The sequence below is a fragment of the Notamacropus eugenii genome, chromosome 2 (genome assembly GCF_028372415.1).
Source record: "Notamacropus eugenii isolate mMacEug1 chromosome 2, mMacEug1.pri_v2, whole genome shotgun sequence".
Classification (NCBI taxonomy): Eukaryota; Metazoa; Chordata; class Mammalia; order Diprotodontia; family Macropodidae; genus Notamacropus; species Notamacropus eugenii.
Window position 1 is genome coordinate 526,177,744 of NC_092873.1, and position 904,626 is coordinate 527,082,369.

At 40.7% G+C, this 904,626-nt stretch overlaps 2 protein-coding genes and 1 pseudogene across 8 annotated transcripts; all 3 read left to right on the forward strand.

Annotated features, from left to right (window-relative positions):
* The first annotated feature begins 3,958 nt into the window (after nt 1-3,958).
* On the forward strand, nt 3,959-87,779 carry LEPR (leptin receptor). 4 transcript variants are annotated; one of them, XM_072649757.1, is made up of 20 exons: nt 3,960-4,389; nt 17,206-17,265; nt 19,412-19,484; nt 29,496-29,831; nt 33,594-33,717; nt 38,589-38,800; nt 41,066-41,211; nt 42,166-42,313; nt 46,585-46,875; nt 47,037-47,154; nt 49,761-49,960; nt 59,067-59,215; nt 61,544-61,703; nt 61,813-61,895; nt 70,000-70,216; nt 71,116-71,298; nt 74,937-75,032; nt 78,554-78,659; nt 79,332-79,407; nt 85,528-87,779. In XM_072649757.1, the coding sequence occupies exons 3-20, from the start codon at nt 19,445-19,447 to the stop codon at nt 86,350-86,352; spliced, it is 3,510 nt and encodes a 1,169-aa protein (XP_072505858.1). In that variant the 5' UTR covers nt 3,960-4,389; nt 17,206-17,265; nt 19,412-19,444; the 3' UTR covers nt 86,353-87,779. The 4 variants fall into 4 exon arrangements, with proteins under 4 accessions (XP_072505859.1, XP_072505858.1, XP_072505857.1 ...); XM_072649758.1 differs by lacking the exon at nt 17,206-17,265 and having other exon boundaries at nt 3,959-4,389; nt 42,169-42,313; XM_072649756.1 differs by lacking the exon at nt 17,206-17,265.
* A 38,498-nt stretch (nt 87,780-126,277) lies between these two features.
* On the forward strand, nt 126,278-127,745 carry LOC140523248 (adenosine 5'-monophosphoramidase HINT3 pseudogene; annotated as a pseudogene).
* A 77,804-nt stretch (nt 127,746-205,549) lies between these two features.
* On the forward strand, nt 205,550-838,963 carry PDE4B (phosphodiesterase 4B). Of its 4 annotated transcripts, XM_072649760.1 has the most exons (18): nt 205,550-206,408; nt 207,136-207,202; nt 323,464-323,575; nt 333,538-333,776; nt 676,452-676,646; nt 684,463-684,499; nt 684,622-684,692; nt 690,737-690,786; nt 790,674-790,786; nt 818,290-818,383; nt 823,938-824,119; nt 825,249-825,347; nt 825,491-825,655; nt 828,304-828,403; nt 830,815-830,969; nt 831,073-831,195; nt 832,184-832,366; nt 836,617-838,963. In XM_072649760.1, the coding sequence occupies exons 3-18, from the start codon at nt 323,534-323,536 to the stop codon at nt 836,980-836,982; spliced, it is 2,214 nt and encodes a 737-aa protein (XP_072505861.1). In that variant the 5' UTR covers nt 205,550-206,408; nt 207,136-207,202; nt 323,464-323,533; the 3' UTR covers nt 836,983-838,963. The 4 variants fall into 4 exon arrangements, with proteins under 4 accessions (XP_072505861.1, XP_072505862.1, XP_072505863.1 ...); XM_072649761.1 differs by lacking the exons at nt 205,550-206,408; nt 207,136-207,202; nt 323,464-323,575; nt 333,538-333,776 and adding an exon at nt 397,183-405,623; XM_072649762.1 differs by lacking the exons at nt 205,550-206,408; nt 207,136-207,202; nt 323,464-323,575; nt 333,538-333,776 and adding an exon at nt 620,919-624,108.
* Nucleotides 838,964-904,626: the final 65,663 nt, after the last annotated feature.

A 904,626-nucleotide genomic window follows, 5' to 3' on the forward strand; every position in this document is an offset into this window, starting at 1 on the left:
TTGTTTTTCTCAGCTCTGTTGCTTAATTCTCTTTTAATATTTTATTGATGCCACTTCATGCCGTCATTGCATCTTAATGCAACACCCGGAACCCTCTTCTTGAACAGTTAAGAAATCATCACGGCAGTAACCACTCATAGAATGTGTAGCAATCTAGCAAACCTCTATGGAGAGATAAAATATATTTTAACTTTGGTTATAACATAACTGTAACTTTATGTTTATCATGGAGAAGTTTTTGAATCACAGCACTTTAGCTGACAGGAACTAAGATGACCTGGAGATGATTCATCAGCACATGGCTAGCACCAAGACTTTATGTATCAAGCTCAGATATCTTTTAATGCTGCTTCTTGTCTACATTATTTTAATCACAGTGTGTTATGTAGTCCTGCTTCTACTTTTTTCACTCATCTAATTCTTAGCTTTTTTGAATTCCTCCTTTTTTTGTTTCTTATGGTGCAAATTATATATAAGATTTGTTTATCATTCCCTGATGGATGCACATTCACTTTTTATAAAGTCTTTTAGTTATTCTAAAACACTTTGAATCCATTCATCTATATTCAATAGATATTCCCCTCCTCCTTGATTACAATCATTAAAAAACATTATCTGTATAATGAATTCTATATTAAGTCCTCAGAGACTGTCTAATCACATTACCACCTTAACTCTACCTAAATTGAAGATACATACATACATATATATATGTATGTAAAATCTCAGAAATACACATTTATTGTCTGTAAAAAGATTGTGCTAATATCAAGAAAAAGCTAACACATTCCCTGCTTTCAAGGGGTTAAAACTATGACAGAAATGAAAATGAGACCTGTGTCACATAGTCAGTGAGAAGTGAATTATACTTAGAAGATGATAGGAGTTCTTACAGATATGCTAAAAGCATTTAAATGTAATGCACACCAAGCCCTCAATTCTCAGAAACTCAGAGCTGAGCATTTTAGAAGCACCTCAAGTCTCCAGGTTTGAATGGCTTTCATCATGGTCAGGACTATCCTCAGATGGACCGTCATGACTCACTGTAAAAGCAGGGCAGCACAAGGGAAAGAGCAATGGAGCTGGAATCTGAGGAACTGGATTGGAATCCTACCTCTTCTGATTAATAATTATTATCTGTATGATTTTGGGCAAATTCCTTCCTTTCCTTCTTGGTGAACTTAGTTCAAACTGGTTGATTGTACTCAGTTTTTTCCTTTGTAAAATGAGGGGGTTGGACTAGCGAAGTCTCAGAATGTTTTAAATGCATAAAATAAAATAGAGGGTTACAAAAGAAAGTAATAATATTTAAATACAGCCATAAATATTTTTTTTTCAAGAAGTTCATTGATGCCAGGTTAAGAATCCCTGTACTAGATAGTCTCTAGACAAATCAATCATTGTCCTTGCTTTGTGTCAGGCACTGTCCAAGGTATTGGGAAACAGAAGCAGAACAACCATCATCTGCCTATAAAGAGCTTACATTCTATCCAGAGAAACAACATATACACAAGCAGGATAGGGACTGGAGCTGGAATTTTATGGGTAGAAGCAGCATCTGGATAAAGTAACTCTCTCTTCAGGTTGACATCTTCTCTGTAATTTACAGTTCCTGAGAGTTTCCCAGAGTAGTTTCAAACATGTAGATTAAAATATAATTGGGACATATTTGACTAAATAAATAAAAATAATAAAACAATGTTAATAGGTAGCTTTCTAAGTCAACTTGAGGTCTATAGGGATATTTATACATGATTTAGCAGCTCCCTTTCTGTTTGAATTTGATATCATGGGCCCAGACCCCTAAGACATTCGTTGATTTATTCAGTGTCACCCAGCCAGTATGTATAAGAAGTAGGACTTGAACTCAGATCTTCCTTGCTCCAAGGCCAGTTCTCTATTTATTAGGCTGTATAGCTTTTCACATATATTGACTGTAGTAAAAATAAATAGAAGATGCATTAGAGACGGAGTGCAAGTGCTGGGGTAAGGGTCTGGAAAATCTCCATATAGAAAGCTTGTGTATTAGATAAAGCTAAGGATTCTGAGACAGAGATCAGGAGGGAGGGCTTTCCAGGCATGGGCAATGCCCCATTGGACAGAGGCATGGAGATAATAGATAGATTCTCTGTGAAAGGAACAACAAGAAAGGAATTTTAATTAGACCATAGAATGTGGTTGGGGTCTATACGGCTGGAAAGATAGACTGACAAAGGCTTTCAAAGCCATAGTAATTTGTATATTACCCTAGAGACAAGAGGGGGCCTCTAGTGTTTACTGAGTAAGGGAGCAACATGGTTAGTGTTCCATTTAAGGTAAATTAGAGTGGAAGCCTTGGAGAGGAAGAACTAGAGTGGGGGGAGGCTTGAGGCAGGAAGACCACCAGTAATCTAGATCAATCGTCCGGAAAAGAGGTAATGAGGGTTCGAAATGAGGCAGTGGATGTATGAAGAAGTCAGATGTGAATGGTGTTGTGGAGCTAGAAGTGACAAGATCAGCCAGCTGATTTGATGGTGAGGTGAGGGACAGGGAGAAGCTGAGGATGATTCAAAGAGAGAACTTGGGAGATTAGAAGGATGGTGGTGCATTTCACAGATGTAGGGAAATTTGGAACTGAGGTGGATTGGGGAAGGAGGGAAGATGATTCGTTCTCTTTTGGACATACTGAGTTTGAGATCTCTAGGAGATAGACATTTTGAAATATCCAAGAGGCAGTTTGTGATACAGTACTGAAACACAGAGAAAAAATTGGAGTTAGGTGTGCTATCTCCAAAGAGAGAATAACTATTCTCATGGGAGCTGTTACATTCATCAAGGGAGAGAGTATAGAGAAAGATGACAGAGGGCCCAGGACAGAGTCCTGGAGAACACCCAAAGTAAGGAAGTATGTTATGAATTGTGAGCCAGAAAAGGAGATTGAAAAGTTACAGTCATACGGATAGAGGGAGCATCTGGACAGAGGAGTGTCATGGAAAAAGAGAGAGAGAGACAGAGAGATAGACACACATACACAGAGACAGAAAAACAGAGAAAAAGGGAGAGACACACAGAGAGACAGTCAGACAGACAGATAGACAGATACACACACACACACACACACACACACACTCATACAGAATAATCAGGAGGAGAGAAGGTGATCAATTGTACCAAATGCTGTGGAGATCTAATGCTCCTATGACAACCACAGTTTTTCCAGAGTCCCAGTCAGATCATAAATTAAGTACTGCTTTTATTGTGTCAATGAATAATTCACCACTCCCACCTCCCTACAGTGGCCTAGGTTAGCATTTGGATACTCAGCAAGTCATTACCTGGATCAGACTCTTCTGTGCGTAAGACACATCAACCAGAGTATACAGTGAAGTGAAGAGATGAAACTTATCCAGTGAATTCAGTGAGGAAACTCATCCCAAGATGTATTATTGGAAGTCCCTCAATAATATGTAAATTACTTAGCATAGTACCTGGCACCAAGTCAGAGCTTAATAAGTACTTGTCTCCCTTCCTTCCTTCCTTCCTTCCTTCCTTCCTTCCTTCCTTCCTTCCTTCCTTCCTTCCTTCCTTCCTTCCTTCCTTCCTTCCTTCCTTCCTTCCTTCTTTCCTCCCTTCTCATTTATTCACCTATTGTTATTATTAATATTTTAAATTGCTACTATTTTACCCCAGAATTTTCCCATGTTGGTTTGGTCCCGGGGCAGAGGGAGAGCAGGACCCAGGTGAAAGAAGGGCTGGACTCCTGTCTCCTGAGGCAGGACTCTGCCTATGTTTCTCTCCGCCTTCCAGGCGACAGAGGTGGGCACAGTGACCTTCTGCTCCCCCCATGCCCCCTCATTTCTTCCTCGCCCCTAGGTCCAGCTATTTGTGCCTCAATACCAGGGCACCTCTCCAAGTGACACGCCCAGCTGGGCCATTCTGGTGCCCAGCCCCCGACGTTTGGGGAGCCAGCGGGGGCATCACTTCTCTGGCTCTCCAAGTCTCTAGCGGCCACAGCTAGAGCCGAGCTGCTCTCAGATTCCAGCCCCTGGCGGGCCACCTACAAGAAGAGGCAGGCAAGGGGCTGGCACGTGCGTGCAAGGAGCCGGATCGTTTTTTCAGCCCTCCCTTCGCTTCCCTCCCCTGCTGCAATCGCCTCCTCTCTCCAGTGTTCCCGTCCCCTCCTCTCCTCTGGCCTCCGTACCAGTCCCCTCCCCTCCTCTCTGAAGAGTTCCCGCTGCACCTTTGCCAGGGAGTTTGGCCGGAGCGTGCTCACTCAGTCAGGGATGCTCCTAGGCTGACCCAACCAAGAGTTCCAGGCTCCGCGCACTCCCTCAGGGACCCTGCTGTCACGGACACTGCCGTTGGCTTTGCTGCTGACCTGACTGGACGCTGGGCTCCTGTGAGTCCCAGGTAAGATCAAGTTCCTTCTCTCCTCTATTGGGCAACTCTCCGTTTCCGGGGATGAGGGGTAGGGTCATGCTGGAGTGCTAAGGAGGGCAGGTATGATCCGACGTAGTGTGTATGTGTGTGTGTGTGTGTGTGTGTGTGTGTGTGTATGTGTGTGTGTGTGTGTGTGTGTTGTGCTTGTGTGTGTTTATGTTTGGTATCTAGCACTTGGATTGTGTGACTGTGTAAAGTTTGTGCATTCTTAGTGTGTGGTGGGTGTATATTTTGTGTGTGTGTGTGTGTGTGTGTGTGTGTGTGTGTGTGGAGGGTGCCTGAGCGTGTGTCCTGGGCAACCACCTGACTTCTCAGCTTTGCTTCTTTGTGACCTTAATGTGGAGTCCATTCTTTGGAGAGGATTGAGGGGAAGCTTTTAGTGACTGAGACCATCTGGAGATATCCTCCTGAGCTTGGGGCTCCAGTTGCAGTGGTGGCTCAACTCCCTTAAGAGTCCTCAAAGTCTCACTGCAATCATTGTCTAGGGTGGGATCTGCTGGACTCCTGCCTGAAGACTTCCAAGGAAACTGTCTTGAATAATAAGCTTGTATTGTTGGGGAAGAACCCAAGCCAAAGTCACCCCAAGCTACAGAGCAAGGTGTTAGGATTCTAGGGAAGGCTTTCCCTTGTCTCTAACCTATGTCCCACATTGTTGGACTATGTATATATATATTAACAAAGGCCACCTTAGACTTGGAGATTCTATTCAATTCAACAAACCTTTTGAAGTACCTATATGCAAGACATTAGGGATAAATCTAAAGGGATACAAAGACAAAATGGGAATTCCCCCCCCCCCCAAAAAACGCAAAACAACAACAAAAATAGCCCTCACATTTAATTGTCCAAGGTTATAAAAGAAAACATATCGTTTGGCTTGCTAAGATCTTCACTAATTCCTCAAAGCACAACAAAACTCAAAATGCTTCGACTCCTCTCCCTCTCTACCCCCCCCCAACAAAAAAGAAAGCAAGGTGCCTTTCTTGAGGCAAAAAAACATGGAAAAAGTAGAAAATAATTTTTCTCCAAAAGATGCTACAATTATTTAATTGTACTTTTCACCACTGTCTGTGTACCTGCTTCCTGTATTACTTTTCCTTCAGAAATGTTAGGGAAAAGCCTGGATATCTTGAGCTTGCAAGGAATGTTGTTTGAGTGGTTTCAGAAGAGGTCAATAATGCCAGCCTGGGACCTTCTTTCTAATTTCCCTCTTGTTGCTTATGTACACGTTGGATTAGATGATCCCCTGATCTCTTTCAGCTCTGAAACTCAGAGTCTGTATATCTATTGAAAACATATGATTGTGTTTCCTGAAACACTTATAAAACCCATCAGTGGTGATGTTGGCAGCTCTCCATGTGATCATCAATTATGAACTGGAAGAGATCATTAACGCTAACCCCCTCATTACGGAGATAAGAAACTTAAGAACAGAGAGTTAGTGGCTTGCCCATGGTCACACAGCTAAGTATGTGAGATGGAATTTGAACTCAGGTCTTTCTGAATCCAAAATCTGCTGCATCATGTTGTCTCAAGGTTTTCTAAGTAATGATAGGAAAAGAAAGGATTTACTGATTGATGTGAAAGAGCACAGCAAGTTAGAAGGGGTTTTAGAAATCATCTTCATCTTTAGAAATGAGAACATTGAATGAAACCCAGGGAGGATAAAGGGAAGGGACTCGGTATGTTTAACCTGGAGAAGACATTATTATTATTGTTCATTCAGTTTCCAGTCACTTTCAACTCTTCATGACCCCATTGGGGTTTTCTTAGCAGAGATATTGAAGTGGTTTGCCATTTCTTTCTCCAGCTCATTTTACAGATGAGAAAACTGAGGCAAACAGGGTTAAGTGACTTGCTCAGGGTTACACAGCTGGTAAGTGTCTGATGCTTGATTTGAACTCAGGTCTTCCTAGCTCACAAGGAAAAAGGGTTAAATGTGTTTTCCTTGGTCCAGAGGTTAAATCTAGGAAGGAGGAGTGGAAGCTACAAAAGTACAAAGTTAGGGTAGATATATGTCAACACTTCCTAGCACTGAGAGCTGTCCCAAGGGAACTTATGGGCTTTTATCAAAGGCTGGATGGCCATCTGTTGCATGGTTTTGCAGGCAGTGCTTGGGCAGGTTTACCTTGGACTGTTTGAGTCACTGAGTTCCACCTCTGAGATTCTGTGATTCTCTAGAAAGGCTTTTATGAGGCAACAAGGTAGGAAGTAAGAGCTGAGCTAAGAGTGAGTCCTCTCATTCCACATCCAATGGCCTTTCCAGACAGCCTGCTGCCTCTGAGTATCCTGTTCTGTGTCCATGGTCCCTTTTCTGAAGTGCCTGAGTTTTTTGGGGGGAAGGATATAGAGGTGGAGGGTGTGGGGGGCTTCAGTACTACGAAGTGTTTTTGAGACTGGGCAATTCAAACAGCACACCATGTTATAGTTGCTCTTGCCAACTAAGTGTTTTTCAAAGTCAAAGGCTGCCTGGTTTAAAGTCTAGCCTATCACTTTGGGAGATGAGCAAGAGGACAGGGGAAGCCTTAAAAATTGTAACTCACCATGTTCTATTGGTCTGTCAGATTGCTGGGACCATTGTCCAGGGAAGTACAATTTGATTTTAAAGTTGCATTTCCTCTAAATTTTAAGAATCAACACCTCTCAGTTGCTGAAGTCACAAAATGTTCCCATGTGAACAGATATATTGTGATTTTGTAGCTGGAATGATGCAGCTGGAACACAGTACCGTTTCTCATTTACTATGGCAGAAAAGCCTGTTTTAGAGGAAAAGAAAGTCAACATTTCCAAGTCATGGTTGTACTTGAATTGTCTTTGTTACTTTTTAATATAAAGTTGTGTGTCGAATGCTAAGAAAGCAGTTTCAGACCACGTCAGAACCGCCTGAAATTAAGTCCATTGGCAGAGAGCTGCGTATTTAGTTGTCCTGGAAATAATCCCAGAAAACAACAGAGGTTAACCAAATAGATAAACCAGAAATTGGAAGGTGGCCAGATTCTCCTTCCTTCCCAAAATATAGCATGTCCAACCCACAAACTACTTCCCTCTCCCTCTCCAAAAAGCAAACCAATGTCCAAACAAACAAAAAACCCAAACAACTAACCAGCTAGGCAATTGTGCAAAGGATTGAATTTATGTTGACTCCTGTTTTTCTATTTGTATTTGAAAATCATTATGATTTTCTATTTATCAAGACAATGTAAGAATTTGATTAACTCACTTTGTGTCTAGTAATATTTTTTCTTTACCACTAAGAGTAGTTTCAAAATTGTTTAAAATGAAGCCATCTTCTATGTCTATGAGTTTGGAATTGAGTGGGTCAATTGATAGTCATCTTATGTCTCTGGAGAGGAAATAACAGCTATTTTCCCCCTGTTCTGTGCACTGTACCCCATCTTGTGAGCTTGTGAAGAGTGAGAACAGAGCAGGGCAATCTTCTTAAAACAATCTTTTCCTATGTATAGTTTTTCAGGTTGTTTCAAGAAAGTGGGGGTTATCTTCAAGAGAGAGGGGGAATAATCTTTTTTCTAATTAATTACTAGTTTTATTATTCATTATTAATAACATTTTTAAATGATCTTTCACAAATTTTTAAAATAAGCATTTATTGGTAAGTAACTTTCATGTTAGATTACAAACTCCTTTTTGTCTTTTGTTTCTTTTTGTGTCCCCAGCATTTAGCACAGTGCCTGTCACACAGTAGGTGTTTCATATTTACTGCTTGATTGCAAGGTGCTGGCCATACAAAGAGAAGAAGGAAAAAGACTATGCCTTGCTCTCAGGAAGCTTATATTCCATTGGAGGAGCTTATATTCTTTCTTAACCTAATTTTGCTTGGTGCCTTTCATCTTATGATTTCAAAATAAGTTTTTAAAACATTTCATTGGCTCACAGGTTCTTTGACTCCTAAGCCAGTACTCTTCCTTGTGGGCCATGCTAGCTCCCCAAGGTGATACTTCTAGTAAATGTCAGAGCCAGAACTTGAATAGCATTTAGTTAAAAATGGCTCTTATACTAGTTGGCTTTCAGTACACTGTCCTCTCACTAGGTCAGGAATATGAAGCTGAGGATTTTCATTCCACAATATGATGGGACTAAAAGATTGTCTCCCATTTCTGTAATTCTTTCCCTCTGCCATCTTCTCTGACTTTCTGCAAGTCTCTTAAAATTTTGCCTTCTGAAAAAAGCCTTTCCTAGCCACCATAAATCTTAAAGTGCTATAATTATTGCTGCCTTCCCTCTGAGACTACTCCTAATTCATCCTGTCTATACCTTGCTTGCACATAGTTACTTGTCTATTGTCTCCCCCATTAGACTATAAGCTACTTGAAGGAAGGGACGGTATTTGCCCTTATTTGCATCCCCAGTACTTAGTCTAGGGACTGGCATATAGTAGGAACTTAATAAATATTTATTGGCATGCAGTCTTAGCAGAATCTCAGATCTATTTTTTCCTTTTTTGTAAATAGAACTGAACTTGTAGTGGGGAACTGAAATGCCAAAACTTTCAAGAATGACTGTCTTGCCTTTCTCAAGGATAATCAAAAACAGATGTTTCTTTTTTTTTAAATTCTGAATTCTGAAAAATCTGTCTGTTTCAATTGATGGTTAAACTTGGTTTGACAAGATTCGTGCAACCTATTTCTTTTGACTTCTCATGGTAGCCTGTATTTTAGGCTCCTCTTTCATTGCTTGTAATAGAAGGATAGTCTTGCTCAGTTCAAACTATTGAGAGAAAGGAAGGGAGTAATTGATATACAAATTCACCAAACAAAATAAACCTAAAACAGGAAATCAAATCCATATAGAATAAAAGTTAAAGTAGATTTATCAGTATTTAAATACCAGAAGGAAAAGAGGTAGTGAGTGTCTTTTGGGTGTTTTATTTTATCAGAGTACCATTGAGAGGACACAGTTAAAACATTCATAAGTGAAGCCCATGAAGGGTAGTCAAATAAAAGTACTCTATTGAAAGGAAGGAATTAGGAGGAAAAATAATTAAAGCAATATGTCTTGGAATGAGGTGACAAAAACAAAGATTATTCAGACAAGAAAGTGTATAGGTGATGAGAATATGAGGGGAATTCTGAACCACAATTTATATTTGGACTAGACAAAGGAAGAGGCAAGGCTGTCTGAGATGTTTGATTTTGTCTGATAGTCATCAGGGCACTACTGATGGGCAAAAGTCAAGAATGAGAGTCAGGAAATATCTTAGAGAAGTAAATAAGTAAGGATGGGGAAAACTAATTTTTAGGATTATGGATTTGAAGCAGGAGGGAAGCCTTGGAGGTTATCTGGTTAACCCTTCTCATTTCTTAGAGATAGGGAACCAAGAGTCACAGTAGCAAAAGAGCTCACTAAGAGTTGAATATTGATGAGGACCTGTATCTGGACACTGGTCCTCTTTCCACCATTTATTCCACCCCACCTAACTTCCTCTTTTGTAAATTGCCATTTCTAGAAATGGGATGCCATAAATGAACATGTTTCATTGAAGAGATTTTCTTCTGTAAGTCACCACACAGTCATAGATTCTCAGAAGAAAAAAGAACTTGGATTCCATCTAGTCCAACTCATACCTGAACAGAATTCCCATATATATATATATATGAGCAGTGGAACTCATAGATTCTGTTTGCATAGCTCTTCTGAGAGTGAACCCTCTTCCCCACAAGGCAATGCAATGTATTTTTGCTTAGTTTTAATTGTTAGAAAATGGTTTCTTTTATCAGTCTTAAATATGTTCCAGCAGTTCATGGAATTGTAAGTCTAGAACTAAGGGATCTTAGAGGCCATCTACTCTGCTTCATTTTAGAAATGTAGAAACTCAGGCTTAGATAGAAATGACTTGCCCAAGGCCACACAGCTAGTAAGTGGAAGAGGTGTCTTGTTAAGCATTAGTTCATAATTCTTGACGTTGGGAATGGTCTTAGGAGTTTTCCGTAGCTAGCCAGCTAGTGTTTATATAGCATTCTGAGCTTAGCAGAGCTCTGTACCTATGTCTGTAATTCATATTTGTAGAGGCCTTCAGGGTTTACAAAGTACTGTCTTTCCCCCCTGTGATATTGGTAGTGTAAATACCAGTATCCTCACTTTATAAATGAGAAAACTGGGTATTGGAGAGGTCATGTGACTTGCTGAAGGTTACACAGTCAGCAAATGTAGGGATCTGACATTCAGTGCCACTCAGTGAGGATAGTTATAAAGCCTTTCTTGGGTTCAAGATGATCCAGTCTCACAAGTACAAGATGAGGGAGAGCTGGTTGCATAGCTCTTTGTCTCCAAGAGATCTGGGGGTTTTAGGAGGCTGCAGGATCAGGGTATTTGTGTTGGCTGCGTGTTAGGGGAGCCAGAGAAGTTAATGTGAACTTGGGCTGCATTGAGAGGGCAGAACTGCAGAAATCAGGAGATGGATCATTGCTCCGTGCTCTGCCTGCTCAGAGATACAACGGATACGATACATCTGGAGTGTTTTATTCAGTTTTCAGTGCCTTAGTTTAGTAGTAGCATGAATAATTGGAGAGCAAGGATAACCAAGATGGTGAATGTCTTCAGTACTCACCAAAGAAGAGTGATTGGGGATAACTGGGAATATTTTATCAGGAGAAAAGAAGACTCAAGTAGGACCCAAGAGCTGTCTCTCTCTTTTTTTAAGGGTTGTCACTTGGAAGAAGTATCAGACATGTTTTGTTTGGTCACAGAAGACTGAATCTGGTGCAAAGGATAGAAGTTATAAAGAGACAAATTGAGGCTTGTTGTTAGGAAAAACTTCCTAACTACTAGAGCTGTCCCAGAGTAGAATGGGTTTTCTCAAAAGGTGGTGAGATTCTGTCCTCAGAGATCTTCAGGTGAAGGCCCAGTGGCCACTTGTAGGGCTGGGTCTTTTCCAAGTAGAGGTCAGACTCAGTCACGGAGATCCTTCCAAAGCTGAGATTCTGATTCCCTTTCTTCTCATGCTTTGCACCGTGTCCTCTTTTCTTTTAGGTTCAGAGCTGTAGAATTCTCAAGTACCCAGTGAAAGATAACTGCTGGATGTTGGGGGGGATGTTTGGCTGCACTTATTTTTCTGTACTAATGCTACTATAATATGCTTTAAAAAATGTGAACTCATGTTTAGGAACAGCTGTTACCCAATATCTGTGTGTGTGTGTGTGTGTATGTATGTGTGTGTGTGTGTGTGCATGTGTGTGTGTGTGTGTGTGTGTGTGTGTGTGTAGAGTCAGGATGGCATAGTTGTTCCCAGATTTATATTCTCATTTCGTATCCTCCAGCAGCTGTTATTTGGTGACTAAGCCAAAAGAAACCAAGAATCTTTAAAATGCACTAATTGAGCGATTAGATTTCCATGAGCAATACAAAGAATTTCTGGACTGTGTCGGCCAGTTTTGAGCAAATGAAATGGACGGTAAAAGAACGAATCGTCTCCTTTCAGATGTTGGCATGCTCACTGAATTAGTCAGGACAGAGAACAATTTACGGACCTAGAACTGGGAGGGAACACAGCCCTTGATAACTTAGAGAAGTGAGGTCCAGGGAGGTCAAGGGCCCAAAGTTACTCAGGCTGCAAGCTTCCGAGATAGGATTTGAGCTCATGACTTCTGATGTCTCTTCACTTTATCATGTAATTCTATTCTATTGTGTTCCCCATGACAGCTCTATAATCAAGGTGTAATAACACCTAATCCCATTTTACAGATTAGCAGAATGAATCTGACAGAACTGAAGTGCCTTACTCAAGATCACACAGAAAATAAATGTCAGGAGTTGGGATTCAAACGTAGTTCTAATTGATTCCAAATTCATGCTATTTCCATGTTCCTCCTACCCCCAAATAGCTCTCAAACACCAACTCACTCAGATAAAGTCATCTGAGTTCTGAAATGGGCATTTGGGACCTCAGGGCTCAGTGGCGATGTAATTACACCTCCCTCAAAGGATTATTGTGAGGATCAATTGAAACAATGTTTGTAAAGGGTTTACCACAGTGCCTGACACATAGTAGGTGCTTAATAAGTACATTTCTCTAATACAAACTTAATATAATGCATTTCTTAATGAAAGCATTTCTGCCATTTCCTTCCCTTCTGTCTCTCCTGGCATTGTAGAGCATTTGAAAAGGAGTACCAAGAAATAAGGCTAGATAGGCAGAATGGATCCATAGTGTGGAGGGCCTTGACTTCCAGGGTCAGAATTTTTTCTTTTTCCAGTAGGTACTGGGGCAAGCACTGAAGGTTTTGGGTCAGAAAAGTGACCTGAAACACTGAGAGGGAGTATATTAAGAAGGTTACTTGTGTGGCTGGTTACTTCAGTTCTTTTGTGGTGCATTGAATGGGAGAGGACTGCCTGAGTCCAAATACGGAGGATCAGAAATCTGTATTTTCTTCAGTAGTCCATGGGAAACCACAGAGGCTATTAAGGAGAGGAGTCCATAGTCATAATGGAAGATATGTGAATGATTGCTTCCAGCATCACCACAGAGGATGGCTGGGAGAAGGGATATCTCATGAAGGAAGGGATTCTCTTTTCTGGAGGGAGGGAGGTCTTCAGGAAAAGGCTGGATTACCACTTGTCAGGGACGTTGATGGGGAGATTCTTTTATAGGCCCTGGTTGGACTAGGTGGCTTTGAGATTTCTTCTAACCATGAGCTTCAGGGCTTCAAGATGAAGTTCAAATTTGACCACAAACATTAACTAGTCTAAATGACCCTGGGTAAATCACTTTAGTTTCCTTCAATTTCCTCATCTATAAAATGGGAACAATAATAGCTCCTATATCCAAAGGTGGTTATGAGGATCAAATAAGGTCATATTTATAATGCTTAGCACACGGCCTCCCACTTAGTAGGTATAAAAGCTCATTTTCTTCCTTCTAGTAGTCAAGAATAATAAGGGGAGCCAGGTTACATCCTCATTTAGGTGGAGAAGTGCAACTAGAATTTATAAGAAATGACAAAACCTCTGATGTGTTCTATGGAGCTCATAGCCTTTGAAATCATATAGGGAAAATGGCAGTCGAAGTACATAAAATTAGCATTTAGAATGGAACAGCATCCAAACAAAAGATAAGCTCTGTTACCTGCTAACTGGAAGATGAAAGGATTTTGCTCCAATTCAAGGAAAAACAAAGCTCAGTGGCAGATGGGCCCCATTGGGTCCATTCTTTATAGCAATGGAATTGTCAGGCTGCTAACACATTTTCCTTTGCAATCACTTTCCCCAGGACCTGGTAATGAGTTGGAATCAGTGGAATGAGTTGCCCCTAATTGGCTCAACAACAAGCTCTTTCATCACCTTCCATCATAGGCTCACATATTTGGATCTTGAATGCATCTCGGAAGCCATCTAACTCAACACATTCTCTTACAGATGAGGAAACTGAGGCCCAGGAAGGCAAAGGGGTTTACCCACCATTATCCTAGTAGGAAGAGAGAGAAGGCAGGATCAAAACAAAGGCTGCCCAGTGTAGGCAGTCTTGCCACTTATCATGCTGCTTCTCCCATGGATGTCAAAATGGCATTATTTGTTTCCAGCTGGTATTTAGAACACACATTTCACTGAAGTCCTACTCTGGGTCAATGGCTACAGCACTGGGCCTGGAGTCAGGAAGACCTCAGTTCTAATCTGGTCTTGGATAAATACTAGCTGTGTTACCCTAGGCAAGTCACTCAACCTCTGTCTGCCTCAGTTTCCTCCTCTGTAAAATGGGGATAATAATATCACCTACCTCTCAGGCTTGTTGGGAGAATCAAATGAGATATAATTGTAAAAAGTTCTTTGTGCAGTATCTGGCACATAGTAGGTCACCTCTAAATGCAATTTTCCTTTCCATTCCTTCTCTCTGATGCTTCCTCAAAATATGGAGCAAATCTTGGGTTCCAGATGGTTATGCCAGTAGAGCTCAGGTATAGATAGGTAGACCTGAGCTGGAAAGGCTTTGAATACAGACCTGGCAAATGCATGTGGCTTTTATTTGAGCACCAGCCTAGCTAAATTTGGAGAGACCCATTGCTAGATTGGCTGTACAGTGATGGCCTCTTTTATGTGAGAAAATTTACCCCATTTTACCTCTCCCCTTTACCTTCTCCCAGTGCATTACTCTCTCACCCACTAATTTTATTTCTTTTTTAATCATCCCATAATATTCAATTTACACCCATACCCTCTAAGTATTCTCCTTGCAACTATCTTAATAATGAGAAAGTTCTTAGTAGTTACATATAGGAATGCAAGCAGCTCAGTTTATTGATTATTATTTCCAATGTGATAGTTCACATTTTCTTATATTTTTTCATTCTTTTGATTTTGTTTTATTTGTTGTTAATTTCTCATGATAATGATTTCTCTTTCATTTTTACCTTTTAATGTATCTCTTGACTGTTATGTTTGAAAGTCAAATTTTCTCTTTAGCTCTGGTCTTTTCATCAGGAATACTTGCAAGTCCTCTATTTCATTAAATATCTATTTTCCCCTTGAAGGATTTGCAGAGTAGAGGATGATTCTTGGTTGCAGTCCTAGTTCCTTTGCCTTCCAAAATATCATATTCCAAGACTTCCACTCCTTTAAGTAGAAGATGGTAAATCTTGTATTATCTTGACTGTGGCTCCATGACATTTGAATTTTTTCTGGCTGCTTGTAGTATTTTCACTTTGATCTGGGAACTTTGGAATTTGGCTATAATATTCTTGGACATTTTCATTTGGGGATATCTTTCAGGGGGTGAGCAATGCATTCTTTCAAATTCTATTATGCCCTCGATTCTAGGGGCAGTTTTCCTTGATAATTTCTTGAAAGATGACATCTAGGCTCTTTTTTATTTTACCATGGCTTTCAGGCAGTTCAATAATTCTTAAATTATGTCTCCTAGATCTATTTTTCAGGTCAGTTGTTTTTCCAATGTGATATTTCACATTTTCTTGTATTTTTCATTCTTTTGATGTTGTTGTATTTCTTCTTAATTACCCATGGAGTTATTAGCTTCCAGTTTTCCAACTCCAATTTTTAAGTAATTATTTTCTTCAGTGAACTTTTGAACTCCCCCCCTCCCCAATTTGGCCAATTCTGCTTTTTAAGGAGTTCTTTTCTTCACTGAGTTATTATGCATCTTTTTCCATGTGGCCAATTTTTCTTTTTAAAGAAGTTCTATACATCATTTGATTTTTGTGCCTCTTTTACCATTTGGCCTATTCTGGTTTTTAAGATGCTATTTTCTTCAATTATTTTGTGCTTCTTTTACCAACCCATTGATTCCCTTTTCCATATGTTTTCTTGCATCACTTATTTCTTTTTCCATTTTCCTCTGCCTCTCTTATTTGATTTAAAAAAAAAAAACTTTTATTTTTGAGCTCTTCAAGGAATTCTTTTTTGTCCTGAGACCAATTCAGATTTTTTTTTGAGGCTTTGGATGTAGTGATTTTGACTGCTGTTTTATTCTACTACTCTTACTCTGGTGAGATAGACCTTCCCTGCTGATCTTCTCAGTTGTTGGGTTGGAAAACTGTTTATCCCCATTCTTTTGTGGGTTCTATGGCTTCAGAATTTGTTTTGAGAATATTTTAAAATTGTTTGAAGGGGAATTTCAGAGAACTCAATCTTTTTTGCTTTTTCTCCAATCTGTTGTCTCCATCTCTATGTAACTTTTTTTGGGTGGGAAATTTATACATTTACTAAGGGTATTCTTGAGGAGAGTATTAGCAGGGAACAAGCAGGCTTTTGAAAAGCCATGCCTGAAAGAGTACACCATTGCTATTGTTTGTGAAATATTAAAAAAAAAGCAGATTTGGTAGACCACAATGCCACCTTAAATTTCTACTGCAAAAAGGAATCTCCCATAACATATATCAAAATTAAACAAAATTCCTTGAAAGATATAATATATTGTACAGAAAATTTTATACTTAAAATATTTAGTATTTATTTAATGCTTTAAGTTTCACAAAACACTTTGCAACTGTGATATTTTATCCTCACAACTACCTTGGGAAATAGCTGCTTTTATTTTCCCCATTTTACAGATAAAGAAATCAAAGCAAAGAGAAGTTAAGTGACTCGCCCGGGGTCACACAGTTAGAAAGTATCTAAGGTTGGATTTGAACTCAGGTATTTCTGATTTCCAGCTGAAATTTTTATCCAGTGTGCCCCCTACCTACAATATAACATTAGCCAAGATACAAAACAGGGATGTCTGTTTGCCAAAGGTATTTACCCCTGATGGAGAAGATCATGGAGAAGAAGTTTAGTACAAAAAGCAAATGAAATCAGCACTTACATAAGCATTGTCTGCACACATAGGAATGGGTTAGATGCTATTAGATGCCTTGCTCTGAACTAGCACTTATTCTGAGACCAAGCAGAACCAAAGCGTTTTCTGTTAAGGTCTAGAGATCCATGGTGTGTGTGTTGGTCCTTGAGACCATTTTAGGGGGTCTATAAGCCCATATTATTTTTATAATAAAATTAAGATATTTCATAAAAATTAATATATTTTAATTTTTACTCCAGTAAATATTTATAGGGAGAACTCACTGTATGCTAATAAACATTTAACAACCAACTCCCCCCAAAAAAGTTCACCCAGCACAGATTTCAGTTTAACCTACATCAACATTTTCTTCATCATAGTTTTTAGTCTAGACTGTTCATAAAACTCCAATAAATCAGTTTGGATTCAGAGGTGTAAATTCTTACACTGAAAATTTAGTAATTGGCCTTTGAAAGCTTCTACCTGCTGGAGGTGGCCAAACTGGCTATGACAACAACATTTATATGGTGCCTACTATGTGCCAGGTACTGAACTAAGCGTTTCACCAATATAATCTCATCTGATCTTCACAACAACTTTGGGAGGTAAGTGCTAATATCATTCCCATTTTGTAGATGATGAAACAGAGTCAAACAGAGGTTAAGTCACTTACCTAATGTCACTCAACTAGTAATTATCTGAGACTTGATTTGAACTCAGGTCTTCCTGACTACAGAGTCAATGCTCTCTTTATTTCTCTACTTAGCTCTCAATCATTTTTAATCCTCAGTCATTTTTTAAAGAACATAAATGGGTCCTAAGACTAAAAAGTTTGAAAACTGTTGCTGTTCTAACCAGCCTTTCCTACAGAAGTGAAACTAGCTAGTGGGTATCATTTCACAAGGTCAGTCTGTCAAATTTTCCCTATGCTTCCCAGGAGTAAGTTAGGACATGAATGCAGAGGGCAGACTTTCTGTTTTTCTTGAATAATTCTCACTCATCATAAGTCTGATTTCATTTAGACTCAGATTCATTTCTCTCAGGAGTCAAGTCTTTACTAACTCTTCCAGCATGGGACTCTTGGTCAGGTAGATGTTAGGCTAAGATGTCCTCTGAAGTCCCTTCCAACTCACAGCTGCTGGGATTTGGTGACCTTTGTATACGACATTCTAGGCCAGTTCCGTACCTGGTTTTCTGATCCTGTTTGCTTTTGAACTCCTTCCCAGGCCTTAGATTTAGGTGAACAAATGTTTGTTCAGTACAGAAGGAAAATTTTAATACCTCAGAGAAGATTTGTTATTTACCAGGGATCCTTTAGGGAGAGATAACCTTAGAGGAAAAATTCATCTTCCAGTAGCAATGATAAGGGTTGATAAACCCCATGGAGTTTCCAGCATAAATCAGTATTTCTTCTTGCCCCCAAAGGAAAGGTAAGAGGAAGTGAAAGACTGGGTTCAGGAATGAGTAATAGATTATGGATTGTACCTCAATTGCCTTGTAAAAAGGCATATGTGCAATCCAGTGGAAAAAAATTTGAATTGAGAATCCAGAGACTTCAGTTTTAGTTTTAGTTCCATCCTTATCTATGTAACCTTGAACAGGCTGCTAATACTCTATGGACCTTGATTTCCTCCCTTGTAAAATGAAGGAGTTGGGCTATATCAAGGGAGAATGGATTTCTTTTTTATGAGAACTCTCTTAAATATTATATATTTTATGAGCAAATCCTGTGACGTCTATAATGGTAACTCTCTAAAGAGCTTTGGGAGAAGCTCAAAAACCATTTCCTGTCATTACTGAAAAGAAGAAAAAGTCTAATCCTGAGGAGAAATATTAAGATGTTAAAGAGACTAATCATTACCTGGAATGAAACAAATGATTTGGGACTGAATTTTCAGACATGGGGAAAAGAATCAACTACCAACATTTTGAAACATTGAGGAGACTTTGGTGGTGATGTTGTTCATAGCCAAGATCTTGTAAATAGTAATTTATTTGTGTTTATTACTGCACTTTTGTACAAACTCTCTTGAACAAATGTGGCCATATTTGTGTGAGTGATCAATGTTTTCATGGATCCCCTTGTTAATAAGGTGTTTCTCGTTGAGTAGAACCCATGGGTCAGCAGTCCCAAAGTTAGCTGTACTTTTTTTTGTACTCTAGTGCCTCAGGGTATATGGGAGATGTTTAAATTGTTTTCCACCATTAAAAAAATCTAATCTCCTCTTTTCCTCATGCAAAGGGGCCATGAGTTCCTAAAACCACAATTTAAAATGTGTCCCTAGTTTTGGAAATGAATGTGGACATTGCCATTTTACCAGCATGATGACCTTGTGGCTTTCTAGTGCTATAACAAAAACCAGAGACAGGAAATGAGCTGAGGAGGTGACCAATTGTGTGTGAAGGTTGGAGATCTCCCAGTACCATTCATAGTGTGAGATTGACTGTTCGATAGTTAATTAAAACTGTATTTCTATTTAGTTAAAAATAGTCACTTCTCTATGAAATCCACTTTGGTTTGCTTTGGCGTAAAAGATCTCAGAACATTGTTGATTATGTGAATGTTTAAAATTGTAAAAGGTAGGATAAGGAGTGGAATAGATTGGTGACAGTCAGTAATTGTGTGTTACATAGGGGACTTTTTTATGGGAAATAAAACTATATTAGTAACATAATAAACTCAGCATTTTTCTTTTTTTTTATAATTATCTGAGTGTAATTCTCTCATTAAGGCTTTTTTTCCCATTTCAGATTAATTTTTGCAGTTCCACGTCTTAGAACAAGATGATTTTTCAAAAGTTTTTCATGGCATTGCTCCAGTGGGGTAAGTTATTTTTTAAAACCGTTATGAAGCCCCATACTTTATGAGAGAGTTTGCCTCAAGAAATCTAACTGTAACTTTTTATGTGAAGATTCAGCAGTTATGTATAATATCTCCCCTCAAACTTCATATATCAAGATATATAAAACCTAAAAGAGAAGGAAGACATATGTCTGAAGTAAAGAAAATATTCCATTCTTTATGACCACAGAAAAGTTGTGACTTGGTCAGGATCATGTCTTATAATTTAAAAAAAATAACAATATTGTATCATTCTTTTGGATCTAGAGGTTTTAATTTGGGGATCATATCAATTGTTTAATGTTCACTTTATACTTTTAGATATCCCATATGTGTGGGATAGTATATATCATGTATTCTCTTCTGCCCTCCTTGTTCTTCATTGTAATAATATAAGGTAGTTTCACATATGAAAATGGAGGATATACAATTCAAGATTAGGCTTTTATTTCTTCTCATCCCAATTAGAATGCTATTGAATTCTACAAATTTAAATGTGTCCACATTAAATAAAAATCTCTGAGGAACAGCCAGCAATTCTATTTTAGCTACCAAATTGATGAAGGTTATTGACAAACTGGAATGAATGAAAAAGCATTTATAAGGTGATATGTAAGTGCCTGGCACTGGGAATACAAATAGAGAGGTCAGATAGTTCCTACTCTCAAAGAGTTTATAAATGGAGATAATAATATACATAAGGGAATGGTGCCTAGGGAGTAGAGAAAACACATTATAATGGAATTGTTGGATTGGCAAATGGATCAACAGGACAGTTTTTAACACAGCATGCAGTGCAGCACGTCCCTGCCACAGCAGGGCCAAGCAGGAAGCCCTGGGTGGTCTGAGGTAGTGGTTGCACTATGAAATCTCAGGCATATCATCCAGGATGGGAGTCCAGCAGAACCAAGAGAATGAGAGCCACGGAACCCCAGGTAACTGCAGCAGCTGCTCCTGAGACTATCAGCCCACAGATTAAATGTCTGTAAATCACCTACTTGAACTTCCGGGAGCCAAAATGGCAGAGTGATTGGTAAATGCTCTCTCTCCTTCCCCTTGTTGACCTTGAAAGACCCACAAAACATTTCTCCAGAAAAATCCTAGAACAGTGGGATCAACAGAAGGGGCAAACTGTCTCCTAGCATGTGAGGTTGGGAAGATCACTAAGGAAGGTCCCTCTGGCTGTGGCAGAGGACTGCAATTGTCCCAGACAGCCTCATCTCAGTGAACTGGGAAGAGATCCGGAGCCCCAAGAGGGTGGATCCTCACAACCACCACCACCAGGACCCCAGGCATGCCTCAGCACCACAGGGGAAACAGGAAGACACTAGGGCAGATGGGATCACCAAGCACTGAGCTTACCTTTGCTCTAGCTCAGCTGAGGAGACTTCTTGTGGCCAGACCACCCCTCCCCCACACTTATCAAGCTAGCTCCAGGGCAAATCTGGGGAAACACAAAGAGACTTCACCTGGCCTCTGCTTTCTCACACCAGCCAGCTCAGCACCATGTTCTAGCTGAAAGAACCAGAGGCCACAACACACAAAATCTCATCATCATGAGTAAGAAGCAAAGCAGGAAAGAAAGATCATAGAATCTTTCTATGGTGACAAGGACCAAAACAGGAATACCAAAGAGGTCAACATTGAGACTGTACTCCCATCTGAAACTTTGGAAGGAGCTGCGAACTGGTCACAAGTACAAAGAGCACTCTTGGAAGAGCTGAAGAAGGATTTTAAAAGCCAAATCAGAGAAATAGAAGAAAAACTGACCAATGATTTTAAAAGTATGAAAAAAGGATTCACTCAAGAGAACAGCTCCTTAGAAAGGAAAATTGGACAAATAGAAAAGGAAGTACAAAATTACTGGAGGAAATAATTACTTGAAAGGAATAATTAGACAGATGAAAAGGGGATGCAGAAGTTAACTGAAGAAAACTATTTGATAAAAATTAGAATTGGGAAAATAGAAACTAATGACTATGAGACATCAAGAATCAGTCAATCAAAATATAAAGAATGAAAAGATAGAAGAAAATGCAAAATATCTACTTGGAAAAACAACTGATCTGGAAAATAGATCCAGGAGAGAAAATCTAAGAATTATTGGCCTACCAGAAAGCCATGACGAACAAAAGAACCTGGACAATATCTTCCAAGAAATCATCAAGAAAAACTTCCCAGAAGTCCTAGATTCAGAGGGGAAAATAGTCATCAAAAGAATTCACTGTCCACCTCCCAAAAGGGATCCCAAACTAAAAGCACCAAAGAATATCACTGACAAATTCCAGAACTATCAAGTGAAGAAGAAAATACTACAGGAATCCAGAAAGAAACCATTCAAATGTCGAGGAGCTACAGTCAGAATCACACAGGACCTTGCAACTTCCACATAAAAAGACTGAAGGAATTGGAATATGATATTCTGTAAGGCAAAGGAACTGGGACTACAACTGAGGAACAATTACGCAGCAAAGCTGAGCATAGTATTTCAGGAAAGGAGATGGAGATTCAGTGAAATAAAGGATTTCCAGACCTTTCTGACGAAAAGGCCAGAACTCAATAGAAAATTTGATCTTCAAATGCAGGTCTCAAGAGAGGCATAAGGAAGGATAAAAAAACCTTGCTACTCAATATGGGCAAACTGTTTACCTTGTTATAAAGGAAGATGATATTTGTTAATCTTGAGAATTGTATTTATTATGAAATATAAAAGGAATGTGCATAGATAGAGGGAGGGGCATAAAGTAAATGATGTGATGATAAAAATGTGATCTAAGGATGCAAATGAATTGGAACAGGAGTTGTGAAAAGGAAGAGGCAGAAAATGGTAAATTACATCACAAGAAGAGGCACAAAATTATCTTACAGTACAGGGAAAGCATTGATTGAGAGGTACCCTCATCTGATTTGGTTCAAGGAGGGAACAACAAACTTAATTAAGTATATAAATCTAACTAGCTTTATAGGCAGTAGGTGGGGAAGGGGGAAAGAAAGGGGAGAGGAGGTTAAAAGGGAGGGAAGAAGTAGCAAGAGTAAAGGGGAGTAAAAGGGAGGGAGGTTAAAGAAGGAAGGGAAGACTGTGGGAGGTGGTGGTCAAAAATTAAAACTCTTTTGTGGAGGGGAAGGAAGAAGGGAGAACTAAAAGCACAAATGGTGGGAAAGAGGATGGAGGGAAAGACACAGATAGTAATTGTAACTGTGAAAATGGAGATGAATAGCAGAATTGATTAAAAACCATAATCCAACAATATGTTGTTTACAAGAAACACATTTGAAATGAGGAGATATACACAGGGTAAAGGTAAAAGATTGGAGCATAATATATTGTGCTTCATATGATGTAAAAAAAGCAGAGGTAGCATTCCTAATCTCAGACAAAACAAAAGCAGAAATAGATCTACTTAAAAGAGATAAGGAAGCAAACTATATCCTGCTAAAAGGCATCATAGACAAAGAAACAAAATCATTACTAAGCATATATGCTCCAAGTGGTACAGCATCCAAATTTGTAGAGAAGTTAAGGGAATTACGGGAAGAAATAGATAGCAAAACTATACTAGTGAGGGACCTCAACCTCCCCTTCTCTGAACTTGATAAATCTAACCTCAAAATAAACAAGAAAGAAGTTAAGGAGGTGAATAAAACTCTGGATAAGGTAGATATGATTGATCTCTGGAGAAAACTGAATGGGGATAGAAAGGAATATACCTTTTTCTCAGTGGTACATGGCACATATACAAAAATTTACCATGTACTAGGCCATAAAAACTTCACAGTCCAGTGGAGAAAGGCAGAGATAGTCAATGCATCCCTCTCAGATCATAATGCAATAAAAATTATATGTAATAAAAGGCTATGGAAAGATAGACCAAAAAATTAATTGGAAACTAAAAACTCTAATCCTAAAGAATGAGTGGGTTAAATAACAAATCATAGAAACAATCAGCAGCTTCATTCAAGAGAATGACAATAATGAGACAACCTACAAATCTTATGGGATACTGCAAAAGCAGTTCTTAGGGGAAGCTTTATATCTTTGAATGCCTACATGAATAAAATAGAGAAAGAGGAGATCAGTGAATTGGGAATGTAGCTGAAAAAGCTAGAAAAAGTACAAATTGAAAATCCCCAAGTAAATACCAAATTAGAAATACTGAAAACCAAAGGAGAGACTAAGATCAATCGTGGAAGATAGGTAACAGTAGTTCTGCTTGGCCCCTGATGGCAGAAACAGGAACAATGAGTGAATGTTATAAGGTGTGAGACAACAGGGAAAAAACAAACCAACCTTTCTAACAATGAAAACAATCCAAAGTTATAATGGATTACCTGGAGAAAAGAGAAATGCCCCCTCACTCAAGGTCTTTAACCAAAAGTTGGCTGACCCTTGTAGAGTCTACTACAGAGTAGCTTGTCTAGCTAGGGGATGGGATGACTTCCAACATCTCTTCCAATTCCAATTGTGTGATTCTTCTTTCCCACTCTTCTGTCTTTGCTGGTCAGACTGTCCTGCTTCATTCAGCATGTGCACTTTCATATTATATGACATTACACAATAATTTCTGTCTCTAGAAAATGCTCTTTTGCAGAACCTCTTTAAAAAAATCAAAACTACTAACTAAAATTTATAGAGAAACAATAAACATAATTATTTTCAGGTTTTAAACAAAATTCTTTGTTTTGAAGAAGTAATGGAATGAGTTTCCCAAAGAATTGGCCTTGAAATATGGCAGAGCAGACCTGGATTTAAGTACTGCCTCTAGGTCATACTGGCTGTATGACTTTGGAGAAGTCATTTATCCTTTCCACTATCCAGGCAACTCTAAAAGACTATCACTTGCAGACCAGGTACTGATCTGCATTGGTGGTAGAAGTTTCCTTGTTGTGAATTTCCTATATTAATGAAATCACATATCTGGTTAAGAAAAGCATCAGATACCCTTATCAACCAACCAGCATTATTAAATTTGGCCTCAGACATTTACCCTGAACAAGCCACTTAATCAGTGTTTGCCTCAGTTTCCTCATCTGTAAAATGGGGATAAAAATAGCACAACTCCTCTCCCCTCAGGAGGATCTAATGAAATAATTAGTAAATTACTTAGCACAGATACTACATGTGAACTCTCATTACAGCTATGTAAATATTGTCCAGTTACTTTTTTTCCTATTGTGTCTGACTCCTTGTGACCCCATTTGGGGTTTCCTTGGCAGAGATACTGAAGCAGTTTGCCATTTCCTTCTCCAACTCATTTTACAGATGAAGAAACTGAGGCCAACAGGGTTAAGTAATTTGTCCAGGGTCACAGAGCTAGTGAGTATCTGAGGTCACATTTGAACTCAGGAATATGAGTCTTCCTGGCTCCAGGCCTGGCACTCCTAGGCACCACCTAGCTGCTTCTTTATAAAGCTTAACTATTTTTGTTCTGTAAATATATGTATGTATATATGCAAAATGTACAAACACAAACATATAATATTATGTATATGTGTATTTTTTTGAATATATGTGTGTGTATATGAATATGAATATAGGTGTATCTTATCTCTCTCCCCTCTTCTCTCTTCTCCCTCCCTCCCCCAAGTAATTGGCAGGGGAAGCCACTGGCAAATCAGATCATGAAGAGCCAATTATAAGGAGATGAACTAGTTCTAGTTGATTTTTTGGTCTCCATATTGGAATACTTTTGGTGGAGATCTCTGGGCCTGATCACATCCTTGGCTACATAGAATGTTTAAAAGGAGCCAGTCTTTAGACAGCAAACTGCTGAGCTCCTATCGTGTCTAATTAGATTGACCAAAATCAATTCTATTTGAGGAATAAAGTAGCATTTACCAAGGAAGATGAGATGACAATATTGGACCTTCTTTCCATTCATCTGAGAAAGAAGTCACTGTCCATTGTGGAATGAATTTCTTCATTACTTCATTATATTTTTGTCCCAGATTCTTTGTGAAAGATGTGAGGTTAAGGATCATTCCAACTGATTGCATCTTTCTGTTGGGATTGAAAAACTTATTACAGTCAATGAGTCATGTTACATATTCTTTGTTTTGTTAAACAAGAAAAAAATTAAGCTACATGATTATCCTTGAGATAGTAACTGATTTAAAAGGCATTTGTTGGGGAAAAATGATCATGTCAGAAAGAGAATTGTAGGGTTTTGATTTTAATAAAAGGCCTAAAATAACTGTTTGTCCATTCAGATTTAATATGCTGAATTTGTCATATGCCATTAATTTGCTAATATGCTTTTAATGAGTTACATTGTTATTTTTTTGTTAGTGGAATTTTTTCTCATTTCTAGTATTTCATATAAATTGAGCTCTTTTTCAATTCTTTTTTTTCCTATGTAGAAATAAGACAGGAAGATGCAGAACTAATTTTCCAAACAAAGGTGCTTTTTAAATGATTTATAAAAATGTTTTTCTAAAGACTTCGAAATGTACATATACACTTTCCCTTCTTCACTAAGCTTTCCTCGACTTTTGACCCACTCATTCAGTGACCAGACTCCGTCCGAAGGGAAGCTGAACTTTAATGAGAATGGTTCATTTTCTCATACTCTTTTCATTTAGGCACATGTTTTGACAGAAGTACAAAGGTACTCAGTGTTCAGAGTAGGTTAGGTATGTGTTGGCTGTTTATTTTCCTCACGTACACAAAAAGAAATGCTTAACACACACAAGACCTACAAGTGACATCTATTGAAGACAAAATAATTATGGTTATTAATTAATTATTAATAATAATTTATAATTATTATTGTACTCTTTCAAGAAGCTGATAATAAAAACATTAAAACATGATACAGTTGGTGAGACTGCTGAGTAGGAATTTTACATTGTGGTCCAGCTCTGCACAGTCTCAACCAGGAATGGGGAACCTGAGGCCTCGAAGTCACATGTGGTCCTTTGACTGAATCCAAAGGACCTAGAGGGTCACATGTGGTCTCAAGGCTACATTTTCCCCACCCCTCATCTAAATGATTCCCTTCTGGCCCAAGTCTTTTGGTAGACATGGTCAAAAGTTCATCAAATCCCTTTTGATAGTGTCCCCTCTGATTCACAAGCTCTCTAAGCCATCGGGTAGTGTAAGCTAAGGGACCCAAGATCTTGGGACCTCTTCACCTCACGAGGTTGATTCAAAGGTTGAAGGTTGAGATTGGTGTTTGGTCATCCATTTGGCACCAGCTGCTTTGCTGGGTTTTGACTCTATCACCATCATCAGCTTCTCCTGTATCCGCAGAAGCTCATTACCTAAAAAATCCTCATCATGGAGATTGTTTCAGCTTTGACACTTATACCTTATCAATACCCTCAGTTATCACTCCTCCAGAAGCCTCTCCTTATACGAGCCTAAGAATCCCAGACAGATCTCTCTCCATTTGCCTTCCACTGCTCTGCTTGGTTTTGACTCTACCATTATTATAATACCCTGAAACCAAGTACAATCTGGCACCTCCCCCCTTTTCATGTCACTTTTGTATGCTGTCTTGAACTGTCTTTTTTAAAACAATTTTTATCTTCAGCTCTTAGCACAGTGTCTGGCACGTAGTAGGTACTTACTGTTTGTTTTATTAAATTTATTTTACTATGAGTATTTCCTTAGGCAAGGAAATAGAAAATAGGAAAGGCAGCTGGGAACCTCAAGGCTCAGGCTAAAGGCATCTGGCTGGACACCTGCTGTTGCTTCTATATGTGCAACCTCCATGACTGAGTGAACAAAAAGGTAATGCTTTTCCATTAAAGGTCTGACAAGGGAGACCTGCTTGCCACACAGAACCTTCAAAAGAAGAGGAATAGCTTTTAAAACTGATTCTGTTCCTTCCCCACCACAATTATGGATCTAAGGGACTAGTTAGGGGATTACTTGGCCATCCCAAAAGTCCAAGTGCTTCAGAATTGAGCCAGCACATGTCTGGAGTCAGGAGTCACCGCAGCCCCATATATGTGCCCATGGGCTGTCATCCCCCTTACGTGCAAAACACATGAATAGGTATCTACGAATTGTGTATAAAGCAGATATAAAATAACTTTGATGGAAAAGTCAGTAGAAGCTGAAGGAGAAAAGATTGCTCTCTAAAATAATTGGATCACTTCATAATTCCACCAACGATGAATGTGTCCCAATTTTTCCACATTTTCTCCAGCATTCATCACTTTCTCCTTCTATCATTTTAGCCAATCTGGCGGGTATAAAATGATATCTCAAAGTTGTTTTAATCTGCATTTCTCTAATCAATAATGATTTAGTGAATTTTTATATAATTATAAATTGTTTTGATTTCCTCATCAGAACACTGACTGTTCATATCCTTTGGCCATCTATCAGTTGGGAAATGAATCATATTCTTACAGATTTGACAAAGTTCTTTACATATTTTAGATGAGACATTAATGTAATAAACTATAAATTTATCTCTCAATTTTCTGCTTTCCCATAATCTTGACTATATTAATTTTATTTGTACAAAATCTTTTAAATTTAATGTAACAGAAATTATCCACTTTGCACCTAATTTTGCTATCTCTTATTTATGCACAAATTGTTCAATTAGCCATACGTCTGATAAGTAATATGTTCTGTGTTCTTTTAATTTTCTTGCAAAACCTGTCTTTATATCTAGGTTACACATCCATTTTGACCTCATGTTGGTAAATGGTGTTGGACCATGCCAAATTTCTGCCATACTGTTTTCAAATTCTCAATTTTTTTTTTTTACCAAATAATGAAGTTTTATTCCAAAATCTTAAGTTAAAGACTTAACACTTGTCAAATACATGGTGATTATGGTATTTTTTTTTAATTCTGTAAATTGTATGTCTACTCTATTTCATCAACATACCTTTCTATTTCTTAGTCAGTACCAGATAGTTTTGATAATTACTGCCTTATAATACTGTTTAAGATCTGGTATTGGTAAAATATTTTTATTGTGACCCCTACCTTTTTTTGCATCAGCTGAAACATAATAAATTCTGCTCCATTAACTTTGTGTGTATCTTTTATTTTTAAAAGTTTTCCTTGTAAACAACATATTGTTGGATTCTGATTTTTAATCCACTCTGCTATTCATTTCCATTTTATGGGTTAGTTCATCCCATTTACATTCAAAATTATAATTGCTATTTTTGAATTTCCCTCCATCTCATTTTTACTATCTTTCTTTTCAGCTTCTCTTTGCACCCTACCCTAGTTATTTTCTCCCCTCTAAAAGTCCCTCCCTTATATATTTAGTCCATCCTCCTGTTTTTAATCAATATATCCTAAGAGATCATTGGTAACTTAGGGGAGAGAAGTTTCAACTGAAGCCAGATTATGAAGGATCAAAAAGTGAGTGAGAGAAAAGGAAGTGGAGATAAGAAATGTATAAAGACTTTTTATTGGAGTTTAGCTGAGAAAGACAGAAGAAATATAGCATGAAAGCTTGTGGAAATGGTAAGCTCTTTTAAGGATAGGAAGGATCTAGATGCATTTGAAGACAGTGGAGAGAGAACCAATAGATTCAACTGAAACTTCTCTCTCAAAGTTACCAAAGATGTCTATCTTAATTGTTAGGGAACAAAGAGATTTTTGCTGGCATCATACTCGAGGTCTTTCTAGCATGGTAGAAACCTTTTGGAGTTTGTTCTCCATTTGGCATAGCTTTTAAGAATTCCCGACTATGATCAGGCTTCATAGAGTATGTTGGAGAGATCTGCTGTGGTGAATTTATGGGACAACCACAGACAAAAGTTACATAGTCACAATCTTTCTCATTGGAAAAAATATTCACATTGATGAGATCGTGGATCCATTGGTAGATCTGGGTAGATGGAGGTATGGTACCTTAGAGGTAAAATGCTTAGTGAAACATCAAACCCTTGACTAGAATTTTGGAAAGCTTTAAGAATCATTCTTGAACTTTATACTGTTATCAAGTTTCTACTTGTATCATAGGCAAAATACTTCACTGCTTTCTAATTTGCCTTTTTTTCCTGTCTTCACAGATTTCATCCAAATGATAATTGCATATGACATGGCATATCAAATCCCTCCATGGAATTTCATGCTTTCCTGTTTGCCATCAAACAAGACTGCTGACTTCCATTGGCCTTCTGGATTCTCCAAGAATAGTTCTGTCTTCAGTGGAGATGATCAGACTGCTGACACTAACTTTAATTCACATGATTCACACCATTCAGAATTTTCATCCAAAGAAAGTTTCTACTGTTGCCTTTGGAGTGAGCATGATAAAAATCCTTCCATGTGTGTGAACAGTACAGAAAAGAGGACATTTGTTTCTCCTTCAGCACTCTCCCAATCTTTGCAACAAAAAAGAAAAGGTTAGATTTTTAAAGTTCTAGATATACCTTTTAAAATTTTTTTAAAAAATCGACGGGTTTTTTTTGACATTTTGACAGTTGTTTTTATTTGACAGACAGCTTACTGTTCAGTAAATCCAAATGAGGTAGATGGAAAGATGTTCTTTCAATCAAAATTTTTGTATGAATAAAAGAAAATTATGTTCACATTCATAGATCAAATTGCCAACTCCAGCAATTGCCTATTAAGTGGAAAGATAAAATGAAGGGCCATTCCCCCCCTTTATTCCTGTTCCTTTATAAAATAAACTATTTAATTCAATTAAACCCAGGGAAGGTTCATATTAGAATAGAAAGCTATATTTTTTAAAATTTTAATTAATAAAACAAGAGATAATAATAGTACTTATAGCTCACATATCTATATCTATATATGTCCAAAATTGTTTAATACAGCTGTGAAGTAGGTTGTGCAAATATTTCTTATCCTCATTTTATAAATGAGGCAACTGATACTCAAATATATGAAAGTGACTTGAGTATGGTATTATAAGTAGTAAATGTAATTGGTGGCATTGAAACCCAGGTCTCCTAACTTCAGCCCTTGGGCTCACAGAATAGTAGGATTTTAGGGGTGGAAATAGCTTCAGTGGCCATTTCATCCAACTTATACCTGAGAAAAGAATAAAGTCTGTGGATGGATCTAGTGAGCAGCCTTTACTGAAAACATTCCAGGAGGGGAAGCCACCACACGTTCCATCTCAATCCAATTGTTAGAAATTTCATTCTCTGCTCTCTCCTTTCTCTTGTCTCTTTCTCTCTATGTATCTGTCTGTGTCTCTGTTTTTTTCTCTCCCTCTTCCCTAAAAACAAGATGACCATACAGAGATAAAATTGACTCCCATATATATCGCTGAAACTTCACAAGATGAGCAGCATGACTAGACTACAGACTTGTAAAGAGTAATAATTATGAAAGTTAGAATTTATGTAGCACTTAAGGTTTACAAGTCCTTTATACTGTTTTTCATTTGATCCTTACAGCCCTGTGAGGTTGGTGCTATCATTATCTCAATTTACAGATGAGAAAACAGACTGATAGAGTTTAAGTGATTTTACCAGAGTCAATCAGCTAGTAAAAGTCTAGGGCAAGATTTGAACTCAGGTCTTCCTGAGTTCCAGGTCATGCACCCCATCTACTGAACTACCTAGCTATCCACAAGGAACAAGATAAATGAAAGTGGTCATGATGTAGCATTGTCTGTTAAGATGATATACTTTTTTTCAAGTGAGGATATCCTATATTTGTTTGAAGACCAACTGAGGCAGAAATGGAAGTGATATTTTCATCGGCGACTGCTATAGACCAACTGAACAAAAAGAGGACAGGTTGAGAAGTTCAGAAAACAGATTCCGAGCCTGTTGATTCCAGCCCAGATTCCCCAGAATGATGGGGGCTTTAGTTATCTGGATGTCTGCTGAAGGGCTCTTTCTTCCTAAAGCAAAAAAGCTATTACTTTCCTGAGTTGTTTTAATGACAGTTTCATCCTTTACAAAATATGGGAACCATTATGGGCCAATTCTGTTCTAGATCTCATTCTCTCCGACAAAAAGGAACTGTTTTCGTGGAGATGGAAATGATCAAAATGTTGAGAGGTGTTTAAAGTTTGTGGTAGAGGAACAGAAATCTGGGCATAGGCTTCCATATACCCCAGATTTTGGGAGAACAGATTTCAAAGAATTTTGAGGAGTGAGTAAGATTCCATAGGAGCAGACAGCCCAGGATAGATAGGGAAAATTCTCAATAATGAAATTCTGAAGACACAAACACATTTTTTTTATTGAGAAAAAGAAGAGCCATCTGAAAAAAACTGATGTGGATGCACAGGGTACTCCCTAAAACATCCTGTCTTTAGAAACACATGTACCCATGGAAGCAAGAGATAACAGAATCAATCAATAAACATTTATTAACCACATACTATGTGCCACATGAGAATAAATATAAATACATGAAAATCTTGTAAGAGTATTCTCAGAATAGCTAAAACTTTTTCTGCTTAAGATTACTATCTACTTGTGATAGCAAATGTAGTTGACTTCATGTGCTTTAAAAAGTATTTCCTTAGTGACAGCTATTCAGTTGGGGAATCTACCATCTAGCTGAAGGATTTCTGTTCTTCATCCTGTATGTCTAAACAGTACACAATCTAGTAGAGAGCAACAGTTCTCAAAATTATTGGTCTCAAGATCCCTTAACATTTTTAAAAGTTATTGAGAGCCTCCAAAAGCTTTTGTTGTATTGGTTAGAGCTATGCTGGAGTCAGTTCAAACTAGCTCATAAGAGCCGATCATTAAATTTTCCAGTGTGGTCATGTACATGTTGGAAATTGTCAAATACCACAAATCAGGGCTTAATTTATTGTTTTCTTGATCGTCTAGACTTGAGAAATAGATGGAAACATGATAATAATATTGATAAACTTAAAACTGGTATTCTGTATATTTTTTATCCAAGACAGTTGTTTAACATTTTCCAGTACTCCCCTAGGTTATATCTATCCATATTTATTATATTGGCACTTAGAATATTTTAATGTGATTATGAAAATAGTTTTGACCCATCAAACCCTCTGGAAAGGTCTCAGGGAGCTCCAAGCCTTCCTGGACTGCAGAACCATGAGTATAATGGATAGAAAACTGATCTCAGAATAAAGAATACCTGGATTCAAGTCCTGCTTCTGGCACACTGGTTGTGTGACTTTGGACAAACTTTGAGTGCTTTGGACAACTATCCTAGTAGAATAAATGTCTTTCCTTTCTTCTTTGAGGAAATTGGGGTTAAGTGACTTGCCCAGGGTGACACAGCTAGTAAATGTCTGATCCTGGGTTTGAACTCAGGTCCTCCAGATGAGGCCCCATGCTCTATTTACTGTGCCACCTAGCTGACCTTGAGGTTGTTTCAAAGAACATGTCAGCTTTCATTGGCATAGAGGGAGTTCCTCACAGGGATCTCTGAATATAAATGAAATCACAGATATAACTCCCCAAATTAAAAAAAAAATGCCCATAGAACAAAAAGCATGTTGTTACTCATGCATATTAACACATCACAATTATAAAGTGCATGGTAGTGAAGAGATTGTTGACTTTGGGGGCAAGGGAGACCTCTGATCAAATCTACCTCTCATATTTACTAGCTGTGGAACCTTGAGTAAGCCATTAACCATTCTGTCCTCAGTATTTTCACATGTAAGATGTGATAATAATATTTAGTTATGGCTCCCTTTCCTGGGTTGTTGTAAGGACCTAATGAGAGAATGTGTAAAACATGCTGTAAACCTTAAATCACTAACTAGTATTATTAATCATATAGAAAGTCAGAATAGCTTAGTAACTTTTGAGTCTGTTGCGAAAATCTGAAAATATGCAGCAAATGGAACTTACATCTGAAGTACTAAGTAATCCCCATATGACTCTAAGTCATGTGTGGATGGACAGAGTTTGGGAAATTGGGAGAGACTGACTCTCTGGGTTAAGGATAAAATACACAGCAACATAGCAGTGGTTGGAGAGTTAATTCACAATGAGCATTTTGAAGATACTGTAGCCAAAAGAAGTCTCAGGTTTGCCTTTTCCTCTCTAGGGAGTCAGAACGTGTCTTTCCAGTTGGGTTGTGCATTACGATGTGAAAACACTGGTAAAAATACATTTAGTTCTCATCCTTGCATTGTTCAGAATGTATTTTTTAAAATCATCTGCAATGCTTTCCTTTGAATTCAGGTGTGAGCTGGAGCATCGAATGTTGGGTCAGAGGGGACTTGAAGATACTCGTCTGTAATTTGGAATCATTGTTTAAGAATTCTTCCAAGACATTAGAATTTCAGGCTCATCTTTCATATGTTCTGTAAGTAGCTGATTAGAAGTATTCTTTGGGTAGTGAATATGCTTTCAATAAGGACCTGGTTTGGAGTCCTGCATTGATGCTGTCTAGCTTTGTGTGCCTGAGCAAGTCAGTGATTTTTGAAAGGGTGTCATTGCTGAAAGAAGTCGTATTGAGATGGAATCTAGGGCTGGGCTGGTAGCCAGCTTACCTAAAAATAACCTTAACAAAATGAGATTGAAGATTTACTTTTTACATAACTGGAGAGTCCAGAAAATTTTCTGGCATCCATATCTCTTAACTCTGTGACTCCTCTCTAGTTTTATGCCTTAGTGTCCTGAGGGAGGGAGACAATAGTCCAACTATTCTCTGTCTTGCTTATACCATTTTGGTTCTGGGTAGCACATTTTCAGAAAGACATTGGTAAACTGGAGATTATCCAAGGAGGGTCAACCAGATGACAGAGAACTTTGGGATTATGCCAAGTAAGGATCAGGTGAAGGAAGGGAGGATGTTTATCCTGGAAAAGAGAAGGATCAAGGAAGTGGTGGAGAATGGTAACTCGCTTCAAATATTCAGAAGTATTTCATTTGGAAGAGGAAATACAATTGTTCTTGGCCCAGGAGGACAAACCTTAGAACTGCTAGACTCTCCTTACCATTAGAATCATAGGAAAGTGAAATGAGAAGCATCATGAGATCCCAGTGGTGATCTTCAGCATTTACTGAGCACCTACTATGTGCCAAGCACTGTGTTAAGCCCTGGGGATATGAAAAGGGGCAAAACAGCTCCTTTCCTCAATGGGCTCACAGTCTGAAGGAGGAAACAACATAAAAACAGCTAAGTACAAATACGATATACAGAGGATAAATTGGTGTTAATATCGGAGGGAAAGTTATCTTCAAAGAAAGACTGGGTGATCATTTGTTGGGAATGAATGGTACAGGGGGATTCTGGGTCAGAGAAGGGTTAATCTAAATAGTCTCTGTTGTCCCTTCTGACTCTGCAATTTTTTTATGTTATTTTTTTTCTTAAAAATGTGAAGCTCTTTAGTAAAGCTATAATATCTTTCACAAGTGTTTTTGATAGAAAAGTATTTTAATTATATTAATTCTTTCTTTACTTAAATTACAAAACATCCATTTGGGAAGAGAGCTTTATCCTTAAAACTTTCAGGAATAAAATTCCGAGCACCAAGCTGGGTTGTTCAGCCAAATATAACAACTCTGACTTCGTTGAAGGATACTCTCTTACTGTAACCTCTTGCTGAATCTTTCAGCTTCCAGGTGAAGGCAATAGCAGAATTCATCACCAAGCCTTATACTGGGAAGTGCTTTTCAAGATGTTTATAGATTTGATCTTGCATTTCCTGTGGGCATCAAGCAGGGTAGTAGTTGTTCCCAGTTTACAGATGAGGAAAATGATACTTAAGAACTCTGAATGGTTTTCCAAAGCTATCTGTGGTGCCTCTCACTAATTATCACAGACTCATGGAATTAGAGAGTTGAAGAGGACCTCAGTGACAATCTACTCCAATCCTGAGATACTGAAACATTGATAATTACTCTTCAATTCAGACTGCCCTGGGATTTGTGAATCCATCTGACTATATTGTCTAAACCCCACCTCATTATCTTCCTTACAAGAAAAACATAAGATACTTAATCAAAAGCTCTGCTGAAATATTGCAAAACTATATGCACAGCATTTCCCTCTTCTACTTGGTTCAGTAATCCTGTCAAAAAAGGAAATGAGGTTAATCTGTAATGACCAATTCTTTTTAATAAACATTTTATTTAAAGTTTTGAGTTCCAAATTCTGTCCCTCCCTCCCTCCTTCTCCTCTCCCCTCCCTGAGATGGTAAGCAATCACATATAGGTTATTCATGTGCAAGTATGGAAAATATTTCCATATAGTCATTTCATACAAGAAGACGAATAAAAGAAAAAGAAAGAAAGTAAAAAATAGCAGGCTTCAGGTGTATTCAAGCAATATCAGTTCTTTCTCTGGAGCCAGATGGAATGCTCCATCATTAGTCCTTTGGGATTGTCTTGAATCATGGTATTGCTGAGAATAACTAAGTCACAGTTCTTCATCGAGCAATATTGTTGTTACTGTGTACAACATTCTCCTGGTTCTGTTCACTTCACTATTTATCCATTCTTGCAAGTCTTTCCAGGTTTTTCTGAGATCATGCTGCTTGTCATTTCTTATAGCACAATAATATTCAATTACAATCATATACCACAGATTTTTTTAGCCATTTGCCAATTGATGGGCATCCCTTTGATTTCCAATTCTTAACCATCACAACAAGAGCTGTTGTAAATATTTTTGTACAAACAAGTCCTTTCCCCCTTTTTTGGATGTCTTTGGAATATAGTCCTAGCAGTGGTATTGCTGCATCAAGAGGTATGCACAGTTTTATAGCCCTTTGGGCATTGTTCTAAATTGCTCTCCAGAAAGGTTGAATCATTCCACAACTCCACCAACAGTGCAATAGTGTCCTTGTTTTCCCATATGCCCTCCAACATTTTCCTTTTCTGTCATATTAGCCTATCTGATAGTGTGAGGTGGTCCTTCAGAGTTGTTTTAGCTTGCATTTCTCTAGTCAATGGTGGTTTAGAGCATTTTTTTCATATGACTATAGATAGCTTTAATTTCTTTGTATAATGACCAATTCTTGATGAAGCCATGCTTTGTAATCACTACTCCCTTAATAGAAGTTACACAACCATTTCTAATTATCCATTATAGATCCCAAGAATCCATGTCAAGCTCACTGGATTGTAGTTTGCAGATTCTGTTCTCTTGCCCTTTCTGAAAATTGAGATATTTGATGGAAGCAAAACTAGACTTTATGTTTCCCAAAACTTACAGGGGTTAAGCATTTTGTCCATGGTAAAACAGATACTAAATATAATAGGCTGGATTTGGATTTATGTCAGTCTCAACTTTAGCACTCTTTCTACCATGGCACATTGCTGTTATGATGTGAACTGCTTAGAACTCTTTCTTAGTGATGATGGACTGAACTGAGGCATGAAGGATCAGCTATGTGGCTCTGAGACCAAATCTGTAGGACGTCATTGCCATTCAGAAGACTTTTTGGATGTATTCTATGATTTGGTTCACAAGCTGCATAGAACCTAACTGTTGTCTGTCTAGAACAGAAACAGAAACACATGATATCTTGAAGATATTGTAGACTTTCACAGAAGAAAAGTAGAAAGCATTGTTTTAGGATTGAAAGAGATCTTAGAGTTCATCTAGTCTAATATGCATTTTAGAGTTGAGGAGACTGAGGCCAAGAGATTTGCTCATGGTTACAGCAATAAGATAAGAAAAAGAAATTAAATGAATAAAAATAGAAAACGAGGAAACAAAACTATTACTTTTTGCAGATAATATGATGGCTTACTTAGAGAACCCTAGTGAATCAATTAAAAAAGAGACTAACTGAAACAATGAACAACTTTAGTGAAATTACAGGACAGAAAAGAAACCCACACAAGCCATCAGAATTTCTATATTACCAACAAAATTCATCAAGAAGAGCTAGAAAGAGTTGCAGACAATATAAAATTCTTGGAAGTCTACCTGCCAAGAAAAATATAGGAACAATATGAACACGATTACAAAATACTCTTCACACAAATGGAGAAATATTAATTGCTTATGGGTAGGCTAAGCCATAATAAAAATGAGAATACTACCTAAATTAATTTATTTTTTCAGTGTCATACCAATCAAAATATCAAAGAGTCATTTTATAGAGCTAGAAAAAATGATAACAAACTTCACCTGGAGGAACAAAAGGTCAAGAATATAAAGAGAATCAATGAAAACAAAGTGAAGGAAGGTGGTCTAATAATACCTGATCTTAAACTATACTAAAAGCTCTAGTCACCAAAACAATTTGATACTGTCGATGAAATAGACTGGTTGATCAATGGAATGGATTAGGTACACAATATGTGGAGGAAAAATGACCACAGTAACCTAAGGTTTGATAAACCCAGAGATCCAAGCTTTTGGGGCAAGAGCTCACTATCTGACAAAAAATACTGGGAAAACTAGAAGGCAGTCTGGCAGAAACTAGGCATAGACCAATATTTCACACAATATACCAAGAAAAGGGCAAAATGTGTACATGGTGTGTGTGTGTGTGTGTGTGTGTGTGTGTGTGTGTAAGTGTATGCATATATACAGTATCAATATAGAGAGAATAAATACAAATTTATGCAACATGGTGAAGTATAAGGCAGTTTGAGAAGGAAAGCACCAGCATTTGGGGGAATCAAGAAAGGCTTCATGCAGAAGATTATGTTTAAGCTGCATCATAAAGGAAGAGAGAGATAACTGAAGTCCTTTCTTTTAAAAGCTGTTATTGGCTTTTTTGCTTTACATCATTTCATTTTCAAATCTCTCTCTCTTTCACCCAGTGAACCATCTCTTGTAACAAAGAATAAAAAAGACAGATAAACCCAGTTCAGCAATAGTAACCAACAGCAGCTGAGTCTCTGCCCTGTTCCGCACCCATGGCCTCTCACCTCTGCAAAGGTGGAAGGGAGGTGTATTTGCTCATATCTTCTTTGGGGTCAAGTTTGGTTGTTATAGCCACAGAGTACTCACTTTCTTTGATGTCGTTCTTTATTTTTACAGTTGTACAGTTATACTTTGTTTTCCTGCTTCTATTTTCTGTGCTCTGCACTGTTATAGATTCTTCTAAGAATTCTTCATATTCATTATTTCTTACACCTGTGCCCATCTTTTATCCCCTGGTGCTCATGCCTGGTGCATAGGCCAAGCTGAGATTCCTCACCTTCATGCTTGTGTCTAACACTGAGGTACAGATGATGATGGGATGCATATATTTTTATTTTATAACACAGGTCAGAAGCATCACAGGAAGCCTCACCCATGGTGTCCCAGAAGGGTAATTTTCAGGTTGTTCAATGCAATTGCAGCAGGTCTGAAGACTGTGAATGCCATGTACCCATGTCCATAACCAAGCTCAGCTCTACCTCCTTGATATATTTGGAAATCACAAATGGTACCATATCTCTCCAGTCACCCATGATGTCTGTAAAGCCTATAAATATTGGTAAGTGTGAAGTCACCATACAATAGGGCTTTGCTTCACAGAAACTGCTCCAGTACTTCCAGGATACATGATTTCATCAGTGCAGGTACTTCCTCCAGCAATATAACCAGCAACCCCTCTATCATCCATAAACGATTGATGTGGGTCCAAATTCATCACTTGAGTGTGGTGCAGTGAAAACAGTTCTGAATTTGGAGTCAGACAACATGAATTCAACTCCTGTCTTTGCTTATTACTATTTGTTTGACCTTAGGTAAATTATTTCCCCTTTCTGGTGAAATCTGTAAAGTGCGAGTTGGTCTCTGAACTCTAGCTTCTAGCTCTAGATTTATTATCCTACACTTTTTGTGGTATCTCCATTGAAGTCATTGGCATGGAGGTGGTCCTGGGTCTTTGAAGACTATACCTGTACAAACTATGGTAATTCCAAACAAGCAGAAGAAGTTTGGAGCACAAGCTCCTTGATGGATTGCATGGCCAGTGCTCAAGGTCCAGCCTGTCTAAGTGAAAAAAAGCTCCTCTCCAGGTTTGCTGGCCATACAGGCACGGCTTTTCTGACCAATCATCCAGGAAATGTTTAGGCAAGCCCTGTTTTCACTTCTCTTCCCTTTCTAGCTCCTTTTATCCACAGCTCCCTACTTGCCACTTTACAAACCTTGAAGCTCTATGTAAATATGAGCTCTTATTATTATTATTAATTATACTTACTTACTAGGTCAAGGCTCCTAGCCTTTTTTGGGTATCACAGAACCCTGCTGAAGCCTATGGGCCCTTTCTCATATCATGTTTATTTTTTTAAGTAAAAAATATTTCAATCTATATTCAGATACCATCAGTTTCTTCTTTGGGGATGGACAGCATTTTTCATCATAAATCTTTCAGAGTTGTCTTGGATCATTGTATTGCTGAGAATAGCCAAGTCATTCAGAGTTGATCATCATACAATATTGCTGTCACTTTTCACACAGTGAAGTTCACTTTGCATCAGCCTATGCAAGTCTTTCCAGGTTTTTCTGAGAGCATCTTGCTCATCATTTTGTTTTTTCCTAAATTTTATTTCTTTATTTGTTTTTAATTTTCAACATTTACTTCTCTAAGGTTTTGAGTTCTAAATTTTCTCCCTCTCCCTCTCCTTATCCCTCCCTGAGATGGCATGCAATCTGTTACAGGCTATACATGTACAATCATATTAAATGGATTTCCACATTAGTTATCATATCATGTTTATAAATAAATAAGAGAAAATGTATAGTATTACAAAGGAAAATGAGAACATTGAAGTACAATTATCAAAATGTTAGAAAATGAAAAAAAATACAAGAACTTTCTTGGACCCCAAGTCATGAACCCCTGCACACAACACTAGGGAAGGAAATTCAATAACATGGAAAAGTAGGTTCCAGGAAATCAAGGATTGTTTCAGTCTGTACCCTTGTAACCTCACCTCCTCGCACTGGGCCTTACACATGGCCGATGCTTTATACCTGCTTATTGATGGAGAGATTGATGATCTAAAAAAGCAAACCAGGACATGTCCCCTTTCAGTTTGAAATCTAACATCTATGTCTGACTGACTAGGCAGGCTTGTGGAGATACTGCATTTTGGAGGAATGGAGACTTGTATTGTTAGGGGTACTGCATTACCTATGATATCTCCTGATGATATTTTATATTTGTGAAATGCTGACGGTTCTTAATAATGGGATTTCTGCACCTATGGACTTAACCGGTTTTGGCTCATGTTCTCCCAGTAGAATATAAGCTCCTTTAGGAAAGGATCTGATTTGTATTCTGTTCTACTATCTCCACTATGGTACAATGTCTGACATGTAAAAAGTACTGAGCAAGTGCTTGTCGAGTTGAGATGAATTAAACTCTCTGTGTGTCTACCTATTGATCATCCATCTTTGTCTATCAATTATGTATCATCTATATCTATGATCTATCTGTATCTATGTTCTAACCATTTGTCTCTGTTTTTCTCCTGACTTTGAGAGTTATGCATTTCAGCTGCCTCTGCAATTATTAAAAATCAGATTTAGTTGATGATCTCATAGGGTTAGAGCTGAAGAGACCTGAGAAGGTACCTAGTCAAATTTCCTAATTTAATTGAGGAGAAAATGGAGACTCAGGGAGTGAGTGACTTGCCCAAGGTGACAGTGCTGGTGTCAGAAGAGAGATTCAAACTCTGCTCCACTGATATGAAATCCAATATTCTTTTTACTGAAAAACTGAAGCTGGACTTGAAATATTATTTTTTTAAAGTGAAGCCAGACCCACCGTTACATTTGCTAATGGAAATAACAGATGATGGGAAATTAAAGATCTCTTGGTCCAGCCCACTGTTAGCACCTTATCAACTTCAATATGAACTGAAGTACTCTGTAAAGTCAACTGAGACCATGGAGCAGGTATGTATTATCTTTCACTATGCAAATCATAAAAAATTAAGCTGTGAGGATTTCAAGAAGAGCTGAATACTCCCTATATCTGAACAGCATAATATTTTTAGGATAAGATGGAAACGCTTCCTCAAGAGAAACAGCCCCTCTATCCCTAGAGCTTTTTCAACATCTGATACCCATGTAGTGAGAACTTTCAGAAGCATGGAACTCACCATGGGCCAAAGAGTACATCTAAGTATATCTTCATCTTTGCTGAACTATGAAGTTTGCATTATCCCCTGATACCTTCTCAAGGTGATCCCAAAGCAGAGTGTGTGGATTTGCTGTGTGTTCTGTAACCTTTGACAATGACTTTCATAGGATCCTAGATTGGGAGATCATCTGGCACCAGGCTTTAGAGCTAGGAGGAACTTCAGAGGTCATCTCGGTCATTCTTCTCATCTTGTAGATGGGAAAACTGAGTCCCAGAGAAGATAACCAACAGAAAATGGGAAAACCAGAATTAGAATAGAGATGCTCTGACCTCCAATCCAGCATTCTTCTCATTGCATTATGGTTTCTGTCCTCATGTCTCAGACTAGCAGACTTAAAGAGGGATGCTTAAACACTTAACAGCTTATGTACCTTACTGGAGATTCCTAATCAGGCAACAGTAATCTGTCTTAAAACTACTCAAGCAATAGGGCTTAGCTTATGAGTTGGAGGCCAATTGGCACAATGAATATTGAAATCTCCTTAGAAATATTAGAGAATGGGGGCAGGGGTCACTAGGGTTGGACACACTGGGAATAAGTAAACACCAGTTGGTCAAGGGCATCAATCATGAGGAACACAAAGGAAAGTGTAAGGGAATAGAGGGGAATGTGGCAAAATATCAACCTGTGGAAGCTTCCACAAACCTAGGTTCTCATTAGCAATCCCCTTCTGTGTGGTATTTTGACTTTTTAAAATTAAATTTAGCAGATTGCTACAGTTGTACTAGATACCACCTTACTCGTGGACAATGTGCTTCCTGGTTCTTCATATACAGTTCAGGTACGGGGAAAAAGACTGGATGGCCCAGGAGCCTGGAGTGATTGGAGCACTCCTTCCAACTTCACGGCCCCAGGTATGTTGTTGGTATACAGGGTGCATCTTTGCTTCTTATTGTTGGGGAGCAGATTTTGGGAATCTCTCTCTCTTTCTCTCATTAGGTTGTAAATATTTGGCATTTTGTCGTAGTAACTGTGGGCTCAAGAAGTGAGAGGATAGAAGGTTGGCCTTGGAGTTGGGAAGAGCTGGGTTCAAGTTTTACCTTTGACACAGAAACACAGAATTTTAGAATTGGAAAGAACACAGTGACGATGTTTTCTAACCCCCACCAAAAAGGAAGCCCCATTATCAAATACCTGATTAGGGATCATGCAGAAGAGAGAGCCAGTTCATCCTTAAAGAAGCTCATTCCATTCTGGGACAGCTTAGGAAGTTTTTTCTTAACATTAAGCCTAAATTGACACTTATTGGCTATGTGACTTTGGGCAGTATACTTAAGTTTTCAATGGTTCAGGTAGCTCTCTAAGACTAAGTTATAAGAGACTTACCCATCTGCATTGGTAGAGATTTCTGCAGCACGTATGTTCTAAGCTGAGAAAATCATGGGTTCATACTCTCTCCCTGGCCCCTACAAAACGGATACTAAATTGAAGGGGGAAAAATTGTTTCCTTATACATTTAAAAAAAAGCTCAGGGTATCGCATTTAAATGAATGCACATGTGCTATGGAAATTTACAGTATGTAAATTACAGAAAATAAAGCCTAACAATTCAAATAGGACAGTGTTACCATGGGTGCCTCACTTTTTGTGGAATGGGTCACTATAGGTGTCTAATTTTATAGCAAAATGGAAGTGGGAGCCAATTTGTATTGGTAGAACAAAATGAAATAGGGGAAAAGCCAGTTCATTAGAGTGGAGGAGTTTAACTCTAAAAGAGGGGATAATCCAATCACATTTGTACATTATTTCCAGCAAAGAAGCACCTATCACAGACATGAGAGATTGTTGACCTACCCTGAACACACTTCATTATTCCACAGTACATGCAGAGTAGCCCCTAAACAACTCAAAGGATAACCTCTTAAAATGTTCAAATGAGCTTTCATATATCCCAATCAATTCTAATCAAAGTTTTACTTTTAAAAGTTAAAAAAATTAAATACAAAAACATCTTCATGTCTAAATTTAAGACATCTAGGGTTTAATTTGTCAAAATTTTCTGATGTGTGTTTGTTGGGTCCATTTATCACTGTAATATCTTTTGCATCCTTCTCCTTCATCACTATTTCCACTCTCCATTAGTACCCTCCTAGTTCAAACCAGCCACTATTTATGGTCCATTATAACAGCCCCCTAGCTGGATGACTTTCTGTACCCTGGGCAAGCTGCATATTTTTCTACTGCTGTGTTTGCAGAGCAAGGAAACACTGCATCTGAGCTGTAGGGCCAGGGAGGCACCAGTTACAGTTAGCCTGGGGGAATATATTACCCCTTTTTTTCTTGCCAGGTCTGGAGTCTGGAAGACCTGAGTTCAAATTTGGCCTCAGATGCTCACTAGTTTTATGACCCTGGGCAAGTCACTTAACTCTGTTTGCCTCAGTTTCCTCATCTGTAAAATGAGCTGAAGAAGAAAATGACAAACCGTTATACTATCTTTGCTAAGAGAACCCCAAAATGTGGTCATGAAGAATTGGACACAGCTGAAAGGACTCAACAACATCTTTCACTTGTTTACTCTTGAAATCCTCAATACTCATTTAAAAAAGTCTTGCCTGAATTCCCCAGCTGAAGTAATCTTTCTGTCTTCTCAATTCACAGAACTATCTTCTTTTATACATTTTTTACTCTCAAATTTGAATTATAGGGCTTTTTTGTTTTTGTTTTTGCTTACTTGTTTTACTATTAAGAGCCCATGTTTCCTTTTGAATTCCTGCAGAAGCTAGGTGACCTCTGGTGTATATCCCTCAGAACAATGACAAACACTTGATGAATAAACAGGAAAATATTTATTAAGTTCCTTCTAAGTGCCAATTACTGAATTAATTAATTCATTAATAAATGGATGATTAGAATAAAATATAGCTGTCAGGTAGGATTGAAAATGACATGCCCATAAAAATAAAATAGAAATATTTTATAATTCTACATAGAACTATTAAGCTATCTGGTAGACAAATGTTACATTTCTTAATGTGTAAAATTGGAAAATATTTTCCATTACTGAGAAGCAATGTGTTTTCCATGTGAGAAATGTATTAAAGGAATTTAGGCCAAGGAAAAGTAGAGATAATAATGAAATATGAAGAGGCATGAGAACCAATGAGTCAAACCATTCTGACAAAAAGTAGTCTTTTACAAAAGGCAATGAGTTATTTAGGTTCTCCAGAAGAGATTTTTTGACCACATAAGGCTTAATGTACATAGTTTATCTCAGAGCAGAAATATTCCCTCTACTCTAACCAGAGCTATTGGGTAGAAATGGAAAAACTGTCCAATTTAGGTTCAACTTTGATTATGGCAGCAACATAATAGTGACACAACTTATGGGATGCTTTAAGCTTTCTTCAATTCTGTGCCCAACTCAGCACTTCTGAGGTTGTGTCCGACATACACCCACTGAAATATGTGACCTAAGATCACTTCAGACTCAGATTCTGTGATTTGGAAGCTCTGAAAATAGATGGGGGATTGGGATCGACAGGTCTAGCCACTCTTCATCAATAAGGGGTGAGGAGACTTATTAGGGAGATAGTTCTCCAGGAGAGACATTATACTGGAGCACAACTTGAAAGCAGGATTTGCTCTGTGTGTGTGTGTGTGTGTGTGTGTGTGTGTATACATACTCATATGTATGTATGTATATATATACACACACACATACAAATAGACATGTATAGATATATTTATATGATTTTTCCATATATACATGCATATGTGTTTGTGTGTGTGTATATATATGTACATATACATACATGTGTGTGTGTGTGTGTGTGTGTGTGTATATATATATATATATATTCAACGGTGTTGTGAAATGCTATCCTCCATGCTAACAATGAATCCTCTTCTCATTTCCACCCCTTAGAATCCCCAGTAAGTGTACCTTCTATTTGAAATCTTTCCAATTCCCCTTAGTCACTCCCACCTACCACTAAAAATGTATTTACTTTGTATTTTTTGGTATTTCTTTATTTATTCATTTATATTCTTTTTTATGATGGGTAAAATGTAAATTCTTTGAGAGCAATAATGCCTTCATTTTTGTCTCTGTTTCCCCAGTCCTAGTATAGTGCCTTATTATAAGTGATTAATGCTTACTAATAATAAGATAGAAAATACTTAGTGATTTTTTGACTTGGTATCTACTTCTCTTCGTGCACGTTATTTTCCTCTAGTAGGATAAAAGATCCTTGAGGGCAGGAATTAGTTAATTTTTGTTTCTGCATCCCCATCCCAGGTACTTAGTAGGTGCTAAATAAATGCTTGAATCAATTGCTGTAATGATAGGGCAATGTTTTGTGGAGGCATGTCTCTTTGTGAAACACTTCAATTTCTGTGACTTCCAAGTAGACCAAGCTTCATTAGTTGGTATGTGTCATTTCAGTGTATACGATGTTCATATTTCAATTTAATTCAATCCAAAAAAAAGTATTAATTGCCTACTGTGTGCAAGGAACTATGCTAAGGGAGACAAAGACAGAAATGCATCAAGAAACTAACACCTACTGGAGGTATTCAGTGTATGCACAAATAAGAAAATACAAGGTAATCTTAGGAGAGAGTACTAACCAGTTTTTGCTGGGAGTGGGGGAAGGAGAGGCCAGTGAGTGATAGTTGTTTCCAAGTTTGTTTTTTATTTATTAAGACCCAAAGTCTGATCTTTCTCACCCTTCTCCATCCCCAGCAAAGTGTTGTCTCCTATTTTACTGAAAAGATTGAAGCCATTCCTATTGAACCCTCCCCTCAGTTTCTCTTCATCCCTTTTCCAAAGCCCTCAGTGTCCTTCTTCAGCCATTCTCTCCTTCTTATACTCTGTTCCAGAGGAAGAGGGGGGCCCTTCCTTGCCAAAGCTAAGACCACTCAGCCCAGTTAGCTAACCTCTCATTTCTTCCATGGAACCATTTCAAAAATTATCCTTTCATGGATGCCTAGGTCATGAAATTTAGCATCCAACTATAATTTAGAAAAAATTATGTAGAATTCTTTCAATATTTAAATGTCCCATTTTATGTTAAATTACAGACTTGCCATTTGCATTGGAATATTCATTGGACAAAATATTTAAAATCATTCTTTCCTAGAGATTCTTAACATCACATATTCTCTCTTTTTTCCCCACCTGTAGAGGTCATATATTTTCCACCAAAAATTCTGACAAGTGTTGGGTCTAATGTGTCCTTTTACTGCATCTACAAACATGAAAACAAGATCATCCCTTCCAAGAATGTCTTTTGGTGGTTGAATTTAGCAGAGAAAATCTCCCCAAGTCACTATGATGTTATGAATGCCCATGTGAGCAGGGTCACTCTTCTCAATATGAATGCAACTAAACCCAGAGGAAAATATACATATGATGCCATATATTGCTGTCAGGAGAATGAGTGCCATCACCGCTATGCCGAATTATATGTCATAGGTAAGAAGCCTCTCTCCAATTTACTGCATTCTGCCTGCTGATTGTTCAACATGGACTCTTTTGTAGAAGCTCAGTTAAGAACTAAGGAACATGTTTGTTTTGCATACAATTTCCATGTTCTGTTTTCTCTTTATATTAATATTTTAATGTGTTTTAAATAGATGTCAATATCAATATCTCATGTGAAACTGATGGGTACTTAACTAAAATGACTTGCAGATGGCCAGCCAACACAGTTGCATCACTCGTGGGAAGTATGTTGCAGTTAAGATATTTCAGGTATGTATGATTTTCGTGGGGTGGGATATGGGGAAGATTGGAGGGGTAAGGGGAGTTATAGCCTTGGTTGAGGACAATCATTACAGCAATAAGAAATAAAGAAATTAATTCCTGGTTCACCATAAAAGCATAAAATAGTTTTTGCATTGATTGCCCATTCCTTTTTGTGATTTGGAGGTGATCTTGGGTTCCAGTATCAATAGAACACAAACTCAGGTGGAACTGAATATGCTGGAAAAACTCCATGGTGGATGATATGTCTGAAGTTTGAGAACCAGTTATAGTTCAAATTCAGAGAGGCCCATTAAAGATTGGCTGCTGGGGGATGATCTTAAAAGAAGTAGGATGGTTGGATAGGATCTTACACTTGGAGTCAGGAACTGTGTTTGAATCCTACCAAAGACAATTAAAAGCTCTGTGTCCATGGGCATATCACTTAACTGTTCTGTGCCTCAGTTTTTTCCTGTGTTAAGTGACGGAGTCAGGCTCAATATCCTCTGAGTCTATGATCCTCTGATCTTTAGAGACTTACTTGGCCATGCTTTGCTTTCAAATGTTTTGCATCAAGTCGTTGAAAGGTAGGAGGCTGACTTGTTGCAGGTGGTCCCCAATTTTTGATGTTCTTTAATCTTCCCTGATCTGTGTGGCATCTAGCCTACAAATTCATAGTTTCAGAAATATGTGGAATATGTTTTTGTTATTGTTCAGTCATTTCTGTCATGTCTGATTCTTCCTGATCCTATTTGGGGTTTTCTTAGGAAAGATAATGCTGCGGTTTGCCATTCCTTCTCTAGCTCATTTTACAGGTGAAAAAACTGAGGCACACAGGGTCACACAGATAGTATGTGTCTGAGACTGGATTTGAACTTAGGTCTTCCTGACTCCAAGCCCAGCGCTCTATTCGCTGCACTCCCTAGTTGCCCTGTATCTATTCAGAAATTTTGTGTACATACATATCTATGCATATATATGTACACACACATACATGTATACGTATATATATATGAAAAGTACAGAAATATAAATTTCCTTCGGAGGGAGATTAAGGGGATTTCAATTTTTCATTCCTTCAGAAAGTTATCAAGTTGTCGTTACATCCAAGATACTTTACTAGGTACTGTGGACGTCACAAAGATAAATCGTAGCTACAAGAAACTTACTTTGTAGGAGACAAAAGAAAACACACCCAAGATTACAGTATGAGGTAATATAGTGAGTGACAAAGGCTATAAGAGGGGAATAATCAATGGGAGTTCAGAGGAAAGAGAGTTTGTCTCTGGCAGAGTTAGTCTGGGAAGTTGTTTTGGGAAAAGTATCCCTTATATTGGGTCTCAAAGGATGGGAAGGATTTCAGGGGACTGATTTCAGATCCATAAAGTGTCAGCAATATGCTGGTAGTTTAAGTCCTTATACATCACTACTCCTCAAAGGTTTCTAATATTCAGTCATCAACTGTCTCAATCACCATTGTGTTCTTAGGTCTTGACTAGGTGCTGTAGGGCATAAACGTTCTGCCAGATAATAAATATTTATTTACTACTTTGTGCCCAGCATTGTGCTAACTGCCATACAAAGGAAGTGAATTTTCAAAGGTTTGGAAAATAGAAAGGAGAAGCCAAAGCAGAAATTTCCAAGGCATCAGAACCACCTGGGTTGTTAGCCTTGAGGTGAAAAAGATGATATTGTGGTAGAGTGGAAAGAGCATGGACTTGAGAGTCAGAGCACTCCCCTTCCCCCACCCCATGTGACCATGGGCAAGTCATTCCTTCACATCCCTAGAATGTACTTTCTTTATCTGTAAAATGAAGGGATTGGTTGAGATGGCCCCTTCCAGTGTTAAATTCTAAATGAAGAATGAATGGGAAAGCATTTATCACATGTTGATTATGGGCTATCACTTTGACCCTAGGCTTTTTAAGTCCACTAAAACCCACAAATCTCTTTAGATGAATTGCTCCAGCAGTCACACCTCCACCATGATAGTAGCAACAATAATAGCTAACATTTATAATTTCGAAACCTACCTTAGCTAGGTCCTCATTTGGTCCTCACAATTCTTACATGTACAACAAACATTATCTCCATTTCGCAAATGAAGAAATCTGTTTACACTTCTCTCTGTATCTTGCCAGTAGAACATAAGTTTCTTGAAGCCAGGGGTTGTTTCACCATTGACTTTGAGTCTCCAGCACCTAGGACAGTTCCTAGTGCCTAGCAGATACCCAACAAGTGTTTTATAAAAGAACAATTTGTACTTGTCACTGATTTCTTGGTGTTTGTTTCCTTTATATTTATACATTTTGTACTTATCTTGACTTCAGACTCTTGTTCTCTTTCTTTTGTTTGCCCAACCCTACTCGCCTTTGTGAAGTACCCAGTAAAAGTATGTATTTCCACTAGGACATGTTAGATTGTGATTTTTAAAAATGTCCTTCCACTTGGAAGATCAATTTAATAAATGGAAGAAGGTTGCCTGGCTTCCCTTTAGATGTAAGAGAAGCATGATTTTCTCTAAAGTATCCTTCATGTTTTTTCAAAAAATGTTTTATTTTTATTGAATATGTAGCCTAGAAAGATCTTAATTGATTGCTTTTATACCTTTTAAGGAGCAGCCTGTACTGTTCTGACTTTCCAACCACTCATCATGCCTCGGACCCCAAAGACTGTCATTTACAGAAGGATGGCTTTTATGAATGCACCTTTCAGCCCATCTTTCTTCTGTCTGGGTACACCATGTGGATACAGATAATCCACTCTTTGGGGTCACTTGAATCTCCCCCAACATGCATTGTTCCAGATTCTGTAGGTATGTCATGTTGTTTTATGTGTATCTTCCTTTATCTGGAATATTCCATTAAGATGGATATGATGCAGGGTGGTGGGGGTAAGGGTGGTAGATGTTCAGTGACTGTACTTTGCCATTTTCTATTCATGCAATACACTAGAAAGATTTAGAATTGTATTCAGAATGAGAGGGCATAAACTTTGGTAAAATTTTACAGTCTTATTTTGCTGTAAACCAGCACGTGTCCTAGAGGACTGGTTTATTATATAGTACTCCTGAGGCTGAAAAGGGTCTGTTTTCATTATGTTACATGATGGATTATCAATTACTAAAAACAAAATTTGTTAGTTATTCCATATATATGTGTATATATATACATATATATACGTACAATACAGTTTTATATATAATGTATGAATGTGCGCATACATGCATGTGTTTTGTTCAATGTATTTTTCACAAGATTTTAAACATTATTACAGATTTAGAGCTGGGAGGGTCTTTAGAGGGCATCTAGTCCAAACCCCTCACTTTACAGATCAGGGAACTGAGGTCCAGAGAAATTAAGTGATTTGCTCTGGAATACATGAGTGGAAAGTGGGAAGCATGAGATTTGAACTCGTCATCTTACTCTAAATGCATTAATATTTCCAATTTGTCATGTTGATTCCTATTCATATGTTATGAATTATGAATCTATGAAATTAGATTAAATATATGTACATCCCATATATACATTAATTTACATATACATGTATATTGTACATATATTACATAACTGTGTGTATATGTATACACACATACATTTCTGCTGAAATTTTCATATCACTAAAAATATAAAATGATACTAGGCTCAGTTCTCCTCTTCACATCTCCAATTCTACCACATTCTTTGTGTTGTGGCACAGACTATGAGTTCTTGAAGGCTAGACCAGTAGAAGATCTGTAATGTCCTTCAGAGCTGGAATGGCTTTTGGTGACAGATTCTGTTGGCTCAAGGACCAGCCTGGCTAAGTAAGAGGAGACTTATTATCAGCAGATTGGCTTCTAGGTGTCTAACAATGAGAATCTCTCCAGAAGGAAATTCTGAAGGCACAAGGAATAACATTTTTCATGAGTAGAAAGAAGGGAAGTCCTTTGAAGACAGCAAGTGGATGAATAGGAAAATCACTATTAAGTTTATATCCATAGAAAGATACACACACACACACACACACACACTCACAAAAGATGGAAGCAAGAAACAAAAGGTAATTTTGATGTAACAAAAGATGAATATAAAAATAACAAGGTAGTGTAAGAATAATGTTCAATGTGCCAAAGATCAGAAGGAATGGAAAATTGATATAAGAAAGACATTTATAAAGACATAATAAAGACTCTATTAAAGCATTTGATGACAGAGAATTCACAGCCACTCTACCAAGAAGGATCTGTGAATTGGAAGGAGAGGAAAATGCCTAATAAAAAGTCAATATCTAAAATAAAAGGAAGAGTTAAAGAGAAAGCAAATAAGTAACTACTTACCTCTGATGAATTCAAGTCATTTGTCCAGACTAGTTATATTGGGGAATGCTGAATGACCAAGCAAATGTGATCACAGAGGTATTATCAATGATATTTGAAAGGTCATGTAAAACAGGATCAACCCTATGGAACTAGGAAAGAGTAGATGTACCAATTTTCTTTTCTTTTCTTTTCTTTTTTAAGCATTTCCCAATTCCATTTTAATTTAGTTCAGGCTGCTTGTGGCTCTTGCCGAACAATTCATTTTCTGACGCCTCTCCAAATTTGACATTCTGTCCTTGGGCTCATATATCAACCACACCATTAATTATAATTTTCTGATTTAGACTTTTCATCATGCTGGCTTCCTCTCTATATCTTTATCCACAAGTATCATTCTGAAATAGGAAGGTTTTCCTGTTTCATCAGAGGGGGCCTGTATTTCCACTTACCAGAGACAACAGGTCAGATAAAGAAACTAAAATATGATGAATTGGAAAACCTCTATTATGTGTGATGTCACCTTAGTCTTTTGAAACATGGACCCTATTCTCTTGGAGGACAGGACTCTGTGTATCTATCCTTATTCTGAGAATCAGGCCTTTGTGCTGCTTGTCATCAGGTTACAACCTGGAATGGTATCCATCCATGCAGTCTCTGTTGGGATATTTGGTCCCATGTCCTCATTTTCTTTGGAAGCATCTTACAGTGTTATCATCCCTGCAATTTTAATCTTGGGAGGGGGCATATGTTCCTTTTATTGTTTTGCTGTGTTCTTCAAATTCCCAATCTCTTCCTAAATTAAGAACACTTTTGCTTTCTTTTGGCTCTTATATCTGTTTAACTGCTGACTTATTTATTTTCCGTTGCAGCCAGATAGTAAATGTAGCTAGAACCTCGCTGCTAGACCTCTGCCTTGCTTATGCATTAAATATTTTCTATCACATAGGTAATTTTCTTGGTGTGTGGTTTTGATTGTTTTTTGGCTGTGTGTTTTGATTAAATTAAATTGATTTAAAAATTGATATTCTTCTAGGAGGGTACTCCTAAACTGTGATTTTTTTTAAATTAAATTTTTATAATTTCTTTGGCTTTCATGTTTAATCAGTTACATTGAATTGTTAAACTTTTCTGAAAAAAAAAATTAAAACCAGCAAATACTAGATATGTGCTAGAGGTGTGTTTTTTTCCCCTCAGGTAACCTACTCTAGAAAAATTTTAATTTAAAGAACAGAGAATATATGTGTTTTTAGAATGGAAGTGTTTTTGAGAGGGAGGGGTTTTTCAGATTGCAGAAGAATTTAGGTTAACTGATGCCACCTTAAACACTTCAGTTATATAGGGAGCATCAAAAGTCAGTGCATTTTGAAGTATTAACAATTGAGACTTCTGGGATACTCTGTACTTAATGGTACCAAAAGAGCTTGAAACTAGAATTTAAGGTATCATTGTCCATTAAATGGAAATTAGGAATGAAAATAAAATGTCTCTGAAATGAGAATTGAATAAGATCTAATAAATATTATATATTCTTCAGAATGTTGGCATTGATTGGATCAGTTAGTTAATCAATAAGCATTTATTAAATAGCTTCTAAATCTCTGCTATGGTAAAATGAGCTACAGTTACTATAACAGATAGAAATTGGGAATGTTCTCTTGTACTTAGAATAGACTCCATTTAGTATGGAGCACTTAATTAGGAACCCAGAGAACCTGGGTTCTGGTCCTGGCTTTGCTATTGATTAGTTTTTTTTTTTTTTTTAATTTTTAACATTTATTTTCACACAATTTTGGGTTACAAATTTTCTCCCCTTTTATCCCCTCCCCCCCCCCAAACCCGAGCTTTCTAATTGCCCCTGTGACCTACCTGCTCTCTCCTCTATCCTCCCTCCCTGCCCTTGTCTCCGTCTTCTCTTTTGTCCTGTAGGACCAGATAGCTTTCTTGACCCCTTAACCTGTATTTCTTGTTACCCAGTGGTAAGAACATTACATTTGGTCCTAACACTTTGAGTTCTAACCTCCTTAGCTCCCTCCCTCTCCACCCCTTCCCCTTGAAAGACAGGCAATTCAATATAGGCCATATCTGTTTAGTTTTGCAAATGATTTCCATACTAGTTGTGTTGTATAGGACTAATTATATTTCCCTCCATCCTATCCTGTCCCCCTTTACTTCTATTTTCTTATGGTCCTTTCCCTCCCCATGAGTGTCGACCTCGTATTGCATTCTCCTCCCCATGCCCTTCCCTCCATCCTCCCCCCCACCCTGCTTGTGCGCCTGTCCCCCACTCTCCTGTATTATGAGATAGGTTTTCCTATCAAAATGAGTGTGCATTATACTCTTTCCTTTAGTGGAATGTGATGAGAGTAGACCTCATGTTTTTCTCTTGCCTCCCCTCTTTATCCCACCACTAATAAGTCTTTTGCTTGCCTCTTTTATGAGAGATAATTTGCCCCATATAACTTCTCCCTTTCTCCTCCCAATATTTCTCTCTCACTGCTTGATTTCATTTTTTTTTAATATATGATCCCATCCTCTTCAATTCACTCTGTGCATTCTATCTCTATGTATGTGTGCGTGTGTGCATGTGTGTGTGTGTGTGTACTCCCACCCAGTGCCCAGATACTGAAATGTTTCAAGAGTTATAAATATTGTCTTTCCATGTAGGAATGTAAACAGTTCAACTTTAGTAAGTCCCTTATGATTTCTCTTTGCTGTTCGCCTTTTCATGGTTCTCTTCATTCTTGTGTTTGAAAGTCAAATTTTCTTTCCAGCTCTGGTCTTTTCATCAGGAAAATTTGAAAGTCTTCTATTTCATTGAAAGACCATTTTTTCTCCTGAAGTATTATACTCAGTTTTGCTGGGTAGGTGATTCTTGGCTTCAGTCCTAGTTCCTTTGACTTCTGGAATATCCTATTCCATTCCCTTCTATCCCTCAATGTAGAGGGTGCCAGATCTTGTGCTATCCTGATTGTATTTCCACAATACTTGAATTGTTTCTTTCTAGCTGCTTGCAATATTTTCTCTTTCACCTGGGAATTCTGGAATTTGGCCACAATGCTCCTAGGAGTTTCTCTTTTTGGATCTCTTTCATGTGGTGTTCTGCGGATTCCTTGAATATTTATTTTGCCTTCTGGTTCTAGAATCTCAGGGCAGTTTTCCTTGATAATTTCATGGAAGATGATGTCTAGGCTCTTCTTTTGATCATGGTTTTCAGGTAGTCCCAGAATTTTTACATTGTCTCTCCTGATTCTATTTTCCAGGTCAGTTGTTTTTCCAATAAGATATTTCACATTATCTTCCATTTTTCGAATCTGCACGGTATGTTCTGAGATATCTGTCTTTCTCGAAAAGTCCTTAGCGTCCATCCGTACCATTCCAGTTTTGAAAGATCTATTTTCTTCAGTGAGCTTTTGAATCTCCTTTTCCATTTGGTTAATTCTGCTTTTGAAAGCATTCTTCTCCTCATTGGCCCCTTGCACCTCCCTTGCCAGCTGAGTTAGGCTAGTTCTCAAGGTGCCAATTTCTTCAAGATTTTTTTGGTTCTCCTTTAGCAGGGAGCTGATCTGCTTTTCATGCTTCTCCCTCATCCGTCTCATTTCCCTTCCTAGTCTTTCCTCCACCTCTCTAACTTGATTTTCAAAATTCCTCTTGAGCTCTTCCATGGCCCGAGCCCGTTGGGTGGGCTGGGACACAGAATCCTCGATTTCTGTGTCTTTGCCTGATGGCAAGCATTGTTCCTCCCCATCAGAAAGGAAGGGAGGAAGTGTCTTTTCTCCGGTAAAGTACCCTTCAATGGTTTTATTTCTTTTCCCTTTTCTTGGCATTTTCTCCAACCAGTGGCCTGACCGCTGAATGTTCTCTTCACACCCACCTCGCCTCCTGGTCCTCCCAGCCAGCGTTTGGGGACTGAGATTCAAATGCTGCTTCCCGCCTTAGGATTTTTGGCGGGGGCAGGGCTGCTATTCAGTGTGAGAATTAAGTTCAGGTGGTCAGGGACAGGGCCACCTCTCAGGCATAGTTCCCTCTGGGGGTTTATGTACAGACCTTCCACAATGGATCCAGGCTCCTGCCCGTTTGGGGAGCCCCCGTCCGCAGCCGCCTCACAACCCCCACCTCCCAGGGGGGCCCGAGCCTTGGGGGCACCCCACTCCCCTCTCAACCCACCAAAGAGACTCTCTCACCCACCCCCGTCAGTCACCTCTTGGTGGGGGGGTCCATGCCGCCGCTGAAGATCCCGCCTCTGGAGCCCTCTCAGATCTGTGCCTCTCGGAGCCGTGGCCGCCGCCTCCACAGAAGGTCCGGGCTGGGCTCCGCGTCTGCAGGGCGACGGACCTTTTGCGAGAGGTTTGCATGGTCCCTCTGTGGGTGGGGTGACCCGCGTGGCCGCTGGAGATCCCATCCCTGTAGCCCTCTCGGATCTCCTCCCCTCAGTGTCGCGGCCGCGGCAGGGCCGCACTCCGCTCCCCATCCCGGCGCCTCGGAGCGCGAAGGACCCCCCGCGAGAGATCTGCAGGTCTCTCCGGAGCAGGAATCTCCCTCGCTCCAATACTCCGTGGTCTCTGGGTGCAGAATTCGCCCTGGCTTGGTCCCCTCTAGCCGTTCTGTGGTTTGTGTGTTCGGAGCTATGTGTATGTGCGTCTTTCTACTTCGCCATCTTGGCTCCGAGATGTACCAATTTTCCAAAAACAGGAAAAAAATAATGTACTCTACAAACTATAAGCTAGTGAGCTTGGTTTTAATTTCTGGCAAACTTTAGGATGTATCATTATAGAGATGGTTATCGAAAAGGAAGCATTCATCACAAAAAACCAGCTTAGACTCATCAAGAAAAGATCAAGCCATATGAACTCCATTTCTAGCACTTAGCACAGTTCCTACACATAGTAGGTGCTTCATAAATGTTTATTGATACATTTATTCCTTTTATGGACAGGGTTGCTAAACTGGTAGGTCATGAAAATGCAGTAGACTTTAGCAAGGCGTTTGATGTGGTAACATTTCGTTTTTGTGGAAGAGATAATAATAGCAATAATTAATTATTATAATGGTAGCTAGCATTGATGTAGTGCTCAAAGGTTTGTAAGCCACTTTTGACATGTTATCTTATTTCTTCTTAACAACTACCTTGCAAAGTAGGTGCTATTATTATCCTCATTCAATAGATGAGGAAATTGAGGTGGAGAATTAAGTGACTTGCTCAGTGTCACACAACTAATAGTATCTGGGCAGAATTTAGAGACAGATTTTCCCAACCTCAGATCCACTGTTCTGTTGTCTGTGCCTTCTGATTACAACCCTGGATTACAAGAGATAAAAGCCACCCAAGTTAGAAATTGGTAAGTGGAAGAGAGGGCTAGCTCAGCATCAATTGATGGGAGTAGGAATTCTTGGCCTGGCGTTTGTGACCTTGTTGTGTGTGTCTGTGTCTGTGTGTGTGTGTGTACACATGTACACACACACACACAGACACACAGACACACATATAGACAAATATATACATATATACGTATATATGTGTATATATGTAAATTTTATTTTGTTACATATGATTTATGTTACTATATAATTTTATGCAATATATTTCTATATATGCATGTGTATGTATATATACTTTAATAACTATATTTCAACTATATTGTATATATGTAACGTAATATGCATACATATTTTGCTATTAGTCATTTCAGTCATGTCTGACTGTTCGTGACACACCCCCACCCCATATTTTTTTGAAAAGGTACTGGAGTCTTTGGCCATTTCTTTCTCCAGCTCATTTAACAGATGAGGAAACAGAAGCAAACAGGATTAAGTGACTTACCCAGGGTCACACAACTAATAAGTGTCTGAGACCTGAGTTGAACTCCCAGAGACGAGTCTTGCTGACTCCAGGTGTAGCACTCTATCCACTGTACCACCTAGGTACCCCAGCAACAAGAACAACAAATACGTACTTTGATTACTATATTTCAAAATAAATTATTTTCTTTGTAATTCTGTATATTTTATTTTATGCATTAAAACACTCTTTTGGAAAGGGATCCATAAGCTTCTCTGGGCTGCCAAAGGAGTTCATGATTTCCAAAAGGCCTAGGAGCTCCAGTATTAAAATCCCGTTAAAACTGGCTTGAAATTAAGAGAAATTTTAAAGATGAGAACAAGCCATTACAACCCATCACAACAACTTCATCTCTAAATTGAAGATGTTGACTTTGTTCCCATCTCTTAATAAAGCTTGATGAGTGAAAAAGTATTGCCAAGACAAAGAGACCAGCAGAACCCTAGACAAAACAAAACAAAAAAAGAGAAGGAAGGAAAAGAAATGAAAACATGAAAAAACAATTGCCTTGTCCATGTTTCTCCATGCAATCCAAAGGCGTGGGTCCAACTATACCACCCCCCTCCCCCCACTCAGTAAATTGTAGGGGCTGCCTATCACCTCCAGGATAAGATAAGAAATGCTGTTTGGCATTTGAAGTCCTTTATAACCAACCCCTTGCCCCCAGATTTCCAGCCCTCTTACGCTTTCATCCAGTGGCACTGGCCTCTGGACTGCTCCTCAAACAAACATTCCATTCTTCTGCTTGTGGAATTTTCATTGCGGGTCCCCCATTTTCTTCTTTATTTTTGTTAGCCTCAAACTGCCAGCCACAGACCCCACTTCTGGCAAGATATCTCCCTGTTTGAAATATGTCCATGTCTTATCTAGGGATGTTGCCCACCTCAGTAGCTTTGTCTCAACTTCATCTTTAGTAAATATAGCCCCAAGAAACAAATGCTTGTGGTTTTCACTGTTTAAGATAAAGGAAACGTTTAAAATAAAGGAAACGTTTGAAATAAAGGAATGTGAACAATTCCTCTCCCTTCCCTTATCCCCAAGCCTAAGAGAAAAGACTCTTGTCTCTCATTAAGGAGCTCTAGGGGAGAAAGGAGATAGAAGACAAGGACCTTGGGCTCTGAAGTGGAAGTGAACTATCTGCCTTCTGCCCCAACATTCCCACTCTCAGTAGGCCCAAGTAGGTTGTTCTCCTGAGTCAGGTCATCTTCCTTTTGGGGCAGTTGTCTCTCTCTACATTTCCACTCTCAGCCCTTTGTAGCTACCTCCAGCTTTCTTCTCTAGTTCCAGGTTTCTTCTCTTTCCATTACGTTGAAATGTGATTTTTTATTTTAAACGCTCTTATGTTGTTTCCTTTCTGACTCATTCAAGGGACTAATTTGTACCTTGTAAAGACACCTTTTAGTCTGGACAAATCTTTCATGGTTAATTTAACATCTCATTGTCCACCCTTTTGCTGTGATAGATCCTAGGCTTTGAAAGGTCTCTTACACACACACACACACACACACGTACATGTACACACACACACATATATACATACACACATACATACATACATACACAGATGTGTGTGTGTGTGTGACTAGAAAGAGGACAAATGTATGTGAAAGGGAACAGAGCCAGAATTTCCATAGCAATTCATCTCTTTAGTGAAACCTGGAACTAGCCCATTTAAACTGACCTCTCAGACACTGTGACTCAGTGTCTTGGCTGTTTCTTTGTATAAATAGACTCCAGAGTTCTTATTAATGTCAATAATGGGAATTATCTTCAAATTTCTAGTAAAACCACTGCCTCCCTCCAGAGTGAATGCAGAGATTATGGCCAAAACTGGCTTGTTGAGTGTGAGCTGGAGAAAGCCAGTCTTACCAGAGAATAAACTTCAATTTCAAATTCGTTATTCTGTGAATGGACATGGAGAACAATGGAAGGTATCATAATTTGCTATCCAAATGAGTTTCTTTATTTTGTTTGATTAGATTAAGAAACATTGTTAAACATTAGTAAAATAATTAATCTTCCCTGATAATAATTTACACTTAAATCAAATAAAGTAATGTTTAATTTATTCATCATTGAAATATTGAATATGATTGAATATTTTTTATTCATGTAAGAAAAAAAGTATATATTCTGTGTGTTTTTAAGGGATTTCTACAAAAGTAAATAGCTCAGTCTAAACTAATAGGCAAACACTTAGTAATGTAAGTATTATAGATAATCCAAAGTCACATCTATCAACTTGGTTCATGATAGTGAAGCAGTGAGACACAGTGGAGAGACTGATCAATTAATGAACAATTAGTTAAAAAAAATTTATTAAACACCTACTGTGTAGCAAGAGGCACCATAGAATAGTGGACAAAGAGCTGCAGAATCAGGAAAACCTGAATATCAGACTTCACCGATCCAGCCTGGTTGTCCCTAGGCAAGTCAATAACATCTCAGTCCTCTGGGCCACCCTCCCAGGCTCTAAGTTACAGAGAAGTTATTGATCTACATAGATAGAGGGAATTTCCTCATTTAAAGAGTTCCCTGTACCTACGAAATCCTGTTCCTGTTTGCCATCCCATGCTATGTGTTGGGCTCTGTCCAAATACTGAATGACCACAACCGGCCAAGAGCTTTACTATTGAATAAATTAATTCCAATCTATCCCCTATGTGACCTGAGCATAATTCCAAAGTATTTTCGGGTCTCTTCCAATTCTGTTAATATTTAGTTACACTTCACCTTATCATTTTATCAATATTCCATGGTCAAGAAATAATCTGTAGCCATAATGGCCCCCCCATTATATAGTGATATAGTGCCCTGCATACATTATTCATTTGAGCCTCACAGTAGTTCTTCGATGGCCCAGGAAAACAAGTGGAGTTTAAAGGAGAAACAAAGAATAAGAGTGAGAGGGATGGAGGGGTGAGACATTGGGAAAGACAGAACAGGAAGTCATGGTCTGAGGGAGGGTTCAGAACTCAGCTGTGGAAGTGGAACACTTAGAAGAAAATGAATTTTCTAGTCATTGTTGCCTTTGCACTTTCCAAACCAGGCTTTCGGTTCCAGCACTGGCAGCTCTTTGTCCTGTTAAGTGCTAGCTTACCATATCTACACTGGTCACCAGTCACCCAACCACCCTTTGCAGACAGCTTTCTGCCATTTTGTTGCCACATTCTCCACTTACCATTCCAACTGTTGCTCAGAAAACTGGAATCAGATCAACACTACTTGATACAGAAAAAGCCATGTCACTTAATTGCTCTATGATCTTACTTACCTTGAGAGGAAGGTCATAAACCAGGTGCTGGAGTCCCGAGAAAGGAGAGTGAATGACCTGGAGGCCAAGAGATAACCTTGAGATTCTCTAACCCAGAAATCAGAAAATAACTGACACCAGAATATGAACTCACACTGACTCAGCAATGATTTGATTCAATACAATACCTCTAGCATGTGTTATTCAATATAAGCCGGAAAAAAATAAACAATCCTTGCTCAGCACTATAATGATCCAAGACAATTCCAAAAGATTCATAATGGAAAATGCTATCCAAATCTGGAGAAAGAACTATGAAATCTGAATGCAGATTGAAATGTATTATTTTTACTTTTATGGGTTTTTTCTCATGGGTTTTTCCTTTTTGTTCTGTTTCTTCTTGGAGATATATTTAACATGTTTACGCATTTATAATCTTTATCAGATCATTTGCTGTCTTAGGGAGAGGGGAGGGAGAAAAATTTGGAATGTAAAGTCTTATAAAAATGAATGTTGGAAACTATCTTTATATGTAATTGGAAAAGATAAAATAGAATTTACACAAAAGTCTACACGAAGGAATCAGCATAGGAAACTCCTGCTCTCTGAATGGGACCACCACTGCAGATTCCAATTGCTCTATGACTTCGTAGAAAAGGGTTAAGGGATTGCTTGAGGTCCAGTGATGTTAACTGAGGTCCATTGAGGTTCAGGATCACACAGCTTGTATATGTAAGATCTGAATCCAGACCTTCCTGACTTTGAGTCCAGAGCTCTATCCCTTGTGCCAAAGAAGGTAGCAGGAAAGACCACAGGTAGGAAAGAGGCCCCCAACCTGAGTCTTGAAGGGAACTAGGCATTCTAAGAGGCAGCAGTACACTTCAGCCAAGAAGAGAATATGTGCTGTGGCACCTGGTGGAATTGCTTTAACTATCCTTGCAGATTAAAGAGACTCAGCATGGCAGGTGGCTAGTGATCACTCTCCTTTTTGTGGCTTACTTTACAGATGCATCAAGTTTATGGTTCTGAATCTAAATCTGCCAGCTTCCAGGTGCTGGATCTCTGCGCAGTCTACATCGTTCAGGTTCGCTGTAAGAGACTCGATGGCCTGGGATACTGGAGTAATTGGAGCAATCCAGCCTACACCGTTGTCATGGATATAAAAGGTAGGGACAGATGTCAGTGCATCTGAACATTTCACATGTGTGTGGTTGAAAAATGTCCTTTCTTAATAGATGTTTATACTATTAGCCTCTCTTATCTGTTATCTTGAAGCTCCCATCAGAGGACCTGAATTTTGGGGAGTCGTTAATGAAGACCCGATGGAGAAAGAGAGAAATATTACCTTATTCTGGAAGGTACATCTCCTAACCTTATGTCACTTTTCTGCCTTTTATTTAGACTATTGATACTGAAGACTGCACCAAGACTTTGAGGACACCCTGTATATAAACATGGTCATTTGACTTGATGAGTTGCAGGCAGAGTCCCAACTGTCTGCGTGACACTGATTTTTTAAATATATGTTTGATAAAAATAAACCACTCTTTCTACCATGCCCCAGTGGGAACTAGAAAATGAAAGGTTTTATTTTTCTGTTCTCCTGCTGGTTCCTAAACAATGATTCTATTTACTCTGAACCTTTGCTTTCTTGATTTCTCAAGGGCAGCATTTTTCCTGGGCTATGGAAATCAGGGGAGAGTCATTGCCTGAAGATCATGCCTGAGGCCTTTCAAATTCCAACTGTGATGAGGTGGTATTGAATACTTAAGGGGAAATAAGTTAGATGGGATTTCAAAGCAATGTTCTATTTCTCAATGGTGGGTATCGAGCTGATCAGTAGAGACACAGCTGAGAGCATGATTGAGGAATAAGAGTTCCAACATGGCAAAGCAGAATGTTTCCATAGCCTGTTTAGTGACTTTCATGGGCCCATATGAATTCATACCTCAAGGTTGGATGAGCATTTTTGCCCAGGCAATGATTAGGTTGCATATACAAATGAGGAATTTTAAGGGTTCATTTGTTTCCACTACATTTATGAATAAATGAATGAATGAAAATAGTCTTTCCATGCCTTAGATTGCAACACCTCTTGAATTTAGGACATGGTCTTGGAAAGTTTCTGGATGTCCTAAATAAGTCATGCTAAAGTCAAGTAGTGTTGGTGCTGGCCTTGGAGTCATGAGCACAGGGTTCAGATCCTGTGTCTGTCACTTACTCCCTTAGAGGAATCATTTTAACTCTCTACATCTCAGTTTCCTCATCTATAAAATCAAGCCTCTGTGATCCCTTTTGTTTTAGATCTATGATCTTATGTAGAAAAATCACTTTACCTCTCTGCCTCCTTTTCTTCCTCTGTAAAGTGAATAAATAGCCTCCAAGTTCCCTTCTAGCTCTATATGCATGATCCAGTAAACTTTGTGACGAGTCTCTCTGAATTTAGCCACTCAAAATTCCTTCAATATGATAGGCCCGCTGGATCTTACATACCATTAATAAAGCCATTTAGAACCCATTCTCACTTCAGTGGCTCCATGAGGCATTTAGGAAGAGAGTGCTGAGTGAAGGACCTTCTCCTTTTCCATGTTTTACATTTTTCTGCTTTGTTCTCCATTTAAACATTTGACTTTTCAGCATCTCAGCAGGAACTAATACTTCTCTTGAACTTGAATCAAATGTGACAATCATTCTTCATGATTTAGGCCAGGGCTTCTTAACTTTTTTCCGTCATGAATCCCTTTGATAGACAATCTAGGAAAGCCTTATGGACCCTCTTTCTCATAATAATCTTTTTCAGTTGCATAAAATAAAATATGTAGGAATATAAAGGAAACCAATTCTATTGAAATGCAGTTAGAAATTAAAAAAACAAACAAACAAGTTTATAGACTCCAGGTTGAGAACTGCTCCAGGGTCATCTTCCGTTTACCATGTATGGATTTAGTACATATTTATTTGTTTACGTTGAAGGCAAGGACGGTGGTTTGGTTATTTTTACTTTCTTTTTATCCCTAGGGCTAATATAACAGTGCACATAATAAATGTCTATTGATTGACAGGTTGATTAAAAGATGGCTGCTGACAAATACTTCCCTCTTCTTTGCAGTGAGGAGAGGACTGTGATTGTGCCATGTAACACAGGCTGCCTCATGTACCCAACATGTTACTTTGTTTTACTTAATAGTATTTTTGTTGTGATCATATGAGATAATATTTGTGAAGAGTGCCTGGCACAGTGCCTGGCACATAGGATTCACTTAATAAATGCTCCTCTCCTTCCCTCCCCTCAGCCTTTCTTTGTTTTCTTTCCCTTACTTTTCCCCTTCCCCTTTTCCTTTTTCTTCCCCTTTCCTTTTCCTTTTCTCTTTCCTTCCCTCCTTGTTGCAAAGGAGGCTTCCATAAGGTGGTGGGGCATTGGTAGTAGTGAGATGAATATTGAAGAGTGACTAATGTATAAAACCAGAAAATATCAATCAAACTTATAAAAGTCGTTTAAAAAGACCCCTCAATCTTGAACTCTTTGGTCAAATAACTTCCAATGAAGGCATGTCGATTTTTTCTGGGCTAGTAGATATAAAGCACCATTTTTCCTCCCCTCCAGATGGTGGATAGTAGCTCCAAGGTGCATGATTAGCCCTCATTTGGGGGTCAGCATATGGGGCAGCAGATATTGTCGGTCATGACAGAATCTGGATGATTAGCTTTTGAAATAGTTTAAAAATTCCATTTTTGTAGTAGACAATCTATAATTGAGGGTTAAATTGCCTGAATGGTACCTATAGGAATGATTCAAATATCTCCCACCATCTAGTCCTGTGAACTCCCTCTTAACCACTGATGGAAGTAGAAGTGCATGCAAATAGAATTTAAACATGCCCAGGGGGAAAGCTAGGAAATCTGAACTGAAGAATCAGTTCTGCCTGTTATTTTCTTTTTTTTCCCCCTTAAACTCCACTGCACATTTCTACATAAAAGCAGAATCCTTGCACAATTCATTGGGTTAAAGATCAGCCTAATTAAGGAAAAAAAAACTTCCAAAACCCAGTGTTTCTTAATTAATTCAAGAAGCCATATTTTAAATGTATCCGTTTTTATTTTTCAAGTTTCAAGGAAACAAGAGGGTATTTTGTGAGTGATGATGGAAAGGCCAGAGGTCCCTTGGCTGATTCACAGACTACTTTTCTCTTAGCTCTCTATGACTATTCCAGTATTCATAATACAATAACTCTGCCTTATAAAGGTGCATTGTATTAGCACGTAGTCATAGATAGTGAGGGCCAATCCATGTTCTCCTGCCATCACTTGGAGCATTGTTCTTGTCCTCACTGTTAGTATTTGGCCAGGGTTTTGTGGTGCTTTTGAATCATGGAATCAATCTGTGATCTGCCAGGATTGACTTATTTCCTTTGTAAAAGTTGTAATAACTAAGTATAACTCATTTATAAGGTAGTCAATAAGCCTGAATGTGAGGAGTCAACTGTAAACACTAAGCTTGAGAAAAGAAAAATCACAATGTCTCAAGGTTGGTAGGGATCTTACAGACTTGGTCCTGCCTGTACCTAAATAAATGCCCCCTCAAAAATATAACATGAGAAAGGAAAAAAATAATAAGGTTATTTGTAACAAATGTAAGATTGATCACCTAATCTTTGCTGGAAGACCTATTTTCAAGGGAAACTCATTCCACTTTTAGACAACTCTAATCACCAAGATTTAGCCTAAAAATGCCTCTGAAACTTCCACTGATTGCTTCTAGCTGCTTTTTCTAGAGCCAATCAGGGCAAGTCTGATCCCTCTTCCAAATGCTGGCCCTTCAAGTCCTTAAAGATCACACTCATGTTCCTCCTTGAGCCTTCTCTTGGTTGAACATTCCCATTTCCACTTTGAGACCCTTCACCATCCTGGCTGCCCTCTTGTAGGTAACTACTACCTTATCAATTCCATAAGCATTTATTTGGTAATTACAATGAATAAGGAACTCCAGAAGGTGCTAGGAACAGAAAGAGAAAAATGCAATAATGGGTCCATTCAAAGAGCTTGCAATATGTACACAGATGAGTAAATATTCGCACAGAGTAAGCACAAAGTGTTATGGATTAAGAGGACTAACTAGAGAATCAGAGCAGGTCTTATGTGAATGGACTTTGAAGGAAATGAGAGATTTTAGGAGGCAGAAGGGGATTCTCAGCATGGGGAACAGCCTATGCAAAAGTATGGAGGTGAGAAAAGAGAAATGTCATGTGTAGAGAATCATCACTACACAGTTTTGGCTAAAATGTAGCACCTGTGATGTAGAATAATGTGGGGGGAAAGGTCTAGAAAGGTAGGCTGAAATTATTTTTGTGAAAAGGATTTAAATGCTAGAGAGAGATTGTTGTTTACCCAAGAAGCAATAGAGAATCACAGAAGATTTAGGAGCAGAGAAGTGATATAGTCAGAACTGTATTTTAGGAAGACTCTTTTGGAAGTTGTGGAAGGGTGTATCAGAGAGGAGAAAAACTGGAAGCAGAGAGACAAATTGGGACTCTTGTAATGGTCCCCGAAAGAAGCGATGAAAGTGGTGGCTATATGAATGGAGAGAAAGAAATAGATCTGAAGGATTTTGTGGAGTAGGATTGATTAGACCTGATGATTTATTTTTTAGTTCTTTTAAAAGGTATTTATTTATTTTTAGTTTACAACATTCAGTTCCACAAACTTTTGAGTTTTAATTTTCTTCCCCTCAATCCCTTCCACAAGATGGCATGAATTCTGACATGGGCTTTCCATATACATTCATATTAAACATATTTTCACTTTGGTCATGTGGTAAAGAAGAATTATAACCAGTGGAATGAAGAAAGAAGAAACTAGACCAAAAAGGGAGAGAACAATAGTCTGCTTCACTCTTCAGTCGGACTCCGTAATTCTTTCTCTGGATATGGAGAGCATTTTCCATCATGAGTCTTTTGGGTTTGTCTTGGAACCTTGTGAAGAATTGATGTAGATATGAGAGTGGAAAGGGAGAAGGCAGAGTGGAAGGATGATTCTATGCATGGCAATCTGAATGACTGGCATGGTGGTGGCAACCAAAACAGAAATAGGGAAGGTAAGAGGGTGTGTGGCTTTAAGAGAGAAAGATGAGTTCTGTCTTGGACTTGTTGAGTTGGAGGTACCTATGGGACATCCAGGTGATGATATTCAGAAATCAGTTGGCATTTGGGGAAATGAACTTTCAGGAAGAGATGCTGGATATGCAGATTTTGGAGTCTGTTGTTCAGTCCATTCAGTTACATCTGACTCTTCACGACCTTGTCAACCATAGCACACTAATGTAGGACAGGGGCTTTAGGGACATCCATGCTTAGGACACGAATGATAATCCAGATGTAGTTAGCCTGGACCAGGGGTGGGAAACTTGTGGCCTTGAGTGTCCTTTGAGATCCTTGGGTGCAATCTTTGAACTGAGTCTAAGTTTTATAGAACAAATCTCTTTATTAAGGGAATTTATTCCATGAAGTTTGGATTCAGTCAAAGGGCTGAATAAAATAAAATACCAATTTGTGTTGATTTTGATGATTTAATTATTAATTTTCTTAGAAGAAGTATGCTTTATAAATTGGTTTAATAATATAACCTGAAGATGTCAGCCTATGAAGTCAAATGTAACAGTTCCCCAAGAGACATGATGAGTGACTACCTACTAAAGGACTTCAATGGACCAAGTACAGTTGCTTATACTGTTCGAATGCTATTCAAGTCATTTAGCAAACAATTGTGGTATCGCTGGCCATGAAGTAATGCACCTCAGAGGGCTTGAAAAGGCTTTAAAACATTCCAAAAAGTGATCTTTTAATTTCTCACAGAATCAATAAACCAATCAACATTTATTAAACACCTATGTGTGATACATGTACTAAGCACTGAATGACAAAATGTAACATTACAAGGGCTCTCAGAAGCCTTCTAATTTTTCATCTATATGTGAAAAGAATTCTTACTGTGACACACATAGACACCTAAGCTCTTTGTAAAGACCTCCAAGGAGGAGAACCTATCACCCCAAGAACTGTTGCCTCAAGCCAGGATAGATTATCTTAAGAAGAATGGGCTGGGTTTGCCTCTACTACAAAGTCCACTGCAAGTCTACATGGGGTGGCCAAATTGAGCTCCACTTGGAAGAAGCACTAATGGAACTTTCTGTCTTTCTGTCTTTAAATAGACCCTTTAAAAACAGAGTCTGTTTTTATACTCTTCAGTGTTGGAGCTTGGTTGCTTTGAGCAATTATGCCTTACATAATTAAAAAATCAACTCCAGTTCTATGTTTAATTATCTCTAGAAAATGTGAAGTTTATAGGTGTCTACACTGCCTTGAAGTATCAGGGTGTTAATGAAAAAGAAAAGTCAAATGAACAAGATTTGTTTTAGGGCATAAGATCATATATTCAGAAATGCAAGGAATCTTAGAGGTCATTGAGTCCAACTTCCTCATTTTACAGATGAAGAAATTGAAGCTTATGAAGATTAAATAACTCTCCCAGCATCCTACAGCTAGTGTCAGTGGCAGCCTTTGAACCTAGACCTTTCTGGCTCAAGGTCTGGCACTGTCCACTCTAGGATGCTGCCCCTCCAAATACAGACACATAGTCTGAAGAGGAACATTTCATCAATTTCCTGAACTCTATTATGGAAATATTAGAGTGGAAATAATCTCAGCATCATCTTGCCCCAAATACTGATTTTTACCAATGCTGGAAGTTAAGGGAGCTAGCATAGAGTAAGAAAGAGCATTGGAGTTCTGGGTTCAAATCCCACTTCATATACCTGCCAAGTCTGTGACCAACCTTTCTGGGCCTCAGTTTTCACACCTGTAAAATGAGGCGGTTGAACTCAACAATATCCAAGGTCCCTTCCAGCTGTCTCTCTATGATCTTTATGAGTCTGCAAGTCAAGAGAACTAAAATTATTGGGTTAGGTTCCCACAGGTGAATTGTAGGACCGGTCTCTTGATTTCCAGTCTAATGCTCTTGCCCTAACTTCATACTGTAATACTATGATGCTTGACTCATCCCTGCTCTGACAAGCCTCTACTCCTTCATTTATAATATATAATTTATACATATATGGTATTATACATATATATAATATAACATACATATGTAAAATATGATTTGGTGAATTATAATTACCAAAGGTTGTCTGTTGTGGTGGACAGTGATAGGTTCTGGAGCCAGGACAAATCAACTTTTGAGTCCCACCTCTAACATTGACTGGCTGTGCGATCCTGGGCAAATCACTTAACCTCTCAGCGCTCTTGGCAGCTCTCTAAGATCACAAGCTACAGAGACGGTGCAGGCTTGTCTTGGTAGAAGGAGCACCCTGATCTGAGAATTCTTCATGCCAGTGGAATCATAGTACCAAGTCTCTATCCTTGAGTTTCATTTTGCTCCTTTTCGGGATTGCTGTCTTTGGTTTTAGAATGAAAGGTGTTGACTGACAGGCAACTCCCCTCTGTGTCTTTAAAGTAGCCATAGCTCTTGATGTGCATTTCCAATTTATTGTGTAAGTAGCTTGCTTATTATACATAGTTCTTTGCATATTGTCTTCCCCATTAAATTATGAGGTCCTCAAAAGCAGAGAATGTCTTTTACCTTTCCTTATATTCCCAGCCCAGTGCCCGGTACACAGTCAGTGTTTAATAAATGCTTATTGACTGTTCCTCAAATTACTTACTAGTTTAGGAAAACCTCAAAGTGCAAAAATCAGGTTCTTCCTTGATAGAGAAGCCCATTCTACCATAAGCTTTGGGACAATTGATGTCAATAAGTCCTTATTAAGCACCTGCTATGTGCCAGATACTGTTTGATGTTGGAAATGCAAAGACAACATGGAAACAGCTCCACCCTTTAAGAAGCTTGGATGCTACGGGAGATATTACAAAGAAATAGATAAGTTATGAGGAACCAGTTTGAAGAGAGAGAAAAATAACAGCAATTAGATCGGGACAGGTTTCTAAGAAGAAATGGCACCTGAGTTAAGCTGTGATGCCCATTACCTTCATGTCCTTGGGCAAGTGACTTGACCAATTCCCTAGGTTTTAGTTTCCTCATGTATAAGATGAAAGGCTTGGACTAAATATTATCTTAGGTCTCTTTCAGCTCTAAATCTATGATCTGTAAAGAAAGCTGGGGATTATAAGGGGTAGAAGAGAGTAGGGAGAACATTCCAGATTTGGGGGTGGATAATGGAGCCCAGATGGTACAAATACAGAGGCTATGATGTGGAATGCATAGTCAAAGAAATAATACATAGACCAGTTTTTCTGGGCATTTTCATTCATCACCCTTTCACTCTTAAGAAAAATGGTTTAAGACCTAAACTAGCATTAGCAATGTGGTGGAATTGGGGCATTCCCTTGGTACTTTGGCTTTTGTTACTCAGTGAAATGTGATTTTTATAAATATTGATGTTTCCCACAGCCTTTGGGGAAAAACCACTCACTTTGCAGTGTGAGGAGATACATGGTGAACCATTACACTGTTAACAACAGGACTTGGTCAGAAGACATAGAAAATGACACAAAAGTCACTTTTCCATGGACTGACCTAGCACATACAGTCACTGTTGTGGCTGTAAACTCAATTGGCCCTTCTGTGATGAATTTTAATCTAACTTTCTCATGGCAAATGAGCACAGGTAAGAGTACTAGCTTGGTGTAATATACCTTTTTCTTTTCCTTTTAAAATATTTTATTGATGCTCTATTTTTAATATCATGCGTACTTCCCAACAACCAATCCTTATCACTAAATCAGAGAACCAGTCCCTATCTTTGGATAGTGGATGTCTTAAAAGTCTCAGTGCAGTTTTGATTTGTAGTATTTTTAAACTGCACTCATACACACATACATATTTTCGTACATACATATGTTTCATTTTGGTACTTTGGGGGATTCCTATCTTTAGTTTTAGACCAAAGGTTTCCTTTGACTTGCAGAGATCTTGTGAACTCTAGACGTTTCAAGAATTGCTTTGTAAACTGTGCTCTGTCTCCAAAACACCCAGCTTCCAATAGAATACACACACATACACACACACACACACACACACACACACACAATGATTATAGCCAAGCAAATGTTCATTTTCTCATTTCTCATTCCACATCTATAGTCGATTACCTCTATGCTGAGAGACAGGAGGCACATTTGGCCATCAGTCCTCCAAAGTACCACTTGGTCGTGGCATTGATCAGGGTTCTCAAGTCTTTGAGTCTTTGTATCACTGTCAACTCTGTTGCCCAACCCAGTGCCCTTTAAAGCAGAGGTTGAGCCTTGAACACATTGGTAACCCATGGTTGGGAACACATTCTCTGTGTGTCAGGAAATCTATACTTGGATCTCTGATAAATAGAAGTCTTCATGTAAGAATCCCAAACACAATTCTATTCTTTTATTTGTTCCAAATTTTGCATTTGACCAACTATATAAAATATGTACAGTATTTTCCTTTTTGCTAGTGTTGCTCTCTTGCAGCTCACATGTAACATTACAAAGAATTATGTATAACGTTTTTCATTCCTTTTTTCTCCTCCAGTAAATAGTGTACAGTCCCTCAGTGCTCATGCAGTAAATAACAGCTGTGTAGTTCTTTCCTGGATGGTAATACCTACAGAATATACTCTAATGTATTTTGTTATTGAATGGAAAAACCTTGATGAAGAGAATGGAATTAAGTGGATTAGAGTGTCTTCAAATGTTAAGAAATACTATATCCATGGTGAGTTTGAAATATGCTTAAAGTACTATAGGAATGTGAGTTCTATTATTACCAGTAATAATTGAGAAATGTGTCATATTTCTTTCCTGGAATGGGAATGCTGGTATAATAAGTAAGCATTGGTTGTGAGTTGAGAGGCATGGAAAGCTGTTCCAAGATCTACCATGGAACTAGTTCTATTGCAATACTTGCACAAATCTCTTGATTTCTTAGAACTTCATTTTACTAATGTGTAAGATGAAAAAAGTAATAACCATATTACCTACCTCCCAGCATTGTTGTCATGATCAAGCAATGAAGAAGACTCAGGATGTACAGGTTATCTATCTTTAAGTCTTTCATGGGCCCAGAAGTCAGATTCAGGACCCACAGATGGAGGCTGCAAAAAGACATATTTAAGCTTTATGATGTTTGGAAAATTTTTAAGCTATCTCGGGAAGAGACAGGTTCTCTTCCATTGGAGAGCTTTAAGTAAATCACTTGGTAGGTTTGTCTTAGGAGGTAATCTTGGGGTATAGTTTGAAGGAGAAGGGCACTGAGGTCCTTCTCAATTAAAATTTAGTGGTTCTTTGAAATCATACAACATACAAGGGTGTCACCTAAAGTTTTAGCTTAAAACTTCACGGAAACTTTTGGGACACTGTGTATTTTTTATAGATACACATATGTGAAAAGAATATATATATGTATATATCCATATATATGTGTGTATAATATATATTATGCATGTTATATTCTATATATTATACACACATATAGCACACCATAAGTGAGGTTTTTATTCTGAGTTTATACATTCACACAATTCTAAATCCTAATTAGAATATTTTCATTCAGAGATTAAATTTTATATTTTATGGGGTTTCACTTATTTATATAAAGTATGAAAATGATGTGATATCACACAGATTATGAGATCACAAAGTTGGGGTTAAGACGGACCTTAGTGGTGATCTAGTGTAAGACTTTTGTTTTACAGACGGGAAAACTAGTACCCTGAGGCAACCAAGTGGTTAGTGGATGGAGCACTGGACTGAAACTAGGAAGACCTGAATTCCAATCCATCCTCAGAATCTTACTAGCTGGATGACCCTGGGAAAGTTAAATGAGATCTGCCTCAGTCTCCACATCTGTAAAATGGGTATAATAACACCTACCTCATGAGAGTATGTCAGATGGGATAATATAAGTAAAGTGCTTTTGCAAGCCATAAAGCAGTATATACACGTTAGCCACTACTGCTATTATTAAGTGACTTGACCAAGTTCACGTAAGTAGTTATTGACAGACCTAGGATTTGAACCCAGGTTCTCTGTTGCCAAATCCACCACTCCTTTCCCCCTGGCACTCTGTACCCCTGTGTAATTTTGAAAATGCCCAGCCAACATATTGAATAAGCTGACTTAGTAAATGATATCACCGTCGTCATCATCATGGTGGTGGTGGTGATGATGATGATGATGATGATGATGATGATGATGATGATGGTGATGGTGATGGTGATGATGATGATGATGATGATGGTGATGATGATGATGGTGATGATGATGGTGATGGTGATGATGATGGTGATGGTGATGATGATGATGATGATGATGATGATGGTGATGATGATGGTGATGGTGATGGTGATGATGATGGTGATGGTGATGATGATGGTGATGGTGATGATGGTGATGATGATGGTGATGGTGATGATGGTGGTGATGATGGTGATGATGATGGTGATGGTGATGGTGATGATGATGATGATGGTGATGATGATGGTGATGGTGATGATGGTGATGATGATGATGATGATGATGATGATGATGATGATGATGGTGATGATGATGGTGATGGTGATGATGATGGTGATGGTGATGATGATGATGATGATGATGATGATGATGATGATGGTGATGATGATAGTGATGGTGATGATGATGATGATGATGATGGTTATGATGATGGTGATGATGATGATGATGATGATGGTGATGATGATGGTGATGATGATGATGATGGTGATGATGATGGTGATGATGATGATGATGGTGATGATGATGGTGATGATGATGATGATGGTGATGATGATGATGATGGTGATGATGATGATGATGATGGTGATGATGATGGTGATGTCTGACATTTATATAGCACATATTATGTGCCAAGAACTGTGCTAAGCACTTTACAATTATTATTCATTTGGTCCTCAAAACAACACTGGGAGGTAGGCGCTGTTATGATCCTAACGGCAACATAGTGAATTTTAAAATGATATGAAGATGTCATGGAATATTAGCAGAGAGGCAGTTGACAGAAGGAATATAGAACCCAGTAAGATCACAGTTATTGAAGAATTGAAGTATATACATCTAAAATTACAAACAATATCTAGCATTTGCAGCATCCTTTAAGGTTTCAAAGCACTTTACGATCATTTCATTTGATCTCTGTAACAACTCAAGGAGAGAGGTGTTATTATTATTCCTATTTTATGGATGAGGGAACTGAGACAGAGAAAGGTTAGATGACTTGCCCAGGGTCACACAGCTCATAAAAGTCTAAAGCTGGATTTGACTTGTCTTCCTGATCCTGGGTCCTGCACTCTACTCACTGCCCTACCAAGCTTTCTATTATAAGAATTTTTTTCAAACAAATTTAAAACAAAAATTATCCATGGTTTTTTTCTTCCAACTAGAGAGTTGTTATTCAAAAGAAAGTAAGAGTTATCAGTTAATTACTTTTCCATAAGCTTATACAAATGCCTGCAGGATGGTTTTGTGTGTATGAGGCACCCAGGCATTATATCGACCCTTCTGACAGACAAGCAAGCTGATATTGGTAAGAGATGTACAGCAGAGGCAGTCATTGGATGGGTGGGCTATGACCTGAATCATTGGAGGGAGTGCTTCCACTGATGAGATCACAAATCTAATTCAGTGCTTGAGAACTTGAATTTTTCTAATTAATCAATACCTGAAGCATGGACTCTAAAACTTTAATATGCTAATAGTAGATCAGTCTTTGGTTGAATACCTTCCAAGACTTGCTACTCTGGAAATATCCCCTTCTCTTTTGGGATGGCTCTAGTTGTTAGGACAATCTCCCTTACATTAAATCCAAATTGGTTTTCATATACTTTACAGACTATAATCCATTCTATTTCTCCCTTCTAGGACCAAGCAGAATAACTGATCCCTCTTCAGTGTGATATCCTCTCACATGATCATGTCCCACCCAAGAGTCCTCCCTTTGCTAAAAATTCCTAGTTCCTTTATCCAGGAAAAAGTAATCTGATCTTAACATGATACAGACTGCATGTAGGGAAGACTGGGAAATGATTTGTTTGATTTAAAATGAACCTCCAGAACATTAGACTCAGCCATATATGTCTCAGCAGAAAAGCACATTCCAAATCCAAACATTAGTGACTATTTGTTTTCTGCCATGTTGGGCTGACTCTATAGTCATAGTGCCTGAGAGAAGCTCTATGCTGTTATTGCCATCAGCGCTCAGAGATTAAGCTCAAGAGTTGTAGATGGAGCCCTTCAAACAACGAAGGAATGCTAGGTTTTATAGGAATGTTAAGTTATGCAATTTCCGTGATTGGTTCAATAAAAATGAATTTCTAAGCTCTGTTTTCTTTTTAGACCATTTCATCCCAATTGAGAAATACCAGTTCAGCCTTTACCCTGTGTTTCTAGAAGGAATAGGGAAACCTATGATGACTAATACATTCACCAGAGGTAAATTCTATATCTTTTACTTACTTTTAAATAAATGAGATGATGATGATGATGGTGGTGGTGGTGGTGGTGGTGGTAGTGATAGCTTTTATGTAGAGCCATGGGCCATCCTGGGCCATCTCCAGTCATCCTGATGAATATCTGGTCACTGGATCCAGATGGCTGAGGAGGAGTAAGTGAGGCTGGTGACCTTGTACAATCCTCCCTCACTCAAGTCAATTGCAAGTCATGTCATCATTTCGCTAATGTCATGGTCCTCTTCGAAAATGAAGGACAAACACAACCTGTGAGTAGACTAAGCTGCATGAATAGGGACCCAGTTAGTTGGGTAATTCAGCTCTCCTTCTCCTTCTCCCTTTCCCTTCCTTTCTCCTCTTCAGAGGGAGGTAAATTTCCTGTTAACTTGGGGTTTCCTTCCTTCCTTCCTTCCCTCCTTCCTTCTTTCCTACCCTCCTTCCTTTCCTCTTTCCTTCCTTCTTTCTTTCCTTTCTTGCTTCCTCCCTTCCACCCAGCCCACTCTGAAGCTTACACGTTTGACCACAATGGGTCCCCGGCCAAGCTGCACTTATTTTGGGCCCTCCTGTCTTTCAGTGAATTTAGAGTGAATGTCAATGGTAACTATTTCTTTTTGGAATCACAGTCCTGAGGGGCTTCCCCTCACAGTTTGGTTTTTTGTTTTGTTTTGTTTTCTTTTTAGTCAAAGGGGCCAACCTTTAACTCACTTTTTTAAAAAGGCAAGGCCTATTCCCTGAATGGGCATTACCTCACTTTAAATGAGTACCTGAAAAGGCCTTACTCTAAAATGGCAAGGGTCTCCCATTCCATCCTGGGCCATCTCCAGTCATCCTGATGAATATCTAGTCACTGGATCCAGATGGCTCAGGAGGAGAAGTAAGGCTGGTGACCTTGCACAGTCCTCCCTCACTCAAATCAAAGTCAACTGTAAGTCATGTCATTATTTCCCTGATGTCAAGGTCCTCTTCTAGAATGAAGGACAAACACAACCTAAGGTTTACAAAACCCTCTGCTTATCTTATTTCATTCAGTCTTTTTAGCAACCTTGTTGGGTAGGTGCTTTTATTTTGCCTATTTGACACATGAAGAGACTGAAGCTCATAGAGTTTAAGTGACTTTCTTTTGATCATATAGCTAATAAGTGTCTAAGGCAGAACTTGAACTCTAGTCTTTCTAACTCCTCTTAAGTGTAGCTCTTTTTCTTTTAGAGAAGAAATTAGTAATATTTTTTCAATCAGTTAAAGGTTCTAGGTCCTACTTGGCTACATCATGAGGCCTTTTTCCAGATCCATTGTAGTAGCTAAGAAAGGAGTGAGGATCCTTGCTCCTGGTACATCATAGAATGTGACTTTCTTAATTTTTTTAAAAAAATATTTATTTATTTGTAGTTTTCAACATTCACTTTTATAAGGTTTTGAGTTTTAAATTTTCTCTCCTTTCTTCCCTTTTCCCCTCCCCAAGATGGCATTCAATCTGATATAAGCCATACATGTACAATCATATTAAATGTATTTCCACATTAGTCATGTTATAAAGAATTAGAAACAAAGGGAAAAACCATGAGGAAAAAGTAAAAAAAAATAGTATTCTCCAATCTGCATTCAGACTCCATATTTCTTTCTCAGGATGTAGATAGCATTTTCCATCATGAGTCTTTTGGAATTGTCTTAGATCATTGCATTGCTAAGAAGAGCTCAGTGTATCAGAGCTGATCATTGTACAATCTTGCTGTTACTGCATACACTGTGTTCTTTGTTCTTCTCACTTCACTTAGCATCAGATAATGCAAGTCTGTACAGGTTTTTCTGAAATCCACCTGCTCATTGTTTCTTTTGGAACAGTAGTATTCCATTATATTCATATACCACAACTTTTTTAGCCATTTCCCATTTGATGAACATTTCATTAATTTCTAATTCTTGGCCATCACAAAAAGAGCTACTGTAAATATTTTTGTACATGTGGGTCTTTTCCCCATTGTATGATCTCTTTGGATACAGACTTAATAGTGGCATTGCTAGTTCAAAGGGTATGAACAGTTTTATAGTCCTTAGGACTTAGTTCCAAATTGCTCCAAGAGTGGTTGGATCAATCGACAATTCCACCAATAATGAATTAGAGTTCCAGTTTTCCCACATCTCCAACATTTATCATTTTTCTCTTTTGCCATGTTAGCCAATCTGATAGGTGTCATGTGGTACCTCAGAGTTGCTTTAATTTGTATTTCTAAGCAATAATGATTTAAAGCATTTTTTCATATAACAGACAACTTTAATTTCTTCATCTGAAAACTGCCTGTTCATATCATTTTACCATTGATCAATTGGGGAATGACTTTTATTCTTATAAATTTGACTGTTCTCTACACATTTCAGAAATGAGGCCTTTATCAGAGATATTGGCTGTAAAAAATGTTCCCCAGCTGTCTGCTTCCCTTCTAATTTTGGTTGCATTGGTTTTGTTTGTGCAAAACTTTTTAATTCAGTGTAATCAAAATCATCTATTTTGCATTTTATAATATTCTGTATCTCTTGTTTCATCATAAATTCTTCTGTTCTCCATAGGTCTGACAGGTAAACTATTCCTTGCTCTCCTAATTTGTTTATAGTATCATCTTTTATGTCTAAATTGTGTACCCATTTTGATTTTATTTTAGTATATAGTGTAAGATGTTGGTCTACGCCTGGTTTCTGCCATAATATTTTCCAGTTGTCCTAGCAATTTTTGTCAAATAGTGAGTTCTTATCCCAGAAGATGGAGTCTTTGGGTTTATCAAAAACTAGATTACTATAGTCATTGATTACTGTGTCTTGTGTACCTAACCTATTCCACTGATCTGCCATTCTACTTTTTAGCCAGTACCAAGTAGTGGTAGAATGTGACTTTCAATCCTAGCTCAGATGAAATGGTAACAAAAATAAAGGAGAACCTGAAAGGTTAGCCAGACAAAAGGAAACATTTAGCGTGATAGTACTTCAAAGATGTGTAACTTCAACTGCTATAAATACTTACCTTCATCTGCCTATTGCAGTCCCTCTGTATTTTAGAAGTCAGTTAGTCATCAAGCATTCATCACATGCTTATCATGCATCAGGCACTATGATAGTCCTAGGGATATAAAAGAAAAGAAAACCTATCAGATTGTCTTCAATTAATCTAGAAATCAGCAAGTGGTCATTTGGCATGTACTATGATAGAGACACTGTGCTAGGTACTGAGGATGCCACCAGAAAGTGAGAAAAGAAGTTTCTTCCCTTAGGGGGCTTGTCTTCAATTTTTGAAAATTCAGGTAAAATGTAAATGCCATTCTTGGACTAGAGAACACTTACTTATTAGTGTAGTTATATACATCAGACATTTTGTTTTTCATTTATTTGGCATTTATATTCTGAAAGTTGTAATGACCTTGAACTAAAATGTGACAACCCATGGCTGCTGTCTTTTTGGTACAGACAACCATGGCCATTCCTTCAGGGTTCTGAACTGTGAATTGAATTTCTTTTCAGAAGACACCATGAAGCAGGAGAATGATCCAGGTCTCTACGTAATCATCCCCATCATTATTTTCTCTTCCGTCTTACTGCTTGGAACCTTGTTAATATCACATCAAAGGTATGGTGCTGTTTGTGGGCATTCTACTCATCCATATTTTATGGAGCAGCTTCATAATGGCATAGGGCTTTCCATTTATCATCTTGTTTGAGCCTTATAGAAACCCTGAGAGGTCAGTACTGTTAACTCTGTCAAGTGAGTGCATTTACAATCAAAGACCAGCACTGGTCACTCCAAACCACATGGGCTCCATGACTGGTCTGGCAGCTAAGCAGGCCTGATTTCTCAAGCTTTCATTGCTCCTTGGATAGCTAGGACCCTGGAGAGCATTCTGCATATTCCAAATTTGTACCAAACCCATGCTCTTCAGGAAAACAGGTGGAGCTTGGCATTTGAAAGCATCTTTTCATGCCATGGAGCATCTAGATCAGATAGAATCTGCTAGAGTGATGTTTCAGATGGGATTATTTTGAAAACCTACTTTTCAGGCCTTTATGAACTTTGCATATTCTTCCTTTATTGTAACCTGGATCCATTGGCCTGGGGAAGTAAAAAGGACTTGCTGCTACGGTTGCTCCAAAAGTGAACATGCCATTTCAGAGTGGTGATTCTTTTTTTACCCCAAGATCAGGGCAAAGAGCCTAATATTTTAGTTCATGCTTTGGTTGTTCACAGTTTCCATGTGCTTCTGTGTTTAGAACAAATCAATCTACTTTTAAATCTCCCTTTCAGAATGAAGAAGCTGTTTTGGGAAGATGTCCCAAACCCTAAGAACTGTTCCTGGGCACAAGGAGTAAACTTTCACAAGGTCTCTTTTTCTGTCTTGATTACAAAGCAAAACCTGTTCTCCCTGGCTTCCATTCTTATAAGTCCTCTAGTCTGTGGATTTCTGACTTTGTTTGAAATTTCCCCTAATCCAGAATGAGCCTACCAGGCGTCGTTAGATACAGGAATTTCAAGCAGTCAAGGAAACAAATTCTCTAGGTATTTTTAGCTGATGACATCTGACAAGACATTTCAATACCATGTTATAATTATGATGAGAGGATCAAACATTTGCTCATGGACAACTCCACAGATTTCCTACTGTAGAAATTGAAGAGAGAGAGAGAGAGAGAGAGAGAGAGAGAGAGAGAGAGAGAGAGAGAGAGAGAGAGAGAGAGAGAGAGAGACAGAGACAGAGACAGAGACAGAGACAGACAGAGACAGAGAGAGACAGAGACAGAGACACAGAGAGACAGAGACAGAGACAGACAGAGACAGACAGACAGATAGACAGACAGACAGAGGAACAGAGACAGAGAGAGGAAGGAGGGATGGAGGGAGAGAGAGTAGATATGAGGGACATTGTTGATCGAGTAACAAGCTAGATTAAAAAACTAATGAAACCCTAACTTTTCTCCCTGTTTATTAAAAAAAAAATCGGATTTCTTTTATTACAATTTCATCAGTAATATCTATCATCTGCTTTTGTGATCTCCCAAATGCAGAAAAATTTGATCAGCTTGGGGAAAAGGTCTGTCAGTTTCCACCTCACTTTATGTTCCTGGAAAGCTGAAATTTCCACCCAGACAGGCCAAGACATTTGCTATTTAAGGCACTCTTTTCTGCAGACATTTGTGAATCCACATTGTAGGGGAATGACCACAGTGAAATGCAATCATTCTTTTCCAATTTGTTCCATTTTATTCCATCAATAATTTTTTATTTAAGTGCTGTGTGTAAGGAATCCAAAGACTTAAAAAAGCAAACCAACCCTAATCCTCAAGGAGCTTCTAGTCTACTAAGGAGGTCACCCTACCTGTACACAAATATGTTTAGATGGAGGACAATTGAGAGAGAGAGAATATCAACCAGGGGGAGCCCAGGAAGGTCTCATAGAGAAAGGAGCATCTCCTGAGTAGAACCTAGAAGGAAAATAAAGATGTGGAAAACTGGGGATGAGAAAGTAGTCAATTACGGATATGGGAAAAGGCATAGGGAATTGCAGGTGGACAGGAGATGTAGAGATGTAGTAGTCTAGAGCATTGGACATAAAGCCAGAAAGATCTGAATTCAAATGCCACTTTGGCTACTTACTAATAGTGTGCCATTGGGCAAGCACCCCTTAGAGTTCCAGTTTCCTATGCATAAAATAAGAGGGTTGGTCTAGAATTCCCTTCTCTCTCTAATTCTCCAAATCTTGCTTTTGAGGATAGGCTAGTGGTTGGGCTGGAAGGAAGAGCGAGTGACATCAATTCAATTCTGCAAGCTATTTAGTCCATGCCTACCATGTGCCAGTCACCATGCCAGCCACTAGCAAAGAATCAACAAGCGCCACTCCCTGCTGTTGAGTAGCGTGTGTTTTCCTATTTAATGCTATTAGCAGCATGGGAGGATAATTTTAAAAAAAAGAAAAGAGGGGATAGAATTTAGAGTGTTCATCTTGGGTGACCATGGGCTGTGATTTTAATAATAGTTATTTGTATGCTTTATTTTAAGAAAATTCAATGTGCAGCAATTCATTTGGGAAACTGTAAAGACTCCTCAGCCCCACATGAATTTATTAATCTCCTGCCTTCTAATTTTCTTCATAACACCTTTAAGTCTTTCCACTTTTTCTCTGTTTTATTTTACTATTAGAATATAACATATTAGAAAGTAAGATACTTACAGGCTTCTTTCATGAATAAATTATTTCTTTGCAAGAATGGAACACAAATATCACTTGAATATTAATGGGAATGTATATTCCAGCCATTTTAGGGCCATAATTCCTATGTGCATGTTAATCTTAGAATAATTTTCTGCACAAAAGCAGAAATTGTAGGAAGAAGCAAACACTATTTCTATTTTATATTTATATTTCAGAGCCAGGTGTGTATTAAATGCTTTTTAAAAATTCATACATTCAATTTTTTTCTTTTTTACTTTTGCTATTGTCTATTCCTTCCTTTTTCCTATTTTTACTGTTTATCCTTTATGATTATATATGCATACATATATGCATATAAACATAAATATTTATATATGTTGAGTTGTCAGACTTCATTGGGCTATGGAATCATCACTTCCACTCGGAGATGACCTAAGGGACCATTTAAATAAGAGGGACCTTCTTACCTGCATCTCAACATACTTTTTCCTTCTTATAAAAGCGGGACCGTGGACCTGCTGGAGTCCCATTAGAAGATGCACCCAAGAAGCCATAACTGATAAACAGGAAAAATAATTAAAAGCTTCAGCCTTTTCATTTCTAATCTGAATGATTTTTTTCTTTTCATTTTTTTATTTTATCAGAGAGTGGACGTTCTTTGAAGTCTAATCTTGATCACTGCCAGCTGAACCCACTGGGCCAGTTCCCCAGCCTTTCTTTAAAGAGTTGTTAGAAAATGTTTGTTATTGACATTAAGAAGAAGGGAAGCAGTTCTATTTTAAAAGTCATACATGTGTTGCATAGTTCAAAATTGAGTGATCATGCATGCATATGGGGGCTATCAATTAAGATAGAAATATAGAATCCAGCCAGAGTTTCTCTGGTTTTCTTTGCATGAAGGAAGCAAGCGTATTCTCTGTTAACTCAAACTTAGGTTTAACTGCATGGGTTTTATATCTGAATGACTGTACCAACTAGAAAGGCATCACATATCAGTATTATTATCAAGTGTCTCTTCAATATTCTAGATGATATGTCTGTGTACTACAAAATACCAGGGGAAACTAGACATTTCAGATGCTCTCAAAGCAATTTTACATGATTCTGAAATAAAGCAAGAAGGTGTTTGTATCCATTCCCAGAGAACCCTTACCTTAGTCTCACTTTCGTGTTGTGTCTATACGAGGCTATACTGGGAAGTGGAATTTCTAGCATCCTTACTGAATATATAACTCGACTTCACAGTGAACACAGAAATTAGGTTTGACTCCAGTGAACGTAAATAGAAGGTAAGTTCCTTAAGAGCAGGCACTATTTGTTTTTGTCTTTGAATCCCTGAAACCTCACGTAGTGCTTAGTACTTAGCAGAAGCTTAATAAATGCTAATTCAAATTCCATTTAACAGCAAGGCTAGCCTCGCTTATCCAAAATGTAACTTTTGTTTCAGGTTTAGTCTTTTTGTTTTGTACTATCACTTCTTAAATCTTCATGAACCCTTCTCCTCTCCCCCCAAGTGAGTGAATAAATCAGTCCATCAACCAATCCATAGAGTTATCAAACACTTATTCTGTGCCAGACATTGGGAATCTGCACTTTTGTAATTCAGTGAAAGTGAACAGAGATGCAGGTGAGGTATGGTATATTAGAACAGTCCAAGATGGCACATAGCTTTCTTAAAAAACATTTAAACAAATATTTGGTAAATCAAACTAATCACTGAGATGACAGTCCCATAGACATGCACACATACATACACACACACATGTTCACTTACTCACAATCAAGCAAAAGTCATATTAACCCATGTTCCTCTTTAATAATTTAAATTTAATAATTTAAATCATACCAATTCAACAAGCATTTATTAGCTACTTACTGTGTGCCAAGCACTATGCTAGGTCCTGGAGGACAAAGACAAAAGTGAGCCTCCTTCACAAAGTTGGCTTCTTTAACTCCCTGCATATAGATTCTCCTTCACTGAACGTTAACAGACTTCCTGAAGGTGCTTAATTCATCCATCAAAGCAGAGAAGTAGAGTATAGGGCTGACTTTGGAGTCATCGGACCTGGGTTCAAATTCCACCTCTGTCACTTAACAGCCATATGAGCTTACACAAGTCACAATCTCTCTGGCCCTCACCTTCTTCATTCGTGAAAGGACATGGTTGAATTAAATGGCCTTGGAGGACTTTTGTTTCCATCAGCTCCTGGGACCCAGTGAAATGCGAACACTAAATAGTCACAGTCATAGAGGAGAAATGCATGTAGAAATTATCCAGGGAAAATGGACTAAAACTATTTTATAATACCATGAGTCTATTGATTGAAATGGCCTAAAATCCCCAAACCAAACTAGTGCAATTAAGTCCTTGGTGTGGTGTAGAGGACTCATGTGTACATTACTAAGTGCTTTTATTCAAGAAGCAATTATTAAGCACCTACTGTGTTCTAGGCATTGCATTAACTCATTCCCTGGGGATACAACTTCAAAAACCAAGTAGACACAGGTCTCAAGAGACTTGAGGGAAAACAAGAAATCATAAATATTTTTAAGTGAATACTATTGGTATATTTAAAGACAATTAGAAAATACTGGGTCTGATCAATTCATTATTGGTTAAAAACTTTGAAAAGGAATGAAATAGTGTAATAAATCATTGGTACAATGTAGATGAACTCAGTATTTTATATGGTAACAGGCATCAGCAAGCAACTTATGGGCTTTCTGCATGAATAAATTATTTCTTTGCAAGAACGGAACACAAATCCCACTTGAATATTTATGGGAATGTACATTCCAGCTATTTTAGGGCCATAATTCCTATCTGCATGTTAATGTTATGAGAGTTTTCTGTGTAAAAGCAGAAATCTTAGGAAGAAGCTGACCGAATAACCCAGTGAGCAAATGAAGGCTCTGAATATTTCACAAAATATCACAGCAAGTATCTGCCAGGAAGATGAGAAGCTTGCTGATAAATTTCTCTCTGTATATGTCATGTTTGTAGAGTGATAGCAAAAAGTGTGTTCACAGGGATGTTCTTGGCTGATTTTAATCATATCTCTGTAAGTAGAATCTATACCCAGCATATTCAGTATATTTATGTATTCTTTATTTTCTAAAGAAGTGATTTCTTTGACTTAATAGTCAAATGAATTTAAATATATATATATATGATGTATCGGATGTCGCTTAAAGTAGTTGATGCTGGTCATTCGACCGGACATTTGAATGTAAATTCACCTTCCTATGATGTGTCATAGTGACATTGTATGTATTTTCTAGCCCATGTCAGCAACCTATGTTATTTTTTTTTAATTGTGATGTATCCACAATGCACTTACCTTTACAACATACAGCTGCTCCCAGTAACCATCAAAATGATCCTTTTATCCAGATTTCTGATTTTCCACTCCTTCGGCAGGATTTCTGTTGTGTTGTAACACATTTGATTTGCTGCGATAAACAAAATCCATGTGTTGTGCTTGACGTCTTGTGTTTTGTCTTCATTCCACATGCTACCTAGTATGTATTTGCAAACTAAGTTTTTCATAAGGAAATCAGTCATTGCTTATTTATATATCTTTTTTTTTTATCTCACCGTATCATCTTCCCTGAAGACCATGTTAATTTCCTATTTGGACATTATCCAACTCAGGCAAACCGCATCCAGATCAACCCAACCCAATCTAATCCACCACAACACAATAGAAGCCATTTTAGTACAACCCAACCCAACCCAATCTAATCCAGTACTCATTTATCAAGTTTCTTTTATGTGTGAGATAATATCCTAGGTGCTGGGCCTACAGATATAAAGTGAGTAGTATCATATGGGACAGATTAGGTTTTCTGTATATATATATATATATATATATATATATATATATATATATATATATATATATATATATATATATATATATATATATATATACATACATTTTTTTTTCTTTACCATTTGTTTTTCCTCACTTCTTGTAAAATTGTTATTTTCTGTTGTTAATCTGTATTGCTCCTAGGTTATATTGGAAAATTGTTAGTTTTTATGCTTCACATAATTAATTTTGGGGATAATTCAATACACTCTAGTAAGTCTTGGCAATTCCCCACAACAGACAACATTTTCACATTATATATTTTTGGTATGTCTCATCTCACTACTATCATGATAAATTTGAAATCCCCCTCTTTTCTCTCATTGATCCTTATTTCTAGCCATCTTAAAGAAGAATTTAGAGTGCAAAAAAATTCCAAAATCATTGATGACCATAAAAAATGTGTCTTTTCTTTTAGCCTGAAACTTTTGAGCACGTTTTTATCAAGTGTACACGAGCAGTCGCATTTGGCCCTTTTCTTCTGGAGCCTGAGCCTGTTTCAGAAGATCTCACTGTGGAAAGAGCATGGAAAAGTGAAGAAGAGAACATGCTTCCAGCTCTTGAACTCTCCTTTTGTGACCCAGAGCCTGAGGAGGACTCTGCTTGTGCTGGTGACCACATTACCAGTACTGATCTCTCCCAGAGTAGTGGCCATGGGACAATCTGTGAGCAGAGCAAACAGTCTGTGAAATATGCTATACTTATAAATAATTCGAAGTCGAGCACACTAGATAACCAACAAAAGAGTCTAGACAGCTCCTTCAGTAGATGTTTATCCATAAAAAATTCCCTGTTAAAAGGGTCTTTCTCCAGTAGTTCATGGGAGATAGAGACCCAGGCCATTTTGATATTATCAGATCAACGTCCAAGCACGAGACCTTCCCATTTCCCATTCTCAGATGGTTTTTCTGAACTCTCAAATCAAGACAAAAATTTCCCTGAAGAGAACAGTGCCCAGAGGCCTGTTTATTATTTAGGGATCACTTCAACAACCAAGAAAGAAAAGGACATTTTTTTGACTGAAACCTCAGGAGTGATGTGTCCTCTCCCCTCTCACAGCTTATTCACAGATGTAACAGTGCTTCAGGACAGTTGTTCAGGCTTAAGTCCCTTTGTAGAAACAAACCTCAACTTGGGGTCCTCTCTTAGGAAGACATTTGTTTCTTACATGCCACAATTTCAGGCCTGTTCTGCCAAAATGCAGAAAATAACGGAAAACGTGATGTGTGACCTAACTGTGTAACATCATTATCCTTGACCCCACACTGCTTGCTGCTATAATGGTTTCTCTGAAAATGTGGGCTTTACCCAATCAGGGACCTCATCATTGTGGAGATGACATTTACCTTCACAGAGCCCAACCCATGCCACATTGTCATCTGGTGGATTGTTGCCAATGTCCTCCTATGCCTTCTCCCTAGAGGATCTCAACATGCTAGAGGCGTCCTTTTGATCTATTTATATTCCATGTGCACCCGCGCAGTCCACTTCCCTGGCTTTCACTATATAATTGCTCCATCTCATGTTCTAAATATGCATTTCCTGCATGAATTCTTCTATGTGCCTGCTTGCATGCAGATCAATTCTGCAGCATACTAATACCCGTACCCTTCATTGTTTTTTGGGTCATCTACAACTTTGACACTTTGGAGATTGTAGGGTTCCCAAATTCAAAGACAAAAATAAGGTCAGTTCCAAGATCTTTAGAGAAGAGGAAGAAAGAAAAACTCAAAATGTTCTATACTTGAACATATTTCCCCACTAAATGAATTGTCCGCACTAGAAGGTACTTAATAAAAAGTTCAGTAGAGGTGAAAGAGGACTCTGGAATCAGAGGACCTGAGTTCAAATCCTGGCTATGATCCTAACAATATATGGGGTCTTGGGCAAGTCATTTAATGTTCTCAGTCTTCAGTTTCCTCATCTGTAAATGGGATTCAACCAGATTGCTTCTGAGTTTCCTTACATTTCTGAATCCGTGATTTTATAAATGCTTCTTACAATGACAAGGGAAAAGAGAAAATGTACAAATCTATACTGTATTACAAGTGCTGTCATGATGCAATTCACAAATTATGATGCCAGCAACCCTGTAAGCTTTGCTTCTTCTAGAAAAAGGCTCAAGAATTATTTGTGTGTGTGTGTGTGTGTGTGTGTGTGTGTGTATGTGGGGGGAGGGGAGTGTTGACCACCATATCCTATATATATATACATATATATATATATTTATGCTCCTTCTATATATGCTTCTGAAATGTATGTGTGTTCATCCTTTGTTGCCGAAGAAGACCATGCCATCAGAGAAATAATGGCATAACTTGCACTTGACTTTGTTTTGAGTGAAGGAGAACTGTGTAGGTCACCAGCCTCACTTCTCCTCCAGAGTCATCTGAATTCAGTGACCAGATATTCATTAGGATGACTGGAGATGACCCAGGATGAAGCAACTGGGGTTAAGTAGCTTGCGCAAGGTCACACAGCTAGTGAGTGTCAAGTGTCTGAGGTAAAATTGGAACTCAGGTCCTCTTGACTCCTGCAATGGTTTTCTATGTACTGCACTACCTAGCTGGTCCTAAGCTTCTGAAAGAAGGCATTGGATGGACAGACACATTTGAGATGAACCTATTATTTTTCTCTCATGTGGGACCTTCATTAATACCTATCAGATTTAATCCTTGCAACTCTCTGTGAGTTTATAACAATTTGTGATGTGTTTATATGCAGCATTACCAAGGAATTGTGTGACATTGGGAACCAAATCTAGCCTCTAGTGCAGTAGATTGATTTCGCTTACTAGAATGACAGTTCCTGAAAATACTTTTTGATAGTTCCACAAAAAATTTCCCATATTTTAGACCTTATCCTACCTAAGGAAGTAAGCACTGGCTTTGGAGTGTGAAGATGTAGGTTTTCTGAATTTTGCTTCTAATGCTTGTTACCTGTGCAACCACAGACAAGCCACTTAACCTCCCTAGACCTCAATTTTTTCTAATGTAGAGTGAGAGAATTGGACCCAGATACCTGGAGGCTCTTCTAATTCTTGACTGTATGATCTATGATCAGAATGCAGAATGCATTACAGAATGCAGTGGCACAGGAATTAATGCATCGCTGTTTCTGGCTTGCTGTTTTGAACTGTGTACTATTTTGTGTAGTTATATGCATTGCTTGAGTACTGAGCACAACAGACTTAGCTTTGAGTTGCACCTTCATTGCTTGCATTCCTCACTAAAACTTGAACAAGTCACTTAAAATTCTCATCTTCGGCATGAATGTTGTGTAGTGGAGAGTGCACAGATGCGAGTCAAGAGTCTGTGCTCTGGACTTGACTCAGTCCTAGACTCCCTATATATCTCTGGTCAAGTCTTCAGAATGTGGGAATTGAAGTGAATGTTCTCTAAGGACCTTTCCAGCTCTCAGAATGATCCCTTTGATTCTAATAAAAAGTTAATCAGGTCAGAGGATTTCAAGCTGTGGGGTGTGGACACTTGAGAGATTATCTAAGGCCGGCCCTCATATTTTACAGAAGAGGAAGCTGAGACCCAAAATGATGAAATGATTTATCCAAGGCTACATGGCCAATAACTAGTTCAGCCATATTTTCCACATCAGAAAATGTTTCTTGATTGTCCATTTGAATCTAGTACTGTCCCAGAGCCTGCATGAAAAATCATTTCATGGGCATGGTTCTAGGACTCATGTTAATTGATGATATAAAGAAAGACCTGAAGTCTGTGAGATGGCATTTGAAGTTAAGAAACAAATATACCCAGCTGGTCATAAAATGGCTCCTTTGAGGAAAGCAACTAATTGATTACTATGACCCTCCAAATCAGAAGCCTTTGGGCTCCTCTGAAATCTTTTCACCTGTCTCTAAACCCTGCCACAATTTCTTCCTTGACTCTAGAAGGAAGAAAATTCTGGAGATGGATGTAGTCTTGTATCATAAGCAACCAAGACAGGACCTTACACAGGGTAAAACAGTATGAGTGGGGCACCATTTCCTAGGAATACTTAGCTAGAAGTAATGATCAGACGCCTGGAGCTCAGTGACTACCTTCAAAATTATAATATTTAATCCATCAGTCAAACAAGAAACATTTATTGATTATGTACTCTGTGCCAGGCATTTAATGCTCAGATATCTGGCAGGGGAAAGACTTCTGGATCCAGAGTCAGAGGACCTTGGTTTCAATCCCTGTTCTGCTACCAATTGCCTGTGTGGCCTTGGGTAAGTTATTTTCCCTCCATGGTCCTTAGTTTCCACATCTGTAAAATTTGGGGGTTAGACAAGATGATCTGATGAGCCTCTTTTAGCCTTAAATCTATGATCTGTAGTACTGTTTTTCATTCTAGCACTTGTTGGGAACATGGAGAAGGATTTCCCAGACTTGATTGATTATAGTCATTATCTACAAGAGTATAACTCTAAACATGGCTACATTAATCTACTGGCAACACAAAATGCATCTGTTGCTCAGGGTGCAGTGGTTTTAAGGCATTGGCTGTAGGAAGAGACATCAAAGATTTTGTGCTACCAGTTTTTTCCCCTTTTGTGACAAGCAAAAAGGCATCTGTGTCTTATATGAGAATTTCCATTAATCGATGGTCATTCCATTCAAAATACATGTTCAGAATAGAGATATATAGTCAAGAATATGAAAGAAACAGGAAATCAAGTGGTTTCTACCACAGCCTTTTAATGATGGATCATTCAATTGTGTTTGTTTTTTTAAGTTATCTAGTCAGAATCTGTAAACAAAATTCCCCTTAATGAGTATCTAAATTCACAAGCTTTGGATGTGTCAAAAGCTTAGAAATTATGGATAGTCTCTCTTTGTCCCAAAAGCCATGGGAATTTATAATTGAAAGAACATGCCTACTTACCTTCATGCTGAAAGCAAAGGAAAACTCTCCCATTGGTCCAATAAAAGTGTTTCCACAATTGTGCAAAAAGAATGAATTTGCCAAAAAGGACTTCAAAGTGCTGTTTGGTCTTTGTATTCTCTGTGATGCCTGATCTGCTCTTGGAAGTCAGAGGACGTGGGTTCAAACTGCAGGTCCAGTGTTGTCTCTACTTCTCCATGATGCCTTTAGGTCCTCTGTGATGGGCTCACCCTCGATGGAGGCCTGGGCCAAAGGTGTACACGATGGATATGTTGCAGAGGGTATGCTTATTCAGGTACAGGAGAGACTCAGTGTCCTTTAAAGGTCTTCACTATTCCCCAAATTCTGTAATGCTGTCATAGACATACACATACTACATACAGGAAAATATAATTAAGGATAAATAAGGCTATAGCCACTTTCTCCTGCAATTTGGGTCCCAGAGGACCAGGAATTGCTGGTGGATGCTTCCAAGGGCAGTATTCATGACTTTACCAGGTTACAGGAGTCAAACTTCTTTCACTTGGGCCATATCCATTGGACCGTTTTGTGATACCCCCGGAATAAGCCTGGTACCAGTTTTTTCCCATCACTGCCAGGCTGGGTGGGAGGTTCTTCTGAGACTTACAGTCACTCTGGGGTGACTTGCCATTGGATGGTCAGACCCTGAGGATGGGAGAGGACAGTTCTGAAGGGTCAAGAAAATTCCAGAGGGCCTTCTCTGGGAGAGATCCAACATTGTTCCAATTCAGCTAAGTGATATGTTACCAAGTCAACAAGCACTTATTAAATCTCTACAATGTGAAAACAGTAAAAAATATTTATTATTCTCAAGGAGATCCCAATCTAATGATTGAGTCAACACGCAAACAAACTATGTACAAACAAGCTATAGGAAGGATAAGTTGTTGACAAACAACAGTTGGAAGGCACACACATTAAAGAGGACCAGAGAAGGCTCTTTTGTGTCTTTAGAAGATAAGACTTTCCTTGAGACTTGAAGAAAGCCAGAGAACTCAGGAGGTGGAGTCCTCAGCCTGGGGCATGGCCAGAGAAGACTCCCCAAGTCAGGAGATAATCGCAAGGTCAGTGTCACTACCTCAAAAAGTACATGGAAGGGGCCAAGGTATAGGAAGAATGAAAAGGTAAGGGGTCAGGTGATGAAGGGATTTAAAAGCCCTTTGAGGTAATAGGGAGCCACCAAAATTTATTGCATAAATGGATGGCCAGGTCAGACCTGAACTTTAGGAAGATAAGCTTGACAGTTGAATAGTGGATGGTCTAGAGTGGGAGAAAGCAAGTCCAACAAAGACATATCTGCACAGAAGTTCCACTTCTATGTGTCAATCTCAATGCTCAATAAATATTTGTTGTTTGCTGTTTGTCACACATGATAGGCATGGAACATTCAAAGGAAAACATCTATGTCTTCATAAGCTTATTTCCATTCTACTGGGTGGGATGTGACAGATCAAGGGTGGGATGGGACAGATCAAGGGTGGGATGGGACAGATTGAAGGTAATTTGAAAAGAGAAGGCATCACTATCTGGAAGGATCGGGAAAGACTCTAGATGTGGAGAGCTGCTTGAGCTGAAGCTTGAAGGAAGCTCAGAAATGGGACAGGCAGAGACAAGGAAGGGGAAAGGAGGGCCGTGTATACCCTAATGAAGGCACAGAGAGAGATACCGACAAGTTTAAGAAACAACCAGAGAGCCAATTCAACTGGAACCAAGCATATACCAAAAAGAGGTCTAGTCATTCAAGTAGCTGCCAAATCCTGTCGATTCTACTTAGACAATGGGCAACTTAATGTGACAGTGGGTCAAGGGCAAGACTTAGAGTCAAGAAGATCTAGTCTCAGATACTTATTAGTTGTGTCTCTGCCTCAGCTTCCTCATCTGTGAAATGACAGGGTTGAACTAATTGACTTCCAAGGTCACCTCCATCTCTAAATGCACGCTCTTGTATTATGTTCCTTCCTTTCCATTCCCATTATGTACACTACGGTTCAGTGTCTCTCATTTAGACTAAATTGATCACTTTCCAAAAGGTCTTCTGGAATCCAGTCTGACACATCCTCCACACAAGTAATGTTCCAAAGTCATTAAGCTTATATTGTCATTTCTTTACTCAGAAACCTTCATTGACTCTCCCCACCTACAAAATAAATGATAATCTCCTGATTCTGTCATTCAATGCTTGGACTCGACAGAATACACTTGTACATATGTGAAACAAATCTGAGCTTCAGTTCTGTGGTTTTACCATTAGTTACTGATGCTTCAATAATAAGTTTAATTCAACAACCTTTTAACTTTTAGTTAATGGTAAAGATAGAAAGATGAAAAGTATCACAGTCCCATCTCTAGGAAAATAACTATATAGTAGGAGCATGAGGCATGTACACAAATAATGACAACAGAAGAAATGATGAAGGCATAGTCATAATAAGAATGAGCATTTGTAGACTTTAAGGTTAGTAAAGCACTTTACATATGTAATACAACAGCTCTGGGTCCTTCTATTATTTCCATTTTGCAGATCAGGAAATCGAGGCAGACAGAGAACCACTGGATTTCTTAGGGTCACAGAGCTCTGTGGAGGCAGTTCTGGAGTTCTGGAGGCAGAATTTCAACTTAGGTCTTCATGGATTCAAGTTTCACACACTCCTCTATGACTCACCTAGGAGTCATTAGAGAGGAATGAGCAATTGGAGATGGAGGGATCATGGGGGAAGTGGTGCCTGAGCCGAGTCTTGAGGGAAAGGAGGGATTTCAACAAGTAGAAATCCTGGATGATAGAACTTAGAACTAGAAGGGACCAAAGGGATCATCTGGTTCAATATTCTTATTTGGTAGGTAAGGAAACTGAGGCTCATTGAGTGCTGGAATGTGTTACCCAAGATCCCACAAGGAGTAAGGAGATTTGGAATCTCAATCCTGGCTTTCTCAATTCAACTTTACTGACCTTTCCACTACCATTTGGTGCCCAGGTAGGGCATCTATCCCTTGGAGGACCAAGAAGAAAAGGGTCCTGAGGCAAGAGAACATAAACAAGTCACAAAGTGACTAGTAGACAACTTATCAATTAATAAGCATTTACTAAGTTTCTACTATGTGCCAAGAACTATTCTAATGAAATCAGAATTGGAATCAGCTGAGGGGACTTTGGTTCAGATCTCAACTCTAATACTTTCTGTACCATGTGTAATCTTGAGGAATTTGATAAAATCCTTTTGGGTCTCAGTTCCCTTATCTACAAGTGAGGAAAGTTGGACAACATAACTTCTAAGCTTCTTTCCCACTAAAGAGAAGTCTTTGTACAAAGCTGGGATGATTACGTTCAGGTATAGCATATATTCATTGTCAGATATAGGGGGCCCAGATAGGCTTCTAGTCCAAGATTCCTTCTAATGTATCATGTATCTACCATGTATTAGCCCTACTAGGGCCACTTCAAAGGATCATAGACACTTGGGAGTTAAAACCTTAGAGATTAGTTTTTTTAATACTTTACCTTTACCAGTAAGGAAACTGAGGCCCAGAGAGGTGGACTGATTTACCTACAGTCACTACTCACTTTTGGCACTTACCTTAGGGAGAGTGGCACAGATTGGAGGGTGAAGGCATCAAACCTCACCTTAGTCACCTTGCCAACCACAGACTTCCAAACAATGCTACTTCCCAGCCTACCATCCACAAGGACACTAGAACCTAGCAAGTGCCAGCACGTTACCTTTGGCCCTGCTGCCATGCATCAGCCTTCCCCCTCCCCTCTCCTTCCGTCTCCTCTCTGCTTTTCATCTCTTGCTCAGGCAATAATAATCCATTCAATGCCGCCATTATTACAGGGAAGATTGTGACTATCAACCATCCTTTGGCTCTATGCTCTATTCCCTGACTGCCTTAGACCAAAGCTTCTTGTTCTGACCACCATTTCCCAAGTTGTTTTGTGTGCCCTTATTAGAATGCAAGTTCATTGTGGGCAGATGGACTTTTTAATATGTGTTCCCAGTGCTTGGCACACAGTAAGGGCTTACTCAATGCTTGTTGATTATAACACTGAGGTCAAACTCAGAAACACGGTCTAGCATAGAGAGCCAGACAGTTGGGAGAGTCAAGGAGAAAGGTCATGAAAGACCAATACAATGTTTAACTGATTTGTAGTCTGGGCTCCTCCATTAAATGGATGTATGACTGTAGGTAAATCAGTCTACCTCTCTAGGCCTCAGTCTTGAGCCATCTGGGTCCAGTGACCATATATTCATCAGGATGACTGGAGATGGTCAAACATGCAATGGGAGACCTTGGCCATGAAGAGTCAGACAAAACTGAAAACCACCCCAACAACAACAAAGATCAAGGGAAGGGCAGGGTCTCTAGTGATCTGTCTTTAAAAAACTCATCCTTCCTGGTGGGGAGAGGTGAGCAGAGAAAGAGCAGGATTAAAGAGAGGAAAAAGAATTGGCTCTGAAGTCAGGAAGACTTTTGGTAAATGCTTTAACTCCTCAAGGTCTCATAGCATCATAGACTTACAGTTGGAAGGGAAATTAGAGGCCTTCAAATTCAACCCTCTCATTTTGCAGTTGAGGAAACTGGTACCAAGAGAGGTCAAGTGACTTGCTCAGTGTCACACAGCAAGCATCTGAGGCAGGATTCAAATTTAGGGCTTCTTGTCTCTGAGTTCAGTCTTATCCATTTCTAATCTGCAAAATGAGGGAACTGCCTGAGATATCCACTAAAGTCCCTGACAGCCCTCTAGCTATCTACTCTGAAGGACCATGTTTTTGTACATGAAAGGGTACGTGTGGGTGTTCTGTTTTGTTTGGTCTACACAGGTTAAGTGCAACCACATGGATCTGTCCAGATGTGGCTCACAGGGAGGGAAGAATCATTATCTCTGGTCTCCTCTTCCAACCCTTCTCCAATGGAGACAGATTCCTACCAGGAGGGGGAATGGGAGATTTGGTCCAGCCATCTTCTCTCCTCAGAGAGAGGGCCCACTTGGTTAGCATTCTATCCATAACTTTGGTTCAAGCTAAGGTCCCAATCACTGTCCATTGCTGGGAAATGATGTTCCCCAAGCTCTCTGTCCAGTGCTTGACTCTTTCCACCAAAAGCCAGTTCTACAATGAATACACACAGCGAATAGCCAACCAGTCCATTTATATGAGTTGCTAACAAAATAGGAATAAAAGAAAGTATACACTGAAGAATACGGACCCAGTTATATAGAGGGAATGAACTCTCCCATTGTGAGTGAAATAACTTAGTTCGATCAAGAGTAAGTCTCAAGTCTTACCCCAGAGGAAATTTCCCAAAGTCTCTTGTGTAGGAGGTTGGGGATAGGGATGTGGTAAGGATTGCCAGTATACATATGTATATACATATCTATCTATCTGTCTATCTATCTATCTATCTATCTATCTATCTATCTATCTATCTATCCATCCATCCATCTATAATTTATCTATCTATCCACCTATGTATCCATCTATCTATCTATCTATCTATCTATCTATCTATCTATCTATCTATCTATCATCTATCTATCTATCTATCTATCTATCTATCTATCTATCTATCTATCTATCTATCTATCACCTATCTCCTTTTTCCCTGAGTCTTTCTTTCCTTTCAGAGATTTGAAGAGAGGCTGGAATGGCCCATTTTCCCTCTTGAAGTTGGAAACCAGAAGAGCCCAGATCTCTCTTTTCTCCAGCTTTTACCTATTTCACCCACACATAGGCTCAGGATATTGAATAATCAATCCCCACCAATGGGAAGAGTCCCATGCAATTGAGCCTTTGAGAGTCTCTCTCTCTCTCTCTCTCTCTCTCTCTCTCTCTCTCTCACTCCTGTACATCTATTTATCAGCTCTTTTTCTGGATATAGATAGAATCTTTCTTCAAATGTCCATTATAGTTAAATTGGGTATTTATAATAGATGAAATAATGTATTCACTTAAAGTTTTTCTTAAAACAATATTGCTGGTAAAGCCATCAGACAAGCATTATTGGTAATGGGGGTAAACTAGAGGCCTTCCCAGTAAGATTGGGTGAAACAAGACCTTCCATTGGCAGCACTTCTTAGAACACTCAAACATCTCCCCCACTCCCTCCTTCTTCAACCCTGTCTGGCATGGAGGGGTGCCCTTCCTGCCAAGAACAACTCTTCTGCAATCCTTGATTACATCTCTCACCATCTTCTCCAGCAAATGGTCACCTCTATTACTCCCACTCACTTTCATCTTCATTCTCCATCTATTTGTTCCTTCCCTGCTGTCTCTAGACAGTTCTGAGTTCCCTCCATCCCAGCTGGCTATAATTCTCTGTTTCTCCTCTCCTTCTCAGCTAAACTCCTTGAGGAAAGCTAGCTGACTCCTCTTCCTCTCCACTCATTAATTTCTAATCCCTCTAAAATCTAGTTTCTGACCTCATCATTCATCTGAGCCTGCTCTCTCCTTAGTTACCAATGATCTCTTCACTGACCAATCGAATGGCTTTCTCTCAATCTTCATCTTCTCTGTGACCTGTAACACTACTGATTGCTCTCCTCCTTGACATGCCTGTCTAGGTTTTTATGACTTTATTCTCTCCTGGTTTTCCTCCTACCTGTTTAACTGTTCCTTCACAATTTCTTTTGTTGGATCTTCATTCATTTCATGCCTAATAATCATGGATGCCCCCAAGGCTCTTTATTGGGCCCCTTCTTTTATCCCTCTATACTTGTGATCTCATCATCTCCCCAAGTTAAATTATCATCCCTATGCAGAAGATCATTAGATCTATACATCTAGACACAGTTTCTGTCCTTGGGAGAGAATCCATTTGGGGTGGATCCAATCCCACATCAATCACTGCCTTTTGGACATCTCAAACTGGATATTCCATAGCATCTCAAATCCAGCATATCCAAAACAGAAGTCACTATCTCCTCCTCTCCCAATCCTCCCATCTTCATTATTACTGTCAAGGGCATTGCCATTCTCCCAGTCATGGAGCCATTTCCAGTCTCCCAGCTACTAGGGCATGCCTCCTCAAATTACCATGGCTTTATTTTTAATATAATCTGTATGTGCTCATATGTGCATTGCTATCCTTCTTGTCTAAATTTTCAGGATGTAACATTCCCCCTGATATTCCTTCTATCTACCTGAACACCCTTTCTCTGTCCCCTTTGCTGGAATCCTCCTCCAGACCATGTCCTCTAACCTTGGATGTCCCTCAGGGCTCCCATGGATTTAGTTACCATCTCTGTGCTGATGATTCTCAAATTTACTTATCCTACCCCAACCTCTTTGCTGACCTCCAATCTCTTATCTCCAACTACCTTTTAGACATTTGAACTGAATGTCCAGGAGACATCTTAAATTCAACATATCCAAAACTGAACTCATTATCTTTCCACATAAACCATCCCCCCTCCTAACTTCCAGATTGCTCTAGAAGGCAATACCATTCTCCTAGTCTCTCAGGCTCATGACCTAGGAGTCATCTTGGATTCCTTGGATATGGAAGTCATAGCCAATCTCTTGCAAAGTCTGTTGATTTGACTTTTGCACAAACTTTTGAATGTCCTTTGTTTCTCTACTCTGACATTGCCACCATCACTCTGGTGCTGGCCCTCCTTACGTCATGCCTGAACTATTGCAATAGCCTGCTAGTCGGGTTACCTGCCCCCAGTATCTCCTTACTCAAATCCATTTTCCACTTAACTGTTAAAGTTATTTTCCTAAAGCACAAGTTTGACCATGTCCACTGTCCTCCCTGCACTCAATAAACTCCAGTAGCTCTCTATCACCTGTAGGTACATGTAATGGATGACCTGCATCCCCACATGGCTTCTTGAGAGTGGTGAAAAATAAAGACACATGGGCAGGTGGAAGAAGATAGGGCAACTTCATTTATTGATCCGAGGGTCAGGGTATATATAGACAGAAACTGCAAGTCTACCTGACATTCTGCTCGTCTCCTGTCCTAGTGATTTGGCCAGTCTTATTGTCTTTAAAGACTATTAGCCTAGAGGGCATCTATTTTATATATCCCTTGTATTCTGTAGTTCTCTAGTCTCTCTCAAGGAGACAGCAACATCTGGGGGGCATGGAGAGCCATTCCGGATGATAATGAGCACAGTCTCTAAGAACAGTTTCACTGAAGGTCTATCCTGAACTTGTCAACGGCACTCCATCCTGGCCATCAACAGGTACAGATAAAAAAATCCTCTGCTTGGCATTGAAATTCATAATCACTGGAAATTGAATTCTAGAAAAGAGAAGGGGGCCCAGGAAAGAGCCCTGGGGCGCATTCGTGATAATTGGGCATGAAGCGAATAAAGATCCAACCAAGAATTTGAGAAGGAACAGTTAAACAGGCAGGAGGCAAACCAGGAGAGAACAAGGACATAAAAACTGAGGCATGTCAAGGAGAAGGGTAATCAGTAGTATTAAAGGTTACAGAGAGGATGAAGACTGAGAGAAAGCTGGTAGATTTGTCAATGAAGAGGTCACTGGTAACTCTGGAGAGAGCAGCCTCAGGTGAATGATGAGGTCAGAAACTTGACCCTTCCCACATTTCCAATCTTTATACACCTTACTCTCCAATGTATACTCTTTAATCCAGTGACACTGGCCCCCTTTGCTCGTTTATGAAAAGGATACTCCCCTGAGCTCTGGGCATTTTCTCTGGCTGTGCCCCCTGCCTGGAATGCTCTCCCTTCTCCACTGTTACTGCTGACCTCACTGGGCTTCGTTTAAGACCCAACAAAACTCTTAGCCTCTACAGGAAGCCTTCCCCAACCTCTCTTCTTTCTAATGCCTTCTTCTTATTAGTCATTTCCTCTTTGTCCTGTATTTAGCATACTTTGCATATATTTGTTTGCATATTCTCATCTCTATTAGATTGTAAGATACTTAAGGGCGGAGACTGCCTTTGGCCTCTTTTTCTATCCCCAGTGCTTAGAACAGCACCTGGCACATAGTAGGTGCTTAATAAAAGTCTATTCATTGACTGTTTCCCACATGAGCATGTAAACTCCCTAAGGGCAAGGAATGTCTCAGCTTTGGTTTTTGCAGCACATGTGAACCCTGGAGGTCCTTATTCCAACTCCCAGTTGCATTGATGAGTCTAAAATAAAGTGATTTTTTTTGAGTTGTGAATTCCCTATACGATGTACATGATGCTTTAAAGTTTTCAAAAAACTTTATATATATATTATCTCCTTTTAGCCTCAAAAGAAAGATCTGAAATAGATATGCAGTTATTACGTTATTGTCATCTCCAATTTACAGATAAGGAAACTGAGGCTCAGAGAGTGACTTGCCCATGTTTACATAGCTTATAGTGTCAGGTGGGATTTAAGCCCAAATCTTATTGATGCTAACTTTAACACTCTAGTTCATACACATCAAGGAGAGAACTGATCCAATCAGAGATTTTCATAGCCTGGATGGCCATTTGTTGGGCTACTGTAGTGGGAATTCATGCATCAGGTGGGGGAAGGGTAGACTAAAATGGCCTGGAGAGTTCCTTCCAGTTCTAGAATTTTGATTCTAATACACACCAAAAATACTACCATTAGGTTCAGCACTTAACACGTACCTAGAACATAGTAGGTGTTTAGTAAAAGTTTGCTAACTGATTCTTTCATTCCTTTGTGTTAAGGCATTATTAAGAAACAAATAGATCTCAAAGGGTGAAACAATAAGATGCTGTTAGTCAATAATGTTTTAATGTGAATTAGTCAATCATATCCCTTCTCATGGGACAGCTAACAGAGTAATCACCTCTAAGGAATGAGAAACAGAACACACACACACACACACACACATACATATGGAGGGGGAGAGAGAGAGAGAAAGAGAGAGAGAGAGAGAGAGAGAGAGAGAGAGAGAGAGAGAGAGAGAGAGAGAGAGAGAGAGAGAGAGAGAGAGGGAGAGAGAGAGAGGGAGAGAGAGAGAGGGAGAGAGAGAGAGAGAGAGAGAGAGAGAGAGAGAGAGAGAGAGAGAGAGAGAGAGAGAGAGAGAGAGAGAGATGGGGGGAGAGAAAGAGGGGGGAGGGAGGGGGAGGGAGAGGGAGAGAGAGAGAGAGAGAGAGAGAGAGAGAGAGACAGAGAGACAGAGAGACAGAGAGACAGAGAGAGAGAGAAGAAGGGAGGTTCATAGCATTGTTGAGTGGTACAGACTTGAATGGATTGCCCCGTTGAGGTTCCTGGTCATTTAGAGTGATTTTGAGAGTCCTGAATATTGAAGGGTTATTGACTAGGTGAGAGAACTGCTTTAAGAATACATGGAGATATTTCCCATAGACCCTTTTGTCCAGGTCTGACTATCATGTTCTGTTGGACTTTGTGACTTGTAGTGAGGTCTGAGGGATGGCAGAGACGAGCATCACCAATAGGTCTTCTCTTAACATTTGCTACATGTTTATAAAAGGAGTTTTGACCTTGGCATCTGATGAGGTGGGTTTGAGTCCCAATAGAGTCTGGGGAGTCTGATTATAATGAACTGTGAGGTGTTGGTCAGGGAATGCAACCCTTTCACCTCCTTCATTTTGTAATTAGTTAAGTAGGATTCATAAACATCCTCTCAATCTCTAGTAGGATTTTCTTATAACAGCCCTGGGAGGTAACTGGAATTTCTAGTCCCACAAATGACAGAAGAGGGGATCAGAAAGTTGAAGTAATTTTCCCAGGGTCATAAAGCTAGTAGGTTTCAGAACAGTATGTTTGAACTCAATTCTTTTGACTCCCAATCCTGTCCTTATACCGTAGCATATGGAATACTAGACTTTAGCAAAAGCCACCTTCAAATCCTCTATCTGGTCCTTCCTAGTGTGTGACTTTAGGCAAGACATTTCTGACCTTCGGTTTCATTATCCATAAAATGGGGGTCATGATGTCTATAGCAGATACCTCACAGCATATTTGTGACAATACATATAAGTAATTTGAAAACTTTAAAGTATTTTTATTTTATTTATTTATTATTCCTTTTACTGTATTTATTCTGTTTTCAGATGTATTTTTATTATAATTATTTATCATTCTTTATTATCTTTTATTATTCATGATTACTGGCCTACATACACCCTAGATTTGCTATAAGAGATAATTTAGATTATGTTTGGGAACTTCCACAAATGCAATTATTGTTAGTGATAGATTGAAAATTACAATGGAGTGATTAGTGGCTGTGAATACAAAGAATGAATCTCTCTGGGTAAGCAGAATAGTGAAGTTGTGATTCATTTCATCCTCCCACATGGGAAAAGAACCCCAGAATCCCAGAATTTCACTATCCCAGAATCCCAAGGTATTATTCCACTTTTTGATGTTCAGTAGATTCAGTCATTTCAAACTCTTTATGACCTCTTTTGGGATCTTCTTGGCAAAGATAGTGGAATGGTTTGCCATTTCCTTCTCCTGCTTGGTTTATAAATGAGGAAATTGAGGGAAATAGAGTTCAGTGACTTGCCTGGGTTCACACAGCTAGTATGTGTCTGAGGTCAGAGTTGAACTCTAGATGAGTTTTCCTTAATCCAGGCCTGACGCTCTATCCACTGTAGCGTCATCTAGCTGCCCCAACTAATGGTTAAGACTATCCCAAATCTTAATCCTTGCAAGGAAGGTGAAAAACAGGAAAAGACCACTTGTTCAATGATCACCAAAGAACTCTGGGGTTCAGGGTTCCCTGCTTGGTTTCATATCTTATACAAGGCACATAATCTTGTGGAGAAGAAGACAAACATGAGAAATCTTGAGTTTGGGGAAAACATTTTCTCCCTAGATACAGACACCTTCAAGGTCAAAGAAACAGAGCTGTGGGTTTGTGTCAGTGGAGACAATCAAGCTATATTTTATTTCCCTTCTTACTGGCAACACGGGATGAATAAGACTGATTCTGTCTTTAAGGAGAAGTACTCTATCTTAGAAGTTACTAATCACAGAAAAAGGCACTTTTCCCACTGAAACAAACCTTATACTTACCAACTTCTGTGACGCCTATGCTTTCACAATTTCACCAATTTCCTTTCTTCCTTTTCCCATGGAATACTGCCAATTGGCTGTGAACTCTAAGTGAGTCTTAAAAGCTATAGACTTTCACCCGTATCTAAAAAGTTAAAGCTGCTCCTAGCCCAAGTAGTATCTTTAGCATGCTAATATATCTTTTTCTTTCAGCATGGCTACTTATTTTATTTGACCTTGGAGACCTGAAGGGCAGCTAGGTGGCAGAGTGGATAGAACACTGGACCTGGAGCCAGGAAGACTCATCTTTCTGAATTGAAATCTGGCCTCAGATACTTACTAGCTGTGTGATCATGGGCAAGTCACTTAACCCTCTTTGCCTCAGTTCCTCATCTGTAAAATGAGCTGGAGAAGGAAAGGACAAACCATTCCAATATCTTTGTCAAGAAAATCCCCCAAAGCTGGGTCATGAAGAGTCAGACATGACTGAAATGAGTAAACAACAGTCATTTGGGGGACCTGATGGTAGGTGAGATTCTCCCTGGGCTCTCAAGGAACCCAGCTGGGAGAACTCTCACAACAATACAATGAAATCTAAAAAAGGCTCACCCTTTACAAGGATCGAATGCAGTCAGGATATAAGGTACCCTTATATCTCATGTTCTCTGTTACCTGCTCCTTACAACTTGCAAATTTGCCAAAGTCTGGCACATCCTTTTGCCAACATCCCTGAATCTCAGAATGCTAGCTAAAATCCCAGAATCTCAGAATGCCTGAGCCATAAGGGACCTGTACCTGAACAAGAATCTCCTCTTTGGTTATACTTGACAAGCAGCCATCCATCTTCCTCTGTAATAATGACACTGCTGAGTAACTCACTGCTGCCTTTCCACACCTCTGCACAGAACCAGATGGAGAAAGCCTATTGTTCAATTTTCATCATGACCATTTATTTCTAGGACATCTGCAAATGCTAAAAATCAGGACTTATTGATTGTCTTATTGATCGTCTAACCTTAAGAAAGTGATAAGGAAAATGTTAATTATGTAGACAGATTAAAATCAAGTGTGGCATACAGTACCTTTTTTTTTTTTTTTTGAGAACTGAGTGTTAAACATTTACGAGCACACTCCGGAGAGGTGTGATCATTACAAAGTTGCACCAAGCTAAATATGCTTTTCTATAGCTTCCACCCATAGTGCTTAGTTCTGTCCTCTGGGGCCAAGCAGAACCTGTCTGATGCCTCCTCTAGGTGATCATTAAGGATGTGAAAGCATCCTATGCTAAGCAGGATGATTTCACACAGGGGAAAAGAAAGTTTGATAAATCAGCCAACCTTTCCTCCAGACTGGTTTCTTCAGGCTGAGCCTCAGGGTTGTTTTATCCTCTGCTGCCACCTTGTGGCACTTTGCTTCCAGGCTGTGGGGGCAGTATTGGCAGCAAGATACACATTTTGTCGTGAGAGGAATAGTTCTCTCCCCAGCTGATGGGTCTGTTAACTTAAAGCCCTGCTCACAGCTCGCTTGTTCATTCCTCTTTCACACAGCTCTGTTGCTTTTCTTTGATGGAGTCCCCGAGCTGCCTTCTCTCCTGCCTCCTATCCCACCTCCTGGGACAATCTTCATCCTCCAAGGATCCCAAGAGCTCTGAGTTCAAGGGTCAGTTGGAGCTGGCTTCTCTCCCCTCCCCTTGAAGGGGAAATAGATATACAGTTATTGCATTATTGTCATTTCCAATCTACAGATAAGGAAACTGAGACTTCAATTTCTCCTAAACCAGGGTGTGGGTTGGAGTTGTTAAGTTGCACTCCCCTAAGAAAAGAACTCCATATCTAGGATTACTCTTCTTCCTTCCCTCATCTTCTACAGCATGTGATAGGGAAAGAGACTTTTGGGTTATGTTACTTAACTGTGCCTTGCTTCGCTATGTATGTATGCATGTGGGTAGCTAGGTGGTGCAGTGGATGAAGGCACCAGTGCAGGAGTCAGGAGGACCTGAGTTCAAATCTCACCTCAGACACTTGACACTCACTAGCTGTGTGACCTTGGGCAAGTCACTTAACCCCGACCGCCTCATCCTGGGTCATCTCCAGTCATCCTGATCATCACTGGATTCAGATGGCTCTGGAGGAAAAGTGAGGCTAGTGACCTGCACAGCCCTCCCTCACTCCAAACAAAGTCAAGTGCAAGTCATGTCATCATTTCTCAGATGGCACGGTCTTCTTTGGCAAAATGGAGGATGAACACACAACGTATGCGTGTATATATATACAAACATGCTTATATTTAGTACAAATACAATACTAACATATATTAGTGTACATGTAATAAGCATACATATGATATAGGCATGTATGCATCTGAATATGTATATGCATGTGCATTTACCTATATGCACACAATATGGGAATACATAGATTTTAGACATGTGTACATATATTGCACATGTGTAAAAATAGGGTGCCACATAAACAATAAAATACATATGCACACACCTACACATGCATGCATAGTGTACATAGGTATGTACATTCTAACCATGTGCACATACATATGCATACACATATGTAAATATATACATATACACAGTATATAAATATATGAAAGATACATATCTATCCTCTATGTACATTTCTTTTGCATATTATCTCCCCATTAGAATGTCAGATTGTTTAAGGAGAGACTGCGTTTTTGCCTTTCTTTATATCTCTGGCCCTTAGTATGGTGCCTGACATGTAGAAAACACTTAATGAATTCCTGTTGGTTGTTGATCGATCTGGAGTCAGAGGAGCTGGGTCTGTAACCACCTAGTCTGCCCCTGACTAGCTGGGTGACTTTAGCCAAAAGATTCCGCTTTTCTGCCCCACAATTTGCTCATCTTTCAATAAGAAGATTGGGCTAAATGATTTCTAATATCTTGTCCACATCCACAACTCATATGGAATGACAACTGCTAGCAATTGGGAAGCTTTTGTTAGCTTTCAGGGTTTAATGCCTGGCTTGTGGTAGTTAATTAACCAACATTTGTTGACTGCTCTACTTTACAGTGAGTGAGACTTCCTGAGCTTGTCCTTCCAGGTTGTGGGGAGTGATGGGAGTTTTGGCTTCATGGTCTCACCTCTGCCACGCCAAGGTCATCTCCACTCTCCTGTGAAGCGTTGAGGAGACTGTGAGAGGAGGATCTCAAAGTTTTCCTATTCTGTCACTCTCTTTACTATGTGACTTCTACCCCCTCCCCGCAATGCCCAGGGGGATCCTCCTGGCAATGTCCTCTCCACAGTCAAGGTCTCAGAACTCTGTCTCTCCACTGGTGCTGGAATATCTTTCAGTTTACAGTCACCAAGGTGGAGGAGAGGGGCTTTCTAAATTTGATTGTTTCTGACAGATACTCAACTTAAGTTTCATCTTTTGCCTGAGGCCTTGAAGGCAGAAAATGAGGCCAAGGTTGAGAAAGCAATATTTAGACTTCACTATTCATCCCATTAAATAGTCAGTTGGGGGCATCATGGAGAAAACAGAAAGTTTCCATCCGAAAACCCCTTGGAGACAGATTTATTTCTTAACTAACATCTCCTAAAGCATGAAGAGATTCTCTCCCTCCCCTTCTCTCTGCCTCTTGCACCTTTCCCATTCATAAACTATCTATCATTATATATGCACATATGCAAATTAGATAGATTAGACAGAGATAGTCTTGACCTGCGTTTTCATCTGTGTCAGTAACCTCTTATGTGAAAGTGTCTTCCTTGGACAGCTGCTCTGCAAGTTCTAGCCTTCCACAGTGTCAAAAAGAGGGAGAGGCATTTCCCAGAATCATGGTCTCAGGGTTGGTGGGGACCTTGAAGGCTTTCAGGCAACCTATACCTGAAAAGATTCTCCTCTACCATATTCCCTAGAATTGGGCATCCAACCACAGCCTGGAGATTCTAGGGATGGGTTTCTCACTTTCTGCTCAGCCCATTATGCTTTGGAGAACTTGGATTATTAGGAGGTCCTTTCAGATAGCAAGCTACCACCTGCTTCTCTGCAAAGCACAAACATTGTTCCATTGCACCTGGCACACAGTAAGTGCTTAATAAATCATTCTCTCCCTCTTCTTCTCCAATCCCCACCCCCACCCTGCCATAGGAAAATTTTAATCTCTCTTTTGTATAACAGCCCTTCAAATATTGGTGGCCAGCTATCATGTCTACCCTCCTTCCCCTGCCAATCTTCTTTTCTCCAGACTAAACATTCCTTACTTTAGAGAGACAAATTAGGATCACACATTTGGAATTGCAAGTGACCTCATGGCCTTAGAGTGATCCTCTGAATCAGAGTTTATGTCCTTTCAAATCTCTAGTGTTTTTAATTCAACAAACATTTAAGTGGTGCTGGGATAGAATCTATGTATGCGGTTGACATTTCTTAGCATAGTTCTTGCTTTCAGGAAGCTTATGTTACACAGAAGGGATACAACATGTATAGAGATAATTGTTTTGAGATAAATACCCAATGACCCCTCAACAGTCCCTACTGTTTATAGCAATGACAAATAGATTACTTGAATACTCAGACACAGTGACTCCTTCTGGAAGCAGCAATGGTCACAGATGGTTGCTAGTGAGCTCCGCTTGAGAGGAATGATCTCCTCAGATTTTGAGAGTTCTGGGGCTAATTTACTAAATGAGCTTCACTGGATATGGTATTTCCCTTCACTTCCCTTCCCTTCCCTTCCCTTCCCTTCCCTTCCCTTCCCTTCCCTTCCCTTCCCTTCCCTTCCCTTCCCTTCCCTTCCCTTCCCTTCCCTTCCCCTTAGCACATTCTGACCTTCTCTTATCCTAATCCCTGTAATTCTAATTTTCAGTTTGATGGGGCAAACTTTCTCCATTACTGCCACCTCCCAGTATTTCATCACTATCTAGAATACTTCTACTCCTCCACTTCCCTGTGCCTCACCTCATTCGGCTATTAACAAATTCAAAGATCTTCATTTTTGAAATTTCCTTCTTGAACACTAATCTCCTATCCTTATGGTTTTTTTGCTGCCCCACTCCTGTAAAATTTATAGTTTATCCTCATCATGATTGAATTGGAAGAAACCTCAGTGGCCAGCTTGTGAAACCCATACTTAAAAGAATCCCTTCCGTTATCTAACTGACAAATGGACTAGGTGGCTCAGTGGATGGAGCCCTGAACCTGGAGTTAGGAAGACATGAGTTCCAATCTGGTCTCAGACACTTCTTAGTTATGTGACCCTGGGCAAGTCACTTAACACTGTTTGCCTCCGTTTCCTAATCTGTAAAATGAGCTGGAGTTTGTTCAGTTCATTTTCGGTAATGATTGGCTCTTCATGACCCCATATGGGATTTTCTTGGCAAAGATACTGGAATGGTTTGTCATTTTCTTCTCCAGCTCATTTTATAGATAAGGAAATGGAGGCAAACAGGATAAAGTAACTTATCCAGAGTCACATGGCTAATAGATGTCCGAGGCTAGATTTGAACTCAGGGCTTTCTTACTCCAATGTTGGGATTTTTTTCACTGTGCCACCTAACTCCCTGAAAATGAGGTGGAAAAGGAAATGGCAAACCACTTCAATATCTTTGCCCAGAAAACTCCAAAGGGTAACTCACCACCACCAACAACAACAACAAAAAGGGGGACTCCATCACCTCTCAAGGCAATCCACTCTGCCTTTTGCCAACTTTAATTGTTAGGAAGATTTTCTTGCTATCAAGCCTAAATTATCCTCTTTGTAACTTCCACTAATTGTTCATGGTTCTGCCCCATGAGGCCAGACAGAACAAATGAAATCCTTCTTTCACCTGATAACCCTTCAGACACGAACACAAATATCATCTCAGTTCTTCTCAGGCTTCCTTTCTCCAGATTAAACATAAACTCTAGCCTTTCACCATCACCAGCTTAAAAATGTCCTTTTCAAAACATGATGTCCAGAACTGAACACCACACACCAGATGAAGTCAGACAAAGACAGAATAAAATACACCATCGGTTCTTTAATTCTGGAAGCTATATTCTTCCAAGTAAGCTAAGATTGTATTAGATTTTTTTTATTTTTTTAAAATTTTTTTAAATTTTTTAATGTTTAACAATCACTGCCATACAATTGAGATTTTATCCCCCCCACACCTACCCCCCACTACCCCCCTCCCTCCCCACGACAGCATACAGTTCTGTATAGGTTCTACATATACTTTCCTATTGAGTATATTTTCACTATAGTCATGCTATGTAGTCAGACTAAAATAAATGAAAGAAATCATATAACAAATCAAAACATGATACCCAAAAACATACACATACACAAACATGATCTGCTACATTTTGCGAATGACTTCCATATTTCTTTCTCTGAGTGTGGAAGGCATTTTGCCTTGAGAACCACCATTGGGATTTTTTTTTTTTTAAGAAGTTCTTGCATTATTATGAAATTCCAAGTCTACCAGAAAAAACTCTCGCACACTGTGGTCATTGCTGTGCACAAAGTTCTCCTGGTTCTGCTCCTTTCACTCAGCATCAGGTCATATAAGTCCTTCCAGGCCTCTCTGAAGTCTTCTTGTTCATCATTTCTTACGGCACAATAGTACTCCATTACATTCATATACCACAATTTATTCAGCCATTCCCCAAATGATGGACATTCCCTTGACTTCCAGTTTTTGGCAACTACAAAGAGTGCTGCTATAAATATTTTTGTACATGTGGGACCCTTTCCCATTTTTATGATCTCTTGGGGATACAGTCCTAGTAGCGATATTGCTGGGTCAAAGGGTATGCACATTTTTGTAGCCTTTTGGGCATAGTTCCAAATTGCTCTCCAGAATGGTTGGATGCGCTCGCAGCTCCACCAACAATGAATTAGTGTTTCAACTCTCCCACATCCTCTCCAGCATTTATCATTTTCTTGTTCTGTCATGTTTGCCAATCTTATAGGTGTGATGTGGTACCTCAGAGTTGTTTTGATTTGCATCTCTCTAATCAATAGTGATTTAGAGCATTTTTTCATATGATTATAGATATCTTTAATTTCTTCTTCCGAAAATTGCCTGTTCATATCCTTTGACCATTTATCAATTGGAGATGTATTAGATTTTTTAACTACCATATCACACTGATGATCAATATTAAGTCCATCCATTAAATCTCCTAGAACCTTTTCAGAACAACCACTTTCTAGGCATGACTTTGGTTGTAAACAGCAGAGGTGTTGTTTAAACCTGGCCTCTCTGAATACAAATTAGCTCTTTCCTATGACATACCAAATATCACACAGATGAAATGATCCTTCCTGTGAAGATTAACCCCTCTGCTTATGGGTTCGATTCAATCCTCTCCCATCTTCTAAAGAAACATATATCACTGAACATTCCATCTCTTATCTTCAGTTTCACTTTATTTCCTGTGTCCTTTCCTTTTACCCATATTTGTGTATTTTATATTTATAAAAATCTCTTGATATGTTTTCCATTCACTACAGCCATCATCTGCTAGCTTTCTTCCCATTCACTTTTGAGATCCCAGAAACAACAGTCAACACTCACTTTCAACACTTATTCATTCTTCAAACCCTTGAAATTTGTCTCTCCAAATATTGATTAGAGAAATGCAAATTAAAACAACTCTGAGGTACCACCTCACCTATCACAGAGGCTAACATGTCAGAAAAGGAAAATGACAAATGTTGGAGGGAATGTGGAAAAACAGACACACTAACGTACTGTTGGTGGAGTTGTAAAATAATCCAACAATTTTGGAGAACAAGTTAGAACCATGCTGAAAGAGCTATAAAATCGTGTGTATACTTTGACCCAGCAATAGCACTACTAGATATGTATGCAAAAGAGGTCAAAGAAAAGCCAAAAGGACCTATATGCACAAAAATATTTATAGTAGCTCTTTTTGTGGTAGCAGAGAACTAGAAATTGAGGGGATGCCCATCAATTGGGAAATAGTTGTGGAATATGATTGTGGTGGAACACTATTGGGCTATAAGAAACAGTTTCAGAAAGACATGAAAAAGTTTATATGAAATGATGCAAAATAAAGGGAACAGAACCAGCAGAACACACTATTGTAACAGTGGTCACTTCTGAAAGACCTAGCTATTCTAATCAATACAGTGATCCAAGACAATTTCAAAGAACTCATGAAGAAAAATGCTATACACCTTCAGAGATAGAACTGGTAAACACTGAATTCAGCGTGTTGTTGTTTTCATTTTCTTTCTTTTTCTTTTATTGAGAGAGGGCTAATATGGAAATATGTTCTGCATAACTTCACAAGCATAACTGATATAATATTGCTTGTTTCTCAGTGAGTGAGGAAGAGGCTAAAGGGAATGATTTGGGACTCAAAATTTTTAAAAATGGATGTTAAAAGTAAATAATTAAAAGAAGAAATTTGATTCTCTGACCTGAAACTCAACTTCAATTGCTCTTTCAAAACTTGCCAATGAGATATTTTTGATTTACATTTTATTGATATATTTTATTTTTATATTATCTTCATCTCCCAAAATATCCTTTCAACAAATGATCTAACTTTTAAATCAACTGTTTCTTTTTCTCAGTCCTCATGCTCCTAAGCTTCTCTACAATTATTGTAATATTGACTATTCTTTACTTCTCAACACTTTCTTCTCTCTTTGTTTCCATATTTCTGTTCTCTTTTGGTTTTCCTCTGATCTGCCTGGTTGCTTCTTCTCATTTTCCTCTACTGTATCTTCTTTTATCCTTTTTTCCTATATACACAATAGTCTCAGAAGTTGCCATCATGGCATTTATTTTTCCCTTTACATACATCATCTCTTTTGGTGATTTCAATTGTTGCCATAGGTTCAATTAGGATTTATTCAGACAATTTCTCAGTCTGTATTGTTGTTTTCAGTCATTTCAGTTGCACCTGACTCTTTATGACCCCATTCTGGGGTTTTCTTGGCAAAGATTCTGGAGCAGTTTGCCTTCCCCAGCTCATTTGTACAGATGAGGAAACTGAGGCAAACAGGGTTAAATGAGTTGCCCAGGGTCACATAGTTATTAAGTGTCTGAGGACAAACTGGAATTTAGGAAGATGAGTCTTCCTGATTCTAGTCTGGGCACTCTATGCACTATGTCACCACCTAGTGGCCCCATAAGTCTACATATAGCCAGCCCTAATCTCTCCCTGAACTACACTGCTTGCCTTCAATGTCTTGCTGCTCATATGCACCTGGATGTCCCACTATCAACTTAGAAACATTTACACAATTGTCCATGAAATAGCAAGCACGGCATACTAGATCATTGTAAGTAGCTAGCCTTAGCATAGTATCAACTATGTTACATGCTTTACAAATATCTTACTTGATCCTCACAATAACACTGGGGGAATTGGGGAGTAAAAGGTAACAGACCTGACTATTATTTTCACCATCTGATGTTTGAAGAAACTAAGGCAAATAGAGATTTTTTTTTTTTTTTAGTGACTTGCCTAAGGTCACACAGATGAAGACTGAGGTGGAATTTGAACTCAAGTCTTCCTGTCTGGAGGCTCAGTGCTCTATCCACAGAACTACAGTGGGGTTCTTATGCTAAAAAGGAAATGGTGGTTATTGTCCTTTGTTTGAAATAAGACTAATGGAAAGAACAGAGATTCAGAAGGGCAGACTTTATTCAAAAGGAGTAGGAGAAGTAAATGGAGGGGGGAAAGCATAGCTCTAGATGACAAGATGTTATTGAGAGATTTGGGAACCAAAGGACAGAAGCATGTGCAGAACATTCGGGTAAATGTCAATGGAGGCAGAAGCAAAAATCACATTATCTTGGGAATATATTCTTGTTTGCACGTTGTCCCAACTTTATTGGGAATTGTGAGTTCCTTGGGGGGCAGCGACTGCCTTTCTTTCTGCTTGAATTTGTTTCTCTAGTGCTTAGCACAGAGCCTAGCACATGACAGGGGTCAAATGCATGCTTGTTGACTGACTGACTAAATATACTATTGACCACCTGGACAGAAAGAGCAATTTGATAAGTTCAGGGAGCACCAAAAGCCTTACTTAGAGGCATATTAATTTATCATGGAATTTCATTATCTGAATTTCTATCAGAGCTTTCCCTTGGCCTCAGTCAGAATAGGTAATAATCAATTTATGTCTGTGTCCATCAAAAGGAAGAGGAACCAATAAGAAGAGTGTCTATTTTAGATCTGATTCTTACAAATAAAAAAGCAATAGTTGCTAGGACTGGATATGATGGGAACTGCGAAGGGAAATAACAATTCCATCTTAGAATTTGATATAGTAAAGGAGAGGACAACCAGACAAAATCAGAGATGCACCTTTAATTGAGGGAGACTAAATCTCAAAAATTTCAGAGGAAGGAGAGATGAGATCCCATGGTCAAAAATTCTAGAGAGGAAGTTGGGTTAAGAAGGGACAGAAAGTTTTTGGGTATAGAATTCTGAAGAAACAGTAAGAAACAATCCTCATGAAAATGGAAAAAAGGAAACATTTTCTAAAGAGACTGATATGCATGCATAGGAAACATTGCATCCAGAAAGAAGCAGAGACACATGGATATAGAAAGGTAGCTAGTCACCTGGGAAAGGAAGTAGCTTTAAGGATTTCAAACCCTGGCAACAGAGAAAAGAGCTGAACTATGGAAAGGAGCAGACCTGGTAATGTAGCTAAATAATCCCATTGCTCTCATGAGGAACAGCAGTTAGACCCTTCAAACAGAGAGGACATCTAGGCTGGGCAGTAACAAAAACTGAATTACTTTTGTCACAGGTGTAGACAATATGTGGGTCTCATTAGCATTGTACTCCAAGTTGGAGCCCACTCTTCATGATAAATGTGCATTTGTGGGAGTATACCTCAGGTTTATGGGGGAAAATATTTTATATCTTCTGTTTTTAGTATGCCATGTTAGCAAATGTTAAGAACTAAATATTGTCTACTGATTGTTAGTGATGAACACACATGGAGGCTTGTGAACCACATGTCATGAGTGCAGAACTACAAGGTTGCCTTCAGTCACCATCCCCTTAGGATTTAACTCATAGGTGCGTGTGCAAGTTAGGAGAACCAAGAGACAAAAATCAAACCTCAAGCTTTTATCTCTCTAGGAGAAAACCACATGTTGTTGTGGTGTTCATCCTTTGTTACTGAAGACCATGCCATCAGAGAAATGATGACATGACTTGCATGACATTGACTTTGTTTTGAGTGAGGAAGGGCTGTGCAGGTCAGCAGCCTCACTTCTTCTCCAGAGCCATCTGAATACAGTGACCTGATATTCCTCAGGATGACTGGAGATGACCCAGGATGCACTGGGAGACCTTGGCCCCTTTAGACCAAGGTCTATGCACATAATCACTTAGGGTGAGATAACTTTCATTGAATAGACCTCTTTAAGAAGTAGTCAGGGTGTGGCCCCTTTAATGAGGCAATGAAAAGAAAGATATCAGGCTGGGAGGGAAGCAGCAACAGTTACTATTGATAATCACTCTGAAGCCAGGAGGGTCCAGAAGAGAGCCTTTAGACAGGGCAGGGGTCCCATGGTGTCTGAGCTTCAGAGTGGGAGTATATACAAATTAGGCAAAAAGTAAACAAAAAAATAATTTGAGGGAGGTGAGGATAACAGCACATGGGAAGATGAGGTTGGGGATCTGGTAAGTGGTGGTACCTGAACTTACTTGAAGTAAGGGAACAATTGTGCAAGGTAAAAGTGAGGAAGGAATGCATTCTATTAATGGAGGGCAGTCTGTACAAAGGATGGAAACCAGAGATGGAATGTTTTGCATGGGGAATAGTGAGTAAACCAGTTTAGAATATAGTATATCCTAGGGGAGTTAGACGGAAAGAAAACTTGGAACCAGATTATAAGAATCTTTAAATACTGAAAAAAGGAGTCTGCATATTATTCTTGAACCAAAAGGGGGTCACTAAGACATACTGATCAAGGGAGTGACATGGTTGGTCCTATGCTTTAGGAATATCAATTTACAGAGTTTGGACTGCAGAGGAGGGGGAAACTAGAGGCATGGAGGCCAATTAGGAGGCTATTGCAATAGTTTAGGTTAGAGGCATTGAGGACCTGAAATGGGCTAGTTAGGAACAGCTAAAGTGGATTGAATTGAAGGTGTTTGTTTAACCTGTAGGAGTGGTCTCAAAGAAGACATGAAAGCTCCCTTCAAGACAGGTTTTTCACAGAGACAACAGCTTAGACTCACACTGCTTCATCCAGAGGGCTGAATTAAAGAGGCAATGTGGGATAGAGGAGAGAGTGTTGACCTCACAGTTAGGAAGCCTCATGTGTAAATCCCATTTCTGACACTTACCTGCTGTGTGATCTTGAGTAAGTCATTTTCTTAGCATCTTAGCATCAGTTTCTTTCCTTGTAAAATGACTAAATGGCCTCTGCATATTTTCTGATTTTTGTTTGTTTATTGCTTAGTAGAGACGGAGTCAGCTGATCACTGCATCTGTGAAATAACCTTTCATGTGCCTAAAGTTTATGAATTGTCCCTTGGTCTCAGCTGCCTTATCAATCACATTGTCTAACATAGTTCATTTGGTGACTTTCTCAATTCTCTTTGCTCCTCCTTCTAAATTGTGTAGCCTAGAATGGACCCCAGCATTTGACTAAGAACAGGACTAGATCTGGCTGACGTAAGAGTTTACGGCAGACATAGGGCTACCAATTTGTGAGTATATAGGGCTTTATGGCTGTTTGGATTCATGAATGTGATCTTCATGACAGGCCCATGAAGCAGGAAATGCAAGTATTATTGGCCTACCTGCCTTCAAGAGGCAGAACTAAAAGCAAAAGATACAGGAATCAAAAACCCAGATTTAGGCATGATGTAAGGAAACCTTTTTGTAGCAATTGGAACTGTTGGAAAATAGGTTGACTGGAGGGATGGAAGGTTACCCTCAATGGATGCCTTCCAACAAAAGCTAGGTGGATACTTTTTAGATACTTTACCATGTATTACACTGGGGATTCAGCTCTTAGAATCCAAATGTGATGGTTTCACTATAATTGATGAAAAGAACTGATGAAAAAAATCTACTTTTTGAGATGATATGGCTTAATTGGTTCTCAGGCCATTTATTTCCATAAAAACAAGCTTTTTGCTAACTCATGTTTCCCTTTCCTTCCTCCTGCTGATCTATGAGGCAAAACTGTTCATTACCTTCCACCATTTTCCTTTGCAAGGTTTTGCATTCGAATTTAGCCTCTACATACTGGCTTGCTTGGCTGCTGTGGTTCTACACTTTGCAAGCAGATTAAACATGTTTGGGTTAAGGTACTTTCTGGACTCATTTGACCTCCTCAATGTGGCAAATATTTGTCATTTAAAATTCCGTAGAAACTGGTGATATTCTTTGTTGAGGTTGTTTCCTTTGTCCCTTCCCATTTTTTTAAGTGTTGGTAGCTTGCTTGAATAGCTCAGCTTTGAACTGTTCTAATGGTACAACACATTTTCTTATCATTAGCCTTCCTTCTATTTTGGGGTTAATTCTGATATTTACCAGACAAGTTAATAACCTGACTGCATACAGACAGCTGATTTGAAATATCAATAACCAACCACTTTTTAGATGCCTGTTAATACATTTAGTCAATTTCATTTTTCTTTAAAAAAAGTTGAATTTCATCAGAAAACACTCTAGTAACTTGTCAGAAAAAAAGGGAAATGAGACCTGTTAGGCATGATTTATTTTGGGGGAATTTATGCTGGGTTAGAATTGTAAGTCAACTGTCTGCATTAAACTGAGCATCACAAATGCTTTGGCTATAGAATTAGAAAATGGATTATGTTTTCATACAAATGAGAGACAGGAACTTCAAGGATTCTGTAGGTAGGTTATTGATATCCCTATTGTTTTGATAGGAAGGGAATCTATATTTTCTAGAGGAGTTAATTTCCATGTTTGTATGATTTCACTGGGGATAATTTGAGTAAGGCAAGGCAATGGGTTATTGATGTGAACTTGGATAGTTTCAGAAACAGGTGATAAGGAAGATAACGACAGTTCTTTCACAGCTGTTTCTCACTGCTAGATACCAGAATCTATGAGCTCAAATATCTCATTCTATCTCCTTCCCACAGTCAATCTCTAATGTATTAATGCTCTATCAGTAATGGAAGAACAAGCCAGACTCATTTCATGCCAAATTGCGTCCAGTAGTGAAGGTGACAAGTCATCCTAACACATACCCAGGGTGGTTGTATCATCACCAAGGGAAAGAGAAATGAATCGGAATTAGTAGATTTCACATAAGGCACCAATAGGGACGAACTGGTGTGAGACATAAATTAATTTATTGTGTAACAGGAATAATGTTTCCTGAGGGGAGCTGTCACCAGGAAACTGATAAGGCAGAGTGAAGACTCAAGAAATCAGCTGGGACTTTGTTTTCCTGGTTTCTGGAGGAATACCAAACCCCTCTTTCTAACCAAGGTTTCCTGGCTCGATCACAAAGGAGCTGATGGCTTTTCTCCTTTTGCCCCATCTGGTCTTAGAATTCTCATTTCTCTTCTTCCTCGTATCCAGATTCTCTTCTCTGAAAGTCACTCCGTTTTACATTGCATCTGTTCTGGTCAACGATCTGGCATTAGGACAAGCTAGAAAATTCCTTATCTGGTATCCTGTTTAGAGGTCATGGGATGATAGCTTCAAGGATGAGAGAGACCTCAGGGTCATCCATTATAATAGGTAACATTATGTATCACTATGTGCCAGGCACTGTGTTAAATGCTTTACAAATATTATCTCATTTGATCCTTATGACAACCCTGAGAGGTAGATGCTATTATTACCCTCATTTTACAGATGAGAAAACCAAGGCAAACAAAAGTTAAGTGTTTTGCTGAGGACCACCCAGCTAGTAAGTGTTTAAGTCTGGATTTGAATTTAGGCCTGGCACTCTATTCACTGCACCACTTGGATGCCCCAATCCTCACATTTGAAAGATGAGAGATATAAAATGATTTATTTATTCAACAAATATCTATTAATCTTTTGTACATTCAAGTTATCATCCTAGGTGCTGGGGATGCAAAGACAAAATAATAAATAAACTTTAGCTTTTATAATAAGTAACATAACAGAGAAGAAATTCCCTCTTCTTGGACTCCAAATCTAGTGCTTCATCGGGGATACCACAATGTTTTCATCCCAGGTTGCCTTCATTATCTTTTGTAAAGTATGTTAATATAATTTAATATCTTGCCACATCAATCTTTTTATTCTTAAGATCCAGAAGTAAGCCCAAGGTAGGTGCTAGGGACATAACTGAATTAATTTTAGGTTCCACCCAGCACATGGTTATTGACTGATTCTAGGTCCCTGCTATGAAATACAAGACATAAGAAAATCTAAATATATTGTCATTTGTAAGGTGCAATTCTTTCCCTGAAACAAAGAAGCCAAAAACATTTGCCAATTTGTTAAAAGGGGAAAACAGTTCCCTGTCTTCCATCATGTCTCATTGGCACAAAGGACTGTGATTGGTGCAAAAGATGAGGTGAAACATTAGCAGAAGAGAGTAGAGAGGCTGGGCAGGATTGAACTTTGAAGTCAATGAGCCACAGAGAGGCTCAGACATGAAGGACATCCCTCTTCCTTGTCATCAATGACTTGGGGAGGGGAAGAGAGAGGCAAGGGATCCCACACAAAGGAATGGATCACAGTGGCATGATATCCCTAGGACCACTGATTTCCACAGAAACAGTCACACTTCTAGCACCTTTTACCTTCCTTGGCATATACCTCTTTCCCTTGGTCACCGTCTATAGCAAGAGGAGCATGAACAAGCCTTGTTGAACACTATCCCAGTGTCTATTTTTTGTTCTATCTGGAGCCAGCTGAGTAGGAAGAACAACCATTCAGATCACACATTCCTAGACAAAGGAACAACTTTTTACTCATTTCCAAGTAGGAACTAATTGGGGATGGAATATATTATCAACTAAAATAATAATAGCTCACATTTATAAGAGGTATAGTAAAGAGAGTAGTGAATCTGGAATCAGGATTTAGGTTCAAACCTTCATTCTTAATACTTCTATGTCCTTAGGCAAGTCACTTCACCTTAACCTACAGAGGGCAGAACCTCAGTGAACCTCAGTTTCCTCATACATCTAAAGACACTATTGGACTAGATGGCTTCAGAGAACCCTATGAACTCTAGACCAACTATACTATGATTTATATAGTTCTAGAGTAGACAAAATGCTTTCCTCACAGCTACCAGTGAATTACTATTGCCTTGATTTTCCCCATGAAGAAGCTGAGAGAAATCAAGCTATTTGCCTAAGATCACTCAGCTAGCAAATATTAGGAACAGGATTCCAGACCCTAGATTCATGAATGCAAATCCAACTCTCTTTCCACTGTACAAAGCTAATTTCCAATCTCCCACTAATATGTATTAATAGGTTTAACTAAGAGAGATAAATTAGCTAAAACAATCAATGTTGAGTCTTGATAGAAATATAGAATCCTAATTAGTGAACTGACCATTCAGCTTTTCCCTGCCACAGATATAAAAACAAACAAAAAAACCCTTTCCTTGGATGTAGAAAGGGTTTTTTTTAATATCTTATTTTCCTTTTATGCCTTCAAAAAATTCAGCAAACATTCAAAACTATATTTGCCAAAGATACACATTATTTAGACACAATAGACATTTCTCAATAAGCACCACCTCTACTCACAAAGAGTACTCTCTAAAAATAGTCAAACAGAATCATCTAACAGAGATTGCAACTGTTGTAGTTCATGGTCACTTTTCATTCTTGTATTCATATATTGGTAACAAAATAAAAAGGAAAATAAATTTTAACTTTAATGCAACTTTGTTGCATTTTGGTGTTATCATTCTTTTTGTTGTTGTAATCATTGTTACATTGTTACATTGGGTCCTGGTTTCTTCACTCATAAATCAATGAACATTTTTAAGTGCTTCCATGTATCTCAACTCAACAGAAGACAACACCCCTCCCAGGTTAAACTCATTATTACTAATCTCACCAGGCTTCTAACTCAAGCTTTGATTGATACCATCTCCTTCTGCCTCCTCTCCTCTCTGATTGGAGAGTTAGAGGGCAGAGTTCCATTCAGCTTCCAATGCCTTCCTTTAGAGAGGGTACTCCACTCTGTACCTGCTCCTCCACCTGGTTTCAGCTCCATGGAACAAGTTGCCTCTCTAACCAGGTACCCTTTGGTTTCTTCCAAACCTGCTTTCCTACCTCTTTTTGCACATTATCTCTAGTCCCCCTCCCCCATCAGATTGTAAGCTCCTTAAGGGCAGGGATTGTCTTTTTAAATTTATTTCTTTAAATATTTAATTATAATTTTATTAATTATATCTCCAGTGCTTAGCACTGTGTCTGTCACCTAGTATATGGGAGGGAGGCAGATAGATGGTGTAGTGGAGCGAATACTGGATTTGGAGTCAGGAAGATCTGTCTTAGACACTTTCTAACTCTGTGACTCTGGGCAATTCACTTAACCCTGTTTGCCTCAGTTCCCTCCTCTGTAAAATAAGCTGAAGAAAGCAAATGGCAAACCACTTCAGTGTCTCTGCCAAGAAAACCCCAACTGGGGTCACAGAGAGTCAGACACAGCTGAAATAACCAAACACACACAAATGTATATTGGATTGAATGAGAAGGTATTTCAGGAGGCAATAGGATGCAAAGATTCTCCTTCCTTCTCTTCCTTTCTCCTCCTCCTCCCCCCTTAGACAGAAGGACAGAGGAAATATCTGAGTTACGGCAACATAGGCCAGGTGACTAGTCACTAGGTTTTCTCTAGTCATGACTAACTGAAATTCATGATATTAACATACAATAAAATTTATAATTTTTTCCATTAAAATAAAATTCTTTATTAAAATAGCAGCATGCATAGCATAATGCTAAAAATAATGACTTTATAGAGTTCCTCTGACTTTATAATGTGGTTGAGCCAGTAAGACATGTCCAAGAAAGGACATCTTAGAGATTTGGGCTCCTTCTTCTGCTCCTCAGCAGAGGAGATCTAACCCACAGACCTCTAAGGTAGTGAGTGGCAATCAAAGACATGTACTTGCAAAACATCCACACTATCTCTGGGATGTGTTATATGTGTTTTTGTCTCTAGACGTTTCCTTTCAATCTGGGCAACCAGAGCATCCTCACTTAGGAGTTCTAAAAGTCCTGGATACATGGTATAAGTATGTCTATTTTCTGTCAGATTGCTTTCTAGTTTTCCCAACAATTTTTACCAAATAATGAATTCTTATCCCAAAATCTCAGAACTTTACACTTGTCAAACACAAGGTTACTGTATTTATTTGCTGCTATAAATTGAATTTCTACTGTCTTCCATTGATCTCCCTTTCTGTTTCTCAGTACCAGAGAGTATTGATACTTACTGGCTTATAATATAATTTAGGATCTGGTACCACTTAACTGCCTTTCTTTTCATTTTTATTAGTTTCTTTAATATTCTTGACTTTTTGTTCTCCCAAATTAACTTTGTTATTTTTTTTCTGATTTAGTAAAATAATTTGTTTTAATGTAATTGTGATGATATTGAATATATAAATTAGTTTAGGCAAAATTGTCCTTTTTATCATATTGGCCCTGCCTATCCAAAGACAATTAACACTCCTCCACTTACTTAAATCTGATTTTATTTGTATGAAAAGTTTTTTTAATACTTTTGTTTATATAGTTCCGGGATTTGTTTTGACAGGTGCACTTCCAGGTATTTTATGCTATCTAGAGTTATTTTAAATGGGATATCTTTTACTTTCTCTTCTTGCAGGATTTCATTTGTGATATATAGGTATGCTGATGATATGTGAGGATTTACTTCATATCTTGTTACCTTGTTAAAATTAATTTTTTGACTAACTTAAGTTAGTCTGACATTTTAGCTGTCTTTGGGATTTTCCAGGTCTATCATATCAACAGCAAAATCTCTGAAAAGTTTCCTCTACTTATTTTCTACAACTACTGGAGGATCATGAAGTGAGGATGAGAAGATGCCCATTCTAAAAGAAGAGCTCTTTATAACTACATCCTATAGATTTAGGAGTCTATGCTTTAGTCTGACTTCTCTAGTCTTGGCAGGAAGTAAAAGAGAATTATAAAACTTAATTATTACCCTCAGGGAGCTTACATTCTGCTCTATAACAGGACACTAGTGAAGTTTGGTGAAACTTTTTTTGGAGATCTTTGTGGTAATGATCTTCCATGGTTTGCATGTGGCCACTGAGGAGGCAGAGGGATGGACCTTAGAGGTAGCCCAACAGCAAAGACAAAATCCTCCTCATCAGCTGTGATCTGAGCAGTGAACAAATGCAGCATATTAACAGTGCAATTCAATGATATGATGTATGCCATTGTAGAGTAATTTTGAATTTGCACATTTGCAGACTAGCCCACACCCCCAGAGGTTGGATAATAGCCCTTTGACTCTACAGCATTAGGTAGTTGCCTCCAGTAAATAATGCTGTCTTGAGCAACAACAACCAACTGAGTTGGTTTTCCCCAGGTGTAATTCAGCTTTGGAACATTAGCATATAATGAAGTCAATATTTTTTACAAAACAGAATTATTTATTAAGATGGAAGCATGAATTATTAACAAATCAGTCATTTAAGCAGCTGGGTGGCACAGTTGATAGAACACTGGTCCTAGAGCCAGGAAGACCTAAGTTAAAATCTGGCCTCAGATACATACTAGCCATGTGACCCTGGGCAAGTCTTAACACTGTTTGTCTCATTTGTAAAAATGAGCTACAGAAAAAAATGGCAAACCACTCCAGGATTTCTGCCAAGAAAAGCCTATTTGTGGTCATGAAGAATCAGACACAACTGAAAAATGATGCAACCACCAACAACACAAACTTTACCTTGAGTTATTGAACTGGATGGTCTCAAAGGTCTTTCCAACTCCAATAATTTTGTGGGTCTCATTCCTTTGTGCAAATGTCCTACCACTCTACAAAAGCTCTATCGAATGCTCACGTAACCAGTGGCCAGTACAGTGTTTTGTGTGTTACAGATGTTCTTATGCCTGTTGATAGTGACCAGAAGGAAAGAAATTGAGGATAAAAGTTTGGAGCAAATCTTAACAACTTAATTTCCTCAACTGTAATATGGAGGTTGAAATAGATGATTTCTATGAACCGTTCCAACTCCAAATCTTAGAGCCCTAAATTATAGCCTATATTGGTAGAGCGCTGAACAGCTAGCCAAAGGTTTTCCGTGTTGTCTCATATGTCATCTCATATATCCTCTAAGCAACCCTGAGGAGGAAATAGCAGAAACAGTATAATCCGCATTTTATAGATGAGGAAACTGAGACCCAGAAAGGCTAAGTGATGGGTTTATTTGTGGTCACGCAGCTGGGAAGTAGTGGGATTGAGCTTAAACTTCAGTCCTTCCTGAATCCAAGACCCCAATTCTTTCTGTTTCTTTCCATCTTGTTTTCTCCTTGTCTCTATCTTGTCTGTCTGTATCTGTCTGTCCTTGTTTCTGCCTCTCTGAACCCCTTTCTGTATCTCTCTGTCCCTCTCTCTTTTTTTCCTTTGTGTTTTTTCCCTCTCTTCTCAGGGCCATTTTACATATGGGTAGCATTGAAAGATCTCTCAGACGCAAGCCTTATTATGTCAAGGGCCTAGTCCTGGAACAGCTCAGAGAGACAAAAACCCAAAGAGACAGATGTAGAAAGAATACAGGACAGGAAGCAGTGGTGAGTGGCGGCTTCAGAAAGGATGGGGAACTGGCTTCCTCTCCCTTCTTTTTTCTCATTAAAGCCATATGTTTCACTTCAACAGCAGAGGGAAGGCAGAGCAAGCTGGATGACTTCAGCTGCTGCTGGAGAGGGTTGCCTATCAGGGGCGGAGATGAAGCCCCTTGCCTATGTTTCATCTCTCCAAACCATAATGCCAGCTGCATTTCATCCTAGGAAACTAAATGTCAGCTGGGTGGCAGTTTCTTTTCCTGGCACTGTGCAAACCATGGCACTTGCTCCTGAAAGGGGTCCTGGTAAGAATAAAGAGCTCAGTAGGGCCTGGAAGGAGAAGTGTGTCTTTCAATTAGTTTTATGGATGAAGTTTCTCACAGGGTTCAAAAAATAATATAAAGGGGTGTGTGTGTGTGTGTGTGTGTGTGTGTGTGTATGTGTGTGTGTGTGTGTGTGTATCTGTATGTGTGTGTTTATATGTCTATGTTTCTATATGAGTGTCCTAAGATCAAATGATTCTTCACTTACTGTTGGTTGAAGTTACTTGTCATTCCTTTTTTGACTCATCATTGATCTCCTTGGTATAGGAAACTCCTAGATTTGCAAATTCCTTCTATCACTGAAGATCAGCACCTTTTCTGCCACTAACACTTGGCATAGCACACAGCATCTGACACAGTGCCTGGCACACAGTAGACTTCTGATACATGTTTATGAATTCACTGACAGACATAGTCTTAGAGAGCTATCTCAAGAACTGAAAGGTAAGAAAACTCGTCCAAGGTCACACAGAGTGTCATAATTACTTTGGACTATATGAGCGATCTTGGATGTTATAAAGGGCTTTGGAAGAACACTTCCCTGATTCTGGGGAAGGCTGGGTCGGCCTTCTGTATATACCTAGTAAAGAGTGATTCCTTGACCCACTGACCTTTAATTACTTATCAAGGGTAATTAGGATCATAGGGTCATAAGATGTAGAGCTGGGATTATAATTCTGGTCACAGGTTTAGAGCTGGATAAGGGCTTGGAGGAAAGCTAGTCCAATCCCCTCATTTTACTTATGGGAAAAATGAGACCAGGAAAGGTTAAGTGACTGACTCATAGTCACAATTATTGAGTAGCAGAGAGAGGATTTGAACCCAGGTCCTCCCTCTGACTCTACCTTGCTCCCATGCTTTTTACCATGATGTTTTCAGCCATATTGATAAATGTTTTCAATGAGGATGAACATGAAGTCAAGGTCAGCTACTGCACTGATGGTAAACTTTTCAATTTGAAAAGGCTACAAGCCAAGACCAAAATGGAGGGTATATTGGTGCATGATTTTATGTTTGCAGATGATTGTGCATTCAATGCCACCTCTGAAACTGAGATGCAGCAAAGTATGGATCAATTCTCTGCTGCTTGTGTTAATTTTGGTGTAACAACACCAAGAAAACACAGGTGCTCTGTCAGCCACCACAACACCACCCACATGTCGAACCATCAGTTACAGCAAATGGAGAAGTTTTGAATGCTGTAGAGAAGTTCACTTACTTTGGTAGTGCACTTTCCAGGGATGTACATGTTGATAATGAGACTGACACATGCATTGCCAGAGCTAGCTCAGAATTTGGGAGGCTCTGAAAGAAAGTATGGGAGACAAGTATTAGGCTGACTGACAAACTGAAGGTCTACACAGGCATTGTACTGACATCATTGTTGTATGTCTGTGAAACCTGGACAGTATACTAGCATCATACCAGGAAACTAAATCACTTCCATTTAAATTGTCTTAGGAAAATTCTGAAGATTGCCTGGCTGGATAAGGTACAAGATACTGAAGTCCTTATTTGGGTCCTTATTTGAACTAAACTGCCAAGCATTCAAACTGCTTCAGAGAGTGCAACTACGATGGGCTGGTGACATTGTCCAAATATGAAACATATGCTTGCCAAAAAGACTTTTATGGAGAATTCACACAGGGCAAGTGCTCACACAGTGTTCAGAAGAAGAGATACAGGGGCACTCTCAAGGTCTCTCTTAAGAACTTTGGAATTGATTGTGTGACAGGGGAAACACTGGCACAGGACTGCTCAGCATGGTGTGCCCATATCAGAGAAGGTGCTGTACTCTGTGAGCAAAACAGCATTGAGGAAATGCAGAATGCACAAATTTAGAGTATTCACCCCAAATTTTCACACAGACTATTTGTGTCCAACCTGTGGCAGAGCATTCCGAGCTCATATTGGTCTGATCAACCACAGTTACACATTGAAACTTGACTCTAGTACAATGTTATTTTGGTCCTGTTCAAGAACCAAGGACAACAACCAACCAGTACATTCAGGGATTCCTTCATTGTGCCATGCTTCATATACATACTATGCCCTCTTCAGTGGGAAGTAAACTACTTACGGAAAGGATAGTTTTTTTTTTGTGTCTCCAATACCAAGAATAATACCTTGCACATAGTAGGTTGTTCATGTACTTGTTGAATTGCATCTAGTCCAATTCATTGCTGACCAAGCACTTCCTCTACAAGTGGTCATCCAACCTGAGCTTGATGATGACCAGTGAGAGAGAACCCACTTTTCCCTAGTCAACCCACTTTATTGTTAGAAAAGAAGTTTTTCCATTGTGTCAATCCATAGCCTCTATCTGCAGATTCCACTTATTGCTCCCAGTTCTAGCGCAATCTCAAGCATCAGAGAAAAAGTCTAGTCCCTCTTGTATATGTTGCCCCTTTAAATAATTAAAGAAAGATCACCCCCCTCCCCATAAATCTTCTCTTTTCCAGAACAAGAATCCACAGACTTGCATAGGTAGAAGATTAATGACTCTTAAAAGTCCTGAGGCTTGGATCAATCAATCAACCACAGTCAGTCAAAAGGAATTTTTCAAGCCCCAACTAGAAATTGGGCATATTACTAGCTGATTGGAGGAATTAGAAGAGACTCTAAGTTGACTTGTAAAACAACTCATCCTGGGGTTGTCGATGTAGGCAGGCGGAGGGTGGGAAAGCTCCCCCAAGTCTTCATGGTAGCTGGTCATTTGATGTGGCTAACTTGAGACCTTGAGACTAGTTACCTCAGGGGATTAACAACTAGATAAAGAGTATGTTTGGATTGGAACCTAGATTCTTTCATTCATCCATTCCCTCTTCTCCTTTCTTTGATTTTTAGCTCTTTTTTCTAAGGTTTGACTTCAGTTTCTTTTCCTTAGATGCTACGTAATTCTTTTTTAAAAGGTTTTCCCTCTGACTTAGGTCCATTGATAGACATAAAAAGAAGAGTCAGAGAGATGTCAGATGCTCTCTGGTCCAGCTGCCTCATTTGAAAGATGAAGAAATGGACATCTAGGAAAGCAAAGGTCCTTGTCTGAGATCACACAGGAAATAAGAATAAGAGGAAGGATTTGAACCAATCACCAACCTCCAGAGCCAGAGTTCTTTCTACCCTACTATACTGAGGGTGAAAGGATTGGGTCCCTCCCCAGAGCTTGGCAAGGACTGGTGGCAAAAGTAGAGAAAGAAAAGATTTGTTGCATAGGATGAGTTGCTGGGAATGACAGCAGGAAAGAGATATACCGAGAAATGAAGGTAATGTTAAAAAAATAAAACTTTAAATGTATTTCATCATTCAGTCATTTTCAATCATGTCCAACTCCCTGACCCCATTTGAAATTTTCTTCACAAAGATACTGGAGAGGTTTAACACATCCTTCTCCAACAAGTTTTACAGATGAAGAAACAATTAAGTGACTTGTTCAGGATCACACAGCTACAAAGTGTCAGAAGCCAAATTTGAACTCAGGAAGAGGAGACTTCTTGACTCTAAGCCTTGCACTCTATGCACTATGGCACCACCCAGCTGCCTGTATTTTATACATATTTAAATATATTAATATATTTTAAAAAATCCATTTACTTTATGCGTAAATTTTATTGGGAACTCAAGAATAAAATAATTCAATATGCAAAAATGATTATGAATGAAAATATAAAGTTCTGTTATAATTTGTCTTTTTTCCTACTGCATACAGCATGTTGAAAATGAACAGTCAAAAGTGGTTATTACCCTAATATGTTAGGTGGGGCAGGACTAGTAGAGATTGAATCAGGAAGAAAACTTGGAAGTTGTATTAACTTCATTGTATTACTTAGAGATCCCATTCCCTTCCAGTGGGGAACATTTCTTTACAATAACAGTATTCTCTTTCCAAGCTTGCTGTTGCTAGTGAAATGGGGCCTGGCTATTGAGGACCCAGTCCTTGGAGATATGCACAAGGTGTTGTAAGCCCATGGGGATTGTGGGTGTGTCTACTTCTGGAGGTTTTCCTGAGCCTCCTTCTAGAAGAAGTACATGAGGATGTGTGTTACAATAGCTGTGTGCTGGCCAACTTCAGAGCAAAGCTGGGCAGCCCTGGGCCACAGGCATGGCCAAGGATCAGGGGTCCCCCAGCAGTGATCTGCCATCTTCTCCACCCACTGAGAGGCAGCCCAACATGGAGGAAGGTACGGCTGCCTGTTTGTCCAACAGAGACTATGGCCCCAGGTATTTGTTCTGTTGGATTGCTCCCCTAGATTGGGAAGAGTCCAGTACCTAGCTGTTGCCCTACAAGCCTGAAGACCTCATTTGCTTCCAAGATATCAAACCTGGGGCTCCATATCATTATGCTGTGGTGCCAAAGAAGCACACTGAAAACTGCAAAACCCTAAAGAAAGAAGATTTCTACTTAGTGGAGAAAATGGGTAGTATTGGAGAAAGTGTTCTTCAGCAGAAAAATGTCACTGACCTGAATGATGGAGAATGGATTTCCATTGGCCTCTATTCTTCTCCACAGCCTACTTGCACTTTCATGTCCTGGCACCAGTCAGCCAACTGGGCTTCTCATCTAGCCTGGTTTATAGACTCAGTTCATACTGGTTTGTCACAGCTGATCAGCTAAGTGAATGACGATAGGCTGGGAGTGCTATGAGTCGAAGATCTATCTTGATAATGGATCACAGTAAATTAAGAAGTTGTGTGCTTTGGAATGTCTTTGCCACTGTACAGCTTTAATGTGTTTGGTGAGAGGCCATAGGGAGCAGTGCAGAATCTTCTGTTCTCGAAAGATATGAAAACCTACGTATGAATCTTAATGACTCAGGTCATCATGGATCACAGAAGGATGTACTTAATGACTTTGGGAAACATCACAGGTAAAGATCACATTAAAACAGGTTCCCTTATACACAGATGTATGTGTAGACACACAAGTTATTTTCATTTCTGAAAGGATGACTTCTAATATTGCTTTTTAATATGTTGTTAAAAAAGGTCACACTATGAAGAAATTCTGCTCGTCCTTTTTTTAACCAACTTTTGTTATTTATTATTTATAACAATCACTTTCTGTAACAGTAGTACCTGCTTTGTATGAAAGGACAGAGAAGGAAAGGAGACAAGTTATCTGTTTTCTAGTTAAGCAGTAACTATTTCTCATTCCCCTCTACCTCATCCCCCACTTGTGTGTGTGTGTGTGTGTGTGTGTGTATGTTTGTCCTTTGTTGCCAAAGAAGACCATTCCATATGAGAAATAATGACATGACTAGCACCTGACTTTGTTTTGAGTGAGGGAGAGCTGTGCAGGTCACCAGCTTCACTTCTCCTCCTGAGCCATCTGAATCCAGTGACCAGATATTCATCAGGATGACTGGAGATGACCCAGGATGAGGCAACTGGGGTTAAGTGACTTGCCCAAGGTCATACATCTGGAGAGTATCAAGTGTATGAGGTGAGATTTGAACTCAGGTCCTCCTGACTCCTGCACTGGTGCTCTATCCACTGTACCACCTAGCCACCCCTCATCCCTCACTTGAGTATTATCTTAATGCATTGACAAAAATACCACCTAAGGAATCCAGTAACTTGAATTAGAAAGGTTTACCTGTGTGGCAACACTTATCTTTCCACTTGATCAGAGTGTTTCCCACTTTTTAAAGTTCAGCTTTTTTCTAGGTAGTTCATTCATTTTCAGCTTCTTTAAAGGCTGTGACCACAATTTTTAGCAATGTAGTCATTAAGTTTTTTAAAATTGTATAATAGAGCTCATTATAATGGATGAAATTTTTGCCTATAATGACATGAGTTGGAGAAAAAATCCTTATAATATAGAAATAGATGATAAAATTGACAAGAACTCTTTTTAATGACACATTTTTCTTCTACCTGAAGGAAGTTGAATCAAAAAAGAATAAATTTGTTCTTCCTATGTTGATTCATCCAACTGACCCTATCAACCCCCTCATCTCCCCCATCTATGTTTAGGGTTTGTAAAAATTGTAAAATAAAACAGGGGATGTTGTTTGATGCATATAAAATTAATGACATGCAAAGTGGTATAATGGATGGAGGACTGATCTCAGGAATAACAACACTTGCCTATTAAAATATGCTAACTGTGTTACCATGGGCAAGTCACCTAAACTCTCATGATCTCATACGAGATCCCAGTGCAACTCTAAGATGAAATTTTAGAGATGTGTTTGTAACTGCATTGGTAGAGAGTTTCTCACCCCAGCAGTTTGCTCCACTGATGAAATCACAGAGCTGGACAAAAACAAATAAAATTCCTATTCCTGATAGTTCATTTCATTGGGTATGTTGCTGAAATGCTGAAATGAAGGAAGTGCTATTGTCTTGGTGCAAGTCCACGTACGTATATCTCTTTCTAGTTTATATTCAAAATGGTGAATAAGAGTGAGTAGTAATGTATTGTTTCCAGAGGATTAGAGTATTATATGATGAATACAAATGCATGTGTAAGAACGAGGGCCTCTGTGTTGGAATGAAATGGTGTTTAGCCTTAGCTATTGATGTTTGTTACAAAAGAAACATTAATGGAATATTGATACCAAACAAATCTGACAGTTAATGAATATTGCTTAGTGAAGAATTTCGTTTGAGTACTATTTTTCCATTATTACTATTATTATTAGTTCAAGAGTGAAATGAACTTCAAGATTTAATTTTAATTGCTGGATTTTGGGGACATGAGAGTAGACTCATAGATTGTACACCATAAACTTAAAGAATGTTTGATTTTTTTTTCTCTTCCTGTTCAGCCACCAAAGTAGCTCTTTTTTTAAATTTAGATTTATTTATTTGAGTTTTCAACATTTATTTCCACAAAATATTGAGTTCCAAATTTTCTCCCCATTTCTCCCCTCTCTCACCCCAAAATGCCGAGCATTCTAATTGCCCCTATCACTAATCTGCCCTCTCTTCTATCATCCCTCCCTTCCCTTGTCCCCATCTTCTCTTTTGTCCTGTAGGGCCAGATAACTTTCTATACCCCATTATCTGTATTTCTTATTTCCTAGTAGCAAGAACAGTGCTTAACAGTTGTTCCTAAAACTTTGAGTTTCAACTTCTCTTCATCCCTCCCTCCCTACCCATTCCCTTTGGGAAGGCAAGCAATTCAATATAGGCCATATCTGTGTAGTTTTGCAAATGACTTCCATAATAGTCATGTTGTGTAAGACTAACTATATTTCCCTCCATCCTATCCTGCCCCCCATTGCTTCTATTCTCTCTTTTGATCCTGTCCCTCCCCAAGAGTGTTGACTACAAATTGCTCCCTCCTCCCACTGCCCTCCCTTCCATCATACCCCCACCCTACTTATCCCCCTTTCCCCCACTTTCCTGTATTGTAAGATAGGTTTTCATACCAAAATGAGTGTGCATTTTATTCCTTCCTTTAGTCGAATGTGATGAGAGTAAGCTTCATGTTTTTTCTCTCACCTCCCCCCTCTTTCCCTCCACTGAAAAGTGCCTCTTTTATGAGAGACAATTTGCCCATTCCATTTCTCCCTTTCTCCTCCCAATATATTTCTCTCTCACCATTTAATTTCATAATTTTGAGATATGATCTCAGCCTATTCAATTCACCCTGTGCTCTCTGTCTCTCTTTCTGTGTGTGCGTGTGTGTGTGTGTGTGTGCGTGCATGTGTAATCCCACCAACCACCCAGATACTGAAAAAGTTTCAAGAGTTACAAATATTGTCTTTCCATGTAGGAATGTAAACAGTTCAACTTTAGTAAGTCCCTTATGATTTCTCTTTGCTGTTTACCCTTCCATGCTTCTCTTGATTCTTGCATTTGAAGGTCAAATTTTCTTTTCAGCTCTGGTCTTTTCATCAAGAATGCTTGAAAGTCCTCTATTTCATTGAAAGACCAATTTTTCCCCTGAAGTATTATACTCAGTTTTGCTGGGTAGGTGACTCTTGGTTTTAATCCTAGTTCCTTTGACTTCTAGAATATCATATTCCATGCCCTTCGATCCCTTAATGTAGAAGCTGCTAGATCTTGTGTTATCCTGATTGTATTTCTACAATAGCTGAATTGTTTCTTTCTAGTTGCTTGCAATATTTTCTCCTTGACCATGGAACTTTGGAATTTGGCCACAATGTTCCTAGGAGTTTCTCTTTTTGGATCTCTTTCAGGAGGTGATTGTTGGATTCATTTTTTATTTTGCCCCTTGGTTCTAGAATCTCAGGGCAGTTTTCCTTGATAATTTCATGAAAGATGATGTCTAGGCTCTTTTTTGGGGCATGGCTTTCAGGTAGTCCCATAATTTTTAAATTGTCTCTCCTGGATCTGTTTTCCAGGTCAGTTGTTGTTCCAATGAGATATTTTATGTTATCTTCCATTTTTTCATTCGTTTGGTTTTGTTTTGTGATTTCTTGGTTTCTCATAAAGTCATTAGCCTCCATCTGTTCCATTCTAATTTTGAAAGAACTATTTTCTTCAGTGAGCTTTTGAACCTCCTTTTCCATTTGGCTAATTCTGCTTTTTAAAGCATTCTTCTCCTCATTGGCTTTTTGAACCTCTTTTGCCAATTGAGTTAGCCTGTTATTCAGGGTGTTATTTTCTTCAGCATTTTTTTGGGTCTCCCTTAGCAAGGTGTTGACCTGCTTTTCATGCTTTTCTTGCATCTCTCTCATTTCTCTTCCCACTTTTTCCTCCACCTCTCTAACTTGATTTTCAAAATCCTTTTTGAGCTCTTCCATGGTCTGAGACCATTGAATATTTATTTTGGATGTTTAGGATACAGCAGCCTTGACTTTTATGTCTTTCCCTGATGGTAAGCATTGTTCTTCATCTGAAAGGATGGGAGAAGATATCTGTTCAACAAGAAAGTAGCCTTCTATAGTCTTATTTTTTTCCTTTTTTTGGCCATTTTCCCAACCAGTTACTTGACTTTTGGGTCCTTTGTCAAGACGAGGGTGTACTCTGGGAATCTCTAGGATCTCAGTTCCTCCAAGGTGGCACAATCAAGTGTGTAATAGTCTGGGTACAGAAAGAGATTTTTGTGCCCAGAATCTTAGCAGTTACCTCTCCACTGTCACCTGGCCTCCAGTTACACCAAGTCAGCACTGGGGGCTGATTTTCAGATAAGCTGTGGGGGCAGGGCTGCCATTCTGTATGGGATAAAGAGCAGCTCCCTCAGGGTGTTTACATAGGGCTTAGGCAAGAATCAGCTCCTCAGTGCCCCCAGGGATTTTACACTCCAACAATGGATGCAGCTGCAGTAGGGTTTGTGTTAGGAACTGTTGCTGCCTAAGGCCAGAGCTATGGTAAGGCCCTTCTCCCTTTCTGGCCAGCTGAAAAAACCCCATCCCTCACCTTTGGTGCCTGTGGGTTGAGGGATCTGCGGACTGCTGCTACTGGGACTGAGGATTCCGTGACTGGAGATTCCACCCTCAAGAGCTGTTCTCGAGCTGACCTGCCCCACGTGGCCAAGGCTGGGTTGGGCACTGTTCCGCATCTGGTGCAATAGACATTTCCCGTGGGCCTTTCAGGTCACCCTGGGCTGGAAATCTCCTCCACTCTGTTGTTCTCTGTTTCTGCTGCTCCAAAATTTGTTGAGAGTCCCTCTCTACAGGTATTTTATGGGCTGTGTGGGGAGAGCCTGTCTTTGTGTGTCTTTCTACTCCACCATCTTGGCTCCACCCCCAGAATGTTTGATTTTGAAGAAATTTTAGATATCATCTGATCCAACCCCTTGTTTTTATGGAAACTGAGGCCCAGGATAGTTAATTGACCTGCCCAAGGTCACATACCAAGATGTGAAATGGCAGAAGAACTAGAACCTGGGTCATCCAAGTTCTCCATCCATTGCTAAGTTGGCAGGCTTGGAGCTACAAGTAGTGACTGTGGTTTAATCTAGGGTATATTTTGGCCTGACTATCTGGGGAGAGCTCATAGTAAACCTGCCTTGCCAGTGAAAGCACTGTTAATGTCTTTGTTTTCATAAATCACTTGACAGGAAAAGGGCTTTGTTCTTGCTTTCCCTCTTTTTGGTGCTTTGCCAGGTTCTTTAACTTAAACTGATTTAATGGAGTCCCATGGTGTTAGCTAGATATGCATATTTAGCAGACAATAATCAGATGCTGTTAGCAGTTTTATAGATTTTTTTTCCAGATAATGTAAGATCTTCTAGATGGTCTATTGATGTGTGTGTATGTAGCTATAATAAATGATCAGATAATTATTTTCTCTGTCTCCCAACTGGAAACCCCAAAGAAAATGAGGAAACCATTTTTTTGGAAGCCCATCATGTTTGCTGCCAGAAGCTAATATTTTTTCAGTTTACTACAGTTTCATCTGGCCTTTTAAGTAAAGTAGATTGAAGCAGGCTCACTAGCTATCTGTAAGATTTGGTGAGCAAAATACTAATTATTAATAGTAATAATAAGCGTTTGCAAAAATGTTATGGTATTATCGAAGACATTACTTATACTATATTTAGTAACTACTGAATTGTGAGATGCTAGGTTGTTAGCAATGAGCCACATAACAAAATGTGAAAGAGGAAAAGTAAATAAAAATTAAAAATATTTTGTGTCAAAAAGAAAAAGCTGCATGGCTAAGTTCATGCAGAGGGATTCTGTGACTATTGCGTGTCTACTTGCTGGATAGGAAGAAAGACTTTTGATTGGCTGCTGACCTAGTGCATAGAAATGGCACTAACTGGCAAATCAAGCTCTCTCCTCCCTGGTGGCAAAAAGAGAGAAGATATACTTTTAAGTTTTTGTGTGCCAGGAATGAGAGTCCATACCAAAGTTTGATGGCAGTCAAGGTCAATGAGGAATGCAGAATTCAGTTCTCTTGTAACACCAGGAGTACAGAACTGATGGCTGAGATTCCTTATCCAACAAGAGAGTGACTCACCCAGCAAATAAGCAAACAGGAAATGAAGCCTGTGGGGTAAACGTTCACAGTTCACAGAAGCCATGTTTGGTTTGAGCCAATTCTCCCTAGGGATAGAGGTGGTAGATGGGAGTGTGTGCCCCAGTTCAGGGGCTTGCTTTTATATTTTGTTTCTTGCTACATATTTTCGGCAAATATACGCTTTTCTCAAAGCTTTCTTCAGTTGTTTCCCAGTTATGTCTCACTCTTTGTGACCTCATTTGGAGTTTTCTTTGCAAAGATAATGGAGGGTTTTGCTATTTTCTTCTCCAGCTCATTTTATAGATGAGAAAAAATGAGACAAACAAGGTTAAGTGAATTGCCCAGGGTCACACAGCTAGTAAGTGTCTGAGGCCAGACATGAACTCATGAAGATGGGTCTTCTTGACTTTGGGGCAAACGCTCTGTCTACTTCACCACCTAGCTGCCCTTTGTCAAAACTAATTTGATGCGAATTGTTTATTGATACTAGGGAGATATTACTGGCATAGGCAATGATATAGGTGGGTATACTAGAGTCAGAGGCCTCAGGCAATAGTATTAGAAGAACCCTATTGCCCCTCAGGGAGTTTTCCTAGAATCCCAAGAGTTGTAGCCAGCTGTTCCATGTGCCCCTGATCTGATTGTGTGGGTGCATGTGTGTGCTGGGAGATTCCATCTAGAGTAGGGATTCATAAACTAAAGATTTTGGGGCAAATCCAACTTGTCACCTGGTTTTGTATGATCTGGGAGCTAAGAATGCCTTTTACATTTTCAAATAAAGCTTTATAGTTTTATTTTCTTTACACACTAGCATATATTGCCACACTAGAAAAAAACAATAGAGGTAATGTAACTATATCCATGTGTGTACTCCAAGGAGACTAGGACAGATAGGGCATCTATGGTCAGAAGAAACAGAGCTCCTCCTCCTCTTTTCCCCCTTAACACTCCCCCATCTTAAAATCCACATAAAAAACTGATTTACCTCAAAATAAGCCAGACTGAGAGAAACTGTAGGAAAGCAAAAGCTTTTATCTGCAGGGACAAAACATGCTCATTCTCTAAAACCTTTTGATATTTAGCCCAAGGAAGAAAGGAGATTCAATAGGTAGTTATCAACTGAAGGGAGAAAAAAATCTGCTTCTGGTGGATATTCTATTCAAACTCAACTCATCAACACCAGGATGATATTAGGCATCCCCCTCTCTTCCCTGGAGAAGAGGAAAAAATTAAACTGCTTTGCAAGGGATTGAGTTAGGAGAGTGTTGTTGTATCTGCAGTCTCTGGCCACAAGAGGGCACTATTTTTGATTTACAGTCAACATAGCCTTGCTGTTGCTGTCTACTGTAGCTCCCAATGAGAATGGGGAACTTGGGAACTTAATGTATGGCTACTAAAGTAAGGAACTTCAAGGTTGTAGGTAAAGTTAGAAGGTGAAAAAATACCCAGAAAATAGAATGAGAACCATCATGGTGGAGGCAATTGAGTCCCTCTTTGCTCACTTAACCCATATTTCACTTCTCCATGGTATGAATGAGAAGATTGGTTAGAGCATCACAGTTGAGGTCAGAGGATCTGGCTTTTAATTGGAACCCTAGGTGATTGTTCACAAATCATTTTACCTCTTGAACCTCAATTTCCTTATCTGTTAACATTTGAGTGTTAGATTAAGGGATGACTAAAGTCTCCTCAGCTCTGAAGTGATAACCCTGTTTTGTTCAGCTCTTTTCAGATCTCACCTGGGCGGTTCTGGGTCTCTTCATTTAAGGACATTGATCAACTGCAGTGTCCAGAGGGAATCAGCCATAGTAGGAAGGGCCTTGAGTCTGTTTACATGAAAATGACTGAAAGAACTGGGTATGTATAGCCTGGAGAAGAGGCGACTCAGTGGCCAGGAAAGTATTCTTCAAGTGTCTGAAGAGTTGTCAGATGGAAGAGGAATCAGACTTTATGTGATTAGTTCCAGAAACAATGAGAATAATGCAAAGAGGCCAAGTCAAGCTTAACATCAGGGAAAACCCCTACAAAAACCTCCTAAAAGTTAGAGCCATCCCAATGGAAGCTGAACAAGCAACAAGAATTCATCAAATGCCCGCTGTGAGTCAAACCACATGCTGAGCTTTGGGCATCCCAGGAATGATTAGCTAGTCATTGCTCTCAAGGAGCTAATAGTCTAATGGGGAGTTGATATGCAAATAATGATAAGTCAGGATTTAGGCAGGACAAATGGAGAGAATCCTAGAGGGAAGGTTCTAGCATTAAAGAAGTCTAGAACTAGAAGTATTTGGTGCAGAAGATGGGAGTTTAGCTGAGACTTTAAGGAAGCCAGGAGGCATAGATGAGGAGAGAGAATTTCAGGCACGGGGCACAGCCAGGGAATATACCTAGAATCAGCAATTGAAGGATGATAGGAATAGTAAGAAACCTGTGTCACTGGCTCATGTGTGTGGAAAGGTGTCAAAAGCCTGGCAAAGGTAAGAAGGGCCAGGTGATGAGAGGCTTTAAAAGCCAAGTAGGGAATTTTATGCTTAATCCTGGAGATAAGAGGGAACTAGTAGTAGTAAAATGGTGATGTGATATAACCAGACTTGTACCTAAGTAGGATCTGTTTGTTGGCCAAGTAGCCTGGGCTGCCTTGAGAGAGAATAATGTTTCTCTTCTTCTAGAGACCTTTAAGACTACATGACCACTTGCTGGGTATGTTTTAATGATGTATGTTATATTAGATGTAGATATACATATATAACATGTTCTACATATAACGTGTATACATACACATATGTGTAGGCACATATTTACATATACATAAAATATATATGCATATATTTACACATATGTGTATGTATATATATCAAGGATTGACAGAATGAGCAAACATGAATGGATTGTAATCTTCATTGTTAGAAAAACACATGAAATCAAAGATACATTTGGCTACCCTCTGTATTAAGTAGGGTGCCTTGTTCATTGTGTTTAAGAAATGCTTGTTGTATTGAATTGAATTAATAGAACAGTTCATTAATTTGTTCATCTAGTCCATTTCCTCCAAAAATGCTTATTGAGCTACCTGGGAGAACCTGAAGGAAGCCTAATCCTTAAGGATATCTTTGAATCAGTCAAAGGAGTATTCAAAGCCCTGCTGGAGGACATACAGAAGGGAACGAGATTGCTCCCTTCTGCACACATCTGCTCATTTCCACTAACTATTATAGCTTGGTTTTATTCTTTTGTCCTTAGCCTGGGAGCATTTGTTCTCTCTGAGTGTATATGTTTTCTACTGGACACAATCACATCCTTCCCTGAGTAGAAGGAAGGCCAAAGCACCATCAAATTAAGGCAAGGTTTGTAATAGCTCCAATTAGTTTGAGTTCACTTGCATTTAAAAATGGCCCCCATTTCAACCTCTTTGAATAGGGCAAATATATTGTTTCAGTTCATGAAGAGACATCCAATTTTAGAGGATGTTGCACAGAAAATAAAAAAAAAACTCTCCCAAAACACTGTTTCTCACATCTAAAGGAGATCATTATCTGCATGTTAATAAGGATGCCATCTCAGTCTTGGATGATAGAAGGGTTGACTCTGCTATTCAGGTTGGAGGCCAGTGATGAAAGAGATGGCCCAAATATGCTTGCCAAAAATAGAAATGTATTCCCATTATCTTTATGCCATAAACCATGAGTAAGAAAAGAAAAATGTTTGAGGGAATAAATGGAAAATCATTAGAGCCCTTTTGCTAAAGGGTCAAGGGAGAGCTAATGCATCAAGGGCAAACTGACATCTTGGAATACAGCTGTCAAGGTTCTCACCCACCTTTCCTTTACACCTGTCTTCCCCATGATGTCTTCTGTTCCTTTTACTATTGATGTAAGTCATTGGCTATCTGGAAGACACAGTTAGCAATCAACAGAAGTTTGCATGTATCAAATCTCAATAACATTGTTAATGTCTATTATTATTCTCCAGCCAAGACATTCTGTCCTCCCCCAACCCATTCTGGATTGACCAGGGACACCTTCTATAGGAACTAAGACATTTAACTCAAAAATTTCTCATAGCTCATACTCAACCATTTCTCTGGATCACAAAGGAGCCAAGACTTTCCTGCAAACTCTTCATTGACGAAGAGCTAAGAAGTGACAGTCTAATTTGCCAATTGCCTGAATTATTCATATCTATAACTTGTTTGGAATATAGACAAACACATGTCCTAAGGTTCGATTCAGATTATTATTAGTTTATATTCCCCTTAGAGATCTAACTTGGGGGCAGCTAGGTGTTGCAGTGGATAGAGTACCAGTGCAGGAGTCAGGAGGACCCGAGTTCAAATCTCACCTCAGACACTTGACACTCACTAGCTGTGTGATCTTGGGCAAGTCACTTAACCCCAACTGTCTCATCCTGGGTCATCTCCAGTCATCCTGATGAATATCTGGTCACTGGATTCATATGGCTCTGGAGGAGAAGTGAGGCTGGTGACCTGCACAACCCTCCCTCACTCAAAACAAAGTCAAGTGCAAGTCATGTCATTATTTCTCTGATGGTATGGTCTTCTTCAGCAAAGAAGGATAAACACACGGATATCTAACTTAATATTTGTATCACCCCCATCCCGCATTCAGAAATATGGCATAGCTGGGGTTTGAACAAGGCATTCATAAAGTTATCTTTCCTAATCCCAGGTGACCAGGTAGACTAGCTCAGCCTTTGCATAGTCTGAGGAACTCTCTGGCTGCTTCCCATCAGTCATGTGAAAATAAGTACTTCTGTGAATTTGGGGATAATGCAGCATTCTAACCCCTCATTGACCACAGAGCAATACAAACCAATGCATGATTTGGTGGCTCTTTAAATGGGGGTGACTGTGCCCTATTTACTCTTCCTTTGTCATTCTGTCACTAGATTTCTCTGGAGGGGTCGAGGGATCCCCTATGCTCTTTCTTCCCCTTCCATGAACACTTCCACAGGGACCATTTACTCAACTAAGTGGGCTTATATCTGGGATCTTAGCTGCCTTGCTTGCTTTGTGTTTCCTTAATAGGGTCTAACAATGGACATTTTCAGACTTGGAGGTGACCTTGTGAGTTCAAGATATTCAGAAATCCATCTGGTCCATTGGTGGAGGTGATTCAGAGCAGTTTGAGTTTCTTAAAAAAAAAAAGACTATTGGCAGAAAACAGGATCTTGGAGTTGTTTGGACAGGGATGAGGTAAAATATGGAATATGTATTTTGACAAACTACCTCATGTTGTGATGTTTATGACAACCTCCAGCTGGTTGTAACTGCAATTGTTAGTTATAAATTAATGATTGCCAGGACTGTGCTGTAAGCTGAGGGTACAAGAAAAAAATCAAAATAGTCCTGGCCCCTTCAAAATATTGAATTCCACCAGAGGAAACAATGTCCACATATAAGCAAATAAAAATTAAATACAAGGTGTCCCCAAAACCTTAATGCAAGTTTAGACTTGAATGGCTGCCCCGGAACTTCCAGGACACCCCATATATGGAAGTGGGGAAGGGGGCAACGTTAGTAGCTGGAGAGATCAGAAAAAGCTTTCATGTAGGTAGAATTGAGCTGAACTATGAGGGCCACCAGACATTCTAAGAGTGAGAAGAGATGAAGACAGAGGACTTTCTGGGAATGGGGTAACTTCTTTTTCCACTTTGCCTTTGCAAGTACAGTTTGTAGCCCAGTGAGGGAAGGGTACATAACAAGTACTTAATGAATGCTAAATGAATTCATGAGAAGTCACATAGGACCATGGGGCCTTAGAGGTCATCTTCGCAACCTTATTCCTGTTTTGTGAGTCCTGTAGATTTTGCAGAGGAGTAAGGGGAAAGGTATCACAGGTGGGCTAGACATGTCATTTTATTGTTATTTGCAATGAGAAAATCCCTTATGCCAGCATACCTTAGTGCATATTCTGAAACTTATAGTCACAAAAGTACATAGGAGGGAACTGAGGCATAGAGAGTGGAAGTTGTTTTCCTAAAATCACAAAGGCAGGATTAGAATCAGGGTGCCCTTGCTCCAAATCCCCCGATTCATTCCCTACATCACACAACCTTTCACTCTGTCCTCATCTGTTACTGGTCGTCCTCTGAGGCCCCTGGGTGGAAGAGCAGGTGTTGATCTTCACTGGTAGGGGACATTCCCTGAGTGGAAATTCCCAGGCCTGAAATCACAGGTCCAGCTCCCTACCATCCTCCCTACATTTACTCCTCTCCAAAACCCCAAGCAAACAACGTGGGTGCCAACTACCTGAGAGGGAAAGTGCCTAACAACCCTTCCCTTGTCATGTAGATGTGACTGATTATTATTCATGGAAGTTGTGACCTTGCTATCAGTTGTATCCTGCTACTAAACAAAGAGTGTGTCCAGCCACTCTAAGTCAGCTCCAGCCTGTGCCAAAGCAGCCAGTCTGGAGCGGGGAGGGATATGGTAAGCAGGGATTAAGCAATCTTTCTCTGTGACATTTACTGGGTTAAGGGCCCGAGAGAAGACATTTTTCCAATCACTGGTGATCTACAAATCCCAGCAAGCGTTCCCTGGTAGGTGTTGCCTACCTTTTCCACTAAATTGATGGAGACTATACTTTTTATTCACCTTTTCTACATTCTAAAAGTGACTTTCTTTTGAATCTTGCCCAAGACAGCTCCCAAACAGACAGTCTGATTTTAAATTACCTATGAATAACCTATTAATGTCAGAATGTCACCAACAGTATAAACTGTCAAATTTGGAGTTGTAGAACCTGAGTTCAAATCCCACTTCCTACCTGTGGGACGTTTATCAAGTAACTTCCCCCACTCAGGGCCTTAGTTCGCTCATCTGTAAAAGAGGGCACTGGACTGGATGGTCTCTAGCACCCCTTCCACATTTAGACATCCATGATACTTCTGTCCTGCTGGAAGGGGCTATGCTATCAACAATCAGTGTAATCTGTCTCCATAGATAATGATATCGTAGCCATCTCCATGGCAATAAGCATTTATCACATAAAATATTCAGTGTTTAGTATGAGATTTGTGGCATTAAAACCTGTATTCAGGGCTTTAGAGCCCTTTTCCAAATACTTGTGCTGCCAATTAATTAGCAAGTAAAACAGAAGTTTTCTGCCTCCAAAGAACTCCACTGTAAAGCAAGCTCATTGAAGGGGTTTCTCCAGTAAGCCTTCTGAGTCTCTTGTCTCTCTACCACCAATTAAGGAATATTCCTTTTCCTTCATAGAAATATTAGAGGAAACAGGAAGTGACTTAAAAGGATGCAACTAACAAGCTTGGGGTCAAAAATCTAGCTGGTGTTTTTAACAAGTTATAATTGAATTTTGCAAAATGCAAGTTTTTAACCAACTTCTTCTGACTTGCTAGCAAACTACAAGCTTCCCCCAATTCATTTGGGTCTCATTTTCCTCATCTATAAAATGAAAAGGTTAGACTTGAGAACCTCCCAGTTTCCTTCCAGATCCAAATCTATGACACCTACTTGGTTTTCTAGTAATGCCATCCTCTAAGAGGAAAGGTCAGGGGGCAGGTGAGAATGATGTCACCCAACAAATTCCTGCTATTCAAGATAGAAGATTAAGTGAATGGAGTATTCCTATTGATAGTGAGTCAGTAGCAGCATCTGAACTTGGGAGAAGACAGTTCTTTACAATCATTCATTGCACACTTGTTCCAAAAATCTCTGTAATTTAATTCAACTTAATTCAACAATCATTTATTAAAAGCCTAACATGTGTCAGATATTCTTCTGGTTTCTAGACAAAAAACTCATATAAATGAAAACAATCCATATCTTAAGGAGATCCCCTTTTTCTAAATCTCTACTCCAAGAGTTCACACAACTGAAAAGAAAAAGATGCAGATGCTCATACTTAGAGAGTGGGAAAAGATGTGATCCATTGTCTAGTCCAATCTTTTTATGGATGAGCAGCTTCAGAGAGTTTAATTAACTTTCCCAAGGACACACAAATAAGCATCAAAGATAGATTTGAACCCAGCTCTTCATATTGGAGAGGCAGCTGTTCTTTTCAATCATTCAGTAAACATTTATAAAGGGCCTACTATGTGCCAGACGTTATGCTAAGTTCTCGAGATACAAAGACAGAAGACAGCCCCTGCCCTCAAGGGGCTTACAGCTGAGTAGGGGAGACTACATAAAAAACATGAAAAGGGCAGAAGTTATGCATTGCTGCATTGTGGTTTTTGTAGGACGGTGAGATTTCAGAAACCTGTAAAATCCCGAATGGGAATTCTGAGATGGGATCCTGGGTACCTGAGAAGAGTTCTTCACTCTCCACTGTCTACCCTCACCTTTTGGTGGGAGGGAGGGGCCTCACTGTGCCTCAGTAAAATGACTTTTCCTTTCTACTTTTGGCTGGGGCTACCCTTGGAAATGTTCTTGTGGAAAGAGAGATTTTTAAGAAGTTGGAGGAAAAGAGAAAAGTACAGAAAACAAAAATAGGCAACAGATGTAAGGGAAAAGGAGTAGCTCAGGGGTAGGGAATGGGCATCCTAGAAGCTACATGTGACCCTCTAAGTCCTCAAGTGTGGTACACTTGAGGAGTTAGAGGGCCACATGTGGCCTCCAGGCTGCAGATTCCCCAACTCAATAGAGGGCAAACAAACAAACAAGATTTGAAGAGGAGAGTGGTCAAATGGATGTGGGTCAGAGATAGACAGAACCTGGGAGTGATGCAAACTTTTGAATGTGAGGCAAGGCTCAGAGCTTAACTAAGGCAATGTAACTAGCTAGGCTCTTGCTTCAGGACACCTGATTTAGATTATTCTGGTTATAGAAAGTGAGGCGTACACTGAAGTCTAGGTAAGACAGTAGATGAAGTTTTAGATTGGGAATTATGAAGATCTGAGTTCAGATCTGAACTCTAGACTCAGATACTTGTTAGTTGTGTGACCTTGGACAAGTTACTTGACTGTTGTCTGCCTCAGTTTTCCCTACCTGTAAAATGGAGATAATAATAACCCTAGTTTTCTTACTAGGTGTCCCCCCTCCCTTTTGCCCTCAACTTGATGTCTTCAGAGGCTGGCATTCCATGACTCACAGTTATGCAGTGCTAAGAGAAGAATATCAATACTGTTGATCAGCCTTTGTTTCTGGAAAAAACTTGGGGGGCATTTTATTTAATCTCAGCCACATTTTGAGATAGTCACAAGCCAGTTCTTGTCATTACCCACAACAATTTGCCTTGATTAATTAGATACTGATATTTACTTATCCATCTGGCCATAGCCCGTTCCCATTCCACATCTCCCTCTGCTTCATACCTTCTAAACCCACCCGTCACTCACCCTCATGGAGACCTCCAGTGGCTCTGCTCCACAGTAGTTTCTTAGACCTTCGGTGCTCCTCTGACTTCAATTTCCTCCCTCTTCAATCTTAAGTCAACAGTTAGACATTTCAACCCTATACTGGTCTTGGCTTTCAAATTTCTTGCCTCTTTATCTTGATGCCACTCATTTCTTGCCAAAACTCAGGCCTAGATAACTCCCACCACCTGCCTACTCTGTTCTACTCAAGAGCTGCTAAACATAGTTGGAATAAGTCTCATAAACCTACTGATTAATGATAATGCTGTCTAACTCACCTGGGCATTTACTTCATTAAGGCAAGCCTTTATTCACCCTTAACTGATTCACTGCCTCAGTCCTCACAGAAACCATTCCAAGCCTCTTCCAGATTACCATGCTTCCCTCTCAACCATTCCCTGCCCCCAAACTGTGAACCTTACTTCTTAATTTGCTGAGAATATTGAGGCCAATGTGAGCTCCCTTTATTCATTCTCTTTCTCTCTAAATTCCTTCACACAGTCTTGCAGTCTCATCCTCTCCTTTAGTTTCTGACAAAGATATAACCTTCCTCATTGTCAAGGTCATCCCCAAAACATGTGTGCAAGATCCCATCCCAGCTCTGTGACTCAAAGAATAGAAGTCAGTAAGGGAGGAGTCAACAAGATCTTAGTATAAATCCTGCCTCAGATGTTTACTGTGTGATCCTGGGCAAGTCCCTTAATGTCTCTCAGCCTCAGTTTCTAGATTGTGTATAACAATAGCACTTATCATACAGGATTATTGTGAGGATCAAATGTAATAACATATACAATGTGCTTTATAAGACTTTATCAGTGCTATATAATACTAGCTAATATAATTATCTTCACCAGGAAATTACATCTTTCAATCATTTCCCATCTGAAGGGTTGATGGAATGTAAGATCTTCCCTGTGCATTTATAGACCTATGTGACTACATACGTTCTGTTTTTCTTCCTGGAACAGGGGCTGTGTTCCCAGGTCTAAAAGTACACAGGTATTTTCTCTTATCAATCATGGATGTCTTGTTCCTTTGAGCTTTGCCCCATTTCACAGCTGTGACACATCCCATGCTGAATCACATAGAGCCCTGGCAAGGAGCCAATCAGTACTAAGGCAAGTGAGCCTTTTGACATTGAGCCAATAAGGTGTAGTCTTGTTTGAAAACCATATATTGCCTTGGGACTTGGGGGCTTCCTTGTGGAAATGATGCTTCAGATGTCGATGATATCTGGTCTGGGGATGTGTGTAAATATTTCTGTTACTCTGTTAAGTTTTGTTTCCTATATTTCTATAATGATGTTTTGTCTTGTCCTAGCATGCAGAATAAATGCTCAGTTGATTTAGTTTTGAGTGGAGTGTTTATTATACTATGCAATTGATCCTAGATACACACACACACACACACATGCACACACACGCACAGGCTGCTGTTCATAGCAGCCGCTCATATCATATTGACGAAATACCATCCCAACTTTTTCCTCATATCTTCAGTCTCTCCCTGGCTCCTCCCCTACTGTCTTTAAGCATTCCCAGACCTTTGCTACTGCTTACCATTCCCTCAAAAAATCATCTCCTATCTCTCCTCCCTTTTTCAACAACACTTCTCAAGAAAGCTATCTATTCTTGGTATCACTATTTCCTCTCCTCTCTGACCTCAATCCTATGAAATCTGGCTTCTGACTCAACTGAAATCACTCTCTCCAAAGTTTTCAATGATCTCTCACTTGCTCAATTAGATTGTCATTTCTCAGTCCTCGTCCTTCTTGACCTGTGTGTTACTTACATATGACACTGGTGATCACCTCCTTCGAGATACGATTTCCTCTCTGGGTCATCATGACACTACTCTCTCCTGATTCTTCTCTTACTGCTCTTTCTCACTCTCCTTTGTTGGGTTATGATCCATATCACGGCCCTAACTGTAAATGTTTCCCAATCTCTTTTCTCCCTTTATATTCTCTCTCAATACACTCAACTCCCTTGTATTTAACCATCATCTTGACGAAGCTGGTATTTCAAACTAGATGTCCTGGAGACATCTCAAACTTAACATGGCCCAAATTGAACTCTTTATCTTTGTCCTCCAACCTTTCTTTCTCCCAGATTTTCCTATTACCGTCAAAGGGACCATCATCCTTGTATCCCAGGTACGTAGCCTCAATGTTACCCTCAGCTCTTTCCTTTCTCTCCCCTCACATACCCAGAATCTTATACCATCACTGTATCTCTCACATCCAACTCCCTTCCACTAACATTGCTTTTAACTTTTTTCAGGCCCTTGCCAATGACTCCAATAGCCTCCTAATTGATCTCCCCACCTCAAGTGTCTCTTGCATCCAGTCCAGCCTGTAGACTGCTACCATCTTCCTTTCAAGCACAAATTTGACCATGTGATTCCTCCATTCAGCAGCCTCCAGTGGTTTCTCTTCCTTCTAGGATAAAATGTAGACCTCTCCGGTTAGGTTTTAAGAACCTTCAAAACCTTGCCACAACCTCTCTTTCTAGTTTCTTTGGACTAATTGCTTTCTCTCTTGTATCCTGTGCTTTGTGATCCAACTAAACAGGCCTGCTCTCTTTTTCTCTCTCATTACGTTTATCTCCCACTTCTGTGTCTTTGCATTGGTTGTTCCATATGGTATTTAGCTCTTCTTTAAGGAATCTCTCTCTTTATTCAAGACACAACTTAAGCACCATCTTTTGTTTGGAGTCTTCCCACATCCCCCAGTTTTCTGTGCACTCACTCACAAAATACCTTAGATGCAACCACATATATTTGGATTTATTCATTCATTTAGTCATTTACATTTGTTCATTATATACTCACACTTGCACATTTATTAATGTGCATTTATTTATTCGTGAAATGCATTCATATAGGTTTGTATTCATTTTGCATTCAAAATTTACATATGGGTTTCTTGCTTCTAGAGTGGGAACTCCTTGTAAGTATGGATTATTTCATTCTTTACACTTGTAGCCATAGCACCTTGCACAGTGCCTGGCACAAAGGAGGCATTTAATAACTCATTGATTAAATCATTAATTGGAGAGTTAGACTAAACCCTTCTGAGTGATTGGGCAGCTCATTTAAGAGTCAGTCTCCACCAGCTTCTTGGACTTTATGTAATCAGAGCAATATTTTCTGCAAACAGAAACAATAGAAGGACCCCATAATTTACAGGGATGTATTGATAATGCATTTTTACTTATTGTTAATATAATTTTGCTTCTTGATGGGAAAATCTTCCCCACCCATTAATGGGACTGCTCATTAAGGGGAGTTTGATAAGGGGAGATTTGTAGGAGCCCCACACATTTTGTTAATTTTCTAATGAGGCACTGGTTCTTGAGGATTGTGATGTCCTCTGGCTCTAAAAAGGGTATAAAGACTCTTTTACTTTGGGGCTTACTGAAGTGTTTGTTTGGCCAGACAAGACTCTGGGCATCTGCTTAGGAGCTCCCTGGTTTTGAAAACCCAGATGTTGGTGCTTCTCTCTGTAGTAACTATTTATATATGTAATGGTGAGACAGTTGAATCTGTCTGTTGATTTATGATGTATGTATTGTTTATGTCAGATGGAAGCTATATCTGTTGATCTTGATTTCTCTGCATTTTCTCTGATATTAAGGGTGCTAACTTTTTCCCCTGAACTAAGTGAATGATACATGTGCTTGATAAAAGTGATTTGTTGACCCCCTAAAAGTTGCCTTTCCTTTCATAAATGCAGATCTAAGAACCTGTGATAGTAGGCCCCCCTGTGTATGTCGGGGAATTTACTATTACAAAGTAATCTCTCTCATTTGAACTATGCTAAACGTCTCTGATGATGCTGCTGATACACATGTATGAGGAATGTCCATCTCCTTGATTTATGTATTATTGTTTTGTTATTATCATTATTGAGTCATTTATTAGTCATGTCCAACTCTTTGTGACCTCATTTGGGGTTTTCTTGGCAAAGCTACAGGAGTGGCTTGTCCTCTCCTTCTCAAGTTCACTTGGCAGATTAGGAAACTGAGGCAAATAGGGCTCAGTGACTTGTCTAGGGTCACATAGTTACTAAGTGTTTGAGATCATATTTGAATGTAGGAAGATGAGTCTTCCTGACTCCAGGCTCAGCACTCTATCTACTGTGCTAGCTAGCTACCCTTTGTATTATTAATCAGAATAAAATCATCTCTTTTTAAATCTTTCAAGAAATGTGGTATGACTTTGAAATATGTATGGAAGGCACTTTGTTTGAGGAGGACCTTTACAATGATCATTTTGACCTACCAAATCACATGATTTTTAAAATCAAGAACCAATAATCATAAGAGTATCTTGTATTCTCTGTACCTTTCATATTTCTTCAGCTATCCCCCATACCTGGAATTCTCTTCCCTCTTTTATGTACCTCCTGGCTTTCATAAAATCTCAGCTAAAATCCCACCTTTTGCAAGAAGCATTACTTAATGTCTTCTTAATTCTAATACATTCCCTCAGAGATTATCTTTAATTTCTCCTGTCTATATCTTGTCTGTACATACTTGTTTGCATGTAGTCTCTTTGATAAAATTTTGTGATCCCTGAGGGCAAGAACTGTTAATGCCTTTCCTTGTATCCCAGCACTTGCACAGTGCCTAGCACACAGAAGGCACCGAATAAATGCTTGCTGACTTCTTGACTATAAAGACATTATCTACTGTAGTATAATATCCTAAAAGCTTTCCTGTTTTCTCAATTGATATCCGGGCATATTTCATATTTTTTCATAAATATTTTTTATAGATGTGAAAGCATAATGAGTCTGTAGTTAGTGTCATTTTCTCAATTGCTTAAAAATAGTGAGATTTAAGATTCTTTCCACCCACTCCTAACCTTTCAGTATATTCTCCTCTTTCAAATTTCCTGAGACTCAATCCCTCACTGTAGACAAAACTGTGTCACTTTCAGAATGGAACTCCTAGAAACATATTCTTTCCATCTTTCTTTTCTACAGCTCTCACATATCGCATAGGGTACTATGATCTGATAGTCCAAACATGGTGGCTCCATCTGTCATTGATGGAGAAAAGAAGTTTTTTAAAAGATAACTTTACAGGCATTTTCTATTTCTTTTCTATTTGTTGTCCTTTTGGGTTCATCTTTAAATACTGTTAGGATGATCTGTCTTAATTGACTTTCTTTTTGTTTGTTCGTTTTTTTCCAAATTTAATCATTTATTTGTTTTTAGTTTTCAACATTCACTTCCATGAGTTTTAAATTTTTCCCCTTTACCCCCTCCCCAAGACAGTGCACAATTTTGTATTAGCTCTACATATACATTCTTATTAAACATATTTTCACATGAGTCATGTTGCATAGAAGAATGTTAGCAAATGGAAGAAAACATGAGAAAAACAAAATATAACAAAAGAAAAAATAGTCTGCTTCATACTGCATTATAACTCCATAGTTCTTTCACTGAATGTGGATGGCATTTTGTATCATGAGTCTTTCAAATATGTTTTAGGTCCTTGCATTGCTGAGAAGGGCTAAGTCCATCAAAATCAGTCCTCCTACCCTGTGGCTGTTACTGTGTATAATGTTCTCCTGGTTTTGCTCATTTCACTCAGCATCAGTTCATATAAGTCATTCTAGATTTTTCTGAAGTCCACCTGTCTGTCATTTCTTATAGCACAATAGTATTCCATTACATTCATATACCACAGTTTGCTCAGCCATTCCTTCATTGATGGACATCCCCTTGATTTCCAGTTCTTGGCCACCACAAGAAGAGCTTCTATAAATATTTTTGTACATATGGGTGTTTTCCCCATTTTTATGATCCCTTTGGGATGCAGTCCTAGAAGTGATGTTGCTGGGTCAAAGGGTATGCACATTTTTATAGCCCTTTGGGCATAATTCCAAACTGCTCTCCAGAATGATTGGATCAGTTCACAGCTCCAGCAATAATGAATTAGTGTTCCAACTCTCCCAAATCTTCTCCAACATTTACCATTTTCCTGTTTTTTCATGCTAACCAATCTGATAGGTATGATGTGGTACCTCAGAATTGTTTTGATTTGCACCTCTCTAATTAGTAGTGATTTAGAGCATTTTTTATATGACTATAGATAGCTTTAATTTCTTCCTCTGAAAACTGCCTGTTCATATCCTTTGACCATTTATCAATTGGGGAATAACTTGTATTCTTGTAAATTTGACTCAGTTATCTATATTTTTTTGTTTTTATTTATTTTTATAATATAATTTATTTATTTTCAGTCTTCAACATTCACTTCCACAAGATTTTGAATCCCAAATTTTCTCTCCATCTCTCCCCTACCCCTACCCCAGGACAAAACGTACCCCACCCACCCTTTCCCCAATCCACCCTCCCTTCTATCACCCCTCCTTCTCCCATCCCCCATTCACCTTATTTTCCTGTAGGGTAAGAGATTTCTATACCCCATTACCTGTACAACTTATTTCCCAGTTGCATGCAAAAACAATTTTAAAATTCATTTTTAAGTGAATGTTAAATTCAGTTAAATTGAGTTCCACATTCTTTCTCTTCTTTCCTCTCCACTTCCCCCCCCCCCATTGAGAGAGCAAGCAATTTGATATAGGTCCTACATGTGTAGAGAGGCAAAACACTTCAATAATAATCATGTTGTGAAAGACTAACCACATTTCCCACTGTCCTGTCTTGCCCTCCATTTATTCCATTCTCTCCCTTGACCTGTCCCCAAACAATAGTGTTTGCTTCTGATTACCCCTTCTGCCCTGCCCTCCTGTAGGGTAAGGCAGATTTTTATACCCAATTGAATATGTGTTATTCCCTTCTGAAGTCAAATCCAGTGAGAGTAAGGCTCACTTGTTTCTTCTCTATTCCCCCCTCTTCCCCTCCATTGTAAAAGCTCTTTCTTGCCTCTTTTATGTCCTTTACTATATTCTACCTCTCCCTTTCTCTTTCTCCCAGCACATTCCTCTTGATACTTAATTTTATTTTTTAGGTATCCTCCCTTCATATTTAACTCACCCTATGCCCTCTCTTTTCTCTTCCCAATTCTTCCTCTACTTCTCTTACTTGATTTTCAAAATCCTTTTTGAGCTCTCTCATGGACTGAGACCATTTCTTGTTTTTTCTTGAAGGCTTTGGATATAGGATTCTTGACCTTGCTATCTTTCTCCAGTTGTATGCTTTGATCTTCCTCATTATAAGAAAATACCTTTTCACCAAGAAAAGTAAACTTTTATAGTCTCATTTTCCTCTTTTGGGCATTTTCCCAACCAATTACTTGACCTCTGATCTCCTTGTTAAGTGAAGGGTGTATTGCTCCAAGTTTCAGAGGTTTTATGCAGCTGTTTGCTGAGATATCTCCAGAAACCTATAAATTCTCAGCTCCTTCAAAGTGGTATGATCAAAGGAGAGGTGTTACTCCTCTCCTGACCTGCACTGTCATCTGAGAGCAACCACAAGCATGTTTTTCTGCCCTGGATCTGCGAATAGGATTTGCTCTCCACAGCCACCACTAGCTCTGCCACACAGCACTCCTCCTTGCCTGAGGATCACCATCCAAGACTGTGACCCTGATTGACTGCTTGATTCCCCCACAGTCTATAGGCCAAGATCTCCAGAAAGAGTCGCCTACTACAGCAGTGGCTGCTGCCACCTTGGGGCTGGGGCCAGACCATATTCTTCTCTCACCAGGTCAGAGAGCTTTCCCACTGACTTTTGAAGGTCTCTTTGGTGTTTGTGGTTTGAGAAGTCTGGAAGCTGTGATTCAGTACTCTGAGGTCTACTCCAATCTTGTCTGTGCAGGCAGGGTCCATGCTGGGCTGTGTTCTACTTTGAGCCTGATACAAAAGACCCCTCCTGTCAGCCTTCCAGTTTGTCTTGGGCTGGAAATCTGTTTCACTTTGTCATTTTGTGTCTTCTGCTGCTCTAGAATTTGTTCAGAATATTTTTTTACAGGTATTTTGAGGGATATGAGTGGGGAGCTCAGGCAGGTCCCTGTTTCTGCTCCACCATCTTGGCTTCATCTACAGCTCTCTATATATTTTTGAAATGAGGAGTTTATCACAGTCATTAGTTGTAAAAATTCTTTCCCAGTTTTCTGCTTTCCTCCTAATCTTGGTTGTATTGGCTTTGTTCATGCAAAAAATGTTTCAATTTAATGTAATCAAAGTTATAATTTTTACATTTCATGATGTTCTCTCTCTCTTGTTTGGTCATAAATTCCTCCATCCCTCATAAATCTGACAAATTATTCTGTGCTCCCCTAATTTGTTTATAATATCAGCCTTTATACCTAGATCGTGTACCCATTTGGACTTTATTCTGGTATACAGTGTCAAATGTTGATCGATGTACAGTTTCCACCATACTATTTTTCAGTTTTCCCAGCGATTTTGTTCAAACAATGAGTTCTTATACCAGAAGCTGGGGTCCTTGGGTTTGTCAAACAGTAGACTGCTATAATCATTGACTACTGTGACTTGAGTACCTAACATATTCCACTGATCTATCATTCTATTTCTTAGCCAGTACCAAGTGGTTTTGATGATTACTACTTTATAAAACAGTTTAAGGTCTGGTATAGCTAGGCCACCTTCCCTAGCATTTCTTTTCATTAGTTGCCTTGATTAATTGGCCTTTTTGCCAAGGTTTTTGTTAACTTGCTTCATCTGCCACTGCTTTCCACTATTTTGTGAAGTGATCCTGCTCAGAATCTTCATCAGTCACTTTAAGATTTTACAGATAGGGACACAATGACATTTTTTTTTTTTTTTGCTTGTGAAAATAAAGTTTCCTATCCAGATGTTTTACTGCTGCCAGATTTACATAATGATGACAAAATGGGACCAGGAGGATGAAGGATAAAGACAACACCTCTTACAATTTGTTTTTGTTTTTTGCATGTCAAAATGGAAACTATCTTTCAGATCTCTAACTTGAATTCTAAGTTAACACAAATTAAAGGAAAATGCTTTATCTTAGTCTGGGTCTAGATACTGACCAGATTTTATTCTGGTGCCCCTTAGTTGATTATGGTGGGATAGTCTTTGGCAATTAATAAAGAGATATCAGCTTGTCCTTATCCTTTTAGGTCACTGCACCCCAGCAGAGAGAAGCCAAGATGGCCAACAGGTCCCTGAAGTGATAGAACCCATAAGTTGATAGCAGACCACACATGTCCAATAGAAATGCTTAGAAGTTTTTTCCATCACATGATCCAGTAATACTGTTGTACCCAGTTATGGCCTTTGGCAAATAGATACGATTTACTCAATAGCGTTTCCAAAAGAAAGCAATGGAGAGCAGCATGAGGACATCAACAGAGGATATCAGCAGCCTTCCGACTTTGGAGGTCTGAATTTGTCTGGAATGTGCTTCTTAACTTTTATTCCTTGATCACAGGTATTCCCAACATGCATGCCTTCCATGTGTGGTCCTGAGTCCAAATATTCTTTGTCAGCCCTCTCCTACTAGTACTGTGGGTACTCACCAGTATATCCACTAGGCACTAGGGGAATCTTCTCTTGTCACTGTACTTGCTCTTTCCTTTGAACTAATGCACCATGGCAGGCTAGAAAAAAACAAACACATCAGTGGAGATGTATTGGCAATAGTTTTCATGTGGTGACAAGCCACAGAATATTAGACCCATAATATTCAGGATTTTGCCTGTGATGGTTCTACATACAAGGAGTCCCAGGGGAGTCATATAAATGGGTTTATAAACTAAATCATCATTGCCCTTAGCTGACATCTCTTTTCTCTTACAGGAAGATCAAATACTTACCATCTAAAATGACTTCTGGTCTTCTTTGCTCTTCCATTTGGTGAGAGATTTTCACTTTGGTTAACTTTCCTTAGGAAACAATGATAGCCTATTATGACTTTCTAAAGTCACTAAATTAAATCAGTAAAGTTAGAGCTGCCTCAATTGTATATCATAGCTTCAAATTTAAATTTTTTATTCTAATCTGGCCATGATTTTCATTTTTACTCTTGAAAGAAATGGGATGGCTACAAATTGATAACTGTTTCAGAAATAAATGACATTCTAGCCAGCTTTTTTCCTTCTCAAACATAATTTCATTTTTATGTTATTTTGCGTACTGAACACCTCTCACTTCTCATCTTGAAAAAAGTATTCATGAAATAAAATTGAGACTTTATAGTTTAGAAGCATTTAGAGTTATATCCTGAAGATGTTTCCCAATACACATATGTACATATATGTGTACATATATATGTGCATACACACATACATATATATACACACACACCTGTTTGCTATTGTCTCTTGTGCCAAGTTTTGCATCAAGACCACTAAATATTATATAATAAATGTTGGTTTATCTTGCATCTTTGTTTTTCGCTCACTTTTCAGTCATCCAACACTTCATGACCCTGTCTGGGGCTTTCTTGGTAAAGTTATTGAAGTGATTGCCATTTACTTCTACAGCTCATTTTGCAGGTAAGGAACCTGAGGCAAACGGTTAAGTTAGCTGCATCCAGATTTGAACTTACGAAGATGACTCTTCCTTATTTTAGCCACTGTGCTGCCTCACTGCCTTGGAGCATCTTACCTAGCTCTTTATAGAATTTCTTTATTTCCTCATCTTCTGCCACAGATGTGTTCACTTCAGGTGCTAACAAGTTTATGTTGGTTTTCTAGCTAATGCTTATCATGGACAGTACTGTTTGGTTTGACTAAGTTTCCCAAGAAATTATGTTTCTTGCTGTCCTTGAACACATCATAAAAAGTAGTTTACCATGCCTTTATTTGCCTTTCCAAGGAGAAGTTGTGACTCATCTTTTCATCTGGCTGAAGCTTCCTTTCGTGTTGTGATTTCTCATATAGGAAGAAAGTCACGATGACTATGATTCTGTTTTTCCAAAAGTATGTCTCCACTTAAGATGGAAAAATCCTGAACTCAGAGCTGGGGAAAGGGACTGCTTTTGAGGTCATCTAGTTCCACCTCTTTATAGATGAAGAAACTGAGGCTCGAGGAAGATAAATGTCTTTCCCAAGTTCCATAGGCTGAAAGAGGCAGAGCCATTTTTGATCTCAGGTTTGTAACTTGCAGTTTATTGGTCTTTTCATGGCCTGAAAACACCTTCCATTGTTGGTCGTTGGACAAAAACCTCACATTTATATGACTAGCATCAATAATCATTATTATAGTAACAATATTAATAACCAACACTTACGTAGTGCTTTAAGGTTTGCAAACTACTTTACATGTATCTACCCCATTTAATCCTCACAACGACCCTATAAGGCAAGTTTTTAAAGTAGTGTTATTATTCCCATTTTACAGAGGAGGAAATTGAGACTGAGAACTTAAGTGACTTGCTGAGGGTCACTAGACTAGTTTGTGTCTGAAGCAAGATCTGGACTTTCAGACTCCGAGTCGTCATCCCCTCTCTTCCTTACCTACCTGTATAGGATGTATTCAGTACCTATAACATGCTAGGCACTGGTTGTTGCCTTACTGTTTATAGGTGGTATAAAAAAAGTGTGAACCCTTTTCCATCTCTCTGTCATGGTCACTGCAGAAGCAGTAGGAGGCTGCCTAGGACTAAAGAACATTTTTTTTTCTTTGTTTCATGGGTCACCATGGCCAGAGATTCGTGACTAAGTTCAGCTAACCGGAGATAAGATCTGCTATATGTAGGCCAGTCCTCAATCACAAGCCATGGTCTGTTTCTGATTCTGTGCCCTTCCAGCATGGTAAAACCTGCCAGAACTGCTGCTCTACTAGCATAGTCTTCAAGCTTCCAGGATAACCTCCACAACCCAAAGATATGTTAGACTAGAACTCCATGAAAGACATGAATGAGCCTACCAGACAGGGTAATGGATGTGGAGTTAGGAAGACCCAGGGTTCAATCCCACCCCAGATGGGACTAGCTGTATGACCCTGGTCAATTCACTTCTGAATCACAGCTTCCTCATCTGGAAAATGAAAGGGTTGGACTCACTGGCCTTTAAGTTCTAAATTGTGATCCTTTAATTAATAATCATTAAGGTGATAATTAATAATAATGATCCTGGCGGTGAAGTTTTCCTCCAATGATTCTGAGTGGCACCAGAGAGGATGATCTGAGTCTGAGCACTCCCTCAAACATTTAACATCTATGTGCTCATGGAGAAGTCACCCTCTCAGCCTCAGTTTCCTCATCTGTATACTAGGGATGACAATAGCACCTACCTCACAGGGATGCTGGGAGAATGAAGCGATAATTTACCTAATTTACCTAAAGCACTTTAACAGTGCTGTTTAAATGCTAGGTGTTGTTATTGTGTTTGGCACTATCTGCACTGCCATCCATGGCACATGGCTGACTCTGGGTTTAAAGTCTATTTCAGTGAAGCAAATCCACTGCTCGGTCCCGTGAAACCCTGAAGATTTCAAGTATGAATGCAGCTGTTGTCCCTAGGCCAGCCTAACTTCATAGAAGCCCATCCCCATACTGCCTGTAGGGAGAAACATCTCTTGGTCAAGGCAACACTGGTAGAAAATCTGCTAATTTATTGACTGTCATTTGAATCGACAGAGAGAATGGCTGACCTGACGACATCACAGATCCTGGAACTAGCCAAGTAATGAATAATAATGAGAGAAAAAACTAACAGTGAGAAGAGCTTCCGTTTATCTAGTGCTTCGTGCCAAAGATTTAAAGCTATAACTGCTACCTAAATCATGCCATGAAGGCCCTCTCCCCATTGTTCAGGAAAACGTCATGAGATCCATGAGGCTTGCTAACAGAATGGTACTTTCTGCTACCCTCCGCCAGCCCCCAGATCCTTCCTTCTTCTGACCTTCCCTACTTCTTTCAAGGTCACTCAGGTTCACAACGTCAGTAATATCTCCCTCATACTGCACATCAAAGCAGTCTCCAAGTTCTATTGTTTCTATTTCCACAACATCTCTTGCATCTGATCCCTTTTCTCCTCTGACACAGATACCCCTTTCATTCAAACTCTCAGCACCTCTCACCTGGATATCTCAATAACCTTCTAACTGATCTCCCCACTTCCAATCTTTCCCCTATCCAACCCATCCTTCACACAGGGGCCAAAATAATTTTCCTTAATTGCAGATATGACCTTTTCACTCTTCTTCAGTGAATTCCAATGGTTACCTATTGCCTCTAGGATAATGTGTAAACTTCTCTGCTTGACTTTTAAATCTTTTCACATCTAGACCTCAAGTTTTCTTTCCAGCCTTATTTATACATTCCTCTTCTCTCACTCTGTGGTATAGCCCAAATGGACTTCCCTCTCTTCTTTTCACAGCACACACCTCTGGTCCTTGTGCCTTTGCATTGGCTGTACCACATGCCCAGAATGCACTCCCTACTCACATTCATCTTACAGAGTCCCTCTTTTCCTTTAGGATGACTCAATTCCTTCTGTGTGAGGACTTTTCTGAGTCCCCCAAACAGCACAGTTTCTGGAAAGAACATAGAGAAGAATCACCCCAAACACCATGTTGATCACCACAGTTGGCGTGAGCAGACTACAGCAAAACCCAATTGAGGCTTTATGAAGGAACTGTGCAATAAAGGATGTAATAAAAAAATTATGGACAAAACAGATGAGGTGGATGCATGGTGAGAGCAAAAGAGCAAAATGGACAGACTGTGTGCTCCATGGGCTCTTCTGTGTTATGAGAAAAATAGCAGGGATGAATTAGTGAGTAGTGATAGAGATGCAAAAGAATTAAGGAGGGAAGGAAGGATGAAGAAAAAGAGAGAAAGAAATACAAAATGTAGGAAAGGAGGGAAAACAAGATGTAGGGTAGAAGAAAAGGGAAAAAAGAAAAATAAGGAAGATAAAGCTTATCAATAATGTAGTAAAAATAGAAGGAAACAAGAAAATATCACATGACTAATTTCTCAAGACCTTATTCAATTTGATATCTGTATGCTTTAAACACTGTAACAGAAGTGTACAGATTCATACACAGTCCTCTTTTATCTTCTTTGTATATGGAAATGTTTGGGTTTATTTATAATAATCAGTTTCGTAATTTTTTTTTAAAAAAGCATTTTTTTCCCAAGAAAGAAAGTGAGGAAGCTGCCAGCCCATTGGGTGACCATTCTCTGATGAATTAATGGGAAGTAACAGACCATCATTGTACAAGGTAGGGTCACATGTACAGGCTGTGATTGGAATCATTGAAGGAAATAATCCTATCCGTGGGGTCACAGATTCACTTAAGCACAAATTTAAAATTCATCTAAATGTTGAATCTGTGAATGATAATCACAGAATTTGAGAGTTGGGACCTCAGCAACCATCTGTTGTTGTTCAGTTGTTTCAACCATGACCAACTCTTTGTGATCTTTGTGATTTGTGTTTTCTTGGCAAAGATACTGGAAGGGTTTGCCATTTCCTTGTCCCATGGCAAACAAAGGTTAAATGACTTGCTCAAGGTCATTCAGGCAGGAAGTTTCTGAGGCTGGATTTGAACTCAGAGTTTCCTGACACCCAGTTGCCCCAGCAACTATCTAGTCCAACCCCTAATAAGAAAGGAATTTCCATTCTAATATACCTAGCAAATGGCCACCCAATCTCTACTTGAAGACATCCAATGAGTGGGAAACCACTGTCTGCTGAATTAGCCCACCCCACTTTAGGAGGTCTTTCATTGTTAGGAGGTTTTTCATGACCTTCAGCTTAATGTAGACTCTTTGGGATGTCCGTCCATTGCTCTTGGATATGTCCTTTATGAGCAAAGAGAGCAAGTGGAATCCCTAACCCTCAGCTGAAAAATGGGGATAATAAGATCACCTTCCTCCCAGGGTCGTTGAGATGATGATGTAAGAAACACTTGGCACAGGACCTGACATGCAGTAGGCACTTAATAATGGCTTATTTCTTTCGCTCTCCCCTTTTATACATGCCAGCCCTTCACATTTGTTACCATGAATATCATGTCATTTCTGTTCTCCTCCCCTATCTTCCTCCATCCTCAAGTCTTTTCTTCTGATTCTTCATCAGATCTTCCTATGGCTTGGACTCAACTCCCTTTCTCCATCCTGGCCCCTCTTCTCTGGACAAACATGCAGGGCACAGAACTAAACACAATCCTCTTGATGACGTGCTTGCGTCAGAGAGCAGAGGGTGTCATCACCACCTTCTCTGGAAGTTCTGCAGCCCAGCACCGCGTTAACCCGGACAACTGTAGTTTTCTGCTCCGGTCTATCCTGCACTCAGCAGGCACAGATCTGATTAAGATGGCCCCACCATCCTCTCATTCACTGAACTCCAGTGGTTGCCTATTACCTCTAGGATCAACTAGAAAATCCTGTTTGGCTGTGAAAGTTCTTAAGAACCTAGACCCTTCCTACCTTTCCATACTTCTTACACCTTTCTTGCCTCCACATCCTCCACTAGTGATTCTGACTTTTCTTACTGTTTCTCCCCCATATCACTCCATCTCCTGACAAGGCATTTTCACTTACGGCCCAGTTCCTGGCATACTCTCTCCTCTTCAGCACCTTCTGTCTTTCCTGGCTTCCTTCAAGCTTCAGCTAAAGTCTTACTTTCTGCCAGACTTTTCTGGCCTTCCCACTGAAACCATGGCCAATTTCTCCTCTATTGAGATTCTTTGTAGCCAACCCTTTGCATTATCTCCCCTTGGACTAGGAGTTCCTAGAGAACAGAGACTAACTAGTTCTTCTCTCTGTGTCTCCAGTCCTTAGCCCTCTGTGGCCCATAATGCATTCTTGATAAATTCTTGGTGCCTCCCTCCCAACACCTCTTTCAGCTCCCTTTTCTGTGCCCTCCTTAAGAACAGGCACTGTTTGCTTCCATTGGATTGTGTCCTGTGGCATTTGACCCAATTTCTGGTCCATAGTAAGTACTTAATGAAAGTTTGTTGACTTGTCTCCTAGGTTCAACACATTATCCATGCTGCCACCTAGACCTTTATCTGCTCAAATATCTAATGAATGCCACTTCCCTCACCCTGGTGCAGACCCTTGTCACTTCCTGCCTGCACAATGAGGTAGCCCTCCAGCCTTCCTGCCTTGTCTCTTCTCACTCCAGCCCATCCCCCTGATCTCAGGAAGAAGGATTTGAGCTGGGGCCATTCTCTCTAAATCTAGTGTTCCATTTAGTACCCCACCTAGCTGCCAATATGAATTATTATGTAAAATAATTGTTTACAAAGAGGGAGAGGATGGGGAGACCTTCCACAGAGAACACAGAAACACATTTCATAGAAATAAAAATAACAGGAATGGGAATTGAGACCCAGCAGTGTGAACTGTGATAAAGAACAATTGGGGGAAGGCCCAAGGGTGTAGCTGGGAGCTGTCCATACCTCAGTGAATGTGGCAGGCTACTGACAGTTCAGGAGAGAGATGGAGAATGCTCTTGTTTCTGAGAGGTACATGTGAGACACTCGGGCAGGCAGGTGGCAAATGAGAAAAGAGAGACTGTGTGGAAAGGACACAAAGGGCTGAGGGTCTAGGCTTCTGTAATTAGTCAGAGGAATTAGAATCCCCAGCAGCTGGGATTAAGGGAGGAAGAGTGGAAGGAAAACCAAATGGGGGTGGGGGTAGATTGGCTGAGCCTTTGTGCCTCTGGTCATTAAGAAGGGGACTTACTGTGGAGAGGATCCAACAGGAGAAGTTTTTATTTGTTCTGTGTTTTGATCTGTGGCTGAACAAGAAAGCTGCTGCAGAGGACTGGAGTTTACAAAATGTGCAGGGGAGGGGCCAAGACACAAAACCCTGTAGTGTTCTGGGATCTTTTCCAGGCAAATCACAGGATGGGTCTTTCTTTTTACCATTGGTTGTCCTTCATTTTTGAAGAGGACCAATCATGTTTGTTGATGGGTCTTTCTAAGAGTTCTTCAGCTTCTCCCATCACCCAACATAGAGCATGGCTGCCATGGTGTCCTGTAGGAAGCTAGGTGATACAGTGGGTAAAGTGTGGGTCCTGGAGTCAGGTTATTATCTTGGACTCATCTTCCTGAGTTCAAATCTGTCCTCAGACACTTCCTAGCTGTGTGACCCTGGGCAAGTCACTTCACCCTGTTTGACTCAGTTTCTTCACCTGTAAAATGATCTGGAAAAGGAAATGACAAACCACGCCAGTGTCTTAGCCAAGAAAACCCCAAATGGAGTCACAAAGAGTCACACACAACTGAAATGACTGAACATCAACAATAACAAGGACAAAAGCCAAGGGGCCCTCCCTGGAAGATCTGGGTATATGCTGCTGCTGCTGCTGCTGATAGCTGGAATTTCTATGTAGGAGGAGTAGCCAAAGAAGATTGCCTCTCCTCCAAATCAGGAAGACTTGCATTTCAGTCCTGCCTTTGACACACACTGTCTGTGAGAGCCTGGGAAAGTCACTGAACTTCTCAGATGACCAGAAAATGCCCTAAAGCAGAGAGGGTGCCAGTGTACATGGGCAGGGGGAATATCCTCCATGGGAGTTTAAGGAAATCAAGATCCAGTCCAGTCCTCCCCTCCTCCCACTCCTCCTTCCTTCTTCCTCCTTCCTTTCTCTCCTTCTACAGAGGAAAGAGCACTAAATTCAGTTCAGATCTTGTTTCAAATCCTTACCTTTGTGACCTTATGCAAGTTGAATCTCTGAGCACCACTTTCCTGTTTGTTAAATGAGGAAGTCAGACTAAATGAACTAATGAACTATAGGTTCCTAAATATTCTCTTTCTGTCTCTGTTTCTCTCTCTCGGTCTCTATCCCTCCCTCCTCACACCCTCTGTGATGTATGTTGCAGAACAGGGGCTGAGCTGTGGAAGGAGTTTCCTCACTAGGAGATCCTGATACCCAAGTGTAGATAAAAGAAATGATAAGGATGATGATGATATGGCTGCCTCCTCCAGCAGCTCTCTACTCATGTCTCTGAGCATCACAGACCTTGGCTTCTCTATGGTCCAGAAAGTCCCTCTCATTATCTATCCTAGATGCATGTCAGGCCCCAAACCTGCAGTTCCAAACAAAATAAATGTATTATCCCCAGTGAGGCTTGGGCAGAACCAAAGATGCTATCAATCACAAGCAAGTCTTGACAGTCACCTTTGACAGAGCAGGGAATGATACAATAATTCTGTCATCTCTGAGTCATGCACACAGAGCAGACAGGGCTTTAAGGGAGAGCTCACTCTGGAGCCCCAGGCTCTCCTTTCTCCCAGGTATTTTGGCTGTAAAGGCTGCTATGACTTCCCTGGATGCTGATAGCAAGTATGTGTGATAGCAAGTTGCAAGTCACACTTGCTCGAGCCTCCAGTGGAGCCCATCCTCTTCAAAGTCTAGGAATCTTTCCTTTTGCAGGGCTTTTTATGGAAGGCACACAAACAACAGCAGAGAAGTTCTATAGACACTTAGAATAATAAGAATCCTGAAGAAAGTCCCATTTCATAGAACATTTTAAGTTTTAAAGCCAGCACAATAAAGAATAGAGGCTTCCAAGGTCCACGGGTGGTAGCAAAACTCATGGGTGCAGCAGAGAATAGATTAAAATGCAATTGAGAGAGGTTTCACAAAATTAATAAAAATGCTATGCAGTATTGCATAGCGGTAATTTCTAAGTTTCCAAGTCAATATGCAGTGGTAGGGATCCTATTTGGCTTTGAAACCACTGGTATAGGAATAGAGAAATAGGCTCACATCCCACTTGCGATACCTACTATGCGACCATGGGTAGACCATGTAACTCATCAGTGTAGAAGACAGCTTTTTAGGACAAGGTTACAGAGTAGGTGCCAACCTCCATTAGAAGAGCAAATGTCCTTACCTAGGGGTTTGTTGTATCAATGAAATCCAAAATCTAGTCCCTAGGCTTCAAATTTTGCAAAGCATTTCTTATAAATAATCTCATTTGAGCATTAAAAAAATCCTTATAAGGTGAGTATTGCAGATATTCCTATCACCATTTTAGATATGAGGGAAACTGAGTCCAAGAGAGTTTGCATGACTCATCCATGGTCATCCAGTAGGTAAATGTCAGAGATGGGAAGCTCTCCTTTCTCCAAACCACAAGTTTTTAGGTTTTTATTTCTGCATCCCCAACATTTTACAATGTAAAATGGCGTGTAGCAGGTGTGTAATTAATAAAATGCTCATTGAATTAAGCTGAAATGGATTACCACATAATTGGGATGACCTCAAGAAAACTAATCTATTAGAAATATGCTATTTTTATATCCTATCATGCCATCTATTGATTGAGGGGAAATTGTTGGAAGAAAGAGTAGATGACCAAGTAGAGACTCACTACAGGTAGGTCAGTGGAAAGAAGCCAAGAGCCTTCTGGCCCTTGAGGCCAGTCCCAGAAGGCTCTGTGGTCCAAATATATCACTCTTTACCGCAATTCAGGAGATTAGGTTTGTTGGATCTAAGCTACATTGTCTTCACCTGGAAGTGGTCTCCCCTGGTGCCAAACCAGCATCCCCTGCCTCATATAAGCAAATCTGAAGACTCTTTGAAATGAAGAGAGCAAAACTGGAGCCATAAGCTTTCCAGGGATGAAAACTGAAAAAGAAAGAGAAGCAGGCTTGGAATAAGGCATTCTACATGGTTTTCTCCCCAGGATGCTTTCATTCTGGAGTGTCTCTCCACCTCCATTCACCCCAGACTAGTATCCCGGATATTCCAGTAAACAGCCCCTGGTAACTGAAATAACCCACCCATCCAATCCCCCCCTTCCCCCACTTTCTGGCAATCTTTATTCACTGAGACCAAATGGCAGAGAAAGAGAATCAATCTCAACTTGTGATGTACAATGCAGTGGAGAATACCATTTGAATGTGGGTTAAATGACTTCCATTTCAGAGGTTCTGTAACTCTGGAGGAAGGACTGAGGGTGCTTTTGAGATCACAGGACAACAAATTTAGATTAATGGTAGCGACCATGTCATCCCCTGTCTTCATTTAATAGGTAATGAAACTGAGCCCCAGAGAGAAGTGATGGGCCCAACAAGTAATTAGTCACTAGTAGAGCCAATATTTGAACTCAGATCATCTGATTTAGGTAGAAAGAATGATACAACAGAAATTCAACAACCCAAGAGGCATAGCGAATCGTTACTTTTTGGGTGGTGACAACAGAAAGTGAACAAAGCCCTAATCCAGACCCCCATGCTACTGTTCCCCTCAGTCACCTTGATGCTGTTAGGCTCCAGACTCCATCTTTGTCCCAGCACTCCACTGAACTTCCATAAGCCTCTGGGCTTCTGATGGGTAAAATTTTATCATTTCTAGCACAACTTTGAACCTTCCACCCATGCTTTCCTTAGACATCATCACAGCATGCTACCAAGGAGGCAGCCCCATTCTTGATCCACAGGGGGCAATAATCAACAGCACCATTCCTGGGAAGGGCACGTTAACTCACTCATGATTCCGGAGGAATGATGATAAAACTTGCTAGTCATCTCCTGACAGAAAGATTATGGATTAAGGTTGCAGAATGAGACATATTTGAACACAGCCAATGACAAATTTGTATTCTTGATTAAGCACACTTGTTACAAGGAACTTGTGTTTTTCTTCTTCTATAGTGGGCTAAAGGTGAGAGCGAGAAAAAATAGATTTCTACTAATTAAAAAATAAAACTCTTAAAAATAAGGAGGTTGGGGATGTTAGGGGTGTGGAGTATTGTATATACTTTCAAATGAGGTCTTGGTATTGTTAGTTATATATATGTGTGTGTGTATATATAATATATAATTGTTTTAATATAAGTGTTTTAATTTGTTACCCGAAACCTCTCATGGGGTAGGGCAACCTGGAAATACTTGTAACAACAAGGCACATCAATAAAACAAAACAAAAGAAAATATATTAACTGACTGATGATTGCATTCATCATATTTGTGATTTTGTAATGAAAACAGCCCTCCCTAGACACCACTATTCCATGTATATTGTCTTCCTTTATCAAAATGTAAGCTTCTTGAGGGTAGAAACTCTCTTCCCTAGTTATATTTGGAACTCCAGTAACTTGAACGTAGAAAAACTTAATAATTTTTTTTCAATTCTTCATCCATCCATTCACTTACTGGTTCCAGAAACACAGTTCTAGATGCTATTTTACAAAGGCAAAAAAATAGTTACTGCCTTGAAGAAGTTTGTATTCTATTAGAAATAACACTAGTTTTGGAGTGATATGACTTGGGTTTGAATCTGGTCTCTATCACTCTATGTCACTTTGGACAGATCACTTAGCTTTAGACCTCAATTATTTACTCATAAAATGGAAGTATTGGACTAAATGTCTTCTAAATCTATAATTTTATGATCTATGATTGAGTCCATGGCTCTTTCTTCCAAACCTCTGTACTCATGGGAGGTACTGGTGCAGGAGAGATGCACATTTCCTGCATAATGGGAAAGAGATAATGAATTATACTGGAAAAATTCACCCAGAACCAGGCAAACTATAGAATTGAACAGAAAGGTGTCTATGAAGGTATGCTCCTGAACCCTGGGAGATCTCTCGTATGTGAGGCCTGTGATCATGGGAACTATATCACAAAATAAGACTTCATAAATAGTGACACCTTGAACTCTATTTTTAGTCTCTATTTCTGAGCTATGACAGCGAGAGCTAGGGCTAGTGAGGGTAGATTGCTGGTCCCCTAAGTAAAGGATTAAGCGCCATCTGTAGGAAACTAAGAAGAACTGCAGAAAGAATTGCAAGCCTAGAGAAATAAGACAGTGGGAAGAACTGGCTCAGGATGTCTGGCTGGGAATCATTAAAATAATAAAATCATTAAATTAATTAAAAAATAAATAAATCATAAAAAAGGTTCAAAGCTTTTGAAAACATGAGCTACAGGAAGAGCGACATGGTTCCTTCAGCCACAAGAGTCAGAGAGAGGAAGGCTGACATGGAGGAGGATGCCTTGATGGAGTCTTACCCTAGACCAGTGCTTCTGAAACTGTGGTCATGACCCCACATAAGGTTGTGAAAAATTTGGCAACAGTAAAATGTTTCTGAATGCACAATGACCAAAAATTAATAAAAACTCAAATGCATAATGAATCCAAGATGTTTCTGGCAGTGCTTGTCCAAGCCATATCACACAGCTTCTATACAGCCTTGGTTCTGAACACAAAGCATGCGTACTTTGCACCTTGCAAACTGTCATGCCACACAATGCCAATGAACACTGCCAAAATGTGAAAAGGGGTCATCATGAGTGGAAAAAATTTAAGAAGCCCTGCCCTAGACAATAATAAAAAGTGGTAAAGACTAAATAGGCTTCTAGGAGAGGGCTGCTCACTGGTACATAGTGTTCTTTTCTGTGGACTCTCATATAAGTTCTATTCATTTAACTTGATCTGCAAATAAACTAGTTTATCCTTTGAGCCTTGTGAACCTGTATGCTTATAAATGGACCTGATGATACCCTTGCAAATCTCTGTGTTAGGTACCCAATTTATCTGAACAGGGTAATCAATCAGAGAGTGAAAAATACCTCACCTGTACCCAGGTACTTTCTGTCAAGAGGGAAGCTCGAACTCAAGGGCTGTATAGAAATGAAAAGATGAATAAATTAACCAATGGTGTGTTTGTCCTTCGTTGCCAAAGAAGAGCATGCCATCAGAGAAATGATGACATGACTTGCATTTGACTTTGTTTTGAGTGAGGGAGGGCTGTACAGGTCACCAGCCTCACTTCTCCACAGTCATCTGAATCTACTGACCAGATATTCATCAGGATGACTGGAGATGCCCCAGGATGAGGCAGTTGGGGTTAAGTGACTTGCCCAAGGTCACACAGGTGGTGAGTGTCAAGTGTCTGAGGTAAGATTTGAACTCAGGTCCTCTTGACTCCTGCACTGGTGCTCTATCCACTGTACCACCTAGCTGCCCCAAATTAACCAATAAAATAAGAGGAAACAATGAGAGCAAGCAATTAGAAGGAAGGATATAAAGAAGGGTGGAAGGAGGAAAGAAGGAAGTGAAACAAGCATTTAGTAAGGATACTACATAAAGACAGGTGGCATAGTGCACAGAGCACCACACCTGGAGTCAGGAAGACTCATCTTTCCGAGTTCACATCCAGCCTCAGGCACTTAATGGCTCTGTGACTCTGGACAAGTTATTTAAGTCAGCCTCAGTTTCCTCAAATATAAAATGAGCTAGAAGGGGAAATGGTAAACCACTCTAGTATCTTTGCCAAGAAAACCTCAGACTGGGTCACACAGAGTCAGAGAAGACTGAAAAACAACTATAAAGACTTTGTACGAAAAGATGAAGGTTTAGGTCATAACAATAAATAAACACCATCAAATGATACTTTTAAGTTTGTCCAATGGTTTACGCGTACGTCATTTCATTTAATCATCACAACAACCCTCGGAGGTAGGAGAAATCATTCTCATTTTATAGATAAAAAAATAGGTGAAGTATCCAGCCTACGGTCACATGTCTAAATTAGTTCCTGGAGCAGAATCTGAACCCAGTTCCTCCTAGTTCCAAGCCTAGTGTTATGTTTCTAGGCCATATTTTTTGGTTCTGCCACTTAGTGGCTTTGAGATCCTAGGCAAGTCATTGGCCCTCCTTGAACTCTAGTTTCTTCATCCACATTTCCCAGAGGTGGCATGAAAAAAGAGTTTTCAGATGTATTGTAGTACAGTACAGTATGAGGAATGCCAAATTTAGAGTTAAAAGGTCTAGATTCAAATTGTGGTTCTGTATGTGTGATATTGAACTTTTCTGGGCCTCAGTTTCCTCAGTAGTAGAATGAGAAGATTGGAGCAAATAATAGCAAATGTCTCTTTCATTTCTAAATATATGATCCTGACCTGAATGTGCTAAAAATGAGTTGTTTTTAAGTGTTTGGGACATATTGTGCGTAGAAATTCGTTCTTAATCTTATTTTTATGAAATTCTTTTGTTTTTACATAATTTTATTTCTAGATCTCCCTCCCCCATCCAGTGAGCCATATCTTCTAACAAAGATTTTAAAATCAAAAGAGACTGAAAAAAAATCTAACCATATATAGACTATTTTACATCCATTATCTACCCTTTCTACAAAGAAGTCAGGGAAGGGGCATAGGAACTCATGTTCAGGGCAGAGACTTATAAATGAATGTTTATTTCATTTTACTGTTATATAACTGAAACTGCAGGGTGATTTTTTTGCACCAGTTTTTGAGGAGATGGAAGACAATGGATCACAGTGGTCTGTAAAGAAGAAAAGACATAGGAGCGTCTTGGGGAGGAAGGCAGCAGGAGATGTCCAAGAGTCTGGGCTGACAGAGCCAGTGGCTCTCTGAATTCAAAAGGTGACTCAGTTCAGAGAGCAGAGGGAGGTGGGAGGAAGCTTTTGAGTGACTAAGGTTCCTGGGGCCTCACTGTTCTTCTTCCATCACTCCTGCCTGATTGTTCATAATGTGACCCAAACTGGGGAAAGGAAGGTGAGTGGGAGGCAAGGGCATTGACTGTGCCACCATTGACAGGAAACTTCTCAATTTGTTTCTTTGGATGGAGTCTTTTCAAATATAATTGATGGAGGGGATTTACAGTGTGGCTTCATGAAGTGTGGCTTCATGCAGGGGTATAGGGTGAGAATCTTCATTTCTAGTCCCAGTTATGAGCCTGACTTGCTGTGTGCTGTTAGGCAAATTCTTTCACTTATCTGTTGCTTGGCATCCTCGTTGGTTCATTCAAGGTAATAACGCCTTCCCCACCTATGCTACAAGAATATTTGATTAGCAGAGTAGTAAAAAAGATAGAAAAATGCTTCAAAAACATAGGCAGAGGGAAAACTCATTTAAAAGCCAAGGGGATATTTTTCCTGTTTTATGCCAAAATAGAATTCTTACTACAGTGCCTACAATCTCTAGCCACAGGAAGATCCAGATGACCCAATCCCCATTTTCTCAATTAACGTGGAGGAACATATAAAGGAGACAATGGCTATAAGGAGGCAATGTAATATGAAATATCCCTGGCTCTTGACTCAGAGGAGCTGGGTTCAAATCCAGACTATGCCTATTACTATTGATGTGACCTTGGACAAAACTCTCAAGTCAACATTTCCCCACTCGTGAAGTAATAGAATTGGATCCCCTGATCCTTTGCATCTATAGCTCTGTAACCCTGGCATGAGAAGGCTCATTTGTCCTCATTCATAGATATAGAACTGAAAGAAATCTCAGAAGGCATTGAGTCTAACCCCATTATCTTATAGATGAGGAGAAGCTAAGAAGTTCAGGGAAGCTAAGCAACTTGCCCCAGATCACCCAGGTAGTAAGCATCAGAGGCATAAGAGATAGATGGATAGGATGGCTAGATGGGTAGGTAGATAGGTGAATATGTAGATGGAAAAAGAGGCAGATGGATGGGTGAATATATATATATATATATATATATATATATATATATATATATATATATATACAGAGAGAGAGAAAGAGAGAGAGAAAGAGAGAGAGAGAGAGAGAGAGAGAAATAGAGATAGATTTATATGTGGATACATAGGTGGATAGATAGATAGACCAACAAATGGATAGATGGAATTATATATGGATAAACAGATGGATGAATGGACAGATATAGATAGGCACAAACAGATAGCTGCATAAACCAAAGGCTGAATAGATTAGATAGATGAATAGACAGACAACAGAAAGATGAATAGATGGATATATGCATGGATGGAGAGAAAGACTGATAAAAGCATTTATTGAGTGTTTACCATATTTTAGTCAACCAATCAATCAACCTTTAAGTGGCCACTTTGTGCCGGTCACAGTGCTAAATTCTGAGAACACAAATACAAGCAAATATAGTTTCTAGCAGTGGTGTGCTTGAGTCAGCTTGAACCGGCCCATTTCCACCTAAAATTTGACTGTGTTGAATTTTCAATAGGAGCAGATTAACTTTGGAAAATGTAAGGTTTAGTTGGTGATCTAGGTCTAAAAAATGTGAAGGAGAAAATGTTAATAATGTGAATTAAACTTAAAAGTGTGCCCTTTATACATTTCTGTCCCTCCAACCCTCTCCCTGGAGAGCTGGTTGTTAAACATTTCCCAGCACACTAGTGGACCTTGACCAATAAGGAAGAAAACACACACAAGGAAGCTGGAAAGGGAAAGGGAGCCACTGTAAAGTGGAAAGGTCGGAGGAGCCAGGAGCTGAAGTAGCAGAGAAGGGAGCTGAGATATACCTGGGCTCATCCCCAAATGGAGATTCTAGGCAGTAGATCCCCAAAGAGAACATCAGGCTAGCACAAGAAGTTGAGGGAACTCCAGAGTAAAGAGGCAGCTGGGACAGAAATGGAAAAAATCTTGAGTCAAGAGTAGAGCTGAGAGCTGAGAGCCGTGGAGACATGGGGATATGTGTGTGTGCATGTGGGGGGGCAGTTGGCACCTTGAATTCCCAAATGCAATGAAATCCTTATAAAATACTTATTAGCCTACATCCTTGCCCTACTCTTTAGAGGTTCTTTGGAGCTCCTGTGATAAAACATAGAATCTAGACTGCTACTTTGGGCCCATCCCAATCTGTCTCTCACCTCCCTTTTCATAAGTCTCGGGGTGACCCTTGGAGGTGAACTCCTGCTCTGGTCCCTTGCTGAGAGGAACACCCTTTACTGAGATTTCATGGAAACTCCGTAATGGTTCCCATGACTAGAGCCTTGCTTCCAAGACAATCCCTGGCCACAGTGTCAGAGGCACCATCTCCATTGGTGATATACAAGTGAGGTGGAAACTATTTAATTGCTCTTTCTCCAGGGCTTTGACTTGGGAATTCTTACTACTTGTTCTTTCTTGGACTTCAGTAAGGCATGGCGGGGGGTTCCTCTCCTCCCCCATTTCATTTTTCTCCCTTCCTATTGCTCAGGATAATGATGGTGACAAGCACATGGCAGGAAGAACACAGATTGCATAGATGAACCTGAGTTCTCAATCACCACTTTGTATCTTTGTGTTTCTTCCTTGGGTATAGGTTTTCAAAAAGTAATCAGCAAGCCCAAGAAATGTGCTTTTCCAGTTTGGGCTTTCACCTAGTAGGGGCTAGAGTTCTTAGGGAGGTAGTTCTTTTCTAGTTCTCAAGAAGGTAGATTTCTCCTTCCATGTGAGTCTTTAAGCCAAAGCTGGGTGACTACTTGTAAGATAGACTATAGTCAGGATTCCTTTCAGGTATGGGTTTTGAGATGGACTGAGCTGCCTTCTGACTCTCAAATTCTCTGCTGGTCATCCAGCAGGAAGCCATTAACATAACATTAACATAATAGCTTCTTGGAGGAGAAGATCAACATGACCCCAAAGATTCTGTAACTGAAGGATTAAAGCCGAGGCTATTTCAGGAGATCTGGACATTATGATTTCTTCAGAAAGATGCTGAACATCAGAGGTAAATGCAAAATGTCATGAATACCTATGTAGTCATCCCACCAAGTTGTCGTTATCTTTGGAGAGAGTAAAATAGGGTAATTAATTGTTTCACACTTTATGTTTTTCTTGTCATGGGCATGAGAGTTATTTGTGTTTTAAGCATTTTCTGTAGTGAGGGAAACATTTTTACTGTACATGATATCCATGGTAGAATGAAAGGGGTATTAGTTTTTTGGGAGGGTTGACTCTACATATGAGTCATAACGAGGCTTAATTTCCTGAAATTTTCCCTGTAGGGACTCTGGATAGGGACTTCACAATCTCATGAGAGAGACAAAGCCTTGATCCTCTCCTTGAGGTCAAGTCCCCTCAAGATGAACTTGAGTCCAGAACCAGAGATTCTTGGGGGATGGGGGCCCAGTAGAGTATTGCTTCTTGTAGACAGAAATGATCTCATCTTTGTCTTTTAATTCCTTAGAGCCTAGCATAGTGCCATGCATATGGTATACACCTAATAAAAGTTGGTTGAATTTTTTAATGCATTTTTAATTAATTAATTTGTTTTCACTTTTCAGCAATCACATCAATAAGTTCTAAAATTTCTCCCCATCCCTCTCCAGGGATGGAGACAGCATGCAATCTTATATGGGGTTGACATATACATTCTTATTAAACATATTTTCATATTATTCATGTTGCATAGAAGAATTAAAACAAATGGGAGAGACCATGAGAAAAACCAAAGTAAAACAAAACGTAACACAAAAGAAAATAATCTGCTTCATTCTGCGTTCAAATTCCACAGTTCTTTCTATGTATGTGGATGGCATTTTGCCTCAAGAGTCCTTTGGGAATATTTTAGGTCCTTGCATTGCTGTGAAGGGCTAAGTCTATCAGAAACAGTCATTGCACCCTGTGGCTATTACTGTGTATAATGTTCTCCTGGTTCTTCTCATTTCACTCAACATCAGTTCATATAAGTCTTTACAGGTTTTTCTGAAGTCCACCTGTCTGTCATTTCTTATAGCACAATAGTATTCCATTACATTCATATACCACAGCTTGTTCAGCTATTCCCCAAATGATGGGCATTCCCTCAACTTCTAGTTCTTGGCCACCAGAAAAAGAGATGCTATAAATCTTTTTGTACATGTGGAACTTTTCCCATTTTTACTATCCCTTTGGTGTACAGTCCTAGATGTGATGTTGCTGGGTCAAAGGGTATTTGCATTTTTATAGCCCTTTGGGCATAGTTCCAAATTGGTCTCTAGAATGGTTGGATCAGCTCACAGCTCCACCAACAATGAATTTGTGTTCCAACTCTCCCACATCTTCTCCAACATTTATCATCTTCCTATTTTGTTGTGTTAGCCAATCTGTGTGATGTGGTACCTCAGAGCTGTTTTGATTTGCATCTCTCTAATCAATAGTGATTTAGAGCATTTTTTTTCATATGACTATAGATAGCTTTAATTTCTTCTGTTGAAAACTGCCTGTTAATATCCTTTGACCATTTTTCAATTGGGGAATAACTTGTATTCTTGTACATTTGACTCAATTCTCTATATATTTTAGAAATGAAGCCTTTATCATAGACACTAGTTGTAAAAATTCTTTCCCAATTTTCTGCCTTCCTCCTAATCTTGGTTGCATTGGCTTTGCTTGTGCAAAACCTTTTCAATTTAATGTAATCAGAATGATCTACTTTGTATTTCATAATGTTTTCTATCTCTTGCATGGTCATAAATTTCTCCATTTTCCATAAATCTGACAAAAACACTATCCCTTGCTCCCCTAACTTGTTTATACTATCAGCCCTTATGCCCAGATCACATGTCCATTTGGACTTTATTCTTGTGTACAGTGTCAGGCATTGGTCTATGCCCAGTTTCCACCACACAATTATCCAGTTTTCCCAGCAGTTTTTGTCAAACAGTGACTTCTTATCCCAGAAGTTGGGGTCCTTGGGTTTATCAAACAGTAGATTGCTATATTCATTGACTACTGTGTCTTGAGTACTTAACTTATTCCACTGGTCTACCCCTCTATTTCTTGGCTATTACCAAGTGGTTTTGATGATTGCTGCTTTATAATACAATTTGAGATCCACTAGGTGAGATCATCTTCCCTAGCCCTCCTTTTCATTAGTTCCCTTGATATCTTGGACCTTTTGTTCTTCCAGATGAATTTTGATATTATTTTTTCTCACTCGAGAAAATAAATTTCTGGTAATTTGGTTGGTAAAAGTTGGTTGAATTAAATGAATCATCAAGGATAAGGGGACTGATTGCTCTTCTCATTGCCCCACTCCCACTCTCAAATGAACTTGGACCCCTGGTGACCACAGGGAGACAACTTATGGCTTCCATTTTGAATGGTTCAGCCAAACTAGCTAAATGAATGCAGAAAAGTAGATTTCTGAAATGCATCCATGCAGAGAGTAGAAAAACAGACCCAGAAGATGACTCCCAGGAATGAGATCCTAATGGACGGTTTATTAAATAAAAGCATGGGGAAAACAATCTGATCTCCTAAAACTGTATTAAAACCCAGAACACTGTTATAGACATGGTTTCTGGATTTCATCTTCTTCTTCTCTTCAGAAACTGCCTAGACAGCCAGATGATGGGAACTTCCTAATACAGTACAAAGTGACCTTAGACTTGGGTTCAGAGTACAGTGGGAATGAAATATAACCAAAAAACCCCCCTAAAACCCCCCAAAATGTAATGACCTATTCATTCATTCATTATTTCATTAATTTTTTCATTCATTCAACAAATACTGTCTGATAGAGAAGTGTAGGAGTTGGATCTGACAGCCTCAAAAGTCCCTTTGAGTCTTTAATCCTATAAATGAGTAGTTCTTTGAGAAGGCTTTCCAGGAGCAAATTTTCTTCTGAGCCCCTAGTTTTTAGTCATATGGGCTTTTATTGTCCCTCAGACCTTGTCATGATAGGGAATGCCATACTATGTCTAGGTCTTAGGCCAGTCCTGCCAAGATCAAGTCCTTAGAGATGGATTTGTTTTTGCAGGCAAAGAAAATCACACCATGATATCTCAAATTGGGGCCATGTGGCAGAGAGAAGATTTGTTTTGCTCATTCTATAATTCTTTACTTTAACTCTAGAGAGAGCTGCAGTTACAGTGGATGCATTGCCAAGTTTCAGGTGAGACCTGGATCCTAATGCCAACTCAGATAGAGTTGTAACTAGGGCAAGGTGAATGGAAACTTTGCTCTGGGGTGCCAAATTTAGAAGGTGCTGATGTCATTTTCAGTCTTTCAGCCATAGGATTTATTTAGCACCTATTTGGCAAGATGAATGAGGCACAGTCAGATGGCTGACTTCCTACACCTATCAGTTGCACCTCGACAAACTGCTCCCTAATCTGGCCCTGCACAATGCAATTTACTCTGTGTGGGACCTCGGGCAAATTACTTGACTTTTCTGATGCTCAGTTTACCAAGTAAAAGGGTTGGGTAAGATGACCTCTGCATTCCCTTCTGGCTCTAAATCCTGGGATATTGTGGCCATTTGTAATGTATCATGCTTACTTTAGCAAAGCATTACTCTGTGTGAGTTAATCATTGGACTTCCCTTTGTAGTCCAGCTACTGTCCTCTCTCCAGTTCAAGGTGTGAGGGTGAATGGTTTGGGGTGTCTCCCGGTGAAGAGAGCAAGCCTCTTCTTTAGCAGAAAATGTTAATAACAGCAGCAATGGTGGCAATGGTGAGGATGATGATGACGACAGGATGATGATCTTAGTAGTTAACACATATGGTGCTTAGTATATGTCAGCCACATTATCGCATTATCTCATTTGATGCGCACAGCCACCCAGGGAGTAAGTGCTATTATCATTCCCATTTTATATTTGAGGAAACTGAGACAAACAGAGGTTAAGTGATTTGTCCAGGATCACATGTTAAATAATTGCTTAAATCAGGATTTGAACTCAGGGCTTCTTGATTTCATATTCAGCTTTCTTTCTACTTATTCAACCCTGCTGTTACCTAGCTGCCTTTGGCTCCTTAGCCATGCTAATTCAATTTTATTCAACAATTACTTATAAAACACACCCATTGAGTGCTGAGCTAGAGGTTTAGGTCTACACAAAGTTTATGTCACACACCGTCTTTGCTCGGTTTGTCATGGGTGGAGGTAGGGGGTAAAGTACCAATAGATAGAATCATCCTAATACATGATATTACGTGATAAGCTCCCCAGAGCAGTGCCTAGCTAAGCTCTAGGCAGTAATAAATGCCTAATTTACTTTTTACCTTTGTAAAAAAAGTGCTTTACATCAATTAATGTATTTGATCTTCACAATATCCCTTGGAGATAGCTAATTACCACTACTGATAATCATATTTCATGTTATATAAGACTTTAATATTTATAAAGTTCTTTTCTCATTACAGTCCTTTGAAACAGGCAGTTATGGTTGGGAACATGCATGGCCAAGGCAATTCACAGCTCTGAAACTGTAGGGCTGCACCTTGTCTCCAGAGGGTCCCCACAATAGTTGCTGCAGAGTGTACTAGGGGTGGCAGCAAGCTGGGCTTGCTTGTCATAGGCTACAGTGTGTCAGCTAAACAAGTCAGTCAGTAACTATTGTATACATGCATGCATGTATATATGTGCATATGTAAGTAGTTATTTTGGATAATTGTTTCAGATATAAACTTTTTCCTTCATTTACAGAGACTAGATACTGGAGGTAGATTTTATTTGATGATACTGCCTCTCTGGACTAACAGAGGAACCATGCTCCTTTTCCCATAGGAAATAAACCCAAAAGAAATGGAATTTTCCTTTCATGCCATCAACTTGGGCCTAGCCAGGACTTGGGCCTCTACTGACCAGATGCAGATTTATCTTCTTTCTATTTATCCTTTAATTAATTTATTTATTTTTAGTTTTCAACATTCATTTCCACAACATTTTGAGTTCCAAATATTCTCCCTGTCTCTCCCCCCACCCATAATGCCTTGCATTCTGATCTTCCCCCAATCTGCCCTCCCTTCTATCACACCCCTCCCTTCCCTTGTCCCCATCTTCTCTCTTTTCTTGTAGGGCAAGATAGATTTCTACACCTCATTACCTGTATTTCTTATTTCCCAGTTGCATGCAAAAATAATTCTCAACATTTGTTTCTAAAACTTTGAGTTCCAACTTCTTTCCCTTCCTCTCTCCCCACTCATCCCCACTGAGAAGGCAAACAATTCAATATAGATTATACATGTGTAGTTATGCAAATGACTTCCATAATAGTCATGTTGTGAAAGACTAACTATATTTCTCTCCATCCTATCCTGCTTCCCATTTAGTTTATTATCTCTTTTGACGTTCTCCCTCCCCTAAAGTGTTTACTTTTATTACTCCCTCCTCCAATTTGCCCTCCCTTCTATCATCCCCCCACATACCCCACTTATACTCTTCTCCCCTACTTTCTTGTGATGTAAGATAGATTTTCATACCAAATTGAGTGTGCATGTAATTCCCTCCTTAAACCAAATGTGAAGAGAGTAAGCTTCACTTTTCCCCTCTCACCTCCCCCCTTTTCCCCTCCATTGAAAAAGCTTTTCATTGCCTCATTTGTGAGAGATAATTTGCCCCATTCCATTTCCCCCTTTCTCCTCCCAATTTATTCCTCTCTCACCCCTTAATTTTATTTTTTTAGATATCATCCCTTCCTATTCAACTCACCCTGTACCCTCTGCCTATGTATATGTATTTAATCCTTCCAACTACCCAAATACTGAGAAAAATTTCAAGTCTTACAAATATTACCTTTCTATGTAGGAATTTAAACAGTTGAACTTTAGTAAGTCCCTTATGATTTTTCTTTCCTGTTTACCTTTCCATGCTTCCTTTGATTCTTGTGTTTGAAAGTCAAATTTTCTATTCAGTTCTGGTCCTTTCATCAAGAATCCTTGAAAGTCCTCTATATCACTGAATGACTAATTTTTCCCTGAAATATTATACTCAGTTTTGCTGGGAATGTGATTCTTGGTTTTAATCCTAGTTCCTTTGACTTCTAGAATATTATATTCCAAGCCCTTTGATTCTTTAATGTAGAAGCTGCTGGATCTTGTGTAATTCTGATTGTATTTCCACAATCCTTGAATTGTTTCTTTCTGACTGCTTGCAATATTTTCTCCTTGACCTCGGAACTCTGGAATTTGGCTACAATGTTCCTAATAGTTTTTTTTCTTTTCAGATCTCTTTCAGGAGGTGATCAGTGAAATCTTTCAATATTTATTTTACCCTCTGCTTCTATAATATTAGGACAGTTTTCCTTGATAATTTCATGAAAGATGATGTCTAGGTTCTTTTTTTCATCATGGCTTTCAAGTAGTCCCATAATTTTTAAATTGTCTCTCCTGGATCTATTTTCCAGGTCAGTTGTTTTTCCAATGAGATATTTCACATTGTCTTTTATTTTTTCATTCTTTTGGTTTTGTTTTGTAATTTCTTGGTTTCTCATAAAGTCATTAGTTTCCAACTGCTCCATTCTAATTTTTAAAGAACTCTTTTCTTCAAGGAACTTTTGAACTCCTTTTCCAATTGGCTAATTCTGCTTTTTAAAGCATTCCTCTCCTCATTGATTTTTTTGGACTTCTTTTGCCATTTGGGTTAGACTATTTTTAAAGGTGTTATTTTCTTCAGCATTTTTTTGGGGTGTCCTTCAGCAAGTTGATGACTTGCTTTTCATGATTTTCTTGATTTGCTCTCATTTTTCTTCCCAATTTTCCTTCACTTCTCTTGATTTTCAAAATCCTTTTTGAGCTCTTCCATGGCCTGAAACTATTACATATTTTTTGGAGGTTTTGGATGCAGAAGTCTTGACTTTGATGTCTTCCTCTGATGGTATGCGTTGTTCCTCATCATCTGAAAGGATGGAAGAAAATACCTGTTCACTAAGAAAGTAACCTTCTATGGTCTTATTTTTTTCCTCTTTTTTGGACATTTTTCCCAGACTGTTATTTACTTTTGAGTCCTTTGTCAAGTGGAGGGTATACTTTAGGGACCTGTAATTTCTTAGTTCCTCCAAGGTGGCTCAGTCAAGGGAGAGGAGTTTACTCATCTCTTGGACTGTGCTGTGGTCTGGAAGCAGCTACAAGATTTTCTGCCAAGAAATCTGTGAGTAGAATTCCCTCTCCAGAGCCTCCACCAGCTCTACCACACCAGTGCTCTTCCTTACCCCAAGGCCACCACTCAGGGCTGAGATCCAGATCAGTTGTGTGATTTCCCCAGGGTCTTTAGGTGGAGGGCTCCAAAACTGAACACTGTGCTACTGTGGCTAGGGCTAGGGCCGAACCTTGCTCCCTTCTCACCTAGGTAAAAGAATTTTCTTACTGACCTTTGAAGCTGTCTTTGGCATGTGTGGGTTGAGAAATCTGGGAACCGCAACTGCTACCTGTGATTCTTCACCCAGAAACCTGCTCCAGACCTGTCCATGCTATGCAGCAAAAGCTGGGCTGCACTCCGTTCTGAGCTGATATGATAGACTTTTCCTGTCGACCTTCCAGGCTGTCTTGGGCTGGAAATCTCTTTCACTCTGTCATTTTGTGGCTTCTGCTGCTCTAGAATTTGTTTAGAATCATTTTTACAGGTATATTATAGGCTAGAGCAGGTCCATCCTTCTACTCCACCATCTTGACTCCGCCTCTGTCTAAGAAATCCTTAAAAACAAAAAAAAGGCCTCTTTTAATTTTGAGTGATAGCTTTTTATGCCTAGAGGTAAGGAGTTAGTACACTGGGGAGGAGGCAGGGGAAGGATTATGCCACCAGGTGAAATGAACCATTGAAGGAGCCCAACTCCAAAAGATAAGTTTATCAATTCTGTTCTTATGTGTAATTCACAATACGGTCAGTTGGACACTGAACTTGGTGTGATGACAGATCAAAACATGAAGTGACAGTGCTTGTCTTCATAAAGTTTGCATATCTCCTAGTAAATAGAAAGCAATTTCAGGAGCCTAGAAGCACTAACAACTGAGCAAGTGAAAAGGACTTGGTGTACAAACTGGAATTTTTGAGTCTACAGAAAACTAAAGATTGTGCATGTCTAGTTTCAATGCATTACTGGGTAGGTCATGGTTTGAGAGTTCCCTTTGATCCAAAACTTCTCTGAGATGACTCTAGGACTTGAGTGTGGCCATACCTTTGAAGCTGTCTTTGACATTTGTGGGTTGAGAAATTTGGGAACCGCAGCTGCTGCCTGTGATTCCATGCCCTGAAGCCTGCTCCAGTCCTGTCTGTGCTGGACAGCATGGCCAAGGCTGGGTTGTGCTCTGCTCTGAGCCTGATGCAATAGACTTTTCTTGTTGGCCTTCCAGGCTGTATTGGGCTGGAAATCTCTTCTACTGTCATTTTGTGGCTTCTGCTGCTCTAGAATTTGTTTAGAGTCATTTTTACAGGTATTTTATGGGCTATGGAAGGGGGAGAGCTAGAGCAGGTCCATCCTTCTGCCATCTTGGCTCTGCCCTTCTCCCTCCCCCAAGATTTATCTTCTTGCCAGGAGCTGAATGGTCCTGCCATCAGGACCTCATCCTGGCTGCTCCATTGACCCTGTGTCCTCCTTGCTGCTGCCTCCACTACCCCAGAAATGGATCTCCCCTAATCCCTTACAAATGCTGCACCTAAGAGCACCTGTCTGAAGATAGTTCTTAAAGGACACATCCAAAATGAGGCCAGGTAGGAGAAGAATAAGGCACCAGGGAAGGCCAATGGCAATGACGTATTTGATCTGTAGGTGGCCAGTGTTAGCATGGAGAAGGAGAAATAGCTCTAGGCTCAATGTTAGTAAGTTCTGGGTTCAAATCCTGCCTTTAATGCTCCAATCAATTAACACATAGTTAGTGCCAACTGTACCAAGCACTGTGCTGGGCATTTGGTTCATCATCACAATAAAAGAAAATGGGTATCTATTGGTTACTTTGCATATCTATTTCTTTCTTAGCCCAGTGCCCTTGAGATAATGCTGCCTTGCCTGTCCACTTGTGTAACCCTCTCATTCCTTTTTTTTAAACACATAAAGAAACTAGGAGAGAGAGAGAGGGGAGAGAGAGAAAGAGAGAGAGAGAGAGAGAGAGAGAGAGAGAGAGAGAGAGAGAGAGAGAGAGAGAGAGAGAGAGAGAGAACCTTGTGAAGGGAAAGTGTAGCCAAGAATGCTGATCTGTAGGCAGAAGAGCTGAGCTCAAATCCCAGCCTGCCATTTATTTCTTGTGTGAACAACTAGAAATAATTTATTCTCAGGGTCTCAGTTTCTTCATATGTAAAGTAATAGATTAGAGTAGATGGCCTCCAAATCTATAAGATAAAGTGCAGGGCCTGGAGTCTTCCTGATTCCAAATCTGACCCCAGATATTTACTGACTGTATGACCCTGAGCAAGTCACTTAACCCTGTTTACTTCAATTTCTTCATCTGTGAAATGAGTTGGAGATGAAAATGACAAACCACTCTAGTACCTTTGTGAAGAAAACCCCAAATGAGGCCACGAAGGGTTGGAGATGACTGAATACATACACACACACACACACACACACAAATACAAATATATGATCCTAAATCCTAAAATATCTAATAAATTTTCTGCTTGGGAATTTTATCTTCTATCTCCTCATTGCAAGTCCAAGGATGCTTCCACTGTACTCTCATAACTAGGTCATCCCACCTCCAAAAGCTTTGCATTTTCCTCTTCAGCAGCATAAACAATGATGGGGTGAAGGGTGTAGCTGAATAGAAAGAAGAGGAAAATCATCAAAACTTAGTGAAATGTGGCCTCTGAGAAGGGAGCATAGAAATGAGAGGCAAATTACTTATTTATTTTAATATTCTTTCCATGTTAATAATCTCTAAACAGCAACCAGTACAATAGCAAGGATTTTTATAATGCATTATCTTTGTACATCTCCATTCCCAGAGGATTCTTTTTGTAATCAGTTTTTAATCTTTCAGAAACTCTCCAGTTCATTCTGCCAAGTGATCATTACTGTGTTTCGCTTACTGAATGACAAACAGGTGCAAAACCAGCTCTCTGTAGTGTGGAATGTTCATTCATTAACTCAGAAGATCTGCACACAAGAAGGATGGGATGGCATCAAGAAGCTAGCTTTTTATGAGGGCTACAAGGGAAAAAATTTCAGTCTTGAAAATAAATGTTGAACTTGAACTGAAGAGACAGCATGCCTTAGTAGGGGTGTGTTGGTAAATATTTAACAACAGACTCTCTAGGAAAAATAAATGTAATCTGTTACTATGTTTTATCCATCATTTTCTAAAGTCTAGACGATTAAAAAAAGTAAATTGAGCCCTGGTTTGTAGTGCTTGCCAATTTCTATGGTGTACATTCTTAAGGCTGAAAATTTAGCAAACATCTTTCTTGAGCTGGTTCAGGCTGGTTCTTGGCCTTCCTGAGTGTAAGAATCATAGGACCCTAGACTTCAGAGCTGTACAGAACTCTGGAGAGCATCTGGACCTGTCTCTTATTTTACAGATGGGGAAAGTGGAACTCAGAGAGAGGAAGTGACTTAGCTAAGATCATGGAGTTAACAAAGTGCAAAGGCAGGATTTGGACCTATGAATCCAGAGGTCCTGCTGCTTTCTGTTGAACCAGGAATTGTGCCCTACTTGTAGATATGAAAGAACTCACATTTTATTTTAGCACTTTCCATTTTCAAAGCACTTCTCACATACTAGCCTTGTGAGAAAAGATAGCCTAGGAATTTGATCTTCATTCATCTCATTGACTATGATGGATAATTGGAGAATTCATGAGATTTACATAACTTCATAGCATTGTGGGGCTGTAGAATTGTATCTGAAAGGAATCTTAGAGGTCATTAAGGCTAACCCCTTCATTTTACCACTGAGGAAACTGAGACCCAGAGATTTTAAATGACTTTCCAGGGGCATATAGTTAGTAAACATCAGAGTCAGAATGTGAATCCACATCATACGACTCCAAGTCTAGAGCTCTGTCTAGTATACTGACTCTGTCAAGGGTCTTAGTCAGGTCCCACGCCTAGATGCCCATGATTCTTTTAGTAGATATTTGCCCCTAAGTCTCCTGACTTGGAGTCATTGGAGTGGGAATTGTTTGCCCATACAAGTTAGACCAAATAGTTGCTGAGGTCTATGCCTTCAAGTTCAAGGATCTTTCCATTCTAAGTCTTCACAGGAGATAGAAGGCTCACTGAAATCGTGATAAGATGACCTGTGGAACAACCCCTGATTCATCTGGGAAATTTAGAAAAGGATCTCTAAACTTTTGTCTCTCTAGGACTCTGTTCGCTCATCTGTAAAAGGGTGCTGATAAAACTTGAATGATTTGCCTCCCAGAGCTGGAGGTAGGGGAGTGACTTGGGCAGGGCAGGGGGCTCTTACTTGTTTTCCTGAACTTATGATTTCATCAGTATAGAGGATTCCAGGAGTGGAAGCTCCTTTTAGCAGCAGAGATCAATGACCTTTGTGCAGTTTATAGACATGGCGTTTCCAGACACAGTGAGAGATTAAATATCTCTGAGTAACACAACCTATACGTGTCAGAGGCAGGGCTTGATCCCTTCCTGGCTGTAAGGCCATTTTTAGCCACTAAACTAGTAAGTGATCTGATGTATACATACATACATATATAAACATGCATATGCACATGTATGCATGTATATGGATGTTTAGGTGTATGTGCACATGCAAATGTATATGTATTGTTTAGAAATGTATATGTGTACGTTTGTGTATATATGCACATATACACGAGTGCACATGTGTGTATAGGATAATCATGTTTGAATTTGAACCTTCACTGGTTCTTGATCTCTTCATCTATAAATTAAAAGAGTTTGATTACATGACCTCTGAAATCCCTTTTAACACTAAATCTATGGTCCTGTTTAATCCCTTTAACAATTATTATCTGGAGTATAGTTCCAGATGTTATTATTTTGTGAATAATTAAAAAAATAGATATTGAACATGTTAGTGTAGGGATTTGATATGTTTGTGAGATAGGAAGGGGAGGGAGGTAGTATCTGAAAATGAGAAAGATGTAAAAAGGGCATGAATAAAACTTGTCAAAAAATCTACTGACGTCAGCAATCAAGCTTCAGTTTAAGCTGCCTGAGAGTTGGCAAAGTTGTTTTTTTTCCCCCAAAAGAGAAGAAAAGAGAAGAGGAGTCATGGGTCAAAGGAAAGAAAGAAAATATGAAATAGGGGAACAGCATGGAGGAGTGATTGACCTTAGAGTGTTCAGAGATGCCTGGGGTGTTCTTAAGCTGCTGTAAAATGGGTTGGCTGCAGGTGGCAGTCAGAAGAGAGAGACAGGTCAGGGTGGAATGGGGTGGAGTCTTCTTACATCTTCTTCTTGAACTTGGGAGTTCTTCTGGAATCCTGATGGCCCTAGAGTCAGTCTGAGAGGTGACAGCAGCTTCCAGCCTATCTTGAGAAGCTGGTCCATGCCTCTCCTAGCAGCTGAGGGCAGGCTAAGAGGACAGAGGAAAAGGACTGACTCTTTCCTTACTTCCTCGTTAAGTTTCTCCCAGGAGGTTTCTTCTCTCACCCATTTGTATATAGCACAGAGAATGTCTCACTACTTGATTTTTTTTTCCTTGATATGTTTATCCTGCTTTGGGTCTTAATTAAATGCTTTTTTCTATTGGGTTCATGATCCTTGCATAATCTTTTGGTAACAGCGTTTTATTAGATGGGGGTTCAGGCTGTGATTGGTGTCACTGATTATTCAAAACAGCCACATTGAACCTAGAAAAATTAGCAAGATGCCCAGCCATAGTTTGTAGAGAAGGGGTTCCTAACCTTTTGTGGGTCAGGAACTCATTTGGCAGGCAGACTAATGAAGACAAGGGGTCCCTTATCAGATATGATGTTTTTAAATATTTGAAAGAAATAACAAATTTCAGTGCAAGGATTGTAAAAATAAAGATGTATTTATCTCCATTTAACTTTTCAGACTCCCACCCTCCCCATGTCTATCCACAGACCTCCAAGGGGGGGGGGGAGGGTGGATTAAAAACCAAACAAACAAAAAACACTATCTTAAATGATTTAAGGGCCTGTTTATTAAAATTCATTTGCCAATTTTAGCTGGTTTTGTTTGTTTTGTTTCTGCAGCTAAATAATCAACTTTATTTTTTAAAAAGACCATTTTAGTATCAACTATTCGTTATAACTCCTTAAAAGCATGTAATTGAAATTAATTTCTTAATTATGCTTTTTACCCATTATGCACCCATCACTGCTTTGTTCTAATGGTTGCTTATAAGTATTCTAAGATTGTCTTTAATTTTATTGCTTTTCTTGGAGTTTATTAAAGTTTTTTAATTATGGAGAAATTAAGAAATGTTTCATCATTATAACAAAATTGAGGAATATCAATCAGAGTCACATTTACATATAGCAGCAAACATCTCTAAAAAGGAAGGATGGGGAACCTTCCTCTTGGAAGAGCCACTAACCCTCATTTAGCAATCATTGAAGAGTTTAACAAATGATCAAAGTACTTTGTGAGTCATTGAAGAGGGGGAAAAGATGACTAAGAGAATCTATTCCTCCAAGAAGCTTACAATCAAATAGAGGGAAATGATTTGTCTTGAAATTCAGTTCAATTGAAGATCTCATTTCATATTTTACCATAAAAATTGGTTCTCACCAAGAACTCCCTTGTCTCCCTTCCTCCTCAGTTCATGGTTTATTATTGTTATCATCATCACCACCATCACCACCACCATTATCATCATTGTCTTCTTCGTCATCATCATCATCATGCTATTACAATCATTAACCTTAGTCACCAGGCCTTCCATCTGGTGATGACTTCACTGGCTGAATCTTCCATTATATTCCTGAGGCTTCAAGATGATGCAGTGGCTAGAATGATCAGCCTGAAGTCAAGAAAACCTATCAAATCTGTCCTCAATCACTTGATGCATGGCCCTGGACAAGTCATTTAACCACTGTCTGCCTCAATTTCCTCAACTTTAAGATGGGGATAATAATAACACCTACCCTGCTCCCTCCTCAGTGGGTTGTTTGTCCTTAATGATATGGTTTGATCTAAAAATAGTTTTTGAAATAGTTTTTTTTAAAACTTTTCTAGTTTATTCTCATGTTTTCATCAAGAATTTCATTAATCTACACATCTAATTTCCTTAATCATTAATTACATTAATCTTCATTAATCTTCACTAATCTATACATATACACATTATATACAGAAATATATATAATATATGTGTGGTGTGTATACACACATATAATGTGTATTTATCATAACAGCATTCAGCAAATAAAAACAATATTTCAACAAAGTATGGCATCTATCCCCCAGTAAAAACCTTGAAATGCAAATTATGTATATAATACAAATTTTAACAAATAGTAATTTTTGGAACCTGTGGGAGACTGTGGTCATGGGCTAAGCTCACACAGGATAGGCAAGCTTGGATGGGTTGTGCTCTGGACTATCTGAAGGACCACTGGAAGGATTACATATCTGAGATAATAGGAACTGTTCCAACCATACTGCTCTAAGGTTTACAAAGTATTTCCTACACAACAAGCTTGTGAGGTAGTTAGGGAAACCATGACTAAGTAAAAACAACAAGCTTTCCTGTCTTCTCCCAAACCCATGTGCTCACCTGCCAAGTTTCTTTGCCTTCACAGTTTTCAAGTCATTGTTAGTAAACGGTATTCCCATAACTCCCTATGACCTCACTTTGCAATTACAGTAAAACAGTAAGTCCCAGGAAGACATTGTATATAAGTCTTTCCAAGAAGGCAAGCTTATGGATCGTCAGTTGCTGATGTCTGTTTGATTATCTGTTTGATATATGTCCTTGTCCCCTTTAAAAATACCCTCCTTGATTTCTCCCATTCTTCTGGCTCCTTCTCTTCTTCGAGATGTTCTAAGAGTAAGTGAGAAGTCAGTCTAGGCGGCATTTCAGAAATTCACTGGTACTTTTAAATGATACCAAACTTCTTAGGACAGTGAAAAGCTACCCCATGTAACATATGCAGGAAGAGACCTGGGGCATCATTTAATCCAATCCTTTCATTTCACAGATGAGCAAGCTGAGAACAAAAGTAGAGAAGTAATTTTGCCTACAGTCACGCAGCTAATCAGTGTGAGAGACAGAATTCCAATCTAGGTCCTCTCATTTCAAATCTTGGGAGATCCTGAGCACAAGTAAGAATAGATATTAGTTACCAGAGCTAGTGTTCAAGGTCCAAGAAATATCAGCAGTAAGTCTCTTAAAGTTTGCTTTTCCTATTTGTTTTCACTACATTTTGCCTATATTTAAACATGTGTATTTTGCAGAAAAGTGAAGTTTGGGGCAAAACATAATTTGTCTCTGGCCCTAAACCTCCTTAAATTTGGCCGTAGTTATTAGTATTCCCCTAATGGGGTTCTAATTGTGGGGAGGGTTTTTTTAAACTTTTAAAACTTAAAACATTTGATAGTGTTACAATTACAAAAATAACTCATCCATTAGAGTGTGACCAGGAAACCTAGATCTTATGAAGTAGGTTTGAATTTTGGCTTAATATCAGAAAATCCCTAGCTAATTTTGAAAGATTTTATGTCTAGTGATCCCTTCTCCTCAGCCACTTCCATTATGAGCAATAGATATCACTGAGCCTAGAGCAAGAGAGCCATTTCATTTTGGTGGTGGAAGGCACCTTCAGTATCATTTAGCTCAATTCACTTGTGGTAAAAATGAGGAAACAAGATTAGAGCAGCAGAGCTCTCCAAGTTCAGGAACCCAGAGCAGCCAAATAGAACAGGTCCCAAGTCCTTCTCAGAGAGGGCAGCAGATGAGGTTATGAAATTACTCAACTGGTCTCATTGTTGATCTCTTGAATGCTTAATAAATGTCTGTTGATTTCAGCTGAATCAAATCAATTTCAGCAAAGAGAGGACCATAGAGATGATTGTTAGAAGTTGGAAGTTTGCAAACTCTGTGGGGGGAAAATGGACAAATTTACCAAACTGAGATAACCTTTGCTCATTAGGGTGAACCTTTTTCTAAATCTAACAGGAAAACAGTCTACCATACAACTAACTCCCTGCAGTCTCCTACATGGTGATTACCAGATCACTTAATGGATCAGTAACTTCATCCTCATGGGTTCTTCCTTTCCTGACATGGATTGTAATCTCTCTGTGACTTTGTAGATGGTCTTTGAGGGTTGCTGCAGCCCAAAACTGTATCCCTTTATTGACAATCTGATGAGGAGTGTCTCCAGAATTAGCTAGGCTGGTCCTTGAATAATAAGCATTCAGTCCATCATGGAGTTGAGATTCGATATTGTCTCAGTTTAGGAGGTTTTTCTTCTGCTGACCAAGTCTCTGAGAAACCCAGGATATCTGTACCTACAATGAAGTATCAGAGGGGATATCAGTGGAGAACCTAATGATAACTGAAGCATATATTTCAGAAACATCTATCCACTGATACCTGACTGGTCAAAGCAAAGACCACAGTCAACAGTAAAATTGAAGGATAAAGATAAGACAAAACTGTGAGATTACTCCATTTCTGATACTTCCTTCCTAAACATGCTGTCCAAAATGAAAATTTTTCACTAGATGTGTAATTTCTTTGACATAGGGAACTCCTGGCTGAGGAAATTTCCTTTACCAATGAAGGTCTGCATCTTTTCTGAAACTCAGTCTTTTATACTTGTCTAGAGCACTAAGAGATTAAATGACTTGACTAGGATCACACAGGCAATATGTGTCAAAGGTTAGACTTCAATCTAGGTCTTCCTGAATATGAGAGTATCTGGTGTTATTATCCTCATCATCAATCTCACCATCACCATCATCACCTTCGTCATCATCCCTATCATCATCACCTCCATCATTATCCTATCATGAAACCATCACCATCATCATCACGTTATCATCATGATCATCATGATCAGTTCCTTTTCCACTGTGGATGGAGAAATGGGTCCCCCTGATACTATGGCTTATATTATAAGAACAACTCTCTATCACTAACTATCTCTACCTGAATTTAAGTGAAAATTCAGCCCAGCACCCTTACCTTCAGTCTTCATTTCCTTATCTAAAAAATGAAGATAATAACTGTGCCTACCTTACTGAGTTTTCCTTTGGACTAAATATGATAACACTTGTAAAGTGCTTTATAATCTAAAGCACCAGATAAATGTAAGCCATTATTATATTTTTATTTTCCCTTACACTAGACTGCCTCCTTCCCTCATCACTATTAATTAGAAAAGTTTAAACAAAGTTACCACATAGAAGTTAAAATAACCACTCAGCAAGAAGACATTGCTAAGTAGAAAGATAAGGTAGCCAAGGGAGACACAGATGTAGAGTAAAACAATTCAACTCAACAACCATTAGGTTCATATACCACAGAAGGTCTGGTCATTCTTCATCCCTTTTAAATCTGATCTCTCCAAAAGTAGGATGCATGTAAGACTATACTTGCCCTAACGTTTGCAGACTCTGCGTAGCTTTAAAATTTTGTCTTTCTTATGTGTCAATTTCCAGTAAACCATTTCCCATCTTCCCCCCACCTCCTCTTCTTTCCCATCATAGTTATGTGGCACAGTATGTAGTATCTTTGTGTCTGGAGTCAGGGAGACTTAAATTCCAGTTCAGCCTCAGACACTTATCAGCTGCGTGAGCTTGGGCAAGTCCTTGAACATCTGCCTCAGTTTCCTCACCTGTAAAATGAGGATAATAATAGCACCTACCTCCTTTGGTTGCTGTGAGGATCAAATGAGATAACTGTAAAGTATTTAGCACAGTGCCTGGCACACTGTAAGTTCTACATAAATGTTAGTTGTCTTTGTTACCATGCACAGATCATTTTCATGAACTAATTTATAGATGAAATAAGGAACATAGTAACTAGTCACAAACTGGAACTGAGATGGATAGGGTTTTCTCTGATGAAGAAGGTGAACTTCACCACTATTCTCTGTACTCTTTGAGGACATGGTAAGTACATTTCTGATAACTGAGTGTGAAAGGGGAGGTTGGACTTATCCCAGCAGTTGATTGCGTCTGCAAAGAGCAGAGAGGTTCATTAGCAATAAGCTGGTCACCAGGTGATGAATTCTCCAGCCATGATAACCTATGGCACACCTCTGAACAAACATATCCCAAAGAAATTCGTGCTGGAGATAATATGATTTTTAAAATGCATAAAATGAATTTTCAAGCTATCTCAAAGAGGTGGAAAATAATTCAAAAAGTAATGGAAGGTGTCATAGTCAATGCTTCTTGATGAAGAAAGGGCAACTGAGAAGAAATTAACAACTACTGACTCATGGGTGGGGCTGATGTTTCTGTGAAATAGTTGTGAGAAAAGTCAGCTAGGTGGTAAAGTAGATAGGGCACTGAACTTGGACTCAGGAAGAGCTTAGTTCAAATCCTGCCTCAGACAGTTACTGGCTGGTGAACCTGAGCAATTCATTGAAAATCTCTCAACTTCAATTTCCTCATCTGTAAAAGGGGATTAATGCTAGCACTTACTATTGAGGTGCTATGATTACTCAACTACTATTATATTATTACTATGCTACCACTATTTTGTTGTTCAGTTGCGTCTGACTCTTCATCACCCCGTGTGGGGTTTTCTTGTTAAAGATACTGCAGTGGTTTACCATTTTCTTCTCCAGTTCATTTTACAGATGAGGAAACTGAGGCATGACTTGCCCAGGGTCACACAGTTAGTAGGTGCCTGAGGCCAGATACAATTCACAAAGATGAATCTTCCTGACACCAGACTTGGCACTCTATCCACTGTGCCACCTAGCTACTATTACTACTAAGGCAAGGCTTCAATGAGATAATATGTCCAAAATGCTTTGAAAACATTAATTTGGCACATAAATTCTAACAATCTGATCCCTTGGAGAAAGGCTTATAAGTAATGCTGAACCTTCATTTTGAATAGTTTTTAAAAGAAGTATTTATCCAAATAACTGTATGACTCTATCAAACTAAAATTTAATTGAGTAGTCACAGAACTACTCTATTAATATCCCCTTTTTCACTCTTTGGTTATCTTCCATGCATTGAAAATATTTTACTGATGCTCTTTTCTTCTAAGTGTGTATTTATTCCATGATAAGGAATAAACAGGCTCTGCCTGAGAGCATTTCTTTAGAATACTACGAAAAGACAAAGAGAAACTGCCATTGCCTTGTTAAGTCTACCGTCACAACTGGCTCATCTAATCCCTTCATTCTCAGACAACAAACACCCTCATCACCATCATCAGACCCTCATCAGGTCTTTCCTGAGTTGTTGAAGCAGCCTCCAGTTGACCTCCATGTATCTAACCTCTTCCATCTCTAATGCATTCCTGCATGGCCACCAAATAGACATTTCTAAAGCACAGATCTGACCCTGTCCCATACCTGCTGAAGAAACTTCAGTGGGCCCCTGCTGTGTCTGGGACAAAATCCAAACTCCTCTACCTATACAAAACTCTTTACCTAATGACTTCATGTCCCTCCCCTTTTAAATGCTCTATATTCCAGTCTGACTGGATTATTTGTTCTTTGTACTTGACATTCCATCTCCAATCTCCTTGTTTTTGCATAGCCTAGCCTCCACTCTTAGCTTGCTTTTCCTCCTCACCTCAACTCTGCTTCTTGGAACCTTAGCTCACATTGAGGATAAACTCATGTACCAGTCCCTATAGGAAACCTTTCCTGATTCCTCCAGTTATTAAAGAATCACAGAATTTAGAGAGTTAAAAGGGACTGGATCAACCATCTAGTCCAATTCATACCTGAAATAAATCCCCTGAACAAAATACCTAACAAGTGGTTTTCCAGTCACTTGCTTCTCTCTCTTCGCAGGAATTATTCATAGAGAATCTTGGGATCATTAAGCACACTGTGTAATTTTCCAAAGGGCTGCTCTCCAGCTTATGTTCAAGGTGGTCATATCTCATTGTCTATATGTGATGTTCTAATATATACACACCAAAAGATCAGCTCTATAGACATCTCCATCAAACTCTATATCAATCTGTCCAGTAATCATTTTTCATTCACTTCATTTTTCTTGTGTGGATAGTTAGAATGAAGTCTGCTTGATAGTATATCTGGAGCCTCTGCAGTATTCCAAGGCTTAAGGAAATCTGCTCAAAGTTATCCATGAACATGGACATGTGGCTGTCATCATCATCCATGGGGAGCCTTTTCATCTGAATGTTCTCTAGGATGATGGTGGCACACACTTTTGGCAAGCATATATTTCCTTGACTTGTTGACTCCGTTGTAACCGATCATCAGAGAATCATGAAAAAAAGGCATCTCTTGCATGTTTCAAAGAATCTCGTCTGATTTTCCCACGCGCATTGGAGATGCCTTGTTGGAGGAGAGTCTTTAAGGTAGCCTTTGGCCCTACCCAAACTCCTAGCCTTTTGTAGTTAACAAGAAGTAAGCACAGCAGGATCTTATATTCTGTGCTTTACAAAGCCAGAGGGAATCGACACTTCTGTGAGGTTGGGAACTAGATGGGAAAACAAACATTGAAATTGCCTGCAAGCTATGCTTTTGTTTCCAAATAGGTCACTGTCTGTTTACATATATATGTATAGTCCTAAATATGAAAAGAGAACACCTTTTACAGATTTTCAGTCTGTGTGTGGCTCTGTTCTTCTGCTACTTAATGTGAACGTCAGTGTCACCAATAATTCCTAGCCCTTTAAGATTATGGAATTGTCTAGACAGAGCCTCATCCAGAAGCCTGACCACCAAAGCTCGCTTGATCTCTTTGGATCGTTGCTTCCATCTGGAGTTTCTTTAGAACAACCCCCAAGTTAAAGCTCAAGTGTGCTCCCCGTCTAGATTTCCCCAAATATGGGTTACAAGGTCTCCCTATCGTGTGGTATGGGGCAGCCTTTATTACAAATATCACAGAAATCTCTCAACATACAAAAGACTCACCGGAGTTTATAAACAGAGAAATATAAAGCACTCAGGGAGCAGCTAAGTGGTCCAATGGTTAGAGGACCCAGCCTGGAGTCAAGAGGAACTCATCTTCCTGAGTTCAAATCTGGTGTCAGACACTTAGTAGCTATGTGAACCTGAGCAAGTCACTTAACACTGTTTGCATCAGTTTCCTAATCTGTAAAACGACCTGGAGAAAGGGATGGCAAACCACTCCAGTATCTTTACCAAGAAAAACCCAAAAGAGGTCACAAAGAGTCAAATATGACTGAAATGACAACAATAACAACACATAAAGCACTCTGATATCTCATTGGACTCCCTCCAGGAGGTAAGGATATTTGAAAGAACAGCTGAATAAATACTGCCCATCAACTTCAGGATTAGATTGTCTGAACAGCTCACAGTAAGAACAGAGTAGGAGTTGGAAGTATCCCGATATCTGGTCTGCCATAAAGTAGTATGAGCCTTTCAAAGATGGAGGTCATGGTGGTAGTCAACGTCTTTCTCCAAGGAGTACCCTATGAGGAGATCTCCTTCTGGGTGTTATAGCACTCAAATGATTGAACTCAAGAAATCCTGAATGAGAAACTCTTGAACTGACATTATCCACAATGCAACCTTCAAAAATGGGAAAGTCTTCTCAGGAACTCAAGTATCTCACCTGTGCTCAGAAAAGGGGAAAAAGGAATCAGAAGACAGCCAGAAATCAGAGGTCCAGGAAACACAATAAATGCTTTCCTTAGCTTTGCTTAGTGCCCGTATCTGGCACATAGTAGGGACGAAAGAGACATTTATTTGTTGATTGATTCTCTTGTAATTCACCACTTTCCATTTCTGTGGAACTCCAGTATGGAAGTGTAAGGGAGAGAAGCCACAAAAAGGAGCATAGCTATTTCATAGCTTACAGTCTCAGGCACCAATGAACCCGGGGTGTTTCCCATTGGGATATAATTAGAGGAACTTGCTACGTCTTCATGTATGTCTATCTCTACATAGGAGGTGCCCCTCAGACAAAAGGAAGCCCTTAAATCTTATCAAGTGCATTTGAGTAGACCCATCTAATAAATCAAAGCATCCCCTGATTATAAGATCACCGGATAATGAATTAAAGGTGAATGGAAACTTGGGGGCTATTAAATCAATGCTCATTTACTGATGAGGAAACCGAGGCACAGGGGCATGAATTGATTCTACGAGAGTCACACGCCTAATATGTATCTGAGTCAAAATTTAATTCAAGTTTTCCTGATTCCAAATCCCCCTACTCCACATAGCCATTCAGTTCACCTTCCATTCCTTACCTCCTCTTATATTGATCTGTAGTCAGAGGGCCCAGACCCTAGGTTTAGATCACAGGTCTGATATTTACTGTTTAAATCACCTTGGGAAAATCCCTTCCCTTCTCTGGACTTCAGTTTGCTCCTCTGTGAAGTGGTGAGTTTAAACAGGATAATCCTGATGCTGTCTTCCAGTTCTGTATCTTGTACATCTACATCAGAGCTGTGGCTTAGTGATCATGTCACTTACACAGAATTTTAATGTTTTTTGCATGAATAAAATCAAAATAGTTAAAATAAAAGGGAAATGCACTAATTGAGGAAATTTATTGCATCAGCTGTTTCTGATAGGGGTCAGTATCCAGCATAGATATAGATTAAAAATGAATATGTAAGACCAAGACACACTTGTCAGGGGATGCGTTGTCAAAGGGTATGAATAGTGTTCAAAAGAAGAATTGTAAACTATTAATAATCATTTAAAATATTGCACAAAGTCACTACTAATAAGAGGAGTAAAAATCAAAACATCCCTGATGTTTTAACTCACATTCAGTAGAATGGCCAAACTGACAAAAATATGGAAATGCTGTGGAAAGACAGATGTCTATATACTCTTGGGGTGCTATGAACTGGCCCAACTATTCTGGGATTAAATGTGTGATTGCAGTTTTTTTAAGTGACTCAAATGTCAATAGCTTTTTCTTTCCAACACTATCATTGTTCAGCATATACTTCAACATATTAAAAGCAGAAATTATTATGGTAGCAATAGCTATAAAACAAACTTGTTTGGGAAATAGCTAACCATGTGGTACATGAATGCAATGAGATGTTATAGAGATCTATTTCCTACTTTCATCAAATATTCTGTATTCCAGCCAAAGGATGATTTGCCTTTCTTTGTACTTGATGTTCCATCTCAAGGATTGAGAGCAGCATGGGAAGATTGATATGAACAGATGCTGAGAGATGCAATCAGAACACAAAAAAATAGCATTCACAAAAATTACAGTTAAATTAAAAATTTTAAGAATGTTAAGACTTCACAAAAATGGATGTTAAGCTTGACACCACAGAAAATTTGGAAACATGCATTTCCTCCCTTTGTTGCAGAGGTGGAGGATTAGGAGTATAGCATTTCATATACAGTCATACACATCTGATTTTTTTTGCTTATTTTTTGATAAATTGCCTTTTTTCTCTCTTTCTGAAGTTTTCATCACAAGATGTGGCACACTGGAGAGAGAACATAGAGATCATGGGTTTACATCCAGAACAAATATCAGAGGCCATTACACTGAATTCCCTGATTTTAAAGATAAGGAAACTGAGGTTCAAAGGAGTGAAATGATTTGCCTAAGGTAGTCTGTTTCAGAGCTTAGAGTGAATCTATTTTCTCTGACATCAGACCCAGAGTCCTTTCCACTATGTATGTGTCTCTTGTTTGGAGATGACTAACATAAAAACATGGCATCAATAAAAATTAGATTAAAAATCTTAAAAAAGACCCCCAACTATTGACTTATATACCTACTTTCCCACCTTTGCTAACTTTTTATAGGAATTATCTCCACACGTATTGAGGATATCTTTATTTGAGGGTATTCTCAAAAAACCAATTTCTTCTAAGAAATATCCAAAAGTCAATCACATCTTTATTTGTACACACTTGACTGAAAGATAAAGCAAATGTAAGAGCTCACTGTGCTAATTGTCTGCTGAATATAGAAAAATATTTGATTCAATAAAATCCTGCTTGAAAGACTCTTTTCTGAAAAAGGTGTTTCCTGTGGATTCATTAAAATTATTCAAGATTGAAAGACAGAAAACAACAGAAATGGAGAGTCCAAGTTGGAGAAAGAGATTCCTTATGAAGAATGATGTCTTCCAGATTCCCTTATGTATGGTGATATTCTGCTAGAACTTTTTATCTTTGTCTTCCTAATATCTAGTACAGTGCATGGTATGTAGTTGATATTTAATAAATGTTTGTTGATTTATTGGAATATATCCACAGATCATGGCAAATCATTTGGAAGGCATAGAGTTTATCCATCAGTGCACAGAGAGGGAAGGGGGAAGATCTTTTCTCCTGCTATAGCTCACATGCCCCCACCAATATGATCCCCCATATTGTGAGTTTATATTAATTAACAATTAACTTTTAAAAGGGGCTATTTGTGGGGAGGAGCCAAGATGGCAGAGTAGAAAAATACACATATGCGAGCTCCTAACCCACAGCCCATAAATTACCTGTAAAGAAGAACTTCCAACAAATTCTGGAGCAGCAGAATCCACAGAACAATGGAGTGGAGGAGATTTCTGTTCCAGAGAGACCTGAAACACTGACAGGAAAGGTCCGTCGCGCATCAGACCTGGAGCAGAGCCCAGCCCTGCCTTGGCAGCATGGCACCGAGAGGAGCTGATCCGAGCAGGCTTCAGGGACAGAATCTCCAGCAGCCACGCAGGTCCCGCCACCCACAGGTGCCAAGGGTCAGTGGGAGTGTCTTTTCGGCTTCTGGAGAGGGGAGTGGGGGGTCTTCATGACTCAGGCCCCCTTGGGAGGCAGCAGCAGAGGCAGCAGCAGACAGGGGCTCCCAAAGCAGGCAGGAGCTTGGATCCATTGTTGAAGGTCTCCACATAAACCCCCTGAGGGAACTGAGCCCCATGAGGTGGCCCTGCCCCAACCTGAGCAGCTGAACTTAATCTCACACTGAATAGCAGCCCCACCCCTACCAAAAGCCCTGAGCCTGGGAAGCAGCATTTGAATCTCAGCCCCCAAGCACTAGCTGGGCGGATCTGGAGGCAAGGTGGGTGTGGAAAGGAAACTCAGAAGTCAAGTCACTGGCTGGGAAAATGCCCAGAAAAGGGAAAAAAAAATAAGACCACAGAAGGTTACTTTCTTGGTGAACAGATACCTCCTCCCATCCTTTCTGATGAGGAAGAACAATGCTTACCATCAGGGAAAGACATAGAAATCAAGGATTCTATATCTCAAACATCCAAAATAAATATTCAATGGGCTGAAGCCATGGAAGAGCTCAAAAAGGATTTTGAAAATCAAGTTAGAGAGGTGGAGGAAAAACTGGGAGGAGAAATGAGAGAGATGCAAGAAAAGCATGAAAAGCAGGTCAACACCTTGCTAAAGGAGACCCCCCAAAATGCTGAAGAAAATAACACCTTGAAAAATAGGCTAACTCAATTGGCAAAAGAGGTTCAAAAAGCCAATGAGGAGAAGAATGCTTTAAAAAGCAGAATTAGACAAATGGAAAAGGAGGTCCAAAAGCTCACTGAAGAAAATAGTTCTTTCAAAATTAGAATGGAACAGATGGAGGCTAATGACTTTATGAGAAACCAAGAAATCACAAAACAAAACCAAAAGAATGAAAAAATGGAAGGTAATGTGAAATATCTCATTGGAAAAACAACTGACCTGGAAAATAGATCCAGGAGGGACAATTTAAAAATTATGGAACTGCCTGAAAGCCATGATCAAAAAAAGAGCCTAGACATCATCTTTCATGAAATTATCAAGGAAAATTGCCCTGATGTTCTAGAACCAGAGGGCAAGAGAAATATTCAAGAAATCCACCGATCACCACCTGAAAGAGATCCAAAAAGAGAAACTCCCAGGAACATTGTGGCCAAATTCCAGAGTTCTCTGGTCAAGGAGAAAATATTGCAAGCAGCTAGAAAGAAACAATTCAAGTATTGTGGAAATACAATCAGGATAACACAAGATCTAGCAGCTTCTACATTAAGGGCTTGAACGGCATGGAATAGGATATTCCAGAAGTCAAGGGAACTAGGACTAAAACCAAGAATCACCTACCCAGCAAAACTGAGTATAATACTTCAGGGGAAAAAATGGTCTTTCCATGAAATCCAGGACTTTCAAGCATTCTTGATGAAAAAACCAGAGCTGAAAAGAAAATTTGACTTTCAAACACAAGAATGAAGAGAAGTATGAAAAGGTAAACAGCAAAGAGAAGTCATAAGGGACTTACTAAAGTTGAACTGTTTACATTCCTACTTGGATAGACAATATTTGTAACTCTTGAAACTTTTCAGTATCTGGGTAGTTGGTGGGATTACACACACACGCGCGCGTGCACACACATACACACACAGAGCACAGAGTGAAGTGAATAGGATGGGATCATATCTTAAAAAAATGAAATTAAGCAGTGAGAGAGAAATATTGGGAACAGAAAGGGAGAAATGGAATGGGGCAAATTATCTCTCATAAAAGAGGCAAGCAAAAGACTTTTTAGTGGAGGGAAAAAGAGGGGAGGTGAGAGAAAAACATGAAGTTTACTCTCATCACATTACACTAAAGGAAGGAATAAAATGCACACTCATTTTGGTATGAAAACCTATCTTACGATACAGGAAACTGGGGGAGAAAGGGATAAGCAGGGTGGGGGGATGATAGAAGGGAGGGCAATGGGAGGAGAGAGCAATTTGAAGTCAACACTCTTGCGGAGGGACAGGATCCAAAGAGAGAACAGAAGCAATGGGGGGCAGGATAGGATGAAGGGAAATATAGTTAGTCTTACACAACACGACCATTATGGAAGTCATTTGCAAAATTACACAGATATGGCCTATATTGAATTGCTTGCCTTCCCAAAGGGAATGGGTGGGGAGGGAGGGAGGAAGAGAAGTTGGAACTCAAAGTTTTAGGAACAACTGTTAAGTGCTGTTCTTGCTACTAGGAAATAAGAAATACAGGTAATGGGGTATAGAAAGTTATCTTGCCCTACAGGACAAAAGAGAAGATGGGGACAAGGGAAGAGAGGGATGATAGAAGAGAGGGCAGATTAGTGATAGGGGCAATTAGAATGCTCAGTGTTTTGGGGTGGGGGAGGGGACAAAAGGGGAGAAAACTTGGAACCCAAAATTTTGTGAAAATGAATGTTAAAAGTTAAATAAAAAAATTTTAAAAAGATATAATGCCTAAAACACTAACTTCATTAATTAATTAATAAATAATACAATGGGTTCCCTAAAAAAAGGGGGGGGCTATTTGTAAAGGTAGCACAGTAAGAACAGTTTGTACAAAACCTTCCCTTAAGCCTATGACACACTTTCACTCCAGTATAAATAGTGTCCAAGAGAAATTGAATTCAGGCTCAGTTAGTACATGTGCCAAATCAGAGCTGCTGACTGTTAGAAGCCCTTAGTTCCTCCTCATGGGATCTTGATGAAGTTCTCCTTGGGTCTGGTGGAGCTTCTCAGCTGAGTTCCTGGGGCAATCTGAAAACAACTTTTTTCCCATTCTGTTTCATTTGTCCACAGCACCGATACATGTTCTGCAGCCTACTGGGGATGCTTCTAGGAATAGGAGCCCCTATAAAGTACAAAAATCCTCTAAATATCCAGTTTTCACAAGGTTCTTTTCTGGTCAAAGAAGTGGAGGGAGACCAGCAAAGCTTGATTCATTCTGACACTTGGTAAGAATGACTCCCACCATTAAACTACCTGGGGTTCCAAACAGAATTTTATGTAAAATCTACAAGGCATGGCAAGTCCTATCAACCAATCCAAATACTTCTGCATACCATCATTTCATTTTATCTAATGGATTTCAAGGATTTCTATATGTATCTTTTTTTTCACTTAACCTAAAACCTATGACTGATTGATTGAATGCTAAGAGAGAGAGAAAGGGGTGGAGGCAGGGCGAGTTGGCTTATTATTAAACAGAGCTACAGGTCAATGTGTTCCTTTTTATTGTTCACATTGTGTGGTTCACTCCTTCACAGCAAACACACGAAATTTAATTAAAAAAATCAATTTATTTTTATTTGGAAACAAAATCCATTATAAAAGTACATACAGTACCTGAGTAAAGTTTCATAGATCAGGAAACTTTTGAGGGTGAGCAATAAGCGTTTGCCAGACAGTAATAGGTTTGAGGACAGGAAGAAAGTGAAATTGTCCAGGTCTCGAAAGCAGTAACAGTGAAGAAAACCCTCACATTTTGCCCAAGTGGATCATTTTCTAAGCAGACCAGGAAGTTTCACAAAGCTCCAAGTTCTTGTGATTCTCCTCACTTTGGGGTCTTAGTGCCCTTCACCTCTGATCAGTCAGCCACAGCACCCCACCTTTTTGGCTTCCTTTCTTTTCTGTGAAGCTCTGGCCCCAGACACTTACCAGTGTCACAGGCCTCAATCTTTCTTTCTTGTTCAAAAAACAACTTCCTATCTGTCTCCTTTCCAATGAGGGTCCACAATCAAACATATTTGCATGTATCTGCATGTGTATATATATTCAAACATGCAGACATCTCCATGTCTACACAGGCAAAATACACATACATGAAAGTATGTATACTTATCTTTCTACTGCCATATATCTAGCATAGAGACTCCCTGGGCACTGCCCAGCTGAGGTCACAGGAGCTGGTGACCTTCACCAGTTCATACAATTGTCTTGGGTTCATTGATCTGTGTTTGATGTTCTCTTTAACAGAGGAATGGTAGCCACTCTGTTTCTATTCTACCCCCACCTCAGACTCTTAAGGGGTAGGAAGGAAAGGGAATGAACATGTATTAAATGCTTGTATGTGCCAAGCACTGTGCATCCCTTCTCTTTGCTATGGACAATTTTCTCCCTTTCAGCTCATCTGCTTCTGCCTCTGTGACTACTCTGGAATATGGTACCCAACTGCTCAAGTGTCCAAGAAGATGCCAGTTGCTTTTTGAGATCTCTCAAGTCCCTGTATCTAGGGAAAACAAACACAAACAGGAGGCAACCCCATTTGGCATGGGAGGTCATGCCCTTGCAAGACTGGGCCTCCCTCCACCCATCCTCTAGATCTCAGAGAGTCATCCTTAAATCTTGAACCTGGAAGGAAGAAAAGGCAAAGACTGTTTCTTTGAGTATGTCTAAAGTTCTAGCCAACGAAAAGACACTTCATAGCCATCAGAAAGAAGTCAGATGATGAGTATGTGCACATGTTCTTATGGGGAGAGTGAGGAAGGGCCTCTCCATCATGGATCCCCATGGGGGAAGTGTACACACAAACACATACACACAAACACACACACCTAACAGTACTAATGGACAGTGATTTGGACCCAGAATCAGATAAGAATAAGAAAAACTGGATTGCCTTCAGGAAACTGCAAACCTCCCTTAATAACCGCCATGTTTTTTTCTGGAAACAAATGCCTCTCTTTTTATTACTAATATTCTTTCAGTGTTTTCATTTGGCTCTCAGTCATGGAACACTACACTCACTGAGCAATTACAAATGAAATTGTTTATTAAATAATGGAGAGTTCATGGTAGGCATCAGAAGGTCACAATCTTTAACAAGAATGATCATTTGAAGAGGAGAGGGTACCATCAAGAAAATGGGTGAATAGAAAGAAGGCAGTTTAGTGAGGACAGAAGAATAGGAGAGAGTTGAGGTGCCATTTTGGTGTCTTTTCAATGTGATGAGAAATAGAGGAAGAACCCCAACATGTTGGGTGGCCTTCTTTGTTGGAGGGACATGGATGGGAATAAGAAGACCCCAAATGAAGAGATCAGAGATCCCTTTGGCACTTTGAGCATGGTAACCTGTGCTTATCCACCCCTCCCTCCTAATATTCATGTTGTAAGACCCTAAAGAGCAGTAAAGCGAAGGGAACTGCATTCTAACTAAGCTTTGCCTCCATTCCACACCTGGACTTCCCCTCCCTACCAGCACAATATTTTACACTTACAATGAATAATTATTGCATGTTTTTTCTTCAGTGGATGGGTGATATGAAAATCCTGCTCAAAAGAGAAGGCTCAGGAATAGAAAATGGCATCTTTGTTTTTACTCTTCAGTTACAAAAGACACAATTGGCAAGTATTAAGGTAGAGGTCAGTACATTAGGGCACTCACCATTTTTCTCACTCAGCATTTTTGCCTCATATCTTTCAATTCAGTTTGATACAATAATAATTGCTGTACTTTGTTAAATGATTTTACTGCACTCATTTCTATAATTCTGTGGTTTGTTTAATATGATTATTGTAACCCCCCCCCAAAAAAAAATTGTTAAATTCTCTTTATATGCTTAATCTAAATCCAGTTTGTGCTTTTTTTCCCCTATGTTGCTGAGGCCTTTCGCTAGGATTTTATTCAAATTTTTATACATTAATATTCATTAGTGATACTTGTCTAGAGCTCCCTTCCTTTGCATTATTATTCTCTGGGTTAGATATTAGGACAATATTTGTCTCAATAATGCATTTTGTTTTCTTACTTTTTGAGAATAATTTGTGTAGCTTAGGCATCAATTTCTCTGTAAATGTTTGACAGAATTCATGTGTAAATCAACTTAATCCATTTCCTCCCCTCCTCCCCGTAGGTCTTATCTAGTTAAAGAAGCTGGACTTGTTATTTCTTTAATGTACAGAATTCTTAATTGAGGGGACCTCATATAGTTCTGTGCTTTCTCTTCAAGTTTCAGTGTTAGAGACAGTTGCTTAGCGCAGGGGTGCTGGACTCTGCAGCTCACAAAACTCTCCAATGTGGCTGAACCAGATTAAAACATAATTGGGAAACGTTCAAAAAAATGGATAGATATAAAATACAATACAGATAACGTTCGTGTTAATATCTAAATCAATGTGCACTAGGTAGGGATCGTTTCTGTTTGAGCTTGGCACCACTGTCCCAGAGAACAGAGATGCCTCAAAGGTAAGACTTTAAATCAGGACTCCTTGGCTTCAAAGACAGTTCTCTATCCACTGAGGCACTCTGTCTCTCCAGTGTGCTCAATTTCACTTTCTGAGATTAAGTTCTTCAAGATTTCTTTTTCATGTTCTCTTAGTTTAGGTATTTTGTATTTTTGTAGGTAATCTTTCATTTTCTTTAAAATTTCAGTTCTGCTGGCATATTCCTCTGGTACATTCTGATCATTCTTTTTCTTTCTTTCATTGTAATTTTATTTTTATAATCTCATTTCGATTGGGTTACCTCAGTTGATTCTGTTCAAGACCGATGATTCTATTAGTTTTTTCAAAGAACTAGCTTTTACATTTATCGATTGTTTTTGTTTTCCCCTTTATCTACTCTCCTTTACTTTTCAAAATCTCCACTTTTACATTAATTTTGGGTTTATTTGTTGAAAATTCAGTTAACTTGATTTCAAAAAGCATTTATTAAAGCCTAACATGTTCAAGCTACTGTGCTAGGCTCCAGGAATATAAAGTCAAAAAAACATGAATCTACTCTTGCCTTCATGGAACTTATATTCTCCTGGAAAACTACACGATTCCTGAAAGGTAGCACTGTCTACACAGTGTATACAAAGTCATCTCAAGAGGGAGACAGTGCTCAAACCTGAAAGGATCCAGAAAGCTTACTTAAAGGTGGTGGTAGGGAATGGGGTCAAGGAACCACCTGTCTATAGCACTTTAAGGCTGGCAAACCACTATATGTGTGTATGTGTATATGTATGTATATGTTTGTGTATTTATGTAAATATATGTATATATGAATGCGTGTATGTATATTTGACTCAGAACAATCCTGTGAGGTAGGCATTGTTATTATAATCTCTATTTCACAGAAGAGGAAACTGAGGCTAAGGAAAGGCAAATGATTTGTCTGCAGTCCCACATCAAATAAGTGTCTGAACTATGACTGAAACTCACATCTCCTGGACTCCAAGTACAATATCCGTTCACTAATGCCTCTAGTTCCTAACCTCTGCAAGCCAGTCATTGAGGAATTAAGACCAGCTGCTCAGAGGGGTCACCAGGGAGATAGAAGTGTAAAACAGAGGTTAAAAATCACACTGATGTACACTTTGGCCTGTACTTTTAAGGGGCTAGATGTTAGCATTTAATCATCATCTTCCCCTTGGATGCCTGTATTTAAAAACAACAACAATAATAAGTCCAGAAAGTGAATTTTCCAGCACCGGTGAGCATTTAATCATCATCTTCCCCTTGGATGCCTGTATTTAAAAACAACAACAATAATAAGTCCAGAAAGTGAATTTTCCAGCACCGGTGAACTTATCCTGTTTGCTGCCTCCATCAGAAGTGGGTAAACTACTTAAAGTCAAGATAACTTAATGCTTTACTTCTTTAGAAGGAGCCTGTCCTTGTTCTCTCAGACACTTGAGTATAAGATGAACTAATGACAAAAATGATTACGTACCTGAAAACACCAGGTGACTCACACCCATTAACAAGATTACACTGTGTGTAGAAATAGGTCTGGCGTTTTCTGGGGGGAAAAAGAAGCTCTTATTGTTCTGAAGCACATCAAAAGATTAAAGAGTGTATGGGAAATATAAAAACACATAATGCGAAAGAATAGTTAACGAGTTGGTACAACTAAGACCCCGACAACATGTTTTTCTAACAGGGACAGAATAGCTTTGGAGGAAATGGGAGGGGGTGCCCAAAATCACCACTATTGTTGAAGGAGAGGGAAAATGGTGACATGTCAAACAGGTCCCTTTGTTTCCAGATGAGTCACAAATTCAGCCCAATACTATACTCACCCTTGCATTGGCAAGACTCCCCTTATCCCCAGCTCTGATTGATGGATACCGACTGTCCTCTACAAAAGAAAGATTGGACAGCCACTCTTTTTACAGATGGAGAATGTGTGACCAATGGGCTTACATAGCAGGAGTTGCTGGCTTTCAGCCCTGCCCTCGGTGCTCTGGCATTACTAGTTCTTGGCACAGGCCTCAACAGTCAGCTAATGGGTATGAGAAGTGTTGTAGAGTAACAATGGTGGCTGGTATAAGACATCAGAGTGAAGTTGGACTTTAATAGAATGAACTGGAGTGAGCCCAGGGAATCATTAGCTTGGGATGTCCAGGCCTCCTGCCACCATGTGATAGAGGAAGCCCAGGTGAAGGTGGCAGGCCCATTGGATAATAGATTTAGAGTTGGAAGGGATCTCGGTGGCCATTTAGTTCAACCGCTTCCTTTTACCGATAAAGAACTGAGGAACAGAAATGAATGTGCTTAAAGTCATATAGCTAGTGAGCGTTACTAAGGCAGGAGTCTTATCTGTAGGACCTTGGGCAAGTGGACAGTGGCTCTGGATTCAGAGGCCATTGTTTCTTGTTTGGTTGTTTTTTCAGTCATGTCTCACTTATCGTAGCCCCATTTGGGGTTCTCTTGGCAAAAATGCTGGAGTGGTTTGCCATTTTCTTCTCCAGGATTCAGAGGATCTGGGTTCAAATCCAGATTCTATTTCTTGGATAACGATGCACGTTGCATAACCTTCATGGCCTCAATTTTCTCATCTGTAAACTAAGGGTGACCTCTGAGGTCCCTTTCAGTTCTAAATCTTACCAGCTAAATTTTAACCATCAAAGTCCTACTTGCCATAAGTATGCTCAAGTATGGATCTTGGTTCTTGGTCTGAAGCTACTTCATCCATCTCCCCTTCTCCTTAATAAAAGGAAAGAGCTGGAGATGTTTAGTTTGGAGAATAGAAGATGGGGGACATGATAATTGTCTTCAAGCATTTGAAGGGCTCTCTGGAGGGAGATGAGAATTATTAGGCTTGTCCCCAAATTGATGGAAATTAGGAGACTAATAAGTCTGATATAACAGAAAACTTCCCCACGGATTAGAACAGTCCACAAGTGGAATGGGCTGGGGGGAACCTTTGGCCTGGAGGCCACATGTGGCCCTCTAGGTCCTCAAGTGCAGATGAAATTCTGTCAGAGGGCTGCACTTGAGGACCTAGAGGGTCACATGTGGCCTCCAGGCCAAAGGTTCCCCACCCTGTTCTAGGTGGTGAGCTCCTTATAATGGAAGTTCTTCAGGCAAAGGCTGGAGGATTCACTTGTTATGTAATTGTAGACAGGATCCATGTGCCCCTTCCAATTCTAAGATTCCTTCCTTTCTGAAAGGAAAGGAATATTGAATCACAGACTGAGAGCTGGAAGGGATCATGGAGGCCATCCAACCCCTCTGTCCTTCCCTTCACAGCTGAGGAAATTGAGACAGAGAGAGGTTAGGTGACTTGCTGGGGGTCACACAGATCCTAATGGATGGAGGCGGGGGGAGTTTCCTCCAGCTTTGGCCCAGTGGCAAGTCTCCATCCAGAAGCTTTACAGAACAGAAAGGCCAGACAGAGAAGCAGCCCAAGTCTAGCAAGCCAGCCACTCGCCCACATCCCGCCCCAAGTTCTGGGTATCTCATCCGTCTGTCCCAGGGTGTGTTGGCTGCGGATTTTCTCCGAGTTTCTCCTCGTCCCAGACTCTCCCCTACGCAGCATCGCACCGAGTCCCACAAATCATCACCTTCCCAGTCTGGCGGGTTCCTTTGTGCAAAAGCATCTTTCTGTACACGGCGGTGCGGTGCGGCGCGGTACCGTGCGGTGCGGCGCGGTGCGGCTGCGGTGCTCGAAGCCTGCTCCCCTCCTCCCCACTGCCAGCTTCCCCAGGCCTGCTTCTCCTCTCGCAGGAGCGCTTTGCCAGCAGGCTTTGTGCAGCAGCCCTGGAGGGAAGGGATGAAGAGGGATGGCAGCGGGAGACCAGGACCACATTGGCAGATGCTTAGCGAGGGGCTGACACATTGAAAAGAGGGGCCTCGGATGAAAGAGAGCGAGGGTGGCTAGTGGCGGGTGCGTGGAGCCCCCCGCAGGGAATTATGAGTGGGGGGACAGGGAAACAATTGCGGAGGGAGGGGATCCAACGGGAATTTGCCACTTAAAGCTTTGAAGAGGCCAGCGAAGGTGTTAAAGCCTGGAGAGCCCCTGAGGGTAGAGAGGGTGGGGTGCCAGGGATCCACGGGCTTGCTACGGGGCTGAAGGAAGAGAGGGTGTAAGAACAAGGGCCCCTCCCAGTTACTTGCCCCGGGCTTGCAGAGGTCCCTAGGGGCGAGAGGCTCGGGAGGAGGGGGCAGGTTGGACCCGCACGCTCTAGGTGGGAGCCGGAATTGACAGGTGGTGGCCAGTCCCGTCACAACCCACAGCCCAGCTCCGCCGGGCGATCGGCCACATTGTTATTCCCCGCACCGGGCGGGCTGTGCGTAGCGGTGCCGGGGAGAGCCTGGCAAGGCGGGAGCAGGAGCGGCGAGGAGAAGCAGGGGCTCGTGGGAGGCCGACCTCGGTCCCTCAGCCCCCACCCGCCACCTCCCTCCAGCCCCGGCGCCAAAGGGAGAAGCAGGGGGCTCGGCGCGGGAGGGGAGGCGCTGGAAAGCAGCGCAGAGGCGCGCAGTGGCTGCCCAGCTCGGCGGCTCTCTTTCCGCGCCGCCTGGTCGGCCTGCCTGCCGTCCGCGCCCCTCCCGTGGGCAGCGGGCAGTCCATCCCGGCCGCCCGAGTCCGGGCCCCCGCACGCCCCCGCCTCCCCTCCTCCTCGCCTCTCCCCAAGCCCCTCGGTCTGGCGCTCGAGCTCCTCGCTGCCCGCCTGGGCTCTGCTCTCCCCCTGCCCCAGGAGAACGGAGCGGGCGGCCGCGCGCTAGCCCCGGGCTGGGCCGAGAGGAGCTGCAGCGGCGGCGGCTGGGTAGGGGAGAGCCGAGGAGGAGCCGGCGGCGGCAGCCTCGGAGAGAGCCACGAGAGCCGGGAGCCTCGGAGAGAGAGCGGCTAGCCCGCCGGGAGCTCGAGGTAGGTGAGGGCTGCCCAGGACGCCGTTCTTCCACGGCTCCGGTCCCCTGACATTGTGTGCGTTCCCCAAAGGGGAAGCGGAGCATCCTGGCACAAGGGGTGAGGGCTCTGAGCCTCGTGCTGGGTACGTAGGCAGTCCGCAGCCGCCAGAGCTACGCGGCCGGTGGCCCATGACCATCAGATAACCCCCCAGCTCCTTCTTCTCGGCCCATAAGCCCCTATCCCTTTCCCCTTGACCCCACCTCCGCTCTTAGCCTCCAGGGCAGTTTTGTTCCACCGATCTCTAGGCAGGCAAATCCTGAAGGGAGGGGACACCGGAACACTCACCCCCCCCCCCCACTCTAACCCCACCCCCCAAGGGGTAAGAGGATTAGCCTAGGTGGAAGGCATAGATAATTTTGGAAACCCAAGATAGAACTGGGGGCGTGAATTCCCCAGGACCTTGGGAGGAGTGAGCTCTGCTAGCCCTGAAAGGAGCAGAAAGTCCTACGGAGTTTGCAGAGAAACACCCTGAGGAGGGTCCTGTCTTTAGCTCTCCTCAAGTGGGATTGTCCCCTAACCCTCAAGATCTGGCAACTGCTAACTTGTGCCAAGAAGCGCCCTCAGCTTTCCTGGTGAGGGGCGCCCCGGTGCTGCTTAGGTGCTGGCTACCCCTCTGGGACTGGCAGCGCTGGCTGACTTCTCACGTGGCTGCTTCCTCTTATCCTTTTCCTGTTTGCTTTTCCAGGACCCTCTCAGACCTTCCTTCCCAAGCTCCCCAGTCCCTTGAGCTGCTCAGAAGCAGATGAAAAAGGGTAAGTGAAGAGCTTTTGTTGAATAGCTGTTACAATACCAGGAGTTATAGTATTAGACCATAGGAAGACCTATGGCTGATAATCAATGTTTATTGTAGTTACTGTCTTCCTGGAATGGAGGCTTACTTGGCACAAAAGTGCTTGGAACGCAGTAGGTGAGCAATAAATGCTTGTTGACCAGTTGATTGAATGGATGTCCCATTCAGGAAGCTGTAGAATCTGGCTTTGTTTTTAGGCACTGGTTTGACTTGAGATTTTTTTTAATGACTTTTTAAAAGATGAAGCCTTTCTAACACGAATTAACACAATTTTCCACTAGCTCCAAGCACTAGTTGGCCAACAGTCATCTTTTTTTTTTTTATTACTGTCTGTAGTTTCCAGCTGTTTAAACTTTTGGATGGTATAAAAAGAAATAAAACCGAACAGTTTAGGCACCAGAAAAAGGCCCAAATGCCTTTCTATTAATCAAACCTCCACTCCCTCCATACTGTTTTCATTGTTGTTGAAGCTATTTGTTAGATTAGTGATTTCCAATTGTTGAACCTAGTAGGTGTTTAGTAATGGCTTGTTATACATAGAAAAAGTCCAGTGACTTCAAAAAGATGAGTGGAAAACACTAAGTAGCTACTATGTGAAATACGTGGTACAGTATATAGGGTCCTGGAGTCAGGAAGCACTGAGGCTTCCTCAGGCACCTACTAGTTGCGTGACCCTGGGCAAGTTAACCCTGTTTGCCTCAGTTCCTTATCTATAAAATGAACTGGAGAAGGAAATGACAAGGCATTCCAGTGTCTGTGCTAAGAAAACTCCAAATGGAGTCATAGATACTTGAATAATGACATGTGCCAAAATTAGTAGTAATGTTTCTTTTGAGAGGACTTTCCTATACAGGCAGAGGTTGTCTCAGAAGAGCCCAAACCTTTGGTGTGTAAGTGGAGGAGAGTGCTTACCAGACTGTTCTCTGCTCCTTTCTTGGTTAACTCTGTCAGTTACGAAGCTAACATGGGAATGGGAGGTGGGGCTTCAGATTTCTCTATCCCTTGTCAGTCATCACCATATGGGGATACCTTTGGTCAAATTTTGTTCTCATAGAAGCAATTTTAAGCTGCACAGAACCAGTCCAACTTCTTCATTTTAAAGATGATGAAACCTAGTTCCACAGAGAAGAAAATAGCAAACCACTTCAGTGTCTTTGCCAAGAAAAATCCATGGACAATATAGTCCATGGGGTCATGAAGAGTAGGGCATGACTGAACTACAGTTCAGCAGAGGGGAAGGCACTTGTTCAAGGTCTCCTAGGGAGTAAGGTAGCAGTGCCAGGAATCTAATCTAAGCTCTCTGACTCCAAATCCAGCCCTCATGCCTCTGCTCTCTCTCTGTCTCTTTCCCACTGCTTCTCCTTTCCCAAGCTTTTGCCCCTTTTGTGGGGAATTATTTGGGGTATTGTTTCTGATGTGACAGGTAGGAGAACTGAGGGATTTCCACATGCACATGACCTTTTAGCATTGGGAGCTGAAGAAATTTGATTTTAGTAATGGGTAAATCTAACATGAACTGAAAACTGGGCACAGGAGAGATTTCAGAATCACAGGGACTATTTTGTTCACAAATTAACTCCAGAGGATTCCCACAGAACAAGGATAGTCCAAAACAAGAGGCATGATTCTAGATTGCATCACCAAAGAGATTCCAACACTATAAGAGAAAGGCCTAGAGATTTGTCACAGGTTTGTACTTGTTTCACTTCATGTTTGGGGACAAGAGATGCAGGTGAAAAAAATCTTTACCTCTCAAATTCCTGGAAAAGTTTGCTAACTTGGAAGAGCCACCTGGGAGTGATGAAGACGTCACAGCCTTTCCTCCTCCCTGCGAAATGAGGGCCAGGCAAAAGTGGGGAAGGGTTAACTCCTGGTTAAGTGTTTGAGGAGGGAGAGGGCAACTCAAGGGCAGGGTCTGCCTAGGGCAGCAGTATCTTTCATTCAGCATGCAAGAGGCATTAATTGAGCACCTCTTGTATGCAGTGCCCTGACTAAGGACAGGGGAGAAATGGTGAATAAGGCACTCTTTCCTTCCCTTCAGTACCTAATAGTCTAATGTCTCTGACATTATCTGTGTGACTCTGGGCAAGTCATTAATCACTAAGAGTCTCCATTTCCTTATCTGTAAAATGGGGATGATAATAGCACCCACCTCACAGGGTTGTTGAGAAGATCAAGTAACATTATATATGAAAAGCATTTTGCAAACTTTGATGTTTGCAAACCTCAGAAGTATCTCCGATTACTATTAATCTGCTTGAGAGGCAGTCGGTTGTAATTGAGTGCTGGATCTAGAGTAAGGAGGTTTGGGTTCAAAGCTCATGTCTGACAAGTACCAGCTGTGTGACTCAGGGCAAGTTAGGTTCTTCTGCCTCAGTTTCCTCATCTGCAAAATGGTGATGAGATTAGTACCTACAGCTCAGGGATGAAATACAAAATTGACTCCTAGGATCAAATGTAATAGCCTGTGTTTGGTTTTCAAAGTACTTCATGACCTATTACTTCCCTTCAGGCTTTGTAGACCTTACCCCTACCCCACCTCCCATATGTACTCTACGATCCAGTGACACTGGCCTCCTGGCTGTTCCTTGAACACGATACTCCCAACTCTGAGCATTTCCATTGGCTGTCCTCCATGCATTGGAAAGCTCTCCCTCCCCACCTCTACCTACTGACTTTCTTGGGTTCCTTCCCATCTCCTATAAACCTTTCCCAACCCTTGTTTATACTCATCCCTTCCCTCTGAGATTATCTTTCTATCTATCTATCTATCTATCTATCTATCTATCTATCTATCTATCTATCTGCACACAATACATATGTGTGACACACACACACAAATTTTGTTGTTTAGTTGATTAGTTGTATTCCATTCTCTGTGACCCCCTTTGGGGTTTTCTTGGCAAAGACACTGAAGTAGTTTGCCATTTTCTTCTCCAGTTCATTTAACAAATGAGGAAACTGAGGCAAAGTTAAGTGACTTGCCCAGGGTCACACATATAGTAAGTGTCTGAGCTCTTCCTGATTTGATTTGGTCTCAGGTTTCCTGATTCTAGATTCTATACTCTATCTACTGTGCCACCTAGCTGCCCTGTGTCTATGTGCAACTATATCTATGTTTATATCTGTATTGATATAGATGTATGTGTCTATATGCATCCATGTGTATGTGTGTATATACGTATGTGGGTATATCTATATCGCTCTACATATATGTATGTGTACATATGTGTACACATGTGCATATGTGTATATACACATACATATACATAGAGAGAGCTTTTACATAGTTGTTTTATCCTTTGTTCCCTGTTGGATTGTGTGCTCTTTAGATAATATTTTGTAAGTAGCTTCTACTATGGAAGAGCCTTTATTTCACAGAATGTGGTTACCTTAGTTATTCACCTTTTGCCACTAATTAATCAGATCAATTAATAAGTATCTATTAATCACCTTCTCTGTGCCAAGTCCTGTATCTGATGCTGGAGGTTACAGAAAAGAATAAAGCAGCCCCCAGTCCGGAGAAGTTTCCATTACAATGGCCACACAACCTTGGCATATTTAAGGTTATCCCAATTGAATGTTAGATGATTCTGAGAATTGGGGCATGAGCAGGTGGGAGATCTGACCATCTTCCTGCCTGTTAAGACGTGTGAGTGCAAAGGACATGGGATTTATTGATGAAAAATTCTCCAGAGAATTTCATCTACTACATTTTCTTATTAGAATTCTGAATTTTCTTGGAAGATCAGTTCAAACACCACTTTCTACATGAATCCCTTCCTGATTCTCTCCCTCCTTCCTCAGATCTTAGTGCTTCTTGCAAATAAAATGCCTGGGGATTTATTTTGAGAGACTGTGTTTCATGGTGGTTAGTGAACTGACCTCAGCATCAGGAAGACAATTCAGTCTCTCCTCTTATCCATAATTTTTGTGCCACCCTAGGCAAGTCATCTACGAGCCCCAGGCAACTCTCTGAGAAGAAACTGCAGAGAAGGTGCCAGTCTGTGCCTTGAGGAGTCAGCTAGGTGGACAGTGGGGAGGAGAAAGAGAGAAAGAGAGAGAGAGAGAGAGAGAGAGAGAGAGAGAGAGAGAGAGAGAGAGAGAGAGAGAGAGAGAGAGAGAGGAAAGAAAGAAGAGAAGAGAAAGATTTCACAATAATAGGGATTATCCAGGAGCTAGAGTAGACATAGAGTATGGAAGACTCGCCAAGTTTGAATACCACCTCATACTCACTAGCTGAGTAACCCTGGGTAAATTTTCTAACCTCTCAGTCTTAGTTTCCTTATCTAAAAAGTCAAGGAACTGGACCAAATGGCCCGTTAAACTCCCTTCTAAATTAAAATCTACAATCCTGTACGAACTTGGAATCTCCTCTTCTTAGGTTACCTCAACCAATGAAACTGCAGGTATGCTTAAAAAAAGTGTTTTGCATATATTTCTATATTGTGTGTTTATGTGTATATGTGTATATATATATGTATCTAACATACATGTGTATATAGTATACATGTGTATATACACATATATGTACACACATACATGTATGTATGTATTTGTGTATAGCAGATCCCTACTCCAGTAGAATGTAATTTCCTTCAGAACAGGGACTTGTTTTCTTCTCACCTTTTTACTACCATCATCTAGCCAAGGGCCTGACGCACAGCAGGTGCTTAATAATTGCTCATTGACTGATCAGTCACCATGTGTTCAGCATGCAAGTTACTTGGCTTTTCTTTAGAATTCTGTTCTCATTCCTTGTCCATGCAGATCTCTGTCATTCTCATTCTCATAGGATCAGGCATTCTCTTCCATAAACACAGAGCTGGGCTCAGTCAACCCATGGGAAAACACAGAATATCAATCGGGAGGGTCTTACCTTTGGAAGTCTGTAGAGTGCAATGGATCACTTTGGTTCTGGCCAACAAATACTTGTGAAGTGCCCACTACTGTCAGTCAATCAGTAACCATTTATTGAGCATTCACTGAGCATCTACTGTGTACCAGGTTCTAGGATAAGCTACTGTGTGTGCAAGACATTATGCTCAGGTCAGTGGGACTTTCCTATGATTTTAGAACTCCTTCCCATGTGTCTACGATGGCTATGCCCTGATTAGGGGCATTTCCATGCCCATGGCTAGTTGTCCATTTCCGCCACATTATCTTCATCATTTTTCTAGAGAGACTGAAGACTTTGTCTGCTTCTTGTCTATGATGCTTGGTGTAGTTTTGTCAGGATGTTGTATTTACATATTTAACGTGGAGCTTAGCTCAACTCTGTATTCCTAATAGTGAATTGTGGGATCTTTATATAATGTTCTCCTTCTATTTCATGCCAGCATTCATAGAATTTCCTTCCCTCTCTCAGTTTTTCCCTCCACTGTTTCATGAATCCACCTTGACTTCTTAGAACCTCTTTCTGTACCCAGCTCCAGAATATGACCAGCACATTCGCAAGAGGAAACTGACTGTGACATTTTTTATTGCTGCCGATTGTGAGTCTGTATCTGTCTGACTATACCAGCATTTCTCACCAGTTATTCCTGCTGGGTGAAGGTATTGACACCTTGAAAACAGGCATATTATGCTGTATAGAGAGGCACAATTGGACATCATCACTGGGTTGTTGTGCTGTGTGGCTCCATTTAACAACACATGTACACACATATTCTGGTGAACTGCATGTAAAGCTGTCTTTTCTGATTTGAAAAAAAAAAAAGTACTTGGGACTGTATCCTTGCATTATGACTCTTGCTTTCGCCTTCAGGCTGATAGCTCTGAGGGGTAAGTATTCCTCTGCTGAGTTATCCCTAGGAGTTTCTTAAAAGCTTTGAACCATTCTGCTTCTGGGTTTCTCTCTATCTCCATTTTTGGGGAGTCATGGAGCTTGTATGGCTTTCCATCATAACATGCCCACTGAGACCTTATTCTTATGTTAATTTCAGGAGGGCATTTTAAATTTTACTTATTTAGTACTTTCTATTTCAGGGATATAGATTTAGGACTAGAAGGGACCTTAGAGGGCATTTAGTCACACTTCTTATTTTTGTGGTTTTTGAGTCATTTAGGTTGTATCTGACCCTTTGTGACCCCATTTAGGGTTCTCTTGGCAAAGATACTGGATTTCCATTCCCTTATCTATCACATTTTACAGATGAGGAAACTGAGGCAAAAAGGATTAAAGGATTTGTCCAGGGTTGTATAGCTCATTTATGCCTGAGTTCAGATTTGAACTCAGGAAGATGAATCTATCTGTTGCTATCTATGGCACTGTCTGGTTGTACTCTCTTAATTTACCTATGTGGAAATTGAGGCTAGAGAATTGAAGTGACTTTCCAAGGTTACATAGCTTGTAAGAGTCTGAGACAGGATTCGAAGTCCAGGTCCTTTGACTCCAAATCTAGTACAATTTCCAGTGTACTACACTCACTGCCTCTCTTAGGGTCTCTTTGGTTTACCTCCCAAAAGAAAGCATTCTCAACTTGGGGTTTGTGAATTAAAGTGGAAAGACAGATAGATAGATAGATAGATAGACAGATAGATAGATAGATAGATAGATAGACAGATAAACTACATTTCAATGTGATTAATTTCCTTTATTATCACATGTGTTTTATTTTAGGAATTTAAAAACATTATTTTTAGAATAGGCTTCATTAGACTGCTGAAGGGGTCCATGAAAAACATTAAAATAAAAAGGTTAAGAACTCTTAAAAAGGATTAAAGTTAACGATTTGCTTTGTCTTTTATTTTTTCCTTTGAGTTACATTAGTGAATAAATATCAAGTAGTACAGAATCCCTGCTGACGTTAACAGATTAAAGCTCTGCTCTGTGTTGGATCCATTCATATGGTCCAGCTTGGCATAAGTCCTGTGTCAGTTTATTTTGTAATGAAAAGGGTTAAACTTCCTTTTCTCATACTTTTTAGGTATTAAACCACCGTTCTGGCACCCTGGGAATGGTTTGCAACCTATATCTTAAAATATAAACCATATCTAGGGTCTCTCCAAAGGCCAGGGGAAACGTAAAGTGTGACTCTTGTACAGGTGCAGGTATTTATTTTCTACATTCGAGGAATTCAAAAGTACAAAAAAGTCACAGCTATACAGTTTTTGTTGTTGTTCAGTGGTTTCAGTCGAGTCTGAGTCTTTATAACCCATTTGGGGTTTTCTTGACAAAAAAATATTGGAGTGGCTTGCCATTTTGTTCTCCAGCTCATTTTACAGATGAGGAGACTGACGCAAGCAGGGTTCAGTGACTTGCCAAGGGTCACACAGCTGGTTGAGTGTCTGAGGCTAGATTTGAACTCAGGAAGATGAGTCATCCTGACTCCAGACATGCGGCTCTATGGCGCTACCTAGCTGTCCTGTCACAGCTTTAATAAGCATAAACGTGAACTAAGACTTTACAGATACTGTGTTATCTGGTTACACAGACAAAACTACTTCAAGCAAGATTCAGTAACTCAATGGATAACTAAAGCTGTTTTCTTCTGGGAGACTGATATTTAAACCACAGGCGAACATAGATAGTTTTTGGAACTGCTGAGTAGGAATTATTATATTCTGCCTGCGTTCTTGACTGTCCATATAACTTATGGCCCATGTCTTTTGACAACGTGGAGCAGTCTTGGGCCCATCTTCTTGTTGGTGGCTGTCTCCTTCCAGAATGCTGGAATAACATGCAGGCACTCCTCTCCAGGCTGCTCGTCATGGCCAATCAGAAGCATTTAGGACTTCCTGAAGCCACAGGATAAAAATACGCAGTCCCCTAGCAAATGAAGCCTCAACCCAGCTCAGCATGGGCTTTGTCTGCCATGTGCTCATGGCTCCGTGGCAACCGGACTGGGGATAGAACATCCTGCCCCTTCCCCAGAACTTGTGGAAAGTGGCTCAAACTAATCCTGGAACAATCCACAGCTGGAAGGGGAGAGAGGATTGAGGTTGGGTTCTAAATAACTTCTAAATGACTAAGGAATCATTGACTCTTTCTGCTCAGTGGCCAGTGAGGGGACTGCCTATGTCATCATCGAAAAGTGCCAAGCCATTCAACATTGACTCACAAGACTATCAGTAGCCAGGATGGACAACTCCATGCATTTCCAGAGGGGGCCCCTGTTACACATGGAAAGGATCGTGTAAGGAAGAGATTAATTTGGACAGTCTCTTCTGCCTAGCCACAGGAGAGAGAACCTCTGTCTCATTTATAGGCTGTGTTGAGAGGATGCCCTCTCACTATAGTGTGGTCAGTAGAATTAAGGAGGGTTAGAAATAATTACCAGCTATTCAACAAACTCTACCAAATGCATTTCCATTTATTTTTGTAGCCTTTACATAGCTGTAATCTTTGCTTAGAAGGCTACCCTGTTTTATCCCATTTCTCAAGGAATAGATGTCAGTATGTAAATATGTCTGCAATAAATTCTAGAGTTAAAAAAAATCTTTGTTAAATGTACCACTGGTAAAAATGGAAGTATCATCTCATGTCTAGGTATCATAGCTCTAACGGTGTTGTCTAACTTTTCTTCTCCCATTTTACAGATGAGGAAATTGAAGCCCAGAGGGGGGCGGTGACTTGGAAGGCTGTGCAACAGAGTCCTGAATTTGTGGTCAGTGTGTTGATAGGTTCAACTCTGACCTCCAACCCTTCTTTCTGGGTCCTCAATTCAGTGAACTCTTTCTTACCTCAGATTTCTCATCTTTATATAAGGGGTCTAGAGCAGAGGCACCTCATATCTCATGTAGCTCTAAATCTAGGAGTCCTTGGTCTTTTGCCCATAGCTGCAGAAATTTGGGGTTAGAACTCAGAAAAATGAATGATTGATTTTATGGGACCTGTGAATTAATGATTTAGATTTCTCCTTCTTTTTCTGAAATATCACTTTGTCATGCATGCCATCAATGTCTTGAGAACAAAATTCAGGAGTTTACAAAGCCCAGCAACTCGACTCTGGCTCTGGCCTGTGAGACTTCTATGTGGCTCCTGTGATTTTGTAATTGTTTTCCCCTGAAGGAGAGTACTGGCACTCTCCATATCCATTTCAGATACAACAGAAGCTTTGAAAGTTGAGTTAACTACTTAGCAGAGTGTTTTCAGAGATGCATACTGATCAAGGTGGTGAGGATCTGGCAATGGCAAATCAGTCTGTGAGAATTTTAATAAGAAGCCAGATCCCAAGGTAGAAGTGTAGGATCCTCCAACTGTGTTTACCTATGGCCAACAAAGGCCCTGTTTTCATTCTCTCTGGTCCCTTTTCGTTCACATTTGGTCAGATCGGTCATGATGACCAACCATTCACTGGCCCCAAAACAGCATTAAAATTTTCTGTGAATAATATTTTAAAAGGAAGTAAGTGAATATCATTAGGACGCTGTCCTCTTGCCAAGAACATTTAAATCAGGAACCAAACTGCCCCCTAAGGCATATTATACAGTCCTTTGTCGCATTCTTCAGATGAATATGTAATCAGATGAACAAATCTTCTTTAATCAGAACACAAATTTACACAGCTTTCCTTTCATTCTGGAGCTGTGCTCACCTGAATATGACAAACAGAAGTTTAGATGAGGAAAGTGATGTCAGTTGATGAAGGCTATTAACTGGAAACAAACATGAGATTGTGCTTGAGACCACTGATCTCGACAAAATCTGCATGTGTGATATTTTCCTTATAATTGCCTTGAAAGCATTTGAAAAATAAGGGTATGTTTTGCTGCTGGAATCCCTGGGAAATTGGTTAAGCCCTTTCTTTATTGTTGATATGGAAGGACAAAACCTGAGAGAAATAGTGTTCTTTGGATGATTGGAGCCTCCACATACTCTTATCCTATGCCTCTCACAGTAAGGTAGTGTTGATTTATACTTGCCATAGTCAGTTACTACCTACTTTAAAACAAACAAATAAACTTATCTCTAATGGCTCTGGGTTCTCATCAATGTAGGTAGTCCTTCTCATGATTCAGATTACAACACATCCATCCCTGTCCATCCTTATCTGACTTCTGTCCGTGTTTATTTCCACAAGGGGCCCACCTAATGTGCCATGATCTCCACTTTCTCCTGATATTAACATGGAACTCACAGACCATGCATTTGTCACACATAACTGGAGCTATGGGAACAGCCCCCATTGTCCTGTGAACCTGCATTTCTTTGATTATATCCTTCATTGTGGTTATTTGTTATGTGTTGTGGACTACTTGTGACCCTCTCCATTGCCCTTTGAGTGACAATTATGTTGAATTCTCTGGCATTGATGGTGTTCATGATTTATAGCCATATTATATAGGTAGAATTTTAGTATTGAAAAGATGGACTTTGTTACTAGAAGACATTTTGGGTCTTTAAAAGAGCTACGTAATTTCCTAAAAATTAGCTCTATTTTTCTAGTTTAATTCTAGACCCAGTATCCATAGTGTCTGTCAAAGATTATCAGTCTATCCAGCTATCTAGCTATTTATCTGTTTATAGAAGAACAATCTATAGAGCTCGTTTATCTGTGTGTCTATATATGTATCTATCAGTGTCTAGACAACTTATAGACTTAATTTATCAATATGTATTTATCTGTGTATCAATAAACATTTCTAGAGCTTAGCCATCAGCATATTTATCACATCATACATATCTGTCACAAATACACATGAATGCATTTATATGCAGATGAACAACCTACAGAATTCTTTTTTTATAGCACATGTATATATCCATAGGTTGCTCATTTGACCACATGTTATAATCTGTACCAAAGCCATTGTTAATCCACTTGGTTTTCTCTATGTGGATGGTTGGCCCAAATTGTTTTGAGCAGTTACGGATGTCACTCAGGAAATGATACACTATGATATGATAAACATTTATTAAGCAGCTTCTATGTGCTAGGCACAGTGCTAAATGCTGGGGATACAAATAAGAAAAAAAATAGACAAACCCTGCCTTCAAGGAACTTAAAATCAAATAGAGACAATATACAAAAGGAAACTGAACAGGGAGGTAGAAGCAGGAGGAGTGTCAGAGTATACTCAGCTGGGGTATGATAAAGATGTTAGAGCTGAAACCACCCAGAGCAGCTGATGGTAAATGAGGACAGAGCTGGGAGAGTAAGCTCTCCTTAATGGAAACTATGGGAAGAGATTTTTGCTCTGCTCTTTAGTTGTCTGATCAGAGATTCAGAAGCAAGTCAGGATACTGATGAGATGTTACCAAAGCTAAAGTAATTAATGTGATGATATGTTTTGTGGTGATGAGTTTATCCTGGCTGGGCATGATGAAGATGATGGTGTATTAGAACTAAGCAGAGGAGCAGTTGGTGGCAAATGGAGACCCCTTCCCTCCCAGGGTCATCATGAGGTTTTTACCAGCACAAGATTATTTACAAACACGAACCTCTGAAAGATCTTCCTATCTATAAGCAATCCCTCTTTAGTTTGGACTCTGTGATGGATAGCCTCCACAACCAGTTAAGCACTAATACGATGGCTGCACTTGGCCCCAAGGTGTTGGAGGTTGAAGGGAGAGGGTCTCACATTGCTGTAGGACTGAGATATATCTGGGATGAAAGAAAGTCAGAAGATCATAAATTTAGAGCTGAAAGAGATATCAGAGGTCAGCTAGTTCAACTCATTCATTTTATAGTTGAGAGAACTGAAACTCATACAGATGAAATAACTTGCCCAAGGTCATACAGTCTGTTCCAAAAGACAGAACTGGGAGGTGAACTCAGGTCTGTGGACTCATCGCCTTTCCACTGTGCCTTGTTGAGAGCACCCGCCACCAGGAGATGGATAAAAAAAGACCAGAGGTATTCTCAAAGGTGTCAATAGCCTGATCAGTCCACCACACTTTTCTCCATAAGGAGGTAACTGGGCCATCTGGTCGTTACAATTCCTCCCTTTGGCTGATATGTTACCAATTCTGGTTGCTCTTTCTGGCCACCCTTCTTTTCCCCTTTAAGACTTCTTTTAATTTTATTTTAAATTCATTTTAACATGATTTCACCTCTATAAAATATTGTAGGAGGTAGGGGCTAGGGAGGGGACGGAGGTTATCAGACCTGGTGACAATCACTAGTATATTTTTTTTTAAATCAGGAGAATTTTGCCATTTTTATTGTATCTTAGTTCAAAATTGAAGACAAAAGAGAATGATAAACACTTGGCAGAATTCAGAGAGAAGAAGGTGAATGTGGTCCTTGTCGTCTTCCAAAAGCTGCCGCCCTTTTCTGTCATTTTCTTCTTTGTGACTTCTATGAAAAATAAGATTCTGGAGATTTTCTGTAACGATGTGAGTGATTAAGCTAGAGGATGTCCAGCTGCACAGGAGGCAGGTGGCTAAGGCAGGCTTCTCTAGTGCAAGGGTTCTTCACTTTTTGTTGTTACTGAATGACTTCTTGGGTGTTCAGGAGAAGCATCATCAGAATAATGTTCAGTGCATAAAATACAATGCATAGTATCACAAAGAAAACAAATTAGATGGATGTCTACATATCTATATACTATTTATCCATCTATCAATCTATCATCTATCTCTCTATCCATTCCTCTGTCAATCTACCTATCCATCTATCTATCTGTCCATCCATCCATCCATCCATCCATCCATCCATCCATCCATCCATCCAATCTATCTACCACTGATAGGATAGGAGAGGAAGATAACACAACACCAGGTCGGGAATCAGAAGACCTGAGTTCAAATGTGACCTTAGGCTAGATTTGATGTGAAGACTCACTGTGTGACCCTGAGCAAATCATTTAACTTGTGTTTGCCTCAGTTTCCTCATCTATACAATGGGAATAATAACAGCCCCTATTTCCCAAAGTTGTTGTGAGGATCAAATGAGATAATAATTGTAAGGTACTTAGCACAGTGCTTGGCACATGGTAAGCACGAGAGAAATGTTAACTATTATTATTATTGTTATAAAATAACAAAATCATACGATATATGGTGCACCCCAGACTATCTGATTTACTGTTTTCATTCTTAAAACAATGAATTTATGTTTTAAGGGCTTCCTGAGGATTTATTAAATAAAGGGAAAGAACAAAAAAGTAGAGTGAGGAGACTTGGATTCTAGTCCTCTGGAGAAGATAGGGGTGTGTGTGTGTGTGTGTGTGTGTGTGTGTGTGTGTGTGTGTTGGGAGGGCATGGTTCATGTAGATGGGGCACCAGAGCTGTTTTCAAATTTCTGAAGGACTGTGGTGGGGAATAGGGATTAGCCTTGCACTGCTTGGGCTCAGAGACCAGGACTAGGGGCATTGTGGAGTGGGAGGGGAGGGAGAGGGGAAAAATTTAAGCTTACTGTCAAGAGAAGCTTCCTAATAACAGAGAGTTAGCCCTAAGGGGCGTGGGCTACCTCAGGAGCTAGGAATTTTCCTCTCACTTGAGGTCTTCAGTAAAAGCCATTTGACCATTATTGAGTAGGGGTTGAGGGAGCAGGGGATTTGGTGGGGTGAGGGGGTGGCATTATATCATACTGGGAATTTTTGTTTATATATGAGTTGGATGAGATGGCATCCAAGACCTCTTCTGATAATATGATATAATCTAACATGACATGACATATTTTGGTTTGTCACTAAGTTGAGTAATACACATAATTCTTCTTGACTCCTCATTTTTTAATGTCAGTATTGGACTAGACATTTCCCCAATGTCCTTTTCAGCTCAATGGCCCTGATTTCTAGAATTTTTAAATAACTTTAGATTACAGGGTGTTACATGAAATAGAATTAGAGGTTTCTGTTGATATCTCTGTGTAATAGGTATTATTATTTTTCAAGAGGGCTCTTCAATTTGTTTATTGTTGAATTTGGCATTATTGGGACCTGGTGTTGGTTGAGATTATTTGCAAGGAAAGATATTATTTCATGTCATCAATTAATCAATAAACATTTATCAAACACCTACTGTGTGCTAGGCACTGTACTAGGGGCTGGGAATACAAGTAAAAGTAAAAAAGATTGTCCCTGTGCCTAGTCAGTGCAGCGTACAAGTAACTATTTACATGTCCTACTGATGGAACTATCTATGAAATGCTTGATTTAATTGACCTGCATGCTCATGGATACTTTAAATTTTCATATAATTACTGTTTTTTTTTAAGGATGAAGATCTTAGCATGGTGCCTGGCACAGAGAAAGTCTTAAATAAATATTTGTTGATTTGTCTTGATGTCAACTTGAAGGGCAATGAAACATTGTTGTTATTGGTTCTAGACTATTGACTTTTGGCTTATTTGAATAGGTGTTCTTTCTTTAGTGGAGCCTCTATCTGATTCCTTGAGATAATTTTTAGAATTCTCACCTAGAAATTGAAGGCAACTCATTCTTAGTGTACTTAGATATTCCAGGTTTTACCCATTTGGATCTTCTGTAGATTTCAGATTTTATTCAATGGGTGCATTTTATGAGAAGGAACTGCTATTTCTGTGAGTCACACCTCCTACTTGGTTATTATGGGCAAGATAGGGGCTCATCTGGAGAATACCAATGAGGTTCAGAAAAGAAAATTTCATTTGGATGATGGGTGATAACACGTAGCAGTGTAGGATGACCTCTCAGCTGCTTGGTGTAATTATGTTTCTGTTGATTTCTTTCCCTTACTTCTCACTCTCTCAAGACTAAGGAATAATTTAACAAAAGATATTAAGAAGGTTAAAGTAAGACAATCATTCTCCATAGATGGAGATTTGGGATAGAAAATAAGTGTTTTTCTGTAGAATTATACAACACATGCAGGACTGCTAAATGCTTAATAACAAATTATTTTTTATGTCCTTAATAAAATTATATGATTTCTATTAAAAATGGAATTTATAATCTATAGTAGAGTTTTTGAGTTTGTGACATAGTGGATAGAGCCTTATACTTGGAGTTAGATAAACCTAATTTAAAACCTAATTTAGGTTAGATAAACCTAAATTAAAACCCTGTCTCAGACACCATCTAGATGATCCTAGATGACCACCTAAAACCTCTTGGGGCCTCAGTTTTTTAAATTCATTTTAAGATGGAGGCAAAAACAACATCTATAAGGTAGTACAAATAATATATGTAAAATACTTTTTTAAAACTTAAAGACTCATATATATATTAGCTAAAGTTTTTATTATTCGTAATAATAAAGAAAAAATCTCAGGTAACACAAACATACTTAGGGTATGTATAGGAAGTTTTCCCATGATGTGGTTTCTATTTATGATAATGACATAACATATGACAATAATCTGGGATATGTCTTCCTGGTGGGTTCTCAGGTTTCTCCTCTTTGAAATAATAATGGGGACATTTTTGGAAGCATGCTTGGTAGTTTCTATGTAATTACTAAATTACTTCTTGAGGGCAGGAGCTTTTTAGCTTTGTAAGGTCAGTCTCGAAGAAGTCCTTTCACATAATAGGTGCTAAATAAAAGCTTGTTGTTTGGTTTTAAAAAAGGTATATTTTTATTCATGTTTTCACACAGTCTAATAATCATGTAAGCATCAATGTGGCATAGTGGATACAGCACTAGGTAGAAACCTGGAGTTAGGAAGACCCGGATTCAGATCCTTTCTTGACACTTATTATCTGTGTTACTCTGGACAAGTCACTTAACTTGATTGCCTATAATGGCTTTCCAAATAAGTCAAGGAGCCCATGATTCTCAGTGTCTTCTATCTGTTCCACTCCTGCACTTACAAAATGGAAGTGAAAGGAAACTGCATAGGATAGAGAATCACTTTGCATTTTCATCCGTTTCACCATGACTTTGGCTTAGGAAGTGGTAGAGAATATGTGACGGGAAAAGGAGGTGTGTGACTCATGAACCTAGAATGAACTATAATGATGCCCAACTTAGGTGTTACACAGGTCTCAGGAAAATATTGGGTTAAAAAATGCCCACAGCAGTAACAACAGAGGAAGACTTTTAGTTCAATGAGTTGACCCACTGAAGTCTTTTTGGAAGGCAAGCGTTGCCTTAGGTAAGAAGTCATGAGCAGGTTGTTATTTGGAACAATGAAAGTGGTTTCCACATCGTTAAAGCCATAAGTCCATTAAACCAGTGGTGACAAATTCAGTTAGAAATAGGGGTCCCTAAAACATACACAAGAATCTCTTCCAGATTCATACTCACTTATAAAGACACATGTTAACATTATTTGTGTTTTATTATATTTTTATCTTTTAAAATCTTTCCCAATTACATTTTAGTCTGGTTCGGGCTTCATTTGGAAGTGTTGGAGAGGGAGCCCGTGAATTGTATTTGACTCTCCACATTAAATCAGTGGAGTGTTTTTTGACTCATATTAAACAATGGTTCCATGAACTATATGTTTAAGGAAGCGAAATCCAGAATGGAGAGCAGAATGGTTCAGTGGAGGGAGTGCTGGATTTGAGGTCAGCAGACCTTGATTTAGGTCTCAGTTCTGTCATTCCATACCCAAGTAAACTTGCTCAGGTCATCTCAATTCTGGACGCTTCAGTTTTCTCATCTGCAAAATGAGGACTAGCTTAGACTAGCTGGGTCTGTGGTCCCTTCTACCTGAAAAGTCAATGAGTTTAAAATGAGATCATTTGCAAATTTTGCTTGACTGATACTTGATTTTAAGATGGAGGGCTGACTCAAGGTGTGCCTTGATACTCAACAGTACTATATCAAATTATTCTAAATATGATATCATAGTCAAATATTATATGCAACAGATGATGAAATGCCAAGAAACTAAGTTCTCTCTTTGTCCAGTTACTAATCACTGGTGGCTCAGAGGTTTTAAAATTAATGACAAAATTATAAATTAGTCATTCACTCAGCTCATGGCTCTATTTCTTGCTGGTTTGATTTCTGAGATGCAGAATTTGGAGCTATTACAAGTAGCATTGTCCCAAATATTTAATGATATATCAGAGAAAAATACCCAAGAGCAGTTAGTCATTATTTACAAAGAAAAAAAACCTTTTGACTGAGCTCTACTATTTTTCCTTCTGCATTCACATTCATGGTATTTACAGAAAATCCCTGTGATTGTGGGTTTATTCTCCCCTTGAAGCAGACACTCTTTAGAGGAGCTATTATCCACATTAAGGGAGATAATGGATCTTATTAATTTTTTTTATCTGCAAAATGAGATGAGGTGGCTATTTCCTCTTCATTGTAGAGTTCACGTGAAATCCAGCAAGCTGTTCTGGAAGAAGGTGCCAAGAGCATTCCCCCTATGGTGTAATAAACACCCAAGTTATGATGATGGGTGAGGCTTTCTGAAGCTCATCTCTTGGCACTGGGTGAAGCTCTTTGAGTGATAACCCTCAATAATTCTGATATTTCTGGAGAAGCTGGCTGCTTTCTTGACCTCTGTGTCTGGGATACCTTTCCACTTTACTTCTATCTCTTAGAATCTCTTCAGGACTGAACTCAAGTGTCATTTATATGGGGCCATTCCTCATCTCCCTCCCCCAAGTGCTTTGTATTTCAAACATAACAGACAGAAGAAATTGAATTTTCTTTGAAGTCAGGAAGATCTAGGTTCAAGTACTGTCTCTGCCCTACTGGCTGTGTGACTCTAGGAAAAGTCATTTAACTTCTCAGTGTCATTCTCCAAGTTGAAGAGAAAGTGCATTGATAAGGGGATTTTCTCACTTAGGAGTTCCTTACATCAATGAAATCACATGTCCAGTCTCCATTTCTATTTTGGATATAAACTTTTTTTTATTTGTTTATTTTTTATTTAACTTTTAACATTCATTTCCACAAAATTTTGGGTTCCAAATTTTCTCCTCTTTTGTCCCCTCCCCCCACCCCAAAACACTGAGCATTCTAATTGCCCCTATCACCAATCTGCCCTCTCTTCTATCATCCTTCTCTGCCCTTGTCTCCATCTTCTCTTTTGTCCTGTAGGTCCAAATGACTTTCTATACCCCTTACCTGTATTTCTTGTTTCCTAGTAGCAAGAATAGTGCTCGACAGTTGTTCCTAAAACTTTGAGTTCCAACTTCTCTTCCTCACTCCCTTTCCACCCCTCCCCTTTGGAAGGCAAGCATTTCAGTATAGGCCATATCTGTGTAGTTTTGCAAATGACTTCCATAATAGTTGTGTTGTATAAGACTAACTATATTTCCCTCCATCCTATCCTGTCCCCCGTTACTTCTATTCTCTCTTTTGATCCTGTCCCTCCCCATGAGTGTTGACCTCAAATTGGTCCCTCCTCCCCATGCCCTCCCTTCCATCATCCCCCCTACCCTGCTTATTCCCTTATCCCCCACTTTCCTGTATTGTAAGATAGGTTTTCATACCAAAATGAGTGTGCATTTTATTCCTTCCTTTAGTGTAATGTGATGAGAGTAAACTTCATGTTTTTCTCTTACCTCCCCTCTTTTTCCCGCAACTAAAGTCTTTTGCTTGCCTCTTTTATGAGAGATAATTTGCCCCATTCCATTTCTTCCTTTCTCCTCCCAATATATTTCTCTCACTGCTTGATTTCATTTTTTTAAGATATGATCCCATCCTCTTCAATTCACTCTGTGCACTGTCTCTATGTGTGCGTGCGTGTGCGTGTGCATGTGTGTGTGTGTAATCCCACCCAGTACCCAGATACTGAAAAGTTTCAAGAGTTACAAATATTGTCTTTCCATGTAGGAATGTAAACAGTTCAACTTTAATAAGTCCCTTATGACATCTCTTTGCTGTTTACCTTTTCATGCTTCTCTTCATTCTTGTGCTTGAAAGTCAAATTTTCTTTTCAGTTCTGGTCTTTTCATCAAGAATGCTTGAAAGTCCTCTATTTCATTGAAAGACCAATTTTTCCCCTGAAGTCTTATACTCAGTTTTGCTGGGTAGGTGATTCTTGGTTTTAGTCCTAGTTCCTTTGACTTCTGGAATATCCTATTCCACGCCCTTCAATCCCTTAATGTAGAAGCTGCTAAATCTTGTGTTATCCTGATTGTATTTCCACAATACTTGAATTATTTCTTTCTAGCTGCTTGCAATATTTTCTCCTTGACCTGGGAACTCTGGAATTTGGCTACAATGTTCCTAGGAGTTTCTCTTTTTGGATCTCTTTCAGGTGGTGATCAGCGGATTCCTTGAATACTTATTTTGCCCTCTGGTTCTAAAATCTCAGGGCAGTTTTCCTTGATAATTTCATGAAAGATGATGTCTAGGCTCTTTTTTTGATCATGGCTTTCAGGTAGACCCATAATTTTTAAATTGTCTCTCCTGGATCTATTTTCCAGGTCAGTTGTTTTTCCAATGAGATATTTCACCTTATCTTCCATTTTTTCATTCTTTTGGTTTTGTTTTGTGATTTCTTGGTTTCTCATAAAGTCATTGGCCTCCATCTGTTCCATTCTAATTTTGAAAGAACTCTTTTCTTCAGTGAGCTTTTGAACCTCCTTTTCCATTTGGCTAATTCTGCTTTTGAAAGCATTCTTCTCCTCATTGGCTTTTTGAACCTCTTTTGCCAGATGAGTTAGCCTATTTTTCAAGGTGTTATTTTCTTCAGCATTTTTTTGGGTCTCCTTTAGCAGGGTGTGGACCTGCTTTTCATGCTTTACCTCCATCTCTCTTATTTCTCTTCCCAGTTTTTCCTCCACCTCTCTAACTTGATTTTCAAAATCCTTTTTGAGCTCTTCCATGACCTGAGCCCATTGGGTGGGCTGGAATACAGAGGTCTTGATTTATGTGTCTTTCCCTGATGGTAAGCATTGTTCTTCCTCATCAGAAAGGAAGGGAGGAAATACCTGTTCCCCAAGAAAGTAACCTTCTATAGTCTTATATTTTTTTCCCTTTTTTGGGCATTTTCCCAGCCAGTGACTTGACTTCTGAGCCTCCTCTTCACACTTGGCCTCCAGATCCTCCCAGCCAGCTCTTGGGGTCTGAGATTCAAATTCTGCTTCCCAGCCTCAAGGCTTTGGGCGGGGGCAGGGCTGCTATTCAGTGTGAGATTAAGTTCAGGTGCTCAAGTGGGGGCAGGGCCACCTCACGAGCTCAGTTCCCTCAAGGGGTTTATGTAGAGACTTTCAACAATGGATCCCGGCTCCTGCCTGCTGAGCCCCTGCCCACTGCTGCCCCAGCTGCTGCCTCCCGAGGGGGTTTGAGTTATAGGGGAACCCCACTCCCCTCTTGGCAAGCCGAGAAGATCCTCTCACCAACCTTTGGGGCCCGTGGGTGGAGGGACCCACACAGCCACTGGAGATTCTGTCTCTGAAGCCTGCTTGGATCTGCTCCTTTCCCGTGGCCAAGGCAGGGCTGGGCTCTGCTCCAGGTCCAGGGTGTGACGGACTTTTCGCGTCAGATTTTCAGGTCCCTCTGGAACAGAAATCTCCTCTGCTGTGTTGTTCTGTGGCTTCTGCTACTCCAGAATTTGTTGGGAGTTCTTCTTTACAGATATTTTATGGGCTGTGGGTTTGGAGCTAGCATATGTGTATCTTTCTACTCCGCCATCTTGGTTCCACCTAAACTTCTTGATAGTAGGAACTGTCTGTGTTTATATTCCTAATACCTCAAATAGTACTTGGCACATAATGTATGTTTGTTGATTGATTTCATATTTTACATATACTTATGTATATACATGTTGTCTCCCCTGATAGAATATAAGCCCCCTTCAGTGCAGGGTTAATTTTCCTTTTGTCTTTGTATCCTTAGGGTCTAGCACAGTCTCTGGCATATAGTAGGCTCTTAAAAATAATTTTAAATTTCTTGAGTTAAAGTACTAAGTGCCCCTCCTTAGAGAAAAGAGCGGACAGGTCCTCAGGAAACCATGGTACATTGATTTAGTGGACTAGAGCAAAAGATGTATCATGAAAATATCCGTGAAGTCCATTTAATTGTTAGGATGCCTGGAATACCTCAGCGAAAATTCTTGAGCATGGTGTTGGAAATGGAGTCATAGGCTTGGAATAGAACTCCCAAAAGCCAAACCGTGAATGAATTGATTTCATTTTTTTCTTAAAGTTTTTCAAAGGGGGAGAAGGTCACATCTTCACTCAGTATGAGGTTTGAGCTTCTCACAAAATAGCAGGTCAGGACATTTTGCCTTCATCTCTATCTCAAGAGCAAACCTGTGCAGTTGAAAGGTCTCTGGGTTCCAAATCCACTTACCCTAAGTGCAGTACCCTTTCCACTGATGGCCAAGTTCATGGTAGATGTGTGTGAGGAGACTTAGCTCCCCAAGCCCTTTTGTATTGGTGCTGCCAGTCCAGATTAAGGAAAAGCCAGAATGACCAATGGATACACCAGTGAAGGAAACCTGGGACTCCTTCCCTTCCTCCAACCCCTACTGAACCCCTTGTATCAAAGGAACTCTGCCAACCAAGTGAGGACCGTTTTCTGGCTTTCTCTTGCTTGATGTATTCAAAAGGCATCTGATGTCTGTTTCTGGGTTTGATAAAAGTTCCAAATCTGAGGGTCTTCAAACAGAGCCTTGTCAGAGCTGTCATAGTGGGGATGCCTTTGGAACACAGATTAGACTAAATGTCCATTGAGGTCCCTGCCAACTCTCAAATACTGTGATTTCTTTGCCCTTCTGAGGATAAAGAAGTTCTCTCCCTGCTTGGCATTTTGGACAGGACTAGGATTTCTCAGACCTTCCAGCTGACCTGCTTTGTTTGCCCTGGATTTGCCTAAATGGTTGGAATTGGTCAGCTAGTAGAACTGATGGGCACACATAGCCTTGCTTGCTTTTCTGGGTGTATTGTCAATAGTACCTATATTGAAAAACCCTGGAGAGGCAGATTTAGGTGATGTACAGTAAATGCCTTTTTATTGTCTTCTCTATGAGCCAATTTACATATTATATCTCACTGACTTACTTAGACAGAGACAGCCTGTGTTGAAGCTTCCCAGAACATGGTCTGCCACCTCCAAGAGGACTTAGCGATCGGATTTGAGGCAATGAGGGCCTTCAAAATATACATTGGTTGCAACAGAAACTCCAGTTTTGTTCAGCCTGTCGTGTTTTGTGTGGGAAGATATTTGGCACATAAAGAGAGGCTGTAAAGTAGATTCAGAGATGAGGGAAAGTGCCCTTCAGCCTTGCTGTGTGGCAACTAATTTGTAATTTCAGGCATAAAATGTGCTCATTAACTTTTGAAGGAGTACTTGTATGTATAGCCAATATATACTTAAATGGCCTTTTTACTCTGAGATTCAGAGTATGTGAGATCTTGTAACAAGAAACTAAACCCTCTGCACCTCTGCCTCATAGAATCCCAGATTTCCTTCAAAGTACAGCTTCAATGGCCCTCTCCTATAGGAAGCCCTCCTTTCCTGATGCACTGCTAGTAATAATGGCTAATAATTATATTGAGCCTTAAGGTTTGCAAAGTACTTTTCATGTGCTTTCTCATTGAATCTGCACCACAGACCTATGTGGTAGATACTATTATCCTTATTTTACAGTTTAGAAAACTGAGGCAGAGGCTCAATGATTTGCCCAGGGTTATACAATTAGTAATTGACTGAGTTTGAATTTCAGTTGAGATCTTCCTGATTCCAAGTCAGCCCTCTACCCACTAGTACTTAGCTTCTCCCTCTGGAAATCATTTGGCATATCCTTGTATTTACTTATTTGTGTCTGTGTTGGACCCTTCTGGTAAAATGGAAGTTGCTTGAGGAGAGGGACTCTGTTTCTTTATTTTGCTTCCATATTGTCAAGACCGAACACAATGACTGGCACGAAGGAGGAGGTCCTTAATAAATGTTTGCTGAATTAAATGAGTTGAAATGATATTAATTTGACTGGAAAGTGATTTGTTGACTAATATCAGTGGTCATTCAATGGTCATTCAACAAGGATTGGTAAACACCTGCTGTGAGCCAGGGATTGTAGAAGCGGTAGCAATAGACATGGAAGCAGTAATAATAACAGCAGTAACATCGAATGAAACAACATACGTAAAGTGCTGTGGAAAAATTTAAGGTATAGCATAAATGCTATCTATTATTATCGTCAATAATAGTAATAATCTGACCCAGAGCTTAGCACAGGTCCTAGCACATAATAGGTACTTAATAAATGCTTATTCACTGTTGACTATTGACTTGTATAGCAACCACTGGTGCTGTAACCCACAGGTTAGGGGTCTTGCCTTCTACCTCTCTACCTCTGTTAAGGGATCCCTCTAAAATATAGCCATTAATAGTTAGACCAAGTTTTAAGGAGAGGTCTTTTTGACTCCCTCACCACAGAATCCTGGTTGAAAATTACTTAAAGCTTAAGTTTGACTCATGTCTGGGGTCTCATCAAAATGGAGATTAGGGAAGATACTCAGTGCACACCTACTTCTGGTAGGTCTGGTATTTATTTCCTCTACATAAAAGAAAAACAAAACACAAAAAGTATGTGTGCATTGACAAAAGACTTAAAACAGTAGTTTATGACTTCTCATACCCTCCTGGGAGATTGGGTCCCAAATATTGGAACAAGAGGTCATCTGCCAGACTGCTGAATAGGTATTCCACAATTCACCTCAATTCTGCACTGTCTAAGTAATTCTTTGGAAGCCAGACCAGCAACTGAGTTCCTCCCCTTGTTGGTGGTCATTTTTCTCCGAAGCAGAAAAATCTCTTTACCATGAATCATACCTGATTGATAGATGCACTTCAACTCACAAATCATTTTCTAAAGCTAGAAATTTACATCTCAGGATTGTTGTTCTTTTCACATGAGACAGAAAAGGCTTCCAGTGTCTGTGGTCCAATGCTCTGACTTAATGCTCTTCCAAAGCTATACAACTGCTTTAGGTTCTAATGCACATAATTTACTGTGTCTGATGCAGGGAGGGAAAGGGTAAGACTAGGTCTACCAGACCTAACTCTAGGGCACTGTCTTTGTCCTGCTCACTTTGGTGCAAGGAATTTAAAGGAACTTTTCAAAACAATCTATTTCATGAATAGCTTGAATTCTGGAAAAGCTCTTACCTCTGAAGTGTGTCAGTTTCAGTGAAGTCAGCAACTTTTTGGGATGACACTGATTTCTGATATAATCTCCAAAGACCAGGCGGCTAGCGATTTATAGAATCTCTAATTTCATTTCTGAGAGTTCTCATTCTCTCTCTCTCTCTCTCTCTCTCTCTCTCTCTCTCTCTCTCTCTCTCTCTCTCTCTCTCACACACACACACACACACACACACACACACACACAGCTTTTCCCAGAGAGTTCATCAAGCATCAGAAAAGAAACGAGCCGAGAGAGGGAGCAAGGGTAACGTCCTGTCATAAAGGATGCACTGGGCCTGTTAGGCACAGCCATGTTGGCTCTATGCCCTTTTCAGGGTTCAGTAAAGACAACTGACTGGAGAAAATTAAGCCTTTACTGTGGAAAAGACTGCCACTGATCACTGTTGCTCTTTTCCATCCTAGAGAAGTCGGACTGACATTCTGAGACCACAAGCAGGATGCCTTCTAGACAGTGACGTGTCTAATATGTCGCCAAGAAACAGACTCAACAATTACTCAATATGTCATTGTGTGCTTCTCCCTCTGTGGCTTTTTCCTTCTCTGCTATTACTTGTGATCTGGCCAAGGATTATTGTGATTTAGGTCAAAGGAAGCTATACTTTTAAAGTTGTGCATGATAAGGTCAAGGAGACCTTTTTTAAAACTGAACCATTTGATTTATTTGTAAAAAAAGCTATAATCTGGCATATGAATGGCATGCTGCCCTTGGAATCGTGAATACCTGGTTTCAAAGTCTGCCTCTGAAACTTACTGACTATGTAGGCATGGACAGATCACTGACCCTCTATGAGCCTCAGACAGCTCTTTGAGACTCTAAGCCTTCCTTCAGTCAATCATTCAATAAACATTTATTAAGCACCTACTACGTGCCAATCTCTATGCTAAACCAAGAATACCAATCCAAGACTCATGGAGAGACAACAGGCAAACAATTGTACAGTCAAAAAATATACAGGATAAATAGGAAATAATTCACAGAGGGAAGATTGGAATTAAGTGGGATTGGGAAGGGCTTCTAGGAGGAGGTGGGATTTTAGCTAGGACTTGAGGAGGCCAGCACTAAAAGGACAGTGTCTTGGTGGAGGAAAAGCAAGGAAGTCAATGTCTTTGGCTTGTCGTGGGGGATGCTTAGGGCTGCGTTTTTCTCTCCAAGTGAGTACTACCCCTTTTCCCCCTTTTCAGGCTCCTTTGACATGTGTCTTTTGCTCCTCCTTCCCTTAGAATATAAGTTTCTTGAGGGCAGAGGCTGTTTTCCTTTTTTGCCTGCGTTTGTATCACTGGTGCTCAGCGTAATTCCCAGCACATCCTGATAAATGTTTCCAGAGTGCTTCTTTTTTTTTTTTTTATTAAACTTTTAACATTTATTTTCACACAATTTTGGGTTACAAATTTTCTCCCCTTTTTTCCCCCTCCCCCACCCCAGACCCAAGCTTTCTAATTGCCCCTGTGACCTATCTGCTCTCTCCTCTATCCTCCCTCCCTGCCCTTGTCTCCGTCTTCTCTTTTGTTCTGTAGGGCCGGATAGCTTTCTTGACCCCTTAACCTGTATTTCTTGTTACCCAGTGGTAAGAACATTACATTTGGTCCTAACCCTTTGAGTTCCAACTTCTTTAGCTCCCTCCCTCTCAACCCTTCCCCTTGGAAGACAGGCAGTTCAATATAGGCCATATATGTTTAGTTTTGCAAATGATTTCCATACTAGTTGTGTTGTATAGGACTAACTATATTTCCCTCCATCCTGTTCTGTCCCCCATTACTTCTATTTTCTTATGGTCCTTTCCCTCCCCATGAGTGTCGACCTCGTATTGCATTCTCCTCCCCATGCCCTCCCCTCTATCCTCCCCCCCATCCTGCTTGTGCCCCTGTCCCCCACTCTCCTGTATTATGAGATAGGTTTTCCTATCAAAATGAGTGTGCATGATATTCTTTCCTTTAGTGGAATGTGATGAGAGTAGATCTCATGTTTTTCTCTTGCCTCCCCTCTTTATCCCACCACTAATAAGTCTTTTGCTTGCCTCTTTTATGAGAGATAATTTGCCCCATATAATTTTCCCTTTCTCCTCCCAATATTTCTCTCTCACTGCTTGATTTCATTTTTTTTTTTTAGTATATGATCCCATCCTCTTCAATTCACTCTGTGCACTCTGTCTCTATGTATGTGTGCGTGTGTGCATGTGTGTGTGTGTGTATTCCCACCCAGTGCTCAGATACTGAAATGTTTCAAGAGTTATAAATATTGTCTTTCCATGTAGGAATGTAAACAGTTCAACTTTAGTAAGTCCCTTATGATTTCTCTTTGCTGTTCGCCTTTTCATGGTTCTCTTCATTCTTGTGTTAGAAAGTCAAATTTTCTTTCCAGCTCTGGTCTTTTCATCAGGAAAATTTGAAAGTCTTCTATTTCATTGAAAGACAATTTTTTCTCCTGAAGTATTATACTCAGTTTTGCTGGGTAGGTGATTCTTGGCTTCAGTCCTAGTTCCTTTGACTTCTGGAATATCCTATTCCATTCCCTTCTATCCCTCAATGTAGAAGGTGCCAGATCTTGTACTATCCTGATTGTATTTCCACAATACTTGAATTGTTTCTTTCTAGCTGCTTGCAATATTTTCCCTTTCACCTGGGAATTCTGGAATTTGGCCACAATGCTCCTAGGGGTTTCTCTTTTTGGATCTCTTTCATGCGGTGTTCTGTGGATTCCTTGAATATTTATTTTGCCTTCTGGTTCTAGAATCTCAGGGCAGTTTTCCTTGATAATTTCATGGAGGATGATGTCTAGGCTCTTCTTTTGATCATGGTTTTCAGGTAGTCCCAGAATTTTTACATTGTCTCTCCTGATTCTATTTTCCAGGTCAGTTGTTTTTCCAATAAGATATTTCACCTTATCTTCCATTTTTCGAATCTGCGCGGTATGTTCTGAGATATCTGTCTTTCTCGAAAAGTCCAAAGCGTCCATCCGTACCATTCCAGATTTGAAAGATCTATTTTCTTCAGTAAGCTTTTGAATCTCCTTTTCCATTTGGTTAATTCTGCTTTTGAAAGCATTCTTCTCCTCATTGGCCCCTTGCACCTCCCTTGCCAGCTGAGTTAGGCTAGTTCTCAAGGTGCCAATTTCTTCAAGACTTTTTTGGTTCTCCTTTAGCAGGGAGCTGATCTGTTTTTCATGCTTCTCCCTTATCCCTCTCATTTCCCTTCCCAGTCTTTCCTCCACCTCTCTAACTTGATTTTCAGAATTCCTCTTGAGCTCTTCCATGGCCTGAGCCCATTGGGTGGGCTGGGACACAGAATCCTCGATTTCTGTGTCTTTGCCTGATGGCAAGCATTGTTCCTCCCCATCAGAAAGGAAGGGAGGAAGTGTTTTTTCTCCGATAAAGTACCCTTCAATAGTTTTATTTCTTTTCCCTTTTCTTGGCATTTTCTCCATCTAGTGGCCTGACCTCTGAATGTTCTCCTCACACCCACCTCGCCTCCTGGTCCTCCCAGCCAGCGTTTGGGGACTGAGATTCAAATGCTGCTTCCCACCTTAGGATTTTTGGCGGGGGCAGGGCTGTTATTCAGTGTTAAATTAAGTTCAGGTGCTGAGGTCAGGGGCAGGGCCGCCTCTCTGGCTCAGTTCCCTCAGGGGGTTTATGCACAGACCTTCCACAATGGATCCAGGCTCCCGCTCGCTTGGGGAGCCCCGTCCGCAGCCGCCTCTCAGCCCCCACCTCCCGGGGGAGCCCGAGCCATGGGGGCACCTCACTCCCCTCTCAACCCGCCAAAGAGACTCTCTCACCTACCCCCGTCAGTCACCTGTTGGTGGGGGGCCTGTGCCGCTGCTGAAGATCCCGCCTCCGGAGCCCTCTCAGAACTGTGTCTCTCGGAGCCGCGGCCGCTGTCGCCGCCGCAGGTCCGGGCTGGGCACCGTGTCTGCAGCGCGACGGACCTTTTGCGAGAGGTTTGCAGGTCCCTCTGTGGGTGGGGGGACCCGCGTGGCCGCTGGAGATCCCGTCCCATAGCCCTCTCAGATCTTTTTCTCACGGTGTTGCTGCCGCGGTAGGGCTGCTCTCTTCTTCCCGCCCCGGCGCCCAGTCCACAGTGCGAAGGACCCCCCGCGAGAGGTTTGCAGGTCTCTCCGGAACAGAAATGTCCCTCGCTCCAATATTCCGTGGTCTCTGGGTGCAGAATTCGCCCTGGGTTAGTCCCCTCTGCCGTTCTGTGGTTTGTGGGTTCGGAGCTATGTGTATGTGCATCTTTCTACTTCGCCATCTTGGCTCCGCCTCCCCAGAGTGCTTCTAAGACCCAGAGTTTAGAGTGTGTACCTAGAGCTTCCCCCTTTCAATAAAGGTCCTTGCAGTAGAATCTCTTTATATTGATAAAGGATACCTCAGGATCCCCCTGAACCTCCCCCCTCCACCCCGTACAAGTTCTAGGTGGGTTGTGTTTCTGAATATTCCACTCTCATGCTCAAAAATCTTCAGTGTCTCCCTTGCTGTCTCTATGAGTCTAAGATGCTAAAAGTTTTTATAATCTATTTCCCACTTAACAGTCTGGTCTTTAACCCAATTATGCCCCTCCAAGCCAATCAGACTGGCCTTGTAGCTCTTCCTCATATGGGATACCCCATCATTGTGTCCCCCTGCCTTTGTCTAAGCGATCCAGAATGTCCAAAATGTCCCTTCTGCTTGTTAATTCCTTGGCCTTCTTTAAAATACATATTCAGATGCTTTACATGTGGAGAGAACTCCCTACCTGAGTCCCTCCCTGATTTTCTCAGTTATCCTCATTCTTGAAATTATTTTGGAGTTACTTGCATAGTAATATGCAATATCTTTGCCAAGAAAGCCCAAAGTGGGGTCACAACAAGTTATACAGGACTGAAAAATGATTGAAAACACTTGAACTCAGGACCTTGTCATTCCAGAGTCTAAATGGGAAGAAATAGTATAAATTAGTAAAGCATGAGATGAATAATTCACCAGGGAAGTAGTAGCTGTGTGGTGATGTGTTATAATGGTGTGTAAATAGGTAAGGATGATATTTCAGGTAAGAAGGGTCACTCAGACCACTGAGCAACGTGATTGATTAAGGAAGTATTAGTGTCTTGATCTGATCCTTGACAGATGTGTGTGATTTGGCTCTAAGGAAAGGACAAAAGGCACTCCATCCAAGAGGGACAGAGGAATAGTGCTGGTATAAAGGTTAGAATAAAGTAAATTTTTTTAAGAAGCTGGCAAGAAGAATGGCTTAGCTGGGAACACAGAGAGATCGGTTCGAAGAGGACAAGTATTCCCTAATTTACTAAATATGTTTGAACATTATCTCCTCATTTTCCCTGTCATTCAGAGCTATTATCTTGCCTGTTCTCCTTTCTCCAGATGTCAGCTGCCTTGACTGATGGCTATCTTTGGTCACTATCCCTAGGGACAAGGGCAGAGACTGAGGTCTGGTAGTAAATAATTGAGCCAACCACACTGGAGATTTACAGCAATGAACAGATTGCTGTAGGAGAGAAACACTGTGAGGAAGAAAGGGTGTGGTCCAGGAAAGCAAACAAAGGATCAAACCTAGAGTCTCCAGAGGAAAAGGATGGAAAATGAACTGAGTCTAAGAACTAAGGCAAGGAAACATCTTCAGTCTCAATCAATCCCTCCCTGTCCTCCTCCCCTGTTTCTTCTCCCTTCTCTTCCCCCTCTCCCTCCTCCCTGTCTTTCTCCTCCCCCTCTCCCTGCACCTCTCCTCCCTCTTGCTCATCATCAGTGGAGTCTAAAGTATATCATGGGACTCCTGTTCAAAATGATGTGGAAAGGGAGAACAGTCCAGTGAAAAGAGCCCTAGGTGTAGAGTCAGGGACCTGGGTTCAAATGAGCTCAAGCTCTACTTACAAGACTTTCATCAAGTCATTTACCTCCTGATTGATAAAACTATATAAGGATTGGCATACAGAACCTCTGAGATCCTTGATCCAGTGAACATTGATTTCTGAAAGAAGTGGTAAGCTTTGCAATATATGGATGATGCAGAACAAAGGAAGAGTGAACTATCTCACTCTGGGTCTCCATCACTACCAAGATGACATCATGACCCCAGGATGGGAGTGGGTCTACTACCAGGTCCAGGATTGCCTCGTAAGGCATCTGATCCACCAGCATCCAAATTCCAGTTTCCTTGGCATTGCATCTACCAGCTGGTTGTGGTGTCCTAGAATGCTGGAGGTGATGAAGTTAAACTTGCTAAGAAAGAAGTCACACCCAGATGATGAGATGTTAGTTGAGCTGAGGGAAGGTGTAAAGGTGCTTTAGGTTTTTAAGGCTGATGTAGCAGAGTGCTGAGTTTTCTCAAGATGGTGTTTCCACACCTCAAAGGCAGCCAATATTTCAAGGAGCTCTTTCTCTCATATAATATGTCTTCTCTGCTGATGTTAACTCATGGGAAAAACCCATGCTGGTTTGTGGCACTGGGGAGGGTGACCTCCTGGGCACTGTTAGGTGCAGCAATCTCAATTCTGTCATTCACTCAGCTATTATCTCTCCTCTCTTTCTCAGCTAAGCTCCTAGGAAAAGTTCATTTCAATTCCATAGATGGATAGATAGGTAAATAGATGAAAGACAGAGTATGCTAAGGATCCAAGTAAAGACATGCTAGGAGATTACATTGTATTGAGAGAAGATAGGACATAAAGAAGAGCTGCATAACTGGAAAGGAGAGAAGGAATCATCTGAATGTGTCAAAGAAGTACTGAGGACGTCTAGAATCCTGAAGATAAGGGCAGAGCTGTCCTAACAAAATCTAGCAGGCATCCAAGGACAGAGTACATTTTTCTTGAGTGGGGAGGAAATAAAGATAATGGCCTGAATGAATGTGGCACAGATGGAGATGTCCTTGCTTTTACTCTGTCTTTTCTTACTTACTTTTCAATCCCTTAAAGTCTAGCTGCTGACTTCATCACTCTACAAACATTTATCAAACTTCTACACTGGATCAGGCATAGAGATAGGCACTGGATATACAGAGAAAAAAATTTAAAAAAATCCCTGTTCCAGGGAATTTACATCCTATTGGAGGAAATAATTTGAACTCAGCCAAATTTGCTCTCTCTTGTTACCTCTAAATGACCAAATCCAATCATTTTTTCTCAATCCCCATCCCAGGGTCTTAGCACAATGCCTGGCACTAGTAAGCACTTAATAAATGCTTCTTCCCTTGATTCAACTCATCCTTCTTGACCTAGGCAGCATTTGCCTCTGCCATCTACTCCATCCTCCTGAATCCTCTTTTTTCTCTGTGTTTTCAAGATATCAGTCACTTCATGTTCTCCCCCTTCTTGTCTGAATCTCCTCTTCTTGATCCTTCTGTCTCTTCCTCTAACAGTGAGTGTAGCACAGGACTCTATTATGGATCTCATCACCTCTCCCTACATCCTCTGTCATTCCCTGGGATCACTTATCCCTCTGCTGAGAATCCTTAGCGTTCTCTCTCTCTCTCTCTCTCTCTCTCTGTCTCTCTGATGTATGTATATATGTATGTATATGTATATGTATACATATACATATATTAAAATGTGTGTATATATATGCATGTATATATAAATATGTATAAATATGTGTGTATATAAATCTTTCTCTCTGATATATACATCTATGTATGTATATATACATATATAAAAATGTGTGTATTTATATATATACATACATATAAATATGTATAAATATTATACATGTGTATTTCTCTCCAGATGTTTGAATATATGTGTATTCATACTTACATAAATATATGTATTTATGTGTATACATAAATGTGTATAAATATATGTATGTATACAAATCTCTCTCTCTTTTTCTCTCTCCCTCCCTCACCTTCCTCCCTCCCTCCCTCCTTTCCTCCCTCCCTTCATCAACTTCTTACCGGGCATTTCCAGTTGATGTAACAAAAATGCCTTATGAAATGTGCAAAATCATTCTCTTTCTTCCCAAAGCCAGCCCTCTTCCTAATTTCTCTATCTCTGTCAAGATAACCGTATCTCTTCAGTTCCTAATTTCCCTGGTTCTGTCATAGGCCAACACTAATGACACCTACTTGTCTCTCAGGTTCAGAGCCATGGTTCATTCTCCCTGATCCACAGAACTAACTCGTTTCAAACTCTTGCCCAGTCTGCCTTCACAGTACCTCTCACAAGCCTCCCCTCTTCTTCACTTGCACAGCCCCCTCTGGAGATCAGACACTCAGTACCTCCTCCTTGGACTATTGCCAAAGCCTTCAAAGTAGCCTGGGTACCCCTACTCTCTCTTTTCTGCAGTCCACCCTCCTGACAGCCACCTAAGCGCTTTTGGTAGAGACTGAATCCAGGCATATCATATCCCTGCTCAACAAGTTCCAGGGACTCCCTATTGTCTCTAAGATAAAAGGCAAACTCTCGTGCTGAGATGCCAGCGCCCTTAAAAGCTGGGCTCCAGCCCACCTTGCCAGGCTAACTCCACGCTACTCTCCTTTAGACACTCTACATTCTTGTCAAAGTGGCTTCTTTTCTATTTTTGTTCACAGCACTCCATGTCCCACTCGATGTGCACTCGTACAGCCTGTCCCCTTGCCTCTCCCCTCTCCTCACCCAATGCCTGGAATGCCTTCTCTTCTCACTTCCCTGGAAGCCCTAACGTCTGTCACAATTCAGCTCAAGTGTACCCTCCTACCTAAAGCCTTTACTGATCCTCTAGCTGCTAAGGCTCCCCCATCCCAAAATTACCCTATAAATGCGTGTGTTTGTGTGTGTGTGTGTGTGTGTGTGTGTGTGTATGTTTTGAATATGTAGCAGGCTGTTGAGTGTCCTTTGATAAAGGATATACTTTGATAAAGTTGAAGTATGGAAGGAGAAAGTAACAGAGGAAATGAAGGATTGAACTTGGCCCCTGGAAGATTTTGAGTAGGTGTGTCTACTTCTTATAAAGCATCCAGAAATGGGTTTCCATGGCTTTTGTATTTTGTTAGTGTAAAGGGAGTATGAAGAAAAGTCTGAACAATTTCCTTAACTGGATGAGTAAATGGGGAGACCAATTATTGGCTGGCCAAAGGATCAGCCATACCCTGGGAGCCTTAAAAAACACAAGTAAACTCTAAGAAATGGGTTGTCTATAGTAGTCAAGAATAGACCTAGTTATGGAGGAAGATCCTAGCTCTTGAGAGGGGAAACTCCTTTACTTTTCCTTTACACCTCTTCCAGAGTACAATGGGGTGGTTGGGAGATTTCTTTCTTTTTTCCACCCTTCCCCAGCAATGGTGTCTTGCAACAAAACAAATCAGAAAATCAATCAATAAACATTAAGTGCCTACTATGTGCTAGGTAACACAGTGTGTAGAGTGCCATGCCTGGAGTTAGGAAGACCTGAGTTCAAATTTAGCCTCAGATGCTTATTAGTTCTCTGACCTTGAGCCGATCATTTAGCCCTGTTTAATTCAGTTTCCTTATCTGTAAAATGAGTTGAATAAGGGAATGGCAAGCCGTTCTAGCATCTTTGCCAAGAAAACTCTAAATGAGGTTATGAAGAGTAGGATATGACTAAAAGGACTGGACTATACTATGTCAGGCACCATACAAAGCACAGAGGATACAAAGAAAGGTAAAAACATGGTCCCTGCTTTTAAGGAGCCCACAGTCTGATGGGGGAGGCAACATGCAAGCAACTGTGGACAAACTATATATATAAGGGTAAATTAGGAGTTATTTAGCTGCTAAGTAAATAAACTGGGGATAGTCTCAAAGGGAAGTCACAAAGATTAAGGAAGGCTGGGAAGGTTTTGGGTAGAACAGGGGATTTTAGGTGAGACTTGAGGGAAACCAGAGAAACAGACAAGAGATGAGGAGGGAGAGAGCTCCAGGTGAGGGGGGACAGTCAATGAAAATGTTCACAGTTGAGAAAGCAGCCCACTTAAGAGGAGACACAAAGCCCAGCAGAGTGAGCAAACCTAGAGGGTCCAGCAGAATGACCTGTTCAGCAGGTATGTGATGTCTGGAGAAAGAAACCCAAGGACACTAGGAAAAGACAAACAGCATCAATTAGGGAAATGTAGATTGTTTCTACTCTGAGTATTCCCTGTGTACATACCTCTCTACTACAGTGCTCTATGTATGTGCCTGTTCTCCCCATTGACATAATGCATATTTAGACTTCAGGTTTTGGGGGAGAGTGTTTTGTAGCTACTGTCCTTCTGCCATTTCAAGTAAATGCCTTTGTTTCAGCAAATTGTGTCAACTTGCTGACTATAAATGCTGAATACAACAGTGGGGGCTTGTGAGCTATAGTTTTAGTTGTGTAGATTCAAAGAATAATTTGAATTCAGAAGTCATGTCCTGGGGGACTGGAGCCATAAGTTTTCCAGAAGCCTCAGAAGGGATTTTGTGTTTTGTAGGTTTTGCATTTCCTTGTCTTCTTGTATGTTTTCATGCTGTTTCATACAAGGAAAATTAAGCTGTCAGTGGCAAGGAATATTTAGGTTTTGTAACTGCATTCCCTTTGCTTAGCCCAGTGCCTGGCAACAATGGTAGGTGCTTGATAAATGTTTGTTGATTGAAACATCAGTTAAGTACCTACCTTTCCAGAGAGTGTGCTAGGTGCTGGGGTTACACTGACAAAAAACATCCCTATTGTCAAAGATATTACGTTTTACTAGGTGCAAATATTGTGAAGAGAGATATGTGTAAAGATGTAGCAGGTGGTGCTTGAGCTGAGGTTTGAAGGAAGTGAAGGATTCTAAAAAGCAGTGTGAGGAGGTGGTTCATTTCAGGAAAGAGGGACAGTCAACGTAAGGCTTGGAAGTGGGAGGTAGTTTATTGCTGTCTATGGGAAGCAGGAAGAATTATTTTTGACGTTCTGAGTCAAATAATGCTTGAGTTCAGGGAAGGTCCTCTCTAACACTAGAGACTAATGGAATGGGCTGGGCTGTTCTAACATGTCTGTAAAAGTTGTTGGCACAGTGGATAAGCATCTGACCTCAGATTCTGTAAGGTCTAGGTTCAAGTTCCAAAGCTGAGCCACACTGGCTGTGTGACTGGGCAAATCCCTTAAGCTCTCAGCACTCTCAGGCAAGTGTCAGAGAGGGTGCAAATCTTTACTGGATGTTAACAGAAGTTCCTCACATTTCACTAGATCACAATCACAAATCTGTTCTCTCTCATTGTTCAAAAAACAAAAAACATTCTGATGGTTCAGGAAAACAGGGATGCATAGTGACAGTCCAGTGCAAAAAGTCACAAAACCATGGCTTGTCTTTCACTAATGAGTATATTTGTGGGAGACAATGTCTCAGGGTTATTGGGGAGGGTTTTTATAGCTACTATTTTTAGCATGACATTTTCAGAAATGCTAATTGTGTTAGCTGGCTGATGAGCAAAGGTAAACACATCAGTGGGTACCCTAGAATTGTGTCCATCCCTTCTGTTCATTGTCCCAGGAAAATTTCAGCATAACTATGGCTTTAGACCTGGTCTATGACTACGTTTAATTGGTCAAAATTCATTTTACTGGGACTATGATGTCTAAAAATTTTAGGTTGCAAAGCATTTTTTTCATATTTTATCTCATTTGATCCTCATAATAACCATGTAGAGTAGACATTATTATTCCCATTTGTAGATGAAGAAATTGAGTTTGAAAGAAACTATGTAACTTGCCTGTGGTCACCCAGCTAATGAGCATTTGTGTCAAGATTTGAACTCAGGTCTTTTGGACTCTTAAGTCCATGGCTGTCCTAACGGTGCCACCACTGCCTCTGGACAGTAAGATGGTAGCATCTTTACCTCAAGCATACTGAATCCTACCATAAATTCCAGGAGGAAGGGAGAGAGTTCCAGCTTGGACTATGGGCATACATCTGCCTGAGGAAGCAATGCAAAGAATAGGATGTGAACTTGATTAAGCTGTACAGAATAGTTGTATTTTTCAAAGGCATCTCATGGTCTCCAAAAATCATTAAAGAAAGGAAAGGAACAAGGAGAATGAAGGCTGGAGAATTTACAGTGCTCCCCCAATGGGCCTACAGGACCTTAATCTCTTGAGTCCTGTGACAGGCCCAGAAGTGAGATCCAGTTAGCATTTCAGCAACTGCACAGAGAGAAGGGGATGTCAAAGCACTTAACTCCCTGAATGTGAAGTGGGTCTGTACAATTCCCAGAAATGCTTAAGTCCTCCAATGTTGGATCCCTGCTGCAGATTGGAAAAAGGTCATCACATCATAGAACATTAGATCTGGAGGAAGCCTTGGAGACCAGCAAGTTCAACTCCCTCATTTTACAGGGGAGACAATCAAAGCCTGGGAAGGAAAGTAACATGGACACCATTGGATAAGCTCTGAGTTGGAAGGGACCATAGAGTCCTTCAATTCGAACGTTTGCCTGAGCATAAACGCCCCATTGCCACACGCCTGACAAATGGTCTCCTGACATCTGGTGGAAAACCTCAAAAGAGTCCCCTTGGGCATTTGCAAGTCTTCACAACTGTCTCTGTTCTACCAGTTACAGCCCATTCCCCACTCTGCAGCATAGCCAGACTGTCCTATTTGCTGTTCCTCACACATAGTCCTTTATTTCCCACTCAAATGCCTGGGATACATTCCCTCTGCACCTCTCCCTCTTAAACATGGTGCTGGTCAGTGGGGAGATGATTTCATCCATTTCCCAAGCTTTTCATTCACTTCCAACAAAGCATTGTTAGCTTCCCAGAGCATCTGTTCTTTTGGAGGGCTGTTGGAGCCCAGTATTTTTGAACTCTTGGTATCATAACCTCCTGCTGGTTGGCCTTTGGAAGAGCCAGTAATTTTCAGATGATCTAGGCTGGGGTTGGGGGCTTATTCTTGTTTTTGATATGAGACAAGAATGCAGAGTCCTTGCTTTTATGTTGGGAGGGGATGATTAGTTAAGGAGCAACAGTTTCGGGGAGTCATGTACCTGAGAAGTAGACAGATGCATAGTCTAAGCTGAAGTCTGAGATCATAGACACAACTGACAGAGTCAAGGTCAGGCATCTATAGTGGCAATCAGTGCAAATACCTATGCAGAGCATCAAATGATCCCAGAGAATCAGGCTCCCACCCCAAACCGAGGAAGGAGTGGCCCTGGGAGGAACTGCTCATTTAATAAACATTTATGAAGCACCTGTCATACATGCTAATCACCAGGGATACAAATGCAAAAGTGAAATATTCTCAGCTGTCAAGGAATTTCTGTTCTTTGGGGAGAGTCAGCATATACACATACAAGCAGAAAAAAAGTATACAAAATAAATGCAAGACTAATTTGTGTTGATGACCTTGGCAACTTGGGAGTGCAGAAGACACTTTCATGTAGGAGGTTGCGCTTGAGTTGAGCTTTGAAGAAAACTAGGGAATCCAAGGCGATAGGGAGGAAGGAGGGAGGGTGAAAGGAAGAGAGGGGAGGAGAAAGAAGGGAGGGAATGAGGGAGTAAGAAGGGAAGGAGGAAGAATGATGGCAGGAAGGACACACCAGGCCAGGAAGGTCAGGAGAAAATAGCACAGAGGAGAGACAGAAGGCATACCTGATCTCATGCAATATCTCAGCCCAAGACAACTCGTGATCATAACAGTGATATTATGCTAATCTTACCATGGTATTTGAAGGATTGTCACCTGAATGTGGGATTGGACTTATAGAGTCGTACCATTTTATTTGGACCATTGAGTCCAACCTGTTCCTTTTATGGATGAGGAAATTGATGTCCGCAGAGGTTAAGTGACATGTCAGAGGTCACACAGCTAGGAGTTTTGTAAGGTGGGTAAGGTGGGATTAGAACTCAGGTCTTCCTGACTTCAAGTTTTGTGCTTTTATCCATTATACCACACTGTTTCATTCAGCTTGACTCCAAAGGGAAGAAGTAAGAATAATGGCAGGCAAATGTAACCCTGAAGTCAGGAAAAATTTCAACACACTCAGAGCTTCCTCAGAGTGGAAAATCTTAGGGCACATTTTGATGCCTCCAAATACCTCCTCTCAGGAGACAGTAAAGGAGTTTCTCTCATTGGATATCTTCAAGGAAAGGATGGGTAACCACAAACCAGGAATGTTGCAGATGAAAGACTTATTCATGTGTGAAGTAGAGCTAAAGGAGCTTAGGTCCCTTCCAACTCTGTCACTGTCTAATGGGACAGTGGAGTTCTGAACAAGTTGGTAAGGAGGCTGAAGCAGCTTAGCCCCACCTTGGGGTAGCCGTGTTGTTGAGACCACAAAGCCAAATAATGCTTTCAGTGAGATAGAAAGGGGTGGAGGGGGTGAATGTTAGGAAGGGAGAGTAGATCTAATTCCTGAATTACCATGAATGCAGCCTTTAAAAAATGGTTGGTTTGAATCCATAAAATAATTTTCAATCTCAAGAATGAATCAATAGGAAGCTATAGGAGCTTCCAGCTCAGCTATTGAAAGGGAACCCCATGGGATGTGAAATACCAGCATTTTTGTTTTGTAGACAAAAAGAAAGCACAGCTATAAGCCCTGGGCTGATATTCATTCCCCAGAGCAGGTAGTTGGTGGTTGGAGGATTGTTTGGAAGGACAAAGCATACAACATAATCTCTAGGGGTCATGTGATTATGTTCCCTAGAAGCTAAATAACCCCCTCCCTTGGTACAGTACTTAGCAGCCTGAAGGGTCAAAGGATTGAGAGCTGACAGAGACCTTAGTGATCATATCCTTTTACTGATAAGGATACTAAAGTCTCAGGAGGCTAAGGACTTTGTCCAAAGTCACATATGCTGTGAGTAGCTGAGTTGGGATTTAAACTTGGGTTCTCTGATTCAAAATCTCATGTTCCTTTTAAAACCCTCGAGCATTTACACTGGCTCTAATGATCTTGTGATCCTCACAATCCCATTGTGTTGGGACATAGGCAAGGTGGATCAGAGAAACTAGACCTTAGAGCATGAGACCTTGGAGATCACTCAGGACAGCATTATTATCTTACTATGAGGAAACCAAGGTCTAAAAAGAGGTTCATTGGCTGGCCCAAAGTCACAAGGGAATAAATGATAGAGCTATTATTTGAACCCAGATCCTCAGAATCCAAATCTAAACTACATTCTGTAACGTTGCACTCTCTTCCCATTCTGTAGATGAGACAAATGAGGTTCGCAGAAATTAAATGACTTTCCCAAGATCACATCACAACCATCACTACCACCACCACCACCACCACCACCACCACCACCACCACCACCATCATCATCATCATCATCGTCATCATCATCATCATCACCATCCAGAATTTACATGGTGCTTTAAGGTTTTCAAAGTGTTTTACAGAAATATCATTTATCCTTACAACAATCCTGTGAGGTTAGGTGCTATCATTATCCTCATTTTACTGATGAGGAAGCTGAGGCCGACAGAAGTTAAATGATTTGCCCAGGGTCACATAGGTAGTTTATTGTCTGAGTCAGGATTTACACAGTTCTTCTTGAGCCTCTATTTACTTCACTGCCTAGCTCTCTCTTTAATAATCAGCAGAGCCAGAGAGCAGTTCAAAGCAAAGGCATTTGATGTAACAAAGTAATTAAAATAACAACCAAAGATCTCCTTCAGAAACCTCAAGTTTTCTTTTCCATAAGTACACAGACCTCCAATGGGAAAAATGGAGCTCCATGTGGAATGCACAAGGTTTCCAAACGTGGGAACATCACAATAGGATCTCTGCCTGCACACTCCCTGGAAGGTCCTAAGATTTCTGGAAGAACTCCAGTCATCTCAGCAGTGGATTGAAGGCATCCCCACTGCCTTGGGTGGGTAACATCCAGCAGTGTGGGAGACACTGATGATGGCTAAGAGAGAAAGAATGAGCCTTGGGGCAAGGCGTCCAGGAGGTAGACTGACTAATCTGCAACAGTTACTTCTTCAGCCCTGGCCAAAGGAAAGCAGTTTGCACTGCCCCTGGAAAGCAGGAGATTGGGCAAATGAACAACTTCTCATTGTGTTAATGTTGGAGCTGGAATGTGGGGATGAGTACTTAGATGCATCTTTGCAGAATTATGGGTAGTTTGGAAAGTTCTGCTCCTGAAACATATTACTTGGATACCCTTTAGTTTTATTTTTTTATTACATTTTTTCAGTTAACATATATTTATTTCCTCTCCATCCAACTATTAACCCCTATTAAGGGTGGGGAGACCCTTATTTATATAGTCAAACAATACAAATTCACGCATTGGCTACATCCAAACATGTTTCTTATTTTGTATTTTGAGTCTATTATGTCTATCAGAAGCTCGGTAGAACCCTTCATCAATCCTCTCAAATTGTAGTTGGAACAGAGTCCTTCAAAGTTGTTCAGTTGTACAATGTTCTGTTGTAGTATAATTTGCTCTCCTGGTCCTGCACACTTCATTCCGTATCAGTTCATACAAGTCTTTCTATGTTTCTTGGCAATCATCCGATTCATCATTTCATGAAGCATAATATTATTCCATGGCATTCATATGCCATAAATTATTCAGTCATTCTCCAATTCATGAACATATCCTAAGTTTCTAGTTCTTTGCTATCCCTCCCCACCCCCATCAAAAGAGCTGCTGTAAATATTTTTGTACACATGTATCAGTTCCCTCTTTCTTTGATCTCCTTAGGAGTATATAGGTCTAGCCCTGGTATTGCTTTGTCAGTGCTGGAGCAAAGGTTAGTCACTTTGGGGGGCATAGTTCCAGATGGCTCGAGTGCCCTGCAGTTTTGAAGCAAATTATGCAGTGTTCTCTCTCTCTCTCTCTCTCTCTCTCTCTCTCTCTCTCTCTCTCTCTCTCTCTCTCTCTCTCTCTCTCTCTTCGGTCAAAGACAATTTGGGACATGTAGTGAAAAGAGTGCTGCATTAGGAGTCTGTTTAAATCCCAGCCTTGGACACCCATGTGACCTTGGACAAGTGACTTATACTGTCTGGGTCCCAGTTTCCTTATCTGTAAAAGGCAGGGATTAGACTGAATCATTCCAAAGGTCCCTTCTGCCTCTGAATCCTATGACCCTATGGAATATGGCAGCTATGAGTCATTCATCAGTGTCCTGAAAACTGGAAAGGACCTCAAATTTGCAGAATCAGTGGTGGATACAGCATGAGACGGCATCTAGTTCAATCCATATATGAACAGTAATTCCCTCTGTAAGAGCCTTGGTAAAGAGTTATTATAACCAGCCTTTCCTTGACAACCTCCAGTGTTGGGAAATCTACTACCTCCCAAGGCAACCTAATTCACTGGAAATAGCTCAATTATTAATAATTATTATTTCCTGATAAGAACCGTAATCTGCCCCTTTGTTACTGTAGTTCTGCCCTCTGAGGCTTAGCAGAGGGGATCTAATCTTTCTTCTCACTGCCTTTTAAGAAATAATCTGTTTTCTTACCTTTAAATAAGTAAACCCTTTCCATTTTATTTATACAAGCATGCATAATATGCATGTAGGGTGACGTGTTGATACATCTTGGGTCTGGGATCAGGAAGATGAGTTCAAATTCAGCCTCAGAAACTTATTAACTGTGTGACCCTGCGTAAGGATTGACCTCTGCCTTAGTTTCCTCATCTGTAAAATGAAGATAATGATAGCACCTATTTTCAAGGTCCTTGTGAGGATCAAATAAGATAATAAGTGTAAAAATTTAGCATTGTACTTGGAACATAGTAGGTGCTACATAAATATTAGCTGTAACTATTATTGTTACTGTTGTCTCTATTGTACATATACATGTGTGTGTATTTATATCTATCTGAATATCATGAGGGATTTCAATGGATGACCAAGGTCCCATGACTAGTACTACAAGACAAGAACCCAGCTTTCTTACCTCTTGCTCCAGTGTCTTTTCTATTGTCACAAGTGTCTGTCCTGAGGCAGTGTGTCACAGTAGAAGAGATGTGGGATTTGGTGTCTGAGCACCTGGATGTGAATCCTAATTTACTACCTGGCCAATTCTCTTAACTGCTCTTGGACCATATGATCACCAAGGGCCCTTCCAGAGCTTAGGTCAAAGCTCCTCACTTCTCCTTATGGTTCCAATGGTTGTTAAGTCTTTGGAGAAGCTGGCGCTTTCCTATCTTTTATCCTCCTCCACACATTTCAGGATCCAGTCACACTGGCCTCCTTTCTGTTCCTTTCATCTCCATCTCCTGATTCCAAGAGTTTTCACTGGCTGTTCCCAAGGCTTGGTACTCTCCCCCTCCCTCTTTCCACCTTCTGGCTTCCCTGGCATCCTTCAAGTCTCAGCCAAAGTCTTACCTTCACAAAGAAGCCTTCCCCAGGCCTCCTTCATCTCAGTATCTTCCCTCTGAAGCTCACCTCGACTTATTCTGATCTTGTTTGTAGATAATTAGCGGCTAGTGAACTCTTTGAGAGCATGCAAAGCTTATTACTTTTCTTTACATTCCCAAGGCTTAGCACAGTGCCTGGCACATAGTGAACACATAAATGTCAATTGATAAACTAGAATGCACAGTCCAGTGAGGTGCCACAGTAGAATGCTGCTTTCCTTTACCAATGACAGCAACAAGAGGACTCTCTCTTGACCTAGTAACTAAAGCATCTCCTGAGCAAATCCAACAGAATTATCTTGAAGGGAAGGAGGAAGCAGGGCTTACAACCATCTGTGAGGCTGGACTCAGTCTATCCCTACAGACTTGTCAAGTCAATCCCCCATCCCTTGAGAGTGGGTGAAACCACCATTTGCTGGTGATTAGGGGCCAATTAACAGGTCTCCCAGAAAAGATGTCTTCTCTCAAAGGAAGGCATTCATAGTAACCTAAGAGTAATCTAAGGGTAATCTAAGAGAGTAAACAGCAGGTCACAGTGGAGTTCATGGAGTAGTCAGATTCAAAATAGAAGGCAAAAATGGAGTTTGTAGCAGTGATCTTGGATCGCCCGCTAGGGCATGTCAGGACTGAAAGTACCGATATTCTGACTCCATAGCACATTGAAAAGAAACATTATTTTTTACAGTGAATACTCCAGAACCAAGTAGGGTAGCTGATCATTTTGAGATTTTTCAGAGTCAATGGATCTGAGTTAGTCAAATTTAAACCTGACTCTGCTGTTTATTACCTGTGTGACTCTAGATTAATCACTTCATCTCACTGGGCATCACTTTCCTAGTTTATGAAGGTCTCTTTTAACTGTGGGTGTTTGATCTTATTACCATGACTCCTGACTCTTGGCCCAGTTGTTTTTTCAATAATACTGCATCCTTTTATATCTTATGGTAGACTTTTTAGAGAATGGAGGTTATGCAACAAACTCTTACCATTTGTGGCATGAAACTTCTTTGAAACTAGTGACTGATTTTTGTCTTGGTTTTTTAACACTCAGCACAGTGTGGTACAAAGTGGGTGATTGATAAGAACTTGATGATTGAGTGATTCATCCCAGAATATGGCCAGAAATAGAGAAAATCCCAGAATCCCTTATACCCATAATACATACACGTGCCATGGAAAATGTGTTTCCTGTTATAAGAATAGCTGCATTTTCTGTACGAAGAACGTAAGTAGTAATGTAGTAAATAATCACAAATGTATAACTTGTTATCTTCAAAGGTTGCATCACCTCCATTTGAAGACTTTTCCAGGAATTCCATTTTCTTGATGGTTTCAGTGCCCTGCTCTGTGAACCCTTAGACCATTCATCACCTTGTGATGCTACTGTTGTATCTTTAGGGGATATTAGGTTAGGGTAATTAGGTTAAGGATTAAGGGATTAGATCAGGAATTCATAGCAACCTATGGTAGCACAGGGTATCATAAGGGTCCGGTGACAAAGTCTTAGTCTGTTATGAAGAGAGCTTGGCTCTTTGTACTATGGAATAGTTGAATTCACAGTTATGAGCTCAGCAGAGGTTTCCTGTAGTCTGCAAACCTATCACAGTGTGAAAAACAGGATTAGACCCAAGCAGGGAGAGGCAAATGGATTCTGAGGCCACTGGGGGCTTTGGGGGCTGACGTCATGCTGGGGCAGCCATATACAGAGTTCCTACAAATACTACCGATTCTTGCTTAGCCAGGCTAAGGTGAGAAGGAGCTCCCATGGATAATGGAATCTACTTATAATCCACAAAGAAGATTGTAGCTGAAGGTTTCAAGCTCTTTCCTCTCCTGGTTTCCAGAGCTACTGAGAAACAGTGCAAAGGAGTTTCTCCTTGAGAGAATCAAAAGAAAAAATATAGAAAGTGCTTTGCAGACCTTAAAAGCTCTCTAAACACATGCACTATTGTTGCCATCATCATCATATTTCTTTTCCTTTTCCAATGTTAGGGGGTTAACAGGCATTTATTATACATTTGCTATGTGCCAGGCAGGTATTATACTAGACTCCGAGGAGAAAAGAGAGGAAGGAAGGAAGGAAGGAAAGAAGGAAGGAAGGAAGGAAGGAAGGAAGGAAGGAAGGAAGGAAAGGGAAGGAAAGGAAGGAAGAAACAAGGGAGGGAAGGAGGAAGGGAAGGAAGGAAGTAAAGAAGGAAGCAGTAAGGGAAGAAAGAAAGAGAAAGAAAATAGACCTTGCTCTCAAGGGGCTCACATTGTAATGTGGGAGGCAATGTGCAAATAGGTACATGCATGTAAGAGATGTATACAGTAGGTGGAAGATAATCTTCGAGGTAGAAGGCTCAGTTGGCTGAGCAGAGCTGGGAAGGCTCCTGCCAAAGGCAGTGGCTGCTTGAGCTTTCACATGCTGCCTCTTCCTGTTAGTCTTAGATTGTGTGCAAGTCCCCCCTCCCCACTGCCACGAAGACTTCTCCCATTTCAGCAGCTGAAATCATTCTCTGCCTCCTCAGCTCTTCAAACATTCTGCCAGTCAGTCAGTCAGTCAATCAGTCAGTCAACAAGCATTTATTGAAGACTTACTATGTGCCAGGCACTGTGCTAATTGCTATGGATACAGAGAAACACAAAAACATGGTAACTGCCCCCAAGGAGTTTTCAGTCTAATGGGGAGATGGCATGCAACAACTACATGCATATAAGATATATAGAGAGCATTAATGGGATCTACTCTGAAAGTGCTTTGAGAGCCTTTTAAATGCTGTATCTCATATGCCTACTGCCAAATAATTTACAGAATTCATCATAAGATCAAAGCTCTAGAGCTGGTAAAAACTTTTCAGTCCATCAATTCCAACTCCTTCATTTTATACTTGGGGACACTGAGGCTTATGAAAGTTGTCACCCACATTACACAGGTAATATGTACTGAAGGTAGGATTTGAACCCAGGTCCTCTGATTCCGGCTCTTTACACTGTACCAAAATGGTCAACCTGCTAACTATTTATGATCTCCACATTTAGCTAGACTGGTCCTTAGACAGCAGGCTCAGCCTGCTATCAGGATTACATCCCTGGGAGCTTATTGAGATTTACCAGACTTGAACTGTCTTGGCATAGCTTTGAGGACCTTGGGTTATAAGGCCTTTTGTGGGGGAAAGTCTTATTATAGAAAATGTGAATCTTTATCACTGCTCTTTGAGTTTTCATGATTGGTAAAATGGCATTGGCATTTGAAGAAGACGTTGGCATTTGAAGAAGGTGTTTCCATTTGCAGACCTGTTGAGTTCCAGGTCACTCTTCTCTTGAAGAAGACTTTATGGATTCTCATTTGGAGTGAAGATGATGAGTTCAATTTTGCACAGGTCAGTTTTGAGGTGTATATAAGATAGGTGGGTGGAGCTATCTCCCAGAGAATTGGAAATACAATACAGGAATATAGAGGAGAGGCTTAGACATAAGACTTCCAGACTTAAGTGGAATCTGTATAGAATAAAAGTTCTGTTATCCTGGAGTCCATGAACTTGTCTTTTAAATATTTCGCATATATGTGCGTATGTATATATACACACAAACACATACATATGTACACATGCATATACACACATGTAGGTATAGGCATATATGCCTATACATATACACATATATGTATGCATATTTGTGTGTCTATGTACATAAATACATGTGTATTATTTGTAATTGAATTTCAATGTAACAGTTTCCTTTGCACTCCTATTTATTTTATTTTGTGCATTTAAGAACATTTTTCTCATAAGAGGTCTTTAGACTTCAGTACACTGTTAAAAAGGTAAGACCCCAGAGGTTGTGATTCGAGCCCAAAGTATGGATAATGAATGCCAAGGGAGACAACTCTGAGAAGGAAGGAGGACCAAAGGCAGAGCCTCAAAGGTCACCTTCAGGTAGAGAACAAGAGAAAAAAGTCACATGTTTAGAGCCACAAGAAGGGACCACAAGAGGGAGTCTAGTCCACCCCAGCTACAGGAGACTAACCAATGATTCACTGCTGTTGGGGAGGCAGTGGGCAGTAACAGAAAACCAGATGTGGAATAATAGGAATTATATTTAAAAATTCTAGCTTTTCTACCTATTTCTTGTGACCCTCTGCAAGTCACTTCATCTCCACATTTCATTTGTTTTAAAGAAAATAAGTGGAGGTGGAGCCAACATGGCAGAGCAGATGGACAGACTTGTAGAAGCTCTCCCCCATAACCCATAAAATACCTGTAAAAATGGCTCTAAACAAATTCTAGAGCAGCAGAAGCCACAAAATGAAGGAGTGAATCAGATATTCAGCCTGGAAAGCCAATAGGAAAGGTCTATTATACCAAGCTCAGAGTGGAGCTCAGCCCAGTATGGGCTGTGCAGCACAGGCAGGGCTGGAGAAGGCTTCAGGGTGCAGAATCATGGGTATTAGTTGGGGTTTCCAGATTTTTCAACCCACAAACACCAAATACAGCTTCAGAAGTCAGTAGGAAAGCTCTTTCACCTGGGTGAGAGGGGAGCACAGTCTGGCCCCAGAGTGGTGGCAGCCACTGTGGCAGCAGCATCCACTTTTGGAGCCCTTGACTTGAAGACCCTGGGGGAATTGAGCTGCTGATCTGAGACTCAGTCCTGAGTGGCAGTCCTGGAGTGAAAAGGAGCAGTGGCCTGGTGGAGCTGGTGGTGGCAGTGGAGAGGAAATTCTACTGTCAGTTCCAGGGCAGAAAAGAGTACTTATGGTTACTCACAGACCAGAGTGCAGGCCAGGAGATGAGTAAACTCCTCTCCTTTGACTGTGCCACATGTGAGGAACTGATAACTTGCAGATCTCTAGAGATATCTCAGAGAACAGCTGCACAAAACCTCTGAAGCCTAGGGTAGTATACCCTCCACTTTTTGACAAAAGACTCAAAAGTCAATTAACTAGAAGGGAAAATGCCCAAAAAAGGGAAAAAAATAAGACTATAGAACATTATTTTTTTTGATTCAAAGGTATTTTCTTCCTTCTTTTTGGAAGAGGAAGAGTAGAGCATATGATCAGAGGAAGACATCAAAGTTAAGGCTTCTGTATCCAAAACCTCCAAAAAAAAATATGCAGTGGTCAGAGGCCATGAAAGAGCTCAAAAAGATTTTGAAAGTCAAGTAAGAAAGGTGGAGGAAAAATTGGGAAAAAAATGAGAGTGATGCAAGAAAATCATGAAAAGCAAGTCAACAGTTTGCTAAAAAAGAGTCAAAGAAATGCTGAAGAAAATGAGACCTGTAAAAATAGACTAACCAAAATGGCAAAAGAAGTCCAAAAAGCCAATGAGGAGAAGAATGTTTAAAAAGCAAAACTGGCAAAATGGAAGAGGGGGTTCAAAAGATTACTGAAGAAAATAGTTCTTTAAAAATTAGAATGGAGCAGTCTCATGACTTTATGAGAAACTAAGAAATTAGAAAACAAAAACAAAAGAATGAAAAAATAGAAAACAATGTGAAATATCTCATTGGAAAAACAGTTGACCTGGAAAATAGATCCAGGAGAGATAATTTAAAAATTATTAGTCTACCTGAAAACCATGATTAAAAAAAAGAGCCTAGACATCATCTTCCAAAAATTTATCAAGGAAAACTGCCCTGATATTCTAGAACCAGAGGATAAAATGAAAAGAATTTACTGATCGCCTCTTGAGAGAGATTCCAAAAGGATAACTCCTATGAATATTGTAGCCAAATTCCAGAGTTCCCAGGTGAAGGAGAAAATATTAAAAACATCCAGAAAGAAACAATTCAAGTATTGTGGAAATAAATCAGGATAACACAGGATTTAGCAACTTCTACACTAAGGGATCAAAGTCTTGGAATATGATTTTCTAGAGGTCAGAGGAGCTAGGATTAAAACCAAGAATCACCTACCCAGAAAAACTGAATATAATACTTCAGGGGAGAAATCAATGAAATAGAGAATGTCCAAGCATTCTTGTTGAAAAGACCAGAGCTGAATAGAAAATTTGACTTTCAAATACAAGAATCAAGAGAAACATGAAAAGGTAGACAGGAAAGAGAAGCCTTAAGAAACTCATTAAAGTTGAACTGTTTATATCCCTACATTGAAAGATGTTATTTATAACTCATGAGACCTTTTTCAATTTTAAGGTCATTAGAGGGAATACGTACATACATACATACATACATACAGATAGATATATAGATATTGATATATATAGAGGTGTATATGAGTATGTATGTGTATATTATGTGTAGGCATGTGTATGTATATGAGTTTATGTGCATATGTATATACACACACAAGGCACAGGCTGAGCTGAATATGAAGGGAGAATACCTAAAACAATAAAATTTACTCTTGAGTGGAATGTACTAGGAGTAAGAGAAAGGGAGAGGTAGAATGTAGCTAATCATCTCACATAAAAGAGGAAAGAAAGAGCTTTTATAGTGAAGGGAAGAGGGGGGAGATGCAAGGAAATAAATGAACCATATTCTCATGGAATTTGAATTAAGGAGGGAATAACACACTCAATTGGATATGGAAATCTATTTTACCCTGCATGAAGGCAAGGGGGAAAGGGATAGAAGATAGAAGATAAAAGAAGAGACAGCAAATTGGGGAAAGGGATAATCAGAAGCAAACACTATTGTGGGAGAACAGGTCAAGGGAGAGAATGGAATAAATGGAGGGCAGCATAGGACAGAGGGAAATGTGGTTAGTCTTTTACAACATAACTAGTATGGAAGTACTTGGCATTGTTAGACATGTGTCCTATGTTGAATTGCCTGTATTCACAATGAGGGTGGGTGGGGAAGGAGGAAAGGAGAGAATGTGAAACTCAAAGCTTTAATAATGAATATTAAAAATTGTTTTAGCTTGCAACTGGAAATTAAGATATACAGACAATAGAGTATAGAAATCTATTTTGCCCTACAGGAAAATAGAAGGGAAGGGGGATTGAAGAAAGGTGGGTAATAGAAGGGAGGATAGACTGGAGGAAGGGGTGGATGGAGTGCATGCTGTCCTGGGGTGGGAAGTGGGGAGAGATTGAGATAAAATTTTGAATTCAAATTCTTGTGGAAGTGAATGTTGAAAACTGAAAATAAATAAATTATATAAAATTTTAAAAAATAAAGAAAATAAGCGACTTTAGCTAGATGATAGCTGGGTCCATTCTAGCTCCAGATCTTGGATTTAGGACTTCTCGTCATGGGAAATCCGTTACTTCAAGACAAATCATTCTATATTTGGAGAACTCTTTTAGGAAGTTTTTCTTTATATTATTTCTAACTTTGCATCTTCCATGTTGTTCTGGGTCCAAAAAGAGTAAGTGTAAGCCCCCCTTCTTTATGACAGCCTCATATGTATATGATGATTCAGGGCCTTGCTGAAGCCAGCTCTGAGGACTGTCATTAAAATTTCAGGGTAATACCTTGAAAATAGGCAATGAGATTGGGACATTAGTTACAGTTTTGTTGATGGTCTAGATTAAAGAAAACATGGGGGAAATGTTAATAATACTGATTAAACTTCAAAGTTTAATGCTCTGTGTATTCCCCCCTGCAAAAATCTGGTTGCTAGACATTTACCAGCACACCAATGAGTGATCACGACCCTTAATTCTGCTCTTTCCTAAGATAAACATCTTCAATCCAATTCAATTTAAGAAACATTTAAAATTTTGTTTTTTCAATATCTTTTGTTTTATTTCTTCATTTCTTCTTCTCTTGCCTCTTCTACATAAAGAATCAATCCTTTGAATAAAAATTTTTAAAGAGAGGGAAATAGAAGCTTGGTAAATCCAACCCTAATATCAACTGTGTTTGACTACGTGTGCATTCCTCTTCTGCAAAGAAGGGAATCAGGATCCTTCATTTCCTCAATTCTTCACAGAGGCTGAATTTGGTCAGTTTAATTACATAGTACTCAGTGCAAGAACATGCCTTAAGCAACCAGCATGTGGAGAAGGAGGGACCCACAAAAGAGATCAAGGAGGTAGGAGGCAAACCTAGAGAGACCATGTTACAGAAGCTGAGAGAGAAGTGAGTATCAATAAGGGGTCAATATCAATAAGGAGGGGGCGGGGTTCCAACATTATCAGATTCTGCAAAAAGACCAAGGTGAATACAGACTGAGGAGAAACTATCGAGCTTGGCAAGGAGGAGCCATTGTGACCTTGGAGAGAGCGGCTTTAGGATTCTGTGTGGGAAGCTGATTCGGGAAGGAGAGGTTAAGGAGTGAGTGGGTGTTTGTAGACATGTAGACATGGAGGCACCAACAACTCCCCTTGTTCCAGGGGATAATAGTTTATGAGAACAATTTTATAAATCTCCCAGTGCCTTTTCATGATAGAAGCACACTCTCTAGTATACTTCCTTTTCTATAACAGAATAAGATACATCCCCTCCCTTAGAAAATCCACAAAACTCAGGGAAATAATTCCACTCCCCAGCGATGCTTTCGATGTTCTGGATGCTGGGAAGGTTGGGTACAGCTGCTGCGGCTCCTCATTGTCGACTTTGCAAAGTTGACTATCCTCGCCAGCCCCCGATTTCTCATCATTTAGGTGCCATGGTGATGGGAAGCACAGAAATGCATGCATAGATGGCACAATTTGCATTTTTCTTTATATACTGTAAGAGATTCCCATTTATACCCAGGACTAAGTGCTCATCAGACATAAATGGTTAGCCTCTAAAATGAGATTTCTGAAAGTGGATTGGTTGAGGGTGAGCCATATGCTTTGGAATCTCTCTAATGTTGCTTCCTGTAATACACAGTTTGCTGCAGGAGTCTGGGCATGACTGGGTAAGGTAAAAACGGATGGGCAACCTTCTCATTAAGGGCATTTTTCACAGGGCTTTGGAGAAACATGTATTGTCAACTGATTTGTGGCATGTTTTGATAATTGACTTTAGAGATAAATGTGCAAATGTTTTGCAAAATTCAAGTCACTATATTGACGTCAGTTATTGTGATGTCAGAGTAGACAGAAAGGCAGACTCAGAGTGAAGGAAATTCGGGGACCTGGGATGTCCTGGCTTGGGGTTTTGCCAGATGTAGCATAATGAGATAGGAAAAAGAAAAAAATGTTTCTGAAAATGGAGAACCCAGGTTCAAATCCTCTTTATGGTGTCTGTTTCTTTGTGACCTTGAGGAATTTTCCTAAGCTCCCTCCACCTCTCAGATTCTTCCTGTAAGAATGAGAGAGTTGTGCTAGCCAGCTCCTAATGTCCTGATGATGCTCCTGCCTGGGCAGTGCTGGGCAAATGATCAAATCTCCCAGTGCCAGTGGCAACTATTTCTGACTGGAAGTTGCAGAAGAGTTGCTGATCTGCATTTCTAAAAGGAATTTTTCCACTGTGGCTTTCTACCCTGATGAAGTCCCAGGTCCAAACCCTCCAAACTTCTTGTTTTTACTATTAATCTCATTCTTTACCTATTTTTGATGGAGCTCAGATAAAGTAGTCACGTATCTTGCTATTTTCTTTTCTATTCAATGTCCCATAGACTCTCTTCCAGGTGGGATGTCCTTACTAGGTCTCTGTACTTTGAATTTTTTTCATTGTGTGTAATCTAACAATTATGAATACTAAGTATGAAAAAATCTGCTCAAAATGTTCTTAACTTTTTATGGATCAATGTTATGTTCAGACAAAACAATGGTTTTGCCTGTGTTGATGCTCCCAGTTTATTTTTTGAATTCTCAAGGATGCTTTCATATCAATATTTATACTTTGGAGATTCATTTTTAATTTTCTCATTCACATCTTACTAAATGGAGTTCAGATAGAAAGGGTCCTAGGACTGGTATTATTGTTTTGCATTTAATGTTCTATGGACTATTGCCCAGGTAGCTAAAATAATTCCATTTGTGGCTGAATTTAAAATATTAAAATCTGAGCTAATTTAATGTAGACACACTGAAAGCATCCTTAATTCAACTCAAGCAGCAGGCAAGTGGATGAAGATGATCCATAGTTCATAGAGTCCCTACAGACTTTTGATCTGCTATGATAGGTTTCTATATTTTGAAAGCTTTTCACTCCATGTAATTTGGAGATTATAAATATTTAGCATGGAAATGTCTCTCAAAAATGTTTTTGTCTGATTTTCATGTACCAATATTTTGCCTGGGCTTTTGTGAACAGCAGTTTGATCTGTATGAATGGACTGGTTCCAGGGCAGGGTATTTGTTGAACTCTCCAGGACATTTGGAAATTTTGCAGTGAGGGGATTGTGAAAAAGTGAGCCTCTCATGAATCATTTTAGCTGTCAGGTCATGGGTAGCTAAGTTTTCAGTAGGTGGGACATTTTTCAGCCTGAACAACGTTACTAAGTTTTCACTATTTCTTTGTGTGAACTTCATTGATCACTAACTCTGGGTTTCTGAGGGAAACCTTATCTATAATTTTCAATGGTGATAAGCATGAAGTAGCCATCCTAAACCTTCTGTTTCTGCAAACAAATCTACTTGACTTATCCATTTCTCCATATATGGGAGGTTCTGGATATTCAGTAGGGTGACAAAAATGAAATGGTTTTTTTTTTTTTCAAATTTGTTGATTTTTTTCCCCTCGTAAATTAACTGCATATAACCTCATGACTCCCATGTTCTAAGTAATCTTATATAGCTCTAAGGAACCTTTCCACTCCTATAAACAACCAGGTACTTGATGCTTTGTTGCAATATATTGGTCGAATTCATGTGACTTTCAACCACTGGGGAGAACCTATTGATTTCGCCTTTGCCTCTTGGTCAAAAAGTTTATCAACTGCTCGGGTAGGTATTCAGGATATAAAGACAGAAATGAAATCATTTTTGCCCCCAAGTGAATCAAGTATTTATTAAGTACCTACTATGTGTTAAACATTGTATTTAGCACTAGAAGACTCTATACATTCAACTGCAGAGATGTGTACATAATTTAGTGTATATAAATACACAGTGTATATCAGTGACTACATTAGACAATTCCAGGGTCATGTATCTCTTTTCCAGCCTTTATTCCTACCTTGTGAAATAGTGTCTATTTAATCCAGAAATATTCTTGTAAATTTTTCAGTTCTTTATCATGCCATATGAGACATCTCTCAATCTTCATCCTCCTTTTTGAATGAGGTATTCATTTTTTCATGGCAGCCTTCAGGTGATGGGAAATAGTTTTTGTGATTTGGCTGCTATTCAGCTATTTCCCATATTTTGCCTCTCCCTTTATATCTAAGACATAGATAAAGCAGTGGGCTTTGAGTGCATGATCACCACCACCACCATCTTCTGCCAAAAAGGATGATGGTAAATTCTATTTTCTTTCTATTTGGCTGAAAGTTGGTAAGTAGCCTTGTGATGTACAGAAGTGATAGTTATATTCTTTCATTCTTTTCTGGTAAGTTAAGATGTCTCTCTTTAAACCACTGATAGCTCTGTGTCCGGTGCCCCTATATTTAGAGCACTCAAAATTTGACACTGTTTTATTGAAGTGGTATAGGATTTTCCGCTTCAACAAAGTAATTTATGCTGTAGATCATCTGTGGGAGCTCATTGTCAAAACAGAGGGTGAGCAACATCTTCTTTTGGGGTTGGAGGGTAGGATGAGAAATAACATGGAAATGAAGGCTGTTTGAAATGATTTCCAAAGGAGAGGCACAATTTCAAGAATTTGAAAAGACATCTATTGTCCTGAGCTTTTTTCCCTATTCAGTAAACTCTCTATGCCCTTGTCATACCCCTTCTTCTTGTCTGGTATATTCCTTTGGACTCTGATCCTTTTCTGAAAACCACTCTGTCCCATGGCTAGATCTCCTATGTTTAGAAATATCAAGGCTAAAGTTTTCTAGTTCCTTGCTGATTAGGAACTCCTTGCCTGGAACCTCAGGGGTGGGAAACCAGTCAGATTTATCTAAACTAGATTCCATCCATCCATATGAAATACTTGGGATACCCTGATGCCTGACTGACTCCGAAAGGAAGGTAAATCCAAGGACCTTAAGAAAAAGTTGGTGGAAAAGTTTGACTAGTCAATAGGTGCTAAGAACATGTCCTTGTGAGACCATCGTGGGCTCAACTGGTCAGTAGCACTTCCTGTGTACCAAGCAGTGTTCTAAGCACGGGAGAAACAAAGAAAGGTGAAAAACTTCCTCGTGTCATAGTTTGAAGAGGATCCTGACAGGATGGCCTCAGTGCTTTTAGAAAGGTCTTTAGAAGCCGTATTGTTAAACACCCTTACTTTACGGATAAGGAAACTGAGATGCATGGGAGATTTCATGACTTAACTAATTGGGGTCACTCATCAGAGGCAGGGTTTGAATTCAGGTTTAGATTTAAAGAGACTTGCAGGCATCACTAATCCAAATCCCTCATCTTATGAATGAGGAAACAAAAGCTCGTAAAGTTAAGTGACTTGCCTAGTGTCATGTAGCTTGTGAATATTGGAGGTTGGATTTGAACCCATACCATCATGATTTCGTGTCCATTACTTTATCTGTCAGGCCACACTGCCTCCAAGACGTCAATCACGAGCCTCTGTGATTTGTTTTGCTTTGTTTTTGATGGGGAGATTTGGAAAGTGCTTCTGGGCTTTGCTAGCTTAGAGCTATCAGTACCGGCCCCAGATTGGGGGTGGTGGTTAGCTACTCTGGAGGTATCCTTCCTGGCCCCAATGTGGAGGCTGATGGGCTATCTGACACCTTTCTGTCATCATCTCTGCCTTCTACATTGTGTTTCCTTGAATGTGTCCAATTTAGCCACTGAGCTTCCCTAAAAAGGACCTCCAAAAGGGCCTATTTCTTTCAGCATATTGGCTCTTCCAGTTATCCCATAAAGGTCTTTTAGTTCTGGCATTGAACTCTAACAATGTCTATATTTTGTAATAACTTTCCCAGGCACAATTTCAATTCTGGTCTCTTTGGTTGCTCCTTTCTTTGTTTCTCCACATTTAGACCTAGATCTTTCCCCTCTAGCTAGCCTTCCCTCGAATCTCCTTTCTACTTCTATAATGAGAGGCAAAGAGGGCTAGCTATTTATTGATCCAGACCTGGGAGAGGCCTTGGTAATTGAAAGGTGCTTTAATTGCATTCCTTAATATTCTATCTTCCCACAGAAAGGCAGAAAGAATGCTGCTTGCCTTGCAAGTCGGGGATGGCACATCCAACGTTAATTGAGGTAGGGGGAGGGAGGGGTGTTCATAAGCTCTTGGGTTTCTTTTGTTTAAATATGACAAGAATAAGGGGGTGGGTATCTACATGGAACCAATCAGGACTTTGGAGCAAATGAATTTCATTGTGTTGGACTGTGAACTTGAGAGACTAAGCAAGCAAAAAACAATTTATTTCTGGAAGCCCCTGATGATCAGCAGGTAGCAGCAGTGTGAGATGAGAGGTTAGGAGAGAGGGACTGTTGTTGTTGTCATCCTTACATAAGAGTTTGGGCATGGTTTCAGCAAGCTGGGCCAAGCATTCCCACTAGAGCTGGAAAAGAGCATATTCTGAGAGCAGACATGAGCATTTCTGCCTGTGGACACCTTTTATTGCATTGATTTTTAAATAAAAGAAAAAGACCTAGCAAAACCTAGCAAAAGGTAGAATATAAAAAAGACAGGGCACGGAGCAACTGAAAGTTTTGATAGGTAATCTATTATGATAGCCACTTATGTACCTAAGACATGGTTCCCACATGCAAGGAGGAAGCTTGGTGTGGTGGACAGTGTGCCAGGTTTGGAGTCTGAGCACTTGCTGGAGAATCCTGCTTGTGATATTAGCTAGATAAGTGATCTAGTCAACCTCTCTGAACCTCAACTTCTTGATTTTTAATATGGGATGTATCCTAGAGTCCTGTCAACATTGTAAAACCACCATAAAAAAAACAAAAAAACCTTCTTACTCTTGTGGGTCAGGACTCAAGATTAAAGCTCATAGATTTAAAGCTTGAAGGACTATAGAAATCACTGATTTTTTGTACAGATGCAGGGGAGCAGAAGGAGGAAAACTGGGTAGAATTTGCAGGGAAGCAAATTTAGTGTTTATAGAATGAAAAACTTCTTAACAATTGTAGCTATCATGAAAGGGTTGTGCAAGGGGTGGTGGTGGTAGACAATGCTTGAACCTCACTATCATTGGAATTCATTCAAAGAGGGATGTGTGTGTGTGTGTGTGTGTGTGTGTGTGTGTTGTAGATAGATAGCTGACTGATATCTATCTTATCTATATATCTATTCAATTAAATATAGAAATTTATTTTACTCAACAGAGAAGGTGATGAGAAAGGGGAGGGATGATAAAAAGGAGGGTAGGTTAAGGGAGACAGTGGTTAGAGGCAAAACAGACTTTTGAGGAGGGAAAAAAGAGAGAAGGATAAACAGAAGGAAATTGGATAGAGGGAAATATATAGTTAGTAATCATAACTGTGAATGTAAATGGGATGAACTCTACAAAACGGAAGCAGATGGCAGAATGGATTACAAACCAGAATCCAACAATATGTTGTTTACAAGAGACACACTTGAATCAGAAAGACACACACAGAGTTAAAATAAGGAAATGGAACAGAATCTATTCTGCTTCAGCTGATGCAAAAAAGGCAAGGATAGCAATCATGATCTCAGACAAAACAAAAGCAAAAAGAGGGCTAACTAAAAGAGATGATCATGGAAACTTGGTTGTTCAGTCATGTCTGACTCTCCGTGTTTCATGCCGTCCATGAGTTTTCTTGGCAAAGATGCTGGAGTGGTTTACCATTTTTTTCTCCAATGAATTAGGGCAAACAGAGACTAAGTGACTTGACCAGGATCACACAGCTGGTAAATGCCTGAGGTCACATTTGAACTCATGGTTTTCTTGATTCCAGGCCCGGTGTTCTATTCACTGAGCCACTTAGTTGCCTCAAGTCAGGGAAACTACATTTGGATAAAGAGGGTTTATAATGAAATAATTATATGATGAGATAATAAATGAAAGAATATAAAAATGTTTACAGCAAGTTTCTCTCTTAAAGGCCTTTTTTCAAAAATTTATTTAAATATATTTGAATATAGTTGAATATATTAAATATATTTAAATATTTTTAAATGTTGAATCAAATTTATAAAAATAAAAGCCATTCCCTAATTGATAAATTTTCAAGCAATATGAAGAGGCAGTTTTCAGAAGAAGAAATCAAAACTATGTATAGTCATATGAAAAAAATGCTCTAAATCACTATTGATTGGAGAAATGCAGTTTCAGACAATTCTGAGGTACCACCTCAAATCTCTCAGAAATGACAAATGTTGGAAAGGATGAGAGAAACAGGAACACTAATGAACTATTGGTGGAGTAGTGAACTGATCCAACAACTCTGGAGATTAATTTAGAAGTGTGTCTAAAAGTTTATCAAACTGTGCATATCTTTGACCCGGCAATACCACTGCTAAGTCTATATCCCAAAGAGATCAAAAAAAGAAAAAAAATATACCCACATATACAAAAATATTTATAGCAACCCTTTTTGTGTTGTCAAGTAATTGGGAACTCAGATGGTGCCTATCAGTTGGGAAATGGTTGAACAGTTTGTGGCATATGTTGTGATGGAATGTTATTGTTCTATAAGATGAAGGGGATGGCTTCAGAAACAAAACAAAACAAAACATGGGAAGACCTATATGAACTGATGCAGTGAAATACGCAGAACCAGATTGCCATTGGACTTAGTAACAGCAATATTGTAATGATAATCAATGGTGAAAGGACAGGCTACTCTGATCAATACAATGATCCAAGAAAATTTCAAAGGATTCATAATGAAAAATAGTATTTACCTCCAGAGAAAGAACTGATGAGCTCTGAGTACAAACTGAAGTATAGTTTTCTTTATTTCTTTTTTCGTGCTTTTTTGTGATGTGGCTAACATGAAAATATGATTTGCATGATTTCACATGTATAATTGATATCATATCACTTTCCTTCTCAGTGGGTGGGGGAGGAGTGGGAAGGAAGGAGAGAATTTGGAAGACAAAATTTTTAAAAGAATGTTAAAAATAAATGATATTAAAAACAACAACTAGAGCTACCCGGTAGTAAAGTGGGCTTCCTTAAGAGGTAGTGAGTACCCCCTCACTTGAAGTCTTTAAGCTTCAGTAGAGTAGCACATAGCCTGGCACATAGCGAGCACTTAATGTGTTGTTTATATTGAGGATGAAATTAAGACCTAGAATGTTGGACTAGATGACTTCGGAGGCTCCTTGCAACTCTGACGTTAGCTGGTTCCCCAGAATGGGAACTATATTATTATTGGACCCTTGTTCTAAATCAATGAGAGCAGTTGGAAAAGAGGCCAGAGTGTTGAACTTGAAGTTAGGAAAGCCCTAATGTCAGGGGTTCAAATACCTCCTCCAACTGTAATGAGCTTTATGACCATCACTTAACTCCCTTATTCCCAGTTTCCTCATCTGTTAGTTGGGGATGACAACTTTGGAAGTACCTGTCTTATAGAGTAACTTTGAACAGAAATTCTGGTATGTATGTCAAGTGCTTTGCAAGCTTTTCTCAGTCTGTGATTCTGTGATTTTCTCTGGCTCTGGTCTCACGGTCTTAGGGTGGTGCTAACCCTAGTTGTTGGGTTGTTTCTTCAACAGCGAAAACTAGATCAATGTGGGAACAGGGAGAAAACCTGAGGACACAGAAAGAGACTATATGGGGCCAACATGTAGGACTATCAAGAAAAATGAGAAAAGAGAATGCCATAGAGTAAGAACAACAAACAAAAAGACAAGAGTTTATCCAACTAACACATTAAAAAAGTCTGAGGGTGTAGGCAGTGTTCCCTATCCATAGTCCCTGACTTCTGCAAAGAAGTAGAAAGGAGCTATTTTCTCATATCACTCATTTGGGGTCAATCTTGGTCATAAACTTTTCCTTTCATTTAGTTTCTGTTGTTTTATTGTCTCCCTCCATCCCCATTTCCATTGTGATAGTTCTTATATATTTTGTTTTCCTGTTTCTGCTTCCTTTGCTTTGTGTCTTAGGATCATAGATTTAGAGCTGGAATGGAGCTTAGAGGCTATGAATCCAACCCCTTTATTTACAACTAGAAGCCTGAAGACCAGTAGCAGACTTGTGAAGCCCACACAGCTGTCTCAGGCAGGATTTGAACCCTGGTCTTCATGGGTCATATCTAGTACCCTACACACAAAGTTACCTGACCAGGTGTTACTGTCACAAGAGGAACAGTAACTAGGATCCATCTCTAAGTAGGAGGTAGGACTGTTACTTGTTATCCCTAGATAGACAACCACACTTTGCACCTTTAGGTTTTATATTATCTAACAGGAAGGGCCAAATCCCGGTCAATTCTGAAGTTTGGGGAGCAGCTCAGGCTTCATTACGCTGCTTGAGATCCCCTAGAGAAACCTCCCAGATAATAATAATAAGTAATAATATAATCTATAAAATAATATGCTATATGTGAATAAGTAGCGTGTAAATAATATAATAATTAATAACCAAAAATAGAATGATAAGCACTAAGCTTTATATAGCACTAAAATTTGCAAGGCACTTTTCAAGTACTATCTCATCTGATCCTCACCACAACCCCAGGATGTAAGTGTATTATTAGCCCCATTTTACGCAGAAGGAAATGGAGACAAACAGAGGTAAGGTGACCTGCCCAGGGTGACAGGTCTAGAACATCTCTGAGGCCAGATTAGAACTCAGGTTTTCCTGATTCTGTATCTAGTACTCTACCCAGTCAGCTGCCCAGCTTTCTTGCTCCCAAGTGTGGAGGCATCTTTGCATCTTTTCTCTGGTACACTGTAGCAAGAAAGCCTCCGGGAAAGATGTGTCTTTGCCTTTGAGTATGTCTGTATTTTTTCTGCCCCTGGCAGCCCCTGGTCTAGGGCAGCATTTGGTACCTCCCCTGGCCAAGCTCAGTTTTCAAAGAAAGGCTGAGTATGTGATAATAAGGCCACTCTAAGACTGCCTAGGCTGCATCCCTGATAAGATGATTGTCTGAACCTCTACTGCATCCCCCTAAGGGCATGTTTGAAAGTCCTAGTTGTAATAAATACCCAGCAATTATCATAGAATCCTCTTCTCTTAAGAGCTGAAAGGAACCTAAGAGGTCATCACATTCAGGGTTTATAAATGCACTTTGGACCTGGGAGCCAGACAAATTTTTCTTTCCCTTTTCAAGGACAGAAAGATAAAACAATGAAATATTAGTATATGTCACTGGTTTCCCACCTCAGGTCTAGAATCGCATACCAGTGAGGCTCTACAGACGTCTTCATGGATTTCAGAAGGCTAAAGGAACAGGTAAACTGAGCTGGCCACAGGGAAGATTTCAAGTCACATGGGGGTGGGTGATAGCCCTGGCTTCAGGGACACTTCCCCTGACCAGGTTCCCAGTGAGCAGAATCCCAATATAGGTCAAAGCAGTGCTGCCTGATCCTGGGCAGAAAGAGAACTTAGGTCCAATTCTCATATTTTACAGATGAGTAAACTGAGGCTCAGGGAGCTAGTGACCGCCAAAGACAGAAAATATCAGAGGTGAGATCTGCATCTCCATACTCAGACTCCAGAGCCCTTTGTTCTTGACCCTTTGACAAGATGCTTCCCTTAAGGAACCCCCAGTCTTGTTCTGTTAATCAAGATGCATCATACAATACTGTGGAGCAAGGTTCCCTTTAAATGGGCATTTAAGGGCCATAGATTGGGACCCAGGGAAGGGAAGCTGTCAGCCCTTGTGTACTCATGCATAGCACTGTCACAATATGACATCCCTTTATTTATAAATAATGGGAGAACTGCTATAGTGGACTTAGAATCAAGAGACTTGGCCTTTTCACAACTGGAATATTCCTATGTGAGCAAGGTTTTCTTTTCTTACCTTAAGCTGGGCCACTGTTTAAGCCTGTTTGACAACTTGATGACACCCTAATGTAAAGGAATATATTTCTTAGGGAGCAATGAACCCCCTGGGTCAGGCCACAGACTTGAATAGGGCTGAGCAATCCATGACCAATGCCATAGGGGACCCATGGCACCCAAGTCCCAAAAGCAGATTGCTCTGATGCATTAGGATTTGGGGCACATGTATCCGCTTTGTGACCTCTGTTTTGATACCAGCAAATTATAGTTCAGTAAATTCACTGAGCATGAGTCATATATCTTTGGCTGGAATCTCTAACCAGAAAATAGGACGATGACTAACAGGTTCCATCGGTACGATGGAACTTGATGGCATTTGAAAATTCTAAGTTTGGATCATCCGTGGGCAGGTTCGATTCTAGGTCAAGATGTTATCAACCATCTCCTCGTGGACTGGTTAAGTCACCTTAAAAGCAGTGCTTTGTTTTGTCTCTCTGGAATATAAGCTCCCTGAAAGCAGGAGTTTCCAACCCTAATCTCATCTTCTGTCTTACACCAGTTACCATGTTGAATGCATAGTAGGTTCACAAGAAACAGTCTTGATGGTAGTATAATGATGGCAGTATGATTCAGGTGAGGTCTTGCTGGCTTTGGCAAAGCAACTTGAGAAAAGTAGATGTCTGGCTCTTTGGGTGTGTAAAATATTAGGATTTTATGTTAAGAGCAAGCGGAAAAGAAAGAATTGGAATGCTTATGGCCAGTCCACACTTGCCTTCCTCATGGTCCAGCAGTATAGAAGCACACCCCCCATGTGCCAGCTGAGTGGTACTTTAGTTGATAAATGGATCTGAAGGCAGGGTTCAAAGTCCAGCCTTAGATACATGTTAGATGTGGAACCTGGGGCAACTCACTTAACCCCTACTGCCTCAGTTTCCTCTTCTACATAATAGGGATCATATTAGCACCTACTCCTAGGGTCAGTGTGAAGATCAAATGAAATAACTTCAGTCTTTGCAAGCCTTAAAGTGTTTATATGTATATGTATATATATATGCATATATACATACATTTATATGCATATGTATATATGTATAGTATACATATATTCAGTTATTGTTACTCATATTCTCTGATCCCATGATCTATTAGTAGGATAGGGACTGAGCTTATGGTTTCCTTATTACAGGAAGCTCCCTCTACCTATTGTAGGTGAACATCTTCTGGTCTCAGAGGGAGCCAGAGCATCAAGTGATTAAGTGATGGGTGACAGAGGCCAGATCTTCTGTCTTTCAGGCCAGCTCCCTGTATGCTCTACTCTGCTGTCTCACTTAATTATATCATATTGCATTTTATTATGATTAAATAATAAATATTATTATTTAATAATCATCATTCTTTATGTTTTGTGAGGTTCTGGTTAAAAACTACTTTCAGTTATTATTATTAGTTATTATTATCACCATCAAAGGGATGGGAACTGGATTTGTGGTTTCATTGATACAGAGAATTCCCAGGTGAGGAAATTCCCCCCACTAATGCAGGTCAACACCTTCTCTGCATTTTGTAGTCTCAGATCAGAGGAGTCAAACATGGCTGCCCAAAGCAGTCCCAAGTGTAGCCTGAACCAGATTACAATATATAATTGGGAAATATTTAAGACAATAAATAAAATGCAATAAGATACATATATATATATATATATATATATATATATATATATATATATATATATATATATATATATATATATATATATATATATATATATATATATATATATATATATATATGAATTAGAGCCCTCTGTTTCTATATGAATCTGACACCATTGACCCAGGGCATCAGGGGTTAAATGGTTTGTCCAGGGTCACATAGGTGCAACAGGTAGGATCTGAACCCACATCTTTCCAGCTTTGAGTCCAAATCTCCATCTACTATGACTGACCACCTCACTATCCCCATTGTATAGATGAGCAAACCTAACACCAAAAAGGTTAAAGGGTGAAGAGGTAAGAGGTTAGCCTTGGATCTGACAACTCATTGGCCGTAATGCTGAAACTCAAACCCAGATTTTTATCATTCCTGGTCCCATGTTCTTGATGCCAGGCCATGCTGCCTGTGTTTTTATTACCGGAATTGTTGTTGAGCCAGATTTCCACGGTGTCTCATTCTGGTGATAGGAAAGTTATACTCAATTTCACCAAGCAGGCATATGATAGAGAAATAATAGCCACTTCTGGAATCATTCTGTTTTTATTTTTTTTAAAAAAATTTAAAATGTATTACATTATTATTTCCTATGTATCCTGTACATAGCTTGCTTGTACGTATTTGTTTGCTCTCTATCTCTCTTATTAAGTTATAAAGTCCTTGAGGGCAGGGACTGTCTTTTGCCTCTTTCTGTATACATAATGCTTAAGCACAATCCCTGGCACATAGTAGGCACTTACTAAATGTTTACTGTTTGATTGATTTAGGGGGAGAAAATCTGGGGCATTTGGATACATTTGGAAAATTTGGGACATTTGGATACAAAGCTTTTTACCTCTAAAAGTGGAACAGAAATGAAATTGCTAAAGCATGTACTACAGTATCTCAGCATCCTTTGGTTTCAAGAATCCTGCAAATGTTCCAATCCATCGTATTTTTACTTGTGATGGAAATCCACTAATCAGAGCTATTTTGGAGAGCAAGGTATTAGCTGGGGCTCTTGACAGCTTGTCAAGACTCAATTCAATTTCAAAGGATGTGACTAAGAGCCCAGTCGTCCCACTTTGAGTGATTCATTGGAAGGTGCCTGCCTGTTACCTGCCTTTTATGGGTATGTACTCTACCTAGGGGCTAGTTCATAGAATTTATCATCACACAAGGAAAACACAGGCATTTGAATATGAACTTAATTTATGACTACTTAAAAATCTGCTAAGTTAAGAGTCAGAAGCCCAATTCTATTCTATTTAAAAACAAATAAATAGCCAGAAGCCCAACATCCAGACATTCTAACCCACAGATAGAGTCAAAAAGACAAACCGCCCCCCACCCCACCCCCGCCACACACAGGCCTTTAGCAAACACCTGCTGTGTTCCAGGCACTGTGTATGAGTTTGAGATATAAAAACAAAAGCAAAGACAGTCAGTTCCTGCTTTCAGGGTGCTCCCAATCTAATGGGAAAGACAACGGACAAACAAATCCGTAGAAACAAATTGTAGACAATATAAATCGGAGTTAATCAACCGAGGGCCACCACAATTGCCCAGAGACACACACCAACATCCCACCTCCCCTGAGCACTTTTCAGACTTATTTGAGGAACAGTTTGTGCATCAGGGAGGATACTGGATTGGAGCAGTAAGTGAATGAATGATGTGTTTGTCGTGTGCAGTCTCAATGTTCCTGTCTCTTAGCGAGGCATTTTCTTTGAGTAATTTTCCCCCTGCTTTGTAGAAGGTGGTGGAGTTGAAACAGCTCTGAGATCTCAAAGATCTAGGGTTGAATTCCTGTTTCTGAGACTTATTAACCATGTGATCTTAACCAAGTTGGAACTCAGTTTCTTCTCTGAACCTCAGTTTCCTCATCTGTAAAATGAGAGACAATGCTTTGCATGACACACCTCCCAAAGTTGATGTTTGTCACTTCTAACAGCGCTGAGAGGGGCTTATTTAAGGTATGTTCTTCAATGAATTTGTGGTCTCACTCAAGTCAGTAGCCTCTTTTCCAAAGCAGATTGCAGCCTCTCTCCATACCTTTTCATTCTATGTGATCCTTGTCGATGCTTTTCCATAAATCCTTGATAGAGAATTGACATGACTGTACCACTTTACTGTTCAAGGAGCTTCTATGGGTCACATCCTGATCTATATCTGAGCCCTGGACCCAGATGGCTGTCGAGGAGAAAGTGAGGCTGGTGACTTTGCACAGCACTGCCTCACTCAAATCTAGCTCACTTGTATGTCATGACATCACTTCCTTAATATCATGGTCCTCTTTGAGAACAGCAGACAAAAACTAGTAAGGTTACCGCTTGGATGAAATACAAACTCTTCTGTTTCACATTTAAAGCTCTTCATACTTTGACCTTAGCTGATCTTTCCAGACCAATTTCACATTACTCTTTGACATGTCCTCTACATTCTAGTCAAATTGGCCAATCTACTGCCCCTCACATTTGACATTCCATCTCCCTCCTGTATGTTTTGCTTATGCTGTGCTCCGTGGCTGGAATGTTCTTTCTTTTCATCTTCTGGACACAACTGTTTTTGAGTCTTAGTTCTTGGTCTGCCCTCCTCAAATAGTAGGCTTTTCCTGAGTCTCCTAGTTGGTACTATTTCTCCCCTCAAAAAAAATTAACTTTGAAATATTTGCATATAATTTGCCTTTACTTACTTATGCATATATTGTCTTCCCCATAGAATGTAAGGTCCTTGAGAGCAGGCATTGGTTTTTGTTTTATATTCTCAGATCCTTGAAAGCAGAGACTATTTCATTATGATCTTTGTCTCCCCAGTTCCCAACACACTGCTTGGCTCAGAGTGAGGATCTGGAGAACTGGCTTTGGATATTCTTTGGACCTTTTAATGTTTCATGGATACTCCTGCCACTGGTGCATACTCCCTTCATCTTTTATCACCTTACATAACCTGCGAGATATTAAGTTTTCTTGTGTGAATCTATCTCTGTACTCTCAGTGACTGTATTTCTCAAGAGGTTAGATATGTCTGTACTGGAGTTCAGGAACAGAGAGAAGTTAATTGTCCCACATGGACCAGAAGTCAAGAACTTGTTCTCATTAATACTTCACACTAACCACTGAGCAAACTAGAATAATACAGGAGAGGCCACTTAAACAAAGAGGTCATCAGCTTAGCTCGACTTCTTTGGTAATGGCTACAAAATTAGAAACTGGATATGGCCAACCAATGTATTTGGGATAAGTGATGGCATATAGCTGGAAAACTCTGGTTTTAGAGAGACACAAATGAAATCCGAAATTATCCACATTCTGAAGGTTTGAGATATTGGGAAAGAAGGCCCTTCCTTTGCTCAAGTCAGGAGCTATGCTTTTAAACTTGTAAGTCTGTATTTCTCATTTGAAGCTCTTAGCACATTTGAGATCTTTGATCAGATGCTTGTGTAATCTCTTAGCTTCCAGTAACAATGATCCTAATCCATTTCACATTAAGGCAGTGTGGTAGAGAAAAAAATTTTGAATGAATGAATGAAAAACACAGTTATTAGGGGATTACTGTGTGCCAGGCACTAGGCTAAGAGCTAAGGATGTAATCTTCTTTGTCTTCTAATGGTTGGTATATAATATAACAGTCCCTGCCTCCAAGGAGGAGATATTCTAATGGAAACAATACATCTAAGGGTGTGTTGGGCAGGGAGTAATGAGCAGGGAAGGACACTTTGGTGTGTAGCATGTAGGGACATAGGGCATAGATTAACTTACCCCATCTAAGAACAGTGATGGAATTGGTTTGATCATGGCTTATGGTTCCGGATCTGGAGAGAAATGAGTAAGGGGAAGTAAGGCTACATGTATGACACAAAACAGGTGGCAAATATGCTGTGGATGAAGCAAATGGAAAGGAGGGAGTAAATGAAACATGTGAGCTGGAGAGGGTTTGGTTTCCTGAGATAATATTCTGAGAAACATTGGTGACTGAGGAAGTCAGCCACCAACATAGAGAGTGAATGCTGGGGGCAGAAGTTGCTCCAGGGTAACATTTCTGGTGTCTGCCTTAGGCATAGAGTAAGAACTTCAATGATGCTTTTTCATTACCTCCTTTCAGCAACCGCTGTAGTCATTCTTACAGGGTTAGAGAATCACAGAATAGAGAATGGCATAGTTGGAAGGGATCTCCAGCCCACCATTGCCCAAGCAACTCTTTTCTGCAGTTTCAGACAGATAGCCATATACTTTACCTTGGAAAACTTTCAATGTGGAGGGACATGCTCCCTGCCAGACTAGCTCATCCCACTTCTGTGATTGTCAGGGTATTTTTCTTTACATTAAATTGAAGCTTGCCTCCAGACAAATTCCACCCATTGCTTCTACTTCTCCTTCTGGGGCCAAACAAACCAAGTCCAGCCCCTCTCTTACATGGCAGCCCTTCACATCCTTCAGGATACTTGTCATGGCTCTGCTAAGACTCCTCTTCTCCATGATAACCATCCCTCTTTCCTTTGGTAGTATCATATAGGCTGGGGTCTTCAGTTTCTCATTGATATGGCTTCCCTCTTTTCTTTTTGTGTCAATGTGATTCCTAAAACATTACCCAGAATAGACTAGAACATCTCAAAGCTGAACTACCTGACCAGTGTAGCACACAGTAGGACTATTACCTCCCTGGTTGGGGACACTTTTCCTTGCTTAATGCTTTTTAAGGTTTGCTTCCATATCACACTGTGGATTCATATCAATCCTATAATCATTATATTCCTATTTCCGTTTTCACATGAGCTATTGTCAAATGTGTCTTTAGTACTACACTTGGGAAGTTGTTTTTCTGAACCCTTTTTAGACTTCATATTTATGCTTATTAAATTTTATCCAGTGGGATTTGTCTCACCATGTTGGTTTGGCAAGAGCTTTCTGGATCCTTCCTCTTGCATCCAGTATGTTAATTGTGTTTGTTAACTTTGTGTCATCTGCCAATCTGATATAGGATGCTTTATCCAAGTCATTGAATAAATTGTTCAATACGTTAGAGACCTCCTTCATGTTGACTTTGAGTCACCCTTTAAGTCTGGTTATTCACCCACTTCTGACCGCACCTTCCTGTGCCTTCTAGCTCACGTCACTCCTCTTCTCCGAGAATAGCACATAATTTTGTTAAATGCTTGGCTGAAACCAAAGTTCACCTTACCTACAGAACTCCCTAGTCTATCCAGTTAGTAATTTTGTTAACAAAGTCAATGTCTGGCATGACCAGCTCTTGTTAAAGTCATGCTGGCCTTTTTGGGGGATCACCTATTCTTTTTCAAGATGTTTATTAAACATTCATTCAATGTAACACCTTGGAATTATTTTAGAAATCAAAGTGATTGCCACTTATTACTGCAGTATTTAACAAAACTTCTCTTTCCCCTTCTTAAGAAAATTGGGGCATTTGACCTTCTTTAGTCATATCACACCTATCCCATTCTCCATGATATTTTAGGGGTCAACACCAGTGTCTCTTTATTTTCATCTGCTTCTGCTGTTAGAACTCTAGGATTTAGTTCATCTAGGTTTGGTGATTTGCCCTTTTCCACTTGGCATCAACTATTTGAGAATTAATAAGAAAAATAAAAAGAACTGGAACTTACATTGCACTTGGGGTTTTGTAAAACACGTTATTTATGTTAACTCATTTGAACTGTCTGTAATGCAGGCAAAAACTTTGCCAAAGTTGACACTTGAGCCATCCCTTGTGAGAGGATTAGGTTTATGAAAATGTTAATAATAATGTAAATCTGATTTAAAGGGAATATTTACTTAATTAATACAACTGTTTCTTTGTCTAGTTTCCCAATGAATGGATCATTTCAGAAGTTATTGGAAAGAATGTCAGTTCATAGGGTCAGAGGACAGCTTCAGATCCTTGCTCTCCCTCTTTCTACCTGTGTGACCTGGAGCAATCCACTTTCCCTGTCTGGGCCTCAATTTTCATATCTGTAAAATAAGGGGAATGGATTAGAAGACCCCTAAAGCCCCTAGATTTGGATAGCTATAGGTCTCTGAATTTGAAGTGTATTGTTCATAACAATATAATAAATGATATCCTGGTTTCTGTGTCAGACCATAGAAAGATGCTCCATTCATAATGGAACTTAGATTTCATGCAAATAGTTTGCACTACTAACTAGTTCTAGTAGTAATAAATAAAGCCATGTTTACCCTGGTACTCTGAGATACTATAAGAAGGCAATGCATTGGGTAAGCATTTTTGGGAGGCGTTCTAGGAAAACATAGATAAGAAATATGAAGGTGAGAAGGTGGAAGATATGTGTGGGTGTGCATGGGGGTGTGGGAGTGTTGTCTGTAAGAGACAGAATCACAGAGATAGAGAAAGAGAGAAGGGAAGAGGAGGAGGAGGGGAAGAGTGAGAAAGAGACAGAGGGGGGAATGACGGGAAGAGACAGAGGCGGAGAATGGTCAGGATTCTCTTTTAGTAGCAAAGGTATTTTAGTCAGATTTAATCAGGAATCTTCCAAAATATCAAAAGAAAGGATGGAATCTAAACCCCATTTTTAATATTCTTTGAAAACTATGATTCCAGATTCCATCCTTCATGGACGCCCCCTCATATTAGTTCCTTCTATATCTCATTGAATGGGTGTCAGCTGATGCAATGACACCTCTGCGCTGCTGTTGGCCTTTAGTGGAGCTCCTATCATGGGGGCTGTGACTAGAGAGTTGGCCTTGAAGTCAAAGTCAAGAAGTCCAGAGTTCAAGTCCCGCCCTTGCCACATGCTTGCTATGTGACCTTGGGCAAGTCACTTCATGTCTCAGTAATCCAGGAAACTCTGTAAGGCTAGGTCATGGAGAAGGGTGGCCCTGCATTGGGAGAGGGAATTTCTTCACTTGAGGGTACCCTAGACTCATAAAATCATAGGTCCAGCCCCTCTCCCTAATACATACTTACAAGTAAATAGAATGATTATTTCCTTGGTGGGATCCTTGACATGCTCATTCTAAGCCCTTTTCATCTATTCTGCCAAACCTCGTACCCATTTTGCTAGCCTAGGGGAGTTACAGCATATTCTGAAAAGCTATAAAACCAGATTATGATTTGGCCTTTGTTGCTTTAAGGATTGTAGAGTATTTTATATTCATGATCTCACTGGAGCCTCACAACCCTATGAGGCAGGCAAAGTCCCCATTTAATAGATGAAGAGCTGAGGCTTAAAGTAACAAAATGCCAGCAAGTTTTCCATGTAGGATATAAATCCATGTCTTCCTGACTCCAATTCCAGCATTCTTTCCTTGACTCAGTGCTACCTATTGAGGTCTTCATTTCCTATGATGATGATGATGATGATGATGATGATGATGTGTGTGTGTGTGTGTGTTTGTCCTTCGTTGCCGAAGAAGACCATGTCATCAGAGAAATAATGACATGACTTGCACTTTGACTTAGTTTTGAGTGAGGAAGAGCTGTGCAGGTCACCAGCCTCACTTCTTCTCCAGAGCCATATGAATCCAGTGACCAGATATTCATCAGGATGACTGGAAATGACCCAGGATGAGGCAATTAACATTAAGTAACTTGCTCAAGGTCACAGAGCTAGTGTGTGTCAAGTGTCTCAGGTGATATTTGAATTCAGGCCCTCCTGACTCCTGTACTGGTGCTCTATCCACTGCACCATCTAGCTGCCCCCATGATGATGACATGCAGAGTAGTAGAAGACCCGAGTTCAAATCCAGTATTAGATACTTCCTAGCCTGGTGACTCTGGGCAAAGGACTTAACCTCTGTTGTCCTCAGTTTTCCAATCTGTAAAGTAGGGATAACAAAAACTCCTACCACCCAGGGTATAGATAAGTAGATAGATAGATAGAGAGAGATGTATATTTAGAAGTATACATGTATAGATAGGTAGAAATTTTGCTTTGCAAACTTATAAATGCTATGTAAATGTGAGATATTCTTATTTTTAAAGTTCTGCAGGTATGGAAGGTCACCTGTATTTTCAGATGAGGCCCTTATTAGTTTTACTTAACTGTTTGATTTTATTACAATAGACTTTTCTGAAGTGAAGGCAATCCGCAAGTGTATGTAATGGGAAAATAAAACACATTGAGGATATATTACTTTAATTGGAATGAAAAAATAGAAATCTATATCAGATTACTTGCCATCTTTGGGGGGGGTGGGGAAAGAGGGAAGGGGAAAAATTTGGATCTCCAAAAAAAAGATGAATGTTGAAAATTGCCTTTACGTATAAGTGGAAACAATAAAATACTATCTTAACAGAATTCTTCTGTATTCTATATACTGCTGTTGAGGATGGAAGTCATCATCTCTCATGAATGTAAGAGAAAAGTTGAAAATACCATGTTTACCAGAATGGTTGCAGTGGAAATAGAAAGGGGGAGGGACAGATGCAAAGTAGATATTAAAAAGAAAAAACTCAACATGAATTGGCACCTAGATGTTAAGAAAGAGGAAGGGAGAGGAGTCAAAGATGACTTATATTTTATCATGGACAATAATAGAACAGAAATTAAGAAACTTAGGAGGGGTATACACTTTTTCTGCAAGTAATTATTTTTCCCCAGGGGCAGCTAGGTGGTACAATGGATAGATGACCAGATCTGAAATCAGGAAGACTTGAGTTCAAATCATGCCTCAGACACTTACTAGCTATGTGACCCTGGGAAAGTAACTTAACCCTGTTTGTTTCAGTTTCCCCATTGGTAAAATGAGCTGGAAAAGAAAATGACAAACCACTCTGGCATCTTTGCCAAGAAAATCCCAAATGGTGTCACAAAGAGTCAGACATGACTGAAAAAAGAGACTGATAACAATTTATATTTTAATTAGGTTGAGTTTGAGGTGAAAGACATTTGCAAGTACAAAATGAATGAATTAGAATGCATTTATCAAGTGTCTGCCATGTTCTAGACACTGCATGAAGTGCTGGAAGTGCAAATACAAAACAGAGCAGCTCTTGCCTTCAAGGCACTTACGCTGTAATAGGGGTAGACAACCCACATAAGGAAGTGATGATCAAGAAAAGTTAAAGGCATAGGGATGATGAATTTCTCTATGACTTAATTACTGGTCCCAGGACAAGAAGTGGAAAGCAGGGGTGGAGGTGGGGATGAATGCTCAGGAGAAAGATCTGGGCTGGGGAACAGAGACTTTGGAGTATCGATTACAAAGAAACTACGTAGTGGTGAAGGTGACTACTGTGGGGGGGTTGATGAGAGGGATGAGGTTTAAACCTTGGAGGAATGACAATAGTTAAGAGTTTTAGAGGAAGGAGAAGAAAACCCAAGCAAAACAAATGAGATCTAGAAGGTTCCATAAAAGCAAAACAGAATGTATGATAATACTTATATGAAAGCACAATTGCAATAATCTAGAATAGTATTTTCTGTATTGGTGCAAGCTTGGTGTAGAATACCCAAGTACCACTTACTGTCTCTCGGGGAGAGGCATTTTTGTATCACCTGGGATTTTATGTCATTCCATATAGTGACTGATTCCTTGGAGAACCAGTCTACAAATAGGCATGTGTTTCCATGAGGATCAAAGAGGAGGCTTGATCTCTGCATTGTCATAGCCTGAGTTTTAGCAGTGAAATAACCTAGAGGAGCTTGTTCACTGTAAGACACATGACACTGGAAAGCATAGCTTTCCACTTTATAACTTTATAACTGGTAATAATAAAGTATATGCATTGAGGTGATTTCTTAGATTGTAAGAGATATTTGTGTTTCTAAGTTGATGTTCCTGACTCCAACCTTTCTCCTTTCCAATCCATCCTCCATACAGCTGCCAGGTTGGTTTCTCCTGTACTTCCTAGCTTCCTGCGTTAGAAAGAGATGAGTTCAAATTTTACTTCTGACATTTACTAGCTATGTGATCCTGGAAGTCACTTAAACTCTCTGTGCCTCAGTTTCTTCATCAATAAAATGAGAGGGTTGGACTTAATGGCCCCTACAATCCCTTTCCCCTCTAAATCTATGAGCCTATGAAGTGATTTGCCTAAAGTCCCATAGGTAGTAATTGGGAAATCTGGAATAGGAAGGATCAGTGTTAATTAGCAGAAGTTAGTTCTCAAGACCATAGTCATAAGTGGGAGATACATTGCTGGGTAAAAAATATTTGGGGCAGAAAAGCTTAAATTAGTTCCATACAAAGATGTGAGACTATAAAAGAAGATGCAAGAGGTAAGGTTTTGCTAGTATCTTGCATGGCTGGAAAGAGCTGGCCCAAGGGATTTGGTTGAATGACATTTCAGTGGGTTTGATTATTTTGTGGAAAAATATCTTCCAGGCAGCATTCTGAAGATACTGGAATCCCTGCGGTTATCACATTAGAGACTCGTACAATGTTAGACTCATAAGGGACCTTAAAGGTCATCTTGTGTATTCCACCCTTGATTAAAAGATGAAGAAATTGAGTTCCTAACATTAGGCAGAGGAGTAGAAAGAATACTTGTCTTGGTGGAATGAGGAAACTAGGTTTGAATCTTATCTCTTATTGGGATCACAGAAGCATAGCCCCAAAACTAGAAAGAACCTTAGAGGACATTTATTCTAAGCTTCTCATTTTCCAGATGAGGAAATGGAACCCCATGGAAGTTAATTGATTTGCTGAAGGTCACACAAGTAGTAAACCTCAGAGGGTAGGGTTTGAACCCAGGTCCTCTGACTCCAGAGTGATGATTTTTTCCATTATAACACATGGTCATTGGGTTTGTGACCATGTATAAGTCATTTAACACTGAGCAACTCTATAAGACACCACGTTTCAGATGTGTTAGGATCTGTATTGGCAGAGAACATTCTCTCGATGATGGAATTATGCATCCTTCATGAAATGGAGGTGGCTGCCTACCCTCAAAGGGTTATAGTGAAGAAGGTGCTGGCCAACTTCAAGGAGCAATAGAAACATTTGTTGTTATCTTTGTCATCAAATGCCACAATGCCAATGGCAGATCAGATATTTGAAGACAGGTTTCCTGGTTCTCAGTTTTGTCCTCTTTTACTTCTACCTCTCATTGCCTTGGGTTTAACAGTAGCTGCCAATTTCCAGTAAAAATAAACCCATTTTAAAAATTATAGTATCATAGATTTAGAGGAAAAGGACTTTAGAGGTCAGCTAGTCTAAACCATTTATTTTTTTGAAAGGAAAACTGGGGTCCAGGAAAATGAAGAGATTTGTCCAAGGACACACAAGTAGTAAATGGCCTAGATTCAAACCCTTCTCCTCTGTCTCCAGAGTCAATTCATTGTTACCTGCTAGTCAGAGAAACTAGTCTGTCATCAGCAAATGACCAAAATGCAATATCGATATCCATGAGGATATTTGTGTCAGGGTGGCATTAGCTGCATTTCATGTGAGCCTATCAATCTGTAGCTGAAATGAACCGGCACTTTTAAACTTTAAAAATGGTTGATAACTTGTGTCTTTATATCACCTACATTTCCCAGTGAATTCTGTTTCCTCTCTCAGAGAGTAATCCATAGAAGAATAAAAGAGGGAAAAACAGGGGAAAACTAATATATATTTTTTAAAATTATTGACATTATGCGATGTTCCATTGCATGATACCTCTTCACCCATCACTGTAAAGAAACAAAGAGAGGCACCTTCTCATACCTTCTCTGGGACTAAGCTTGATCATTAGGATCTTGTAGCATTTAATGATGATTGTCTTATTGTTGGTATTTTTCCTTGTTATATTATAGTCAGTGTGTGTATTGTTTTCTCTTTGCTTTGTGTGGTATCTGTTCATATAAATCTTCCCATACTTCTCTGTATTCATTATAGTCATCATTTATGAACAGTTGTGTTTATCTATTCCTCAAATGGTAAACATTTAGCTGGTTTCCAGTTCCTCACTACCCCAAAGTGAATGTGCAGCAAATGGTCCTAGGAGAGCCAATACATGTGTCTGTCTGTATGTATGTATGTATGTGTACATATGTATACATTTCTTTAAATATTTATTTACTCATATATTTATATGCATGTGTTCTTTTGAGTATCAAAGAGGTGTTGGGACCTTTGGGCTAAGTTGCAGTTCCAGTGTTAGCTGTAGAATAACCTAGAGGTGCTTGTCCACTAAAAGACACATGGGAATCATAGCTATCTATTTTATTAGTCTGCCAATGAATATGTTGGTGTCTATGGGGATCCCTTTTTATTGTTTTTGGTCAGTTCTTTCCTTTGGGTCAGCACCTAGCAGTGAATTCTTTAGGTTAAAGGGCATGGGATTTTAGCCACCTTCTTTTAGTGACTCCGAATTGCTTTCCAGTACAGCCTTTAAAAAGACTCAAACATGTCCAATGTGAAAAATGAGATCCTGTTTTGTCATTTGTACCTGTTAAAGAGTAGTTCGTTTCATCAACTTATGGAGAATCTTCTGTATCAGGCAATTAAAACTTCTCAGTATGTCTCCATAGCATTAGCTACTTTCATTAGAGGTGATGAACATTTGAGCATGATTGTGGGAAGAATTTTAAAACTAAGACAGCTCACATATGTTATAAGATTAATTTTAGGCTAGATATCTTTTTTTCCTCTATTCAACACATTCACTCTCCATTTTAAAAATAGCGTTATACTCAAATTTATAATTTCAAAAGATAGTGATTAGAGTGAGAAACATCTTACCATGGAGGATACATTCCAGGAAAAGGATTACCACCTGGAACGCATTCTTATGCATCATCTCTGGCATCCAACACCCCACCTTCATAACTGCATTGGAACTTTTGAGGGCTAGGCCAGCAAATGTGTCAAGGCTTTTTGTCCCCTTTTCCATCTTTAGAATTGTCCTTCCTCTTACCCCATTTGGAAGGAGAGAGAGCAAGATCATTCCTTGAGGCTGACTGAAAATTAGACAATGGAATATTATCTTCACCACATAGCACATTAGACTAAGGTCTGTATGGGATGAGTTTTGTTAGATATCCAGCTTATTCATCAGCCAGACATAGTTAAGGAAATAGCAAGTTCCAACGTATACAATGACCAAGCAGTCATGGATAGAAGGACTTTTGCTTACTATTTTTAGGGAGAAAAGTAGTTAGTGAGTGCCAAGTGAGATAGACACCCCACGGCATTCATTTTGGCCGGCTAGCCAAGCGGATGAAGATGCACAGGACACTTCTTAAGCTATTACTATGTCCCAGACACTGTGCCAAGATAACTAAAAATTGTAGTGACTTCAAAGGTCTGGGTAGGACTATGAGTATGGTATCACGTCTAATCTAATAAATTTGATCTGTTAGTTGGTTTTGTTTAACTGTTTTTTTAAATTTCTTTTAAATTTTTCATTGTCAGGGAGAGCTAGATGGGCAGAGAAGGGAGGAGGTGTATATTCGGAAAAGAAAGTAATGTTAAACAAGAAATATCAGTAAGATAAAGAATAAAGAGTAAAGTCTAGGGTAAGAGAAAAAAAGACCTTTTTTCTCCACATTTCCCATGTCAATTACAAGTACTTGAATAATGAATTCTCAGACAAACCAGTTGGCTCTTCACCAAATGGCTACTTGGATATATATTTTGAGTTTGGGGATTTCAGTGGAAGTAGACTTGTGTGGAAAGCAACATTTCAGTACCCTACAGGTCTGTAGATAATACTCAGGAAACGGATTAGCTGAGCTTTGAACTACTCAGTTGAAAGATAGAGAGAGAGAATGGCATTCTCAATTCCAAATAGTATATGTGATGTGTTATGGTGATTCATTTATTTCCCTGGGGCTCCAAACATGGAAAATAAGGCTTCATAGACTCCCAGAGCTAGAATGGGACCACAGAGCTATGTGAAAGCTGTTGTCAAGATGACATGTCCTAGGCTACCTTGAACATCAGCAGCCTTCAACAGTGTCTGAATCCTATCAATAACCTGTCACTCTCCAAGTTCTTTGTAGAAAAGACTTTAAAAGCATTAACATCATGTGGAAGAGGCCAGAGATTAGGTAACGTAGAATGTATCGCCCTCCTTCCAGCTGTACAGCTTTGTGGTTGATTGTGTTACGATCTATGAGGGCATTCAAGGAAATAATAGTTGACATTTTCCACAGTGCATTAAGATTTATAGAAAACATACAGTAAAGCCTCATTTGAGGGGCTATTTCTATAAGCATTATTGTCCTCATTTTACTGATGAAGAAACAGACTCAGAGAGGAGAATTATTAATTTGTTCATGAGAAGTAAACTCAAAGTTCTGAACTCAAACTGCAATACATTTTCCCACTAGACCAGGGACTCAAAGTCAGGAATCCATGAATAGATTTCAGGGGGCCTGTGAATTTGAATGCAAAAATCATCTTTATTGTTTGTCATTTGTTTTTGTTTTGGAAAAGATATTGAACTACTTTGTCATTTCCTTCTCTAGTTCCTTTAACAGATGATAAACAGAGGCAAACAGGGTTAAGTGACTTTCCAATGGTCACGCAGCTAGTAAGTATCTGAGGCAGGATTTGAACTCAGGAAGATGAATTAGTCTTTGTGACTCTAGGTCTGGTCATCTATCCATTGTGCCACCTAACATTTTAAAATGCATTCTTAAAAGTTAATTTAGAGACATTATTCTGAGAATGGGTTCAGTTTTCACAGGACTGTGAAAGGTGTTTCTTTCTCAGAGAGAGAGAGAGAGAGAAAGAGAGAGAGAGAAAGAGAGAGAGAGAGAGAGAGAGAGAGAGAGAGAGAGAGAGAGAGAGAGAGAGAGAGAGAGAGAGAGAGAGAGAGAAAGGGAGGGAGAATCTCTGCACTCTTTCACGCTGGTCTTTCTAAATGTGATTCTCGCTGCTCACCCAAGCGGACCTTCCATGGAGCATTCCTTGCTGTCTCCCTAACTTTGTTCATGTTGCTGTACTTCCCAGGAATGAACATTTTAATCTTTTCCAATTACCCAAGTGCTGCTAGTTTTCTATGGTCTGGATCAAATCAGAATTTCTTCCATGAAATCTTTTCTGACTGCCCATACTAAGCTCTTCCTCCTCTGAACTCCTATGACATTTACTATTTATTCCAGTGATTTGGAAAGGCAGCATTTCAGAGTGGCTAGAGTACCAGAGGTGGAATGAGGTCTGATTTCAAATCTTACCACCAGTTCTCACTAGCTGTGTGACCAGGGATGTCGCATCAGTTCTTTGGGCCTTAGTTTCTTCATCTCTAAAATGGGTATATAACCATCTGGGTTGTATTGAGATTCAAAGTATAGAATGCATACATTGTCCTAAAAGTCTTAGTGCAGTTGGGAAAACTTCAGTAGTTACAATAGTTTCAAGTTTTAATGGCTTAAAACTACATTGTTACTTTTGAGACAGCCGGTCAATAATGCTTTGCAACAAATATCAATTGCTATTATTATTTCCAGGTGATTGAAAAGACCTACATATGATCAGAAAATGGTGTCTTGTCGTGTATGACAACCATTCTTTGCTTTCTCTGATCATTATTTCCTGGGGTCATGACTTCACAGCTGCTCTCTTTAGACTGAGTCACACTATTCCAAGTTTCTGAAGGTTCTTTTGGTCTGTCACGTCAAGAACAATAGGCCCAGTAAATACAACAAGCAATTATTAAGTGCCTCCTGTTTCCCAGGGTTCTGGGGATAAAAATTAAGAAGAGAAAAGTGACCCTTCTCTCCAAGATCTTGCATTCCACTGGTGATCCCTAAAATTTGACATCAGCTTATTTGAGCTTGTGCTTCTAAAACATCTCTAATTTAGGTATTGCTAAGCCAATTTTTTAAAAGGGAGTTTCCAGTAGGCTTGAGTGGTTCCAGATGCTCTGGAAATCAGTCCTTTTGGCCCTTCTGGGGCTGTGCCCCTTCACCATAGCAGCGTCCTGCCTTGGGTCCACCAGCTATTGAGCTGGTTTCTTGATGAGCTCCAACCAATAAAGACCTGCTGAAAATTTCAGCCAACATACGAAAGAAGTCAAAACGTCCATTTTGTGCTTCCTTATTTTTTTCTCTCTCTAGTTTTGAATCTAGTATTTTCTTGGCCAGAGTGCAGAGTTATGGCTATGCAGATTTTTGCTGAAGTTTCTTCTCTGATTTGTACGTTGTCAGTGGTGTGGGAGGCAAAAGTAATTATTTTCCAAGTAGGTGAAAAGCCTAAATTACTTCTTTAATAGGTGCTTGTTTCCCTCCTATGCATGATTTGGAAAGCTGACATCAGTGACTTACAACTCATTAGTCAATTGTGATCTTTGTTCCTGTCAAAATGTAATCTTGCTTTTCCAATGACTAGGGTTGGAAAGTTTAACCAATGCCAAATTTAACTATATTACAAAAAATGTTAAGGCTTTATTGTATTTCCACCTACCTACTGCATTATTTAGGACTCTACCTGAAAGCGTTTATGAAGTAGTTACTTGCATGAGTAATGAAATGCCCTACTGGTTTCAGTGATTGGTAGATAATGACAAAGCTTTGGATCATTTTTCATCCAAGAGGCAGTGAGCTATGGTGGAAAGATTATGGGGGTTTGGAATAATGAGACTTGAATTTTGATCCTTGCTCTGATGTCTTTCAGACATCAAGTCAATTCACATCTCAATCTTCATTTCCTCATATATAAAATAGGGAACATAATTCTTTCCCTTTCTCATGTGGTTATTGTAGGGTAAATACTTTGGATTAAGGAAGACCTGGATTTAAATTCTGTGTCAGACATTTGCCACTTGTGTGACCAAGAATGTTTGAATTTGTATCAGAAAGCCTAGGTCTTAATCCCTCATCTGTACCTTACCCCTTGTGTGACCTTGGACAAGGCAGTAAATTCTTGAGCCTCAGTTTCCTCAATTATAAAATGAGGACCTTGACTAGACAACTTCTGACATTTATTTTAGTTTTAAATCAATTATCTTATTATCAGGATTCAACAAATTGACTTGACCTTTTAGAGCCTTAGTTTCTTTATTTACAAAATGGTGGAAAGAAGAGTATTTACCTTACAGAATTGACATGAGATTTAAATGAGATAATGGTTATGAAATATTTGGTAAGTCTTAAAGTGCTATATAGATTTCAACTGTGATTATGATAATTTTGGAAATGTAAGATGTGATGATGATGATAGACCATAATCTGCTATCAGATACCGGTATGCACAATTCCCAAACTATACTTACAGGTGATAATACTAGCTTTGCATTGCACTGTTCATGGTGCTACAAAGACCAGTGGGAGTTTAATGGGAGGCAGGAGAAAAAGCACTGACATTGGTTTCAAGTCTGAGACCTGCTACTTACAGTCCATGGACAAGTCACTTCTATAAACAATTAATAATAAACAATCTATAAACAATTTCCTGTGTAATACTTGTTCTTTACCTTCCAAGCCGTCTATAGTTAGACTTCAGAGAACCATGAATTTGGATGGGAACAAAAAAATCATCTTTATTTTCAACAAATTTGGTTTTCTTTGTGATCCTATGTGATTTAGCTTCTGTCTTTAAAAGTATGATTCCGATAAGGGGCCCATTAGACCTCACCAGACTGCCAAAGGAGTCCATGATGTGAAAAGTTAAAACCCCTGGACTGAGGGATTTTTAAGTCCATTCCTATTATAAATCCTATGGTGCCTTTGTGTTAAGCTCTAAAAGTTAATGTAATTCCTGACACATATCAGCATGATAAGTGCCAGAACTTTATAATTATATTTCTAAAGAAAAACTTAAGACTTCTTAGTGTCTACTGTGATAATTTAGAGAAAAACAGCACTCTAATAATTTTTTTTTACAGTTGAATGACTATACTAGTGGGTATGGATAATCTTTTTTTAAAGTCAAACTGGAAATCAAAATATTGTATGATAGGAAGTATGAGAGATATGGACATACCCCTGTCCTCAGGGAACTTCAAATCTAGTAAAGGAGAAGACAGGAATGTGTGGAAAAGTAAATATATATAGTGTGTATACACATATATCCATATATATGTGTGTATGTATATGTATTATGTATATGTGTATATACATATACACACATATATGCATTATGTATACATATGTGTGTAGACACAGACACAGACAGACACACACATAAGCTACAACTGGTTCAGGAAGATTGGTCACAGATAGTATATCATCTGACATCAGGCACTAGCTAAGTGACCCTTAGCAAATCACTTAACCCTTTTTGCCTCAAGTTCCTCATCTGTAAAGTGAGCTGAAGAAGTAAATGGCAAACTACTCCAGTAACTCTGCCTAGAAAACCCAAAATGGTGTCATGAAGAGTCAGACACTAAAAAGTTGCCAAGCAACAGCAGTACATCATTAAGTGCTACAGTAATTGAAAAATGGGAGAGATGTGAAGAGTGATAAGGTTCCAAAAAAAAGTCCACAGCTTTGGAACAGGTAGACCTAGATTCAGTTCAACCATTTTCTGCAGTACTAGGAGCAACTTCTTTCTTTAGATCATGTGTAGAAACAAAATTTGCTGTTTGTTCAGTATTTGAAGTGTGCAAAACCGCTTTCTATGCACTGTCTCACTTGAAATTCCCCTTTCCATCTCTACTGGGGATTGAGCAATAATTGTCTTAATCTGGAAGCACATGAGAGCTAGTATGATGAGAGAATTTTGAGAGTGTACATTCATAACCAAAGATATGACATCAACTGTGGACAGTAGTGGGGATCCTAGTGGAGAAGGATGTTGGATCTGTGCATACTTACTCATGCACAGAATTTCTTTTCCCCCGGATTCAAGGCCTTTCTTAATTCTATTGTTTTCTCAGGATCTCAATAAGAAGATGAAAGGGAACCATGTAACTCCAATAAATAACTATAGGGATCAACTTACCCAACCAATGTAGACTGATGCTATAACACAGTGTCATTATCTTACCATCCTCCTCAGTTCACAGAGGGATCCACCCACTTTTTTTCTCATCCAGATGCCACAATTGCTGAACTCCCAGAAGACTTGCTATTACTGTTGTTAATTCTTATTATGCAGTTGTGGTCATGCATCAGCTTAGTGACTGCCCTTGTAGTTGGACAAAATTAAACTGCATGGCAGTGTTCTCTATGCTCAGGCTTCCATCTTGGTTCTGTTGTCTTTGTGTGTGATGATGACAGAATCTAAGTCTTGGAATGGACCTACGTGGCCATCTACTTCACCTGTTCCTGAAAAAGAATCACTATATAGAATCACAGATTTGGAGTTGAAAGGGACATCAGAAGGCGTTAAGTCCAATAAATGAGGGAAAGTTTAATGAGAATTAATTGGTGAATTTTTCCAAGCAATGTGATCAGCTTACATGGTGATGAGAAAGGAGTTCATGAATAATATCCCTAACCCTCAACTTTCCTAGACACCATGATTCCTGATTCTTACCTTTAGTCAGAGAAGGGAGATTTCTTGAGCAGTGCTAGCTCTAGTGTTTGCCTAGTAAGCAATTCAACATTAGAGAGTTCAGGAACCTGATATTTCAGAGGAAAAATGGAGGATGAAAATGAAGTGAATGTTCCATTGGAGAAGACCTGTGCTCTGCTTCCTCCTGTCATTCTGCGTGATTCAGACAGAAAAAGTTAAATACTCAGGGGGCCGCTTATCAAGTCTCCCCTATGTATCTGGTTGTTTTTCATGGATTTCCCATCTGTTATTTCTCTTCCCCTCTGCTATTGGACAAAAGCAACAACAACAAAGAAAACTCTTCTCATAAGGATGCACAGCTCAGCAAAACAAATTCCCCCACTGGTCATGCTGGAAAATGTAGGTATCTTTCTGCATTTTCAGTTTATCACCATTCTGGCAGGATACGAGTGGTGTGTTTCATTGTCAGTCATTGCATCAGTGAGAGTTCTAGAGTCTTTCAAAGTTTTTTCCTTCTATAATGTTGATATAATTGTATATTTTTCTTTTCTGCTCACTTTGATCTACATCAAATTATAATGCCTCAAAGTTTCTTCTAAAACTATTCATTTCATCATTTCCTAAGGCACAATAATAATCCATTACATTCAGCTATTGCCTAAAAGCAGGATGAGTAGCTAGGTGGTACAGTGGATAGAGCACTGGACTTGGAGTCAAGAAAACCCAAGTTCGAATCTAGCCTTAAATACTTACTATCTATGTGATACTACTTGTGTCAGGACAACAGGGAATAGAGTTCTGAGCCTAAAGTCAGGAAGACTGATCTCTCTGAGTTCAAATCCAGCCTCAGATACTTATGAGTTATGTGACCTTGGGGAATTCACTTAATCCTGTTTGCCTCAACCTCATCTTTAAATTGAACTGGAGAAGGAAATGGAAACCCATTCCAATATCTTTGCCAAGAAAACCCCAGTGGGGACATGAAGAGTCTGACATGACTGAACAACATCAGTGGTAGGACAGAATCTTGGTTTCCATTATTTTTAAGCCACTATGAAAGCTGTTATACATATCTTGTATGTTTACTTTTGATAGTTAGTCCAAAGTATATATTAAAGTTAGGAGTCTGAAAGAAACTGTGTTGGATCCATGAGACACACACAGACACACACACAGGGAGAGACAGACAGATATAGAAAGATAGACAGAGACAGAGAGACAAACAGAGGGAGATACAGAGACAGAGACTCACCCAGAATGTCAGAGTTACTTCTTGCTGGTACCCCCAAGTTCAGTTCCCTCCTGAGGCAAGCTTATAAGCTATTCTAATTACTTTATGTGGATTCTGATATCTTTATGGACTCCTAAGACTTTGTACATTCTCAGTTTTCTTTGCGATGAAATAGAGGCCATCCTCCCCCTGCTATATATTTGTTATCTTGAGTTCTTGTATAGACACTGAGGATGCTGTTACCCCTATTTTTGGAAACATAGACATGACCATATTTGGAAATTTCTCATTGAAAAGTCTGTGTGAGGATATAAAAATCCAAGCAGCTAACTTTTTATATAGTATTTTTTCCCAATCACACGTAAAGATAATTTCTAACATTCATTAAAAAAATGAGTTCCAAATGTTGTCCCTCCCTCTCTTACCACCCCTTCCCTAAAGTGGTAAGCAACTTGATACAAGTTATGTATGTACAATCATGTAAAGCATAGTTTCATAATAGCTGTGTTGTGAAAGCAGAATCAGGTTGAAAGAAAACAACTACAAAAAATAAAGAAAGTGAAAATAGTATTCTTCAGTCTGCATTCAGACTCCATCAGATGTTTCTCCAGATGTGGATGACATTTTCCATCACGAGTACTTTGGAATTAACTTGGATCATTGTACTGCTGAGAATAGCTAAGTCATTCACAGTTGATCATTGTTTAATGTTCCTGCTACTGTGTACAATATTCTCCTGGTTCTTCTCACTTAACTTTGAATCAGTTCATGTAAGCCTTTCTGGGTTTTTCTGAAATCCATCTACTTATCATTTCTTATGGCACAATAGTATTCCGTTATATTCATATACCACAACTTGTACAGTTATTCCCCAGTTGATGGGCATCCCCTCAATTTCCAGTTCTTTGCCACCACAAAAAGAGCTACTATAAATATTTTTGTACATGTGACCCTAACCCTTTCCCTCTTTTTATGATCTCTTTGGGATACAGACCTAGTAGTAATATTTTGTACTATTTCCCAAGATTGGACTTGGGTGAGCCCAAGTCATAAGTTAGTGTCAGAGGTAAGGGTTTGAACTTTGGTCTTTCTGGCTCCAAGTACAAAACTCAGTCTGATGTATGACCCTGCCCTTTTAAATGTACATTCTACTGATAATCTTTCTCCTCAATACTACACCTCCCAAAAAAGTAGTGGAAAAAAAAAAAGAACTGAAAAGTCCCACTGAAACTGGGATGTAGAGCGTATGTATAACTGTGAATTTAGCAAGTTCAGTACTACTAAAGTTCACCAGTCTATTAAACCTCACCAACCACACAAATAAATCCCCATTTGGCCTATTCAAAAGATGAGAAATTTTAAATGGGTAATGCTGCAAATGTCATCGTGACTCTGGGATTTTGGTAATTTAAAACATGGAGAACTTGTTTTGTTGTTGAGTGAGACCAAATTTTAAAGCCCTTCTATCAACTTTGTTTATTTTTATTTTTCAGAATCAGGTGCATTCTTCAATTTCAATTAAATCTGAAAGTTTAAGGGTCATTTATACTTGACTTGCCCCAGTTTGTAGCTGAATGAAAAATCAAAAGTTCTTGGTATTTCTAATTGGGAGAGATTTTCTAGGCTGAACTCATTTTGTAAATAAGGAAACTGAAGTCCAGGTAGGTGATTTTCTCAAGGTTATGTAACTGATTATTAACAGAGTTGAGAAATAAACCTGGGAACTCTAACTCAGTCTTGTGCTCTTGCTATTAAATCGTACTGCCTCATGTTTGTGCATAGACTAAGTTCCATGATTTTTTTTAAAATCACATATAGAACCCATACTTGTTTTGTCTCAGAACTGAAGCTATAGTTGGATTGAGAGTTTGATGATTTTCAAAGTACTTTATCTCTATCCCTAGCTTCCTTCAGAGTTTAACTTAAATAGTACCTTTTGCATGAGGTTTCTTGGGATCTGCTAGTGTTTCCCCTTGAAATTACCATTGTGTGTGTATGTATGTGTGTGTGTGTATGTGCATGTATTAATATATGAAAAACAACATGGCATAATAGATTGAGAGATAGTCAGAGTCAGGAGAAGCTGAGTTCAAGGCTCCTTTTTTGGTACATCTTGACTGTGTGAAGATGAAGTCACTTAAGCTGCCAACCTGTACTGGTAAAGGAGTCTACCCCAGCAACAGCTCTCCTCTACTATGAAATCGCAGAATCCATTCTGTTATCCCAGCTCTCCACTTGTACTGAGGAGCGAGGTCCCTGTCTCAGGACTCTGGCTTTTTCTCTGATGTGTTTTGGGTTGTCTTTGTAATGCTGTAGCCCAGGAGCCTCCACCAGTGTGTTTCCCCCAACGATTATTAGTTGAGCCCAATGAATTGGTTGGTCAGCTAACTGTTAGCAACACGATATTTACTAAGGTGGTGTGGTAAGGAACCATGGTATGAAGTATTCTTCCAGAAGTCTGTGGCGCCCTCTCCCACAGATATGTGCTTTGAGGGGAAAATGGGTTCGAGATTATAGAGCAAATGTGACAAAGGGGTAACTTAGAGCGCCTGGAAATTCTTTTGGTTGTTCACATTTTAGAGGATACTTTCAGTTTCATTGATATGTTCTGTTCGTACATCATAGACATTCATATATTATTATAAATATATATGTATAACAAATTATAACATATTATGCATTTACAAATTAATCCCACTTGTGAGAGTTGCCTAGTATCAAAATAAAACAGTAACTAATAATATAGTGACGTCATCTAAAAATGCAGGCAGCATTTCATATCTGTGGCACCTCCCACCTTTCTTTTTTCTAAATGAACCAAAAATCTATTTTCTCTCCCTCCCACTTCCTCACCCACTGGAAAGAAAAGAAAGCAATCTTTGTAACAGATATGCACAGTCTAGCAAAACAAATTCCATCTCTGTATGTGTTTGTATTTATATCTGTCATTCTATCTATCTATCTATCTATCTATCTATCTATCTATCTATCTATCTATCTGTCCGTCCGTCCGTCCGTCCGTCCGTCTGTCTGTCTGTCTATCTATCTATCTATCCATCCATCTATCCATCCATCCATCCATCCATCTGTCCGTCCGTCCGTCCGTCCGTCCATCCGTCCATCTATCTATCTATCTATCTATCTATCTATCTATCTATCTATCTATCTATCTATCTATCCATCCTTCAGTCATTTTTCAGTAATGCCTGACTCTTCCATGACCCTATTTGGGATTTTATTGGCAGAGATACTGGAGTACTTTGCCATTTCCTTCTCCAGCTCATTATACAGATGAAAAACTGAGGCAAGCAAAGTGTCTTGCTTAGGGTCACATAGCTGGATTTGAACTCGAAAGGTGCATCTTCCTGACTTCAGTCCTGGCACTCTATTCACTGTACCACCTAGCTGCATAGGTGTATATGTATATATGTGAGTGTATGTATGTATGTATTCTATTACTTCTCTCTCTCCCTCTCCCTCTCCCCTCCATCTTCCTTCTCTCTCCCTTCTCTCTCTTTGCTCTCCTGTCAGCCACAGATTTATCTAATGTCTAATTCCAATAGACTGATGGTTTTATACAGTCCACAAGATATAAACAGTTCCGTCAGTCAATCTGAACATACTTCCTGTCAAGTAGGGGCAGTTTCAAGGTTCATTGCCTAACAAATGCTGAGTGTGGTAGCACACACCTATAATCAGAACCGATCAATAAACATTTATTAAGTACCACTATGTGCTGGGCACTGTGCTTAGTGCTGGGGATACAAAAAGAGGCAAAAGACAGCCCCTACCCTCAAGGAGCTTATAATCTAGTGGGAGAGACAAGATGAAAAAACAAGTATAAAGCAAGCTATATTCAGGATATAATTATCAGGGAGAAGGCACTAAGATTAAGAGAGGTTAGGAAAGGCTTCCTGTAAAAATGGGATTTTAGGAACTTAAAAGGAAGCCAAAGGAGTTAGTAGGTGCTTCTGGGGAGGCTGAGGCTGGTGGATTGCTTGAGACTTCTATAGGATATCCTTCCTCTTTTCAGGACCAAGGTGCTGACTCTTATGAGTGGGTCACTTGACCTGACTCAGAAAATCAGAGTAGGTCAAAGCCTTTAGGGTGATCAGCAACAGGGTTGGGCCCATAAGTGGCAACTTCACTGTCATCTTGTGCAAGATAGGGAGACCCAGTCTCCAAAGCAAACATTTTTTAAAAAGCCACCAAACCCTAATGAGACTGATACATGATCTGACCTGAGGAATGCATCAGTATCAAGTGGGGTTGAGATGATTCACATACATACTGTTTCCCCTAAGATTAGAGTATAAAGATGGTTAGGAGTAGAAGCTGAATCTCTGATTTCATTGGTGTGGAGCACTTCCAGGTAAGAAAACTCCATCAACGCAGATCTTTGTAACTTTGTTCTTTGTAACTTCTAGTCATAGAGAGTTGTCTCGTCAGAGTACTGAGAATTTGAGAGACTTGCCCAGGGTCACACAGCCAGTGTGTGTCAGAGATGGGACTGGAACCCAGATCTAGCTGCAAGGCTGCATCACTTGGCCAGGAGGGGGATCTGAAGGCCATCTAGTCCAACTCCTTCATCGTAATGATGAGGAAGAGGAGGTGACTTGCTTTAGATCATACAGGAAGTAAGAGGAGCCTGATCCTCTGGCCCTAAAGGCAGTTCTTTTCACTCTACCACCCTGCCCTCAGCCCCCGTCAGTAGGATCTCCTTGAGAGAAGGGATGGTTTCTGTCTTCTCTTTGTTTCCCTGGCAAAGTGCCTGCCATGATGCAGGTGCTTAGGTTATCTCAGTTAATCTTCATAACAGCCCTGTGAGAATGGTACTCTGGACATCATCCATTTTTGTAGATGAGGAGTCACTCTCATCCACCCCCTTAGCCTACCATTGACTCTGCCTCCACAACACCTCTTGCATCTGTATCCTCTCCCCTTATGGGACCAATCTAATTACAGCGCTTCTCATCTTTCACATATAATATGAAAATAGCTTCCAACATGAGCTGCCTGCCTCTAATCTCTCCCCTCTCTGAGCTATCTTCCACCCAGTGGCCAAGTTGTTATTCTAAAACACAGAAAGGAGGAGCATGTCTCTTCCCTGGCTCGTTATTTAGGTGGGTCCCTTATTTCCCAAAGATAAAATAAACTCCCCTGCTTGATATTTAGATCCCTTTGTACTCAGTTTCCAGCAAATCTTCTACACTGATTCTACACTAACCAAAATTCCCTTTCATGTTCACTGGGTTTGACCAAACTGAACTACCTGCTATTTCCTATCCACAGGATGCTGTACCCCAATCTTGGGCCTTTGTGCACACTTTTCACCAAGCCTGGGATCTTCTCTCTTAATTCTCTCTCTGAATCCTTCAGGTCCCTTCGAGGCTCAGCTCCAGACTAAGGTTCCAGCTTCCACATATAAGAAACCTTTTCTGAGTTGTTGAGTTTTCAGGGTTCTCCCTTCCAGATATCACAAACATTTACTTATCAGTAAACTTTTTGTGCCCCTCCTCCAGTGGAATGTGAGCTACGCAACATCAAGAGCTGGTTCATTTTTGTGTTTATGACTCCAGCATATGGGTTTAATGCCTTGCACATAGTAGGTACTTAACCAATGCTTGCCAAATTGACAACATTCCAACCATTACTCTCCACTACCCCTCTAAATCCTCTCATTTTTCAAATGAAGGAACTGAAATACAGGGAAAGGAAATTATTTCTTCATGGCCATAATAACCTGATGGCATAACCAGGCTTAGGTGTAATTAATCTAAATCTTTTCATGATTTTATTGTGCTTGTCGATCTACATGATGAGTGGATCTCAGGACTGGTAAGAACCCTTTGAAAACATTTAAGAAGAAATATTGTAGAAGGGGAAAATCTCTAGACTTAGAATCATGAGACTCAGATTTGAATCCCACTTCAGACATTTATTAACTTTTACAGTTCTGAGCAAATAATTTAACGTCTCAGAGCATCAGTATCTTTATAAAATGGGCAAAATTCTGTTTGAATAACCTACTTTTTAATATCGTTGTGATGAAAAAAAAGCTTCCCAAACCTCCAACTCTATGAAATTGATTCATCATTATGTAGTGCACCCCCATTTCATTTATGACAATAAGTTTTATTAATGTAGTTTGTCATTGAGGCAGTTTTGTAACATTTCTGTACATTATTTATCCCTGCTAGACTGTAAGTTACTTGATGGCAAGGACGGCTTCCTCTTATATTTGTATTCTCAGTGCTTGGCATAGAGAAGTACAAATGTAAGCTTCCTCATTTTATAGATGAATGGTATCATTTTCTAATTCCATTAAAGTAGCTTCATGGCTAAAGTAGTTATATGAACAGGGGAAAGAGACGAAGTCATTTGAAAATTATAGAGGCACATCCTGCCCTGCCATCAAATGTCTTTAAATAGAAGATCCGGCATCCTTTTAAGTTTATTTAATAATAGTAGCTGATTGATGGGGATCATGTTGTTACTCACTAGGATGATAAATTTAAAGCTGGAAGTAGCCTGAATAATCATCTTGCCCATGGTCAGCAAACTCTAGCCCTTGGGTTGACTGATTTTTTTTTTTGTACAGCCTGGAGCTAAGAATGACTTTTATATTTTAAAATAAAGCTTTACCATATTTAAAAATGTAAGAACCATTGTTAGCTTGAGGCTATCTACAAACAGGTAGAAAACTTAGTTTGCTGATGCCTGTAGCTCACCACCATCATTTTACAGAAGAGAAAACTGAAGCCTAAAGAAATTAAGTGATTTGCTTAGAATCCTAAAGGTAGAATAAGCTAGAGCTGGTGTTTGAACCCAAGACCTCTGAATTGAAATCCACTACTCGTTCATTAAAAGGTAAATGCTTGCGTATATACACCCATATAAATATATGTATAATACATACATATTTGTAAGTACACACATGCATATAAACATATATATGTAGTTATGTATTTTTTAAGCTTAGTAGAGGGAAAAGACCTGGCAGCTTTCCCAAGGTGCTATGTGCTGATAGCAGTTGACATCTAAATAAATTATTTTGATAGATTATACAGTGAATGTTATGTTGAGGGTATTATTTTCATTCACCACTATAGAAAATGAAATGTGTGTTAGGGGTAGCTGCTTTGGCTAATCATGAACAAAATGGAATATTTCGAGTGGGATCTCAACTGTGGTAGACTATCATTCCACTCCGAGATCTGATCATCTGTTTATCATTCTCCTCTTCTAAAGTGGAGCTGCTTAGTTAATCCAGCCTGCAAATGTCTGCTTTTAACCTTACTCCTCAAATGCCTTTGATCCATCCTCACAACGACCTTGTGAGATAGGAACTAGAAATATTGTTATTCGCTATTTACAGGTGAGGAAACTTGAGGCTCATAGTGATGCCCATAGTAATTGAATGAGACAAAACATTTATTAAGGGATTGCTATATGTCAAACACTGTGACACATTCTCTGAACACAAAGACAAGAGTCTGCCCTCAAAAAGCTTATATTCTAATGGAGGAGTCAGTATACATAAAATAATAGAGGCTAAGGAGAGGCACTTTGTTCTGGAAAGATACAGGGATGATGAGGGGCAGGAACAGTGGTGAAGTGGATTTGATTATGGTTCATAGCTCCAGTACTGGGACTGAGAGTGGGGAAGAGAAAGAGGTGTTCAAGCTCAGTGAATGATGAGGATTAACTGACCAGAGAATAGAGAATGAAATCAAGCTTTACTGGGACTTTCCTGAAACAGTATTCTTGACAAAGCAGTCATCAATCAGGACTTTGGGGTCCAGGTAAACATTTCTTCATGGTAGTAAAGTGACTGGGCAAAAAAAAAAATGGGCTAAAAGTAAGAAGATTCATAAAGATAGAAAATGTGAGAGTTGTCTCTCTAATGGTTGTGAGACCAACATCCCACCTTTCTGGTCCTAGCCAATTTTATGGCTTATCTCCAAGGAAATGACAACTTCTTCTATACTCCAACATTCCCTACTGCTCTGTTTCACTCTGCTCTGCAAATTCCCAACTTGCCTCGTTCCGAGCCCCCTTGGCTCTTCTGGGAAGCTAAAGCTTCAGCTAAACTCCTCAAATGCAATAAGCACTGTCCCAAGTACCATTTTGAGAGTACTTTCTCTACACTCTGCCTCAGATTATTTGGTGGCCATAGTGTCTTGTGAGTTCTGTACTATACAGATCAATGATTAGTGAATAAGACCCTCCTCCCTTTTTTCATTTTGGATGTGATGAGTGCCACAGAAATATCATGCATGCATGTATTGTGATTATGTAACAAATTAATTTACAATATTTAGGGGCATGTCTCTAAAACAATTACACCTACTCTTTACCTAATCTGCCTCATTTCACCCTCCCTCTCTCTCTCCAAAATGCTTGTCTTTCAAATCCAAGGTCATCTCCAGTTGTCCTGATCTATATCTTGACACTGGACCCAGATGACTCTGGCAGAGAGAGTGGGGCTGGTGACTCTGCACAGTCCTCCCTCACTTAAATCCAATTCACTTGTAAGTCGCAGCATCACCTTCCTGATGCCATGGTCTTCTTTGAGAATGAAGGACAAACAATGATCTGTGATCATTACCCCACTGGAGACTCAACTAGCCAGTTCCAGTTGGGAAATGTGGCACCTCCTTTCCTTTCCTTTCCTTTCCTTTCCTTTCCTTTCCTTTCCTTTCCTTTCCTTTCCTTTCCTTTCCTTTCCTTTCCTTTCCTTTCCTTTCCTTTGCTTTCCTTTGCCTTCCTTTGCCTTCCTTTGCCTTCCTTTCCTTTCCTTTCCATTCCTTTCCTTTCCTTTCCTTTCCTTTCCTTTCCTTTCCTTTCCTTTCCTTTCCTTTCCTTTCCTTTCCTTTCCTTTCCTTTCCTTTCCTTTCCTTTCCTTTCCTTTCCTTTCCTTTCCTTTCCTTTCCTTTCCTTTCCTTTCCTTTCCTTTCCTTTCCTTTCCTTTTCTTCCTCTTCTTCTGTCCACATAGGGAACCATACCTTTACCTGTGGATGCTGTGCCTATAGGAATATAAATTTTGATTGATGAATCTTTGCTGATGACTTGAGTTTTATGGGCTCGAATTCTTTTTTAAGGACCTTACCTTAAACCAGGGTTGGAAAGCCTGTGGCCACAAGGCCACAAGTTCCTCAAGTGAAAGCCTCAAACTTCACAGACCAAATTCCTTTAATAAAAGGATTTGTTCTGTTAAACTTGGACTTAATCAAAGTGCCTCACCTAAGGATCTAGGAGGCCACATGTGGCTTCCAGGCTGCCGGTTCCCCAACCATACCTTAAATCCAGTCACTCTGGTTCTCACTGGAACAACTAGTCCCAGCACAAGCCTCAGGTGATTATTGTTAGGTGTCTGATGGCTCAGGGTGAATGTAAATAACAATTGTTTTTGTTTTGACCAGAAACCCTGAGGGAGGGTCTTCCCTTCCCAGATTGAGTTTTTCAATTTTTATTTTTTAATAGGTAGAAGAGGCCATTCTTTGGCCCATTTCTTACTTAACCTTAATCACTGAATGGGTGTTATCTCAAACTGAGGCCTGTTAAAGACCTTAGCTTAAAAAAATCCAAGGTCTCCCATTGCATCCCAGGACCATCCCCAGTCATCCTGATCTATATCTTGCCACTGGACCCAGATGGCTCAGGAGGAGAGAGTGAAGCTGGTACCTTTGCACAGTCCTCCCTCATTTAAATCCAGTTTGCTTGCCATTCATGACATCACCTTTCCTGAGGTCATGGTCTCTTAGAGAATGAAGGACAAGCAGCGATCTTCCAAAGTCCCTCTACTGTCAAGGACACCACCATCCTTCTGGTCCCCAAGTTCCACAACATTAGTATCATTTTCACCTCCTTGGGCAGAGGAGTTGCCACATCTTATTGTTTCTGCTTTCACCACTATCATCTCTGCTTGATTCTCAACATTGACATAACGTCCACCCCTGTTCCAGCACCCATGACCTCTTGCTTAAACCATTCCAATAGCCTCTTAATTGGACTCCCTGCCTCTAGTCTTATCCCCTCTTTGATCCATCCTCCAAGCAGCTGTCCAAGAGGTTTTTCTAGAATGAAGGTTTGACCACTTGATCAACTCTAATGACCTTTTATTAGCTCCAATATTCAATATTATTTCTTCTTTGTCTTCTCCTTTTGAAGTGTCTGTTTTGTGGAATAATACTAACCAGGATTTATATAGCACATCTGATTTATGGTAGATAATCTCATTTGTGGAAGTTTTGAAATTATATAATTATCAGTATAGTACTCAGTAAATGAGTAGAATAACTTACGAATAAATGCCTATGCATATATAAGGCTGTTATCTTTTTTTCAGATAAGAGTAGATGATCAAAAAGATTTGTAAATAACTGCATAGTACCATAGATAGATTTGAATCTAGCTAGGAATCACTGCCTGTCAAGGTCAATATCATCTGGTCATCATTAGGCAAAAGAGATTGGAATAGTTAGCAGAGGCTGAAAACACTCAGCAGGGTGATGAGGACAGCAGCCTTATTGACAGAGTCAAAGGATGAGAAACGAGTGAATGAGAGATAGTGCTATACATGGTCAAGTCAAGTCAACTACAGTTGATTATGTATTTGTTTTGTGCCAGTCGTTATGCTAAATGCTGGAAATACAAGTATAAGCACAAAGGTCGTCCCTACTCTCAAGGAATTTATTGTTCTACTATGGGAAAAAAATTCACGAAAGAAAGCTGGAAAAAACACCACTAAGTGTTTCCCAGTTTTTTCTTGAAGACATCTTATGACAGACCCTCCTCTCCAGGTGGACGTTTCTACTCTGGGATAGTCATAATCATTAGAAAGTTTCTCCTTACATCAAGCCAAATTTCACTTCTTTAAAAAAATTACAGACTGTGTCTAGTTCTCAGTGTTCTTTACTAGGCTAATGATCTTGAATGAAAAAACTCATTTATTGTTGGAGCATCATGGTGTAGTGGAAAGAGCACTTCGTTAGAATCCAAGGACCTGGGTTCAAATTCTGATCCTGCCACTTAGCACCTGTGTGGTGTTATGTAAGTTACTTAACCTCTCTGATCTCAAGGTCCTCTATCTAGGATAAGGAGGCTGGTCCAGGTGTGACATCTAACATCTTTGGGAGCTCCAGGCTGTTGATCCTATTAATTTAGAGTTAGGAATGAGAGAGAGATAAAGAGAGAGAGTGAGAGAGAGACAGTGAGACAGAGAAAGAGAGAGACAGAGACAGGGAGAGGGAGAGCGAGAGACATTTTAACAAAACTGGGAGGTTTTGGTAGCTATTGGTAGCAAGATGGCACAGGCCAAAGAGTGCTGGTCTTGGAGTCTGGAAGATATTCATTTAAATTCTGCTAGAAATATTTACTAGTCTGGGCAAGTCATTTGAGCTTTTCAATCTCAGTTTCCTCATCTATAAAATAAGAAAGTTGAACTCATTGGCTTCTGAGGTCTCTTCTGGCTCTAAATCTATGATCCTCTGATGACAGTCAAACATGTTATATCGTTGATGCCCTTTGGTAACTGATTTATAGGAAAATATGAAAAAAAGGAAAAATTCTGAAAGAGAGTGCAACTCAGGTTACTAGATCTGATGGAAACAGTGGTAGAGGATTAGGCAAAGGACTTAGTTAATGCATCTATATATGTAAAATATATAGGATTAAGGTCCTTGTCAACCCTTCCCAATCTCCTTTTTTATCTTTTGTAATGGCCATAGCCAGGGTGTGCTGTGGAAAACACCTCATTGGATTTGTAATTGATATTAGTTTGTAAGATCATTGAAGGCTCAGACTGTCTTTTGTATCCCCAGTGCCTGGGAAAGTGTCTGGCACACAGTAAGTGCTTAATAAGTGTTTTTTGATTGACTGGTTGGTTGGAGTTCCATCTCTGGTATTTACTAATTGCATGGCCATGATTAAATCATTTTACTTCATGTGGGTTTCATTTTGCTCATCCATAAAATGGCATCATGACACTTGAGAAAAACTGTATATCAGAATATGTTCTTAATATCTGTCCTTCTATTTTCAGCCCTCCACCTTTCCCAGTTATCCCATATCATTTCCATCCTGGGGAATTGCCCTGTCTATTGTTTTTAGATAGGAGAAACCACTGGGATAATTGGGGTCTGCAGATGAATTAAGCAAAATGGTAGTGTTGAGCTAGTTGAAAATAAAAGCACAGAAAAGAAAATGAGGCCACAGAGTGAGCTTCTTTGGGGTGATGGAAATAGATTTTGTCCAAGTGAAAGATGTAGGTGGAATTCTGTTGAATGTATTTGGAAGGAGGAATATGCAACATCCCATAAATAACAGTCACATCTATTCCACACCTGGCCCCCTAAGAGCTCTGGGCATCTCAACACTATTTACATAGCTCATTATTCATTGGGTCCATCAGATAGCAAAGACTGTAAATAACTCATTTCTGTCATAGCTGTTGCATACTGACAAAGAGGGTAGAATTATGTGTTCAATATTCTGGAGATATCATCTATCAGGCAGAGGCTATGGTTCTGTCAGAGGGGCTTTGGGGCCTTAGCTAGAAACTTCATGTCCAAATTCCTGCTTGATATTTTTAGATGTCCCACTGACACTTTAATTCAAAATGGTCCCAAAGTGATCTTATTTTACTTTCCTCCAGACCTGCCTCTCTTTCCAGTCCAATCCAATCCAATACATTCCAGCACAATGCAGGTAAATGACACCAACTCCATTATATCAGTCAGTTATTTGATTAAAATTAGTCAATGGTGACCCCTAGGAATGAAAAGATACTAAATCATAAAAAATAGTTAATTATTGTTGCATTCAAGTAGCAGAAGGATGAAATGTTGCATTATACAAAACTTTTCGGCAGTGGTTAGGAATATATATTTTTTAAAAGCTCTTACAATTATCCCAAAAAAAACTTCAGTAGCTAGAACATCCCATTTCCCAAACATCCTGGTGAATCACTGTTGCTCTTCCTGAATGAATCAAGTTGTTTTTAAGAGGAGATAATGAAGAGTCAGATGAACAGTATTCTTCAGAGTACTTCTGAAGTTCAAAATTAGATCTGGGAATGGAGATAGAGAAGGAATAAAGAGATGGATAATTCCATTTGGCTTTCCAGAGTAGTTGTACCCAGACACAGGCTCATCAACAATGTATCAATGTGCCTATTTTCCCACAGCCCTGCCAACATTTGTTATTTCCCTTTTTTGGCCATCTTTGCCAACACAGTAGGTATGAGGTATTATCTTAGAGTTGCTTTACTTTGCGTTTCTCCAATTATTAATGATTTTGAATATTTTTTGAATAAGCAAGCATTTATGAAGCATGTTTTATTAAGCATTTGTGAAAACTATGTGTATAACCCTACTCTAATATAAGTGTGAGACCATTCTTGCCCTCAAGGAGTTTATATAGTATTACAGATTAAGAATGAAGAGCTGGGGTAGGGATACATTTGGCTAAGTTTCCAGTTGGTGCTATACACTCTCTCTGGCATGATATGACCATATAATAGATCTATATAGATCATGTATATATGAAAAAATCACAGAAAGACAATTTTAGGGACCTCCTGGATCCAGTGGCCCCTTATCAGATAGGAAAACTGTCTGAGGAACTACCTAGTTATCTCCATGTCATCACCTCCACTTGAATTTCAGCTCACTGAGGGCACGGACTATTTTTGCCCTTAGTAATGATAGCTCTTAGCACAGTGCCTTGCACATCGTAAGCACTTCCTGAATTCTGATTGTCTGACTTAGAGCCACGACTGATAGTGAGCTTTGCAGCTATTTCCTCTTGGTTCCCTCCTTTTCTGTTTTCAATCAAGAGCAGGAGGTAGGGATGAAAGGCATATTTGTAGCGTTTCACAAACCTTAACAGACAATCGAAATGCTACCTGGTTTTTTATTTATTTGTTGTTCTAGGTGGCATAGTGTATCAAGGAATCAACTTGGAGTCAAAAGATCTGAATTCAAATTCTTCTTCAGAAATTAACAGTCAAATTACTTAGCCTCCCTGTGCCTCAGTGTCCTCATCTTTAGAATGAGGATAATTATAATCCCTACCTCACAGGGTTGTTGTGAAGGTCAGATGAAATAGTGTATACAAAGAGCTTTGCAAATTTTAACTATAAAAAATGTCAGGCATTACTATGGCTGTTTTCTCGGGGAAAATAAGAATATGTATAGAGTGTTTTAAAGTTTACAAAGACCATTTCAAATTTCTCATTTTATCCTCACAACAATGCTGGGAAGTAGGGGCTATTATTATCTTCATTTGGATAAGGAAAACTGAGACTGAGGATGAGGAAAACCAAGATGAGGAAAGTGAAGCAGACAGAGATTAGAAGGTCACATAGCTGGGAGGTGACTGAGGGTGGATTTGAACTCTAGTGTTTATGCCTCCAACTCCAATATTCTACCTACTATACAACCTCATTGTCTTCTTTCTGGTAAGCTGTTAAATTAAAGTGTATTCAAAGTGGTTTCTTTAAAAGTTCTTTCTACTTTACAAAATAGCACTCTAGTTCACAGGTGAGTTTTATAACGGACAGTAACATTTTCAAAGTTAAGGCCAGATGCTCCTTTTTTTAAAAAATGAAAATGTTGTTAATAGAAATGGATGTTTTCTCTCAGACCAATCAAAATTCCCAGAAGCCAGGACTGTTTCACTTTTTGTCTTAGCATCTCCATCTTCTAGTGCAGTGCCTTGCACACAGTAGTGCCTAATAAATGCCTTCCCAAATAAATTCACTTACATTTTAGAGAAAAAAATGCCATAGAAATGTTTATAGTCTGCTTTTATGGAAGCATGACGTAGATATTAAGATAAAATGAAAGAGGAGAGTTTTGGTTTCACTTATAAACCTGATGTGTATGCACATATTTTCAGATTAGAAAAATTTCAAATTCAGAAGCTTTTGTTGTTGTTCCGTGATTCAGTTATGTCTGACTCTTTGCAACCCCATGGACCCCAGGGAGCACCAGACTTTTCTATCCTTCACTGTCTCTCGAAGTCTGTCCAAGCTCATGTTTGTGGTTTATATGACACTATCCACCCATCTCATCCTCTGCTGTCTCCTTCAGCTTTTTCCTTCAATCTTTCCCAGTATCAGGGTCTTTTCCAGTGAGTCCTGTCTTCTCATTGGCAAAAGTATTTTAGTATTTATTTCGTATTTGACCTGAATTAATTTCTTTAAGAATTGACTGATTTGAAGCTGTCATCTTAAATGACAAATAATAGCTTGGAAATATTTTCTACATTTCAGGGAGGGTTGTGAAAACTTTCATTTCCTTCTCATGCTTTATGATAACATTTCTTATTTACGCAACTTGCATTTAACACAAAAGTCCCCCTTACATGCCTAACTGTACCTCCTTGGGGGTGTTTGCAAAGTAACATTGATGTTTCTCAAAGGTTATATTAGCATAATGCAAGCTTTGGCATGATGTACGAAGCGTTCCTTATGTTGGAAGAACCAACAAACAAACCTTCTTGAAGCTTTTTGCTCACATAGCAAACATTTTCTAGTTCACTCTACCACCCCCACCACCCCTCCAACACACTACTTGTAAGAAAGAAAAAAATCGAAACAAAAGCATCAAACCTACGTCTAGTCCACAGGTCTGAAAGAGTGTGCCCTATTCTGTACCCTCTCTCCTATGGAAACCCAGAAGGAATGTTCCACCTCCAGTGTAATCAGGATTGGTCATTGCATTTCCTCTGAATTCAGATGCTTTTCACTGTTGGTTTCATTGGAATTCTTTTAGGCATTATGCATTTTATTTTCCTAGTTTTTCTTTCTTTCCTTTTGCCCCATTTCTCATGGATTCGATAGCACAGGATTCTCAGATCTATTTTTCCAGCCCTAACCTGTCTCCTGATCTTTATTAGGGAAGCAACATGTGCACAGAAAATTAAATACAGAGTACATTCACAACAATTTATGAGAAGATATTAGTAACTTGGGGGTAAGAAGAGGCAGAAGCCTGGAATATTTGAAATGAGCTAGATTGTAAAAGGTAAGGCTTCTGTGAATTCCTCTTGAGAAAAAATCCATATATGGTGGTGGTAAAAAGGGAGAAATTAAAAAAAAAAACCCACATGCTTTTGTGGGTTTTTGACATTTTCAAGATTAATCTGTGGAGCCTAAGAAATCTTAATCGTAGGAAAACTCATTCAGGCCTTTAAACATGTTCCACTTGGTTCAGGAAGCGTTTGCTGGTGATGAACTCATTAATTTGCCCATTAAGGCATTATTTATAAGGAACTTCATCTGAATAAGTGCCAGTATTCTCTCTGTTGGGTTGTGGTTACAGACAGTGTTTATCCTACAAACTGCAGTGGAGAATCATTTCTGGCCTTCTCACCAATGGATGTATTGATTTTGAGTTTGCACTTAGTTATTAATGCTCAGAGAAGGTGCATTTTGAGGAGGACTTGGCTGTGAGTGGTCTTCTCAAAGATGGTCTTACCTTAGAGTAGCTCTTTACTCCAGCTCTCTTGCCTTTATGCACATGATTAAAAGGATGCTTTTATATTATTACCCCTTTTCTTGGCTTCAGTTCTTTTGCTCGAGCAGGCTAATGGTTTAAGTTGGTATTAATTTCTTGTACTTATGCATTTTTTATCTTCAGATGTTTGTTACATACTACCTAATTAACTGACCCTTAGCCTTCTCCCTGAAAGAGATGCCCAACTTTAAAAACACCATCAATGAATCTTATGTATTTTCTCCAAGAAAGTTAAAAAAAGTAAACAATTCCTTATATCAATGACTTCACTAATTCATGTGTTGTCATTGGTGGTAATGTTTTCACCCTCAATTCAATTTAACAAACATTTATTTATCTCTCTCTAGATAAAATATAGAGGATGTGATGGGGAAAAACTGCCCCCAAGGAGCTTCCATTCTACCAGGAGAAAACAACATAAGAACAGACTAATCAATATAAGGCATATGAAAATGAAGTTTATGTGGTAGAGAACAGTGAGATTTCAATTGAATAATTCAACCAATGTTTATTAAATGCCTGCTCCAGGATAGTGTTAGAGGTACAGACAAAAATGAAACAATCTCTGTTTTTGAGAAGTTTCTACTTGACTGATGAAATATAGCATTACAGTATCACAGAATTAATATGGTGAATGGAATTTCAGCAGCCATCTGTCTAGTTCAACTCATGAAGGATCCCTGCTGTAATCCACTTAGCAAGTGTGTGCCTATGTCTACTTGAAGACCTCTGAGGAGGAATATCCCATGACCTCTGAAGGTCAGTCCTTCCACTTGTGGATAGCTTGATAAACCTTTCCAGAATCAGACCTCATTGGTTGCTTTGTAACTTCAAACCCCTGGGGTCAAGCAGAATGATCTATTTTTTCATCTACTTGACAGCCTTTCATATACTTGATCATGGTTTTCATCCCCCCCCCCCCCCACCTCCCTGGACCATTACTTGTTCTTTCCCTAGGCTAAACAAATCTCTTTCCTTCAATTGAATTTTCTATATCATGAAATCGATGACCTTCACTATCCTGGTTGTCTTTCTTAGGTGGCAGTGCTGAACTGAATGTAATACTCCAGAAAAAAATCTGACAAGGAGAGAGCATAGTAGGACTATCACATCTTCATTCATAGTAGTTCTGCTTCTCCTTATGCAGCAAAGATGCCATTCATACTTTTGGCGTACCCATCCCACTGCTGATTCACATAGAGCTTACCATCCACTAAAGCCTCCAGATCCTTTTCAGAACAGTTGTTGTCCTTCCATGCCTTTCTTTGTGGAGTTGATTATTTGTATCCAGGTTTAAGACTTTACATTTATCCTGACTGAATTTCTTCTTGCCAGATCCAGTCCATTGTGTTAGCCTATGAAGATCCATTTTGATCTGCTATATACACAGTTAAATACATAAAGGAAGAGCCTAGAAATTCAGTTTCATAGGATCACAGAGTGAGAATTGGCGGAGACCTTATGTGTTAGTTCAACCTCTTTATTTTACAGATGACCTAAGTAAAAATCAAAGGAGTTGAGTGAATGTTCAGAGTCACTTGGGGATAAGCATAATCTGGCAAAATTTGAACCTGACCCAAGAGTCGATTCTTTTTTCATTGCAATTTGTAATTTGCTACCTCTTTAATAAATATACATATACACACATATGTAATATATTTTGTTTATAGAATATGTTATATGTGTAATATATATTTTGTTTATATTAGATATATGCATACATATACACATATAACCACATAATCTGTGTATCAACGTCACCACCATGTTCTCAGGCTGGGCATACAAATATAAAAATAAAACAGTCCGCACTCTTAAGAAGCTGCCATTATGCTGGGAGATACAACATGTTCCCTAATAATCATACACATTTTCTGAAAAATAATACCAAATAATTGAGAGAACACTAATCCTGAGGTATTGAGAAGGGTGTCTTTGTCCATTCCCACAATAACACACACACACAGAGTTCTGAGAAGGAAAGGTGATTCTCCCCACTGTCTCTAATTTCCCCCCTGACAGGTTGCTGTTGACAGCTTCAGCAGTCCTGAGCCTGGGCAGATGTGATCAGATTAGCAGTGACAATCTCATGGTAGCTGCTGTAACACTTTACGGAAGTACATTCTTCCTGTTTACTCTTATATGTGTCTAGAGCAATGTTTCCCAAACTGATTTGGCCATGGAACATTTGAAAACATGACATAACAAGATTGTCTCCTAACTCTCGAGCTCAGAGAAATGTCAAATGTTGTTTAATCCTGGAGCTCTTAACCTTTGCTCTTTCATGGATGCCTTTGGCAGTCTGACAAAGCCTGTGGCTCCCTTATCATAAACACATTTTTAAAAACATAAAATAAAATATGGAGGCTTCCAAAGGGAACTAGTGTTTTGTACCCCCAGCATCTAGACTGGAATACAGCGTAGGTCCTTAGAAAATGCTTCATGATGGATTGACTGACTGAACTGTTGGCCATCATTACCCAAAATGTCTTCTGATGGCTTACCAGCTGAGAGTTTTCTTGCCTTCCATAAACCAGTTAGTCATTTCCTAGGACCAGAAACATAGATTTTCATATTTGGATGGAACAATAAAGACCAATTGGTCTAGCCCAAACTTGGGCAGGATTCCCCTATGCAATATGCCCAAAAAATGAGAAATGACTATCCAGCTTCCATTTGAAGATCCCCAGTGATGGAGACAGGAGCAGCTGGGTGGCACAGTGGATAGAATGCTGGGCCTGGAGTCAAGAAGGCTCATCTTCCTGAGTTCAAATTGGACCTCAGACACTTCCTGTCTCTGTGATAGGGCAAATTATATCTCCCTGTTTTCCTCAGTTTCCTTATCTGTAAAATCAGTTAGAGAAGGAAATAGCAAACTCCTTCAGTACCTTTGTGAAGAAAACACCAAATGGGGTCATGACATGAACTGAAACAACTTCAAAACAAACAGCAAATCGTAGAGAACTCACCATCACATGAAGTAGCCTGTCCATACCATATTCAAAAAGAAAATCATAATTGTTATAATTTTAAAAATATATAGCCAAGTAAAACTGACTCTCTGTAGCTTTAGTCTATTGTTTTTTTTCATTTATTTTCGGTGTTCCACAATCACTACCATATAACTTAGATTTTTCCCCCTCCATCTTCCTCTTTCTCCCCTCCATCCCCAAGATGGCATACAGTTTTATATAGGTTCTACACATACATTCATATTAAATACATTTTCACCATAGTCATGTTGCATAGAAAAATCAAAATGAATGGGAAAAGTCATGTAACAAACCAAAACATAATACAAAAGAAAATGATCTACTGCATTCTGCTATTGAATCCCATAGTTCTTTCTCTGGATGTGGAAGGCTTTTTGCCTTAAAAAACCATTGGGAATTTTTTAAGTCCTTGCATTGCAATGAAGTTCTAAGTCTACCAGAAAAAATCCTTGCACGCTGTGGTTATTGCTGTGTACAAAGTTCTCCTGGTTCTGCTCCTTTTGCTCAGCATCAGATCATATAAGTCTTTCCAGGCCTCTCTGAAGTCTTCCTGTTCATCATTTCTTATAGCACAATAGTATTCCATTACATTCATATACCATAATTTATTCAGCCTTGCCCCAATTGATGGGCATCTCCTTGATTTCCAGTTTTTGGACATCTCAAAGAGAGCTGCTATAAATATTTTTGTACCTGAGGGACTCCTTCCCATTTTTATGATCTCTTTGGGATACAGTCCTAGAAGGGATATTGTTGGGTCAAAGGGTATGCACATTTTTGTAGCCCTTTGGGCATAGTTCCAAATTGCTCTCCAGAATGGTTGGATTAGCTCACAGCTCCACCAACAATGAATTAGTGTTCCAACTCTCTCACATCTTCTCCAACATTCATCATCTTCCTGTTTTGCCATGTTAGCCAATCTGATAGGTGTGATGTGGTACCTCTGAGGTGCTTTGATTTGCCTCTCTCTAATTAATAATTATTTAGAGCATTTTTTCATATGACTATAGTTAGCTTTAATTTCTTCCTCTGAAAACTGCCTGTTTGTATCCTTTGAACATTTATCAATTGGGGAATGACTTGTGATCTTGTACATTTGACTCATTTCTCTATATATTTTAGACATGAGGCCTTTATCACAGACAGTAGTTGCAAAAATTCTTTCCCAGTAATCTGCTTCCCTCCTAATCTTGCTTGCACTGGGTTTGGTTGTGGAAAAACTTTTCAGTTTGATGTAATCAAAATTATCCATTTTGCACTTCATAATGCTTTCTATTTCTTGTTTAGTCAAAAATTCTTCCCTTCTCCTTAAATCTGATAAATATACTATTCCTTGATCCATTAATTTGTTTATAGTATCAATCTTTATACCTAGATCATACACCCATTTGGACTTTATTCTTTTGTAGGGTGTCAGACATTGGTCTATGCCTAGTTTCCACCACACTGTTATCCACTTTTCCCAGCAATTTTTGTTGAACAGTGAATTCTTATCCCAGAAGCTGGGGTCCTTGAGTTTATCAAACAGTAGATTGCTATATTCATTACCTACTATGCCTTGAGGACCTAGCCTATACCACTTGTCTACCCTTCTATTTCTTAGCCAGTACCAAGTGGTTTTGATAATTTATGCTTTATAATACAATCTGAGATCTGGTAGAGCTAGGCCACCTTCCCTAGCATTTCTTTTCATTAGTTCCCTTGATATTCTGGACATTTTGTTCTTCCAGATGAATTTTGATATTATTTTTCTAGCTCTAGAAAACGATTATCTGATAGTTTGATTGGTATGGCACACTTTAGTCTGTTGTTGTCTCAGATTCACACAACTATGATCTTATGACCCTGAAAGTCCTTTTTCTGATCTGAGTCTATGATCCCACAAACCTAAATCTTACCTCTTCTCCATTAAGATAAAGGTACTTACCTCTTTCTGCAACTGACCTTCCTCAGCACTTACCTGGGAGCTCCTCTCATTGTTTCATGTGTGGCAATCTTTGCTCTCCCTCTAAGTTATAAGGTCTGTGTGGGCAGAAACAACAGTTGCCCTTTCTTTTGTATCCTACACAGTAAGAGCATCCTTAGGTTGAATAGATGAGGCGCCTCCTGGAAGCCCACAGCTTGGTGAATTCTGTATCCTCTCTCATAGTCAATGTTGCTGTAAGGGAACCTGGAAGGCCTGCTACTGCATCCATCACCCCACAGCCCATCCCATCTTACACATGTCATACTCGCTAGCCACAATTTTAAACTAGCAGGTGGGGAATGAGGTTTCCCTGAGCAGAATATTTTTGCTTCATTGGTTTTCTTTCTTGACTGTGTCAGGTGGAATAGTTCATTGGCAGTGGTTTCTTTCCTTCCTCCCTCCCTTCCTCCCTCCCTTCCTCCCTACCCTTTTCCCTCCCTCCTTCACTCCTTCCTTCCCTCCTTCCCTCCCTCCCTCCTTCCCTTCCTTCCTTCCTTCCTTCCTTCCTTCCTTCCTTCCTTCCTTCCTTCCTTCCTTCCTTCCTTCCTTCCTTCCTTCCTTCCTTCCTTTCTTCCTCTTTTTCAATCTTAAAGGCTTTCCTGGAAGAACTATGGAGTCTGAATGCACATTGAAGCATACTGTTTTCTCTTTTTTTCTTTCTTATGATTTTTCCCTTTTGTTCTGATTCTTCTTTTGCAACATGACTAATGTGGAAATATGTTTAATATGATCATACATGTATAACCTATATCAGATTGCATGCTGTCTTGGAGGGGGCAGGGGAGAATTTAAAACTCAAAATCATATAAAAGTGAATATTGAAAACTAAAAATAAATAAATAAAGACTGTCCTGAGGATAGTGAGAGGTGGAGAGACAATGTACCCTGTGTTGGGTAAACAGTGTGTCTAAGGATGTAGTGTATGGGAATGTGGTGGTATGTGCATATGTGTATATAGTGCACATATTTGCGTTTGCCTCTATGTTGTGTGCACATGTAGTGTGTACATATACGTTTACTGTGTATAATGTATTGTGTAGTATGTAACCATGAGGTGTAACATTGCAATTTTAGCTCCCATATTTACTGATTTCTTGTTTATTTGTGTTGTTTTGTACATAGCATAATATAAATACATGTGTGTATCATATATATGTGTATACATGCACATGCAGGTATATAGTGTTATGTATACAACTATAAATGCCTATGCATTGGCCATAGATGCATGTGTGACTGTGTGTGTGTGTGTGTATGTTGTTGGTGGAAGATATAGTGTTATGGATTATGTTGGTTTTGTGTGGGTTGTTTTTTATCTGATTTTTTATATGATTCTAGCATGTACCCAATATTTTCTTGAGAAATAAGCATACAAAATCATTCAGTTAACTTGTACAAATATTTTTAGCGGTGCTTCCCACATGCAGATCACTTTGCTAGGCACTGTGGGTGTTACGAGAGAGAGAGGGAGGGAGGGAGGGAGAGAGAGAGAGAGAAAGAGAGAGAGAGAAAGAGAGAGAGAGAGAGAGAGAGAGAGAGAGAGAGAGAGAACTGTTTCTAATCTTGAAGAGGTTCCTGTCTAGCAGAGATGTTCTAATAGCTACTTTTTATAAAGAGTTTTAGGGTTTGCAAGTCACATACCTCCAAACAATGTGCCCTGGACATTGGCATGTGCAGGTGTGGACTGGTTCCCATGCCTGAGCACTCTCCCTACCTCTGCAGCCTCCAGTTCCCTACTTCCTGTAGGATTTAACTCAGATGACCTTTCCATGCCCCCCACTACCCCAGCCCCATGCCCTCCAAGGTTACCATCCTTCTAAAATTCTAATCTGAATGTCTTGTATTTATTAATCAGTTTCTTTCCTTGGTGTCCTTCCTCTGACAGGCAGGGTCATGTAGGGGATAACAGAGAGTGCAACAGCTTGTATTAGTATAGAGGCACCACACCCAGGAGTTCCCTGTTCCCATGAGACCACAGAGCAGGACCTTATCTCAACCCTGCTAGAATGTGAACTGGAAGGCCAATTAATTATTTTTCCTCTCAGTTACCCCAGATCTTAGCATAGTCCCAGTCATACAGAAAATGGTTAACAAATATTTTCCTGCTCGATTGAACATAGTACAGAATTGTTATGTGCTGGGCAAGGCCCAGTCAGTGGGACCCAGGACCCAGGAAGAGAACTGGTGGCCCAGAGAAAGCTGCAGGATGGAAAGGACATTTAAGATGGACCTTGATGAGGGGGTCAACATTGAACAGGTAGAAATGGATTGGAATTCTGGCTCATATGGTTACTCTTGTGAAATCTTAGACAAATCATTTCCCTTTTCTGGGCTTTTCTGGATCATTTCTGGGCTTCAGTTAGACCAGACTAGACTAGACTAGCTCCAAATCTGTGAGTAGTCAGGGAGCGTAAAAAGCAACCAAAGAGCTAGAGCTGGGAAAGCCCAGGAAAACTCCAAGCGAGTCAGGCTGCCTAGAGGGAAAGGTGTGGGCATGGAGATCAGTAACATCCAAACAAACTCCAAAGCTTGGACTGACTGTGGAGCATTCCACCCCAAGCTGCACAGTTTAGACTCTCTTTTCCTGGCTCTCTGGGATGCTTTCCTAGGCTCATGGTCTGAGGAGACAAGGGGAAAAGCCAAGTGTCTAGCAGTTCTGATCTGGAAAATATAGTTATGAAACATGTGAAGGCCTTGTTCTGTCCCCAGATACAGAGAGAAGACTCTGAAACAAAGGACTAGTGGATTGGGATCCCAACCTGGTGCAGGGAAAGATCAATCCTTCCGGTGTAGGTCATGAATTGTCTGGTCCCTTCATGCCATGAACAAGGGAATACGGAGACACTCAAAGGACTGGGTCGACCACTGGTCTGCGTTGCCACAGCTCTGTCCATTATACCACACAGCCACCAATGGGGAGATAACAAAAACCTAAAAAACAAGCAAACATAAACAAAGAAGTAAACATTCCAATTAATTTTTTGTGGAATGAATATAGAGATAGATGCTAGAAGAGAAGATGGCAGCCTACCACAAGTCTCTCCCTACTCCAGCCCATTCTCCACTCAACTGCCAAAGCAATCTTCCTAAAGCCCAGGCCTGACTGTGGCCCTCTGGCCCCATCCTCCCACTCAAAAAACTTTACAAGTTCCTTCTTACCTTTAGCAAGCAAATATAAAGATTCTCCATTTGCTTTTCAAACCCTTCACAATCTTGCCCCTTTCTTTCTTTTGAATCTCTTATGTCTTACACCCTTGTGTACCCTATACACGTTGTGTCTCTAGCACTCAGCACATTGCTTAGCATATAAGAAGTGCTTCAAAATGTTTGGCGAACTAATTATAAAAGCACATTTCTTATAAAGACTATTTCAATACTTTTATAGATGAGGAAAACTGAGCCTCAGAAGGGTTAAGTGATCCTGGGTCCCAGAGCATCCTATGGAGGATTTGAACCTGTCTCTCTGACTCTAAGAGCACCATCCTGGCCATTCAGTTTCAATCTCAATCATTCACTAATTAGAATTTATATTCAATAAAAATACACAAGATTATTAACTGAATATAATCAGTCACTAATCCTTATTTATCATAATAAATTATAATTTATTTATAATCCTAATGTATTTATAATAATAATTCTAAGTGCATTCTATGTTCCCAGCACTATACCACCCACTGGAGATGCCTTCAGAAATCTTGTATTCTAATGGAGGAGATGACACATCCATAAATAAGCCTGTACAAGATGCATGCAGAGCACATGGAAGCAGACTTTTGAGGCCAAGAGAAGTTATCTGGGATTCAGACAGTAACTCAGTCAATAAGCATTTATTAAGCCCCTACTGTGTGCCAGGCACTACGCTAAGTGCCAGCCAACTCAAGGTGGTTCATTCCTTGTCTCTGAAGCTCCCCTTCCATGCCCTTTAATATCAGGGACAGAATCATGAGTTCCCTGAAGCATCGCCAGTAGAAGGAAAGCTCAGTGATCTGGAGAGACTTTGAGAATGGGGCTGGGGACAGACAGCATGCCTGTCATCTAAAGACCAGCTCGGGTGAATTCAAAGACACTGGTCCCTGGAGGCCCAGTTATCAGGAGATAAATACCGGGATTCAGAGGGACTTTGGATTACATGCTCATACGGCCTAGAAAAGTCTCCATGGGCATCAGTGGAGGGAATGCTCAGCGGAACAAGTCAGCACTCCTTCAGGTTGGGAAGTGAGGTTTTCATAAATTATTTTCTTGTGTCAGAAAAGAATTCATCTCCACTCCCAAATACTGAAATAATCAGGTTCTTAAATACTTAACACTTGAAGGAATGGATATTGTTAGAATATGTATTAGTGAACAATAAAGTTTTCAAAATGAATGGATCATTTGGATTAATGATTATAGATTACTGGAAGAAGGAGGGAAAGGAAGGAAGAAAAAAGGAAGGGAAGAAGGAAGGAAAGAAAATAGGAAAGGAGGAGAAGAAGGAAGGGAGAAATGGAAGAAGAAAGGAAAGAAGGAAGGGAGGAGAAAAGAGAAATAAGAAAAGAGAAAGAAGGAAGCGAAGAAAAGGGAACAAAAGAGGAAAAGAATGAGAAAATAAAAGAAAGGAAGATAGGAAAAGAAAGAGAAAAAGAAAGCAAATAGGAAAGAAGGAAGGAAAGGAAGGAAAGAAGGAGGGAGGGAGGGACGGAAGGAAGGAAGGAGGGAAGGAGGGAAGGAGGGAAGGAGGGAAGGAAGGAAGGAAGGAAGGAAGGAAGGAAGGAAGGAAGGAAGGAAGGAAGGAAGGAAGGAAGGCAAAGGAAGCATGACTCATGGCAGCTGACCAGTCCTGGTCCAAAGAACAAACAGTGAGCCACACTCCCTCCTTTTGGCAGAAAGGTGCAGGCATATGAGAGCAGATCATTGCACCACAGGACTAATTTGACTCACTTTAATTAGCATTTATCAGGTGCCTACTATGTGCTAGACATTATTTTAGGCAGGGCTAGTAGAGAGTGAGGCACAATAACAATAAGTAATTTCTGCCCTCTGGGACTTGATATTTGCTTGCGACATTACTGCAGGACATGTCAGCTAGATGGAACAGTGGATAGAGAGCCAGAGCCAAAGTCAGGAAGGCTCATGGTGAGTTCAAATCCAGCCTCAACATTTAGTAGCTGTGTGACCCTGGGCAAGTCACTTAACCCTGTTTGCCTCAGTTTCCTCCTCAGTAAAATGGGAATAATAATAGTGCCTATTTCGCAGGGCTGTTATAAGTATCAAATGAGATAACAAATGTAAAGTGTTTTCTGTTATATAAATGCCAGCTACTGATAAAAAGGTTATTTTCCTGTCTGAAAAGTGTAAAAAAAAATCAAATTCTATTTTCTAGTCTTTTTGTCACAGTGGGAATGAATAATGAAGGCAAACCACATTTTTTGGTTAGACAAGCTTTTAGTAAATATCTTTCTTTGAATATTAAATGGTAAGAATATTTTTCACAGTAGGCATGTTTATGCATTCAGACCTCTAATTATAAAATGTTTGTGATCTCACCATTGGGTCAGTCAATCAAAAATCATTCATTAAGCACTTACCGTGTGCCAGGAACTGAGGTTAGTACTGATGACACAAAATAAATGTAAAAAAAAATAAAAAGAGGTCCTTGACCTCAAAAAAGATTGCATTCTAAAGGAGGAAACAACCAAACAATCAATGACCATATGCACACACACATACATATATATATATATATGTATACACACACACACATATATATATGGAGAGGGAGAGGGAGAGGGAGAGGGAGAGGGAGAGGGAGAGGGAGAGGGAGAGAGAGAGAGAGAGAGAGAGAGAGAGAGAGAGAGAGAGAGAGAGAGAGAGAGAGAGAGAGAGAGAGAGAGAGTGTCTGTGCTTTAGGAAACCATGTGAAAGCTGAGTGGTGTGCAGACTTGAGGCCATGACACCAAGTAGACAGCTACTGAGGAGTCCAGTTGAGACGTTATGTGGACCTTTGTGGGTCTATGTGAGTGGAGAGAAAGGAACATATATAAGAAATCTCATGAAGAGATAAATGGCAACATGTGGCTGCAGACTGGAAATATGAGTAAGAGGAAAGAGTCTAGGATGGCAAGTTGTACCTTGGATGATAGGGAGGATGATGGGACCCTTAGAAGTAAGAGCTAACACTTAGCTCTTGAAGGTTTTCAAAGTGTTTTACATGTTAACTCACTTGATCTTCACAGCAACTCTGTAAGGCAGGTACTGTTGTGGTGCCCATTGTGAGGTGAGGAAACTGAGGCAAACAGGTTAAATTATTTTCCCAGAGTCACATAATTGGTAAGTGTCTGAGTTATGATTCAAGTTTCTTGTTTCCAAGTCTTATCGACAGCATGATGTACTTTCCTTCATGGCAGTAGGAAAGCTGAGAAAAGGGGAGTGTTTGAAGGTAAAATAACAAGTTCTGTTTTTCTATTTTGAGCTATATGTGATCTCAACATTGAATAAAATGCATTTTAAATAATTTTTCATTTTCCTCAATTACATGTAAAAACAATTTTTAACATTTTTTTAGTTCCAAATTTTATCCCTGTTTTCCTCCTATCCCCTTTCCCTGAGACAGTAAGCAATCTGATATATTTTGTACATGTGGAATCATATAAAACATTTTTTCCATATTCGTAGTCATTTTGTGGAAGAGAACTTAAATAAAAGGAAGGAAGGAAGGAAGAGGAAAATAGTGTGCTTCAATCTGTATTCAGCTGCCACCAGGTCTTTTTCTGGAGGCAGATACGCTTTTCATCATGGGTCTTTTGGAAATGTCTTGGATTGTTGTATTGCTGAGAAGAGTTAAGTCACCCATAACTGATCATCATATAATATCGCTGTTACTGTGTACAATGTTCCCCTTGTTCTGCACCAGTTTATGTAAGTCTTTCCAGGCTTTTCTGAAAGCATTCTACTTATCATGTACCATAACTTCTTTAGTCATTCTCCAATTGATATACCCTCAATTTCCAATTCTTAGCCACCATGTAAAGGACTCCTATAAATATTTTTTGTACAAATTGATCCCTCCTCCTTTTTTAAATTTCTTCAGGATACAGACCTAACAGTGGTGTTGCAGAGTCAAAGGACATGCATTTGCCTTTTAAGCACAGTTTCAAATTTCTCTTCAGAATATTTGGATCAGCACACAACTCCACCAACAGTGCATTAGCATCCCAGTTTTCCCACATCCCCTCCAATATCTATCATTTTTCTTTTCTGTCATGTTAGTCAATCTGATTAGGTGTGAGGTGGTACCACAGAGTTGTTTTAATTTTCATTTCTCTAATCAGTAGTGATTTAGAACATTTTTCATATGACTAATGGTTAATTTTGATTTCCTTGTCTAAATATTGCCTGTTCATATCCTTAGACCATTTATCAATTGAGGAATGACTTGTACTCATAAATTTGACTCAGTTTTCCATATATTTGAGAAATGAGACCTTTATCAGAGATACTTGCTATAAAAATAGAAAATGCATTTCTAATTTCTAAGAGGCATGTATGTGCAAAATAGGCAGTGATATATATGTCAACCTTCAACCTCAGGAGATTCCTGTTTTTCTCTAAAAGAGCCTAGATCCAAAGCTGAGGAGGAGATAACACCGCTAAGTGATATATGAGTAAAAGGTGACTTGGTTTAGTTTTAATTTATTTTTAGAAATAGACAATGTTCCTCTCGTCTGTTTTATTTTTAGAAGCTAAAAGCAATATGACTTTTTACTGAATAAATGCAAAGACCAGGACAAAAAACCACCATACTTTTTTTCTGTCTCATGGCCAGTTAATGGTGACAGTGACGAAATAGGAGAAGGAGCAACGTAGATGGAGAAACTGATCAGACTAGAGAAGGGTACGAGCATTTATATAGTGCCTACTGTGTCCAGGGCACTGTGCCAAGCACTTTAGAATTATCATCTCATTGGTTCTCACAAAACCCCAAGAAATGGGTACTATTATTATCCCCACTTTACATTTGGAAAAACTGAGACATACAGAAGTTAAGTGACTTACCCAGGGTCACACAGCTACTGACAGTGGTCAGTAACTGAGGCTGAATTTGAACTTCCTAACTCCAGGTCCAGTGTGTCTAGCTCCTGTGGCACCCCAGCTGCCTCTCGACCACAGACAACATAGATGCATATAAAGAATAAAGTGAAAAACTGAGGAAGAGACAATATGAGGTCCACCGAGAAAGAGCAACAGGTCTGGGCTAAGGTCTTGGTAACACGCTGGAGGCATTTCTCCTTTTTTATGTCATTTGATGGATCATGTTTATTAATGTTTCTGATTTTAAGTGAGAAAAATCTTAAAACCTAATAAGCAGGAAAACTAAATTTGGATCAGGTTGTGGAAGGTTATAAATGTGAAATAGGTATTTGTATTTGATCCTAGACATAATCAGGAACTACTGGAGTTTATTCAGTAGGGAGATGACATGATCAGCTCTGTGCTTTAGGAAAACAAACTAGGCAACTGAGTGGAAGGAGGAGTCGGGCAGTGTCTGCCATCCCTGATGGATAATGTGGTTTTGAATAAATGAAGTGATAAAGACACAGATGCAGAGAGAGGAGAGACAGAAACAGGCAGACAGGGACAGAGAGAAAGTGAAGGAGGCAGAGATAGAGGAGGGGAGGGAGGAGAAAGAAAGAGAGAGCAAGAATGAGACAGAGAAAAAGAGAGAGGCAGAGGAATGGAGGGATGGAGGGAGACAGAGAGAATGACACAGAGACAAAGAGAGAGACAGAGACAGAGGAAGGGAGGGAGGGAGGGAGGGAGGAGAGAGAGACAGAGAGAGAGAGAGAGAGAGAGAGAGAGAGAGAGAGAGAGGCCTTCATATAATAATATCTATTCTATGGATTTAACAGATACTGCGTTTTTAAAAGTTAATTTTAATTGATTTCTTTTATTTTTATATTATCCATATTTCCCACTGTATCTCACTCCTCCCAGAAAGATATCGCCTATAATAAAATATTTTAATGGGAGAAGTTCAGGGAAACTAATGAGAGTATGGAAAGCCTTGCATTGTATAGTGTCCAAAACCCACGGTCTCCCATCTCTTCAAATAAGCAGTGAAAGGAGGAAGGCGGCATTTAAATTGGTGGCATTGAGTCTCTACAACTATAAGCTTAAATGATAATACAGCTCATTGGTGTTTATCCTGAACCTGGGTGAAATTAAGTACAGGGACAGATCCAAACTAGAGACCAGAGTTTTCCCTTCCTTCTTACAGAGGAACCAAGGGGGTGGAGGTGGGAATAAAATATGGTTAATATTTGTTTATTGCTGTTGACCTAAAGCAATATAGTTTTTAAAAACAAATGAACAATACATTTCTGACCCACCTTGGTCAACTTGTGAGTGGATACAGAATTTATTTACTGAGAAAATTGTATCTCTTTAGCCTGTGGTATCAAATATTAGACCAATTTATTGACCATCCCTCCTGGAAGATTTGCAAACCAGTGCAACAGTAACAGCAATAATAGTAGATAACATTCAAATAAGGCTTTAAGGTTTGCAAAGTGCTTTATAATATTTTATTCTCTCAACAACTCAAGGAGGTAGGTGCTATTATTAAACCCATCTTACAGATTTGGATAATGAGGCAGACAGAAGTTAAGCAGCTTTCTCAGAGTTGAATTTAAACTTCGGTGTGTCTTGATTACAAGTCTAGCTCTCTATGCCCTGTAGAGCCTAGCTGCCTCCGTAGAGGAACGTAAAGTTCACACTGGGTGGAACCTTTCCTTGCATTCATAGAAACCTCCTAGGTAGACCAGTGTTCTTTCTCTTCTCCTCCATGTACCATCCCTTTTACTTTATCTGTTTTGATTCAGTCATTCACATCATTTTGTAAAACGAGGGTTTGCAACGAGAAGCTGACACCAGTAGCGTTTCCCTACTTAGCATCCCTCAGTTAAACCCAGAGCTGAAACCTCATCATGTTCCTGATCTCTATATGTCTGTGTTAAAAGGTAGATAATGAGGGAGGTGTGTGTTTCAGGAACTGGATCGTACAGAATGAAGAAAGTCCACAGTACTGATGTTCAGTAGGCATACCACAAGCTTGTGATTCCCAAACCTTGGGGAACTCCCACATGGACTCAGATTTCTTATGTTTAGTGACATTGCCTTGCGATATTCTTCCCCCAAGAAACATTTTGCCATACTTTGATAATCTGTTGGCTCTGCTGTCTCCCAGACGTGAGCACTCTCTCCAGTGGTGCTGGTAGCAACTCATAGAATCATAGGATTAGAATGGGAATCAATCAATCAACAAGTATTTGTTAAGAGCTTTCTATATATCAGCGCAACTAGGTGATGCCATAATGCTTAGAGAACTAGCACAGAGTCAGGAAAACAACTCATCTTTCTGGGTTCAAATCCAGACTCCAATATTTACTAGCTGTGTGACTCTGGGCAAATCACTTCCCCCTGTTTATCTCAGTTTCCTCATCTGTAAAAGCTGGAGAAGGAAATGGCAAACCACTCGAGTATCTCATCCAAAAAACCCCAAATGGGGTTACTAAATGACTGAACAACCACACATATCAGACACTGTGCTAAGCGCTAGCAACACAAAGACAAACCTTAAACAGTCCCTGCCCTCAAGCAACTTATGTTTGATAGGCAAGGACCCCATTCCCTTCATTCTACCTCTAATACTTTCTCTTTCTTGTTCTCTCATAAATTCTCTATGGTGGGACAGGGATGGGGGGTGGGGAGGGCTTCCACCCAAGATGCTGGAGACACTTTTTCTAATTCTTCTGACATTGTATGGATATTTGTGGAGCTTATAATAGTTATAAAAATAGCAAGCATCTATGTAATACTTTGAGGTTTACAAATATTATCGCACTTGATTTTACAATAGCCCTGGGAGGTAGGGGCAATTTTTATCGGCATTTTACAGATGAGGAATTTGAGGCTGGGTGAGGTTAAGGGACTTATTCAGGGTCACATCATCAATATATGTGGGGGCAGGATTTAAACCCAGTCTTCCTGAAAGGTCATCTTGTTATCCACTGAACAAAACAGGATCAGGATACCTGTTAATGCAATGAATCACTCTGAGCTTGTGAGCTCAGTGTTTCCTTTCCTCGATTAGATGGTCCTTATTTCAGTCTTTTGAGACTTATTTTATGTCTTATTTGTACTCAGGTTAGTGCAGTCTAAGCCAGTGTAATGTACCGTTCACTTCCCAAGCTGTCCTAGGCACTGAGTCACCATACCAGTCACAATCCTCAAAGAGCTTGCCTTCAACTGAGGAGGCTGAGGGGTTTTTGACATCATGGAAGGGGGTTCTGAAATTACAAAGTAGGCCTTGAACTTTTGCTCTCATCCTGTGCTGACAGCACCACTGACTTTGTCAGGTGAGCTGGAGATGAGCCAGCTTCATGCTTGTGCTTAACCCACACAACTGAGCTGTCAGTTTGGTCTTCCCTTTCTTCCTGTAGGTGTTGAGAGTCACCAGAAGAGCTGGACTGAATAACAGGCAGCGCAGGAGGAGCCTGTTTCCAATTTATAATGAAGAAAAGCAGGAGTGTTATGACAGTGACTGCTGATGAGGTAAGGCCCTGAATTCAGAGTTGTTTTTTTCTCCCATTTTTATCTTATGTTCATGTGGTACAGAAACTATAGGAGAGACAAACCCAAGGAGACATTCTCGCTTTGGGGAAACGTGCAATGTTCCATGAAATCCTAGATCTAGGACCAAAAGGGAACTTAAAGGTTATCTGGCTCAACACCTTCATTTCTTACAGATGAGTAAACTGAGGCCCAGGGTGAATAAAGATAATGCATAAGCATCAGAGATAAGACTTGAACCTAAGTTCTCTAAATCCACCTCTAGTGTTTACCTCAGTGGGATAATATTTGTAAAGTGCTTAGCACAGTATCTGACACATAGTTGGTTATGTGGTTGTTGTCCTCCATGCTCAAAGAGGACCAAAATGATACCACGATGCCAGGGTCAAGGTACAGTGTGTCTGACTGTGGCTGATCAGACCAGCACAAGCTTGGAAGGTTCTCCCACAGGTTGGGCACAAATAGTCCACATGAACATCTGAAATGGAGAACATCTCTAAATTCGAATGTTTCACATTTCTTTTGAGCTACTGCAATTCTGGGTTTGCTCATGGAGCACAGTGCCTTCTTTGGTGCAGGCATATTGTCCATGCTAGGTGGTCCTATGCCAGTGTAGGTACTTAATAAATACTTGCATTCTTCCTTCCTTCCTTCCTTCCTTGCTTCCTTGCTTCCTTCCTTCTTTCCTCTTTCCCAAACCACTGGATGAAGCACACTTTTCACTCTACCACCAGAATGCCTGCTCTGTTAGATTCTGTGTGGTGCAGGGGGGAAGGAGGAGTAGATTTGAAGTCAGAGAATTTAACTTCTAATTTCATCTCTGCTCCTTCCTACCTCACTATGTATGTCATGTCATCTCTAAGCTTCCATTTCCTTATGTGGGACTAGATGCGTCCGAGTTTCCCTCCAATTGTAAATTTACCATTCCTTGATTCTCCCAGAGTAACCTTGTGCTCAGACTATCTCCTCAATTTTCTCATTTATAAAATGAGGGGGTTTGATTGGATGATTTCTGATGTAACTGAAGATCTCATTCCTACCAGTGGAAAGGAGAAAAGAGTTGAAAAATGTGTTTTGATTTTCTCAGTCCTTTGTTATGAATACTGATCTTGTGTTTAGAATGAGAAAAAAGGGAAACTCCTGGGCTTCTGAACTTTACCTTTCTGTTCACTGATAAAGTGACCCAATGAATAAGAGATGAATTCCTTACTTGGTACTCAGTGGTTTTACAAATTACCTTGACATTTTGGCAGAGTAATTTTTCATTTTTTTAAATTTTAATTTAAAATAAAAAACCCAAATAAATAAGTAGACTGAGACCTCAGAAACATTCTACCTTCCCAAGGTCATACAGTCAGTATGTGGTAGAACTAGGGTTTCACTGAGGTTCTTCCAACTTCTGCTTCAGTGACCTTTACTCCACTGTCTTTCCCATGTGCTATGTGTTGAAAAAAAAAATGAGTCTGGAAACCTGCTGAGCCAGGGGACCATGATGTAGAATGCGGGACAAACATCAGGAGGGAGGGATCAGGGACTATAGAGAGAGATTATATATATATTACATATGTATCTCTCTGTGTGCCTCTCTGTCTCTCTGTCTCTCTCTGTCTGTCTCTGTCTGTCTCTGTCTGCTCTGTCTGTCTCTCTCTCTGTCTGTCTGTCTCTCTGTCTCTCTCTCTCTGTCTCTCTCTCTCTCTCTCCCACGCACACACACATGCACCACACTACATACATACCACCCCCATTTTTGTAAGAGAAAACATTGCCGTGAGGCAAATAAACTCCAATCAAGAGTAGGGATGTCTTTGGAGTAGGTGAAGGCTAACATTGTCTTGCAGAAATTAAATGGTTTCTTGAGCAAGAAGGACAGGAAACTAAACCTTCATATAATAAGGGCAAAGGAAGACGCATTCTTATTTACCTTGAAAGGCACCCTAGAGTGAGATGAGCTCCGATTCAAGAGATGTGATGAGGATGGAGACCAGTCTGTACATAAAATCTCAACAAAAGAATAAGCGAGTTAGTGTTTGAAGTGTGTAGCAGTTAAGTATTGAGTAAAGGTACAATTTTATTATTTTTTTTTATTTTTGCCCTAACTGTAGTAATTAAGTAACTTCTGAATGGAAGGTAGAGATTGAAAATTTATAGTTTGTCTTCTATATTAATAATTATACTGAATTTTAAATTGATAAGAGAATTGATCATGTGATATATTTCTTATACCCTCATTTATTTTTCTTTGACAAAGACAAGATGCTGTCCTGTTCTACCCTAACCAGGCATCATTCTTTCCCTGGTGGCTGCCACCTTAGGTATTCTTATGGAATCATTTATAGTCTGACTCTCTGGCTTGGGGGGTTTCTAGGTATTGGTTTTTCTTGTTGTATAAAACCAACTGGAAGCTTAAAACTGTACTATTCACATATAAAATCTGTCAGGGCTATTTTATCACGGACTCAGAAAGCTGATGTTGATCTGTGGGAAGGGCACCAAGATTCAAATCTCATTCAGTTTCTCTGGCTGAACGTATATACCAGGGGCTCCTGCCTCTCTTCCCCATATTACTCCTCCATTCTCCCCATGTCCCCTAGTACAGATTTGACCTAGAGACAGCTTCAACCTTCTGGGCATCCGCATTGGGAGATAACTAACCATGAACCTACTGAGGATCTCCACCTGAATGTGCACACAGACAAAAACCTCTCAAACTATCTTCTAGTCTCATTTTGTCCCCTATCATTCTTTCTCTGTGACCCATATTGCTCATGACTTCAACACAAGCTGTCACTGTGCACTCACACTTTGTTCTCCCTCCACACATTTCAAAGCCCTGGGGGCTGCTTTTCCAGTCAAGCCCAGTTCATTTATTAGCAGCATCTTGACCAATCCTTTTTAGCCTGGAGGACAATTAATACAGAAAGAGAAACAGAGGGGGAAACAGAGAAAGAGAGAGAGAGAGAGAGAGAGAGAGAGAGAGAGAGAGAGAGAGAGAGAGAGAGAGAGAGAGAGAGAGAGAGAGAGAGAGAAAGTGCACTGGGAAGCTTCTCTTTGGCTCTGACTCATAGTCTCTGTGTTCAGACTATCAGGAATGGGCATACTGCCCACATAGAATGATGGAATGAAGTCACTTCAAAGCAACTAGGCATTGTATCTTTCTTCCTAGTGTGCTGATTGGGATTTTATAAGTGCTTTTGGTGGATGTTACCTCATTTTCCCAATGAAGTCTGAAGCTGTGTAAATATAGGAATGTACAGTATTCACCTACAGAGAGCACACATAGCCTTTTGGCTTCTAGACAGCTAGGTGGCCATAGGGGTGAAAGTGCTGGACCTAATGAAAGGAAGATCTGAGTTCAAAACCAATCTCAAACACTTACTAGCTGTGTGACCCTGGGTAGGTTATTTAACCTCTCATTTGCCTCGGTTTCCTCAATGGGGATACTAATAGCACCTATATCCCAGGATTGTTGTGAGGATCAAATAAGATATTTGTAAGGGGTTTAGCAAAGTTCCTAGCACACAGTAGATAGTATATAAATGTTTGGTTCCCTCTTTCCTTCTTGGCCATTAATAAAGACAGAATTAAACTGGATCTTTCCTGGTATTTTCTGTACCCCATCCAATATTATCCAATCTAGCAATGGGCTTGTGGCCTCCAGTGCTGCAGATTCAAACTCATCTATGCCTCATCGTCTTGTGTGACTCATGTCCAGTATTTCTTCTCAGTTCATCATGATGGGGGAAGGTCACCTGATGTTCTGGGGACACTCCTTTTGTTCCCCTTGTGTTGTAAGGGGACCAGTAGCACTGATGGACTCTCCTTTGAGGATCCTTCTCTCTTGCTATGTGCCCATCAGTCCATCTGATTTTTCTTAGGCACATCTATTTGATTCTATCTTTTGTACAACTTTTCATGTACAATTTTTTTTATAGTGTATTGCTGTCTGCTCAAGAGCACTTCCATTGCCCTTTGGTGGTCCTCAGCTTTCCTTCTATGAAGACTGTAATTTTCCATGTCTCACAGACATATAAGAAATATCAGAAGACTTGATATTTCAAAGATAGATCTTTGTTTCAGGGAGAAAATGTGATGTATAAAAAGGTCAAGAAGCATAATTTCTGAGTAATTAGTCATTTTATGGCTATCGAGTAATGAATAAAAGGATGATTGTTTGGTCATATCTCTTAAACAAAAGATGAATCTTGGAGACTTCTTGATGCTTATATGCCTTTGGAAAAGTGGGTATTGGGGCAGCTGGGTGACGGAGTGAATAGAGCCCTGGCCCTGGAGTCAGGAGGATCTGAGTTCAAACCCCACCTCAGACACTTGACGCTTATTAGCTATGTAACCTTACCCCTTGCCTTGCCTTCCCCACTCCAAAAAATAAGTAGGTGTTCCTGACAAGCAGCAATCAATTCTGGTTGGTTGATAATTAAAAAGAGGAATATTATAATGAGAGGTAGACCTATTCTAATAAGGAGTTGGGGGGTGTGACTGATTATATCATTTTTACTTCCAGATCACCCTTAACTTGGGCAGTCTGGACCAGGGATGGGAGATCTGTAGCCTTGAGGGCACATGTGACCTTCTAGGTCCTCGGGTGTGACATTCTGACTGTGTCCAAGTTTTACAGGACATCTCCCTTTAAGGAGATTTGTTCTGTGAAGTTCACATTCAATCAAAGGGCTGCACTTGAGGATCTAGAGGGCCACATGGGTCCTTGAGGCCGCAGGTTCCCTCTCCCCCTCCACTGATCTATACAATCCTACCCAAGCCTGAGCATAACACCGGGGGCTTCCCCACTTGGGTGGAATCTGACCAAGATTTTTTTTTTTTTTTTTTTTTTTTTTTTTATTGAGGTAAAGAATATATGCCTAAGTTTATTTGGTCAGAAGCATGACCTGAATGTCCACTGTGTCCAGAGACTGTACTAGGTTCTATTGGCAAATATAAAATGTGAAATGTGTCATCACTTATTTCAAGAAGTTACAACAGTTCTCAAACAGAATTCATTATCCTTTCCCCCTAAACCCTTCTCTCTTCTTAGTTTCCCTATTCCTTCTGAAGGCATCACAATCCTTCCAGACATTCAAGATCACAACCTTATTAGCATTTTTTTTTCTTTTCTTTTTTTTCTTTTTTTATTTAGCTTTTAACATTCATTTTCACAAAATTTTGGGTTTCAAATTTTTCCCCTTTTCTCCCCTCCCCCCCCAAACGCCAAGCATTCTAATTGCCCCTATGACCAATCTGCTCTCTCTTCTATCATCCCTCTCTGCCCTTGTCTCTGTCTTCTCTTTTGTCCTGTAGGGCCAGATAGCTTTCTATACCCCTTTACCTGTATTTCTTATTTCCTAGTGGTAAGAACATTACAGCTGATCCTAACACTTTGAGTTCCAACTTCTTTAGCTCCCTCCCTCTCCACCCCTTCCCTTTGGAGGGCAAGCAATTCAATATAGGCCAAATCTGTGTAGTTTTGCAAATGACTTCCATAATAGTTGTGTTGTATAGGACAAACTCTATTTCCCTCCATCCTATCCTGTCCCCCATTACTTCTATTCTCTTTTGATCCTATCCCTCCCCATGAGTGTTGACCTCAAATTGCACTCTCCTCCCCATGCCCTCCCTTCTATCATCCCCCCCCCACTCTGCTTATCCCCTTATCCTCCACTTTCCTGTATTGTAAGATAGGTTTTCATACCAAAATGAGTAGGCATTTTATTCTTTCCTTTAGTGGAATGTGATGAGAGTAGACTTCATGTTTTTCTCTCACCTCCCCTCTTTATCCCTCCACTAATGAGTCTTTTGCTTGCCTCTTTTATGAGAGATAATTTGCCCCATTCAATTCTCCCTTTCTCCTCCCAATATCTTTCTCTCTCACTGCTTGATTTCATTTTTTTTTAAGATATGATCCCATCCTCTTCAATTCACTCTGTGCACTCTGTCTCTATGTGTGTGTGCGTGTGTGCGTGTGTGCATGTGTGTGTGTGTAATCCCACCCAGTACCCAGATACTGAAATGTTTCAAGAGTTACAAATATTGTCTTTCCATGTAGGAATGTAAACAGTTCAACTTTAGTAAGTCCCTTATGACTTCTCTTTGCTGTTCACCTTTTCATGGTTCTCTTCATTCTTGTGTTTGGAAGTCAAATTTTCTTTTCAGCTCTGGTCTTTTCATCAAGAATGCTTGAAAATCCTCTATTTCATTGAAAGACCAATTTTTCCCCTGAAGTATTATACTCAGTTTTGCTGGGTAGGTGATTCTTGGTTTTAGTCCTAGTTCCTTTGACTTCTGGAATATCCTATTCCATGCCCTTCGATCCCTTAATGTAGAAGCTGCTAGATCTTGTGTTATCCTGATTGTATTTCCACAATACTTGAATTGTTTCTTTCTAGCTGCTTGCAATATTTTCTCTTTCACCTGGGAGTTCTGGAATTTGGCCACAATGTTCCTAGGAGTTTCTCTTTTTGGATCTCTTTCAGGCGGTGTTCTGTGGATTCCTTGAATATTTATTTTGCCCTCTGGTTCTAGAATCTCAGGGCAGTTTTCATTGATAATTTCATGAAAGATGATGTCTAGACTCTTTTTCTGATCATGGCTTTCAGGTAGGCCCACAATTTTTAAATTGTCTCTCCTGGCTCTATTTTCCAGGTCAGTTGTTTTTCCAATGAGATATTTCACATTATCTTCCATTTTTTCATTCTTTTGGTTTTGTTTTGTGATTTCTTGGTTTCTCATAAAGTCATTAGCCTCCATCTGTTCCATTCTAATTTTGAAAGAACTATTTTCTTCAGTGAGCTTTTGTATCTCCTTTTCCATTTGGCTAATTCTGCTTTTGAAAGCATTCTTCTCCTCATTGGCTTTTTGAACCTCTTTTGCCAATTGAGTTAGGCTAGTTTTCAAGGTGTTATTTTCTTCAACATTTTTTTGGGTCTCCTTTAGCAGGGAGCTGATTTGCTGTTCATGCTTTGACTTCATGTCTCTCATTTCTCTTCCCAGCTTTTCCTCCACCTCTCTAACTTGATTTTCAAAATTCTTTTTGAGCTCTTCCATGGCCTGTGCCCATTGAGTGGGCTGGGACACAGAAGCCTTGATTTCTGTGTCTTTGCCTGATGGTAAGCATTGCTCTTCCTCATCAGAAAGGAAGGGAGGAAATGCCTGTTCACCAAGAAAGTAACCTTCTATAGTCTTATTTCTTTTCCCTTTTCTGGGCATTTTCCCAGCCAGTGACTTGACCTCTGAATATTTTCCTCACACCCACCTCACCTCCTGATCCTCCCAGCCAGTGTTTGGGGTCTGAGATTCAAATGCTGCTTCCAGCCTCAGGGCTTTGGGCGGGGGCAGGGCTGCTATTCAGTGTGAGATTAAATTCAGATGCTCAGGTGAGGGCAGGGCTGCCTCTCAGGCTCAGTTCCCTCAGGGAGTTTATGCACAGACCTTCAACAATGGATCCAGGCTCCTGCCTGCTTGGAGAGCCCTGGTCTGCCGCTGCCCCTCAGCTTCTGTCTCCCGAGGGGGCCCGAGCCATGGGGGCACCCCACTCCCCCCTCGACCCACCAAAGGGACTCTCTCACAGACCCCCGTCACCTGTGGGTGGAGGTACTTGTGCGGCCGCTGGAGATCCCGTCCCTGAAGCCCGCTCGGATCTGTTCCTCTCGGTGCCGCGGCCACGGCAGGGCTGTACTCAGCTCCCAGTCCCGGTGCCCAGTCCGCAGCACGAAGGACCTTTTACGAGAGGTTTGCAGGTCTCTCTGGAACAGAAATCTCCCTCGCTCCAATGTTCTGTGGCCTCTGGGTGCAGAATTCGCCATGGGTTGCTTCTTTGTAGTTGTTCTATGGGTTGTGGGTTCGGAGCTATCCTGACCAAGATTGAGGAGAAAATTAAATACCATCTCACTATTAGTCCCAATTTCAAAGGACTGAACTGACAGAGCAGAGAATGAGGAAACAGAAAGGGAAAAATCCTAGCTCTTCCTCATTGCAAATGGTTGCCAATATAAGAAAGAAATAACCATCACCCCAAAGTTGGAAACATTAGAAGAACTTTGGAATTTCCTGAAAGCCATCTGGTCTACTTCACCAATTTTATTCCGATCTGAGCCCAGTTTACTGTCCTTCTGGAGTCTAATACAAGAGATAACAAAGGAATGAAAAGTGGACAAATAGGCAGTCAGATAACGAACTTAAATAGTATATACGCACATTTACATACATGAGAATATATATGCATACATATGCACACTGCAGTGTAAGCATTATATAAGATAATGCATATGTTCTTGAATGTATATACACACACGTGTATGTGTATGTTTATATGTATGTGTGTGAGATATCAGTTCTCTATCTGACTATATATCACACTATAGGAAACTAGATACTTCATTCACTTGAGTGTAGACCACTAACACAAACCACCATTTAACATGGCTTCAGCCTTGAGAAGGGGTCCAAGCCAGGTCCTCTGTTATTTATCATCCCCCTTGTCACCTTCATGAGGTTGGAAAATCAACTGGCCTGTGGTCAAGTGCGAGTGCCTGCCAGGCTAGCACAGCAATGACTGGAGGACTGATCCCTTTCTCTTTAAACTGGAGGTATTGAAAGGATTCCAGACCCCAGCATGTTCTAAATTAAATGAAGGAGATTTAGAAAAGAAAGACAGAAACTATTCAACTGCCCTTGGAGTTGGGAAAAGCTGGATTCAAGTCCTGCTTCTATATATACTGGATGCATGACCCTGGGCAAGTTCCTTGTCCTCTCAGCATCCCCCCAAGTATCTCTCAAAGACTCCAAGTTTTACCGTAGTTGCTGGTCTGAATAGAGGGAGGGGGTTCCCTTGGGATGAGCTTCCTATGCCCACAAAATAACAGTAGTAAAAAGTAAAAGTAGTGAAAAAAAAAGTAGCGAAAAGAAAAAAAGACAGACAGCTAGATTCACATTCTCTATTGTATAGCTATGTTACTTTTCCACAGCTTGGGGTACCTTGGATGCTGACTTGGGTTGATAAGCTAAGACTTATGTCTGTCCTTCTATAACTTTTCCCTTTCTTCTTTTTTCTTTTGGTAAGAGGTTTACTTCCAGATTTTTTTTTGCTGATAACGCTCACAGTTACTGGTTCTTAAAGAAGAGGTCATCGTGGTACTGGGGAGAGACAGGGTAGATAATCCTTAAATATCCTCAAATAGTTCTCATTTGGAACACTTTAACTGATGGATATTTTATTATTATTATTAGCAACAGAAAAATCTATATTCTGTATTATACTTTCCTGAGGCTAATATTAAAATGAATGTTCATTCCCTGAATATGTGCCAACTGATGAGTGGTGGAACATTTCCTACAGGCACACAGGGATGCAGAGAGAGATCAGACAGGGCTTGCAAATTTGCTGGAGATTAACTATATTTGATTTAGGCCTAAGGTTGTAATTTTCTTGGGAATCATGTTTATATTGTTTGCATTTATGTATAAAAACATTAGAGTTGCACGCCTATGTTTGCAGACATATTCTAAAGTCAGAAGATCAGATTGAAACTGGGAGACTTTGAACTCACAGTACCAGCATGAAATAAACAGAAATCAAAGATCAGTGTCCACAGTGATGATGATGTATAATTGGAAAGGAAGTCCAACATGGAATAATGAGAAAACCAATGAAATTCCAAGAGAAGACATGGTGATTCTTCCTCTCTCATGGCTGTGAATATAGAATATTTAGTCCCCTGCCTCCCTGAATGATGGAGGAAGTATCTTCAGCTCTATCTTCTCTGGGATATTTGCTGGTTTTTTTCATTGCCCAGGGTTGAATTTCATTTTTGTGATCTTTCCAATTACATGTCATAGCCACTGTGGAGATTAATCTTTGGATTCTGTTTATTTCGCTTAGTGAAATATCCATTATATTCATAATTCACTGTTTCATTTTTCTTTTCTTTTTGGTCCAGAATGTTAAGGATTACTTGGAATGCAACCTAAGTAAATCTTACAGTTCCTCCAGTAACACCCTGGGAATCGACCTGTGGAGGGGAAGAAGATGCTGCTCTGGGAACCTCCAGTTACCCCCACTATCCCAGAGACAGTCCGAAAGAGCCCGAACACCTGATGGAGATTGCATTTCCAGACCCACCACACTACCTTTGGTGACACTTCCAAGCATTGCCATCACTACCGTGAGCCAGGAGAGGTAAGTGTCTTCCAAATTAAATTTCTAGATTAAAATTTAATTTGCCAAGTGCTGTTTCCTAGCCCTGCTGCAGGGATGCCAAGGGCTTCACTTTCCTCATTTAAATTATTGCTTCTTCGTGAAACAGTTATGGGGCTTTGGGGAGTGTGGGTCTCTTGTCACTTTACACTGTGGCTTCTTAACAGTGAAACTATTTTCTGGATGATAACGTGAAAGAGCCTTGGTTTGAGTAGTGATGTATGTAAACTGGAGCCAGGAGGTGTTTTTATAAGAGGAAAGGCAGAGAAAGCATGCGTTACGGGCTTCAGTTGTTTTGGGGCTTCTTTGGTGGTATGTATCTAAAGCAAACAAAAAATGTTGAAGCCGATAAAACCAAATCTTGTCTAAAATACCAATTAATGTTTCTGTTATGGAGAGAATTCTTGCCACCGAAGCCATGAGTATATTCACCCATTGTTTTTTTTGTTGGAGAGGGAACATGATGTGGTGGTTAGATAACTGGATTTGGGATCAAGAAGGCCTAGGTTCAGGTCCTGCCTTTGACGCACTGCTCAGTGACCCTGGGCAAGTGACTTAACGTCTTGGTGCTCGAAACAACTCTCTTAAACTGTAAATTGTAGCGACGTTGATGGCTTGACTTGGGAGAAGGAACTGCCCAATGTGAGAATGTCTTCTACCAGTGAAATTGAAGGTCCAGACCCTTTCTTTATCCTATCTATTGGTATCATCCTCATCTTGTTCAATATCTACAATGTTGCCTTGAAAGTCTTACTGTGTTGTCAAAAAGGGTTCTGAATCTGGGGGTAGGTAATAGGATATCTTGGTAATTTTGGCCCATTAAAGAATATTTTTGGAATGTCTAGATTGACTGATGCATGGGTGTGTAGGGGAGGCGGGGGGTAGTGTTTCGGCGATCTCAGCTTGGCTTAATAAAGGAATATATTGGTTTGTATTGGCTATATTGACTCATAGTGGAAATATTTGGGGGATTATAGATTGGTGCAGCAAAGGAAGACTTTGGAATGTCTGGATTGACTCAGAGAGGCTGTTTTCTACTAGATCATGTTTGAAAAATCTACTTAGATCCCCTGCTGGCAAGTAATACTCAACCGTTTGCTACTGTTGTGGGAATGAAGAAATATATCAGGTTATGTTCTTTGATTCTTCCTTCACTGAATTGTGGAGAACTTCTCAAGGACTTTCTGTGCATGCAGGATTGTAGGCTACAAGGATGAAAGAATCATAGGTTCAGACATGGAAGCATCTTGGCAGGTAGAGAAGGAAACTGAGGACCAGAAAAGGGGATTGACTTGCCCAAGGTCACACTGGTTGGAGGGGGCAGAAGCAGAATTGAATTCAGGTCCCCTACTGCCAAATCCAATTCTCTTTCCACTACAGAATGCTGCATCTTAAGTTTTCCTGTTGAAAACATGACTTCTTAAACTTTCAGATCATTTTATGAGGACTTGGAGAATATGGTCTTCTCATCTAAACTCCAAAATCCATCCCAAAAATTGTAATGTTATGGTTTTACAATATTTCTTCATGTTACTGTTTCAGGGGGAAAAGTCTTAGAAATTTAACTTTCAGATGATGTTTCTGAATGAAAATCAAGGATTTCTTCAGTTTTAGATTTCATACATTTTTCAAGTAGCAGATTTAAATACCATAATTCATCTAGCAAATGTGTCTGGTGAATCTTATCACATCCCAAGCTTTCTAATATTGAAGAATATTTGTTTTTTGACTAGTAGTACCTTTTGTAGAACAAAAGGCAAATATTTAAGAGAAGGATCCTTGAGAATCCAGGCTGCCACAGAAAACATCATAAAAGAAGTATTTCAAAACTTTACCTAGGATGGCACAATAGAATCTCATCAGGGCCATCTTGATTCATGTTGATTAGTTTCATGATCCAGGTTTGGATCCCACCTCAGATATCTAAAAGTTGTTTGTAAATATATCTTAGCCTCAGTTTTCTCATTTGCAAAATTGGGATAAAAATAACAACCATATCACAGATTTGCTATATCGTTTGAAAGTTGTATGTAAAGCATTTGTCAAACTTTGAAGTGCCGTGTGTGTATGTGTATATGTATGTATGCATGTTTACGTGTATATGCACGTATGTATACATATATGTATGTGTTTGTGTGTATGTGTATATGTATGTGTGTGTTTGTGTGTACATGTATGTATGTGTGTGTTTTTGTGTGTATGTGTATGCTACTACTGTTGCTTGACTTATCTTTTTTGATGGGCTTCAATTAGATATGACAATCATTATCAATCCTGTCCTCACCATTATTGGGTGGTAGTGGGGCAAAGCAGAAAGCCAGCCTTGGAGTCTGGAGAACACAGACTTGGGTCCTTCCTTTGATACGTGAGAGTTGAGTGATCTTGGACCAGTCACTTAAGCTTATATCTCTTTCTGCTCACTAGAAGTATAATGTGCAGATCAAGTGCTGATTGATATTGGCGGCAAAAAAAGAATGGCAACGGCTAACATTTATGTAGCACTTTAAGATTTTACCAAGTACTTTAGAAATATTATCTCATTTTATCCTCGCAACTCTGGGAGGTGGGGGCTATTATTACCCCTATTTTACCAGTGAGGAAACTGAGGCAGACAGTGGTGATTTGGCCCCATAGCTAGGAAGTGGCTAAGCACAGATTCAAACTCAGGGTCTCCTGACTCCATGTGCAGCATTGTGTCCAATGCACCACCTCACTACCCTCCCTGGTAGAGGAAGTTCCTTGCCAGGAGCCCCTTGTATTGATGGGAATATATCATTGATATTATGAATATTATTGCATAATCACAGATGAATCATTTTGCTGCAACCCTAGTAGGTAATTGAAAGATCTTATAGGAAGAGAAACATTGACTAATCCAAAGCCAATTCATTTCCCTTGTCTGGACACAGACATAATCTCCGATTTAGATTCTTAGAGACTTCCACCAGATTTATATTTAGGATCCACCATCTGTCCTTCAGTGGGATTAAATGTGTCTCATAAACCAGGAGTTGAGTCAGTTTGCACCGTTTCAGAAATCAAGGCCTGCATCTTTCCAGACAGAGTGGATGCTGAGAGTTCCTTAGCAAAGCTGGCTGGAATTTCCCAAGTTAGGGCTCTTGTATATGTTGCCAAGCTTTATTTCTCTGCGGTTCAGACAGAAACAGAGATGCTCCATTGCTGCAATGCATGTGTCCTATGTCAGATAAGATCAACAAACATTTATGAATTGCCTACTGTGTGCCAGGCACTATGCTCAACACAAAGCAAGTATTAAAAGCATTGATACACAATGGATAGAATGCTAAACTTGGAATCCAGATGACCTGGGTTTGGATTTCTCCTGTGATGCTTTGCACACTGATGAACCTCTGTGAGTTGAATATAATTTGCAGTTAGAAGGGACTTCAGTGGCCACCAGGTTTAATTTATCCCTGAAAGCATCTCCATTAGAACATACTCAACAAGTGGTCTTTCAGTCTCTGCTTGAAGACCTTTAGGGAGGGGACCCTCCTTCTCAAAGCAACCCATCCCACTTTTGAACACTTCTTGAGCCTTTATCTACTTTAGGACTACTCCCAAAGACATATTTACCAAATCAATGATGGGATGCTTTATTTTTGTGTCTGTGTGCTCTGTAGATACCTGAAGACATGTGAACAGAATTCCCACTGCCTTTCTGTGCTTTAATGATATGGGTAACTCAGTAGTCCTTGAAGAATGCTTGGGGTATGTCAAGCTCATGAACCAAGAGGTTTCATTAAAAGTCCTAGAGAACAGAAGACTTAAGTGGGATGTGGAAACTGTCTTTACGTATCTGGACAGCTCTCATGTGGAAGAGGGGCTACTTGCTCTGATTGAATCCTAGCAGATGGAATGAGGAACAGTGTCACAAAGAGACTTATTTGGAGTTGATGCTTGGGAAAAAAAAAACAACTTCCTAATGATGAGACCAATTTAAAGGTAGAAATGGGCTGCATTAGGAGGTGATGACTTCCACTTCAAATAAAGCCTACACAACTGCCTGTCACTATAGCGGCTTTCCTATTCAGGTATGGATTACACTAGGTGGCCATCAAAACTCCTTCTTATTCTGACATTCAACAATTTTGTGAAATTGTTGACTTGGTAGATTTTGTTTCATAAAACTGTGAACAAGTTTTTAACCAAATGCCCACATTGATAATTTCAGTGGAAACTCATTCAATCAGATGTTAAAGTTCTTAAAAGTCATTTCCTCATCACAGTTCCCATAAAACTACATCTGTCCACACAGCAAGTGTTGGAAAGAACAAAGAATATCCTGGCCACATACTCTGTTTGAAGGAACATTTGACTGGAAATCAGAGGGATCCAGGCTTTTTTGACCTGATTTAGACTCGTTACTGCTCACTTGTTCAGTGGCTCTTTAGTGTCTGAAAATAAAGAACTCCATAACTCAGGATTCTGACTTGAGAAAAAAATGGCCAACTTTTACCACGTGGGCTGATAGGGTTAATGTGGCTAACATGGACTTCATAAGTAAAGAAACACTTATATCACCATGATTTAATTTTCTCTACCATATTAAAGTTTGTAAAGTGCTATCTCATTGACAATGAGTTGATAGTAATATCAGAGACCTGTTTTCTTATCTACTTCTTGCTTTGAAGTTAAGGGCCTAATATTGGAACTTGTGTTAAGAAAAGGATGCAGTGATCGTGTGCCTTTTTGTGGGATAGCCAGGGTGTAGTGGTTAAGGGTGGCCATGAAGAGTGAAATGCAGCACTTCCAGGTTTGTGTCCCATGACAATTTCCAGGTATAATTACAACTTCCTATTTTGGGGAATGCGGGAGCACAGTCAGTGAACAAGGATTTAATAAATGCTTACTGTGTGCCAGGCACTGCAGTAAGTGTAGAGCAGAGGTGTTAGACACATAGCCCACTGTGGCCCACAGCATTTCTGAGTGAGACTGGTACCAGATTAAAATGTATTTGGGAAGTATTTAACAAAACAAACAAAATACAATAGAACACAGATAATGTTAATATGTGATTTTTTAAGTGAATGTGAAGTTTGCAGAAATCTATGTAGTGTTTAATGGCTCGTTTGGAACTGAATTTGCTATCAGTGGGGTAGAGAGCACAAAGAAAGGCAAAGTCATGGCTATTATTTCAAAATATTCGTTTAGATTATTTTGGGTAGTAATTCTTTCCATTTCCATTATTGTCATGATGCATTTTGTTTTTCTGCCTTTGCCTGCATTCACTTTCTATTGGCTCAGGTAAGCTTTTCCATGGTTTTCTGTTCATCATATCCATCATTTCTTATAGTATCAGAATTCAGTGAGTTATTCCTCAATCAACAGTCATCTACTTTGTTCCTAGCTTGTTTGATATCATGATGATTATTGTCAGAAATATTTTGATGGATATTGAGCCTTTCTTCTTACCAATGGCCTCCTTGAGAGATACCCCTAGAGGGGAATCCCTGGGTCCAAGTACAGAGATACTTTAGCTACTTGATTTACATAATTCCAAATTGCTTCCCCAAATGGTTAAACAACGTGTATAACCTATATCAGATTGTTTGTGGAGTAAGGGGGGAATTGGAACTGAAAATCTTACAAAAATGATTATTGGAAACTATCTTTACATGTAATTGGAAAAAATATTACTAAGTAAAAAAAAATAAAAAAATAAATGAAATTTTAAATGGTTGTACCAATCTACAGCTCCATCAGCAATACTGTCCATGACGTTCTAAGACATATTCACCTATCTCCCACCTTTCACCTTTCTACCATGGGGTGTGACCTTATTTCTATGAGATTTCCCTTCTGAACAGGATGGTTCCATTGAGGCAGTACTTTGCCTCCCTGTCTCCTTGTCCAAAGTCTCGAACTGCACTTGGTCCTCACTTTAACTTTTGGCACCTGAGTACAACTTTCTTGTGCTCATTGATTGCTTGTGTTATTCCTGAGCCAAGGTGGTGATTGGTCCAGAAAAGGAGGGGTTATCAGACACCAGCAGGTTTTTATTGCACTCACAGTCTGCCACAAGTTGACAGCCTGCTGAGGATTTCAATTCAATATTGTCCCCTTCCATACTGCCTCTCATCCACTGATCTCAAAGCTCTGTTTCCGGGATCAAAATAACCACAGATGCTGTGTGCAAATGCCAGAAATTCAACCAAAGTTGGCATGAGGAGGGCATGCTGATGAGACACGCATCTGCTTACTGTTCACCAAGCTTTGCCATCCTGATATCTCCTGGCTTGGCAAAGTTCTTATCAGATATGTTCTCTTCCATCCTCTACTGGCAGCTTGCAGGATAAAATTCTCCTAAAAGGATTTTGTCCCAGACATGCCTGGGGGTGTTTTCCATGCACATCATCACTTGTGTTCTATACGGTTCATCAGCTGATCTAAAGACCTCTCTCTTGTTTCTGAGTAGCATGCTCTGACTTCCCTTCTAAGAGAAGAGCACTGATGTTAACATTGCTATTGGGATAGAATCATGGGGTCATAGGATTTAGATATGAAAAGGATATGAGAGATATTTCCGTCCAGTCTCAACATTTTGCAGATGAGGAAAAGTGAAACCATTTGTTTTCTCTCATAGAGTTTCTCTAGTGAAATGTGACAAAAAGGTCAACTCAAGCAGATCTCCAAACAAGACGACATTTATAAGCTGGGGCAAGCTATCTGTCAATACATTGGTCAGTGGATTGTCTCCATTTATGCCAAATACCCTGAGGAAAAGGACAGTTCCCCTTACCTATGGTTTGGAGAGTGCAGAAAAACAGACTAGAATAGGGTAGATAGCATCAAGGGATTTAGTACAAAATGCTTACAAAGCTGAGGCTCAGGGAACTCTCATGGTGGGTTAGAAGGTTGGTGATGAGGAATTGAGAATCAATGAGATTGTGGAGGGACAGGTGAATTTGAGAATCATTACCATAGAGATGGTAATTAAATCTATGGGAGCTGAGGAGATCACCAAGTGAAGTAGTAATAGAAGGAGAAGAGAAGCGGGGACAGGACAGAGTCCTGGGGTAGACGCATGATTAGAAGGTATGATCTATAGGAGGATCCAGCAAAGAAGACTGAGAAGAAGCAGCCAGATAGGTAGAAGGAGAACCAAGAGAGAGGAGTGTCCTCAAAACCTAGAGAAAAGAGAGTTATCAAGGAAGAGAGGGTGAGCAAGTGTCAAAGGAGGTCAAGGAGAATGAGGACTAAGAAAAGGCCATTGGACTTGGCAATTAAGACATTATTAGGAACTTTAGAGAGATCAGTTTTGGTGAAACGATGATGCTGGACACCAAATGGCGAAGGTTTAAGGAGAGAGGAACAGGAGAGACAGTGGAGGCGCCCATTGTGCTTGGCCTTTGTGAGGAGTTTAGGGACAAAGGACAGAAGACAATTAAAATGGTAGCTATCAGGAAGGGAAGAGTCAAGTGTAGACCCAAGATTCGAAGCTAGGGCCTCACACCCTAACTCTAGCACCCCTTTTATTACATGAGCTTGGTTTCTAGGACAACAGAGTTAGCACTGGAGGGGGCTGGGTGGGACTGGAAGAGATCTGAACCTAGGCACTCAGAATTCAGAGTCACTGCTCCTTCCATTTGCCCTTGTTCCCTCCTAATTATTTTGTAAAAGGATCGTTGATTTAGAGCTGGAAGGAATCTCAGTAGCTATCTATTCTAACCTCCTCATTTTACAGATAAGAAAACTCAGAGAAATGAAATAATTTCGTCACAAAGTAGAAAGGCTAGAACCAGAAGCAAGGGTTGGAACATTCTTTGATGCCCAATTCAGGTCTCTTTCTAATGTCCCACACTGCCTCTTTGTCAGATTAAGAGCTTTAGCTATGTCTTTCCTTGGTTCCAAATAAAACATTGATGACTATTTAAAAGAGAAAAACAGCACCAAGAGCAGTGACAAATCTAGAATTCTTCTTCTTGGGTTAAGGGATGAGGTAAGAGTGAGCTGTTTAGTGGATCAGGTCTTCAAATTATCTTATTTCCCATCCCCCATGATTTCCCTCTAAAATGGTGTGTGGGCTTTGGAAGGGATCATCAAATATCTGTCTCCTGATGTAGTTCTTCCCATGACTCAGAGTGAAAAAAAATTTTAAGCCTTTATTTCATTTCCAATTGAGAATTTTATGAGCTAGGAGAAGAAAAAGGAAAACCACACGCATAGGTATATGTGTATATGTCTGTATGTGTGTGTATACATTATATATACATATATATATATTTCACAGAGCTTTAAACACTAGGGTTTATATTTAAGAATTCCTTCCATTTGTTTTTGTAATTTTTAAAAAGATTTCCATTCATAATAATAGCTTCCATTTACAAAACACCTGTGTGCTACACACTATGTTAAAGCTTTACACATATTATCTCATTTGATTGTCACAATAACACTGCAAGGTAGGTACTATTATTTATCCCCACTTTACAGTAGAGGAAGCTGAGGTAAGCAGAAGTAAAATAATTTGCCCATGGTAACTTATCTAGAAAATATTTGAGACTGGATTTTTTTTTAAACTCAAGTCTTTCTGATTCTGTGGCTCACTCTCTACTGACGGTATTGCCCTACATATAAAAAGTCTGCTTAATATTGTGCAGTTGACTTTACGTTTATTTCTATTGTGTTTCACCTTTTTTGATTTGATCTGATTTTGACTCCTGATTCAAATACTCTATGTGTTAGACAACTTCATGGTAGATGCGATAAACTTGCTCTCTTTGGTTTTATCCAAATCTTACATAGCACACTTGGAGAATAGATGCACCGTTCAATAGAGACTTTCTTATCAAGTCGAAATCAAACCATTAAGGGTTATTCTTTGGGTCTGACCATTCAGCCAGCTCTAAATCCACTTAAAGGCTTTTTCATCTACTCTAGCCCAAGTCTCTATCTCATCCACAAGAATTGCCTGAGAGAGTTAGTGAAATGTTTTGTGAAAATCGAGATAAATTTTATCTACAACCTTCCAATCTCGTTAAGTCTAGTAACCCTTTCAAAGTAATCCTGTTCTTAATGAAGCAATTTTAGCTCTTTGTGGTCACTACTTCCTTTTTCTTTGATTATCCAGCCTGCATTATACAAGGAATCAAGTTCCTGGGCTCAAGGTTTACAGTCTCTACTTCATTTATTTTTCTTCTTTTTGAAAATCAGGTCTTCATTTTTTAACCTTTTCCAATCTTGAGACACTCCTACTGTTCTCCATGAGCATTGTTATGTGTTCTCCATCCCTGGCCAGTAGTTTGACATTCCCATATTTTATTTTATTTATTTTAAGCACTTTAAAAATATATTCTGTGTCTATGTCACAATCTTCTCATTAGTTTTCCACTTCTCAGTTCTGCCTTTCTCTTGGCACCCAGGCCTTCAGTTGTCAAGCAGTGAAGAAAATACCATGTGTCCTTGAGTGCTACAGCTTCTTGCCCAAGGCTTAAGAACTTTTAGTCTGGCTTCCTTTCCTAGATCCAGCTTCTCAGTATAATTTGCATCCAAATGAATCCCTTGGAAATGGGGAGTAGTTATCTGATTTGCCAAATACTCACTGCATTTGAAGCCAGAATAGAAATTCCATCTCTTATGGGGAGTACTTCTTAAATATCCCAGCACACCAGGAGCTTCCATTGTCTATACCACTCACTGGTGCTCTGGAAGCATACGTTGTCTGTACTACTCGTTTTTGTAATATATAGATAGTTCCTGATTTATCAGTAGGCAGGATCTGCCAGATTTTATAGTTTGTAATTGCCTTGTACACAGTAGCTTCCTCGTATTTCATAAATTGAATTTCAGGCACGTGTTTGGAATCTAGAATCTGATTCACTAGAGAAATAATGTTATATTTAAAAGAAAATACTTAGGTCCCTCTCAGTCCCTCTCTATCTCTTTGTCCCTGTTTCTCTCTCTTTCTGTGTATACACACATACACACATATGTATATGTATATATACATATATACATATATGGTATGTGTATCTGTATACATGTATGTAGATATAAATATGTGTGTAGGTGTGTGTGTATGTGTAAGTATTCAAATTTCATGGATCCCAGGTTAAAGAGACTTGTACTATCTGGTCTTGCCTCTATCTGGTCTCCATCTCACTAAAGCTTTCTCCTAGAGCACCTTGTGGTTGGCTTATCTGCTTAGCTGTTTGTACTGCCCATGTTTATAATGTTCATAATGTGTCCTTTCCTCTTCTTCTAGCTACAAATTTCTGATGCCATTGGGATTTCTCTGCTTGCTGGGCTCATTGGGAAGTAGGGTGCCATCTTGGGCCTTCATTCCTGGGCTTTCATTACTCAAGCAGCTGTCTTTGAGGCTTTTCTGAGTACTTTTTTTGTAACGTCAAAGAGAAACAGAGGAAAGCGTGTTTTCTTTGGAATAAAAGGACTAGGGTTCAAATCGCTAGTAGTAGTTAGTGACTAATTAGTAGTCTCTAATTACCTGTGTGACCTTGGACAAGTTATTCGGGCAACTTCTTTTGGCCTCAGTTTCCTCTTCTGTATGACACCTCCCATTTTAAACTAAATAGTCTCCAAGATGCCTTCCAGCTCTAAATCTGTGATCATATATAATAAATATGACAACATAATAATTAGGTATCATATAACTAAATATAAGTTCCATTTTATTCTATTACCATTGTCACTCTCTCTCTTTTTATATTTCTTTTGCCTAGGAGAGACACAACAAGGGTATAGGGGCTTGCACTGAACCTACAAATGCTAGAGCTTCTGACTGCCTGGAGATTGAGGAGGAGGTGTTTGGGGGTGATTTGAAGTATGCTAAGCCAGACCAAACCTCCAGTGTATGCATAGCACCTCACAAATCAAATATCAAAGTATTTCATTGGGTAGTCCCGCAGAGAAACACTGATAAAGGTTGCCATGTCCACAATCCTTTCAAGTGAGCAAAGTACTTTCAGACACATCCTCTCGTTTGAGTCTCACAACAACCCAGTGAGGTTGGTTGGTGCTGGAAGTATGATTTTCCCCATTTGTATATGTAAGGAGACCGAGACTCAGGGAGTTTAGGTCAATTCTCCATGATCACATTTAGCACTTGCTGTGTGCCAAGTACTGTGTTGAGCTTTAAGAGATACAAAGAAGGCTAAATGCATGGTGCCTGCCTCCAAGGAGCTTCCACTCTAGTGGTCACAGTAAGTACCAAAGGTGGGATTTAAGCACAGGTCTGCTTGATTTCAAATTTAGTGCTCTGTCCTTTACATAATATATACTGGGGGTTATGAGCCAAGTAAAGGGACAATGGAGTCATCCTCCATTCTCTTCTACCGGACCTCATTCATTACATCAGACTGGTGTAACCGTTTACAGGGACTGATAGAGAAGTGACAAATCTGAGAAATGTATGTTCTGGGAGGAGGAGAGGGAATATCATTCCTTCACAAAGATTGACAGGGTGAGGAAGCATCCAACTCTTCCCCAGTTCCAGGAATTTCAGTGTTTGTAGCTAGTATGGAATTTTGCCAATGTCCTTCAGGTGCTGTGCTTCCTCTTGTTGGCTCCAGGGTTGGGACAATTCTGCTGGGACTTCAGTGTTTGGGGATGACATTGTAGACGTGTGTGTGTGTGTGTGTGTGTGTGTGTGTGTGTGCGCGCGTGTGTGTGCTCCCTCTTCCTTCTACCACCTCTTGCCATTTCTAGCTTTGGCCAAAGACTGGCTTTTCTGTCATAGCAGGAGTTCATCTTTCCCAACACCCTTAGTTTTTTCTTGGCTGCTGACAAGTAGATTCCTTGGAGGACTGTTCACTCTATCCTGTGCTGGGCATCAGTGCTTCTTCCTCACGGCCTTTTTCCTTCCAACCCAGTATACACCTGACACAAGTATATGAATGTGCTCCAGGCAATTCTTTTTTTTAAATTTATTTATTTAACTTTTAACATTCATTTTCACAAAATTTTGGGTTCCAAGTTTTCTCCCCACTTGTCCCCTCCCCCCACCCCACAACATTGAGCATTCTAATTGCCCCTATCACCAATCTGCCCTCTCTTCTATCATCCCTCCCTTCCCTTGTCTCCATCTTCTCTTTTGTCCTGTAGAGCAAGATAACTTTCTATACATCATTACCTGTATTTCTTATTTCCTAGAAGCAAGAACAGTACTCCACAGTTGTTCCTAAAACTTTGAGTTCCAACTTCTCTTCCTCCCTCCCTCCCCACCCCTTCCCTTTGGGAAGGCAAGCAATTCAATATAGGCCATATCTGTGTAGTTTTGCAATTGACTTCCGTAATAGTCATGTTGTGTAAGACTAACTATATTTCCCTCCATCCTATCCTGTCCCCCATTACTTCTATTCTGTCTTTTGATCCTGTCCCTCCCCAAGAGTGTCAACTTCAAATTGCTCGCTCCTCCCCATGCCCTCCCTTCCATCCTCCCCCCAACCCTGCTTATCCCCTTATCCCCTACTTTCCTGTATTGTAAGATAGGTTTTCATATCAAAATGAGTGTGCATTTTATTCCTTCCTTTAGTGGAATGTGATGAGAGTAAACTTCATGCTTTTCGCTCACTTCCTCTCTTTTTCCCTCCACTAAAAAGTCTTTTGCTTGCCTCTTTTATGAGAGATAATTTGCCCCATTCCATTTCTCCATTTCTCCTTCCAATATAATTCTCTCTCACCCCTTAATTTCATTTTTTAAAGATATGATCCCATCTTATTAAATTCACTCTGTGCTCTCTGTCTCTGTGTGTATGTGCATGCATGTGTGCATGTGTGCGTGTGTGTGTGTGTGTGTGTGTAATCCCACCAACTATCCAGATACTGAAAAGTTTCAAGAGTTACAAATATTGTCTTTCCATGTAGGAATGTAAACAGTTCATCTTTAGTAAGTCCCTTATGACTTCTCTTTGCTGTTTACCTTTTCTTGCTTCTCTTCATTCTTGTGTTTGAAAGTCAAATTTTCTTTTCAGCTCTGGTCTTTTCATTAAGAATGTTTGAAAGTCCTCAATTTCATTGAAAGACCATTTTTTCCCCTGAAGTATTATACTCAGTTTTGCTGGGTAGGTGATTCTTGGTTTTAGTCCTATTTTCTTTGACTTCTGCAATATCATATTCCACACCCTTCAATCCCTTAATGTAGAAGCTGCTCTCACTGACTTAGAAGCTGCTAGATCTTGTGTTATCCTGATTGTATTTCCACAATACTTGAATTGTTTCTAACTGCTTGCAATATTTTCTCCTTGACCAGGGAACTCTGGAATTTGGCCACAATGTTTCTAGGAGTTTCTCTTTTTGGATCTCTTTCAGGCGGTGATCAGTGGATTCCTTGAATACTTATTTTGCCCTCTGGTTCTAGAATATCAGGGCACTTTTCCTTGATAATTTCATAAAAGATGATGTCTAGGCTCTTTTTTTTGATCATGGCTTTCAGGCAGTCCCATAATTTTTAAATCGTCTCTCCTGGATCTATTTTCCAGGTCAGTTGTTTTTCCAATGAGATATTTCACATTATCTTCCATTTTTTCATTCTTTTGGTTTTGTTTTGTGATTTCTTGGTTTCTCATAAAGTCATTACCCTCCATCTCCTCCATTCTAATTTTGAAAGAACTCTTTTCTTCAGTGAGCTGTTGAACCTCCTTTTCCATTTGGCTAATTGTGCTTTTTAAAGCATTCTTCTCCTCACTGGCTTTTTGAGCCTCTTTTTTCCAATTGAGTTAGCCTATTTTTCAAGGTGTTATTTTCTTCAGCATTTTTTGGGGTCTCCTTTAGCAAGGTGTTAAACTGCTTTTCATGCTTTTCTTTCATCTTTCTCATTTCTCTTCCCAGTTTTTCCTCCACCTCTCTAACTTGATTTTCAAAATCCTTTTTGAGCTCTTCCATGGCCTGAGCCCATTGAATATTTATTTTGGATGTTTGGAATACAGAAGTGTTGACTTCTGTGTCTTTCCCTGATGGTAAGCATTGTTCTTCCTCATCTGAAAGGATGGGAGGAGATACCTGTTCACGAAGATAGTAGCCTTCTCTGGTCTTATTTTTTTCCCCTTTTCTGGGCATTTTCCCAGCCAGTGACTTGACTTCTGAGTTTCCTCTCCACCCCCACCTCGCCTCCAGATCAGCCCAGCCAGTGCTTGGGGTCTGAGATTCAAATGCTGTTTCCCAGACTCAGGGCTTTTGGCGGGGGTGGTGCTGCTATTCAGTGTGAGATTAAGTTCAGCTGCTGGGGTGGGGGGCAGGGCCACAGCCACACAGGGCTCAGTTCCCTCAGGGGGTTTATGTGGAGACCTTCAACAATGGATCTGAGCTCCCGCCTGCTTTGGGAGCCCCTGTCCACTGCTGCCCCAGCTGCTGCCTCCCGAGGGGGCCTGAGTTATGGAGATACCCTGCTCCCTTCTTGGCGAGTCAAAAAGACTCTCTCTCTGACCTTTGGCGCCTGTGGGTGGAGGGACCTGTGCGGCAGCTGGAGATTCTGTCCCTGAAGCCTGCTCGAATCTGCTCCTCTCACTGCCACACGGCCAAGGCAGGGCTGGGCTCTGCTCCCCGTCTGGTGCATGACAGACCTTTGGTGTCAGTTTTTCAGGTCTCTCTGGAGCAGAAATCTCCTTCACTCCATTATTCTGTGGCTTCTTCTACTCCAGAATTTGTTGGGAGTTCTTCCTTACAGATATTTTATGGGCTGTGGGTTCGGAGCTAGCATATGTGTATCTTTCTATTCTGCCATCTTGGCTCCTCCCCTCAGGCAATTCTTTCAGAGTATAAATTGACTGGAAAGATTTACATGAACTGATGTGGACTGAAGTGAGCAGAACCAGGAGAATATTGTACATAGTAATAGCAACATTATCTGAAGACCAACTTTGATAGACTTAGCTTTTCTCAGCAATACAATTATCTAAGATAATTCCAAAAGACTCAAGATGGAATATGCTATCCACATCCAGAGAAAGAACTATGGAATCTGAATATAGATTGAAGCACACTCTTTTCTCTTTTTCTCTTTCTTGTGATTTTTCCCTTTTGTTCTGATTCTTCTTTCACAACATGACAAATGGGAAAATATGTTTAATATGATTGTACCTGGATAACCTATATCAGATTGCATGTTCTCTTGGGGAGGAAAGAGGGAAGGGAAGGCAGAATTTAGAACTCAAAATCTTACAAAAGTGAATGTTGAAGACTAAAAAAAGAAAATTTAAAATAAAAAAGTATAAGTTGAAAAGAAGGTGTCTATTTGTGTTGGTAAAAGAAGTTTCATCATGTAGGCGGTCTCAGTGAAATCACAGGTAGAGCCTCCATTCCTGCCACATTCTCTGCTGAAGAGACTACTCTCTGCACTAGAAAGGATGCCCCAAAATAACTAATGGGGGGAATGAACTCAAAACAAGTAAAGCGATAATAAGAGAACACCCAGATGCTTTTGACAAGTTCAGGTTACAAGACCCAGATGCATTCTTCCCTTGGAGACTGAAAAAACTGGAACTTGTGATTGATTTATGAGCCACTGTGGATGATCTTTGAAAGATGATGGAGAATGGGAGGGATGCCCTGGGACTTTAAAAGTACTGATACAGTTCAGTCTTTCAAAAAAGGGTAGGGGAGAAAATGGAGTCTGCAAACTACAGAACTGCAAGTTAACCTTGACTTTGATAATTGGCAAAAATCTGGAATGCATTCTTAAAAGGGTCACTAATGAACATATAGGAAAAGAATTAGTAGACAAGAAGAACCAGCATGGCTTCATCAAGAACAGTCCATGCCCTGCTCCTGGGCACACATCCCTAGGAATAACACAGGTAGAGAGGATACTGGAAATAGTAAAATATCCACAACTATGCTTGCTTGCTTTCTTTTCTTTTCTTTCCTTTCTTTTTTGGTAGCAAATAAATGAAAACAGAGAAGGGAACTATTGATGGGGGGTTTGAATAAATTATGGTATGTAAACATAAAGGAATATATTACAGCAGAGTTAGAAATCACAATTATGAAGCATTCAGAAAAAATGGGAGAATTTGTATGAACTGATACAGAGCAAAGTAAGTAGAATCAGGACAGTAGTATATAAGATGCCTACCATAATGTGGGTGAGGTTAACACTAAAAGGTAGCTAAAGCCTGAATAATTGTAATGACTGATCTTGGTCCCAGAGAACAGAAAATGAAATATACCACTCTGCTCTTGACAGGGAGGTGGGAAACTGTAAAACAACGTTCTGATTGAATGGTTGAACACGAAGACAAGTAACTGACAATTCTGCATCTACTTAAGAGTTAATAGCCAATAAATATTAAGTGCCTACTATGTGCCAGGTACTGTGCTAAGTACCAAGGGAAAGAAAACATCCCCTGCTCTGAAGGAGCTTATAATTGAGTGGAGAAAATGATAAACAAAAGAAATATTAAAAAGTGTGTGTGTGCATGTGTGTGTGTGTGTGTGTATATATATTTGTGAGAGAGACAGAGAGAGAGAGAAACAGAGAGAGAGAGACAGAGACAGAGACAGAGAGACAGAGAGAGACAGAGAGATAGAGACAGAGACAGAAGCGCAGGCGGTGCTCAGCTCAGGAGCATGATGTTTACGGAGTCAGAATCAGAGAAGCTGATGTTTCCATGAAGTTAGCTGGGAAATTCTGAGCCTTCTGTAAAAGAAGACCTTGGGAGGAGTGGAAGAAAGCCTCTGGTGGGCTATACCAGGGAATTGGGTTTTTCTCATGATAATGATAAAGATGAAGATGATGATGTTCATGAAGATGATGATGATGATAACTAGCACTCACATGGTGCTGTGTATTAGGTTTCAAAAATACATGCATTAATTCATTTGATCCTCACAAGAACCCTGTGATATTGTTATCCCTATTTTGCAGACAGAGGTTAAATGACCTGCCCAGTGTCATACATGTAGCTAGTATGTGTCTGAGACAGATAGATTTTGAACTCAGGAAGAGTTTAGCTACCTCAGAACTGAATGCTGTGCCCAAAGTGAACTTCTCAACGCAGAGCCAAGATTCCTTCTGTTCTGCAGGCTCTGGAATAAAAAAAAAAATCTGTGTGCAGCTCCATATTTCCCACAAGTTTATGTCTTTAAGGACACTGAACTAAGCCACTAGGGGAAGGCAGTACAGTGGTTAGGTAACACACGGTCCCTTTGCTACCAGGGCAGACACAGACACAGTGATTCAGATGATGTTCAGAGCAGAACTGTGAGTTCCCTGAAAGAAAGATACTATTTTGTATTTTTTAAAAAAGCAAATGGCAACCTATAGATTGAGAACTTTAGGTTATTATGTTTGTGAGTGGGGACACGAGGCAGGTATTTTCTTTTTTTTTGAAGAGAGTTTAAAACTGGACTATGACCTTTCCAGAAATTGCCTAAGTTAAAGCTGTCCCTATGGTTGAACCACCCCACTACATTTCTTTGATCTGAAATTGAATCCATGGACAGACTGTCCTATTTTTCTCACTTTCTTGAAGCCCATGGTGTTAGTGACTTTGCTCTGTTTGCTAAGATAGTAAGTAATAAAGTTGGGATGTGAAACCATATTCTTCGATTCCAAATCCAGTGATTTTTCCATTCTCTCCTCCTGATGCTCCTTCACAGTGATGGTTGGCGGGACACCTCTAACACTCCCCCACACACATCATTTCCTATGCCTTCCAATGGAGAGGATATCTGTTTTGCTTGACTGTATGTATTTTTTACAAGTGCTTTTGTTTTTTGTTTTTTTTTTAGAGGAAAGGGAAAGAGGAAATAAATGCTTGTTGATTGGGAAAAAAAGAAATTCTTATTGAATGAAACATTGAAAAAACAGAACAAACCAACAGTCAAGGCCAGGTCTCAACTGCTTGGCTCCACTTGTGGGTTAAAATTCCTAGGCTATATTCTTAGAGCGTTAGGGGGGTGATCTGCTTCTGTATTGTCTTACCAAGAGGCACCATGTTTACATTTTTGTACCTTGTCTTTCCATAATCGGTTGGGAATTGATTGTTTCCAAATGTTCTCTAGTACCTAGCTTAGCTCTCCTACATATCTAACAGGCCTGTAATGACCAGTGTCACCATTCTGCCTTATTTTCATATAGACAGGATAGTTAACCTTTTACAAATTTCAAGTATTAGATGAAAGTTGACCACGAGACTTTCAAGAGTTTGCAGAACGTCACTGCTCATGCTTGGTTTCCATTTGGAGATGGAAACCCATTAGGAATCTTGCTTTTTCCTAATTGTCAATCAATATTTCCTCCATGAGAATCAGAAGCATATTAGATTCTTCTGCCTTTTTTTTCTAGGGGTGGGGGTGGCTGTCCTGGAGGTTGTGTTTTAATGCTAAAGAAAAAGAAAGGGGCTCAGGTGGGGCATGATAGCTTTCTTCAAGCACTAGAAAGGTATCTAATGCTATCATCCCAGACCTAAGGTACCTGTATTGATACCAAAGGCCAAATTGTGCTGTGAAGGAAACAGGTTGAGGAGGAAGGACAGTAAGTGACTTGGTCAAGGCTATACTAGGTTCAGATGGGTTCTGTTTGTCCCAAAAGGAGGAACTAGGAAAAAAGAGGTGAAAGTGGCAAACGGGAAAATTTATATTTGAAGTAGGGCAAATCTACCTAATGTATGTATGTGCAAACATGTGAATACATACATGTTTATATGTACATATACCCATGCATATTTAGGTATATATACCTATGTGTACACACATATGTACATACATACATACATATGGAAATATATATGTGTATATTATACATGTACATATAATATAAACACACACATATACACAAGGCAGCTAGATGGTAGCACAATGGCCTGGAGTCAGAAAGATCTCAGTTCAAGTTTGGCCTCAGATACTTACTAGGTAAATCATTTAATCCTGTTTGCCTCAGTTTCCTTACCTGTAAAATAAGTTGGAGAAGGAAATGGCAAACCACTCCAGTGTCTTTGTCAAGAAAACCTCAAATGGGTCACAAAGAGTGACTAAAATGACTGAACATTCATACAGGTAGATGCCGGAAGGCCCTTCCTCTTCCCACGTAAGAATCTTAGACAATGTCCTGGGTCAGTGAAAGGCTCCGTCATTTGTACGTACGTCAGAGGTGGACTCAAAACCACTTCTCTACTCATATCACTATTCCACAAAGTAATCTGCAAAAGAAGAGGGGGCCGATAAGTGGGGATATCAAGAAAGGCATCTTGTAGGATGTGGTCTTTGAGGAAAACATCACAAGAAACCTCTGCTAACAGGCAGATTGCTGAAGGAAGTGGCACCTTGCGCAAATTCATGGGAGCTGGCTTAACATACACATGCCATCCTAGAGGGTAAGATTAGCTTGGTGTGTTCATAGCTCCTCATTTTGCTTCTGGAGTCAAGAAACAGAAGTTCTAACTCTTTCCTCTATCATAGCTCTGTTAATATTTTGCAGGGTTGGAGAAAAGGTGAATCTTTGAATAAATACCATTGTGCTTTTCTGAGACATTTATAATATCTGAGTTATAGATAACCGTGACATTTATTTAAACTGGTTTTTTTTTTTAGAGAAGCACAATAGAATTGAATCAAATCTCTGCCCCCAGAATACGCAGTTTTAAGCCTGTTAAAGGCTTAAACTGACATCCATCACTTTCCATTTGGCCACACGGGGGTGCTCCTGCTCTTTCCATCTCCTATACATCCAGTATTGGATGGCTCTGGGCAGAAAAAGGATATGGAGGGTTTCTCCGCCTTTTAGAATCATACTATGAAAAACCAAGTGAAGTTAATTATCACTTGCATCTGATTCACCTTGAAGTACAGAAAACAATTCTTTCTTATGTGTGTTTTGCCCGTTACTATCTTTTCCCGGTTAATTTTTTTTAAAAGTGCTATTTCCAAATGGGAAGCAGCCTGGGGTCGGGGGCTCCAGGGGTAACTGACCTCCAGCACCTCTAGGCACCTTGAACTGAACATGTGCTTTTATTCCTCCCGTGAAGCCAAGTGAAATGGGAAGATGCTGTTATTACCCCATTTTACGGATGAGGAAACTGAGGCAGGCAGAGGTTTAATGGCTTGCCTTGGGTTGCACAACTAACAGATATCTGAAACCGAATTGGGGATTGTCCTCCTGGCTTGAGGTCCAGTGCTCTATCCACTATACTACTTACCACAAAAAAGCAAAAAAACCCAGTGCATAAAGGTTCTTTGAAAATTTTGATACATTGTATACATATCAATTATCACTAGCCTTTCATAAAGCAGAGAATTCTGCCCTTTTCTGGAGACAAATTAACCTCCCTGAGCCTACTGTATTAAGCCTGGATTTAGAAAACTCCTTCCTTTGTAAAGAATAGATTTTCCTTTATTACCTGTTGTCCCTCACAAATCCCCTCTCCCTTAATCAGGGGCTCCTGATCACCCTCTGCTAGGCACAAAAAAAGCTTTCAAAATTTATAAAGTCTTGTTTAAGATCAGAGGACTCAGATTCCGGTGGTCTCCTTTAAAATTAACGTATCTTACTTCTGCGAAGTGATACGAATGGAAGTATTTTTTATCTGGTTTCTCTAACTGTATCCCTGTTAAAACACATGGCTCCTAATCCTTTTGTGGGCAATGTACTGGGCTGGCAGGTCTAAAATTCCCTTGGTATTTCTATGCTGTTCAGTCTTTTGTGTAGGGGATCTGGGTAGATGGTGGTCATCAGAAAGGTCAGTGCAGACAAGCTGCTGAGCCTTTTGAAAGAACTGCCCCAGAGGAAGCAGTGTATCTTCTCACATCCCCCACAAAGCAGTGGGTCATGCCAACTGTACCATCGGTGATTTCCAAAAGTAAAATATTCCAGGGACAGGCCTGGCCCTGACACACTCAAGTATTCCACCTTGGCAGCCAGTTTAATTTTATAGCACATTAAGAGAGGCAGAGAGTCCAAGACTAGGCACTGAGAGTCTTAACACACCGTGCCCTTCTTAGTAACCCTGGTGCTTAGCACAGAGCCTTGACACACAGTAGACGCTCCGTAAATGTTTGTTGGCTGACTGTCCTGATTAGAGTGTCTTGAATCCATCACCTGCGATGATCTATGGAAGGCACCGGGGTTGTTGTCCCGGGGAAGAGAAGGTTGGGCGCTGGATGCCCATGAGATCAGCTTTGGAACATTGTACTGTTTGTTCCCAGAGGACAGAGGTGGGAGCGATGGTGGAAGATAAGGAAACACTCACTTAGGATGGATCTAAGCACAAACTTATGGATAATTAGAGATAAGGGAAGGCTGACTCATGTAAGGGAAAGAGCTAGCTCAGGGTCAGGAAGATGGGGGTTCAAGTCCTGACTGTGCCACTGACGAGTCTCAGCCTCTCAGGTTCCTCGGCACCTAACTAAACTTCTAGGTTAGCATGTGAGCTACTTTAGGAAGTAGATCCTTTCTTTCTGTCTTTGTACCCCTAGGACCTAGAACAGTGCACAGTACACAGTTGGTGCTTAATAAATGCTTCCTGTTTCTTTGGTTTAGAGGCTACAAAGCCATTTCTGATCCTCATTGGTGCAGGAAGTTTCCTCACTGGACATCCCTAGGTGAAAACAAACCAAAACAAACACCACCACTAACAGTGACAATAAAAACACCCTAGTGAAAGGGGCTGGCTAGGGAGATTCTGCCTCACCCGAGGTCTTTCAGCAGAGGCTCTATGGTAGTAGGGATAATAAATTGTGATACTAAGGATGATGATAACAGCTAACACTGATATAGTACTTTCTATGTGCCAGATACTATGCTAGGCACTTTTCAATTATTATCTAAGTTGATCCTCCCAAAAACCCTGGGAGGAAGAGATTATGATTATCCCAATTATATATATGAGGAAACTGAGGCAAGCAGAAGTTAAGTGACTTGCCCAGGGCTTTATAGCTAATAAATACCTGAGCCAGGATTTGAACACAGGTCTTCTTGACTCCATACCCAAGACTCTATCCACTGCACTACCTAGATGACTCAGTGGTCTCTGAGGTCCCTTCCAGCTCTGATATTCTGTATTTTCTATAATCCTCTGATGGAGAGTGAGGCAACTCATTTCATTTTGCATGACTCTCATTGTCAGGAAATTGTTAACCTCTTTGTAACTTTTGGATCTATAATCAATTGAGAGCAAATGCCTCATCTCCCACTTGCTACCTTGGGCAAATCAAATTTTCTATTCTGAGACTCGCTTTACTCATCTGTTAAAGGAGGAGTTGGCCTCAGAAGTTCCTCAAGCTCAAGTTGTATGGTTGTCATTTTGCCTTTCTGGGACCAAACAGGGTAAGCCATGTCCCCAAGTTGTGGGAAACATAGAAAGTCTGTGCAAATGTCAGTTATTATTGGTGAACTGCCCTAATATTTTTCAAACAAAGAACTCTGTGTAGGAAGAAAGTACAGAAGGGCTTCTGTAAACAGTGGTGACTAATGCATGCTAACCAGTGCCCTTCAATTCACATGCAGTTCATAGGACTGCAGATCTCAGGCTGGAAGGAACCTTCGGGACTATCTAATCTCACACTCTCAATTTAGAGATGAGGGAAACTGAGACCTACTTAAGTGACTTTCCAAAGGTCACATATGTATTCAGTGTCAAAAGTGGGATTTGAACCCAGGGCCTTTGACTCTTGAGATAGACCTCCTTCTCTTGTCTTAGGAGCTGGTCTAGAAGAGAGAAGCCAGTTGCTTGCATCCATAGCCTCTTGATGCTGACTGAGTCAGACTGACACATCAATGCAGGGCACAGTCAAGTACACTATTCCCTGCCCTTAAAGGCCAAGGTTTTGTGAAGACCGATGGAATCACCCCAAAATATGGTCATTTCATTGAAACTCTTGCTAGTCCTGAGCCTGAGTAGACTTCTCTGCCAGTTGGAAAACTCTGTTGTGGCCACCAGTTTTCCTCCTTCTCTCAGTCTCAACTGATGATTTGGACTCAGAGGACTTGAGTTTCAATCCCATCTTACTACCTCTTGCACCCTGGATGGCTCACATTAACTCTCTAAGACTCAGTTTCCTCATCTGCAGTTGGAAGGGGCTGGACAAGATAATTTCTAAGACTCCCTCTAGTTTTAAATCTGTGAATCTTTTGCCTTTTGGCATCATAACAAATACTGGCTCCTGACCAGACTCAGCCTCTATTTGAGGCTTCCTGGGTGGCAGTGGGAAAAAGTAGAACAAACACTAGGTTTGGAGAGACAAAGTCCAGATTCAGATTCTGCCTCTGCCATTCACTCCATATGTGACCTGGGGCAGGTCACTTCACAGTATCGTAGAATCATCAAATTAGAAAGTTGCTGTCATAATCCAACCACTCCATGAAGGACTCCCCCAAAGCTCATCTAATCTTGAAGCCTTCCAAGGTGTGTATTTGTGTGTGTGTGTGTGTGTGTGTGTGTGTGTGAGGAGAGAGATTCACCACCACTCAAGGCACAGATTTGATCATTTGGATATTTCTCCTAACATCAGCCTAAATGTCTCCTTTGCGATTGCCATCATGGAGCCTGGTTCTGTCTTCTGAGGCCAAACTGAACACAATGAATCCCTCTTCTTCATATCAGCCCTTTGAACACAGTCACCATGATCCACCTGCATCTTCCATTTTCCAGGCTAAATATTCCCAGTTCCTTCAACTGAGCCTTCTGTGCCATGGGTTCTGGGCCCTTCATCATCATGATGGACCTCCCTCTGAATATGCCTGAGCTAATCCATGTCCTTCTTCAACCACAGGGCCCAGACCCAAATGCAGTGTTCCATCTGGGGGCAGGTAAAGGCCAAGAATGGTATGAGTACCACTTCTCTTGGCCAGATAGGTGTTCCCCTCTCACTGCAGCATTTTTTGGTTTGCCCCATCCCATTGGTGATTTCTCTTGAGCATACAGGTCACTGAAATCCCCAGATCCTTTTCAGAAATATCATTTTTAAATGATTTCTCTATTTGTGAGAGTGAATTTTTGTATCAAAATGCAAGACTTCATAATTATCTTGATTGAATTCCATCTTATTAGCTTCAATCCAATGCGCTAGCCTAGGAGTCAACAAGTTTTGGTCATGGGCCAAATCTGGCCTGTCACTTCCTCTGGACTTTGGTCCTCTCATCTATGTTGGACGGCTGCTCACCCAAGATCCTTCAAACTCTAAATCCTCTGGGATTATTCTGACCCTGTTTCCTTTTCCCTCGTGGTGCGTGTGTTGTAGTGTGGGGGAGGGAGTTACTCTGTCTGGTGATGACCTAGGTTGGCTTTCCCTGGGAAAAACACTAGGGAAACTGCTTTAATTCCTGGTTAATTGAATAGTCCATAGTGACTCCATTTCTTTAGGAAGTGTGGATAGGAGGAATTTACCATACCATTAAGATTTCCTTTTTGCTGACTACCCATGCTTAGGAATGTTAATAATAATAAATGACATTTATTAAGTTCTTTGAGGTATATAGAACACTCCACAGACATTGGCCCATCTGACCTCTATAATCCTTCCATGATCTAGGTACTAAAGGTGTAATTTGCCCCATTTTACAGATTAAAGAAACTGAAGCCAATGGAGGCGACTTACCCATGGTCACAAAGCTAGCAAGACAGTAACACACATGGAAAGAATATTAGTTCTAGAACCAAGAGACCAGGTTGCCTCCTGTCTCTGATGCTTATGACCCATGAGACCTTGGGAGATCACTGAACTTCCTTGGGTCTCAATTTCCTTATCTGTAAAATGAGGGGAACCCTTGCAGCTCTGACTGTCTAATCTTCTGGAATGTGGGAGGTGAAACTTGGAGCCAGGTGTCCTTAATGCCAAGTCTGGCCCTCCAGCCGTTGTGACACAGTGTTTAATGTACATGAAATGAGGACATGGTGCCATTCTGAAAAGATTACAACTTATTACGACAAACTTTTGCAACCTGCATGCCCTTTTGAGAGGAAGGTCACCATAGGAGCTTGGCAGAAAGCTCCAGCCCATTTCCACATGGAGCGCAGCACGTCAGATACATTCACATGCTTCAAATATTAAACACTTACAGACGGTTCCAGGAATCTTACGAACTTCTCTACCTCAGGCCAGTGCACTAATTTCCCAGAATCCAGAGGGTAACCTTTTTACAGCCTGCCTGATGGGAAATATGACCACCTAGACTATAAATATTGCTGGCTACATTGCTTTTCCCTTTTTGGATGTGGAAATTTGGCAGATAAATGCGTGACATTTATACAGTGGGCTTTAAGGTTTTCAAAGGTCTTTGCATGATTTATCTCAGTTTATTTTCTTAATAGCTCTATGCGGTGAGCACCACAGGGGTCCATTTTAGAGATTATGAAATTGAGTGTCAGAGAGATCCAAATGACCAAGGTCACACCACTGATAAATATCAGAGGAGGAATTTAAACCAGTTCTCTCCTAATTCCAAATCTAGCATTTTGTTCATTATCTATACCATCTATTCTGTCCATTATCCATATCCATTCTGACCATACAGAGAGATTAATTGGTTTTATAAAAGAATCTGAAAGTTGGTTCATCTGGATTTCTGTTTGGGGGATGTGGCAAGGTTAGCCGTTCTAGAAAGACCACAGGGGACAAGAGACCTGGGGCTGAATGCAGATCTGTCAAAGAGAAGCTATGTGACCTTGGGTAAGTGACACAACCTCCTTCCCCGGCACCTCACCTCCCACACTACCCCCCCCCCCCATTCCCTTTAAACACTAGGTTGAGACTCAAAGGACCTGAATTCAAATTCTAAATATGTCACTTTCTGCTGTATAGAAATTCTTGGGCAAATCACATAACTTCACCAGGTGGGACAAGTAGGTGGTGCAGTGGATAGAGCACTTGACCTGGAGGCAGGAGGACCTGAGTTCAAATCTCACCTCAGACATTTGACAGCACTAGCTGTGTGACCTTGGGCAAGTCACTTAACCCCAATTGCCTCATCCTGAGTCATCTCCAGTCATCCTGATGAATATCTGGTCATTGGATTCAGATGGCTCTGGAGGAGAAGTGAGGTTGGTGATCTGCACAGCCCTCTTCACTCAAAACAAAGTCAAGTGCAAGTCATGTCATTATTTCTCTGATGACATCGTCTTCTTCAGCAATGTAGGATGAACACACACACACATACTGGGCCCTAGTTATTTTTATCTATAAAATTAAATTGGAGGGTCTTTTCCAACTCTTGATTTCTGATCCTAAATCGGTTCTATGTACTCTTTGGACCTCAGTTTCCATCCCTGTAAAATGAAGAAATTGGATTCAGTGAGCTCTACGACCCCTTCTAGCTTTAAATATGTCAGTGAAGGAGATAAAAATCTTCCTTCTCTCAGCAATGGGGCCTGGTGAATAAGAAGTGATGGCACCTTGAAACCTGAGGAGGGCACCAGTAAGCCATTTGTGAACCAGATGCTTCCTCAGCCCCTACCGTTTCCTGAGACTTTTGATTCTCTTGAACACTAAACTATTTTCCCCTTGTGCAATGACAAGAGAATGGCAATAGGGGATTGTGTGAGACTTCAAGCCTTTGTGGGTGGAAAGGAGAGAGAATTGGAAAGGGTCAAGGTACCATTTTGATTCTCCTGTTAATGGTTTACGTGGACTGGGCCAATGGCTTTTTGGTAGCTGGCTACCAACATTAGGTGTACTTTATATGATGTATGCATGGATCCTGGATTGGTGGATTTGACTTCTAGCTCTGATGCTTATTCACCCTGTGACTAAGGGAAGGGACCAGCTTTATTTCTCTGTGCTTCAGTTTCCTCATTTTTAAAATGGATTTTTTGAACACTTGTGCTACTTCGCTTGTACAGTAATAGTGAGGAAAGAGCTTTCTAACATTTGTGATGCTGGATATTTAGACATGAAGGGGACTGTTCAGGGAGATCTCAGAGGCCAGGAGTGTTGGTATGGTGGCAGATCTTGAGAAAAAAGGGAAACTGAGGAAACTCCAGAGAGGAGAAAATGTCAAAGGTACTTTGCAAACCATAATCACTGTCCAAATGCCAGTTATCATGAAGATATAAAAGGCATTTTGGTTTCCACAGAAATACCTATCAACTTGGAAAGATCAATTAGCAAGTTTTTGTTAAGTACCTACTACATTCCAAACACTATGCTAAGTACTGATATCACAAGTACAAAGAAGGAAACAATCCCTAACTTAAAAAAATACTTACCATCTTTTAAAAATATTAATTATATTCATCCTTTATTTTGAAGTTAAACATGAAAGAAAGAGTATTTTTCTATATACAATAAAATGCAAGAGGACCATGTATGAAACTATCAAGTCAAGGGGCCCACATTCTAAAGGGGGATATCACAAGCACATGGATGAATATAGGCAGAATAAATATGACTGAATAGAAGCTAGTTAAAGACAATACAATGAGTGAGGAGCAATCAAGAAAGCTTTCATGTCAAGGATGATAGCTGGTATTTGAGCACCATACTGACGTAAGAGAAGGATTCTCTAAGGCAGAGGTAAGGAAAGAGTTCATTCCAGGTGTGGGACGTAGCTGTTGTAAAGACACAGAAGTGGAAGATGGTGCTGTGTATGAGAGGCAGAAAGGTCACATTGACCGGATGTGGGAAAGGAAGTAATCTATGATGAGACTAGATAAGGATAAAATGAGACAAACCCAAGCAGAAGAGTTTATAGTTGATCCTAGAGACAATAGAAAGCTACTAAAGTTTATCGAGCAGCAGAGTACTTGGTCAGATGTGTTCTTAAGGAAAATCATTTTGACAAGTGTGTGGAGGATGGATTGAAAGAAGAGACAGAGAAAGCAGTTCAGAAGCTTGCATTGCAAGAGTCTAGGCAAGAGGGCTTGAGCTAAGGTGTGCTGTGTGAGAAGAGAAAAGGGATTGGTTGCAAGAAATGTCGCGGAGGTAGAAATAGCAAGATTTGGCATTTCATGGGCTCTTTGGGGTGAGCAGTCAGTGTTGACACAAGAAAGAACAGTGGTGCCCCTGGAGGGGAGGAGAAGAGGTTTGAGAAGAGGAAACAAATGCCACATTTTCCCAATTTCAAGTTTATGAGTTAGCTTATACATCTTTTTCTCTTTGCTTCTATCTTCCATCCTCTTTAGTTAACAGATATTACAGAGTATCGCTGATGGATATCAGTGAATTCTTATTAAGATGGAGTTAAGCATTTGACTGGGACTGCTAGGGAGCGCCATAGTGCACAGACCTCTGGACCTGGAGTCAGGAAGACTCATCTTCCTTGTATAAATCTGGCCTCAATCTCTTCTCTTGTGTGACCCTGAGAAAGTCACTTAACCTGCTTGCCTCAGTTTCCTCATCTGTAAAATAAGCTGGAGAAGAAAATGGCAAACCACTTCATTATCTTTGCCAAGAAAACCACAAATGGCATCATGAAGAGTCAGACACGACTGAAATGACTCAACAACAATGATTTCAAAATATTTGATTTCATTTGCATTCCTGTGTACTTTATATTCTGCATTAAAGGGCATGATTTGGAGATGGGGTGCATGGGTTTCCCCAGATCGACTGTCAAGGGGGTTCAACTGCAAAAAAGGCCAAGAACCCCTGTCGTAATGTTAGGCATTAGTTTTTCTAGAGCTCTTGTTCATATGATTGTCAATCAATACTCAACTAACATCTCCTGTGTTCCAGGACCTGTGCAAGGAACAATGTGAGTATGTGGTGAAAAGGACCTTAAATCTGGAGTTAGAAGATTTGAATTCAGCCCTGCAATAGGAAGAATACTGACTTCTGGGTTAAAAATTCCAAGTCAAGTCCAGGCTTTGTCATTTATTTCCTGAGTGACTTTGGACAATTTCTCCATCCTCTGTGGGTCTCAGTTTCCTAACATGTAGCATGATGGATTGGATTGGCTCCTAGCTCTGCATCTATGATTAGCTGACTGAATAAAGCATTTATTAAGCACTTATTATATGTAAAACAGAGTGCTAAGCACTGAGGTCACAAACAGAAAGAGGAAGATCAAATCCCTGTTCCCAAGGAGCTCATAGTATAGTGGGAAAAGGAAAGGACAAAGCACAGGAAATCAGTGATCCTTGTGGCATGATCTAGGGCAAGTCACCAACTCTGTGTCTTAGTGTCCTTGCTTGTAAAATGGGATTCCTAGTGATTTTGCTGCCTATTTCACAGGATTCTTATGGAGAAAAGCCCCTTGTCAACCTTAAAGCTCGAGGTAAAATGGGAGCTATTGTTATTACTAATAAATTATGGTATTCCTTGAGAGTTCTGTGATCGTGATCGCCAATAAATACTTCCTTTGGGTCGTAATGAAGAGCTGCCAAGAGATCATCTCAAGTCCCTAAATCCTTGTCAGCCCCAGCATTCATTACCCACAGCTGGGTCAACTGGAAGATCATAAGGTTGACATACAAAGTCTTGGAGTCAGCGATTTCAAAGAAGAATAATCCATTCAATCCAATAAGCATTCATTAACCACTTTCTTTGTCCCAAAGTGGAAAGGGAATCCACAGGAGGTAACGAGTCCTTCATCCCTGGAGATCTTTAAGCAAAGGTCAGAGGACCATTTGTTGCATCTGATTAATAAGGAGGGGATTTTTATTCAGGTAAAGGTTTGACCAGAGGACCACTGAGGTCCTAAAAGTCAGAAATTCTGTGATTCTCTGATGTTACTGCTCCCTCAAAGGGGGATGCTTCACTGCCCTCCACCCTCCACCCCCTTGCCTTTCCTTTTAAGATTGAGATCTAGTTTGTATGTGCCTTGGGTGGAGCTAATTATGCACATGCTCTCTCCCCCTTAGATTATGAGCTTCTTGAGGGCAGGGGCTGATTTTGCTATTTTTTTCTCCTCAGATCTTAGTAGAGTGTCAGGCACAGAGTTACTCCTTAATAAATGCCTAAGGACATTGGACTTTTGCCTTACAAAACATTCTTCCTGAATGTCCTTTGCAAACAGTGGAGTAACTGTCACGTGTTATTTCTGGATGTTTGATAGCAGTGAGGGGGGATGGCAGTTAGCCTTTGTTAATCAGCTAGGCTTTTCTTTCCCAAGTGATAGCGCTGCATTTTAGTTTAGATGTATTTCATAGAAAGGTGGCAGCTTAGCTGAATAACTGGGCTTTTCTGTATCAAGTACAAAGCAGTGTTTTGTTTTGTTTTTTCCATTAGTTAGGGATAAGCATTTTTAAATCAATTTTCATTTGTAGATAGTAATAACTCACATTTCTGGAGCAACATATGTTTATGCCCTGTGAGACAGGTAGGACAAACTTTGTTCTCCCATTTTACAGATGAGGCTCAGAGACATATAGTGGTCTGCCTAAAGTCACCAAGATGGAAAATGGGAAGTAGGATTTGAATCCAGATCTCTTTGCTCCAAGTAAAATGTTATTTCTAGTATACCATGCTGCTTGAGAAGAAATCTGAGTCTATCTAGACCCCACTGGTCCAGGGAAGTATGAGAATTCACCCTTGTTGATGACTCCCAAATCTCCCTGAGTTCGTTTGGAAGAAAATCTCCCTGTGCATCTGGAATGAGTGTGCCGAGTGTGGGACGTGCTAAACTGATGAAAGGCAGAGTGTGATTGTTTCTGACAGTGCTTGGGGAGGATGCCATTGTCAGCACGTCAGATGTCCTTGACAATAGCAAGGGGAATGAAAAGTGACAAGAGGAACAATGAAGACAAAGCAGCACGTTCTGGATCTCTGTGTTTCATTCTCCAGAAGATCCAAGGAACCCTGCTGTCCCATTTCTGTGGCTCGGCTAAGAAAGCAAGAAATGCCTGAAAAAGACAGTAAATTAGTCAGATTAACCCCAAGGAAGCAGCAAATATGTCATGATTGTTTGTACATATACGCATATGCATGTATGCATATGTGAATATAGAAACATCTATTTTCCATGTAGTCCCATGAGGTGGGTGACATAGTGGGCAGAAGGCTAGACTTGGAGATGCCATCCATTGAAAACACTTAAAATTCACTGAGGACTTAATAACAGAACTGTCTTCTTATTCGATTTTACTGCTGTTGTCATCTCCAGTTCCCTATTATCTTCCTTATCCTACCCTTTCTTTTCAATCTCATTACAACTACCCTACTTTAGAACCACATTCTTTCTGCTTAGACTATCTCAATAGCCTCCCAATTGGTCTTCCTCCCTTTATTCTCCCCCCTCTCCATAATGCCTCAATAATCTTTGAAACCTAGCCCTATGATCATGGCTCCCCATTATTCAAAACCTTTCAAGGACTCTGTGCCCAGTAGAATAAAGTATGAACTCCTGATTCTGGCATTTAGCACTCTTCACAGTCTGTCTCCAACCTTACTTGTCTGTCCTTTTTTCATGCCAGTAACCTTTTCCATTTATGCTGTATTCAAATGCTGCCTCCACTGATTACTGGCTATGGGATTCTGTGCATATCATTTAACTCTTTGATCCTCAGTGTCTTTGTCTATGAACTGGGAATAATTGGATCCTACTTATTACAGGTAATTGGAAGCATTCAATGAGATGATGCATTTGAATTGCTTTGCAAAGTTTAAAGTGCTGTGTGTTTGTTATTTTACTGAAATTGGCATATTATATCTGAGTATGAAAACCATTGAATGTGCTACCAATTAAAGTTGTCAGATTTTTCAGATCATGCTATCCATGGTCATTCCTTATCCTCATGATGGAATCACACCCATCTATCCTTATGCACGTAGTGAGGATCTCAAGTAAATAAAGATGTATATGTATATACATATGCTTAATTATAAAATATAATCAGATATCTAAAGAGGCTCCAAAAATATATTCAAAGAGTCAGACAAAATGACCAGACTGGCTTTATGCCAGGAATTTGGGCTTGGTCAAAAGGAGAAATTCTTTAAACATAATGGACCAGGATAATAATAAATACAACAAAAGTTACATTTATGTCAATAGATGCAGAAAGAAAAAGCTCTTGATTAAAACGTGCATTCTCCTCCATTTTAATCTTAGAGAAGACATTTTTGTTAACAAGTTAGAGTCTTCATTCAAAAAAAAAAATCATGTGGTCAATTTGAAAGAAGTCTGAATTTGGAGACATAAAATTCAGATTCCAATCCCAGATCTGCTACCTGGGCAAATCACAACTCCTCTGAGCCTCAGTTTCCACGTAGCTAAATCCAGTTCTAAAAGGGTATTCTCTGATCCTTTAATAAGCACCTCACATTGCTTCTTCTTCTGAAATCCACCTCATTGTCTGGAGCACCATTATCTTTCTGGTTGACATAGTGAGTATCATCTTTGACTCCTCACTCTCTCTTATCCCCCAGAGCCAATCCATTGCCAGATTTTTCCTTCTCTACCATATCTCTCCCAGATGTAGATTCTCCATTCACAGTCACTGCCCTAGACTGGGCCCTCCACCCCTCTTGATCGGATTATTGCACTAGCCTACCTCCAGTCTTGTCCTTCTCTGACACATTCTTCAAAGACACTGAAGTGTTTTTCTTTAATGGCAGATCTCCTCCTCTTCCTGCCAATAAACCCTGATGGTTTCCCATCATCTTTAGGATCAAATATAAATGCATCTGTTTGGCGTTTAAAACTCTCCATTACTGACCCCTTCTTACCTTTTCAGTCTTCCTACATATATTTTCTCCATATAGTCTACAGTTCATCTCTACTGGACTATTTGCCCTTAAACATTCAATCTTCCACCCCCTGCCTCTGTTTGTTTTTCTTTTTTTACTGACTATCCATCATGCCTGAAATATTCTTCTTCCTCACCCCTACCTTAGGATACGCATTTTCTTTTGAGGTAGCTGAAGTGATAGTTTTAATCTGAAAACTTTTTTCTGGTGCCCCTAGTGAATCAGTGAATAGAGTGCTGAACTTGAAATCAGGAAGATTTGAGTTCAAATCTCCCCACAAATGCTTACTACGTATGTCACCTGAAGAAGTCAATTAACCTATACCTACCTTAGTTTCCTTATCTGTAAAATGAGCATAATTACTGCCCATTGGGTTATTGTGAAGGTAAAAATGAGATTATATTTGTAAAGCTCTTTGTAAACCTTAAAGTGCTACATACATGTTAGCTGTTATCAATATTAATTTTGAATTTTATATTTTAATAATTTATATTTTCTCATACATTTACTTGTTGTCTCTTCATTATAATGGAAACTCCTTGAAGCCAGGAACTATTCCCTTCCTGTCATTCTGTCCCTAATACCTAGCATAGTGTCTGGCACTTAGTACGTGCTTCATAGCTGCTGGTTGATCGGTTGATTGTCATGGAAGTAACTGGGTTTTCATAGGTACTGGAGCCCATTTTTTTTCTGGTCCTTTCACTACAATTCTAGCAAAGCTCTTGACCTCAGGGTATCTCAGTTTACAGTTATAAAGAGATTTTTGAGGGTTAATTGTTGTAGACAGATGGTCCAGCATCTGCCTGAAGGTCTCTCTCATGATCAATCTGTTAAATGGAATGTTAGATATTATTGTGCCCTAGTCTCTCTGGGGGGTAGGTAGGGATTGACAGCACCCATGAAACAGGTGTCTGCCACAGTGACCATCTCATTGCAAGGTGGGACAACTGGAGCTGAAATCAGCACCATAGGCAGTGTTTTCTTATGAGGGAGTTCATGAAATTGAAGGCAAAAAGTCAGATAGGACAGGAATCAGGAAGTTCCAAACTCATCTGATCTGTGGGGGCCCAAACTTCCATGATCTAGGAGGATCCTCCAGCATATCTGACACATCCATTTACCTCATGTCTCAGGACGTGAACTTCCTTTGGGATCTAGAAAATTTAGACCATCCAGCGTCCTGATAGCAAATATATACATACATATATATTTATGTATATGTCTGTATGAATGTATACTTATTTCTGGATTATAATCATAATTTATTCATGTAAGTGTGTTGTGAAAATGGTCATTTCTATAGGTCACTTTAATTTTTATTTTTTAAAAAGTTATTCAATAAAACAAGTATTTCCATAATATAGTACAATAAAAAAGATGTTTGCACATAAAACTGCAAATCTACTGGGCACAGCTTACTATTACTTTCAAGCATACAACAAAATTATCATGTAAATGCCTCTTTTTTCTTCCCTATCCCTACCCCCACCCCCACCCTAGAGACACTTACCATTGAACACAAATATATATGTAACATATATAATATGGAATGTATTGTATACATATTTCTAGTTATCAGTTCTTTGTCTGGATGCAGATAATATCTTTCTTCATATGTTCTTTATAGCTATTTTATATACCTATAATAGTCAAAATAACCTATTTGCTCGAAGTCCTTCTTAAAACAATGCATACAGTGTTCTCTTGGTCCTGTTCATTTCACTCTTCATTATTTCATGCAAGTCTTTCCATGTATCATTGAGCTCATCATTTCTTATAGCAAGTAGTATTTCATCACCATCATATACTACATATATACATACATAAACATATATGTCACTTCAAACTAGGATTGAAGATCTACAGCTGGAGGCGGCCATAGCCATCGTCTAATTCAAACCTTTTGTTTTAAATATGAGACAACTGGAATCCCAATATGTGAAGCGACTTGGCCCAGGCCACATTTTTGGGGTTTTTGCTTGTTTGATTTTTTGCTTTGAATATCAGGGCTGTACATAGATACATACCACCTTCTACCAAAAGCAAGGCCTTGCAAATGTCTTTGAAATAACAACAAAGAAGGTGGGCCAAAACAGCTGAAATGGTGCCTGTCTTAATCACTATTCTAACCCTGTAATTAGTCAGTCAGTCAACAAGCATTTAGGAAGAATTTATTATATGTGAGGGTTTGTGATAAGTATTCTACCCTTGATGGGTCTGGTGGGTAGACAACACGCAGGCAACTATGCAGGCACAGAGTATTACACAGAGACAATGAGAGAATTGTAGAGAAGATACTAGCAGCAGTTAAGATGAGGAAAGGCCTCCCTGCAGAAGATGGGATATCAGCTGAATATTAAAGAAGGTCAAGGTGAGGAAGGGACAACTGTCCAAAAGCCATGGATCCCTCTTTCTGCTGATCGTCATTCTGATCCCTGGGATCAGCTCATTGGATTTTTGGAAACCTTGTTGTTGCGAAACAAATTAATACAAATGAGCAAAAGACATGGGCAAAAGACACGTACCCTTTCTTGTTATGATGTTGAAACGATTCCAGGAACATACTTAGAGAGGCCCAGATGATTTAACGCAGACTACTCTAAGGACGTTGCAAAAGGTTGGGTATTTTTTTTTTTTTGGCTTAGGTTTATATGACCTTTCTAAAGCAAAATGCCTTGTAATAGGAGACCTTTGCCTGGGTAAAGACAGAAATAAAAGTTCCCTAAGAAGTAGCCTGCACGGTGAATACAATGCTGGATTTGGAGTCAGGAAGACTGGTTCAAATACTACTTTGAACACTTACTAACTGTTTAAACCAGGTCAAGTCGTTTTACCTATGGCTGCCTTTCTTTCCTCATCTGGAAAATATAGGGGTTGGGCTCAGTTGTCTCTGAGATCCCTTTTAGCTCTAAATCTAGGATCCTGTGATCCTGTTGTCCTCGACTTCTTAATGCCAGCTAATTAAATGGCATGTGACAACTTTAGCCTTAATCTCCTTTTACCCTAGTGGCCAAGAGCACCAGGGTTGGTACTGTGGCCAGAGATAGTTCCTCCTCTTGGTGCCTCATTACTTTTTCTTTCTCTGTGCACAGAATAACTTTTTTGAGGGTTCTGAATAAGACAAGAGCATCCCTGATCCTCAAAGACATTGTGGAAATTAATAATCATGTCCTCATGTCCAAGCTCAGTAATTACTGAATATGAGGGAGGAATTACTAAATATGGATTATTCAGAAAATAAAACAATGCATTTAGAAAAGAAAAGCTTGATGGGGTATAAATAATTGGCTGATTGACTAGCAGGGGATTTCATTATATCTAGATATAAACATAATGTTAGCTCGTATTTATGTAGTACCTGTTATGTGCCAGGCGCTATGCTGAGTATTTTACAAATATGATCTCATTTGATATTAATAGCAATTCTGGGAGGCAGATGCTTTTATTGTCCCTATTCTAGAATTGAGGAAAATGAGGTAAACAGAAGTTAAGTGGCTTACTCAGGGCCCCACAGCTAGTGATTATCGGAGGCTCGATTTGAATTCAAGTCTTCCTGATTTCAATCCTAGGGCTAATATCCATGGGACGACCTCGCTGCCTCAGAAACTTATTTCATGACCTTCCTACAACGTTCCAATACAAATAGCAAAAAGCACAGTTACTAACATTTTGGGCACCACATTGAAATGTTGCATGTAGGGCAACCACCTGGTGGATCTCTGTCTAAACCTCACTCAAATCAAAACTGTGTCTCATTTTCTAGGAAGTCTGATAGATCAATTGTGATGCTTTCCCCATGAAGTTTGGGTTTTAGTGTGGTCTCTGCCTTGGATTTTGTGACTCTGGGCAAATTGTTGCATCTCTGGAGGCCTGTTTTCTCATTGGTACAATGAGGAGAAAATGGGCTCAATAATCTCTGAGGTCACCACTAGCCCTAAACTCCTGTAATGATGCATTGCTGCTGCTGAACCTTGCCAACTAGTGAGGCAAATTCTAGAATAATAGATATGCCTTCTGTTGTTGGACCCATACCCATAACACATTCTTCACTCATAGCTTCTGGGAACCTGGAATTGCTGCTGGGTCTTGATGCCAAAATTTCTCTCAAGGAACTCCCAGTCTATTGGGAGAGACAAAAAGCAAATAGATAAGAACAAACACGTTATAGATAGGATAAATCAGAGCTAATCAACAAAGAATTAAGGGGCACTAGGAAAGGCTTCTTGGTGAATGTGAAATTTAAGCTGAGTCTAGAAGGAGTCCAGGGAAATAAGGAGTCAGAGGAGTGAAAGAATCGAGACCATGGGGAACAGCCACTGAAAATACCCATAGGTGGAAGATGAAGTTGCTTATGGTGGAATCAGCAAGGAGGCCAGTGTTACTTAGAGTACATGGGAGTGAGTAAGGTATAAGAAGACTAGAAAAGCAGGAGAGGAGCAGGTTACAAATGACTTCGAATTCCAGACAGGGCATTTTGTATTTGATCCTGGAGGTGGTAACAAGCCAGCCACTAGAGTGTATTGAGTAGTGGGGTCACTTGACCAGACCTGTAATTTAGGAAGATCATTTTGACAACTGAGTAGAAAATGGATTGTAGACGGGAGAGAACTGAGGTAGGGAGACCAAAAACCAGGATATTATAATGGTCCACACATAAGGTGATGAGGGCCTACATCAGGGCAGTGTCCAAAGAGAGAAGCAGACATATACAAGAGATGTTATGAAGGTAAAACTGACAGTACTTGACCATTGATTGACTGTAGGAGGACAAGGAGTAGAGAAAATGAGGAGTTGAGGATAACACCTAGATTGGAAGCCCCTAGGAATGAGATGGAGATGGTCACCTTGACAGTAATAAGGAAGCTAGGGAAACTTTTTTCATAGAGAGGTGGAGATAATAACATGTTGAGTTTAAGGTGTCTATGATACATCCAGTTTGAAGTGTCTAATAGGCAGTTGGAGATTTGAGATCGGAAGTCAGGAAAGTGGTTAGATTTGGATAAGTAGAATTAAGAATCATTAGTATAGAGATAGTCATTGAATCCATGGGAGCTTGTGAGATCACCAAGTGAAATTAATATAGAGGGAGAAGAAAAGAAGGTCCAAGACAAAAGGAGGATACCCATTATTAGGTATGATCTGGATGAAGATCTAGGAAAGGAGGCTGAGGAAGAGTGGACAGATAGGTAGAAGGAGGACCAAGATTTAAAGAGTCATGAAAACCTAGAGAGTAGCAAGGAGCAGAGGGATTGAGAGTGACAAAGGCTGTTGGAATGGCAAGAAGAAGGGATATTGAGAAAAGGCCACAGATTGGTCACTTAACAGATTATTGTTAACATTGGATAGAGCAGTTTTTGTGGAATGATGATGCTGGAAACCAGACTTGAGAGAGTTAAGAAGAGGAGAGAATGTAGAGGCATGTGTTATAGATAGCTGTTTAGTCACAAAAGCAGAAGAGATATGGGATGGTGGCTAGTAAGGGTGGTTGAATTAAGTGAGGGTTTTGGAAATGTTTGTATATGGTAGGGAAGCACTCAGGAGACAGGGAGATTTTGAAAACAAGCAAGAGAGTGGGGATGACAAAGGGAACAATTTGGTGAAGAAAGGATGTCATAATAGGACCACTTCTGTGTTTGTCCTTGTGGAAAAGGAGAAAGATCACCTCTTTTTGTGAAATAGGAGTAAGGTAGAGAGAGTGACAGAAGGCATCTGAGTGATGAGAAATGGAGAGAAGGAGAGAAGAGGAAGTTCCTGGAGAATCGCTTCAGTTTTTTTTTTTTGTTTTTTTTTTGGTGAAATGAGGCAAATGTAGTCTGGGTGAGAGAGTACTATTGTGCTATAAGAAATTATGACAGGGGTGGTTTCAGAAAAAGCATGGCAAGACCTATACAAACTAATGCAAAGCAAAATTGGAAGAACTAGGAAATCATTTACACTGTAGCAGCAATGTTCTAATGATGATCAACTGTGAAAGACTTGGCTACTCTGATCAATATAGTGATCCAAATCTAAAGGACTCATAATTTTAAAAAAATGCTACCCACCTCCAGAGAGAGAACTGATGAACTCTGAGTATAAATTGAAGTATAATTTTCTAACTGTCTTTGTATTTGTTTTGATTGTTTGTTGTGAGATATGACTAACATGGAAAGACATTTTGTATGATTTTACGTGTATAATTGATAGCATTTTGTTTTTCTTCACAGTGGGTGGGGGAGGGAGAAAATTTGGAACTCAACTTGAAAGGAATATTAAAAGAAATATTAAATTTGTGGAGATTTAAAAAAATAATATCAGTCCTATGAGGACACACAGACACATACACACACACCTGTGTGTGTGTGCGTGTGTGTGTGTGTGTGTGTGTGTGTGTGTGTGTGTGTGTGTAGATAGAGAGACAGCACCATTTGAGGAATTGTTTAAGGAGCCAGGCACCTTTAGCACTTGTAAGACAAAACAAGGGGGACACATGATCGCTATCTTCATGAGTTTGAAAGATTGTATTGGGGGAAAGAAACTAAATTTGCTCTTTTCCCCAGAGGATACAGCTCTAAAAGAAATAGGAAAAAGTTGCAAGCAAGAGAATTTAGCTGACATGAAGAAAAAACATAAGATAATAAGAACATCTAGTGCATTAAGGTTTGGCAGTTCTCATGTTATTTCATTTGATCTTTATGAAAACCCTGTGAGGCAGGTGATATTGTTATCCCCATTTTATCTTTGAAGGAACTGAGGCTCAGAGAGGTAAGTGGCTTGTCCAGAGTTATCTAGCTAGTAAGCTTTCAAGGCAGGTATTTCAAATCAGAACTTATTCTACTGCTCTATCCATTGCACCAATTAGTTGCCCTAATAGCTAGGGCTCTCCTAAAGTGGAACATGCTGCTTCAAGATGTAGTGAGTCCCCCTGCCTGGAAGTCTTTGAGCAAAGACAAGCTTATCTGGTCAGGGATTTTTAGAAGGCATACTCATTCAGGGCTGGGTTCAGGTTTGACCTCTACTTAAGGAAGGTTTGGATCCCTTCCGACTAAAGATTCATTGAGTCTGAGTGATAAAGGAAGTCTATTGATGGAGAATCTTGTGAAAAAGAACGTAACGATGTCAATACCATTCTTTTTCATGTTCTAAAGAAATATACAATGTTGGATGTAAGCCAAATCCATGCACTAAATGGTCCTGAACATTGATGACAAGTGGGCACCCTTCTGGAGCACATTGTTCTACCTTCAACTTTGTTTATCTCTATGTCACCCTTGCACAGCATCTCTAGCATGGACACCTGCCTAAAGACCAGAGAGACCTCAATTTGAGGTGAGAGTTGTTTCTGGGTCTAGAACTCACATCCTTTTAGAACAGCTTCTACTTTCATTGTCATTCAATTGAGAGAGGTTTTAATTTGTTTTCACATAAGCTTCTCAAATACAGACACTTAATTATTCTCGTTACACATCTCCTGTTTGAAAGAGGATGCTGCATTTGGGTGTGTGGCAATCCTAAAAATAATAAAAAAAGAATTGGGTCAAGAATACTCTTTAGGAACTATAATATAGTCTATGGCAAAATCATTCTTAATTATAATACTGTGTTTTTGGACAGTACAAATGATAGCTTAGTATTGAAAGAAGAATTACTCTGATTACCATGAGCCTCCTTGACAACCAGATCTGTGTTGTGAATATTGAATCTTTAGAGCTCCATAAAGATTTCAGTGTTTCTCAGTGACATTATATTCTTTCCTGTTCATCTGGGTCTTGAATAGTAATGCTTTAAAATATCATTTGTTATTTTCTCTCTTTTTTAAAAGGAGTCCCTTAAATCTACTGACATCATTCATGTTTTCCCTCCTGCCCATCCTCCACAGTCATTACCATTGCCCAGCACTTGGTGGGTGCCTCCTGTGCGCAGGGCATAGGTGCATGAGCAGCTAGGATTGTAGAAGACCAGTTGAAAGAACATTTTACTTACTTTCTATTAAAAGGGATAACCCCATTCTCAGTACCCAGTGACTCCACTTGGGGTTTTAGAACTAAAGCTCTTCACAGCTGCCCAGTGTTCTCACTTGAAGAATTAGTAAAGGAATGGATCCTGACTTTTCCTTATTCTCTTACCATTTCCCTAAATCTCCCCCCAACTTGGGAGGAGCAGAAGGTAGAGGACAGTAAATGAAAGCTTGTTACAGCCAATACTCTCCAGATTCTCCATCTGTCTTTTGGCTAAAGTCCTGTTCCTTCTATGAGTCATTACTCTGTACCTAGTGTTGCCATTGTGTTATCTGAAAGAGTACCTCCTTCCGAATCATGGTATCATTTCCCTGCTCCAGCCCATAGCATACAAGTTCTTGTCTGCTGTTCCAACTGTCTATGGGAAAGAGCATACTTGGCCAAGGCTGGGTTCAGACCATGTTACCATTAATTAATATGCATTTTCTTTGAATGTACAGAGTGTTTCATTATGTGCCTACATGGTGCTTTGCCCAACAAATTTAAGCAATTTAAGGGCAGGAAATCTTTAGTTCTCATTTCTACATCTCCAATCACCAGGCATTTATTCATCCACTGCTATATGCCAGGAACTGGTCTAGACACTGGGGATACAAAATCAAATTTGAATATTAATGTACATGACATATACAGCAGGTGTTTTAGGCTTTGAACTGCATTGTGTCTTTTAGGATACCCTATATACACATGCACACATTAGATCTGAGTTGATTGTTCATCTAATTAAATATAAGCTTCTTCAGGGCATCTTTGTAGGAAGCACCACCATCCAAAATGTATCTTGGTATGTACACATACATACATTTTGAGTTGAAACTTCTATTTTATGACTGTAAAAAAAACTCTGACTCTAGATAAGAAAATTCCTTCCACTGATGCAAGCAAGGGGCCTGTACACAACTCATAGTCTTACAAAATTGTGGGGGGCACAAAGAGGTGGAAAGATCCCAAGTCTTTTTGTCCCCAAGGTTAACTTTCTTCTGTGCATTTCATATAATTGTATTTGTAGGAAATCCTCTCACCCCATCCCTCAACTTGCATTTGCACTGGTAGTCTAGATCCCCAGAAGGTGCCTGAGTACTCTCCCATCAAGGTTCTAGAGGTAATGCTAGGCATTAGTGGTTTTTAGTGCTGCCACTCAGCTATCTTCTTTTTTGTGTTTCCTATTGATTGTCAGCTAGATTTAATTTGCTTTTGGAAAGTGCATTTACTAATCAGGTATAACAAGATGAGTTATAGAAAAAAAATCCTTCTAAACTGACATTGCACTCTCAACCTTGTGCACATGCACAAGATCCTTGGGAGAGTGGGCTCAAGCTTTTAAACATAAAAAATGACCATGAGATACATTCGTAGAGAACAAATGTAGTCAGAGATGCCTTGGAAGTGCTGGTTGCCAGAAGTCACTTTCTCCCTTTATAGAGTCCTCAGTGAATCTCCCCTTCGCTAGATCTCCCTCCTTGGATCAGAGGATCTGGGATGTTTTAGAATCCAGAGCTAATACCTTGTCACCAGGGGTCTCTCCCTGACACTGTCACCATACTCAGGTAACTGTCATTCCACATAAATCGGTAGGCACTTCTGCTGTTGGACATGTCTGGTCTGACAACCACTACTACTGTCTCCATTTGCCAGTTGGACTACTCATAGTTCTGATTGATGTCTCAAACTCAAATGGTCACTGGCAAGGGTGGAGAGAAGGGAGAGGAATTTTCTCATCTCCCCAGGTAATTTCCTTTCAGGACTTGGGTGGATGAGTCTACTGCTTGAATGAATGATTCAAAACTGGTTTTCTATTTATTCAATTGTCCCTTGGGGTGTTAACAACAGCAACTAGTATTTAAATAGCACCTACTATGTGCCAGGCATGTGATAAAGGTAGTTTTACAAATATTGTCTCATTGGATCCTCACCACAATCCTGGAAGGTAGGTGCTGTTATCACAGTTGAGGAAACAGAGACAGACAGTAGTTATGTGACTTGCCCAGAGTCATACATCTAGTTAGTGCCCAAGGCAAGATTTGAATGGAGGTCTTCCTGACTCCAGGTCCAGTGTTTTCTATCCGCCGGCCACCAGCAGCTAAGATATAACTGATTCTTGTCAACCAAACAGAAGATATTCCCTAGGTGGTGTCATCCACTTGTATGCAATGAACCCAAACCTGTGTCCTTTGAATTGATTCATACCATGTTTACTTTTAATTGGTTGATTCATTCATTCATTCGAGATGTCTGGGAATTCTGTGATGAATTGAGATGAAAGTGAACCCCCACATTTACGTGTGTTTGTTCAAAATAGAAAGAAATGAGTTTAAATCTGGCCTCAGACACTTCCTAGCTGTATGACCCTGGGCAAGTCACTTCATCTCTAAGTCTTAGTTTCCTTATCTATAATATGGGAATTCTAAAAACACCTACATCACAGGGCTCTTGTGAGGATCAAAATGAGATAACATTTGTAAAGTACTTAGAACAGTGCCTGACACGTAGTAGTCATTATATACATTGTTACTGTTGTTAATATTTTTGTTAATTGCTAATAATATAACAATATATTGTCAATATAATAATTTGTTGTTGCTCTTGTTATCTGCATTTGGGAGGCCCAAACAGCTAGAAAGAGCAGGAAAGTTCTCATATAGGAAGTATTACTTGAGGCAAGCTTTGAAATAACCTAGAGATTCTTAGAAATGTGGTGAGGAGAGAGGGTCTTCAAAGGCTTGGCATATAGTGTGTTCATCTTTTTTGCCGAAGAAGACCACGCCATCAGAGAAATGATGTCATGACTTGCACTTGACTTTGTTTTGAGTGAGGGAGGGCTGTGCAGGTCACCAGCTTCACTTCTCCTCCAGAGCCATCTGAATCCAGTGATATTCATCAGGATGACTGGAGATGGCCCAGGATGAGGCACTTGGGGTTAAGTGACTTGAACAAGGTCACACAGCTTGTGAGTGTCAAGTGTCTGAGGTGAGATTTGAACTCAAGTCCTCCTGACTTCTGCACTGGTGCTCTATCCACTGCATCACCCAGCTGCCCCTTGGCACGTAGTAGGTGTTTGAGCAATGCATGATGATTGATGACTGTGGGGAAAGGCAAGGTATGCTGTAAGTGGAAGTATCGAGGGACCATTCATATGGACATTTCTCTGTGGCAGATTAGTGAAAACCCAAATAGGTCTGGAATTGAGCTTCTTTTCAATACTGCTTCTCAGTACAGGTAAGAATCTATTAGAATAATGTCCCATGAAGTGTATGAGTTAAAGCTTCTGTAGGAAACAATGAAAGTTTTCTAGCATCAGATGACTTGGGAAATGTGATCAATTTCAGAGGTCCAGCCAGCCTTTAGAAGTCTGAAACCCTCACATCTGTTAAGCGATTCATCGTGTATCTGAGGGCAGCTGTCATGGATTAGTCAATTTAGAGGTGAAAGTGTCCTTTTTAAACATCTCATCTGACCAAGAGCAGTTATGTTATTACAATGCCATATGTCATGTACTGATACCACAGTACTGGTACATACAATCTCATACCAATACCATAGCATCATCAGACTTGGAATTGTAATGAACTTTCAAGGTCATCTTAGCCAAATGGCTCATTTGACAGATGAAGATATTGGACTCCAGATTTAGGGGAAATGACTGACTGAAGATCACACAGGCAGAAAACAGCAGAACTAGCATTGGAATCCAGATCCTTTGACTCCAAGTCTAGGGTTTTTGCCATGATCTCATGATGCCCTATGCCTCTTTCATTCTGCAGATGAGGAAACTGAGTTCCAAAGGGATTTTCATATAGAATCATAAATGGAAAGCTAAGAGACACCTCAGAGACTACCTAATTAAAGTCCTTTACAGTGAAGGAAACTGAGGGCTGGGGGTGGTCAAATGATTTGTCCAATGGGTCACAATGGTCAGATAGATTAAAGGTGGGATTGGAATCCAGATTCTCAGAATCTAGAGCCAATATTCTTTCTAGCTGTTGAAAAACATAAAAAGTCATGTCTCCTACTATTAAAGTTTCAGAAAACATTGATTAAATTTTGTCATAAATTCATTATTTCTTCTTAAACAATAATGTCCAGGGGTCTAAAGAACAGTTAATTTGCAACCAGATTTTGCCTTGCTGGACAATACATTGATTAAAATTTCTTGATAACCAATGAAGTTTTATGTGCAAGGATGGAAATTGCACCAAATAACTCCCTGCTAAACAGGAGTTTTTGCAGGAATTTTTTCATTGTTTATTTCTGTGTTTATCATTCATTCCTACCTCCTTGTTAACTTTTATCTTATTCCTCTCTCAAACACATAGCATCTTCTTCATTTGGCATTAGACTAGGAAAGTCAGGGCCAAGTTAGGGTTATTGATGGATTCAGATTCTGCCGCCAGTCAATTAGCCATGCTGCCCGCTGATGAATTAGTTCTTCTCAAGGTGGCTAATGGCTTGATTTTGCCTTGTGAGCCACATTAAACAGAGGGATTCCTCCAAGATGGAGAGCAGAGCAGCAGGGGATGAGGGATGGAGGATATCAGACTTGGAATACATATTAAAATCAAATATACATGTATGTAAATATATGCATGTATTCAGATATAAATATTTAAGTGTATGTTCCCATTCGACATAGCACATTAAGGTAGACGAACAATTACCACTTAGGAAAATCCTGTGCCTATGATCAAGGCAGAAAGTATTTTCTATCATACATCTATGGTTCCCAAAGAAATTATTATAGAGTGACTAATACACATACATATACATATATAGATATAGATAGATAGTTCATGGTATTTATACCATAATTGCTTTTTCAACAACTGAAAATGTACAGATAGCTGTGTTTTGACTGTCTATCTTTAGCTTCAGCTGTTGCTGTCACGATTCAGAATTCTGGAATCCTGCCTTAAGAGGAACATTAAATTTACTTTCAATCCATTGAATCTGTAATGATAATCACAAGGGTGTGTGTGTGTGTGTGTGTGTGTGTGTGTGTGTGTGTGTGTGTGTGTGTAGAATTTAAATCTTCTGAGGAAAGAAGAAGATAGAATGGCAAAACTGGCAGGGATCTTGGGACATGGAGTTATAGGACATTGAATTCAGAGTGTCAGAACCAGAAGGAGGTTCTTGGAACGTAGACTGCTAGAGCACAGGATGCTAGAGGAGAGAAGGGTCCTAATCTTAATTTAGTCTCAGTTATGATTTTATAGATGAACATGGTGAGCCCAAGAATGAAAAAGTAATTTGACCAGAGACATAAAACTGGTTAGTTAGTGATAAGGCTAGCCCTAAGGCCAGTCTCCCAGATAATTACCCTTTCAGGTACACGTTATCATTCCTGAATTGGGTGCTTACCACCACCACCCCAACTTTTCTTCTTTTCCTTGTCATTTATGTTCTTAGTCTACATAATTCTGAGTTTGAGGATATGCATTTTTTAAATCAAATTATGATACACCCCTTCCTTTTCCATGTTAGAGGAAAATACCATGTCATTGGTTTGTGAATTAAAACCCTTTACTATCTATCTGTGGCTCACCTTTGCAGGCTTATTTCACTTTGTCCACCCTGCTATTCTCTTGGATCAAGTCAAACTGGTAATCTGTGCTTGACTGCAAAGCATTTCATCCACCTTCTCCTTCTCTTGGAGACAGGACCTGTTTTTGCTTTGCCTTGTCTCCCCATCACCTAGCACAGTACCTGGGACATAGTATGTGCTTAGTAAAGTTTGTTGAGTAGAATTTAATAGAGTTTAATGGAACCAAATTGAATTACAGAGCTGAAAATGCAGGAGATTTTATAGAGGTCATTGCAAGGACACAAAGAAGATTTAATGAGTGACCCCCAGGTTTCTTTTTGAAATAGCTTCCAGAGGTGGAGGAGAGACAGGTATTAGGACCATAATGCCTAGCATCTTTAAATAGCTCATTACATTTAGCTCTCCCCCACTGCCACCCCTGTCTCCAGAACAGGGAAAAGAAGGTAAACATTTATTATGCAGAAAGTACAACATGATGAAAGCACCATTTGTAAAAAGCCTCACCTGGAACCTGATGAATCGGGTGAGATTTCATCCCAGAACACTGTTCCTAGTAACAGTAACCAAGAGAATTGGCTTCTGAACCCAGGGCCTCCATCTTAGAGAGTGCTTCATAATAACTAAATTCGTGCTGGGACTAGAACACACAATAGAAATTTCTATCTTATACAGTTTGGATTTGAGTGAAAATTAGGTGAACAGAGAATTTACCTGCATATTTTCTGCAGAACAGTCTTTTAGGCATACATGAAAATTTAAGTGTATTCTGTTTTGAGTTGAAATAATAACTCAAATTTATATATCATTTCAGGGTTTATCCAAAATAACCTTTCTCTGCCGATGTCAGTATATTGTTACACATACATATCTTTGACTGATGAAATCTACAAATATTGGTACATATAATCATGAAAGCTGTCAAAGATGGGAGCCTGGTAAATAGTGTTCAAAAGTTTTATAAAGGAAAGACAGTGGAGTCTCTAAGAATAAGCTAACAAGCTTGAGTTTGAGTCATGCAAAATTCTAGACATTCGTAAAAGGAGTACTTTGTGAGTAATTTAGAAAGAAAAAAACAGTGATCCCTGAGAGCCTGCCTTGGTTTATGAAGCACAGGTCATGGTAGGCTGTTCTTTTCCTCCCTTTTTTTGATAAGGTTGCTGATTCATGGGTTACTCTCAAGGCAATTAATAGTTTTGCCTTCTATGCCAGAGTGCACAGGTCCAAAAAGACTGCTGTAGGCGTAGTATATTTAGATTTCAGGAAGGAATGTTACATTGCATCTCATGATATCTTTGTAGATAAGAATGGCTGTAAGATAGTACAATGAGGTGGAATGGAAAGGGCTTTAATTGCTGAACCAAGCATCTTTGATGGAGCCCCTCGACGATCCGCCTGTGACTAAGCGTTGTTCAATATTTTAATCAAAGATTTAAGTAAAAACATAGATGACATGCTTTTGAAGATAACACAAAACTAGAAGGAAAAGCTAATAGACTGGATGGTGAAGTCAGGATTAAAAAAAAAAACAGTGGGCAAAAATTGAGCATAGACCAATATCTTAGATCAGTTACCAAGATAAGATAAAGATGGATACATTTTTTTTTCTTTATGTGATGGATACAAGAGATCGTACAAGAAGATGTGAAGAACATGGAACATTTTATTCATCAGACTTATGGATAGGTGAACGATTTATGAATAAACAAGAGAGAGAGCAGGGTGAGGTTTCAGTGGATAATTTTGATTATATTAAATTACAAAGGTTTTGTACAAATAAAAAAATGTAAACAAGATGAGGACAGCAGAAAATTGTCTGGAGAACAGGGGTGAGTGTGGGAATTGTACAGACAGTTTATCAAATAAAGGTCTTATATCTCAAATATATGCAGAATCTTGTCAAATCTATAAGAATACCACCCATTCTCTGATAAATGGTCAAAGGATATGAACAGGCAGTTTTTAGATAAAGAATCAAAACAATTTATAGCCATATGAAAAAGGTGCTCTAAATAATTATTGGTTATAGAAATGGAAATTAAAACAACCTTGAGATGTTATTTTACACCTATCAGATTGACTAAAAATGATTGAAAGGGAAAGTGACAGATGTTGGAGAGGATGTGGAAAAATTGGGACACTAATTCACTGTTGGTGGAACTGTGAACTGATCTAACCTTTTGGGAAAGCAATCTGGAATTATACCCTCAGAGATATTTAACTGCCTATACCCTTTGACTCAGCAACACCACTACTAGTTTTGTTTCCAAGATGGTTAAGGGAAAAGGAAAAGATAACCTATATGTTCTAAAATGTTTGTAGCAGCCCTCTTTGTGGTGGTAAAGAATAGTAAATTGAGGAGATACCCATCAATTGGGGAATGGCTGGACAAGTTGTTGAACAAGTTGTGATTGTGATGGAATTATTCTAATAGAAACAATAAGATTGATGATCTTAGAAAAAAAAAACATGGATTGACTTGGATGAAAAAATGAAAAGTGAAATGCGTAGAACCAAGAGAACATTACCAATAATATTGTTTTAAGAACAACTTTGAATGAATAAGTGATTTTCACTATTATAAATACCCAAATTAATTTCGAAGGACATGTAAAGGAAGATGCTATCTGCATCCAGAGAAAGAACTGGTAAATAAAAATTTATATGAAATGGTTTTACACACACACACACACATGTATGTATGTGTATATATGTATTGTATATATGTATGCATGTGTACACACATATCCATGAATAATAGTAGCCATCTCTAGGGAATGAGGGGTGGAAGACAAAAGAAAAAAATAATTGACATGATACTTTTATTCTATATTTTAAAAGAATAGCAAGTTGTCCGTAATAGATTTGCATCTTCATGTACACATATTTTTTTCTATTCTATTATGTTATGAAAATGCTTATTTTAATTTTAAGTTCAGAATATGTTTTTAAAAAACATAATAGAATTTGTTGAATATAATAAAATCCAAGCCTTTCTTGAGTGGAGAGTGAGGGAGAGAGAGACACAGAGACAAAGAGACAGGGAGAGATAGAGAAAGAGAGTGTGGGAGAGTGCCAGGCTTATCTACAGGCTTTCCTTTGTCTTTCTCCATAGCGTGATCCATTCCTTTTTAGCAAACACTCACTCGGAATGCAATAAAAATCAGCTTATCTTTATTTGGAGACAAAACCCATTACAGAAGCACAGACAGCAAATAAACCAGATGTAAAGGTAAGTGCCACTAATTCACTAGGCAGCAGTGGGACAGAGGAGGGAGAAGAGGAAGAGTCATGAATTCACCTGGTCTCAGTGTGGCAGCAAATTCTGTCCATGTCGTTCCTTATTGCATCAGTGAGCTGGCCAATGCTCCAAGTGTTCATGGTTTTATTTTATATTCCATTTGAGGTAATGGTGCCCTTCCCTTACAATCAGCTGGCTGCTGGTTCTGGAGCAAGTCTACCCACACAATAGACTCTTCCCGTGTGGGGCTCACAATTTCCCATCCCAGTGTGCCTTCCCAATCATTCAGTTCTTTTGTTCAACTGAGAAAAACTGTTCTCCATCTACCCCCTTACCAATAAGAGCTACAAGATAACCTTATTTAAGTTTAAGAAAAATCCATAACATACAAGTAGCATGGGAAGACAATAGTTCATGTGAGAATTTGAGGGGGCAAAACTTCAGGTGGTGTGGAAGTGAAAAGGGATATGTAGTCTTGGACTCCATTAAAGTCATCGTGTCGATATGTCTGATTTTTACCAAGTAGGTTGACCTCAGTGACTTGGATGTCTTTGTTTCTGCTGATCTTGTCAGAATATCAGAGATAGCAGTCATTGCATAGTGGAAAGATCACTGAAGAATCCAGTGCCTGTCCCATTCTAGGTGCTTAATAAATACTCAATGACTTTGAGTTAATGAAGCTGGTTAGAAATATATCTACTGTAGTCTAATGTGTGACTTTGGGCAAGTCACCTTGACCACTCTGAGCCTGAATTTCTTCCTCAATATAATAAAAATTAATGAAATGTCTATAATGTTTTCAGCTTGGCATAGTTTTTAACAAAAAATGATCTTGTTTGATTATCATCAATCATATAAAATAGGTGTTTCCAGTATTATCTTCATTTTAAAAATGAAAAATCTGAGGTTTGTGGAAGTGAAATAACTTGCTTGTGACCACATCCAATTGAGGTGCAAGGTGAGATCTGGACTCAGGTCTTTCACGACTCCAAGTTCAGAACTCTTGCCATGACACAATTCAGTCTTGATGTTTCATATAGGAGGAAACTGAGATCAAGAGGCATGGACACGAAGAATGAATTCATCCAAGGGAAAAGCAGGACTGGGTTCTAATAGACCTGCCTCCTAGTTGTTAGGTATCTAAGTGCCACAATGGATAGAATACTGAGCATGGAGTTAGGAAGATCTGAGTTCAAATACCTCACTTATACTCATTAGCTGTGTGAGCCTGGCCCTGTCAACTAGTTTCTGTTGGTCTCAGTTTTCTTATTTGTAAAATGGGCATATAACGACACCCACCTCTCATGGTTGTTGAGAATATTAAAGAGATAATGATTGTAAAGTGCTCAACACAGTGCCTGGCACAATGTAGGTGCTATGTAAATGTTAATTATTATGATTAATTGTATTGTTGTTATTATTTCTGGCATTGGCCCTCAAGCCTTGTAACATTGGGCAAAATCCTTCACTCTTTCTGGCTCTCAGTCACTTTGTGTGAGGAGTGATGGGTAAGGCTGAATAAATCCCGTTGTTCTCTTAGTTTTCAAATTCTTGGCTTCTGAGATTAAAATTTTACTGACAGTGAATGCATGGTAAAAGCAGAGTTGGACCCAGAGGGTCCTGACTCCCAATTTTGGTGTTCTTTACACTACATGTAAGAGACTAGGACTGGAAATTGACATTTGGGAGTTATCCACTTAGCCATTATCCATACACAGCAGCATCTTCCCCCTCTCCCATTTCCATCTAAGGATCTCATGTTCTCCTATTGTCGGCTACTCAATGATAATGCTCCAACTGACATGGAGGACCTATCACAGGTAGAAAAGAGTGTAGGGCTTGAGAATTATAGGAAATATGGCCCCAGACAAAAACCTTAGCTCAAGAAAGAGTAGATCCTGCACACGCAAAACTTGTCATGAGTGATTACAGTAGCATGGCAAAAAAAGTGAAACATAGAATTCAGTGGACTGAGAAATTTCAAGACTATTTCAACTCATTGCAAAATTTCTGTTTGGTACATGGGATGGTGATAATTGATACCTTGCTTTTCTCAGCTTCTGCCTCTGCCTGAGCTCAGCATAGTGACAAGCAAGTCATTTAATTCTCTCATCTTTGCATATATCATTGTTGAAATGTCTTCAGCATGGTGACATCTTTGTGTGAAGCAAAGCCAGACAGAGTCATCATTCTGCGGCCTCTGCCTTCTTAGTCTTGGAGGAGAAGCTTCTTTTTTTTTTAGGACCATTAAAATTGAGTGAAATATCTCTGATCCAAAGGCATCTTAGTTTCAGAAGTGTTTGAGATAAAAATCAGCATGAGAAATATCAGATAAACAAACATTATTTAGCTGAAATGGGTCATTGCACCCTTGCCTTGTAGTTAAGAAGCTTTTGTCCTATAGGTAGGATACTGATAACTAGCATTTATACAGATTTTCAAAGTGCTTTACATTTGTCATCTCATTTAGTCCTCATAAAAATACTGAAATGTATGTGTTCTTATTGTCATCTCCCTTTAATAGTTGAGGAAACTGAGACTGACAGAGGTTGAATGATTTGCCCATAGTCACACAGCCAGTAAATATCTGAGGAAGGATCTGAACCCAGCTCTTCCTTATAGTTAGTCCAGCTCTCTCTCTACTGTGCAAGCTAAGAATACATTCTCTGTCCCTTTCAGCACATATAATTTAGGAGAGAATTCCCATTTGTATGAAATAGCTCAAGAAGTATATTTTAAATATAGGACTTCATCTAGCAATTCTATTCACTTTCTTTGGAGAGTCAGCCGAGTGGATATGATTTAATTTTAGGGTACTCCATAATCTTCGTAGGATCACTGTGATATCCTAGTTTATTATACTTAAATGTGAATTATGTATATTTACTTCATTTTATTTAATCTTTAACCATGAGGCTTAAACATATTTAATCTGAATATATGTGCATTATGGATATACATGCATTCATGTATACACATAGATATGTAGGTATTTATGTTTTAGACTCCATCTTCCATCCTATATATTGGCACTGGCTTTCCCCCATGCCCAGACTGCATTCCCTCCTCACGTTTTCTTCATAAAATCCCCATTTTTCCTTCAAGATACAACTCAAACATCATATATATCAATGAAGTCTTTTCTCCTTCTTTGGCAGCTACTCCCTTCCTTCTTCTGTCTCTTCCTATGTATTCTCTTTATATTTTATAAACTCCTTTCAAACTGGGATCGTCATTCTTTGTACTTAAGTTCGATTGCCTGGTACTTGGAGACCCTTAATAGAGCAGTTGGAGGCACAAGGTTCCAAGCCCTATTCCATTGTTTGCTGCTTATATGACCTGCAATAAATCATTGAAGTTCTCTGGCTCCCAGTTTTCTCCTGTTTAAGAAGAGTGTTGGATTAAATTGTCTTAAAATCCCTCCCAAATTTCGATCTATGCATCATTTTAGGGAAATAGGCTTTCTACACTTAATTTTTAATCATACATATCAATAACATCTTATTCACTTAAAAAAACCCTTGTTCAGTAATTTGCCAGCAAGTTTACATCGTGCCAAGTGGCTGGAATATCCTCTTTGAACATAGATTTTTCAAACTTTAGCTACGGGCAGTTTTTCCCTTTCTTTTGGGGGCTCTGACTCATTCTCGGTACTATTTCTTGATGTTAACAATGACCCAGGAGACAAAGAGGAGAGCTTTCTTATGATTTTCATCTAAATAATGGACTTTCACAGAGTGTGCCTTGTGGAAGAATCATCTAATTACCTTGCCAGAGTCAGATATCATTGTGAGAAGACAGCATGAAAAGCACAACACCATCTCTAAAACCCACTTTGGAGGAGTTTACGAATGCAGCCTTCAGGGACTTTATTGATGCTGTTTTGATCTGGCTCTCCTCAGTGAGCATGGGATATATCACCTCCCCATTTCATAAGAAGCAAAGATGTTATAGTTGCAAAGGTAAACATGAGCAAATTACCACGATATGGGGAGGTTCCCTCAGCAGTGGTTTTACAGTACGTAAGATGATAGACTAAAAACTCATGCAAAAAGACCAGGGGCCCTGGGTATGGAGCCCCCTTTAATTCTGGTTTTTGTTAATGCCTTAAAAGGTTTATTTTTTTAACTTTTAAGGAGGATATAAATTTCCACTATTATTAGTAGCAGTTGAATCATTTTCTGACCTGATGTAATCAGTCCATTAACAAACATTTATCATTAATTACTCTGGGGATACAAAGAAGGAAACAATTCCTATATTCAAGTGTAGGGAAAGTAGTCATGTAAATAATTTTATGTAGCATAAATACAATGCTTTGTCCCAAATACTGTGAATACAATAAAATGTCCCAAAAGTCTTAGTACAGTTTTAGGTTCTAATACTGTCTCAAAAACCACAATGCAGTTTTAGGCTCCAATAGCTGTTGTAGAGAAAATAAGTAGAAACATTTACCAAGTAGTTAAATACAAGGTAGTTTGGAGGGAGGACAGGTACTATCAATTATGGGGATCAGGAAAAGTTCTATTTCAAAGGTGGTTCCTGAACAGAACTTACTTTGTGAAATTTATTTATTTTATAAATATTTATTATTTCTTTCCTTCTGTTGTCATTCCCCTTCACGGGACACTTTATTAATGAAAAAGAAGGGGACTTCCAGGGCCAAGATGGTGGAGTATGGCAAGAACTTACCTGAACTTTCCCAAATTCCCTTCCAGATAACTTTAAAATAAAGTTTCATGTGTAATCATCTTCTTATTTTCTTGTACAATGTTATGGAAATGCTTGTTTTATTCCATAAATTAAAAATACAATTTAATATTTAAAAACACTTTAAAGTAATTCTAAAAATGAACTCTGGGGTGGCAGAACCAACAATAGTTTGGAGTGAAACCGTTTTCCAACCTAGAACAACTTAGGTCAATAGGAAAAGTCATTCTCACTTTAGTGAGACTGGGGTGCACTCTAGCTCAGGCATCTCAAGCAACCAAAAATAGGTTGTGACCTAAGAATCCAGTGCAGGCCTTTGAGGCAACTTAGTCAGCAACAGTGACCCCAGGAACTCTCAGCCCACATATGGAGATGATGCTTAGGGGGCTGGGCAACTTGTCAGAAGGAGATTACAAGGGACACTTTGCTGGCACTGGGTGCAGGACTCTGTTGTGTTGCCCAGAAGGAGATCTGGTGCAAAGACTGGAATCACAATCCCACAATGAGAAGGAGAACTAGCACACTAGAGCATGTGGCTGCAGGGGAGGGTGACTCTTTTCACATGCCCAAAAAAAAGAACTCCCAGAAGAGCTCAAAAAGAATTTTAAAAAAATCAAATAAGTAGAAGAAAAATTGGGAAAGGAAATGAAAATAATTAAAGGAATAATTTAAAAAGGAATAATTAAAGGAATAGTTTAAAAAAGGGTTAAAAGCTTAGTAAAGGAAACATCAAAATGTAGAAAAAATGTACAAAAATTACTTGAAGAAAACAACTGCTTAAAAATAGAATTGGCCAAATGGAAATAGAGGTGACAAAGCTGAATGAAGAAAATAATTCCTTAAAAATTAAAATTGAGCAAACAGACACTGGTGACTCAATGAGACATCAGAAAAAATTAAAACAGAGGGGAAGCAAGATGGTGGAATAAAGGCAGGGACTTACCTGAGCAAATACCTTTTTAAACACTTCTAATACCTTTTTAAATGACTCTAAACAAATTCTAGAGCAGCAGAACACATAAATGATGGAATGAAACAAATTTCCAGCTCAGGACAGTTTACAAGATCAGCATGAACAATCTATTACCCCAGCTGAGAGCGGAGTACAGTCTAGCCCAGGTTGCACTAACACAGCTGGGCTCCAGAAGGCCTGGAGCAGATCTTGGGATGACTGACTTGCTGGCAGCTGTGGCAGTTTCTGGATCTGTCAGCCCCCAGTCACCAGGGACAACTTAGAAGGTCAGCAGAAAGGGTCTATTGCACAGGGTAGGAGTGGAACACAGTCCACCACAAGCCCTGCCAGCACAGTCCAGGCACTGCAGTTTAGGAGCAGTACTTGGAAGTGACTGAATCAGCAGCAATAGTGACAGTACATATTTTTGAATCTCCCAGTCCACAGATGGTATGGGGTTGAACAAGTGGTCAGAAGGAGATTATATGGGATCTCTTTGCTAGTACTGAGACAGGACTCTTGCTTTGTGCACACTCAGGTCTGGGTCCCTGTCCTGGGTGTAAGTCTCAGGGTGAGGAGGAGTGTTAGCATAGCAGAACTTGTAGCAGCAGTGGAGGGGGGACCCTTCTCACAGTTCCAGGGCACAAAAGTGTGCTTGTGGTCACTCACAGACCAGAGCACAGGCCACGAGAGTAGAAAACATCTCTCCTTGGATCATACTACCTTGGAAGAATTAAAAACTTATAGGTCCCTAGAAATATCTCTGAAAATATAGCTTGAAGCTTGGGACAGTGTGTCCTCCACTCTGGAAGCAGAAGCCTATTTTAGCAAACAGAAATCAAGTAATAGGATGGGGAAATGAGCAAACATCAGAAAAAAAAAACTGATTATAGAAAGTTATTATGATGACAAGCAAGGTCAAAGGACACACTCAGAAAATAGAAAAATCCAAGCTCTTACATCCAAAACTTCCTAGAAAAGTATGAATTGGCCTCAGACCCTGGAAGAGCTCAAAAATGATTGTGAAAATCAAGTAAGAGAGGTAGAGCAAAGATTTAGAAGAGAAATGAGAGTGATGCTTGAAAATTATGAAAAACAAGTTAACAGCTTGCTAAAGAAGACCTCCAAAATGCTGAAGAAAATAACACCTTAAAAATTAGACTAGGTCCAAAAGCTCACTGGGGAAAAGAATTGTTTAAAAATTAGAATGGAACAAATGAAAGCTAATGACTTTAAGAGTAGCCAAGAAGCAATAAAACAAAGTCAAAGGAATGAAAGAAAAGAAAACAATGTGAAATAGCTCATTGGAAAAAAAAAAAAACCTAATCTGGAAAATAGATCTAGGAAGATCATTTAAAAATCACTGGATTACCTGAAAGCTGTGATCAGAAAAAGAGCCTAGACATCATCTTTCAAGAAATTATCAGGGAAAATTGCCTCAACATTTCAGAACCAGAGGGGAAAATAGAAATTGAAAGAACCCACTGATCACCTCCTGCACAAAATCTCAAAATGAAATCTGCCAGGAATATTGTAGCATAACGAGAGTTCCCAGATCAAGGAGAAAATATTGCATCCAGAAAAAAACAGCTCAAGTATTGTTGAGCCATAATCAAGATAACAAAAGATTTTGCAGCTTCTACATCAAATGAGCTGAGGGCTTGGATAATGATATTCCAGAGGGCAAAGGAGCTAGGATTACAACCAAGAATCACCTACCCAGAAAAACTGAGTATAATCCTTCCGAGGAAAAATGGACATTCAATGAGATAGAGGATTTTCAAGCATTCTTGTTGGAAAGACCAGAGCTGAATAGAAAATGTGACTTTCAAATATATGAGAAGCATAAAAAGGTAAACAAGAAAGCGATTTAGTAAAGTTAAAAGTAGTATCTTTCGAAAACCATCATAGGCATTATCTATAATGGGGATAAGCTAGAAGCCTTCCCAATAAAATCAGGATGAAGCAAGAATCCCCATATCACCACTATTATTCAATACTGTACTAGAAATGTTAGGTGTAGCATTGAGAAAAAAAAGAAATGGAAAGAATTAGAACAGACAATAAGGAAACAAAGCTATCACACTTTGCAGATGATAACGATGGCATACTTACAGAATCCTAGAGAAATAACTAAAAAACTAGTTGAAATTTAACAACTTTAGCAAAGTTGCAGGATCTAAAATAAACACACATAAATCATCAGCATTTCTACATGTTATCAACAAAGCCCAGCAGCAAGAGATAGAAAAAGAAATTCCACTTAAAATAATGGTGGACAATATAAAGTACTTTGGAGTCTACCTGTCAAGACAAACCCAAAAAGTATATGAACACAATTACAAAACACTTTTTACACAAATAAAATCAGATCTAAACAACTGGGAAAATGTTAATTGCTCATTGGTAGGTTGAGACAATATAATAAAAATGAAAATTCTATCAAAATTAATTTACTTAGAACTGTAACAAAGTACCAAAAATATTATATAGAACTAGAAAAAATAATTAGCAAAATTAATCTGGAAGAACAAAAGGTTAAGTATATCAAGGGAGTTAATGAAAAGTAATGTGAAGGAAGGTGGTCCAACTGTATCAGATCTCAAACTGTGGTATAAAGAAGTAATCATTAAAATAATCTAAGAAATAATTTAAGAAATAGAGTGGTGGATCAGTGGAATAGATTAGGTACACAAAACACAGTACAGAGTAATAAGTAGCCATAATAATCTAGTGTTTCATAAACCTAAAGATTCAAGCTTTGGGACAAGAATTCAATATTTGAAAAAAACTGAGAAAACTGGAAAACTTTATGACAGAAACTAGGTATAGACAAATATCTCATTTCTCAATATCTCATATCTCATTACATACAAATATAAGGTCAAAATGAATATGTTATTGAGACATAAAAGGTGATACTATAGGCAAATTAGGGGACCATGGAATAGTTTTGCTTTTATGGATAAGGGAAGAATTTATGAGAGCATTACAAGATGTAAAATGGATAATTTTTATTATATTAAATTATATTATATAAAACTTGAACAGTTTTGCAAAAATAAAACCTATGTAGTAACAACAATATTGTTTTAAGAACAGCTTTGAGTGGATAAGTCATTTTGACTAACATAAATACCCAAATTAACTTCAAAGGATACGTGAAGGAGGATGCTATCTATATCCAGAGAGAGAATTGATAAATAGAAGTATGCATAGAATAGCTTTGCATATATAAATATTTGTGCATAATGGTAGCCATCTCTAGGGTGGGATGGGGGTGGGGAAGGAAGATAAAAAGGGCAAAAAGATAGTTCATGATAACTTTATTATATATTTAAAGGGAATAGCACGTTGTACATAATAGAATTTGCAGTTTCATGCACAATCATCTTTTTTTCTATTTTACTATTTTTGGAAATGCTTGTTTTATTTAAGTTCAGAATAAAACAAAATTTAAACAAAATAAAACTTTATTCTGTGATGGAAAAAAGAAGAAAAGCAGAGCTGCATTTTTTTTTTATTGTAAGTATTTCTGATAAAGGTCTCTGTTATCAAATATATAGAAAACTGAGTCAAATTTAGAAGAATACAATTCATTCCCTGATTGATAAATGGTTAAAGGATATGAATAGTTTTCATATGAAGAAATCAAAGCTCTCTGTAGACAAAAGGAAAAAAGTTCTAAATAACTATTAATTAGTTAAATGCAAATTAAAACAGCTCTGAGGTACCACCTCATATCTATCATATTGGTTAATATGACAGAAAAGGAAAATGATAAATGTTGGAGAGGATTTGGGAAATTGGGACACTGACACATTGTTGGTGGAGTTGTGAACTGATCCAACCATTGTGGAGAACAATTTGCAACTATGCCTGAAGAGCAATAAAACTGCACATACTTTTTGACACATACCATGACTAAAGCTGTATCCCAAAGAGATTTAAAGATATGGGGAGGGGGCTATTTGTACAAAAATATTTATAGCAGCTTTTTGTGGTGGCTAAGAATTGGAAATCTAGGGAATGTTCATCAGTTGGGGAATGACTGAACAAGTTGTGGTATATGATTGGGATGAAGTAATATTGTACAATAAGACATGACGAGCAGGATGATTTCAGAAAAAACCTGGAAAGATTTACATGAACTGATGCAAAGTGAAGTGAGCAGAACCAGGAGAACATTGTACGCAGTAATAGCAACATTGTAACAATGATCAACTCTGAATGACTTAGCTGCTTTCAGCAATACGGTGTTCCAAAGCCCTCAAGATGAAAAATGCTGAAGTCCTTGCCCTTCAGAAACTTAAATCCTATTGTCAGAGACATGTTTGCTCATAGAGAGTTAACAGCTAGCATTTTATAGCAGTTACTATGCACCAGTCACTTTGCCAAGTGCTTTACAAATATTATCACGTTTGTTTCTTACCTTAGGACATAGATACTGTTATTATTCTGATTCTTTACAGTTGAAGAAACTGAGTCAAACAGAGGTTCCATGACTTGCACTCACACTGTGAGGAAGTGCCTCAGACTAGATTTGAATTTAGGTCTTCTGGACTCTATAGATGCTGTATCCCTTGCACCACCTAGCTACTTCTCTATACTTGAGGATAAAGAGAAAACAAACTAATTTTGATAGAGAGAATAACTAGGCTTTGGAGACACAAAATGAAACAGTCCTGCCCTCAAAGAGCTTATATTCTATTAGAAAAGTGTATTTCACAGAGTTTTCCCAGAGGCTCTGACGCTGTAAGCCTCTTGAGAGCAGGGACTGGCGTTGTCCTTATTTCGCATCCCTCACACTGAGCACAACACAATAGGCTCTTAATCAATGTTTGGTGATTGGCTGCCCCTTCAATCTTCCCTGTTCAAGGACAGTAGTTTGCACTTAATAGGAGCATGGCAAAAACTCACCCACCTAAGTATTATATCCATGTGTTTGGGGAAACATTAGGATTCAGCTGTCCTCACTCCTTTCTCCTAAATCATATGCCTGTGCTCTCTTCCAGCTCAGTCCAATGGCTCTGTCAGCACTTTCACTCAGTCCAATGCTTCCTTTGCAAGGATCATAAATTGATGACCCCTTTATTTTATAGAAGAGGAGACTGAAACCCCTCTAGTCCTAAAGTCAGAAAGGCTAATTAATGTACTTAAAATCACACATCAAATTATCATCAAAGGTAGGATTGGAAGCCCAGGGTTTTCCAACTGCTAGTTTGGAATTCTTCCCTCCAGATTGTGTTCTCCTTCAAAAGCATTAGAATTCATCTTAAAAATAGCAACTTTCATTTACATAGCACTTTGTATTAAACCCATTATGCAGTTGAGGAAATTGAGGCACATTTATATTCAGTGACTTCATCCAGGTTCTATAGCTAGTAAAAACTAGAAAAGGGACAGCTGACCTTTCTAGTAAGCTTTAATGTGTGTAAAACTCCTTACATCTCTTACTCATGAGATCCTTATAATGCTATGATGTTAACCCTTTGGCAAGGGAGGTGTTATACCTGGGTTTTCATTGGTGTGGGGAATTCCCAGGTGTGGATACTCCAGCCTCTGAGGCTAGGTGACAGCTCTTTTGTAACTCAACCTTGGGGAGTTGTTTGGGAGTACTTAGAGGTAAAGTGACTTGCTCAGGGTCATACAGCCAAGATTTATCAGAGGCAGACCTTTGAACCACTCCCAAGTGTTATCTCTCCCTATGGGAATATATGGCCCCTGAGGCCAGGGACTGTCTCCCTCTTGTCTCCTTCCACGGGCTTGCTCAGTGCTGAATACATAGTAAGCAATTAGTAAATGCTTTTTCACTCATTCATTCATCAATTCATTTATCATTCATGATGAAACTGAATCTCAGGTTAAATCTCAGGTCTATGATTTCTTGGTGACACATCTAGCTAGAGACTGTGCTTGGCCTAGATTCCAGCCCTTTTACCAGGAGACCCAACTTTCTTGGTTAATCACCTTCTCTCTGACTTCATTTTTTTAAAACCTGAAGTAGCACCATTGGGCAGGAGAGATAAGATGTACAAATATACGTATATACAAGACATATTCTCTTTGTGATATAGTGATAAGAGTCAATGGCCTTAAATTCTAGCTGCAGTATTTAAGGAAGACTTTGATTTCTATGAAACTCTGTTTTCACATTTTTGTCATCTCTAAAATAGGTTTGCACTTAACTTAAAATGATCTGTCATGTCTCTTCAAAGCCTTAACGTTGTGATCCAGGTATTTTGGTCTTATAGAGCACCTGCTGTATGCAGCCAAGTTTTAGGCATTGTCTCAGCTGAAAAGGGACATCTCTACATAACATATTTCGGGTAAATCACTTGGAATGTCAGGCAAATAGCAACCAATCAGAGAAGAGTTCTCCCTCCCATCTTCAGCTGTGCTGGGATATGAAATGGAAAGAATATAATTATTCTGGTTTTTATCTTTTAAAAAGAATATAATTTGCTTTTTTTAGGGGGAAAAGCTCTTTTGTTTGATCTGTTTTATTCAAAATACCACCAGTTTAATTTCCTCTCCTTTGGCAAGAAGTAGCTTGTCTTTCATAATAGTCTAATGAGAGTCATCAGTGTTTTCACTTGTCCATCCTGCTTAGATCTTAGATTGATCTGGGAACTCATTGTTGTGGGCACTCACGTCACTCATGCAGATCTCCACCCCTTCATGCATTCTCCTCCTCAGTATTTCTTTTCCATTTCTTTCAATAAATCTTCTAGAGAGGTTCTACCCAGAATGCTAGAGGTTTGCTTGTGTTCTAACATGCTTAGGTTATTAGTATACTAAACACAATAATAATAAAATAATAATGATGAGAATGAGAACAATAGTATTTGTATCTGGCATTTATATAATGCTGTATATACATTATTATGCATTCTTCATGACAATCCTGTGAGGCAAGTGCTGATATTATTTTGCTTTCCTCTAACTAAATCTTTGCTTTTGCTATGATAAATCTATTGGTATAGCCCTATGAGGAAAACAGCCTTTACCAAGACTGGCTGACAATGGCTCTCTAACTTTTTGTCCTAAAGAGTTAGCTAGGGCACAAGAGAGGTTGGCACTTGCTGGGTGTCAGAGGTGGGGACAAGACCCTGCTGCCTCTATCCCATAAAAAGAATGAGGAAATTAAATCATAGACAGTGGATAACCCATGGCCAGCTAGGTGGTACAGTCGATGGAGTACAAGACTTGGAGTCAAGAAGACTCATCTTTCTTAGTTCAAATCTAACATCAGACACTTACTAGTTATGTGAACCCCAACAAGTCACTTAACCCTGTTTGCCTCAGTTTCCTCATCTGTAAAATAAGCTGGAGAAGAATGTTAAACTGCTCTAAATCTTTACCAAGAAAACCCCAAATGAGATCACAGTGACTCAGACATGACTGAAAATCACTCAGCAACCAAAACAACACAAAGTTATAATTTGTACCACCTTCTTCCTGACTGCAGGTCTAACACTGTATCTCCTGTCCACTTAGGCCAGCCTTCTCTGGTCCATCGTTGCTGCTAAATGGACAGCTTAGCTCTTTCTCTATTAGCTCATATCCTTCGTTTGTGTTGTATATATCCTTCATGCATCCATTATAACAGCAGCTAGGTGGCATCCTGGTCTTGGAGTCAGGAAAATACAAGTCCAAATCCTGACAGTTACTCACCTCCTGTGTGACCTGGGCAAGTCACTTCAACTCTAAACCTCAGTTTGCTCATTTGTAAAATGGGGGAAAAATAGCATCTAGCTCCCAAGATTGTTGTAAGGATCAAAGGAGAAAACATGTCTAAGGGACTTTGCAAACCTTAAAGTGCTTTATAAGTGCTAGCTGCTAATGGATAATTGATTGTGAATCTCCATGCTTACTTATTCAAATCACAGTGATGTTTTATTCGTTGTTATTAATTATTTACCTTAAATAATAGGATATGTGCCTAGGGAGTTCTGTTATTGAAAACTGATCTTCAGACTTCTGATGGGAATGCCCAGAGTGCACCATGACTATGTGAAACCTGAGTTTTGTCCCAGTATTAACCCTGCCACACATCTTGATGTCTACTAGGAGCCCTTATCCCCAAGCGCTATGGAGCATTCACTGCCTCGTGAAGCCTTTAAATAGCTGTCTGCCAGTTACTCTGTGAGATGTAGGAGTTGAATTAATTTTCATTCTTCTTGGCTACCTGTAAAACAACAGAAACCTTCTGCCAGTGGATCACCTTTGAATAACTTTAGTTTTCCTTGGCACAATTGAAAACAATTGATGTGGGACCTGTGTCCTGGACGCTGCTAGGCTTCTTTTCATTTCACTGTGATGTCATCATTTGCTTCTAGCTTCCTAATACGGTATTTGTGTGTCTCTCCCCCCCCCCCCCCCATTTGACACAGCATGAATTTCTATCTATATCTTAAAATGAGTCTCTGTCCTTCTTCCTCTCGTTGTCCCTTTTCCCAGTCCTTCTCCCTAGTCTTCTCCTTGTCTCTGTCCCTGTCTCTGTCCCTCCTCTTGCTCATAATTCTACATCTTGGACTTTTACTTTCAGTCACAGAAAATTTCCCACAAGTCATTCTTTGACGCAGTCCCCACATTGAGGGATTCCATGCGATCTACAAATTTTGGCTTATGTCTAGGTCTCTACAGAGAAAATCAAAGGTCCCTCAGCATTCCATACACATACTGAGACGAATAACATTTATCAAATGCAGAGCAGCCTTTATTTTATCCCTACTGAAAAATGCAAAACAAAAAAAAAAATGAAAGATCCCATCAATAATGAAAATTTCCTTAACTCCGGAGAGCCCCACATTTGTGCAGCTTTCATAATCCCCGGTCTGTCTGTGCCAAAGGGAAATTCTCTTGAGTTTGAACTCTCATCTTCTGTTGAACCCCACCTCCTTGTAGGGGCTGCCATTAGCACTCAGACTTCAGATGCCCCCTGTGCTTAAATCCACTCCATGCACGAGTCAAAACATCACCTATCATGTCAATGCTCCTCTTCCAAAACGAAAGATGAATAACAAAAAGAAAGATTCCCCCAGAAGGGATATATATTTAGTAAGGCTCTCTTCTGTTGAACCTACTAGATCCCCATAACTCACGATGACAGTGAAGGACAAAACCCTGCTTTCTTCTTCCTCCTTAAGGATGATTGCAATAATTGATGACATTTGCATAGGACTTGAAGAGCTGAAGAGGATGTGTGCGTACATTACCTCATCTGATCATCAGAGTATTTCTCATGGTAAATAGCACAGGTGTGATTGTCCTCATTTTACAGATAAACTAAGGCACTGAGGGATTGGGTTAAGGAACTTGGACATCAGGCACAACTCATAAATGGGAAACCAATGCAGATCCTGGAGAGCAGTGAATAAAAGACCCTTCCATCACCCCAGAGAAGTGGACGACTGTAGGGACAGAATATTATGCACACTGCCAGATATGGTCACCATACTGGATTTGTTGTTGTTATGCTTCTTCACAAGGGAGAGTTCAGTCTGGGATATGTCATCAATGCAAAAGACACTGATACTACCTGCTGGAAAAAAGATTTATATATATATATATATATATCCTGGACAAATCATTTAACCTTTGTCTACCTCAGTTTCCTCATCTGTAAAATGGGGACAATAGCACCTACATCCCAGGGTTATTGTGAATATCAAAGTAAGTAATATTTATAAAGTATATTATAACCCTAGAGTTCTACATGTGTTAGTAATAATGATAATAGCTAACGTTCATCTAGTGCTTAGTAGAGGCTAGTCACTATACTAAGCACTTTATAATTATTTCCCAGCTGATCCTCATAACCCTGGGAGATAAATGCTTTTATTATCCCTGTTTTAGAGATAAGAAAGCTGAAACAAACATGTCTATGGATGTGCCTAGGGTCAGACAGCTAGTGTCTGAAGCTGATTAAGGCCCAATGCTCTGTGGATTATGGTTCCCCTTACCTGCCTTCTGTTACTGCTAAGCCCCTAATATGTGCCAGGCCTTGTGCCGAATTCTGGAGATATAAAGAAGTAGCCATGCCCTTTTGAAGCTTATATTCTATCATGGTCATAGGGGTGAGTAGGCAAAGAACACGTACATAGATGGGCAAATATGAATAAGTCCTCAAAGGAAGTACCAAGTAGTTCATTTAGGGTCTAGAGGTCACTAACAACTGGGGAATCACAAAGAACTCTGTATGCATCAGAAGTGACACCTGAACTCAGGTTTGAAAGAAGGTAGGAATTCCAAGAGGTAGAATTGAAGAGAGAGAATGTTCTAAGTATAAAGTGGGGAGATGGAAGATGGAGAGAGGCCAGAGAATACAAGTCCTCTAGTTTGGCTCTAAAGCAGAGTGAATGAGGGAGAGTTGTGTTAATCATTCAGGGAACACAGATTAGAACAAGAATGTGAACAGCTTTAAATGCCAAGAAGGATTTTGAATTTTATCCAGTATACAATTAAAAAACAAATCCAAAACTTGAAGCTTCCTGAGCCAAGGAGAAAGCATGGCTGTGTCTGGAATGGTCAGACCTGGGCTTTACAAATATCCATTTTCCAGCTGCCTGGAGAATGGATTAGAGTCGTGGAGAATGGTTAGGAGGCTATAGTGGTAGCCTGGCAAGAGCTGGTAAAGACCTGAACCAGGGTAGTGGCTACATAAATGGAGAGAAGGGGGATGGATGCATGAGATTAGGTCATCAGTTTAGAGCAGAAAAGGCCCTTGGAGTCAGGCATAGGGTCCAGCCCCCTCATTTAATAGATGAGAAAATTAAGGCTCTGGGAGGTTAGGAGATTTACCCTACACACAGTTCTTGAGGCAGGATTCAAACTCAGGTAATCCCGATCTCAAGAACAACACTGTCTCCATTATGCCATCTTGCTGATGTTGTAGAAATTAAGTGGAAAAGATCTGGCAACTTAATTGCACATTTAGGGTAGGGTCTCTTTCATTCTTCAATGGATAAATGAGAGAGGAGTTGAAGATAACTCCTTGCCAAAATGGGTAACTGGAAGAATGGTGGTATCTTTGAGGAAGGATTTTGGGGAAAGAAAATGAGCTCTGTTTGGAACAGGTTGAGTTTGAGATATTAATGGAATATCCAAGTGGCAATATCCTGCAGGTAGAATGGAACTGAAACTCAGGAAGGATGTGAGGGCTAAAGAGATATGTCACAGTCATGCGTATGGATATGAGCTTTGAACCCCCAGGAGCTGATGAGATCTGCAAGAGAGAAAGTTGTCAGGGCAGAAAGAAAGAATGCCCCAGATCTCCATCCACTGAGGGATATGAGATAAGGATGGTGATCCAGGAAGGAAAACTGAGAACAAGTTGCTGCTTAAAGTGTGGAGGTTGTAGATGCTTTGGGAATCGAGGCAGAAAAAGAAAGGATTGGGAAAGTCACTATAGTTAACAAAAGAAGAAATCAATGAACCCAATAAAAATATTGCCACATGCACTGAGAATTCTGCTACCCTTATGCGACAAGAAATAGGGTGCAAATAGTTGAAAGATTCCCACATCAGAAGCCATTAGACCTCTCTGACCAAGTCCCCACTCTCCTCCTGAGCTTCCCAGTGCGTCTTCATCACATTCCTGACCCACTCGTTGGACTCAGTGACCTCCAGGAAATTTTCTTGCCCTGACATTTCATGATTTTGAGAGTCAACTTCCAGTAAGGCTTTTTGCAAACATATTCTTCAGTCAGAGTCACCAGCTGAATCCTATGAATTTGCCTTCCATTGCTTCTCATCGTAGCAGTATCAAGACTGATGCCAAATGTCCCAGCCTGATACAGGCTTGACAGTAGAGTCAGTGGGTAGTTATAACTGCACAATTCATGGAACCTTAAGAAGATTTTGTCGAAGTGTTCTTATCTGAGCTCCAGCTTCTTATGTATCCAAAGGAATTTAACAACTCTGTAGCCTTCCTGCACTCACCCACCCCTTTTTAGCAAGTATTTTGGTGGTGTTTTTATACACTGTCATCACTTCCTATGGTCCCCTACCCCTGCAATAGATCACTCCTTCGTAAATAAAAACATATAACCAACTAAGTGGCCCTGCCTGCTGGGAGGAGGGAAGTGTGTACTTCACTCCCTTGAACTCAAAATAGGTCCCTGAATTGATCATACAGAGTATTTATTCTTTTTTCCCATGTTTTCTTGGACATTTTCTTTTGGTCATTCATCCTTGGAGGTCACCAAATTCATCTGCCTCATTTTGGTGATGAGAAAACTGAGGTCCAGTACAGTTAATTGATTTTCCAAGTATCACATAACCTGTCAGAGCAGGATTTGAACTCAGGTCTTTCTGACTCCTTGTCATTCCCTCTTTGAGGAGAAGAAATTGAGGTTGGTGACCTTGCACAGCCCTCCCTTACTCAAATCAAAGTCAACTGCAAGTCATGTCATCATCTTGATGTCATGGTCCTGTTAGAGAATGAAGGACAAACATAACAACAACATTCCCTCTTCACTACACACTGCTACTTCTTATGTAGATTTCTTTCTTGATTCCCTTCCTCCCAAGTTCCTCTCATTGCTTCACATTCAATTATTCAATTATATAATAGCTCAATAATTATTCAATTATATAATAATTTATTCAGTCATTCTTCAAGTGCTGGTCACACAGAGGATCATAAGGTTAGAAACCAAGAGTCAGAAGAAACCTCAGAATCCAGTGAGTCCAACCTTTTTAGGCACAGAGGTTTGAGGCAAGATTTGAACCCAGGTCTCCAATTCCTGAGGCTATGACACCAACACTGTCTCTGACTACATGGATGTCAGTACTTTGCTATCACAAGAACTTTTGTACTTATCTCAGGGTCAAAGGCTATAATATATTTTAATGCAACTGGTGAATTTGGTACAGAAATTACTTAGAGGAGGAAAAAATGTTTCCCAAAATGATGATTTTTGATAGCTTTCATTAGGAGTATGGGGGAAAAGAAACTTTATTCTCTAAAATTTTCCTAGATTTATCATCTCTTCAACATGGACATTCTCTCCAGTAACATAGATTTTAGCAACACTTGTCCATGTTCTCTCCAAAATTCTCGGCACAGGATCCACCCACATGTTGAAGGATTTCCTTGAGTCTCTTCACATTGTATAGTTATCAGAGGAGCAGCCAGCAGATGCAACTATCTCTCTCTCCCACTACATCACTAGTCCATCCTTTTCTCCTTGCCATACCTTTCTGTAATAAAATTTTCAAGGCCCTTCCTCCTGAAGATTTTCTTACTAATAATGAGTTATAGCCAAATTATTCTCACATGCATCTCCCCATGTTCCTCTGGGTCATCTTCAATTAAGCTCTTTCATTGTGTTCTATGGCCCCAGACATGAAAACAATATTGGTCTTAAAAAGATGGTCTTTTGTTTCAGAGGGAAACAGGATAATTAAAAGAATAACATTGTCCCAAGGCAACTTCTTCTGTCCTCATCTTATTTTTTTTTTAAATTCTGAGCCTAGCTTCTTGTCTTTTTGTCATGTCTGACCCAAATAAATGTAAATAGGTCCAGCTCTATACTTTTCCATCCAACTCTGTATTGTAGTGCAGACAACATAGGTATTCTTCATCTAATTGGTTTTTCCCATATAGATTCCCATATGGGCCAAACTCTTTTGAGCGATTATTATCTTATTTAGGAGGTTTTTTTAGAATTTCAGGGCTTGGTGAAGTCAACACAGTATTGTCCACAAACCTAAGCATTTAAAGCACTTTCATACTTTAGAAGTTTTAATTTAGGGGAAAAAAAACTTGGGGACCTTGACAGACTCTTACATCTTGTCTCTCAATTGTAAATCAAGTAGTCATAATATTCTCCATCCAACACTATTCCATCTTCTGCCTCCATGACTTTGAATCAGTCATCCCTCATGCCTGGAATGCTCTTCCTCCTCACTTTTACCTCTTGAAATCCCTAGTTCTTTTCAAAGTTTCTTTCTGACACAGTGTGTCATGGTGAAGAGGACCCAAAGTTTCCTGGGCTCCATCCATATATATTGTTGTTGGATGAAAAGATAACAACCTTGTTCACATATGAGTGACAACCCTAAGAAGTGACACTGATGTTGAAATTAACCATACCTTTTACTAGGGATCTTTCTTAAGGTTTTGCTTTACTGATACTAACAATCTTATTAACTGGAACCATAATATTTCCCCAAAATGGATGAGGGAAAAACAGTCTGGGGCTATGGAGAAGTAAGTTCCCATCTTCCTCCCCAGTTCCTGAGTAGTTTTTAGATTAAGATGGCACCAAGTGTTAGCTCACTGTGACTTGTGATATACAAAGTTATCACTTCCAAATTCCTAAATATTCTTTTACCAAGATAGAATATTCCCATTTCCAGGGTACTTATATGTCCCTCTGATGATTCTGTAACTGGTGATAAAGGAAAAATCTCAACTCACTGGCAAAAAGAGTGCTTACTCTCAGCACTAAAGTCCTTATTATGCCATCACTGAGTTATATAAACAAGACTGTGTTCTTTTATCAGCAGTAATACATGCAGATTCTACATCTCATTCCTCTGGCAAATATTGTTACAATAAATTTATATCATTATTATTATTAACAATAATTATTACAGATTATTATTTTATAGTTTCATAAATTGTATTGTTATAAATTTATCATCTTATAACAATGATGGCAATGATAAAACAAGATTTGCAAAACACTTATATATACCATCTAATCTGATCCTCACAAGAACCCTTTGAGGTAGGTACTTTTATTATTGACCCTTTACAAATGAGGAAACTGAAATTGTGAGAGATAAAACAACGTGCCTCTGGCCACAAAATTAGGAAGTGTTTAGGGTAGGATTTGAACTCAACTCTTTCCTTCTCCATATCCAGTGCTCTCTCCACTGAACTATCTGACCATATTAAGACAGCTTAAACACACTTGATAAGTGTGATGCTTATACTTGATAAGTAACCACTACAATAAGAGAGAGTGACTCAATGACCTCTAAGGTCCCTTCCAGCTTCAGGCCTATGTATGACCATCCTTGGAAATTTTATTGACTGCTAATGAGCAGTTTCTCCTGGTTCATTTCTCTGGGAGAAATACAGGTCGAAATCTGCTTATAGATGAGATCTAGGATGATTATGTTCCCTAAGAAAAGGGCAGGAACAAAAGGCTTTCAGGAGGAAAAAAAAAGTTCTCCACATCATCCCAAGTCTTAGTGTGAATTCTCTCTCCACCGTCGCTGTCGCTGGTGAGCCCTTGTTCTGCTATTTCCAGTTTGTGTGAGATCAGGCTGGCTCAGGCACCACCTCATCAGAAGAGCTTGGAGCACAGCATGCCACAGCACTGCTTGCTTCCAATCGCCTTTTATACAGACACATTCCAGCACATTAAAAAGAAAAAGAAAACACATCTACTGCAGGTTACAATAAAGGTTTTCTGGATTGGGGGGGGGGGGGGAATTGATTCTGGAGTCTCCTTCATTTTCCCCCTTCATATCCCTGCCTCATCCCACCCTGAAATTCCTGTGTTTAGATGCACGTTTGAAATGCTTGGTTCTGGGAAAGAAAAGGGGAAAAAAAACAGTTGAACTCAACCCACCTCAGGATCTTATCCGATTTCAAATTTGGGGAGCTTTGGACAAATCAGGGGTTGACCTTCATTCTGATCAGTAGTGGCTATTCTGGGTCATGTCTGAGCTATTTGAACAAAGAAGGACAGTGAACAGGAATAGCTTTCTTAGCCACAAATACGAGGTTTTACTTTCCCAGGGAGTAGGCACCAAATTTCCCGTTGCCTTACTGATTGGCGTTTAGGGGGATGGTGCTGTTTGGCTCGTGGGAGGGCGAGGCAAGTCATTCACATCCCCGGTATTTTGTTCTGAGGCACTTTGTGAGGATTCTAAGACTGAGCTAGGACTGTTGTGGGCTGAAAAGGCTCCGCTGTCACAGGGCTGCAGGGCGCTCTCACAATTTCGTGCCAGCCCGAGTCACGGAGGAGAGAATCCCTTTTGCAGAAGGGTGAATTGAGTCCAGTTGTCTAAAGAAATTGGAGCCAATGAGCCTGGAGTGGGCGGGGCTCCAGTCAGTACGTTACATAGCCAGATGATAATTTGAATGAAGATTTTTAAAAATCCGAGGTGCCCTTTGCTCCATGACTGACTCCAGGTCCGCTCTCTTGGTCCAAGGAGGAGCGCCTCGCCTGTGAGCAGCATCCATGAAGCCTCTGTAGTTTGATGAGGTTCTCCAGCCAGGCGCACGGAAGGGCTTGTGAGGAGCCCTTATGAATATTTCATGAGTAGGTCTCTCCAGCTGAATGAATTCAGTGAGTGGCAGTGTGTAGCTTGCAGACAAGCTATCTCCACAAGGAGGCTACAGACAGAGCAAACACTAGGGTGCTGTTTTCCGAGGGAGAGCCGGGGCTGAGCGAGCTGCTGGGGACGGTCGGGAGCAAAGCTTGCTGGAGTATGCGACGCACCCTCTGGGTACCACTAGCATCCTTAGCACTTCAGCGCCAGGACTTGCCCAGGGTGAGCCGCTCGGAGCTCTGAGTTGCAAGTGGGCTTTTCTCCTACGCTCTGGCTTTTCCCTCGGTGTCTGTAATAGCTTGCACACCGCCACCCCAGACATGACAGCCAAGGAGTCTTCCAAGGAGCTGGGAACTCTTGAGACCGAGGTGCGCATCCGGACTTTCAAGGAGCAGATGCACTTGGAGCTGGAACTGCCAAAGCTGTCAGGAAACAGACCGACTTCTCCCAAGATTTCCCCTCGCAGCTCTCCCAGAAACTCCCCGTGCTTCTTCAGAAAGTTGCTGGTTAATAAAAGCATCCGGCAGCGACGCCGATTTACTGTGGCACATACGTGGTAAGACGGGCTTTCAGTCTCTTGTTCTTTCACCCTGGTGCTAGGAGAGCATGGAATTTCTATAGCAAATGGAAACAAAACCAAACCTGGTTTCATTCACAGTACGTGCGGCAAGTGTGAGCTGAATGGGGTGAGAGGCAGCTGGGAGGATTTCTAGAGCTCTGCAGGGGAAATCGGCCTCTGGCTTCTCCTTATTTTCCAGATTAAATTAATAAACCTCAGAATTGGTAGGGTGGCTCATCTGGATTGTGGAAGCGGAGAAAGGGGCCAGGTGTGCTATGATGCTCATAATTGAAGGGAAGGTCCCGGATTGCTTTAAGAAAATGTCTCTCAGGCACCGGTGCCTACTTGTTCCAGGCACGGTTGTGTTCAATGGGGTATTTTTCCTTTTCTGTTTTGGAATTGAAGGATGAGCTGATGCTTAGATGTTTCCCCTTTCTCGGCCATGCTATGACTTTCCCAGTCCACTTAAAAATACATTAACTAGCTATAGATCAGGTTTTAAAAGTAGGGTTGCAGTTTTAGTGGTCCTTTTCTTGTTTCTCTTGCCCCCCTCCCCAGTAAATTTCGATGGAAACCACATTTCTCATTGTGGATAAATCAAGTCACAAAGGGCAAATATTGTTTGTGCTTGTTGAGTTGGTAGATAGTCTCCTTTCATTCTAAGAAAAGAAAAACTAAAACTCAGCTCTTTTGATTCCTGAAAATACTGTAAAGTCCCCAGCTTGACTGGGGCTGCAATCCTATTTCTATCTTTCACAAATTGTATGCACTGTCTGATGATTTAGTCCCCAACTTTCTAAGAAAAGGGGGACAGAGTTGGCAAAGGGGACTTCCTCCTGAAAAACCTAGCACTCTCTGGGACAATCAGTTCTAGGTGAAGATGCCGCACTGTGGCTATTTGAGGGAAGAACGTTGGGTTTCTTTTGGTTGTTGTTATTTCATTGTGTTTCACCTATAGATCTGTGACTTAAATAGTGTGGGGAAACGCTAGTGTGAAATTGCCCACCACTGATGTAGATTAGTTACTCTTCCCTAGTCTCAAAGAGCTATCTGGGATACTTCCTGACAGGTTAGATGACTTGTCCTTGTATCACAGGCTAGACTTGAACCTGGGTGTTCCGACTTCTAGACTGACCAGCTAATGACTTCATGGAAATACCTTTTGTTCAACTCATAGAAACTTAAAATTATAAAATACCTTGGAAAAGCAGAAATTCACTCAGCTTCTACATAGTGTAGTGGAAAGAAAGTTGGGTTTGGAGTCAGACGATCAAGGTTTGAACCCAACTCTGTCGCTTGATACCTTGAGCAAGTCAGCTAATCTCTGAGTCTCAATTCTATAAATATTTGTTGACTTGATTATAAAATGAGGAAGTCAGACCGGATTACCTCTATGGCCCCTCTGGCTCAAAGTCTGTGATCCTATGAGAGAAAGAATTGGACCTGCCTTCATTAGTTTGTACACCAAGATCTCTCAAGTAGATGCAATTCTTTCTCTGGCTTAGTTGTGAAATCTGAGAAACAGCACAGCATTTATTTAGTCAGCCTCAAATAAAAATGCAAGGGCATCAGTTCATTTGCTTTTTTTAGTCGATCTTTTTCTTTTTAATGATGGTACCATTCAAAATTAGATTCTCCTGCTCTTGGAAATTTTTTGTCATTTAATAGGGGGAGACATGGAGAATAACAGGGGAGCTAGCATTTCCTCAGAGTCATTTCAGCAACACAGTTTGGGAAGAATATATTTTTTCAGAGATCATCACCCTACACTGGCGTCTGGACAGTGATGTTTAGGGTCGTAAGAATGAATATTGACTGTAATTCATGGGATTTTAACCTTTTGGGGGTTGTGGACCCCTTTGGCAGCCTGGGAAACTTATGGATTTTTTTTTCAGAAGAATGTTTTGGGCTTTTTATAATTCATAATGGAAGACTATGGTAAATTTCAGTTAGAAGTTAGTGAAAGATAAAGATGTATTTTTCCTTCCAATTTCATGAACCCTCTGAAATATACCCACAAACTCCAGTGAACCCCAGGTTAAGAACTCCTGCTCTGATTATATTTTCTCATTGCCTCTTGATGTTCTAACATTAACCCTGCAAAGTTTCAGCATGCTCCTGCTCAAGACTCACTCTGTGTTGTTGTTACCCAAGTCATACCAAGTGTGGTTAAATAAGCAAGCTAACTTTTAGCTCATTCTAGGTAAAACTGTATGTATGATGGAAGATTGGAACTTTCCACATTATTCAGTCAGTTACAGAACCGTCTTCCTACTTTATAAGATCCTATAATGCTGACATTTTTAGCAGAAGGTTTCCCCAGAAGAACCTTTCTGGGCCCCTCCCTCTCTGCTTATGACATATGGAAGTGTTTATGCAAATGTTTCACTAAATTGTGTGACTATAGGAAATAGCTGAATGAGTTATTAATTATGCTAAAAGAGAAAGTAAAATAAAATGTTGTGATTTGCATATAAATGCATTTGACCTAGAAATACATTAAAATATATACTCCCCTGCACTGGTAGGGGGAGTTTCCTCATGTGAATTCAAAGGTCTGTTCCCTGTTCTTATATATTGATGTATATATGTATATCACCCTCATTCATACAGGTACATACATGCATGCACATACATGCCAATATGTGTGCATACATATTCCTACCTGTAGTCAAAACAGGCTGTAATTTTTTTTAGCAGAAGCAAATCTAATTAGAGCTTTTAGTAAGCTCATTTTCAGATAATGATAAATCCAATTAAAGCTCAGATATGCCTCCCATATGATAATGATTTTAGCTACACAAATATGTGACTTTTCTCCTTGGGACAAATTTGACGCAGTGCTATAAATATGGATTGGATTATTCTCCAAGTAGCCAAACAATATTTTGGAGTAACTTTTAATTTTATTCACATGTTGTCTCCTTAATGTACACAGTAAGTTGAAGAAAAGAAATTTTATGACATGAGCTCGAGATCATGGTAGATGACCAACTTTCTTAGTCAAGGGAATTCTTTTTTTCCTAAATCTCTCATGGGAAAAATACCATGAAGGCAATGTGGTCTGTTGATGCAACCTGAATATAAAAAGACCTGGCTTCACATCTGCCTGTTACACGAATTAACTGAGTGGACAAGTCATTTAACTTCTCTAAACCTCAGTTTCCTCATTCATAAAAGCATGATAATTATACCTATCATGTCTACCTTGTGAAGTTGTTTGTAGAGGCATAGATACCTATTCTAAATTAACCTCCTCATTTTACACATGAGAAAAAAAATCAAGAAAAGAGAAATGTTAGGTATTACCCAAGGTCACACAGGTAGTAAGTGAAAGGTTCAGGATCTCAACTTGGGTCCTAGAATGTTCCCACTATCTCCTTTTGCCTGAGATACATACAGGGGAAGTAACTTCTTCCCTCCTTACCCCCCCCCCCCCCCAACTAGTAATTATCAAAGGTGGGATGTGAAGTCATGTCTTCCTGATTCTAAAGCCATTACTGTACATACTACGATATAGTAAATTTCTGCATCTTGCTCCTGGCGCAGCTAAGTAGCCCCATAGTGGATAGAGCGCTGAACCTGGAGTTAGGAAGATTCATCTTTATGAGTTCAAATCTGCCCTCTGACACTTGCTAGTTGTGTGACCCTGAACAAGTCACTTAGCCCTGTTTGCTTCAGTTTCCTTACATGTAAAATGAGCTAGAGAAGGAAATGGCAAACTACTCTAGTACCTTTGCCAGGAAAACCCCAAATAGAACCACAAAGAGTCAGACACAACTGAAATGACAGAACAGCATATCTTGCTTATGTTTTAAAAACAAATAAAAGTATTTCATGTCTTCTTATTAAGATATAATATGGTTTGCTCTGGTCAGCTTGTCATAACAAAAATCTAGCATCCCCTTCTGCCAGCATTTTCAAAACCCTGAATTTAAATAGGAAATACAAAATATGCTCTTAGAAATGGGTAAAAACAAGATGTTACTTTTCACTGGATGGGAGGCTTCTTTTCAGGAATGGTTTTGATTTCCAGGCTAAAATTAAAGAAATTCTCAAGGAAATCATTCATAAGAGAGTGTTTGGATTCAAACCCCCTGAATAGGTTCTTGCATCTTTTGTTATTTATGAGATCAGGTTTGTTTTGATGAACTTGTAGGGCTGGGTTTTTTTCTTTTTTTTGTAGAAGTCACTGGGAAATGGGGTAGAAATGAGGGGAGATGAAATGTTGTCATGCTGAGACTACCTTGTGAAATCAGGATCCTGACTGGAAATGTGGTCAAAGTGTTAGCTCTAATTAGGATCACCATCAAATCTTTCTTGGGCATGCCCCCTGCCACATCATCTAGTTTAACCTTCAACGTCAGGCAAGATTATTTAACCCGCCTAGACATGGCTCTGAAACTGTCCCCTGTATAAGATCGCCAGAGAAAGAGGCTCTCGATCTTTCTATCATTTCAAGACCAATATTATTATCACATTCTTACCTCACCCACTCAATAAGCATTTATTAAACACCTACTGTGTGCCGGGTACTGTGCTAAGTGCAGAGGATAAGAAGGAAGACAAAACAAAGACCCTGCCCTAGAGGACCACACAATCTAATGGGGGAGACGAGAAACTTACAACTATATTCAAACAAGCTATATACAAGATAAATTGGAAATAAGTAAAAGAGACTGGGCATTGGTATTGAGAACTGGGAATGACTTCTTGTCAAAGGTGGGATTTTATTTGGGACTTAAAGGAAGCCAGGGAATACAGGAGGCAGAAATGTAGAGAGAGCATTCCAGGCATGAGGAACAGCCAGGGAAAATGCCCAGAGCCCAGAGATACCTACATCTAACCCTGCCTCTCATGCAGAGATTTAAGATGGATCTTGATTTGGATATGGGAAGTGACTTTCCTGTCTTTCCTGTAAGATACCATGATCACAGGATCAGAAATCAAAAAGTGGAAGGGACCTTAGAGTCCCCCTAATTGATCCTTTTCATTTACATATGAGAAAAATGAGACCCAAGAAGATGAACAGACTTAAGGCAGCTGGTGGTCAATGAACAGAGCACTGGACCTGGAGTCAGGAAGACCTGAATTCAAATGTGGCCTCAGAAATTGACTGGCCATGTGAGCCTTGACAAATCATTGAACCACTCTCTGACTCAGTTTCCTCATCTGTAAAGGGGAAAATAATAGCACTTGCTTCCTGGGGTTGTCATGAGAACTAAATAAGACAATGATTGCAAAGTTTTTGTAAATCTTAAAGTACCAGTTCAATAGTAGGTATGAAATTAAGTTGTCGTACCTGGGCTTCACTCCCTAATCCTCTGACTCCAAGTTCAGTTCCCTTCATGAGTCTGAAATTACCCTTGAATGAATTCCAATGACATTGACAATTGCCTCGCAGTCTTCTCTTCTCTCAGCTGAATAATCTCAGTTGTTTTTAGCTTTCATCAACTAATTTTCCACTCTCTTAGTCATCTCTGAGATTCTTCTCTGAACCTTCTCCAAATTTCCTAATTGCTCTTCAGTTCCAGAATTCAGAATTAGACACCCAGCTCCAGGAAAGATGGAATCAGGCCTGAGAGTGAGAACTTCTGCTACAGTACTTACTGCTGACCAGTGGCCACTCTCTGCCCGGGAGATGGCAGCCCTGGCTATCTACTGGTATCCCACCTGGCATCCCACTTTTCAACTTACTCTTAGATACTACCATTGTGTCCCTCTTTTTTCCAAACTTTTCTACATTCGTTCTGATAATTGCCTCTCCAGTGCTCTCTCTCACCTAACATTTTTGCCAGTCCCGAGGGGTGTATTAGAGTGAATTGTTTGAAGGAAAGAACTTCTGTTGGTCCAATCTGTGCCATGGGCCCATTACTTCTCACCTCCTTCGTACACTCTCCTCTTGGACTTACAAGCCAGTGAAAAACATTTTGATGTGTCTTCTAGATATGCTTCCCCTCCCCCCATCTTTCTGTAGAGGAAGCCTTAGTTTATTTCATTAACTAGAGTAAAACTCTTAATGCTTCTCTGTCTCTCCTAAACAAAGTGTGCTAGCTCTGAAATCATAGGTCCACAGTTCAAATTCCTCCTTTGACTATTATTAGTTGTATTATTTAGGGGCTTAGTTGTTCCATCCTTGAAACTGAGGGAGGTGGCCCATGAGTTTCAAAGTATGTGACCCAGTCACTTAACCTGCCTTTGCATCAGTTTCCTAACCATAACATAGGACTCATAATACTACCCACCCCCACAGGTAGTTTGAGAATCTAATGAGATAATATTTGAAACATGCTTAACATGGTGCCTGACACATTTGTTGTTGTTGTTGGGTCATATCCAACTCTTCATGACCCCATGGACCATAACACACCAGGTTCTTCTATGCTTCATTTTCTCTCTCTCTCTCTTTCTCTCTCTCTTTCTTTCTCTCTCTTTCTCTCCTTGCTTTCTTTCTCTTTCTCTCTCTTTGTCTCTTTCCTCTCCTCTTTCTCCTTCTCTCTCTCTCTTTCTCTCCTCTTTCTCTGTCCTCCCTTTCTTTCTCTTTCTCTTTCTCTCTCTTTCTCTGTCTCTCTGTGTCTCTGTCTCTGTGTCTCTCTGTGTGTCTCTGTCTCTCTGTGTGTCTCTGTCTCTGTCTCTGTCTGTCTCTGTCTCTGTCTCTCTCTCTCTTTCTTAAAATCTGTCCAAGCTCATGTTCATGGTTTCCCCAACACTATCTATCCATATCATCCTCTGCCACCCCCTTTTTCTTTTGATTTTGATCTTTCCCAACATCAGGCTGGTTTTTTTGTTTTTCTTTTTCACAATGTGTCCTATTCTCTTGTTATGTGGCCAAAATATTTAAGTTTTGATATTCAACTTTCCCGTGATTGGTCTGAATTAATTTAAGTATTGACTGATTTCATCTCCCTGCTCTCCGTGGGACTCTCAAAAGTCTTTGCTGGCACCACAGTTCAAAATCATTGATTCTGCAACTCCCAACTTTCCTTATAGTTCAGCTCTCACAGCCATACATTCCTACTTGAAAAACAGTAACTTTGACTACATAGACCTTTGTTGGCAAGGTGATGTCTCTGCTTTTTAGTATGCTGTCTGGATTTGCCAGAGCTTTCTTACCAGGGAGAAAGTGTCTTCATTTCATGGCTGTAGTCACTGTCTGCAGTGATTTTTTTTAAGATCAAGAACATAAAATCTGACACTGTTTCCATTTCTTCTCCCTCTATTTGCCAGGAAGTGATGAGATCAGTTGCCAAGATCTTAGGTTTTTTTTCTTTAATGTTAAGCTTCAAGTGAGCTTTTATATTCTCTTCTTTTACTGTCATCGAGGCTTCTTACTTCTTCTTCACTTTCTTCTACAAAAGTGGCTTCATCTGCATATCTGAGATTGTTGATATTTCTCCCAGCAACCTTAATTCCAGCTTTTGATTCATTCAGATGGCATTTTGCATGGTGTACTCTGAATATAAATTAAATAAATAAGGTGAGAATATACAGCCTTCTCGTATTCCTTTTCTAATCTTAAACCAATTAGTTGTTCCATGTTCAGTCCTAACTGTTGCTTCTTGGCCTGAATACAGCTTCCTCCGGAGATAAGTAAGAGGATCTGGCCCTCCCATCTCTTGGATATCTTTCTCATGTAATTATTCTGTATATTCTTGTCATGCCTTCTTAATCTCTTCTACTTCTATTAAGTCCCTACCATTTTTGTCTTTCATCATACCCATTTTTGCATGAAATATTCCCTTGCTATCTCTCATTTTCTTTTTTTTCAACTTTTGTTTTAGACTCAAACACCAAAATACAAATACATACAGAGAACAGAAACAAAAAAACATATCACAAACAAATACCAAGTAAGAAAAGGAAAAAATATGTCATGTGCATAGCACAACATGAGAGAATTCAAAATAGGTAACAATAGTTTTTTGGTTCAAGAAAGCTTGTATGATAAATACTACAAGTTGTGTTGACAGTTGTCAATCTTTTCTGTTTCCTTGTGAGTTTTCTTTTGTTCTCTTCTGAGCACAATGGATGGATGGATGAATGGATGGATGGATGGATGGATGGGTAGGTAGGTAGATAGATAGATAGATAGATAGATAGATAGATAGATAGATAGATAGATAGATAGATAGATAGACAGACAGAGAGACCCATATACTTTCCCAAACAAATTCTACTCATCGTAGTTTTTCCTCATTTCCTTAAAACGAGCTCTTGTCTTTCCCGTTCTGTTGTTTTCTTCTTGATCTTTGCATTGGTCATTTAAGAAAACCTCATCTCCTTGTTATTCTCTGGAATTCTGCAGTCAGTTGGATAGATCTTTCTCTTTTGCTTTCCTCCTTCTTTCAGCTATTTGTTCAAACTCATCAGATGCCACTTTGCTTTCTTGCTCTTCTTTTTCTTTGGAATTTGTCTTGTTGTTGATAATTCTTCCTCCTGTACAATACCAAAAACTTCTGTCCATGGTTCTTTAGGCACTGGATCTACCAGATCTCATCTCTTACATCTCTTCATCACCTCCACTTCATATTCATAAAGGATGTTAATTAGGTCATACCTATATAGTCTGATGGTTTTCCCTACTTCAGTTTAAGCCTGAATATTGCAACCAGAAGCTCATGACTGGAACCAGAGTCAGCTCCAGGTCTTGTTTTAGCTGACTGTGCAGAGTTCTTCTGCCTTTGACTGCAAAGTATCTGATTTCTATATTGACCGTATCTGTTGATGTCCATGTATAGAGTTATCTTTTGGATTGTTGAAAACAGTGTTTGCTCTGACCAGTGGGCTATCTTGACCCAACTCTATTACTCTCTGACTTGCTTCATTTTGTGCTCCAAGACCAAACTTGCCTGTTATTCCAACTATCTTTTGATTTTCTACTTTAGCATTCCAATCCTCTATGATGAATGTGATTATCTCTTTTGTTTTGATGGTATGTCTAGAAGATGTTGTAGATCTTCATGGAACTGATTAACTTTGGCCTCTTTGGCATCAATGGTTGGAGCATCAACTTGTACTTCTGTAATGCTGAATGGTTTGCTTTGGATTCAAATAGATACCATTCTGTCCTTTTTGAGATTATACCCCAGTACTACTTTTCACATCGTGTTATGAAGGTTGCTCCATTTCTTCTAAAGGAATCTTGCTCACAGTAGCATATGTAATGATCCCTTGAATTAAATTCACCCCTTCCCACCCATTTAAGTTCACTGACACCAAAGATGTTGACATTTAATCTTTCCATCTTCTTTTACACGACATTCAGCTTCTCTGGGTTTATAAAGTTCACATTCCAGATTCATCTGGCACATAATAGGTGCTTAATAAATGAGTGTTGCATTCCCCCTTCTCCCTCCTTTCCAGTTTTAGATTTATGGTCCTAGGATCTATTTTTCAAAGGTCAGTTCTCCCTCTGTTTCTCCTCCAACTTGCATTTGTCAAACATTTAATGAATACGTATTTATCGAGTACAGTTTACTAAGTAATATACTATAGATGGTCATACTGGTGTATAAGACAAAGGCCCTACCTTTAAGGAATTTTCCACCTACTTGGGGATAAAATATGCATTAAAGAAACAATTATTTCTTTCAATCCTAACGACCCTTACTGAACTTCAAAATGGAGCATGTTGGAGATGATGAGATGGAGACTGAGAGAGGTTAAGAGACTTACTCATTGTCCTATATCTGGTAGACATCAGTGTGATTTGAACCCAGTACTGTTTTGATTCCAAGTTTAATGCTTCTATTTCATCATTAAACTAAATTAATACTCACCTTTAGTTTCATAAATATAAGATAGGAGAGGCATGACCAGATAGTACTTTGATCTTAGGTGGACTCCAAGATTGATAACAGCCAACAATTTGATAGGGTGCCAAAAAGTCTTGAACTCTTTCTTTTTTAAATAAAAGGTCTGTATTTCAGGAACAAGGGCTGATAGTCCTGCACTATTCTGTCCTGGTCAGACCAACTCAAGTCAAGTTAAGGACCATACTTTATATGCTTACTAAAAGCAATATTGTGTTTGAATATTGGGTACCATAGTTTATGAAAGATTTTGGCAAGCTGAAGAGCTTCTAGAGAGTGACAACCAATACCATGAAGAGCCTCAATGTCAGACTGTATGACAATCAGTTGAAGCAGGTCAAGATTCTCAGCCTGTAGAAGAAAAATCTCAGAGTGCATTAGTAGTGATAAGATGAATATTTGAAGGGTTGTCATAAAGAATGGCTGAGACTACTTATGCCTGGCTCCAGGGGAGAAAACAAAGAATGAGTTGAGGTTGGAGAGAGGTACATTCAAGTTTAATGTCACTGGATTGATGACTTCCTAATAATGAGAATTGATCCTAAGAGCAATGGGTTGCATCAGAAGATACTGAGTTTGATCGCATTGAAGACCTTTAAGACCAGGCTGGAGAGCCACTTGTTGGGGAGGTAGTCTAGGAAGTGTCTTGCTAAATTATAGATGGTGGGTTGAAATGTTTGGTCACCTAATGAATTTCTGATTCTGAAATTCTGTGTTTGTAAAATTACCTTAACATTTTCACTCTTGAATAAAGTTGCAAGTTTCTTGAGGAAAGGGATTAATTTTTTTTTTCTTTCATCTAGAACCTATACCCTGGTAGGGGCTTATACAATACTTAATAATCTGAATTGATAAAGTATCATGTATGCAGGTACTGCTTAGATAGCTTTAACTTCTTACTTAGACCAAGCTCAATTCTATAGTATAATCATGACAATATAGTTGATATGGCTCTCTCCAAAAATCACCATAAATAGCAAAACAGAACTGGTCAGACTTCACCTGGAAGTCTGACAAACTTTGACTAAAATCTGGGGACCACATTTTATCAAGACCTTGGCAATGTAGGATATATCCAGAGGGGAGGGGCAGAATGGGCAAAGGACTGATGAGTCTGAAGTCTGAGGATGGGGACTGAAGGCACTGGGACTATGTGACGTGGACAAAAGAAAATAGGTGATATAATAGCTGTTTTTGAAATCCCACCATACAGAAAAAGGCTTTGATGCATGATGATTGTCCCTAGGACAAAGACAATGGTAGGGAAGTTGCAGAGAAATAAATTTGGGTTCCACTTCAAGAAAAAAAAAATATGTCCTAACAACTAAAGCTATGCAGAAGTAGATTAAACCACCTTGAAAAGTGATGATTCCCATAAATTTAGCTTCTTCCAGCAGGGCTGGACAGATACTCGGCATGTACATGGGAAAAGAGCTAGCATTTAATGTGTAGGCTCTCTTAGATTCCTCTCCTCACGATGAGATTCTATGGGTTTGGAAGAATGGAGAACTGAATGTCTTTGTAGGGTGATGGCCGCACAATTCCAATTCACCTGAAAATTGCTCAAGTGTCTGCTCTGTTTGGAGTATGGAGATACGGCCATGCAAGAATGATGAGAACTTTTTTTCTCATCTGGAAGCTTATGCAAACCAATGAAGCACAATTTTTGTCTGAGACTATAATTATAGCATGAGTTTTATCCATAATGGAAGACTAAGTGTTGTCTTTATGGTCCCTTGGAGTCTTTAACTCTTCTATATATTGGATTATTTTGTGTGTGTGTGTGTGTGTGTGTGTATGTTTGAGATGTGATGTGATAATCACTCTGTGAAATGCAGTTTTCAATCCCCAGCCCAGAATCCTAACAGTGTCATGTGGGATATTATTATCATATTTGCTATTATTTCCCCTCTCCCTGCTAAGAAGACACCCTTCCTTCTCTAGTTTTCTATACCCTTCAATTTTCTGTTGTTTATCTGGAATGATTAAAATATTCCATTATTTCAATCACTGCCCAGGCTACATGACTATTGTGTTGAAGACTTTAAGTGGTATATTTGTCTGGAATGTGCCATGATGCCCACTCCCAACCCTACACACACACACACACACACACACACACACACACACACACACACACACATTTCTCATCTAATAACCCCCTCTTTCTCCTTTCCACTCCCATCCAGTAATTGTCAACTCCTTGCTTACTCTTCCCTGCTGAAGTGCCGTAAATAAGAGAGATGGAGGTAACTCTAAAATGTCAATTCTCAGGTAACCAATAATCACAAATCCAAGCCCAAGTACCAAGTCCTATAGCAGTCTTAATTGTCTCATCTCATGTTCCAAGCTCATCCCCCTAACCAACAACAGACAAGACTGATTGAGTCATCTCAGAGTTCTTTAATCTCCTTAAATAGACACAGACAAGTTTGGTTCTTAAAAGCTGAGACGTTCACTTTTGTTCTCATAGTATCCTGTGTCTAGTGCATCTAGACACTTAATAGATATTGAAGGATTGAGTGGTTGTGATTTCTCTCTTATGGGAAGAGCACACAGGACTCATGCAAACTCATACATGAAGCGAGAACGAATAGGAAGCCAGTAGTTCTGTAGATATTGTTCTCGACCCATGCCATGGTTGTTTTTCAGTTATTTCCTTCACATCTGATCTTTTGTGACCCCATTTGGGGATTTCTAAGCAAAGATACAGGAGTGATTGGCCATTTCCTTCCTCCTAGGACCCAGTCTCAATTTGCCGTCTTTGAGGTAATCTTCAAGAGGACTCTGGCTTTCTCGGGACAGTGTGGCCAGTCCAAACAAGCAGTAGCACCAGTCATTACCTGCTGTAGTTTTGTATCCATTACTGTCAATGACTACAAGGCTCTGATTGAATCTGGCTGCCTCCAGCCTGTCGGCTTGAGCCACTGTGAATTCCACATTGAATTCAGAATTGCTCAGGGTTGCTCCTCCAGGCTTTTCATGTATCTCTGTTTACCTGTATTTGTGACAGCAGTGGTCACAACCTTCCTCACAGACCTCACATAGTGCTCAGGCTTGTAACTCTAACACACTTACAATGCCATAATATATATTATACCTATCAGTGTTGGCATCTTATCTTCACCTTGAGTGCATGCTGCTTGATACAGAGACTGTCTTGCCTACAATCTGTGACTCTTCCTGCACCCCTACAATAAATTTTATCACCCATATGACTTTGGGCAAATCACTTAATCTCCCTGAGGCTCAGTTTCCTTTTCTATCAAATGAAGAGATTGGACTCCCTGGTTTCTGAGGTTTCTTCCAGCTCTAAAGTAAACATTTAATAAATATTTGTTGTATTGTAGTGAAAAGAGAATGGCTATGGTTCTCTAAAAAACAATTATTAATGTTTCTACATTGGGAAATGAAGAACTAGATGCAAGTGTATTAATTAGTTAATTAAATGTAATTTTTTTAAGGATTGGGTGTCACTCTTTCATCTAAGCTGGAAACTCAGGGACTTCTCATGGACAGATCCCACTACTGATGGGAATCTTGACCTGGGAAGGGGAGGGAAGGAAATAAACATCTCTCTAGTACCTGCTGTATGCTAGTCATTGTGCCAAGCACTTTTTACAAATATTTTCTCATTTGGTCCTCAAAACAGCCCTGTGAAGTAGTCCCATTTTATAGCTGAGAAAACAGGCAGAGGTTAAGTGACTTGGACAGAGTCATAGAGAGAGTAAGTGTCTGAGCTAGAGTTGAATTCAGGTTTTCCTGAATCCAGGCCTGGTACTCTATCTACTGCTCCAACAATTGCCTCTAAATCTGTGCTGATTCACCTTTCCTTAGGTAACCTAGTGGCTTCCTGTTTCCATTACAGACCCTTCCCTTCCCCATCCCATGGGCATTTTTCATCTCAGAAAGCTCAGAAATCCTGAGCTCAAGAGATCCAGCAGCCTCCGTCTCCCTAGTAGCGGAGCCTGCAGACAAACACCTTTACATTTAACTGAAAACATATATGGTAAGTGCCTATCATGTCCCCAGCACTATACTACATGCAGAAGAACCAAATACAAAAGCCAAGACAGTTCCTGCCCTCAGCTTACCTTCTAATGGTGGAGCCAATGCACAAAAGGAAGTGATCCTCATGGAGCATCATGCTTGACATGTAATGTAGCCTCCTTTAAGAAGACTTGATAAGGCACTGTGTAATTCTACCAATTTAAGCTTTTAATTGGATACCTTGAGATAATTTAGTCAATTTCCTGATTGTTGATGTGAGGACATTTTGGTTAACGATCCTCATATTTTGAAAACGTTGTACTCTAATGCTGCTTCAAGTTTGTCAAAGTCTCTGCCAATGGAAAGGAAGTTTTGGCAGATTGCTGCAAATTTTTAAAAAATGCTGATGGGCCCAGTTATGGACTATGTTATACGTGTCTGCTATCTAAGAACCCTCCTAGTTAAGATGATAGAAGCTTGCCATCAGTTTGGGTGAAGGATGATTCTCTTTATTTTTCTTTCAGACACTGCAAATCTCCAAGAAAGCTCTTTGTAACTCTTATCTGATTTTATCCTAACAACCATGGGAAGTAGATTCTCTTATTATCCCCATTTTAGAAATGGAGAAATTGGGCTCAGAGGGATTAATCCATTACACAGCTATTGTCTAAGACAGAATTTGAACTCACTGGGGTCCTGATGATCTCATTCCCACACTCCTATCACTTCCCCACTTAACTGCCACAGGAGGTAAAAATAGCAATAAACTGAACTCAGATCCCCCATCCCTTCAGCCCATCTTCCTTGGGGTAAGCATTGCCATCAAGAAGGGTGTGAGGGAGCTGAGAATCCCACTTACTACCTGTGTATTCTACGCTGGTGAAAAAACATCTGGAGCAGCTGGTCAATTCTGGGCAACAGAATGACATTTACCAGTCCTGGAACATTTAAAAAAAGGAATCCAGGTTAGTAAAGGACCTCAAGTTCCTGTTAAATGAAGGCTGATTGAAGGACTGATAATTTTTTGTGTTTGTCCTTCCTTTCTGAAGAGGACCATGACATTGGAGAAATGATGACATGACTTGCACTTGACTTTGTTTTGAGTGAGGGAGGGCTGTGCAGGTCACCAGCCTCACTTCTCCACCAGAGTCATCTGAATCCAGTGACCAGATATTAATCAGGATGCTTGGAGATGGCCCAGCATGCAATGGGAGACCTTGGTCTCCTTGGCCTATCCAGGTACTCACTTAGGGTGAGGTAAGGCTTGTACGGTGAATAGGCCTGTTTAAGAAGTAGTCAGGGAGTGGTCCCTTTAATGAGCAAAAGAAGCTAAATCGAGTTAGAAGGGAAAGGAAATGGTTACAATTGATAACCACTCTTTAGCTAGGAGGGGTCCAAGCAGCCCAAACTCCACTGATAATGTTTAGTCTGGAGAAGAAGTGGTAGCCTTCGAAATAAAGAGATTAGACTTGACCTGTTTGGCCCTGGGGGCAGAACTCAGAGGCTTGGGGGAAGTAGCACAAGCCAGATTTAGGCCTGACATAGAGAATGATTCCAGCTAGCTAGGGCTATCCAAATGTGGGCACGATGCTGGCTCCTCACTCCACAGAAGGGCAGAGGCAGGCTAGCCCCTGTAGCTTGTTTTGTAGGGGGAATCCTTTTACAGGCAGGTTTAATGAGATGACCTTAGAGGTCCTTCCAGCTCTGAGCTTCGATAATTCCCTCCATTCTCTAACCTTTCCTAGAGCAGGTGGAAACAGCCCTTGTCAGACACAGCAATTTGCTTGACAAAGAAATGTTTGGGTCCTGCTGTGTGCAAAATAAAAAAGGGGGGCAGGGATATCATTTGTTGACATTCTCAGGTAGCTTCCTGCTGTATGATCTTACTGTGAGAGAAAAGAATTTCTACTCTGCTTTAGATGAAATTAGTAAAAGTGAACAGCAGGCAAATGAGGGCTCATCCAATTGATGGATTTAGTGGGCTTCCCCTGCCCCCAACTCTAGAACAGATTCTTACTACACTTAATTTTAGGAAGAACGACTTTTCAAAATGTAGTTGAGTAACCTTGGTGCTCTTGGGAAGATTACCAGGGGTTCCTTGGAAGAAATTCTGCTCTATCATACCCGGGCATTGCCACAGTATCATCCAAAGGGTCTATCTAGACATTAGAACATAGTGGATACAAAGACTTCTGTTGTGACTCAGTCATATCTGAGTCTGTGACTTCATTTGGATTTTTTTTGGCAAAGACACTGGAGCAGTTCACCATTTCCTTCTCCAGCTCATTTTACACTTGAGGAAACTTGAGGCAAATAGGGTCAAGTGACTTGCACAGGGTCACACAGCTGACACAGAATTTGAACTCAGGCCTTCTTGATCCCTGACTCAGTGTTCTACCCAATGCACCATCTAGCTGCCCACAAAGGGTTCTAACAGTCGCAAAGTTAGAAAGTTAGAAAGAGGTTTATGGAAAAGAAGAGAGCACAGAAACAGGGTAATCAATCAATAAACAGACATTTGTCAAGCACTTACAATGAGTACAATGGAAGGCAAAAACAATTCCTGCTCTCAAGGAGCTTACATTAAAGTGGGAGTGATAACAAGCATATAAGTTGGTAAAGACAGAGTTACCAAAGTGGGGAAAGTTCAAGTGGATGGTGAGGGAGGAGGAAAACCAGTAAAAATCTCCAGGAAGGGGGGAATTTGAGCTGAATTTGTAAGGAACCCAGGGCTGTTATAGACAGAGGTGAGGAGGAAGGGCATGTTAGACTTGGGAATAGCCAATACAAAGGCAGAGTCAGAAGGTGGAGGACTGTCTTCCAAAAAGGGCAAGATGACCAGTATTGCTGGATGGTAGAGAGGAGTGAGGCCTGAAAAGGATGCAGAGTAGGAAGGGGCCAGTGAAAAGCCTTAAATGCCAAACATTAGACTTTATATTTAATTCTAGAGGTAAGAAGATAGCTTCAGAGAACTATGAGATGTGAAGAAGGGGAGAAGAGAGAGCTCATTGGGAATAGTCTCAATTTTCCTGGTGTAATAATTTTCCAGAGTTGAAAGGCTGGGTAGGTATATTACTAAGGGGGGAGGGAGCTTTAAGAAAGACCAGAAAGTCTATTGGAAGAGCTGCACTGGTCTTAGATCTATTATGAGAGGCAGAACGATTTCCTTGCTGCTGTGAGAGCTCAGCTGAGATTAGATAAAATTAATTTGTTGTGGGCCCAGTCAGCCTAGTTTTGTAATTTCCTCCAGCTGTGTTCAACATCACTTGAAAAGGAGCAAAGGAGACAAATGATGAGCTTAAACAAGGTTGAAATTTGGTAAGTCAGTGGAAAGAAAAACGCTGCTTGCTGTATAGACATATTGATAGAGGCGACAAAACTACTCAAGAGTTAAATGCATTTTAGCAAATATTTTCAGTGCCTTGAGATAGAATCAAGTAAAGTAAGAAGGATTGGAGCCCCTTCAGAGAGCTTTTTGCAGGGGATGAGATCTGCTTATTAGTGGAGGCTGCATCCTGAGATTGAATGGTTTAGGAAATTGAAGAAGATATGTGGATGGCTAGATATGGCAAGAAATAAGAAGGGAAAGTAACAATTACACGTCTATCTGTCTAGGCTTCTACACTTCTTTCTTATTTCAAGCCCTAATATGTTGATATTTTTATCAAATGATTAATAAAAAAGACTTGAAGCCTCTTTTTGTCTTAATTGAACTGTACAAGTTTAAGAGTTAGGGGCTGAAAGCATCTAATAACACTCTAGGAGATTTTCCTGGTAAGAAGTTATTAGCAGTGGGTAGGTCCCATAAAATATATTTTCGGTGTGTGTCAATATACTGTGTCATTGCTATGGGATTCAAGATCTCCTGCTACAAATAGAAATGCTATTTCTTTTGCAAGAATTATCCAAAATAGAAGATACATATGAAATTTTCTGTAGTTTCAGAATGTTTTCCATAGGCTTTTTTTAGGTTTGTTTTGGAGTTTGGGTGGTAGCTTGAATTGTGTTATGCAACTTTTATTTGTATTTTAAGGCTGCACTTGGAGTCAAGTATTGGGTTCTCTCTCTGAATAGACCACTGCCTTGCAAAAATCTTAGATTAGTTATTTAACCCTCTTGGCCTCAGTTTCCTCATCTGTAAAATTAAAGGAATAAAAATAAGGGCTGACATCCCAGCTTGGAAAATAGGTTCTGCTTGAGAGTCCAGAGATTCCCCTTCTGAGAGAAACTAGAAAAAGATGTTTACCTCTGCTGCCTTGGCTTCCTCTCTTCCCACTTGTCACCCCTTCATAGTCTAGCATGATTTTCCAGCATGATTACTCAACTGAAATGGCTGTCTCCAAAGTTACCAGTGATCTGATGGTCTTTTTTCAGTCCTCATCCTTTTTTGTTGTCTCTTCTCCATTTGATCCCGTAGACTACTCTCTCCTGTATACTGTCTCTGGTCTGAATTTTCCTGTCTCCTTCTCCTCCTCTCTGTCTAGCCATGCCTTCTCACTCTCTTTTACCAGTCCATCATCACATCATGCTTCCATATCTGCCCATGTTCCCCAAGATTCTTCTCTTCTCTCTTTCTACATTCTCCCTCTTATAAAACTGGCCACCTCCTGTGTGTTTAATTAACATCCCTATGTCAATGGCTTCCATGTCTCTATATCCAAATGCATTCTCTCCCTTGACCTTCCTCCTTCATTGCTAACTTCCTATTAGACCTTTCAAACTCAGTGTCAATTAATCATTCAGCCCTTTCCCAAACTCACTTTTTGTCCAGACTTTTAGATTTCCATCCAAGGCATCATCTTTCTTCCAATATCCCAGGTTTGTAACATTGATGTTGTCTTTAACCCTTTATTTTCCTTTACCAAACATGTCTGGTTCACTGATAAATCCTGCCATTTGTACCTCTGCCTCATATCTCACATCCAACCTCTTCTTTCTATCCATATAGCCACCTCCTTAGTTCAAGACTTTGTTGACTTCTCCTAAGATTATTACGACCCCCTCCAAATGGGTCTCTCTCCCTCAAGTCTTTTCAGGTTATAGTGTTGCTAAAGTGAATTTCCTAAGTGCGGATCTGAACACACAACTTCCCTCTTCAGTCACTGCAGTGATTTCCTATTGCCTCTAGGATAACCTTTAACTTCTTCTGTTTTGTTTTGAATTCACTTTATAACTTGCCCCCAATTTATTTTTCTCTTTTTATTACATGTTATTCTCTTCCTGCCCCCCACTAAATTCACACATGTTCTTCTGTCTCTGTGCCTTGGCACTCCCTGTTCCCCATGCCTGGAATGCACTGCCTCCTTACATCTGCCATGTAAAATCCCACTCCTAGTTTAAGATTCGGCACCTTGTTCAAGCTTTTCCTTATTTCTGCCCATCCCATCCTGGCACTTTTACCCCCCACTGCTCTGGTGCCCTCCCTCCAAAAACCAACTGGCTTTTAACTTTTTTGTTTTTGTCTTTATTTCATTTCATCTTTTTTATATTTATTCTGCATGCATTCATCCATATCCTTATTGTGTCCACTTTCAGAAAGTAATATCTTTTTGGGTACAGATGTGAGGCTTTCATCACCAACACCTACTGTGAATCTGACACATATTAGGTGCTTAGTAATGCCTTTTAGACTTGGGTAATTGATTCAACTCATCATAGCTAACTGTGTGAGTCCAATCTTCAATGAGCCACAGTTTCATTGTCTGTGAAATGATAATGATGATACTCTCACATCTGCATCATAAGGTTATTTTGAGTTTCAAAGTAGGTGATATGAGTTATAGTCAGTCATTTGATAAGCATTTATTAAGCACCTACTATGTGCCAGTCACTGTGCTAACCAATAGGGATATAAAGAAAGGCCTAGTAAATGTTAGGCTATGTTGTTTCACATTGCATCGCATTATATTACTTATCACTAACTGTTATTAGTTGCAAAACACTTTACTTACTTTATATCACTTGACATTTTTGACCACCAGGTAAAGTAGGTGCCATTTGTTCTGTGGAGTTCAGATTCAGTCATAGAGCTGCACTTGAAGATGTAGAGGGCTGCAAGTAACCTCAAGGTCACAGGTTCCCCACCCCTGATAAACTATGGATTTTATTTTCACCATTTTACAGATGAGGAAACAATGTCAGAGAATGGAAGTGACTCAGATAAGGCGACACTGCTAGTGTTGAAATCCAGGTCTTCCTTGCCTCCCAGATTAATTTTATTTTTACTTTTCTAAAATTAATTTTTTCATTTTCAGTTTTCTACAGTCACTTCCATAAGTCTTAGATTCTCTCGCCCTCCATCCCTGAGATGTCATGCAATCTTATATGGGTTCTACACATACATTCCTATTAATCACATTTTCACATTAGTCATGTTGCATGGAGGAATTAAAATGAATGGGAGAAATCATGAGAAAAAAAACAAATCAAAGCAAAGTATAACACAAGAGAAAACATTCTGCTTCATTCTGTGTTCTGATTCCATAGTTCTTTCTCTGGATGTGGATGGCATTTTGCCTCGAGTCCTTTGGGAATGTTTTAGGTCCTTGCATTGCTGTGAAGGGCTAGATCTACCAGAAACAGTCCTCGCACGCTGTGACTGATTTGGTGTACAATATTCTCCTGCTTCTGCTCATTTCACTCAGCATCAGTTTATATAAGTCCTTCCAGCCCTCTCTGAAGGGTTAATTTGATTTTTTTAACACCTGTAGGACCCATCAAACACTTCAGTAAAGGATATCCTCCTGCGTCATTTGATTATGATACCATCAAAGTGTTTTTTTCTATAATGTCAGAGACATGACAAAGTATAAAATGTGTTGTTTTAGAAAAAAGCCAAGGAGAACAAGGGTTTGTAGAGAGATTAGTTTATAATATTCATAGAATGATTCATTCATTAGCACTAAACTATAAGCTCTGCTTCTTCTAAGGTATCTTCTTTCATGCTGTAATATTCACACACTTGTGTATTATGATGAATCCCACTTCAGTGGAGGAGGGTACAACTAGTACCCCTAGGAAATCCTCTAACACTCTTATTTTACAAGGCAAGTTGATCTACGTTGGAAGACAGTTTCCTTTCTGGGAGTTCCCTTATGGAAATGAAATCAGAAGTCTGACTTCCTGCCCCTCTCCCCCAGTTATACTTATACCCTGGGGAACTGAGCTCAAGTACACTTTAAATACTATGTGAAATAATTTTGTTCATGCATTCACTCAAATACACATTTGTCAAGTTTGTACTTCATGTCAGGCATTCAAGACAAAAATGAAACAACCTCTATCCTGAAGGGGATTACAATAGGATTTTCATTCTTGTTTTTCACCAGATTTAAAGCAAACATCTATTTGTACCCATTGGGCTGGAAGGCAATGAAATAAGACAGGGTGTTTAGTGGGCAGAGTACCATGCTTAGCATAAAGAAAATGGAGTTTAAGACAAGAGGTTATTCAGTAATAGGCAAGTCAACAGAGCCTCAGTTTTCCCATTTGGAAAATAGGGATGATAATAATGCCTGCTTCATAGCTGTTGTTAGGTTTGTGATTCAGAGGTACTCTAGACTCAGATGGAAGCACTTAGGGGTGCCACAGTGCATAGAGCACCAGACCTGGGGTCAGAAAGACCTGAGTTCAATTCCAGCCTCAGATATTTAGTGGCTGTATGACCCTGGTAAAGATATTTAATTTCTGTCTGCCTCAGTTTCCTCATCTCTAAAATGGGGATAATAATAGCGCTCACCTCCCAGAATTATTTTGAGGATCAAATGATGTCATAACTGTGAAGCACTTAGCGCAGTGTGTGGCATCTAACAACAGCTATGTAAATGTTAGCTATTGGAACAAGCTAGTATTATTGTTGGCATTATCATCATCGTCATCATCGTCATCACCATCATCATCATCATTTTCCTACCTCTGATGCTAACTGGTTCTCCTTAAGCAAAGCATTTGGATTTTCTGGACCTTTTTTTCCCTCGCTCAGAAAATGGCTGGGTAGGACAAGATGGTTACCCTCCGAGACCCTGGCCAACTCCAGATCTCTTCCTGTAAACTGCTTGTTAAACTTTACAACTCAGAGAAACTTCACATCTTATTAAACTAATTAAAATGTACAACACAATGGCTTCTCTGTTCCATCCTTTTCACAAGGTTCTACTTGCAGCAAGTTACCCCAGGATTCAGCTGAGTTTTTAGAAATATCACTTCCTTTTTTTCTCTGACCATCTCAGCACCATTCTGCTTCTCCTTCCCCTTTTTTAAAATGGCATTTCAGAAACCTGGCTTCCACGAGCTAATTGCATCAAGTTACCCAGAATTGTAACCTGTGTAGATTCTAGAGCCTTCAGATTTGAGTGCTCTTTCTCACCCCAGGATGAAAACTGAGATGGATGGGTGAGAAGGAAGGAAGAAAAACAAGGCCCAGAGAAATTTTGAACTTCAATCAGACCCTAAAGGCATTTTCATATCCAGAGATGACTTTTGGAGAAGTAACTGCCTTCTGGGTGTCATTGTTGTCTTTGACTTGAGGGTGATGGGAATGACAGAATTTCCTGGTGGGCCTCTTGGAATCTCTAGGTTCCATCAAACTCAGCTCAAGGGCCCCCTCTCACATCTGGTCTTTCCTGGTTCCCTAGATATCAGAATATCCTTCTTCTGGGAATTGCTCTTCATTTTATTGTGTCTCCAGCTTTACTCAAATGGCTTTACTTTTTATGTAACCCATATTTACTTCTCTGTGAAAATGGTGTCTCCCCAGCAGAACATAAGGTCCATGAGCACAAGCCGTGCCTGTGTACTTTATTTGTAATTCCAGTCACAGGGTTCAGCTCCTGCCAGGTGATCAACAATGCTTGTTGATTGACAAGTAGATTGCATAGTCTTTGTACATACTTCTCTGATGATATTGGCCTCCTCCAGACAACAGGAATTGTCTTGTGTGTATGGACATATATATGTGTATACATATATAAGCATTCATAATGTACTCATACATATATGTGTGTGTGTATACACACGCACATTCATATACATACACTTATGTATGTACACTTTACTTCCTGAGCAGAATACAATGTCCTTGAGTGAAGTATCTTTTTTGGGGGAGGGGGGACTCCTTGTGGTCTCAGCACCTAGCAGAGTGCATGACATAAAGGTCTTTAATAAAGGTTTGATTCATTGATTTGCAGCCCCAGTATTTAGCTCAGTGCTTTGCACCTAAGACCTTCTTAATGAATGGTTGGTGAACTGAGGAAACCTTTCCCCTCCTCATCCATTTCCCCTTGTCAAGTGTGGACCATCTCCAGAAATGCTACTCTTAGTAGTCCTGGAGTCACTCAGATGAGATTCGAAGATGTGTTTATATTATTGGCCTGTCAAGATCTGAGGTGCCACTTCCATGATGTTGAATGCCACTTGCACATTTAGTATCATTCATGAAAAACTCTTTCTTGAGTGCATTCAGCTAACTGGAGATGTGGCTTTCCCAACTTCATAATAAAAGTTTCCATAGGTCATTTCCTCTCTCCAGTGGAAAACAAAATTTGCCCACCCTGGTAAGCACGGTAGTTTTCAGCTTTAGAGTGGGCTTCTGGGGCAGGGAACATGGGATCTCAAAGGTACAGGGGGCCTTCTAGTTCCTCAAGTGTGGCCCTTTGACTGAATTCATAGAACAAAAGGATTTTTGTTTGAATTTCTGTGAATTCAGTCAAAGGACTGCACTTGAGGACTTAGAGGGCCCCAGGTAGCCTTGAGGTCCCTGAAGGACCTTGAGTCACTCTAGGTGGAAGACTGAATGAGAGGTCATCTTCCAGTCTTATGCTTTCCTTGTGATTTGGTAAGCCATTTGGTAAGCCAACTGCCTGTTTGGAGTTCTTCCGGCCGGTGGATATGAAATGGGAAGATGTTATAGTCAAGAACTATTTCATTCAAAGATTTATGCAATCTTTTTCCAAATGTCTTTGCAACATTTAAATTAAGTTTCTCTTTCTTCCTTGGTTCCTTCCTTGGCTATTTAGAAATGAAAATAAAAAGAAATGTTATTGTTAGTCTACTGTCAAAGGTTTTCCTTCGCCCATTATCACTGTTCAAGCTCACATCATCTCTTGGCAGCTTTCTCGCAATCAAACGGTCTTATCTTTTAGGACAAGGTGTTCTGTTCTAATGAACTGGCATTTCATTGAAAATAATTATTTGAATGCACATATAGATACCCAGCACTGACAAAATGAAAAACCTGAAGATGCTCTAATTAGCATGTCCATCATATCAGGCTCTAGAACCCCTGAAATGTGCAATATGTACTAGACTTGTTGATAATTTAATCTGCTTAATTGTAGATGTAATAGCTTCATTTGAATGAATAATCATATTAATTATTGTTCAGTAATAATTTCATTTGAATAAAAATTTATGAGATTAGGTCTTAAGGTAAAAACTTATCCAAAAGGAATATGGTGCTTGGTTGGGATACTGGGACCCTGACTTTTGGTACCAGCTCTCTGGACATGCAGTGTGCTGTCTCAGAGTCAGAAGCTTTTCTATTCAAGGTGTGACTGTGAGAGTTACTGGTTCTGGACTTTAGGAAAGTTACAACCTCTTGAAACCTCATTGTGCTCATCTGTGATATGGATTTAATAGTCTTACAGAATTTGACATTTGGAGGACATCCCAGTGGTTTTCTAGTTCCACTCACATACCTAAGGAATCCCTATGATAATATAGCCAACGGGTTACCTAGGTTCTTTTTGAAGACCTTCCATCATGGGACTTGAACCTGTAACCTCTTAGGACAGACCATCGTACTTTTGGACAGCTCTAATTATCGTTATTATTGTTAATTATAATAATAACCCTTACATAACACTTTGGCCCCTACAAAGCACATTAGATATACATATATACATAAATGTATATGTGTGTATATTTGTGCACATATACATATGTGCATATAAATTTTATTCTCGGAACAACCCTGTGAGGAAGATACTATCTTGTTCCACATTTTACCAATGAAGAAACTAAATCAGAGAATAGTTAAGTGACTTGCCTAATGTCACTTTCCTGAGGTAGTATTTGGACTCAGTTCTTTCTCACTCCAAATTCAGTGCCCTAGCTAATACACCACCCACTTGCTCTATTAGGAAGATTTCCTTCTTCCCCTAACATTGAGGCTAACTTCATGTCTTTGCTACCTTTTCCCATTTTTCCAGGTTTTACCCTCCAAGGCTAGCATTCACTATATATACTCTATTGCCTCTCTAAATGAAATACTGTGCATCACATGAAACTTTTCAGGTCCCACCTAGACAGTGCTATTTAAAGTAGAGACTGCAGTTTGGAGTCACCGCCATGATTGTTCAGATGGTCAGATGGAGCTTGAAGTTTGAGCCACCCCAAGTTCCCTTCAAAATGAGCATACTTAAAAAGCACCTCCCCCTTTCCAGCTGTCCCTCAAGCTCTGGTTTCTACATTTTGAATTTAATAGTATCCATTGGGAAAAAAAACGGCTCAGATATGTCTTGTCTTGTAAGCCTCTACCCACTAAGAATCCCATTCTTGCTTCCTTTTACAGATGAAAACCTGAGACACAGTGAAATGAACCAGCTTGCCCCAGGTCACTTGTTCAGAGTCAGTGAGACATCATAGGTGGAGGGCTGAACAGGGAGTCAGAAATCTGTGGGTTCCATCCCTGCTGGATGTTTATTAACTGAATGATGTTGCGCAGGACATTTCATCTCTCTGAGCCTCTGTTTCCTTGTCTTTAAAATGAGAGGGTTGTATATGATGACCTCATGTCCTTTCTATATCTAAATCTATGATCTTATGAGGTCATACGAGTAGTAGTCTATCTATACATATGTACAGATACATGTATATGTGTATTTATGCGTTATACATCACATATATACAAGTGCACACATGTACACACAGACACCTGTTGTTCAGTCATTCAGTGGTGTCCAGCTCTTTGTGACCACATGGACCCTAGCACGCCAGGCTAGCCTGTCCTCCATTGTCTCTCAAAGTCTGTCCAAAGACATAGACAGACAAATAAGAGATACATAATTATACAGATATATACATAATTATACATATATATACACATATGTATGTACATATACATACACACATGTATACACACATGTACACATGCAGGATGTTCAGTCATGTCCCATTGGGATTTTCTTGGCAGAAACACTAGAGTGATTTGCTATTTCCTTCTCCTACTGATTTTGCTGATGAGAAAACTGAGGCAAACAGGATTAAATGCCTTGCTCAGGATCACACAGCAAGTGTCTGAGGCTGGATTTGAACTCAGACAGATGAGTCTTCCTGCCCCCAGGCCCAGCACTCCATCCATTCCGGTGCCACCTCCCTCCCCCTCACACACACACACACATTAGACGCACATACGATGTGTATTTACATCATTCCTGAACAAAGGAATGAATCTCTGTTAGTAGAAGTATTCTTCATCTTTTAGAAATCCTGATTTCCTTCAAAACTCTCCTCCTTGAGGCAACTTGAAAATGAAGAATGAACACCTTGACACATTGAGGCGGTGCCATGGAGAGAGTGCCAGGCTTGAGTTCAAATGTAGCCCTAGACACTCACTAGCTACGTGAGAGTGGACAAGTCACTTACACGATGTCTTTCTCAGTTTTCTCACCTATCAAATGGAGATCTGTCAATCTATCAAAGAGCATTTATCTCCCAGAGTTGTGTAGACACAGTCAGACATTTGTTAATCACTTAGCACAGTGCCTGTTGCGTTATATGTACTTAATAAATTCTTGCTTCCTTTCTCAAATGCCTCTTTCTGTAACAGGGGTCTTTAACCTGGTGTCCCTAGAAAAGAGTCCATAGATAGAGTTCAAAAACTCCATGAACTCGGGAGAAAAAAAATATAGCTTTCACTAACCTCTGATTGAAATTTGCCATTTCCTTCAGCTAGGACTTTTAAAAAAGTATTCAACATTCAATAGATGCTTGTTGATTGAATAACTGTTCTAAGAAGTGGTCCATAACCTTCTTCAGACTGCAAAGCGTTCCTTGTTACCAACAAATATATCAATAGCGTTTATTCTACATGAAGTCTTTCCTGATTCCCTTAGCTACTAAAGTTCTTCCCTCTGCAAAATAAAATAAAATAATTATTGTGTATTTATTCTGTATCTGTCTTCCCCCAAAAATGTCAATCTCTTGAGCACCAGGGCTGTTTCATTTTTGGTTTTGTATTTCTAGTTCCTAGTATAATGTCTAAGATTTAGTAGATGCTTAATAAATGCATGTTTTCCATTTGATTAAAATATCTATTATCACACAGGCTGCATGAGTAATCTAGGTGTAAAGGTGGCCCTCTGACTTCAGAGAGGTCTGTATAAATCATATGGAATAGAGTGAGACACGCTCCCAAAGGCAGCAGTACGCTACTGATGTCATCCTTGAGCATGGTTACATGACCGGGCCATTTCCATTTTGTCTGCGTGTACCTGGCCTTGATAATGCCTTTTATGACCCTTCCCGTGCTTAAGTCATCACTGGTAATTTGCTGCAGTCCACTTCTACCAGCCACAGCTTTATCTATTGTTCCTTGAGCCACTTGCATTTCGAGTCTTCCGGGATCAAGGGGTCACATGATTCATAGCCATCTAGAATTACTGGAAGAATAGACGTGTTTCCAAAAAGGGCTTTTTGGGCAGCAGACAGCGTGACATCATTGAAAGTTCTATGCAGTTTCCCCAGTGCCATTCAACAGGATCTCCTTTTTCTATTCAACTCGAGATCCAGCTCATTGTCTGCCTGTAGTGCCTGTTCTACATTTACATACTGGTGGAGCAACTCGGTGGGCTTCCCATCTAGTTGCAGGTTGGCTTCTTGGAAATATGTTCTTCATTTGTCCATCAAGTGTGCATGGGGAGCTCAATTTCTCATAAATGACTGGGGATCTTGTTGAAGAAGTTTGGTTGTGTCCCAGGCTTGATGCCATTAGGTGAATTATCTGTGAATAATATTTGAAGAACTTCATCGTGTATAGGTATTCCACTTTTTGGGGGGGACTTCAAATTGGATTTCTCCATGTAACTAACTAAGATGAGTCTCCATCTCTGAATTTCATCTCTCCTAATGTTGGTATTGAGTAAAGCAAAGTAGGTATGTGATTGTATGTGTATATACATACACAAATACATATATACACACATATGTGTATGTACATACATATATACACATATACCTACACACGTGTATATACATATGACTGCCTATAAATAGATCTATATTATCTAAGCAGCATTGGGATACATAAAAATATATATTTTAAAAAAGAAGAAAATCTCCAATACATTAAGTATAGTCTCTACGGAAGATTCATAGGAAGCCATGCACAAGAATCAAAGAGGAGAAGGCATTCATGAGTTCAAGAATTCAGTTCAATCAAACGGGCATTTATTAAGCCCCTTCTATTTTCAAGGTGGTTTGCTAGAGGTTTGGAGATACAAAGACAATGTAATCTCCTCATGGTACCATATTCCACTGGAGAGAGATACACAGATAAGTAAGTATAAAGAAAGTTGCAGGTAGACAGGACAAATTGTGGAAATCATGAAAGGCTTCATGTAGAACACAGCATTTCATCTGAGCCTTGAAGGTAGGTAGGGATTCCAAGAAACAGTTTTTCAGAGAGTATTCATTACAGCCAGGGGGAGCAACCTTGAAAAGAGTGGAAGATAGAATATTGTATGAGGAAAAATGGGGCTAGTAGACCAGTTTGGCTAGAATATGGAGTATGTGATTAACTGTTTCAGAGCTACTGTGAGTCCTTTATGGGCTTTTTAAAAATTTTCTGTGGGTTGAAATAAAGGTTGTCTTCTACCTTGTGTATGCATTGTTACCTTGTGTGCCCATATGGGATTTAAATATCCTTTCAACCATATCTGTGCAGAACTAATCATGAGCTTCATTGAGACTGTGCTCAGGTTTTCCAGAAGTGACTCTGCTAACAGTAATATGAAAGGAATGATCTGAGTGGGGGAATTCTTCAAAGAGTGATTTTTGAGCCACATCACAGAGTGAACTTGATGCATAAAAGCTTATATTGAGGAGTTCTGTGACATGGGTTACCTATAATTATATTGTCTTGCTGGGCACAGAATTCTGTGAGATATTTTAGCAAATATTACATGTGTATCTTAGCCCCTCATTTGCCTCTGTGTCCTTGACTATCAGAAGGAGCCAAATACATATGTTCAAATCATCACCTATAAGGGAAAAATATTTATACTTATAAAAAAAATCATTCCATGAAGAGAACAAAGGGGAGAAAGAAAATTTAAACAAATAAAAGTCTGCTCAATGATTAGCCTTTGATATAAATACCAGGAGACTTCACTCGTGACAAAGCAGAGCAGAAGATAATAGCTATAACCATTTTCTAATTTGTTTTGTTTTCAGTTCCTCTTTTTGCTGCTGATTGAAATGTACTGTTTTGTTTTGGTTGTTTGTGTGTCTGCACTTCCACTTCAGTTTTCTCCTAACTTGTGCTCCCTAAGAGCCAAGAGCAGTACTATGTCCAGATCTGTGCAACCTCAATGTCATTTTCCCCAAGCCTTAATGCAGTTTATTTGAGTCAAATCTCCATCAATTCAAGTGTCATTAGAGATGGTGATTATTCAGTGGAAGACAATGCTTCAGGGAGGTTAGCAGCCAATGACTTTCCAGGTTTGGAGTAGTCCCCATCAGATACAATCACTCTGTTTAGATTGGGATTGAAGTCTTAATATCTTCTCTTGCCATTTCACATTCCCATCTGGCCTTCAGAAAAGATTCCGGATTCTCCCTATGAAAAATTCTTTAAAGAACAAAATGATCATTCTGCTCACGTCTCTGCTCTGGTTGTGGAAATCACCATGTTGCCAGTGTTTCTACCTGTAGATTTTTTTAAGCTCAGAAATAAGTGGTTTTAGTCCCTGGCGCATAGAAAGAACGAGGCCATCGTGCCCCAATGCTGAACTTCCTTCTGTACAGCAAGAGGCTATCGGGCAACAGTAGTAACCTCATGGTGAGCTGGCAGCAGGCAAACCCAGCCTTTGCAGGAAGTCCTCCTCCAGCATCAGAGCAATCTGCTCTCAGGCACCACAGATGGAGGCAACGTTGCTGTGGCAGTATCCTGTGACCCTCCTTATTGAGAGCTGTGGCATTTAAAAAGGTTCAAGAGACATAATTTCCGGGTAATTTAACCATTTTGTTAATAATGCCAGCATTTTAATAAAAGAATGACCATTTGGCTGTCTCTGTTATACTAAAAGTAATCATGGTGGCAGGCTCACTGTCTATATGCCCTTCAATGGTAGATGTGCCCCAGGGTGGGAATCAAACCTGGTAGCTTAGCATTTAATGAGAGAATGATCTGTCATTTACTACTTAAGTTAACCAAAACCTTGGGCAGTCTATCCTGTGCCCCACACAAGCCTGAACAGAACACAGCAGCTAGGCCTTCTGGGTGGGATCTGAACAAGAAAGTTAGTCCAATCCAATTATCAGCAATGTCCTTTAAGAGACTGAACTTGAGGCTCAGATGCAATCCAGCTCAGACTCTGTCTAGCTGGGATTCTATCTGGCCTGCTTGTGAATACAAGCGTTACAAGTGCTTAGGCTCCTTAAGAGGCAACCCAATTAGGCAAATCTTTAATAAACTTTGTTTGCAAAAAAAGAGAGAGAGACTGAACTTGAAATAATCAGGACTTTAGAAAGAGGAGGCAGGGACTCTGGATCTCCCCAAATTATTGGTTATTAATAATATTTCTCTCAGAGTGAAAGTCTCATAAAGGGTTCTCTGAATGATGAGACACCTGGGAATCTCTGGGAATGAATGAAGTCCAAGGCACAAGAAATGTGCCCAGCATCTAACACAAGACCTTGCTCATAGTAAGTTTTTACTGTATGTTGATACATAGAGAAAAGGTCAGAGAGATACTAAGGCTGCGTGGATGTGGGCTCACATCCTGCCTTCAATACTTACTAGAGCTGCTTGAACATAGGCAAGCCAATTTCCTCAACTGTAAAATGAAGGGCTTAGACCAAATGGCTTTTACCACCCCATCCAGTTCTAAATTCATGAGCATCTGTCTTCGAACCTAGTCATTTAATCCTGAATAAACCATTTAATCTCCGGGTGTCTCAGAGAACTCCCGAGGACTTGAGAACTGCTTTTCATAAAGTATCTCATGCTGAAGCAGGATTTCTGAAGGAACAAGGTGTGTGTAATCTACAGAAGAGAAAAGTCAGAGGAGAAGTCATGTAGTCTTGAAGGACTCAAAAGAATGTATTATGGAAGAAAGATTCTTAATACCAGCAGAAGCAACGACAAGAGCATTTCTATAAGGCTTTAAAGTTTGCAGATTACTTTTTGTGTTATCTCATATGATCTTGGCAATCATTCTATAAGGCAAGATGGTATTATTATTGCTACTTTATAGATGAAGAAACTGAGTTCTGTTTGCCCCTAGAGGCAGAACCAGAAATGCTAGGGGGATGTTCCAGAGAAGCAAATTTATGCTTGAGATTAGGGGGAAAAACAAAGACAAAGCAAACAAACAAAAAACCCCACACTTTCCTAACAAATAGAACTTTCCCAAAGTAGGAAGGGATACTTTGGTGACCTACAGGTTCTCTTCCATTGGAAGCCATCAAATAGAGGCTGGATAATCACTTATTAGGTGAGTTGGAGAAGGATCATTGAAGGTGGGAATGAGTGGTTGTCCTAGATGGTTGAGAAGGGCCTTGACCATCCTGCATTTCTAGGATTCCATGGTTTCTGCTAAGTCTGAGAAGGGCTATGGGCTATGCTGGTACAGGGCTTACACACTAAAGTTCCCTATGTCAATGAAATTATATTTTTATTTCTAGACATTCCATGGTAGCAAGTTGTCCCAGCTGTAAAAACCTAGCCTTTTCACAACTAACATTTTTTTTAGAAATATTATGAGACCATAGGAAAGGAATCCCAATATCAGATGAAGCAGCAAGTTATGGAGAGACATCAAAGGTATACATAAACTGTAGCATCTTACCAGGGAAGTCAAATGAAAGAACTGTGAGACAACATCAAAGATCTAGAAATGGAAGTGGACCATTCATATTGGAAGAGTGAGGGATAGCTGTTGGACAGCACAAAGGCTACTCTGATATCTATGAAAGAACTGGAAGAAGGGACTCAGCGTGTTGCGTGGGTGTGTGGAGGTGAATGTGAGGAAGATAAAAGCAAAAGCCATATCAGTATGAGAGGGCTTCAGTTTCCTCATTTGTAAAATGAGATGGTTGAACTTCCTGGAAGATGCTTGTTCTCTATGAGACTGTAATTCCAGGAAACTTTGAAAATACCCTTACCTCTTGAAAGTTCCTTAGTGTTATTTCTGAATGTTGCTTCAGAAGCAAGGTCATTAATGTTCCTAATGAATAAATTTAGTTGACTGACATAAAAGAAAGATGGAAGACAAATCATAGTTGTTCAATGTAATATTTCTACAAAGTGATAAAGAGGAGGTTGTACCTGGTGATCTGAAAATGGGCTTGCTATTTATAGAAGCAAATAATCCCAGAATTTTAGAGTTGGAAGGAAGCTCAGAGTCCACTTGAATCCAATCCATATGTGAACTAGGACCATCTCTGACAAGTGGTCATCCAGTTTTTGCTCGAAGACCTCCCATGTTGTAGAAACTTCTACATCACAAAATAACCTATTCCATTTTTGTATAGGTCTGATGATTCCATCTGGGGCAGCTTGGTGGTGCTGTAGTGGATATAGCACCAGATCTGGAGTCAGGAAAACTCATCTTCATGAGTTCAAACCTGACCTCAGACATTTACCAGTTGTATGACCCTGGGCAAGTCACTTAACCCACTTTGTGTCAGTTTCCTCCTCTGTAAAATAGGCTGGAGAAGGAAATGGCAAACCACTCCAGTATCTCTGCCCAGAAAACGCCAAATAGGGTCACAAAGAGTCACACATAATTAAAGAACAACGAAACGTGATTCTTTCTAAGATTGTCTCCAGTCTATCTCTTGTCAGTATATTGTTGTTAACATATTGTCTCCTCATTCAATTGGGAGGTCCCAGAGGGCAGAGACAGGTTTCTTTTTAGTTTTTGTTTTGTTTTGTTTTATCATTCTTTATATCTCTAGTGCTTAGCACAGTGTCTGACAAATAGTAGGCATTTGTCAAATGCTTGCTGGTATGATTTGACTTAAAGAATTGTTGTTGGGAAGTATTTTTCAAATCAAATTTTATTTTATTTTCTCCTTCCCTCCAAGAAAACAAAGCCCCAATTTTGGACCAAGAGAGATCAAGCACAAGAAATTCCCACATTGGTCATATTTAAAAGTATATCTCAATCTGCATTGTGAGTTCATCACGTCTCTCTTTCTCTGGAAGTAGGTATTATGATTAGTCCTTTAGAGTTAGGGTTGGCATTGAGAATTGAAGGATTGATTCTCAAGATAGTGCAAAAGATACATAGTATGTGAAATAGAAAATTGAGGAAAGAAAAGGAAAGGCTCTCTACAAAGAATGGATGATAGGAAGAATGCCAGACAGAATTCACATAGGAATGAAGTATCATTAAAAAATAAAATACAGGATTTCCTAAAAGAAAGTTGAAATACCCAAGTGTTGTGAGAGACTGCAATTAGACTTTCCTCATTTAACTTGTTAATTATGATAACGTTCTTAAAACATCAAATTATAAATGGAGATTATAGGCTATAGAAATCAAGGTCTTGTAGGTGTTTCTTTCTCATTGGTTTTGCCTGTTACTCAAAAGCCAACTAGTTCTGTGAGTAAAAATAATAGACATTTTCTCCCTTTAAATGTGGGGATATACACCTAGTGGGCAAAAAGTAATCTGGTAGACCAATCCTCATTGGATAGTTTCTTTGGCTTGAATATTGAGGCAGTTGGTTCAGTTATTTGGTTCATTTTTCCTGGATACAAGTAGCAAAACATTTTTTATTATATTTTGTAAAAGTTCCCTGGCAGGCATTTCTAAGCACCTATGACCATGTTCACTGATTGCTCAAGGCCAAGAAAGACCTCCAGCCATCTGGATTTTAGGGTGAACTTAAGAATCAAGTAGTCAAAAATCCTTTGAATTTATTTTTTATCATGAGATTTCTGCTTATTTTCAATTTGCTTATTCCTTAGCTAGAACTGGGAATGACAAATAGGCATTCCATGTTCCAAGACTTGGAAAAAAAGACTCCTGCCATATTGGGTAGATCCCTGTATAAGACTTGTTAGGATGTGTATGGCCTATGGTCTCTAAGGATAGAAAGGCATTAGAAAGGTGACAGTATGCATCAATGGAGGAAAGACACTTGGGGAGACTCAATTTAAGCCAACAAAATTGGATTAAATGCTTTCTCTGTACCCAGCATTATTCTAGAGGTTGAGGATAAGAAGGTAAAATTAAGGTAATCACTGCTTTTGAGGAGTCCAGAATGTTAAATTTAAAAAAAAATTGCTTAGAACTTTTCCTTTTATATCATCCACATTTCCTAATGTAATTCCCAGCTATCCATTCTGAGAAAGAATAAAAAGGGGAAAACAGGTCAGCTAAATGGCTTTATTTAAGTCTCACAATAATATTCCATACTCATGGTACCCCCCCCCACCCCAACACATAGAAAAGAAGGAATAAGGTGATGGTGGGGGAGAGTTCTTGCTTGTATCTTTTCTTTGGAAGCAAACTTGGTCATTAAAATTTCACGGCATTTAGTTTTATTGTTTCATATGTATTCTTTCCATTACGTTGCCATAGTCACATGTATTGTTTTCCTGGTTGCACGACTTTTACTTTGTATGATACCAAATCATTATCATCTTCATTCTTATTAGTAACATTTATATAGTACCTTCTATGAAATATGCATGTTACAAATATCATCTCATTTGATCCTTACAACAACCTATTGTCATTTCCAGTTTTCAGAATCAGAGGCAAACAGGGGTCAAGTGACTTGACCAATTTCACCCAGCTAGTGTCTGAGGCTGAATTCGAACACAAGTCTTTTATTTCCAGGTCCAGCACTCTATCCACTGTGCTACCCAGTGGCCTCATATGATTCTTTCCATGCTTTTCTGTATTGGCCACCTTCACAGTTTCTTATGAAGAGGGATATTTCTTTACATTTAGGTATCACAATTTCTTTAGCCATCTCCTAATTGATAGCCATCTTTTTCATTTCTCATTCGTTATTACTACAAAATGTGCTGTTATAAATATCTTGGTATTTGTGGATTCTTTATTTTTGTCATTGACCTCAGTTACTTACGTTCTACAAATTCAAGAAAGTATTGAGTTAGGAAAGTCAATTAAATGTCACAATGTTATAGAGCAGAAAGCATTGATTAAATGTGATCTTAAGTGAACAGATTATTTCACAAGAAGCTCATAATTCTCTGATTTGTGTTGCTTTAAAAACAGCCCCAAAACATGTTTTGATGGTTTAAGATATGGACAGCGCATATTATGCTGTAAAGGAAAATTGCTTGAAGTAGTTAACATGCCAGGTGCCTTGCAAAGAACACTCTGCCTGCAAAACTGAAAATGCTGCTTCTTATTCTGGTTATTGGATGAAGGAGTAATTATGCTTGCAAATGAATGGCAGAAGTTACCAATCTCCATTTTCAGCTTTAAATGCATCCCGCGGTAATGACATGTCGCTTTGAGGGCTTTGGCTAATCCTCATGGAAACTTAGAATGGCTTTGCCAGGGGCCAGCACTATGCTGCCGATTTAATTTTGATTTTATTACACTAACAAGCAGAAATGTATTTGAGTTCTCCCTGGGTTATGGAGCATTAAGTAAGGAACTAAGGCCTAGTTTATTTGAGATATCTTTTAGTCAAATTTGCAATTTGTCACAGGGCTTTTCAAGGAGGTTCCAAAGCAGTTTGTACAAGATATTTTTGTAGGGGACGAAAGACATCTTTCCTTGGAAGACTAATGGATAGTAAGATAAACACACACTATCAATGTTATTAGTAGATTGACCTTGGGTAAGTCTTTTTACGTTATAGGTATGTTTCTTCCTCTGTATAATGAGGGGGTTGAACTAGATCAGAGATTTTTAACATGGAAGCCCCAGACTCTCAAGGGGGAGAGCATGTGATCAATTTCAGGGGATCTGTGAAGGTGGATGGGGAAAAATGCATCTTTATTTTCACTATAATTGGATTCCTTTGTGTTGGAATGCTTTGTCTTTTATTTTTTGTATTTAAAGACATGATTCTGAGAAGAGGGCCATAGGTGTCACCAAACTGCCCAAAGGGTCAGGGAAAAAACCAAAAATGGCTAAGAACCCTAGACTAAATGATCTCACAGTGCCCTTCTAGTCCTAAAACCTGTGACCCTATAAACACACACACACATCCATCTATCCATCTATCCATCCATATGCACATATATGTCAACTCAGATATGCATAAACACTGGTACTCACACAGACAGTGCTGTGCTGAACTCCCTTCACCACTATTCCCAGACCTTGGTCGGATAAGGATGACCTGAAATCCAGCTGTGCATGGGACAAAAGGCCTTCATTGTTCTGGGGGAATTAGCAACGTGGCGGATCTGCGTCCCAAAATGAACTGAAATTCTGTTGGTGCTAAATCCTTGTCCTTGGTGCAGGGTATGTTTCGTCTCCTAAGCTTAGGATGCCTCACTACATGTAAGTCTTACATCTGAAAGGATAGTGGGTGCTGGTAATATCCAAAGAAGCCCACGAGCTAAGAGTTATTGGAAGAGATCCCAGACATCATCTTGTCCAACTCCAACTTGAATAAAAGGCTATTCTGCCCTGTTCCCCAAGTTGTCACCCATGGAGTCTTTGCTCAAAAATCTTCCAACTCTGCATTCTCCCAAAGCAATCTCAGCTCCTTTGGAATACCTTGAATTTCTCATGTGGAAAAAAAAGGTATCATAGAATCATAGGATCATAGATTTGGGACTGGAAAAGCCAATCAGTCTAATCCACTGACTTTAGAGATGAGGAATATAGACTCAGAGATTTTAGGTGAATGCCCTGAGGTCAAATGACTGGTAAGTGTTTGAGGTGGGATTTGAACTCATAGAATGTTGAAGTGTGAAAAGAACATCAAAAGCCATCCAGTTCAATCCACAGATGAAATATAATCCCATCCCCAACATTCCTGACAAGTACTCAGTGATCAGGTATCTGCTTGGAGACTTGAAAATGCATTTGGCTTTCATATTGCTGAAACATACATGAATAAATATTAAATGAAGAATCTGCGATAAGAGGACATGCTCTTCCAAAAGAAAAGCTCAGGTGAAGTCATGTCTTGGTTAGAAATATTGGTATTCCATACTTTGAAAATTCTCTATAGAAATCTCTTTCTCTTCTCCCCACTTCTATCTTTTCTAGCACATTCTTCTTCTTCCTTTTATCCTACCACCCCATTCCCTTTTTAATCCTTGTGCCAGCTACCTCCCACTATCTGGCATCCTCCTGGATGCTGCTCCCCACCACTCTACTGGTGTATGCAGAGGCAATGGAAACTAATTTTAATATTATGCCCAGGAAAGTGTAATTATGCCAGTAAATTGTCTCTCCTCCTCCCTCCCTCCTTGCCTTCCACACCCCCAACTCTCTCTCTCTCTCTCTCTCTCTCTCTCTCTCTCTCTCTCTCTCTCTCTCTCTCTTTCTCTTTCTCCTCTTACAATATGTATATATTTATAATATGTAAAATAACATATATTTGTATATGATTTATACATTATTTAGGCTACCACCATCTCTCTCAATCATTTGGAATGACTGAGAGGTAGTTGGACTTGTAAAAGATCTTAGAAAATGGAGAAATAAAGTAGAAAAGGGTCAGGGTTAAGTCCAACCAAGTCTTGAACAAGGTATTGCCACAGTCCCCAAGTGATCATCTAGCTTTTGCGAAAAGACCCCTGTGGAAGAGGAAATCAATCACCTTCCAAAGCAGCCGTGATAGTGTTGAACGGACCTTTTCATACCCAGTAATGTCAAAGGGACATAGAAAGGGAGCTGGACAAGTCTAAGTCCATCATTTTGTTGATGGTGAAACTGAGGAACAAAAAGATGCGAAGTCTTCTTCTAATTATTTTATATGGGGATCTTAAGGTATTATTTTAACATTTTGACATTAATATTATTCAAGATTATCTTAGATTACTTTTCATTCAAGATATCTACTATTTGTTGCAATTGGCTCCACCAGAGATTTCGTGAAATTTGAAAAATGTTCAGAATCATAGATGCATAGTTGCATCTTTTTGCTGGAAATTTCCCTGCTTTGGACCAATGATCAATACTTTTTAATACTTCTGTGTATCTGTGGTCACATCCATGGGACCATACTGTTTGCTACTTCATATTTCAAGCCTTTTAAGGCTTCTAGCCTATATATTCCACAGCCATATCATTCTACACATTCCCATAAATGGTCTTCTCAGTACACAGGAGCCTGCTTTTGGGTCAGTTAATCTCTTATGGTTAAAAATGTAGCTCTCAGAAGCTCAGTTTCCTTTGGAAAAGGAAGGCTTTGATGTTTTCCTTGCCTTCCAAGCCCCTCCCACTCTGTTGGGTCCATAGTCAACTCTTAATAAATGATGCTGATTGATTGATTTAGCTAACCTTGGCTTTTGCTGCATGACCACCCTCACTACCTGTTCTGGAGATGTAACAACAAATTTTCTTCAAGAGGGGCAAATTCTAGAGTGAAAAATGTTAGTCAAATTTAATCTGCACTAAACATGATGGTGTATTTTATCTTATCATAAATTTATTTGTAATTATAGAACTTAGTATCTTAATATGAGATCATCTGATCAAGGGTTTTTAATCCAAGTCTGAACTTTTAAAAAATATTTTGATGATTGCATTGCAATATAATTCATTTCATTTCCAATCCTCCATATTTTATGTGATGCATTTAAAGATATAATTCTGAGAAAGAGGTCCCTAAGCATTGTCTATGACTCCCCCCTCCCCTTTAAGTATCTTTGATCTAATCAGTCTTCTTTGTAATTTATAAAGGGGGAAATGGAGACTGAAAGGTAAAGTGAATTCCCTAAAGTAATATAGTAAGTTAGTGGAAAATCTGGGACCAGATCTTGGCTTCCATGACTCTTGGTCCAATAGGCTTTTAATTGTATCCTGCCTATTCTTTCAATTCTGATGAATTTGGAAGCTAAATAACATTGTGCTTTAATGCATACTATTTTTTACTTTCCTTCCTCCTCAAGTTTTCTTTCACAAAATGACTAGTGTGGAATTGTGTTTTATAGATTGCCCACATATAATCCATATCAAACTGCTTACCATCTCAGGGAGAGGAGAGTGGAAGGGAGGAGAGAATTTGGAACTCAATTTTTTTTTAAATGTTAAAAATGATTTTTTATGTAATTGGGGAAAAGTAAAATATTTTTAAAAATATATTGGTTATGGGGTCAAAAGACCTGGGTTCAAATCCTACCTCTGAAATTTGCTGTATGTGTGACCTTGATTCCCCTAACCCTACCTCAGTTTCCTTATCTGTGAAATGAAGAAGTTGGACTAGGTGACCTCTGAGGTTCCTTCAGACTGTAGATATCTGATTCTATGATATTATTGCATAAATATTCTTATTTAAGCAAATTCACATTTTCCTACAGAACATGTCCTCATCTGCCCCATTTTAGAGGCACTTCTCAGAAACACTTCTGCTTCTAGGTGCCCACTAATGCTATTAGATAAATCCTGAGGTTGGAAAATAAGTACATCCCATTTCCCTCCTCTTCTCCTTGATTTGATAAAAATAACAGTTCTTCATAAGCTGCTACAAGAATCACACTGGAGAAGGAAATGGCAAACCCCTCCAGTGTCTTTACCAAGAAAACCCCAAAAAGGGTCCTGAAGAGTCAGAGGTGTCTGAAACAAGAGAACAGCAGTAATATGAGAATCACTAAGTCATTGATGGGCTCTCTGTGTGATGAGGCACGGTTGGGTTGGGGGTGAATTTCCTTCCCTCTTCATCCTGGTTGATCCAGCTTACCCTTTGCACCATGCTGTATGAAGTCATCACTGTTATCACTGGAGCTGAAGGGGGCTGGCTATACAACACTGAGATTCATTTGTGGCAGTTCATCTCTTCGGCTGTTTTGGTTCCGTGACTCAAGTTTTCTCATTGATAACATGAGGAGTTTGCACCAGATTCATTTTAATTTAATTAATATGCATTAAGTGCCTACTATGTGCCACACACAGATCTGAGCCTAGGAGATACGAAGAAAGGCAAATATCTCGATCCATGGTTCATTCTATCAAGGAGCTCAAATTCTAATCTGAGCTAATGTGTTGAGACAACATACGGATAACTATGTACATATAAAATACAGGGTTAATGGAAAGATTGCTCAGAGGGAAAGCACTTAGAGAGGAATTTGGAAAGGCTTCTTACCATGGAATTAATACACAGAGATCTGAAGAAGGAAGAGGGGCTAATGCCCCCAGTCAGGAGAAATATTATATAGAAATTTGTGTGTATTTAGGAATTCTGAGAATAGGAAGGTGGCAATGTATGTATATGTGTTTGGGTGGATGCAAGTCTGACTTTGGTGGTGAGTGAAATAGACATGATAGGAACATAGATTTGGAGTTAGAGGAAACCTTAGATTCCATTTAGTTTGGTTCCTTCAGTTTACAGATGGAGAAACCGAGGTCCAAAGAGATATCATTAGATATAATTTTAGGAACCTTACAGGACACCTAGTCCAACCCTCCTTAGATGAGGTATTCGGGGCCCAGAGAGTTTGTCATTTGTCCAAAGTCACATGGGTAGTAAGTAATGGAAATATAAATTAGACTTCTTGGTTGCCTCTGAGGTTCTTTTGCATAATCAATAGCTGTCCAGACATATTACTGGAATATCCAGGAATCTGACTACTGATCTACCACTTAGCCCAGTTCCTGGTACATAGGAGGTGCTTAATAAATGTTTATCACTTCATTATTACTGGAAACTTTGCTCATTCAAGGAAGCCTTCAAGAAATACTTTGGTAAAGTGAAGAATTGGCTTGTCATGGGAATGATTCTCTTAACTTGTCAGATTTGTTTCTAGGGTGTTCTAAAGTGGCATGTAACTGTATAATGAAAGAAATCTCTAAGAACCAAAGCATTTCAGAGTTCAGAAGGAACCTCAGTGGCCCTCCTCTGTCCCACATATGAATAAGATTGCTGAACAAGATGATCTAGCCTCTGGCTGATAGACTCTCTCTAACCAGTGGAGTCCAAGTCAGAAAGGAATCCATGGGGCCACAAATAAAAAAAAAACAAAACACACCACAAACTACAAATGAACACTATCCATGTTTCATTGGATTTTCGTTTATTTTATTAAATATTTTCCAATTATATTTTTCATCTTGTTCAGTCCCAGAACACACCTCTGCTCTAACCCGTCCCTGCCACAGCTGCCTACATGGTTTTCCTAAACCTAACACTAAACCTGCTCAATTAACTCCAGTGGTTCCCTATTGTCCCTAAGATCAAATATAAATGTGTGTTTCCTTTTAAAAGCCTTCAACTCCACTCTTTACTGTCGTCTTATTAATTTTACCCCTTTTCAATACTTCAAGCCAAACTGACCTTCTAGCTGTTTCTCACACATGATCTGTTCTATTCCTTATCTCTGAGCAAATGTACTCCTACCACACCTCAGCCTCTCAAAATCCCTTGTTTCATTCAAAACTTCACTTTAAGTATCACCTTCTACCAAACCTCCCATCTCCTCCCACAAATCACCTTTGCCTTAGTTTCTATATATTTTCAACATAATTATGTGTCCCTAGTGTTTCCCTTAATAGAGTAAGGCTCCCTGAGGCAGGCAGATGCTGTCTGATCTTGCTCAATGTGTAGCCACCATTTCTCTTCACAAGGTACCCACAGTGTCCACTCTGAAATTATATGGTTCTGTATGTTTCCCCATTGTGCTCAATTCCTGGGCATAATGGATGTCCAATAAATATTGATTGATTGATTTAGGACCTTCAAGGCTAGGAAAACCCATTCCTGCCAAAGGCAGTCCATTCTATTTTTTAATAGCTCCCTTCTATCAAGTCTACATTTTCCTCTTCTATTTCCAAGTATTTCTTGTTTGACCCCTGTGGGGCTAACTAGAACCAGTCTGCCATGGACTGCTACCTTTTCAATTTTAATATATATGTTTTACTTATCTTCCCAATACCATAGATGCAAATGAAATAGAATACTGAATATACCAGGTGTATGTTGTTGATCCTCCAGTCTTGAAGAAGACCAGTGACCTCAGGAGTGTAATTTCTTGACTTGAAAATGAATTGGATTTAAGTGATGCTGAGCTATGCAAAGTTACCAGCCTCACTCTCGCCCTCCAAAGTCATATGAGTCCAGTGGCAAGGCTTAGGTCAGGATGAATGGCAATGGTCTTGGATGTTGGATAAATGAACTTGTCAGGAAAGCCTGGATCTGGGTGGTCTCAGCACCAAGGATGGGGAATGTATCAGGAAACATTCTTCTTGCGTCAAGGCTCTAGGCTCCTGCTCTTGGCTCTGGACACTCATCTTGGTGTGAAGTGTAGGGAGGTTGGGTGGAGGATATTAATAGTCTAAATGATACCCTGCTGGCTAAGGAATTACAGCTTAGCTAGCTCTGAAAAGAGCTGTGCATGACTTCTGATAACTGTATTTAGTGCCCTGGGGATTGCCCATTACCTTCTTTCCCCCCAGCTAATTGGGTGGAAGTGATCCTAAAATGGTAGCCTTTGGAATTCTAAGGAAAGAATATGTCCAAATGGCTGAGGTTAAGAAGAGAAAAAAATGAGTATCAGGAAAATGGATTGCAACAGGCTTAGAGAAGTAGTGGCACACATATCACAGTGAGCATGAGAAACATAAGGGTTAGAAGAGTCCCTAGAAAGCATTTAGCCAAATTTTCACCCTGGAAAATCATCCCCTCTGTGATCCAGTGGAGTGCAAGAAATCAAGAGAGGCAGCTAGTGAGAATCTAGAGGAGAACCACTTTCTTTTTGGTATGGCAGCATTCCATCCATTCCAACAGACTTTTACACAACACCAACTGTGTGTCAGGCATTGTGTTAGGCAGCGGATGCAAAGGCAGAAGAAAAACAGGCCCTGCCCTCAAGCAGCTTACTTTCTACTGTCCCCTTACTATATCCACAGGATTCTTGATCAGCAGCCATTGAAAAGACCTTGTAACCACATAGTACATATACCTGTATAATCCAGCACAACAATAAATGGGTCAAAAAAAGAAAAAAGAAAAATCTATCCCTAGTGAGAGGGTGGGGGGAAGAGTTCTTCATCACATATCAGGAAACAAAGTTCCTCGTCCTCCAAGCTTCTCCATGCTGCCCTGGAATGCCTTGGAGGAGCCTCTTAAGGAGGACTCTAAGGGTGATCCCAGGTAGGGACTAAGCTTCTTCAGGACAGGAGCTATTTCTTTGACTTTGTGTTTTCAGTGTCTGGCATACAGTAGGTATTTAATAAATGCTTGTTGATTGATAGGAGATCAGAGACTGTAACTGGAGAAACTCCGAGTATATCTGGGTTGAATAGATGTTTAAAATGGAATGCCCTCTACAGCACCCCCAACAAGTGGCTATTCAAACTACTGCTTCAAGACCTCCATTCAGGGGAACCCTCAGCCTCCTCAGGCCTCTTATACTGCTTTGGGACTGTTCTAATTCTAAGACGCAGCCAGGTGGCACAGTGGTTAGAGTTTGGGACTTGTAATCTGTGACTGGGAAAAACTCATTCAACGTATGTCAGCTCAGTTTCTTCTATAAAATGGAATCATACTAGGACCTCCCTCAGGGGTTGGTTACATGCATCAGATTAGATGCTATGGTTAAGGTACTTCGCAAACCTTAAAATGCTGTAAATGCTACCTACTGTTATTGTCATCATACATATATAGTTATTGTTAAATTACGAAGAGGCAGAAATATTAAAGAAGAGATTTTCCCTCTCTTTCTGTCTTGGGAAATAATGGCTTAAGAATGGGGCTTCACTTGGTGGAGGTGAATGGGATCCTAAAAGGACAATCAAGTTGCTCTTTCTTTCAAGGGAATAAGGATGACCTTGAACATCTTTATATAAAACCTTTCCATCTGCCCTTTCTGGCACCCTCTGACCCCATTTCTGGGTAGGACCTAGGAAAGGGGGGGAAGTATAGGTATCATAATTCATTTCAACTCAGCCAACATTTATAGAGCTAATATGTTCAAGACACCATGCTACGTGCTAGAGATATAAAGAGAAAAACCTGTCAGCACCTGCCCTGAGGGACCTTACATTCTACTGGGAAGATACAATGGTGACACGGATCAATCAGGAAGACCTGAGCTGGAGAGGCCATGTGACTGAGAAATTACTTAAAATCTTTCAACCTCAATTTCCTCATTTATAAAAAGATAGAACTGTACTCAGTGACCCAGAATGTCTCTCTGAGCTCTGTATCAATGGCCTTAGGATCCTGAGTAGACAAAAATTCATTTGAGAAAAGAGAGAACATTACTATATGCCAAATGATATGTTCAGAAAACTCGTTCTTGTGTAAGAGGTGGTGCGTGGGCTGAGCCTTCATGGAAGCTACATGAGGCAGAGGTGAGGAAAAAGTAAAATAAGTGTAGTATTATAGAAAGGCATGAGTATGGGATATTCAAGTCTCAGCTCAGGAAACCAGTAGCATTCTAATTTGAAAAAAAAAGAAGAGAAAGAAAAGAAAGAAAAGGAAAGAAGGAAGGAAGGAAGGAAGGAAGGAAGGAAGGAAGGAAGGAAGGAAGGAAGGAAAATGTGAAATAAGTCAGAGAAGGCTGGGGGGCACTAGATTGTGGAGGGCTTTCAATGTCAGATGGAGGACTCTGTAATTCAGTTCTGGGGCTCCTTGAGTCCTCTGTGGCTCCCAATGGCCCAAGTTTTTATTACATGGGAAATTAAAACAAACCTGGCAGGTGGTGAAGCAAAAGCCATTTGCTACAAGTAATGAAGAGAACTTAGAGGAATTCCTCATTCAGAATGGAGATTGAAGAGCATGAAGTGCATGCCTGAGGGTGGCCAAGCAGTGGCAGTGAGGATGTGGAGTCGATGGAGTGCTTGACTAGGAGCTGGGACACGGAGGAGGTCTCAGCTTCTCTCATCTTCACTTTCTTTATGTGTAAAATGAGGATGATAACAGCTCCTACCTCACAGGCACAGGCTAGTTGGGAGAATGAAAAGCATTATATGTGTTGTTTTTATTATCATTATTGTCCATGCAAGTAGAAGATGCGATAACAACTAGATGGGACAATCTTGGATTGGGTTGGATTGACCGCTGGGATGGACCTCGGAGAGAAGATTTAGTCTAACCCACTTGTTTGGCAGATGAAAAAACCAAGACCTGGGGGACTGAAGTGAGTTGCCCCGGGTCACATGGGTAGCAAGCCTGAATTCAAACATTGTTCTCCTGATCCCAGCCTTAGTGTCCTTATCTCAGTGTCATGAGGTAAAATGGAGTAGACTGAGAGTTGGAAGACTTGAGTTCAGATCCCAGTTCTTCCACTACTCCGTGTATGACCTTGGGTAAAGTATAATGAACCAGACTTCAGTTCCTTATCTGTAAAATGGGATGTTGGGCTAAGGGATCTCTTCTAGCTCATGATCTTGTTATATTCATCAGGGATTCTGAACTTGGGGTCTGTGCACTTTAAGTGTGTGTATGTGTGTGTGTGTGCGTGTGTGTGTGTGCATGTGTGCATGTACTCATACACACTATAGTTCAATATAATTCGGCTTCTTTTGTAATCCTCCATATTTTATTGATTTAAAAACATGATTCTGAGACAGATTTGTACCAGTGACCAAAGAGGTCTAGAACGCAAAAAAGTTAAGCCCCCTCCACCCAAGATATTATGCAGGATAGATTTGATAAGACTTGGCAATCCTTTAGATAGAAATTTGGGGGAGAGAGAAGAAATCAACTCGTTCCCCTCTTTGGATCTCAGTTCCCTTATCCTTAAAGAAAAAAATCTGAGACTTTGTCTAGCGTTAATTTTAATGAACTAAAAGTACACAGTGTGGTCTTTCATTGCAACTTCTTAGAATGCTACTTTAGGTGCTCAACAAGAGTGGGGGCCCAAAGTACGACCACAACAAAATAAAATGAGTCCCATTTTCTCCCCAAAATAAAAGCCTTCCCCAGCTCTTATTAATCTTAGTGCTTTCTCTCTGAATTGATTTCTGTTTTAGTCTGTTTATATCTTGTTTACACATGTTGCCATGTTGTCTCCACCATTAATTAGACTGTGAAAATAGGCTGTTTTTTGTTTGTTTGTTTAGGGGATTCTGACATTTTTTGTGTGTGTGTGTCTCCAGCACTTATCACAGTGCCTGTCATGTAGTAGGTGCTTTATAGTGTCTGTTGACTTGATTTGGCCTCATGCTTAAGGCTGCAAGAATAGGCTTTGGGATTTTTCAGATTTTGCCCTTTGGTTTGACTCATTGTAGTTGGGAACCCCAGAGGATTATACTGCAGGAGTGTTTCTTTTACGTTTCAGAAGAGTCACTGAGCAAGTCAGGATAAATTTTCCTAAGGCTCCTGCTGTCTAATAATGCCTAGAAACCTAATGCCTTGATGTTCACCTAACTCCTTTGTATGTCACAGTGTATATAACTCCATACCCACACTATAAGGCATGGAGGTGATTCATCATACTTTTCCAGGCTCCTGACTGGTTCCCTGTGTAGCTCAACCTGCCCATTTCAGAGGTGCTAATGTCATGCTGTGACCTGGCTGCTTCATTCTGACTTGGTTTCAATTTTCTACTCCATTCCCAAGTTTCTGGATCTTCTTGATTTTTTTTTCTGATGTTATAACTCCTTCATTAAAGATAGAAGCTATTTCCGAGTTTCATCTGCTCTCTATGGATTGTATCTACCAGTTGCTTTTGTGAGAGGGACCTTCTGCTTAGTCATCATCCCTGCCAGACTGTCTCCCAGTTTCCTTCCCCTTCCCCTATCCCAAGTCCAAATACCTTTTCTGATGGTAACTTCCCATGTAGTAATGTCCTTCCACCAAAACAGAACAAAACAAAGAAACAAAAAGCCGACATGTAGAGCCAAATACATCACTCTAGACAGGACCTTTTTAGGATGAACAGATCAAAATATTCGTAATCGTGCATGCTGTGACTTTCTTATTACAAGCTAATATCACATTAGTTTGGCTGCCATTTGTTAATGGAGGGAACACGTTGAGATGATAGTTTTTCAAAATGCCCAAGCCTTTTCCGGGTGGGCAGCTATGTCTGGCAATGTCTAGCTACACTTCCCCCATCTTGTACTTGTGAAATTGATTTTTGGAATCCAAATGCAAGATTGAACATTTATTGCTATTCAATTTCAGAGGGCTAAGAGGAAGGTAGACCTTATCGTGTTTTGCCAGGTGAAGAACCACTTCCTAAGGACAAGAGACTTGTGCATGAAGTCACAACAAACAGACCAATATTTTCTCAGTTGTCATAGAAATAGAAACTGAATTTTTAGCAGTTGTGCATAACTCATATTTTAATGTGACACATATATAGTTGGCGTCATAGATCTCCATACCCCGCAAACAAATTAGAGAATGGTTGTCTTTGTTATTAATTATTGATTGGCCATCTGTAAAGTTTATTTTTCATTAAATTGGAAGTGGAATTGTTGTTGTTGTGTGTATGTGTGTGTGTGTGTGTGTGTGTGTGTTTTCCTGGCTGTATTTGTTCCCAGTAAACTCCATATGGTCTTAGTTTTCAAAGCTGTTCAATAATGCAGAATCATGACAGACCATTTTTTAAAAAGTTTAGTAATATGGATGATAGTAAGGTAACGTCTTGTGGCACCCACTGGAGGGATCATTGTAATATATATTTCAATGTGCAGCATGCTTTCTTTCCAATGTATTTACCATATACCAGATGCACTAGGAATATAAAGAAAAAGGAAGAAAATCCCTGCCCTTCAGGAGCTTACTTAAATTCTGCTAGGGAGATACAACGTTCTCAAGTAAGTAAATAAGGGACTTGGGCAACCTAGACAGTGATTTGGAGAGAAGCTTTAACAACGGAGGATATCGGAGAGTACCTGAAAGAAACAGCCCTTGACCTGCATCTTGAAGGCAGGTAGGGTTTATAAGAGACATAGAGTTGAGGAGGCAGAGTGTTCAAGGCACATGAATCAGAGTAGACAAAGGAATGGATATGGGAAATGGAAAGTGTAGGGTGGGAAATGAGTTTGACTACAGAAAAGAAGAGTCATTATGTATTTAAAAATACAAACTGAAACCAGATTGTAAAGCTCTTTTATAGCAAACAGAGGAGTTCACATATTATCCTAATGTCCATGAGTAGCCATTGAAACTCCTCACACAGAGGAATGTTCTAGTCTGACCTGTGCCATAAGAATACCGTCTTGGTAGCACTATCCCTGGGATGAATTTAGAGAGAGGAGAAATAGGATTTGGGGGAGTCAACTATAGGGCCCTTGAAATAGTCCTAGCCTATGGCAATTTTAATATGAATAGGGACAAAAAGATAGATGTTAAACTTTTAGGAGGCAGAGTTCACAAGAGTTGGCAAGAATCGAATTTGTGGAGTGAATGAAAGGGAAGAATAGGGAATTGTCCCTTCTCAGGTTGTAAACCTGAGTGAATTAAATGATGCTGTTGCCCTTGACACATATAGTGAAGTTAAGAGGAAATGTGGGTTTAGGAAGATTTATGAATTTTATTTTAGAACTGAAGCTCAGGAGAGAGATGAAGGCTGGATCTGGATATCTGTATGGAGATGATAGTGGAATGCATGAAAATTGATATGGAGCGAGAGAGACAGAGAGAGAGAGAGAGAGAGAGAGAGAGAGAGAGAGAGAGAGAGAGAGAGAGAGAGAGAGAAACAGACAGACAGACAGACAGAGACAGAGAGAGAGAAGAGGGGCTCAATTGGGTATTCAGTGCAGAGGTGGTGGTCAGTTGGTGGCAAGAGAGCTAGTCAGAAGATGGTGAGGTATAAAGTGAACTTTGACTAGGTTTGACAGATGAGGCATTCACCAAGGACAATGGAGCTTCAGGTCAGGAGTTCCAGACCAAAAAAGGTTAAGTATTCCTGGGCAAAGCCTCCGGTGGTCAGGGAGTAAAGAATTCTCCTTATTGGAAGAAAATATCTCTCACAATTTGAATGATATCCAAGTGCAATGGGGAAGGCTCACAAGGCAATATACCCCGTGTTCTCATCATTAAAGGTCTTGGTAGGAATCTAGATGCCCATATGTAAAGGGATTTTTGCTGAAAAATAGGGTTAATTCTATATTTATTTTAAACTTGGAAAATAATGAGTCCAATAAATAATATTTCCTCACAATTGCCCAATGAAAATCAGTGGCTAAGCTGAGTCTGATATTTTTTCCATTTGTTGTTTAGCAACATTCCTTTTCGTTCATAGAGGCAAATGCCCTGATTCCCCCTTGGAGGCCATTCTAGTTCCTGAGTCAGGATTCCGTGGAAATCAATGAGTATTTCAAGTGACAGTGCCTTATTTGTAGTAGAGTCAAAGCTAGAAGGGACCTTGAGGGTCATGTAAATCAAAGATGGTGACCCTAGAGTCTGGAATGAGGATACTGTGGAGAGTTATAATTGCCATATATGGAGAGTCATGAGAAATGTTGTTAAATAAAGTCCACAGCCACTTTTTTTTAAATGCTACAAAACCCAGGGAAATACAATTATTCTGGAAGAGGATGGCTTTTAAGTGGCTCACTTACAGGAAGAAATTGACCATAGCATGTTTTAGGAATTTAAAATCAATGCCTATTAGTGTTTTCTTTAAAAGAGAATTATTCAATTTAATTATATTTAAACACCTTGAAAGAACAGCCTTAGTTGGTATTTTTGGCATTCCCACTGGAGGTTGTAACCTTAAACTGCAAAGGGAGAACATTTTGATTTAAGAGACTGATTGCCTTTTCAAGCTGTGTTATTGATGTTGGTTCCTCAGATTGAGAGCTTGTGTGTTCGGAGAGAATAAGAGTGCTGTCAATTCAATTCATAAGACCATAATTTTCACAGGGTCAGAGATTTAGAAGTAGAAGGGACCTCAGAGACCATCTAATCCAACCTTTTCATTTTACTGCACCTCAAGAAAGTGAAATGACCCATGGAAGGTCATCCTTGGTAATCATCAGAGAGAGGCTTTAAAGTCAGATCTTCTGACTCCAGAGACAGAACTTATTCCATTGTACTCCACTGCCTCAATCCCACAAGCATTTATTCAGGACCTACTATGTACCAGGCACATCTCCGAGTGCTGGGGATACAAAGGCAAAAGTGGAACAGATCTCATTTGTATACAGGCAGCTATCTTCAAGTATTTGAAGGATTGTCCAATGAGATCCATGTTTATTAAGTATTTACTATGTACCACTGACTGTGCTGGGGCTGGTCATACAAAGACAAAAGTAGTATTAGCCATCAAGGAGTTTATTGTCTATCAGGGAGAACACTCCACATACGCGAGTAAATGAAAATGATATTCAACATGATACAAGGGAATAGGGAGAAGCAGTTGGGGGATGTGAAGAGGCCTCATCTGGCAGGAGGCATTTGGACTGAGCTTGGAAGGAAGCTAAGGATTGAGAAGCAGAAATTATGTAGGTGTCATGTACATATGGCCAGAAATGTATAAGAAGGCTGGAAACATAGGTTTGGAACTAGATTGGAATAGGCCTTAAATGCCTTAGGAAAATGGGACCTGACTTTCACCCTTGAGGAAACAAGAAGGTCTTGCTGTTTGTCAGTTGTATCCTATTCTAAGTGACCTCATTTAGAGTTTCCTTGATGAAGATACTGGAATGGTTTTTCATTGCCCTATCCAGCTCATTTTACAGATGAAGAAATTGAGGACAAGAAGGTTAAGTGACTTGCTCAGAGTTACATTGCAAGGCAGTATCTGAGACTGGCTTTGATCTCAGGTTCTTCTGAGTCCAGGCTTGGCACTCTATCCACTATGCCACCAAGCTGCCGTTAACAAGAAGTTACTAGAGGTTTTTGAGCAGGGGGATGACATAAACAGACTTGTGCTTTAAGAATATGCCTTAAATAGCCTTCGTGAAAAGGAGAAGTTTAAGTAACTGGTGAAGTTGGAAGCCAGATTACAAGGGGATTAAGAATTGGGAGAAAGTAGAAGAAATGGATAGAATGGCTGGATAAATCTTCTATTTAATGGTGTCATTCCTTTGGAATTTGGCTGTGAAAGGAAGAAGAGATAAAGATTGATAGTTTGAGGGAAGGATGGGGTCAAATAATGATGGAGAGACCTAGGAGGGTTTATAGACACCCAGAGAGGAGGAGGTTGAAGTAAAGAAATTGAAAACTGGAAAGAGCGAGAGAGAGAGAGTCAGAGAGACAAAGACAAACAGAATGAAAGAGGCAGAAAGACATGGAGAGAGAAAAAAAGATGATTGTGGGTGATTTAGTGAAGGGTATTGGAGGAGGGATCAGGGGTGCAAATAGAGGGATTGGCTATGACAAGGAGAAAGGCTATGTCTTCATCAAAGATTGGAATGATGGATGAGATCATGAGAATGATACCAAGGGGTGTGAGATTTTCTGTAGAGAAGAGAGAGCTCATGGCTGATGACCTTCCCTTTTTCGATAAAGGTCCTCTGTAGACTGTGGTCAAGACCTAAAGAGGGAAAAGGAAATTTGGATCAGTCACTGTGATGAATTAGAAAATGTATTCAATGCTTCAGCTTTGCCCCATGAGAAAAGAAGTAGAGACAGTTGGGTGGAAGTTATTGAGAGAAAGATTTAGGTTTGATGCCAACAGTTATCTAAAAGTGCAATGGGTTGCCTTGGGAAATAGTGATCTCTAGCACTGGAAATCCTCAAGCAAATATCAACAATGACTAATGTTAGCTGTCAGGTATCTTAGAGAGTGAATTTTTCAATCAGGTTTAAGTTGGATGATGAGCTTGTTAAGGTCACTTCCACCTCTCAAATCCTGTGATTCTGTTTGTGGCTCAGGAACTGTGGATGCTTGCGTGAGCTCATCTTTTCCCATGGTTATTTTCTGACTTTGCAGTGGGCATGAGTTGCTCCAGGATGATCAAACATCTGATGTGATTTGTGTGTGCGGGAACATGAATAGTACATTAAGGAGGAAGTCTGAGAATGAAATGAACAAAGCTGATGAATTTCTCTAGTGAGAGGACCTGATCACTTTAGCAGAAGCAAAGGAAATGAAAGGGGAGTGCATTTTATTTTTTTGGCAAAATAATGCAGTGACAAAGTAGAATGACATACACAAGAAAATCCATCTGCTGCATCTATGCCCCCCTCCAAGGTGTATGTCCTTAACCCTTCAACCTAAACTTGAGCCGCAAATCATGTCAAAAATTGTAGATCTGGGGCTGGAAGAGGGATTAGGCTGACTGCCTTCATTTTACAGATTAGAAACCTAAGACCTAGGGAAAATGAATAACTTGCCCAAGTTTATCCACCTCAGAGATAGGATCTGAACCCAGGTCTTTCAACCCGAGAGACAGAGATCACAACCAGTCTCAAGAGAGAATGACCCTTGCCCATGGAAGTTTTCCCAGGCCCTGATTATTTGGAAGGAGAAGTGCAAACCTCAAGTATGAGTGCCAATGGATAGCATCATGGTTTCCGTTTCTGTAGCTTGTACATGAAAGTTGAAGGGGGACACAGCAACAAAACCCAATTATTGTGTGGCCTTGGTTTAAGGGTTATTTCAGGAGACAAGGTTTGATCTTCCAGTGAGGCCAAAGAAAAATATTGGTAACCAACAAAAGTCAGCTTTGCTAGATCAAACAAAACTGTGAAAAATCAATTGAATTAAAACCCAGAATCCAGAAGAGGAAAATCTGTTTTAATCTCCTCCCTTGAGAGAGATGCTTGTATGAGATTGGCTTAGGTGGAAGGTAGGCCAGGAAGAGTTTGAATGCAGAACCTGAACCAAACCAACTAGACTGGCAGCAGTTTGACATTCTGCCATGAAACAGAGATGACACAAATAATATTTTTGTTTTGAAATATTCCAGAGGCTCAAATAAGACAGTTGAGTAGGACCTTTCAAAGTAGATAGCCAAAGCAGGGAGCATGTGACAGGATACAGTCTGAAAATGCAAAACAAAAAAAATGACACCCCTGTCTCCCAAAATATGCAAACACCATTTCCCCCCTCCCCCCCTGCCCTACATACAGAATAACAATCTTAATTGAAATTTGCGGGGCTCTTTGTAGAGTGCAAAGTACTTTAGATAGGTTGTCTCACATGGATTTCTCCATAACCCATTAGATTATATACAGAAGGCACATAATACATGCTTAATGATTGATTGAATCCTGTGAGGTAGGTAATCCATAAATTATTTCCCCAATTTTACAGATGAGGAAACTGAGGTTCATAGAGATTAAAATAAGGTGGAAAGAGTTCTGGGTTTGGATTAAGAGAACCTGAATCCAAAAACCACTTAAAATATATGTGACCTTGAGCCCATCCTTACGTCTCTGGGGAACCTAGCTTTCTCACTGGCAAAATGAGGGAGCTGAGCTAGCGCTGGATGATACCTGAGGTCCTTTTTGTCTTCACATCTTAACCCTCTGCGGTGACTCACGCAGGGGCACAGATTGAATACGTTTTTGAGGCAGAGTTTGAACTTGAGTCTTCCAGACTCCTGCTAACACCCTACATGTACTCCATTACTTTGCCTTCTGTGTCCCTGGAAGTGCTCTGTCCAGTAGGAGGGCTTTCTCAGTCTCCACCAGTGCTAGTGCCTTCCCCAATAAGATTACCTTTCAATGCCTCTCCATGTATCTTGCATGTTTCTACTGTGAGCTCCTTCAGATTAGCAACTTTTTCTCTGTTTCCAGCACCTAGCATAGTGCTTTCCACATAGTAAACACTTAATAATAAATGCTGTTTAGGTGATTGATTAATTGATCTCAGAGCTGGAACGAGCCCAAGAGACCAACTAGTCCAACTTATGCCTAACTAGGAATCTCTTCCAAAATCACATAAAATAATTCTTTCCCCTTAAAAGTAGTTTATAAATCATATTTCAAAGAGTTGATTGCCAATGATATTCGAAACACACTCAAGAAAGTTGCTATTTAAACCAACCCAATAGCTGCCTAAAAGTAAATAATTGGACCTTGCTGATCTCTGTGTTTGTGTGTGTGTGTGAATCTAACTGTTCATAAATGTGCTTTGTTGAAAGCAGAGGAAGACGTACATATCCTGAGCCTATTCTAGGCAGATGTTGGTGTGGTGGATTGAATGTTGGACCTGAAGAAAGGAGTTCAAATCTGCCCTTAAATGTTTACTAGCTGTGTGACCCTGGGCAAGTCACATCCTTTGTTCACCTCAATTTCCTCATCTGTAAAGTGGAGATAATGATAGCATTTAACTTGCGGGAATTAAATGAGATAATAATTGTAAAGTATTTAGCCCAGTGCCTGGTACACAGTAAGTCCTGTATAAATGCTTAATAATAATGAAGAAGAAGCAGCTCCCTAGAATGAACCCTTGCAGCTATGGAGTTCATCCCCCTCATTCTCTGTATTAGGAAACAGACAGAGAGAAACTAAGTGATTTGATGGAGGTCCCAAGGCTTCTTAGGTGGGATTTGAACCCAGATCTTCTTAACTCCCAATCCCATGCCCCATCCATTCTTCCATGTTGCCTGTCCCTCTTCTCATGGTTCTTTTGTCTTTATTTTAAACTCGTTACCCTGTGCATCGCGGCTTTGTCCAAGATCTATTCTCTTCCCAACTCGCCACTGTGCATGAGCAGTTGACCCAGAATCATTTCCTGCTTTTTGTCAGACTTTCTTCATGTTCCAGAACCCACATATCACGTCTGACATTTTGTAATCCAAACTAGCGCATGTGACTGTCTGTGCTGTCTCTCCTTAGTGCCCCAGTCTATTGTGCACAGAGCAAATCTCATTTCCTGCCTGGTCACCTTGATGTCCTTGAAAATTCTAATTAGTATCCTGAGCATGCTTCTCCACAGTCCAATGTCTGTGAGAAAAGATAAATAGGTATATATTTTAAAGGGCCATTTTTAACATTTAAATTCATAGATTTAGTGGTAGAAGGAACTTCTGAGGCCATTTCGTCTAACCTCATCTTGTTACAAGGTCTAGAGGTGCTCAAGCAGGTAGTGAGCAACAGGTCCAAGATTAGAAGCCAGTTCCTTTGACCCCAAATTCCATCCTCTTTCCGTGGTTGCATACTTTGCTAAGGCTATATTAACCCAGATAACACAATCTAGACCAGTGCTTGTTACACTTTTTTGACGTTTACATTCTTAAAAATTATTGCAGCTATTCCACTAAGAGCTTTTGTTTCTAGGGGTTACGTCTGGAAGTATTTACTGTATTAGAAATTACAATGTCTTAGTATTATTATGAAAATGGTTTTGACTTTGTAAATCCTCGGAAAGGGTGTCAGGAAGCTCTCAAGGGTCCCCTGCTAATCTATACCATCTTGCTTGCATGCTTCATACAGTGCCAGGCACATAGTAGGCACTTAATAAATAGCGATTGATTGATCACAAATGCTTCAGAGACAAGATCCCTCCCTCAGCATATGGAGACGTGAAATTCTAGGACAGAGGTTTCAAAAAACCCTTGTCAAGTTATTATTTGAATGATCTCAAAGGCAACAACTCTGATGTTTGACTTTGCACCCAGAAAATTGGCAAGGCTGGCGAAATAGATAAATTTTCAATGTTAGAGGCACTCCAGGAAAACAGGCACACAGAAACGTTATTAGTGGAATGATGACCAGACAAACTCTACTTAAAGGTCTTTGGAATTATGCTAAAGTAGTGATGACAACATCTATACTCTTGGACCAAGAGATTGTAGGAAAAGATATACCTATAAGATCAAAGGCAGAAAGATCACTTGTCCTTGGGCACCAAAATATTCATAGCAATGCTGTGCATGTTAGTAAAGAAGTGGAAACAAAGATGCTGCCTCTCACTTGTAGAATGACTAAGAAAATTGTGGAACATGAATGTGATGGACTATTATTGAAGTATAGGAAATAGAGATGGAGGATTCAAAGAAACAACAGAAGACTTGCATGAACTGATGCAGAGTAAAGAGTAAAGTAAGTAGCTCAAGGAAACCAGCATAGACAGGGACAATATTAATGTCATTGTAAAAAACACCAATGAGAACAGCTCTGAAGGTGGACTCTGCATAATCATAATCACCAAGAAATTTGCCTTGGAGAAGAGGTGAAAAACATGCCACTCCCTCTCTTCTGTACAGATGTGGAATAGAGGACTATGAAGAGCTTTAAATGGCAAGGACTTTTTCCTTGATGCTGGAGATGATGGGGAGCCTCTGGAATTTATTGCCTGTGTGTGAAAGGGGCGATGTGTGACATGATCAGACTTATGCTGTACAAAAAGGGATTAGTTGATGAGCCAGAGAGGAAGAACTAAGAACAGTGGATAGATTAATGTTTACTATAAAGGAAAGTTCCTAGTCATTAAAATTGGAATGGGATGACTCTTGAAGTCATAGGTTTTCCCTCACTGGAGATTGATCACTTTTCCAGGGTAGTGGAGGGAAGTTTCCTAGTGACCCATTACAGTAGCAGGAATTACAATGGCTGTACAACCAGAGAACCTAGGTCCAAATCCCACCACTGACTTTCATTACCTATATGTCTTTGGATAAGTCATACATATTTTCTGTTCCTCCATTTCTTTATCTAAAACATAAGGATATAATAGTCTTTGAGGAACTTTCCCAGCTAAGATCTTTTCTAGGATATAATAACAATAATAACTGTTATCATATAATGTTTTGAGGTTTATAAATAATTTTACAAATAATATATGATAATAACCACTAGCATTTATACAGTGCCTACTATATGCCAGATACCATGCTAAATTTTTTTGTATTTCCACCTTTTACCTTCCCCAAAATCGTGTGAGGTAAGTGCTATTATTACCTGTATTTTACAAATGAAGAAACTGAGGCAAATGCAAATGTATCTATGGTTTTCCTCCCCCCTTTTAACATGGACTACCTTGAAGTTTTTACAAAAAATAATGGCTCTATATTCTCAGGAAGTATTAACCTTGTTGCTTTCAATTCAGAATGATTAGTAGAGTAGATAAAAGTAGATAAAAGAGTAATAAAAGAGTAGAGTAGATAAAATGATAGCTACAGACATAGTTTTAGAGAGACTCTTTGGAAAGGAATTTTATCCCCTTTTCCCCCAGCATTTCTGGTGGGTTTTTTTCTTCTTTTTATTTTTAAACTTGCTAGACAAAATACCCCAAAGTTTTTATTACATGAAATTCAAACACAGCTGTTCTATTGTCACCCTTAAAACCTAGAAAATGGAAACATTTTATAATGAGTCCACATGGATAAATGGCTTTGATCACAGACTTTCTTTTCATGTTCAATTGGAGTTCCAGATCCAGCAACAGCAAAGCAAATTAAGTCTTTCTTTCTTTCTATCTCTTTGTCTCTTTCTCTCTTCTTTCTTCCTCTGCTCTCTTTTCCTTCCTTCCTTCCTTCCCTCCCTCCCTCCCTTCCTCCCTTCCTTCCTTCCTTCCTTCCTTTCTTCCTTCCTTCCTTCCTTCCTTCCTTTCTTTCTCTTTCTTTCTTTCTCTTTCTTTCTTTTTCTTTCTTTCTTTCTTTCTTTCTTTCTTTCTTTCTTTCTTTCTTTCTTTCTTTCTTTCTTTCTTTCTTTCTTTCTTTCTTTCTTTCCTCCTGTCTGTCTGTCTGTCTTTCTTTCTTTCTCTCTCTCTCTCTTTCTTTCTTTCTTTCTTTCTTTCTCTGTCTTTCTTCTTCCTTAGCATCACATCTATCTCCCCAGTCCTCAGGATCTAGATCATCCTGGCTCCTCCTCTTTATATGTTGCCTAGCTTATCCTTGCACCCCTTAAGACTCCATGAATCCTACATTTATAAAGCCCCTACCCTGTAGTTATCTTTTGGAAACCTGGAACAAATTTATAAATGAAAGAAAACACATTTCATTCGACTTATTATGTGCAAGATCTATGCTAAACTAGGATAACCAATATAAAATCACTGGCTCAATCACCATGCTTAAGGAACTTATATTCTACTTGGATAAAACGATTAGGGGAGTGGTGGGAAAGGAAGGAAATTTTGGCCCATAAAATCTCAGGGATGATGCATTAATCCATAAGGAGAGAAGGGGAAAGGAATAAACATTTCTATAGCACCACTGTGTACCAGGTAGTGTGCTAAACTTTTTAAAAATATTATCTCATTTGATTGACATACCCTTTCCAGAAACAAAGTTAGTACTGGTTTAATTACTGTGCCCAAAGCAGAAGGGTCTGCCTGCTGCAAGTCTGTCCCCACTCCAATCTATTCTCTAAAGAGTTACAAAGTGATTTTCCTAAAGAGTAGGTCCAATCTTGTTAGCCCCACTCAGTAAACTGCAGGGGTTCTTTATCATCTCCAAGATCAGATACAACATGCATTGTTTGGCATTCAATGTCCTTTATTATCTGTCCTTCTCCTACCTTTCCTGTCTTCTTATGCCTTACTTCCTGACACGTACTCTGATCCAGTGATACTGGTCTCCAGTCTGTTCCTCCCTTTTCAGCTCTGGGCACTCTCTGGTTGTCCCCCATGCCTAGAACACTCTCCCTCTTATGCTCCCACTACTGATATCCCTGTCTTGCTTTAAATCCCAACTAAAATGCTACCTTCCACAGAAAGCCTTCCTCAACCCTCTTAATCCTCATGCCTTCCTTCTGTGAATTATTTCCTGTTTATCCTACATATAGCTTGCCTTGTAGATGTTTGTTTGCATGTTGTCTTCCCCATTAGATAGAAAGCTCATATCTTTTACCTCTTTTTGTATCCCTGGCATTTAACACAGTGTCTGGCACAGAGTAGGAGCTTTATAAATGTTTATTGATTGATCCCAAGGCAGCCTGATATTCTTTTGAACAGCTACAACCAATGGGGAGGTTTTTTTTTCCTTCCATGAAGTCTAAATCTGCTTTTCTGTTCCTGGTTATGCCCATGAGAGCCAATCAGAAGCAGAACATAGTTTTTCCTAGAACACATTTTTAAAATTACTGTTTTGAGCTTGGGGCTTATATGTTCCTATGTATTCCAAACAATCATCGCTTAAAATCTCTTTGCACGAGTGTGTGTTGGGGAGAAAGGCATCTTTCTTTAAAAGAAAAGAAAACATTTTCCAAACAGTGGTCACCCTCTAATTTCCCAGAGGACCTTCGCTACTACTGCGGAGGGTGACCAGGGGGTGTGAATCTATCTGAGAAAAATAATTGCTAAGGGCTCCACACATCCTTTACAGAGGTTGTAGAAACGCTGCTTTTTGATTTTCAGGGTGGCCGTTGCTTGCAGAACATGATGGTCTTAGGAATTCATCCTCTTTTTCTAGTCTCCCCAACATTGTGATTGGAAAAGGTCCTTCCTCTACCCTCCACCCTAGTGTTATTAATCACTAATGGCTTCATGACGTTTGGTTCTGGCTCCTGTGATTTTTTCAGCACTGTGGGTTGTATGTCCAGATTTAATATTATCCTTTAACGTGTTTTTAGAACATCAGCGAGCTAGGAAGCAGACAGAAAAGAGGGGGGAGGATGGTCAAAGGACTCAAATTTGGAGAGCCATTGTGGTATAAGTGAAAGGACTTGGACTGGTTCAATGAGAGGGTTAGGATAGATGGCTTAAGATGTTCCATCTATCTTCATGTCTGTGATCCCGTAAGGGCATACCTTGTGAGAATTAGTTGAAGTTACTCTTGTGTATCCTGAAAAAGAAAGGAGTTAGTAGCTATGATGGCTGTCTTTTGGTATTTGAAGAGCTATCATAGGAAAAATGAATTAATTATCCTTGTCTTTTTTTGGGCCCAGAGGACTGAACTAGGAGTAATGGAAGGAAGTTGTGATGAGCCAATTGAGGCTTGACATAATGGAAAATTTCCTAACTCTCAGAGCTATCCCACAATAGACTAAGATACCTCTGGAGTCAGATGGAAACCTTCTAGCAAAGCTAGTTGACCATTTGTTGGATTATTGTAGAGAGGACTGTAGTGGAGGAAGGGCTCCCCCCCAACTCTGGGATTCTCCAATTCCTTTCCCATGCCAGACCCTGGCTCCAGAGGGTCCCTTGTACAACAGCTGCTTGGGTAGCTCACTGAACTCCAATCTTGTCTGAAACCTTGACCTTTTGCTTACTCTAGCTCCAGATTTATTGGGCAGTTCCACTTTAGTACCCAGTGGTCACCTAATTTCCAGAGCTGAACTTCTTGTCTTCCCAGATCATCTCCCTCTCCCTCCCCAACTTTTCTGTCTCTGTCAGTGACATCACTATGTTCCTAATCACCCAGTCTTGACATCCCAGGATTGTCTTCGATTCACCTTTGATATCTAGTCAATCACCAAGTCCTTTTAATTATATTTTAATTCTCTCTTAAATAGGGGCCCTCTTTCCATTCTCACTGATATCCTTCCTGTACTTTAAACTATATTGATTCATAAATGGGTACAACGTAGAGACAGAAGGGGCTGCTGGATCCATCTAGTCAACCCTCTCATTATACAAGTGAGGAAAATCAATTCAATGGAAGTTAAGTGACAAGCCCCAGGTCACACAGATTCTAAGTATCAGAAGAAAGACTTAAACCCAAGACCAGTAATTGTAGAGGTAGCACTGTTTTCATTGTACTACCCTAGGAAGTTAATTGACTTGACCAAAGTCACAATGATGGTAAATATATGACACAGGGATTGAAACCCAGGGTCCTCTGATTTCAGGGCCAGTTTTTCTCCCAGACTAATATACTGACTTCCTATATTGGAGGAAGGAGAGTGGTTGAGAACACTTATGGTCATTGAGGAAGACAAGAATAATAGAACAGAGTATTGTGAATTACGAAAAGGAACAGAAGAAGGAATTCCCCCTTGATGAACTCAGCCTTCTTTGTGAGGCAGGCTAAGCTTCTACACTGAATGTGGGAGCTGGGGGCAGTGGGTAACATCACTGTCCAAAGAGGGCTTTCTTTTCCAAGCACATCAGAAGCATCAGCATCCCCAGTTCCCCAGTGCTTCTTACCTCTATGTTCCTCTAACAGGGCTATCTTTTCCCTTCCTCTCCTTCCGTGTCCTCCTCGCCCAGTTCATATTCTCTTATATTTAAAGTCTGTCTCCTCCCAAAGGCCTGAACTGGTGACTGTGAGCATCCCAGGCCACAGATCTAAGCAGGCCCTAGCTCTAGTGGCTGGAGAAAAGGACAAGGAAAGGCACCAGCTCATGGGGCTACTGCTTCCAGGCTTAAAGTAGGAACTTTCAAGTTATCCTTTAAAGCTCTTGAAAAGTAGGCACAACTTGGCCCCTTCTGACTTTTTCAGGCTTCTTAGACTTAATTACTCTGTATATACTGGGCCACCTACTGCTGGCCTCATTCCTCACTCCATTTCCAGACCCGGGCATTTGCACCCCAATATCCTCCATGGCCGGAATATTCTCCCTCTTCCTCTCTACCAAGCTACAATGACCTCTTTCAAGGCTGAGCTCAAAGCCTCTCTTTTGCAGGAGGCCTTTTTTTTTGAGATCACCTTCCATTGACTGTATTGTACCTACTTATTTGAATGCTTTTGCCTCTACTTAAGTGTGACCTTCTTGAGGGCAGAGGTCATGTTTTTATCCTTCTTTGTATTCTGGGCACTCAACCCAGGGCTTGGTACTTGATATACACTCTCACTGAGGCTTCTGAGTCCTTTCTAGAGATTTCATTTTACTCCCCATCCTGTCCACAGTGTTCTGAAAGGCATGCCATTGTCAAGGCTGCTTTTCCACCTTTACCTCTGTGCCTGTGGGCACAGCATCCACTGGGACTACAGCACTCTGCTTCCCCACAACTGCCTATCTGAAGTGTTGCCTTCCTCCCTAGCTTCCTTCTGAAGCCTTTTCTGAACCTTCCCACAGGAAAGCGTCTTTGTTCTTCCTCTTCTGATTTTCCTAGGTCTGGAGCACCCCTTGGTCCCAAACCTTTCATTTCCTTGGTTCAGAGAGACTGCTTATGAGAGAATTCCTTCGATTTCCCCACTGGGGAATTGTAGATGTTCTTCAGTTTCCAGTATTATAGAGCCAGCCAATCACTAAGCATTTATTAAGTGCCTACTGTGTACCAAAGGGGCAGCTAGGTGGTGCAGTGGATAGAGCACCAGTGCAGGAGTCAGGCAGACCTGAGTTCAAATCTCACCTCAGACACTTGCCACTCACTAGCTGTGTGACTTTGGGCAAGTCACTTAACCCCAACTGCCTCATCCTGGGTCATCTCCAGTCATCCTGATGAATATCTGGTCACTGGATTCAGATGACTCTGGAGGGAGAATTGAGGCTGGTGACCTACACAGCCCTCCCTCACTCAAAACAAAGTCAAGTGCAAGTCATGTCATTATTTCTCTGATAGCATGGTCTTCTTCAACAATGAAGGACAAACACACACACACTGTGTACCAGGCACTGTGCTAAGCACTAGAGATTCAAAGAGAGGCAAAAACAGTCTCTGATCTTAGGGAGCCCCTAGTCTAATAGAGGAGACACTATTCAAAGAAGTTCATACATACATATACATACATATAGAGAGATAGACAGAGAGACAGAGATAGAGACAGACACAGAGAGAGACAGAGTCTAAATGGAGAGTAATCTTAAAGAAAAGATATTAGCATCTGGATAGACCAGACAAGTCCTCTTGTAGAAGGACAATCTGGGTGTTGATCTGAGTGTTGAAGGAAGCCAGGGATATATGTATGCACACACATAAACACACACACACACAAACACACACACACACCAATGCCCAACTATTGGTTTTTTGCATGTCTGGGTGTGCATGTGCATGTATGTGCATGCGCTTATGCGTGAGAGAAAGAGAGAGACAGAGACAGAGACAGAGAGGATTTGAACTGGGGTCTTCCTCACTCAAAAAAAAAACTTTTCCCCCCTATAAAACATCAACTGTGAGGGCAAGGACTAGTCCATTTTTGCCTTTGAACCCCCATCCCCTACTTCAGTGATGGGCTTGTTGTGTTGAGCTCTGATCACCTGAAAATTGCCTCTCAGTATGAATCCAAATGTTATTTGCCTTGGGTCATCCTGAAAATCTGTGCCTTTTGGATGAACCATTTCCTGACAGCTAAGGAGCTAGCTTTGCCAGCCTTCTACAGGTGTTGAACAATCTTTACTTCAGTCAATAGTCCAGGTTCTCATAGGCCCTTATGACTTAGAGAGTTTTTATTCCAGCTTCAGTTGGAACCATTGTGACTGACAGGGCCAAGCAGACTAAATGAGATCCTTCTTCCACATGTCATCTCTTCAAGTAACTAAAGACAGCCCTCCTGTTCCCCTAGTCTTCTTTTCTTCAGGCTAAAAACTCTCATTCCATTCAATCCGGAATGAGATGGGGTGAACTTGAGGAAGTTTACCATATCACTACAAGTCAATCAGTCAGTCAATAAAAAGTTTTTAAAGCATCTGCCATATGCTAGACACTGTGTTTGAAGCTGGGGATACAAATCCAGAGTGAAACAATTCTTGCCCTCAGAGACTTTTGATTCTTTAGAGAGGAGTTTTTGACCTGGGGTCCACAGACAGATTTTAAAGAATCTGTAAGTGTATTTCTTTCTTAAATGTTCTGATAACTAAACTTCCATATAATTTATTTTGGTTTTCTTTCTGATCTATTTTATTTTATAAATAAAAACCCCAAAGATTCCGAGAAAGGTTCATAGGCTTCACCAGACTACCAAAAGTCCTATAGCCACTCCAGAGTAAGGACTTCCTTTCAATTCCTTTTCTGCCATCTGTGTTTGGAGCTGTCCTCACTATCTTGAAGCAGCTTAAATAACTCCCCTCTCTGGGCCCCAGTTTACTCATTTGTAAAATGAAACAGGCAATCCTATCTCTCTCATAAGCTTACAGTGAGGAGAAAATGAAAAAGAAACTGGATGGAGAAGCATTTATAAAGATCCTTGTACAGACATGAATTACTGTTATGATTATGCATTGTGTCTAAATTAGGGAATGTAGAAATATGGGTGTTAATTCCAGCTATGAAAATCATTCAAATAGTAACTTTGGACTGAGACCTTGGCAGTGTTACATAATGGGTAAGAAAATGAACTTGGAGTCAGGAAGGGAGGTGCTATCATTCTTCCCATTTTACTGATGAGGAAGTTTAAGGCAGATGGAGGTAAAATGACTTACTTGGGGTCACAGAACTAGTAAGTGTCTGAGGTCAAATTTGAACCCAGAACTTCCTGATTTTTTCCACTAAACCATCAGCTGAATTTTAGGTGGTCTCTATAATATATTTCTTGCTCTGAAATCCTGTAGCAATCCACAAGAGGATCACAGAATCAGAGCATTTAGAACCAGGAGAGATCTCAGGTCAGTTAGATCAACCTTTTTATTTTGTTCAGAGAATCACAGAATGGAGAGTTGGAAGGGAAGCTAGGTGATCCGTCAGCCTCAGCTCCATAAGGCGAGTCCCCAGGATAACACAGCTGATTTGAGGACCTCTAAGGGCTGAGAATCCCCCAACTCTCTTGGTCCACTTCAAGATGGCTCTCTGTTGGTTGGGCAGAGCCAAGATGGTGGAGTAGAAAGACACACATTCGGAGGCTGCCCCCACACAGCCCATAAAACACCTGTAGAGAGGGACTCTCAACAAATTTTGGAGCAGGAGAAGTGGAGAACAACAGAGTGGAGGAGATTTCCAGCTCAGGGTGACCTGAAAGACCCACAGGAAACATCAGTTGCACTGGACGGGGAGTGGAGCTCAGAACACGGAGCCCAGCCCAGCCTTATGCACACCTCTCTTGAACAGCCCTCTGGGGTGGAATTTCCAGTCGCGGAATCCCCAGTCCCAGCAGCAGAGGGTCCGCAGATCCCTCAACCCACAGTCACCAAAGGTCAGTGACAGGGTTTATTCAGGTGGCCAGGAAGGGAGAAGGGCCTTCACATTGGGCAAGCGACAGGAGTTCTCAGGGCAGCCCCTACAGCAGCCTGAGACCATAGCTGAAACGTAAAAACCCCTGGGGGCATTGAAGAGCTGAGTCTTACCTCAGCCCTGTGTAGACGCCCTGAGGTACCTGGTCTTTTGTCTTGCACTGAATGGAGGCCCTGCCCCCACAGCTTGACTGAATCCTACCCTCCCAGTGCTAGCTTGGCAGAACTGGAGGTCAGATGCCTGTGGAGAGGAAACGCTGCTTAGATTCTGGGCACAAAAATCCTTCCCTGTGCCCAGACCAGCACACACTTGATTGTGCCACCTTGGAGGAACTGATATCTTACAGGTCCCCAGAGCATACCCTACTCTTGACAAAGGACCCAAAAGTCAAGCAACTGGTTGGGAAAATGCCCAAAAAAGGGAAAAAAAAATAAGACCATAGAAGGTTACTTTCTTGGTGAACAGATATCTCCTCCCATCCTTTCAGATGAGGAAGAACAATGCTTACCATCAGGGAAAGACATAAAAGTCAAGGCTTCTGTATCCCAAACATCCAAAATAAATATTCAATGGGCTCAGGCCATGGAAGAGCTCAAAAAGGATTTTGAAAATCAAGTTAGAGAGGTGGAGGAAAAACTGAGAAGAGAAATGAGAGAGGTGCAAGAAAAGCATGAAAAGCAGGTCAACACCTTGCTAAAGGAGACCCAAAAAAATGCTGAAGAAAATAACACCTTGAAAAATAGGCTAACTCAATTGGCAAAAGAGGTTCAAAAAGCCAATGAAGAGAAGAATGCTTTCAAAAGCAGAATTAGCCAAATAGAAAAGGAGGTTCAAAAGCTCACTGAAGAAGAGTTCTTTCAAAATTAGAATGGAACAGATGGAGGCTAATGACTTTATGAGAAACCAAGAAATCACAAAACAAAACCAAAAGAATGAAAAAATGGAAGACAATGTGAAATATCTCATTGGAAAAGCAACTGACCTGGAAAACAGATCCAGGAGAGACAATTTAAAAATTATGGGACTACCTGAAAGCCATGATCAAAAAAAGAGCCTAGACATCATCTTTCATGAAATTATCAAGAAAAACTGCCCTGATAGTCTAGAACCAGAGGGAAAAATAAGTATTCAAGGAATCCACCGATCACTGCCTGAAAGAGACCCGAAAAGAGAAACTCCTAGGAACATTGTGGCCAAATTCCAGAGTTCCCTGGTCAAGGAGAAAATATTGTAAGCAGCTAGAAAGAAACAATTCAAGTATTGTGGAAATACAATCAGGATAACACAAGATCTAGCAGCTTCTACATTAAGAGATCGAAGGGTGTGGAATATGATATTCCAGAAGTCAAAGGAACTAGGACTAAAACCAAGAATCATCTACCCAGCAAAACTGAGTATAAGACTTCAGGGGAAAAAATGGTCTTTCAATGAAATTGAGGACTTTCAAGCATTCTTGATGAAAAGACCAGAGCTGAAAAGAAAATTTGACCTTCACATGCAATAGTCAAGAGAAGCATGAAAGGGTAAATAGCAAAGAGAAATCATAAGGGACTTACTAAAGTTGAACTGTTTATATTCCTACATGGAAAGACAATATTTGTAACTCTTGAAACTTTCTTCAGTATCTGGGTAGTTGGTGAGATTACACACACACACACACACACACACACACACACACACACACACACACAGGGACAGAGAGCACAGGGTGAATTGAAAAGGATGGGATCATATCTTAAAAAAATGAAATCAAGCGGTGAGAGAGAAATATATTAGGAGGAGAAAGGGAGAAATGGAATGGGGCAGATTAACTCTCATAAAAGAGGCAAACAAAAGACTTTTCAGTGGAGGGAAAAAGAGGGGAGGTGAGAGAAAAAACATGAAGCTTACTCTCATCACATTCGACTAAAGGAAGGAATAAAATGCACACTCATTTTGGTATGACAACCTATCTTACAATACAGGAAAGTGGGGGAGAAGGAGATCAGCAGGGTGAGGGGGGATGATAGAAGGGAGGGCAATGGGAGGAGGGAGCAATTTGAAGTCAACACTCTTGGGGAGGGACAGGATCAAAAGAGAGAATAGAAGCAATGGGGAGCAGGATAGATGGAGGGAATAACAGTTAGTCATACACAACACGACTATTATGGAAGTCATTTGCAAAACTACACAGGTATGGCCTATGTTGAATTGCCTGCCTTCCCAAAGGGAATGGGTGGGGAGGGAGGGATGGGGAGAAGTTGGAACTCAAAAGTTTTAGGAACAACTGTTGAGTATTGTTCTTGCAACTAGGAAATAGAAATACAGATAATGGGGTATAGAAAGTTATCTTGCCATACAGGACAAAAGAGAAGATGGGGATAAGGGAAGGGAGGGATGTCAGAAGAGAGGGCAGATTGGTGATAGGGGCAATTAGAATGCTTGGCGTTTTGGGGCGGGGGGAGGGGATAAGTGGGGAGAAAATTTGGAACCCAAAATTTTGTGGAAATGAATGTTGAAAAGTTAAATAAATTAATTAATTTTAAAAAAGACAAAGGAAACAAACAACAACAAAAAAAAGATGGCTTTCTGTCAGGAAGCTTTTTCCTGGTATTCAGTTTGAACTGAGTTCTGTTCTCCTTCCACTAAGGACTTGGCTTCTATCCTCTGGGACCAAATAAAGTAGGTGGAATTCTTTCTTTAGGAATAGTTCTTCAAGTACTTCAAGTCAGCTATCACCATTTTCCTGACTAACCAAGTCCAGGTCCTTTAATGCATCTGCATAAGCCCTGGATGCAGGGCTTTATACACTTGGATTGCCTTCCACTGGATCCCCTCCAGTTTAGAAATGTCCTTAAAAGTTGGGACCCCATTCTGCACACAAGACTCCATTGCACACGCACAAATCAATGGGACCATCACCTCTTTCTTCCTGGAAATCATGCTTTTCTTAAGGCAGCCAAGATTACATCACCTTGTGGGGCTGCTTTATCATACTAGGGACTCATAGAACATTTGTAATCCACTAAGGTCCTCAGATCTTTTTCATGAAGCCACAGAATTGAGATTTAAACCCAGGTCCTCTGACTGCAAATCCACCTATTTTGCCACTGGACTACAGTGTCTAGCAGAAAGTGCAGCAATCCCCAGGTCCGAAACATAGTTGAGAAGTTAAGATTGTCTGCTGAGACTTGGGTCTGAATCCAACTTGGAACCCTGACTGTAAGAGAATAAATCACTTCTTAGTACGCTAAGGAACTGTCTGAACTGGAAGCACAACAGCTGATCTCCACGGTTCTGAAGCTTTCTTTGCCAGCAGCCTTCACCAATGAAATCATAGGTCAGGTCATGTGTGTGTGTGTGTGTGTGTGTGTGTGTGTGTGTGTGTGTGTGGGTTATCTATGTATGTACATACATGTACATGTTTTATGTTGATACCTGCTTAATAAAACTTTTTTGAATGCAGAAGGCAGAGAAATCAACCAGTGAAACAAGCAATAAGTATTTATTAAGCACCTGCTATATGCCAGGCATTTCAGTGGTACGAAATATAAAATTAAGACAGTACCTGTCCTCAAAGATCTTATACATTCGACTGAAAACTGAGTTTGGGTAGAATCAATGTCTAGGATGATAAGGTAAGTTTTTCTAAGATTTTATTATCCGTAAAACAGCCTGTCAAATCTAATTCAACCCTGCACATAAGATGATGCTGAACTCTCCTCAGAGCCCAGCAGGTAATACTAAACCAGCTCTGGATTTGTTTCCCCAGATGCCCAACCCTGCTGGGCGCCTCCATCTGATTTTTCCAAGCAAAGGGAGAATCACTGTTGTTGGTTCATAAGAGCCCAGCTGTTCTGAAGGCTTCATTGTCTCAGTGGCCAGAGGCAGAGATGTGGCTGTGTGAGGCATTGTTGTAACCATGACACCAGTGACATCATTGGGTGGAAATAGAATTGGGAACATTTGGGAAACAAAGCCCAGGCAGCTTCAGCTTCAGCAGAGCCAGGCTGAGTGCTGACAGCATCCAAAGAGCCCAGTGAATGGGTCCATCTGCTTTAGGGATAAAAGGAAAGTACCTGCCTGTTGTTACAAGCCAAAATGCCACTTAGTTCGAAGCTCCAGAAGTACCTCTGCTGGGGACCCAAGGTCATAAGATTCATGGATTTAGAGCTTAAGGGCCCTGAGGAGTCATCGAATTAGTCTGATGATCTCATTTTGCAGAGGGGAAAACAAAGTCTCAGAAAGGGATAAACTCTTGCCCCAAAGACACACAGGGAATAAGAAGGCAGAGCATGGTTTGAGATCAGGTCTTCTTCCCTCTGAATCTTGTGCCTCTGGTTTGATGAAAGCTCTTTCTTTAAATGTCACTATTTAAAGAACCACTTCTACTTCCTAGAATTCTTCAAGATTTGACCTGATGTCACCTTCCATGAGAATCGTTTCCTGTCGTCTGGGTCCTGAACTGACCCACTTTTCAATATGACAGCCCACTTGTTGGGCATTTTGCATTTATCCAATTCACTTGGACTTTGAAAGTATCTGATCACAAAGGAATCCTTAGTTAAAAGCCTCCAGAAAGATTCTAGAATCTTTTCACCTTCCTCATTGGCATGGACAATTGTATCGCTCCGTTCTTGTCATTAACTCTTTCAATCTCTCCCACGGTCCCGAATCACCTTTTGTCTGTTGGTCATTTTGACCCAGATGTCCCAGAGGCATCTCAAAATCACCATGTCCACAACACAATTCATTATCTTGGGCTCTAAACCCCCTTCTCTTTTCAAGTACCAAGTACTTTTCACCAGTGCTCCAGGCTCAAGTTCATCCTCAACTTCTAACTCAACCTGCCTTACAGGGTCCGTATGAGGATTAAATGAGATAAGATTTGGAACACACAGAATAGGTGCTTAATAAATGCTGGTTTCCTTTCTCCCTCACCTCACATATCCTCCTCCCCCTCCTTCTTCTTTTCTCTCTCTCTTTCTGTCTTTGTCTCTGTCTGTGTCTGTCTCTCTCTCTCCCTCCCTCTCTCTCATCTTTCTCATCTCTCTCCTTTCCCACTATCCTCCACTAAGCTGCCAAGTGATTTTCCTAAAGCCATGTCCCCTGCCTCTCATTAAGAAGATGACTAGATAGAAAACCCACTGTTTGGCCATTAAAACTCTTCCTTACCTGGACCCTTCCTATCTTCCCAGTCTTTAAAAACAGTGTAAAACACTTTACTCCTCTCCTTATACTTATTAAGTCCAGTTACCTTTCATGTACTCTGTACAATTAAATCTTGTGTCTATTCTGTCCCACAATCTTGTGTGTGTGTGTGTGTTTGTGTGTGTGTGACCCACTCAGGCCTCCCTCCTTCACTCATTTTGGGAAACAAGCTAATTCCAAGCTTCTATGCATTTGACTGCAATGCCCACTGAGCATTCTGGGGCAAGGTAGGTTAAGATGGTGCTACGTATTTATCTATTTATAGATCTGCTGTCATTCCTTTTAGAATGGAAGCTTTGTGAATGCAGAGAAATCTTTTGTTTTTTCTTCGTATCCTCATCTCTTGGCATGTAGTAAATGCCTAATAAATGCTTGATTGAACAAAACTACATATTCTCCTTTTAAGTGAGGGCTAAGTAACTGTTGTTAAGTCGCTCCTCAAATTATTATATATATACTTGTTCTGTATTCTGTCTTGTAGAATAAAAATTCCTTTAGGGCATAGCCATCTTTGGTGGGGACTGGGAGGGGGGAATATTGGTTTGTCTTTGTATTCCTAGTGCCCAGCACTGGTGACTAGAGGCAGCGTGCTGAGGAAGGGCTCAAATTTCTTCAGTATGGGCAATATGGAAAATTCCCTTATCAGTGCAGAGCAGTGACTCCTTTGTAATATAATTTAGGATCATAAATTTAGAACTTGGAGGGACCTTAGAGAATACATCATCCAAGCAATTCATTTTATGGAGGAGGAAATTGAGACTTAGCAGGGTAGAAACTCACTCCAATTCACTTGTGTATCATGGAATTACCTTCCTGATGTCATGGTCCTCTTCAAGAACAAAGGACAAACGACAACAACTTTCTTCCTCTGCCACATCATCTTCCTCTTCATCTCTTCCACTGCCTCCTCACTCATTCACTTCTGGGTACCAAGGCAGATATGCAGGTGGATCTAATGATATGTCCAACACAATTCATTGGAATCCCTAGGACTCTATAGTCTTTGGGAACACAGCATGGAGAAGTAAGGAGTCTAAATGGAGTCTTGAAAATGTGTACCAAACAAGATTAGGAGGGAAGCAGAAAACTGGGGAAGAATTTTTGCAACTAGTGTCTGTGATAAAGGCCTCATTTCTAAAATATATAGAGAACTGAGTCAAATGTACAACAATACAAGTCATTCCCCAATTGATAAATGGTCAAAGGAAATGAACAGGCAGTTTTCAGAGGAAGAAATTAAAGATATCTATAGGCATATGAAAAAAAGCTCTAAATCACTTTTGATTAGAGAGATGCAAATCAAAGCAACTCTGAGGTACCACATCACACTTATCAGATTGACTAACATGAAAAAACAGGAAGATGATAAATGTTGGAGAAGATGTGGGAGAGTTGGAACACTAATTCATTGTTGGTGGGGCTGTGAGCTGATCCAACCATTCTGGAGGGCAATTGGAACTATGCCCAAAGGGCTACAAAAATGTGCATACCCTTTGACCCAGCAATGTTGCTTCTAGAACTGTATTCCCAAGAGATCATTAAAATGGGAAAGGGTCCCATATGTACAAAAATATTTATGGCAACACTCTTTGTGATGGCCAAAAACTGGAAATCAAGGATATGCCCATCAATTCGGGAATGGCTGAATAAATTATGGTATATGAATGTAATGGAATACTATTGTGCTATATAAGAAATGATAAACAGGAAGACTTCAGACAGGACTGGAAAGACTTACATGACCTGATGCTGAGCTAAAGGAGCAGAACCAGGAGAACTTCATACACAGCAACAGCACAGTGTACGAGGATTTTTTCTGGTAGACTTAGAACTTCATTGCAGTGCAAGGACTTAAAAAATCCCCAGTGGTGTTTTAAGGCAAAATGCCTTCCACATCCAGAGAAAGAACTATGGAATTCAATTGCACTATGTAGCAGATCATTTTCTTTTGTATTATGTTTTGGTTTGTTATATGATTTCTCCCATTCATTTTAATTCTTTTATATAACATGACTATTGTGCAAATGTGTTTAATAAGAATGTACGTATAGAACCTATATAAAATCATATGCCGTCTCGGGGAAGGCGGAGGGAGGGAGGGAAAAAAATCTAAGTTATATGATAGTGATTGTAGAACACTGAAAATAAATAAAAGGAAAGAAAAGAGAGAGCAAAGAAAAAAGAAAGAAAAGAAAAGAAAATGTGTACCAAAAACTTGCTACATTAGAAGACTCTTGCTCAATAAAACTCTTCTTCTGCTGCTGCTATAAACAATGAGCTTCCGTCCTGACATTATGCTTTAGTTTTCTGAGTTACTGCTAACTTTTCTAGCAAAGGTATAACAGGTTAGGCTGTTTAAAATAAACTAGCATTTTATTCATTATAAGGAAAAGATTTTGAACCTTGGAAGGGAGAGAAGAAAGGAAGGAAGGAAAGAAAGAAGGAAGGAAGGAGGGAAGGAAGGAAGGGACAAAAGGAAGAGAATAAGTCTATGTTGTTGAAGGCTCTTGCAATCTTCCCTGGGTGAATTGATTCACAGTGAAAAAAATTAGGCTACCACAAATTAAAATTGAAAGGCACAAGAGAAATGACTAAGAATTTCTTCTCTAAATGGGTAGTCTGAGTCTAAATCTGAGCTCATGAGCAAACTGCTCATCGGGAAGTACTGGGAAGGTTAGCTCATAAATGGCCAAACTGCCAAGATCCTTTCCTGAACTCCTAAATCTATGGTGCTTTACATGCTCAAGCCCCATTCCGTTGATGAGACAGGCCCCCAGCCCATGCTAACCCTAAATTAGTCTTGGTTGTAGTCATCAGTCTGACTCCATCCCTCACTGGATTGTAATTCATCGGGACTGAATTATGTTTTCACCAGATAGTAAGATGTTCTCTATCAAGGTAAGTTCATAGGGTCATAAAGTTTAGAGCTGGAAGAAATTTTAAATATTTAGTTCAATCCCTTCATTTTAAAGCTGAGGAAACTGAGGCAGAGAAAGCTTCATAGTTTCTCCATAGCCCTTAGAGATATCAAGGCCAACCCCCCTTGTTTTATAGGTGGAGGAACTGAGTCTGAGAGGGAGAAGTTAATTTATGCAATCACACTAATAGTAAGTAGCACAATTAGAATCTGAACACAGATCTTCTTCATTCTAATCCAGTGCTCTTAAACTCTACATTAGAACAAATAATAGAGAGGTTAATAACCTACCTGTGCACAGGTCAGAGAAGTTACAGAACCAAGAATTTACTAGTACAGTGGGACCAATTCAATTTGATTAAAGTAGGCAAACATTTATTGTGCATCTACTGTATACAAAACACTGGAAGAAAAAAATACAAAATAAGACAGTTCCAGCCCTCCTACAGCCTGCAGGGTATTGTGTAGGGGCATGAAATATGTATACAAATGAAGGTGAGACAGGTTAGAGATGGAATGATGAGGCAAAGAAGAGATCCAGGCAAAGGACTCAAGAACTGTTTGAGAAGACACAGAATGCTTTTAGCTAGAGAGGTCTGGGCAGCCAGAAGGGAAGAGGAAGGTAAAAATTCTAAAGTACACAGATGAGGAGGAAATGTGTGCCTGGCAAGCAGGGCAGTTGCCTATGTGAATGTATGGAGGTAGGATATGACATAACATTATTTTCAGGAACTGCCATGGGTAACGGGAGTTGAAGACAACAGAAAGCTAATATTTAGTAAGATGAGAGAATACTCCCTATTCTCCTGAGGTAAAAAGGGAAATTCTAGACTTTACTGAGGGATAACTCAAGCAAATTCAGAGCATGGACCCTGTGATTTCTTGGAGATCCAAGTTATTTGAATGTCCATGAACTCCAACAAAGTCAGGGATCTGGATGTAAATGAGAGACCTCCATAGTCTCGACTGGATTTAGGGTCCTCTTCCCCAACTAGAGAAAACATCCTTCCATCATTTTGGATAAGAAACAAACAGAATGCAGAAAGTATGGTACAGGGCCCTGAACTCAAACCCAGGACCTAGATCTGAGGGGAATTGTAGAGGTCATCAATTCTAACCCAGCCATTTTACAGATAAGGAAACCAAGGCCAAAGGAGAGTAAATAACTTGCCCAAACTCATAGATGTTATAAGTGAAAGAGGCAAGATGTGAAACCAAGTCTTCTTTCTTCCAGAAGACAAAGGTCTAGCCCTGGCTCTGCTATTTATTACATTAGCAATGGTGGGATAGCACCATTTCATCTGTGGAACACTGTATGCTTTTCTGAAAAATGAGGCCTTAGAGTACATGATCTTTGAGGTCCTTTCTAGGACTGTTTCTTAGGCTTTACTGTACTGTTCTAAAAATTCCCTGTGTGCGTGTGTGTGTATTTATATATATGTAATTCGTAGATTTATATGAACTCATATAAATGTGTATATAGATATACACACATATCTGTATTCATACATATACAAAAATATATTTATATACATATATCTAGATAGATGGAGACATATACACATATGTATATATACACCCATACACTCAAAACTGAGGTTGCAAGTCTGGATGTCTTAGAAGATGGTGGTACCTTCAACAGTAATAGGAAAATTGGAACAAGGGAAAGATTATTTGGAAAGGAAAGCAAGTTTTGCTATTATGGATATGTTGAATTTGAAATGTCTACTCACCTTCCAAGTCTATATATCTAAAAGGCAGTTAGTGATATGAGACTGGAGCTCAAGAGAATAATTAAGACTGGATACATAGATCTGCAAATTATCTGGAGAGAGACGATAGTTGAACCCATAGAAGTTAATGAGATCACCAAGTGAGATATTCACCCCTCCCCAAAAGAAGGAAAGAAGGGAGGGAGGGAGGGAGAAATGAAAAAAGGAAGGAAGGAAGGAAGGAAGGAAGGAAGGAAGGAAGGAAGGAAGGAAGGAAGGAAGAAAGAAAACCTTCCCACAAGGAGCTTATAATCTATCTGGAAAAACTATATACACAGATACATTTATAAGGTATGAACCAAAACATGGTGGTGGTATGCTGAGGTGGTCAGGAGGTCTTTGTAGTCAAGTTCTAGGCTAGGGAGTTGCCTGAAGCACATAAAGGTTGAAGGATCTATCTAGAGTCAAACAGCTAACAAGTGTGAGAATCAGGATTTGAACCCAATTCTTTCCCTCTCCAAGCCCAAGGCTCTTCCCCCTCCACCAATGTGCCTCTCCCCCAATTAGTGCAAGATTATTCTCTCTCAGATCAGCACGTAGGATCATAGGATTACAGGGTGTGTTGGAAAAGATTTTAGAGACTCAGCCTCCTCTTTATGCTCTTGAAGAAAGTAAGGACCAGAGAGATTGTGACTTACTTGCCCAGGGTGGCAATCAGTGGCAGAGTCCAGATAGGAACTCAAGACTGCTAACTCCAAATTCTATTGTCCTGTAGTTAAATCAAAGAAACTGAGCCCTAAAATTGACTTTAGAAGTGATCTAATCTAAACTTTTGATGGTCCTGATGAGTCAACTGAGGCCCAGAGATGATCTGCTTTGGCAGAGCTTCTACCTCTCCATCCACCATCATTCCACGTTGGATGGCACACTGGAGAAAGTCATTAGCTTCATGTTAGCAGAATGAGAGATTTGCCAGAGCTCTCGCCCTGCCTGAAAACATCTGTTACAAAGTTCTTCATTTCTCCAGGGGGTGAGGAGCACATTAGTAAAGTTCACACTGAGCTAATTTTGAAGTTTGCACATATTTGGGGAGAAGAGCACACTTCCCTAAATGGTATCTCTCCTCAGTGCCCCAGTCTGCACTTTCATTTGGTATGCAAAGATTGGAGCATTTCAGACTATTTTCATGGAGAGAGTCTCCAGCCCCACATGATAGAAGCCCCACAGGAGGAGGCCAGGAAAAACAGCTAATTGGTTTGCCAAGCAAATAGCCCCAAGCACAGAAGAATCTTGGCTTCAACAAAAAAGCAGCCACCACTCTGGTTTTCTTAACAACATGCAATTCCCTACCATCCAGGTCCACTTTTCAGTGCTATTCATGGAAGCTGCTTTCAGTAAGTGCCTTATGCTTGGCCAATGTTGGCATTCCAACAGTGCCATTGAGTGCTATTGACAACAGATGACTCTTTAATGTAATTGACTAAACTTTCCTGCAAACTTACCTTTTTACAGATCAATAAGTGGCAAGGTATCACTAAATCCACATCACTCTCTATTGAGAGTGATTTTTTATTTATTTATTAACCTTGCATTAATTAATTAGTTTTATTAATTATTTATTAATGAAGAGGATGAGAATTCAGCTATGGCTTCAGTGAAAAAAAAGATCTGGTGGCTTTAGGGGACCACCGTCTTCATGTTCTCCAATGATGTGAGCGCTATTCACCATCTTGTTGTTGGAGTTTGGGGAACTGCAATTTTGTGGGTATGTGTTCTCCCTCCACTGACATAGATAATGATCATTTAGTTAATCAACCAACAGGCATATAGAATTGAAGATAGCATTCATCCATTTCTTTAATTTGTTCCTTAGCCAGCAAGCTATTGAGATACAGATAACATTCACTCTTTCATTTAATTATTAAATCAGCAAGCATATCTAGGTCTGTAGAATACGGGTACTATGAGTCAGCCACAGTGCTAGACGCTGGGGATATAACCCTACCCTGCCCAATAAATTGCTTTCTCTTAACTTCAGCTATATTTTGCTTTTAATTTTGTGAGTCTATTCCCCTCTGTGACTTACTAGACATTTCTTGAGCATTGTTCTTAATGAAAAAACGCAGCATCTTTCTCAGCCTGGTATGATCCTTTCTAAACTTAGCTAAACTGGTCCTTGAAGGGGACTTATAGAGTCTGTCCCCAGTCCTGCAGTTGAACGCTTTCCTGCTTGGTTGGTAATCTATTGGTATAACCTTTAAGAACTCAAGGTCGCCTTCATACCATGATGATAAATATTAGAGTAGGATAAACATCATTATTGGCTGCATCTGACAAAGTCAATCGGCAAGTATTAAATGCCTTCTGTATAGCAGGTACCATGCTATACACTGGAGATTTGCTCTCAACAAGCTTATAGTCTACTGGGAAGGGAATTGAGAACGCAGGAAGCCATGGTCCTATGCTAGTCAGATAAGATTCTATAGGTTCTGTTTGTGCTAGCGAACTACATTTTGATAGGGACTTTGACAAGACAGAGGAGATAAATCAGGAGATTGAGAAATTAGTCACCATGCTATTGGAGGAATGATTGAAAGATGCTTACCTTGAAGAGATATGATGGTTTGTCTTTATGTGTTTGTTCAGCACATGTTCTGACACATGGTGAGTCCCTAATAAATGCTTATTTACTTGACATATTTTAACTCTCTGGTGCAAGTGGTTAGTGACTTGTTCAATGCATGTCCATAGGCAAGAACTCAAATGAGCATATGAAAGTTATAAAGAATTTTAGCTCCAGAAGAGTGAACATTCAAACCAAATGGGATGTGTCATAGTGTAACAGGCATCCATGTGAATTAATGGTTATTTGGAGACAGTCAAGCAGAGGGAGGGTGACAGTCCATCAGGGATCATTATACCATCAGAGATTAAGTTCATAATGTTTGTAACAAATTATTTTGGCTGGAGAAGAAAAGTCAAAGGGTAATATAGTTGTTTTCAAATATTGAAAGGCTGCCATGTAGAAGGGGGAGAGAATACTGAACTTAGAGCTAGCCAGTCCTGGGTTCAAATCCCTCACTAGGAAACAGAGAGAGAGAGAGAGAGAGAGAGAGAGAGAGAGAGAGAGAGACAGAGAGACAGAGAGACAGAGAGACAGAGGGAGACAGAGGGAGACAGAGAGACAGAGAGAGAGAGGGAGACAGAGAGAGACAGAGAGAGACAGAGACCCTAGGCAAGTCACTTAAAATTGTTTCAACCTCAAATTCCTCATATATATAATGAAAGGTTGGCTTAGAAGACCTCTTTGTCCCTTCCCTCTTCTAAATTTGTGACTTTTCTGGTTGAATCCCAGAGAGCAGAAATGAAAACAATGGATGGACACTGAAGAGGCAGCTTTGGGCTTGACCTAAAGATTCAGTTTCAGACGGTCAAAGCCAGGCCAAAGTGGAACAGACAGCCCTGGAAGGTAGATGGGCTCCCTGTCATGGGAAATCTTCAGGCAAAGGTCACATGAGTACTTGTCAGACTCACTGTAAAAAGAACTCCCGTTCAGTTGAAGATATATTAAATTGGCTCTGAAGTTCCTTCCAAGTTGGAGATTTTATAATGAGAGAGAACTCTTTTTACACAGTTTTGATAAGGTTACTAGTCCAATAAATCAGGTAAATGCTGCAGGCCCAGGACATCTGCATTTACCCAAGGGATTTGACACCATTTCTCATGATCAGAACCTTTGTGGAAAAAACTCAAAACAAAGACTGGTTGTACTAATGTGAATTCATAGCTCATGGAACCATCACTAAAAAGTGTTGATTAATAGATCTGTGTCAGTCTGGAAGGAGTTCAGAAAATTTTACAGTTGAAAGGACTTTTGCAATTATTTCATTTGTCTTTCCATTTAAAAATATATTTTATTGCCATATTTTGGTTTTGAATTCCTTTCATTTCCCACTATATCTCCCCCCTGAGAGTTATCCCTTACAATAGTGGTATCAAATGTGAATAGAAATGGGGACCACTAATTCTCCCATGGGATCCCTATGGGCCTCATATTGACTTAGTTTTAAGATGTAATATGTATGCTTTCTTGCATATTTATTTATTTTGTTCAGATTTACCAGTTATATTTTAATCTAGTTTGGGACTCTTGAAACTCTTATGGGCCCCATGTGATTGATGCGGCACACTTCTGATACCTCTGCCTTCCAACAAAGAGAAGAGAAAAGAAAATAACAGTTCAATAGAAGTGATTGCCTCAGCCCCCAACAATACAGCCTAGCATTATTTTTTTATGTTACATATCCACAATCTCTCTATTCTGTGTTGAGGTAGGATGTACCTCATCATATGCCATCTTTGGGATCAACTTTGGCCCGAAAGTTTGTAGTCTTTAATTTCTTTTGTTTTACTGCATGTGTGCTTTTTTTAAATGTACATCATTTTAGTCATTGTGTATCTTGCTTTTCCATTCTTCATAAGTTCACATAAGTCTTCCCACAATTCTCTATAGTCATCATCTTCAGCGTTTCACAGTCATATTCCATTACATTGACATTCCACAACTTCTTTAGCGATTTAGCAGTTGATAGCCATCTGCTTTGTTGAAAGTTCTTTGCCACCACAAGATAGAAAATGATAACTTTTTTGGTATATGTGGGACCTTTTATTTTTACCCTTGACTTCATTGCAGCTTTCACCTAGCTACAGATTCTCCAGGTATCAGTGGATATGGAAAGTTTAGCCATTTTCTTTGAATAATTCCAAATTATTTTCCAGAATAGTTGGACCAATTCCACTAACTCCATGACTCCATGAACTCCACGAACTCCACAAACAGGGTGTTAATGATCCTGCCTTTCCACAACCCCTCTGACACTGACTGCATCTATTTTGGGGCTTCTTTGCCAATGTGTTAGGTGGAAGGTGAAACCTCAGAGTTATTCTAATGTGCGTCTCTCTTATTATTAGGGATTTGGATTTTTTTATATGATTGCTAATAATCTGCAGTTTTTTTGAAAACTGCTTTTACATGTCCTTTGACATTAATCCCTCCCTTTTACAGAGCAGGATCATGGGTTTACAGTCAGAATGAACTTTAGAGATCATTAAATCCAAACGTCATGCTTTAGAGGTCATGATACAGAGGCCTAGAGAAAAGTAACTTGCTGGAAGTTACCCAGAAAAAGTGGGATTTGAACTCAGATGCTTGTGCCTCTAAATCCATCATTTTTGGAGAGGAGGATGGGGATAAGTATTTATACACTGCCTACCATATATAGGCATTGTGCTAAGAGTTTATTACAAATATAATCTCATTTGATTTTTAAAATAACCTTAAGAAACAGGTGCTATTATTTTCCCCATTTTACAGTTGAGGAAACTGAGGAAAACAGAGGTGAAGTAACTTGTGCAGGACTACAAAACTAATAGGCATGAGAGTCTGGATTCAAACTAAGGTCTTCTGATTCTGGACCTAGCATTCTATCCACTGAGCCACAAGCTGCCTCTAGATTTCTGTACTGAGTGGGAAGTTGGAGGCAATAACCTTTAAAGTCCCTTTTTACTCTAAAAAAATCATATGTAATAAAGAGGTTGCTTTGTCCTCTCACTGTGCAAAATACTACATGTCTATATTATAGTACTGTGTCATTCATTGTTAATGACAGTGGAATGAATCACTGTATTTCAAAGCGTTGATTATCAGTTTGGAGTCAGTGCATCCTCTTTTTTTGCCCCACTTGAGGGTATTGACATTAATGTAGGAATTAGGAACAGGAAGGAAAACAGAAAGTGCTTCCCCTGCTCAGTAACATTCACAGTAGATTTGTTGCCAAGTAGATCTGTAGGCATAGCCAAAGACTTTAGGATTAAAACATCTGTTAGTCAGTGCTTCCCCACTGCCCACTTCCTCAGTTCCTGGATTCATCAATGGTTTCATAAATTTCTTGCCTATGAAGTTACCAAAAACTGAGTCCTATAATCACCTTGAAGGCAGGGAATGTTTTCCCTTTGATTTTTGTATTGTGTGCACTATCCAACTATGTGCTATTTGGAAAACAACATATGGTTGATAGATGACTGTTGGATTTAATTGGAACAAACAAAACCAATCTTGAAGACATAAAAAATGTGGAAGTGGGTGAATCCACCTTTTGTAGCTGCTTAATAAATGTTTATTAGTTGATTAGTTGATTAGTAGATTAGTTGATTGATACAGATTAGACTAAAGGAATTTTAGCAAGAAAAATGATAAGCAGATCCATTCATTCATTCTATCAGTTATTTAATGCCAATTTATTGATAGTCTAATCCAGAACACTGCCACTCAGACATGAAAATTCCATTTGATTCCATTTACATTCTGGCTCCTTTCATTAGACTCAACTCAGATGCCACCCCCTACAAGAGGGCTTTCTTATTTCCCTCAGTTATTACTGTTTCCTCTCTGAAGTAATATTTTATCTCTTTTGTGTTTTCTTATCTATTGTTTCCATCCAATTCTGTTGGATCCCAGCAGAATGTTCTTTGAGGGCAATAAATATTTGTTGTTTGTCTTTTTATACCCAGTACCTTGAACTTGGTAGAGAATTGGCTCATAGATTTAGTTGGATGAGATCTCAGAGACCAGCTAGCCTAAGCCTCTTCTTTTAGTGAAGATAAGAATTTACTAAGGATAAGGACAGGATAACCAGAGATGGTGATTTGTCCAAGGCCATAGAAGCAGTATATTCCAGAACTCCTATTTAATCCAAATCTTCTTACTTTAAAACCCACATGCTTCCTACTGTTCCATACTTCCTGTCAATTAGGATTCTTAAGCTCTTAATCAATATTCATCAAATTGAATTAAACCATGAATTCATGAATGGGAACAATTTGAAGAAACTTTAGAAAGGTAGGAAGGTGCCAGATCACAGAAGAGTTTGTATTTTATCCAGGGTATATTAGGGGGCCAGTGGGAAAAGAAAAAGTATCCCTGGCTTTATGGATCTTACCCAGCAGCAACATCTCCCTTTGAAGGCTCTGCCTCCTCTCCTGGGATTGCTTTTCATGTGTAGTATCTTACAATTTTAGATCTGGAAGGAGAATTTGAGATCATCTGGTCACTTGAATTGAGCAAAATGAGGCATAGTCATGACTTGGCTATTTAGTGATAGAGCCAGAAAGTATTTCATGGACTTAAAGGTGAATGAAATATTACCAGACTTCTTACAGGTGCAAGGAGAGGCACTGTGGTGTTGAAGGAGTGTCAGAGTTGGAGTCAGGGTGTGAATCCTGTTTCAAGTACCTACTGTCTTGTGTGATCTGAACAAGTTAATTGTCTCTCTGGTTCTGTTTCCTCCTATGTAAAATGTGGACTTGATGACTTCTAAGGTCTTTTCCAACTTTAGATCCCATCAAATATAGTTTTCTTAAAAGTAACTTTGGGCATGTTTCTGATCTCTTATAAATTGTTCAAATACTTCTAAGCTGCAGGTAGAGTCAGACATGGATCAATCTTCCTTGATGAAGAACTAGAGAAAATAATGCTTATGTTAGCTATTTCGCCATATAGCGTATTTCCATGCGTCAAGTCTCCATGGAAGTACTACATATATATGCTATATTTGATTTTATTTTCTCTGTGTTTTCCCAAAGTGGTGGAAGACCGTGCCCTGTGCCCACTTTATAACCTTTCTTTGCTGCAACAAATTAAGACAGTATAATACTACTGAAAAAGTCATAGTTTGGGATTTGGTTGGTTGGTTTTTGGTTTGGGACCTGTAATTTTTTTAATGTAGTGAATTCCCAGTGGGAAAATCCCTTTACCAAGCCAGATTGGCACCAATTTTGCAACATACAATCTTGAGAGAGAGTTGCCCGGTACCCTGAGAAATTAATTAACTCATTGTTAATCACATAATAATCACATAACCAGTATGTATTAGAGGTCTTGATCCCAAAACCATCTCTCTCTCGACTCTATTGATCATATTTTCTTGCTGTGAGTATCCTTAAGTCACCCATCAATCATGAGCTTTTTCTTCTATAAATCCACAAACCTTTGAATCTGGAATAGGCCTGAGCATTTATCTGAGAATGGCTTATATACAGAAGGAGAACTGTAGAAATAATTCAGCAAAGGAAACTGAGAAGGAGGTTTAGATAGGTTCAGATAGGTTTAGGAGAATCAGCGAAGTCCATTGTCATGGAAACCCAAGTAAGAGAGTATACAATTCTTAAACTTATAGAATGGAAGTATTTCTCAGTGTGGATGCATTCATTTTGTTCCATGTATGGCCAGGATGATTTCCTTATGAAATCTACCACCTTAGATGGAGGACTTTTATGTAAGTGATAGAACCTTAGAGTTGGAAGGAACCTTGGAGTTGTCTTGTGAAATGTAAAAAATGAATCCTTCTACAACATGGTTGGAAGATGGCCATTAAGCTTTTGTTAAGGATCTACTAAGAGGCACCCATTCCATTTTGGGGCAGCAGTAACTATTAGGAAGTTCTTTCCTATGAGTATCTGAAATTATCATTCTTGTAACATCCATATATCTCTGCCCACTGGAGCCAAGCAAATTAAATGTCATCTGCCTTCCATCTGCGGAAACAACATAGTATGGAACTCTGATCTCCTTTATTGTCTACATTCTAATGTTCCATTTAATTTTTCTGGTAGCTAAAGTAGACTCTTGATTCATTCTGCACTTAGAGTTGACTCAGATCCCTAAGCCTGTCTCTGAGGATCTGCTGGATCTAGTCTGGAGGGTTGCTATTGATTTTCTGAACCAGAGCACAGGATTTTACATTGAGCCCTTTTAAATTTCATCTGGTCTCCGAGGGCCAGTATTCCATCCTGTCAAGATCTTCTAATATCCTGGATCTGTCTTCCATGGTAGTGCTTTTTCTCTGCTTGGTCTCACCTGAGAATTTTATCAGCCTGCCATTAATATCTTCATCTTTCATTGGCAAAAATGTTGAAACAGATAAAGTCAAGGACTCTGAGACTTGCAACTGTGTAAAGAAAGTGATTAAAATGTCCATCCTCTTTGACCAGAGACTCCATTGTTTTGTGTAGATCCCATTTACAGGGACTCCATGAAGGTCACGTTGAAGCCAATTGTTTTTTAAAGTGTGTGCGTGTGTATGTGTGTGTATGTATGTGTGTGTATGTATATATGTGTGCGTGTATAACTCTTTCTTACTTAGTCACTGGTTCCTCAGATGACTTTGGGGAATTACTTTCCTTACTTGGCTCTAATTTCACAGTTCCTTAGAAACTGTTCTGAATTTGGAGTTTGGGGAATTACCTTCCAAACCTGGCTCTGACACTACATGTGGGGCTTTGGGGAACTTCCTTCCCCTCTTGGGTCCCCAGTTTCTCATCTATAAGATAGAGGGATGGGATTAGATGGTCTCTAATGTCCTTTCTGGTTCTCAAAAGATGATCTTATTCTGCAAAAACAGAACATAACTTACAAAAGACCTCTTTTCTTACGCACAGTAATATTCCATTGCATCCATTTGCCACAATTTATTTAGCTCTTTTCCAATCGATGTTTATTAGCTTTGTTTCCAGTTTTTGTTACCACACATACACAAAGTGTTGCTATAAATATGTTGGTATATATGAGACTTTTCTTTTTTATCAGTAATTTTTTCGGGATATATACAAAGTTGCGGAATATCCTGACCAAAGGGGATGTATATTTTAATCACATTCTTTACAGAATTCCACATTGTTTTCCCATAGTGGAAACTCAGTCAACAAGCATTTATTAAAGTGCCTACTATGTGCCAGGCACTGTGCTAAGTGCTAAGGATACAAAGCCTGGCTAAAGACAGTCCCAGTCCTCAAGGATTTTACAAACTAATGTGAGTTTAGCAACAAGCAGTCAGATATGTGTATGTGTTAGTCCTTCGTTGCTGAAGAAGACCATGCCATCAGAGAAATAATAAGTGACTTGCATTTGACTTTGTTTTGAGTGAGGGAGGGCTGTGCAGGTCACCAGCCTCACTTCTCCTCCAGAGCCATCTGAATCCAGTGACCAGATATTCATCAGGACGACTGGAGATGGCCCAGGATGAGGCAATTGGGGTTAAGTGACTTGCCCAAGGTCCCACAGCTAGTGAGTGTCAAGTGTCTGAAGTGAGACAGCCAAATACGTATAAACAAGTGCATAAGTACGAGTACAAATAAGTACAAACTATTGAAGAGATGAATAGGAAATAAGAGAGGAAAGGTATTAGAATTAAGAGCTATTGGAAAAGTCTTCTTGTAGAAGGCAGAATTTTAATTGTGGTTTAAAACAAACTAGGCAAGGCAGGAGATATAGAGGAAGAAGAATATTCCAGGCATGAGAACCAGTTAGACAAAATGTTTGAAGTTGAGAGATGAATTGCCTTGTTTTGAGGAGGCCAGTCTCATTGGATCACAGGACAGGTGGAAGGGAGCAAAGTTTAAGAAGACTGGAAAGTTAGGAAAGAGTCAAGTTATGAACGACTTTGAATGCCAAACAGAAGATATGTATTTGTCCTGGAAGTGATAGAGTCACTGGAATTTATTGAGTAGGTAGGGGCAGTGATATGGTCAGACCTGCGCTTCAGGAAGATCATTTTGGAGGCTGCTGTGAGAATAGACTGGATTGGGGAAGAGATTTGAGGCAGACAGAATCCCCAGCAACTGTTGTGATAATCTAGGTGTGAGGTGAGTGGGTCTGCACCAGGGAGGAGGCAGTGTCAGAGGAAAGAAGGAGGACTATCAAGAGATGTTGCAGAGGTGAAATCTGCAAGAGATGTTTGAAGGGGGTGAAATCTACAAGAGATGTTGCAAGGGGGTGAAATCTACAAGAGATGTTGCAAGGGGGTGAAATCTACAAGAGATGCTATGGAGGGGCTGTGAAATCTATAAAAGATATTGCAAGGGAAACAAATCTACAAGAGATGTTTGGAGGGGGTGAAATCTACAAGAGATGTTGCAGAGGTGAAATCAACAGGCCTTGGCAATATATTAGATATTGGGGGGAGGGGATAAGAGAGAGAGAATGAGGCATATAGAATGATTCCTAAGGGGTGAGCCTGAGGAACTGGGAGAAGGGTAATGCCCCAACAATGCATTATTGTGTTTGTCTTTCTATAACCACAATAACATTGAGGATTTCTGGGTTTTGTCATCTTTTGCAATCTGCTGATTGTGAGGTGAAACGGCAGGATTATCTTTATTTTCACTTTGCATTAAAACTTATTTGGAGCATTGTTTCATGTGGTTTTGAAAATAATTTATAATTCCTCTTTCGGGCATTGTTTGTTCATATCCTCTGATCTTTTATCTATTGGGGAATGACTTTTAGTCATATATTTCTATTAGTTTTGTTTGTAAACATATACCAATATGCATATGTATATATCTGCATATATGTATTATATATGTCATATATGTATGTATGCATGTGTGTGTATATATGTGTATGTGTGTGTGTATCTTCAATAAAGGTTTGTATGCTCTTATATAGAATGAAATAAGTAAAACCAGGAATACAATACCCACAATGTTTATAACGATGTAAATTGAAAAACAACAATTTCAAAAACTAATAGGAATTGGATGTTTCCAAATTACAAAGCGTCATTTTGCCCCCAAGAAAGTGATATGAGATGACACCACTCCCTACTCCTGTGCCAAGCTGGCAAAGGATATATTCTGTAGAATGTTTTATGCTATGTCAATTTTCTTCAAAAATGTTTTTTTTTCTTATTAAAAATCAGTTTCTAGAAGGAGTTCAGGGAAAATGCCGCTGAGGCAAAAATTAACTATATCAATGAACACATTTTTTAAATCACTAGTTTCTGTGAATCTCTGACCAAGGACTGAGTAATATCAGAATCTGACTAGATTATCCATGACCCTTATGGTCCATTCAAACTCTGAAATTCTATAATGTTGAGACCTCCCATAAGGACAAGTAGATGGTATAGTGGATAGAATATTAATCTTATAGTCAGGAAGACCTGAGTTCAAATCTTACCTCAGATACTAGCTGTGTGGTCCTGGGTAGATCATTTAACCACCTTCTGTTTCAGTTTGCTCATCTGTAAAGTTGAGGTCATAATAGCACCTACCTCCTAGGGTTGCTGTGAGGATCAAATCAGATTATATTTGTAAAGTGCTTAGCACAGAGCCTGGTGCATAATATCACCATAAAAGCTTCCTTGACCCATAGATGCATTGATCAACTTTTTCTTAGTTATGATTCAACAAGCTACGTATTGTCCAAACTCCACTGCTTTCTGTCAAGGTCTCTATCATGAATGAATTTATGGAATGCTTTGTTTAAAGACAGAGATGCTGTGCCCAAATCACTTTCCTGGTTTATGAGATGAGGCCTCCAATAATTAAATGGATCTATAATCTCATCACTTTAGACATTCCCTCCAAGCTATTGCAACCCATCTTTGTCCACCTATCCTACATAACTCTTGTCTTGCCCATGTATAATTTCACAACAGGGAATCGATGCAATGTGTTGGCAGCCATCTTTACTTTCTCTTGACATCCAAAGAATACCAGTGGATCACCCTATCCAGCTGTCCTCCCTCACCTTCACTATGTGATTATCCTAGTATAAACGTTTTTTAAAAGGAGTTTTTCTTATACAAGTTATAAGGCTGATTTACTCCCTCAAGGGAAATTCTCAGAATCTCAGACTTGAGGGTAAACTCTCAGGACATTAATCTAACCTGTACCTGGAGGAGCCTCCACATTCAGCATTTGTCTGAAGCCCTTCTGTGATGAGAAAACTGCCGTCTGCATCCAAGCACACCAAGTCCTGTGCTTCTTCCACATCATATCCTTCAAGTTCATGAATTCAGCTACCATGGACAATGCTTCTCCTGTTCTCCCCGCCCCCCCCCCCCCACTACCCATCAGTGAATAGAGGGCAGGGCCTGGAGTCAAGAAGACCTGAGTTTAAATCTGGCCTCAGATACTTACTGTCTTTGTGACTCTGGGCAAGTCACTTAATCCCTATCTGCCTCAGTTTCCTCAAGTACAGAATGGAGATCAAAACCATAAAGTGAAGATCAAGTGAGACAATATTTATAAAAGCTCTTAGCATGGGGCAGGGTATATAGTAGGTGCAATATAAATGCTTATCCCTTCCCTTCCCTTCTCCTTTAAGCTAACACCCCAAGTTCTTCCTGTACTACTTACATAGCATGGACGTGGGGTCATTGAGTCAGAGAATCAGAGATTTAGAACCATAAGGCACCTTAGAGTCCATTTAGTCCAACCCCTTCATTTGCTGCACATAGGCAACTGCCCTGCCCGCTAGTATACATTCCTTCCTCATCTACGTCCATTTGACACCCACTGAATTTAACTGATTTACCAAAGATCACACATGGAAATCTAACTAAATCTATTGCTCTTTCCCCATTCCCAGGAACACCCTTCACTATTTTGGTTTCCCTTCTCTAAACACTCTCTATCCCTGAACGTGGCAGACAGAACTGAACATGCCTCAGTTCTTAGTAGGGCAGGGGTACAGAGGGAGTATCAGCTCCTCATTTCTAGTAGCCAGGCTTCTCCTTTCTTCTCCAGGTTTCTTGCACCTTACCCCACCCAATCCCGTTATGGGATTCATTGACCGTGGCCTCTTACCATTTTTCTTCCTGCTGCAAGCATCTCTACTGACTGTTCCCCATGCCTGGAATGCTCTCCTGCTCCATCTTCGCTCCTGGCTCCCCTTCCCCCCTTCAAGTCCAAGATAAAACCCCACCTTCTGCAGGACACATTCCCTGCTCCCCTCAGCACTAGTACTTCCTCGCTGTTGACTGTCTGCAACTTGATTGTACTTATGTTACTGTTTGTATGTTGCCTCCTCCCCCATTAGATTTACTGCCTTGAGAGCAGAGATTGTCATTTGCCTTTTTTTTGTATCTCCAGAACTAACCCAACGCCTGGCACACAGCAGGAGTTTAATAAATCTTTATTGACTAAGTCCTGGTTCTTTGCATGAAGCCAAGCATACCACATTAACTTTCTGTTCCACATAGCATTCTTTTAAATATTCAGGGACAGCTAGCGTGCTCCTCTAAGTCTGCCCTTCTCCTGGTGCAGCACCCCCAGGTCCGAAATGAGGGACAGTGAGACAAGCTTGTGTCCAGGAATGCCATATTTCTTTGGAGTGTGCTCTTTTCCTGTGTATCTCACAAACGCCGATTTCTCAGCCATCTCGGAGGGAATGGATTATCACAGCCCAAGTCTGAAGTCATTGTCTGACGCAGACCTCATTTTGTCATTTTGTCAGAGGAACTCTTTCAGGAAGTCATCTGCCTTGGGACAGACAGTCTGTATCCTGTTGAACCTTCTGAAATGATTAGGGGTATCTTCTTTATTTAGCTTGTACGCTGCATACTGAACATTGTAATGAGAGTTGGAAAAGGTCAAAATTAACCATGGGCCACCGAGTCACCCAAAGTTGAATCAGCTATTAAGCCTGGCAGTATTTTTCCCCTGAGATCTGAAGGCAATTTTAGTGCTCCATGAAAGTAAAAGATTTCCTCCTTCCTGAGATTTTCTTACTAGCCCAGTTTTTATGAACCTGTGACTCCAGTACTACTTATGGCATGCCGAGCAAAGGTATGAGACAGACCTGCATCCAGGTTATCGGAATGGAAAGGTATCTGAGACACCAGAGGGCAATTCCTAAACTTAACAACTAGCCCCTCTCCAATGTACCTGACATATGGTGGTGCAGCCTGAGTTTGAAGACTAGTGACGGGGAACAGAATTTACAAAAAAGATAGACCACCTTAATTTAGGACAAAACTTCCTAGTGATTCGAGCTGCCTAAAAGTGGAAGGAGATATCTTAGGAGGTGGGGAGGTCCTCTCCAATGATTTTCAGCTAGATACCCAGTTCTCTGGCATTGTGTTGTGGGGAATTCTTGTCAACAATAGATTGAACTAAATTGCTGCTGAGGTGCCTTCAAGCTCTGAATCTCATTCTGTGAAATATTTGAATCCAAATCAGTTCAGGAAATGGTCATCCAATTTTTCCTTTGTGGAAGACAAGAAAGTCCTTATAGAAGAGGCGGAGCTTGTTGCAACCTTTGAATGAACTGCTGGGTAGTACAGTGGTTCAAGCACCGGAGTTGGAGTCAGAAAGACCTGAGTTCAAATCCTGCCCCGGACACTCACAGGATGTGTGTACCTAGGATAATGACTTAACCACTCAACCTCAGTTTCCTCCACTGTAAAGTGAGAATGACAATAGCACCTGCCTCACAAGGTTGTGAGCATTAAATGAAAGAACATGTAGGAAGTGCTTTGCACCATTAAAGGGCTATTTAAATGCTGTTATTATTATGGTTATTTCCTCAAAGTGAGAAATATTAACAGTCACATCTTAGACGAAGGAAGATTTAACATCTAGGTGGCATAGTGGATAGGGAACAGGATTTGGAGTCAGGGAGTCCTGAGTTTGGATCTTGCCTTAATCCAGCTGTATGATACTAGGGAAACCATTCTTCTTTCTCAGCCTCAGTTTTCCCACTTAAAAATAAAATAAGACAGATTATGGCAAGTTAGTCAAGGCTACTACCAGGAGGCAATAAGGATAAAGACTGTTGCACTAGGAGTCAAAAATCTTACCGATCCTTGATCGTTGTGTGACCTTGACCTGTAAGTGTCTCAAGCAATTGATGGTTGGAATTGTTCTCTAGGATTGTTCAATGAGCAAGTATTAGTTGGTGCTCTGAGCGAGTGGCCATGACATAGGGGATCCTGTGGAAGCAGTCAATCAATCATCAGTCATCGAGGGATCAGACTAAAAGGTGCTGTTGGTCTTATCTGGATTTTGACAATTGAAAAACCTATTTTAAAAAAAAATCAGTTACCTAAATCCAGTAGAATTTCAGTCCCTCAAGGACAAGGACTGTTCCTTTGTTTTTTGGTCTTGTGATTCCTAATGTCTACAATAGGGCCTGCCATAGTAGGTATTTAATAAACCTGTGAAACTGAAGTGAATTAAATTGTCTAATTCTTTAGAGGGTCTACAAGTACAGATTGCATCAGATGCCTCATTGTAAGCCATTTGTATCAATAGTACCAACATTATTCTTTCATAATTTTCTTTTTAATTTAATTTGCTCTCATCGTATGTTTATAAAATCATTGAAATTTGCTTTCCTGGCAGTGATTGTGTTGGAAAAAGAAATCCTACCCTGAAGCCTCCTTCTATCGATGGAGTGAATGGGATATTTTTCTAAGTGTGCTTGGGGGGGAGGGGTGGAAGTAATTTCCAACAGAGCAAAAAAAATAATTAGCAACATTTCTGTTGAATAAACAGAACTGATTTCACTTCTGAATTTACCCATACTGCCCTGAAACCAGGCTTTGCAAAAATGCCTTGTGCAGCAGCAGCAGCTCCTCAGAAATAGGTCAGAGCAAAAGCAAAATTCTGGGTGCCTGCATGGATTCCTTATGAGATGCTGAGTGGAATTCTGCTGCCCCAAGACAGGTTTGTTATGTGGGCTAAAATGATGTGATTTCAGATGAGCATCTGTTTCATCTTTTGTCAAGGCAATCCATCATTTTTTTCGTCCTTTCTAGGGAGCAGGGTGAGCTGCAAATTCCTCACCCTTACACTGGCACAGCTCTCTGGAAGCTTTGCTGCTATTTTCAGGGACCAAACCAAAATGAGATATTGTGGCATGAATATCAAAAGGGGAATTCTTCATGATTCTTTTGTTCTGACTCCTGGCAAAATGATGAGATAGTTGGATGACTCCTCATCATGAACATATTGACTTGACCTGTCACCAGTGAACTCTCTGGAAGAAGGATGATGTGAGAAGAAGCCCTGGTGGTATCAGTTACTAAATGACCTTTCACAGTCCTGGCCTCTTAGGGCTTCCTGCTACAACAAAGCCATCCTGCACAAAGATAGCAGAGTCATAGCCAGGTTAGGTAGCACAGTAGTTAGTAGGCTGGACTTGGTGTAAGAAAGACCTGAATTCCAATGCTCCCTCTAATACTTACTGGTAGCTAGGGCAGCTAGTTGGCAGCATAGTGCATAGAGAGCCAGACCCGGAGTCAGGAAGACTCATCTTCATGAGTTCAAATCTGGTTTCAGACATTTCCTAGCTGAGTGACCCTGGACAACTCATTTAACCTGTTTGCCCCAGTTCCTTATCTATAAAATGAGCTGGAGAAGGAAATGGTAAATGACTGCAGTATCTTTGTCAAGAAAATCCCAGGTGGGGTCACAGAGAGTTGGACATGACTGAAACAACTGAACAACAATACTTACAGACCCAGTTTCCTCCTTTATAAAACAGAGAGTAATGCTAGCACCTCACTGGCTTGTTGGAGAACCAAATGAGATAACATACATGAAGACTTTTCAAACACTAAAGTGCTATATAACCCGCTAGCTGTTATATAACGAACTCTTGATTTCATGTCCTCACTACATGAATGTTTACATATATGCAAATACACATATGTATATACACATTTACATACAAACACATACGACATGTTTCAGAAGTCTTAGAGCACTGCTAAGCTATTCAAGTTTATGTTTTATAAGGGGGGAATCTCCCTTGTAAAGAGAGTATTGTCTCTCCTCTCAAGGCATCCCTTTCCAATCTTGGACCAGTCTCACTGGTAGGAAATTTTTCCTTCTATTGAACCTAAAGCTGCCTCTGCCTCTTCTACTCAAGGTTTCTGGTCCTGCCTTCCAAGGGCAAGGAGAAAAAAAGTTTTAACACAACACTTCTTCAGATATTTGTGGCCAGAGCTCATGTCCCTTCTAAGTTTTTTCTTCCCCTGATCATATTTCTCCAGCACCTGTATGAGCTGTATCATATGACTTAAGATATAAGTTGTCTTCTAGTGCTTTAACTATCCTGGATTGTCTCTGCCGAACACTTGTTCATGTCAATGTCTTTCCTGAAATACAGTGTCCTGGAGTGAACACAATGCTCCATATGTAGTCTGTCTGGGGCAGAATGTACTTAGTTTATCTCACCCTACAATCCCCCGTAATACAGCCTATATCAAATTAATTTTCATGGCTGCCAAATCACATCATTAATTCGTAACGAAGTTTGACTTCCACTCAAAGTCTGAGATTCTTTTCTCAAGAGCTATGATCTAGCCACACTTTCGCTAATTTGTGCTTGAGAAAGTGATTCTTTTGAACCCATACTGATTTTGCATTTCCCCTGTTACATTTCATCCTTCTAGATTTTCAGGGACCAAAGAGGTGTGTGTTTCACTTAGTATGGAAAGCAAAGGAAGCTTCATGAAAGGAGGTAGGTTTTGACATGTGAAAGGATGAATTGGATAGATAGAGGCCACACTTTCCATTGTATGGAGGTATGGCAAAGTATTTTGAGGAAAGGAATGGTAGTTGAAAGATAATGAGATAGTACCAGAAATGGTTCAGCCATCTTAAAATGATTTATCCTAACTGTTGGCTAATTTGATTTTTTATGTGCAGAGACATTTTTTTTTATCATCATAGATTGAGAACTTGAAAGGTCTTCTGAGGCCAGCTAGATTTTACTAATGAGGAAACTGAGGCACAGGGAGATTAAAATTAATTATCCAATATTATAGGGCCACAGATTTTAGAGGAAGACAATGCTATGAGGTCTTCTACTGCTGCTACTCATTTTAAAGAAGAGGAAAGTAAAACCCAGAGATGTTTAGTATTGTGCCCAGGGTCACACAAGTAATGAGGGGCGGAATGAGAATTTAAACCTAGGTCTTCTTGACTTCACATCCCTGAATCTTTTCACTGTCTCTGTCTCATTGCCTTTTAGGTGGGTGAAATTTCAGCTCCTCCCCCCACCCCAATAAAAAAGTAGATGAGCTGAAATTTCCGTGGAAACAATTACCATAAAATATTGATCGACAAAGACAGATTTGGAAGCAGAAAAGGAAAGCGATTGTCTCTATGGAAACGTGGACATTTTGGGGGGAAGTGCATTGGAATGGTTTCCTTATTATCTCTTTCACTTACATTTCAGGCACAGTCGTTTCATTCTTAGCTTGGAATCTTCGGCTTTCTAGATGACAACAACCACGCAACAAACAATAGATTTACCTGTGAGCACATCAGTTCTCCTTGGGAGTTCTGTTTATTGAAAGGAATGTGGGAGAGTGTGTTTAGGGTTTCTATTTTCAATCTGCCTCTCCATTGAAAAGATGCCATTCCGTCTGGTTTTTGCAAACCCCATTCTTAAAAACAATAAAACATGGTGCTTCTGTCCCACGGAAGAGGTACTTCCCTGGAAACGCAAAGGAAATTAAAATATCATGGAGCCCTCTTTTTTACACCCTTTACAAAAGCCTTTGATTATAGGTCACTTGAATGAATACTGTTTGGTGGCTAAATTAAGGCTTTTTCATTTGCTTTGCATAAAATGCTTTGTGATTCTGGAGTCAAGTTCATTCTGAGTGTTTTGTTCTAGGGTGACTCGCCCCTCCCCCAGTGCAAGCACTCACACACACACACACACACATACACACACACACACATATTCAACTAAACCTACACCCATAAAAGCATGCAGATACATACCTACACTGACCAAAACCCAGACCACACCCATACATACTCATACACTTTCCCTCTCCCCCGTGTAGCGGTTCAGTTGCTCTCTGAATTATGCTTTTAATAATTGGAACAGTAGAACGCAAGAACTTTTTGCTTGTCTAATATGTGACAATAATAAAAAATAAAATAATATTTGTATAATGTTTTAAATTCACTGCTCATATTTTATTTCAGCCTCTCACTGATTCTTTGTGGTACAATTCTATATTCTTGCCCCCATTTTACAAATGAGGAAAGTGAGGTTCAGCTGAGTTAAATGACTTGTCCATGGTCATAGATTATAAAACCTGTGAGCACCCTCTGTGCTCCTGGTACTTTGCTATGCCCTGAGAAAAGAAAAGAAAAATGACACAGACCCTGCCTTCAATAAGCTTCCATTCTCCTAAGTGGAAACAAATTGTACAAAGTTGAAATCAATGCAACATATATGCAGAATGAATTCAGGGTAATTTTAGGGGTGTAGGTTGTAAATAGCTGGGGTTTGTAGGAAGTGATCACTGAGCTGGGCTTAACTACGAGCTGGGGATTCTAAGAGCGCTGCGCTAGGGGACATCATAGTGCATGGAGCGTCAGGACCTGCCATCAGGAATACTCATCTTCACGAGTTCAAATCTGGTCTCAGACACTTGCTAGCTGGGTGAGCCTGGGCAAGTCACTTAACCCTGCTTGCCTCAGTTTCCTCATCTATAAAATGACCTGGAGAAGGAAATGACAAACCACTCCAGGATCTTTGCCAAGAAGACCCCAAACGGGGTCATGAAGTGTCAGACACAACAGGAAAAAAAAGACTGAATAGCAAGAAGAGAAGGCAGAGGTAAAGAATGAGTGAATTCTAAGCAGGGAGCACAAGAAAGACATAAATGGGAAATGGAATGCTGTGTTCTGGAAGCAGCCGGTAGGATCACAGATTTGGAGCTGGAAGGGACCTTCCTGAGCATCATGTCTAACCCTTCCCCTCCCCCCACTTTATAGGTGAGAAAACTGGTGTTAAATGAGATTCATCCAACAGATAAAATTATTTGCCATTGGCTGTATAGGGAGTGTGACTACATCGGGATTTGAACCCAGGTCCTATGCCCTTAATTCCAGCCTTCTTTCTGGTATATGTTGTCAGTTTGACTGAAGTGTACATCCTATAAATGGGAGGTGGAGTCAGATAAGGAAGGGCTTTAATTGCCTAAAGGAAGAGTTTGTACTTCATACTGGAGACATTAATCTTCTTCAGGGAAGGCAGAGAAAAAGCATTAATATTGCACCACCATAGCATGCCAGAAACTGTGTTATACATTGGGCATTAACTTTGATTCTCTCAACAACTCTGGGGAGGTAGGTGCCGTTATTATCCCCAATTTACAGATGAGAAAACTGAGGCTGAGAAAAGATAAGTGACTTAATTGCCTCAGCTGTTCAATATTAGAAGCGCTATTCAAACTCAGGTCTTGCTTTCTCCAAGGCCAGTGCTCTAGCCACTGCCCCAGCCAGTGAGGTCACTAAGCCACTAATAGCTATTTCAGTGACTGCCTAGGGGATAAATTAAAGAGAGGAGAGCCTGAAAGCCACTGGCTTAATTTTGCTAATCCTAAACGCCTGCATCTTTACAATGGGGATAATAAAACTTGAGAAAAACAAGCAAACAAAGGAACAACAGATAAAACCCTCAGGGTTTTTCAAGATTAAAATGCTTTGAAAAGCTTACATTTCTATGTAATTAAGAGTTTATCACTCTTAGCATTGAAGTCTGTAGTCCAAGTCCTAGGAGATACTGGAGGAAGTGGGTAGGAAGGGAGACAATTCCACTGAGCTGAGTGTCAAGTTAAAAGCCATGGGGTTCAGGGACATCCACCCATTCTGCCAGCAGCTCCACTTTCCTCAAGGCAAACCAGGAGGGCTTGCTTTGCCAATCTGCACCACTGGGGGAAAGAATCAATTACATAAATACAGTTTGGGGACTCATGGTTTGCCAGTAGCTCAGGGAAAAGGAACTGGGCTTTGTTTCTATTTCCACTGGAGGAGATTCATAAAATCATACATGAAGAATGAAAACAGATCAGAAAGGACATTGAGTTCAGCCTCCTCCCCGAGGCTCAATATATTGCTTCAAGATTGAGTACAGACACCCAATAAACTTTAATTTTATACTTGATTTGTATATGTAAATGTATGAAATTCAAGTGTTTGATTCAACAGCATCCCGAGTAGCAAGGATTAAAGACCTATGCCACTGGAAGACTAGTCTAGATGACTTTGAACGTATATATGTGTGTGAGTATGCACATATTTACATATACATACACATGCATAAATTTATCAATATAAAACTGCATTTCAATATAAAATATTTACTATGTTTACTTCATATTAATAAAATATTTATTTACCATGCATTTCATGTTATACATTCAAAAAGAGGTCTGAGAAAGGATTCACCAGATGGCCTTAGGAGTCCACTAAATATCCTTTGACCTAGAGCAGCAATTCTCAGAGTGTGGTCCAGGGATGTACAGGGTCTCTAAGACCCTTTCAGTAGCTCCACTGAGTCAAAACTATTTTCCCAATCTTTTTAATTTGTTTTAATGTCAAAACAGTAAATATCAGTAGATATAACTTGCATAAAGAAAGGTTTTTTTTTTTTTTGGTGGGGGGGATGAGTCCTAGATAATTTTTATGAGTGTAAAAGGGTGCTGAGACCAAAACATCTGAGTATTATTTTGTTCTTAAAATACTGATCTAGGGCAGCATAGAAGAGGGAAGGAGGGAAGGATTTGTTCTGGTACAGGGAGAGGGAGAAATCAAGGCAAGCTCCATGGAGGATCTTCTTTGAGACTCCAAACCCAACAGTTTCTACCACTCTGTCTCACTGAGCTCCTGAGGTTGAGATGGGAAACAAAACAAAATTAGTTTGTTCCAAACAAAGAGGGGCTGTTTATTTATTTTGGTTTATATGTGAAATTATATACATATATATATTTCAAATTACGTATTATAGCCATTTTTAACTTCTGTCTTTTAAAATGTTGAGTTCCAAATTCTCTCCCTCTCTCCCTTCCCTCCTCCCTCCCTAAAATGGCAAGCAATTAGATAGATTATACATGTGCAGTCATGCAAAACATGTTTCCATATTAGCCATATTGCAAAAACAGACCAAAAAAGGGGGGAAAAAGGAAGAAAAATAAAGTTTAAAAGGCATATTTCAATGTGCATTTAGACACCAGTTTTTTCTCTTTCTCTTCTCATCTCTGGATGGTGTTTTTCATCCTAAGTCCTTTAGAATTGTCTTGGATCATTTTATTGCTGAAAACAGCAAAATCGTTTACAGTTGATCATCGCACAATATTTCTGTTACTGTGTACACTGTCTCCTGGTTCTCATTTCACATTTATATTAGTTCATGTAAATCTTTCCAGGCTTTTCTGAAATCATTCTGCTTATCATTTCTTATAGCACAAGAGTATTCCATCAAAATCACATACCACGACTTCTTCAACAATTCCCCAAGTGATGGGAATCACCTCGATTTCCAATTCCTTGCCACCACAAAAAGAGCTGCTACAAATATTTTTTGCACAAATTGGCCTTTTTTCCTTTTCTCTGATCTTTTTGGAATACAGACCTAGTAGTGCTAAATTAGAGAGTGTGCACATTTTTATAGCCCTTTGGGCATATTTTCAAATTGTTCTCCACAATGGTTGGATCAGTTCACAACACCACCAACAGTTCAATAGTGTCCCACTTTTTCCACATCCCCAAAGAGATGCTATTTAGAGCAGTGGGACAGAGGCAAAAATGGGGAAAGTAAGCAAGTGGGTGTTTTCTGGGCAATGACATTTACAAAATTGTCAAAGAGCTATTCAGAACTGGGGGTGGCTGCTCTATTCCTGGTATAATTAAAATGAAGCTGGAAAATAGGCTAGAAAACCTATCACAGAAATTATTTCTTACTTTTGATAGACTACGTAAATTCCCTAATTTTAAAAAATTGTTTCAACCTCCAATTTCTATGATTCTGCCATTTGTCTGAGACTCATTCTGTTCCAAGAGGCTCTGTAATTTTTTGTACCATACAACTCTGGAATAATCAAAGGTAATGTCCTAATGTGCAAAAGAGATACAAGGCATGCACATGTGTACAGAGAATATATATTATTGTGTATATATTATATAAAGAGATAAAGGAGGAAGAGAGGGGGAGAGAGAGACAGACAGAGACAGAATAAATGCACAATAAAAAAAAGGGAAGGAGGACTCTAGAAGCTGGAAGATCAGACTGCATGTAGCAAGAAGGTGGTATTTGCTTAAAGAAGCAATTCTTTGAGTGAGAAGTGGAAAGGTAATATATTCCAGCTATGGGAGACAGTCATTGCAATGCTTACAGCATTTAGATGGGAGATGGAGTACCCTGCCATACAGAGAAACAAGGAAAGAGGGCAGTTTGGCCGAATTGTAGAGTGTGGGAATGTACAATGAAACTTCAAAGGTGGATTCAGGTCAAATTCTGATGAGATGCTGAAGTCAGAGAAGTTCTATTTTGTCTTAGAGGTTTTGGAGCTGATTGAGTCAGGGACGGCCCTGAAACTTAGAGGCTTAAAGTTTCTTGGGGCTCCGAGAAGATAGGCGACTGGCTAAGTTAACAGATACACTATTTGTCACCAATAGGATTTGAATTCAGATCTTTCTGACCATGATGCCACCCTCTATCCAGTCTAATAGGTTCTCTCTCTCTCTCTCTTTCTCTCTCTCTCTCTCTCTCTCTCTCTCTCTCTCTCTCTCTCTCTCTTTCCTTTTCTCTCTCTTCTCTCCCCTTTCTCTCTCCCTCTCTCCCTTTCATCTTCCTCTTTTTCTCTCTTCTCTTTCCTTCCCCCCTTCCCTTTCCTTCTCTCTTTCCCTCCCCTTCCTCTTTTCTTTTCTTGTTTTCTCTTCTCTCCTCTCCCCCTCTCTCCTCTGCTCTCCTTTCCTCTCCTCTTCTTTCTCTCTCTGTCTCTCTTTCTCTCTGTCTCTGTCTGTCTTTTTCTGCCTCTCTCTCTCTGCCTCTCTGTCTGTCTCTGTCTCTGTCTCTATCTCTGTCTCTGTCTCTATCTCTCTGACTGTCTGTCTGTCTGTCTGTCTCTCTCTCTCTCTCTCTTTCTGTCTTTCTCTCTCTAGTGATATTATTATCCCCAGATAATGAAACTAAAGGTCAGAAAAGCTGACTGATTCGCACATGGTCAGAGATGAGATTTGCACACAAGTCTTTATGACTACAAATCTAAAGACCTATCTACTAAATCAGGTCACATAGACAGTGGCAAAATTGGGATTTAAGACAAATCTTCTGCCTTCCAAGCTAACACTTTTTCCACTGTATTACACAATTTTCTCTAACAAAGACATTAGCGGACTATAGTGCCTAAGACATGATCACTGTGGGGATGGAGGAGACTGTAATTCGTAATAAAAAGTTCAAAAAACCTCGTATGCCCTGGGTAACACACACTGAGGAGAGGAGAAAGGAGGGGAGGCATGAGATGACGTATGTGTAAATTCCCAGGTGTTACTATAGATTCACATGAAGATAAAATCAACAAGGTGTCAACACACCATGCAGTGATACCTTACCCTTCTCTCTCTCATTTTTTTTTTTTCACTCACCCTTCCCAGGAGACTGGAAATGATTGATTAAAGAAGTAAATTTCCCTTTCCTCTTCAGGTCTATCTGCAGGATTCGTTCTCTCCCTTCCCACCCCCAAACTTCCTTCTTTCTTGCCATTGAATTATAGTTCATTTAATTCCTCACTTTCCATCCTCATATAAAGAGGAAATACTTAATGTTTTATCACTTTTAATAGAATGCTTGTATTCTAAGTCATACTAGTTTATCTTCACAAGAATTTCCAAATTGAAATGGACCTCAGAGGACACCAATATGTCCAACAAATGGTCATGTAGGTGCTTTAGCTAGTGCATTCAAAACTCCAGTTACTTCCGCACTTTGAGAACGTATGGCTTGGTCAGCAAGGGTCTTGCCTCCGCTAATGCCATTCAGAGCTCCTATATGTCTCTTTATTTAAAAGTTGCCGTAAATGAAAAGTGTACTCCCTGGCAGCCAAAAAAATTACGTGAGCTGGTCCTCAGATGACACCATCACTGAGATAACATTCTTTCACTTGGAGATGACCAATGAGAGCTGACGTAGGCTAGCACAGGTCTTGGCCATTCTCAGGGAGGTGTCTACATGAAATTTCTGGATTTATAGGTTAATTTTTTTTTTTTAGCTTGGTCAGATCTTTTATATCTCTTCTAAACCATTTTTAAAGGGTAGAAAATGGAATCCATTTTTTCTTGCTAATCTCCTAATTAATCACCAATCATTCATTACATGCTTACTAAGCGCAAGGAGTGCATAGACAAAACTGAAAAAGTCTTTGTGCTCAAGGAGTTTATATTCTCCAGAAGTTCAGAATTGGTGCCAGGAAGTATTTCCATGCCATAAACTTCAGGGGTCCCCTATTGCCTGTAGGATTAAATATCAACTCTTTTATTTAGTTTTAGAGTCCTTCACCACCTGCTCCCAACTTATCTTTTGGACCTTATTATGGTAAAGGTATTGGACTAGACTGCATGGGTAGGGAAACTGCAGCCTCAAGGCCACAGGTCCCCCAGCCTCAGGCTAGAGTTATATACATCTTGCCTAACCCATACCTTAACATCAATCCTCTCAACAACATCCTTCATGATTAACTGTGCAAACTTTGCTGATAGATGTTTAATAAGAGGGTGGTCCACCCTATTGTGCATGGGAGTCTTACTGGATAAACTACCCAGTAGGGCATGGACCAAACACACCAGTGAAAGGACCCGCAAGTTCTTTGATTTGGACCAAGTTAATGTTTATTGAGCAAGTGAATGAAGAATTCTTTGTGGTAATTGGCAGATGCTTTACCCTTCCTCTAGTGTGCCTCTGGTGTGCTTTCTAAAGCAGCCTCCCTCTTTAGTGCTGGACACCAGCTTCCATTGCATACTTCCTATCCTATACTGCCCTTTATCACAGCATAGCAAGAGATGTGTGTCAACCCTACTTAAAGGACAGTGACAAATTGAGGTTTCTAGGAAAGTCAGATAAAAGAATCCATGACATTTCTGTTAATAACAGTGGTAGCTGATATTGCTCGAACTTCCCTCCCTAATTACTTCATACTCATTTTGTGTTCCTTCTGCTTATGCTTGTATATGTACATGCAGTCTGATCCAAGAGGATGTCATCATAATGCATGTCTTTTCTTCTTTCCTTTATATCTCTAGCATTTAGAATGCATACATACATACACAGAGAATTTTCCAAGTACCTTAGTATAATTTTTAAGCTATTAAAATTTAAAAATAGATAAATATGGATATAGATGTAAATGTGAGATGATAAAAATATAGATATAGATGTTACAGATATAGATATAGGTAGAGATATAGATAGCTCTGGATAGATATAGATATAAATATAGATGCACACACTATATATACACACATACATATGTACATATACGTGTGTGTACATATATATGTATAAGTAGGTAGAGACAGAGACAGATTACAATTTGCAAAATACTTTTGCATATATTATTTAAACTGAGCCTCCAAGAGCCCTATGAGGTAGACACTCTTATGCTCTGCATTTTTTAATAGTGTTTACCAGAGATCCTGGACACATAGTAGGTGCTCAATAGCTGTTTATTGACTCTGAAAGGCAAAAATGCCATCCCTGATCAGAGTTCATATTCTAATGAGGGAGAGATAGTGCAAATAACTGTACATAAAAGATAAATACAAAGTTGGTGGAAGACAGTCTCGAAGGAAAGGCATGAGGAAAAGGGAGGACTGGGAAATCCTGCCAAAAATGGGAGCCAGGAAAACTGGAAGTCAGAGGTGAGAAGAGCAACATTCTAGACATGAAATACAGCCAGCACAAATGCAGAAAGCCAAGAGGTGGAATGCCATGTGTGAGCAGCCACAAATAATCCAAAATGGCTGAATTACAAAGTGCATGGAGAGAAGTAAAGTTTAAGAAGACTCAAAAATTAGGAAGCAGCCTAGCTGTAGATGTTAAATAGAGGATTATCTTTCTAACCTTGAAGACAGCAAGACACTATTGTAGTTTGTTGAGTAGGGAGGTGAGTTGGCTAAGGAAATCACTTTGGCAGCAGAATGGAGAATGTATTGGAGTGAGAGGAAACTTGAGGCAAGGGAACTACTCTAAAGATTCTTGTGACAATCTGGGCAAAGCATTAGAAATACAAACTGAACTCAGGTCCTTCTGGCTTCAAGTATACTTTGTTATCCCTTATGCCAACCAATCTCTTCCTGAAGGATAGCAACAATTTTAATTACAATAAATCATAATTACATAGGGCTTTGAGGTTTGCAAAGTATTGTACATACATAATAAAATGTGCTAGATTAGGAATCGAGCAGACCTGGGTTCGATTGCAACCTGAAATACTAGCTCTATGTCCCTGGGTAAGTCCCTTAACCTGTCTCTGTTTTAATTTACACATCTGTGAACGTGGAGGATGAAAATGATTGCCCATAAAATTCTCTCAATTTCTAAAGCTATGATCATATAACAGATCCAAGAAGTAGGCTTGAGGTTATGTTCACTTCACAGAGAGGAAAACAGGGTCAGAGCGACTTGGCAAGAGCTACATAAGTAGGGAGCATCTGGGTCAGTTTTCAAAACCAAGCCTTTCTGACTGTAAGACCAAGAATTTATCCCCTAAACCAAGCCACCTTCCTACCCCATGTCTCCTTGTTCCAAGCTCAACTTTCTTCTCCATTATCTTAGTCTACATCTTCTTCCCTCGTAAGGGAGGACAGAGAATTTACCAGTAGTTAAGAAGTTTAGTGATGTTTTAGGAGAGGAAGAATCTCGGTTGGCTTTATGGGAAACAAGGGAAATAAAATCATGACAGTGGGTGGACGATAAGCGGCCGTAATAAAGGAAGTTACTGCGCACTCTGACATCCAGAATCTCTCTCCATCCCCTGGGTAGACTTTACCGGCATTAAGTGGGGATCTGAGGTATATCGTGTAAATTTCCCCTGGGCTTCATGGGTTATGGGGAAGAATGAGGAGCATATTCTCCATTAGTCATAGAAAAATAAGGTGGTGTGATGACTGCGGATGTCTATAGCCATCATTAGCAATGACGAGCTTGGCTCCTTCTCAGAGCTCTGTGTTCTTACCCCCATTTGTTGTCGTTGCGAAATAGTAAGAAAATGAAGAACAAAAGAAAATGGCACAAGAAATCAGAGAGAAGGTCAGAATCTAAGTAATCAGGCAACTTCAATATGGAAATATTCCCTGAACCAGGAAATCCATGCCTTCTAATTGCAATCATTCTGAGCATGCTACCATAGCCAGGGGGATTTCTCAAGGAGTTTTCTTTTTACATCAGCTCAGCAGGCTCTAATGCCTACCTCCTACCCAAGTGGGAGAAAAAAATAGAATTATTTAACAGAACATGAAAAACGCTCCCTCTCTCCCCCACCCTAACAACATAAAGACATTTCTGGAGTGTGTTCTTTTTTCCGAAATCAAAAGCAAGATTCTGCCTTGAGTCTTTGTTGCAATGTTTAGGGAGACTGGTCCAGAATCAAACACTGTGGGAAAAGTCTTGTGTTCTCATTTATAATTCTTTCTAGAGCTTACAGTCAGGTGGAATATTAACATTTTTGCTTCCTTGTGAACAGAGATGGTAAGAACAGTGTTGTTTGGGGAGACCCAGGAAAAGAGAAGGCATGTAGTCAGAAGTCAGATAGTAAAAACCAGAGGAGACCATAGGGATACTATTTAGGACCACCATTATGATCCAAGAGGTTCCACCAACCTTCTTTGATTTCTATTTTTTTCATTTTTACCACTAGGGAAGTCTGGTCAGTGTGTAGATGACACTTGAGACTTCAATAGAGAGAAGGAGATATCTTAACCTATGATTTCAGTGATATGAAAAACTCCCAGATGATTGTTATGAAGGTTATTTTGTGTCTGCCCTGGCTGGACCATATTTCTGAGAAATGAGAACTGAGGAGTGATATGTTCCTTTAGCAGCTGTCATCTTAACCTTTTCTGGGTGGCATAAAATTGCCAACATTTGGCAATAATAACTTCATGCCCTAGACCTCAGTTTCCTCATCTGTAAAATAAAAGTCTTAGACTAGATGACCTCTAAGGTCCTTTTTACCTCTAAATCAATGATCCTGTGATTTGGATGATTTTGTTCAGTCCTGAACAGTTACCACCATTTAAGAGGGCCTTGATGAGTATTCTTTTTTAAAAATAAATTCATTCATTTATTTATTTTTAGTTTTCAACATTCACTTCCATAAGTTTTAAATTTTCTCCTCCTCCCTTACCTGTCCCCTCCCCAAGATGGTGTGCAATCCAACATAGGCTCTACCTATACATTCTTATTAAATATATTTTCACATTAATCATGTTGTATAGAAGAATTAGATCAAATGGGAAGAACCATGAGAAAAACCTCGCTCTGCCTTCAGGCTCCATAGTTCTTTCTCTGGATGTGGATGGCATTTTCCATCATGAGTTGTTTTAGGTACTTGTATTGCTGAGAAGAGCTAAGTCTGTCAACGTTAGTCATTGCACAATGTGGCTGTTACTGAGTCCAGTGTTCTCCTTCTTCTGCTCCCTTCACTCAGCACCTTGATAAGTATTCCAAATAGCTATTAGAGGACAGCCAAGATGGTATTGGTCCTGGGGTCCATGTGATGTCATGATTATTTGATAGAATGGGATATGTGGAGCCTGAAAAAGAGAAGGCGTGGGGGAGATGGGAAAACTGTCTTCAAGCATTGCAGAAGAAATTAGATTTGTTCTCTTTGTCCCTTCAGGACAGAACTGGGACCAAAGGATGAAAGTTACAGAGGATAAAAGGTAGACCTGATGTCAAGAACTTCTCTCTAACAATTGAGACAGGCAGCCTCCAGCAGGGGGGCTTGCTCTATGGAGAAGAGGTTGTGTGACTTACTAAACTGTAATGGGAATTGATTTTTGGCATACATTAGACTAGGTGACCACTGAAGACCTTTTCAAATCTAAAAATTGATAATTTGGGGAAAGGATGTCCTTTTCTCACAGTCCGAGTTAAACAAAGGCTTGCCATGCTTCTCAACTTTTACAATGGGATTGCTTGTGAATTTTCTCTCTCCCTTCCTATAAAAAGAAAATGAAATGTAAGGAAAAGAGAAAAGAAGCATTTGTGTTCATTTGTGAAACCTGGAATCAGCAATTGTTGTTGTTGAAATAAGCAATTTACTGCCAGACTAGTCTCTGCTTTCTTTTCTCTGCTTCTTTGCTGTTAGAGCAAGGAGAATTAATTCCCATTGTTTCAACTCATTTTAAACTATGCTAAATGAAAACAGAAAGAGACAAATTCAGTTAATGAAGAGTTCCCATCCTCAAATATTCCTAGAATGCAAAAAAAAAAAAAATAACAAATTCTTGTGAAAATTCTTTGTATGTTCTGTGCCCATGAAATTCCAGGATTGATCATAAAATTTTGATTTTGAAAAAAATACCCAAGGGCCCTCTAATCCAATCCAATAAAAAAAAAGGATAGGGTCATCTTATTCACTAAGCATTAAACAAAACAGGGAGAGTTCTAAGTCCTAGGGTCCCTGAATAGTCATCCCTGATGATCAATTAATTCAAAAGGTCTTGCTAGGTAGTTGTGGCACTGGGGTGGTGCCACACCCCCATCTCCCCAAGTGTTCTTAATGTGACTTCTCCCTACTGTAACTGAGTAAAGTAAAGTAAAAAGGCACGAGGAGTTCATGTATTGATAACGAGACCTCCCCTAGTTGGTTTTATGAGAAGTGAAGAAGGCAGCAGCTGTTCTTTAATCCACAGAGCTGGGAAGCATGAGGTGAAAAGGGAGAATGGGCTTACACAGATCCTTGGCATACAAGATATTGGTAACCAACACGAAGAGAAGGGCAGTTTGTCTCTCTGACTTTCCTACTCATATTTTCGTTTACTTCTCTAACTTTTGTGGTTACTATGTCTTCCTGGCCAAGTCTCCCACCTTGTTCCATGGTGATGAAGCAGGTAGATGTTGCCTTTCATTTAGAGCTGGGCCTGGAGTCTGGAGGACCTGAGTTCAAATCCAGCCTCAGACACTTTTAGCTCTAGCTCTGTGGCTTTGGCCACAAGTCACTTAACCTCTGTTTGCCTGGATTTCCTCAACTGTAAAGTGGAGATAATAACAATAATGATAATAATATCTACTTTGTAGGATTGTTGTAAGGATCAAATGAGATGATACTTTTTAAATGCCTGGCTCATAGTAGGTACTGTATAAATGCTAGCTACCATCATCATCAGTCATTAATTACCTGCTTATTTGATGAATAATGGGACTTCCTCCCACTCCAGTTTCAAGCCTAGACCCACCTCCTACACAAGCCAAATGGGCAACATCATTGATTTCATAGTCTGCCTTCATATATCCCTAGCACCTCTCAATCACTTCTCCTTAAAGGAAGCTCTCCACTTCAATGAATTGGATCATGTTATAGAAATATTTGGCTCTTTTTTTTACCGAGTACATGGTGTCCTTTTTTGTTATGAAAGGACTCCACTGAACATGCAGAGAAAACCTGAGTTAAAAAATTGTAACTATAACTTCATAAACTTGTGTTTCTTTTTTTGTGGCACTTGTTCTGTTCAACCCAAGCTTACTGGGGTCTCTTCATCAGGGAAATTCAGTGGTTTCTTAGCAACCAAGGTTCCTATGGTTCTCTGGACAATGTGTAATGGCATAATCCCTGTGGGAAATTAAAAAAAAAACTTAGAGGATAGGACCCTTTCCCCTCCCAAAGAAAGAAGTGAAAAAAAATCAGGTGACTGTTAGCTGTGTGACTGTGTGATCATGATAAATATGTCATACACATTCATAGCCCACAGTGGTATACTTAACACTGAGAAAAGAAAACAAAGTTGAGATGAAAATTCAGCCTCTTCATCTTTACCTCTGTTTTTTTGCTTGTACTAAATTGCCTGAATTTGGGTGAAAAGTGGTCTTTTCTATATGAATTCATTTTATTTAAGTAAGAATGTGTTAAGCACTGACTTGGTGCAAGACCGTCTCCTATTGACCATTGTTTTGCATTGAGTGTACCAATTATTGAAACTAATGAATCATTATTTTCAATCTTTAAATAAGTTCAGATTTATTGTAAAGAAAAAGAAGCAAGTTCATGCTCGGTCAACGGACATTTTAAAATTCAATACTTTTTCATTGTTCTTGAGTCTTTATGAACTATCAAAGAGTTATCTATTGTTCAAAGACAGGATTTGGTAAAATGACCTTCCTGCTCTAATGAAAGTTCATTTTCAATACTCATATGACCACATGGAAGGACAGCCAATGCATTCTGCTGCAGAATTCTTCATCCATTCTGCTGTCAGTGTCTTGGGTCTCCATGCTCATAGAATCTCATTGTTATCACCATGACAGCTCTGTCCCCTTGGGCCAAGTGTCTTTGATGCAAATTTCCAACATTTGACAAATGAAAAGCTTCAGATGAACTCTGATGTGATTTATTTGTTTTGGCCACATATGTTGTCAACTTTTCCATGTTCATTTGGTCAAAGATTTAATCAATGAATGGAAAAATGTGCTGTGTTTTGACTGCTTTGGTGGTAGTCCCTTTTAAAACCGAGCTAGAATTCCCATCATGCTGTGTTAAAAGGGGGTGGTAGAAAGTTGATTGGCACTGTGTGGTGGAATGGGCACTGAATTTGAAATCGGGAGAAAATAGCGTCAGTGAAGTTGGAGTGAGGTTTGGCATATCAAGGTACAGTTCAAGAAAGCAAAGAACACAAGATAGCAAAGAGAAGATAAAGCAGGCCAGTTTTATGGAAGGGAAATGCTTCCAATGAGAAGGATAGTCAAGGACAATGGAAATCTGGGGGTCCCAGGGGAAATTAGGGATGCTTGAACTGGTAGAACATGGTGGCCTTTTATAGGGTTCTTATCGGAGTCAAGCAGGACCAGGTAGTGGAGGGGAAAGAGTGCTCCCTGGACTTGGGACAGTGTGGATTCATGTTAGACATCTCCCCAACATTAGGAATGGAGCTTTTAGCAGTAAGTGCAGGTCTTTTTTTTGCCAGGGAGATTCAAAGCACTGGAACCTCTCCAGTGGCTTCTTTTAGTGGGAGGGAAGGGTGCTAAGACGGGACAAGAGGTTTGAATCGCAGCTCTGCTATGTAGCTTTCTGATGGTAAGGAATCATAACCTCTGTGTAACACTTCTTCTCCCTTGTAAAATGATCATTTTACAAAAACTAGATTTTACAAAACTACATCAGAGTTTTGCAAACGTTTAACATTCCCTTTGGAGGCCCATGTTTAGATTTCTGTGGATCCATGAATTTGAATAAGAAAAACTGATACATCTTTATTTTCACTTACTTCTTACTAAAATTTAGCATTTCCTTCAGTCATGATCATAGATAACAAGTACAATTGTGAGAAGGGCTCAGGAGGCTCTGCCCAACTTTAGAAGGAATCAAGGACACAAAAATGGTTGAGAACCTCTTGCTTCAGTTGTCCTTGCCAGCTCTAAAGTTTTGTTAGTGTGGTTATGAATGAGATTCTTGCCATTCTGGATCTTCCTTCCAGATAATTAAGGGCAGGAGATACATTTTAACCTCCATTTACCTGAACTCTCTGTATTTGGCAGCCTCTTTAACCTAAGTATCATCAATGGGCTTGACCCACCAAAAACTATGAAGAGTGGAGAGAGGTGGATAGGAGTTGGGGAATTGACTCATGCAAGAATTTTAATCTTGTGAGAGTTTTATGCCCAACTGTACTTTTACAACCACTGGGACCAAACTGGAAAAATAAGCAAGCAAACAAACAAAAACCCACACTACAAAATAATTACCTTTCTCTTCCCTTCTGTGCCATCCATAAAAATGAAAGTTTAAAAATTTCATGATGTCATTGATTATTTTTAGTCATGAAATCATAAACTTTGAGCTGAAGGGACTTTGAAGGTCAAAGAGACTGAGACATAGAGAGATTAAATGATTTTCTCAGGTTTACACAAGGAGATGTTTGAGGTAGGATTTGAACTGAGGTCTTCTTAACTTCCAGTCTAGTGACCTATCAGCAACACTGTACTATGCTGTGAAAAGAGCATTTAATTAAAGGATGCAGTAGGAAATTGTACTCCCAAGATGCTTTGTTTTTGCATGTTTGACAAATTCTTGTTTAATAATTAATTGTTTGTGCCCTTATTTTTCAAGTCAACCCTTTACATAAGAAAAATAGGCAGAGTTTGTCATAATTTGAGTTTGTATAGTGTTATAACTCTTACCTAAAGTTGGGAGAAAGGAGTATTGAGACCCTCTCTTCGCCTCATTTTTTAGAAGGGAAAATCCTTTCCTTCCTTTTCTGCTTTGTGAGTCTCAAATTTAATGTTACCTAAAGGTTCATTGGATCTTAGATTTAGAGCTGGAAAGAACTTTAGAGGCCATGGTCTCCAGCCCCCCTCCCCCAAATCTTATGGAAAGGTTAAGTGTCTTGTCCAGGGTCCTGACACTCCTAAGTATTTGAGGCAAGGCATGAACCAACATCCTCCTAAGACTGATTCCAGCGCCCTACTAAGGCTTATAGTATCAGATTGGGTTTCTGAAACTACACATTTTAACATCAACAAAGGGGGAGGAGAAAAATAAGGAAAATAATTTTCTTGTGCCTTATGCACACAAAATCCAGTTGTCTTTCTTTGGGATTGCTCAGACCAACATAAGTGTACAGGTGAGTAGGGATTTTACCATATAAAAAATACGTCCGTTTGAAGTTGATTTTACTTTTTTTTTAAATTGCTAAGGAAGAAGTCAATGAGGTATAAATATGTGTTCTTGAAGCATGTGTGTTTATTAGAATATTCTTGACAAATGAGTTTATAGGGTAATAAGCCAAGTTGACTGAAGGTCTTTGTGTATTGTACATGATTTTCAAAGTACAACTGATCAAAAATAGAACTCTCTAAAGAGTCCCAGCACCAGTGAAACCATTGATTTTTCCCTTACATGAGAGTAAGTCTCATCCTCCTTGTCTCTTTGACATGCTTTGTTTGATGAGATGCCTTAAAAGCATGGCTTGTTCTGTGCTGGAAATTTCCCCGTCATTACAGGCAAAGCATTCTCCATTGCTCCAGCTCACAAAGTATCCATGGCATCAGAAGATGATAGTTTTGGAAAAGAAAGGGAGCAGAGAGACCACTTAGTCCAACCACCTGATTTTATAGATAAGGAAACTGAGGCACAGAGAATTGAGGTGACTTTTACAGAGCCTCAAAAGGAGTGATGGGACAAAATTTAAATTGAATGGAAAGAAAAAAGTTCTATCAGAATATGTCAAGACGTAGGGTCAGTAGATTCATCAGTTGGGGGAGGAGCATTGACCAGTTTTGATGCTATATGCCAGAGATAAGAGAATGGAGATCATGGGCAGCTAGGTGGCATCACAGTACACAGAGAGCTGGACCTAGATACAAGAAAGCCTGAGTTCAGATTTGACCTCAGACACTGTGTGATCCTAGACAAGTCCATTTACCTCTGTCTGCCTCAGTTTCCTCATCTGTGAAATGGGAATAATAATAGCCCCTAACTCTCAAGGTTGTTGTGAGGATCAAATGAGACAACTGTAAAGTGCTGAGTACAGTGCCTGACACATAGCAGCACATAGCACATACCAACACTTATTAAACATGTATGATAATCCAGTATTTCAGGCACTCTGTCAAAGAAAGAAAAACATGATGCCTACCCTCAAGGAACTCACATCCTGGTGGGAGAAGTTGGGGCATAGGGGAGATTCATTCTTTCTCCAGCACCTCTGCCCAACCTGGCCAGCTAGCACCATCTATTAGTCAAAACCACACTTTTTGCATCATTCTCTAGTGCCCAGCTCACATTATTCCCAAATATATCATAGTCAAAGGAATTGCATGATCATAGGTCTAGAGCTGGAAAGAGCCTTTAAAAGGAATCAAATCCAATTGTTTCATTTTACATATGAGGAAACTGAGGTGTAAAGAGACTTGTCCAAGGTCACACAGTTAGCAAACCTAGTGTGCAAAGGACCACCACCAAAAACAATCATGGTTTCTCCAAGTACATTCTTTTTGGTAAAGTATGCTGCCTTCCCTAGGAAGGAGTGCCTAGAATAAAGGGCTCCCTAAACTCCAGTTTTTGTACAAGTGGAAGACCATAAGAGTTGTCTATACACTCCCTCTACCTCCAAGTGACAGTACACTAACCTCTTGCGTATTTTAAAGAAGACGTATTACTAAGCCCTATAGGGGAAAATATGGTGGAGGGTGGAGGGTAGACTTGACAGTGGGGGAACAGGGGCCTATAATGACAGTTGGAAAGAATCATGGCAGCACAGATTGCAAAGATTTGCATAATTTAATCTTGGTTTCAGCATTAACTCCAAAGCACTCAGAATATTCTTTTGGAAGGAAGGAAGGAAGGAAGGAAGAAGGAAGGGAGGGAGGGAGAAAGAAAAGTGATAGACGATAGATAATAAATGAGAGATTGAGAGTGAGTATTTATTAAGTGTTTATTACATTTTAGGCACTGTGCTAAGTGCTAGGGATATGAATGCAAGCTAAAAGGAGTGCTTACTTTCTAATTGGGGGAAGACTACATGTAAAGGGAGGTTAGAAAGCTGAGGAAGGGATAGAGGGAGTACAAAGTTCTGACAAGGAGGTAAAGAAGTGTAGAACGTGAGGAACAGAGCGAGAAGGGAGGTGAGTGTCACCTGGTCCACAATTAAAATGGTGGCCCAGGCGAGGCCTCCCTAATCAGAAGCGTGAGCCTTAAGGTAAAGGTATCTCCAGAGGAGGGAGCTGCTGCTGGTGAGGGTTCTGCTTCTTCTTGGATGGTCTGGACTTTGATATTAACTTAGTTCCAGTTCCGTTGCCCTAAATTGTTCTGCATAGAATAGATGCTTAGCAGTCTACTAGAATCAAGTCCTCTAAGTGTGAATCATGCTCAGCAGGCTGTCAAACTCCCTGAGGTCCTTTCTCTTATATCCTCCCCAGTCAGACATCCTTAGGCTATGTCAGTCTGATCTGCCTATGTAGACGTTTCCCCAGGTCCTTAACTAGAAAGAACTTTCATCTCAGACCCTGTCTTGTCCAACTGGCCCATTCCACAGAGGGGGAAAGGAGACATCCAGAATCCCTAAGTCTGGGGATAGAACCTCTTTGGTCAGATTCCTAGGCCAGTGATCCTTTAGCCACATTGCTAAACTATGATTTCCCTATATAGTAATGGGTCTGGCCTCATGACTCAGGATATGCTAAGCAGAAGAGGACATCCTTGGTTTTTCAAAGGTGTTCTGTAGCCCTAATTTACCACCTGACTCTCACTCCTATGAATCCTTAAGCAGCATAAGTGAACAGAGCCTTGAGAGAGAAAAATGCTTTGAAAATATGGTAGGCAGAGGCCCTTCTGGAAAAGTGTGAACATCCTGTCTGTCCTTAGACAGTGCTCTTATCCCCCTTAAGAAAACTAAGAAATTCCACAAAATTAAGCAAATGAGACCCAGAGAAGGGAAGAATATTGTCCAAACTCACACCAACAGTAAATGATCCAGTTGGGATTTTGAAACCCATCAAACAGTCAATAAGCAATCATTAGCCCAGATTCTTTGACAAGAAAACCATTGATTTTTCCAATCCATCCTACTGTCTATCTCTTGACTTGTTTCCTTCGGAATCACCGGTTAGTGCCTATATGCTTTTTGTTTTCATCTGAATCGAGGGAGTCGCTGTCTTGGGGTGACTGACTTATCTTTTCCTGGAATGATTATGTTTTTCTCTTGATTTTCATGTTTATCCTAGTCCTCATGCTAAATGCATGGACCCTGAGTTACCCTATGCCATGATTATAGTGGATGGATCATTTGGAGCTAGCTCTAAATTCACATCCTGTCCCTGGCACTTACTGGGTGATCATAGACAAATTGTTAACATCTCTAAGCCTCATTATCCTCATCTCCAAGTTTTGAATCAGACTGTATTGTCTCCAAGGTGCTTTTAAATTCTAATACTGTGATCCTTTGCTTCAGGCTAGTATGGACACCAAGGGATAGATTAGAGAAATTGAAGTATCCCCAGGACAGCAAGGGCACAGAGCTTTTTCTCTTCCCCCTTCTGAGAGATCCCTTCTATCCTCTGGGCAATTATGGGTGGAGGGAGAGGGATGTTTCTTAGCCTACCTCTGGTCCTACTAGCTCATCTTCTTGAGGGTAGAGACTAGTCCATATTTCTCTTTATCTACCCATAGCCTAATACAGTGACTGGCACATAATAGGTACTAAATAATGCTTGCCAAATTGAATTGGCATTCTAGAACTGGGGGAGAAGCAAGACTTCTTAGCTCATGGCTGTGGGGGCAGGTCCTTGATTTCTCAGAGGAGCAGAGGCCCACCTAAGCAGATTTTAGAAATGATGCTGTCTGCAGTGCTTCTGTCTAGACTGACTCAGTGACATCAGCCGCTCTGATCACATTCACCACCCATGGGACAGACCCGTTGGAGGGCAATATTGCTGTCAAATGAGCCACTAAAGTGAGAAGCCTTTCCGAGAGACATCGCTAGGAAGAGACATCACTAACTGCCCTGATTTCTTATTCTTTTGAAGATCTCAAAATATCCTTTTTGTCTCAGATTTTCAACAGAAAAGAAAACTCTTGGGAAATTTCGGGCTTCCGAAGGGAAGCTTCTGCTGAATTTTCTAAATTCCATAGGATAGAAGTTTATTTTAAAGAATTTTATGCAGGCTCACATGGAGATCTTTGACTCTTTGCTAGCAATAAATGTTCTAATTATTAGAATGGTAGATTATTAGATTTGGAAAAGTCCTTGAAGATCATCTAATCCAAACCCTTCATTTTCATCAAGGGATGCTTGCTTATTAATAATAGCTCCCATGTCTATGGTGCTTTAAATATTATGAACCATGACAAACATTGTTTCATTCCATATAAAAAACCTGATGAGGTGAATGTTATTATCATCCCCACTACACAGATGAGGAAATTGAGGCTTAGTTAGCCAGCCAACAGGTATTTATTTATTAAGCACTTACTCTGTGCCGGGAACTATGAAAGCACTAGAGATCCCCCCATTCCCACAAAGGTAAAAACACATTGCCTACTCTCAAGGAGCATGCATATGAAATGAAGGAAATAGCATTCAATGACTATGGTTTCAGTGTTTTCCCTGGATCAATGAACTAGTTTCTAAGGTAGTGACTGATCTCCATGATTCTTGAGTTCAACACCTCACAGCGTGTCTATTAAACAACCCTATGAGTGAGGTACCATGATACATGCATTAGTTTGTTATTGTTGGACTGAACTGGTGATTTTAGTAGGTTAGGAAGGGAGCTTCCTCTACCAATGTGTCCCAGTACCTGCCCCACAACTCAGACTTTAAGAATGTTGCCTGGGGGTACTGTACCATGGTCTCATCACCAGTATGTGCCCAAAGTAGGACTTGAGCCCTGGTCCTGCTGACTTGAAAGATGGCTTTCTATCCACTCTACTAGGCTGTCTCTGAGATCAATAATAGACTAAAGTATGACCTGAGTTCAAATCTGACCTCAGACTGTGTGAACCTAACCATTTGAATACTATTATGTGCAGCAGTGATTCTACTGGAGAGTGTCTTCAGAGTTCAAGCATGGACACCTGAGATGCTGGGAATACTCCTCTCTTAATTTGGGGTCTAAGTTTCCAGCAAAGGGAAGGACTAGTCGATTAGAACCCTGGAGTAAGGAGCAGAAGGGGTTACAGTGAAGGGAGGCCCAAAGAATGGGCTGAGTGTTCAGGGAGGGTTAGGACTGGAGTAGCTAAGCTCTTGCCAGCAGAAACCCCTAGGGACACTACTTACTCCTGCTGTGTCTGCTTGGCCACCTTCTTGATCTTCGTTCTAAGTCTTAAGAAGCCAGTCTCCCCACATGCCTATACTGTGGCCATTCATTGTTCCTCTCTTGAGTCTCTCTCGTCACTGGCCTGCAGTGGAACAAAGCCTTCCCGTCAACAAGATCCATCCCTAGGATCCTTGAAAGATGTCATTTTGCATTATATTTTCACAACCAGACAGACTTTGAGGCGACGTCCTAGCTCTCTGTGTTCCATGTGCCCATCCTTCCCACCACTTCAGGCTCCCCTGTAAGTGTTGTCTTCCCCGATTAAAATGTGAGCCCTTTGAGGACAAGGATTACCTTGGTGGTTTGTATCTGCATCCCTGATGTTTACCACAGTGCTTGGTCCGCAGGAAATGCTTAATAAGTGTTCGATCTGTACCTATATCTCTACACAGTACTTTGCAAACCTTGCAGCCCTTTATCAATGGTATTAGTTCAATAGACAGAGACAAAGAGACACAGATATAAAAATATGGAGACACAGAGACAGAGAAAAATGTACAAAAAGACAGACCCTGCCCTGAAGGGTCTATATTCCAGCAGGAGATGTATTCTCCCTCTTTCTGTAGAAGATCTGGGCAGCTAGAGAGGAGGGGGCAATGTATTTTAAACATAAAGGTGTTAATATAGTTTAAAAATATATATAAGTGCTCCATATGGTCTCAGACCCATATTCACTTTCCTGTAAAGACTCTTATTTGCACCAAAGCACATGTTCCATTCCTTTCTAGGAAATAGTAAGCTATCATGTTGTAAGCATCTCAGTGTGGTGACAGGTTAATGCAAAGCAAAACCAAGTCTGATTGACACAAGAAGTGTTCTCACAGAAATGAGAAAAAGGTAAAGCCAACTCAGTGAAGACAATGACCTTCTAGTACTGGCCATATTTATCATACTTTGATACTTAGATGAATGGCTAACCTCACTGCAAAGAGTATTTTCTTCATGTCAGAAATGAGAATCCAACCATGTCTTCTTATCTTGTGAGGCAATTATCCATGCCCTCCTGTAGATATTCTCCAAGGTGCCTACCCATCATGCTGGGAGACAGCCTCATATTCTCAGGTTTCCATGGTACCCCTGGAAGTGCGCTTGCTGTCCAGCAGTTAATCTGTCCTCTCTCTACATGACTTACCCACCTTCTTTTCCAGTCATACCATGGAGTCTCTTGTAAGATTCTTTTTTGATAGGGTGTCAACTTGATATTGCTTTCCATGGGACCCTTCATTGACCTTTGAGTTACCCTCAAAATTAATTCTTCAGAGACTGTGGTTTCCCATAACTCAGAGCCATTGCTTTTCTTTAATTGGTTAAAAATCATATCATAAGCAGACCTTGTGACCTTTGTGCTCTGAATTTAAAAGAGTTTGATCCCCTCTTGTTCAATTTGGTTTCCTTCCCCTGGAGTTACTCAAGTAGAGGCTGAATAATCAGCATTCTTTTGTAAATATGGGCTGGACTCAGGTATACATATCTGGTATATTGAGTATCAGTGAGTGAGTGAATGAATGAATGAATTTTTAAAATCACTTATTACACTCTAACCATTGAGAATAAAACTACAAAACTGAAGAAAGCTCTGCCCTCAAAGAACTAATATTCTAATAAGGGGAGACATCATATATAAGCAAGTGATGAAGGAGGTTTGGGCATGGAGAGTTAGAGGAATAGAAAATGGAGTCACAACAATGGAAACTGACATAGTCTTTCCAATATCAATAGCAGTATTGATTTTATTATGGTTCTAGAATTGGAAGAGGGATCTGTGTTAGGGATGGGGGGATAGGATGGAAAATCAGGCACAATTTAACATCTCAAAAATGTAGTACATTTTTGTTTGTATTTTTGTCTCAGGTTTTGTTTGTATTTTAATGTAACCTTAGTTCTTGATTTTAAAAATAAATATAGTTGCTTTAGGTTTTTTTTTAGTTCAATGATAAAAATGTTCTTTATTGTTGAATATTAAATAAATGTTTACTTTCAAAATTAAGATCCCTTGGTCACAAGCCCTAATGAAATGTGCTACACATGCTCCTAGTTGTGATGACTGGCCAGCGAGGTTCCTTCTAGTTCTAAGAATCTATGGTTTGTAATTGAACTGTTTTTTTTTCACAGAAAAGAGGGAAAAGTCTATATTTCCCTTAAGAGATTTCCATAGATAAATCCAACATGACTCCTGAAAAGTCAGATGTTACTTGTGAGCTTCCTCGCTGTGAAAAATTACAAGAAACTGTAGGACACAGTATCGGGAAATATCAATCATTTTCTCCAGGCAGAAACCTGCCAAAATTTGAAAATGTTCCTTTTCCCTAGGAAAAATTTAGTGCTCTATAGGTGCACTTGAGATGTGTATGTAAAGTTGTTGTTGTAAAGTTGTTGTTTTTTTAATTAAGCATGTTAAAGTAAGTCACAACTCTATGGCTTTGGGCAAATTCTGTCTTCTGGGTTCAGCAACTTTTTCTTCTGTAAAATGAGGGGGTTGGACACGATGCCTTCTAAGGTCCTCTCCAGTTTTAAATCTCTGATCCTTTAGAAGGCAGTCTTAAAGAAGGAGAGGAAGATTGTGTTTAAAAACTTCTCAATTTATACCAGGATATGGAGGAAACTAGAGAACAGGCCTTACACTGATCAGTTCAAAGTTCATTAACCAAGGGCCTTATTTATATATAGCAGGTACTTAACAAATGAGTTGAATCAAATTAAACTGGAAGCCCGAAGCAGAGGTTGGGGGGGGGGGAGGTACTTAAATTCTGTCTTCAAGTATTTGAAGGGATGTCACCTGGAAAAATGATTAATTTTCCTTTTCTTGGACCCAGAGGACTCAGACATTAGGAGTGTTGGATCTAAGTTGCAGAGAGAGAAAATTAGACCTGACAATAGGAACTAATTTCTAATGACTAGAGCCCTCCCAAAGTAGAAAGGATTTCCCTGAGAAATGATGAGTTCCTCATCTCCAGCAGTCTTCAAAGAAAGATTGGAGAGCTACTTGCTGGGAATTTTGTAGAGGGGAGAGCCTATGTTGGAATTGGTTGGACAAGGTGATTCTCTGGAGTCTCTGAAAGGTTAGGATTCCTTGATAGATTTCACCATAGCCAGTGGAGAGCTCTATGCCCCGTTTTCTGCCTTATTGGAGAAAAGCCTATTCCTAAGGCAGCAGAAGCAGCTTTTCTGCATTTCTCTGTACAATAAACATATTTTTTTTTTAAATTAAACTACCAAATTGTGAAACTCTAGTTAAACCTCATTAGGTTCAACAATAGTATTGATGGTTTTAATTATCAGCAATGCTATGGTGATACTAAATGTTGTTGTTGTCTTATGTCCTGACTGACTCTTCATGGCCCCATTTGGGATTTTCTTGGTAAAGATATTGCAGTGGTTGGCCAGAGGACAGAATGAGGAAGGGTGAGGGAACTGAGGCAAACAAGGTCAAGTGACTTGCTTGTCAGTGTCTGAGGTGAGATTTGAGCCCAGCTCTTGCTGACTTCAGACCTGGCCCTCCATCCAGTGAGTCGCCTAACTGACACATTTATCCTCTTCCAAATGATTCCTGTATCATCTCAATTTCCATGGGTTCACATATGAAATCTGGCAAATGAGCTCCAAGAATCAGAAAGGATTTGAAGAAATTCCCCAAGCCATCTCCTGGTCTAATTTACATGTCACTTCCCCATTCTCAATTGGAATTCTGTGGGCTGCTTGAGCATGTCTAATTACAATGGTGAAATTACCTTATCCATAGATGTCCACATACAATGACTAGTAATGAGTTTTACTCATTACTAACATACATAACATTACATAACAGTGTTGGTCATCTGGGTTATTTCCAAAATTACTTCTTCATCAGTGATGCTGGTGATACTCAAGACACACTCCTTATCCAAGGAGATCATGTGTATCCCACAATCTGCAAAGGAAAATTAGAGGATACAGTAAGGAAGTAATACTTACCAAATCCATATCAAATGCCACATTGGAAGATCAGCTTGAAGAAGTCACAGACTCAGAGTTTATGTCACCAATGACTTGATTAAAACTCTGTAACAATCAGTTTTAACATCTAGGCTAAGTACCACAAAATCACTAGGATTAAGCCAATAAAATATGTCACTCAAATGCTATTTGGAGACCACTGAGAGGGGGAGGCAGACAGCATCTTATTTAAAATCATTTGTTTTGGCAGCTCAGTGCTATATTTGGTCAGGTCTATGCCACAGAAGAACTATTGATGCTAAAAATCCCCTCCAAATTTCAGCATCTTAGTACAAAGCTCTGGTCATCTCACCATAGATTCCCGGTGCTTTCAAAAAAATCAGTCAAACTACTTGCTTGCCCTGATGGGCCAGTTCATTCTTCAGATATGGGTTGGAGATATATATAGGAGCAGACTTTGGCGTATGGGTATTTAGCACTGAGTGGCACAGTGGAGTCAGGAAGACTCATCCTCCTGAGTTCAAATCCAGCCTCAGACACTTACTAGCCATGTGACCCCGCACAAGTCACTGAAACCTGTTAGCCTCAGTTTCCTCATCTGTGAAATGAGTTGGAGAAGGAAATGACAAACCCCTCCAAGATCTTTGTTAAGGACATCCCCAATAGGGTCAGGAGAAGTTGAACATGACTGAAAAATATCTGAAGAACAACAACAAAATTTTTCCATGCCCTGGATTCAGCCAGCTTTCAGAGAAGCCATGCTGGAGACTTGGAAACTAAACAGACATTCCTGGCAATAGTCAAGTGTGATATGTAGAGCATATTAACCAATGTGTTAACAATCATAATCTCATTCCTCTTCTTCCTGCTGTTTTTACTCTAATATTGGGAGTGGGATGGAGAAGGATTCCTAAACCTCAAGCCAGAAGAGATCACAGAGGTCATCCAGTGCAAACTCTTCATTTTACTGAAGAGAGCTCTCACTAAAGTTACCAGGGATGTCTTCATTGCCAAACCCAATGGGCTTTTCTCAATCCTCATTCTTCTTGACTTCTGTGCAGTCTTTAACACTGTTGGTCACCCATTCCCCTTGATATTCTCATCTTCTTAAGGATTCTGTCTCCTTCTATTCCTACTTGTCTGACTATTCCTTCTAGATCTCCTTTCCTCGTTCTTTATCTATGTCTTGCCAGTAACTGTGGATATCACCAAAGGTTCTCTCCTTGACCCTATCTTGCTTGATGGTCTCATCAGCTCCCATTTCAACTATTATCTCTATCAAAATTACTTTCAAATCTGTTTATCCAGACCTAACTTCTCTCCTGCAGACTCATATCTCCAACTGCCAACTAGCCATGTGGAACTGCATGTCCTACAGCCATCTTAAACTAAACATAGCCCAAACTGAACATATTTCCCTGAAATGCTCCCTTCTTCCAAACCTTGCCAGTACTGTTGAGGGTACCACCATCCTCACCCAGGCTTATTCTCAATTGAAGATCTGAACCACCCCCTTCGGGGAGAGAGAGAGAGAGAGAGAGAGAGAGAGAGAGAGAGAGAGAGAGAGAATGAGAATCAAAAAACTCCAGGGCTCCTTCTCCTTATTGCTTCCAGCATCAACTATAAAATTCTCTGTTTGGCATTTAAAGTCCTTCATAATCTGGCTCCTTCCCTATCTTTCCAATCTTCTAGATATATTCTACAATCCAGGGACATTGGCATGATTTCTGTTATATGCACAAGGACACTCCATCTCCTAACTCAGTACCCTTTGTCAGATTATACCTTTAATGTGTTTACCTTCTGATCTCCCTGGCATCCTTCAAATCTTAGCTCAAATCTCACTTTTTTCAAGAGTCTTTCCCAGTCCCCTTTAATGATATTCTTTCTGAGATTATCTCTAATTTACCCTGTACATATCTTGTATAGTTGCTTTGCATGTTGTCTCCCCATGTAGAATGTGAGCTCTTCAGAAAGATGTTTTTGCCTTCTCTGTATTCCCTGTACTTGGCACAATGGTAGAACACTGTAGGTGCTTAGTAAATGCTTGCTGATTGGGGATAGGAAGTCAAGGAGTGGTAAGTAAAAGTGATGCTGAAGACAGGGGAATCATGATACCAGATTTAGTGGAGTACAGAGGGCACTGGATTTGGAAGTTCAAATTCTGTATTAGACACTTTCTAGTGGTGTGACCCAAGGAAAGTCATTTAACCTTCTTAAATCTCAATTCCCTCATCTTTAAAATGGGGATACTAATAGCATCTACTTTTCAGGGCTTTTATGAGGATCAAATGAAATGACATGTGTAAAGTCAGTCAGTCAACAAGAATTTCATAACCCTTCCTATGTGCCAGCAACTGTGTTAAGTGCTGGAGATACAAATGAAGGCAAAAACTCAGTCCCTCCCCTCCAGTAGCTTACATCCTAATGGGAAAGCCAAACAGGCAAACAACTATGTACGTACAAAATACATCCAGGATATTTTAGGAGATTGGCTCAGAGAAAAGGCATTAGCAGTGGAGTGGTCAGAAAAGATCTCTCTGGAAATCTTAAAGCACTCCAAAAATTTAAGCTATTTTTAAAAAATTGTTGTTTTTTATTAGTCAGAAGACAGAGGTCTAGATGGGAGGGCAATCCTCATTACTGATTCAATCAGAATCTATTAAATGCCTACTCCTTTCAAGGTTCTGGGTATGCACAGATTCAAAATAGCAAAATTCCTGACTGCAAAGAGCTTACCTTCTCCTGGGATATGTGGGCTATGACATGTGCAGACATAAAGAGAATGAGATATGGGAGTTCCAAAGTACATATTAAATTGCCTTCCCCCTCTTTAAAAAAAATTCTTCTCCTTTCACTCAATTAAAAAAAGTCTGCCAGTTTATTATATTGTACCTACCAGAGGGAATGATGTTAAAAATGTAACCAATATTATGACATTTTCATTTCTACTCAAAGGTCATTTGAGGTACCTCCAACTTCTCAGGTAACTAATCTCCTAGCCTAGGTATCATCCTCACCTTCTCACTGCTGTCTTTGACTTTTGATTCTGCCTTGTAAAATGTTTAAGTTTCCATGTCTCACATTCCAATGCCTCAGGCCATGTAAGGACATGGCTCATCTGTGTCATGAACTCGTACCAGCTGACGATGACAGTGGCAGATCACCCCTGTGCCAGGCTGACTCCAGCTTAACCTCACTGAAGCACTCTATTAAATAATTACTGTGTTTCACTTTCTGAGAGTTTGAGTGAAATCCTTACTCTTGTTTGTCTCTTGTTCACTCTAATTTGAACCATGTTTTTATTGGGGAAAAAAATGGATATATTTACGTAGCTATATCCCATCAACTTGGCAATAGAGGCAAGGTGGTTTAGTAGATAGAGAACTAGTCCCCAGACCAGGAAGTCCTGAGTACACACACACACACACACCCATGCTGGCTTTTCTATTATAGGCAAATGATGCTCTGGGAAATTACCTAAAATTATAAATTGCAAAGATAACTTGCATTAGCAGGTTTCCTCACCTGGAGTGCATATAGCAGTGAAATCAGTTGTTCAATCCCTATTGCTTTTACTCTAGATCTCAACCCCAGCTGCATCACCAACAGTCATTTTCTGTTCCCTTTCCCTGCCACATACTGCCCGAAGAGCAGAGTACCACAGTTTGGAAAATTCTAAGTTTACAATGTAATCAAGACATTGTAGAGATATGAACAAACTACTGTAGCCAAGTTTGAGGAGCAATGGCCCACTTTCAACTGTGGGGATCAGAGATGATTAAATAGAGAAGCTGGTCCCTCAGCCAAGCCCTGCAGAAATAAAAGGATCTTGAAAAGCTGTTAGGGGCAGTGCAACCCAGGAAGCTCAGAGTACAGCACAATATGTCAGGGACAGGACCCTGAACAGACTTCAGGGAGCCACCAGCAGCACTAGTTCCCAGATTGCTCAACCCAAAAACAGCTTAAAATGTCAATGGGAGGGCTTCTTCACCCAAGGGAGGGGAGCTTAGTCTGGAGTGGCAGCTCTGGGAGACCTCCACCTAAAACCCCTGGGGGAATTGAGCCACTGATCTGAATCTCAGCCCTGAGCTCCACCCTGACAAAGAACTCAAAAGTCAAGTAACTAGATGGGAAAATGCCCCCCAAAGGGAAAAAGAATAAGACAACAGAAGGTTACTTTCTTGGTGAGCAGGTCTTTCTTTCCATCCTTTAAAACGAGGAGGAACAATTTGGGTCTTCAAAGGAAGACCTAAAAGTCAAGACTTCTGCATACAAAGCCTCCAAAATAAAGGCCATGGAAGAGTTCAAAAAAGATTTTGAAAAACAAGTAAGAGAGGTGGAGGGAAAATTGGGAAGATAAATGAGAAGGATGCAAGAAAAGCATGAAAAGCAAGTTAACAGCTTGCTAAAGGAGACCCAAAAAGTGCTGAAGAAATTAACACCTAAGAAATAGACTAACTCAAATGCCAAAAGAGACCCAAAAAGTCAATGAGGAGAAGAATGCTTTAAAGAGCAGAATTAGCCAAGTGGAAAAGGAGGTAAAAGCTCACTGAAGAAAATAGTTCTTTAAAAACTAGAACGGAGCAGGTGGAAGCTAATGACTTTATGAGAAAGCAAGAAATTACAAAACAAAACCAAACGAATGGAAAAATAGAAGATAATATGAAATATCTCAATGGAAAAACAACTGACCTGGAAAATAGATCCAGGACAGACAATTTAAAAATTATGGGGCTAGCTGAAAGCCATGATTAAAAAAAGAGCCTAGATATCATATTTCATGAAATTATCAAGGAAATCTGCCCTGATATTCTAGAACCAGAGGGTAAAATAAATATTGAAAGAATCCACTGGTCACTTCCTGAAAGAGATTCAAAAAGAGAAACTCCTAGGAATATTGTAGCCAAATTCCAGAGTTCCCAGGACAAGGAGAAAATATTGCAAGCAACTAGAAAGAAACAATTTTAGTATTGTGGAAATACAATCAGGATAACCCAGGATGTGGCAACTTCTACATTAAGGATCAAAGGGCTTGGAATATGATATTCCAGAAGTCAAAGGAACTAGGATTAAAACCAAGAATCACCTACCCAGCAAAACTGAGTATAATACTTCAGGAGAAAAAAATGGTCATTCAATGATATAGAGGTCTTACAAACATTCTTGATGAAAAGACCAGAGCTGAAAAGAAGATTTGACTTTCAAACACAAGAATCAAGAGAAGCATGAAAAGGTAAACAGGAAAGAGAAATCATAAAGGACTTTCTAAAGTTGAACTGTTTACATTCCTACATGTTAAGAAAATATTTGTAACTCTTGAGACTTTTCTCAGTATTTCAGTAGTTGGAGGAATTATACACATATATGTATGTATATATATATACACACACACACATATATGTATGTATATGTATATATATATATATATACATATAGACAGCACAGGATGAGTTGATTAAGAAGAGATGATATCTACAAAATAAAAATTAAGGGGTGAGGGGAATATATTGGTAGGAGAAAGGGAGAAAGGGAATGTGGCAAATTATCTCTCATAAAAGAGGGAAGAATAAGCTTATTCAATGGAGGATAAAAAGGAGGAGGTGAGGGGGAAAAAGTGAAGTTTACTCTCTTCACATGTGGCTTAAGGAGGGAATAACACACTCACTCAATTTGGTATGAAAATCTATATTACACTACAGGAAAGTGGGGGAAAAGGGGACAAGTGGGGTGGGGGATGATAGAAGGGAGGGCAAATAGGAGAAGGGAGTAATTAGAAGTAAACACTCATGGGGAGGGATAAGATCAGAAGAGAGAATAGAATAAATGGGGGGCAAGATAGGATGGAGGGAAGTATAGTTAGTCCTACACAACATGACTATTATGGAAGTCTTTTGCAAAACTACACATGTATAGCCTATATTGAATTACTTGCCTTCTCAGTGGGGATGGGCGGGGAGGGAGGAAGGGAGAGAAGTTGGAGTTCAAAGTATTAGGAACAAATATTGAGGAATGTTTTTGCATACAACTGGAAAATAAGAAATACAGGTAATGGGGTATAGAAGTCCATCTTGCATTACAAGAAAAGAGAGAAGGTGGGGATAAGGGAAGGGAGAGGTGTGATAGAAGGGAGGGCATATGGAGGTAAAGGGGTAATCAGAATGCAAGATGTCATGGGGTGGGGGAGGGGAGAGATGGAGAGAAAATTTGGAACTCAAAACTTTGTGGAAATGAATGTTGAAAACTAAAAATTAATAAATAAACATTTAAAATTAAGAAAAAAAGAAGCTGTTGGGAATGGAGTACAGACAGTGTCCCTTGAAGGAACCATCAGGGATCTAAATGTAGGGACATGAATCTAGATGGAAAACTTGCCTTTACACCTGGGGAGTCGCAATAGGAAGGCAGTTAAATCAGGAGTGAAGATGGAAATGGATAAAAACCAAGGTGTAGGGTGGCAGCAAATTTTCTGTGATGAGCTACCCCAGCATCATGCCCATTTCCTCTCATTGGAGGTCTTCAATCAAAAGCTAGATGACCTCTTGTTAGGTATATTGGAGAGAGATTTTTATCCAAGTGTAGATTGATGAAATGGTCTCAGGGATTGGCTCCATCTCTGAGAGTCTGTGTTCTCTGTAATGATGGACAACTAGCCTCTGAGCTTTGAGTCCCTTAAAGGCCAGAGGCAAAGGGTTCTTCTATATAACAAAAATGACACCATGCTTTTGACAGAGAGCCAGAGATGAGTCAGAGGCAAAGCAGATCAGTGTAAAGCTGGGAGTCAACAGGATCTGAGGGTAATGACAGTCACCCCAAATCAGAAGTGACAGCCTCACCCTCCTCTGACCTAGTCAAAGAAGGACTGGAGTATAATAAGAACCTTGAATGACATCACATACATGTGGCACTTTGAAAAGATGAATATATGTTTATGTCTATATAAATTTATATATAACTTTATATATAAACATAAATCATATAATATAAATATATATTTACATAATGTGTGTTGTTCTATCTCACTTCTTTGCAGAGGTGAGGGACTGTGAGTGTGGAATACTGAGTGTACTGTCAGACAATCAATGAAATAGTATTTATTAAGCACCTACTATTTCTCATGCACTGTGAAAAGTACCAGGTTTACAAGTACAAGGAATGAAGTATTTCTTACTTACAATAACTTTATGTTCTAATGGTTAGTTTTACTAAACTTTTTCTCCCCCTCCCCTCTCTTCTTCATCCTCCTCCTCCTCCTCCTTCTCTCTCTCTCTCTCTCTCTCTCTCTTCTCTCTCTCTCTCTTTCTCTCTCTCCCTCTCTCTCTTTCTCTCTCCCTCTTTCCCCCTCTTTCTCTCTCTCAAATGCTTTGTTTGAAATGATGTCTTTCTGAGTAAACTCTGACCAGACATATTTATAAATACATAATAGACAGAAAGATTGATCCATGCATGCGTGCATACGCACATGCTTCCATTCACACATTCACACTTACAAGCATTTATTATGTGTTTACTATGGGCCAAGTACAGACACCAAAAAAGTCATCAATTTGGAGCCCAGAGAGTCCATCTAATCCAACCCACTCAGTTTACAAATGAGGAAACTTTAGTCAAGAGAGGTGAATAACTTGCCCAAGGTCACACAGGTAATAAGCATCAGAAGGGATATTCAAGACCAAGTCCTCACATTGATGTAAAAATAAAAGATCAATATATTAAAAAAACATACATTTTAAAGCACAAAAATGACAATAAGTGTTTCATTGTTCAGTTGCTTCAGTTGTCTCTGACTCTCTATGACCCTCATTTGGGGTTTTATTGGAGTGCTTTGCCATTTCCTTCTTGAGCTCACTTTACAGACGAGGAAATTGAGACAAACAGGTTAAGTGACTTGCCCAGGTTTTGAATGCAGGAAGATGTCTTCCTGATTTCCAAACAACTACTCTATCCACTGTGCCACCTAACTGCACCAAACAATCAATACACAATTTTAGAAATTTCATCCTTGGTTACCATATTTGAGGAAGGATGTTGACAAACAAGAGCATGTTCAGGGGAGGGCAACTAGCTAGTGAAAGAACTGGAGACCCTGTCATATAAGAAGCTAATGAAGAAACTAGACATTTTTATGCTGGACAAGAGTCCATGGGGACATGAGACCCGCATGCACTTGTTGGAAGGTGTCTATGTGGAAGAAGGGTTCATCTTGGCCCCAGATGGAAGAATCAGGAGCAATGAGTAGAATCCGATTTGGGATCTGCAGAAAGAAAAGCAAACAATGCCTAGAGCTAGAGCAGTTCCATTTTGGAAGTGGCTGTCCTGGCAGGTAGTAATGTCCTTCCTCTTTCCAAACAGAGGACTCTAAGGAAGGCGAGGTGACCTCATCAGAGATGCTAGAGAGGGGATTGTTGTTTTGTTGTGCTCTGGACCTCTGGGGTCTCTTCCAACTCTGAGTTACCACGATTCTGTTTTTCAGGGTTCAAGCAATGAATGCCCACACTGACAGGGGAGTTACTTCAAGGTGAAGGCTGTTCTGACCAGTAATTTTATGCTTAGTAAACTAGCAGCCCAGGATGGGGCTTTAAGCCAAGGAGCCCACCTGCTCTCCTCAACAGTCCTCTTCTCTTCCATAGACAGACCTCAGGTCTTCCTGAATGGGAGGCACATGTGTCAGCATCAGGGCATATAAGGAGCCTGAAAATTGACCAAGGAACAAGGGTAGGGTCTGATCACAGGAGGCAGAAGGACCTCAGCTCTTGGACTGGGGTATAAGGAAATAATAATGATAACTTGAATTTCTATAACACTTTTAGGTTTATAAAGTGCTTTACCTTTGTAATCAGAATGGCAAACCTATGCAGAATCTGCATTCCCAAAAATGGATATGCCAAATGGTACACCAATCTGCATCAGCAACCATAATGCCTGCCACTGAGAGGAAGTAGGAGAGGAGGTGGGGAGCCTCAAGGGATGAGTGGGCAGAGAGCCAGCCACTGTTGCCAGGAAGCTGAAATCTCTCCATTGCATGGCTATGTGCAATTGGGCTCGCTTCTAATATTGTTTAAGTGGATATTTCTGGGGAGGATAATAGAGGTTAAGCTTGTATGAGTCATCTTTTTTCTCAGGGAAGTCCAGCTATTCATGTTCAGGATACCAAGGTGAGGGTTTTCAGAGTTTGTCCACAAAACGATCACATTAAGCACCCACATTCTTTTTCAGTTTGGTCTTCTTCATGGGAACTCCTAGGCTTGGACAGGGGCACAGATATTAAAGCAAACAATTAGCCCTGGTCAAAATTTCTAAGGGCACACACAATGATAGAAATCAATACACTGAGAGATCTGTAGCAAGTCAGTTCATCAAGGATCTGTGATTTTACTAGCTTGAGAACTTCCTTCATGACCCTTTTCCAACTTGAGTGAAAAGATTGAGTGATCTAGTGAGCTGCTCAGAGTTTGTGAGAATCAGAGGTGAGATTTGAACCCAGGATTTCTACACAAAAATTGTCAAGCACTTGTCATTGCAGCCAACACTCAAAGTCTAGGGGAATAGGATTGAAATATCACTGGGAAATATTTAACCAAATAAATAAAAACGCAGTGAAACATAGATAGTGTTCATTTGTGGTTTTCTAAGTCAATACAAGGGCAGCAGGGATCCTAGTGTACATGGCCTCTGTTTGCAATTGAGTTTGACAATGCTGGTATTGACTGACCCCTACTGTCTTTCTCTAATGGAGCACTTCAGAATTGTATATTCCCTTAGCTTTTAAAATAACGCTAAAAGCTACAAATATTAAAAATGAAACATTAATGTAAAGCTGCTATGAATTGTTACAAATTATGGTAATTTCAGAAAATAGACTACTATAATCTCAGAGTCAGGAGAGAATTTGTAGGCAATTAAGTTCAATCCGTACCTGAATAACAATTCCTTGTACAGATTCCATGAAAACTGGGCGTCCAGCCTTGGCTTCCAAGTCTATAGTTTGCAGAAAGGCGCCATCCACTAGAGAACTTCAGCTCTAATTGTTAGAGAATGGTTTGTTCTAGGAACTTTCAGAAATATCTCTTTGTTTCTTCCAGTTCTGGGCTTTGATGCCAGAAAAGAGCAAGTCTAATCCCTCCTTCAAGTGATTACCCTCTGAAAACTTTGAGTTAACTTTCTTGCCTTCTCCCTACCTCTGTTCTCTTCTATTTTCAACACTTCCAGTTCTTGTAACTTGTCCTTATGGAGTACAAATGTAAGCTTATTCCAAGTAAAGATTATGTTTTACTGTTTTATTGTGTGCCAGGGCCTGGCATACAGTAGGTACTTAGTAAATATAGTCACTGATGTCCTGGCTGTTTCACCCTGGGCAAGTACTTATCCTCTCAGTGCTTTAGGCAATGTTCTGGGATGAGGGTTGATGAGGTGATGACCTGTACTAGTGGAGGGAGATTCCTCATCTAGGAGTGCCCTAGACCAATGAAATCAAAGGACCAGTCTTTATCTCCCCCTATGTGTGTGTGGGTATGTGTACACATGTGCAGATACACATACAACTGCTCATATTTATGTGTATGTGTGCATATATACATATATTGTATGCACACACACACATGCGCGCGCACACACACACATATACCTTATTTTACATATGAGGAAACTGAGACACAGAGCAGATAAATGACTTGCCCAGATCACTCAGCTTGTAAGTATGGCTAGGACTCAAACCCAAGTCTTCCAATTCCATTCAGTAGTCTTTTTGTCATGGCATGCTGGTTTTCCAAGGGCCCTTAGTACTCTTTGCTTGGCAACTTTCAATCAAAGCAATCCCTTCCTCTTTAGGGCAGCTCTCATTGTTATGAAGCTAGCTCCTTATGTCAAGGCTAAATTGCTTTTCTGTGGCTTCTAGTTCTCTCTCCTGGTTTTTTGATGTGAGGTCAAATGGGACAAGACTGATCCCTTTGATTTTTTTTTGATAGCCCTTGAAGTAAATGAAGACAGCTGCTGTGTTCCCCGTGAGTCTTCCCTTCTTGGGCTAAACATCCCTACCTTCTTTAAGCTTTGTGTGGCATGAACTCAAGGCTCTTGACCATTCTGATTGCTCACCACTAATTCTGTGCAGATTTGAAGGGCCTGTCCTCTGCTTTGGTGCCCTGAATTGAACTTAATCCTCCAGACTAGCCTGCCCAGAGCTGAGTAGAGTGGAATTGTCATCTTTAGGGCCTCTCTTATTGAGGGCTAGGTTGCATTACTTTTCTGGGTCATTGTAAACCCAGCACTGGGGTTCCAATAGGACTTTCAATATCTAGAGGTTACATATCCAGCCCAATTAGCATCAGAAAGATTCATTTTCTCCTAAATCATCCTCTGGCACAAGAAATATCCTAGTGGAGATTTTTTTATATGTATGTATGTGTGTATATATATATATATATATATTTTAACCATTACCCAAGCATTTTAGTCATGATACATTCTCTGCTCAGTTCCCAGTCATTATAATTTATGGAGGTGGAACAGATGTTGATTAGTCAGACAGGGCCAGCCTTAGACCCGGGTTTATGTCACAGGGATATAGGCCACTATGATTGTCGGTTGTATGGAAGGCAAGGGCTAAACCTTATTCAGTCAATGCTATAAACATTGCTTCTTGACTTGGGATTCTCAAGTGACTTATGTGGAGTTCACTTGACTTTGCATACCAGTAGACATGTGACATTATGTAGAGTATCCAGATGGAAATCAAGATGGATTCAGATTCTGCCAGAGATTAGATGTAATAGTTGTCTGACCTTGGACAAACCACTTAATCTCTTTCCTAGAGTCAACTTTCTCAAAGGAAAATGAAAGTCATGAAGTTATTATTATTAATATTAAAAACAATATGAGCTGGTATCTCTAGAACACTTTCTGGATTGCATATGTTATCTCACTGGATTCTCACAAAGGCCCTGTGAGGTAAATAGTCCTAATTTTACAGACAAGGAAGCTGAGGCCAAGAGAAGTTAAGTTACTTGTTCAGAGTCACGTAGCTGGTTAAGTGCCTGAGACAGGATTTGAACTCAGGTTCTTCTAACTCAATATTCAATGATCTCTCTACTGCGTGAATTTGTTCATCAAATGCAAATCTTTAAGCAGTGTATTGGTATTAGCTATCATCATCATCTTTATTAACCATGCCTCTTTGTAGTTCAGAGGGATTACAAGGGACTCCTAAAAACAGGTAGTTTTGTGTAGCCTAGTTACAAATGGCTGCTAGAAAGGAAGAAAGGAAGAAAGGAAGGAAGGAAGGAAGGAAGGAAGGAAGGAAGGAAGGAAGGAAGGAAGGAAGGAAGGAAGGAAGGAAGGAAGGAAGGAAGGAAGGAAGGAAGGAAGGAAGCTCAGAATATGGGTGAAGTCACTAGCCTTGCCCTGTGAAGAATCAGAGTTCTCTTTTTATTTTTTTTAGCTTAGATCTTCCACGTTGAAATCCTACAATTGAAAAAACCTGAGGAATTAACCCAGATTGCTGAGCTGCCCTGAGAAATCATCATCATCATGAGTTGGCTGAGTTATTGAGAGATTACAGGTCTTGTCCATAGCCATCCATGTGTCAGGCAGAATTTGAACACAGAGCCTCCTGCTTCTGATGTTGGCCCTTCATTCTCTCCATCTCCTTTCATGTGAGGCATTGTGGGTGCTATTTAAGACAGCAGTGTCAAACTCAAATAGAAAAGGGCACTACTAATCCATACATAAGGATCCCTATGGGTGCATATTGACTTAGTTTTAAAATGTAACATTATCTATGTTTCATTATATTTTTCTTTGTTTTGTTAGGCATTTCCCAATTACATTTTAATCTGATTTTGACCCCATTATGGAGTGTTATGGGAGGCATGTACCCCTGGCTGTGTTTGACATTTCTGATTTAAGAGACTGTGATAAAGTCCCTTTTCTCAAGGGTCATATATTCCGTTCTAAGTGAAAAACACTAGAATCTGGAAAATTGTATCACAATATTTTTTTCTGTGCTTTAAATTTTCATAGGCTCCTATAATCAGATAGCTAGCATGAGAAGAAATCTCAGAGCCTATCTAGTCTAACCAGGTCCAGGAACATAGGACTATAGACCTAAAGCTATAAGGGACCTCACAGCCCCTAGAGTCCAAGTCTCTTATTACACAGATGAGAAAACCCAACACAGAAGAGCTAAACATTCATAGACATAGAGCTCGAAGGGTGTTGAGTCCTACCTTCTCATTTCCCAAATGAGGAAGCTGTAGTTCAGTTAGGTAGGTTAATGACTTATCCACAGTTACAGTCAGAGTCAGAGATGGAATTTGAACTCTGGTTCTCTGACTTCCAACAATCTCTGATCCTGCTGACTGAGGCCTCCCTTCAGCATTGGGCAGGCATGGACAGATTTGGTCTCTGTCATGGAAGGGAGCAACCAGCTTCACTTAATGCTTTAATTGACATTGCATGGAGCCTTGTGATCCCAGAAAGTGCATCACCTCTTTAGCCAGGTGTCTTTCTGGTCATAAATCTGAATCTAACTAATCTAAATATGAAACAGAAAAAGTGTCATCTATTGCTCGACCAATACCCCCAAGTCTTCCTAGAATGGTGGGGCCTGCATGGGCTTAATGTTTCACTTTGAGCCTTTAGGCAGCCAGATTTATCTCTATGACACAATCAAGCATTGGAGTAAGCCATAAAGTAAACCTCTGAAGAGAGGATTTTTTTTTTCTTTATTTGGGACTTGTGATTGGTATAATGAATTCCTGGTGAGAAATCACCCTCTTCTCAAGCTGATAAACCACACTTCCTCACATGAGAATCTTAGAGAGTTGACTGAGGGTCAGTGAGGTTCTGGGACTAGCCCAAGGTCACCACTTGAGATGTTATAGAGAGATTCCTGGTCAAATCTGAGACTCTGACGCTAAGTGAACGCTATCGAACCCAGGTCTTTTGGTCCTGAGTAAGAGCACTCTATCGAATGTGGAAGGTGTTGGAAAGCACCTTGCCATCCAGAGTGGTTCAGGTTTGGGTACTAGTGCTGATTTGGGAGCCAGATGACCTATGACCAAATCCTCTGCCACTTTCTACATGAGTAACACAAATCCCTTCACGTCTCCAGTATAGAAAGTGAGGTGGTGAGACTAGAGGTGCTGGGTGGAAGGTCCCTTCCACCTTCAAATCTGTGATTCCATGTTTGACCTTGGTCAAATCACTTCTCTCCGGCCCTCATTCATTCAATCAGAGGGTTGAGCTACATGTCCTCTGAGGTCCATTCCACCTTTAAAATATAAGATCAAATGCTTATCATCCTCAAGGGGAAAAAAAAGAGGTTTCACATATTGTCCAGGCCAGAAGAAATGGGACTGATTCAGATGCATCCTTTTATCTTGCCCCTCTTCATTCAACAAAGAATCAGTAAACACTGATGAAGCTCTTACCTATGCATCAGGAACTCTGGGAGATAGTGAGGACATACACCAAAGTAAAGGAGACCCTCAAGGAGCTTCCATTTTGCACTGGCTGCTAGAATTAAGAACTCATGATAATCAACTTAATTTTCTCCACGTGGAGTTGAATTGAAGGAGAAAATGGGCATCTCCAAAAAAGTTAGCGTATTGATTTAAGTGGAGTGTTCTGCAAAGCAACAAAACTAGGAGTTTCATTGTTGAATTCCACGTCTCTGGATTCTAAACTCCTTCATTTGCATTAGAAATTTTCCAGCTAACAATTACTTTACAATTATAATTGTTATCCAGAGTTGACTTTAACTAGCATTTTCCTAGAGAGAAGCCCAATTTGCACTATTTTGCTGAGTTGGAAAACATTTAATAGATTATGAAAAATTGGTTTTCATTAAGGTAAGAGTGAAATCGCTGTTCCTGCTCTGGGGTTGTAATCACTCCTGAATACAGGATCCCATTATTTTAATATGTGTGTTTTACATTCATCGTGGCATTCCATAATAAGATAAATGTTATTATTGAATTACACAATGGCAATGTAAAAATTAGGAGCACAAATCTAAGAAAGAAAATGAAATGTTGAATTATAAAGGGCCCTTTATGATGTCGATTTGAGTAGTGTCTGTAATGACACTTGCAGGAGCTTTGAACCTTTATTTGTGACTTTCCGTACATTTTCAGATCTCATTTAGAGAAGGAAAATGCATTTGTGATGTATGCCATTCCTATCCATTATATCTAGGAATTAATTCCAGCTTTTCTGAGTGTTGAAGGCTGAAGAAGACCTAGAAAAGACTTTTTCAATGTGGGTGGTGCATGTTATCTTGAGGGGTGATAGAATGGTAAATGGTGTACTTAGACATTGGCTGGCAGAAGGGTCTAAGTAAACACCAGGGTAAGTGCCTGTGTTACTTTTTTTTTCAGAGCAAAGTAGTTGATGAAAAAATTATAGGATGTTAGACACTTAAAACTAGAAAAGAGCATAAAAGCCATCTAGCTGAACCTCTCATATAATGGGAAAATCTCTTACAGGGCCCTTGACACACAGCCATCCAGCTGCCACTTGAACATCATTATCATCTCTATGCAGATGGCTCTCAAATCTCTCTCTATATTTAGCCTTAATATCTCTCCTAGACGTCAGCCATCCCTTATCAGCTGCCTGCTTGATAACTCCTACTGGATGTCCCCTGCATCTCACAAGTACTACATGTCTAAAACTCAACTCAGGTTCTTTGGCTTCCCATCATAAACTTGCCGTCTCCTTCAATCTTCTCTACTTTTGTTGATCAAATAATTCCAGTGAATGTTTACAAGCTTGGAGTCATCTTAGAACCTCTGCCTTACCAATTTCCGTTCCCCCAACAAATTACCAAATCTTTTATTTTTAATTTTTTTTTACTACTTTTTACCTCCACTTCCTTCTCCGCATTCACATAGCCAAGCCCTTAATTCAAGTCTTCATCACCTCCTACCTGAATAATTGGAATAACCTCCAAATTGAATATATTGCTCCAGTTTTTTCCCTTTCCAAATTATCCTTAGTAGAGATATCAAAGTATTCTTCTGGGTGGATAATCTGATACAGTTACTGCCCTGCTCCAAAACTTTTGGTGACTCCCTATTGCTTGTAGAATAAAATGGAAATTCCATAGACTTAGATGGAGCCAGGATTCCAAACAAGCTTCCTGATTGTGCATGTGGTACCCTTTCACATCCTGCAATCAATTTCAGGTAAACCACTAGGGATTTCTTCTTATTGCATGGAGTCCAACCGCCATCATCCATGCAAAAGCTGGACCATCTTCTCCAGTTTTCATGGAGCCTCCAAACATTATGTCTTTGCATGTATGATCCTTCCACTTACCCAGCTTTGAAACTTTGGCTTATTCTTGGCCTCTTGAGGTAGTATGGTACTGTGGGAAGAATATAGGATTTGGAGTTAAAGGACTGGGAATCAAATCTCACTTATGTCATTATAACCTTGATGCTGGCAAATGAGTTCACCAGTTCATCTGTTTTCTAGAATGAATGGAGCAGGTCACTACTCCACCAACAGTTTATTAGTATACCTATTTTCCCTCATCCCCTCAAACATTTATCATCTCTGATATGTGTGAGATTGTACATCACAGTCGTTTTAATTTCTATTTCTCTAACCAACAGGATTTAGAGCTTTTTATATTACTATAGATAGCTTTGATTTCTTCTTCTGAATACTTTCTGCTCATATCCTTTGACCATTTATCAGTTGGAGAATGGCTCTAATATTTATAATTGAGCAATGAAGCCTTTCTCAGAGAAACTTGAGATAAAACTTCTTTTTTATATTACTTCGTTGTCTGCGGTATTTTTTTTAAGCAAAATATAGTTTCCCCTTTTATCTCTTTTTTATTAGGTGTATTTTTGCTTTGTCTGAAATAATGATTGCTAGCTCTGCCTTTTTTACTTCAGCTAAAACATAATAGATTCTGCTCCAACTCTTTATTTTAACTGTGTGTCTTTCTGTTTTAGATGTGTCTCTTTGAAACAACCTATTGTTAGATTCTGATTTGTAATCCACTCTGCTATCCATTCTTTTTTTATGGTTGAATTCATCCCATTCACATTAAGTTATGATTACTCTGTGTATTTCACTCCATTCAATTTTCTTCTGCTTATCCTTCTCTTTGTATCCCTTTGTATCCTGTCCTTCCTCAAAAGTCTATTTTTCTTCTAACCACTGCTTTCCTTAATCTGCCATTCCTTTTGTAATCTCCCTTTTCTCTTATTCCCCTCCCCTACTATTTTCCTACTGAGTAAGGTATAGATTTTTATACAAATTTGATTTATACAAATTGAGTGTGTTTATATAGTCTTACTTCTTTGAACCAGTTCTGATTAGAGTGAGATTCAGGAATTGCTTGCCACCTCTACCCATTTTCATCTGCTGCAAAAGCTGTTCCCTGCATGTCCCTTTTATGTGAGAAAAAAATTTCCCATTTTGCCTCTCCTTTTCCCTTCTTTACCTTTACCTTCTCCCAGTGCATCCCTCTTTCCTACTCTTTAATTAATTTATTTTTTGAGATCATAATTGACTCATACCCATACCATCTGTCTATGTAAACTTTTAATATCCTAATAATGATAAAGTTCTTAGGAGTTACAGAAAGCATCTTCTCATATGGGAATGTAAAGTGTTTAACTTTATAGAGCCCCTGATGTGTCTTTCAAGTTTATCTTTTTATGCTTCTCTAAAGTCTTGTGTTTGAATGTCAAGTTTTCTAGTTGGCTCTTGTCTTTCATTAGGAATGGTTGAAAGTCCTCTACTTTATTAAATATTCATTTCTCCTACAGGATTATACTCAGTTTTTCTGGGTAAGTTATTCTTGGTTATAATCCTAACTCTTTTACCTTCTGCAATATCATATCCCAAGCCCTCTGTTCATTTAATATGGAAGCAATTAAATCAATTCTTGTATGATCCTGACTGTGGCTCTACAATATTCAATTTGTTTCTTTCTGACTACTTGTAATATTCTCTTGTTGACCTGGGAATGTTGGAATTTGGCTATAACATTCCTGGAAGTTTTCACTTTGGTATTTCTTTTGGGAGGTGATCCGCACTTGGATCTAAGACTCTGGGTAGTTTCCCTAAATAATTTCTTGACATGTGATGGCTAGGCTCTTCTTTTCATCATGGCTTTTTGGTAGTCTAATAATTCTTAAATTATCTCTTCTTGATCTACTTTCAAGGTCAGTCATTTTTTGATGAGAGATTTCACTTTTTTATGTTTTTTTCATTCTTTTGACTTTTTCAATTGTTTCTTAATGTCTCATGGAGTCATTAGCTTCCACTTGCCCAATTCTAATTTTTAAGGAACTATTTTATTCAGAGAATTTTCATATCTCTTTTTTTCCATTTGGATGATTCTGCTGTTTAAGGAGTTTCTTTCTTCAAGGAATTTTTGTGTTTCTTTTATCATTAGACCAATTCCTTTTTTTTTCAAGGTTTTATTTTCTTCAATATTTTTGTGCCTCTTTTATAAAACAGTTAATTCTTTTTTGTATAATTTTCTTGCATCACTCTCATTTCTTTTCCCAGTTTTTGCTCTACCATTTCTTTAATTTATACAATAATCCTTGTTTAGCTTGTTTTCAGTTAGCATTTTTCTCTGAGGCTTTCCTTATAGCTGTTTGCACACTGTGTCTTCTTCCGAGTTTGGTATCTTGTTCTTCCCTGACACTGTGGTAGCTTTTTATGGCCTGGTCCTCTTGTTGTTGTTTACTCATTTTTCTGCCTATTTCTGGACTTTGAACTTTATGTTAAAGTTGAGCTCTGTTCACCTGGGGGTTGGGAGGCACTATCCCAAGCTTTAGGCTTCTTTATATTGCTGTTTTCAAAGCTAGTTCTGGTCATTTACAAGTTTTCAGTTCTTCAAGGGTAGTTTGACTGAGGGAGAGGTATGATAACTGTTCTTCTAGTCTGCTTTCTAGTTTTTATCTAAGGAGAGCCCCTGGTCAGCCATAAGCACTGGTGCTCCTCTTTGCCTTGCAACTGTGACCAGGCTCAAGCTCTCTTGTGACCAACCACAAGTACTCCTCTCTACCCTAGAGCTGTGGCCCAGAACTGTTTATGGGCAATAGAGTTGCCAATCAGTGGCCAGTGACAGCAAAGGGTCCCCTGTAATCTCTTTCTGAGTAATTGTCCAACCTTCTTACTGCCTCTAGCCTGAGAACTCCCAAAGCTGTTGCTGTTGCTTTTGCATTATGGTTTCTGGCCCACATATGTATATGCTCTGGACAGGCTTTCACCATGCATAGACCTCACCTGCCAATTGCCTAAATTTTCTTAGGCTGAAAAAAGTGTCTCACTCTGACCTTTTTTGGCTCTACCACTCCAAAATTTTATTTGAGGTATCATTTTTGAGAGGAATGTTGAAAAAATTGAGCTGAGTTGCTGCCTTTTAATCTATCATCTTGACTATCCTCCCACCTCCCACCCCTGCTGGTTATTTGTTGACATCTGAGTCAAAGATCTATAGTCTTTGAAATCCACCCTCACATTCCCTTTCAGTATCAACATGTTTAGCCATTTCAGTCCCACTGAATCTTTATAACTGCATTTCTCAAGATTACCAACAGTGATTCAGAAATTTCACCTGCAAGTTCTCTCTGTCTCTGAGATGTAATTTGTCTAGGCTAGAAAACCTGAACAGGTGTTCATTTACTATCTCCTCACCTATTTTTGGCAACAGTTCTCCCTTCAGCATGTTTGCTCAATCCTTTCTACCTGAATAAAAAAAAAACTGTGCTAAGAAAGAAAATGGAAACCAAGTGGGAGTTGAGTAATTCTTTCTCTGTCATCTGTTTAATTATATCATCTACCTTAACTCTCCTCTATATTTCTTCTTGTGTGAAAAACTAAATGAAAGGGTATTCATGGTTTTCTTTGGCATCTTTTCTTGGTAAACATTAATTTCATAACCTTAGAGAGCAACAGAAATGGGATTTATATTTTATCATCATCATCATCATTTGGGACATAGTCTTTCTGGTTTTAGAAACTGTCTTCCTGGTTTAATAATGTCTTAAATATGAAGCAATGAAAACCAATAAGAATTAGTGTAAAGTCTTATACTTGGTTAAAAATTATTTCAAAAGGACAATATAGGGGAGGCATGGACTTCATTCAAAAAAGATCTGAAAGTTTATTTTTTGGTAAGTGTAATGTGAATCAAAAATATAATGTGACATGACATAAAAAATGAAACTGGATGGAATCTTAGGCTGTTTTAAATGTGTGTTGGATTAATTTTATTCTGCCTGGTCAAGCCATATATGGACTGTGGTGCTGAATTCTGCACATGATATTTTAGGAAAGACATCAATAAGCTACAGCAGAAGCTCTTGAATATTTTATGTCCTGAATCTCTTGCACTGTCCAGTGAAGCCTCTAGATCATTTCTCATAAGAATGATTTTAAATGCATAAAATAAAGCCAGAGTAATAAATAGAATGAATTGTATTGAAAAACTAAAAAACGTGTATCTTTGAAAAAATTCATAGACGCAGGTTAAGATTTTCTGACCTGGGGGAGGGAGACTAGAATGGTGAGGGACGTGGAGTCCATACTCTAGGATGATTATTGGAAGAAACTGGGGGTGGTCAACCTGAAGAAAAGAAGAAGGGGTGAGAGGGAGACCAGAATGCTATTTTTAAGTACTTGAAAGGCTGTCATGTGGAAGAGGGATTAGACTGTTCTCTTTGACTGCAGAGGTCAGAACTGGAAGCAATGAGTGAGAAATTGCAAGAGGTAAATGTATTCTTTTGTTTTTATTCATTCATTTTTAAATGACTTGGTCTTTTCATCTTCCCCAAGAAAAATGTGCAGAGGCTATTCGTGGACCAGCTGAAGCTAGGACTTTAATATGATCCATTTCCAACCTCGGGAGATTTGCTCAGCTTCATTCCTACCACACTCCCTCTGCCCCATTCCCCCACTCAACATTGGAGCTCACCATACTGGTGCTGTACTTGGTATAGACATGGATTGACATAGCCTACTGTCACTCAGAACTACTGATTTCAAGATGTCTACCAACCCAAGCTTCCACAGAAGTAGGGATTATTACAGAACAACACCCAGCAAATTTAGTCTTGATGTAAAGTAAAACTTAACAACAATAACCAGTATCCAGAGGTGGGATGGGCTGCCTTGGGAAGCAGTGGATTCTCCCTAACTGGAGATATTTTGTAAATCAAAGGCTGGGGTCACTCACTTACTGAGTGTAATCTGGAACTCATGCCTCTGAAATGCTCTCTGCCCCTGGGGCTTTTCCCCTTGATTGGAGTGTGGAGGCCTTCTCCCAGAATCTCCATTTAAAGAGGACTCCAAGACAATCCATATTCTCATTTCTCAACTGGATATACTCTCTGAACTTCTCCATTGTGTCCCATGCACAGTATTTTCTTCCCTCCTAGCCTTTTCCAACTCCTTTATCTGTTATTTTTTTCTTTAAGATACAAGCTCTTTCAGGATATGGACTATCTTTCTCTTTCTTTGTATGTGTATTCCCCATGATTAGCACAGTGCCTGGGACTTAATAAATGTTTGTTAACTGACTATAGTATAGAGAATATTATTTTTAATGTTTTATTTTTCCAATTACACGTAAAAACAATTTTAACATTTTAAACAATTGAGTTCTAAATCCTCTCCTTCCCTTCCTCCTTTCCCCATTCCTGATACAGTAAGAAATTTTATATAGATTATACATGTGCAGTCATGTAAAATATTAATCATGTTTGTGAAAGAAAAACATCGTCATGTTGTGAAAGAAAACATAGGCCAAAAAAAGACATGAAAAAATAAAGGTAAAAAATAGTATGCTTTGATCTGCATCCAGACTCCATTAGTTCTTTCTGTGGAGGTGGAGAGTATTTTTTATCAAAAGTCCTTCAGAATTGTTTTGGATCTTCAAATTGCTAAGAATAGCAATTCTCACAGTTGATTATTTGGCAACATTACTATTACTGTATATAAGGTTCTGGTTCCAGTCATTTCACTTTGAATCAGTTCATCAAACTCTTTCTAGTTTTTTTTTTTCTTCTTAAAGCATTCTGCTCATCATTTCTTATAGCACAAAATTATTCAGTCACAATCCTATATCGTAACTTGTTCGGCCACTCCCCAATTGATGGGCATCCACTCAGTTTCCAATTCCTAGCCACCACAAAAAGAGCGTCTACAAATATAAGGTCCTGTCCCCACCTCTTTTTTTCTGGTCTCTATAGGATACAGATCTAGTAGTGGTATTGCTGGATCAGAGGGTATACACAGTTTTATAGCCTTTTGAGCATAGTTCCAAATTGTTCTGCAGAAAGGTTGGACCAGTTTGTAACTCAACAATGCAACAGGGTCTCAATTTTCCCATGTTCCTTTCAACATTTATCATTTTCCTCTTCTGTCATATTATTCAATCTGATAGATGTAAGGTGGTATCTCAGAGTTGTTTTAATTTGCATTTCTCTAATGAATAGTGATTTAGAGCATTTTACCACTATGGATAGCTTTTATTTTCTTCATTTGAAAACTACTTATTCATATCCTTTGACTATCAATTGAAAAATGACTCATTCTTATAAAATTGAGACAGCTCTCTATGTATTTGAAAAATGAAACCTTTATCAGAGAAATTTCCTATATTTTTTCTTAGTTTTCTACTTTCCTTCTAATCTTGATAACACATTGATTTTTTTGTGCAAACAAAATTTAATATAATCAAAATTATTCATTTTACTTCCTATAATGCTCTCTTATCTCTTGTTTGATCGTAAATTCTTCACTTATCCATAGATCTGACAAATGAAATATTCTTTGTGCTCCTAATTTGCTTATGGTATTACCCTTTATAATTAAATCATGTGCCCATTTTGACCTTATCTTGGCATATGGTGTGAGATATGTGAGAAACCTACTTCGTTTCTGCCAAACTGTTTTCCAGTTTCTTCAGCAGTTTTTGTCAAAATGTGAGTTCTTGTTCCAAAAGCTGGGATCTTGGATTACACTAGATTACTATGGCCATTACCTGCTGTGTACTGTCGGTAAACTATTCCACTGATCCTCCGCTCTGTCTCTTGGCCAGTATCAGTTAGTTTTGATGATTACCACTTTATAATACAGCTTGAGATCTGGAACTGCTAGGCCACCTAGAATTCATTTTTTTTCATTAATTCCTTTGATATTTTTGACCTGTTGCTCTTCCAAATGAGTTCTATAATTTTTTTCTAGATCTATAAAATAATTTTTGGTAGTTTGATTGGTATCACACTGAATGAGTAAATTAATTTTGGTAGAGTTATCATTTTATTATATTTATTTAACCTACAAATGAGCAAATTAATATTTTTCCAGTTGTTCAGGTCTGACTATATTTATGTGAAAAGTGTTTTGTAATTATGTTAATATAGTTCCTGGGTTACATAAAATATTATTATCTGGATATGGGTTACACTCAATGGTCTCTGCAATCCCTTTCAGTTCTGAGATTCTATGGTTCAGTGAATGGTTAACTGTTCTTTGAGATGTCAAAAGATTTTTGGAAGCATGGGGGGAGTGGGATAATGGAATTAAGAATGAATAAATAAATGGAAGAACCAACGAACAGAAATACTTATTAAGCAGTGCAGTGTGATGTGTTACAGATACAAGTACAAAACACAAATACAAAAACAAAGATAGTCCCTTCCCTCAAAGAGGTTATATTCTAATAGGGAGAGATAATGCATATTAGGGAGTCGTGTTAAGGGAGAGGTGTTTTGATTTGAAAAATTACTAGAAAGTTATGTACATCCAAGGGGTGCATAGTAACACATTCTTTCTAGGAGTAATGATAGTGTTGGTTTGATTATGGTTTCAGTATCAGAAAGGGGAGAGGGAGAGTTACTTGTATTGAGGCCTGACTTCTGTAGGGAGATAACTGGTGTTGAAATGAACATGATGGGAGTTGGGTCTAGATGAAGTACAACAATGAAAGTCACCAAGAATTTGTAAACTGGGGATATCTTGGGAGGAGTTCCAGAGAAGAAAGGGTTATGTTTGGTCTCTGGTCCTGGTGTCAAGGAACTTGGTGAAGAAATAGCTGAAAACTGGAAAGAAGAAAGTGGGAAAAACTTAGAATAAGTTTGGTATAATGTAAACAAAGCAGTTAATTCATTTTTTGTGTTTCACATATTTTGTTCCAGTGCCTAGTAGAAATACCCTGGGTATTGTTGTCCAACTGTTTACTGAGATAATGATTCTTTGAGCAAGATGAAGCATGTGCCACATAATGACTGGGGGTAGATGGCAGGAGGGCAGACTCACAGCTGGTAGCCATCCGTCTTTCAGTAAGTCCCTGGTTTACATCCCTGGATTTGATTCATCTCCATCTCCAGGTGAGTCTGTCTTGCCAAACCTAACCAGCATTGGTTTGTTTACTTTCCCCATTTGAGAAGCATTTCTTCTTCATGATTACTTTGGCATTGGCAGTAAAGATTTTCATGGGCTTGAAAGCTCTAGAACAGATTTTATTTCACTGTGATGGTATCACCTTCCCTTATTTACCCTTCTGTTGCAGATAGAGTCACCTACTACAGACGTCTTGTTTAACCTTGGGCATATCATTTAAATTCCCTGAGTCTCAGTTTCCTCACCTGTGAAATAAAAGACAATTCAATGAATAAGGTATCCTTTACGGCTCCTTCCAGCTACAAAGCACTTATCATATATTCTCCAATTCCACTACCTCCTTTCCAAACTTCAGTTGTTCCTGCGTTGTTGTTTTTTTTTTTTTTTTTTACTAACCTTTGCAACACATTTGTCAAGTCATATGACTTCTGACCATCAGGGGAATTCTTAAATTACAAGGGGTCTCTCCTTGAAATCTTGGAGACAGCTAGATGGCACATGGAGAGAGCGTTGAACCTGTAGTCAGGAGGACCTGAGTTCAAATTTGACCTTAGATATTTACTAGCTATGTGACTGTGTACAAGACATTTAACTTCTGTTTGCCTGAGTTTTCTCAATTTTAAAATGGGGATAATAATAGTATCTACCTCCCAGCGTTCTTGGTAGGATTATGTGAGGAAATATAAAGCTTCTAGCAGAGTGCATGGCACATAGTAAATGCTTAATAAATATTGATTTTCCTTCCTTCACATTACATTTGTGAAGATACATGGTTCTGACCATCAAGGACATTGTTTTTTTTATAATTAATAAATTATTTGCTTTTTTAGTTTTCAGCATTCACTTCCACATGATTTTGAGCTTCAAATTTTCTCTATCTCCCCAAGACAACATGCAAGTTTATATAGGCTCTACTTATACATTCATGTTGAACATATTTTCACATTAGGCATGATGTAAAGAAGAGTTAGAACTAATAGGAGGAAACGAGAAAGAAGAAACAAAAGAAAACAACAAAAGAAAAGGAAGCAAATAACATACTTCCATATGCATTCAGACTCCAAAATTCTTTCTCTGGATGTGGCAGGGGCATTCTTAAATGGCAAAGAACCCTCCCCTTCCTCCCTCCCTCCTTCTCTCTCTCTCTCTCTCTCTCTCTCTCTCTCTCTCTCTCTCTCTCTCTCCATTCATTGCATTTTTCCTTCCTTCCTTCCTTCCTTCCTTCCTTCCTTCCTTCCTTCCTTCCTTCCTTCCTTCCTTCTTTTCTTCCTTCCTTCCTTCCTTCTTTTCTTCCTTCCTTCTTCCCTTCCTTGATTTCTTCCCTGAATTACTTCAGTAATGCCCTCTGACCTTCAATTTCATTCCCTCTAAGTGGGCTGGTTTGCCATTTCATCTACAGAATATTCCATCTCCCACCTGTGTGCAGGCTATCTCCCATGCCTGAAGTCACCTTTCTCCTTACATCCACATCTCAGAATCACCAGGAAATTTCAAGGTTCAGCATAGGTGACACCTCCTCCATAACCCCTTTCCTTCCCTTCCTCCTTGTTCTTGAAATTACCGTGTATTCATATATGTGATACATTCAGTACCATTGCTCTTTGTCACCATCATTTCCCATAGATCTCAGATTGAATGCTCCTTTATAACAAAGGAAGAAAAAGCAGCAGCATCCATCCTAATCACATTGTCCGACGATAAATACAATATTCTTACCTAGCATCCAGTCCCTTATCTCATTGTCATGAAGGATGTAGGCATATAATCATTGTTGTTGTTTTTTTTTGTCTAAGAATTTTTTTCTCACTTTTTTCAGTTATTCGTAATTTAACTTCCTTTTGGCAAATGTTGCATTTACATGGCTGTAATCATTATGTTTGCTGTTCACTTAACGTCTATTTTGTATTTCCTTGTCTGTGGGAGAGGCAGTGTTATGTAGTGGGTAGGGAGCTGACTCTGGAGCCAAGAAGACCTGGGTTCCAATCTAGTTTGTGTGATCCTGGTCAATCACTCAGTGTCTTGGTGTCCCAAGCTCCTCTCTGTGACTGTAGGCTACAGAGCAGGTTATGACAAGAAATTCCATTTGTATTCCCAGTATTTAGCACACTGCCTAGTGTACTAACATCTGAATGACTAAGAGAGTTCCCTCACTGCCTATATCCATGATCGCCCAGTGTATTTTTGCCCAACTCTTTACTGAAGTGATAATGATTCCCACCCACCCCAAAAAAAATCAGGGAGAAAAAGTCAGCATTCATGTTATATCCCCTTCCCCCAAGCCCTTTAAATGTAAATAGATTGAGGGCAGAGGAGAAAAGACTTAGAAAGAGTATAATGGCTGTTTACAATCATTTTAAAGATTGTCATGGCATAAGATTAGATTTATTCTACATGGTTCCAGATGTTTATTTCAAGGAAGTAAGTATAGGGAAACAAAAAAAAATGGCCTATCAACCAGAGTGAGTTAAAATTGGAATGGGCTGGGTGGGTCATTTGAGTGACCTGACTTTGCCCTTTGGAATCTTTGAAATAAGCAACCATCTCCCTCCTGGTGGGCCAGATGATGACCTATTGTTGATGTGGTAAAGTGAGAAATCACGTTCACACTGGGACAGTTCCAGATTCCCTCTCAATCATGAACGACTTTGAAATCCTGTGATCTTTGCCTAATTTTTGGCTAATAACCCCAGGGCCTACCACAGTCCCTCCATTTGTAAGGGGCCAGGTACTAGGGCCCAAATTCCATTTAATCACTTATCACCCAAGCTGCTTAATAACTGCTTGAATTGAATTGATCACTTTCACCAAAATCTTTCTCCTCTCGCCTCGCCTTCTACCTTATACTTTCCCCTGATAGTCCCTTCAACTGTACCTTTAAAAGAATTGGCCTGAATGTACCAAGTTTGTTGATGAATGCCCATTGAAACCAGCTTAGGGCAACCATGTTCCCCGACTTCTCGCCTGCCTAAGAGACCAGATGTTCTGAGTACCAATTTTATTTCCTACTTTTGTAATGCATTTTCGATTGATATCCAGCCCCCACCATCTGCTGCAGATGTCTGAGGGCAACTTCCAAAGTGCATTAGGTGGTGAAATAACCCACTTAAAGAGGGCAGCAGTTCAAAGTACATTACAATGCTTTAATCGGAAATGTGAGTTGTAATAAGAAAATTTGATTCCTGAGGCTTCTGAGTCCTAGCCCTGCTTTCACTATTGCAGCACAGGACCCTGGGGATGGGAGAGGTCAGACAGAGGAGCACCACTTCTTAGCGTCCAACGGTGACTTCTTATCATCAAGCTTGGGGAAGCCCCATGGGAGATAAGACATTTTTCTTGACTTCTCCAACCCTAATCCACTAATATAGTAGAGAGGTCAAAGAGACCCTGACATGTCATTCAACTCCAGAGGAAACTGTGGGAAAGGGAACAACATGATGCTACAACCTCTGATCCTTGGTACCAGCCATTCCCCATGCCAGAAGTGCGCTCCCTTGGTCCCTTGCCTGATAGAGTCACTGATTTCCTCGAAGTTCCTGTCAAGTCCCTGATTTCTCCACTCCTACAGCTTGGTCTTTCCTCTGAGAAAATCATAGATATATGTATATATACGTATATATGTATATATACATATGTGTGTAAATGTATACGTGTGTATGTATGCCTTATGTGTGCACGTCTTCTATATCTATCTACACATTTGTTTCCCTAGATAGAATGCGAGTTCTTTAGTGGAGCACAATGTCTTGTTTTTGTCTTTGGATCCCCAGGGACCAACCCAGTGCTTAGTGTGTAGGAGGAGCCACTGAATAAATGCTTGTTCACTGATGGGAGTCAAAGAATGACCTTCAGTTTCTGTCTCTGCTACTGAGTATTCTGGTAACTCTGGGAAGGTCACGCAGCCTAAATAGTCACATCTCGCCTTCCCCATTAGAATGTATGCTCCTTGAGGGCAGGGAACTGGTTTCTGTTTCTCATTTTTGGGTTTCCTTTCTTAGTACTTAGTACTTAGCACAGTGCTAGACACATAATTAAAATCTTGGACCAAGCACATAGTTAAGCGCTTAATGAATGCTTGTGGACAGACTTACTTAAGCAATTGAGCCTGGGTTTCTTTGTCTATAAAAGAGAGGACATCAACAATACCCACCCTCCTTAATTGGTAGGGGATCAGTAAGGATTTCCCTAAGCTGGGGCAGATGGGCACAGTGGATAGAATACTGGTCAGGGAATCAGAAAGACCTGAATTCAAATTTGGACTCAAGCAATTGCTAGCTGAGGTGAGCCTGGGCAAGTCACTTAATCTCAGTTTACTTGGCTATAAAATGGGGTTCGTAATAGCACCTACCTCCCATGGTTATGGTGAGGAATGAATGTGATAATGTTTATAAAGCACTTAGTAGGTGCTATATAAATGCTCACTATCATTAATTTTAAAACTGGGTGGCAATTTAGAGGTCATGGAGGTCATCTTATTTCAGAGTAGAAATCTCTTGGGGAACATTGAGTTAAATGGAGGTTTTCAGGCTTGCAAGCATTCTTTCCCCCCAGTAGGTGGTATCCACCTTGAGGGCAAAGGCCCGTTATCAGTGTCTTTGGATGTTTGACAGAGCTTTCTTCCAAGTAGGTTCTCAAAGGTGTCTATGATTGATGGGGGGGGGGGGGGGGGCAACGTCCACCCACCACCCAGCAACTTCTCTCTAGAATCACATGACTTTGGGAGATGAGGTTGGACAACCTTTTATAGCCCTCCTGCCCACCATAGTGAAAAGATGCTAAAATTTGAGAGGAACATAAAGGGGTTCATGCCAAAGGCTGATAAGGAAAATCCTGACATTTTGAGAAAAGAAACACCACTTGGGGAATAGAATATCACTAAAACAAAATTTCTTAATGTTTTCTGTGTCCTGGACCCCTTTGGCAAAACATTGAAACCTATGGACTCTTCAGAATAATGTTTTTAAATGCATAAAATAAAATACATAGGATTGCAAAGAAAACCAATTATATCCTAATAAATATGTATTTTTTTTATTTCCCATCCAAATTCATGGAGCCCCTGAAGACTCTCCATGGACTCCTCAGGGAAGAGGGAGGATTTTGATAGACCCCACATAAACAACCCTTACTTTAAAGTCTCTGAAAGGCAACCCCTTTGAAATTCTTCCTGCCTCCAAGCCAGGAGGATTCCAAGCCGCTTAGGATTCAGTTTCTCACCAGTGAAAACTCGATACCCTGCCAAGGTTAAGTCTGGTTCTTAGGGAACAATAGGGTCCATTTATTACATAAGATCATAGCCCTAGCGATGGAAGGGACCTCAGAAATCATCTAATCCAATACCCTCATGAAAAATGAAGAAACTCAAGTACAGTGAGCGTAGGTGGTTTTACTCAAGGTCATACTGGTAGTGGTACTTTTCATCATTAGGATTTGAATTCGGGTCCACTGACTTCAAAGTGAACATCCTCTCTACTATACCACACACATTCCTCTACATTCCCTAGCCTCCGCCCTCCAATTGAGATCTTTCAGCAAAGACTGGATTTCATTTCTTGTTGAGGGTGTTGTTCCTCAGATATTGGCGGGACCCAGTGGCCCCTAAAGTCTCTTCTTGCTCTGAGATTCTGTGGTTCTGGGGAAATGTATGTAAAGTGTTGTGCAGTGAGCTATAAATAGCAGTGCTCGTTAGCGTGGCACTGCTGTTCAGCTGTGTACTCCCATGCTCTGTATGCAGCCATCAAAGCACTTCTGGCAAATAGACCATCTCTCTCAGGGGATGCCAGTCAGCTTCAGTGAGCACCTGCTGGGAGCTTGGCGTCATGGGGACATTCAGAAGTATTGTAGAACAGGGCCCAAGCGTGGAGTGTTGACAGGGCTGGGGAGAGAAATGGATGCTGTGGGACAGGGGAAAGTGCACGAAGGTTAGAGAAAGGAAACACAGAGGCACAAATCCACTGATGACATTGACTTCCTGTTTGACCCTGGTCCAAATCATTTAACCTCTCTGGGTCTCAGTTTCTTCATCTGGACATTAATAATGTCCGTAAATAGTCCTTACCGTCAAAGAACTTACATTCCCATGACTGAGACAACGCAAGTAGGCTCTGGGCAAGTCAGTTAACGCTTTTGAGCCTCAGTTTTCTCATATGTAAATCAAGGACAAGAATGACACAAACCTCATTGAGGTGATATGAATAGACAGGCAGTCAACAAGCATTTAAGCACCTAACTATATGCAGAGCCCTGGGCTAAGTGATGGTCTACAGAGAGGTAAAAGGCAACTCTCACTCTCAAGGATCTCACAATCTGATCGAGGAGACAACCTGTAAACAACAAATTGAAGAAAATTTCTTTAAAAATCTGAGGGAAGGCATTAGCATTTGAGGGAGATTGGGAATGGTTTCTCACCAATGATGGGGCTTTACCTCAGACTTGAAGGAAGCCAAAGAAGTTAGGAGGTAGAGATGAGGAGAGAGAGGGTTCCAGGCATGGGGACAGTCAGGGAAATTTTCTCGGTGTAAGAAAATGTAGTGTATAATGAGAGGAGCATCAGAGAGGCCAATGTCATTGGATTACAGAGTACAAACAGGTGAGGGTGTAGGTGTAAGAGAACTGGAAAGGCAGGAAGAGATTGTACTATGAGGGGATTAAAAGCGAAATAGATTTTTTATTTGATTCTTGTGGTAATATGAAGTCACTAGAGTTCATTAAATAGGGAGGTGATTAATTAGAAAGATCACTTTGACAGTTACGGAAATGGAGGCTGGAAGTTGAATGAATCCCCCAGGTTCTCACAACTATTAAGTCACTGAGGCAGAATTTGAACCAAATTCTTCCTGCCTCCACGTCCAGTACTCTAATTGCTATACCACACTGCCTCTATGTCAGAGAACAATTCATCTTGTGGTCCTAACAAGAAGAATGATAGGGATCCAGAGAAGAGAGAAAGATACTTTTGATGTGTGACATTATGAGTATATTTTCTGGAGGAGGGAGGATTTGGGCTGAGTCTGGAAGAATTTAGAAGCAGGAGGCAGAGGGTAGGCCTTTCAGGTAGAGGAACATTTCAAAGTATTAGAATTAATGGAGCTATGAAGGCATATAAATGCAATATTTTCATAGTATTTAACATAATGCATTAAAGTTTCTAAGCACTTCGCATATATTACCTTATCTGAGCCTCTCAGCAGCCCTATGAGATTGGTTGTAGAGTACCATTATTTCCTTTTTTACAAATGAGACAACTAATCCTCAGAAATTGACCAAAATGCCCATGATCACAAAGCTAGTGTTAGAAGTCTGAATCTAGCCCATCTCTTCCTGACTCCAACTTCAACATTCCAACTCCCATGCCACTTGACTCTAGATGGGATGCCTGGAAATCAAGTTAGATAAGATGTAAGGGCAAATTATAGAGGCTTGAGAGTGAGGCAGAAGCATTTGGATTTCATTTGGGCAATCGGGAGGCAACTAGATGGTGGGAAGTTGCCAAAAGGCTCCTTGAAGATATAAAATATTGATGAATATTTTCAATTAAGCTGGCGATATACCAAGGGTGATTTGCTATTCCCCAGCCAGACCTCTGGCTCTGTCTGGAGAGAGATAAGGACCTGGAAGACAAATCATCTGGTGAGTGGATTCTGAGAGGCATCCAACAATCCCCAGGTAAAGCTATACGATGTTCAATAGAATACTTGGTCGCTTAGCTGTGTGACTATAGCCTCAGTTTACTCTTCTGAGCCTCAGTTTTTTCATCTCAAAAATGAACATAGTATTACATATACTAACATATACTAAAAGGCTCTTATGAGGAGGTACTTTTTAGGTATTAAAATGCCCTGTAAATGTAAGTTATTAATAGTTGTAGTATAAGTAATATTAGTATTATCTTAAATTGTTATTCCACCAAAGCTCTTAGAAGCATGACTTTTGGTCTCATCCAAACTGAGTCTTCAAATAAATAGATAAGGTCCTTTATAACAACGGAGTCCCTTTGAGGGCAGAGAGGCAAGTGAAAAGGTCAAGAATTCGGAGACTAAAAGCCCTTAGACTATCAGAGCAATGCACTACCAAGGAGCTCTCCAGGGTACTAGGACAAAACAAACACCTGCTTCTTTCAAAAAGCTAATAGCAGACATAGCTCTCAGCATGGTGTGCACACCTATACAATTCAGCATACAGGTGGGAAAAAGTGTCTTCCCAAAGAGCAAGAAGTTAAAGAAAGAAAAAATGTTAAAGAAAAAATTCAGAGATCAGATGATCTAACTTCTTATTTTGCAGAGGAGGAAACAGAACTTCAAAGAGGGGAAATGACTTGCCCAAGGTCCTACACCCAGCAGATTCAAATCTGAAGTGTTCTGACTCTCTCTATTACATGGTGTCATCTCCCCACAGATTGAAGCTAAGTGAGAAAATAGCTAGCGACACTGGACTGTAATAAATGCATCTCCAGGGGGAGAAAAAAGGAAAGTTTTTGAAAAAGTGGCAGTTTTCTTTATAGAGTGTGGCTTAAGCTAGAAAGAAACAATATAACTCTGGCATAATAATTGTATCAAAAACATAACCTGAATTAAATAGTTAAGTGGCTCCATATCTCATCACCTTGGATTTATATCTACAAGGGAACTTGAAGTCATCTATCCTTTTCCCTCACTTTGTAGATAAAGAAATTGAGGTTCAGAGATGGGGAATGACTCATCAGAAGTTGTCCAGGTAGTGAGTAGCAGGGTTTGAACCAATAAGATTCCAGATCCAATTGCCATTGCTGTACATGACACTCTTCTCCATTTATGTCAAGCATAAAGTCTCCTTGTTATCATGGCCCTTTGTCATGGCATCATAAATCTAGGGGGAAATAAAGATGTGGAAAAGTTTTTTAAAAGACAGACATAGTTACCAAGAATGATAAGATGGTGTTCCTTCATTGGTCAGACCACTTTCAGGGCACCACATTTGAGGCAGCATCATGCTAAGCTCCAAAGCATCCAAACAGGATGAGTCAGGGATTTGAAACTATGCCATTTGAGGATTATACGTATTCTTCTTAGTTCCATAGTTCAGAATCAGAAGCAAGGCAAAGAAACAAACTGGGCTTTAATATGAGGAAAATGCCCCTTGAGTCTCTTGAGCAGTTAGTGCCATCCTCAAGGGAAATAGGCTGCTGGGCAGAGTTAGCAGTTCTCCCTTCATTTGAGGTCATTTAAAAAATTCTGAACCTAATAAACAAAAAAGAGCATTTCCAAATTCAAAGAGCACAAAAAGAGGATTGTATATGAAACAGTTGATCTTAATTCTCTACCTGCCTGATTTTAAATATATAATATATGTATATTTGTGTGTATATATACATATACACATATATATGCATATATACTTATATAAATTCAATCCATTACTTTCAAAACTTCGGTTTAACTGTTCTTTCTAAAGTTCCTTCTTGACTGTGCTTTTTAAAAATAGTTTAATGCTAACTCCTCTCCATCCTTAACCTCTAACTTCCAATTAAAAATACTTGTAATAAATATTGTCAAAAAAACCAATCCTCAGAGTGTCCATGTATATATATATATGTATATATATATACACACATACATACACATATACATACATATGCATATATACACATGTGTATATATGTATGTGTGTGTGTTTTCTGCATCTTAAAATTCTCATCTCTCTGAAGGAAGATGCATTATATGTTTCACTGTATGTCGTGTGGAAATGTAATTGCTCATTACTTTAATCAGAGCTCTCAAATAATTTTAAGCTGTTTTCCTTTACAATACTGTTGTGATGGATTTGTCTCCTACTTCTGCTGACTTCACTCTGCATCAATTCCTGTTTAACATGATTCTCAAAAATGTCTCTTTCATCATTTCTTATGGTATGTTTCATTACATTCATACACTGCAATTTCTTCAGCCATTGCCCAATTTATGGTTACCTCCTTAATTTTTTTTCTTTCTCCTTTTAATCCCTTCTTCAGGATCAAGAAGTTTCTTTTGCTTTAATCACCTCCCTTTCCCTATAACCACCTGTTTCCCTGATGACTTTTACATTTTTCTAGGTAAATTATTTGTATTTTTAATATTGCTTTGCCTCAGATAAGAGTGAGGATCATTTGATACCTGCTCCCCCAATTCCTTCCTCCATGTTACTCCTTTTCTCATGCATTCCAAGTATGAGAAATGGCAAGTTCATACCATTCTTCCTCCTTTCTACATTAATATATTCCTTCAATTCTGCTTTTTCTGTCTCCTCTTCAAACCCTCTGAACAGAACGGATCAGCCCTCAGGTCCTCTGATTTTCTTATTTAACTTCCTTCATATCCCCTTAAAGACATTAAGATTCAGAAGAGACACTTGTTTCTTCTTCCCTGATTAGAATGTCAGCTTTTCATTATTTCATAGCCCCTTCTGGTTGCTGAAATAAACATCTCCAATGTTCTCCTGTCATGTCTGTTTGCATTTCAGGGCACCTACTCAGCTCAGATCTTTTCATCAATAATGCTTGAGAGACTTCTGTTCCATTGAATATCTTTGTTGTTTTTCTTGCAGCTGTGCAGAAGAAGTTATTCTTAATTGCAAGGCTATCTCTTTTGCCTGTTGGAATATTGTGTTCCAGGATCTTCTCTCATTCATAGTAGAATCAGCCATGTCTTGGTCCTTAAACTGCTTCTTTCTGACTTCTTGCTGAAACATTTTTCTTCAAAACAGAAGCTGTATTTTGACTATGACAATTTTGTGGCTTTTCCTTTGGATTTTTCTTTCAGAAAGTGATCAGTGTATCCTTTCTATGTCACTTTTTTCTGCTTCTAATAGATCTGGACAGTTTTAATTTATTATTTCTTGAAATGTAGTACATGATAGTTTCCAGGAAGTAATCATTCTTATATTCTCTCTCTTTGACTTGTCTTCCATATCAATCATTTTTATAGCAATCATCTGATATTTTCTTCTAATTCTTCAATTAAAACATTTCATTCTAATATTTCTCACTGTCTGTCTCATTAGATTCATTGCTTTCTGTTTGCTCCATTATAATAGGACAAGGGGTAAGGCTTACTACTTTCTGTTCTCTCACTTATTTCCCTTCCAATTCTTTCTTCCAGAGCTTTGAATTTTTATCTCTCATTTCATTTATTCTAGGTATTTTTACAATCCTTGATGAAAAATCAATTTTAAAAAGCTTCTGCTTGAAGTTTGTTTTTATAGATTTACCCTTTATTCATGTCGGATTTTGAAGTATTTCTGAATTAATTTTAATGCTTTAAAGTGGTCTATCGTGTATGTGTGTGTGTGTGTGTGTGTGTTTGTGTGTGTGTGTGTTTACTCTTCTCTCCAGCCTTAGTTCCTGAATTAGGGCTTTATTCCAGGACCTTGTTCCACCTCCTATTAATAATAATATCTTACTACTTATGTAATGCTTTACAAATATTATCCCATGTGATGTGATCCTCACAACAACCCTGGGAAGTAGGTGCTATTATTATCATCTTGTTTTACAGATGGGGAAATTGAAGGAGACAGACATTATGTTAATTGCCCCAAATCACAAAGCTAGGAAGTGTCTGAGACTAGATTTGAACTTAGGTCTTCCTGACCTCATGTCTAGTATTCTATCCACTGTGATGCTTAGCTGCTTGTTACAATTTTAGATGATGGGGTTAGCTCTGGGTCACCAATGTTTCAGTTCTGATCTTTACCTCATAGAGTTAGCCCTTCCTCCTGTCTTTGAAGTTCTGAGTAATGGATCTCTGGGGGCCCTCAGGAAATCTCAGAGAAGGGTGCTAAGAACTGTGGAGCTTCACAACTTGGGGAGCCCACTTTGAATGCTACTGCATGTGAACTGGTCATTGCTGCTCCAGGTCACTTACAACACCCCCTTTATGGGTTTTCACCCCTTGTATATAGAGCTTTGCAGGTTATAATGTCTCTATCTTATTTACATGCATGTTGGATTCTTAATGACTTTTTCAGCAGTTTTGCAGTAGAAGAAATACCTTACCATAAGGTATAATCGAATTTTCTGATCATTATTCTCTCTGTTGTGATTTGTAGAGTGTTTTCTTTGGTTTGGTTTTGCTAGAATTAATATGTGAGAGCCAGACTGTCTGCCTAAATTTAGGCAGCCATCTTTATGGAACAGATTCTCACTTGAGGTCTCCAGGCAGAGACTGGAGTTCACATGTTGGGGATATTGTAGTGAGATTTCCTTTGGGGGCATAGGTTTGACCAGATTGCTACTGAATTAACTTCCCAATCTAATATTCTGTGATTCCTTTTTGTCAAACAGTTTTATTTTTCCTTACATCAGGCTCTAATTTGTCAAGTCTAATATTTCTTCCAAATGACAGCCTTTCAAATACCTGAAGAAATCTAGGATATCATCAGCTAATTTTTTTCTTGACTCCAGGTTAAGCATTCTCAATTTATCCAAGCAATCCTCATGAGGCATCCAATCTAGACTCTTCATCACCCTGGTTGCCTACCTCTGGACATCTCCAGCCTATCAAAGTCCTGTCTAAATTGTGATGCTCATTCCAGATGTCATTTGACCTAGACAGAGCCCAATGAGACTAAAGTACTGGGTAGCTAGGTGGTGCAGTGGCTAGAGTGCCAAGCCTGGAATCAGGAAGACAACTGTTCATGAGTTAAAATCTGGCCTTAGATACTTACTAGCTGGATGATTCTGGGCAAGTCACTTACCCCTGTTTTCCTCAGTTTCCTCATTTATAAAATGACTGGAGAAGGAAATGGGGAACCACTCTTTTCTTTCCCAAGAAAACCCAAAATGGGGTCATGAAGAGTCAGACACAACTCAAAAATGACTAAACCAAATCAATAAAACTCCTCTTTAATTTTGGAAACTATGTCAGAGAGAACAGGGCACTCTAGATAGAGAGCTGACTTTTGAGTCAGTAAGACTGGGGTTTAAATCTTTTTTGACACATCAGAGCTATATACACATGTTAAGTTACTTAACCTCCCAATTCCCCTAGGCACCTCTAGCAGAGGAGTTCTGGATCTGCATGTGGAGAGATTATCCATTTTCTGGAAGCTCTCTGCACTAGTTATGAACACACACACACATTCAATTCAGATTTGTTTTTAACAAGCCTTGTTCATAAGAGGAGGTCTTAACCTGGGATTCATGAACTTGCTTTAAAAAAGTGATGACTGCATTTCAACATAATCAGTTTCCTTTATAATCCTGTGTATTTTTATTTTATGCACATAAAGAGGAGAGTCTGAGGGGGTCCAAAGGCTTCCCCACACTGTCACAGGGTCCATTGCATGCACATGTTAAAAACTCAGGTTCTGGAGGATTCATTAATCCAGACATCACTTGATCAGCTCAGTAGATTTCATGTGGAATCAGTTTGTTCCTGGGCACTGTCCTTCTCACCTCTTGCTTCCTCACCTCATAGAATCCCTGGATTCCATGAGCATCAGTTCAAGCACCATTTTCTACATGAAGTCAATTCTGATGAGCCCAGCTGCTGCTGTACTGGCCTTTCCAAAACTGCCTTGAATCCATATTCTGCATATAGAGTGTGTGTGTATACATATGCATATGCATATTCATGAAAATTATACACATGTAGAACAATAGATTTAGACTCCAAGGGGACCTTGGATGCCATTTATTCCATGTTTTTAGCCCATTAAAAAGTAAGTTCCTTGAGGACAAGAACGATTTCCTTTTTGTCTTTATATCTCCAGAGCCTGGCGCAGGGACTGCCACAGGGTGACAGTCATAGGAAGTGCCCAGTAAATGATTATTAACTGAAGTGGAAGTTATTCTAAGATGAGATACTATGATATATATTTCTCCTACTTCCCACCGAGTGCACCAGGACATACTCAACAAACACTGCAGATGATGGAGGGAGGGAGGGAGGAACAGCAGGGGAGACAAAGAGACAAAAAGACAGTAAGAAACAGAGAGAGAGAGAAACAGAGGTGATATACATATAGACAGACAGACAGACAGACAGACAGACAGATAGATAGATAGATAGATGGATGGACAGATGTGAGGTAAAGGTGATATACATATAAGAGGAGAAGTAATATATACATATATATGTGTGCCTGCATGCATGTATGTATGTGTGCATGTACGTATGTATGTATGCATGTATCTGGATGAGCCTTGACCCTACTGAACTTGAACTAAGAACTCAATTAGAATCCAGCTATTGATACTTATTAGCTCCTAGTTCCCTGGCAAATGTCTTTAGTCACTCCCAGCCTCTGTTTTCCTTGTCCTCAGAATGAGGCTAATGATACTGCCTCTCCTAAGGGGTTATTGCTGAGAAAGTCATTCAGTCACCAAGCCTTAATTATGTGCTTCCCAGGGCCAAGCACTGGGTGATAAGTACTGAGATCCAAAAGTCAAATGAAACTGTTAGATAATTATTAAAGGATTTAGGGGCAGGGGGCACAAAATTCTAGGAATACAAATAAAGGCAGAAAGATGTCCCCTGTCCTCTAAGACCTCACTTTCTAACACATAACTTGATATGTATATATATGATACCTACATTGATATATACTGTTGTATCATTGCAATGTATTGATATATACATGTACATTTAGATGAAAAGTAATGTCAAAAGGAGGGGACTGCGAGGTCATCAGGAAAGGCTTCTGCAGAAAGTGAGATCTGAGGGGAGTCAGGAAGGAAGTGAGAAGGTGGAAGTAAGGACAGAGGAGGTGGAGATAAGATAAGGATAGTATGTTGTCCCTAAGAACTAGCCAGCAAGTGTGTGTGTGTGTGTGTGTGTGTGTGTGTGTGTGTGTGTGTGTGTGAGAGAGAGAGAGAGAGAGAGAGACAGACAGACAGACAGACAGACAGACAGACAGACAGAGACAGAAAGAGAGAGAGAGAGAGTAAAAGGCAGGAGAGCTAAGATGACTCAGAAGACAAAGCGGCGGGGGGGGGGGGGGGGGACTTTAAATGCTAAATAATTTTCGTTCTGTTCCACAAAGTCACAAGGAGGGGCTGGAGTTTGTTGTGGAAGAGGGAGAATGTGATCACTCTGGTGATTTAGGGACATGACAGGCATGTAAAGGGAAGATGAATTGTCAGCGGGGAGACTAAAGGCAAGGAGACCAATGAGAACCTGTTGAAAAACCCAAGTGTGTGCTGATAAGAGCCTGACACAAGGTGCTTGTCCTGTGGGCGGAGAAGAGGGGGCATGTATAACGGAAGTTATGAAGGCAAAAGTTAGATTTAAGAAACTATTGGATATGGGGGGACGCTCAAGTTGTTGTGAGAATTAAATGTATGTGAAGGCCTCTGACACCTTAAAATAGCATCTAAGCACTGTCACCTTTTGACTAGAAGGGATGATCGGTAGAATGCGAGGGTTAAAGGCAGGAAGTTCTGAGTTCAAATCTAGGCTCAGATGCTTACTGAGAGGTATGTGACCTGGGACAACAAGTCATTTGTATATTTTTCGGCCTCAGTTTCATCATCTCTAAAGCGGGGATCATGATAGTACCTATCTCTCAAGGCTACTGTAAGGATACAATGGTATACTATTTGCAGAGGGCTTTGTAAACCATTAAACCCTACATAAATGAGATATATTATTAGTAGTCATTATTAATCACCATTAGTAGAGGGACTTGTCTTTTTATCCTTGGGACCTACTACAGTAGCTGGCACTTAGCTAACTGCTAATTAACGCTTATTGTTTGATACTGCTGAGAGAGTAAACATAGAGAGATGATCTAGTCCCACCCCCACATTTTACAGCTTAAGAAATTGAGGTCCATGATGGTGACATGACCCACCCAATTCCACACTGGTAGGATGGGGCTGAGCCAAGATTCAAATCCAGGTCCTCAGACTCCAAAGCCAGCACTATTTCTACTTTGTACCATCCTGATAACTGAAACTCATCTTCCAGGCTGGGAAGAAAAAGACTTAATTATAGGAATGATGGTATATTCTCTGTCTTCTGTGTCTTTTCCCATTGTTTGACTGAGTCAGAGAAAGGAGGGCATAAGGTGGCTTGGTTTGGATCAAAGTTGACCTTGAACCTTCTTTGAGACATTCTACCTGTTCAGGGTTGTACTGTTGTTACTTCACATTTTGGTTCCCTTTTTGGGGGGAACCTCCAGCCCATCAAATTGTGACATTTGAAAAGGTCAGTGTTTTTCCACACACTGTTGAGCACATTCTGCTTGGAACAGATGAAGCCTTACACGTTGGAGTTAGACAGTGATTCTAACCAGACAAGAAGAGGGTATGACAGATTTGTTCTCGTGCCAATAACTTCAGCAAGTATGGAAACAGGGCTGAGGAGGATCTGTGTGGCACGGATCCAGAATGAACCTGTCCTTACCCATATTCCAAGGGGAAGCTCTCCCCTCCCACCATAATCTATAGCAGAGCAGTCCAACATGCTCACGTCAGTGGGAGCTGCGAGCATGCATGGGCCTCCAGAGAACAGTGTGCCCTACGAAAGGGCTTCCAGGGCAAATCCATCCACCTCCCTTGGTTTCTGCATGGATCATTTCTCAGCTGTGTTCTCTAAATAGACCTGGAAGTAGGCTCCAGTACTGGCTTTGGAGATCTTTCATTTTATTCATTCACACCATCCATTCCTGGAATTCACTCCCTCCTTATCTCTGCCTAATAATAATATAATTGCTAGCCTTTATATATCACTTTACGGTTTACCTATGTCATCTCATTTGATCATTGCAACAGCTCTGCTATTATTATCCCCATTTTATAGACAAGGAGACTGAGGCTGGGAGAGTTTAATAATAATGTTGTTCAGTTGTTTTTCAGTCATGTCCAATTCTTCATGCTCCCCCCCCCCCATTTTTTTGCCAAGATGCTAGAGTGGTTTCATTCTCCAGCTCATTTTACAGATGAAACTGAGGCAAATAGAATGAAGTGACTTGCTCCGGGTCATACAGCTAGTAAATGTCTGAGGCCAGATTCGAACTCAGGAAGTCATTGAGTCCAAGCCTTCTGCTTTATCCACTGTACCACCTAGCTATCCCTATATAATAATAGTGCTTAACATTCACAGAGCATTTACTATATGTCAGTCACTGTGCTAAGAAAGCTGTACAATTATCATCTCATTTGAGTTTCACAACCCAGAGAACTAGGTGCAATTATTATCCCCTTGTATAGATGAGGAAACTGAGGCAAACAGAGGTGAAGTGATTTGTCCAGGGTCACACAGCTGATAAATATGTGAAGCAGGATTCAAACTCAGTTCTTGTTAACACCAGATCCAATAAACTGTTTGCTGTGTCTCATAGCTGCCTCGTAAAAAACCTCCCCTTCACTAAAACACAGTTTAAGGATGATGCAACATTTGAAGCTTTTCCCCTCCCACCTACCAAACTACGTTGTGTTTATTTTGCATTTGCTCTGTGTGCATTTATTGTTGTAGAACTAAAGTTCCTTGAGGTCTGGGATGGCTTTGTTCCTTGTATTTGTGATATTCCCACCTAGCACAGTATCTGGCACACAATTCGTATTTAAGGAATGCTTCTTGGTTGGTTGATTCTCCCTTTTTTGAATAGGAGAAAATCTTCCAGAAACAGTTTCTGGGGTTCCTTGAACCTGAACCTCACAACGCTTGGAAATAGAGATTGCAGGTCTTAGTAATGTAACTTTACAAATGAGGACATTGAGGCTCATAGATGTTAAGTCACTTCCCTAGAGGCAAATAGCTAGGGGTGTTTTGGCTTTTCCAAGGAGATTAAAACCCTGGAGAGAGATGCCCATTGAGTTCCTAGCTAATCTGTCCCTTGAGCAGTTTTGCTCTCATCTTGAGACTAGTAGAGAGCCTGATGTGAACAGGCTGCTCCCTCCCCACCTTTGGATCTGTGTGGAATACAGTCTGTGAAAGCACAGCAGGGAAGGAAACACCCAACACGCCCTCCCCCTCCCCCAGCTGTGACGAGTTTTGTGAGAGGAGGTTGTAGAGGACAGTTGCCATGGAAGTAGAAGCAGAGTTCTGGGACTGGGTCACTAGGGCTGGACCCTGGAGCCTTGAGGGGCGTGTGGGGGATCCTGCTTGGATAAAAACCATCTGGAAGTGAATACCTAACATGGGGAGTCTCCATTTCCTTTGTCCCATTTCCTTCTCTCTCTTCCCACAGGGTGTGTAACTGCTGTTTCTGATGTCTCTGTTTCTTAAAAGTCTGCTTACTTTTCTTTGTTTAAATATTTACTTTGTTTCTTAAGGAAGCAATTGTGATCAATCCTGTTTATCATTTGCATTACTAATCTAAGTGGGTCTTTGCTGGAAAGTTATGCGAATGGCCAATGGGTTAGAGAAGAGAGAGACTGATTTAAAGTTGCGTTATTTTGTGGTTGCACTCCATCCAACGGGAAGCTCAGTGCTGTAGATTCAGTCCTTACAATGTCCCAGATCAGAAAGATTCCCTAAACCAGGACAGCTGAATGGTTCTTTATTGGTTGAAGGTGCCGCCACTCATTTGGTTGGCACTGAAGTAGAAACGTCACATTTTCCTTCCTCTTATTTCTCCTTGCCCACTTTGAAAGATAAACCACTTCTTGAGATGTTGAGAAGCTGAGGTTGTAGTTGAGACGTCATGCTCCCCAGGAGAAGCAAAAGCAGTGGAATGACTGACAGTTCTCACCACCATCATCACATCAGTGCTAGGGAAGTATGATGAGGGACGAAATGGGAACCCAGATTCCCGACACCACTATAGCCACTCTCCTCATGTACCCCTTTTCTCAGAGAGATGAAGCAGCACCTATCATTTAGTCTCTGTATCCTAGTGCCTTGCACATTGCAAGCATTTAAGGAAGCTGATTGACGGACTGTCAACTTCTAAAGCATTTACTGAGGTCCTGGGCTAGGTACTACGGAAGCCAACATTATCAGGGAATGAAGTGGTATAGCTAAGTAAGTGTTAGAAGAATGGAAACTTAACTTCTTTAATCAAGGAAGCTATTTTTAATTTTAAAAGATTGAAGCATTTTCTCTCTTATCAAAAGTCCTTGTAAAATAACGTGCAACATTCCTAATTAGACTATAAGTGCCTTGAAAGCAGGGACTGCCTTCTGCCTCTTTTTGTCCTGAGCTTTTAGTACAGTATCTGCCACATAATAGATACTCAATAAATGTTGATGGTGCTGAATTATTGATTCTCCATCAATGCTCTCTTGATCATTCTCAAGGGTCCCTGTAAACTGGCATGTAGTCTATTTGGGTTCAGCTATTTCTCTGAAAAATGAGGAAAAGTCACATGAGTCACTGCTTTTTCCTTTTTCCTGTGTTTCCCCTTTTCTGAATCAACAGCGTTTTTTTTTTTTTTTCAGTTTATTCATTTATTCTTTCAACAAGCATTTGAAAGTCCTTACTGTGTGCCAGGTATTGCTTAGGCACTGGAAGATAGGGCAATAAAAGTAAAAATGCCCCCCGCCATCATCAAGGCATTTATATTCTAAAGGGATGGTACCACAGAGGAGACAACAGATGCATAAAAATATAAATACAGAATAAATGAAAAATCCCTTCCAGGTGTGAAGTCACCCATATTTAGGTAGATCAGGGTAGGTTTCTTGCAGATGGCACTTCAAGTGAGCTTTAAAGGAAGCTTAGCATTCTACAGAGTGACAACGAGGATGGAGGGCACTTCAGGCATGGGCCACAGACTGCACAATGACATGGAAGCAGAATTACTGTCCTATATATGGAAGAGGCAGGCCATTTTGGATGGACTATACACTGAAAGAGGGAGAGTAATGGACAATGGCACCGAAAATATCCTATAGGCAAGAGAGAGATTGTGAAGGACTTTAAAAACCAAAAGAAGTGGGGAATAGAAAGCCACTGTCACTTCCTGGGAAGAGGAGTAACATGGGCAGACCCTTGCTTTAGAAATACAAATTTGACAAAGATGTTTAGAGAGGGGAGACATAGGAAGCTACTGCAGTAATCCAGAGGATGGGCGATTGGCATCTGAATTGGGCTAATGACCTTGAAAGTAAAGAGAAGAGAGTGAGGGAGGGAAGAAGCATTTATATAGGACCTACCCTGTGCCATGCACTGTGCTAAATGCTTTACAAATATTATCACATTTGATTTGCAAAACAGCCCTGGGAGGAAAGTGTTGTTATTATCCCCACATTATGGTTGAGGAAAGAGGTTAAGTGACTTGCCTAAGTCACGTCAGCTAGTAAATGTCTGAGATCAAATTTGAACTCAAGTCTTTTTGACTCCAGCTCCAGCAGAGTATCCATTGTTCTCCCTTCTTGGCTCTAGGATAGAACAAAAATAAACAAGGAACTGTTGTAATTGCCGGCACTGCCTCCTCATCTTTTCCTTCAAATCTGTGCTGACCTTTGTTATAACCAATCAATGCTTTGACCACACAAAGACAACTGAACGTGAAATTATTCTGACTTCAGTGAAATTCAACAAGCTAAAAGATTTATTGGACACAGTCTCTATGTCAGGTCCTGGGAATGCAAAGACCAAAAAAAAAAAAAAAAATCTTCCTCCCACAACTAGAAGGAATCCCTCTTTCTGTTTCTTTTCAGTTAGAACTAATTCCTGAAGCTTGACCCAAAGAAAGGATGAGCAAACTTGCCTTCTTTCTTTCTTTTTTCAGGAAATGGACTATGGGTGTGGAACACTTCAGTTCTTGTCATTTTCTGATGTCTTGGTTAGGTTTTTTAAACTTCCTTTCTTTTCTTTTTTCTACTCTTTCTATTGTTACAAGTGATGGCTCTTTGGATGGAGAAGGGGTTAAAAATATTCACAAATGAAGGTGAGATCAATAAAAGCTAGAAGATGATAAAAGCCAGTTTCATTTTTTGTGACCTGTGTTAGGTGTCCATTCCTATCTAATGCCTTGGGGTTCTCAACACAGCATAGCTTTGTCTTGTGAACAGGGATACTTCTGAGTAGTCCATACCCTTGGGTCAGCTTTCATTTCTTGTTCCTGAAAGTTATTCCCTACTTCCCTGACTTAATAAATCTTTATTTAACCTGTTATTAATATTTCTTAATCTGCAATGTAAACATCATATATTGCAAAATAATGTAATATATTATGGAATCATTCTAATTCCAGTGCCTCTCCTCTGTTAATTATTTTCTATTTTTCCTGAATATAGATTGTTTTGTATATATTTGTTTGTATGTTGCTTCCCCCGTTAGATTTTAAGCTCCTTGAGGGCAGGAACTATCTTTTGCCTCTTTTTGTATCCCTAGCACTTAGTACAGTGCCTGGCACATAATTAATGTTTATTGATTGATTGAAAGCATCAGAATCTGTTGAAATCTCCAGAACCATTTGCTCATTCCCCATCCCAATACTCGAGCATAACATATCTGTTGTGGTATTTTGTTTCTTTATTTTCTAGTTAGTATTTGTGTAGCCTCTTCTCTGGTGTTGCATTAGCTATCACTTCTCCCTACTTTTATCTGGTTTGATTCCAGCTATCACCCTCCTACCTCCATCAAACCTGATATTTCTCATCTGTTCTGCACCTTAATCTAAGAGGTGAGGGAAGCAGGAGAACCAGATGTATTAAACTGATAACATGAATCTTGTACATGTATTATGCAAGCCACCTCAGTCCCACTTTGACCTACTTGGGTCCTCTCCGTGCCCGGCTCTTCCTCTCATTCCTCAGAGAATTGTCTCACTTAAGTCAGTTTTTATTGTGGTTGTTGCTGTTTAGTCATTTTTCAGTTGAGTCTGACTCTCTATGACCCTATTTGGGGTTTTCTTGGCAAAGATATTGCAATGGTTTGCCATTTCCTTCTCCAGCTTGTTTTACAGTTGAGGAAACTGAGTTCTGATTTGTAAATTGTTGAGACTGGAACCTCACACTCCTTCTATGGCTCAGCCCAAGTGCAAAAGACTCTTCCTGATTCCCTCAATTATAAATTGCAGAAACCCCCAAAATGCATATTGCACACACACACACACATGCACACACACGCACACACACACACGTACATATGGATACAAAATCTTCCATGCTCATCTCTGTCCATGTTGCCCACCACTGTCCCAGGAGGGTCTAAGCTAGATGTTCTTCACCTTTTTTGTGTCCTGGGTCCCTTGGGTAGGCTGTTTTTTAATTACATAAAACACATTGTGTTACAAAGGAAACCAATTATATTGCACTATAATTATCAATGTGCATAAGAAGCACATCATAGACTCCAAGTTAAGAACTCCTGATCTAGGCTTTCTAAGGACAGGGGCTGTTTATCTTCACATAGGGTCGGCACTTAGATGTTTGTCAAGTTGAATTGAATCAAACTAAATTTACAGACGTCTCCAATTTCCGGATAATTCGGGCACTGCTTACCTATTGATTCCACTAACATGTTGTTAGTAAGCACTATCTTACTATGAGTTGACTCTTATGATGAGCTGAGGGAGAAAGGCTGGTAGAGAAAACATGGCTCCTGACCTCGGGTACCTTAAAATGCAATACTTTACTTTCATTAAATGTTTTCTGTATGTAGAACACTGCTAGGCACTGGCGAATGGGAACGGGTAAGACAAGACGAGGACCTTTACTGAGGTGTTTTTTTTGGTTATAAAGTGAACAAGAACTGTCTCATAAATGTTGCGTCCCCATACCCAGAACATAGGAGGACACTTGTTGATTGATGAACTGATTAACTCAGTTGAGTCTTTTCAGCAGCCTTCTAGAAGAGAGGAGGCACGTATCTTCTGCATCTTTTGACTCTACCGTACCCTGAAAACGTATGGAATGCTAAGATTCGTGCAATCGTTTTAGGCTTCCAGCTTCATGCATCTTCACAGTTTATCCCCAAGAAGTATTTGTATGGCTTTTCTCTAGAGCCAGAGGCATTTAATGGGGATGATTAGTACATGGAATATATGGTGATTCTTTAGCCCAGTGGTAGGCTAGTAGGTCAGAGAAATGCTATGAATACAGCTAACCTAGATTTTAGTTTAGAAAGGGCATTGGTGATCTAGAGATATCCCAAGGAAAGACAACCAAGATAGTGAAGGAGCTTAGGTTTTTGCCATCTAAAGATCCATTGAAGAAAGTGGGAATGATTAGTCTGGAGAAGACAAAATGGGAAGAAATGCATGGACTGATAGCTATCTTCCTATGTGTAAAAGGCTGTTATGGATTGGATTTATTCTATTTTCTCTCCATATGATGGCACTGGGAGCAATAAATAGAAATTACAAAGAGGCAAATTTAGGCTGATTTCTGAAAAAATTTCTTAACAATTTATGTTACCAAGAAATATGTTGAACTGCTGCAGAAGTTAATGGGTTACCCTTCAATGAAATTCTTCAAGCATAATTTGGATGGCTGCTTGGTAAATTTTGGTGTATGTGTGACCTTTATGTCTTAATTGCTGACCTTTTTGGGATGTGTGCCCCATGACGTCATCTCTGGGTCAAAAGGCATGAACATTTTCATTACTTTCTTAGCATGATTCCAATTTGCTTTCCAGAATACTGTTCCAATTATAAATAGCTCCAGTCATTAGAATGTCTTCCTTCCACAATTACCATGGTTCCCCTCAATCTTTTCTTCTCAAGGTTTAACATTCCCAGTTCCTTCAACTAATTCTCTTGTGACATAAAGTCAAGACCCTCTTCATTATATCTTTATCACCCTTTTTTGAACACCCTCCAGCTCATCAATGACTCTCCAGTGCTCCAGATGGGGCCTGACCAAAGAAGACAGCAGCAGGATAATAACCTTCCTCTTCCTAGAGCCTATGCCTCTCTTCCTTGGGGCAGCTAGGTGGTGCAGTGGATAGAGCACCAGTGCAGGAGTCAGGAGGACCCGAGTTCAAATCTCACCTCAGACACTTGACACTCACTAGCTGTGTGATCTTGGGCAAGTCTCTTAACCCCAATTGCCTCATCCTGGGTCATCTCCAGTCATCCTGATGAACATCTGGTCACTGGATTCAGATGGCTGTGGAGGAGAAATGAGGCTGGTGACCTACACAGCCCTTCCTCACTCAAAACAAAGTCAAGTGCAAGTTGTGTCATTATTTCTGTGATGGCATGGTCTTCTTTGGCAACCAAGGAAGAATACACACCTCTCTTCCTGCAGATTTAAATCTCATTCATTTCATGGTTGCCCAGTCTCCAGAGAAGCTTCACAGAGAAAGGCTAGCCCTTTTAGAAGCCCAACATTGACCTACTAATGAAACAGCCAGCCTGGTAAGATTTTCATCACATTCTCACTCCCATGCACTTACAACAGACAGAAGAGTTCATAGGGCATTTAACCATCCTCCAGTCAGCTCCCAGTGGAAATGAAGCGACAGCAGATAAAAGTAATGCTGAAATGCTTCTGGAATAGATTGTTCTGCTGCATCATCTCCCTTAAGCCGTTATCTGCCTTTCCCCCGCACCTTCTAAAGAACTGAAAACCTCTGCCCCCTTTGTGTTCCATGATAGAAACTCATGTGGGACTCAGATAGGATTAACAGGGCAGCTCTGGACTTCTAAAGTTTGTCTCTAGCTCAGAAAGTCAAGGCTGAAATGTTAAAAAGTGATTTTTTTTTTCTAATACACAAGATGCCAAGTGCAGAACTCTCTCATACCCTCATGGCTTGTTTTGGGATATTACATCCTGTCCATTCAGGGCAGATTCCACCCTCCAAAAGGGCATTGACATTGCTGAAATCTCTTAACCTTTGAGATGTGGAGATGCTAGAATCTGGAGATGAGATTATTCAACTTGCAGCACGGGATAAGTTAAGTTAAGCACCCGGCATGGCAGATCATTGTATTTTATATCATGATAGTGAAATCCCACCTTAGATACTTAATAGATGTGTGAGTATCAGCAAGATATCCAACCTCAGTTTCCTCATTCATAAAATGGGGAATGCTTGTAGTACAGCCCTGGAAGTCTATTGTCTAGCTCAAATGAAACCATATGGATAAAAATATTCACAAACCTTGAGGTGTTATATAAACACTAGTGGAGATTCCTGGAAAATTTAGGTTTCTGAAGGGTAAGAACAATGCATATTTTTATCTTTGTATACCCAGCTCCCAGCACAGTTCCTTTGCACATACTAAGTGCTTTATAAGTATTTCTTAAATGATGTACGGTGTAAAGGAAGTGATGATTGACAGCCCACGGATAATTGGATTAGATTTCTCCTAACATAGAACTATGCATCTAGACCTGGGAGGTACTTCAATAGTTGTCTGGTGCATTGCCCTTATTAAAATGAGGAAATTGAGGCTGGAGAGGTTAGTCAATGTCACATAGTAAAGATCAGAGGTAAACAATTTAAACCCAGGTCCTGATTCCAGACTCTGTGTGCTGTCCATTTCATGGCACTGGAGAGGGATATTTGAATCTAAGATTTATTTCTAGCAGAGGGGAGGAGAATTTCCTTGGTTCATGCACCTTCTGGATGTCACTGCTTTTCCACTCATTGTTCTGTCACTGCGCAGGGATCTACAGTCCTGCTCACCAGCTGCTTTCCATCTCAGCTGCTCATCTCCTAGGCTGCATTGACTCTCCTTATCCATTATGGCTGCTCACTCCCACTGAGTGATGGACCAGAATCAAGGACCGGTGGAAGTACAGTAAGAGTCCTCTTGCTTCAAGCGTTGCTCTTCAAAATATCAGCCAAAGGCATTCTTCCTCATTCAACCCATCAATCAATAAACATTTGTTAAGCACCTACTATGGTCAGGCCCTGTACTAAGAACTGCCTTTTAGCATATGGTCTATGTGGCTCTTTCCATGGTGTCTCATCCTTATGGGGAAGACCAGCTAGAGATTAAGGTCTCATGGCTGATGAGCTCAGACATAGATGGGAGGGGCTGAGCCAAGTCACTGTATTCAGCCAGAGAGCCTGTCCTTTGAGCCCCTCTCAGCCAACCCCAACATTTTACAGATGAGAAAACTGAGACCGAGGTCACTTGATTTGCCTAAGGTCATGGGATCATAAAACCATACATTTAGAGCTAAACTTAAAATCATGGAATCCAACGCCCTCCTCCTACAGACAAGGATGTTTGGGCCCAGAACAGTTAAATGATTTGCCCTCAGTCCTATGTCAATAATGACAGAGGGCTAACGATCATCAGTCGACCAATCACTATTTATTGTCCATTCACTATATTTTGAATACTAGGTTAAATGATGAAAATATGAAGAAAAATAAAACAGTCCTTGTCCACAAGAAACTTCCCTTTTAGTGGGGAGGATAATACACACATAAAATCAAACCCAAGTCATCTGAGTCCAAAACTAGCGCTCTCTCTCTCTGTCTCTATCTCTCTCATCTCTTTATCTCTCTATCTCTTTCTCTCTCTCTCTGTCTCTGTCTCTCTCATCTCTTTATCTCTCTATCTCTTTCTCTCTCTCCCTCCCTCCTCTCTCTCTCTCTTTCTCTCTCTCTCTCTCTGTCTCTGTCTCTCTCATCTCTTTATCTCTCTCTCTTTCTCTCTCTCTCTCTGTCTCTCTCATCTCTTTATCTCTCTATCTCTTTCTCTCTCTCCCTCCCTCCTCTCTCTCTCTCTTTCTCTCTCTCTCTCTCTCTCTCTCTGTCTCTGTCTCTCTCATCTCTTTATCTCTCTATCTCTTTCTCTCTCTCTCTGTCTCTGTCTCTCTCATCTCTTTATCTCTCTATCTCTTTCTCTTTCTCCCTCCCTCCTCTCTCTCTCTCTTTCTCTCTCTCTCTCTGTCTCTGTCTCTCTCATCTCTTTATCTCTCTCTTTCTCTCTCTCCCTCCCTCCTCTCTCTCACTCCCCCACGTAATATTTCTATGCTTATATTTGTATTTCCTTTGTAATTTTCAACAGTCTACGATGCTATTAGCATTGATGATGCTGACACCAGAGGACTGACCACTTCCTTAGGGTAGGGTAGTCTAAAGATGTAATAGCACTTCACCAAAGTTTTGTTCATCTTCCACTTTTTCTTTATTAACTAAGAGGAGTGGTTTTCCCTACCCTTTGTAGTTAGTTGGCTGTAGTAAGTGAGGATTTTCGAGGATACTCAGTTGGAGGGTTCAGGCAATTGTGTCAGCACATGGGGAATGCCAGGCATCTCTCATGTAAATTCACACAAAGGTTTATTTGTTTGACTGCTTGTGGCTGAGCTAAGTGGGATTTTATTGCATTTTACTTCTAATAAAATAGCTGATTTTGAACATTTTGCCTGCTTAAAATAGGTAGACCTTGGGCCTAATTACCAAATTTTCTTTGCTTAAAAGTCTCTGCAATGGAGGTAAAAGGGTTTGTTTCCAGGGAAACAAATGTGCTCAATTTCCATTGCAGAAAATGTTTTCTCTTTTAAAAAATTCCATAACCAAGCTCTAGAGAGACACATTGTCATCAGATCGTTGTCACTGGAATCTTTCCTAAAAGAAAATTCATTGAGTTTCCATGCCCTCTTTTCCCCAACCCCCTCCCCCTAAAAAACAAAACAAAACAAAACAAACACCATACTCCATGTGTATTGCAACCACTGCTGAAATTTAAAACATACAAACACAACAAAGGAATTTTGTTTTTCCTTATTCATCATTAAATTAACTACTCCAGGAGAAGAGGATCTGAATTCCTCTTGCATAACAGGTTAAGGGTCCAGTTTTGCCTGAACAACATTTGTGCTAAAGGCAGCCTGATATAGGAGGCAAAGTGCTGGACTTGGAGTCAGAAAGATCTGAGTTCAAATCCTGCCTCTTATACTCATTAGCTGTGGGACCTGGGGAAGTCAATCTTTCTGATTCCTCATCTGTAAAGTGAATGGGGTTGACCTCAGTGATCTCTGAGATCCCTTCCTTCCAGTTTGCCTCTAAGATTCTATGACATGGTCAGGTCTCTTCCTCATAAAGATGATTTGGACACTTCTAGGAAGGATGGATCATAAAGGGGAAAGGCTGGGGTCAAGGAGACCCAGTAGGAGGTCATTAAAGTGGTCTGGGTGAGAAAGGATGGGATCCAAAATAGGGCAGTGGCTTTGTCAAGGGAAATGAATTGATAGGAATGAGAAGTGTTATAGGGACAAAATCCAGCACTCCTGTGGGAGGGCAGGGATGGGGCAGAAGAGGGAGAGATTTACTTGCAGTATCATCGTGCCACCAAGACAGGCAAGATTCAAACTGACTCAGAACATTCAGTGAGATTAGCAATGAGCCTTTTTGAAATGTGAACCTATGACTCATATGACAGAGACATGAATCTCCATATTGGAAAAGTAATTACAAGGAAGGAGATGGACTCAGAAGAAGGGACTCTTCCCATGATTCACTGGACATGTCACTTAAGCCTTTTACTCTTGCAAAACTAGGGTAAAAATAAGACAGTTTATCACAACTCTGTAAAACAGCTAATGAAACAAACTTCACTCCTCTCTGAGGTGGGGGACTATGGGAATGGAATGTGGCATACACCATCTGACACAGGAAAATGGAAGTGTCTTCTCTTTTTTTCCTCAGTATTTAGAGGATTTGAGGTCACTTCCAACTTAACCTCTGAAAAAAAAATAAACTAATGCCTGCATGTAGATCCAGTTTCCAAGAAGGCAAGACCTGTGTGGTTTGATTTTTATAGCCCATTAAAGCATATGGAAAACTAGTTCTTCCTGTGTAAAAAAGGACCAAAGTTTGGTCAGATACCCCAGGACTCACTAAATATGCCCAGAAAACAATTTTTCGCTTGATTTGCTGACAGAAGGGCCTTGGAGGGATACAGCAACATATAGAAAATAATAATTCATTTGTATTACTCCTTTGTCATGTCAGTCCTGAGACGTAGCTAGGACAATCATTATTATACCCATTGCAAAGATGAGGAGGCTGATACTCAGAGGGTAAGTGACTTGCTAGAAGTTTTACAGCTGATAAATGTCAAGGCTGCATTTAATCCCAAATTTCTAGCTACACTATGACTCCCCATAGAATTATGGAATATTATAGGTGGAAAGGACACAATTTATTTCTCAGTACACTGAATAAAAGTATTCAGTACGGTATTTCTTTAGAAGTGTTTACTTATTGGATCATAAGGCAGCTAGGTGGCACTGAAATGGAGAGATCCCTGGACCTGTGGTCAGGAAGACCTGAGTTCAAATCCAGCCTCAAATACTTGCTTGCCATTTAACCCAGAACAACTCATATACCCCCAATCAGCCTTAGTTTCCTCATCTGTAAAATGGGAATAATCATATTGCCTATCCCCCAGCATGGCTGTGAGAAACAAATGAGATCATATTTGCAAATAGTTTTGCACACTTTAAAGTGATGTATAAATGCTGAGTATTGTATTCATGAAGCTGAATGGGACCTTAGAGATCATGGAATCACAGATTTTGAGCTGGACAGGACCTTGCAGGATAATGAGTCCAACCTATCCATTTTACAGATAAACTCATGCCTACATAGGAACTCGCCTGCTGTCACACTGGGAGGATTCTGTTAGGACTAAGATTAGAACCCGTGGCTACTGACTCAAACCCAGGAGTCTCTCCATTTCTCAAATAATAACATCCCAAGGACTTTGAATCAGGGGCGAATAGAATTTTCACTGACCTTTCCCCTGTATGCAGTAGGTGTTTAATCAACATTTTCTGTATTGACTCCTAGGGAATGGAAATTGTACGTTTGTGTGAACTTCCTTCCAGATTCCATTGCTTCCTGTTGAGAGTAACTTCTTTATTTTTCCCAAGTTATCGGATAAGGGAATTTCTGACCCCTGGAGCCTTCTACTTTCTGTCATTCTTGGTATCTGGGAAATGCTATTAAGAAGACTGAGGACATTTTTTCTCATTAATAGGATTATCTAATTAGTTTGACAGAAGAAAAACCAAAGATAAAAATAGCTGCCCACATAAGAAGATAGCTATTAATGTTTATTTTCATCTGAGACATTTTTTTCTGCCAAAAAAATTATGAGATATTGTGGCTTAGTGGGTAGAAGGCTGTTCATGGAGTCAGAGAGAACTGTGTTCAAGTCCTAAAATATTTTGGCTGTGACACCCTGGCTGGGCAAGTCCCTTAACTTCTTAGTGACTGAGGTCACTCTCCAAGACTATCTAAAAGTCACAGGTGTCAACCTACAATAGTGGCAAGGGGGAGGGGACAGTATCTTCCTCCTGGAGTTCCCAATGTCAATGACATCATAGTTCTAGTTTGTTCAAATCGGACCTCAGATGCTTCCTGGCTTTGTGACCCTGGGCACACATACTCTTCCTATGTGCCTCAGTTTCCTCATCTGTACAATATAATAATAGCAACCTTCCTCTGAGGGTTGGTGTGAAGATGAAATGAGATAAGATTTGCAAAACACTTTTGCCAACCTCGGAGCATTATGTAAGTGTTAGCTCTTGTAATTATGGTTCCTCGTAAAATCATATGTAGACGTGAACCAAACTTATGAGCTGAGTGAGACCCCAGCGGCCCTACCATTCAACCTCCATCTGAGCAAGAACCTAGCCTGTCTCTTCAAGGCTTTCCAACTAGAAGAGAACTGCTACCTCCTGGGGCACTCCATTTCCCCTCTGAACATCTCTCATCCTGACTTCGAGCCTCAATTTACCTTTCAGCAACATTTACCCAAAGCTCCTACTTCTACCCTCTGGGGCCTTTTCTAGGTGATAAATAACCTCATGAGCATCTGAAAATGACAGTCATGGTCCTTCCCCTTTGTCCTCTCTCCTTCAAACTGGGTACTCCACAGTATTTCACATGTCCTCATCTGGCCAGATGTTGAAGAATTTCATCATCCTAGTTGCTCTTTTCTGAACATTCTTCAGTTTACCATTCTTTGTTTGTCTACTAGTCATGTCCAAGTCTGCATGGTTCCATTTTGTGGATTTCTTGGCAGAGATAGCATAACAGTTTGCTATTTCCTTCTCCAGCCTGTTTTACAGATGATGAAACTGAGGTAAACAGGAGTAAGTGACTTGCCCTGGGTCGTACAGCTAGGAAGTGTCTCAGGTCATATTTGAACTCATGACAATAAATCTTCCTGACTCTAGGACCTGTATACTATCCACTGTGGCGCCTCTACCTCTTCTCATTTGACCATACTCCTTCCTAAATTACAACACAAAAAAGAATTAAGATGTCCCATGATGGGACACGCTATGGAGACCAGACATCACCAGATCTAGAGTCAAATGAATGAGTTATCCCAGCTCTGGGATTTACTAAATGTATAACTGTAGGCATGTCACCTAAACCAAGCTTCAGTTTTCTCCATCTGTAAAATGTAGATAAGAAACCTCTCACTGAATTGTTGCAAGGAAAGCAGTCCTGAAATCATAAAAGAAATGTGATATTTAAGAATGGGCACACAAGGCAAGAATCAAGTTGACTTAGAAGGAACCTCCAGAAGCCAGCTAACCAAACCCTCCCATTTTACAGATGAGATAACTGAGACCCGGAAAGGACTAAATTATTTCATGGGTCTAGATTTAGAAGAGATCTCAGCCATCATCTTCCTTTTAGATGAGAGGAAAATGAAGCCGAGGGAAATTCCATGACTTGCAGAGATGAGATTTGAAGCCAGGTTCTCTGACCCTCAAGCTGGTGCTCTATCCCCAGTGACTGAGGGGACCAGGCTATCAGCGGCTGACTTTTCTCTGTCTTTGCTTCACTCTGTCTGGGGAGAGGAGCAGGGACTGGAGATGACTCACTCATCACTTCTTTCTTCTTAAGAGACCATCGGCTGCTTTTATTAGTACCTGCTTCTGTGTGGCACATAGGACGGCACATTCTGGGGATCAAGAAAACCAATTTCAAGGGAGATGTGAAGGCAGTAGAAGGCCCTGGAGACAGCAGGATGATTTGAAGCCCCCTCTCTTGCTCCTCCCTCTATCATCTCTTTTTCTCTTTTCTCAGTTCCTTCAGAAATGTCCTTTGAAATCTAATGCCTCAAGGCAGCCCGGCTTTTTTTTTTCTTTTTTCCCTCCACACCCCCTTTTTCACACCAGTCTACCAGTAATGACCTCCATGATCATAAAGAATTCACTGGGCTGCATTTGACCTGAATGTTGCCTCCGTCTTTCTGGCTCACATCTAAGACTTTCTCAGTGAAATAATCCAAAAAACAGGGCCAAAGGAGGCCTAAGGTCACCCAACTGGTTTAACTGGCTTTATCAGAGGCAAGATGCATGTGTGGATCGCAGGCAGCAGCAGCAGGGCTAGTTCATGGAAAATTCTGTGCTGAGAATTCCAACTTCAGGGAAGCATGGTGGGGGGTGGGAGTGAAGAGCTCCAGCCCAGCAAAGAAGGGACCTACTCCTCCTTCAGACCCTTCATACAGACATATGTTATCTGGGTGCTTAATAAGTGCTTATTGACTGACTGGCTGACTGGTCATAGTGAGTATCCAGAACAGTGAGAGATGATGAAGATGTGGATGGGAGAAACAGATGTCTGTGTTGCCTTGGAAATCTAGGAGGAGGTGTGTGTGTGTGTGTGTGTGTGTGTGTGTGTGTGTGTGTGTGTGTGTGTGTGTGTGGAGGAAGGGGAGGTAGGATGTTACGTGCTGATGTGAATTATATATTCTAATTATATTCTATTGTAATGAACCTATCTCCTTCTCTTTTCCTCCTCCTCTTGAGTCATTCCATAGTAGGAGACCTTTCAGAGCTCAGGCCCAGTGCCGTCAGGCTTCCATGTAGGACCCTCCCAAACCCTCTGACTCTGACACCAACCCTAACCCTGACCCTAAATGCCTCCGACTCTGGCATGGAAAGAAATACTCTCTACCAGGAATCGTGAGAACTGAGATAAAAACCCAGATCTCCTCTCTAATCTCCTGCAGAATAACAGTCTCTCCCAGCCATAGCTTTACCATTTTATAAATAGAGGTAATCAATCAGTAGATCCTCTTAAGCACCTACCATTTGCCAGGCACTGTGATAAGTCTGGAGTTGGAGGGAGAAATAAAAATGAAAAGAAAACCTGCTCTTAAGGAGGTTACCTTCAACTCTAATTAATTAATTAAAAATCATGTCAAATAAGACGATGTATGTGGAATCACTTTAGAAGACACCAGCCTGTGAGCTTCTTGAGGGCAGAGTCTGCATCTTATGTGTCTTATTTATCCATTGCCTAGCACATAGTTGGCACTTAATAAATGCTTGTTCATTTTTTGTTCACATTATCATCTAGCATGGCATACTTTACTCTGTGTGTACTGGGGAGACGAGAAAGGGTTCAGACTCATTCTTTCTGAGAACTTCAAGTGAGAAAATCTCCCTCTACTAGAGTCGATTTGCACCTTCTCTTAAATGTATGGCCTTAGAATGGAACATGGAGGATTAAGGGACCATACCAAAGGCCACACAACCCCTATGAATCAGATGAGGAACTCGAATCCAAATCTTTCTGACTCTAAGGTCGGTCTTTCATGTACCACCTAACACTGCTTAATAAATGTTGATTAAATGAATGTCCAGGACAGCTAGCTGGTGTTGCAGTGGAATAAGGAAAATCTCATTTCAAATCTGGCCTCAGACATTTATTAGCTGTGTGACCCTGCGAGAGTCACTTCACCCTGTTTGCCTCAGTTTCCTCATCTGTAAAATGAGTTGGAGAAGGAAGTGGCAAATCACTTGAGTGTCTTTGCCAAGAAAACCCCAAATGGGGTCATAGAGAGTGGGATACAATTGAAAACGAATCAACAACAACAGAATGAACATCCGTAGGAATGAATGAATTTTCCTGGTGATTTAGCAAAAGTTTTCTCATGGTTCTGTCATTGTTTTTCTCTCCATTTCCTACATTCAGTCATGCATGTTGGTGATTAGAAACAACTCTGTGTGCAACATAGGACAAACGAAAATGCTACACTTGGACTACAGGAAAGATGTCTAAATGAACAACCTACCACTAAAGGAGCAGTTCATTTCCTTGCCAGAATCATGCAGCTTCCCATGGAACATGTAGCATAATTCGAGAACTCTGACACATAGTTGTGCCTTACTAAGCGACCGATGTAGTTGGCATTACGGAGGAGTTTTGGATGGAAGAGAGTAGGCATGAGTCATGGGGTAAATTTATTTTTTAACTTCTACTGTTTAATAAGCTTCATTAAAAAAAAGGTGTTCAAGGAAAAGCTTAGAACCCATACACATGTCTGTTGCTTCCTTTCTGTGCTTGTAAGCCCCCTTGAGCCTCTCTGCCTTACCACCTCTATTTTCTTATTTTTAAGGGAAAGATTGGAAGGAGATCAGGTAGTGCAATAGAAAGGGTATTGACTTGAGAGTCAGAGGGATTGAGTTCAAATTCAACCTCTGACTCTCACTGCCTGGGTGACCCTTGAACATGGTCATCTCACCTCTCTGATCCCTCATCTGAAAAAGGAGGGAGTTGATCCAAATGGCCTCTGAGGGGCAGTTCTGGAGCTTTGACCACAAGATCTCTAAGGCTCTTTCCTTAGATGCTGGACTTTTCATCACACATTTCGATCTCTCTTATACTCCCAAAGTCTACCACATTGAAGGAAGCCCCAATGACACATCAGAATAAGAGGCAGATTTCACTCATTTTTCAGATGTTTCAGACACTTATGACCCCATTTGGGGTTTGGTTGGCCAAGATACTGGAGTGGTTTACCATTTCCTTTTCCAGTTTATTTTACAGATGAGAAGGCTGAAGCAAACAGGGTTAAATGACATGCCCATGGTCAAAAGGCTAGTAAGGATCTGAGACTGGATATGAACTCAAAGATTTTCCTGACTCCAAGACCAGCACTCTGTGCACTATGGTGCCACCTACCAGCCCACTATTAGTACCATCATGTCATTATTACTCATCTTAGTGTTTTCCCTTCAGAGACCTCTTTTTCCTTTAAAATTTGCCCTTCATGGTCATGCTAACCAGTTTTCTTCTAAGCAAAAATATAGCAAGGGAGGAAGAAGGAGACACTGACTGTGCGCATACCTTATGTCTCCAAGAGACAGTCAGTCAAGTCAAAGCAACCAGCATTTATTATGTGACAGATATGGTACTAAACACTCATTGGCTATAGAAAGGAAAGTGACCCCAACTCTTACACAGCTCATGGTCTACTGAAGAAGACAGTAGGAAAACCACTGTGTATAAATAGAATGCATAAAAGATCAATGGGAGATTATCATGGAGGAAGAGTATTGACATTAAAGGGGGGCAGGATCACTCCATTTCTGTACCTACCTTGGAAAAGATCTGCTGTAATAAAAGCTGACATAGAGGGAATCCCAAAAGTCCTAGCGCAATTTTAAACTATTAAAGCTTGAATTTGAAACAAACTTTTGGGACACCCTATATAGCATTTTAAGGTTTAAAAAAAAAACTTCTTGCATATTCTGTCTCTCATTTAATTTATAGTACAGGAGAGAGGGTCAGAAAATCTGATTTCAAGCCTTGCCCATGACACTGACTAGATGATCTTGGGGAACTCATTCATCACCTCACTGAACCTTAGTTGTATTTTTTCTTTCTGTAAAATGAATGGGTTGGATGAGCTGGCTTTGGCAGTGCCTTGAAGACCTACGTCTTTGGTGCCTGGGATCTGTGACTTAGGCACTAGAGGGATTAACATTCTTTTCTAATATTGGCATTTAGCTTCAGAGAGGTTAACAACTTACTCAAAGTCACATAGCTAGAAAGTATCAGGCATAAATTTAAACCAGTTCTTGCCTGATTTTGCCTGATTTTGCCTGACTTGCCTGACATTCTACCACATCACCCTGGCTTTATAGACTAAGATCTTAATATATGATCGCTCCCACCCCTTAAAATTGACCAAAGGAAACAACACTAAGGAATCTAATGTGAAGAATGAAACATCCTTATGAAAGAAAACATAAAATATGATTTAAATGTACAAAAACATCAAGAATAGAAGAAAAATTTAGCAAAAATATATAGAATACAACACAATAAAAAACAACAAAAATACAAAAGCAAAATAAATGAAGAATGTGTGCTAATATGAGATATCAATGTTCAGTCATTTTTCAGTCGTGTCTATTTCCTCATGACCTCATTTGGGGTCTTCTTGGCAAAGATGCTGGAGTAGTTTGTCATTTCCTTCTGCAGATCATTTTCCAGATGACAAAACTGAGGCAAACAGGGGTTAGGTGACTTGCCTAGGATCACAGAGCTGGTAAGTGTCTGAGGTCAGATTTGAACTCAGGAAGATAAGTCATCCTAACTCTAGGTCCAACATTCTTTGCACTATGGCTCCACCTAGTGGCCCCCATATTAGATGCTGGCAAATCAATTATACCTGTCTTCTGCATATAATGAATTTAATTTTCCTCTTTCCATAAGTGTGTTGCCCATGTTCGGGTTTTAGAGACTGTCCATGCCTTTAGTATCTGTCCTTTGTAATACAAGGACAAAAACACTTGAAATCCTAATCTGAGGACCATAAAAACCTAAACCATAAAAGTCCAACCCTCTTATTTTACAGATGAGGAAAATGACACCCAGAGAAGGGAAGTAGTTTGCTCAGTGTCACAGCAGTAGTATAGCAGATGGACCATGAATCTAGGTCCTCCGAATCCAGAACTAGTCCTCTTTCCACTATTCCATACTTGCTTTCAAGTCAAAGAACTTGGTTCTAGTTGAGACACTTAAGTGGCTAAGTCATTCACCCACTCAAGAATCTGCAGTGGTTCCCTATTGCTTCTAGGAAAATATATAAATTCTTCTGTTGGGCATTTGAAACTAGAATGGGTCTTGGAGGTCATATAGCACACATTCCTCATCTTCCTTATAAGAGAACTGAAACCCAGAAAAGTTAAGTGATTTCTCCTATGCCCACAGCTGATGGGTACAACCTTTTCTTTTTTAGTTTTTTTAAAATTTGTTTTATTTTTAATTTATGGAATAAAACAAACATTTTCATAACATAGCATAATAAAATGATTGCACATGAAACTTCAAATCTATTATGTAAAAATTCTCTTTAAATATATTACAAAGTTATGTATATTTCTTTTTTCTTTTTTTTTCTTCTCTCCTCTTCCCCCCACTCTAGTGATGGCTGCTATGAGACATAAATAGGTGTATATAATATGTAAAATTAATCTATACATACTTCTATTTGTCGGTTTTTTCTCTAGATGGAGATAATGTCTTTCTTCATATGTCCTTTATAGTTAATTTTGGTATTTATAATAATCAAAATAAATTATTTGCTCAAAGTCATTCTTAAAATAACATTGCTGTTACTGTGTACAATATTCTCTTGGTTCTCACTTTCTTTTCATTATTTCATGCAAGTCTTTCCATGTTGTCCTAAGATCACTGAGTTCCTCATTTCTTACAGCACAGTAGCATTCCATCACAATCATAGACCACAACTTGATCAACCATTCCCCAGTTGATGAGCATCAGTTTCCAGTTCTTTGCCACCACAAAGAGAGCTGCTACAAACATTTTAGAACATATAGGTTCTTTCCTTTTTTCCCTAAGCATCTTTGGAAACAGACCTAGTTGTGGTATTGCTGGGTCAAAGGACATAGGCATTTTAATAATTTCATGATAATTCCGGATTGCTCCCCCCGAAAATGGCAAGTTCACAAGTTTTCCTTCTCTAAGTCCGGACTCTCCCATTCCTTGTGGACCTCTTACTCATCAAATCACACTGCTATAATGTCTCCAGTCCCACTTGCCAACTTTGATTGGCACTTTCCAAGATTAGCTCTCTTTCCATCTTTTGCCAAGGATTCAGTATGCAAATATTTTCTAATGAGGAAAACCATAAGAGAAATCTGAGTGTATTGCAAGATTGCCAACCCCCTAGAAGGGGATTTTTTTAAAGGCAGGAAACACCATTAGTGAGCAAAGACAATGGAGCTCATTTACAAGAACACCGGCTTCCAAAATATCTCTTCTGTTAGGAAAAAACTGATTTCAAGATAAATCACTAGTCATGGAAAGATCTACAAATGAATGTGAGATGTACTCAATTCTTCATTAGGGGTGGGTAAATGATTCATGCCTCAGTTTACCCAGGGCACCCAAAGAATAGCAGCGGGAGATTCTTGCCTGTGATGAAAGTGGGAAGAGTTACTGGACTAGAAAGTATTAAATAGGTGGCCCTCGACATTCTCAAGGGTAGATTAAAATTTCATGAGTATTAATTTTAATTAAAACATATTAATAAAAAAGAATTAAATACAGACATGTGGTTTTCTAAGTCAAAATGCAGCCTGCATGAGTCCTTATTAGAGTTTAGTGCCCTTTGTTTCTATTTGAGTTTGACCCCACTTAACTAGACTCATCAAGAGTCGAGAGATTGAGCATTTATTAAGTACTATTATGTGCCAGACCCTCTACTAAGCCCTGGAAATAGTAAAAAAAAAAAAAAAAAAGGGAAAAAAAGAAAGAGAGACCCCATTCTTAAGGGTATTACATGCTAATGGGTTAAAACTACATATAAAAGGAAACCCCAAAAAGGGTCAGGTTGGGGGCAGATGGGGATAGTTGAGAATTTCTGTCTGAGAGTTCAGAGCACGTTTAGAGGAATGAAGAAGTGAAGGTGGGTGGTCTGGGCCCTTCCCCAAGACGGAAGTTCTAGGAGGAATTAAGCAAAGGGAAAAGGTCACCACTTCTATGCCCTCTTCCTCTGCATAGCTAGAAGTACTGCAGGTAGGACTTAGCCACTTCCAAGTCTTCTGAATTCAGATTCAGGGATCTCCTGTGTTGCATAACAACCATTCCTTTTGCTAGATACTTAATAGATACAACATAGTGGCCCCTGAGATTCACGTGATCCTCTCCTCTACTGCCTTTGGAAGAATGTATTTGAACAAGTTAGGAATCTCATCATAAGTACTCCAAACCCCCAGTTCAGAAAGTCCCTAACGATTGGGCAGAAGTTTGGCCCTCTGCCTTAATTTACATTTCTGTATCTCTTGGTAACTCCTGCCTTCTTCCTGGTTGAGGCAAAATGCAGTTTACAGAAAATACCTTGAAAAGGAGTCTGTTGATAGACAAGCCCTGGAAGGAGGAGTCAAGGGAAAAGTAGACCTTTAAGTCAAGACCTTGAGTCCTTGAATCCATAATAAGGACACATATATGTGATGTGGAAGAGGGGTCATTGCTATTATTAAGTGTTGTTGTTTTCAAAGTTATGCGATGGCTGCCATTTTAGGCTAACTGTTTTCCTTGGGAACCTCTAAGGCAAAGCTCCTTAGCCTTTTTTGCATTATGGACCCCTGGTGAAGTCTCTTGTCCCCCTCTCAGTAGAGTGTTTTCAAATTCACAAAATAAAGTCATAGGATTATGAAGGAAACTAATTATAGTGATAAATACCTACAATTGTTTAATTGGTAAGTTCATGAACTCCAGGTTAGGAATCCTGCTTGAAGAATGTGTTGAAGTGTCAGTGGCATTCAAGGGCTCTTACAGCTGAGTCTAGGATCCTAATCCTAAATTATAGATAAGGTGATGGTCTGTATTGGTGGAAGCACATTCCACATCAGGAATTACTTACCAGGGAATCACAGGTCCAGATCTATGTTCAAATACAGACTCAGACACTCACTAACTGTATGACCCTGATCAAATCATTTACACTCTGTCTGCCTCAGTTTTCCTATTTGTAAAATTGGAGTAATAATAGCACCTACTTCCCAGGGTTGTTGTGAGTATCAAGTGAGATAATATTTATAAAGTACTTAGCATGAGCCTGGCACATAGTAGGTACTATGTAAATGTTAGCTATTGTCATCATCATCATCATCATCATCGTCATCATCGTCATCGTCATCATCTTCATCATCATCATCGTCATCATCATCGTCATCATCTTCATCATCATCATCGTCATCATCATCGTCATCATCTTCATCATCATCATTGTCACCATCATCATCATCATCGTCATCGTTGTCGTCGTCGTCATCATCATCATCATCATCATCATCATCATCATCATCATTGTCGTCATCATTATATAAGGCAGCTCCAGTGAGTTCACAGAATCTTAGAGTTAAAAGGATCTCAGTGGTCAACCTTTCCAATCCATACTCAAAACAGAAATTCCTTCTAATGCGTCAGCCATCTACTTGAAGACCTCTGTAAGGAATCACTTCCCTTTAGGGAGATTTTCCTGATATAACATCTAACTCTGCCTCTCTTCTGCTTTCACTCATTTCTCCATGTTCAGCCTTCTAGGATCCAACAAGAGCAGAGAACTTTCTTATCTATCTGTGGCCTCTTTGTGTGCTTGAAATATCTCACATCCTATCCCACCCCCAGTTTTCTCTTCTCCAAGTTACATCTCTCTAGTTACTTCAATTAATTGGAAGCATTGGAGTACAGAGGGGAAAGCATGGGATTTTAAGACATAGGATCTGTATTTGAATCTATGTACAACCACTTACAGCCTACTTAACCTTGGACAAGTAATTTAAATGTACTTGGTATCAATATCCTCATCTCTGGAGCCAATTTCCCTATACAATCTAGAGCTACAGTATGAAAATGACTTTCTTCCCACCCAGAATACTCTGAGATTCACTCTCCAAACTCAGAGTTTATAAGGAACTATACCCAGTTGTCTCCCCTATAAATTTCATTAACTCTAAAATGAAGTGTTCAGTCAAATCAACAAGCTTTATAAGTTCTCATTATATGCCAGGCACTGTGCTAATCCTTGGAGATATATATAAAGCAAAACCAATCCCTGTGCTCAAGAATCTTATATTCTAGTGGTCTTTCTTCCCTGGGTGTCTCTACCATTTTGGTCAGTTCCAAATTAGCACATCCCTTCATCTATTAAAAGAGAAAAATCATTATAAAGACTAGATACATTATATATAGAATATATTAGTTGCTCTCTTGGAGGCAGTGCAGCATAATAGAAAGACCTCTGGTGCTAGAATCATTCAGGTGAAATTCTACATTGGCTGCTGATCTTTGTATCCTTTGGCAAGTCATATATCCTCTGGGAATCTTATTTTCCTCATCTATAAAATGAAGGCATGGGACTTGATGTACTCTGAGTGATCTTCCAACTCTGAATCAACAGCCCCATGCTTAGAGAGTTGAAGTCCCTCACAACTGCCATATCATGGAACCCACCAAGTTTCTAATCTGCTTCCAAACTCATCATCCACTGCTTCCATTTGGCTGGGTGGTATCTAACACAATCCCACTCCAATATCTTTACTGTTTCTCTATTTATTTTTTTCTAAATATTTTCCAGTTCTTGAATTTCTTTACAAGAAACTACTTTCTTCTGTGATAAATGCACTACCACTTTCACTTGATCAATTCTTCTGAATTTGTTAGGCCCTTTTGCCACCACATTACAGGCATAACTCTTCTCCCACCAAATGTGTTATCCTGATGTGATTTTTGCCTTATGATCTCCAGTTCACCTGTACATTACCCAAATATTGTTCGTTCAATGACACCAGAGGCCATATGTTTAATTCCATCACTCGTTTGGAATTTTTTCCTGTGAATTACAGCCTTCCCCCTCTTGATCTTCTTGTATTCATTGTCTGTGTCATCCTTCTTGGTGAATAGAGATGGTTGGGTTTGTCCCTTTCCCACCTCTCTAATTTTGTTTTCCTTTAAAGAATGTTCAGCAGGATTATGAGAGAATGGCACAGTTCAGCGCTCCTCTTGCCTCTGGCTGAGCCTTGACTCATCTCAGAAAGACAGCTGTGGAGTTGGTTGTCATAATGCCAGGCCACAAATACTCATTTTTACCACTGGTATTATAAGAACAGAATGTTGTGCTCTGATCTGTAGCTATTAATATAATAGTGTTAATAATATGCCATTGATTATTATTATAATATTTTATAATATAATATTATTATATTAATTTACTTAATATCTCCTGAATACAATCAATTAATTCCATATCAACAAGTAATCAATTAACAAAGGTCAAGGATTTAGTACGTACCTACTATGTGCTATGCATAGTGGAGAAGACCTGATTAAATTCATTCTCAGACATGAGATTACCTGTGTGACCTTGGGAAAGTCACTTAAAATCTATCTGCCTCAGTTTCCTCATCTATAAAATGGAGAAAACTGTAGCACCTGCTTCTCAGTGTTGTTAGGACAAGATGAGATAATATTCATAAAACACTTTAGTATTATTGATACAAATACAAAGAAGGAAATAATATTCACAAGAAGCTTATATTCTAATGAGGAAGATATTACGTATGTATATATATTACATATATACATATAATATGTGTGTTTGTATCTAATAATACAATACAAATAAGTACAATAAATACAAGCAAATAAGCTAATGGACCTGGAATTTCATTGATGTTAGAATCTGTCCAGTGATACAGGTCGTGACACACACACATGCCTGCCCATCCTGGGCTCCTTTTGCCATTAAGATCATCATAGGGAGTCTGGCCACCATACTGGAGCCTTCCTCACTTTCTTTAAACATCAAGAGTGCTCAGCAACCACTGAAGCCCTCTGGTTGTCCTTCTGTGACCCTTTGCTTTTGCCATGTGATCAGTCCATCCTCTCTTTCTGTCATACAACTTCTTGATGACATCCTTTGTTCCAGTCGTCTTTGGAGTTCTTTTTCGGTGATAAATTACAGCCTCTGAAATGCACTTACCTCTCCATTGTCCTTACCATATTCATCTTTAGTTCACTGAAGGTAGTGATGTTTCATGTCTTGTTGCCCTAGAACAATCATGGTAAATGAACTACTAAAAAGATGTTTTCCTGGAAAGTCAGTAAAAGAGCTGTGTGATTTCTCAGTGACGATCCAGCCTATTTTCCTCTTTCTTTACAACTCTGGGTTCAGCTCACTGTCCCAATGAGTACTCCGTCCTAGATACGTATACCATCAGACAAATTCTGCATGTCGTCCATGGTCAGTGAAGAATGTCTATTGCCCAGATTTCAACATGCATTTTAATGAACATGAACAGAAAACATTTAGCACTGTCAATTTGGGAGATGAAGAAAGGATTTATGTGGAAGGGAGAACTGTGTAGGATTTGGAACCAGGAGAAACCTGAGTTCAAATCCCCACACTGGCATAGACTGCCGTTAGAAGATTATTTAACATCCCCAAAAAGAATGTCTTCATTCTAAAATGACAAGATAATAACAGTAAGCATTTACATTAAGCATTTTCTATGTGCTAAGGGTCGGAGATACAAAAACCAAAAATGGAAAAACAATCCATGACCTCACTAAATTTGATTTCTACTGAAGAATAATACCTCTGTCATCTACTTGTCATAATTATTGAGATAAATAAATATTGCTAAAAAGTTGTATTTATTAAACATCTATTATGTACAGAGTACTGTACCAGGTATGTACAAAATCAATGCAAAGGAAATAATGACATGACTTGCACTTGACTTTGTTCTGAGTGAGGAAGGACTGTGCAGGTCAGCAGCCTCACTTCTCCTCCAGAGCCATCTGAATCCAGTGACCAGGTATTCCTCAGGATGACTGGAGATGGCCCAGGATGAGTCAACTGGGGTTAAGTGACTTGCTCAAGGTCACACAGCTAGTGAGTATCAAGTGTCTGAGGTGAGATTTGAACTCAGGTCCTTCTGACTCCTGCACTGGTGCTGTATCCACTGCACCCTAGCTGCCCTTTCACTCTATAAAGGTGAGTTAGTACTATAAAATGATGCTAATTCAGGGGCCTCAAGGCTACATGTGTTCCTCTAGGTCCTCAAGTAAAGTTTGGATTCCATCAAAAGGTAACACTTGAGGACCCAGAGGCCCCATGTGGCCTTGAGGCCACAGCTTCCCCATCTCTGCAACTAATTCACATGCCAAGGATACCTTGATTAAAACTAGAAAAAAAGAAGGTAGGAAACATATTGCTATGATATTATTTACTTCTGTATGTCCATACAAATAGGTACATGTTAGATATTAAATCTATTGAGTATCTCCTGTCTGTTAATTTTTCCCTACCTGATTGGTAGATCAGTTGAAGGCATGGCACCTTCTGAAACCTAATGACTGTGGTATCCCAGGGGAAAGAGATATTGTTTTAGAATTAGAAAACCTCAGTTTAAATCCAACTTGTACTCCTGCCTATGTAACCTTGGGTGAATCATTTCAGAGAATCATAGGATAGGATGGATTCCTGGGTTGAACCAGGGGTGCAAGGAAAACTTGACAGGAGGGAACCATTGGGATGGGAAATAGAATATTCCTGTAGATAAATTTTGTCAACTTCAACAAGCAGGACCAGGATTCATCCTCTTAGTGGCGCCATTTATAGATACTTAGAAATGGAGGAGAACTACACATGAGGGAAGGAGGACAGATTCCATTTTAGAGAGGATAAGCTACATATCTTGATGGTTAAAATCTTGCCTTAGGGCCTCATCATGGTCTAGAGGTGATGAGAGGTTCTCAATGGCTAATGAATCAAAAGGCATTTATTCAGTACCTACTATGTGCCAAGCACTATGCTGGGTACAAAGAAAAAAAAGATGAATACAGATTCTGGCCTACAATGGAGATCAAGCCCTTCCCACCAAACAGGAAAGTCCTCCAGTGTGGACCTTAGTTTCTTCATCCATAGTAATCTGTGTGACTTTGGGCAAGTCACTCAGTCTCAGTTTGTTTTTACTGAATTGAACCAAAGCAAAGGGGTGGATAACCAGTAATGGGTGTATGTGCATACGTCGAATGGGAAAAGATTTCTGTAGGGGCAAGATATTAAGTAAGTGACCTCTAAAGTCTCTTTTAACTCAGAGATTCTGTAAATAAATGGTAATCAAGTTAAGTTGAAAAGTCACACTTGTGGGCTATTTTGTCCTGTATTCAACAGGAGGAAGAATGTGGAAGAATCTTATAAGGGTGAGTTCATTGGTCCAGGAACAATTTATCCCTTTCCAAAATCAGTAGCTATCACTGAAATTAACAATGCATCCTTTATATAGAATGATGGTAAATACTTAATGGAATCAGGATAAAATTTTGAAGATGTCATCCAAAAGGTTCAAAATGCAGCTTGAGATAATATCTGTCACAGAATCATAAGAGCGCAAGGCTGGAAGAGACTGCAGGATCTACTGAGTACATCTATAGCATACCCAGAGTCCCCTCTGGGGTAGGGAAAGGTACAAAAGTTCCTGATTTATAGACAGCTAATGCCTGTTCAGGACACATCCACCCAACTGAGTCTTGCCTTCTGCCCAGGTCTTTGAATTTTTGCAGAAAGGGAAGCTGGGTAAAATGTTTCTGGTTTGCAACTAGAATCAAGTAAGTTAAGGATTCTGAAATTTGACAGTCATAGCTCTGCCTACTGACTTCCCTGGCTTCCTTTAAGGCCCAACTCAAATCCCACCTTCTATAGGAAGCCTTCCCCAATCCCTCTTAATTCTAGAGTTTTCCTAGATCCTAGAAAAGGAAAACTTGACTGGAACAAACCATTGGGATAGGGAATAGGGTGTTCCTGTAAATAAATTTAATGAATTAATATTTTAAATAATTTTTAAGATATTTTAATTATTTCCTATTTATTCTGTATATAGCTTGCTTTGTGTATATTTCTTTGCTTGTTTTCTCCCTATTAGAGTATAAGATCCTTGAAGGCAGGGACCGTCATTTGCTTCTTTTCGTACCCCAGAGCTTAGCACAGTGCCTGGCACATATTAGATGCTTAATAAATGTTTGTTGAATGAGTGACAGATGTGAAAACTGAGGTTCCCAGAAGTTAAGGAAATTGCTTCTGGTCACAAAACTCAGCACTGTCCTGAGGAAGGTTTGAGCTTACATAGATATGATGCCAGGTCCATTCTACCACCTGCCTCCCCTGGCATGCACCTAAGGAACATGTGACTCATTTCAGATATGCACCCAGAGAGAAAGAGAATAAATGAGTGCCCTACCAGGAAGGAATTAAATAATGCAGAGAAACAATCTGCTTTTGGAACCTAAAGGTATGGTTCTTTATTTTACAGTCAAATTATGAAAAAGAAACTCTCCCCTTTCTCGTTCTGCCCCCTCACATACACACCTGTCAAATCATGGAAACCAATCATTTTAGCCACAGGAAAGAATCAAATATTTGGAAAGTGCTTCACACAGTACCTACCACATAATAGGCACTATATAAATGTTAGTTATTACTATTATTATCAAGACCAGATGCTTTCAGAAAGAAAGAAAATATGGATCATAGGAGTTTTTCTTCTGTTGAGTAAAAACTTGAGTTGTAATCGTCAGGTACCATTTCTTCTGAATATTCATCACCATGTGGGTCATAGATGGCAAAGATAGTGAATGTCTTTTTTTTCCTGTTTCCACCCACTAATATATATGTTAGCACTCATGTGAGTCATTTTTTAAAAAAGCATGAATTATATGGTAAAATTGGATTAATTCTACCATTTACTGACAAAGCTCTCTACTCAGTCACCTCCCATCTGAGTTTACAGTCTCTTAACACTAAAGAAAGAAGACCTAAGTATTTTTCAGGTTCCCCTTACCCATTTGTACCAGTTATCCATTTTATTTTTTTTCACATTTGAAAAAGAATGGTGTCATTGGTTTGGGGGAATTCCCTAGAGAAAACTCACTGCAGCTAAGCAAATACCCAGCTGTTTGCAATTATATTTTAGAATGTTGCCAAGGGAGTTCAGAAGTTAAGTGATTTGCCCAGGGCCACACAAGCAGTATGTATCAGAGGCAGACCTAGAACCCAGGCCTTGTGTTTCCGAGGCTGGCTCTCTATCCATAACACATCACTCTCTCTTTGTATATATCAGAGGCTCCCAAACTTATTTTAAAAAAATCTTCAGCACTCACTCAAAATTTACTTTCTTTAACCCTTTAATGGTTTTTTGAATTTGTGTCATTTCAAAAAAAAACATTTTAAATGAATCCTAAATTTAATCATTTTTGTAAACTTGTGGGGATTTTCCTGCGTTGAAATTTTGATGATGCCATATCACATCATGAAACTAAATAGTATTGTATTGTAAACAAGTCCTTAGAGACATATACTCCTGCCAATGCATGTTGGACTGTGTCAGCAAGGTCCCCGGCATAGACATGAGGGCCTGCTATACAGGTTCTTAGATTTGCTTTTCTGAAAGGAAAGGCAACTTTTGAGGGAGTCAATAATCACCTTAATAAAGCACATGTATCGTTTACTGAGTTCAGGGGAAAAAGTCAAGACCAACTGTCTGACCATACATACATAGTTACCAGAGAAAGAAGCACCAATATCTGAGTTTTCAAAGCTGGGGGGCTCCTTAGCAGCTGCCCAGAGTCCTGTCTGGCCAAACGCTTCCAATGAGTAGCCCCCAAAGTGAAATCTCCTCTCAGAATATTTATACACTTTTCAGAGCTGGAGGGCAGGACCCTCTGACCCAGTGCCTCAGTAGAAATTAATAAAGGTACTTGAAGCCTATTAACGGGTAGGGAAAATCTAATTAGCATTATGTGGACTTCCTGACAATGCAGGACACACTAGCCTGCCAACACTTGCTTGTTAAGCCCTGTCAGCAGATTTGATCATTGATTAGTTATCATTTTGTGTGTTTATTTGGAAAATAATATAATCATTACAACTTTAATTCTGTTACACAACAGATGAAATATGAACAAATGGTTTTTCAGAGTTTTCTTCTCTTCTTTCCTTATGCCTGCACTGCCCTGTTATTTTTACTCAACACCCACAGTTGCACCCAAGGCTAATGAGTCTCTCTGGATCATTTCAGTAGCCCCTATTGGGCAATATCTCTTACTCTGGGAACCTAAGTATATCCACATTCCTGTGAAAACCACAGAAGAAAGAGTATATTCAGCTGCTCAAGTCTTTTTACCTGCTATGTTTCAGGATCAGTATCTACAGTGCTGGAGATCAGAGATGAAAGTGATGCATCCCCAAAGAACTTACATTCCGTTAGAAGAAACAGCATGACCATAATTGGGTAACCATAAAACGTATAAGAAATAAACACAAAGTTTTACAAGGGACATGTGTCCAGGGTGCCTGACCTCTTATGAATCACCTAGGGGTTGGGGCTGGTTGTGAACATCACTTCCATGGTGATATCATAATATTAGCTCCCACTGATATCACGTTTTCAACTTTACAAAATGCTTTACATAATTAAACCTAGCTCTGCCTGCAGACCAGTGAACTAGGCTAATATTTTGCATATACGGAAACTAAGTCTCCAAGAGATTACATGCCTTGCCTAGAGTTAGTTACTTACATAGTAAGTAAGAATCTGAATCAGAAATTCAGTCCAGGTCTTCCTCATTCTAAGCACAGTGCTCTATCCATTAGGCCATGCTGCAAGGAGCACAAGTCTTAAACCCAAAAGGACTGTGTTTGGGTCTGAACTTGGAAAATGATTCATCTGTATGACCATGCCCAGGTCAAGCTCTTAGGCCCTCAACTTCTTCATCTGTTAAATGGGGAGGGGAAAACTAGACTCAAGGGGGATCTTAGCCTGAGGTCTATTAACCTTTTGAAAAGATATCTTGATAATTGTATTTCAACAGAATTGGTTTTCTTTGTAATCCCAAATATTTTACGCATTTCAAAATACGGTTCAGAGAAAGGGTCCGCTAGGCTTCACCAGAGTGATGGTTAGAGGAATCAAGGACATTACAAAAAAGCCCTTCAGGAAATGATTTCTGTGATTCCTTCCAGTCTTAAATGTGATATTCTGAAATCAGAAGGAAGATAAGGGAATACTCAAGTTCTGTGTATTGGAGGTAAGAATTGACAAGAGCCAAGTACTTCGAGTTTTACAAAATATTTTACATTTGTTATATCATCCAAGCCTCACAAAAACCCTGTGAAGTAGATGTACAAAAGTCCTGATGTCCCCATTACACAGATGAGGAAACTGGGACTCACAGGGGTTAAGGGATTTTTCCAGAGACAAGCAGCTAGTAAGTTTTAGAAGCAGGAATCAAATGTAGAGTTTTCTTGATTCCATGCCCAACATGGTCTGTACTACTCACAGCTTCATCTCAATGCTTGTTTTGTACCCAGAACACGAAGCCCCTAGGAGTCTGGTCCTTGGATGTGACTGGCATTTTCGAGTCTGTAACACCTTCTTTAGATGACTGGAGAAAATGACAGTTCTACTTTATTAAGGTGTCTTGATGGCTTCAGAGAGCTAAAACTCTTTCCAAAAGTAGAGAAAATGATAAACCCATTCATTTACCTTGTAGCAATAGACCCAAGAGAGCAAGAGATGCATGCCCAGTGCCCAGCACCCAGTGCCAGCAGCCAAGAGGCACGAGAGTCCTGGGCAGAGAAACTCACAAGAGGATAATTCAGCCTCTAGCCGAACTACTGTTCCCTTTGGTAATAGAGACGTTTTCTTTGCTCTGTAATCTCCTGTGATGAAAAGGACCTTATAATTCATCCAGGGTTTCTTCCTTCTTTGTTGTGGTCTAACATATGTCATTCAGGAAATCCGATCCCTTGGGTTAGGTGCTCTTTCATCGGTCCCTGAATGGATTGAACAATGCAGAGCCAGTCAAACAGGAGACTCTGGGGCTCCGAATGCCACAAAAAAGGGAGTGGGAGAAGGAGAGGGCTTAATAGGTTTAAGATGAACAGTGTGGACTTTGGGGGGATGGACTTGGAAAGCCACTAGACTAGTATGCATAAACCCATGTGGGGAAAGGACAGAATCCTAAGCTTCAACAGAGTGCTGTCTTGAATTGGGAAGGATCTCTACTTTGTGCTAAGTGAAAGTAGAAGAAATCCTTCCTGAAAGTCCAGGTAGCAGCCCTTCCCAAGTGGGTCGGAACACATCTTCTTATTTTCCATCGAGAGGAAGCTACCGATGGTGTGTGAGGTGGCTGTTTACATTCTGATTGCAATAGCCCCTGCATTCCCCAGTGAGATGACATCCACCCTGCAATGGGGAGTGACATCTAATCAGAAAGGAACATTTAAGAAAGGTGCCGAGCAATGACTGCGTGCCAGCCAGCAAGGACATGGGGACAAGCTGGGAGCTAATGAAAAAGAGAAGAGTTGGATTTTAGAGGGAAGGAAGAGGCCAGTGCTGTCAGTTTCAGTCCTTGAAATGTTAAACATCCATGGTTTCCCGCCTCGCCGTCATTCTTGGATCTGGTAGGTGTCTGGGGTATTTGGGGCAAGGAACTCTCTCAGACTCTCCTAGATTGAGATGAGTCATAGATAAGCAGTCAGACCTGGAAGGGTCTTGGAGGAAATCTAGTCCAACCCCATCATTTTTCCAGTTGAGGCACTGAGTCAGAGAAAAGGAAATGACTTTCCCAAGTCTTACAGGTAGGAAAGGTCAGAGATGGAGTCAAACCCAGACCTTCTGACTTCAAACGTCAGGAGATTGCCACTATAAATTGTTACCTCAATGGCTAGGTGGCTGGTTTCCTTTGCTGTGGAGTCAAGTAGCAGGTAAATAAGTTGGAACACAACGCCTATAGAAGAATGCTTTGTTTGGTTTTGTTTTATTGTTTTTAAGTAAGGAATAAAAGGGTGTGATAGGAAAGGAGGTATTTGTAACCTCATTTTGCTTTCAAGCTCCCGTTCTCACTTTTTTCTTGCCCCAGAGGCTGATGGTGACTTTGTTTCAGGCTTTGTAACTAGAAGGATCTCACTTTTTCTTAGGTTCCTCCATGCACAAGGTTTGCATCATAAGGAAACAGAAGCATTTCTCTTGATGCTGTTTGCCTGAGAATCTAAGTGGCCAACCATTATTCTTCCCTTTCTTTCCTGTTTCTAATAAAGTTTCCTGGGAGAAAGTTTTTTTTTTTCCAGACTATTTCTACATCTTGAAATACAAAGGGCCCAGAATCATAGTTTTAAAGATCATTTAGTCAATCACTTTTATTTCACAAAAGAGGAAATTGAGACCCAAAGAAGCAAAATCAACAAGCAGTAGCCAGTAGCCATGAACCAATGTGCTGTATTTGAAGTTGGGGGCCAGTGGTTCTGGTTACCTCATAGCACTGAGTGCCAAGTAGACCATGCAGCTCCATCTCTTGAGAGATCCCAGAGCCACTCTCCATTTACTGAGACTTCTCAAGTACTGGGGAAATTTTTTTATCATCATCAACATAATTTCTACTCATTTTGAAGGGTAAGAACTTCTGGTAAATGGGATTGTGGAACATTGGGAATAAGATACCACAAATTAGAGCAGAGTGATGGTAGATGGGTGTTTTTAGAATGACTCCCCACCTCCTGGCCCCAATCCCCTGCAACCTGACAGACCTGAAATTACACACCTATCTAACACAGAGTCTGGCACAAAGGAGAGATTTTTAGCAAAGGCCTCCCGCTGGTGGGGCTTCCATGTGCTTCAGCAACCTTCCTAAAAAGGGTTCTGTGTTTGTGGCTAGGAGGACAATCTGTGCTAGCAAAGCCTAGTCACCCCAGTGGCTTTTTATGGAGCAGCTGGCAAACAGTGACACACATCAAGGTCCTTAAGGACAGCTTCTGGGTAAGAATGATGACAGTACATGAGATTTCTATGGTACTTTATAATTTCCAAAGTATTTGGTTTAATCCTTAGCTTCCTCAGAATTCAGTTTAATTGTCACCTTCTAAATGGGGTTTTCTTATTTCCTTCCTGGTTTCTGGTGCCAGGAAATTTTATTTACTTAAAATATTTGCATATATGTATATTATATGTATATATGTATGTATGAATGTATATATATTTACATATGTATGAGAGAGAGAGTTTTTACTTATTTAAATAATTATGGGTCCATGTGGGATCACAGATTTAGAACCAGAAGGCACCTTAGTTGCAAGCTTGCCCAACCCCCTTCAATTCATGTTGTTTCCTGGCAAATAAAATGCACCTACTAGAGGGAGGGGCTATCTCCTTATTGTCAGTGTATCCCATGCAATGGCTAGTATAGAGTAGACAATTATGAGTATCCATTGGATGAATGAATGAATTTGATGTCCATAATGTTATAAGGTAAATAGGACAGTTACTACTGGTTCATTATATAGATGAGAAAATCATGCCTTGAAGGTTAATCAATTTCCCTGTCCTGAGTCATGTGACTCAAGGTGAAAGCTGTCACTAAATCCACATTTCTTGTTTCCAGGATGGGTGCTTCTTGTCAACACTGCCTCTAGGATGAGGACAATGAAGGGGCATGATTGTGATTTACTTAGGGTAGGGAACTCCCAGGTAAGGGAAATTCCTCTCCCAAAGTAGGTTGGTACCTTCTCTTCAACCAGAACCTTAGAGAGCCTTTGAGAGCATAGAAAGCGAGTCTCCATGATTTGGGCACTACTTGTCAGAGCTGGTAGTTGAACCCAGGTGTTTTGGCTCCATGGTCAGCTCTCTAGCCACTATTTTACGTTGTCTCTTCTACCAATAAAAATGATACTCCCACTTGGGAATATAAAACATATTCCTGATCTTTGGCTAAGGTCTAGGGAAAGGCAGGTATTCGGTATGTGAAGAGTGAGTTCACCTGAGTGCAACACTGCTTCTACCTTCATGGACATGAGCCTGGAAAGGCCCTGTATTTTTGCCTCGTTTTAACCAAAGCTAAAATTCACAAAGGGCCTTTGGAGGCTTTTGTCTGGAAAGCTTTTTTGGTTTTTCTTTTAACACAACTTTAATTTCAAACCACAGTGATCTTATGAGGGGATGAAGGAAACCTTTCTTATGTGAGGGAAAGAGCAATGCTCCTTGTTTCTTTTCTTATTAAGTTGATTTTAGAAGTCAAGGAAGTCATAATTAGAAATTATTGCTTTCAAAACTCTGCCTACCACTTTGTATCCTTTTTTTCTACAACTAGTCATAGACCAGGGACCACTACTGACCTCCTTCCCCTTGGCTATTGTGAAAAGGTTTTCACTGATTATAGATTTCTCTCAGAGGAGTATCAGAGTGGTCTAGAACATATAAAATGATAGATGGAGGGCTGAAGGGGACCTTCAAGGTCATCTAGCCTAATACACATTAATTACAGATGGGGAAAATGAGGCTCAGAGTGGGGAACTGCCTTGTCTGTGGTCATATAAGTAGTAAGTGGAAAATCTGAATCTCAAGTGCTAAATGCATCGTGCTTTCCATTCTAGCACACTACTGATATTTTCAAATAAAGGAGTAGATTCATTCCTAAAAGAAAATGTGCTGGTAGGGAGGATTCTTCAAAAGAAGAGCATACAATATATGTGTTTTTGAGTCTACATGTGATGGGACCTCTGGTAGCCTGGAGCTGAAATCACCCAGGGTCTTTGGAATGTCACTACACAGGTAACTAACACTTCTGAATTCTCCCTCCTCTCCCATCTCAGAGAGCCAGCATCCTCCTCAGGGGCAAAAGGAGACCATATATTTCAGGAAATATGTTCATATTCTGTTTTAGATAGAAATAAGCTCTACAATGAAGGATCCCCAAGAAATCATTTACATTCATCTGCATTCCACAAAATGGCCCAAAGGGCCATTGCTGCTCTCATATGTCCATCTCCAGGCACCAAAATATGATGCATAATTGCAAAGAGTGAGATTTTCTTGCTTATTAATTTAAGCTGTAGATACCAGGGAATCCTATCAGGAAGAAACTTATGCTGAAAAACATGCTTCACTTTCCTGGCTTAGGGTCAGCCAAGTTACTTTGCTTCTCTCTGTCTCAGTTTCCTCAATTGTAAAATGAGAGGGTTTTACTAGATGACCTCTGAGCTCCCTACCAGCTCCACATCTGTGATTCCTGCCCAATGAAGGTTGACTTTTCTTATGCAAAAGGAATATTCCTGAAATTCTGTGAGTAATCTCTATTTTGGGAAAAGTACTGGTCAAGCAGTTTCATTCAGTGGAAGGACTAACTCTGCAGTCAGAGGATCTGCCTTTGAACACGAGAGGAAGGGCTATTTCTACCTGTGGGACCTTTGGTAATTTATTCCACATGCGTGCAAGGAAAAGGTTTTAAAAGATGACCTCTTAGTTCCTGTCCAGCTTTAAATTTGTGATGCTATGGTCCTCACAATTCCCTCGGACCATGCCAAGGTTCATTATCATTGCTACTTCTGCTTATACTAGGAAACCAGGAGATAATGTATGTAAAGAGCTTTCTAAGCCTGAAGACTATCATTATTATTTATAGTATTCTGCTGCCCCAGCCCCTATGGCAATTACCTGTAATTGCAAATGGAAGATGGCGGGCTTTGAAGTGGACATTCAGAAAATCAATGGAAGCCCATGGGATTGAGATATCAACAGTCACGACTGGGCAGGGTTACTGTTCAACTAGGAAGTCAACAATCAGTCCATTCATTAATGAGCTGTCTGTATTTCTCACATAAGGGATCATCTTTCTCTAGCTTCAATAAATCCCTCAGATTTGAGTATCAGTGTTAGGATGGGGAGATTTTGCCTGAGCCCAACTCCTTCATGTGAAAGGCAAGGTTTCTGAAATGGATTGTATCAGGCTTGTGAAGAGGCAAACATTATCTCATTTACTAATAGCTACTAATAACTATTGAAGGTAGTTTGAAAGTTTAGAGCCTAGTTTAAAAAAAAACTTTCTAGGTGACAGAAAAATAATAACACTGATGTGGTGGCTAGAATGCTGAACCTGGAATCAGGAAGACCTGAGTTCAAATTGGACCTCCAACACCGACTAGCTGTGTGTCCCTGGGCAAGTCTGCCTCAATTTCCTCATATCTGAAATAGGGATAATAATAGCACTGCATCCCAGCTGAGGATCAAATGAGACACCAGTTGTAAAGTGCTCAGCACAGGGCTTGGCACATAGTGAGCACTATATAAATACTATCATTGTGGCTGTTGTTATCCTCTGTTGCGTATATTAGCCCATGCCCCATCTTTAGTCATGGAGCATATGATGTGTAGAAAATGCTAGTTCCTTCGGTTGAAGGACCAGATATTTTGTACTTTAAGTATGGGGAATCAGAGATTCATTTATTCAGTTAAGTAATCAGTCTAGCAACAGTTTCCTTGGCTTTATAAAGTGCCGTGAGGTAACTTGTGATGACAGTAATACTAGCTAACATTTACTACTGCAGCCTTTTAGGTGTGCCCCATACTTGGCATATATAAACTCCTTTTGCACTCACAAGAACTCTATGAAGTAGTTACTGTTATCATCCCCATTTTAGAGATAAGAACACTGAGGCTGGAAGAGGTTAAATGACTTGCCCAGGATCACGCAGATACAAAGTTATTTACATCCATGTGACAGCAAAAACAGACAACTTAATGTCCCTGAGAGAGAGCCAGCTTTGAAATCAGAAGTCCCAGATCCCGTGCCTGTCTTAGATATCTACTATCTGTGTGCCCATGGGATTGGTGCCCCCAGGGAAATTACTGATGCCATAAATTACAGCTGATTTGGGGATTGCCATGGGTAGAGGGAGATCTCATACCAAGAGTTCTCCAGGCTCATGAAATCACAAGGTTCAGAAGGCAGAAAAACGAAGTAAACTCTTCGAGAAGAGGCATGTGAAGATTAAAGGCAATGTCCTTGAAAATCCAGAAAAGCTAGAAGTTCTGGAAGGAAAAGGCCAAGAAGAGGAAGTAGTTCTTAGTCATTCTTCAAGCCCTGAGAAAGACAGATGGACACAGTAAGTGTTCACATCACCCTAACAGCTCTTCAGAAGACCAGCAATTCCCTGAAGAGCTGATGACTGAGGGGGCGTCCCTTTGTCCCCAGACCTCCCTCTGTGTCAGAACTGCTCTGCTCTCTCTTTGGCAGGCTGAATCACCACAAGCTAGATCTCCCCAGCTGCATGCTAGCTAGGAGGGGAGTTCTGAGAATTTCAGGGATGTGGAACTAGAAATTCTGACTGCCCTCGACACCCTCCTAGATATTGTTTCTCAAGAAGGTTACCATCTAAAGATCCTGAGTGCCAAGCTTGACATACAAATTCAATGCCTGGCATTGGCCTGAATTAATTAGGGAGTGGGGTGTGTCTATCTTCTGAGTAACCCCAGTAATATTAAACAGTTCTGATGCTTCCAAAGCCACAACTTCCTGCCACTGTGCAAGTTTACTCAGCTGATAGTACTTGGTACTTAGAGAAACACAGTCATTTAATTTTCTCCTGATAATTGGAGAGATGCAGAAAAGAAATGTCTTAAGTAAAATCCCATCTTCTTCTCTAAACTTAGCCAAATGATTTTATCATATCAAATTAAGCATTTTTAAAGATAATCTGGCCATGAAATTACTGTTTCTTGATAGTCGGCTTGTATCAGGTAATTAAAAGTTTGCTTCTGAGCTATTCACTTACTGAATTGGCTTTCCTGAGGACAATGTGAATAACACTTTGCACAAAATGGTACCGTTTCAACCCAATACACTCCTTCATTTACACATTAACTCAGACGTCAATGTACAAAGGAAGTGCAGTAAGCATAATTTGTCCTTGGGGGCTGTTCCTTTAGAAGTATGGAATTCAAGCTTCCTACTGGTGGTTAAGCTGCCTGTTTGGTTTTAAGGCTTAAAAAACATTCTCCTTTAACTCAGCGATGTCAACATTTGGTGAATGTCATCTTCGGGCAAGCCATAATGTCAGTCATGGGGACTGTGCTTTCCAAATAATTTTGGCCTCTCTTTTGATCTGGAAGAGAACCCGAGTATTAGTGGCTTTCAAGCCTGTTCTACTCCATGGTATGTTTTCAGGGTCATTCAGTGGGGCTTTGTTTTCCAAAAGGAAATGATACCCACCCAGAAGCACATTGGGGGAGAGGGGAAGTCTTGTTATTTAGATTCAGAAAGTCAATTAGCAACCTTGATGTGGATAAACACTTTTACCATGCTGTTGGTATTGAGACTGCCAAGAAAAACATTTTCTCTTCTGAATAAGTTCTTGATCTGGTTAAAATGTTTGCTCCTTTTAAAGGACTATTTATACAAAGGAACTTCTTCTTGTTCCTTCTTATTTTTCTCACAGGGTTGCTGGGATCATACCTTGATCTGATGACTGTGTTACATTCCAGTCGTCTAGGCAGTGGGAGGCATTAGAAAAGGAAAGAATTTGGAGTTAGAAAAAGTTCTGTCACGTATTGCCAATGATGACAATGACGGTGATAATTAACATTCTGTAGCATATACTACGTGTCAGACACTGTGCTGAGGACTCTACAATTATCTCATTTAGGTCTCTCACCTCAGCATTCTGGGCCTCAGTTTAATCCTCTGTAAAATAAGTGGATTGGACTCAACCAACTCAAAGTTCCCTTCCATCTCTAAATATAAGAGCCTGCCATTGTACCTGCCCAGCTTGTTAGAGAGAAAGAGTGATGAATTTGGAGGCGCATGTCCTAGCCTTGAATTTTCACTAAGTGTGATATTGGGCAATTCATGTCATGTCTCTGGGACTCAGTTTCTTTATTTGTAAAATCAGAGAATTAGACCAAGTGGCCCCAAAGATTCCCTCTGGCTTCAAATCTATAAACCATCCTATCCACAGTGATGATGACATCCAGGATCCAGAAGGTATTCATGAAAATAACCAGTTGAGTGAAGCTCCACAGCATTCCAACATGTAATAAGAACCTAGATGCTCTAGCCCCCTGAGAACTTACTGCACAGCCAGCTTCTTTGTCCATGTTTGTATGACAGAGCCTTCTTGTAGATCACACCTGGCTGAGACCTGCCAGAGAAGCCAAGGATGTGCTCCTGAGAAGACAGGGAGGAGCTGTGTTTGCAGCTGGTCACTGGCTTAATCAGGTGCCCCTTGGGGCTTGTCCTCCCTTGGACATTCCTCCTTCCTGTTTGCACGTAACTATTTGGACATTGCCGTCCCTGATAGATTGGGAGCTCCTTGAGAACAGGGACTTTTCTTTACGTGCCCAGCCCTTAAAACAGAGCCTGGCACACAGTAGGTGCTTGACAGACTGATTGGCATGATTTGGAAGTATGTGTGGCACAGTAGGATGATGGCTGAATTTGGACTCAGAGGAGCTGCTTTAAATTCTGGCTTAGTCATTTTTGCAACCCTGGGCAGTTACTGGCCAAAAGCCAAGAGCTGACATTGTCAAAGAGCTGCTGTGAGCGCAGGTGTAGCCATCAGACAACATGCCATCTCTTTGAGAGCAGAGGGGCTGTCATATGCCTCGTCTCCTCCTTTGATCATCATATGACATGGGTCTGAAAAAACTCTTGTCACCAGATCAGGCCAAGTTCACTGAGAAATGTAGCCTAGAGCTTATGAGACCTGTGTGAAATGGAAAGAGCGTTGGTTAGAACTGGAGTCAGGAAAACCTGAATTCCAATCCTGCTTCGGATGCTTACTAGTTATATGAGCCTGGGCACGTCATTTATCAGCCTTAGTTTGCTCATCTATAAAATAGGGATAATGACAGCAGCTATTTCCCAGGGCTGTTGGGAGGATAAATTGACATAATGTTTGTAAGCACCTTGCAAACCTACATACATTCTATTGATGATCTAAAAGAAAAAGAGCCTCTGACAGTATCTACATTGATCCCGTGCCTGGCACTTAGAAATTAATTTGTCTGTTAAATCAAGAGGGAAAGAATTCTATTAACTGGGGGTGGGGAGGCAGAAAAGTCTCCATTTAGAAGGTGGAGCCCGCATGTTGGAGAAGTCTAGGAATTCAATGAGGCAGAGGAGAGGAGATGGGCCATGTACAAGGAAGGGCTGGAAGAAACATTTCAACAGAATAGAGGGTGTGTAAAGGAGAGAGATTCGACTTTTGTCTGGGAAAGCAGACTGGAGCCAGAGTACAGAGGGCTCCAAAAGCTAGTCTGAAGATTTGTATTTTATCTGAGAGACATGAGGGAGACGTTAAAAGTTTTTGCCATTGTCTCAAAGCAAATAAAATTAAGCCCCAAGTCACATCAACATCTTCCAAACTTAATCTCTTCAGTACAGCAAATGAGCAGCATGGAGGAGAAAGAGGAAGGACTAAGTATTAAGCACCTACTGGGTGCCAGGCCATGCGCTAAGCACTTTGCAATTATTATCTCAACTGATTCTCATAACAGTCTGGGTAGGGAGTTATTACTATCCTCCATTTTACAGATGAGGAAATTGAGGCAAACAAATGAATTTTCTGGGTCACTCTGTTAATAAATATCTGAGACTAGATTTGAACTCAGGTCTTCCTGACTCCAGGCCCAGCACTCTGTCTCCTGTGCTACAATAATAACTGATTCAGTGGACAGATGTTGATCCAGTTAGCAAGTTATCCAAGCAGAAATACAAACTCAAGTATGATCTGGGGTCAGTTTTCTTGCCTAACTATTTAGACCCAGCCTAAGGTCCATAGATCTTGGAAAGGCATAACCCTAATTAGGATAGGGAAGCTAGGATTTTACACCAGCATGTTAACATGGAGAGAGACCTATCAGCCCTTAACCTCCTTCAACAGCATGGAAATAGTAGAAGTCAGCACCTAGTTAACAAGAATGATTATTTGCCAGAGGAAGCTACTGACCAGCCAACTTCCTCCCTCCCTATATTGCAACCCCCATTGCTGCTGGACCCCACTTAGATGTAATTTTCCCAATGGCCATCTAATCTCATGGAGGTTCTACCCCACTACTGGGCAGTGTCCAGGGATCTCTTCCCCCTACACTGGCTTTATGTTGCTGAGCCCCCCCGCCAACCTGACATCCTCATGTCAATTGAATTTACCTTAGAAAGAGTCCTGAACCTGGGGTCATAAAATGTGAGTTCAGATGTCATCTTTTACTTATCAGCTATGTGACTTTAAGAGCAGTTATTTCATCTCTCTGGGCTTCAGTTTCCTCATGTCCAAGATGAAAGGGTTGGACTATATAAGGTAATCTTTTTTGAACCTGGACTTCTTTAGCAGTTAGACTGATGAAACCTCTGGACTCCTTCTTAGTCATGTTTTTAAATGTAAAATGTAAAATGCATAGGGTTACAAAGGAAAGCAATTTTATAGAAATAACTAGCATCAAAACATTTTACAAACCAAGTTCACTGACCCCAGGCTAAGAACCCCTGGACTTGATGTCCGTGTTCCCTAAGTCCATGATCCTAATTTGAGAGTCCGTTGTCTTCTGCCTCCCCAGACATATCTTGTACTCCTTGCCCCAGGCGTCACATTAGCTAGTGTCAGCTCTGTTGGAAAGTAAATGATTTGACTGAATGGCTGCAATGACATCCTTGGCTGGTCACTTCCACTGTGTTATTGTCCCATGGTTTGAAGGAGGCAAAGTCACCTGTCTCCCTCGGTAGATTGTAGCTACTTGAGAACAGGGAAAGTTTCATCTTGTCTTTGTGTTCACAGTGCCTGATATGTGAAAGACACTCAAGACACCCATACTGATGAGTGGATTTATGCTTAGACAATACTCCTGAGCACTCCGTGCAAGCCACAGGCTCCTTTCTCAGCCCTGACATTGGCAGTATCTAAAGAACCAATGACATTAGAAGGCAGTGCACAGTCATAGACATAGATTTGGGCCAGAAGAGTTAGTTCCCAGGCTCCCATGGCATTGGGACATGACCCTATCAAAGGTTCCTTCCATTGTACTTTTCACTGGATTATTTCCCAGGCAAGGCATTTGAGAGTGATGGAGGATGTCTCTAAATGGGATGTCATGATTCCCCTGTAGACAAGCAACAGGGAAGACTCTAGGGAAACTGCAGGAGTTCAGAGGGAGCATTTTGCAATGGAAAGTCAAATTTTTTCCTGTGATTAAAAATGGTTTCCTACAAAACAAAGGATCCATTGTTGAGATTGGCCTTTTTAGCTTTCCCACAGAAGATACCAAGATTTCCTTGTCTCTAGGATCCCTCCCCAGTGAATACAGTCATGATGTTGAGGGATATATAAAAATGAATGAAAATATTACTTGCATCTAAGGGACAGTAAACAAATGAACCAGCTTCATCGACCTTAGGGCAGGGAAGCCCATGGGACTGAAAGCAAGCCTCAGTGGTTCATGGTGTCATGGCCTGGGACATAAGCTGAGCTAGTGTCTCCAGGAGTGGCATACTCTCTTCTATTCTAGCCTACAGCCATTGTCAGCATGACCACGAAGAACCCATACAGGAAGGATACATAATGCACCTAGGTTCAAGTCCTGGTTTTACCACTTCTTGCATAACTTTGGATAAATCATTCAACCTCCATGTGCCTTCATGTTCTCATCTGTAAAGTGCAAGGATTAAGTTAGATGGCCCCTAGAGTCCCTTTAATTTGAGATCCATGATCCTGTGGTTCTGTGAGGAGCTTCCCCAAAGTACAAGATTCTGCTCTGGAAGGGAATGGGTTCCCCATCCCGGTAGCTCTTCTAGCACAGTTGGGATGACACTTGACCAAATCCAATGCAATTCACATTTATTAAATACTTACTATGTGTTAGGTACTGGGGCTACAAAGACAAAATGAAAAAAAGAGCCACCCCCTCAACATCATAGCAACAATAGCATTTATCAAGCACCTGTTCTGTGCCAGTCACAATGTCACATATTAAAGATAGAAGACAAAGGGAAACAGTCGTTCTACTGGGGGAAGCAGGGAAGGAGGGAGGGAGCATGACAAAGAAGAATGGTCATTTAGAATGGATTTAGAACCAGAATCTGATCCAAGCCTTTGATTTTACAGACGATGAAACTGGGTTCAAGGCACTTCCCCAAGGTCCCACAGAATGTATGCTTCAGAGGCAGAATCTGAACCCTGGTTCTCTGAACACACAGTCTACAAAAATAAGCATTCATGATCATTTGAGGCAGAGGAGAGCATTAAAACTAGGGTGATCCATAAAGGCATTGCCTTAGACACTTGAATCCCAGAGCCTTCCTCCTGAATACAACCCCATTTTGTCTTGTCTTGTCTGAATTGTGTTTGCTCATGCTTGTTGACATGTTGTTAATTTCTATTAGGTCGTGAGATCTTTGAGAACGGGGGTTGGCTTTTGCCTCTTTGTGTGTCCACTGGGCTGAACACAGTGCCTGGCACATAAGAAGTCTTTAATACATGTTTATCGATTGACAGACAGACATGTTGATATATGTGCTAGACCTTGAAGGAAGTTGGGGATGCTATAAAGTGGAGAAGAGAGGGAAGGCATTCCAGACAGGGGTTAGGGTACATGGTAGATGGGTCTTTGTTCAGGAACTGCGGAGAGGGGGATCAGTAGAAGGCCGCTGAGGTCCCTTCCAGCTCCAAACCTGTGATTCCCCAAAATTGTTTTGCTTTGATTCATTTCCTTTGATTCTGAGCATTTCTTGAGAAAAGAAAGAGAAAGATGGATAGATATTTCCTTTTCTCTGTTCCTTGAAAAGTTCCTTGTGAGTTGTTTAGCCAAATCTCAATTTTTTGTTTCTTTTCTCAGATTGAATCAATTGTAAAACTTCCTGGCCAAGAAAGTTAAAATGAAGTGAAGCTGTTGAATTCTAAGAGCAACCATTTGTGGGAACATTGATGATTTAATGACGAAAGGCCATGATTTTCCTTTTGGTGGCCAGTAAAGTAAATTATTTTCACATTTTTATAAATATTCATGTCAAAAATAATTTTCATAACACAATCTTGATGAAAAGGCCATTGTTCAACAGTGTGGTCCAAGTACAAATTTGGATTCAGAGGACCTGACAAGTCCTCCATCAAACCTCAAGTAAGCACTTACTGCACATCAATCTCAGAAATAGATAGGCTCAGACTAGAGCAAGCCAAAGTTGGGGTTGGGGAGACCAATTGGAAAGCTATTCCAGGAGTTGGGGGAAAGGTGAGGCTTCCTTTTAAATGTTCTCTGAGATGTTATTATGTTTTTTAGGCAGTGTTGTGAAGAAGAAAGTGGAACTGGAAGGGAGGGAGTTGGTTTCAGAGAATTGTTTTTAGTGTAAGTTTTATGTAATTGGCAAGTGGACCATCAGTCTTGTGCATGGTCACTCTATGTGTGGAACAACTTCCTAAAAATTCAAGCTATTCTCAAATGGAATGGTTTGCCTCAGAAGGTAAATGGTTGCCCCTCTATCTTCAAGTATCAGCTGAATGACTTTCTTTCAAGTAGAGCATCAAGGGATTCCTTTGGGGCCACTGGTCTGACTAGATGATTGTGGCAGTCTTTCCACTCTAAAATTTTATGATTTGTGATCCTAGTGGCCCATTCCTGCTTTGTTATCCCTCTAGAACCTTTCCTCAACCCCTCCCCACTTCTCTGACCCAAACAAGACCTAGAAGCAAGAGAATGAGGGCAAAGGCTCTATAACTACAGCCAATGTAAGCAGCTTTGGGGAGACAAATGTGACTTTGGACACTCAGACTCAACTCACATCATGAATTCACACCTCAGAGATCAATGCTTGGACAGTGTATTTCCCAGCCACCAGTGACCTCTTAGCATTCACTGTCACTGGCTATTTTGCCAAGTGTTGTTCCCTCAAATGACCTACCTGAATTTTATTATATGAGCTTTGGTAGATAATAGGAATGGATAGGATTGAGAATGGAGGGAGTTTACATTTTATTTTATGTACTGTAGATCATCAAAATTGAAAGATGGATGAAAAATTGCTTAGAGCCAACCAATATATTACACTTTGTAGGTGTGCACCCTGAATAAAAGAGGCCCAACTGGCGGGTAGTTCCTCATTCTATCTAACCCAAATCCTTTCTACTGTCACTTCAGCTTCATTCCCCTTTCTTCTGCCCTCCTTGGAAACAAAGAACAGCTGGACATCATCTTCTGTGTAATAAGCTTTTACATTCTCAGAGACTGTTAATAAACTGCAGAACGTGTATTATAGAAAACCTGATGTGAGGAACTTAATGAGAACTTATGTTGGTGATGTGGAACACTCAGTAGGAACTGCTGTCAGAACTGAATTGCTTCCCATGTTCCCTGCCCTTGGCCAAGTCTCCTGTTGTTCAGATTAAAGGGGCCAGTGCTTCAACCAACTTGTCCAGGTCAGCTCTCTTAGGCCAGATCATTATTTTATGTAGTACCCTATTTCCAGGATTTTGAGAATGGAGTTGCCTTTTCTCATCTCTCCATCCATCCATTCATCCATCCATCCATCCACAGTATTTGCTAAGCTTCTGCTGTATACCAGACATTGTATTGGTGCTGGGAGGTTATGAAATAGGTCCTGCCCCCAGGAGCTTACATTCTACTTTCCTTATCTCCCAGTACTTTGGCACTCCCCTTTCCATGCCTCACTCCCAGCTTCTCATTGACAGAACTCTGTTTACCTGCTCTACAGAAGTAAAAGGAGTGGAGGGAAAGGCCTTCTATCTCTATTGGACAGAATCAGAAACTCCTTCTATCAAGGCAAACTATATTCTTATAGAAGTGCCAGAGCACTGAGAGATTTAATGACCTGTCTTGTATCACTATAGTGGGCAGCTAAGTGGCTCAGTGTATAGACAACTGGGCCTGGGGTCAGAAAGATCTGAGTGCAAATCCAGACTCAGATACTTACTAGCTGTGTAACCCTGGGTAAGTCACTTAACCCCTATTTGCCTCAGTTTCTCATATGTAAAATGGGGGCACACTGGAGAATGAATCGGAAAATCACTCCAGTATCTTTGTCAAGAAAACCCCAAAAGGAGTCATGAAGAGTCAGACATGGCTGAAAATGAACTAAAAGCAACAAAAATTATTGTTATCGTTAGTTAAAATGAAGGGTTTAGACTAGATGATCTTCAAGATCCTACCTGCCCCTAAATCTCTCATGCTCCAAGCAGCCTTGGTGGATTTCCAGGCTGGGATTTGCTTAAACCAATAATATGATAGGTCCAAACCAAGGGGGTGCGGGGTGGGGGAAGGCAAAGGATATTATAAGATATTAATCTGTTTTGCTTTGATAAGCTTTTAACAAAGGTGCATTTGCTAATTTATCAGGTAGTTTTCAATGAAGCACAATCCGCAATACTTTAAAAAATGGAAAATGCTCAGCTATTTAATGCACCACAGGATTTCAAAAACAACCCCCCCACCCACTGGATCAAGCTTTAATCGCTTTATTCATTGTTGCCAAGCCAATCCTTCCTGGGGTAAAAGGGCTGAGCAGCTCCGTTCTCCTCCTCATTCTTGCCACTGGGAAAGACAAAGTGCCTTTGATTTGGTGCTGAGCCAGGAGAGAGCTTGATTGATAATATCTGTCTCGGATGTCACCCCGAGAGAAAGGAATCAAACCTCAGTGGGCCCGGTGCAGTGCAGATGTCTCGCTGAGCTCTCATTTTGAGGCCCGATTGACGTCATCGGGAGCTTTCAAACCAGTCCAGTGTGTCTAGTAAACTTGCACCCAGATGAAACAGAGAAGCGAAAAAAGCTCTCGTTCCCTCCTCCCTCCTCCTCCTCAGTTCACTGAGAGAGGAGCTGCTTATTTCCTCTGCCGAATAATGGACAGATGTTTTCTCATCTTCTCATTTTAAATAATTGTATCTAAATGCCAAGAGGCATGGGAAAAACCAAACAAAGGCAGACAAAGCGTGGGGAGTGCTGAGAGAGCCATTGGGAAAGGCAGATGGATGGCGTCCTGCTCAGCCCCTTGGGAGAGCTTTCCCAGGTGCAGCAACCTGCAGCCAGTCCGTTTGTCAAAGCAGGAAGGTCTGTCTGAGGGAGGGAAGGTCGTCGGAGCCAGCCAGCTCCCCACACTAGAGCCCTCCCGACTCTGTTGGCCCCATTCCTCCCTCTTCTCTGGCGTAGTCTTTTGTGTTGGGTTCTAACTGAGCTGCGGCCATACATGTTACCCATAGGTACCCCCTCCCCTCAAAAAGTCTTTCCTAGGGACTTTAGCAAGCTCTCCAGGTAAGTTATCTTTAATTATTTCAGGCAAGGACCATGCAAAGGTGAAAAGACATTTACAAAAACAAGACACTTTATCAACCTCATACGTTAAATATCATGCACTTTTCTCAGCCTTAAATGTAATTTATTAGATGCCTTTTCTGGAGTCATATGGCTGGGAATCAAGAATCACAGATTTAGATCTAGAAGGGAAAGCACTGAGTCCAACTTCTCTCATTTTGACCAACAAGGAACTTGAGGCTCAAAGAGTGACTTACCTAGGGTCACACAGCTAGCAAGTGTCTTTGGCAGGATTTGTCTTCAGATCTACTTGATGCCAAGTGCATTATTCAATCCCACTGCCTCAGGGGTTGGGGGAACATGGTCCTGGGATGGACGTACCCCAAGCACAGAGTAGTGGAGACAGTGGCGTGGCTTGCTGAAGTGCTGGAGTGGTGGTCACAGTAGGGTGGGTAAGAAACATGCCCCAGGCAATATCATTGCTCCATTTGTCTCATTATCATTTGTATCTGATGACCACTCTGGTTGTTAAGAGCTTCACATGTCAGGGGGCATCTACGATCCTCAGAGGCAATAGAGAGCCACTGGAATTTATTGAATGGGAGAGGGGTATGCCATGGTTAGAACTGTGCTGTAAAGTAGAGAATAGAGCACGAGGGGAGATACAGAGATACTTGTGGTAGGAAAGCCAAACAGGAAGCTATTGCAATGTCCACGCAAGAGGGGATGCGACTAGGGTGTTGGCTGTGAATAGCCACAAGAAGACATAGCCAAGAGATGGTGGAAGCAGAGACAGTAAGATTCGACATCTGATCGACTGATTGAAGACTTCCAAGTTCATGGAGGAAATAAGAGCAGAAGTCAGAACTTGAACTTTTGTCCCGACTCCAATTCAGAGACTATTTCTATTGTTTCCTTCTCAGGTCACTCTGGTTCCAGGATAACCAACAGGATCTGAGAGGATTGTCTTTTATGCCCATGTCCCCCAGTAAGGGAAGCACACATTCAAGTTTTAGGATATTTCATTAAGTAAATGGTTTATTATTTGGGTGGAATAAGGAGAACACACTGAGAATGTGTGTGTGTGTGTGTGTGTGTGTGTGTGTGTCTTTGTCCACTATGATTTTTAAAGTAAAGGCTCAGGAATATATTTCATACTGCAAAGAAGTACAAATAGATCATTAACCTCTATGAAGCATGTGTTATGTGTAGAGTCCTTCACCAACTTTCTCCACTGTGGAAACAGCCCTGGAGTCAGCAGCCTTGGGTTCGAATGATCTTTGGTCTTTGTGTCACCAGAAGCCAGTCATTTTACTTTTCAGAGTCTCAGTTTCCTCTTTTTAAAGTGAAGGGTGTCAATGACATGGTATCTGAAGTTCTTTTTAGCTCTAGACAATGATTGTATGAACTCAGTAGTCAATGACATGACCCTATGGTCTTTAAGGTTCTTCTCAAATATTATAAACTCTATCATGTCTGAGCAGGTGGACTGAGTAAGTGGTGCATTGCTCAGTGTGGAGTCAGGAAGAACTGAATAGAAATCCTGCCTCAGACACTTGACCCTGGACAAGTCACTTGGGCTTTATGTACTTCAGTTTCCTCATCTGTAGCATGAGAGGTGTTGGACTCAATGGCCCTTTGAGTTCTAATTCTGCCACCCAAGAATCAGTCAAGTTAACTTCCAACAATTCCATAGAATATTTGACTACTTAGGGAAGAAGGTGCCATTTTTGACAACAGCAGCTCTCCGTGGGTTAGAATGAGAGTAAGTATGCATGCAAAGTGGCAGGGGAGCCGCAATCTGCAGTAGTGCAGGAAAGCTTCCTAAGGAGACGATCATTGAGCCTTGAAAAGTTGATCATTCAAAAAAAGCATGAAAGTCACCATGCTGGACATTGGAGGAGATGAAAAGTTGACCAAAGCTTGATCCCTGACCTCAGAGAGCTTATAGTCTACTGCTGGGATAGGACTCTAACACAGATCTCTATAATAAACAATATGGCAATTTTAAATACAGGAGAGAGACTGAAAACAAACTGTTTGGTGAGGTCTTAGGGGAAGTTTCATTCCCAATAGAGAAGAGTGGGACAGGGAGGATAAGGGAAGAATTCCTAGAAGAGTTTGCACTTTTCGATGGACTTCGAAGGATGCATAGGAACTCAACAGTTTAATAATAATAGTAATAGCTAGCATTTACGTCCTATCTACTATGCTCCAGGAACTGCACTAAGCACTTGACAAATATTTTCTCATTTGATACTCATAGCTACCTGGAAGGGGTGTGCTATAATCATCCCCATTTTACAGATGGAGAAACTGAGGCAGAGGTTATATCACTTATCCAAAGTCACATAGCTAATAAGTGTCTGAGGCTGAATTTGAACTCAGGTCTTCCTGAGCATTCCCAAGGACTCATTGCATTGGTTGATTGTCTGTTAAAGCAAGAAAATAAGGGCATTCTGAGTACAGAGAGGACTGTAGGTGAAATGAAGAAGCAGGAGAAGAGAGGCAGCTAGGTGACGGAATGGATACTGTCCTGGACTTTGTGTGAAGAAGATCTGAGTTTAAATACAGTCTCAGACATTTAGTAGCTATGGGATCCTGGCCAAGTCACTTAACTTCCATCAGCCTTGGTTTCCTCATGTGTAAAATGGGAATAATTATAGCACCTACCTTGCAAGATTGCTGTGAGGATCCAATGAGGTAATATATACAAAAAGTTCTTTGAAATCCTTAAAGCATTATATCAATGGTATTATCCTTGCTATGGGTGGCTGAGTATGGCCCTGGCTGGAGAGTGAAAGAGGCAGTGATTCAGTACTCAGCCAGGAATATTATGTTCAGTTCTGGGCTCCATAGTTTAAGAAGAACATTGATGACATGGACAAGATGCAGAGAGGAACATCCAAAATGAAAAACAAAGACTCTAGTTGATGCCATACAAGGATCCCTTAAAAGAACAGGCATGTTAAGCTTTGAGGAAAGAATCTGGGAGAGGGGTAGGGGAGGGGAAGGGAGGAGATTTCATAGCTATCTTTGAGGATTTGAAGGACCATGACTTGGGAGAGGGATTGACTTTTTCTGTTTAAACCCAGAGGAAAGAGCCAAGGACTTGGAAGTTTTCTTACCATTTAAGAGATTTCTATTTTGTAGCCCAGCATGATTTATGGTATCATAGAGATTAATCTCCTCTATGAAAATTGAGTAAGAAGTAGGATTGAAAGTCAATGAAAATAATGCCCAAGGTCCAAGAGAGGTGTAATTAAGGAACTTCCCAACAAGTGACGGTTTTTATTGGCTTTTCTTTGGCATCTGCATAATCACCAGCCATGAAAGATTTAAAGATTCTCCTCTCTTCTAGGGGGTCTTTTCTATGAATGACTCATCTTAATATACTGGAGCATAATTATCTGCCTGCCTATGAGGGAGGCTGTGGCCAGAAGGGCTTGTGTTTAGTGCATGGATCTGGGGGCTGAGGGATTCAGACTCTCTCCCAGCAGAAGAGAATTCATCAGCAAGAATGAATTTTAGTGACCTACAAAAAAGACACCCTGAACACAAATGAGGCCAGCTCCTGGCCTCAGCTCAGCAATCGGTCATTCCTCCAGAATTCCTCCAGAGGGTCAGGCAGGGGAGGGAGCCAGCAGGCAGGTCTTTTGCTCAAGAAGACTGCTGAGGGTCTAATTTGGCCCTGTAGGTTTGACTTTTGCCAGACTGACGATGAGAGGATTGGATTGGCTGGATTGTTGGGCTTAGAGCCATGGAGAGCTACTTTGAAAACTGCTTCTCATTCTTTGTTAGCTGCATGATCCTGCATGAATCCCAGAGCCTCAGTTTCCTCATCTGCAAAATGAACAGCTATCTGCCACTCAGCCAGATGAGAGAGGAGGCTCTGATCCTTTACTGGTCTGATCCCAGAGTTGTGCTACCTTTTGAGAGTTCAAAAGCCTTATTCCAGTCTTTGATGATACTAATCCATACAGCACACTCTGGTCCAGCCACAGTGGGCTTCTATCTGTTCCTTCCCCACCACCATGTTTTTCCACATGGGGCTTTTCATTCTGGATCTTTCCTTTAATACTCAACTCAGCTATTTCCCTCTCTGGGAAGCTTTCCCATATTCCCATATTCTCTCCCTCTTCCTCTCCCTTTCCTTTTCATTTTCATCCCTCTCCCATTCCCCCTATCCCTTTCCATCTCCCCCTCTTCCTTTTTCTCTCTCCTTCTCCTTCTCTCTCTCTTTCCCTCCCTCCCTCTCTCTCTCTCTTCTTTTCTCTTCTCTCCATAATTAAATTTTATATATAACATTTTGCATTGCAATTCTCTAATGCATTTACCACAAAATATTTTATTATAGTTATCTATTAATTAATATAACACAATAGACAAAGTATAGAACAAAAGACCAGGTTTCAAATCCGGCTTTTGAAACTAAGGTTGTCTGACAGATCCTGTTACCTGAGACACCTCTTTGTAGGACTAGACTTGGAGTCACACATCCTGGCTTCAGTCTTGGCTCTGGGGTCTCATCTCACCTGAATGGCTGGGAGCAAGTCAAACTCCCCAGACTTCAGTTTCCTCAGCTGTAAAATAGGGGTGGGGAGTGAGAGTGGTAAGGCTGAAAACCCTTAAACCTGTGTTCCTGAGTTCACTGATGCTTTAATTTACAAAATCCTAGACAGCTTTATTCCTGAGTAGTTGAGGACATCCCATCCTGGCAACTTCCCACAATGATGAAGTCACAGATTAGTGATCAAGGCATGTGGCCTACATTCCTCCAAGTGGTTAAGTTCCAGGAGGGAACAGTCTCGACTGATAGAGTGGAGACCCCTCTTCAGTGGGAACCTTATGACTGTGTAGGGCTAGTGGTAGAATTATTCATGAAATAAAAAAGAGAGCTTTCAAATTACTCTGCATTTTCAGATTCAAAGGAGTTGTATACAGTATAAGCAGGTGTGCAATAATTTCAGTCACCTTTAATGGCAGATTCCTCAGACTGAAATGTAAATGTATCTTGTCTTGGCATCCAGAGCTGCTGCCTCCTTTCCCCAATACTAATCCCAAATTGTAAGGAGCCAGAGAGACAGACTCTTTTTGCTATAACATAGGTGGTTCCTGAACCAGTAGAACTGGAAGTCAGATCTCATCACAGATCCAAGGAATCTCAGAACTCGAGGGGATCCGAGCTACTGTTCAGTCCCACTAGTACCTGAGCAAGCATCACTGATAAGTGACCTTAAGGTCTTTGCCTGAAGCCAGGAGTTTGTAGTGCCTTGAGAACTGGACTGAAAGTCAGGAAGACCTAGATTCAAATCCTACCTTGGGCATTTACTACTTGTGAGACCCCAGACAAGTCATCTGATTTCTCTGAGCCTTAGTTTTCTCAGCTCCAAAATACGAAAGTTCAAGATCCCTTTGAACAGTAGTGTCACACTCATATGGAGTCAAATACTCCAAAAGTCAAATACTTTTAAGTTCAATCTGCATCATTAGCACTTTCTTGAATTTAGGCGATCAACCAAACAAAAAATTAATTCTTAATATGCACCCTGATTTCTGAGACACAAATGTTCATGTGGAACCAGGGGCCAGGAAACCATAGAACAGATTCTCTGCAGGCAATGAGCTGACTTTGAAAAGGATGAGGAACATTATCTCCATCCTATTGGGGTTTGTTTAGTTAGTTATTTCTTAATCATATTTTAATCTGATTTCAGGTCCAGTTGGGAATGTTGCTTTGAGTTGGACACCTCAGCTCTAAATATGATTCTAGTGGAGGGTTGGGATAGCCTGTGTGTGTGTGTGTGTGTGTGTGTGTGTGTGTGTGTGTGCGTGTGCATGTATGTATCTATATAATAAGACCTTCAGTGAGGATCTCTCAAGTCAATGTACTCCTTTTCATATATTTTATTATTTGAAAGTCTTATTTTACATCTAGTCAGTATGCATTTGCCTTATACCTTATGCTTGTGTTAAAAAAAAAATCAGGTTCACATATATAAGATGGGGGACATATGACTAGATAACAGTTTGCCTGACAAAAATCCCTGAGGGTATTAGTGGACAGTGAGCTTAATCTGAATCAAGTGTGATATGACAGTTGAAAAAGCTAATTCAGTCTTAAACTGTGTTAAGAGAGACAGACTGTCCAGGACTCAGGACATAATACTCCCAGTGGACTCAATTCTAGACACGGGATGTCTGGAGTGTTCTGTTCAGTTCTAGGAACCATATTAGTGGTGCAGCGGGACATCAATAAGCTTGAAAGAATATGGAAAGGAAGCCCAAGGGCCTTGAGGTCATGCATTAGAGAGACTAAGAATGATTAGCCTGGAGAAGAACAGAAGGATGTTGAGCATGATCATCATGTTCACAGACTCAAAGGGCTACCATGTGAAAGATCGGAGATGTGTTCTGGATAGCCCCAGAGGTTAGGACTGGGATCAGTGAGAGGAAACTGGGGAGAGCTAGATGCAGGTACAAGGTAAAGAAACACAATCAGTTATCCCAGTGTGGAATGTTCCCACCTGGGAAACAAAGGACTCCCCTTATTGGAGTCTCCAAAAAGAAGTTTGACTAACCACTTGTTTTGAGGGTATTTCTGTTCAGGGATTGGACTAGCCTTTTGAGGTCCTTTCTAACTCTGAACTTAGGGGCTTCTATATCTGTGTTTCATGCCTGCACCTCCTTACTAACTATTCTTCATTCAGACTGTGATCTGGCTATGTTGAGGGAACAATACAGGGAGTGCTGGTAACTTTAACAACTGAACTCTCCAGAAAAAAAAGAAAATGCATACATACTTTTAAGTTCAATCTGCATCATTAACACTTTCTTGAATTTAGGCGATCAACCAAACAAAAAACCAGTTCTTAATGTGTAGCTGGATTTCTGAGACACAAATGTTCATGTTGAAAATTTCACAAGCTGACAAGCTGGTTAGAGCTGGTTCCAGCACGTGCCTGAACCATTAATCTCCTGCTGTCCATTTCCTCTGTGCTTCACCTCAAGAAGACATGGGGCATGGTATAAACCATCCATACTGTCCTGCCAGACTGGAAAAGGAAAGGACAAACTCTTCCATTATCTTTACCAAGAAAATCCCAAATAAGGTAAGGAAGAGTTGGACATGGCTGAAATGATTAAACAACAAAATGGATGTTGATGTAAATGATATAGATGTAGACATAGATATGGATATAAACATAGATATAGATTATCCATACACAAAGGCGTGTGGTCAGCAAAGTATGGGAATTAGCACAACAATGGGGCACTCACCAAGTGAGGGGCCTGGTCTCTTTTATGAGCTTGGACAACCAGGAAGCTGAATCACATATAGAATTTTAGCCTTTGGGCAAACTGTGTCTCAAGGCTGGTGTCAATTGATACCTTTTAAGAAAAAGTCAACCTAATTTAGATGGAATAGGGCTCTAAGGAAAACTTGGAAGGGCCCCAGACAACACTACTTCTACCGTAGCCTGGCATAGAGCAAAAGCCAGGCAGGAAGGATGGACTATCTATGGAATGCATGGCACCCACAGACTGTGAGGAGATTTAACCAAAGACCTATAGCTTAATGGACCAACAAGAGTTCCATAGGATGGAAAAGCAGAATCCCTGATTTAGAATTCAAATGAACTTTAGAGACTGTATATCCTAACCTCGTCTCCCCCATTTTATAAATGGTAAAACTGAGGTTAAAAGATTAAGCAACTTGCCTAGGCCAAGTAGGTATAAAGTGCTTTGGATTCCTCCTCTTAGACACCAGGCCTGGGAAGGCTGCCTTGCTGTTCTGAATGTCTTCCTAGCTTGTGGACTCCCTTTCCCCCATCTTTGGTCCCTCCCTATGCATTAACTTGAGGGAACAGCTACTGCTTCCTCCTCACAGTCTGTTCTTGTACAATTCAACCACATCCCTTCATCCTAAGCCTAAGACATATTTACTTCGAGGATCTCTGATCTCATCACTGTGGGGACTCCCTCTGTGAGAGACCATCATGAGCTGTCTGTAATTTAGATCTTGGTCAGTTGATTATGACTTAGAGAGAGAGGTCCAGTTATTTGCCTGTGGTCACAGAGCTAGCAAATGTCCAAGGTCACACTTGAACCCAGTTCTCCCTTACTAAATTCACTCTGCAACACTGTCTCTCTAGAGCCACATTTAAGCCATAAGGTGGAAAATAATAAATCATGTATATTTTTCAGTAAGAAGCCAGGAACGTGGGATCATAAGAGTTAGAAGGGGCATTAGACATGATCTAGATGCACCTTTTCATTTTGCTGGTGGGGAAACATCATTGGATTGTCTCTGGCATATTTTAGTTCCCATCGATTCTTTCAGGAAACATTTTCTCATATCTCAACTTTATGGCTCTAGCTGCAGGAACACCACATTGCCCCACATCAGCCACTCAGTTAAGATGGAAAACAGCTGGTCTGTGTCCTCTGTGAAATAACCCTACGTGCACATGAAGGCTGTGATCAAGTTGGCTTCCAGGGCTCTTTCCCCAAGAATAAATCCCTTTGTCCTTTCATCATAAATCTTCTTTTCTAACTCGTTAATCATTTACTTTTGTCTCAGTGTAAACTGTCTCCAAGTTCCCCATCGTGTTGGGGGACTTGTGTCGTCCCAAGGTCTGGAAAGGCTTAGTTTAACACCATAACAGAATTGTAACACAGCTCCCATTAATAATAATAACAGCTAGCATTTATGTAGCATTGTAAAGTCTGCAAAGAGCTTTACATGTATTATCTCATTTGATCGGTCACAGTAATGCTCAAGTCAAGTCAACAGGTCAGCAATCATTTATGAAGCAGGCATAATGAGCCAGGCACTGCCCCAAGCCCTGGGAATATAAAAAAGGCAAAAACCAAACAAAAACCCATTTCCTGCCCTCATGGAACTCACTCTGATGGGGAAACAATATGTGATCAGCGAGGCACAAACAAGATTTACGCAGGGTCATGTATGCGGGAAGGCAGTAACATTAAGGCAGATCAGGGAAAGGCTTTTTGTACAAGGTAAGATTTCATTTGCGTCTTGAAGGAAATCAGGGAAGGTAGGAAATGAAGAGGGAGAATACTGCAGCCAGAGGACTTCCTTACATTGTAAGGTAGGTGCAATTTTTACTCCCACTTTACAGATGAGAACACGGAGGCTGGAAGGTTAAGGCTATGACTTCCCCAGGGCCACACAACTATTCAAAGGTGGACTAGGATCATAATTATGAAAGTTCAGTTTGGGAATGAATGCATGAGCACTTGTTAAATACCTCATTAGGGGATGAATGAAAGAAGGAGATTTCTCAAGCTGTGTTCATCTAGTCAAGCCTATATCTAATCAGAGTTCCCCTCTACAACAGTTCAGCAAATGGTCCCCTCTGCACCTTTGCCTGAACAATCCAGGCCCCTGCCTTCCCAGGATGCCCATGCCTTTGCTCCAAGATTATTCTCATTTATCCTTTATCGAACTTGTATATGTGTCCAGAGTTTTTTGCATGCAATGCCCCTCCCCCCATTGGCATGTGATCCTCTTGAGAGCATGGATAGTGATGTTTCCTCTCTGTGTATCCCCAACACTTAACCCAGTGCCTGGCACATAGAGAATGCTGGATAAATGCTTGTTGACTGACTGATATGTATGGACCTAGAAGTCCCCAGAAGGCAGAGATTTATTCTTTCTATCCCTCCTCTCCTGCAATACTTTCCACAGATGTCATCAGGGATGGTGGGACTGCTTAGGTCAGTATCAAGATAGAGAGGAGATGTGGAGATATGAGAAAATAAGCAACTAAGTGGCCACTAATAGAGACCCAATGATCAGGAATAGAAAACCACTGCTGTCTGGAGTTAATTCAACAACATACACTGAGCCCTTACTACATGCAAGTCATTGTGCTGTGGATGGAGCTGGAGAGAGAAAAGGATTATAGACTGGAACCTGACCAGAACCTCCCAGGCCACAGCATCCGATCCCCTCCTCTTAGAGATCAGGAGACTGAGTTTCAGAGAATTGCAGTGACTTTTCCAAGGTCATATCTGTGGCTAAAATGTGGTACAGTGGAAGGAATGTAGATGAGATTCAGAGGACGTGGATTCCAATTCTGATTTGGAAATTTGATCTCAGTTTCTCATATTTCTACATGATAGGAACAACTGAGATTAGTAGTTGGCAAAGGTAACAAGAATAATAGTTAAAATTGAAAACTATAAGAGAACCCCCTTTCTCCTCTAGAAGCCACACTCTAGATGAGTTCTTCCTCAGTCTGTATTCACCCTGCCCTGCTCCATGCAGCTAAACATAATATTTTAATGAGAATTTAATAGCAACAATAGCTAGCATTTCTATACTGTAACCCTCTGACTTTAACCCTAACACACACACACACACATATTTAAGGATTGCAAAACAATTTACAAATATGATCTCAGTTTATGCTCACTGCAACCTTGGAAGGTAGGTGCTATTATTTTCCTCCTTTTTATTTTTTTATAGATGAAGAAACTGAGGGAGACAGAGGTTAAATGACTGGCTTGGAGTCACATAACTAGTAAGTGGCATGAGGCAAGATTTGAACTCAGGTCTTTCTGACTCCAGGTCTAACATTCTATCCACTACCACACCAGTTGCCTAGTAAGTACTATTTGTAAGGCACTCAACTAAGAGCCAGAGATTAAAAAATATATATTAAACAGTTCTTAAAAAACAAACCCAATGCTTCCCTTTAGGAGATTATATTTTAATGGAGGAGACAGCGTATACATAGCAGGTGTAAATAAGAAACAGACAAGAAGGCAGTTGACATTAGAGAGGAAGGTATGAACAGCTGGGAAGGGAGGGAATCAAGATAAGCCTCTGGCTGCCAGTGGAATTTGAACAAAATTTTAGAGGAATCCAGCAAACCCAAGAGCTGATATGAGGATGGAGAGCCTTCTAGTCATGGAGGATGGTCAGTGCCAATACAGATAGCAAGAGAGGAAGAGAGAGAAAGAGGGAGGGAGAGAGAGAGGGAGAGAGAGAGAGAGCAAGTGTGTGCATGCCTGTGTGTATGTGTGTGCCTGTCTATACATGTGTGTATTTGTGTATGTGTTATGTGTGTGAAAAAAATTGTCTCCAAAAGTTGATTTAGGAGTATGGCTTATGCCTCTCGTCTTGGGTGCTGAAATTACTCGATATTTATCTCTCAGTGGTCGAGAAATGTGTGATTCTACTCCTCAGATTTCTCAATTTATTCTTTAAAAATTGGTCATTCTTTTTAAAAAATGCCTCCTTTTTTTCTACATGTTCTCTCTGCTATAAGAGTGACCATATTTAAACAGCATATAAATGGCTGTTCATCATAGAGCCCATTACATTCTTGGCAATAAAGACATTTAATGAACCCATTTTTTCAGTACTCAAATGTGAGATAACTCACAGAAACTCCCCAGGAGCTGCCAATAATGCTTGACTATGTCCACTCTATCTCTACTGGGAAATTGGCATTCGGAGAGGCCATGTTTCTCATTAGTAGCAAGAGGAAAAGCAGGAGGAAGAAGAGGAGAAAAGCAATCCAAGACCCAGCTCCTAGTAGCTGGGCATGTAACATGAAAACATACCATTGGGGAATGGTATTTGTTGAAGTTTGAATTATGTTGCAAGACTCTCCAGGGACACATTTTTAAACAGAGCCAGAATTCAGAAGCCAGGTAGGCAGCTACTTAAGGCACAAAATGGAGCTCGAAGACCACGGGGGACCCATTACTGCTATTACTTATGAAATGCATGAGAGGAAGCTCAGTAGAGTGGGGGGAGAGCTAGCCTTAGAGCCAAGAAGACTCAGGCTCCAACCAATAAAGGCTGTGTCTCCCTGGGCAAGTCATTTAACTCCCAGTGGTATAGAATAGTTGTGTCAAACTGAGCTAGAAATAGGGGTCAGGAAGGCTTTCATACATAGAGATACCCTTAATGGACAGCCCATGTTCAAGATTCTCCGTGAATCCATACCACCCAACCCAGGTGTCTATATTTTCTCTATTACTCCAGAAAATACAGTTAGTTTCAAACAAAGGCATTTAAGCCTATTAAGAAAGTTGAGAAATTTTCCCCAAAATGTGAAAGGTGATATTGCCCCACAAATATATGCACGTGGTTGGGGAGGGGTGTGGGATGGTGAGCATGGAGAGGGATCAAAGGCTAAGGGCCTGAATGTGGGAAATGCATGTTGAGGAGCAGCTCACAGCTGCAACCCTGCAGGGATTCTATCTTCTGGTGATATTGCCATGCTGATCTCACACAGCAGGGCTATTCTGTGCTGATCGTGACTTCTCTACCAGACAGGCTGCTCCTTGCTTCTTCTTGGACATTTAAGTTTTGCCTTGCTATGTCTGCTAGCTTATGATGACTAGAACTTGCCTGTACAGAGCACTGGCTAATAGCACTATAGTCATCACCACCACACCCAGGTGGCAGAAGTCAGGTACACAGCCTAATACTTGGTCTGTCCTTTTGAACTCCAGTATCTGAGCCATAGATCAAAATCTTCTGTTACAAATAACTACCGCAGTTACATACCCTAAGATTCTCTATGGCTTACCTGCAGCTGAATTTAAGCCAGGACATAAGGTAACTGATGGAGCAGAAGTCCATGTCCCCCCCTCCAATCCCCCTTGCCATGGTTTTGTCATTGCTATACTGTGGATTCGGGTGCTATACTTTGGCCAGCAAAAAGTCTTGGTGTCCTTACATGTAAAGCAAAGGTATGAAATTAGACCTCTAAGGTTGCTTCCAGTTCAAAATTTGTGATATCTGAAGGGGATATGTCATTCAAATAGACTGGGAATGGGGTGGGGGAGGAGGGAAGGAAAACAACTTTGTTTTCAGGTCTTGCCTAAGGTTCACATATTGCTTGTCTAGGTCATGATTTTAAGCTATAGGGAAGACACTGGGTTCAGATACCAACTTTATTACTTTCCAGCTCAATGGCCTTGGGTAAATTGATTCAATTCCCTGAGCCTCAATTTCCTCAAATGAAAAATAAAGGGGTTGAAGGAGATACTCTCTAAGTGATTTTCTTATTCTTTCTTGGTCAACACTTAAGAGTGGGGAAAGGGGAACCCAAGTTCTCCGAAATTATTAAAGATCTTTTAGTCCTACAAGTCCCATATCTGCTCATTTGATTGTTTTCTGCGGCTACATTTTTTTTGTTCACCACATGATAAAGCTTCACATGAACTCCCCAACCCCAGTTGAAAAATGATCTTTTGGTCAAGAATAAAAGTCTGTTCAGATTAGATTGTATCTCAATAGAACATCACATTTTAGGAATAAAGTTGACGACCCTGGAGTCAGAACTGGGTTCAAATCTTCCTGCCATTTATTGTTAGTGTAACCTTGGGCAAGTCACTTAGTCCCTTCTCTCCTTTGAAAAATCTCCCCCTCCCCCCACTCTGGTTTAGGCTCTTATCACATCATGCCCAGACTATTGCAATAGCCACTGCAGGATGGAGGGAGCAATGTGCCTACCTCTAGTCCCTCCCCAACCTCCAAAGGCCATCCTTCATTCAGCCACCAAAATGATTTTTCCAAGGGGTGAGTATGATCATGTCACCCCTTGCTCATTTAATTCACTATTACTTCCAGGAGCAAATACAAAATGCTTTCATTGGTGTTTAATGTGCTTCATAATCTAGTCGCCTTCTACCTTTCCAATCTTTTTATACCTTACTCCCTGACAGACATTCTTCTATCCAGTGACACTGGCCTCCCCACTCTTTCACAAACAAGACACTCCTCTGGGTTCTCGACATTTCCTGACTGTCCCTCAGGCCTGGAATGTTCTCCTTCCTCATCTCTACCTCCTGACCTCTCTGGTTTCCTTCAAGTCTGAACTCAAATCCTACTTTCTACAGGAAGCCTTTCCCAAACCTCTTAATTCCAGTGCCTTCCCTCTGTTGATTTTCTCCAATTTATCTTGTAGATAGCTTACTTGTACACTATTATTGGGATGTTGTCTCCCTGCCCCTTAGACTGTGAGTTCCTTGAGACCTGGGACTATCTTTTGCTTCTTTTTGTATCCCTACAATTTAGCACAGTGCCTGAAACAAAGTAGATGCTTAAAAAATGTTTATTGACTGACTAAATGTCTTTGGTCTCAGTTTACTCATCTATAAAAGAAGGAACCCAACTTCATAGCTCCTTCTCCTCTCCTGTTGGGATTGGAAGTTCAAATCCGTGTGGACGGTCTCGGACGGGTAAAAGTGGGACTTCTAAATCTTAGAGTCTTATGAGGCCCTCCATGAACAGCGGGGATTCGAGAAGGTCAGACTGAGCTAACTTGGCTAGCTCGGGTATTTCCGCCTCTCCCCGGGAGATACATGATGGGTGGAGTCTCCCTGCCCTCGAGGTCGTCCCGGATCTGGGCACACTATTGTTATCTAACAGCAAGATATTCAGATGCAAACTGTGTGGCTGAAGGTTAAGTAGGATTGAGGAAGCCTGAAAGCGCTCTTAGCACGTGAGGAGCCAAGAGGACAGTAGGCTCCGCTTTTCTTCTCTTCTCTCTCCCCTCCCCCTCTCTCCCCACTTGTACTTCTACTTCCAATCCCTTAAGATCCTAGCCTCCTTAGGAAATCTCCCCCTCTTCCTCCTAAGGAAGACCCCCCTGCACTTGTAACCGAAACCCTGAAATAAAGCTCAACCCTTGTTCGACTCTGGAACGTCCTTTCTCTCATATGAGCATCCGGTTTTGGCCAACCGAAGACCTCGGAGGTGAGGTAAGAAGACTCGGGTAGCCCACACAGGCCTCTAGGCCTGGCACTCTCCCCTCCTTTCAACCTCTTTTCTCTCCCTATTCTCTTCCTGTCTCTCAAAATCTAGCATTCTTACTTCAAGTTCTATTTGACCTTTACTGTTATTTATGTGAATTTATAACAAAGTGACTCCTGCTGAGTTCTCACATTAGCCACAGGAAAGGGCTCAGTGAGTTAGGTCAGTCAGCTTCACTGCCTTGACTAAGTGTCTCCTTTCTTTGCAAAAAGCTTTTTTGGATCTACTCCTTGGCTGCTTCAGCTTCTCAGAGGCAAGAAACCACTAGCCTCTTCCCATGTGTCAAGTAAATTTGTATTAGGAGAGCATTAACATGATATAATTTCATGTTAATCTGTACTCAATTATTCATTGGGCTCCCAGTTTACTACTGAGTCAAGTAGAAATTCCTCTGCCTGGCATTTGAAGCACACTGATGAGTCAGTCAACAAGCATTTATTAAGTGCCTCTTATGTACCGCACACTGTTCTAAGTCCCAGGGCTACAAAGAAAAGCAAAAAACCAGGGTCCCTTCTCTCAAGGAGCTCACTTTCTAATGGAGGAGATGGTCTGCAGACAATGATGCACAAGAAAACTATGTGCAAAGAAGATGGCAGAGAGTCTCACAGGCAAGAAAAGGGCCCCTGGAAGGTGAGGGTTGAGCTAACTCTTTTTTTTTAGTAGTTTGATTTATTTATTTTTAGATCTCAACATTCATTTCCACAAAATTTTGAGTCCCAATTTTTCTCCCCATCTCTTCCCTCCCCCCACCCCATAACACCTTGCTTTCTGATTACCCCTTCCCTCAATGTGCCCTCCCTTCTATCACATCTCACCCTTCCCTTATCCCCATCTTCTCTCTTTTCTTGTAGGGCAAGTTAAATTTCTATACCTCATTACCTGTATTTCTTATTTCCCAGTTATATGCAGTTACAATTCTCAATATTTGTTTCTAATACTTTGAATTCCAACTTCTCCCTCCCTCTCTCCCCACCCATCCCCACTGAGAAGACAAACAATTCAGTACAGGCTATATATGTGTTGTTTTGCAAAAGACTTCCATAATGGTCATGTTGTGTAAGACTAACTATATTGCCCTCCTACCCTGTTCCCCCCCTTTTTTTTCTATTCTCTCATTTGATCTTGTCCCTTCCCAAAAGTGTTTGCTTCTAGTTACTCCCTTCTCCCATTTGCCCTCCCTTCTATCATCCCCCTCACCCCACTTGTCTCATTCTCTCCTACTTTCCTGTAGTGTGAGATAGATTTTCATACCAAATTTAATGAGCATGTTATTCCATCCTTAAGCCATATGTGAAGAGAGTAAGCTTCACTTTTCTCCTTTCACCTCCTCCCTTTTCTCCTCCATTGAAAAAGATTTTTCTTATTATGAGTTATAGTCTGCCCCATTCCATTTCTCCCTATTTCCCTCTCTCACCCCTTAATTTTATTTTTATAGATATCATCTCTTCTGATTCAACTCAACCTGTACTCTCTGTCTATGTGAGTGTGTGTGCATGTGCACATAATCCCTCCACCTACCCAAATACTGAGAAAAGTCTCAAGAGTTACAAATATTGTCTTTCCATGTAGGAATGTAAACAGTTCAGCTTTAGAAAGTCCTTTATGATTTTTCTTTCCTGTTTACCTTTTCATACTTCTCTTGATTCTTGTGTTCGAAAGTCAAATTTTCTATTCAGTTCTAGTCTTTTCACCATGAATGCCTGAAAGTCCTCTACATCATTGAATGACCATTTCTTCCCTTGAAGTATTATACTCAGTTTTGCTGGGTAGGTGATTCTTGGTTTTAATGCCAGTTCCTTTGACTTTTGGAATATCCTGTTCCAAGCCTTTCAATCCCTTAATGTAGAAGCTGCCAGATCCTGTGCTATCCTGATTGTATTTCCACAATACTCAAATTGTTTCTTTCTAGTTGCTTGCAATATTTTCTCCTTGACCTGGAAACTCTGAAATTTGGCCACAGTATTCCTAGGAGTTTCTCTTTTCGAGTCTCTTTCAGGAGGTGATTGGTGTATTCCTTCAGTATTTATTTTACCCTCTGGTTCTAGAATATCAGGGCAGTTTTCCTTGATAATTTCATGAAAGATAATGTCTAGGTTCTTTTTTTGATCATGGCTTTCAGGTAGTCCCATAATTTTTAAATTGTCTCTCCTGGATCTATTTTCCAGGTCAGTTATTCCAATGAGATGTTTCATGTTATCTTCTATTTTTCGATCTTTTGATTTTGTTTAATAACTTCTTGGTTTATTGTAGAGTCATTAGCTTCTCTGAACTCCACTCTCATTTTTAAAGAACTATTTTGTTCAGTGAGCTTTTGAACCCCTTTTTCCATTTGGCTAATTCTGCTTTTTAAAGCCACCTTCTCCTCATTGGCTTTTTGGACCTCTTTTTCCAATTGAGTTAACCTATTTTTAAAGGTGTTATTTTCCTCAGCAATTTTTTGGTTCTCCTTTAGCATGTTGCTGACTTGCTTTTCAAGCTCTTTTATGGCTTGAGCCCATTTCATATTCATTTTGGAGGTACTGGAGGCAGAAGCCTTGACTTCCTCTGACAGTATGCCTTGTTCTTACTCATCTGAAAGGATGGAAGGAGACACCTGTTCACCAAGAAAGTAACCTTCTATGATCTTATTTTTTTCCCTTTTGGGGGCATTTTCCAGTTGGTTACTTGACTTCTGAATCCTTTGTCAAGAGGAGGGTCCTAATTCTCCTCCTTCCCCCAGGACAGTGCTCAGGGCTGAGATTCAGATCAGCTACTCAATTCTTCCAGGGCTTTGGGTGGGGGCAGGGCAACTACTGAGGGCTGAGGTTCAGATCCCCTGCCCAGTTCCCCCAGAGGCTTTAAGCTGAGCTGCTGGGACAATGGACCCAGGCTGCTTCTGCGGCCATTGTAGCTGCCCACCACCCACTGCTGCTGCTGTCGCTGCCTCTGCCACTGCCTGGGGCCAGTGCTGGAGGGACCTCACTCCCCTCTCACCCAGCTGGGAAAGCCCTCCCACACTGACCTTTGAAGCTTTCTTTGGTGCTTGTGGGTTGAGGCATCTGGGACCCTCCCTGATATGGATTCTGCCCCAAGTCCTGTTCTGGTCCTGTTCCTCCCAGTGCCCCATGGCCAGGGCCAGGCTCTGCTCCACTTAACATCCCATGGGATAGACTTTTCCTGTCGGCCTTCCAGGTTACCTTTGCCTGGAAATCTCTTCCACTCTGTTGTTCTGTGGCTTCTGCTGCTCTAGAATTTGTTGAGAGTCATTTTTTTACAGGTATCTTGTGAGTTGTAGGGGAAGCACTGGAGTATACGTGTCTTTCTACCCCGCCATCTTGGCTCTGCCCCATCCTGAGCTAACTCTTGAAGGATGGTCGGGAGGAAGCCAAAGCTGGGTATCTCCCTAACATGAATCTCACAGGCTAGCTCTTGAGGATGAACTTTGTAGCAGAAGCCAAACTACCAGCAGCCCAGTATTTTGTCCTGTCATTTACTTGCATCCAAACTGATGTGGGATTTGACTGTAGACCATAAACTTGTTAGGTCATAGATTTAGACTCTAAAGGTCATCTAATCGAATCCTTTGATTTTTACAAATGAAATTATTTCCCCAATATCATTTAGATAGAAAGTGAGAGCTCCAAGTTTTGAAAGAAGGTATATTTTCTGACCCCCTCCCCCCCAAGGAAAGAAGGGGCTGCAAGGGAGGAACAAAGACAATCTGAGCGTACATCATCACTCTACAGTCCCTACAAATGACTGCTCTGCAGCCAAAGAGGCAATTGCAAAGGGCTTTACAAAGTATCCCTGGCAATCACAAATCAATAGAAGCAAAATGTTATGTAGCAGTGATGGGACCCATGGGATGATGAGCAGGATTATTCCACCATTTTTATTTGCCCTGTGCTGCAGTGGATAGAGTACTGGGTATAGAGTCAGGAAGATCTGAGTTCAGATTTGGCCTCAGACACTTACTAGGCTATGCGACATTGGGCAAGTCATTTAAACTCACTGTGCCTCAGTTTCCTCATCTGTAAAATGGGAACCATAAGAGCACCTACCTCCCAGAGCTGTTGTGAGGATCAAATGAGATAATATTTATAAAGTGTTTAGCACAGTGCCTGGAACAAAATAGGCACTATATAAATGTTAGCTATTACTACTGCTGTTGCTACTACTACTACTACTACCACCACCACCACCACCACCAGTACTACTACTACTACTACTACTACTACTACTACTACTACTACTACTACTACTACTACTACTTCAGTGCCTAGATGGTTCTTGATATAAACACTTACTTTGTTATGGGAAGTTGTAAAAAGGGGACCTCTAACTATCTATTTTTTTAGCTGTGAGCCCCCAGAGAGCTGACAGTACTTTGGCAAGATTCTTCAGAATAAAATTTGTCTCTCTTCTCCAAAGATGTTCTTCCTTACCCTAATTAGCAAATGTCTATAGTTAGCATATTTATAAGGACAAAATAAAAATGTAAAGCATATAAAATTAAACAGACTTTTCAGGGAAAGTCTTTTGAGTCCTCAGAGAAGACCTGAAAGGAGAAAGGAATTACAGAAATATTATTTTGTACCTATAGAGTGCAAGAGGGTGGTTGTAGTAGCACAGCCTCTATCCCAACGCAAGGTCTTGCTCCCAAAGGCCTGACTCCACTCCTTATAGTTTCCACCTTTGCTATGCTTCTGCTCCCCCACTCATATGAAGCTTCTGACATCTACCTCTTTTCTAGTGTGTATTATCAAGACTTGGGCTCCTCCTCTAATCTACCTCCTGCCTGGACTCAGATTGTCCTCATTAGGCTCTCTGGTATGTACCACCTCCAGCTTTAGATTAAGCTCAGCTACCAAGTTCAACAGAAAGAAAGAACACAGACTCTTATCCTATAACTGGAAAAAATCTCCCAAGTCTGATTCCTTGGGGATCCAATTGTGAGGCCTGTCTTCCAGGCAGGAGGTTGAAGAGTAAACTTATTCTTTTTTAATTTCCTTCTTTCTACAAGTCTTTCTTGGACAGCTCTGAACCCTCTGACTTGTGGTGACTTTCTAGAATATTTAACAAATCTTGATCTCTGCAGGTTGGTTAATAACCATGCAATGATCACTTGCCCAATAATCAAACATTTCTGGGGTTTAGGGCTCCCCAGATTTTAAAGCTAAAAGGCTTTCCTATTGGTCAATGCAAATGAATAGATAGAAGAAACATACAGAAGCAATCTCTACCCTGGGCCTAAAATCATTTTCTTGCAGGGTGGTTCAACAATTTTCCTGATCTTTTCATATTCAAATGAGCTGTTCAAAACCCCACAAACTCACTAGGTTCAAAGGAGTTTTACTCAAAGTTTTATACCTTTAAAACCAGACAAAATGATCTATTCAAATCTAAAGAGGGGGTAGGGGACCACCCTTAAAAAGGGAATGGAATGAAATGTTCATAGGATAGTATTTTCAAAAAATAAATAAGCCAATTTACTTCTAATTTATCACTGTAAAATAAACCTACCTTTTTTTCTTCCTTTCCTCCTTATTTCTCCTTTCCTCCTCTTTCCCTCTTTCCTTCTCACCCATATTGTTTCCTTCCCTACTTTCCTCTTCCCTTTTCTCCTCCTTCTCCTTCTCCTCTTCCTGCTCCTTCTTTTCCTTCTTCTTCTTCTTCTTCTTCTTCTTCTTCTCCCTTCTTCTTCTTCTTCTTCTCCCTTCTTCTTCTTCTTCTTCTCCCTTCTTCTTCTTCTTCTTCTTCTTCTTCTTCTTCTTCTTCTTCTTCTTCTTCTTCTCTTTCTACCTTTCATTTTATATTGCCATCTGATGTATGTTTGAAGAACTCAGAATTGAGATACTGGCAAAAACATCCTATCTAGAGTCAGAGGACCAAGGTTCAAATCCTAAGTTTTCTCTATTACTGTGTGATTGTGAGTAGATCACTTAAACACTCTGGTTCTCTCTTTCCCCAGTGATAAAATGGGGAGGTTGGACTCATGATCTTCTTTCCAGCTCTAAAGTATCTAATCCTATGATTTCCACAAAAGGGCTGTCATAGATTTCTAGCCCACTCTGTGTTGTCCAGGATCTCTGCTATCCAGGAGCTGACCTTCAAGTTGGGGAGGGAAAGTGTGTGCCCAAATATCATAGAACATTGACCAAGATTCAGGAGGTGACAGGCTTACTGTCTGCCCTGTTCGAGAGATCTGAACTCTTGTATTCAGGTCTTATTCCCCCAAAAATGTTGCTAAGCTGGAGGCTGTCCAGAGAATGCAGCCAAGATGGTGACTGGCTTTCAGTTCATTGTATATGAAGGCTAAGAGAAGGACCGAACATGTTTACTCTTAAGAAGAAAAGACTTGGGGAAAAGCATACCAGCTGTCTTCAGATATCTGAAGGCCTTTCATGTGGGGAAGGGAATAAGCAATATGAAGTACCTACTATGTGCTAAGCACTTTACCAATATTGCCTCACTTGATCTTTATAATAATGTTGGAAAGTAGATAGTGTTGTCATTCCCATTTTACAGTAGAGGAAACTGAGGAAAACAGAGATTAAGTGACTTGTCCAGGGTCACACAGCTAGGAAGTATCTGATGTCTGACTTGAACTCGAGTGCTCCTGATTCTAGGCCCAGTGCTCTGTCCACTGCACAGTGAAACTGCCTCTAGGTAGAAGAGAGTGTGATAAGCTGTCTGGCCCCAGAGGACAGAGCTAGAAACAATCTGTGAAAGTTGCAAAGAAATCGCTTTAGGCAGCAGGTCTGAAACACCTCTGAACCCAGAGAGCTGCCCCCAAGAGCTCTGCTCAGGGCACAGTGGCCTCCCTCTCCTTGGGAGTCCTCAAATTAGGTCAAATTCCAACCTCTCAGAGACATTCAAATAAACACTACTCTCGTGTGTAGCTTGGACTAGATAAGCCCCAAAGTCCCCAATTCTCAAATTCTGTGATTTTCTAGTTTATAACATGCTCTGATGAGGATAGAATTCGAATTTGATACTGAAGAATAGGTAGGGTGTGGCTAGGCGGAGAGGGTGCAGTGCATTCCCAGGAGGAGAGCACCTGACAGCAGGAACCTAGGATGAATTGCTGTGGGGAGGGCCCGGGAGGTAGGGGAGTGGGGGGGGTGCTCATTAAGAGTCTATGGACATAATCCAGACTGGCAGTAATGAGGGCTGAGCTAGCTGGTGGCTTAAGGGAATGTCAAGGAAGATAGATGGGAGAGGTGGTTTCCTATTAGCTCAGGGACATGATGGAAAAACTGATCTTTTTATGCCCCCCTTCCTCATTTGGCTCTGGAAATGTTATGTTGGTTAAGCTGTTTTTTCCAGTCACCTCAATCATTCCCTTGAATTCCCTGTTTCTCCAGCCTGTTGAGATACCTCTAAGACAGCTTTACAATGAGCAGGTAAATTTCATTGCAAATGATTTTCTGATTTTCTCTGAAAATACAAAACCAGAAACAGAGGACCTGGCATTCTCATTTTCCATGCAGCCTTTGGGTCAGACACAGATCCTGGGAATCCCTGGATTCCTAGGGAGTGATGGCCTCTGACATCTGTGAAGTTGTCTTTAGATTCCATGAAAATCTACAACCTAACAATCTATAATTCACATTTCCCAAGCAAATAACAGTCAAAACCACACTTTCTGTTTCTGCAACAAAGACATCACAGGATTTCCGACACAAACCTGGAAGCAATCACTGACACTATTTTAGACAAACCTCCTCAGTTTCCAAACTGGGAAATTTCCCTAGCCTAATCCCTGCAGAATATCAAGGGAAATTAAGAGAAGAGAATGAGAAGTAGAATTCAGATGCGTAGGAGAATATAACCATACATGCTCAAAGGACCTGGCCTGGCATCCAGATTCTACAGTTTCCCACTTTGGGAAGGTGGGCACCTCTGGCACTTCATGGCTCTGCTCCTCAGTTTCCTCATCTGTAAAATGAAGAGTTGGCCTTGATAGTTTATGAGATTCCTTCCATATATATTTTGTCTAACTCCCCCATCAGAACAGAAGCTCTTCAGGCCTGCATCTGTTTGCATTTGGTTGTTGTATCCCTATGGGGTTAGGACTGAAGTTAATAAATACTTAGTCTTTCTCTTGCCTTTTCTATAAAGGGGAGTACCCACATATATATACATATACATATGTATATATGTATATGTATATATAGGTATACGTATATATGTATACATATACATATGTATATGTATATATAGGTATATGTATATATGTATATGCACACACATATATGTATATATACATATATATACATATATGTGTGTATATAGGGGAGGTCCTCAAAAGGCAAAAGATTACTTTCCCCCTCAAGATTTTGGTGCTAATCCTGAACAATTTTGTTTGGTTGCTTGTTTGCTTTTTAGTACTCTACTCTGATTCACAAGCCCCCATCAGTGTGCTCCTTACTGAGGATCAGTTAGCCAGCCAGATGGATTTAGCTTTATTTAGCAATATAGGCAGCATAATTCAGGATGGGATAAAACATTCCCCCCAAAAGTCTATGACACACTCTCCCACAAGTACATACAGATTCTGGGCAAAAGATGCAGAGCAACATATGACAACCGAATGATTCCTAACATTTGGTTTTATGGAACTACTTTTCTGTGTTTTGAAAGCCAAAGAGTTTCCCCTAAATGTAGAACTCTCTCCTGAGCTCCAAGGACTGAGAATTTTACAGAATCTTGAAGCTGCCTTTCTATCACGATGTTACCCTATCCATCCACAGCTCCTGAATGGTTGTATTTTTGCTACTGATGCAGTCTTTCTGATGGCTCAGTCATGAGGGGTTGGATGACCCCTCTGTCCTTACTCTCCTCCTTTGGTGAGAGACTCCAAGGGGTCTGCCTTCTCAAAGACTCCTGGAACCTGACTTGTGAAATGTTTGTTGGAACACTTCTTCTAATATACACAGGCCTGGAGGTATATCTAGCTCTTTAAATGGATCCTAAGACATTTTGTCACTTGATGTCATACAACGTCTCAATGCAGTTTGCTTCTTGATCCTAGTGAATACCTAGGATGTCTGAGAATTGTTCACCCCTAGTTTATATATTGTACCAAATGATTCCTTAACTCAATAGAGGAGCCATTGCCATCTGATAAAGGAATGAGGCCATCAAACATCTTTTTTGAGTTACATTAATCAGGGTTGGATTGTGGGACACATTCCTCCTTTCTAGATAAAGAAAATGAGACAATACTGAGAGAAGTTTTCACATACTCAAATTCACACAGCTACTAGTTGTCACAGTGAAGACTTGAGCCCAGGTTCTTCATTCCAAATCCACTGTTTGCTGTACCCATTCAGTCTTTTGACTCCTGGAAATCCATAACCCTTACTCTATCTCTATGCAAGCTTGCTGTTCTTATCTTTGTGTTTTGCCCTTTCCTTCCCCAGGCTATTGTAGCCTTCCCATTGTTGGCATCTTTTGGCAGAGATCTGCTTTTAGATAGCTATCATTGGCAAAGGATGTGAGAAACTCATTCACACGAGCAGCGATATTCAGACTAAAGCACTCTAGCTCAACGTGGATTTTTTTTTTTTAACTTGCAAATTCTTGCGTTTGAAGACTTTAACTTCCCCAAACAGGATTCTGTTGCATACTAGAGCCTACAGGTGTATATGGAGTACTCAGTACCTACAAATATGGCTTTGGGAAAGTTCTATTACTTTAAAAATATTAACAACTTTAAGAATTTCCCTTGTTACTCATATTCAAATGTGAATTTATGAGCAACAAGATATTTTTTCACAAAAATTATTTTAGATAAGTATTATAAAATGAGAAAACTGAGTCCCAGAGAGCACTTCTTTATAGAGGCAAAGAATGGGAATCTGAAGGGTGCCCAGCAACTTGAGAATGGCTAAATACATTGTTGTGCATCAATGTTTGCTCTTTAAAAGGATAAGGAAGATAGTTTCAGAGAAACTAGGAAGACTTGTACGAAATATTGCAGGATGAAGGGAGCAGAATCAGGAAAGTAAGTTTTATTTTGAGAACAATATTGTGACTATAAACAAATTAGAAAGCCTTAGGACTCTGATCAATGCAAGGAATGACCTACTATGAGTTCAAAGTAGGCATGATGGAACAAACTACCCTCCTCCCCACAGAGAAGTGAGATACTTGGAAATGAGATGTAAAGTTTGGGACTTGGGAGTGGGAGTAATGTTTAACAATAAAGGTTTGTGCTACAAATTTTGTTTCATTTGTTTTCTCAATAAGGGTTAGGGCTTAGAGGCAGAGAAGTACAACTTGTTGATAAAAGTAGAATATATTTTTTAAAACTTTTTAAAAAATAGATGACAGGAAATACAGCAGAAGCAGTTTGACAGAGTAGCAGGATTGTTTCCAGGAGTATTCAGTGACTTTGTAACTAGGGCCAAAGAGGGTTCATGGTGAGGATAACCTAGAAGCGAAGTTTGGCATGGAATGAACAGTGATAGGATCAGAGGGGCAAGGGATTCCCGGGAAGAGGATATTATTTACTAGAGTGGCCAACCTTAAGGGTCAAGATTGTGAAGGGAGGACAGTGAGGCCAAACTAAGAAAGAACATCTGGAAGAACAGGCATGGGTGGAGCAACTGGAGGTTGATTGAGTTTTAGGACCAATGAGCCAGTGGAAAAGATCGCAAGAGGGAAGGTGATGAAAGAGGAGAATTTTAGATGATTGGGGATTATCATCAGTCACAACTGCCACCTCCATGATCTAACTATCTCAAATTCTCATGGTTCCATAAGCAGTGTGTTGGGGAGGGTGAGAAAAAAAGCCCCCCCCCCCAAAGGCTGGGGATTCTTTGATGTAGAGGGAAGGGAAAGATCATTTCCATGAGATGAAAAGACCGTGATAAACAGGTGTAGGATTAAAAGGAGTTTGATTAATGATTTTGAGGAAAGCACAGACATATGAGAGGCCACCAACAAGTAGTAATTTAGGAGAAGTAGCCCTGAACTGGTTCAAGTGTTGAGGCCTTGGAAGGGTCTTGACTGTCCATGTGGTAACTGAATCAAAAAGCTTTAGTGAAAGAGAAATACGAAGTTGTGACTGGCCTATATGTACCTAGGACAAATTAAATTTGTGCAGAAGCAAGGCAGATTGGAGGACCATCCCACTAGAGGTGGGATCCATTTCCTCCTTCTAATGAGACTCTGCAAGTTGAATACTTGCTAGCCACAAGATAGAGGAAGAATCAGTTGATTGGAGACTTTTCATCACCTTACACTTCTATAATGACAGAAGGAAGCTTCTATGTTGGATCAGTGGAGTCAATCTATTCTCTCCAAAAACCAAGGAGCATCAATCTGTAATTCAAATAAATTAACTTTTATCAAGGACACATTATATTCAGAGCATGGTGGTGGGCTCTGAGGGAGATCTGAGCTTAAATAAGAGCCAGGTCCTATCACCATGGAGCTTAATCTCTAACAAGGAGAAGCTGTACATACAAAGGAAAGTAAATGCAAAACACTGTATGATGATGGCAAGCAATAAGATGATCCTCACCTGGAAGAGGGGGTTGGATCAAAGAAAACTTTATGGAAGAGGGTTTCTGAGTTGAGACTTCAAGGATGAAGAGAATGTCATGCAGAAGAGATCAAGAGTTGGAAGGGGTCTCAGGGACCATCTAAGTCAACCTCATTTTACAGATGAGGAAACTGAAGCATAGTGAGATTGTGGCTTAATCAAGTTCTAAAGGGTAGGTAGTAAGGCATCATGGTGTAGTGATTAAAGTCCTAGACTTGGAGTCAGAAATATTTGGGTTCAAATGCTGTCCCTGACACTAATGACTATATAATGAAGGATATGGCCTCCAGCCTCAGTTTCCTCATCTATAAAATGGGGACATTGAATTGGTGACCTTCATCATCCCTTCCAGCTCTAAATCTATGATGCTCTGACTCAAGAGCCCTTGTTCTTTCCCCCGTACTAGGTAGGCAGAACAGAAGAAGGAATTTCAGCTATACTGAAGGTCTGTGAGCAAAGGCAGAGAAAGGGAATTTTATGATGTGTAATGAGGTTGGTTCAACCATGGGGTTGATTATAATAACTTAATAGCTTGATTAAGAAAATTTAATTGGTAGTCTGTGTCACTCGTCCTCCCATTCTCCAGGATTTCAATCTGAAACCTGAATATTCAACACAGGTGACATTTTGCTAATATAAATATTTATGAAGGCGCAGGTCACCTCGAGGTGATTTCTCCCCCAGGGAGATTTAACAATTTGTGGCAAAATGGGAAGGAGCTGCCATTCACAACATTTGGAGCCATGATTTAATCTCCTTCTTGTCAATCACACTCCTAGCAGGACTCAGAAATGGAACCCTCCTTCCAGGTGCTAAGAAGCACAAGCTACTTCATTTTTTTGTGGAGCATGAAGAAGCCAAGCCTGTTCTGGGCTTTTGTCCCCAATGCAGTGGTGACTCACAGCTGGCAGCAGTCAGCTGCAACCCCACTCTTCTCAGCTACCTCCTCCCAGAGCTAGTGCATCCATCCAGAAATTATGTAATTATTCCTCCTGGATGGGTTTCCTGATTGGTTTGTAATTACCAAATGCTCCTGGATCCTTTGGCATTCTGGAATTAAGCCTTTGGAGGAGTAACAAGCAGAAAGGTCCGAGTCTGGCAAGCTCATTGTGCTCTGTTTTCCCAATTAATAGAGCAGTGTTCCACATATTAAAGTGTGACTTTGTGCTGCGTTCACTGTGGCCTGCATGCATCATCAGCTACTTAGCCTAATTAGAAAAGAAACTACAGAGAAACTTTGTCATGTGTCCTAGAGAGTTTATGCCTCCTTTGTTTACACCACCCCAGCTCCATTACCTGGATCACTCATCTATTTAGGTTTCATCAGCATGCCTGCATAGGATTTGAGGCTGTTTGTCTGGTTCACAGAATGGGCAAAAGCCATGGTGAGGAGAAAATGCAGGATGTGTTCAGGCACCAGAGTGCCATCCAGTCTGGCTAAAGCATCAACATGTGAGGACCTTGAAAAACAGACAGAAAATGTTGAACTTTTTTCAATTGCCAATTGGGAGTCACTGACAACTTCTGAGGAGGAGAAGGATGTGATCAAACCCCTGTATAAGAACTGGACAGAATGATGATGATGATGATGACGATGATGATGATCATAGCAATAATAATGATAGAACTTCTGTAGCATTTTATGGTTTATAAAGATTCCTGCAAGTATTATCTCATTTGATCCTCACAACAGCTCTAGTGAGGTAGGTGCTATTGCTACTCCCATGTTACAGATGAGGAAACTGAAGCAGGCAGAAGTGAAGTGACTTTCTCAAAAAATTTGAAACTCTCTCTACTACACTACAAAACATGGATATATGGTTTGTAGATAAGACCTGAGTTCAAATTATACCTTTGGTACTTACATATGTGACCTTAGGCAAGCCATGTGTCCTCTGTGGGCCTCAGTTTTCTCACCTCTAAAATGAACCAGATTGATTCATATGTCTCTTCCAGCTCTAAATTTATGGTCCTAAACATTAACAATTTTTCTTTGTTTAGGTTTTTCCCCCTGCATCCAAACTTGTGTCTTTGTATTTTCTGTTCACTAACTCATAAAATCTCAGAAGCTGAGAAATGACAAATTCACACTTCATGTCAAGGAAAAACTTCATAGGATCATAGATCTGGAAAGGGCCTCTGAGGTGGTCGTAATAATTAGAGCTCTTCCAAGTGAAACAAGTTGTCTCAGGAGACTGCCTCTCATGGGAAGCCTTTGAACAAAGGCTGAATGTTTCCTTGTTAAGCATGAAGTAGTGGAAGATTCTTTTCACATATTGGCATAGCTTCTAGATCCCTTCCTTCTCTAAAATTCACTGTGAGTGGCCAATGTGTTATGGAGATGGACCAGGAGACCTATTTTGCTTAGTGAAAATGTGTATTAGTGTGTCTATCTATTGAACTTCCAGTAGTTTCAGGAAATAAAAAGAGTTGATCCTTTTTCTCCAAGAAACTACAATTCTACAAAATACCAGGCATTTTCTTAGATGATTCTATTTAGAAGGGGGAAAAAATCAAAAAAATCCTCAGATGGTGTATTATTTCTTAAAATTCCATCTGGTGATGCTTTTTAACTGTAAAAAGTCTTTGAAATGAGAGGTAATTAAGGGGAATAGATGTGGAGAGGGGCCATTAAGTGGCCAGGGAGGTTCTGATGTCTGACTTTCCCCTTTCACATTAGCACAGAAGGGCACCAAGTAGAATCATCGAATTTCATATTTCAAAGAGTTCTCAGTGACCGTTAGACCAATCAGATTCACAGAAATATCCTTCTCACTAAAACAGGCTCAAGTGATCATCTGTCCTTTTCTTTAAGACCAGCAGTAAGGGCAAACTGCCAGTCTCTGAGATAGCACATTCTACTTTGGAAATATCATTGTCACCATCACCAACAACAATAATACATGCTAAGGTTGACAAAGTACTTCATACGTTTGATTTGTACTGTGAACATTCATAGCTCAGATTTATACAATGCCTCAGAATTTACAAACCAGATTTCCCACTCCATCTCTGTGGCAGTTGGCAAGAGATTTCTCCTTCATAGTTTACTCTTAGGCTCAGAGGGATGGTGAGAGTTGCCTGTGATCAGACACGTTGATGTTAATGCTAATGCATGTGAGAGATAACACTTGAACCACAGGATCCCAGTTGAAGGAACTCCTTCATGTACAAGTTGGGACCTTCTCTTCGATAGAAGAATCTCAGAGTCCCTCTTATAGTCCTAAGGAGTTTGTGACTTGCCCAAGCTCACATGATCATGTGGAAGAGCTGAGCTAAGAGCTGTAGTGAGAGGTACCACAGCGGCAAACTGATCTAACCCCTTCATTTTTCAAATGTGGAAACTGTGACCCAGGGATATTGTGTAGCTTGCCCAAGGTCACAGAAGCAATCATTCCTAGCAGACTGATTTGAACCTGTCTTTGAATTCCATTTTTGTTCTTTCTGTTTGTCAGAATGAAGCAATAAGAAGATAAATTCACTTCTGCCTACTACTCCCTTCTCTTCCTATCACCCAACCATGAGCCCAATTCACCCTTGGCCAGGGAAGGACTGAGTGCAGTGAGCTCTACTAGAGGTATTCACATCCTACACATTCAGACTTAGGGTTGGTATGTATCTGTGTTATCTATCGATTAAAAGAGATATTTAATGACTAGCTTAAACAAGATAAGGGGGAAGAAAAAACTGCAGAAAAAACAAGCTATTTTGAGGGAATTTTAAATCCATTTTAACTACACCCTATAATAGGTAAGTGATTTGCTAATTCTACATAATTCTCATCTGAGTGATATTGAGGAGTGATTCTCATCAAGTGATTCATTAAGGCAAGGCAAGTAGGACTTCTCCTTAGCAAGTATGTTCATTTTCTGTACTTGGTAGTATACTTAGAGGTAGTGGTAATGAGAAAATCTCTCTGTGGGGGGTATGTAGCACAAGTGTTATTACTTCCATGTCACAGATGAGAAAACTGATGCCCTGCAGGATCATATGATTTGTCTCTAATCACATATAACAAATGGTACTGTTGGGTCGTGGACCCTTGTTCCTGTGGCATTCTTTTCAACATACCACAGGGCTTGAACGTAATTAAAAACTGCACCTTTTAATCAATACACAAAGCTTTACACTAAGAATGGCAGGTCTTTCCTCAAATTAGTGTTTCTGGTTTCATTTCATTTACTACTGTGGTTAAACTTAATATAATTTTGAGAACTATGTGTATCAAGATTAAGAGATGACATGATGAATTTAACAGAAGGCCAAGACTTGGAATCTCATAGACTTGTGTTCTAGTCTTATATCTGGAATGTGCTCTCTGTGTGACTCTGGGCAAGAATCTTCTCTCAGTCTCAATCTCCTCATCTGTAAAATAGGAATAGGAGCACCTACATTGCTCTTGTAAGCATAAAGTGGCATGATATTTATAAAGTGATTTCCAAACCTTAAAGCACTACTAGAGTTGTTGTTATTACTGGATAGATAGGTGACAGTTGGATAGTTAAGGAGAGACAGAGACAGAAAGACAGAGACACAGAGAGAGAAGGAAGAACAGCAGGAGGAAGAGGAGAGGACAGGGGGAGAGAGAGTGAGATATGGGAGAGAGAGGGGGTGAGAGAGAAGGGGTTGAGAGGCAGAAGAGGTGGAGAGAGGGGTGAGACAGAGGGTGGAAGGAGAGGAGAGGGGGAGGGGAGGAGAGAGAGAGAGAGAGGGAGAGGGAGAGAAAGAGAGAGAGAATATAATTAGTTGAGATGCTTTCCTATAGCTACAACCAAATGAACAGTTAGCAAATTCATAAATTGTGCTTCTATCTTACTTCAGTTCAAGAAATACATCAAACATCCACTAAATGACTAACCCCATGCTAATATTATGTGGGAGTGGAAAAGTGATCCCCACCCTCAAGAAGCTTGACTATCCTCACCTCTGATGAGGAGGAAATTAAAACAATAATTAGAAATTACTTTGCCCAACTTTATGCCCATAAATTCAAAAACTGAAATGAGATGAATGAGCATTTTAAAAAATATAATTTGCTCAGATTAACAGAAGAGGAAATTGAATACTTAAACAACCCGATCTCAGAAAAAGAAATTGAACAAGCCATCAATGAACTCCCTAGGAAAAATTCTCCAGGGTCAGATGGATTTACAAGTGAATTCTATCAAATATTTAAAGAACAGTTAATTCCAATACTATATAGACTATTTGGGAAAATTGGGGAAGAAAGAGTCCTCCCAAATTCTTTTTATGATACAAATATGGTTCTGATACCTAAACCGGGAAGAGACAAAATAGAGGAAGAAAATTATAGACCAATTTCTCTAATGAATATAGATGCACAAATTTTAAATAAGATTTTAGCAAAAAGAATGCAGCGACTTATCATGAGAATAATACATTATGATCAGGTAGGATTTATACCAGGAATGCAGGGCTGATTCAATAGTAGGAAAACTATTAACGTTATTGATCATATCAACAACAAAGCTAACAGAACACACATGATTATCTCAATAGATGCAGAAAAAGCTTTTCACAAAATATAACACCCATTCCTATTAAAAACACTGGAGAGCTTAGGAATAAAGAGAGCTTTTCATAAAATAATAAGTAGTATCTACCTAAAACCTTCAGCAAGCGTTATATACAATGGAGATAAGCTAGATGCATTTCCAATAAGATCAGGGGTGAAATAAGGATGTCCATTATCACCACTATTACTCAATATGGTACTAGAAATGTTACCTGTAGCAATTAGACAAGATAAAGAAATTGAAGGAATTAGAATAGGCAAAGAAGAAACGAAGTTATTACTTTTTGCAGATGATATGATGATATACTTAGAGAATTCTAGAGATTCAAGTAAAAAACTACTTGAAATAATAAACAACTTTGGCAAAGCTGCAGGTTGCAAAATAAACCCACACAAATCTTCTGCATTTCTATATATTAATAACAAAGCCCAACAGAAAGAGATAGAAAGAGAAATCCCATTTAAAGCTAGGGTAGACACTATAAAATATTTGGGAGTATACCTGCCAAAACAAACCCAGGGACTATATGAACACAATTACAAGACACTTTTCGCACAAATAAAGTCAGATGTAAGTAAGTGGAAAAACATCAGTTGCTCATGGGTAGGCCAAACCAATATAATAAAAATGACAATTCTACCTAAATTAATTCACTTGCTTAGTGCCATACCAATTAAACTATCAGATAATTATTTTCTAGAGCTGGACAAAATAATATCAGAATTCATCTGGAAGAACAAAAGGTTCAGAATATCAAAGGGACTAATGAAAAGAAATGCTAGGGAAGGTGGCCTAGCTCTACCAGATCTCAGACTGTATTATAAAGCAGCAATTATCAAAACCACTTGGTACTGGCTAAGAAACAGAAGGGTAGACAAGTGGAATAGTCTAAGTACTCAAGACACAGTAGGCAATGAATACAGCAGTCTAGTGTTTGAAACCCAAGGACCCCAGCTTCTTAGATAAGAACTCACTGTTCAACAAAAATTGCTGGGAAACCTGAATAACAATGTGGTGGAAACTAGGCATAGACCAATGCCTGACACCATCCACAAGAATAAAGTCCAAATGGGTACACAATCTAGGTATAAAGATCGATACTATGGACAAATTGGTGGAGTAAGGAATAGTGTATTTATCAGATTTATGGAGAAGGGAAGAATTTTTGACTAAAGAAGAGATAGAGAGCATTATGAAGTACAAGATGGATAATTTTGATTATGTTAAACTGAAAAGTTTTTGCACAACCAAGCCCAATGCAACCAAGATTCGTAGTGATGCAAAAAACTGGGAAAGAATTTTTGCAGCTAGTGTCTGTGATAAAGGCCTCATTTCTAGAATATATAGAGAACTGAGTCAAATGTACAAAAATACAAGTCATTCCCCAAAAGGATATGAACAGGCAGTTTCCAGAGGAAGAAATTAAAGATATCTATAGTCATATGAAAGAATACTCTAAATCACTATTGATTAGAGAGATGAAAATCAAAACAACTCTGCGGTACCACATCACACCTATCAGATTGGCAAACATGACAGAACAGGAAGATGATAAATGTTGGAGAGGATGTGGGAGAGTTGGAACACTAATTCATTGGTGATGGAGCTGTGACCTGATCCAACCATTCTGGAGAGCCATTTGGAACTATGCCCTAAGGGATACAAAAATATGCATACCCTTTGACCCAGCAATATCACTTCTAGACCTGTATCCCCAAGAGATCATAAAAATGGGAAAGGGTCCCAAATGTACGAAAATATTTATGGCAGCACTCTTTGTGATGGCCCAAAACTGGAAATCAAGGGGATGCCCATCAATTGGGGAGTAGTTGAATAAATTATGGTATATGAATGTAATGGAATACTATTGTGCTGTAAGAAATGATGAACAGGAAGACTTCAGAGAGGCCCTGAAAGACTTATATGATCTGATGCTGAGTGAAAGGAGAAAAACCAGGAGAACTTTGTGCACAGCAACGACCACAGTGTGTGAAAGTTTTTTCTGGTAGATTTGGAACTTCATTGCAATGCAAGGAGTTAAAAAAAATACCCAATAGTTTTTTAAGACAAAATGCCTTTCACATCCAGAGAAAGAACTATGGAATTCAATCACAGAATGTAGCAAATCGTTTTTTGTGTGTGTATTTCATTTTGGTTTCTTATATGATTTCTCGCATTCATTTTAATTCTTCTATTCAGCATGACTATAGTGAAAATGTATTTAATAGGAAGGTATGTGTAGAACCTATATAAAATGGTATGCAGTCTCGAGGAGGGAAGGGGGAAACATATAAGTTATATGATAGTGATTGTAGAACACTGAAAATAAATAAAATTAATTTTAACTAAAAAAGAAGCTTGACTATCCCTTTGGACACAGGACAGATATATATATATATATATATATATATATATATATCATAGGGTATTGAGTTTATAGTGAACTAACTATCGAAGACAGGAAATAGTTAAACATAAAGCTGAAGGACTGACAGGTAGAAGTTGGAGAGGACTGTAGTTCAACTGAAAAAAAAATCTGGAAATTTTTCTTGAGCTAACTACAGCAGTATGGGCCAATACACAGAAACAATGTATCATAGCAGTTAATGAAGTTTATGCACTGAGAGGTTGCATTAAAAGACCATGCTATCAAAAGGAAGACAGTAGCTTCATGGAACTTTACCCTAGTCTGAACAAAACTAGAATGCTATGTTTCATTCATGGTGGGGGGGTGTTATATTTTAGGAGGGATATTGATAAGCTATAGAGTATTGAGAAGAGGGCAGTCACAGGGATAATGTTCATTCCATATAAAGACTGGTTGAAGGAACTGGGGATGTTGAACCTAAAGAAGGGCCATGATATATATTTTCAAATATTTGAAAGAAGGATTGTCAAGTGATTTGAATATCAGATGTCCCAACGGGCAGAACTAGGAGCTGTTCCAAAGTAGCATTGACTGCTTCAGAGATGGAGGTACACCACTCACTGGAGGTCTTTGAGTAGATGCTAGAGAACTATGGAGAGGAGTGGTTCATTTTGATGGATAGCTTGGATTAAATGGAGGCTGACAAGGTCCTTTTCTGCTCTGAGATTTTGATTCCGTATTTTAAAATTCTAATACATCCACTTATATTTAGGGATAGATGGACACTTGAATCATATCCTACAGCAAAGCAATTTTCCATCTATTATTTCAGTGCATCTTCTCTGCAGGACTGTGAGATGGTCAGGGAAGGAATTATCCCCCCTGAAAGAAGTAGCCAGGGATGTTGAAGATGGCTGCACTGACTTTGCAGTTCTATCACTTCCTACTATTCAATCTTTGCACCTCCACTACCATCTATGATAGTACACAAGGCAGATGAGAAACCTAACTAAATGATCATGAAAGTCAAAGAAGTTTTGTGTATCATTTTCCCCCTTCATCTAGGTGGTAAAATGGATAGAATGCTGGGTCTAGAGTCAGGAAGATCTGAGTTCAAATTCAGCCCCTCATTCCTAGTTATGTGACCCTAAGCAAATCATTCAACCTCCAGTTGCCTCAGAATCCTCAACTATAAATTTGGGGCAGCTGAAGCACCTACCTTCCAAGATTGTTGTGAGGTTTAAATGAGATAATATTTGTAAAGCATTTAGCACCATTTCTGGCATATAGCAGGTCCTGAATAAGTGCTTGTTTCCCTATCCAAGCATTTAGCACAGCACTTGTTATTATTAATAAATAAGAATAAAGAAAGAAGAAGTACATAATAGATGCCTACAGACTGACAAAGATAAGTATAAATTAACCAGAGATATTTCAGTACTGTATAGATAGATATATGTGCAACCAAATGGGAATTACAGTTAGAATGGACTTCAGTGGTCATCTGGTATTGTATAATCATAACATTGTAGAGCAAGAGCTGAAAGGAACCTCAGAGAACATCCAGCCCAACCACCTCATTTTACAGGTAAGGAAACTGAGACACGAAGTAGTTAAATAACTTGTTCAGGGTCACTCAGCTAGTGCATATCTAAGTTATGACTTAAACCCATGTTCCCCTGCCTCCACCTCATGAGTCACCTCATTTTACATTTGAAGAACCCAAGGCCTAGGGATAATGAGATGAATTATAGAAGGACACAAGAGAGGGAACTAAAATTGTAGAATGGCATGAGGTACTAGAAAGAAAAGATAATAATCATGCCTCACTTTATCCCCAATTTAAAGAGCCCTTGCCTCTAAATCACTATCATTTAAGATATATGGAAGCTGAGGATGAAAGAATTAAATTACACTAAGCTTGAGCCTCCTTTCTTCAGAATTTTTATGTATTTGTGTGAGAATATATCATAGACTTTTTCAGGGGAAATGTCTGTACCTACTATAGCAACTAAACTACCTTAGGAAGGACCCCCTTTCTAAAAGCTGCTTGGTGGGAAGCGCAATGATGGGGGCTCATGTATTATACAATTAGAAAGCCAGGGCAGGGCGTCTTAGGCAGTGGTATGCTGGAGTCAGCTCTTACTGACTCCTGACAGGGCTGATTGTAAATTCTCCAGCATAAACACTGATATCTAAGAAATCATCAAATGCTTATTCTTCTCCCTTATACTGTGGGTAAAGTGTGATCTTTACCCTCTGAGCAGGAAAGAATGTGAGCCAGGAAAAGGGACTATGTCATAGTCTCACTGGTCTGTTCTTGTTGAGTAGTCAATCAAAGAAGGCCACGTCCCACATAGTTGGAGATGCAGAACTCCTACCTCCATATTAGGCAATGCAGGTATGTTCCAAAGACCTCTCAAGATGTCTCTATGGTACAAAGCTGAGGAACACCCCAAAGAACACATTACATATGTGTGTATTTATGGGTATATATGTATGCATATACCTAAATAAATAAAGATAGAAAGTGAAGTCCATAATGACAGGAACAGTTTAATTTTTGACTTTATATTCTCCATGCTTGGGGTACTTGGCATATCGTAGGATGAGGATAGGGACTGGCCCTATAGAATGTGATTTCATTTGTATAGGAACTCCTAGAAGAGTAAATCCCTTCTATGAATGCAAAGTGCATCTTCTCTACATCTTAGACACGTAGAGAGCTGTCTGTGGTGCTGACAGATTCAAGCAATCTTCCCAGGCTCACACAGTCACTATGTGGGAGAAGCATTACTTGAACCCAGGTCTTTGCTGTGAGACCAGCTCACTATCCAATGTGTCACACTGCCTCTCTAATTGCCAGTTTCATCATCGTCATCATCCTCTCACTGATTCTAGATTGATCACATGCACAGTATTCTGCATGCAGTAAGTATTTAATAAATGATTATTATGTAGCTGCTCACTTCTTTCCCATTTTGAAAGACATGTTAAATTTCTAAATTCATCCTGTTTCTTCTAGACATACAGTATCTTCAAACCAGCTCCTAGAAATGGGTCGGCTTTTAAAAAAACTGTCATATATTTAATTTAATGAAACCATGCTGTCATTAGATAATGAAGGCCAGTTTGGCAACAAGCCTGCTTTTCTGAATCATCTCATCCAGTGCTTAACCGAGATTCAGCCATGGAAGGTACTAGTTTGAAATCAAATTGGACATTTCTGATCATTTTGGCAACTGCTCTCTATGAAGTTACTGCTGCTCCCTTAATGGCCAAAATATATTGACCTTTGCTCACTTTGCATCCTTCTCAAATTCTCTGCAGCATTTGATGCTGTTTTCCCCCCTTCTCTCCAGGATAGTCTTTCTTCTCTGGAGTTTTAATGACAGTGTTCTCTCCTCATTCTTCTCCTCCCTCTCTGACTGTTACTCATTGTATCCTTTGTTAGATATTCAACCAAGAAATGTCCCCTTTTGAGGTATCCCACAGCTCTGACCTGAGCCACCACCACCTCCTCTTCTTCCTCCTCCTTTTCCTTCTCTTTCTCCTCCTCCTTCTTCTCCTTCTCCTCCTTTTCTTCATCCTCCCCTTTATCCTTCTTTTTTTCCTTCTCTCTTCTCTCCTTGTCTCTGTTTCAGCCTATCTCTATCTCTCTCTTTCTCTGTCCCTCTTTGTGTAACTCTGTGTGTCTCTCTGTGTGTCTGTCTCTGTCTCTCTAGGTCTGTGTGTGTGTGTGTGTGTGTCTGTTTGTCTGTCTCTCCATCATCATCAACTACCTAAAGAAAATTTCAAAATGGATAGTCCCTAGGCATCTCCAACACAACACATCCAAAAGAGAACTCATTGCTTTTCCCTAAAACCTGTCTTCCTCATCATTGTCCTGTGATTGCATGTGTATAGGAACTCCAAAGTGAGTAACCTCCTTCTATGAATGTAGGTTGGTACTTTCTCTGAGGCTTAGAGTCTTTGAGAACTGTCTACAATGCTGACAGGTGCAGGTGATTTATCCAGACTTACAGTCAGTCCATCTGTATGTGACAGAGGTAGGTCTTGAAACCAGGTCTTTGCTATGAGGCCACACTGCGGCAGTCAGATAGTATTCCAACTAACCACTGTACACTGTCATGCACATCCAAGTAACCTTGAAATTAACCTTGACCCCCTCCTCTTCCTTCACTCCATCCAGTCAGTCGGTTGCCAGATCTCATCAGATCTACCACCTCCATGGTTACCCCAACCCTTCACTTTCCCCTCTTAGTTCAGGATTCCATTCCTTCTCTCTTGATCTATTATAACAACTCCTTCGATAGGGTTCTTGCCTCCAATATCTCCTTTCTGCAATCCATCCTCTATGGATGCCCAAGTCTTTTCATAATGCACAAATATGGCAGTCAGCTCCCTACTCAATAACCTCCCTCTAGTATCAGAGACAATGTCCGTTATTGGGCATTTAAAACTTTTCTCAACATAGCTCCAACCTGTCTCTACAAGATGATTATACACTGTTCTCCTTCACATACTCTACAATCCAACCAAACTGACCTGCTCGTTTTTTTCATACATGACTGAATTTCCCATCTCTAAGGTTTTGCACAGGCTTCCCTTCTCCCCCCAAGCTTGAAAAACCTTCCTTCCTCTTTAGAATTCTGAGTTCCCTTTAAGTGCTTGATTGTATATAAGACCTTTCTTGACCCACCTCCCCCAGCCCAGCCCCAAGCGACTAGGTCTAGCCACCAAAGTTATTTATTTTTTTACATTAACTACCTATGTAGTTCTCCTTCTACCTACCTACCTATGCATCATGTGCCTATCTGCATACTCACTGTACATGCCACAGCTTCTTGGAGCTACAGGTAAGAGTTGAATGCCAAGTAGAAACCAAAGGTGGATAAGCAGCCCTTACAGGACCTGTCAAGCCCTCACACTGGAGGTGCAAGTCCTTCTTGAACACTCCAAACACTCCATTTCAGCAGATGGGCAAAGCCAGATTTAGGGCAATGTTGGGTGAGTTGGGGGCAGGGAGGGAGTGTATCTAGTATCTGCCTCAAGTATGTGAAGACTTCCCTTGGTGGAATGGGCAGATGAGAACAAGTTATTCCAACCATGAAAGCAGCTGAAGCAGATGCTGTGAAGTGCTTAGAGCTTGGCACCAAGGTCATCCACTGCCTCCCAGGCCATGGCCAGTCATCCTGAATTTTGTCTTGCCACTGAACTGTGATGACTCTGGTTTGAGCAACTGCCTCATTTAAATACAATTTACATACAAGTCATCACCCCATGATGTCTTTGTGTAACTCTTTGAAAATGAAGGGTGCTTACCTATTTGCACTCCATGACAGGCAGGATAGCACAGTGAATAGAGAAGTAGCTGCCTGGTTCAGAAGACCAAGGTTTAAGTCTTGTCTCTGACTCTGGATGTCACTCATATTTTCAGTGCACCGAAAACCAATACTCTACATTGCAGAACCAATATGGATTTACATTGGTTAAAGAATTTCTTTGCTGGGAGCATCTCATGTCAATGAGGTCATAGGCCTTGTCCAAAATATAAAGATATGGTTATAAACATAGATGTAGAGATGTTGCCTCCCATGTATTTTTGTCTTTCTTTGTATCCCTGACACTTAGCACACTACCTAGCACCTAGGAAGCACTTAATAAATACGTACGGAATTGATTTGTCTCTTTCCTGTCTGGCATATCATAAGTGCTTAGTAAATGCTTGTTGATTGATTCATTGGCCCTTAGTGCTATAAAACATTTTTTCTAGGCCATGGCATGATATTTGCATGTACACACATAAATATTTATATATGCATGTTTCTGTCTCTATGCATATTTATTTAAATGAGATCCTCACTCCATCCTCTGGTATCCAGTAAGTATAGCCAATCTAAGTTCCATGTCAAATGAAAGCAGAGAAAAGTTGGTCCGTATTTAATTTGGAGAGAGGTTTGCAAGTATTCCATTTTGTAACTGAATAACTACGCGTGGCTAAAAGGCTGCTCTGAGTGATTGGCTATTTTTGTATTTACTTTTGAATACCCATAGATGGAAAAGCTTTCTTCTTCTGGCACAGTCTGGGTATACTCAGATCTCAAGAGGGTCAGAATTCTGGGATGAGTTGGATAGGATCCAATGTGTCTGGCATGTCCCAGCTCATTCACTGCTTTCTCCCCACCCCCATTCAGGGATTATAGTAATAATAGGTCATATTTCTATTGAATATTATAATTTGCAAAAATGTGTACTCTCACAAATCCCATGAGTTAGGGATAGTGCATCTAACTCTTTTCATTTTACACATGAGGAAATTGAGGCTCAGACAGTTAAGTAGCTAAACCAAGCCATGTCCCTTGAAAGTTGTCCCTCCCCTCTCCTTCAAGACCTGTTGCTGACTTTCCTAATTTCAAATGCATGCCTTCTCTACTGCTGCCTCATCCAACTTAGAACTTCCCTCAGTATCAGGGCCTCCTCATCATGGAACAGCTTAAACTCCTGAGGCCCTCTCATTCTAGAGTATTCCTTCCCAATGGTCACCCACACACACGCTTCTCCTATTTGTGGGTTCTTCTAGTACCTTCCATTTTGTGGAAGGGTCCAGGATCTATCTCTTGCCTTCATTCCCTTCCCAGCCCCTTTCCTAACACCCACCCCTTTCAGTTCCCTTATGTGTATTTACCTTAAGAGCATGTATCTTCCTCCCTCCTTCCCTTCCTTCCTCCCCTCTCTCCCTTCTTCCTTCCTCCCTTCCTTCCTTCTTTCCTTCCTTTCTTCCTTCCTTTTTTCCTCCTGTAATATGAAGAGGCTAGGTCAGATGTTCTCCAAGTTTCCTTCCACCCCGAAATCTGTGATTCTATGATCTAGGATTCTCAGTAGACATCACCTGATGACTCAGTGCTTCCAATGCTAAGCCTTCTCACATTTAGCCAGTTATTCCTTAGACAATAGGCAACTAGTCTGTCTCCAGGTTTGTACTCAACGCCTTTTTAGTTCCCTAGGACCCACTAGGGTTTGCCTTCCATCAGAATCAACTTTGAGAGTCTCAGATTACTTTAATATATACAGGATCACCTCAATGCTAAGATGGATCGTTTCTAATAGTTTCATTTAGTGAGCACCTACTATGTGCCAGGTATTGTGCTTGGCTCAGGGCAAACAAAGAAAAGAACATTAAGTGCCTGTCCTTAAGAAGCTTACATTCTACTTAAGGCCATCTTGGCTAATTTAGCTCCCAGAAAAATCTCATTTCTGCATGATCTTGCCTGTAACTGAACCCCAGAACTTGATGCCTAAAAATAACATGACAAGGAAGGTCCAAAGTAGACTTAAAAATAAAGGACTGGAAGAAAGGGGGTGGAAATGGATGGAAATGATGTTCTAGGCTCAGGAAAATACAGTTGAAAGATCACCTGATCCAGAGTTGAAGCACCTGAGTTCACATCTCATCTCTGCCAGTAATTACCCTTGTGACCTTAGATAAGTCACATACGTTATCAGAATGAGGGTATGGGACTAGGTTAGTCTCAGAGGTCCATTCCAACTCTAAGTCTTTGATCTTGGGATGTAACCTTCCTTTGCCTGGCTGGGCCTTAGTTTCCTGATCTGTAAAATGAGCTGATTGGACAAGATTAGCTCTAAGGTCCATTCCTGCTCTAGGTCCGCAGCCACATGAACTGTATCTGTGGGGCTTTTCCATTCTTCCCCCAAGTTGGACAAAGGGAAGAAACAATCCCGGGGAGCCACCTGCTGGTCTCTCTAGTTAAGTTCACACTCAAAGTCAAATACTTCCCAACAGGCATCTGCTTTTTTCTCTTACGAACAGCATAGAGAACGTCTTCAAAGCAGAGGACCTACATTGAAATATAATTCTATTTCTTACCAAACGGGTGGTCCTGACTAAGTCACTCTACTTCCTAGATTCTCCATTTCCTCATCTGTAAAATGAGTGTGTGAGGCAGAGTATATATAGGGAGATGCCTTCTAGGGTTCCATTCCATTCTGCTGGCCAGAATTGCCCATAGAAACTGGAGAAAACCATTCATCTATATCACAGTGTTCAAAATCTAGAAGGGACCCCAGGGCCCATGTGGTCCAACTCTTATCTAAAAACAATTCCCTCTCCTGCAGAAGTGTCAAATGCACTGTGCCTACAGTACTCTCAAGTGCAACAAGAACCAGATTAAAATGGAATTGGGACTCTTAACAAAATAAAGAAAATATAGAAAACAATGCTTTTGAAAGCTAAGTTGATAGGGGTCCACAGAGGTCTTTCTGGGTGGATTAATGGCCTTGACTCCAATGTCCTCAACAAATGATCATCCAACCTTTCTTTGAAGACTTCCCTTGGAAAAATTAAATGATTTGCCCATGGTCACACAATAGTGAGAGGCAGCATGGTGTAGCCCCCAACCAGAGGGTTCAAGTACTCCCTCAGACTCATCCTGGCTCTGGAACTCTCACTAAGTTATTTGACTTCTCTGTGTTCTAGGTACCTCACTAGGGTTCTAAGTTACAGAGAAAGTATTAACCTGCAGTGGTAGAGGGAAAGAGAATGTCCTTAACCTGGGAGTTATCTACGTCAATGAAATCACAGATCTAAGCCCTATTTCCCCCTGCCCCTCATCCATCCAACTAGCATGTTTTAGGACTTGAACCCAGGTCTTCCTAGCCTCCAGTAGAACAGGGGCTGTCTTTCTGTCCTTTTTGCCTTTCTTTGTGTCCCCAGTGCTTAGCAAAGTGCTGGCAACATAGTAGGTATTTCCCAAATTTTAGTTGACCAATTGACTACATCCAGCTGTTTCCCTATTTGCACCTGTGTTGGCTAGTACACTGCGTGGCACATAGTAGGCATTTAGTAAATGCTTTTTCATGCATTCATTCATTCCCGCATTACTGATTCCAAGTCTGGCCCTCTCTCCACTATCTCCCCTCAGTTTACCTAGTACATTATAAGTGTCTGCATTTAAGAAATGTTGTGGGATTGCTTTGGACTGGATTAGATTCATTCTAGAGACACTGGAAGAATGGGAAAAGTTCTGGATTGAGTCTTAGCTCTTTTCTTTACATCCTATATGACTGTGAGCAAGTCTGGACTGATCCCTTTGGCCCCCAGTTTGTTTGCTTTTCTGGACAATGGTGGGCTTGGACTAAATGATCTCCAGCTCAGCTCTAATATTTTCTTATTCCAAAAGTCTGTCGTCTCCAAGGTGGAGCTTTCTATTGAGGGCTACATTGACTCTCCAAGCTCCCTTTTGCCACTGCAAGGAACCCCTTTGTAACAGCAGGTGGTGGAGACGAATGGGGCCTGCAACGGGCCTCTGGCATCACATATGGGAAAGAGGGCAGCCATCTGAAATCACTTCCCTCTCTTGTTGGTAATGCATTCTCCTCTCGGTCACTTGTCAACCACCATACTGAGGCATGCACTGTTTTTCCCTGGCCTGCTCTTTCCTAATAGCATAGATCTGTATTTACTCTGGGCAGTCTGGGAAATTGAGAATTAGAAAAAGGTGTCTTCCAATTGGAACTGAAAGCTTTCTGGAGGTGGGCAGTTTTACTTGCATTAGGATTGATGGGCCTGGGGCCGGTGGGTGATAAGTAAATCACAGGGAGCTATTGCTTCATTCAGTCCTGCAAATGATTTTTGGCTTTTTCTAACCAAAATATTTAGTGAACAGGACAAGTCAGGACCTTGCTAATTATACGTGCTTTCTTGCTGTGTGGTCCAGGCAAATCGCTTGATCCCTTTGAGGCTTGGTTTCCTCATTTGGCAGCTAAATGATGCAGTAGATAAAATACTGAGTCCAGATCTGGTCTTGGACACTCATTGGACAAGTCACTTCCCCTCTGTCTTCCTCAGTTTCCTTATCTATAAAATGACAGCACCTACCTCCCAGTGTTGTTGTGAGGATTAAATGAGATATTTGTAAAGTGCTTACTTAGTATAGTGCCTGGCACATAGTGGCACTGAATAAGTGATTGCTTTTTCCTTGTTCTGTCCCCCCATTCTGTGGCTATGGGGTCTCTTGATCCGCTTTTTCCTCTTCTGGGTATTCAACACTTTGATCAGTCTATAACCTCACCAACACAGCTGCGCCCTCTAGGAACACAGATCTCACCCTATCCCTCTGCCCTCGTCCTTTGCTGCTTTTGTTTCTATTTCTATTTTGTTTCTATTTACCCCATAAGTCATGGGAGAGTGGGAGAGCATGGGCAGCAAAGTGCTGGACAGGAAGACCTGGATTCAAATCTTACCTAAGATGCTTACCTTGGGGAAAGCACTGTGACCCTTGGGCAAGGCAAGTAACTTTGAGGCTTTGTTCCCTCATCCATAAAATGGGGATGATATTTGTCCTACCCAACTCACAGAACTGATGCATAGAAAATCAAATATGTGTGTAAAGAGCCTTGATGCACTGTACAAAAGTCAGATATCACTGAATTATGGTATGTGTTGTTATAATTATATTGTTGGTCACTGTCACTGTTAGTGATGATGGTAGTGGTGTGGTGGATAGAGAGCTGGTCTAGAAACCAAAAGATTTATGCTGGTTGTGTGACCCTGAGGAGGTCCCTTAACCTCTCAGAAATCTAGCCAGCTCTCCAAGACTGTAAGTTACAGAAGAATGCCAACTCGTCTCAGTAGAGAGAGTTCCCTTACCTGGGAGCTCCCTGTACCTCTGAAATGCCAGGTGCAGACCCCATCGCTACTCCTGTTAGGCAGCTGTTGGTGTGGGTGGTAGCACCATTAAATGGCATTTCTGTAGTTCTTTGAACGTGCCATGGTCCCTTGCTACATGACCAACTTGCCTCGTTTTCTGGCAGTGTTCTTCATTGATATTTGCACACAATTTTGTCATAATTCATCCAGTAAAATGGTGCCAGCTACTTGTATTTGTCAAGCCTTTCTTTGTTGACCCTTGAATCATTTGACTTTTTGATTCTTTGGAGCTTGGAGCATTTTGTGTTTTGTAGCCATCCACCATCACAAGAAGAATATGAGTGACTTTGGTTTCAGAGGCAAGCTTGAAGTTATTGCCCACTTTTCTAAGGGCTACTCAGCCTTCTTACTTCCTCCTGTTGAATTCTGGACCCAGGTTATTATCTGGCCATAGTGTCTATACATATGCCTGTGGACCACCTCAGTGGGTTTTTCATGGAATTAGGTATCAGAATCTGGACCAGATAAAATAAGTAACAATTTGGGTTTTTCACTTCATGGGTCATAAGAAACTTTTGGTAGCTGAACCACACAGCAGGAAAATAATGGCCCCAAACTCAAACTCCTACATAGGAATTGAAATTCTTAGTAGAAAAGTTAAATAGGATGCTCCGTTGCCCGTTTTTCATCTGTGAGTGTTAATAGCTCCCAAGATAGAGAACACAGTGAGGCAGAGAATGTAGGCAGAGCACAGCATGACCTGGATTCCTGGGGTGTCATGGACATCATCTTCTGTCTCATAAACAGACCACAAGAAAGTGTTGAATGCCATGACTGATGAAATTCATAAAAGCCATTGTGAAGGTGTGGGCACCTCAACTCAATTCCCCCAAGGAGAATTATGTGATCTTATAAGGGTGGTTTACTGGGAAAGAACATTGCAAAACAGAAGATATTGGGCTCACCCACTGTGAGGAGCTCAGAGACTCTGTTCTGAGTCAGAAACACATAATGAGTAGCTCTGAGCCATCTTGATTATTGCCACAGATATTTTGGTCCAATTGGGTAATTGACTAGGGAGATAAAATTATTGAATGTTAAAGAGGAAGTGCATGTTTGTGTAGGGAATGTTAACATGATGAAAGTTTGGGGTAGGGTCATTGAAAAAGAAATACTAAGGTAGGATCATATAATTTCTCTGTAAATATCTTCACATTTGGAGAGGAAATCGGGGAATGATTCAGGCAAAAGAAAGAAAGGGAGCTATTAGGTCTTAAAGGTTTAATATATCTTGTGCATTATTGGTTCACTGGAACAGATCATGAAGAGCCTACAGGGGAGTGGATGAATAGGATGAGGGGAAGGAGTGAAAAAGAAAGGAAAGAAAGGAGGTCCTCCTTTGGTTTTGGTAGGAGTTCCCATTGACGAATACTTCTATGGGTGAAGAGAGAGAGTATTTGAAAGAGAATGGAAACCATGGCCTGGGTGTGTTGTGGGGGATTTGATGCCTAAAAAGATCACTCATCCCCAACTCATACCTTGAAAGAGGGAAGATGGAACTCCTGGGGCCAACTGGCACCTGGGGGAGTAGAAGCACATGAACCCAAAGAGGAGATTTGGGGATAAATGGAGGAGAAAGGGTAATGAGAGAGGGGCTATGGATCAGTGACAGACTGCATCATCAGGGATGTGTTGGGGGAGGCCCTCTGACACTGCAAGAATTGGCTTCTTCTGGGACTGAGACACAATGGGAAAAGGGTACCAGGATCAGGTTCAACAATGCAGTGGCAGAAAGCACCTTGAGGAGAGAGCTCAAAATGGATACCCCAGAAGTTTGTGTAGCATGAATACAGAGAACGAAGAGAGGTGATCAAAGTTTTGTGGTCATGAATCAGCAGAACGGGTTGCGAAATGTCTGTCCCTCCATCCTTTAAGCCAAGTAGTGTGGGCTGTGGGGACAGAAGGTCCCACACATTGTTGGGGATCTGTCACTGTGGGTTGATTCTTCTTTGTTTCAAAGAAGGACTTAATGAGTCTAGTGGCATGTTGGGAAATGCAGTGAGGTGAAAAAAAATCCTGCCTGGCCACATCTCCCCTGTCTGTGTTGTCTTGTCTTCTCCCATTTAGACCCTTTGAAGGCAGGATCTATGTTGCTGCCTCTGTCTCTCCAGTATTTAGAACTGTAAAATATCTTCTCAATTGAAGTGCATAGTGGGCACTTACATACTTTGCTGTTTCCTTTATCCATATTAGTTGTGTCACCTTGGGAAGCCACCTTGTTCTCCTGAACATTTATTCCCTTTTTTGTTGTCTCTTTCTGGTGGTTTTGAGTTGTGTCCAACCCTATGTGATCCCATTTGGGGATTTCTTGGCAAAGACATTGGAATATTTTGCCATTTCCTTTTCCAGCTCATTTTACAGATGAAGATACTGAGGCAAACAGGGTGAAGTGACTTTCCCAGGGTCGCACAACTACTAAGTATATGAAGCCAGATTTGAACTCAGGAAGATGAGTCTTATTGATTCCAAGGCCAGCATTCTATCCACTGTGTTGCATAGCTGCACTGTACTGGGTACAGTAGATATTTGCATTCCTTAGTTCTCTGAGTTGGAAAATAGTCCTGGTCCTGTAGTGTGGTGGAAAGCACATTACATTGCAAACTTCTTCAGAGCAGAGACTTGTTTTCACTCTGCTTTATGTATCTCCTGTGTGCAGCATACAGTAGGTGCTGAATTAATACTTACTGGTTGTGTTGGTTGGTTCTAGTACTAGATACAGCCATTTATTAACTATTCAATTTTCAGTAGATCCCTACTCATTGTGTCTCAATTTCATCATTTCTGAAGTGGGGTGAAGGAGACAGCTGTAAAGAAGCGAGGAAGAAAGGAAAGAAGCATTTATAGAGCACCTACTATGTGCTCTATACTGTGCTGAGCACTTCGCAAAAGTATCTCATTGAATCCTCACAATAATCCTGGGAGGCAGGCGCTGTTATCATTCTTATTTTACGGCTGAGGAAGCCAAGACAGCCTGAGGTCACATGCCTTGCCCAGGGTCACATGGCTACTAAACTGGAAGGAAAGATTTGAACTCAGGTCTTCCTGACTCCAGGCTCAGAGTTCTGGATATGAATCCTAGCTATGTGACCTTAACTCAAGTCATTTAACCTTGCTTCTGATGTTCCTCTAAACAAGATGTTCTTAATCTAGAATCATTGTCTTAAAAACAAAATGATATCTGCTCTTCAGTGTAACTCATTTCTTTTGTGATCCCCATATATTTTATTTTATGTTTTTGAAAACATGATTTTGGAAAAAGACTCATAAGCTTCCCCAGATTTCCTAAAGGGGTCCAGAAAACAAATAAAAATTTAAAAAGCAAAGAAATATCACAATCTAAATGTATGATCCAATAAAACATTTCAAGTTTTCTAACTAATAAGCGAGGACTTTGTTTAGTCCCAGGGAGCATCAGGGTTATTTCTTTATGATCTACTCTGATACAAGGGATCTTCTCTCAGTCCTCATTCCCTTGGACCTGTCTGCAGTCTTTGACACTGGGGATCACTCTCTCCTCCTTGGTCCTCTCTCCTCTCTCGGTTTTCAGGATGCCCAAGCTCTGTCCTGGTTCTCCTCCTCCCTCTCTGACTGCCCCTTCTCTGTACCCTTTGCTGGATTCTCCTCCAGGTCTCACCCTCTAATGGTTGGTGTCTCTCAAGGACTCTTTTTCTATCCCCAGTTCTTAGCATGGTGTCCACCACATAGTAGGTGCTTTATAAATGTTTCTTGACTAACAAGGGAAAAAAGTATTTTCCCCCTTTCAATGGTGTCAGTAAGGGAAGCAAAGCATTTCACCCAGTCTCCTTCCTCCTTCAGTGGATGAAGTCATGGCCTCCCCCGCTTCCCTGCCAGCCCCTTTTCCCTCTCCAGGCTTCCACATACTTCCCTGGGCCCAAGATATGATAATGGAAAGCAGAATTGCTTTTGTTGAGGAGCCTAAGATGTGGCTCTGAAGGCATCCTTTGGGCTTTGATTGCGTACTTGTGTTGCTAAAAATAAGCACAGAGAGCAGCGAAGTCTGGAAGACTCTTGTGGATTCCTGAGAGAATTGCACACTTGTCTATTTCTAGAATGATGCTCTAACGTCCGTCAGAGACAGAATCAGGGCTTGATTGTTTGATGCAGTTCATGTGGCATTCTTACCAGGATAATGAGGAAGACCTCAAATTGGCATATCCCATCCCTCAGTGGAACATACAAGGAATAATACCTGGGGAGGGAAAGAGAAAGGAGAGAGAGAGAGAAAAAAAAAGACAGAGAGAGAGTGGGGGAGGGGAGAGAGAGAGACAGAGAGAGAGAGAGAGAGAGAGAGAGAGGAGAGACAGACAGACAGACAGAGAGAGAGAGAGAGAGAGAGAGAGAGAGAGAGAGAGAAGGAAGGAAGGAAGGAAATCCACCACTGCCTCATCAGTGTACATTGTTACTCTCCATTTAAAACAAGCAGCTGAACGATAGATGGCAGTCATCCTGGCTCATGTGGATGGAGTAGGAGACAATATGAACTAGAAGAGACTGTTAGGTAGATCTGGGTTCCAATCCTGATACATGGTTGCTGTTGTTCAGGCATTTCAGTCATGTTTAACTCTTGGTAACCCCATTTGGAGATCACTTGACAAAGATACTGGTGCAGTTTGCCATTTCCTGGTCCAGTTCATTTTACAGATGAGGAAACCGAGGTAAACAGGGTGAAGTGACTTGCCCAGGGTCACATGGCTAGCCAGATTTGAACTCACAAAGATGAGTCTTCCTGACTTCAGGCCCCACTCTCTATCCACCACACTGCCTAGCTGCCCTCGGGTGAATGGTAGATGTTTACTGAATGCTTATGGACTGAGTAACTGATCCCAGATATTTATAAACCCTGTTACCCCGGCAAATCATTCAAACTCCCCCAGCCTGTCCTGTAGGATAGGGACAATAATAGGCACCGTACCTATCTCAAAGGGTAGTGGTAGAGCCCAGAGATTATATGATCCTCAATCTAGTGCTTGAAAGGACCTCCTTACTTTACAGTCAGCCCTCAGTCAACAACCATATATCAAGCTCTTGGTATGTGCTGGAAATACGAAAACAAAAATGAACCAATTCCTGACCTCCAGGAGATTTCCTTATGATGAAAAGACAGCCCATGTGACACACAAGGTCTATCCAGAGTAATGGAGGTGGCCTGAGATGGGAAGCTGGGGAGGCATTAGCAGCTGGGGGGAGGGGAGAACTCCTGCAGAAGGAGGAATGTGATCTGAAATTTGAAGCAATAATCTTTTTTTTTCCTTATAGAAATGCTTGTTTTATTTCTTAAGTGCAGAATAAAAGAAATAAAATTTTTTATTTTAATTGGAGGAGGTGAGGGAGAAAAGCATGCCAAGCTTGGGGGACCAAGACTCAGTGAGGTTAACTCCTCTGTCCAAGGTCATACAAGCAGCAAATATCAGAGCCAGGATTTGAACCCAAGTCCAGGATCTCTTGGTTCCCCCTCCCCTTTCTATTTATCCATTCTTCTATTCACCATAGATGTCCTAGATTTTCCCCACACAGTCAGAGGCAAGAGCATTTAGTGAGGTGACAGGGTTAAATGATGTTTGGATGCTTAAGCAGGGAGGAAGGGATTTGGAACAAACATTTAGGAGAGGGTGGGATAGAGTCAGTCAAGGAAAAATAAAAATCTGTGAAGCATTTGTGGATCTGTGACATAGTTCTCTGAACTTCCACCCCCAGCATGTTTGGAGAAGGAAGATCATGGGGGTATGTATAGGAGGGAGAAGAATCCCTCTGTATTTGTTCAGTACCGTAATTGCCGGAAGTTTTAGGTAGTAGTTCTGTTTCCAGAAGGAGGCAGGGTGGTAATAGATACCTGGCCTTGAAGTCAGGACACTTGGGTTCAAATCTCACCTTTGGCCTATTGACTCTGAGCAAGTCCCTTCTTTCAGTGATCTGGACAGTGTCCTAAGAATGTAGATTGCAAAGAAGATGTCGACCTGTAGCAACACAGAAAGTTTCCTCACCTGGCAGGTAGAATCTGATCTGGTCTTTATCCCCTGTATTTACAGAATTTTTTGTCTGCAAAATGATTGGATTGGAAAATCTCTGAGAGTCCTTCCATCTATAAGATTTTCCTTCCTCTTTTAACCCTTCATTCAAGTTAATGAAGTATCATTAAAAGGGACAAAGAATCCCAGAAGGACCAACCTTCCCTAGAAAAAATCCTTTGGTCATTAAGATCTTTGCCCTGGGGATGTTTCTTGCTTCATTTTTAAGGTTCCCTCTCTCTTTCAGAATTTACCATCAATTTTGTTTGGTCATTTTGCTTTGTTTTGCTTTGTTTGCTCAAACCACTGGAAATTCTCTTGTAAAACAATGACTTCTTTGTAGTAGATTCTTGAAGGATTCAACCCATCCCATTCGCTGCTCTAAGAACAAAGTTTGACCATATAAGCCATGCTGGCTTTTTTTATCTCTTGCCTCCTTTCTCCACCTGCCCAATCACTCAAAATACACTTGGCCCATCAGCCATCTCAAAGGGTTTCCTGTGGACCACGGGGAAAACCAGGCTGCTTTCAAATGCTGATCCCATTCAGTCCAAGTACAAAGAACATTTTAATTTAGGTTCATCGAACTAGAGCTTAAAAGAACCTCAGAGGCCTTAAGTCCATTTGATAAATGAGGTAACTGAGGCCCAAAAGACTTAAATAACTTGCCCAAAGCTACATGGGTAGTGTCAGAGACAGGATTTGAACCCTGTCAGGGTTCCTCATTTTTTAAAATCAGTTCTGGTTCTCTTTGCATCTTCTGGATCTCCTTGGTTCCAGATCCTTCTCTCAACAAACGGGAGGAAATGTTATCATTTGGCAAGTGAGAAAGGGCGCAGGCAATCTGCTCCACATTAAAGAGACTCTCCATGTGGAAGAACAATCGGACTGATTTTGTCTAGTGCAAGAAATATCACCCTCCAGGCATTGAGTGGGGCAGGCATCTTGTACTAATGCACAAAGGCAGGAGAAACAAAGGCAGTTTCTAGGAATGTGTCATACTGGAGTCCAGTTTGACAGAAATGTGGGGGAAAAGATTCAGGTAGAGGTTAGGCTGACTGCTCATAGATATAGTGCTAGATCTAAGCTCCAGATGACTGTGAGTGAAGGGAGTTTTCACACCAGAAAGTTCTCAGCATCAATAAAATCACCACCATCCCTACTCCCCCATCATATATATATAAATATATGTGTGTGTATGTATACAGATGTGTGTGATTATATACATTTATGTGTATATGTGTGTATATGTCCATATGCATGAGCATACCTATATATGTGTATACACACACTCACACATGCCACTGTTAATGACTTCTATGACATGAGGAATTCCCGGTGTGAAAAATACATCCCCTGGTTCAGCTCAGCTACTCAGTTATGGCTTACAGACTTAGCTGACGGGATCAATGAGCGGTGAAGATTATACGTCCTCATATGTTAGAGGCAAAACTTGAACCCAGGTCTTCCTGACTTCCAAGGCTTGCTCTCTAACCAGAAGGCAAGCAATAACCTCTCTCTCTGGTGTTATGCAGCCTTTCTGAAAGTCTTCACTCTGTAAGGACTTGGAAAGGTACACGGTAGTATTTTGTGGAGGATATGACTTCCTCCTAGTCTCTGCTGATTGATTTGGTGAAGTTTCGGTTGGCATGAGGATATGAGCTTGCCTCAAAGGGTGGTCTCATTTCTGTAAACACTTCCCTCTCCTCCACAGGAAACTGATGGGCTGAACACTTTTTTCACCTTGTTGGAAATAATGCCTTTATTATGAGGAAACGGTAATGTTTTAATGTGGGGCCATTTTCCTTTCTCATTAAAGTCTTAAAACACAAACACAATTTGAAGCTATTAAAGGCTCACTCTAAAATACAGTCTCAGGCAGCTGAAACTGAATTTCAAGAAAATTGGCCCCCAGCCCCTCAATCTCATTTTCACAATCTGGTGCCTTTTGAGGTGGAGGGAGGGGAAGTAGGAGGTTGTTTAGTTGTGTTTTTTTTTTTTTTTTGTCTTCAAACTATTTGTTCCCTCTGTAAAGAGAATACAACCTAGAAAAGGATTCCAAACAGCATTAAAAAACCACTTAGCAAACACATTGTCCCCACAATCCAGGCCAAGCGTTTTATCCACCAACTTTCTCCAACTGAAAGGATATTCAACAATCATTAAGGCTTAATGGGGTTCAACTGAAAAAGAGAAAGTCGAACACAGATTAGATCATGCATTTGAAGGGGATCTTTAAATTCTTTTGTTGCATAGAATTTGATTGCATTTAACATCCCTTGAAATAGACTAGAATTTAATGAGATGTTAAAGCTCAAAGAGGCTTCAGTGAGTCCAAACTCTTAGTTTTAGAGATTAGAAAACAGAGGAATGAGGAGCCCAGATGATGGGAGCAAGGTTCCACAGGTAACAAAGGGCAGAAGCAGTCGGAAGCCTCGTCTTCTCGGTCCCAGTCTGTAGAGTGCGCTATGGAGCATCATCTACATACACACTTGGATCAGGTAGAGTTTTCATTCTGTTGATTTTTGTTCTGATGGAATTTTGACTGAAAAAAGTATCTTTACAGAAGGAAATAAGAAGGGGTGGGACAAATAATAAAGGAGCATGATATCAGCAAGAAGGAAAGGGCCAGCCATTTCCGTGATCTTACAACCAGACTTCTACTCTTTGCTCCCTTGCATGGAGGAGAGGGTGGAGTTGGGACAAGACCTCCTAACTCCTATATTCCAATCTAGATCTCCACAGCATCCTCGCTACAATGAGCAGAAAGCAGTTCCATGACGGCAATGAGGATGGCGAAGGAATTTAAATGAAAGCCGTATGAGAAATGGTCCCAAGAACTGGGAATGTTTAGCCTGGAAAGGAGAAGGCCAGGGAGGGATGGGATAACTGTTGTCACATATATGAAAGGCTAAAATGTGGAAGAAGGATTTAGCCTTCAAGGTCTCTGTCAGCTCAAGATGGAGGCTCCCATGAGGTTCCTTCCTCATGAAGGCAACATCTTTTACTCTAGACTCTGGAGTCTAGACTTAATAAAAGATTTTGTTCTGTGAAGTTTGAATTCAGTCAAAGAGCCACACTTGAGGACCTCAAGGGCTACCTGTGGCCTTGAGGTCACAGGTTCCTCACCCCTGGTCTAGAACATTTGTGTTCACAGACACGAGAGCTCCAGGGAAGTGGAATCTTCAGACAACTCACAAATAGAATGGGTATTGGAGTTGGGCGTTGGGGAGGGGGGGCAGGCTCGAGGCAGGGATTAATAACAGCTCACACTGATATGGCATTATTAAAGTTTGTACTTTACATATAATGTTTAATGTAGTCCTCACAAAAGCCCTCTGTCAAGAGAATACAGCCTTGGAAAGAATTCCAAACACCATTAAAAACCAAGGAAAGGATAAGAGCTAAGAGCTAAGTCCTATTATTATTCCCACTTTAGAGATGAAGAAAATGAGGAAAGTGAGAAAGGGACATGACTTGCCCAGGATTCCTCAGGGAACAAGTATAAGATATGAACCCAGGACCTGCTGACTTAGAATCCAGTTCTCTCTCCACTCTGCCACATGTGTTGGTAACTAGCCCTGCTCATTGACATAGTTAGGCACCTGTCAACTCATTTCAGGGCTTTCATCTTTCCAAGCTGGCCAAATTTCTTTTCTAGTTGCTTGTTTTTCAGTAGGCTTGCACAATCATCCAAAAGTCCCAATTCTAGTCAATAGAAACCCCATTGGGAACAATTAGGCCATTTTGAGCTGAATCCCTAAGTTCCCATCTCCCCCAGCCCTGCCTTGAATGGAAAAATTCACTAGAACTCCCTGGGATGTTACCAGGGACTACCCCTGCTTAAGGAAGTACCTGCTGAAAAGGAGTCTCTTCAAAGTGGAGAATGAATTAGTGCTAGTGCCTCTGGGGCTCTTCCTTTGTGCTGAGAATCTGTTTGCCCGAAGTAGGTGGGGATCTGGAGTGAATAACCACAAGAGACTGGCAGCCAGGTTCCTGTATGGGATGTGCCTTCTCTGTTCTCATGCTCTAACTAAAGGGCTCATCAATGCCTTGTGGGCCGATTCCCTTTTCCTTCCTTTACTCCCCTCAAACTTTTCAAGGTGATTTTTCTTATCCTACTTCTTGTCTAAGTTCCTGTTCCATGGATTCCGTCCTGGCATTTTTCCTTTTGTTGGTGGTTAAGTAAGATGTAGCTGTCTTCTGCCATCTGCTGGTTTTCTGTCTTCAGTGGAGGGAGGGAGGAAGGAAGGAAGGAAGGAAGGAAGGAAGGAAGGAAGGAAGGAAGGAAGGAAGGAAGGAAGGAAGGAAGGAAGGAAGGGAGAGAGGGAGGGATTCTCTAAGCTTTTATCTCATTGTGCTGTACTGTAATAAATGACTTTATTATTTTTTATAGACCATGGTTGACCTTAACTCCCACCATTCTACTCTGCCTTAAAGCCAGGTTACAATGGCGACCACTCTGACCCACCTCTATCACCAGCCACAAAAAAACTAAAAAAACAGGTAGCAACGAGGAGTAGCAGAAGGTACTAGTATGTGTCTGGGGACCAAAGGAGGCATTATGGTATAGGTCCTTTCACATGCCTTTGATCCTTGGTAAAGGGATCATGCCATGTTAAACAGTGCAACAGTGCCTACTGCTTTGCAAAGAACTCCCCAACCCCAACCTCCCCAAAAAAGCAAACAAAAACACCTAAGCTCATATACAGAGGATCATCCATTTATATTTATAAGGGACTTTAGAGGTCATTTAGTCCGCTTGACAAATGAGGAACCTGATGCTTAAAGATCTTCAATGATTCAGCCAAGGTCACCCAGGTCTCAGGACTATGGGAGTTTGTCTCTGAATGTAGAGATAATAGGGAGCATTGGAGTTTATTGAGTAGGGGAAGTGACATGGGCAGACCCCCTACATTAGGGCACACTTGCAAATGAGTTTCCCCTCCCTGGTGGCCTTCAAGCAAAAGAGAACAACTTGTCAGGAAGGTTGTAGAGGAATGTGCTGGGCCAAGTGGCTTCTGAGGCCCCCTGAAGCCTAGAAAGTCTCTGAAATCTCCCTCTTTCTTTATTTCTCCTTCCTTCCTTCCTTCCTTCTTTCTCTCCCCAGCTAGGTGGTACAATGGATAGAGCCCCAGTGCAAGAGTCAGGAGGATCTGAGTTCAAATCTCACCTCAGACACTTGACACTCACTAGCTGTGTGACCTTGGGCAAGTCACTTAACCCCAGTTGCCTCATCCCGGGTCATCTCCAGTCATCCTGATGAATATCTGGTCATTGGATTCAGATGGCTCTGGAGGAGAAGTGAGGCTGGTGACCTGCACAGCCCTCCCTCACTCAAAACAAAGTCAAGTGCAAGTCATGTCATTATTTCTCTGATGGCACAGTCTTCTTCTGAAACGAAGGACAAACACATGCCCTCCCTCCCTCACTCCCTCCCTCATCCCTCTCATCATCAATTTGAACTAGAAAAAATCTCAGATATGATCTAGTCCAACTCTTTCATTTTACAGACAAGTAAACTGAGGTCTAGAAAGACTGACTGGATAGTCCAAGGGAATGGATGGCAGAATCTGTTTCCAGCCTAGGTCTCCTAACTCCTAATCTTGCTCTCTCTATAATTTATACAAAGGTTTTGGCAAATTTCTAAGTACTGTCTATACATGTCAGCTATCATTGTTATTCACAGACTCAAGCAAGAAGCACTTATTAATTGCCTACTGTGTACTAGGTGTTCTACTAGGGATTGAGGAGACAAATACAAAAAATGCACCAGCTCTATACTCCAGAAAGAGAATTCAGAATCTCAGAGTTGCAAGGACAGAGTGACTGGCATGAGTACCTGAATGAAAATCCATACTACATATTCCCAACAAGTAGACAACTTGCTTGGATCTGAAGACCTCTGGTGAGAGGGAACCCACTACCTGTTGAGGAACATAGAACATAGAATGTTAGAACCAGAAGGGACTTTGGAACTTGGTCCATTCAAACCTCAAGCCTAAAATACTAGAAGTTCTCACTTCTTCCTTAAATTTCTCATGACATTTTGCACAGCCACTACTCTCTTCTCATAGTCTACTTTGTATGTTAGTCCTTTGTATACTTGTCTATTCTCCCTGGCTCAGTTTTGAATTTTTCAGAGCATAACTATGTTGTATTCATCATTGTCTTTGCTCTTCCAGTCTGATCCATCTAGCAGTGTCTACATGTCTCCTCCTATGATCTAGGGTTGTCTATACAAGGGAGAGACCCATCACAGACTTTCACAGACAATTGATGGGACTGGCTCCCAATGGCTTCTCAAAACAGCCTCTGTGGGGAAAGGGATCATAACCTTGAGTTCCACCACTCCATGTTTAGAGGTATCAGCTAATGGACTTGAGTCAACATGTATTTATTAAGGGCTTACAGTGTGCTATGCACTGTGTATACAAATAGAAGCATAAAAAGAGATGCTTTCATTCTAATTCTAAGAGCTTACATTGTAGTGGAAAAAGACAGCACAGAAAAGGAAAGTGGAAGGTAGCGGGCAGAAGGAGAAGGTATTGGACTGTGGTGGAGAAAGACTCAGGAATGGAGCCTGGAGAGGAATGAGCATGGACATAGCTAGCCTGAACATTCCTTTAAAAAGGGGCTTCTATGGTACATGATGGAGCTGGAGTATTATTGTGCTAGAAGAAGGGCAAGCAGCATGATTTCAAAAAAACCTACAAAGACTTCCATGAACTGACGCAGTTGAAGTGAACAGAACCAGGAGAACGTTGTACACAGTAATAGCAATATTGTTCAGTGAAGAATTGTGAATGACTTAGCTACTCTCAGCAATAAAGTGATCCAAGACAATCCCAAAGGACTCATGATGAAGCATGCTATCTGCCTCCAGAGAAAGAACTGATACTGGTTGAATACAGACTGATATATGCAATTTTTCACTGTCATTTTTTTCAAGTCTTATTATACAAAATGACTAATATGGAAATGTTTGACATAATTACACATATGTAACCTATATCCAATTGCTTACCATCTCAGGTAGGGGAGAGGGAGGGAGGGGATAGAATTTGGAATTCAAAATTTTAAATAAAAATGTTAAAATATTTTAAAATAAAGTAAAATACAGAAGAAAAAAAGAAAAGAAAAAGGGGCTTCCCAGAAGAACTGAATAGCAGAGGAACGGATTTCATAGGGTAAGGAGACTACTTGGACCAGGTAGGGAAGACATTTTCTAGGGCAAGCTACAGCTAGAGAGAGTAGATATATTAACATAAAGCAATATTAACACTGATTAAAATATGTAGTGCATCTACTTTAAAATAGATTTCATTCTTTTGTCTGCTATATTTTCTCAAATGTTTATGAAACAAAAGCAACTCATAGTGACCATATTAATTCCCCCTCCCCCCCCCCTTGGAGGGGGAAAGTACATGGGGGGCGGGCAGAGAGCTGGAACGAAAGGGCAAAATATTGGCAGACTAGAACAGGAGAGTCAGGAAATCATTCTTGTTTGTTCCCAGTATTGCCCTGGGGAAATCCCAGTCTCAGGTAATGTAAACTCCTGGACTTGGAAGGGAGCTCAGAAGTTGTCTGGCCCAACCCTGACCTGAAGCATTAACTGTTCAGCCTCTTCCTGAAAATCTCTGATGGGAAACTGATTGTCTAATAATGAAGCCCATCCAATGGAGGAGTAACTAATAGTTCAGAGACTTCATCTCTTTCTACAGGCCATCCGTTGTTCCTAGCCCAGTCCTCTAGTGTCAAGTAAAATTGGCTTAATCCTTCTTTTACTTACCAGAATGTTTCTAAATATTTGCGGATAGTAGTTATTTGACAGCCACCTCCATCCCTGCCTACCCCATTCCATCTCCACTAAACACCCTCTTCTTCAGATATCCACAGCGGCCTCATTCAACATTGGGGTACAATGAGTAGGTAGTCTTAGATTGATTCTAGTGAAGCAGGTTAACACCAGTCTGAGGATGGTGGTGAATGAGGACCCATGCATTAAAACGAAATGGGGAAATCAGAACTGGGATGCTAAGGGAAGTATGGGGGTCAATCTTCTCAGAAGCGCTCTAGAAGAGGGATTACTTCCTGAGTAGGTTGGAAGGCATATCTCCCACCTCCTCTAAAAGTGGACCATCCGTCCCTTTAGTGAACTCCAGTAATTAGAGCCTCTCCTCTGGAGGTTAAGTGGGTCTATGTGAGTGGAATGAAATCTCCTTGTGGTTACATTTGCATACATTATACAGTTCCCCCTCAGGCTGGCTCCCTATCTCATCAGTCAGTGGGTGTTTTCTGAATGGCAGGAGTTTGCCCATAAACATCTGAAAATATTCATAGTCTGTGGTTAATTAGACTGTGAGATTCATCAGCTGGAAACTCTGAGGTGCTTCTGAGTAATCAAATTCTTAGCTCCCAGGCCCTCTTCTCTCCAGAAATGCTGTATTGTGACCAAGCCATTTGGCAGAGAGGCAGCCTGGCCTTGTTCTAAGTTCAGTGTCATTGCCTGGGATCACTTTTCTCAGTCCTCTCCACACATTTAGCTCTGATCTTGTCTCAGATAAAAGGAGGATCTCAGATTGAGTCAAAACCATGTAGTTTGTCATAGACCAATGACCTGCCAGTGATTCCATGGATATACAAAGGGAAGAGCACTGCATTTAGAGTCAGAGGAAGTGGATTCAAATTTGACTTCTCCCGTTTGCTACTGTGAAACCATTTATTCACAGAATTACAGATTTTAAGAGTTGTAATAGACCTTTCTGGTTCAACCCATGCCAGAAAGGAATCCCTACTACAATATACCCAGTAAGTGATCACCCAACCCGCCATCCCCAACTGGGACTCAGTTTCTCATTTACAAAATGAGAGGGTTGGATTAGTTTTTAAGGTCATGATAGAATGGAAGGATATTGATGGGGAGAGACTGTCCCCTCCTCTGGCACAATGCATGGCACATAGTAGATACTTAATCAATGCTCATTGGTTGATTGATCCTGTCCCTCAAATGCTGATGCCAGGAACACAAGTTCACCTTTGCCCTCAGGCAAAGGTAGAGGACATGGTAGTTCTTTCCCAAGATTACCAGCAACAGGTGAATCCCACCTTCAGTCACTAGCCTGGAAAAAAACAGAGATGCAGCTCACATCAGAAAAGGAGAGGCCAGAACCATGGGGTGACTGGTCTTGGCAAGCACTTTGTATGACCAGACTAGGATATTATCAGTGTGATGACATGATGTATAGGTGGCCTATCTGCTGGTTCTTATGAAATGTGCTTATAGGTGAATGAAGGAAAGTGTGACTCCTGATCTGCACTGCAAGTCCGATCACTTGGATCTCTGCAGCTTCCCCTGTATATGGCCCCTTCTCTTTACTCACCCAGCCATTCCCTCTGCAGTCTTCATTCCCACCTGCCTGGATTATTCCAATAACCTTCCAACTGGTCTCCCAGACTCAAGTTCTGTTCAATTTAGTAAACATTTATTAAGCACTGCGTGCTAAGTATTAGGGTTACAGAAAGAGGTGAAAGCCAGTCCCTGCCTTCAAGTAGCTTATAGTCTAATGGGGGAGAGAATATGCAAGCAAATATATACAAAGCAAGCCCTATACAGGATAAATAGAAAATAATTAAAAGAGGGAAAGCATTGGAATTAAAAAGAGTAAGATCTTAATCAAGCCCTAATAGCCCTAATCCATCCTCTGCAGGGAGCCTTTCCCAAACACTCTTAATTCAACTGTGTGTAGTTCATTTGTACCTATTTGATTTCTTGTTTTCTCTCCCATTAGATTGGGAGCTCCTTGAGGGCTGGGTCTGCCTTTTGCCCCTTAGCACAGTACCTAAGTACTTAGGTGCTTCATAAAGGTTTGTTGACTGACTGTTTTATGTGCTATTTCTCACATATGACTCTCTATCTCCGGGCACTGTGCCTTTGCATTGACTGTACCCCATACCTGGAAAACATTCCCTCTTTCCACCTCTACCCATGAGCTTTCCTGACTTCCTTCATGACTCAGCTGAAATTCCCCCTTCTGCAGGATGCCTTTTCTGGTTTCCCCATTTTCCCCAGAGCCTTACTCTTGAAATTGCCCTTGAAATCTCTTCTAGACACAGTTATTTGTCTATTATCTCCCCCATTAGAATGTAATGGGCCAGTATTTTTTCCTCCTTACACCTGATGTTTAGCATATGTCTGGCAAATAGTCAAAACTTCAATTTTTGTTTGTCAGTTTCTTGACTGACAGCAGTAGTAATTAGCTGACTTCAATTTCTAGCCACCCACCTCCCACTATAAGGCTGTGAGGGTGGTTCACCTACCAATTAAAGCCTGGTGACCAGGAAACGGGCACCATTGTGATAATGTCTGATGGTACTTAAATGCCCAAGTCACTGACGAGGGTGACAAGTCACAAGGGTGACAAGTGACTCAATTTCTCTGTTTCCTTTTCCAGTTTCGATGTGGAAAATGGCCCATCCCCAGGTCGAAGCCCCCTGGATCCACAGGCCAGCTCTTCCTCTGGGCTTGTGTTACACACCACCTTCCCGGGGCACAGCCAGCGTCGAGAATCATTCCTCTATAGGTCAGACAGTGATTATGACCTCTCACCAAAGGCTATGTCTAGGAACTCTTCTCTCCCAAGCGAACAGTAAGTATAAGCTTTACTGACCCCATTTAAAACAAAACTCTAAACAACTCCTCGTTCCCTTTTCACCTGGGATCAGCAAAGCATGAAAATGAATACAGGAAAATGCTGTGAATATTTTCAGGCCCTCAGGAACATTGCTGAGCACTGGGAACACAAGACATGTGTTGTCAAAGCCATTAACAATATGGCATGCTTAGGGTGTGGGTAGGAATTAGGGTAATGAGTACTTTCAGTTTTATTCCCTGAATTGTTTAGACAACAGGGGTCTTAAGGTACTTTTAAAAGCTCTTAAATGATAGTTGGATTTTCTGCTTATTAAGAGTCCTGGTGAGAAGGGAGAGCAGCTAGTCAGGCACCTGGGTTTTCCTTCTGGCAGAACATCCTGGTGCAGTCGAAGCAGGGAGGGGAGGGGGAGCAGAACTCTCTCCCTCTCTTGAATCTTCCAGTAATGCTCATTTGTTAAGATATTTGCTTTATGAAACTCCACTTGTGGAGTCCTATTAATTAGCTATAGTCAAGTGTTTCCATTTTCCTTTGATTAATTAGAGGTCTCTGATTTTCATTTAAGGAACAACCACTGGGTTGTGTTTCTAGTTTAATCTAATTTCAGAATCCAAATAACATTGAATGCCATAGTCCATGAGTTAAAAGCTTTCTGGGCACACATGTAAAGTTTTTGGTTGCATAATTTAAAAACATTGCATGTATAAAAACAGCAGGGACTAACTTTAATCCCAAAGAGGAAAAATTCTACTGGGTCTTCTTTGATTCCTAGAAGGGTTTCACAAAATGGATAGGAATGCCAAAGGCAAAGGCTGAGAAAACCATGAGGTACAATGGAAAGAATGCTGATTTCCAATCTTAGCCTTGCCATTACCAGCATGACGTTGGTGAAGTCATACCTTGTCAGTCCATTTCCCCATGTTGCCTTCAAATGAAGTGTACCAAATCTGGAACCCAGCAAGACCTGGCTTCCAATCCTGATTCAAACACTTGTTCAATATATGACTTAACCTCTCTTTGCCTCAGTTTCCTCATCTGTAAAATAAGAGAATTGGTCTTGATGGTCTCTAATATGTACTCTATCTCTAAATCTAAGATCCTATTCATAAGTGGTTGGACTTCAGATGACCTCAAACATCTCTTCCTGTTCTAAATGTTAGCCTGTAAAGGATATCCCCAAAGGGTTCTGTAAGAATCATCCACAGCCACACCTCAGTTTCTCTGAATTACTGTGAATGACCATTAAAGTCTGTACTATCTCTGTTGACAATCTCTTTCACTCACATGGCTTCATCTATGCCAAGAACTCCCACATGTAGTTTTGCCATCCTGAGTTACAATCTCAGATCACTGACGATTTATAGGACATTTCTCCCTTAAACAACTTATAACCTCAGTTCAGGACATCCTAAAATAATATCTACCCCCAACACACACACACACACACCCCTGCTTCTTCGGCTGATTTTATTGTTTCTATGGGCAACCCCACCATTTACATGATGTCCTGGGTTCATAAGCTTGAATTATTTTTGTCAGTTCTCTCATGTTCACATGCACTGGACATGTCACTTCTCAGGGCCAGTCAGTCAGCAGGCAATCACTGATATCTCTGAAACAGCACAGCCCTCGTAGGACAACCTCCTGAATATATGTCTTTATTACTGCCCACCTGGATTATTTCAGTATCTATCTTACAGGTCTTCCTGCCTACTCTCACAATATCCCAAGCCTTTTTTCTATATCCCTTACAGAATAACAAATGACTATTATTTGTAGAAATGTTTCGCTCAGAAATATTAAGTGGCTTCCTTTGCCTTGTAAAACACACACACACACACACACACATCCAAAAAAGCAGTTTTAAGCTATTAAAGATATGTGTCTATTAATATGTACATGTGCATGTGTGTTTATATTGCTAGTTTTAATAGTTTAAAACTGTACTAAGACAAAATATATACATATATGTATATGTGTATGTCTGTGTATATGTAAAAAAAACCCTTCCATAATACACATATTCACATATAGATTTATGTGTGTGCATGTATCACGAATGGTTTCTTAAATTACTGTTATTTACTCGTGATTTCCATCTCCAGGACAACGCTTCCTAGAGATAAACAAATAAACAACAATACAAAAGGACATCAGGCACATCTGAACACACATTTCATTTCCTTACCCTGTTAGCCTGCCACTTATCCCCCAAGAGAAAGAAAAGTGTCTTCACCAGGGGTCCTGTGGAATCCACGCTGACGTCCTCCTCCGCTCCCAGCATCATCTCCTGCTGCAGATTCCTTCCTTTCCTCTCCCTTTCATTACGACTCTAGTACCTTTACTAGGACAGACAATAGAATGAATCAGATGAGTATATCACTATGTTGTTCCCCACCCTCAAGTTTGCTTACGTATTCATTCCTGCATTTATCCATGCAATCACCTGCTGTAGACCCCACATATCTTAACGTCTCTGGGAGATAAATACAAGACATGATATTTGACACCCAGACACTTGGGTTCAAATCTATTCTATGCCAAATAGTATCTGTGTGATCGGAGATAATTCCTCCTCTGAATAATAGGGACAATAAGCCTTGTTTTCACTTCTTTAAAGACCTAGTATGAGGAAAGCCTTCACAAACCCATCATCTTTTTGCTTTGCATCTATTTTGAATCTCTTATGTGCATTGAGAATCACAGGTTTGAAGCTGGAATGGACCTTAGAGGCTACTAAAGTTTGACCTCATTTATAAACAACAGTAATAATGATAGAATTGATACAGCCCTCTCAGGTTTGCAAAGCCTTTCCTTACTCTATGCTCACAACAACCCTGGGAGATAGGTGCTGTTGCTATCCTTACACATCTGAAAACTGAGGCTGAAAGTGGCTAAGGGACTTTCCCAGGGTCCCACAGCTAGTGTCTGAGGGCAGATTTGAACTCCAGCCTCCAAATCCAAATTTTTTTGCAGTGTACCACCTACTTTCCAGATGAGGAAACTGAGATACATGGTGATTATATGACTTTGCCAGGGTCATACAGCTAAATCATACAGCAGACTTGGAACCCCGCTTTTCCTGATTCCAAATCCAGCATTTTGTCCACTACATCATAAGATGTGGTTTCCTTCCAATGGAACATAAGTTCTTCGAAGACAAGGACTGTTTCATGTTTTTGTGATTGTTTACCCTTCATTTTCAAAGAGGACCAGTGATGTCTTGACTTGTAGGTGAATTGGATGTAAGTGAGGCAGAGCTGTGGAAAGTTGTCAGCCTTTGTATCCCTAGTACAAAGTACAATGTCTGGCACTTAGTAGGAGCTTAACCAAAAGGCATTTTGGAGACCAAAGCCCACCTTTCCAATTGTACTCAGAAACTGACATCAGTATTAGAACTTTTAAAATGGTCAAAACATGTGCCCAGCATCTTCTCATCTGAGCACCACGACAGCCCTATGGAGAAGGTGTCCCAGGGATTCCCACTTTACAGATGAAACTGAAACCCACAAAAATGTGACCTATAAAAAGGACATAGAGCTAGTGTCAAAGGTGAAATTCGAACCCAGCTCCCCCTGCTTTCTCTCTAGGTTGCATCCCTCACTTGAGTTATGTAACCCATCCTAAGAATCTTTTGGTTACTATTTCTGCTAATTCTCTGTCTATCTGAGATGAGACTTGGATTAGGAAAGCTTTACTGCTGAAGGGAGATGAGAGACCCAGATCCCATGTGGGACTAGTTTAAGGAGCTCTGGACTGGGAGTCTGAGAGCTGACTTTAAACTCCCCCTTGTCCACTTACTTTCTGGGTTCCTCTTTGCACCTCAGTTTCCTCCCATATAAAATGAGAAGATTGGACTCACTAATTTCTAAAGCCCCAGCTCTAAAATCTATGCTCCTATGAACAGAGTCCATGGCTATCTTGAAGCCAGACAGTTTTCTGAGCATCCTAGCTAAGGCTACACCATGAAGAGAAAAAGAAAAAGAGGAACTGGTGATGAATGAAATCTTGACAAAGGTAATGGTGATATTTAATTTAGACCCATCTTATTGCTGGGTCTGCCAGTGGCTCTATTTGTTTACAGTATGGTGGTTCAATTAAATTAAATGGCTTAATAAACATGTGAAGTGCCCACTGTGTGCTAGGAACTGTGTGCAAAGACCAGAAGAAAATCCTGATCCTTGAGGACTTTGCATTCTACTATAGGATGCAAGATCTATACAGAGTCATGTGAGAAAGGAGAATGTTAACCACTAGGGATCTCAGACACTGTAGGAAGCAGCATCTCCTAGGAAACAATGAGGAAAGAAGTGAATACCAGGCATGGGGAGCAAGCAGCCTGTTCAAAGACCAGGAGGAGGGAGATGAGTCATCCACATGGCCTGGGGCACCAGATGGCGCTCATGCACTGTTCCAGCAGGTTTCCAACCACCTCGTTCCAGCCATTTCAGAAGTGGTTTGTGGAAGAATGGTCAGACATGGGTCAATTTAAAATAAACTGATTAAATTTTATATTTTTGTATTAAATTCAAAATCAACTTTACATTTAATTTTATATTTTATCCAAAATAAACAGCTAAGATATTTGCATTCAGAGTGCAGCTTACAAAGATAATACCTTAATAAAGCACCTTGCAGTTTATAAATAGCTTTCATTTCTGTTACCTGATGTGAATCATGTCAACCAACCAACAAATGATTTTCAGTGTGTCAGGGATTGTACCAGATGTTAGGGATAGGAAAATAAAAATGAAATGGCCCCTCCCCTCAGTCAGCTTCCATGGCAGGGTGGGGATACATGTTCACAAATAAATATAGAATCAATAGGCAGTGATTGGGCAGGGGTTTTAGTGATAGCCCCTATAACTGAACAGACTTCTCTTCCATAATCTACCTGGCAGATGAGCCGAAACCTTCAGTGGAGGAGATGCTGCTCCTTCCTGAGGTAGCCCATGCCAAGCTTTGCCTTGTTGCAGATGATGCTAACAGTCAGGGAGCTTTCCCTCCCATCAGTTGGAAAGCTCTCTTTGAGTCACTGGAGCTCGTCTCTCCCACTTCTGCCCTCACATTGTGAAGCAGTACAAAGCTAGGCCCTTTCTGAAGGGATGGCCATTCAGATCCTTCAATATGGTGCCTTTTCCTTTTGATGGGTTCTCTCTTCTCCAGAATTAATAGCCCTAATTTCTCCCATTCAGTGGGATGTCCAGACTGCCTCCTCTGCTCACTCACTCACCTGGTACACAGCCCTTCCCAAAACACAGTGGTAAAGGTAAGGACAAGGAGGTTCCCAGACATGGTCTAGCCAGGCCAGGGTACATGAGGACCATTCACTTCCCAGGCCTGGGCACAATGCTTGTCTGGAAGTCCATTGACATCCCTGAACTTTTGAAGGTCCTGCTTCACGCTGTTGGCTCCTAATGAGCCTGAGGTCCACTAAAATCCCCAGATCTTTTATAGACCAACTACTGTCTAGGCTTGCCTCCCCTGTATTGTATTTGGGATCTCAAGTTTTACATTTATCCCTGTTCATTTCATCTTTTTCAGTGAAATCCCTTTAATAGATTGAGGCCCAAAGAGGTTAATAATGACTTGCCCAAGGTTGCACAGGTAGGAAGTGTGGTCAGGATTTGAACTCAGGTCCTATGACAACAAACCTTTTCCACTCCAGATGAGCATATTCAGGGCCAATTTGAAGTGACTTGGCCAGAGTGACAAGGGGAGTAAGAAGCAGCCCCACGAATGGAGCCCAACTCCAAAGCCAGCCATCCTTCCATGCTGGAAATGTTCCAGATGGCCTCTGACATTCCTGTGTACACTTCCATTTTTGGTGATTTCTTCCTCTTCCTGCTCTTCACACAGCACTCCATGCGTTTACACAGGCTGCCCAAAGTGCCTTCAACTCAGCTTCACCTCTGTGAAGACCCACTTCATTCAGATATTGCCTCCTACATGAAACTTTCTCTGACTCTTCTGGTGCCTCCTCCTAATGCTGGGCTGCTAGGGGGTGCCATAGTGCACAGAGCGCTGGGCCTAGAGCCACAAAGAATCACCTCCTTGTGTTCAAATCCAGCTCCAGACACTTCCTAGCTGTGTGACCCTGGGCAAGTCCCTTATCTCTGTTTGTCTCAGTTTCCTCATCTGTACAATGAGCTGAAGAAGGAGGTGGCAAGCCACTCCAGTATCTCTGCCAAGAAAACCCCAAATGGGGTCACAGAGAGTCAGACAGGCCTGAAATGACTCAACAATGACACAAAAAACTCCCAAGGGTCACCTTGTTTTTATTTTGTCTAGACTTATGTCTGTATATACATGCTGACTCTCCAACTGGCTACAAGCTTCTGGAGGGCAGGGGCTGTTTCATTTATGTCTTTATGTTTTAACTCCTAACAATGTTTAGTAAATGTCAGTTGACTGAATGATTTCATCTTTCCTCTTCGTATGAAGGCTACAGGAAGACAGTCAAGTCCTGTATAGCAGGGAAAAAAGTCCAAGAAAAAAAAAAAATCAAGAGAGAAGAGGTTTCTTTAGGAGGAGGGAGAATGAAATGGAAAGGCCAAAGAGAAAGAAGGAAAAAAAGGGGAGAGAAGCCTTCATGATTGCCAGGTTGCTTTCATGATTCACACAGATGTATACTGATACAAATTTTAGACTAGTCCTTTCTCAGAAGTCTCATGACTTCCGAAGATCTAAGTTGAAGTTTTGCTGGATAGTGACCTAAGAAGACTTAGCCAAGCATGCACCAATTAAGAAAAACACTTCTGAAAGCATCTAAGTCTATGTTTTACCTTTCCTAACTATGCATTTGCAGAAAAACATTCTAAGTTTTTGTCTAAAAGACTCAAGATGGTGGGCAGGCTTCCACTGAACACTTTTTAAGTCACATTCAGAACAAAAGTGATGGGATTCCCAGACAGCAACCTGAGGCTGCCGTTGGGTTCGGTAAAAGCCAGGAAACTCAAAATTAACCTTTCCCCAGACCGTGAGGCCTTTTTTCCAGGGCTGTACCCTGTATGCCCAAGAGAGAGAGAGAGAGAGAGAGAGAGACAGAGACAGAGGAGAGAAGAAAGAGAAGGGGAGGTAGACAGAATAAGTAAAAGAGAGAGAAAGGGAAGAAGACAGAAGGAGGGAAAGAGAAAGGGAGAGAGAGGAAGAGAAAGAGAGGGAGAGAGAGAAGAAGGCAGAGGAGGATGAGAATCAGGAGGAAGGAAAAGAGAAGGAGAGAGCAGCCTCCCTTTCCATTTTCTGGCTCCTGCCAACAAAATTCACCAGTTGTACTGAATTTCAGGAGGCCAAGTCAGTTACTATGTCCATGAGCCTGGTAGGTTTCCTGGTAGAGAGAATACGAAGACAGGGCAGTGAAGTCACTATGATTTCTACCTCTCTGGGGGTGAGATCTGCATCTTCATATTTACATCGACTATTGTTAATGTGGTTCCCAGTAGGATGGAATGTTGGGATCGTTTGTATTCTCCAAAGCTAAAGCTAAACATTTTTGTCCCTGAGGCAGGGGGCAGGGAGTTTACCTGGCATGTTGCTGATGCCCCCCACAATAATCCACAAGGTTTCTACTTAGCTGAAGGTTTGGCTACTGCTGAAAAACTAGGGAAGAAAGGGAGGAAGAGGCAGACCCTGGGCTGGTGCTGCTGGTGTCCTCCAAAATGTCATACCCTGAGGCAAAGCCCCAAGTGTCCAGTCCTAGTTACAGCCCAGTTATCCCCCTGTACCATGCAAGGGTCAGTGTGTTTACTACCATGAAATTTTAGTGTTGAGAATCATTTTTAATGCCTTCCTTTTCTCTCTTCTTTCTCTCTAGACATGGTGACGACCTGATCGTAACACCTTTTGCCCAGGTGGGTATGAGACTCGACCCCTACTTGTACAGACATCTCTTTTTCCTGCATGCACCACACCCCTCATAGCGTCATGTTGTCATTTTTAAATTTCTGACCCTTTACACTAATCCCCTTTCTAGGTCCTTGCCAGCTTGCGAAGTGTGAGAAATAACTTCACCCTCCTGACCAATCTGCACGGGGCAGCCAACAAGTAAGTCCAGTTGATTTTGTGAATTTAGACAGGGCCTTTTGTTGCACTTGGAGCCAGAGAACCTGGGTGCAAATCCTGGCTGTCATTTTCCTGGATGCTCCCATCCTTACCTACTGGGTCTCAGTTTCCTCACCTTTAAAATGAAGGGGGTGGCACTTAAGTTCACTTCTAGCCTTTAATTTATGGTCCTATTATCAGCTGAGATAATATTTGTAAAGTGCTTAGTATGTGCCTAGCACAGAGTAGGGGCTTTATAAAAGTGTGTTTCCTCATGGCCCTTGGTTTGACCTGTGTTGGAATGTCAGTTTTGTTGTTTATTTCCTGTGTAGTCTGGAGTAGCTAAGATCATTTCTTCAGGCCTCCGTTTCCTCTGTTTTAAGATAAGGAATTTGGATTAAGATCTCCCATCTCTGAATCCAAGAGTATTGTTGAACGTTGGCTGATACAATTGGATGTGCCTTTCACAGCTGAGCCACAAGATGGCGGCCTGTATCATAGTTCAGATTGGAACACACATCAAGTTCAACCCTGCTCATTTTCCAAGAAAGGAAACAGGCTGGAAAAGGAGTCCTAGGTCATACAAGCAGTAAAAGTCAGAGGCAAGATTGGAACCCAAGTCCTTTGACTCCATACCAACCGCTCTTTCCACCGTACCACACTTGGAAGTTAGGTGAATTTCCTGATACAACACACAGCCCAACTGAGGGATTGGGCAGCTAGGTGGTGCCATAGTGGATAGTGCACAGAGTGCCATGCCTGGAATCAGAAAGGTTCATCTTCATGAGTTCCAACCTGGCCTCAGACAATTATTAAATGTGTGACCCTGGGCAAGTCATTTCACCCTGTTTGCCTCAGTTTCCTTATCTTTAAAGTGAGCTGGAGAAGGAAATAGCAAACAAGTCCAGTATCTCTGCCAAGAAAACCCCAAATGGGGTCAGAGAGTTGGACACAATTGAAACGACTGAATGACAAAAGAGGAATTTGAACCCAGCCCCTCCAACTCCAAAGTCAATGCCCTTTCCACTGCGGTCCCAAGTACTTATTAAACACTGCGACAGGCACTTTAGATACAAGACAGTGATGGAACAGTTCCTGCCTTCTATCAGAATTATAAATACTCACAGGACTTACCATTGGAAGCAGCCAACATGATCAAATGCCCAGCATCCCATAACTCCTAAGTGTCTGAGGCTGGATTTGAACTCAGGGAGATGAGTCTTCCTGACTCCAGGCCCTGCACTCTGTACTATGGCATAGCAACTAGGTGCTGAATAAATGCTTGTTTAGTTGGATTGAATCAAACTTCATGAAATGTATCAAATGGAGATTTTATTGGAGAAAGGAAGAAATCCCAGGGAACTATATATTTCTTTTTTTTTTAACCAATAATTCTGAAGGAAGACACAAAGTAGCCTCTCTTCGCTCACCATAACTGATAGTTCACACTATAGGAAATCAGGCCACCATCATCCTGGATTTTACCACCCACAGAGTGAAAAATCCCCAGCTCTTTTCTGGTTCTCTTCCAGTGAAATATGTCCAGGTGCAAGCCTTGATCAGCTGTTTTTTCTTCTGGGTTTCAAGTTCAGATACACTTTTTTTAAAGACCCTTGGGGCAATGGTAGAGAGGAAGGGAGAGGGGGTTCTAAAGACATGGTGTGCAGCCCTGGTTGCTTGTTCAGTTCAATTATTTCCCCCTCCCCCCAGCTTCATTACACCATAGAGACCAGGTGGGTGGATGCCTCACTGAGACCTGAAAAATCAAAGGCAGCGCTGGAAACAAGAACTCCTTCTGCTCTGACCTCTGCCCACCATCACTTATGGTGCGGGAGAAGAGGGCCGAATGATGACAAATGATTTAATATGACTGTGTTGAGATGCTTTAATCTAAAGGCACATAATCCTTCTGGGGAAAAAAAGCAATACTCTTAAACTGATGGAATCAGATTTAAAGCTGAAAAGGGTCGTAGAGGTCAACTAACCTCCCCAGTCCCTCCTCAATAGAGGCAGAAACTGAGGCCGAGAGAAAGCTAGTCATTTACCCAAGGTTACACAGCTACCAAGTGGCAAAGCTGGATTTGAACTCAGGTGCCTTCTTCCTACTCCTCTACTGTCTACCTGTGATGGCCAACCTGCTTATCTTCAAAATTAGGGGGTTGGCCTGGGCGGCATCAGTCAGTCAATCAACAAGCATTTATTAGCCCTTCCTACAGGCCAGGCTCTGTGTGGTTTGAAGAAAAATGCTTATAAGGCTCAAAGCAACATGCATAGGGCCGCTTTGTGATTCTTGGCCTTGATGATGATAAAGTGATAACCAGTATTTCTGTAGCACTTAAAGTTCTTTCCATATTTAGATGACTTTTTTTGAACCTCCTATCATCTCTGTGAGACACTACCAAAATCACAAGCCCTGTTTTGTAGATGGTGAAACCGAGTCTAGAAAGGATAGATACAGTCTGTCAAAGCCTTAGCAAAGAGCCAACAAATGAGTAGGTACGGGAGGCGGATTTGAAGCGGGGTCTTCCCTGACACTAAGTCTATTTATCTCTGCATTATACTAATATTCTTACTGAACAACAATTGCCATCATCCACATGGTGAAGTGGGTAGAGGGCTGGCCTCAGCATAACCTCACAAGGGCCTGTGTTCAGGTTTCACTTCTGACACTTGCCCTTTGGGGGCTCCAGACCTTTGGGGTCTAAGCTGAAGAGCTTTAGAATGAGGACGTTCTGGGACCGGCAGGGCTTCCCACACTTGGAGCCTACTCCCTGTAATGATGAAATATCAATGATAATTCCCATCTCTGGAATGCTTTTAAAGTTTATCATTCTTTTCTCATAATAAAAGTGGAAAGAAGAGAGTGTCATCATCTGCATTTTAGAACAGAGGTAACTGAGCCCTATGACAACTAGAGACTCATTCAAGTTAACACATTAGGCTGGATTTGAACCCGTCTTCTGACATCAGAGTCGACGCCTCTTTCCACATTACCACTTTTTCCATGAGCACCTTGCTAGTGAGCAACAAAGCCAGTCATAGATTTAAAAACTGGAAGGGACCTTAGAAACCAGACCCATCAACATCTTCATTTTACAGATGGGTAAACTGAGGCAGGTAGGTTCAGGAACCCGCACAAAGTCAGGTAGATCCATTTATCCAAAGGTACAAGTGGCAAGGAAGTTCTCCAGCCCTAAATCCATTGCTCTTGCTAGAGTTCAAGCCTTGATTTTCTGCCTCCAGGTCTAGTCATCTTTCCAGTGCTCCCTTGTGGATTGGGAACAATTATTTTTTCCTGATCCTGGTGTCATTGACGTCATCTGTATCTTCTTCATCATCACCTAACATCTGTCACTTCCCCCAATTGCCATATGTAAATGACTTCCTGTCCAGAAGTTGAACACCTTGGGCAAACAAACTACATTGACCAGGGTAGACCACAAGCGTCCCATTGTCCACTCATACCCGACTCATCAAGTACAAAACCCCCTCACGGTCCATGAGAGACAATACACCTCCTATGAGAATGGATCTTGCTTTGAAGAAGGTGTGTGTCCACTCAGAACCCTTTAAGGGGCACCCCTTTTATTAGGCATGAATTTAGGGATTCAGAGAGGCCTCCACTCTGAGCTGGGTTTGATCTCTGCACCAGATGACTGGATTATTTGCAATGGTTTTTGCATTTTACTGACCTTCCTCTGGGTCCTTATTCTGCTTCATGACCTTGGGGGCATTCGTTGCTCATCCCTTCCAGGCCCCATTCTCCTCATTTGGAAAATTAGAATAACCAAATTCAAACTGTTCCTATAATCATAGTGGAAGGGGACACATCCACTCCCCTCAAAATGCTAGCTGGAATCTGCATTTCAAATGCTTCCAATCATAAAAGTAGCTCACATCTGCAGAGATTTGTTACCTGTGTTCAACAGGCCTGTGAGCCAGGTAATGAAAGTATTTATCTCCATTTTACAGCTAAGAAAACTGAGGGACAGACATATCATGTGACTTCCCCACCATTCCACAGGCCTAATGAAAAATGGAACCAGGGCTCAAACCCAGGGGTTTTTTGTTCTTATCAGGGGTTCTTTTCAGTGACTTATACTACCTCTTTAAGTCCTAACTCAGACTCATCCTGGCTGTGTGATCCTGGGCTAGTCACTTCCCTCCCAAATTCCCTGGCAATTCTCTAAGATTGTAAGTTGCAGCACAGGTGCTGACTGATATTGATGAGGTTTCCTGAATGGAAGCCCCCTGGGTCAATGAAATCACTTATCTGGCTTTTGAAAAAAGCGTTCCTATGATTGTGACTGCTAACATTAATGATAATGAAGGCGAAGTTTGGGAGCCAGAAAATCTGACCATAGCAATTGTGAAATATGCTGAGGGTTCAGACCAGATACCTCAGCACCTGGTGATGCAAGCACATGCTATTGTATCTTTCTCATTTTTTATTCAAATGAGCCTTGATTATTTCACACATACAATAAGGATAATTAATGTCATGGTGTGAAGGAATGAAAGCCTGGGAGTCAGGAGTCCCAAATCTGGTGCTGATTAGTGATATGACCAAGAAGAGTCTTCTCCACTCTGGGTATAATTGTCCTAGACTATATGGCAGCAGAGTGGGCTAGAGTGACCTCTTCCATATGGTGTGGAAGAATGAATGCTAAGTCTGAAACTGCTTGTCTAGGGTTTGAATTATGCCCCGCAGGGAGAGTCAGGGAGTGATCCTGGTCAGTCATTCTCCTTCACTGGAACTCTTGCCTCATCTGGAAAATGGGCCTCCTCCAAGAGAACTCTTGCATCAGTTCCTTACTCGTAGGGTTGTTTTGAGGAAATTGCTTCGCAAACCTTGAAATGGTTCCGAGGAACACAAATCTAACACTGAAAAGAATTCTTGGAGGCCAGGTGGTCCAACTCTCTCACTTACAGATGAGGAAACTGAGACACAGAAAAGTCAAGTGACTTAGTTGCACTTAGAGTTGAAAGAGACCTTAAAGGTCATTTTGTCTAAACCCTTCATTTTTATAGATGAGGGAACTGGGGCCCAGAGAGATAAAAATGACTTAAAACTCAAATTGGAAGGGATCTCAGAAATTATCTTGGAAAATGAAGCCCAGAGAGGTCAAGTTACCTGGAAAGATTTAGAGCTGAGGACCTCAGAGACCATATTGACTTTTTTAAAAAAGAACTTTCATTTTGCACAAGAGGAAACTGAGGTTCCTACAGGTTAAGTGACATGCTCAAGATCAGACAGAAGTGAGACCTGAACCCAGGACCCCTGACTCTAAATCCAGTGGTCTTTCCATATCACTTCACTGCTTGCCAGAAGAGCTATACCAAGGTTCCTTTCAGGCCTGACATTCTAGGATCTTACCGGAAGAGATGACTGTGGAGATTTAATTCAACATAACAATTCCTGAGTAAGCCTGGAAATCTCCTGAGGCCCCCTCCTTGGATAAGGAAAAAAACAGCAACAACAACAAAAAAAAAATCAAGAGGTGAGGGGAAGCCAGGAACAAGGCTGGCCGGGGAACTAGAGTAAATGACTTCCTTCCTGGAAAGTCTGAGGTTCCTTAAGTAGTATATAGGGAAATTCCAGGACCTGGAGATAGCGAGAAAATTACAGAGGGCCTTTGCCTTGTATTACAACAGTTTGGCTTCCGACACTCACATTGTGTCCAACTGTGCATATAAAATCACTTTAATGGTCATGGGAGAGTCAGCTAAATGAGCCTTCTCAGAAGCTCCATTGCTACCTTTTGAGCTAGGTTGCCTTTGTGGCTGCAAATTAATGAATCCTCTCTCTCTCTCTCTCTCTCTCTCTCTCTCTCTCTCTCTCTCTCTCTCTCTCTCTCTCTCTCTCTCTCTCTCTCTCTCTCTCTCTCTCTGTCTCTGTGTCTCTGTTTCTTTCTTTCTCTCTGTATCTCTGTCTCTGTCTCTGTCTCTCTCTCTCTCTCTGTCTCTCTCTCTCTTTCTCTCTCTCCCCTCTCCATCTTCTCCTTCTCTCTCTCTCTCTCTCTCTCTCTCTCTCTCTTCTCCCACAGGAGGTCTCCAGCTGCTACCCAGCCTCCTGTCTCCAGAGTTAATCTCCAAGGTAGGATGCACTGCTCAGACTTGGTGGACAGTTTTATGAATGTGGTCCCCTTGTTCAGAATCTGTATAGATGCAAAATTTTTGTCTTCAAACCTGAATTTGTCACCCAAACTATGACCCCTGGGGATTGTTTCCAAAGGTAGAAGGTGTTTGTTCCTTATGTTTTTTTTTGTAAAATCCAATCCAAGGAGTTGCAAGGGGGCTTGCCCATCCACATGTGCTGACCTGTCAGAAATTGATAGATTTGCAATAAGACTTCTAAGAACAAGGTGTATCTAGGATGGGGGAGTGAGGCTCAGCTGCATTTATCTCAGACCCTGACCTCAGCTGATTGGGTCCAAATGAACTCAAAGAGTTAACATCAAAAGCCTGGCTCCATGGATCCCCGTGTGGCCTGGAGGGTCCTGGCTCCTTAGGCTCTGCCACATTTGTTAGGTCCCTTTTGCCTGGATCCAACCCATGGACTGCCAGCTACCACCCAGACCTGCCTCCTCCCCAAGCGTGAAGCCAAAGTCTCTCTCTGGGTGATAGATCATCTCTCTTGGAGTCACTCCAATTTGTCTACAAAGGTGTCTTGCAAACACCTGTCCTCTTCTCCTTAAGTTGCATATGATCCACAGTGAAGTATCTTCTCAAAGTAAAATGGAACCAGTTGAATGTGAGCCCTTGGAGAGCAAGGCTTACTTTCATTTTTATATTTGCATAGCTAGTACCCATACAATACCTGGCATATAGCTGGTGCTAAATAGTGAATGAATTGCAATCGGTACCATTGAAAGCTCTATAGATATACTGGAGCATTAAAATGTAAACTCAACCTACTGTGCTAGTCACTGGGGATTTCTTTGTTGGATTGTCTGATGTCTTTTATTGGATGGAGGTTTTTGGCCCCAAATTCCAAGACTGTCTTCTGTAGAATTCATGAATTTGAGAGAAAACATAGGAGAGATTATAGATGCATGGATTTAGAGCAAGCAGCCGCCTTAGGAGCCGTTAAGTCCAACTTTCTCATTTTCCAGTTGAGGAAACTGATCTCCAGGGAATCATGACAGCAACAATAATAATGGCATTTATGTAGCGCTTTAAAATTTACAAAGCACTCTACAAATGTTGTGTCATTTGGTCCTTATAGGGACCCAGGGAGGCAATTTTTTAAAAAAATAAATAATTGGATTGATTTTTAAAAATTCCTAAAGCATAGGCCTGACCATGTCCTCCAGGAGGGAATCTTGTGGGATGATAGTCAGGACGTGTGCTGGAGAAGACAGGAAGGGATAGAGGGAATGAGGTGAGCAAGGGCGATGCCCATGTTGGGCACAAGGAGGCCATCATGTTACCCACAAAGAATGTCACCAAAGAAGTAGCTGATCCAAAAGGAAGATGGCCTGGGCATGTGACAAGAATACAAGTAGCTGATGAACAGACCATATCTCATTTTTAATCACCTTTAAGGTTTTTAATTAAGAGAAATTTATTTTACCCAGCCCCTCCATCATTGAAAAGATAAAAAGAAAGTCAAAAGCCTCGTGACAAAGAGGCAGGCTCATGCAGAGAGGATTTCCATATTAACCTAGTCCAAGGGTATTTGTCTCACGGTATATCTTGAATCCCTCTGTCAGGAGGTGAGCAACAGGCTTCACCATTATGTGCTGGAATCGTGGTTAGTCTCTGCATTTGTCAGAGTTCTTGACTTTTTCAAAGTCATCCAGAAGGGCGGCGACTTTCTGTCATTGCTATCCTCTGAACATCCAGAAACCTTTGAGGAAAACCTTCTGTGCTTTGAGCAAAGCCCCCAAGGAGAACTTATGAGAAGACCACATAAGCAAGAATCAAAAATGGATGGATTGAGATATGTAACACTGGAGGGAGTGGATACATCAGGAAAATCAGAGATGAATTTGTAGTTGTACAAGGAATTATGCTATGTACTGGGAGTGCAAAATGGAAAGAAATAGATCCCACCCTCTAGGGACTGGTAGTGAAGACAAAATGTCACCCAACTTTTAATAGCTAAAAAAAAATATGATAATGTGTGGTGTGTGTGTGTGTGTGTGTGTGTGTGTGTGTGTGTGTGTGTGTGTGTGTGTGTGTGTGTAATAAGAGAGAGATGGAAGGCCGGGGGAGAGAGAGACAAACACAGAGACAGAAAGGACAGAGACAAAGAGAAGAGAAAAGGGACACAGACAAAAAAGAAAGAGAAAGACAGAGAGAAGAAGAAAGGAGAGAGAAGAGGAAAAGAAAGAGAGAAGGGGTAGAGGGAGGGGGAGAGAAAGAATGGAAGAAAGAGGAGAGGAAAGGTGATTACCTATCTAGCCATCTGATATGAAATCAAAGGAACTGAAAAGTTCTTTATCTGAACACTTCAAAAACCAGGGGTATTCGAAGTATTATTTTCTTCAGACGCTCCATCCAAAGAATCTCTATAGAGTGTTTTCTGAAAATAACTGGTGCTGTAGCCTTAAAGATCAAAGAAAAGCATATGGAAACCGCTGGCATGTCATGATGTTGGCGGGGCAGCGAGACATTGGCACTCTGATTTTGACCCGTTGGATTCATCAAGGTGCTTCTGACGTCAATCAGACCATCTCCACTGTATTTTCATGGTTTTGTCATTAATACTGACACATAATCAGGAGAAATATGAAATGTATGGCTATTAACAACCCATCTTGGAGCCAGCACTGCCTTTGGAAAAACGATTCTGCATTTCTTGGCACAGTAAATGCACCTTGGCAGCTGGCAAACCTAGTGGTGATGTCTGCAAGGCAGGGTGGTAAAGCAGCTATAATACCAATTAAGGGGTTTAGAAAGAAAATTTTTAAAAAGGAACTGGCCTTTTTGTGGCGATACCAATTATTACGTAATTATAGGTTTCAGAATCTCCTTCACGTTTAACCACAGGCAGAAGAGGAAGGAGAATAAATACATCCTGTGTTTTGCTCTTATTATCAGCTTATATGCACCAGGCAGATTTTTCCTGTCCTTTTAATATCTATCAGTCTATGACAAAGAAGCATTGAAAGGCATACTTTGAAGGTGGATCCAAGAGTGTCTCAGATGGTTTTGGATCATCCTTTTATGAATTGGGAGTTAGGCTGTGATTTGCAAAGGAGTCTGTTCAAATCACAGAGATTGGGCTTTTCTTGGAGGGTACGTGTGTGTGTGTGTGTGTGTGTGTGTGTGTGTGTGTGTGTGTGTGTGTTTTAAATGCCCATATTGAAAAACCTTAATTTCTTTTTGAAGTTCTTTCCCAATTCATGGAATGAGTTCCTTGGGATTCTGTAACACTTCCTTATATACAGGAAACAGGATGGGAAGAAATATGGAAATCAAGACACTTAGTTCAGCCCCTTCATTATTTTGATCATGAAGATGCCACCAGGAGACGTAATTGATTGATATGGTCAGTTGATCAATATACAGATATGGACCAAGAGGAATGAAATCCTCATAAAGAGGTGTTTAATACTCAGTGAAGCAAAGATCATAGATGTAAGCCTAGAAAAAAATCTGAGGCCATCTGGTCCAAGCCCCTTATTTTACAGTTGAGGAAACTGAGCCACAGGGAGGGAAAGTGACTCACCCAAACTCACAGTTAGTAAATGATATCTAGGTGGGATTTGACCGTCCATCCTCAGAACCAAGAGCCATTGCTCTTTCTTTTGGATTATTCTTTATCCATGATTCATTTGAAAAGTTAATTGTCAGAAATGAGAGCTCAACTGGCATGTTTGCCCTTTCCCATTGATCATTAACATAAAGTAGTAGAAAGGGCACTGGGTTTAGAGTCATAGGACCTGGCTCTGATACTCACTGGGGTCAAAGTGAACATGGTTTGGGAAATCAGGAAAAAGTGGCTTGGCTGGAATCTGGCAGGCATAAATTTAGATTTGAAAGGGAACTCAGAGGCAACCTGCTTCAAATCCCTTGTGTTACAGAGGAAGTAGCAAAGATGAATTGACCTCCCCAAAGTCTGAAACAGTAAGTCACAGAGCAGATGTTGCCTGTCTCATCCTCCTCTCTACCTGGAGGACCTTGTCCAAGTGTTTTCCCTCTTGGAAACTCAGTTCTGAGCTAAATGACTGGACTAAGGGATGTCTAAGTTTCTGTACAGTTCTAAATACTATATTGCTGTGAACTAATTGACTTGAGACCCTGTGAGGGGCTAAAGATTCACATCTTGAACCCAGGAGAGAGATTAGGGCTAGAGATATTGAGATATAGAGCTGGGGAGTCATCTTTCTGTAGGTGGGAGTTGAAGTCATGGGAGCGAATGAGATCATCAGAGGATAGAGGACAGAGAAAGGAAAAGGGGAGGCAGGAAAAATCCACATTAAGGGGTTGGGAAGAGGATGAAGAGCCAAGGAGGAAACAAAGAATGAACAGTTAAGAGAGGTGGGAGCAGAACCAGGAGAGGGGGATGATTCTGGAGCTAACGAGGATGAGTGTACAGGATGCAGAATTGGCTTGCAGTGCCAAAAACTGCAAGGACCGATGGGACTGATCAAGAAAAAGAAATGGAGGTGGAAATTAGGAGGCATGTAGGTTGGAGGCAGTCAGCCAGTAAACATTTATGAAGCTTCTACTGTATGCCAAACATAATGATCTGGAACATAAATGAAAGCAAAGCAATTACTGCTCACAAGCAGTCTGATAGGCAAACAACATGCCAACGACCACGTGCAAAGAAAGTCTATAGAGGAGGTTGACCTCAAGGTCAGGATGGTCGGGGGTAGGAGGTGGAAAACAATACATGGGATAAATCTGAAATAATCAAGACAGCAAAGGCATGAAGATTTTAGCTGGGACTTGAAGGAAGCCAGGAGGGAGAGACAGGGAGGGAGAGCATTCCAGGCAGGGGGACAGCAGAGAAAATGCCCTGAGACTTGTTTGAGGAACAGCCAGGAGACCAGTGTAACTGTACTGTAGAGTAAATGGTGGAGAACAATGCTTAAGACAACTGGAAGCGGAGGAGAGGACTGGATAATGAAGGTCTTTGCAAATCAAACTGAGGATTTTGCATTTGATCCTAGAGGTAATAGGAGGCTTACTGAGTAGGGGGGACATGGTCACACCTGCACTTTAGGAAGATCCTTTTGGCAGCTGAGTGGAGGATGGCTTTGAGTGGGGAGATATTTGAGGCAGGGAACTCCATAAGGAGGCTATTGAAATCATCCAGGGGGAGACATGAGAAGGGTCTGAACTAGGTGAGTGTAGTGGGCAGAGAGCAGGGGTTGGATTCCAGGGAGGTTGTGGAGATTGTGATGAAAACACTTAGCAACAAGATGGATGTGTAGTATGAATTCAGGGAGAATCATGCTATGCTTATCCCTAGTCTTTGGTCATAAAACCTTGGAATCTCATCTTTAGAAGGGCCCTTCTCCAATCCTTAGTTAGAAGTTGCCTTTATAAGAGCTCCTACGATTGAATCCTCACTTAAGACCCCACAACAGCCTGGCTTTCTTCATTGGGAAGCATTTCCTGACATCAAACCTCAACCTGCCCCTATACAACTCTTACCCATTGCTCCTGGTTCCTCTTTTGGGGGCCAAGCAGAAGAAAGCTAATCCCTCTTCCCCATGGCAGCCTTTCAGAGGGAGGAAGAAAGTTTTATGTCCTGCCTCTACTGTCTCATCTTCAAGATAATATTTCCCATTGATTTGTTTGGCCTGGTTTCCAGGCCTTTCATCATATTGGTCACCCTCTGGACTCTTTAGCTTAGTTTGTATGGTGAATGTATATTCACCAGATGGTACTACAGCTATAGTCTGACCAAGGCAGATAAGAGTTCTGCTTCATTCTGGGCATTGTCTGTTACTGCCCCCCAAAATCCAATTGGCATTTTTGGCTGCCATGACATACTTTTGATTCACACTGAACTGTCCATTCACTAAAATCCCTGAGATCTCTTCCATAGGAATGGTCATTTGGTCATGCCCTGACCCCTCCCCCAGTCTTTTACTTGTGACTTTGATTTTGTACTCCAGGTTTATGATTTCACATTTATCAGCTTTCACATTATTGGATCTGACCCTTTGTTCTAGCCTTTTGAGAGTGTTTTTTCAGAGCCTGATTCTAATGCTCACTTTATTAGATATCCCTCCTGATGCTATGCCTGCCGTCTGTCTATTGGAAAAGCCTGTCATCTTTGCCTTAGTCCACATCATTGACAAAAATGTTAAGTAGCAAAGAGTGAAGAGTGTACCTCCCGGCACCCTCCATGATATGCCTACCTCTAAGTTGATATCAATCTGTTAAGGATTATTCAGTCATTTATCTAGTTCCAAATATACCTAAAACCACCTAATGTACAACTCTCACAGAAGCTGAGTTAGAAGGAAACTCAGGAGCCCTCTGGTCCAAACCAGACTTGAAAGGAATCCATCTTGACGGTAAGAATAGCCAAAGACACTTTGAGCAAGTGCTTTACCAAAAATCTAGGTTTACTATCTTGGCAGTATTCCACCAATACTAGTCTAGTTATCTCTATCAAAAGAAAGCAAATGAAGATAGTCTGACATGACCTGTTCTTGACCAATCCTTACTGGCTCTGAGTGATCAATGCTTCCTTTTCTAATGATTGATGTGGGCAAGGATGATATGGTATTAACCAGCTCAAGTTAACTATTTTCCCCACCCCCTGGGCTGTTGTGTGCCAGGACACTGTGTTTGATATAGAACTTGGGTAATTTAAGTGAACTTTACATGGAAGTAACCCAACTTAGTGATGTCATTTTGGTCTTCAAGCACAAAGGACAACAACTAACCAACCGACATGGAAGTGGATTGATCTGAAATATTTTATGGGCCTTTTGGGCAAAAGATTATACGAGGACAGCTCTGTGTATTAAGCAAGAGGCTTTGGAGACCCCCTTGGCACTTCCTGGCTTTCTGCTTTTACAAAACTCCATGTAGCCTGGAGGCTGCTTTTACCCAAGGGTCACTGGGAATGTGTTTAGTAGAGTAATTGTTTACCTGAAGCCTGAAGCTCTGAATGGTCTTTTGTGCTACATGTGAAACCCCTTCCCAGTGTTTCCAAGCCATCTCTTTAGCAGAATCTTACAGAAAATGGCTAGAAATCAAAGTCAAACCCACTGAACTCATAACTGGTTCTGGTGGCTGAGGTCTGGGCTCTGGGTTCCAGACTGTAGGTGAAGAAGGGGTTGGCCATAGGAGACTAAGCCTCGCTAAAGTTTTTCATCTAGACACACTTCAGTTATTCTCCATGCCCCAAGTGGGCCTGCTCTGACACAAGGTCACACAGGCGTTGCTGCTCTTGGTTTGAGAAAAGAGAGTGAAAGAGATTTACTGGAGCCTAAAGAAGGAGCCTAAAGTTGGAGGAAAGGAAGAAAACAGAAAGAGGGTGAGTGAGGGAAGCAGTAGGCATGAAAGACTGAAGGAATGACCATTTGTTTTTACCAATTTGTAAGAGTTACAGTCATGAGTTCACTCATTTCCTGTAGAATATTCATGAAATTTCTTATACTCAAGTCATCCTTGGGGAAATGCTTTAGCAGGGAATAGTTAAATCCATTGTGGCTAATGAATGATACTCTGAAGAAAGAAAAGGGGGAGGGAGAAAAAAGGGGAAAAAAGAAATTTGCATGATAACTTTCTTATATATTTTAAAGAAATAGCAAGTTGTAGATGTGCAGCTTTGTGTGCAATCACCTTTTTTTATTATACTATGTTATGGAAATGCTTGTTTTATTTCATGAATTAAAAATAAAAAGACAGGAAGGAAGGAAGGAAGGAAGGAAGGAAGGAAGGAAGGAAGGAAGGAAGGAAGGAAAGGATGAGAATGAATGAATCCAAAAAATTCAAAGATTGAAGACATCTGTGAGGTGGTACAGAATAAAGAAGGCACAGAGAGATGTGGGGTATACTGGGAAAAGCTCTGGACTTGGAGTCAAAGAATCTGGTTCTAAACACCAGCTCAGCCCCACGTTAACTATGTGATTTTGGGCAGGTCATTCCCCGGCTCACATCTTAAGGTTCTTCCCTTCTAAACATGAAGGTTTGGACAAAGTGACCTCTGGGGGCTCTTCCATTAACACAGTGACTAATAATAGCTAGCATGGCATTTTAAGATTTGTAGAGCACCTCACAGATACCATCCAGTAACAACCCTGGGAGACAGGTACCATTATTATCCCATTTTACAGTGAGGAAACTGAAGGCAGCAGTTAAGTGGCTTACAGCTAGTGAACGAGGGCAGGATTTGAACTCGGGTGGTCCAGCAAATCCTCACTGCCTCTGTCCTTAGTACATTCTACCCTAGTATACCAATGCAAGAGAAAATAAGAGCAAAAAGACAAAGGAGGGAAAAGTCACTGCATATCAAATTGTAGGCCCAGAAAACAGAAGCTAAAACAGACTTGCTCCCTATCGTAAAGAACTGGGGGCCAACAGGAGCAGAATGCTGCATGCCCTGAAAGAATTGTCACTTGGTCAGATGCCTTTCTATGATAGGCTGATTTGAAGGGTGTCCAGTTTTGGGGAAAGACTACAATATAAAAAAACAAAAAAAATACATTAAAGTCAATAAAATGCCCCAGTCCGCTCATTTCTTCCACCTATATTTCCATTCCTCTTGGGTCACCTATAAGTTTGGCTTTTTGGAGTTCTCTTCCAACAGTTCATCCTCCCATCCCTGGAGGGGATACAGTCAGTCATTTGGCAATCCCTGGGAGCACACTGTGGCTAAAGAGATGGAGCTCTGCAGATTCTAGTCAGCTCTCTCATCCTGTTCAACGTTGACCCTCTGTCTTTGTCAGAAGCACATGGGAGACACTTTCTTTGATAGGCAAAGAGGTCATTTTGTAAGGATCCAGGTAGTGGCAGCACTTTTGAGACAGACAAATACAGTACAAAATTGTCCCCATTTTGTCCCACCATTCCCCCAAAAGATAAAGAGGCCGAAGGCAGGCCCCAGCCATCCATGCTTCTTTCCTAGAGGTCTCCAAATATGCCATGATCCGAACATTGCCCAATAGGGCTCATCTGTACCCAGAAATGGGCTGCTATCAATGACAGGGTTTTCCGTTAACGATTACAGTATGTTGGCACAAAAACGTGGCAGACTAGAGGGATTTTTCTGAACTCTTGAGGAAATCCAAGTTCATTGTCCACCAAGGGCATTCTGAGAAAAAGAATGATTTCTTTAACAGTTGATAAAAAAGCAGAATTTCCCTTGGCTGGGACTGTGTTCTCAGCCTCCCTCTGCATTTCTGCTCATTTTGCATGGGTTTTTCACAAGCCTTTACACGATGTTGAATGTCCCATGTTTTTTGTTTGGGGTTTCTTAGTATGGGTGTGCCAAGGGAACTAGCTCTGTTTAAAACATCGAGTAAATGAGGAGGATTGGGTAACTGAATGCCGTGGAGCAGAGAGACTGGGGATGAGTAAAAGCCCTTTGACGTCGGGTGGGTCCCTGGGGATGGGGGATGAGGCCTCTTGGACGCTGTGAAAGCACTGTGGGAACTTGGTGAGGGCCCCCCAGCTGGGCCACCTCATGTGACTGGAAATGAAGCCTGACAAAAAAAAGCGGAACCTTCTCCTGCTTTCTCCAGTGAAGCAAGAATTCTGAAGCCAGATTACAACACACACTGACAAACAGAAACAAGTTTGTTACTGAGGAAGACCATGGCTTCTGCCACAGGAAGGGAGTCAAAGGAGGAAACCATTTCTCCCTCGGTTTTCTGGGCATAATCATTAGGCAGTGCTGTGCAGTAGGTAGAGAGCTCAACATCAGGAGTGACCTGGGTTTCAGTTGCCCTGGCAGCTGGTGAGACAATGGATAGAGCACTGGGTCTGGTATCAGCAAGACCTGAGTTCAAATGTAGCCTCAGACACTTCCTGGATGTGTGACCCTGGGCAAGTCACTTTACCTCAGCTTGCCTCAGTTTCTTCAATTGTAAAGTATGCTTCAAAGATTTGTTGTGGGGATCCAATGATATGATACTTGTAAAAGCACACAGCACAGTGCCTGGATCATAGTAGGTACTCTATAACTGCTTATTCCCTTCCCTTACTCTGACACTCCCTAGTGATGTGACCCCCAAGCAAGTCAGTTGTCTCTTCTAAACCTCAGTTTCCTCATTTGTAAAAGAGGAACAATAATCACTCATCCCTGGAAGGGTTGTTATGCTTGAAATGAAACAAAAATGTGCATAAATTTGTAAACCTGAAAGTGCTGTATAAACGTCAGTAGTGATGCCTGCTTGGCAGGAGATCTTGGCAGAATTGTTGGAGCTGCCAGGGAGTGTATAAAGACAGCCCTTGAGAGAAACTCGTGTTCCTGCCCTCTTCCTGATGAGTTTGACAGAGGAAACTCAGGCTCAGAGGCCTGAAGTGATATAGTTAGCAACATTTAGGGAGTACCTCAGTGACAAGATCCAAGACCCCAGGGCTCCTGACTCAAAATCCAGTGTTTTGTTTTGGGTTTTCCTCCTACGCTCTCTAGGCCTCAGTCTACTCATCTGTAAAATGAGAGGGTTGAGCTGTGACTTTTAGGAGCTGCTTAGGAACCTAAGACTGATTCTTCAGGCTATGAAATTTTGAATTGAAATATTACTCCCTGCTTTCTTTGCAGAACAGCATGATAGCAGGGAACGACCATTTACCGCCCGCTTGACCCTGGGCAAACACTGACTCTGTGGGCCTCAGTTTCCTTCTCTGTAAATAAGAGGGTGGGCTAGATGGATGACCCCTAAGAGGGTCGGAGGCTGATCTCTGACCTACAGAGAGGCCTGGCTCTCAACCCTGTGCAGCCTTTCTGTAGATTTACCATTATTACACGCATGTCTAAACTTAAACGCAAGGTCTCCTTAGAAACTGAGCTTGAACTCAATAAGCACGAACAGTTACAGTGCTACCCCTCAGGCAAATAGTGCCAAAAATAAAGCCCTCTCTGGTTCGAAGCCTCCGAACCAGCCTGAAATCAATGTCAAGAGTTGGACGTGGCCCTGGGATGGAGCTGCCCTGGTTGGGTGTGGAGGGACGACCCCCAGCCCCAGCCCAGTCCTCCCTGGCAGTCTGGCAGAGGAGGGAGAGGTCCGATCCAGGCGCCACTCCATCTCGTGTTTTCCTGAAACTGACAAACACAACCCACCCCCTTGGAAGGAGAAGGCTGGAAGCCGGCAGGCTCGGGAGTATTTCAGTTATGCCATTGACGTCAATGGAGCCATTAAATAGATTGCTGGCCCTCCCAAAGGCACATCCCTGCCAGGGACCTAGATACAGACACGTGTGCTTTTTTCCTCCTTTTTTTTTTTTTTTTTTTTTTTAATGTAAAGCCAGCCATCAGGTCTGGTTGCAGCACTGAGCAAGGGAAAGAGCCAGAGAAAAGTGAATTCTGTAGCCAGCATGGATCTCAACCGCCTTCTCTTTTCTTTTCTTTTCTTTCTTTCCCTTTCTTTTCCTCCCTCCTTCCCTTCCTTCCTTCCTACTGTTGATGGAATTATGCATGCATACACATCTGTAATCAGGAGCCCACAGGGCAGCCCCCTGCTTTGACACCACAAACGGGGATCCCCATGTTTATCCCTGGACATGAACTTCCCCAAAGGTCCTTAGAGCAGATGTGCAGGAGACAGCATTGCTACGACCATGGGAAAGAAAGCCCTGGAGTCAGAGGGCCTAGGTTCAAATCCTAGCACTGAGCTTAAAATCTTAGCATCTGTGTGATCCAAGTCATGTAACCTCTCCAGACCTCATCCATAAAAGGAGAGGATCAGAGCAGAAGCCTCTGAAGCCTTTTCAGCTTCTGGATCTTTGATCGTTTCATCCTGTGGTCTTGCACTGAATTTCCTCTGTAATCCAGATGACTTCTGAGGTGCCTCCCAGCTCCAGAGCTGGGACTCTACAGCAAAGCACTTAGCCTCCCTGGGCCTCATTTTTCTCATCTGTAAAATGAGGGCTTCCAGCTCTAGAGCTGGAATCCTAAGTGTCCTGGGTTGAAGACTCCTCACAAATGGCAGTCTCTATCCAGCCTCTTCTGATTCCTTCTTTCTCCTCATGGCACGCAGGGAGGTGAAAGGGTCCTGCTCCGGGGGCCACAGGCTTTCCCAAGAACCACCTCCCCACCCCGTGCCCATGGGCTGCCACCAGCAGCAGCTGTCGGGCACAAGCCTGGTCCTGCAGCTGTCAGAGAGGCCCACCGGGAATTCATTTGACAGCCGAGGCAGCAGCCAGGACAGCCCCGGGAGCCGCGGGCTGGCTGTACAGCACACCTGAGCTCCTCCTGCTCCGGCTCCCGTCCCAAGCTTATGTAAGGCTGTTCTTGAGGAGACTTGCAAGTGTTTATCTAAACCCTCAGGCCTGCGGATGTGTTCCCAGGCTCCCCCTTGACAACATTTTTTTTCTTTTTTCCTCAATCCAAGCCCTTTACCTTTCCAAGCACCTGCCTAAGCCTTTCTGACATCGGTTCTCCCCACTTACACACAGTCCTGATTCTGGAGCTGAAGGGTGCACCTGATGCCCAAATTCCACCTCTGGGGTTCACTAGCTGAGGAAGGGGCCTCAGCAGCCCCAACCATTACCTGAACAGGAATTCCTTCCACAAAACCCAGGATGAGGGTTCATCCAGAATTCATCTGGATACCCCCAGTGATGGAGAACACTCAGCTAGTCCATTTTGGATCAGATCTTGTTAGAAAAGTTTGGAGTGATTTTCCCCCAAAATCAACCATTCATAGTCAACTAATACTTTTTAAAAAATAGCAATATATCCATTTGTATATAGTGGTTAGAACACTGAACCTGGAGTCATGAATATGTGAGTTCAAATCCAGCCTAAGATATAGGGGAGCCTGGGCATGTCTGCTGCCTCAGTTTCCCCATCTGTAAAATAAACATAATGATGACACACACTTCTTGGATTGCTTACAGACAAAAGGAGATAATTTGCATGTAACCCTTTACAAAATACAAAGCCCTCTATTAATTCCAGGGTTCTGTGGTTGTTCTGGACAAGTCAGTCTAGGGAACTCCCAGGGAGGAAACTCTATCTCCTAGTTCAGATCTCCACCTGCTTTGCAAGTTGCCTGGAGAAGCTGAGACATCAACTGACCTGCCCAGGGTCATTCAAACAGGGCAGTATATGTCTGTGGTAGAACTCGAACCCAGTTCTTGCCACCATAGTATGCTGCCTTTCAGTGCCGGTAACTACATTATCATTATTCATCAACCATCATGCCTCATTATTAGCTCCCCATTTCCATAGGAAAATATTTACGCAATGCTCATTCTACCTAAAAATCAAATTCTTCTGTAAGCTCAGATTCCCACTGGTGGAACAGAAGTAGTTAGAAAAGAAAGGCTGAAAAGACATGTTTTCTAGACCTTGAGCCTGCTCACCAAGGCCTAGGAGAGCATGCTGTTAAAATTAACCCAACCCCACTGACCCTCAATCCAGTATGTTCCTGTCCCTGGCCTGATAGCCAAGCAAGCTCTGAGATGCCAATTGAAGGCTCCTTCAGGGATCAGGGATCATGAAGTGCCTTTGGGGGAGGACTGTGGCCTAATGTAATAGCACCACGGAGGAAGAAACCCTGGGTTCTTTGAGTTTGAGTCCCGATAGGCCAGCTTCCTCCCTTTACAGAGGAGGAAAACTGAGGCTGCACAAAGAGAAGTGCCTTACTCAAGATGACTCAGACATTAAGTGGAAGAACCAAGAGGAGCCCAAGGCCTTGGATGGTCCATCCATCACACTTTCACTACGGTAAAGCTCATATTTTTCAAGATGGCACACAAGAAGGTTCTTAATATATAATAACCCAAGAAAACTAACTAAGCAGTTTTTAATCACACAGCTCTATATGTATGTATTTGTGTGCATGTGAATATGTGTCTACATTGTGTATATATATGTATATGCACACACACATTGTATGTATCTACATTTATTATATTTTATTTATACACTTAGATCATAAATTTACAGTGAAATTTAGAGACTTTGAAAATATCTAGTTCACTCTCATCCTTTTCCTGGTGAAAAAACTGAGGCATAGAGTGATATTAAGTGACTTACCCAAGGTCATACAGGTAGGAAGTAATAGAAAACCAGGAACTGAACCCAGGCCACTGACTCCAGAGTCAGCTTCCTTCTCACTATGCCATGCTTGACTTTGCATGTAAAAGCAGAACAAATAATTTGGATTAAGAGGTCCTTGGGGTCCCCATGAATTGAAGTTTTGCGCTATATCAGAGAGGCCCTAAAGATGAAAAAAATGAAAGTTGTGGAGGCTACAGTAAAGGTACCCAAATCCACAGTTCAGGGATTGAGAGGCAGGATGGCAAAATGGTTACAGCTGGCCTCCAAGTTAGGGATATGTAGACTCAAGTCATCTCTTTGTGCAGTCCTGGCTGTGAGACCCTGAGCAAGTCACTAACTCAAACAGAATAGATGTGCATCTGATTTGGTCAAAGAAGGTTCCCTCCCAAGGACTTCCTGCACCAGTGACAGAACAGCATTGGTTAAAAATAAATAAGAGAAAGAAAGAAATCCAGGCTGGACTTAAATGAACCTTCTGAGTCCTATCTTTCAACCCAGCCATTACCTGCCTTTATCAAAATAAAACCGCGCGTGCGCGCACACACACACACACACACACACACACACACACACACATTTTGCATCTCTTCTCTTTCCTAATGTATTCCTTTCCCCACCCATTCCTTTTGTTGTAAGGAATCTATTCCTTATAATATGGTATAAAAAAGAGAAGGAGAAAGAGTTCAGCAAAGCAAGCCAGCATATGGGGGGAGGGGAGGAGATTAACATGATATGTAGTATTCCACATCCATACACCCCTCCCTCCCCATTCTTCCCAAAAGCAGATGGAGGTGTCTTCTCCCATGTCTTCTTTGGAACAAGGCTTGGTGTTAAGAGCTGAATCAGATTTGGTTTCAACTGTTTCACTGCTGACTCTTTCCCTACCTTGCATCACTGTACTCATTGTGGGAATTGCCATCTTTTTTTTTTTTTTTTCACTTCTCTTCATCACTTTGCATTAGTAAATTTGTCTTCCCATGTTTTTGTGTCCCTCTCTTGCTGTAGGGATTATACACTTTGTGCAGATGAGGAAGGGGAGGTCAGCAGAGGGAAGGGGTAGGCGATGGTTGGAAGACTCCCCTCCTGGGAGAATTTACAATGCTCACCCCAAGGACTAGAGTTGTTATTACCTAGGGCCGCTCAGGATTTCAGCTATTTTCTGATGAATTTTCCTTTCATTTCACTTGTGGGTAAATAGAACACACACACACACACACACACACACACACACACTCACCCCCCACTTTTCTTCCCTAAAGAGAACTCTGGACTCAGAGTCAGGAGCCTGGGAGCCCCCCCTCACCCTCCTACTAACTCACTGTATAATGCTGGCCACTCATTCCACTTGGGTTGACCAACGTTTCCATATCTGGAAGACAAGGCAGGGTGAGATTGTTGAGTTCTAAGGGTCCTTCCTGCGCTTCTCTTTACTCAACCTGCCACATCTAGTGGGGCAGAAGGGTTCTGGGGAAACCACACACCCTGGAGTCAGAGAACCTGTCAGGCAAGTCCCTTAACATTCACAGGTCTGTTTCCTCTTCTGTCAAATGAAATCACTGGGCCCTACAGCTTCTGAGGGCTTCTCAGTCTCAGTCCACAATCCTGTTCTGCTCCCTCTCACTCTGTCTGCAGAGAAGTTTACCAGGACCGGGGGACATAAAGAAAAGAAGAAAATGAGTCCATTTCTCTGTTCCTTTACCCTACATCCTGTCAGCATCGTCCACAAGAACAGACAGTGCATAAATCGAGGCTGTGGGAGTGGGGAGGGGCGGCAGGTCTTGTCCAGTCCCAGACTCCAAGACAACAGGCATTGACTGGGCTGCAGCCCCACTCTGCTCTCCTGGTACAAAGACCCTGATCTGCTTCTGACAAAGGGCAACAGAGGAGGGAAGGATGAGTGGTCTTGGGCTATGCTGAGACCCCATCTCTTATCTCTGTGTCTGGCACTTGTTTGATCATTTCTGTCCTGTCCAACTCTCTGTGACCCCATCTGGGGTTATCTTGGCAGAAATACTGGAGAGGTTTGCACTTCTTTCTCTAGCTTATTTGACAGATGAGGAAACTGAGGCAAATTGGTTCAAGAGACTTGCCCAGGGTCACACAGCTAGTAAGTATCTGAGGCTAGATTTGAACTCAAGTCCTCCTGACTCCGGTTGCTCTATCCACTGTGCCACCTAGATGCCCTGTCTAGATGGAGATGATGATGATAACTTCTTCCTCCTTCAGAGCCACTAGCAGGAACCTTCTAATTTTACTGAATGGGAAGCTAAGGTCTAAAAAAGGAAACTGACTTTCTCAATGTCACATAGTTCTCAGTGCTTGGATTCAAACCCACATCTCAGAACTACAAATCCAGGGCCAATTCCACTCTATCATAAATTTGTGCCTTTCCCTGCACACTCTCAATTATATCTGTAGGACTAAAAGTGAGCTGAGAATCTGGCAATTTTCCACTTAATTTGATCATTGTAGACAGACAAATGCTCTCACTCAGTCCCTCTAATGCCCTTTGGGTCTTGAAGTTCCTGTAACAATCTGGGCCTCTGCCTTGATCAGACAGACCAGACAAATGACAAAGCCTCATGGCTGAGCTGTAAGGGAGAGAGGTGGAAGGAGGCAGAGACACTCCTTGCCTTGCTCACTCTCTCTGAAAGTGAAATAGGCTGGATGTCTTTCCTGAGACCTCTTCTGCTTACCAGTCCAATCCAACAGTCACTTATTAAGTTCATACTGTGTGCCAAGCAGTTTGATATAATGGATGGAAAGAGAAGGGAGCTAACGACACCTGAGTTCAAGCCTTTTATCAACATATATTGTGTCACCCAATTTCTTGATGCTCTACACAACCCTCTTAGGCTATATGTTAGGGGCAGTGCCAGGCCTGGAGTCAGTAAAATCTGAGTTCATATCCTGCCTCAGACATTTCCTAGCTGTGTGACCCTGAGCAAGTCACTTAACCTCTATTTGTCTCAATTGCCTTACCTGTAAAATGTGGATAATAAAAACCTCTACCTCCCAAGATGGTGACAACCAAATGAGATAATAAATGTAGTACACTTACTACGGTGCCTGGCACAGAGAAAACACTATAAACAGGAGAAGGAAAAGAAGAAGAAGAAGGAATCATTTCTATTCGTCGTTGATAGAGCGAGTTTTTTCACCTGAGATTTCTCGACACCAGTTGGATCAGAGGTACAGGACAATCCTTATTCCCGGGCACAGAATAGGAAGAGCTGTAGACTTGGAGCATTAACAAAACTTGGATTCAAATCCCACTTCAGATGCATACTGGTTTTGTGATTCTGTGGAAGTCAAGGAGACTCTGCAGCCTCAATTTCCCCAGTAAAATGAGGAGGGAGGGATGTGCTTCCTCCACAGAGATATTATGAGACCAACTTGAGTTTGCATTAGCAACTGCGCTTTGTAAATCCGAAAGGGCTCTATTAGTGTGAGCCATTGTTATTGTCACAGTGACAAAACCAAAGAACCCCTTCCCTCAAGAAGCTTACATTGTACTGGGGGGAGAGGTCATGAGAATATGTTCTTGTTATATATTTCATTTCAGTCACGCCTGACTCCTGGTCACTCCATTTGGAGTTTTCTTGGCAACGACACCCAGAGTGGTTTGCCATTTCCTTCACTTTACAAATGAGGAAAACAGGGTCTTGTGACTTGCCCAGGGTCGCACAGCTCAGAAGTGTCTGAGACCAGATTTGAACTCATTAAGATGAGTATTCCTGGCTCTGAACCTGGCACTCTAACCACTTGACCATCTAAACTACCCACCATGATATGAATATATAGGAGGTGAGCCAAACAAGAAAGTACTGTCAGAATCACAACATTTTAGGGTTGAAAGAGACCTCTGGATCAACCCTTTTATTGGAGTGCCTCCCAGATACATCTACAAAGTGGCTGAGCAGGACCCTAAAGCCAGGGTTTCAAGGGCAGTCTTCTTTCCCAGTACCAACGGACTTTCTAGCATGTGGGAATTGATTCTTTCAGGGCAAATTCTGGTGAATGACAGGAAGGAGTCAAAATAAAGAAAGAGGAAGAATTACAAAAATCCCAGAAAGTGAAAGACAAATAAGGCCACTGTCCCTGGAGGGGGAGAAGCCTATCATCCCAAAGGAAAGTCAAGTATAGGGAAAGATGTGCAGGCATTTGGAAACCAAAATCTAAGGGGAAGGCTGTTCTGTGAGCTCTGACCTCTACTTGACACACATTCCCTTTTAAGGAGTAGGGCTTGAGAAAGTGCCATCTTCCTGTGGGCTTGGTGCTGAAATGCTGATATCCACTTGGGTGTCCATAAGCTTCTGAATCACATTCATCTTGTAAAGCCATTGATTGAGTGGAACAAGCCTTGGACTAGGGATCTGGAGAGCCCTGGAATCCTATTTCCATTACTAAGTAGATATGTCTCCTCACAGGTCACTCAATCTCCCTGATTTTCCTCTATATAATGAGAATGAGGATACTCACAAGGTGATTTGAGAGTTCAACATGATATGATACATGTAGAAAGCAAATCATAATGTGGAACGAGGCAGCTCAAGATCAGCTACTAAAGGGAGCCCCAGGAAATAAGATAGCTCAGACAAGCAAAGAACCAGGGCTCTTCTCTAATTTTAGGCTAGTGAACTCAACCACCATCTAATCCAAGCTCTTCCTTTTACAGATGAGAGAACTGGAGGCCCAGAGACCTGCCCAAGGTTTTGCGTAGTATCAGAATCAACATTTGAACCCAGATTCTCAGACTCCAAATCCAGTGCCCTCTCTCCATTGTCCCACTGAAATATCTCTAGAGCTACAAGGGTCTAACTTGATCACATAGCCTGACACATATCTTAAGCCTTCCCTGCTCTGGGACACAGGAGCAACCCTGTGTTGTATTTCTATGGTCTTTGGAGATTTCTTTGCAATAGGGACAAATGTATGTATACATTTGTATGTATACAAATGCCCTCCTCAGACAATGAACCCTTTAACTCTCCGAATAACCTAGTCTTCTCCCCCCACCTGGGGCTTCCTCTCTGTGAATACAAAGATTCTCTCTTCTCACCAACTTGCCTTCCCATTATTTCTTCCCAGTCTCACTCAAGCCAAAGCAAGCTGCTCTTAGTCCCGTCTTTTCAGTGTCCTTTTCCCACCCCCATGCACTGGTGCCTCTATTCCCAATGCCAATCCATGTCCCTCACGTCCTTCACAACGTGACTCAAAAACCCACGTCCTTCAGGCAATTTTCCACAAGGGAGCTGACTTGGCGGCAGACTCCCTTGTTTGGGACAGTCTCCAGTCTTAGATTAAGTCTTTCAATTGCTTTGTACCTGTTAACATGTCCTTTAAAAAGGCATTTTGGGGACTGCTAGGTGACACAGTGGATAGAGTACCACCACACTGTGTGACCCTGAGTAAGTCACTTAACCCCGATTGTCTAAAACAAGGGGGAGGGGAGGCATTTTTGGTCATTGTGATATGAATGTAGATTTTATCTCCCCAGATCCCTCAGGGAAGGGACTACAAGTTCTCCTAGAATCTCAAAGTTAGAAGAAACCTCAAGGGTAGAATGATATAGTGACAAGAGTCATGATCTAAAGCCAGAGGACTTGGGTTCTAATCTTTGCTATGTGTGATGATTTTTCTCCACTAGAATGTAAATTCCTGAAGAGACAGACTGCAATACTTTCTTGTATTTTCACCCCTGCTATCTGGCATACAGTAAATGCTTAATTCTTATCTATCAAGTCTTTGACTATCCCTGTGGCCCTACAACCTGTGACCCATGCCTTGGGGTCATCAACTGTAAATCAAGGATCGCAATTTGGATTCCAACTCAGTTGGGTTCAAATCCTACTTTGGATATACTGCAATGATGTTGAGCAGGTCTTAGTAAAAGTTTTCCTCCTCTCTGGATCTCAGTTTCTCATATGTAAAATGGGGAGAGGGTGTTCTAGATGACCTCGATGTCTCTTTCAAGTCCAAACCTATGCCCCTTTCATTGTTGTGCAAAGTTTAACACCTTAGGGAATTCCCTCCATAACATTCCGCAGCAGTAAGGATCCAGGATTCATGGGAAAGCCTCCCCTGAGTGGGAATCTACTTCTTGGAGCAGCTCACTCCACTTAGGGATACATCTGATTGCCGGAAAATCCCAGCTCTGCAACTTTCCAAGTGTGAGTCTGAAGAGAAATCATGTTGTTTCTCTCAGCCTCATTTCTTCATCCTGACTTGAAGCTGAAATGTTCCTGCCCTCACAACCCCAAATGTGGCTCTTTGGGATCAAGCAGAGGCAAATAGAGTCATTCTGCTCCACGATGACCCTTCCAAACCCTGAAGACAGCCATCCTCCTCCTCCTTCAAGTCCCCATGACCACACCCTCCCACATAGCCCTTTCATTCCAAACAGGGTCAGTTTTTTAGCAGATTGTTTCAGTTTCTGGTGCCATTGAGTTCCTCCCTAGATTCAGATCAGTTGATCAGTCAATCACTCAACTGGCATTTATGAAGTGTCTTTTATGTGCCAGGCACTGAGCTTAGTGCTGGGCATGCAAAGAAAGGCAAAAAAACAAAACCAAGAGAAGTCCCTGTTCTCCAGGAGCTCCCGGTCTAATGAGAAGAACATGTTCAAACAAAATACAGAAAGGACAGATGAAGGATGGTATCAGGGAGAAGGCACTAAAAGGAAGGAGGCTGGAAAAGGATTCTTGTCAAAAGAGCTTCACAGGAAGCTGGAAAAGCCAGGAGGCAGAATTAGGGGAGGAGAGAGAAAATGCCTGGAGTCAAAAGATGGAGGGCAGCAGGCAAGGGTCTGCAAAGGAACCAGTGTCATTGGATCACAGAGAGTCCATGTCCTTCCTCAAATTCTGGATGTTCAAGAGGCAGAGACCAGCACACAGTCTACACAACAGGCATCTTCCTTCCCTTGCTTTGGAGGCTCTGCTCCTCTTGACACAACCTGAAGTCGCCTTCCATGTTTTGGCTACCATCCACCCTGCTGGTGCTTACTGGATATATAGTCCTCTAAAGCCTTCATGTATGCCTATTTACCTACCTACCTATATATGCATTGTATGTGTTTTACATGCATGTATATATGTATGTATATGTATATTTTATGTATGTACATATGTATATAGTGTATGTGTATATATGTATGCATGTATATGTATGTATATTTATATATGTATCTGTGTATATATTTTACATGAATTTATGCCAAGTCATGCTCCCCCCATACTTGTACAATTAATTTTTTGAACCCAAGAGTAAGCCTTTACATTTACATTTCCCTTTATGGAATTTTCTCTTACTCTTTCCATAATATCCTTTCAGCATGCTGAGACCTTTTTGGATGCTGGGTGGATCCCCCGCTGTGTTCAGTGACCCTCTGAGTCTTGGGTTGTTTGACCTGTCATTGTCTTTGCCTTCATCTGCACCATAGATGTAAATGGATATAACTGTCAGACAGAATAGGTCCCAACAGGGGCCTGCATCTAGGAAATCACATAACCCGCGTTCTAGTGTAATTCTCCAGCATAACTTTAAGCAAATCTGTGAACTCCCTTGTGCTGAAGTCTCCTGCCCTGTGAAATGAAGGAACGATATCTGTTCTAACTGGTTCTCTGGTTTGTTTCAAAGATCAAAGGAGATAAAGAACATGGGAAAACAGGAAGTGCTGAATGAATGGTATGCGTGCTTTTCAATTTATTCAGCAGCCATTCATCAAGTGCCTGATGTGTACAACACACTTTGCTCACATGTAGCACCTGGTGTTCTGTCCATAGCAGGTGCCTCTTCCATGTTTGATCTTCTCAAACAGCATGCCTTTTCTTTTCCTGCTTCTCCAAGACTTCTCAAAACACTCCCATGAGGATCTCACTTCCTAAAATGGAAAGGGTCTCTAAGGAATGCATGAAGAGTTTGATGCCTTGAATAGAGGAGGTGACTGTCCCATCCCTCTCCACCTTGGTTAGGCCATTCTGGGCTGCACATTTGAGAAGGAACCTTGGAAAAATGAAATGTATCTAGAAGACAGAAACCAGGAGAGTGGAGGGTCTGGAAATCTAACCATATGTGAGTTGTCAGAAGGACCTGAAGAACTTCTTTTGGAGAAAAGAAGACAGAATGGGGACAAAAGCACCATCTGCAGATATCATAAAAGGTGGAAGAAAAAGAAAACATATCCTGTGTTGCTCCAGGTAAAGACAGCATGGGACCCCAATCAAATGACTTCCCCCAGGAGGCCACAAAGCCCTCCCAGGCAGCCACAAGCAACTAAATTGGGGGGTTTGGAGGGCCAGAGAGGTGTAATGGAAAAGCTTCTAAAAATTAGAGCTTTCCACAAATGGAAAAGAAAATCAGCACAGGGCTCAATCGCAGGGCACCAGTGATGAAGAGTAATGCCCCCCCAGCCCCCCTCCCCCCACCACACAGAGGTGATGGGCTCAGCATTCAGAAAGAGGCATATTTGTAGACATGGCCCATATGGGGATTTGTTTTTATTGACTTTGTACATTTCTCATGAGAGTTTCGTTTTTCTTTTGTAGTTGGAGAGTGAGAGAATGTAGGAGAAAGAAAAAATACTTGGGAATTAAAAAATTATTTTTTAAAAAAATAGAAAGGACCACCTTTTAGAATGTACTGTGCAAATGTTTGTTCATTGATTTTGAGCTAATAATCTGTCATGGCATAACAAGATCAAAGATTTAGGAATGGAAGGGAAGTTTGCAGTCATCTAGTCAGAGTACTTCATTTTATAAATAAAACTGAGGCAACAGAGTCTCTTATGCAAGGGCATCTGGGTAGTAAGTGGTTGAATCCAATACCTCTGACTCCAAATCTAGCACTCTTTCCACTGGCCCAGGCTGCTTCCCTTGGATGGATGGATGGATGGATGGATGGATGGATGGATGGATGGATGGATGGTATGTGTGTGTGTGTGTGTGTGTCTGTGTCTGTGTGTCTGTGTGTCTGTGTGTCTGTGTCTGTGTCTGTGTCTGTGCCTGTGTCTGTGTTAGGAGAGGCTGCACTAGATTACCTTTAAGGGCTCTTATAACTCCAGAAGCTAATCCATCTATGGGTCCGTTTGCTTTCTGCACATCTTTGGCTTTGGGGTCAGTTGTCTAGACCCCATCTTCAAAAGCTATATCAGGCATTTAACAAACAGCACTGTGGATACCTAAGCCTCTACTGCCACTAGTCCACCCTGCTGTCCTCACCTGCCAAGACCCTGACCTTGAGCTGCTTCTGACCCCTATTCACAAATTCAAAAGCTGGAAAGGAACTAGAAATGCAGCTTGGGCCAACCTCTTGTCCAGAGCTTGAAATAGAGAAGACACAAAGTGAACCAGGATCCAGGGGGTTGGGAGAGAGAGATGGGAGAGAGAGATGCTTTCTGTATTTTATTGTATTTTACTTTTATTTTATCTTTACATCCTCAGCTCTCGCACAGGGTCTTTTGCTCCGTGGATAGAGACTAGACCTGGAATTTCATTGATCTAAAGACCTTTCATATGGGGACACTCCATGTACCAGTAACAGTTAACATCATATCTCCAACTTATAATCTTAGAGCAGAGAATCTTACCCTGTCTTAGATGTTTGAACTTTTTTTTTCAATTAGGCAGCTCTGGATTTCTTTCCCACTCAATAGTATTTTATTATTTTTTTCCAATTACATGTAAAGATAGTTTTCAACCTTCACTTTTATAAGATATTGAACTCCAAATACTTTTCTCCTTTCCCCCTCCCCAAATATGGCAAAAAATCTGAAATCGCCTATACAGATGCATGACCTTCTTTAAAAAATATTTTGATAACTGTATTTCCAGATAATTGGTTTCCTTTGAAATCCTGTATTTTCATTTTATGCATTTGAAAACATGATTCTAAAACAGATCTGCCACACTGCCAAAGGGGTCCATGACAGAAAGAAGTTAAAGAACTCCTCTCTTAGAGAGCTGCTGGGATTACTGAGAAGTTCAATGCCTTGTCCAGGTTTCTCTATCAGTAGTTATCGGAGGCAAGACACATTCTCCTTCATAAAGGAAATATCTCTAGATGCAGCTAGGTGGTGCCACAGTGCACAGAGCCCTGGGCCTGAAGTCTTAAAGACCTGAATTCAAACCCTCAGACACCAGTTGTGTGATCCTGGGCAAGTCACTTAACCTCTGTCTGCCTCAGCTTCCTCATCTGTAAAATGGGAATGATAATGCCACCTACCTCCCAGGGTAGTTGTCAGGATCAGAATGTGCTACTATTTGTAAAGTGCTTAGCATAGTACCTAGCACACAGTAGGTCTTGTATAAATGTGTTTTATTATTGTCAACATTATTATGATGATTTCTCTATATCTGGAGTCAAAGGGCCAGTGTTCAGATTCCAACTCTACTGCTTTCCACAGGTGTGATCATAGACAAGCCTTGTTGACTTTCTATGGCACACATTCCTCATTCATATGAAAGTGCTGAGAGGGAGGAAGTGTTGCCCTCTGTGACCTTTGGGGTCCCTTCTACCTCTGAGTGGAAGCTCAATCCTCAGTCGGGTAAGGACAGCCTTCACCAGAGAGAGGCAGACAGAGGGGAGGGGAGGGGAAGCAGGAAGCTTTATCTCTGGAACATTTCTGGCTGCCTTTGACGATACTGGTCCTGCCTTCGATATTGGAAGGAACTAGACACAAGGCCCATCTTGCAACTGGGGTGTGTCATGTAAAGGAAGAAGCCAGCCAAGTCCCAACTTGAATAATTAATTACACTCTGGTTGGGTTATGACAAATTTACTTACACCTCAACAATCTGGTTTCATATGTATAAAGATCGCCCCCACTGGGGCAGCTCACATCCCTCTGTGGCTTAGTGCACAGTCTTCAAGAGTTCTATATCTGAGCTGGTTCCAGACAACAGTCACATACTCTGATATGTACACCCTTTACACGTTAATCAGAACTTCAAGTTAAACTAATTCTGAAGAATCAAAGGTCACTCCACACATCTGTGAAGCCTCGGAGAACTTCACGGTCTTCTCCTCCTCTGGGACCTCTCTGAAATGCTACTGGCCACACTGTCCTCAAACATCCCCTTGGATCTTATGTGGCTACTTCCTGCCTGGCTGACTGATTGTCCTCCCTCTCCTGCCTCCCTAGAAGGGGTGTCCCCAGCAGCTCTGTACTGGATCTCCTTTTCTCTCTCCAGACTTTATACTTGGTGATATCATGAGTTTCCATGAGGTCAAATAGCATTTCTGAGCCTCTGGCTCCCAGATCTAGAGATTCAGCTCTGACCTCTCTCCTGTGTTTAGATTCTGTATCACCAGCCTACTTACCTGTAATAATGGCTAAGATAAAATGTTCTGATCCAGTGGAGAAGTCCCCGAGCTAGGAGATGGGACCCTGGGGGTCTGGTCCTTGATGTGCCCATTTCCAGTTCCATAGTGTTATACAAGTGACTGCCTCTCTAGGATTTAGTTTCTTCATCCATAAAAATGAGAATTTTTTTGGTGAAATTCTATCTGGAATCTAGCCTCCCAAAGTAGACTGGAATAGGTTTGGGCTTGAATGCAACAGAAAGAGAGAATGAAAGACATAAAAAGAGAGGGGGTTTGGGTGAACTTCAAATTCAATGGGAAAAAGGGAAAGTGTGTCCTAGTAGTCACACAAGCAAATGTGATCTCTGGCAGTATATGGAGAAGTAAATTCAGAAATCGAGAATATTCCATCATCCCAAGTGAGAGCATCCCTAGAAGAACTTCCAGTTCTGGTGACTCCACTTTAGGAAGAACCTTGATAAGGTGGAGAGAATCCAAAGGACAGTTAGGATGGGGAGGCATCTACAAATGATGCCACATCAAGACGGGTTGAAGGAGCTGGGGATGGTTAATCTGGAGAACAGAATACTTGGGGGCTAGGCTGAAGGGTATTATAACTGACTTCTAATATACCAAGAGCCATCATCTGGAGGACAGATTGGATTGGTTCTACTGGACCTCAGAGGGCAGCCCCAGGAACAATGCCTGCCTACCCATGGGAGTCATCCTCAGGTGGGATTTTCCTCTTGGAGGTCTTCAAGTCCAGGCAGTCATCAATGTTCTCATTATTACTATTATTAAGCAGAGAGTCTGTCTCTGAATTGGAGAGTACTCTGTGGTGGGACCTGTACCTGACCCATAATCGTCTCCCCAGTAGCCTTGACTAGGGGTCATCTAGTCTGTGCTTAAAGGGGGACCCTACCCCCATTTTACTTGTAGCCAGCTGTAATTTTCTGCCATCAAACCTGAATTTGCCTCTTGGTCATTTCTACTTACTGCCTTTTATTCTTCCCCAGCACAAAATGGGATGGATTTCTCTTTCCTCTTCCTCAGGATCATCTTGGGGAATGGTGGAAAGATGTTTGACCAAACCTCCATGCGCATATGCCACAAGGCTCCTGTGACTAATAAGGGAGATGAGAAAGTGGCATCTGTTCAGAGTTTGAAGGAGTCACCTTTTCCCTTTCTACGTAGTCAACAAATGCTTATGACGTGCTTTCTAGCTGTCAAACTCTCAGCCAAGCTCCGAGGATGCAAAGGAAGGCAAAAGTAGGGCAGCTAATGGGATCTATTGCTTCTCTTTGTGTACTTTCTCTTCAGTGAAGGGATGCTTCAGAACCCCATCATCCACAGTCCGGCTGGGGACTCCCAATACCTCCCCCGCACCTGCCCCACAGTCAACTGGATACACACTTGTTGACTGATGGATGTGAAGGTCAGTTACCTTGTGAGCCACTGACTTTGTCTCCCCTCCATCAAGCTCAGGTCCTGGCCCAGAGAAGTTGTTAAATAATGACTCAAGAGGCAGGATAGACAGGGGAGAGACCACTCACTTTCAGGTCAGGAACCTGTGCTCAACTCCCAGGCTATTTCCTACCCTGCGCAACCTCGGCCGGTTTGCTTCCTCACTCCTCTCAAGGCCTCAGTTTCCTCATCCCTAAGTAAAGGACTTGAATTAGAAGATGCCTTAGGTCCCTTCTTGCTTTATACCTATGACCCCCTGATCTCAAATGTTCGCTGCAGTGAACTATTTTTGTGTGAAGATAGTATGATGATAGTGAAGAAGATGATGATATGTGGGTGTAAATGACAGAACCAGAATTAGAAGAGACCATATGGTCCAACCTCCTTATTTGACAAACGAAGAAGCAGGCTCAAAGACCTTAAGTGAATTGCTCATCTCGTCATCATCCTCATCTTCATCATTGCCAACCTCATCATCACTGACATCACTATCTTCATCTTCATCATCATCTTCATCACAATATTCATCATCATCATCTTCATCATCATTGACATCACTATCATCATCATCATCATCTTCATCATCACTGACATCACTATCTTCATCTTCATCATCATCTTCATCACAACATTCATCATCATTATCATCTTCATCATCATCTTCATCACAATATTCATCATCATCTTCATCATCACTGACATCACTATCTTCATCATCATCATCTTCATCACAATATTCAACGTCATCATCATCTTCATCATTGCCAACCTCATCATCACTGACATCACTATCTTCATCATCATCATCATCTTCATCACAATATTCATCATCGTCATCTTCATCTTCATCATCATTGACATCATCATCGTAGCTAAATTTTGAAACAGAACATGTTAAAGCTTGTGAAGTCCTCTGATGTTTCATTTGATCCCTAAAAGCAGGCCACTGAGGCAGGTTCTGCTATTAACCCAGGAAGGTTCATGAAGCCCAGCTCTGCTATTTTGTCAGTCGGTAAACATGTATTAAACCCCCACTGTATGTCAGGTACCATGTTAGGTTTTGGACAAACAGAAAGAAGCAAAGGATAGTCCCTTCCCTCAAGGAACTTTACAATCTAATCTTTCTGTTCATCTGACCTTGGACAAGTAATTAAACCTCACTAGACTTGTTTCCTCAACTGTAAAATGATGACATTGAGCTAGATAAAAAGGTTCTTCACCCAGGACTTAGGAACTTGTTGTTTTTAATATTTTGATGACTAGATTTCATCACATTTGGTTTCTTTCATAATCCTGTGTGTTTTATTTTGTGCATGATTCTGAGAAGAGGTCCATGACACACACAAAAAGGTTAAGAACTCTTGCAGAGTACACAATTCTTAATTATATCAACCTTTAATCATATATTAATTTGAGATGAAAGCTTGCATTTGAGATAGAAGGAGTAAGTCAGGAAACCAACTCATTTGTCTTCTGGGTTTTACCTTCAAATCTCATGAGCACAAAATAAGCTAAAGCAATTTAGCAAAGGTTACCTACAGCCTATTGTGTTCCCAGGTTCCCAAACAGAAGATCCCAGAGGTCATCTAGCTCAGTTTTCTCATTTTACCAATGAGGAAACTGAGACTCTGAGCATTCAACGGACTTGTTCCCAAGGCCACTTGGCTAATAAGTGACAGAGATGGATTCAAATGCAGGGCCAGCGATTCCCCATCCATCCCACATGACTGTACACTGAAGTGCTCCGAGGGACACAGAATTCATAAATGATCCTTTGGTCACAGCTAACTAGTTAAAGGACACTCGGAGCAGCAATAAAAGACAAGGATTAAGAAAATCACTTGGGAGAAGGTCACTTCCACCCATGATTCACTAATTACTTTTGCAAGCAAGGAACCTTGTTACCCTGCCCTGGAGGTCAGGGCACATCATTCACTCCATCTTTATGAGAAAAAGACAGTCAAGGAAAAGCAAGATGACATTAGGGTATTTTTTTTCCAAGAAAAGAAAATCCCCAGTCACTGCCAGGGTTAGGAACCATTTCATTGCACCCCATCTGCATCAGAACCAAACTCTGCAGCCTGTGTTCTCCTAAGCCATCAAGGCTTAAACTGTTCAATAGTCTCAGTTTTAGATGTTAGGCAGGGAGTCCTTCCATCCTTTGCAGAAGTGGGGGACTACCGGTGCAGACCGACCCTCCCAACTCACCTTCCCGTTAAACAGAATGAAACGGGAGAATCTTTGAAAGGATAAAAATGAGTCATGGGATCAATTAATAATAAACATTTATTAAGTATCTACTATGTTAAGTGCTGGGAATACAAAAGAGGCTAAAAACAGTCCTTGCCCTCAAGGAATGAACAAGTCACATGCAAACCAATACATATAAAGCAAGTCACGGACAAGACAAATAAGAAATAATACTGGAAGAAACCTCAGAGGTCATCTGGTCCATTTCCCAAATTTTACAGATATGGAACTAAGTGGGGGAGGGAGGGAGGTGTCCAAGAGGTAAAAGGGACTTCAGAGGTCACATCCTCTGATGCCGATGAGGAGATGGCACCATTGACTCAAGCAGGAAGGAAGAAGCAGAGCTGAGAGTATCCTGTGCCTCCAAATCCAAATTCTTCTCCTTTGGGGGCACCTTTGCTGGAGCCTTGGTACACCCTGGGAATCCTGCAGCCAAGACCTACTTGTAATTGAGTCAGCAGGGAGTAGCTGGTCCTTCTGCTGCTCTCCACCGTTCCTGTACCCCTAACCTTGGGGAGAGAGGGCTGGGCTCTCAGTCAGGCCAGCCAAGGTAGATACCAGGAACATTCAAGATTGACGTTGATTGATGGCTTAACCAAGCAACCACATTGGTGGGAAAGGAAGGGACTCTCCCTTACATTTGGGTGTATTAGTCCACTATTTCTGGGGCTCATCAGTACAGAATTGTAGCCTACACCCCAGTGGCACATAGGAAAATTCATAAGGGGCTGTAACTGAGGAGCTTTGGAAAGAGACTGTGAATTGGATTTAGTTCAAATCTTGACTTGGCCACTATTCCCTTACATGACCTTTGATGAGGAATTTACATTCTCTGGGACTCAGTTTCTTTACCTGTATAATGAGATACTTGGACTAAATGACCTATGTACTCCCCTTCAGCTCTACATCTATGACCCTAGATTCCCCCAGTGGGCTCCTCCTTATCAGAGGCATTCAGGCAAAGGCTGAATGACTATTTGTCGGCATGATACACCATTGGTTACAACAAATGAGGAAGTTTTGAATGCTGCAGATAAGTTCACATACCTTGGTAGTGTACTTTCCAGGGATGTACACATTGTCAATGAGGTTGAGGCATGCATTGCAAGAGAAGGCTCCAAAGAAAAGTCTGGGAGAGAAGCGGTGTTAGACCAACTACCAAACTGAAGGTCTACAGAGCTGTTCTGCTAACCTCATTGCTGCATGCCTGTGAAACATGAACATTTTCCCAGCGCCATGCCATTCAGGAAACTGAATCACTTCAGTTTGAACTGTCTTAGGAAGATTCTGAGGATCACCTGGCAGGGTAAGGTACCAGACACTGAAGTCTTTGCTTGAGCTGAACTGCCAAGTATTCAAACTATGCTTCAGAGAACACAATTCCAATGGGCTGGCCATGTTGTTTGAATGCAAAATGTATGCTTGCCAAAAAGACTATTTTATGGAGAACTCATTTGGGGCAGGCGATCACATGGTGGTCAGAAGAAGCGATACAAGGACACTCTCAAGGTGTCTCTCAAGAACTTTGGATTTGATTGTGTGACACTGGAGACACTGGCATAGGACTGCTTAGCATGGCATACCCACATCAGAAAAGGTGCTGTGCTCTGTGAGCAAAGCAGAATTGAGACAGTACAAAGGAAACATAGGATGTGCAAATTCAGAGTATCCACCCCAAATATTCACATGGATTATCTGTGCCCAACCTGTGGTAGAGCATTCCAAGCTCATGTTGGTCTGATCAGCCACAGTCAAACACACTGAAGCTTCACTTATCATGGTGATGTCATCTTGGTCCTCTTCTAGAATAAAGGACAACAGCCAACCAACAGGAGATCCTTAGTTTATTTTATGCTTACATTTGACTAAACTATGCATACATACTGTCTCTCCCTATAAGAAGCTGGGTATGACAATAGAGCACTGAACCTGGATTCAGGAAGACCTGAGTTCAAATTGAGCCTCAGACACTTCCTAGCTGTGTGACTCTGGGCAAGTCACAACTTGCCTCAGTTTCCTCATCTGTAAAACAAACTGAAGAAGGAAATGGAAAATCACTCCACTTTGTTTGCAGGCTAGTGATAGGATACTACTCCTCAAGTTGGCTTAGTGTACTTTAGCATTATTCTGATAATCAGGAAACTTTCCCTAAATCAATTTACTTCTTTGTGTGTGCATGTGCATATGTGTGCATCTACTGTGTGTACGTATATGCAGACACATATATGTATATATACATGCATGTATACACTTATACGTATGCGTATATGTGCTTGTGTGTATTTGTTGTTGTTCAGTCATGTCCAACTTCTCATGACCCCATTTGGGGTGTTCTTGGCAGAGACACTGGAGTGTTTTGCCATTTTCTTCTTCTCATTTTACAGATGAACAAACTGAGACTAAGAGGGTAAAATGACTTGTGCAGGGCTGCACAGCTAGAAAGCATCTGAGGCAGGATTTGAACTCCAGAAGATGAGGCTTCCTGCCTCCAGGGTGCTTTGTGCACTATGGCGCCACAGAGCTGCCCCATGTATGTACATATGTACATGTGTGTATATATCTGTTTCTCTCCTACATCAAGCACTAATTTGGAAAGGCTAACTCTACTAATGTAGTAAGTAGAAGAGGAAGATACAGCTAACCATCCTTTCCTTTGGGTTAGCTGCCTGCGTGCACCCCACAGTCACAGGATTTAAAGATAAATCAGACCTCAGAGATCATCTGGTTCAAACCTCTCATTTTACAGAGAGGGAAACTGAGGCCCAGATAGAAGAAATGACTTGCCCAAGGTCAGATAGTCAACAAGTCACAGAAGCAGAATTTGAACCCAGTCCTTTTGACTCTGAGGTGGCTCATTGTCTATTTCTACATATTCTTTATCATCCAAAGCAAGATTAAACAAGGGTATTAAGTTCAGCCAAGCAAATCAGTCTGAAAAGTATCAAGGGGCGTGGAGTCTGTTTCAGGGGAAGACTAGTTCAGGTACATTTGGATGGAAACCTCTGGGAGTCACTTAACTTACTGTGTGAGGAGAACTATATTTATAGTAATTAAAGAGAATCAGGCCTTTCAGAAGCAGGATCTTGTTTCCCCCCTCCCCCTTCCACTGGAAGAATCATCCTTGAAGCTTAGTATGAGTCACAGGTGAGGACATGCCTCTTATTTTCATCTTTTATTTTGAAGCAGGAGTAAATCTGAACAGGTAGAACCTTAGCCCAGAGCACTGGCAGGCCAGAACCCAGGTGACCTCATGGGAGTTTTCCTTGTTCCTCTCTCTGCCTCAGGAGCAGATGCTCTGCTCTGCCTGCCCTCTCCATCCCTCCACATCCTTGTTAATCAATGCCCCTCCCACAAAAACAAACAGGAAGACCAGGCAAAGAGTTGTGTTTGCTCTGCACACATCGGGATTGCCTTCCAACATTTCCAAACCATTAAGGGACTGATTTTTCCCTATTGCCTCACTGAAGAAATGTGAGAATTGGCACTTTGTTTTGGGAAGGTAAACATGGACAATTTGTGGCTGTAAAATTGGGATGGTTCGTTCTGAAGGGAGGGAGAATAACGAGTGGGGCATTGATGGGGCAGACAACATTAGATCTGGCCTGTGGGTTGGACTGTAGGATAGTTTAAATGGCACCATTCTAAGAATAAACATGGTGTGGAATGGACAGAAAGCTGACCCCAGGGTCAGGAAGGTCTGGGTTCAAATTCTACTTCTGACATTTACTGACTGAATCACTTAAATTCTAAAGGCCCAGGCAAGAGACTAGCACTATAAGCCACAAAGAAGGTGCCATCCTGTAATGATCAAGGGCTTATATCAATGACTTAAGGGTAGTTCATAAATGAATAAGCTTATCAAAAGAAATACCTTAAGAGAGTATGGGCACTAGAACAGATTAAAACAGGAATTTTTAACCTGTGGTTTGGGGATTTTATTACTGCTTTTTAATTTTTATAACTGCATTTCAATAGAATTAATTTACTTAATAATCTTATATATTTCATTTTATGTATTTTTCAATATTACCCTGAGAAGACCATAGATTTCACCAGACTACCCAAAGGGTCCAGTGACCAAACAAGGTTAAGAATTCCTGCCTTGATGGACCAAGAAAGTCCAAGAGGCAGTGGGGATGGAGTGCCAAACTCAGAAGAAGGAAGAGCTAGGGTTTAAGACTCAAGTGTGATATTCCTTAACTAGGTGAACACAAACTAATCACTTCACCTCTTTAAGGCTCAGGTCACTTTCCATGACTATAAATTATCACCAAAGTGTGATTCTTGGGCCAACACCAAAGACATCCCAGATCCTTGATACCTTTCTTGACTCCAAGCAAACACCAGAGTGATGGTGCCTACTTCTGGCACCATATAAGGCAAAACCAAAGCCAAGAGGTAGCTGTGGGCTGGAGGAGAGGACAAGACCTCCTCTCATTAGCACCCTGCCCATGAGGAATGGACTGCTTTCCACTCCTCAGAAGTTTTCAAGCAGAGCCCATCTAACCGTTGATGGGTGTGCCATAGTGGGGACACTTGTTCTGTTCCAATTTGGTCTGGATCTGTTCTGAGGCCCTTTCCACCTGGGATTTTGAGATTTGGAGACAACCGTGTTCACATCACTGGCAGATTTCATAGGCTATATTCAGAGTCATGTCTTCCCAATTCCACATCCAACCCAGCATTCTCTCTGCTGTCTTTAGAGTCTCTGGGATTAGGGCTTGAACTCTTTGTTGCATGACTACAGCTATAAAATTGTTGTGGCCTAGAGATGGAGTGACAGGTTTAGGGAGCTGCTGATACCTTTCACAGGTTGGAACTCAAGATACATAAAGAAGGAGGTCAGGCCTGGGCTATAGAGGAGGGAGGTCCATAGGGAGCCATTGAAGGTCATTTGAGCAAAAGAGTTATAGGGATGGAGATGTGTTGTGGGAAGATGTCTCTGGGTTGCTGTCTGGGGGTGCTGAGTGTGAGAAGGGAGACCAATCAAGAGCCCCAGATGATGAAATGCCTCCAGGAGAGGTGTGACAGGTCAGTGGAATATGAATGGGAGGCTTAAGGCTTAAGGCTTAAGACATCATCACTACCACTTTCATAATAGCCCCTTAAAGATATACACATTATTTCCTATGGCATGTCCCATATGTTATTACATGCAGCATGTCACACATGCTATTACATGTGGCATATTCCACATATGCCACATGTTACATACGGTGTGTTACATACATCACATGCATTATCTCATTTGAGCCTCACAACAACCCTCCCAGGCCAGTTCTTTTATTTTTATTTTATCTCCATTTTACAGATGGCCAAGATGGAGGTCAGAGGTTCGGTGACTCAGATGTAGATGCAGGATTCAAACCCAGATCTTCTTCTTTCCTCCATATTCAGTGCTTTTGTTACTAGCACTCCTCTAAATGTCTGCTGAATGGAAATGGACGCAGAGAGCCCTGGGCTTGAAGTCACAGGGTCCTGTTTGTAGTCAAGAGTCCACAGCTCACTACCATCTCTGGGGGTCAGTGGTACACAGGATCCCAGGCCCAGAACAGGACAGGGCTCTGTTGGACATCTAATCCAGCCCCTTAGTTTACACTCAGAGAAATGAAGTGCTTGGTGCATGCCCTTTTAGCTAGGGCACAGGACCCAGGGTCTCCCACTCCAGTATTCCAGCTCTGGAGCCCAGAAATGCCTTGGCTAATTGGTAGAGTGGAGATAGTGCTAAGACTAGTTAGGAAGACAAGTTTGAATCCCATCTCAGACACATATTGCCGATGTGACTCTGGGACAATCACTTTACTTCCCTGGGTCTCAGTTTCCTCATCTATAAAATGAGAGAATTAAATGTGATGACCTCGAAGGTCCCTTGCAGTCCTAAATCTGTGATAGCTGTGATCCCATAGACTCACCTTCCCATTTGTCAAATGAGTGGATTGATTTAGATCAGAGGTTCTCAAAATGTGGCCCATGGACTCCTGAAGGTCTGTGGGGTCAACACTATTTCTATAATATTAAGATGTTTTCATTTCTATCACAGTAAACATTGATCAAAAAACCATGTAAACAAAAGCTCTTGGGGAGGAGAGAGGTTTCCTCAATCACTTTTCAATGTGAAGGGGTCCTGAGACCAAAAGATTTGAAAGTCAGTGGAACAAATGTTCTTTAAGGTCCCTTCTGGGTCTTAATTAAGGATTCTATCATCTGCAATCCTGTGTAGGAACTGAAGTGAATTGGAATGGATTGAACTTGGATTGAGTTTAGCTACAGGTAATGGGAGAGAGAGAGAGAGAGAGAGAGAGAGAGAGAGAGAGAGAGAACTTCCTGGTAAACTGGTAAAGCTGGTAAAAAATGGGGGAATCCATGGAGTCATGGGATCAGCAGAACATTACTATCCTGAAAGAATTAGAAAGAGTTGTCTACACATACCAAGATACTGAAAGACTTAGATGGAAGTCAAGACATATTCATGAACTTCATAGTACATGCAGCCCACTGGTAACATGGATGTTGTAACAGGATGAACACTCACTGGCATTCATTCATTATCCAGGCATCAGGTATTTATAGAGCACCTGTCAGGCACTATGCTAGGCACTCTGAGGAATACAAAAATCAATTTTTTAAAAATTTTCCTTTTTTTTGCCAAGAGTTTGTGACCTAATTGCAAAGATAAGAAATATACCATGAAATATGAAAATTAACTATAAAGCACATAAGATCTATCTGCACCCAGAGAAAGAACTGATAAGAAGTGTGTATAGAATAGCCTTACATATATATATATTATGTATATGTATGTGTATATGTATATATACATATATACGCCTATTTGTGTCTAATGACAGCCATCTCTAGGGTGGAAAGAAGGAAAAAAAAGACATTTACATGATAACTTCATTGTAAATTTGAAGGTAATAGTAAGTTGTATGTAGCAGATTCACAGTTCCACATGCAATCATCTTTTTATTAAACTATATTATGGAAATGCTTGTTTTATTCCATAAATTAATAACATTTTTTTAAAAATTAGTATAGAAAATGATGATAGCCTAAGGGCCAGAACAAATAAAACAGACCCACAGTCTCCAGCAGGATGTCTTAATCTTTTTGCCCATGTCGTTGTGTACCTTGCAAAGTTTGGTGAAACCTATGGACCCCTTCAGAGGAATCATATATTTAGATGCATCAAATAAAATACATAGGTTTTTGAAGAAAAGCAATTATACTCAAAGATAGCTGGAACAATCGATAGAACACTGGACTTAGAGACAGGAAGATCTGGGTTCGAATCCTCCGAAGCATCCCACCTCTGTGACCCTGGGGAAGTCATTTCATCCCTCTCAGCCTGAGTTTCCTCATTTATAAAATGGGGGTAATAATAAGAGCATAGGACTGTAATGATCAAAGGAGATAATATATGCAAACTACTACAGAAAAGACATTCTTATTATCATTATTACAGGATTATTATTGGCATAGTGCCTAGCTTGTAGTAGGAGCTTAACAAATGCTTGTTAATGTGTTGCCTGATGGATGAGGAAAGCACAGAAAGGAGAAGGGACTTGCTCATGGTCATAGAGCAGAAGAAGAGGTAGAAGCCAGACTCAATCCTAGTTCTCCTGCCACTGGGCATTCCTTTTCTTCTGGGTCGTAGTTTGGAATACCACTTCAAGAGAAATCTCTAATTTGCATACCTGACTTCAGCCATTCCATTGAATAACACTCTTAGGGTTTCAGGTTGACGGTGAACTTGGGAGAGTTTCTGCTTCCTCATATGCAGGGCTGTGCCAAGTATAGTCAGACCACCCTTTCTCAGCATGTCCCTACGTGTGTGTGCGTGTGTGTGTGTGTGTGTGTGTGTGTGTGTTCATCCTTCGTTGCCCAAGAAAACCATGCCATCAGAGAAATAATGACATGACTTGCACTTGACTCCTACATATTCCAGGGTTGAAGATACTTTGGGGAAAAAGAAATGTCCTTAAAGGTAGCCTTCTTGAAATGAGAAACTCAGGTCTTTGTGAAAAGTCATTTGTAGCATTGAACTGGATGGCTTGTGTCAGGGACCCAGCTCCCTCGCCAGAAGGTGAAGATCAATCGTAATCTCAAAACTGATTGTAGTTTTAATGAACTTCATTCTCTTTGATTTGCTAACATTTCGAGCATGGGAGGTTGGAGGGAAGGGTATAGCATCAACCCCATTCTAAAGTGTCCTTTTAAAAATTATTCCACCCAGTCTTCTTCACTGCCTCCCCTTCCTCAATCTCCCCCAAAAGCTTGGGACCAGCTGAACAGCTCTGTGATGTACCTAGTGAACACTCTACCCTCAAGTAATAGTAGTCACATCCATGAGCTCTGGGAAACTCCTCCAACAAACAGATCGATGCCTTACACTCACAGGCTGCAGGACATTGCTAGCCAATATTCCACCAACAAGTGAAGAAAATTGTAACGTTGATGCCTGTTGAGATCCAAAGCAAAGAGACCCATGGCTAAGGAAAGTCTGGCCACCCCTCGTTGACAACAGTGGAGAAGCTGGACTCCACGACAAAGCAGAATCTCTGTTGGTTACATCATATGCTCTCCAGCTCTGCAGCTTTCTCAGAATGAGTCACTAATTAGTCTGGGTGAGCAAGGCAAAGGGCGATGTTATCTCCCTCTCATTCTGAGGGAAGAAACAGGCTTGCTTGAAGGATTTGATTTGACAAGGTTGTGATGATGCCTTTCTGTGCAACATTTTGGAATGCTTGATTTGAAATGTGCTCTTGGAGAAAGTGGGTGTGAAGACTGTCCATTCCTGAGTCTCCTTCTCTCCCTTCTTCTGACCTCTTGGCACTTTTAGAGGCTCAGAATCACCAGTCACAGAAACTGAGAGGCAGAAAGATCCTAGGTGGCTCTGTGGCCCAACCCATCCCTGAAAAAGAATCTCTCCTCTCACAGACCCAAGGAGTGCTCATCGACCTTCTCCCTCAAGATCTCTGAAGGAACCCAGCACCTCTGGAGACCCTTATTCCCTCTAATAAGAAGGTTTGGTTTGCTTGGCTTGGCTTCGGGATATCCTGTCTACACTTACCTCTTGGAACTTTCCACCCTCTGTTCTTGGTTCTGTGTTCTGGAGCCAAATAGATAAAACCTTGTCCCCCTTTCACGTGGCAGCCCTTCAGATGCTGAGCCTGGTTTTCATCATTCATCCAAGTTTTCTCTTTTCCTGGCTGAACATCCCCAGATCCTCGAATTATTCTTCCTATGGCATGGATTGCAAGGCCCTTAACCATCAGGGTGGTCCTCCCCTTGTCAGCATCCTTCATGGAGTGACTGCCCAGAAGTGAAGGACATAATTCCAGTGTGGTCTGACCAGGGTAAGGATGGAGAGACTCCCTAGCTCCTCCCTACTCCTGGAAGTGCTGCCTCTCAAAATGACACAGGCTGCACTGGCATTTGTAGCTGCCCCGACCCAACTCTGATGTCAGGCAATAGAACCACACCTTGATATTTATTCCATAGAGAGGAACATTTTCTCCCTCTTTAATGGCCATGTGGCATAATGGATGGAGTTTCCATCTGGGATCAGACAGACTGGGGTTTAAATTCTGCCACTGGTACTTACTAGTGATATGACCATGGGCAAGAAATCTTACTTTTTAAGACTCAGCTTTCTCATTTGTAAAATGGGAATAATAATACTTGGACGTAACTCATGGGGTTGTTGTGAAGCACGAATAACATGTATGCAAAGCATTTTGAAAATTGCAAAACACTAGGTAAATGTCAGCTATTTTTCATTCTCTCTCCCTCTTGCCTCCCTCTGTCTCTTCCTTCCTTCCTCCCTTTCTTCATCCCACCCTTCCTTCCCCCTCCTCTCTTCTTTTCCTCCTTCCTTCTCTCCTTCATTCCTCCCCACTCCTTTCCTTCCTCCCTTCCTTCCTACGATGATGGGTTTTAGAATTGCATGGGACTTTTGGTGATCCTTTGGCTTAACCTCATTTTACTGACGGGGAAACTGATGTCCAGGAAGGGGAAATAATTTGCCCCAAGTCTCATGGATAATCAGTAGCAGAATGTGAATAGAAGTCCTTTCCCCCTTGTTCTCCTTTATTTTTAGTCATCCTGTCTTTATCAAGCTCTCTCTAAGTGTGGGGGTTTGTGCTAAGTCCTAAGGGGAGATGGAGACATAAATAAAACATGATCCCTGCCCTCAGAGGGCTTGCTGACTAGGATGGATGTGTCCTTGTAAGCCCCTTGTGGACAGGGCCTGAGAGGCAGCCTTTCTCTCTCACCCCTAGCCGTTACCAGTGAGCTCAATCTGCTACCCCGGTTCCTTGGACTCACTGGAGCTCACTGAGCCTCACTTGGAGATATGACCAACTTGGAGTAAATCAGGGGTTCTTTACCTTTATGTGATGTTCTAAGTCCCCTTGGCAGTCAGTCTGTTGAAGCTACAGAACCTTTCTCAGAATCATGTTTGAAAGTGCAGAAAATAAAATACACAGGATTACAAAAGAAACATAAGGTTAGTAAAAATAGTTCATTTTCTCCCTTCACGTTGAGAGATCCCCCCAAAAATCTGGCTTCCTTGAGTGGACACCAGGTGGACTGGATAAACTTCAGAATCCCTTTCAGCCCTGATTCCTCTGATATGTCCAGAGCATCCATGAATCCAACCCCCTTTCAAAATAATTCTAGGGTATAAGAACTCACAGAGAACAGACCCAGGAGGATAAATTTGGTGTCACTTGGACCTCTGATGAAGGCCTCTGGGGAGGGCAGGCATTGAGGGAGCCTCCTTCAGGAATTGTCATTTCCCAGTGAAGTCTGAGCCCTGGAGCTGGGCCATCTCCACAGCCTGGCATCTGCCTGCCAAAAGCAGCAAGACGACAGCGGAGGCATGCTACACGTGAGGGCCTGTCACTTGCCCAAACCCTGTTTTTCAGGCGGCACAAAAACAAAGCTGCTTTGTTCCCAGTTGGTCGGGGCTCCTCCCTCCAGGGCTGACCCAGCTCAAGGATTTTAAAAAGGTCATTCTGCCAAACTTTCTGGTCCACATGAGCAAACTTGAATCATCTTGTGTCACAATCAGGGCCCCAAAGCCAAAGCCACTGGCCTGGTCTTGTGTCATCCCTGAAATGAGTTTATTATAGATGAGGTTTGTTCTGCTTGGGTCACTGAAATAATAATGCTTTGTAGTGGGGCCCAGGAAGCCCTTGGCAAACATGCACCCTGAAGCTTCCGAGAACCCTTGTTACCTTAAAACTCACCTATTTAAGAAATGCAACTGAAATTCTGTGTTCCCTTCTCTGTTCAATATCCTAGAACTATGCTATGTCCAAGTGGAGAGGAGGCTCAGAGACCATTAACCCCAACTGTTACCTGAAGGAGAATCCCCCTTTCAAAGCCATGTAGCTGAAGGCATTTAGATGGCTTAGTGGGTAGAGTCAGAACTTAGGAAACTTTTTGAGACTCAGAAAACTAAGTTCAAATCCTGCCTTAGATTTACCACCTGGGCAAGTCACTTAACCTGTTTGCTTCAGTTTGCTCATCTGTACAATGGGGATAATAATAGCACCTACCTCACAAGGTTGTGAGTTTCAAATGAGACAGTAATTGTAAATCCCCAAGTGTAGTGCCAGGTACATATGTGTATGTGTATGCATATGTATATATAGTTAGCTACCATCATCATCATTTAACCTGTTACTTAACCATAAAATAGGAATCAGAACATCTCAGTCCTCTCGTCTTTAGGATGACCATGTCCAATTCATGCCTCATGTGGCCTTTCCTTCATGCCAATGGAGTGGTCTGCTGATGGCCAGTATGAGTTTGGAGAGGAATCAGATGAGGTAACAAACACACAGTTCTTTGCCAACCTTAAAGAGTGATATAAGTGCCAGTTAGCATTCCTCTAACCACGTGGCCCTCCAGTCTTTATTTCAGGACCCCCAAGGAGGCAGTCCATTCCCCTTTGAGATCATCATCTTAACAACTCACAGAATCACTAACCCAGAGCTGGTATGCACCAGAAGAGCTCCCTAGTCCACCACCACTGATTTTAGAGATGAGGACACTGTGGCCCACAGACCTCATGTTTAGGAAGTGTTTTCTTCAATCGAGCCTATGTTTTCTATATTGAAACTTCAAGCCATAGCTGCCAGTTCTGCCCTTTGGGGCCAAGCAGGACGAAACTGTTTCTTTTCCTGGACCAGACACCCCCCTCCCATCCAAAGCGTCTCTCATAGCATCTCTCGGTCCTCTTATCTTTAGGATGACCATGTCCAATTCGTGCCTCACGTGGCCTTTCCTTCATGCCAATGGAGTGGTCTGCTGATGGCCAATGCTTAGCCCAGTGCTTGGCACATAGTAGGTGCTAGATAAATGTTTGTTAACTGACTGACTAATGAAGCAGGCGTCCAACATACAGATGCAAAAGACGGTAGTTTGGTTAGATTATCAAAAAATTTTCAGTCCAAAATGTTTGATAGAGAGGTTAAAAAATACATTTGGAGATTATTAGGATGTAATGATCATCTAAGATGACCAATTCATGTCACACATTATGAAGCTGGGGCCCTGAGAGATGAGCTGACTTTCATTAGATCACACAGGTTGTAAGTGGAAGAGCTAAGATGTGAACCCAGGTCTTCTCACTTCAGGCACAACCTGGATGACCACTTGTCATAGTCAAGAATGCTTTCATGTACAAGTTTGGCCACATGGCTTCTGAGGTCCCATCTAACTTCAAATTCATTGACTATGAAATTCATTGCTTTTCCTCCACTATAGCACACTGACTCTCAGTTATTTAGGTTAATTATTTAGAAATATATTATTTAACTTGGCAGTGAATAACATTAGTGGGACTGTTGCTCAGTGTTCTCTATTCAGCTTTGCCTGAATGCAGTCGTATCTATAGTGGGAAAGGTTGAGAACTGATAGAGAGGTGGGAGGCTCTGGGTGTGTAATGTTGCATGCCTTTCAGTTTTTCAGAACTGTTTTTCTTTGTTAGAGAAGAAGTTGTATCCATGGGAAGTTATTGGTATGTATATGTGGTATTAAAAAGTAGAACGTGTCTGTAAAATATTAAAAAGGAAGACTGAGGAACAGTGAACGTTATAGTGCCTTAATATGTCTGTCTGATTCTGGGCAAAAAGGGCTCTTTGAGCCTTACTTTCTTCATCTGTTAAATGAAGGAGTTGAGCTCAATGGCCTTGGAGTTCCCGTTCAGCTCTACATTTAAGCTCTACTATATATATATATATATATGGATTAAATTGAAATGATGCCAGTCAGACAGATATCCACAAGAGTCAACAGGTCCCAGTGACTCAGCACAATGCTAGGCACCTAGGCTACTACCAAAGGTCACTAAGGTAGGGTCTCTGCTTTGCAGGGGCTTCCAAGGTTGTAGAGGGCACATGGGTAAATAACCCTAATACAAAATGGTGCCCCCAGTGCCATGGGAGACCAGAGGAGGCTTCACTGTTGATCAGGTCACTTTAGCGTTAAGCTTTAAAAACATAAAAGGAATGTCATCACTTAAGTGATCACAATTCTCAGGGGGAGGGAGGGAAGGAACCTGCAATCAGCTGTGTACACAGAATAGATAATCAATCAACAGAGGGAAGGCACCAGGAAGAGGGAATGGGGGAGGCTCTTTGCAGAAGGTCGAGTTTTAGCTAAGACTTGGAGGAAGCCAGAAAAGCAGCCAGAAGGTGGAGATGAGGAGAGAGAGAGCTCCAGGCATATTGGATATAATATGGATGGAGAGGAGTGAAGTGAGGTAAGGTTGAGGAGCTGAACTACACCTAGACTGGAGAGGGCCTGGGAGAGCAGGATGAGGAATAGAGAGCCAGGGAGACATTCTGAGCAAAGCTGATCTGCAAAAGATGAATTCTGCAGCAGAGTGTAAGGAGCATGTACCCGTATAGCTGGTTATTTGCATGTTATCTCCCCTCTGAGACTGTGACCACAGAGACTGTTTTTTATCTCTCTTTGTATCTTAGCAAAATGCCTGGTATGTAGGAGGAACTTTCAGAAATTCTTGTGGATTGATTGAGTGATGGGAAATAAGAGCAGTAACGACTGTGGAGTCACTGGTGGGAACTAATGAATGGTTATATCAGGATAGTCAGTCAGGAGAAATTTAGAAGAGGGCCAGAGATGATCTCAGGCACAAAGAGTTAAGAATGTTCAGTCATTTCAGTTGTGTCTGACTCTTTGGGACATCATGGGGGGAGGGAGGGGAGTGTTCTTGGTAAAGATATTGGAGAGGTTGGCCCTTTCCTTCTCCAGCTCATGAGGATGAGGAAACTGAGGCAAACAAGATTAAGTGCCTTTCTCAGGGTCACACAGCTAGCAAATTTCTGAGGCCGTATTTGAGCGCAGGAAGATGAACCTTCCTGACTCCAAACCTGGCGCTCTATGCACTGTGGCATCACCTAGCCAGCCGAGGTTAAGTTAAGAATGGTGCTGTACAAAATGAGTCCTAGAAAGATTTTAAATGTATGGGCATAGGAGTCCCCAAAGAAACAGAGACTAAGTAAAGATGTGGATGGCTCCCTACCCACTCAGTGTGCCTGTAAATAGTCTGAACTCATAAGACTCCTTGAGTTCGAGACCCAAGTGTTCTTTCCATCTATTTCAGGATCATGAACTCACAGCTGAAATGGACTTGGAGGTCATCTGATCCAGCCCTCTCATTGTACATATAAGGAAACTGAGACCCAGAAAGAGAAGGGACTATCTAGGGTCAGAGAGAGGGATGTGAGCTCAGGTCCTCAGATCCCAAATCCAGTTTTATTTTCACTGAACCATGCTGTCTCCTTTAAAAGTCATCACCATTTAGCTATGCATGTGCCCTTCATGATTTATGTATGTGTGTAGGCATTGACCCAACCAATGGTTGTGTCTACATGACCGATATCCCCCTTGTTGGTCTCAATGGCCTCCATAATTTGTATGGGTCGACTCAGCCAATGATAATGTCTACAGGGCTGGAACAATAAGATTTCCCTCCTTGGTAGGGCCATTTTTCTGGTTCATTGTTACCAGGTGGGTTAGAGTCAAATGGATTATGAGAAATCTGGAATAATCCATCTCTCCACTGCTAGTTGTAAACTCTTAAGCACAATCTGCGTATTTAGCACACTTAGGATTAGATGGATTGGACCTGTCATTTCAATCAAACAACTAAGAATGTATTAATCACATAGTATGGGTCAGGTCCTGTGACAGACTCTGGGTATTCAAGGATAAAACTGAGCTAGCATGTAGTTAGGAACTGGGACCAGATCTGGATTTTGCTCATGTTGGGAACTCTCAGGTAAAGAAATTTCCTCTTCTGGTGCAAGTTGGCACCTTCTCTGTAACTTGCACTCTTAGAGCCTGACCTCAGAGGTTAAGTGACTTGCCCAATGGTCACGAAACTAATATCTCTCAGAGACAGGACTTGAATCCAGCTCTTCATGACCATCAAACTGGTTCTCAGTCTCCTTTCCATGTAGCCACTTATTACTCCATTAGAAGTCACAAACAACATGGCACTTTAAAACTGCAGATTGGTAGAACACTTTGAGCCCCATAGACTGGAGACTTGTTTCTGTGTCTGTCTGTCTGTCTCTGTCTCTCTCTGTCTGTCTGTCTCTGTCTGTCTGTCTGTCTCTGTCTGTCTGTCTGTCTGTCTCTCTCCCTCCCTTTCTCTCTCTCTCTCTCTGTCTCTCTCTCTCTGTCTCTCTCTGTCTCTCTCTGTCTCTCTGTCTCTCTCTCTCTCTCTCTGTCTCTCTCTCTCTCTGTCTCTCTCTCTCTCTCTCTCTCTGTCTCTCTCTCCCTCCCTCCCTCCCTCCCTCCCTCCCTCCCTCCCTCCCTCCCTCTCTCTCTCTCTCTCTCTCTCTCTCTCTCTCTCTCTCTCTCTCTCTCTCTCTCTCTCTCTCTCTCTCTCTCCTTAAAATGGATTTTCCTTCATCCTGCTACACTGAGGCTGCCCATATGAAGATAAGCACAGCATTCCTCTCCGCTGAGTACTACCAGCCCAGGCAGGGAGGGAAAGCACACAGCGGGAATCACTGGACCGTAAGCTATCTCAGAAAAGTTACACTTTGCATATTTGCTTCCTTGAGGGGATTTCCACACTTTTCCTCTTCCCACAAATCTGGGCTGGCAAATGAAAAGGTGAAAGAAAGGAGGTGTGTCCTAGAAAGGTGAAAGAAAATGTTTCAGAAAGTTTGGCAGGAAGAGAAAGTGGTGGAGGAATTTTTAGGGAAAAGCCCTTTCTGTGTGAAGGGAGGCGGAGGGTGGGAAGGGGGCAGGCTGCACTGGGCTCCTGCGTGACTCACATGTCTCGGTTGTGTACCTGAGTGATTCATGGGGTGGAAAACACAGCCCAGTCAGGGAGCTCATTTTAACCACCCTGCACACTTCCTTGCAGCCATCTGGAGCTTTGGTTTTTTCATAGATAATTTTCTCTTCCCTGCCTTAAAATGGAAATGGCCTCTTCCCACCTGAGAAAGCTCAATTTCTCTTTTGTCTTCCCCGAAGGCCGGGAAAGTTGGATATTGGATGAATACGTCCAATTTGAACTAGATACCATTTCCTGAGTTAGCTTGGTGTCACTATTCACAAAGCACTAGGACAAGAGTCCTGAAGACCTGAGTTCAAATCCCACCTTGGACACAAGCAGTGGAAGTCACTTCATATCTATTTGCCTCAGTTGCCCCAAGGAAAAAATGGGGATTATAATAGCACCTACCTTGCAAGATTTTTGTGAGGACCAGATGAGATAATAATTGTAAAAAGTGTCTGCACTTAGTAGGCACTCTTTAAACATTCATTCCATTCCCCTTCCTGGTAGACTGCCAGATCTGCAGATGTTTGGGCTAGACCTAGGTTAAGAAAATTCTGTTGTAAAATATGAAGAATGAGACATGCATTTTAGACACGGCCCATAAGGGAACTGATTCTACTTGACAATGCATATTTGTCACAAGGGTTTTAGTTTCTTTCTCTTTTGGGGGGGAGGAGGAGAAAAAGGAGGGAGACAAAAGAAATACTTTAACATTTTCAAAGAAATTTCCAGTTTCTTGTACTCGGATGCTTTTTTCTAGTTCTGATATTTCCTCTACATGTCACCAGGCATAATTAGGTTCTACTTGCCCCTCACCATGTCTCTGGTTACAGAAGCTCTAAATTGAAGGGACCTCAGAGGTTTGATTGGTACCCTTCTACTCCATGCCCAAAATTGAGTCCTTCAGCCTTGGCCTAAGGATCTGCAGTAAAGGGGACGCTCCAACCTCCCAAGGCAGCCCATGCCCTTTTTAGAGACCTCAAAGGGATAGGAAGCATTTCTATTTACTCTTTCTGATAGCCAATAGAAAGAATCAAGGAGTAACTGAACTCTGAGATATCTCATCTGTCCTTTACCTGGACAGGTATCCCCATTACACTCTACCCAAGTGGTCTCCTAGCCTCTGCTGGAGAGCTCCAATGGGGAAGAAGCCATCACCTTCTGATGGGGACAGCTTTGATTGTTAGCCTTGAGTTCTATGAGCTAAAAATGAACTCTCTATTCATTCCATTCAATTCCACAAAATCATTTACCTTCTCTGTGTTTCTACCTACCCTACAACGGGAACAGAAGAAGTCAAGGAAATCAATAGCTGCACACTTCACTTGTGTTGTTCCTCGCTCTGCTGGAGAGCTGTGTCAAGTAGAAAAAGGAGTCTGACTTTCTTCCACAGGACAACTTTCAAATATTTGAACCCCACCCCCTTCCAGTCTTCCCCCAGTTATTTCAACTGCGCCTTCTATGAACATGGACTCAAGGAATCTTATCAACTTTCCCTGCTTCCTCTGAATCCCTTCCACCTTATCAGTGACCCTCTGATTCACTGTGGAACCCATAAAGGAGTACAGGTCACTAGATATGATCTGACCAGGGCAGAGTCCCTCATTCAGGATGTTGTGTTTCTTAATGAAGCCTGAGATGACATTAGATTTTATGAATTGCCATGTGATGTTGTAACACATTTTGAGCTTACAGAACACTGAAACTGATCTTTTCCCCACAAACTCTTGGGCGGTACTTCTGTTTCCATTCTGTTCTTATGAGATTGATTATTTGAAGCCAAGTGGAGATCTTTCTATCTTTCCCTATTTAATTGTGTCTATTTAAATGCAGCTGACTTTTCCAACCTGCCAAGATCTTTTCAGTTGCTGACACCATCATTCAATATATGTCTGCTTCACAGCTTAATTTCACCGGCAATAATAATATGCATGCGTCTGTTTCCTTCCCGTCATTATTAACAGGAGCACAAATCCCCAGGACACTCCAATAGAGACCTCACTCCAAGTTAACTGTTAATGAATGCTCTCTGAGTCCAGTTATTCAATCAGACTAATTTATCATCTTCTACTCTTTTCTCTCCCTCTTATAGAAAAGGACATGATGATTGATTTGTCAGATACTTTTCCTCAAATCTAGGCAAACTCTATTGGTAGAATTCTTCGGACCTACTCTAGCCATCCCATCAGAAAAGGAAATGAGGTTAGTCTGTCCTGACTAAGCCATATTGGCTTTTAGAAATCACTATTGTCCTTTTGAAATGTTCAAAGCCTTTAATCATATATGCCAGCATTTTGCTAGGAAGTAAACTCAAATTCATTAGTCTATAGTGTGTGCCCCACCCTGCCCTTTTTTGAAAATTGTGGTAACATCTGTCCTCTATTTCTCTCACACATCCCCAAATCCGTGAAACATTATGGAGAGAATAGTGGTGCTAAAGAAACGAGATTCTTTTACAACAGATGGTAGACTAAGGGTTATTCAATTGACTCATAGTTTTGTGGTCATTACAAGATCTTACTGTATATATGATTTGTCATTTTTTTTTAATTTACTCATTCTAACAATGATAAATCCTCACTAAAAAGGTGGAATAAGGAAGAACAACCAGTAAAGAAACCAGAGGTGGACTAGTTGGAGAGTTAGAAGGAGACCCAGTAAGAACGTAGTACCAAAGACTAGGTTATCAATGCTATTTGATTAGCAGAGAATCTTCTACCATAGAATTTGGTACAACTTTAGCAAATATGTATGGGAAATCTTTATCCATGAAGAGACTTCAAGGCCACATTTTAACCTAGCAATTAAACATTTTTTTAAATGAAAAATTCATAGGCACATGGGATCTTGTAGTCCTGGGTTTCGCAGTCAGTTGTATGACCTCAAAGATATAATCCTGCAAAGCCAGTCTATTTTCTTTTCATGTTTTCATCAAAGACGTCTTTTATGCATGCTTAGACCATTCTTATAAAGATTTTATAGAGATAAGAAAAAGTGGACACATAAATTTAATGCTTTTGTCATTGTTTGTGACCTAAATTAAGATCATCATCTTCCCTCTCAGCTCAGTCAAAGGAGATAAAATTTGTGAAGTACTTAGCAAGGTGCCTGGCACATAGTAGATTCTATATAAATGCTTATTTCCCTTCCTTTTTCACTCCCTAAAAGAAAAAAACATTTTCCTGACTCATTTTTTTTGTTAATAACACTATATTTACCCTGTAATCTAGAAGGAACAGGATTTTTCTGCTTGTTTGCTTTTGTTTTGTCTTACTTATGAGATAAGAATGAATGGGCAAGAGAGGTGATGACTGTATGTAGCACCTGAGATGCTGGTCAGAGGACCAGAGACAGATCTCCAATAGGCAACTAACAGTTCAGGTTGGGAAGTCAGGAGAGAGTTTAGGCTTGAGATTTGGGAACCATCCACTCAGAGGCATCAGTAAAAGCCTTGGGGATGGGCAAGGTAGCCAACAGAGGATATATATAGAAAAAAGAAAAGTGAGCCAAGTATAAAGCCTGGATGAAAAATGACTTCAAGGAAATGAAAGAAGAAAGAAGAACCAGTCAAGGAGACTGAAGACAATCAAGTTGTTGGAGAGGTAGGAGGAGAACCAGAAAGAGTGCTAGGTCAACAAAGTCAAAGTCTACCTATCCAGTGCCTGTAAGAAAGGCAGGAGGATAGCTGAGAAAACCTAATGGTAAACCACAAGAAGATCATAGATCCCTGGTAGAGCAATTTTAATAGTGTGATGAGGACAGGAGCCAGATTATAGAGTTGAGGTTATGCAGTGCGGTGAGTAGAGGTCTGCACTTGGAGTCCTGACTGTTTGTCTGAGCTTTAGTCTTTAGGGTGAATGAAGAAGCCGTGTCAGTTTCCTCAGGGAAAAGATTTGTTTTCTTTAAAACATCAAAATGAAGGTAGTTAATTTAGAATAGAATGGAGTTTCCAAGAACTCTGTGTACAGGACTGGAAGAAGGACAGGATGCTGATGTAGGGTCTGCAGGCTAGTTGCTAAATTTCTGTGCATATCTAAAGTTGATTCACCCCCTACTTCACTGAAGGACTTGTGTAAGAACAGACTTATTACTTAATACCCTAGCCTCTTTCCCGTTTTATGAATAGTTGTTTGTCTGAGTGTTTTCATTTTCAGCCTTTCTCATTTTCAGTACTTCTAAATGACACACTGTTTTGCCCTGTAACAAAGGAATGGTTATGAGTTTTAAAATTCCCCATCATCTTACAAGAAGTCACTGTCATGGATGGCATTTATGTCAAAGAACAAATTAGGCGTGTTCTTCCCCTTACACACTGAGTAAGCAGATGGTGGTCCCTCATCTCCAGTAGACCAGCCCACAAGCTCTGTAGGGTATCCTTGTGAGAATATTCTTTTCTTAACTTTCTAATTTTGTTAGGAAATCACATAGCTGCCTTCTAGTCCAATTTCTTTGTTTTATAGAGGAAGAAACTGAGGCCCTGAGAGGTTAAAACCACTTGTTATACATTACCCAGGTGAAATCCGAGGTGGCATTTTGACCCAGCTTGTCTGATTCCATAAGAAGTCGTCTTTCCAACAGATCAGTGTCTTCCCTCAATTCTTGTGACCTTTATTAATCTACTAACTGCAAGCATTTATTAAACATCTTCTGTACAATAGATATTGTGTTAGGTGTGGGAGAGACAAAGACAAAAATTAAAGACCCCTTTGCCCCCAAGGGCTGATATGCTTTGTGCAAGGCTCTGTGCTAGTCAGAGAAGAAAGATACAAAGATAAACTGAATCTATCACCTGCCCTCAAGAGGCTCATAGTTTAATAGGAGAGGGCAGGTGAGACCAAGCAAGGACTTACCATTTTTGTCTCTGTATCACTAGTACAATTCCAAGCATGTAACAAGTTCTTTATCAATACTTGTTGAACTGAATTGAAATAAATTTTGAATGACAGACAGTGATAAGTGTACAACCATGCTAAGATGAGCCTTCAAAGCCTCAGTGTAATCCAAGAAGGCTTCATGGAAGAGGTGCCATTTGGGCTGGACCAGGATGAGCAGAAATGATTTTAACAGGTAGAGATGAGGGAGGGGAAGATGTTTGTCTTTTATCTGTTTCTTCAGTGCATTCATTCATTACATTACTCAGTTAGGGTTAGAGGCTAAACTTATGATTTCTTCCATATTGAAAAGTGTCCATGTAAATCATCACCTTTCTAAAGCTTATAATATTAGAGACTGGTACAGAGCACTGGGAAGTTACATTCCTTGCCCAACTAGTTTATGGCAGAGATGATACTTGAAACTAGATTTTACTCACTCTGAAGCCAGCTCTCTATCCACTCCACCATGCTGCCTGCCATTACTCCTTTAGAATGTATAAATGACATAGAATCTGAAAATTAAAGATTTGGAAGGAATGTTGCATACATCTATCCAAATCTAAACTACTCAACAAGCTTTTCTTCAACAGCCAAAAGAAGAGTGCATCCACCCTCCACTGGAAGGTCTCCAATGCTAAGAATATCTCCACCTCCCAAGACAGTCCATTTCACTTTTGGATAGCACTACTTCTTAGGAAATTTTCCATATATCAAGCTGAAGTCTGCCTCTCTGAAACTTCCATCCACCGTTCCTAATTCTGCCTCTAGGCTTGAGCAGGATAAGTCTAATCAGACTTCTACAGGACAAACCATCAAAGAATGGAAGACAGGCATTCAGTTGCCCCATCAAGTCTTCTCTTTTCCAAGTTAAACACTCTAAGTGAATCTTTGGGGGGAGGATCCAAGATGGCAGAGTAGAAAGATACACATATGCTAGCTCCTAACCCACAGCCCATAAAATGCCTGTAAAGAAGAACTCCCAACAAATCTTGGAGCAGCAGAAGCCACAGAACAATGGAGTGGAGGAGATTTCTGTTCCAGAGAGACCTGAAAAACTGACACCAAAGGTCCGTCATGCACCAGACCAGGAGCAGAGCTCCGCCCTGCCTTGGCCGCATGGCACCAAGAGGAGCAGATTCGAGCAGGCTTCAGGGACAGAATCTCTAGCTGCAGCACAGGTCCCTCCACCCACAGGCGCCAAAGGTCAGTGAGAAGGTCTTTTCAGCTTGCTGAGAGGGGAGCAGGGTGTCTCCATAACTCAGGCCCCCTCGGGAGGCAGCAGCAGAGGCAGCAGCTGACCGGGGCTCCCAAAGCAGGCAGGAGCTCAGATCCATTGTTGAAGGTCTCCACATAAACCCCCTGAGGGAACTGAGTCCTATGTGGCGGCCCTGCACCCACCCGAGCACCTGAACTTAATCTCACACTGAATAGCAGCCCCGCCCCCACTGAAAGCCCTGAGGCTGGGAAGCAGCATTTGAATCTCAGCCCCTAAGCACTAATTGGGCAGAATGGGAGGCAAGGTGGGTGTGGAGAGGAAGCTCAGAAGTCAAGGAACTGGCTGGGAAAATGCCCAGAAAAGGGGAAAAAAATAAGACCATAGAAGGTTACTTTCTTGGTGAACAGATATCTCCTCCCATCCTTTCAGATGAGGAAGAACAATGCTTACCATCAGGGAAAGACACAGAAGTCAACACTTCTGTATTCCAAACATCCAAAATAAATATTCAATGGGCTCAGGCCATGGAAGAGCTCAAAAAGGATTTTGCAAATCAAGTTAGAGAGGTGGAGGAAAAACTGGGAAGAGAAATGAGAGAGATGCAAGAAAAGCATAAAAAGCAGGTCAACACATTGCTAAAGGAAACCCCAAAAATGCTGAAGAAAATAGCACCTTGAAAAATAGGCTAACTCAATTTGGCAAAAGAGGTTCAAACAGTCAATGAGGAGAAGAATGCTTTGAAAAGCAGAATTAGCCAAATGGAAAAGGAGGTCCAAAAGCTCACTGAAGTGAATCTTTGTATGGAAGTCATGCTCTTCCATCACCTCACCATCCTGATCTCACTTCGTTCACCACATTCTAGCTTATCTGTGTGCTTCCTAAAATATGGCAGGAACCTGGAATGGTATAACAGTGCCATTCCATTGAGGCTGCTTATTTAACAGTTCCCCTTGGCACAGAGAGCAGACTTATCTGACCTGTGGTTACCAAACCTATTTCTTTTAGAAATTTTCCAGTTGACGTCTCAATAGTTTGAGAACCATAGAATCTGAGAGTTTCAAGGGACCTCAGGAGTTTTCTAGCCTAGTCACTAGGATAATCCCCTCTTCAACATCACTTGTGCCTTCTTGAGGAGGGGGAGGGTTGGGAGGGGAAACATTCAGAACTGAAAATCTTATAAAAGTGAATGCTGAAAACTAAAAATAGATGAGTATATAGATAGATGACAGATGATAGATAGATAGATAGATAGATAGATAGATAGATAGATAGATAGATAGATAGATAGATAAAAAAAATGACTTGTGAGTGGTCATTTAACCACAGGCAACCCCCAGCTCTAACTGTTAGGAAGGCTTTTTTTTTTCCTTACCCATCCTGGCATCTTTAGAACTGCTACATATAAGTGCCCTTTGGGGCCAAGAACAAAAAAAGTGCAGGAAATAAAGAAAAAAATAACCAAACATAGACCTGAAAGTGGAGAAATGAATCCCACGTATGCATCATGCAAGAGAAGACAGTGAGAGTTCACTTAAGTCCTCATATCACCACTGTTTTCCAATGAGATGATAAGCTTCCTGAAGGCAAGACTGTGCCAGATTTCTTTGACATGCTACATTACACCTAGCACATGACAGAATGCAACAAATGTATCTAATACTTTAAACTAGGTCTGTGACCTCACTGATGGGGATATTTTCTTCCGCAGTGGAGATTGCTGCTCTTCTCTATCCTCCCACCCTGTGGATGTCTCATCCATTCCCTCCCATAAATCCACTACAAAAGGACTGCAAGTGGGGACCTTCCCTGAGTTCTCTTTCTTCCATTGATACATCATTGATACATTGATACATACAGCAAAGAATAATCTTTGCTCTTGCTATGTAATTAGCTCGATTTTTTCAAAGTTATATATTCTTTGCACAATTTCTACAGCATGAAAAGTCCCTGTTGGGATGAACCCAGTGGTGTAGATGATTATAGACATGATGCCAAGGAGGAAATGGAAACAATATAGTCATTCCTGTTGCAATGGTGGCAGTGGTACAGAGTGACTGTCCAAATAGTTCTCATCTACCAGATTGGCTTTAAAAGCTCTTGAGTTCCATTGAAAAGTCATGCCACCAGGGGTCTTCTGCCTGGCTCAGTTTTTCTTCAAACGATATTGACTTTTGAAAGTATGTGCTAGATTAGCAGTATAGTGTAAAGGAAATAGAAGACCTACATTCTAATCCTAGGTCTGCCTATGCAACTTTGCCCAAGTGACTTAACCCCACTTGCCCTCAGTTTCCTCATCTGTAAAAAAGGAGGTACCTAGAATTCTAGATGCCCTATAAAGTTCCTTCCTATTCTAAATTGATGAGCCTATGAAAACCATTAACCTTGGTGCCAAGTGGATATTATAATATTTTTGACTAGAGTGTGTCCTGTTAATCTGGACCACGTTTGAAGAATCCATATAAAAACAAACTGAATCAGAAATTAAAAAATAAACTTAATATCATTAAATGACTCCTACAAGGGCATATTTTTAATTAAACTTTCCAATCTGGTCTAAATGCAGGATCCTCCCTTTTAACTTGTCAAGAGTCAGATGTATGGTAGCCTTAACCCCAGAGAATGCCCTCTTTCAAAATTAAGCTTCAAGTCAAGTCCAAGGAACGTGAATAATACTGGAAATGTCAGATTTCTATTAGGCAACCATTGGAGTAGCCATAACAAGCATACAATATTCACTCACATATGAATGGTTTGATCTAGAAGGTGGTCCTTAAAAATCCCCTAGTCACGCCAAGAATCACACAGCTCAGATTTAGAGCCAAACTTGGAGGCGATTGTGCCTAGCCAGTACTGAATGAGAAACCTTCTACGACATCATCCTAAAGTGATCCCCCAGCCTCAGCCTGAAGGATGATAGAATCACAGATTTAGAGTGAGAGGAACCTCAAAGGTCATCTAGTGACACTTTCATTCTTATAGATGAGGACCAGAAAGGTTCAATGCCATGCAGAGATAGAATTAGAGGGGCAAACCCAAAATGGCAGAGTAGAAGCAGGGACCCACTTGAGCTCCCCCCACAAACTCCTCCAAAAATCTGTAAGAACAACTTTAAACAAATTCTAGAGCAGCAGAAGCCACAAAATGACAGATTGAAGAAAATTTCTAGCCCCAGACAATCTGGAAGATTGACAAGAAGGATCACTCACACTGAGCTAGGAGCAGAGCACAGTTTGGCATGTGTCAAGCTGGTGCGAATGGAACTGGAGCAGGCCTTAAGGCTGTGGTGGGTCCCAGATTTCTTATCCCAGAAATACCAAAGACAATTTAGAAGGTCAGTGGGAAGGGTCTCTCACCTGGCTGAAGGAGAGCATGCCCCAGGGCCAGGGCAGTGGCAGCCACTGTCAAAGCCACTGTTTCTGTAGCCCTTCACTTAAAAAAGAGCTCAAAGGCCAAGTGATTGGCTGGAAGATGAGCAAACAAGGAAGAAAAAAAACAGACTATAGATTCTTACTTTTTCAATGAAAGGGTATTTTCTTATATCATTGGTGATGAGAAAGATCAAGGAATTCAGCCAGAAGAAGACAACAAATTCAAGGCTCCTGCATCCAAAGCCTCCAAGAAAAAATATGAATTTCTTTGAGGCCATGGACAAGCTCATAAAGGATTTTGAAAATCAGGGAAGGAAAGTGGAAGAAAAATTGGGAAGAGAAATGAGAATGATGCAAGTATTTCATGAAAAATGAGTCACCAGCTTGCTAAAGGAGACTCAAAAAATGCTGAAGAAAATAACATCTTTAAAATTAGACTAACCCAAATGGCAAAAGAGGTCCAAAAGCTCACTGAAGAAAATAATTCCTTAAAAATTAGAATGGAGCAAATGGAAGCTAATGACTTTATGAGAAATCAAGAAATTGTAAAACAAAACCAAAAGAATGAAAAAATAGAAGACAATATGAAGTATTTCATTGGAAAAACAACAGACATGGAAAAAGGATCCAGGAGAGATAATATAAAATTTTTATTGGACTACCTGAAAGCCATGATAAAAAAAAAAAAGCCTAGATATCATTTTTCAAGAAATTATCAAGGAAAATTACCCTGATGTTCTAGAAACCTGGATATCATTTTTCACGAAATTATCAAGGAAAATTGCCCTGATATTCTAGAACCATTCATAGGAATGAAAAGAATCCCCGGATTACCTTCTGAAAGAGATCCCAAAAGGAAAACTAGGAATATTGTAGCCAAATTCCAGAGTTCCCAGGTCAAGGAGAAAATATTACAAGCAACCAGAAAGAAACAAGTCAAGTATTGTGGAAACACAATCAGAATAACACAAGATTTAGCAGCTTCTGCACTAAGGGATCAGAGGGCTTAGAATATGTTATTCCAGAGGCCAAAGGAGCTAGAATTAAAACCAAGAATCACTTACCCAGCAAAACTATGTATAATACTTCAAGAGAAAAAATGGAATTTCATTGAAATAGAGGACTTCCTAGCGTTCTTGTTGAAAAGACCAGAGCTGAAGAGAAAATTTGACTTTCAAATACAAGAGTCAAGAGAAGCATGAAAAGGTAAACAGGAAAGAGAAACCATAAGAAACTTATTAAAATTGAACTGTTTACATTCCAACATGGAAAGATGGTATTTGTAACTCATGAGATCTTTCTCAGTATTAGGGTAGTTAGAGGGAATATGTATACGTGTGTTTGTGTATGTATGTGTATGTATATATATATACATACATATATATATATAGTATGTATGTATATATGTATATATAGTAGGTGTATATATGTTTATGTGTGTATATGTAGGTGTATATGTAGATGTACATGTAGGTATATGAGTATCTGTATGAGTATCTATGTATGTGTGTGTATATGTAGAGAGAGAGAGACAGATACAGAGGGCACAGGGTGAGATGAATATGAAGAGATGATATCTTAAAAATAAGATTAAATATTGAGAGAAATGTACTGGGAGAAAGAGAAAGGAATAGGCAGAATGTATTAAATCATCTCACATAAAAGAAGCAAGAAAGAGCTTTTACAATGGAGGGGAAGAAGGAGAAGGTAGGAGGGAATAAGTAAACCTTACTCACATTGGATTTGTCTTCAGTAGGGAATAACATGAAGAGTTAATTGGGTATGGAAGTTTATCTTACCCTACAAGAAAACAGGGGGGAAGGGGATAAGAGAGAAGGATAATAGAAGGAACAGTAGATTGGGGAAAGGGGTAATTAGAAGCAAACACTTTTTGTAGCGGGACAAGTCAAAGGAGAGAATAGAATAAATGGAGGGTGGGACAGGATAGAGGGAAATATAGTCTTTCACAACATGACTATTATGGAAGTGCTTTTCATGACTACACATGTATAACCTATATCAAATTGCTTGCCTTCTTGATGAGGGGGTGTGAGGATGGGAGAAGGGAGCGAATGTGGAACTCAAAGCTTTAAAATGAATGCCAAAAGTTGTTTTTTACATGCAAGTAGGAAATACGATATATAGGCAATGGGATATAGAAATCTATCTTACCCTACAGGAAAATAGAAGGGAAAGGTGTAAAGGGGAAGGTGATAGAAAGGAGGGTAGATTGGAGGAAAGGGAAACCAGAATACACACTGTCTTGGGGTCAGGGCAGGGGGACATGGGGAGAAAATTTGAAATTCGAAATTTTGTGGAAGTGAGTGTTGAAAACTGAAAATAAATTTATTTGGAAAAAAGTAAAAATAAATAAGATCTGCAAATGGAGGAACAAAAAAGAATGAAAAATGAAATCAAAGGATGAAAAAAGAGATAAGATTAGAACCAAAGGGCCTCGAGGCCAAATACTGTGATTTTTCCACTTCCTTAGAGCCTGAAAATCTTTAAAAAGAGAAGAACCCATTACTTCAGGAATCATAAGCACTAGTTCATTCAGTATTGAATAATATAGTTAATCTGGTGGAGGGATACCTAACAGTCTGACAGAGTTAAGATCCAAAGAAATGTCTTTGCCCTGGATATCTCCAGTGCCTGGAATGTCCTCTGGCTTTGCCTCAGCCTAATAGAGCATTTCTCTTCCATTAAGATATCCCAGGCATGCTTTTCTACATGAAGTATTTCCTGATCCCCCAGCTGCTACTGCTGTCCCTCCCTAATGACCTTGGGTTTAATAACTGTTTGTAAAACCTCCATATTTATGCTGTATAAATTTTTGTAAAAGTATCTCCTCCATTATAATGTGTGTTCAATGGCAGTAGGGTTAATTTCATTCCTTGCCTTTATATTTCCAGCACCTAGCACAGAGCATGGCATGTAATAAGTACTTCATAACCACTTGTTGGTTGGTAGAACATTGGGTCAAATCTGAGACTGAATCAAATAAAGATAAATAAAAGTTTTAGATTGGTTCAAAAAGAAATCTACCTTTGAAGTTCACAATGGAGAAGGAATGGGCACTATATTGATTTGCCTAAAGAAGGTATGGGTGGATTTTAAGTAGGGTCTGCAAAAAGCAACACACATTTTTAAGTTTAATCTGATTAACATTTTGCCCATCATTTTCTGAAGTCCAGACAATCAAGAGAGGTTCTGGAAATCCAAGCACCAAAGACCCAAGGTTTGGGGTAAAGTGATAGGGATTACAGATTAAGACATTGAAAAGCATTGAGGGGAAGGAGCCAGGATCTGGTTATGGAACATCAGAATATTGGATTCCCTGTCCTGGAGAATTTGTCTTTCTTCATCTATTAACAAGAGGTACAAGATAATATTCCTTGGTTGTAAGAATTTTGGATTTGAAGTCAGGAAGACCCACTTGTGAATCCTGCCCCAGATGCATATTAGCTACATAACCCTAGTCACATCACTTACCCTGATTGAGTCTCAATTTCCTTATCTGAAAAGCATCATTATTGATAGTTGTAGTGATGACCTTTTGGCGGAGGCCCAAACGAGATGATGTCTGTGAAGAGCTTTGTGAACATTCAATTCAACAAGCATTTCTTAAGAATCTAAAATGTGGAAGCACTCTAGGAGATGCAAAAATAAAGCTAGAAACTTACCTTTTATGGATGGGATAGTATATAAATACGAGTAAATAAATACAACTACATGCAAAACAGTCTCAGGGGAGGGGAGCTAGTTTGACCAGAACACAGAGTAAGAGAAGGGGAATGATATATAACCAGATTGGGAAGGACTTGAAGAATTATAAAATGTGAATTATTATATTAATTCCATTTTTTCTTACTTTCCATTTGATGGAATTTAGATAAAAACAGTTCTGGGACAAGTCACTGCTCTCTTTAATTAGTGTTCAGAGAACTCTGATGCAAATGAATAAAAGGACTTGATTGGTTTTTGTAATTGAATACAGGTTTTGGAGACATGTTTATCTTCTATAGAGGAGCAGAAAACTTCTTGTTCCAACCCCAGTGTAGAGAGGATGACAGGGATAGTGTGTTCTCATCATGATCTACTGCCTCATGATTGCCCCCAGGTTGCTGATGAGGATAGTGATGGTGATGATGAGGATAATGGTGGTGGTGATGGGGATGATAGTTATAATGGTGGTGGTGATGACAGTGATAGTGATGATGGGGATAGTGGTGGTGATGAAGATGTTTGTAGTGACGATGGGGATGAAGATGGTGGGGGGGGGGATGGTGATGAGGTCAGCATTTATATAGTACTGTAAGGTTTTCAAAGCACTTTACATATTTTAATTTACTTGATCCTCTCAAGAATCCTGTGAGGTAGGTGCTATTAATATTCTCATTTTACAGATAAGAAAACTGAGGAACAAAGAGATTAAGTGACTTGCCTACGGTCACTGAGATAGAGTCCAATCAGAATTTCAACTCAGGTCTTTCTGATACCAAGTCATGTATTCCATCCATATGCACTACCTACCTATGAGGAAACTCAGACTAACAGTGGTAAAAAAGACTTGTCCAAGATCATATAGTTTCTTGTTCCTCCATGGTCTTTACTTCTACGAGGTCTCTATGTTTTGACAACTTTTCATGCCATGTAGTTGGAGATTTATTTTTTGTTTTCACATCATATATTAAAGAAATAAACCACTTTTCACAGATTTTTATGGATTAGCTTTGTATCTAGACAGTGGTGGGCAACAGTTTTGGCTGTCATCATACCCCCAACCCAAGTGCAGTTTTGGTGAATTCTCAAGGACGATTTTTCATCTCTATTTGTGGCATGACCTGCTACCTGTGAAGTTATTAAGAATATCATTCAATTAATCAACGCACATTAATTATGTGCCAAATGTTGTGCTAGGTACTAGTAATTCAAATGCAGTAAATAAAACGAGCAATTCCTATTGTCAAGGAGCTTTTCGTTGTTATTGTTCTGTGATTCAGTCACGTCCAGCTCTTTGTGACCCCATGGACCATAGCACACCATGCCCTTCCATCCTCTGCTGTCTCCAGAAGTCTGCCCAAGCTTGTCTTTGTTGTTTCCATGACACTAGCCATCTCATTCTCATTATGTGGCCAAAGTATTTCGGTTTCAGCTTCAGTATTTGACCTGTCAGTGAAGAGTCTGAATTAATTTCTGTAAGTATTGACTAACTTGATCACCTTGCTGTCCAAGAGACTCTCAAAGGTCTTCTCCAGCACTACAATTCGAATGCATCAATTCTGTGGCTCTCAACTTTCCTTACAATCCAGCTTTCACAGTCATACATTACTACTGGAAAAACCACAGCTTTGGCTCTATGGACCTTTGTCGGCAAGGTGATGTCTCTTTTAATATGCTGTTCGGATTTGCCAAAACTTTCCTCCCCAGGAGCAGGTGTATTTTAATTTCATGGCTGCCATTATCATCTGCAGTATTCTTGGAGCCCAAGAATATCAAATCTGACACAGCTTCCATTTCTTCTCCCTCTATTTGAGACGAAGTGATGGGATCAATTGCCAAGATCTTAGGTGGTTACTGTTGTTGTTAAACTTCAAGCCAGTTTTCCATTCCCTTCTTTTACCCTCATCAAGAGATTTCTTAATTCTTCTTCACTTCTGAGACTGTTGATAATTCTCCTGGCAACCTTAATTCCAATTTTCGATTTACCCAGCCTGGCATTTTGCATGATACATTCTGCATGAAGTTAAATAAATAAGATGATAATATATAGCTTTGTCATAACCCCTTTCCAATCTTAAACCAATCAGTTGTTTCATGTTTGGTTCTAACAGTTGCTTCATGACTTGCATACAGTTCTTCAGGAGACAAGTAAGATAACCTGGTACTCCCACCTCTGAGGACTTGCCACATTTTGTTGTGATCCACAACGTCAAAGACTTTAGCATAGTCAATGAAGCAAAAGTAGCCTTTTTTTCTGGAACTCCCTCATTCATTATGTGTGTTCATTGCCATCCGAGACATTGCTGTTTAGTATTTCTATTTCCTGTTTGACCACATCCAGCTCCCCTTGGTCAGAATCTTTTATTGCACATTCCTATGCAACATTGCATCAGATTTTCCTTCTGTCATCAGACGCATCCACAGCTGAGCTTCCTTTCAGCTTCAGCCCTGCTACTTCATGAGTACTGGAGCTACCTGTAGTCGGCCTATGCTCTTCCCCAGTAGCATGTTGGAACTGTCCAACCTGAGGGACTCCTCTTCTGATGTCATCTCTTTTATCCTTTTGTTACTGTCCATGGAATTTTCTTGGTAAAGTTACTAGAGTGGTTTGCCATTTTCTCCTCCAGTGGATCACCCTTTGTGAGAACTCTCATACTTTTGTCATAACCTTTTCATCTTGGGGAACCCTGAATGACAAAGCTCAGTTTCATTGAGCAATGCAAGCCTCTCTGCCATGACAAAACAATGATCCAGGAGGGGATGTAGTGGTCTAGGTCTATCAATAGAGATAAGCAATAGAGGTAGAGACAGCCAGAGCTGATAGACATGTAGATGTGACGAGATGAAGGTACTGATATAGCTATGGGTATAAATGTAGGTGTAGATATACATGACACATATAGAGGTAGATACAGACGTGATTATATATTGAATAAATACAGATAAAATACAAGGCCATTAGTGAGGGAGGGCACTAGCAATTGAGATCAAAGAAGGTTTTCTATAGAAAGTAGTGTTTGAGGTAGTGCTCATCCTTGCCCTTCCACTTTGTCACATGCAGAAAGTTCTTTGAGAATTGTAAAGAACTATAGGCATGTGACCTGTGGAAGCTATTAAAACACCATTCTGCCTTCTCCTCTAAGGCCTTCCTTCAGTCCCTCAGAGATCTGAGATTTCTTTGGCATGATGCTCCCTCCATGGAAACAGATTCCAGATTCACCATGACTCACTAGATTACCTCCCAGTGTCACAATGGCGGAAAAAAAATCCATCATGCTATGGTCAAACTGAATTTCCCTAAACTAGTCTCTAGGTGGCCAACACCCAATCCATCATGGGGCTTAGGTTTGGAACCTTGCCAACTCAGCAAAGCTGGCCAGGGCTTTTCAACTCTGGGGCTGCTCCTACATCCAACTCCACAGTACCCCAATGAGGCATTCATGGATGGTTTTAGTGGAGGATTAAACCTTTAGGAGAAATGAAATAAGTTACAAAGAAATCCTTCTTCCTTTAGAATGTGAATAATAGCCCTGAGATTAAACTTTTCAAGTTCACTTAAAATATTGCCTAGAACTAGGTCGAGAATGCATCCCATAACCTCTGAACCATGTGAACATAATTGATCCACTTTCATAAGTGACACATTTGATGTCACGCCCATGTGAATTATAAGGACATTTTTTTCTCCCTTGTGAGCATTGCAGTAGGGCTGCACCCAAGCAATTACTGTAACAGCGAAGTGTTGATTAAATTTTCAGAACTCTGTTCCATATAAAGCTGGGTTTATCATTCATCCCACCAAATGTCATCATCTACGCAAATCCGTGAACCCTGTCACCTGCATTAGCCCACCCAGATCACCAGGAATTGGGTGACCCAGTTATTGTCAGCCTAGATGCAGAGAGAAACTGAAATAAGCAGGCACAGAATGCACTTCAGTAGGAGCCCAAATCCCTCATTTGGTAGAGGAAGAAAGTTTGTATCAGAGAAGACATGGAACCCACCCAAAGAACTGTAACTGTTGGTGCTGTGTGGACTCCAATCCACAAGCTCTGGATCCAGATACAGTGCTTTGTTTTTCCCACTACATCCCATCTAGTCTTCAGCAATCATCAACAAATTGCATCATGAGAATTATCCTAGCAATAACAAACACTGATGAAGCACCTACTTTGTGCAAGACATGGTGTTAAATATTCATTGTCTAAAGATAAAGACAACACAGTCCTGGATCTCCAGGATCTTAGAGTGGAATAAAAAGACAAGAATACAATTGTAAATGACTCCACTGAGAGCTTTAAACTATATTCAGCTCTCAGTTATCAGCTAATGGAACAGGTCGTTAGCCAAGGAAAAAATCAAAGACCTGGAAAATCTAAAAGCTGCGTTATCTCTAGCACAAAAATAATAATAATGCACTAAATAATTTTATAGCAGATTTTCAGTCCTCATTCTGCAACCAATTTGATAAGGCTGATATTCAAATTGACTTTGTTTTTACCCATCAACATCCAGGGCAATGGAGGGAGGGTTGGGTTGTGGAAAGAAGCCAACGAGTGATTAATATCTTACCCTGTATAATAACCCACAAAGCAAAAAGGAGATAAAAGGATAAAAAGTGACATGTTGTGGTGGATCCATGTGTGGAATCCAAGAAACTGGATTCAAAATACCAAGTCCTAGCCTTTATTAAGAGGCAGCTTGAGGGAGGAAATAGAATGCCTTACTTGGAGTCTGAATGCCATTTTCAGAACCAGTCTCTATCTGTGTAACTATGGACTAGTGACTTCAACTCTTTTGGACTTGGTTTCCTACTTTCTCACAGCATTGTTGTGAGTCATAAACAAGATTTCATATGTAAAATGCTCTATGAAAATCACTTAGTGTTACTATATGAGCTGGAGCAAATATGGCATAGTGCACAGGAAACTGGGTTAGCAGTAAGAAAGACCTGGGTTAAAACTTTCCTCCGATACTTACTAGTCATGTGACTCAGGCCAGTCTCTAAGGCTCTCTGGGCCTCATTTTCCTCATCTGTAAAATGAAGGGGTTGGACTAGGTGGCCTCTATAAATCTGTGCTCTTGTGACCTATAAAGTCATTCCAGCATTACAAGGCACCATGATAATTGAGAATTGGCTAAAGCCTATCTTACTTGTTTATAAGATCAAAAGACCAAGTACAGCCAACGAGTCTTTTTGGCAAATTGTTTGCTTGGAGAAACAGGCAGAAGTATCTGGGATCTTTGTTTTAATGCTGTGGAAGGCTTGGTTAAAATGTAATTTAGGTTCATAGATTTTAGAGTAGGAAGAGATCAGAGAAGTTATCCGTTTCAACCCTCCCATTGTACAGATGGATAAGTCAAGGTTGAGAGGAATGAATGGCCTTGCCCAGAATCTCAGAGCCTTGCAATCCCCTTTTCTGGGAAGGGCAATCAGAGTGAGCTCAGCTGGTACCATTTAGTTAAACAGTGATGGGCTGGAGCTGGAATCATGGCGTTATCATTGTTCCCCATGGTATCATATGCCCAATGCGAACATTCTGCATGGTGTGATAAAAAGAATAAGGGTTAGAAATGTCAGAGGTCCTGGGTGCAGGTCTTCATTCTGCCACTTACTCCTGGTATGGATCATACCAAGTCCTATCTGCTATAGGAAGCCCTTCCTGATCCTAATGACTGGTTAACCTCTTTGAGTCTCTGTTTCCCCATCTGTAAAATGAGGACTTGGTAGTGCTCAGGGGTTTTTAACCACATTTGTGTCATAGACTTCTTTGAATGTCTGATAAAGCTTATAGACCCTTCTCAGAAGAACATTTTAAATGAATGAAACAAAATTTATGGAGTTACAAAGGAAGCCAATCCCACTGAAGTTCAGTTATCAGATATTTTTAAAACATAAGTTTGTAGACCCCAGATTCAGAACCTCTGCCCTAGATGGTCTCCAACACCCTCTGCAGATATAAATACACAATGCTGTGACTCAGTGAGATGAGCCTCCACAAGCACCCATAAATATGCCCACAGTTTAATTCTGACCCAATGAATGATATCCAAGTCTAAACCATGAGCCCTAGTGTCACTTGATGTCAAAAGGCGCAGGTTTGAATCCTGCCTCTGGCCCATTCTACCTGTGCCTTTGGGAAAGGATTCTATCAGCTTCAATTTCCTAAACTCCAAAATGTTTGAGTTAATGTATGGCATCCCCCAGACCGAGTGGGTCTAAAAACACAGTACATCTCCTCTTTGCCCAGGTGGGGCACTGAGGATGCACCACACTGCATCCAACTTTGGACTTTTCTCCGTGTAAGATCTGTCAATATACTTTTGGCAGTGTAAGATATATCAATATAATTTTATTTTAAAAAGCACACCCACAAGCCTCTTCTGACCCTGATCGAACTGTTCCTTCTCCCACCAAGTCATCAGCTGCACAGCTCCAAGTAACAGCTCTTCTGTATGTACCACTAAGTGTACATCAACACCTTCCAATCCTCCAGCAGACATTAGAATAATCAGAACACGTCCCCGGAGCTATGGCAGCCTACTTGTTCAACCTCTTCTCTTTACAGATAAGGAAGCATCAGGGAGACTAAATTTCTTGGTCCCTGAGCAAGCATCACAGTCCCCTGCCACCAGAGTTCTACCATGCATCCCCCACCTCCCCAGTGTTCCTTGAGAAATGTTGGCATGAGCAATCACTACCCTTTTCATCTGTTTCCAATGCCATGCAGAAAACTTTCCCTCCAGCTTGCCAATGGTCACACCCTCCTGCGTCCCAGGCTCCCAGCCCGGCAGCATCCCAATCTCCTGACACACAACCAGTCAGTGCCCATCCCAGAATGAACACATGGGTTTGTAGGGCAGACTGTACATGTGAGGCAGAGGTCACAGTGTCTGTAACCATATCAGTCAGCCAGGGATTTGGGGCAGAAGTAGAAGTCCCAGCAAGGAAGGCTATTTTTGGAGATGCAGGAAAACCATTCATTGAGCTTATCTATTTCTTATTTGCTCCTCCCAAGTGGAAGTGCTCAAACCACCAGCTTCCAAATACCCTTTGATGGGAAGGACTCCGTACTGGGTTACATCAGGTTATTTATAGAGCTCCTTCCCTCAAATTAATATAATATTAGAAACTCATAAGATGTAGACTCAATTACCAGATGGATCACAGACTCCAAGACATGCAAGGGACCTTAGCGGCTCTCATTCAACCCACACTTGAAAGAGAATGTCTTCAGCATCCCCTAAAAGGAATCCTCTAGTCTCTGCTTAAAAACAGTAACCAGAAACCTAATACTTCTCAGGCAGACTGCATCCCTTTTATCACAAAAAAGAAAAGCCATAGAAAAGCCCACAAGTGCCACTTTTGGATTCTATTTCTCTCCTCTGGAATCAAGCCAAGCATACCACATAATCCTCCTAAATCAGGTATTCTCCTAGTAAATTTTCCCAGTTCCTTTTAATCGATCGTCTTATGACACTCTCTCCAATCATCTCACCACCCTGGTCACCCTTGTCTGGATATACTCTTGCAATTCCTTGTCCTTCCCGAAGTGCATGTGGCCCCCAGACACGTAACGCAGGTACTGCAGAGGCAGTCCAACCAGGGCGGGGCATGATGGGCACATTGCAGAGACTCTCCTTCACTTGAATCAGGCTAAGGGAGTATTAAGATCCTAACGTCCAAACTCCTTCACCCCTTTTCTGTCATAGGTCCCTTTGAAAATCCAGTGAAGCCAGTAGACCACTTCTCAAGAAAATGGTTGCTGTCTGCATTCATAATTGCAGGAAATGCTAAATTTCAATTGGAAATTGAGGAGTGAAGAGGGGGAAGTAATTGTTTCCCATCCAAATTCATGGACCTCCTGAACTCTACCCATGAACCCCTGGTTAAGAACCTCTGATTTGGCACAACAATATGAATAAAGATGCAAGAAAGAACTGATAAATAGAAATTTGCAAAGAATAATTTTCCATGCATACATATATACACATACTTACATACATATACATATACATATATGTATATATATTTGTATTTACTTATTTGTGCCTAATAGTAGCCATCTCTAGGGCAGGTGGGGGAGAGGGAAGAAAATAAAAGAAAAAAGAAATTTACATGATAACTTTATATTTAAAAGGAATAACAAGTAGTATGCAATAGATTTGCAGTTTCATGTGCAATCATATTTTATTATATTATTATGGAAATGCTTCTTCTAGTCTATTAGAATATATTCTATTGAAAATAAAATAAATTTTATATTTAATATAAAATTATATATTATATGTAAATAATATAAATTAGAAATAAAATAATGTTATTAGAACTAAAATAAATGTGAAAAAAATCCTCTGTTAGATGGATTTCCCCCCAGTCCCATTGCTATAAGTATAGATGACAAAGTGTTGCTGTTATGTTGATAAGGTGATCCCTTGACAAAGAATCCTTTTCTCTGATTGAATTTGAAGGCACAGTGAAATTAGGCGTGTGTGTGGTGGAGAGGTGGGGGGTGGGGAGGTTGACATTTTTGTGAGGTTAGTGGAGAGCATGTCATAAGAGGGTTCTTAATAGACTGAGTTGTTGGGTCTTCAGTCAGGCCAGGCCGTAAGCTGGCAATGAAGTATGAGCCTGTTCTCCTGAGAGGGCAAGTCACTTCTCCCTGTTTGCCTTAGTTTCCTCATCTGTAAAATGAGCTGAAGAAGGAAATGGCACACCACTCCAGGACTTTCTCCAAGAAAACCCAAAATGAGGTCATGAAAACTTGGGCACAACTGAAAAAATGATTGAATGGTAAGAACTCAACCAGTAGAGAAAAGTGAGGAGAGAAGGGTGGGCAAGGGGGCATCTGAGAGGGATATTGTGAAGACAGAAACGTACACACACATACATACACAGATATAGATGTGTGTATATGTATATATATGTGAGTGTATAGATAGATAGATAGATAGATAGATAGATAGATAGATAGATAGATAGATGATAGATAGATAGATAGATAGAGAGAGAGAGAGAGCAATATCTATATCCATGTATCTCTATGTAAGTGGGAAGGAGGCATCAAGGACGGCATCACAGTTGCCAGTCTAATGACTGAAAGTATGATGGTACCTTCCTCAGTATTAGGGAAGTCTGAAGAAGAGTGGGTTTGGCGGGGAGGGGGTGGAAAGTTGCTAAGTTTTGCTTTTGGCCATGTTGAGTTTGAGTTGTGTACAAGACAAGCAAGTGGACTTGTCCGATGAGCCATTGCTGATGCAAGATTAGAATTCAGCCAGTTGGTTCCTTATTCATTGCTTACTATGTTCTAGGTCCTGTGTTAAGTCCTAGAGACACCAAGAAAGGCAAAAACCCATTCCTGCTATCATTGTCAGGCTAGTTGGGGGAGAAACTCGGGCTAACTGCACAGATCTGAGTCATCTGAACAGAAATGGCAGTTAAACCCATGGGAGTGAATGAGATCACCAAGACTGAAAGTATAGAGAGAGAAGTGAGAACAGGGTCTGGACCAGAGCCTGGGAGAGCATCCACCATGACAGAGAAACAAATGAATGATGATCCAGCAAAGGAGGTAGAGAAGTGATCAGAAGGGTAGAAGGAGAACCAGGTGAGGACAGAAAAAAGAGATTATGTGGGAGGGAAGGGTCACTAATACCATCAGAGCAGAAGATCGGGAAGGATGAACATTGAAATGAAATCATTCTGTTTGACAATTTAGAGCTCCTTAGTGACTTGGGAGACAGCAGTGTTAGCTAAATGATGAAATTGTAAGAGTTTATAAGGGAGTGAGACAAAGTGATGAAAAGATCGCAGACAGCTTTTGGAAGGAGTGAGTCTAAAAGAGAAAGGAGATACAGGGTATGCCTTGTTGAGAAGGGCTACCTCTTCATCGGAATCTGAGATCAAAAGGCAGAGTGTGGAAGACAAAGTCAAGGGGTCGTCAGATAAGGAGGAAGAGGAAACTCTCAGCAAAAAATGTTGTGATTTCTCCATACAGTAGGAAGTGAGGACCTCTACTGACTGTGAGGTGTGAGAGGCTTGAAGGAAGAAGAGAATGTTTGGAATAGCCATTGTGGAGAGGGGGGTAGAGACCCAATTAGCAGAATGTGGTCAACTAAGCAAGTTCTCACCTAATTATCATTTCTGTCTACAAGGAGTAACATGAAGTAACATGTGCCTTACACATGGTAGCACTTAATAAATGTTAATTGATGATAGTCAAAAGATATGAACAGCCAGTTTTTGGATGAAGAAATTAAAGCTATTATTAAAGATAGTCATATGAAAAAATGCTCTAAATTAGTATTGATTAGAAAAATGCAAATTAAAATAACTCTAAAGTCCCACATTACACCTAGCAGATTGGCTAACATGACAGAATAGGAAAAAGATAAATGTTGGAGAAGATGTGGGAAAATTGGAACACTAATATGTTGTTGGCAGAGTTATGGAGTGATCCACCATTCTGGAGAACAATTTAAAAGTATGCCCAAAGGGCTATAAAACTGTGTATACACTTTGATCCATCAATACCACTACTAGGTCTGTATTCCAAAGAGATCATAAAAAGGGAAAAGACCCGCGTGTACAAAAATATTTATAGCAGCTCTTTTTGTGGTGTCCAAGAACTGGAAATGGAAGGGATGCCCATCAGTTGTGCAATGGCTGAACAAGTTGTGGTGCATGGATGTAATGGAATACTATTGCTCCCTAAGAAATGGTGAGCAGGCAGACTTTGGGAAGAAACTGGAAAGACTCACATGAACTGACGCTGAGTAAAGTGATCTGAACCAGAACACTGTACACAGTAAGAGTAACATCGTGATGACCAACTTTTTTGGCTTAGCTCTTCTGAGCAATGCATGATCTAAGACATTTCCCAAAGACTCATGATGGAAAATGGTGTCCACATCCAGGAAAAGAACTATGGAGTCTGAATGTAGATCGAAACATGCAGTTTGCTCTTTTTTTATGCTGTTTTCTGGTTTTTCTTTCTCATGGTTTTTCCCTTTTGTTCTGATTCTTCTTTCACGTGACTTATGTGGAAATGTGTTCGTCCCTCGTTGCCGAAGAAGACCATGCCATCAGAGAAGTAATGACATGACTTTGTTTTGAGTGAGGGAGGGCTGTGCAGGTCACCAGCCTCACTTCTCCAGAACCATCTGAATCTAGTGACCAGATATTCATCAGAATGACTGGAGATGAGCCTGGATGAGGCAATTGGGGTTAAGTGACTTGCCCAAGGTCACACAGCTAGTGAGTGTCAAGTGTCTGAGGTGAGATTTGAACTCAGGTCCTCCTGACTCCTGCACTGGGGTTCTATCTACTGTACCACCTAACTGCCCCTATGTGGAAATATGCTTAATATGATCATATATGTATATAGCCTGTATCAGATTGCTTGCCATCTTGGGGAGGAGGAAGTGGAGGTGGGGAATTTAAAACTCAAAATCTTATAAAAACAAATGTTGAAAATTAAAAATAATTTTTTGAAAAGAGAGAAAAAAATTGCATTTCTCTGATCAACAGTGGTTTAGAACATTTTTATATGACTATGTATGGCTTTGATTTCTTCTTCTGAGAACTGCCTGTTCAAATCCTCTCATCGTTTATTGATTAGAAAATGACTACTTGCTTAATATTTTCCATCTCTGTTCTAAGCCATTTGTTGTCCTATTTTATTTCTCCAGAGTTTCTTTCATTTTCAATTAAAATTTTAATTGCCCACTTTAAATATACATATATATATATATGTGATCTCTACCCAGAGAACTCCCAGGTTTCCAACCTTAGTCTTTCATCTAGGCTGCTGCTAAAATGTTTCCTGAAACAGAACTTTTCCCCCTTGAGGTTCAGTTGCTGTCCAACAAGATGACCTAAACCTCCTCCCCACCCAAACTAGCCTCTTCTCTGACTTCCTTATTTCTCTCAAGGGTGCCATCATCATCCCAGTCACCCAGTCCTGAACCCTTGGAGTTGTCTTGGACTTCCTCCCCAATTTCTACCCAAATCTTGTGAATTCTTCCTTGAAAGGGCCTTCATATCCATTTCTTTATGTCTCTCCTACCACCACCATCCTATTTCAAGCCCTTATTAACTAAAATTCAGGGTTGTTTTTTTTTTTTTACAGTAGCCTTAGTAGTGCTTAGTTTCCTCTGTCCCTTTTAAGCATCCTCCTCCAAAATCCATCCTGGACACCACTGTCAGATGAATCTCTGCAGGTTCATGCCACGCTGGCATAAACATTGCAGGATGGATTAGTAGGCATGGGATCTGGGTTCAATTCCTGGTTGTGCCATGTAATGCCTATGTGATCTTGGGAAAATCCCTTAATCTCTCTCTCTGGGCTTCAGCTCTTTCACTGTAAAATGAGAGGGTTGTCCTAGTAGGTGAACAATCTGAGAGACCATTAGATTCTTGAAGGCAAGAACTCTCAATTTTTCATTTGTACCTTCAGTAACTAGCGCTATGCCTGAAGCATAGTAAGAGCTTGATAAATGTTTTCTGCTTGATCCTCTGGGGTACATAAACATGCAAAAATAAGAGTGACATTCATTCCTCTTTAGCATTCTAAAGTCTCTGAGATCTGTCCTTACCATAATGCTTTGTATTCAGTAAAGCAAAAACAACTTAAATGCCTGGACATTTACAAAGCACTTTACAGACATCATAATAGATGTTGGAATGACTCTGAGGAAGATGCCGGCAGTACTATTCTCATTTTACAGGCCAATGCTTAGTCCTGTGCCTGGCATGTATTGTAGGAGCTTAATAAATACTTGCTCACTTAACTTTACTTGGGGAAATTCTTTGTAAATTCTATGTCAGATCATCAATTTAGGGCTCTAAGGAACTTCAGAGGCTCTCGAGTCGAGCCACCATACTTTACAGATGAGGAAACTGAGGCACACAGCAGTTAAGTGATTTGTACCAGGTCACACAGGTGGTGAGTGTTAGAGCTGTGGTTTGAACTGTGGCTATCTGAACATGGGCAGGGGTCTTCATCTCTAAAACTACATCATGTTCATCTCTAAAATGGGAATAGAGGACAACCACTGTGCTACCTACCTCACAGGGTGGTAGTGAAGACCCAGTGAAATAATGAGAATAAAGTGCCTTACAAACCTTTTTAAAAACCTAACATTTGTGGCTCTAGTATTTAGAAAGCAACAGTATTAAAATTACCTATTTCTTCAGCTGCAGTTATTATTACTTCCTGTTTTTTAATGAAATGGAATTTCATGTATGAGCTATGTATGTTTGTTTTCGGCGAAAACAGTATCATCAAGACAGTTTGGACCTTTGAGTGTTAATGGGCTATTCTTAGCATGTTGGGAGAGGCCTGGAAAAAGTTTTAAAGAAATACCAGCTGGTATATGGTAATATCTCTCTGGGAAGAAACTGAGAAAGCCATCTGACCATCCAAATATAAATCATCTGACATGATACGGCTTAGACATGAGATAACATGTCCCCAAGTGTCTGAGAGTGTGGACAGGAGAGCTGGGACAGGGGCTTTCTAAAATGGAGCAACCAATTTTCCACTCAGGGTTGGGGAAATGTTGCCACTTTGACTCCCAGTTAGCGTTTGCAAGTCCTTCTCCGTAGTTAGCTATTTAGGGATCCAAAGGCCAGGTTATAGTGAGATTTGGAAACATTCCAGATGAGAAGAAAGTTTCTTTTGAGAGGTCTCTGCTGCTGGTTACCTTGCAGGTGTTGTTTGCCATTCACAAAGTTTTCATGGTAAAATAGCAACACTAATAATGCTATTGGAACCAACTTTAGTAGTAATACTGCGCCCCACCCTCGCTGGGCCCCCATGCACCCTTGTGATCCGGCTCCACCAGCCTGCATACTGTTCCTCAAACGTAAGAGTCATGCCTGGAATGTCCCCTCTCGTCACTCACACCTCGTAGAATCCTTGCCTGTGTACGTGTCTCAGTTCAAATGTTACCTTAACTGATTTCCCTAGCTTCTAGTACCTTCTCCTTTGAGATTGCCTTCCATCTGTCCTGTGTCTATATGGTTGTGGTTCAGTCATGTCCGAGTCTTCCATGACCCAGTTTGGGGTTTTCTTGGCAAAGATTCTAGAGTGATTTGTCATTTCCTTCTCCAGCTCATTTTGCAGATGAGGAAACTGAGGTAAATGAGATGAAATGACTTGCCCAGGGTCACACAGCTAGTTAGTATCTGAGGCCAGATTGGAACTCAGGTCTCCTTGACTCCACCACTGCACCACCTAGCTTCCCCATTTATTCATATATGACACATATCTATTTATTTACATAGTGCCTCACTTTAGGACGTAAGCTCCTGGAGGTCAGGATCCCTATTTGCTGTTTTTTTTTTAATCCCCAGCACTTACTATAGTGCCTGGTATACAGTAAGCACTTAATAAAGCTTTATTGACTTTCCAACTGATTTCTTGAGCATCACCGTAGATAAAACTATTAGCCACAACCACCTAATCTTAACATCAATCTGTAAGAAAGTAATAATGACATTTTCACAAATGTCATCATGCCGAATTCTTAGGACTTCCAAACTCTGTAGAATAAAACATTTCCCCATTATGGAGAGCAAGCAGAAAGAATCCCACCTGGCAGGAGTGGGATAATGTCTGTACCGTCTGGTCCAGATTGGTGCCCATGAGCTTAAAGCACGTCACATGGACTGGATTAGAAAGTCAGCCACCTTCTCTGCCTATAAAATAGAGTAATAATATATAATAAATACAGAAGGGCAACAGCATATGATCCCCTCGTCTCCGAACCTTTCAGTCTAACTGGGTCAAATAAAAAGAATCATAATATCACACTAAGCAAAAATATGACGGTGTAACAAACATTTAGAAAGCACCTACTGCGTGTAGGACTTTGTGCCAAGCTTTGGAGAGGCCCTAGGTTGTAAATGAGTGAATAGTCCTGTCCTCGTGGAACTCTGAATCTAGTAGAGGCTTAAGCCGACAATGCAGATGACTATAACACACATTGTGTTTGGAGAGGCTGAGGGTTTGGGACCTGACTCAGCAAGCACCCTTGCTGAGCCCAGGGTCTTGGGTTCCTAGATTTTGAGCTGGGAGGGACCTTAAAGTCCCTCATTTTATATATAAGGAAACTGAAGCCCTGAAAGATTGAATCAACAAACATTGATTAGGCCCTTGCTGTGAGGGAAACAACACTGCAAAGGAAGGTGAAAGGTGGGGGAAGGTGGGAAGAGGTCAGGGAAAGCCCAGAGAGTCCTGGAGCAGCCTGGAGAGTCATGAAGATGTGGCTTGCTTGGCTGCTATCTTTACAATGGAGGATTTGGGAGGAACTAGCCAATCAGAGGGAGAGCTCTGGGGAGATCCAGGGAAATGGCATGAAGTCCCAGCCAGTCAGGAGGGCTGCCAGGGGAGGAATGAAAGGACAAGGGAATGGAGGGGATGTTTAGGTTGGACCCCTCCTTTTTGCAACTGAGCCCAGAGAGAAGATTCTTGGGCAAGGTCACAGACGGAGTAGCTAGTTGAGGCAAGATTTGAACCTACCTCCTCTCCATGTAGGCCATGCTCTTTTTCTCTACCTCATATTGCATCTCAGATTTTAGGGTTAGTGTGACCTCATAGGGTAGGGGGGAATCACGGAAGACTTACTGGAGATGGCAAAAGTTGATTCATGGGTAGGAATTCCACAGCTCAAAATGAGTAGTGTGACCCTTTGACCCAGCAATACCACTTCTAGTACTATACCCCCAAGAGATCATAAAAATGGGAAAGGGTCCCACATGTACAAAAATATTTATAGCAGCTCTCTTTGTGGTGGCCAAGAACTGGAAATCAAGGGGATGCCCATCAATTGGGGAATGGCTGAATAAATTGTGATATATGAATGTAATGGAATACTATTGTGCTATAAGAAAGGATGAACAGGAAGACTTCAGAGAGGTGTGGAAGGATATGTATGAACTGATGCTGGGTGAAAGAAGCAGAACCAGGAGAACTTTGTACACAGCAACAACCACAGTGTGAGAAGAATTTTTCTGGTAGACTTCCTACTTCATTGCAATGCAAGGACTTAAATAATTCCCATTGGTGTCTTAAGGCAAAATGCCTTCCACATCCAGGGAAAGAACTATGAAATTCGATCACGGAATGAAGCAGATCATTTTCTTTTGTATTATGTTTTGGTTTGTTTTATGGTTTCTCCCATTCATTTTAATTCTTCTGTGCAACATGACTAAGGTGAAAATGTATTTAATAGGAATGTATGTGTAGAACCTATACAAAACTGTATACTATCTCAGGGAGGGAGTGGGGAGGTAGAGGGGAAGGGTGGGAGGGAGGGGAAAAACCTAAGATATATGGAAGTGATTGTAGAACACTGACAAATAAAATAAAAAATGAGTAGTGTGAAGGCCATTCCTGATCTAGAAAGCACAGCAATGAGTATGTTCAGGGTGGGTTGGGAGGCAGAGAATTATCCAGATTAGTTGTGGCATAATGTGCATGAGGGAAATACTAGGGGGTGGTGGGAAGTAAGCCTGATAGAAGGGGCAGAAAGTGCCTGGATTCAGTCAGAGAACCTGGGCTGAAAGCTGGGCTCTGTTACTTAAAACCTTGGCAAGGTCTCTGGGCCTCAGTTTCCTCATCTGTAAAAAGAAGGGAGAGGGGAGCGAGCCCTAAATGACTCTTCTAGTCACCAGCCCAAGACTGGCAGTAGAAGGAGAAGAGGTCTCTGAATGCCACACAGAGTCAAACACTTAGGTTTCAGGCCATAGTGGACCAAGTCCAAGTCTAAAGAACCTCTCACCAAGGAAGCCAGACTGGCAGTAGAGGGAAGGCCTCTCTCCTCCAGACCTGTCTGCACATTGTTTGGTAAGTGCCAAGGACTGACGCCCTGCCAGTCACCATGGCCACTGGGCACTGAGAAAAAGGGTGTTCATCTGGGAGGTGCCAGGTGCAAAGCCAGCTGGGCCAGTTGGGTGGGGTGGGGAGGAAAAGGCAACCTGGCCTTGTCATGAGTCCAGCCTTTCCCAGGCTCCTCTTGCTAGACTACAAATTAACTCAGGAGTACACAAAGTCAGGAGCTGCAGAAAAAAATCATCATAATTATCTGATCACCCTTTCTCTCAGGACCCTTTGTGGTGTCTACAATGCAGTCCACAGTTATTGACAACCTACTGTATGCCAGCCAGGTCCTATGCTTGGAGTAATGAGACAAAGCAGTGTGTGTTAGTAACAACATTTTCATTCGTAGAAACACATACTTTGAGTAGGTTAGTCAAAATTTATTGAGTACCTACTATGTGCTGGACACTTAATAAACATTTAAGTACCTACTGTGTGAGGGGCACTGTGCTATGTGCTATACAAATAAAGGAGACAATGTGTATTACAAAATCACCACAAGGTATACTGGGTAGTTTGGGGGAGAGACTGCCAAAAAGTTAGGGGAACCAGCAAAGTTCACGTACAGAAGACGATGCTTCAGCTGTGTCTTGAAAGGAATGAGATTCTGTGAACCAGAGGTAAGGGGAGAGGGCATTCCAGGCCTGGGGGATGGCCAGTGGCAAAGGCAGGTGGCAGGATACAACGAGTTTTGTGAGGAAACAGTGCAGAGGTTGATGTCGCTGGACCACAGAATAAGGAGAGAAGAATAATGCCCAGCTAGGTTGAAGAGGTAGGTAGGGACTGGGTCAGAAAGGGCTCAAAAAGCCAAGCAGAGGGGTAGTGCCAGGGCATCCTAGAGCAGCAGGGAGTCATGGGAGGAGGGGCATCACGTGGCATCTGTGGGGAGGATGGAGTAGAGTGGAGTGAGGAGGGCACTGCCCGGTCTAAACAAAGAGGTGAGGAGGGTGTGACTGAACAGATCAATGCTGTTGCCTGGTTACTTCCCCAGGCATTAAAGGATAGGGAAAAGCAGTGTAGGCACTGGAGAGAGAGAGCACCTTGGAGCCAGGAAGACCTGGGTTCAAGCCCCGCTTCTAATACATGCTGGCTATGTCAGCATGAGCAGTGGTGCACGACTGGCTAGGAATGACATCCCAGTTGGTGATCTGCATTGGTGAGGGAGGTTGACATCCTTGGAGCTCCCCCTGATTAAACCCCGAGTGAAGGGGGACAGAGAGGACATCATGGAAAGATCAGTGGCTTTGTTCCTTGGGCCCATCACAGATCCTTTCCTGCAGAGAAGGGGAAGAATCAGAAAACCAGGCTTTGTCCCCTACATGTTGAAGTGACCTCAGTGACACCTTCCCCTCCTGTTCTGCTTCCCTCTGCCACTCACAGTCTGACACTGCTGATCACTCTCTGCTTCTGGATCCTCCATCCTCCCTGGGTTTGGGGGGCACAGATCTCTCCTCTCTACCTTTTCCTTCATTCTTTTTCTGGTTTTTCATCCAGGTCCCTCCCACTAACTGTGAATGTCCTCCAGGGCTCTAGCCTTGGTCCTTACCCTCTGCACCATTTCACTCAGTGATCCCATTGACTCCAGTTGACTCAATGTTCTTCTCTATGCCCCTGATTCCCTGATTATGCCTCTCTCCTGAGTTCCAGTGATCAAGTATTTCATACTTGATGTCTTGTAAACATCTCGAATTAAAATGTCCAACCAGAACTTATATTGTCAGTTTCTTCACCTGTAAAATGGATGTGATGCCCTGTGAAATCTTTCCACCTGTAGTTCTACAATTACATGATTCCCCAGGCATCTTATTCAGATGTGTTGCTTCTTTCCATCAGCTGATTCCAGTTAGCTTCAATTTCAGATATTACCAACCTGGTGTACTCACTCTAATCTAATTTCATTGAGTGAGCTTTTATTAAATGTATTTCATGAGCTAGGAGCTATATTAGACTCTGGATAGACAATGATAGTATGAACAGCTAGGTGACACAGTGGATAGAGTTCTGGGTCTGATGTCAGAAAGATCTGAGTTCAAATCCAACCTCAGACACTGACTGTGTGATCCTGGCCAAGTCACTTAACCCCATTTACCTTAGTTTCCTCATCTTAAAATGAATTGGAGAAGGTAATGGCAAACCACTCCAGTATCCAGTCAAGAAAATACCAAATGGGGTCACAGAGAGTTGGACATGACTGAACCAGAATTATAAAAAGACAGACATGAAAGAGAAACTATTTTCCAAGAGCTTCCATTCTACTACAGAGGAAAAACACTTATACAGAGTACATATAAAAAAAGAATGTAAATTCAAAGTCATTTTAGGAGCCTGGTGAGGGAACAGCACTGAACAGGTACAGGAAAGATAGGAGAAGCCTTAAGAGATGACACTTGAGATAAGCTTTGAGGGGACCTAGGGATTCCAACAGGCAGAAATGAGGAAGGAGAGCATTGCAGGGGCAAGACAGACACAAATGATAACAAGCCATGGCTGGAGGACTCAAGTTGTCCACTTTGGCTGGAATGTAGAGATATGAAAGGAAGCTATATGGAAGGAATCATCTTGGAAAGATGATTGGAACCAGATTATGGAAGGTTTGGGTTGCCATTTTGTACTAGAGGCTATAGGATGCTAATGAAGCTTCTTAAGAAGGAGAATAATGTAATTAATCATCTTCTCCACCAAATACACCCCCCTCCATTTGACCCATTCCTGTCAACAGCATCATCCCTTCCTCCACTTTCCCAGGCTTGAAAAGCAGGGTTATCGGAGACTCTTCCTTCTCCCGAGTCTCCTGGATCCCATCTGTCACCAAGTTCTTTTATTACCTCTTTCGATAAGTTTCTCAGGCTCCCTGCTTTCTTCACCATTCCCATGGCCTCCACCCTAATCAGAGCCCTCACCACCTCACTCCGGGATTACTGCTGAAGCCTTCCAGTTGGTCTGCCCACCTCTGATCTCTTTCTTTTCAGATCCATCTGATGCCCTCCAGCCAGATGCATCTTCCCCAAAAGGTTCATTTAGCCATTCTGGGACATAAGGGCCCACACCACCTGCTTCTTCTGCCTATCTCTGGAGCCCTCTACAATATTGCTCCACCCAACCTACCCCATTCGTTACACTCTGTTCTAGTCAGGCCTGTCTCCTAACTGGCCTCCGTATATGTCATACTCATTTAAAAATAATTAACAACTTAGACTCTAGTCCTGGAAGAAATGTAGATTCAATTCCTTCATTTTACAGATCAGGAAACTGAGTCCCAGGAAGGTGAGATGCCCAAGAAAAAGAATTTGAGAATGGGGGGATGGGTGGACCCTGGGCTAAACACTTCACAACCGCCCTAGGAAGGAGGTCATACTGTTATTCCCATTTGAGTTGAGAAAACTGAGGAAGACAAAGGTTGAGTGATTTTTCCAGGGTCACCCAATTAGTAAGGCCACGTTTGAAATCAGGTCTTCCTGAATTCCAGGCCTGGCACTCTATCCATTGCATCATTTAGATGTTTCTGTCCAGCTTCCCAGAATTGAGAAGGGACCTTATCATACCGAAGAGGCAGCTTAGCCTAGGACAGGGCACAGGCCTTGGAGTCAGGAAGACTTAAGTACAAATCCTTCCTCAGATACTAATTAGTTGTGTGACCTTGGGAAATCACAGTCTCTCTGGGTCTTAACTATAAAAAGAGAAGCTTAGACATGAAGGCCAGGCTTTAAAGAGTCTTCTAGCTCTGATTCTTTGATCCTGGTATCATGTTGGAGGTCTAGTCCAACCTACACCTGAAACAGTATTCCTTCTGTCAAATACAAGACAAACTTTCAATGAAAGAAAGGCTATCACCTTTCAAAGAATCCTGTTCCAACTTGGAATAGCTTTAATTATTAGGAAACTCCCTGGCATCCAACTTAGATTTGTGTCTGAAATCCCCACTCATTGTTCCTGGTTCTGTCTTCTTTGGGAGATTGGGACAGAATTGTAGAATTTGAGAACTGGAAGGGACCTCCGCCGCTATTGAGTCCAACCCAACCCCAAAAGGAACCTCCACTAGAACATCACAAGCAGTGACTTGTCCAAGGCTGGAGATGTAATAACTGAGCTGAGACAGGATTTAAATCCAATTGCTCTGACTCTGTGTTCCTCATACTGTGGTTCATTCAGTTCCCCCAACCTGGTCTGCTATCTGTTCCCATCTCTCCCATTCCCAAATCCTACTTACCCTTCAAGAACCAAGTGAGGTACCCCCTTCTCTGTACAGCACCCCTTAAAGTGATCCTTCTTTCTTCTGACTTCCTGCCATACTTTCATAGAATCATAGGATTTAGAGGCAGGAAGGATTTTAGGAATTACTTGGTTGAACTGCATCATTTTCTAGATGAGGAACAAGAGAAGTGAAGGGATTAGTTCACATCCTCACAGGCAGCAACACCAAGAGGGGAGGAAACTAAAGCCCAGAGCAGGGATGCGCTGGAGATGTACCCAAGGTCCCTGAGCTGGTGAATGTGAGGACAGGCTTGGAACACAAGTCCTCAGAGTCCAAAACCATTATGGTTGTCCTTTCACCACGTTTGAAGATGTTTTATAATTGTTTTATCCCTGTAGGGTTAATCTCTCTACAAGATTGTGAATTTTCCTTCCTGCCTCCCTCCCTCCCTCCTTCCTTCCTTCCCTCTTTCCTTCCTTCCTGCCTCCCTCCCTCCCTCCTTCCTTCCTTCCTTCCTGCCTCCCTTGCTCCCTTCCTCCCTTCCCTCCTTCCCTCCTTCCTTCTTTCCTTCCTTCTTTCCATCCCAATTAGAGAAGAATGGCCATAATGCAACTTATCCCCCCTTGTTGGGTAAATGTCCATGGCTTCTACTTCATGACTCTCCCTGACTAGGTTGTCTAGTTTATGCCTTTCACCTGGGTACCTTTGGTTTCTGGGAGTCCATGAGACCCTAAAGCTCAGAACTCTGGAAGTGTCCTTTGGATAACGGACTATGGCAATTCCCCTCTGTCCTCTCCAAAATTAAAGCCCAGTCCAACCCAGTTGTGGGTTTCAGCCTTCCTGGCACAGCCTGGATCCCCACGCTCCATCTGACCTGACCTGCTCCCCAGCACCATCCCTCTGTAGTCATCCTTTCCACTGCTTTTCAGTTCTTGGCTCCTACCACCCCAGCAGGTCCTTGGAATTTAGAAGCCCCATGAAATAAAAGGAGGTGTTTGCTTTATTTGCTTGCTTGTTTGATCTCTCTGACTATAAGCTTTGTTCCTGGCTGGGATCTGAACGCTGGACTCTTTAGCTGAAACTTAGAGCTTCAGATCTACTCTTGGGACTGTCAGCTGATCTTTTTCCCCCTTGATTTTTTGACTTATTGAATCCCTGCTGGCTCAGGTTCAGGAAATGAAAGGATGGTCCTAGACAAGGACAAATGGGAGATAATGACCAACTGGCCATTCCAGTAGGAGCCTCAGTCCCCCAGCCCCAGCATTGCAAGTCACTGTCCCTCCTTCCTTGCACCCCACCTACTCTCAACTCAGTCTTTGCCACACCTGCCACACCCCTTTCAAGGTCCTCTCAGTTTGTCACACTGGATTTGTGGGAAGAAATCACTTCTAATCCTGAGTACAACCCTTTGAAATCTCTCACTGGAGCCCCTCACCTGAACTACAGCAGCCTCAGCGTCAGAATTTCTGGAGGATGAGCCATAGGATCCTAAGCTGGGAGGGACCTCAAAAGCCAGTTAGGTCATGACCTACCCATTCCCCTTTAATTCATGGAAAAACTGAGGCCCAGAGAGATTAAGGAATTTGACCAAGGTTACCATGTGCTTTTAGACAGAAGCAATATCTGAACCCCAGTCTTCTGCCTTCCCTGTACTGAACATGATGCATATCCAGATGTTCTCAGACATTTAATGATAATGATGATGATGGTGGTGGCGATACTCTCATTCTAAACTGCATTTCATTCCCCTTGGGAATCTAGAGGGGAATGGAAGGTTAGCGATCTAAAAACAGAGAACCTATTAAAGCTTCTGATCCAGATTTGCGGCCATTAAAGCCTTGCAGCAGCTTCCAGTCAAATGACCAGGGAATGTCCTGGAGCTGGCAGGGATGCACACACAACATCCTCAGTGTGTGCCTGGGCAGTTGTACTGGGGGTGGTGGGAGGGGGAGGCTAGGGGGTTGATCTAAGCCAATATTTTCTCCCTAGTCTGCACATTTATGTTGGCAGGGCTCCCCTGGTAAATATTAGTTTAAACTGAACACTGAAATCCTTAATCACATTGGAACAGACACCACATTATTCTGCTAGAAGAAGTGGGCTGGAATAGGGGGAAAGAGTGGAAGTGATTGCAGCTTGACTCCACGGGTAAAGAGCAGAAAGGAGTGAGAGTGAGGCTGTCTTCTTCCCTAGAACAACAAAGCTCCCACAAGAACCCTGACAGATGGGAGGATTTGTATTTTCATTTTTACAGATGGGGAAACTGAGGCACTGAGGGTTAAGTGACATGCCTATCACCATACATCTCTGAGCTTTTACTGGTTAGTTGCCCACCTCAGATTATAATGTGTTTGGTTTATCACTTTCAATGTGAAAAACATGGTCCACTCCAAGAGAATGTAAATCTCTGGAAGGTGGGGTCTGCTGTGGGAGTGTCTTTGCATCTCCTCCTGATATAGCCACATATACATCCTTTCCATGCCTAACCATTCTTTGTGACTTGTGTCTCCATCATCCCCTCACTCACAGAGAGCCCCTGGAGAGGCCTATCCAATGTGCTGGGAGGTGGGGGAGGGCAGCTTTCACATCTTTCGAGATCAGGAGGGCACAGAGGAGGACACAGACTACCTGGTGGATTTCCCTGTCTTTGACCAGCATGACTCAATAAATGTTCAATGGAATCAAATATTACTGCACAGGAATAAGTGGGATTGAGCCTGGCATCAGAGGACTGAGGTTTCCTCCTTCCTCCCATGCTTTTCCATTTGTGACTTTGGGCAAATCATTTCATCTCCCTGGGCCTCAGTTTCTCTATCTGTAAAATGAGGGGGTTGGATTCCATGGCCTTCTAGCTAAACATCTATGATCCCACATATCAGGACTCTGTTACTTCCTCAAGTCTTGGCCTCACTGCACTGTGCCCACAAATTGGGGCCGAGAAGGCAGAACAGAAGAATCCTAGAGCTGGGCCCTCTTGGTTTCATTTCTCGTGCTCACCCAAGAAATCTGTCCTTGCATCGAAGACCTGTGGCACCATGTGTATGCTGGTCAAATCAGCTGTTTCCTTTTGCTAGTTGCTGGTTCCCATTTTGTCCCAGAGAGCACCTGGTTGCCTACCCTCAAGAAATAGAACTGACATGACATTTAGCACCTTCCTCCTCTCACTCTGCCTTCTTCCCTGTGTCTCCATTCAGATGGAAGTTTTCTTAATGAATCATAGGGATCCCACACTTCTTTCCAATGCCCCAGATGACTGACTTTAAATATCCCCTTTTCCCACCATCATCACCTCCAGCCTCAGATCCATTCACCACTCAAAGGCACCAGGTTCAGGCTTCCTCCTGAATTAGGCTTGGACAGGGAACAGCTGTTTTATCTTTGAAAAGACTGGACAGACAGAAAATGTGTGGCCTCGGTATGACTGATACAGTCTGACTGAAAGAATAATGGGCAACTCTAGGGAAACCCTGTCCTTCCCTGGAAGTCTGGATCTGCATCTCATTTCTGAGAGCTGGCTTTTATTTTGAAGGGGCAGTGTAAAGAATTCAGAATGATGAGTTCTGAGACCTGGGTTTGGATTCTTCCTCTGTCCCTTTGCCTTCATGACCTTGGACAAGTCACCCAAACTCTTTGGACTCATTTTCTCCTCAGTACAATGAAGGAATCATTCCAGATGACTTCTCAGTTACCTGCCAGTTTTAAATCTTTGCTCCTGTGAAAAGAACCAAGGCTACCAATGAAGACTCAGAAAGCCACCAAGAAATGAATGAATCCCATGGAAAGGCCAAGAACAGCAGGTGAGACCAGGAGGACTGAGGCTAGAGTGCTGGGCTCTCAGGTCAAGTGACGCTTTGACTTGGGCTGCCTCTGTGACTTTGAGTAGGTGGCATCCCTTCTCTGGGCCTCAGCTCCCTCGTCCATTAAATGACCTCTGGGGCTCCTTCCAGCTCGAAAGACATGAAGGCAAGTTGGAGGATCTTGGGTTTTCTCTCTTTTGGTCCAGCTTTTGGCCCAGATGACTCTGAGGAGGTAGCGTGTCATCTTGAAGAAGGCAGAGCTGGTGATAAACCATAGAGTCCTCTACCAAGCATTTGTCAATCAGACAAGCCATCAAAAAGCTTTTATCCTGGGCATTCCTGCCCTTCCCGAGCAAAGGAGAAGGGAGGGTAACAGGCATTTATCAAAACTCTACTATGTTCCAGGCGCCATACTAAGTGCTTTACTATTACTGTGTTGTTTGACCCTCATCACAACCCTGGAATGTAGCTATTGTGCCACTGCCATTCCCATTTTACAAATGAGGAAACTGACTTTTCCAAGGTCACTCAGCTAGTAGGTAAGGACAGATTTGAACTGAATTCTTCTGACCCCAGGCCCAGTGCTCTGTTGACTGTGTGACTTGAGGCCTAGATGGCTAGCTATTAGGATCTTTGGGTTTTGTTTCTTTATGTAACCCCATCACTTAGCACAGAACCTGAATAGCCCCTTAACAAATGTTTATCAAACTGAATGGGTGTATTGGCCTCCCAACCAGTCAGCCCAACTCCATCTCCCTCCCATTCACCCATTCTGTCAATCATGCCTTGGGAATCATCCTGCATCCTGAAGCCATCATGGCTTGACTAGACTTGACTGGTCCCCTGCATCTTGGGATCATGACTTCAGAGCTGGAAAGGTCCTCAGAGCTCCTTCTATGAGCTGATGATTTGCTCAAGGTCACAGTGGCAGAGCTAGAATTCAAAGCCAGGTCCTCCTACTTCTGAGGGGCCTTTCCTCCTGAAGGATGCCCAGACTCAGGTCAGACAAGACCCTTCATGACTTTGCCTCGGCTTCCTCTTTCTACCCTTACATTCTTCCCTAGTGTTACATTTCAAACAACCCAAAACATTCTCCTCTCTCCTAACATGACCTCTTCTGTCCCACGTCCATGTCTTCACTCATAAAGTTCTCATAAGTCTGAAGTATTGGGTTTTTCATCTCTGCCTGTTGAACTATAAACAACCTGCTGGAATTCCTGACTTTTGTCAAAACCACTTAGTTGCCACCCTCTAGATGAAGCCTTTTCTCCTCCTGCAACTCCATGTCTTCCCTCCTAAGAGCACCCAGGGTTTCTTTTGCATGTATTTGCATATAATTTGTTGATGTACATATTGTTTTTCCCAATAGAGTGTAAACATCTTGAAGACTCATCTTGAAGACATGGGCTTGTTTCATTTATTTCCTTGTCTGTGTCTGGCCCATAGCTGAGTCAGAGGAAATCACTGCTGAATCAGTGATCGTTCTCCTCCAAGGCCTCCCTCAGTCACTGCCTCCTCCATGAAGTCCTCCTCATAGTCCAAGACATCATCTCTCCCTTCAATACCTACCCATGATAGTGATCCAGGGACACTGACCTCCTGGAGATGCTTGGTCCATGACACTCCATCTCTAGCTAATGAGACGCCATCAGAGAGAGGGCCCCAAACAGGAGAGAGCATGGCAGGGAGTTGGGGAAACCCAAGAGGAGAGGGTCTCAACCCTAGGGTGGAACAGTTCACGTACTGAGTGATTTCACTCAGCCCTACACCACCTCTTCAGGTCACAGCAATGGGGAATGCAAGGGAAAATTGGGTAGATTTTTAGTTGCATTATCTGCAGTCCCTGAGAAAAGTTCTGTATAACAGAGGTACCAAGTGACCTACTTTCTGCTATGATTTCCCTCAAAGGCATTAAAATTCTTCCTCTGTGAACCAACCCAGTGGTAATTCTTGCCATTTGCAGCTGAGGAGTGAGAAGATTATATCGAGTTCTGCCCCAAAGGCCAGAGGGTTTAAAACATGTTTGCTCATGGAAAAACTGAGTATCTGAAATAAATTCCCCCAAGTTTCGTATGATTTATTCTAGGTAGGTCTATTTTACAGGTAATGACAAAGGAAATAAGGTGCTTACTTAAAATGGCGCATGGAATTATAGGTGTGCCCCTACCTAAAAGACTAGACAATCCTAGATTTTGAGATGCAAGAAACTCTAGGAGTCATTTACTCCAAACCATTCATTTTACAGATGAGGAAAATGAGGCCTGGGGATTTGAAGTGACTTGCCTGATATTGTACTAGTAGGAAGTGAGAGAAATTAGTCTCTTTTGAGTCCCCTGTCTCAAAATCCATGCTCTTCCTAGTGTACCACACTTTTCCTCTAACTTCTGGGAATCCATATCAATGGTAAAAACGTTGAGCCTCCCTGGCCAAGAACAGATCCCTGGAGAGCTCCAGGAGAGACCTCTTTTCAAAACAATGTGGGACTGGACTCTCTGAGTCTGGCTATTTAAGGATCAGCCGTCTAACTGCACAATCAGTCATCCTATTTATTTCTGTCTTGCTCCACTGAAGAGACATTTTCTGGTCAAGTTTCTTGGACAATCTCTGGGCCTCAGTTTTCCTACTTGACTCAGAGGATACCTGAGTGCCAGAGCCATTTCAACCCTGGGACCCATTGGAAAAGACATGGTGGGAAGAGGATCAAGACCTGCCTCTGGGAGTAACTAGCTCTGTGGCTCTAGGATGGTCACTGACCGCATCTGAGGCTCATTTTCCTCATCTATAAAATGGGGATAATAAAGCAAGGAGCAGCAGCATTGAGTCATGGAAAGAATCTTGTAGTCAGAAGATCTGAGTAGGAGTCCCAAACCTGACATCTACCAGCTGAGAGACCGGGGCAAATCACTTAACCCATCAAGTCTCAGTTCCCTTATCTACAAAACTAGACTGGTGATATCTACTCCAACAATCAGTCTTATAATACCCTTGTAGAGAAAGCACTGCTAGTCAGTCTTATCTAGAAATATGAGATCTATTCTTTTTCATTCAGCTATGGAGACACAATTCCAGCCATTGGTAACTGTGTCTTGAGCATGTATTTTGCATGTAATGATGATGGGTCAAGATTGATCTGTCTGCTCTCTTAAAGGACTATGATAGAGCAGAGCATAATTACCTGTGGGATCTGGAGCAAGTTGCCTTGTTTTCCTCTTTTCTAAATTGAGGGATGTCACACTAGATGACCTGAGGTCCCCACCAGCTCTAGACCTATGACTCCTTGACGTATTACCTGGGTAAACTTGGCTAAGTCTCTGGGGCCTCGGGTTCCTTACCTGTAAAGGGAAGAGATTGGATTAGATGACACTGAAGGTCCTTTCTGGCTCTAAGTCTGTCATCATCATAAGGTCCAATGGAAGGAACATTCAATTTGGTTTTGGAGGAACTGGGTTTGAATCCTGGCTCTGTTCTGTACAACCTGTAGGATCTTGAGCAAATCACCTCATTTCTATAGCCCTCGTTTTCCCTTTGTATAAAACGTGGAATTCGGACCAGCTGGCCTGTGAAGTCCGTGTTTTTGCTTTATTGATTTTGTTTTATTTTATTGACTAAAACGAGCTTTTTCACAACATAGTACAATGAAAAAGATGATTGTACATGACAGTACAAATTTACCATGCATAACTTGCTGTTACTTTCAAATATACAACAAAATTATCCTGTAAATTTCTGTTTTCCTTTTTTTCTTCCCTCCCCCCCACCCTTGACATGGCCACCATTTGACGCAAATAGGTGTGTGTTTGTGTGTGTGTGTGTGTGTGTATGTACACATATGTGTGTGTAGAATTTTCCTATACCTACATCTATTTATCGGTTCTTTCTTTGGATGCAGATAGCATCTTTCTTCATATGTCCTTTATAGTTAATTTGGGTATCTATAATAAACAAAAGAAGTTACTCTCTCAAAGTCATTCTTTCAACAATGTTGTTGTTACTGTATACAGTGTTCTCTTGGTTTTGCTCATTTGACTCTTCATTATGTCAGGAATGTCTCTCCATGCTTTTGGAAATCACTCTACTCATCATTTCTTAGAGCACAGTAGTATTCCATCACAATTATATACCACAACTTATTCATCCATTCCCCAATTGATAGGTGTCCATCCCCAACACAAAGAGGGTTACTATTAACATTTTAGAACATATAATTCCTCTTCCTTTTTCCCGAATCATCTTTGGAAATGGTAATGGTATAGCTGAGTCAAAGGACATAGGCAGTTTAATAACTCTTTGGGTATAATTCCAAATTGTTCTCCAGAATGGTTGGATCAGCTCACAATTCTGCCAATAATGAATTAGCGTCCCAATTTTTCCACACCCTCTCCAGCATTTGTCACTTTCCCCTTCTATCATTTTAGGCAATCTGGTGAATGTGAAATGATATCTCAAGGTTGTTTTAACCTGCATTTCTCTAACGAATAATGATTTAGAGCATTTTTATATGACTATAAATGTTTTGATTTCTTCATTGGAAAACTGACTGTTTATATCTTTTGACCATTTATCAGTTGGGGAATGATTTATATGCTTATAGATTTGACAAAGTTCTTTATATATTTTAGATATAAGGTCTTTATCTGATCAACAGTTTATAAAATTTTCCCCCCAATTTTCTGCTTCCTTCTGACCTTGAATGTATTTGTTTTATTTATACAAAAGTTTTTAACTCCATGTAATCGAAATTTTCCATTTTACACCTAACTTTGCTCTCTAGCTCTTGGTTCTTCCTAAATTGTTTGCCTGTCAATAAGTCTGATAAATAATATATATTCCATGTTCTTCTAATTTTCTTGTAATATTTCTCTCTATGTCTAGCTCATATATCCATTTTGAAATCCACTTTTATCTTAATTTCTAATTTAATTAATCCACTTTATTCTATTTAATATCCATTTTCCCTTTGAAGGATTGTATTCAATTTTGCTGGATAAGTGATTCTTGGTTGTAATTCTAGCTCCTTTGTTTTTGGAATAGCATATTCCAAACCCTTTGATCCTTTAATGTAGAAGCTGCTAAATCCTGGGTAATTCTTACTGTGGCTACACAGTATCTGATTTTTTTCCCCTTTTTAGTTGCATGTAATATATTTTCCTTTGCCTAGGAGTTCTAGAATTTGGTTATACCATTCCTATGCATTTTTATTTTGGGATCTCTTTCAGGAGATGATATTGGTGGATTCTTTGACCTTCTGGTTCTAGAATATCAGGACAGTTTTCCTTGACAATTTCTTGAAATGTAATGCTTAGACTCTTTTTGTTTTTTTATCATGGCTTTCAGGTAGTCCAATAATTCTTACATTTTCTCTCCTCTATTTTCCAGATCAGTTGATTTTCTGATAAGAAATTTCACATTTTCTTATTCTTTTCTTCTTTTGATTTGATATTTTCTTGATGTCTAATGCAGGCGTTAACTTCCACTTACCTAATCCTAATTTTTAAGGAATTATTTCCTTCACTAAGCTTTTGTACCTTTCTTTCCATTTGGCTAGTTTTACTTTTTGTGGAGTTGTTTTCTTTGATAATTTTTTCTATACCTTTTCTCCATAAATTTGTGCTTCCTTTACCAAGCTCTTGCCTCTGTTTTTTTTCCATTAATCTTATTTTTTTTTCAATTTTTCTTCCAACTCTCTTATTTGCTTTTTAAAATCCTTTCTGCACTCTTCCTGGAGTTCTCTTTGGGCCTGAGACCAGCTCACATTTTTCTCTGAGACTTTACTTGTAGGCAGGTTGACATTGTTGTCCTCTCCTAAATTTCTGCCTTGATCCTCTCTGTCATCATAGTAACTTTTTATAGTCAGATTCATATTTTGGTTTTTGCTCATTTTTTTTTTGCCTATTTTGTGACTTTTCACTTTTTGTATAAATTGAGTCCTGCTCCTGGACCAGAGAAGGCAGTGTCCCAAGCTCATTGTGCTAGGATGGGGGGAGATTTGGGAACTTGCTGTTGGCTTGCAGTGGAGTGGGGGGGGGGGGGCGGGTCTTGCTATTAACTAACTGTTGTGGTCTTATTGTTTGCTGTTGTGGACTTGGGCCTCACTGCTGCTGGGTTGTGCCACAACTCAGGGACTCAATGCTGGTCTGCACTGACTACTGGCTTGCTTTGAGGTTTAAAGTCTGACTACTGGTTTGCACTGGGGGCAGCACTGTGCTGCTGCATGGTTGGGAGTTCTGCTCTAAGCCTCATATCCCATGATCCTGGTCAGAGATAAGGGGATTTTGCCCCAATTTTCTGCCTTGTAACTATTGTGTCTTATGGAGGGGGCTCCACACTGAAGTCAGAAGATCTTAATTCTACTGCCTGACTCCACACTGACTTGCAACTGCCCATGTGTCCTTGGTCAAAATCACTCCACTCTTTCTTGACCTCAGTTTCCACAGCTAGGAAACAATGGGGTCTGGAATAGATTATAGGGTCATCGTTGGAAAGGACAATAGAGTCGAACCCCCACATTTTAAAGATGACAAAACTGAGACCAGACTGTGGAATTGTTGCCTAAGGTCACACATGTAGTAAGTGTCAGAAGAGAGGATTGAAATTAAGGACCTCTGTCTCTAAAGCCACCTTATTTTCAATTCATCCTGTAAATAGTTTTTACATGATTGTCTGCATGTTGTTGCGTCCTCATTAGACTGTGAGCTCCTCCAGGCAAGGACGAGCTTTTGCTTCCCTTTATATCCCCCAGTGCTCAGCATCCTGCCTGGACAATAGCGGGCACTTCAAAACTAATTATGGACTGACTTTTGAAAAAAGTTTAATCAGTTTATTTTATTTTAAGATTACCATCTACAGATTATCCCACTCCATGAAAGATCTCTTGTAACAAAGTAAAACTAATAATACCGTGAGCTCATCTAAAAGTGCATGCAACATTGGACATCTATAGTATCACCAACTTCTCTTTTTTAAAAATTTACAGAAATACATTTTCTCTTCCTCCCACTTTTGACCTCCTTGAATAAAAAAGAGAATTCCTTGTAACGAATATGAAGTCAAGCAAAATAAATTTCCTCAATGACTACATACATACATATTTGTCTTGAAATGTATATCAATTCACACGTAAGTCAAGACATCACCCTCGTGATGTCATTGGTCCTCTGAGAAGGAAAGATAACAACATATAGACATGTCCATGTGCACACATGCATACATGCATGCATATGGATCCCTCACCCTTCTGTAATAGAGATCGCTTCACTTTTAGTTCTCAGGAATCATGTATGGTCATTGCATTTATTAAAGTTCCTTAAAGTCTGTCAAAGTTGTTTGTCTTTCCAGCGTTGTTGTCATTGTATAAATTATAAATCTCATTCTGATCATTTTATTCTTCATGAGTTTAAAAAAGCCCTCGATGTTAATTCATTCCTGTCCTATTGATGTCCTAATATAAATTGTTCCTCTCGTTCCACTATCTTCCCTCTGCATCAGTTCATATCAGTCCTTTTGAAATCATCTAGATGTTCATTTCTTACAGTACAATAGTATTCCATCGATTACAGGATGTAACTCATGCAGAAATATGCATATTTTTCACCTGTGCACTGCACCTTTACAAAACCTGATCGTGTCTTTACTGGTTCACCTTTCTTACCAATGTACCATCTTTGATGTCCCTTCCAGGGCTGATTCTAGAATGCTGCTTGAGAACCACTGCCTGTGTTTTAATAACCAAGGACCACTGACTCATTGTGCTGGATGTTTCTAATTGCTCTCATCCCTCTTTTTCATACTTTTCTCAGATCTGTAGCAAAGGATATGGAGTCAAAGGACCTGGGTTCAAATCCTGGCTCCATCATTTACTTAGTTGTGTTACCTTGGGGAAGTCTCTTCATGTCTCTGTGTCTTGATTTCTTCCACTCTAAAATGAAGTAGTTGTATTTCATGACATCCAAGTTCTCTTTCAGCTCAAAATCTTACATCCTCCCCTCTCTCTGTTTTTGTTTTTTGTCATGGGGAGGAGGGGCTGAGTCATTGGCAGACTGGATGGATCAGAGAAAGGGGAAACCAAGAAATGACAACTGTGGTATAAAGGATTACTTACACAGTTTTGATTTCAAAATTGCCCAAGAATACAATGCAAAACTCATTTCAACATGACTAGGATCTGTGCAAAGAACATGGAAAAGTTGCAAACTGGCTTTCACCCACCAGGATGCAGCTCTTGGGAAAAGTCTAAAGACAACTTGGAGTCAAATCTCAGCCTCTACTGCTCAACTGGTGCCCCAAGTCAAATGGAGATAATTATAGCTGTGCCCTGCCTGTGTTGTAAGCCATAATGACTAGTGCATTGAGTTCTTTTGAGAAAAGAGCCCTCTGCATACCAGGTATTATTGTTGTATTAATTATAATTATTTAGCCAGCTTTTCTTCCTGCTTTGAATACTATAGCCAACCAACCTCCAGTACCTCAAGAAGGGAGAAGCAGTCCTTTCTCCGTTCCTCTTGGGGAAAGTGCAGGGGCCAAGAAAGGGCTGACCTCCTCACTGGGGAGCTGTCCAAGGGTGCAGGGGGCTGCCTTAGAGGTGACAGATTCCGCTTCCCTAGAGGTTAATAACAACGGTAGCTAGAATGGCAGCAACCACACCTTGCCTTTCGCAGTATTTTCAAGTTTGCAAAGCCCTTTATAATTGTTATCCATTTGATCTTCTCAACAACTCTCTAGTGAGGTAGGTGTTCTCATACCTACTATATGGAAGAGGGAATCGAATGACTAGCCCAGGATCACAGAGATAAAGGCAGAATTTGAATTCAGTTCTTCCTGACTCCAAGTGCAGCCACATTATCTTAACTTGTTCCTGGCCTCCCTCAAGTCTCACCTTGAATTATCTCACCTTCTGCAAAATCTTTCCCTATCTCCTTAATGTCAGTGCCTTCTATCAGTTATTTCCATTTAGCCAGTATTCATCTTGTTCGTACACCATCATTTGTGTGTTGTTTCCTCACCCCTCAAATTCTCCCAACCCCAGAACGTGAGCTTCTTCAAGGTAGAGAGTGGTCTCTTTGCCTTTCTTTTTAGCACTAGTACACAGTGCTTGGCACACAGTAGGTGCTTAATATATGCCTCTGATTTGATCTTATTTGATCCCCCAAACACCATTTGACACAATGTGGGAGTGGGGGGTGACTAGACATCAGAGACTTCACAGAGACATACAGTGAGCTAGTGAAGTTATCGAGGTGGAATGGGAGAACCACTGAAGTGACAAAATAGAGAATCCCATTCAGGGTTGCCCATTGAAGTCTTTGCTAACACAGAGGTTAATAGTGTGATTCTGTAGAACATCTGCTCCCCTCCCTGGCTTCCTAGTCCTGGGGGATAATCATCCTCAGCGCCTTAGCCTCAGGGTTACCCACTCTCCTCTCCCCTCTTTTGCTCCTCTGGGCTAAGCTCTGTCTGTCCCCCTTCTCACTGTTAAAAATCAAATATCACCATTTTGGAACTGAAGAGGACCCTGGAATCCATCCAACCTCCTCAGTTTACAGAGAAGGAAACTGAGGTGGAGAAAAGTAAAGGGATTTGACACAAGATGACAGAGGTAGATAGAAGATCCAGCATAAGAACCCAGGTCCTCTTACTGTAGCATTGACACAGCTCCCAGCACATAGCAGGCACTTCATAAATGTTTGCTGACTGATTGCCTGACTATACCATTCAGCCACCATTAATACCTTAGTGTGAATGAGTTTGTCAGATTGTCTGGGGAAGGAGCAGGAGACTCAAGGATGAGAATGGGGATCTGGAGGTAGCTGTGGTTAGAGCACTGACTTAGCAGTCAGCAGACTGTACTTTTGTAGTCCTAGGCCTAGGGGTGAGGGGAAGCTCAGAGACCATGAAGTCCAACCCTCTTATTCTGCAGAGAAGGCAACAGACCCAGAAAGGATCATAATCCTACAGCTGGAAGGGACTTCATAGACCTTATAATCTAATCCCTTTATTTCATAGCAGATAAACGGAACCCTAGAGAGGTCATAGGAACCTAACTGCAGAGGTAGAAGATACCTCACAGACCAGTTGGTCCAATGCCTCTCTTTTCAGACCAGGACACCAAAGCTGGGGGGGAAGTGGGGGCAGGGGGGGACCTAAGTAGTTTTCCCAAAGTCACAGTTAGCAAGTGGCAGAGCTAGATTGTTAACTCCTAGCATTGTACCCCACTGCCTCTTAGCTTGATCCCTGAGTGACCAGCTATGTGACTTTGAGCTGCTCATTTCTCCTCTGAGCCCCAAGTTTTCTTATCCATAAATGAGAGGGCTGAACCATTATGATCTCCAAGATCTTTTCTAGTGTTTAAGTTCTGAGAGACCATGAAAGGCAAGTTGTGGGAGGGCTCAGGCTACTGCACACAAAAGCTGTGCTACGGGGAATCTGTCATTCCTTGTGTACCACAAAGTCAAGTACACTGGACTGCAAGTCTGAATATGGGCTCAGCCCCCAGCTTTACTATGTCTGTACCACCTATCTGTCTCTGGGCAAGTCTTTTCTCTTGGGGGCATCACACTTTTCTCATCCATCGAATGAGGGGTTTGGACTTCTTGGTCTATGGATGGTAGACAGAAGTTTGATTTTTGTCTCTGCTTGTCACTGCTAGTGTGTGAACTTGGGTCACCCTGCCCCTCTTGGCCTCAGCTTCTCCTTCTGCCAAATAGAAGTATGGAGAAGATGACCTCTAAGTGTTTGTCCAACTCTCCAGCCATGATCTTGTGCTCTCTTCTAGGTCTAGCATTCTTGGGAGGTGGAGCTCCCATGTCCTTATTGTTAGTGCCAGGAGACTGAGCCTCTAGAGTCCCTGTCAGTTCTAGAGCTCTCCAAAGCCTAAGTTCCAGATTCTCATTGGCATTTCTTAGGCTTTGGAGCTGGAAGGGCCCTAGGCCACCCAGAGCCAAACCCATCACTCCTTCCTCTGCCCAGACTTTACAGCGCAGACAAGAACCAGAGCTTCCAAATTCTGAAAAAGTCATTTTCTGCTGTTGCCAGTATTGGGTGGGTCAGGAATAGCTAAGAAGGAAAGCTGCTAGGTGCCATGCCCTGGCCTTTCATGGGCATCATAGGGAGCTGGAAGGCTTGCTGCTTCTTATTTTGGGTCAGAGCTGGGAATGGGACAGTTCCTGGGGTGGTAACAGACAACGAGCCTCCTTTTCGAAAAAGTGCATCTGCCGCTATGATTACAGTGTTGCCTTTGTCAGGCAGAAACCTGACTCTCCAGGAGAAATATGATAGATCACCTTACACTCGGTTTGCATATCAGCTTATTAAAAGGGCTCAGAGCCGGGGGGACTGACGTGCGCTCCATTTGGTGGAGGCCAGAGTTGAGCTGAGCTCAAGGTGATGTGTGGCATGTGGTCGTGCTAGACGTTGTGAAACACGGGCACGCCACGGGAGGCTGCACCTTCCTCACCCTCGCTCCTCGGGGACCCACGTGGTTGGGAGAAGTGGGGAGGGGGCTGCAGGAGGACCCGGACAGAAGTCAGGGGTTTCTGGAAGACTAGAGTCAGGAGAAAGCCAGCTGAGACAGCCCTGGAGAGCCAAGAAGGAAGGAGAGAGGAAGGTATGTGCATGTCTGTGGTGCGTCCAGCTCCGCTCTGCTGAGCATCGCCGAGCCTCCTGGAGCCCTGGGAGAGAGCTTGAGGAAGTTACCGCCTGTGGTTTGGGTGGTTGCAACGTATGACATACAGGAAATCGAGTTTTAACTCCTGTTTATACTGAAGGTTAGCTTTGTTCCGGGGGTAAACAAAACTACTATTCTTTGAAACTGGTGTCCGTGGCCAAGGGATTCCTGTCAATTCAACCAAAAAATGGACCTTTTTTTTCTGTCCCAGAGCTTTGAATGTCACACCCATTAGGTTATTAACAGGATCTCCAGCACAACACTCCAGCCCGGCTCATAGTAGGTGCTTAACAAATGCTTCTTGACTTGAGGCTGTTAGGGGAGAAGGAACAGGAATCTGAGCAAGCTGCGTTCTGATTCTGGCTCTTCCCACAGCCTTGCTGTGTGACCTTAGACAAGTCCCTAACCTCTCTGGGTTCCACATACCTTCAAGTGCACAGTTAGAAAATCGGATGAAATGATCTCTTTGGTCTCTTCCTGCTCTAAAAATGTATCACCTTATTTTAAAAGTGCATTCAATAACCCAACCAGAACACAGCATTCTTCTTGAAATTTGCTCTTTCAGTTTTTAGGATGTTTTACAATTTTATTGTTATCTGTATTATGGTTGCCACATTTACTTTCTCCAAGCTTTTCTCCTCTCAGGTATGGTTGTGTGTAAGGAATCTACATTTTACCTTTCTTGGGGGAGGAAGGGAGAGGGAGAATGAAGGGGAGTGGAAAGCTGGTGCTTAAATGGGAGGCTTTTGGACTCCAAGTCCTGTGGGGCCAAGCATATTTTCATCCCCTGTGCTATGTAGTGCCTGTGAGAGTTGAGGTAAGGTACTTAGCCTCTCAGGGTCTCAGTTTCCTTAAGTGTAAAGTGAGCTAGTTGAACTAAATGGCCTTTATGATAACTCCCGGTGTTAAATCTATAACCCAATAGCTTATATTCAAAACCCAGATCTGTTACTTGTGACATATGACCTTGGCTAAGTCATTATCTTTATGGACCTGTAAAATGAAGAGATTGGACTATACTATGCCTAAGGTCCCTCACAGCTCTAAGTCTATGATCCCATTGCCAAGAGGGGCTTAGTGATTTGCCCAGGATCATACAGCCAGTAGAAGTCAGAGGTAGGACAAGAATCCAGACCTCTAATATGCTACTCTGCCCCTCTCATTTTAATGATAAAATAAATACAAATAAAATACAAATGAGGAGAGAGGTACCTCAGAGCACCTCCACTCGATTTTTTCTATTCATATAATTTGCCCTCTTTTCATTAGACTAACTTTAGCATATGCATTTTGAGAGCCATTTACAGAAGGTGAATTCCCCTTCATGCAGCCCACCCTCCAGTCAGACAGGACAATAGCTGGTTCTACCTTTCCTCTATGTAGCTTCCCCAGGCCTTGTTACTTCCTAGAAAGAAGTCACCTCTACCTCTACCTGGGATATGGCGTCAGAGCCACAGTAGACCTCAGAGATCAGCTTGCTCAATCCCCTTACCTCCACATTTTACAAATGAGGAAACTGGCCCAGAAAGAGTAAGAGACTTGCTCAAGATGCCATATGTGGTTAGTGGCACTGAAGAGATTCAGACTTAATGACGAACCCTGTGAAGTCTACACTGCCTCCTGGAAACATTTGCTGCCTTGCCTCAGTGACCTGCTCCATGAAGATTTCCTGGAAGTTTCTGGATAGAAGGACCCTTTGCTTCCACTGAGCTTGTCAAAGCCTTGGTTGAATCATTTCCTAGAACATTTGTCACTTAGAACAACCATACCATTTTACAGTTGGGGAAACTGAGACCCAGAGAGAAGTAACTTGTTCAAGCTTGGTGATGCAGGTAGTAAGAGCTAGGATTTGAGCACAGGTCCTCTGATTTAGAGTATTTCTTTTCCCTATATTAGGATGCCTCCTGTATTTGTTGATTTACTTATAAAAGCTGTTATTTAGATAGGACTTTTAGGTATAAAGCATTTTACATTCATCATCTCACTTGATCCTCTCAGCTTTGGGGGGGAGAGATAGGTGTTCTTATTCCCCCTCCCCCCAAAGAAACTGAGGCTTAGGGTTGCATATTGAGTATCTGAAGCTAATTTGAGCTCAAGCCTTCTTGATTCAAAGTATGGGCCCTCCCATCCAGTTTTCTGTACTGAATTGGAATTAACTGCTAGATCATAACCTCTCAGAGGGCCAGGATCAGGTCTTCTGTAATCTAGTGTGACACTCTGCAGTGCTTTGCAAGTGTGTGTTGAAAGAATGAACGCATCCATCCATTCTGGAATTTGAAATCAAATACTCATAGAAGTATAGCAGGACATAGATTTAGAACTAGAAGATGCCTTCAAGGTCATGTAGGCTCCCAGAAAGTCACATTAAAACAACTCTGAGATTTGACTTTCTGCTCTACACGTTGGCCATGATGTCCCCAAAGGGCAACAGACAAGTGTTATCCTGTCTCTCTCTTGTTTGTACGTAGACGTTGGCATGTTGTCTCCAGCATTAGATTGAGAATTCTTGGAGAGCAGTAACTGGGTTTTACCTTTCTCTATATCCCCAGTTTAGAATATAGTAGGTACTTAATAAATGCTTGTTGACAGATGGACTGTTGGAGAGGCTGTGGGAAGAAAGGGATATTAATATTCTACACTGGAGGAGGGTGGAGTGGGGAGGGGACTTCGAATTGGACCAATGCTTTTAGACAGTGATTGGAATTTTACCAGAAAATGGCTAAATTGTCTACATACTTTGATCGGATGATCTAGGTATATGCATCAGTGATGCAAAACTGGAAACAAAATTCTGGTACATGCCAGTAAATCAAGTCTGTGGTAGCAAAAAACTGAAAATAATAATAAGAGCTAATATTTATATAGATCTTACTATGGGCCAAGCACCTTGCGAGTTTTATCTCATCTGATCTTTAAGACAACTCTGAGAGGCTGTTGCTGTTATCCTCATTTTATAGATGAGGAAACTGGGGTAAATAGAGGTTACACCAGGGTCACACCTCTAGTAAGTGTCTAAGGTCAAATTTGAATTCAGGTTTTCTTGACTCAGGTGTACACTTAGTTGCCCCCAAATAAACTAGGTGCTTACTGTTTGGAAATGATTGAGTAAACTAGTGTATAGAAATCTTCAATTAGTAAGCATTTAAGTGTTTACTATTTGCTGATTCCTGTGCTTAGAATCCAGACTAGACCAATGTTATTGTGCATGGAAATGGCACCTATGAGAAAGTCAGTGAGGAAAAGGGATGGGGGAGTATTTGTATATATTAGCACAGTGAAATAAGCTGAACTAAAGGATTAATTAAACTATTAATTAATTAAATGCATTAAACAATATAAGTGACTGCCAAGAGTCAGATGAGTAAAATTGCTAAAAGGATACCAGATGCAGAGAAAATTAATAACCAAACAAGAAAAAGAAGAGTTCAAATAGGCAGAGAGGTGAAGGACTGCTGGAGCAGAGTGTTACATACGTAGCCAGCTGTCATGGTTACATCCTGTGTTTTGGTTTACCTGTCCTTATATGTATATGTGTTGCTTCCTCTAGTAGAGGAGGGCAAGGACTGTTAGAATTTTGTCTTTGTACCCTTTCACCCTAGCACCATGATGGGCTTGTACTTAACAAATTCTTGTTGCTTAGTTGATTGAATGGAGAATTCAACTTCCCCAAGGCATGGTGAGTTTTACCAGAACTGATCAAGAAAAAAAAAGAAGCAGCAATAAAACTTGTTTTTGTAGGGGGGGGGGGGGAGACTGTAAATATTAACAGTTGCAAGGGTTGTTGTTTTTTTTTAATTGCACACTAAAGCATTTTTCCTGAATAAAAGACCCCTTGTTCTTTTGAAGCCTATTGAGACATCGGCTCAGGAGATGATGGCCTTTTAAAGACAGCTGTTCAAAAAGCCCAGGAGTCAGGCAAAACCCAGAGAGCAGGCAGCCCCGGGACCTTTGCAGATCCCTGGCTGAGAATCCAGTTCGCGATTTCCCTGAGCTCTTGGTCCCCAGCAGAAGGGCACATGGAAGTTTTGTCTTTGTTACGGACGATGCGAGCGCCAGGACTCCCCAAAGTCTGAAACTTACTCCTGGCCAATTTCAGGCACTGGTGCTTCCCACCCTCCCACCTACCAAAGCCTGAGCCTGGGTTCTCTTGGTTAGCTCCCTCAGTCTAAGTCAAGCGGGCACTGGGAACCTGAGACCGTGCTCTCCTTCCTAGAATGGGGATGACAGGGAGCGAGTAAGCCGTGAGTCTCCCTACTTCTTGGCCCAACCCCTCCTCCCCTTTGGCTGCTCAGTTCTCTGTCAGCTCCCGGTCCTCTCCGAAGTGACATCACACCGCCCAGGGCTGCTGACTCAGGAAGGCACTGAGAAAGGTGGGGGGAGGAAGGGGGCGGAGAGGCAGCGACTCTGCCTCTCCAGGACTCCCTTGGCCTCAGCGGCAGCGGCAGCCTTATGCAGATGAGGCTGGCAGTGCCCGCCTCCTTCCTGCCCTTCTCCTCCCCCAGTGGTGCCTAGCCCGTGAGCTCTGGGACATCTCCTGCCTCTTGGCCAAGCCGAGGGGGCGGGCGCCAGGACGGTATTGGCCCAGGAGCATCCCAGGCGCAGCCCTCTGGGGTTTTAGTCCTTCCCCAGGCAGGAGAGCGCCAGAGAGGTGCCTGGCCTCATGATGAAGGAGCGCTGTGGTCCCTCCAGCAGCCCCAGCCTCAGCCCGGTGGCCATGGACAGTCTGCAGCCGCCTAACTACATGCCCGTGTGCTTGTTTGCAGACGAGTCCTACCAAAAGTTAGCCATGGAGACTCTGGAGGAACTGGACTGGTGTTTGGACCAGCTGGAGACCATCCAGACTTACCGCTCGGTCAGCGAGATGGCCTCCAACAAGGTAAGCAGCCGGCACGTCCCGGCTAGAGCGCGCCGCTCCGCAGCCTCTTGGAGGGGCCCTTTGCGAACACGAAGAACAGAGTGCCGGCGGTCTTGGTGCTCTTGGTGCGCCTTGGGGCGCCTTGGTTCAGAGCGTTCTGTCCCGAGTGCGGGCTCCGGAGCCCGAGGCAAAGGGACACGCTGGAGATCGGAGGCGCAGTCCCTTCCCTGAAAGCACCCTTAGCGTCTTCACGGTGGGCAGAACAGGGCTGGCTTTGAAAAAGAAGCTTCCAGGGAAACACTTTTTAAAATCTCCTTTTTTATTTAGCTCTTTGACTTAAGAGAAATACAAGGCAGACTGAGACGGGGATGGAAATGTTTGACAGAAATGTGGTGGCACAGCTATGTCTGTCTTCTCTTGGGTGACTTTGGTGCAGTCCCTTCCAGCCTCCTACCCCCCATCCCTGCCTCAGTTTCGTCCTCCATAAAAGGAGGAAGGTGGACTGAGTGATCTGTAAGGTCCCTCCGCCTCCCAGATGAATTGAACTTCTAGCCTCAGAACCTCCCCGACTTGGTGAGTAGGCAGTTAGTAAGTTAAGTGTTTGCTGAACTTCATTGGAGGCATTAGAAGGGGAGGCGTAGAACTTGGAGGAAGGAAGCCTGATGCTTCCCAGTAGAGAGTTTTCCAAAATTTGTGGGTTTAAAACAAATACTACAACTCCATAAAATAAAGGAAAACATTTCTCTGTCTAAAAGCGGGTCACTTCCAGATTGCCCTAATCACAAAGGTGGGAGAATTTGAAATTCAAGTCTCCTGTCAGCAAAGGACTTTTGTGTTTTAAATCCCCCAACAAAACTTCTCCCTGGTAGGGCTTTAATTAGGGGGTCATTCTGTCATTTGTTTAATTAACACCCAGACTCGCAGTGCTAATTTATGTAGCCAGTTTCAAACACTGTTTGTCTTTTCTCCTGGGAAAGGCTAACTTCCATACCGGGAGGGGGTGGAGGCTTGCGGTCCCCTTTGTGTCCCCAGGATGCAGTTATTCATCACCCTGGCCCACCTGCAGGGAACTTCCATCCAACATCTCCTAGGGGCACTAGATGAGTTCTAGTCCGCACCTGCCAAAGGTACTCCTGGCTTGCTCAGACATTTTATTACTTTGTGTGAGGCACTCTCCTCTAGTTTACCTTCAGAGAGATTCCAGTTCCTGCATACAGAGGCTGAGCCTAGACGGAGATACCACCCAAGTGGTCCTGCTTTGTAGGGGGTCTGCTGAAAGGGGGGGAGGGAGCTGTGAGTATCCTTTGGAGGTTTGTTTACAATAATGGAATGAGCTGTCTGGATAGGTGGTGAGTTTCCCATGCCTGGAGGTATTCAAGTGGGAGTGATTCAATGGCTTGTGGGGATGTTGTGGTAGAAGGGTTTCTAAGAACTCGTGGTGGGGGGGGGGTTCTTAGAGTTTGAATTAGTAAATTCCTGTAAATGTATTGACGCTAACTTTTTTTTTAGGAGAAAAGAGAAGCAGAATTTAAGCTTGTGATACCATAGAACAGTTTATATTGCAGCTGCATTGTTAACATGTTTGATTTTTGTTGCAATCCCCTCTGCCCCCATATCATGCCCCATTTTGCAGATTAGAAAACTGAGCCTGAGAGGTTCAAACGACCCTCCCAAGGTGGTACAGTGAATAAATAACAGAGTTTGGGTGGCACCCAGGTCCTCACACTCCTAACCCTACTTTCCCCTTCTGCCCTTCAGTGTCCACTCTTCTGTTCAAAGATAAAAGTGAAGGCTTCCTCAGGCCTGAGAGAGCCTCCTGCCTTTTGGAAATGTAATCTGGAGGGGCCCTGAAAGCATTCCCATATAAACTCAGCATACATTGTAGAGACCTCTAGGATGCCCATGCGGTCCCAGTACTGAGAGATGGAACTTCATGCAGTCACATCGTGGCGAATGTGAGCTAAAAGCCAGGAGGAGAATGCCTATGCCTTGTGTGTATGTGCTTGTGTATTTGTGTGTGTGTGTGTGTGTGTGAGTGTGTGCACGCGTGAGCGCGGAGAAGGAAGTGGATGGAGAAACTGCATTTGCTCTGTCATGAGGCCTCAGTTTTCCTAATTGTACAGCTAGCAGATTGGACCTACTAGCACTTTGCAGACCAGTTAGAACTGAAAGAGATGGTGGCAATCAACTGGAGCTCCCCCCGCCCCCAACGTGACTTTGAGAAAACAGGTCCTCAGAGAGGGGCAGTGTCTTTCCTAACTTCACACAGCTTGAGTCTCAAACCCATGGACATTCCTTGGGAACTGCTGCCTTGCAACCAGATCTGCTTTCAAGGTCCTCTTGTACTGTAAACCCTACAGGGATATCAAGACAGTAGTATTTCCACTGGCTTTGTTTTGGAGGTACAGCTTGTTTTGGAGGTGCAGCAGGTTTGTGGTTTTCCTGCAAATGAAGAAAGGAAGGGAGAGACAGAGAGAGAGACAGTGAAGAGAGAGACAGAGAAGAGAGAGAGACAGAGAGAGAGACAGAGAGAGAGAGAGACAGAGAAGAGAGAGAGAGAGACAGAGAAGAGAGGGGGGGAGAGAGACAGACAGACAGACAGACAGACAGACTGCTCTCCTGCCTCATGGGTGATGTTCTGGGTGCTGGGAGTTTGTCACTAGTCCCGGCCTCCTGCATCGTATCCAGTTTCTGACCTATACTAGCCTCTGTGCAGGAAATAATGAAAATTAACCAGGCTCCAGCACTAAAGAGAAGGCCAAGGCTTCATGTTGGCAGGCTGAGTAGCTCAGATCTCAAGGCAGAAGACCCTCCTGGGCTCCCTGTGCCTCAGCCAAGAAAAGCCTATAGAAGACACAGTCCGGTGAAATGGCCCCACCAGCTTGGCCTAGTGGAAAGAACATTAGATTTCAGTCAGGAAGATCTGAGTTCTAATCCTACCTCAGACACTGGCTAGCAGTGATCCTGGGCAAGTCACTTAAGTCCTCTCAGTTTCTTCTTCTGTAAAATGGGAGGACTGGACTAGATAACTGTAATGTTGCTTCCAGCTCTAAATCTATGATCTAGATTCTGTAAACCCCACCTACAGACTGAGGGAAGAACTAAACCCTGGTATTTTCCCCACTGACTTTTTTTCCAAAGTCGAAATGATCCAAATAATTGCTGGTTTGGACTATTTCAAGTAGTTTACAAGAGGAATCCCAAATAACTGAATAAAGAATGATTCGATGTCCTTAAAAAACATGAAACAAACAAAAACACTTCCCTCAAAGGCATGATAGTTCCCCCCAAAATGCCTGGTCTGACCTGGGAGGGAATGGGGTCAAGGTCATGGGGCAAAGATTGGATGTCCAGTTGTCAGGGATTCTGAAGAGGGAACCCGGATTCTTCCATCTCTGCAATAAATATGCTGCATGATCCTGTTCCCCTTTGTGTACATTATACATTGAAGGTAGGATCATAGCTCGAGAGCTGAAAGGAACCTCGGAAGCTATGTAGGCTAACCCCCTCATTTTACAGAAAAGGAAACTGAGGTCCAGAGAGGTTAAGTGTAATAACAGCCCACTGTCATATAGACAGAAAGTACTGAAGGATTCTTTTTGGTTTTTTTTTTTTGGTTAGTAGAAAATGGGAGATCAGAGTAGTTGGGGCAACTAGGTAATGCAGTGGGAATAAAGTATGTCACTCAAAGTCAGGAAGACCTGAGTTCAAATCCTGACTCAGACACTTTTTAGCCAAGTGACCCTGGGAAAGTCATTTAACCTCTGTCTGCCTCAGTTTCCTCATCTGTAAAATGAGGCTAATAATGGTACCTACTTACCTCATAGAGTTGTTGTGAGAAGTAAAGGAAATAACCTATGGAAAGTTCCTTACAGACCTTAAGTGCTATATAAATGCTGGCTACCAGCATTTAGTCCGTACTCTATGTCAGGCATATACTTGCCCACTGACCAGCAGTGGGAATTAATTACATTTGTTTCATATTATCAGCAATACTTAGCCATTCTCAGAATGAGAAAATCATAGTTTTAAAGCTGCGAAATGTTTTGCAAACCTTAAGGTGCTATCTAGTATTGTCATTGTGGTGGTGGTGGTGAGGATGATGATGACGATGATGATGATGATGAGGATGATGATGATGATGATGATGATGGGACAGCTAGATGGCGCCATAGTGCACAGAGTGTCAGTACTGGAGTGAGAAAGAATCTTTCTGAGTTCTAATCCATCCTCAGATACTTACTAGCTGTGTGACCCTGGGAAAGTCACTTCACCCTATTTGCCTCAGTTTCCTCATCTGTAAAATGAGCTGGATAAAAAAAATGACAAACCACTTCAGTATCCATGGTCCCAAACAGGATCACAAAGAGTTGGACATAACTGAAGAAATGATTGAACAATGACTAAAATGGTTATTATTGTTATTTCATGAAGTTCGTAGTCAGGTAATAGTAGCAATCATTGACATCGTCCTCACAGGTGTACACGGAGCCTGGACAAAGTGTTTTGCACATTCTGGTACAACTGGTCCATGCTCTATGCATGTGCATCATGAGCTGGTGCTTATGGTGCTTATAGTAGAATCCTGATGGTGCCAATATTTCCATTTGCTCACAACTCCCCACATTTCAGCATGCAAGTATTGCTATCCCCACATTTCAGATGAAGAAACTGGGGACCAGAGGTCACGTGACTCTCCCAGGGCCGCACAACTAATGAAGGTTAGGGCTGACACTTGAATCTCTCTTGTTGTGGAAGGAAGAGGAATTGTCATCTTAACCCTCATGTTCCATGCAGTGAGAGGTGTCCCTGAGTGACTTCCCTAGGGTTCCTCTCAAAGACAGAGCTGAGAAATCCTGGTTTTTGTGTGTGCCTCTCCTTCCAGTGGCCAACCCCTGAGACCAGGATTTGGCCACAGACCAAATGGATTTGAGCGTGATCTCAAAGGAAGGTCCACTGATGGCTTTTGCAGCTGAATTACAGAAACAAAAATGCTAAATAGCCGGAATATATTCAACTCCTTTTCTGACGCTATGGCATTGTCTTTCAAGGTGCAAAAGGATGTCAGGAGAGCCTGAGCCAACCACTTAAGGGCCACTGAAGGCATCACAATGCTGGCTAATTTCTAGCTTTCAATATCCCATCCCCTTTTGCAAAGGAATTGTCTGGGCCTCCAAGTGAAGTAAGCCCATTGGAGTTCAGGCCCCTCATTGGCCCAACTGGCAGATGTTTTGAAAACAGGATGTTTAAACTCCCCACTAGAAAAGAGGAACGGAAAGCAACCCAGTAGGGAAAGGAAGAAGGCCAGCAAGCTCCCTGGGCATGATTCCCTCTCCTGCAACCGTATAAACAGTGACCTGTCTTCCTGACCTTAGCCAGGGTGAGTGTCGCACCTTGTGTCACCAAAGCCTGACCGCGTCAGAGGTGGCTGATTGGGGGAATGGCCCAACTGCTGGCAGGGGGACAAGGGTTTCCTGTCTCCTTCCTGACTGACTGAGTCAGGAAAGTACAAGGTTGCAACAACAGCAGGCTCAGAGAGAAGCCCCACAGACACACTCCCTTAGGAAGGTGGATTTCCCCCTTGTTGGCCTTTTCAGAGAAACCCAGGCAGGCTCCCCAGATTTTCATGGTAAAATCATCAGAGGGTTGACTTCCTTGAAATGCCATGAATGGTCTCCTGGGAGACACCCTGCCCGAGCATTTTCAAAGGCACTGAGATGGGCGAACAGACAGGATCTGATGTAGGCATGGATGGCTGCCTCCCAGCTTAGCCTGACTATTTTCAATACTCCAGAATCCTTACTAGTCCAGCTATAGACAGATCTGAACTTAAACACCAAAAAGAATATTTCCATGCCCAGAATAGAACATATCCAAGGATCCATCTAAAACAGTGACCCACCATTTCATAGTGCTTGGTTTTTAATTAAGTTTATAATAAAATCATTTATAGTACTTTAGAACCTTTGAGAAACATTTGCACCTGAGTTCAAATCCTAGCTCTGTGACTCTGGGCAAGTCACTTAACTCTGTGAGTCTTAGTGTCTTCATCTGTAAAATGAGGAGAAGAACACCTCCTTCTCAGGTTGTTACAAGGTCCAACTGAGATACAGTGGAAAAGGTGCAAACTTTAAAGTACTCTATAAAAGCTAGAAAGTGTTAATGCTTTAATTCAAGTTATATGAGGTTTGCATTGATTTCAGAGTAGCACAGATGGTCGAGGTCCAAATTAGAGTGAAAAGAGAGAGCCTCAGGAAGACGCTGACTGTGTGACTCTGGGCAAGTCATTTGCCTCTCAGTCTCCCCCCACATCTCCACCATGGAAGTTTTCTGGGACTCTTCAGATGCAGAGCACTTGCTAGTCTGGGGTGGCAGACAGTTTCCTCTCTCTATACCAATCACATGACAGTCCAAAACAATAATAATGGTCACTACCAAGAGCAAGTATGTAGAGTGCTTTATGGTTTCCAAAGTTCTTTACATACACATCATATAATCTGATCTCAAGAGGAGTTGCCATTCTATGCCAGTGAAGGAAATTTCTGTATCAGAATGCTCATACCAGAATGAAATCCCAGGTGTGACCCCCTGTTTCCCTACCCCCAGTCTCACGCTCCCCAAATTAAAGTAAATGAGGAAGGTGAGGCTCTGAGACTATCCTGTGCTCACCCAGCTAGCAAATGTTGGAGCTAGGATTTGAACGTGGAACTTGGGAGCCTGAATGCAGTTTTCCCTCTGTTTCCATGTGTTGGTACTTTAATAATGTGTAGAAAATGGGAGAGAATTTTGCTGGTAACCAGCAAGTTCTTTCACTGGGCCAAGCTAGTTTTCCTCCTGTGTAAAATAAAGGGGTTGGGCCAGATGGTCCTAATTATAAATTTGGTAACATAACCAATCAATGGAAGGATTCTAGAATTTGCATCAAATGAATTTTTTTCCTGATTGTAGGAGAATGTTTGTTTGGGGTAGGGAGGGAGGTATAGCTAGAGCGAAACAGTGACCTAGCCTCCTAAGAAAAGGAGAATAAAAGCATGCCTTTCCACTTTGACCTTTGGCTACAGATAACTTGGGACCAAAGCTGAAATGGGCTTAGGGAGTTGCTGAGATGAGGCCCTTCCTGACAGGTTGGACGCCTATTGGTCAGCGGGACTCTTAAAGGGGCTGGGTGGTGATGGAGGCATGGAAAAAAATGGATCTACTGAAAAGCTCATCTTCTCCAGTGAAACAACAAACAAACAAATGAGTTCTTCCTTATTTTCACCCAGTAACAATAACAGCTGACATTCTGGGTCATCTTTCAAGGTTTAAAAAGATCTTTACCTACATTATCTCATTCAAAAGATCATAAATTTAGAGGTGACAAGAAATTGTGAAAGTCATTGAGTCTAATGCTACTGTTGTACAGTTGAGGAATCTGTGCCACACAGAGAGGCAAATGATTTGGCGTGGATCTGAGGTAGAATTTCAATCCAGGTCTTCCTGACACTAATTCAAACGTTCCTCACAACAACCCTGTAAAGGAGGTGATGCCATTATTCCACTTTATACTTGAGGAAACTAAGGCTGGGAGAAGTGATTCATCTAGGAGCAACCAATTAAGAAGGTATCAGAGACAGAGTTTGAACCAAGAACCTTTGGACTCCAACCTAATGAATGACTGAGCAGACTCGCCACAACTTGATACCTTGGTCCTACCTTAAAGGACAATCAATATGGAAGCCTCAGATGTTCCTTATAGGTCAGTTCTAGAGCCAGGAGGAACCTCATAAGTCATCTAGTCCACTCTTTGCATGGCACAGATAAGGAAACTGAGGCCCAGAGAGATAAATGATTTTCTGAAGAAGTTTACGTACACAGCTAGTACATGTCAGAGATGAAAACGGAGCCTGAGTCTTTTGACTCCAGAGCCTATATTCTTTCCATTGTAACATGGGCCTCCAGTCTAGCTATCTCTTGGGTACTTTCTTCATGGATGAGAGTATCCTATTTTCCCACCTCCAACACCCAGTTCCTCAGGACTGACTGTGAGCCTAATCTTCGGACACATTCTGTGCATTTGGTTCTATCATCTGTCCTCCCTCCCTTCCCAAGTGACAGCCTTCCTCATAGGGTGTGTGAGAAAGCACCCACACTGATAGCAGATTCCCCTTGTGTGCCTGGGAATGTCAGTAATACCGCCACACTGGAGGAGGTCGGGCAACTATCTAAACATCCAAAAGACCCTGCAACGTTGCCCAAGAAACTGGTTTTGCGTGTCTTTTCTAAAGCAGCTTGGCCCTACGCCATGACTACAAGTAAGCAACCTCTCTGAGCTGTCATGAGATAAGAGATACATTAAAGTGCATTATAAATGTTGTTACTATTGTTGTAATTATTAGGACTATTTCCTAGTTTGCTGGGAACCATAGACTTGGACCGAGGAGAGAGCTTGGAGGTCATCTGTTCTATCCCCCTTTTTTGACAGATGAGAAAATTGTAGCCCAATAAGGAGACTTTCCCAAAGTCACACAAATACTAAGTAGTATGGGCAAAATTTGAACCCAGATCCTGGGACTACAAAGTCAGTGCTCCTTCGAGTCAGTAAAATTGGTGGTAATTTTCCTGAGTCATTCTGGTTTAACAGGCACATGAACCAGGGAAGGCTTGCCTTGATAACTTAATAATGGCTTACAAATAGTGTGTGGTTTCTTCTGCTTCCACCATCTCATCCAACACTTTTGTTGGTGTAGATTTAGCAAGCTGTTCCTGATCAAAAACAAAGGTTTTAATCAGTCACGCTAATTATGTCAAAATACAGCTTTCTGGGAGGTGGGGTGCCACAAACAGGGAGTTGATTTTACCCCAATTTAACTACCAAGCAGTAGGAAAGTTAATTGTCCTTTGTCACTAAGCTTCCTCCTAATTTTACTTCAAAGGCAAGGTTATATGAGTGCTGAGCTTGGGAAGAGAGCTGAGTGCAAATCTACCCAAGATACTTAGCAGGTCTGGGACCCTAGGCAAGTCACTTCTCTGTAACAAATCTCACTTTCCCCATCTGTATCCATGGTATAATGAATCCAGGGACTGGCTTAAAAACAGGAAGACCAGGGTTCCACATCCTGTCTATGTGACCCTGAATAAATCATTGCATTTACCAACTCTCTGGGTCTCCAGGGCTCCAAGTTGCAAATGAATTGCCTCTTTACGTTGGTGGATGGAGTGTCCAGACTTGGAGTTCTCTACACTCATAAAAGCCTCACATTAGAAAGGATTTGGTAATGGCTTTGGTGTTGCAGAGATCAGATGACATTTATACATACACACATTGTGTTGTGTGTGTATGTGTATACACACACATATATGTATACAGGTATATAGTATATATGTATATATAGAGAGACATGTAGATAAATATGTATGCATGTATATGTGTCTATATGGCCATTTACATATATATGTGTGTCTATATACATGAGGGTATACACATGGTTGTATAGAAAATGTTTTGTAAATCCTAAAGCTCCTTATAATTGTTAGCTGTTGTAACCATCACCAAATGAAGTTACCCATGGGCTTTGTGTATGCTAACAGCACAGAAACTCCCCCAGCAGGTATAAATCTCTGGCCCTACATCCTCCACATCTGAGAAATATGCCCTTTTAATGGCAGCTTCCCCCCGGCCTGGAAAAATCAATTGGATGATCATACTTTAACATCTGAGATCAATCAGGCCTGCTTGTTTAGGGGGAAAGCAGTGGAGAAAGGGGAGCTCCAGTGGGACCGGTGGTGAAGACACCATTACCATTGCACAGCTGGAATTTTGTGGTAGCCGTTGTCTTCTTTTTCAAAAATACCAGCAGAACCACCCCACAGCACTGTCTTTGTTCCCCGGAAAGGGGTCAGGGAAGCAGATTTTTACACTGTGGAAAGGGGAATCTTTCTGTGGGTAAAAGTCTTCCCACACTGAAACAAGGCCTCACTACTCAGGAGGACAGGAGAGTTCAGCAACTCCAGCACAAGTGAGGGCAGGCAGCCAGCCAACTGCCTATGTGCCTTGAGGCACACAGGCCTCCACCCCAGGCATGTTCCAGGAGCCAGCTGGTCCCCTACATCATTCCCCCTCTTAAGGGATGCTTCCCCTAGCTGATGCCAAGCTCGTCTGTCTCCTGGTCATCTCCCTGTTACTTCCTGTGTTTGACTGGCTTTCAAACACCCGGGCTGATCTGCGAGGAAAGCGCCCTTCCATGCTCGGTACACAAGGAAGACAGAGATGTCCAGCCCAGCGCCTTTGTTTGTTCCTGTCAAAGTGATAGTGCGTGCTTGGTTTTAAAGAGCACTCTCAGACAGCTCACTTCTCCCAGGATAGTCATGTCCAACTTTGAGACTGGTATTGACCAAAAGTCAAAAAAGGCTGACTTTCTGCTCCCCTTCAGGAAGGTTTGTGAAGGTGTGGGAAATCCCACCCCCATTTCCTTCACATTAATATCTTACCTTCTCTTTGCCCAGGTTTGTAATATCCCTAAAAAGGAGCTATACCATGGGGTCATACATTGTGACTAATTAAATACCACGGCTATACACAAAATCACCAATGGTCTAGACAAACAGGTCACTCCTTCTGGGTCCCAGTTTCCTCCTATGTAAAATGACTGAGTTGCACAGCTGGACAGAATGAAAGAAAACTGGTTTTGAAGTCAGGAAGAGCTGAGTTAAAATCCTGCTTCTGAAGTTTACTACCCTTTAGTGAATCATTTCACTTTCTTACACCAAAGTATATTCATCTCTAAAGTGATGACATCAGACCAGATGGATTCTGGGAGCCCGGCCAGTTGTTTAGGTCTAGAGCTATGACTCCACCGTCATTCTATTCATTGAGCTTTCAATTTTGTTCAAACTCCTTCCAGGCAAGCTTGAGGAAGAACAGACATGAGCTTGAGAGAGTCGAGAGGGTTTTATTGTCTTCTGAGAATGAATGCAGATAGCTACCTCCCCGCTCTCTTCCTCCTTCCGTTGCCTAGAACATGTCTATCTGCATGGCTCCAGGTTGGAGGTGGTCCCTCGGCTCTGAAATGTATCATCCTTCGTCCACCCTTCTTGAATTCCCACCTCCCTCATGGGGCTTAGCTGACTGCTCTTCTCCCTGATATCCTCTCCTCCCCTCCCGCCTTATCAGAGACTCCCTTAACTCATATTTCAGTTGTTTGCAAGAGTGTTTATGTCTGCCTAAGATTAAGTGCTCTCAAGAACGGAAGTCTTGACTTGGTATCTTGTGAAACTCCACGTTTGCCTCTAGCCTAGCTGTATAGCATTTAAACAAGAGAAGAGAGAAGTGAGATTTAAAAGAAGGGGATTTTGGGAGAGAGGGGGGGAAGGGAGGGAAGGAGAGAGAGAGAGAGGGAGGGAGAGACAGAGAGGGAGGGAGGGAGACAGAGAGAAGGAAGGAGGGAGAGAGAGAGGGAAGGAGGGAGAGAGAGAGGGAGGGAGGGAGAGAGAGAAGGAAGGAAGGAGAGAGAGAGAGGGAGAGGGAGGGAGAGAGAGAGAAGGAAGGAAGGAGAGAGAGAGAGGGAGAGGGAGGGAGAGAGAGAGAAGGAAGGAGGGAGAGAGAGAGAGGGAGAGAGAGGAAGGATCCAGTTGTTTTCAGTTGCATTGATTGTTAAGTACATTGTTTTCTCATGGGGATTTCCAACAAATTTCTGCAATCTTGACCTAGACTTCTGTCGCTGACCTCCGTGGTTTTCTCGGTCTTCTGCTAGAGCTCAAATAAGGCTACAAATAGGATTTCTAGGTGTTTTCAAGGATTTCATTTCATGTGATACTGATCTAGAGTGGCCAGTGATGGGTCAGGCCCAGCATTCTTTTGAATGCCTTTCTGGAAGAAAATTCAGCCTCCTGATGTCATGTACATGAATCAGTTCTTTAATAAGGATTTATTAAGTGCCTACTATGTGCCAGCCACTGGGGACACAGCCACAAAATAAGGGAAGGCACCAACATGATGAGGGACCAGTATTGTTACCATCCTTCCTTTCCCAGTTTGAAATCTGAGACTCACAAAGGTGAAATCTTATCAGAACTAGTCAGTGTTACGCAGCTGCCAAGTGTCAGAGCGAGAGGGGGAACTCATGACTTGTGCCTTAAAGACCAGTGCCTTCTCTCATCCACCAGGCAACGTTGAAGGCAGTTGCTTTTAAAATCCCCAAGATGGGTCCGAAGATATGGTCCAGCGGTCTACACAGGCCTCTGAAATCTTTTGACCCATTTTCAAGGGTCTGCTGTGCAGACAGCTTGTAGCCTCTGCTGCTGCTGGCTACTGCTGGCTCTCCCTGGCCATCACGGCAGAGTGATTTACACACTCCTAGTTACGCTTCCTGGGGCAGGGCTGGTGTTTTTGTTGGCTACACTGTACTTGTTGCTTTCCTTTCAACAGAGAAAGCTGTAGCTCATTTGGACAGTGCCACATTTTAACACACCTGCTGAATCGCGTTCCACAGGGATCATGAGCATTTTTTCAATGCTTCCTCTTTGCAGACTTGGGCACTTTCTGAATGAAGAACCGTCAGAACTTCCCCTAATATCTGCTTCTTAAGAAACTTAATGATGTCATTTCTGAAAATTGATTGGGGGGTGGAATTTGATTTCTGGGTTGTGTGTGTGTGTGTGTGTGTGTGTGTGTGTGCATGCGTGCGTGCGTGTGTGCCTTTAGTTTTCTGGAAAGGTAAGAGGTTCTTGAGGTAGGAGAAGGAAAGGTATGCAGCTCCAATCCCTCAGTTTCCTCATCTACAAAATGAGAGGGTTGGACTGGATGGTTTCTAAATTCTGTTCCAGTTCAGAATACAACATTCCTTGTAGGAGTGATGAAAGTAAGAATTTGGCCTCATCTTGTAAACCTCTATATGTAGTAGCCTTTTAATTACCGTGTCTGTCATTTTTTCCCTATTATGTAACCCAGGGTCAAGACAAAGAGGAAATAATGGATTTGATTCTATTTTTTTAGAAATTTCTGCCAATAGATCGATTCATAGCATCTTGGAGATGAAAGTGACCATAAGATAAAAAATAACTCACATACATGTAATATTTTACAAAAATAATTGCATTTGAAAAGGAGTGTAGTGTAAATATTGTTATCCCTGTGTCACAGATGAAAAAACTGAGGCCTCCACATAGGTGGCTAGCAGAAAGGCTGGTACCAGAATCCAGTCTTAATGAGAATGAATTTCTTTGTTGACTTTCCTATCATTCCTTCTTTCTTTCCTTTTTTTCCCTCCTTTCTTCCTTTTTGCCTTTTTCTCTCTTTTTATTTCAACATAGACCAGTTTGATTTTCAAATTCAAGAACACAGAAGTCACTTTCATTTGGGCCCCAAAGTGGGTCATCCTCATACACAAGGTACAGAGTCTTTATGATTTACATTACTGCCCAAGGCAAGAAAGGGCAGTGTGCCTCCATGTTGGTTCTCCCACAGAACTCTTTCCTCTATAACCATGTCCCATCTGTAAAGTTCCCCGTTTCCTCTTTTTGACCATTCACCTCACTTGGTTGAGTTTTAGAGGAAACCATGCCTCCTCCCATGGTTCCTTCTCCCTTCACCCACTCCAGAGAGTTTTCTGGGACTGAGATCCGGTTCCTAAACCAGGGTCATGGGCAGGGAATGGAGAGCCCTCAGAAGAGCAAATGTTCTTTTCTCTGTCCCTGGCTTTGGATGTTGCTGTTGGGAAACAGGGGCTTTTATTTGGTTTGGCACTCGGATGTGCGGTTTACCTTTCTCTGGAAAAGTCTGTTTCCCGTGGAGCCAGGACCTGAGCCCTTCGGGATTGGCTGAGGCTGTTGGGAGCTGGGCTGGGTGTTTATTTAATCTGCCCATGTTGTGTCTGCACTGTGGCCACTTTCCATCACAGTTGTGTCTGTAGTTGAACTGTCTAATTATTTTACCACTGTTCTGTCTTTTGTTTCTGTCTAATGCTCCTGTATTCCCCCTAGAGTTGCACTTCCAGCTAATTTAGAAAGGGAAATAGATTAACTTCCATGTAAAACTAGACTCTAGACAAGAGATCTCATGGTGGGCAAGAGGGATTTGTCATTATCCTCTTGTTCATGAAAAGAAAGAAGACCTGACTGAGATGGGGTAGTGAGTCACTTGCAAGCACATAAAACGTCTGTGATTTTTGTCAGAATGGGGAACTCCCACTGTGGGAACTCCCTCTACCATCACTGATTCCAACCCTCTAGAGCTCAGTAGATAAATCCTTCTACTTCTTGGTTTGTCACTAGAATTGGGCACTGGTGAGCACTGCCTCCTTCTTGGAAACTCTTCCCTTGGCATCCAAATTCTATCTCTTGTTTGTCTCACCACCACCACCATTCTGCCTTCAATTCCTCAGCTGCTTTAGCTTTCTCCTCCTGCCTCATAATGGCTGCACCTAAGGTCTCTTAACCCTCTCTCTGAGCCTCTCCCTTGGAGATCTTATATACTGCCACAGCTTCCATGATCATGTCTAGGTGAATGATTCAAGCTACCATCTCCCCTGAGAACATCTCTGATTGCTGTACAGACTTTTCCACCTAGATTAATCAACCAAATGGCAAACATTTATTAAGCACTCATTCTTTGTGAGAGACTGTGCTAAACACCTGAGATAAGGAAAGAAAGAAAGGAAGGAAGGAAGGAAGGAAGGAAGGAAGGAAGGAAGGAAGGAAGGAAGGGAGAGAAGGAGGGAGGGAGGGAGTAAAGAAAGGGAGGGAGGAAGGAAGAAAAAGAAAAAGAATCCTTGCTCTGAAGGAGTTTACATTCTAAGCTAAGTGAGGGAGATGTTATGTATTTGAATGTTGCACGGTACTTCAGACTAAACATGTCAGACAGCATGGTATAGTGCAAGAAGTCATGGATTTCCTTCAGAGGACCCTGGGTTTAAATCCTACCACTCATACTCATTACCTTTGTGACACTGGACATATCACTTAACCTTTCTGGACCTCAGCTTCCTCAACTATAAAAGCAGAGGATTAGATAGCCTTTGATATTTGGTCAACCTTGAAATCTAAAATTGAACTCATCATCTCCCCACTCCACCTGCCCCTCCTTTTCACCTTCCTGTCTCTGATGAGTGTATCACCACCCTGCCAACCACCCAGCCTTATAAACTCAGGTTCATCTGAGGCTCATGCCCTCTCTGCTCCACCATCCCCCATCCTATTGGCCTATGCTAAATCTTGGTAATTCTCTCTAAACTCTATCCCTCCTATCCTTCCCATTCTTTCTATTCCCACTGCAGCCAATGTAGTTCCTGCTCATATTTCTTTCTATCAAGATTACTGTAATAGCCTCCTAACTGATCATCCATCCTCCAGTCTATCTGTCCTCTCTCCTCTCCTCACACCTCTCTTCTCCCCAGCTCAGCTAGTCTTCTTCCTGATACTAGGTTCTGCTACACTGCTTGTCTAATGACAAACCTTAGGTCACACCCCACTTAAACTCCTCCTCCTGAAGTTTAAGATTCTGAAAAAACCCAGCTCCAGGCTCCATTCTGATCAGATAGAGAGCATTCAAACTGAAATCTTCTTCCTCCCTTTCCAGACCCCAGTTCTCCATTTCCCCATCCTATCTCCATGACTTTCCTCACCCATGTTGCAGTGGGAGTCACCAACCCTCCCATCTCACATCCATTTCTTGAAGCCCCCGCCTTCCATCAAGAACCAAGTCAAGCCCCAAACCAGTTCATCTTCTCCATGTAATTTTCCTTGAACTTTGATCACCACCAAAGTGATCTCTCCCATTTTACATTCTCATAATACTTAACTTAGAGTTTTCTGAGCTTGTCCAAGGATCATCAAACTTTGCTTTTACAAATGAGCAAAGTGAGATTGAGAGAGACTGAATAATTGTCCACACTTGGGAAACAAGTGTCAGAGGCACAGGATCCTTTGATCACATGGCCAGTATTCTTTCTCCTGCCCCATTCTGCTTCCCTTTGTCAGCCTTTCGCTGACATTAGACTGTACACTCACTGAAAGCAGTCTGGGTCACATTCTCTTTTGTAACAGTCAACTTGGAAAAGTAGTGAAAGAATCAGAAGGGATCTTTGCTCAAATTCTGCCTGAAGCACTTGCTAGTCATATGGCTCTGGCCTGTTTCCTCATCTGTAAAATGGGGATAGGAACAAAACCTAGCCCAGAGTTGTTGGAAGGATCAAATGAGGTAATCTGTGTCAAGTGCTTTGCAAAACTTAAATGACTTCATACATAAAAAGTAATATAATTCCTTATTTTAAAAGTCTCTATAAATATTAAGGCCATCTTTGTACTCCTGTGCCTTGTATGTGTTACACCTTTAAACCTCTGTTGAACTCAATGAATGATAAAACATTGATTAAGCACCTACTATGTGCCAGGCACTGTACTAATTGTTTGGGATACAAAAAGAGGTAAAAGATAGTCCCTGACCTCAGAGAGTTCAAGTCAACTGGGGGAGCAACACACAAATATGTACTAATAAGCTATATGCAGGGTAAATAGAAAGTGATCAACAAGAGGAAGGACTTGAGAAGGCTTCTTGTAGGAGGTGGGATTTTACTTGGGCTTTATAGAAGCCAAGGAGGCCAGGGGGCAGAGAGCAGGAGGTAGAGCCATGGGGGAAGTGAAGGAGCTGAAGTAGGGAAGGCCGTGGGGAAGGGCAGTGAGCAGCCACAGGCTTCTCCTTTTGCTTTGCTCATTCACCTTTTGAGGTCGGGGTGTTCACTTGCCTCTACTTGGCCAAGTCCCTGGCAATGCAGGTTTCTGTTCCTTCATCAGGAAGCATCCAACCAGCTCATACAAACTGCTTGTGAGTAGTTCATGTGTCATGGATATCACATGGATATGTTGTGTCATCTGGTGCAGAGGGAGGCTACAGGAAATGGGGAAGGAATTATTTCGGCTCTACAGAGTGAGACTAAAGGGCACAGCTTGGCATAGAAAAGCCCGTTCTGTCCTCCAGCCTCAACTCAGACGCAGACCTAGAGGAAAAACACTCTCAATTTCGTGATCCTCATCATCAGGGACAGTGTCACCATCAAATTTTCTAACCACAGGTTTGGTGTAGGCAAGAGACGCTCAGAGTATGGTCAGGAACCCCTGCAGGTCCTTGAGATGCTTTTAGGGCAGCTTGGAGGTGAAAGCTATGTTGTCTTAATCAGGTGTTTTGCTTCCTAATATAGTAATAATATCAATAAATATAAACCAAACAATTAAAAGGTGTTGTGGTGGTGGTGATGGTGGTGGCAGTGGTATGTGTGTGTGTGTGTGTGTGTGTGTGTGTGTGTGTGTGTGTGTGTGTGTGTGTGTGTGTGTCCGAGGGTGATCCTCAATAAATTTTAAGAGTGCAAAGGGGTCCTTAGGCCAAAAATTTTGAGGGCCACTGGTATGGTGGACTGAATGCTGGTCTTGAAGTCAAAATAATCTGAGTTCAAATTCTGCCAGTTTATTAGTTCTGAAACCTCAAAGAAACAAGCTAGCTAAATCATGAACCAAGTGGCAGAGTCCCACTGGTCGTTGAAGTGTGATTGACAATCAGGTGTATCTCAGAATATGTTCAAAACCACCAAAAAGCAGGCCATGTCTATCTGAGGTGGCAAAGCAGAAAGCACATTGGGTTTGGAATCCAAAGACCTGGGTTTGTGTTTCAGCTCACCACTTACTATCTCTGTGACTTTGAGCCTTGGTTTCCTCCTCTGTAAAAGAAGCACACTCACATGGCCCACTGTAGAGCTGTGATGAAGGAAAATGCCATGAAGAGGAAAGAGCCCTGGGATTGTAGCCAGGAGATCTGTGTTTGAGTCTCCTTGACCAGAGGAAACATCTGAACTCTTCCTTGATGTGTGACCTTCTCTCTCTGGGCTTCACCGTGCTTAGCAGTAAAGTGGACTGGAAGCTTGGAGAAATCCAGGCTTTTAAATCTGCAGCAAAGTAGCTGTGCAACGCTCACGAGTTCACCTTTCCTTTGAAGATAGAACCACCTTCTAATGGGAGAGAAGAGTTTCACTAAGTTTCTCATCAATCAGTCAAACAGCATTTAATGTCATTATCCTCCCAATCTACTTCGGTTCATTCCATACATTGAAACGTTTTGTCAGTAGCTGCCAAGGACCTCAAAGCCCTGGATTTCCATTCTGTAATGGATGCTACATCAGGGAATTTGTCCATGCCTTGGTTTTCTTTTAATGGGACATGCTCTGAAGGCGCTTCCCTACCTGTCTCAGAAAAGCAGCAAATGACCATAATTTTAAGGGATGGTCCAATTCAGGGATCAAGGGGATCAGCAGCTGCTCTTAGGATTTTCTCAGAACTATTTTACTAAGACTTCCCAGACTGAAGGATTAATAATAACCTCTTTTAAAGGTTTTATTGGATTCATTTAATCCATTTTGTTTGGGAGAGTAAAAAGAGTATGAGGTCTGGAAGCAGAGGACCCAACTCCAAGACTTTCTTCTTCTTGTGCCCTTAATTTTCATGGACCTTCTTATCTGTAGAACAGGGATAATAATAGTCTCCACCTCACAAGGTTGTTAGGAGGATCATTTGAGATAATATTTCCCTTTGCAAACCTTAAGTACTACATAAATGTTATCTCTTAGTTTTAAGCACACAATATGTGTCAGGTGTATACTTGCCCCCTGACCAGCGGGGGATTAGTGACATCTGTGTCATCATCCTCATTAGTACGCAGCTATTCTCAGAATCCTAGTTTTAGAACTAGAAGGAACCTTTGAAGTCAACTAGTATAAGCTCCTCACTTAGGAACCTGAGACCCAACTGGGAGAAATTCCTATCCCAAGGTCACAGAGTGAGGAGGTGCCCACTGGGGATTTGAACCCTGTTCTCTGACCCCAGATCCAGCACCTGTGAGCTCTCAGGCATGTGGATTCTTCTTTAGCTATTACTTTGTGGGGCAGCTCAGTGTGGGGTAGCTGGAGAACACGGGCAAAGAGACCAGCTTTTTGGTGGCACTCTGTCCTTCTAAGTATGTCCCCCACCTTGGAGCCAGTTCTGTTTCTAAGATACTGCTTCTTCCATGGAGTCATAGTTGCCGTTGGCGAGTAGGCGCCAACTGGACAAGAACTCTTTTCTTCTCAGCTAATATTAGCGGTCCTTGTCCCTGGTTCACTTAGCTTGGGTTCACATGCCTCCTCGGTCTGGGGGAAAAAGCCAGCCTCCTGTCTTCAGGTCCCTGAAGATAATCGGGAGAGCCAAGGCTTGGCATTGTCGGGCTGAAAGGGACCACTTGATGGAAGGTGGTGTGTGTTTCCCAGCAGCAGGCCTGGGGTCCCATCCTAGCTCAGGCCTCTTCCTTTTACAAAGGAGCCTCAGGAAGGTTTCAGGCAGCTTGCTGATGGACACACAGAGAAAGGGTCCGGAACGTCTGAAATAGTTCAACAATTGAGAAAAGAGTGCTTGGGTCCATTAGGAAAAGGTGAAAAGCGCCTTTGTCGAGATTACCTTTCTTTCCCCTCTCAAATTAGAGAGACCTTTGAACCCTAAATGTTGGTGCTTGGGAGCATCTTAGGAGGGACTTCAGTACTAGAGAAGCAAAGGAGTCCTGTGAACCGGGGCGGGGGGGGGGGGGGGGGGGGGATGGAAGGTGCTGTTTCTTGTCCTATAGCCTCAGCTTCCACACCCGTTAAATGGGGGAGTTGGCCCAGAAGGCCCTTGAGGCCACCTTACAGCCTTGGTTTTCCACAAATGGAGTGTGACTCCCTTTGCCTCCCCAAGGTCCTGCCATTTTCGTGATATTTTCACTAACCAAGTACAAAATAGTATTCGAGATCATGTCCTGTGTCAGGTCAGTGGGAAGGCCTTAGTAACATTGGCAAGCCATTGCTCCAGGCGGCAGAGCAGAAAGATTCTGCACAATGGGGCGCCTGTCTCACAGCTGGGCACATGCAGTGGCCTCCCTGCCAGCCCCCATGTTTCTTCCTGTTCTTCGTGGAGTGGTCTAATTAACTTCAGCCGCAGGGTCCCATGCTTCCACAAGGGTCCCAGTGGAGCGAGAGTCCTGGGGGAAGGGCAGCGTGAGGGTCCAGTGGGAGTGCAGTGCCCACCTGTCATGCCCCTCCTGTACTTACAACCGACTGAGGTTCTGATGATCTCAGGGTCAGACGGTACCTTAGAGACCAGCTGCGGCCTGATTGACAATCCCCTCAACAATAGACCCAAAACCCAATTGTTCACCCTTTACTTGGAGACCTCTGGAGGCAGTAAAACTATTCCCTTCTCAGGCAGCCAAGCCTTCTCATCTGCTACTTTAATTGCTAGGAAGTTTTTCAACAAAGAGGACTAGTTATTCAGAGATGGCCCAAAACAAATCCGGTGCCATCTTTAATACAAACAAACCTTTCATGGACCTAGACTTAATACCAACCCAGCTTCATTTTTTAAAAATGTGCTCTGGGCTTGCTTTGTAATCATGGAATATTAAAAAACATAGGCCACAGGGGTGGCTGAACAAGAAAGGGCCTTAGAACATATAGAATGGCAGAGCTGGAAGGGGCCTTAGAACACGGGCTGTTAGAAGGAAAGGAGGAAAGAAAGAAGCATTTACTAAGTGCATATGTGCTGGGCATTGTGCTAAGTGCTTTACAAATATCATTTCATTCTTATAATTTCCCTTCAAGGTAGGGGTCCATTTTACAGTTGAGGAAACTGAGGCAGGAAGCTAAGTGACTTGCCCAAGGTCACACAGCCAGTAAGTGTTGGAAGCCAGATTTGAACTCACATCTTCATGATTCCCAGACCAGCCATCTGGCTGCTTCTGACTACAGAAGGGCTGATCTGCAAGGGGGCTTAGAACACATTTTACAGCTGGGACAGCCTGAGAATATAGAATATTAGGCCTGGAAATGACCTCAGATGTTAGAGCAGAAAGAGACCTTTGAACTTTAAATGTTGATGCTAGGGGGCATCTTAGGAAGCAGGCCCCTGACAGGAAAGGTTAGAACATGGAATGTGGAGCTGAAAGGAACCTTAAGGATAATCTGCAGCCTCCCTCCTGTCTGTTTAATTTGCCTAAAGGATTATCGTGTACCAGTCCATCTATCAGCGCACATAGCCTAAAATGCTTTCCCTCTACAGGAAATTCTGACAACTGGTAAAATAACGGAGAGGGAAACAATATCTCTCTGTAGCAGCCTCCAAAGTTAAGAAAAATTGGAGCCATAAAACAAGCGGTTCCTCTGGGGAATGCTTGTTTCAAAATTACATCGCAGCTACTGATGGTATTTCTTTATAGCTATTAAAGAAAGTCAAGGAACAAACATGAATTACAGTTGCCCTCATGGAGAAGATGGATTTCAGGAAATCTCCCTGGGCAAAGCTGAGTTTTGAATCTTTTAAGATTCTCTCTCTCTTTTAAGTTCTATTTGTATTTTAAAAGAAAAGCCCAATTCAGGTCACTATCAGATTTCCATACATCAAAGGGATGACCCATGATTTTGTTAAAATGGGTATTGACCAATATGTCTTAATATATAGCCTTTGGGAGTTTCTGTGACTGAAAACTATTGTGATTCAATACCCCTTCTGGTAACATGTCTAGAGAGGCTGGTCATCTGATGTGAGACTTACTGTCATCCTTGGACCCATATTTGAAACTTTTGCAGCATGGTAGAAACTTCCAGATTCTGCACACTGCTGATCTCCCCATTGGGAACTCAAGGTTACCTTCATGCCAAGAAGAGGTGTTGGAAGAGGACCTCAGAGTAAGACAGTTAGGTCCAATGCTAACCAATCCAAACTCCTAATTCAAGCACCTTAAGGAGCCCTCCTGGGCATTCCTTTTCCTGAACAATATGTTTTTGGAGACCTGTGCTTGCTTGTGTTGAGAGTGGCCCCTATGGGGACCCTTTGGCTCCAAGTAGGATTCTGACAAAATTCTCCCAGAGGAAAGGAAAAGCAGAGAACATAAAAGAAACCTCCAATCCAGTAGATACAGCATGATTGTCGGGGAGGGGAAATCATCCTTTCGTTTTTAAAGTGGGGAGAATTTCTTGGTATTTCCAAGATCTCAACCCTAACCTAGATGTCTTGGACTGGCTATGAAAACTGGATAGGAGGCAGTGAAGGTAGGCATGAGGCTCTAAAATCTGATTAAGTGTGTTTCTCCCTTGGCCCCTGACCAGTCCTTCAAGACAAAGCATTGCCAATTTGGGTCATTTTCATTATTTCTCAGTCATAGAAGGTTAGTAATAATTCCTAGGCAAGTTGATTAATCCTCCATTTGCCTCAGTTTCCTCGGCTATAAGATGGGGATAAAAATAAATCAAATGAGATCATAATTGCCATAATCACTTAGCACAGCACCTGGCACATAGTAGGTGCTTTGAAAATGCTCTCAGAAGTAGAGGCAAAGATTGAGAGCCTTTGGGGTAAGCATCCAAGTGTCAGAACCAGAATTCAACACCTGGTCTCTCTTGACTCCAAGTCTAGAACCTTTTTCACTATATCATTTGGACTCTGGTACATAACACACATTGAGAGCTCAGAAAGCTCCCATCTACTTCTTTAAGAATTCAAAGGAATGTAGGCAACTAAATGGGGCAGCTAGTAGTGTTAGGTTAGACCTGAGTTCAAATCCAGGCAAAGAAATTTAGTAATTGTGTGATCTTGGGCAAAGTCACCAACCTTCTCTCGGCCTCAGTTACCTCATTAGTAAAATAGAACAATCGGGGTTGTAAAGAGTTACATCAGCATTGTGTAGTTAGATATTGATTTATTCTATTTCCCTTCATTTTGTTGTCCACCAGCAACTGAGCCAGAATTAGAATCTGGGGCTCCTGGCTTCCTCTTTACCCTATGCCAAGCTGCCTTCTTCCGATTGAATGAGCTGAAATTTCATACAACTGCTCGAGGTGGAAATCCTAACTAGGCCACATACGCTACACTATCTCCCCAGCCTTAAGCGTAGATATGTTACATCCTGCCTGTCCCCCACAACGTCTCATCATATACACTGGAGCTAATTGAATTAATTGGACTCGTGACACCCTCAACCGGCTCCTCGAGGGCAGGGGCTGTGGCTGTCTCTCTTGGAGACTTGCACTGGTTCCTAAATAAATGGGGTCCTCATAAATGCTCCCTGATGAGGATGATACCCTCACTCAGCTCAGTGATGCTGAATGCACAGCCTCTTTTTTTTTTTTTTAAAGAAGCAGATGTTTGTTACTGAACAGTATTTAGAGGCCTGGGTCTCTTTCTCATAGTAGATGGAGGGGCAACAGCTGTTCCTAACATCATTCAAGGACCAGTTGCGTTGAAGTTGTGTTAGCAAGAATATATTACTGAGTGATGAGCCTCTGCCCTGAATGATGGGCTTATGGGGGAACTCTCTTTGTCTCTCTTGAGCTGTTCCTTGCCAGTGTCTTCCCCACAATCAGGGTGGGAATTGGTGGGACACTACCCATTTGGCTCTGATGAGGGATTAAAGTCTTTTACTTATGTCCTCTGGCTGGCCTAGTAAAGGAAAACACATGAATTTCTTGTGAGCCATGGTTTAGATGGATGCCACAAATCTAGCATAGATCTCAGGAGGGATCTACATGCCACAGTGGCTTAGGTGCTACATTCTGCTAAGTTTTTAAAAATAATATCTAGTATCTTTGATTTGTCTGATGAGAAAAGATGCAAGAAAAAAGAGTTTCATTTCACAAAAGAATGAGTGAGGATGACGATTCTATCTTCTCCCTTCCAAAGCAGTCCTAAGTCTAGAGTGGGCCTCTCCAGTTGGGCCACAGCAACAGATGTGCTGAAGCCAAGACCTTAAGGAGGACACGTGATATAATGTCAGGAAACTTCTTTCAGAAACTGCCTGATCATGGGGTTCAGATACTGCTATCTCTGCCCCTTACTATGAGCATGGCCCCCTCTCTGGGCCCCAGTTCTCTTGTCTAGAAGAGGCAAGGCTGATCTTCAAGGTCTAGTTCTGCATCAATGACTGATGTTCCAGGACCCTTCCTCCCCTGTAATTTTCAGGTAGTGACTGGAGGCAGAAATCGTGGTAGCAGCCTTCTTCTCCCCTCAGCCCCAACCTCCTTGTTGCTCCCAGCCTCTCACTTGATCTATTCTGACAGGGCCTTTTAAATGCCTCTGCTTACCCTGTATCAGCTGAGAAACACATGACTCCAGATGGTGAAGAGGTGGCCACAACCTTTCCCAGCTCTTAATCTCCAGAGTTTTATGACAGGAGCCTCAGCCATGAACCCCTGATGCCTCTGGCTGTGACCCCAGTCATGTGGGCCATTTGCATCAGCCATCCTCCCCCGAGCTGGAGTTACTTCAAAAGGGAATTTGTCTGCTCATTAGGACTTCCTAACATCGTCACAAATAAGCCAATCCCGGAAAGAAGGCCTTCGGAGCAGGACATGGAAGAAGCCTTTTTTTTTGGCATGTGATTCATACAAATATATCTATATAATATTCAAATAATATATGCATATATGAATATAAATTACTTGCGAAAATTTTATTCAAATTCATATTTAGAGGGCTTTCTTTCCTGGGCCAGCTTCTCTGGGAGGATGTAACGTAATGTAATGTAGTGTATCAATATGGATATATGTACATGTGTGCATGTATACACATAAAATGTGATTTATATTCAAATAATATATGCATGTTCATATACACACTTGTGTGTTTTTATACACACATGCACCCCACGAACCCCATGTTTTCAGTTGTTTCTAAGTTGCTTTTGCCCGAGGAGATTCCCTGATGGGCTGGTTGGGGTGGGGCTGGAGCCTGGGAGGTAGAGGTACAGTGGGTGCCACTGTATTGTTATCACTCTTTTACAGATGAGGAGACCGAGGCCAAGAGAAGTCCAATGATCCAGCCGAGGTCACCCAGATAGGGGAAGAGATGTCTCATTGCTCTAGGCCTCATTTTTATAGCCTATTAAAGAAAGAGGTTGGGCCGATGCCTTTGAATGTCTCATTTTGCTCTAGGGACTGACCCTGTGCAATAGAAGATCATTGGTATTGGAATCAGAGAGGACTGTGGTTCAGATCCCACTTCTGAACATCACGACCTGTGTGACCTCAAGGAAGCCACTTCCTCTTTCTGGGGAGGCCTTAGCTTCTTTATCTATAAAATAAGGGGTTCAGGCTAGGTGAAGGTCCCTTTTAGTTTTAAACTTCAAAGTTAATTAAATCGACACAGAACTCCAAATCCCACATCCAGATTAGCCTTCCCCTCCCCCAATGCTGCTTCTACCATTCCTAGGTCCCCAATCTGTAATTTAGCCTCATATTGCTCCATAGAAAATTCTGTTAAGCCCCCCTAGAAGAGGACAAGTCTGTGGTGTGGCTATGCCTTTGGGGCATGAGACTAGCCAACAGAGAGGCTCTCTTCTAGCCCTTCACCTAAAATAACCTTCATGGCACTGCTGATGATGGGGCACAGACCTTGTTATCTGGGGAGGAGAGTCGTTGTTGGTGCAGCATGCAGATGGGAAGAAAGGGCCTTAGAGATGGCCAGATGCCACGGGAAACTCCTGCCTGAGCATTTCAATGGTTCCCTAAAACTCAGTCCAAAAGGCCAGGTCTAGGTTTGGAGATTCAGTCCTCCTGCCCTTCAGCTGATGTTGGCTAGATAGAGGAAGACAGGAAATTGGATAAAAAGTAGGGAGGTGTGAATTATCCACTGTTAAAAAAAAAGGGAAAGAAGGAGTGGGAGACAGAATTAGAACCTAAGAATCAATTCAGTTTTCTTTTTCAATTCTTCCCCGAGTTCTTAAGGAAAGAATTAGATAGAATACTAAAATGTTCACAACACGTAATTGTTCATAATCCCAGGTGACTCATCATTGTGACTGACAGTCAACAATCAATGGACCATCTAGGGATTCATCCTGCCCCCAAGACTGGGAGGTTGAAAGGGGCTAATCCGTCCTGTAAGCTCTTGCCACTGGCCATTAACAAGAGATGAGCTACATATGCAGTCCTTTCAAGAAGGAACACATCCAGGATATCAGGATATTTCCCCCTCCCCACCAGCTCCTTCCCCTAACCTTTTTTTTTTTTTTTTGGTCTCAGTCAGTTAAAGCCGGCAATTTAGGCATAGAGTGGGTTTGTTAAGATAGAAAACGCAGTTGGTGGATTTTGTTTTGGGTGTTTTGTTTTGCTTTTAAATAACGCTCATCTTCCGACCACCCTATCAGAAAATATTTACAGCTGTGGCATGTTGGAAAGGAAGAAAATCAGCCCAGAAACGGAGCGATTGGGTGATGATGCGAGTGTGGGGAATCTGTCCTTTGTCTTGGGGATGCTCTTGTCGGCTTCTTCGCTCTGTAGGAGAAAGGGTTAAAGAACACCTAGTCAAGTTGGGGGAGGGTGGCCACTTCAGGATTCCTTAAGTATCTCGAGGGCTCCCTCCATCTTTATCAACGTTTTAGAAAGATGGCCGTGTTTCCCATGCTGGCAACCCCCTCCGAAAAGATTCATCACTCCTCCCCTGTCTTTTTCTGCTGAGCAGGAATAATGTGAACTGGAAAGCCCTTGAGCCACCAAAGGCATTGGGCGATCTATAATTCATAAGTGCCTCCAACCAGCCAGCTGGATCCGTTTGGGCAGACTCTCTCTTGCTCCTCCGTGCAGTCCCTGATTTCATTATCCCCTTCTGCCAGAAAATCACAGGGCGATACAGCTTTTCTGCAAGAATGGAATGCAAAGATGGGCTTTGTTTGGGACCGGAGAATGCCCCCAGTCGGGGAATCTCTCCATTTTAGGACTTGTCATTTGGCCACTGGATCTGCTGGGGTTTCCTCGTTCCTCAGGAGTTGCTGTCCCTGGGCACTGGGTATTCTTTGCAAGGAATTTTTGCCGGTCGTGGTGTGCAGAGCTCTCCAAAATGCCAGAGGCAAACTATCTATTATCTGTATCTTGGGGTTACATCAAGGTGGGTTTCTCTGCTTAAAGATTACTTGTGAATGTTTAAGTGTGGCTTGAGACAAAGACGAGCAATATTTCTGTGTGCGTGTTTTATGTGAAGAAAGCATCTGTGATTGTTCCCCAAGAATTAGCTGTGTGACTGAGCACCCCTCGACTCTGAAAGAGTAGCAAAGCCTATTACTATCCTTCCTGGGTTCTAAGATTATTTCTGTTTCAAACAAGTGTTTCACTTATTTTCCCAAACTTTTCATGTGCAAATTTCTTTTTGCCACGCAGGTTATTAATCCAAATTATACATTGCAGCTAAGTGCTAAAAAAAAAAAATTAGAAAGCAGCATCTTGTATGATCTTAGACAAATTCTCTGCAACCTGAAAAAAATAATCTTTTTTCTTTGTCTGATGTTCATGAGAGTAAGAGGAAGTCTCTGCTTCCAAAGGTAGCGATGAAATCCTGTCCAATTAAAGCGTATTGTATTTTATGGAAATGAAGCCATCTGAAACCCGTGCTCTCATTCAAGTTGTCCAAGGTGGTCTCTCCAGTGGGAAAGTTAGAAACAATTGGACGGGTCATACTTTCTCTCACAAGCAATTTGTTCTGTTAATAAAGTATTTTTTTCTTTCTTTCCCAAATAGTTCAAGAGAATGTTGAATCGGGAGCTGACACACCTCTCTGAGATGAGTCGGTCAGGGAACCAGGTGTCTGAATATATTTCAAACACTTTCTTAGGTAAGACATTTGACGTGAACTTTTCAGGTACTTAAAAATAATCATACTTTTTTGAACAATAAAAGACATTGGTCACTGAGACTACGCCTAGGAGGGAGGGTCTGCAGTATGTTAAATGGCATGCCCCCGCCCACCAGATATTTTTATCCAAGTGAAATCAGTCTTGAAGGGAAAAAGGAGGCGATGATGTCACAGGAGTACCCTGGATGTTCATGGAAAAAGGGAGGGGGAAATTGTATCAGCTTTGTTCTAATGATAGGGGCAAGTCTGATTATCAGGGAGGTCCAGTGCCAGTCATTTTCAGTTCCATCTGCATTCCTTTCCTTCTCCTTGGGGCTTTCCTTTCCCATTTTCTGGCGGTGAAGGAACTCAGCCCCTCTTTCCTTTCCTCCCAAGGAAAGAAGCTCAATTAATCGTATCCTAGGGATAGTCCTGGTTCTCTTAGGTGCACACGCCCTAAGATGGTTTCAGAAACTAAGTGTTAGAAAGGTGTTTCCTTATTTAGAAGGCTTGTATGGGGAAATGTAGGTGAATATCTCCCAATGACTCCATAGGGTTATTTGGGTTTTTCTCCTAAATTTGAAGTTTCCTGTATCTCTAATCAAGATAAACATTAAAATTTAAAAATAAAAACCTTCCATTTGGGGTGAGTGGGAGGGAAAGGAGAAAGGGCCAGCATCACCTAACTAGCCGGCCTCATTTCCCAGGGCCACTGCAGCCTGATATCTGGGTTCTCTTACTGTTAGAAGCTTTTGTCAGAAACTGCCACTCTCAGGCAGGTTTGATTGTAGATGGCCCAGGACTGAATTCCTGCTGTGTGACCCCCACCGGTGCCTGGTCTATGACTAGAGCTTCCATGTGGCCCTGAGGTTATGGAGCATGTGAATCTGTCTGGAGTCCACTTTTTGCCTAAGTTTCTTGAGGCTTCTGTTACATCTTTGGATATATAACCAAAAGGGCCAGACTGGTATTTCACAAGCAATTTTTGCTGGCTCGTGTCTCCCTCAGTCACTCCACGTGCCAAGGGAGCCTCACGCTTCCAAACCTGCATGCAGCACCTCCTTTTGCTTGGCATAGCAACACAGCATTAAGGCAATGTGCATTTTTCTTTATGTCTCGGGGAATTACATTACCAGAGAAGAGGAGAAGGAGAGAAAGGGAGGGAGAAAGAGAAGGGGGAGAGGAGAACAGAGATAGAGAAGGGGAGAGGAGAGGAAGAGAAAGGGAGGGGAAGCAATAGGGGGAGAGGGAGGGAGATGCATCCAGTTTCTCCATCAGTACTAAAGGCCAAGCTTCATCAACTCACAGAGAATCAATGGTCCACTGGTTCTGGCAGCCTGAGTCCACAGCACTGCATTGCCCTCTAACAGGGACCAGGGGTATTGACAAGTGCTTTTTCCAGAGGATTTTAGGATGTGCATATTTGTTTCTTTTCTGCCTTTCTGTCTGAAATCCCAGAGGGCTTTGTCTGAAAACAAAAGAAAAGAAAAAGTCACCTTACACTTGTCCCCAGGCTCCTCTCTCCCACCCTCTGCTCTGACCCTTTAAGGAAGGCATCTTCCAGCCAAGGACCCCTTCCTTTCCACAAGTTCCAGCCCTCAACCAGTCATTTCTGTTGATTCCCCCAATCCTTCTTGTCCCTCTCGTAACCACCATTTTGGGGTGAGGAGGCCGTTACTTTTCGGATTGTGCAGTAGAGCGAGTTTCAATGGAATTCTGGAAAAACTGTAATTGATGTGGTCAGCAAACCTGCTTCCCTAAACCTCGCCCACCTGCCCAAAGAAAGCTCTTAGTTGGTAATGGGCAGCTAGAGCAGCTTGATTCAGCTTACCAAGGCTAGACTCAAGCCTGGCCCATCACACACACACACACACACACACACACACACACACACACACGTGAGCATACATGTGTGTAAGGGGGAGAGTTAATTAATTGCAGCTTCATCTCAGGCTGTCATTGAGAATTGTGACTAGAGATGACAGCACTAGCTGTTTTTTCTCCCTTTTCTTTCCAAATTCAGCTTTGCCTCATGGTTTCCATACCATTGGCAGCAAGGGAGAGGGAAAAGGGAGAGGTGAACATTTCTTGGTGTTTCTCAGCAGACACTAGACCAAGTTACTGAGGAAGGCTGGGGAAGCAGCCTCCCCAGGAAGCTTTCATTAATGGATTATGGAGACTTAGAGGACCTGAGTGGATGTGGGCAAATGATTTCATCTGTCAGACTAAGTTCCTTCATCTATGGCATGGGAATAATAATACTTGCATGGCATGGTGACTGGATTTGCAGTTAAGAAATCCTGGATTCAGGTCCACTTATGTGCCTCCTTCTAACAGTGAATGTTACCTCCCTGAAACCATGATTAAATGAGGATAGTAGATAATCCCTGTAGGACGTAGTCAAGGCTGGAAACTGGAGAGCCTCAGTCCCAGCCTTGATAGCTTTGTGATCTTGGGCAAGTCATTTACCCTTTTATCTTCAGTTTTCTTTCCTCCAAAATGGGGTAACAGAAAGATTCTGGTGCTTTGTCATGATTGCAATAAGATATATCTAGTGTTTGTGGACCTTCTAGTGCTGTGTAAATGGAGCTGTTATGACACCAGGTCCTACTATACTATCGACCTAAGCTCAAATGAGAAAATATATCTCAAGCAAGAAGTGCTATCCAGTGTTGAACACTGCTGCTGTTTCTATTAGCTGCCTCACAGGGCTGTTATGTGGCTCAAAAGGAACCATTGTGTGTAAAGTGTTTTGCCAATTTCCCACTGTTGGAGAAAGGTCAGTTCTGGAAATAATCAGTTATTCCACTGTCTGTTGTATCTCTCCCAATAGATGGTAAAGTCCTTGAAGGCAGGGACTGTGCCACAGCCAAGCATGATTCTTGGCATAATCAGTGTTTGTAGATCGATTAAGTTCAGTTAAAGGTTTCAAAAGCTAGCAGTAGGGAAAGTCATCCTAGCGACTTCTACAAGTGAGTGGACTCCCAATAGTGAGAGATCTCCAGGGCTTCTGACTTCATTAGGAGTGAGTTTTCTCTGGGTTGTTTGATTTTTAATCTGACTCAACTATTGTTTGCAAAAGGGAGCATTTCTGTGGATCCCTATTCTAGCAATGTAAATGTCATTGTTGGATTCACACTTTAAATGAGATTGTAGAGCACCCTGGGAATCGACTCCCTAGTGTGAGGGTTCTTAACTGGGGATCTGGGGGTTGATTTTTAAAAGATGTTTTGATAACCATATTTCCATGGAATTGGTTTCTTTTGTAATGCTGTGGATTTTATTTTATGGACTGAGAAACAGATTTCTGAGGCTTTGCAAGACTGCCAGAGGGGTTCAGGACTCCAAAAATGACAGAGAACTTTTGATCTAATGCTACAGAGGAAGACCCTGGGCTGGGAGAAAAGCATGGCCTTGCCCAGGATCACAGAGCCAATACATGTTAGAGGTGGCCTTTGGCCTGGGTATTCAGTCCAGCCCTCTTTTTATTTTTTTTCTATTTTGTTTTGATTTCAACCCCCCCCACTCCCCACCTCCCCTACTGATAGGAGGAAATTCAGAATAGGGAAGCCCATCAGTTGTTCCATTGACCACACAAGGGAAACACCCATTAGTGTCAAATTGGCACTCTCATTGTTAAAGAATGACTTTCTCCTGTATTGTGATGTTCCAGGCACAGCGGTAGGGCAGCTCAATTACCCACTATGGTAGGAATTTTTAATTAAGCCCAGGAAGAAGCTGCTGGTGCCAGAATCCCCCTGGAGACACACATATCTACACAGGCACAGGATGGCCTAACAATCTCTAACTAGATCATGAAAAATGGTGGTCATGAAACACAGAAGCAATAGTTGCCCCACACACACACACCATTAGTGCAGCAATCATTTTTTTTTATGCAATAAAGGGAAAATAAGAAACTAGTTGCTAAAGTGGTTGCTTTACAACCATCCTTCAGACCTAGAGTGTAGTGGAAAGAACAATGTTCTTGGAGTTTCAGTACTCGAGTTCCAGTTCCATCATGGACACCACTTGTGTGACCTCAGATAAATGACTTCATCTTTCTCCCTCATCTGAAAAAAGGGGTTGGACTAGATGAGGCCCCTTCTAGCTCTACACCCAGGACCCTTGGAGCCACAGAGACTGATGTGTTAGGAGAAAGTACATGGGATTTGGAAGGCGAGATCTAGGCTTGGGTCTGGGTTCTTGCTAAGGGGAAACATCAACACATGAGATCTTGGAAAATTCACTTGGCCACAGTTCTCTCCTCTTAAAGTAAAGGTATTAGAGGATCATTTCTAAGGTCCCCAGGAGCTCTAGGTCTTACTTCACAATGTATCTTTACTTGTATCCCCGGGTTGGATTTAACTTGATCCAGAGATTAAGGGAACAAGCAAAAAAGTATGGATTAAGCACCTGTCATGCCCCAGACACGATGCTAGGCACTGAGGCTCCCAAGAAAAAAATAAAATCATATCTGCCCTCAGACAGCTTATATTCTATCAGATGAAACAGTATGTACATGTACATTTTAATGTCTTTAAATGAAATTAATGAACACAGAGGAGGATGTTCTGTAAAACACAATCTTGAATATATATAGTAAAACATGTATACACAAATGTATATTATTAGTTATCTATATTGTGTGCAATATGCATACATTATTAGTGGAATATATGTATATTATTGTATTAATAGAGATACATTGTTACATGCAAAATATGTAATGTTTTATGTGTAACATATAATTATAATATGTAATAATATGTATTTATTGCACTTATCGAATCATTAAATTCACCACTTGTGTCTCTAAGCCTCCCATTACTGAACTACAGGAAATAAAGAGACAAAAAGAACCTTGTAAAAAATTAGTGGAAGCCAAAGTTAAAAGGGGTATATGAGAATTGATCATTTTTCTATACTGTTTATTTTGCAAATGAGGAAGCCAAAACTAAGAAAAGTGAAATTACTTGTCCATGGTCACAGAGATAGTAAGCATAAACATATGATTATAGGATCATGGATTTAGAGCCCAAGGGTTCTTAAAGGTCTTCTAGTCCAAACCCTGTTTAACAGGTGAGGAAACTGAGACCCAGATTGGTTAAGTGACCTGTACAAGATCACACAGGTAGTACATACCATTTATGTATATCCGTAATCAATGTTTGTTGATGAATTAAGGATTTGCTTTCTATTTTCCTTTATGTCAATTTCATAAGGACCTGTGATGGGATTTATGCCTTTCCTTATTTTTCTAATATGCTAGTTGTCCATTAAAAAACAATGCTCTACTTAAAATCCAGTTTTATTCCACAGAATCTCTTTTAAAACATCTGATGTACATACAGAGTGAGGGAAATCATTTGTTAACTTTTCAAAAAGTCTACACCTGTTCTCACTGGATGGTCACTACCTTTGCCTCATCACAAAAATAATACACAGACTAGAGTTGCCCAATGCCTTACCCTACTAAAGTCAGAATTCCTTCTGCCCTGCTGCTGTGCTGATAGTGGACTGAGAATATCCCTCCCCTTTCTCTCTTTTGTAGACAAGCAGAATGAGGTGGAGATTCCATCTCCCACTCAGAAGGATAGGGAGAAGAAGAGAAAAGACCAGCAAGTCATGACCCAGATAAGTGGGGTCAAAAAGCTGATGCACAGCTCTAGTCTGAACAACACCAGCATCTCTCGCTTCGGGGTCAAGACGGAAAAGGAAGATCACCTGGCGAAAGTATGTATGAGCTTGGGCATAGTGATGTCTGCTTTGCAGAGTCTAGATGTGCATGGAAGCTCAGGGGGAGAAGCAGCAGATAGTACTGGGACCAAAGTATTGGCTTGGGAGTCAAAGGAACTGGATTTTTAAAATCCTACCCTGGATGACCTTTTTTTTAAGAGCTACATGACCTTGAGCAATCAATTCATGTTTCTGGGCCTCCATTTGCTCATCCATCAAATTGGAGGATTCATGGGATTTAGATCTGTGAGGAACCTTAGAGATCATTTAATTCGGTACTCTCACTTAAGGGAATTAAAAGGGGGCACATAACCTTCCCAAGGTCAGACAGCAGTTAAGAACAAAGTCAGGATTTGAGCTAAGGTCTTCTAATTACAAATCACAATTGTTGAACTGAACGTTTCCTATAATGCTTTCCAACATTCTAAAGCCCTCAATGAAATCGACAGTTACCGGAATCAGGCATGACCATGGTATCACTGAAGCTCAGACGTCAAAACAGACTATTTCTCCCAATTCTCATTTGATGACCCAGTGACTTTAATCTGTAAGACACAATCATTGCACATCGTGGTGTGTATGTCACTCTTTTACAGTTGAATGATTGAGGCTGACTTACACACCACAATATCCTGACAGTTGGTTGGATCCATCTTGGCTGGCTTTCAGCCATTGTTCACAAACGTCAGGGAAATCTCTCTAAGCCTGTATGTATATAAAGCTGCTGCTATGGTCTTGTAGGAACAGTAGAAAGCACATGGGCTCTTAAGTCAGAGGACTGGGTTCAAATCCTCATTTCACAATTACTAGTTATACAATCCAAATAAAATGAATAGGGTCAAAGAACCAGATGGAAAGTTGGGATGGGAAAAACAGAAACAGAGAGAAAGCATACAGGTCCATTAAAATCATGGGAGATCAAGTAAATGAGAATGAATAGACATAGATTTCCAGAGAGGAAAGGACGCATATGACTATGTGAAAATAACAGATTTGAATGTAAACAATTACCAGGAAAGTTTCATTGGTGACATTGATGTTCTGTGATTAATTTTCATTGAACAGTTTTCTTTTCTTTTTAACAAAGCAAAATATTCTCACTAAATGGCTTTATCATTGATTTTAGGAGCTGGAAGACCTAAACAAATGGGGTCTCAACATCTTCAAGGTAGCTGGATATTCTCACAACAGACCCTTGACGTGTATCATGTATGCGATATTCCAGGTAAATAAATAGGGAGAATCCATGGAATGGCCCTTTATTTTTTCCCCTATCCCAGTGACTTTTCCAGTTTACTTCTACTTTGTTTGTGAGTAAGCATTTGCCATCATCCACTTATTTGTGCTTTTATCCATTTTCCCAAACAGGAAAGAGACCTTCTAAAGACATTTAAAATCTCTTCTGACACCTTTGTAACCTACATGATGACTTTAGAAGATCATTACCATTCCGATGTGGCATATCATAACAGCCTCCATGCGGCTGATGTTGCCCAGTCAACCCACGTTCTTCTTTCTACCCCAGCCCTAGATGTGAGTGATCATGCTTGATTTCTTATGCTTTTCCCTATCCTTAAAAAGTGCTCTGCAGAATTTAAAGCAGGATGCCTATGGGTACATCAATGTGGCAATGCTAGATGTTTGTTATCAACAATACCTTCCGTCCACTCCCAAGACATGATCTTTGACTGTTTTATTTTAAGAATAATGGAGCCCTTTGCTATTATAATAGACCAATCTTTAGTTATTTCTCTTGTAGAATAAATACTACTTAATGAATCCTAGGTGAGCCATAGAAAGATTTTGAAGGTTGGAAAATGACACCTAAGATTCAGTGTGGAAAGGACCTTCAAAGGCATTTTGCAGATGAGAAAACTAAGGCACAGAGATGTTACAGGAATAATCTAGAGACCTACAGAGTCAGGATTTGAACCTGTCTTCTTGACTTACTGTGCTGCTCCTCAGATCCATCAGTCCACAAAGCTATTGAAGCTTCCATCGCCCTAAAGATGAATCCAGAGGCCTGGGCTCTAGTCCCAACTCTACCCTCTACTCAGTGTGTGAACTAAGACAAATAACTTTCTCTCTTGAGCCCCAGTTTCCCAGTCTATAGAAGGATGAGGTCAGATCAAATGGTCTCTGAAGGCCTTCAAGCTCTCACACTGAAGGACTCTATTATTGAACTCCAACTGTGTGTCCAACCACCATGAGGTTAAATTACCTTGTGGGGGAAATAGTAGCTGTATATCCATGTTCCTAGTGGTAAAGTATTTACATCCTAGATGAAAAGAGAGTGTCCATGAAACCATTAGTGAGCCAGGAAGTGCTGAGTGGTGTGTTACTAATAATGAGGGAAGAGAGAATTCAGAGAGAGGGGAGGTTAGTAGGGGCTTCAGAAGTCCAAGAAGACTTCATAGAAGGTGGTAGCATTGCCGTTTTAAAGGCCACTGGATCTCCAGATCTAATGATCATGTGGGTTTCCACCATCTCTCCTTTAAAGAAACCTTCATTTCCTTATTTTCTCTCACTGGGTCATTTGCTCTCAGAGGAAATGAGTGTGGAAATTGAAGGAGGGAGAGTGTGGAGGCAAGGCACTATAACAGCAGAAAGAACTCTGGATCTGGGCTTCCAACTCTGAGTCCACCACTTTCTCTGTCCCTGTGACCTGTGGAAGTCACCTCACCTGTCCTGATCCTCAGAAGGAGAGTAGTGGACAAGGGGCCCTTTCTGGTCCTGGGATATGATCAGAGCTCAGGTCCATCCCCGGAAAGGGAAACAACCATGAGAGATGCTGGTGATCAGTAACTCAGAAAGAAGACAAATTGGAATGGGAAAGGAGACTCAGGAATACCAAGTGACCTGGAAGAATTCAAAAGGCCAGGCTGACCTTTTAGGAATCTTAGGTCTTATCCTTAGTATCCAATTAATCTGGAATGAATGAGTGAAGGAAAGAATGTCTTGGGAGGAACAAATTCTGTGAGCTCCAACATGGAAAGAGGTTCTTATCTTTATTCCTCTGAGTCTAGAACTTGGCCCTGGTTCACCAAGCTACTCAGCCAGAAATTCTCAAAGGTCCTTATGTACCACCTTGGAAGTGTCCTGGTTTGCTTCTAGGGCTTGTAGAAGCATGCACCACATCAGCGACACACTGTGTATCCAAGAATTTAGAGTCAGTAGTTTATATAAACCATCTTGGCAGTGTGGCAATGATCCATCAAGCTTGGACCTGCAGGCTAGACTGGGCAAATAACTCTGGCTCCAAGCCCTCTTAGGTTAGAGATTGAAAACACCTTCTGCTAATGGACAAACATGGTAATTTTTGGTTAAAAAAGTATAGTTTTATTGAGGGCTCTTGTTAAAAAAAGTCATCCCCCCTCTAAGGATGATACTTTAAATAGCTTATAATCACACACACACACACACACACACACACACACACACACACACACCTCCTCTAATGTGGAGGAGGCTAATCTTGTGAGGCAAGAATGATAGCTATTATTCTTTACACTTTACACGTGAAGAAACTGAGGCTCCATTGGGTTAAATGAACATGCTATCCCCAAAGGGTTGTAGATATCTCCTCACTGGAGGCAGAATGGCACCATGCTAAGAAAATGGAATTGGAATTAGAGCTTCTGAGTTGAAACTTGACTCTATCATTTATTGTGTGACCCTTGGGCAAGTAATTTTACCTCTCTTGACCCTCAGTATTTTCATCTGTAAAATATGGGGGTTGGACTAGATGACCTCTAAGGTTTCTTTCACCTCTAAGTCTATTATCTTGTCTCTTAATTTCCCAGAGCTTTGGTTTCCCCATCTGTAAAATGGGGAAGGAGAAGGGCTGGATAAGATGGAGTCTGTGGTCTCTTCCAACCCCAAATCTGTAATCCCAAGCAGAGCTCAGATAACTTTGTCATGTTTCAGAAAGGAATCCTGTGCAAGTACAGGCTGGATTAAATGGAGGAGGAAATTTTCCAGCGCCGAGTTTGTGGAATTCCATGCTTTGTTTATGGTGACCCAGAGACCAAGTTCAGTGATGGGGTTCAAACCCAGATTTGTCCTGACTTTGGGTCCAAGGCTTTCCCACTGTCTCCTCCTGCCTCTCTAATTAAAACAAGTGCTATATATTATTGGGTCAGAGAGCCTGGGGATGAAGTCTTCTCTCTTGTCTTCTCTAGGCTGTCTTCACAGATTTGGAAATCCTGGCTGCCATCTTTGCTGCTGCAATCCATGATGTTGATCATCCGGGGGTCTCCAATCAGTTCCTCATCAACACAAGTGAGCTCACCTCTTGGGCTGTGATTCAAGCAGCTCCGTGACTAATAGCATTTTCCCCCATCTATTGTTTTCATTTGAGATAGTGGCAAGTATAAATAATGAGGTAATCCTTCCATTCTACTGGGCACTGGTCAAACTCTTCCCTGGATAATGTGTCCAGCTCTTTCTCCACAGTTTTACAAGCTGCAGGATGAGCTTGGAAAAAGTTCAGAAAAGGGCCATAAAAAAACCATTTTGGAAAGTGGAAAACAACACCTAGGAGGAAAGAAGAAGGGAAATGTGATGATTCAGGATGGAGAAGGGAAGGCTGAGGATTAATTTGATAATGGTCTGCAGGAGTATGCTGAGCTCTTACAAAGAGATTTTCTGACTCACACTTGTTTATCTCTCCTAAGGACTAGGCAAGTGTTTGGGAAGTGAGAAAAATTTACTGAAGTTCCAGTAAAACAAAGAATCAGTTGCTGATAAAAGTCATTACTTGGCAGTTGGAAAAATTCAGTATAAATGATCTGGAAAGGTCTGAAGCAAGAAGAGTGACCAAAGTGATTTGGGCATGTCCTTCCAGTTTTCTGATGCTGTAACATAGCTCAAAGTTCAATTAATGCCTTCCCTTTTTCTCCTATTCATTATGCATCATAGATTTAAAGTTGGAGGGGACCTTCAAGGTCATCAAAACCTTCACTTTACAGGTGAAAAACGTAAGGCTCAGAGGGGATGAGGGACTTGCGTAGTGCCACACAGGTGATAAGGTCCTTAATTCTGACCCCTGTGCCAAACTGCCTCTTACAATGGACTTTTCATCTTCAATGTGCCAATAAGGATCCATTCTTCAATATGTCCATTCTATGAATTTCATGCATCTATTGGGTTTCTCATGAAAAATAATTATCTGACAGTAGTGACAATTAGCGTCCTGGTGTTGATAATTTAATAGAAACATTATTTCATCTCTTTCATGCTTAATATCCATGGTTGTCATTGAGAAAGAGTTCAAGCCTTTGGTTCTTGTCACAGTAGGTATCTGCTCAGCCAGCCACATGGTACATTATTTAATGGAGCACCTAATGTGTGCTAAGCATAGTATGTATAAAAGAAGTGGTTCCTGCCCTCCTGGGAACTTACTTTATGAGCTTTCTGATCTCAGGGAAATCACTTCTCATTTGCTCATGAGGGTAATCACACTGTTGTAAGTAAGTTGCTTTGTAAACCCTCAGGCATGCAATCACTTCATTAACAAGCAGATACTGAGTGCGTATGTTGTATGAGGCACTGTTCTAAATGCTGAGGGTACCAAAAAACAGCAAATACAGTCTCTGTTGTAATAGTCAAAGTAGCCAGCACTGATGTTGTGTCCTGAGTGACCCCATTTGCTGGGTCTGCCAAGCCACATTCCTTCTCCCCCACCTACAGGAGTCCACTTAGGCCGGCCCTGCCACTGTTGTTCAGCACAGCTTTTCTAAACTGTCTGCCCATCCCCTTCAGCCTCTGTGTGTACATATACGTACCTGTCTGATCTTATCATTTGGTTATGTCGTTAGGGTGATGACTGTGTCTTAGTCATTGTGTCCTGCTTACATGGTGCTTCATAAAGTTGTCAACAAGCATTTATTAAGCACCTACAGAGTCCTTGCCTTCAAGGAATATACTTTCTCATAGGGAGAAAACAGGGACATTAAGTCTGTCAACAAACATATATCAATCACCTGCTGTGTTCTAAACACTGAGTATACAAAGAAGGGTAAAAGACAGCTCCTGTTGTCAAGCAGTTAAGGGTCTAATGTAAGCAGATGATCTGATTATACAGTATAGAAGGTAATCAGAAAGGGAAGGCTTTTCTAGATGCTTAAGGAATTCATCAATCAAATGAGTGCAAGTGGAGAGAGTGATAGGAAAATCTGAGTTCAAATCCTACCTCAGTCACTGAGTAGCCATTTGACCCTGGGTAAATCATTTATAATATCTGTCAGCCTCAGGTTCCTTATCTGTAGAGTGAGGATGACAATAACCACCTACCTCCCAAAGTTGTGAGAAAGTTCAAATGAGATGGCAGATGTCAAGTGCTACGCAGACCAAACCTTAAACCCTCTATTATCATCTTTTTACTACTCATGGTATCTTTGATTTGGAGCTGGAAAAGATTGGGTGCCCCTAGAGCCTAGACAATGGTAGGCACATCCACCATCCACAGAGGAAATAGTGATTTGCTTTGTGGCTGGAAGGGTTGGCCTGTCTGTCATGGCGGTCATGGATAGAGGAGACTAGATGGTTGCTAAGGTTCTGTCTCACTCTCAAAGTCTGAGATTCTAGGATTATTATTTATGTAGAAGAAGACTTTATGTATATATTATAGAGGATTGCTTTTGCAGGTTTTTTTTTAATGGAAAGTCGCTTTTCCTCTTACTCTCTCCTAGATTCCGAACTCGCTCTGATGTATAACGATGAGTCCGTTTTGGAAAACCATCACCTGGCTGTTGGATTCAAGTTGCTCCAGGAAGAACATTGTGACATTTTCCAGAACCTGACCAAGAAGCAGCGTCAGACTCTCAGGAAGATGGTGATCGACATGGTAAGGCTTCCCTTCCCTGGCCATGCTCTCTGCTGCCCTCTCTTGGTGTTTGGTGGAGCGTCAATTAAGTCTACTGATCCACTTATGTCTTTTGGGGCCACAGGTTTTGGCGACAGATATGTCCAAGCATATGGGCCTGTTGGCAGACCTGAAAACAATGGTAGAGACGAAAAAAGTGACTAGCTCCGGTGTCCTCCTTCTGGACAACTATACAGATCGGATACAGGTACCTGATGGCCATCTGGGCTGAACACTTCTTGAGGATATGGCACTGGGAATTCCATTTGAGGAGAGGGCTTAGGATTTTGGAAGTGGAAGTACCCCTGGAAGGTTATCTCCCATCCCTCCTTTCATTGAGGAAGTCCACAGAGTCTAAAACTCTTTCCCAAGGTCAGAAAGGCTGGGAGAAACAGAGAAGGAGAGGTTGGAATAAGATGTAGTAACATTTACACACAGATTGTACTTTTACATATACTAGAGACAGAAGGCCAGAGAGGATAGAAAGCTGGCCTTTTTTCCAGGAAGACCTGAGTTCAAGTCCTTCTTCTGCCACATAATACCTTGGTGATTCCAGGCATAAAGCTTCAATTCTTAGTTCTCTAAGCAGGTTCTCTACATTGGTAGAAGGACTCACCTTGAGTTCCCTATTTTAGTATCATATGAGCAGATTATTAAATCTGTAATTAATAAGAGCTCCATTTATTCTGTTTCAAAAGGGCCCCTTCCTTTTAAAAACATATATCAGAACCTAGTACTAATAGCCCTTGACCTTCCGTCACTTCCAGAAAGTAAATATAAACCCCTTTGTTATGAAGTTTGCTGAGTCGGTTTTGGTCAGCTCCAATGTCAGCTGCCTTTCTGTTCCTCAGAGGGAGAGGGGAGGGTCTCTGAAGACATCCTCTTTTAATAGCATCTCTTTTTCTAAGAAAGAAGGGGATAAAATCCTCTAAAATTCCATGACTTTAAAAAGACTCTTGTTTCTCCTGGAAGGCTGAATCAAGCTTTGGCCTTGACCCACAGGCCAGCAGGCCTGAGCCAAGGCTTTCCTCAGTCATGTCTTGCATAAATGCTCCACAATCGTCTGACAGCCCAAATATTCTTGTTGTTTGTAAGCAGACCAAGTGTACCAGGATGGGCCTGAGGAGGGCAGAACGAGATGTTCCCTTAATGTTTGCATGCTTTTTAATGGAACTTTCTGAATTTGACCCCTCTAGGTTCTCCGCAACATGGTACATTGTGCTGACCTGAGCAACCCCACCAAATCTTTGGAATTGTACCGGCAATGGACAGACCGCATCATGGAGGAATTCTTCCAACAGGGAGACAAGGAGAGAGAGAGGGGCATGGAAATCAGCCCCATGTGTGACAAACACACTGCCTCAGTGGAGAAATCCCAGGTATCCGACATAGGCATCTATAAGATTTTATTTGTGAATTTTAGCACATTTCTTTGGAGTGTGAGACCTTTATCTTGTTTTCTCTCCCTCTCCCCCACTCCTGCCCTTTCTAAATAATATATTTCTATGGAAGTCACTTACTCACTTGTTTCCATTATGATGATGACTCATCAGACCTCTCCATTTCCATCATACTTTTAATGGGTGGGAATAATTAAGCAGTCATAGGATACCCATCAAAGATTGGTTCCATGTATTCTCTTTATGTTTGTCATCTTAAAATTTCATTTGGTTTAGCTGACACTAGTTTGAAACTTCCTCTGGCTATGTGTTTTGCCCTTTCCTTTCCTCATAGCATTATAGATTTAGAGACAGAAGTGATCTTAGAGGTTGTTAATACAATCCTCTCCTTTTCCAATGAAGGAACTGAGGCACAGAGAGGCTAATTGACTTGCCCACAATTATGTAGAGAGTCTGTGAACATCTCAGGTAGTTTCAAACCTAGCTCTCTCTGACCCAAAGTTGAGTATACTGTCTGCTACCTCACTCTGAGCTTGCCTTTTCTTGTCCTTCAGTCTATTTTTGATGTCCTCCACTCAAAATCCCTTCCTCCCTCTGCCCAGAAGAGCCCAGAGGCAGGGACCCAAAGTCCAGGCTCAAATGCTCACTCCTCCCATTCCCTCCCATCCCACAACACTATTCTTGCCTCCTACCTTTGGGGAGCATATCAGCATTTCCCAGGAACGTCAGCAGTTAGAAGGTGGAAGCTCTGAGGTTCCCCCCATGCTGGTGACCACTTACCACAGTTCAGGAGATTCCAGCAAGTTTCAGATGCCAAGGGCAGCTATGAGGCCAATCGAAGGCTCTTGAGGCAGCTGAGAACACAGCAACATTTTTGTAGGATGATAAATGGACAAAACCAGATGGCCCTTTTGGGGAAAAAGTCCAAGATCTAGAGAACATCTGCATTGGAAAAATGACTGGGTTTCTCTAATGTTAATTCTTATCCAGTTCAGGAGACATTTGGCTGGCCCCAGACTAACATCTGCTCTTAGGGTTGTTGGATATCTCATAAGTAATCATGATCTCATGATATCTTGACATCGATTAATGTGTGGAAATTATAGGTGATATATATATATGTATATATACACATGCACACATACATATGTATATTCATATATGCATGTGTACATGTGTATATATCACATGGTTTTTACATACATATATGTGCCTATGTACATGCATATTAATATGTGATAATTATATGGAAATACTATAAAGCTATCAAAATACAAAGGAATTGTGTTATTTATTATGAATAATATAGCTAAATATATTGTTATTCAATAAATATCTATTAAGTACCAACTATATCCCAGGTAGTGTGCTAGGTTTTGGCAATACAAATTTAGAAATGAATAGATGTTTCCCTCAATGAATGTACTTTACAATTGTACTTATAAAATTTACAAGAAATTTTACTTGTGGCAAACAATATGTAATACAGGTAAATAAATATAAAATAAATACCCATGAAATCTTTCTCCATTAAAGCATTCCTCCAGTGCTTTCTGATGGCATGGAGGTGGCCCTCAGTTCTCAAAGGCTTGCCAGGTTGGCCACAGAAGCATTGTTGTTTGCAGCTCCCTCAGTACTCAAAGACCTCATCTACATGGTGATGGAGGAGTTATAATCTGCTCTGGTTGAAAGAGAGTCTACTCCAATGAAATAAAAGATCTTGAAAACACTAGACTATAGAAAGGCAAATGGCACAGGATTTAGAAGGAAATTAGGAAGGTCATGTCAAATCTTGTCCCTAACACATATGGTCATATGTCCAAGAGCAAGTCATTATAACTGCATGTTCCCCAGCCTCCCAGCCTCCCCCACTCCATTCTCACCCAATCAGAGAACTTTATAACACTCAAAGAAAGCTGCTGCTCTGTATTAGTGAATGTAGTTTCCACACTGAGAGCTAATAACAATAAAAAAAAATTAGATTTAGACCCTCCAAACCCCCCCAAAAAGTGTTGAAGAAGAATTGAAGTCCCATCATGAAAAATAGTATTGTGTGTCAGGATAGTGGTTTTGTATTTTACGACATTTCACACATATTAGTTAATCCTCAGAACACTCCTATGTATGACAAGTATGATCACTCCCTATCTGATACATCAAGAATTGACTTCCCAGAGTCATCCATCTAGTCAGGGCTAGATCTGTGGCCATAAGTTGGGCTTTTTTCTGCTCTTGTATTTGTTGGTAGAGGTCACGGCTCCAGTGCTGCTTCCAGAAGCTCATTCCCTCCTCAAGCTCTCTTTCCTCATGCTAATTATCACTCATACAGCCATCTGAAAAGTCATAGTGCTGGGGTCCTTCCTGAAGAAGGAGTTGAGCATATTATTCATTCATTTTTAGTCTTGTGTAACTCATTATGATCCCATTTGGGGGGGTTCTCAGCAGAGATACTAGAGTGGTTTGCCATTTCCTTTCTCCAGTTAATTTTACAGATGGGGAAATTGAGGCAAATATTGTGAAGTGAGTTACCCAGGGTTTCATTCCAGTAAGTGTCTGAGGCCAGATTTGAACTCATGAAGAAAATTCCTCATTCCAAGTCTAGTGTTCCATGTAACTACCCCAAGTTAAACATGATTCAAAAAAAAATTTTAAGTGAGGAAGAGGAGCGATTCTTGAGAGTTCTTATTCTGTAACTTTTTTTAAAAAAATTGTTTGGGATCCTAGAAAACACCCTAAGGGTATCATTTTAAAAATTCGTTAAACACATTCACAAAAAGAAAGTAATGCCAGAGGGCAAGTGTGTGAGAGGAGAGACAGAGAGAGATGAGGGAGAGAAGAGGGAGAGAGTGAGAAGAGAAGCAGAGATGTAAGATCAGGAACAGAAAGAGAGTAGCAGAGATGTAAGATCAGGAACAGAAAGGGGGGATGGAGAGGAGAAAGAGAAGGAGAAGGGAGGGACGTGAGCTGTGTGACTCATACACCATCCATCTGCCACCACTGAAGATGGGGCAGACCCAGGGCTGCTGCTTTCTGGAACGTGTGAGGGATCTCCAGAGGCCAACCACTTACTTCTCAAGCAAAGGAGTCACTTATGGCCAAGGTCTTATTCCCTGGAAATCGTTTAGTCAGGCTGAGCTGAATGTGTTGACAGGATGGCCAGTGACCAGAAGTGAATAAGAGTAGATTTCCTCCCCAGTGGAAAGGTTGTCTCACAGGAGAATGTCCCCATCCCTCTTGTCCCCACACCTCCACAGCAACCCAGCCCGATTACAGGGGAATTCCATTCCCTCAACTCCTTTCCAGGGCCTATTCTTTCACTCTCCCCAGAGCTTCCTGTTTGTCAGACACTGTGGGGGTCAGGTCCGGGCCATGGCTACCTCATGGAGGATGCGGGGGCCCACTCTGCACCCATAATGAGGCCATTGGCCGCATGTTCCTCTGCAGTAGTCCCCGCGAAAGGAACTGCGCATTGTTTGGTATTTTCCCTTCTTTCTCCTGGTGGAAATGACTGTGTGCCCACAGAACCAAAACAATGGCAGACATGTCCACAAAGGGAATATTTGTTTGCATTGTGGCTGGATGTGTTTTCCAGCATTTTTACCAAGTTCCAGGGAAAGCCCACAGAAGTAGAGAAAGTCTGGAGGATTCTGGGGCCTCCAGCTGTGGTTCTGGAACCCCCAGGGGATAGGGATAAGGCTAGCCATGTTGAGTGGATGGGTCTGTGTACTCTAGAGAGTGGCTCACAGGGCACAGCAGGATAAAAAGAGCATGTCCTTTGGAGTCAGAGAACTTGGATTTGAATCCCAGCTATCTCTGTAAAGTGAAGTGACCCTTGTCCAGCCCTCAGGGCTCTCACTTCTCATCCTTGCACAGATGCTGGGTTCACGATTTCTGAAGCCCCAATCTGACCAGGTCCCTGGCTAGACACCCTTTCAGGAATGCCCTCTCTCCTAGCTGCTTTCAAGGCTCTCAAATATCACCTCCTACATGAAACCATTGCAGATTGCCAGATAACCCTCTATGAGTATTCTCCTCCCTCGTTGAAATCATTGGCATTTACTCAAAGGGACCATTCCTCTTTGTCTTTGTACCCCTCTCCCGAAGCTAGCACAGTGCCTGGCACACAGTAGGTACTTAATGATCATCAACTTGGAGTCCACCTTAAAATGTAGATGAAATAAGGTTTCCTTGTATGTCAGGAACAAATGTGCAACCTTCTTTTCCCCCAGGTTGGCTTCATCGACTACATTGCCCATCCCCTCTGGGAGACCTGGGCAGACCTGGTACAGCCCGATGCCCAGGACATCCTGGACACGTTGGAAGACAACCGGAATTGGTACCAGAGCATGATCCCACAGAGTCCCTCCCCCCCGCTCGAGGAGCAGACCAGAGACTGTCAGGGGCTGATGGAGAAATTCCAGTTTGAACTGACCTTGGAAGAAGAGGATTCTGAAGGGCCGGAGAAGGAAGGGGAGAACATTGGCTATTTCGGAAGCACAAAGACACTGTGTGTGATTGACCCAGAGCACCGAGAGTCTCCAGGGGAGGCTGACGGAGAGACTGAGATGGGAGACACATCCCCTGTCGACACATAATGCCTGGAGTCAGGCCTTCTCACTAGGTCGGGGTGAACATTCAGTCCTTAAGGAGCATGCTCGCTGTCCGGTAAGGCCAGCCTGCAATGCGGATCCGAGGCCTGCTTCTGATGAAGGCCAATGACCTTTGCAGTTCCTTGAGATTGGAGCCAGAGTGGAAGAGTGTGACAAGAGTGGCTTCTCAGGAAACTCAGTGAGATGACTCGTATTGGCCTTGGGGCCTCGAGGTCGCGGAAGCCTTCTGTCTCCATGGAACCAGCTTGAATCGCTGCTGTCCGATTACCCAAAAAGATGACACTCAACTGAGAGAATTTTGTTTTTTTCTGCACTAGACTTTGGAAACCTGAACCTGTTAGAGGCACAGGACCTACTGACCGATAACTCTCTCTCTGCAAACCTGCCCATCTGTCCTCCTGTCTGCAAATCCATGTGCCTTTTTTGTAAAACGTTTTCACGTCTTTAAATGCCTGTTGAATACCCAGAGTTTAGTATCAACTTCTACGCAGAACAAAGTGTTTTGGAAATTTCTGTACACTTTTTTCGAGTCTTTCTGAAAAGGAGAAGCCTGTCTTCCTTCTTCCCTGGGCAATCTCTTTCACCTTCTTGTCTTTCTTTTACAAGCTAGAGAGGAAGGATTTTGTTCGAATGCTCCCTTCTTCCCTAGTCTTCCCTTCCCTGACCACGTCCCATCCTGCCCACCCTCATTCCCCAGGGCACCCCTGCCTTCTTGCTTGGCATGCTTGGATTCCTCTGGGGTTGCCCACAGAATAAAATTTAACAAGCTGGGGGTTGGGTGGATGGGGAAAGGGCTCCTTCATTTTCTGTGGTACCGCGATGGTCCACACTCCATTCAGCATAAGAAGGCCCTGTTGGCTGTTGGCTGTGTGTGGTGTCTCTTTCCAGCCCCTTTCCCAGTGAAAGTTGCACGCTCCTCTGTTCTCTCTCCCTCCTCTCCTTGGCCCTTACTGTAGGTGGTTAGGTTTAGCTAGGTCATCCTCCTCTTGCACTGTCCTCAGCTCTAACTCCCTCATTACTGTTTATAACAGTGTATTTATTACTGATGTATATAGTGTAATGTTTTGTAAGTTATTAATTTATATAACTTAACATTGCCCGCCAATGGTGGTGTTCAAGAAATTTGTGTAGAAAGCTCTACCTAAGAGCTGCACCTTTGTCACCTTTTCTATGGCATTCTGGAGAACCTGAACATAGTTCGAGAGAGACATACGGACCCCCAGACCCCTCCCTCCCACCCCCAGTGGCTTTCATTGAGAGACATTCTCTCCATTTTGGGTCAGCCACACCTGACAGTGGAACCCCTTTCAAACATTGGTACTGGGGAAAATGACAACCTCTGTGTCACAGATGAAGGGATTTTAATTGGGCTCAAGATTGGGGAATATGGCATGTGTCATCCCAGGTTGATCCAAGTCACCCATAAACCGTGTTCCAAAGGTGTTCCAGCTGCCACTGTGGCTTCCTTCTCCAAAGCAACACTACAGACTTCCATGCACAGGTGGTCCCTCTGACTATCTCCAAACTACTGAAATGCTCGAGAAAGCCCCCAGCACCGTGAGTGAGGGTTGGCACGTTTTGGCCAATGAGAGGAGACGCAAAAACTGGCTCCTTTGCTGCAATGTGAATTTTGATAGCAGAATGTGAACGGATGTCGTAATTATGCTAATGTGAAGCTTCTTCTGACCAGCCGTGGGAGGCACATCCCTGGTGTCTGTCTCGTCTCCATCTGTAAACTCTTTGGTCCAACCTCGTGACCCCAGTCATTGGGAAATCCTTGCACTCTGTGCTTGACCCATGGGTCTGTGTGTCTGTTCAGCACTGCGTTGTTCCAGGTGGACGTTTTATTGTTTTCCAAAGTTTCTCACAATGTATGTTATGGTATTATAATTATTATTATATATTGTGTTCAGATGCATTCTTGAGAGATTTTTATATGAAGTAAATAAATGAAAGCATGACCAGATGGGACTGTAGCATGATTATTTCGAGGGCAGCTATGGATAGAGAAGATTGAAAATCCCGTGCACTCCATCATGCCTTATTTAACAGCATTTAATTCAGCAACTGTTAGGATCAAGTACTATTCTTGGCACAGGAGGGACAGAGAAAAACGTCTCCCTCCTAAGACAGGGCTTTGTAGGGTCCACAGAATCCATAGATATTGGAGGATTTTCAGGGGAATTCATGAATTTGAGAGCAAAAAAATGATATCTTCATTATGACTAACCTCTCACTGAAGATTAATAGGTAAAAACCATTATTCTGAGAAGGGATCCATAGCTTTCCCCAGACCACCCATGACACAAAGGCTTCAGAATTTCCAATCAAAGAGCAAACCAACCAATGAGACAAGTTAACACCATAGAAGAGAACAGAACCCAGACGACAGAACCAGCAATGACAGGTAGACGTGACTGGAACATAGATTTAGGCTCCAAGTTGGGAGATGTTTGCTCATAATTTGAGTTTGTCTAAAGTTGATTTGTTCACCTTTGGAGAGAGTTGGTTTCCTCTCCTTTGGGGGTGGCCACATATTTGATAAGATAATATTTGTTGAGGCTTGCATTGCTATGTAGATGTAGTGTTATCATATAATATGTAGAAAATAGTATACAAGGTATCCCAAAAGTCCTAGTGCTGTTTTAAGCTTTAATAGTTTAAAACTGCATTAGGACTTAGGGGATATCCCGTATGTAGTCGGGTGTATATTCACACAGACACACAGACACACACACATACTACATGTATATATACACACACACACACACACACATACATGCACATATGTACACACATATGTATATTGTGTATGTATATAAAGTATGTGAATGTATATATGTATACATATATAATATTTATAATATATATTAACATATAATGTGGTAGAGCAGATATTAACATGTAATTTATATAGAGAGATGGATTATAATACATAATACAGAGATTACAATATATATAATACAGAGCATAGCATATAAAGTCAATACATAATGCACTATATGGCATATGGAATGTAACAGCATGGTTTAAAGCACTTTAAAATCACATATACATTTATAAACATAGAGATATACATATACATACATTCATATACTTAAAGAAAATTTCTTTTAATCCTGACAATAATTCTAAGGCAAGTCATACAATCATAAATGGTTAATATAATACAGTATTCATATAATTCCCATTTTTCAGGCAAGGAAACTGAGGCTCACAAAAGATAAATGGGCCAAAAGTACACATAAGTAAGGTATGAAGGAGGCGTTCTGTTACTGCAGAATGGGAACAAGAATTAAAGTAAAGGGTAAGTAATTTAACCTTTATGGGCCTCAGTTTCCTCCTCTGAAAATAAGGACTTAATGATGCCTAAGGTCTCTACACTCTGGTCCCTTTACATAATGTCTTTTGATAGCAAGTGATAGGGTGCTATCTGCTACACCACGTTGTTCACGTCTGGCAATTATTAAGTAAGTCAATTATTTAATAGCTCAGTCCCTCCAAGACAGCACCATTCAATCAAAAAGCATTTTTCGGCAGATGGTGGTGATACAAACAAAGGCAAAAGAAGTCCCTTTCCTGGAGGAGCTTGTGTCCTATGGGGGAGACAATATGCAAAGGAAACATCCAGGGTAAACAGAAGGTGATCCCACAGGGAGGGCATCAGTTTGTGTGTTGTGGGGTGGGGGTGGGGCTGGGAAAAGCTTCTAAAAGAAGCAAGAATTTGAATCTGCATCTGAAGAAAGCCAGGAAGTGGAGTCAAGAGGGGAAAAGAATTCAAGGGAGGAGAAATTCCTCATTCTTCAGGCCTGAACACCTTGTCCCCTCAGGACTGTCCTAGTCTTGGAGTCGCTGAAAGACATGAACCTCAGTTAAGATGTCTATGTTATTATATTGCCAGCACTAAGGATACAAATACAGAAGCAATTGATAGGCCCTACCCTCAAGGGGTTTACACTCTAAAAGGGAGAGAAATAAGAGAGTAGTGGCCAGAGTGGCATTTTGGTCTGAAAAGGCAAGGGGATATTAAGTAGAATCATAGAAGTAGAAACTCTGAGCAACTTCCCTTCCTAGACTGATGATTTTTTGATGGTAAATTAGGCCATCTCTTGTGTTGATTCTTACCTATCCCTTAGTCATCGAGTGGGGTGTTGACCTCAGACAAACTAAGACCAGGGAAAGACCTTAATTTAGAAAAGTCAAGGTCACCCACTGCATCCTGGATCATCACCAGTCATCTAGACTTTTGTCTTGCCACTGGACTCTGATGGACGCTCACTGGAGGAGAAAATGAGGTTTGATGCAATTTGGGGTAGTGGGAACCCCAAAATGTAAGCCTACAGGGCAAGTCTGCCTGGAAAATATTTGACCACTCAAGTCTTCTTTCAGTCAGAGTAATGAGGTTTTATTATAACACCAGAATGACTGGCAAGATTCCTAGTAAATCTGCGAATTTGATGAGGATGGGACTGATACTTACATATAGAAAGACTGTAAGAAAATCTGTGTGGGATTAAGGAGGGGCAAGTAGCCTGGAGTGGGCCAGGTGCAAACAACGAGGGCCACAATGAAAGGGCTGTTGAAAGGATTATTGACTGGGATAGGCCAGATGCCTCAAGTGGAATGCCTTTGACCTGAACTGCTAAAATGTGTAGGAAAGGTCAGGGGCTGAGTGGTGTTCAAAGACATGGGCTTTTCCTTGGAGGCATCCAAGTTCCACAACTCCATCAAGGCTGATGATTTTGCACAGGGTTCCTCACTTCATACTAATTTTCAGATAAGTCAAGACATCACTCTGGTGACGTCATTGGTCCTCTTTGAGAATGAACGACTGAGCAACAACAAGGCAGTCGATGGCCATTTCCTCTCCTAGAACTATAGAATTGATTGAGTTACTGTTTCCAGAACCAGAGGGGGGAAATGGATTATAGGTGGGGAGTACTTACATACTGGTTGGATTGATAGCTGGGGTGGATGGGATAAGAAATATGGCCCATTAGAGATAGTGGGACATAGGTTTGTGTTGATGAACCTACCAGTCAGGACAATATGACCCCAGGGCTGTGGTAACAAGGCTAGTGCTTGTTGAGTGTGTCAAGTCTGAGGGGTTCTAGTTGTCTGAAGGAAGACTCACAAGGTGGATGGCAAGAAAATGGCTGGAGCAGACAGTCAGATGGAATATGAAGCATCCTGTGGGCTCACTGAATCACAGATTCTCAGAGCAGAAAGGACCATGTGGTCCAACTTTTATCTGAAACAAATCTGTTCTATAAAAGGATCATAGAATTGGAGATGGAAAGGACCACTGTGGTCATCAAGTTCACCTTCCCTCATGTTACAGATAAATAAACAGTCTCAGAGAGGCTAAATGACTTGTTCAGGATCACACACATCCCACTAAGTATCTGAGCCATGGTTTGAACCATGTAAACCATGGTTCCTTTGAAGAATGGGTAACATAGTCCATGACAGCAATGGCTTATAAAAACTGACGCAACACCAAGTAATCTGAACAAAGAAAACAAAATGAAGGGAAGGGAAGAAGAGGATGGGAGAGGAAAAGGAGAAGGGGAAATGAAAATAGGGGAAGAGAGGGTTGTAGATGTAGAGTGGGTAAAATATGAGTTTGAATCTCACCTCAGACACTTACCTAGCTGTGTGACCCTGGCCAAGTCACTTAACCATCTCAGTCTCAGTTTTCTAATCTGTAAAATAATAGGACCTACTCCACAGGGCTTGTGTGAGCACCAAATGAAAAACATGTAAAGTGCTATGTAAATGCTAGCTACTATTATGACCAAGCTGGATCTTGCATGGGATTCCTTTCCCTTTCTTTGCTGAGAGGGAGGACTTTGGATGTTGGATTCTGCATATAATATCAGATTAGGATGAGAAGTTGACTAGTTTGCTGCATACTTCCTTCTCCTCTTTCTCCTTTATTATTAAGGGATGGCTTCCTGTGTTGGGGGAAGAAACGGATGGGAAAATTGATGTAACAGACAAAAGATATCAAGAAAAAAATGAAGAAAATATAGATATGGAATTGATATGCAAAGAGGGAAACAGCATCTCACCCACAAAGGTAGAGAGAATAACTGTGTATGGTCTTGACCATTGGAGAGCACTTCAGTTTGACTGAAATGTAAAGGACAGGCTTGATAGAAAATCAAGGCTGAAAGGACGGGGTGGTATAAGGTAGTAAAAGCCAAGTAGTATAGTTGGAACATTAGTCAATGATGGCTAGGGAGCCACTCAAGGTTCTTGAGTGGAAGAGTAAGGTAGCCAGATCTGTGGGTAAGAAAGATGATTCTAAAGGCAACATGGAGGCTAGATTAGAAAAGAGTTGTTGTTGTTGTTGTGTTTGTCCTTCATTCTTGAAGAGGACCATGACATCAAGATGATGACATGACTTGCATTTGACTTTGATTTGCATGAGGGAGGGCTGTGCAAGGTCACCAACCTCACTTTCTTCTCCGGAGCCATCTGGGCTCAGGAGAAAAGGAATAGATAGGTTGGAGGCAGAGAGATCCATCAAAGGGTTATCACAGTAGTCCAGGCTGGTGTTCATGAGGATCTGTGCTAAGATGGCGCTGTGGGGATGGAGAACTAGTTTATCAGCATAATCTTCAGTGGGTCATTTGTATTTGGCCCAGTGGTGCTGAATATTAGCTCAGCTGTCTTCTGTTCCTAGTAATTTGTCTTCAGTGCTCATCTTGTTGTGATTTCCCAATGTACTAATTCCCTCCACCTACACAAATCACATGTCTAAGAGTTGCCTGTAACTCAGAGAAGTCCTTATTTCAAGGGCATCCAGCCAGCAAGTATCAAAGGCAGAATGTAAACCTGGTTCTTCCTGTCTCCAAGTCCAACTATACCAACCTGTCTCTAAATTATCTGTTAAGTATGATTATCTATTTCTGAACATTATGAAATTTTTAATATCTCAGACATAGATATGTGCAATTGAACTCTCACTCAGTGGAGAGGAAGGAAAGTTTTCCTCAGAAATTGACTGGATACTCATTCAAACATTTCTTCACTAAAAGCTAATCATTTGCAAAGTTGGATAAAGCATGGAGACAGGCCTTTCAACAACTCCTTCTCCTCTATTGGGTTTCCATCTCCAATCCATCAATTAATTAATGGATCAGCAAAGATTAGGTGCCTGCTGTGTGCCAATCACTGTGCTAAATGCAGAGGAATCATCCATTCGTTAGATATGTATTAAGTGCCTACTATGTGCTAGGCACTGCACAAGAATCAAAACAGTTTCTGCCCACAGGGAGCTTCCGTTCTAATGAGAAAGGTAATGTATACGTATACAACATATACACATCAAATTTAAGGTAACTAACCTTGTGACAAAATCCAAGGCACTAATAGCTGGAGGGACCAAGAAAAGCCTTCCATTCAGTGGGGAAGTCATTTAGTAGGTCTAGAATACAGCTGGAGCACCCAGCAGACCTTCTCATCATTCCTACCATGGTCTTGAAGGCTTAGCCAGGGAGGCCAGCCAATGGGATGCTGGGACATTCCTACAAATCCCCAAGGTCAGGGTCACCTGCCACTGTTTGACTGATAATATGAAGCCAAAGGAAAGTTGAGCAAAAAATGAGGAGGTCTGTGAGAGAATGAGCAAAGGGTCAGGGACTATAAAGCAAGCCCTCTGGAAAGAATAAATATGGAATGAAATGGGGAGGAGAAGGGAGGATGAAAAAGGGGAAAGAGTGGGAGAGGAAGAATGATAGGGGGAGGGACAGAGAAAAACAGAAGAAGGTGAAAGGAATTCAAGGAGAGTGAAGGGGTGGAAAGAAAGAAAAGGAGAGAGACAGAGAAAGAGGGAGATGAAAGGAGATGGAGGAGAATGAGAAACATGGAGAAAGAAGAGAGAGAGGGAGATGAAAAGAAATGGAGGAGAGGGAAAAACAGAGGAAAGACAGGATAGAGAGGGATAGAGGAAAGAAGAGAGAGTGAAAGAAAAGAGGAGAAACAGAGAGAGATGGAGAGGGAGCACGAAGACTTCCTCCCACTCCTGTACAGTGGCTTGGGTCACAGTGACCTCAGAGGAATGATGCAGATCAAGACTTCTCAGAGGAGAGAAAACAGGTTTCAGGATGTCCTGATTCTGGGTCAGCAGAAAAGAGACGTTTAAAGGAAAGGGCACGACAAGGTAGTGTGGTGTAGCACCAACAACAATGGATATAGAGTCAGTTCAAATCCCACTTCTCCTGTTTACCACCCATGTGATCTCTGGCAAGTCAATTCAATTTAATAGACATTTTTTAAGTGCCTACTGTGTGCCAGGTCCTGACAGGGAAATTAAGTCAGAAATGAAGTATTGTCTACCCTGGTTCATTCAACACAAATGTTTTTAAATTCTCTGGTCCAAACAGTGTCTGCCCTCAGGGAGCTTCCATTCTCCTGGCAGGGATACAACAGATCAATCAGCACAAAATGTAGATGAAGTAAATTCAAGTAAGATGAGGAGAACTTGGGAAATACCATAGGAACAGGGACAGAGGGGAAAGGCCTCCTGGAAAGGGATGTTTGAGCCCATGAAAACCATGAGACCTGTAGCAACAAGCTCAGATGGAAAAGGGGATGACTAACCCGTACGTAAAGGTCTCTGCAGCCTGCAAACTGACTTAGAAAACCACACAGACATCAGCACATTAAAATCAGAGAGGAGTCACCTTTCATCTGATTTGGGCCACACTTGGGCATGTCAAGGACTGCATGTGTTTTTGACACATCTGTGCTGAGACCAAGAGAAAGAGGGAGGGCACTCCTGGCATGGGTGACATGCAGTGCAAAGACAAGGAGACGGGAGATGGGATGGCAACTATGCCAGTTTAACTAGAAAATTAATAAGGAAGAAGGGGAATAAAAATAGCCAGCATTTATAGAGCTCCTTAGGGTTGAAAATGTTTTATAATTATTTGATTCTCATAACAACCCCTATAGGTGCTATTGTTCCCATTTTGCAGATGAGGAAAACTGAAATAGACAGAGGTTAAGTGGCTTGCCCAGGGTCACACAGCTTGTAAATATCTAAGGCTGGATTGGAACTCCAGTCTTCTGGACTCTAGGTCCAACTCTCTGTCCCTGTGGTGCCCCCTAGCAACCTTTTATGGTAGACTCTCAAGGATCTCACTACATTATGGGTTTCCATGCTACATGTACAAGGATGGAACCTCAGTTTCTTCATCTGTAATCAGAGTTGAACCTGATATCCTCTGAGGATGCTTTCTGTATTGATTGTAGAGGATGTCATTTTTGATCTTAGAGGTGACATGGCTTTGTTGGTCAACAAGTGTAATTAAGCACCTACTATGTGGCAGATGCTATGCTAAATTTGGGGGTTATAAACAGGGGTTAATGACAGCCCCTGCCCTCGAGGAGCCCACAACCTACTGGGGAGACAACATGCCAACAACTATGTTGGAACACACTAACATACAACATATATCATCTGGGGGGAAGGCCCTAGAAATAAGGTCTTCTTGGAGGAGGATCTTAGTGGAGCCTTGAAAGAGGCAGAGATAAGGAGGGAGGGTATCCCAAGCATGGGTGACCCTGGGCCTAGGGATGGAGGGTCCTGGGCAAGGAAAGTGCTGGATTAGGAAGCAGGGCTCAAATCTGGACCCTGCCATGGATGGCCTCTGTAACTTTGGACCAGCTACTTAACCTCTCATGCCTCAGCTTCCTGATATGTAGAGGGGATGGGACACCACTAAGCCTTTGCAGCTTTATGGCCTCTGGTTTAGGTCTATTTGTTCTGTGTATGTTTTCACATGCTGGATTCCCTTAAAGTGGAGCTCTCCTAAATGTGCAAAGCAGCCACTCATGGAAGAGTGAATCTCAGAAACCTAGACACCACCAGAGGCCCCTCTCCTGAGACCAAGAGAGCCCAAAGAATAAATCTGTGTATTCTTTAGGTGTGTAAGAGCAAATTACACACCTAATATTCTTTAGGTGTGTAAGTGTGGGCATAACTGCCCACCTCTGGCCAGAGAGTAAGAGCAAATGCTTAAGTTAATCTCCTACATTATATGGTGAGGTTGAGAATTTTAGCATCCCAGGTTCAAAATGGGAAAGACCATAGAGCCCACTGCCCCTCCCCAACCCATTTTACAAATGAAGAAAATGAGGAAAGAATATGTTAAATGATTCAGCCAAGATTATGCAGGAATCATTTCAGTCAGGGTTTGAAGCTGTCTTCCTGACTCCAGTGCTCTATATAGTAAAAGGGAAAAACAGAGAGAAAGGACAGAGGAACAAACCCACACTTTTTAGATCCTGGGGATATCTAAAACTAAGATTTCCTGGCCACTGAGGAGCTCCTTATTAGTCAGAGATGGATGAACAGATGATGTGGTCAGCTCATGGGAACTTCATTATCCTCTTCCAGACAGGGTGGTACAGTGGATTAAGTAACAGGCTCGGGCTCAGGAAGACCTGTGGACAACTCCTGCCTCAGAAGCTTAGTAGTCATGTGACCCTGAATGATCCATTTCATCTCTCTCTGCCTCAGTTTTTTCATCTGTAAAATGAGGTGGTTAGATTACTTGATGGCCACTAAGGTTCCTTAAATGTATGATATTATGGTCTTGTTTGGCAGACTCACAGAAATGTCCTTCAAGATTCTTTTGAGAGACAAGGTGGGGAAGGAATTTGAGCACTGAAATTTAGAGTTAGAAAGTATTTGGTTTGAATCCTGCCTTAGACACTCACTAGCTATGGGACCCTAGGAAAGACATTTACTTGTCTGGGATTTGGCTTCTTCTTTTGAAAAATGGGGCACTGAGGGGCGGAGCCAAGATGGTGGAGTGAAAGCAACAACTCACCTAAGCTCCTGGAAAAACTCCTTTGGATATCTCTGGGGGGAGAGTCTGACCAGACTTTGGAGGTGTAGAATCCAGTGGGAGACGGACTTTGACAGATTCGGAGCCCAGGCTGGACTGGAAGGTCCACGGGAGGGATCTGTTCCGCGGGGGTAAGACCCCGGCGCACAGCGCAGCGCGGTCGGCGCGGCAGGGCGGAGGCGACCCGAGGGGCCCAAGAGTGGCGGGCGAGACCAGCGGAGCAGGAGATAAGCCAGGCCGAGCCAACGATATCAGCGCAACAGCCTTTGAAATCTTCAGCCTAAAGACGGGACTTCAGTGGGTCACTACTTGAACATCCAGAAGCTGGGATGCCGGAGTGATCAGTAAGTGCTCTCCCCTCCCCCCCGATGACCGTGAGGGAACCATAAAATTCTTCCCCAGATTGATCCTGGATCAGTGGGAGCAGCAGAAAGGGGCGAGTGGTCTCGTAACACCAGAGGCTGGAGAGGTGGCAAAGGGGGATTCTTCCTACCATGGTGGAGGCTATCTGGAGGGACAGACGACCCAGGGCAGAGAAAAATTCGCACTGAGACCCAAGCAAGCCTCAGCCCGGGAGACGAGCCCCAGGAGGGGCGGGAACACGCATTAGCCTCTAGGCGTGCCCCAGCCCTCCAGGGGAAAAGGGAAGACAATAGGGAAGCTGGGATCACCATCCCCCTGGACCTTGCCTTTGCCTCAGGCCAGCTGAGGAGATAGCCTGAGACCAGACCACACCTCCCACACACCTATCAAGCTAAACCCAGGGTTGATCTGGGAAACAACAACAACAACAAAAAAAAAAGCCTGCTTTTAACCTAGACAAACATCAACTCAACTTAAAAGATCTGTATCTTCTGACTGAAAGAACCAAAAGCTACAACACTCAGCCAACATCATGAATCGGAAAAAGCAGACGAAAAGTGAAAAAACCATAGAATCTTTCTATGGGGATAAGGACCAAAACACAAACACCAAAGAGGTCAGAGCTGAGACTGTACTTCCATCTGAAACCTCAGATGGGACTATGAATTTCTCGCAAGCGCAACTAGATTACCTGGAACGTCTGAAGAAGGATATAAAAGAAAAACTGGCCAATGATTTTAAAACCATAAAAAAAGAATTCACTGATGAGAACATCAATCTGAAAAAGAAAATTGAAGAAATGGAAAAGGAAGTTCAAAAATTAACTGGAGAGAATAATTCCCTAAAAGGAAGAGTTAATCAAACGGAAAAGGAAACTCAAAACCTAATAGGGAAAATTGATCAGATGGAAAAGGAAACCCAAAACCTAACTGGGAAAATTGGTCGAATGGAAAAAGAAGTACAAAAATTAAATGGAGAAAATAGCTCCTTAAAGGGAAAAATTGGCCAGATGGAAAAGGAGATGCGAAAGCTAACTGAAGAAAACAATACGATCAAGATTAGAATTGGGCAAGTAGAAACTAATGACTCAATGAGGCAACAAGAATCAGTCAAACAAAATCTAAAGAATGAAAAGATAGAAGAAAATCTAAAATATTTAATTGGAAAAACAACTGACCTGGAAAATAGATCCAGGAGAGAAAATCTAAGAATTATTGGCCTGCCAGAAACCCATGATGAAGAAAAGAGTCTGGACAATATCTTCCAGGAAATCATCAAGGAAAACTGCCCAGAAGTACTACACTCAGAGGGCAAAATAGTCATCGAAAGAATCCACCGTTCCCCACCGGAAAGGGATCCCAAACTCAAAACCCCAAGAAATATAGTTGCCAAATTCCAGAGCTATCAAGTGAAGGAGAAAATACTACAAGCAGCCAGAAAGAAACAATTTAAATATCAAGGTCACACAGTCAGGATCACACAGGACCTTGCAGCTTCTACATTAAAAGATCGAAAGAATTGGAACCCAATATTCCGTAAGGCAAAGGAGTTGGGACTCCAACCGAGGATCAACTACCCAGCAAAGTTCAGCATAACATTTCAGGCAAGGAGAAAGTCATTCAACGAAATAAGGGATTTCCAGAGCTTCCTGACCAAAACACCAGAACTCAATAGACAATTTGATCTTCAAATGCAGGTCTCCAGAGAATCATAAAAAGGTAAACAGAGGGGAAAAAACAAAAACAAAAACTTGCAACTCAATTAGGGCAATCTGTTTACCTCCCTGTAAGGGAAGATGATACCTGTTAATCTTGAGAACTGTGCAGCTATTATGATAAAAGGGATATATGTAGAGGGAACGGGCATAAAGTAAATGATGTCATGGCAAAAATATGATTTAAGTATGAGAAGGGAATGTAATAGGAGGTGTGGAAAGGGGGAAGCAGAAAATGGCAAATTATATCACAGGAAGAAGTACAAAACCATAGTAGAGGGAAGGAGGGGAGGGAGATGAGCATTTTTTGAGAGGTACTCTCATCTGATTTGTTCAAAGGAGGGAACAATAACCTTAAGCAGATAATCCTAACTAGCTCTATAGGTAGTAGGAGGGGAAGGGGGATGAAAGGGGAGGGTGGCTAAAAGGGAGGAAAGAAGCAATAAGAGTAAAGGGGAGTAAAAGGGAGGGGGGCTAAAAGAAGGAGGGGAAGGCTGCAGGAGGAGGGGGAGAAAAGTGAATACTATTGAGGAGGGGAAGGGAGACGGGAGAGTTAAAAGCACAAATGGTGGGAAAGAGGGTGGAGGGAAATACACAGATTGTAATCATAACTGTGAATGTGAATGGGATGAACTCTCCCATAAAACGGAGACGGATAGCAGAATGGAATAAAAGCCATAATCCAACAATATGCTGTTTACAAGAAACACATTTGAAACAGGGGGATACACATAGGATAAAGGTCAAAGGATGGAGCAGAATATATTGTGCTTCAGCTCATGTAAGAAAGGCAGGAGTAGCAATCCTAATCTCAGACAAAGCAAAAGCAGAAATAGATCTAATCAAAAGGGATAAGGATGGAAACTATATCCTACTAAAAGGCACCATAGACAATGAAGCAATATCATTACTAAACATGTATGCTCCAAGTGGTATAGCATCCAGATTCTTAGAGGAGAGGTTGGGGGAGTTGAAGGAAGAAATTGATAGCAAAACTATACTAGTGGGGGACCTCAACCTCCCCCTCTCTGAACTAGATAAATCCAACCTTAAAATAAACAAGAAAGAGGTTAAGGAGGTAAATAAAACTCTGGATAAGGTAGATATGATAGATCTTTGGAGAAAATTAAATGGGAATAGAAAGGAATATACCTTTTTCTCAGCGGTACATGGAACATTTACAAAAATTGACCATGTACTAGGACATAAAAATCTCACAATCCAGTGCAGAAAGGTAGAGATAATCAATGCATCCTTTTCAGATCATAATGCATTAAAAATTACATGTAATAAAAGGCCATGGAAAGAGAAACCAAAAATCAATTGGAAACTAAATAATCTAATTCTAAAGAAGGATTGGGTTAAAGAAGAAATCATAGAAACAATCAACAACTTCATTCAAGAGAATGACAATAGTGAGACAACGTACCAAAACTTATGGGACACTGCAAAAGCAGTTATTAGGGGAAGTTTTATATCTCTGAATGCTTACATAAATAAAATAGAGAAAGAGGAGATCAATGACTTAGGCTTGCAGTTGAAAAAGCTAGAAAAAGAACAAATTGAAAATCCCCAAGTAAATACCAAATTAGAAATACTGAAAACCAAAGGAGAGATTAATAAAATTGAAATAAAGAAAACTATTGAATTAATAAATAAAACCAATAGTTGGTTTTATGAAAAAACTAATAAAATTGATAAACCTTTGGTTAATTTGATCAAAAAAAAGAAAGAAGAAAACCAAATTACTAACATTAAAAATGAAAGGGGTGAACTCACCTCCAATGAGGAGGAAATTAAAACAATAATTAGAAACTACTTTGCCCAACTTTATGCCCACAAATTCGATAATCTAAACGAGATGGATGAATATTTTAAAAAATACAAATTGCCTAGATTAACAGAAGAGGAAGTTGAATACTTAAACAACCCCATCTCAGAAAAAGAAATTGAACAAGCCATCAATGAACTCCCTAGGAAAAAATCTCCAGGGCCAGATGGATTCACAAGTGAATTCTATCAAACATTTAAAGAACAGTTAATTCCAATACTACATACACTATTCTTGAAAATTGGGGAAGAAGGAGTCCTCCCAAATTCTTTCTATGATACAAATATGGTTTTGATACCCAAACCAGGAAGAGACAAAACAGAGAAAGAAAATTATAGACCAATTTCCCTAATGAATATAGATGCAAAAATTTTAAATAAGATTTTAGCAAAACGAATACAGCATCTTATCACAAGATTAATACATTATGATCAGGTAGGATTCATACCAGGACTACAGGGCTGGTTCAATATTAGGAAAACTATTAGCATTATCGACCACATCAACAACAAAGCTAACAAAAACCACATGATTATCTCAATAGATGCAGAAAAAGCTTTTGACAAAATACAACATCCATTCCTACTAAAAACATTGGAGAACGTAGGAATAAAGGGAACTTTCCATAAAATAATAAGCAGTATCTATCTAAAACCTTCAGCAAGCATTATATGCAATGGGGATAAGCTAGATGCATTCCCAATAAGATCAGGGGTGAAACAAGGTTGTCCATTATCACCACTATTATTCAATATGGTACTAGAAATTTTAGCTGTAGCAATTAGACAAGATAAAGATATTCAAGGAATTAGAATAGCCAAAGAAGAAACTAAGTTATCACTCTTTGCAGATGATATGATGATTTACCTAGAGAATCCCAGAGATTCAAGTAAAAAATTACTTGAATTAATAAACAACTTTGGCAAAGTTGCAGGGTACAAAATAAACCCACACAAATCCTCTGCATTCCTATATATTAGCAACAAAGTTCAACAGCAAGAGATAGAAAGAGAAATCCCATTTAAAGTTAGGGTAGACAGTATAAAATACTTAGGAGTCTACCTGCCAAAACAAACCCAGGGACTATATGAACACAATTACAAGACACTTTTTGCACAAATAAAGTCAGATTTAAGTAAGTGGAAAAACATTAGTTGCTCATGGGTAGGCCGTGCTAATATAATAAAAATGACAATTCTACCCAAATTAATATACTTATTTAGTGCCATACCAATTAAACTATCAGACAATTACTTTCTAGAGCTGGATAAAATAATATCAAAATTCATTTGGAAAAACAAAAGGTCCAGAATATCAAAGGGACTAATGAAAAGAAATGCTTGGGAAGGTGGCCTAGCGCTACCAGACCTTAAACTGTACTATAAAGCAGCAATTATCAAAACCACTTGGTATTGGCTAAGAAACAGAGAGGTAGACAAGTGGAATAGACTTGGCACTCAAGATGCAGTAGGCAAGGAATATAGCAATCTTCTGTTTGATAAACCCAAGGACCCCAGCTTCTGGGATAAGAACTCATTGTTTGACAAAAATTGCTGGGAAAACTGGAAAACAGTGTGGCGGAAATTAGGCATAGACCCATACCTGACACCGTACACAAGAATAAAGTCCAAATGGGTACATGATTTAGGTATAAAGATTGATACCATGAATAAACTGGAGAAGCAAGGAATAGTGTATTTATCAGATCTATGGAGAAGGGAAGAATTCTTTACTAAAGGAGAGATAGAATGCATTATGAAATGCAAAATGGATAACTTTGAGTACATTAAACTGAGAAGTTTTTGCACAACCAAACCCAATGCAACCAAAATCCGGAGGGATGTAGTAAATTGGGAAAAAATTTTTACAGCTAAGCTCGGGGATAAAGGCCTCATTTCTAGAATATATAGAGAACTGACCCAAATGTATAATCATACAAGTCATTCCCCAATTGATAAATGGTCAAAGGATATGAACAGGCAATTTTCAGAGGAAGAAATTAAAGCTATCTATAATCATATGAAAAAATGCTCTAAATCACTATTGGTTAGAGAGATGCAAATCAAAACAACTCTGAGGTACCACATCACACCTATAAGATTGGCAAACATGACAGAACAAGAAAATGATAAATGCTGGAGAGGATGTGGGAGAGTTGGAACACTAATTCATTGTTGGTGGAGCTGTGAGCGCATCCAACCATTCTGGAGAGCAATTTGGAACTATGCCCAAAGGGCTACAAAAATGTGCATACCCTTTGACCCAGCAATATCGCTACTAGGACTATATCCCCAAGAGATCATAAAAATGGGAAAGGGTCCCACATGTACAAAAATATTTATGGCAGCACTCTATGTAGTTGCCAAAAACTGGAAGTCAAGGGGATGTCCATCAATTGGGGAATGGCTGAATAAATTATGGTATATGAATGTAATGGAGTACTATTGTGCCATAAGAAATGATGAACAAGAAGACTTCAGAGAGGCCTGGAAGGACTTATATGACCTGATGCTGAGTGAAAGGAGCAGAACCAGGAGAACTTTATGCACAGCAACAACCACAGTGTGTGAGAGTTTTTTCTGGTAGACTTAGATTTTTGTAATAACACAAGAACTTCTGAAAAAAAAAAAAAATCCCAATGGTGGACCTCAAGGCAAAATGCCTTCCACACTCAGAGAGAGAAATATGGAAGTCACTCACATAATGTAGCAGATCATGTTTGTGTATGTGTATCTGTTTGTGTATCATGTTCTGATTTGTTATACGGATTCTTTCATTTATCTTAGTCTGACTACATAGCATGACTATAGTGAAAATATACTCAATAGGAAAGTATATGTAGAATCTATACAGAATTGTATGCAGTCGTGGGGAGGGAGGGAGGTAGTGGGAGGTGGGTGGGGAGGGATAAAATCGCAATTGTATGGCAATGATTGTTAAACATTAAAAAAATTAAAAAATTAATAAAAAAAAAAAATGGGACACTGAAATCTATGACTTCAAAGGTCTCTCTGCTAGGCCTTCCTCTCTTCTCCCTCAGTATTATTACACCTGGTGATCCCATCAGCCTGACGGATTCTGTTATAAGGATGATGAGCTCTAGAAAGATGATTCTTATCAGTCCTAACCTCTCTCCTAACTTCCAGGCCCATGCCCAAAGCCTTTCCTTTTCTGACTTCCCCAATATTGTTGAAGACACCATCTTGCCAGAGACCCAGACTTGCAGCCGAGGCATCTTCCTCAACACCTCATTCTTTCCCACCCACTTTTTAAATCAGTTGCCAAATCCTATCGATTCTACCTTCATAACATCCTTCACATATGCCTCCTTCTTTCCTCTGGCTCTTCCACCACCCTATAGCTGGCCTTTCTTCTCACCTCTCTCTAATCTTCATGCCTTCCCCCTGAGATCACCTCCAATTTATCCTATCCATATTATGTTTGTACACAGTTGTTTGCATGTTGTCTCTCCCATTGGATTATGAGCCCTCTGCAAGCGGGAATTGTCTTTTACCTTTCTCTGTACCTCCAGCATTTACCACAGTACCAAGCACATAGTAGGCACTTCGTAAATGCTTGTTGACTTGACTTCTTGCTGCAAATCTACAATTCCGTGATCCTTTGATGATCTGAGCTTTTCTAGCAAGGAAACTGAGGGAATGAGATGACTTGTCCCAGGTCCTCCAAACTAACAGAATCCTGGTCTCTTGTCCCAAGACCAGTCCTGTTCCCATGGAACCGCACAGAGTTTGAAGCAATGCATAGAGAGAAAAGTTCATAGGAAATTTTTGGCAATATATTCTCAGCTGCCCAACACAATTCTGCCAACACTTTCCAGGCTAGAGAAACATGATGCCATGGCAGGAGCAGGGGAACAGCTGCTGTTTATATTCATTGGTTACTTTCATGGCTCAGCCCTTGGATACCTGGTGCCTGGGGCAAATCAGACCTGGGGGAGAGTGCCTCCTAATTGGGTGCAATCATGTCAGGCAACTGCTAGAAGATGGGGGTAGGGTGAGTAGAAAGGAAGCTGATCGTATTGGAGAAGGTACAGTCAGCAAGGGACCAGAGGACACTGACTGTAAGTGTGGGTCAGAGTGTGGGATTGTGGGTCAGAGCACTGCCATGGGGAGGAAGTATACTCCCTGGATGCTGGCTCCCAAAGGCAAAGCTCCAGTCATCCAATCCTAGTCAAAGCTCTGACTATATGAATTTCATGAAAAGAGAGAGTATCTGGTCTCAGTCACAACTTTTACCATCATTGGTACTAGAAATTAGCAACATACAAGTGATCACACTGAAAGCTTTTCCAACTATATCAGCCCGAACTAGCAAATTTTCCCCTCTGCTCCCACCCCATTCCACAAAAGAAGGGTCAAGTGGGAAGAGTAATAGGCTGAGAATGCAAAAACCCTGGAGGAAGCCCAGGGAGGGAAAGGGACTGAGCCCAGTGGGAAGGAAGATGCATCAGGAACTGCCTGCGTAAGTGCATTTTCTTTTCTCAGAATTTCCTGACATCAGGATTAGAAGGAGAACTGGTGCATCATTGTATCTGACCATCTCATTTTATAAATAAGAAGAGTCAGGCCCAGGGGTAACTGACTGGCTCAAGGTCACCCAGCCAGGGAGTTGCAGAACCAAGACTGTCAGATCAAATCAGGTCATTTGATTCCAGGTCCATTCTCTCTTCTCTAACACACTTCTTCCCCCCAAACCACAGAACCAAAACACTTCACTTTTTCAATCTCTGTGTTTGTGTTTTAATTGAATCCTCAAAATTCCAATACAATCTGGAGAACACTGGTCCATACCATATCCCTCCTTTCTTGAAACCATCCTCGAGAAGGCAGAGAGAGATAGACAGAAAGAGAGAGAGACAGAAAGACACAAACACAGAGAGAGAAAGAGACAAAGATACAGAAAGATACAGAGACAGAGACAGAGAGAGAGAGAGAGAGAGAGAGAGAGAGAGAGAGAGAGAGAGAGCTGGTTATCTAAGCAATCAGAGCATATTGTAAGAGAAATCCAATCCAGTGACCACTGAGGACCCAGGTTTGAGGGGTGGGTGAACATATGAATAGATGTTCACATTTAGGTAGCCAAGAGGTGAAGTGAAGTGCACGGATTACTAGGCTGAATTCAAATCCTGATTCAGACATTTAGCAGTAGCTGTGTGGTCCTGGACAAGTCATTTAACCTCTGTTTGCCTCAGTTTCCTCAACTATGAGATGGGGGAAATAATAGCACCTCCCTTCCAGAGTTGTGAGAATCAAATGCGATAATATTTATAAAGCACTTAACACAGTACCTGGCACATAGTGGGTGCTTAATAAATGCTTGTTTATTGCTAGATGGATTATTCCGTATAGCAAGAATACAGGCAGAAGGACAGTAAAGCCTCAGTGATTTAAGAGGCAACACAAGGAATCCTTTCCGGGCCTAAGTCTTCTCTTCTGAAAAAGAGGAAGACTGGCCAAAGAAATCTTGAAGGTCCCAGTCTGTCTCCAACACTGATTCTGTGAGAAGACAGGCAGGGTTTGTTGACACATTCCTCTTGCTCAATGGCTCCCTCATTTCCCATCCTTGGGCTCTTTCCAAAGAATTTTTTTTGCATTCTTGCCCTGTTACTGTTTATTTGATGTGGGTCAGTTGATTGATCCAAAATGATACAACTTGGAGGAATCTTCAGCTGGGCCACATCAGGTGTTACTAATTTCCAGGATGAATGGTGATCAAGAAAAGTTAAGGGTGCGGTGAGACATCCTTGGCTCTGACAAGAAACCTTCCCTGAGCTTCATGGCCATTAGTGCTCTCTCTTTGTATATATATATATATATGGTATCTCTCCCAGGAAGTATGCAAGCTCACTGAGGGCAGGCAGGGACAGCCTCCTTTTCTTCTTTGGGTCCTGAGTGTTCCAGCTTTGAGCCCTGCACACAGTAGAAATTCATTCATTCATTCAATAAACATTTCTCAATTGCCTGCCACTACAAGGCATTGTGCTTCTGGGGATACCAACAAATGAATCCATCCATGCCTTGAAGAAGGCTACATTTTACTAGAGGGAAATAGATGTAACTGATAAATGAATACAACCTAATCTGAGAAGACAGAGAAAACCATAACTGGGACCCATCTGGTAGGCTTCCTGGAGGAGGTAGCACCTGAGTAGAACCTTGAAGGTAGCTAAGAATTCTAAGAGGTGGAGATGAGGAGGGAGGATGTTCTATCAGTTCCAGATTGCAAAATGAGAGTAAGCTTGGCTGAAATGGAAAACTTTAAAAAAGAGAGGAGCAAATATTTGCTAAAACAAAATGACATGATAAAATGATAATAATCTTGGACTTGGAAAAGAAGACTTGCCTTCAAATTCTGTTTCTAACACTGAAATTTAGAACTGAAAAAATAGAAGCTAATGACTCCATGAAGCAGCAAGTTAAATCAAATATTAAAACATAAAGAAATATTAAAACAGAAAAAAGACTGGGAGGAGAGAAGAAAATATGAAGTATCTTATAGTAAAAACAACTGTCCTAGAAAACAGATTAAGGGGAAATAATTTAAGAATCATTGGACTATTTGAAAGCCATGACCGTAAAAAAAAGAGCATGGACATCATCTGTCAAGAAATCCCAAGTCAAACAGGAGATGGAAAACAAAGGGAAGGAGAAATATAAGAGAATAGAATGGAAGGAAATGCATGAAGAACAATCATAAGTGTGAATGTGAATGGCATGAACTCGCTTATTAAATGGATGAGAATGGCAGAATAGATTAGTAAGGAGAATCCAATAATATACGTATGCATACAAGAAACACACTTGAAAAAGAACAATATATGTAGAGTTAAAATAGGAGGGTGGAGCAGAAATTATAGTGCTCCAGCCAAAGTAAAAAAGTCAAAAGAAGTGATCATGATCTCAGACAAAGCACCAACAAAAATAGACCTAATTGAAAGAGAAACTAGGAAATTACATTTTGCAGAAAGGCACCACAGATAATGAATTAATATCAATAATAACCATATGTGCACCAAATGGTCCAGCATCTATATGTTTATGGGAAAATTTAAATGAGTTGTAGGGAGTCATAGATGGTAAAACTATAAGACTGAGGTGTTCCATTTACCCTAGAAAATCAAACCAGAAAAGGAAAAAATACTAAATGAAGGATCTGATTAGATTTTTGTAAGAGATATGATAGACTTCTGGAAGAAGAAAAAGAGTGGAAGAAGCATTTATACAGCACTTACTTTGTACCTGCCACTGTGCTAAGCACCATACAAATATTATCTCATTTGACCCTCACAACAATCCTATGAGGTAGGTGCTATTATTATCTCCATTTTACAGCTGAGGAAACTGAGGCAAACTGACTTACCCAGAGTTTCACATAATAAGTATCTAAGGTCAGATTTTAACTCAGGTCTTCCTGACTCCAGGTCTAGTATTTTATCCACTGCATCACCTAGCTAGTTCTGGAGAATACTGAGTGAGAAAAGAAAGGAATATACCTGTTTCTCAGCTACATGATGCAGTGACAACAATTGACAATGTATTGGGGCATGAAAACCATGCAGATGAATTTAGAAAAGCAGAAATATTAAATAGATCTTTTATTGACCATAATGAAATAAGAATTACATTCAATAAAATATCTTTGAAGGAAAAAGGAAAAATTAATTGGTAACTAAGTGACTAAATCCCAAAGAAAGGATGAGTCAAAAAACAAATTATAGAGATAATCAATAATTTCACTAAAAATACTGACATCAATGAGGAAGCATACTAAAATTTTGGGAATGTAGCCAGAGCAGTTCTTAGGAAGATATATGTATCTCTAAACACTTGCATGGATAAAAGTGGAAAAGCACCAATTAACAAACTGAGAATGCAAATTTAAAAACTAGAATAACCACAAATGAGAAAAAATTAATTATCAAATTTGAAATTCTGAAAAGCAAAATTGAAAAATAAATAATAAATAAAACCAGGAACTATTTTTTAATCTATGAAATAGACAAGCTGTTAGTTAATTTGATTTTTTAAAAAGAAAAAACCAAATTACCAGTATCAAAAGTGAAAAGGACAAATTCATAACAAGTGAAGAAACAAAGACATTTATTAGGAATTTTTTCACCCAACCAGATGCCAATAATATGACAATCTAACTGAGATAAATATTTATAAAATATAAATTTCTCAGATTAAATGAAAAGGAAATGGAGTATTTAAATCACTCTATTTTAGAAAAAAGAAATTATACAGACCATAAATATAAAAAAAACAGGACCAAAAGATTTACGAGTTCTATGAACAATTGCCTCCAATACTACCTAAACTGAAAAGAATAGGAAAAAGAATCCTAACAAATTATTTCTATAGCATAAATATGGTCTCTTTTATACCTAAAACAAGAAGAGTCAAAATGGAGAGCAAAACCTGAAGGCCAATATCCCTAATGAGTATTGATGCAAAAATTTTAAATAAAATGTTAGCAAGGAGACTACAGCAGCACATTGCAATGATATATACGATGACCAGGCTGGATTTATACTAGGAATGCCAGCCTAGCTCAGCACTGGGACAATTATAAGCATAATCAACCATTTTAAAAATAAAAATCACCTAATTATAATAATTGATGCAGGAAAAAAGTTTGACAAGATACAACATTCATTTAAAAAAATACTACAAAGTGTAGGGATAAATGGAGCTTTTTGAAATATGATAAGTAGCATCTGTCTAAAACCAAAAGCCAACATTATGTTTAATGGGGATAAATTAGAGGCCTTTCCAATAAGATCAAGGGTAAAGTAAGGGTGTCCATTATCATCCTTAGTGTTCAATATTATGCTAGAAATCCTCACTATAGCAATAGGACAAGAAAAAGAGAACAAGGGAATATGTATAAGCAAAGAAGAAACAAAATTATGATTTTTGCAGATGATATGATTTCTTTGTTTTAGGGAACTCTCCAGCAGAGGTGTCAAAAACATGTCCCATGGATCTCACAAAGCTCCTGAGTGTGGCCTGAACCAGATAAAAATGTAACTGGGAAATATTTAACAAAATAAGTAAAATATGATAAAACACATAGTGTTACATTTAAAAAGTAGGTCAATATGAGGCTCTTGGAGATCCTTATGGACAGATTAGGAACCCCTGATTCTATTTGAATTTGATACCACTATTCTAAAGAATCACCTAAAAAACAAACTAAAACAATTAATAACTTCAGCGAAGAGTTTTGAATATAAAATAAACCTACACAAATCTTCCGCATTTTGATACATTACCAGGAAGAGATAGAAGAAAGGTTGGACTTAAAATAACTTGTGAATCTATTTGCCAAGATGTACAGGAACTATCTGAACACAATTACAAAATACTTTTGCACAAAAATCTAAATACTTTGAAAAATGTAAGTCAGTTAATGGGTGAGTTGAGCCAAAATAAGAAAAATGACATTATTCAGTTGCATATCATCCACGACTAAAGAATAACTTTAGAGATCTAGAAAAGAATAATAACAATTTACCTTTAAAAACAAAAGATAAAGAACAGCAAATGAATTAATGAGAAAAAACGGAAAGAAAGAGGGAGTAATGGTAACAGATCTTAAGCTATACTAACAAAGCCATAATCATTAAAATAATTTGGTACTGGGTAAAAAACAATATAGAGAGGTTGATCAGATGAACAAATCAGGTACATAATATACAGATTCTAGCTATTGGGGCAATAACTCACTATTCAACAAAAACTGTTGGGAAAGCTAAAAAGCAGTCTGGCAGAAACTGTACAGACCGACAACTGTACAATATATTAAGACAAGCTTCAAATGTGTACATGATTTAGACATAAAGATTTAGATCATAAACAAATTAGAGGAGCATAGAAGAAATCTTGGGATAGAGAAAAAGTTCATGAACAAACAAGAGATAGAGAGGTTCATAGGGGTTAAAATAGACAATTTTGATTACATAAAATTAAAAAGTTTTGCACAAACAAAACCAATGGAAAGGCAATTAGAAGAGAAGCTGGAAATTAGGAAAAAAATATTTACAACAAATTTGTCTGAGAAAGATTTCATTTCCAAAGTACAGAGAGAATGAATTTGAATTTTTAAGAATAAGAGTCATTCTCAGACTGATAAATAGTCAATGGATACAAATAAGCAGTTTTCAGAGGAAGAAATAACTATCAATAGCCATATGAAAAAATGCTCTAACTTACTAATGGAGAAATACAAGTGAAAACAGCTCTAATGAATCACCCCACCTCTATCAGATTGGCAAAGCTGGCAAATGCTGGAGGAGCTCTGGGAAGAGGTACATGAATATGCTTTTAGTGGAACTGTGAACTGGTCCAGCCATTCTGGAGAATGATTTGGAACTATGCCCCCAAAGCTATTAAACCAGGAGTACCCTTTGACCCAGCAATTCTAATACTGTTACTATGTAGTATCCTCAAAGAGATTTTTAAAGCAGAGAAAAAGGACACAGAAGTACAAAAATATTTATAGAAGCTCTTTTCATGGTGACAAAAAAATTTGAAACCAAAGTTGTTGCTTAGTGATACTGAGTCCTGTCTGACTCTCTGTGACCCCATTTGGGGTTTTCTTGGCAAAGATACTAGAGTGGTTTGCCATTTTCTTCTCCAGTTCATTTTACAGTGGAGCAACTAAAGCAGACATGGCTGTGACTTGCCCAGGGTCACACAGCTAGTACGAGTCTAAAAACAGATTTGAACTCAGGAAAATGAGCTTTCCTGATTCCCCATGCAGTGCTGTGTGCACTGTGCTATCTAGCTGTCCCTTTGAAACTGATCAGTTGGTGAATGACTGTGATGGAATGCTACTGTGCTCTAAGAAATGATGAAGGGAATGATTCTGAAAAACTTGAGAAGTCTTGTAAGAATGGGTACAAAGTGAAGTGAACAGAACCAGGAGACAAATTTACAGTAACAGTAATACTGTAAAGACAAACAACTCTGAAAGATTTAAGAGCTCTGCTCAACACATGGACCAATCACAACTCCAGAGGATTTATGATGAAACCAGTCCCAAAGAGAAGCAGTGCAGACTGAGGAAGTGTTTTGGATAATGTGGGAATTTGTTCTGCTTAACTGCTTCAGACTTCAGTTTTCCTTGCTTTCTCAATAGGGAGTGGGGGGGAGGAGGGGAGAACTCAGAGGTGAAAATGAAAATAAAATTGAATTTTTCAAAATTTAAAAAAATATATATTTATCTATTTCTATAAAGTAGGAACTATGGGTGGAAGTCACAGAGGCAGATTTAGATTTGAAACCTGACAATTAGATTGAAGTCAAAGTGAGATGGGCCAGGCTGCCTCAAGAGATGGTAGTTTCCCATCACTGTGAGTCCTTGAGAAAAGACCAGATCACCACTCGTCAGGTAGGTGCCGGAGGGCACCTATTAAGGAATAGCTTGGACTAGAGAGCTTGGTCACTGAGGTCCCTTCCTTGTCTGGCATCGGACCAAACAGATATTCCTTTTCCATATCCCCTTGAATGACCTGCTGGTCTGCTTAGAATTTACCTGAGATCATTCTGGTTGCTGTATTTCCCACATGGTTAGTTAACAGGTAAAACTTCCAGTCCTGCTCCTTTCTTCCCCTCTCTGTAGACTATATATGTTAGTAGTGTCTGAAATCTCTCTATGTGTGTCTCTCTCTCTGTCTCTCTGTCTGTCTGTCTCTCTCTATGTCTCTCTCTGTGCCTCTGTCTCTTTATCTCTGTGTCTCTATCTCTCTGTTTCTGTCTGCCTCTCTGTCTGTCTCTTTGTCTCTGTGTTTCTGTTTTATCTGCCTGTCTCTCTTTCTCTCTATCTCTGTACCTTTGTCTCTGTTGCTGTCTCTGTCTGCCTCACTGCTTCTCTCTCTCTCTGTCTGCCTGTCTATCTCTGTCTCTCAAAAGTACCAAAGAGCTGAGTCTCCATCTCTTAACTGAGTGACTCCCCCGTCCCTGGGAGCCAGTTCTCTGCAATTAACCATTTTGTTCCTTATCACACTCAGTTTTCTTAGAAAATAAAGGGCCTCAATTTGAAACTCAAAATCGTATGAAAAACAAATGTTGAAAACTATCTTTACATATTATTGAAAAAAATAAAATACTATTTCCAAAAAAAAGGAGAGTCACTCATTCCTCCCCAGAGTCTCCTCCAGCCTTTCCCAGGGTCCTTTTAGGAAACTGAGGATGAGGGAATGTAGCTTAGTTTCTGGGAAGGATAGCCTAAAATAATTGTCCCAGATTCCAGTTGAGTATTTTTAGATTCAATTAAGATACTCACATACACATAACAAAATAATAATAGTTGTCTATTTATAGTGTTTTAAGCTCTCTTACAACAGCCCTGTGAGAGCACGTGTGAAACGTTTAAATCCTCAAGTGGACGTGGGATTTCATGGACTTGAACATTCCCTTCCTTGATATAGATTGTGATTCATCCCCACCTTCCACCATCGGTGGCTCTTGGGCTCATCATCCCATGACCAGCAACAAGGGGCTCACCTCCTGTTCTGACGGCCTTGCTCACCTCCTCCTCACATCATCAGGATGAAGGCGAAGTCAATGGCCTAGCCACCTGCTGTCCGTCCCTCATCCAACTTGTCTGCCCCTCCCCCTAATCACATCTCATCTTCTTGCTGGTCAAAAGTGCTTAGCACAGTGCCTGGAACAAATGTCAGCTAGCTGTCATTAATAATGATTATCATCATTATTATTTTAGGTTGTAGCTAGTCAGCCACAAACATCATGAGAACTGATTTTAAAAAGATGAACTTTTGCTTCCAAGAGAAACTGGAAATAAAGAGAGAAATTTTGCCATATTCCCAAAGATGAAAAAGTCTGCTCTCTCTCCTATCTCTTTCACCCTTACAGTGAGGTGTAATGATCCATGGAATCAGTTCTGGAACTGGAGTCCAAAGACCTGTGTTCAAATCCCAAGTCTGTTATTTAATAGCTATATGACCCTGGGCAAGCCATTTATCCTTTAGATTTCCATTTCCTTAACTGTATAATGAGGGGGTTAGACTAGAATATCTATAAGATTCTGTCCCCCAGCTCTGAATTTTTGGTCCTCTACCCATTGGCTAGTGACCTGAAAATTACTTTATCTATTAAATCCAATTTTCTGGGACAGTACATACCATTTTCCAGTTCTCCAATCGATTTTAAGTTCCCTGAGGGCAGAGACGGTTTTGTTTCTATATTCCCAGTGCCTAGCACAAAGGGAGCACTTAATAAAGGATTTTTTGAAGAAATTAATATTTTCTATTACTCTGTGCTCCACCCACCCCCAACTACTTAACACAATTTGGATGACCAGTAAGCGTTTAATAAAAGCTTTCTGAATAAGTGGGCAAAAGATAACTGGAGTGATCCAAAGCAGCCCACTCACATCCCATGTAAGGTTTCTCCTTACATCACCTCTTCCTGGAAACCTGCTCCTGGGAAGTCTTCCTCAGAAACAGAGCATCAGGAGCTAGGCTGTGGCTTTGCTATTTCTTTTATTCACTGCCAAGACAACTGAGGCTAATGAAATTAAAATGGATGCCAGGTTTAAGGTTTTCTGATCCGGGAAGCCTTGGACAGAGGATCTCAGAGCTGCCAGGAAACATTAAACAAACCCTAGCTGTTGGTGATGTTCCCCAGGCTTCTCAGAAAGGCTGGTAAGATCAGGCTCTGCAAGGTCTTGGTGAGTTGGGTATCACAGAATCTGAGTCACTGATGAGGACATTAGAAGGAGAAATAAAGCCAGATCCCTGATCTTGGCCCTTAAGACCTTGCACATTCCATGATGGCACATGCATGGTAGATATAGGAATGAACAGATGAATTCCCCCTCCCATGGGTATTTCCCAATCCTACAAAGAGAGGGGATGAGGCAATGTATCAGATGTGGATGTTAAGAGATCCTTTCAAGTCAAATACCATCTTTTTCAATGAATATCTCACCTATTCTAGGAAGTCTTTTCTGATTCCTCACATTAATAATGACTCTCCCAAATCTGGCATCACTCCTTCCTTTTGTAACTCTTTAAAACACATGTCATGTAATACTGTACCTGTGTTGGTTAGTGTCATCTCCTTCCTGGACTGGAAACTCCAGGAGGGCAGGAATGTTTTCTTTAAACTTTGTGTGTTTCCCAAAGCCTAAGTACCTAGAAGGTACTTAATGCAAGTCCACAAGCAAGCATATGTTAAGCATTTACTGTGTGCCAGGCGCTGGGCTAAACCCTGGGAATACAATTAGAGGCAAAAAGAAAGACAACCTCTGCCCTTGTAAGAGAAGAAGACAACACATAAGAAGGAATTGAAAGGGGATAGAGGTGGGGATGAAGGTCGAGAAAAGTCTTGAAAAGTCAAAGACACACCTGGTAAGAATGAAAATCTGGTTAGCCTCAGTCTCCTCCTTAACGTGGAGGTTCTGAGGGGAGTGTGGGGTACATCCAATGTGAGAGCTAGTCCAGGGATGAAGTGAGCTTCCAGAGGGAAGATGTGTCTGTGGCATGGTGGCTACTCGCTCTTGTGAAGAATCTGGAGACTCTTGAGTTCAGCCTGGGAAGCAATGCTTGTTAGCTTGCACTGGCTCGTAATCAAGTCAAGTCAAGTATTTATTAAATGCCTACTATGTGCCAGGCACTGTGTTAAATACCAGGGATACAAAGAAAGGTAAAAACCATCCTTTCCCTCGAGGATTGCCTGGTGTAATGGACTGCATTTTGGGTTAAATAATGGGCAATGCCTTTGTAGCTGATTTTAGCTTCCATTCACCTCAATCATAGCAGATAGACCTAGAAGAGCCGTTGTTGATGATAATGAATTGTTTTTCAGTTGTGTCCTACTTTTTATGACTTTGGGGTTTTCTTGGCAAAGATTATGAAGTGGTTTGCCACTTTCTTCTCTAATTCATTTTACAAATGAGTTAAGTGAGGCAAACAGGTTAGGTGAGTTGCTCAGGGTTAAATACTTAGTGAATGTCTGAGGTCACATTTGAACTCAGGTCTTCCTGACTCCAGGTCCAGAGCTCCAATCACTATGCCACCTAGGTACCCAAGAAGAGTAGTTAGAGATGCTCTATTTTGACCTGTTTCCTTTTCCTGTATGAAGAAAATAAAACAGAGAGTTTAAGGGATGTACTTAGAGTCATGAATAGAATCCGGGGGTGTTATAAGGGTGATTCCTTCTGGGTCTGGTTTGGACTAGCTTGGACTGGTTTGAACTTCAGTTTCTTCTAATGTTTCAATTCTGATATTCTGTGAGATGTCTGCCCCTCAGGGAGGACTCTGTCCTGGCCGACCATAGTGGTCTTATTGTATTCAGTTTGGGACCATACTGTTTAAACAGAATATTGATAAGCCAAAATGTATCCAGAGGAGAGCAGCCAGCATGGCAGAGGGCATTGACTGAAGGAGCTGGAGGTCCTCAGCCCAGAGTAGAACAGACTTGGGGGAGAGGTGGGCATGTAAACTATGTTTACCTATTTGAAGCACTATCACATGAACAAAAGACCAGCAGGATTCTCTGTGGTCCCAGAGGCAGAGCTAGGAGTGATGGGGGGAATCTGCAGAGGTCACTGTGGGCTTGAGAGCAGGGAAAGCTCCTTTAACCCTGAGAACCATCCCCAGGTGGGATGGACTGGGATGCCCCTCCCCCCCATCCCATAAGGTCGTCAGGCAGAAGTTGGGAGTCACTTGTCAGGATGGGACAGGTGAGGGTCTTTCCGAGTAAGGGTCAACTACATGGCCACTGAAGTCCTGCCCAACTCTCCAATGTTGTGATTCTGTCTCAGCTTCCAGGTTGGTGATTTTTCAGACTAAAATGGAGAGGAAAGAAGAATCACATCATCTCTCTGAGTTACTGTATGGTGCTAAGGTAGGATAAGCTGACCCTTCAGTCCAAAAACTTAGGCGTTTACACTTTGGGACCCAGGTCCAGCAAGTAGAAGGTTAAAGCAGAGACCATAATCCTAACATATGTTAAAAAGTACTGGGGAAGTTCATCTATCATCTGAGGCCATGGGACTGTGGAGAATACCAAAGATCTGGAAGCTGCAGGGTCAAGCTGGTAAGTCAAGGGTCTGAGGAGAGAAAGGGAATCTCCCTGTGGTCAACAGAGTTCAATCATAACCTGGTTATTGGATCCTGCTTGTAGAGCCAATGCTCTACAAACGGAGCAGTCCATGAGGCAGGATTAGAACTCAGATCTTTCTAACTCCAGACCCAGAATTCCATCCACTGTGTCACTTAGCTGCTTCTAATAACAACCACCACAGCAACTTACTCTAAGTGAGTACCTGAATAGGTCACTGTCCCCCAGTACATCCTGGGCTTTCTCCAGTCATCCTGATGAATATCTGGTCCCTGGATCCAGATGGCCCAGGAAGGTAAGTGAGGTTGGTGACCTTTCACAACCCTCCCTCACTCAAAACAAAGTCAAGTGCAAATCATGTCATCATTTCTGTGATGGCACGGTCTTCTTTGGCAACGCAGGACGAACACAGACATTTACGTAAGACTTTATGATGTGTTCCACACATATTATCTCATTTAGTCCTCAACCCTAAGAGGTGAATGCTGTTATCCCCATTTTATAGAAGGGAAAGTTGAGACTTAGTGAGGTTAAGTGATTTCTCTGAGGTTACACCCTTAGTAAGGATCTAAATTAGGATTTTATCCCAGGTCCTACTCCAGGTCCAGTGCCCTATCCAAGCATCATGTTGAGCCAGTGGCTTTTTCTTTCACATGTCTCGGTCCTTCTGTGTCTTTGTCTCTTTCCTTACTCTTCCTCTGTCTCTTTTACTTCTTCCTTTCTGTCTGTCTGCCTACCCTCTCCTTTCCCTCACTCTCTTCTCCCTCCCTCCTGCTTCCTTCAGGTCTCTTACTTCCTCCCTTGACTTCACTTTCCCTTCTTCCCTCCCTCTCATCTCTCAGGACCCTCCACCTCCACCCTGGGGCCCTGGACTTCTCGGTAACCTTCAGCTTTGGGTCCGGACCGCAGCTGAAGTGTTGAGACCTGTAAGACCCAGGTGGACTCTCAGGTGGGTGGGGATTTCCTGGAATTTCCACCCTCACAGAGGCTCAGTATCAACATGTTGCATCACACTAAAGCTCCAGACTGGCAGCTGTTTTCTATTACTTTCCACAAGTTATTGAAGGGTAAACTTAAGGCTAATACTTTTAGAGGGTTGTTGGTCATTATTGTTGATCGGTGGGTGGTGACGGGTGGTGGTATTTCTCCCGCCTTGACCTCTGGGAGTGAGACCTCAACCAGGACCATCTTTCCTGAGCTCACCAGAAGAAGCTGCCAAAGTCAACTGGCTCCGCAGTAGCTTGGTTGGCCGAGCCCCTATTCTGGTTAGAAATTAAGTCATATGGCTATGAGAGAGAGGCTAAGCAGCCAATCAATCAGTCTATCAAGGTTCATTAACTGCCAGGCACTGTGTCAAGCTTTGGAGGTACAGAGAAAGATAGAAGACAGTCCCTGACCTTGAGGAGTTCACAGTCTAATGAACCGAGTCAGGAAATGGGTGCTGAAATTGAGCATGCCAATATGGCTGACTTGAGGAATAAAGGAGAGGAATCTAAAGGTAAAGAAGGCTGGAAAGTGAGTGTAATCACCTCAGAAGCCGCTCTTCCAACTCCCATTCACATTGGTGGGTCAGGTGCCCCAGCACAGCTGTGACTTGACCCTCGGTGTCCTAGTGGCTAACCAGGAATGGCTGGAGGGTCATGGATGTCTTTTTAGTACTTTATCATTCATGAACAATGCCTCCCCTCACCCCAGTGTGTTTCTCCTAATGTTTACTAGTTGATATCAATGTCAGTCAAATTTAACCACCTTTTAGAGAGGGGTATTTTGCTAGGATGTCAGCATAAAAAGAGTTGTGCAGTCTCCCAAAAGTTGGTGACCCACTGTCACACAAGTACCTAGAGAATCCAGGGGAAAGTGGGCTCAGGCACACTACAGAGCACATGTGGCTCCTGGTTGCTGAAAGATCCTTTTAAACCTATGTAGGGAACTCATGATGTTCTCCTTAGGATTGCTGGAGCTTTTCTTCTGGTCTTCTTACCAGTCTTGAAGTGGGTTTTGTTTTGGTTTCTGAGGTAGATACAGGAGGATGATAAGTCCAACTCCTTACTCTCTAGTGTCCAAAAGGATTTCCTCTGGTCAATGAGAGGGAAAGAAGAGGTGAAGGCACACTCTTCTTCCCTATGATTCATCTTCAAGGCCTTGACTGGAGGCTTCCATCACTAAGCAATCAGATGCTTGAATGTCTGATTTTATATTACCAAGCTTTATGTCTCTCAACTCACCCAAAAAGACTTCCTGTATCACTTAGCTTCAATGGCTCTGATCTGTTGACTCAACAGAGGTGCCAAGCCTTGTTCATCCTTCTGATTGATGAATTGATGTGTTCTCACCTGATAAAGGTATCTGGACCAAGTAGAGTGGAATAATTAACTGGATGAACCCACTCCCCTCAACCCCATCACAAAAAGAAGGAACAGGTTGTAAAGATATTTAAATGTCAAAAAGATTTATTTACTTTTGATCCTGGAAGTAATAGGGAGGTGGTGGAGTTTGTTGTTGAGTAGGAAGAGTATATGATGAGACCTAGACTTTAGGGAAATCACTTTGGTAGCTATGCGGATAAAAAGTAGAGAGAGGCTTGAGATGGGAATCAAATAGAAGGTTACTGGTGTAGGCAAGGCCACAGGCAATGAAGGTCTGACCAGCCTTAGTGGTTGACTGAGAGGAGAGGGAGACACATGTTCAAGAGACGTCATGGGCTAGAAATGATAAGATTTAGCAAGCGATTCAATATGTGGTTCAATATGTAGTGAGTTCTCAAGGATGACACCAAGTATATGAACCTGAGTGACCCAAAGAACAATGGTGCCCTCAACAGAAATAGAGAAGTCTGCAAGAGTGGGGAGGATGGATGACAATGAGTTGTGTTATAGATATATAGAGTTTGAGAGGGCTGTCGAATATAAAGCTTGAAACATCCAATAAATAGTTGGAGATATAAGACTTGTACTAAATATGTCTATGTGAGAGCTTATCTTCTGCATGAATCCATGAAAAGAGATGAAGTAGGGAAGAGAGAGACAGAGGAAGGAAAAAGAGGAAAAAAGAGAAAGAAAGGAAAGAAAGAGGAGAAAGAGGAGGAGGAGAAGGAAAGAAAAAAGGAAGAAAAGAAGGAAGGAAGGGAGAGAGGGAAAGAGGGAGGGAGGAGGGAATGGAGAGGGAAAAGAGAAGAGGGTTGAGGACAGAGCCTTGAGCCATATCTATTGTTTATCTGGAATACATGGGTGATGAATCGGAAAAAAGAAATTGAGAAAAGACAGCCAGAGAGGTAGGAGGAGAAGCAAGAGAGAAAAGAGAAAATCCTAGACAAGAAGGTGGTCTACAGCATCAAATGCAGCAGAGTAGGGAAGGAGGAAGAGCCCTGAAAAGAGGTCACTTTATTGATCGCTTTATTGGTTACTTTGGAGAAAGAAGTTGTAGTTAAAAATAAGATTGGGAACTAGATTGCAAAGGCTCAAAATAACCAAGTGAAAGGAGAAATGGACACGAACTTTTAAAGGGGGTTTGCCTGGCAAAGAAAGGGCATCTATAAGATTACAATGAAGATGGCAGGATCTTGAAAGGTTTTGCTGTTGCTGTGTCGCTGTAGCAGTGGTTTTTTGGTTTTGGTCTTTTGTTTTCTGTTTTTGGATGAGGGGGAACTGAGAGCGTCTGCAGGCAGGAGGAAAAGAGGCAGGGAGAGATTGAGCAGAGGTGACAGTAGACTCGATGTTATGGACAAGAGAGGAGACAGGATCAAGGGTGCATGGTGCTAGTAAGGAGAAGTGAAGTAGATGTTAGTGGGGGGAGATGTCTAGGGGTTGTGAGATTAGGATAAGTGATTTTCAGATGAGGCATAGGGGAGAAGAAAGCTCTAGGTGGTCAGCCTTGTTTGGTTATTTCAGTTGGGTCTGCTTCTTTGTGACCCCACTTGGGATTTTCTTGGCAAAGATACTGGAGGGCTTTGCCATTTCCTTTTCCAGCTTACACCCGAGGGTCTTGGGTCAAACAGGATGAAGACGTTTGCCCACAGTCACACATTAAGTAAGTGTATGAAGCCAGATTTGAACTGCGTACGATGAGTTTCCTGACTCCAAGCTTGGCACTCTGTGCACTATGGCGCCACCTAGCTGCAGACAGTCTAAGATAGACTAAATATAAGATGGATTGACCCTGTGTTGGCTTTGCATATAGATTAAGGTTATTACTGCAAACATGCAAGCAAAAGTCCCTGGCATTTCAGAGAAAAAGGCAGAATAACATCTCAGAAACCAGAAACTCAGCAGTTACTAAAACACCACTTACTAGTTATAATCGCCATTACCTGTCCTTATGAAGCCATATCAGCTTACACCTATGTTTAAAGATTTTCCTCTCTTTAATTTTGTATTCTTTCTGTAAAATTTTGTGTTTCTTCTGTAAAATGGACATAGGTAATAATAACAGATAATGATCATATAATAGTATGCCAGATATTCTTTGGGTTTTATTTGATCTCTTCAATAATAAAAGCTTCACCTAGAGGTCATGAGTCTACTGTTGAGCTCTAAATAGAGGATCCAGAATCATCTTTATTATGGAGAATATTTGGCCAAAGTAAAGTCATCCTTCTGTGGTCATATTTATATTGTGGGAACTGAGCTAAATTCAGTGTACTGTCTCCTTCCCTCCCTACCCAGTGTGATGCTGAGAGATAGGACTAACCCCCTCCTTACAGATTCAATGCATTCTATCTACCTTTAACTGTACTTAGTCCACAACTGGACTGCATTGCTATGAAAAGTAATGAGTTCCCCATCAATGGAAATCTTCAAGCAAAGCTTGGATGATCATTTGTCTGGGATATTTAGGGTGGATTCCTGCCTAGGTCAAGGTTGCACAAGATGGTGGCCTCTCAGGTCCCTTCTGTCTCTGAGCTATGGAGATGCTCTGCTTTGACCTTCAATACTGGACTCCAGGTCATAATGAATCCTGTCTTAAAATCATTCTATTCTTATAGCCACCAACCAAATTAGCCTTGGAGCAGCACACTCATTCATCCAGCTTGTGAGGAAAGTTTAATTACTTTCTGCATGGGGGCACAATGGCACCAGCTTCAAATTCTGAATCAGCATTCATTAGATTCCTCTACCATTCAAAGAAGTTTAAGGTTACCTTCCTAGGATACCAACAGAGGTTCCAAGACTCACTTGGTGTTCATGATTTCCGCATAAATATTCGTGCACAAGAAGTGTGTGTGGAAGAGATATTTTAACTGAGCCTTGAAGGAAACCAGGGAAGTCAGGAAGTAGAGACGAGAAGAGAGTGTCTTCTAGAAATGGGAAAAGGCCAAAGAAAATGCCCAACATCCAGAGATGGGGTGTCTTGTGTAATGAACAGGAAAGAGGCCAGTCTCATGGGATCTTAATGTATGTGTGTGGAGGGGGAAGGCAGGGTAGGTAAGGCATGAGAAGCCTGGAAAGGTAGGAAGGAACTAGGTTAAGGAAGGTTTTAAATGACAAACAATGGATTTTATATTTGATTCTGGAGGTAATAGTGAGTCACTGGAGTTTACTGAATGGGAGGAAAGGGGATGACGCATCTGACTTGAGCTTAGGGAAGATAACTTTGATGACTAGTTAAGTGTCTGAGGCAGGATTTGAATACAGGCCTTCCTGACTCTCAAGTGCAGAACCATCTAGCTAATTACTGTGTTTTGTAACCTCAGTTTAGCAGAAGTCAGAGGACACTTTGCCCTTTGGAAATAAATTTGTATATTGGGATCAGATTCAAGACCAAGGGATGGAGCCCTCACACTGGGATGCTCTTCAGAAGGCAAGTGTATAGAAAGAATTCACAGCCTTCTTTTCAAGGAAGGATACCAGAGAACAAGACAACATTAGGTCAAACCAAGAGTCATCCTTTGTGAGGAGAGCTTTGGCAGCCAATGCTTATGAATCCCCTAGTAGAATAAGGGCTTCCAGTGAACACCCTCTTGGCTCAGATAAGAGCAAGAATTCCCAGGAAAATTAGGCAGGCACTACTCATAGTGTAGGGCTATTTGTCCTGTCACCATTTCCCCAAGTGGAAAGCATGTTTCACTGACTTTCAAGTAAGAACTTGATCAGCCCCCATATCTAACCCAAGGTAAAAGTCTTCCTGGGTAAAAGAGATGTCTGTGGCTTGAGTCAATTCCAATTCAAGGGAAATCTTGATGTTCTCAGGCTTGTTAAAAGAAGGCACAGATTTAACTTGGAAATTCTGGGCTGGCCTGCCCATTTCCAGGATGTGCTGGAGTCAGCACCTGTAGCCAGCAATTGTTAAATTTTCAGTGTGAAATTTACCCCTCAGATGTTCACAAACATTACAGACTGGGGCTTTTTTTTCTTCCCATCCAAGACCATAGACCCTTTAGTGGTCTTCAGAGCTAAGATTACTTTCTATATTTCTCTTTTTTTTCAAAATGATTAATAAGAAAATATGCTTTGAATGACTTCACATGTATAATGATGGATATCAATTGCTTACTTTCTCAATGATCAGGGAAGGGGCTAGAGAGAAAGAGAATTTGAAACTAATTTTTTAAAATGAATGTTAAAAATTGTTTTTTTTAAAAGAGTCACAACATAGATATGTAAAGTTATGTAAGAAATAGAAAATAAATTTCAGGTAATTATGGGGCAGCTAAATAGTACAGTGAGTGGATAGAAGGCAGAACCTCAGATCAGGAAGACCTGAGTCCCAATCTGGCTTCAGATACTTACTAGCTGTGTGAACCTGGGCAAGTCACTTAACCCTGTTTGCCTCAGTTTCATCATCTATAAAATAAGCTGGAGAAGGAAATGGTAAACCACTCCAGTGTCTATGTCAAGAAAGCCCCAAATGGGGTCACAAAGAATCAGACATAACTGAAATGAATGATCAACCAAATTACGGGGGAGAGGAAGGGATTAGCAGCTAACTATATTAGAAAAAAGGTTCATCTAGAAGGTGTCAACTGAGCTGAGCTATAAAGAAAACTGGAGATTCTAAGAGGTAGCACTTAAGAGGGAGGGAGTGCATTCCAGGCATGAGGGTACAGATGTGAGAGATGAAAGAAAAGCTATAAAAAATAGCAAGTCTACTAGTTTTGATTGGAAGATAGAGTATATGAGGCAAGTGGTGGTAAATCAGCCTGGAAAGCTAGTTTGGAGTCAGATTCAGAAGGACTTTAAATTCAAAAAGGAGGAGTATGGATATTTCTGAGAGGTTATAAGGAGCCAAAGAAGCTTTCTCTTAGGGGAACAAGTACCTGGTCTATGTTTAAGAATATTCATTTGTCATCTCTGTAGAGGACAGATTGGAAAATGAACAGATTAGAGACAGGGAGGTTCAGGAAGAAGCTGTTTTGATTATTGAAAGGAGAAGTAAAGTTAGGGCTGAGAAGGGAGATTATGGATGATAGCTTAAGAGTACAGTTGTATCTAGTGAAGGCTTTTAAAAGCTATGTTCTATCCTTTCAGTCACACTTCTCTATTAGCCTATTATGGAAACGAGTCCTGAAAGAAATCATAGTATTCCAGGAATGAGGGATGACCCATTCCAAGGCATAGGGACAGTCAACCAACAAGCGCTTATGAAGCACCTACTATGTGCCAGGCATTGTGAGGGATACAAAACAAGGTCCCTGCTCTCAAGAGGCTCCCAATCAAAAGGAAGAGACAACATTCAAACATCTATATACAAACTGCATGTGTGCATGTGTGTATGTGTGTGTATATACATATAATATACATATATGATCAATTAGGGATAATTAACAGAAGGAAGATATTAGCATTAAGGAGAAGGGTTAAAATATTTTTGTATGAGATGGTATTCAGTTGAAATGTGAAGAAAATCAGAAAAGCCAAGAGATGGAGATGAGGAGGGAGAGAATTCCAAACATGAGGGATAGTCAATGAAAATGCTGGAGTCAAGAAGTCATGTCTTGTGTGAGGAACAGCAAAGAAGCCAGTGTTGTTGGATTGAAGAGAAAGTGGGAAAGTGTAAGGGATCAGAACGCTGAAAAGTTAGGAAAGGGCAGGTTATGAAGGGCTTGGAATGCCAAGTTGAGGACTTTGAATTTGATCCTAGACATAATAGAGAACCACGGGAGTTGGTTGAATCAAAGAGTGGACATGATCTGATTGGTGCTTTAGGAAAATCACTTCGGTGGCTGGATGGAGGATGGACTGGAGTGGGGAGGGTCTTAAAGCAGACAGACCTACCAGCAAACTTTTACTATAGTTCAGGTGTGAGGTGATGAGAGTTTTCACCAGAAGGATAACAATGTCAGAGGAGAGACACAGGCATGTTCAGAGATGCTACAAAGGTGAAATCTATAAGAAATGCTGCAGAGGTGAAATCGACAAGAGATGTTGCAGAGGTGAAATTGACAAGAGATGTTGCAGAGGTGAAATCGACAAGAGATGTTGCAGAGGTGAAATCAACACGTTGGCACCATCTTGAATATGGAGAATGACAGATAGTGAGGAGTCCAGGATGACTCCTAGATTGTGTGTCTGGGGGACTAGGTCCCCTTGACAGTAATAGGGAAGTAAGTAAGATAGTCAACCTGGCTAGATGGAAGGCTTCATTAGGGGAGTAAGCCTGGAAATATGCAATTGGGATAAGTTATGAAAAGCTTTAAAAAGAAGAATTTATATTTGATCCTGAAGTTAATAAGAAACCACTAGGACTTAGAGGTGGTGGTGGAGAGAGATATAGACATATCTTTACTTCAGGAAAATCACTTTGGCAGCTGAGTAGGAGATGGACTGGAGTAAGGAGATACTTAAATACATGGAGAAAATGTAGTTCAGGTCAACAAATGTTAGGTGCCTATAATGTGTGAGGTATAGCACCAGATACTGTAAAGTAGCTGGAATATTATCAAAATTGAGATTCCAATCCATCCATGTCTGTCCATTTGGTGCCACTCTTGTTCATGGCCTCAAGGAACTCAGCTGAGATCAACAGATGGGGGTCTGCAAAGTCTTCACACTATGTGTGCACTCTCTTTTGCCCCAGCTAGACCAGAAGGTGGAGGTTCCCACCATCAGTCACATTACCACACTCCTCCAGCCTATTTTCTGACCTCTAATGAGGCAGCTCTCAAGCAGAAGTAGACCATTTGAGAGTAGGAGCTGAGGCAAGAACCAGATGACAGAGATTGAAAGGGAATTGCAAATACCAGAGGTTTTCTTTGCTCAGGAAGCTTGGTGGAGGGTTGAGGTAGAGGGCAGGATTGCATTTGTTCCTTCATGAGGAAATTGGAGGTGGTCAGGATTTAGGCAGGGTGGTGAAATGAGGCCAAAAGCTGGACATTTCAACATTAGTGACCTACCAACAGAAATAACTGAAAATATTAATAATAATAAGCTATAGGGACAACTATAATTGACCTTTGTATAGTCATATCAATACAAAATACAATACAAAATCACATACATGCATAGAGTATAATATGCCTTATATATAATAATAGCTAGCATTTATATAGAGCTTCTTAGTGCCAGGTATTATGCTAAATCATTTATAATTAATTCATTTGATCCTTGTAGCAACCTTGAGAAGTATATACTACTATTATTCACATTTTAGAGGCAAGGAAACTGAGGCCACTGACAACATAATGTCCTTCTCTTGGTTAAGGTCAAAATCTCCATATTGCTCTTAATCCTGTCCTCTCCAGCAAATTATATCCATATTATTTCTCCTCCCAAATCTAGACCCTTTCCCCATCTACATAACATATAAACTTTCCCTATGGCTTACCATACCCTCAAACCATTTTTCAATATCTCTCCTCTTTAAGCCAAACATCCTGAAAAAGATGTCTACATTCATTGCCTCCATTTCTGATCTTAGTACTTACTCCATTTGGCTTCTGACCACATCACTCCACAGAAACAACCTTCTTGAAAGTTACCAAAGGCTTCTTAATGATCAAATCTGATGGTCTTTCCTTAGACCTACTACTTACTTACATCCTTCTAGACCTATATGATGCATTTGACATTATTGGTTGCTCTTTCTTTCTTAAATATTCTCTCTGCTCTGGGTTTTTTTGTGAGTTTCCCTGCTCCTGGGTCTTTTCCCTGTCTGATTCATCCTTCCTGGTTTCTTTTGCTGACTCTTTATCCACATCAGTGCCCATAATTACAGGTGTTCTCCAAAATTCTGCCCTTCTCTCTCTCTCTCTCTCTCTCTCTCTCTCTCTCTCTCTCTCTCTCTCTCTCTCTCTCTCTCTCTCCTTCTGTATGTCTCTTGTTTCTATCTGTTCTTTCTCTGTCTCTGTGTGTGTCTCTGTCTCTCTCTCCTCATCAGTTCCTATGACCTTAGTATCATCTCTATGCAAATACTCTCAGATATGGAGATCCAACCAGCCCCCTTCAGTTCTAGTCCCCCATAACCAACTGTCTATTGGATATTTTAGAATGGATATCCCAGAAACACCTTAAACTTAATATATCCAAAACCAAGATCGCTATTCTTTCCCTCCTACTGTGGAAAACCCCACCATTCTGCCAGTCTCTCTTGGCATTGTCCTGAACTCCTCATGTTCTCTCACCCCACATTTCCATTCAGTTGCCAAATCTTACCATTTCTCCCTTTCCAGCATCTCTTACAAATAACCCCTTATCTCCATCCACACAGCTGCCACCTTAAGTCAAGCCCTCATCGGCATTTCTCTAGGTTTTTCCAACAGTTTCCTAATTAGTCTCACTGCCTCAAGTTTCTCCCCACTTTCAACCAGTCTACACAGTGCTGCAAAGAGTTTTCCTTAAGTATAGATTCCCTATAATAATAATAATAATATAATAATAAAACTTCCCTATTCAATGGAATAGGGGCTCCCCATTGCCTCTAAAACCACAATAAACTTCTCTGTCTAACTTTGAAAGCTTTCACAACCCAGCCTCAATCTATCTTTTGAGTCTTGAGGAATATTAATCCCTCCCGTTCCCAGGCTGTAATCCAATCAAACTAATCTCTCTCTGCTGGACACAGTCTATTTCCCATCTCTGTGCCTTTGCATTGGCTCTATTATCTATTTATCTTTTTATCACCTGTCATCTATCAATCAGCCTTCTATCTATATCTCTATCACCTGTCATTTATCTATCAATTGATCTATCTCTCTATCATCTTTCAGTCATCTGTTATCTATCAATAAACCATCCCATCACTTTATCTCTCACTTTTATCTGTCTGTCTGTCTAGCCATCCCATCCCTCAGACCACCTATCTATCTATCTGTCTATCTATATATCCATCTATCTATCTATCTATCTATCTATCTATCTATCTATCTATCTATCTATCTATCTATCTATCTATCTACCTATCCCTCTTTCTACTCTTATTATTTCCCCCTTTAGAACAGAGCTATTTGAGCAACTCTTTCATTCTTTCTCTGAATGCCTAATGTTGAGCACAGTGGCATATAATAGCCACTCCATAAATGTTTGTGGATTGATTGATTCCATCACTGAGATTCTGTGATTCACTTACTATCCTTGTTCTAAAATATCTCTTTCTGTACTGGTTAGGAAATATCGAGGGATTAGAGCGTGGGCTGGAACCACCAGGACCAAATAAGGCTTGTTTTAGCTTCAAATTGCTGACCAGTTCTTCTGGGAGGTCAAGATGTTCTGGAGTACAATGAGAAAGGAAACCTTTGTGTCAAATACACCTTGTTCTTCTCTACTTGTGACAGCAGAAGCTGACTGTTCAGTCTCTCCAGGGGGCAGGCAGGGAAAGGGTCAGCACACATGACAGTACAATACAACCTGTCTTTTGTTCAAGCTGGCACAAAGACCCAAGCAAACTCATCCCTCAGTTTTAACTAACCCTGGTTGACTTTGAGCACAGTGTCCACAAAGGGTACACTAGATGTTTGTGAGATAACAATGAGTGTAAAGGACTTGGTGCCACTAGAGATCTGAGTAGGAATCCCATCTCTAGGGATTACTAGCTGTGTGTCAACAACACATCATTTTAGCCCTCTGGGCCTCAGTTTCCTCATCTGTAAAAGGAGAAGGTTTAGCTAGATGTCCTCTGAGGTTCTTTCCTGATCTAGGTGGATGAGCTTTCAAACAGAAGCAGGATTAGAATCATTCTGTTTGACTTTCTAAGGCTAATTTGCATATGCTTCTCATTCCTATTCAACAAGTAGGTGAGTGTGATAGTGGATAGATCACTGCACTTGGTATCAGGAAGACATGAATTCAAATCCCACTTCAAATACTTGCTGGTATATGACGCTAGTGTAATGGCAAGTAAAATAGGATCTTTGGCCGTTTTTGTTTTAGTATAATCTAGAAGTATAATGCCTCTATTTGAATGTGATTGAGGAGGATCTTTCCCACCCATTATCATGCCTGGGAAGATTTGTAGAAAGGTCCACGCCTTTTGTTAATGAGGCACTGATTCTCAAGGGCTGTGATGCCTTCTGGCTCTAAAGAGTGTATAAAGACTCTGAGGGTGACGTTGTTACTTTGGGGCTTACTGACTGGAAGTGTTTGTTTGGCCAGATGAGAACTCTGGGATGAGGCTAAAGGTGTCCCGTTCCCCACCCCCCCCCAACTTTAAAAACCGTGATGTCAGTACTTTCCTCTCTGGTAACTATGATCAGACTTTGCAGTTCAATTCTCTGTTGAATTCAGGCAAAGGAAGCCATGTCTGTTGACTTTCAATTTCTCTGTATTTTCTTTGATGTTCAGGGTGCTGACTCTCCTGAATTAGGTGAATGATACATGTGCTTGATTAAAGTGATTGTTAACCCTTTGAAAACTGCTTTCCTTTTATGAATGCAGACCTAAGAACCTGTGATAGCAGACCCCCCTGTGTATGTTGGGATGCTTACTAATATACCTAGGCTTACTGATATACCTGATATTCCTTCATCACAGTGGGAATCCAATTCTTGTATGGGTTGGACCACATGACCCCTGAGGTCCTTTCCAAATCCAAATTTGTAATTCTATCAAGCCAAATCAATAGGCCTTTATTAAGTACTCAATGTGTGCCAGACACTGTGCCAAGAGCTAGGAACACAAATACAAGCAGACAGAAAGGCAACCCCTTCCCTGGAGGAGCTTACTCCACATTTTAAAGAGAGCTGAAATGGGAAAGAAGTGATGGAGACAGGGTTGACCTGAGCCTCCACTTGAAAATAGAGGTTCTAGGAGAAACCCACCAAGCAGAGGGAAAGGCCACAGGACCAGGAGCATATGCTATGACTGTCCTCCCTTGATCCTGAACCCCCTCCTCCTTTCATTACTCACAATTTGCCAACCCCCAATTCCAGATCATTGCTGGCATTCACTTTCCCCTCCCTATGCAGTTGCTGCTAAGTGGAGTTGACAGACGTGGGGCAGCCCTGCTGCCTGGATGCATGGCCTATTAACATTAGCTCCTTTCAATGGGGACCTTGGTAGGAGACAATCTGCCCTAAAAGATGTAAATAGAGAATGGACGCTTGTCTGGCAGTTCTCGTGGGGATTTCTTCATGAATGAGTTGGGCTCATTCATGTCTGAGGTACTTTCAAACACATTCTGGGCTCTGACTCTGATTTTGTGAATGATAAGAAGGCAGGCCAACTCCTCTGGGAATGTCTCACTGTCTGCAACAGATGCACTCCTATACCTGCCTAGGAAAAAAAAAGAAAGAAACCACCTTGTGCTACAGCAGCATCTTTCAAGATCTCCAGGTAACTCTCCTCTTTTCACCAGTTAGATTCTGGGAAGGTTCATGGCTTCAGCTGAACTGGGGAGGCTACGTGTCCTGTCCACCTGGGACTGCCTATTTCTCAATGCTTCAAGTCATCTGTCTTCTCACATTCAAGAAAACCCCTCCTAGGCCCTGCCCATATCGGATCACCAGCAGGCCAAGAGGAAACGACCCCCCAGGCAATGACAGGAACCTCCCCCACATGCTTCCTGCTCTGTGGGGTGTACCTGGGGCCGGAGATGAGGTGTGGTTCTCACCTGAGCCATCACACCCCACTATGAGGCCTTGTTCTCACATTTTGTACTGGGGATCATGGATGATTTCAGAAGAATGCTGGGGCCCCAATCCAGGAATGCTTCCAGATTCCTGCTCCTTAGGTGGGAAGGCAGCCAACTCATTAATATAATGGTATCACTCATTTCTCAGGAAGGGCTCTGTGGGTGTTACACAGGCTCCTAAAACCATAAGGGAACTGTGATGTCATTGAGCCCAATCCCCTCACTATACAGGGGAGGAAACCCTCAAATAAGGGAAGTGACTGGACCAAGGTCAAGTAGATTCCCTTCCCTGCAAATTAAATGGAAAAGTGGAGATTCAAACTCATATTCTCAAGACTCCATATCCAGTTCTCAGTCCAATGTCCATGAGAGTAGGGAATGCTTCATTCATTCATTTTTCATTCATATATTCATTCCACAACTTTGACAAACTACCTACTATATGCAAGAATTTGTGCTAGGCTCTGAGGGAGTTATAAATAAGATCTGTCCCTTCCTCTCGAGGATCTCACACTGCAGGGGTAAGGAGACAAACAGAATGCAAAAGAGAATATAGTGAGAATCAAAAAGAAGCAGTTAGCAAGCACCAAGAGATCAAATATTCCCCCCCATCGCCCCCGCAGCAAAAGAACACTGCAGGGCCTCACCTTGGGAAAGTGTCTTTCTGGGCCTCTGCCCTAGTGCAGGAGAAGCTCCTTTCCCAGCTGAAACCTAAGTTCCTTTGATCACACTATCCAGTAGTGGCTGGCTTTGTCTAGTTCCCAATAGTTAGTCAATACGGAGGTCTCAAGATGATAATAATTAGTCCTTATTAGTGCACTTTACATATAATTCTAAGGCTTTCCTATCTGGTTTTTATCCAATCCTCTACCTTCAATGATCTGAGGAATAAATAAATAAATAAGTGAATAGATAAATAAATGGATGGATAAATAAATGAATGAATGAATGAATAAATGGATGGATGAATAAATGAATGAATGGATGAATGAATAAATGGATAGATAAATAGTTCTTATATTATGTTTTAAGGTTTGCTAAGCACTTTACACACATTCTGTCATTTGACCCTCACAACCAATCATGTGAGAGATAGGTGGTATTCTTATCCCTGTTTGACAGATGAGGAAACTGAGTCAGACAGAGATGAAGTTCCTTGCCCAGGGCCACCCAGTCAAGAAATATCGGAGGTAAGATGACTCTATCATATTACTTCTTGGAGAAGAAATGAAAAGCAATTGTAATCCAATGCATATGGAAGTGAATTTAAACACACCCACATGTATGATGCCTTTCTATCTAAGCTGAAAACCTGTCTCTGATTGTAGATAGCAGGAGTTTTATCTATGAGTCTACCTCTCTTAGATCCTCTCTATTCCCTTGCCACACCCTCTCCCTACAAGCTTCAGTTAGAACTCATTTTCACTATTGTCCTGACCTCCTAATACCATGTCATATCCTTCCCTTAGCTCCTTAATCTATCCAGTCCAAACAAAGCCAGAATCAGTTTTCTTAAGCCTAGGTCTGGTCATGTAACTCCCCATAACCAGGATGAGGCAACAAGGGCTTTTTACTACAACTCTGAAGCTTAGGGCTCTGTCCACTGAATGTCCTTCATCAGCATCAGAACAGTTGAGCTTAGTGCAGAGATCAGAGAAATTATTAGTCCAAACACAAGTGCCTTCCCCAAGTGACTTCTGCTCTCTTCCACTGATTCTATCTTCTCCACACCCCCAAATCAATTCCTCTTTAAATGTTTTATTTGAAGCCACTTTTTAATGTTTTTTTTTTCTGGTGCTGATTTGTGAAGCTCATCTCCATGGGTACAATACAAACAGCTCTATCAGTCAATCAACAAACATTTCTTATTTCCATCCCAAGTGCCAGGCAGTGTGCTACATGCTAAGGATCAAAGGAAAAACAAAATCCTGCCTTCCAAGAATTTACATTCTTGTGGGGAATACAACATATGCATAAATCCATGAATATAAAATAAATATAGAGTTAAAGATTAACTTTAAATTAAAGATTATTAAAGATAATTTCACAAGGGAGGCAATGAGTGATAGGATTCACAAAAGGCATCCTGCAGAAGGTAGCTCTTGAGCTGAGTCTTAAAGGAAGCTAAGTATTCTAAGAGTCAATCATTTAATCAAGTATTAAGTGCTGTTGTGTGCTGGGCACTATGCTAAGCACTGGGGATTCTAAAAAAGGGGTCAGATGTTGGAAGCTAGTGGGTTCAAAGGTCTGGTGAAGGGAGATAACCCACCTTCTGAGAAGACAGTTGAATTAGAAGTGTATGAGGAGAGAAGCAGAATTTCAGAAGCCTGGAGAGGTAGGAAGGGTTCAGGTATGGGATGCTTTAAATCTCAAACAGAGGGTCTTAGATTCGAACCCATAAATACTAGAGATTTACTGAGTGGACATTGTTGGACTCTGGGGAAGTGAAACCAGAGTGAGGAAGATGAGTTAGAAGGTCCTGGATGATATGTCTAGGGGGTTCTGTGCAGCAGAGGAGAGGATGTATATATACAAGAGATGTTGTGAAATTAGGAAAGACAACATCTGGCAAAGGATTGACTATGTGGGCTGAGTGTGAGGAGACAAGGTTGACTCATGAGCAGGACTTGGGTGACTGGGAGGATGGGAGGGATGGCCAAGTGAAAAAGGAAAGTTTGGGGGAAAGAATGAGTCCTGTTTATTTCTCAGCTAAAGAGGAAGGTCTTTGACCTAATCTCCAACAGAATGTAGTCTTCTGAGGGCAGAGCCTGTTCCTATATCTACACAGAACTGGTACTTAATAGATGCTTATTTAATTGAATTTTTTGTGACATTCAAGACTGTTTACAACCTGATGCCCCCCTAACTCTCCAGCTTTCCCTCTTACCTACACACTCTGTGTTCCAGACACACTGAACCACCCTCTGACCCTGAATGTGCCTGTGGCTGCCTAAATCCATTCTTTTGCCCAAGTTATTTACTCTACATAGAATTCTCCCTCTCCCCCTCTCTAGGCCTATTAATTTTCTACTCAGCCTTTAAAACCAAAGACAAGTAGTACTTCTTCCTGGAAGCCTGTCCCTAATGCCCCTAACTGCTAACAACCTTTCCTCTAAGACTTAAGGTTAGACCAGCTTTCTCTATAGAGGCAAGGGGGTGGGGGTGGGGAATCATTTATTAAACACCTACTATGTGCCAAAAAGTGGTGTCATGCAAATATGATCTCACTTGATCCTAGAAACAACCCTGGCAGTTAAGTGCTATTATTATCCCCCTTTTACAGATGAGGAAACTGGGGCAGACAGAGATTAAATGACTTGCTGTGGGTCACATGGCTAGTGAGTGTCTGCTGTTGGATTTTAATTCTCACCTTTTTGACTCCAGGTCCAGTGCTCAATCCACTGCACCTCTTAGTTGTCATATGTACCCATCTAATGCTCTTAGCAAATATGATCTATTTTAATTACCTGCTTCTGTGCTTTAAAAATATTATATATCATAGTTTTCAACTTGTAACTTTTAGGCTTTTCAGTGGAATATAAACTCCCTGAGGGCAAGGAATGTTTCATTTTTGCCTGTGTACCCCCAAGGACAGCAATGTCTGGAGCCTAATAAGTACTCAAAAGATGCTTTCTTTTATCCTAGATGTTAGACCAGTGCCTGACCCACTGTAGGCACTTAACAAGCCCCTGCAATGTTAATGTAAGGTTAATGGTGGTGGTGGGGAAAGAGTTAGAGATCTTCCCCACCCATTAATAGGACTCAGATACCTTTTGTTAATTTCTAAGGAGGCTCTGGATCATAAGGGTTGCGCCCTCCAGTCCTGAAACGTCTATCTGTACTCTGAGGGGAGGTTTTGCTTTGGGGCTTAGTTTTTAGAAGATTCCTGTGCCTTGTAAGACTCTGGGCAGCCACTTTAAGAAGCCCCAACTTTGAAAACCCAGATGTTGGTGCTTCTTGCTCGGGTAATAGATGCATGTATTGCCTATGGTCAGACAGTTGAAAGCCCTGTCTCTTGGTCCTGCTTGTATTATCTCTGTTGGTATATGTTTGATTGAAGTGATTGCTGAACCCTCAAAAGTTGCTCTCCTTTTAGAAAAGCAGATCTAAGAAGCTGAACAGCAGTCCCTCCTTTGTATGCCAGTGTCCTTGCTGTTACAGCGCCTGTTCAGATTCTTGTTTTGTGACTTACAAGTCCCTCCATCAGGTCCCCTCTCTGGTCTCATCTTCTTTGATTGTAAAATGAGGAGTGTGATTTTTGCCATGATACTGTTCCAATATTAATTGAGAGAACCAGTGACAAAGAATGCTGCCCCCTCGATGTTAGAGAGGTGATGATGGATTAAAGAAGCAGAATGGGACACACAGTTTAGGCATGGCCAGGATAGGAATTTGTTTTGATTAGTTATTGATATTTGTTACAAGAGTCTGATTTTTCTTCTTTTTTTTTTCAGTGTTTGTGGGGTGGGGGAAGGTGAGAGAGAGAAAAAAAAGTATTTATAATATAAAATTTAATTTGTAAATTTAATTTTAGAATTAAATTGTAAATTTAATGTGAAAATTTCAGTTTAATTTTAAATTTAATCTGAAAATTTCAGTTTAATTTTAGAGTGAAATTAAATTTTAAACTAAATTAGAAAATTTAAATGTAATTTGAAAATTAAATTAATTTTGAATTTAATTTAATTTCAGGAAGTAGACATTTTAAAAATAAAATGTGGGGGTTCAGCCAGCTGATCTCTCCAGTCTTTTCTAACTGTGAATGAATGTTCTTTGATTCTTTCATCTTTTTTTGGTACCAACAGCCCCTCTTCTTCTCATCTTGCTGCTGTTACCATTCAGTGTTTGGGGGCTAACAAGCCTCCTCTCTACTGCTTTGCAGGGCCACATCCTTAATTACCCCAGCACTCAGTGACATGTCTGTTATGTAGGAAACTATATATGCTTGCTGACTTGGCTTCCCAGTTCAGGCCTGGTCCAGTCACAGGCTAAAGGGAGATAAAGGAACCTCAGGCCTGCTGCAAAAGCCAAAACACCATCAGGTCATGGCCAAGATAAGCATTCAGTCTTGAAGGAGGTCTCTCTGTTCTTGGATACTTGGGTTTTAAGAAGGAGGGAGGGGAAAGCAACTCATAGGATAATAAATAGCAGTCAGTCAATAAATACCTATTAAGCACCTATTGTGTGCCTAGCACTGTGCTAAGTTCTGGAGGTATAGAGAAAGTCAAAAGACAGTCCCTGCCCTCAAGGAGCCCCCAGTCTGATGGGAAGACAACATACAGGCAACAAAGTCCAGTAGAACCATCATTGTAGAGTTAGAGATATAAAGGACTTCTGAGACCACAGAGTCCAACACTTTCATGTTACAGATGAGGAAACAGGCCAAGGAATTTGAGTGACTTGGCCTGATAAGTAGTAAGCATGAGCAGCATGAGCATGACTCCAGAGCTTCCCTCAAGTGCCTTCACTCACAGAGTCTCAGAGTTGAAAGGAACATCATAGACGTAAAGATGGATAGTGTTAGAGGTCAAGAGGTCCAGCTCTTCCCTCCCCATTTTATGTATGAGGAAATTGAGGTTCAAAGAGACAGTCAATAAGCATTTATTTAGCACCTATTATGTGTCAGGCTCTGTGCTAAGCTCTGGGGATACAAAATTAACAGTAAAACCTTGCATCCCAGTCTAACAGGGGAGACACTGTGGAAGCAACTGTGCACAAGTGAGCTATAGACAGGATAAATTAATCAACAGAGAAAAGGCACCAGCACTGAGGGGAGTTAGGGGAAACTTTTTGTAAAAGAAGGGATTTTTATTAGGACTTGAAGCTAGGAAGCATTGTGGAGGAGGGAAAGGAGGAAAGGGAAGGAGGCCAGGGCCACTGGAGGAATAGTACAGGGGAATTTGGGGAGGAGAGGAAGCCTGGAAAGGTAGGAGGAGGGCCAAGTTGCCAAACAGAAGGTTTCATATTTGACCTGGAGGTAATAGAAAGCCACTGAAGTTTTTTTGAATGGGGTGGGGGCAGGGGGGAATAACATGGTCAGGTCTGAGCTTTGGAAGGTTCAGTTTGACATCTGAGTGGAAGATAACCTGAGAGGGGAATGACTTGACCAGGGTAGTTTAATGGCAGAACCAAGACTCCAAACAAGGTCTCCAGATTCCTAATCTAACGCCATTCCCTGCACTCATGCCCTCTAGTACCACCCTCCTTTTCTGTTGTCAGCAGTTATTGTCCTCAAGCCCCACTAGGCATGGGCAGATTCCAGTCTCCCAAGGCAGCCCCTTCCACTTGTGAACATTTCTGATTTCAATCCATCAGACTGAAGTCTCCTTCACTGCCTTTGCCATTCCTTGCTCCAGGCGCTTTTCCAGAGGTCTCTTCATGCTCTGTTTGGATCTAGGCTAGATCTCCCCAGTAGGCAATCTCATTTCAATGAAGCAAAGGTGTCAAGAAAGTTTACCATACCTCCAATATCTGCTTTGTACCTGGGCTTTGGATTGCTTTCCCCTTCTGCTCTAGGGAAACAACCTGATCCTAAAAACAGCTAGATGTGTCTGTGTATGTGTGTGTGTATGTGTGTGTGTGTGTCTCTCTCTAATTAACTGGGCCAAGGGTGAGATCCTGGCAATTTAACATAAGACAAGCTGGGTAATGCCAATGGCAGACCTGACACCAATACAGTGATCTTTATTTCACTTGGGAAGGCACTAGTCGTTAGACATTCAGACAATGGTAACCTGGGTGACCAGGCTTCAGGACTGGTTTTTCTGGTCCTTAAGTTTGAAAATTAAGAAGTAACTGCCTGCTGTGGTCACTGAGTAAATTGATTCAAGTCAGCAAATTTATTCAAATTCAACAAAAATTAAGGGGCTACTATGTACCAAGGACCAGGTATTAGGCACTTGAGGGATACCAAGATAATAGAAACTAAACCCATCCTCAGAGAGAGAATATTCTACTGAAAACAGATAGATACCAAATAACTTGAAGAGATAAAGAATATTCATTTGGGGCACGGAAAATTGAAAAAGGTTTCTTATAGGATGTGGTCCTTGAGTGGAACTGAGCTAAACCCCTCTTCCCTGCTTACTCCACACCTGGAGTAGGGATTCAGTTCCAGGTAGTACATGCTTAAGGAGGAAGTGGTCAACCAGAAGATGGCCAGAGGAGAGTGAGCGGGAGAGTGAGGGGTTTGGAAACTATGTCCTATGGGGATCAGCTTCAGTACCCTGGAGAAGGCTTACAGGGGCTTGAGCACTGTCTTCTAGAATTTGAAAAAGAAAAAGACTTTTTTTTCTTCTGTGTGATGGCAAAGGACAGAGGCAGGTGATGCAGTAGATAAGGTGTTAGAAAAACTTGTTATTTGTTATTATTGTTATATGACCAACAGGTGCAAGTTAAGAAATATAGATTTCAGATGAAAATAATGATGGTGGTAATGAAGACAGAAATAATGAACACAGATAGTGCTTTTACATTTACAAAGTGCTTCCCTCACAACAAAAGCTGTAAGGTAATTAGGGCAAGTACTCTCAAAAGGGTATTATTGCCATTTAACAGATAAGAAAACTGAGGTACAAAGATATATTGGGTCTGTTGTCATCCTTCATTCTTGAAGAGTACCAAAATGACATCACCATGATAAAGACAAATTTCAGCGTGTCTGACTACGGCTGATCAGACTAACATGATCTCAGAATGCTCTACCACAGATTGGGCACAGATACTCCATGTGAACATTTGGGTGGATACTCCCTAATTTGTGCATCCTACATTTCCTTTGTGCTGTTTCCGTTCTGCTTATCTCATAGTGCGCAGCATCCTTTCTGATGTGGGCATGCCATGCTGAACAGTCTTGTGCCAGTGTCTCCCATGTCACACAATCAAATCTAAAGTTCTTGAGAGAGACCTTGAGAATGTCCTTGTATCACTTTTCTGAACCATGTGAGTTCTCCATAAATTAGTCTTTTTGGCAAGTATACATTTTGTGTTCGAACAACATGGCCAGCCCATTGGAGTTGTGCTCTCTGAAGCATAGTTCGAATACTTGGCAGTTCAGCTTGAGCAAGGACTTCAGTATTTGGTACCTTATCCTGCCAGGTGATCCTCAGAATCTTCCTAAGACAGTTCAAATGGAAGTGATTCAGTTTCCTGGCATGGCGCTGGTAGACTCTCCATGTTTCACAAGCATACAACAATGAGGTCAGTACAACGGCTCTGTAGACCTTCAGTTTGGTAGTCAGTTTGATACCTCTTCTCTCCCAAACTTTTCTTCGGAGCCTCCCCAACACTGAGCTGGCTCTGGCAATGCGTGCATCAACCTTGTTGTCAATGTGTACACCCCTGGAAAGTACACTACCAAGGTAAGTGAACTTATCCACAGCATTTAAAACTTCTCCATTTGTTGTAACCAATGGTTCCAGGTATGGATGGTGTGGTGGTAGCTGATGGAGCAACTGTGTTTTCTTGGTGTTAATTATTAGGCCAAAATTAGCACAAGCAGCAGAGAATTGGTCCATACTTTGTTGCACCTCAGCTTCAGAGGCTGCATTGAGTGCACAGTCATCTGCAACCAGGAAATCATGCACCAACACTTCCTCCACTTTGGTCTTGGCTTTTAGTCTTTTCAAATTGAAGAACTTACCATCAGTATGGTAGTTGACCTTGAAGCTGTGTTCATCCTCATTAAAAGCATTTGTCAACATGGCTGAAAACATCATGCTAAAAAGCATGGGAGAAAGCACACAACCCTGTTTCACTCCACTGGTGACTGGGAAGGCAAGAGAGATTTGTCCATTATCCAGAACCCGGGCAAACATGCCATCATGAAATTGATGTACAATATTGATGAACTTCTCTGGACAACCAAATTTTGACATAATTTTCCATAATCCCTCACTATTACCAGTGTCAAAGGCCATGGTCAGATCTACAAACATTGTGTACAGACCTCTGTTCTGCTCCTGGCATTTCTCCTGCAGTTGTCTGGCAGCAAACACCATATCGATTGTTTCTCAGCCCTTTCTGAAGTCACACTGGCTCTCAGGTATATGATCATCTTCCAGGTGAAGGATCAGGCTATTAAGGAGGACTCTAGCAAGAATTTTGCCTGCAATGACTAAGAGAGAGATCCCCCTGTGGTTGTCTCAGGACAATATATTCCCTTTACCTTTATAGAGATGGATAACGGAGGCATCCTTATCAATTAACTAGCAAGTGAGTATTAAACTCAACTATATTCTGGTCTGGAAGGCAGCACCTTTGCATCTCATGGGGAAGAGTTAGTTCCTCTCTGGGCCTCAGGGGGCTCAGTTTGTTCAGTCTACCAACTTGGAACAAGGTCTTCTAGTCCTACCACCTTGACCTCACTTTACCCATTGTGAAACTAAGTATCTCCACACCCTGTTCCAAGCAGATTTTATAAAAATCCACAAGGCAGCTGCTGTGATTATTACCCAATCATGCATCAGAATTACAAAATGGACTGCCATGGAAGAAGACTGAGAAGGAAGTGACTTCTTTCTCTACCTGAGGTCAAGTGCAATCAAATGCAATTCAGCAAACATTTCTTCAGTATTGTCTATATCCAGAGCCCCAACTAATCAGCTAATAATAACCCCTACTTCAGAGAGTTATTGTAAAGATCGCTCAAGAGAAAATCTGTGTAAAGCACTTAGAAAATCCTAAAGAGTTCTGTAAATGTTAGCTGTTACCGTTTGTGGACCAAGTTTGTTTTTTTGAGGGGATCAATATTTGAACCCAGAACTTAAAATGAATAAAAACAAAAAGGAATGTGTGGATGTATTATTCACCTGGCAAGCATTTATTGGCCATCTACTAGGAAGCTAGCATAGTACTAGGTATTATGGGAACACAATGAAGCCTTAGTACCTTGTGCAAAATAAGGGAATAATAAATATCTGCTTAGTGTAAGAATGAATTAATTAGTCTTGGAAAACCAGCATATGCACTAATCAGAAGACAACGCAATGTAATGCACAATTCTACACTCAGTGACAGTGGTAGAGGGTCACAATGCACCCATGCCTTGAATTCCTCAAGGTCCACTTAGAGAACTTCTAGGCTCCCTTCCCAAATACCCCCAGTTCTTAACGGTTCTCAGCCACCCCAAATTATCTTGTGTTTGCTCATCTGCATATATACCAATTTTGCTCAGCAGAGCATAAACCTCTTGAGGACAGCTACATTTTCCCCCAAAGTCTGGAACATATTAAAGACTTAACAAATGGAGAATGAATTTAATTTGAAAAAAAGAAAGACCCAGAGCTATCAGGGAGTCCAACTGCATATGGATGATTATAATAATTCTAGCAGACCCAAGATTTAGGTCATAGATACAGACGTGGAAAAAGATAGAGGTCATCTATTGTGATTATCGCATTTTGGGGGGAAAATTTGAGATTTTTGATGTTCAATCAAATATAATTAAGTTGAAAAACATGTAGAAATATGATACTCCTTAGGTGCTTTGGTTTGGAGAAAACAATATAGCCCCTTTTGTACAGTGTCCCTTCCCCTTGGGTGGTCTGCAAATACAGTGTTTGTTGAGCATTGGTTTTTGTCTGTTATCATTAGAGTATACCTAGAAAATCTTATACACTGTAGCAGATTTTCAGTTGGTTTGGACATTTCTACCAAGAAACTTATCAAAATTGCAAATGCATTTGTGTGGTATCTCTGATCCTTCCATAAGTCTTTTCATAAACATCATACGTCTGGCAAGAAACCGTATGATAGGACTACAAGTCATTCAGAAGCACTGATGATCAAGAACTATATTTTAACGCAGCAAAGATCATTTCAGTGGGAAAGAAAATATTGATGACTGTACCACCAGGAGTGTTAGATATTCATTCTTCATTTTTTTACATCATTGTAGAAAGTGAAATAATTTATATTAAGTTATTTTACCAGAAACAAGTTCTTTAGTATTAGTATTATACCTATTTACTGCTGTGCAAAGAAGACTTTGGTATTAATAAATCCCAGTGGATGAGTACTATAGCTTGTATTGAGGAACTCTCTGTATTTATGAAAGATAGTTTTAATTGAACTGAGGATATAGTTTTAATTTGGTAATTACCAAATTTTAGCCCTGGTATTTGGTTTCTTGGGAGCTGGAAACCAGTATCAACGGTGTGGTGCTGCTACAATGTAGCAATGGTGCTATTTCAGAAGCATGACGATTGTAGTACTGTTCATTGTGTAATCATACATCTGTTTAGAAAATTCTTGATGTATTTTAGAACTGGCATTTCAGATTTTAAGTTTAAATTGTCAGGGTTTTTTTGTTTTCCTATATGCAGTCTTCTTTTCCCTGGCTACAGTGCTCTTGTCTTCTCTCCTGGATGTCGTGGTACAGTTAAGTGGTAAAACTGGAACAAGATAGAGTGACTCTTGTTTTACAGATGGGAAACTGAGGTCAGGGGAGTGAAGTGGCCTGCCCTAATGTACACTGAACCAGAATCTGAACCCATGATCTTCTGAAAGCAAATCCAAGGCTCTTTCCACTGTAATGTAGAAGTAATAATGGTCCATGGTCCTGCCTAGAGGATCAACAATGATCATTCTTAAGAAGTGGTACAATTCAGTGGTTTGGGAATCAGAGAACCTTTAGACCTGGGGCCTCAAGCTAGTCACTGCCCCCTCTGGGCCTCAGTGGTCTGTGAGGTCCCTTCCCTCTCTAGAGCCATCTGCCTGTGACCCAAGTTCAAATTCTGGCTCCAAATCCTTGCTGTGCCCCCTTGGGCACCTCCCTGCCCTCTCTGGGTTTCAGCTTCCTTAGTTTTCAAATGAGGAGGTCAGGCCATAGATCATCCAGGAGTTTTCTAGCTGTGTCTACTTTGTCCACCTTCCCAGGTCAAATTATTTGTGAACCTCAAAGACCAGTGTCAACATCAGGCTCAGCCTCTCCTTCATGAGCAGTTTGTTCCCCCTCCCTCCACTCTGAATTCAGTCTTTTAAAAACTTCCTTTCATTCCTTGTGTTTGTTAGCGTGCATGTGTGTGTGTGTGTGCATTGTGTGTGTTTGATTCTCTGAGCTGTTGACCCCCAACACAATCACAAAGGCTGAGGGTGGGTCTCTGAACAAGCAGGACGTGCAGGGAACATGTTTCTTCCCAGTTTGTTTAGACGCCAGTCATCCTTTGTTTTGCCAATAGCTTCCTTTCTCCAGACTTAAGCAGCTTCTTACATCCTCTCTCTCTCTCTCTCTCTCTCTCTCTCTCTCTCTCTCTCTCTCTCTCTCTCTCTCTCTCACTTACTCTCTCCTCTCTCTTCTCCTTTTATCCTTTTCTTTCTTTCTCTCTTCTCTTTCTCTCTCTTCTCTCTCCTCTCTATCTCTTTCTCTCTCTTCTCATTTTTTCTCTTTCTCTCTCTCTCTCTCTCCCTCTCTGCTGAATTTTTGTTGTTGTTAGAAGGGGTAGTTCTTTGGGAGAGGGTAGAAAAAGGATTATCTATGTTGGGAGATGTACATGACACTAAAATTAAAAGGCGTGTGATTTTCTTTTAAATTTAAGGGCCTTTTGTAACACCTAGTGTAAACCTCATCTGAAAAGGAAACCCCCCTACAATATACCTGGCAAGGAGACATCCAGCTTTGGCTAGAACAACTCCAGTGAAGGGAAAGCTACCGCTTCAACGGCAGCCCATTGCACTTTGGGAGGGCTCAAAATGTTAAGAAATGTTTTCCATGAAACAAGCCTAAATTTGTTTCTTTACACCTTCCTTCTGGAGTCAGAGTGAACCAATCCAGCTCCTCTCCCATATGACAGCCCTTTGAATATTTGAAAACAATAAGCATTTATTAAGCTCCTACTGTGTACCAGCCCCTAGTAGAATGCCTCTGCTTCAGGCTAAACATGCCTCAAATGACAGGGACTCACGGGCACCCACCAACTTTGGACACTCTCTAGCTTCTCAATGTCCTTTTTAAACCACCATTCCCAGAACAGAAGGAACTCAAGGCTCTAGGTGAGGTCTGACAAAGACACTCTAAGCCTCCTTCCCCTTCCCTCCCTTCTTGGACTTGCTCGGAGAGTGGTGGGCAGGCTTTTATGTACTCATTTTTTAAAGCACTAGTGTTTTCCATTATGCTTAATTTCAACTTCAGAGTTTTAAATTCAGGCTCTTTATTGTGGTGATTGATTTATGGTCTTAAGGGATTAGAAATGCTCTTTATATCTTTTCACTAAATGCTCACCCCAGCAAATCTTCCCCTAGGATACAAGACCCAAGGCTTGTTGGAGTGTGTTAAGGAAGTAGGTCCAGGATGGTAAGTGATTAGAAAAATCCATATCTCTGAGGAGCATTGGAAAGAACTGGGTGTGTTTATCCTGATCAACATTGGAGAGGGGACTGGGGGATGACGTGGCTGTCTTCAACTATTTCTTAAGGCATCCCTCATAGAGGGAAAAGACTGACTATGCTTGACCCCAGAGAATTGAACCAGTCTCAACAGGGCGGTGTTATAAGATGATAGATCAATATATAAAAAGATGCTGGAGCTGTCCAGAACTAGAATAGGCAGCTTTTTGATTCCAGGTCAGGTCATTTCATTCACGTGAGCTCTTTCTCCTTCCCCATCTGTTCCATTATACAAAATCATAGAATGTTACAGCTGGAACAGACCTTAGTGAGCATCCAGTCTAACCCCTTCCTTTTTGCAGATGAGGAAACCAAGACCCTGAAGGGATGAGGGAGTGGCCCAACCCTCCCTCGTTGTCAATGGCAAAGTCCCTGAGAACTTGGCTGCAATCCTATCTCCACCCAGAGATAGCTGTGTGTGCCTGGGAAATCTTTCCTTGCCAGCACCAGAGAGATGAGGCAGCGTGATGTGGCAGCCAGAGAGCTTGCTTCAGAGTTGAGGAGGCCTGGGTTTGAGTCCCACCCCAGGCCTGTGCAAGCTGCTCAACGGCTCAGCATCCTAGGCAGCTCAGACTCTTAGCTGAAGAACAATCAGGGTAAAATACTTTTCAGACCCTAAGGTGCCATATAAATGGCAGTTGTTTTTGTTTTTAAATATTCATCTGCATTGCTAGAGTACTTTTCCACTTAGGAGATCCCTACATTGATGAAATCATAATTCTAGATTGGGTTATTCTTGTACATTCATCAATCCCTGTGCCAACCCATCAGTATGGACTACTCCTCCATTCCTCCCAAGGTAGAATTACAACTTTTCATGTCTTCCAAAATTTCCTCTTGAGAGCTTCCTGTCCCAAATTCATGGAGTCCTAAATCTTTGCTGAATCATTTGAAATCTGCTTTCCCTAAGTCTTTGAGGGTTTGCTTGGCAAAGATACTGAAAGCAGTTAGCCATTTCCTTCTCATTTCCATTTCCAGCTCATTTTACAGATGAGGAAACTAAGACAAACAGGGTGAAGTGACTTGCCCAGAGTCACATAGCTACTCAGTGTCTGAGGACAGATTTGAACTCACAAAGAGTAGTCTTCCTGACTCCAGGCCTAGTGCACCGCCAACCTGCTCAGCCTAAATCTAGAGTGTACTAGAGTATGCAATCTAGAATCTATTTCCTATGGTTGTTGTGAGGTAAGGACTATATAAAATATAAAAGGACTATATAAATTCATATAACTTATCATTATTTCAGCAGTCCAGTGTGATACAATGCAGTTCACCTTTGGCTTAGCTATTCCTCAGGTTGGAGGAATTGAGTGGTTTCTAGTAAAAGACAAGTTATGCTTTTCTCCCAAACTAGTCTTGGTATACAGAGAAAAACAATGCACTTGTCTCTCTTGGGAAATTCTCCTTGAACAGACTGAAGGTAAAGAATGTTTGGATTGTCCTATTGTCCAAAAGGGCACTGACTGCTGTAATGAGACAATCCATGGGGTCAAAGGAAATCTCTTCCCTGTGGGGAAAGAGAAGTAGGATTCAAGTCCGGACCTACCTGAGTCTAAAGCAGAAGCTGGCCTGTGTCATAAGCTAGAATCTTCACCACAAACATCTCCAAGAGAGGAGATGCAAACAGGAAAACATGTGACTTGGGTTCATAGAGGACCAAGCTTGTTCTGATGTGATATTTTCCCAGAATTCCAGCTTGTTAGAGCAGTGGGCATTCCCTGGCTTCCCTGTGCCCTGCTGTGTGGGGTCTTCTGTGAGATCTCCTGACTGGACTGCACTGAGGGTGTGGGCCAGGTATCCCTGCAGCTGCTACTGTCAAGAAAGCCTCTAGGGAATTGGATTAGCTGGTCTGACCCTAAGAAATAATAATGAGAGAGAGACAGAGAGGGAGGGGAGAGAAGGAGAAAGAGAGAAAGAGAAGAGGAGAGAGAACATTAATGCAATAGCACTTCACAATAGCCCCAAGAGAGATAAGGGAAGTTGTATCAATTCCAGTGAAGAAAAGGGGGCTGAGAAGGACAAAGTATCCTGGTTAAGACTCCAGCAGCAGTAAGTGGCCAAGTCAGAATTTGAACCCAGATCTCCTGGCTCCAAGTTCTGGATTCTTTCCCTTGCAGTAAGATGCCTCTGGGTCAAGGGACAAACCCCCAAGGGGCAGGGGTGGGCTAGAGCCAGGTCGATGTAATCAGCTATTACGTTTTCAGTGTGAGCGTTTACGCCTGGGAAACTGGCAGATATGACAAATCAGAGCTTGATTTATTTTTTTGTTGATTTCTAGACTTAGTCATGAAATGGGAGAAATGTCAGTAACACAGATTAAATTTAAAAGGTTGTCTTACATACGTTTTCCTCTCTAAGGAGCCAGTTGTTAAACATGCACCATTGTACCCCTTCAAAGGGCATTCATCAGGACTCTTTTCTAGACATGCCCAGAGCACATCATGATGATTGATGGCACCATCCTTCTAACAGCGTGAAATTCTTCTCATTTATCATTTCTTTAGATTAATGCATCATCTTAAAAAAAATTCTGATCAAACAAAAACATGTTACCTAGTAGAGGAACCATATTGATTCATTGTAACCACCCAAGAGAATGAACTCCTTGGGGGTGGGGGGAGTGGGAGAACAGAGTGGGAAATAGGGAAATGGAGATCTTCAGCAAGAGGGTTACACAATCCCTCCAACATGTCCCTACACAGGAAGCCCCAGAAAGGGTCAATAGCTAGCAATAGAAAACAAGCTCTCCCAATTCAGTATTCTATTTCCCATCACCTTGCCTTTGTAGAGGATGTCTCACACACCCCACCCCCCCGAATGCCGTCACTCCTTATTTCTTGTTCTGACAATCCTGAACTTCCTTCAAGGCTCAGATCATGTCTCTCCCATGGGAAGCCTATCTATTTCACACTAATTATTAGTGATTTTGCCCTCCTCCAATTATCATATATACATGTAACATGAGTTTAAAAATGAATTGGGAGTGTGGGGCTGGTGAGTTTCAAGCACTGCCTTACAACCTTGAAAATGAGCTGAATTACAAGTCACTCTTGGGAGTTCACACACACACACCACACCACACCACACAGGACTAAGGAGTAGGGAGGGAGGTTGCATTCCCAGCCCCACCTAGACCTTAATGAGCTCAGCTAGAAAATGGCAGCAGAAGAGCTGTAAGCTGGGAAGAGCTGGGAGGAGAGATGAAGGCAGGTCACTGGACCTCCACATGTATTTTAGAACAGAGGACTCTGGCTGAAGCTACAGTTGTCCTTGTTACCTCTTTGAGGTCTGAGGAAAGCTCCAGCGAATATCTACTCTTTTCCCAACTTCCCCTCCGCAGACTTGTCCAATAACAGACATGGCAGTCTACTTGACCCACTTTTACCTTACCTTTTTACTGTAGACAGAATTTGCCTCCAATTGTGCGTGTAGCTGGACACACATAAACCACTACTAAAGGCAGAGGGCCAAATCTCTCTCTCTGAATTGTTCACTTTTTTCCTAAATGGGGACTTTGAACTATCATGGTGCAGCTAATTTTTCATGTTATAAACCCCATAAAACAGTACAGGAGGCCATAAGGATCATCATACTGTCCCTAGGTTTATCACAGGGTGTAACTGATCAAATAACCAGAGAGAAGGGGGGACGAGGGGTTAAAAGAAAAGACAGGAGCTGCAAAATTCACACCCATAACCATCCCTCAGGAAGGAGCTGGGAAAGATTCACCTCAGTCTGGTCCAGCAGGGAGGAGGAATGAGATTGGATAAAGTACTGACCAGATGGGTAACTAACCTGCACTCTGAGACACCTAATGGAGTTACATACACTTACCTGTTTTATTGTCCAGGATAATGTAAGCTTCTTTAGGGTGGATCCCATTTTTTTTGGTAATGCCTTTGTATCCCCAGTACCAAGCATCAAAGGTGCTTAATAAATGCTTACTGGGATTAGTTGCAACGGTTTGCTGGAACTGACTCATATAACCTCATATCAATGAGCTTCGACTTCACAGAAAGTCAGCAAACACCACAAATCAGGGCTTGATTTACTGTTTTGTTCATTGTCTACTCTAGTCTTAAGAAAGTCATGGAGGAAATGTGAATAATAATGCTGGATTAAATTGTACCATGCGTACATTTGCTTTTTCTGAGAGCTGGTTGTAAAACATTTACCAGCACACCCCTGATTAATTGGATTGGATTACGAAAGAGGGCTCAGCTATTGGTCTATGTCAGCATTACTTGGGGCTCAGTGAAGGTCATCTCAGGGTTTTCTCATCATTAACATGGTACCAAATACAACCTTGGGCCAGTTTGCCCATCCCTAAAATTCTCTATGGGCAGCTAGGGGGCACCTTAGTGCAAAGAGCACCAGGTCTGGAGTCAGGAAACTTCATCTTCTTGAGTTCAAATCTGACCTCAGATACTTAGTAGCTGTGTGACCCTGAGAAAGTCATTTCATCCTGTTTGCCTCAGTTTCCTCATCTGTAAAATGTGCTAGAGAAGGAAGTGGTAAACCACTCCAGTGTCTTTGCTGAGAAAATCCCAGATGGGATCACAGAAAGTTGGACATGAGTGAACAAAAGTGTTTAGATGAAATGGCCTTTGAGATCCCCCTTCAGATCTACAAAGTGTAGGTGCAGAATTCCAAGAATCCAACCCAGAGAGCCATTGAACGTTCAACAGGAAGGCCACAGATGCAATTTTATTTTTATTTCAGTGAGAAAAGGTGTAATACCCACCAGTCTTCAACTGAAAGGCCGAATAATGATTAGGAGAAAAGGTATCCAGCCAACATGTCTGGAGTCCTGGCCTTGGAGTCCCAAAGACCTGGTTTTGCATCCTGCCCCTGACACTTTCTAGCTGTGTGACAACAAGTGAATCACTTAACTTCCTAAATTCAGTTCCTCGTCTAGAGAATGGGGATAACGATACCCGTAACACCTCCCTACAGCTCAAATCTGGCCTGATTAAACGTCTTTTTGGCCCAGTTTTCTCATCTGTAAACACGAGCATAAGAATAGAACCTACCTCCCAGGATTCTGAGAACAAATTAGACGGTATTTCTGAAGTGTTTTGCAGACCTTAAAGTGTTATATAAATTCTAATTATCTATTTTATCATCATCATCATCCCAATCATTATCACCACCATCACTATCATCATCGTCACCATCTCAAAGAGAGGACCTCATTCAGGAAAACCTGGGTTTAAATTCTGACTCTGGCACAAGTCATGTGACCCTTAGTAAGTCACTCCCAGCCTCAGTTTTCTTTTCTGTAAAACAGGAATAATAATACCTGTGTGTAGCTGTCTCATTGGATGGTGATAATCTCCAAGGTGATACAGGTCTGCCAAATTTGAAACACTATATGAGTCAATTGTGCCCACTTTTCTAAACGAATTTTCCAAGTGGTACCCATGGTTTTCTGCTGCCATCTAGTGAATGAATCTGACACTGACAATGACTTTCAAGACAAGTAACTAAAAAGTACTTGTTCAGAGTTTTATTGTGCCAGACACTATGCTAAAAGTTGGGCAGGTAAACAAAGGTTAAAAAAAAACTCCTGACTTCAAGGAGCTCACGTCTAATGAGGTGATAGGTAGACAAGGCAAATGGACAGATACATAGATAAGATAGGTGGATAGGCAATACAGACAGATGAATAGATACACGGATGGATGGATGGATGGATGGATGGATGGATGGATGGATGGATGGATGGATGGACTGACAGGTAGGCAGACAGTCATGTAGGAAGGCAGGAAAATCCTCATGCAGAAGGTAGGATTTGAGTCAAGTCTCGAAGGAAGCAGAAGGGTTGAGATAAGGAAGGATGCTATTTTTCCAGAATACTTTCTTTCATTAGCACTGCAGACCCCAGATGACACCTGCTCAAGAAGCAGTCCGCAAGGGCTGTGATCACAAAGATCAGTGGCAGAAATGTACAAAGTCTCCAGAAACCTGGGTTCTACACCAAGTTCTCCCTCAAGCTAACTATGATTTAGTATCTGCACCTCTCTAGCCTTCAGTTTTCTCATCAAGAAATAAAGGATTAGGACTAGGGAATGTCTCTGGGCAAGTCACTTAACCTCCTTCAGTTTCCTCAGCTGTAAAATGAGATGTTCCCTTACACATGTCCCTTCATTTCCTTGGGCCTGTTTCTTTTTCTGTAAAATGAGAGGGTTGGATTGGATGACCTCCAGGGCTTTTCCAGCTCTACTCCTGTGACCCATTCTTCCTCCCGTTTCCAGGAGGATTGTAGTCAATTGTCTTTTTAGCTCTGCCCAGCCCCATATTAATCAAACAGCAGTCTCAAATGCCTGGCCTCTGTTGTTTAATCTTGGGGAGATAGCAGCTAAGCCGAGAGGGCTAGAAGGGAGAGAGGATGACCAGAGACTCCTGGGAGACCTAAGAGGAGTTAATGATTTGTTCTTTACAGATCCTCATATGTATTAAATGCTTTAAGAGGTCCAAAATACATTTTTCATAATGGACCTGAAAAACAGGTTTATTATATGTGTATGAATATACACATACTCTGTATTTTATAAGTATGCCATATATATGTGTGTATATATATATATATGCAGGGAGAGAAGAGGAAAGAAGAGGGAAAAGGGAAGAGAATGGAATGGGGAGGAGATGGAGGGGAGAACAGACAGAGGTAGGGAGAGAAGCAGAGAGACAAAGACAGACAGAGAAAGGGACAGAGAGAGAGGAGAGTGACAGAGAGGAGAGAAAAAAGGGAGAGACAGAAATACAGCAACAGAGAGAAAAAGGAAAGAAAGAAAGAAGGAAGGAAGGAAGGAAGCAAGGGAGGGAGGGAGGGAGGGAGGGAGAGAGTCTAGCCTCATTTCTTTTTGCCATAGTCACTAGACTGGTAAATTAGAAAAATTCCCTGAATGTGTCATTTCATGATTTCTGTGCATAATCTGGAAAAGTCCCTTATGATATCTCAGTTGACAATGCAGGGCAATCAGAGCTGGATGGTGTACAACTAAGTGAATCTGTAACTCGTTAAGCAACTCTACACAAAGAGTGTTGACTATAGATTAGCGTGATCCCAGAGGGAGGTATCTAGTGGAATGAAGCTGAGTTCTGTCTTTGGCCTCGCCATGTTCAACTTTTTCTTTTCAGATCAGAGAATTAGATGACGACATTGAAGTCATGTTTATCAAATTAAGAGATGAGACAAAGCTAGAAGGAATAACTACTTTGCTAGACAACAGTCAGAATTCTAAATGATCTTGGCAATTCAGAACGGTGGAACCAAACAAAGTTGAAATTTAAGAAAAATAAATGTAAATTCCTGTAATCATGTTTGTTTCTTTTTCAGCTGATTATGTAAGTATAGAATAGAGGAGTCCTCATGTAGGAGTAATTCATGTCAAAAAGACCTTAAGATTTTAATTAATCACAAGCTCAAAATGAGCCACGAGAATAGTATATAGTTCATTTAAAATGTTAATGATATCTTAGGCTGCATTAGTGGAAGCAGTATTTGAATTAAAGGAGGTAATAATCCCACTGCGCTTCCTATTAGTCCAATGATATCTGGAGCATTTTGTCCAGTCCAGTCCCATCCTCTTTATTGGCTTCATTGGTATAACCAAAAGGCTAAAAGAGAAAGAGAGGACTGTAAACCATGTGACATTGTACAAGAAATGACAGTAATTTGGAATTATTCTAAAGAGTAAAAGACTTTGGGGATGGGGGGGATGATAGGTGGCTACCCTCAAATGTTTGAAGGGATGTCAAGTGAAAGCTGGATGAGGTTAATTCTAGGGTTGCTCCAGATACCAGAACTGGGGCTGATGTGTGGAGCTTAAAAGATGGCTTTCACTTTTGAAAGAAGTAAAGCTGTATGAAAGCAGGTTGGATTCTAAAGTTCTGTGATTATCTTATAAAGTAATGGCCAAAGTCCTTTCCAGCTCTGACATGCCATGGATCTTGACTTAATCTAATTTGCTAGACAACTTCTTGCTTCCTAACCCAGTACTTTGACCATGCCCCTCTTCATTACTCTTTGGATGATCCTCAATTTTTCTATACTGATCTATCTTCATTGACAGTGACAAAAGAATGATTGTATTTTAATATTGATACCTTCCTGGATTCTCCTAACATTGTATGGATCATATCACTCTCTTGCCTCTACATCACTTGCATCATTCAAAGTCAGTTTACAATCTGTCTTCAATGTCCTTGGGAAAGTCATTGGAACTCTATGGGTCTCAGTTTCCTTACCTGTAAAATGATGGGGGTTGGACAAGCTGATCTCAAATCTCCCTTCCATCTCAATGTAGGCAGCCTATACTCAAAGAGAAATTTTACCTTCTATTTTTCTGTATCATATCTGTTTGGAACAGATGGCTACAACCATTTAAAGGCACAATTCAAAACAGAAATCACTGTCATCAATGTTTGGTCTTCCAGTTCACTTGTTGTGTATAGTGTCAAAGGGATTCCTTTTTCCTTTGGGCTATGATTGGGTCTAGATGACCAGTGAGATCCTTTTCAACTCTGATTTCAGGGATTTTTGACTCAGGGGGTATTATTCAGAAGATAGAGACAAGATGATTCTTTTCTTCTAGTAATATTGAACAAAGAAAAACATTAAGCAAGTATTGACATCATGGTGTTTTGTAATCTAAGCAATGGAATTTTAACAGTATAACTCATAATGAAAAGCAGAGAAATGTAAAATAAATAAATATATCATGTCCCCATTCTTGGGGGAAAACAAATACTCCTTGAGCGAGGACTATCATTATTCATGGCAGAGAACGGTCAGTGACACATGGCAACACCACGCTTTTTTTTTTTCATTTTGTAGGATTACTGGGAAAGTGAGCAATTTGGGTTGAGACAACCTGATCTTTGAAGACAATTTTTAGTTAATGGAGCCCAGGACTATTGAGCTGGTAATCAGGATATCTGGATCCTGCTCCTGCTCAGCAAATATCTTGCTGTGTGGGCAAATAACTTCCTCTCTGGTCCCCAATTTCCTCAGTCAATAAAATGAGAGACCAGACACACTGGAACATGTCGCCCCTCCCTCTGACTCACGAGGTCCCTTCATTGTGCCACTAGGATATATGAGAAAGTCTTCTTTTTGCAACAGAAAAGTTCTGACTCCTTTCTACCCTTCTAGTCTTTTTACACATAATCACCTTCCCCATATAGTATATGTTCAATTGATTGGCTAATTTCTTGTTCCTTCATCTCCCATCTCCTTACCTTTAAACTGGCTGACCCTCTTGCTTGGAATGCTTTCCCTAGAAACACCTAGCTCATGCTGTACATAGATCACTGTGCCCAACCTGAGTTCAAATCTGGCTTCAAACACTTAGA

What these genes read in the sequence shown, in the direction of transcription:
- LEPR (XM_072649757.1), top strand. Translation starts at nt 19,445, where the DNA reads ATGATTTTTCAAAAGTTTTTCATGGCATTGCTCCAGTGGG. An exon ending in ATATTACCTTATTCTGGAAG is followed by an intron (nt 61,896 to 69,999) that starts GTACATCTCCTA and finishes TGTTTCCCACAG; the next exon opens with CCTTTGGGGAAAAACCACTC. An exon ending in AAGGAGTAAACTTTCACAAG is followed by an intron (nt 79,408 to 85,527) that starts GTCTCTTTTTCT and finishes CTTTTCTTTTAG; the next exon opens with CCTGAAACTTTTGAGCACGT.
- PDE4B (XM_072649760.1), top strand. Translation starts at nt 323,534, where the DNA reads ATGAAGAAAAGCAGGAGTGTTATGACAGTGACTGCTGATGAG. An exon ending in TGACAGTGACTGCTGATGAG is followed by an intron (nt 323,576 to 333,537) that starts GTAAGGCCCTGA and finishes TTTTTGGTCCAG; the next exon opens with AATGTTAAGGATTACTTGGA. An exon ending in ACTACCGTGAGCCAGGAGAG is followed by an intron (nt 333,777 to 676,451) that starts GTAAGTGTCTTC and finishes TTCCTTTTCCAG; the next exon opens with TTTCGATGTGGAAAATGGCC.